We start from the raw sequence: 967,458 nt of genomic DNA on the forward strand, positions 1-967,458 counted from the left end.
AAGGGGTCTAGCAAACACTTCTGAAGGCTTCCTGAATCTAGGTCAGGGCAGGGAGACTAGGACACAGGGAAGAGATCCTCCTTTTCTTGGGTTTGGCCTTGAAGATCTGTGCACTGGGAAACAGAGTAAACCAGGAGTAACTTATCTATCAATCACCTTGAAATTACCCTGAGTGCTAGTATTCCCAGCTACTCGACAGAAGCGAATATAAATTATCTCTGGAAGATATAGGCTTCAAATTATTTCCACAGAGCTTTCTGTAAAGCTCTTCCTAGCATGCAATAGTCAGGCAAATAAGGGAAACGCGACGACATGAACAAAACCCATAAAACCCAAGACACTAGAAAGGGAACTATCGGGACCTTCAAATAATAGATGCACGGATTCCACAGATACATGCTGACCATTTTCAGGGAGATAAAAGATAGTATGGGGATTTTTCAGCAGAAAACTGGAAACTATTTAAGTACTAAATAGAAACTTTAAAACTAAAAATACAACTGAAATTAAGAATTCAGAGTAGATAAGTTCAACATAGGAGAGCTGAAGAGCAAATGAACTGGAAGAAGTCATAAGATAATATCTAGAATTAAATGTGAAGAAACAAAAGAACTAAAAGCACACAGAAAACAGGGTAAGAGACATAAAGTGAAACTATCACATTGATTACAGTCCCAGAAGGAAAGGAGAAAAATAATGGAAGAGATAAAAGCTAATATTTTTCCAAAACTAATGAAAGACATTGAGCTAACAGTTCATGAAGCCCTAAAAATTCTAAAAACATAAAAAGAAATGAACATCTAAGAATGTCATAGTAAAATACTGAGTACAGAGAGCGGGTAGAAAAAATAGATTACCTTCAAAGACGTACTGACTATCATAAAACTGACTTCTTAATGAACACAATGAAAGTAACAGACAATGAAAATTCTAAGAAGGTTGGCAGAGTAAAAAGCACCAGGAATCTGCCTCCCCACCTAGACAACTACATTTGGCAGAATGGGTCTGATATAACTATTTTGGAATTCTGGGGTCTGTTGAAGGCTTGCAACTTTGAGGAGAAGGCGTGGACAATAAATTGTGGTCAATTTCAGCTCTAAGCTCAGTAGCACCTACCCATCACCCATCCCCACCCAACTGGAAGGCAGCCGTGCAGTGTTCCTGAAACAGTCTGCACACAGCTTATGGAAGCTAGGGTAGTAAAAAGGACTTAAATGTGGATTTGAGCAGACAGAAGAATCAGTGAATTGAATGTAGGACAATGGAAATTATCAAGGCTGGGGCAGGAAGAAAAAAGATTGAAGAAAAGTGACCAGAGTCTAAGGAACATTTGGGATACCAGCAAGTGGGCCAGCATATGCATTGTGGGTTTCTCAGAAGGAAAAAAGACAGACAAAGGGAAAGAGAAAATATTTGAAAAAATAATGACTGAAATCTTCCCAAATTTCATGAAATACATGAAACATCCAAGCCCAAAAACTCCAAGTAAAGTGAATTCAAAGAAACCCACACCAACACACAGGATAATCAAACTTTCAAAAGCCAAAACAAAGAGCAAATATTGAAAGCAGCAAGAGAGAAGCTAATCATCACAAGGGATTCTCAATAAGATCCTCAATGAGATTTCTCATCTGAAACTGGGAAGGCCAAAAGACAGTAGGCCAAGATAGTTAAAGTACTAAAAGAAAAAACTGCCATCTGAGAATCATGTTCAGAAAAACTGTCCTTCAAAAGTGAGGAAGAAATCAAAATACCCACAGATAAACAAAACCCGAGAGAGTTCATAACTATTAGACCTGCCTACAAAAAGTGCTCAAAGGAGTCCTGCAAGGAGACCTGGAAAGATACTAGACAACACCTCAAACCCATATGGAAAAATAAAGATCTCAATAAAAGTAAATACCTAGGCAATTATAAAAGGTAGTTTTATTGTAACAACAGTTTGTAATTGTACTTATTTTCTACACGACTTTAGAGACTAATTCATTTAAAGAAAAAAAGCAATTATCAACAAAGTATAAAAGACTATATTATTATGACTTTGGTTTGTAACTCCAAATTTTGTTTTCTACAAAATTTAGGAGAGTAATACATTTTAAAAAATTATTAGTTTATGTTTTCAGGTACACAAAAATATGGCACTGACAACCAAAAGAAGTGTGGGTAAGAACTATAAAGAAATACAGTTTTTATTTGTTATTGAAGGTAAGCTGCTACACACTCAAATTAGAATATATTCAAATTTATACCTTTAGGATGTTAAACATAATTTCCATGGGTAACCACAAATAAAATGGCCCAGAATAAGCACCAAAGGAAATTAAGAAGATACTTAAATATTTCACTCCAAAAAATATCAGTTAAACACAAAAGAAGATGAACATGCAGAAAATGAGGGACAATAAAGCTATAGAGCATATAGAAAAGAAATAGTACAATGACAGATGTAAGTCTTCCCTGATAAACAATTACAAATACTTTAAATGTAAATCTACTAAACTTTCCAATCAAAAGACAAAATTTTGTAGAATGGATTAAAAAAAAAAAAAGCATGATTCAACTACATGCTATCTACAAGAGATTCACCTGAAAGCCCAAGTCACAAACAAGTCAAAAGCAAAAAGATGAAAAACGGTACTTCATGCAAATGGTAATAAGAAGAAAGCAGAAATGGCTATACTCAAAACAGACAAAACAGACTTTAAAGCAAAAAGACAAAGAATTACACTATATATTAATGAAAGATTTAATACAGCAAGAGATGTAACAACCATAAACATTTATGCACATAATGACAGAATGAATATCTATGAAGCAAAAACTGACAGAATTAAAAAAAAGAATAAACAGTTCTACTATAATAGTTGGGGATTTTAATATCTCACTCAGTAATGAACAGAACCACCAGCCAGAAGATAAGGAAATAGAGGACTTAACACAATAAACTAATGAGATCTAACAGACGTATACAGAACACCAACCAACAACAGCATAAACATTCTTCTCAAATGCACAGGACATTTTCCAAGATAGTCCATATATTAGGCCACGAATTAAGTCTCAGTAGATTTTAAAAGACAGATATCATACATAAGATCTTCTCTGACCGGAACAGGATTAAGTTAGAAATCAACAGCATAAAGAAAACTGGAAAATTCACAGATTGTGGAAATTAAGCCAAAAAAGTCATTAGGAAATATAAAGAAGAGGCTTGTGGACACAGTGGAAGGAGAGGGTGAGACGAATTGAGAGAGTAGCACTGAAACAAATATATTACTATATGTAACATAGTCAGTGGGAATTTGCTGTATGACGTAGGGAGCTCAAATCTGGTGCTCTGTGACAGCCTAAAGGGGTGGGGTGGGGAGGGAGGTAGGAGGAAGGTTCAAGAGGAAGGGGACGTATGTATACCTATGGCTGACTCATGTTGCTATATGGCAGAAACCAACACAGTATTGCAAAGCAATTATCCTCTAATTAAAAACAATTTTTTAAAAAGAAAGAAAATAGTTGAACAAAAATGAAAACACAACATACCAAAACTTATGGGATGCAGCAAAGGCAATCCTGGAGGAAATATATAGCTATATAAATGCTTACATTAAAAAATGAAAAAGATCTAAAACCAACAGCCTAACTTTACAACTTAAGGACTAGGGGAAAAAGAACTAAACTCAAAGCTAGCTAGTAGTAAAGTAATAAAGTAAACTTAATATAATAAAGGTTAGAGCAGAGATAAACAGAGAATAGAAAAACAATAGAAAAAAATCAATGAAACAAAAACAACAGGTCAATAGATCTACAAAAGACTGACAAAAAGATCAACAACAAATAAAGATCAATAAGATCAACAAATCTTTAGTTAGATGAACTATGAAAAAAAGAGAGACAACTCAAAATATTAAAATGAGATATGAAAGTAGGAGCATTACTACCAATTCTACAGAAATAAAAAGGATTAAGAGAGTACTATGAACAATTATTGGATAACCTAGTTTAAATGAACACATTCCTAGAAACACAACACTTGGTATTTGTCTACCAAGATTAAGTCACAAACCAATACAAAATCTGAATAGACCTATAACTAGTAAGGATGTTGAATCAGTAATCAAAAACATTCCCACAAAAAAAAACCCTGGACATGATACAGACACTACAATTCTACCAAACATTTAAAGAAAAACTAATCCTTCACAGACTTTTCCCAAAACTTGAAGAGGAAGGAAGACTTCCTAAATTATTCTATGATGCCAAACATACTATTTAAAAAAACTAGAGACCAATATTCCTTATGAACATTGATGCAGAAGTGCTCAAAACAAGCAAAACAAAAAAAGCCCCAGGAAACCAAATTCAACATCATACTGAAACACAAACACAGGAATACTGTGCAGCCATAAAAAAGGAAATCCTGCCATTTATGACAGCATGGGTGGATAAGTGAAGTCAGACAGAAAAAGACAAATACCATATGGTCTCACTTACATGTGGAATCTTAAAAATAAAACTCAGAAAAAGATTCTGATTTATACTTACTATTTATAGATTTATAGATAGGGATTGGAAGATGGGAAAATTGGATGAAGGTGGGTAAAAGTTACAAACTTCCAATTAGAAGATAAATAAGTGTTGGGGATATAATGTACAACACGATAACTATAGTTAAAACTCTGTATATCTGAAAGTTAAGAAAAGTAAATCCTAGAAGTTCTCATCACAAAGGAAAAAAAATATTTTTCTTTTTCTTTTTTTGTATATATATGAGATTATAGATGTTAACTTATTGTGGCAATCAATTCAAGATGTATATAAGTCATTATGCTATATGCCTTAAACTTATACAGTGCTGTTATGTCAATTATATCTCAATAAAATTGAAAGAAAAAACTCTGAAGAAACCAAGGAAGTGACACTATAACATCAGAATACTGGTCCCCTTTTTGAAGGAGAGATATAGGAAATGATACCTGGAAAGGAGCATAAGGGAACTTTGGGGTGATGGCAAGCAATGTTCTATTTCTTGACCTGGGTGGTAGTTAGACAATCATTCTGTAATAATTCATTGAGCTAAACATTTTTGTCTCATATTTTGTTTCTCCACATGTATTTTATTTTTTAATGCTTTAAATAAGCTATTTTTAAAAAGCTAATTGAATGGATAATTAAATTCAATTATAATTTACACCATCTCACTCAATTTATATAAGTAGGCAAAATTAGTAAGGTTAGAATTTAAATAATACTATTAACCAATTTGACCTGGTACCTATAGAGTACTCCACACAACCAGTGTTAAATGCAATTCTTTTCAAATATACATGGAACATCCATCAAGACAGACTATATGCTGGGCCATAAAACAAGTCCCAATATACTTAAACACATTAAGATAATGTAGACTATATTCTCTGACTACAACAGAATTAAATTATAAATCAAGAAAATCCCCAAATACCTGAATATTAAACACACTTGTATATAACCAATGGACCAAAGAAAAAAAATCAGAGAAATAAAAAATATATTGGACTGAAAATGAAAACACAATATATCAAAATTTGTGAGATGTAGCTAAAATAATCTTTAAAGAGAAATTTACAGTATTAAATTATATTATGAGAAAGATCTAAAGTCAACTATTTAAATGTCTTAACTTTGAAAAAGCCAGAAAAGTAATATAAACCCAAAGTAAGTATAAGAAAGGAAAGAAGAAATGTAAGAAATTAATTAAATAGAAAACAGACAACAACGAAACTGAAGCTGGTTCTTTTATTATAAAATACAACACATCACAAAAGTGCACATGCAGGGGCTTCCCTGGTGGTCCAGTGGTTAAGAATCCACCTTCCAACGCAGGGGACACAGGTTCAATCCCTGCCTGGGAAACTAAGATCCCACATGCCGTGAAGCCCATGTGCCTCAACTACGAAGCCAGCACAGTGCACCTAGAGAGAAGCCTGTGCACTCCCATGGAAGATCCCGCCCGCATGCTGCAATGATGAACCTGTGTGCCGCAACTAAGATCCAGTGCAGCCAAAAAAATAAATATTCTTTTAAAGAGCACATACACGAAAAATACAAAGTGTGATGATTTACTCATGAACACCCTGTAAGGACCACTTGATCAAGAAATACAATCAACACCCAGGGTCTCCCTACACATTCTGTTTCTTCTCAATCGTTAACCTCTCCATCCTTCTCAAAGCAATCACTATCCAAACTTTTATGCAAATAACTTCCTTGCTTTCATTATAATTTTACCACTTAAGAATACATCCTCAAAATCTAGGATTGAGTTTTACCTGTTTTTATTAACTTCATATAATGATGATATATTATTATTAGATGTGTTTGCTTGCTAGTCACATATTTTCTTAAGTTAAACGTCTGTTCAAATCTTTTTAACTGAGTTGTCTTTTGAAACAATCAATACAATTGATAAACTTCAAGCTAGACTGATCAATATAGACACAAATAATCAGTATCAGCAATGAAAGAACTGACAAGTTCTTTCAATGTCTGTACAAGTCTGTACAAGTGTAATGTCTGTATAAGTGCTACAGACATTAAAAGAATAAGGAAATATTATTATTAAAAACCTTACAGGAATTAATTTGACAACCTGGTTTACACAAAGTAACTAAACTAACTAGGTATACAGGAATAATCCAGAATAACCACTTGAAATTTCTTACATTTCAAAACCTTTAAAACTGTCCTTAGATCTGTATTTATCCTAAGTCATTTGAAAAAAGGATAAGCATATCAGTTTATCTCAAAATACATCTTTAAGTACCTATGACATGTGCTACCATTAAAGGTTCATCTTAAAGACATGGCCTTTTCTCATAGTCATTCAGTCTTCATTTGGCTTAGTGACTCCTGGAAAAACAAACATGAATAAGAGACAGCACAAGATTTATTAAAGATCATAATGCTCTCATTTATTAGAGAAAAAAAAAGTTTTGTGATATTTGGGGGAAAAACAGCTTGCTTAACAGTAAAATTCTTTCTCTTTGAAAGGAGTTAGTAAAAAGAAAACAATATTCATTGTATGAAATAGGATCTCAAGGTAGGAAAAACAACACACAATATATTTTTGACATAAAAATTTAGGTATGCCATCAGCAGCATTCAAAATTAGCTGAATATCTATACAATTATAAAAATTGAATTTTTAACAAAGTGTCTTAAAAGCTTATCATATTAGAACAGGCACAATGTTCTGTAGGCATATAAACTCCCCAGGGGCTTTTAAAAATCCGTCATCTCAACTGCACAATCAGAATGTACAAAGCAGCAAAAGATCATAGTTCAGGTTTTAATTGTTTTTCCTTGTTCAAAGTGGCTAAGTCAAGCAAATATATTGAAAAAGGCAAAGAAAGCACTTTTCATAGCATTAAGACCACAAGATTGCATGTCAACTGTGTTTCTCCTTTAAGACACTAAACAAGTATAAGGTTCATCCACACTTAAGGTGCATTAACCTCTTAAGGTGCAGTTTGGAAGTTCAACAGGCAGAAAGCAACATTCTGCCCAGTTTGAGTCTCCATTTGGTCTCAAAGGATGGCTCCCACGGACGGATCCACAATGATATTAAATCTAGGCAGCCATTTATATCAGGGAATTTTTGCCTATGCTATGTCTGTTTTTTGGTGCTATTTATTAAATGTAATGACCACTGCAGCAATTACCCTCCACTAAAAAAATGTAGTGATATTGTTCTGAATATACACATCAATAGTAGTAGTTATTACGATGCTGTGGATTGTTTATTACAATGCTATGGATTGACCTTTCACTTCAAATAGCCATGCTCCTTCTGCCTAGTGAAGATACTCTTCCCTGCTTTCAGTTCATTCCATCTATAGAAAATGCTTTGTATATTTTCAAGCTCATCATCAGTTTATCAGCTCCAGCTAAAAAAGAACATAATGTTATTCTGTCAGTTTACATCAACAAAGGCACTGATGGTCCCTGGGCTCTGCTCACAAGCCCTGCAGCGAGATCTCTGCTTTGTGAAGCCAAGGGGCAGAAATTTGAGCCAAAAACAGCAAAGCGTAAGCATACCAGGGCCTTAGGAGTGTTATCAAGGCATTCAGGGTAGAACTAGATAACTGAAAAGTAGAACTAAATGCCTTACCCCAAGTAAACTGGGCAACTACACTGCATGGCACTCTCCTCTTCACATGACCAAAACACCCTCAAGGTCTCAGACTTTCATAAAATTATAAATGAGAAGGTACGTTAAAGTCACATGATTTAACTTTCCAACTTTTTAAATAAAAATTGGTTTAAAAAAAATGTAGACTTTTAAATGTAAATTCTTTTGTTAATCTTTTCAACAGCTACACATCAGGTGTAGAGTCTATTCACTTTTTAAAAATGCTAACTGCAAGGAAACTACTGCGTATCTAAAAACTTAAGTCTTGGATTTTAAAATCAAAAGAATGATGCCTACTATCTAGCAAAATGACTTTATAAACCTTAAACACTGATTTTGTTGTTTTTATTTGCTTAAAATGAAGTTTAAGGATGGGTTGTGAACTCTGAAGTATCTGTAATTCTGTAGCTGACTCTAGTCAGAAGTTATCTGAGGAAAGAGATGAGAAGACAAGCCTTGTATAGGCAACCCCATACAAAAAGAATACTGAAGTCACAGGGCTGCAGTTTTATTTTCTAATTCATTCCACCAAGTCTCATCACGTGTGTCATAACATGTGTCACTCTTGTGGAGATACCAAAAGCAGAAGCAGCCAAACCAGTGCCCTCACACCATTTTTTTTTTTAAGGTATGACCCTCTTCTTAATTATCTTTCCTAATGGAAGTATCCAAAAGTAATTTTAGATGCATTTCATGATTATATTTCTTGCTTCTCAGCATATACTGATTAGGGTAGCACTCAGGTGGATAATCCACAATCACCACAGAGGAGTGATGCACAGAAGCTCCAAGCACTGATAATGAGGCCAATGAGAATGCTCAGCCAGATAGAGTGTTTTGCTCCTTCCCAGAGACAAGACAGTCTGTGGAAGAGAAAGAGGAAACCTTGGGCCAGGTCTCAGCAGCCCATAGCCATGGGCACAGCCACGCAGAGAAGTTGGAGAGCCAGAGGCCACCCTGAACACATCAGGCAAAAGCGAAGAACTCTGAGACCGGAGATGGGGGGCAATGAGTTAGAAAACACGCTGGCCCAGCATCAGACTAGCAGTTTCTAAGGGGCGGGGAAACCTAAGAAGCCAGGCCTCCAGGACGGGAGAGCAGTGCTGCTCCCAGCACAGTGGTCACAGACCACCACGGCCAAGGAGGAGCGTTCAGGCCGGCCTCCCAGCCAGCTGCTGGAAGCGCCGCCTTGAACACACACATTTCTTGTCTACAAAAGAGCCACCTCAATGGCTCCCTTCATTCCAAAATGCAAAGATCTAACCCAGCAATGAACAGGTAAGGTAGAAGGCAGAGGAGCAGGGAAACAGACCACGAACAGCCACAGGATCTAAAGCCCTAACTCTCCACTCCTTGTCTCATCCATGGGGTTGCTTTTTAACCGGCACTGTTGCTTGGTAACAGATTTCAGTACATTTGAAATGGGCACCTCCAATCCGGCAGACAAAAACAAGTAGGGAACCAACCAAAAGGTAAGGCAGCAGAAAGAAAAATGTAGGAGTCTGGGAAGATCCTGGAAGGCAAGATCACCCCCGAGCTGCTAAGGTGTTGGAATGGACCTGTCTGAGCAAACTGGCCACAGGACTCAAGAGTAGACAAAGTAGGAGCTTTTATCTAAGAACTGGCGTCCTCTGCCAGTGAGATCTGGTACAGACCCTTTACCCTTTCCGAGGCTGTTTCTTGTCTAATAATAGAGACAAGACTGCTAGTCTATGGTAACTCACTCTAGTATCCTTGCCTAGAATATCCTATGGACAGAGAAGCCTGGTGAGCTACAGTATGTAGGGTCGCAAAGAGCCAGACACAACCCAGCAACTAGCATACACTGCTAGCCTAGCAAAGTTATTGTGAATATTCAGTGAGATGTTGCATGGTGATGTCTATAGTGCCAGACACATACTACAAAATAAATTTTTTTAGATAAATTAATGACCAGAGACATTCACCCTGTCACCTTCAATGGTCATCCATTATTGTCAAGCTTAAATAATAATACCCACCTTTTACTGAGATATTTACCTATGCTGGGCCCCCTGCTAAGCACTTGACATATTTCTCATTGACATCCTGCAATGATCCAGCAGCAATTATCCCCATTATTTTTAAACAGATGAGCAACATGAAGACCAGAGGTTAAGGAGCTTGTTCAACCTGACACTAGCATGTGATTGAGCCACAACTCACCCGGACCTGTTTAACTTTATAGCCCACATTAACTACCACTACATCACACAGGCCAGGTGACCCCTTAACCTCATGTCTCACAAAGTCCAAGTCCAGCCTCTGAAACAGGTACAGAGGGGTCAGCCACAGAGACCCTGTGGCTGTCTGTAGCCTCCAGAGATCCTATGGCTGTCTGTGGCCTCCAGGCTAGTTGAAGCTCACAGTGAGACCAGGTTAGTTTCACATTAGCTTTAAAGAGAAGAAACAATGAAGACTCCTGACTTCCTTCTGGCCCCATTCAGGGTCCTTCTGAGACCTGAGCAGTCTCTTGGAAGCACCTGGCATGTTAAGGTAACCCCAGATAGTGGTATATACTTTCCACTTCTAGCTGAATGAATATTAGGGGTCTCAGCAGAAGACAGGATGCCCTCAACAGCCTAGAAAGGACCCAGTAACATTGGTTCCTCACTCTGGCACCATCAGGCCTGTTCATACCTTCCCCAGATCAGAAGAAAAGTCTTGCCAGTCTGAGGTCTCAGCTACAGCAGAAGAAAGAATTCAGCAATTAGCAAGCAAGGAGACAAGAGGTGGAACACTGCGTTTGGTTTGGAGGCTCCCAGAGCAAGAGCCTGAGTGGACAGGCCAGACCTGGAAGAAGACAAGAAAGGCAAACACAAATAGACTGGCTTTGAAGGAGACTTTGGAGGCCCTGCAATGCCAAGAGCTCTGATGATCAATACAGGACATTCTGATGGTCATGCAGCAAGGAAGGGCAAACGCGCACAAAAGAACTGATGAAGAGGCCACAGATCCAGGAGAAAGCTTCCCACAGGGAGACTAAGCAGGAGAAGATACAATGATGTAGAGGACTGGGCCAGAAAAGGAAGAAGCTTGCTGATGAAAACGGGGAAAATAGTTACAGGAGATATCACCAGAGCCATATCCAGAAATGCGGGTTACAAAGGGGACTGAAGTGGGGGCACCCAGGCTCAGGACTCAGTTCTGCCATCAACTCTGATTTTGGGTTAGGGTTAGTAACTTCTCTGAGCCTTGATTTTTTTGGCCTGCCAAGTGGGTTAACAGTCTCTGCTTCATCACAAGGCTCTTACCAGTACTAGACAAAATCAGGGACACGAAAGCAGTCTGTCTGTGATCAGGCTTCAGGCTGTGATGTGGCCACTTTGCAGCCCCTGGTGTCTTCTCCCACTGTTTCCAGCACAGACTCCAGTGCAAAACACTGGGACTGTTTAAAGGTCACTGGGTGGGCGTGCCTACTTTCTGCTGGCTCCAGGGTTGGGCTCTGTCTTCCCACCTACTCTCCCCTGGCCCCATTCCAGGGGAGAATGGAAAATAAAATCGGTTTAAAAGCAAACATTTACAAATAATGGTGGTGGGGGCGGAACACAGCAGAGAGCAGCATGGTTTTCCACCTCCTACTGGCTCCTGTCCAAAAGGAAACACTAGTATTTACTGCCGCAGCTTTGTTCTCTTTCAATCTCGTTCCAGGAAGTCAAGAGTAAAGATACATTGGGGAGGGAGAAAGAAAGAAATGAAAACCCAAGAAGACGAGTATGCAATGAGCATTAGAAAATACATTCCCACCCAACACTGTAAAGCAACTATATTCCAATAAAAGAAAAAAAAAGGAAAGAAAATACATTCACAGGTGTGGAATCAGAAGACAGCTGTTCAGGTTTAAAAACAACACACATCATCAGAAAGTGCTTTTCTACCTCATTCCACAGCCAGGCTCTTCACAGGCTCATGTTCAAATGTCAGGATGGCAGCTTGTTCCTGGACACCAAAGTAGAAGTATATCCATGTTGTATGGGGCAGGCGTGACACGCTGAGGGACAAATCTACAAAGTCCCATGGATTCCCAAACTCTATTCCTTCCTGTTGCACCTTTGTATCCAATGGGGCCATTGTCACTAACTGGGAATCACTGGCTCCCAAGGCTTATCTGCTGCTGCTAACAAGGTTTTTACCCATAAAAACTCAGTGGAACACCATCCAAAGGTATATGAGGGAGATTCCACTCTGTCAGATACAGAACCATTTCTTGTATCATGTGGCAGACACTTGGGTTTGGGAACACACAGTTGCCTCCAGAACCAATCCTCAAAGGTTCAAAATGCAAGCCACGTGTTGCTTGCAAGATCAAAGGCACATGTCTCTGAGACAGAGGTTTAGAAGATATTTACAACACGGTCCACCCACATCCATCCACGGTGTTTTCCAGAGCTTTGCAAAACTGGCTGTGTTATGCAAGACACACAGTAAAACACTTCTTTACAGCGTCCCTGGGAGAAAAAAACACAAAGAAAAACAGGAGATCATCACCCCAAAGCCTCCTGGAAGTGGTAAAGGCCCTCCTTGAGATTTCCTGGGCACCCAGAGTAGCATGCTGCAGAGCAGAAAGCACCTAGACTATGAGGTCAGACCTACATGGCATCGACTTCAGCGTCAACACCTATTAGCAATGTTTTACTGGGCAAGTTACTTGCCTTACTTGAATTTCAAATTCCTCACCTGTAAAAGGACATGTTCCCACCAATCCTACTGACCAGTTCAGGGATTAATGCACTGAACAGAGGAGGTATTTAATAAACAACAGCTATTTTGACAATCAGAGGAAAAAACAGGAAGAAAGCAGAAACTTTCTGAAACCAAAAAATTAGTCAGAACTGTGTACTTTAATATCAACCAGAAGCACAGACTGCACTAAAAACATTAAATAAAATAAGCACTAGGGCCTTTCTTCCTTCTAAGTAGGCAGCAGAAACTTGTTAAGAGACATCGTGCAGTTCCCTAGCACATGGAGCTCTCTATGAGGACTAAGCACTTGTGACCCTGCTGTATGAGCCCTAACTCAGGCACTTACTCCTTGGAATTCAGTGCAGAGCATGCAAGAAAAGAGTGAGGGCTCAGCAAATTACTATGCTCTCCAAGCAGGCATGTCCATCCCACCTCCACATCTAAGACTTCTCACCCAAGCTCTATTCTCTATGTTCTTGTGCTAAGGACGCTACAGTCACCTGAGGGAGGGAGCATGAGAGAACGCATTCACATGAAAAGACACTGTATTTTACTATCAAGATAATTCTAGGACTGCATTTCTTAAGATACGCTCCACACTGAAGTCAGCAGATCCACGAGAAAGTGTTTTGTGACGAAGATCCTTCGTGGCAGCTCACAAAATACATAACATATTAAAGGACTTGGGAAGTCTATTCACACAGCCTTTAACACAATGAGCTGGTTAACTTCCTGTCTAATCAGTCACTCCCCAGCATCTTCTGGTCACTGTCAGACACAGCCTTGGAAGGCGTTGAAACTTAAGCCTATTCTTCCTCATTCTCAGCTCTCCCACACTTCTCATTTCCTTAACACAGTTAAGGAAAAGCCCCTTTTTAGTTCACAGATTATAAAAGAATGGACATTAAAGAGTGACATGAGAACAGAGTCAGAGATAGAGATCACTGAAAGTGCTAATTTAAGGAGGTCTTGAGGTCAGAAGCTCAAAGTGAGAAGGGGTGAAACTATTCTTAGTTATCATGAGTCCTTTCAGGCCAAGGTGGGGCCAAGTGAGTTGCCCAAGGTCATACTGCTTTCATTAGAAAACTGCAGTCCTCCAGAGTTCTGGCCCTGCTTACTTCCCTTTATGAATTCTTTTCTGAAATGTTCCATCAGTGGGATAGGGCAAGAAAACAAGCATGAACCTTCCATGCTTTGCTCAGTGATTATTAAGGTGATAATCACCTTTAAGAAAATATCCACAAAGTTACAGGTTAAAAAAAGCAATAAGGAATCCATCTATCTATCTATCTATCACAGCAGAATGTTCCCAGCATCAGGAATTGGTAGACCTGGGTCAATGACCATCACTGGTTGTATTATAGGTGGGGCTGGGGATGAGCCTCAGCTTACAAATGTATAAAATCATAAAACAGATGTATAACATCTGCCTATTTGTCTCAAGGATTTTTCGTAACCATATAATAGCATGAGCTCTATAAAACCACCCTAAACTAAAAGGACCTGTGCAAACATATCCTCATCCCCAAATACTTGATGTTACAGTCCTAAGGAGAGTCAGTCTTACCTTGCAAATGGTATGTAGGAAAGACTGTACCTACAATGAAAAACAGACAAAAGATCTAGTCAGATGAAGCGAGTGGAAGGTTACAGAGTGAACTGGGCTTCTGAGCATCTGCAATGTGTGGAGGGTGCACGAACACACACACAAGCACACACACACACACTGTCATGTGTATAACAAGGAAGCAAGTATTATCTGTAATCAAAGTTGGAGGGCAAAAGGCCCATGTGGTGGTAATTGTCACCTCAGCCTCACGGGGTTAATCTTTAACCAAATGAGCCAGCAACATCACCTACAACATACAGATTCCAGATATCCTAGAAGCCCTATTCTTTTTTTTTCTTTTGGAAGCCCTATTCTTAAGGAACACTAAATAAGATCCAGATCAGTTGTCCCCTAATATTTTACAAATCCTCAACAGAATGTACCTTCTACCCAACTGGGACAAATTTTCTGGTCTGTGCCTATTAATTGTAAAAGAAGTGAAAAGAGAATAGGTAAAGGTGGGGAAACACAACCAACCGCTCTAGGGATGAAAGTATAAGCAAGCTATGATTCTTTCTTTTTTTAAACTATGATTCTTTAAGAACCCAAGCCCACAGATTTCTTGGTGGTCTCAGTTAACTCAGCCCCTTCCCCAGGAGGAAACCACACAGGGAGGAAGCTGGCCACACCCTAAAAGACCAGGCCTGGGTGTCAGGCAGGCTGGAAGTCAATCAGCCCTAAGAAGGCGCATACAGTTGAAACACATCAGCATTGTAACAGGGCCATTTGCTTCTGCCCATATGAATGCTAAACCTTTAAAAACTGGCTTCATAATCAGTCGATAAGCAAAGAAAGGCATGGGCATGTGAGGACTGATTTCTGCCTCCAGAAAAAAAACCAAAAATATAAACATAAGCCATTACACCAGGCGCTTTCAATACATTAACACACTGTATGTGTCATATTAAAATCAGGCCATCCTTCTCTGAATCTGACACTCACCATGTACAGAAGCTCACTTACTTGGAACAGAGTAAATTCCAAAGGGAATTTTGAAAGTACATTTATTCAAAAGTCCAAAATTACTAAAAGGAAGAATGGATGTTAAGCACGCAGTCTCAAGATTGAATTCTATCCAGGAAGACTATACTTGATCCCTGGAAGTTTTAAAGCTTTCAGTCCTCCTTTCTTTGCATTAGAGCCAACATTTTTTTCCCAAAGTAGATCTAGTCACATTTTTATGAAACTGTCCTGGCAGACATCATCCTTTGATAAACTGTGGACATATTACGGAAATGTCTCAGGAGCTGTTGTCTCCATATGTGCCTGGGCAGGTGTGAAATGTCCATGAACCTACAGCACCATCCATGGTTTTGAATGTCTCCAGTGGTCCTTTCTCTATGCTTGGGCTCTGGGCCACCATTCTCTGGTCGTGCTACAGCCCACAGCCACACGGTTTTCCATTTCATCAGTCACTGTTTCTGGACAGTGACACTTTTTGTCCTTCTGTTAAATGATTCATCCAACCATAAATATAACACTCATGATTTTGTTTGCCAGTTTCCCTTTTCTTTAATGTCTATTTGACTCACAAGCCTCTTTTCACCAGCCCCTACAATACTTCATTGTCCTTGTCCTTACCGGACGTGAATGGTTGAATAATGCTAGCAACATCTCAAAATCAATCCTGAGCCCAGCAAAAATGCCGCAGTGGGCAAACAGCCTCCCATGACCACTCAAGACCACTAATGCCACCTACTGGCAGTGCGCTGAGTTGACAGGTTTTGGCTCGACAGTGTACTTGACTTGCATCATTAAGGATTTTTCAATTGAAAAGCTTCTGTTTTCCTAATCCTCCTACCCAAATCATGTGGGATTTTATCTCCGTCAGCTGCATTAGTCAGAGACTGATGTGGGAGCGGACGGCTGAAAAGGTTACTTACCACGTCAGGGCCAGAGACTGCAAAATGCAGAAGATGAGAGCAAGCCCTTTGTTGTGCCACTGGAAGAAAAATGATTCGGTTACAGGAATGTGTACGACAAGAGGCACACACCAAAAAGGTTACGGAAAACTAAAAGAAACACTTACCCAAAAGGCAGAACACAGGGTAAGTGCAAAACACAACTAGAGAGAGAATGGAAACGTTAATTAATATAGTGACAATGACAACAGGGAGGGGAAAAACTGTCGTTCTTGACAAACTTACAACAGCACATCAAACTGCGGTAATCAGATTCTGTGATTATCACAGCAACCAAATGCATCCATTATTTCAAAGCATCTAAGCTACCTCAGAACCCATGTTTTGGCAGAACAGTACAAATGAAACTGTCAATAAGGATTCATGTAGATTAAAAAGAGAAGGAGGATCCTCTTCTACTTTCAAATCTTCTCAAAATCTCTGTCCAGCAAATACAAGCACATTTCTGGTCTACCCATCCATCCATCTTTCCATCAAATGTGCGAAAGTAGGTTTAACACACACTTCTTTATAGTCTCTGGAGTAGAAAGGACAAAGTTTAACATGAGATGGCACTCTCAGAGCCCACGAGTCAGTTATCTGTTTGTATGTGTTTACACCTAACACTTTCCCCGAGTCCTTTCTAGTCTTCTTTTTTTCTGGCTGCGCCACACAGCTTGTGGGATCTTAGTTCCCTGACCAGGGACTGGACTCAAGCCATGAGAGTGAAAGCACAAAGTCCTAACCACTGGACTGCCAGGGACTCCCACGCCTTCCCCTCAGCACTGCATCCTTTCTTAGAAAGTTCTTTCTGCAAGAGACTTCTCCAGCTCATCTACCTCCAGGGCTGGCCAACAACAATTAATCCAGCTGTCAGTCACGCTTGTCCCCTCTACCCTGCTGTATCAGTAATTGCTAAATAAATATGATGGAAATAAACTGGTGTCCAGCATTGTACCCAATGCTCTCAAAGAACACAAAATAGTTGCAATGGACTTTTACCTATCTGAACAAATGAGATGTACACAAAACTAAAAACAGAAGTATATGGATCAAGTTACAATACTGTAATACCGGTAATTATAACAGAAGTCCAGAGAATATGGTCTGGAATGATGGGATGGTCCAAGGGAACGAAATGGCCCAAGGAAGAGAGAGGCATTCCCCATTAGGGACAGAAAGACAGGACAAGACTTAAGGCACTGTGGTGACCAGCAGGGAACAGGGGTGCTGAGCCAGAGGGAGACCAGACCCACCGCAGGAAACCTGACAAAACCAACAGGATTCCAAAGTCAGATAATGACAAGGAGAAAAAGAGACCATGTTAGACTGGATACCCACTCTAGAGAATGAACCCTGTATTCCTGAGTAATGCCCTCCAAGCTCTGCTTGTATGTGGCATCACCCGTTACCAGAAGGATGTCACAGCTCTCTTATTACCACATGCCTGCATGCGTGCTGTCACTTCAGTCAAGTCTGACTCTTTGTGACTCTAAGGGCTGTAGCCTGCCAGGCTCCTCTGTCCATGGGATTCCCCAGGTAAGAATACTGGAGTGGGTTGCCATGTCCTCCTCCAGGGGATCTTCCCAACCCAGGGATCAAACTCACGTCTCATGTCTCCTGCATTGGCAGGCAGGTTCTTTACTCCAAGCGCCACCTGGGAAGCCTTTTACCACATAAGTTTGGCTAAATTGACAAGCAACACCTTCTGGGAGGTCTTTATAGAACTGGCAATACCTTAATACCAACTAAAACACAAGTCAAAGGGAAGAGAAAAATTATTAGATAAAGAATGCTCCTGGGACTTCCCTGGTAGTCCTGTGGTTAAGACTCCTCACCCCCAACGCAAGGGGCCCAGGTTCGATCCCTGATGGGGGAACTAGATCCTGCATGCCACAACTAAGACCCAGCACACCAAATAAATAAATAAAAATAAATTTTAAAAAAGGGATACCCCCTTCTGCCACAGCGGGTGCAGACACTGGGTTGTAACTGAAGATGAAAGAGAAAAGGGTAGAAGTCTATAGATTTAAGAGGGAAAAAACTCCAAACAGCAGAAACAAAAACTCTATACAGAGTGAAGTAAGCCAGAAAGAAAAACACCAATACAGTACACTAACATATATATATGGAATTTAGAAAGATGGTAACAATAACCTTGTATACAAGACAGCAAAAGAGACACTGATGTATAGAACAGTCTTTTGGACTCTGTGGGAGAGGGAGAGGGAGCGATGATTTGGGAGAATGGCATTGAAACATGTATAACATCATACATGAAACGAGCTGCCAGTCCAGGTTTGATGCATGATACTGGATGCTTGGGGCTGGTGCACTGGGACGACCCACAGGGATGGTACGGGGAGGGAAGAGGGAAGAGGGTTCAGGATGGGAAACACGTGTATACCTGTGGCAGATTCATGTTGATATACGGCAAAACCAATACAATATTGTAAAGTTAAAAACTAAAATAAAAAATTTTTTAAAATAATAATAATAATTAAACAGGTAACTTCTGTTACCTGACAGGCAGACCTTACCAGCACCAAGACAGTTGCAATCAAACGCGTAGGCTCAAACATTCGCTTCAGCTGTGTCATTGGTCCCATGAGGAAGACAGTGCTAAGAAGCAAACACAGACAAGCCGTTCAGACTGGAACAAAACCACACTGGGGACACCAAGGTGCTGCCTCATCGCCCGCTGCAGCTCACCTGTGGCAATGCGAGCGGGAACAGTGGCCTGCACTCGGAAAGCTCTGGGCCAGGTGCTGTGCTCAGGGCCTTTGTGCCTCATTCTTACTCAATCCATTAACAGTTTATGAAGTGATCACAGAACAGTTACCATACTTATTTTGCAGGTGAAGAAACTTAAATCCAGAAGTACTTCTTACTTATCCAAGGCCATCCAACTAGAAAATGGTACAGGGAGGCTGCAGATGCATGTAGGCCTGACTCCAGAACAACCTCCAAAACCACTAGGCTAGAGGACCCCTCTCTCACAGGTGCTACCTTGGCCTGCTTAACAACCTACCCATGGAGACAAAAAGACTCAGGAAATTGAAAAAAGAAAAAACATATCTTACAGGCTTAGGCAGTTTATGTTAATAAGTAGAGAATTCCATTTTCTTTCATAATCTCCAGAGAATAATTCTAATGATGATACTAGTAGCATCCATGATGTATGGACTATTTGCTAAATGCTAGCGACTTCACTTTCACTTTCCACTTTCACGCATTGGAGAAGGAAATGGCAACCCACTCCAGTGTTCTTGCCTGGAGAATCCCAGGGACGGGGGAGCCTGGTAGGCTGCAGTCCATGGGGTCGCACAGAGTCGGACAGGACTCAAGCAATTTAGCAGCAGCAGCAGCAGCAGCAGCAGCAGATATCACATACATGATTCCATTTCATCCTCTCAACTACTCTGGCAGTTAGGTATCATTACGCTTATTTTGGAGTTGAGAAAATGAAGTTCAGAAAGGTTAATTTACTTATCCAAGATCACACAGCTAGGCATTTAAACAAGCTGGCATTCCAGCCCACATCTATTGGATTACCAAGCTCCAAAGGACAGGTTCAGCATGTCTTCTGCAGGGATGAAATTTGAGAGGTGGCTAATGCTGCTGCTGCTGCTAAGTCGCTTCAGTCGTGTCTGACTCTGTGTGACCCCATAGACGGAAGCCCACCAGGCTCCTCCATCCATGGGATTTTCCAGGCAAGAGTACTGGAGTGGGGTGCCATTGCCATCTCCGGAGGTGGCTAATAAGAAAGAGTAAATACAAATGAATCAGACATGCCTAACACAGCAAGAGCCAGGGCCAGCTGTAAGTCATGCTTCCCAACTCCTCTGACAGAAATGCCACAAGAAGCATCGCTCCAGGAGTAGCTGGTTATAGTCAGTGTTTAACACAGCCAACCAGCAGATGACATGAGCTACTAAGTGTTCTATTAAAAAAAAAAAAAAAAAAAAAAAGCTAAATAAATCTACCTCTCTTTGAAGTGCCATTAAGTTTCCACTTGAATTCAAGGCTGCCAGGTCAAGTGTTTGAGCTGAGTGCACTCTTAAGCCTACACTGAACAAGAAGCAAGAGCCAAAGGCAGCTTTCAAAATTAAATGCAGCACATATATAAAAATATAAAAGATTACAGGTAAAATCACAAACTCCTAGACACACGCTGAAATAATTCAGTCCCTTTATTATCTCCCCAAGCAATGCCATGAAGGGTCAGTTCCATTAGGATTTGTTAAATAGGTCTTTTGGACTAACACACCTATATATTTCTGCTCAATCTAGACTCTACATTATAACCTGTGCTGCCTACCCAAAGCAAAACTCCCCAAAAGATAGTCTTTGAGAGAGCTTTAGAGCCAGATTAGACACCTCCAAGGTCCAGCATTATACTATCATAAGAATTAATAAACGAAGCTTCAGGAAGGTGTCCAGTGCATTATACTTAATCATTTGGTTAGCATTTCCAGCCAGAAAAAGACCTACATTGGGGGACATGTAGAGACAAGTAAGACAGAAGTGCAGCCCATGTCAAGTGGTTTACACGCCTGCAACAAGTCAGTGTAATAAAACGCTATCTGTGTTGTCACATAAATATATATGGGATAGACAGAGCCCATTTTAAAGGAGGAGGTCAGTGATTCTGAAGGGGAAAATGGAAGTAAGAGAAGTTTCATAGAAGAGGTGACTTTTGAGTCAGGTACTGACAAATAAGCAAGTACCCGTCAAATATGGGGCGCACAAGGGCCAGGACCCCAGGCAGAGAATAGTCCCAGCAAAGACCAAAAACGTTTGGGGTCAATGCAAGTTGAGCCTGGTTGAGGAGGAGGGCTGGAAGGGTCTGCCCCACGTGCATGCTGAGGGGTTTGGATTTCACCTGTTGAGAGGGAATGGGGGGGCCACTAAGGGGGCAAGTTGGGCTACAAGAGGAGTGACTCCACAGTCCTGTGGGAAATGGCCCGGCGAGGGGTCCATAAAAGAGGCAGGGAAGCCCAACAGGAGACTCACACAGTCTTCAGAGGAGCAGTGACAGATGCCAGAGCTCTGAGCAGCTCAAATAGCACCTTCTCCACAGAAAGTCCTCTTGGCTCCCCAAGTCGGGTCAGATCAGCTCAGCCCACCTGCCCCTCTCCCAGGCATCACTCTCTCCATATCCTGTATGTCTGTCTGCCTGGCCAACCAGTAAGGATCCAAACCCTGTTTGTCTGTGAATCTGCTGAGCGCAGCACAAGGTGGGAGCATGTAAGTCACTCAGCGAGGAGCAGAGCAGTAAGACTAGAGCAATGGAGAAGGTGGTGTTGGAGATGGTGGAGTTGTAAATCTTGAAGAAGTCATTCAACTGCTCTGCACCATGTAAAATTACAGTGGTAATTTTTACAAGTGGTTCTTGCCTCCTCCCGGGGGTACTTCAAAGATGAAGTAAGATAGAAATACATGCTGAAGTTAAAAATACATATGTATATATAGAAGTGGTAGGATATAAAAGTGATGTGTTTTAATGACTTCTTTACTCTCCAAATCCTTATAATTACTGAAGCATTCTCCTTCACCTCCCTCTAAACACAATCTACATCCATTTCCCCATCTAATAATTGGCTAAGGTTAGATTTAAAAAAAAACAAAACTGTTACCTCCCAAGAGATGCGATGTTACCAAAGGTATAAAACACTGCGAACAGATATAGTCCCTTCCTGGGCACCCAGAGCAAAAGAGTTCCCTGTAAGACAAGACACAGGGCATTTGCACATGAGGAACCCCTTCTACCACAGCCACAGAACCAGGAGTTCACAGAGGAACCTGTTCCCTCCCCGCACACCTTAGCTCCCTCTCCACCCCTGTTACCTACCTCCCCCTCCTCTTATCCATGCATTTCAGTGAAAAATAAAAGAGAAAAGGGGGTTGATGAAAGTACAAAGAGGAGAGAAGGCAGGCTGCGGGAAAGACTGGAGGAGGGGAGAGAGGTCTTACCAGAAGTGAGCAGAGAATTCCTGCAGCAAAACAGGCAATGAAGCCTTTTATTCTGGTGCCCGAGCTTAATGAAGTTGCCTCAACAACCTAAAATAGTTAAAAAATAAAATAAAAAAACTAATTACATACATGTGTATGCATATTTAATCACCAAAACAAAGGATACACATAATTAAATTTAGAATTTGTACTGAGGAATGCAGGAACACAGACTCCTAATTGGTCATGTCTACAACAGCCCTCATGAGTCACTGAATCCAGCTCCTTATCCATCCCATGAATCTCGTCTCCTGTAGCTAGAGGCTACCAACTTCTGGCTGAATATCTGCAGAGGTGAAAACTCTCTGCCTTAAGCACAATGCACTTCACAAACAGAAAGGCGAGACTGCAGAAGATCCTAGAGTAGCCTGAGCCCTTACGGCAGCCCAGACATGAGGAGGACACCTGGAAAGGCATGAGCTCTGCCTGTAGAGGCCCAGGAAAAGGGGAAGAGACAGGGGTGGCACTCAGGCAGTGGGGTCCATGGGGCACCATCTCCTAATTCAACCAGTCAAGTTTTGTCACTCACTGCTTTTGCTGGCCCTTCCAGGACCCAGGAGGAGTCTGACTCTCACCCTAATCAGGATTCTTATCCAAGTCTATTTACTCTTGGTAGAAACTGTTCTTCAGGGTGTTGGCATCAGCCAAGCCACCCTCATGTGAGACGGATCCTAGTTAATTAATGACTGTCCTACTCATCCCTCTCTGCCATCACGATTGATCCTTCCCAAGAGCAAAGTTCAGAAGGGGCCAAGATTTCCAGAAAAGCTCTGCTAAAACAAGGGAGCCTATGAGTAGCTCTTGAGGCTATTTTTCCCCATGTCAAAGATGACAGTCAGGTGTCTGCACCAGAGACATGAGGCCTGTTCACCTCATGCACTGGCCACAGCTGTTCCAAGTTGCACAGGTAGCTGCCAGGGAGACCAAAGGCCTTTCCTCCAGCCCAGCTGAGGCAGGGCAGCCAGGCCCCACGTATATTCATTCACCCAGGCCTCGCCTCAGGTGGACAGCACAGTCTCCACCAGGCCATGTGGGAAGAGCTTACAGACTCCACATCCCATTACCTAATGGAAGAAGGCAGTGTGGTAGAGGCTGCGAAAGTCACTAGATGGGCACCGCCTTGACTGCTCCCAGCTTAGGAGCCTGTTCTCAACCCTGTCTCCAAACTTCCTGTCAAACCAGAAGCCAGAAGAACAGGACCAGAGGCTCCCCCAGGCATGGCAAGTTTGCTACAGCATGGCTTCCTCTCCACTCACAAGAAAAGTATTTAGGGCAGCTTATCAAAAGGGGCTCTCCTGTCCCATCTATTCACACATATTGAAAGTGGGCTCATGACACTGCAAACCCCTTCACACACACACACACGTACACAAACACACAAAGAGCCCCTGCAGACACACACGGCCACAGAATGCACGAACAGCATGATCAGAGATGGTGACGTGCAAGGGGAGCAGGAGTCAGGAGCTGACAGCAGAGCCACCTGATTCCACACTCTCCCCCGAAATGAGCCTTGTGATGCTCTGTTACCAGGCTTTACTGGCATCCCAGAAAATCAGGTTAGACCCTTTTTCAACCTCCTACCAAGGACAGAGGAAAAAAATCAAAAGCTACCACTCTTGCTACTCATGCAAGCACCAAAGAAGGTGCTTGTCAAGGTGGAAAAAGGAACAGAGCTCCGTGAGAAGAAAAAAAAAAAGTGTGGTAGCGAGATTGGATAGGATTGCTTGGCATCTAGAGACATTTTAAGAGTCATCTGTTTTTTAAAGAAGATAAGCCACAATAGTTTCAAAAGGATGATGAGATGCCAGCTCTTGTAAAAATTAAAATCATTTGTTATAGGAAGCAGTTCTGGTTTCGGCCTTCAGAAAGGAAAGTAACGCGTTGGTTCTACACGTCTCTCAAGCTGACTACCATCCAGATGTCACCCTATTTGGCAAAATGGGGGAGGGGCCATAATTTTTCATCCATGTAATGGCAGGTTCTTTCACACCCGTGCTTGGTCACAGGCCAGAGGAAGCTGTTGCTGTTGTTCCACTTCCAACTAGACCCAGCGAAAACGAAACACTTCTTTTTGTCTGTTTGTGAAGATCAACCGTGTGGATGCAAAATAACTCCCTAAATTCATGGTTTCTAGAAACTGCTAGTGCACTTTTTGGAAATTAGAGTAGTTGGAATAGCACCTGGATAGAAGCTGTAGGCAAACAGCTCCCAGGCTGTCTGACTGGTAGTTATGCACAAAGGTCCCTTTGACTCTAGGATGTGGAGAGAAGAGGGGCTCTTGCCAAAATAAGAAAAGCTGATAATCATTCAGGAAAACAGGACTGGTAACTAGACGAAGGTGAGAAAGGAACACTGCTTCATTCCTGTGCTTTCAAACCAGGTACCATTCAGACCTTCCTCGTCCCTACAATCCTGTAGAGAAAACGCAAAGCCTCTATTTTCAGAAAGCCCACAGAAAATAAAGGTTGAAGTTGGATTTATGAAGGCCAGGTTATCAGTTAGAAAACTCATCAAGAAGCCATCTGTGACTAGACATTACCAGGCAAGTTTTATAATTCTGCAGTTTCATGTATAGGAGAAACAGAACTAATCATACTTCTATTGTTTGCATTAAAAGAATGACATTTTTTTTTAAGCACTCATTTCTGGTGACATCTGACAGCTTTTATAATTGAATGTAAACTCTTTAAAAACCTGTATGCAGGTCAGGAAGCAACAGTTAGAACCGGACATGGAACAACAGACTAGTTCCAAATAGGAAAAGGAGTACATCAAGGCTGTATATTGTCACCCTGCTTATTTTACTTATATGCAGAGTACATCATGAGAAACGCTGGGCTAGAGGAAGCACAAGCTAGAATCAAGATTGCCAGAAGAAATATCAATAACCTCAATATGCAGATGACACCACTCTTACTGCAGAAAATGAAGAACTAAAAAGCCTCTTGATGAAAGTGAACGAGGAGAGTGAAAAAGTTGGCTTAAAGCTCAACATTCAGAAAACGAAGATCATGGCATCCGGTCCCATCACTGCATGGCAAATAGATGGGAAAACAGTGGAAACAGTGGCTGACTTTATTTTTCTGGGCTCCAAAATCACTGCAGATGGTGACTGCAGCCATGAAATTAAAAGACGCTTACTCCTTGGAAGGAAAGTTATGACCAACCTAGAGAGCTTATTAAAAAGCAGAGACATTACTTTGCCAACAAAGGTCCATCTAGTCAAGACTACGGTTTTTCCAGTGGTCATGTATGGATGTGAGAGTAGGACTATAAAGAAAGCTGAGTGCCGAAGGAACTGATGCTTTTGAACTGTGTGTGGTGTTGGAGAAGACTCTTGAGAGTCCCTTAGACTGCAAGGAGATCCAATCAGTCCATCCTAAAGGAGATCAGTCCTGGGTGTTCATCGGAAGGACTGATGCTGAAGCTGAAACTCCAATACTTTGGCCACCTGATGCGAAGAGCTGACTCATTGGAAAAGACCCTGATACTGGGAAAGATTAAGGGCAGGAAGAGAAGGGGACAGCAGAGGATGAGATGGTTGGATGGCATCACCAACTCAATGCACATGGGTTTGGGTGGACTTCGTGAGTTGGTGATGGACAGGGAGGCCTGGCATGCTGCAGTTCATGGGGTCACAAAGAGTTGGACACGACTGAGCGACTGAAGTGAACTAAAAGAGACTTTAAGGTCACCAAGTCTAACTTCACACACACACACACACACACACACACACACACAGAAATTTCACCAGCATTCTTAAGCCTTAAAAGCATAGGAAATGTGAGACAAGTCAGGACCAACATTTTCAAGGCAGCCTGGACCTAATAAGTAAAAACTAAGCCAAAAGCAATCCTGAGAGTGATTCAGCTAGATGCAAAATGCTTCCTGGGAGCGGGGACTCAGAAAGTACCACACAGTGATGTATGTAATCAGGAATCTCACACTCAGGAAAGAGGAAACTGACAGCAGTGTTTTAGAGCAAGAGAGAAGCACCTCGTCTTCCTAAAACAGACTTTACATGCCTGAGCTTACAACTCTTTAAAGCCCTTCATTGTATCCAACATAGGCATTCACTATCTTAGGTAAAAACAAACTCAGCATTTATATTTTCAATCTGTACTACCATCATTCACTCTTGAGGGTCTGTCTACCACTTCATGATGGTTTTCCAAATCAAAATAACTGCATAATTCCCACTGTCCCCCCAAGAATTCTCAGGAAAAGAAAACATCTCCCTTTTGAACCCCAGCTGCTTTAAAACTTTATTGACAGTCTGTGCAGCAAAAACTTAAGATAAGCATGACTGTCAACCATCTAAATTTTCTTAGGCCTAGTCTGAGGTTGGGCTTAAGGGTTCATATTAGAAGCCAGAAATCAAGAACAGGAACTAATGAAATTACTTCTGAGCCTTGACCAATTAATAAAGGCAATCGATTTAAAAGAAGCCAGAGGCTGCTATGAACTGTCCAAAAAATGTTAAACCCCAATTCCTATAACACTCAACATCTATAGTGTTACTTCTTCAAGGTGAAGATTCAGACAGCAAATTTTAGGGTTCTGAGATTTCAAGGAGGGGTGGAGGTATCAGGGTCACTCAACATAAAATCAGCAACTGCAAAACCAATTGAAAGCAGCATGCTGAGATAACCACTAAAGACACTGATGAAAATCTGAGGAAAAACTTAGGTACAGAGCTGAAAGAAGCTATATTATCTTGTGCAGCGGCTTCTTTTTATAATTGAGGAAACCAAAGCCCATGGAATACAAAAAAGAATAAAGAGAAATGTTATTTTGTCATCTACAAAGGAAAAAAGAATAACAAAAGCTCAAAGCATTTGAAATAGGCAATAAACATACTGTGTAGCTCTAGAACATAGTGGGTAATACTGCCCACGTTTCAGCTCGACCAAACCTTTCTAATAAGCTAAACACACAAGCAGGCGGCCTCAAGAGGTTTTGGGCGTCGATGAAGTCTAAGACGCCTACGTGCCGGCAGAGAAACAAGATGTGGTCCCAAAGCTCCAGGAATTCACGGTTTTCCTGGAGACAATTTACAGCAGCAGTGTACACAAACGTCGGGTGGGCATGTAACACCCCACAACTTAAACCGAGCCGGGGCTACCAGGGCGCGGCCACAAGCCCCGTCGCGCAGTGGGCATCGAGCAGGGACCCTCACCAGGGCCTAGCCCAGGCAATCTATACGAAGACTCCCTCCGCCGGGTTCTCAGAGGCCTCAGCCTAGCTCGGCGCTAAAGCCTCTTCCCTGGCCAGCAGGAACGGGGTCGCCGACGGCCACCCTTCCTTTCGCAGATGTTTCTCAGTTTTGCTCCAGCGTGGCCCTCCCTTTGTGAGGGGATGGGGCGCGGAAGGTTGACAGGGTGAAGCACAAAAAAAGTAAACAGGTGCCAACCGCCCTATGCAGAGTGCCTGGGCCCTGGCACTTGGGGTGGACAGTGAGGGGAACGCGAAGGTCTTGAGCCTGCGAGGGAGGAGAAAGGGGCAGAGGCAGAGTTGCTTTCCAAGAAACCCTAGAAGTCCAGCATGCTTTTCTCACCAGCCAGCAACAAGAGCCGGCGGAGCTGGGGGGCGGGCTTGGTGCTCTCCGAGGCCCCCGACGGACCTACCACCGCTGCAGGGGAGCAGCAGCCGCGGGGCGGAGGTGAGTGCGACCAGGAGGGTGGGGCGCCAAGGTGCACTCACCTCAGACAGGCCGCCCCGATCCTCAGAGTCCTGCCCGCTCAGCACCTTCTTCAGCTTGTCCATGGCGGGACGGGTCCACCCGGCTGCCCCTCCAGCCGCCTGTTGCGCTGGCTAAGTCGCAGGTTCTTCCGGGTGCTGCCCCAGCCGTCGCCAACCACAGCGCGCCCCGCCCAGGTACTTGCCCACCTGGCTCCGACCCACGCAGGCGCCCAGCGAGGCCACCGCCCACAGCCCGCCTACGCCCCGCCCTCTTTCTCCGGCTGATTTTGGTCTGGGAAGGCGGGGTGGGCAGGAAGAGCTGGATTTAAGGTCTGCCGAGCTAGGAGAAGTCGCGGTTCTGCGTCCAGCGCTGCATTACACACTGCAAGCGGCAGCCCTCCCTTCCGGGGGCCCTCCATAGGTTCAGTGAACAAACGCGGAGTCCCTAGCACATGAAAGACACTGCAAAAACAAGACTGACGCCTGGAACCCATCTTCCTGTGCCCCACACTCCCTCTGGTGTGGGTGCAAACTTATAAACAAATGCTGTGAGGAATCTGCATTCATGTCCTACTTACAGTGTAAACAACTGTTTAAAAATCACTTGAGGCCAACTGGAGTAAATTTAATAAGCTTTATGGAAAAGTTAACAAAAACACTACTGTAATTCCAACTGGAAATGCATCCAGAAGACTGATTTTGGCAGAAAGGAGTAGAACTTGCTTGAGGGAGTGCAATCTATATTAGATTGTTTTGTGTTTTTTGGTGTTGACTAAAAAATTAGTCACAACCTGAAAGTAGAGAGTTATTTTATTTCGTGGGAATGTTAACGACTCTGAGCCTGGAAGACTGAGCCTGGGAAATAGTGTCTCAGTAACCCTGAGAAAACTGTTCTGAGGAGGCAGGAAAGGGAGTCAGGCTATATACACGTTTGTAACAAAGCGGGCAGGCAGTCTGAACATCAAAGATTATTGTTAAGTAGTAAGGAAAGCCAGATGTCAAGCTAAGAAATTTAGTGTTCTATGTACGGGAAGATGCAAGCCTCTGGGCTCACTGAACTCATTCCTTTTACATGTACCTTCAGTACTTTGGCCACCTCATGCGAAGAGTTAACTCATTGGAAAAGACTCTGATGCTGGGAGGGATTGGGGGCAAGAGGAGAAGGGGACGACAGAGGATGAGATGGCTGGATGGCATCACTGACTCGATGGACGTGAGTCTGAGTGAACTCTGGGAGTTGGTGATGGACAGGGAGGCCTGGCGTGCTGCGATTCATAGGGTCGCAAAGAGTCGGACACGACTGAGCGACTGATCTCTCTCTCTCTCTCTCTCTCTCTCTCTCTCTCTCTCTCTCTCTCTCAGCTATCTGGGGGGCTTTCCAGGTGGCGCTAGTGGTAAAGAAATCGCCTACAGGTGCTGGAGACATAAGAGATGCAATTTGATCCCTGGGTTGGGAAGATCCCCTGGAGGAGGGCATGGCAACCCACTCCAGTATTCTTGCCTGGAGAATCCCATGGACAGAGGAGCCTGGCAGGCTGCAGTCCATAGGATCACAAAGAGTCAGACACGACTAAAGCCTTTCAGCCGCCACCGCCAACTATATGGGGCCAAATCCTGTTTCTAGATTGTTTACCTTCTTAATTTCTTGTTCACCCTAAGGGGTGGCAGATGTAGCAGATGGCTTCTTCTTGCATTCCCCCACCCCCAGCTCCTCAGCAATCTGTGTGGGGTGGGGGAGAGGGCGTGGGGTGTTGGTGGCATCTGCTGGTTTGCAGGCATTGTGTTCCATTTTGGGAGCCTTCATTCACATTTGGAGGCCTGAAATCACTGATGGCTGTGACATTTCTTGCTCACCATATGGCAGAAAATATTTCATTTCACCTTGGTTTGTTGTACTGAAACCAGACTCCAGTGCTAATGATTCTATGTTAGAGAATCCATGTTACCTTCAGATGGTGCATAGACAGGACATGGTCTCACATCTCAAACTGCTTGCTGGGAAATGTCTGGAAAACTAATTTCAAGTGTAAAAAGGCTTAGAAAAAAGAAATCCACAGGGAGAGTACCAGGAGTACCCACTAGAGAATATTCCTATACCCTCTTTCTCCACCATGAACACACACACACAGGAGAACATTCATGAAAGAGTAGGAATGCTGTGTCTGAATGGAGAGAATTTAGATGTTACCAAGAACTTGACCTTTAGAAAGTATTGTAAATCAACTAAGCAAAGGGATTTGCACAGGACCCTATACAAATCAGTCAAATAGCTGTAATTACATGTTTATGTGATTTCATCTTTATGGATAGGCTGTGCTTTATAATTTTAGTTTACACCTGAGATCTTGAACAACAAATGCTACTGCTCTTGCCTGGATGCTCTTTACCCTCGTTTCACTCAAGTAAATTCCTACACGTCTTTCAAGACTCTTCAAATATAAGGACACAGTGAGAAGTCCATCCATAGTGGAGTTAGGAAGAAATGGGTGTTAAACGTCTTACCGTCACTTACTAGCTGTGTAACATTGAGCAATTTACTTAACCTTTCTCATGCATAAAATGGACACAAATGACCACCTCTGCAAGTGATTGTGGGCAGTAAACATGGCAGTTTATAGAAAGTCTGGAACATGGCAGGCATTCAGTTAGCAACTCATGGGAGCCAGCATTACTCTGCCTCATCCTATAAGCCTGCTCTAGGCCATACTAACATGGCAGTTGCTCTTTCCTCTGTGTTCCCGGAGCCCCTTAAGCATACTGTAAATACTTACCTTTATTACACGCCTGTCTCCTCTACATTGGGAGACCCTCACAGTGCCACTCATCTCTTTATTCCCTGAACCCAGAGAAGACCCACAAAACAGGTGCTCAGTAAATTCACATTTAGTGAGTGAATGAATGAATGAGAAACTTGCCTCTGTCTTTTGCAATTCAGTGAATTTAACAGCCAGATTGGCAGATATGGTGACATTTAAATGGCCATGCTATGTAACTCAGCAGAGAAAGCCTATTTTTGTTAGCAAAGTGAGACCCACTGGTCTGCCCTCCACCTCCACCTCCACTCTGCATTCATGAGAGTCAGTGAGATTTTGATAAGAAAGACCATACTTGTAATCTCACCTCATGCCTAAAATTAGTATTTCTCTTTCGACTGGGTAGGGATAGACTGCTCTTAGCCCAGGCTGGCAAGGGAGCCTGAAAACCACAAATACACGCACACATGCATTAAAGAACACAGGACACTGTGGTTATTTGGGATCTCTCAACACTGTGACACCCCGTTCTCGTGGTTAACACTGCTCAGGTCCCAGGGAGCTGCTTATCCATGTTTTCTAGCCAGTGTCCTTGAAACAGAAGGCAACATCTGTGAAGTTCCTAGGTTGTGCCACTACCTGTGCAGACAGAGACTGCTTCGCCAGTGAATACAAACAATGGAAGAGCTTAGGCAACGGAAGAAAGCTAAGTCCACTTGTCAGATCCCTCCACTAAGATTCCTTGAATGCAATAGATTCTTGTATAAGAACATACCATCTCCCAGCACTACGAAATAACCATTTTCTTGTTTTTCTGCATGCTCTAATTTAAGATCCCAGAGGTACCCATAAATTAATTCAGTATTTGCAGCAGTTCACATGGAGGCTGGCAAGTATTTTGCAAAATTAAACAATTCATATTACTCTTTAATATGAATACACATAAAGTATGTGAAACATGACTCTAACTTGATATTGAACACTTGAATCATAAATAACTTTATTTAATAAAACTTCATTACGTTTTCAAAATGTCAAGTAAAAAGTTTCAACTTTATTTAAATACTTGATATTCAATTCTTAATGTTTATTAATCATAAATTATATTTCTTCCCTTTAACTTTTGATTTTGAACATTTTAGAAAAATTACTCTTGAAAACATAAAAAAGTGACAATTTTATTTGAAAATTGAATTTATGTTGTTATAATATATTCCAATGGCTTTTAAAATAGTATTTAGACATATGGACTTCCATTTGTACAGTTTCTCAGGCCCTGAAAATCTTAGGGGAACACTTACTGGAAGTGGTCCAGTCAAAGGACTTTTGAGTTGTCTGAGGGGAAATGCTAGATGGGTTCAGATATAAAAGTACAAAGACTTTCTGTTTCATTTTTAGTTTCTTTATTTTATATTATAATTGATTTACAATGTTGTATTACTTTCACATATACAACAAAGTGGTTCAGTTATGTATATATAATATTCTTTTTCAAATTCTTTTCCTATATAGGTTATGACAGAATATTGAGTAGAGTTCCCTGTGCTGATAGAGTTAAAGCTTAGGGCCCTTTAAGGAGGAAGTGAACATTCTGGCTCATGATTTCCTCAAGCCTTGTGCAACAATGTACCCAGCCTCAGAACTGGCCTTTCTTTAGATCAGGAACTAAGGAACTAATGATCACACACACAAGGTCTTGCTCATGGAAATGCTTTTCTTAGGCTCTATATTAATGATTGTAACTGTAACAGATCTTGCCTGGGAACCTGTTTCTCAAGACTTGTACCCCTGATTACATAGCAACAGTATATCTTTCCCAGAGACCTTTCCTAGAATCCTTCCTCCCTGGCTAATCTTGTGCCAAAGTTATCTCAAAATGTATGCTTTGGGTAATGGTCTGGTGAAAGTCTTATGCCTTAAGGTATTCTTTTTATCTATTCTCAGCAACCAGCTGAGACGTAAATAAGGCCCTGCTTAAAATAGGGAGGTGGGTTCTCTGCTACCCACTTCTGATGTCTATGTCAGAAGCTTTTTCTGTCACTTTTACTTTAAAGGAAAATCTACACAAAACTCTGAGTGACTGAGACTGTTTTTGGTTTCAGAGTTAAAGCTTCTCCTTTGGAGACCACAAATCCGGTGGCAGTGTTCACCATTCACTGCTAAGCTATCATCTTGGGGGCTCATCCAGGATCTTCAAAGCAAGGTAAGAATACTCAGAGCTGGAACTCTTTTACTGTTTTACTGTAAAGGCTCTATTTTGCTAACTCAAAAGCATATGGACTGAAGTTCTTTTGCCCAATCAGCTTTTCCTGGTCTCTCCGACCATTTTGTAACTGCTTGGGGAATTTGAAGCTACTAACCTAGTGTGCCAATCACTTCAGTACTCTTGCCTTGAGATCCATATGAGCAGTATGAAAAGGCAAAAAGATAGGACACTGAAAGATTAACTCCCCAAATCAGTAGGTGCCCAATATGCTATTGAAGAAGAGTGGAGAAATAACTCCAGAAACAATGAAGAGACAGAACTAAAGCAAAAACAACACCCAATTGGGGATGTGACTGGTGATGGAAGTAAAGTCTGATGTGTAAAGAGCAATATATAGGAACCTGGAGTGTTAGGTCCATGAATCAGTGTAAATTGGAAGTGGTCAAACAGGAGATGGCAAAAGTGAACATCAACATGTTACAAATAGTGAACTAAAATGGACCAGACTGGGCAAATTTAATTCAGATGACCATTATATCTAAATACTGTGGGCAAGAATCCCTTAGAAGAAATGGAGTAACCCTCATAATCAACAAAAGAGTCTGAAATGTAGTACTTCAGTGCAACATCAAGAAAGACAGAATGAACCCTGTTCGTTTCCAAGGCAAACCATTCAATGTTATAGCAATCCAAGTCTATGCCCCAACCACTAATGCTGAAGAAGCTGAAGTTGAACGGTTCTTTGATGACCTACAAGACCTTCTAGAACTAACACCAAAAAGAAGTCCTTTAAGTCATACGGGACTGTAATGCAAAAGTAGGAAGTCAAGAGATACGTGGAGTAAAAGGCAAGTTTGGCCTTGGAGTACAAAATGAAGCAAGGCAAAGGCTAACAGAGGTTTACGAAGAGAACGCCTTGGTCATAGCAAACACCCTCCTCCAACAACACAAGAGATGACTCTACACGTGGACATCACCATATGGTCAATATCAGATTGATTATATGTTTTGCAGCCAAAGATGGAGAAGCTCAATATAGTCTGCAAAAACAAGACTGGGAGCTGACTGTGGCTCAGATCATGAACTCTTTATTGCCAAAATCAACTTAAATTGAAGAAAGTAAGGAAAACCATTAGAACATTCAGGTATGACCTAAATCGAACCCCTTATGATTACACAGTGACAGTGACAAATAGCTTCAAAGGATTAGATCCGATAGAGTGCCTGAAGAACTATGGACGGCAGTTAGTGACATTGTACAGGAGGCAATGATCAAGACCATCCCCAAGAAAAAGAAATGCAAAAAGCCAAAACGGTTGTCTGAGGAGGCCTTACAAACAACTGATGAAAGAAGAGAAGAGAAAGGCACAGGAGAAAAGGAGAGATAAACCCATCTGAATGCAGAGTTCCAAAGAATAGCATGGAAAGATAAGAAAGCCTTCCTCAATGATCAATGAAAGAAATACAGGAAAACAGCTTCTATTGTTTGGGAAAGATTAGAGATCTCTTCAGGAAAATTAGAGATACTAAGGGAACATTTCATACAAGCTCACAGTAACGGATAGAAATGGTATGGGCCTAACAGAAGCAGAAGATATTAAGAAGATTTGGCAAGAATACACAGAAGAACTATACAAAAAAGGTCTTAATAACCCAAATAACCACAGTGGTGTGATCACTCACCTAGAACCAGACATCCTGGAAAGCAAAGTCAAGTGGGCCTCAGGAAGCATCACTACAAACAAAGCTAGTGAAGATGTTGGAATTCCAGTTGAGCTATTTCAAATCCTAAAAGACGATGCAATGAAAGTGCTGCAATCAATATGCCAGCAAATTTGGAAAACTCAGCAGTGACCACAAGACTGAAAAAGGTCGATTATCTCACAAGCTAACAAAATAATGCGCAAAATTTCCAAGCCAGGCTTCAACAGAACTTTCAGATGTTCAAGCTGCATTTAGAAAAGGCAGAGGAACCAGAGAGATCAAACTGCCAATATCCACTGGATTATAGAGAAAGCGAGAGAGTTCCAGAAAAACATCTACTTCTGCTTTATTGACTACACCAAAGCCTTTGACTGTGTGGATAACAACAAACTGTGGGAAATTCTTAAAGAGATGGGAATACCAGACCATCTTACCTGCCTCCTGAGAAGTCTGTATGCAGGTCAAGTAGCAACAGCTAGAACTGGATGTGGAACAATGGACTGGCTTCAAATTGGGAAAGGAGTATGTTAAGGCTGTATATTGTCACCCTGCTTATTGCAGAGTACATCATGCGAAATGCCAGGCTGGATGAAGCACAAGCTGGAATCAAGATTGCCAGGAGAAATATCAATAACCTCAGATATGCAGATGACACCATCCTTATGGCAGAAAGTGAAGAGGAACTAAAGAGCCTCTTGATGAAAGTGAAAGAGGAGAGTGAAAAAGCTGGCTTAAAACTCAACATTCAAAAGATGAAGATCATAGCATCCAGTCCCATCACTTCATGTCAAATAGATGGGGAAACAATGGAAACAGTGACAGACTTGCTTCTCTTGGACTCCAGAATCTTTGCAGATGGTAACTGCAGCCATGGAATTAAATGACACTTGCCCCTTGGAAGAAAAGCTATGATCAACCTAGACAGTGTATTAAAAAGCAGAGACATCACTTTGCTGACAAAGTCAGTCTAGTCAAAGTGATGGTTTTTCCAGTAGTCATGTATGGATGTGAGAGTTGGATCATAAAGAAAGCTGAGCACTGAAGAATAGATGCTTTTGAATTGTGGAGATCACACCAGTCAATCCTAAAGGAAATAAGTCCTGAATACTCATTGGAAGGACTGATGGTGAAGCTGAAGCTCCAATACTATGGCCACCTGATGGGAAGAAGTGACTTATTGGAAAAGACCCTGATGCTGGGAAAGATTGAAGGCAGGAGGAGAAGGGATCAACAGAGGGTGAGATGGTTGGATGGCATCACCGACTCGATGGACACGGTCGCAAGGAGTTGGACGCGACTGAGCAACTGAACTGACTGAACTGAATCTAGTGTGCCAGTTTATAGACTTTCAGGGGACCTTCAATCCATGCTTCTATTGTGTTTTTCTAGCCAGACCCCCATTTCAAGTTTTACAGACACTGCAGGCACAGACACATTAGGGAGCTAGCTAGAACTCTAGCTCCAGGGACATCTCTCAGACTGGAAATCACCATCCTGACTTCAGAGACCCAGAGGCGAGTTCTTGTCACCACTATGCCTCTGGACTACATGGACAGAGACATTGCTGGTGAGCATGAGATTCCTGAGGATATAGATTGGGGCACCTCAGTTTGGGGCAAATTGGAAAAGCAGCACACTTCTTCCCTTGGTAATGCTAGCTCTTAGCAGACCAGAGAATGCCTGGTGGCTCTGGTCTCAGCTCCTTAGATAATCTTTCCGTACAATCTGCAGGACAGGAATAGAAAGGCTGACCTTGACACTCCATGAACAGGATAGACTATCTTTTCACCGCTGGCCAAGTCTTCATTGCCTCCTTGGAAATTCCATAGACTGGCATGGCTTTTCTCAGAAGAGACGTTTGGGTTTCACATTTGTCCCTTTGGACTTACCACTTTTCCTGCAACAGGGCACGAACACACACAGTACTCATGGTCACCTTGCGACTTTGGCATGGGGCGCATTCCAGAAGACTATCCTGTGGCACCCTGGATGGCGTCTGAGAAAAAGGGGAAACGAAATGAAGGCTTTGATGGTAAGGGACTAGACATCAATGTGGAATGCTACCAGGTCCGCTCCTGGTGCATCTCCACCCCTCCCTGACGGTGGAACGAGTAGGATCAAAGAGAACAGATAGTACACCCGAGCCAATAGGAGACGAGTTAAATCCAATCAGGGAAGGGACACTTAGGTGGAAAACTTGTCTCCACCACCATCTAGAACAGAGAGATACACCTCTGGTAGAAAAAAAAAGGGTGTCAGGTGCCACTTTTTCTCTCTTACAAATGGGAGCTTCACACCATTTCAGTCCCATCCCTTTAGACTGTATCTTGAAAAGCCTGGGAGGTAACTAAAGAAGTGGTGTAAAGTCACCAGGGGAAGCCACTTTGGGTTTCAACTCTGACCCATTGGTGTATAGAAAAGTCACTCAGAACACATAGCACTGTCTCATATCATAAGAGCACAAATGAACACAGTAATGAGAGGGGTACCCGCTCTTCAGGATTTGACCATAGGAGCCTTGGAGCAAGCTACACTGCTCCACCCAGCATGTGATATGAGACAAAAAGGAAGCCGTGGGGTGATCATTTTTGACAGGGACTGGCAACGGGTTTGGGACATAGCCAGGGACTTTCCCAACCAGTCCTCACCTTTCCCTCAGAGCAAGCTGAGAGAAAGATGGGCACCTGCACCAGATGAATGGGCAGACTCTGACCGGCCAGTGCAAGGGAGAGGCTAGATATTCTACCCATCACCCAGCAGAGACCTGGGGGAGGGGTGCTTCCACAGTAAGAAAGAACAGTCGCTGAACATCATCTCTTTCTTTGTCTTACAGATGGGAACATCACAAAGTGCCAGTGCTGCTGCTGCTAAGTCGCTTCAGTCGTGTCCGACTCTGTGCAACCCCAGAGGCGGCAGCCCACCAGGCTCCCCCATCCCTGGGATTCTCCAGGCAAGAACACTGGAGTGGGTTGCCATTTCCTTCTCCAATGCATGAAAGTGAAAAGTGAAAGTGAAGTCGCTCAGTCATAAGCGATTCTGAGGGACCCCATGGACTACAGCCTGTCAGGCTCCTCCATCCATGGGATTTTCCAGGCAAGAGTACTGGAGTGGGGTGCCACTGCCTTCTCCGAAAGGGCCAGTATTACCCACTAAATCTGGGATAAGTTTGATAATTGTAATCATCTTATTCATGTGGTTTGTTCCTTGTATCTGTAATTGTATAATGAATTTTGTATCTAAGCAGCTTGAGACTTTTAAGTTACAATGGTTCAAGCTCCTACAATTGCCACAGCCTCCTCCAACTGTTACTTGGGGCCTCTAGATCAGAGACCCTGAGGGTAAGGAGAATATGTTGCCTTAACAATTTAGGGTCTGTGCCACTTACCAACAGGAAGAAATTATATATGATTTCTCCACCCCTTTCCCTGACAACCATATTCTCCTAAAAGAAAAAGGAGGGAATGAGAGAGTTAAAGCTTAGGGCCCTTTAAGAAGAAGGTGAACATTCTTGCTCATGTTTCCCTTAAGCCTTGTGCAACAATGTATCTTGCCCAAGATCTGGCCTTTCTTTAGGTCTGGAAAATGATCACACACACACAGCACAGTATATTATTCATGGAAATGCTTTTCTTCAGTTCAGTTCAGTCACTCAGTCATGTCCGACTCTTTGTGACCCCGTGGACTACACCAGGCCAGGCTTCCCTGTCCATCACCAACTCCCAGAGCTTGCTCAAACTCATGTTCATCGAGCCGTTGTTGCCATACAACTATCTCATCCTCTGTCGTCCCCTTCTCCTGCCTTCAGTCTTCACCAGCATCAGGTTCTTTTCCCATGAGTCATATCTTCCTATCAGGTGGAGAAAATATTGGAGCTTCAACACCAGTCCTTCAAATGAATATTCAGGACTGATTTCTTTTAGGATTGACTGATTTGACCCCCTTGCAGTCCAAGGGACTCTCAAGAGTCTTCTCCAACACATCAAAAGCATCATTCTTCGGTGTTAGGTTTCTTTATTATCCAACTCTCACATCCATACATGATTACTGGAAAAACCATGGCTTTGACTAGACGGACATTTGTTGGCAAAATAATGTCTCTGCTTTTTAATATGCTGTCTAGGTTGATCATAGCTTTTCTTCCAAGGGGCAAGCATCTTTTATTTTCACAGCTGCAGTCACCAGCCACAGTGATTTTGGAGTCCAAGAAAATAGTCTGTCACTGTTTCCCCATCTATTTGCCATGAAGTGATAGGACTGGACACCATGATCTTAGTTTTCTGAATGTTGAGCTTTAAGCCAGCTTTTTCACTCACCTCTTTCACTTTCATCAAGAGGCTCTTTAGTTCTTCTTTACTTTCTGCCATAAGGGTGATGCCATCTGCACATCTGAGGTTATTGGTATTTCTCCTGGCAATCTTGATTCCAGCTCGTGCTTTATCCAGCCCAGTGTTTCTCATGATGTACTCTATGTATAAGCTAAATAAGCAGGGTGACAATATACAGCCTTGACGTATTCCTTTCCCAATTTGGAACCAGTCTGTTGTTCCATGTCCAGTTCTAACTGTTGCTTCTTGACCTGCATACAGATTTCTCAGGAGGCAGGTAAGGTGGTCTGGTATTCCTACCTTACCTGATTTTTCTTAGGCTCTATGTTAATGATTATAACTGTAACAAATATTACCTGGGAACCTGTTTCTCAAGACTTGTACCCCTGATTACATAGCAACAGTATACCTTGCCCAGAGACGTTGCCCAGAACCCTTTCTCCCTGGCTAAGTTTGTGCCAAAAATTATCTCAGGATGTATGCCTTGGGAAAGGGTCTGGTGGAACTCTTACAACCTTGAGGTGTTCTTTTTATCTATTCTCAGCAGCCAGTTAAGAAATATGTAAGGCCCCGCTTAAACTAGTGAGGTGGATACTCACCTAACCCCTTCTGATGTCTATGTCAGAAGCTTTTTCTGTCACTTTCACTTTAAATAAAAATCTACACAAAGTTATGAGTGACTGAGACTGTCTTTGGTCCCAGAGTTAAAGCTTCTCCTTTGGAGACCACGAATCCAGCTGCACCGTTCATCATTCACCACTATGTTATCCGTGCTATGCAGTATCGTTGATGGTTATCTCTTTTTTTCCCAAAAAACTTTTTTTTATTTTGTATTGGGATATAGGTGATTAACAGTGTTGTGGTAGCTTCAAGTGAATGGGGAAGAGATTCACCATCCACATACATGTATTCATTCTCTCTCAAACACCCCTCCCACCCAGGCTGGCACACAACATTGAGCAGAGTTCCGTGTGCTATATCATAGGTCCTTTTAGTTACCCATTTTAAATATAGCAGTGTATACATGACTCTCCCAAAGTCCCTAACTATCCTTTCTTAGCAACGATAAGTTCATTTTCTAAGTCTGCGAGTCTCTCTGTTTTGGAAGTAAGTTCATATGTATCATTTTTTCTTAGATTTCATGTATAAGGGATGTCATGTGATATTTCTCCTTCTCTGTCTAACTTACTTGACTCAGTATGACACTCTCTATATCCATCCATGTTGCTTCAAATGGCATCATTCATTCTTTAATGGCTGAGTAATATTCCATTGTATATATGAACCACATCTTCATTATCCATTCCTCTGTCAATGGGCATTTAGATTGCTTCCATGTCTTGGTTATTGTAAATAGTCAGGCAATGAACATTGGCGTGCATGTATCTTTTCAATCATGCTTTCTCCAGATATATGCCCAGGAGTGGGATTGCAGAGTCATATGGTAGCTCTATTTTTCACTTTTTAAGTAACCTCCATACTGTTCTCCATAGTGGCTATACCAATTTACATTCCCAGCTATAGTGTAGAAGAGTTCCCTTCTCTTTACACCCACTCCAGCATTTCTTTTTTGTGGATTTTTTGATGATAGCCATTCTATCTAAGAAATTTCTGTTTTAAAATGGGGAATGGGGGGAAACCTGCTATTAAGGCTTCAGTGTACAAGCTTTATTTCAAGCAGTGATAAAATTACTTGAAGCAGGATATTATAACTCTTATGATCCAGACAGCCTCATCTAGAGCAAAGCTCTTAACAGAATCTCATCCTGAGGCAGACAGGCTAGGTACCCATCTCCAGCAGGACTGGAGCAGGGGACCTTACCCCAGAAAAAGCCTGGTCAGTCTGTTGTTGTTGTTTAGCCCCTAAGTCATGTTCAACTCTGTGACCCCATGGACTGCAGGATACTAGCCTTCCCTATCCTTCACTATCTCCTGGAATTTGCTCAAACTCATGTCCATTGAGTCAGTGATGCCATCCAACCATCTCATCATCTGTCCTCTTCTTCTCCTGCTGCCCTCAATCTTTCCCAGCATCAGGGTCTTTCCCAAGGAGTCTGTTCTTCACAACAGGTGGCCAAAGTAATGGAGCTTCAGCTTCAGCATCAGTCCTTCCAACTCCAAATTCAGAGTTGATCGCCTTTAGGATGGACTGGTTTAATCTCCTTGCTGTCTAAGGGACTCTCAAGAGTCTTCTCTAGCCCCACAATTTGAAAGCATCAGCGCTTCCACGCTCAGCCTTCTTTATGGCCCAACCCTTACATCCATACATGACTACTGGAAAAATGATAGTTTTGACTTTTTGACCTTTGTCAGCAAAGTGATGTCTCTTCTTAATAGTCTGTTTGTCATAGCTTTTTTTTTTAACCAAGAAGCAAGTATCTTATTTTCATGGCTGCAGTCACTGTCTGCAGTGATTTTGGAGTCCAAGAAAATAAAGTCCTTCACTGTTTCCATTGTTTCCCCATCTATTTGCCATGAAGTGATGAGACTGGATGCCATGATCCTAGTTTTCTGAAGGTTGAGTTTTAAGAAAGCTTTTTCACTTTCATTAAGAAGCTCTTTGGTTGCTCTTCACTTTCTGCCATAAGGGTGGTATTATCTGTATATTTGAGGTTGTTTATATTTCTCCCAGAAATCTTGATTCCAGTTTGTGATTCATCTAGCCTGGCAGTTCACATGATGTACTCTGCGTATTAGTTAAATAAGCAAGGTGACAATATACAGCCTTGATATACTTCTTTCCCAATTATTAACCAGTCTCCTGTTCCATGTCTGGTTATAACTGTTGCTTCTTGATCTGCATACAGATTTCTCAGGAGGCAGTTTAGGTGGCCTGGTATTCCCATCTCTTTAAGAATTTTCCATAGTTTGTTGTGATCCACATAGTCAAAGGCTTTTGTTTAGTCAATGAAAAAGAAGTAGTTGTTTTTCTGAAATTCTCCTACCTTTTCTATGATCCAGTGGATGTTGGAAATGTCAGGTTCCTCTGCCTTTTCTAAACCCAGGTTGTACATCTGTAAGTTCTCAGTTTAAGTACTGTTGATGCCTAGCTTGAAGGATGTTGAGCATTACCTTGCTAGCACATAAAATGAGCACAAATGTGTGGTACTTTGAACTTTCATTGGCACTCCCCTCCTTTGGAATTGGAATGAAAACTCACCTTTTTCAGTCCTGTGGACACTGCTGAGTTTTCCAAATTTGCTGACATCTTGAGTGCAGCACTTTTACAGCATCATCTTTTAGGATTTGAAATAGCTCAGCTGGGACTCCATCATCTCCACTAACTTTGTTCATAATGATGCTTCCTGAGGCCCACTTGACTTCTCATTCCAGGATATCTGGGTTTAAATGAGTGATCACCATTGTGTTTATCTAGGTCATGATGATCTTTTTTGTATAGTTCTGTGTATTCTTCCCACCTCTTCTTAGAATCTTCTGCTTCTGTTAGGTCCATACCATTTCTGTAGTTTACTGTGTCTAACTTTTCATGAAATGTTCCCTTGGTATCTAATTTTCTTGAAGAGGTCTCAGGTCTTTCCCATTCTCTTGTTTTCCTGTATCTCTTTGCATTGACCAATGAGGAAGGCTTTCTTATCTCTCATTGCTATTCTTTGGAACTCTGCATTCAAATGGGTATCTTTCCTTTTATCCTGTGCCTTTTGCTTCTCTTCTTTTCTCAGCTGTTTGTAAAGCCTCCTCAGACAACCTTTTTGCATTTTGCCTTTTTGCATTTCTTTTTCTCAGGAATGGTGTTGATCACCACCTGTAAAAGTCATGAACCTCCATCCATAGGTCTTCAGGAAGTCTATCAGATCCAGTCCTTTGAATCTATTTATCATTTCCACTGTGTAGTCGTAAAAGGTTCGATTTAGGTCATATCTGAATGTTCTAGTGGTTTCCCCTACTTCCTTCAATTTAAGTCTGAATTTGGCAATAAGGTGTTCTTGATGTGAGCCACAGTCAGCACCTGGTCTTGTTTTTGCTGACTGTAAAAGAGCTTCTCCATCTTCCACTGCAAAGAATATAATCAATCTGATTTCAGTATTGACCATCTGGTAATGACCATGTGTAGAGTCTTCTCTTGCATTGTTTGAAGAGGATATTTGCTATGACCAGTGCTTTCTCTTGGCAAAACTCTGTTAGCCTTTCCTTGCTTCATGTTGTACTCCAAGGCCAAACTTGCTGTTACTCCAGGTACCTCCTGACTTCCTATTGTTGCATACAGTCCCCTATGATTTAAAGGACATCTTTTCTGGTGTTAGTTCTAGAAGGTCTTGTAGGTATCATAGAACAGTTCAACTTCAGCTTCTTCAGCATTAGTGGTTAGGGCACAGATTTGGATTACTGTGATATTGAATAGTTTGCCTTAGAAATGAGCCAAGATCATTCCGTCATTTTTAAGATTGCAGCAAAGTACTGCATTTCGGACACTTTTCTTGACCATGAGGGCTACTTCATTTCTTCTAAGTGATTCTTGCCCACAGTAGTAGATATAAAGGTCATCTGAATTAAATTCACCCTTTTCCATCCATTTCAGTTCAGTGATTTCTTAAATACCAATATTCACTGTTGTCATCTCCTGTTTGAACACACATACTTTCCTATTAGTGTCCAGAAGTCTGGAGAAGGTGGAGGCATGCATGGACAGTTTGGCCTCAGGCCAAATAATAGGGAGGAAATACAGCCCCACCCATCAACAGATAAGTGGATTAAAGATTTACCATCTCTTTAAGAATTTTCCAGTTTGTTGTTATCAAAGGGTCACAACACAAAGGAATACCAAACCACCTGACCTGCCTCCTGAGAAAGCTATATGCATGTCAAGAAATAAGTTAGAACCGGACATGGGTTATGTCCCAGTTAGAACTGGGATATGGCAAAAAACCACCACAATATTGTAAAGTAATTAGCCTCCAATTAAATTAATTTTAAAAAGAAAACAAAAAGAACTGGACATGGAAAAATAGACTGGTTCCAAATTGGGAAATGAGTATGTAAAAGCTGTATATTGTCACCCTGCTTATTTAACTTATATGCAGAGTACATCATGAGAAATGCCAGGATGGATGAAGCACAAGCTGGAATCAAGATTACCAGGAGAAATATCAATAACCTCAGATATGCAGATGACAGCATCCTTATGGCCAAAAGCGAAAAAGAACTAAAGAGCCTCTTGATGGAAGTGAAAGAGGTGAGTGAAAAAGTTGGCTTAAAACTCAACATTCAGAAAACTAAGATCATGGCATCCAGTCCCATTACTTCGTGGCAAATAGATGGGGAAACAATAGAAACAGTGACAGACTTTATTTTCTTGGGCTCCAAAATCTTTGAACATGGTGACTGCAGCCATGAAATTAAGAAACACTTGCCTCTTGGAAGAAAAGTTATGACCAACCTAGACAGCATATTAAAAAGCAGAGACATTACTTTGCTAATAAAGGTCCATCTAGTCAAGGCTGTGGTTTTTCCAGTAGTCATGTATGGATGTCAGAATTGGACTGCAAAGAAAGCTGAGTGCCGAAGAATTGCTGCTTTTGAACTGTGGTGTTGGAGAAGAGTCTTGAGAGTCTTCTGAACACCAAGGAAATCCAACCAGTCAATCCTAAATGAAATCAGTCCTGAATATTCATTGGAAGGACTGATGCTGAAGCTGAAACTCCCATCAAATCACCTGATGTGATGAACTGATTCATTGAAAAAGATCTCAATGCTGGGAAAGATTGAAAGCAGGAAGAGAAGGGGACAACAGAGAACAAGATTGTTGGATGGCATCACCAACTCTATGAACATGAGTTTGAGTATGCTCTGGGAGTAGGTGATGGACAGGGAAGCCAGGCATGTGACAGTCCATGGGGGTCACAAAGAGTCGGACACAACTGAGCAACTGAACTGACTGAGCATGCCCCGCCCATCATTATAAGACCCAGTTTCCCCCTCAGTCAGGCTCTCCCATCAGGAAGCTTCCATAAGCCTCTTATCCTTATACATCAGAGGGCAGACAGAATGAAAACCACAGTCACAGAAAACTAACCAAACTGATGACAGCCTTGTCTAACTAATGAAAATACGAGCCATGCCATGTAGGATCACCCAAGATGGACAGGTATGGTGGAGGGTTCTGACAAAGAGTGGTCCACTGGAGAAGGGAATGGCAAACCACTTCAGTATTTTTGCCTTGAGAACCCCATGAACAGTATGAAAAGGCAAAAAGATAGGACACTGAAAGATGAACTCCTCAGATCAGTAGGTGCCCAATATGCTACTGGAGAAGAGCAGAGAAATAACTCCAGGAAGAATGAAGACATGGAGCCTAAGTGAAAACAACACCCAGTTGTGTATATGACTGGTGATGGAAGTAAAGTCTGATGCTATAAAGAACAATACTGCATAGGAACCTGGAATGTTTTGCCCATGAATCAAGGTAAATTGTAAGCAGTCAAACAGGAGATGGCAAGAATGAACATTGACATTTCAGGAATTGGTGAACTAAATGGACCAAAAAGGGCAAATTTAATTCAAATGACCATTATATCTAATACTGTGGCAAGAATCTCTTAGAAGAAATGGAATTGCCCTCATAGTAAACAAAAAAGTCAGAAATGCAGTACTTTCGTGCAATCTCAAAAATGACAGAATGGTATCTGTTCATTTCCAAGGCAAACCATTCACTATCACAGTAATCCAAATCTATGCCCCAACTACTAATGCTGAAGAACCTGAAGTTGAATGGTTCTATGATGACCTACAAGACCTTCTAGAACTAACACCAAAAAATCCTGTCCTTCATCACAGAGGACTGGAATGCAAAATTACAAGTCAAGAGATACCTAGAGTAAAAGGCAAGTTTGGCCGTGGAGTACAAAATGAAGCAGGGCAAAGGCTAACAGATTTTTGCCAAGAGAATGCACTGGTTATAGCTAACACCTTCTTCCAACAACACAAGAGATGACTCTACACATGGACATCACCAGATGGTCAATACTGAAATCAGATTAATTATATTTTTTTGCAGTGGAAGATGGAGAAGCTCTATACAGTCAGCAAAATCAAGACCAGGAGCTGACTGTGGCTCATATCATGAACTCCTTATTCCCAAATTTAGACTTAAATTGAAGAAAGTAAGGGAAACCACTAGAGCATTCAGGTATGACCTAATCAAACCCCTTACAATTATGCAGTGGAAGTGATAAATAGATTCAAAGGATTAGATCTGATAGAAAAGAGTGCCTGAAGAACTATGGATGGCGGTTCATGACATTGTACAGGAGGCAGTGATCAAGACCATCCCCAAGAGAAAGAAATGCAAAAAGGCAAAATGGTTGTCTGAGGAGGCCTTACAAACAAGTGAGAAAAGAAGAGAAGTGAAAGGCACAGGAGAAAAGGAAAGCTATATCCATCTGAACGCAGAGTTCCAAAGAATAGCAAGTAGAGATAAGAAAGCTTTCCTCAGATCAATCCAAAGAAATACAGGAAAATAATAGAATGGGAATGGCTAGAGATCTCTTCAAGAAAATTAGAGATACTAAGGGAACATCTCATGCAAAGATGGGCACAGTAAAGGACAGAAACATTATGGACCTAACAGAAGCAGAAGATACTAAGAAGAGGTGGCAAGAATACACAGAAGAACTATACAAAAAATATCTTCAAGATGCAGATAGGCACAATGGTGTGATCACTCACCTAGAGCCAGGTGGAATGAGAAGTTAAGACAGCCTCAGAGACATCATTATGAACAAAGCTAATGGAGGTGATGGAGTTCCAGCTGAGCTATTTCAAATCCTAAAGGATAATGCTATGAAAGTGCTGCACTCAATATGTCAGCAAATTTGGAAAACTCAGCAGTGTCCAGGACTAGAAAAGGTCAGTTTTCATTCCAATCCCAACGAAAGGCAATGCCAAAGAATGCTCAAACTACAATTGCAGTCATATCACACGCTAGCAAAGTAATGCTCAAAATTCTCAAAGCAAGGCTTTAATAGCACGTGAAGGGCAGAGACATTACTTTATCAACAAAGGTCTGTCAAGGCTATGGTTTTTCCAGTAGTCATGTATGGATGTGAGAGTTGTACTATAAAGAAAGCTGAGCGATGAAGAATTGATTCTTTTGAACTGTGGTGTTGGAGAATACTCTTGAGAATCCCTTGGACTGCAAGGAGATCCAACCAGTCCATCCTAAAGAGATCAGTCCTGAGTGTTCATTGGAAGGACTGATGCTGAAGCTGAAATTTCAATACTTTGGCCACCTGATGTAAAGAGCTGACTCATTTGAAAAGACCCTGATGCTGGGAAAGATTGAGGGCAGGAGGAGAAGGGGATGACAGAGGATGAGATGGCTGGATGGCATCACTGACTCAATGAACATGAATTTGGGTAAACTCCGGGAGTTGGTGATGGACAGGGAGGCCGGGTGTCTGCAGTTCATGGGGTTGCAAAGAGTCGGAAAGGACTGAGTGACTGAACTGAACAGAGAACTTCCAGATGTTTAAGTTGGATTTAGAAAAGGCAGGGGAGCCATAGGTCAAATTGCCAACATCCATTGGATCATAGAGAAAGCAAGAGAGTTCCAGGAAAAACATCTACTTCTGCTTTACTAACTACACCAAAGCCTTTGACTGTGTGGATCACAACAAACTGTGGAAAAATCTTAAAAAGATGGGAATACTAGACCACCTTACCTGCCTCCTGAGAAATCTGTATGCAGGTCAAAAGCAACAGTTAGAACCGGACATGAAAAAACAGACTGGTTCCAAATTGGGAAAGGAGTATGTCAAGACTATACATTGTCACCCTGTTTATTTAACTTATATGCAGAGTACATCATGCAAAATGCCAGGATGAAACACAAGCTGGAATCAAGAGTGCAGCGAGAAATATCAATAACCTCAGATGTTCAGATGACCCCACCCTTATGGGAGAAAGTAAAGAGGAACTAAAAAGCCTCTTGATGAAAGTGAAAGAAGAGAGTGAAAAGGCTGGCTTAAAACTCAACATTCTGTGGGAGAAGACGAGGGTGGGATAATTTAAGAAATCCATTGAAACATGTATATTACCATATGTGAAATAGATCACCAGTCCAGGTTTGATACCTGAGACAGGGTGCTCAGGGCCGGAACATTGGGATGACTCTGAGGCATGGGATGGGGAGGGATGTGGGAGGGGGCTTCAGAATGGGCAACACATGTACACCCATGGCTGATTCATGTCAATGTATGGCAAAAACCACTACAATATTGTAAAGTAATTAGCCTCCAATTAAAATAAATTAATTTATTTTCTTAAAAACCTCAACATTCAAAAAATGAAGATCATGGCACCCAGTCCCATCATTTTATGGCAAATAGATGGGAAAACAATGGAAACAGTGACAGACTTTATTTTCTTGGGCTCCAAAATCTTTGCAGATTGTGACTTCAGCCATGAAATTAAAAGGCATTTGCTCCTTGGAAGAAAAGCTGTGACCAACCTAGACAGCATATTAAAAAGCCAGAGACATTACTTTGCTGACAAAGTTCTATCTAGTCAAAGCTATGGTTTTTCCAGTAGTCATTTATAGATGTGAGAATTGGACCATAAAGAAAGCTGAGTGCCTAAGAATTGATGCTTTTGAACCATGGTGTTGGAGAAGGCTCTTGGGAGTCCCTTGGACTGGAGGAGATTAAACCAGTTAGTCCTAAAGGACATCAATCCTGAATGTTCATTGGAATGACTGATGGTGAAGCTGAAACTCCAATACTATGGTCCCCTGATGCAAAAAAACACTCATTTGTAAAGACCCTGATGCTGAGAACGATTGAAGGCAGGAGGAGAAGAAGCCGATGGAGGATGAGATGGTTGGATGGCAGCACTGACTCCATGGACATGAGTTTGAGCAAGCTCCGGGTGTTGGTGGTGGAGGGGGGAGCCTGGCATGCTGCAGTCCATGGGGTGGCAGGGAGTTGGACATGACTGAGCAACTCAGCTGAACTGAACAGACTTTTCCTTGACTCGTGGACCTAACATTTCAGGTTTCCGTGCAATGGTATTCTTTACAGCATCAGATTTTACATTCTCCACCTGAAACATCCACAACTGGGTTCTATTTCCACTTTGACTCAGCCTCTTCATTCTTTCTGTAGCTATTTCTCCACTTTTGCCCGTAACATATTGGACACCTACTGACCCGGGCCGGGGGGGAGGTGCTCATATTCCAATTTCATATCATTTTGCCTTTCCAAACTCCTTGTGGGGTTCTCAAGGCAAGAATCTGAAATGGCTTGCCATCCCCTTCTCCTGTGGACCATGTTTTGTCAGAACTCTCCACCATGACCCATCTAACTTCAGTAACCCTGCACAGCATGGCTCATAGTTTCATTAAGTTTCACAAGGCTGTTATCCATGTGGTCATTTAGGTTTGTTGTCTTTTGTTTCATTCTGAAGGCCAAGGGATTGTAGTTATTTGATATTCTGTCTTCTCTCTAATGAATGAGGATAAGAAGTTTGTGCACCTTCCTGATGTGAGGGACTCTCTGTGGGGAAAACTGGGTCTTCCTCTGTTGGGCACAGCCATGATCAGTAAATCTTTATACCAATTTTCTGCTTATTGGTGTGGCTGTGATCCCTCGCTGTAGTTTGGCCCAAGGCAGCCCAGTCCTGGAATCTGCAGTCGCTATGATAGGGCCACAGGCTATGGTAAGGCGATTGGCAACCTCTTTCAAGAGGACCTATGCCAACATGCTGTGCCTCCCAGGATGACTGCTGCCAGTGCCCCCAACCCTGTGGCAGGCCCACATCTCTGCAAGAGATGTCATAGGCAAGTCTACCTCAGTCTCCTGTGCACTCACTGTTCCTTTCCCCTGGGTTCTGATGTTCACAGGGTTTTGTTTGGGCCCTCCAAGAGTCTCTGTTTCCCTCAGTTTTGTGAAAGTTCCATAATCAACCTCCACTGAGCTTCAGACCTGGGGATTCCCAGTCTCTTGGCTGGATCCCAGGTTGAGAAGTCTGATGTGGGGTCTAGGACCTTCCCAACAGTGCGAGAACTTCTATGGTATAATTGTTCTCCAGTTTGTGGGTTGCCCACTTGATGGCTCTGTGGTAGGGCTAATGGCGAACTCCTCCAAGAGGTCAGTCTCTTCCCTCAAAAATCCCTCCATCCTCTCCAAGGCAGCCTCCCTGTTCCACATTGATTAGCCTCACTGCCTTCAATCCTTTCACATTTATTGAGCACCTATTACATACATAGACAACTTACTAAAAAGCAGAGACATCACTTTGCCAACAAAGGTTCGATAGTCAAAGCTATTGCTTTTCTAGTAGTCATGTACCGATGTGAGAGTTGGACCATAAAGAAGGCTGTCCACCAAGAAGAGATGCTTTCACATTGTGGTGCTGGAGAAGACTCTTGTGAGTCCCTTGGACAGCAAGGAGTTCAAACCAGTCAGTCCTAAAGGAAATCAACCCTGAATATTCACTGGAAGGACTGATGCTGAAGCTGAAGTTCCAATATTTGGCCACCTGATGCAAAGAGCCCACTCACTAGAAACGATCCTGATGCTGGCAGAAAGTAAGGGCAGGAGGAAAAGAGGCCGACAGAGGATGAGATGGTTGGATGGCATCACTGACTCAGTGCACATGAGTTTGAGGAAACTCCAGGAGATAGTGAAGAACAGGGAAGCCTGGTGTGCTGCAGTCCATGGGATTGCAGAGTTGGACACAACTGAGTGACTGAACAACAGGACTATATACCACACACACAGTCAGGTGCTTGACATACAAATGCAAAATTAAAGAAACATTATCCCTGCCTTCAGAGAACGTTAGAGACCAAACTCCTCTCCTACTGGAAAGAAGAAGGAAGCACTTTGAGTTAATTGCAGGACCCATAAGAAAGAGGAGGGAGACAGAATATTACAATCTGTACAATAGCCCTATATTACTAGCTCTCCCACAGTGCAAGCAATGGTCATGTAATACTTGAGGAACACTGTTTTAAAATACAAGATATCTTAAAATATCTTAAAAATAACTTCCTCCCCCACCTTGTTTTCATGGTTGCTGATTCATTTTTTAATTCATTTGTTATTTATTTTAAAAACATTTATAGAGTGCTATGTGCCAATTAAGAAATATGCAGTTCCTCGTCTCAAAGAGGATGAAGTTACATGTGATGAGGTTTTGACCATTTTAACAGGGAAATTAAAAAAGTCTTTAACAACAAAACACAATATATGTATGCACTTACAAGATATTTACTATGCAGTATACAACAAAGTGTCATGTATATGTGGTGGTATAATATCCATACTTTCTGGGGAGAACTTGTTTTCTCTATAATTACTTATAATTTTCTGAAATGATAGTGATAGAAAAGGTAGATATTTTAAAATATTCTTAGCAAATGTTTGTGGCCATCCACAACAGTGCCTTGACCTGAATTGTATGTTTGTTGTTGCTTAGTCACTAAGTCACGTCCAATTCTTTTGTGACCCCACAAGGGCTGTAACCCTCAAGGATACTCTGTTCATGATTTCCAAGGCAAAAATAGTTGAGTGGGTTACCATTTCCTTTTCTAGGGGATCTTCCTGACCCAGGGATTGAACCTGAGTCTCCTGCATTGCAGGTGGATTCTTTACCACTGAGCCACCTGGGAAGATCATATGAGGATCATATGAATTATATACATGATATTGTAGTAAAGTGGTCATGTGATTAGCTGTCATACTGTGAAAACTAGGAAAACTTAGGAAATCTGTAAGTCTGAGAACCACTGGTTTCATGTATCACATTTATAACCAGTTCCTCTCTACCTTTATTTACTTCTCCCAACCATAAAATGAATGTTTCAACAGGCTGGGTTTTCTGTTTGCTCTCTTCATACATTCATCTTTGGAAAGTTTATTCCTTTCAGGATTTCAACAACACATGTCTACAGTACTTTACAATTTATAAAGTTCTTTGTGTAAAGTAGTCCCTAGTGTCAGAAGGATATGTTTTTAAATCTGGATTCCTGTATTTATTAGTTTTGTAATCATGTATTACCAAACTCAGGTTTGACTATTTGCCACTCAAAAGTCAATATTCAATAGATAAGTGTTGGTTGGAAAGATTACTTTATTCAGGAGGCTGGCTACCTGGGGAGAAGGTGGACTTGAGAGGGTAACAGGAAGGAAGGCCAGGGGTCTCCAAATGGAGGAAATAGGTTACAAGTGTCAGACTTTTTTTTTTTTTTTAATCTCCCTCTCAAGCAGCAAGAGGAAAAAAACTACTAGTATTAAATTCTTTTCCATTCTCTATAAAAATTTTAAAAAAGGTTTCTCTTAAAATTCTATCTGCCATGATGAGGCGTAGTGCCACCTGAACTTAACTTTTCTCAAACCTTGAGCTAACCAATGTGTTTTTCTTATGGAAATGTTTTTCTTAAGCTATGTTAAAGAACTATGTATTTACCCTAGACTCTTTCCTCAAGTCAGTTCCACTCTTTCTTCAAGTCGGTTCCACTTATTGGTAAGACTCAGAACCAATAATTCAGTTCAATCACTCAGTCATGTCGGATTCTTTGCGACCCCATGGACTCCAATGCACCAGGCCTCCCTGTCCATCACCAACTCCCCGAATTTACACCAACTCATGTCCATTGAGTCGGTGATGCCATCCAACCATATCATTCTTTGTCATCCCCTTCTCCTCCTACCTTCAATCTTTCCCAGCCTCAGGGTCTTTTAAAATGAGTCAGCTCTTCACATCAGGTGGCCAAAGTATTGGAGTTTCAGCTTCAGCATCAGTCCTTCCAATGAATATTCAGGACTGATTTCCTCTAGGATGGACTGGTTGGATCTCCTTGCAGTCCAAGTGACTCTCAAGAGTCTTCTCCAACACCACAGTTCAAAAGCATCAATTTTTCGGCACTCAGCTTCCTTTATAGTCCAGCTCTCACATCCATACATGACTACTGGAAAAACCATAGCCTTGACTAGACGGACCTTTGTTGGCAAAGTAATGTGTCTCTGCTTTTTAATATGTTATCTAGGTTGGTCATAACTTTTCTTCCAAGGAGTAAGCGTCTTTTAATTTCATGTCTGCAGTCACCATCTGCAGTGATTTTGGAGACCAAGAAAATAAAGCCTATCACTGCTTCCACTGTTTCCCCATCTATTTGCCATGAAATGATGGGACTGGATGCCATGATCTTAGTTTTCTGAATGTTGAGCTTTAAGCCAACTTTTTCACTCACCTCTTTCACTTTCATCAAGAGGCTCTTTAATTCTTCTTCACTTTCTGCCGTAAGGGTGGTATCATCTGCATATCTGAGGTTATTGATATTTCTCCCAGCAATCTTGATTCCAGCTTGTGCTTAATCCAGCCCAATATTTCTCATGATGTACTCTGGAAATAAGTTAAATAAATAGGATGACAATATACAGCCTTGACATACTCCTTTCCCGATTTGGAACCAGTCTGTTGTTCCATGTCCAATTCTAACTGTTGCTTCCTGACCCTCATACATGTTTCTCAGGAGGCAGGTCAGGTGGTCGGTATTCCCATTGCTTTAAGAAGTTTCCATAGTTTATTGTGATCCACACAGTCGAAGGCTTTACTATAGTCAATGAAGCAGAAGTAGATGTTTTTCTGGAATGCCCTTGCTTTTTTGATGATCCAACAGATGTTGGCAATTTGATCTCTGATTTCTCTGCCTTTTCTAAAACCAGCTTGAACATCTGGAAGTTCACAGTTCACATACTGTTGAAGTCTAGCTTGGAGAATTTGGAGCATTACTTCGCTAGCGTGCGAGATGAGTACAATTGTGCAATACTTTGAACATTTTTTTTGGCATTGCTTTTCTTTGAGATTGTAATGAAAACTGACTTTTCCAGTCCTGTGGCCACTGCTGAGTTTTCCCAATTTGCTGGCATATTGAGTGCAGCACTTTCACAGCATCATCTTTTAGGGTTTGAATAGCTCAACTGGAATTCCATCACATCCACTAGCTTTGTTCATATAATGCTTCCTAAGGCCCACTTGACCTCACACTCCAGGATGTCTGGCTCTAGGTGAGCCAGACACCATCGTGATTTTCTGGGTCATTAAGATCTTTTTGTTGGAGAAGGCAATGGCAACCCACTCCAGTACTCTTGCCTGGAAAATCCCATGGACTGAGGAGCCTGGTGGTCTGCAGTCCATGGGGTCGCTAAGAGTCGGACAGGACTGAGAGACTTCACTTTCACGCATTGGAGAAGGAAATGGCAACCTGCTCCAGTGTTCTTGCCTGGAGAATCCCAGGGATGGGGGAGCCTGGTGGGCTGCCATCTATGGGGTCGCACAGAGTCGGACACAACTGAAGCTACTTAGCAGCAAGATCTTTTTGTATAGTCCTTCTGTGTATTCTTACCACCTCTTCTTAATATCTTCTACTTCCACACCATTTCTTTCCTTTTTTGTGAACATCTTTGCATGAAATGTTCCATTGGTATCTGTAATTTTCTTGAAAAGATCTCTAGTCTTTCCCAAACTATTGTTTTCCTCTACTTCTTTGCATTGATATCTTAGGAAGGCTTTCTTACTCTCCTTTCTATTTCTTGGAACTCTGCATTCAGATGGATATATCTTTCCTTTTCTCCTTTGCCATTAACTTGTCTTCTTTGCTTAGCTATTTTTAAGGCCTCCTCTGACAACCATTTTGCCTTTTTGCATTTTTTCTTCTTGGGGATGGTTTTGATCACTGCCTCCTGTACAGTGTTATGAACCTCTGTCCATAGTTCTTTAGGCACTCTATCTATCATATCTAATCCCTAGATTCTATTTGTTACTTCCACTGTATAATTGTAAGATATTTGATTTATGTTGTAACTGAATGGCATGGTGGTTCTCCCTACTTTCTTCAGTTTAAGTCTGAATTTGGCAACAAGGTTTTTTTGATCTGAGCCACAGTCAGCTCCAGGTCTTGTTTTTACTGACTGTATAGAGCTTCTCCACCTTTGGCTGCAAAGAATATAATCAATCTGATTTCAGTATTGACCATCTGGTGATATCCATGTGTAGAGTCATCTTTTGCATTGTTGGAAGAAGTTGTTTGCCATGACAGGTGCATTCTTTTGGCAAAACTCTGTTAGCTTTTGCCCTGCTTCATTTTCCTCTGAAGCCAAATTTGCCTGTTATTCCAGGTGTCTCTTGACTTCCTACTTTTGTAATCCTATCCCCTATGATGAAAAGGACAACTTTTTTTGGTGTTAGTTCTAGAAGGTCTTCTAGGTATTATAGAACTGTTCAACTTCATTCTTCAGCATTAGTGGTGGGGGCATAGGCTTGGGTTACTGTGATATTGAATGGTTTGCCTTGGAAATGAACAGAGATCATTCCATCATTTTTGAGACTGCACCAAAGTACTGCATTATGGACTGTTTTGTTGACTATGAGGGCTGCTCCATTTCTTCTAAGGGATTCTTGCCCACAGTAGTAGATATAATGGTCATCTGAATTAAATTAGCCCATTCTGGTCTTTAGCTCACTGATTCCTAAAATGTCAATGTTCACTCTTGCCATCTCCTGTTTGACCACTTCCAGTTTACCTTTATTCATGGACCTGACATTCCAGGTTCCTGTGCAGTATTGATCTTTATAGAATTGAACTTTACTTCCACCACCAGACACATCCACAACTGGGCATTGTTTTTGCCTTGACTCAGCCTCTTCATTCCTTCTGGAGCTATTTCTCTACTCTTCTCCAGTAGCATATTGGGTACCTACCAACCTGGGGAGTTCATCTTTCAGTGTCAAATCTTTTGCCTTTTCATACTGTTTGTGTGGTTCTCAAGGCAAGAATGCTGAAGCGGTTTGCCATTCCTGTCTCCAGTCAACCACTTTTTGTCAGAACTCTCCATCAAGACCCGTCCATCTTGGGTGATCCTACATGGCATGGCTCATAGTTTCATTGAGTTAGACAATGAATCATGTGATCATTTTGATTAGTTTTCTGTGATTGTGATTTTTATTCTGTCTGCCCTCTGATGGATGAGAATAAGAGGCTTGTGGAAGCTTTCTGATGGGAGGAATTGGCTTTAGGGAAAAATGGGTCTTGTTCTGGTGGGGGGGTTCAGTTCACTTCAGTTCAGTTGCTCAGTCATGTCCGACTCTTTGTGACCCCATGGACTGCAGAACACCAGGCCTCCCTGTCCATCACCAATGCCCGGAGTTTACTCAAATCAAGTCCATCAAGTTGGTGATGCCATCCAGCCATCTCATCCTTTGTTGTCCCCTTCTCCTCCTACATTCAATATTTCCCAGCATCAGGGTCTTTTCAAATGAGTCAGCTCTTCACATCAGGTGGCCAAAGTATTGGAGTTTCAGCTTCAGCATCAGTCCTTCCGATGAATATTCAGGACTGATTTCCTCTAGGATGGACTGGTTGGATCTCCTTGTAGTCCAAGGGACTCTCAAGAATCTTGTCCAACACCACAGTTCAAAAGCATCAATTCTTTGGTGCTCAGCTTTCTTTATAGCTGAGCTATAGCTATAGCTCTCACATCCATATATAACTACTGGGAAAACCATAGCCTTGACTAGACGGACCTTTGTTGGCAAAGTAATGTGTCTCTGCTTTTTAATATGCTATCTAGGTTGGTCATAACTTTTCTTCCAAGGATTAAGCATCTTTTAATTTCATGGCTGAAGTCACAATCTGCAAAGATTTTGGAGCTCAAGAAAATAAAGTCTGTCACTGTTTCCATTGTTTCCCCATCTATTTGCCATGAAGTGATGGACCAGATGCCATGATCTTAGTTTTCTGAATGTTGAGCTTTAAGCCAACTTTCTCACTTTCCTCTTTCACTTTCATCAAGAGGCTCTTTAGTTATTCTTCACTTTCTGCCATAAGGGTGGTGTCCCAGTGTAAGAATCCCATGATCAGTATGAAAAGGTTGGGGGTGGGAGCATGCTCAGTAAATCTTTAATCCAATTTTCTGCTGATGGGTGGGGCTGTATTCTGACCCTGTACACCATACACTAAAATAAACTCAAAATGGATTAAAGACCTAAATCTAAGACCAGAGTCTATAAAATTTATAAAACAGTAAAATTTATAAAACAGTCTCTGACATAAATCCCAGGAATAACCTTGATGACTCACCTCCTAAAATAATGGGGGAAAAAAACCCCAAAATAAACAAATGGGATCTAATTAAACTTAAAAGCTTCAGCAAAGAAAACCATAAACAAGACAAAAAGACAACCCTCAAAATAGAAGAAAATAATTGCAAATGAAGCAACTGACAAAGGATTAATCTCCAAAATACACAAGCAGCTTATATAGCTCAACCAGAAAAACAAACAACCCAATCAAAAAATGGGCAAAAGACCTAAACAGACATTTCTCCAAAGAAGACATACAGATGGCTAATAAACAGGTGAAAAGATGCTCAGCATGGCTCATTCTTAGAGAAAGGCAAGTCAAAACAACAAAGAGGTGTCACCTCACACTGGTCAGAATGGTCATCATCAAAAAAACCTACAAACAATAAATGCTGGAGAGGATCTGGAAAAAAAAGAACCCTCTTACACTGTTGGTGGGAATGCAAATTTGTATAGCCACTGTGGAAAATAGTATGGAGATTTCTTTTAAAAACTAGGAATAAAACTACCATATGATCTAACAATCCCACTACTGGGCATATACCCTGAGAAAACCATAATTGAAAAAGACACATGTATCTCAATGTTCATTGCAGCACTATTTACAATAACCAGGCCATGGAAACAACCTAGATGTCCATTGACAGATGAATGAAAGAAATTGTGGTGTGTATATATATATATATATATATATATATATATATATATATATATGAATATTGAAAGTGAAAGTGAAGTTGCTCAGTCATGTCCGACTCTTTGTGACCCCATGGACTTAGCCTCCTCCGTCCATGGGATTTTCCAGGAAAGAATACTGGAGTGGAATATTACTCAGCCATAAAAAGGAATGCATTTGAATCACTTCTAATGAGATGGATGAATCTAGAGTCTATTATACAGAATGAAGTAAGTCAGAAAGAGCAAAATAAATGTCGTGTGTTAATGCATATATACATGGAATCTTGAAAGATGGTACTGATGAACCTACTTGCAGGGCAGCAGTGGAGATGCAGACATACAGAACAGACTTGGGGACACAGTGGGGGTAGGAGATGGTGGAACCCATTGAGAAAGTAGCATCAAAATTTATGCTTTACCACATGTAAAATAGATAGCCAGTGGGAATTGGCTGTATGACACAGAGAACTCAAACCCAATTCTCTGTGACAACCTGGAAGAGTGGGATGTGATGGGAGGTGCAAAGGAGGCTCAAGAGGAAGGGCACATATGTATACCTATGGCTGATTCATGTTGATATATGGTAGAAACCAATAATAATTTACAATAATACTGTAAAGCAATTACCCTCCAATTAAAAATAAATAAATTTTTTTAAAAAAGAAATTTGAAATACTCTTGCTACTTGGAAGAACAGCTATGACCAACTTAGCATATTAGAAAACAGAGACATTACTTTGCCAACAAAGGTCCGTCTAGTTGAGGCTATGGTTTTCCCAGTAGTCATGTATGGATGTGAGAACTGGACTATAAAGAAAGCTGAGCGCTGAAAAATTGATGATTTTGACCTGTGGTGTTGGAGAAGACTCTTGAGAGTCCCTTGGACTGCAAGGAGATCCAACCAGTCCATCCTAAAGGAAATCAGTCCTGAATATTCGTTGGAAGGACTGATGCTGAAGCTGAAACTCCAATACTTTGGCCACCTGATGTGAAGAACTGACTCATTTGAAAAGACCCTGATGCTGGGAAAGATGGAAGGTGGGAGGAGAAGGGGATGACAGAGAATGAGATGGCTGGATGGCATCACTGACTCAATGGACATAAGTTTGAGTAAATGCTGGGAGTTGTCATGGACAGGGAGGCCTGGCGTGTTGCAGTCCATAGGGTCACAAACAGTTGGACACACTGACCGACTGAACTGAACTGAAAAAAAGAAAACATTGTACAGGAAGCAGTGATAAAATCATCCCCAAGAAGAAGAAATGCAAAAAGGCAAAATGGTTGTCTGAGGAGGCCTTACAAATAGCTGAGAAAAGAAAACAAGTGAAAGAAAAGGGAGAAAAGGAAAGATTATCTGAATGCAGAGTTCCAAAGAATATCAAGGAGAGATCAGAAAGCTTTCCTAAGCTATCAATGCAAAGAAATAAAGGAAAACAATAGGTTGGGAAAGATTAGAGATCTCTTCAAGAAAACTGGAGATATCAAGGGAACGTTTCGTGCAAAGATGGGCACAATAAAGGACAGAAACAGTATGCTGCTGCTGCTGCTGCTAAGTCACTTCAGTCGTGTCCAACTCTGTGCGACCCAATAGACGGCAGCCCACCAGGCTCCCCCGTCCCTGGGAATCTCCAGGCAAGAACACTGGAGTGGGTTGCCATTTCCTTCTCCAATGCATGAAAGTGAAAAGTGAAAGTGAAGTCTCTCAGTCATGTCTGACTCTTAGCAACCCCACGGACTGCAGCCTACCAGGCTCCTATGTCCATGGGATTTTCCAGGCAAGAGTACTGGAGTGGGGTGCCATTGCCTTCTCTGAGAAACAGTATGGACCTACAGAAATAGAAGATAATAAGAAGAGGTGGCAAGAATACACAGAAGAACTATACAAAAAAGAAAAAAAAAGACTATTAGAAGAAGAATGAGGGCATTCTTAGTACTTTTATATGAAACTATTTCCAAGATATACTGTCAGGAGAAAAAAAAAATCAGGTCCAACAGTGTGCGTGTGTGTACTAAATTGCTTTAGCCTTTCCGACTCTTTGCGACCCTATGTACTATAATCCTCCAGGTTCCTCTGTTCATGGGATTCTCCAGGCAAGAATACTGGTGTGGTTTGCCGTGCCCTCCTCCAGAAGATCTTTCCAACCCAGGGAGTGAACTGATGGTTCTCACATCTCCTGCACTGGACAGTGGGTTCTTTACCATTAGCATTACCTGAGAAAGCCGTTCAAAGAGTGCTGGAGAAGATAAATAGATGATGAATACATAAATAGATATATATGTATATATATGCATGTGTGTGTGCTAAGTCACTTCAGTCGTGTGTAACTGTTTGTGACCCTATGGACCATAGCACACCAGGCTTCTCTGTCCGTGGGGTTCTCCAGGCAAGAACACTGGAGTGGGTTGCCATGCCCTCCTCTAGAGAATCTTTCCAAACCAGGGATCAAACGCTTGTCTCTTACATCTCCTGCATCGCCAGACAGGTTCTGTACCACTAGATCCACCTGGGAAACCTATATATATATTTTTTTGTTTGTTTGTTTAGTTGTGTCTGACTCTTTTGCAACCCCATGGACTGTAGCCTACCTGGTTCCTGCTGTCCATGGGATTTCCCAGGCAAGAATACTAAGAATACTGGAGTGAGTTGCCATTTCTTTCTCCAGGGGATCTTCCCAACTCAGGAATCAAACCTGAATCTCTTAAGTCTCCTCATTGGCAGGCAGATTCTTTACCGCTGAGCCATAAGGGAAGCCTATATATGTTTATTGGAGAATGAAATGGCAACCCACTCCAGTATTCTTGCCTGGAGAATCCCATGGACAGAGGAGCCTGGCAGGCTACAGTCTATGGAGTCATAAAAGTCTAACACAACTGAACGACTAAGCACATATATGTGTATAGATAGATAGATGTAAACATAGACTATGTATATATAGTAATATACTTGCTTTTATATACATGAAATATCCTGCAAAAGAGAAAAGGAAAGATATACCCATCTGAATGCAGAGTTCCAAAGAATAGCAAGGAGAGATAAGAAAGCCTTCCTCAGTGATCAATGCAAAGAAATAGAGAAAAACAAGAGAATGGGAAAGAGATCTCTTCAAGAAAATTAGAGATACCAAGGGAATATTTCATGCAAAGATGGGCTCAATAAAGGACAGAAATGATATGGACCTAACAGAAGCAGAAGATTTAAGAAGAGGTGGCAAGAATACACAGAAGAACTGTACAAAAAAGATCTTCATGACCCAGATAATTATGAAGGTGTGATCACTCACCTAGAGCCAGACATCCTGAAATGTGAAGTCAGGTGGGCCTTAGGAAGCATCACTACGAACAAAGCTAGTGGAGGTGATGGAATTCCAGTTGAGCTATTTAACATCCTGCCATGGGCAGAGAACATATCTCTGTATATCTTTCATTGACTTTTCAATTATGAAACTTTTGAATATGTCTACTATTCAAAAATAAATACAGACAAAAAAGGTCACATAGTATATGATTCCATTTTTTAAAAGAAAGAATCTTGAGATTATTCTGGTTTATCTCAGTTCAGTCCAGTTCAGTGGCTCAGTTGGGTCCGACTCTTAGAAGCCCCATGGACTGCAGCAAGCCAGGCTTCCCTGTCCATCACCAATTCCTAGAGCTTGCTCAAACTCATGTCCATCTAGTCGGGGATGCCATCCAACCATCTCATCCTCTGTCATCCCTTCTCCTGCCTTCAATCTTTCCCAGCATCAGGGTCTTTTTCAATGAGTCAGTTCTTCACATCAAGTGGCCAAAGTGTTGGAGCTTCAGCTTCTGGTTTATCTAGGTGGGTCCTAAGTGCAATCACATCCCCAGAAGAAGGAGGCAGAAGATTTGACAAAAGCCACAAACCAAGGAATGCTGGAGGCCACCAGAAGCTATTAGAGGCAAAGAAAGGATTCTCCCCTAGAGCCTCCAGAGGGATCATAGCCCAGCCAACACCTTGATTGGTACATTTCTGGCCTCCAGACATGTGAAAAAATACATTTCTTTCTTTTTAAAAAACTTTTTATTTTGCATTGGGTATAGCCAGTTAACAATGTTGGGATACTTTCAGATGAACAGCAAAGGGACTCAGCCATACATATACATGTATCCAGTCTCCCCAAAACTCCTCTCCCATCCAAGCTGCCACATGACATTGAGCAGAGTTCCATGTGCTATACAATAGGCTGTTGTTGCTTATCCATTTTTAATACAGCAGAGTATACTTTTCCATCCTAAACTCCCTAACTATCCCTTCCCCGCTGGCAACCATAAATTCATTCTTTAAGTCTGTGAGTCTCTTGCTATTTTGTAAGTTCATTTGTATCGTTTCACATATAAGGCATTTCATACAATATTTCTCCTTCTCTCACTAACTTAATTCACTCAGTATGACAATCTCTAGGTCCATCCATGTTGCTGCATATGGCATTATTTCATTCTTTCTAATGTCTGAATAATATTCCATTGTGTATATGTACCACATCTTCTTTATCCATTCCTCTGTCAGTGGACATTTAGGCTGTTTTCATGTCTTGGCTATTGTAAACAGTGCTACAATGAGCACTGTGGTGCATGTGTCTTTTCAGATTATGTTTTTCTCCAGATACATGCCCAGGGGTGGGATTGCAGGGTCATATGGTAGCTCTGTTTTTAGTTTTTTTAAGGAACCTCCATACTGTTCTCCATAGTGGCTCTACAAATTTAAATTCCCACCAATGGTGTAAGAGGGATCCTTTCTACGTGTGAGAGAATAAATTTCTACCGTTTTAAGCCATCAAATTTGTAATAATTTGTTACAGCAACCCCAGGAAACTAACGCACGTGGGTCCTCACCACCTACACCCTTCCTTCATGGTCTCATTTCTTCCCTTTCTCTGACATGCGAGGCCCCAAGCTTAAGAGACAATAGTTCCTGAACTCATTGCATTTGCCACCTTGTCTTTCTGAAAAACTTCTGCTCCGGCTCATCCTTTTCCCCTTCTTTCTCCCAACACACAGTACTCCCAAGTCACCTGATTCTTACCTCTATTTTAACACTTGGCGTAATATGCTCTAATTTGCTGTTCCTCCTATCTACGTAAGAGTCCATACAGGGCATGGAACCTATGTTATTTGCCTTCACATCTCCAGCACCAAGCACAGTGCCAGGACACAAAGGAAGTGCTAATGAAGGAATAAATTTAGCATCAAGGCCCTACTGCATCATTGTCCATTTTGCTTGCTATGGACAGCCAATTCTCCTGATTCTCCACTGCACAATGCAGAGGCTACCAGCTCCTCAGGCTGCATGATGCACTCCTGCACAGACTCTCTGTACACCTGTCCTGCTAGGGTTGACAAGCAGGTAGCATTTTTAAATTATTATTAATTAATTAATTTAGGTTGCACTGGCTCTTCTTTGCTGTGCTCAGACTTTCTCTAGTTGTGGCATGAGAGAGCTACTCTTAATTGTGGTGAGTGGGCTTCTCTTGTTGCAGAGCACAGGCTTTAGTTACTGTGGGCTCAGTAGTTGTGGTACAGGGGCTTGGGTTCTCTGTGGCTTGTGGAATCTTCCCAAACCAGAGATCCAACCTGTGTCTCCTGCATTGGCAGGCGGATTCTTATCCAATATGTCATGAGGGAAAACAATAGAATGGGAAAGACTAGAGATCTCTTCAAGAAAATTAGAGATACCAAGGGAACACTTCATGTAAAGATGGGCTCAATAAAGGACAGAAATGGTATGGACCTAACAGAAGCAGAAGATATTAAGAAGAGGTGGCAAGAATATACAGAAGAACTGTACACAAAAGATCTTCATGACCCAGATAATATAATCACAATGATCACTCACCTAGATCACTCACCTAGAGCCAGACATCCTGGAATATGAAGTCAGGTGGGCCTTAGGAAGCATCACTATGAACAAAGCTAGTGGAGGTGATGGAATTCCAGTTGAGTTATTTCAAACCCTAAAAGTCAATGCACAATACTGGATGCTTGGGGCTGGTGCACTGGGACGACCCAGAGGGATGGTATGGGGAGGGAGGAGGGTTCAGGATGGGGAACACATGTATACCTGTGGCAGATTCATTTTGATATATGGCAAAACTAATACAATATTGTAAAGTTAAAAAAAAAAAAAAAAGATGATGCTGTGAAAGTGCTGGACTCAATATGCCAGCAAATTTGGAAAACTCAGCACTGGCCACAGGACTGGAAAAGGTCAGTTTTCATTCCAATCCCAAAGAAAGACAATGCCAAAGAATGCTCAAACTACTGCACAATTGCACTCATCTCACACACTAGTAAAGTAATGCTCAAAATTCTCCAAGCCAGGCTTCAGCAATATGTTAACTGTGAACTTCCAGATGTTCAAGCTGGTTTTAGAAAAGGCAGAGGAACCAGAGATCAAATTGCCAACATCATCAAAAAAGCAAGAGAGTTCCAGAGATCAAATTGCCAACATCATCAAAAAAGCAACAGAGTTCCAGAAAAACATCTATTTCTGCTTTATTGACTATGCCAAAGCCTTTGACTGTGTGGATCATAATAAACCGGAAAATTCTGAAAGAGATGGGAATACCAGACCACCTGCCCTGCCTCTTGAGAAACCTGTATGCAGGTCAGGAAGCAACAATTAGAACTGGACATGGAACAACAGGCTGGTTCCAAATAGGAAAAGGAGTACATCAAGGCTGTATATTGTCACCTTGCTTAGTTAACTTGTACACAGAGTACATTGTGAGAAATGCTGAGCTGGATGAAGCACAAGCTGGAATCAAGATTGCTGGGAGAAATATCAATAACCTCAGATATGCAGATGACACCACCCTTACGGCAGAAAGTGAAGAGGAACTAAAGAGCCTCTTGATGAAAATGAAAGAGGAGAGTGAAAAATTTGGGTTAAAGCTCAACATTCAGAAAATGAAGATCATGGCATCTGGTCCCATCACTTCATGGCAAATAGATGGGGAAACAGTGGAAACAGTGGCTGACTTTATTACTGGGGTCTCCAAAATCACTGCAGATGGTGACTGCAGCCATCAAATTAGCTTACTCCTTGGAAGGAAAGTTTTGACCAACCTAGACAGCATATTAAAAAGCAGAGATATTACTTTGTCAACAAAGGTCTATCTAGTCAAGGCTATGATTTTTCCAGTAGTCATGTATGGATGTGAGAGTTGGACTATAAAGAAAGCTGAGTGCCAAAGAATTGATGCTTTTGAACTGTGGTGTTGGAGAAGACTCTTGAGAGTCCCTTGGACTGCAAGGAGATCCAATCAGTCCATCCTAAAGATCAGTCCTGGGTGTTCATTGGAAGGAATGATATTGAAGCTGAAACTCCAATACTTTGGCCACTGATACGAAGAGCTGACTTATTTGAAAAGACCCTGAGGCTGGGAAAGATTGAAGGAGGGAGAAGGGGATGACAGGGGATGAGATGGCTGGATGGCATCTCCGACCCAAAGGACATGAGTTTGAGTGAACTCTGGGAGTTGGTGATGGACAGGGAGGCCTTGGCATGCTCTGGTTCATGGGGTCACAAAGAGTTGGACACGACTGAGTGACTGAACTGAACTGATACCATGAGGGAAGTCCAGCGGGCAGCTTTTCTTTTTTGAAACTTCATACCTATTTATTTGTTACAGTTAGTCTTATAATGTACTCAAATAATCAAACAATATAGTGATATGAAACTGTTGCAAATTTTAAGTGTATTATATACTTACATAATATATGGCACTTTAATCATAAAATGTTTAAAAGTAAATATCACACATATACATAAAACACAAGATTCAAATATGAGATGGAAAATATAAAAATGAAGCAGTTTTTGTAAAATCCCAGCAGATGATAAAGTCAACTTGAACAGAAGCAGCCTCTTTGTAAAACTGAGTAGTTCTTTCATGTATATTGCACATCAGCAATAAATTAGATATTATAGCAAAATTGAAAATATCTTGGCTATATTCTAGAGGTGACTTGGGGAGCAAAAAATTGCATCTTTTTCTGGGTAGTTCTTTGTAAGCTTCCTGAAAAGAAGTCCGTAGATACTTATATTATTTTCAGTTCAGTTCAGTTCAGTTCAGTCTCTCAGTCGTGTCCGACTCTTTGCAACCCCATGAATCACAGCACACCAGGCCTCCCTGTCCATCACCAACTCCCAGAGTTCACTCAAACTCATGTCCATCGAGTCGGTGATGCCATCAGCCATGTCATCCTCTGTCGTCCCCTTCTCTTCCTGCCCCTCAAATTCTCCCTACGTATACTAAATATCTCCTAGTTGTTTCCTTCTAGCTTTTTCTATATCTTATCTCCTTTCATAAGTTTAAATCACTTCGGTACAATGAAAAACTATTCTTAAATTTAGAATTCAGAGGTTTTGTGAAATTTGTGTCAATATTTTTTCTTCTTTTAATTTGTCCTAATATTTATGGCTATTTATAGAGAAAGATTTTACTCTTTATCTATATGATACCAAGTACTTTAGATTTATTTCTCTTTAAGGTATACAAATAAATATAAAATAATCAAATATCTGGTTCTATATTTATACAATTTTGGTAGTAATTTTTGCCCAGATATAAGCTCTGTTTAAAAAAAAAAAAAAGAAAGAATAAAATAAATGAAAGAAAGTATCTCTCCCTCTATAGTTTTTGAAAACCTGTGGATAGTTACTACCATCACTATGAATAATGCATTTTAGAAATACCATTAAAGAAGAAGTAATTCCAATCATCCTCTGGCCTTTATAATGGTAATTCTAGTCACTGTAATGTGTATAATTTTCTTCAGTTTTGAATCCACCTCCTCACTGTATTTACTTTGTAATACATCTCTAAATGCAGCTATTGAACTTTTATGGAGCTTACTTATTTATGAAAAATTCTGTGGCTTAAAACACTTTTCTTGTAATTGATACTCGGAATAAAATTAGACGTAAAATGTAATCAAGTTGTAAAATGTTTTAAAATGGTTGCATTCACTTTTTTATATGCTTATCCCCCAAATTTATCTTTCAAGTGACATCAGTTCTAGAAATCAGGATCCTTTTGTAGATCTCTCTAATTAATAGTGTTTAATTTTTTAAAAACTACCTTAATCTATAAAAAGCATGTGATTTTTGTTTGTTTTCCTTTGCATAACATCAATCCCTATCCTCACCTGTAAAGGTGGAAAATATAATGGAGAGTAAATATATTTCTGCTCATTTTCCCTTGAGGGAAAGTGGCAAAAAGCCTTTGTTTTCCATCAGGGCTGAACTAGAGAGATCCTAGAAACTGTCACAAACATATAACAATGTAGAGGCCCAAGAGACATAGGGAGGTTTCGGCAGAAAATCGAGACAATGAATATAAGGTGGATGGGAGACAGTTCTAAGTGTGCAAACCAGAGCAGCTTTTCAGCTGTTTCAGAATTGGATTCTTTTTTTGTGTGGAAAAAAAAAATCCAATTCATTTGGAAAGAACGTGATGGAAGAGAGTAATGAAAACACTCCAACCCACTACATAAAAACAGAGGACCCTCACTGGCAACTTTTGACTAAGAAACTAAGTGGTTAACAGTTGCACTTATGTCTACAGTCTTGTGTAATAAAATAATTGCAAATTAGCTCTTAGCATACCACTTTTCCTATATTAAATTTTTTATTCTTTTTATCATTTAAAAAATATATTTACTTTTAATTGAAGGATAATTGCTTTACAGTATTGTATTGGTTTCTACCAAACATCAACATGAATCTGCCGTAGGTTTACCCATGTTCCCTCCCACTTGAACATCCCTCCCACCTCCCTCCTCATTCCACCTTCTAGGTTGTTACTGAGCCCCAGTTTGAGTTCCCCGAGTCATACAGCAAATTCCCATTGGCTATCTATTTCACATTTGGTAATGTATATTTCCATGTTACTCTCTTCATACATCCCACCGTCTCCTTCTTCCCCACCACCCCAGCCGTGTCCATAAGTCTGTTCTCAATGTCCATGTCTCCACTGCTGCTCCAGCAAGCATCTTTTTTTTTTTTTAACTTTACAATATTGTATTAGTTTTGCCAAATATCAAAATGAATCCGCCACAGGTATACATGTGTTCCCCATCCTGAACCCTCCTCCCTCCTCCCTCCCCATACCATTCCTCTGGGTCGTCCCAGTGCACCAGCCCCAAGCATCCAGTATCGGGCATCGAACCTGGACTGGCGACTCATTTCATACATGATATTATACATGTTTCAATGCCATTCTCCCAAATCTTCCCACCCTCTCCCTCTCCCACAGAGTCCATAAGACTGTTCTATACATCAGTGTCTCTTTTGCTGTCTCGTACACAGGGTTATTGTTACCATCTTTCTAAATTCCATATATATGCATTAGTATACTGTATTGGTGTTTTTCTTTCTGGCTTACTTCACTCTGTATAATCGGCTCCAGTTTCATCCACCTCATTAGAACTGATTCAAATGTATTCTTTTTAATGGCTGAGTAATACTCCATTGTGTATATGTACCGCCGCTTTCTTATCCATTCATCTGCTGATGGACATCTAGGTTGCTTCCATGTCCTGGCTATTATAAACAGTGCTGCGGTGAACATTGGGGTACATGTGTCTCTTTCCCTTCTGGTTTCCTCAGTGTGTATGCCCAGCAGTGGGATTGCTGGATCATAAGGCAGTTTTATTTCCAGTTTTTTAAGGAATCTCCACACTGTTCTCCATAGTGGCTGTATTAGGCATCTTTTAAATGAAATTTCATGTGTGCCTTGTTGCATTTCACCCTCCCCTTAGCAACAGCTAAAAGAAAAACAGCCCTTAGAGGGTCTCTAAGAAAACTGTATTCAGGGTGCTCTACAAAGGTAGCCTTGAGGAAATGAAAAACGAGACAGATCTCTGAGTGATAATGCATGATATTAAGACAGAAACTATCAGACCTGAGATATGCATTCCTGGTGATTTCAAAGAGAAAGACCTAAAAGACGTTAAGATACTGAGATTGAATGTTTTAATATATTGGGAAAGGAGAAAGGGGGAGAGGGAAGCAAAGCCAGTTCCTCAGACTGATTCATCCTAAATGCCAAAAAAAAAGTCTGAGGCAATGTTGGTAAAGCCCATTTAATCATAGAGCAAGTAAGATGTGGTTTGGGTACATGAATTCTGCCTAAAGCAGCTACGTCCCCATCATACTTGTGAGAACATGGGGCCACTGATTGTGCAAATCCTGAACTTTATTCTTTTGCTCTGGTTTCTTGCTTACCAAGCAGCCTTCTCCATTATAATCTGCTGTGCCCAGGGAGCTGTCTACCCTCTAAGTGGACAGAAGTCAGACCTTGAAACTGTGAAACTGAAAGGCTGGACTGGAGCCGGAGAGGTGCTCCTCAGGGTTATGTCTCCCTGTGGGGATTTGTCTGGGCAGCCAGGCTTCTTCTCTCCATCTGATGGGTATTCTTGCCTTTCTTGAATCCTTCACATGAAATAAATAAGTGAAGTAGGCAAGCCAATGAGTATAGCGATTCTTATTTTATTTTGAGACTATAATTGTCATAGAGCCTCTCTCCGTAGGCCCACATGCAGAAAAGTTGCCTTCAATTCCAGGGGAGTTATGTAGAGCAGAAGTTCAGCCACTGACTGTGGGTGCATGGTTGAGAACCCAGGCTCAGCAGGGAAATGGACATCAGTTTTCTTTTTCACAAGCCCTATATTGCTTTGCTTTGATTTTAGTGGTGGTGTTCACATTTTTCAAAGTCCCTTTGGGGAGACATATGATCATTTAAAGGAGGAAAAAGAACTAAAGAGTAATTGTTTACCATCTTATCAACCCTCTTCAGGGATACTTACTGTCCAGTAGTCCCTTGATCAATTACAACACAGCTGGCTGATAAAGGAACAGTTATATGGGCAGGACAAAGAAACAATTTCAGTTCAGGAGTGCACAGAATTGGGCCAAATAAAAACAATAAAATAAAATTGTTTTATTTAACAATAAAAACTCTCCTCATGTCTTCGGGGGAGTGAGTTTGCAATACATGAATTTGGAGGGTTTTAACAAGGGCTGTTGATGCCCCGGAGAAGGCAATGGCACCCCACTCCAGTACTCTTGTCTGAAAAATCCCATGGATGGAGGAGCCTGGTAGGCTGCAGTCCATGGGGTTGCTAAGAGTCAGACACGACTGAGCAACTTCACTTTCATGCATTGGAGAAGGAAATGGCAACCCACTCCAGTGTTCTTGCCTGGAGAATTCCAGGGACGGGGAGCATGGTGGGCTGCCGTCTATGGGGTCACACAGAGTCGGACACGACTGAAGTGACTTGGCAGCAGCAGCAGTTGATGCCCCATCTCATATTCTTTGGCCCACCTGAATCCACCTATGCCAGTGGCAGACATCCTGGCTTACAGACAGCATCTCTGCCTAAGCCCTTTCTTGCTTGTTTGTGTGTGTGTGTTTGTGTGTGTGTGTGGTTGTGTATGTGTGTGCATATGTGCTAAGGTGTGGCACTTAAGGGGGGACCTATTATCTGGAGCCAGGCCCAGGAAGTTGGGATGATAAATGCACAGGACCTTCTCCTGTGCTAGGACAATCTAAGACATGTCCCACAAAGCATCTCAGAAGTATCCAGCAAGAGGAAATCTACTCATTCATTACACCTCATTTTGCCTGGCCTCCCTTATCTCCCTTTCTCCATCTTCTCACTTATTTGTTCTTCCTGAGATCACCTCCCAACTACCTGCATCTTAGCGCTGGTTTCAGGCTATGCTTTGGAGAAAACCCAAACCAAGACAGGGGTGGTATTTGCTGTAATGGACTTTTATTTCTATCTCTGACAAAGTCAAATCCCATACCCACAGAGACAGCTGTCACTGTAACACTAGTCCAGCCCTCACAGTCAAACAGGTGTTCTTCTGCCAGTGCCCTAAATAACCCTGAATAGGAAAATCCACAGCCCCAAAGATGTGTACTGAGATGACACCAGCACAGGCAGATTTCCCAGATGCATCACCTGATCTAATAGTTACAGTGCAACTCAGCAAAGCCCCAAAGCAATAACAGGCCTCACATCTATAGGAGTATCACATTTTAGGGACAGCTAAGTTCACACTCCTAGGAAAGATTAGGGAAAGCCTTTGATGTTCTCTAAATGCCTGAGGGAAGCTATGTAGTTAAGCATGTAAGGAAAGAAACTAGATAATTCCTGGTTTCTGGAGCCAGTGTTATCTGGAAACTTATTTTGGTAGACTTAGTCATTCTTTACAAAATTACTGTGAGAAATGTCTGATAAGCAAGTAAGTATAAAGCATGAGGCTTTCTTTTAATTGCTTCATTTACAATAACACTGATTGCTCCACTGGTTGTATCCTCTCCTGAATCACCAGTCTGATTACTGGACTATTCACATAGACATAAACATGACTGTCTCCACAAGACCACAGCTACCAACCCATTTCTGTAAAAGCAGTTTTGCTGAAAGCTCTGTCATCGCCATATTTGATCTTCACAGTCCATGCTGGCTTGTGCCATCATCACTCCCCCAAAACTATCAAAACCAGCTATACCTCCATGCTTCCATTAGAAACCCCTGTCCTCTTACTATCAATAGTTCCCTTGACAGCATTCCACACAGATGATAGCTCCTTCCTTTAAACATTCTGCTCTTCCCTTGACTTCCACCACTCTTCCCTGATTTCTACCGACTTACTGGCTGTTCTTTCCCCCTCTCTGAAGGCCTTCTTAATTTCCTTTAAAAATTCTCAAAGTGATCTCGTTCATTGCTATGACTTTAAATGTTATCTATATTGGTGATAACACCCCTGATTTCCAGCTCGGACAACTTTTGAGCTACAGATTTCATTACTCATTAAAATACGCATTAAGAATTTCCATTTGGACTTCTCTTAGGCATTCCATATCTCAAGTGTTCAAACAGAAATTTCATTCCTCTAAACTTGTCCCTCCTTTCTGTCCCCATCACATGTCATAGCACTAATATCTCCCTACTCAGTCAAGACAAAAACTTAAACATCCGCCTTAATTCCCCCATTTTGTTCTTTAGAAAACCCAATAAATTCAACTTTGTGTCCATTTTTCTTAATATGCACTGGTGGTATTGCAGAAACTGGCTGTGGAGAAACCAAGCAACACTCGGAAAGTTGGAGAACTCAAGTTTATTAAGCCAGCGGGCCCATAGGACTCCAAGTTCTGAGCCCAGACTGTTGGGTATACAGCTCTATTAAAGGATCCCAATTACAGGTTTGCATTCTATAGCTTCTGTTGGATACTTTAGACATGCAGGATGGGGAGGGTCGGGGAACTGCCTGACCTTCACAGACAAGCATGGCTAATCAAGATTACAGGGGCTGAGCAGTTGCAAAGCAGGGGCAAGATAAGCTTCAGTTCTTAACATTGTTGTAAGTTTCCATTTCCCTGAAACTACATGATCAACGTGATAATGCAAGGAGCAAGCTGAGTTACAGAAATAGAAGGTGTATATTAGACTTCATTTTGATTTTTATAGGTCCCTCCACAGTGTAAGTCTAGTTCAAATGGCATCAACCCCTCACCTGTCTTACTGCTACAGCCTCCTTAATTGATTCTCTGCTTTGCCTCTTCACACCTTCAGCCAATCCCAATGTCACAGCTAAAGTAAGTGTAAAATATAAATCAGATCACTTGCGTCTATACTTTTCATTGTTTCTCACTGCATTGAAATCTATCCTCCTTAAACATGAACTGTAAACTCCTAAATGATCTGGACTTAATTTTTTAACCTCACTTTGTGTTCAAACAACCCAGGTCTCTCCACTTCCATGAATTTGCCAGTCTTTCTTACCTGGAGGACTCTTATACTGTTCCTCTCTTAAAAAGCTCTTCCCACCCCCAAACAAATCACATAGCTAAATTATCTTCATCCTTCAGGTTTTAGCTTAAATGCCAAATCCTCAGAATAGTTTCCAGACTCTATTATAATAAGCATAATGATATCTCACTGAAGTTTTCATTTGTATTTGCCTAATAACTGATGTTTTTTTTTTAATTTTGGCTATCCTGGGTCTTTGTTGTGGTGCATGGGCTTTCTCTAGTTTGAGGCATGGGGGCTTCTTGTTGTGGCACTCAGACTTTTCTAGTTGCAACACAAGAGCTTCATTGCCCCACAGCATGTGGGATCTTAGTACCCACATTCCCTGCATTGGAAGGTGGATTCTTAACCACTGGACCATTAGGAAGTCCCATAACTGATTTTTTTTAGCATCATTTCATATACTTATTTACCACCCATACGTTTTTGGTTGGAGCATTTATCTTATTATTGAGTTGAGTTCTTTATATATTCTGGATATAAGTCCTTTGATCAGATAATTGTCTTACAAATATTTTCTCCAGTATGTGGGTTATCTATTGATATTCTCAACAATGTCTTTCAAAGAGTAGTTTTTCATTTTAATGAAGGTCATTTTATCATTTTTTTCTGTTTATGTTCAGTGCTTTTTGTGTTTTATTGAAGAAGTCTTTGCCCACGTAAAGTCACAAAGATTTTTGTTTACTTTCACAATTTTAGATTTACATTGATGTCTATGATTTAATTTCTGTACGTGGTATGAGATAAGGTTAAGTATTTTTTCGCCTGTGTATGTCTTATTGTTCCAGAGTCATTTGTTGAAAAGACTTCATTTCATATAAGACAGATAAATAACAAAGACCTACTGTATAGCACAGGGAAGAATATGAAAGACAGTGTGTGTGTGTGTGTGTGTGTGAGAGAGAGAGAGAGAGAGAAATGGAGCATTTTCTGTCATATCAATAAACAAGGATGTCAGGGACATCACGGATCCTAGCCCCCAAGTGTGAATTTCTGAGCCCAGGAAGGACAATGCCTGCTACCCAGCCCTACAGAGCTGCCACCAGAAGCTGCTGCCATTCCCTAGGATGTGAAAAATCAAACCACAGGGTGCTGGCCCAAGATAACTGAAAGGAAGGATTTCAGTAGACCCAGACACTTGCATCTTCCCATACATAGAGAAACACTGAATTTGTTAACTTGAGATATCTGTTTTTCCTTAATTAACAATAATCTTTTTATCTTCAGACTACCTCCCCCTTTTGCAAGCTTCTATATATCCTGACTTCTCCCCCTACCTCTTCAGAACAGTTCTCTCAAGGTTACATGAGATGCTGTCTCCTGGTCTTGAAGTCCTAAAAATTCCCACCAAATAAAACATACTCTCAACTTCTAGGTTGTGACTACTTTTTAAAGTCAACAGTTTGTTGACCCATGAAGGGACCCAGAGCAGATTCCCCTCCTCTACCTGAACTCTACAAGGATCTGGAGCCTTGGTACCATCAGAGACCACTTGTGCCCCCTGCTGCTGCTGCTGCTAAGTCACTTCAGTCCTGTCCGACTCTGTGCAACCCCATAGACGGCAGCCCACCAGGCTCGCCCGTCCCTGGGATTCTCCAGGCAAGAACATTGGAGTGGGTTGCCATTTCCTTCTCCAATGCATGAAAGTGAAAAGGGAAAGTGAAGTCGCTCAGTCGTGTCCAACTCTTGGGCCAAAAAGGACACCCTACTGTTCCCCAACATTAAAAGCCAAATAATTCTGTTCTATTTACCCCAATTTTAAGTTATATATTTAAGGGGCTCAAAAATTTTACACTATTTGACTATTTGAGACAGTTAGGCCAAAGGGCCTGAACTTCTTGGCTCAACCTCTGGGGATTCCAGAGCTTTTTATGTAAAGTAAAATGGACAGGGAACAAAAATAAAACACCTCTTAGAGACCAAAACTTGTTGATGGGATCCTAATAAAACTAAAGTTAAAGGTTTAAAGTTAACAGAATTTTGATAAAAGTATATAAATCGGTATATTTAAATGGGCTTAGTAACTACACTGCGGGATAGACATGTTTCACGGGGCACTAGTTCCCCAGCATGTATTCCTGGTGATCGCTTGAGCCTGGTGAGCTGCCGTGTATGGGGTCGCACAGAATCAGACACAACTGAAGCAACTTAGCAGCAGCACCAGCAGTTATACTAATCGTTATTTTAATTTGTTGTTTCCAAATTGTGTATGCCATTGTCTCTCTGCTACGCTTCGTCAACATTACTAGCTACATTCAGATCAGTCGCTCAGTCGTGTCCGACTCTTTGCAACCCCATGAATCGCAGCACACCAGGCTTCCCTGTCCATCACCAACTCCTGGAGTTCACTCAGACTCACGTCCATCGAATCGGTGATACCATCCAGCCACCTCATCCTCTGTCGTCCCCTTCTCCTCCTGCCCCCAATTCCTCCCAGCATCAGAGTCTTTTCCAATGAGTCAACTCCGCATGAGGTGGCCAAAGTACTGGAGTTTCAGCTTTAGCTTCATTCCTTCCAAAGAAATCCCAGAGCTGATCTCCTTCAGAATGGACTGGTTGGATCTCCTTGCAGTCCAAGGGACTCTCAAGAGTCTTCTCCAACATCACAGTTCAAAAGCATCAATTCTTCGGTGCTCAGCCTTCTTCACAGTCCAACTCTCACATCTATACATGACCACAGGAAAAACCATAGCCTTAACTAGACGAAACTTTGTCGGCAAAGTAGTCTCTGCTTTTGAATATGCTATCTAGGTTGGACATAACTTTCCTTCCAAGGAGTAAGCGTCTTTTAATTTCATGGCTGCAGTCACCATCTACAGTGATTTTGGAGCCCAGAAAAATAAAGTCTGACAGTGTTTCCACTGTTTCCCCATCTATTTCCCATCAAGTGATGGGACCGGATGCCATGATCTTCATTTTCTGAATGTTGAGCTTTAAGCCAACTTTTTCACTCTCCACTTTCACTTTCATCAAGAGGCTTTTTAGTTCCTCTTCACTTTCTGCCATAAGGGTGGTGTCATCTGCATATCTGAGGTTATTGATATTTCTCCCGGAAATCTTGATTCCAGCTTGTTCTTCTTGCAGTCCAGCATTTCTCATGATGTACTCTGCATATAAGTTAAATAAGCAGGGTGACAATATACAGCCTTGACATACTCCTTTTCCTATTTGGAACCAGCCTGTTGTTCCATGTCCAGTTCTAACTGTTGCTTCCTGACCTGCATACAAATTTCTCAAGAGGCAGATCAGGTGGTCTGGTATTCCCATCTCTTTCAGAATTTTCCACAGTTTATTGTGATGCACACAGTCAAAGGCTTTGGCATAGTCAATAAAGCAGAAATAGATGCTCTTCTGGAACTCTCTTGCTTTTTTGATGATCCAGTGGATGTTGGCAATTTGATCTCTGGCTCCTCTGCCTTTTCTAAAACCAGCTTCAACATCAGGCAGTTCACGTTTCACGTATTGCTGAAGCCTGACTTGGAGAATTTTGAGCATTACTTTACTAGCATGTGAGATGAGTGCAATTGTGCGGTAGTTTGAGCATTCTTTGGCATTGCCTTTCTTTGGGATTGGAATGAAAACTGACCTTTTCCAGTCCTGTGGCCAGTGCTGAGTTTTCCAAATTTGCTGGCATATTGAGTGCAGCACTTTCACAGCATCATCTTTCAGGATTTGGAATAGCTCAACTGGAATTCCATTACCTCTACTAGCTTTGTTCGTAGTGATGCTTTCTAAGGCCCACTTGACTTCACATTCCAGGATGTCTGGCTCTAGGTCAGTGATCACACCATCATGATTATCTGAGTCGTGAAGATCTTTTTTGTACAGTTCTTCTGTTTATTCTTGCCATCTCTTCTTAATATCTTCTGCTTCTGTTAGGTCCATACCATTTCTGTCCTTTATCGAGCCCATCTTTGCATGGAACGTTCCTTTGGTATCTCTGATTTTCTTGAAGAGATCCCTAGTCTTTCCCATTCTGTTGTTTTCCTCTATTTCTTTGCATTGATCGCTGAGGAAGGCTTTCTTATCTCTTCTTGCTATTCTTTGGAACTCTGTATTCAGATGCTTATATCTTTCCTTTTCTCCTTTGCTTTTCAGTTCTCTTCTTTTCACAGCTATTTGTAAGGCCTCCCCAGACAGCCATTTTGCTTTTTTGCATTTATTTTCCATGGGGATGGTCTTGATCCCTGTCTCCTGTACAATGTCACGAACCTCATTCCATAGTTCATCAGGCACTCTATCTATCAGATCTAGGCCCTTAAATCTATTTCTCACTTCCACTGTATAATCATAAGGGATTTGATTAGGTCATACCTGAATGGTCTAGTGGTTTTCCCTACTTTCTTCAATTTATGTCTGAATTTGGCAATAAGGAGCTATGTTACTTATATCTATTTTATAAGATCATTGTCTCTTACAGTATATAATCACATCACCAATAAATGTAATGGTGACTAGGCAACTTGAAACAACTAACAGAGATATAGTTCTGTATGACATCAATAATTATAATAGTGTGATTCTAGGTATGGGGAAAAGCAATAAGCGAAATATCTCCTGGATCCTAACAGGTAAGAAGATAGAAGATCCAGAGAATCTTTTGTTACCTATCAATGGGCTTAATCTGGAAATTAACACCTGGAGTGACATATTAACAAGAACTTTCACCTGAACTAAAAGAGCCTCCCAGTACTGTGGGACAAAAAATGGTCATGAAATATCTCCCAAATACTGATCAAATTTCTGACTATGGAGAGGGACTGTGAAACGGAGTGTTTCCTGCAGTAAGGATAAACAAGAATGCCACAGCCTCAGGGATATTGGCCCTTCAAATGTGAATTTCTGAACCCAGGAAGAACAATGCCTACTTTCTGGCAGCTGCCACGAACTGCCGCCACTCCCTACTGTGAGTAAGGAACTAAAAAGATGTGAAAAATCAAATCGCAGGATGCTGGCCCCCGATAGCTGAGGTGCATATGAAAGGAAGGTTTTCAGTAGGCCCAGACGCTTGCATCTTCCCATATGTAGAAAAGCACTAAACTCCTTGAGATATGTTTTTCCTTAATTAACAATACTCTTTTGATGTTCAGACTACCTGCTCCTTGTTGCAAGCTTCTATATAACCTGACTCCTTCCCTCACCTCTTTAGAACAGTTCTCTCAAGGTTATTTGAGATGCTGTCTCCTGGGCTTGAAGATCTAAAAATTCTCACCAAATAAAACATAACCCTCAACTTCTAGGTTGTGACTACTTTTTAAAGTTGATATATATATACCAACTTTCTGGTCACTTTGTTGTACAACACAACATAGTAAATCAACTGTACTTCAATAAAATTTTTTTAAATATCACAAAAAAAGACTATCATTTCTCCATTTAATTTTGTTTGCATTTTGTTCAAGGTAGATTTGTAGGTCTCTTTCTTGATTTACTATTATGTTCCATTGATCTGTATGTCTGTTACAGGGAAGAGCCAATTTTGACTCCATGTTGGATCTGTTTCTTTAAGCTTTGTTTTTGTTCACCAAAAGGATACTGTTCATACAGTGGCCTACCTCAGGGAACCCTGCTCTTCTGCCTAAATGTTAAGCCAACATGCCTTTGTTCAGGAACCTGTCTACCTGTGGATGGATGGAAGAAGGAAGAAATTAACACATCCCTTCCCCAGAGCTAGTCATTCCAGGAAATATTTGCAAGAGTAAATGGCCTTTTTACTTTACTTCTTCACCTTCCCACTCTCTGTTCTGTAATAGAACCTGGCACCTAGACCCAGATAAGATAGCAATTTTAAGACACTGCCATCTTCTCGGTCTGCCAGCTTTCCAAATAAAGTCTCATTCCTTGCCTCAACATCTCATCTATAGACTTATTGGTCTGTCGTGTGGTGAGCAGAGCAAGCTTGGACTCCATGACATGTCTATTCTAAAAAATTGTCATATAGTCTTGACTACTGTACCTCTAGGCTAAGTTTTGAAGTCAGGTATTTTGAGTCCTCCAACTTTATTCTTTTTCCAAATTGTTTTGGCTATTCTAGATTCTTTGGAATTTCACATATTTTAGAATCCTATCTTATAAATGTCTAATGTAAAAAAGCACTAGGAATTTGAATGGGATTACATTGATTCTGTAAGCCAATCTGGGGAATATTCCATAGGCCATATTCATATCTTAAGTCTTTCATTCTATGACCATGGTATTTGCTCCCTTTACTTCTTTCATCAGAGGTTATTCGGGTATTTCCCAGATTTCTGTTACTGGTTTTTGCTAGTTTGGTATGGTCAGAAAACATAATCCACATGACTTGAAGTGTTTTACGTATTGGTTGAGGTTTGTTTTATGGCCTAGAATATTCATTACCTTGGTGATTGTTCTGGATGCACTTGAAAATGATGTGAATTCTACTGTTGTGTAAATTTCATGCCCATTTCCCAGTGGTAGCAGACTTCATTTTTTGTTATCCATGTGGTATCCCAGGGCCAGGTTTTTCTGTTCCTCCTGAGATCAGAGGTTACTTGCTTATACTCCTTCTCCAGCAATAATGGTTGGGTCCTGAAGGCAGAGCATTTCCTATTTCTTCTCCCAGAAGCAGATGGGTTTTGCTTTTATTCCTTTCCCAGAAATACTGGATTTTTCTGGGGCCTTGGAGGTGATATTTGTTGCTCTTCCCCCAGCAGCTTAAGTCTTTTGCATCCTTCAAAAGAAGGGTCTAGGGTAAATGGGCAGGTTTCATACGTATCCCTCAGCAGTGGTCTCCTGCATGCCTGAACTATTGACAGGGACTTTCTGGTCCCTTGTCCTGCCCATTTGCTGTAAGCACTGGGGTAGGCCCTTGAGTGTATGATGTCTCTTTTTTGAGACTCTTGGCTCTTCCAAATAGATACACTAGCCCATAATTAGCCTTTCAGAATTTGTTAAAATCTTAGTTGATTTCTTACCTGCTTGTACAGTGGCCACCTCTTTCTCTCATGCTCTAAGATGGAACAATTGGTATGGTCCATCTCTTGAGGGCTTATCACTTTGTGATACAGTTGACTTTTCTTTGCAAACTTACTTGTCTGATGTGCTCATGAAAAACTGTAATTATATAGATTGTTGTTGTTGTTCAGTTGCTCACTCATGTCTGACTCTTTGTGACTCCACGGACTGCAGCACACAGGCCTCCCTGTCCTTCACTATCTCCCAGAGTTTGCTCAAACTCATGTCCATTGAGTCAGTGATGCCATCTAACCATCTCATACTCTGTCGTCCCCTTCTCCTCCTGCCTTCAATTCTTCCCAGCACCTTCAATCTTAGTACATAAATTATCCAGCTTTTTCTCCTGGTTAAGATAGGCATTCCCTAAAAAACTGTCATATAGTCTTGACTACTGTACCTCTTGAGGCTTTCTACATCCTCTTCCAGGTAGAACTGGCATTCCCTTGAGGCTTTCTACGTCCTCTTCCAGGTAGAACTGGCATTCCCTTGAGGCTTTCTACATCCTCTTCCAGGTAGAACTGGCATTCCCTTGAGGCTTTCTACATCCTCTTCCAGGTAGAACTCTACCTCTACACCAAAGGTGATTTTGTCAATCTCTTAAAACAGTATTATTTCCATCATTGAAATTATTAAAATTTATAATTATTTTTACTTTGTCTCCTCCATTAGTCTTTAACTCCATGAAGACATAAGTAGCACAGTCATCCCTTGGTATCCAGAGGATTGATTCCAGGCCTCCTTCCCCCTACCAACATCAGAGGATGGTTCAAGTCCCTTATACAAAATGGTGTTTAGTTCAGTCATTTAGTTGTGTCCAACTCTTTGCGACCCTGTGAATTGCAGCAGGCCAGGCTTCCCTGTCCATCACCAACTCCCGGAGTTTACCCAAACTCGTGTCCATTGGGTTGGTGATGCCATCCAGCCATCTCATCCTCTGTCGTCCCCCTCACCACCTGCCTTCAATTTTTCCCAGCATCACGGCATTTTCCAATGAGTCAGCTTTTCTCATCAGGTGGCCAAAGTACTGGAGCTTCACCTTCAGCATCAGTCCTTCCAATGAACACCCAAGACTGATCTCCTTTAGAATGGTTTGATCTCCTTGCAGTCCAAGGGATTCTCAAGAGTCTTCTCCAACACCACACTTCAAAAGCATCACTTCTTTGGTGCACAGCTTTCTTCATAGTCCAACTCTCACATCCATACATGACTGCTGGAAAAACCATAGCCTTGACTAGATGGACCTTTGTTGGCAAAGTAATGTCTCTGCTTTTTTTTTTTTTTTTTTTCCTGTTTTTTAATATGCTGTCTAGGTTGGTCATAACTTTCCTTCCAAGGAGTAAGCATCTTTTAATTTCATGGCTGTTATCACCATGTGCAGTGATTTTGGAGCCCAGAAAATTTTGGAGCCCAGAAAAACAAAGTCTGACACTGTTTCCCCATCTATTTGCCATGAAGTAATGAGACCAGATGCCATGATCTTAGTTTTCTGAATGTTGAGCTTTAAGCCAGCTTTTTCACTCCCCTCTTTCACTTTCATCAAGAGGCTCTTTAGCTCTTCTTCACTTTCTGCCATGAGGGTGGTATCATCTGCATATCTGAGGTTATTGATATTTCTCCTGGCAATCTTGATTCCAGCTTGTGCTTCATCCAGCTCAGCATTTCTCATGATGTACTCTGCATATAAGTTAAATAAGCAGGGTGACAATATACAGCCTTAGCGTACTCCTTTTCCTATTTGGAACCAGTCTGTTGTTCCATGTCCAGTTCTAACTGTTGCTTCCTGACCTGCATACAGATTTCTCAAGAGGCAGGTCAGGTGGTCTGGTATTCCCATCTCTTTCAGAATTTTCCAGTTTATTGTGACCCACACAGTCAAAGGCTTTGGCATAGTCAATAAAGCAGAAATAGATGTTTTTCTGGAACTCTCTTGCTTTTTCCATGATCCAGCGGATGTTGGCAATTTGATCTCTGGTTCCTCTGCTTTTTCTAAAGCTTGAACATCTGGAAGTTCACGGTTCATGTATTGCTGAAGCCTGGCTTGGAGAATTTTGAGCATGACTTTACTAAAGTGTGAGATGAGTGCAATTGTGTGGTAGTTTGAGTGTTCTTTGGCATTGCCTTTCTTTGGGATTGGAATGAAAACTGACCTTTTCCAGTCCTGTGGCCAGTGCTGAGTTTTCCAAATTTGCTGACATATTGAGTGCAGCACTTTCACAGCATCATCTTTCAGGATTTGGAATAGCTCAACTGAATTCTATCACCTCCACTAGCTTTGTTTGTAGTGATGCTTCCTAAGGCCCATTTGCCTTCATATTCCAAAATGGTGTATTTACATATAATCTACACATATCTTCCCATACACTTTAAGTCATCTCTAAATACTTATAATATGTAAAGGCTATGTAGATAGTTTTAAGTACAACGTAAATGCTACGTAAATAGCTGGCAGGTACACAACAAATTCAAGGTTTGCTTTTTGGAAATTCTTTTTCAGTATTTTTGATCCATGGTTGGCTGTATCTGCAGATGTCGAACCAGCAGAGGGCTGACTGAGTATCTTCTTCATTATTGTGATCCCTGTATCTAGCACCATATAGGACATATAGTACTTGAAATGGAATGATACATTACCACAAACATTTATAGCATGGTACTTCCCTGATGATCTAGTGGTTAAGACTCTGCCTTGCATTGCGGGAGCCACAGACAGGTTTGATCCCTGGTCGGGAAACTGAGACCTCACAGGTCTTAGAGCTACTAAGGCCGCATGCCACAGCTACTAAAGCCCACACACTCCGAAGCCCAAGTGCCACAGAACTAAGACCCAACGCAGTCAAATAAATAAATATATAAAAAATATATATATATAAAGCACAAACAAGAAAGATACACCAAACCATTTTTAATTAAGTTTCAAGAAAAATCAAATCAGATGAAATAGCAAAACACAGATCGGCAATTACTTATTGTTTATTCTCCTCTTACAAAAAGACACTTGGAACAATAAATATAAAATGGTATTGGTCTTGTTAAGCAATGGGCAAATACAAGTTTTCTTGGTATTCTCCAAGGAATAAGCTAGTGAGGTTTTTATAAGTTTATCCATTCACCTCATCCTACCCACCTCCCACCCTCTATAAAAAGATCAATTCTACAATTTTTAATAATGGATTCTCAAAATAAGTAATCTAAGACTTATTTTGTGACTAAGATATCTGAATTAAGTTAAAAATATATGTATAATATGTTGTTACCCAGAAACCTCAACTAATTCAACTCATGAATATTCTTACGCTTTCCATTTTTTATAATTTTTATAGCTAAAGAGTCTGTTCTATTCAAATCTGCATGGCAAATAAACAGAAAGCAGAGTACAAAACATACACTTTTCTGTCCTCGGAGGAAACACTAAGTACAGATATATTTAATATACAGTGAGTATGTCATGTGTTTTCTTATAGCCAAAAAAATCCTGATTCTTTTACACCTTGAAGATTGATGAAGCAGAACACAAATACACAAATTATCTGTGACTAAATTTAGCTAATAAAATAAGCAAAAAAAAAAAAAAAAATACACACAACACTACACCAGAGTAGGAGCAATGATGAATATCCAATTGTATTTGTTTCACTAAAATTTATCTTCAGGCCAATACCTGAAGAGTTTTTCTAATAGTTAAAATTAAATATTCTTCTTTAATGACTTATGCATCAAGTGGAAATATGTACAATAGACATTTCAAACTAGAAAAAGTGGGGGGGAGGGTAATTCTTTTCCCCTGCCCTATAAATAAAATATTTTTTAAAATCCATTTAAAATAATTTCTTACTTGGTGCTTTATAACTACTTTCTACTTTATGGAGATCATTTAGAAAGGCAGAAAAGAATATAAAATATTTAAAGGTCATCAAAATAACCAAATGGATTTTTAATTTACCTCTGTGTACTTTCCGTACTACTGAGGTTTTGTCCTAATTAATTACACTTTCCTGGATCCCCTGTAATGTTAAAAACATGAATCTTAAAAAAAACGAAAAACTGGCTTTCAGACTTTAAAATAAGCCTCCTCGTCCTTCACAGCTATCCTTCAAATATTTTAAGCAGAAAATTAATCTGATTGTTTTAGGGTTTGATGTAATGTTTGCTTAAAATAATCCACTTTAATTCAAACTTTTTAGGACTAATATCAAATTCAATATCCAATGGAAGATGGAAGTAAAATACATGTCAGTACAAATAGTAACAAATACAGAAAAAGCACCTAAAGATGGAAGGAGACAGCTCTGACACCCTAGCTGTTAGTGGCAAACCACGTTCATGTGTTTTCATTGACATAACACCTTACGTTATCCAAAAATATAGTTTATTTGGTTCTGTATCTTTCTTTAAACTTCAAAAGCCAATTTAAAATTTAAGGGGTAATTTTTTTTTTTTTTTAATTCCTGGGCACAGATCAATTTCCTAGGAGGTAAAAAACAAGGTAAAGAGCCACTAAACTGTATCAATGTGCATGATTAGGAATCCAATGAAAGCCACAAGGTGCGATGATTGAGTGATTTAAAACAACTTCTCCTCATGGTAGAAGATAGCGTTTCATGATAGATGCAGGTTGTGCTCACTCCTTCAGAGACATACACACATCACCTTCTTCTTAGTGAGACTCTGCTTCATTACAATTTAGAAATCTGAACTTAATTCCAGAGAATATAAATTCCTGGAATATGAATTTGAAGACAGGGTACAAACAGCAGTTGAGTGGAATCTGCCTGCAACAATCCTTTATTTTTTCTTTTCCTTTAAGGTTACAGAAAATCTGCACATAGACAAGGCAATTAATTCTCAAAATAAAAATACCCCCCTCCAAATAGCCAATCAGATTCCACAGTAAGTATATGTTATAACACATTCTATTCCACAGGTGTACATTCTTTTGAGTCTGCAGGGTTAGGATCAATTCTTTCTGGAAATATTAGCTTCTCACAAACTGCCTCCTTTATCGGTAAATACTGTGATATTTCATTAGGTTCCGTGAAGAGGGAAGGTGAAACATGCTAGGAAATACATAAATAATATTAGTATATATGAAGTTACTACAATGATAATTTTGGAAATGCTTTGGTTCAAGCATTCCTAAAGCATGGCAATTTTAAAATGAGGTACTATATATATATATATATATATATATATATATATATAAAAGGAACATCATTAGATACTCCTAATAATATCTCTTGTTACTGACTCATTTAGTCTGTTACTAGAGGGTTTCCTCAAAAATCATAGGGAGATGTCTTTTACAATGCACCATTAAATGTTCTAAGAATTCAATACATCTTATTCCAATTCCCTTTTCCTGTTACTTTTGTATCCTGAAAGCACCAGTCTTCAGTTAGATGCCAACATGTAGTCTCCAATAGACTCTAAGTAACTTTTCTAACTCATATATTCTATTTGGTTGGCCGAAAGGTTTATTCAGATTTTTCCATAATATCTTAACATCAAAACTCAAACAAACCTTTTGGCCAACCCAATACATACAGATAGAAATAAGCACTAAGGGTGAATTTAAAAATATCAACTTAGCAGGAAAGTATCACTTTTTAAACAAGCCATTATTAACTCCTGTAGACTTGCAGAAGCCCTTTACAAACTCCAGGGGAGCAAAAAAAGGAGGGGGGTATTATGTCCCCCAAAATAAGTACTGGAAAGAACATCCTATTGCAGGTCCACCACGAACCAGTTGTAAGAGCTACAGTAAGTCACACCTCTGGCTCTCAGTTTTTCCAGAATACAAGTGGAAACTGGGTTGGATGATGACTAATATACCTAACAACTCTAACTGTAATTGAGGTGACTACCAGAAAAAATACACTTCAGCAGGATTTACCTACCTATTAGGTAAATGAATGGATTTAGGGATACAGGTTTGGTAGATGGGTGGGACATGGGAGGATACCATACCTAAAGTAAAACATTAAAACTTAACTTTTAAAAATTGATATTTAAATACTGTACCATTAAATTAGCAATTTTGCTCTCTCGTGATGTATATTCTCGTAACATGTAGGTCTTGTCAGCCTATATTTAAAAATAAAAAATCGCAATAAATTTATTTATATTGATTTACAAAATCCTTTCTATTAAATAGAATTGCCTGCATTTAAGAACAGATTGTAAAAGTAGCATTAAGTCTGATGAGACCATCTAATTCTACAGTGAGATAACTAATTCAAGAATTCTGAATTATTAATTCCAATCTGTATAAACTACAGTAATATCAGATATATATATATGTAAACATATTTAATAATTGTCATGTAAGAGAAACATAAGCAAAGGTTTTACTCTGAAAGAAAATGTATATATTTGTAATGAAATATGTAAGAGATTTAAATATCATGTCAAGTTTAGAACCACACCTTTTCCTTAAGTTATACTAGCATCTACCTACATAACTGTGGCTACCCTTATATTCAAAAAAAAAAAAAAAGCTTAAACAAGTTTTATTCTTTCCTATTTCTAAAAATTTGTTAAATTGCTTATTTATAGTCACTTTTTCTATACTTCAATTTTCCCATTTAAGACGTTTTAAAGGGAGGTTTTAGAAAGCAATTTATTACAATTTGGTTTTTGGTAAAACATTATTTAATAAGAGAAAAAAAATCACAAGATTACATTCCCTGAAAGTTTCAGTCTTCTATATCAACAAAAAGATTGATGCTCATTGTAAAAAAAATCAAATAATATAAACATAAGAGTATAAATTATCAATAATCACAACTTCTATAGATAACACTATCCTCAACATTTAGAAATCTCTACAGAAAATCTTATATTCATACTTGCACCTTAAAAGTCAATATCAATTTGTACATCTCTTCAAATCAACCACTAATTCTAATGGTTATATATTTTCTACTATATGAATTGTAAAAAATTAAAAATAGAAACCTCAATTAAATACAGTTTGGAGACTAAAATGGGAAGCTCTCACATACTGCAACCATAGCAAAGCCCAACAAAAAAAAGAAAGACTCCTCTTAGTTTCTGGCAAGGAATCATCCAATGGAAAACCATGGACTCTGTTTCCTATAGCCCTCCCACCTTCCTTTTCCAGTCTATACAAGTATTCTCCTTCCCTTGCCATGCAGGGACTTGCACATGGCTCACCATGGTTACAGATCCCAAACTGCAATTTTCTGCTGATCCTGAATAAATCCAATTTTGCTGGAGAAATATCTGGCAGTCTATTTGTTGCAGGTTAACAGGATATGAATGGCCATTTAATCAATACTCATTCAATGGTTATTAAAGCACTTTCCTTCTTTCCTTTGGGGCTTCCCTGGTAGCTCAGACGGTAAAGCGTCTGACTAGAATGCCAGAGGCCCGGGTTCGATCCCTGGGTCGGGAAGATCCCCTGAAGAAGGAAATGGCAACCCACTCCAGTATTCTTACCTGGAAGATCCTTGAACTGTTACAAACAATAGCATTTCCATGAATACATATATATATATATATATATATATATATATATATATACACACACACACACACACAACACACAACTCTATACATCTGCCTAATTAAAATTTGTGGGTTACTGTATATAAGAATCTTTTTGAGGATAAACCCTGAAAAGAAATCAACATTTCTGAGCTAAAGTGCAAGCATATCTAGAAATGCAAATTTCATTTTTTTCTGAGGGAGTAAAATGTAGCCTATTTTTAGTACTTTGCTATCACTTTTGAAAAGAAAAAGATCCAGGAACTTTCCTGGTGATCTAGTTGTTAAGACTCCAAGCTTCTACCACTGAAGGTAGCCAGGGTGGGGGTTTCAATCCTTGGTTGGGGAGCTATCCCAGAGGCCACACAGTGTGGCCGTAAAAAAAAAAAAAAAAAAGGAAAATACCAATCCAATTCTATCTTACTGGGTTCAAATCCCAGTTCTGCCACCTGTTACTTGTATGAAAAAAAGTGAAAGTCACATTCGACTCTTTGCAACCCCATGGACTGTATAGTCCGTGGAATTCTCCAGGCCAGAATACTGGAGTGGGTAGCCTTTCCCTTCTCCAGGGGATCTTCCCAACCCAGGGATGGAACCCAGGTCTCCCACATCGCAGGCAGATTCTTTACCAGCTGAGCCACAAGGGAAGCCCAAGTATACAGGAGTGGGTAGCCTATCCCTTCTCCAGCGGATCTTCTCAACCCACGAATAGAACTGGGTTCTCTGCATTGGACATGGATTCTTTACCAACTGAGCTATCAGAGAAGCCCTATTAATTGTATAACAGGCAATTTAGTTAATTTCTCTTTGCCTTAGTTGCCTCAGCTATAAAGCAGAGATAATAATATTGATTTTATAGGATTGTTAGAAAAGTTAACTATTACTACAACTACCATGACTGATACTGATACTGATACTCTTCTCTCATTTGTCATTCTGGTGGTCTCTTCTTTTATTTATCATTCTGTATGATCACAAATCTGATGTCAAAAATTCGTTAAAAAAGGATAGGCTGCTATAAGCTACTAGAAGAATTTTTATTACTCAATTAAGCCTCCCTATACTTTCTTCACTTATTAAGAATCTTGTAGGTTAACAATTCCTTGAAATAGAACACAGAATTTCCAAGCATTAAAACAACTATTAAAATGATGGGATGACACAAATTTCTGGAGGCTATGTGATTAATATTTCTAATATCAGGACATCACATAAACAACACATACTATTTAAAAAAAGTAAGAATTAAGGGATAGTTTTCTTAAACAGAGTAAATACAGTTCTTTTAAAAAAGCATTAGGCTCCCCTTAATGGAAATGTCTTTTAGAAAAACATTTTCAGCTACTAGAACTTTTGGAAAAGAAGCTGTAATGTTTTGATAACTGTGCAGTCAACAGTGAATGTGAAACACTCAATCTTAAAGGTTAGATGGATAACCATATAATATAAAGCACTGTTGAATTTCAAACTCTCAGACTGACAATGTAACAACATGAACAAGCCCAATATTAACTAGTATATTCACTAAAGAAGAAGAGATACCTCATGGTAAAGTCTTGTGTCATTCATTCTAATAAGGACCCCATCAATTCTCAAGAAAAATCGCAGCAGCAAGAAAAAGCTAGAAGGCATTACTCTCTGGAAAAGAAAAAAGTATATCAATATTTTAATGAAAATTAAATATTTTATTAATTTGCTAAAAGAAAAAAAAATTTAAGGCATAAAATCTCTCAACTAGAGGTTCTTTGCCCTAGTTCCAACCAAAGCTGAAAACCTGTTTTTTTATTATGTAACATAACATAAACAGCTTCCTATAATAGAAAAATATTTTTTCTAGGTCAAAAATAATGAGGTTAAACACTTAAAACATACCTAAATAATATGAAAATTATAATGTACACTATAAAAAAATTGACACTTATAGTAAATGTCAATATCAGTAATATAAAAATGAGAAAACAACCTAGTTCTTTGTTGCTACTCATCTTTCATTAACTGTACATAAAGACAGAAGGCCTTTAATGGTATGGTCTAATTCAACGCAACCAATTGAGTATTTACTATTTTATACTGCCAAGGTCTGGTTTATGAGATCATTATAACATGTTCTTAACATCTTTGACCTGTGTCACATCTATACATTTCTGTTTTCCAGTATTACCACCGAAGAAAGTCAGAATAAGTGGAGTGTGGGTCCTGGTGTCAGGAAGGGAGAGAATGGATAGGGTGTGGGGTCTTCAGGTCTTTAAACCTCATAGGAATGCTGTCAGAAACAAGGTTACCTTTGTTTCTCCCCTTCAATCTACAACCTGCAAAACATCCACAACTCAGCAGAAGTATATCTGTGCCCAACTCAATAGGTCACTGGAGAATTCCACATATCTATACATCTATTGGAGAAGGCAATGGCAACCCACTCCAGTACTCTTGCCTGGAAAATCCCATGGGCGGAGGAGCCTGGTGGGCTGCGTCCATGGGGTCGCACAGGGTCAGACACGACTGAAGCAACTTAGCAGCAGCAGCAGCTGCATACATCTACTGGTGGGTGTACTGGAACATATGAAAGAGGGAGAACCAAAGGAACAGTGGAGTCCGTGCCTGCAATCCCAGCCTTATGCACGGCTGAGTCCACAGCTTCAGAAACCCCAGCAGCACGGGAAGCAGCACACATGACTTTGGTGTCCTGAATATGGGAGCACCTGTGGGCACAGGCAACTGGGAAGCAGTAACAGTGGGGCCTAGGACTCTGTCCCTCCAGCGGCTGACATACGCAAAGACCTGCCCCACATTCTGCAATGGCAGAGCCCAAGACACTTACAACACCCAACATGGTGGAGGTGACTGTACAACCCTGCTCCCCTCCAATTATCATCCTCCTCCCAGAGCAGAGCCTATGTCTCAGGGGATCCCAGACATGAGGGAAAGCCCACCATCCCCATGACACAGCAGCTCCAACAGAAGCAAAGCAGCAGCTAATCCAGAGGCACAAGAAGAGCCAAAGAAGGCACAGAGCCATACCTCTTACAAAGCACAGAAAGCGCCACTTCTCAAATATAGCAGAAGCAGCACAGCCAAGAGAAACCGAAACCTGTGCTACAGTGTCACCTGAAAGTGAAAGGGAAGGCGCTCAGTCGTGTCCGACTCTGTGCGACCCCATGGACTGTAGCCCACCAAGCTCCTCTGTCCATGGGATTTTCCAGGCAAGAATACTGGAGTGGGTTACCATTTCCTTCTCCAGAAGATCTTCCCGACATAGGGATTGAACCCAGGTCTCTTGCATTATAGGCAGACACTTTACCATCTGAGCCACCAGGGAAGTCAAGAGGGACAGAAGTCAATAGTGCCACCTAACAGACAACAAAAGAAAGCACTCTCACTTTTAACCTGTTATTTAAATGCACCAGCAGAGGAGCACTTCCATCAAGCACCATGAAGAACCATAGTAATACTAAACCACAAAAAGAAAACGACAAATCTCCAGAAACCAAACTTAAAGTCACAGAATATTTCAATCTAACTGATAAGAGAATTCAAAGTAGCTATTGTGAAAAAACTTAATGAGATTTAAGAAAACTCAGAGGAGGAACCTTTAACATGGCAGAGGAATAGGACAGGGAGATGACCTTCTCCCCCACAAATATATCAAAAAACTCATCTGCACGTGGAACAGTTCCCATAGAACATCTTCTGAATGTGGACAGAGAACCCCAGAGTTTCAGAAAGGCAAACCAATCTCCTCAGAAAGTAGGGCAAAAGATAAAAACAAAAAGGGAGACAAAGGAGTTCCGGGCGAGGACCTGAGCCCCTGGGAGGGAGTTATGAAGGAGGAAAAGTTTCTGCACACTAGGAAACCCCCTCACAGGTGGGGTCAGGGGGAAGCTTCAGAACCTCAGAGGGGAACACAGCAAGCCAGGTGCTCTGAAGGCAAACTGGAGAAAATTCACCATAGAGATTGCACTGGTTGGCACTTCCCAGCCAAGAAGCAGCTCACACTCGCATCTCCCAGCATTTGAGTAGGGGCTGGGTGCAGAGGCTCAGCCCTTGGGGCTTGGTCCTCAGGGAAAGGATCAGGGTTGACTGCCATGAAGATACTCTGGGGGCACTAACATGACACGGCAGAGGCAGACCTGGGAAAATGCCAGAGAAGCAAAAGATCATTCCCATGGGAAGACTAATGCTTCGCTCTAGCTCTGCACGCTCACAGAAAAAAGGACACAATCCTAGTGAATGCCAAATGGGGGCAAGATGGCAGTGGTCTATGGCCCCAGAGGCAGAGAGGCAAACGCCAGAAGTGGAAGGTAGAGGGCCAATAAGGTCCCGACCCCAGAGACTGCAACTACCACCAAGTTGTGAGCGGCTAAGGGTTGCTACCCACATCTTCCTGGGAGCCTGAGCAGCACGACTCTGCCAAGGACCAGGACCAACTCCCCTGGGAAGGTGCACAACTTGCCTCAGACTGGGGACCTCCCACAGGGACCAAGCAAGGACTAGCTGTGGTGAGCACTCCTCACACACCCTAACAACATCTGCTGTACCCCTCCCCCATCCCAGCACAACTGAGCAAGTGAGCCCTAACAAGCTCCTATTTTCACACCCTCGTTTCTAGGTGGACAGACACTGGAGACAGACTTACAAGCAGTTTTTGTTCAGTCGCTAAGTCGTGTCCTACTCTTTGCAGCCCCATGGTCTGCAGCATGCCAGGCTTCCCTGTCCTTCATTGTCTCCCGGAATTTGCTCAAACTCACGTCCATTGATTCAGTAATGCCATCCAACAATTTCATTCTGTGGCTCCCTTCTCCTGTCCTCAATCCTTCCCAGCATCAGGGTCTTTTCCAATGAGTCAGCTCTTCACATCAGGCAGCTAAAATCTTAGAGCTTCAGCTTCAGCTTCAGCCCTTCCAAGGGATATTCAGGGTTGATTTTCTTTAGGATTGGCTGGTTTGATCTCCTTGCTGTCCACAGGATTCTCAAGAGTGTTCTCCAGTACCACAGTTTGAAAGCATCAATCCTTTGGCATTCAGCCTTCCTTACAGTCCAATTCTCACATCTTTACATGGCTGCTGAAAAAACCATACCTTTGACTATACTTAATATGCTGTCTAGGTTTGTCATAGCTTTTCTTCCAAGGAGCAAGCGTCTTTTAATTTCATAGCTGCAGTCACCGTCCACAGTGATTTTGGAGCCAAGGAAATAAAGTCTGTCACTATTTCCATTTTTTGTCCACCTATTTCCCATGAAGTGATGAGACCGAATGCCATGATCTCAGTTTTTTTAATGTTGAGTGTTAAGCCAGCTTTTTCACTCTCCTTTTTCACCTTCATCAAGAGGTTCTTTAGTTCCTCTTCATTTTCTGCCATTGGGATAGTATCATCTGCATATCTAAGGTTGCTGATATTTTCCCCAGCAACCTTGATTCCAATTTGTGATTCACCTAGCCCAGCATTTTACATGATATACTCTGTATATAAGTTAAATAAGCAGGGTGACAAAACATAGCCTTGACATACTACTTTCCCAATTTTGAACCAGTCCATTGTTCCATGTTCCAGTTCTAACTGCATAAAGGTTTCTCAGGAGGTAGGTAAGGTGGTCCAGCACTCCCATCTCTTTGAGAATTTTCCACAGTTTGTTATGATCCACAAGGTCAAAGGTTTTTTGCAGAGTCAATAAAACAGAAGTAGATGTTTTTCTGGGATTCCCTTGCTTTCTCTATGATCCAGTGGATGTTGGTAATCTGATCTCTGGTCCCTCTGCCTTTTCTAAATCCAACTTTTACATATGGAAATTCTCAGTTCACATACTATAAGCCTAGCTTGAAGGATTTTGAGCATTACCTTGCTAGTATGTGAAATGAGCTCAAAAGTACACTAGCTGGAATATTCTTTGGCATTGCCCTTCTTTGGGATCAGAATGAAAACTGACCTTTTCCAGAGGTAAGGCACCTTATAAGGAGAGGTGGGCTCCAAACTAAAGCAGAACTCCAGTGGCTGTATAAGCAAAGGGAAGAGGGAGAAACTGCCCCGGCAGTGGCAGGTGCAATGGTTTACATTTCCACTCTAAGCCTGAGACCATAAGCTTTAGAGGCAACTGTAGATTTTGAGAACAAGTACAAACTGGAGCAAGGGAAGATGCCCACAACAGGTCAAGACCTTTCTAGAAATACTGGAGGACTTTCTGGGTAGGCAAATCAACTGGAGCAGGAAAATGGAAGAATCATTTGGACATTCCTCTCAGTACCACTCTCTCTCTATATATATATATGTTTTTTCCCCCCTTTTAAAAAAGTATTTTATCATATTGTCCTAATATGGTTATTTATTAATTCTTTAGTTTTTATTTTTATAACCTACTTATTCCATAAAAAAACACTCCATTTTTAAAATAAATTCCATGTTTCTGACTTTTGTTTTTTTATTTTTTGTTTTTAATTTTGTATCTTTAAGAGTCTAATTTTTAGTATCAATTTTCACTTAGGGGGTTGATTATTAGCTTGAGTGCTGTCTTTTGACTCTTCTTCATAGCCTTTCTTCACCCCCTTTTCTTCATCTTTCTTCTCCTTTTTCCTATGTCAGTGTGTGAATCTCTTTGGGTGTTCTTGGCTGTTGAGAGCTGTTTCACCATTAGTCTAGGCATTTTGTCTTCTGTGCTATGTGGACTGTGAAATCTTGATGCTATTGTAAGGGATCGGACCTGAATCCCAGATGCAGGAGACTTGACTCCTGGGACTTTGGATCACCAAAACTCCTGACCCCATGGACATGAATAGGTGAGAGCCCTCCCAAAGGCCTCCATCTCAACACTAAGACCAAGCCCCACCTAAAACCCAGCAAGTTCCAGTGCTGGACACCTCATGCCAATCCTTCAGCAAAAGAGGGGCACAACCCTGGAACATTAGCAGACAGGCTGCCCAAAGCCATACTGATCCCATAGACACCCCAAAACACATCACTGAACACAGCATTAAAAAAAAATAATAAAAAAGAAATGAGGATAATCTGAGACTTCTGGGACAACATTTAGCACCCCAATATTCGAATCATAGGGGTCCCAGAAGAAGACAAAAGGAAAGGGCAAGAGAAAATATTTAAGGATATTTTAGTTGAAAACATCCCTAAAATGGGAAAGGATATAGCCACCCAAGTCCGGAAAGCCCAGAGAGTTCCATACAGGATAAGTGAAAGTGAAAGTGAAGTTGTGTCTGACTCTTTGCAACCCCATGAACTGTAGCCTACCAGGCTCCTCCATCCATGGAATTTTCCAGGCAAGAGTACTGGAGTGGGTTGCCATTTCCTTCTCCACCATACAGGTTAAACCCAAGGAGAAACATGCCAAGACCCATATTAATCGAACTAACAAAAATTAAACACAAAGAACAAATATTAAAAGCAGCAAGGGAAAAGCAACAAATAACATATGGGGATACCCATAAGACTAACAGCTGATTTTTCAACAGAAACTCTGCAGGCCAGAAGGGAATAGCAGGGTATACTTAAAGTGATGAAAGGGAATAATCTACAACCAAGATTACTCTATTCAGCAAGGATCTCATTCAGATTCGAAGAAGAAATCAAAAGCTTTATAGACAAGCTAAAGTTAAGAGAATTCAGCACCACCAAACCAGCTCTTCAACAAATGCTAAAGGAACTTCTCTAGATAGGAAACACAAAAAGAAAAGGCCTAAAAAACAAACCCAAAACAATAAAGTAAATAGTAACAGGATCATACATATTAATAATTACCTTAAATGTAAATGGGCTAAGTGTTCTAGCCAAAAGACAACAGATGGCTGAGCAGATACAAAAATAAGACTACTATATATGCTGTCTACAAGAGACCCACCTCAGACCTAGGGATAAACACAGACTGAAAGTGAAGGGCTGGAAAAAGATATTCCATGAAATAGGAAATCAAAAGATAGCAGGAGTAGCAATACTCAGATAAAATAGACTTTAAAATAAAGACTGTTACAAGAGACAAAAGACACTACATAATAATCAAGGGATCAATCCAAAAAGAAAATGTAACAATTACAAACATATATGCACATAGGAGCACCTAAATACATATGGCAGATGCTAACAACTAATTATTAAAGGGGAAATCAACAGTAACACAGTAACAGTGGGGGGCTTTAATACCCCTCTCACACCAATGGACAGATCATAGGCAGAAAATAGGGGAAAACAAGCTTTAAACAATACACTGGACCAGTTGGACCTAATTGGTATCTACAGGGCATTTCATCCAAAAACAATAGAACAATTTCACTTTTTCCTCAAGTGCACATGGAACATTCTCCAAGATAGAATACATCTTGGGCCATAAATCAAACCTTGGTTTAAAAAAAATAAAAACTGGAATTGAGAGAGTTATTTCTTTGGTAGGTTGATAAGGAGTCTGGGGCTCCTGAGAAGGAGGAAGGGGTCCAGGGCCCTCAAGGAGGAGAAAGTTTTTCTTTTCTACACTGCTTTGTCTTAGTAACATAAGACTTTTTATCTTAAACTCTGAGTTGTTACAACAACAGTCTTTAAGACTAACTTTGTTTAAGCCCAGATCTAAACAAAACAATTCATCTTGCTCAAGGGTATGTTTTTCCTTAAACTCTGTACTAATGATTATATAACAACAATGTATCTTGCTCCAGGACACCTTCTTCTTATCAAGAACCTTCTGACTAATCTTGTTATCTTAAAACCTAGTTGTGGGAGTGGGTCTGGCAAGACTTTTCTATTGTTACTTCTAAACTTGTTAATTTAAGGTTTTGTTGTGGAGATGAGTCTGGTAAAAGTGTGTAAGGCCTTGACAAGCCTAGTGAGTGGGGCACTCTCCATTCCCTTCCTGATGTCAGTCTCAGAAGCTTTCTCTGTCCTTTCTCACTGTAATAAAACTTCTGTGAACAAAAGCTCTGAGTGATCAAGCTTGGTCCTTGGTTCTGAAGTTAAATCTTCTTCAGATATCATGGATCCAACATCATTCACCATAAGCTATCAAAATCATCTCAAGCATTTTTTTCTGACCACAACACTATAAGACTAGATATCAACTACAGAAAAAAAAAAAAAAAAACTAGGAAAAGCATAAACATATGGAGGCTAAACGATATGCTTTTGAATAACCAACACGTCACTGAAGAAATAAATAAAATCATAGTAGGCCTAGAAACAAATGATACTGAAAACACAACAACTCAAAACCTATGGGATGAAACAAAAGCAGTGCTAGAGGGAAGTTTATAGCAATACAAGCCTACTTCAAGAAACAAGAGAGACATCAAACAAACAACCTAACCTTACACCTAAAGCAACTAGAAAAAGAAGAATGAAAAAAACTCAGTTAGAAGGAAAGAAATCATAAAGATCAGAGGAGAAATAAATCAAAAAGAAATGAAGGAGATGATAGCAAAGATCAATAAGACTAAAAGCTGGCTCTTTGACAAGATAATTGAAATTGACAAATGGTTAGCTGGACTCATCAAGAAAAACAGAAAGAAGACTCAAATCATTAAAATTAGAAATGAAAAAGGTAAAATTACAACACAGAAATACAAAAGGATCATAAAATATTACTATCAGCATCTATATGTTAATATAATGGGTAACTTGGAAGAAATAAACAAATTTTTCAAGTTCAGTTCATTTGCTCAATCCGGTCCAACTCTTTGCAACCCCATAGACTTTAGCACACCTGGCTTCTATGTCCATCACCAACTCCCAGAGATTGCTCAAATTCATGTCCATTGAGTCGGTGATGCCATCCAACCATTTCATCCTCTGTCGTACCCTTCTCCTCCTGCCTTCAATCTTTCCCAGCATTAGGGTCTTTTCAGTGACTGGGTTCTTTGCATCAGGTGGGCAAGTATTAGTTTCAACTTCAGCATCAGTCCTTCCAATGAATATTCAGGACTGATTTTGTTCAGGATCAACTGATTTGATCTCCTAGCAGTCCAAGGGACTCTCAAGAGTCTTCTCCAACACCACAGTTCAAAAGCATCAATTTTTTGGCACTCAGCTTTCTTTACAGTCCAACTCTCATATCCAAACATGACTACTGGAAAAACCATAGCTGTGACTAGATGGACCTCTGTCGGCAAAGAAATGCATCTGATTTTTAATATGCTGTCTATGTGGGTCATGACTTTTCTTCCAAGGAGCAAGCATCTTTTAATTTCATGGTTGCAGTCACCATCTGACCAATTTTGGAGCCCCCCAAAATTAAGTTTGTCACTGTTTCCATTGTTTCCCCATCTATTTCCCATGAAGTGATGGGACTGGATGCCATGATCTTATTATTTTTTTAATGTTGAGTTTTAAGCTAGCTTGTTCACTCTCCTCTTTCGGTTTCATCAAGAGACTCTTTAGTTCTTCACTTTCTGCTGTAAGGGTGGTGTCATCTGCAAATCTGAAGTTTATTGACATTTCTCCCAGCAATCTTGATTCCAGCTTGTGCTTCATTCACCCCGGCATTTCACATGATGTACTCTGCATATAAGTTAAATAAGCAGGGTGACAATATACAGCCTTGATGTACTCCTTTCTCAATTTGGAACCAAAGAATATAATCAATTTGATTTTGGTACTGACCATCTGGTGATGTCCATGTGGAGAGTCATCTCGTGTGTTGTTGGAAGCCGGTCTTAGCTATAACCAGTGCATTCTCTTGGCAAAATTCTGTTAGCCTTTGCCCTGCTTCATTTCGTACTCCAAAGCCAAACCTGCCAGTTACTCGAGGTATCTCTTGACTTCCTACGTTTTCATTCCAGTCCCCTATGACAAAAAGGAAATCTTTTTTTGGTGTTACTTCTAGAAGGTCTTCAAAGAACCATTCAACTTCAGCTTCTTTGGCCTTAGTGTTGAGGCACAGACTTGTATTACTGTGATATTGAATTGTTTGCCTTGAAAATGAACAGAGCTCTTTCTGGCATTCTTGAGGTTGCACCCAAGTACTGCATTTCAGATAGTACAAACTCTTAGAAAAGTATATATAACCCTTCAAAACAGAACCAGAAAGAAATACAAAATAGGAACAAACCAATCACAAACATGGAAATTGAAATTCTAATCAAAAATCTTCCAACAAACAGAAGCTCAGGGCCAGATGGCTTGACAGGTGAATTCTACCAAAAGTTTAGAGAAGAGCTAACACCTATTCTACTCAAATTCTTTCAGAAAACTGCAGAGAAAGGTAAACTCCCAAACTCACTCTACGAAGCCACCATCACTCTGATACAGAAACCAGACAAAGATGCCCAAAAAAAGAGAAAACTATCAGCCAGTATCACTGATGAACATAAATGCAAAAATCCTTAATAAAATTCTAGCAAACACAATCCAACAACATAATAAAAAGAACATAAAACAAGAGATGACAAGAGTGTATGTAGACATTCTAGGAATCAGCGAACTAAAACGGACTGGAATGGGTGAATTTAACTCAGATGACCATTATATCTACTACTGCAGGCAGGAATCCCTCAGAAGAAATGGAGTAGTCATCATGGTCAACAAAAGAGTCCGAAATGCAGTACTTGAATGCAATCTCAAAAACGACAGAATGATCTCTGTTCGTTTCCAAGGCAAACCATTCAATATCACAGTAATTCAAGTCTATGCCTCAACCAGTAACGCTGAAGAACCTGAAGCTGAACAGTTCTATAAAGACCTAAAAGACCTTTTAGATCTAACACCCAAAAAAGATGTCCTTTTCATTATAGGGGACTGGAATGCAAAAGTAGGAAGTCAAGAAACAACTGGAATAACAGGCAAATTTGGCCTTGGAATACGGAATGAAGCAGGGCAAAGACTAATAGAATTTTGCCGGATAATGCACTGGTCATAGCAAACAACCTCCTCCAAAAACACAAGAGAAGACTCTACACATGGACATCACCAGATGGTCAACACCGAAATCAGATTGATTATATTTCTTGCAGCTAAAGATGGAGAAACTCTATACAGTCAACAAAAACAAGACCAGGAGCTGACTGTGGCTCAGATCATGAACTCCTTATTACCAAATTCAGACTTAAATTGAAGAAAGTAGGGAAAACTACTAGACCATTCAGATATGACCTAAATCAAATCCCTTATGATTATACAGTGAAAGTGAGAAATAGATTTAAGGGCCTAGATCTGATAGATAGAGTGCCTGATGAACTATGGAATGAGGTTCGTGACATTGTACAGGAGACAGGGATCAAGACCATCCCCATGGAAAATAAATGCAAAAAAGCAAAATGGCTTTCTGGGGAGGCCTTACAAATAGCTGTGAAAAGAACAGAAGTGAAAAACAAAGGAGAAAAGGAAAGATATAAGCATCTGAATGCAGAGTTCCAAAGAATAGCAAGAAGAGATAAGAAAGCCTTCCTCAGTGATCAATGCAAAGAAATAGAGGAAAACAACAGAATGAGAAAGACTAGAGATCTCTTCAAGAAAATTAGAGATACCAAGGGGACATTTCATGCAAAAATGGGCTCGATAAAGGACAGAAATGGTATGGACCTAACAGAAGCAGAAGATATTAAGAAGAGATGGCAAGAATAAACAGAAGAACTGTACAAAAAAGATCTTCACGACCCAGATAATCACGATGGTGTGATCACTCATCTAGAGCCAGACATCCTGGAATGTGAAGTCAAGTGGGCCTTAGAAAGCATCACTACGAACAAAGCTAGTGGAGGTAATGGAATTCCAGTTGACCTATTCCAAATCCTGAAAGATGATGCTGTGAAAATGCTGCACTCAATATGCCAGCAAATTTGGAAAACTCAGCACTGGCCACAGGACTGGAAAAGGTCAGTTTTCATTCCAATCCCAAAGAAAGGCAATGCCAAAGAATGCTCAAACTACCACACAATTGCACTCATCTCACATGCTAGTAAAGTCATGCTCAAAATTCTCCAAGCCAGGCTTCAGCAATATGTGAACCGTGAACTTCCAGATGTTCAAACTGGTTTTAGAAAAGGGAGAGGAACCAGAGATCAAATTGCCAACATCCGCTGGATCATGGAAAAAGCAAGAGAGTTCCAGAAAAACATCTATTTCTGCTTTATTGACTATGCCAAAGCCTTTGACTGTATGGATCACAATAAACTGTGGACAATTCTGAAAGAGATGGGAATACCAGAACACTCGATCTGCCTCTTGAGAAATCTGTATGCAGGTCAGGAAGCAACAGTTAGAACTGGACATGGAACAACACACCGGTTCCAAACAGGAAAAGGAGTACATCAAGGCTGTATATTATCACCCTGCTTGTTTAACTTATATGCAGAGTACATCATGAGAAACGCTGGACTGGAAGAAACACAAGCTGGAATCAAGACTGCCGGGAGAAATATCAATCACCTCAGATATGCAGATGACACCACCCTTACGGCAGAAAGTGAAGAGGTCTCAAAAGCCTCTTAATGAAAGTGAAAGTGGAGAGTGAAAAAGTTGGCTTAAAGCTCAACATTCAGAAAATGAAGATCATGGCATCCGGTCCCATTACTTCATGGGAAACAGATGGGGAAACAGTGGAAACAGTGTCAGACTTTACTTTTTTGGGGCTCCAAAATCACTGCAGATGGTGACTGCAGCCATGAAATTAAAGACGCTTACTCCTTGGAAGGAAAGTTATGACCAACCTAGATAGCATATTGAAAAGCAGAGACATTAATTTGCCAACAAAGGTCCGTCTAGTCAAGGCTATGGTTTTTCCTTTGGTCATGTATGGATGTGAGAGTTGGACTGTGAAGAAGGCTGAGGACCGAAGAATTGATACTTTTGAACTGTGGTGTTGGAGAAGACTCTTGAGAGTCCCTTGGACTGCAAGGAGATCCAACCAGTCCATTCTGAAGGAGATCAGCCCTGGGATTTCTTTGGAGGGAATGATGCTAAAGCTGAAACTCCAGTACTTTGGCCACCTCATGTGAAGAGTTGACTCATTGGAAAAGACTGTGATGCTGGGAGGGATTGGGGGCAGGAGGAGAAGGGGACGACACAGGATGAGATGGCTGGATGGCATCACTGACTTGATGGACGTGAGTCTGAATGAACTCCGGGAGTTGGTGATGGACAGGGAGGCCTGGCGTGCTTCGATTCATAGGGTCGCGAAGAGTCGGACACGACTGAGTGACTGAACTGAACTGAAGAACATACATCATAATCAAGTGGGCTTTAGCCCAGGGATGGACGGATTCTTCAATATCAACCAATATGATACATCATATTAACAAACTGAAAGATAATAACCACATAATTAGTTCAACAGATGCAGATAAATTCTTTGACAAAATTCAACACTCATTTATGATGAAAACTCTCCAGAAAGTATGCACAGGGGAGCATAAGTCAACATAATAAAGGCCATATAAGACAAATCCATAGCAAATATTGTTCACAATGGTGAAAAACTGAAATCATTTCCTCTAAAATGAGGAACAAAACAAGGTTTCCCACTGTTGCCACCATTATTCAACAGAATTTTGGAAGTCCTAACCAGAGCAATCAGAGAAGAAAAAGAAATAAAAGGAATCGAGATGGGCAAGAAGCAAAACTCTCACTGTTTACATATGTCATGATTTTCTTCATAGAAAACCCTAAAGATGCCACTAGAAAATTCAGAAAAACATCTACTTCTGCTTAATTGACTACACTAAAGACGTTGACTATGTGGATCACAACAAACTGTGGAAAATGCTTAAAGAGATGGGAATACCAGACCGCCTTGACTTCCTCATAAGAAACCCGTATGCAGGTCAAGAAGCAACAGTTAGAACTGGACATGGAACAATAGACTGGTTCAAAATTGGGAAAGGAGTATGTCAAGGCTGTATACTGTCATCATGCTTATTTAACTTATATGCAGAGTACATCATGCTAAATGCCAGGCTGGATGAAGCTCAAGCTGGATCAAGATTGCTGGGAGAAATATCAATAATCTCAGACATGCAGATAATACCACCCTAATGGCAGAAAGCAAAGAGGAACTAAAGAACCTCTTGTGAAGGTGAAAAAGGAGAGTGAAAAAGCTGGCTTAAAAGTCAACATTCAAAATACTAAAATCATGACATCTGGTCATGGCAAATAGAGGGGCAAAAAATGGAAACAGTGGCAGACTTTATCATCTTCAGCTCCAAAATGACTAGACAGTGACTGCAGCTATGAAATTAAAAGACACTAGCTCCTTGCGAAAAAAAAAAAAAAAAACCACGACAAACCTAGACAGTGTATTAAAAAGAAGATACATTACTTTGCCTACAAAGGTCCATCTAGTCAAAGCTATAGCTTTTCCAGTATTCATGTACAGATGTGAGCTTTGGACCATAAAGAAGACTAAGAGCCAAAGAAATGATACTTTCCAACTGTAGTGCTGGAGAAGTCTTGAGAGTTCCTTGGACTGCAAGGAGATCAAACTAGTCAATTCTAAAGGAAATCAACCCTGAATCCTCACTGTAAGGACTGATGCTGAAGCTGAAGCTCCAATACTTTGACCACCTGATGCAAAGAGCGAACTCACTGTAAATGATCCTGATGCTGGGAAAGATTGAGGGCAAGAGGAGAAGGAGGTGACAGAGGATGAGATGGCTGAATGTCATCACTGACTCAATGAACATGAGTTTTAGCAAACTCCAGGAGATAGTGAAGGACAAGGAAGTCTGGCATGCTGCAGTCCATGGGGTTGAAAAGAGTCAGACATGACTGAGCAACTGAACAACAACAAAAATCAATGAATACAGTAGTTGTAGGATCAAAATTAAAGACACAGAAATCTCTTGCACTCCAATATACTAACAATGAAAAATCAGGAAGAGAAATTAAGGAAACAATCCCATTTACCACTGTAACAAAAAAAATAAAACACTTAGGGATAAATTTACCTAAAGAGACAAAACACCTATATTCAGAAAACTATAGGACACTGATGAAAGAAATTGAAGATGACACAAACAGATGGAATAATATACCATGTTCTTGGATTGGAATAACTAATAATGTGAAAATGACTATACTACCAAATGCAACCTATAGATTCAACACAATCCCTATCAAACCACCAATGATATTTTTCACAGAATTAGAACAAACAATTTCACAATTTGTATGGAGAGACAAAAGACCCCAAACAGCCAAAGTAATCTTGAAAAAGAAGAATGAAAGCTGGAGGAATCAACCTTCCTGACTTTAGACTATACTACAAAGCTACACTCATCAAGACAGTATGGAAGTGGCACAAAAATAGAAATATAGACCAATGGAACAAGATAGAAAGCCTGGAGACAAATTCATGCACATATGAACACCTTATCTTTGACAAAGGAGGCAAAAATATACAATAGAGAAAAGACAGTTTCTTCAATAAATGGTGCTAGGAAATCTGGGAAGCTACGTGTAAAAGAATGAAATTAGAACACTTTCTAACACCAATAACAAAAATAAACTCGAAATGGATTAAAGACCTAAATGTTGACCAGAAACTATAGAACTCTTAGAGGAAACCACGCAGAACACCCTTAAAACATAAATCACAGAAGGAACCTATATGACCCACCTCTCAGAGTAGTGAAATAAAAACAAAAATAAACAAACGGGACCTAATTAAACTTAAAAGCTTTTGCACAATGAAGGAAAACTATAAGCAAAGTGAAAACCCAGTGCTCAGAATGAGAGAAAACAGCAGCAACTGAAACAACTGACAAAGGATAAACCTCAAAAAGCTCAAGCAGTTCATGTAGCTGAGTATCAGAAAAACAAACAACCCAATCAAAAAGTGGGCAGAAAACCTAGACATTTCTCCAAAGAAGACATGAAGATGGCTAATAAAGAGATGAAAAAAATGCTCAACATCACTCATTCTTCAGTTAGTTCAGTCACTCAGTCGTCTCCGACTCTTTGTGACCCCATGAATCGCAGCACGCCAGGCCTCCCTGTCCATCACCAACTCCCGGAGTTCACTCAAACTCATGTCCATCAAGTTGGTGATGCCATCCAGGCAACTCATCCTCTGTCGTCCCCTTTTCCTCCTGCCCCCAATCCCTCCCAGCATCAGTCTTTTCCAATGAGTCAACTCTTCACATGAGGTGGCCGAAGTACTGGAGTTTCAGCTTTAGCATCATTCCTTCCAAAGAAATCCCAGGGCTGATCTCCTTTATGATGGACTGGTTGGATCTCTTTGCAGTCCAAGGGACTCTCAAGAGTCTTCTCCAACACCACAGTTCAAAAGCATCAATTCTTCGGTTCTCAGCTTTCTTCACAGTCCAACTCTCACATCCATACATGATCACTGGAAAAACCATAGCCTTGACTAGACGGACCTTAGTTCTCATTCTTAGAGAAACGCAAATCAAAACTACCCAGAGGTATATCACCTCACACCAGTCAGAATGGTCATCATCAAAAAATCTACAAATAATAAATATTGGAGAGGATATGGAGAAAAGGGAACCCTCTTGCACTGTTGGTGGGAATATAAATTCTACCAAAAATTTAGAGAAGAACTAACACCTATCCTACTCAAACTCTTTCAGAAAATTGCAGAGGAAGGTAAACTTCCAAACTCATTCTATGAAGCCACCATCACCCTAATGCCAAAATCAGACAAAGATGCCACAGAAAAAGAAAACTACATGCCAATATCACTGATGAACATAGATGCAAAAATCCTTAACAAAATTCTAGCAAACAGAATCCAACAACATATTAAAAAGATCATGACCAAGTGGGCATTATCCCAGGGATGCAAGGATTCTTCAGTATTCACAAGTCAATCAATCTGACACACCACATTAACAAATTGAAAGATAAAAACCATATGATTATCTCAATAGATGCAGAGAAAGCCTTTGACAAAATTCAACATCCATTTATGATAATAACCCTCCAGAAAGCAGGCATAGAGGGAACATACCTCAACATAATAAATGCTATATATGACAAACCCACAGCAAACATTATCCTCAATGGTGAAAAATTGAAAACATTTCCCTTAAAGTCAGGAACAAGACAAGGGTGCCCACTCTCACCACTACTATTCAACATAGTTTTGGAAGTTTTGGCCACAGCAATCAGAGCAGAAAAAGAAACAAAAGGTATCCAGATTGGAAAAGAAGAAGTAAAACTCTCACTGTTTGCACATAACATGATCCTCTACATAGAAAACCCTAAACACTCCACCAGAAATTACTAGAGCTAATCAATGAATATAATAAAGTTTCAGGATATGAATTCAGTACACAGAAATCCCTTGCATTCCTATACAATAACAATGAGAAAACAGAAAGAGAAATTAAGGAAACAATTCCATTTACCATTGCAACAAAAAGAATAAAATACTTAGGAATATATCTACCTAAAGAAACAAAAGACCTATATATAGAAAACCATAAAACATTGGTGAAAGAAATCAAAGAGGACACAAATAGATGGAGAAATATACCATGCTCATGGACTGGAAGAATCAATATAGTGAAAATGAGTTTACTACCCAAAGCAATCTATAGATTCAATGCAATCCCTATTCAATTGCATTGAATCCCTATCAAGCTACCAACAGTATTTTTCACAGAACTAGAACAAATAATTTCACAATTTGTATGGAAATACAAAAAACTTCGAATAGCCAAAGCAATCTTGAGAAAGAAGAATGGAACTGGAGGAATCAACCTGCTTGACTTCAGGCTCTACTACAAAGCCACAGTCATCAAGACAGTATGGTACTGGCACAAAGACAGAAATATAGATCAATGGAACAAATTGGAAAGACCAGAGATTAACAGGGAAACACAAACTTTAAATGATACAATAGACCAGTTAGACCTAATTGATATCTATAAGACATTTCACACCAAAACAATGAATTTCACCTTTTTCTCAAGCACACACGGAACCTTCTTCAGGATAGATCACATCGTGGGCCATAAATCTAGCCTTGGTAAATTCAAAAAAACTGAAATCATTCCAAGCATCTTTTCTGACTACAATGCAGTAAGATTAGATCTCAATTACAGGAGAAAAACTATTAAAAATTCCAACATATGGAGGCTGAACAACACGCTGCTGAATAACCAACAAATTACAGAAGAAATCAAACTATGCATAGAAGGCAATGAAAATGAAAACACAACAACCCAAAACCTGTGGGACACTGTAAAAGCAGTGCTAAGGGAAAGTTCATAGCAATACAGGCATACCTCAAGAAACAAGAAAAAAGTCAAATAAATAACCTAACTTTACACCTAAAGCAACTAGAAAAGGAAGAAATGAAGAACCCCAGGGTTAGTAGAAGGAAAGATATCTTAAAAATTAGGGCAGAAATAAATGCAAAAGGAACAAAAGAGACCATAGCAAAAATCAACAAAGTCAAAAGCTGGTTCTTTGAAGGGATAAATAAAATTGACAAACCATTAGCCAGACTCATCAAGAAACAAAAGGAGAAATATCAAATCAATAAAATTAGAAATGAAAAAGGAGAGAACACAACAGACAACACAGAAATATAAAGGATCATAAGAGACTACTATCAGCAATTATATGTCAATAAAATGGACAACGTGGAAGAAATGGACAAATTCTTAGAAAAGTACAACTTTCCAAAACTGAACCAGGAAGAAATAGAAAATCTTAACAGACCCATCACAAGCACGGAAATTCAAACTGTAATCAGAAATCTTCCAGCCAACAAAAGCCCAGGTCCAGACAGCTTCACAGCTGAATTCTACCAAAAATTTAGAGAAGAGCTAACACCTATCCTACTCAAACTCTTCCAGAAAACTGCAGAGGAAGGTAAACTTCCAAACTCATTCTATACAGCCACCATCACCCTCATACCAAAACCTGACAAAGATGCCACAAAAAAAGAAAACTACAGGCCAATATCACTGATGAACATAGATGCAAAAATCCTTAACAAAATTCTAGCAAACAGAATCCAAAAACACATTAAAAAGATCATACATCATGACCAAGTGGGCTTTATCCCAGGGATGCAAGGATTCTTCAATATCCGCAAATCAGTCAATGTAATACCACATTAACAAATTGAAAAATAAAAGCCATATGATTATCTCAATAGATGCAGAGAAGGCCTTTGACAAAATTCAACATCCATTTATCATAAACTCTCCAGAAAGCAAGAATAAAAGGAACATACCTCAACATAATAAAAGCTATATATGATAAACACGCAGCAAACATTATCCTCAATGGTGAAAAACTGAAAACATTTCCCCTAAAGTCAGGAACAAGACAAGGGTGCCCACTCTCACCACTACTATTCAACATAGTTTTGGAAGTTTTGGCCACAGCAATCAGAGCAGAAAAAGAAATAAGAGGAATCCAGATTGGAAAAGAAGGAGTAAAACTCTGTTTGCAGATGACGTGATCCTCTACACAGAAAACCCTAAACACTCCACCAGAAAATTACTAGAGCTAATCAATGAATATAGTAAAGTTGCAGGATATAAAATCAACACACAGAAATCCCTTGCATTTCTATACAATAACAACGAGAAAACAGAAAGAGAAATTAAGGAAACAATTCCATTCACCATTGCAACAAAAAGAATAAAATACTTAGGAATATATCTACCTAAAGAAACAAAAGACCTATATATTGAAAACTATAAAACACTGGTGAAAGAAATCAAAGAGGACACTAACAGATGGAGAAATATACCATGTTCATGGATTGGAAGAATCAATATAGTGAAAATGAGTATACTACCCAAAACAATCTATAGATTCAATGCAATCCCTATCAAGCTACCAACAGTATTTTTCACAGAGCTAGAACAAATAATTTCACAATTTGTATGGAAATACAAAAAACCTCGAATAGCCAAAGCAATCTTGAGAAAGAAGAATGGAACTGGAGGAATCAACCTTCCTGACTTCAGGCTCTACTACAAAGCCACAGTCATCAAGACAGTATGGTACTGGCACAAAGACAGAAATATAGATCAATGGAACAAAATAGAAAGCCCAGAGATAAACCCATGCACCTATGGACACCTTATCTTTGACAAAGGAGGCAAGAATATACAACAGAGAAAAGACAATCTCTTTAACAAGTGGTGCTGGGAAAACTGGTCAACCACTTGTAAAACAATGAAACTAGAACACTTTCTAACACCATACACAAAAATAAACTCAAAATGGATTAAAGATCTAAACCAAAATCTATAAAACTCCTAGAGGGGAACATAAGCAAAACACTCTCTGACATAAATCACAGCAGGATCCTCTATGACCCACCTCCCAGAATATTGGAAATAAAAGCAAAAATAAACAAATGGGACCTATTAAACTTAAAAGCTTCTGCACAACAAAGGAAACTATAAGCAAGGTGAAAAGACAGCCTTCAGAATAGGAGAAAATAATAGCAAATGAAGCAACGGACAAAGAATTAATCTCAAAAATATACAAGCAACTCCTGCAGCTCAATTCCAGGAAAATAAACGACCCAATCAAAAAATGGGCCAAAGATCTAAACAGACATTTCTCCAAAGAAGACATACAGATGGCTAACAAACACATGAAAAGATGCTCAACATCACTCATTATCAGAGAAATGCAAATCAAAACCACAATGAGGTACCATTTCACGCCAGTCAGAACGGCTGCTATCCAAAAGTCTACAAGCAGTAAATGCTGGAGAGGGTGTGGAGAAAAGGGAACCCTCTCTCACTGTTGGTGGGAATGCAAACTAGTACAAGCACTATCGAGAACAGTGTGGAGATTCCTTAAAAAACTAGAAATAGAACTGCCATACGACCCAGCAATCCCATTGCTGGGCATATACACCGAGGAAACGAGAATTGAAAGAGACACATGTACCCCAATGTTCATCACAGCACTGTTTATAATAGCCAGGGCATGGAAGCAGCCTAGATGTCCATCAATAGACGAATGGATAAGAAAGCTGTGGTACATATACACAATAGAATATTACTCAGCTGTTAAAAAGAATGCATTTGAATCAGTTCTAATGAGGTGGATGAAACAGGAGCCTATTATACAGAGCCAAGTTTAAGTCAGAAAGGAAAACACCAATACAGTATATTAACACACATATATGGAATTGTAAAAATGTTAACAATGACCCCAAAAGAGACACAGATGTAAAGAACAGACTTTTGGACTCTGTGGGAGAGGGTGAGGGTGGAATGATTTGAGAGAATAGCACTGAAACATGTATATTACCATATGTGAAATAGATCACCAGTCCTGTTTTGATGCATGAGACAGGGTGCTCAGGGCTGGTGCACTGGGATGACCCTGAGGGATGGGATGGGGAGGGACGTGGGCGGGGGGTTCAGGATGGGGGACACATGTATACCCATGGCTGATTCATGTGAATATATGGCAAAAACCACCACAATATTGTAAAGTAATTAGCCTCCAAGTAAAATAATTTTTTTTTAAAAAAGTAGATAATTAGAGAAAACAAAAACATAAAAAGGGAAGAGGAAAAGGACAGAACTTCCACAGATTAAAGAAAGTAAGATGTTATCAGCAGGAAAAGCACTATCATCTCTATGAGAGGTTTCATACAAACTTCAGGGTAACCACACAGAGCAGAGATACAGAACAAAGAAAGAGGAAACTAAGAAAAATATCATAGGAAATCCCCAGAACATAAAAGAAACAGGGCAAGACTAAATCCTCATCTATCAATAATCATGTTGCTGTTGTTGTTTAGTTACTAAGTTTTGTCTGACTCTTTGCGACCCTATAGACTATTGCCCGCCAGCCTCCTCTGTCCATGGGATTTCCCAAGCAAGAATACTGCAGTAAGTTGCCATTTCCTTCTCGAGATCTTCCTGACCCAGGGATCAAACATGCATCTCCTGCATTGGCAGGTAAATTCCTTACTGCTGAGCATTATGCCAAGTAAAAAAAGTGAAAGTGTTAGCTGCTCAGCCCTGTCCTACTCTTTGTGACCCCACGGAGTGTAGCCCATCAGGGTCCTCTGTCCATGGAATTCTCTAGGCAAGAATACTGGAGTGGATTGCCATTCCCTTCTCCAGGGGATCTTCCCGAACCAGGGATCAAACCCATGTCTCCTGCTTTGCAGGCAGATTCTTTACCATCTGAGCTACCAGGAAAGCCTAAGCAAAATAAGTCAAATGGAAAAAGACAAAAACTGTATGATTTCACTCATATGTATAATATAAAAAACTAACAAACACACAAAATAAGTGAATAAACCAAACAAAGAAACACACAGATATGGAGAACAGAGTAGTAGATAGAGGGGGAAGCGTAGTGGGGAGGGCAAAATGGTTAAAGGAGGTCAACCATATGGTGACAAATGAAAAGTAAATTTTTGGTGGTGAGCACATTGTAGGGTATGCAGAAGTAGAAATATAATATTTCTACAAAATAACTAAACTTGTATAATGTTGTAAATCCATGTTACTGCAATAAAAAATTTAAAAATTTTTAAAAGATTGACATGAATTGGTACATGACAAATATATACTGATTCATTATAGAATTTTGTCTAATCATCAAAGAACGCAAATCAAAACCACAGTGAGATACCACTTCACATCTGTCAGAATAACTATCATTTAAAAAGAACACAAATAACAAATGCTGGCAAGGATGCGGAGAAAAGAGAACCCTCATGTACTGTTGCCGGGAATGTAAACTGGTGCAGCTATTGTTGAAAAGAGTATGGAGGTTTCTCAAAAATTAAAAATAGAACTACCATATGACCAAAAAATTCTACTCCTAGGTATATACCTGAAAAAAACAAACACTAATTTGAAAAGATACATGCACTCCAATGTTCATAGAAGCATTATTTAAAATTGCCAAGAATATGGATACAATCTAAAGTGTCCTAAGATGAGTGGATAAAGAAGATATGGATATGATGGAATGCTATTCAGCCATAAAAAAAGAACGAAATTTTGCCATTTGAAGTAACAAGGATAGACTTGGAGGGCATTATGCTAAGTGAAATATATCAGACAGAGAAAAGGCAAATACTACATGATATCACTTACATGTGGAATTTTAAAAACACAACAAAGTAGTGAATATAACAAAAAGGAAGCAGACTCGCTGACACAGAGAACAAACAAGTGGTTACCAGTACAGAGAAGGAATGGAGGAGGGGCAACACAGGGATAAGGTATCAAGACATGCAAACTATTAGGTATAAAGTAAGCAACAAGGATATGTCATACAACATGGGGATTATAACCAATATTTTATAATGACTATAAATGAAGCATAATCTTTAAAAACTGTGAATCATTATATTGTATATCTGTATACTGTACATCAACTAGACTTTCAATAAAATTTTTTTAAATAAAAAAGAGAATTGCATCTACTTTTGAATATGGAAGTTTTATAATAAAGGATTATTTTAAAAAGAGTAAATATATTTGACCATTTACTAAACAAATACTATTGTCTACTAAGTGTCAGGTTCTTATTATAGTAGGCCTTCAGTTCAGTTCCGTCGCTCAGTTGTGTCTGACTCTTTGCGACCCCATGAATCGCAGCACGCCAGGCCTCCCTGTCCATCACCATCTCCCAGAGTTAGCAGGCCTTGGAGGTATATAAATGAAGTACAATCTCAATTTCTAAGAAGTTTATCAAAAAGGAAAACAGACAAAATGATGTGGTAGCTGCTGTAACAGAGGTACATACAAGGTTCAATAAGTGCTCAAATAAAGAAGTAGTTAAGTCTGCTGGAGAAAGTCAGAGAAGAGCTGATCATGAAATGAAAAGCTGGAGTGGGAAGGAGAATTCTAGAAAGAGGAAATAGCACGTACAATAAAAATACAAGTACTGAAGCATGAAATAGTTCCAGATAAGCACAGGGTAATGCTAATGAAAGAAACAACAAGATAACCCAGGAAACAAAAGTAGCTTCACCGCCTGGAGAGTCACCAGTGGCAGGCCAAGCTCTCCTGCCCTAGGACCTTTCAACATCCTAGGCCAAGCTCTCCTGCCCTAGGACCTTTCAACATCCTGTTCCCTATCCTGGAGTTGTTCTCTTGGTTAATGCTTACTTGTCCTTCAAAACTCAGAATAAATGTCAATGCCTCTCCCACTGTCCCATAATCACAGAGATTTTTCTTGTTATTGTTTCTCATAGTTCTCCATTACAAATGAGCAGATCTGTAACTATATTCATTTATGTGCTTACTTGCTTAAAGTCTATCTCTTCTCCACTTGACTGCAGGTTCTAAGACAATGGGAATAACTGCTTCATTCATCACAATGTCTCTACTGCCTAAAAAAGTTGCTAGCACACAGCAGGTGCTAACTACTGACTGAATGAAATGGAGGCCAGAAGCTATTTGGTGGAGAAAAACCTCTGAGTCAAACTGTATTCTGCAGATTAACAACAGACTTTCAAAAGCAAGGCTTACAGGAATGAGGAGCTGAAGAAAGACCCTGACTTACGATAACTTGATATTACAATTGGTTGAGAAGCACATCATTATCTGGCAGAGTGCTGTTGGATTCATTTGCAACATTTTTTAAATTTCAAAATTATTAACAATCATCCAGGCACAACACATGAAGCAAGTTGAAGTATCACTTCAGCATGGTACAATGGAGAATCTAAGGGATCCAAGTTCTATCTCCAATTCTACAATTCAACTATATATTTTAAGATAGGAGTTTTCTCCAAAGAGACATCTGAAAATTTGAGGGTATTTTTTCACTGTCACAAAAATGAGCAGCCAATACTAACATTTAGCAGTTAAAGACCAGACACATTAATGTTTGATAGTGCCCAGGTCAATCCTTTACAACAAAGTCCAATTCTGCTTCCCACAAAACTGCCAAATAATCTCACCTGGCATTCATGTAGGTGAAAAAAAAATAAACTTATAATTAATTATCTGACCTTTGGAGAAGGCAATGGCACCCCACTCCAGTACTCCTGCCTGGAAAATCCCATGGACGGAGGAGCCTAGTAGGCTGCAGTCCATGGGGTCGCTAAGAGCCGGACACAACTGCACAACTTCACTTTCACTTTTCACTTTCATGCATTGGAGAAGGAAATGGCAACCAACTCCAGTGTTCTTGCCTGGAGAATCACAGGGACGGGTGGGCTGCCGTCTCTGAGGTCACACAGAGTCAGACACGACTGAAGCGACTTAGCAGCAGCAGAACCTTATTCTATTTTATACTATTTAAACATAAAATCACTCAATTTCCAAGGAAGGCAATTACCTTGTAAATCAAGGGAATATTACACTTGGATCTGACACTTCACTAAGAGTTGTCCACCATTTTGAAAAATTACATCACTGCTGGGTGTTATCTGAGTCACTGACTGACACTTGGCATATCTGTCAGTCTACACTTGCAGCTGTCATATTCACAGTGACTCATATGCAAATGTAAGTATCTGACTACTTATGCAGTTATACTGTGCACTTACATAGAGAAATACTCATTTTATTCTAAATCAATTTCAAAGTTTCCTTTTATCTTATAAATAGGGCATTATGTTGATTTCTTAGAAAGAAGGTGGCTTATATTATCTATGAATTTCTTTCAGGATAGCAAAAGGTTAAAGTACTTGGTTTAGGAAAAAAAAATGAAGCAATGGGTCTGATAAGGTTGAGAACCATCAAGTTACCAAACCACCCAAAGTCATCTCTTTCACCTACAAAAACAGGGGATGTAAAGAAACAGTCTCTTGGTCCCTATGTCTGTAAAATATAACAATGCTATGGGACTACATGTCCAACAAAATTTACCTCTGCACAGGCACTGTAGAATTCTTTGTACACAAAGGTGAAAGCTATGTCTCTGCCCACTACACTTGGACTCGAAATAAAACATGGAAGGAGGGGCTTCCCTGGTAGTCCAGTGGTTAAGACTCCACACTTCCAATGCAGGGATGCAGGGGGTATGGGTTTGATCCCTGGTGATGGAACTAACAAATGGCTCAGTGGTAAAGAATCTACCTGCCAATGCAGGAGATGCAAGAGACACAGGATCAATCCCTGGGTGGGGAATATCCCTCGGAGAAGGAAATGGCAACCCACTCCAGCATTCTTGCCTGAAAATTTCCATGGACAGAGAAGCCTGGCAGGCTACAGTCCATGGAGTTGCAAAGAATGGAACATGACAAAGCACACACATACAATGCAGGGAACTAAGATCCTACATGCTGCATGGTGCAGCCAAAAAAAACAAACAAAAACAAAACATGGAAGCAGAAGGTAGACAATGTTCACTCCTGACTCAGAATGGAATTAACCATTAGCTGTAAAAGCCATTACATAACATGACAGCACTGCCAGTATTTGGCAGATTGTTGTTGCTGTTCAGTCACTAAGTCATATCCAAACCTTTGTGATCCATGGGGTCCTCGGGCACACCTGGCTCCTGTGACCTCCACTATCTCCCAGAGTTTGCTTAAATTTAGGTCCACTGAGTTGATGATGATATCTAATTATCTCATCCTCTGCTGCCCCCTCTCCTTTTGCCTTCAATCTTTCCCAGCATCAGGATCTTTTCCAATGAGGCAGCTCTTTTGCAGATAGGAAACTAATTTTCTTTGAAAGCTAGAAACTGACAGCACAAAAAAAGAGCTTCTCTTGACAAAAAAGATCTCTGTGACAGCACAGTCCCACAAGCTGAAAGCCCTAACAAGGACAGTAGGTTAAGACACAAAATTCTAAACTAAAAACAAACACTGCTGAGAGAAACTAATTTAGAAACACAAAAGAAGATTAATTTCTGCAACATCTCCTAATTATGTATAGGTAATGCCAGCCACACAAAGCTATCAAAACTCGTAATAAACTCAATGAAACAAATCCAAAACATTCCAGGACTCATGGTGCACAGAGCTCTAAATCCACTCTTTGCCACTGGGGAAATGCACGACAATGAAATTATGATTTTTTTTAATAAAAACTGTCCATGTTTAGAATTGAAAATTTAAGTGAAAACACTTTAAAATCTGAAATGGTTAAATAAATTAAGAGTAACCTAAAAGGCTCAATCCAATAACATCGAGATTCTAAAGTATGTTACTTTGTTTATATAAGTATCTTCCACATTTCTTTCAGAATGTTTTATAGTTATTATGGAAACTGAAAAAACAAACACTCATAACCAACTAGATTTGTGATTCTAAAACAGTAACTATTTAGTAGTTTTTCAGCCAAGGTTAAAACACCAAACAAAAGCAATGAACTGTATTACCAATGATGCTAAGAACATTTTGAAAGTGAGATATCTATATGTTCCACACCCCCAATCAAACGTCTGCTGCTGCTGCTGCTGCTAAGTCACTTCAGTCGTGTCCGACTCTGTGCGACCCCACAGATGGCAGCACACCAGGCTCCCCCGTCCCTGGGATTCTCCAGGCAAGAACACTGGAGTGGGTTGCCATTTCCTTCTCCAATGCATAAAAGTGAAAAGTGAAAGTGAAGTCGCTCAGTCGTGTCCAACCCTCAGCGACCCCATGGACTGCAGCCTACCAGGCTCCTTCGTCCATGGGATTTTCCAGGCAAGAGTACCGGAGTGGGGTGCCATTGCCTTCTCTGATCAAATGTCTAACAATAAGAAAAGACCTATGATACTTCTTAAAATATATGCTTTTTTTTTAGAAGTTCTTTGGAAAACTTTGAGAAACTGAAAATAATCTTTGATGGTCCACATTTTATTTGACAGATATTGGGAAAAATGTAGATTTTAAGTCAGGAAAAAACTCTATGGAAAAAGGCCAATTAAGTGAGCTCAAAGTGGAAAGAACTTAGCAAGGACTTTGGAAATGATATTTAATTTTATTTATTTAATCATCATACTTAATTTTCTGATATTAGCCTGAACATGACAGCCTGAAGAAATTAACTCAGAAAATACATCAATGTCACTGTGTTCAACTGCTAGATGCCTCTCTAGTCTAGCTGGAGAAACTTACACACTTCAAGCTCAGATCAAGGGCCACTTCCTCTGAAGAGCCTTCCCTGGCCTGTCCCCTCTGTTTCTGCATCTGTCTGTCCACCTTTCCATCAACAGACATGTGGCGAGTGCTTGATATGCTGTCAAACAAGAAATATCCTTTGTCCTACAGTTTAAAAAGCAACTAAATTTCCAACATAACTAGGCATTCTGATTAAATTCCAGGTTTAGGAATCACTGGCATGGAGGCAGATTTATCTAACGCTGTTCCCCTTTCCTCTGATCACTAGGGAAGAAGCATCTCTCTTTCCTAAAGCTAGTCCTTATACTCATGATGTAGATTCTAGAAGATTATGAACAAGGCAGAGACAAACTCATCCACTGTATGACTTATGTAGGGCAAGTAACTTAATATCTGCAAAAACAAGGGTAAGTATTCACTGCATAGAATTTTCATGAGGATTAAATGAGGTAATACTGATAATTATCTAGCATGCTATCTGTGAGATAATACAGAATCATACATTAGTCTCTACCCCTGTTTCCCAAAACAGGACTTTGAAACCCTTGTAAATTCCCAACTGATAAGAGAAGTACAAGCAAATACTTTTTGTTCTACTGAGATGACTCTGGATGGGCTCCTAGATGGAAGCTGGTCCCCAGAAAGGCCAAGCCATGATTGTAAGCTTGGAGTTTTCAGAACCCCTTCATTCTCCAGAGAAGGAGAGAAAGGCTGGAAATGGAATTAATAATTGATTATGCCTTTAAGAACAAGTCTCCATAAAAATGTGATTCAGAGAGGATCATGGATTCAGGCTTAGGATCCTCCCAGACTTCACCCTATGTATCTCTTCATTTGTATTCTTTAACATAACCTTAATAAACTGGTAATTGGATGCAATCTCAAAAACGACAGAATGATCTCCGCTTCCGTGACAAACCTTTCAATATCACGGTAATCCAAGTCTATGCCCCAAGCAGTAATGCTAAAGAAGCTGAAGTTGAACAGTTCTATGAAGACCTTCAAGACCTTCTAGAACTAACACCTAAAAAAGATGTCCTTTTCATTACAGGGGACTGGAATGCAAAAGTAGGAAGTCAAGAAACACCTGGAGCAACAGACAAATTTGGCCTTGGAGTACAGAATGAAGCAGGGCAAAGACTAATAGAGTTTGGCCAAGACAATGCACTGGTCATAGCAAACACCCTCTTCCAACAACACAAGAGAAGACTCTACACATGGACATCACCAGATGGTCAACACCGAAATCATATTGATTATATTCTTTGCAGCCAAAGATGGAAAAGAAGCTCTATACAGTCAGAAAAATCAAGACCGGGAGCTGACTGTGGCTCAGATCATGAACTCCTTATTCCCAAATTCAGACTTAAACTGAAGAAAGTGGGGAAAACCACTAAACCATTCAGGTATGACCTAAATCAAATCCCTTATGATTATACAGTGGAAGTGTGAAATAGATATAAGGGACTAGATCTCATAGACAGAGTGCCTGATGAACTATGGATGGAGGTTCGTGACATTGTACAAGGGATCAAGACAGGGATCAAGACCATCCCCAAGAAAAAGAAAGGAAAAAAGCAAAATAGCTGCCTGAGGCAGGGCTTACAAATAGCTATGAAAAGAAGATAAGTGAAAAGCAAAGGAGAAAAGGAAAGATATTCCCATCTGAATGCAGAGTTCCAAAGAATAGCAAGGAGAGATAAGAATGCCTTCCTCAGCAATCAATGCAAAGAAATAGAGGAAAACAACAGAATGGGAAAGACTAGAGATCTCTGCAAGAAAATTAGAGATACCAAGGGAACATTTCATGCAAAGATGGGCTCAATAAAGGACAGAAATGGTATGGACAGAACAGAAGCAGAAGATATTAAGAATAGGTGGCAAGAATACAAGAAACTGTACAAAAAAGATCTTCATGACCCGGATAATTATGACGGTGTGATCGATCACTCACCTAGAGCCAGACATCCTGGAATGCAAAGTCAAGTGGGCCTTAGGATGCATCACTACAAACAAAACTAGTGGAGGTGATGGAATTCCAGTTGAGCTATTCCAAATCCTGAAAGATGATGCTGTGAAAGTGCTGCACTCAATATGCCAGCAAATTTGGAAAACTCAGCAGTGGCCACAGGACCAGAAAAAGTCAGTTTTCATTTCAATCCCAAAGAAAGGCAATGCCAAAGAATGCTCAAACTACTGCACAATTAGACTCATCTCACACGCTAGTAAAGTAATGCTCAAAATTCTCCAAGCCAGACTTCAACAATACACGAACCATGAACTACCAGATGTTCAAGCTAGCTTTAGAAAAGGCATAGGAACCAGAGATCAAACTGCCAACATCCGTTGGATCATGGAAAAAGCAAGAGAGTTCCAGAAAAACATCTATTTCTGCTTTATTGACTATGCCAAAGACTTTGACTGTGTGGATCATAATAAACTGTGGAAAATTCTGAAAGAGATGGGAATACCAGACCACCTGATCTGCCTCTTGAGAAATCTGTATGCAGGTCAGAAAGCAACAGTTTGAACTGAACATGGAACAACAGACTTGTTCTAATAGCAAAGGGAGTCCGTCAAGGCTGTATATTGTCACCCTGCTTATTTAACTTACATGCAGAGTACATCATGAGAAACGCTGGGCTAGATGAAGCACAAGCTGGAATCAAGATTGCTCAGAGAAACATCAATAACCTCAGATATGCAGATTACATCACCCTTATGGCAGAAAGTGAAGAACTAAAGAGCCTCTAGATGTAAGTGAAAGAGGAGAGTGAAAAAGTTGGCTTAAAAACTCAACATTCAGAAAACTAAGATCATGGCATCTGGTCCCATCACTTCATGGGAAATAGATGGGGAAACTGTGGAGGACTTTATTTTGGGGGGCTCCAAAACCACTGCAGATGGTGACTGCAGCCATGAAATTAAAAGACGCTTACCCCTTGGAAGGAAAACTATGACCTACCTAGACAGCATATTAAAAAGCAGACATTACATGCCAACAAAGGTCCGTCTAGTCAAGCTATGGTTTTTCCAGTAGTCATGTATGGATGTGAGAGTTGGACTATAAAGAAAGCTGAACACCAAAGAATTGATGCTTTTGAACTGTGGTGTTGGAGACTCTTTAAAGTCGCTTGGACTGCAAGTAGATCCAACCAGTCCAACCTAGAGGAAATCAGTCCTGAATATTCATTGGAAGGACTGATGCTGAAGCTGAAATTTCAATACTTTGGCCACCTGATGCAAAGAGCTGACTCATCTGAAAAGACCCTGATCCTGAGAAAGATGGAAGGCAGAAGGAGAAGGGGGATACGGAGGATAAGATGTTGCCATCCAACTCAATGGACATGACCAAGTCAATGGACATGAGTTTGAGTAAACTCCTGGAGTTGGTAATGGGCAGGGAGGCCTGGCATGCTGCAGTCCATGGGGTCACAAAGATTCGGACATGACTAAGCAACTGAATTGAACTAATAAACTGGTGAACATTAGTGTTTCCCTGAGTTATAAGTTCTAGCAAATAATCATGGAGAAGGAAATGGCAACCCACTCCAGTATTCTTGCCCAGAGAATCCCAGGGACGCTGGAGTCTGGTGGGCTGCCATCTATGGGGTCGCACAGAGTCGGACACAACTGAAGTGACTTAGCAGCAGCAGCAGCAGCAAATAATCAAATCCATGGAGAATTTCATGGGAACCTCCAATTTGTAGCCAAATCCAACAGGGGTTGTGGATAACCCAAGGTTCTACTGTTTGCAACTGGCATCTGAAGGAGGGAAGGCACTCTCATGGGACCACTTAACCTGTGGGACCTGACGCTATTTCCAGGTAGATAATATCAGAACTGGGTTAAATTATAGGACATCCAGCTGATGTCACAAACTGCTTGGTGTTAGGATAAAAACTCACATATCTGGTGTCAGAAGCATTATGGGTAAATAGTAGTGTGAGACTAAAGGAAAATACAGGAGAAAACTGGAGTTTTTACAATCAGTTTCACATACAGCAAAGGCTCAAAGCCCTCCCCTTCCTCCCATACTCATCCTCAGAAACCTCATTCTATCCATTTTCACCCCTTACTCTACAAGTCCAGTGACTCTTTTCTGCCCCTTAAACATGCTAATGTTTTCCCCATATTTAAGAAAAACAAAACACACACACACACACACACACACACACTCCTTTGTCAACCTCATGTTCTCTCTTAGCCATGTCTGTTTCTCCCCCTAATCCAGTAAGTTTTAAGAAAGTAATCTACACTTTGTCTCCACCTCCACATCTTTCATTTACCCCCTAACTATTTAACTTGCATGGACCTTGTCAAGATGAATAACAATACCTAACTGCTAAAACCAATAAACAAATGTTTTAGTCTAGTGGACACCCTGCTATTCTAAGTTTACTGAGATCTCTTTTCAGCATGACACTGACCTCCATACCATCCTTCTTGAAAAGCTCTACTCCCTTCACTTTCCAGGCATCATTTTCCTGCTTTCCCACCTACATTCATATTTACCAGGCTAGTCTTTGCTTTTAGGCTAGTCAGGCTAGTCTTTGGAAGAAAACTTCACTTGTCCATCCCCTATTACCTCTAAGCCAGAAATTATGACATTTATTTTATTTACAGCAATATCTATTACATTCTTAGAAAGAGATCAACCCAGAAAAGAAATTCACTATTCTAATGAAATCCTTCCAGACATTCTTAAGATGGAACCCTATCACATAACTTTTTAAAAGTTACATGAGGTAAGAAAAAAATACTTTAAGATGTTGTTACTCTTCAGTTTGAGACTTACTATTTATTCTGGTACACACATCATACATTTATGCCCATAGCCTCTCCAACTCCTTCAACTGCAAAAAAAATACATGTGCTCCCCACATACCTACCCACTGGGATACAAATGCACACCCAGATATGCAAACTCATAATAAAAATTCAACACAGTCAATTCTGTAGGTAGGCAGACAAGTGGAAAGGTACATGACTAGATGAGCTGAAGAATGGACAAATCTAAATTACAAGAGATAAACTGGGAAAAAGTTACAGGTGAACAAGAAACAACCAATTAATGCTAGAATAATGAAATATGTTAAATGATACAAAGAAAACTTTGTCACTAGTTAGTGTCACAACCTTAGATTAACTTTTGGGGCCTCATCTAGAGAGGCTAGGCTAAATGATTCTCTAAAAATTCATTACAATTCTCAAATCCTATGATTCTACAGAAAACTCAGCTTTAAAACACATTTATTGCTGCTTTTGACTTACTGTTTTCATTCCTTATTATTATTTAAATCACAATATCAGTATCATGCTCCAAAAACAATGTTTGATGCTGGGCCTTTGTTTCTGGCAGTCCTTATGATAAGTGCTATAATGGAGGGGTTTAAAAAAAAGTATTTAAAGAAGTAGGTGGGAGGCGGTCCTAAGATGGTAGAGGAATAGGACGGGGAGACCACTTTCTCCCCCACAAATTCATCGACAGAACATCTGAACGCTGAGCAAATTCCACAAAACAACTTCTGAATGCTGGCAGAGGACATTAAGCACCCAGAAAGGCAGCCCATTGTCTTGGAGAGGAGGTAGGACAAAATAAAAAAGACAAAAAGAAAGACAAAAGAGGTAGGGACAGAGATCCATCCTGGGAAGGGAGTCTTAAAAAAGAGATGTTCCCAAACACCAGGAAACACTCTCTCCTGCGGGCCTGTGGCGAGCCTTGGAATCTCACAGGGCAAAATAATCGGAAGGAAAAACAAATAAATAATCAAAACCCACAGATTACGTGCCTAACAGCAACTCCAGCAGAGCAGCAGCCCAGAGGCTCACATCCGCCACTAGCAAACAGGGGCTGGACAGGGAGGCGCGGGCTGCATTGCTAAGGATAAGGACTGGACCTGAATGCCCCGAGGGCAATCTGAGGGAACTAGCTTGAGATAGCAACCCAGACTGTGGGATAGCTATGGACCTAACAGAAGCAGAAGATATTAAGAAAAGGTGGCAAGAATACACAGAAGAACTGTACAAAAAAGATCTTCATGACCCAGATAACCACAATGGTGTGATCACTCACCTAGAGCCAGACATCCTGGAATGGGAAGTCAAGTGGGCCTTAGAAAGCATCACTACGAACAAAGCTAGTGGAGGTAATGGAATTCCAGTTCTCAGCAGTGGCCACTGGACTGGAAAGGTCAGTTTTCATTCCAATCCCAAAGAAAGGCAATGCCAAAGAATGCTCAAACTACCACACAATTGCACTCATCTCACACGCTAGTAAAGTCATGCTCAATATTCTCCAAGCCAGGCTTCAGCAATACATGAACTGTGGACTTCCAGATATTCAAGCTGGTTTTAGAAAAGGCAGAAGAACCAGAGATCAAATTGCCAACATCCGCTGGATCATGGAAAAAGCAAGAGAGTTCCAGAAAAACATCTATTTCTGCTTTATTGACTATGCCAAAGCCTTTGACTGTGTGGATCACAATAAACTGTGGAAAATTCTGAAAGAGATAGGAATACCAGATCACCAGACCTGCCTCTTGAGAAACCTGTATGTAGGTCAGGAAGCAACAGTTAGAATTGGACATGGAACAACACACTGGTTCCAAATAGGAAAAGGAGTACGTCAAGGCTGTATATTGTCACCCTGCATATGCAGCGTACATTATGAGAAACGCTGGGCTGGAAGAAGCACAAGCTGGAATCAAGATTGCCGGGAGAAATATCAATAACCTCAGATATGCAGATGACACCACCCTTATGGCAGAAAGTGAAGAGGAACTCAAAAGCCTCTTGATGAAAGTGAAAGAGGAGAGTGAAAAAGTTGGCTTAAAGCTCAACATTCAGAAAACTAAGATCATGGCATCTGGTCCCATCACTTCATGGGAAATAGATGGGGAAACAGTGGAAACACTGTCAGACTTTATTTTTTGGGGTGCCAAAATCACTGCAGATGGTGATTGCAGCCATGAAAGTAAAAGACGCTTACTCCTTGGAAGGAAATTATAACCAACCTAGATAGCATATTCAAAAGCAGAGACATTACTTTGCCAACAAAGGTCCATCTAGTCAAGGCTATGGTTTTTCCAGTGGTCATGTATGGATGTGAGAGTTGGTCTGTGAAGAAAGCTGAGAGCTGAAAAATTGATGCTTTTGAACTGTGGTGTTGGAGAAGACTCTTGAAAGTCCCTTGGACTGCAAGGGGATCCAACCAGTCCATTCTAAAGGAGATTAGTCCTGGGTGTTCATTGAAAGGACTGATGCTAAAGCTGAAACTCCATTTCTTTGGCCACCTCATGCAAGAGTTGACTCATTGGAAAAGACTCTGATGCTGGGAGGGATTGAGGGCAGGAGAAGAAGGGGACGACAGAGGATGAGATGGCTGGATGGCATCACTGACTCAATGGACATGAGTTTGGGTGAACTCCAGGAGTTAGTGATGGACAGGGAGGCCTGGCGTGCTGCGATTCATGGGTTCGCAAAGTGTCGGACACAACTGAGGGACTAAACTGAACTGAAGACCCTGCCAGGCCCGCTCAGAACAAAGGACCGAGCAGAACTAGCCGGCTGCGGACCGGCCCATCCCCCGCCAGAGATAGGCAGGCGAGGGCAGCCAGAGCTGGAAGGGGGCAATCGCGGCCCCAGAGAGGTATCATCTACCAAACTGCAAGCAGACATCGTTGCCAACCAAGACTTCTTGGGATTCTGGATGGTCGACATCCGCCAGGAGGGTCGCAGCCAGAGATCAGCTCCCCAGAAGAGACACATGGCACACCTGAGAAGGCGCGCCTGTTATACACCCAGAATACCGAGCGCCAGGGACAGGGTATGCATTAAGTCGCAGCCTTCAACTGGGGGTGACTGCACTCGCCAAGCACCTGGTCACCTGAGCTGCTCAGACCTGGGAAGGGCACAAAATGCCAAAAGGCCCAACCAAGTCTGCACCTTTGTAGAGTACCCGAGAACCTGAACCTGAGCAGCTTAGACCTGGGGACTGCATGCAACCCTGGGCCTGCCTCAGACAGTTCCCCATCAGAGCAACCTAGAGCCTGAACAGTGTAGATTGGGAAAGCACACACGCTGTGAGCAGGGGCAAAACCAGTGCGGCCAAGACATTGCAAGCACTCCCCACACACCCCAGTGATATTTGTTTGTAGTGTTCCTCCCTCCCCAAAGCACAACTGAACAAGTGAGCCTAAAAAAAGTGACCACCACCACCCCCCTTGTGTCAGGGTGGAAATTAGACACTGAAGAGACCAGTAAACAGAAGAAGCTAAAATAAACAGAGGGAACCGCTTTGGAAGTGACAGGTGCAACAGATTAAAACCCTGTAGTTAGCACCAACTACATAGAAAAGGGCCTATAGATCTTGAGAAGTATAAGCTGGATCAAGGAACTATCTGAAAATGAACTGACCCCACACTGTCCACAACAGCTCCAGAGAAAGTCCTAAATATATTTTTACTACTACCATTTTTTAAATTGAAAAAAAAAAAAAATTTTATTTTAAGTCCCTTATTACTCCTTTAGTTTTCATTTTTATAACCTACTATTACGTTGCCAAAAAAAAGACCCTATTTTTAAAGCAAACTTCATATATATATATATATATATTTTATAATTTTTGTGACTTTGTCGTGTTTTTTTTTAATATTGTATTTTTGAGAATCTAACCTCTACTCTAGATATTTAATTTTTGCTTCTTGGTATTTGTTATCAACTTTGTACCTATAAGAACCCAATCTTCAGTACCCATTTTTACTTGGGAGCGAGATCACCGGCCTGATTGCTCTCTCCACCTTTTGACTCTCCTTTTTCTCCACCAGGTCACCTCTATCTCCTCCCTCCCCCTTCTCTTCTCTACCCACATCTGTGAATCTCTTTGTGTGTTCCAGGCTGCAGAAAACACTTAGGGAACTGATTACTGGCTGGATCTGTCTCTCTCCTTTTGATTCCCCCTTTAGCCCTCTGGCCACCTCTGTCTCCTTCCTCCCTCTTCTCTTCTCTGTGTAACACTGTGAACATCTCTGAGGGATCCAGACTGTGGAGGGTACATAGGGAAGTGATTACTGGCGAGCTTGTTCTTGCCCCTTTTGATTCCCCCTGTTCTCCTCCTGGTCACCTCTATCTCCCTCCTCCCTCTTTTTTTCTCCATGTAACTCTGTGAACCTCTCCAGGTGTCCCTCACTGTGGAGAAACTTTTCATCATTAACCTAAATGTTTTATCATTGGTGCCACATAGATGGAGAAGTCTTGAGGCTACTGTAAGAATAAGACTGAAAACCAGAGGCAGGAGGCTTAAGTCCAAATCCTGAGAACACCATAGAACTCCTGAATACCAGGAACATTAATCGATAGGAGCTCATCAAACGCCTCCATGCCTACACTGAAACCAAGCACCACCCAACGGCCAAAAAGCTCCACAGCAAGACATACCATGCAAATTCTCCAGAAACACAGGAACATAGCCCTGAGCTTCAATATACAAGCTGCCCAAAGTCACACCAAACCCACTGACAACTCAAACTCATTACTGCACACTTCACTGCACCCCAGAGAAGAAATCCAGCTCCACCCACCAGAACACCGACACAAGCTTCCCTAACCAGGAAATCCTCACAAGCCACCCGTCCAACCCAACCCACAGCGAGGAAACTCCACAGTAAAAAGGAACCACAAACTGCCAGAATACAGAAAGGCCACCCCAAACACAGCAATATAAACAAGATGAAAAGGCAGAGAAATACCTAGCAGGTAAAGGAACAGGATAAATGCCCACCAAACCAAACAAAAGAGGAAGAGTTAGGGAATCTACCTGATCAAGAATTCCAAATAATGATAGTGAAAATGATCAAAAATCTTGAAAACAAATTGGAGTTACAGATAAATAGCCTGGAGACAAGAATCAAGAAGATACAAGAAAGGTTTAAAGGTGGCTCAGACAGTAAAGCATCTGCCTGCAATGCAGGAGACCTGGGTTTTCGATCCCTGGGTCAGGAAGATCCCCTGGAGAAGAAAATGGCAACCCACTCCAATACTCTTGTCTGGAAAATTCCATGGATGAAGGAGCCTGGTATGCTACAGTCCATGGGATGGCAAAGAGTCAGACATGACTGAGCAACTTCACTGGTTCACTAGAAAAAATAAAAAAGAGTCAATATATAATGAATAATGCAATAAATGAGATCATAAACACTCTGGAGGGAACCAACAGTAGAATAACGGAGGCAGAAGATAGGATAAGTGAGGTAGAAGATAGAATGGCAGAAATAAATGAAATAGAGAAGAAAAAAGATTTCAAAGAAATGAGGACAACCTCAGAGACCTCTGGGACAATGATAAACGCTCCAACATTCGAATCATAGGAGTCCAGAAGACAACAAAAATAAAGACCATGAGAAAATACTTGAGGAGGTAATAGTTGAAAACTTCCCTAAAATGGGAAAGGAAATAATCACCCAAGTCCAAGAAACCCAGAGAGTCCCAAACAGGATAAATCCAAGCCGAAACACCCCAAGACACATATTAATCAAATTAACAAAGATCAAACACAAAGAACAAATATTAAAAGCTGCAAAGGAAAAACAACAAATAACACACAAGGGGATGCCCATAAGGATAACAGCTGATCTTTCAACAGAAACTCTTCAGGCCAGGAGGGAATGGCAAGACATACTTAAAGTGATGAAAGAAAATAACCTACACCCCAGATTAATGTACCCAGCAAGGATCTCATTCAAATATGAAGGAAAAATCAAAAACTTTACAGACAAGCAAAAGCTGAGAGAATTCAGCACCACCAAACCAGCTCTCCAACAAATGCTAAAGGATCTTCTCTAGACAGGAGACACAGAAAGAGCGTATAAACTCGAACCAAAAACAATAAAGTAAATGGCAAGGGGATCATACTTATCAATAATTATCTTAAATGTAAATGGGTTGAATGCCCCAACCAAAAGAAAAAGACTGGCTGAATGGATACAAAAACAAGACCCCTATATATGTTGTCTACAAGAGACCCACCTTGAAACAAGGGACACATACAGACTGAAAGTGAAGGGCTGGAAAAAGATATTCCATGCGAATAGAGACCAAAAGAAAGCAGGAGTAGCAATACTCATATCAGATAAAATAGACTTTAAAACAAAGGCTGTGAAAAGACACAAAAATGGGTACTACATAATGATGAAAGGATCAATCCAAGAAGAAGATATAAAAATTATAAATATATATGCACCCAACATAGGAGCACCACAATATGTAAGACTAATGCTAACAAGTATGAAAGGGGAAATTAACAATAACACAATAATAGTGGGAGACTATCACACCTATGGATAGATCAACTAAACAGAAAATTAACAAGAAAACACAAACTTTAAATGATACAATAGACCAGTTAGACCTAATTGATACCTATAGGACATTTCACTCCAAAACAATGAATTTCACCTTTTTCTCAAGTGCACACGGAACCTTCTTCAGAATAGACCACATCCTGGGCCATAAATCTAGCCTTGGTAAATTCAAAAAAGTTGAAATCATTCCAAGCATCTTTTCTGACCACAATGCAGTAAGATTAGATCTCAATTACAGGAGAAAAACTATTAAAAATTCCAGCATATGGAGGCTGAACAACATACTGCTGAATAAGCAACAAATCACAGAAGAAATCAAAATATGCATAGAAACAAACGAAAATGAAAACACAACAACCCAAAACCTATGGGACACTGTAAAAGCAGTGCTAAGGGGAAGGTTCATAGCAATACAGGCTTACCTCAAGAAACAAGAAAAAAGTCAAATAAATAACCTAACTCTACACCTAAAGTAACTAGAAAAGAAAGAAATGAAGAACACCAGGGTTAGTAGAAGGAAAGCGATCTTAAAAATTAGAGCAGAAATAAATGCAAAAGGAACAAAAGAGACCATAGCAAAAATCAACAAAGCCAAAAGCTGGTTCTTTGAGAAGATAAATAAAACTGACAAACCTTTAGCTAGACTCATTAAGAAACAAAGGGAGAAATATCAAATCAACAAAATTAGAAATGAAAATGGAGAGATCACAACAGACAACACAGAAATACAAAGGATTGTAAAAGACTATTAACAGCAATTATATGCCATAAAATGGACAACTTGGAAGAAATGGACAAATTCTTAGAAAAGTACAACTTTTCAAAACTGAACCAGGAAGAAACAGAAAATCTTAACAGACCATCACAAGCACAGAAATCAAACCTGTAATCAGAAATCTTCCAGCCAACAAAAGTCAAGGACCAAACAATTTCACAGCTGAATTCTACCAAAAATTTAGAGAAGAGCTAACTCTTCCAGAAAATTGCAGAGGAAGGTAAACTTCCAAACTCATTCTATGAGGCCACCATCACCCTAATACCAAAACCAGACAAAGATGCCACAAAAAAAAGAAAACTACAGGCCAGTATCACTGATGAAACTGAAGCAAGCCACTCAGTCGTGTCCAACTCTTTGCAATCCCATGGACTGTAGCCTACCAGGCTCCTCAGTCCATGGAATTTTCCAGGCAAGAGTACTGGAGTGTGTTGCCATTTCCTTCTCCAGGGGATCTTCCCCACCCAGGGATCGAACCCGGGTCTCCTGCACTGCAGGCAGATGCTTTACCGTATGAGCCACCAGGGAACATGGATGCAAAAGTCCTTAACAAAATCCTAGCAAACAGAATCCACCAACATAGTAAAAAGATTACACATCATGACCAAGTGGGCTTTATCCCAGGGATGCAAGGATTCTTCAATATCCACAAATCAATCAATGAAATACACCACATTAACAAATTGAAAAATAAAAACCACATGATTATCTCAATATATACAGAGAAAGCCTTTGACAAAATTCAACATCCATTTATGATAAAAACCCTGCAGAAAGCAGGAATAGAAGGAACATACCTCAACATAATAAAAGCTATATATGATAAACCCACAGCAAATATTATCCTCAATGGTGAAAAATTGAAAGCATTTCCCCTAAAGTCAGGAACAAGACAAGGGTGCCCACTCTCACCACTACAATTCAACATAGTTTTGGAAGTTTTGGCCACAGCAATCAGAGCAGAAAAAGAAACAAAAGGTATCCAGATTGGAAAAGAAGAAGTAAAACTCTCACTGTTTGCACATAACATGATCCTCTACATAGAATACCCTAAAGACTCCACCAGAAAATTACTAGAGCTAATCAATGAATATAGTAAAGTTGCAGGATATAAAATCAACACACAGAAATCCCTTGCATTTCTATACAATAACAATGAGAAAACAGAAAGAGAAATTAAGGAAACAATTCCATTCACCATTTCAATGAAAAGAATACTTAGGAATATATTTACCTAAAGAAACAAAAGACCTATATATAGAAAACTATAAAACACTGGTGAAAGAAATCAAAGAGGACACTAACAGATGGAGAAATATACCGTGTCCATGGATCAGAAGAATCAATATAGTGAAAATGAGTATATTACCCAAAGCAATCTATAGATTCAATGCAATCCCTATCAAGCTACCAATGGTTATTTTTCACAGAGCTAGAACAAATAATTTCACAATTTGTATGGAAATACAAAAACTTCAAATAGCCAAAGCAATCTTGAGAAAGAAGAATGGAACTGGAGGAATCAACCCTCCTGACTTCAGTCTCTACTATAAAGCCACAGTCATCAAGACAGTATGGTACTGGCACAAAGACAGAAATATAGACCAATGGAACAAAATAGAAAGCCCAGAGATAAATCCATGCATCTATGGACACCTTATCTTTGACAAAGGAGGCAAGAATATACAACAGAGAAAAGACAATCTCTTTAACAAGTGGTGCTGGGAAAACTGGTCAACCACTTGCAAGAGAATGAAACTAGAACACTTTCTAACACCATACACAAAAATAACTCGAAATGGATTAAAGATCTAAATGTAAGACCAGAAACTATAAAACTCCTAGAGGAAAACATAGGCAAAACACTCTCTGACATAAACCACAGCAGGATCCTCTATGACTCACCTCCCAGAATATTGGAAATAAAAGCAAAAATAAATAAAAGGGACCTAATTAAAATTAAAAGCTTCTGCACAAGAAGGGAAACTATAAACATTTTAATTCAGAAATGTAAAAGTTAAGATATATGACTTCCCTGGTGGTACAGTAGATAGGAATCCACCTGCCAAAGCAGAGGACATGGGGTTGATCCCTAGCTGAGGAGATTTCACACACCATGGAGCAACTAAAGCCCATGTGCCCAAAAGACCCCAAATGGCCAGAGCAATCTTGAGAAAGAATAATGGAAATAGAGGAATCAACCTTTCTGACTTCAGACTATACTACAAAGCTACAGTCATCAAGACAGTATGGTACTGACACAAAGACAGAAAATATAAATCAAAATAGAAAGGTTGGAGATAAATCCATGCATCTATGGACACCTAATCTTTGATAAAGAATTAAAAAATATAAAATGGAGAAAAGACAGTCTCTTCAACAAGTGGTACTGGGAAAACTGGTCAACTACATGTAAAAAAATAAAAGTAGAACACTTTCTGACACCACACACAAAAATATACTCGAAATGGATTAAAGACCTAAATGTGGACCAGAGACTATAAAACTCTTAGAGGAAAACATAGAACCATCTCCAACATAAATCACAGCAAGATCCTCTGTGACCCACCTCCCAAAGTAATGAAAATAATAACAAAAATTAACAAATGGGACCTAACATAAAAGCTTTTGCACAACAAAGAAAACTATAAACAAAGTGAAAAGACAGCCCTCATAATGGGAGAAAACAATAGCAAACGAAACTGACAAAGAATTAATTTCCAAAATATACAAGCAGCTCATGTAGCTCAATACCAGAAAAACAAACAACCCAATCAAAAAGTGGGCAAAAGACCTAAACAGACATTTCTCCAAAGAAGACAGATAGCTAATAAACATCACTCATGTTCAACATCACTCATTATTAGAGAAATGTAAATCAAAACCACAATAAGGTATTATCTCACACCAGTTAGAATTACTGTTGCTGTTTTTCAGTCACTAAGTCATATCCAACTCTTTGTGATCCCATTGACTGCAGCACGACAGGCTCTTCTATACTTCACTATTTCCCTGAATTTGCTCAAACTCATCTCCATTGAGTCAGTGATGCCATCCAACCATCTCATCCTCTGTTACCTCCTTCTCCTCTTGCCCTCAATCTTTTCCAGCATTAGGGTCCTTTCCAATGAGTCAGCTCTTTGCATCAGGTGGCCAAAGTATTGGAGCTTCAGCATCAGCCCTTCCAATGAATATTCAGGGTTGATTTCCTTTAGGATTGACTGGCTTGATCTCCCTGCTGTCCAAGGAACTCTCAAGAGTCTTCTCCAGCACCACAATTCAAAAATGTTAATTCTTTGGCACTCAGCCTTCTTTTTGGTCCAGTTAATTTTATGTTCCAGCCATCATCAAAAAGTCTACAAACAATAAATGCTGGAGAGGGTGTGCTGCTGCTGCTAAGTCACTTCAGTCGTGTCCGACTCTGTGCGACCCCAGAGACGGCAGCCCACCAGGCTCCCCCATCCCTGGGATTCTCCAGGCAAGAACACTGGAGTGGGTTGCTATTTCCTTCTCCAATGCATAGAAGTGAAAAGTGAGAGTGAAGTCACTGAGTCTTGTCTGACTCTTAGTGACCCCATGGACTGTGGCCCACCAAGTTCCTCCGTCCATGGGATTTTCCAGGCAAGAGTGCCGGAGTGGGGTCCCATTGCCTTCTCCGGGAGAGGGTATAGAGAAAAGGGAATCCTCTTACACTGTTGGTGGGAATGCAAACTGGTACATCCACTATGGAGAACAGTGTGGAGATTCCTTAAAAAACCAAGAATGGAACTGCCATATGACCCAGCAACCCCACTGCGGGGCATATACCCCGAGGAAACCAGAAGTGAAAGAGACACATGTACCCCGGTGTTCACTGCAGCACTATTTACAATAGCTAGGACATGGAAGCAACCTAGACATCCATCAGCAGATGAATGGATAAGGAAGTTGTGGTACACAGACACAATGGAATATTACTCAGCTATAAAAAGGAACACATTTGAGTCAGTTCTAATGAGGTGGATGAACCTAGAGCCTATTATACAGAGTGAAGTAAGTCAGAAGAAGAAAGACAAATATTGTATATTAATGCATATATATGGAATTTAGAAAGATGGTACCAACGATCCTACATGCAGGGCAGCAAAGGAAACAGAGAGGTAAAGACCAGACTTTTGGCCTCAGTAAGAGAAGGAGTGGGTGGGATGATTTGAGAGAATAGCATTAAAACATATATAGTGCCATATATAAAACGTATAAGCAATGCAAGTTTGATGAATGAAGCAGGGTACCCAACGTCAGTGCCCTGGGAATAGGGTGGGGAGGGAAGTGGAAGCAGGGTTCAAAATGGGGGGAGGCGGGGGGGACACATGCAGCCGACACTATGGCCAACTCATGCTGATGTATGGCAAAAATCATCAAAATACTGTAAAGTAATTATCCTCCAATTAAAATAAATACATTAGTTTTGTTGTTTAAAAAAGCCCTTGTGCCACAACTACTAAGCCTGCACTCTAGAGCCCACAAGCTGCGACCACTGAAGCCCGTACGCCTGAAGCCTGCACTCTGCAGCAAGAGAAGCCACCATGCACCACAGCAGAGAGCAGCCCTCACTCACCAGAAAAGCCACAGAAAAGCCTGTGTGAAGCAACAAAAATGCAGCACAGCCAAAAACAAATAGATGATAAAAAAGAAACTTCATTAACAAAAGGAAATTAAGCTATAATTTTCATTCAAATTAAACAATAAACAAACCACAAAGTAACTAGAAGGGCCTACAAAAAAAAATGCTTTGCTAAACTACAAAAAAAAAAATGCTTTGCTAAAGTCTTAGCGATATGCTAAGACTTGTGAATTTTATAATGGATGTTAATAAGATGTATCCTAGACTCAAGTGAAACTCTACATGACATCATGTTAACACTGTGATTTGAAGTGAGTCATATTTCTAACCAATAGCAAAAATGAAAGAAGTTAATTTTAAACAAATTCACAATACTCACAATTTTCACACTCAGGCTTGAAACTCCATGATCATGAAGTTCATCCTCAAATAGGAGAACTTCTTCGAAAAACTTAATCTGTTCTCTGGCTTTCAATTTCTCTGTATCTATATGATCTGTTGTAGGTACAACCTGAAAGAAAAAATTTAAGAATGGGCACATAAAAAAAAATTAAACAGTTTTCCTACCAATGTTTTCTGCATACCCAGAGCATGGTTCTAAATTTTGATTTTATAGGTAGACACACAACATGAGATATATTCCTTGTCCCTGAAAAACAGAAAATGTCCAATATTATAGCTTCACAACACATACAGTCAAAATTCATCATCTCATTCAAATCATGAAATAGGACACAGTAAAATCAACTGCTCTATTGTGACTATGAGAAAATTAACTATCTGAAAATTAGTCAATGTGAAGAATAAACTACTACTATCATAGAAGTTCAAAGCAGTTTGGTGCTATAAAAGTCTACTTATAAGACATTTTTTGCAACTTAAAAAAAATCTTTCCTATAAGAATGATGTTACATAGTTTAGATCTATCTCCAAGTCTACAAACAAAAGTGTTTTAAATATTGAGATAAATAAGAACTTTAGAGAAATTTTAAGGGAAACTCCTAGCATTCCAAAGAGCTTTAGAAGATACTGGCTATATTTTTTTCTAAGTATTATTTTACAGCTACAAGACACAAACATATAAAACCCAACAAAAGCACCAACAATCTCAAGGTGGGTCACGTCAGTAATTCACTAAATCCAAGTATCTCCTAACGTAACATGAAAGTATGTTTTGTGGTACTATTCAATACTACATTCATTTTTACTATAAAATGTTCAGCTTTTCAACTCTTTAAAAAAGCTGTATCATGAATAAACACAACAAAGCAATGCCTGCCAAACTATAAGTATTTGGTATATGGTAGCTATTATTGTACTTTACTTAGAAGCTGTGAATAGGTCATTTTTTTTTCATTCAAGGACAGAATTAAGAAATTTAGAGTAGCTTCAGAAAACTGGATAAGAATTAGAAAAATATGACAATGGATGTCTAAGTGATTACACAGACTTTGTAGGAAAATGGTTTTAGCTCCCTGTTAAGTAATGCAGAGGAGGAAAGGGTGCTATGAAAGAATCTGGCAGTTTGATTCCCAAGAGGTGAAAAAAATGTCCATAGTTCTTCCATGTTTACTTAGAGATGATATTTTAGCTCTCTACAATTTTATTTCAACATCCAGCAGACATGAGACCACAATGGAGGTGAAACTAAAGGGGGCGGAAGGACGGTGAGGGGTAGGGATAGGATTTAGGGCATATGACCAGTGCCTTGCATCACCTGCATGTTTGTGATCTATTTAAGACAAAGGTCCGTGCCTCTAGGACCGCCTAAGAGCATAAAACTTTAGTTAGTATTAAATAAATACAACTTTTAATTCCTTACTTTTTATTTAGTTTTAGTTCAAAGGAACACATTTGAAAGATCCTCCTTATAGATACATCTGATTTCCAAAAATTAACCATTACATCTCGTTAGTAAATGGCCATTTCACTAATATTTCAAATAAGCCTTCAGTAAGTGATTGGTGAACATGAATCCATCCGTTTGCCAAGTGAGTTCTCATAAAATGTTTGAAACAGAAAGACAAAAAATAATTAGATAACACGTGGATTAGGGAAATTCATTATATTTAGCTTAGCTATATACTATTTTCTTCATTAATAAGGAAAAATATGTTTAAAACTTTATATATCTCAGCCTTTTTTCTTCCTCAACTCCACTTATCTCCTCTCTAAACTCAAGCATCTGAAGAGGTAAAACAGTTAAACTTAAGAGATACTGAACATTTCTGGCTTCTGGCATTGTCAAAATAAATAATCTAGACAAACTTTCTTGCTGAAAGTGAAAGGTAAAAGTGAAAGTCGCTCACTTGTGTCAGACTCTTTGTGAGCCTATCAACTACACAGTCCATGGAATTCTCCAGGCCAGATTACTGGAGTGGGTAGCCTTTCCCTTCTCCAGGGGATCTTCCCAACCTAGGGATCAAACCCAGGTCTCCCACATTGCAGGCGGATTCTTTACCAGCTAAGCCACAAGGGAAGCCCAAGAGTAGTAGAGTGGGTAGCCTATCCCTTCTCCAGCGGATCTTCCTGACCCAGGAATCGAATTGGGGTCTCCTGCATTGCAGGCAGATTCTTAACCAACTGAGCTATTAGGGAAGCCCAAGTAAGCTAAAGGCAATTTAAAAAGCGGGATGAAAAAAAAAAAAAAAAAAACTTCTTAAAAGCATTATACAGCCAATGAAGTGAAGAAGGACTGGACTGAGATCTGGAAGAGGACTGGAGTCCAGAAAAGTGACACTGTTCAGTCTTCACCAGGAGCAGAGGCCTTGGAGAATTCCTTGCCCTGCTCCCAGTTTTGCAAAGACATCTCAAAGTACTACAGTGGATCCACAACTTCTTATATTACAGGCCCACTAAGCTAAAGGCAAAGGAGAAAAGGAAAGATATACCCATTTGAATGCAGAATTCCAAAGAATAGCAAGGAGAGATAAGAAAGCCTTCCTCAGTGATCAATGCAAAGAAACAGAGGAAAACAATGGGAAAGACTAGAGATCTCTTCAAGAAAATTAGAGATACCAAGGGAACATTTCATGCAAAGATGGGCACAATAAAAGAAATGGCATGGACACAACAGAAGCTGAAGATACTAAGAAGACGTGGCAAGAATACACTGAAGTGAAGTGAAGTGAAGTCGTTCAGTCGTGTCCGACTCTTTGCGACCCCATGGACTGTAGCCTACCAGGCTCCTCCGTCCATGGGATTTTCCAGGCAAGAATACTGGAGTGGGTTGCCATTTCCTTCTTCAGAATACACTGAAGAACTATACAAAAAAGATCTTCATGACCCAAACATCCAGGATGGTGTGATCACTCACCTAGAGCCAGACATCCTAGAATGTGAAGTCAAGTGGGCCTTAGGAAGCATCACTACGAACAAAGCTAGCAGAGGTGATGGAATTCCAGTTCAGCTATTTCAAATCCTCAAAGATGATGCTGTTAAGGTGCTGCACTCAATATGCCAGCAAATGTGGAAAACTCAGCAGTGGCCACAGGACTGGAAAAGGTCAGTTTTCATTCCAATCCCAAAAAGCAATGGCAAAGAATGTTCAAACTATAGCACAGTTGCATTCATCTCACACGTTAGCAAAGTAATGCTCAAAATTTTGCAAGACAGGCTTTAATAGTACATGAACCATGAACTTCCAGATGTTCAAGCTGGATTTAGAAAAGGCAGAGGAACCAGAAATCAAATTGCCAATATCCACTGGATCATAGACAAAGCAAGAGAATTTCAGAAGAACATCTACTTCCGCTTTATTGACTAAGCGAAAACCTTTGACTGTGTGGATCACAACGAAGTGTGGAAAATTCTTAAAGTGATGGGAATATCAAACCACCTTACCTGCCTCCTGAGAAATCTGTATGCAGGTCAAGAAGCAACAGTTTGAACTGGACATGGAAAACAGACTGGTTCCAAATCAGGAAAGGAGTACATCAAGGCTGTATATTGTCACCCTGCTTATTTAACTTATATGCAGAGTACATCAAGTGAAATTCCGGCTGAATGAAGCACAAGCTGGAATCAAGATTGCTGGGAGAAATATCAATAACCTCAGATATGCAGATGACACCACCCTTATGGCAAAAAGTGAAGAGGAACTAATGAGCCTCTTGATGAAAGTGAAAGAGGAGAGTGAAAAAGTTGGCTTAAAACAACATTTAGAAAACTAAGATCACGGCATCCAGTCCTATCACTTTATGGCAAGTAGAAAGGGAAACAGTGGAAACATGAGAGACTTTATTTTTGGGGGCTCCAAAATCACTGCAGATGGTGACTGCTGCCATGAAATTAAAAGATGCTTACTCATTGAAAGAAAAGCTATGACCAACCTAGACAGAACATTAAAAAGCAGAGACATCACTTTGCCAACAAAGGTCTATATACTCAAAGCTATGGTTTTTACAGTAGTCATGTATGGATGTGAGAGTTGGACTATAAAGAAAGTTGAGTGCCGAAGAATTGATGCTTTTGAACTGTAGTGTTGAAGAAGACTCTTGAGAGTCCCTTGGACTGCAAGAAGATCAAACCGGTCCATCCTAAAGGAAATCAGTCCTGGATATTCATTGGAAGGACTGATGCTGAAGCTGAAACTCCAATACTTTGGCCACCTGATGCGAAGAACTGACTCATTGGAAAAGACTGATGCTGGGAAAGACTGAGGGCAGGAGGAGAAGGGGACGACAGAGGATGAGATGGCTGGATGGCATCACCGACTCGATGGACATGGGTTTGAGCAAGCTCTGGGAGTTGGTGATGGACAGGGAGGCCTGGTGTGTTTCAGTCCATGGGGTCACAAAGAGCTGGACACAACTGAGCAACTGAAGTGAACTGAACTGAAACCTCAAGCTCTGATCCCATAAAAGAGGTTAGCAAACTAAGACTTCAGGCCAATGTGGTTTGCTACTTAGTTTTGTATGAATGCAAGCTAAGAATCATTTTCACATTTTTTCAAATGACTGTGGGGAAAATTTTTTTTAATATTTCATGAATAAAAAACTATATGAAATGCAAATTTCCATGTCCATAAAAAACATTTGTTGAAACACAGCTGTGCCTACTTGTTTGCATATTGTCTATGGCTGCTTTCAACTACAACAGCACAGCTGAGTAACTGCAACATAACTCTATGGTCCTCAAAGCCTGTAATATTTACTATCTGATCCTTTACATAAACAGATTGCAGACCTATGGCCTTGACTATGAATGCCCTTAGTAGCTTATGAGAAATAAACAAAAATCCTCTGTGGAGGAAAATATCATCATCCTAGGATTCAAAGAAAATAAGGTATATTAGGAGTCAGTTCAGTTCAGCCGCTCAGTCGTGTCCGACTCTTTGCGACCCCATGAATCGCAGCACACCAGGCCTCCCTGTCCATCACCAACTCCCGGAGTTCACTCAGACTCACGTCCATCAAGTCAGTGATGCCATCCAGCCATCTCATCCTCTGTCGTCCCCTTCTCTTCCTGCCCCCAATCCCTCCCAGCATCAGAGTCTTTTCCAATGAGTCAACTCTTCACATGAGGTGGCCAAAGTACTGGAGTTTCAGCTTTAGCATCATTCCCTCCAAAGAAATCCCAGGGCTGATCTCCTTTAGAATGGACTGGCTGGATCTCCTTGCAATCCAAGGGACTCTCAAGAGTCTTCTCCAACACCACAGTTCAAAAGCATCAGTTCTTCAGTGCTCAGCTTTCTTCACAGTCCAACTATGACATCCATACATGACCACGGGAAAAACCATAGCCTTGACTAGACAGACCTTTGTTGGCAAAGTAATGTCTCTGCTTTTGAATATGCTATCTAGGTTGGACATAACTTTCCTTCCAAGGAGTAAGCGTCTTTAATTTCATGGCTGCAGTCACCATCTGCAGTGATTTGTTGGTACTGATTTATTAGGAGTCTAGACACCGTAAATCAGAACCAACAGAAATAAGACAATAAAAGACACTAGAGACTCTAAATGCTGAAAATAACGAGGCCCAAGCTATAAACAACAAGGTACACTAGTTTTATTTCAAGGAAATAAAATTAAGGTTGAACATATCAAAAGAAACTAGGACATACTTTTCAAACAGAATTGTGATCAGGCAAATCCTGCTGGGGGTGCAGGGGGTGATGACAATCTTCTATTTCTTTTACTCTGTGGTTACATTAAACTGTATTTTCATATTTCATGAACTTTTATAAGTTATTTCACAATTTTCAAAGGCTTAAAAATGTACAAATATTCAAGCTAAAAATATTCTTGATACCTTGCAAGAAAAGTAAGTCTTGGTCACATCTTTCAAGTGAACGTCTCTCTATCTCTCACATCAGATGAAGGTTTATAATAGGGAAATTACTTGATATAAATACTTTCATATTTATCATATAAAGTTAATTAATAGCAAATGTTAAGAACCCAATGTTAAATTTCCTTTTCAAAAATTATTGAAAATAGTGTGTGTGTGTATGTACATCCCATTAGGAAATACCATGAAACTGCTATGTTTTATGGTGATTTCTTTCTTTAAAAAGAAAAAGAGATACAACTCCCATACTATAATTCACTGGTTTTTAGTATGTTCACAAGACTGTGTAGACATCCCTATTACCTAATTCCAGAACATATCATCACCCCAAAAAGAAACTGTCATACCCACTAGCAGTCTCTCTCCATTCCCCACTTCCCACAGTTCCTGGAAGCCACTACTCTAATTTTTTTTTATAGATTTGTTTTGCAAATCCTTCTGGAATCATATACGTGTAACTTTGTGTCTGGCTTCTTTCACTTGGCATAGCATTTCCAAGGTATGTATCACTGTTTTGTTTCTTTTTCAAGACTAAATAATATTTCACTGTCTAGATATACCAGTTTTGCTTATCCAATGATGAACATCTGGGTAGTTTTCACATTTTAGCTATTATGAGTAATGCAGCTATGAATATTTGCATATAAGTTTTTATGTGGATATATAGTTTTCTCTCTTGAGTGTATACCTAGGAGTGAAATTGCTGGGTTACATGATAACTGTGTTTAACTTTATTTAATTGCTGGTGAGAAAAAATGAGTAACAAGAAATCTACCATGTAAATCATTTATAAGTGTACAGTTCAATAGTGTTAATTATATTCACATTGTTGTCAGACAGATCTCTAAAACTTTTTCATCTTGCAAAACTAAAACAGTATCAGAATTGTTAACCTACACTTCTGTGGTAAACAACTATAAAGAAGCCTACAGTATTTATATATGTTCTTCTTGCCTTTTATCTTACAAACTCCACTCATTTCCAATGTTTGTGTCAGCACGTTACCCCCACCCTCCCACTTAATTTACTTTTAAAGCTCAAAATATTAAAGATTATATACAAATGGCCAAAAAGCATATGAAAAGATGCTCAGCATCACAAGTCATTAGGGAAATGCAAATCAAAACCTCTCACACACTGCTGGTAGAATGTGAAACGTATAGCTGCTATGGAAAATCGTACAGAGGTTCCTCAGAAAATTAAAAATAGAATTATTACCATGTGATCTAGCAATTCCACTTCTGGGTATACACTCGAAGAAATGAAAGCGGAATTCTGAAGAGATATTTGCACACCTATGTTCATAGCAGCACTATTCACCATAGTCAAGAGGAAGTGAATGGAAGAACAAAATGTGTATACATGCAATGGAATATCATCCAGCCCTAAAAAGGATGCGAAGTCTGACACATGCCACAACATGGATAAGCCTTGAGGACATTATGCTAAGTGACACAAGCCAGCCACAAAAAGGCAATGTATGGTTCCACTTACATGAGGTATCTAAAGTAGTCAAATTCACAATAACAGAAAGGAGAATGGCAGTTGCCAGGTGCTGAAGAAGGAAGAAATGGAGAAATTCATGTTCAATAGGTATAGATTTTCAGTTTTTAAAAAGGAAGTTCTGGAGATTGGTGGCACAACAGCATGAATATACTTTAACACTAATTAATATGCTTGAAAATAACTAAGATAGTAGTTTTATGTTATATACATTTTTATCAAAAGGAAAAAAGAAAAAGAAAATTTAAGATACTGAATCATACTAAAATAACTGGGCAAATGTTCCAATGTGCTTTAAAAAAAAAAAAAAACTTTTTAAAATGCATGCACACTAAGCATGTTTTATTCCTAAAACACAGTATCAATAGAAGAGGCAACCTTGTACTTCTATCTTCCTGTATATCCAATTTATTTATTTAATAAGTGAAAGTTGCTCAGTCATGTCCAACTCCTTGCAACCCCATGACTATATAGTCCATGGATTTCTCCAGGCCAGAATACTTGAGTCGGTAGCCTTTCCCTTCTCCAGGGGATCTTCCCAACCTAGGGATCAAACCCAGGTCTCCCACATTGCAGGCGGATTCTTTATCAGCTGAGCCACAAGGGAAGCCCAAGAATACTGGAGTGGGTAGCCCATCCCTTCTCCAGTGGATCTTCCTGACCCAGGAATCAAACTGGGGTCTCCTGCATTGCAGGCAGATTCTTTACCAACTGAGCTATCAAGGAAGCCCATTTATTTTATAGGAAAGAAAAAAAAAAAACAGCCAAATGTTGATAGGTTACTATGGGCCAGGTACATATTATGCATTTGACCTGTTTTCTCATAATATCCTCATACCATAATCTAAGAGAAGTGCCCATGGTAGCCCAGACAACAAATGACAAGGCTGGGTATGAATCCAGCAAGGTCAGTATTACTCCGTGACTGGCTCTCTCTCCTATTACACCATGATACAACTGAGGGTAATGGGTTAAACAATCTGAAGAGTGAGAAAACATTAAATATACACACACACCAGAAGCCACCAGCAACTAAAAAGCAAAAATTTAAGGGCAAAGGAAAGGCTTCATTCTAATGCCTCATTCTCTGATATTCTTACTATACATATAAAATACCTTCTCCTACACTGGCATACACTTCCTATATATACTAGGGCTTCTGAATAAGTGTTCTGAGGAACAGCTGAAGGATTAAATAATTAAAAATCTCAAATAATATTACAGGTCAAAAATATATATATTATAGGTCAAAAAATCCTTAGGTATTAAAAGAAAGTTAAATGTAAAATATGTTCCTATGAAAGTGATCTTCCGCATGTAACAAATGTGCTTAACAATAAGCTCTAGCATCAGTGTTACCCTACTAAGAGATACACACTTAAAGATCTTGAACCCATTTCTCTTCATCTACAAAATGAGAATAATGCCTATCTAACAAGATTATTTTGAGAGTTAAGCAACAAAGTCCTAACAATTTTACCTGGAAAATAGTCACTATTTTTTAAGGCAACAAAGGAACACATTTATCAACTCTATTTAGATCATAAAGCAAGAGATAAATACTATTTAGACAATGTATCTACTTTTATTTTTGGTATTTCAATAATATTAACTTGACATTTGAAATATGATACTATAATAATAGCAGCTGCTATTAAGATCTAATTGTGTTAACAGACACTGTGCTATAAACACTTAATACATATATTCTTTACTACATCACAACTGGTATTATCCTTAGTTTACCAAAGGCTTGAAAGTGAAAATGAAAGGTGCTCAGTTGTGTCCAACTCTTTGTGATCTCCTGGAATTCTCCAGGCCAGAATACTGGATCTTCCCAACCCAGGGAGGGAACCCAGGTCTCCCACATCGCAGGCAGATTCTTTACCAGCTGAGCCACAAGGGAAGCCCAAGAATACTGGAGTGGGTAGCCTATCCCTTCTCCGGCGGATCTTCCTGACTCAAAAATCGAACTGGGGTCTCCTGCATTGCAGGCAGATCCTTTACCAATTGAGCTATCTATCAGGGAAGCCCAAAGGCTTAGCAAAGATTAAATTGCTTTTCCAAGCTGTTAAGTACTGGTGCTGAGATTTGAACTAAGGTCTGCCAAAGCCTCAGCTCCTGACCACTAATGAGTGGTTGATCATACTGACATTTGTCAGCAACACCTTAGGACAAATCAGATGACAGGGTGAAGTGCCAATGAAGAGCACTGAGCATATGCCTTTCACCTCCTACTGCTCTCACACTCCTGTCTCCCACAAAGAAAGTCATCAGTATTGCATAAGGGAAAACAAATTCTCATTTCCTCACTTTCTGCAATGAAACAGCAAACGGTCTACACACTTTGAAAAGTTTTTCAATCAGGAATGAAAAGAGGGAATATTAATCTATAAAGTATTAACAGACTAGAATAACCTTCCTCCCCCATTAGACTGTAGTGGAGGGATTATTTGTCTGTACTCTGCTGTATCCATGACTCTATGTAGCTAAGCTCCCAATACGAGGCCTGCCGGTTCCACATTCCTAGTGTCATTTACCATGAAGTGAATCTCTTCTTAAGCAGGTCTTATACAGATGCAGTTTAAAATCAATACAGAGTTTCAGAATTCACTGAAAACTCCCACAGATAATTTTATATCAAAATTCTGCTATAAGGTAGATATTTCTGTTTATCCAATTTACTTATAAAATAGAATCAGACAGATTAAATAACTTGCCTAAAGTCATACCTGATTCACACACAGTGCAGAGAGAAAAATAATCCCAGTTGTCTGACCAAAATTCCTCCCTGCCCACATATCCGTTTATCTGTAAAACTGCAAGCTACTAGCAAGCAGGGTTTGTCTAAAACACCTAATACAGTACACCAAGGACAATACATTTTAATGCTTCTTGATATTACATAATAACATTAAGGCAATCTGCCAACTACTACAACCATATTTTTAATAAAAATTGTTCCACTATGGCCTTCTTTTATTTTGTGCTGATAATCAATGAGCAAAATTCCCTCACAATAGGTTCTAAAGCCTCCCACAATACAAAGTAAGTAGGATGAAAGTAGCAGCATAAAATAACCCATTACTAGGAAGCTTTAATATTGAGACTATCCAAAGCAATCAATGATTTATAAAAGCAAAAAATAAGATTTACCTTTAACTTAAGTGATTCTCCAAGTAATGTTCCCTTATAATCCGTTGTATAGGTCCAATCATACGGTTTAATAACCTCTTTAGAGTGTTCGCCCTCCGTCCTCAAATACCAAAATGAGAAGGATCAGATTCAGTGAGGTAGAATATAGAACATCTGTATTCATTTTGTTGTTTAGCTGATAAGTCATGTCCAACTCTTTTGTGACCCCCTGGACTGTAGTATTCACGCATCACACCAAATTACATTCTATACATAATATAAAGTATCCTATTAATAAACACATATACTTGTCAAAATTCACTAATATAAGATCTTTCTTAGCTTTTCTGTACATGTATTGTTATTTAACCTGTTATTCATGAATTGATAATGTAGTCTCCCCAGTTAATCTGTATACTGCCTAAGGACATGGTTTTAAAGGTTTATACTTTTTTCAAAGAACCTAATACATAACAGGAACAAAATAAATAACTCTCGATTTGATTACAAAATAAAATACATTTTTCATTTTTCTTGATTTCAATCCTCCTTAGATTTTCAATGCAAATCATAAGCAAACATTTTTCTTCAAAAACAGGAACATTAAAGTATACAGTGTAATGTGTCTTCACTAAAGAACACTGAAAGCTCAAAAAACTAAAGCTTCCATAGCTCACCTCAACTATCATTCAATTTAACTCAAGAAGTACTAAAAAGGGGGTAATTGATCTCTTTTATCAATGAGAAAAATGAACTCTAGATTCAACTATCAAATTTAATAATAACACTAGCCCTTCATTCTAATAAAATATCACAACTGAATACTTTTTCAACTCTTTTCTATTTCAACCCCTAACTGCCCAGGTTCTCACCTGCTTTCCTGCCACTCTTCAGCACAGGCTACTTTAAGCATTCCTTGGTAGTTGTTCACACATCTTAATGCATCTGTAGCATTGAACTCAATTCCAAAGCCAGAGCCATGCTGGATTCTTAAAACATTGTCTCCAAACATCATTTCGGGGAGAGACGGCATATGCAATTCATCAGCTAACCTATGCGTAATCAAAAGGCAGGAGGATTATTTTATATCACTGTTGGCACTCTTGTTTCCTTCTGATCTCCACAGAATACCTTCTACTCCTAAGTGAGTTAAATAATATGATTTAATAAGATGATACAGTTGTGAAGTCTATAAATGCTTTCATCATCCATTGTCTTTGTGTATACCTTTTTGGCCTGTACTAGGTAGTGGGCTAAATAACAAGATAAGTAATAAACAAATGTACAAAAAATACATAATATAATGTCAGCTAGTAATAAGTGATACACGAAAATTGAAGCAAAGCAATGGAAGGGTACCATTTAAGGTAGGATGATCAAAGTCTGAGATAATTGAATCTGAGCCTCAAAACTATCCTGTGAGCTAAGAAAGGCTCAGAGAACTTAAGTAGCTAACTGAAATCACAGAGCTAGTAAGTGGTAAAACTAGGCCTCTTTCCATTATACTGGCCTGCTTTATAAAAACTTGGACCTCACCTGGCTAGTCTTATTACACAAGAAAGTTATATTAGACCTACTATGAGGCCAAGATCACAAATTATTAACTCACAGATATGTTACGACTAGCCTACACAGAATACTTTTTTAATATTTGAAATAACTGGCGAAATTATCGAGTTGCCAATAAAAATGGAGAGATTTTTGAGAAATCTGGACTTTCGGTTTCTCTTTGGAAAATAAAAAGGAAGATTTGGCCAATACTGCACCTGTATTTCCACATGACACCAACTGGCTGGAACAGAGTAGAGGCTTCTCTCTTTACGTGGGGTATGAGCTTGCTGGTTCACCAGTCCCCTTGACTCTTTAGAAAGCTGAGTTTGTAAGCCCTGTTTTAAAGATTTTTAAGTGGCTACTAGTTACTTCTGGAAAAAGTAACTCTACGTATAGGTTTTTTGTTGTTGTTGTTTAGTTGTTATGTCTGACTCTTTTGCCTACCAGAGTCCTCTGTCTCTGGCATTTCCCAGACAACAATACTGGAGTGGGTTGCCACTTCCTTCTCCAGGGGATCTTTCTGACCCAGGGATTGAATCTGTGTCTCTTGCATTGGTAGGTGAATCCTTTACCATTGAGCCACCAGGGAAGCCCTTTATGTATAGGTTACCATGCCTTATAACCCTATCACCTCAGTTACAAACAGGACATTCAGTTTAGGGATGGAAGTTCAGCTTCTCAAACAACGGCAATTATCTATGGGCTGGCAGGAACCCCTGAATTTTAGCCTGAGAACTCTGCCCAATACAGTCATGCTGAATTGAATAACGGCCAATTAAATTTATTCTGATCCCTCTTTTCATAAGTTTGGATGACAGTTAAATAAAGCACAAACCAAGAGATATGGCATGACACAGAACCATGAGGTAGAGAGGAGGGGAGAGTGAACACTTTAAGTAACAGCCAGAGAAGCAGACAGAGCAAAGGAGAAACTGAAAAATAAGGATAATAAGATTAGAAACATCTATAGTTGTTTTGGTCATAAGAACTGTTCATTTTCTGAGCTAAATCCTGTGTTTAATTATTTCTTCATGTACTATTAAATTCTCATCACTCAAGGCAACCGAGGTGGACAGGGATGGGAAGGGGGCTGAGGGGTGGGGCAGGGATTCTCTTTTCCTTGCAACCTGAAAGCATAACTAACACAGAGGCTCCATGGAAGCAATTTTCTAATTATCTTTTATATCAATTTTTAAATTTTATTGCTTTCAGAAAATTTTCAAAAAGTATTAGGTACTTTGTTCACAAACAAAAACTTTAAAATGTTATTTCATCTTTTCCTACTGATCAAAGATCATCATATTTAACAAACTTGTTAAGACAAGGTCCTCAAGTTCGAGGGTTTATACCTCTAGCTGCTCTAGAATGTAGGTATCTGCCCCTGAAACACCCTGATCCCTTTTTATTTTGTTTTAACCTATCAAAGGCTGGAAAAAGCAAACAAGCACACATCTTTAAACTGCATAATGAATAAAAAGAGAACAGGAAAAATAATAATAATTCATTTATTAGGGCAAAGAGACTGTAGGGATCTTTTCTCCTTCCTTACATTTCTAATACAGTTATAAAGTATGCAATAGAGTCCAAAGTTTAAAAATGCTTTGAATGAAGTTCTAATGGATCCTGAACAAAGCACAGGATTTTAGTGCAAGTGGTATATGACAGCTACTTTAGCAGATCAGGTTTTCTTTTTTTTTCCTTTTTTAAGACTTCCAGATTTTTGAAAGCTATATAGCTATACAGGTTAGGTAAGGTGAAACAATATATTACAGAATGTATTTTTACATAAAGCTAACAAAGATCTATGTATATCCCAAGACCACAATTATCCTCTTTCCAGTTGCTTTAAATCTATTCCCAATTAGACATACCAATCAAATATTGTAAAAACTATGCATAAACAAATTATTTAAACTTTTAATGTAAAAAATATTGATAGTAGAAACATCTATTTCATTCCTGGATCATCAAAGCCTCACCACTTTTAAGAATGAAGATGGGTTCTAATTTTACCATGACTGCCCAGAAGAGAAGTTAATGTACCACAGCCCCATGTTTCCATAGGCTTCCTATCTCTGCTGAATTTTCTGTTCTCACATAACAATTATATTAATTTTGGCTATGAAACAAAGAAAAAAACACTAAAAAATTAAAGCTGCTATTTCTTATAGGAAAACACCTTTGCCAGTAAAATTCTCAACTTGTTGCAAGCTTTAAAAGGTGATAATGAAAAAAGCAAATACACCCACTGAGGGAAACCAGCACTTGCTCACTTAGATTTTCAGAAGAACTATGTCAATTTACATTCCACCCTGGGGCAAAAATTAAGAAAAAAAAGTACCAAGAATTTAATCAAATTTATATTCTTTGACTCAAAATATCAGCTTTGGGAAATCTGTAATAAAGAAATAATCCCTAATGCAGGGAAGAAAAAACTACGTACATTAATACTCATAATCATCTCATTTATAACAATAAAGAAACAATCTAATGATAAGGAAATAAATAGTTATGTAAACTGTTGTCTGGGTTTCCCAGATGGTGCAGTGGTAAAGAATCCACCTGCCAATGCAGGAGATGTAAGAGACACGGGTTCGATCCCTGGGTCAGGAAGATTCCCCTGGGGTAGAAATGGCAATCCACTCCAATATTCTTGCCTGGAAAATTCCTTGAACAGAGGAGCCTGGCAGGTTACAGTCCAGGGAGTCACAAGACAGACATGACCAAGCGACTGAGCACACAAACAACTGTCTATCCAAATGATAAAACATTACAGAATCATTAAAAATATTTAAAAGGAGAATATAATAATGTTGAAAAATGCTTATGATACAACAGTAAGGAAAAAAATCAGGCTCACTGTTTATTCATCAGATCTCTGTGTTTATGTATATAAGCACATACCAGTGATCTAACATTTTAAGTTGCACATCTTTAGGGTGATACCTGATACCATTAATTTTCATCATAAATTTAAGTAAAATTTATTCTTTTGTTATTAGGAAATAGAAAATAACAAATACTAGAAAGATCAATACTCCCATGCAAATGCCATAGACATGACAGACAGCGAAAATATTATTTTAAAAAAAGAGAGAAAAGAAAATATGGTTTATATATACAACGGAATATTATGCAGCCTTTAAAAGTAGAAAACTCTGCAATCTGTGACGGCATGTATGAACCTAAGAACATTATGCTAAGTAAAACAAACCAGTCATAGAAAGACAGACACTACATGATTCCACTTATTCATAGAATCAAAGAGTGAAATGATAGTTGCCAAGGGTTGGAGGAAGGGAAAAACAAGTTGCTAATCAATAGATGTAAAATTTCAGGCAAGCAAGATGAATAACTTCTAGAGATCTGCTATACAACACTGTCCCTATAGCCAATAATAATGCATTCTAAATTTATTAATTTGTCAGGAGGGTAGAATTCATATTAAGTGTTTTTACCACAATAAAACAAAATTTTTAAAAAAAGAAAATATTAAATACTTAAAAGACTAAATAGGATGGATTATAATCAGAATAAACATTTCATAAAAAGATTAGATATAAATAACCTGCAACCACTGCAAAGTGCATATGAAATATAAACTAACATAAGATGTGATTCTGTGGATTTTCCCAACATATCTGAAAAAATCTGGTAGTCCTCTGAAATACTCCAGTTATATATATGTCAAAAAAAATACCTGCCAATAACTTACATTTCTTCAAACATCCTAAATTCAGAGTATCTTGAATACAGGCCAAACAGAGTACTTTAACCCCATTTTTAATGGCAAATTTTACTCTTTGTAACATACAGGTAATCCCAGGGACAGCGGAGCCTGGTGGGCATAGACTATGGGGTCGCACAGAGTTGGACATGACTGAAGTGACTTAGCAGCAGCAGCAGCAGCATGCCTATTTATAAGGTCAAAGAAAAGTCAGCAGTGGCCACAGGACTGGAAAAGGTCAGTTTTCATTCCAGTCCCAAAGAAGGGCAATGCCAAAGAATGTTCAAACTACCATACAACTTCACTCATTTCACATGCTAGCAAATGCTCAAAATCCTCCAAGCTAGGTTTCAATAGTACATGAACCAAGAACTTCCAGATGTGTAAGTTGGATTTAGAAAAGGCAGAGGAACCAGACATCAAATTGCCAACATCCACTGGATCACAGAGAAAGCAAGGGAATTCCAGAAAAATATCTGCTTCATTGACTGTGCTAAAGCCTTTGACTGTGTGGATCACAACAAACTGGAAAACTCTTGAAGAGTTGGGAATACCAGACCACCTTACCTGCCTCCTGAGAAACCTGAATGCAGGTCAAGAAGCAACAGTTAGAACCCAACATGGAACAACAGACTGGCTCAAAATCAGGAAAGGAGTACATCAAGGCTGTATATTGTCACCCTGCTTAGTGCTAGTTAGTGCTAATGAAAGTCTCTCAGTTGTCTCTGACTCTTTGCAGTCCATGGAATTCTCCAGGTCAGAATACTGGAGTTCCCAACCCAGGGATCGAACCCAGGGTCTCCGACATCGCAGGTGGATTCTTTACCAGCTGAGCCACCAGGGAAGCCCCTGCTTCTAAATTTATATGTACAGTATATCATGAAAAATGCCAGGCTGGATGATTGCCTGAATCAATAACCTCATACAGGCAGATGACACCACCCGGATGGCAGAAAGCAAAAAGGAACTAAAGAGCCTCTTGATGAAGGTGAAAAAGGAGAGTGAAAAAGCTGCTTAAAACTCAACATTCAAAAAACTAAGATCATGGCATCCAGTCCCATCACTTCATGGCAAATAGATGGGGAAACAATGGAAACAATGACAGACTTTATTTTCCTGGACTCCAAAATCACTGCAAATGGTGACTGAAGCCAGGAAATTAAGACACTTGCTCCTTCAAAGAAAAGCTATGACAAGTCTAGACAGCATATTAAAAAGCAGAGACATCACTTTGCCAACAAAGGTCCGTCTAGTCAAAGCTATGGTTTTTCCAGTAGTCATGTATGTTGGACCATAAAGAAGGCTGAGCACCAAAGAATTGATGCTTTTGAACTATGGTGCTGGCGAAGACTTTCAAGAGACCCTTGGACTTCAAGGAGATCAAACCAATCAATCCTAAAGGAAATCAATCCTGAATATTCATTAGAAGGACTGATGCTGAAGCTGAAGCTCCAATACTTTGGCCACCTGACGCAAAGAGCCTACTCACTGGAAAAGACCCTGATGCTGGGAAAAATTGAGGGCAGGAGGAGAAGAGGACGACAGAGAACAAGATGGTTGGATGGCATCACCGACTCAATGGAGACAAGTTTGAGCAAACTCTGGGAGTTAGTGAAGGACAGGGAAGCCTGGCATGCTGCAGTCCATGGGGGTCACAAAGAGTCAGATTCACTGAGCAACTGAACAACAAATTTATAAGGCCAAGAAGACAGGAAGCCTTTATAGGATTAAGATGCCTTAACTCATTAAAGGAAATTTCACTAATTCAAAGAAAAGTGAAAGCGTTAGTTGCTCAGTTGTGTCTGACTCTTTGTGACCTTGTGGACTGTAACCCACCAGGTTCCTCTGTCCATGGAATTCTCCAGGCAAAAATACTGGAGTGGGTTACCATTTCCTTCTCCAGGGGATCTTCCCAACCCAGAGATAGAACCCGGGTCTCTTACTGCAGGCAGATTCTTTACCATCTGAGCCATTATTAATTCAAAATTTTCCTAATTCACTTAAATATTAATATACAATAACCAGCGACAATCAGCTCAGTGGTTGTCCAGAGCACTTCTCAAAGCCAAACACGCATCAGAAAAAAAAGGTTAGAGTCACTGTTTGGTGGTCTGCTGCCGGTCCAATCCACGGCAGCTTTCTGAATCTGGGGGAAACCATTACATCTGAGATGTATGCTCAGCAAACTGATGAGGTACACTGAAAATTGCAAAGGGTGCAGCCAGCACTGGTCAACACGAAGGACCCAATTCTTCTCCACAGCAATGCCTGACTGCAGGTTGCACAATCAATGCTTCAAAAGTTGAATGAATTGGGCTACCAAGTTTTGCCTCATCCTCCATATTCACCTGACCTCTCACCAACTGATGACCACTTCTCCAAGCATCTCAACTTTTTGCAGGGAAAACGCTTCCACAACAAGTAGGAGGCAGAAAATGCTACCAAGAGTTCATTGCTGAATCCCAAAGCACAGATTTTTAAACTACAGAAATAAACAAACATTTCTCATAGGTAAAAATGTGATGACTGTAATGGTTCCTATTTTGATTAATAAAGATGTGCTTTATTAGTTACAACGATTTAAAATTCACAATCCGAAATCACAATTAGATTTGCACCAGCACTGAACTGAATATATACCACAATTTTATATATATATGGTGCAATATGTAGCAGAAAGTTATACAACAGAGGAAAACTCAGAGAATAACTCAACCTGTGGTGGGATGAAACAAAATTTTTCTTAGTGACTCTAAAAGAAAGTTACCTTTTTACTAATTATGATACTAAACATCCTTTCAAACTCTCTTCTGGTCACTTTCCTCTGCCTAAATCTGTCATTGCTCCCTAGAGTTTCACCTCATGACCTTTTTCTTTTCTTCTGGATGATTTCTAGACAATCTTAATGCACTCTCAAGCCTCCAGGTACCAACTGATGATTCCCAAACATAAACCCATAAATAAATCATCTTTTTTAAGCTCCAAGATAAGTGCCTAAGACATCTCCACTTTATAAACTACACTCAATTCATCTTTCAACAAACTAAACTCATCCTCCATCCAACACCTGCCCCCAACTGCTCTTCCTCCTGTATTTCTCACCATATCCAATGGCAAAACTTTCCATTACCCAAGCCAGAAATCTTGCCAAGGGTATAGATTCTTCCTTTTACCCTTACTCCTCCTATTAAGTGACCATCAAATCACTTAATCTCTAAAACCTCTCCTCTCCTCTCTACCCTTCTAACTGATCTCTTTCCCCGGTCCTGCAGCCCTCCAATCCAACTGCCACATCATGTTCAGATTCTTTGTTCAGATCCTTCAGAGTGTACATCTGATAATGTCGTCCCTTAGTATAAAATAACACCTGCTGGTAGTCAGATAAAATCCAACAAAACTCCTTAGCCTGGCATAAAAGTTCTCTCCGTGGTATCTTCGCTGCTCCGGAGCCTATCTGCCACTGGCTTCTCACTGCAGTTCTTCCCTTCTAATACCTCATGCTCTAATCACACAGGAACTGTTCTTCATGCCTCCCACTCTCTCTGACTCCCCTGGCTTTGTAAGTCCCCCTGGACCTCCCCATACCTTGTCAAGATTCAGCTCGGGCATCACAATGCATCACGGTTGTCACTCTCACTGGCCCTGCGGCGCTACACACGAGCCCAGCCCCACCCCATCCCACCGTCTTTAGTAAGATCCATTTCAGGCACCTCAATTTCCTGGATGCCTTGTTCCCCACCTCAAAAAAAAAAAAAAAAAATTCCCAAATAACCCTGCAGGTACACCTCTATCAATTCACACTGTACAACTGTGTCTTTCACAAGACTGTGAATTCCTCGAAGAAGAGGCTTTCATCTTCTGTATCTCAAGCGCCTGGCATGGCACCTGACATGTTAAAAACCAAGCATATATACCACCCCCGTTATTAACCCTCAAGAAAATAGGTCACAGCCACCCAGAAATAATCTAAAGGTGGCGCCGGCTTTGGCAGGTAGAGACCTACGGGAGGGGGCAGTCCACCAGAACAGTCATACTCTACTCAAACCCCGGCGGAGTGACTGTTTCACGAAGCCAGAGCCTGGCGAACCCGAACCGAAGGACAGGAAGTAGTGACAGGAATATTTCCTGGTGTTGTCAATTCAAAGGTCCCGTCCAGAGGGACACGAGCCTCCGCCCTAGAGGAGGGCTGGGGCTTCGCAGGCCTCGCTCTGCCTCCCGCCCAGGCCGAGCTCCAAGGCCCGCAACCCCGATCCCAGCCCTAGAGCCTCACTTCTCCACATCCGCCGACTTCATGATGTGGGTCTTGGATGCCGTTAGCTTCCAGGGCCCGAAGGAGAAGTCCTGGTGGCTACTCTGGAAGCCGTGGATCATCATGGCCGCGGCAAGGCCAGCGTGGGCCACACGGAACAGGTTGGAGCACCGGCGGCAGCGGTAGCGGCGGCAGATACCGGTCCCTCCTCCTCCCTCCAGCCCAGCAGCCTAGCCGTTACCATGCCCGGCCCCGCCCCACCCCGCCCCCTGCCGGCGACACGGACGCAAGCCCTCCTTTCCGCCTCCTTCTCCGTCCCTCGACTTTTTGCTTCCGGGACCAGTTGCCGAGGTTGTGTGACCCACGTCTTACGTCACGACGCACCTGAAAAAGGTGGGGAGAAAATGCCGAGGGGCGAGGCTTCGGCCGCAGGGGAAGTGGTTAGGGGCGTGCACATCATTGGATGACATCATCTTGGCCCCTTCGGGGGAAGCCCAGTTTGGAGAATCCGACGTGATCCCTGTAGACCTTGCAAAGCAGTGAACTACCTTGCGTGTTACTGATTTGGTGTAGAGGAAATGCCCAATAATTTTCCGTTGAGGACAAAGTTTTAAAATCACTTAGAGTTTAGGAGGTTCAGCATCAAGTCCGGCAAGACAAGTGGACCTTTAAAATTTCATCCTTCAGACATTTCAAGACTGTCCTGATCTAGCTATTACCTAAGCTTCTGTTACAGTGGAAATAACACTGGAGATCTGGTGCTACATCCACCGTTGCAATGCTGTTCTGTGCATGCTGGGCAATTGTTGTTTAGTCGCTAAGTGTTGTCCCACTCTTTTAGGACCCTATGGAGTGTATGTAGCCTGCCTGGCTCCTCTGTCCATGAGATTTCCCAGGCAAGAATACTGGAGTGGGTTGCCATTTCCTTCAGGAGATCTTCCTGACCCAGGGATTGAACCCTCGTCTGCTGCTTTGCAGGTGGATTCTTTACCCCTGAGCCGCCAGGGAAGCCCAATCCTTGGTAAACCACTTAACTAATGATTTGGTTTCAGCTGCCTCAAAATGATATGCTTTTATGTTAGAGGATCTCCCAAATCTTTCTTTCCGGCTTCATTTCCAGCAACTCCTCTCAGGTCTACTCACCTGCACTCCTCCCTACTACTGAGACTTTACTCTTACTGTTCTATATGCGTGAAACTGTCATACTCAAACCTGTCCCACTTCAGAGTCAACCTGGAACTTTTCTAAAAGTATAGATTCCCCAGTCCCTGTATTGTAGAATCCAAAGTCACAAACACACCTCAGAGAACACTCAAAACAGTGGAGTACAGTTTATTACACCAGCATGTCCAAGGGGAATAGGTTCCCAACAAGAACCCAAATGATTTCGGAGGACTTGATTTTATACCCACCCCCCACATGACTGGATACATATCAGTAATTAGTTTTACAACATGCAGGTGTGGAAGAATTAACACTTACAAGATGCAAGTGCAGGCACTATCATTAATCTAACTGAGACAACCTGATCTTTCCTTCCAATCTTTGTTTGCTGTCTGTAGGAAGGGGTTTCCTGGTTTTTCTTCAATGATGGTAAACAGGGTTCAAGCCCAGTTCACATCCTGCCTTAAGATGGTTGACAGTCTTCAAGATGGAATCCGTCTTGCTCTCCTCCCAGGGGCCCCAACACCTGTGCTTTTCGCTAGATTGGAATGATCATCCTTGGAATGATACATCTCCTTCAAAAGGATTTTCCTGAACCCTGGAGCTGGATTTAATCATTTCTTTCTTTGAGCCAACATGTTGATTTGTCAACTTCTCTCACTTCAGTTACCACTGTTAATTCATTAATCCAAATGTCAAAATTTGAGCACCCGCTATTTGCCAAGGGTTTATTTTATTACAAAACAGCACTCACCCCCTCACTTACAACAGAAATTGACAATGGAATTCTAAGATATGATTTCAGTGATTCATGGAAAGACTCACTGCCCCTCAAAATATGTTATCCATCTGTCACATTTTATCTAAAATTTTAATTGCTTTTCAATATGGCAACAGGCCATTGATTGGCTTAGTTGGTCATTTACATCTTAGTATAAATGATTTTTATATCATTTTCTATGAGCTGGCTTTGAGGTAGCCTTGATAGAGAAGTACCAGGCCACCCTATCCAAAGCTGAGTCAGTGCTTTTCCACCTGTTCTCCTAAAACATTTATTCCCTTCCAAAATTTTCCTAGAAAAGATATGATGAAGATTTCTTATTAGAAGGGTATGTTAATTTAAATCTAAAATCTAAAAATTAAACCAATTATCTCAATGGCCTCCAATTCAGAAATGTGTTAGGGGACTTTAAAATTCTTTGAGGATATAAGAAAATGAATCTTTAAAAGTACAATATCAAGCACTCACACATTAGGAAAAGAGATATTTAGGCATTAACAGGGTATTTTTCAGTGTCTATTCAAGAATCATCATGCAAGACTTCCCTGGTGGTCCAGTGGTTAACACTCCATTCTCCCAATACAATGTGCATGGATTTGATCCCTGGTTGAGGAACTAAAATCCCACATGCTAAATGGCTAGGCCAAAAACCAAAGAGAGCCAGAGCCATCATGCAACAACTGTCTACTTTATAAAGCTGGTTCTTAGGATGGAATAATTCCTGGGACTTGATGGGGATGATGGGGAGGGTGGATTTATTTTCAACCAAATTGACAAAGTATGTTAGAGTCACCAAATCAAATCATCTACAAGTTTATCAAGATTCAGTTCTGAGAACAGTCAACTGGTTATTATAGAAATTAACTCATTCCACAAACATTTTTGGGCACCTATTATGATGCCAGAAAGTTTTAGGTACAAGGACAGAGCAGTGGATAAAAAAAGGCAACATCTCTTTCATCTTGGAGTTCTAATGGAAAAATCAAAGACAGGTAATAAGTAAATACAAAATTTATAATTTCAGATATGGATAAATTCTGTGCAGAATGTTGAGCGAATTAAGTGGAAATGCATGTATGTGTGTGTTTGTGTGTGTGTGTTTGGGAGGTGGGGAGACTATGTAGATGAAGTGATCAGAAGAACCCTATCGATGGAGGTAACGTTCAAGCATAGACTTGCTGATAATAAAGAAGATCCATGAGAAAATCTGACGGAACATTCCAAGCATCAGGTATTCAGGTCTAGAGGAGGCAATGGACTTGTCACATTTTAGGAAGAGCAAGAAGGCCAGTGTGACTGGAGTAAAAGGAAACTGGGAAGAGTCCAGAGAGCCAAGTAAGTTCTCCACCACATAGATAATTTGTAAGCTATATCATGTTCTCTCTTGGCAAGCTTATCAAATTAATGTATATGTCTTTAAAAAACAAAAACAAAAAGTTTTGTTAAGCAGAGGCTCATTGTCTCTAAATAGCCTGTACCATTTATGAAGGTCTATTGTTTAGAGCTTGTTGCTGTTGTTGTTCAGTCGCTAAGTGGTATCCATCTCTTTTGTGACTCCATGGACTGTAGCCTGCCAGGCTCCTCTGTCCATGGGATTTCCCAGGCAAGAATACCGGGGTACACTGCCATTTCTTTCTCCAAGTGATCTTCCCTACCCAAAAATCGATCAAACTCATGTCTCCTGCATTGCAGGTGGCTTCTTAACCACTGAGCCATTTGTTTGAAGTAAAATCTACTTCCTTGTTACTTATGTTGTTTGAAGTTGGTCTTCCCGTATGGTTCACCATGGAACAAGCATATTCCCCCTTCCTCATGACTGCTCTTATTTCAAAACAGCTTTCTTCTCTTTCATTCATCCATTTACTTATATTGTCCACCTTTCCATTCATTCACCTATCTGCTTATTTTTTCAATGAATATTTATATTTCTTGGATCTGAAGCACAGTACTGGGAGAAAGATATTACAATGAAAAATATGAGTAAGCTATGGCATTCCCCAGCTTCAAGGAACTTTGTTCTCTGTGACACATGCTAAGGCATTGTCTCTCAGTCACTCAGTCATGTTTGACTCTTGGCAACTCCAAGGACTGCAGCATGCCAGGCTTCCCTGTCCATCGCTGACTCCCAGAGCTTACTCAAACTCATGTCCTTCGAGTTGGTGATGCCATCCAACCATCTCATCCTCTGTCATCCCCTTCTCCTCCCACCTTCAAACTTTTCCAGCATCAGGGTCTTTTCAGGTGAGTCAGTTCTTCATTTCAGGTGGCCAAAGTATTGGAGTTTCAGGTTCCGCATCAGTCCTTCCAATGAATATTCAGGACTGATTTCCTTTAGGATTGACTGATTTGATCTCCTTGTAGTCCAAAAGACTCTCAAGGTTCTTCTCCAGCACCACAGTTCAACAGCGTCTATTTTTCAGCACTCAGCTTTCTTTATAGTCCAACTCTCACATCCATACATAACTACTGGACAAACCATAGCTTTGACTAGACAGACCTTTGTTGACAAAGTAATGTCTCTGCTTTTTAATATGCTGTTTAGGTTGGTCATAACTTTTCTTCCAAGGAGCAAGTGTCTTAATTTCATGACTGCAGTCACCATCTGCAGCAATTTTGGAGCCCCAAATAATAAAGTCTGTCACTGTCTCCATTGTTTCCCCATCTATTTGCCATGAAGTAATGGAAGTGGATGTCATGATCTTAGTTTTCTGAATGTTGCATTTTAAGCCAACTTTTTTACTCTCCTCTTTCACCTTCATCAAGAGGCTCTATTTAGTTCTCTCTTGCTTTCTGCCATAAGGGTGGTATCATCTGCAAATCTGAGGTTATTGATATTTCTCCTGGCAATCTTAATTCCATCTTGTGCTTAATCCAGCCCAGCATTTCATGTTATATACTCTGCATATAAGTTAAATAAGCAGGGTGACAATATGCAACCTTGATGTACTGCTTTCCCGATTTGGAACTAGTCTGTTGTTCCATGTCCAGTTCTAACTGTTGCTGCCTACAGATTTCTCAGGAGGCAGGTAAGGTGGTCTGATATTCCCATCTCTTGAAAAATTTTTCCACAGTTTGTTGTGATCCACGCAGTCAAAGGCTTTGGTGTAGTCAATAAAGCAGAAATAGATGTTTTTCTGGAACTCTCTTGCTTTTTTGATGATCCAGGGGATATTGGCAATTTGACTCCAGTTCCTCTGCCTTTTCTAAATCCAGCTTGAACATCTGGAAGTTCACAGTTCAAGTACTGTTGAAGCCTGGCTTGGAGAATTTTGAGCATTACTTCGCTAGCATGTGAGATGAGTGCAATTGTGCAGTAGTTTGAATATTCTTTGGCATTGCCCTTCTTTGGGATTGGAATGAAAATTGACCTTTTCCAGTCCTGTGGCCACTGCTTTGTTTTCCAAATTTGCTGGCATATTGAGTACAGCACTTTAACAGCATCATCTTTTAGGTTTTGAAATAGCTCAGCTGGAATTCCGTCACCTCCACTAGCTTTGTTCATAGTGATGGTTCCTAAAGCCCACTTGACTTCACACTCCTGGATATGTGGCTCTAGGTGAGTGATCACACCATTGTGGTTATTCAGGTCATTAATATCTTTTTTGTACATTTCTGTGTATTCTTGCCACCTCTTCTTAATATCTTCTGTTTCTATGAGGTCCATACTGTTTCTGTCATTTATTGTGCCCCCCTTTGCTTGAAATGTTCCCTTGGTATCTCTGATTTTCTTGAGAAGATCTCTAGTCTTTCCCATTCTGTTATTTTCTTCTATTTATTTGCATTGTTCACTTAAAAAGGCTTTCTTATCTCTCCTTGCTATTCTCTGGAACTCTGTGTTTAGATGGGTATATCTTTCCTCTTCTCCTTTGCCTTTTACTTGTCTTCTTTTTTAGCTGTTTGTAAGGCCTCCTCTGATAACCATATTGCCTTTCTTCTTCTTGGGGATGGTTTTGATCACTGCCTCCTATACACTGTCCATAGTTCTTCAAGCACTCTATCAGATCTAATCCCTTGAATCTACTTGTCACTTCCACTGTATAAGAGATGTGATTTAGGTTATATATGAATGGCCTTGGGGTTTTCCCTACTTTCTTCAATTTAAGTCTGAATTTGTAATAAGGAGTTCATGATCTGAGCCACAGTCAGCTCCAGGTCTTATTTTTGCTGACTGTATAGTGCTTTTCCATCTTCAACTACAAAGAATATAATCAATCTGATTTCAGTATTGACCATGTGGTGATGTCCATGTGTAGAGTCTTCTCTTGTGTTGTTGGAAGAGGGTGTTTGCTATAATCAGTGCATTCTCCTGGCAAACCTCTATTAGCCTTTGTCCTGCTTCATTTTGTACTGAAGGCAAATCTTGCCTGTTACTCCAGGTATCTCTTGACTTCCTACTTTTGCACCCTAATCTCCTATGATGAAAAGAACATCTTCTTTGGTGTTAATTCTAAAAGATCTTGTAGATCTTCATAGAAACATTCAACTTCAGTTTCTTTGGCATTACTGGCTGGGGCATTGACTTGGAATACTGTGATATTGAATGGTTTGCCTCAGAAATGAACAGAGATCATGCTCTTTTTTGACAATGCACCCAAGTACTGCATTTCACTCTTTTGTTGACTCTGAGGGTTACTCCATTTCTTCTAAGGGATTCTTGCCCATAGTAGTAGATATGATGGTCATCTGAATAAAATTTGCATTTTAAGCCAACTTTTTTGGCTACAATTTGCCCATTTCTCTCCATTTTAGTTCACTGATTCCTAAAATGTCGACATCCATTCTTGCCATCTCCTGTTTGACCATTTCCAAGATACCTTGACTCATGGACCTAACATTCCAGTTTCCTGTGCAGTATTACTTTTTACAGCATCGGACTTTACTTCCACCACCAGAAACAACTGGGAGTTGCTTCCACGTTGACTCGGTCTCTTTGCTCCTTCTGTAGCTCAGCCTCTTTATTTCTTCTGGAGCTACTTCTCCACTCTTCTTGAGTAGCTTATTGGACACCTACCAACCTGAGAGCTTCATCTTTCAGTATCATATGTTTTTGCCTTTTCATACAGTTCATGGGGTTCTCAAGGCAAGAATGCTGAAGTGGTTTGCCATTCCCTTCTCCAGTGGACCACCTGCCCTAGGGACCCATCATCATCTGTCCCTGCCCAAGATCTGTGGATCAGTTCATTCTGATGACTTGATAAGTACAATAGGCAATGAAGGGTACAAAAGAGGCAATGTCTTCATAGCCTATTGTACTTATCATATTCACATTGCCTCTGTCAATTAAGTGCACCTATTTGGCTTTTCCTATCTTGGACATCCCTACACCTCTATAGGAGAAGGCAATGGCACCCCACTTCAGTACTCTTGCCTGGAAAATCCCATGGATGGAGAAGCCTGGAAGGCTGCAGTCCATGGGGTCGCTGAGGGTCGGACAAGACTGAGCGACTTCACTTTCACTTTTCACTTTCATGCATTGGAGAAGGAAATGGCAACCCACTCCAGTGTTCCTACCTGCAGAATTCCGGGGACAGGGGAGCCTGGTGGGCTCCCGTCTACGGGGTCGCACAGAGTCGGACACGACTGAAGTGACTTAGCAACACCCCTATAGAAATCAGGGAGTCTATTTAAATGAAACATCTTCCACATCCATCTCTAAAGTACAGAGGTCAACCATCAGAGCACTTTCCAAGGATGGGGGTTCTCTTCACCATTGCAGTTCTTGGTAAAAAAAACACATCTGCTAGTCTTCCCAGGGGACATAATTAGGAGGTGGATGAGCAGGTGACATGTGAGAAACCCACTCCAACATTCTTATCACTCTGTATCTTTGGTTTACTTCTACATTAAACCACGAAAAATCTCTATCTCTAGTTCTGTCATCCTCAGTCATGGCTGAGTTCAGGTTTTAGTCACCCTACTGAACAAACAAGCAGGAGGCTAATTACTTTACAATATTGTGGTGGTTTTTGCCATACATTGACATGAATCAGCCATGGTTGTACCAGTGTTCCCCATCCTGAACCCCCTCCCACCTCCCTCCCCATCCCATCCCTCTGGGTTGTCCTAGTGCAGTGGCTTTGAGGGCCCAGTTTCATGCATCGAACCTGGACTGGTGATCTATTTCACATATGGTAATATACATGTTTCAATGCTATTCCTTCAAATCATCCCACCCTCACCTTCTCCCACAAAGTCCACATAGAAGTGATATCAAATGGCATTTGTCTTTCTCTTTCTGACTTACTTTACTTAGTATGATAATCTCTAGGTCCATCTATGTTCTTGCAAATGGCATTATTTCATTCTTTTTATGATTGAGTAGTATTCATTGTACATTTTTACCATGTCTTTTTTATCCATTTCTCTGTCAATGGACATTTAGTTGCTTCCATGTCTTGGCTATTGTGACTAGTGTTACTGTGACTACACAGGTGCATGTATCTTTTCCAATTATAGTTTTCTCCACATTTATGCCCAGGAGTGGAATTGCTGGATCATATGGCAACTCTATTTTTAGTTTTTTAAGGAACCTCCATATTGTTTTCCATTCTGGCTGCGCCAATTTACATTCCCAACAGTGTAGAAGCATTCCCTTTTCTACACAGCCTCCCCAGCATCTGTTATTTGTAGACTTTTTATGATGTCCATTCTGACCAGTCTGAGGTAGTACCTCATTATAGTTTTTTTTAATTAACGTATTTGGCTGCACTGGGTCTTAGCTGCAGCATGGGGCATCTTTCACTGCAGCACACAGACTCTAGTTGTGGTGCAGAGGTCTGGAGCGCACATGCTCAGTAGCTGCAGCACAGATTTAGTTGCTCTATGGCGTGTGGGATTTCAGTTTCCTGACCAGGGATCAAAGCCACATCTCCTACATTGCACGGTGGGTTCTTAACCATTGGATCACCAGGGAAGTCCTCCCCTCTTAATTTCAATTTCCATTTCTCTAAAAATTAGTAACCAACATACTTTATTCTTATTCAAAAACCAATTGGATTTTTTTGTTGCTTGTTTTGACTGTGCTATCAATAAGCAGTTAATGAAAGTTTAATCTCATTATGAAAAATAATTTTATAACATTTAAAAAAAGATTTCTGACAACCCAATTATTCTAAGATCTCAACATTAAAACCATATTTCTAGTAAAACAAAATAATTTGGAAGGCCTTTTAAAATTGGTTTTGCTTTCCCAAAGCAAACTCTGATAGGAGGAATGGGACCCAGGAACCTTCAAAGTGTCAGGAAAAGCCAGCTTAGAACTAAACTTTTCTTCCAGAATCTCTATGGTAAATCACCTATGTGCACATAAAGAGAATCTGTAACACATATGAGAGAACTGGGCTGGGTCTAAATAAATAAGATAATAGAGTGAAAAATATTCTATTCTGTCCAATTTCTTGTGAGTCACAATCAGAAGGATGAACAATAAAATAATTGCTTTTGTATCTTAGTGGTCTAATTCTACCTTCCAAATGAACCACACTGAAATAAACCATAGATATACAGGGCTGTTTTTACACAACTTTTGTGACCTTGATGTCACAAACTCTCCTTTCTACTTCCTTAAGTCCATCTGTTGCCTTCTTAGTTCTCTTTTTCCCAGTTCCAAACTCCCAAATTCCCATTGATCTATCCATTAAGTTGAAGATATTTTCAAAAGTCCTCAAGAGTGACCCCTTCAAGGGCAGGGACCTCTGTCTTACTCATATTTATGTCCTTGGAGCCTGTCTGAGACAGTCATTTCAACAGACCACTCAAGGAAATAGACAGATGATCCAAGGCTTGGTAAGTGGTAGGAAGGGCAGACAGGGGATTATATGGACCTACAGAGTCAACACAAGGATTCGGATGAATTCCAGAGAGAGTTGATGTGAGAAAGCAGAGGAGGACAAATAGGCCCCCTCAGGAGAAGCCCAACATAGGCAAGCAGAGATACTCTTGTTCAGGGGCAGAAGGGGTAGGGGTGGGGGGCGGGGGACCTCATACCACAAAGAGAAGGAAGATGCAGTTCAGGCAGAAGATCCAGGCACAATCTGAGGACCGAGAGCAGGACTCTAGTTCCTTAGGAGTAAGAGAGGAAGGCAGAACCACATCCGCCAAAAAGTATTTTGCCAGCAGGGAATTACATCCAAGTATCTGGCATAGAGGGAGAAAGCGGGTCTCGATTACTCCAGGCAGAGACTAAGTCATGGAGAAACAAAGGAAGTACTTAGTTCCTGAGCTGTGAGTGCTCTTTCCTTGGTCTCATGTGTATCATTACATCAGGTTCCTTGGAGCTTGAAAAACTCAGGTGAATCTCTGTTCCAAAGAGTCCAATTGAAACAGTGTTACTTTCAACATCCCCTGGAATTCCCCTGTCCACAATTGCTGCTGCTGCTGCTAAGTCACTTCAGTCGTGTCCGACTCTGTGTGACCCCATAGATGGTAGCCCACCAGGCTCCCCCTTCCCTGGGATTCTCCAGGCAAGAACTAGTCATGTGAAAATATTCACATAAGATATATATATAAGGGATGCCAAGTTCTGTTCTGCAGAAAAGAAGGAATAGAATAAGAGCATCCAGACTTTGGGGAGCTCAAAAACGAGGGAAGGACATACTAGGGATGAGAATATAAATATTTCAGCAGAGTTAGGGGTAGTGAGAGAGGACGTAGAAGACGTATGGGATCTGAAAAGCTGAGGGAAGAGCAGAAGCAATTGCATCCAAATATTTTTTTGAAAAAGAAATTTTGCCTGTTTTCATCATGGCATGACATAGAAATAAAACTAACTCATTAGTAAAGGAGAAATAAAAGCCAGCCATTGCAAGTGCTCCGAGGATTTCAGAGAACTACATTAGCTAACTTAAATTGGAGAGTAAATAAAGACATCCAGATTATACTGGGCTCTCTTATTACATCAACAAAGAAATGATTAGTTTTTACTAATAGAGCTGGAGCTAATTGATTTCTGCATAACCATAATTCAGTTTAATAAATATTTTCTAATAAAAGCTCAATTAACAAATCAACTTGATTACAATATCACATTAAGTCTCCCAGTCTCTATCCTATTAACTTCCCGCCTTAGAAATGTCTTTCTTTTTTTCTCCTGAAAAGCACATCTGGTATGAAAACTTCTGGAAATTCCAGTGGTTGTCCCCAAAATAGATGGCAGGGCGTTTGAAACCAAGGGTGTTTACTTAAGCTAGGCTATAAACTAGTTTAACGTTTGACTATAAACTAGATTTGTCAAGAAGTAAGCCTTTTTGCTTCTTAATAATAAAATATTTGAGGGCTAAATGAGGTGGAGTTCTGAGAAAGTTATGTTAAAAACTGTGTGGTATAATGTAAAGAACACAAGATTTAGAATCTATAGACCTGTTAGTTTTCTGGATCTGCTGTGTCCTTGCTGTTTGACAGCTTTAAATCATGTTTTTGAATCTTTTTTTCTATAATATAGTAGCAATAACAATAAGAATGGTAGTATATAACTTCCCTTAGCTTCTTCATGAATATTATGGCCATTCATAGACCATTCATTCCTATGCAAATATCAGTTATTATAATGGTTAAAATGCTCAAGCATACAGCTCCATATTCTTGATTGTGAAGCAAATGTGGAAAGTTACAGAGGACTATTGCTGCTAAGTCACTTCAGTCGTGTCCGACTCTGTGCGACCCCAGAGACGGCAGCCCACCAGGCTCCCCTGTCCCTGGGATTCTCCAGGCAAGAACGCTGGAGTGGGTTGCCATTTCCTTCTCCAATGCAGGAAAGTGAAAAGTGAAAGTGAAGTCACTCAGTCGTGTCCAACTCTTTGCAACCCCACGGATTGCAGCCCACCAGGCTCCTCCGCCCATGGGATTTTCCAGGCAAGAGTACTGGAGTCGGGTGCCATTGCCTTCTCCAACAGAAGACTATTACTTGACACCTAACCTAGAGTTCTAGAAATTTCCAATGATTTTAGCTCTTTATTCTCCTACAAGTCTAAGAATCCAAAGCCAGTTCAGATGATAAATTAGGTAAAGACTGGGTCCTTGGTGGAAGCATCTTCTCAGAATATTTGATGACCACTTTGTTCAGGTCCATGCCTGTATGATCAGGTCACCCAAAATGACTGTTCTTTTGCTTTCTGTACATCCCCTGCTCGACTAGCAACTACTTCACCTACATGCTACTCACCTGACTGATGTTCCTACACACTTGCCCCTGGCCCTAGCTAGTGACTGTTCTAATCTTTAGATCAGAACATCTCTACCATGATAGCTTATCAAAGAGAGGCATGCCCCTCAGCTAGTTTTCCTGGTAATTAATAAGCCAGTAAAAGTGAAAGTGAAGTCACTCAGTCATGTCCAACTCTTTGCGACCCCATGGACTACACCCCACCAGGTTCCTCCATCCATGGGATTCTCCAGGCAAGAATACTGGAGTGGGTTGCCATTTCCTTTTCCAAATCAATAAGCCAAAGTGAAAGTGAAGTCGCTCAGTCGTGTCTGACTCTTTGTGACCCCATGAGCAGTAGCCTGCACCAGGCTCCTCCGTCCATGGGATTTTCTAGGCAAGAGTACTGGAGTGGGTTGCCATTTCCTTCTCCAGGGAATCTTCCCAACCCAGGGATCAAACCCAGGTCTCTCACATTGTAGACAGACACTTTACTGTCTGAGCCACCAGGGAAGTCGACCTGATACCAATTCACCCTAATCCCACCAGGAAGTGAAGACTGCCACCATGTTCCACCTTCCACCTGCCACACAAAGTAAGGCATCACTCCAGAACCTTGCTTCAGACATGTAAGATCCCCCATCTATTATCCCCCTGATGTCTCATCACTGACTCCAGGCTCTTTCTTCAGTGTCAAGGATGGGCAAGTACAGATCTTACAGATCTGCAGGGTGGAGGCCAAGAATGCCACATAGCATACAACAATCCTAAGTTGGCCAGCTTGCAAAGATAGTATTTCTGTTCATTCCAACATTTACAAGCTTGGTTTGTGCTGGACTAGGGATAGAGATGCTTGTTCCTTGGAAGAAAAGCTATGACCAACTTAGACAGCATATTAAAAAGCAGAGACATTACTTTGTCAACAAAGATCTGTATAGTCAAAGCTATGGTTTTTCCAGTAGTCATGTATGGATGTGAGAGTTGGACCATAAAGAAACCTGAGCACCAAAGAATTGATGGTTTTGAACTGTGGGGTTGGAGAAGACTCTTGAGAGTTCCTTGGACTAAGGAGATCAAACCTGTCAATCCTAAAGGAAATCAATCCTGAATATTCATTGGAAGGACTGATGCTGAAGCTGAAGCTCCAATACTTTGGCCACCTGAAGCGAAGAACTGACTCATTAGAAAAGACCCTGATGCTGGGAATGATTGAAGGCAGGAGGAGAAGTGGACGAGAGAGGATGAGATGGTTGGATGGCATCACCGACTTGATGGACATGAGTTTGAGCAGGCTCCGGGAGTTAGTGAAGGACAGGGAAGGCTGGCATGCTGCAGTCCAAGGGATCACGAAGAGTCAGACACAAGTGAGCAACTGAACTGAACTGAACTGGGGGATAGAGACCAGTGATATGGTTAACATCACCCAGGAACTTCAGTTATTGACAGAAGGGAGGGCTTGAGTATATCAAAAAGGGGAGAAGGAGAAATTGCTTCATTCAAGGGACAGCCACTCAGTACATGATGTGGCATCTGTATTTTAGGCACTGCTCTAGATTAACATTGAGATTAAAAACATCATTTTTACCGTAGGAAGCAGATAGTGTATATGGGAAAGTGACACATCTCCATTTTTTAAAAGACACTTAGCACTACCAGCCCCGGTGGTAGCCATCTCCTACCCAGCATCATAGTGCCCTCAAGAGTTAAATGGAGATGCTCAACACTGGGTTTTGGGGCAACAGAAAAATAAGGCACGTGTTACCCAGAGGCTTCTGGAAGATCCTCGTCCATGACATCAAGGAGCTGGAAGCACTGCCAATATGCAACAGTGCCAGGAGACGGCATATTGCATATTGAGTGCAGCACTTTCCACAGCATCATCTTTCAGGATCTGGAATAGCTCAACTGGAATCTATCACTGCTGGGAGCCAGAGTGAGGAGCTCCATCCATGACAAAGGTCATGAGGAAGGAGGCTCGGCATACGCAAAGGCGGGATCAAGCCTCAGGAGTCCCCCTGGAAATTCTTGAGCATCTACCCCCAAAACCAGAGTCTGCCTACTTTCTGTTTTGTGCTTTTACCTACACCTCTGACTTTATGGGGGGCTGTCCCCCACTACCTCTCTCTGAAAAAAGAGTTAGCTTACAGCTCCAGTTAATAATTCCTGGGTGTGACAGTGTTTAACCTACAAACTCCTTTGGAAATCCTTAGCCTTAGCCTTAGCCTGCCTGAATAGGTTTTTCCGGACCACGTGTGATTGTTCAGAGCCTCCCAACTGTGAGAGGCAGGAGATGTTCTAAACTGTCTAAACACAGATTCCTTTGAGTAGTTAAAAGATTGATTAGAAATTATATTGTTTTTTTTTTTTTAAACTTTACAATATTGTATTAGTTCTGCCAAATATCGAAATGAATCCGCCACAGGTATACCCGTGTTCCCCATCCTCAACCCTCCACCCTCCTCCCTCCCCTCCCCTCCCTCTTGGGCCAATGTTTGCTGCTAAGTCTCCATACTCCTTACCTACTGTGTCCTTGGCAGTGTATTGATTGATATAATGGGTGTATAGAAATGTAAGTAGTAGCCTCAATGTTTGTAACCTTGGACCCTTGAGTTAATTCTTTTCTTGATTGAGCCCACCTCACCTTTGCCCTATAGGATTGCAGCTTTGTCCAGTGCTTTTTTGGAGGCTGGTGCCTGACTTTGGAATAATCACCTTTAGAGAAAGATAAGTTTCTTAAAATGTTAACAGGCCTCCTGGCCAGAAGATGATGTAATTCACCTGAACTTTTGCATATGATAAGTTTGAAAGCCTGGCTTCGATTAGGACCAGGAACTGCTGTCCTTGCATGACTCCACCCCTTCCCCCAGTATCCTCTATGCACAACTTAAGGTATAAAAACTACTTTGGAAAATAAAGTGCGGGCCTTGTTCACCGAAACTTGGTCTCTCCATGTAGCTCTCTCTCCCAAATTCTGGCTGAGTCTCCATCTGGAGCGCGGAACTCGCCATGCTTGCTAATTATGCCTGGGCTTCTAAGATCCGACTGGGGAGGCCTCAGTGTCTCCTCTCCTTTGGGAGAACGGAAGGATGCCTTCGGCCTACGTAAGTGGTGCAAACTTCTTGTCTTGGAGTTTTATTGGTCTCCCGCGTAAACCAAGCTACTCAGCCTCTTTTGTCCACTGAGTTTTCTTACTGAGCTATCCTCATCCTATTACTCTTTATATCTTTGATAAAATATTTAAATAAATAGGTCGCCGACGCCGTCCCCGCTTCGAATACCCTGGATCAGCCGGGGCTGGTCCCCGGCACAACAGCTTTTATTGTTCTGAAATTCCTGATGTTTCCTTCAAAATTGGCAGAGCCATCTTGGAAAGCACAGCCCAGCTGGCTGTGAGAGTCACTAAACCCAATGCCAGACTGCACAGGGAAGAAAGCAAATAAACAACTCATGAACATTCTTTATTTGTGGTAAATAGAACCTTGAAAACTTTGGAGGAAAAAAAGACATGGAGATAATATGCTTATGTGAGCTCCATGAGGCAGACTTTACTTCCCCCTAATAAATCAGCCACTAAGAGGATGTTTTTTGGGGCTCCAAAATCACTGCAGATGGTGACTGCAGCCATGAAATTAAAAGACGCTTACTCCTTGGAAGGAAAGTTATGACCAACCTAGATAGCATATTGAAAAGCAGAGACATTACTTTGCCAACAAAGGTCCGTCTAGTCAAGGCTATGGTTTTTCCAGTGGTCATGTATGGATGTGAGAGTTGGACTGTGAAGAAAGGTGAGCACCGAGGAATTGATGCTTTTGAACTGTGGTGTTGGAGAAGACTCTTGAGAGTCCCTTGGATTGCAAGGAGATCCAGCCAGTCCATTCTGAAGGAGATCAGCCCTGGGTGTTCTTTGGAAGGAATGATGCTAAAGCTGAAACTCCAGTACTTTGGCCACCTCATTTGAAGAGCTGACTCATTGGAAAAGACTCTGATGCTGGGAGGGATTGGGGGCAGGAGGAGAAGGGGATCACAGAGGATGAGATGACTGGATCACTGACTTGATGGACATGAGTCTGAGTGAACTCAGAGATGGTGATGGACAGGGAGGCCTGGCGTTCTGCGATTCATGGGGTCACAAAGAGTCGGACATGACTAAGCGACTGAACTGAACTGAGGAGGATGTTTAGAAGATGTGTGAAAGAAGGGCTGAACAAGATAAATGCCTTGAGAGTTCAGAGAAGGAAAGTCTGCCCAATGGTCAGGAAAGGCATAAATGGACAGCCCTTTTGTTAGGACTTGAAGGACAACGTGGGATTCAAATAACAGAGAAGGAAAAGTTACCCCAAATGCTGAATCATCATGTCCAGTGACCAAGAGTTAGGAATGTCCAAGAGAATGAGAAAAGGGGCAGTAAAAATGGGCAGTGATGGACTCTTCTGCACAATGTCAGGGACACACTCCCATCCAGTCTTCACATGCAACAGCTCTGTGAGTTATGTATTTGTAATTATTGCCCATTCTACAGATGAGGAAGCTGAGAATAAGAGTTAAATAACCCACCTCCCTATATCATACAGTACTACAGCAGATAAGAAAAAGAATAAAAATATGACAGGTATTTGATATAGCCTATGTATATTCTTTAAATCAAATTAAATTCAACTCAGACCCTTACCGAAAAGAAAAGGACTCCTCACCCCAGTCCCATTCACTACTATCCCTAGGATAATACAGAGATATAAGGTTCTAGACTTTAGAAAGGGGAAAATGCTTGAGGAGGCCTCTGATCTTGTCCCACATACTCACCTTGATATGCCCACAGCCCCAGTCTGCAGGTTTCCAGAATCTCTGCTGTCTGTATTCAGCCTCCTAGGCGTTCCATCCCTTTAAGAATTGGCTTCCTCCTCAGGCTTCAGGAGAGGCAGGATGAAGTGGGGCTGGGGGCAGGATGGGGGTGGGGGGTTCCTGCCCCTAACTGATACTGACACCCTTTGTGACCCTGTGGAGTCTAGCCCACCAAGCTCCTCTGTCCATAGGGTTCTCCAGGCAAGAATACTGGAGTGGGTAGCCATTCCTTTCTCCAAGGGGTATTCCCAACTCAGGGATTGAATCTGGGTCTCCTGCATTACAGGCATATTCTTTACCACTGAACCATCATCAAAGCCCCAATTTTCAGTATCCTTTCCAGTTTGGAGAAGTCCCTGGATCCTTATGCCTGTCTCCACCTACCCTCTCCCACCAAATGCTGCGAATCTCCCTTGAAACTAGGAGCTCAAAACCTTGGCTGCCGTTTTCAAACAGAGAAAGGAAAATGCTGAGAGCACAGATAGCTTTTTCTTTTGGACAAATCCATAGTAGTCAAAAGAAAAAGGAAATGCAAATTAATATCTCAATAAACTGATGTATCACAAATAGCTAACATTTTTAACATTTGCTGCATGGCATGGACTACACCAAGCCCTCTATGAAGGAGGTGGATACAATCATTATTGAAGAAGAACGATTATTTTCATCGTTGAAGAAGCCAGAGCTTAGAGAAATCAAATATCTCACTTAAGATCACAAGTCTCCTAAGTGGTAGAATCAAAACTCAACTTCAAGAATGTCTAGCTGGAAAACCTAAGTTCTCTTCACTGCACCATAAAAGAGAAGCAATCATTCCCCTTCAGAGTCCAGAGCAGAGGGTTTTTTTTCTTCCTTTCTCTTAAAAAAAAAAAAACAAACATGCATAATTACAGACTCTGTATTAAATAACAAATCTGAGAAGAAACTTATTCGCAGTCGCATAAAAAACTCAAATCAAATTTCGTGTTAATCACCTTCTAGAACTTTGCATTTGCATACTTAATTTTTACATATTTACCATAATATCATAAATAGAATTTTATAGTCTACATTTTCAATTGCCATTATACAGCTCCAGTCTCATTGTTTTAATATATTCTATACACTTTATATATTATAGATAAATACATCAACTTTATTTTATTTAATATATACAAGCATAAAATATTTCTTGTATTTTTTGTTATTTTTAAATAATATAATCTTGTTATTTCTTTCTCTTACAATACCCTTAGCTTCTTCCTATGCTCACCTCTCTCCACAAACAAAAACTATTGCAGTTTAGTGTGTATTGCCCATACATTTCCCCATAGTCATACAATCACATAATAATGCAGGTATTGGGGGATTGTGTTGTTGTTTAGTGGTCATGTCTGCCTCTTTTGTGTCCTCCTGGACTGGGGGACTGGCCACTGATTATTTTATAGACATCTTACAATACATAGTTTTATACTCTTCTGTGCTGTGCTGTTCTGTGCTTAGTCGCTTTGTCATGTCTGACCCTTTGCAACCCCATGAACTGTAGCCCACCAGACTCCCCTGTCCATGGGGATTCTCCAGGCAAGAATACTGGAGTGACATTGAAACATGTATAATATCATGTATGAAACGAGTCACCAGTCCAGGTTCGATGCACAACACTGGATGCTTGGAGCTGGTGCACTGGGATGACCCAGAGGGATGGTATGGGGAGGGAGGAGGGAGGAGGGTTCAGGATGGGGAACACGTGTATACCTGTGGCGGATTCATTTTGATATTTGGCAAAACTAATACAATATTGTAAAGTTTAAAAATAAAATAAAATTAAAAAAAAATAAATTCTTTCTGGTTGAATAAAAAAAAAAAAAAAAAGAATACTGGAGTGGGTTGCCATGCCCGCCTCCAGGGAATCTTCCCAACCCAGGGATCAAACCCAGGTCTCCCACATTGCAGGCAGATTATTTACCATCTAAGCCACCAGAGAAGCCCAAGAATACTGAAGTGGGTAGCCTATTCCTTCTATAGGGGATCTCTCCAACCCAGGAAGTGAACCAAGGACTCCTGCATTGCAGGCAGATTCCTTACCAGCTGAGCTACCAGGGAAGCCCCTTTATACTCTTCTACTTCTGTGAAATGTGTATTTTTACATGTAGTTTTATTTTTTTAATGCTGTACATTGTGAAAGTCTTTCCAGCTCAGTTGATATTACTCTAATTGTATCTTAGATCAAACCCCTTATGATTATACAGTGGAAGTGACAAATAGATTCAAGGGATTAGATCTGATAGACAGCCTGCAAGAACTATGGACGAGGTTCATAATGTTGTATGGGAGGTGGTGATCAAAACCATCCGCAAGAAAAAGAAATGCAAAAAGGCAAAATGGTTGTCTGAGGAGGTCTTACAAATAACTGAGAAAAGAAAAGAAGTGAAAGAGAAAGGAGAAAAGGAAAGATATACCCATTCTCAGAGTTCCAGAGAATAGCAAGGAGAGATAAGAAAATCTTTTCAAGTGAACAATGCAAATAAATCGAAGAAAACAATAGAATGGGAAAGACTAGAGATCTTTTCAGGAAAATTAGAAATACAAAAGGAATATTTCATGCTAAGATGGCACAATAAAAGGCAGAAATGGTATGGACCTAACAGAAGCAGAAGATATTAAGAGGAGGTGGTAAGAATACACAGAAGAACTATATTAAAAATATCTTAATGATCCAGATAACCACAATAGTGTGATCACTCACCTAGAGCCAGACATCCTGGAGTGCGAAGTCAAGCAGGCCTTAGAAAGCATTACTGAAAAGAAAGCTAGTGGATGTGATGGAATTCCAGCTGAGCTATTTCAAATCCTAAAAGATGATTCTATGCTGCATTCAATATGTCAGCAAATTTGGAAAACTCAGCAGTGGCCACAGGACTGGAAAAGTTCAGTTTTCATTCCAATTCCAAAGAAAGACAATGCTAAAGAATATTCAAACCACTGCACAGTTGTACTCATTTCACATGCTAGCAAGGTAATGCTCAAAATCTTCCATGCTAGGATTCAACAGTATATGAACTGAGAAATTTCAGTGTACAAGTTGGATTTAGAACAGGAAGAGGAACCAGAGATCAAATTGCCAATATTCATTGGATCATAGAAAAAACAAATTTCAGAAAACATCTACTTCTGCTTCATTGACTACCCTAAAGCCTTTCACTGTGTGGATCACAACAAACTATGGAAAATTTTTAAAGAGATAGGAATACCAAACCACCTTACCTGCTACCTGGGAAACCTGTATGCAGGTCAAGAAGCAACAGTTAGAACCAGACATGGAACAATGGACTGGTCCCAAATTGGGGAAGGAGTACATCAGGTCTATATATTGTCACTCTGTTTATTTAACTTATACGCAGTATACATCATGTGAAATGCTGGGCTGAATGAAGCCCAAGTTGGACTCAAGATTTCCAGGAGAAATATCAATAATCTCAGATTTGCTGATGACACCACCCTAATGGCAGAAAGTGAAGAGGAACTAAAGAGCCTCTTGATGAAGGTGAAGGAGGAGAGTGGAAAAAGCTGGCTTAAAACTCAACATTCAAAAAACTAAGTCATGGCAACCAGTCCCATCACTTCATGGGAAATAGATGGGCAAAAAGTGGAAACCATGACAGACTTTATTTTCTTGGGCTCCAAAATCACTGTACATGGTGACTTCATTGTGGATGGTGAGTTCCAAGATGCTTGCTCCTTGGAAGAAAGGCTATGACAAACCTAGACAGGTATTAAAAAGCAGAGACATCACTCTGCCAACAAAGGTCTGTATAGTCAAAGCTATGGTTTCTCCAGTAGTCATGTATGGATGTAAGAGTTGGACCATAAAGAAGGCTGAGAGCTGAAGAATTGATGCTTTCAAACTGTGGTGTTAGAGAAGACTCTTGAGAGTCCTTGTACTGCAAGGATATCAAATCAGTCAATCCTAAAGTAAATCTGCCCTGAATATTCATTGGAAGGACTGAAGCTGAAGCTGAAACTCTAATACTTTGGCCACTTAGTGCGAAGAGCCAACTCATTGGAAAAGACCCTGATGCTGGGAGAGATTGAAGGCAGAAGAGAAGGAGACGACAGAGGATAAGATGATTGGATGGCATCACCGACTCAATGGAGATGAGTTTGAGTAAACTCAGGGAGTTGATGAAGGACAGGGAAGACTGGTGTGCTGCAGTCCATGGTATTGCAAAGAGTCAGCATGACTGAGCAACCGAACAACAACAGTGCTTTCTTGTTGACTAATATAAGCCATAGTAGAGTCATTCTGGGAGAAGGCAATGGCACCCACTCCAGGATTGTTGCCCGGAAAATCCCATGGACGGAGGAGCCTGGTGGGCTGCAGTCCATGGGGTCGCTAAGAGTCAGACACAACTGAGTGACTTCACTTTCACTTTCCACCTTCATGCATTGGAGAAGGAAATAGCAATCCACTCCAGTGTTCTTGCCTGGAGAATCCCATGGATGGAGAAGCCTGGTAGGCTGCAGTCCATGGGGTCGCACAGAATCGGACACAACTGAAGCGACTTAGCAGCAGCAGCAGCAGAGTCATTCTACAGTTCATTCAGCCTTTCCTCTTTAGATGGGCATTATCCTTTTTGTCACAGCCGACAGCAGTGTAATAAACTTTCTTGAGTGTGTATAGTCTCCTGTACCAGTGCTTTTGTTTCTTTGGGCTAGATGACTGGATTTCTGGGTCAGAGTCCCAGATGACTGAATTTCTGGGTCATATGTTATTTTAATTTCACAGATATTGCCAGATTGCTTTTCAAATTGTTTAACAAATGTACACTTTTAGCAGCAGTGCTCTAGATTCAAATGCTAGTCTGAGGACAACCACACCTCCAGAAATGTCCATTTAGTAGTCTCTCCATGTACTTTAATAGGTTCATTAATAGGTTTGCTTCCCTGCAGGATCTACCATAAGGGAGGAATAAGGGGCAGGGATTAAGAAAATCATTCAGTGGGGATTCCCTTTCACAAAGGGTCTCCACTTTAGACATTACATGTTATAAAGAGTAATATGTAACAAAGGTACCCTGATAGGACTAAAAAAGAAAATATTTATAATTTAACCTTAAATTTATATTTTGTTATCGATAATCCTCACTGGCAATATTTATATTTTAATAAATTTTTGTCATCAGCACAATTATATGGTAGAACACTGCCATCTGTGATGGAACATTTTAAATTCAGTTAAGTCTATACCTTAGGTATGATGTGTGGTCATTATTCAAATGATAAATTAGAGGAATTTTTCAATATTATTTTTCTGTAAAAAAAAACTACCCTTTTTATAAATCAAAAATATTTCAATGTGCTAATGTTTCAATGAACAATGCAAAGAAATAGAGGAAAACAACAGAGAAAGTAAGACTAGAGATCTTTTCAAGAAAATTGGAAATATCAAAGGAACATTTCATCCAAAGATGGGCACAATAAAGGGCAGAAACAGTAAAGACCTATTAGAAGGAGAAGAGATCAAGAAGAGATGGAAAGAATACACAGAAGAACTGTAAAATTAAGACCTTAAAGACCTGGATAACCACAATGCTGTAGTCTCTCACTCAGCCAGACATTCTGGAATGTGAAGTCAAGAGGACTTTAGGAAGCATTGCTGTCAATAAAGCTAGTGAAGGTGATGGAATTTAAAATCCAAAGAGATGATGCTATTAAAGTGCTGCACTCAATATGTCAGCAAACGTGGAAAAACCAGCAGCTGCCACAGGACTGGAAAAGGTCAATCCTCACCTCAGCTCCCAAGAAGGGTAGTACTAAAGAATGTTCAAAACACAGGACAGTTGCACTCGTCTCCCATGCTAGTAAGGTTATGCTCAAAATCCTCTAAGCTTCAGCATTATGTGAACCAAGAACTTCCAGATGTTCAAGCTGGGTTTAGAAAAGGCAGAGGAACCAGAGATCAAATTGCCAGCATTCACTGGATCACAGAGAAATCATGGGAATTCCAGAAAATCATCTTCCTCTGTTTCAATTTTTGGGTTTCAAAATCACTGCAGATGGTGATTGCAGCCATGAAATGAAAAGACGCTTATTCCTTGGAAGGAACGTTATGACCAACCTAGACAGCATATTAAAAAGCAGAGACATTACTTTGCCAACAATGATCCATCTAGTCAAGGCTATAGTTTTTCCAGTAGTCATATATGGATCTGAGAGTTGGACTATAAAGAAAGCTAAGCACAAAAGCATTGATGCTTTTGAACTGTGGTGTTGGAGAAGACTCTTGAGAGTCCCTTGGACTGCAAGGAGATCCAACCAGTCCATCCTAAAGGAGATCAGCCCTGGAAGCACTGATGTTGAAGCTGAAACTCCAATACTTTGGCCACCTGATGCAAAGAGCTGACTCATTTGAAAAGACCCTGATGCTGGAAAAGATTGAGGGCAGGAGGAGAAGGGGACGATAGAGGATGATATAGTTGGATGGCATCACCGACAAAATGGACATGAGTTTGGGTGGACTCCGGGAGTTGGTGATGGACAGGAAGGCCTGGCACGCTGTGATTCATGGGGTCGCAAAGAGTCAGATGCGACTGAGTGGCTGAACTGAACTGAACTGAACTGAAAGCCTTTAACTACATTGATCATAACGAACTGTGGAAAATTCTTAAAGAGATAGAGATGGGAATACCAGACCATCTTACCTGTTTCCTGAGAAACCTGTATGTGGGTCAAGAAGCAAAAGTTAGAATCCTGTATGGAATACTGACTGGTTCAGAATTGAGAAAAGAGTACAACAAGGCTGTTTATTGTCACCCTGTTTATTCAACTCATACACAAAGCACATTGTGGGAAATGCCAGGCTGGATGAGTTAAAAGCTGGAATAAGATTGCCAGGAGAAATATCAACAACCTCAGCTATGCAGATGATACCACTCTAATGGCAGAAAGCAAAGAGGAACTAAAGAGTTTCTTGACGAGGGTGAAGAAGGAGAGTGAAAAAGTCAGCTTAAATCTCAACATTCCAAAAACTAAGATCATGGTATCTGGTCCCATCACTTCATGGCAAATGGAAGGGGAAAAGTTGGAAGCATTGACAGATTTCCTCTTCTTGGGCTCTAAAATCACTGTGGATGGTGACTGCAGCCATGAAATTAGTATCTGATTGCTTCTTGACAGGAAAGCTATGACAAATCTAGATAATGTGTTAAAAAGCAAAGATATCACTTTGCTGACAAAGGTCCATACAGTCAGGGCTATGGTCATTTCAGCAGTCACATATGGATGTGAGAGCTGGACAATAAGGAAGGCAGAGCACTGAAGAATTGATGCTTTCAAGCTGTGGTACTGGAGAAGATTTTTGAGAGTCCCTTGGAAAACAAGGAATAGGAAAAGGAGTATGTCAAGGATGTATATTGTCACCCTGCTTATTTAACTTCTATGCAGAGTACATCATGAGAAACGCTGGGCTGGAAGAAGCACAAGCTGGAATCAAGATTGCCGGGAGAAATATCAATCACCTCAGATATGCAGATGACACCACCCTTATGGCAGAAAGTGAAGAGGAACTAAAAGGCCTCTTGATGAAAGTGAAAGTGGAGAGTGAAAAAGTTGGCTTAAAGCTCAACATTCAGAAAACGAAGATCATGGCATCTGGTCCCATCACTTCATGGGAAATAGATGGGGGAACAGTGGAAACACTGTCAGACTTTAATTTTGGGGGTTCCAAAATCACTGCAGATGGTGACTGCAGCCATGAAATTAAAAGACGCTTACTCCTTGGAAGGAAAGTTATGACCAACCTAGATAGCATATTCAAAAGCAGAGACATTATTTTGCCAACAAAGGTCCAGAAAGTCTAGTCAAGGCTATGGTTTTTCCTGTGGTCATGTATGGATGTGAGAGTTGGACTGTGAAGAAAGCTGAGTGCCGAAGAATTGATGCTTTTGAACTGTGGTGTTGGAGAAGACTCTTGAGAGTCCCTTGGACTGCAAGGAGATCCAACCAGTCCATTCTGAAGGAGATCAGCCCTGGGTGTTCTTTGGAAGGAATGATGCTAAAGCTGAAACTCCAGTACTTTGGCCACCTCATTCAAAGAGTTGACTCATTGGAAAAGACTCTGATGCTGGGAGGGATTGGGGGCAGGAGGAGAAGGGGACGACAGAGGATGAGATGGCTGGATGGCATCACTGACTCAATGGACATGAGTCTGAGTGAACTCTGGGAGTTGGTGATGGACAGGGAGGCCTGGTGTGCTGCGATTCATGGGGTCGCAAAGAGTCGGACATGACTAAGCGACTGAACTGAACTGAACTGGAAAACAAAGTTATCAAACCAGTCAATCTTAAAGGAAATCAACCCGGAATATTCTTTGAAAGGACTGATGCTGAAGCTGAAGCTCCAGTACTTTGGCCACTTGATTTATACAGCTGACTCATTGGGAAAGACCATGATGCTAGGAAAGATTGAAGGCAGAAGGAGAAGAGGGTGATAGAGGGTGATGGGATGGTTGGATGGCATCACTGATTCACTGGATATGAACTTGGGCAAACTCTGGGAGACTGTGAGGGACATAATAGTCTGGTGTGCTGTAATCCATGGGGTCAAGAAGAGTTGGACAAGACTTGGTGACTGAACAACAACAATTTTCCTGGATAGAGAAACAAATTAGCACAATACTTGGAGAAGATAAATAAAACTATTTATTTACTAAAAATAACTACTGAATATAGCATATGTTTTATAAGCCTGTACTGGCATTTCTTCATCTTTTCTTCTCTTTTCTATTCTTGACGCCCTCCCTCCCAATCTCCTTCCCAGCCTCTCCCTCTCTCCTTTGTTCCCTCTCTCCCTTCTTCCCTCTCTCCCTGTCCCTTTCTCTCCCTTCCCTCTAACTTCTGACCCTCCCAACATCCCTGTCATTTACAAACACCCGGAGAAGGCAATGGCACCCCACTCCAGTACTCTTCCCTGGGAAATCCCATGGACGGAGGAGCCTGGTAGGTTGCTGAGAGTCGGGCACGACTGAGTGACTTCACTTTCACTTTTCACTTTCATGCATTGGAGAAGGAAATGGCAACCCACTTCAGTGTTCTTGCCTGGAGAATCTCAGGGACAGAGGAGCCTGGTGGGCTTCCGTCTATGGGGTCGCACAGAGTCGGACACGACTGACGCGACTTAGCAGCAGGAGCAGCAGCAGCAGATCTAGCTCCAAGCCCGCCAGGTCTTAGGCAGGGGTTACTGCAGATCCATCATTGGCCACTAGGGGTCCTCTGCTCCCCTGGCCTGAATGAAGAGAAACACCTTTACTCTTTTCCAATTTTCTTAATAGAAATAAGTCTCACAGGTATTTTCAAAAGATTGTCCCAGAACAAACCAAGGGAAATTAAAAAGTATAAAGAAAAGATGCTTCAAACAGTAAATGTGGTTTCTGAGTTTAAGTTGTCTAAAACCTACTCTTCTCTGCTTTGCTTGCTCAGTTGTGTCTTACCCTGTGCAACCCCCACAGTAGCCTGCCAGGCTGCTCTGTCCGTGGAATTTTCCAGGCAAGAATACAGGAGCAGGCTGCCATTTCCTCGTCCAGGGGATCTTCCCGACCCAGGGATCAAAGCCAAATCTCTTGTGTCCCCTGCATTGGCAGGCAGATTTTTTACAAATATACCACCCAGGAAGCCCCAAAACCTACTCCTAGCTGTCTGATTGAGACAACTGATTGGACACAGGCTTCATTCCTCTCCTTCCATAGTGAGAAAACAGACCAAAGGTAAAATTAAATTGACCATGATGTGAAAGTTAGCAGGCAGCTTACTGCCTCCAACACTTCACTCTTACCAATCTCTCTTAGCATGAACTTAGGAGGATCCTCTCTGCTCCTGCTTCTTCATCCTGGCGAGATTTTCCTCTGGAGCAATCCTGATCTCTGACTCTCCCTCCAGTGGCCCAGAGGGAACATCACTGGTCTTGCACCTGCCTCACAGGTGTTTCTTTAGCTCTTCAGAGGTCACTAGGACTGTCAGTATGGGACGTCTTGGTCCCTTCAACTGCTTCCCTTGCTAGCCTCTGACTTGACTCTTCATCCCCATCTCACTGTGAAGTCACCACTATCAGCAAGCTGGGGGGCAGAGTCAGGATCAGAACCCAGGTCTTTTGACTCCCAACATGTGGACTGCCATTTACACTATAATAAAAATCTCTTTCAAAGGGCCGTATGTGGAGGTGACATATATATGTGTGTGTCATACATACACACACACAGATATATATATGACAGTGACAATAAAAATAAAAAGGTAAGCATTTAACATTCTAGCAACACTATTGAATCTTGAGGCTTTTTTATTTTGTTTGGTTTTTGTTGGCCACAAAGACCTTAATTTCCCAACCAAGGATGGAACCCATGTCCCCTGCAGTGGAAGAACAGAGTCTTAACTACTAGACCACCAAGGAAGTTCCAATCTTGAGTTCTAAAACTGAACAAATTAAGTGTGCAGAATAAAATACATCTATGCCTTCACAGCTAGGAAATGGCAACCCACTCCATTGATCTTGCCTGGAGAATTCCAGGGATGGGGGAGCCTAATGGGCTGCCATCTATGGGGTCGCACAGAGTCGGACACGACTGAATCAACTTAGCAGCAGCAGCATGCCTTCTCAGCTAGTTCATACATTCATTGGGAAAAAAATAATTTTCTCCACCCTGCAGTGTACTGGTTTTCAAAGGCTCGTGTTTTAATCTGAGAGGATGCTTTCAGTGTACTAAGGATTTATGTTCCATTGCTACTGCTGCTGCTAAGTCACTTCGTGCTAGCCAAAGCCAATTTTTACGAGGCAACTTGGAATTAGCACTGCAACAAACTGACAGTAAGCGGATAAAAACCTATTCAGGGTAAAAATAATAAGGCAGGTGGGAAAATGTTGGTAATGTTCCTAACTTTGTCTCCTCTTCTTTGGGGCCTTTTTTCTCAGCTGGCAATCAGCGAAATGAGTAATTATTGCTTTCAGTTTAGCATAGCCAATTTTTTGTCCTCTTTTCCCCTGCTCAGCATCTATCCCCCATCATAATAGTTATACCAGAATATTTCTATATGGGGTTTTGTGCTTCTTATTGCATATTGCATCTCATTTTTTATGTGATATTAAGATCAATCAGTTGTCCGTCAACCATTCCCTAATGACTGGGCCCTGAAAGCACCGACTGTCCTGCCGCCAGCCCCGCTTCTTCTGAGATGCCTTTTGCGCCACTCCAATTAGGATAATAGTCCCCTCTGCTTTAGGAGCCCCCTTTTCTTTCTCTCCCTTAGTCCCTCCAGGCACCCAGCCATTTTCCCAGATGTGTGCCCTCCCCTCCCATCCCTCCCACCCTTGTAGCCAGCCCAGCTGGTTTTGTAAGATACTAGGTTGGTGCACAGTGATTTATTTCTTATAAAACAGGCCCAGCACTACTGGTTCTATTTAGTGGACACAGATAATGTTACAGGTTTTAAAGTGATTAAATGTGCAGACTATGCAAACCAAAAAAAAAGAAATTAAATAAAATTCTATCCTTTCTTGGGTATTTATTTGCTGGAATTTTACTACTAAGAAAAACTTCTCTCACCTACTCTTGGGTTAAACTGAAATACAATTCTTACAGAAGAGTGGAATCAGTGTTTGATTTCTTCCTCTTATTTGTTAATTTTTCAGAGGAATGAGTTGGCTATGTAGAAATCACCAATGGTGACCAATAGATTAAAAAAAAAATCTACAAACTCAGACTTTTATATGTTTGGCTATGTTCCATTCCATTGCAATTATTTTTCTTTCTGATGCTCAAACTGTCTCTCTAGATTGACTCTTGTATTTTTTTGAAGCGGCTTTATCAATCTTTGATAGCTCTTTTCCTGTTTAAGATGTTCCAGACCCATTTTATACATTATCTGATCCAGAACAGTAAGTTGTCATTTCTGCAAACAGCCTTCATTTCAGTTCAGTTCAGTCACTCAGTCGTGATGGATTCTTTCTTTTCTGTCCATCACCAACTCCCAAAGCTTGCTCATACTCAAGTCCATTGAGTCAGTGATGCCATCCAACCATCTCATTCTCGTCGTCCCCTTCTCCTCCCGCCTTCAATCGTTCCCAGCATCAGGGTCTTTTCCAGTGAGTCAGCTCTTCACATCAGGGGGCCAAAGTATTGGAGTTTCAGCTTCAGCATCAGTCTTTCCAATGAATATTCAGGACTGATTTCCTTTAGGACTGACTGGTTGGATCTCCTTGCAGTCCAAGGGACTCTCAAGAGTCTTCTCCAACACCACAGTTCAAAAGCAGCAATTCTTTGATGGTCAGCTATCTTTATAGTCCAACTCTCACATCCATACATAACTACTGGAAGAGCCATAGCTTTGACTATATGGATCTTTATTGGCAAAGTGATGTCTTTGTTTTTTAATATGCTGTCTACGTTGGTCATAACTTTTCTCCCAAGGAGCAAGCATCTTTTAATTTCATGGCTGCGATCAGCATCCACAGTGATTCTGAGCCAAAGAAAATAAAGTCTGTCACTGTTTCCATTTTTTGCCCATCTATTTGCCATGAAGTGATGGGACCATATGTCAGGATCTTAACTAATTTTTTGAATGTTGAGTTTTAACCCAGCTTTTTCACTCTTATCTTTCACTTTCATCAAGAGGTTCTTTAGTTCTTCTTTACTTTCTGCCATAAGGAAGGTGTCATCTGCATATCTGAGGTTATTGATGTTTCTCCAAGCAATCTTGATTCCAGTTTGTGATTCCTTCAACCCACTTTTGCATGATGATGTATTCTGCATATAAGTTAAATAAGCAGGATGACAGTATACAGCCTTGATGTACTCTTTTCCCAATTTGGAACCAGTCTGTTGTTCCATGTCCAGTTCTAATTGTTGCTTCTTGACCTGCATACAGATTTCTCAGGAAGCAGGTAAGGTGGTCTGGTATTCCCATCTCTTCAAGAATTTTCTACCATTTGTTGTGATCCACACAGTGAACAGCTTTAGGGTAGTCAATGAAAGAAGTTGATGCTTTTCTGGAATTCTCTTGCTTTTCCTATGATCCAATGAATGTTGGCAATTTGATCTCTGGTTCCTCTGCCTTTTCTAAATCAAGCTTGTACACCTGGAAGTTCTGGTTCACATACTGTTGAAGCCTAGCTTGGAGAATTTTGAGCATTACTTTGCTAACATATGAGATGAGTGCAGTTGTACGGTGGTTTGAGCATTCTTTGGCATTGCCATCTTTGGGATTGGAATGAAAACTGACATTTTCCAGTCCTGTGGCTACTGCTGAGTCTTCCAAATTTGCTGGCATATTGAGTGCAGCATAGCATCATCTTTTAGGATTTGAAATAGTTCAATTGGAATTCCATCACCTCCACTAGCTTTGTTCATAGTGATGTTTCCTAAGGCCTGCTTGACTTTGCAGTCCTGGATGTCTGGCTCTAAGTGGTTGATCACACCATGAACAATATGAAGAGTATGAAAAGGCAAAGAGCCTTAGTTCTCCTTAATGATGAATGGAATTCTGAGACCACGTCTGGTTGCTAGTGGTATTCATTACTCAAAAGTGCTCATTGCTTCTGGGTTGTCGTTTCTTTTTGCCTTTTGAATAAGAAGAGCTAGAAAATACACACCATTTACAAGGAAAAAGTTATAAATTCATGCTAACATTCCCACTTCAAGTTGCTCTTTTACGGTTTTTGCTTAACTTTTTCAAGTTTTTACTTAATCTCTTTTTTTTCATCACTAAAAAATCTCAGGTTTCATAATATAAACATAATTACTTATTTGCTTTTTCCTACACAATAGGTATAATTGTTTCAAACAATACTAAATTACTATTGACAGAATATGATTAAAGTAGGTTAAATTTTTATAAGATTCTTTTTATCCTTAGAGCTTATCCCACTAGGGAAGTACAGTCAAAATATTCTAAACTCACTTGAAACTTTTTCTCTACTTTGTTGTGGTAGAATTTGAAGGAAGAGGGCTTCACAAAGGTGTCCTGCCATAATCCCTAAGCCTTTGAATATGATAAGATATCATGTCCGTGATTATGTTGTTATATGGCACAGGAGACTTTAAAATAGGAATATTATCCAGGTAACCTGACCTAATCAATAAAGGACAGAAATGGTATGGACCTAACAGAAGCAGAAGACATTAAGAAGAGGTGGTAAGAATACACAGAAGAACTGTACAAAAAAGATCTTCACAACCAAGATAATCACAAAGGTGTGATCACTCACACTCACCTAGGGCCAGACATCCTGGAATGTGAAGTCAGGTGGGCATTAGGAAGCACAAAGCTAGTGGAGTCCATGGAATTCCAGTTGAGCTATTTCAAATTCTAAAAGATGATTCTGTGAAAGTGCTACACTCAATATGCCAGCAAATTTGGAAAATTCAGCAATGGCCACAGGACTGGAAAAGGTCAGTTTTCATTCCAATCCCAAAGAAAGGCAATGCCAAAGAATGCTCAAACTACCACACAATTGCATTCATCTCACACGCTAGTAAAGTTATGTTCAAAATTCTCCAAGCCAGGCTTCAGCAATACGTGAACCGTGAACTTCCAGATGTTCAAACTGGTTTTAGAAAAGGCAGAGGAACCAGAGATCAAATTGCCAACATCCGCTGGATCATGGAAAAAGCAAGAGAGTTCCAGAAAAACATCTATTTCTGCTTTCTTGACTATGCCAAAGCCTTTGACTGTGTGGATCACAATAAACTGTGGAAAATTCTGAAAGAGATGGGAATACCAGACCACCTGACCTGCCTCTTGAGAAACCTATATGCAGGTCAGGAAGCAACAGTTAGAACTGGGCATGGAACAACAGACTGGTTCCAAATTGGGAAAGGAGTACGTCAAGGCTGTATATTGTCACCCTGCTTATTTAACTTATATGCAGAGTACATCATGAGAAACGCTGAGCTGGAAAAGCACAAGCTGGAATCAAGATTGCTGGGAGAAATATCAATAACCTCAGATATGCAGATGACACCACCTTTATGGCATAAAGTGAAGAAGAATTAAAGAGCCTCTGGATGAAAGTGGAGAGTGAAAAAGTTGGCTTAAAGCTCAACATTCAGAAAACTAAGATCATGGCATCCGGTCCCATCACTTCATGGCAAATACATGGGGAAACAGTGGAAACAGGGGCTGACTTTATTTTTCTGGGCTCCAAAATCACAGGAGATGGTGACTGTAGCCATGAAATTGAAAGATGCTTGCTCCTTGGAAGGAAAGTTATGACCAACGTAGACAGCATATTGAAAAGCAGAGACATTTCTTTGCCAACAAAGGTCCATCTAGTGAAGGCTATGGTTTTTCCAGTAGTCATGTATGGATGTGAGAGTTGGACTATAAAAAAAGCTGAGCTCAGAAGAATTGATGTTTTTGAACTGTGGTGTTGGAGAAGACTCTTGAGAGTCCCTTGGACTGCAGGGAGATCCAACTAGTCCATCCTAAAGGAGATTAGTCCTGGGTATTCATTGGAAGGACTGATGTTGAAGGTGAAACTCCAATACTTTGGCCACCTGATGCAGAGAACTGACTCATTTGAAAAGACCCTGATGCTGGGAAAGATTGAGGGCAGGAGGAGAAGGGGACGACAGAGGATGAGATGGTTGGATGGCCTCACTGACACAATGGACATGAGTTTGAGTGAACTCCGGGAGTTGGTGATGAACAGGGAGGCCTGGTGTGCTGCGGTTCATGGGGTCACAAAGAGTCGGACACGACTGAGCGACTGAACTGAACTGAACTGACCTAATCAAATGTGCCCTGAAAAGCAATGAGCTGTGTGTGGCAGAATGTGGGTTTACGAGGATACCAGAGAGATTCAGAGTGTGAGGAGGACTTGACGTGCCTTGGTTGACTTTAAAGATGCAGGATGCAGGCAGCCTCTGCAAATGAAGTGTGGCACTTGGTCCACAGCCAGAAAGGAAATGGGGACGTTAGTCCCCAAACTATAAGGAACTGAATTCTGCCAAAACCTGAATGAGCTTGGAAGCAAATTTTTTCCCAAAGCCTCTAATAGATACCAGCTTAGCTAACATCTTGATCTTGACATTGTGAGCCCATGAGCATAGAAACCAGCTGATCCACCTGCGTTTCTTCCTAAACTGTGAGATAATATATAGGTGTTGTTTTAAGTTGCTAAATGTGTGGTAATCTGTTATGCAGTGATTTGTTGAAGGAAGAGCACTTCACAAAGGTGTCCTGCCATAATCCCTTAATCTCTGAATATGATAAGATATCATGTCTGTGATTATGCTGTTATATGGCACAGTTGACTTTAAAATAGGGATACTATTATCCCTTTAAAATAGGCCTCTCTGTAATGGTTTATGGAGATTTTCCTCATTCTTTTGTACTGCCAAATCATAACTTATTCAATCAGTCCCCCTATGGACAGACATCCAGAACATTTTGATGTTTAAATAGAATATTTTAAAGGCAACATTTTGTATTTTGGCTAGATTTCTTGAAGCGCAACTGTTTTTGGCTAGGTTCCTTGAAGTGGGACTGTTGTAGATCAAAGAGTAAAGTGTATGTAATTGAAGGTCTCTCCCCAACCCCAATACCAAATACATGGTATCTTTTCCAACACCAAAAATTCTCTGATTTTCTGGCTCCCGACTGGGTATCTGAGAATTCAATTCAGTGCTGACAGTAACCCCTGGAATTAGCCCAGATCCCACCAGTGAAGGGTTCAGCCCCACAGGACTGCCTTCCCTTCAGATGGCAGACATAAATGAGGTGTCCAAGCCACCTACAGTTCTGTCTAGTGATTACAAATTCAGGGGTTTCCATGATTCTCCTTCAGGTTTGATACTTTGCTATAATACCTCACAGAACTCAGGAAAGTGTTTTCTTACCATTACTGCTTTCTTATTATTACAAAGGATACACTGAAGAACAGCCTGGTGGAAGAGATGGGTAGGGCAAAATAAGGGGATGAGGGAAGAAGAGCTTCCACGCCCTCTGTAGCTGCGTGTGAGGACGCCTGTTTCCCTGGAACCTTCCTGTCAAGTGTAGTATCAAACTTTTGAATATCCATCAATCTGATAAGTGAAATACAGTATGTTAGTGTAGTTTCTAAAAACTATTGAATATTTACTGAAGTGTGAGAAATGGAATATTTCCTGCCATATTGGAAAACAAAGGATGTCACAGTCATCAGCATTGCAGCCCTCCAGTACTCTTGCCTGGAAAATCCATGGACAGAGGAGCCTGGTGGGCTGCAGTCCATGGGGTCACTAAGATTTGGACACAACTGAGTGACTTCACTTTCACTTTTCACTTTCATCTATTGGAGAAGGCAATGACACCCCACTCCAGTACTCTTGCCTGGAAAATCCATGGACGGAGGAGCCTGGTAGGCTGCAGTCCATGGGGTCACTAAGATTTGGACACAACTGAGTGACTTCACTTTCACTTTTCACTTTCATCTATTGGAGAAGGCAATGACACCCCACTCCAGTACTCTTGCCTGGAAAATCCATGGACGGAGGAGCCTGGTAGGCTGCAGTCCATGGGGTCACTAAGATTTGGACACAACTGAGTGACTTCACTTTCACTTTTCACTTTCATCTATTGGAGAAGGAAATGGCAACCCACTCCAGTGCTCTAGCCTAGAGAATCCCAGGGACGGCAGAGCCTGGTGGGCTGCCGTCTATGGAGTCGCACAGAGTTGGACAGAAGCAACTTAGCAGCAGCAGCAGCAGCAGCAACATGAGGTAGTGAGCCCTGAGAGAACTCAGGAAGGAAAGAATACCTACCATATAGCAGACATTGGACTGCAGCCACTCCCCAAGGTGAGCCCTGAGGAAACTCAGGATGTGAGAATACCACATACTGGCTCCAGGTAGGTGAAAGGGAGTCACTCAGTCATGTCCGACTCTTTGTGACCCCCTGGACTGTACAGTCCATGGAATTCTCCAGGCCAGAATACTGGAGTGGATAGCCTTTCCCTTCTCCTGGGGATCTTCCCAACCCAGGGATTGAACCCAGGTCTCCCACACTGCAGGTGGGTTCGTCACCAGCTGAGCCACCAGGGAAGCCCAAGAATACTGGAGTGGGTAGCCTATCGCTTCTCCAGTGGATCTTCCCAACCCAGGGATCAAGCCCAGGTCTCCTCACTGCAGGCGGATGCTTCACCAGCTGAGGCCCCAGGGAAGCCTGAGGTGCATATCAAAGGAGTGATTTCAGTGGACCCAGACTTTTGTCTTCCCATACAAAGAAAAGTGCTAAATTTCTTAACTTGACAAATCTGGTTTCCTTTAATTAACAATAATCTTTTGATGTTCCAACCTACCTACCCTTTGTGGTAAAACTTCTGTATAACCTAACTCCCCCTCACCTTCTAGGATCAGTTCTCTCACGGTTACTTGAGATGCTGCTTCCTGGGCTTGAAGTCCTAAAACTTACCATCAAATAAAACATAACTGTCAACTTTCAGTTTGTGAACTTTTTAAGTCATCAAGTGTAATAGTGCACACAGCAGAAGTATGAAAAGTGAAGTGAAAGTGTTAGTCACTAAGTCGTGTCTGACTTTTTGCACCCCCATGGACTGTAGCCCATCAGACCCCTCTGTTCATGCAATTCTTCAGGCAAAAATACTGGAGTGGGTAGCCACTCCCTTCTCCATGAGATCTTCCTGACGCAGGGATCAAACCTGGGTCTCCTGCATTGTAGGCAGATTCTTTACTATCTGAGCTACCAGAGAAGCCCTACAAGAAATATGCAGCTCAATAAATTTTCACAGTGAACACATTTGTACAACCAACACCCAGCTCAAAAAATATAAAGTTGCCTGCTCTATCCCCCTCCACACTCCTTTCCAATCACTACCTACCTCATTGCACTAATTAACCCAAATTATAAAAGCAGAGATTAGTTTTACCTCTTTTTGTACTTTTAAAAACGGGAATCATATAATATAGCTCCTTAGGGTCTTTTTTTTTTTTTTTAAAGAACTTAACATTCTGCTTGTGAGATTCACCCATACTGTCATGTAAAACAAGGAATGTTGCCTGAAATGCAGTTCTACAAGGATCAAGTCGTTAGCCACTGCAGTTAGCCATTGATCCGCTATACGCACTGAAAAGAGTTTAGGATGAAAAATATGATGAAGCATTCTGTGTTGTAGATATGTGGGCTGCTGGATATTTAACATGCATATCTAGGGAAGAATTTCAATGACCCTGGATTTTTGCATCTTCATGTATATAGAAAAGGGCTTCCCCTGTAGCTCAGCTGGTAAAGAATCTGCCTGCAATGCAGGAGACCCCAGTTTGATTCCTGTGTTGGGAAGTTCCCCTGGTGAAGGGATAGTCTACCCATTTCAGTATTCATGGGCTTTCCTGGCAGCTCAGATGGTAAAGATTCCATCTGCAATGCAGGAGACCTGGGTTCAATCCCTGGGTTGGAAAGATCCCCTAGAGGAGGGCATGGCAACCCACTTCCATTGGCAACCCATTCTTGCCTGGAGAATCCCCATGAACAGAGGAGCCTGGCAGGCTATAGTCCATGGGGTCACAAAGAGTAGGACAAGACTAAGCGACTAAGTACAGAATATATATAGAAAAACAGTAAAGTCATTAACTTGAGATATGTGTTTCTTGGGATGAGCAGTCATTTCTTGCCTGACTACATGTATTTCCCAGCCAAAAAATTCATAAGTACTGGGTCCTTACCAGTTGCTCACAGCTCTCTGAGAGGTTTTCTTCTGGTCTATAGTCCTCAGCCAGGTTTGTCAACTACAAATTGGCACTTGCCCTGGGTGCTTGCCATCTACCTCTACAAGGATCAAATCATGTGCTGCTGCAGCTGCTGAACTTCAACACTCCCTGAAAGGAGTTCAGAGTGGAAAGGAGCAGAAATGATGTACTCTGTGCTCAGGGTGGGTGGGGAGGGAAGGTGGGGCAAGTGGCGGGAGTTGGGGGGGTGGTGGTGGTGAAGTGGGCACAGAACTGACAGGACAGGTCTTCAGATACTCAGGTATTTTCAGGAGTCGATTTTATGACCCCAATTTTTTATTTCCTCTTGTTTAGAAAAACACGAAAATCCTTCATGGTAATGACTGTTCCCTGTGACTAGTAAAAGGTTCATGAGAATAGCAGAAAATTATGGAAAATTATGTGTTCGATGGCATATATTCTCCCTTCCCCCAAATCTCGTATATACTAATATTCCCCCCTGCTTCTTTGGAGCAGTTTCTCAGAGCTATCTGAGGTGCTGTCTCCTGGTCTGCGGTCCTCATTTTGCCCCCAAAAAAGCTTCACTTGCAACTCTCATCTTGTGCAACTTTTTTTCAGTCAACAGGTTTCTAAATAAAACTGAAACTCACAGCTCTCACGTTGTGCATGTTTTATTTTATCCAACTGCTATATAAAGTTGTAAGTCATTCATTCCTTCTCATCACTGAACTGTATTCCATTGTGGAAATATTTTATAATTTATTTATGCATTCTATTATTGATGGGTCTCTAGGTCGTTTCTGCTACTGCTGCTGCTGCTAAGTCGATTCAGTCGTGTCCGACTCGGTGAGACCCCATAGACGGCAGCCCACCAGGCTCTCCCGTCCCTGGGAATCTCCAGGCAAGAACACTGGAGTGGGTTGCCATTTCCTTCTCCAATGCATGAAGGTGAAAAGCGAAAGTGAAGTCTCTCAGTCGTGTCCGACTCTCAGCGACCCCATGGACTGCAGCCTACCAGGCTCCTCCATCCATGGGATTCTCCAGGCAAGAGTACTGGAGTGGGGTGCCATTGCAAGGTAGTTTCTAGTTCGGGGCTATTATAAACACTGCTGCTCTGAACATTCTGATACATGTCCTTCATGAAATATTTGTATACATTTCTCCCTGAAGGGGAATTTCCAAGTCATAAAATATATTTGTTTAGGTTTAGTAGACAATGATTCACATTTTTGCAAAGAGGCTGTTCCAGTTTACACACCCAACAGCAGTGTGTCCAAGTGTTGGTTGCTCCACATTCTCATCAACACTTGGTTCTAGAGCAGTTTTAATTTACACTTAAGTTATTAAGAGTGAAACTGAGCATATTTTCCTATGTTTATGGGGCATTTCACATTTCTTTTTCTGTGAACTGTCTTCATCACTTGCTCATTTTAATTGTTTGGTATTCTGCTTCTGAATTTTTAACAGCTCTCCACTGATTAGAGATATTAGCCTGGCTGGTTATTATCTGTTTGACACCTCCCAACTGACTGTCTGAATGGATGCCTGGGAGGCTAAACCTTACATATTCCATCACCCTCACCCCCTTGATAGTTGGCTTCTGGTTGGGTGTGGCCAGTGGGAGGCAATGGCAGGAAAAAGGAGGGTGGGATGAGAGAGGTTGAGCTATTTTCCTTTTCATCTTCCTAGTTCAACAGTGGCTATATTTCCCTTTGAAACCATTGAGGTGTCATTTCAGGGTCTCCAAAGAGCTCCAGTACTATAGTCCCTTATGTCTCAGTGCAGAAAAGAATTCAGCGAGAGGCAAAGTGATTTATTAGGACACTTGTGAGGCTTACAAGTGGGTGGGCAAGGGGGTGCCATGCCCTGAGAACTTACTGGGTTACAGTTTTATAATCAAAGGAAAGGTGGGGAGGGGGAGAAGACTTTCTCTGTCTTTCTTGAGTAGATGTCATGCTTCCATCATCAGCTCCCCCTCCAAGTTGGGCAGGGGAGTTCTCTTGTTCCTATGGTAAAGTTGCTGCTACTGCTGCTGCTGCTAAGTCACTTCAGTCGTGTCCGACTCTGTGCGACCCCATAGACGGCAGCCCATCAGGCTCCGCCATCCCTGGGATTCTCCAGGCAAGAACACTGGAGCGGGTTGCCATTTCCTTCTCCAATGCATGAAAGTGAAAAGTGAAAGTGAAGTCGCTCAGTCCCGTCCGACTCTTAGCGACCCCATGGACTGCAGCCTACCAGGCTCCTCCGTCCACAGGATTTTCCAGGCAAGAGTACTGGAGTGGGGTGCCAATGGTCAAGCTAGGTCCACAAATGATTATTTTTTATGTGTGCAGAGAGAATGTCCTAATTTACTGAGCTCATTGGGCAGTACATTGGTCTTATGCCACCCTTGTTTTGGGAGCATGTCTCAGCCTGTTGCATGATTTTGGTGCTATATAAGCCTGCTTGGTTTTGTGATTAAGCAAACCTGCTCTATTGAGTAATCATTAACTTACAGGGGTCTCCCATATTTTTCTACTTACAATCCCCTAGTGAGATTAAGTATTTAATCGCCTACTTTGTCCCTTTACTCTATCCCTATTACCTTGATAAAACTCTCATGGGTAATTCCTTCTCAATAGTTCAGCCCCCAGTGGACTCTGCTCACATTATTTCGTCCTTGCCTCTTCAGCCCTAGGGGAACTGAGGATGTCCTGATGCTCCTGCCTCTGGGAAGGTCACACCCCTGGTTTGTTCCCTGCTCAGAGCTCTGTATATAATCCCTTCATTAAAATATCTTTATTTAAGCAATTTGGGAGTGAATTCTCATTCCTGCCAGGATCCTGATGGTCACCTATTGGTTTTTATGTGACATGAGTTGCAAATATTTTTTCCCCAGTTTGTCATTCTTTTCTTTGACTTTGCTTATGGTGATTTTTCACACACACAAAACATTTTTTAAATTCTGTAATAAAACTTATCTTTTTTATTATTATTACTTCTGGATATGGTGTCATAGGAAAGTTTTTCCTATTATATATAATTATAAAGGAATTAATCCTCATTTTCTTCTAGAATTTATTTGGATTTCATTTCTGACATTTAGATTTCTGATCTATTTAGGATTGACCCTTTGCGTAAACTCTTGAATTATCTCCTGGGCAAAAACTTTATTGGTTTGGTATATGCTATTTTGGGGGGAGAGTTATAATAATAGTAAGAATTATTGTAATCTTTTATATTCCTATTCAGTTCTTATAGTTTAAGACAGCTTCTAATATAGCAATAATAATGATAATAAAATAGATGGTAATAGCTAAACCTAACAAACTAGTTTTAACTCGCTAGAACTTACAAAGGCATCTTACAAACATATCATTTAATCCTTAGCACGACTCTGTGAAATAGGTCTTATTATCAAACCCATTTTTCACGGGAGGAAAATAAGGCTGAGGGAGAGTAAAAGGGAGTAACTTGCCCTGATACTCAGTCACTGAATGCTGGTGATGGGGTTTCAACCTAAGCAGTCTAACTCCACAGTTTTCAGGTTTTAAAGCACTATGTGTATGACAACGCTTAACTCCCAGGAGAAATCCTCAAGGTACTTTATTACTATTTCCATATTGCAATGGAGAAAATTGAAGTGAGGAAACATTAACTAAATTACCCAACATTCGCATTTTGTAAATGGGAGCCCAGATTTGGAGCTGAGAGACCTGGGCTTTTTTACCCCCTACACCTCTGCCTCTCACACCTGTGCAGAATCAGGTCCAGCAGAACCCTTCAGATTCAAGTGGGGTGGGAGTGGTGGCTGGGTAGGGGGAGAGGGGCGGCAAGCTGAAGAGGGTGCAAACAGTCAATCCTGGTTATCTTGAGCAATTGCCAAAGACTCTCTGGCTGGATCTTAAAGGTCATTCACTGACCAGCAATCTAGGATTCCACTCTTACCTGTAACCAGAGTGATGACTGATAACATCTTAATAGGGACTTCCTATGGAAAACTAATGAAATGTGTGGCAGAAAAAACTGTTACTTAGCAAAATGGGGGAAATTTGTCTGAAAGCACCAAAAGACCTCAGCACTTTAAATCAGGGTATTCAAGGTGGACGCAGGGTATTCTTAGTAAGAGGGTCCAGAAAATTGATTTGGAATAGAGCTGGGATATATGTATATTATGTGTCTGTGTGTATTGCTATGTGTTCATGTATATGCATATTGGCATATGTTTATACATATAAATATACAAACATATCCACATATATTAGCATATACATGAAATTAGCATGTACATGATGAAATGTTTCATCAGTTTTTTTTTAATATTCTAAAATTTTCTTTTTTAAAACTCCACCTTTGGGGGAAAAAAAAGAAAAAAAAAAAAAACTCCACCTTTAAACATCTTCGAAATCATGACATATCTTACATCAGTGACATCTTGGATTTGATGAAATACTTTATATCCACACCTGAATAAAAACAGTTGCCCTGATAGGTCCCACTTTATTTTTTAAATTCATTTATTTATTTCTGACTGTGCTGGTCTTTGTTGCTGTGTGGGGGCTTTCCCTAGTTGCAGTGTGCAGGCTTCTCATTTTGGTGGCTTGTTTTGTTGCCGAGCAGAGTCTGGGGTATGAGGGCCTCGGTAGATGTTGTTCAAGGGCTCAGTTCCCCCTGGGCATGTGGGATCTTACCAGACCAGAGATCAAGCCAGTGTCCCCTGCATTGCAAGGTGGATTGTGGATTCTTAACCACTGGACCACCAGGGAAGCCCTAGGTCCCACTTTTAATTCCCACTAAAATTCAATTAGTATCCTGAAACTAATTGACTTTTGAGGCTGACCCACAATTATACACCAGAGTGTTTGATCACATACTCTCCTGGATGACATTTTTACAACTACTCATTTTCAGTTTCAGCTTTTTTACCTTGCTTCCTTCTTCATTAAGAAAATTGAATCACTCAGAAAAAAATGTCTATGGACTCTCACCATCACTTCCCACCACTTCCACTTCAGGCATTGCCTAAGTCAATCCCTCCACCTATGCCCTGGATCCCATCCCTCCTGCCACTCAAGGATGTTTCTTGAGCAATTCTACCTCTATCTCCTATATCAGTTTTTTTCATTCTACCTGATTGATTATTCCTATCAATATAAAATATGCTCTTTCTGCTCTATTTAAGAAAGAAACAGGAAAAAAAAAACTTTTCTTGAATTCATTTCCCATATCAAGCAACACGATATCTTTGCTTTAAAACTCTTCAAATGAGTTTCTATACTCATCTAATTTCTCTTCTCCATTTTTCTTGAACTGACTTCATTCAGGCTTTGGCCCACACACTCCTCCAAAATGCTTTTGTCAAGGTCAAGAGGAATCTCTATGAAATGCACAGATGAATTCTCAAGGCTTCTCGTCCTTGACCTGTGTTCTATTGATTGCTTGACACGTGCTTCCTTTCCTTGTCTTTCAAGACATCTCCTATCTCAGACTCCCTGAACAGGTCCCCCTATTTCTCAGCCCCTCAGCGTTGCAGTGTTCAGTCCTAGGTCCTCTTCTCTTCTATATTGTCACTCACATCCTCAGTGTAATGGGTTGAATTGTGTTTCCCAAAAGGTATGTCAAAGTCCATTACTTCAGGATGTAACTTTATTTGGAAATAGGGTTATTTCAGATGTAATCAGTTAAGATGACGATGAAGTTCTGCTAGAATATGGTGGGTCCTTAATTCAATATAACCATCATCCTTTAAGGAAAAAAAAGAGACATAGAGATAGAGATAACATGGGAGAGAGCATAATGTGATGACATCAGGAGAGACTGAAATGCTGCAGCTGCAAGCCAAGGAATGTCAAGGAGGGCCAGCAAACTCCCAGAAGCTAGGAAGAGGCAAGGAGTTATTCTCCTCTACAGGGGTCAGAAAGAACATGGCCTTGCTGACATTTTGTTCAGGAATACCTAACCTCTAAAACCGTGAGTCAACAATTACTTTTTGTTTTAAATCACCCAATTTGTGGCACTTTATCACAACAGACCTAGGAAACTAACATACCCAATCTTGTAACCCAAAAAACCATCTATATGTGAAGATTTCCAAATTTATGTCTGTGGCTCACATTTCTCTTTAATTGTTTATTTCACATCCCCATTTGGAAAACCAACAGACATCTCAAACTCAATGTGTCCAAACTGTGTTTCTGGCCTCCATCATTTACCTTCACTTCTAGGCTTCTCCATCTCCACTGATGGCAACTCCATCCTTCCTGCTGCTCAGCATAATAGCCCTGGAGTTAACCTTGACACTTTTTTCTTTTATTAAACCCTACATCCAATAGATAAAGAATTCATACTACCTCTCTTATAAAATGGGGTTCCCTGGTGGCTCAGACAGTAAAGAATCTGCCTACCAATGCAGGAGACCTGGGTTCAATCCCTGGATTGGAAAGATCCCCTGGAGAAGGTAACGGCAACCCACTTCAATATTCTTGCCTGGAGAATTTCATGGACAGAGGAGCCTCGTGGGCTACACGTAGTCCATGGGGTCACAAAAAGTCAGACACAACTGAGCAACTTTCACTTACTACTTATAAAATACAGCCAGAATCCAACTCTTTCTTACTTCCTTAGCTGATAGCATCATGGTCCAAGACACTGATCCTCTGTTCAGATTTCTCCCAATTTCATTCCTAGTAGAAGTCAAAGTCCTCACCATGAGCTGTGATGTCCTATAAAAACACCTCCTTCTCTTTTATTTCTTTCTTGTCTGACCCTGTCTGCTACTGCTCCCCTGGCTTGCTCAACTTACAATTCTCTGCTAGTCCCAAATGAGCTTGTTTTTGCTGGTAAAATAACCCACTATTTCATTTTTAAGGTCAACAGATGTATACTCTTCCTGCTCATCAGACAATAGCAATAACACTTCTTTTAGAGCACATACAAACATGCACACAGACACAAACATGTTTACGAAAATGGAATCTTACTGCTTGTATATTTTCTGGAAGTTTTAAATTTACTATATCACAGGCGACTTCCCATGTCAGCAAAGATAGATTTATTTCATTATTTTTGTCTTGTGTATTCTACTACATGGATAGCTAGAGATACTTTTATTGGCTTGTGGAAATGATTGTTACCTAAAGTTTTATTCTAGCAAAATATCATCAATCTTAAATTGAGATATTTGGCAAAGAGATTGTCCCAGTTTAGCATTATCTGTAAATAAATAAACTGTAAAAAAAAAAGATCATTGGTAAATAATATTACTAACGAACAGATAATTCAGAAAATAAGTATTTTAATATTACAATCTAATAAAGGTTATACTAGAGAAGGCTCACTTATTTTGAAACTATATACTATATATTAACCAGAAATCATTTTTACCATTTACTAAACTGGTTTGGGACTGGACTATCAGAGCTCTTTGGATGCTTCTCTGTTCTACTGCACCCAGAGATAGACACTGTGGATACAGGTCCGACTGAAAGATGCTGAAGCGACAGAGGCAGCACGGTGGAACATAGTTCATATAATATTTATTGAGTGGCTGGGAAGTCCAAGGTCAAGGTATCAGAAGATCTGTGTCTATGAGGATCTGCTTTCTGGTTTGCATATGATTATCTTTTTGTATCTTGGCTAGGTGGAGAGTAGAGAGAGAGAGAAGCCAAGTTCTCTTGTGTCTCTTCTTATAGAGGCACTAATCCCATTCATAAGTGTTCCATCCTCTTGACCTAACTACCTTTCAAAGGCACTACATCCAAATACAATAATATTGAGGGTTGTTGTTGTTCAGTCACTAACTCGTGTCAACGCTTTTGTGACTTCATGGATTGTAGCCCTTCAGCCTCCTCTGTTATGGGATTTCCCACATAAGAATATTGGAGCAGGTTGCCATTTCCTGCTCCAATACTGGGGATTAGGCTCCCACAAATGAATTTTGGGGAACAAAAACATTCAGTCCATAGCAGTATGTGTGAGTGTGTATGCATTTGGATGGCTTCACTCACAGGTAGACACCACCTAGAATAAAACCCGCCCCTGTGAAAATGATTTCTGGGGACACGTGCTATCTGTTCCTTTCCTGGCTTTCAGTTTGCTGGAGCTATTTCATCAGCCATATTGTGTTCACGTCTACTTTTGTAAGACTCCAACGTTTCTGTAAGCATACACAATTCAAAGGCAGAAAAGAAAACTACTTATGTATAAGATATCACAAAAGAAGAAGTAAGCTGTAGGTTTGAAGGCTTGTTCCCCAACTTATGGGTCCTACTTCTATGCATCAGGATGACCTGGGGGTATCAGACAAGATACGGAATCCTGGAGTTCAATCCTAGAACTGCCATATTTGTTACAGGAACATTTCTCAAATCTAACACACCATTTTACACAAATAACAAATATTTGATAACAACCTTTTAGTATCCTGAAATGAAATTTATAATAACATAATCTACTTACATATAGAATTTTGAAACTTTAAAATGATACTCTTAATGTTAACAAGAGGGCTTCCCTAGTGGCTCAGCTGGTAAAGAATCTGCCTGCAATGCAGGAGACCTGGGTTCAATCCCTGGACTTGGACGATCCCCTGGAGAAGGGAACAGCTACCCATTCCAGCACTCTGGCCTGGAAAATTCCATGAACTGTATAGTCCATCAGGTCATAAAGAGTTGGACACAACTGAGCGACTTCCACTTTCACTGTTAACAATGATAATGAGTGATTATATCATATTTCTATCCATAACTTTCCTCACCCAGAGAAAAGCCAAAGCATCTATAAGATGCTGTACCATCTGGCCTCCTATTTCCTCTCTGAACTCAGTTTCTATTTTTCTACTTTAGTAGTCTAGCTACACTAGTCTACTAGTAATAGACTAGCTACACTAGTCTCACTTTCCCTTTAACAGCCTAAGGACGTTTGCATCTTTAGGGCCTTTGCACTGAAACACTCCATGCCTGAAACACTCTTTCCCAGATGTCCACTTGGCTGACTCCCTCACTTCAAGTCTTTTTCTCAAGAGATGCCTTCTAACTGAAATTTTCCATAACCAACTTATTCATGCCCATCCCTACTCCTGAGACTTCATTTTCCCTTCTCCACTTTATTCCCTTTCTGAGCACTTATCATTACTGAAAACAGAATATATTTTATTTTTTTATAGTGTCTTCTCCATCCAAAATTGGCTCTATGAACTCAAGGTTTTTTGTCTTTCTTGTTTACTGACTTTATGTCAGTGGGTACTCAGAAAACAGTTGTTGAACGAATGAATGAATGAACAACAAAACTCTACTCATTTCAATATGTTAACCCTACTAGATGACACCATGAAGTGGTCAGACACTTGCAATTATAGATAGGATCACTGTGAATCTGAGGTACAAAAATGCAGAATTGGTCACCTAACTTGCACTGGTAAACCCAATACCATGAGTAGCAGTGATTTTCCAAACTGATGAAGATGTCTTGGTGACATCTGAAGAAATCAAAGTATACTCTTCCCTCAACTTCCACAGTAATGTATGCGTGCATGTGTACTCAGTTGCCTCAGTCGTGTCTGACTCTTTGTAACCCTATGAACTAGAGCCCACCAGGTTCCTCTGTCCATGGAATTCTCCAGGCAAGAATACTGGAGTGGGTTGCTGTGCCCAAGATTCCAAGGAATCTTCCTGCATTTCCTGCAAAGCAGGCTGAGCCATGGGGGAGGCCCATACAGTAATGGCATTTCTGAACAAACTGGTGTATAACAAAACCATGCAAAACAAAAAAGCAAATACACCTTCGTGCTCAGATTAAAATAGTCTGATTCTAGACTCAGAAAACCCACTCCAGTGTTCTTGCCTGGAGAATCCCAGGGACGGAGGAGCCTGGTGAGCTGCCATCTATGGGGTTACACAGAGTTAGACACGACTGAAGTGACTTAGCAGCGGCAGCAGCAGCAGCAGCAGACTCAGAAAATGATGTGAAACAGGTTTTTTTTTTTTTTTAATCATTTGTGGGGCCTTCAAAAGTCACAGGTGAGAGGAATTGTTCTTTTTGCCTAGGATGGTCCCATGTACTGCAAGATGTTTAGTATCCTTGACCCCATTCACTAAATGCCAGGAGTGCCCTCTAATCATTGTGACAACTCCCAAACGCTCCCATGATTTCTAAAATGTCATATTGAGAACCACATATTGAGTTATACGCTTTTTGTTCCAAGTAACAGAGGAATTAAACCCATATGCTAAGTCGCTTCAGTCGTGTCCGACCCTGTGCGACCCCATAGATGCAGCCCACCAGGCTCCCCCATCCCTGGGATTCTCGAGGCAAGAACACTGGAATGGGTTGCCATTTCCTTCTCCAATGCATGAAAGTGAAAAGTCAAAGTGAAGTCGCTCAGTCGTGTTCGACTCTTAGCGACCCCACGGACTGCAGCCCACCAGGCTCCTCCATCCATGGGATTTTCCAGGCAAGAGTACTGGAGTGGGGTGCCATTGCCTTCTCCATTAAACCCATATAGACTTAATTAAAAAATATTTATTGGGTCCCATAAATGATGGGTTCAAGGCTACATCAACTTCAGGGAAGGCCTCATCCAGGATCTAATAGGTTAGTCATGACCTAAATTCTCCTATTTCTTATCCCTTAGCATATGCTCATCAGTACTCTTTCCTAAGTTTTGGTTCCACCCAGTATTCTCAGCAAAATGTCCTTGAGGCTTCGTTCTGACTGGTCTCCATGCCTGAACCAATCATGTGGTTGACAAGGATGGAAGTCCACTCCTGGAGCTGGAGGAGAGGTCAGTCCTTATGTAAACCCCCTGGCTGACCCCAGGAAGAAGCAATGGTTTTCCAAAGGAAATTTGAGGGTATACTGCCAGCAGGAGAGGGACTCGATGCTAAACCGGAAACAGCAGCTACCCACAACTCCTGAAGAGTCTATCTCTGGGAATGCAGCCTGCAACTCAGCAGCTTAACAAATTCCCCAAGGGATTCTTTTGATTTCTAAAAGAGCTTTATTGAGACATAATTTACATACCGTAAATTTCATGCATTTAAAATACAGAATTCACTCTTTTAATATATTCACAGTTTTGCAAGTATCACATGATCAAACTTTAAAACATTTTCATCATCTCCAAAAGATACCTTGAACCCCTTTAGCAGTCACTACTAAACCTCTCCACCTCCAATAACTAATTTCTTTCTCACTTTAGACTTACCTATTTCAGATATTGCATTTGAATGGAATCACACAATATGTGGCCTTTTGTGTCTGGCTTCTTTCACTTAGCATTTCAGCACTTCATTCCTTGTTATGGCTGAATAATATTCCATTGTATGAATAGGCCACATTCTGTCTATATGTTAATCCATTAACAGACATTTGGGTTGCTTCCACTTTTTGTCTATTATGAATAATGCTGCTATGAATGTTCATATATTTTTGTGTGGGTGTGTGTTTTTATTTCTCTTGGTTAGATATCCAGAAGTGAACTTACTGGGTCATATGGTAACTTCATGTTTACCACCCTGAGGAACAAACTGTTTTCTAAAGTGCTTGCATCATTTGACAATCCCATCAGTAATGTACAAGTGTTCTAATTTCTCTATATATTGCACAGTACTTATTGTGTTTCTCATCATAGCCATCCTTGTGAGTCTGAAGGTGGAAGCTTGATGTTTTGATATTCATTTCCCTAATGATTAATGATGTCCAGTAGGTTTTTATGTGCTTATTGACCATTTGTATATCTTCTTCAGAGAAATGTAAGTTCAGACCCTTCACCCATTTAAAAAATGGATATGTTTACCATCTTATTATTGAGTTGTAGAAGTTCTTTATATGTTCTGGATGCATGTCCTTTATTAGATATATGATTTGAAAATAATTTATCCCATCCTGTGAGCTATCTTTTTGTTTTCTTGATGGTGTTCTAGGAAGCATAAAGTTTTAAATTTTTTTTGAAATCCAACATATCAAACTTCTGTCACTTGAACTTTTGGTGTTGTTTAAGAAGTCTCCAAGGGATCCTTATATATCCCAAAGTTTGAGAACCAAGGCCCCTGAAGGCATATTTTATTTTTATTTTTTCATTGATATATTTTAAATGTTTTATTGGGTTAGGCCCTGGTCCTAGAGTGGTAAATAAAACAGGGCTCCTGACATCATGGAATTTATGTCTCCTGCTGCTGCTGCTGCTAAGTCGCTTCAGTCGTGTCCAACTACAGCCCACCAGGCTCTCCGTCCATGGGATTTTCCAGGCAAGAGTACTGGAGTGCGTTGCCATTGCCTTCTCCGTTATGTCTACAAGTGTAGCTATATTATAAACAAATAAACAAATATATATATATATATATATATAAAATAATTGGGATAAATTTTAAATTGTGGCTCTGAGAGAGAGCAGAGGTTAGAAAATGTTATTTAGATTGCTCAGGGAAGACATTTAAACTGAGATGTCAAGGGTAAAAAGAATTTGATGTAAAGAGTGAGGGAATAATACTCCACGTGGAACACACAATATATTTCCCATTTTTGTTCTGTCTAGCTTTATGTAAAGTGCTGTCTTGAAAAGATATTATAAGGACTTCCCTGGAGCTACAGGGGTAAAATATCCACCTTCCAATGCAGGGACGCACATTTGATCCCTGGATGGGGAACTAAGAGCCCACATGCCACTGGGCAACTAAGCCTGTATGTCACAACTTGAGAAGCCTGTGCACTGCAACTAGAGAAATCTGTGCACCACAGTGAAGGCCCAGCACAGCCAAAAATAAAAGTAAATGAAATTCTAGAAAAAAAGAAGTTTCATATCATCGATGAGTCATCATAGGTAGATTCTTCATCCAGCATTTAAGATTCACTTGGATGAGGCTTCTCATTATCTTAGTTCAGAAGTCTTTGGGGAACCCCAAGTGAAACGGCTAATGAAACTGATTTGGAAGAAGAAAATTATTATCTATCTTTTGTTTAAAAATTAATCCTTGCACAAAATCAATGTCATGTTTTTCACATGACTGTAATCTATACAGTGATATATAGTGAAATAATATTTTTTCCATTTTGCTGTGTTTGACTGAATACTGCTAATAGCTCAATATTAGCTTTAGAAGAAGGAAAAAATCTTGAGAGAGCAATTGAAAAAAATGCACTTTTTGGTAGCAGTTTCCATTCTTGAATGCACAGTAAGTTCTCAGTTTATGAGCTATGGGAGGAAAAGCCTTTGTGATAAATAACATATTTGATAATGAGCAGCAGGAGAAAAAAACTGCTTTCAGTTGAAGAGTTCAAAATGAAATAGAGTAAGTCTGGGAAGGACATCTTTTGCATCATGGGTGGATACAGAGCTGAAAGAGCCATAACTGTTTTTGATTCTCATTGTCTCCATGCCAGTCTATGGCATATATTACCAGATCTTTCTTGAATGCCAACTTTCAAAAGGGTTTAGCTCTCTATAGCATTGAGGATTTACTTCCATTATCTTATTTCGTCTTTCTAACTCTACAGATAGGCAGGTGTGAGTAGGCCTATTTTATATATGATGAATAAGCTGAGAGCTGAGATTCGGGAAGGTTAAATGACTCTCAGAGTAACAGCGCTTAGCCAGTGCCTGAGTCAATGCAAATTAAAAAAATAAACGGGGATTTCAGAATAAAAGTCTAAAATACCCTCAAGAACAGACTGCTTTAAGGTCTTTCAAGCATCTGGCTTGCTGGTGACCTAGATTCTGTGTGGAGTTTCAGCTTCCAGTTTTTGACCAAATAAAGCAGCTGTCCCATAGGAATATCCAGGCATCCATGTACCTTTTGTGTCCCTATTATTTCCTTTGTCCCTGAGGACAAGCTGGGTGTTTGGCAGGTGCTAGATAGTAAATTATCATTCTAAAATGGTAACTCAGTGGCCTAATATTAATAAGGAAGCAGCTCCCACAGTGCCAACTTGTAGACAAGGGAATAACTAATACATTTATCAAAGTGGATGGATTTCAGAGTTATTTGAATCCTGTTCTGGGCATAGCATCAGTTTTTGCTGGAGTTTGGTGAACTGGGCTTTATAACTACTTACCTGATTCATTTGCTACCCCTTTCCTCTCCCTTTCGTTTCTTTCTTCCTTCTCTACCTTCATTTTTAAAGCAGTTCTATTGTATGCTTCAACTTTTTATCCTTTTATTAAGACTGCTGCACAGAAGACGCATGAGGCTAGAAATGCTACAGAACATGGGAACTGAGGAAGGGGGGAAAAACCACATATGAGAAGGAACTGTTTTGTCCCCTGAACCGGCAGCACCCTGGGCTGTGTATTGTAATTACTGCTCCCTGGCTTTGGCTCAGAGGTAGAGAGTAGCCATGAAAAGGTCTGTTTACATTCACCCTCCCACTCTAAGGAGTTGTGGGATCCTCAAAGGCTGGTTTCGCGGGTGGATTCACTGTGATATTCCCAGGGTGCGGGACAGTGCCTGGCACCAGGCAGATGCTCAGGCACGTTGGCTGGATGAATGAAAGGTGAGCAGGAAAGGCGACGCCAGGAGTCGTCCGCGGCGAGACTGGAGGAGGAGAATGGGACTGTGCGGAGCCTACGGGAAGAATCCGAAAGTGTAAGTGCAATGCAGAGAGAATGGCAAAGGCGACGTCCTAACAGCTGGAACTGGGACGGAGGAACGGGATTCAGGGAAGGCCCGAGGAGGGACCACAAAGGTTTACGGGCCGAGACGGTAGGGGCGAGACAAAGAGCAGCAGCTGAGGCCGACCGTGGGAAGAAATGGAAAAGTGGCCGGGAGGGAGGGCAAGCGCGAAAGGAAGGGGTGTGAGGGATGGGAAGCTGCGGCGCCGGGGCGGGCAGGGGCGGCGGCGCGCGGAGCCCGGGCGGGGCCGTGGGGGCGCGGGGGATTCGGAGGGCCCGCAGGCGGAGGGGCTCGGGACGGCGGAGAAGGGGCGGGCGGCGCTCGCGCCGCAAAGTTACTCGGTCTGTGTTCTGGCCGGGTACGCGTGCTGGCGGCGCGGCGGCGGGAGGAGCGAAGCGGGGCTCCGCGGGCTGAAACCCGAAACCTCCGGTCCCCGAGCGCGGCCGGGAGGAAGGAAGCTGCTGCCGCGGCGGCGACGGAGGCGGGGAGGCGGCTCGGGCCGACCCGGCCCTGAGCTGCCGCGGCGGCGGCCTCTGGGTGAGTACCCGCCGGGGCGCGGGCGGGAAGTGGGGCGCTGGCAGGGATGGAGCGGGGCCGAGTTCTTTGTGCCGTGCGGGAGGGCGCGGGGGTGCAGGCCAGACGGGGTCTCCGCGCCCCCTTCCCCCACTCCTCCCCGCCCCCACGGCGCTTTTTTTTTTTTTTTTAATCTCCGCGCCCCTTGGAGGTAGGGAGTTATCTTCCTCGCGCACGCCGCTTTGCTTCGAGGATCCGGGGCTCTTTGTGGGAAGATCTTGAAGGCGCGCCCCTCTCCTGCGGCCAGCGGCTTCTGAGAGGCCCTTCCCACTAGCCCGCCTGGCTTCTGCCTCGCTGCCGGAAGCCCCTTTCTCAGACCTCCGGAAAGGGAGGACATCGGTGCGGCCCCGTGCCCCCTGGGCCGAGGGGCTTGAAGGTCCCCTCCGGGACAGATGTGCGGGACGCAGCGGCCTCGACCCTTAGCCGAAATCCGTGAGGACCAGGTGAGCTGCATCCTCGGTCGGGGCTCTGGGCGCTGTCTCCCGAGCTGGACGGAAGGTGCGCCCAGAAGTCGCCCGGCCCACCTGGGCGCCGCCGGGTAGGCGTCTCTGCTCTTCAGGTCTGCCCACGGAGATTCGGTTAGTTTGGGGGTACTTGGCCCGCCTTCTGGGCCAGAGCTTAGCCCTGGTCCAAACCTTTTGACAAAGGTATGTGGGATAAGAATGTCTACTGAATAACTGTGATGTTCTGGGGTCTGCTCTCATAACCACACAGCGGTGCGTTATCAGTTTATCGCACATCTCTGAGACTGGTTTTGTTTTTTTTTTATTGTACTATTCATCCGTTTGTCAGTGCTTTTAAGAGCCCTGAAAGCACCTCCTCCCTGTGAAGGTGGTGTGGTTTTGGAGGGAAATGACTTTGGTTCCTTGATGTTGAGATAATGATGGCATTAGTGTTTGAGGGGAGGCTCGTGGTGGTGGTGGTGGAGGGAGCATCACTGTGCCCCCTCCCCATCCAGCCAACAGTGACTCAGCCCAGCGTCTTTTCCACCTGTGACCTGGACCCAGAAATGAGCTTTGGAGAGCTGCTGCATCGAAAAGTATTAGATGGCTTTCCCTCATAATCCCTCGTGGCTACTGAGATGGGTGAGGAAAGGGATTTCCCAGGCCACCAGCAGAGAGAGGTGGTGGGAAGTACCTCAGATCGCACAACTCTCTTTAACTGGAATTCAGCCACCCATTTCAGTCACTTCTTCCACAGTGCCTCTCTTTTCCTGTCTTAGACTACACTCGTTTTATACTTCTAAGATGCTTCCAAGCACTTTAATACACACTTTTAAATTTCATTCATGTAACAGCCCTCTGAAGTGTTATTCGCAGCTTTTACAGGTGGGGAAACTGAGACTCAAGAAAAGTACTCTGCTCAGCAAGTAAGGAGCCAGGATTGTACTCAGGTCTTTTGACTTAGCAGTACTTTTCACATGGGCTCCAACACAGGTGGGTCCTTGAACTCAGGATTTTCCTTGCCCTACAACTCCACCACCTTGATGGGAAGAATAGGAACTCTTCACAAGGAGGCCTGCTTGGCATTTAGAAACTAAGTCCAAGCCTCAAGTAGTCAAATCATTTTCTTTATGTTGCAGCCCTGTGCAGGGGGAGTCAGAAATGAGGCCTGGCCATGTGTTTAGAGGGTTGGAGTTGTTGCTTGGGTTCTGTGAAAGACAGAATGGGGTGAACTGGAGCTGATCTAAATGCCACCCAAAGGAGGTACAGTTCTGTGATGTAAACTCTGCTGGGACTAGTCAGTAAGCCTGAGTGCAGAATGGCTATGTGGGGGCTGTGTGTAGAACATACCTTCTGTAAAGAGATAGCAGGTGTGACAAGGTTCTAGCACTTTGCTTAATCTGAAATGGGGGAGGCGGGCGGTGGAAAGTTGCAAATTTTTAAGGAAGAAAGCTCCATGTTTTTAAAATTGGCAACTAATTCAAAACAGTTTTCAAAATATGCTGGGCAACCAAATCATGTGTGTAGGCTCGTTGTAGCCTGCAGACTGCCAGCTTGCAACCTTAGGAAGTACTTGCTGTCATTCTGAGAAGCAATAAAGCATAACTGGAGGGCAGAAGTGATGTTTTCTTGCTGTTTTTCTTTGAGATCAACAAACATCAACAAAGATGGAGGTAGTGCTACCTGGAATTTGGAGTAAGGATTGACTTTATGACTCAATACTTCATTCATTCAGCCAGTACTAGTACTGATCTCCTCTGTGATTTTAGTCCTGCACCAAGAGAATACTTTCAACTAGTTTTTGTTAGCCAGTTTAACAAATCTGGAAATAGAGGTGAATATGAATGCATAATATATAGTTTATTGATATTATATTATAAAACACGATGAAGTACTATTTGCATTTCCAACTTTAGGACCAACCTTAGTATATTGGATATGCCTTTAAAAATACATAAATGGGGATCATATATAATTATATGCTCCATGACTTAATTTTTTGACTTAATAATCAGACTTGGATGTCTTCTAATGGCAATAACATAGATATACTTCATTCTTTTTAATGGCTACATAGTATTTTATAGTGTAGATTCACCAGAATTCATTTAAACATTTTCCTATTGAGGGGCTTTGAGATTTTTTTTCCAGCTTCATCTATTATCAATGCTATAGTAAACATATTGAATGGTTTGCCTTGGAAATGAACAGAGATCATTCTGTCCTATGCAATATTGTTCTTTACAGCATCGGACTTTACTTCTATCACCAGTCACATCCACAACTGGGGTTGTTTTGCTTTGGCTGTGTCTCTTTACTTTCTGGAGTTATTTCTCCACTCTTCTCCAGTAGCATATTGGGTACCTACTGACCTGGGGAGTTCATCTTTCAGCATCATATCTTTTTGCCTTTTCATACTATTCATGGAGTTCTCAAGGCAAGAATACCGAACTGGTTTGCCATTTCAGTCCCTTCTCCAGTGGACCACATTTTGGTCTTCATGACCCAGATCTTCACATTACTAAAAGATCTTTGGGACCCAGATAACCACAATGGCATGATCACTCACCTAGCACCAGACATCCTGGGATGCAAAGTCAAGTGGGCCTAAGGAAGCATCATTAGGAACAAAGATAGTGGAATTCTGGTAGAGCTATTTCAAATCCTAAAAGATGATGGTATGAAAGTGCTGTATTTAATATGCCAGCAAAATTGGAAAACTCAGCAGTGGCCACAGGACTGCAAAAGGTCAGTTTTCATTCCAATCCTAAAGAAAGGCAATGCCAAAGAATGTTAAAACTATAGCACAGTTGCACTCATCGCACACGCTAGCAAAGTAATGCTCATAATTCTCCAAGCCAGACTTCAACGGTATGTGAACCAGGAACTTCCAGATGTTCAAGCTGGATTTAGAAAAGGCAGAGGAACCAGAGGTCAAATTGCCAACATCTGTTGGATCATAGAAAAAGCAAGAGAGTTCCAGAAAAGCATCTACTTCTGCTTTATTGACTATGCAAAAGCCTTTGACTGTGTGGGTCACGACAAACTGTGGAAAATTCTAAAAGAGATGAGAATACCAGACCGCCCGACCTGCCTCCTGAGAAACCTGTATGCAGGTCAAGAAGCAACAGTTAGGACTGGACATGGAACAATAGACTGGTTCCAAATCAGGAAAGGAGTACATCAAGGCTGTATATTATCACCCTGCTTATTTAACTTCTGTGCAGAATACATCATGTGAAATGCTGGGTTGGATGAAGCACAAGCTGGAGTCAAGATGGCCAGAAGAAATATCAATAACCTCAGATATGCAAATGACACCACCTTTACGGCAGAAAGTGAAGAACTAAAGAGCCTCTTGATGAAAGTGAAAGAGGAGAGTGAAAAAGTTGGCTTAAAACTCAGCATTCAGAAACCTAAGATCATGGCATCCAGTCCCATCACTTCATGGCAAATAGGTGGGGAAACAAAGGAAACAGTGAGAGACTTTATTTTGGGGGGCTCCAAAATCACTGCAGATGGTGACTGCAGCCATGCAATTAAAAGACTCTCACTACTTGGAAGAAAAGCTATAACCAACCTGTACAGTGTATTAAAATGCAGCGACATTACTTTGTCAACAAAGGTCTGTCTAGTCAAAGCTATAGTTTTTCAAGTAGTCATGTATGGATGTGAGAGTTGGACTATAAAGAAAGCTGAGTGCCAAAGAATTAATGCTTTTGAACTATGGTGCTGGCGAAGACCCTTGAGAGTCCCTTGGACTGCAAGGAGATCCAACCAGTCCATTCCAAAGGAGATCAGTCCTTGGAAGGACTGATGGTGAAGCTGAAACTCCAATACTTTGGCCACCTGATGCGGAGAGCCGACTCATTTGAAAAGACCCTGATGCTGGGAAAGACTGAAAGAAAAAGAAGCGGGTGACAGATGATGAGATGGTTGGATGGCATCACTGTCTCGATGGACATGAGTTTGAGCAAGCTCCGAGGGCTGGTGATGGACAGGAAAGCCTGGCATGCTGCAGTCCATGCGGTCGCAAAGAATCGGACACGACTGAGTGACTGAACTGATAGTGAACATGCTTATACATAAGTCTCTGTGTCTGTAGAGTATTTCTGGATAAAAGTTATTCTTGGAAGTGAAGTTGTTGGGTCAAAGGAAATGTATATTTTAAACATTTATTTAAGCAGAATTCCTTTTGTTTATTGGGATCTGGGGATTATGCAGAAAAAGAGATTGAGTTTGTTTAATTATCTAGGTTTACTTGTTTGGAGATAGATGTATACATAAGGCGTAGGTAGTATTCAAAGGCTATAAATGGTAATACCTCCCTTCTACTCTAGCCTTATATTTTCCTTTTTTGGTACAACTAATTTTGCCACTTTTTTTGTGTTCTTCTACACACATGCATTTATAGGTAAATAAAATATTCAATTTTATTTTCAATTTTCTTCCCCTAAAAAAATTATTATAGTAACATACTAAATACCCCATTCTGCTTATAGAATTTTAAAAATTTAATGTATATCTTGGAGACTATTCCATATCAAAGTTGTGTGCACTTTAAATGCTGATAGATTCTTCTAAGTCCACTCTTATAAAACACATTAATGGATTTATACTTCTTCAGATCCCTTAACAATTTTTCCATTGACTTGTTGGTGATTTCATCAATTTGTGAGGGTCTTTTAAATGTTAATCCTTTTCTTGTTAATAAATCAAGTATCTTGCCTTTTTTGTCTTCCCAGATTTGCTTATTGTACCTTTGGTTGTTTAATGTTTATGAGTTAGAGTTCAGAGAAGGCAATGGCACCCCACTCCAGTGCTCTTGCCTGGAAAATCCCATGGACAGAGGAGGCTGGTAGGCTGCGGTCCCTGGCGTCGCTAAGAGTCGGATGCGACTGAGTGACTTCACTTTCACTTTTCACTTTCATGCAATGGAGAAGGAAATGGCAACCCCCTCCAGTGTTCTTGCCTGAAGAATCCCAGGGACGGGGGAGCCTGGTGGGCTGCTGTCTATGGGGTCGCATAGAGTTGGACACGACTGAAGCGACTTAGCAGCAGTAGCATGAGTTAGTGTTGGTTGCTCAGTCGTGTCTGACTCTTTGTCACCCTATGGACTGTAGCCCACCAGCCTCCTCTGTCCATGGGATTTTTCAGGCAAGAATACTGGAGTGGGTTGCCATTTCCTTCTCCAATGTTTATGTGGTTAAGTCTATAAGACTTTTCACTATTGCTTCAAGTTTTCTGTCATTTAGGAAGCCTTCTCCTATCTCAAAATTAATTTTTCCTAAATTCTCTCTTTCATCTCCATTTTTCTTTGCATTTTCCATCTAAAATTATTGAAAATTATTGTATCTTTTACTTTTCTTCAGTGTCTTTCCTTTCTGACACCAGGGAGGTCAAGGTTTGAATTTGAGATCAAGGTTAAAGATCAAGGTTTGCTGGTGAGCTTCTTTAGCTAATGTAGCATGTCTGTGAGAAACTCACGTCACCTCTTTGGGCCTTCCAGTCCATCATCTGTAAAATAACACATTAGAATGAGTTACTGCCAAAGCTTCTTTCAGCTCTCAAGTGTTGGAGATGAGTGAACCTGATCCCTTCTTGACACCTGTTACCACAACCTTGGTCCAAGCCTTTGTCTCTCACTAGGGATATAGCAGCAACCTCAGACTGCTGTCTCTGCCTCCATGCATGGGCCCTATAGTCCGTTCTTCACCCAGCAGCAGAATAACTCTTCTAAAACATGAATCAGATGCATCATTCCAGGGGCCTCTGTTCCCACATGGAATCTCATCCACGCTCCTTACCACGACCCACAGTGCCCTGTGTAATCTGGCCCCTTGCCGTTTCCACAGTCTGCCTCTTCCCTCACTCCTCTCCAGCTTCCTTGCTAGTCCTCAAGCATTCCAAGCTCATTCTGACTCACTGCCTTTGCAAGGGCTCTTCCCGTGACCTGAAATTCCCTTCCATCATTTTTTGGTCTCTGCTCAAAACCTTAGCTCTTTGGAGAGACTTTGCTGACTCCTCACTCCCAGCTCACCTACCGTTACTCCATTTTGTTTATCCTTATAGCACCCACCACTCTATGGAATTATTTTGTGTATTTTTTTATATTTTTATTTTTTTTATCAAGTTATTTTTTTTCTTTTCATATTTTTCCAGATTGATTGAGATATAATTGACATATAGAACAGTAGAGTTTAAGGTATACAGCATAATGATTTGACTTGCATGCGTCATGAAATGATTATCACAATAAGTTTAGTGAATGTCCATCATCTCATACAGATTCAAAATTAAAGAAATGGAACAATTTTTTTCCTTGTGCTGAGAACTCAGAATTTACTCTTGACAATTTTCATATAAAACATATGGCCATGTTAATTATACTTACTATGTTGGACATTACATCCCTAGTATTTATTAACATTATAACTGGGAATTTCTACTATTGATATTTGTTTGTTTGCTGTCTGTGTCCCCTGTTTGCTGAATGTAAGCTCCAGGAGATGAGAGATTTTTGGCATCTTGCTGGGTGCTATGTGCAGCTGCAAAGTGGAGCTTAGCTCTCAATAGGCATACAGTAAATGGTTTTTCGAGGTGGCTGAGTGAGGAATGAGATGGGGAAGTTAGGATTGTCTCACAACAAGTGGTGGTGTGGTGAGGGAGGGAAGGGGCCTCCTCTGTTCTGCAGGGGCACCTGTCTCAGATACAGTCATCAGAAAAATATGTTCAGAAGGAATACCATTTTAAGCCATAATCTCAGTTTTAGCATTATGAGCTTAGTTTGCTGGGCTTTTAAGATCTTCACAACCAGAGATAATCACTATGGTGTGATCACTCTCCTAGAGCCAGACATCCTGGAATGTGAAGTCAAATGGGCCTTAGGAAGCATCACTATGAACAAAGCTAGTGGAGGTGATTGAATTCCAGTTGAACTGTTTCAAATCCTGAAAGATGATGCTGTGAAAGTGCTGCACTCAATATGCTAGCAAATTTGGAAAACTCAGCAGTGGCCACAGGACTGGAAAAGGTCAGTTTTCATTCCAATCCCAAAGAAAGGCAATGCCAAAAGAATGCTCAAACTACCACACAGTTGCACTCATCTCACATGCTAGCAAAGTAATGCTCAAAATTCTCCAAGCGAGGCTTCAGCAATACGTGCACCGTGAACTTCCAGATGTTCAAGCTGGTTTTAGAAAAGGCAGAGGAACCAGAGATTGAATTGCCAACGAAAAGGAAAGATATAAACATCTGAATGCAGAGTTCCAAAGAATAGCAAGAAGAGATAAGAAAGCCTTCTTCAGCGATCAATGCAAAGAAATAGAGGAAAACAACAGAATGGGAAAGACTAGGGATCTCTTCAAGACAATCAGAGATACCAAGGGAACATTTCATGCAAAGATGGGCTTGATAAAGGACAGAAATGGTATGGACCTAACAGAAGCAGAAGATGTTAAGAAGAGATGGCAAGAATACACAGAAGAACTGTACAAAAAAGATCTTCACGACCCAGATAATCACCATGGTGTGATCACTGACCTAGAGCCAGACATCCTGGAATGTGAAGTCAAGTGGGCCTTAGAAAGCATCACTACAAACAAAGCTAGTGGAGGTGATCGAATTCCGGTTGAGCTATTCCAAATCCTGAAAGCTGATGCTGTGAAAGTGCTACACTCAATATGCCAGCAAATTTGGAAAACTCAGCAGTGGCCACAGGACTGGAAAAGGTCAGTTTTCATTCCAATCCCAAAGAAAGGCAATGCCAAAGAATGCTCAAACTACCGCACAATTGCACTCATCTCACACGCTAGTAAAGGAATGCTCAAAATTCTCCAAGCCAGGCTTCAGCAATATGTGAACCGTGAACTTCCAGATGTTCAAGCTGGTTTTAGAAAAGGCAGAGGAACCAGAGATCAAATTGCCAACATCCACTGGATCATGGAAAAAGCAAGAGAGTTCCAGAAAAACATCTATTTCTGCTTTCTTGACTATGCCAAAGCCTTTGACTGTGTGGATCACAATAAACTGTGGAAAATTCTGAAAGAGATGGGAATACCAGACCACCTGACTTGCCTCTTGAGAAACCTATATGCAGGTCAGGAAGCAACAGTTAGAACTGGGCATGGAACAACAGACTGGTTCCAAGTTGGGAAAGGAGTACGTCAATGCTGTATATTGTCACCCTGTTTATTTAACTTATATGCAAAGTACATCATGAGAAACGCTGGACTGGAAGAAACACAAGCTGGAATCAAGATTGCCGGGAGAAATATCAATAACCTCAGATATGCAGATGACACCACCCTTATGGCAGAAAGTGAAGAGAAACTAAAAAGCCTTTTGATGAAAGTGAAAGCAGAAAGTGAAAAAGTTGGCTTAAAGCTCAACATTCAGAAAACGAAGATCATGGCATCCAGTCCCGTCACTTTATGGCAAATAGATGGGGAAACAGTGGAAACAGTGTCAGACTTTATTTTTCTGGGCTCCAAAATCACTGCAGATGGTGATTACAGCCATGAAATGAAAAGACACTTACTCCTTGGAAGGAAAGTTATGACCAACCTAGACAGCATATTGAAAAGCAGAGACATTACTTTGTCGACAAAGGTCTGTCTAGTCAAGGCTGTGGTTTTTCCAGTGGTCATGTATGGATGTGAGAGTTGGATTGTAAAGAAAGGTGAGCGCCGAAGAATTGGTGCTTTTGAACTGTGGTGTTGGAGCAAACTCTTGAGTCCCTTGGACTGCAAGGAGATCCGTCCAGTCCATCCTAAAGGAAATCAGTCCTGAATATTCATTGGAAGGACTGCTGCTGAAGCTGAAACTCCAATACTTTGGCCACCTGATGTGAAGAGCTGACTCATTTGAAAAACCTGATACTGGGAAGGATTGAAGGCAGGAGGAGAAGGGGACGACAGAGGATGAGATGGTTGGATGGCATCACCGACTCAATGGCAACCCACCGACCTGGGTTTGGGTGAACTCTGGAAGTTGGTGATGGACAAGGAGGCCTGGTGTGCTGCAGTTCATGGGGTCACAAAGAGTCAGACACGACTGAGCGACTGAACTGGAATGAGGATAATGAGTAAAACAAATAATAAAGGGTAAAACCAATTAGCATAGTATAATCATTAGTTATCTTGTGACAGAAGTAATCAACTCAGCTTTATTCTCAACATAGCTTCTGTCTTTTGTCTTCTTGGAGCATGTATGTAAATTTGTTTATGGAGGGAGTTTTATTTTTCTTGATCTGTTCATTTAGTGTCCATAGGAACAAGTAGAATGAACCCAATTTTTCCTATAGAACAGGCTTTCTTAACCTCAGCACCACTGATATATTGTGCTGGATAATTGTTGTGGGTGAGCAAGAGTGCATTATGGGATGTTTAGCAGCATCCTTGGCCTTAGATCCCAGTAGCATCCCCTGATATGTGACAACCAAAGACGTCTCCAGAAATTGCCCGATATCCCTTGAAGTGGAAGTGGAGGCAAAATCACCCCTCCTTGAGAACCACTCTTGTAAAATATTGGGGTAGTAACTGAGTTTGATTATTATCTAGAGTCTTCTAATTAGACATTTTCAGACCCTCCCAGCCATCCTGATTCTATCTTTAGCTTTAAAAGATGAGATTTGCTCTTTCGGGGAAGGGGTTGTTGCCTGGAATATCAGTTCCCCTCATTACAGATGTAGGTAAATTAAAATTGCATGTTTTTCAGTCAGCTGGTCACCTGGGTGCCTGAGAGCCTGACTCAGCTGGAGCTGAGCCTTAGTGGTTACCAAGCAGCGGAGTTCTTGGCTGAGTGCTTTCGTGCTGACTGAGCTGTCAGCCCTGAGCCCCCAGTGGAGTCAGACGTGTTTCCATTTTTCAGTCTTTCTCAACAGACTTTCTCTCCTCTCTTTTATTCACCTAGTGGTCAAATGAAACCTCTTTGGTTTTAATTAAAATTTGAATGGGAAAAGGAGAATTGAGTTTTCTTTTCATGTCTTAAGTAGCTTTCTTAAACATGTCTTAAGTTTATCTCCTGACAGTCACTCCACTAGCTGCTTTTACACATGTGACTTCATATATTCTCCTTGGTAATCATATGAAGTTGGTTAATTCCACTGTTTTGATCTTTTTGGAGAAACTGAGGCTCAGAGAGTTAGAAGATAGCAGGTAGTCACATGAAATTCAAACCGAGGTTTAGTTAACAGTCTGAAAAACATGTCCTTTCTATTGAATATCAGATCAACATGGATATTACTATGAGTAGGGGGGATATAAAATCCCACATTCAAAGTACTGTTGGGAATTCAAAGGGGAAACTGAGGAGGAATTTATAATCCATTTGCAAGGGAAAGCATACTCACCTAAAATAAAAATTTTTCCTAAGACAGGCATGTCTGAAAAGATAATATTAAAGAACTATTGGGTTCTTTAAGATGTAAAGATGTAAAGGGTGATCAGGGTCATTGTGAGGATGGCATGTTCCAGAAAGGCTTCTTGAGACTTTTGCTGCTAAGGTAGATGTAAGCACCTTCAGATGTTGTTCGTATAAATGTCAGCAAGGGCTTATGATAGTGATCACCAAGCTCTGCCGGGCTGTGTGGATCCACCTGCGCTTTTGGTACCACTTCCGTTGGAAAAAAGAAAATGCTTACTTACAGAGAGCTCATGTGAATCAATAACAGTGTAACAGATGGATTCAAATTTTATTGACCACAATAGCATGTTTATTGTGAAGAATTTATTTCTGAAGAATAATAGTTCACATATGTGTGCAACATCATGTATTTGGTCTACAGAGAGTAACGGCCACCCAGAGTTTGGGAATGCATGACTTAGATAATGTGTGATAGGATAGTTGATAGAGGAAATAAAAATAAGAGGGAAGCAAGGTAACCAAGAAATAATCTCTGCCTTGCTATGCAGATCTGTGCAAATATCATCTGCAAATATAGCTATAGTCTCTTCAAGAAATTCATGTTTTTTAGATTTAGCCTTTTGGAAAATTCTAATATAAGTCATTCAGTATATAACATTTATCTGCACTTATCTATTTGTCTTTCTGGTGGCATAAAATCCAATAGGACTTGACAATCTTTTTTAAAAACTCAGCAGTTTCCCTTTTATCATTTAAAAAAATATTAAAGTAAAATGGAAAGCTCTGAGCTATTTCAAGGGCCTTTGTTTTTCTTAATCATTTGGGCCATATAAATACAATTAGCATATCACTTATCTGGCAAAGTGCTGAGAAGTAGAAAATCGACCTTCCCCAAAGGTGCAGAAAGAAATGGCATCTGTCTGACAGAAGCCATACCTGGAGAACTTTGCACTGAAGCCCTTCCTCAGTATATCAGCTTCTACTTTACATAGACCTTTAATAAGCTTGACAAGAAAAGCCACAGGTAAATATTCTCTGTATAGGGAAAAGGACAGCCAAAGTTTGAATAAATTACAGAGAAAGTTTCAAAAGTTTGACCAAAAAGTTCAATCTAGGGGACTTCCCTGGTGGTCCAGTCATTAAGAATCCATCTTGCAATGAAGGGTCACAAATTGGAACCATGGTTGGGGAACTAAGAACCCTCATAGCAGCTAAGCCCTCGTGCCACAACTAGAGAATCTGTGTGCCACAGCGAAGATCCCATGTGCCAAAACTAAGAACCGACTCAGCCAAATAAGTTTGTTGCTGTTCAGTTATTCAGTCTTGTGAGTTTTTGTGACCCCGTGGACTGCAGCACGCCAGGCTTCCTTGTCCTTTACCATCTCCCAAAGTTTGCTCAGACTCATGTCCATTGAATTGACAATGCCATCCAACCATCTCCTCCATCACCCTCTTCTGCCCTCAATCTTTCACAGCATCAGGGTCTTTTTCAAAGAGGTGGCTCTTTATATCAGGTGGCCAAAGTATTGGAGCTTCAGCTTCAGCATCAGTCCTTCCAATGAATATTCAGGACTGATTTCCTTTAAAATTGACTGGTTTGATTTCCTTGAAGTCCAAGAGACTGTCAAGAGTCTTCTCCTTCTCCGACGCCACAGTTCAAAAGCATCAATTCTTTGGTGCTCAGCCTTCTTTATGGTCCAGCTCTCACATCCAGACATGACTACTGGAGAAACCGTAGCTTTGGCTGTATGTATCTTTGGCAGAGTGATGTCTCTGCTTTTTAATATGCTGTATAGGTTTATCATAGCTTTTCTTCCAAGGAGCAAGCAGCTTTTAATATCATGGCTACAGTCACCATCTGCAGTAATTTTTAGAGCCCCCCAAAATAAAGTCTGTCATTGTCTCCATTGTTTCTCCGTCTATTTGCCATGAAGTGATGAGACTGGATGCCATGATCTTAGTTTTCTGAATGTTGAGTTTTAAGCCAACTTTCTCACTCTCTTCTTTCACTTTCATCAAGAGGCTTTTTAGTTCTTCTTTACTTTCTGCCATAAGGGTGGTGTCATCTGCATATCTGAGGCTATTGATATTTCTCCTGGCAATCTTGATTCCAGTCTGTGCTTCATCCAGTCCAGCATTTCTCATGATGTACTCTGCATATAAGTTAAATAAGCAGGGTGGCAATATACAGCCTTGATGTACTCCTTTCCTGATTTGGAACCAGTCTATTGTTCCATGTCCAGTTCTAACTGTTGCTTCTTGACTTGCATTCAGATTTCTCAGGAGGCAGGTCAGGTGGTCTGGTATTCCCATCTCTTGAAGAATTTTCCACAGTTTGTTGTGGTCCACACAGTCAAAGGCTTTGGCATAGTCAATAAACAGATGTTTTTCTGGAACTCTCTTGCTTTTTCGATGATCCAGCGGATCTTGGCAATTCGATCTCTGGTTCCTCTGCCTTTTCTTAATCCAACTTGAACATCTAGAGGTTCACGGTTCATGTACAGCCTTGATGTGCTCCTTTCCCAATTTTGAACCAGTTCGTTGTTCCACGTCCTGTTGTGATTATTGCTTCTTGACCTGCATACAGATTTCTTAGAATGCGGATAAGGTGGTCTTATATTCCCATCTCTTTAAGCCAAATAAATAAATTGATAAAGAGAGTTTTTTTTTTTTTTTTTTAAGTTCAGGTTTTTCTGTAAGATGTTTTAAAAAAAAACCTGAACAGACTTTTTGGCCTACCCAGTATAAAAGGAAATCACATTGCCCTTACCTAGCTTGAGGGAATCACTGTGTTTTCAATCATGTAATAAACACTCACAGGGATAACCCCCTACCTGAGTAACTGGGAAGCTGAGCAATCTTCTCTAAAATTTCTAAAGAGAGCATTCCATTAGCACTGAAATCTGTGGTCAGAATTCCATTTATCTTGGTGTTTAATGACCTTGAGTCATCATGAAAATCATTATGATCTGTATACCTTATTTTCAAATATAGGAAAATGTGTGATAGATTTTCATGAATTTTGCCTAAAGGTTTGAAACAGAGGTTTGACATTTTAAGGTGATAAAACCCCACCAACTCATAAAACTCATGTTTCTAGAATGAGGCATTTCCAAGGATCAGCTTGGGTTTTGGTGCATTTTTAAAGGGGAAATTGTTACTGGAGATCCTGTCTCTCTGGCTCTTTTTGTGTGTGTGTGTGTGCGTTTTTTAAAAAATTGAAGTAAAGCTGATTTACAATATTGTGTTAGTTTCAGGCATATAGCAAAGTGGTTCAGTTATACAGACATGTTTTGCGTCTTCCCTGCAAAAAGTTGTCGAGATGCTCAGAGAAGTGGTAGTCCATTGGTGAGAGATCAGGTGAATATGGTGAATGAGGCAAAAGTTCCTAGCCCGGTTCATTCAACTTTGGAGTGTTGGTTGTGAGACCTGCAGTCGGGCGTTGTGGGGAAGGACGGGGCCCTTCCTGTGACCAGTGCTGGCTGCAGGCATTGCAGTTTTCTGTGCCTCTCATCAATTTGCTGAACAGATGTCATGGTTTCTCTGGCATCAGAAAGTTGTAGTAGATCAGATGGGCAGCAGACCACTGAACAGTGACCATGACCTTTTTTTGGTGCAACTTTGGCTTTGGGAAGTACTTTGGAGCTTCTTAGTTCAATCACTGAGCTGGTCATTGTATACAATCCGCTTTTCATCGCACATCACAATCCAGTAGAGAAATGGTTCATTGTTGTGTAGAATAAGAGAAGACAACCCTTCAAAAATGACAGTTTTTTTGATTTGAGGTCCATTCCCCTCCTCATTTGAGGAGGGCATGGTAATCCACTCCAGTGTTCTTGCCCTGGAGAATCCCATGGACAGAGGAGCCTGGCAGGCTGAAGTGCCTCGGGTCACACAGAGCTGGACATGCTTGAAGCAACTGAGCTTGCGTGTCCAGCTCATGAGACACCCACTTGTTGAGCTCTTTCACCTTTCCAATTTGCTTCGAATACTGAACAACTGTAAAAGGGTTGACATTGAGTTCTTCGGCATCTTCTCAAGTAGCCGTACGAGGATCAGCTTCGATGAGCCTCTCCGTTGTTGTCACCTTCTGATGGCTGGCCACTGTGCTTCTCATCTTCAAGCCTCTTGTCTCCTTTGCAAAACTTCTTGTACCACCTCTGCACTGTACATTCATTAGCAGTTCCTGGGCCAAGTGTGTTGTTGATGTTGTGAGTTTTCTCTGCCGCTTTATAACCCATTTTGAACTCAAATAAGAAAATCCTTCAAATTTGCTTTTTATCTAACATCAGTTCCATAGTCTAAAATAAAGATAAAATCATCAGCAACTGATAAGTCATTAGCAAAAAAATAAAAAAGATAAATGCACATTAAAATGATGTGACTACTATTTAGAATGTATTTCAATATCAAAAGATACATTTTAACAATGCAAAAACCACAATTACTTTTGCATTAAACTGATAGTACACCACATCAAGTCAGGGATCTGTTGACAGGAAAAAGGGGAGGATGGTTATTTACTGGATAATGAATAGTGTTTGCTACATCTGCAAAAATAATTCTCTAAAGGCAGTATAACGGCTTGTGTGCAAAGATGTCCAGTGTTCCACTGTTAATTCACACTTTCATTTATCACATATATCAGCCACCTGTCATTTGCCAGGTGCTGTTCTAGGTGCTGACCCCAAGATTTCTTACTGTCTTGGAGCATACAGTCTGGTGTGAGGGAGAGACATTAACAAGATAAGAAAATAAGTACATACACGTGCAGTAAGGAGGAAAAGTAAAGCAAGGGAATGGGGCCATAAAATGTTAGAGAGAGGTATGAAATGTTAGGTTGTGTGGATTGGGAAGGTTTTGCTGAAAAGGTGACTTGAAGACTGAAAGGAAGTGAGAGCAACCTACAATGATATCTTGGATAAAGGCATTCCAGACATAGGAAGCAGCAAGTGCAAAGGCCCTGAGGTGGACACATGCTTGATATGTTTGATAAATAGTAATGGCAGTTAAAAAGTAATTTTTATTATGAAATTAGACCAGTAGTGGAGAGCCAGATCATGCAGAGCCTATTCTAAGTGACAGGGGAATACTTTTGGGGTTTTGAATAAGCAGTGACTTGTTCATGTGTTTTGACTTCTATTTTAACAGGCTTACTCTGGTTGCTGTGTTGAGGATCGGGACAATGGCGGATGCAGATGCTTTCTCTTTAGTGAGAAAGCGATTTTAATAATGCAGAGAAGACATAACCTGGACCAGAGTGATGGTAGCAGAGATAGAAAGACATAGTTGAATACTAGATACATTCCAAAAGTAGATCCATTAGCCAGTAGATTTGCTAATGGATCAGGCAGGAGATGTGAGAGAAAGTGAGGAGTCAGGAGTGACTTCAGAGTTTCGGGTCTGAGCAACTGGAAGGATGAGGATACCACAACATGAGTTGAAGAGTCATGGAAAGAGCAGATTTGAGAGGCACAGGACTTGAAGTCTGATTTTGGACATGTTAGGCTTGTGGCACCTGTGCCTTTCAAGCAGAGATATTGAGTAACCAGTCAGGAACTCCAGGGAGTGGTATTGGCTTCTCTCTGCCTGAGCACCAGCTCCTGACCAGACCCTCGGTCCATTTGCTCTGGGTATCACCACGGGAACATCTGGCAGCAGCATCAGGTCAACTTGGACCAAGCTTGAGCAGGCCTGACCTGATCTGACCCAGCTATGCCTTTGGGGTTTGCTGGGGTCCCAGCTCCAGGCAGGCTGGCCTTGGCCAGTGTCTGTGGAGGCTTTCCTGAGCCTGCCCTGGGAAAGCTGGCATTTCTCTTCTGCCCCCTGGGGAAGTAGTGTGGTCCAGGCTGGGTGTCCAGCTCAGAAAGCTATTTCTGTATTGAGGTCTTGCTTGACCTTCAGTCTGCTAAGGCCTCCCCAGAGAGCTGTTGTCAACCCGCCACTGCTTTCTGTCTCCTAAAGCGCTTTTCTGTTGTCTTCATCATGACTTCAGCTGGTTGTTTGTGGATTTTCTCGGAGGCTGAAGTGAACCCTCCCCATCTGTGTTGGCCAGCAAACACAAGGATGATGATGCCACTTTCAGTGTTGCTGGGGGAGGCTTGGGAGGGAGGCCAGTGGCCCTTTGAAAAAATTCGACAGTCCATGGCTCAGAGTCCACCTTGGCTTAGTACTGAGTGTTCTCCTCATTCTCTAACACGCATAACAAAAACTGCACCAGAGGAATTTGATGAACAAAAAGTGAGTTTTGATTTACCATGTGATCTGGGGACAGTGCAACATGATGAATTGTTTTACTCAGTGATTTTACCTTGGAAGTCACTGCTGGACTAGTTCCTAGTGAGGAATAATATGGTGCAGACATAGCTTGTATTTCCTCCTCTACTGCAGGAGGAGTTTACTCTATATACTGTCTGAAGTTCTTTTCTTTTTCATCAGTGGTTGAGAAACCGTGAAGATAGCTGACTTCCTTCATTTCATGACTCTCTCAATCCCATGGGGAGAGAAGTTAAAAAGAAGATACCCTGGTATATTTTTTCCAACTTTTTTATTGCTGTAAAATAAATATACCTAACATAAAGTTTATCTTCTGAGCCATTTTTAAGTGTACAGTTCAGTAGTATTTAGGGCTTCCCTGGTGGCTCAGAGGGTTGAGCATCTGCCTGCAATGCAGGAGACCAGGGTTTGATCCCTGGGTCGGGAAGATCCCCTGGAGGAGGAAATGGCTACCCACTCCAGTATTCTTGCCTGGAGAATCCCAAAGATGGAAGAGCCTGGTAGGCTACAGTCCACGGGGTCGCAAAGAGTCAGATACGACTGAGTGACTTCACTTTTCACTTTCTTTCAGTAGTATTTAGTACATTTATATGGTATAGTCATTGTCATCATCTGTCTCCAGAACTCTTCTCACCTTGCAAAACTAAACCCATTAAGCAACTCTCCTATCTCCCTCTTACCAGCCCCTGGCAACCACCATTCTACTTTCCATCTCTATGATTTTGACTACTCTTAAGTACCTCATACAAGTAGAATCATACAATATTTGTCTTTTTGTGGCTGATTTATTTCACTTAGCATAATGTCCTCAAAGTTCATCCATGTCGTAGCATATGTCAAAGTTTCTCTCCTTTTAAAGGCTGAATAATGTTCTTTTATGTGGATATACCATATTATGCTTAGCATTTCACAGTCAGTGGACACTTGGATTTCTTTCACGTTTTAGCTACCATGAATAATGCTGCTATGAACCATGGTGTACAAATATCTCTTTGAGGTCTTTTTTACAATCAGTCACTTTTTCTATTTGTTTGTGTATTTATTTGGGGCTGCAGTGCATGCTCTGTGCAGGCTTTCCCTAGTTGTGGTCTGTGGGCTTCTCCTGGTGGTGGCTTCTCTTGTCACAGAGCGCAGGCTTAGGGCTCGTGGGCTTAGTTGCCCCACGGCATGTGGGATCTTCCCAAACCAGGGATCAAACCCCTGTCCCCTGCATTGGCAGACAGATTCTTAACTACTGGACCACCAGGGGAGTCCCTCTCTTTGAGATCTTGCTTTCAGTTATTTGGGGTATATATCCAGAAGCAGAATTGCTGGGTCATATGGTAATTCTATGTTTAATTTTTTGAGAAATTGCTGTACTGTTTTCCACAGTAGCTGTACCATTTTACATTCCCGTCAACAGTCTACAAGGGTTCCAGATTCTCCACATCCTCACCAGCACTTACTATTTTCTGGGTTTTCTTTGGATGGTAGCCATTCTAATGAGTGTGAGGTGATACCTCATAGTTTTGCTTTGCTTTTCCTAGGGATCAGTGAAGTTGAGCATCTTTTCATGTGCTTATTGGGTAGTCATGTATCTTTTTTGGGTCTGGAGACTTTTGTTGTTGGATTTCAGGAGTTCTTAATATATGCTGAATATTCATTTATAGTCTTATATATGATTTGCAAATATTTTCTCTCAATCTGTGTGTTGCTCTGTCCCTGGTATCTTTTGATATACAAATTTTTAAAATTTTCATAAAGTTCAGTTTGTCAATTTTTTCTTTTGTGCCTGTATCTTTGGCATCACATCCAAGAAATCATTGCTGAATTCAGGGTTGTGACTTGGTATATTTTTGTATCTCTTTAAAGCCTCACTCCCCCATATTTATTTGTTTATTTCTTTCTTTCAATCAAGTTATTAGACCAATAGATCAGTAACACATTTTAGAATTCATAAATCTTTATTAATTCATTCTGCAAGCAGGGAGAGCATTCCAACTCGAGGCAGAAGCCAGAGCAAATTGGAAAGGGCAGCACGTAAGCGTAGATGGCTGGAGCAGAACGCACATAAAGGGGTTGGTGGGTGAAAAGACTGGGATTTAGATGAGGCCACACCATGTTGAATCCTACTGCTGTGGTGAGTAGGTAAATTGAAAGTAGTCTCATAGCCATAGGACCAAGTTGGAGAGCTGTTATCAAATATTCTCTTGAACTGGGCACTTAACCTTTCTGAGCCTCAATATCCCCACTTTATTCATTTAACAAACATATGTGGTGCCAAATTCTATTTTAAGCACTCTACAAATATTAACTCATTGATTTTTGTCCATCAAGCATATGAGGTACTTATTCCTGACCAAGAAATATTATCTCCATTTGACAGAGTGGGGAACTGATGCCCAGAGAGGTCAGATAACATGTCAAGACCATAGAGTCAGTAGCTAGTGGAGCTGGGATGTGAACCCAGGCTCTCTAGTTCAGCTCATGCTCTTAACCGTATGTCGTGCTGCTTCTCTGAAACAGGGAGAAGAATAATTCCTACCTCTAAAAGTTATTCCGGAGATGAAATGATGTATGTAAACTTACATTGTCTGTTGCACATTGTTTTGCCAATACTGATTATTATTAGTTAATAATAACTAAAGAACACTTTGGAAATGGGTAAGATTCTCAAGGGCATAGAGAGAAAGGAACGGATCAAGTACTGAGCCTTGGGAAATGTTTTTGCTGAGAAACAGGAGCTTAGTTTTGGAAAGACATCTGACAGAGTTATGGCTGAAAGTTAGATCTTTGTGGAGAGGGTCATGGTCAGTGAGGAGCCCTAGACTCCAGACTTTCAATCCTTACAAAGGAAATTGTTGAGGTTGGTGATGTTGTTTGATGTATATACAGAGGTGACCAAAGCCAGGTCTTTCCCACTGGCCAACCAAGAATTCAGACAAGGACCACAGGGTCACTGGGGTTCTGACTCTAGCTTCTTTTCCATCTTCTGGTACATGCTGCCAAACAGCCCAGAGTTCAGACCTGCATTACAGGTAAAGTGGGATGTTTTGGAAGAGGAAATTACTAGGTTTGTGGTGCCCTTGTGGGGACAAGAACAAAGCACTGTGCATTGTAACAGACCCTGGGCTGGCTGGGTAGACACATCCCTCTGGGGCTGCAGGGGTCGACTCATCAACCCACCGTCTTTGGAACAACTTTCATGTGTATGCCAGGGAAGGACAGAGGAATGCAGGGAAGGAGACCCAGGGTTCCTGGGATCTCTTTCTGGCTATCAACGAGTTGTGTGGTCTGGTTTGTGGGTGGGATAGGGGTGGGGGTTCACTGTCTAGCTCAGTTACCTTAGTGGAAGACAGGTTGTTAATTTGAATATTTTCCCCAGCTGCACCCCCTCAACTGCTCCAGTTGGTGATTGATGAGTAAAATGCTTTGAGGTGCTGAGTTGAAGATCCCCTGAAAATATGGCCAAAATACCATCACAGTGATTTCACTTAAGTTTATTTGAAGTGGTGTTTGGAAACATTTCTTCACCTGGAGGGTTGTTTATTTGAACCTATCATACATTTGATTTCTTTAGATGAGGGCATGTGGCAGTCCCAGCTTTTAGGCTGCTCAGCTCTTCATAAAAATGGGAGGCCACAGAATGAGCCACTGTCCCAGTTGCGTTTGTTTAAGAATATCAGAAGAGATATCCTAAAAGAAACTGTTTTATCTGGAGAAGACTTTTGAAGAGGTCAGGTGTATCTTGTCATGTCCATTACCCTTGTTAGAGAGGTGCCAAGGGCCTGCCTCCTACTGACTAGCATGATCTCACAGCACTCATCTGAGCCTTGGCCTGTGGCCTGTGGAATCTCAGGCTGTCGCTTTGATGGCCCCATTCGTAATGGGTATTTTAGGGGTGAATGAGGCCTCCTTTTCCTTGTAGTAGCTTGTGGACTGGATCACGGATCTCCTGGGAGGTGAAAAGCTTACTTATGCTTCCATGTGAAGAAACTCCATGATACTAGGGTCCATGGGTCTGTGGCGTGGTCTGTGACAAGAAGAAAAGTTCTCAAGAAGGAGACTGAGGCAGGCAGAGCTGTGCCTGAGGAGTTGGCCTACCCATGAGAAAGGGAAGGTTCCTGGTGTCAGTGTCCAGAGAGGTGGAGTCTTGATGTGCTGTATCAGATCATGGTGTATCAGAGTATCAGTCAGGATTCTTCAAGTTGCAAGTGACAGAAACCTAGTCAAATTGGCATAAGTGAAGGAGAAAATCACTAGGTCATATAACTGAGAAGAACAAGAAGATTCAGAATCGCATATTATTTCACCAGCATTTGTGAATGGACTCATTCATTGGACACGACTGAGCGACTTCACTTTCACTTTTCACTTTCATGCATTGGAGAAGGAGATGGCAACCCACTCCAGTGTTCTTGCCTGGAGAATCCCAGGGATAGGGGAGCCTGGTGGGCTGCCGTCTATGGGGTCACACAGAGTCGGACACGACTGAAGTGACTTAGCAGCAGCAGCAGCAGCATTCAGTGTTCTCCCCGCCTACCTCTTTCTCTCTCCCTTTCGTTCTCATTCTCTTACCCTTTTTCGTCTGTGAGCTGTTTCCTTGTCGTGTCCAAGATGGCCAGCTGCTGCAATGCTAGGCCCACAATGGTAGGCTAGCCCGTCCCCCAGCTGTTCCAGCCAGTGTCCTAGGTCCTGTGACCATGGCCTCAAAATATGGGAAGGTCCTTTCCCAAAGTAAAATCAGGGCGAGCTCTTCAAGTAGAACCACAATATGAAGTGAAGGCTCACTGTGTCCAGATCCTGTCCTAGGCACTTGATATAAATAAACTCACTTGGTCCTCACAATTATTTGGTGAGGAAGATAATGTTCTTTTAAAAATTTCTTTATTTTTTTCTTCTTTTTGGCCGTGCTCAGTCTTCACTGTGGCGCATGGGCTCTTCACTGTAGTGCAGTCTTCTCTAGTTGCGGCCTGTGGACTTCTTGTGTTGTGGAGCACAGGCTGCAGACCTCACAGGCTTCTCTGCTTGTAGCACATGGGCTTAATTGCCCTGCTGCATATGGGTTCTTAGTTCCCCAACCGGGGAACCCACATCCCCTGCATTGGCAGATGGATTCTTAAGCCCCTCAGAAAGATAATATTCTTCCTTACAGGAGCTGAGCTTCAAACCTAGGTAGTCTTTAGAGTCTGTACATTTAACCACCATGCCACGCAACCTCTAACAAGTACAGGGAAACAGCAGGAAAAAAGTCCACTGTAGGTTGATGAAAATCAGAATTCTGGGTAAAAATATGAGATGGAACCAGAACATATCTAAATTTATCCAATTAAATAAAGGGAAGCGAGAGAATCCACCTTTATATTGTAGTAATTCTGTTTTTGCAATGCAAGACATTTCTAGAATTATTTCTTGGGAATTAGCATGCAGGCTGGTCTATAAAACACAATAGATACCTGTCTCAATATCCTATAGTGTTGCCTTGTTTATTTACCCAAAAGGTTATTGACCTCTCCCTCAAGTGACAAGATTTGGCTTTGAATGATTTGAGGTTGTTGTCAGTGATCTAACCCAGCAGATAAGCCACTGTCTCTGGGAATATTCAAGAAAACCAAAGGCAGTTCCCAAAGAGGACTGACTGTGATGCTTGGAGCCATGACAGTAAAGACAAGGACATATCCAGCCTTTCTTGGTGACGTGGCTGAGTGGGCTAGCTCTCTTTCCCAGGAATAATTTCCAATATGTTTATTCAAGTTGTGTTCTAGTCACATTGTTTCTTGGAGTTGCAGCCCAAGGTGATTTATTTGCTCAGGGCAGGACGTAGGGAGAGTGGGAGTCAGAAACATCTCTGTGTCTGGCAGCATCACTGGCCAGGAGAGTGGCGATGTGAGTCACTCTTGAATTTGCTTCCATTCAATATGCCCTGGCTTGTTGAGCCCTGAGTAGGCTGGTCGCCTGCCAGGAAGCCTTCCCTGGCTGGGATATTCCCAATCCTCTGTCTTGTTAAAGTACACCCCTGGGGGATTTGCTGGGGCTTGTGCCAGAGGCTAGGGTTTTGGATTTTCCTGGGTGGGCAGCTCTTTGACTACATTCCCCTTCTGCCTTCTGGGGCGAACTGGACCAGATGATCTCAAGGGCAGCAGCCAACCCTGGGTTCTCTGATTCTGAGTTCACTAGTGTCCCTGCTAATAGGGCCACTGGAGAGGAACCATGTCAAACAGTACTTTTCTCCTTTTTAAAGCTTTTGGATTGGAAGCTTTAACATCCTATTTTTATTTTTTTTAGTGGCTACATTTATTATGCTAACACTCATATTTGATTTAACAATGACAAACGTTTGAAGGTTAGTCATTTATCAACAAATAATTACTGATGTACCTACTATGGCCAGGCACTTGTCCAGGTGTTGGGAAACAGCCGTAACTAAGTCTCTGGCCTGAGTATAAACTAACTTGTTAGGAATATTTTTAGTACAATCATACCTTTAAGAGCTTCCATTTTGCTTAGAGTTTTAATTTCATCTTGGTTTTAAAGCTCCCAAGTTAGCTATTTTTATAAAACTTGGGGTTGATGTTTAACTTTTTAAATTTAAATTTCATTTTTTTTGCTGTTCTTATTTTAGATTCATCCATGTATTTACCATTTTCCATTCTAACAGTTGATTTTTATACCCTACCCCTTATTTCTGGATTCGGTTTCCTTCATGAAATGTATTTTTAAAGGGATCATTCAAATAAGGAGTGATCAGTAAACATTCACTCTCTGTTTGCCTCAAAAGAATATTGTGCCCCCTCTTGAATGGTATTATAGAACCATAAGGCAAGAGTTCTTTTCTTTAGCACTTCTGTGATTATTCCACTGTTTTCTGGCCTCTATTTTCTGTTTTCTTCAAAAGAGGAGTCTGCTGTTTATCTAATTATTACGTCTTTATAGGGAAATTTGCTTTTGCCATTTTCTCTGTATCTTGGTGTCATTTTTCACTGTGATGTTCCTTAATGTAAACTTTTTCTAATTTATCTTTAGAACTCGATATGCTGTTTTGTTCTAAGGACTCATGTGTTTCTCTAATTCTAGAAAATGTTCAATTAAACGTCTAAATAATACATCAACCTTGAGGTAGACAGTGTCTGTTGACCCTAATGTTAGTTGGATGCTTTTGAATCAATTAACAGAAACCTAATTGAAAATAGCTTTAAAAGTAACTTTACAATTTTATTACTTTGCATGATTAGAAGCCAAGGTGAATGTGACTTCAGGATTTGTTGATTAAACAATTCCGGATCAAGCCTTTCTTATTTGCCATGCTCAGCATGTGCCCAGCACCTGTAATAATCCCAAGGTGGCTGTCACAGCTCTGCTGTCTTGGCCATTAAGAAAAGACTTCTCTTCTAGGGTCTTTGTGAGATCAAAGCAGCTTTTCCCAGAAATCCACTGACTTTCAAGAAGAAAGGGAAAACGATAGTTTAGACCACTCAAGATCTAACTTTCAGAACCAGGGATCCGATCAACCTTCTCTGAGTCACCGGGAGGAGGACTGGACACCGAAACAAAGTCAGAGGTCTGCTAGTAAGGAAAAAAAACTGAAGCTGGTTTCTGGGTAGACACCCAAGAGTATCTGCTCCCTTTCAGTCTAATCTCTCCAGAGCCTGCTTCTTTTGAATATATGTTGAATCTGCTTATCCTGTTTTTCATGTGTGTTGACTTTTGTTGGATATTTTTATTTTTTTAAGCTTTTTTTGTTGCCTTCTGAGTAGTTCCCTCAGAACTGTCTTCCAGTTCACCATCTTTCTCTTTAGCTGAATCTGTTGTTCAACATACTCTGAGTATTTAATTTTGGTTGGTTAAAATTCTGATTTCTAGAATTTATATTGGGTTCTTTTTCACAATTATTATTAGTTTTTCATGATGTCATATTTTTTCACTATGGTTTCTACCTCTTTTTCTTTTAAAGATTTTAATTGTGTTTATTTTATGATCTCTTTTATATTTTTCTATTAATTCAAGTTCTTGGAATATCAGTTCCTCTGGTTTTTGTTTTGTGGATTCTCCTTCAGGGCAAATGCTATGCATTTACTTTCATTAAATGTTTATTTTGTGAGTGTGGAAATTCACTGCAGAGCCATTTTGTGTCTACTTCTGCTAGAATTAATTTTTATATGAATTTATTAGCTTGCATAGTACATAATTTATAAATTTGGTACCCTCATCAGCATGGCACATGACTCAATGTATGATTTCTCATGGAAAAAACTTCAGGCTTCACCGAGAGCTTCAGATAAATGACTATTTTTGCCACTGTCCTTTGCTAATAAGAGGATTTTTTTCTAATCCCTTTTTCACGGAGGAACTCACTCCTTATGCAGGGTACTGGTTTCAGTTCTCTGCCTTGTGACCCAGAGTCATCCTCTGACATAAGAAGACCTCAGCCCTAGGGGTTTTGAACTAGGTCTAATGGGCTTTTGGCTACAGTTGTGAGATTACAACACTGGCTTTGAGTTTTCTCTCTGTTTTCTGTTACCTATGGATTTCCCTTTCTTTTTTCAAATTTGGCTTTTTAAAAACTTCTGGATCATATTTAACCCAACATTTCCATGGATTTGGAGCAGGAAAGATGTTCACATTAGCTGAGTTCATCATGTTTCCAGAAATGATTTCCATAATGAGTGAAAAACACTACACTTTGCTCAAGTAAAGTAATTATGCTTATCAAGTACTTCCTGTTCATTCCTTCATTTGCCTTTTTTTATTTAAAACATTTGTGTTTTATTCATGTTTATTCTATTTTATTGAGGTGTAATTGCTGTACGGTATTATGTGTTGTAGGTGTGCAAAATAGTGATTCATGATTTTTAAAGGTTACACTCCGTTCATAGTTATTTTAAGATATTGGCTATATTCCCCATAGTGTACGGTATATCCTTGTAGCTTGTTTTATACCAAATAGTTTGTACCTCTTAATTCCCTACCCCTTTGTATCCCTCCCCTCATTGTGTGTGTTAATCTCTCAGTCGAGTCCAGCTGTTTGCAATCCCATGGACTGTAGCCCACCAGGCTCCCCTGTCCTGGAATTTTCCAGGCAAGAATACTGGAATGGGTTCCCATGCCCTCCTTCAGGGAATCTTACTGACCTAGGGATCAAACCTGGGTCTCCCACATTGCAGGTAGATTCTTTACCATTTGAGCCACAATTTGTACTTTATTGAAGAGCTTAAAAAATAGTGACGGAATCCAGGTGGGTGAACCTATGATGGTGGAAAGACAAGAGTGGAACATACCTGGAAAAGGGCACTTGTGCTGCAGTCTGAGCCGTCTCCACTCTCGTCACCCCGTTCTGCACGGTCAGGAGATAAACACAGGCATTGCTTGTATTTGTGCCCCTCGTTGTACCTTATTTTATACCTAATAGTTTGTACCTCTTAATTAACTCCCTCTCATATGCCTTTGGTAGCTACTAGTTCTCTATATGTCAGCTTCTTTTTTATTATATTCATCAGTTTCATTTTTTAGATTGCACATATAAGTGATAACACACAGTAATTGTCTGGTTTATTTCACTTAGCATAATACTCTCCATGTCCATTCATGTTGTTGCCAATGAAAAAAAGTACTGTGTTTTTATGAAAAGTGTGGTTCATCCTCACTCCCAGGGAACAAACAGTTTAGTGGGAATCAAGAGGAGCATGCTGTTAATTACAAGGCATATTAGGGGGACACTGCTTTGCTTGGCTAAAGTAATTATACCTCATGAAGTACTTCCTGTTCATCCTCTCATTTGCCTTTTATGTTTTGAATTTCTTCATCTTTCTAACTGCATTCTGGGAAATTTCCTTGAGCCTGTTTTTATCTTTATATTTGAATAGTGAATTCATACAGATACCCACAGTAAGTAAGCTAAAACCACAGGGTTCTTCCTCACCTTTCTCTATTCTCTGATTTGTTTCTTCTTTCTCCCATAGTTAGAAATGTGTTTCCCAATGTAAGCATGTATATTCAGTTGCTCTACACTCAAAAAGAATTGTAAACTTAAAACACCATTAACAACATCTAACCTGCTGTGTAAACTTAGTGGTTGTCTTGTCTATACAATATACACCATTAAGAGTTTATAGTCAAAACATTGCATTTAAAAGCTACTTGACTTAATTCTTTTCTTTGTTTGATTGTTATCAATCTAACACATAATTTGGCTTATTTTTTTTTCTGTTTGCAATCAATTATACATTTACTTTGGCTTTATTGACTATGCCAAAGCCTTTGACTGTGTGGATCACAATAAACTGTGGAAAATTCTGAAAGAGATGGGAATACCAGACCACCTGACCTGCCTCTTGAGAAACCTATATGCAGGTCGGGAAGCAACAGTTAGAACTGGACATGGAACAACAGACTGGTTCCAAATAGGAAAAGGAGTACATCAAGGCTGTATATTGTCACCCTGCTTATTTAACTTCTATGCTGAGTACATCATGAGAAACGCTGGGCTGGAAGAAGCACACGCTGCAATTAATATTGCCAGGAGAAATATCCATAACCTCAGATATGCAGATGACACCGCCCTTATGGCAGAAAGTGAAGAGGAACTAAAAAGCCTCTTGATGAAAGTGAAAGTGGAGAGTGAAAAAGTTGGCTTAAAGCTCAGCATTCAGAAAACTAAGATCATGGCATCTGGTCCCATCACTTCATGGGAAATAGATGGGGAAACAGTGGAAACAATGTCAGACTTTTATTTTTGGGGGCTCCAAAATCACTGCAGATGGTAACTGCAGCCATGAAATTAAAAGACGCTTACTCCTTGGAAGGAAAGTTATGACCAACCTAGACAGCATTTTAAAAAGCAGAGACGTTACTTTGCCAACAAGATCCATCTAGTCAAGGCTGTGGTTTTTCCATTGGTCATGTATGGATGTGAGAGTTGGACTGTGAAGAAAGCTGAGCACCGAAGAATTGATGCTTTTGAACTGTGGTGCTGGAGAAGACTCTTGAGAGTGCCTTGGACTGCAAGGAGATCCAACCAGTCCATTCTGAAGGAGATCAGTCCTGGGTGTTCATTGGAAGGACTGATGCTGAAGGTGAAATTCCAGTACTTTGGCCACCTCATGCGAAGAGTTGACTCATTGGAAAAGACTCTGATGCTGGGAGGGATTGGGGGCAGGAGGAGAAGGGGACGACAGAGGATGAGATGGCTGGATGGCATCACCAACTCGATGGACGTGAGTTTGGGTAAACTCCAGGAGTTGGTGATGGACAGGGAGGCCTGGAGTGCTGCAGTTCATGGGGTCGCCAAGAGTCGGACACAACTGAGCGACTGAACTGAATTGAACTGATACATTTACTTTTTATATACATTTTTATTTAACTTAGTATGTAAAATATTTACATGGTTCAAAAATCGAAAGTGTGGGACTTCACTGGTGGCTCAGTGGTAAAGAATGCAGGAGACACTAGTTCAGTCCCTGATATGGAAAGATCCCGCCTGCTGCACACAACTATGGAGCCTGTGCGCTAGAGCCCAGGAGCCCACGTGACCCAACTGCTGAAGTCCGAGCAGCCTAGAGTCTGTGCTCCGCAACAAGAGAAGCCACCTCAGTGAGAAGCCCACACACTGCAACGAAAAGTAGCCCCTGCTTTCTGCAACTAGAGAAAGACACACACAACAACAAAGACCCAGCATAGTCAACAATACGTAAATAAAATAAATTTTTACATAATCTGCCTTTCAAGAAAAAAATCAAAACTGTAAAAACATACTTAGAGAAGTCTACTTCCATCTGTATCTTAGTTTCTGGTTATCTTTCCTACTTTTCTTTTTGCATAATTAAATATGAAGAGTGAAAATGTGTTAAGTTGCTCAGTCGTGTCCAACTCTTTACGGCCCCATGGCTCCTCTGTCCATGGAATTCTCCAGGTGAGAATACTGGAGTGGGTTGCCATTTCCTTCTCCACGGATCTTCCTGACCCAGGGATTGAACTCAGGCCTCCTGCATTGCAGGCAGATTCTTTACTGTCTGAGTCACATATATTTATGTATATTTAATGTGCAAATCTATTATTTCTCCCCTTTTCTCAAACATTTTCTTTTTTTAATAACTGCCTTAATAAAATAACCCTGCATATCTATTATTTTATGTTATGAACTTATATCTTCAGAGTAAATATCTAGAAATGGGATTGCTAGATCAAAGCTTGGGTGCCTATGTAGCTTTGTTAGGTATTACCAGATCCTCCTCCCTTCAGTTTTTACACTTTGCATTCCCATGTGGAGGGTAGGAGAATGCCTGCTTCCCCACAGCCTCCCCAACAGACAGAGTTGCCAAACTTTTGAATTTTTACTGGCCTGAAAGGAAAGAGATAGTACCTCAGTGTAATTTTAGTGTCCATTCCTGTTATTTTGAATGAAAGAGAACATCTTTTCATGCATTTAAGGACAATTAGTGTATCTTTTTCTGTGAACTCTCTGTGTATGCCTTTTTTCAAGTTTATTGAGATATATTTGACACATAATACTGTATAAGTTTCAGATGTACATGATGATTTGATATATGTGCATATTGCAAAACAATTACCACCATAAATTTAGTTAACAGCCATCATCTCATATAGTTGCCATTTTTTAAAAAATGTCTTTTACCCACTTTCTACCTTTTTATTTTTAGGAATTCCTTATGAATTAGAATGATTAGTCCTCTGTGATATACGTTTTAAGTATTTTCTCCCATTTTGTCATTTGTCTAATGGCTCAGAATTTGTTTTCTTTACTGCAGTGTTATCACTTATACAGTTAAGTATAACATGCTTATAGGACCTTTATTTGAGATTTGCTTAGTTGCTCAGTCCTGTCTGACTCTCTGAGACCCTATGGACTGCAGCCTACCAGACTTCTCTGTCCATGGGATTTTCCAGGCGAGAATACTGTAATGGCTTGCATTTCCTTCTCCAGGGGATCTTCTCAACCCAGGGATTGAACCAGTTAATAATTTACTTATAAGAATGAACAAAATTTATAACTCAAGGAATAAAATCCAAAAATAAGCTAACAAAGAAATAGAAGGCATAATTATAAAGTATATTTATCACACAAAACTGGAGTACCTAACATATTGCATAGCTGAATCAAAATTCAGAATATTTTAGCAGCCTGGAAATATGAACCAAAATGCACAAAATGATGTTTTGTACTTAGGCTTAAAAACACTAATTCCATTAGTTCAAGCCTGAGGACACGTGCCTTTACATAAACTCATATGTGTATAAACAAACCTTCGGTTTTAATTGACCACACATTTGTATAAGTCCAACAGTTAACAGATAACAGTTGCTAAAAGAAAATGCACTCTTAGAATGAACTATAGTAGAAGATTATCCTGATGATGGAGAAAATTTTCCCTTTATGCTCACCATTTACCAGATATCCAGAATGATATGTTCAGTTCGGGGGACCACAAATCAATAGGGTCATTGAAATTGGTGAGAAACCGAGGAAGTCTGGCTTAGTAAAGAGTCCAGAAGTCACATCAGGAGCCTGGAGATTTAATCTGGAGAAAAGAAAGCAAGTCATGTGTGAAATATTTGAAGGCTGTCAAGAGTAGGTGGGATGAGAATTAATTGATGCCATTCAAGCTGGCAGGATCTGTGGTTGTGACCTATGAATGAGGCTTGCTGTAAAGGGAGACTTTCTAAACTGACCTTTAGGGCTGCTGGGAAGGGGAAGGACTGCCTTCCTTACCCTACCAGCCCCCTATGGCCAAAGGTGTCTGGACAGAGGGTTCTGGTCAAGTGGAGATCATGGGCTGCTGCTGTGTAGGCAGTCTAGGCACCAGGGTTCTTGCTGTGTGGCTCGTGGAAAGCGATCTTTCCTTCCCTTCTGGTGTCTTCTCTTTGTCAGGAATAAAAGCAGGTGGGGAAAATGATCTGTGGGATTTTTTGGCTAATTAAAGTAGATGAAAATTTTGGAGAAACATTTGTCTGTAGGATTTGATGTTAAAATATGTCAACCTTGAGTTTTTGCCGAAACCTGAGCCAGCATCCTGAGAGCAGGGACTGCCCCTTGTCGAGAATGGTATTTGTGGGCAAAGGCCTCAAACTCTTATCCTCTTATCCATGTATCTTTATTGTTGGCTCCTTGCCCTTTATCCTCACGACTGATGAGAACAGCAGCAATGTCTCGGTATGAATTGTACTTGTTAAAACCCTGCTTAGAGATCGGAGACTGATCCCTATGATAATCTTATCGTCCAACTTTAATGGGCACAGGAATCAAACCAGGAGTGGGATTAACACACAGGTTCTGATTTGGTAATTCAGAGGTGGGCCTGAGATTCTGCATCTTGAGTAAGCACCAGATGATGTTGATGCTGCTGGTTCAGGGTCCACACTGCACTGCAGGGGTCCAGAAGCAACAGTCCACATAAACCATGTGAACTGAATCCAGATCACCTGTCCCGTGCATGTCTAAAATGCAGGCTCCTAGGCTGTACCTCTGTTCTCTGGGACTAGAATCTTTAGGGGTGGAGCCCAAGAATCAGCTCTTTGAGCTGGTACTGCAGGAGATTGTTGAGTACACTAAAGGTTTTTAACCACTGGTCCTGGGGAGAATGGATAGGAGGTTTTAGACTGGGAGAATGCATTGTTCCAGGGGATACAGTGAGTCACATGAAGAGCTGATTGTAGGAAACGGGCTGCCTCTGTAGCGCTTGCATGAGGACGAGGATCCGGGGGGCCTTGGCTTCCCTCTGTAAAGTACACATGCTGTGGTTTGATGACTCCTCTTCTGCCCCCGGGGCTTGTCTTTCCAGTCGTCCAGCATGCTCTGCCCACCCCCTGCTGAGGTACACTGACCATGAGCCTCAACTCCTCCCTCGGCCACAGGAAGGAGCTGAGTAACCTCACCGAGGGGGCCAGTGACCAAGGGGGCAGCGGCGTCACAGAGTTCGTCGCCATCGTCATCATCACCGTTTTTGTCTGCCTGGGCAACCTGGTCATCGTGATCACCTTGTACAGGAAGTCCTATCTCCTTACCCTCAGCAACAAGTTCGTCTTCAGCCTGACCCTGTCCAACTTCCTGCTGTCTGTACTGGTGCTGCCTTTCGTGGTGACCAGCTCCATTCGGAGGGAATGGATCTTCGGTGTGGTCTGGTGCAATTTCTCAGCCCTCCTCTACCTGCTCATCAGCTCAGCCAGCATGCTCACCCTTGGGATCATCGCTGTCGACCGGTAAGCTTGCCTTACAGAGAACTGAAGGATTTAGGAGTGTGGGCCAAGGGGGATCCTCAGAGATCATGCCTTCTGAGCTGCTTCAGTTCCTCTGGAGGGTGCCAGGGGCTGTGCTGGAGAGGGTGAGAAAGCAGAGTTTTTCCTCTTCTTTCATCCCCTCAACCAGAGCACCTCTGATTTTATCTGATCTAGCTTGCATATAGTTTTATTTTTTAAAAGAAGTTCCAATACTTAAAAAAAGTTCTAGAAACCTCTGCTTTTCAGTTGACAGATGAGACAGAAACTGAGAAAGGTGGCGTGGCAAAGGAGGTCCCAAATCCAGTTCTTCCCCAAAGTGCTGCCTGCTTTCTTTTGCTCAGGTTGGGCCAGAGCTGCACCAGGGCAGCCTAAAGAGGAAATATTCTCCATCCTCTGCACTGCAGGGGCCTGTCCCAGATGGAAATGAGAGCAGGGGAGGGAAGACAACTGAGGGAATAAAGACAGTGCTACCCGGAAGAAACAGTGTGTGCCTTACAAAAGCTGAGCTTTCCCTTCCGGTGGCATGGGTGTCTCTAAAAGCAAGAAACAGCCCTCAGCTCTCCCTAGAAGGTTCTTCCAGATAGTGAGCTGGGCTGTCAGATTTGGTTGTGCAAGTCCTACAGGGTTTGACAACAAGTTTCCAACCCGTAGAGTCATCTTCTTTCTTAGGATTTTGCCAGTGGTCACTTTGTTCATCCCAGGCAAGGGTTCAACTGCACAGAAACAGAGGGGAGATTCAGATTCTGTCTGATTTACAGAATTGGGGCGAGAGCTAGCCGTGGAGTCAGGGGAAGCACAGAGGTTGCTCACCAGGGCTGTCATCACTGGGTGACACGAGTCCCCTGGCTCCCTTAGAATCAGGTTTTGAACCAATAAGTGGTGCCTGATGGTCCACCCAAGGTGCAGGCCTCCACTAGGCCCGAGGCCAGACTCCTGCTGGTTCTCTGTAACTGGCGGGTTAGAATGAGGGAAGCCGTCAGCTGACTTCTCCAAGTATGTTCTTTCCCCACCAACAATAGAAATAATACGGAAAATATAGAGTAAAATAAGACATATCATGCAGAGTTGTATATACATTCTATGCAGAGTACCAAAGAATAGCAAGGAGAGATAAGAAAGCCTTCTTAAGTGAACAATGCAAGAAGTAGAGGAAACCAATAGAATGGGAAAGACTAGAGATCTCTTCAAGAAAATGAGAGATAACAAGAGAACATTTCATGCAAAGATGGGCACAATAAAGGACAGAAATAGTATGGACCTAACAGAAGCAGAAGATATTAAGAAAAGGTGGCAGGAATACATAGAAGAACTATACAAAAAAAGTCTTAATGACCTAGATAACCACGATGGTGTGATCACTTTCCTAGAGCCACACATCCTGGAGTTTGAAGTCAAGAGGGCCTTAGGAAACATTACAAACAAAGCTAGTGGAGGTGATAGAATTCCAGCTGACCTATTTCAAAACATAAAAGATGATGCTGTTAAAGTGCTGCACTCAATATGCCAGCAAATTTGGAAAATTCAGCAGTGGCCACAGGACTGGAAAAGGTCAATTTTCATTCCAGTCCCAAAGAAGGGCAATACCAAAGAATGTTCAAACTACCACACAATTGTACTCATTTCACAGGCTAGCAAGGTAATGCTCAAAATCCTTCAAGCTAGGCTTTAACAGTATGTGAACTGACAGTTTCCATATGTACAAGCTGGATTTAGAAAAGGTAGAGGAACCAGAGATTAAATTGCCAACATCTGTTGGATCATAGAAAAAGCAAGAGAATTCCAGAAAAACATCTACTTCTGCTTCATTAACTATGCTAAAGCCTTTCACTGTGTGGATCACAACAAACTGAGGAAAATTCTTAAGGAGATGGGAATACCAGACTACCTTACCTGCCTCCTGAGAAACCTGTATGCAGGTCAGGAAGCAACAGTTAGAACTGGACATGGAATGATGGACCAGTTCAAAACTGGAAAAGGAGTACGTCAAGGCTGTATATTGCACTCTGCTTATTTAACTTTTATGAAGAGTACATCATGCGAAATCCCAGGCTGGATGAAGCTTGAACTGGAATCAGTATTGCCAGGAGAAATATCAATAACCTCAGATATGCAGATGACACTATCCTAATGGCAGAAAGCAAAGAGGAACTAAAGAACCTCTTGATGAAAGTGAAAGTGGAGAGTGAAAAAGCTGGCTTAAAACTCACCATTCAAAAAACTAAGGTCATGGCATCTAGTCCCGTCACTTCATGGCAAATAGATGGGTAAAAAGTCGAAACAGTGACAGACTTTATTTTCTTGGACTCCAAAATCACTTGTGTGTGGTGTCTATAGCCATGAAATTAAAAGACGCTTGCTCCTTGGAAGAAAAGCTATGACAAACCTAGATAGCATATTAAAAAGTGGAGACATGACTTTGCTGACAAAAGTCTGTAAAGTCAAAGCTATGGTTTTTCTAGTAGTCATGTATGGCTGTGAGAGTAAAGAAAGCTGAGTGCTGAAGAATTGATGCTTTTGAAATGTGGTGCTGGAGAAGACTCTTGAAGATCCCTTGGACTGCAAGGAGACCCAACCAGTCAATCCTAAAGGAAATCAGTCCTGAATGTTCATTGGAAGGACTAATGCTGAAGCTGAAACTCCAATACTTTGGCCACCTGAAGCCTCATTGGAAGAGCTGCCTCTTTGGAAAAGACCCTGATGCTCAGAAAGCTTGAAGGCAGGAGGAGAAGGGGATGACAGAGGATGCGATGGTTGGATGGCATCACCGATTCAATGGACGTGAGTTTGAGCAAACTCTAGCAGATTGTTCAGGACAGGGAAGCCTGCCATGCTGCCGTTCATGGGATCGCAGAGAGTCAGACACAACTGAGTGACTGAATAGCAACAAGACATATCCGTAGACATAGACATATCCATAATCCTACTAATAAGAAGCAATCAATCACTGTTTACATTTTTAGCATATTTGCCTCCAGGGATTTTTGGCTGTATGCTATAAATTTAGAAAATAGGCTCAAGCATTGTGGTTTTGTGACCCGCTTTTTCACTTAACGTGTGATTGTGAGCATTTTTCCCATGTGCAAATGTCCTTTGAGAACATGTCTTTAGTGGTTACATGGTATTGCATCCTCTGGATGGACTATAGTTTATTTTTACAGTCCCCTGTTAGCTTTCTATTTTATATAATAGCACGTTTGAAAAAGATGTATGTTTGTGAAATTGTGTTTTCAAAGTAAACACACTTTCAAGATTCTTGATGTGTGAAAGGCAGGCTCCCCTTCAGAAGGCTGTATGGATCTTCACTCCAGTAGCCGCTTATCAGCATCCTAATCAAGACTGATGATCAGCATTACAGACATAAGTGAGATTTTTTTGGCAGTGGGATGGAATGGGATCTGACTATTGTTTGAATTTCTATTTTTTTAAAATCATTACTTTTGGAATATCCCTTTCTGGGTCCTGGGTCCTGGGTCCTGTGGAAGGTGGAGTGGGGGCCAACAGCTCAAGAGCAAAGTGGGGGAGTTTTAAATGCCTCTCACAGAGCTCTCTGTACATAGATGTTCAGTAAATAGTGGCAGCTCTTGAAGGCTGTAAGCTGCTTACTTGGATCTGAGACCTAGATAGGCTAAGAGTGAGACGTTTTTTCACCAGCAAGCATGACAGATTCTCGAATCATGTCATCCAAATGCATCAAACGAGAGAGAATTTGTCTCTTTCAATGCTTTATTCTTTGATGCTGGGAATATTTGCTGGATATCTACTTTGTGAAAGGGTCTGTACTAAATCTCCAGATGGTAGGATACAGCATGACTAAGATGTAGCCTCTGCTGACCAGGAGTCCCTGGGTTTTTGGCAGAGGCTGACCCACAGGTGCTGATGTGAACACAAAGCAGAAATAAGCACTGTCACAGCTCCCACTGCCACTGCTTTTAAAAAAAAAAAAATTATTTATTTGGCTGTGTTGGGTCTTATTTGCTGCTTTCAAAATCTTTAGTTGTGGCACACGAACTCTTTAGTTGTGGTTTGAGGACTCTTAGTGGCAGTCCAGTGGCTAAGACTCTGCCCTCCCCATGCAGGGGGCTTGGATTCAATCCCTGGTCAGAAAACTAGATCACATATCCCGCCGCTGAATCTGATGGTAGGTTCTGGAGCCCATGGGTGGGGAAAAGATGGCATTTGAGCTAAGTTCTAACAGTGAGTCGGATTGCAAGGGCCCCTTCCACTTTTTCTCGTGCTCTTGTCTTTTTTTTCTCCCACCCTACTCCCCGCCCACACACTGTCATATACACAAGAGGCGCATCATTAGGTTTCCTACATAAAAGCCTCCATGTATTCATTTGATAAACAATTTATTGAGTACCTAATGTATGCCTGACACAGTTGGTGCTGGGAATATGCAGCTGAAGAAGCACATGGAGGATTTCACAGTGCAGGGGGAGAGACATGTGGCCAGGTAATTTCAGGACCATATGAGGTATATATAATGCCAGTGTGTTTAACGTACTGTGAGAACACAGAGGAAGGAGCAAGGCAGAAAAAGCATGGTCTGTGTTACATAGCCAGAGATCAGAGGAAGTATACGAACAAATTGACGTCACGGTCACCCCACTACAGCTTTAATCCAGGCACCCCGGACCCTACAAGCTGGGCCCCCGTGACTCAGGGGCAGAACTATAAATTAAGAAAGGACTTCTGCCTCACTATGATAACAAGTCACCAAGGCCTGGTTGTCTTTGGAAAATGGTTCATTTCCTTCTGCAGGCACAGCAAGATGGATTTGGCCAGCACAGTGCTTTACCCAGATCTTTGACTATAATATATTTATATTTAGTGCTATAAATTGTGATGTCTTCAAATATTTTCTTGGCAGGTGCAATTTATTTTTTATTATTGCTCACTTGTGTGGCTGAAAGTACAAATTGACTGGACCGGCTAATTGATCTCTTCATATAAATGATTACCATCTGATCGGGATTTCAAATACCGCTTCTCACACCCCTGGATGTTAGTAGTTTTGGAGGTTGCATATTTGCCTTTTATGTAGGAAACCTAATGACGCGGCTCTTGTGTATGTGACAGTGTGTGTGGAGTAGGGTGAGAGAGAAAAAAGACAGAGTGAGAAAAAGGGAGAAAGAGGTGGAGGGGGTGGGGAGTGAGAGGGGGAGAGGGAAACCAGCAAGAGGAGGTGGTAGGAAAAGACAGGTGAGGAGAGAGGAGTGAGAGAGAGGATGGGGAGGACAGAGAGATGGGGACAACTTAAGAAAGTCAAGGAAAGCTAGGGTAGGGGGCATGAGCTCAACTGAAATGTTGTTAGTTGCGAGCCAGGCACGGCACCCTGCTGTTAACATTTATCCCAGCTAAACAACAACTCTATCAGACTCCGTTTGCAGATGAGCAAAGTGCAGTTTTGCAAACTGGCCCAAGTCCTCATGGCTATTAAGTGACTTGTCCAATTCCAAGGGGTCAGAAGTTGGGCTCTTAACCATTAATACAGTATGCATACAGTATGCAGTCAATTGTCAATCATCTCTTCCAACCAGTATATTTAATTCAAGGTTTGTCAATCTTGGCACGATTGACACATTGCACCAGATAATTCTTTGTTGTGACAAACTGTTCTGTGTAGGGTGTTGAGGGGAACCCCTGGCCTCTGCTCACTAAATGCCAGTAACACCTCCTGGTTGTGACAACCCCCATCGTCTCCTGATATTGACATGTGTCCTCAGTTAGGAACCCTACGAACTGTACCTAAAGAAATCCATGAGCCTGGTTGGCAGATGAGCCAAAAAAGTCCATCTTGTAGCCCCATGATGAGAGAGCAAAGGTAGAGCATAAAGAGAATAGTTGGCTGGAGTGAAATTCACCATTGAGATGTCAGTGTCCTAAACCTGCAGTGTGGGTGCACATCCAGGTGGGGAACATCATTCGACCTGGGAAGATTTTCCCTATGAATAAGTCCAATGTGGTCACCTCTGGCTTAGCCTTGAAGTTGTCAGGGTTTAAGGTCCTGTTAGGATATTTATGTTTTCATTCTGGACTGGAGTGAATGAAACTTCAGCTCTAAAATAGTATTTTAAAAGAAAGTAACTAGCATTGTGGGATGGTTACTTATAGTGCTGTCAGGAGATTTTTCAACATAATATAACGTGTTCACTCCAAGGTAGCTGTAGTTGGCTTAGATTTTGTTTGTGTTTTTAGTGAAGCCTCTTGTAAAAACAGGGGTTGTTTTCTAAGTGATTGGTCTCGTTCCAAGAGAGCTAAGCATTGGAGCCCCTGTGGTCACTACAGCTTTAGAGTTCCAGGTGACATCACGAAAGCCTCTTTCGGGACCAAGAGCGGTGCTTGGGCTCCTGTCTAAAGATGAGTTGTTGGAGAAAAGACAGAGCATTTCAGAAGACAGTTAAGAGTATGAGAAACAAAGGAAAAAACCCTCCATTTTGGCTTATTTTAACCTGCAGGGTATAGGGAGTTGCCTTTGTTCTGTATTTTCCTTTGAGCTTGCAAACTAGGCCTAAATGAAGCTTAAGTTTAAAAAATGAAGTTTCAAATCAATGAAACCCATTTTTTGTGTGTTTGTGGACAGATGTTGGCATGTTTATATCTTGATGAAGGTGTAGTAGATTTGTGCGTTTCAATGTATATAAATTTTGCCTCCCAAAACCTTAAAACCAAAGCAACCCCTGGAGGGTGTGGTGTATACAGGCAGCACTCTGGCCTTTCAGGGGCTCTTCTGATTCTAGGAAACTGATCCCTCAGGAGCCAGCACCAACCCCCTGCACCCTGAGGGGCCTCTGGGATTCAGCTGGGAGAAATCATTGGTACATGCTCCACACTCTAGATAGTCTGTGATACAAAGAAATGTTACCATTGAATAATAATCCTGACTGGTGTTGAGAACAGCCAGAGGACATGTTCAGAGGGCAGTTTATTAATTGTGATGACTTTTATGACTGGTTGAACAGGGTTCATCTGAGGAGCCCAGGACAGCTCACATTCCTCGGGCCTGGCCTCCCACACCCAGGTATTGCCCCTGAAGTATTGTCTGAGGTCAGAGGGCCTGCATGATTTTTAAATGGGCAGAGGAAAGTAGAAATCCCTGCTTTGTTTCTTTTTAAGTGAAGAAAACCTTCCTGGAAGTGCCCGCAATCCGACCCTAGCAAACTCCCCTCACATTTCATTTGCCAGATGTTGTTACACAGGTCAGTGCCTCAGCTGGTCACCTGGAAAGAGGTAGGATACCATCAGCATGGCCTGATTCATCCCCTGGTGCTCAGAAAAGCCAAGGGTCCCCTGTGGTCACAGCAGTTTTGCAGGAACAGAATGAAGATTCTGTCTTCAAGAAGGAAAGGGGGACTTCCCTAATGATCTAGGGGTTAAGAATCTGCCTTACAATGCAGGGGACATAAGTTCTATCCCTGGCCAGGAAACAAAGACCCCACATGCTGCAGGCAACTAAGCTCCTGCACTATAGTTACTGAGCCCACTTACTTCAACTAGAGAGTCCGTGAGTCCGTGTACCATAATGAAAAATCCCGCATGACTCAGTGAAGATCCCATCTGCTGCAACTAAGACCTGACCCAGCCAAATAATTAATTGATTTTTCAAAAAGAAGGAAGAGGGAAAGGTCAGTGGACAAAGACCCAGCTCTGTCCCTATTGCCGTTTAAAGAGAGGCACCACCCAGCTGTTTCCCCCATTCTAGCACATCCCGTCCTTGAACCAGACTTGCATCCACGATTTATTTGAAGACTAACAGGAGAGCAGGACCTCCCAATCTCCCTTGGAGACTAATTACTGACATCCTCTCTCTCTCAGTGTTAAGACCTGATCCCCATCCTGTTTCCCATTTTACAGGTGAAGGAACTGAAGCTCTGAGAGGTTAGATAACTCCCCAGGGACACACAGCTAGTAGACAGCAGAATCACCACCTGAACCCAGGAATTTCAGCTCCAAAGGCGTGCTTCTTTCCTGTGGCTTCAGGGCCTTTGCAAGATGCAAACCCAGAGGTCAGCGTAAGACAGGACTTGCTTTACCATAGTCAGCGTGCAGAGTTTCTGTGATCGATCCCGTAATTACGGTCTCCTCTCCTCAGGCCTCACACTCAGAAGCACTCTTTCCAGGCTAGACCTTGGCAGGGCCTCGGGACTTGAGACCGGCAGCCTGTCTTGCCACTGATTACACAGTCTACACAGAGGTGTCGACTGAGGTGGCGGCTCCTCCACGGAAGTTTATCCAGGCAGCTGGTGGCAATTCAGGCTGTGGCCCCTGTCGCTGAGCTGCTAGTGCCTAGGGGTGACTCAGGAAGGTCCTGGTGGAAAAAGTGGCTTCACAGGCCATGTGTGGCCGTTTCCTGTGGTCCTGTCTGTACCAGGTGGCGTCAGTGTGGTCGCCCCTGCCCCTCCACATGGTGCCTCATGCAGAAGCCCCATCAGTAAACAGCATTTGCTTTGGATAAAATGTCTGAGTCAGGAGGGTGGTGATTTACTTTCAACCCCATGGTCTTAATACTCCCACTCACCCCAGTTAAAGCATCAGTACTCAGCTGGCCAGCAGGGCGTAGTGCTCCCCAGCCCCCAGGCTCCTTGTCTCCCTGCCCCACCTTTTCTCCTTGCCTCCTGATTGAGCTACAGGCAGCCTCCCTGCTGAGCCAGTGCATGCGTGCTAAGTCGCCTCAGTCATGTCTGACTCTCTGTGACCCCATGGACGGAGGCCTGCCAGGCTCCTCTCTCCATGGCAAAATTACTGGAGTGGGTTGTCATTCTCTCCTCCAGGGAATCTTCCTGACCCAGGGATCAAACCCACATCTCTTACTTCTCTTGCATTGACAGGCGGTGCTCATGTGCACCTCTGCACCTGGCCAAGGCTGGCTTTCTGCCTCATCTGCTCCTGGACCAGGGCCTCTGATCTCTTAAGACCTGTGTTTATGTGCCATCTCCGCCAAGAAGTCTGCCCTGATCCTGCACTCTTGATCCAAGGCCCCATCAGTGTGAATCAGTAGCTCTCTAGGCCTCCCTCCTTCACAGAGCTAAGGGATTAGCCACCACCCCTGGTCTGTGGATTCCAGAACAAGAGGATTTGCAGGAAATTGCTGCCTTGTGCGTTGGGGACTATAGAGTCAGGTTGCCTGGATTTTTATCTTGTTTCTTCCTCTTCCTTATCTGGGACAGATTATCTATCCTTTCTCTGCTTTTGGGTCATCATCTGTAAGATGAAGATGACCATATTGTCCAGCACTTCAAACATTTGGGAGGATTAAATGTAGCCCTTTCCACTCCAGAGCCTCCTACTCTGCTTCTCTGCCTATCTCCCTCTGCATCTTTTTACCTGTTATTTCCAGTGCATAGCCAGGAGGAAAATGGCAGCCCACTCCAGTATTCTTGCCTGGAGAATCCCATGGACAGAGGAGTTTAACAGGCTCTGCTCCACGGGGTCACAGAGTCAGACACAACTTAGTAAGTGAGCGCACACACCAGTGCATAGCACAAGGCTTGGCACTTGGCAGGCCTTGAGTTCGTTGAATGAATGAACCCCGTAATGCTTAGAAGTTATTCTGGTTTCTGAGAACCCTCTGAAAACTGATCTAAAAGGATTAATGTTAGAAACACAAACGTGATTTGGTTTGAGGCATGACTCCTCAGAACTCCCGCAGATGCCTCAAGACTAGCCACACCCCCGAAATGAATGGACTCTGGCATGGCGGCAGAGCTGCCTGAGCTCTGTGTCCTTCCTGGCACACGCTCATTCTCTGATGAAAAGTCCCACGGGGCTGCGTGATGTGGCCAGTCTGTGACTTGTCCAGGGGGGTTGGGAGAAGGTGCTACTTTTAGAAGTATTCACCCTGTGGCTGAGTGGAGTGAGAAATACAACAGACTGCCTACCTAGGAAAGCAGTGGGCGTCCATCCTGGCGTGTTTCTCCTCTGTTTTGCCTCTTCTCACCTCCCTCCATCCCTTTTCCAGCTACTACGCTGTCCTGTATCCCATGGCGTACCCGATGAAGATCACAGGCAACCGGGCTGTGATGGTGCTTGCCTACATCTGGCTCCACTCCCTCATCGGCTGCCTGCCACCTCTGTTTGGCTGGTCATCGGTGGAGTTTGACGAGTTCAAGTGGATGTGTGTGGCCGCGTGGCACCGGGAGCCTGGCTATACTGCATTCTGGCAGATCTGGTGTGCCCTGCTCCCCTTCTTGGTCATGCTGGTGTGCTATGGCTTCATCTTCCGAGTGGCCAGGGTCAAAGCGCGCAAGGTGCATTGTGGCGCTGTGGTCACTGTGGAGGTGGGCGTGCAGAGGACTGGGAGGAAGAACTCCAGCACCTCTACCTCCTCCTCGGGCAGCAGGAAGAGCGCCTTTCAGGGCGTGGTCTATTCGGCCAACCAGTGCAAAGCCCTCGTCACCATCCTGGTGGTCATTGGTGCCTTCATGGTCACCTGGGGCCCCTACATGGTTGTCATCACCTCTGAGGCCCTCTGGGGGAAGAACTGTGTCTCCCCAACCCTGGAGACCTGGGCCACTTGGCTGTCCTTTACCAGTGCCATCTGCCACCCTCTGATCTATGGACTCTGGAACAAGACGGTGCGCAAGGAACTCCTGGGCATGTGCTTTGGGGATCGGTATTACCGGGAACCATTTGTACAGCGGCAGAGGACGTCTAGGCTCTTCAGCATTTCCAATAGGATCACAGGTAACTTGGAAACTTGTCAGCAAAGGGATGCCCACTCTCCCATAGGTATAGCCTATGGTCCTCTTGGACACTCTGGCAGGTTGATGGGTGAGATCTCAGACTGACTGCAGCCTCGGGGCTTAAAGCACAGGTTTCCTTTGGGGAAGGAGCATCCCAGTGATTCCCAAGCAGATTTCCCAAGCTGGGTAGGGCAGAGGACACGAGTTCAATGACCCCAGCCATGGCCCACTGGCCTGGAATGTACAGTTATTTCTATCTGGAGAAAAAAAGAATTTAAGCACTGAACTAGGCTACCTTCTCCTTTCAGTGTTCATTGAAGCAGAGTCCTTTTTGAAGTGCTCTTTTCCCTCCTCGGCTGCTCCTACTAGACATACTCCTCCTTGAGCCCTTTCCTCACAGTAAGCCCTTTCCTTACTGTGCCATCCCTAGTAATTCAGGATGTGTTCAGGGCAAGCCTCCACTCTGTCACTGAAATGTTGCTATGTGATATGTGTTAAAGCTGCTCCTCCATCTGATAATTGATTTCAGAGCTAAGTTTCTGAACACAGTCCCATGCCCTTTGATGAGATCCAAAGGAATTACTCTAGTTGGAATAAATTTTTTTAAACCTTTTTCTTTTGAGATAATTTTAGAGTCAGTGAAGAGTTGGAAAAACAATACAGAGAATTCCCATCCCCTCAGCTTCTCCTAGTGCTAACATCTTGCCTAACCATAGCACCATGGGTGCATGGCTATTGACAACTACAAACTTGACTCAGATTTCACCTATATTCCTGTTGATGTCGTTTTTCTGTTCCAGGATCCAGTTCAGGATCCCATGTTGTATTCAGCCGTAACATCTCCTTTGTCTTTTTCAATCTTTAACAAGTCTTTGTTCTTTCCTTATCTTCCCTGACTTGACACTTTTGTAGAGTTCTGTTCAGGGATTTTGTAGACGGCCCCTCAATCTGTGTGTAACTGATGTGTCCTCAAGGTTACGTTTTGGCAGGATGCTGGGCCGGTGATGTGCTCTTCCTAGTAAGCATACCAGGGGCACATATATCTGTAGGTCTTATTACTAGCTAATTTTATTCTTGATCTCTTGGTTGATGTCTTAGCTTGGACTGCTACAACAAAATCCCAGAGAATGCATGGCTTAAACCAAAGGCATTCATTTTTCCACAGTTCAGCTGGAGTCTGAAGTTAGAGTGGCACGTGGTTGAGTTCCAGTGGGGCTTTCTCCCTGGCTGTCCTCTTTTTCTGTCCTGCCATGGTGGAGGGTTAGGAGAGAGCAAGCTCTCTGGTCCTCCCACCCTCATGACTTCTTCTAAACCTAATTATCTCCCCAAGAGCCCACTGCCGAATACCATCACACTGGGAGCTAGGGCTTCAGTATAGGAATTTGGGGGAACACTTTCAGTCCATACAGTTAGGTTGATGTCTGGCAGCTTTCCCCACTGTAGATTCACTGTTTTTTCCATTGTCGCTAGTAAGTACAGCAGAGGAGATACTTAGAGGTTATGAAAATGTCCTATTTCCCCTTCAGCCTTCACCCACTGTTTGTAGCATGCGTTGGTGGATCTTGCCTCCAAAGTTACCACTCTGTTGTTTGAGGGAGATTGTCACCTGGATGAGCTATTGGAAGGGGGACTCTGAGGGCACTTATCAGATCATATTCATGAAAAAAGCCATGTGGTTCAGAGTGCAGTTCCAGTCTCTTGCCAGATGACTTGGGGCAACTCACTGCTTGAGTTAATTTTTCATTTCCAGGAAATAGGCTTTCCACCTCCCCTCCCAAGAGAGTGAAAATTACAGCTCTTAATTATGAGTACTCTGGAGTAGTGATGATAGGAGATCTGCTCCATGTGGCAGCAAACCAGCATCACTAATTCACCTCGTGGACTAATGGCATGCTTTTTCTTGAGAAAGGAAGAAATTCTGGGACTTTTAAAAAATTTATTTATTTTTTAATTGAAGGATAATTGCTTTATAGACTTCTGTTGTTTTATGTCAAACCTCAACATGAATAAGCCATAGGTATACATATATGCTCTCCCTTTTGAACCTCCCTCCTTATTTTGACCATAGGAGAAAAAAACATCTCTTGGGATCCCAGTATTTTAGCTCCTGAATTTCCCACCCCTTGCTACTGGCAAGACTATGATTCCAAGTATGAATTGTGAGCCAGGAGGAATACATTCAGGGTTTGGTTTCATTTCACTGATTAACCTATTTGTTCAGACTTTGTAAAATCAATTATCTTCCAGGCAAAAAAAAATAAACATTTTCGATTCCAGTGACGTTAAGAATGAGGAAAGAGAATGGAGGAGGAGAGGGTAGATAGAATAAAAAGAAACATCTGTTTTGGGGGCCAAGATTTTCTGTGTGAGCCACTTGGGATTATCCTAGACGAGCTTGTCAGGCTGTGAGAACAGATGGAAAACACCAGCTGTGGTTGCATTGGCAAGCTCAAGGCAGTGAGCGGTCTCTTCATTGAGGGAGAAGCAATCTTGTGGGTTGTTTTTGGGCTGAAGAGCGTGTGGGACGATGGGTTCTGAATTGTTGGCCTTCCCTTGAATCAGAGCTGGGGGCATCCCTGCTGTCTCTTCCCCAGATGTCCTGATTTTAGGAGGTGGGCAACAGCATTGGCAAGAGTCTTTAAAGAAAAGCAGAATGCAGTGCCCATCCCATCCCTGAATCCTACTCTGGTCATACCAGGAAAACCCATGGCCTTTCTGATTAGGAGGGAAAACCCTTGCCTCCACCTTGCATCCCTGAGCCAGGGCGGTGACCAGACCCTGGTCTGGTGCCCTCTGCAGGCATGACTTGCATCTGCAGCAGATGCCTAAACCCACCCAGCCTGCTTCAGGCTGCCTCTCTTACACTCAGAGAAGGAACTTGCTCTCTCCTGTTAGCACATTAGAAGGGTGATAAGATTCATTCCAAAGCCAGCAAGAAAAGACTCAGAAGCCCGCTCTCGGTTTTGTCCCTCTCCATTTTCATGAGCACCTGGAAAGTTCTCACCAAAGGATTCAGTACATGGAATTATAAACTTTGCTCACAGTGCTTGTGAGCAGGTGTAGTGCATTCCACAAACACCTGGAGTTTTCTACCGCCCCTGAGATGCCAGGAGTTCTACATAGGCAGTCATGTTTATTAAGATTTCATATGTAGATTTCACCCATAATCCATGAGTTTTGGTTTTCTCATACTGTTAGCCCCAAACTGAAAAGGTGTGTCAGTTTAGGTTTTCCCTGGGTGCCAGCTCTCACCAGGCCACTGCAATACTTTCTGCCTGTGAAGGCTCGTTAGCAGATTACCATGGCGTTCCCTGAGGAATTGAGATCTCTGGCCTCCCTGAGGGTTGGCAGGCAGGGCCACCTCATGGTGGGTAGGTCAGCTCTGGAGTGACATTGATTCTAGTGCTGAAAGGCGCTGCTGCTGCTGCTAAGTCGCTTCAGTCGTGTCCACTCTGTGCAGCCCCATAGATGGCAGCCCATCCTCCCCTGTCCCAGGATTCTCCGGGCAAGAACACTGGAATGGGTTGCCATTTCTTTCTCCAATGCATGAAAGTGAAAAGTGAAAGTGAAGTCATGTCCAACTCTTAGCAACCCCATGGACTACAGCCTACCAGGCTCCTCCGTCCATGGGATTTTCCAGGCAAGAATACTGGAGTGGGGTGCCATTGCCTTCTCCAGCTGAAAGGTGCACTAAATGCTAACATTTGGTCTTAGGAGTTCAGTTCAGTTCAGTCGCTCAGTCGTGTCGTACTCTTTGTGACCCCATGACCCGCAGCACGCCAGGACTCCCTGTCCATCACCAACTCCCGGAGTCCACCCAAATCCATGTCCATTGAGTCGGTGATGCCATCCAGCCATCTCATCCTCTGTCGTCCCCTTCTCCTCCTGCCCTCAATCCCTCCCAGCATCAGGGTCTTTTCCAATGAGTCAGCTCTTTGCATCAGGTGGCCAAAGTATTGGAGTCTCAGTTTCAACATGAGTCCTTCCAGTGAAGGCCACACTACAAATCCAAAGCTGATAGTTGGCTGCAGGCGTTGGAGCAAAGATGAGGGTTTCAGGAGAAAGGGCCAGCCGCTCATCTGGCAGCACTGCCACCAGGCCTGACACGCAGGCGTGGAGGGAGGCCTCTCCAGATGCCACTCCCACCTGATGCTCGAAGTTCCTGAAACTGGGGATAGAGCCTTCCCAGTTACCTTGTGGAGAAAAGGACACTGACTTCCATTTGCTAGAGGAAATGGCCCATCCCAAGGCCTTCGTGAGGTTTGGGCTGGGGGTAAGAGGCCCAGGGCCTCTGAATTTTCCCCCGCTTGCTTTTCTAGGTTCCTTTCCTGTGCCACTGTGAGGTCTTCTGGTTGCTTCAGAGTGCCAGTTTCACCCCAGAACGGCACTCCTGCTCCTGTGGCCTGTGAAAGGCACGCGTGGCTTTCTTGGCCGCGCCAGGCTTCTGATCTGACCTCTGGGCCTGCCACTTTGTGCCTGTTCCTTTCTTTCTTTAAAAATAATATTTTTTTAAAAAAGGGCTGGACTGGGCCCAGTCTAGTGTGTTGTTGCTTCATGTGAAGAAGCTCTGGGTTGCTGCACCCATTCTCTAGTGATAAATGCTGAACAAACACAGAATAGAGAGTCACCACTTGGCTGCCCTGTTTCCAGATCTCTTAGCTGAGCCACACTGGCCTGGTTCCAGTGAGTCCTCCCACTGGTGGAGACCGGGACTTATGTTTAGCTTTCACCACAGCCTCAGAGATGTGTCCAAAGCCCACTGTGGCCTCAGCTGTCCCAGTTGACAGTGGGTGTTCCCCCACAGGCCGCCCTCCTCAAGCCAGGCTTCCTGCTGAGACATAGTCATATTCTGAGGCCAAGACCCTGCAGGTGGGTGATCACGTCTGGAATCTTCTCTGGATCCAGCCCCCTACACAAACCCCCAGGAGAGGGAGCAGCTCTTTGCAAAAGTGTTTTCCGCACGTTTCATGAAAAGAGAAGCTCTGTCTGCATGGGCTGCCCACCCCAACCCCCACCATCTCCTCCTTGGCTCTGAAAGAGAAAGGAGAGTCACCTTGTTCCCTTGAAGAATTATGATGAAAGCATAGGCAGAGGCCTCTCCTGTCTGTAAGCGTGCTGCGGGGAGACTCAGGTGGTCTGTCGTGGCAGGTCCTTCGTGGCAGGTAGGTCTTTCTCAGGAGATGGAAGGAGTTTGACTTTTTGTGCTGTTTTTTAATTGCTAAGAGTGCCTTTTTGTTGCCTCCATGGTCTTTGTGGCCTCCAGCACTTTTGTTTATAGATTCGTTATCTTCTTAATTTTCTGAGGACACCCAATTGGAATTTTGTTTTCTTAAACTCCCTGCATTGTCTCCTGCAGATCCTTTTTTTATTCCTTCCTTTTTTGTCCCCCCATCTCTGCTAGTGCTTTTCCTTAATGTCTCCTGATCTTCACTGTCCCTTCTGGTTAATGAGGCAGCCCTGAAAAGGGATTGGGACACCCTGGGCAGTGAAGCAGATGGCACGTAGACGGAAGGGTGGAGGGGCGGGGCCGTTCTACAGGGCGCCCCGCTCTTGGGCTCTGTGGGGCTTTTCTCTCTGACGGGTTGGATTTCCCAGGGGACGAGATCTCTGGCCCCCCGCCCAGCTTGAGTAAGGCAGTGGGTGGGGGTCCCACTGTTAACTAGGCAGCCTCATTGTTCCCTCAGTTTTTACCACGTGGCCCTGTGCCTGGTGTCACTAAGGCCAGAGTCCCCCAGTTCACTCTGTCTGCTCTCCTGACAGCATGGAGGGCAGGTGCCCAGAGCCTGAGTTGGGACTAGCCATAGACGGGACCCACTGCTTCCTGTAGAGTCCTTCCACTGAGCCCTACCTGCCCAGAGACTCCGAGCCTTCAATCCTTAAGCTTTTGGGGGTCTCCTTCCAGGCCTCCCTGCTGCCAGCCTCAGTCCTTTCTTGGGTCAGTTTCATGGCCCACCCCCTACCTTCCAACCTACAAACATCCTCTTTGCTTGGGGGTTTCAGCCTCTTCTAAAAAACCTACCTTTTGGTATTCAGATAGGCTTGGAAGTTAAAGGAGCACCCATTCTGTGGTAACTGGAAGATCTCCCAGGACTGTTCACTGTTTTCTCTCCCACCTGCCTTGTTGGTGTTTGACATTTGTCTTGAGCTCTTCCTCTCTGGTAGGACCCAGTGAATGCTGTCACAGACTCCCTGGGATAAGAACAAGGGGTGACCTGGAGGAAAGGCAGCCAAGAGCTTCGTGTCTTCAGTGGATGGAGAGCACCCTTTGCAGGGAGAACAGGGTGGACAGGAGAGAGGGACTGGGCGTGAGTGTGCAGTCAGTGCTGACCTTGCTTTGCAGACCTGGGCCTGTCCCCACACCTCACGGCCCTCATGGCAGGCGAGCAACCCCTGGGGAACAGCAGCAGCACCGGGGACACTGGCTTCAGCTGCTCTCAGGACTCAGGTAAGCTTCTCACCTGTTGCATTTTCCGGTTCCAGGAGGAGCATGTGGGCGGGAGGGACGTCTCCCAGGGTGTAGGGGGTGACAGTCAGGAGTCTGGGTTTCCAGTCATGGCTTTTTGCTTCTCCGCATCTCTGTGCCCCAGTTTCTTCTTCTGTATAATGGGAATCTCAGCTCCTGTTCTCTCTGCCAGGCAGGGTTGTTGTGAGATTCAAATTAAGTGAAAGCCTTCAAAGTTAAAATGTCAGATGATCATGAATTGTTATGTGAGTTATAATAACCCCCGGCCAGAGCAGGCTCCAGAGTCAACCAGCTTGGTTTTCAGTCTTGAATTGGCTTTTTGAGAGCTGTGTTATCTCAGACAAGCTACTCAATTTTTTCTAAACTTTTGAGGCTCCCCATTTGCCCCAGAACTTGGGCACTGTCCCTCTATCCCTTGTCATGTCTTTACATGCCCTGAGATCTACCTCTGGGGAACTTGATCTCTCTGATGAAACATATCTCCATCAGTATCCTCCAGACCCTCCCTTCAGCTGCTGCCCAGGGGATGGTGCCAGCCCAGAGCTCCCCCCTCAGCACTGGGCTCTGTGACGTCACAGTCTGCCGCTGTGCTCCCCAGCACATACCTGGGGCACTGCACGAGGTGAGAGGCTCATGGCGGTGATGGGCCATGTCCCTCCATCGGTCATTCACAGAGCTGATGAAGCACCGCATCCCACGTGCTGGACATGAACCCAGGGTTCTAGAGCCCGGACCTCAACACCGCAGGCTAGCCATGAATATTTCCCTCCGTGCTCTTCCATCTCCCCAACAGGAACCTTTTGGAAACCCTTCTCTGCCTTGATCTGTGGTTCCTCATCTGAGCCTGTATTGCGGAATTCTAGGGTAAAGGGCCACGGGCAGGGACCCAGACCAGGCCTCCTGTCTTGGAGCATTTCCCCTGGAGGCAGAACATTCCCTGAGAATGCACCCCCACAGGCAGCCCAGAAGGTTTAACAAGTGGTCACAGCCTCCCTTGTAGGCCAAAGTCCCTCTTGTAACTTGAAGGACGGGAAAGTCGCTGTTGCTCCTCAGGCCCTCTTACCTCTTCTCAGACAACCAGTAGGGATCCAGAGGCAGGGACGTTTATTCACTAAACAGATGTTTACTTGCCAAGCCCCTGCCTTGAGCAGATACTGCCCTATGTTCTAGAGATGTGCTGGTGAATGGCCCTCGTGCGGCTTTAAATAGGCAAATTGTGTGGGCTGCAAATTATACCTCAGTAGTTCTGCTATTTAAAAAGGTCATAACAGTGATGAGCGCTGTGGGAGGGGAAGCCAAGTGCCATGAGGACACAGAGCGGACAGGTATGTGTCCCTGCTGGGGGAGAGCACTTGGGGATGGGAGCGTTAGAAAAGTTTCTCTGAGGAAGTGATGTGAAAACCTATAGAGTGAATAGGAGGTGACCGGGCGAAAAGGAGTAAGGGAACATGTAGCCAGAAGAAAGAGCCTGGGTTCTGGGCTCACACAGATTGGAATGTGAGCTTCAGCCTCCCTGCTCTTAGCTGTGTCCTCGTGAGTGATGATTCCACGGACCAGGGACCTGCTGTGCTCCAGGTACTGCATCACAGCTTCACATATCCCAACTCATAATTCTCACAATTCTATGAGGTAGACAGAATTATCCCCCTTTTATACACCTTGGAGGCTGCTGAGGGACTAAGTAACTTGAGATCTCTCCAACTCGGGAGCCTGTGTGCGTAACCACCATATTGTAAAGTCCGCCAGAGAAGCACACGTGTGTAGGTTTTTCCGGGAGAACTTGTAGAGCCCCTGGCTCTGCTTTCTTCCTAATTTGCTGAGCACCAGGCTTTGAAGGGTTGAAAGCTAGAGACTAAGACAGAGGAGGGCCAGTCCCAACATCTGCCCCAGTGTGGGGTCAGGGTTCTGCTCAGCCCTGCTCCCCTCCCCAGCCCTCCCCACCTGTCTACCCAGTTCTAATAGAGCTTCCTTCCTCTCTGCCTTCCCCCTACTTTTTGAGGGGCATATTTTTCAATCCCTTTTTGATCCCTAGAGAACTTTACACATTCAGCGTTTATATGTTTATTTAGCACAGCATATTTTAACCAGAATGATAGAAATTCAAACTGTAAGAAAAATCAGTCTGAACACAAAGCCCCTTTAATAATGCCTCCCTCCTCCACTCAGCCTGACTCCCCTTCCCCCGTCCACGTCTGGCTGACTCAGCACTTCTGAGTATGTAGTTCTGGCTGTAACCCATCCACTTGGATAACATTGCTGTTTTTGGTGTGCCTGAAAAGCAGCCCCAGTGGCTGGCTGCAAACTCCCTGAAATGGGACGAGAGACACTGTGTGTCCTGGACAAAGCTGCAGGGCAGTTGGATGCACCTGGTTGTGGGTTGGAATAAATGGGAGAGGAAGGCAAGGGCTGTTTAGAGAGGGTGGGAAAGAACGTGAGGATTTGGTGTTGCCAGTTAGAGGTGCACAGTTTGCCCTTGGTTTTAGGAACAGATGTCATGCTACTTGAAGACTACACATCGGATGACAACCCTCTCCATGGCACGTGCCCACCCAAGAGGAGGAGCTCGGTGACATTTGAAGATGAAGTGGAACAAATCAAAGGTTTGGTTTCTGTGGCTGATGGCTTCAGGGAAATGGGGAAGTGAAAGGATCTTAGGAAAATTCCTCAGCCGAGCCTGCCCCCACGCCCAGCACACTAGGGGCTCCACCTTTGCCCATTCCCAAGTCACTCCCAACCTGACCTCTCTCACTTGAGTCCTTAGGCTTCTAACTCTCAGAGCAAATAGCATCTAAGGCTGGGCAAGCAGTGGGCTGCACAGGCATGCACACTCACACACACACAGACACACACAGACACACACACACAGAGCTGATTCCCATCTCCTCCCTCAGGAAGTTACCTGACTAGATACACCAGTTTCTGGGCCCTCCAAAGTTTCTTTCCCTTATGGATGCTGTGTGGCTATGAATCTGAACTTGGCCTCTCTGAGCCTCAGCTTCCATGTGTGGAAGATGAAAATAATGGCCCAAGAAGTGCTCCAACTTCACGGCAGGGGAAGCTGCCACCTCAGTGGTCTTGCCCTCTTGAGGGTGCTGGGGCACTTGGGTCCTCTGAGAGGAATGAGTTCTGCTGTAATCCAGTTCCTGCATTTTTGGCTCCACCTGTTCTGAATTCAACCCTCAGCACTCTAGTTGCCTCTGGAACCTGGGGTCTAGTTTCCCTTCCGGATATGCTGACTAGAAGTGCCATCCAGGCTGCCCACAGATGGAAGAATCTCTTTTCCTCTGAATAAGATGTGATGGAGGGGTCCGGGACTTTGATGTAATTTCTTCAGAAATGCTGACTATGAAAATAAATATCGGCCGTATCAGAGTTGATGTTCATAATTCGTCCTATCTTTTCTACCACTCCCCACCCCGGTTCCAGATGAATGGAAGGGTTGGTCATGGATGTCAAGGAGGCAGACATCAAATCGTCTGTTTTATGGGGAAAGTAGATTCAAGAACAGAGCTTGGATTAGCAGCCTCATGGGCCTTATGTTACTCCCAAATTAAAAAAAAATGGATTGAAGCCTTCCCCAATGCACCCAGCCCACATATGGCCAAGCTCGCTCCATCAGCCTCCATGTTGGGGGACAGCATACCAAAGGCACTCTTCTTTGCAGACAGGGTGAGGAGCAGACACTTCTAAGACCACATCAGTCCTCCCGGGAGCGAGTGGCAGGGCAGGGAGAGGGCACGTGTTCCTCCCTTCTTCTCCTCTTGGAGTGTGGCATGCAAGTTGCTTACTCCAAGCAACATGAGGATTAGGGGATAAGCTGTTCCCTCCAAAATGTCAGGAGGAAAACAAGCAGTGAGGTTAAAAGCCATCAGGATGTGAAACTGAAGCCCCCCCCCCCCCCCCCCCCCCGCCCCACAACCTGTTCACTTAAGTTGTCAGGGATCCTAGTCCCTGGGGAAAGGGCATCTGACTTCTAATGTCCTTCAAACCCTGAGGTTCTCTATGGCTGTGAGGAATTTCTGAGCGGGTGTAGAAAGGCCAGAGGCAACATTCAGGCTTGTGGAAGTTATAGCCAAAACCGCTGCACATTCCAGGGAGCTGAAAGACCAGAGAACTCTTTTACAGATGTAAATTAAGTGAAATCACTCAGTCATGTACAACTCTTTGGGACCCCGTGGACTACACAGTCCATGGAATTCCCCACAGAATACTGGAGTGGGTAGCCTTCCCCTTCTCTAGGGGATCTTCCCAACCCAGGGATCAAACCCAGGTCTCCTGCATTGCAGGCAGATTCTTTACCAGCTGAGCCATCAGGGAAGGCCAAGAATATTGGAGTGGGTAGCCTGTCCCTTCTCCAGCGGATCTTCCCGACCCAGGGATTGAACTGGGATCTCCTGCATTGCTGGCAGATTCTTTACCAACTGAGCTATCAAGGAAGCCCAATAGAAAGTATTTATCAAGCCTTTCCTACGAGCCAGACCTAAGCTAACGCATCTTAGGAAGAACTGTTTAATTATCACAGGAACCCTATGACATAAGGGGTGTGCCATGATCTCTTTACAGATTAGGAAACTGAAATTAGATTAAATGACGTCTAAGATTTCCCAAATAGTAAGTAGGGAATTGTCGCCTGGGGACTCTAAATTCCAGAACCCACAGCCTTCAGCTATTTGTCTCCCCTTCCCAGGTCAGTAAAGCAACAGCAGGCCAGTCCTGGGGAGCCATCAGTCCTGGCCCCTCACTAACCTTCTTTCTGCCTTCTCTCTTAGAAGCTGCCAAGAACCCTATTCTTCACGTGAAAGCTGATGTGCACAAGTCCTTGGACAGTTACGCAACCAGCTTGGCCAAAGCCATAGAGGCTGAAGCCAAAATCAACTTATTTGGGGAGGAGGCTTTGCCTGGGGTCTTGCTTACAGCTCGGACTGTCCCTGGAATTGGCTTTGGGAGCCGCCGAGGCAGCAGAACTCTCGCAGGTCAGAGGCTGCAGCTTCAGAGCATCGAAGAGGGGGATGTTTTAGCCACAGAGCAGAGATGAGGGTGGACGCCCGTTACCATCTGTGCCAGGGCCCCGTGAGCAACATCTGATATGCAGTCATCTGAAAAAACACTGAAAACAGTGTCTGTAAGTGACTTCAGTGTCTGTGTGAGACCACACGAGGGCTTTCTGTGGATCCCAGTGATGGGACCAGAGCACAAAACAGAGCAGATGGAGGTGTGGCTGAGACTCTGGGCGGAGTGGGGTTTAGAGGGGGCTAGAGGCCTCAGCTGGGCAGGAAAGCACCATGTGGGCCACCTCCTCTTCTTCACAACCTGTGTCCTTGGGAGTCCAGCCATGCATTCTACCAGAGACCTCGGGACACTTTGGAGGATGGCGCTTCCTCTGTGTGGCTGATGCGGGCTGTGTGGGGCCATTGGTTCTGCCCTGAACAGTCCCCAGAGGAGAGCCCAGGAGCACAGACCCCAGACCCGTGCGTCCTGGTTACAGCCTTGCCTGTGGGTCTGCTGATTCTAGTAGGGACCGTTCCCTGGCTGCTGGGCAGCGGCAGCAGCTCTGGGGCTGTGGCCACTGAGGACAGGCCTCCCTATGGACTGGCTCCTTAGTATTTTAAAAGAAGGGAGAAACCACTGTAAAGCACAGGAGCAAGGAACAGATACCAGACGTTTCATTTCTAGAAAGAAAAACAACCCGTGTGGTTAGGAAGCACCTTCATCTTCCGGACCTGAACAGGGCCGCGGGGCCAAGCACTGCCGAGTAGTTACTGCTATCACTGGAGGGAATCCCCTTCACACAGGAAAATCCCGTGGAATAGGTTCTGTATGTGATGCCTCATGTACTGTTTAGATTAGCTGGCCTCCAGGGAAAACTCCCATGGCCAGCAGCTACTATTTCCCTGCCCTCAATGTCTTAAGAAAGACTTGAAGAACTCTGGACCTGGCGTCAGGAACTGTGTGCCGGCCCGGCTCTGCCTTATGTTACTCGGGTCACTGGGACTCCCTGTCACCTCTGGGCCATCTGGAAAATGAGCTAGGGATTGTGGGGCTGGACTGTGTGTGTGCTTAGTCATCCAGTCGTGTCTGAGTCTTTGTGGTCCCGTGGACTGAGAGGTGGCCAGGGTCCTTTCTAACTCTGATCTTTGGTGTTCTCTGAATTTGTTAGGGGGAAAAAAGTGACCCATGGATCAATAATTGCACAGCTTTTGGGTGTCATGTCTGATGGGCATGTGAAGCACTTCAGGCCTGACGCATGGGCTGATCCAATGTGTCTGTTTAGAGCACAGTCCTGACAGGATGCCAACCAGAAGGACATACAAATGGGTGCAGAGGGCATGTCCTCAGAGGTGGAAAGTGGGGCCACGGATTGTGATGCGTACGTGAGATCTCTCCCCATCCCTTTGAGATGGGCAGCTGAATGTGTGGGCTTGCATCAGTGGCTGTGGTGACTTGAACCACCTGTTCCTGCCCTTCAGCCTAGATGACAGCAGCCAAGTGCAGGTCTTGCCCCACTTCTAAATTCCAGGTGGTCAGCAGAGGATAGATTCTGAGCTCTCCCACATCTGTTATGAGGCAGCCGTTCCAGAAAGTGCACCACCTTTGCAGTGTTTCACTGTAACTAGTTCTCCAGCAGGCAGTGTGCCTTTGCTGTGTGGCAGAGACCAGTGGTTGGCTGGTCCCTTTGTCTGCAGTTTACAAAAGACTTTTCCTTAGATCTGGGGGCTGCTACCTTCACAGTGATCAAATTCACCCAGTCTGCATTCTGGCTGGAAGAGGGAAGCAGCAGAGGGCAGTTTCACCTGTGGGTTCTGCTGAGGTGATGTGCAGATCAGTCAGATTCTGCTCTCACTACTGGCTGGCATTCCTAAATCTGAGGGCATTTTTGCTTTCTGTACTTTTTCCTAGCACTTGTCCTTATCCAGTTTCTAGAGGGACCATACTCTAGTATGCTCTCAGGGGGAACAGGGCAGGAACCTAAGATGACCGCCCCCCCGACCCCATCCACCCCCATCAGGCCATTTTGAGTGCAACGAAGCGGCCTGCATCCCAGGAGTTGGAAAGTGCCTTCCCTGGACTGTACTTGGCTGGGCTCGAAGGAGTGTCCTGAGACCTCCCAAGTCCTCACAGGCTGATCCCAGACTAGCTGGGATATACTAGATTTCATCTAAGCCAATCTAGAAATACTGTACTTCCCAAAAGCATTCTCTGCGTTTCCTCCTTTGTACTGAAGTCCATTCATTCATTCATCTTCCAAGCACTGCACATCTAGCGTGTGCAAGGCATCAAGCTAGGCTCTGTAATAACATTCAAGTGTTTCACTCTAATGTAGGAAGAGACCTAGAGGAGACTGAGGCTAATAAGCAGCAAAGTCAAGCAATGGCTCTAGGAAGAGCTGCAGGCTCTGTAGGGAGCTGAATATTCCCAATTAGAAGGAGTTAGGGGTAGCACGCTATAGGAGGTGACTGAACCAAGACTTGGAGGGTGTCCGGCAGCTAGAACCATATTCTGCATATTGAGGAATTCAAATACTCCTTACTCAGCCTGAGTGAGAAGGGAGCGCAAAAGGAGGTGAGTGGGGAGAGGACAAAGACATACTCCCCGTACACTGAGGTTTGTAGGGGGGGCAGTTTTGGGGACACTTGTCCTTGGTGCACAAAGTCAAAACCCCAACTGCCCTTGCTGAACGCTGGCCCATTAGCTTTATCCCGCTGTGCGGTGGCAACCTGAAGCCTTCCTGAGGGGGCAGTGTGGGGAGCGGTAAGTGGGACATTTGGCCACTTAACATAAAAACCTCAGTTCTGCATCTTCTAGTTTTGACAGGACCACCTGTAGGACTGTTGCCCATCTCTACTGCTTTCATCGAGGTTACCACTTGACTAAGTACCCCCCATGCTGTCTCCCAGATGCCAGGTTTGCGGGCTAGTGTGACCTGGAAGGCACGAAGTCCCACACTACCAAGCACACAGGTCACTGCCGAGGCCTTTCCCAGGCTCCGATTCAGGGCCTTCGACGCCAGGTGGCAGCAGTGTGGCTGTGCACCACCGGCTGTCCCCAGCGGGAAAGAGTCGAGGATACAGCTGAAGGCTTGTTTGCTCCTGGCTTAGAGCACCTCCTCTGAACGCTGGGTCTCCACCGCTGTCCTCAGCCTTTAAGGACCACCCAGCTAGCTTGCTTACACTGCTCAGCTGTGTGATCTTAAACAAATCCCTGCTGTAGGAATGGGGTTGAGGAATGTAAGAGAAGGGCCATCTGGTGTTAATGTTGTTAATGTTATTTGATTCTCATTTAAGGAGCTGCTGTGTAGTCTTTGAGCAACTGGTGAGACTAACTCAAGTATTTGCAATAGGACAAGGAATCCTGGGGTGGACAGGACAGGAGAGGGAGGAAAAAGGCTTTGATACAGTGAGAGATAAGAAAGCTTTCTTAAAAGTGAACAATGCAAAGAAATACTGTGCATCGAACCTGGACTGGCGACTCGTTTCATACATGATATTATACATGTTTCAATGCCATTCTCCCAAATCTCCCCACCCTCTCCCTCTCCCACAGAGTCCATAAGACTGATCTATACATCGGTGTCTCTTTTGCTGTCTCGTACACAGGGTTATTGTTACCATCTTTCTAAATTCCATATATATGCGTTAGTATACTGTATTGGTGTTTTTCTTTCTGGCTTACTTCACTCTGTATAATAGGTTCCAGTTTCATCCATCTCATTAGAACTGATTCAAATATATTCTTTTTAATGGCTGAGTAATACTCCATTGTGTATATGTACCACAGCTTTCTTATCCATTCATCTGCTGATGGGCATCTAGGTTGCTTCCATGTCCTGGCTATTATAAACAGTGCTGCGATGAACATTCGACCCAGAGGGAGGGTAGGGGAGGGAGGTGGGAGGAGGGTTCACGATGGGGAACATGGGTATGCCTGTGGCGGATTCGTTTAGATATTTGGCAAGGCTAATGCAGTATTGTGGAGTTTAAAAATAAAATAAAATTTAAAAAAAAGTGAACAATGCAAAGAAATAGAGGAAAACAATAGAATAGGAAAGACTGGAGATCTCTTCAAGAAAATTAGCAATACCAAGGGAACAATTCATGGAAAGATGGGATCAATAAAGGACAAAAACAGTATGGACCTAACAGAAGAAGAAAAGATTAAGAAGAGGTGGCAAGAATGCACAGAACTGTACAAAAAAGGCCTTAATGGCCAGGATAACCAAGATGGTGTGGTCACTCATCTAGAGCCAGACATCCTGGAGTGTAGTTCGCAGTTTGTTACTACGAACAAAACTAGTGGAGCTGATGAATTCCCGCTGAGCTATTTCAAATCCTAAAAGATGATGCTGTTAAAGTCCTGCACTCAACATGCCAGCAAATTTGGAAAACTCAGCAGTGGCCACAGGACTGGAAAAGGTCAATTTTCATTCCAGTCCCAAAGAAAGGCAATGCCAGAGAATGTTCAAACTACTGCACAATTGCACTCATTTTACATGCTAGCAAAGTAATGCTCAAAATCCTTCAAAGTTAGACTTCAACAATATGTGGACTGAGAACTTCCATATGTACAAGCTCAATTTAGAAAAGGCAGAGGAACCAGAGATCAAATTGCCAACATCCACTTGATCATAGCAAAAGCAAGGGAATTCAGAAAAACACATACTTCTGCTTCATTAACTATGCTAAAGCCTTTGATAGAATGGATCACAACAAACTGTGGAAAATTCTTAAAGAGATGGGAATACCAGACCATCTTACTTGCCTCCTGGGAAACCTGTATGCAGGTCAAAAAGCAACAGGTAGAACTAGACATAGAACAGCAGATTGATTCCAGACTGGGACAGGAGTACGTCAAGGCTGTATACTGTCACCCTGCTTATTTAGCTTTATGCAGAGGACATCATGCAAAATGCCAGGCTGGATGAATCACAAGCTTAAAGATTGCTGGGAGAAATATCAATAACCTCAGATATGCAGATAACACCACCCTAATGGCAAAAAGTGAAGAGGAACTAAAAGCCTCTTGATGAAAGTGAAAGAGGAGAGTGGAAAAAGCTGGCTTAAAACACAACATTCAAAAAGCTAAGCTCTCACTACCATGGAGTTCGACCTGTCAGCAGCTGTGGAGTCTACCTCCAAGAAGCCCCAAGGGGCAGGCAAGGTGGGAGACCCCAAGCACAGCTCCCCCAAAGTTCAGGGTGGGTCAGCTGATAACCTAAAGCATCACCACAGCCATGGCCACAGCCAAGGGAGCACTTCAGATTCCAGCAGCAGCTCCAGTGATTGGGAAAATGAGGTGAAGCCCAGCTCGGAACCGCACAAGAGCGCCTCAGGCAAGGTCAAGAAGCCCAAGGTGTAAAAGGAGAAGAAGAAGAAGGAGGAAGGGAAGAAGAAGGCTTCCCACTGATGGCTCTGGGTGGGGCTCATTAAACCTTTGCTCGGCAAAAAAAAAAAAAAAGCTAAGATCATGGCATCTGGTCTTACCACTTAATGGCAAGTAGATGGGGAAATAGTGGAAACAGTGGCTGACTTTATTTTTCGGGCTCCAAAATCACTGCAGATGGTGACTGCAGCCATGAAATTAAAAGACGCTTGCTCCTTGGAAGGAAAGCTAAGACAAACCTAGACAGCACATTAAAAAGCAGAGACTTTGTCAACAAAGGTACATAAAGTCAAAGCTACAGTTTTTCCAGTGGTCATGTATGGATGTGAGAGTTGGATCATAAAGAAGGTTGAGCACCAAAGAATTGATGCTTTTGAACTGTGGTGTTGGAGAACACTCTTGAGAGTCCCTTGGACTGCAAGGAGATCAAACCAGTCAATCATAAAGTATATGAATATTCATTGGAAAGACTGATGCTAAAGCTCTAATACTTTGGCCACCTGATGCAAAGAATCAACTCATTGGAAAAGACCCCGATGCTAGGAAAAACTGAAGGCAGGAGAAGGGGATGACAGAGTATGAGATGGTTGAATGGCATCATCGACTCAATGGACTTGAGTTTGAGCAAACTCCTGGGAGATGGTGAAGGACAGGGAAGCCTGACATGCTGCAGTTCATGGGCTTGCAAAAAGTTGGACATGACTGAGCAACTGAACAACAGCAACAGTGAGAGACCTTACTGGCGTGTTCAGATTTAATTAGATGAGTACTTTTCTATCCTGACAGTTGGTCCATGAAACACGTACAGATTAGACAGGTCTCTGGATGGACCACAGGATATATTCATGACAAGGGTTCAGCTTGAGCCCCGGCTATCTCCAGTCTAGAAGGAACTGTGGAGGTGATGTGGCTACAAAGGTTGAAGAAGGAAACTAGCAGGTACTGAGACTCCTGTGAACCTGACATGTTAAGTTACTTGAGTGCCTGTTGTGTGCTGGACATTATTAGGCACTTCCAAATGCTTTATCTCATTGCTTATCAGCTCAAATGTGATATAATGGGGATAGCACAGCATTTGCTATGGGAAGTTCTGGATTCAGATTCCATACTGTCACTGGCTTAGTAAGTGTCCTTGGGCCAACTACTCAATCTTTGTGTATTGCAGTTTTCTCATCTATAAAATGAACTTTGTATTCATTTTATATGTGGCATTTTATATATATTCATTTTACGTGGGGACACAGACTCCAAGAGGGTCTCCCTCCGAGGTGATAATGTGGATTAAGGCATTGAGCGTAGTACCTGGGCCATAGTTGATACTGAGCCGCTGCTGGTTTTCCTCCGCTCTGCAGGTGGGTGTAGTACTTGTGCTTTACAGGGCTCTTGACGACAAGACTTGAGAATCTTGAAAAGATAACAGTTACCCTACATAAGCGGTGTTGAAGGTTGTTGTCACGTTTGCTGAACAGTACACAGGAACATGGTGAGAAAGGGGAAGGCAACGGAGGCGAGGGAGCAAAGGGCAACTAGCATTTGGGGTTCAGGAGGTCAGGAAGAGTGGAGCTTTTCTGTTAATGGCCAGTGAAGATGATGGAGTCCCAGGCTGGTGTGGCATCTGGAATCAAAGCGCAAGCTCAGCTCTGACCTCCCTTAAGGGACAGTCAGAAGGGACACTGCTGAGCTGTGACCAGGCTTCCAAGGGCAGCTCCCTCCTGTAGTGACAGTGACTGCTCGGCAGTGGCCTTGGCACTTGGGTTCAGACTCTGTGACCCTCAGAGTCCCTGAGGGAAGAGGCAGTTCAGGGGCAGGAGACTGCTATCACCCACAGGATACAGAGAACCCCAGGTAAATTCCACGGGAGAGTAAAGAGAAATCAGAGTTTTCACCCTGAAGCAAAGGAAAATGGCTGTGAGCACAGTCGTATATGACTACAAGAGGGGCAGAGCTGGATCATCCTTCTCATTTGGGAAGGGGGACACACAATCCAAGGAGGCCTCAGGAAGTACAGAGAATTGTCCAAAGTCTCAAAGCGTCCTTGGCGATGTGACAGAGAAGGAAAAGCCAGCTCTGCAGCTTGAGGAGGATGAAGGATAGTTGACAGTCATCATTAATAGAACAGGCCAGTGGGGCTTTATTGGGTCGGTAGAAAAAACTATTGTAAACCAAGGAATCTGGGGATTAGAATATCTGCTTGCCAGAACTATAAAAAACTGCAGGCCTAAGGAAAGTGATCAGATTTCACTGGAAGGAATTCAAAGAACAAACTCAATCTACATGATTACCAAGAACACAGTTCAGCTCATTGTTATTTTTAGGAGAACAAACTAGACAAAGCTGTTTTCATTTCCCTCAGAGAGCAATTCCCTGAGTAGTAGTAATAGCTTAAGAATTAAAAGCCACTTTTTTCCTTTTGACACCACCATTTTGAAATATCACTAATCATAGGTGAGTCAGACTTTCCCAGAGCAAAAGACAGTCCTGGGGAGGATCACAGGCCTCAGCAGGCAAGGCCATGCTGAGAGTGCAGGGGAAAAAGCCTGTGTGGCTGGAAATAGGTCAGTCAGTGATGCTTAAGGAGCGGAGTCCTATGCTGTGTTCTGATAATGGACTCCTGGATGCAAAGGTGGTTAAAACCCAACCTTCAAGACAAAAGCACGCTGATTCAGAAGTACAGTTCACTTGAAGTTTTTGGATTTTTTTTTAAGATTAAAAAAATGCTTAGTGTTAGTTGCTGAGTCATATCTGACTCTCTGTGTCCCCATGGACTGCAGCCCACCAGGCTGTTCTGTTCATGTAATTCTGCAGGCAAGAATACTAGAGTGGGTTGCCATTCCTTTCTCCAGAGGATCTTCCCAACCTAGGGATTGAACCTGTGTTTCCTGCAAGGGGCAGATTCTTCACTGTCTGAGCCATCAGGGAAGCACCTCCCCCCCCAAAGCTCCCCCCCCCCCCGCCCCCAGCCCAATGCTTAGGGTCATTATAAATATTTATAAACAAGTAAAAGTGTAGTTAGAATAATTTTGTTTACCTGATTAAATATCTGGTTTTTGGCTTGTGTAGAGCTTTGCAAATTGTGAATTTGTACTTATGGACTGTGGACTTCTCTGGGTGTCTCCTCCTTTACCTGTACCCTTTTTCTGCAGACATGTCCTTTTCTCAAGCCTCCCTTCCCACAGGCTGAAAAGAGGAAGGAGACTGAGCCCACTGTGGCACAATCCATACCACAGTCACCTAGGTACAGTTATCCATGTACTTTTAATAAACTGCAAGAAAATTAGATTCATGGAATACTGTTAAATGACTGGGAAGTAACCAGGAAAGACACAACAAACATTGTTAATTCTAAGTTTCAAAGGAGGATTAATGAAGAGCAGTGCTCTCTTGCTTGGTCTACCCCACAACCAAAGTCAAAGGGCGGATGGTAGAGATTATCAGACTCGTACAACCTCAAGGCACAGAGCCTACCACCTTTATCTGACCCTGTACCTGCCAGCCCTAAAGCCATATTCCTTTTTCTGAGTGGTTAAGTGGAACACTGAGATCCAGAGTCCAACTTGTGATCCTGGCATCCCCCCACACCCCAACAAACAGTGGATCATGGGAGTGGCCAGGACTCATCAAGTCTGTCTCTGTATAATCTTTTCTTTTTGCTGTCTTCTTGACTACTTGTCTGGCCTGCCCTGCTCCTTTATAACCAATTGGTGATATGTGCTCATTTGTGTCTGACTCTTTGTGACCCCACAGACTGTAGCCCACCAGGCTCCTCTGTTGGGGGTAATTCTCTCAGCAAGAATATTGGAGTGGGGTGCCATTTCCCTCTTCCAGGGGACCTCCCCAACCCAAGGACTGAACCTGCATCTCCTGCACTGACAGGCAGATTCTATACCACTGAGCCACCACAGAAGCCCTTTGTAACGTACACCACAAAACTACAAAATCAATAAAACTAAGGCATCTAATTCCTTGGACAAATACCACTTTTTAATGTTTGAGTTGCAATTTTAGATTCCTAGCCAAATTAAACCAGAAGTTCAGAATTCCTCCACTCCCAGCTGCCCAGCCTCCTTCACTGCCAAGTGAACACACTGAAGTGAAGTCACTGATTTTCTCCTGTTGCTTTTCCTGCCAGTCACCCTTGACCCCACTAAGCACTCCAGTCTGCTCTGTTAGTTTTCCAGCACGTCTCTGTTCCTGTTCTAGTGGAAGAAACTGTTATTTTGTGTGCTGCAGTAATCTTTTCAGTTATTCTGTAAAGCCCTCCGACCTTTCATGTGTTCCTAACACAGCCCCTGGGATTTACGGGGTGAAACAGGACTACCTCCATTTTCAGTTCGATTCAGTTCAGTCGCTCAGTCGTGTCCGATTCTACGTGACCCCATGAATCGCAGCACGCCAGGCCTCCCTGTCCATCACCAACTCCCGGAGTTCACCCAGACTCATGTCCATCGAGTCAGTGATGCCATCCAGCCATCTTATCCTCTGTCGTCCCCTTCTCCTGCCCCCAATCCCTCCCAGCATCAGAGTCTTTTCCAATGAGTCAACTCTTCACATGAGGTGGCCAAAGTACTGGAGTTTCAGCTTCAGCATCATTCTTTCCAAAGAAATCCCAGGGCTGATCTCCTTCAGAATGGACTGGCTGGATCTCCTTGCAGTCCAAGGGAATCCCAAGAGTCTTCTCCAACACCACAGTTCAAAAGCATCAATTCTTTGGCGCTCAGCTTTCTTCACAGTCCAACTCTCACATCCATACATGACTACTGGAAAAACCATAGCCTTGACTAGACGGACCTTTGTTGGCAAAGTAATGTCTCTGCTTTTGAATATGCTATCTAGGTTGATCATAACTTTCCTTCCAAGGAGTAACCGTCTTTTAATTTCATGGCTACAGTCACCATCTGCAGTGATTTGGGAGCCCCCCAAAATAAAGTCTGACACTGTTTCCACTGTTTCCCTATCTATTTCCCATGAAGTGATGGGACCAGATGCCATGATCTTAGTTTTCTGAATGTTGAGCTTTAAGCTAACTTTTTCACTCTCACTTTCATCAAGAAACAGAAGCCCATAAAGGAAGAGGACACAGAAGCCCAGAGAAATCAGATGGCTTGAGCAGGTCATGTAACTATTTGGGAACCAGAAATAGACCCTAATACTTTTTGAAAATCATGCAGCTGCCCTGTTTAGAGACCAGTTCCTTTCCCCTTTGAGCATTTAGCATGTTCTTAATACAGATACATATGTGTCCTGCCCAGACTAAGAGCTAGACATTTAAGTCCAACTGAAGTTACTGAGCCAACTAGAGTTTTTTTTCCTCTATCCAAAAAGCCATCTGTCTTCTCTTAGCAACACATGTCCTTGGGTCTGCAGTCATCTGGGAGGAGCCATCCCTGATCTCCACATGGGAATCTGGCAACACCTGTGAGTCTATTTGTGGCTCAGTCAGAGACAGGAGCACGACAGCTTAGGGGATAGGAGAGAGAATTACTGAAGGGTTAAGTCTATAGGAACAGCTTCAGGTCATAACCTGTAAGATAGACCTGGGTGTAGATGCTTAAGTTGGGTGAAGGTGGACACCAGCAAGCAGGAGGACTACGAATTAGGAGACTGGATGGTCAACATTTTCAGCTGAAATCTAGAAGGTGGAGACAGGAAGGCCAGAAGCCAGAACTCTTCAAAATAAGCTTGTGCTATTATGTTGAGTATCCATGATGCTCTGAGATTGCACGGGGACTAACCCCTGTACTTGGGTAACGAGGGACCACTAATCATGAAAGGTGATCATTGGAGATAAAGCACTTTGGAAGGAGAGATGAAAAAAAGGTCTTGTATGTAATTCTGTCAAAGAGAAGTCAAAACAGAAAAGGTTATTAAATCTAGAAGAGATTTGGAAAACGGGTCAAGACAGCAAGGCATTAAATAAAAAGTCAAATTCAGGATATCGTAAAACAACCAACTTCTTTAATTAGAAAGCAACAAACATGCAAATGGCAAGTATAGACATTCCTTTGAACCAGTATTTTCACTATTTAATGAAAATTCCTCTTCCACATTGATCCAAGCTCCCACATCCGAAGGTTAGGGAAAATATTGCACTTTGCATTTTCTACCACTCCTCACACATGGCAAAAAGTTTTTAAAACATTTTGCTAGTTTTGTTTTACACACACTCCCAAATTCATGCACACAATCATTCCAAACCAATGTTAGGTTATCCCCTCAAAAGGGAAAAACTCAAAAAAACCACAACCTTAAAATTGCACTAAAGCTCTGTAAAGAAAAAATATATATAATAAATGTCTTATACAAATTTCAGAACATCTAAGTGCTTGCCAGTAAGAGTTTATTATTCTTCATCCTCATTTTCATTCTCCTGACCAGAGCCTTCTGATCTGTCACTTTCCAACCGGTCTGGAAAACACAGAAGACAAAAAAAAAAACAGCCTTTAGTATTACAATCAAAATAGTTGTCAATACCTTAAATAAAACTGATTAAAATGTGTATAATTCAAAATATCATCATGTGAAGATCAGCTCACAGCTATGTGTAGAAGTTATTTTTGCCTCTAGAGGCAAAGAATAAAGGAAACACAGCACTATTAACTTAGAATATTCATGTAATTCTAAAGATAAAAAAAATTACAAAATAAAAACCCTAAAGATCTCGATCTATAATGGTCTACTGCAATGATTTCAAACTGTGTTCCTAGGAGTTATATCAGGTGTCACCAAAGGGAGTGAGAGGGAAGCTGTGCAAGAGCATCTGGGAATCATTCCCTAGTTGGCTCAGATGGTAAAGAATCTGTTTGCAATGCAGAAGACCCAGGTTCAGTCCCTGGGTCAGAAAGATCCTCTGGAGAGGGAAATGGCAAGCCACTCCAGTATTTCTGCCTGGAGAATCCCACAGACAGGAGCCTGGCAGGCTGCAGAGTTGGACACAACTGAAGCGACTCAGCACACAACACATGTATTTCTGGTTATAAAAATATTTCTTAAATATCTGCTATGTTCCAGGATACAGTGGTGACCAAAGCAGTCACAGGGTCTTCTCTGTCCTCAAGGAGCTTATCTAGGCTGACCACTCAAGGGAGTGTGCAATTACCATCTGGTGCGCCAGCATGGCATGTCCTCTCAAGTTCCACGGTTTACATTTGCTGTCCCTCTGCTTGGGACACTCACCTAGTTCTTCAGCTACAAAGGTCATGCTTACTCATCTCAATACAACTATTTTTCCCTTTGTGAAACTTTGCCCAGACTTTCTCAGATCCCTAACTTGCAGAATTATGAACTCCTTCCTTCAGGTTCCAGAATATTTTATATGTACCATATAATGATGATTCTAATTGCAGTACTAGTCTGTCTGCACATCTTCTTGCAGACGGTGAGCTCCTGGGAGGGTAGGAGTTATTTCTTTTTATCTTTTATCCTCAGGGCCTAGTACAAGAGGTTCAATGAAGGTTTATCAAATAAACAAATTTAAGTGTTACTAAGATAAGACACACTGCATTAGGGCACAACGAAGGCCACAGTGTCAAGCCACTGCAGCCACCAGGATGGAGCCTTTCCATCACAGACACTTCTCCAGGGCAAGCCGGGAGGCTGAAGGTGAGACACGGGAATTATTCAGGCTTCTCAACACCGAGAGAAGATGGAATCCTGGGGCTTTATTATTCACAGGGGCTTAGATACTCCCAGTGAATTCTAAATTGTCAACACCAGTATACAGAAGGGATGTATGTTTAATTGTCCAAGTAAATTAAGATTAAATCCCCTCTATACCAACTCCATTTCAATGTCAAACTGAGAAGATAATATATGTGTATATGATTTGTAACCTGAGTTATACAAGTTTTAGTTATTAAAGTGTTCAATATACATTTGTAAGATAAGATTATAATAAATCTTCACAGGTCACTAAGGAATCTAAACACAGTGGGAGACTTTCTGATCAATAACAAGTTACCTAAGGTATATGAGTATAAAAGAGATTATGCTATATTTATTGTGTGCGCCACTGAAGAAGGAAATGGCAACTTTCATTGAAGAAGGAAATGGCAACCCACTCCAGTGTTCTTGCCTGGAGAATCCCAGGGACGGGGGAGCCTGGTGGGCTGCCGTCTATGGGGTCGCACAGAGTTGGACACGACTGAAGCGACTTAGCAGCATACTTTCATGGGAGAGAACAATACATGAATTTGCTGTTCTGCTTACCTAGAGTATCATAAGTAATATACCGGTCATATTAGTGGAACATGTTTAAACAGCATCAGCGTATTTTAAAATGTGCAGGATGACCCAGTTCTTTTTGGTTGTCACATTATGAATGAAGATGGGGAAATGGAGGGTTAAGATGAAATGTCACAGCCTTCAAATCCGGGAGTTTACAGCAGACATTAGAATTCTGCAAAGTCCAAAGCAAGCAACATGCAGTCCAGTGAGGGCCTAGGGTCTCTTATATAGTCACAGAGTAACTCACAGTGGCTTCTGGAATGAGGAAGGGGGCAGAATGGTGGTTTTTTTTTTTTTCCAGATCTTTCTCACACAACTTCTGCAAAGTCATCTCTCTCAGAATGTAAACCCAATTTTTAAGAACAAAATTAAATAAAATCTTTTTGTCCACAGAGTACTACTGAGGTAATAAAACTGCAAAGCAGTTCAACACTTTCACAAATCTCTGGTTGGCAATTAAAGGCCAAGGAGGGCTGAGAACACTGTGTTCTTTAAAATGACAACTAGAAATAATGACTTAGAAAGCCACTGTTTTCAAAAGCAAGACAACACCAAGTTGCTATTGTAAATAAGGGTTACATTTGTGGGAAGGCTCCTTTAATTCTCTTTTAGAAATACTTCTAAATTTATTTTTGAATTTTTGAATTGAAAAAAATTCAATTTTTCACAAACTGAATATTTGTGAAATTATTTTTGATCAGGAAAAATATGAGATACTATTAATAAGCTGGCTGGGGCTGGAGAGAGGGGACAACAGAGGTATGAAAACAATTACCCGAAGGAAACCTGTATTCCACAAAGAATCAATACAGTACTCCTGGTTAGCTAGAGATTTGATACTGTTAAGTTTATTCATTCACTCACCCATTCATTCAATGAGAACACTGACTGAGCAACTATTATGTGCTAGGCACTGTTCTAGGAACTAGCTATCCAGATTTGAATAAGACAAACTAGGTCTCTGGTCTTAATGAACTCACTTTCTAGAAAAGAAAAACAGAAAACAAGACAATGTATTTTTATCCTTTAATCTGTGTAACAAGGCAACAAATAAATGAAGTTAGAATAAGTACTTGAGGAAAACCAGGGAATGACCAGAGAGTAAGTGATGAGAAGGAGCGTGTGCACTTTAAGCAACTTCACAATGAGTGACTAAGGAACACTTTTCTGAGGAGGTGACACTGGAGCTGAGGCCTCAATTGTATGTTCAATTATTAGTGAAGTTGGCAAATGAACAAAGCTGTCTAAAAGGCAGCGAAACAGCCAGTGAAAAGGTCCTAAATATACTAATAAGCTTTATGAGTCTGAGGAGGAAAGCAGTCACTTACGGCTAAAATGTAGCAAGCGAGCAGAAAACAAATGCATGGACTCAGTGGCTGGAAGGTCTCTCTCTTGTAGACCGGAGTATGAAGTCTAGGTTTTATTTTATGAGCAGTGGGAAGCCCCTGAGAATTTTAAGCAAGGGTGACATAACCTAATGTACTTCTTAAAAAAGAGAGTCAGCAAACTATGGCCCCTGGGCAAACCCTCCCTTAGCCTATTTCTAGAAATAAAGTAGTATTAAGGCACACCCATGCCCTCGATCTACATATTATCTATGGCTGCTTTTGCAACACTGTCAGAAATGAGCATCTGCAACAGAAACCACATGGCCCACAAAGCCTATTTACTCTGGCCATTTAAAGAAAAGGTTTACTGACCCACAAGCAAGGAGGGATAAGAAAGCCTTCTTCAGGGATCAGTGCAAAGAAATAGAGGAAAACAATAGAATGGGAAAGACAAGAGATCTCTTCAAGAAAATTAGAGATACCAAGGGAACATTTCATGCACAGATGGGCACAATAAAGGACAGAAATGGTATGGACTGAAGAGAAGCAGAAGACATTAAGAGTTGGCAAGAATACATAGAACTATACAAAAGATCTTCCCGACCCAGATAACCATGATGGTATGATCACTCACCTAGACCCAGACATCCTGGAGTGTGAAATCAAGGGGGCCTTAGGAAGCATCACTACGAACAAAGCTAGTGGAGATGATGGACTTCCAGTACAGATATTTCAAATCCTAAAAGATGATGCTGTAAAAGTGCTGCACTCAATATGCCAGCAAATTGGGAAAACTCAGCAGTGGCCACAGAACTGGAAAAGGTCAGTTTTCATTCCAATCCCAAAGAAAGGCAATGCCAAAGAATGTTCAAACTACTGCACATTTGCACTCATCTCACACACTAGTAAAGTGATGTTCAAAATTCTCTAAGCCAGGCTTCAATAGTACATGAACCGTGAACTTCTAGATGTTCAAGCTGGATTTAAAAAAGGTAGAGGAACCAGAGATCAAACTGCCAACATTCACTGGATCATCGAGAAAGCAAGAGAGTTCCAGAAAAACCTCTAATTCTGCTTTATTGACTATGCCAAAGCCTTTGACTATGGATCACAACAACCTGTGGAAAATTCTGACAGAGATGGGAATACCAGACCACCTGACCTGCCTCTTGAGAAATCTGTATGCAGGTCAAGAATCAACAGGTAGAACTGGACATGGAACAACCGACTGGTTCCAAATCAGGAAAGGAGTACATCAAGGCTGTATATTGTCACCCTGCTTATTTAATTTAAATGCAGAGTACATCATGCGAAATGCTGGGCTGGATGAAGCACAAGCTGGAATCAAGATTGCCGGGAGAAATATCAATAACCTCAGATATGCAGATGACACCAGTCTTATGGCAGAAAGCAAAGAAGAACTAAAAAGCCTCTTGATGAAAGTGAAAGAGGAGAATGAAAAAGTTGGCTTAAAACTCAACATTCAGAAAACTAAGATCATGGCATCCGGTCCAATCACTTCATGGCAAATAGATGGGGAAACAATGGAGACAGTGACAGACTTTATGTTCTTGGGCTCCAATATCACTGCAGATGGTGACTGCAACCATGAAGTTAAAAGATGCTTGCTCCTTGGAAGAAAAGCTATGACCAACCTAGACAGCACATTAAAACACAGAGACATTACTCTGCCAACAAAGGTTCGTCTAGTCAAAGCTATGGTTTTTCTAGTAGTCATGTATGGATGTGAGAGTTGGACTATGGAGAAAGCTGAGTGCTGAAGAATTGATGCTTTTGAAATGTGATATTGGAGAGGACTCTTGAGAGTCCCTTGGACTGCAAGGAGATCAAAGCAGTCCATCCTAAAAGAAATCAGTCCTGAATATTCCTTGGAAGTACTGATGCTAAAGCTGAAAATCCAATACTTTGGCCACCTGATGCGAAGAACCGACTCATTGGAAAAGACCCTGATGCTGGGAAAGACTTATGCCAGAAGGAGAAGGGTATGACAGATGATGAGATGGTTGGACTGCATCACTAACTCAATGGACATGAATTTGAGTAAGCTCCGGGAATTGGTGATGGACGGGGAAGCCTGACACGCTGCATGCAGTCCATGGGGTCGCAGAGTTGGACACAACTGAGCGACTGAACTGAACTTACTGACCCACATTTTAAAAAAGCCTCCTCTGACTGCTGTGGAAATCAGACTATACAAAAGTGAGAGCAGAAGTGGGGAGACCAAGATAGATGAATATGGATTGTATTCTGGAGTAAAGCTACCCTAATTGATGGAGTGAATTTGTACATGAATGGGTAAGTGCCTGTACGTTCAGTGTGATGTTAGCTCTACAGATATGGCTATTTAGATCTACATCTGCCATGTTCCAGAGGTAGCAACAAATGCTTCAGGGTTTTATAAACCATGTTAACACTGGACTTTATCCTAAGAGCATGGGGAGGCACAAGAGAATTTTAAAGAGGGGAGTAAACTGAGTAGATTGTAACATATTCTAGAAGAGTTTGGAATGGTTCACACACCATCTCTCCAAAGCCTGTCAAAGCTTCTAGGAATCTCAGAACTGCCTTTATCTCTCATGAAGTTGCCTAAACTAAAAGCTGTTAGTAGAGCATTCATGAGAAAATTTTGGGTGTTTTTTTTAAAATACAGAAGCTCAAATCCTATTCAGATAAAATGAATCAGGATCTTTAGTGCGTAGGAACCAGGTATTTGTAGTTTTGAAAAGGAGATTTAAAGCGCACATCATTGTACTTGGAATACAGGACAATGAAGAAAAGGAGAGGAAAGGAGTAGCTGACTCATCAAATAACTAGATATCTTAAGAATAAAAGCAGCAGAAATATCAACTCTTGGTTATCTTTTCCTATCAAGGATTTTACTTAAGAGAAACAAGAGGGTGAGTTAGGTTGACTAAGCCAACTACCAAGTGTCTCCCTTTGATTGCTGGCAAAAAAAAACAAAAACAATAGAATAAAGAAAACCTTTATATTATAAGCAGCTAATTCTAAAATCAAAGAAGGAGAGTAGTAACTGAGTTAACAAACCACTGATACATCAGCACGCATTTAAAATAGATTCTTGCACAAATGAAAGGAGAAACAGTTTCCTATAGGCAAACTCAGAAAGAGCCATTCACCAGATGAACTCTATATGAAAATTTAGTTATCATCATCAGCAAATTTAGTTATCATAATCAGCACATGTTTTTCCTGTTCTATAAAACAGTGCCTCCTCAAATCTGAAGTCAAGTGAATTTTAAGAGTACTGCTTCTTATTGAAGAAAACAGATCAAAAGATGTCACAGTGAATAACATGGGGGCAAAAGAAGTACCACGATAATATGCTGTTGGATTGCAAACATTTTCTGTTTTCATTTTAGGTTTATTTTTTGTTTTGCTTTAACCATTTGAAATTTTTATTCTTTCCTTGTAATAGTTGATATTGACAATTTGAGGGTTTTCTTTCCAGCTCCTTTAATTACAGACATAAGGAGAGTCTTTAAATTTGTAGATGTACCACAGTCTCTTCCAGGACTTAAGACAAATGCTATATACTCTTTTTTTCTGCCAGGAATACTTATGTCTCCCTTCCCCACTCTCTGAGGAAATGATATGCAGTCTGCCGTTTATATAGACCTGAGGGTCTGTAACAGAAAGGTGAAAGTGAAAGTCACTCAGTCGTGTCTGACTCTTTGTGACCCCATGGACCCCACCAGGCTCTTCTGTCCATGGAATTCTCAAGGCCAGACTATTAGAGCGGGTAGCCATTCCCTTCTCCAGAGGATCTTCCCAACCCAGGGATCGAACCCAGGACAGAAGTTATTCTAACAAAGAGTGAGGGTGGGAGGGGACAGCATGACTGTAAAGATTCTGAGGCAGGAAAGAGTTTGAGGTACCCACAGATTTAGAGAGGGCCAGAGAGGATGGAGAAGAAACTGGCAACCCACTCCAGTGTTCCTGCCTGGAGAATCCCAGGGACGGGGGAGCCTGGTGGGCTGCCATCTATGGGGTTGCACAGAGTTGGGCACAACTGAAGCAACTTAGCAGCGGCAGCACAGAGAATGGAGAGGACAGAGAAGGAAAGAATGGACTAGAAAAACAGTTTGAAATCAGCTCATCCAGAGGACTGCATGTCTTATTCATGACTTGAATATGTTCCTGCAACTGAAATTTGTAGGTAAAAGGAGAGGAAATGCTTGGAAGCTAGTTTCAAATTCAGGCTTTACCGTTTATCAGTTGTGTGACCTGCAGTGAGTTATTAAAAATACTCTACTATGTAGAGGGCTGGAGCTAACTGAGGATAGATTTGTGAAATGATTGGTATGCTGCCTGATTCATTAAAGGTACTCTATACATGGTTGGTGTTATTAAACAGTACTCAACATATAAAGAAATTTGTGTTATCAGTGAAGTGATAAACATTTTGTTTATAATGGATATTGGATACTTTCTATTGTTATGAACACAGGTTATTCTATTCCTTCTTGAAAATTAGTTATAATATAATGTAATTAATTGTAATGTGAAGTTTTGTATCTGAAGCACTGAACCCCATGGTTTATCTTCTAAAACAAACACACAAAAATTAGAAAAATACATTGAGCTATTGTTTCAAATCTTTGTAGTAATACATTCATTTTTGTCTGGGCTGTGATTGATTTTGGCCAAATGTATCATTAAAAGTTACTTACTTACATAAACCTTAACACATCTTAAGGTTTATGATATGATATTCCACTCTGAGAAGAAAACCATAGCTAATAAAAGATTTGAAGTGATGTCATCTTTTCATTAGGACAGTTCAATAAAGTTGGCTCATGGGGATACAAATTACTGTACTAAGATCAAGAATTCATACCACTCAGTTCAAAAGTTAAGCCGCCTTCTATGTAGTCTGAGAGGACCTAATGTCAGCAAGAAATACACTTCTTGTGTTTAAAAAAAAAGTTAAAAAGTTAAGGCCAAAAAAAGTTGGCCTTGATCTTGTAATTTAAGGAGATTAATAAAATCTCTGAATTTTTTGGCCACGCCATGCAGCATGTGGGATCTTAAGTTTCCCAACCAGGTATGGAACCCCTGCCCCCTGCAGTGGAAGTGCAAGTGCTAGCTACTGGACTGTCAGGAAAATCCCCTTTTCCCCTTAAATATAAATCCCTTTAACGTCAATCTTAAATAATGTTTTTTCAAATATAATAATGATTTTAAGGCATACTGACAGTTCTTACCAGCTCGAATATGGTTCAGTGAAGCCAACATCCTCAACATGAAAGAGGCTGGAACTGTAATGGTATTTCTAGTCTCTTCCAGCATGAGTTCATTTCGAGTTATAACCTATGAGACAAGTTAAATAACCATGTCAAAGATCATAGAGTAACTGTATGTTTTCCTTAGATACTAGGAGAACTGTAAAGAATTAACATGAATTACTTCATTCTTCACATATATCTATATGAGTCTATATTACCATCTTAAGGCTGCTGCTGCTAAGTTGCTTCAGTCGTGTCTGACTCTTTGCGACCCCATAGATGGCAGCCCACCAGGCTTCCCCATCCCTGGGATTCTCCAGGCAAGAACACTGGAGTGGGTTGCCATTTCCTTCTCCAATGCGTGAAAGTGAAGTCGCTCAGTCGCGTCCGACTCCCAGCGACCCCATGGACTGCAGCCTACCAGACTCGTCCATCCATGGGATTTTCCAGGCAAGAGTACTGGAGTGGGGTGCCATTGCCCTCTTAAGGCCACCCAATGCCAAATAATTACTTTAGCTTGTAATCAACAGAGTAAGATCAGAGAACACTACTCTTTAACTGGAAGAAAGACAAAGGTCAAACCCTGAGGCTACCTGAAACACATAAGAATTCAATTTACTTTTACTTATAATTTGTTTATAAAAGCAGAGCAGTCTACTTTGTGTCCGCTTATTATTTTTTTCCCTCTAGTGGAACTGATATTTCTAGTGACAGCACTGTTAGATTATTATCCCTGGGTCATTTGTGCCCCTCAAGGAAAATGTTACGTTAACTTCAAAGTTAACTTCAAAAATAAACCTCTGGATGAGAGTTACCAATGAACTGTGTCTTAAGTATGAAGAATAGGACTAAAGAACATCCATGAACATCTATGGATTTAATGTATAATTATAGACAAAGGAAAAAAGAGGAAACCAAAGGGAATGGCAAAGGAAAAACAGAAAGGAAGGAAGGAAAGCAGTAAAGGAAGAAAAGACACTAACCTGATCAGCAGTCCCCCAACGACATTACATTGTCAACTCATGAGGGTGCCCACAGGGCCCTGTACAGCCCGGCCTCATGAGGCCCGCTGAGCTGCTTTCTTATGTGTCCTCAGCACGCAGATGGCTCACCCACCTTACAGCAACTTGAAACACGCTGATCCTTCTCTCTCAAATGTTCCTTTGGTCCTGGTCTACCTGGTAAACTCAGTCCAATTCTGATTTCCTCTGTGAAGACCTTCCCATCCCATTTACTCCAATTGAAAATTCCTTTCTACGAGTTTCCAGAACACTACGTGTACATTTCTGACACTGACCACACTGTACTCTGGTTGTTCATATGTCTGTTTTTTCCCACTAGTCTTTGGGTTCTGAAGGAAAGGGTTTATCTTTTAAAATCCAGGATTCTACCTGATATAGGGGCTTCCTATGTGGCACCTGCTTGCCGATAAAGGAGACAAAAGAGACTTGGGTTCGACAGCTGCGTTGGGAAGACCCCCTAGAATAGGAAATAGCAACCCACTCCAGTATTCTTGCTTGGAAAATTCCATGGACAAGGGGCCTTAAGTGTTTAATATAGGTCTATTGACATAATGAGTAAAAATATACGTGGGAATCTCACTATGAACCGTCAACCGTGGCGTACAGAACGAGTTTTTCAATTTACTAATATTTTTAGCAATGCACCCCTTATTGTTTTAAGAGAGGGCTGTTGTTCAGTTATCAAATCCTGTCCAACTTTTTGCAACCCATGAACTACAGCATGCCAGGCTCCTTCACTATCTCTGAGAGTTTGTTCAAATGCCTGTCCATTGAGTCGGTGATGATATCCATCTCATACTCTGCCTCCTCCTTCTCCTCCTACCTTCATTTTTCCCCAGCATCAGGGTCTTCTCCAGTGAGTCAGCTCTTCACCTCAAGTGGCCAAAGTACTGGAGTTTCAGCTTCAATATCAGTCCTTCCAGTGAATAGTCAGGACTGATATCCTTAAGGGTTGACTGGTTTGATTTCCTTGCAGTCCAAGGGACTCTCAAGAGTCTTCTCTAACACCACAGTTGAAAAGCGTTACTTCTTTAGTGCTCAGCCTTCTTTATGGTTCAACACTCATATCAGTACATGACAACTGGAAAAACCATAGCTCGGATTATACAGACCTTTGCCAGCAAAGTGATGTCTCTACTTTTTAATACACTGTCTAGGTTTGTTACTGCTTTCTTTCCAAGGAGCAAGCATCTTTTAATTTTATGGCTGCAGTCACTGTCCACAGTGATTTTGGAGCCAAAGGAAATAAAATTTGTCACTGCTTCCACTTTTCTCCATCAAGCTGCCATGAAATGATGGGACTGGACGCCATGATGTTTTTTGAATGCTGAGTTTTAAGCCAGCTTTTTCATTCTCCTCTTTTATCCTCATCAACAGGCTCTTTAGTTCCTCTTTCAGTTCAGTTCAGTCACTCAGTCATTTCTGATTCTTTGCAACCCCATGGACTGCAACATGCCAGGCTTATTCAAACTCATGTCCAAGGAGTCGGTGATGCCATCCAATCTTTTCATCCTCTGTCATCCCTTCTCCTCCCGCATTCAATCTTTCCAAGCATCAGGGTCTTTTCCAATGAGTCAGTTCTTCACATCAGGTGGCCAAAGTATTGGAGTTTCAGCCTCAGCATCAGTACTTCCAATGAACATTCAGGACTGATTTCCTTTAGGATTGACTGGTTGGATCTCCTTGCAGTCCAAGGGACTCTCAAGAGTCTTTTCCAACATCACAGTTCAAAAGCATCAATTCTTCAAAGCTCAGCTTTCTTTATAGTCCAACTCTCACATCCATACATGACTACTAGAAAAACCATAGCTTTGACCAGACGGACCTTTGTAGGCAGAGTAATGTCTCTGCGTTTTAATGTGGTGTCTAGGTTGGTCATAGCTTATCTTCCAAGGAGCAAGCATCTTTTAATTTCATGGTTGCAGTGACCATCTGCAGTGATTTCTGAGCCCAAGAAAATAAAGTCTGTCACTGATCCATTATTTGCCCATCTATTTGCCATGAAGTGATGGGACTGGATGCCATGATCTTAGTTTTCTGAATGTTGAGCTTTAAGCCTGCTTTTTCATTCTCCTCTTTCACTTTCATCAAGAGGCTCTTTAGTTCTTCTTTGCTTTCTGCCATAAGACTGGTGTCACCTGCATATCTGAGGTTATTGATATTTCTCCCGGCAATCTGGATTCCAGCTTGTGTTTCATCCAGCCCGGCATTTCACATGATGCACTCTGCATATAAGTTAAATAAGCAGGGTGACAATATACATCCTTGACAAACTCCTTTCCTGATCTGGAACCAGTCGGTTGTTCCATGTCCAGTTCTACCTGTTGTTTCTTGATCTGCATACAGATTTCTCAGGAGGCATGTCAGGTGGTTTGGTATTCCCATCTCTGTAAGAATTTTCCACAGTTTGTTGTGATACATAACAGATTTGTGCCTGGAGAATTCCATGGACATAGAAGCATGACAGACTATACAGTCCATGGAGGGGGGGACACAACTGAGCAACTAACACTTTCACTTTACCTAATGGAGGAAAGTTTACTTTCCTCCATAAGAGTGGTGTCACCTGCCTATCTGAGGTTATTTCTCCTGGCATTCTTAATTCCAGTTTGTGAGTCATCCAGCCCAGCTTTTTGCATGAGGAACTCTGAATGTAAGTTAAATAAACAAGGTGAGATCTCTAGTCTTTCCCATTCTATTGTTTTCCTCTATTTCTCTGCACTAATCACAGAGGAAGGCTTTCTTATCTTTCCTTTTCTCCTTTGCCTTTAGCTTCTCTTCTTTTTTCAGCTATTTGTAAGACCTCCTCAGACAATCATTTTGCCTTTTTGCATTTCCTTTTCTTGGGGATGGTCTTGATCACCGCCACCTGTACAATGCCATGAATTTCTGTAAATCATTCACCACGCACTCTATCAGATCTAATCCCTTGAATCTACTTCTCGCTTTCACTACATATTCGTAAGGGATTTGATTTAGGTCATACCTGAATGGTCTGGTGGTTTTCCCTACTTTCTTCCATATGAGTCTGAATTTGGCAATAAGGAATTCGTGATCTGAGCCACAGTCAGCTCCTGGTCCTGTTTTTGCTGACTGCATAGAGCTTCTCCATCTTTGGCTGCAAAGAATATAATCAGTCTGATTTCAGAATTGACCATCTGGTGATGTTTATGTGTAGAATTGTCTCTTGTGTTGTTGGAAGAGGGTGTTTGCTATGATCAGTGCATTCTCTTGGCAAATCTCTGTTTTCAGAAGACTTTGCCCTGCTTCATTCTGTACTCCAAGGCCAAATCTGCCTGTTACTCCAGGTATCTGTTGACTTCCTACTTTTGCATTCCAGTCCCCTATAATGAAAAGGACACTTTGGGGTGTTAGTTGTGGAAGGTCATGTAGGTCTTTACAGAACCATTCAACTTCAGCTTCTTCAGCATTACTGGTTGGAGCATAGACTTGGATTACTGTGATATTGAATGGTTTGCCTTGGAAACGAACAGAGATCATTCTGTTGTTTTTGAGATTGCATCCAAATACTGCATTTCAGACTCTTTTGTTGACTATGATGGCTACTCCATTTCTTCTAAGGGATTCCTGCCCACAGTAGTAGATATAATGGTCATCTGAGTTATATTCACCCATTCCAGTCCATTTTAGTTCACTGATTCCTAGAATGTCAATGTTCACTCTTGTCATCTCCTGCCTGACCACTTCCAATTTGCCTTGATTCATGGGCCCAGAATTGAGCCACAGTGGGTGGGGGCTGTCCTTTTGTGATCAGTAAGCTTTGAGGAGCAGGCATCAATCGGCAGAGTGGAGAAAGTGGGGACAGGGTGGGTAGGGGGCAGCTGGTACTGCCATATATCTGAAGCTGGAGCCCACAGCATCACCCCCTCTTCTCTCTCGGTGGGAAGAAGCGGTGAGGCAAAGAAACTCCAATTAGCTCTTTCCAGGCTGCAGTCCTTGGGGTTGCTAGGAGTCGGATACGACTGAGTGACTTCACTTTCACTTTTCACTTTCATGCATTGGAGAAGGAAATGGCAACCCACTCCAGTATTCTTGCCTGGAGAATCCCAGGCATGGGGGAGCCTGGTGGGCTGCCGTCTATGGGGTCGCACAGAGTCGGACATGACTGAAGGGACTTAGCAGCAGCAGTAGCAGCATGGGCCCAACATTCCAGATTCCTACGCAATGCTGCTCTTTACAGCACAGGACTTTGCTTCCATAACTAGTCACATCCACAACTGGGTGTTGTTTTTGCTTTGGCTCCGTCTCTTCATTCTTTCTGGAGTTATTTCTCCACTGATCTCCAGTAGCATATTGGGCACTTACTGACCTGGGGAGTTCATCTTTCAGTGTCCTATCTTTTTGCCTTTTCATACTGTTCATGGGGTTCTCAAGGCAAGAAAACTGAAGTGGTTTGCCATTCCCTTCTCCAGTGTTACTTCCTCTTTACTTTCGTCCATTAGAGGGGTAACACCTGCTGTTATTTCTCCTGGCAATCTTGATTCCAGCTTGTGCTTCATCCTGCCCAGCATTTTACATGATGAACTCTGCATATAAGGTAAATAAGCAAGCCTTGATGTATTCCTTTCCCGATTTTGAACCCATCAGTTGTTCCATGTCTGGTCCTAACTATTGCTTCTTGACCCGCATGTTGATTTCTCAGGAGACAGGTACTAAGTGAGTGTTAGTTGCTCAGTTGTGTCCATCACTTTTGTGAACCCTTCGACTGTAGCCTACCATGATCCTCTGTCCATGGAATTCTCCAAGCAAGAATACTGGAGTGGGCTGCCATTCCCGTCTCAGGGTATCTTCCCAACCCAGGTTATCAAACCTGGGTCTCCTGCACTGCAAGTGGATCCTTTACTATTGAACCATCAGGAAAGCCCAGAGGCAGGTAAGGTGGTCCATCTCTTTGAGAATTTTCCACTACTTGTTGTGATTCATAACAACCTACAGTTTAGCACAGTTAATGAAGCAGAAGTAAATGTTTCCTTGGAATTCCCTTGATTTTTCTGGGATTCAACAAATGTTGGCAGTTTGATCTCTAATTTCTCTGCCTTTTCTAAATCCAGCTTGTACATCTGGAAGTTCTTGGTTCACATACTGCTGAACCCTAGCTAGAAGGATTTTGAGCATAACCTTACTAGCATGTGAAATGAGTGCAATTGTGAGGTAGTTTGAACATTTTTTCACATTGCCTTTCTCTGAGATTAGAATGAAGATTGATCTTTTCCAGTCCTGTGGCCACTGCTAAATTTTCCAAATTTGCTTACATACTGAGTGCAGCACTTTAACAGCATTATCCTATTTTAGGATTTTAAATAGCTGAGTTGGAATTCCATCACCTCCACTAGCTTTGTTTGTAGTGATGCTTCCTAAGGCCCACTTAACTTCACACTCCAGGATGTCTGGGGCTCTAGGTGAGTGACCACATCATTGTTGTTATCTGGGTCATTAAGACCTTTTTGTATAGTTCTTCTGTGTATCCTTGCCACCTCTTCTTAGTATCTTCTGCTTCTGTTAGGTCCTTACAGTTTCTGTTCTTTATTGTGCCCATCCTTACATGAAATGTTCCCATGTTATCTCCTATTTTCTTGAAGAGTTCTCTAGTCTGTCCCATTCTATTGTTTTCCTCTATATCTTTGCATTGTTCATTTAAGAAGGCCTTCTTATCTCTCCTTGCTATTCTCTAGAACTCTGCATTCAGTTGGGTATATCTTTCCCTTTCTCCCTGGCCCTTCACTTCTGTTTTCTCAGCTATTTGTAAAGCCTCCTCAGGCAACCACTTTGCCTTCATGAATTTCTTTTTCTTGGGGATGGTTTTGGTCACTGCTTCTCGTATGTTACAAACCTCTGTCCATAGTTCTTTACGCACACTCTACCAGATCTAATCTCTTGAATCTATTCATCATCTCCACTGTATAATAAAGAGGGATTCGATTAAGGTCATACCTGAAAGGCCTAGTTATTTTCCCCACTTTCTTCAACTTAAGCCTGAATTTTGCAATAAGGAGCTCATGATCTGAGCCACAGTCAGCTCCAGGTCTTATTTTTGCTGACTGTCAAGAGCTTCTCCATTTTCAGCTGCAAAAAAATATCAATCTGATTTTACTATAGACCACCTGGTGATGTTCACGTGTAGAGTGTTCTCTTGTGTTGTTGGAAAAAGGTGTCTTTGTGACCAGCGTGTTCTCTTGACAAAACTCTATTAGGCTTTGCCCTGTTTCATTTTGTATTCCAAGGCAAAACTTGCATGTTACTCCAGGTATCTCCTGACTTCCTACTTTTGCAATTGAATCCCTTATGATGAAAAGGACGTCTTTTTTTGGTGTTAGTTCTAGAAAGTCTTGTAGGTCTTCACAGAACCATTCAACTTCAGCTTCTTTGGCATTAATGGTTAGGGTATAGACTTGGATTACTGTGATATTGAATGGTTTGCCTTGGAGACAAACCAAGATCATTCTGTCATTTTTGAGATTGTACCCATGTACTGCATGTCAGACTCTTGTTGACTATGATGGCTACTCCATTTCTTACAAGGGATTCTTGCCCACAGTAGTAGAATCAAAGGTCATCTGAATTAAATTCACCCATTCCTGTCCATTTTAATTCACTGATTCCTAAGATGTTGATTTTTATTCTTGTCTCTCCTGCTTGACCAAGTCCAATTTACCTTGATTCATGGACCTAACATTCCTATGCAATACTGTTCTTTACAACATTGGACTTTATTTTCACCACCAGATACATCCACAACTGAGTGACATTTCTTCTTTGGCTCAGCCACTTCATTCTTTCTGGAGCTATTAGTAATTGCCCTCTGCTCTTCCCCTGTAGCATCTTCTGATATGGGGGCCCATCTTCCAGTATCATATCCTTTTGCTTTTTCATCCTGTTCATAAGATTCTTGCAACAAGAATAGTGGAGTGCTTTGCCATTTCCTCCTCCAGTGGACCACGTTTTTTCAGAACTCTTTTTCTCTCTCGGGTGGCTGTCACAGCATGTGGCTCATAGCTTTATTGAGTTATGGAAGCCCCTTTGCCATGACAAGGCTGAGGTCCACGAAGGGGTAAGAGGTAGCGGTATCAACCTTAGTTGCACTCACCTCCTCACAGAAGCTCAGTAATTCATTAGTAGCTGATTAACTCAATGGATCCTTATTTTCCTTATAAGAAATACTTGTATGAAATCTTAAATGAAACCCATAAATGGAAACTCTGTTTGGAGCTGAGGAAATACCCAGAGTTTAGCTTTCATATCATACATCTTCCTGCTTCGAATCCTGCAAAAAACCTACAGCTTCTGAGAACTTAATTTCAAAAATACTGATGCAACAGCAGCTTCAGAAGCTGAGGAAACCTTAGTAAAAGAGTCTCTGATCATTTGTTCTGCTACCCATTTGGCTATGATTATGGAGAAAAGTTACAGTAAAACTACTTTCTTAAAAGGACACAGGCTTTTTTTTTTTTTTTTAATTATTCTTCATTGCATCAAGCCAAAATAGTCAATCTATTCGACTATAATAAACTTTATCTGTTACTACTGATAATCAACATTCTAATTATCAAAACAGTATTTCAGTTTTTATCTCTCTAGTATTGTGGGCATGTTTTATTCTTTTCTTTTTCTTAAAATTTGACCTCATTAAGTGAATTAACTTGCTTTGATTCTTCTTAAAACAGCATTTCAGGGGCCTCCCTGATGGCTCAATGATAAACAATCTGCCTGCCAATGAAAGAGACATGGGTTTGATCTCTGACCGGGGAAGGTCCCACATGCCGTGGAGCCACTAACCCTTTGTGCCACAACTATTGAGCCTGAGCGCTAGAGCCCAAGAGCTGCAACCGCTGGGCCCTCATGCCACAGCTACTGCAGTCCACGTGCCTAGAGCTCAAGCTCTGCAGCAAGAGGAGCCACTGCAATGAGAAGCCCACACACCACAACTACAGAGTAACTCCCATTTGGTGCAACTAGAGAAAGCCCACACAGCAGTGAAGGCACAGCACAACCAAAAAATATATACATAAATAAATAAAATTATTAAGCGTTTCAGGAACAAAGTGAAATATGTTCTATAATAAATATAACAAAAATCTTACTTCATCAGCAAGTTTTCGGTTAAAAATCCTTGATTCCTCTAGTGGTGACCAGATTTTTATGTCATAATCTATGCCAGATGAAGCGAGAACTAGAAAAAATAGTTCACATTAATATAAAGCTTAGAAATGTCATTAATTCACTTAAATGTGTAATGTATATATGCATGGATGTATATATTCAGCAAAACTGAGTTAGAATGGACATTGTACTGATACGTTTAACTGTTAACCGAGAATACTGTTTTGAAGATTTCCTAAAAGTTACCCTATAATACAATTTTAAAACCATCTTGAAATCACTCAAATTTTTTTCCTATTTACTGTTCTTTTATGAGAAACATGGGAATGTCAAATGGAAGGTAAGAACAAGTCATTGCTCCTTTGTTCTGGTAAATTAATTCTGATATGTAAAGACTAACAGGCACAGAAGTTCCATTTGGTTAAGCAGGGAAAAGTCCAATCAACTGAAGCTCTTATAGCTGATAAAACTAAGAAGAACTATTAGGAGAATAAACTTTTTAATCTATTTCCCTCTATTTTCAGCCAAAAACAGGTTGTAAACTTTTTTTGTTTTAAACCCAAGAAGAGCAATACTTGACCCTAGTAGCTGCCTACTAGGATAATTTGGATTATTCTTACAACTAGAAAAAAGTTGAAGCTGATTAATCATACTAATGATTTTGAACCCTTGCCTTATAAAAGGTCATCTTACTTGGGTCAAACGGGTGGGGCTGCAGGCAGTTTACCACATGATTATCAGCCTCCAGAAGCATTAAATGCTCAGCAGTGTGACGATCCCAGATGAAGATATGGCCGCAGTCAGAACCACTCATTACAAAGTTGGCACCCCAGAAATTGGCTTCTTTTATCTAAGGGTTAAGAAAAACAGAAAATTATAAGAGATTTCAAATCAAAGTTATTAAAAAAAGATTTTTCTATTCTCAAGTTTAAAAAATTAATTGGCTTAGAAAATAAAAAATTGAAGAGAATCTTTGTCTTCCAGTATATTGACCATGACAGAGATTTATTAGTAGGGATAAAATGGAAGAAAATAAAGTCCCCCATGATGAAGGTAAGTATTTTATTTTGTTCGATATTATATTTATAGTGCTTGAAACAGTACCTGGGCACACAGTAGGTGCTGAGTTAATAACTGCTAAATGAATGAATGCGATTTCTGGGTTATGGACAATATAATGAAAATTTATATACAGATGTCACTGAACTTTCCAAAACTGGTTCCATTGTCGCTTTAAAAGATAATATAAACAATTCATAGAAAAAAATGAATGGTTCCCCCCAGTATTTTGCTTTATACCAAAGAACAAAATTACCAACCTTTTTATTAGCTATCAGAAGTTCTCACAATCAAGAAGGAAAGATATAAATACATATTTACTTTCATGAAGCGATGAAACAAAGGACATGTTAAGATGATTATGATGGAGTTTTTCAGCAGATGCACAAAATGAACCATCAAAAATCTTTGTATTTCAGATCAGAATTTTTGAAATCCTATTATGTGCAGCTGCGACTTTGATATTTTTGGCAAAGCAAAGGAGGGGAGCCAGTTTTCTTGTTACTTGGAGCTACTATTCTATTTATTTGTCTTCTATTTTTTTCCATTCCTATCCCCAGTTATTTCCATCCAAAATTTTAACCATAAAAACACAAGAAATACAAATTGATTGCTTCTATTAATAATGAGTAGTCCTTGTAAAATAAGTAAATTGCTACTACATGATATCTATAAAAAGAGCTAATTATTTCCTCATCCCAAAGTTACTTTTTCCCTCTACCCTAAAGAAAGTAGATTGAAATTGATTCTGTAGATACTTTTTGAAAACTCAATGAATATATGAGAACACTTTCAGATATGAATGGTTCAGAGTGACAGCTGTTAATCATCTCACAAGATTTTCTCAGTAAATAGTTAAAATTGCATTATGTAGATAGACTTCTGGGTTATAAACACTTGAAAAGATCTTAGATATCATCTGGTCTGTTTTTACTTCATAGATGAGGAAATTGAAGTTTAGAAAGACAAGGTGACTAAAACAAATCTTTATCCATCTTTTAAAAAGTTATAATTAATCTGACTATATTTTGTAATGAACCTGGATTTCATATATCCAAATCTTTCTCTGTACAACCAACAAAAGAAACTAATATGAACTAAAAAAAAATCTACTAGGAAAGTAGATAGCAAGTATGAGAGAGCAAAAAAGAAGCAATGGTTACCTATATAAGCTAACATTTTTAAAGTTCTATAATAGTTCCTCAGTAGGGTAGAGTTTTCTTATAAAAAATAATGCTCTTTCACAACATATTATAGGACAAAAAGAACTATATTTGAGTAAAGAGATAACTGGGAAAGTGCAATAAATGCTATGTACAGAGATAATTACACAGAATATAGTAGAATCACACTGGCATATATAAAAACAACCATTATGGAAAAAAATTCATATTATGAAACTGCAGTTCTTCCAAACAATGTCATCAGTATATGGTACCATTGTCCTTGAGTTGCGATGGCCCTTATAAACCATCTTTACTAGTGGCCTTCTAATGTTCAAAGTATCCAATTCCTCCATTTCTTTCCTTTCTTTTCTCCGCCTGAAGAACTCCTGAATGCGGGCAACAGCAGAGCGTCTATGAATTACATATTAAAAGAAAAATACAGAAATAAATATAAAACATTCACAGGCCACTACAGAATGAAAGTGAGCAACATTAAAGTCAAGTGAAATCTAGAAATTATTTAAACTCAACATTATCTCAATAAGGCATCCCCAATCAAAAGCATAAAAAGGCAGACAAAACAGTAAGACTACATCAAACTAGTTGAGTTACTAAAACAAAATGTTTTAGTTAAGAGATCATTTAGAAATTTGGTACTGGTTGAGAGTAAAGGAAATAGCATGCGGCACACTCTTTAAACGGCTATTTTATAAGAATATAATACAGACAAAATTAATATGCAATTTACTATACATAAAACAAAACCTACTCAATATTATATGTCCTCTCCATATTTAGGAAATACAAAGGCATAAACAGAAACCAAAAAAAGAAACTAAAGGTAACATATAATTGCTGTGGATGTTTTGAGATTTTGTTTAAAGGAGATTTTGTTCTCAGCAAAGAATAAACTAGTCAAGGAAAGAATATTGATATCTATGAATAAAACAAGGATCTTCTAATAGAATCTATTCTACATGAACTTCATATTAGAGTACAGAATGGAACTAATGAGGCTGATTTTTACTTTCCTAAGAACCCAGTTGGGTCACAGAGCTAGAGAGGAAGAACAATGGACCCTCTTTAAGACTGATTTCATTACTAGAAGAAACTTTCCCCTAAATAACTGTTAGTTTGAACTTGTTATTTAAAACATTATATTCTGCAATATAATAGACAAAAATCCAAAATATATCAAGTGTCTACAAATCAGTATGAAAAATAAGTACTATAATAGAAAAATAATGACATGAACAAAGAAATTACAGAAGAAAGAGACTGTTAATAAATATGCAAAAAGATGCTTAGCCTCACTAATAATAAGAGAAATTCATCTTTTTGTATATCTATCATATTAAAATTTTTTTTACATCTATCAGAGTGGCAAGAGCACAGGAAAACAGGCACTACTGGTAGGAGTTTGAAGGTTTTATATATTAAAAAAAAAAAGCAGTCTTTGGCTGTAAATTTTCACTTATGTAGAAACATATACAGGAAGGTGTAAGTCAGAAAGGTGTAGCTCACTGCATGCAAAATAGGCCCATGTAACCAGCACAAGTATTGAGAAATAGAGAATAAATAGAATTCAGAAGCCTCCCATTCTCCATTTCTATTATTATGCTGCACTATTCTGACTTCTAACATGATGGGTTAATTTTTGCCTGTTTCATTAATTAAACAAAATCATATGATGTATTTTGTGTCTAGCTTCTTTAGCTCAACATTGTATTTGTCAGATTCATCCATGTTGCTGTATTTAGCTGTAGTTCATTCATTCTCTTTCCTGTACAATACTACTTTACATAAATACATTATAATTTATGTATCCATACAACTGTTGGTAGACACTGGGTTGTTTACAGGATTTGATGACAAAAATAGTGCTCTGATGAATATATGTACATATTTCTCTTGAGCATATATTTAGAAGTAGATATGCTGGCCCACAGTATATACATATGTTTATCTTAATAGATACTCTCAAACAACTTTCCAAAGTGGTTACAGCAGTTTATAATCCCACTGGCAGTATATTACTGTTCCAGTACAATATATTTTTGAGGAGAAATTAAATAATATCCATTAAAACCTAAAATATGTATTTGTTTTGATGTAGCGATCTTATCTTTTAATAAATGCATGCTATAAAAGACATATGCAAATATCCATGTTTTTTCACAATATATATATACACATACACACATATATTCACCACAGCAGTTTGAGAAACACTGCAATAATCTAAATGTTTTATACACAGAAAGGATAGGTTAAATAAATTATGGCATATCTGTACACTGGAATACTTATGTCATTAAATAATACTTATGTCATTAAAAATGATAAGATCCATAAGCAAGAATATGGAAAATATCAGTATTATCTTAAAGGATCTATAATATAGGTTACAAAATAATTCATAGAGGAAAAACTTATATATACATAGAAAGAATCTAGAAAAACAGACACTAAACTGTTAATAGCACTTTCTAAAACAATTCTATAACAATTATGTAGTCTTATAACATAAAGTTTTCTTTTTCATAAAATGATATTTTATAAAATTCTATAGGCTATTTAGAAAGTGTTTTAAAAATTTTATCCTATGTTACACATATTAAAAAAAGGGGGGGATCCAAAAATTTAAGCTAGACATAATTAGAAACTTCCACAGAGAAAGCTGACATGTTCAGTTTACTCTGATTATCTCTTTCTGACTGGCAAATGATAAATGGGAAGGGTTGAGACTTCAAATGCTCTCAAATGAAACAATTAATATGACTGCAATTCTCTTTTTTCTAAAGTAGAAGAAAAAAGGATTCTTAATCAGTTAAAAATACGTGAATAGCAAGAAACCAAAAAGAAAAATCTCTTGCTAAGAAAGTAGAGTATCTAGAAACTAATGCAACATTGTAAATCAACTATACTTCAATAAAATAAACTAAAAAAAAAAAAAAAAAGGAATAAGTAGAGTATCAGGTAGCAGAAGGAACAGAAATAACCTTGCTGATAAAGCAGAGGCCTTAGGAGCTATAAATGGAAAAATAAACTATACAACACAGCAAGAATCAGAAGCTCAAAAAGCAGTATGGCCAAAATTAAAGCTGAATGAGTAATGGGATGATAATAATTAAGAATTAGTGAAGATGGTACCAAATCATAAGTGTTCATTTCACTTAAAAGTTTGCTCTAGGGACTTCCCTGGTAGCACAGTGGATAGGAATCAGCCTGCCAATGCAGGGAACATGGGTACAATTCCCGGTCTGGAAGGATTCCACATGCTAGACGAGCAACTAAGCCCCTGCACCACAACTTCTGATCTGGCACTCTAGAGCGTGCAAGCCACGACTACTGAGCCTGCGTGCTGCAACTACTAAAGCCCACTTGCCCTAGAGCCACACACCACACAACCCCTGAGCCCATGAGTTGCAAGTACTGAAGCCTGTGCATCCAGACCCTGTGCTCCATAACGAGAGAAGTCCCCATAATGAAGAAGCCTGCAGGCTGGGACAAAGGGCAGCCCCTGCTTGCAGCAAGCAAAGAAAGTCCTCACACAGCAACAAAGACTGAGCACAACCAAAAATAACCAAAGTGAACTTTAAAAAAGTTTGCTCTACAATATGGTCTAATTTACTGCTTAATGTTTGTTTGGCTTACCCATCCTGATAAAGAATAACTGTGAAATCTAGATCTCAAGAAATGTAGCTTGTACTGTTACAATTTAGGTCAAAGATCAGGGTACCTACCACTGTAGGAAATGATGTAAAACAGAAAAAAAGCTTAAAGTGCACAAATTTCAAGTTAGAAGATAAAAAGTGACAGTAAATGCTACGCTTGTATATATAATCAGATAATGTCCAACACGGCAAACAGTTCTAAAGAAATGAATAAACTTAGAATGAAAACATTGAAGGGAATTCCCTGGCAGTCTAGTGGTTAGGACTCTGCGTTTTCACTGTCAAGAGCCTGGGTTCAGTCCCTGGTCAGGGAGCTAATATCCCACATGCTGCGTGGCATACATATATATACACATCACACATACGTCACACACATCATACATAACACGTGTGCACCACATATAAAACACATGCATGTATCATACAGATGTGCTACATATCTTCCAACCCAGTGGACCAAAAAAATGGAAAAGAAAAAAAAAAAAAAAAAGGATCAAAATCTTAGTCCTAAAAATGACAGGAAAGTTTAAAAAAAAATGGTATAACAGGAAAATTAGAAGTAAAAAGTTGGAAAGTGAAAAGTGAAAGGTAAAGGTTCTCAGTCATGTCTGACTCTTTGCAACCCCATGGACTTATACAGTCCATGGAATTCTCCAGGCCAGAATACTGGAATGGTAGCCTATTCCTTCTCCAGGGGATCTTCCCAAAGCAGGAATCGAACCAGGGTCTCCCGGATTGGAGGCAGATTCTTTACCAACTGAGCTATCAGGGAAGCCCCCCTGCTCCCAAAAAAAGTTGGAAAACAAATCCAAAAATAGCCATGATAATAATAAATTAAAGAGACTAAACTGACCAACGGAGAGAAAAAGAAACTGTTTCAGACATACCTAAAGTATGAGAACAAGGAAAGGATTTCAGGCAAAAGGATACTGTGCAAACAGTTATCAAATGAAAAATGGCATAGCTACATTAATATCAGATAAAATAGACTACTATAAAAAGTAATGTCAAGGTAGAAAGGATTACTACATATATAATAAGTTCACTTTACCAGGAAGAAATAATAATTTAATATATATATACCCAACTCTGTGGGAGAAGGAGAGGGTGGGGAGATTTGGGAGAATGGCATTGAAACATGTATAATATCCTGTATGAAACGAGTCGCCAGTCCAGGTTCGATGCACGATGCTGTACGCTTGGGGCTGGTGCGCTGGGACGACCCAGAGGGAGGGTATGGGGAGGGAGGAGGGAGGAGGGTTCAGGATGGGGAACACAGGTATACCTGTGGCGGATTCATTTCGATATTTGGCAAAACTAATACAATATTGTAAAGTTTAAAAATAAAATAAAATTAAAAGAAAAAAAAGAAAATGATAGAACTATAAGGACATAATGACTTCAATACATCTGTCTCACTATTTTATAAGTCAAGCACCAAACAATAGAGATAATTTGAACAGCACAACTAACAGTCTTAATCTAATGGTGAGCCTTAAGTCAGAAATGGCCACAGGTCTGGAAAAAGTGTTTTCATTTCAGTCTCAAAAAAAGGCAAGGCCAAACAATGTTCAAATAACCATACAATTTTACTCATTTCACATGCTAGCAAAATTATGATCAAAATCCTTCAGGCTAGGCTTCAGCAGTACATGAACCAAGAACTTGCAGATGTACAAGCTGGATTTAGAAAACACAGAGGAACCAGAGACCAAATTGCCAAAATCTGCTGGATCATAGTAAAAACAAGGGAATTCCAAAACACAATCTATTTCATTGACTATGCTAAAACCTTTAACTGTGTGGATCAAAACAAACGGTGGAAAATTCTGAAGGAGATGGGAATACCAGATCACCTTTACCTGTCTCCTGAGAAACCTGTATGCAGAACAAGAAACAACAGTTAGAACTGGACATGGAACTGGTTCAAAATTGGGAAAGGAGTATGTCAACGCTGCATACAGTCACCCTGCTTATCCAAATTATGTGCGGAGTACATCATGCAAAACGCTGCACTGGATGACTCAAAGCTAGAATCAAGATCACTGGGAGAAATATCAACAACCTCAGATAATGCAGATGATAACACTATAATGGCAGAAAGTGAAGAGGAACTGAAGAACCTCTTGATGAAGGAAAGTGAAAAAAAAAAGGAAAGTGAAAAAAGCTGGCTTAAAACTCAACATTCAAAATACGAAGTTCATGGCATTCAGTCCCATGACTTCATGGCAAACAGATGGGGGGAATGTGGAAACAGTGACAAGATTTCATTTTCTTGGGCTCCAAAATCATTGTGGATAGTGACTGCAGCCATGAAATTAAAAGACGCTTGCTCCTTGGAAGAAAAGATATGATAAACCTAGACAGCATATTAAAAAGCAGAGACATCACTTGCCAACAAAGATCCAGATAGTCAAAGATGGTTTTTCCAGCAGTCATGTACAGACATGAGAGTTGGACTATAAAGAAAGCTGAGGGCCGAAGAAATTAATGCTTTCTAACTGTGGTACTGAAGAAGACTCTTGAAGCTCCTAGGACAGCAAAGAGATCCAACCAATCAACCCTGAATATTCACTGGAAGGACTGATTTTGAAGCTGAAGATCCAATATTTGACCACCTGATGCGAAGACTTGACTCATTAGAAAAGACCTTGATGCTGGGAAAGATTGAAGGCAGGAGGAGAAGGGGACGACAGAGGATGAGATGGTGGGATTCAATGAACAAAATTTTGAGCAAACTCCAGGAGACAGTGAAGGACAGGGAAGCTTTGCATGCTGCAGTACATGGGTTGCAAAAAGCTGAACACGGCATAGCAACTGAACAACACAATATCATGGTCACATATAAAATTCTACATTAAAAATTAAAGTCACATGCTTTTCAAGCACACATGAAACATTTACAAATTTATCACAGAACAGGCCACAATGCCAGTTTCTATAAATTTCAAAATATAGGTCTAAATCAACCATGTTCTCTGACTGCAAATTAAATGTTAATGTAAAAAAAGCTGAATGCTAAATGTATACAACTAACAAAGTTAAAATGTAAAAAAGCAAAATGGCTGTCAGAGGAGGCCTTACAAATAGCTGTGAAAAGAAGAGATGCGAAAAGCAAAGGAGAAAAGGAAAGATATAAGCATCTGAATGTAGAGTTATAAGAATAGCAAGAAGAGATAAGAAAGCCTTCCTCAGTGATCAATACAAAGAAATAGAAGAAAACAACAGAATGGGAAAGACTAGAGATCTCTTCAAGAAAATTAGAGATACCAAAGGAACATTTCATGCAAAGATGGGCTCAATAAAGGACAGGTATGGACTTAACAGAAGCAGAAGATATTAAGAAGAGGTGGCAAGAATACACAGAAGAACTGTACAAAAAAGGCTTCACGACCCAGATAATCACGATGGTGTGATCACTCATCTAGAGCCAGACATCCTGGAATGTTGAAGTCATTTGGGCCTTAGAAAGCATCACTACGAACAAAGCTAGTGGAGCTGATAGAATTCCAGTTGAGCTATTTCCAATCCTGAAAGATGATGCTGTGAAAGTGCTGCACTCAATATGCCAGCAAATTTGGAAAACTCAGCAGTGGCCACAGGACTGGAAAAGGTCAGTTTTCATTCCAATCCCAAAGAAAGGCAATGCCAAAGAATGCTCAAACTACCACACAATTGCACTCATCTCACACACTAGTAAAGTAATGCTCAAAATTCTCCAAGCCAGGCTTCAGCAATATGTGAACCATGAACTTCCTGATGTTCAAGCTGGTTTTAGAAAAGGCAGAGGAACCAGAGATCAAATTGCCAACATCCGCTGGATCATCAAAAAAGCAAGAGAGTTCCAGAAAAACATCTATTTCTGCTTTATTGACTATGCCAAAGCCTTTGACTGTGGGGATCACAATAAACTGGGGAAATTCTGAAAGAGATGGGAATACCAGACCACCTGACCTGCCTCTTAAGAAACCTATATGCAGGTCAGGAAGCAACAGTTAGAACTGGACATGGAACAGACGGGTTCCAAATAGGAAAAGGAGTACGTCAAGGCTGTATATTGTCACCCTGCTTATTTAACTTATATGCAGAGTACATCAAGAGAAACGCTGGGCTGGAAGAAGCACAAGCTGATCTCAAGACTGCCGGGAGAAATATCAATAACCTCAGATATGCAGATGACACCACCCTTATAGCAGAAAGTGAAGAGGAACTAAAAAGCCTCCTTTCAGGCTCTACTACAAAGCCACAGTCATCAAGACAGTATGGTACTGGCACAAAGACAGAAATATAGATCAATGAAACAAAATTGAAAGCCCAGAGATAAACCCACGCATCTATGGACACCTTATCTTTGACAAAGGAGGCAAGAATACACAGTGGAGAAAAGACAATCTCTTTTAACAAGTGGTGCTGGGAAAACTGGTCAACCACTTGTAAAAGAATGAAACTAGAACACTTTCTAACACCATACACAAAAATAAACTCAAAATGGATTAAAGATCTAAACATAAGACCAGAAACTATAAAACTCCTAGAGGAGAACATAGGCAAAACACTCTCTGACATACATCACAGCAGGATCCTCTATGACCCACCTCCCAGAATATTGGAAATAAAAGGAAAAATAAACAAATGGGATCTAATTAAAACTAAAAGCTTCTGCACAACTAAAGAAACTATAAGCAAGGTGAAAAGACAGCCTTCAGAATGGGAGAAAATAACAGCAAACGAAGCAACTGACAAACAACTAATCTCAAAAATATACAAGCAACTCCTGCAGCTCAATTCCAGAAAAATAAACGACCCAATCAAAAAATGGGCCAAAGAAATAAACAGACATTTCTCCAAAGAAGACATAGAGATGGCTAACAAACACATGAAAAGATGCTCAAGATCACTCATTATCAGAGAAATGCAAATCAAAACCACAATGAAGTACCGTTTCACACCAGTCAGAATGGCTGCAATCCAAAAGTCTACAAGCAATAAATGCTGGAGAGGGTATGGAGAAAAGGGAACACTCTTACATGGGAATGCAAACTAGTACAACCACTATGGATAACAGGGTGGAGTTTCCTTAAAAAACTGGAAATAGAACTGCCTTATGATCCAGCAATCCCACTGCTGGGCATACACACTGAGGAAACCAGAAGGGAAAGAGACACGTGTACCCCAATGTTCATCGCAGCACTGTTTATAATAGCCAGGACGTGGAAGCAACGTAGATGTCCATCAGCAGATGAATGGATAAGAAAGCTGTGGTACATATACACAATGGATTATTACTCAGCCATTAAAAAGAATACATTTAAATCAGTTCTAATGAGGTGGATGAAACTGGAGCCTATTATACAGAATGAAGTAAGCCAGAAAGAAAAACACCAATACAGTATACTAACGCATATATATGGAATTTAGAAAGATGGTAACGACAACCCTGTATGCGAGACAGCAAAAGACACAGATGTATAGAACAGTGTTTTGGACTCTGTGGCAGTGGGCGGGGGATGATTTGGGAGAATGGTATTAAAACATGTATAATATCATATAAGAAATGAATTGCCAGTCCAGGTTCAATACAGGATACAGGAAGCTTGGGGCTGGTGCACTGGGATGACCCAGAGGGATGGTATGGGGAGGGAGATGGGAGGGGGGTTCAGGATGGGGAACACATGTACACCCGTGGCGCATGCATGTTGATGTATGGCAAAACCAATACAATATGGTAAAGTAAAAAATAATAATAATCAGATCAGATCAGTCACTCAGTCGTGTCCGACTCTTTGCGACCCCATGAATCGCAGCATGCCAAGCCTCCCTGTCCATCACCAACTCACTGAGTTCACTGAGACTCACGTCCATCGAGTCAGTGATGCCATCCAGCCATCTCATCCTCTGTCGTCCCCTTCTCCTCCTGCCCCCAATCCCTCCCAGCATCACAGTCTTTTCCAATGAGTCAACTCTTCGCATTAGGTGGCCAAAGTACTGGAGTTTTAGCCTTAGCATCATTCCTTCCAAAGAAATCCCAGGGCTGATCTCCTTCAGAATGGACTGGTTGGATCTCCTTGCAGTCCAAGGGACTCTCAAGAGTCTTCTCCAATACCACAGTTCAAAAGCATCAATTCTTCGGTGCTCAGCCTTCTTCACAGTCCAACTCTCACATCCATACATGACCACAGGAAAAACCATAGCCTTGACTAGACGAATCTTTGTTGGCAAAGTAATGTCTTTGCTTTTGAATATGCTATCTAGGTTGGTAATAACTTTCCATCCAAGGAGTAAGCGTCTTTTAAATTTATGGCTGCAGTCACCATCTGCAGTGATTTTGGAGCCCAGAAAAATAAAGTCTGACACTGTTTCCACTGTTTCCCCATCTATTTCCCATGAAGTGGTGGGACCGGATGCCATGATCTTCGTTTTCTGAATGTTGAGCTTTAAGCCAACTTTTTCACTCTCCACTTTCACTTTCATCAAGAGGCTCTTTAATTCTTCTTTACTTTCTGCCATAAGGGTGGTGTCATCTGCATATCTGAGGTTATTGATATTTCTCCCAGCAATCCTGATTCCAGTTTGTGTTTCTTCCAGTTCAGCGTTTCTCATGATGTACTCTGCATATAAGTTAAATAAACAGGGTGACAATATACAGCCTTGACAAACTCCTTTTCCTATTTGGAACCAGTCTGCTGTTCCATGTCCAATTCTAACTGTTGCTTCCTGACCTGCATACAAATTTCTCAAGAGGCAGATCACGTGGTCTGGTATTCCTATCTTTCAGAATTGTCCACAGTTTATTGTGATCCACACAGTCAAAGGCTTTGGCATAGTCAATAAAGCAGAAATAGATGTTTTTCTGGAACTCTCTTGCTTTTTCCATGATCCAGTGGATGTTGGCAATTTGATCTCTGGTTCCTCTGCCTTTTCTAAAACCAGCTTGAACATCAGGAAGTTCACGGTTCACATATTGCTGAAGCCTGGCTTGGAGAATTTTGAGCATTACTTTACTAGCGTGTGAGATGAGTGCAATTGTGTGGTAGTTTGAGCATTCTTTGGCATTGCCTTTCTTTGGGATTGGAATGAAAACTGACCTTTTCCAGTCCTGTGGCCACTGCTGAGTTTTCCAAATTTGCTGGCATATTGAGTGCAGCACTTTCACAGCATCATCTTTCAGGATTGGAAATAGCTCAACTGGAATTCTATCAGCTCCACTAGCTTTGTTCGTAGTGATGCTTTCTAAGACCTGCTTGACTTCACATTCCAGGATGTCTGGCTCTAGATGAGTGATCACACCATCGTGATTATCTGGGTCGTGAAGATCTTTTTTGTACAGTTCTTCTGTGTATTTTGCCATCTCTTCTTAATATCTTCTGCTTCTGTTAGGTCCATACCATTTCTGTCCTTTATCGAGCTCATCTTTGCATGAAATGTTCCCTTGGTATCTCTAATTTTCTTGAAGAGATCCCTAGTCTTTCCCATTCTGTTGTTTTCCTCTATTTCTTTGCACTGATTGCTGAAGAAGGCTTTCTTATCTCTTCTTGCTATTCTTTGGAACTCTGCATTCAGATGTTTATATCTTTCCTTTTCTCCTTTGCTTTTCGCTTCTCTTCTTTTCACAGCTATCTGTAAGGCCTCCCCATGCAGCCATTTTGCTTTTCTGCATTTCTTTTCCATGGGAATGGTCTTGATCCCTGTCATCTATACAATGCCACGATCCTCCTTCCATAGTTCATCAGGCACTCTATCTATGAGATCTAGGCCCTTAAATATATTTCTCACTTCCACTGTATAATCATAAAGGATTTGATTTAGGTCATACCTGAATGGTCTAGTGGTTTTCCCTACTTTCTTCAATTTAAGTCTGAATTTGGCAATAAGGAGTTCATGGTCTGAGCCACAGTCAGCTCCTGGTCTTGTTTTTGCTGAATGTATAGAGCTTCTCCATCTTTGGCTGCAAAGAATATAATCAATCTGATTTCAGTGTTGACCATCTGGTGATGTCCGTGTATAGAGTCTTCTCTTGTGTTGTTGGAGGAGGGTGTTTGTTATGACCAGTGCATTTTCTTGGCAAAAATCTATTAGTCTTTGCCCTGCTTCATTCCGTATTCCAAGGCCAAATTTGCCTGTTACTCCAGGTGTTTCTTGACTTCCTACTTTTGCATTCCAGTCCCCTATAATGAAAAGGACATATTTTTTGGGTGTTAGTTCTAAGAGGTCTTGTAGGTCTTCATAGAACCGTTCAATTTCAGCTTCTTCAGTGTTACTGGTTGGGGCAGACTTGGATTACTGTGATATTGAATGGTTTGCCTTGGAAACGAACAGAGATCATTCTGTCGTTTTTGAGATTGCATCCAAGTACTGCATTTCGGACTCTTTTGTCGACTATGATGGCTACTCCATTTTTTCTGAGGGATTCTTGCCTGCAGTAGTAGATATAATGGTCATCTGAGTTAAATTCACCCATTCCAGTCCATTTCATTTCACTGATTCCTAGAATGTCGACATTCACTCTTGCCATCTCGTTTGACCACTTCCAATTTGATAAATAAATAAAAAGCCTCGTGATGAAAGTGAAAGAGGAGAGTGAAAAAGTTGGCTTAAAGCTCAACATTCAGAAAATGAAGATCATGGCTTCTGGTCCCATCACTTCATGGGAAATAGATGGGGAAACAGTGGAAACAGTGCCAGACTTTATTTTCTTGGGGCTCCAAAATCACTGCAGATGGTGACTGCAGCCATGAAATTAAAAGACGCTTACTCCTTGGAAGGAAAGTTATGTCCAACCTAGATAGCATATTGAAAAGGAGAGACATTACTTTGCCAACAAAGGTCCATCCAGTCAAGGCTATGGTTTTTCCAGTGGTCATGCATAGATATGAGAGGTGGACTATGAAGAAAGCTGAGCACTGAGCAACTGATGCTTTTGAACTGTCGTGTTGGAGAAGACTATTGAGAGTCCCTTGGACTGCAAGGAGATCCAACCAGTCCATTCTGAAGGAGATCAGCCCTGAATATTCATTGGAAGGACTGATGCTGAAGCTGAAACTCCAATGCTTTGGTCACCTGAAGCAAAGAACTGACTCATTGGAAAAGACCCTGATGGTGGAAAAGACTGAAGGCAGGAGGATAAGGGGATGACAGAGGATGAGATGGTTGAATGGCTTCACCAACTCAATGGTCATGAGTTTGAGTAAGCTCCAGGAGTTGGTGATGGACAGGTAAGGCTCGCATGCTGCAGTCCATGGGGTTGGCAAAGAGTCGGACACAACTGAGCAAGTGAACTGTAGGCTGTAAATTGGAATGATCTGAAAAGCATTTTCCAAGTTGTGGGATTTTTGGAGGCTTTCCACATAACAGGTTTGTGTTCAAATAAATGTATAAAAAATGAATTAAGAACAGCTAAAAAGGTTTCCTTTTTGCAGGTTTTCTTACAGGGTTTATTATACTAATGTGGTTTATAAGTTTCAGAGAGAGGTATAGACAGTGTAGGATTTTCCAAACTCAGAACGCTTAAGGCAACAGTAACCTCCATCTTCCTGATTTATAACTAAATTCTTCCATCTTAAAATAAATTGAGTATGCATTTATTTACAAAACTTGAGACTGAGTTCCCCATTCAAAGATCAAAATATTAGGTTTCTACAAACAAACGGATGCCATTCTCAGTCCCCATCTCCTGTGCTGTCCTCTGCAACAGGAGGGTTTATGCAACAAACACTACGTTTATGTCTCTATTTTCAGAGCAGCTGGAGATCCAACCAGTCCATTCTGAAGGAGATCAGCCCTGGGATTTCTCTGGAGGGAATGATGCTAAAGCTGAAACTCCAGTACTTTGGCCACCTCATGAGAAGAGTGGACTCACTGGAAAAGACGCTGATGGTGGGAGGGATTGGGGGCAGGAGGAGAAGGGGACGACAGAGGATGAGATGGATGGATGGCATCACTGACTCGATGGACGTGAGTCTGAGTGAACTCCGGGAGTTGGTGATGGACAGGGAGGCCTGGCATGCTGCGATTCGTGGGGTGGCAAAGAGTCAGACACGACTGAGCGACTGAACTGAACCAAACTGATAAAACTTTGGCATGAGATCCAAAGTTGTTATGGTATATGCCAAGGAAACTTTCCTAGGCAAATGATACTATAACAAAAAAATAAGTTAAATTTCACTTATTTATGCCTCACTGTAACTCTAAATACCAGTCTATGAAGTCTACTATGTACACACTTTTCTCGTATATACTTAATGGTTTTCAGAGAGAAAACCTCACTGGCTTGAACCTCCAAATTTAGAGTCTTGGATTTTTCAGAATTAAGCTCAAATTTAGCTTTAAATTATCAACTAAAAAAAAGTTTGATGGCCATATGAATCTATGAATAAAAATTTAGAAAAGATGCTACTTGTGTTTTTTTAAAATGATACTTTTAAGTGCTTTAAAGCCCTTGTTTATAGATTTATTGTTACCAATAAGAAAGGTCTCTGGATTGGAATTTCAGTCACTATCTTTTACAAGTATCAGATATGAGAGACATGGATGAGTTGCTGGAGAGCATCTTGCTGTTTCTACTCCTCTTGTGTCTGTGGTATGTGTGTGGAGGGGGGTTGGGGGGAAGTTTCAATTCTTTGCCTCAAAGTGCATTAGTAAATAAAAGTAAAGTATAGCAGGCCCAATGCTGCTATCTTTAGAAGGGTCTGTTTCCAAGGCTGGCCCTTGGCTGGTGCCTGGGAACTTGACTTTATAATGTTTCCTCCATTGTCCTGCCTGCCTGGGACAATGAACCCTGACGTACCTGGTTGCCAAGATGGTCTGTACAAATAATGTGATTTATCGTGAACGTCTACTTTCCTTCAGGATCTGGAACTCAGGTGGTTGTGGTTTGGTGCAGAGGGTGCCTATATGACTTGCCTCCAATAAAACTGGTGGATTTTGAGTCTTAAGCAGGCTTCTCTGGGAAGAAACATTACACTAGCGTCAGATGCCTTTTACTGCTGGAAAAAGGAGCACGTTGTATGGACCATCCTGGGTGGGAGAGCATTGGAAGCTTGTGCCTGGATTCTTCTAGATTCTATCTGATGTGTTTTTCCCTCTTCATAATAAACTATAGCCATGATTAAAAGTTACCCTCAGTTCTTTCTAGCAAGTAATCAAATGCGTGGGAATGCTGTCAGACCCCTAAAAAAGTAACTTATAGATTTTCATTTATTTCAAATTTTAGGAAGCAGAAGAAAATCAATAAGCGAGATCATCTAGGGAAATATGAATAAAAGTTCGGTAGCTAGAATTTAGATAAAAAGATAATCTTCTTTGCCAACTTTTATTTATGTATGCATGCATGTAGTATGCTGGCCTTAAAATGAACTTACATCTTACACAGGGAAACATACACATACACATATGCAATAAAGTGTTATAGGTAGCATAATATATATAAAGGCATACAGAAGAAATGTTCAGTCCTACTTGGAATTATGCTAAGGTAAGTTTCAAAAAAAGCAGCTTAAGATGCATGTTGAAAGATGAAATGGCCATGATGATGATGATGATGGTAATAGGAGGTCATTTCAATTAGAGGGGCACAGAGTAAGTAAAGACATGGAGACATAAGGTGCATTTGGAGATACTCTGAATATGGCCGATGTAGGGAGTATAAGCAATTCTTGGCAACAGTCATAACACAGAGTGCCCTCCACCCAACGTTTTAGCTTTTAGAGTGACATGGTACTTTTAAGTTGCAATCTTCCCTGTAAAATCAGATTGAGTGCTTAGGATTCAAGGTATAAATCAGAAAACCAAACAGGCCTGAAACAAATCTATTCTACTATTATACAATTAGAAAGTAGTAACTACTGATAGAATAATTTGCAAAAAGTTACATTCATATACGGAGAAGGCAATGGCACCCCACTCTAGTACTCTTGCCTGGAAAATCCCATGGATGGAGAAGCCTGGTGGGCTACAGTCCATGGGGTCGCTAAGAGTCGGACAGGACTGAGCGACTTCACTTTCACTTTTCACTTTCATGCATTGGGGAAGGAAATGGCAACCCACTTCAGTGTTCTTGCCTGGAGAATCCCAGGAATGGGGGAGCCTGGTGGGCTGCCGTCTATGGGGTCGCACAGAGTCGGACACAACTGAAGCGACTTAGTAGCAGCAGCAGCACATTCATATATATTTTATGTTAAAACCTAGAAACACTAATACAAAAGTAAAAATAATTTTGAGATGTTTACATGAGGCTCCTCATAAGAATAGGACTTAACCAAGGATTTCTATATACTTAAAATATTTTTGGCTTATTCCATCAACTCTGTATTCCCCACCAGGAACTCTAATTTTACATTTCTTATGGTTGCTATATATTATGTTTTATGTTTTAGAAACATGTGACAAATAACATACGTGTGCCACTAGAATTATTAGGTTAGTGCAAAAGTAATTGTGGTTTTACACTACTGAACTTTGCCATTTGATATTGGAATACATTCTTATGTAGGGTTATGTTACACGTCATTTTAATGAACATGTCTCACTTTATGTTTTTTTGCTAATAACTTATTACTTGCTGTTGATTTTTTATTTATTTTAGACTAGGGAAATGATGTTAGACAAAAAGCAAATTCAAACGATTTTTTTATTCGAGTTCAAAATATGTCATATAGCAGCGGAGATAACCTGCCACATCAATAACACTTCTGGCCCAGGAACTGCTAACCAAAGTACAAAGCGGCAGTGGTTCAAGAAGTTTTGCAAAGGAGATGAAACCCAAAGATAAGGACTGCAGTGGCCAGCCGTCGAAAGCTGACAACAACTAACTGAGAGCATCATCAAAGTGATCCTCTTAAAAAACTATGTGAGAAGCTGCTGAAGAACTGTGTTGACCATTCTACACTCATTAGGCATTTGAAGCAAATTGGAAAGGTGAAAAGGCTTGGTAAGTGGCTGCCTTGGTAAGTGACTGAAAATTTCTTAAAAACCGTCCTTTTAAAGTGTTGTCTTCTCTTATTCTATGCAACAACGACAAACCATTTCTTGATTAGACTGTGACATGTGATGAAAAGTAGACTTTAAACAACAACCTGCGACAACCAGCCGAGTGGCTGGACAAAGCAGCAGCTCCAAAGCACTTCCCAAATCCAAACTTGCACCAAAAAAAGGCCTCAGTCGCTGTTTGATGGCCTACAGCCAGTCTGATCCACTACACCTTTCTGAATCCCTGGAAAATCATTGCATCTGAGAAGTATGCTCAGCAAATCAATGAGATGCACTGAAAACTGCAATGCCTGCAGCCGGCACTCGTCAATAGAATGAGTCCAATTCTCCACAACAACGCCTGACTGCATGATGCACAACCAATGCTTCAGAAGTTGAATAAATTGGGCTACGAAGTTTTGCCTCATCTGCCATATTCACCTGACCTCTCACCAAACAACTATGAACTTCAAGCATCTCAACAACTTTTTGTAGGCAACGTGCTTCCACAACCAGCAGGAGGCAGAAAATGCTTTACCAGAGTTTGTCGAATTCCAAGGCACAATTTTTATGCTACAAGAACAAACTTAGTTCTCGTTGGCAAAAATGTGTTTGGTGTAATGGTTCCCATTTTGATTAATAAAGATGTGTTTGAGCTTAGTTATGTTTAAAATTCTTGGTTCGAAACTACAATTACTTTTGTACCAACCTAATAAGTACAAGCTGGAATCAAGATTGCCGGGAGAAATATCAATAACCTCCGATATGCAGATGATACCACCAAGATTGCGGGGAGAAATATCAATAACCTCCGATATGCAGATGATACCACCCTTATGGCAGAAAGAGAAGAGGAACTAAAAAGCCTCTTGATGAAAGTGAAACAGGGAAGTGAAAAAGTTGGCTTAAAGCTCAACATTCAGAAAACTAAGATCATGGCATCTGGTCCCCTCACTTCATGGCAAATAGATGGGGAAAGAGTGTCAGACTTCATTTTGGGGGGCTCCAAAATCACTGCAGATGGTGATTGCAGCCATGAAATTAAAAGACACTTACTCCTTGGAAGGAAAGTTATGACTAACCTAGATAGCATATTCAAAAGCAGAGACATTACTTTGCCAACAAAGGTCCGTCTAGTCAAGGCTATGGTTTTTCCATTGGTCATGTATGGATGTGAGAGCTGGACTGTGAAGAAAGCTGAGCGCCGAAGAATTGATGCTTTTGAACTGTGGTGTTGGAGAAGACTCTTGAGAGTCCCTTGGACTGCAAGGAGATCCAACCAGTCCATCCTAAAGGAGATCAGCCCTGGGATTTCTTTGGAAGGAATGATGCTAAAGCTGAAACTCCAGTACTTTGGCCACCTCATGCGAAGAGTTGACTCACTGGAAAAGACTCTGATGCTGGGAGAGATTGGGGGCAAGAGGAGAAGGGGACGACAGAGGATGAGATGGCTGTATGGCATCACCGACTCGATGGACGTGAGTCTGAGTGAACTCCGGGAGTTGGTGATGGACAGGGAGGCCTGGCGTGCTGCTATTCGTGGGGTCGCAAAGAGTCGGACACGACTGAGTGAATGAACTGAACTGAACTGAATAAGTACTGATTTTGTCAGTATATCAGGTTTTCGGTACATGAACAATGGAGCTGAAACTTTAACTTCCATGTTAAAATGTATCCCCCTGTTAGTCTTCAAACTACAGAAGTCTTTGAGGGCTTGTTATCCCTTGATGTGTGATACTAAGTTACTAAGTTATTCATGTGAAAGTCCCTTTCTTAAAAAAAAAAAATCAGAATTTTAAACCTATGAAGAGATTTAGATTGAAGTCCATTTTTTGTTACTGATTTCAAGCAAAAAAGCTGCTAAATGCTACCCCAACTGAGTTTTTAAAAAAACACAAATTGCATTCTTCAACAAATTAGCTAATATTAGCTACTTGCTTTGAGTATTTTGTTGAAGAATGCAATCCAGTAATTTAGTATCACACAGCAGTATTAGCTAATATTTAAAGTGCATCATTTTAGATCATGGGATTCCCTGGTGGCTCAGCAGTAAAGAATCTGCCTGCAGGAAATGTGGGTTCATCCCTGGGTTGGGAAGATCCCTTGGAGAAGGAAATGGCAACCTACTTCAGTATTCTTACCTGGGAAATCCCATGGACAGGGCAGCCTGGCAGTCAGTCCATGGGATCACAAAAGATTAGGACACAACCGAGCCACTAAACAACAATTTCAGATTACAGTTACTTTATCATATGACACACTTGAAGTGAACATCAATTACATCTGCACACAAGAAATTTCTTTTCATTCTATTCCCATGCAGTGCATGCAGCTAAATATAGTTTCTGAAAAGCAACCCATTTATAATGCTTAGCACTTAGAGTTCAGTTAAGTTCAAAGAAGTATTAACTGTTAATAGGAAACGTGGTTAGCTGTGGAAAAAAGAAGACCTCGCATATTCATCATAGAGTAAAATAATGAAGGAGCATACTGAATTACCTCATTATTCTATCACCTATTGTTGTTCCTCTGATATTAAATCTAGTGAAGGGAACACAATAACTAAAGTCACTCACAAAGGCTTCACTTCAAAGAACCAAATACTTAAAGCATGAAGGCCACTACTTTTATCATTAATCATATAAATCTAAAATACTTTTGTTACCCTTTGTGACTCAGGGTATTACGTGAGAATATGTCATTCAACTAAATGTATATGAGGAAATTAAAGACAAGTAGCTCACTGAAGATAGACTGGAAGGAAAACATTGTACTTAATCCCTTTATCTTATAAAAAGATTAGAACCTAACCTTGTTACAGAAAGCAGGGAACTTGCAGAGTCATATTATCAATACCATCCACTGGAACACCTACGTTAGCTCCCCAGGGCTGAGCTGCTCTTTAGGAACTAAATAATTAAGCCCTGAGCTGATTCATTTGTCCTAAACATAAGACTGGATAACAAGCAAGTAAAGAATTAACAGAGCTTTTAACTCCCTAGGAGTTCAGTTCTTTCTCTATGATTATTTTTTTCTTTGAAATTTTAATAAAAAATAAACTTGAATCACTAGAAATACTGAAAAAGTGATTATGATGATGATTCAATAGATGACAGCAAATTTACAGTATGCAAAGAATTTTGGCTTTCAAGAAGGCCATGTTCCATAGTCCAAAATAGGTAAATAGAACTGAATTTCTATGCAAATAAGAAACATATTTTTAGAAAGTGGTATCTTTAATCTTTATATAAAAAATTTTAGAGCATCTTAACTGAGTCTATAAAAATCTATTCAAGACTCTTTGAGAACTTCAGAAAGCTTACTTAGATGCTTATCTCTTTTTAGAGAGTAAAAACCTCTTGGGTTTGTCAAGAGGATGAACTGTCAGGCCATCCTATCATTTACTAGAAGTTGGATTTGGTGTGCTGAAAACAGTTTACATGAAGACCATCTAAACAATAAACCGCTAAACACAAAACCACTTTTCTTTCATTCAAAGAGCACCTGTTTATGTCTCTAAATCCAATACATAAAATCCCTAAGAGATGTACATACTACTTTATTTTTTTAAACCATATTAGAAAGTAGATATGTTTGATTATTTCTTTCTTCAATTTAGTTTCCATTTAATGTTCTGTGTTCCTGCTATAAACAAAGTTAAAGGAGATCTAACGTGGTAATTCACAGATTTGTTTTGAACGTTGGTTGTCTGTCAACAGAGGAATTTTACCATATACTATAGCTTGGTTTCTTTCTATAAGACTGATCTGCTATAAAGCAGGGATCAGCAAACTACGGCTCTTGGGCCAAATCTGACCAGCTGCCTATTTTTGTAATGAACCACAAGAGACCAGTGGTTTTTATAAATGGTTACATCTTATATGGTTATGTAAGTGCTTACATAATAGCCTCCACTTTGCCTCCTGGCCAGTAAAGCCTAAAATATTTCCTCTTTAGCTTTTTAGGAAAAAGTCTGCTGGCCTCTGCTATAGACAGTCCCAGTTATATTTAGACTGAGACTAGCTGTATTTAATAAGAAGAGATTTTAAAATACCTATGTTAGTTGTTAAGGCTAACATTTTATTTTCTAAGACATTTCCTTCTCATGCTTGATCTCAGCTCGAAAGTGAAAACCTGGGTCATATTTATTTAACCGAATTATAAGAATGCAAATCTTTATTTAAAAAATTGTAACTTTGTATTGCAAAGAACTGTTTTGATATTTTCATTAAACGTGTCAAAAATGGCTTAGCTACAAACTTTTTAGGTTTCATTTAAAAATTAAATGTGTGGCAAAAAATTTATGAGATCCACTATGTAATTCTTCATCAAATTAAGGTACAAAGCTAAGTATATACTCTTTAACCATTTTTAATTTTGGGACCATCTCTCTGGCCTAACTAAACTAATCTTGACTGGGTTCCTCAAATGGCAGCAAGAGGGGACATGCATCCTTTTAGTTTGGCATTTCATCCAAGTGAGATGTTTACTTAGACTCTAAGAACCAAATGGTATGATTTTTACAGCAGAGCTTTGGAATTCTTTATTCCCTTGGAAATAGAAAGTCTCACAAACAAAAATCATATGCTTATTCTTAAGCTGGTGAATGATTCTTTTCATGTTCTTAAGAAGTAAAATTTCTTAAACTTCCTATCTTTAGAACAAAAAAGTCAACATACTCATTCCTCCAAATTCTGGAAGTAAGATAAATGGCCAGGGATGAAGAGCCCTTAGAAAGGTACAGAAATAAAAAGTATATTTTATATAGGTAGTTCAAAATTTAATCAATTTGGTACTCAGAAAGTTAGGAATTATCAAAATTATTTACAGAAAAGTCAGAAGGAAAATCTTACATCATTTGCAAATTTTTTTGGTAAATAGCTAGGAAAGAATAATGCAAATTTCAAAGGAAAACTGATGTAATTATGAAACAGCCACTTTAATCACCTCAGCATTATCTCAGTATGTACAACTTTGTGTATGTACGTGTACACACTGATATATATAATATTGTATCTAATTTCATATATTTATTAAAACTTTTTTCTATTTATAAATGGTTTGCATACTTGTCCTCTTCAATAAATTAATTTTCTCAAAAGGAAGAATTTTATTATCTTTCTATTACTCTTAAGTAAGTTTACTGCTATGTCCTATAGAATAATATATAGGACAAAAAACTAAATAATATATAGGACAAAAAAGGCTAAATACCTAAACTGAATATACAGAATATTAATTAATAGTTAAAAAAAAAAAAGCAGGGAAGCAAATACAGACCAAGAGGTGGTTTCAAATCTGGATCTAACCAGGAGAGCACAAATTTAAGAGTACATGCGCAAAGTGGGGTCACTTTCAGGCTGTTGAACCTGATCATCTCTCCTCTAAAAGATTCTGCTAGTCTAGTTCAGCAAATGGGTTTCTTGGGTCAATGAAGCTATCAGGTGCCAATTCTGTGGCATGTCTAAACTTCAGGAGAACCCCTAAAATACATAAATCATGTATTACAAAAATGATAAGTAAATGATAATACTCAATAGAAAGATAATATAGTTTCTAGTAAGATATCCAAGGTAAGGACAATATGCTGCAAGATGTTCTGCATTCTCTAGGACCCATTCTCCCCACAAATTCTCCTTTTTCATTCATGTTATACTACCGTGTTAAAAAAAAAAATTTCCTTAGGTCTAGAATATACAAAATCTCTGCTTAGCACCTCAAGTTTCCTCATCTACAATGCAGGCCAGGTAGAAGTGTTATATAATTAGCCTGAATACAAGATGTTAAATAATTATTATTTTTTGCAAGTGTCTAATATTTACCAAAAATATATAATTCCTATCTAAACAAACAGACTTGGTAAGTGACATGGTACATTTTACTAGAAATGTATACTTAAATTTCATTTTCAATTACGACCTTAGTATCATTTAAGCTATGTAAGTATAGATAAAAAATGAAGGACATATGTTTGCTTATATAATTTGAAAGCCAAAAATGTACAAGCATAAAATAGTTAGAGTCTCTGGCTCTCCATCCTAGGTTTTAGAAACCATCAGTTTGATTTTCAAATTGTGCCATGCCTGCCAACCTTATTTGCATACATCAAGTGGTAATAATACTCTATGGGACTCCCTCTGAGTATGGAAAGAAATGAAACTAAGTTTTACTTGTCTAAAATATATACTAAGAATCTGAAGACTAATGTGTGTTAGGTGACAACAAAATGTTGTTTAAAAGTCACTGCAAAGTAAACACTTTGACCAAATATGACTAAAGGCAGATACTTACCCATCTTTTCATAGTTAAGAAACGGCAGCTAAACTGAACTTCAAGTTACTATATTCAGGAATTTCGCTTGTCCTCTCTAGAGCCATTCTTATTGTAATTGCTTTTTAAAGTCTAAGTAGCTACATGGAATGTCTTGGTTATTTAATATACCTATCATTTATTTAGTGCTTTCAAAGTGAGACAAGTCCTTTGACTGATTTTCTTCTAAATTCTGACAACAATTCTAAACAATTATAATCTCATTTTATAGATAAGGAAACCGAACCTTTAAGAGATACTAAGTAATTTGAATGAGGAAACAGCTAGTAAATGATAAAACCAGAATTCAAGTCATTATGCTCTTGATCATTATATAACACTGCCACTCTTTAATGGTAAATTAATGTTTTCATTGTATTTTTCACTTGACAGAAATGTCAGAACATTTTATAAACAGCAGTACATTGAGCATAAATACATGTGATACAATTCTTCATGCCTGTGAAAGCTAAGATTTTAAAGGTAAAATCTGATTCCCTAGAATGGGACAGAACTTATAATGAGCTATGATGGCACTAATTATAGAAATAGTTTTAGGAACGTATGGAATACAATATACTTTAAAGATTTACTTTACCTACTAAAAAAATAAAATATATCCTTATGAACACATAAAATCAAAAATGGAAAAAGTTATGAACATGTAAGCAATTTAATTCTTTACTGCAGTTAAAATATTTGTTACTTGGTATGACTTTTCATTTCTGAAACTGAGTTACTTAGTAAAAGTCAAAGAAAAACACAATGTTCTCAAAAAGAGAACTTTATCACACTACCTTAATCCAGGGTTAAGAGAAGAGCAGAAAAACTAAACGCTAAAAAAACCCCAAACTGACACAGGCCAAGATCTCTATGAGGCAACCTGACAACTAAAGATAACCCTAACTCAGTAAATAATCTGTTGGCCATCCTCCATATTCCTTCCTCTGAATCTGTAAACTGAAGACCAAGCCTTTGTGCTGAAGATAAACAGCAATTCTTTGTATCTTCTTCTTTTGCTCAAAGAATGCAATATGTACTATGTGAAATTACTTACAGTTTACAAAATTCTATGAGTTTATATGCCTGAGACACGCTTATAGGAAGTAACTGTCAAAAACGGAGAAACTCTTTTACATAACTTCAAAGAAAGAAATAAAGCCTTGTGAATTATATTTTTATAGTTCATGTTAATTAAAAATTTACCAACCTATCACCAGGTCCTGCTCGATACCTTGCACCTGGGATCAGGACTGGGTCGTCGTCACTGTCATCTGTGTCCTGGAGAGCAGAGTCCCTGGTCAATGTTTCCTCATGGGCCAAAGACCCGATGGCTTCTGTTTGTGACTGAGGCTCAGGATTGCTGGTACTGGAAGCACTTGGAGTGCTAGTTTGATCTGAAGTTCCTGGTTCTTTGCCTTTTTCAGACAAAGTGGATTCTTCTGCAACCCCACAAGGGCTATCAAGATTGAAGTCATTCCTTTCTCCTGAGCCAGAATCCAATGACTCAGAAGTAAACTTATCTGATTGTGCTGTCAGAAAATAAAGTAGTAATAATTGGTCATGTCAGCAACACTAATTATTTAATCTAACTTCAGACATTTTCTAATATAAATCTAATTCCCCTACATGAAGAACAAAATTCCACAATACATCTATTTGGAAATGGTCTCTAACTCTGGAGAGACTAACACAGATTAAGGCTTCTTGCTTTCCTATATGAAGGAATTATCTAAGGAGAACAAAACAACTCACCTGTATCTATATGGTTTTGAACTGTGCTTTCTGCAGATGTACCTTCCTGAAGTGTCACATCCTCTGATGATTCTTCAGGAGTTTCTGGGAATTAAACCAAATTATCATTAACTCCTAACTTTTTTTTGTTAAGGAAAATAAACACTAATTTAATTAATATTCTAGGTTTCCTATACATAAGCAGTTCTTAACCCTTTTAGGGTCATAGAAACCTCTGACACTCAGATAAAAACTCCCCCAGAGTATAATGCAAATACTATGTTTGTACCCACAAAATAGTAAAATACTATCAGGAATAGATTTGGGTATTCGCTATTTGTTTATCACTTCTGCCCACTGCCTCTTCCCAAAGCCTATGCATGGACCTTCAGGAACTCTATGTGAAGAATCCTGCTTGAGATTATTCCTCCCAACTGACATTCCTCATTTTGATTTTATTTTCCCCTAAATGTCAAAGAATATAAACTTAAAAACTGAGTATTTTTCTTCCTTTTGTCATATACTTGGTCTAATTTGAAATATCATGAGCAAAGAGTAAAGTTAGCCTCACCATAAATTCTATTTGGCTACTGAAAATATTTATTTCTGGGATTTAATTCTATAGACCTATGAAGGATCAGGTTTTTTTGTTCCTAATTGGACATCTGCTTGCTAGATAGTCATCTTGCTGCTGCTAAGTCGCTTCAGTCATATCTGACTCTGTGTGACCCCATAGGCGGCAGCCTGCCAGGCTTCCCAGTCCGTGGGATTCTCCAGGCAAGAACACTGGAGTGGGTTGCCATTCCCTTCTCCAATGCATGAAAGTGAAAAGTCAAAGTGAAGTCGCTCAGTCGTGTCCGATTCTAGCGACCCCATGGACTGCAGCCTACCAGGCTCCTCTGTCCATGGGATTTTCTAGGCAAAAGTACTGGAGTGGGGTGCCGTTGCCTTCTCCTTATATGTATTTAATTCTTGTTAGCTCTGTTACACTGAAGTATGTATTCATTTAATGAAAAACGATTCATGAATTCATTTATCAAATATGTACTGAAAATCTACTGTGTTCTAAGGCTGTACTAAGCCGTAAATTTCATATGATGATCACATAAAAATATTCCAGGAAAGGGTTCTAAAAACATTCTCCAAATGGCTCTTCTTATATGAAACAGGATTCACTCATAACGTGTTTAGATTTTAACTCTTTTTTCTTTCCCTCCATAAACAACCTATATTCTTTGAAAAAAATCAAGATAGATACTTTGGATTTCACTGCTAGGTATAAAAATGGTAATGATAACTCAAGCCAACATTTATATCTAATGTACTGTCAGTATGATGACCATCTATCCTGGCCACTGTACCCACAGAGGGAAACTACACTTCCCTGTGATGCCTCATCTTAAATGCTTAAGGTCCCTATCTTTTGCGTTTGCTATTGATAATTCATCAATAGCAGTGAGTGGACTACTGATGCACAAGTTAAAAAACAAAACTGTAGCACTGATGTATCAGAAAAATAGGTAAACAAACATCCAACATTGGGTTTTGTCAGGACAAAATATCACCTTACTTGCTTCACTCTCTCCTTCTGGTGGTTGCACTGGGCTCTGTGGGACCAAGGATTCCTCCTGATCCTCAGATTTGCAGTGGCTCCCATTTCCTCTGGAACTTGAGGCAGTACTGCTCCTACAATCAAGACAAGCTATTTCACCAAGAAGTTAATAAATGTCAACTTTTAGGATAATTTTTGTAATTTACAACTAGAGAAACTGATCCAAAAAATTCAGACTATAATATTTTACAACTAGAGAAGTTGATCAAAAAAATACAGGATACAAATAAAACACAAGATTTATATTAGCAGTACTTGTGAAACATCACTTTAAAAAAAATCAAGGTGATTATTCTAATCCACTTTTAATATTAAAGAGAGACTTAAAAATATAAATTCTTCACTGACTGATGCACCTACGATCTGGTATATATTTTTACAAGTCTCTCTATTGAATTTTAACTTAATTACATAATCTCTCTTCTTGTCCTCACTACAGATGTTTCACCATATTAAAATTCTTACTGATTTTACAAACTTTGATCATACACCCTTTTAGACTTTATTGTTCTAGGCTACTTTTAAATTGATACTTGAAAAGAGGCCTGGAAGTTTCTTTGGTCTTTGAATTGCCCTTTGTAGATCACTGCCAGTTCTAGATTGCTGTTCAAATATGGCAAGTGATCGACACCATAGTTTTGTAGAAGGAGAGAATAATGTTTTTCTATTTTAGTTTTAATACCTACCTGATGATAACCATAATTCTGTTAGAATTTCTGGCTAGAGCAGAACACCATACCAAGTTAAATAAATAATTTTCAATGAACATTCTGTGACAAATCATGACATATGTGTAAAAAGGGAATTGAGTGGGAAAGAAAATAGAAGAAAATGTATAACAATCTTATTAAGGTTAAAATTAAATTCAGAAAAATGGAACAATTTCTTAAATTTAGTAAAGATGTGAACAAGAAAAAACTGAACGGCTACAACAACTTAAAAAACGTTAATTATAGACAAATAGCAGTGACTCAATAAACAATAAAAATTATCATGGAATGTTTGTCAAAATTTTACAAAAGCTTTTTTTTTGGCTAATTATGGAAGTCAATTTAATTTTTTTTTAATGGCATCCATGTATATTTTTAAGAAAAATGCGTATCTACATGGGTATATACACAGAGGAAAAGATCAGAAAGGATATTTATCAGAAAAATATCAGAAAGATGACACCAATGTTAACTGTCATCTCAGTTGGGTTACTGTAATTTTTTTTTCAACTTTTCTTTAAGATTCTTATTTCTTTTGCAATGACCATGTATTTCTTTATAACCAAAAAGTTAGGTATAGCAATTCTGATAAAGATAAGCCAATGTGATATATACATCTTTTTTTTCCCCCCATTGAGAAAGTTATGATGCAGGCTTAAATAGAATGCTCAGTGTAGAAGTTATGATAGGGCACTGATGTAGGAATACAGAGCCGTTAGTGGAAAAGACAAGTAATCAAGTAAATACATTTAGCATGTGTGAATATGGTATTTTAAAATTATAGATAAATGACTGACTAGATTGTTCAATAAAAGGTACTGGGAAAAAGGAAAAGCCATGTGGAAAAATTGAGGTATAAGCCCTACATCATACTTTATGGTAAAATAAACTATAAAAAGATTAAACATATTTTTAATATAAAAGCACAGAACTATAAAAGGAAATCAAGAAGAAATCTTCCTCTAATTCTGAGAAGGACAAGGAGCATTAATTAGCTCACAAGCTGAAACCATAAAGTGAAACTACCGTAAGCACTTAAAGACAAACAATAAACTGGGGAAAATATCTGCAACAAATGAAAGACGAATGATATTATCCTCACTTAATTCTATATAGCTCCTATAAGTCAGTAAGAAAAACATAAACACCACAGTAAAAAACTGGGCCAAGGATATGAAAGGCAATTTATAAAAGATGACAATTGTAGCTAACAATTATTTAAAGCTTATCGTGTGCCAGTCAACGAGCTAAGTGCTATGTACCTTTTCTGCATGGTCTCATTAAATCTTCCCAATAAACCCTAAGGAAGGTTGTATTAAATATTCCCATTTTCAGATGAAAAAACTGGTATTTACAAAGGTCCGACAGCTAGTCAGGTTCAGAATCTCAACTATTTGTCTGTGTACTCTATTGCCTTCCTGTCATCAAAGAAACTAAAATAAAAGCAAGACATCATACCGGCATAGATGAAAAAGACTGCGTTTTAAAAATCTTTTTTATAATGAATACAGAATACTTTTATAACCAGAAAAAAAGGCTACCTACTTTTTTGCTAAAGAAATAAGAAACTAGTAAATAAGAGAATATAATTCATGGTTAGTTTTCAAAGAAGAAAAAGTACCATTCAAAAGAAGAGTGGGACTAAAGATGTTTGGTTAAAATATGCTCAGATGAGATTCTTGATAAGAAATCAGTCCCTTCTGTACAGAAACATGAGAAAAGACTTGAGAATAAATATGATAATCTTTTGTGATCTTAAATTATATACTAAGAAAAAGAGCCAGGGATATCATAATTTTTAAAAGCTGAGGTCAAACAGTAGAGATCATAAAGAAATTCTATTGACCATGCCTTCAAATATACATCTAGAATCCAATCTCTTCTTACTACCTCCACTGCTCCCATCCTGGTCCAAGACACACCTCAGCCTAGCGTGCTGCAGTCCACAGGGTCGCAAAGAGCTGGACACAACTAAGCGACTGAACAACACCTCTCACCTTGCTTACTGCCAAAGCCTTTTAACTGGTCTTTCGGTTTCTGCTGCTGCTGCTGCTGCTGCTGCTAAATCGCTTCAGTCATATCCGACTCTGTGCAACCCCATAGACGGCAGCCCACCAGGCTCCCCCGCCCCTGGGATTCTCCAGGCAAGAACACTGGAGTGGGTTGCCAACCCAAGGCCTATTCTCTACACAACCAGATCTACACAGCCAGAGATACACTTTTTCCTTTTAAGACCCTTCTCACTTCCCTGGCTGACCTTATCTATAATAGATACTGGCCTACTCTCTCCTTTGGTCACTCCACTCCAGCTACACTGTTTTGTTTTGTTTTCTTTTTAAGATCTTTGAACATACTAAGACTGCTCCTACTTCTGCGCCATTGTACTGGCTTTCTCTCTGCATAGAATGCTCTTCCCCCAGATATGCATAGCTCACTCCTCCTTACCCTTTAAACTGCCCAAATGTCATCTTCTCAATGATGCCTACCCTTTCCTGGGGTTTTCCAATCATCTTTACCTGGTCTATTTTCTTCCACAGCACTTAATACCATTTAATAGGCTTTTGCTATACAAATCATTTATTTATTATGTTTATCATCTGCTTCCCATACCTAGAGAATAAGCTCAAATAGGGCAGGGATATTTTTTGTCTATTTTTTTCATCAGTGTATTCCCAAAGTCTAGAGCGGGCTTTGAAACACAGAAGGTATTCAATAATAATAAATGAAAATGCTATTTAATCAAAGATTTTAATATTAAAAAACACACAGAAACACAAATGGAAACCTGTGAATTACAATAATTATCATATATCAACATATAATTAATTATATATTAATAAACAATATATAACTATATTATATATCATTTATATACATTATATATTATACTAACATATAATATATAATAATGTACAATTTAATATATCAATTATCTAGAATAATTAATATATTGGTTATTAAATGATTAACATAACCACCATATATTAATCACATATAATTATATTAATATATAATTAATTATGTTAAGAAAGATTATGTTGCCTATATATTAATTTACATAATAACAATAATAAATTTAAATATAGTATTTTGGATGCTGTCTCTCATGATAAAGGCAATGAGACAGTGGCAAAGAATTTAGCTAATTTTTTAACTATCATATTTAACTAGATTAATTTTTTAACTATCATATTTAACTAGATTAATGAGTAATAAATATAATCAGAAATGCCATCCAAAAGAATCTATACCACCACTGAAGTTCAAACTCCTAGTAATAAACTAAATAAAAATTATTGAAAAATCAAATACGTAAGTTACAAATAAATGAATATACTGATATTGAATACTGGCCTGGAGACAGCAAAACATGTACTTTCATATGCTGTTGGGAGAAATGTAATGACAGATGATCCTTTTGAAAATAATTTTTCAATATCTTTTAATCTAGATACAGTTTTATTTCTGGAAAAAGTACCCCAAATCAATCACCTTAAAAGTAGAAAAAAAGCTTGTAAACAAAGATATTCATAGTCTTATTTGGTAAAAATAAGTAACTTCACTGCCTAACTAAAAGGAAATGGATAAGTAAAACTATGGTACATCCTTTTGATGGATTCTATTAGCTGACAAAATAATACTTATGAAAACTAAGTAGTAATATGGGAATATTTATTATAAAGTTAACTCTATGGGGAGAATTAAATATATTCAGTATCATTAAAATAATGTCAAACCAAAAATATATATGTATATACACATAAACATACATCTTTTACATTGGACCAAGCCTGCAAAAACCTCCAAATTGTTAGGCTTATTAATTTTTGCACTATTAGTATACTGGTGATTGAGCATCTTTTGCATTTTCTATCAGAAAAATATCCCAGGACCAGCAATATCAGTATCACCTGGTAATTTTTTAGAAATGCAAATTCTCTGACTCCACCTCAAACTCTTGAGAGTGGGGTCTAGTAATCTGTGTTTTAAGAAGCTTTCCAAGTGATCCTGAAGCATGCTAAAGTTTGAGAACCAATACATTATTGCAAAACAAAGATGAACTGTTGAAAATAATATCTAATACAATCCTACAAAATGGCTAAAAACATCTTTACAAAAACATTAACTTACCATTCATCTGTAAAGTTCAGTTTTATTGTGCTTGTAGTTGTTCCTTCTGTGCTGTAGTGCAAACTTAAAACTGGTTCACCTGTCCCTGGTTTGGGGCTCAGCTTTTCATTATTGTTATCTGAAAATTGTGTTTAAAACATTTGAAAAAAGTCTCTGAAATCAATAAAAAGATGACATTTCCTAAAATTTCTAAAACTTAAATTAGGCTGTCCTTGTCATAACTCTTTCTCACATCTGTTATGGTTCTCACTTAAAGTTCAAAAGCAAGTGTTATAGAAATACTCTATATTTCAAAGTGGCATTGAATCAAATTCTAGCTTTGCAACATGACTCCCTTTGATTCAGATGAAAATCACACACATTTGAGAACCATATTTAGTTGTTAGGGAATCAAAGAACATTAACATGAAATGACATACTTTATAAACTGGTATTTTTATTTAATGGAATTCTCAGGACTTTTTTCCTTCAGTTGCTAGAGTATTAAGAATAATTATCATTGGCTCCTTCAGAAATTCTGAGAAGATGCAAGGGCTCCAAAAGAAGCTGTTTAGTAAAAATTTTGCTGCAATTAACTGCTATCAAATTCTTTGTTCTTTCAAATTCATAGACTTACAATCTAGGGAGGGATTACAGCCTGTACTCTATTGGGAAGGAGGGGGGAGAAAAATTTAGTTATTTTCTAAAACTCTGTTATAAGATCATACCTTTTGATATATTCCATTCTCCCCCCCAACTAATCTTGAAAGAAATTTGTTTTCTAAATTATGGGAGGCAACTCCATCTTGAGTCCATAGCTGATACTCATAATACATGTCTATCTCAACATACAAAATCTTTATAAAATGGTAAATAAAAATTAAGAAACTCAGAAATCAATACAAATCACTTTAAAGCCACCTCTTCCCTCCTCTCCAAAAGGAGTACTCAGATATTCAAAGACAAATTTGAACAGGGCTTTATAAATTTTTCATTTTATGATGAATAACAGCTTGGGGGGACATTAAAATGTATATACAGAATAAAAACTGCTATATAACCAAACATGTAATATTTCTGCCAGTTCCTTGCAGAAAGAAAACTCATCTGTAACAATACTTATTTTCTGGATACTATTTCAAGCACTTGATACAGTACCTGATGGTACTAAAAAGAAGCTTTCTGTCATGAAAACAGTATCAACATAAGCAGTAACAACTTAATGAAATCAAAATTACTCAAGATTTTTGGTTATTGGGCCCACTTTTTATTGCAATAAAGAACTCGTATCTTTCTGCATTCCTTTTGAACATGCTAGAGCACTTACTAAAAGAGAACCTGACAGAAACTCTGCTCTAGCTTTTATCCTGTGAGAGGACAACTAACAGGACTTAAGAATACAGAACAGTAGCAGAAAGGAAAAAGGATTCTCTCCAAGAGAGGAGAAGCCAAGCTGATAAAATTCAGGATTATCAGTTCTTACATCTTCACTTCTAACTCATGTGACATCCTCTTCTATAATATTAATTGCTTTTTGAAAGTAAAAGTTTGAATCAGTTATAAAGCTGGCCTACCAAATTGTATTCATTCTGTTTCCGTACTACTTCTGTTGACTATGTCCTTGATATAAACAGCTGCTAAGAAAAAAAAATTAACCATCCATTACAACTTTCAAAGATATGATAATTCAGTGTTTTAGAGGAGGTATTTTACCAAATGGCTCTCTTATAAAATAACCAAATTAACCTATCTTGAGCTTATGTAAAATTATCAAGAACAGGACTTTTTTTAGGTCCACATCATGAGGCTTGCAGGATCTTAGTTCCCTGACCAGGGACAGAACTTGCACTCTTGGCAGTGAAAGCCACAGTCCTAACCACTGGACACCCAGGGATTTCCAAATGGCACTTTTAAAGCATCTGTCCTATCCTTGACAACCTTTGACATATTTGCTGTTAGTCATTTGTCCACATAGAGTTTTCCCTTATTCTTTAGTTATGTTGCTGAAATTTCTATCCCACTAATGCCAAAACCACAGTCATTCTTAAGATATGGAATTGGTGATGACAGCCAAAAGGCTGAATGATAAGAGTAAGAGGTTAGTTAAGAGGTAGAGTTGGGGCTATGTTTTTCATTATCTCTCAAACATTTTGTAAACTGCTTTGCTATTACTTTTCTTTTAAAGTAAAGAAGGAATAGGGGGGGAAAGCAGGTGTGAGAGAATTGTAGGACTGAATTTCTTAGGCCTGCTTTGGTTAATAGGAGCATAAGTTTTAAGAAGACATTTAACAGCACAACACTGTAAATTCAACTATGCTACAATACAAAATTTTTTTAAAAAGAAGCCATTTACTGATTCATGTTGATGTTTGGTAGAAACCAATGTAATACCATAAAGAAATTATCCTTCAATTAAAAAAAGTTTAAAAAAAGAAGCCATTTAAATGCTTTATCAAAACTTCCTTTTTGAGTAAAATTAGAGGCAGCTATAGATATTTGCATGCTATGACTAAAGGAATATAGTAGACAAAGAGCTAGCTGTTGAGAGGTCCAAATGGTGTAGAAAATATCTACCAACTTCCAAGACCACCTCCAACCTCCAAAAGCAAGAAGTATCCTTAAGATGATCAGTGTGAATTAATACTTTCTTCCGAGGTTACCTATTACCAAGTTATTATTTAATCTCTCTGTAATATAACCCACACATTATAAAAATTCATGCAAAGCACAGCAGTACTCATTTAATTTACAAAATGACTACAGTTGACAGAATTTGTTCATTTAAACTGTCAATGAAGTCATCAGCCTGGAGTAAAATGGGCTCATCATTATATCTGTTAGTTACAAATACTTCAGACCACCCCCTGCCCCCATCTAGTTCAGTTCTCTCTTTGTAGCGTTAAATATAAATTACATCTCAGGCAGAAACACTGCACAACACAGAACCTGGTTTCTTCAACTGAAGCACTGATGCAAGTATATATCTGAAATCTAAAAATTTATTTCCTAGCCTTGTTCATTCTAGTCTTCCTAATTTAATACTCCTCTTCTTGATGTATACAACCTATCAGATTGAATTTTCTCAGAAATGTAGATAAGTTAATAAACAGTTTCCAATAAAGTGCATATTTTAAGCTAAAAAGGTCTATAAAAATCTAAAGAACCAAGAAATTAAATTTTATTATCTTATTTGAAAAAACACTTGTAACCACTTTAATTTTCAATAACTTGTCCTGTGTGTTAGAATCTAGATCAGCAAATACATCCTAAAAATTGCATTATTTGTATGCTTGCTTAGAAATATATTACTGAAATATTTTGCTTAAAAAGTAGAGATTTTAATTTAGGAGGAGTCTTAGGGTTGAGAACTTAATCAAATCCAACGACTACGTAGAATGCACCATCATAACAGTAACTAAAGTTTGTTGAACATTACCATGTCCCAGGATATGTATAACCTTTGGAGCACATACTTTTATCTCCATTTTATAGATGATGAAACTGATAATAATGTGGTAGATTCTTTTTCTCTAAGTTTCTTTCTATATGAAGTTCTTACTTGCTATACTATCTTGGAAAAAATTTGAATACTAAGTAGAAAATAAGATTCCTTCAACACATATTTTAATTAAGAAATATCAACTGTCAGTATTATTTCTCAAAAAAGATATATATTTCATATCAGCAACTCTGACAAAGTTCTGGTAATGCAAACTGTCACTTTGGCATCAGACTATTGGAAAACTATCCTGTATCTTTTCCAGGGCACTGAGAGATTAAACTGTCAATAAAATTGTGGTGCACTTAGCACAAGGACAGTGTGAGGGGAAAAAAGCACTTTAAATTTGTTCAACCTGCTAAGGCAGCCATACATATTGCTTTGATTTCAATTATCAAGAACAACAGACGATGTTAGTAGCTTAGAGTGATCTCTACCCAGGCAAACTACCACCCATTCAAACATATGCTTCAGAAGCACAGTCATAAAAACATAAAAATCAAGACAATATACTGTAAAAGATTTCATTCTTTGGAGTTAGAAGTGAATAGTCAGTAACATGAGATTCTAGAAAGCAAATTTAAAATAAAAGAGCCCTTTGCAGATTAATGCACTGGCTCAGAAAAAAAATTATAGAATGGGCTGGAATATAATTTGAAAGGAACTTCTTTGACCTTTACTTAATTAGGTAGTTTCCAAGCCTTTCACAGTAATAACCACAAATAAACTTTTGTTGTTGTTGTTTAATACACGTTTTCAAATCATTCAGTCTGTGCATTTTGACTATAATCATTTGTGGCTCTAAAAAAAAACATGCTCAAAGTAGATAACAAAATATGCTATCTTGGTAACTAGATTTGTATATCATCTAAATATTGTTTGGTCTTTTAGCTAGGATGTCCCTGGAGACCTATCCTATGTATAAATTTAAACAAAGTTATCAAAGTGATGATAACTAAGTAGAATATCACCACAATAATTAGTTCAGAACCACTATGCCCAACATTTTCTCTCTGCTAGGTCACTATTCTAACTGTACAATCTTCCACCATTAATCATGTATAGTAGCTGAGATAAGTTATGGATCATGTAGAAATAATTTATTCTTTGCCTCAGGGATTTTCTATTACACAAAGAACTCGTCAATATTTTCCCTTTTGTTATGCCCAATGTTTAAAATAAAAATCAATTTATAAGGAAACAAAATGTATGATGAAATCCTCTGAAATAATATTGATACATCAATAATTAAGCTCAACTATCTCCACAAATTTTGTACCCCCAACTTGCCTGACATACATAGAAAGGGCAAACATCTGAAGTATAATTTCTAGGCCAAGGTAAAATTTCCATTTGTAAATGTCAGGAACCTATAACTTTTCCGCATAACTCAAGACTACTGGATATCCAAGTCTTCCAATCATCTGTATAAGGAGGCATACTCTGACCCTGATTCAAAGTGGAGAAATTGTTTCTAGGAGTAGATTCTAAACAGGGAACTACTATCCACCACATAGATGACTGTGAGGCAAGGCTCTTCTTTTGAAACTCAATGTTCTCACTAGTGTAATCTGACTTTATATAGAAATGAACTATTTTATGAAAGCCAAAAACAAAGTATAACTTTAACACTAATATTTACTAGGAAATCTCTCCTATATAATCTTTTGGAAATAATATTCTAGTCAAATTTTACTTCTGACAATCAAAATCCACCTGTGTATCAATAACGATCATTTTAATCCAATACACTTTTTTCATGACATAACACAAAAGTGATTTAAACTTAAAACATGGGGTTGGGATACATATAGAATCAGACTATGCCTGGTTCCATTTTCCCTCTGATATTTAAAATTTATGGACTGAAATACAGTTGTCATTTTATCTATGCGACATAGGCTTTCTTTCCCTGTACTCCAGAACTGTCAAGTCTTATATCCCTCTGTTCATAAAAGTCTTCTATTTCTATTTCACTTTCAGTTTTGAGGGAGAACAGATAGTAAGAAAATAACTAAAAATGCATATCCCATGTGGCACATAAACCCTACCAAAATTCTCATCCAGTGTTTTTCTTTTCATGACTCTTTCCTCAGCTATATTCTATTAAAAAAAAAATCAAATCTGTCTGTCCCTCTGATTGATCAGATTACTTAGCACGGTAAAATGCGACTTCCAGATGAAAATGAAAATGAACAACTTAGAAGAACTCTCTCTAAAACCACTTTCCCCTCCAGCTACCATTCTCCTTGCTTATTGTTTTGAAGTACTTTTCTTATTTCTCATCTCCACTTTTTCTCCTAAATCTGCCCTCTATCAATCCAGTGAAACTGCTCTAATGAGACTGACCACCTCTGAACTTACTAATCTAGTGGGAGAATTTTTAGAACTCATCTACACTTGACCTCTCAGCAGCAAGCAGACAACTCTCTTGTATTTGAAAATTCTCTTCTCCTGGCCTCATGCTCTGTAATACTTAAAGCAGGTTTAAGACACACCCTCACCCTTCTCCCTCCAAACAGGTTTTCACTGCTAAACCATCTCCCAAATAGAAATTCTGGAGTTGTTACTTCAGTTTATACTCTGGACTCCTCTTCAATTATTTGCCTCATTCATCAAATCCTGTATACTCTACATTCTAAATATTTCTTGACTCTCTTCACATTTCTACCTTATCTCTATCATCAGGTTAAAATCCTTACTGGAGATAGAATTTTAAGGAGAACCTCCTAAGTGATTTAGTCTCTAGTCAATTCTTCATATTCTATTCAGAACAAATGAGATCAGGCCATATGTCCTGTTTTTAATTCTTCACTAACTTCCTATCAAGTTCAAAAGGTCCTTCCTTCTCAATACAGACTCTACCTATCTCTTGAAGCCACAGCACACCCCAGTCATACTGGAATTCTTCTAGTCATTCTAATGTGATTTTCTCAGAGCCTCTGCAAATGCTATTAATATCCATTATCCCCTTTACTCCTTCTCCTTGACCTAACTTACTCATATAATCATCTTTCAGATTGCAACTAAAATGCCTCATCCTCAGGAATACCTTATTTGAGCCTGTGCCAGAAGAAACAAAGACTCACTCGTGTGTTCCCCACTAAATCTTGTTTCCTCTTTTAAAACTCTTATGACATGTGTATTTATTTTTACATCATCTATCTTTACTGTTAGATGAGGCAAAGGGTAGTGGTTATGATCACAGACACTGCAATCAGACTGCTTGGATTTGAACCACATTCCTAACATAGACACACAATGTATGACTTTAGACAAGTTTCTTAACCTCTCTTTACCTCAGTTTCCTTATCTGAAAATGGGGATAATAATGATACCTGCTGTATAAGACTGTGAAGAGGATTAAGTAAATAAACATATAAAAATTGCTCAAAGTAATGTTTGACATACACAAAAAATGCAATATAAGTGTCTATGTTATTATTATGGTTAATAACTCTATTATTACTACTACTATTATTAATTAACTCTATGTTCCAAGCACAGGGAGCATTAGCTTTATTATTCGTGCATCCTGGTACCAGGCCTAGTATTTGCCACAAGGTAACAGGCATTTAATATGAGTTGAATTAATGAAACAGATACACAGATATGACTCTACTACTTATTTCACTTGTCTTTACATATCTCTTGGAGTCTTGGCTTCTTCATCAGTAAAATGAGGATCATATTACCTCATTAAACTGCAACAAATGGGATAATAGATACTAAATTCTTAACACAGTGCCACTTATATACTTAAAATTCAATGAGAGCTATTTTTATCATAGACAATTCTGAATTAGAAAACAATTTAACTAAAAATGTAGACATTGACTTGGGTAGCAACAGGTGGAACAAGTGAGTACAGGCAAATGAATTATCTCATCTCCTTTTCCCCAACTTCCAAAAAATGAAATATATCACTAATTGTTAGAACCTAAACTGAGTAGTTGGGGAAAAGGAGATGACCTATTTCATTCTAAGCAACTAAGTGATAACTAGTTCTAGAGAATACAAAAAAAAAATCTAAATGAAATATGATTTCATTAACTTTTTTCTTCTAGAATTTAAATACAGTATACACAGATATTTTCCAGTGTGAATATTGAACTTAATTTCCCAACTAATACAGCAGACTTTAATCATTAGATATTTAACAAAAATTAGTTGTCAAAGTACATTTAATGTCATTTAAAATATCACTTGATGTAATATTGTCAAAATGACATTATTAAAATAAACTTTCAACTTGGTGACAGTATATAATCTTAAGGGAATAATACTTAACAAGACACATTCAGTTTTTCCATTCCCAATCTACCCTAGTAGAATTAGTAAAATCTGTTTCAGTGGTTTCTGACCATCCACAAGTCTCTTTCTGTAAGTAAACCTTTCATTAATGTCAAAAGAAGTCTGCTTATTAAAATAATGGATAATTAGTATTTATGTTTCTAATGTCCCAAATTACCATTTTTATTTCTTTAAATCTAGAATAGAAAATGAGTGTCTGACACATGCATAATTGCCCACAGGTATAAGTCTCAGACTTAATGGCATTATCAACTTCCACTTAATGATTATCACTGTAATGAATATAAAGCAACTTACTACAGTCATGGCCATAATTTCAGGCAAAATTATTTCCTTATACCCTCTGAAAAGTTAAATGTTAAGATTATACATTTCTTTTGTTATTGTTGTTACTGTTACTAAAAGAGGGGGGAATTTCTGGCCCAAATATTTTTAACAGGAAAAAATTGCTAGTTTTATTAAAAGGCAAGAGCAGTACATGTCAGAAGAGGCTTTTTCCCCTTATAGTAAGTATGAAAGAGATATAAATAAAAGGAAAATCAAAACTACTTATTAGAATATATTATTCAAACTAAATGCAGGACAGATGTAACTGTGCTTATTTAAATAGTTTCTAATTAGCACAGAAGGGTTGTCAATGTGTGTACACATAGCTGTAAGTTTTACAGCAAAGTATTTCACAACAGGAGAAAAACAACATATATGCTGTACACCTATTTCTTTAAAAAACATTTTAATAAAACAAAAACTACTTAGGCAACCAGGTAGCTGCATTTATGGTCTTAAGGTTTAAACTAAATATATTAGACTAAGCTTTTTTAAAAAATTCAAAATAAATACATGAAAACACTGATCAGAATCAATCAGTTCAATAATGTACATATAATTAGTGAAAGAAAATAAATCTTTGCAGTGACACATGTCAATTACTATTAAAATTTTTTTATTAGTAACATTTTTATCCTGGTAATCCTGAATCAAAATAAAGAAAATCTATGAACTCTATGGGAAATTAAATTAAGCAACATGTAAAAGCACCTGGACATCTGGAAGATGAACACTGTCAGGTAACTATAAAACTGAATTATCAATTAAAAAATGTATTAGTGTCTCTTTAAAAGAAAAAAGAAATTTTAAATATGCTTAAGATAATTATTATATATTCAGGAAAAAACTTATTTAATGTACTAATTTTTCCATTCTACAAGGTAAAATGGAGAACAGAGGTCTAGTCAAAGATTAAAATAGCTTATCTGAGGACGTCAATTATTCCCTATACATACTCTTCTACAAAGATTCTTTACTTTGTAAACATACTCAGTTTTGAAATTATTACTCCCTCCCAGACATTACCTTTTCTCTGTCTTTTCATTTGTAATGAAAAGCTTACTGAAAGAGTCATCTACATGACAATGTCTCCACTTTAAGAAAAAAATCTTTCTCCTCCAACCACTACTATCTGGCTTCTGCCTCCACATAATAACTGCAGTGCCAAAGCACTGCCAAATTCAAGAAAATTTCTCAGTCCTTTTTATATCTGACAGCCTTACGTCACAATGCACTTACTGATGAGTTCCTCCCTGAACTTTACTTTTCCCATGACTTTGGATACAGCATTCTTTCTGCCCTATTTCTCAGATCACTCTTTTTCTGTCTCCTCAGCCAGGTCCTTTTCTCTGCTTGCTCTTTGTAGTATAGACTTTCCTCTTTTCACTTAATCCTCTCTTCCTAAGACTATTTCATCCACTCTCACCATTTCAACTGTTATCTGTTAAGTTGACAATTCCTATTTTTATCTCCACCTCAGACTTTTCTGGTGACTTCCAGAAACTATGATATTTCTCCATCTGATGTTCAAAGGTAATTCAGACTAAAGGTATCAAGAAAATCTCATGTATCTTTTTTCCCCTGTAACTGGCAGTTTCTCCTGAAATCCCTATCTTAGTTGACAGTATTACTATCTATTGCCCCATTGAGACACCTGGGTATCATTCTCTTGTTTTTAAAAACTAATCTTTCTCAAAGTCCCATCAATTCTAGCTCTTAAATATTAAAAAAAAAAAAAAAACAAAACCCTGTCCATTCTTCTCATTTCCAACTGCTATACTTTAAGATTGAATTACTCATCCACTCATCATCTCTCACTTGACCTACTGCAATAGGTCATGTGACCTTTTACATGGTCTTGCTATTTTCAATTTTACTCCCTTCCAATCAACCATCTATAAAGCTGCCAAAATGATCCAATACATAAATCTGGTCATGTTTCTCCCAAGCTAGAATAATTTCTAGGGCATCTCACTGCTTAAACAATTGTTTTATTCATTCATTCAACAAAATATCTACTGTTTTGAAAACAGATATGGTGTTAGGCACTGAATATACTATAGTGAATGAAAACATTCAGAGAATACAGAGAAAGACAGGTATTAAACAATCCCTTAAATAAAGGTATGATTATAAATTTTGACAAATGTGATGAAGGATAGCAGGTCACAAAGAGATAAAGAGAGGAGAACTACTTCTGATTAGAATGTCATACTACTTTTGGAAAAGTAGTATCTAAGTGAGTTTTGATGAGTAGAAGTTGCTGAAGACAAAAACATTTTGGTAGAGACAATAGCATTCACAAGAAATTTAAGAGGGAAATGAGCTTAGAGTGTTGTTAGAAAAACTGAAAGAAGGCCAAATTGTCAAGAGCTGAGTGAGTGAGAGAAAGGGCCAGGAGTGCAGGGCTCTGCAAGCCAAGGCATGGATTTAGATTGCCTGAAGGGAGAAGGAAATGGCAACCCACTCCAGTGTTCTTGCCTGGAGAATCCCAGGGATGGGAAAGCCTGGTGGGCTGCCGTCTATGGGGTCGCATAGAGTCAGACACGACTGGGGCGACTTGGCAGCAGACTTGGCAGGCAGCAAGGGCAAACAGTTTAAAAGTTTTAGGCAAGTGAATAACAATATGCTTAGATTTACATTTTTAAAAGTTTACTCCGCCTGGAGATAACAGATGCAGACTGATAGGATGTGAGAAGACCAGTTAAGAGGTTACTGTATTAGTCCAGGTGAGAAAGACAACAGTGGGGAGTTTCAGTTCACTTTTATAGTAGACATTATCTCTAGGTGATAAAACCCTGTAATGTAGAAGTCCCCCGTACATTAAAAGATGTACTGCTGAATAAAAAGGCATGTAAAACCTCAGGACTTAATTCATTTGGATATGCTGTCATTTGAACATTTCTGCTCAGAGAACTTCTTACCAAGTTACACTGATGATGGTCTATCATCATGCAGCTTCTGCCAAGCCTACTCAATATCTGACCTTTTATATAACATCTCCACTCATAACTGAAAGGCAAATATGCTTTACATGGCCCAAAAAATACTCCTGATTTCTGCCTCCAAACTAGCTTACCCTAGTAAATGGAATAGTTTACCCAGGCATTGGTGGCAAAAATCTGGGAGCTATCCTTTATTCTCATTTCCTTCTGTCATATGTCATAATATATATAAAGTAATTACAATATAAATATAATATTCAACATAATTCTATGGAAATTTTTCTGTAAGATTAAATAAAATATGAATTTGGCTACAAACTCTTCAATAGTATTTACATTCATATAGCCTTACCAAAAAAAGATTTGATTAGAGAGCAGTTCTAAACAGTAGTACAATATATTATATATAATATTATAATTGTGTTTTACACTTTAATCATTCTTTACTGTTAATACCTCTACAATTAATGTATAAAGATAAAACACGCATAATTTCTTAGTTCTCAAATTCACTTATGAATTCATTCATTCTCAAGAACAGAAAAGACCTATAGCAAATATTTGCCATCTCAGGTCTATAAAGAATAATTTAAGATCAGATGTACAGAAGGAGTTTTCTGATTTGTTTCAAAATTAGTTTTTGAATAATTCTCCAAGAAGACAGTTAAAATTAGATCTATTTCACACTAAATAGGTACTTCAGCAGTATTTCATTTCCTCAATGACAAATGAGTCACCCTACATATGTAAACTTTTAGCCAACTAAAGCTTATGGCTTTAGGGCTAAGTTACTTTTACATTTTTGAAAAATATTTGTAAAATCTACTTCATCAACCTCTTCTCAAGGCTCCAAAGTGGACTGTATACCTCTCCTACTTCAGAAGGCAAGTGGAAGTGGAAGTTATTTTCCCTTCTGATGGGTGACTTTGGAGCTTATCTCTGCATTGATAATCGTATTTCTTAAAGTTAAAGCTACCTAGAGTTCAAGCATCAGACAAGTGAGACATAAAACCAAGTATTATGACAACAGCGTAGTAATACAGAACATTTTTATGCTCCAATAACTTTTCCAAAAGTAACCACTAGGTAATATGCTAACCTCACACCCAGTTATACAATTTTATGACAGCTAGAATTTGTAAAAAGGGATCTTTTTTATATACATATAATACTGTTATAGGAAGAGATTTCAAAGAAATTAGCTTACACAGAAAATAATTTGTATAGGCCAAGGAGGCCCTTTGGGCATAATACCACCTAAGATAATTTAGCCCACAAAATACTGACTATTAGACCATAGATCACAATGAAATGCTATGAAAAAGTGAGAGAGAGCTTGGTTTATGCATTGCAATAAAACTATGGATGGATGGGCATAGCGCATCTCCTGTTGCACGCACCCTGTTGCTCGTCAAGTGACATGGATCCAAGCTGTTTGTTAACCACAGAAGAAGGAGAATCTGAAACAAAAATGAGATTTTTAACTTAAAAGTAAGCAGCAGAAAACTGCACAGCAATGTCATGATCATCTCTAAGCTTAAGAAACAAATGTATAATGGTGGGGAATAGAAGTAAGTACTGTGGAGTATTTCCCAAGCAGTGAGTAAGCAAGGCCGTGTGCTTAAGATATGTTATTTCAGGCAAGCATTTAGCAACTTTGGGAATGAGTTGAGAAAATGTTCTTCTACTTCCATGCATATACTTTTTATCAAATTCATTTAGCACAGGCACAAAGTGCAAGGTAGATAAAACAGAAACAGAGTATCTCCCTCACCACAAGAAAGACTCTTTGTCTTTCTCAAACCCTCTTTCCAGCTCCTTAAGATGGCTTTATTTTGGACTGGAGGATTCAAAGCATGAAATGAGATGCTCACTACACTTAGCTAGATGTTATCTTGAGTTGAAAAAGGAACTCAAAGACATAAGACAAGGAAAATGGTTTATGAGAAATATTTAATGAAGTAATTACCATTACAGAAACATAGTAACTTTTAAAAACTCTATGGTATGTGGTGAATATTAAAACTGCACTGTGAAGCCTTTGGTTTCTTTAGGTGCCTGGTGAGAAAAGGAAAAGAAAGGCAATGAAAAGGCTTACACTTTGGGCATCATGCTTTCTACCTTGGCTTCAAACAGAATGTTTTATTTTTACCCTTTGGATACACTGAGTTTCTATGTAAAAGAATTTGTCTTATAAATAAATGGGTTCTACTGTTTGAAAAACACTCGTATAAAGTAAGGCAGCATGATGAAATGGAAAAAGCACCAGTCTAGAATTAGTCAGTGTTGATTCCAACTCTGGTTTTGACAATAACTTAGCTGTATGACAGAGGACAAGTCAATATTTTTAGGTCTAACACTCTCCTTTCTTCCTGGTCATTCTAGGATCTGGTAACTAAGAAAGGCATGAGGAAACAGAAGGAGGTGGCTACTATTACTGGCTGGGGTTCCAGTGTCCTAGTAGAGCTACAGGAAAGAGAAAATGTGGATAGCAAGCATACATAGCTCTCCACTAAACGTAAGAATAAGTCCTAGTTTCTAACAGCCTATGCTCCAGTTCTTAGCAAATGTTGTTCATAAAAACTCTGCACTTTTTTATAATGAAGCATTATTCTCCCAACAGTAAGTATTTTGATTTATGAGTGACCATAACTCAATAGCTAAGTTTTCTAATATATCCTTGATTCTTAGCAATTTTATACCACTTGACTGCTTGTACACTGAAAACTGAACCCCGCTACCAGGACTACTAGTATCAATTTCAAACTGTCTACCTTCTGAGGTAACCAGTTTGGTCATAAATTTTTATACTACTAGATTTTCATAAAGCATGATCATCATTTAAATAATAGTATGCTTATCACTGCTTCATTAGAATATTCAGCTCAACAAATCTGTTGCTGTTGTTTAGTCACTAAGTTGTGTCCAACTCTTTTGTGATCCCATAGACTGTAGTCCACCAGGCTCCTCTGCCCATGGGATTCTCCAGGCAAGAATAGTGGAGTGGGTTGCCATTTCCTTCTCCAGGGGATCTTTCTGACCCAGGAATCAAACCCACATCTCCTGCAATGGCAGGCATTCTTTACCTCTGAACCACCAGGGAAGCGCCAACAAATCTGTACTAAACAAAAAAGAAAATGGAATGATGGTAATTTAATTGGTTCCCTAATCTAGTCATGCTTTACTTTCTTTTATAAGACTTCTCAAATATCAATTTCTGAGTTAGATACAATGAAGAGTAGATGAGTTGATCTTTGGAAAAAACCAAAATTATATTCTTTAAGAAAAACAAAAAAAGTGAGTCAGTGAAATAAATATTGGAAAATCTTCCTAGAAAGCCTGTTATGAAAATTTTTTTATCGTTATACATTCTATTATACTCTTCTTAAGAACCTGAGAACAACCTTCCATGCAATCTTTTTTCAAATATTTAATTTTTCACAAATCTTATGGAATGCACAAATCTTATGAAATAAAGTGCATCTTATGCAAGTTTTTAAATAAAACACATTGAGAAAGGATCTACAATGCTGTCATCTCAAAGAATTGTATATTTTCAAACTCTTGAAGTATTTAATTAATGAAGCTTAGGTTAAGGCAGAAAGATAATGTTAAACTAAAAGGTCTTCCTTCTGGGTTTTACAGTCTGTCCAGATGTTATATGTATCTGGGGAATAATCTTTCTTCACATGTTGAAGACCAATTTTTAAGAAGAAATCCTTCTTGATCATTGCTTCCATTCTATTTTTAATTTGGGGTACTACGCAACTGTTTTTGAAAGGATTATCTTCCTGTTACATAAACATTTGAAGTAACGTGTTTCTGTATCACTAGATATTCATAAATATAATACCTATAACTTCTAACTTACAGAAATACTTCCAATATTAATATAATAATCATCAGAATATCTAATATTTTTAAAAAATAAGTATTAATTCAATGCTGATTGCTTCAGTGTTTGCATACCCTACTCACAGAGAGTTTGCATACTCTCTGTGAAATATCATCTAGAAAGCACTATCACAAAATAAATTTTGACTATATGGTCCCATGATAATTTATTACAAAATGTAGGACAGTTGGTCAGCTTATTGCCAGTCTCTTAAATTATTATTATTTTTAAAGTAGAGACAAACTTTAAGCAAAAGCTCCTTCAGTCTAAGCCAAGGTGTTTCATGCCTAATTACTATATATCTCCAAACTTTTCGTGTTCTAGTTTTGAGAAAATTCTTTAGCCCCTTGACATTCAAACTCTGTAGGAAAAAATAAAGAATTATAATTTAAATAACAAAGATTCTAGTCAGACTCCCTGGGTTCAAATCTGGCTTTTCTACTCAGTAATATTGTAATCATGGGCAAGTTATTTAACGTCTGTAGTCTCAGTTTCTCCGTTTCTCCATCTGTAGAATGGGGATAATTTTGATATCTACCACATACTTTTCTTGTGAGGATTTAATGAGATAACCTATGTAAACTACTTCAATAGCACATAGGAAAGGGTCAACTAATGTTATTACTTGCTTGTTTTTCTCAAACATAGTGCTGAATGAAAAATAATAATTAAAAGAAAAAGAAAAGAAAAATGATGATAGGAAGCTGTTCTGAAAAACATGGAGCACAGTCCCATGTTTAAAGTTCTAAGTTACCCATCACTGTGTTGCTTAGGACCCTATCATTTAAAGTCGTTGAAAAGTACTTGCAGAACTAAGTCAACATCACATCTGATTTACTAAACGCTCATGTTATAAACACTAACATGGTGGGTCAAATGCATCCACTTGAGAAGTGCGACCTGTAACTGACATTATGGACACTGTGGGGAACTGGATGTTGTACAGAAGACTGTTTTCAGAGGACTGGGTAAATGCTGATTTTTTCCAATATGGCTCAGTTTTGAAAAGCCCTTTAAAATATTCACCAATGTTTCATACCCTTTACGGGGTATAAAAATTACTTTTTTCTTTTCCAATTGGCAAAACCGTGCCATAAAGTGAAAAAACAGTTCCTACCTGACACCCTCTCTAGGCTGGCTCCATGCTCCAGTGGGGCTCTGTGGTGGTTGGGCCAGTACCAGCAGACTCCACAGGGTGTTGTCACTCTGAGCAGGAGCCAGCAACCCATGACTTCAGGGGACCTGAAATGGAAAAAAAGAGTTGGGTTTAAAATCAGCCATATGCTGAATGCCTCTGCCACAGCTGTTTATGGCATTCATCTGAAAAACATACATACAGCTCATTCAAAACCCTGAATACTATCAACCTTTCATGGTCGCAATATGAGGATATCTTTAGGTATTAATAGTAAGTTAAAGTTACTATAATTAAGATAGTCCAATATTATGTGTACTTTTCTATTCAGGAGTATAAAAACTTTATACAGTGTTCTCTATCCCATCCTTGTGCCACACTAACTAAATAAGTCAATAATTGGGAAACTGAGGCATAAAGCAGCCAAATGACCTGCCCAAGGTCATTTTTCATAAGGCCAGGAATAAGAACTCAGCCAGTCTAACACCTAGACAAGTGATCTGATGAAAGGAAATTCATCTCTTTATGATTTAAAAAAAAAAATCACTGAAAGATTAGAAACGAGTTGTGATGTACTTCCTACAAGTCTAAAAAAAGTGCACTTTTTTAAAACTAAAAATGTGAATATTTTATAGACATATATACTAATTTTGAAAAAGTATTAGAAATTAGCTATGAATAATTATCATTTACAGGTGTCAAAAATTGTTTTAGAGCAGTGGTTTTTGAATTGTGCTTCTGAGAGCAGAGGTGGCTTGGGGGTGGCAAGAGGGACAAGGAATTAAGCTGTCATTTCTCAACACTCTTCTTTATGTTCAATCTCAACAGTGTCATTTATGTATTTTATATTAGAACTTCCCCATGAAATTCTAATTTCACAGCTGAAAAAATGGGAGGGGGAGAATTGTTTAAAATGTATATTAACATCTATCTTATACAGCTCATTTTAAATACTGCTTGGTGCCTTGGAGAACTGTTTAAAACATATGTTACAATCTATCTTATACAGCTCATTTTACTGTATGATGCCTTTGAATGGTGTTTTAGTCTTCAACTGCCAAGAAATATTGGCATCAGACATGTTCTCATTTGATCCCATTAAAATGTAGACTCTATAAAATGGCTTGAGGGTTTGATGCCATTTTCCTACAGAAATTAAGTATTAGGTAGCTTCATCTAACACTTAGCCTGTCACAAAATATTCTCATGAGTCCTATACTTTGAAAAGAGAATAAAATATTTACCAGACAATGTAGTCACTCAGAAATTCTGCATGTGTTAAAATTTCTTGGTTTCCAAAATTACATTAATGTCTCCTTTGAATATCTTATACCTAAAAGGCTTAAACAGGTGAGATGATGATAGAAATATAATTTACTGATAGTATCATCATTTGCTGACACTATGAGGATATCAAGACATAATGGGAAAATGTTTTATGAGAACTGAGCATTCTTCTATTGTTAAAAAGTTAAAACATAGAATGCTAATTTTCTGCAAACTGTATTCATGATTTTAGTAGTAATATCTAGTATGAGTGAATGGATCAATTAATGCCCATTATATACACACACAAAATTATATTCATACATTGTGAAATGTAGGAAAATGTTTTATGAATTGTTGTTCAAATACAACCAATCTTCCTGCTGAATTTCATAAATTTAATTTCTACTCTGTATTTCTATAATTTGGATGTTCCAAAATGAAGAATTTTACATTAAGTCAACTCATCTTTCCTCCTTTTCAAGATTTACTAAATGGACAAGATATTCTTTGTAACAAACTAACAATACATTATTAGCTCTTCTTAAAGTTTTTAGTTACCAGTGTTCCTGACATGTGAAGAAAGAGTAAGATAAAAGCAACGCTAGCAAATGAACCTAGGGCATGTTACAGGTTAGGTTACTAGTGGTCTTATATGAATGGCATGTCAAAAAGCATATGGCATAGAGGTACACAATCCATCTCACACTGTAAGGGAAGACAGCAAGCATACACCGAATAGCAGCACCAAGGGCTTCTAATGCTGGTCCATGTGGCAGCCTCAGGGACCCAAGCAAGTTGTTCAATAACAAAAAATAAGATTAATGTGTTTCTCAGCTTCAAAACTGGCAAGGTGTCTAACTCAACACTGGTTTTGTAAAAATTACCACAATACGTACCGGTTATCAAACTAGTTATTATTTAATAAGAATGATGCCAAGAGTGGGGAAAACAGCATCTTAATTCACAAAAAACATATAACCACCCTAAAGCTTTTTGATTCTAAAAAGAACTGGCTTCAATTCAAATTGATGAACTAGATATAAAGACTCAATGTCAATATTTTCCTAATGTCCACAGTGTACATTTCTCTACCAATAATGAGACAGTTTTGTTTTATACTCAACTTCACTCTAATACTTGGTTTGTTATCTGCTAAATTTCACTATTCTAAAAATATTTATATATGTATAGACATTTTCTCTTCCTTATTGCTTTAGATGTTGTATATTTTTACTTTTAAAACCCCTGTGCTAAGCATGTGTGTGTGCTCAGTCATGTCCCTCCCACTCTGTAACCCCATGGACTGCAGCCCACCAGGCTCCTCTGTTCATGAGATTTCCCAGGCAAGAATACTGGAGTGGGCTGCCATTTCCCTCTCCAGGGGATTTTCCTGACCCAGGGATCAAACCCATGTCTCTGGCATTGGCAGCTGTGTTCTTTACCACTGAGCCAACAGGGAAGCCCTGTGCTATACAGCACAAAATCACAGCAAAATGTCTTAATACTAAATGTTACAACTATAATCTATTCAAACTTTCTTATTAATGTATGGGAAAAAATTGCTCTATGGTTAAAAAAAAATGAGAAAGAGAAAAATATCTTTGCTTCACTGATATTCTATTTATATAACAGCAAGTTAAAAATCAGGTCCAAAATTTGTTCCAAACATCACATCTATATTGCAGTTATTTAAATCTATTTTATTTCACCATGGTATTGTATAATATGCTTTTGTTACCACAGCACTTAGTGGAAACAGATACTTATTTATAAAGAAGAGGTATCCAGTTCTAACAATATACAGATTAATTCCAAGTAATTTAGTCAGAGTTCTCAAAGTAATTAACTCCCAACTCATCACTCCTTAGAGTGGCAAAATAAAGTATGTCAAAGTAGTAAATTTCATTAGTATGACAGCACCTACTATAGTAACTATAGTATAGGATGTGTATTTATTATCTTTCTTGAAAGAATTAAGTTGACAAATTATTTTATGCTGTGTCTTTCACTAATTCTTTCAAGCGATGTTTACTGAGCATCACAAGCTTTTTGGCTGTTAAAAAAAAGTGAGCCACTAAAATACTCAATGAAAAAGAGAGTGGCACAGATTATTACTATCTTATCAGAGTTTTATATATTAAGAACAGGAACATAAAACCAGAGTATTTTTCCTGTCCCACATATGAGAAAGTTGATTATGCGTAGGAGGACTATGAAAGCAAATATTGAAAATTTTCAAATGATTACAGAAGCAGAGTATTGGCCAAAATCTAGCATTACTATGTTTATGTGGTAACAGAAGTACTGGTTAATTCTCAAAGCAAAAAAAAAAAAAGAGGAGGAGCTAGGAGCCATAAGCACAGATACCATTTTAACATACAGGAAATATCAATAGAAATATCAATGCAGGCTCCAAATTCACTAGATTATTAGATGGGGTAGCTCATTAACTGTAGAAGTAATAAATATTTGCCCTTCTCTAAAATTACAAATAAAATAAGAGATTATTTTATATTTGCCTTGCTAGCAAGTGCTGTTGGCAATCTGTCCTTCTAGACACATGATGATAAATTTCACCATACACTAGAAATGAAGGGAAAAGCTTCAGGCACATCAGCTTTCTTTGGAAGGGGAAAAGAGAAGCATCTTATACACAGCAGCAGGGTTAAAAACAAACAAACAAAAAAACTCTACCAGCTGCTTAAGGACACTTGATATTAATAACCTGAAGTCTGAGGGTCCTGTGAAGAGCCCTCATGAGAAGACTGATCAGAAGTGGAAGGCTGTTGCTGGGTACGCGCAGCTAGCTCCTGCTGCCTCTGCTGCTCAGCCCTCTTAAGCCTCAGTTGTTGCAGGCGCTTACGGAGCAAAGCTATCTCAGGCCCCCTTAGAAATTCTGATACAGATAGGAAAAGAAAGATGAAAAGATAGTAATAAAACAGAAAATAGTAAGAATACAATTATACTTTAAAGAGAGAAGGGTATAAATAAAACACATCTCACAGAGGAATACTAAAAGCAAACTACTCATAAAAAATTACTGATCATTAAATTATGATAAACTACAGACACTTATATACCCAAATGTTTCTGTTTAACTACAATGAATAAGACAGAGTTCTCTAAGAATATTTATGTAATTATACAGAGTGTAAGTAAAATCTTTCATAACAAAACATTTAAAAGTGAACATTCCTAATTGCATCTCCTTTTACAACAATTAGAAAATATCAGTTATCTCATTTAACCTATATACAAAAACTACAAATTTCAATCACATAATAATTAAGATTATGAAAAAGTTAATACATTTGGAAACAATCCTTGACATTTATTAGTAGAGAGACCTTTAAAAAGTAAAAGCTACATATTTTTCAGCTAAAATGTTTCTTTTTATGTGAGAATTATCATTTGCTTTTTCTTTTAAGATGAATAATATTTACATAATCTTTAACATTTTCTTATACTTCATCTGAAGCAGTGGCCATAGATAAAAAATAGTATAACACGAAATTGTGCAGAGAATGCTGAGTACCTAACTATAAGGCATTGTTTTAGGTTCTTGGGATAAGTAAAAATTGAAAAAAAAAAAACAGTCCCTACTGGTGTGTTCTGAGAAAAAAACATACAACAGTGTATTTGTATGTGTTTCTATGTGTCAAGTGGGGATAAGTGCCATGAAGTAAACTGGCAGGGTAAGACAGGGGTGATGAAGACAGAGGGGGAACTGGCTGCTGTTTTATATACGGTCATCACGGAAGGATTCTTCTCCTAAGATGACTTTTCAATAAAGACCTCAAGGATGTAAGGGAGTGACCCACACGGGTATCTGGAAGAAAACTGTTCCAGGCAAAGAAAAAAGTACAAATGCTCAGAAGGGGAAGTGTATCTGGATGTGGAATATATATATGTTACAGGTAATGGCAGAAAAACTTGCTGATAGCTTGGATGTAGAGTGATCCCAATGTTTTCAGTGTAGATAACAGGAAAAATGAACTTGCCATTTATTGTGACAGGGAAGAGCAGAGGAGGAGGAAGTAGTACTTAAGAAAACAATTAGTATCCAAATGGAGAAACCGAGTAGCGACTCACTATAATATATACTGTATAAATACACACACACACACACACATATATACACACACACAGTATAATATATATACTGGTTAGAATTCACCAGTAAATCTGGATGTCAATGACAATGTTGGAGAAGGAAATGGCAACCCACTCCAGTGTTCTTGCCTGGAGAATCCCAAGGACAGAGGAGCCTGGTGGGCTGCCATCTATGGGGTCATACAGAGTCAGACACAACTAAAGCGACTTAGCAGCAGCAGCAAAAATGACGATGTTACTTTCAGTCACTGAAAGAGTAAGAAATAATAAAGAAGTCTAAGAACTAAACTGAAGGGAAGAATACTAAGAATAAGGAGAATGCAAAAAGGAGATTAGAGGAGTGAGTGAACCAATTTCTATAAGCTCAGGGATCAAAGTATTTCAAGAAGGATAAAGTTAGCAGCTGTGTCTCCTGATTCAATGAAAAAGACACTAACCAAGAACTAACCACAAAGAAAATGGCTTGACAAGAGCCATTTCAGTGAAGTCACAGAGGCCAAAACCTGACTGGAACAGGTTCAAGACAAAAGGGAAGTAAAGAAGGAGAGGGACAAAGCATATGTACTTTTCCCAGAAGTTTTGCTGTGAATGGGGTAAAGAGAAACTGGCTGACTGTTGGTGGGAGAAGAGAATCAAGGGAGGTTTGTTTTAGTTTGAGACAGACTACATATGTTTGTATACTGACGGATATATACTTAATTAGAAAGAGGCGAGAAGATAAGAAGAAGTGGGCAAATGCAGGAATGACGTCCTTGAGTAGACCAAAAGAGATGAGCTGCAGTAAATAAGAGGAGGAATTGGCTTTAGACATTTACATAAAAATTTCATCCACTCTAATAAAGTGGATGTACTACCAAGTGTATGGGTAGAAATTAGTTGTAGATTTGATGTATGGAGTACATGGAATTTCTCTCAGTGACACAGCAAATTATATAAATTACCAAATAACTTTCAGTTAGTCAGTTCTGTTCAGTCACTCAGTCGGGTTCAACTCTTTGTGACCCCATGGACTGCAGCACGTCAGGCTTCCTTCTCTATCACCAACTCCCAGAACTTGCTCAAACTCATGTCCACTGAGTCAGTGATGCCATCCAACTATCTCATCCTCTGTCATCCCCTTCTCCTCCTGCCTTCAATCTTTCCCAGCATCAAGGTCTTTTCAAATGAGTCAGTTCTTCGCATCAGGTGGCCAAAGTATTGGAGCTTCAGCTTCAAAATCAGTCCTACCAATGAACACCCAGGACTGGTCTCCTTTAGGATGGACTGGTTGAATCTCCTTGAAGTCCAAGGTACTCTCAAGAGTCTTCTTCAACATCACAGTTCAAAAGCATCACTTCTTTGGCACTCAGCTTTCTTTATGGTCCAATTCTCACATCCATACATGACTACCGGAAAAACCACAGCTTTGACCAGACAGACCTTTGTCGGCAAAGTAATGTCTCTGCTTTTTAATGTGCTGTCTTGGTTGGTCATAGCTTGGTCATAGCTTTTCTTCCAAGGAGCAAAGGTCTTTTAATTTCATGGCTGCAGTCACCATCTGCAGTGATTTTGGAGCCCAAGAAAATAAAGTCTGTCACTGTTTCCATTGTTTCCCCATCTATTTGCCATGAAGTGATGGGACTGGATCTTAGTTTTTTGAATGTTGAATTTTAAGTCAGATTTTTCACTCTTCAGCTTCTTTTATATAGATTATAAGACTGCAAATTTGGTTTATTGTTTCAGAATCAATCATGCCAGAAATACTAACCTTTGTTACCATATCCTCTATTTATAAAGGATTTTATTCAACTGGCAGTTAACATTTCACAACTCAAGTATCATCAGTCTTTTACTGCCAGTTCCTCCTAGAAAGTTCTCCATATCAAGTAGGATAGTATTCACTAACAAATAAATTGTAATGCTCAATATTATTCTATCTTCTTTTTAAGTATATACATATTCTATAGTTATTGTCAGCATAGTAGTAACACTTTTAGCAATATAAAATAAAGCATTATTATGCAGCCAGGAAGTTTGTCATTTTATACTTCACAAGAAATTACTATAAAGAGAGAGATAATGGAGACATCAAATTATGCTTAAAAAAAAAAATCACAAAATATTTATCCAACTTCATGGTTGTTTCAAACCATCTCTCTTGCACTGACAAATGTTTTATGGGGATATGAGTCTCCATCCTTGACCCACAAGACAGATAATGTAGCAAATCTATTGTAGCAGGCTCTAAGTATAAGCAGCGATGTTCTATAACTTGGAAAATTAAGATTTAGTTATGATAATGTCATGAACATTAATTCAATGCTCCCAGTGCCTTTTAAAGAAGGATTTGTTTGCTTACTTACAAGGCTGGTTGTATGTTTAAAAGTTAAAAAAAAAAAAAAAAATGAGGTTAGGGAAAGAAGTCATCACAGAGCTAAATAGGAAAGGCAAATTTTGAATTAAAATTCCAAGCAGAAATGCCAGTCTGAGCAAATAGTACTGTTAGCAGTTTGAAATATTAAAGGCATGGAAGATACATATATATTACATTCTTTTAAAAATGTGTAAACAAACATATACCATCTGTGATATGAATAAATGCTTGGAGACTTAGTATTTGCTAACATTAGCCAAAATCAAAAGTGAATACAGCAAGTATCTTTGGGCTTAATTTTAAAAACAGTAACAACAACAACAAAAATTGCTCAACAATGAGCCAGGAACTGCTAATGGGAAATTTGTACTTCCATCTCCTGATAGTAACTACTAACTCTACTCTTCTTGTTTTTAAAGAATCTAGGCAAGTCTCCATAATGACAATTCCTACTGATGTAAAACAACAATAAACTATACGTAAGCTCAGCCGATAAAGAATCCACCTGCAATGTGGGAGGACCTGGATTTGATTCGTGGGTTGGGAAGATCCCCTGGAGGAGGTCATGGCAACCCACTCCAGTATTCTTGCCTGGAGAATCCCATGGACAGAGGAGCCTGGCGGGCTACAAACATGCCATGGGGTCGCAAAGAGTCAGAGACGACTGAGCAACTAAACAGAGCACAGCACAGCCCCGACGAAAGTCCATCTGGTTGTAACCTCCAGTCCTGCCTCTCTTCCAATATATAGGTTCTTTTGTCCTGGATGCTGGATTATTTTTACATGTAGTTTGGTGGTACTTTATCTGCTTGCTATCACTCCCAACTTGCTCCTTTGTCCAAGTGATCCTTGAGTATTTTTCCTCCTAGAACAGAGGCAGGAAATAGATGGGTTCCAGGCTAGGTATTTACAACTGGCCTCATGTTTACATTTCTTGGGGCTAAAAAGATGGGCTTCAGGCTGGACACTTAAAATTAGACTCCTATTTGCATTTCCTGAGACGGGAGGTAGGTTAGATATTTACAACCAGCCTCCTTTAGAAACAGACATAACAACAGAAATTGGGTAAATAGCCTGACTGTCTCCTTGAGGACACTTTAGACAATAGCCATGGCAGAAACAGATAAGGGCTAAACCCTGGTGAGGAAAAGATCAAGAGATCGAGTATTATCTATCCTTGGGGCAAGAGAAACATTGAGCATGTTCAAAAAGGCTCCTCAGGGGTCAAAAGGAGGGGGTACTAACCCATAATGTGTGATGCCACAGGACACCCGCTGGCCTCTGGGCTGGAAATCATTTTGGAAAAAATTGTGCACGTGTGTTGGAGAGGGTCCTAAAGAAGGTCAGATGTGGAAAAAGAAACCAGGTAATTGGCCAAAGATACAGACCTGGAAGAACTGCTCTACATAAATGATTTAACTTCCTCTTTAGGAAGTTAAATGTGCTCCTCCACATTAGGGAGGATCTCTCAGGGTGTGCGTCTCTGCCTTACTTCAATTTTAACTAAACCATTTCTCTGCCTGCTCTCTCACTTGTTGTGCTGTGTCTCTAATAATAAACTTTGTACCTGTTTTAACAGTTTTGCCTCCATGAGAAAGGCATTTTTCAATGGGGGCAAGAGCCAGGGAAAACTTGCTTCTAGCTAGGAGCCCTTGCTGGTCTGATGGTTAGGATTTTGGGTTTTCATCCAGGCTTTTTGTTGTTGTTGTTTAATCATAAAGTTGTATCCAACTCTTGTGTGTGCAGCCCGCCAGGCTCCTCCATCCATGCGATTTCCCAGGCAAGAATACTGGAGTGGGTTGCCATGACCTCCTCCAGGGGATCTTCCTGACCCAGGAATCAAGCCCGCGTCTCCTGCATTGCAGATGGATTATTTACCACTGAGTCACCAGGGAGGCCAGGCTACACACATCCAATTCCTGGGCGGGGAACTAAGATCTCACTTCATGTCACCATTCACTGCTATCTCGGAAATCAGAATTGGTCATTCCTTTACTGATTTACAAGTTCCTCTGATCTCTTCTTTAGTTCCCCCAAAGTGTTCATTAACCTACTATTTCCAGTTTTTTCTACTCTCTAAATTGCATATATCTCATCTGACTAGACCCTGACCCTTTAAAGGAAACTGTACACTGGATTATCTGAGCTTTGAAAAGTTTGCTTTGCTATGCTATACTACACAGTTTTTACTTCCCCAGGAATTTTTCAACATAAAGATTCTGAATAGATCTAAATAAATGTCAAAACCTGAGCCAAGACAGAAATCTGTAAATAAGCAGGAATCCACACATAAGTCATTATGTACTATCATAAAAAAATTCAATTCTCATGGTCTGCTGCTGCTGCTGCTAAGTCGCGTCAGTCATGTCCGACTCTGTGCGACCCCACAGATGGCAGCCACCAGGCTCCCCAATCCCTGGAATTCTCCAGGCAGGAACACTGGAGTGGGCTGCCATTTCCTTCTCCAATGCATGAAAGTGAAAAGTGAAAGTGAAGTCGCTCAGTCATGTTCGACTCTTAGCAGGGGTCCATTAATTAGAAACACATGGATCCTCTAGGTGACACACTTCTCAAGGTGAGCCCCCCACAAACTAAATTTTTTATGTACTGATATTCCTTACCCAATCCAAAGAAACCACCTTCTCTTTCTTAAATTAAAATAAGACCAAAGGAGGTAATTAAAGTATAACACATTGGAATGACTGTCTCATTTAACACTCACTCATTACAAGAAGCTCCTTATCATGGGAAAAAATTACAAACAACACACAAAGGCTTAGTTTGAGAAACAACTAAAACTGATGTCTGACAGGCATTATTGAGAAAGAAAAAAATATTTTGTAGTTACTTTGAAATATTTTTTATAAATAAAATTATGAAGATTTCATTTTAACCTTATATAATTTCAGCTCATATTCATATCTTTCTGGTCTTTATATAGGTAATCTAATAACCATATTTTCAAAAGCACCATCTTTTGTTAAATATTCAAGAAAAGACCATGAATAAGAATCATAATGTCTAATCAGATTCTGTGCTATGTATATAGAATGTAGTTTCAAATAGTCTATGTGAATAAAAATAAAATTCAAGAATACAAAGGGTGAAGAAATTCAAATTTTAAAAAGAGAGTGACCAACTGACTTCAAATTCCACTTGAGTATATTATCTTCCTAATTCAGCTACAAAACTCAAAGTCAATTCAGCGGCCCCCTCTAGATATATTATTCTTCAGGTATGCACTTTATATATTCATGTCACTGTGGCTCCATTTTTTCTTCTACCCATATTTATTTTTACCTGTCCTGATTTCATCATGTACCAAAATGATTTTTTACAAGTATTTCCATAAGTTACCATAAAATATTTCTGGAACAAAGTAAGAAAAAAGTATCCAGTTTTATGTTGTCTGGAAAGCCAAGGGCAAATAATGAATCCAAAAACAATAAATAACTGGATATCTATTCACAGCATCTTCCCTGCTGCTGCTGCTGCTAAGTCGCTTCAGTCGAAGATATCATCAAATTTGTGAAGCTTACTGGAAACATCCAGAATGAATGAAATGGAACTGAAACTATAAAGACTATCAAATAGCTAAATATATCTTACATAGGTTATATCAGCTTAAAGGACTTAACAGTATCTTTAAGAGGCTTATGATAGATAAAATCTCTTGTCTTTATGAGAGCATATTCTAATGAGAAAATAGTCATAAACACATCAATAAAAAATAAAATAATTACAAATTCTAGTAAGTGCTTTTCAGGAGATAAACAGGGCTATACAAGACATAATAAAATTTGGGGGAAGGAAGGAAAGGAAGATGAATCTAGCTATGAGAGTTATATAAGACCTCCCTTGGGTGACACTTGAGCTGAGAACTGAAAAAAAAAGGAAGAGCCAAGGGAAGAGCTTCTCAAGTACATAGATCAGTAAGTTTGTTACAAAGACTCAGAATCCAAAAGAAAGAGGCAGAAGAAAGCTTGACATATTCAAGGAACTGAACTGAAATCAGTATAGCTACAGTGTAATGATCATTAGGAAGACAGAGTATGGCATGAAATGAGGCTAGAAAGGCAAACAAGGCACCAGCCATAAAGATTCAGTTCTTTTTCCTCTTTTATTTATATTTATAAATGCAATCAAAAGTCTTTGAGGAGTTTGAGATGGCAAAGTTACATAATCTGATCTAATATTTTAAAATACTCATTTTGGCTGCTGCATGGACAATAAAGTATAAGGGAATAAGAGTACTGGGTTGGCCAAAAAGTTCATTCAGGTTTTTCCATAACATCTTATGCAAAAAACATGAGAGAACTTTTTGGCCAATCCAGTAAGATGAAAAGAAGTAAAGGGTATCTTAGATATGGAGAAAACAGATGATGAATTGGGTGAGGGACATGAAGGAATGCAAGGAATCAGTAACCCATAGTCTGTTAAAATAAGCAAATAAGCAGTAATTATAATTTACTAAGATATGAAATTATCAAGATTAAAGAGATCAGTGAGATAGGAAGGGTAGGAAGATAAATTATAGTTAGACATATTATACCCAAGATGTCCAAAGATAACCAAAACAAAGTGTTAAATAATCAGTTGGACACAGGAGTATGCAACTCAGGGTAGAAGATCAGATTGTCAGTATACATTTGGAGATATTAAATGCTCCAGGAATTGATATAATTTTATGAAGGACAGAGTGCATGTAGAGAACACAGCACAGGCTACGGGGTTCCACTAAAACATTGACAAATAATTATAGAATAAGAAATATCAACAACGGTTACTGAAAACCAGCCAGAGATGCTAATAAAAGTTAAATAGGCAAAAGTGGTATCACAGATGCCAAAAAACAAAGTGCTTCAAGAAAGAAGTGACAGACTGTGCTAAATACAACTGGGTTAAAAGAAAGAAGTATACTTTTGAGGCAAAATGGAAGTCACTAGTGACTTTGACAAAAAGTTTCAGTGAAAAAGGAAGTTAAAAGGCAGATTAGGGTTGGTAGGTAAATAAGTGGAACATGGTAAGAAAAAGGAGACAGTACATGTCAGCTACTCTTATGAAGAGTCTGATTATAAAAGGAGCAAAGACATGAGTCTAGAGGGGAATGTGGGACAATTAAGAGATTTTTTTTTAAGAAAAGAGAATAATAGAGCATGTTTGAGGTGGAAAGGAAAAATTCACCAGAAAAGGTAATAATAAAGATGCAGGACAAGGAGCAAACTCCTTGAAAAGATGGAAAGAGATAGAAACTGCACTGGTTAGCTTCTGTTAGGAGCAGATACACTTCTTCCCACAATGTGACCACTTCTGTCATAGACAATGTGAGTACAGATGCTGGAAAGCTGAGAGATTCAAAAGTAGGAAAGTGAATGCTTTTTTCCCCCTACTATGAATGAAAGAAGGTTATCGGCTAGGGAGTAGGATGAGGACAAAGTGTAGTGCTGAAAGTCTGATAGACGTAAGGTGTGACAGTTGCAGACTGTTCTAACACAGTGCGGAGTGCCCAATGAAGTCTGTGGTCACATAATTCCTCACGAACATTCAGTGACTCAGTTGCAGACCAAGAGAAGGCAAATAATTTGGTTCAATGAGATGGAGTGCTGCCCAGCAAGTCGCCACATTCCCACTGGGCCTCTCCTTCACCCCAGCAAAAGTGACAGAAGAAAAGGAAGGGACAGAAATGAAAGATACAAACACTTAAAATAGATATTCACAGTAAAAGCAAGAAGCCTACGTTTTCATTTTTTCTATTTCTATGCAAGACAGTAATAGAATGACACTCCCTTCCAATATAGGTAATTCCTACTACCCAAAAACCCATCTGGACTTAGAACTGAATAAAAGATTGAGAAAAAAAAAAACACAACATAAACAGCATTAAGTCCTTATTGTTAAAATGCTAAGGCCTACTGTCAAAACAATCAGAGACATAATCTTTAGATGTTACATCTAACATCAAATCATTTTCCTCAGTAGCAATACTATCTTGGTAACATGGAAATATTTCCATTTTCCTTAGTTTAGTCAGCCAAAATTCTTTCCATAATCTACCAGTCAAAAGTCTTTATCTTTCTTTGAAAACTTATAGACAGAAGTGCTAAGTAATGTTCGATGTCATAGGATCATTACTAAAATGTTTTTTTCTCTTCAATGATTCAATGACTACAGTATCTAACACTTACATCAAATATTAAAAAGGATTTAATAATCTGAAATGCAGTACTAGAATGTGTTAACAATCTATGACAAAAAGGAAAAATGAAATTCCCTACGAAATAGTATACTCAGAAATGTGTTAAAGAAACAACTGCAATCAGTTAAGATTCAGTGGAACATGAAAATGAGATAGACAATCTTCTTGCTAAGCTGTGATCAAACTTACAATTGATCAGACTCTTTAAGATTATTCCCAAGAATGTTATCACTTTAAAAACTCTTATTTTTACCAATTTTACTTGTTTTTGAAAGCAAAATTTTAGCTGATTTTGTCCCAGCTTCCCAAACCCTCCAAATATGTTATTTTCCCATAACTTGAAATATTGTATATTTCAAGAATATACAGAGAATGTGGAAAACCCAATTGTATAGCTCATCTTTAGCTTATTTTTATAGGTAAATTTTACTCATCTATTATTTAATTGTCATATAACTGACTGGCTTTTATTCCCATAGAAACTGGAAATAAATTACCAAAACTGGGATATACTGATAAAAGTGCTTAATTTAAAACACCTCATATTTGGTGATCTGGTATCAAATTTCAGAGAAGCAAGAATAAACTTAAATAAAAATAAATAAATAAATAAAATTTTAAAAATAAATAAAAATAAAATCTGGCAGTTAGGAAAGCTGTTAGGAATTTTTCTTATAGGTTTTAGCTTAGGCCTCCCAGCTGTATCTTTAGTTGCTAATATTTTTATTATATATGAGTAAAATACTTCCTTAAAAATCCCAAAGAAAAATATGAATAAACATCTTACTGGTTATTATAATTACATGTATACAGTTCAAATGCCAAGTAAACTACAGACATATGCTAGATTACTGATGTAAACAGTAGTACATTCCATGGAGAAGGGGTGTGTGAACATGAGGAATACTGAAAAGAAAATGCAATTTTAGTAGAATTTAGAAGTTGATTTTTTTTTCATTAACATCAAATACCAAGAAGACAAGGATCTGTTAAAATTTTTTTCATGTAAATAAAGGAGAAATAATTCTTTTGGTAAATTGCATATATAGATGACAAAAGACCATATAAAATTCACCATAAAGAATGTATTGAAAGTATTTCATGATTTGAAGAAAAATCATAAAAAAATAAATAAATACAAAGCAACTAATAATAACCAGGGCTATATCTTCACTAAAGCCAACAATCATTAAGTCAATACATTAAACTGTGTCTAAACACTGTCTTCTGATACTTACATTTTATAAAGAATTGTCTTGGGTAAACTGCAGTTTCCTGCTACGTGATAAAATTCATGCAAGTGAGGCACGCTTGAATTCTGTTTTTACATATTCATATATTACATGTCATTTTGATCATTTTTTCCAGCAAGAATAAGTTGATATAATTCAGTTTCTTTCAAAATAACCCATTAAAAAGTTTTCATTATCAAAAATCATCAGAAGAATCACAGCCTATTTAAAGAATAACATCCTCACCAGACTGATGATGTGTACGGTGTCCAGATGCCTCAACAGGCTGCCTCTGTTCACTGTCTGGAGAAGACAGCAAAGAAGTAGAATGAGGGCTTTCTGTAGAAGATGATGCCAAATGACCCTGAGTTGACACAGTAGAGGATGTAGAAGGCTGAAGAAACTGTTCATCTGGAGTATCTACTTCCATTGCAGTTTCACCCACTTCCAAATCAGTACTTGATGGGACCGTAGGAAGAGTTGAAACATCTGACTGATTCGTCCCACCTTCAAAAAACACATTGTAATACAAATTGAAATACTAAATGCTTTCCAAAACTAACTCCTCTAAAGAGAGATGTTCAAGAAATATATGTGCACACACATACATAGAGAAATAGATAATTTCAGGATATCAAAAGCACCCACTGGTGGTTTGGTACCTTAATCAAACATGCTAATTAACAGGGGTAAAAAACCTACCTATGGCACATTCCTGTTAACAATAATCAACCTTCCAAGCAAAATGCTCAATATCGCAGCTTTACTTAGACAATGCTAAATAACAGCTTGCAAGATGCCTATTAACAGCTTGCAAGATGCCTATAAATAATGTCTTGTTCCTTAAGTTTGAAGATGATAATTCTGATTTAATAGATGGACAGGGAAACCTGGCATATGGCAGTCCACAGGGTCACAAAGAGTTGGACACGACTTGGTGACTGAACAACAACAATGAAAGGATAAGGGACTTATATTAATATATTTCCACTCTGTAACATAATAGTATCCTTAGGAAAATATTTAATGAAAAATTTTATTAACAAGAGTAAAGCTAAATTAGGTCAGAATGGGATTAAGTTCCCAATTCCCACTTCACTGGCAGCAGAGCTTTAGCCACTGAACAACATGATGCGATCATGATTTTAAAAGGCTTGAGTGTCTGCAATGTGTTGTGGCAGGCCTTGTGCTATCTGCAACAGAATAATTAAGAATACTCAATAAATGTTAAAAACTTCCCAGATTTTGCTTCAAATCCATATTATTAAAAGAAAGATACAGAATGAATTAATCAAGTTCATGTCTTAAAAGATGCTAATACAGAATATAAATTTTTTCCTTTAATTATCTTGATTTAAATATATCTTAGTTTAAATTTAAGCACAAATGTGATAACCCTTAAGCAAATCCATAGTCTAAGAAATTTTTTTAAGTTTATATATGCAGAATTTAACAAGAACCATTTTTTTTTTCTAATTTTATTTTATTTTTAAATTTTACATAATTGTATTAGTTTTGCCAAATATCAAAATGAATCCGCCACAGGTATACACGTGTTCCCCATCCTGAACCCTCCTCCCTCCTCCCTCCCCATACCATCCCTCTGGGTCGTCCCAGTGCACTAGCCCCAAGCATCCAGTATCGTGCATCAAACCTGGACTGGCAACTCGTTTCTTACATGATATTTTACATGTTTCAATGCCATTCTCCCAAATCTTCCCACCCTCTCCCTCTCCCACAGAGTCCATAAGACTGTTCTATACAGAACCATTTTTAAATGAAATTTAATAGAAATTTTCATTTTGGGACTTAAAGCAAGTAGGAATTAACTTTCATATTCCTGACTTTTGACAGAGATAGGTAACTTATCAAAGACCATAATTACAGCTGGAAAGTAGTAAACCAAAATATGAAAATAGGTCAGCTAATGCCAGAAATAGCAATTAATAACCATTGTATATAAATAACCAAAAGAAGAAACTATTCAATTACATAAAACTTACTTATCCACAGAGTTTAACCTACATCCACTCTCAGAATACATACAAATGGACTTACAAGGCAGAATATCAGATTCTCTTACTTTACTTGAGAAAAGCAAACAATGAGGGCTATGTCAAGAGGAACCTAAACGAACAATTATACCCAACACCCTTTGACCTCTACTGTTCCACACAATACAATAAGAACTTTATGATCACTAAGGATATAAAACATGGTATACATTAGATAATATAAATAAAACTGACTTCAAAAAATAGTTCTTGCAAGCTTTCTGGTAGCTTTAATTAATAATGAAAATTACCTCTGGGTCGAGATCTTCCTCGTCCTCTATTGCTTTGTGCAACTTCGCTTGCTTCTTCAAACCACCTTGATAACATGTCAGACATTCTCTGCATCAATGACACATTGGGACTTTGCTCTCCTATGATAACAAAACAGGTCTTATCAGTGAACTTAGTCCTTTCATTAATGTAAAAACCTATATTTGAAGGCCTTTAAAGTGAAAGCAATGAAAAATCAAATTGCTTAAATAAATTATATGAATGCATATGTAAAGCTACTAGGGCTATCATCACATTTTATAGTAAATGTATATATGAATCACTCTCATCTGTATTTTGAGTTCCTCCTACATCTTTGCCAATCCTTAGTTACTTCCACAGTCCTACCCTTACCCCAACCCACATCTTTAGGCCTAAGAGTACACAGATAGGAAGAGCTCATGAATTTTAAGTTGAACAGATTAAAAACAAAGTATGACCTCTCTCTTAAATTTCCCTAAACTGAAGGTTTGCCCTCTCACTTAAATTCCCTTAAACTGAATTTATATTCATCATCATTTACTGCAAATTACATATAGTTGAAATTAACTGAAACCAGAAAATATTTTATCTTTTCCCTCCCCTCTTTTCTTCCTTCAAATATTTGAGTAGTCCCAAGGGCATTTTCAAATTTACTATCCCATCAAATTGAAACTGTGATAATTCTATTCTACAATAATATAATTTAAAATAAAAGCTGTTTTTGTATTTTCTATGAAAATAGAATTTATTCTATACTTTATTACCTTTATATAATGTAGCTTTATATTTTAAAATATGATGTCAAATAATACAAACACTAATATATTGGAAAATATGCTTTTGATCTTAAAAGATTTCAGAAATTAGAATAAGACCCATTTATTATACAAAATCACAAACATTACTTTTATTTTAAATGTGCCATCTTAACACTCCCAAAGAGTAGTTTCTAATGCCTATCAAAGGCATCTGATAGGAGGGGAAAAAAAATTTTTTTATGTGCTCTTATAAAACTCTCAGATTGGAAACTGGGAGTTTTCAATTCTCTCTATAGCAAATACAAAGGCAAAAATTATAAAGTTTGATAATACCCAATCTTGCTGTGGCAAAAAATGTATTCTTAGACTTTCAGTGGGAATGCAAAATAGTATATACTTTTCAGAGGGTAATTTGATAACTATCAATATTAAAATCCACTTATCCAGTGACCCACACATTCCACTTTTAGGATTTCATCCTAAGACACACTTGCACAAGTTCATGTACAAAGATATATGTACAAAGATGTTTGTTACAATATCACTTATAAAGTGAAAAAATGCAAACAAGCTAAAATATTAATTTTTAAAAAGCTGACCAAAGTATAGTTACCATCTCGTTCTCGTTCACTCTCAGGCCTTGCTCGGGGTCCAGTATCTGACCAATCACCACGAAGTCTCAAACGTTTAACTGGAGGCTGTCGTAACTAAAAGATGAGAAGAAAACTCGTTTGCTGAATTCTTAAAGCACGCTGTAAGTCTAATAGATTCTTCCCATTTTTTTTTTTTTTACTTTATTTATTGAGATGCTAAATCAAAATACGGGGCTTCCCTGGTGGCTCGGTGGTAAATAATCCACCTGCCAACGCATGAGACATGGTTCAATCCCTGGATTGAGAAGATCCTATGGAGAAGGAAATGGCAACCCACTTCAGTATTTTTGCCTCAGAAATCCCATGGACAGAGGAGCCTGGCAGGGTATAGTCCAAGGGGTTAAAATAGAATTGGACATGACTTAGTGACTAAACAACAACAAAAAATCAAAGTATGAAAGACAGCCATAAATATCCATTGATGTTGACAGCCTATACTTAGTATCTTCAACCTAAAGACTGAATGTAACTTTAAAATCGTGTAAATGTGATATCAAATCCCATCATCTTTCAACTGACAAGGGAAAAGTTATCTAACTGCATTAAGCCTAAGTTTTCTATTATGATGATAAATATAGTGTAGGTAAAATAGCTACACACCTAATTGGCAATAGGAGTAACCATTATTTTATTATTATTACTGACAATACGCTCTCTGGTTCTCCCCCCAGCATCTATTCCAACCTCCATTACTCACCTCAGTGTCTTTACTCTACCTTGTTGTTCTCATTCTCAGCTACTAACTTTTCCTACTACTTCAGAAAAAAACAAAGTCAGTTCTATAGAAATGATATCAATTTCCTCAATTTCATTCCATAAACTTATCTATATCTACTTTTTAATTTCTTCCAATCTTTCTCAGGAGATGGATCATTTGTTTTAAGCCTTATCTCTATTTGTGCTTTTTATTTCATTCCTTGAATAATTATTCTATTTCTATACCTACATTCCTCTCTTCTTTCTTGATTCTTCCTCACAATGTACTAAAGGTTCCTATCATTTCTAATAGGTAAAACACTGCCATTCCCTATTTCTATTCAGCATTTATTCTTTTCTCATGCTTTCTGAAGCTTTACTGTCAAGCTTCTTTTAAAAAGTCTGTATTCATTCTATTTTTATCTACCACTCTTCACTCAATTCACTGAAGTCAACTCATTTTTCCACTGAATTCTCACCCATATCACCAGTGAATGATCAATTGCTAAGTTCCATGATCAATGATAAAATGATCAAAAATCAATTTCCAATTTGAATGGCACCTTTTAGAGATTCTATTTGATGTTGATGGTATCTGACACTCTTAATCACTCCCTTTAACTTTCACATTTTTAACATCTTTTTATTGATGTATAATTTACATACCATAATATTTACCCTTTTTAAAATATTTATCCTTTTAAAGCAGACAAATCAGTAGTATATATTCACAAAACCTATGCAGATACTTGTATCTCACTAATCCAGATCATTTTCATCACTCCCCACTTGCCCCTCAACTCACCTCCTGACAATCACTCATCTACTCTGTCTCTATGGATATGCTTATTCTGGACACATCATGGAAGTGTAATAATATAATATGTGGTCATCGTGTATTACTTTTTTCACTTAGCACAGTATTTTTCAAGGTGCATCCACACTGCAGCATGTATCAGTATTTCATCGCTACTTTTATGGCTCAATAATATTCTACTTTTTAAATATACCACATTTTGTTTATTCATTCATCAGCTGATACAAACTGAGCTCTTTCCACTTTTTGGCTATTGTAACTAATGCTGCTATGAACATACACGCAAGTTTTTATGGGGACATGTTTTCGATTTTCTTGGGTATATAATCTAGCATGGAATTGCCAAATCATATGATAGCTTCCATGTTTAAATTTTGAGGAACTGCCAAGCTGTTTTCCAAGGCACCTGTGCTATTTCATATTCCTACCAGTAATGTATGAGGGCTCTGATTTCTCCACATTTTCATGAACACTTACACTTGTCACTGGCTTTTTTAGTCAATCTAGTAAGTATGAAGTGGTACCCCACTGTGGCTTTGATCAGTGATGTTAAACATCTCCATATGTGCTTAATGGCCATTTGTATATCTTTTTTGGAGAAACGTCTATTCAAATTCTTTATCAATTTTTAATTAAGATATTTATCTTTTTATTGTTGAGTAACAAGTGTTCTTTATATAACATATTCTGGATACTAGATTCTAAATCATAAACTAGATGTATGATTTGTAAATATTTTCTCCAGTGTTGTGGGTCACTCCCTTATATTTTAACATAACATTCACTTTTTCCTCCGCACAATTTAGCAAGTTTTGATAGAAATTTAGTGATAGCTTAGTGGTAAATTTTCTACTTTCTCCTGGAAATGATACTGAGCAACAAGGAGAACGGGAGTGGGGTGGGGTAGTGGGGAAATGGGGGACTTTCCATTCTCAGCAAAGGAAACAGAAACCCCTCTAAAATATTCCATATTATATATAAGTATGGTTAAAAGCAACTGAGAATAACAAAACCTGCAGAGGAAGTCACAAGTGTGAAAAGGAAAAATTAGAAGATGCCTAGTGTGGTAGTTGTTTAAATGTCAGACAAATAATCATTTCCAGAGAGAGCCTCACCCTGTATAAAAACTGTACTTAGAATAATAAACTAGAGCTCTGTTCCATGGTTACAAGAGAGAAATTTCTATTATACAGGCAAAGAACTGATGCTATAGTCTCAGCAAGTATATCTGGAACAAGATCTTCAAGTTAAAAACAGTCTCAAGTTTGATTTTTTGAGATATGCGAAATAATCTACAGTCCTGAAAATGGTACAGTCAGTCATTCCATAAAAAACTCTGAAAATGATATTCAGTCAGTAATTCCATAAAAAATTTTTCAGCACCTTTTATGTGTCAGCCACTACACTTCGTATCAGGGCAAGATCAACAGACAAAACATAGAAAAATTCTCAATGTAACAGAGTTTACAAAATACATGAAATTAAACAAGTAAAATATACAGAGAAAGTCGTGTTATACAATAAAATTAGGTAGAAAAGGGAGATAGGTAGTACCAGAGAATTAAGGGATACAATTCTAAATAATGTGGTATGCTAGGGTCTAATGGAGGAAAAAAACAAGCGCAAAGCACTGTAAGAGGTAAAGGAAGAAGAAATCCAGATAATCTGGAGGAGGTCATTTCAGGCAAAGTAAATGCAAAAACTGTAAGGCAGAAGCACACTTAGCCTGCCTGAGTAAATAAGTAACTGGATGTGGCTAGAGCGGAGCAAACAAAGCAGAGAGCTGTAGAAGTGACAAGAACCAGGTAACACGAGATCTTGAAGCCACTGTACAGACCTCAATTTTGAGTGAGGTGGTGAGCCATTGTGGAGTGTGAATCAGAACAGTGGCATCATTTGACCTATGTCTTAAAAGATTACTTTGGCTACTGTGTAGCTAAAGGATTGGAGAGGGTGGTATGAAAGCAGGGACCTAGTAAGAAAGCTATCATAATAATCCAGGAGAGGTGCTGATGCCTTGGATCAGTGTTAGTGGTAGAATGGGAAGTAATACTAACACATTTTAGTTACAGGTTCCCCCTGCTATCTGAAAGCAGAATGCTCCTATGAAACCCTTCATAAGTCAAAGTGGAGTAACACAAAGAAGCAATTACGTTCAGACACATCTTGCTAACTGATGCACAAAATAAATCAAGATAAGGCACAGATGTTTACAGACACAACTCAATACTCAGAGCTTAATGCTGAGATATAAACACAATTCAAAGCCAGGGCAGCTTGACACTGAAATGCCAAGTGTAGCTCCTGGGAAGGAGTGTGGTGGCACCAAGCGCCACTCAGGGTGCACACTGCAACAATCAATAGGCGCTGTTTCCACTTTTCACCTTTCTTTTCTGTAAAAGTGAAAATCCTCTTTGGATGTTTTAGTCAGTGAAATCAAGTACTGATGCAGGTCTTCAGTAAAAGCAAAGCGATATAGAAGCAAACTTTCAAAAAGCTGGGGACACCTGTAAAACTTTTAGGAATAAATCATGAGGACCAGGAGAAAATGAGAGATGGGATTCAACAAAGCAGTCCAATAATGTGCTAAGTAGGTGGGGAAAAAAATGTCAAAAAGATATGAGAGAAAAAAAGAAAAGACAATAGAAAGAAAAAAAGGAATACCAAAATAAAAGAAAATGAGAAGTGGAAAAAAATCTGAATAAGACAAAAGAATATGGTAAATAAAGAAGGGGAACATGAACCCCCTGGTGGTCCAGTGCCTTGGATGCCACGCTTTCACTGTGAGAGCCAGGATTCAGTCCCTGGTGGGGAACTGAGACCCCACATGCTGTGCAACATGGCCAAAAAAAAGGGAGCAGGAGCAAAAGGGAAATTATTAGAGGAAATAGGAAATAATCCTGGAGAAGGAAAAGGCTACCCACTATAGTATTCTGGCCTGGAGAATTCCATGGACTGTATTCCACGCGATTACAAAGAGTTGGACACAACATGACTGAGCAACTTTCATTCACTCAAAGGAAATAATATAGAAAAGAGACCCCTACGAATTACATAAAAATATGAAAACACAAGAAAAAATCATATATTAAACTTGTATTCATACTTTAAAAACCTGCTCAACACTTTTCTTATTCTCCCAATTAAAAACAATTATTTTCTTTGGTCTACTTATATGGAACAATTCTTATATATAATTATGTTATTTAACTTTCACACATTTATTTATAAATCTTACTCTTTTATCTATTTATTTGCAAACTCATGAATGACAGGTCATATCTTTGTCACAGTCAGCCTTGATTTTCTCAAGTTTAGTAGATAGTACTACTGCTGCTGCTGCTAAGTCACTTCAATCGTGTCCAACTCTGTGCGACCCCAGAGATGGCAGCCCACCAGGCTCTGCCGTCCCTGGGATTCTCCAGGCAAGAACACTGGAGTGGGTTGCCATTTCCTTCTCCAGTAGATAGTACAGTAGATACCAAATAACTATTTGGTGAGCTGAGAAGAGCTTGTCTGAACATTACTACAAAGAATTTAACATAAAACACTGAAAGAAAAGATAGTTATATTAAGAGGAAGACAGTTTATTAATTTCTTTTCCTAGACAGACCTGTAAATTGTTTCATTACAATAAGCATAATTTTTATACCTTTAATCCATTTTCAGAATTATTTTTCTTAATTCAGTTAATTCAACAAAGAACACTGAGAAAAACATGTTAAAAAAAACAACTGCTCATGACTCAGCCTCATTCACTCTGATTATATAAACATCCTTTGGCTAAGTTTTCTATGGCATAAAAGCTAGTTGGCTTGCTTAAAATGTTTCTGCATTTCCCACTCTTTCATTATGTAACAATGTTCACAAAGTTTGACTGTAACATTACTAAAGCTCATTCTTTCAAGAGGAAATTACATAGTAACAACAGACTTTACGTTTTCAATCAGACCTCTAATCTCAAAACTAGCTTTCATTAGCAACATACTCTCTTCACAAATTTCTTAATTCAGTTAAATATAGTGCCACATGTAATCTTGATTTTTTTTTTTATTTTATAACCCTATCAACCTGCAAATATAAGAACTGGATTTAATTTTGCATCTCATAGGAATTACAAAATCATTGTTGTTCTTTAGTACCTTTAAAATGTATTTATTAGTTAGAGGTGAACCAATACTTAACAGTCACTGATAATTAATAAAAAGCAACGGTTTACTTCGAAAGACGTTAACAATCCAAAGAATAGAATGGTTAAACACAGGACATGTTAAAAAAAAAAAAAAAAAAAAAACCCAAAGTGAAAAACACAAGGCGAAAGAAGCTTAAGAGGCAAACGTTATTCTACTGCTGTGTACTGTCAATGACATATTATTTCTGGTTTCTGCTTTTCCCTGGGTTCGATCCCTGGGTTGGGAAGATCCCCTGGAGAAGGAAATGGCAACCCACTCCAGTACTCTTGCCTGGAAAATTCCATGGACTGAGGAGCCTGGTCGACTACAGTCCATGGGGACACAAAGAGTCTGACGCAACTGAGCAACTTCACTTTCACTTTTCTGCTTTTCCTAAGAAAATGACTGATAATTTTAAAGTCATTTTAGGAACAATAATTCTTTCACCTATCTTTCAAAACATAATATATATGTATCTAGAAATTGATGAAGAAAAGGGTATCTATAGATACCAGTTCAGTTCAGTTCAGTCACTCAGTTGTGTCCAACTCTCTGCAACCCCATGGACTGCAGCATGCCAGGCTTCCCTGTCCATGACCAAATCTCAGAGCATGCTAGATATAGGTATGTATATAGATACATACATATACATATACATATACATATATATATATATATATATATAAAATGTACTGTATCAACTTCCAAGGCACTAAATGTTTACATACACCTACCAATAGGAGTTTCACCTATTACTATTTACTATTCATATATAGACAGCAAGCTCCTCCTCTACTGATTCTGTATATGTGTTGTGCTGTGTGCAAATGTCACTAGCTCATAACTGTGACCAAGGCAGAATCAGAAGAGAGGAAGGACCACTATCCACCTGTGAACAGTAAATATTTTTGCATGAAATAAACAGTAAGTCTCTTGGAAGCTTATACATCACATTTTTTTTTTAATTTTAATTACCTTTTCTGCAACTGTCAGAACTGGTACTATTTCTTGGTGCTGCTATACATCCATAAACTTGGAGAAACATTTTGCTATTAGACATTTACTCTTTTAAAATATTATATAATACTTTCATCGGGTACCTTTTCCTTATTTATTACTCCCATTCTTTCATGCATGTTTCACGTCTTTGCTCCACAGACTGTAAATGCCGTGAAAACTCACTCTATTTTTTGAAGCCCTTAAGGCTTCAAATTTAGGAGTTACTGAATTAATGCCCCAAGAGTTAGTGAATTAATGTTTTCTGAATCAAATAAAAGAACATAGCTCTGAGTAAATTTACCTCTTCTCTTCTCTCTTCTGCAGAAGGAGTTTTAAGTTCTCGTGCTGTGTCATCTTTTGGGTCAAAAAGATATATATAATCTGAAGAGTAACTAACAAGAATCTCTTGACCATCTTCACTGTAACACAGAGATGTCACCCTGCATGACTTATTATTAAGATGGGAAGGGATAAAACGAGCAACCATTCCAGTAGTTCCTCGGCCTGCGTAATTCCCTAATAAGAAAAAAGAAATTGTTTAAAATTCATAATGTTTTTCAAGAAAAACACTTTAAAAACTCATCTGAATTATAAGATATGTATTTAATGTAGCAAAGTAAATCCAAGCTATCATATTCTATTTCTGGAAAATACTCTGTAATCAATAGTCAGATTTTGTAACAAAATGAAAAAGAATACAGCATAAAGGTTATATTATCTTCCAAAAAGAATTCATGATTTTCTAGAATTCCAGATTAAGTCAATGTGGTTTTTTTCCCCAAAATATTAGCTATTTAATCATTTAAAATGATCTATAATTAGAGTCATACTAAATCATCTCTTAAAATTCTCCAAATTAAGATAATTTTCATAAGGTAAATCAGAAAGTTGACATTTACTAATATACTAGATAAAACAGTATAGTATCTGTTTAATAAGACTTATCTTTTACTTTATATCACTAAAAGATTTTTTATTGGTGTGAAATTCTCCTCATAAAATAACAGAGTGGGAACATTACTTTAATTTTAATTAATTTTGACAGTCATCAATATAATGCAATATGACAGGGAGAGTTACAATTGGCACTTGGTGCTTTCCAGGCCCAAACATGCTAAATTTCCACAAAGCTGCATTATCTTGCACTCTGAGGTTTTGCCTTGCCCAAAACAGCAATCACGTCTCATCCACTGAGATATGATAGTTGGGCCTATAGTTTCATATTATATTACTACCGTTCCCATTAAATATGCATATTCAAATAGATAAGACTTCTCAATCACAGTGCAAAAAATGAAAAAAGATCCCATCGGGTTTTCCCATTTCAATAGTGTATGTCCATTTTCACTGGACATAAACTAACATTGAGATAAACACTGTTAATTTATGATCAAGTCCACTTTTATTTTTATTTATAAATCTTTATATATACATGGGGTGTGTATGTGTGTGTGAGAGAGAGAGGAAATCTTGACATTCCTAACAGATGTTGGCTCTGAAGTGAATATTTGATAAGTGGTTTGATCTCAAAGCAAATAAGGAACAAATAAGAGTTTAAGGCAAATTCAAATTCAGTACTGCAGCACCATTTACAGTACTTTAAATAGGCTACATGAGATGATTAGATAGCATTACCGACTCAATGGACATGAGTTTGTGCAAATGCCAGGAGATGGTGGAGGGCAGAGAAGCCTGCTGTGCTGCAGTCCCTGGGGTCACAAAGAGTTGGACAGGACTTAGCAACTGAACAGTAAGAAGGTAGGCCACGAAGTAGGCATGAACATATGATATACATTAATACACACACAAGTCACTGTTCTTTCCTAAACTTTTCTCCCCACCACACTTACTATTGAAAAGATGGCAAGGAGAAATCAGGAGAGCTAAATGTTGTGGGCTGAAGTGTGTCCCCTGAAAATTTCATGTATACCAAGAACCACAGAATGTGATCTTATTTAGAAATAAGGTCTTTGTAGATGTAATAATTATCAAGATGAGGTCACAGTGGATTACAATGGACCTTAAATACAACTTAACTAGTGTCCTTATGAGGGGGAAATGTAGACAGACATACACACAGGAGAGAATGGCATGTCAAGACGGAAGCAGAAATTCGACTGATACATTTAAAAGCCAAGGGATGCTAAAGATTGTCAGCAACCTCCAGAACATAAGAAAAAAACAGGCAAAACATTCTTCCAGACAGCCTCCAACAGAAAACCACCCTGCAACACCTTGATTTCAGACCTTAAGCCTCCAAATATGTGAGAGAATAAATTTATTTTAAGTCACCCAATTTATAATAATTTGTTACAACAGCTCCAGGAAACTAATACATGTAGTGCTACAACATTCTAAAGTGATAAACTGCAAAAGTATCACCTTGATGGGGTCATAAAAACTTGATGAAATGCTATTTTTTATAATAATCCATAGTATTTAAATAAATTCTATATACTGAATTTTATGTCAAACTAAAGAAATTTTAAAATCATAACGGGTCAAAAAGATTTATCCCTTGAACTGATACAGTCTCATATTTTCTCTAATATATGTTCTTTTACCTGTAGCTCTTGTGCCCAGCATTCGCCGATCATATATACGTACTGAGCTATCAGAACAACCAACAGCAAGATAATATGGTATTGGTGGACAAATAGCTACTGATGTGGCAGCACGTCGGCAGTTAATTAAAATATCCTACAAAAGATAAAAGAACATCAGTTACACAAGTTGTACAACAGATAATAATCTACTTAAAACATTTTCCCTTCAATTAGAAGAAAATCTTTCTCAGAAATCCTAATTCAGCTGGTATGACAATGAAGCAGAAAAAACAACATGCTTCCTAAATATTCCCATACTTAAGAATAAAATGAACATTATCTTTAAAAATACTAAAAAATGCAAATATTTCCTATGCAATATGTCATTACATTAATATCATTAAAAATGCCTGCTATTATTGGTCCACTGGACAGTAAAGATGGAGGTATAATCCACCTTTGTCTATGATAAGTATATTGATTATATTATATGGTACTCATGATATCTTAATTTTAATTAGTTATTAAAATATAATAAAAGAATCATGACCTGATTTTTAAAAACCAGGACCTTATAAAACCATCCTCCTCCTTACCAGTTCAAAATCAAAGTACGTACACACATATATACAAACTATGTCTGAGACAGGCTTTATGATAATGTCACTACTTCTCTCTACACAAGCATTAGAAAATGTAAGGGCTATCATCCCCAAAATATAGTCTTAAGATATTCTGTTAATATACTCTTTTGTCTATAAGCTAATCCCTCACTCCTCTCAGAAAAGCCAAGTGTTTTAGTTACATTTATGCTGTTTTACACATTTAATTATTGACCTCAGAACTTTATTCCTATCACAAAGAACTTGTTCATCAAATTCCATTCATCATTCTAAATTTTTAGTACTTAAGAATTACCCTACTTACCTGCTTTCTTTATACTCTATCTGTTCACTTTACATATAAAGACTTCAGAAGTATTACTGAGGAAAAATACAACAGTATCTTACTGTTGCTGTTTTAGTCACTAAGTAGTATCTGACTCTTTTGCGATCCCATGGACTGTAGCCCACCAAGCTCCTCTGTCCATGAGATTTCCCAGGCAAGAATACGGGAATGAGTTACCATTTCCTTCTCCAGGGGATCTTCCTGACCCAGGGATCGAACTCACATTTCCACCTATTGTCAGGTGGATTCTTTACCACTGAGCCACCAGGGAAGCCCTTATTAGTTTTATTTATTCTTTCATTTTACAACAAAGTTTCTGATTATAAAAGCAAAATTAAATCCAACTACACTGTACAATACTACTTAAAAGAATCTGACTTAACAAATTTTAGGACTTATTATTTAACAAAAAACAGGCATACCAAATGCCCCTCATAAACAACCGGCTATTTCAAACTTATTTCAGCCTTCAGTTCAACACTCCTAGTTGTGTATGTGTACACATATACAACACAAAAACTAACAAAAATTTTTTATTTCTATTTTTTTCTTTTTCTTCTCTGTTTTGAAGTATAAAATAATCTCTTCTCCTAAGGCATGTTAACAACAACAACTAGTTTCATTAGCGAACACTCAACCTGATTATGCAACCCACTCCAGGATTCTTGCCTGGAAAATCCCATGGACAGAGGATCCTGGAGGGAGGGCTACAGTCCACAGGGTCACAAAGAGTCAGACACGACTGAGTGACTAACACTAACAACCTGGTTACTAGCCATCTTTTTTCTTTTTGGTAACTGTCAAGAAAAATGTATTTAGAGTACTTTAAAAAATTTTTTTAATTGGAAGATAACTGTTTTACAATATTGTATTGGTTTCTGCCATACATCTTAGCCATAGGCTGGCAGTATTTTCTTATTTCATTTACAACTCCAAAAAGATCTGAGACAAAAGCTACTGTCTCTGAGTAATGTTTAGGGTTAGTAGTCTGGGGCCTTAGACTGACTGATTTCACAAATGTTTTTCAAGTTTAAAATACCATTTTAAAAAATACAAAACTAAGGCCACTCTCAACTTCTGACACGGCCCACACTCTAAATAAATCCACTTCTTATTCAACTACTCCACAAAATACAAAATTGACAGTGAAGCTCTATGTTTAGAGAAATGAGCTAAATCAGCAATGAACATGTTGATAAAATGGTACCTAATTGTCTAAAACAAAAGATATATTAATAAATCTTGGATTACAGGACAGGGTGAAAATAAAGAGAAGACATCAAACTACTACATGCTTTTATCACTGCTACTGGTAAAGCCAAAGCTGCCTCCATACATAAATGAAATTCTTCAAGTTTTTACAGTGCCATGGTATATACTGAACAATTATATAAATCTTCATAAATGTATCTGAATTCCCCAGTTTAATATACATTCCTTAACTTTGCTACTAACACTTTAATTATGAAAATTTTAATACAAAATTAAAATTTATAAAATAATTTTAATAATTTTAATTATTTTATAATTAAAATACATATTTATTAAATATTTTAAAAATAAAAAATTTTACCGATAAGCTCATAACCCAGAGATAACTTACTGTCCAACTTTAACTTTAATCTTAATTTTTTTCATTATTTATATAAAAACTTGATTCTTACATCTTTGCAATCTTCTTTTGTACAGCTAGTTTTGATGCGTGTATCAAACCACCTAACAGTTCCATCTTCACCACAAGACAGAAAGGTATACGGGTCATTAGGTACAGTCATAATCTGAAGATGGAAAGGTAATTGTACAGGTAATGTTAGTGAACATTTAAACAGATGGCTTTGAAAAATATTACTGCTATATCACAAAATGATTAAGGCAAAAGCAACTAAGAACAATTTATTGGAATTATTTATGACTTACCCATACCATAATGCAAAACAGTGCTATACATACAGATATATGCAAAATGTAACTGCTGAATTAATGTGATTCATTTACTTTCATTTGAAATTAATGTACCTCCAGACTCAAAATTCTTTAAAATTACAAATGCCTTACAACATGACAAGAAAAATCCTGCCCCTGAATAGTCAAATTTTTATGTTTTCTGGATATGAATTTACACGTGCTTTAGAAACAAAGTAAAAAATTTTCTTCTCTGACAATCATTATAAAACCCTGTAGTGCCAAATCAAGCATTCAAATTGACCTCTCAAAAAAATTTTGAGTGATGGTAATGGTTCTATAACCACACAAAAGTACTAAATTGTCATGAAGTGTATAGTTAAAAATGGTAGGAATGGCAAATGTCACATTATGCATATTTTATAAAAAATTAAAATTTTTTAAAGAAATGAAACATTTTAGATATTCCTATATCTATTTCTGGTTTAGCAATAAGGCTGTAAATTGAGGCTCTGTGTACCCTCCTATCCAACATATTCCCCCCACCCTTCTCTGTCCCAAGAAATAGAAACTACCAAAATTGGGTGTTTAGCAGTTCCACAGAGACTTTTATGCACCCATAAACAATGGAAAGTAGGTTCCCATGTTTTAAAACTTTGTATACTCAAAAAGGTATTCAGATTAACTAGTCTTCAAGGAAATACAAATTATATTTGTATTCATTAGGTATTTATTAGGATTTGTATATATTAGGATTAAATATAAATTATAATCCTAAGTAAATATCACTAGACATCGCTGGAATGACCAAAGCGAAAGGGATTTGATAATATCAAATGTCACTGAGGATATAGAACAACTAGAGCTCTCAAACATCATTGATGAGACGGTAAAATGGTATCATCACTTTGAAAAACCATGTGTTAGTATCTGCTGAAGTGGTAATATGCTTCTTCTATGGCCCAGCAATTCCACTACAAATAAATGTCATAGTCATCTAAAGATGTGTACTACAATGTTCAAGGCAGCACAATTCATATTAAATATTTGAAAGAACCCAAATAACCAGAAAGACAATAAGAATGGAAATTTTGATTTATTCTTAAAATATTAAAGCAATAACAATAAACAAACACATTATTCTCAAGTTACATAAAACCAGTGACTAAAAGTAAGAAAATTTCTTGCCAGAAACGAGTGGAGAAACATCTTTAAAGCAGCAAAAGAAAAAAACTATCAAACTAGAATTATATATCCACAGATATATCTTTCTAAAACAAAAATAAAAGACTTTTTCAAAAATAAAAATCCTGAAAGACTATTCAATAACACAGAAGTTAGCAAAGTTATCTATCAATCATTATTTTTACAAGAGTTTATATGAAACTCAGCCATATCAAGTCATTTACATATTATCCAAGTCTGTTTTCCTGATACAATACATATTTGAGTAGTTGTGATAGATTATATGGCTCCCAAAGCCTAAAATATATACTATCCTGTTACAGGATAATTTTCTGTAAACCCTTACATTAACAGGCCAGCACAATATAACTGTATTTTTTAAAATTTTTCATGTAAAAAGAAAATAATACCAATAGTAATCTGGATCTATGCAAAGGAATAAAAGATTGGAAATAATAAATATGCCAGTAAATATAACATATTTTTTGTTTTAAAATATTTTTAAACATAATTAACTATTAAAAGAAGAATATTAACAATGTATTAAGGAGTTTATAAAGTATGTAAGAATAAAAGGTTAAAAAAAAAACGAATTTCTAGGAGAGGAAAAATGGGAGCAGAGTGTTGTAAGATTCTTATACCATATTGAAGTGGTACAATATTACTTGATGGTACACTGTGATAAAGTTTATGATATATAATTCCTAAAGCATACACTAAAACAATAACAAAGCGTCACAGCTAATATATCAACAAAGGAGATAAAGTAGAATCACAAAAATACTCAGTTCTTCTAGAAGAAGAGGGGAAAATTGATGGAACAGGAAAAGAGAAAAAACAAAAACCAAGACACAAAATTTAAATTCAGCAACTTCTATACCAATTATATGAACTATAAATGATTAAATACAGCCCAATTAAAAAGCAGACATTGCTAGACTGGATTAAAAAAAACCTATAAATTGATTATAAGAATGAAATATAAAACCACAGATAGGTAGACTAAAAGTAAAAGGATAGAGGAAAGAAATACCACAATAACTATAAAGATGGGAAAGCTAGATCTGCTGCGTGTGTATGTGTGTTTGTTGCTCAGTAGAGTCCGACTCTTTGTGATCCGATGGACTGTAGCCCACCACGCTCCTCTGTCCGTGGAATTCTCCCGGCAAGAAGACTAGAGTGGGTAGCCAATCCCTTCACCAGGGGATCTTCCCAACCCTGGGGTCAAGCCCAAGTCTCCTGCATTACAGGCAGATTCTTTACTAACCGAGCCACCAGGAAGTCCCAGGTTTGCTATATAAACAGCAAATTTCAAAACAAAGAGTATAACGGGAATAAAGAGAGTCATTTTACAATTATAAATGAGTCAATCCATGAACAGAAACATTAAAATCCTGAATGTTTAGGTACTTAAAAACAGATCTTCAAAATATATGAAGCAAAAAGTGAAATCAACAATACGAAAATATTAAGATTTCAACATTAATCTTTCAATAACTGATACAACAAGTGATCAGAAAATCAGTAACTACATAGAAGAACTGAACATGGTTATCAGCCACTTTGACATAATTGATATTTATGGAACATTCCACAAACAAAAAACTAAACATTTTTTAAATGCATAAGATAAATTTACCAACAGACTATATTCTGGGACATAAAACCAGACTGATTAAAATTTAAAAGATTCACATCATACAAAGCACATATTTAACTATAAATTAAAAATTAGAAATCAGTCCATACAAAGACAGTTAAATGATTAAAACACCTTCAACTGCAATAACCCAAAGGGGAAAAATTAATGTTCAAATATTTCCAAGTATTTGGAAACTAAATGACACACTTCTCAATAAACAATGAATCAAGGAAGAAATCACAATGGAAATTAGAAAATACATTTAATACAAGAGAAATGAAAGTTCAGTATATCAAAATTAGGGAAACCTAAGGAAATACTCAGATTTCCCCAGTGGCTCAGCAGTAAAGAAACCGCCTGCAATGCAGGAGACACAGGTTTGATCGATCCCTGGGTGGGGAAGATTCCCTGGAGGAGGGAATGGCAACCCACTGCAGTAACCTTGCCTGGAAAATCCCATGGACAGAGAAGCCTGGTGGGCTACATGTAGTTCATGGGGTCGCGGAAGAGTCAGACACTGCTGAGCAACTAAAAAACAACAAAGAAACTACCCAGCAACTAAAAAACAGCAAAGAAATACTCAGTGGAAATTTTGTTTTACTAATTGCCTCTACTGGAAAGGATAAAGGTCTCAAATCAGTCACTTGAGCCTCTATTTTAAGAAAGTAGAAGAAAGAGAACAATGAAACCCACCACAGTAAACAGAGAAGAAAGGAAAAAGCAGAGATCAAAAACAGAAGAAAAAAAAAAAAAAAGGAAAGTAGAGAAAATCATGGAAACCAAAGTTGGTTCTTAGAGACAATCATTAAAATCAACTGGATCTCTTATCAGGCTGATAAGAAAAATAAAAAGAGGGAATACAAACTATCAATATCAAGAATGTTGGAGGTGGTATCACTATAGATTCTACAGATGTTAAAAGGATATGGGGACTTTTCCTGGTGTCCAATGTCTAACAATCTTTACTCCCAACACAGGGAGCCCAGGTCCAATCCTCAGCAGTGAGCTAGATCCCACGTGCTACAATTAAGACCCAGCACAGACTGGGCTTCCCGGGTAGCTCAGCTGGTAAACAATCTACCTGCAAAGCAGGAGACCTCGGTTTGATCCCTGGGTGGGGAAGACTCCCCTGGAGGAGGACACTCCATATTTTTGCCTGGAGAATCCCTATGGACAGAAGAGCCTGGCAGGCTACAGTCCATGGGGTTGCAAAGAGTCGGACAAGACTGATTGACTAAGCACAGCACAGCAGACAAATAAATAAAAATATTAAAAAAAAAATAGTGAGTATTGTGAACAATACCCACAAATTCAGCAATATAGGTGAAAGACAGGTTCCTTAAAATGGATAAAATATTGAAGCCATTAAAGCGTAAAGATACAGCCTGAATAACCAAATATTCATTTTAAGAACTAAATATGTAGTTATAAACATCCTACAAAGAAAACTCCAGGATCAGATGGCTTTATTGGTAAATGTTCCCAAAGGTATAAAAACAAATACTACCACTTCTATACAAACTCTTTCAGGAAAATGAAAAGGACAAACATTACAAGTTACCCCAAAGGATCAGCATTATGCTGACAACAAAACCATATAGTGCTTAGGAATACATCTGCAAAAAAAAAAAAAAAAAACCCTTAACAAACACAACAACACAGAAAATGGGTAATATATAAAATATGACTCTGTGAGGTTCATCTCTAGAATGCTAAATTGGTATTAAATTTGAAAAATGAATGTAGTTCACTGTGTTAAGAAACTAAAAGAAAAAATATAAAAATTTTTTTCAAATAATGCAGAGAAAAACATTTGACAAAATCCAACATCCATTCCTGGTAAGTTTAATATACAAATAGAAAGGAATTAACTGGATAAAAAAGCATTACTAAAATATACTTGCTGTTATACTTAACAGTGAAACATCAAAGATCAGGAAGAATGTTTAGTCTTACTATTTTTATTTAATATTGAACTGAAAATTCTAGTAAGTATAACAACAACAACAAAAAAGAAGTCCAGATGGGAAAAAAAAGTAAAAGCGTCTCTATATTCACAGATGACACAATCATCTAAGGAGAAAATTTCTATGTGATTTTCCTTCCTAAAAAGTTATTGGAACCAGTAAGTGAATATAGCAAAATGGGGGGAATATAAGATTGAACATGAAAATACTAGCAACAAAAGCATCAGAAATTGAAATTTTTAAAATAGTACCATTTACAATAATATGAAAAATATGAAATATTTAAGAATAAGCCTTAAGACACACAAAATTATAAAACATTGCCAAGTAAACTTAAAGTCCTAAATAAGGGAGATATACTGTAATCACTGTTGTCAATGCTTCTTAAACTGATATATAGATTAAAATAAACCACAGGAAAAATTGTAGTAAAAATTGACAATTTGATTATCAAAGTCATGTGGAAATACAAAAATCTAAAATACCTTAAACAATTTCAAAAAAGAAGAAAGGACTTATACTACCTGGTTTTAAGTTACAGTAATAAAAACGGGGTAGTACAAGCATAGTGATGAATCACTTGACGAGAAAAAGATACTGCCCAGAAAGAGACAAAAATAGATATGGTCAAATGACCTATGATAATGACGCAAAAAAAAGTTCAGAGGCAAGAAACAATGTTGGAAAACTGGATATCCACATGCAAAATAATGAACTTAAAGCAGATCTCAGACTTTACTAAAAAACTAACACAAAATGGATTCATCAATCTAAATGGAAAACATAAAACTATAGAACTTTTAGGAGAAAATTATTGTGACATTTGGTGAAATAAAGATTTTTACTCATGACATTGGTTCCCCCCTCCAAATAATAAACTTGATAAAATGGACTTCTTTAAAATTATAAAATTTTTTTTTAAAAGACAGTGTTAACAAAATGAAAAGACTAGTCACTGACTCTGAGGAAAAAAACTATAATTCATATGCCTGAAAAATATAAAGAACAAACTTTTAAAACCCCTCAAAATTCAATAATAAGAATTAAAACAATGGGCAAGGGGCTTCCCTGATGGTCCGGTATCTAAGACACTGCCCTAATAATACATCGCTGATCAGGGAACTAGATTCTACATGCTACAACTAAGAGGTCACATGCTGCTACAACTCAAAAGATCCTGCATGCCACAACTAACACCCAGAGCAGCCAAATAAAGAAATAAAAATGTTTCTCAAAAACTGGGCAAAAGATCGAACAGACAATTCACCAAAGAAGCACATGAAGAAATGGGAAAACATGACTCAAATGACAGAACAAAGTAAATCTCCAGAAACTGACCCTAACAAAATGGAGATATATGAATTACCTAAAAAAGAACTGAAAGTAATGGTAATAAACAAATTCAGTATGCTATGTGCGTGTGAGTGTGTGCACTAGGTCGCTTCAGGCATTTCTGACTCTGCAATCCCAGGGATTGTAGCCAGCCAGGCTCCTCTGTCTATGGCATTCTCCAGGCAAAAATACTGGAGTGGGTTGCCATGTCCTTCTCCAGGGGATGTTCCTGACCCAGAGATTGAACCCAGGTCTCTTACGTCTCCTGAATTTGCAAGCGGGTTCTTTACTACTAATGCCACATGGGAAGCCCCAATATGCTACAAGGGAATACAAATAGATAACTAAACAAAATCAGGAAAACAATGCATGAACAAAATGACAATCTTACCAGGGAGAAAGAAAATGGAAAAATGAGAGAAACAGAAATGACAGAGTTGAAGAATGTAACTAAATTCACTAAAGGAGGATCAACAACAGGCTCAATCAGGCAGAAGAAAGAAACATCAAATTCAAAAACTTCCATTTGAAATTACCAGGTCAAGAACAAAAGAAGAATGAAGAAAAGTAAAAAGATCTAAGGGAACTTAGAGGATATCACTAAGATGACCAATATGTCCACTATGGGATTTTTCAGAAGGAAAAAGGGGGAGTGGATGGAGAGCTTATCTGAAAAAAAATAATGTCCAAAAACTTCTCAAATCCAAGGAAAAAAAAGAACATCCAGATTCAAGAAACTCAGGAACTTCAACTAGGATGGACCCAGAGAGACCCAAATCAAGACACACTATAAACTACTTGTCAAAAGTGACTTAATCTTGAAAGCTGCAAGAGTAACAAGAACCAATACATATAAAGGAGCTCCCATTAGATCAGTGGATTTCTCAACAGAAATATTACCTGTCAGAAGGGAGTAGGATAATATATTCAAAGTGTTGAAAGAAAAAACCTGCAAACCAAGACTACTATATCCCCCAAAACTGTCCACTACAACTGAAAGGGAAATAAAGACCTTCTCAGATAAAAAGTACAGAAAGTTATCACAAGACCTGTCATACAAGAACTGCTAAACAAAGTCTTTCAAGTTGAAATTAAAGACTTTAGACAGCAACACAAGCATATGATAATACAAAGATGGTCGCAAAAGTAAATATACAGACAAATACAGAAATCTGTAATATTGTTATGATGGTACAAAATCACTTTTGAGTACAGAATTTAAAAAATAGAAGCATTAAAAGTTATTATGCTTTTATGGTGTTTCTGATACTGATAACAAAGTGCAGGAAGGATGTAAAGGAACACGATTTTTGTATGTGATTTAAGTTAAACTATTCTCAGTGCAAGACAGATTTTGTAACTATGTTTCATGTAGTCCTCATAATAAACACAATGAAAAAAATCTATAAAAGATGCCCCCAAAAAGGAGTTAAAGCATGTCACTACAAAAGAAAGAGCAACAACAACAACAACCCACAAGAGAAAGCAGCCAGGACAGAAAAAGAGTGAACAAATATTTGCAGGACATACAGAAAAAAATTTTTAAATGGCAGGAGTCAGTATTTTCCTATAAGTAACTACTTTAAAGGTAAATGTTACAGTACTAAGGGGGAAGTTTATAGTAATAATTATCTACATTAAAAAAGATCTCAAATCAACAACCTAACTTTACACTTCAAAAAACTGAAAAATAACAAATTAAAGCCAAAGTTAATAGAGAAAGGAAATAATAAAGATTAGAGCAGAAATAAACAATACAGAGAACAAAAAAAAAGGTTTTATTAAAGAGCATCAAAATCAACAAACCCTCACTGAGACTAACAAGAAAAAAGTAATATGATTCAACAAAAATTAGAAATAAAAGAGGAGACATTACACTTATACCACAGAAATAAAAAGGATCCTAACAGACTATGAACACCACAAATGGAATGACAGAAGAAATTAATAAATTATTAGAAATATACAGCTCACCAAGATAAAAAAGATAAACATAGGGGCAAACCAAACCAACCAACACTACAGTAAGGAGAATGAATTAGTCACCAAAAACATCTGAGAAAGGAAAGCTCAGACCAGATGGCTTCAAAACATTATGCATATTTAAAAATTTTCCTTCCAAGGAGCAAGAGTCTTTTAATTTCATGGCTGCAGTCATCACCTGCAGTGATTTTGGAGCCCCCAAAAATAAAGTCTCTCACTGTTTCCATTGCCTCCCCGTGCACTGGATGCCATGATCTTAGTTTTCTGAATGATGAAGTTTTAAGCCAGCTTTTTCACTCTCCTCCTTCACTGTCATCAAGAGGCTCTTCAATTCTTCGATTTCTGCCATAAAGGTGGTGTCATCTGTGTATGTGAGGTTATTGATATTTCCCCCAGCAATCTTGATTCCAGCTTGTGCTTCATCCAGCCATGTATGAATTCATTAATCCATGAAATTAAAAGATGCTTGCTCCTTGGGAGAAAAGTTATGATCAACCAAGACACCATATTAAATAGGAGAGACATTACTTTGCCAACAAAGGTCTGTCTAATCAAAGCTATGGTTTTTCCAGTAGTCATGTATGGATATGAGAGTTGGACTATTAAGAAAGCTGAGCACCAAAGAATTCATGCTTTTGAACTGTGGGGTTGGAGAAGACTCTTGAGAGTCCCTTGGACTGCAAGGAGATCCAAGCAGTCCATCCTAAAGGAAATCAGTCTTGAATATTCCTCGGAAGGACTCATGCTGAAGCTGAAACTCCAATACTTTTGCCACCTGATACAAAGAACTGACTCACTGGAAAAGACCCTGATACTGGGAAAGACTGAAGGCGGGAGGAGAAGGGGACAAGAGAGGATGAAATGGTTGGATGGCATCACCGACTCAATGGACATGAGTTTGAGCAAGCTCCAGGAGTTAGTGATGGGCAAGGAAGCCTGTTGTACTGCAGTCCATGGGGACACAAAGAGTGGACATGACTGACTGAACTGAACTGAACTGATATTTAAAAATTTATATCTGTCCTCTCAAACTCTTCCAAAATACTGAAGAGGAGGTAACACTTTCAAACTTATTCTATAAAACAGCTTTACCATGGTACCAAAATTCAGACAACAATACTAACAGAAAGTGAAACTACAGACCTGTATTATGGATGAATACTGATATCAGACCACCTGACCTGCCTCTTAAGAAACCTGTATGCAGGTCAGGAAGCAACAGTTAGAACTGGACAAGGAACAACACACTGGTTCCAAATAGGAAAAGGAGTATGTCAAGGCTGCATATTGTCACCGTGCTTATTTAACTTATATGCAGAGTACATCATGAGAAACGCTGGACTGGAAGAAGCACAAGCTGGCATCAAGACTGCCAGGAGAAGTAACAATAACGTAAGATATGCAGATGACACCACCCTTATGGCAGAAAGTGAAGAAGAACTAAAGAGCCTCTTGAAAGTGAAAGAGGAGAGTGAAAAAGTTGGCTTAAAGCTCAACATTCAGAAAATTAAGATCGTGGCATCTGGTCCCATCACTTCATGGCAAATAGATAGGGAAACAGTGGAAACAGTGGCTGACTTCGTTTTTAGGGGCTCCACAATCACTGCAGATGGTGACTGCAGCCATGAAATTAAAAGACGCTTGCTCCTTAGAAGGAAAGTTATGACCAACCTAGACAGCATATTAAAAAGCAGAGATATTACTTTGTCAAAAAAGGTACACCTAGTGAAGGCTATGGTTTTTCCAGTAGTCATGTATGGATGTGAGTTGGACTATAAAGAAAGCTAAGCACCGAAGAATTGATGCTTTTGAACTGTGGTGTTGGAGAAGACTCCTGAGAGTCCCTTGGACTGCAAGGAGATAAAACCCGTCCATCCTAAAGGAGATCACTCCTGGTGTTCACTGGAAGGACTGATGCTGAAGCTGAAACTCAAATACTTTGGCCACTTGATGCGAAGCACTGACTCACTGGGAAATACCTTGATGCTGGGAAAGATTGGAGGTGGATGAAGAAGGGGACGACAGAGGATGAGATGGTTGGATGGCATCACCAACTCAATGGACATGAGTCTGGATAAACTCCAGGAGTTGGTGATGGACAGGGAGGCCTGGCGTGCTGCGGTTCATGGGGTCATAAAGAGTCAGACACGACTCAGACTAAACTGAACTGAAATAAAAATCCTCAGAAAATGCTAAAAAAAAAAAAAAAAAAAAAACCTCCAAAACAATAACAAACAAACAAGATTATTCATCTTGATCAAGTGGAACTAACTTCTAGAACACAAGGATGGTTCAACATACATGTTATTCAATGCAATTTCATCATAATAACAAAACGAACAAAGCCAGTGGAGGAGATGGAATTCTAGCTGAGCTATTTAAAATCCTAAAAGATGATACTGTTCAAGTGCTGAACTCAATGTCAGCAAATTTGGAAAACTCAGCAGTAGCCAGAGGACTGGAAAAGGCCAATCTTCATTCCAATCCCAAAGAAAGGCAATCTCAAAGAATGTTTAAACTACCATACATTGGCCCTCATTTCACACGCTAGTAAGGTTATGCTCAAGATCCTGCAAGCTAGGCTTCAGCGGTACATGAACCAAGAACTTTCACATGCAAAAGCAGGACTTAGGAAAAGCAGAGGAACCAAAGATCAAACTGCCAACATTCATTGGATCATAGAGAAAGCAGGAAATTCCAGAAAAACATCTATACCTGTTTCAATGACTATGCTAAAGCCTCTGACCGTGTGGATCACAACAAACTTGAAAATCTTAAAATAATGGGAATACCAGACCACTTTACCTATCTCCTGAGAAACGTGTATGTGGTCAAGAAGCAAAAAGTTAGACCCTTACATGAAACAACTGAATGGTTCAAAATTGAGAAAGAAGTATGACAAGGCTGTATACTGTCAACCTACTTATTTAACGCATATAAAGACTTCAGTTCATTTCAGTCGCTCAGTCGTGTCGGACTCTTTGCAACCCCATGAATCGCAGCATGCCAGGCCTCCCTGTCCATCAAAAATTACCGGAGTTCACTGAGACTCACGTCCATCGAGTCGGTGATGCCATACAGCCATCTCATCCTCTGTCGTCCCCTTCTCCTCCTGCCGCCAGTCCCTCCCAGCATCAGGGTCTTTTCCAATGAGTCAACTCTTCGCGTGAGGTGGCTAAAGTATTGGAGTTTGAGCTTTAGCATAAGTCCTTCCAATGAACACCCAGGACTGATCTCCTTTAGGATGGACTGGTTGGATCTGCCTGCAGTCCAAGGGACTCTCAAGAGTCTTCTCCAACACCACAGTTCAAAAGCATCAATTCTTCAGTGCTCAGCTTTCTTCACGGTCCAACTCTCACATCCATCCATACATGACCACTGGAAAAACCAGAGCCTTTACTAGACGGACCTTTGTTGGCAAAGTAATGTCTCTGCTTTTTAATATGCTATCTAGGTTGGTCATAACTTTCCTTCCAAGGAGTAAGTGTCTTTTAATTTCATGGCTGCAGTCACCATCTGCAGTGATTGTGGAGTCCCAAAAGACAAAGTCTGACACTGTTTCCACTGTTTCCCCATCTATTTCCCATGAAGTGATGGGACCAGATGCCATGATCTTCGTTTTCTGAATGTTGAGCTTTAAGCCAACTTTTTCACTCTCCTCTTTCACTTTCATCAAGAGGCTCTTTAGTTCTTCTTCACTTTCTGCCATAAGGGTGGTGTTGTCTGTATATCTGAGGTTATTGATATTTCTCCGGCAATCTTGATTCCAGCTTGTGCTTCTTCCAGTCCAGCGTTTCTCATGATGTACTCTGCACAGAAGTTAAATAAGCAGGGTGACAATATACAGCCTTGACGTACTCCTTTTCCTATTTGAAACCAGTCTGTTGTTCCATGCCCAGTTCTAACTGTTGCTTCCCAACCTGCATATAGGTTTCTCAAGAGGCAGGTCAGGTGATCTGGTATTCCCATCTCTTTCAGAATTTTCCACAGTTTATTGTGATCCACACAGTCAAAGGCTTTGGCATAGTCAATAAAGCAGAAATAGATGTTTATCTGGAACTCCCTTGCTTTTTCAGGATCCAGGGGATGTTGGCAATTTGATCTCTGGTTCCTCTGTCTTTTTTAAAACCAGCTTGAACATCTGGAAGTTCATGGTTCACATATTGCTGAAGCCTGGCTTGAGGAATTTTGAGCATTACTTTACTAGCGTATGAGATGAGTGCAACTGTGTGATAGTTTGAGCATTCTTTGGGATTGGCTTTCTTTGAGATTGGAATGAAACTGACCTTTTCCAGTCCTGTGGCCACTGCTGAGTTTTCCCTATTTGCTGGCATACTGAGTGCAACACTTTCACAGCATCATCTTTCAGGATTTGAATAGCTCAACTGGAATTCCATCACCTCCACTAGCTTTGTTTATAGTGATGCTTTCTAAGGCCCGCTTGACTTAACATTCCAGGATGTCTGGCTCTAGGTCAGTGATCACACCATGGTGATTATCTGGGTCGTGAAGATCTTTTTTGTACAGTTCTTCTGTGTATTCTTGCCACATCTTCTTGATATCTTCTGCTTCTGTTAGGTCCATACCATTTCTGTCCTTTATCGAGCTCATCTTTGCATGAAATGTTCCCTTGGTATCTCTAATTTTCTTGAAGAGAGCTCTAGTCTCTCCCATTCTGTTGTTTTCCTCTATTTATTTGCATTGATCGCTGAGGAAGGCTTTCTTATCTCTCCTTGCTATTCTTTGGAACTTTGCATTCAGAGGCTTATACCTTTCCTTTTCTCCTTTGCTTTTCGCTTCTCTTCTTTTCATAGCTATTTGTAAGGCCTCCTCAGACAGCCATTTTGCTTTATTGCATTTCTTTTCCATGGGGATGGTCTTGATCCCTGTCTCCTGTACAATGTCACAAACCTCTGTCCATAGTTCATCAGGCACTCTATCAGATCTAGTCCCTTAAATCTATTTCTCACTCTCACTGTATAATCATAAGGGATTTGATTTAGGTCATACATGAATGGTCTAGTGGTTTCCCCCACTTTCTTCAATTTAAGTCTGAATTTGGCAATAAGGAGTGCATGATCTGAGCCACAGTCAGCTCCCGGTCTTGTTTTTGCTGACACTATAGAGCTTCTCCATCTTTGACTGCAAAGAATATAATCAGTCTGATTTTGGTGTTCACCATCTGGTGATGTCCATGTGTAGAGTCTTCTCTTGTGTTTTTGGAAGAGGGTGTTTGCTATGACCAGGGCGTTCTCTTGGCAAAACTCTTATTTAGCCTTTGCCCTGCTTCATTCTGTATTCCAAGGCCAAATTTGCCTGTTACTCCAGGTGTTTCATGACTTCCTACTTTTGCATTCCAGTCCCCTATAATGAAAAGGACATCTTTTTTGGGTGTTAGTTCTAAAAGGTCTTGTAGGTCTTCATAGAACCGTTCAACTTCAGCTTCTTCAGCATTACTGGTCAGGGCATAGGCTTGGATTACCGTGATACTGAATGGTTTGCCTCGGAAACGAACAAAGATCATTCAGTTGCTTTTGAGATTGCATCCAAGTACTGCATTTTGGCGGAGAAGGCAATGGCACCCCACTCCAGTACTCTTGCCTGGAAAATCCCATGGATGGAGGAGCCTGGTGGGCTGCAGTCCATGGGGTCGCTAAGAGTCGGATAAGACTCAGCAACTTCCCTTTCACTTTTCACTTTCCTGCATTGCAGAAGGCAATGGCAACCCACTCCAGTGTTCTTGCCTGGAGAATCTCAGGGATGGGGGAGCCTCGTGGGCTGCCATCTATGGGATCGCACAGAGTCGGACACAACTGAAGCGACTTAGCAGCAGCAGCAGCACTGCATTTTGGACTCTCTTGTTGACCATGATGGCTACTCCACTTCTTCTAAGGGATTCCTGCCCACAGTAGTAGTTATAATGGTCATCTGAGTTAAATTCACCCATTCCAGTCCATTTTAGTTCGCTGATTCCTGGAATGTTGACGTTCACTCTCGCCATCTCCTGTTAGACCACTTCCAATTTGCCTTGATTCATGGACCTGACATTCCAGGTACCTATGCAATATTGCTCTTCACAGCATCGGACCTTGCTTCTATCACCAGTCACATCCACAGCTGGGTATTGTTTTTGCTTTGGCTCCATCCCTTCATTCTTTCTGAAGTAATTTCTCCACTGATCTCCAGTAGCATATTGGGCATCTACTGACCCAGGGAGTTTCTCTTTCAGTATCCTATCATTTTGCCTTTTCATACTGTTCATGGGGTTCTCAAGGCAAGAATACTGAAGTGGTTTGCCATTCCCTTCTCCAGTGGACCGCATTCTGTCATATAAAGAGTGTATCATGCTAAATGCTGAGCTGGATGAATCACAAGCTGGAATCAAGATTGCTGGAAGAAACATCAATAACCTCAGATATGAAGATGATGCCACTCTAACAGCAGAAAGTAAAGAGAAATAAAGAGCCTCTTGATGATGGTGAATGAGGAGTGAAAAAGCTGGCTTAAACTCTACATTCAAAAAACTAAATAAGATTATGATATCTAGTCCCATCACTTCATGGCAAATAGAAGCGTAAAAAGTGGAAATATTAACAGATTTCATTTTCCTGGGCTCCAAAATCACTGTGTACAGTGACTGTAGCCATGAAATTAAAAGATGATTGCTCCTTGGAAGGAAAGCTATGACAAACCTAGGCAGTGCAATAAAAAGCAAAGATCAGTTTGCCAACAAAGGTACATATAATCAAAAATATGGTTTTTCCAGGAGTCATGTACATATGTGAGCATTGGATCATAAAGAAAGTTGAGCACCAAAGAACTGAATGCTGGTGGTACTGGAAAAGACTCTTGAGAGTCCCTTGGGATGCAGAGATCAAACCAGTCAGTCCTAAAGGAAATCAGTCCTGAATATTCATTGGAAGAAATGATGCTGGAGCTGAAGCTCCAATACTTTGGCCATCTGAAGAGCAGACTCACTGGAAAACATTCTGATACTGGGAAAGATTGAAGGCAAGATGAGAAGGGGGCAGCAGAGGATGAGATGGTTATACAGCATCACTGAATCAATGGACAGGGGTCCATTTGAGAAAATTTAGGAAACAGTGATTTTGAGAAAACTCTGGAAAATAGTGAAGGACAAACAAGCCTGGTGTACTGCTATCCATGTGGTCACAAGAGTCAGACAGGACTTAGCAACTGAACAAGAGCAAAACAAGATCTAAATGCAAAAGACAAAACAATAGTCTTTCTAAAAGAGAGTCTGAAACAGAAGAATGTCTCCATAACCTTCAGAAAGAAAAAGACTTTTTTGAGCAGGATACAGAAAGCAGGTACAATTTTTTAAAAAAAAAAGACCAATACATTAAGACAACACAGATAACTTTTGTTCATGAAAAGACACCATTAGGAGAGTGAAAATACAACCACAGAGTTGGAAGAGATAGTTTCATATGCTGAAGATAAAAGAAATTCCTATAAATCAACAGTAATAATGAAATAAAAGGGACAACCTAATAGAAAGATTAGGAAAGAATTCTGAATAGGCACTTGACAAAACAGTATATCTAAATAACCAATAAACTATGCAGTAACCTCAGAAGTAACAACCGTAAAAGACATTTAAATAAGCCTGTTCAAAATTAGAGATTAACCATATATACTGTTGGCAAAGATGAGGAGCAAAAGGAATTCTTATTATATGCTATTGGTGGGAACGCACGCTGTTACACTTTGGATAAATATTTGGCACTATCTCTAAAATAAACAAATACATATCCTATGACAGAAAAAGTTTACTTCTAAACATAAATACTGAAAGTCATGTAAAGTATGTTCTCCAAATTGAAAATCAAATTTAAAATTTTCATCAGCAGTAGAACAGACCCACCAGCTGTGGCTTATTCACACAGTCGAACACTAAAAAGCAGGAAAATAAACACACTGTAGTGGTACACAACACAGATGAGTTTCACAAACCTAAGGGAGACTTTGTTCAGCAAAGAATAACAAATTTAAAAAGAAACAAAAGACCATTTAATATGACTCACTGCATATAATGTTCAAAAACAAAAAAACTAAAGTGGTTAGAAAAATAAGATCATGGAAATCAGGATACAGCAGCTTCGGGGAAGTCCTTAATGCCTTATATTTCTTGATCTTTGTGGCTGCTACATGAACAAATTCACTTTGTGATAATTTACTGAGATATACTCAGTGTTCTGTACTTTTTCTTTATGGTTTGTACTTCAATGGGGGGGAAAAGTTTAATGCTAGATGGAACAGGAAGGTCTTAACATATATCTAATCAGAATTCCAGAATAAAAAATACAGAGAATGGGAAAGAACTAAAAACTTATTTATCTATAAATCTCCCTCATTTTTCAAGATTCCAATTTCTCAGACTAAGAACACATAAAAATTCCAAGAAAAATCAAAAGGAAATCCATACCTCAATACACTGTTGTGACATCAATGAAGGAAAAAAAAAAACACACAAAGAAAAACAGAATTAAATTCAGTCAAGGAAGAGATAACTTAAATACAAAGGAATCACAATTAAACTGTTGATTGACTGCTCAACTTCAAAAGTCAAGTCAGAATACAGTGAAATATCACCTGAAATAGAGTAACTGTCAAACTAGAAGCCTGTATCTAGTAAGACTACCTCTGAAGAACTGACATAAAAAAGATATTTTCTAGAAAAGGATGAAAAGGGAAGAAGTGAATGATATAAAAGGAAAATAGGACTAAAATTGTTTTATATCAGCAAACTCTGACTTAAAGGAACCGGTAAAGAATGTACTTTAGCTCTGGAGCACTAGCACGATGGCATCTGGCTGCAAAATTGGCCCATCCATCCACAACAGTAACCTGGCCGGTTTAGGGGCCGAGTTCCTCCAGATGCTGGACTCTGAGGTTGATTATCTGCACCTGGATGTAACAGATGGGCATTTTGTTCCCAACATCACCTTTGGTCACCCTGCGGTAGAAAGCCTCCAAAAGGAGCTACGCCAGGACCCTTCCTTTGACATGCACATGATGGTGTCCAGGCCAGAACAGTGGGTAAAACCAATGGCTATAGCAGGAGCCAATCAACATACCTTTCATCTGGAGGCTACAGACAAGCCAGGAGCTTTGACCAAAGACATTTGAGAGAATGGAATGAAGGTTGGCCTTGCTATCAAACCTGGAACTACAGGTGAGTATTTGACACCATGGGCTAATCAATCATAGATATGGCCTTGGTTATGACAGTGAAACATGGGCTTGGAGGGCAGAAACTCATGAAAGATATGATGCCAAAGGTTCACTGCCTGAGGACCCAGTTCCCATCTTTGGACATCGAGGTTGATGGTGGAGTAGGTCCAGACACCATCCATAAATGGGAAGAGGCAGGAGCTAACACAATTGTGTCTGGCAGTGCCATTATGAAGAGTGAAGACCCCAGATCTGTGATCAACCTGTTAAGAAATGTTTGCTCAGAAGCTGCTCGGAAATGTTTCCTTGATTGATGAAATCACAAAGAACCCAGTGTTCCTGCTTATGAGATCGTTACTAGAAAACAAGAATACTGACCACCAAATCATACCACAGTTGAGGCAATGCTGCTTTTCTGAGAAATTAGTCATTCCAGTGACTAAAATCCATCATGCAGAGTGTTCCAAGAGGCTAGAAATTGTGTATAACTACATTTTTAGTGATGGAATTGAAAGATTAGTGTGGTAAAATACCATTTTTACTGGGAGACTTGATTTTTATAGAGAGTAAAAATATGGATATATTAACATTACAAGCAGAAAAAACTTCACTGCCTACAGAAGGCATGTTAGCTACTACGGGAAAAAAAAATTTTTTTTAATTATAAAAAGAATTGTCTTCGGTTTCTTGGCTGTTTTCTGAAAGCAAAAGAAGTTCTTCAGTTTTTCCTGTTTCATGTCATTTTTGATTTGTGTACGTGTGTGATAACTAAGTTTGTATCTGACTAGGAATAGCATACTTACTCCCCTAGCTTCAAAAACATTTATTTTTTGCTTTGCACCTTTATATTTGATACATTTAAAACAAACTGTATAATGGGAAAAAAAGAAAAAAAAAGAATGTGCTTGAGATACCAAACGACCCCACACAGAAAACCTGTAACAGAAAAGGGAAAAGTACAAGCAAAAATGTAGGTAAATCTAATAATATAGTAAAGACTAATAAAACAATGATAATATTTTTGATTCAGAAGAGGATAGAGTGTTCTGAACAATATAAGCATATAAAATTAGACAAGGGATGGAAAGATTATAATGAGCTAAGGTATACATTCAGGAGAAAGGCAAAGGTACTTATTGACTTTAGACTTTGTTAACTACTCTTGTAAAATATGAACGTCTATCTTCCTTGCAATAGCAGAAACAAAAGGGGCCAAATGCAAACCCTTCGAGAAATTCAAAAGAATGTCAAAAAGAGAACAGGGAAATCAATGACAGAAAATACTTTCAAATAAAAAAACTTACAATAAGATATATAAATAGATCCAAATATATCAGGACTCACAATAAACATATATTGACTGCAATTTCCAGTTAAAAGCCAAATTTGTGAGAAACAGATTAACAAAAATTTAGCTATAAAATACTATTTTTGTAAGGATGTATCATAACATGAGGGTACAGAAGAACTGAAATTCAAGTAATGAAAAAAATATACCATGTCAGCACATGGGAAAACAATGAATCTTTTGATACAAAGAAATGCAATGACAAGATTATAAAAGAGCTTTCTGAAGAATAAGCAGTTTTTCTGAACCAAAGCAGTATATATAACTGAGTCCCAGATTCATTTCACCTCATTTTAATTCAGCTCAGGGCTTGAGCTTATTAATGACCTTTAGAAATCAGATTCCTTTATTTAAGTGTACTAGCATGTCTTCTGACATTTTGATAACCATGCCACTTCATATAAAACAGTGAGAAAGTGGTAACAAGATTAAAGCCTAGTATACAGCCCTATAGCACAATAAAGAAGCATCTTTAAAGTCTGATATCTGTTTTCTTATAGTTGCTCAAGGAATTACAAACCCCATTACTATTATTCACATCTTATTCCTTAACTTCATTCACAATCCTATCAAGGTACATTTTCTCAAATACTGAAAATCTAGACATTTTGTCAATAATACCTTTACTTATTTATGCATGAATATGTACATACACACACACATCTATCTACACATACATATACACTTACACAAAACATATATACATATATATACATATAGATAAATCATAGTAATACTGTACCTCATAGGTAGTTCCATAATGGCATGTAAATTGGCACTGTCTGTTAGTTTCTGCATCTTGCTCAACGTTGGTATAAAATATTACTCCATCTCCAGAGCAGGATACAATCTGCTTATCATTTGTGCATGGTAAGAACTTCGCACTAAATATATTTGCTCGGTGCCCTGAACGAATTGTTGTCAAAACCTAAAACACAGAGAGGAGTTTTTAGTAATTTATTGCTAAATTACTAAAGAGTAAATTTATTACTAATTACTAAATTACTAAGAGTAATTTTTAGTAATTTACTATTTCCTAAAAAGAAGCAGTCAGATTCAAACTTAATATAATCCTTGCCAGGAATAAATTCTCATTAACACTCTCAGCTCAAATGAAAAATTATCATTTGAGTCCAAACTATTGGGTTGGCTAAAAAGTTTGTTCAAGTTTTTGCATAACATGGAAAATCCCAAATGAACTTTTTGGCTAACCCAATATTATAATTAGAAAATAAAATCAGAATCTCACATATTTTATTTCCCTCTGAGATGTAAAGAAGATTAAGTATATCAACAAGAATAGTGCTGAAACAGAGTCCCCCTAAAACTAAGTTCCTCTGCAGAGTTTATGATTAACTTCTCTATCCAAATTTTATTTCCTGTCTAGTCCAATATCTGTTTCTCTCATGCCTGAGGAGAATCATAGAAAATGGGACTGAGACCAAGCAGGAACCTGTGAGCCCATCCCAGGCATAAAAGTCTTTGAGTGTCTTCTGTCTCTTGTTTGTAGGAAAACGGCTTTCAGCCTCCTAGATCTTCCCTGAGTTCCAAAAGGCAGATTCAGTTACTAATTAGGAGACTGAGGAAATTAGAAAGGGCAAGGGAACTTGGTTCTGGTTCTTTGCAGGGGAGGAGAAGGGGTTGTGCATAACAGTTTGATACACATCTCTGAGTTCTACAAGAACTTAAGGCCCCTAGCCAGAAGGAGGACAGTAACTTTACGCCGAGCATGTGGACCCAGGCTGGAGATTCCTAGAACAATGTTACCTTACCACCAGCCAACCAGCAGGGGTTACACACCTGGTAGCCTGCCCCCAAAATTCTGTTTGTAAAAATTTCTTCCCTGAAAACCATAGAGAGTTTGGGTCTCTTTGTTGCTCTTGCATGATCCTTGCAATAAACGTTGCTCTGCTCCAAATTCTACAATTTTGGTTTGTCTGGCCTCATTGTGCATCAGGCACACAAACGGGTTCAACAAGAGTGCCTTGAAAATTAAATATGTGTATTTCTATCTATTTGGTATATGTGACTCATTCATAAACTCATAGTAAATATGAAAAGACTATCTTGATTGACTTTTGAAATTGTTTCCTAAATGATTAAGTCATTCCCTTTCAGGATGAAAAAATATATTCTGAATCTTAAAGAATCATAAAAGTAAAGTAATAAAATGGTACAGAAGTTCCTACGTCTGTAAAGAATAAAGAAGTTCCTACACCTAAATCCTTAATAATTTAAAAGATCAGAATTCCTGGGACAGAAGTATGGTTTAAAATAAACATTGCAACATTTGTAACAAACACAGCAGATAAAAGACCAATCCACCTACAGTGCTTAAAAATTGAGAGAGAAAAAAAAAAAAGGGCAAAAGATCTGAATATAGTCCAAGATAAACAAATGGGCCTTAAAATTTTGAAAAACCATCAACTTCATATAGGAAATGCAAATTGAAACTATACTGAGATCACCAATTTCCAGTTTTTAGATAAGCAAAAATTCAAAAGCTTGACAACATACTGTATAAGTGAGTGTGGTGGGGAGAGGGACACCAGGCTCTTTAAACAATTCTGGTGGGATGCTAAGTGGTGCGAGACCAATAGAAAGGAAATTAGCAATCCCTCACAAAACTACGTATGCATTAACTCTTTGATCAGACAAGTCTATTTCTAAGAATTTACTCTGAAGGTATACATCCAACAAAAAAACAAAAAAGAAAAACAGTTATTTACTGAGTCATTCATAATAGCAAACAAAACACAGGAGACTGGCTGAATAAATTCCAGTACATCCCCACAATGTATATAGAATGGAGATTTAGCACAATGGAAGTATCTGTTGTGGTTTTTTATTTTTAAAATGTGCTTTAAAAAATAGGGAGAGTATGTCAAAACAGAAACACAAAGTTTCTTTAGTTCACTTTAAATGTCTTACTGAACAAAACTAACATACTACTGTAAATCAACTATACTCCAATAAAATTTTTTTAAATAAATAAAAGAACAACAAAAAATGTCTTACTGAACAAACTGGAGCAATTTGAGCATCCAAAAGATTATCAGTGATAGATTACAATTTATTGAATAAAAATAAAAATCTATAATCCCATAGTAATTTTTTCAAAACGATGGCAAAGACAAAGTAAATGCTCATATTCACCAAAAAATGTCAATTAGTAAATATGGAAGAAATGATAGAATTAAAAAACACTATTTGTAATGACATTATAACAACTGATTAAGGCAAGAATCAATGAATATTGAAACCATTTATGAAAAAGAATATTTACATAATCTCAACACACTACTTCATAGATAGCTTATAATCACAAAGGATAAATGTACCCTCACAATGGAAAGATCAAATTTAACATCACCAGTCAGGGAACAAATATCATGTACCACAACATCATAGAGAATTCTTAGCAAAAATGTTTAATTTTAATCGACTCATGAAGAAACAGACAAATCCAAATGGAGGGACATTCTATGAAATGACTTGATAGTCAATGTAACAATAAAACAACATATCAATGTCATGAAAGACCAAAAAGTTGCATGAACTATTCTCAAGCAGATAAAGGAAATATGACAACTAAATGAAATGTGTGATGCTGCACTGGGGGCTAGATTAAGAGAGCCATGGCAGTGCTAAAGAACATTACTGAAACAAATGGGAAAATTTGAATATATACAGGTATATATGTACATGTACTATGTGTGGATATATGTAATATACTATAGATATATTGTAATATATATATATAATATGCTGGTTTAGTCACTAAGTCATGTCCAACTCTTGCAACCCCATGGACTGTAGCCTGCCAGGCTCCTCTGTCCAAAAGACTCTCCAGGCAAGAATACTGGAGTGGGTTGCCATTTCCTTCTCCAGGGGATCTTCCCAACCCAGGAATCAAGCCCAGGCCTCCTGCACTGCAGGCAGATTCTTTCCCAATTGAGCTATAAGGGAAGCTATCTAATACACTACGGATACTATGTATACTATAGATATGGCAGGCATATACTAGGATATGCCTGCGTAACACTAAAGAGAGCATGCTACATTCAAGCATCACTGCAGTCACCTCCAGTGGTTAACCCTGAGGGGAACTTAGAACAGCGATAAATAGGCTGCCAGTCATCAAGCCATCAGCCTCTGCAGACACCCCCAATGGTGTACCCTGAGGGGATTCAGGATGGAGATAAAAAAGGACCTTAGATAGTTAAGGGCCAGAACAAAAGAACAATTTCATTAAGCCCAGATTCCAGTATCTTCCCCAAGAAAAGAAAAAATTTATCTTCCTAAATTTATTAATTTGAGATGTCTGGATTTTCTTAAATTAGCATTAATCTTTTGATGTTCTGATTACCTGGAGTTTTGTGGATTGTTTTTTTTCTTTTGCAGAAACTCTTATACTTATCCTGGCTCCCCTTTACCTCCTCAGAACAGTCCCTCAGAGATATTTGGGAGGCTGTCTCCCTGGCTTAAGTCCTCAGTATGTCCACTGAATAAAACACAATTCTCAACATTTAGGATGTGCATTTTTTTAGTCGATAGAACAAAATCATATATATTATATATATAGCATACAGGCAATTCTCATTACTACTGGTAGTTATGTTCTATAAAGTCACCCCTAAGATTACATTGTTCTTTAATCAATAAGTTGTGTCTGACTCTTTTGTGACTCCATGGACTATAGCCCACTGGGCTCCTCTGTCCAAGGGATTTCCCAGGCAAAAATACTGGAGTGGGCTGCTGTTTCCTTCCCCAAGAGATCTTCCCAACCCAGTTATTGAACATAAGACTCCTGAATTGGCATGTGGATTCTTTACCACTGAGCCACCAAGAAGTCCTAACACTGCCTTAGCAAGTGCTGTATCCATTACCAACTAACTGCTCCTGTGAAAATACAGGGTTAGGTTTCTGTGAGGCTCTGGTCACAAACTTTTCATCAACAAATCATAAGTAACTCTGTTGTATGTGTTTGTTTAAAGACACATTAATTAATACATATTGTTGATTCATTAACAATGAACTTAGGGCAAAGAGTACTATAATTCATATCTAAATATTCATTGGAAGGACTGATGCTGAAGGTGAAGCTACAATACTTTAGCCACTTGATGTGAAGAAATGAGTTATTAGAAAAGACCTTGATGCTGAGAAAGACTGAAGGCAAAGAGAAAAGGGAGCGGCAGAGGATGAGATAGTGTCACTGACTCAATGAACATGAATCTGAGAGAATTACAGGAGACAACGAAGAACAGGCAAGCCTGGCGGGCTGTAGTCCACGGGGTCACAGAGTTGGACACAACTAGTGACTGGACAACAAACAGTAACAAATGAAGCTCATCTAACATATTTTCTCTATAAAGTATATTCCAGGTTTCTTATACTGAGGAAGACTTGATGATACTCAGGAAGATAACTGGGGACCCTTTTAACCATTGAAGTCATGAACAAAAAGCACAAAAATGCAAAACGTGTGACATTCAATATATCACACAAAGGATGCAGTGTGTTTACAGTATTCGATGTGAAACAAGACGTATCCAGCAGCACCTTGTTTGATCTGAGAACATGTGTATTGATGTATGAGTTAGGCAATTCAAATTTTTTGCCACTCTGTACATGTGAATGGCCATCAATGACCAGAAAAGCACTGAAAGTTATTGATGTGGAAGGGTAAAAATAAATTTAATGAGTTGGTAAACGTGCAAACATAGAATCTGTAAGTAAAGAGGATCAACTCTATATTCAATATTATACTTTCTGACCATGGTAACTGCATTACAGTTATACAGGATAACGTTCTTGTTCTTAGTAGACAAATGTCAGAGTATTCATGAAATGCATGACACCTCCAAATTATTCTGAAATACTTTTTTCAAAAGTCTATTTGTGGATGTTGATTGTATTACCTTTTTAACTTATCGATCAGTTTTCAAATTTAAAAAAAATTTAGGAAAAGATACATCAACTTTATTTTTGGCTTGGTTTCAAGTAACTATTTACAATGTAAGACTAATTGACAAATTCATTAACTGACAGTAGGACACCAAGCCAGAACACAGATAAATATTAGCAGCTAATTACCTTGACAACTTAAATGAAGTAAATACTTAAATTTAAATAAGTATTACAGTCACTTCATCTAAGTCCTGGGGTCACAAACAAAACAAGGGTTTGCTGAGTACCATACAGTACTCCACTGTAGGTCTTATCTGTTGTTGATCAGTCACTCAGTCGTGTCCTACTCTCTGCAGGACTCCAGGCTTCCCTGGCCATTAATGCACATTTAATGAGGGTCAAATAAAAAAAGAGGAGAGTCATTGTACCTACATTAACCAAAGCCAATGGACAATAAAAATTGTGTGTAAAACATGTTAAACTTTTTCATTCCTCTCTCCAAGTATAAGACACAGAGATCTGCTCAATTAAAGTATAAGAAATAACATAGAGAATAATTAATGTAAAGCTTTTAAACAAGACAGAATCATAGACTTTAATGTCAACATATATTTCAGCATAATTTACCAAGTAGCATATATTTCAGCATGATTTACCAAGTAGCTAAGTACATATAAGTACACACAATGTATGCTAGGTCTTTCACAGTTTTAATCTGATAGGTCTTTGACTTTAGTCACCTTCAGTAGATATTATTAACAATTTGATTTATCTCTATTTAACAGGTTTATGCATAGCTTCCAAAACAAAAGCAGGAATCTCATTCAATATACTAATGTGTGTTGGCATATATCACTCAAAAATGGAAAGAAATTTCTTAATTAATCAGAGTAACTATTAAAATAATTAGTAAACACTGAAGTCCTTTCTACTGAACAAATCTGTTCTCTCTGAAAAAATATCTTCATTTCAGATGGCCCACTCCAATTTCTTCTCTCTCTAGTATTCCACACCTTAATAACATCACTATCCACCCACACCTAGTTGATCACTATCCACCACGTTGATCACCTAGTTTATCAAGTCAAAATCTAACATTTCTCTTTCCTTAATCCACTATATAAGAAAGTGGAAATACTAACAAAGGTAATGCCAAAGAATGCTCAAACTACCTCACAACTGTGGCTCAGATCATGAACTCCTTATTGCCAAATTCAGACTTAAACTGAAGAAAGTAGGGAAAACCACTAAACCATTCAGGTACAACCTAAATCAAATCCCTTATGATTATACAGTGAAAGTGAGAAATAGATTTAAGGGACTAGATCTGATAGACAGAATGCCTGATGAACTATGGATGGAGGTTCATGACACTGCACAGGAGACAGGAAGTAAAACCATCCCCAAGAAAAAGAAATGCAAAAAAAGCAAAATGGCTGTCTAAGGAGGCCTTACAAATAGCTGTGAAAAGAAGAAAAGCCAAAAGCAAAGAAGAAAAGTAAAGATATACCCATTTGAATGCAGAGTTCCAAAGAATAGCAAGGAGAGATAAGAAAGCTTTCCTCAGTGATCAGTCAAATAGAGGGAAACAATAGAATGGGAAAGACTACAGCTCTCTTCAAGAAAATTAGAGATACCAAGGGAACATTTCATGCAAAAATGGGCTCGATAAAGGACAAAAATGGTATGGACCTAACAGAAGCAGAAGATATTAAGAAGAGGTGTCAAGAATACACAAAAGAACTGTACAAAAAAGATCTTCACAACCCAGATAATCACAATGGTGTGATCACTCACCTATAGCCAGACATCCTGCCATGTGAAGTCAAGTGGACCTTAAGAAGCATCACTACAAACAAAGCTAGTGGAGAGGATAGAATTCCAGTTAAGTTATTTCAAATCCTAAAAGATGACGCTGTGAAAGTGCTGCATTCAATATGCCAGCAAATTTGGAAAACTCAGCAGTGACCACAGAACTGGAAAATGTCCATTTTCATTCCAATCTGTAGGAAAGGCAATGCCAAAGAATGCTCAACTACCACACAATTGCACTCATATCACATGCTAGCAAAGTAATGCTCAAAATTCTTGAAGCCAGGCTTCAACAATACATAAACCGTATCTAGATATTCAAGCTGGTTTTAGAAAAGGCAGAGGAACCAGAGATCAAACTGCCAACATCCGCTGAATCATCGAAAAAGCAAGAGGGTTCCAGAATAACATGTATTTCTACTTTATTGACTATGCCAAAGCCTTTGACTGTGTGGATCACAATAAACTGTGGAAAATTCTGAAAGAGATGAGAATACCAGACCACGTGACCTGCCTCTTGAGAAACCTGTATGCAGGTCAGGAAGCAATACTTAGAACTGGACATGGAACAGACTGGTTCCAAATAGGAAAAGCAGTATGTCAAGGCTGTATATTGTCACCCTGCTTATTTAACTTATATACATCATGAGGAAGGCTGGGCTGGATGAAGCACAAGCTGGAATCAAGACTGTTGGGAGAAATATCAATTACCTCAGATATGCCGATAACACCACCCTTATAGGATAAAGTGAAGAAGAACTAAAGAACTTCGTGATGAAAGTGAAAGAGGAGAGTGAAAAAGTTGGCTTAAAGCTCAACATTCAGAAAACGAAGACCATGGCATCAGGTCCCATCACTTCATGGAAAATAGATGAAGAAGCAGTGGAAACAGTGGCAGATTTTATTTTTCTGGGCTCCAAAATCACTGTAGATGGTGACTGCAGCCATGAAATTAAAAGACGCTTACTCCTTGGAAGAAAAGTTATTAACAACCCAGACAGCATGTTAAAAAGTAGAGACATTTCTTTGTCCACAAAGGTCTGTCTAGTCAAGGCTATGGTTTTTCCAGGAGTCATGTATGGATATGTGAGTTGGACTATGGAGAAAGCTGAGAACCGAAGAATTGATGCTTTTGACCTGTGGTCTTGGAGAAGACTCTTGAGAATCCCCTGGACTGCAAGGCGATCCAACCAGTCCATCCTAAAGGAAATCAGTCCTGAATGTGCATTAGAAGGCCTGATATTGAAGCTGAAACTCCAATACTTTAGCCACCTGATTGGAAACATACTACTCACTGGAAAAGACCCTGATGCTAGAGAAGACCGAAGGCAGGAGGAGCAGGAGTGACAGGATGAGATGGTTGGATGGCATCATCAACTCAATGTACATGATTTTCTGCAAACTCCAGGAGATGGTGAAGGACAGGGAAGCCTCGTATGCTGTAGTCCATGGCATCGCAAAGAGTCGGACAGGACTTAGTTCTGAACTGAACTTCTCTAATTAATAGATAATTGTTGAACAAACTGTATTATGTATATACAGTTAGTAATTTTATCAAAGGCTGTAATTTGTTTTTAATGTGGAAATGGGTCAATGCAATCAATAGAGAGGCATGCTACTGGAGGTAAACAGCAATAACGTGTCAATTTAAGAAAAACTAGATGGACAGGTGCAAACAGTTATAAATTTTAAAAACTGGAAATATTTTCTAATGTATGCTTTCCTTGGATTAATAGAAAACACCATTCCGAAAATGGATTTCCGTTCTTGGATTTCAGAAAAACCTAAAACTAATGGCCAAAAGAGATGGACGTTGGCAGAGTAACAATATGAAATGAATATAAATGATATTTTAAAATACAATTAGCAACAAATGTGAAAGTGAACTAGCTATAACGTCCATCACTCTGCTAATCATCAGGTTACTGTCACTAATCTCTCTGGCCAAGCACGTATCGCTTTCTTTGTGCATCATGTTATACACAACACTTCTAAAACTTTAAGCTTGGTCCAGGAGTGTCCAGATAGAAGATGTTAGCTCTTCAATGTCTTAGTAAAAATCACCTCTCCCCAAATTCACCCCTACTCCTCTCTAAGGCACTGAATACAGAAACTTCTTGCCTTCTTTTACTCATACTTATTGAGCACCTACTATGTAACAGGTAATTTACTAAGTGTTGAGGAAACTAAAACGAAATTGTCGTTGTCCCAAATAAGTTAGAATCTAATAGTGAGCAACATGCAAACACAAACATGTAATTGCTGCTGCTGCTGCTGCTAAGTCACTTAAGTCATGTCCGACTGTGTGTGACCCCATAGACAGCAGCCCACCAGGCTCCCCCGGCCTTGGGAATCTCCAGGCAAGAAAACTGGAGTGGGCTGCCATTTCCTTCTCCAGTGCATGAAAGGAAAAGTCAAGTGAATTCGCTCATTTGTGTCTGACTCTTAGCGACCCCATGGACTATAGCCTACCAGGCTCCTCCGTCCATGGGATTTTCCAGGCGAGAATACCAGAGTGGGTTGCCATTGCCTTCTCCACATAGTAACTGAGTTATCCATAAAATACAAGAACATGGGGAAGGAATGCCTACATTTACCTAGAGGAAATTAGAGATTATTACAGATTATTTCAGATGAAGCTGAAGATTCAATACTTTGGCCACCTGATGCAAAGGACTGACTCACTGGGAAAGACCCTGATCCTGGGAAAGACTGAGGGCAGGAGGAAAAGGGGATGACAGAGGATGAGATGGTTGGATGGCATCACTGACTCAATAGACACGAGTTTGAGCAGGCTCCGGGAGTTGGTGAGGACAGGGAAGCCTGGCATGCTGCAGTGCATGGGGTCTCAAAGAGTTGGACATGACTGAGCAACTGAACTGAACAGATAAGAGTTGAGGCTCAAAGGATGAAATTAAACTTGCCAAGTAGGTAGGAGGTGCATGGGAAAGAACACACCACTAACCGAGAAAAGTAGAAGAAAAGCACAGAAGAAACAAATAACATTTTATGCTCTAAGAACTAAAGGTAGCTGGATGAAGCCAAATCAAAGTTTTGCATATATTCAGGATTTCTTTAACAGGATGCTCCAAGGCTACCAGAGGACTAACTTCCTTCTGTTTCATCTATACCATGAGAAGGACTTTTGGGAGTCCTCATGGTATAGACAGTCCCAGAATATTGTATAAAGTCTCCTACAGGAATCCATACATGATTGGGATCCTGAGCTTTGTTTCTATTTACCTTGACCTTCAAGGCCACCAAAACTGAAGTTTAGATATAAGACTGACAAATATCTTCAGGGTAAAAGTTATCATGCTCACTTCTCTGGATTCACCTTTTTCCCTTCCATTTTGTATAATTTTATTTATTCACTTTTGGCTATGCTGGGTCTTCGCTGCTGGGTGGGCTTTTCTCCAGCTGTGGAGCGCAATGGCTACTGTACTCCAGCTGTGGAGCGCAAGGGCCACTGTTCAGTTGCAATGCACAGGCTTCTCACTGTGGTGGCTTCTCTTGTTGTGGAGCACAGGCTCTAGCGTGCATGGGCTCAGTGTTGCCACTCCCAGGCTCTAGAACACAGGCTCAAGAGTTGTGGCTTAAGGGCTTAGTTGCTCCACAGCACATGGAATCCTCCCAGATCAGGGATTGAACTCATGTCTCCTGCACTGGCAGGTGGATTCTTTACCACCGAGCCACTAGGGAAGACTTCCCTTCTATTTCAGACTGATAATTCTTTACTATCAAAATAGTCTTTTGTTACTTTTAGTATAATTTTTTAATCAAGTATTTTTGAGTTCATTTCAGTAGGAAAATTGGTCCAAAGAAACTAGCCTGTAACTTTAAGGGGGAAAGCCTTTGTATATATATATTATATATATAATATAGATATATTATCATAGATCTCAAATATATATATATACATAAAATATATATTTAAGTGTTCCTTATTAATGGCATATCTTAATTATATATATCATAGATTTCTAATACATTATATTTATATATGAGATCTATGATATATATAATTAAGATATGATGCCATTACTAAGGAACAATTAAATCTATTTTTTAAAAGTTTTAAAAATTTTATATGCCATAAATTAATTTTTCCATCAACTCACAGGATGTAAAAATAGAGTGGGACTATAAGAACAGGTAATATCTGACTCAAGATCAAAAAACTTTACTTTCCCATGTAATGAATTATCAGTGCTTCAAAACAATAATATTCCTGTATGACAGCAAATTTAGATATATTAAAACCACTATAAGAAAACTATAAAGTCTTTTTATACTTAAAATCTATTAAAGTATTATCTGTTAGTCATTTCTCAAATTGAAAAGAGTAATCACTTTAAAGGGAAAATAAAATCTTTTAAAAATTACTCCAATAGGTATATTCACAAAATAATTGAAAGCAGGGGCTTGGAGAGATATTTGTACTGTTATGCTCATAGCAGCATTATTCACAATAGCCAAAAAGGTGGAAATAACCCAAGTGTCCACTGGCAGATGAAAGCATAAGCAAAATGTGATATATACATACAATGTCAGCTTTAAAAAGAAAAGAAATCCTGACACATGGATGAACCTTAAGGACCTTACTCTAAGTAAAATAAACCAGTCATATAAGGACAAATACTGTATACAAACACTTATATGAGGTACCTGGAATAGACAAATTCAAGGAGATAGAAAATAGAATAATGGTTGCCATGCGCTGGAGAAGGGAAGAATGGAGCGTTACTGCTTAATGAGCAGGGTCAGCTTTGCAAGACTGGAGTTTTATGGCTCAATGATTGTGATGATATCACAATAATATGAATCAACTTAATGTTGGTACACTGAACTCTAGAAAATGGTTAACAAGCTGAATTTTATGTAATGTATATTTTCACAATTTTTATTTTAAAAAGTAAAGCTCTATATTTAAAAAAAAATTATTCCATTGGTATCTAGATGAGTGATTTTGAGTGATTTAAATACTATAAACATTAAACTTCTGATGTGTGCTGCATGCTGTCACTTCACTTGTGTCCGACTCTTTGCGACCCCATGGACTGTAGCCCACCAGGCTCCTCTATCAACTCTCCAGGCAGGAATACTGGAGTGGGTAGCCATTCCCTTCTCCAGAGGATCTTCCTGCCCTAGGAACTGAATCTGGGTCTCCCTCATTGCAGGCAGATTCTTTATCTGAGTCACCAGGGAAGGCCCAATTTCTGATTGTGATAATCCAAAAGTATTCCACATATACATTATTCTAGGAAGTTTTGTCTGTTGTAAGAAAAAGGTTCTTTGAGTAATTGCAAGCTAAGACAATCAGGATTTGGAAACAACTTTCCCTCTGCTAAGTTAGGACAGTTAAGTAAAGCTATCTCTCCTTTAATGAAGAAGAGCCTCAATACGAACCTCTTTTTAGGCTGTAGAACCACAAACATTTATTTAATTATCTAAACTATTTAAATGTAGAAAAAAAATTTTTAAATGAACCATTTATTCTGTAAGATTGCTAATATTAAAACTTTAGTCTGACAATCTACAATGTTCTCATTCACATAAAGTATCTGTATACCTACTTACTTTATATAAGTCAGAAAAACAGCCAATAAAAATTAGAACATAATCCTAATTAAAACTCAGTATAATATCCCAGTTTACTGAATTGGATGTTATATGAGCATTTTATTAGAACCTAGCCACTGTGTGTAAACTGATAAAATTCAGTTTCATAAAATGCTTGGCTGATTCTGTGATTATAAGATTAGATTCTGTGAGCATAAAAGAAAAAAAAATCAAGTTTTCCCCATGAAGAATGGTTTATTGAGATATCATTTTTTGCAATTTTATCCACATGAATAAATGAAGCATATTTAAATTTTCTAGAGTTGAATGAAACCTAATGTTTTCCTAAAGATATTAAGTAACTGCATGCAATAACTTCCAAATTATGTAACAAACTTTAGCAAAATAACAACATTCTTTGCAAATGCCCACTTCATGATTATGCACTATTTGATTTCTAGCTACTTTTTTTTTTTCTCATTAAGTTGTAGATTTTTAAAAACCACTTTACCTTTCTGCTGTAAGGATTACTAATTACTAGTTTGGTGTCATCTGAGCCAGATAAAATATATTCTCCAGTCTCATTCCAACAGATTGTATTAACCTAAGAAGAAAGAAAAAGAAGAAATTTAAGCAAACTTAAAGTAATAATAAGTATGCCATCTTCAATTAGCTAATAGTTCAGAATTTTATATCACTAGATAGCATATTCAAAAGCAGAGACATTACTTTGCCAACAAAGGTCCATCTAGTCAAGGCTATGGTTTTTCCAATGGTCATGTATGGATGTGAAAGTTGGACTGTGAAGAAGGCTGAGCACCGAAGAATTGATGGTTTCGAACTGTGGTGTTGGAAAAGACTCTTGAGAGTCCCTTGGACTGCAAGGAAATCCAACTAGTCCATTCTAAAGGAGATCAGTCCTGGGTGTTCTTTGGAAGGACTGATGCTAAAGCTGAAACTCCAGTACTTTGGCCACCTCATGCAAAGACTCTGATGCTGGGAGGGATTGGGGGCAGGAGGAGAAGGAGACGACAGAGGATGAGATGGCTGGACGGCATCACCAACTTGATGGACGTGAGTTTGGGTGAACTCCGGGAGTTGATGATGGACAGGGAGGCCTGGCGTGCTGCAATTCATGGGGTCGCAGAGTCGGACACGACTGCGCAACTGAACTGAACTGAATGAGCTCACATCTATGGTAAATAATATTTACCAGTTTACTTATTGAAAATATATACTGAGTACCATTTAGCAAACACAATGTTCTATTAATTTATAAAGACTCATAAATTAAGTATGAGTCTTTCTTAAGTTTTATTTAAATTTATTTTAAATAGTCCATTTTATATACAGGGATATAAAACCAAGTCACCTAAAAAGGAATTAGAAAAACTCACTAAAGAGCTATAGCAATTAAGGCTGTGTGGTACTGTCATGATCACAAACATGTATATAAATCAGTGGCATAGAACTGAGTCCAGAAATAACCCTTGTATTTATGGTCAGATAATTCTTCACAAGGGGGCTAACTAAGACAACTGAATAGAGAAAGAATAATCTTTTCAACAAATGGTGCAGTAACCACTAGATATACACAAGCAAAAGAACAAATCTGGATCCCTACTTCACATCATATACAAAAAGTAACTAAAAATGATCAAAGATTTAAATATAAGAACCAAAACTTTAAAACTCTTAGAAGGAAACAGGTCTCAATCTTCCTGAAAACTAAAACCACAATAACCACTTCACATTCATTAAGATGACTATAATAATTTAAGAAAAAACATAGAATATAAGAAGAAAATGCCAAGAAATTGGAACTCTGATACATTTCTGATAGGTAGGCATTACAGTACAACTATTTGGAAAGCAGTTTGGAAGTATGTCAAAAACTGAAACAGTTACCCTATGAGCCAGGAATTCTATAACAAAATGTAGAATTTTCAGAGAACTGAAACATATCACATAAAATCTTGAACACAAAAGTTCATAGCTGCATTATTCACAACAGGCAAAAAGGGAAGGGAAGTAATTCAAATGTCTACCAACTCATACTGAGTGAAGTAAGTCAGACAGAGAAGGAGAATATCTTATGATATCGAAAAGAAATGATACAAATGAACTTACTTACAAAACAGAAAGAGATTCACAGACTCAGAAAATGAACTTAAGGTTGCCAGGAGGAAGGGAGTTTCAGAAGGTCATGTACAGCTTGCTATACTCAAAATGGGTAACCAACAAGAACCTACTGTATAGCACATGGAAGTCTACTCAATGTTATGTGCCAGCCTGGATAGGATGGGGGTATGGGGGTGAATGGATACACATATATGTATGGCTGAGTCCCTTTGTTATTCAACTGAAACTACCACAACATTGTTAATCAACTATGCTGCTGCTGCTGCTTAGCCACGTAGACGGCAGCCCAACAGGCTCCTCTGTCCCTGGGATTCTCCAGGCAAGAATACTGGAGTGGGTTGCCATTTCCTTCTCCAATGCATGAAAGTAAAAAGTGAAAGTGAAGTCACTTAGTCATGTCCGACTCTTAGTGACCCCATGGACTGTAGCCTACCAGGCTCCTCCGTCCATGGGATTTTCCAGGCAAGAGTACTGGAGTAGGTTGCCATTGCCTTCTCCATAATCAACTATAACCCAATACAAATAAAAAGTTTTGATGTTTGGGAAAAAAAGATATTTTTCCCCCCTATCAAAAAAGTGACTAATTAATTTCCTAATAAAATATCCATACAATGAAATACTATTCAGCCATAAAAAGAAATAATAATACATGGTGCAACATGGATGAACCTTAAAAATATTACAGCAAGTAAAAGAAGCCAGTCTGAAAGGCTACAAATTATATGGTTCATTTACATTAAAATTACAAAATAAGCTTATCTAGAGAGACCAGAAAGCAGATTTAGTGACTGCCAAGAGCTGGCAGAGGGGGAATGGGTGTGACTGATAACTGGTATGGGCTTTCTCTTTTGGATGGTGAAAATATACTGGAATTAGGTAGTGGTGACTGCTATACAACTTTATGAATATAGTAAAAAGGCAATGAACCAAACACTTGAAACAGATGAATTTTTATGGAATGTGAACTATATCTAAGTAGTTTCAAAAAAATTACTGAATTTCACTTTTCAGTCAAGATGGAATAACAAGAACCAGATTTACTATTACATCTGAAACAACCAAAAAACAGCAGAATATACATTCTTTTTAAGTACACATGAAATATTTACCAATACAGAAAACATTTACTTAGGGGCCATAAAATAAATCTCAATATATTTAAAAGACTTCAAGTTCCACATAAACATGTTCTGTATCCAAAACAGAATTAAATTAGAAATCACTAACACAAAGAAATATTTGAAAACTATAAAATAACAGATGGTCAAAAAAGAAAGAACAGAATTACAAAATATTTTTAACTTTTTTTTCCTTTTATTAAAGCAAAACATATCTCAATTTATGGATTGCAGGTAACACAGTGCTTAAAAGCAAATTTATAGCACAAAAACACCTATATTAGAAAGATAAAGGTACTATAACAATGACTTTTGCTTCCACTCTAAAAGCTATAACAAGGAGACCAATGAAATCAAAAGTCAAAAGACAGTTGGAAATAATAAATATAAGAGCAGAAATCAATGAAAAAGAAAACAGGAAAACACAGAAAACTGATAAAACCAGAAACTGGTGCTTTGAAAAAACAAATAAAATTATGCACCTCTACTCAGATTAATCAAGAAAAAGAAGGGGTGGAGGAACTTATTATCAATATCAAAAATGAAAGCAGTAACACATAACATCATTATGAATACTTGAGCATGTAATATAATACCATGAACAACTTTATACAATAAATTCAATGACAGAGAGAGCTAACAAAAGCCTTGAAACATATATACCAAACAAAATTTACTGAAGACGTTGTCCATTTTTCTTAAACTGTAGTCAGAATTTTCACCAAAGAAAACTCCAGGCCCAGACTGCTCTACTGGTGAAATCTGCTGAATATTTATTTTAAATAATGAAAATTTTGTACCAACTCTTTCAGAAAATTAAAGAGGATAGTATACTTCCAAACTCACTGGCACAAGATGATGGACCGATATCCTTAATGTACACACAAAAATTCTAAAACAATTTTAGCAAACTGAATAAAACAGTGTAAGAAAATAGATAACACATCACGACTCAAGGAGATTTATCTCTGAAATGCAAGAACAGTTTGACACTCAAATCAATACAACCCATGGTATTAACAAACAGAAACAGAAAATCATATGATCACTGCAATAAATGCAGAACAGACATTTGAAAAATATCCAAGTAACAATTCATAATAGGAGCTCTCAGCAAAATTGAAAGGAACTTTCTTCAATCTGACAATGAATATTTATTAAAAAACAATCATACTAAATAATGAAAGCCTGGATGCTTTCCCTCTACGATTAGAATAAGATAAGGAAGTTGGCTCTCACCACTTCTGTTCAACACTGTCTAGAATTTGAGAGAGTACAATAAGATAAGAAAAAAAATAAAAGGAAATTAGACAGAAAAGAAGTAAAATATATTCTCAGATGACATGACTGTTTATGTAGAATAATAAAGCTGGCTTAAAGCTCAACATTTGGAAAACAAAGATCATGGCATCAGACCCATCACTATATGACAAATAGATGGAGAAACAGTGGAAAGAGTGGCAGACTTTATTTTTGGGGGCTCCAAAATCACTGCAGATGGTGACTGCAGCCATGAAATTAAAAGATGCTTACTCCTTGGGAGAAAAGTTATGACCAACCTAGACGGCATATTAAAAAGTAGAAACGTTACTTTGCCAACAAAGGTCCATCTAGTCAAGGCTATGGTTTTTCCAGTAGTCATGTATGGATGTGAGAGTTGGACTATAAAGAAAGCTGAGCGCCAAGGAATTGATGCTTTTGAACTGTGGTGTTGGGGAAGACTCTTGAGAGTCCCTTGGACTGCAAGGAGATCCAACCAGTCCGTCCTAAAGGAAATCAGTCCTGAATATTCACTGGCAGGACTGATGTTGAAGCTTAAACTCCAGTACTTTGGCCACCTGATGCAAAAAACTGACTCATTTGAAAAGACCCTGATGCTAGGAAAGATTGAAGGTGGGAGGAGAAGGGGATGACAGAGGATGAGATGGTTGGATGACATCACTGACTCAATGGACATGAGCGCCAGGAATCGGTGATGGACAGGGAGGCCTGGCCTGCTGTCCATGGGGTCACAAAGAGTCGGACATGACTGAGCGACAGAACTGAGAGATTCATAAAAAAGGGGAATGGACTAACAAGTAAGTTTAGGAAGTTTGATGGACACAGATGAACACCATACTCCCTTGGTATCCATGAGGATGAGTTCCAGGAGAACCTAACAAATACAAATCTGTGATGCTCAAGTCCCTTACACAAAATGGAACAATAGAGTCAACCCTCAGTATCCATAGATGAGAAACTTGTGGACATGGAGGGATGACCATATGTAAAAACAGACAACATGAGGGATTAAAACCACATTTTAGAGACTTGCCTAGCAATCCAGTGATTAAGATTTTGCCTTCCAATGCAGGAGGCATGGGATTGATCCCTGGTTGGGAAGCTAAGATTCTACATGCCTCACAGCCAAAACATAAAACAGAAGCAATATTGTAACAAATTCAATAAAGATTTTTTAAATGGTCTACATCAAAATAAAAAAAAAACCACATTTTGATATCACATTTTGGATATCTACTTGTTGTTCAGTCACTAAGTCGTGTCCGACTCTTTGCAACCCCATGAACTGCAGCACACCAGGCTTCCCTGTCCTTCACTATCTCCCAGAGTTTGCTCGAACTCATATTCATTGAGTTGGTGATGCCATCCAGCCATCTCAGCCTCTGTTACTACCTTCTCCCCTTGACTTCAATCTTTCCCCGCATTAGTCTTTTCCAACCAGTTGGCTCTTTGCATCAGGTGGCCAAAGTATTGGAACTTCAGCTTCAGCATCAGTCCTTTCAATGAACATTCTGGGTTGATGTCCATTACAATTGACTGGTTTCAGATCTCCGTGCTGTCCAAGGAATTCTCAAGTCTTGTCTAGCACCACAATTTGAAAGCACTCAGCATTCAGTTCTTCAGCATTCAACTTTCTTTAGGGTCCTACTCTCACATCCGTGTATGACTACTGAAAAAACAAAGCTTTGATTACACAGTCCTTTGCCAGCAAGGTGATGTCTCTGCTTTTTAATATAGTGTCTAGGTTTGTCATAGCTTTTCTTCCAAGGAGCAATTGTTTTTTAATTTCACAGCTGCAGTCACCATCCATAATGACTTCAGAGCCCAAGAAAATAAAGTCTCACTACTTCCTTTTTTTCCCCATCTATTTGCCATGAAGTGATGGGACTACTGAGCTTGCTGCTAAGTCACTTCAGTCATGTGCAATTCTGTGCAACCCCATACACGGCAGCCCCCCAGGCTCCCCCGTCCCTGGGATTCTCCAGGCAAGAACACTGGAGTGGGTTGCCATTTCCTTCTCCAGTGATGAAAGTGAAAAGTGAAAGTGAAGTCGCTCAGTCATGTCCGACTCTTCAAGACCCCATGGACTGCAGCCCACCAGGCTCCTCCGTCCATGGGATTTGCCAGGCAAGAGTACTGCAGTGGGGTGCCATTGCCTTCTCCAACTACTGAGCTTAAAGCCCACTTTTTCACTCTTCTTTCACCACCATCAACAGGCTCTTTATTCCTCTTTGCTTTCTGCCATTAGAGTGGCATCATCTTGATATCTGAGGTTGTTGATATTTCTCCCGGCAATTTTGATTCCAGCTTGTGAGTCTGCCAACCCGACATTCTGCATGATGTACTCTGCGTATACGTTGAATAAGCAGGGTGACAATATACAGCCTTGAGGTACTCCTTTCCCAATCTGGAACCGGTTCCTTGTTCATGTCTGGTCCTAATTGTTACTTTTTGTCCTGAATATAGGTTTCTCAGGAGGCAGATAAAGTGGTCTGATATTCCCATCTCTTTAAGAATTTTCCAGTTTGTTGTGATCCACACAGTCAAAGGCTTTAGTGCAGTCAATGAAGCAAATGTAGACGTGTTTTGGAATTCCCCTGCTTTTTCTATGAGATTCAGTGGACTTTGGCAATTTGATCTCTGGTTCCTCTGCATTTTCTAAAACTAGGTTTTACATGTGGAAGTTCTCGGTTTATATACTATTGAAGCCTAATTGAAGGATTTGAGTACTACCTTGCTAGTATGTGATATGAGTGCAACTATACAGTAGTTTGAGCATTCTTTGGCATTGCCTTTCTTTGGGATTGGAATGAAAACTGACCTTTTCCAGTTCTGTGGCCATTGTTGAGTTTTCCAAGTTTGCTGGCATATTGAATGCAGCACTTTAACTGCATCATCTTTTAGGATTTTAAATAGCTCAGCTAGAAATCCATCACTTCCTCTAGCTTTGTTCGTAGTAATGCTTCCTAAGATGCACTTGACTTCACACTCCAGGATGTCTGCCTCTAGTATCTACCAGAATGTCTAAAATTTTTAAAACAATGAGTATATCAGGTTTGAAGGAAGAAAGCTACAACAGTATAATAGTAGCAAACTTCAACATACCACATAAACAATGGATAAATCATACTGACAGAAAGTCAACAAGGAAACATTAGACTTGAAATATTTAGATCAAATGAATCTAATACATATAGAGAGAATAGTTGATCCAACAGCAGCAGAACATTCTTCTTAAGTGCACATAGAACACTCTCCAAGATAAATCATATTAGATCACAGAACACATACTAGCAAACTTTAAAGAATAAATCATACCAAGTATCTTTTCTGACCACAATGCTATGAAAATAGAAATCAAAAGGAAGAAAACTGAAAATTTGACCAACATGTGGAAGTTAAATAACACACTCCTGGACAATCGGATCATCAAAGAAAAAAAAAAATCAAAAATATCTTGAATCAAGTGAAAATAGAAATAAAACATATGGGATGCAGCAAAAGTAATTCTAAGCAGGAAATTCACAGCAATCCATGCCTACGTTAGGAAAAGAAAAAAAAGAAACCACCTAAATTTACACACTGAAGAATTAGAAAAGAAAAACAAAGTCCAAAGCTGGCAGAAGGAAGGAGACGACAAATATCAGAGCAAAGAGGAGTGCTGTTGCCAGCGACCCTATCCGGTCTGTGAGCCACTGTTGACCCATGCCTCCACAGGAGACCCTCCAACACTAGCAGAGGATGCTATAATATCCTTCATGGTATCCGTGGCAACTGTACTTGTAACTGGAGGATTTATTTGAGCTTTGTCACAAAGAGCCAGCACCCTCATCTCACAGTAGAGTTCAGGCCAGAGATCTAGGGCTTCTTATACCCATGGCCTCAAGAGAACTGGATTTTACCATCACAGTGCCTGTGAACATCAAAGCAACCTCAGCCTGGCGAGCCTCCCTTTTCAGCAACAAGCTTCCTTGGAACAAGCCAATACCTTTCCAAGAAAATCAACCTTCAGGAACTCAACTTTCCATCCTTTCCTGCAAAGTCCACCACTTCCCATGGAAACTGAGTCATCTGGTGACTCTCCCTTCTTCCAATATCTCCTTCACCATCAACACTTTCCACAGTCTGGGCCATCCTGATTTCCAACGGTACAATAATAGTCTTCGGATTGGCCTTTCAACACCACCCTCACCAGCCTAAATCAATCATAAAGGTTTTCCCTGAATCCTAAGTAGGATTTCTTAACTTTTTTATCTTTTACTGAAAGGAAATCACAAATAGGCTAAACAGAATTTTGAGGATATAGCCTAAATGCCTAATGAGTTTCCAAGCTAAAATGTGCACACACTAGTTGGACATGAAGTGAAAGTGAAAGTCACTCAGTCATGTCCAACTCTCTGTAACTCCATGGACTACAAGTCCATGGAATTCTCCAGGACAGAATACTGGAGTCGGTAGCTATTCCTTTCTCTAGGGGATCTTCCCAACCCAGCAATCAAACCCAGGTCTCCTGTATCACAGGCAGATTCTTTACCAGCTGAGCCACCAGGGAAATCCAGGAATACTGGAGTGGGTAGTCTATTCCTTCTCCAAGGGATTTTCCTGACCCAGGAATCAAACGGGGGTGTTCTCCATTGCAGGTGGATTCTTTACCAACTGAGCTACAGGGAAGTCCTAGCTGAACATTACAATGTAAAAATTATTTACTTTGTCTCAGAAAAAAATAGTATTTTTCCAAACAGCTACATATTTATGTATTTTTGTATTCAATGTGGGAATTATTAAAGATAGTGATTCTTACCTACAAATTTCTCGTGTTTCAGTGGCTTCAGTTGTAATGTCTTCTTTCATCTATATTTTTATAATCTTGTTAAGTCTGCACAAAGTTTGTCAATTTTGCTAATCTTTTCAAAAAAACCAACTATTAGTTTCACTAATCTTTTATTTTCCTATTCTCTATTTTATTCATTTCTTCTCTGATCTTTTCTTTTTAACCACAAATTATCTAAAGTTTTTATTTTAGCCTAAAATATGCCATGCTGAGTCGCTTCATTCATGTCTGACTCTATGGACCATAGCCCACCAGGTTCCTCCGTCCATGGTAGTCTCCAGGCAAGAATACTGGAGCAGGTTGCCATGGCCTCCTCCAGGGGATCTTCCTGACCCAGGGATTGAACCTCTCTGAGGTTTCCTGCATAGGTAGGCCTGCTCTCACCTACAAATTACCCTGGGATTCCCAGGTTGTGCAAGCGGTAAAGAGACAATGCAGGAAACCTCAAAGAAACGGGTTCAAAAAAAAGATCAGAGCAGAAATGAATAAAATAGAGAATAGGAAAATAATAGAAAAAGATCAGTGAAACTAAGAATTGGTTTTTTGAAAAGATTAACAAAATTGACAAACTTTGTGTTAGACTTAACAAGATTATAAAAATATAGATGAAAGAAAAGACCTTACAACTGAAACCACTGAAACATGTAAGATACTAATATGAAAAATTATATAGCGACAAATTACATCAGATCAGATCAGTAGCTCAGTCGTGTCCGACCTTTGTGACCCCATGAATCGCAGCACGCCAGGCCTCCCTGTCCATCACCAACTCTCGGAGTTCACCCAGACTCACATTCATCGAGTCAGTGATGCCATCCAGCCATCTCATCCTCTGTCGTCTCCTTCTCCTCCTGCCCCCAATCCCTCCCAGCATCAGAGTCTTTTCCAATGAGTTAACTCTTCGCATGAGGTGGCCAAAGTACTGGAGTTTCAGCTTTAGCATCATTCCTTCCAAAGAAATCCCAGGGCTGATCTCCTTCAGAATGGACTGGTTGGATCTCCTTGCAGTCCATAATCACCAATAAATTCAGAGGAACATATATCTGACCAAGACTGAATCATGAGAAAAGAAAATCTGAAGAGACAAATAATGAGTAAAGAGATTAAATTAAAAACTTCCCAAAAACAACAGAAAAGCCTTTGGCCAGATAGCTTCACAGGCTTTAAATGTTCTCCACACATTTAAAGAACAATTAATACCAATCCTCAAACTCTTCCAAAAAAACTGAAAAGGAGAGAACACTCCCAAACTCATTTTCTGAGCTAAGCCTCAGAAAGGTAACCCTCACATCAAGGCCAGATAAGGATACTACAAGAAAACCACAAGCCAACATTTCTGATGCATACAGAGGCAAAAATTCTCAACAAAATACTAGCAAATCAAATTCAAAAGCACATTAAAAGTACCATACACCATAATCATGTGGGGCTTATCACCTGGATGCAAGGATGATTCAATATAAAGAAATCAATAATTGCAATACACCTCATTAATGGAATGAAAGGTAAAAATCATATGATTGTCTCAAAAGATGCAGAAAAAGCATCTAATTCAATATCTTTCAAGATAAAAATTCTTAGCAAACTAGGTATAGAAAGAATATACCTCAACATAATAAAGGCCATACATGACAAGTCCACAGGTAACATCATACTCAATGGTGAAGTTGAAGAAAGCTTTTCCACTACAACTAAGAGCAAGACAAGTTCAGTTCAGTTTCATCACTTTTATTCAACACAGTACAGCAAGTTCCAGTCAGAGTAGTAATTGGACAGGAAAAGGAAATAGAAGGCATCTAAACTGGAAATGAAAAAGTAAAACTCTCTCCAATTGAAGATGACCTCATCTTATATACAGAAAATTCTGAAGACTCCACCAAAAATTTGTCAGTGCTAACAAGTGAATTGAGTAGCTTTAAGATATAACATAAACAAAGAACAGTTGCATTTCTATACAATAAAACAATGAACTATCTGAAAAAGAAACAACGAAAATGCCCCATTAGCATCAAAAACATCAAAATATATTCAGGAATAAATTTAACCAGGGAGCTGAAACATCTATCTGGTATTTATATGACACAAAGATGAGAAATACTGAAGGCACAAATAAATGGAAAGATAGGTGTCCTCATGTATGAGAATAGTTAATATTATACTATACTACCAAATCAGAGAAGGCAATGGCACCCCACTCCAGTACTGAAAAATCCCATGGACAGAGGAGCCTGGTAGGCTGCAGTCCACGGGGTCGCAAAGAGTCGGACACGACTGAGCGACTTCACTTTCACTTTTCACTTTCATGCATTGGAGAAGGAAATGGCAACCCACTCCAGTGCTCTTGGCCTGGAGAATGCCAGGGACGGGGGAGCCTGGTAGGCTGCCATCTATGGGGTTGCACAGAGTCAGACACAACTGAAGCGACTTAGCAGTAGCAGCAGCAGCATACTACCAAACAGCCATGTTCATGGCAATCCCCATCAAAACGCCAAAGACATTTTTTCACAGAAATAGAATGCTAAGAAATCCAAAATGTGTATGGAATCACCAAAGACTCCAAATAGCCAAAGCAACCTTAAAAAATTAAAATAAGGCTGAAGGCATCAAACGTCTTGATCTCAGACTATATTACAAAATTATTTAATCAAAACAGTATGGTATTGTCTTAAGAACAGACACATAGACCAATGAAACAGAACAGAGCCCAAAAAATAACCCATGCATATACGGTAAATTAATTTACAACAAAGGAGCAAAGACTACCCAATGGGGAAAGAATAGTCTTTGACTATATGAATAGTCTATTCACCAAATGGTGCTGGGAAAACTGGATGTTCACATGCCAAAGAAAATTACTATGAAATGGATTAAGGACTTAAACATAAGATCTGAAGGCAATAAAATTCCTAGAGGGGAAAAATGTGAAAAGCTCCTGACCTTGATCTTGGCAAAGGTATTTTTGGACATGACAAAAACAAAAGCAAAAATCAACAACTGATAATTACATGAAACTTAAAAGCTCTGTATAGCAACAGAAGCAACCAACAACATTAAGAAGCAACTTACAGAAGAAGAAATAAATATATGCAAACCTTCTATTTGATAAGGGATTAACATTCAAAATATATAAGGAGCTCATGTAACTCAACAGCAAAAAAAACCTCACAAGTAATCCAACTAAAAAATGGGAAAAGGCCCTGAATAAACATTTTTCCTAAGAAAATATACAAACGGCCAAAAAGGACACAAAAAGGTGCTCAACATCACAAATCATCAGAAAAATGCAAATCAAAACCACAATAAGGGAGGTCCCTCGTGGTCCCATGGTTAGGACTTGGTGCTTTCAATGTTGTGGCATCAGTTTAACCGGCAAGATGTGCAAAATAGACCAAAAATAAATAAATAAATAAAGCACAATGAAATATTTTCTCACATTGTTTAGAACGGCTATAACCAAAAATACAAGCGATAAGAAGTACTGATAAAGGCATGGAGAAAAGGGCGCCTTGTGCACCATTTGTGGTAAGGAGAACTGACACGGTCAACACAGGAAACAGCATGGAGGATCCTGGAAACCTTTCAGCTGGAACTGTCATATAAACCAGCAACCCCACTCTTGGGCACACATCTGAAGGGAATCAAAGTACTATCTTACAGCAAACATTATCCTCAATGGTGAAAAATTGAGAGCGTTTCCCCTAACATCAGCAACAAGACAAGGGTGCCCACTCTCACCACTCCTATTCAACACAGTTTTGGAAGTTTTGGCCACAGCAATCAGAGCAGAAAAAGAAATAAAAGGAATCCAAATTGGAAAACAAGAAGTAAAACTCTCACTGTTTGCAGATGACATGATCCTCTACATAGAAAACCCTAAAGACTTCACCAGAAAATTACTAGAGCTAATCAATGAATATAGTAAAGTTGCAGGATATAAAATCAACACACAGAAATCCCTTGCATTCCTATACACTAAGAATACAATGAGAAAACAGAAACACAAATTAAGCAAACAATTCCATTCACCACTGCAAGAAAAGAATAAAATACCTAGGAATAAATCCACCTAAAGAAACAAAAGACTTATATATAGAAAACTATAAAACACTGGTGAAAGAGATCAAAGAGGACACAAATAGATGGAGAAATATACCGTGTTCATGGATCAGAAGAATCAATATAATGAAAATGAGTATACTACCCAAGCAATCTATAGATTCAATGCAATCCCTGTCAAGCTACCAACGGTATTTTTCACAGAACTAGAACAAATAATTTCACAATTTGTATAGAAATACAAGAAACCTCGAACAGCCAAAGTAATCTTGAGAAAGAAGAATGGACCTGGAGGAATCAACCTGCCTGACTTCAGACTGTACTACAAAGCTACAGTCATCAAAACAGTTTGGTATTGGCACAAAGACAGAAATATAGATCAATGGAACAAAATAGAAAGCCCAGAGATAAATCCACGCACCTATGGACACCTTATCTTTGACAAAGGAGGCAAGAATATACAATGGAGAAAAGACAATCTCTTTAACAAGTGGTGCTGAGAAAAGTGGTCAACCACTTGTAAAAGAATGAAATTAGAACATTTTCTAACACCATACACAAAAATAAACTCAAAATGGATTAAAGATCTAAACATAAGACCAGAAACTATAAAACTCCTAGAGGAAAACACAGGCAAAACACTCTCTGACATAAATCACAGGAGGATCCTCTATGACCCACCTCCCAGAATAATGGAAATAAAAGCAAAAATAAAAAGGGGACCTAATTAAAATGAAAAGCTTTTGTACAACAAAGGATACTATAAGCAAGGTGAAAAGACAGCCTTCAGAATGGGAGAAAATAATAACAAATGAAACAACTGACAAAGAATTAATCTCAGAAATATACAAGCAGCTCCTGTAGCTCAAGTCCAGAAAAATAAACAACCCAATCAAAATATGGGCCAAAGAATTAAACGTACATTTCTCCAAAGAAGACATACAGATGGCTAACAAACACATGAAAAGATGTTCAACATCACTCATTATCAGGGAAATGCAAATCAAAATCACAATGAGGTAGCATCTTACACCGATCAGAATGGCTGCTATCAAAAAGTCTACAAACAATAAATGCTGGAGAGGGTGTGGAGAAAAGGGAACCAACCCTCTTACACTGTTGGTGGGAGTGCAGCCACTAAGTACAGCCACTAAGGAGAACAGTGTGGAGATTCCTTAAAAAACTGGAAATAGAACTGCCATATGACCCAGCAATCCCACTGCTGGGCATATATAACGAGGAAACCAGAATTGAAAGAGACACGTGTACCCTGATATTCATCGCAGCACTATTTACAATAGCCAGGACATGGAAGCAACCTAGATGTCCATTGGCAGACGAATGGATAAAAAAGCTGTGGTACATATACACAATGGAATATTACTCAGCTATTAAAGAGAATGCATTTGAATCAGTTCTAATGAGGTGGATGAAATTGAAGCCTATTATACAGAGTGAAGTAAATCAGAAAGAAAAACACCAATACAGGTGTTGGTCAATGGATTAATGCATAAAGAAAATATGATAAACACACACAGACACACACAATGGAGTATTAGCCATAAAAACGAAGGAAATCCTGACATGTGCCACACAAAAATGAACACTGAAGGCAAGATAAAGAATGACAAATACTTTGTAAGATCACTTATATGTGGACTCTAAAAATGTTCTAACAGAAACAGAGAAGACTGGTAGCAGAGGTTGGAAGATGGAGGAAATGAGATGTTCAGAAAAATAAAAACTTCCAGTTATAAGATGAGTAAGTTCTGGAATCTAATCTACAGCATGGTGGTTATAGTTAACATTACTGTGCTATATACTTGAAAGATGCTGAGACAGTAAATATTAAATGTTCTCACAACCATCACAACAACAAAATGGCAATTATGTGGCATGATAAATGTGATGACTAAGCTTATTGCGATAATCATTTTGAAATACATATCAAATTATTCTATTTTACACATTAAATTTATATAATGATATATGTAAAGTATATCACAATAAAGGTGGGAAAAAAATACAGTAAAAGGATATCCATGAAACTAAAACAAGTGATCATATGCTTCAGTGAGCAGAAAGAAATGGAGAAGACAGAAACAGAAGTGGGAGCCATATATACTTTATTTTTATACCATGAGAAGTTCAGTCACTCAGTTGTGGCCGACTCTTTGAGAGCCCATGGACTGCAGCATGCCAGGCTTCCCTGTCCATCACAAACTCCCAGAGCTTGCTCAAACTCATGTCCATCAAGTCAGTGATGCCATCCAACTATCTCATCCTCTGTCATCTCCTTCTCTTCCCACCTTCAATCTTTCCCAGCATCGGGGTCTCTTCCAATGAGTCAGTTCTTCACATCAGGTGGCCAAGTATTGGTGCTTCAGCTTCAGCATCAGTCCTTCCAATGAATATTCAGGATTGATTTCCTTTAAGATTGACTGGTTGGATCTCCTTGCAGTCCAAGGGACTCTCAAGAGTCTTCTCCAACACCACAGTTCAAAAGCATCATTTCTTCAGCACTAAGCTTTCTTTATAAGTCTGACTCTCACATCCATGACTACTGGAAAAAACAAAGCTTTGACTAGATGGACCTTTGTTGGCAATGTTATGTCTCTGCTTTTTAATTTACTATGCTGTCTAGGTCAGTCATAACTTTTCTTCCAAGGAGCAAGTGTCTTTTAATTTCATGGCTGCAGTCACCATCTGCAGTGATTTTGGAGCCCAAGAAAATTAAGTCTGTCACTGTTTCCATTGTTTGGCCATCTATTTGGCATGAAGTGTTGGGACCAGATGCCATGACCTTAGTTTTCTGAATGTTGAGTTTCAAGCCAACTTTTTCACTCTCCTCTTTTACTTTCATCAAGAGCTTCTTTAGTTCGTCCTCACTTTCTGCCATAAGGGTGCTCTAATCTGTGTATCTGAGGTTACTGGTATTTCCCCCAGCAATCTTGATTCCAGCTTGTGCTTCATCCAGCCTGGCATTTCTCATGATGTACTCTGCATATAAGTTAAATAAGCAGGGTGACAATAAACAACCTGGATGTACTGTACCATGAGAAGGCATTACCTATTTAAAAATTAATGCAAAATAAAAATAGCACAAAACTCTTTGTGCAAGCAGACAAAAAACAATGTGCAAGCAGAAAAGATATCTTTAATCTTGTAAAAAAAGTTTACTTTCTATTTGTCCTTAGAAAAATATTTGAGTATACCCAGTTAAATCTCACAGTGAATTCAAAACTGGAAAGATACAGAATCCACAGCTTGTAAAAACTTGAGAAAATCTTAAAGGCAGTCATACAGTATCGGAGAATCCATTTGAAATCAACACCAGGAAACTCTTCTTTGAGGAAGGAGAAAGATTTGAACTCAGATTCTTAAAGAAGGAAATAAAATTCACCATGTACACATAATTTGTCTCTTCAATAAACACTTCATAAGTACCAAATATGTGCCAAGCACTCATCTTGACACTAGACGAAGAAAATAAATTTATGAAGATGTATCTTGGGTCTAGAGTGCTGCAGCAGAGGGAGGCAGGTGGGTAGACTATGAAAAAAATGCGTAATTATAATGTCACTACAATGGGGTAAAAATACAGAAGAAAGAGCAAGATATTGATGAGAAGTGGAGAGCTATTAGTGTGGTCAAGGAAAGCATCTCTGTTAGGTAACACTTAGAACTAAACGAAATGAGGAGATAAGCTTAAAGATATGTGAGGAGGAGAGTTCTAGGTAAAAAACATAAAATACCTAAGGCAGAGGAGTACTTGGTATATTTAAAGAAACAGCAAAAAGATTAGTGTGACTAAAGCAAATATGTGTAAGCCAGAAACCCACTGGAGAGTTTTGAGCACTTAAGTGTGTTCATCTATAAAACAGATGATACATTATATAAATTTCTTCCTACTCTCTCCTTTTTTTGTCTACTCTCTCCTTATTGTGCAGAGTTTTAAGGAAAACAAAGAAATGTAAATATGTATAACATTGTTAATTGAATTTTGACTTTCAGAATACATAAATTTCAGAAGACAACAATGGCTACAAAATACAAAGTAAATGTAATCAACATCGACAATATAGAATCATATATAGCTGAAAGAGATGTGAATAACAGAGACAGGAAGGTGGAAGAAGGGTGAAAGCCTTAAATAACTATTTTACAGAATGGGGATTCAAGAAACATTGTCTACAAATGACAGAACAAAAAAGATGTAAGTATGTAATTTACAATTAAAGTGACAACTAGGGAGACTGAGAACAGTAACAAAATTTGGGGGAACCCTATGTCTTATAAATTAGTTAATTTCTCTTCTATAATAGCAAGAAATTAATGGACAATGCTCAACGTTGGCAATTCAAGAAAGATAAGAGTGTCAAAGAGATGAAAGAAATTACCAAAAGATCTGAAATAAAAATGGATTTAAAAAGTTGCATAAGAGGGTAAGAAAGTAATAAGGGCGTGCAGGATATGTCTATTACTTTTTGTTATATTCCATTTTGAACCATTGTTGTTCAGTTGCTAAACTGTGTCCTGGTCTTTGCAGCTTCATGAACTGTAGCATGCCAGGCTTTCCTGTCCTTTGCTATCTCCCTGAGTTTGCTCAAACTCATGTTCATTGAGTCAATGACAACATTCAATCATCTCATCCTTTGTTGCCCCTTCTCCTCTGCCCTCAATCATTCCCACCATCAGGATCTTTTCCAAATGAGTCAGTTCTTTGCATAAGATGGCCAAAGAATTGGAGCTTCAGCTTTAGCATCAGTCCTTCCAATGAGTATTTAGGAATGATTTTCTTTAACATTGACTGGCTTGATCTCCTTGTAGTCCAAAGGACTCTCAAGAGTCTTCTCCAGCCCCAGTTTGAAATCATCATTTCTTTGGTGCTCAGCCTTCTTTATGGTCCAACTCTCACATCCATACATAACTACTGGAAAAAACCACAGATTTGACTAGATGGACCTTTGTAGCAAAGTGACATCTCTGCTTGATATTACACTGTCTAGGTGTGTCACAGCTCTTCTTCCAAGGAGCAAGTGTCTTTTAATTTTGTGGCTGCAGTCACCGTCCACAGTGATTTTGGAGACCAAGAAAATGAAATCTGACACAATTTCCACTTTTTCTCCTATCAGTTTGCCATAAGCATGTATCATTTTGATTCATTCCCCTCAAGAATGGTTTTAAGTTTTAAAATAAATAATACATTTCTAAACTGTATTTATACATTATTCCACAATCAAAGACAGGAAAAAAAAAATTACAGCTTAGTAGTCACAGTGCACAGGCTTAGCTGCTCTATGGCATGTAGGATCCTCCCAGATCAGGGATGGAACCCACGTCACCTGCATCAGCAGGAGTATTCTTTACCACTTTACCACCGTGCCACCAGGGAAGCCCAACACAAAGGATACAGAAACAAGGTAAATGACATCACAAGGAAATAAACCAGTATTCAGAATGAGGGACAATGTTTAGGAAAATTGACTCAGTTTCTAAAATAAGTCAATGGCAGGGACAAAAAAGGGGAAGACTGTTCTATATTAACAGGGATTTAAGAGGTACAGCCATCAAAGCATGGATGTCACCTGGATCCTCTTTTGAACAAACTACAAAAAATATATATTTTTAAACAATGGGAAAATTTTTATTTTGGACTGTGTATTAGATTATATCAAAAATATACTGTCAGTTATTAAATTATATAATGCCATTTTGATTACATAGGAGAAATGTCCATTACTCTAGCACATGAGAATGAATGACCCATCAACAACCAGCAATGAAATGGAGATCCTGTTATAATTCTATAGCACCAATGGAACCAGAGTAGCCACAATTTTCATGGATTCAAATCTACAGAACATTAGCTAATAAATTTCAGGTGTCTGAAGCTGCTTAAAAAAAAAAAAAGTAAAATGCCCATTATTGTTATGTTACATATAAAAGTGAAATGCTATATCTGAGATTTGCTGTAAAACAATTCAGGAAGGAAAAAACATGAACTGGAAAATGTGCCAAAATCTTATCTGCTAAATCCAAGTGCTGAGCATATAAGAAGCAGGACTCAAGTTTTCATAACAAAAATTTTAAAAGACTTTATTTTTATCGTATTAATTTCAGGGTGCTATTAGACATGCAACTGGGAATGTTTAGTACAGAATTTTATATATAAATTGAGCTCTGGGAAGAAGTAGAAAATTAGAAGTTATGTGTTCTAGCCATGGGACTGAACAGAATCACTTAGAAAAATGGGAGGGTGGGAGAAGCCAAGATACAGTGTTGGTATATCTAACATTTGAAGGTGGAGAAGTAGAGAAGTCAGGGAAGAAGATGGAGAAGATGCAGGAAGTCATTGAGAGAGAAAGGAAACCAAGACAGTGTGGTGTTACCAGAAACCAAGAGAAAAGTATTTCAAAAAAGAAAATGTATTCAATGAATGTCTAAAAGCTTCTGGAAAGTTTGGAACTTTCCTAGAAGTCCAGTGGTTGGTGGTCTGCCTTGCAATGAGGGAGACGTGGGTTCAATCCCTGGTGGGGAACTAAGATCCCATATGCCATAGAGCAGCGAGGCTCACGTGCTACAACTAAGATCCAATACAGCCAGACAAATAAATACTTAAAAAGTTTCTGAGAAGTGACTAATAGATTTGGAGACATGAAGATCACTAGTGACTCCTCACAAAAGCAGCACCAACAGTGAAAGAGATGAAAGCCTTTTGATCATTATTCTTCAAAAAAAATCGTCCATATATTTTCCTAAATTAAAAATATGTTTTAATGTAAAACAATTCTCCCATTTTAATTACAGTTAGTCCAATCTCTTCTGGAAGCACTGGGGCATTTCCTCAAAAATCTGAATACTTAGTATTACAGCTCTCCACAGTTGAGAATTAACTATTACTTACACAGCCATCATGCACATTCAAGGTTGCTTCAAGTTTTAATCTTTGGATAAATTCTCTTCTTCCTGTTTAAAAAGAAAGAACTAAATAAATCAAACAATTTAATGCTTAGAAAAGTGTAACACTGTTAAGAGCCTAGCAACTGACCTGAGGTAGATTCAAGCTCTAAAAAAAAAAAAAAAAAAAGCTCTAACTTTAACTCCTCCATTTACAGGCTGAGTGACACTGGGCGAACTAACCCCTCCTCAGCCCTAGTTTCCTCATTAGAGTTCCTGCCTACCTCATGTGGTTACCGTTAAGAATTAAGTGACTCAAGGAGAGAAAGGGCTTAGCACATTATCTGGAACCACAATAAACATTAAAATGTTCCCTTCATTCATTCATTCACCAAATATACTACCTGCTTACTGCATTTCAGGTGCTGTTATAGGAGCTAGGGATACAACAGTAAAACAAAAAAGATCCCTGACTCTAATTAGCTTAACAAAAGACAGTATACAATATGTGACAATACACAAAACGGTATAAGGAAAAATAAAGCAGCTAGAAAAGGACTTAAAGAAGACTGGAGGTGGGTAATAGAGTTTTCAAAACTTTACAGTGGGTGGCAAACAGTGTTTTATAAGATGCCACCTATTTTTAAACACATCTCAATTTCAGAAATGCTAAAATACTTAAAACTTCATTTCACAATGATGAAATGTGACAGGAAAAAAATAAAATCAGCCTCACTGTCCATCAGTAGCAGAACAGTTATAATACTTCAAAAGTAGAATAAATTACTCCTTTGAAAAACAGAAATATGTTTCTTTAGGAACAAATCATTCTTTACCAAAAATGGACCAAAAAAGCCTCATGTTTATTCAGAAGCTGTAATGAAAAGAAGCTGAATATATGACAGACTGGTAATTAGCTAAGAAATCAGGCTGATGAGATTTCAAAATTAAATCTGACTGTGCTCTCTGTATACTGTCACAAGGGACAGATTCCTCTACTACAGTTTTCTTGTGTTCAGTGTGAAGAGCAAGATCTTGAAGGCAAACTGTCCTTGCCTATAACTGGTTAAGATGGCTATATAATGAATGAACATGTGGTTAAAAATTCTGTGTGTGGGGACGGTGGGAAAAGGGGGGTATGGTTCTTATTAGAATAAAACAACCTGCAGAAATTCAGCAAAGTATTTTCACAAATTATGTTATACTTTATACATAATCAACTTTCCACATCTGATTTTCAGTTTTGTTTTGTTTTTTTTCTTTTTTTCATTGACTTTATCATTTATTTAGTTGCCCTATTGTCTATTTCGGCCAGTTTTAAAACATTTCCTTTACACTGGATATCTGATATGATTCATTCTACTTTTTACCAAGTTTAATTTTCTATCAGATCCATTACGTACTATAATAGTGAAGTGAAAGTCGCTCAGTCGTGTTCGACTCTTTATGACCCAATGGACTATACAGACCATGGAATTCTCCAGGCCAGAATACTGGAAAGGGTAGCCATTACCTTCTCCAGGGGAATCTTCCCAGGTCTTAATATGAACCCAGGTCTATAATACAGTCTACATAAATAGACAAATGTACTGATTTGTCTCTTCAAATTGGTAGCAAATTAAAATTGTAACTTTTACTGGATTTGTAACTGTCTCCACTGGCTCGCTGCTTCTCGGTTATTACTGTTTTCCCTTATCCAAATCTGTCCCACAAAATGTCTTTAAAAAAATGCTAACTGTGGTAAACAGATAAAATTTTTAGAAATCCTTCCTTTGGCTGTCAACATGTGTGGTAATCTTAATGAGCTGCAAATTAAGAGTTCAGAAATAAAGTATTCAAATTAACATGACAGTAACTAAAATTCATTAAAATGCTAAGAAAAAAGTATTAAAAACTTTTTTCCAAATTTCTAAGCATCTGGGTTTGAAAACATGGCTCTAGCCATTTCCAACTAGAGGAAATGGTAGTGCAACATGAGAGAACAGAAGACAAAGTGAGTAATCTGAGCAAAAAGTCTTATATATGAACCTGTACACAAAAACATGCCCTAAGACATGCACTGAGACAAGACAGCTCCTGAATGATATTTCTGTATGTGACTTAGGAGCTCAGAATGACTACTGTCCACACATTCCATAAAAAGGGCTTCAAGAACAACCTAGTATAAACCTCTTCAACCCTTCTGATAATTAAATGCACTACACCATGAAACAGAAGCTGAAAGCTAGGGTAAAATAAGAACTGTAAGTTAAAAAACTGAGTCCTCTCAAATTAAAACAAAAATAAATTATTACCTATTATCAAGAACTTTGGCCTAGCTGTAAGCTAACAAGTTACGTGCCACCATCTTAGGGATGCTAGCAGAAGACACAAGACTCCAGTCAGAGGCAAAGAACCATTCTACTCCAGCAGAATGAGCTTCAGGATCAATGGTTCCTCTAGTCCAATTCCCACAGGGCAATGTAGAGAGGGTCCTGGGGGGATACTGCACATGCAATGGATTTGAATCACAGCTGGAGTACCCTGAACTGAGGGAACCCAAATCTCATATCAAGCAAATCTACCTGACCTTTGTCCCAAAAGACATTATCTTTATTATTTTAGACAAAAAACAAATCTGCCTTCTGCTTCACAGAGAGATACTGAATGCTCTATCTCCCAAGGCTATTCCCTAAAAAAAAAAAAATCCTTGTAAAGACGGTCCAGAGCAAAGAAGCCAGTGCCTCTGCTCAAAAGATGTACAGAAATACAAAGGAGACATGGAGAACTGTCTCCCAGCTATTACACATTTATTATGGATGAATGTACCTACCATTGTGGCTTTCAATAGAAAGTGTTTCTGTAGCCCAAGCTGTCTCATTTAATTCCGTCTCTTTTACATTCTATTCTATGTGATAGATTGTAAGCTCCATTTTAAAAAAAGGAACACTCTTTTGTTGACCAAAGTATCCTAAATGCCTAGAACAGTGCCTAAGACAAAGTAGAAACTGAACATAGGTTTTCTGAATCAGTGAATAAAATAATAGGATCATAATACTTATTCTGCTCTTTAACGTGTTTCCTCTCAAAAAGGTGAACATCTTTCATTGCAATACAAGCATACTGCTCATATTTAATGGTTTTGTAACTTACTAAACTGTTTGATAACTTACTTATTCATGTACCTATCCCTGTTATTAGACCATGAGTTACTTGGGACAAGAAATTTTAGGCTTAAATATCTAACTTGGATCATTATACACGTATATGGGGCAAAACTTAACAACTCAGGGCCTTAGTACTATATTTGTAAAAATTTTATATTTGATGGGAATAATACCATCAACTTCATATGCTTATTGTCATAAGAAAATTAATCAGCATATGCAAAACTCACAGATATGTCTGATCTACTATAGACACTTAAGAATAGTTCTCTCTTGAAGGGAACCCTCCTACACTATTGATAGGAACATAAATTAGTCTAGCCATTATGGAGAAAAGAATGGAGGTTCCTTAAAAACCTAAAAATAGAGCTACCATATGGCCCTGCAATCCAATTTCTGGGCATAGAGCCTGAGAAAAACACAATCTGAAATGATACATGCACCCCAATGTTCCCTGCACCAATGTTTACAATAGCCAAGACATGGAAGCAGCCTAAATGTCCATCAACAGATGAATGGATAGAGAAGATTTGGTACAATGGAATATTACTCTCCTAGTAATTCTGCTTCTTTGATTGAACTCATTTATGATTAACATTTTCAGCAAACTAGCAACAGAAGGAAACTTCCTCAATCTGACAATAAGCACCAGTAAAAGAACGAAAACTTATATTTAGTGGTGAAAGACTGAATGCTTCCCATTTAAGATCAGGACAATACAAGGAAGTTTCACTCTCACCACTACTATTAAACACATTCCTGGAAGTTTTAGAGATAGAGATAATGTAAGAAAGAAAAAAAAAGATACATAGTTTGGAAAGTAAGAAATAAGAGAGTCCCTACTGAAAGATGATATAATTTTCCATGTAAAAAAATCTCCTGGCATATACCTCAAAACCTCAAAAGATATATATGCAGAATACATTATGCGAAATGCCAGACTGGATGAAGCACAAGCTGTAATCAAGACTGCTGGGAGTAATATCAATAATCTCAGACATGCAGATGACACTACCATTGTGGTAGAAAGCAAAGAACTAAAGAATCTCTTGACAAAAGTACAAGGGCAGAGTGAAAAAGCTGGCTTAAAACTCAACATTCAAAAAACTAAGGTCAGGCATCCGGTCCCATCACTTCATGGCAAATAGATGGGCAAACAATGGAAACTGTGATACACTTTATTTTCTTGGGCTCCAGAATCACTGCAGATGGTGACTGCAGCCATGAAATTAAAAGACACTTGCTCCTTGGAAGAAAAGCTATAACCAACCTAGACAAAGCAGAGACATTACTTTGCCAACAAAGGTCCGTCTAGTCAAAGCTATGGTTTTCCCAGTAGTCAGGTATAGATATGAGTTGGACTATAAAGAAAGCTGAGCACCGAAGAATTGATGCTTTTGAACTGTGGTGTCGGAGAAGACTCTCGAGAGTCACTTGGACTGCAAGGAGATCAAACAGTAAGGAGTCAATCCTAAAGGAAATCAACCCTGAATATTCATTGGAAGGACTCATGCTGAAGCTGAAGCTCCAATACTTTGGCCACCTGATGCAAAGAGCTAAGTCACTGTAAAAGACCCTGATGCTGGGAAAGATTGAAGGCAGGAGGAGAAGGGGATGACAGAGAATGAGATGGCTGGATAGCATCACTGACTCAATGGACATGAGTTTGAACAAGCTCTGGGTATTGGTGACAGACAGAGAAGCCTGGCGTGCTGCAGTCCAAGGGGTCGCAAAGAGTCAGACAGGACTGAGTAACTGAACGAAAACTGAGCAAGATTACAGGATATAAGACCAACACAGACCAAAAAAGAAAAACACACTGTTTTATACTAATATGAATGGCCAGAAGTTGAACTTTAACACAATATATTTTAAAATGATATTAATTAAAAGAAAATTAAACATTTAAAATAAGTATAACAAATTATGCTGAGGATCTGTATCCTGATAACTACTGGTTGGTCAAAAAGTTCAAATAAACTTGTAGGCCAATCCAATACAAAATGCTGATGAAGGAAACCAAAGAACTAAATAAATGTAGCAATGTACTGTGTCTATGGATCAGAAGACTCAACACAGCAAAGATGTCAGTTCTTTCCAAACTGATATGTAAGTCCAATGCAATTCCTATCAAAATTCCAACAAGGTATTTTGTAGATAAAGACAACCTTACTATAAAATTCATATAAAAAGGCAAAAGACCTAGAAGAGCTAAAACAGTTTTGAAAAAGAAGAGTTGAAGGGGGAAACATCATTCAACCTGATGTAAAAACTTACTATATAGCTACAATAAGCAAACAGTATGATATTTACAGAGAGATAGATACACATACCAATGAAAGAGAATAGATAACACAGATTAGACACACACAAATATGCCCAAAAGGTACAAAAGCAATTCAACAGAGACAGTTTTTTAAATAGTGCTAGAGCAAGTGGACATTCATAAGCACAAAAATGAACTTCAAGTTAAATCACATACCTCATACAAAAATTCACACATCATTGACAAGAAACATATTAATGTATCTTTTGTTACCTGAAAGTATTGACCTGAAATGTTCACTATTCACTTATATAACAAACTGCCAGCCACAGGAGTTAGTTTCTGCAAAAATCCCCCAGTCAATAATGTGACAACACAAAATGGACCCTAAAATTAAATGTAAAAATGTAAGATTATAAAACTTCAGAGAAAAGACACATGAGGTGATCTTTAGGACCTGGGGCTAAGTTAAGAGTTTTTAAAAATGATATCAAAAGCAAAGGCCATAAAAGAAAAACACTGATAAATTGAACCTGTGCAGGAAAGCTGGGCAGCCATGGAAGCAAGGCAATATTGCTGAGTCAAGCGTAAGGGGTGGAACCAGCACCACAGCCTCTCCCCCAACAGGCCAGCATCGGCAGCTGAACAATAGAAAGGCTGGCCCACCAAAAGCCTGACCACTGAACTACAGAGTAGGACCCCACCCACCGTGCCGCTTTAAGTGCCTGACACGCCAATCTACAGAGTAGGACTCCAGCCAGGGGGGGGCCCTCTATGTGCCTGATGCCCTGAACAACAGAGAAGGACCCCAGGCAAGACACCCTTTTAGTGCCTGAACTTATGGAGCTACGAAGAAAGAATGGCCAAAGAGGCCTTCTGATCGCCAGCTACAAGAGGCTCCAAAAGAGACTCTGACAGGGCCATAACTCCTGTGGCTGGGGCAGTCCACTTTGCACTGCCAGGGTCCCCGCAAACCAAGCAGCTGCACCACCTTCATGCTCAACTCTCACTGGGGCAGAGCTGCCACAGGCAAGAAAAATCTTGCATCTATACGTGTAGGGTCGCTTCAGTCGTTTCCAACTCTTTGCGACCTGGTAGACTGTGGCCTGCCAGGATTCTCTGTCAAGGGGGTTCTCAAGGCAAGAGTCCTGGAGCGTACTGGCCAACACTGGTTGCCATACCCTTCTAGAGCACTGTATTTCCTACTACCCTAGCCGCCAACCCCGCTGAGTACCTGGTGCTGCCAGAACCCCTGCGACCCAAGCAGCTGCCGCACCTCCACACTTGGCCCTCACAGGGGCAAACCCAGGTCCTTCAGGGCAGCCTCAGGAGGAAACTCCAGTGGACAACCCACATGTAGAGGTGGAAATAAAACCACAGTTGAAACCCAGAGCAGTGTGGCTAAGGAAGAAGACCCAAAACCTTCCCACCAGCTGTACAAGCTGCAGATTCAATCCACACGATCAACTAGGCAGACTCTGTGTCTATGGAATGTATAAAAGAACAAGAAGATCTCCCACAAAAGAAAATGCACTAGTTCTGATAGCTGTGGATGTTGGAGGCAAGAACACACAGGAGAAGGACCAGATTAGAACCTGAGCTGCCCCCACAGCAGGTCCAGAGATCAGCACAGTGTTGGAGGGCATCTGAGGGAGGTGAGGTGGACTGTCACTCCCAGCGAGGGGAAGGACTGTGACAGCAGTGACTCAAGAAAAACATTCATTATTCTTAGAATAATGAATCTCAGAACAAGTTCTGACTTGTTCTACAGATTCTTTCTGATTTTTGTTCTTTGTCCTTATCCCCCTCTGTTGTAGTTGTCAATTTTATTGGCACTATGAAATCTAATTAAGCTTTTGAGCTTTTTTTTTCTTCCTCAGTGACATTTTTTATTATTGTAATAAACCTAAATGTTGGGCCTTTGCAGTTCTGTGGAGTTTTCCTTTTTCTTTTCTCTTTAATTTTAATTTTTAATTTCTTAAGCCTATTTATTTTCTACATTTATTCCTTTGTTTGCTTTTCCTACTGTTCTTTTCCCCTTGCAGTTAATCTTTAATGTATATAAATTTTCTTCATCTACCTCTATTTAACTATTCTTTCTTTTCTTTCCTCTCAACATATTTTTTAGTTTTGTCTTCATTACTTTGTTCCACACGTGGCACCTTGCTTTAGTTTTGTTTTCCGGTATGTGCTTTAGTCAGTCTTGTTCTTAACTGGTAAATATAATTTTTTATTTCCTTTGTTCACAGGCTCAATCTACTGTGTACTTTGTTTTAGTTGGACTGTTTTCCCTTTGCTTATGGGTGTATATGTATACATGTATATTCCATTATTTTAATTATTATTTGCCTGATTTTATAACTACAATTTGTCTGAGGTTCATCTTTGGTATCTCATTTTTGTGTATTTGTTTTAATCTCACTTAATGCCCTAACAAACCACTTGTAGAATCTTCATTCCTGACCAGAGATCAAGCCCTGAGCCTTAGGAGAGGGAGTATTGACTCCAAGACCCTAGACTACCAGAGAACTAATACTAGGGAGTATCAAATAGTGAACAGTCTCACAAAGGAAACCACGTGAAGAAAGACCCGGCATCACCCAACCAACGGTAGCACTGTGCAGGATGCCTCATCTAAACAACAAACAAAACAAAAATACATACCCAATCATCAGCAGACAGGAATATCACCTCATTCAGCCTTGCCCACCAGGAAAAACAAACAAACAAAAAAATTCAGCACAAAGCTCACCCTATACAAAGCTTACACAGACCACTGAACCAACCTTAGGAGGGTAGAAACCAAAAGGAAGAAAGAATTCAACTTTGAAGCCTGGGAAAAGGAGACCTCAAACACAATAAGTTTAAAAAAAAGAATGAAAAGGCAGAGAAATACTACACAACTGAAGGAACAAACTAGAAACACAGAAGTCCAAATAAACGAAGAGGAAATAGGCAAACTACCTGAAAAAGAATTCAAAATAACGATAGTAAAAAATGATCAAAAACCTTGAAAAATAGAGAATATGCAAGAATCAATTAACAAACACCTAGAAGAATTAAAGAATAAACATACAGAGGCAACACAATTACTGAAATTAAAAATACTCTGGAAGGAATCTATAGCAGAATATCTGAAGAAGAACAAATCAGTGAGCAGGAACATAAAATGGTGGAAATAACTTCTGAAGAGCAGAATAAAGTAAAAAGAATGAAAAGTACTAAGGACAGTCTCAGAGACCTCTGGGACAATATCAAATGCACCAACATTTGAATTATAGGGGTCCCAGAAAAAGAAAGGATATGAGAAAATTTTTTAAGAGATTATAGTTGAAAATTTCCCCAACATGGAAAACAAAATAGTCAATCAAGTCCAAGAGGCACAAACAGTGCCATACAGGATAAACCCAAGGAGAAACACGCCGAGACACATACTAATCAAACTAAGACTAAACACAAAGAAAGAATATTAAAAGCAGCAAGGGAAAAGCAACAAATAACACACAAGGGAAACCTCATACATTTAACAGCTGATCTTTCAGCACAAATTCTGCAGGCCAGGAGGGAATGGCAGGATATATTTAAAGTACTGAAAGGGAAAAAATCTACAACCAAGATTACTGTACCTGGCAAGGATCTCATTCAAAACTGATCTAGAAACAAAAAGCTTTTCAGACAAGCAACAGTTACAAGAATTCAGCACCACCAAAGCAGCTTTAAAACAAACGTTAAAGGGATTTATATAGTCAACAAACACAAGAGAAAGAAGAAGATCTACAAAATCAAGCCCAAACAATTAAGAACATGGCAATAGGAACATATGTATCAATAATTACTTTAAATGTAAATGGATTAAATGGTCCAACCAAAAGACACAGATTGGCTGAATGGATACAAAAACAAGACCCATATACATGCTGTCTATAAGAAACCCACTTCAGACCTAAAGACACATATAGACTGAAAGTGAGAGGATGCAAAAATATATTCCATGCAAATGGGAAGCAACAGAAAGCTGGAGTAGCAATCCTCATATCAGACATTATAGACCTTAAAATAAAGAAGATAACAAGAGATAAGGAAGGATACTACATAATGAGCAAGGGATCAATCCAAGAGGAAGACATAACAACTGTAAATATCTATGTACCCAACATAGGAGCACCTCGATACATAAGACAAACACTAACAGACTAAAAGGAGAAACTGACAGGAACACAATAACAGTAGGAGACGTTAACACCCCACTCACACCAATGGACACAGCATCAAAACAGAAAGTTAATAAGGAAACCCAAGCCTCAAATGATACAGTAGATGGGATGGATCTCACCGATATCTTGAGGCCATTCCATCCAAATGCAAAGGAATACACCTTCTTCTCAAGTGCACATGGAACATTCTCCAGGACAGACCACATCTTGGGTCACATATCAAATCTCAGTAAATATAAGAAAACTGAAATCATATCAAGCATCTTCTCTGACCACAACACTATGAGACTAGGTATCAATTACAAGAAAAAAGCTGTAAGAAACAAAGATATGGAGATTAAGCAATACATTTCTAAATAACCAACAGGTTACTGAAGAAATCAAAAGGGAAATCAAAAAATTTCAAGAAACAAATGATAATGAAAACATAACTCAAAACCTATGGGATGCAGCAAAAGCAGATCTAAGAGGGAAGCTTATAGCAATACAATCCTACCTCAAGAAAGAAGAAAAACATGGAATAGACAACCTAACTTTACACCTAAAACAACTGGAAAAAGAATGAAAAAAAAAACCCCGCAAAATTAGAAGGAAAGAAATCATAAAGATCCGAGCAGAAACAAATGGAAAGAAATGACAGAAACAACAGTAAAGATTAATAAAACTAAAAGCTGGTTCTTTGAGAAGATAAACACAACTGACAAACCTTAGGCCAGATTCATCAAGAAAAAAAAGAGAAGAATCAAATCAACAAAATTAAAAATGAAAAAGGAGAGGTTACAACAGACAATGCAGAAATACAAAAGATTATAAGAGACTAACTATATGGCAATAAAATGCATAACCTGGAAGAAATGAACAGAGTCTTAAAAATGTTCAATCTTCCAAGACTGAACCAGGAAGATATAGAAATTATGAACAACCCAATTACAAGCACTGAAATTGAAGCTGTGATCAAAAATCTCCCCAAAAACAAAAGCCCAGGACCAGATGGCTTCACAGGAGAATTCTATCAAACATTTAGAGAAGAGCTAATGCCTATCTTTATAAAACTCTTTCAAAAACCTGCAGAGGAAGGAACACTTCCAAACTCATTCTATGAGGCCACCATCACCCTGATACCAAAACCAGACAAAGACAACACAAAAAAAGAAAACGAAGGGCCAATATCACTGATGAACAGAGATGCAAAAATCCTCAACAAAATTTTAGCAAACAGAATTCAGCAACACATCAAACAGCTCATACACCACAATCAACTTGGGTTTATTCCAGGGATGCAAGGATTCTTCAATATATATGCAAATCAATCAATGTAACACACCATATTAAATTCAAAGATAAAAACCATATGATAATTTCAATAGATGCAGAAAAAGCCTTTGACAAAACTCAGTACCCATTTATGATTAAAACTCTTCAAAAAGGGGGCATAGAAGGAACCTACCTCAACATAGTAAAGCCCATATATGACAAGTCTACAGCAAACATTTTTCTCAATGGTGAAAAACTGAAAGGAATCCCCCTACGATCAGGAACAAGAAAAGGGTGTCCACTTTCACCACTATTATTCAACATAGTTCTGGGATTCCTAGCTATAGCAATCAGAGAAGAAATAGAAATAAAAGGAATCCAGATCAGAAAAGAAGTAAAGCTCTCACTGTTTGCAGATGACATGATACTGTACATAGAAAACCCTAAAGATAAGAGTCAGAAAATTACTAGATCTAAACAGTGAATTTTGCAAAGTTGCAGGATACAAAATCAATACACGCATTTCTATACACTAACAATGAAAAATTAGAAAGAGAAATTAAGGAATCAATCCCATTCACCACTGCAACAAAAAGAATTAAATATCAAGGAATAAACTTACCCAAAGAGACAAAAGAGCTGTACACAGAAAATTATAAGATACTGATGAAAGAAATCAAAGATGACATAATCAGATGGAGAGACATTCCATTTTCCTGGGTAGGAAGAATCAATATTGTGAAAATGACAATACTACTAAATGCAATCTCCAGATTCAATGTGATCCCTACCAAATTACCAATGACATTTTCACATAACTAGAACAAATAATTTCACAATTCATATGGAAACACAAGAGACCCCTAATAGCCAATGCAGTCTTGAGAAAGAATGGAGCTGGAGGAATCAACCTTCCTGACTTCAGATTGTACTTCAAAGCTACAGTCATAAAGACAGTATGGTACTGGCACAAAAACAGAAATATAAGACCAACAGAACAAGACAGAAAGCCCCAAAATAAGCCCATGCCCTATGGGTACCTTATTTTTGACAAGAGGCAAGAACATACAGTGGGGCAAAGACAGCCTCGTTAATAAATGGGAAAACTGGACAGCTACATGTTAAAGAATGAAATTAGAACACTTCCTAACACCATACACAAAGATAAACTCAAAATGGATTAAAGACATAAATAAAGACCAGAAACTGTAAACTTTTAGAGGAAAACATAGCCAGAACACTCGATGACATAAATCAAAGCAAAATCCTCTATGACCCACCTCCAAGAGTAACAGAAATAAAAACAAAAGTAAACAAGAGGGACCTGATCAAACTTAAAAACTTTTGCACAGCAAAGGAACCTATAAGCAAGGTGAAAAGACAATCCCGAGAATGGGAGAAAATAATAGCAAATGAAACAACTGACAAAGGATTAATTTCGAAAATATAGAAGTAGCTCATACAACTTAATACCAGAAAACCAACCAACCCAATCAAAAAATAGGAAAAAAGGCATTTCTCCAAAGAAGACATGCAGATGTCTAACAAACACATGAAAGTATGCTCAACATTACTCATTATTAGAGAAATGTAGTTTTGATGAGATAAAACTACAATGAGATACTACAATGAGATATCACCTCACACTGCTCAGAATGGCCATCATCAAAAAATCTGCAAACAATAAATGCTGGAGAGGGTGTGGAGAAAAGAGTACGCTCTTGCACTGTTGGTGGGAATGTAAACTGATACAGCCACTATGGAAGATGGTATGGAGATTCCTTAAAAAACTAGGAATAAAAGCAGTATATGACCCAGCAATCCCACTGGGAGGCATATACCGTGAGGAAACCAAAAATGAAAAGGATACATGTATCCCATTGTTCACTGTAGCCCTATTTACAATAGCTAGCACATGGAAGAAACCTAGATGTCTATTGACAGATGAATGGATAAAGAAGTGGTGGTATATGTACACAATGGAATATTACTCAGTCATAAAAAGAAACGCATCTGAGTCAGTTCTGATGAGGTGGATGAATCTACAACTTATTATACAGAGTGAAGTCAGAAAGAGAACAATAAATATTGCATTCCAATACATATATCAATATCAATAACCTCAGATATGCAAGTGACACCATCCTTATGGCAGAAAGTGAAGACGAACTAAAAAGCCTCTTGATTAAAGTGAAAGAGGAGAGTGAAAAAGTTGGCTTAAAGCTCAACATTCAGAAAACTAAGATCACAGCATCCAGTCCATCACTTCATGGCAAATAGATTGGGAAACTGTGGAAACAGTGGCTGACTTCATTTTTCTGGGCTCCAAAATCACTGCAGATGGTGACTGCAGCCATGAAATTAAAAGACGCTTACTCCTTAGGAGAAAAGTTATGATCAACCTCGACAGCATATTAAAAAGTGGAGACATTACTTTGTCAACAAAGGTCCATCTACTCAAGGCTATAGTTTTTCAGTAGTCAGGTATGGATGTGAGAGTTGGACTATAAAGAAAGCTGAGCACAGAAGAAATGATGTTTTTGAACTGTGGTGTTGGAGAAGACTCTTGAGAGTCCCTTGGACTACAAGGAGATCCAGCCAGTCCATCCTAAAGGAGATCAGTCCTGGGTGTTCACTCGAAGGACTGATGCTGAAGCTGAAACTCCAGTACTTTGGCCACCTGATGCAAAGAGCTGACTCATTTGAAAAGACCCTGATGTTGGGAAAGATTGAAGGCAGGAGGAGAAAGGGACAACAGAGGACGAGATTGTTAGATAGCACCACCGACTCAATGGACATGAATTTGGGTAAACTCTGGGAGTTGGTGATGGACAGGGAGACCTGGAGTGCTGCAACTCTTGGGGTCGCAATGAGTTGGACACGACTGAGAGACTGAACTGAACTGAGGACTGGACAGGTAATTTCCACCATTTAAAAAAGAGCTAATAATCATTTTCAAACTATTCAAAAAAACTAAAGAGGAAGAACTTCTGAACTCATTCTATGAAGCCAGTGGCACCTTCATACCAAAACCTAATAAAGACAATACAAAAATAAAAAAGGAAATTATAGGCCCATATGACTGATAAGCACAAAAGCAAAAAATCCTCAACAAAATATTAGCACATCAAACTCAACAACACATAATAAGGATCATACACCATATTCAAGTTGCATTTATACCAGGAATGCAAGCATGATTCAATATCTGCAAATCAATCAATGTGAGAGGCCAAGCCATGTGTCCCAACTTGACCAGCTCATGCCACCTCAGGCTGAAGGCTCTCTAGGCTTGCCTATAACGGGAGTGCCGCACCATTTATTCATTTACTGAGTGCCCTCTGAGTGTTGACAATACCAGCAATCAAACCCTACTGTCTTCCTTAGCCCCTGTTCCCAGCCCTGGATAGGAAAGAGGGTAAGGCCCTGGTGGGGGATACACCATATTAACCAATTTAAGAATAAAAACCATGTCATATGTGGTCATCTCCACAGATGAAGAAAAAGATTGTGACTTAATTTAATAATCACTTATTATTTTTAAAAAAATGAACACAACTCAATGTAATAAAAGCCCACTGCACTGACAAGTCCACAGCTAACATCATACTCAATAGAGGAAACCTAAAATCATTTCCCCTAAAATCAAGAATGAGACAAGGATGCTCACTCTTGATATTTTTATTTGACACAGGACTGAATATACTAGACAAAGCAATGAAACAAGAAAAATAAAAGGAATCTAAACTAAAAAGGAAGAAGTAAAACCATCACCATTTGCTAATGACATGATACTATACAAAAAAAGTTTTAAAGATGCCATCAAAAAACTGTCAGAATAAATGAATTCAATAAACAGGACTCAAAATTAATGTCCAGAAACCCATTGTTCCTATATACTCAATGAACTATCAGAGAAAAAAATTAAGAAGACAATCTCATTTACAACTGCATCAAAAAGAATAAAACACTTAGGAATATATCTAACCAAGGAGGTAAAAGACTCAAAAAACTATACAACACTGAAAAAGAAATTGAAGATGACACAATTGGAATTATATTGATTTCATGAACTGAAAGAATTAATATCATTAAAATGTTCATACTACCCAAGGTAAGCTATAGATTTCATCCAATGACTACCAAAACACAAATGGCATTTTTCACAGAAGAAATAATTTCAAAATTTGTACAGAAACACAAAACATCCCAAATAATCAAAACAACCTTTATTAAGAAGCTGAAAGTATCACACTCTGATTTCAAACTATACTACAAGCTAATGCAATAATAGTATTGTACTGGCATAAAAACAGATACAGACAATGGAACAAAATAGAAAACCTGGAAATGAATGCACACATATGTAGAGTCAATCCATCTATGACAAAGGAGGCTAGAATATACAAGGAGGGTAAAACCCTCTTCAATAAATGGTGTGGTAAACTGCTATATTTAAATGGATAACCAACAAAAGCCTATCGAATAGCACGGGGAATAGCACGGGGAAGTCTGTTCGATGCTAAGGGCCGTCTGGATGGGAGGGGCTTCAGGGGAAGAATGGATGCGTGCTTCTGTGTGGCTGAGTCCCTTCACTGTTCACCTGAAACCATCACAACACTGTTCACTGTCTACACCCCCAAACAAAATGTCTTTGGTATTAAAAAACACTAAAAACTTTTTTAAAAGGAAAAAAAAAATGGAGTAGTAAAATTGGACAGCTACATGCAAAAGCATCAAACTGAACGAATTTTCTCACATCATATGTAAAAATTCAAAATGAATTAAAGACTTACATGTCAGACTTGAAACCATAAAACTTCTAGAAGAAAACATAGGCAGTATGCTCTTCAACATCAGTCTTAGTAATTTTCTTATATGCTTCCTCAGCAAGAAAAACAAAAGCAAAAATAAACAGGGTTCCGTCAAACTAAAAAGTTTCTGCACAATAAAGAAATCTATCTACAAGACTAAGAGGCCATCAATTGAATGTGAGAAGATTTTTGCAAACAATATATTTTATAAAGGGTTAATATCCAAAATATACCAACAATTCATACAACATAATATCAAGATAAAACCCAATTACAAAATGAGAAGACCTAAATACACATTTTCTTTTTTTCTTTTAATAGACCCTTTTCCCAAGGAAGACATATAGATGGCCAACTCACACATGAAAAGGTGCTCAACATCAATAAACCTCAGAGAAAGGCAAGTCAAAATCACAATGAGGTATCATCTCACACCTGTCAGAATGGCTATTATTAAAAAGATAACAAATAAGTGTGTGAGAGGATGTGAAAGAGAGGAAGCCACACTGTTGGTGGGAATGCAAACTGGCACAGTCACTATGGAAAATGACGTGCAGGTTTCTCAAAAAACTAAAAAGAGGATACCTTGCTATCCAGCGATTTCACTTCTGGGTATCTTCCAGGAGAAAACAAAAGCAGTAACTAAAACAATATATTCTCCCATTTTCTTTGCTGCATTATTTATACTAGTCAAGATGTGGAAGCAACCTAACTGACCATCAACACATATTTTGATGTGGACTACTTTTTGTTCAGTTAGCTAAGTTCTGTCCAACTCTCTGCAACCCCATGGACTGCAACATGCCAGGCTCCTCTGTCCTCCACTATCCCCTGATGTTTGCTCAAATTCATATCCAATGAGTCAGTGATGCTATGCAACAATAACATCCTCTGCCTCCCCCTTCTCCTTTTGCCCTCATCTTCCCCAGCATCAAGATCTTTTCCAATCAGTTGGCTCTTTGCATCCTGTGGCCAAAGTATTTGACCTTCAGCTTCAGCATCAGTCCCACCAATGAATATTCAGAGTTTATTTCTTTTAGGATTGACTGGTTTGATCTCCCTGCTGTCCAAGGGACTCTCAAGAGTCTTCTCCAGCGCCACAGCTCCAATCCATACATGACTATCAGAAAAACGACAGCTTTGATTATACAGACCTGTGTCAACAAAGTGATGTCTCTGCTTTTGAATACGCTGTCTAGGTATATCATAGCTTTTCTTCCAAGGAGTGTCTTTTAATTTCATGGCTGCAGTCACTGTCCACAGTGACTTTTGGAAGCCAAGTCTGTCACTGTTTCCATTTTTCACCCATCTATTTGCCATGAAGTGATGGGACTGAATGCCATGATCTTAAGATTTTTGAACATTGAGTTTTAAGCCAGCTTTTTCACTCTCCTCTTTCACTTTCATCAAGAAGCTCTTTAGTTCCTCCTTGCTTTCTGCCATTAGAGTGCTATCGTTTGTATATCTGAGGTTACTGATATTTCTCCCAGTAATCTTGATTTCAGCTTGTGATTCATCCAGCCCAACATTCCACATGATGTACTCTGCATATAAGTTAAACAAGCAAGGTGACAATACACAGCCTTGATGAACTCTTCCCAATCTGGAACCAGTTTGTTGTTCCATGCCTGGTTCTAACTGTTGCTTCTTGACCTGTATACAGGTTTCTCAGAAGACAAGTAAGGTGATCTGGTATTTCCATCTCTAAGAATTTTCCAGTTTGTTGTGATTCAAACAGTCACTTCATAGCAATGAAGCAGAAATAGATGTTTTTCTGGAATTCTCTTGCTTTCTCTATGATCCAACAAATGCTGGCAATTTGGATCCTCTGCCTCTTTGAATCCCAGCTTGTACATATGGAAGTTCTCAGTTCACATATTGCTGAAGCCTAGCTCGAAGGATTTTGAGCATTACCTTGCTAGCATGTAAAATGAGAGCTAGCACAATATTTTGAACATCTTTAGCATTGCCATTCTTTTGGACTGGAATGATAACTGACCTTTTCTAGTCCTTTGGCCACTGCTGAGTTTTCCAAACTTGCTGACATATTGAGTGCATCATCTTTTAGGATTTGAAATAGCTCAGCTGGAATTCCAGCACCTCCACTAGCTTTGTTCATAGTGATGCTTCCTAAGGCCCACTTGACTTCACGCTCCAGGATGTCTGGCTCTAGGTGAGTGACCACACCATTGTGGTTATCCTGGTCATTAAGACTTTTTTTTGTATAGTTCTTCTGAGTATTCTTCCCACCTCTTCTTAATCTCTTCTGCTTCTCTTAGGTCCTTGCTGATTCTGTTCTTTATTGTGCCCATCTTGGCATGAAATGTTCCCTTGTTATCTCCAATTTTCTTGAAGAGATCTCTAGTCTTTCCCATTCTATTGTTTTCCTCTAATTCTTTGCATTGTTACTTAAGGCTTTTTTATATCTCCTCATTATTCTCTGGAACTCTGCATTCAGTTATATGTATCTTTGCCTTTCCCCTTTGCCTTTTGCTTCACTTCTTTTCTCAGTTTCTTGTAAGACCTCCTCAGACAACCATTTTGCCTTTTTGTATTCCTTTCTCTTGGGGATGGTTTTGGTCACCACCTCCATTGTTACGAACCTCCATCTTTAGTTCTTTAGGTACTGTCTAACAGATCTAATCCCTTGAATCTACTTGTCACTTCCACTGTATAACTGTAATGGATTTGATCTAGGTCATATCAAAAGGCCTAGTGGTTTTTCCTACTTTCTTCAATTTAAGCCTGAATTTTGCAATAAGGAGCTCAAGATCTGAGCCACAGTCAGCTCCCAGTCTTGTTTTTGCTGACTGTACAGAGCTTCTTCATCTTTGACTGCATAGAATATAATCAATCTGATCTTGGTATTGACTATCTGGTGATGTCCATGTGTAGAGTCACTTATTGTGTTGTTGCAAGAGGCTGTTCGCTATGACCAGAGTGTTCTCTTGGCAAAACTGTTAAGACTTTGCCCTGCTTCATTTTGTATTCCAAGGCCAAACTTGCCTGTTACTTGAGGTACCTCTTGACTTCTTACTTTTCCATTCCAGTCCCCTATGATGAAAAAGACATCTTTTCTGGTGTTAGTTCTAGAAGGTATTGTAGGTCATTATAGAATCATTCAACTTTAGCTTCTTCAGCATTAGTGGTTGGGGCACAGACTTGGATACTGTGATGTTGAATGCTTTGTCTTGGAAACAAACAGAGATCACTCTGTAGTTTTTGAGAATGCACCCAAGTACTACATTTCAGACTCTTTTGCTGACTATGGCTACTTCATTTCTTCTAAGAGATTCTTGCCCACAGCAGTAGATACAATGGTCATCTGAATTAAATTCACCCATTCCTACCCATTTTAGTCACTGATTCCTAAAATGTTTACTCTTCCCATCTCCTGTATGACCACATCCAAGTTATCTTGATTCATGGACCCAACATTCCAGGTTCTATGCAATATTGTTCTTTACAGCATCAGACTACTTTCACCACCAGACACATCCACAACTGAGCATACATTTCCATTTTGGCCCAGCCTCAGTAATATATTGGACACCTACCAGGGCTTCCCTCTTGGCTTAGCCAGTAAACAACCTGCCTACAATGTGGGAGACCTGGGTCCAATCCGTGGATCCGGAAGACCCCTGGAGAAGGGAATGGCAACTCACTCCACCATTCTTGCCTGGAGAATCTCATGGACAGAGGAGCCTGGCAGGCTATAGTCCACAGGATTGCAAAAAGTCAGACATGACTGAGCGACTAACACCTTTACAAACCTGGGGGTCTCATCTTCCAGTGTCATACCTTTTTGCCTTTTCATACTGTTCAAGGGGTTCTTAAGGCAAGAATACTGAAGTGTTCTGCCATTCCCCTCTCCAGTGGGCCTTGTTTTATCATACTTCAATTTAAAATATTAGGTTGGTGCAAAAGTAATCGAGGTTTGAATCATGGAAGTTTGCTGTTTGATATCGAAATACATTCTTAAGTAAATGTGATTATGTTACACATTACTTAATGCATATTTCTCGCTTTATGTTGTTTTGCTAATGGCATTACTTGCTGTTTATTTTATATTTATTTTAGATTATAAACAAATGACATTAGACAAAAAGCAAATTTGAGTGATTTTTCTACTCAAGTTCAAAATGGGTCATAAAGCAGTGGAAACAACTCACAACGTCAACAGTGCACTTCGCCCAGGAACTGCTAACAAAAATATACGTGCACTGCAGTGCAGTGGTGGTTCAAGAAATCTTGCAAAGGAGATGACAGCCTTGAGTATGAGCAGCACAGTGGATGGCCACTGGAAGCTGACAACGACCAACTGAGTGGATTATCAGAGCTGATCCTCTTACAACTTCACAAGAAATGGCTGAAGAACTCAATGCCAATCCTTCTAAGTGGTGAACCATTTCCATTTGAAGCAAATTGGAAAGGTGAAAAAACTCCACAAGTGGGTGCCTCATGAGCTGACCACAAATCCAAAGTTCATCATTTTGAAGTGTCATCTTCTCTTATTCTATACAACAATGAACCATTTCTCGATCAGACTGTGACATGAGGTAAAAAGTGGATTTTATCCGACAACCAGAGATGGTTGGATTGCAGCTCAGTGGTTGGACCAAAAAGCTCCAAAGCACTTCCAAAACCCAAACTTGTACCCAAAATAGGCCAGGGTCACTGTTTGGTGGTCTGCTGCCAGTCTGATCAACTACAGATTTCTGAATCCTGACGAAACCATTACATTTGAGAAGGATACTCAGCGGCAGATAGATGAGACGCACCAAAAACTGCACCGCCTACAGCCAACATTGGTTAACAGAAAGGACCCAATTCTTCTCTACTCCAACATCCAACCAAACCTCGCACAACCAATGCTTTAAAAGTTAATGAATTGGGCTTCCAAGTTTTGCCTCATATGCCATTTTCACCTGCCCTCTTGCCAACCAATTAGCACTTCTTCAAGCATCCCAACTTTCTGCAGGGAAAATGCTTCCACAACCAACAGGATGCAGAAAATGCTTTCCAAGAATCAGATTTTTATGCTACAGGATTAAACAAACTTATTTCTCATCGGCAAAAATGTGTTGATTGTAATGGTTCCTATTTTGATTAATAAAGATGTGCTGAGACTTTGGACCGAAACAACAATTACATTTGCCCTAAAACTTCAATTTTTAAAAACTAGAAAAAAATATAAAGATCATAAAAAAGGAAAAGCATATGAAGAGATGTTCAACTCAGCCTTTAGGGAAATTATGACTTTAAACCACGATTTATTACTACATACTTATGAGAATTACTAAATAAAAAACAACAGCAACACCAAATGCTGGTGATGATGCAGAAAAAATAGATTACTCATATGTGGGTGATAGGAACATAAAATGGTTCAGCCATACTGGAAAAAAATATGGCAATTCTTACAAAAGTAAACAATGTGCTTATCATATAGTGCAATAACTACAATTCTTGGACATTTATCCCAGAAATGAAAATTTATATTCATACAGAAACTCGTATATGGATATTCTTAACAGTTCTCTAATAGTCAAAACCTAGAAACATATACAAACATAAGTCAACAAATGAATGATTAGATAGTCATATACCCATATCACAAAATAATAATCGACAATAGAAAGAAATAAACTATTGACACACACAACCTGGATGGATCTTAATGGAATTATGTGCAGAGTGAAAACTCAATCTCAAAAGTTTACATGCTGTTATTTACAGCATTTGTTACTGTTTAGTCCCCAAGTCAGGTCTGATTCTAGGCAACCCCATGAACTGTAGCCCTCCAGGCTCCTCTGTCCATGAGCTTTCCTAGGTAAGAATACTGGAGTGGGTCACCATTTCCTTCTCCACAGGATCTTCCCAAACCCAGGGATTGAACCTATGTCTCCTATAATGACAGACAGGTTCTTTACCACTGAGCCACCGGGGAAGTCCCCAATTTATAATATTACATAACAACATGTTATTTATATAACATTCTTGAAATGACAAAACTATAGAAACAGAGATTAGTAGTTACCAGGGGTTAGCAGTCAGGAGAAAAGGATGTAGCTGTGATTAAAAATGGTATCACAAAGAATTATTATGATAGAACTGTTCCATGTCTTATACATGCTGGTAACCACTTTAATCTATTAATATTAATTGACAATTTATTAAAATTAATTAAAACCAATGTTAAAATTGCATGGTACAAAATACACAAACGCACACATAAAACTGGGGAAATGGGAATAAGATTTCTCAATCTATATCAATTTCAAGATTGTGATACATTAATATATCAATAGTTGTACAAGATATTCAGTTCAGTTCAGTTCAGTCGCTCAGTCATGTCCGACTCTCTGCGACCCCGTGAATCGCGGCACGCCAGGCCTCCCATACAAGATATTACCATTGGGGAACTGATTGAAGGGTATATGGGATCTCTTTGTACTATTTCTAACAACTGCATATGCGTCTACAGTTATCTCAAAATTAGAAGTACCAAACAAAACAAAACCTTCCCACAAAGAAAACTCCAAGCTCAGATGGCTTCAATGATGAAGTAATTTCAAGTCTACACAAACTCTTCAGAAAAAAAGAACACAACCAACTCATTACAAGGCCACCATTATCTGGACACCGAAAGCAGGCAAAAATACAACAAGAAAACTGTAGGCTAATAGCCTTAATGAACAAAAACAGCCAATTTTTACCAAAAGTGAAACCAGCAATACATAAAGATGTATAGCCATAGCCCACAAATTGAATGTTGCTTCAACACTCAAAAACCAATCACTGTTAATGTATTAATATAATCAATGAAAAAGAAATTATATAATCAACTCATTAGAATAAATCTTGACAAAATTCAACAGCTAGTCATGATAAACACTCTCAGCAATTTAAGAGCAGAAAGGGATTTCTTCAATAGATACCTACAAAAACCTACAGTCAACAACATATTTAACAGTTAAAGACTGAATTCTTACTAGGACAAGGAATAAAGCAATGATCTCCACTCTTACTACTTCAAGATTCTACTGGAGTCCTAAGTACAACTATAAAAGGAAGAAAAAAATAACAGAGGTGAAAAAGAGGAAATCTTTTTTTTTTTGGCCACACCACAAGGCTTGTGGGAGCTCAGTTCCCTAACCTTGGATTGAACCCAAGCCCTCAGCAGTGAGAGCATGGAGTTCTAACCACTGTACTGCCAGGGAATTCCCAGGAAGAAATCTCAATACACAATGACATAATCATCTACATAAAATCCCGGCTCATGGCTCAGTGCTAAAGAATCCACATGCCAATGCAGGAGACATGGGTTCAGTCGCTGATCCAGGAAGATCCCACATGCCATGAAGCAGCTAAGCCTGTGCTCCACCATTATTGAGCTTGTGCTCTAGAGCCAGGGAGCCAAAACTACTGAGCTCACATGCCAAGAGCCTGTGCTCAGTAACAAGAGAACCCACCACAATGTAAGAGTCAAAAATAGAAAACCTCTAGAAAAAAAGCATAGTATATCTCTGTCACCTTGGATTAGGTAAAGATTAAAGATTAATCTTTACTTAGGTACACAAAAAAGCATGAACTATAAAAGATGCTGTCAAGAAAAAAAAAGACACAACAGGGAGAAAATATCTGCAAAATACATTATCTGGTTAAGGGTTTGTATCAAAGGCTATATAAAGTATTACAATATTAAGAAGGTAAATCTGAATATTTAACCAAAGTATATGGATGGCAAATAAGCCATGAAAATATACTAAAAATCATTAATCATGAGGATTAAATAAAATGCAAATTAAAACAATACCTACATATCTATTTAAAAAGCTAAAATTAAGAAGACATAATGCCAAGTGTTGATGAGAAGGAACAACTAGAACTCTCAAACATTACTGATGTGAACGCCATATGGTATGATTATTCTGAAAAAGTTTATTACAGAGTTAAACACACTTACCACACAACTCAGAAATCCCACAGTAAGTATTACTCAAGAAACAAGGATTTAGGAATTCTCCGGCAGTCCAGTGGTTAAAACTCTGGGCTTTGACTGCCAAGGCTCTGGGTTCAATCCCTGGTTGGGGAACTAAGACCCCACAGGCCTCAGGACATAGGGGGGGAAAAAAAGGAGGGGGGGGAAGCCAAGGATTTAAGTGTCCTACCCTACTTATTCTTTGCCAAAGTATAAATTTAAGGTTTTATTATCTATATCTTCACTAGTTATCATCAGATCAGATCACTAGTTATCAGCAGTATTCAAAAAAAAATTTTTTTTAATCTGCCACCCTAAATCAGTCACCCTAACATTCAGTTACAATTATAAAAAATACACACCACCTAGTAGTTTTGCAAACCTCAAGCCAATACTCATTAGTGGATATTCTACTGGGTAAACAACATTTTTTAACATGATATGAAAGCAGAATGCACCATACCTGCTGCTGCTGCTGCTGCAGCTGCTAAGTCACTTCAGTCGTGTCGGAATCTGTACAACCCCATAGACGGCAGCCCACCAGACTCCTCCATCCCTGGGATTCTCCAGGCAAGACTACTGGAGTGGGTTGCCATTTCCTTCTTCAATGCATGCATGCATACTAAGTCGCTTCAGTCGTATCCGACTCTATGCGACCCCATGGACAGCAGCCCACCAGGCTCCTCTGTCCACAGGACTCTCCAGGCAGGAACACTGGAGTGGGCTGCCATTTCCTGCTCTGGCACCATACCTGATAAGGCTAAATGTCATTTGGGAAATCTTTTTAGTTATATGTGTATCACAAATTGCCATGTAAATGTATTATTACTGTGGATAATGGTCAAAACATTTGAAAAACAGACATAAAACATACCTGTAATATAAATTCCATGCTATCAGAAGTTCCTATCCCTTTTAAACACTTTAATTCTATACCAGGTAGGAATGAAATCTACAACAGAGCTATTCAATGGTCTGCTATTGCTATGATTAATAATACGCATTTGGTGGCCGAATCTTCAGGAATTATCAGTATATTCTGTAACATATATTTGTCATATCTGTCATTCACTATTAAAATCAGACATTTTTCAGCTTTCATTGAGATTTATTTTTAAGACTAAGGAAACAAAATACAAATATTTCACTTACTTTTCCCAGTAGCTAACAAAGGAGCAAAACTCAAAATTTTCTGACCCTTATAAAATATATTGTAACTTTGCAACACTTTCTCAAGAACTTTGTAAGTCTGAATATAGATGTACTCAAGATACACTACAAGACTAATCTAAATGCAAAATTAACCACTTCAAGTACATAATAACTCTAATGATATTCAAAGGACAGAGACATTCTAATCCCCTTACAAAAGATATTTCAATCTTCACTATAAAGTTGTCACTGGCTTAGTGGTTCCTATTTCCCCAACCCCCTCCTCGGGACAAATTTCTCTGCTGAAATTCTAACCCCCAAGGTATTAGTATTGCTGCTGCTGCTGCAGCTAAGTCGCTTCAGTCGTGTCCGACTCTGTGCTACCCCATAGACAGCAGCCCACCAGGCTCCCCCGACCCTGGGATTCTCCAGGCAAGAACACTGGAGTGCGTTGCCATTTCCTTCTCCAATGCATGAAAGTGAAAAAATAAAGTGAAGTCGCTCAGTCGTGTCCGACTCCTAGCGACCCCATGGACTGCAGCCCACCAGGCCCCTCCGTCCATGGGATTTTCCAGGCAAGAGTACTGGAGTGGGGTGCCACTGCCTTCTCCGGGTATTAGTATTAGGAGACAGGAATTTTGGGGAGGTGATTAGGCTTGGGTGTGTGCATGCTCAGTCGTGTCAGACTCTTTGCAACCCCATGGACTGTAACCCAACAGGCTCCTCTGTCCATGGGATTTTCCAGGCAAGAATTCTGGAGTGGGTTGCCATTTCCTTCTCCAAGACTTGGATTAGGGCCCTTATAAAAAAAGACCCCAGAGAATTAGCTCACCTCTTCTGCCTTGTGAGGTTACAGTGAAAAGATGGTTATGAACCAGGAAGCAGGCCCCCACCAGACTTAGAACCTGACCATGTGAACACACATGGTGTGTTCCAGCTTCCCAAATTTTGAAACATAAATTTCTATTGAAATAATTTTCTTTGATAGGAGGAAAAAAGATAATTAACCAAATTTAAATAAAATCACCTGTAATGTTTCAATACTACTATTCAAAAGATACATGCTATGATTAATTTGAAATGCATATGTTACAAAAAAAATGCCAGTAGCTTCTATCCCATTTTACTGTTATTTAGAAGTAATTCATTATTAGAAATACATATAATGGATAATTAGAGAAATATTTAAACTATGATATTATAAACAATCAAAATGTTTAAATACTGAAATCTCCAAAAAGAAAATAATCCACTTACTTTTTAAAACCCTTTTTAAAAGGGGGCTTTTTAAAAAGATTTTATGAGTACTTCAAAATATTATTTCTGGGGGACTTTCCTGGTGGTCCAGTGGCTAAGACTCCAGCTCCCAATGCAGGTGGACCAGGTACAATCACTGACCAGTCAGAGAACTAGATCCCATGTGCAGCAACTAAGAACTTGCAGGCCACAGCTAAGGATTCGTCATACTGCAACCAAGACAGAAGATCCCACATGCCACAACTAAGGCCCTGTGCACCAAATAAATAATTTTTTAAAAATTATTTTTAGAAAATCTCATTAACTCAGACAGTGCTAATGTCGACTTTGCTGTTTCCTGAATGCTAAGCCAAGATTAGTACTGGAGTGTGGATGAGCCAGATAAACTAAAAGTATAAAGAAAGTCTCCTAAGGCCAAGAAATTACTTTTCAAACTATTTCTGAATACTTAAAAAAAACCCACTTTTAAAGGAAGCTGTTTCAAGAATGCGATAATTATAAAGTATATATTACTAGCACATTTAAAATATTATGTAAGATATGGAATTCATTGTATGCATATACGTGTTTGAAAATCTGTAGTTTAGACTTTCTACTAAAGGCAGTGAAGTCACATTCTTCAATTCCCCTCCACCCAAGACAAACTTCACTTCCATTATGGAGCTAGAAGAGGAAGGGAAAAAGAAAATTTATGATCTTACTATATTTTAATTGACTCTACCATAGATAAAATTGAACTGAGACAGCAGAAAACATTAATAATAAAACTAAATATAATTACTACTCATTCAAATGCTCCAACTAATTGAAATAAAGGACCGCATATAAATTCATTCATGTAGAACATGTATTCTTTTTATTAAACTAAAATTATTTCTCAGCAAGTAAATATTAAAAGAAATACTCCACATCTTTTAGGTTAATGGTTTAAACAAGCACTCTCTATTCATATTAAATTTTAAAAAGATTAATCACCACTCCAGGTACTTATCCTAGAACAAATGCACAAAAACCACGTACTGATACAAGGATGTTCACTGTTAATAACGGCAAACGTACAGAAAAAAAAGAAGGCTGAGTCAACCTTGACAACTTCATACTGTTAAATACTATGCAACAGTTTAAAAGACTGTACAGATAGATTTACTTCTACGACCATGCAAAGGTCTCCAAGATGTAACATAAAAGGTGCAAAATAATATTTACAATATGACATCATACATGCAGGTCACACACATACACACTCCTACAGCATTTCTATACGTACACATGTGCTTGTGAGAATTCAAAGGAAAAGGTCTAGAAGAATATTCAGGGAACAGAACATGTTACCTCTCTAAGGGTGTGTGTGTGAAACGAATGGGAGGAATCATAAGAATTTGTGCTTCATTTTTACAAGGAGAATGTACTCATGTCACTTGAGACACTAAAAAGCAGGAGGAAAGAAAAAAATACCTGTTAACTTCTCTCAAATAATCACAAACCAGAACTATCAGGTGTAATGAGATTTCAATTTCTTTCATTGATTTTAAGTCAAAACCATTTGACTTAAAATTATTTAAATGACATTTAAAGCATTTAAATGACATCAACAAATACCTAAGATAAAAGTGACAAAATTGGTAAGAAAAAATTTTTAATGATGTTGTCTTGCCTTCAAATTAAAAATAAAAAAGAAAGAATAAAGAGTAATGATAAGACTGCAGAGGAAAGAAGAAAAAAGTCTCTTACTAAATCCATCCACTTTTAGTTCAGGCGTGACCCAGAATCCTCACAAATCCACTTATACAAAACGGGAAAAAAAAAAAAAAAAAAAAACACTGGACTACCGTTCCCTCAAGTATCGAAGGTTGTTTTTAGAAAGCTTAACTAAGAAACAGTAAATGCCAAGTGTTTCACCGGTGTGGGAATGGGAACGCGAAACCCTACACCTCCTTAAAGCAATCTAAACGACTGAACAGCAGAGTCCAACTGGGAACGCGCGCGGGGGTGGGGACAGCTCAGCTATCACTTTTAGGTTGGCTCGGAGCCTCAGAACAGTTTACCCCCAGTCTCTTTGGAGCGTGGAGTCCCCGAGGGTGGTCAACGCGTCGCCGCCGACACCTAAGCCCAACCGAGACTTCAGAGGAGGGGCGGTCAACACAAACTTAGGTCCTTCGGCTGAGCCGGGAGAGCGCGGAAGAGCAAAAGCGCCAACTTTTGCTCTAAACGCGGCAGCTCCGGGAGGTTCGACAAGTCTTCCCCCAAGTCCCACTCCTGAAACGATGCCAACACCTTTTCCCGGCCAATACTGTCCGCCCCAGGTCCGGCCCCCGGAGGAAAACCCGAGCAGGGCGGCGGCTGGCAGCATGAAAGAGTGACTTAGCCATGGGAGGACAACAAGGGCGGGGGGTCCGTCGGCTGAGGGCCACCCGGCACCTTAGCGTCTCCGGGACGCCCCCGCCCAGAAGCTGTCGCGTCTCCAACAGCCCCCGCGACGCGGCCCCCTCCCCCACCTCTGGGCGGCGACCTCCGCGCCCCTGCCCCGGGGCCCCTGCTCACCGAGGTAGCGGCTCCGCAGCCGGGACGGGTCCTCCAGCCCGAGGGACCTTTTCCTCACGTCCCACAACAGGTGTGGGCAGGAGCCACCCCGAGACATGGCTCTCCCAGGCTGGGGGAGGAGGGGAGACCACCGCGTGGGGGAGGGGAGGAGGGGAAGAGACACGCGGATCAACACCCGAGCCGCACCGGCACCATCCACGAGCCGGGGCTCTCAAGCGCAGCGAGTTAGATGGCAGCGGCGGTGGCGGCAGCAGCGCCTTCGCCTGAGAAGTCCGGCCGTACCCGGGCTGGAGCTCGCTTCATACTCTCCTTCTCAGACTACCCAGAACAACCAAAGATCAGCAACAGTCCCCTCCCTCGGCACCCCCTCCTAAAGGAGGAGGCGGAGGCGGCCTCGACTCCTCCCTCTCCTCGTTCTGTACACCCGCCCTTCCAAGCCTTTCTCGCGAGATGACGACCACTGGGCATTGAGGCAGGTGTGTGCCATGGCCGCCCTTACCCTAGAAAAATGGGTTCAAGCCATTCTAGTTAAATGCTTAATACTCTGTGGATAAATGAGGAATCGAGAAGTTGCTGAAGTCGTAAGTCTCGGGCTCACGAGTCTCAATCCAAAGGAAGCAAGAGAGTTGTGCGGCGTCATCTTTAGTCGGGACACAGAAGGCCCGAATAGTCCATCTTGTCTAGGGGCCTCCTTAACCAAAGTGAAAGGGTATCCGCCGACCGAGCTTCACTTTCCCTTCTCCAACATGGCTTCCAGAGCAGGAAGAAGAAATTGGAGGTTTGCTTTGGGGGACGGGCCAATCGGTGCGGGCAGCTCTGCCTGCGCAAGCGCGCTGCCGGTAGGCCTCTGGGTTGACTCGGTGAGGCCTTCCTTTAACCACCTGTTTTAGCCACTCCTCCCGGATCTCGGCGGAGAGAAGCCAGTAGGCGGGCTCGGGGCGGGCCGTCGCAGAGTCTCCGCCCCCACAACCTTCTGTGGGCGCCGGCCAAAGGGTGGTTTGCTGGGGGGTCAGGCTCAGCAGCGGGAAGGGCAGGCACCCACGGAGAGAGGGCGCGAGACGTTGATACAGGGGAAAGTGACGAGCTGCCCTACATTGCCTGCCAGGGACGAGCACGCGGACACTCTACCACCCGGCTGCCCACGATCACTCGTCCGCAGAAATGTCAGCCGCCGGCGTCCGGGGCCTGCGGGCCACCTACCACCGGGTCCTTGATAAAGTGGAGCTCCTGCTGCCTGAGAAATTGAGGCCGTTGTACAACCACCCGGCAGGTAATGAACCCAGAGTGGCTCCCACCGAGACCTCCCTTCCTGTCCCTTTCCTCCCTTTACCGATCCACTGACAACTCTGCCAGTGGACAATTCACCCACAACCCCAACCCCTGTTCCTCAAGTGAATCTGTGTACTTTCCCATGCTGCTTGCTTTTCACATTTTCTTTTCCAACACGTCTAAAACTCGTGATTTTCAAGTCTGCGCCCTTTGCGACCTTTGTTGCACTGCTTCTCTTAGGCACCACTCAGATCCGGACCAGGCCTCTTGGTTTGACCCTTCTCCATCTCTGCGGCCAGGAAAAGGTCTGGGCCACCGGGAAACCTCATTCTCTCCCCTTTCCTTCCATGAGTAGTGATGTATTGACCCACGCGCAGAAGAGCCGTCTTACCGCCCCAGAGTGTTAGGAGTAAAGGTCATATTTCCTTCAGCTCCAGCTGACAGGCCTGCAGAAGTTAGCCAGTTTCTGAGTCAGTGTCATTCCTTGCCCTATAGGCCTAGTTTGTTTTAGTCTATCCTAAATTACTTCCTGAACCTTTTTGTGTGGACAGACCTGGGTTTAAATTCTGCTCTGCTCCTAATTGTAGATGTGACCTTGGGTAAAATCCTAGATCTTAGTTTCCGTAAAATGTGGTCCATGTGAGAGTTAAAGATAACATATGTGTCTGATTCTTCATAAATGCTCAATAAATATTAGCTCTCTCTTTAACCTATTGGAAAACAGTGTTCTAGTAGTTGAAAAAATAATACTGTAAGAAACTGGAAGCTCCCAGTGCCTCCAGCTCTTTATTTAAGGTCTAAAATCCTGTTACCTGTTATATAAACATTAGTAATAGTACTTACTTGGCTGGGAACTCAAACCAGATACATTCTGAAGTCACTTTCAAGCCTAAGACTTAGCAAAGGAGAAAGTGTGTTATAAATGGAAAGACTGAAGTGCAACCCCTCTGTGGCCCTTTTCTCTACATAGTTAAATCTATCTCTGCGGTTGGTGTCATTAGTACACTTGTATATCTCCCCACATATCTGACTATGAAGCAGCTCTTGGGAATCTAAGATTACTAAATCCGATTTCCAAATTTGATAAAGGATTGATCTGTGTCACGGAATTATGCTTTAGTATAATATTATTTATTGCAGTAGTTTACCCTTTATAAAATTGACCTTTAAGGAGAGATTTTTATTAATGAAGAATATTAGTTTATTTGCTTTTTGGTTCTTTAAGACACAGTTTTTGGAAATTGTCCTCTTTTGTGGCAGAGATTTTCAGGAGGAAGAGTTGAGCAATGCTTCTGTAATTATCTAGGCTTTTTTTTTTCTCAGCCGCACTGTGTTGCATGATTTTGGCCAACTGTGTGGCATGATTTTGGCCAACTGTATGGCATGTGGGGAATCTTAGTTCCCCAAGCAGGAATTGAACTCAAACTCCCGCGTTGGAAGCTCGGAGTTTTAACCACTGGGACACCAGGGAAGTCCCTGGGCTTTAGTCTCAACTGAATTCTTGTGGTCAATGCTGACCCTCTTAAGCTTTGTATTTGGTCTGTGGGATAAAGACAGGCTAGAGGAGGAACAATTTTAAACTACTTTAAAACAGAATTGGAGGGTAGCTTTATAGTGATCTTTTCCAAGGTCTTGGCTTTAACCACTTATAGTCATTGTTTATTAGTTTATTAGTTATTATTTAATAGTTTATTCAACTTTAGAATGAAAGGAAATTATCTTTCATTTAAGATTGGTTTGTAGATCATGTATTTTATCTAGATACTCTTAGACTAGTTCAGTTACTGTAACCCTTTTTTCAGTGTGATGGAAGGAGCATAGGCTTTGAAGCCAGATTGACCTGGATTTGAAACTTGGCTGAGTGACCTTGATCTTAAATCCCCTGACCTTTTAGTTCTAATATATAAAATGGGAATAATAATTATCTCCAAAATAATGGACATGAATTTGAGCAAGCTTCAGTAGTTGGCGATAGGGAAGCCTCACGTGCTGCAGTCCATGGGGTCACAAAGAGTCGGACAAGACTGAACTGAACTGAATTACCATTTAAGGATTGTTGTGAAAGTTAAGTGATATATTGTCTGTAAAATGTAGCTGTGTTTGCACATAGACTTTCAACAAATGTTAGTGTTAGTTCTCTCTTATTTACTAATATACAGAGTAAGAATACCCATCACTGCAAAATTGTTTGTGATTAAAAACTTGTAGGCACACCAATGCAGAAATGAAGAAACATGAAAGATATAACTTACTGATTGTCACAAGTATTGAATAAAATCTGAGGAAACTATTGTTCTAAGACTTAACAGGGAATATTCAAGGTTTTTGTGTACTATTTTACATAATAGTGTGTTTTTGAATCATTATATTAGATGATATATCTAATCATCATTAGACTGGATTCACATATTGGAGACTTTCACAGTAATATACAAGGCTGGATTCTAAATTTTTGAGACTTAATCGTATCATTGACAAATATGTCTAGACAAGTCACAAGAATATGTCTTTATATAAATATTTATTAGACTTAGCATATTGTATTCTATATATATATAGTTAGACCTGTGGTCTTCATCATTCGTTTATCTACATATTGTCTATGACACACAGTGATCTGCTTCTTTGGAGTAAAAATAGAGTTCTATCCAAATGTGTGTCCTGGCAAGTTCAGTTCTCAGTGCCCCCGCTGTCTCCTGACCTGAAAGTATGCTGTCCAGTGTTTACTGTGAAATCATGCTGCCCAATGTTTACTTAAATGCTTCAGTTCAGTCGCTCAGTCATGTCCGACTCTTGGCGACCCCATGAATTGCAGCACGCCAGGCCTCCCTGTCCATCACCAACTCCCAGAGTTTACTAAACTCATGTCTATCGAGTTGGTGATGCCATCCAGCCATCTCATCCTCTGTCGTCCCCTTCTCCTCCTGCCCCCAATCCCTCCCAGCATCAGAGTCTTCTCCAATGAGTCAACTCTTCGCATGAGGTGGCCAAAGTACTGGAGTTTCAGCTTTAGCATCATTCCTTCCAAAGAAATCCCAGGGCTGATCTCCTTCAGAATGGACTGGTTGGATCTCCTTGCAGTCCAAGGGACTCTCAAGAGTCTTCTCCAACACCACAGTTCAAAAGCATCAATTCTTCGGCACTCAGCCTTCTTCACAGTCCAACTCTCACATCCATACATGACCACTGGAAAAACCATAGCCTTGACTAGACGGACCTTTGTTGCCAAAGTGATGTCTCTGCTTTTGAATATGCTATCTAGGTTGGTCATAACTTTCCTTCCAAGGAGTAAGCATCTTTTAATTTCACGGCTGCAGTCACCATCTGCGGTGATTTTGGAGCCCAAAAAAATAAAATCTGACATTGTTTCCACTGTTTCCCCATCTACTTCCCATGAAGTAATGGGACCAGATGCCATGATCTTCGTTTTCTGAATGTTGAGCTTTAAGCCAACTTTTTCACTCTCCACTTTCACTGTCATCAAGAGGCTCTTTAGTTCCTCTTCACTTTCTGCCATAAGGGTGATGTCATCTACATATTGGAGAAGGCAATGGCAACCCACTCCAGTAACTCTTGCCTGGAAAATCCCATGGATGGAGGAGCCTGGTGGGCTACAGTCCATGGGGTCACTAAGAGTCAGACCCAACTGAGCAACTTCACTCTCACTTTTCACTTTCATGCATTGGAGAAGGAAATGGCAACCCACTCAGGTGTTCTTGCCTGGAGAATCCCAGGGATGGCAGAGCCTGGTGGGCTGCCGTCTATGGGGACGCACAGAGTCGGACACAACTGAAGTGACTTAGCAGCAGCAGCAGTAGCAGCATCTGCATATCTGAGGTTATTGATATTTCTCTCGGCAATCTTGATTCCAGCTTCTGCTACTTCCAGCCCAGCGTTTCTCATGATGTACTCTGCATATAAGTTAAATAAGCAGGGTGACAATAAACAGCCTTGACATACTCCTTTTCCTGTTTGGAACCAGTCTGTTGTTCCGTATCCAGTTCTAACTGTTGCTTCCTGACCTGCATATAGGTTTCTCACAAGGCAGGTCAGGTGGTCTGGTATTCCCGTCTCTTTCAGAATTTTCCACAGTTTATTGTGATCCACACAGTCAAAGGCAAGCTTAGTTTGGGAAAAAAAAAAATTATTAGTGGAAGAGTGTCTTTCATTTGTATTTATGAGCTGCAGAATGGGGTGAATTGTCCCAAAGGATGCACAAACTTTGGAATATAGGAAGAAAACAGTAGAATTTCTATTAGTACTTACTTTATCTTTTTAAAGTTTCCATTTTGTGTATATTTTATAATATAAAATATATTAGTGCACATATACATATATGTGGATGTGTAAACAGACAGTCCCTTTCTTAGGATGGTTCAACTTAAGATTTTTCAACTCTACAAGATGGTTCAAAAGCAGTATAAATTCAGTAGGAATCCTAATTTTGATCTTTTCCTGGGCTAGTGATATGTGGTACAGTGCTCTTACAGGTGGCAGCAACAAACCACAACTCCCAGTCAACCACAGGGTGAACAACCAGTATGTCTCTTCTGCACCTGTAGAACCATTCGTTTTCCACTTTCAGTACGTGTGTGCTGCGTTCTTTGTCTCTCAGTCATGTCTCTTTGTGGCCCCATGGCTGCTTCTGTTCATGGCTGTCTGTTGCCATTTCCTCCTCCAGGAGAGCTTCCCTACCCAAGCACTGAAGCTGCATTTCCTGTGTCTCCTGCATTGGCAGGTAGTTTCTTTACCACTGTGCCACCTGGGAAGCCCCAGTGTTCAATAAGTTGCATGAGATATTCAATAAGCTTTATTTATTATGTATTAACAATTTACTATAAGTAAGCTTTGTGTTAGATGATTTTGCCCAATTTAAGGGTAGGTTAGGCTAAGCTAGGTGTATTAAATAAATTTTCAGTTTATGATATTTTCAACCTTCAGTGGATTTATTGGGGTTTAACCCCATCATAAATTGAGGAAAATCCGTACACACCTGAATTCCATGGAGTCAACATGTATATATAAGGGTGTATGCTCACGTATTGTTTAAACTGATGGGGCAGTATGTTCAAAAGAAGTTAGGAAAGGACTAACTTTCCTAACTCACTGGTGGTCCAGTGGTTAAGAATCCACCTGCCAATGCAAGGGACACAAGTTCAGTCCTTGCTCCAGGAAGATCCCACATGCCTTGGGGTAACTAAACCCATGCACCACACCTACTCTAGAGCTCTAGAGCCTGTGTTCCGCAACTAGAGAGTAGCCCCCGCTCACCTCAGCTGGAGAAAGCCTGCATGCAACGAAGACCCAGTGCAGCCATAAATAAATAAATATGTAAAAATTAAAAAAAAAAGTTAGGAGACCACAGCTCTAAAGAGTTAAACCTTAGAAATTACCTGGTTAGGACTCTGCACTTTCACTGCTATGGCCCAGGTTCAGTCCCTGCTTGGGGAACTAAGATCCCACAAGTGGTGAGGTGCAGCCAAAAAAAACAAGTTATATCTCAATAAAACTGGGGAAAAAATTAAATGAGAAATAAATAAATAATATAAATAAATAAAAACTATGCTTCAATTAAGTCAGCATAGAAAATAACTATCTTAACCATACAATCTTTGCTTACTATAGCTTTGCTTATAATGAGTTATATTTTGGCTCAAGTGAAAGAACTTTTGGAAAAATATTTCTGCAAAATGTGTTGCTGTGTTTAGCTTACTACTGCTAAGAATATTCTCTACATTGCATGATGTTCTGTCTGTGAAGGCTGATGAGATAAGTTACGTTAAGGTGTTCACAGCAGGAATATTTGCATTTTTCCTAGACCAGAGAATTAGTTTTTCCTTTCTATCTTATAGACCTAGAGAATATCTTTAAAATAAAAACATACTAAGTGAACTATTATTAGCAATGTTTAGTATATATTATGATTAAATATACAGTAAATATATAACTATACACATATTATTTATTATAGTATTAACTTCTATTAGCTTAAAATTAAGGAATGAGAACCAAAAGGGAAAGTTAGGACTTCAGATATTTGAGTTATTGATGTCAAATAGAATATCTTTAAACTAGTTAGCTCCAATAAAGTTGAATTATTTAATATTTATTGAGGGCCTACTGTATATTGGATACTGTTTTAGCATTTGAGTTATTTTAATGAATAAAATAAAAATCCCTGGCTACAGAGATTTTGTATTCTCAGAAGAGATCATAAAAGTAATACAATCCTTGCTGTAATTGTTAGTTTGACACTTAACGTAACTGATTTTAAACTAATTTTAAGAAGTTAAGATTGTTTATGCCTCATCTAATTTGATTCATTAGATATACTAAAGGAGAAGCAAGCCCTTGGAGAAGCTATAAATAGTTTGTTATATACATGTTACTATTTATAAAATAGATAACCAACTGTATAGCACAGGGAACTATACTCAATATTTTGTAATAACCTATAAGGGAAAACAATCTGAAAAAGTGTTTACATATATATATATATAAATCACTGAATCATTTTGCTGTACACCTGAAATTAACACAACATTATAAATCAACTACACATCAATAAAAGTTTATTATTTCTAAGACAGATAATATTAATTTTGGCTGTAAAAGATGAAAATATGTTTAAAGTATGGTATGGCATAGTAGAAAGACGACTGGGGTCAAAGAAGCCTGTATTCTGATTCTTACTCTATCTGGAACTATCTGAATATGAGACAAATTAACTTTGAAGAAGTGCCTTTTCTTTTTCATCTATAAGAGTGTTTGTATTTTCTTTAATGTCCTCTCCAGCTGTAACAGTTTACAATTTGGTATTTCTGCTGTGACTTTTCTTAGTTTTAGAGGCTTCAGGAAACTCAGATTTCATCAGGGAAGACTATATAATTATTGTTAGATTAGGTTTTAGGGAATTAATTTTTACCTTGCTGTGCTATGTATTTTATATAAGTAATTTTATAGCAACCCTAAAATGCATATTACCTATCATAGCTAGTCACTTCATCTGTTATTTTCTTTGGCATTTTCATCAAAGCCTGTTTTCATTCAACATTTTAAAAATCATTATTCACCCATGATGTTCTGGGTACTAGTTCAGTAAGCTCTTTCCAAGGCCTTACAGAAGATAGAAAGATTGCTTGACTCTGAAATGGTAGCCCCATCATATTCTCCATGTGAAATCAGAACTAGCTTTAGTACAAATAAAAATGAGTAATTTTTGACAGTTAGTATCTGTGTCAAAGAATAATAACCTGTATGAATTCTAAGAATTTGTAAGTAGCTGGTTCCATGATAGCAAAAAGGTGGACTTGATTGATACAAGGAACTTCAGAGGAAAGTTCAGGGATGTTGAAAGCAATAAACTGTAAAGAAATTGTATGAAAGGATTTAGGTGGGGTAGTAGACGGCTTTCAATAAGAATTTTATTTTCAACATTGGGAGCACCTCTATTCAGTATTTGTATATGTGTATATTTGCATGTGTGTAAAAGTTACTTATTCTGTTCCTGGAAGGAAATCTTTCCCTAGGAAGAGAATTATACAGTAAATGACATTCTTTCTGGGTAGAATTTATGAAGTATTTCATTGGCAGAAATTCCTCTCACATAAGGAAATTAAGAAATAAAATTATCAATATGTCATTGTTTTATTAACAAGTTCATCAAGTCAACTAGATTTGTTAATTTGTTTGAAAATATATGTCTCTTACATATTTGGTTGTATTATTCTCTTGCAGAATTCCTCAAATTCTTCCATAAAAATTTGAACTTTAAAGAACATAAGTTTCACTTTAAAAATCAGACAAACATTTCACAACACAAGAGAACATGACCATTATATTATTCTTTGTAATTTTTTTGTTATGCTTAAAAATAGTTCATAGTTTTACAGTAAATCTTTGTTGCGGCTCTAATTTATGTATAATAGTTTGTATCTGTTAATCCTATACTCCTAATTTGTCCCTCCCCACCTTCCTTTTCCCCTTTTGTAACTATACATTTGTTTTACATTACAGTTCATAGTTTTAAGTAGTCAGCATTTGACATCTTTTTCAACTTCCAAGAGTGGACTTGTAAGAAACAAGATGAAAATGTGTTGTTAGTTAATTGTTTGTCTAAAAGAATGTACGTTTACATCTGATGGGAATACATTTTTCTCATCTTGGACTTCAGGTTAAATTTCTTAAGAGCTGCTTTTTATTCAGTATATTTTCAGCAATTTAAAATTTCTGCCTAATTAAGCTTTTTCATTCATCATAATGATTGTTAGCTAGATACTCTAGTTATGCTTATCTTGATGTTAAGGTATTATAATCACTTTCGGTATCATGATTATTTAATGACTTTATTATTTTAATGCTCTTCAGTGAGAACAGCTGTGTCATTGTAGAACATAAACCAGTTTTTCCCAGATCTAGGAAAGATAGTGTAACATTGTATTCTCCCTGTTTGGGTGGTACCTGTTTGCAAAACATTTTTGTCTAAGCTTCATGTTTTAGGTAAATAGCAAGGACCTATTGTATACTTCAAGGACCAACTGTGAAAGTGGAAGTCGCTCAGTTGTGTCCGACCACAAAGTCCATGGAATTCTCCAGGCCAGAATACTGGAGTGGGTAGCCTTTCCCTTCCCCAGATCCCAACCCAAGGATCGAACCCAAGTCTCTCACACTGCAGGCGGCTTCTTTACTAGCTGAGCCACCAGGGAAGCAAAGCTTTCACTTTCACATATTCAACATCTTGTAATAACCTATAATGGAAAAGAATCTGAAAAAGAAAAAAAATTTATATATACATATACATTTATGTATGTATAACTGAATCACTTTGCTGTACACCTGTAACTAACACAACATTGTAAATCAACCATACTTCAATAAAAAAAATTGTTTTAACTTGTTTCATGTTTTAAATGTCAAAATCAGTTGGGATGTTTCCTCATTACTATTTTCATTATTGATTGACTGCTGTTTTTAAGAAAATAGCCTCTATACCTAAATTAATACATGTCTACATTTATTTGACTTCTTTACTTTTAAGGTAGAAAATGACTACTTAAAAGTGGAAGGATATGGAGAAGGAAATGGCAACCTACTCCAGTATTTTTGCCTGGAGAATCCCCATGGACAGAGGAGCCTGAAAGGCTACAGTCCATGGGGTCGCAAAGACTCAGACACAACTGAGCGACTAAGCACACAGTTAATAAAAATGAATGGTATTTAGTGAAAAAAAAAAAAAAGTGGAAGGATGAAATAAAATAAGTTTTCTTTAAAAATTTTTGTTTACTTATTGTATGATCATGGGTATTGCTATTCCCCCCTCCCCCGCTTTTTTTAAACAATGAAGAAAACACTACTTGTTGTTTGCACTTACACATCTCTAATTATTTGTGTCAGTTGTCAGCATCCTCTGACATTTCAGAAAAATTAGAAATTTAGAATGTCTTATTATTACAATATATATATGCTACTGATGTTTTTAAATTCAGTGCTTAGCTGTCGTTAAACTAATTTAGGCTTTGTTTTGTAGTTTAAAAGTATTCCCTAAATAAAATACTTAAACTTCTTTTGACCTTTGTTCTAGCAACCATAATTTACTGTTTGACGTTTTTGTTTAGTTTGGTTATGTGGGAGAAAGGCAGTTGATATTTTAAAACTACCACCAGGTACAGGGCAGTTGAGTAAATCAGTTACCAGGCAAAGCTACTGAAAAGCTTGACTGTTCATTAACCCTGAAGGGTCAACCATTTCAGCTCGTAAAGAAACTAGAACCCTAGAGGAAACAGTTTTTGGGGTAACAGAAGAGGAAGCATCAGTTTTGAAACAGAAGAATGGAGTCTGTTTGGGAATCCAAAGCCAGAGACTAAGACAGTGTATTGGCTTATCCTTGAGTGATGAAGCAAGCTTCATGCAGGGATAAAAAATAAACTTGGTAATTGATACTGCATATGACCCTGAGACTTTGTATACGACAAAGGAAAATAAACCAAGTGTGATGATAGGAATCTCAGAAAGTCAAGCTAAATAAAGTAACCAGAGAGTTTGAAAAGATTGACTTATAGGATTAGCACATTATGGCATCAGACTCGTGGAAAGAATTTTCAAGAGCCAAAAAGGGGAGTCTCATGGTGTAACAGTAGAGTAACTAATGAGTCAAAGTCTAGTACAGCCCTGATGTAAAGAGAACCTGGTGTCCTGAAGTTCATCCTTGAAGATGCAGCAGTATCAAGGCAAATACTCAAATTTCCTAAAATTTGAATATCTTTGATTAGCATCTCTCCTGGATATGGTTCATCTAGTTCAATTCTGTTCAAAAATATTATTTGTCTAGGAAAGCTAAGAAACAGGTTTTAACTTCAGGACTTTATCTAATTAAAGTAATAGATGCATAAACAGTTCAGTTTAATTGTTATGTGCAGAAAACAATAGAAGAATAGACAGGCTGCTGCTTTGGGAGTTCAGAGAAGGGGCATTTAATCTACTCCTTGAGGAGATGGAAGATGAGTTTTAGAAGGATATTGGAGTTAGCCAGATGAAGACAAGGCCAACTATTGGGAGGAGACTGCATGAGCTAAGATTTAGAGCCATGAAACTAGTTGCATGTTTGCCTAGCTCGTCAGTCCACCTAGACCAAGGTTTCCTAACCTTGCACAATAGGTATTTTGGGGGCTGGATTATTGTTGGAGGGGGTTGTCCTTTGCATTGTCAATGTCTCCTGAGGAGCAAAATCACCTCTGGTTGAAAACTAGTGTCCTGGGCTAAAATTTAATTAACTTAGGCTTCCCTGGTGGCTCAGGAGTAAAGAATCTGCCTACCAATGCAGGAGATGTGGGCTCAAGCCCTGGGTTGAGAAGATTCCCTGGAGAAGGAAATAGTAGCCCATTCCAGTATTCTTGCCCAGGAAATCCCATGGACAGAGGAGCCTGGCGGCTACAGTCCATGGGGTCGCAAAGAGTCAGACACGAGTTAACGACTAAACAACAAGTTAGGATTAGGAATTTATATTTTGAAACTCGATGTCTTCATGTTTTCTATCCTTTAAACATTTCTTTCAAAATGCCAACCTAGTCTACTAAAGGTTTCCATATTTTGTTCAAATATTTAGAAGAGGGAATCATGTGCCAGAGTTCTAGAAGTGTAATAGTGCCTGTGATCAGAACAATACAAAATTTAGGACACTGGATTAAAGATTAATAACTCAGGAATTAAATATAGATTTTCACTCAGATATAAGAACATTAAAATTTAGAATTCCTTAATAGTTTCAACTCTCCCAGCAACCATTTCAGTACCATCTAGATTTGCTCTAATTTAAAATATAGAAAACTTACAGTACATAGTCAAACATAAAAATGACTAGCTGTCATATGTATGTAGGAAGATGAATAATTGTTTTGGCCCATAAGGAAAGATAGGGGCTATGCCATGATATCCTAGTGTTCGAAGAATTATTAGTTTAAAGATGGTATCCAGCTCCCTGAAGATTGAGAAAGTAAGATAAATTACAGAGGAACTTTAGGATTAAGTTTAAATGTTCTACGAGCAAGAGGGGGAGGCCCAATGCCCCTAGCCATCCCAGCTGAGCAGGAAGTAGCCAGAGAGACCTCAACACCCCTATTCCCAAAGAATTGGGCCTCCCATCTCGAGGGGGGGAATGTTAGATAGTTAGAATAGGAAAAAGGAGCCCAAAATGGTGGTGGCTAAAAGACAAAGGAAAAAGCCTGCAAAAATGGAACAAAGGAAAATCCACTGACAGGAGTGAGAACTTCAGGTGAAACAGCCAGGCCCCCTTCTTGGCCAGCCCAATTTGCATAGGGCAGGCTCAAGGCTGGAAGGAGACAAACATAAAAGGAGGAAGCCAAGAGGGATTGAGGCCTCTCCTTTTGGGTCAGCCCGCCCTCAGGCCTAGAGAGCGTACTATCCTTTGCTTGCCAATAAAACTGAGTTATAACTGGAAAAAAATATAAAAATGTTCTAGGGTTTCAATAAGTGCCGGGAGCCGGCATATTGCATATTGAGTGCATATTGCATATTGAGTGCAGCACTTTCCACAGCATCATCTTTCAGGATCTGGAACAGCTCAACTAGAATTCTATCACTGCCGGGAGCCAGCGTGAGGAGCCCCACCCATGATAAAGGTCATGAGGAAGGAGGCTCGGCATACGCAAAGGCGGGATCGAGCCTCAAGAGTCCCCCTGGAAATTCTCGAGCATCTACCCCCAAAACCAGAGTCTGCCTACTTTCTGCTTTGTGCTTTTACCTACACCTCTGACTTTATGGGGGGCTGTCCCCCACTACCTCTCTCTGAAAAAAGAGTTAGCTTACAGCTCCAGTTAATAATTCCTGGGTGTGACAGTGTTTCAACCTACAAACTCCTTTGGAAATCCTCTAGCCTGCCTGTGATTGTTCAGAGCCTCCCGACTGTGAGAGGCAGGAGATGTTCTAAACTGTCTAAACACAGATTCCTTTGAGTAGTTAAAAGATTGATTAGAAATTGTATTGGTGAAGGGTTTTTCACTTATTGGGCCAATGTTGGCTGCTAAGTCTCCATACTCCTTACCTACTGTGTCCTTGGCAGTGTATTGATTGATATAATTGGTGTATAGAAATGTAAGTAGTAGTCTCAAGTTTGTAACCTTGGACCCTTGAGTTAATTCTTTTCTTGATTGAGCCCACCTCACCTTTGCCCTATAGGAATGCAGCTTTGTCCAATGCTTTTTTGGAGGCTGGTGCCTGACTTTGGAATAATCACCTTTAGAGAAAAATAAGTTTCTTAAAATGTTAACAGGCCTCCTGGCCAGAAGATGATGTAATTCACCTGAACTTTTGCATATGATAAGTTTGAAAGCCTGGCTTTGATTAGGACCAGGAACTGCTGTCCTTGCATGACTCCACCCCTTCCCCCAGTATCCTCTATGCACAACTTAAGGTATAAAAACTACTTTGGAAAATAAAGTGCGGGCCTTGTTCACTGAAACTTGGTCTCCCTATGTCACTCTCTCTCTCAAATTCTGGCTGAGTCTCCATCTGGAGCGCGGAACCCACCATGCTTACTAATTATGCCTGGGCTTCTAAGATCCGACCGGGGAGGCCTCAGTGTCTCCTCTCCTTCGGGAGAACGGAAGGACGCCTGTGGCCTACATAAGTGGTGCAAACTTCTTGTCTTGAAGTTTTATTGGTCTCCCGCGTAAACCAAGCTACTCTGCCTCTTTTGTCCACTGAATTTCCTCACTGAGCTATCCTCATTCTATTACTCTTTATATCTTTGATAAATATTTAAATAAATAGGTCGCCTATGCCGTCTCTCCTTCGAATACCCTGGATCAGCCGGGGCTGGACCCCGGCAAATAAGCTTACTTAGAAACTCGTATGTATAAGCCAGATTTATCAATATAAGTAAATACACAGCTAATTAGATTATTGGTAAAATATTAGTAATAATACATTCAGAAAACGAAGATCACGGCATCTGGTCCCATCACTTCATGGGAAGTAGATGGGGAAAGAGTGTCCGACTTTATTTTTGGGGGCTCCAAAATCACTGCAGATGGTGATTGCAGCCATGAATTTAAAAGACAATTACTCCTGGGAAGGAAAGTTATGACCAACCTAGATAGTATATTAAAAAGCAGAGACATTACTTTGCCAGCAAAAGTCCATCTAGTCAAGGCTATGGTTTTTCCAGTGGTCATGTATGGATATGAGAGTTGTACTGAGAAGAAAGCTGAGTGCCAAAGAATTGATGCTTTTGAACTGTGGTGTTGGAGAAGACTCTTGAGAGTCCCTTGGACTGCAAGGAGATCCAACCAGTTCATCCTAAAGGAGATCAGTCCTGGTTGTTCATTGGAAGGACTGATGTTGAAGCTGAAGCTCCAATACTTTGGCCACCTGATGTGAAGAGCTGACTCATTGGAAAAGACCCTGATGTTGGGAAGGGTTGAAGGCAGGAGGAGAAGGGGACGACAGAGGATGAGATGGCTGAATGGCATCACCGACTCGATGGACATGAGTTTGGGTTGTCTCCAGGAGTTGGTGATGGACAGGGAGGCCTGGAGTGCTGCGATTCATGGGGTCGCAAAGAATTGGACACGACTGAGCGACTGAACTGAACTGAACTGAATAGTACATCTGATTTTTAAATCTCATTGTATTTTAAATCACATTGAACAATGTGAATTAGTTTGAAAGGGCTACAAAAATATACCAATGATATGTTGAATAGTGGCACAGTCCAAACTGTAACATTACAATCACTTAATATTGATAAAGGTGAGCAAAGGTTTATACTGTTTGATACTTTCTTAGAACTAATTAATAAGCAAAAGTTACACAAGGATCAGATATCATTTTTTATATTTTTCAAATTTCTCTCCTTATTGTTAACATTAACCAACTACTTTTGATAGTAATTCAGCCAAAATGCACCCCAAAAAGGAGTATTATCACTGCTTTAATTTTCACTTTTGAGTGGTGGTATTTGGCACCCCACTCCAGTACTCTTGCCTGGAAAATCCCATGGGCAGAGGAGCCTGGTAGGCTTCAGTCCATGGGGTCGCGAAGAGTCGGACATGACTGAGCGACTTCGCTTTTCATTTTCATGCATTGGAGAAGGAAGTGGCAACCCACTCCAGTGTTCTTGCTTGGAGAATCCCAGGGACGGGGGAGCCTGGTGGGCTGTCATCTCTGGGGTCCCACAGAGTCGGACACGACTGAAGCGACTTCGCAACAGCAATATAACTGAAACTAGAGTGGTTTTGATGAAAAACACTTTAAAATTGTTTCCCTTAAATGTTTTTTATACAGCTTACAGATATGATTTTACTTAACCTGCCTGTGCTTAACTTATTAAAAGCCAGCACTGTCTTGATTTGCCAATGTATCCTTATTGCCTAGGAGACTATAAAGCATGAAGTAATTACTATGAGTGAATGAATGAATGATCTCTGCAACAAATTAAAGCCACAACTGCAACTAAATCTTAACTTAAATCCCTGCATTTTCTTTTTTTTAGCTCTGTGCTTTTTCAGTTTCATTATCTGTTATTTTTAAATAATAGGTTTAATTCAATTTTATCTTTTAAATGTTATTTATGTATGTGATTGGAAACATTTCTTTATTAATGGCAGTGAATATTCACCTTGTTGTTGTTATTCAGTCGCTCAGTCGTGTCTGACTCTTTGTGACCACATGGACTGCAGCACACCAGTCTTCTCTGTCCTTCACCATCTCCTGGAACTTCTTCAAACTCATGTCCATCGAGTCGGTGATGCCATCCAGCCATCTCATCCTCTGTTGTCCCCTTCTCCTCCTGCCTTCAATCTTTCCCAGCATCAGGGTCTTTTCCAATGAGTCAGTTCTTTGCATCAGGTGCCCAAAGTATTAGAGCTTCAGCATCAGCCCTTCTAGGAATATTCAGGGTTGATTTCCTTTAGGATTGACTGATGTGATCTCCTTGCTGTCCACAGGGCTCTCAAGAGTTCTCCAGCACCACAATTTGAAAGCATCAATTCTTCAGTGTTCAGCCTTCTTTATGGTCCTACACTCACATCCATAGCTGACTACTAGAAAAACCATAGCTTTGACTGTATGGACCTTTGTGGCAAAGTAATGTCTCTGCTTTTGAATGCACTGTCTAGGTTTGTCATAGCTTTTCTACAAGAAGTGTCTTTTGATTTCATGGCTCCAGTCACTGTCTACAGTGATTTTGGAGCCCAAAAAAACAAAGTCTGTCACTGTTTCCATTGTTTCCCCATCTATTTGCCATGAAGGGATAGGACCAGATACAATGATCTTATTTTTTTGAACGTTGAAATTTAAACCAGCTTTTAGACTCTCCTCTTTCACCTTCATTAAGAAGCTCCTTAGTTCCTCTTTGCTTTCTGCCATGAGAGTAGTGGCATCTTCATATCTGAGGTTATTGATGTTTCTCTCAGCAATCTTAATTCCAGCTTGTGCTTCATCTAACCCGGCATTTTGCATGTTGTCTCTGCATATAAGTTAAATAATCAGGGTAACAATGTACAGCCTTGACGTATTCGTTTTCCAGTTTTGAACCAGTCTGTTGTTCGAAGTCCGGTTCTAACTGTTGCTTCTTGACCTGCATATAGGTTTCTCAGGAGGCAGGTGAAGTGGTCTGGTATTCTGTGCTCACCTACTAGGGGTAAAGTTGGAAAAAAAAAAAACATCTTTACCTGATAGTGCTATTGAGAAATATTACTAGAGTAGATGAAGAGAAATAAATGTGTTACATTGGGTGATTATGCCCTTTTAGATGTGATTTATTTATTTTTACAAAGTAAAGTGGAATATTAAGGTAGAAATAATAATCATGAATATAATTAGACTTTTTACATTTTTGAATTGGCTTAAAAATCTTATGTGAAATTATGTTAAGAAATAAGTGTCTTTTGTTGATCCAGTGTGTAGAGAACATATATACCGTATTAAGTGCTGTGATGTGTATTGGATTTAGCTTTTGATTTACCATGGACAAATCTGTTTTTTTACTGTCACTGTATGCCCTGAAAGGTTAAAAGAGATGTGTGATTTGGAAGAGTAAGAACTTATGTTATTGGTTATTGGTCAAAGAGCACAAGTTTGAGAGTTAGAACATTTAGTTTCTAATTACAATGCTGGGCTTACTACCCACATGACTTGAGTAGGTCATGGAACTCTTCTGAGCCTTATTGGTAAAAACGAAGGATGATCTGTGAGTTTACTTCCAGCTCTGAAACAAATTGCTTATTTGTTTCTGAAATTCACAGTGCTTCTCAAATTCCAGGTTATCTGGAAAACCAGAGTTGTTTTTCAAAATACCATCACTATTTTGAAATTCAGATATATTCAAAATATTGACAGTATTTCAAAAATACTGTCAACATTTATTGAACATTTTGCATGAGGTGGATGAGTACCAGGATAACTAAAACAAGGACTTTCCCCTTTCTTGTATGCCCTTTAAAGTTAGGTTAAATTAATTTTAGGTTAGGTTCATTAATTTTTTACTAGGAAAAATAGAATTTTGTAAGAAGTTTTACTAGAATACATGTGGTGACATCATTTATAATAATAAATATTAATAGAATTAGTAAATATATACATATATATATCTACTGAGGTTTACATCACAAAAATTCCATAATTTATCATTTCCTCAAATTGAAGATTATCCTTAAATAAAATGATAAATAAAGTTGCATGTTCAAAGCAAAATACACTGAGAATAGTTTTCAAAACTACCTCTATTATACTTTAGCTAATTTTGATAGTTCTCAAAAATACAGAGAATTGACAAGGAAATCAAACAACTTGTATGAAAAATTGATACCATGGTGACTCTCTAAATTTTAACTTAAATACAAAGCATGCAGAAAGCACAGTAATAATTATTAGAAATAGATTGATAAATCTTTGAGTTTTTGAAATTTGGTGATAGCTGTTTAAAAGACATATAGAAAATAGTTGGTTACTTGCTAAATTTTTCCTTCTTTTTTTTTTTCCAGGTCCCAGAACAGTATTTTTCTGGGCTCCAATTATGAAATGGGTAAGTCTTAGGTTTTGGCTGATGCTACTGAAAAAGATATTCTTTAAAAGAGCTTATTAATTTGAAGTAACTTTTCTGAAGGATGTACTTTAAATGTTCATGATACGGCTTGAAATAATTTCATGTAAATATTCTCAGATATATCATTTTTACTCTATAAGCATACTACCTACTTGGGGTCTTTTGAACTCCTTAGATAAGGAGCCCTTTGGGGAACTTATTATCATCAAAAAGATTATAATTGTGGGCCCTAAGAACATGAAACTTCATTCTAAAATTTTCTGACTATGTAAAACGTTAAATTGGTTTGAACTCCCCCCTCCCCCTGCCCAAAATTAACTTTTGTTATTAACTTAGTTTGAGAACTTAAGATACTAACACCAAAATAGTGGCAAGGAAAATTAGTCTCAAAAAGCAGAATTTATCCAGGATATATATATATATATATTAACATTTGGTAAATGATAGAATCTGGAACTTCTGACTCCACAGTAAATGCTTTTATCCTATGCCAGAGTTTCCATTCATAAAGTTCTCATTTAGCTGAAAAGAAGGAATTGTAATGGCTATTAATAACAAATCATTGATTTTGTGTTGGAAGGGCCAGTTTTGGCTTGATGCAGTGCTTCTCAAAATGTCATCCCCAGACCTGCAACCTTGGCATCATCCAGGAACATGTTAGAAACACAAATTTTCAGGCCCCATTGCAGATTTACTAAATTTGGAACTATGGGGGTGGAGCCCAGTAATTTGTGTTTTAATAATAGGCTCTACAGGTGATTCTGATGACTTTTAAAGTTTGAAAACTACAGGCTTTCTGCTTTTTATTGTAATAAAATGCACATAAATTTCACATCTTAACCTCTTTTTTAGAGTTGAGTATATCACTATTCAACCAATCTCCTGTACTCTTCTTTTAATTTTTTTTTTTAATTGTAGGGTAATTGTTCCTCAGTGTTGTGATCTAGTACTCTTGATCTTGCAGAACTAAAACAATGAACCCATTAAACCATAGCTCTTCATTTCCCTCTTCCCCAGCAGCTGGCAACTAGCATTCTACTTTGTCTGTGAATTTGACTACTCTGGGTATCTTCTATAAATGAAATCATACAGTATTTCAGTATCTGTCTTTTTGTGCCTGGCGTTTTTCACTTAGCGTAGTATCCTAAGGTTCATCTGTGTCAGAATTCCCTTCCTTTTAAAGTCTGAATAATATTTCATCGTATGTATGTATCACATTTTGTTTTTTCAGTTTTCTGTTGATAGACACCTGGGTGTCCATACAATATCTGTTCCAGACCCTGCTTTCTGTTCTTTTGTGTATATAACTACAAATAGAATTGTTGGATCATATGGTAATTCTGTGTTTAATCTTTTAAAGAACTGCTTTACTATATTCCACAGTGGCTGCACTGTTTTAAGTTTCCACCAGCAATCACAAGGTTTCCAGTTTCCATTCATCCCTGCCAACACTTGTTACTTTCGTTGTTGTTTTATAATACCCTTTAATACACTTCAGTGGGTGTGAAGTGGTGCGTTGTTCTCATGTGCATTTCCCTAATATTATTAGCTGTGCTAAGCATCTTTTGATATGCTTATTGACCATTTTTACATTTTCTTTGGAAAAGTATTTAACCTCTTTGCCCAAGTTTTAATAAAGGTTTTTTTTTGTTGTTGGGTTGTAGGATATATTGATTCTTTTAAATGTGTAGTTTTATTTATTTATTTTTTTTAATGTGTAGTTTTAAATTGTTAGAACAGTTCAGAAACTCAGTTGTAAATCTAAGTAGTTAAGAATGTTAGAACTGCACATATATATGGAATTTAGAAAGATGGTAACGATAACCCTGTAAGTGAGACAGCAAAAGAGATACAGATGTATAGAAAAGTCTCTTGGATTCTGTGGGAGTAAAAGAGGGGGGGGATGATTTGGGAGAATGGCATTGAAACATGTATAATATCATATAAGAAACGAATTGCCAGTCCAGGTTCGATGCAGGATACAGGAAGCTTGGGGCTGGTGCACTGGGATGACCCAGATGGATGGTATGGGGAGGGAGGTGGGAGGGGGCTTCAGGATTGGGAACACGTATACACCCGTGGCGGATTCATGTTGATGTAGGGCAAAACCAATACAATATTGTAAAGTAAAAATAAAATAAAGGCATATGGAATTGGGACAAAAATAAATAAAATAAAAATTTAAGAAAAAAGAATGTTAGAACTGGAATTAGCTATCCCTCAATTTTATGGCCTTATGCAAGTTCTATCTGTGCCCTTTTGTCTCACCTATAAAACAGGATTAGAGTAAATTAGTGATTGAGGACTATATTTACAGAGAACTAGGGAGCAGTTCTTTTTTTTAGATTTGTATATTGCAAAAAGGCTCTATCAGTTTAAAAAAGAAATTACAGAATATCAACTTTAATGATTCCGCTCATACTCTAAGCATTTAAAAGCAGTGTAGTATAAAAAAAAAAATACTATAAAAGGTATATTTCCTCTTCTCTCCCGACCAACACTTAAAATTATGTATCTACAAAGTGGAATTAATTTCTGAAATATTGTTTCTAGAAACATTATTTAAAAAGTAAGAATGATAAACTAGATAACTAATGAAGATCTACTGTGTAGCAATAGGAACTTTATTCAGTACCTTGTAATGACCTACATGGGAAAAGTATCTAAAAAGAGTGGATATATGTGTATGTATAACTGATTCACTTTGCTGTACACCTGAACTAATACAACATTGTGAGTCAACTATACTCCAGTAAAAATTTACCAAAAAAAGTTAAAAGAATGACTTACTGTATTTACAGTAAATTTGTGAGGGGTCCTCTGATCACAAATTTGCCACAATTTAGATGTTTCTTTATTTTACCAATAGCTTTGGTGGTTCTTTGATCTGATCTATCAGAGTTTTGAAACATTAACAGTATTATATACTCATAAGTGCTTTCTCCACTATCTCCTTTAAAAACATCTATTTTAAGTTCATGTTGACATTCTGCATAGTTTCCTGATGACCTCACAACCATAGAAACTCCTGTGTCTTGTTCTCACATAAGTTCTACCTTAAGAATTTTAGACTGTGCTTCTTTAGATATTTAACTATGGTTGAATCCTTCTTAACCTTGAAATCAAATAATCATAAAGGTCAAACTGGATAATTCTAAAAAATAATACTACATCAGTTCAGTTCAGTTCAGTTCAGTCGCTCAGTCGTGTCCGACTCTCTGTGACCCCATGAATTGCAGCACACCAGGCCTCCCTGTCCATCACCAACTCCCGGAGTTCACTCAGACTCACGTCGATCGAATCAGTGATGCCATTCAGCCATCTCATCCTCTGTCGTCCCCTTCTCCTCCTGCCCCCAATCCCTCCCAGCATCAGAGTCTTTTCCAATGAGTCAACTCTTCGCATGAGGTGGCCAAAGTACTGGAGTTTCAGCTTTAGCATCATTCCTTCCAAAGAAATCCCAGGGCTGATCTCCTTCAGAATGGACTGGTTGGATCTCCTTGCAGTCCAAGGGACTCTCAAGAGTCTTCTCCAACACCACAGTTCAAAAGCATCAATTCTTCGGCCCTCAGCCTTCTTCACAGTGCAACTCTCACATCCATACATGACCACAGGAAAAACCATAGCCTTGACTAGACAAACCTTTGTTGGCAAAGTAATGTCTCTGCCTTTCAATATGCTATCTAGGTTGGACATAACTTTCCTTCCAAGGAGTAAGCGTCTTTTAGCAGTCACCATCTGCAGTGATTTTGGAGCCCCCAAAAAATAAAGTCTGACACTGTTTCCACTGTTTCCCCATCTATTTCCCATGAAGTGATGGGACCAGATGTCATGATCTTCGTTTTCTGAATGTTGAGCTTTAAGCCAACTTTTTCACTCTCCACTTTCACTTTCATCAAGAGGTTTTTTAGTTCCTCTTCACTTTCTGCCATAAGGGTGGTGTCATCTGCATATCTGAGGTTATTGATATTTCTCCTGGCAATCTTGATTCCAGCTTCTGCTTCTTCCAGCCCAGCGTTTCTCATGATGTACTCTGCATAGAAGTTAAATAAGCAGGGTGACAATATACAGCCTTGACGTACTCCTTTTCCTATTTGGAACCAGTCTGTTGTTCCATGTCCAGTTCTAACTGTTGCTTCCTGACCTGCATACAGATTTCTCAAGAGGTAGATCAGGGGGTCTGGTATTCCCATCTCTTTCAGATTTTTCCACAGTTTATTGTGATCCACACAGTCAAAGGCTTTGGCATAGTCAATAAAGCAGAAATAGATGTTTTTCTGGAACTCTCTTGCTTTTTCTATGACCCAGCAGATGTTGGCAATTTGATCTCTGGTTCCTCTGCCTTTTCTAAAACCAGCTTGAACATCAGGAAGTTCACGGTTCACATATTGCTGAAGCCTGGCTTGGAGAATTTTAAGCATTACTTTACTAGCGTGTGAGATGAGTGCAATTGTGTGGTAGTTTGAGCATTCTTTAACTATTTTTACCCTAAGACTACAAACACATATTCATTTATCAATCATTTACTATAATGCCAGGGCTTTGTGTGTGGATCCACTGATTTTGAGTTCCACATCATTTATCATGGAAGAATTATAGCCACAGTGCATCCTGTATAATTTTAGTTTAGTTGTCTTTAAATCAGACCAAGTTTATAGACTTTTTCATAATAGTCTGGTAATAGAAACCTGCTAGATTTCTATGTTTCCCCCTACCAATCTTTTTGTATCTGTCTTGTTTACACCAAATTTGATAGCAAGTTTAACAACTTACCTTTATTCAATCTTTCCAAAGCAATCACTTTAGTTTCATAGAAATAGCAACCCTCTTTTTGTATATCAGCTATTTACCTAGTTCATTAAATTAGATAAATTATATTAAAAAATAAAACTGTTACTGAGTCCAAACTTGCTCTGCTCTGCTCGCTGCACAACAGGCCAGTGAATCCGAGAGATGAGGGACTGAGGCAAGGAAGACTGATTGAGGAGCTGGCTGGCCAAGAAGATGGCAGCCTAACGCCTCAAAATAACCATCTTATCGGGATCTTGATGCCAGGTTCTTTTATAGATCAGAGATGGGGAAGGTGAGGAAGCAAAGTAAAAAGAGCATTAATCTTGCCAGTCTCCTGGAATGGCAAGCCTCAGGCAGGGGATGTGTTGATTTCTTCCCTCCTGCCATCTACAGGTGCACAAGGTTCTGAACAAAGGCACTTTATAGTCAGACAGGGGGGCAGGATTCCAAGGCAGGCTGTTCTGTATAATTATAATAACAAAAGCAGCAAAAAGCAAGTCAAAGAAACAGTTCCAACATGGAGTCAGAATTGGCTTCTCTGCAACAAAACGTATAAACATGTCTGAGGAGAACTACAATGACTTGATAAAAATAAAACTGAACTGGTGAGAGCAAAAATGCATGAGTGCAATACAGAATAATTAGCCCACTACAGTCTATGGAATTCTCCAGGCCAGAATACCGGAGTGGGTAGCCTCCAGGGATCGAACCTAGGTCTCCCACACTGCAGGTGATTCTTTATCAGCTGAACCACAAGGGAAGCCCAAGAATACTGGAGTGGGTAGCCTATCCCTTCTCCAGGGGATCTTCCTGACCCAGGAATCAAACCGGGGTTTCCTGCATTGCAGGCGGATTCTTTACCAACTGAGCAATCAGGGAAGCCCTTTGGCTAACCTGGGGAAACTATTATGTGAAGGTCAATTCAGAGCTTTTTTTTCTTTCTGCTCATAGTCTTTTTGCACAGACTAGGTTATATTTAACTCTGGTGTGGTTATATTTAACTACACCATATTGTGTAGCTAATTTTTCTGTTCTTAGGAATAAGTCAAACTGTTTTAAGATTATCTATGCTGATTTTTAGTATCTAACTACTTGCTTTTCCAGCTGTAACTCCTAACATATGCTAATTCACAGTTTAGACTCTTGAGAACTTTGCTATCTCTTAAGTGTTTGGAATTGGAATATTATATAGTGGTTTTTCATTGTTTTTTACACTCCTCTAAAAGTATTATGTGAATTGTTTTTTTTTTTAACTAGAGGAGAAAATATTGCAAGAAAAGAAGGAAAAAAATGTTTTACACTATCTGATGAGTATTTACTCCACCCAGTGGAGATAACCAGGTGCCAGAAAGAATCACACACATTTGAAAACCAGTTTTTAATTGATGGAAGCAGAGAAATAACTTGAATCTGCTAGATGCTAAACTGTCTACATTGGGTTATTTAATACACTGTCTCATATTTAATATTCACCAGAAAAAATCTGAGATGTAAAGATACTGAGGTTCAAAGAACTAAAACTGTTATTAAGTGACGACGGACTCAGGATGTGAGCCCTCAAGTCTAATTTGACTTCAAAACCTAGGCTCTTAAACACTTACATGACCCCCTTTATAAGTCACTTTGGACCTTTCTATAATTGGTACTTGCTTCCTATGTTAGGGAGTAATTTACACAGTCTTTCAGTATACTCCACGCGCTCTCTGACTCTACAGTTCTATTATTTGAGTAAAGTTCATAATAAAGAAGAGGAACATCGACCTTCTAGCCCCTGAGGCTAGAAATACAGGAAAGGGTACAGAGACTATTATTCCCTTACCTCTGTTCCTCTAAAAATGTAAACTACTGTTTGTCGTTGCTAACAGTAATATTTTCCAGACACTATGCTAAATATCTCTAAATCATATTATCTCATTTAATCATATATCACTCTTGCAAGGGTAGCTATTAATACTCTCATTCTATATGTGAAGAATATAAGCCAGGTGTTATGGGGAATTCCATGGCTGTCCAGGGGCTAGAATTCAGCACTTCCACTGCAGGGTGCCCAAATTCAATCCCTTGTCAGGGAGCTAAGATCGAATAAACGGCATGGCCAAAAAAAAGAGAGAGTATTATGTAACTTGACCAGAGTCATCAAGCTAGTAAATGACAGAGATAAGTAAATTCACAATAAGATTTTCTAGATAATTTACATGAGATTAGAGTGGTATAGAAAATAAGGATTTTTAGAAATTCAGGAAAGGAAACTAAATAATATAGTATTACAAATCAACTACACTTCAACTTCAGAAGAAGACTAAAAGGTGTAACATCCAAATGCAGTGTATTCTCCTGACGTAACCACTCTAAGACAAGAAAAAAAATTTTTTAAGACATTTTGGGGCAGTTTTAACTGGGTCAAAATTTGACTGTGAACTGTATATTAGACAACAGTGTCTTGTCTATGTGAAATTTTGTGATTAGATTATAGATATTTAAGAAAATGGGAAGATAGTCTTGTTCTTAGCAAATATACACTAAAATACTAGAGAGTCAAAGGGCATGATATCTACAACGTCTTTGTAAATGGATCAGAAAATATGTACATACGTATTAAGAGAGAAGACGATTTCAAGAGAGAAAAAGAACTGTGAGAGGGCACTCAGGACTTTGTGAGAGAGAATGATTACTAACATGTCCTAGAAAAATGAAATGTATACGCTGAGCATAAACAAAATCATGGCTGCTACCTTCTTCCAAAAGACAATGCTAGAATATAGCCTCTATCATCATAAATCTGCTTGAAAAGCCACAGTGTAGTAATACATGGACCGGGTAGAATAATGGTAGAAACCAGTCCCCTTCTTCCCCTATACAAGGGCAGTGTTCCACCCTGCCAAAGTGGAACAAATAATGAGAGAAAATGTATATTAGGACCTGGAAGAAGAATGTAAGAGTGATGATTTGGAGCTATTTGAGAAGAAAACCAGATGACTATGGATGGAAATTATGAAGAAAAGTAGTGTTAGTCATGATATACCTCTATTTCCACTTCTGTATTTAACCATTTGCCACTCTTTGAGCCAGAATCACTGCTTTCTTGAACCACTGACTTTATTAAATAAAAATCATTTTAATTTGGTTTAAATTTGTGTATAAATTCCCAAGTATGCATGTGTTCTATAGGAGGAAAAAACCTTTTTTTTTTTAAGTGTTTCATGCATCTTTTAGGAATTCAATAAAACCTGAAAATGAATGTATGTATTTATTTATCGTTGGCTTTCCTGGGTCTTCGCTGCTGCACACAGGCTTCCTCTAGTTGCAGTGAGCAGTGGCTTCTCTTGCTGCCCAGCACCACCTCTAGAGCACTCAGGCTTCAGTAGTTGCAGCAGGCGGGCTCAGCAGATGCTGAACTCGGACTCTAGAACACCCCAGGCTTCAATAGTTGTGGCTCCAGGCTTAGCTGCCCTTGGCAGGTGGGCTCTTCCCAGACCAGGGATCCAGCTCATGTCCTCCGCATTGGCATGCGTGTTCCTAACCTCTGGACCCCAAGGGAAGTCCTGAAAATGAATTTCTTAAGACCATATTTTCTAATGACATGTTTAGAATTTGATTTAAAACACTTAAAGAAAAAAGGAGAAAGGGAGGAGGAAAGGTAAATATGGCAGAATCTCAATAATTGTTGACTGGGTGATGGGTATATAGGGGTTCATTGTCCTAGTATCTCTTTATTTTATGTAGGAGTGAATTTTTCATCAATAAAAATCATTCTATTATGTATTCTAATCTGTGTGGTAGAGTAGCATAACTAATATTCTTTTAGGACTCATTACTAAACTTTCTGACTGATGCTGGTGGTGGAGTATGAGTAGAATTATTCTATAAAAGACAGTATTAAAAATATGCCAGAGAAGAAATGACCATGTATACTTCGACATTAAGGAAAAATTATCTAACCAAGAAATTTAAAGTATAACAGCTTTCTGATACTTCCACTTCTAAGAAAGAGTAACATTGAAAAAAATGTTCATTTCCAGGGGCTGGTGTGTGCTGGATTGGCTGACATGGCCAGACCTGCAGAAAAACTCAGCACGGCTCAGTCTGCTGTTTTGATGGCTACAGGTAAATTAAATGAATATCTTCCATATAGGACATTCAATAATTAGTTTTACATCAATTTACTTGATTGTTTAACATTTGAAATACATACACGCACACTCACACACAAAGAAACTAATGGTATTACCTTTAAGCAGTTATTAGACTATAGCCGAAGAAGGCAGAAGAAGGGTTATAAAAATTTTTCTTTGATGTAATAACTGAGTGTTTTGTGTAACCTGAATTATACCAACTTCATTAAATCTCAGATTATAACCTTTTTTCCCTACTTTATGCTGCTGTTGTTGTTTTTCAGTTGCTAAGTTGTGTCTGACTCTTTGCGACCCCATGGACTGAAGCACACCAAGCTACCCTGTTTCACTATTCCCTGAGTTTGCTCAAACTCATGTCTATTGAGTTGGTGATGCCATCCAACCATCTCATCCTCTGTTGCCCCATTCTCCTCCTGCTCTCAATCTTTCCCAGCATTAGGATCTTTTCCAGCGAGTCAGGTCTATAACCATAGTACTGAAACTTCAGATTTAGCATCAGTCCTTCCAATGAATATTCTGGGTTGATTTCCTTTAGGATTGACTGGTTTGATCTTCTTGCTGTCCAAGGGACTCTCAAGAGTCTTCTCCAAAAAAAAAGGAGTCTTCTCCAGCACCACAATTTGAAAACATCAGTTCTTCAGCACTCAGCTTTCTTTATGGTCCAACCCTCATATCCATACATGACTACTGGAAAAACCATACCTTTGACTATTGTTGGCAAAGGGATGTCTCTACTTTTTAATATCCTTGCTAGGTTTGTCATAGCTTTTACTCCAAGGAACAAGCATCTATTAATTTCATGCCTGCAGTCACCATCTGTAGTGATTTTGGAGCCCAAGAAAATAAAATCATAGTCTATTTTACTCTAATATTAAATGTTTAGATAAGATTGCAGCAATACCTATGCTGTTTTTTAAAAATATTTTATTTCAACAGGCTTTATTTGGTCAAGATACTCACTTGTAATTATTCCAAAAAACTGGAGTCTATTTGCTGTTAATTTCTTTGTTGGGACAGCAGGAGCCTCTCAGCTCTTTCGTATTTGGAGGTAAGCTCACCATGTTTTTGTTGTCGTTTAGTCATTCAGTCGTGTCTGACTCTTTGTGACCCCATGAACTGTAGCCCACCAGGCTCTTCTGTCCATGGGATTTCCCAGGCAAGAATACTGGAGTGGGTTGCCATTTCCTTATCCAGGGAAACTTCCCCACCCAGAGATCAAACCCTCATCTCCTATATTGCAGGCAGATTCTTTACCACCAAGCCACCTGGGAAGCCCTTGAAACTGTTTATTCAGTAATTAATATTATTTGTCAGTGACTAGCTAACACTCTGGAATGAGCTTAGATGAAGACTCTGGCTTTGTTTAAACCATAGGACCTTCCTAAATTACAAAAAAATGTTATGAATAACAGCTTTCTTTGGCTAAAAAAATTGAATGATCTCAATAAAAAATTAGAAAACATTGAGCTATATAATATACCTTCTTTTCAGAAAGCATTCTATTCTGTAGTGTATGCTGCTGCTGCTGCTAAGTCACTCCAGTTGTGTCCGACTCTGTGCGACCCCATAGACGGCAGCCCACTAGGCTCCTCTGTCCCTGGGATTCTCTAGGCAGGAATACTGGAGTGGGTTGCCATTTCCTTCTCCAGTGCATGCAAGTGAAAAGTGAAAGTGAAGTCGCTCAGTCGTGCCCAACTCTTAGCAACTCCATGGACTGCAGCCTACCAGGCTCCTCCGTCCATGGGATTTTCCGGGCAAGAGTACTGGAGTGGGGTGCCATTGCCTTCTCCGTCTGTAGTGTATAGTGCATTTAATTTAATTCATCTGTACCATACCTAGCTTTACTTGCAGCTTAATTAATAATCTAGCACATAACAGATATGAATACTCACTCATTCTGTAAATGCCTGATAACCATTTTTAGGTCTTAACTTATATCAATATAAACAAAATAAAATCACTGTATTTTATTCACAGAGTACTTTTCTCATACACCATCTTATTTTAACCTGATATTAATTCATGATTGTAAAGCTATGAGAACACTAAGTGCCACATTCAGAAATGTAATTTCTAATATCAGAAAATATCAGAAATTCGGATACAATTTAACGAAAAGATGTTTAGCCTTACAATTAAAATAGCAGATTGAGAGATGTAGTTAGAAATAAAAATGTTGGACTCTCTGGAACACTCAGGAAAATATGGTTGAATATTTGAAATCAGGACCTTTTGAGAAATATGGGAGGTAAGATAGGCTTCATAGAATAGCTGCCTTTTTGTGCTTGTTCAGTTTTCCACTCTGCTTTCAGCTGAGAAGATTAGTAAATGAAGCCCAGGGTGTTGTAAAACAGAAAGACTCTGTAGCTTTGTGGTTAATTCTTCTTTGAATTAATGAGAATTGAGAATTAATGAGAACTGAAGAAATTGTCCTTAGTTTCAACAAACTTAAATGTTACACCTCCTAACCCAGTAGCCAGCCTGTGTCACAGAATTATATTGTTAGTGACTAGACAGGCCCATTGCCAACTGATTTTATTCTCAGGAAAGATGCTTTGTGAGTATAAAATTAAAAACTCTAGGTGACTATGTTTTGGTAAATTTTATACATATGTTCACATTTGTCATACTCTCATATAGTTCAAGAATGAAAATATTCTTAAATTAATACTTTCGTACAACAAACTGTAAGTCAGTTAAGACTTTTTGACAGCTTCAAGCCAGATTCGAATAAAGTCCTTAGGTTATTCTCCTTCCTGCATATTTCTACCTACAAGCCCCTGGGAAGATTGTGTTTACAACTCTATAGCCTCTTGACTAGTGAAAAAGAAGAGATGGAATATGATTCTCATTCCCTTCTTATTATAAATATTATCTAGGGTCGTCCCTGGTGGTCCAGTGGTTAAGGTTCCACATTTCCACTGCAGGGAGCATGGATTCTATCCCTGGTCAGGGAATTAAGATCCCACATGCTATGCAGTGCAACCAAAAAAAAGAAGAAAAAATTTTAGTTAAGAAATGAATGTGTTTATTGTGATTCATGATTTTTTTCTTTTTGTTTTCTTTATAGATATAACCAAGAACTAAAAGCTAAAGCAAACAAATAAGAGTTCCTGGTCACCCTGGCAATGTAGATGTGGACATAACCACCGGGACCTAGTTTGATTTATTATTCGGTTGTTGATGAGGTGATACTAACTGTGCTAATGTTTGTAAGGCATACAATGTAATTGGGAGATAGTATTGATACTTGATTCAACTGAAAAATAAAGCAAACTTTTAATAATATTGTCTCTTTACATATGACTTAAGGAACTTACTTGTGGATATTAGTAGCATTTTTTCTACTATTTGTCCATAATAAATCATATTGCTCATACATACCATGGGCCTCCTTCTGTTCTAGTCAACCAAAGTGTGTGTATAGAAGAGCACACGTATTCCAGTGAGTCAAAAGATAGTTGGAAGGTTTAATAGATTGTATAGCGAAGGATGATGAGGTAGCTAATGGTGAAAGGAAATAGAGCTAAAGAGAGTAAGAAATGGGTCATAGAATATCCAGCAACATGACCTCAAACTGTCTTAACATAAGAAAAGAAGAACATATTTTTTTGTGTATTTGTTGCAGGAAGGGTGACCCATGGGGGCTCTTGTCTAACGCTCAGAAATGAATTGTTCAAGGAGACACGTATTGACAAAGCAAGAGATTTTATTAAGCAAGGGGCACTTAGGTGAAGAGCAGGAGGACTCTGCTGCATGACTCACAGTCTCAGGTTTTATGGTGATGGGATTAGTTACCAGATTGTCTCTGGCCAATCATTCTGACTCAGGGTCCTTCCTGGTGGCTCAGCCATTGCTCAGCCAAAATGGACTTCAATGAGGAGGATTCTGGAAGATCAGTAAGACAGGTGGCATCTCCTTTTGACCTTTCCTGAATTCTTCTGGTTGGTGGTCACTTGTTGGTTCTGCATTCTTTACCTGGACCACCTGTCAAAAAATAATTCATGCAAATGGTTGCTACGGTGCCTAGCCAGGGCAGGCAGTTTCAGTGTTTTCCCTAACATATTGTGTGAAATTCTTTTACAGCTACAGAGTAAAAATGGATTTATAAATTTTTGAAATACGTTCAATAACCAATGTGATGTGGCAGAAAAGCTCTACAGTCAGGCAGACCTGAATATGAATCCTAGCTCTGTGACATAATCTCTGACTTTGGGCAAGTTAAAGTGTCCTGCCAAGTGCCTGGGACATAAGTCAGTTTTCTGTAAATGTGACCTTTGTCCCATTATGAAGGTTCATATTGGATTCAAAAACCCATTTGTAGTACTGAGCTTTCTTTTGAAAATCCTAGGAAAACCAGTCCTGTTAGAACTGTAGTGAGAGGAACGAACAAAGCCAGTTATTTCTAAATTGGTAGAAGCAAGTGACAAAGAGCTTTTTGTATAATAATATACTATAAACAAAACTTGGCAATTAACAACTGAAAATTTTATCTTTTCTCCTTTCAGCATTCTATATACTTGAAGAGGAAGGATTAAAAATTTTGACACAAGCAAAAGGTCCTGAAGGGTCAAATTATTACTGCTTCCTCTGTTCAAGCCACCCTGTTAAATTTGTTTGGCATAGGAGTGAACGCATGTGCACGTGTTTTCTAGGGTTAAGCATTGAGCATAAAATTTACTATGAAAATTGGCCTAGATACAAAAAGTTTATTAAAATGCATGTATTGAATTGGTATTTCACTTCCTTTCATTAAAACCTGCTCTTTTCTATATGGGTTCTCTAACACCCAATTGTCAGTCAAATTTATTGTAGTATTTAGAAGCAATCACTTACTCTTCGTTCTCAAAAATTCTGACAGACTACATCATGCTTCTTTTCTACCCAAAAACTTTAATCCATTCCATTATTGAATCTTCAGTTCAGTCACTCAGTAGCGTCCAACTCTTTGTGACCACATGGACTATAGCACATCAGGCTTCCCTATCCATTACCACTCCCAGAGCTTGTGCAAACATGTCCATTGAGTCGGTGATGCCATCCAACCATTTCATCCTCTATCGTCCAATTCTCCTGCCTTCGATCTTTCCCAGCATGAGTGTCTTTTCTGAGTCAGTTCTTCACATCAGGTAGCTAAAGTATTAGAGCTTCAGCTTCAGCATCTGTCCTTCCAATGAATATTCAGGACTCATTTCCCTTAGGATGGACTGGTTTGAGCTCCTTGCAGTCCAAGGGACTCTAGAGAGTCTTCTCCAACACCACAGTTCAAAAGCATCAATTCTTCAGCACTCAGCTTTCTTTATAGTCCAACTCTCACATCCATACATGACCACTGGAAAAACCATAGCTTTGACTATATTAGTCAGCAAACTAATGTCTCTGCTTTTTAATATGCTGTCTGGGTTGGTCATAGCTTTTCTTCCAAGAAGCAAGCATCTTTTAACTTCATGCCTGCTGTCTCCATCCCCAGTGATTTTCAAGCCGAAGAAAAAAAGAGTCTGTCACTATTTCCACTGTTTCCTCATCTATTTGCCATGAAGTGATAGGACTGGATGCCATGATCTTCATTTTTTGAATGTTGAGTTTTAAGCCAGCTCTTCCACTCTCCTCTTTCACTTTCATCAAGAGGCTCTTTAATTTCTCTTCACTTTCTTCAATAAGGGTGGTGTCTTCTGCATATCTGAAGTTGTTGACATTTCTCCTGGCAATCTTGATTCCAACTTGTGTTTCATCCAGGTACAGTATTTCTCATGATGTACTCTGCATTTAAGTTAAATAAACAGGGTGACAATCTATGGCCTTGATGCACTCCTTTCCCAATTTGGAACCAGACTGTTGTTCTATGTCTGGTTCTAACTGTTACCTCTTGACCTGCATACAGATTTCTCAGGAGGCAGGGAAGTTGATCTGCTATTCCCATCTCTTAGACAGTTTACCACTTGTGATCGACCCAAAGGCTTTAGCATAGTCAATAAAGCAGAAGTAGATGTTTTTCTGGAATTCTCAGGCTTTTTCTTTGATCCACCAGATATTGGCAACTTGATCTCGGGTTCCTCTGCCTTTCCTATATCCAGCTTGAACATCAAGAAGTTCTCAGTTCACATAATGTTGAAGCTTGGCTTGGAGAATTTTCAGTATTACTTTGCTAGCATGTGAAATGAGTGCAATTGTGCAGTAGTTTGATCATTCTTTGGCATTTCCTTTCATTGGGGTTGGAATGAGAACTGAGTCCAACCAGTCCTGTGGCCACTGCAGAGTTTTCCAAATTTGCTGGCATATTGAGTGCTGCACTTTCACAGCATCATCTTCTAGGATTTGAAATAGCTCAACTGGAATTCCATTACCTCCCCTAGCTATGTTTGTAGTGATGCCTCCTAAGGCCCACTTGACTTCACACTCCAGGATGTCTGGCTCTAGGTGAGTAATCACACCATCATGAATATCTGGATCATCAGAATTTTTTTTTTGTATAGATCTTTTGTGTATTCTTGCCACCTCCTCTTAATATCTTCTTCTTCTGTTAGGTTCCATACCATTTCAGTCCTCTATTGTGTCCATCTTTGCATGAAATGTTCGCTTAGTATCTGTAATTTTCTTGAAGGGATCTCTAGTCTTTCCCATTCTATTGTTTTCCTCTGTTTCTTTACAGTGATCACTTAGGAAGGCTTTCTTATCTCTCCTTGCTGTTCTTTGGATCTCTGCATTCAGGTGGATGTATCTTTCCTTTTCCCTATTACTTTCACTTTTCTTCTTTCCTCAGCTATTTGTACGGCCTCCTCAGACAACTATTTTGCCTTTTTGAACTTCTGTTTCTTGAGAATGATTTTGATCACCACGACCTTTACAATGTCATGAACCCCCATCCATAATTCTTCAGGCACTCTGTCTATCAGATCTAATCCTTTGAATCTTTATTTGTCACTTCCACTTTATAATCGTCAGGGATTTGATTTACCTCATACTTGAATGATCGAGTGGTTTTCTATACTTTGTTCAATTTAAGTCTGAATATTACAATAAGGAGTTTATGATCTTAGCCACACTCAGCTCCCAGTCTTGTTTTTGCTGACTGTATAGCACTCCATCTTTGGCTGCAAAGAACAGAATCAATCTGATTTCAGTATTGACCATCTGGTGATGTGCATAGGTAGTCTTCTCTTGTGTTATTGGAAGAGGCTGTTTGTTATGACCAGAGTATTCTCTTGGCAAAACTCTGTTAGCCTTTGCCCTGCTTCATTTTGCATTCCAGTCTCCTGTGATGAAAAGAACATTTTTGGGGGCTTTAGTTCTAGAAGGTCTTCTAGGTCTTCATAGAACCATTTAACTTCAGCTTCTTCAGTGTTTCTGGTTGGGGCATAGACTTGGATTACTGTGATATTGAATGGTTTGCCTTGGAAACGAGATTTGCACCCAAGTATTGCATTTAATGCTCTTTTGTTGACTATGAGGGGTACACCATTTCTTCTAAGGGATTCTTACCCATGGTAGTAGATATAATGGTCATTGAATTAAATTTGCCCATTCTGATCCATTTTAGTTCACTAATACCTAAAATGTCAGTCTTCACTCTAGCCATCTCCTGTTTGACCACTTCCAATTTACCTTGATTCATGGACTTAACATTCCAGGTTCCTATGCAATATTGCTCTTTACAGCATCGGACCTGCTTCTATCACCAGTCACATCCACAACTGGGCATTTTTTTCGCTTTGGCGCCATCTCTTCATTCTTTTGGAGTTTTTTCTCCACTCTTCTCCAGTAGCATATTGGGCACCTACCAACCTCAGGAGTTCATCTTTCAATGTCATATCTTTTTTCTATTTTCACATTATCCATCGGGTTCTCAAGGTTCTCAATTTCTGAAGTGGTTTGCTGTTCCCTTCTCCAGTGGACCATGTTTTGTCAAAATCTCCACCATGAACCATCTGTCTTGGGTGGCCCTACCAGGCATGGCCCATAGTTTCATTGAGTTAGACAAATCTGTGATCCATATGTTCATTTTGGTTAGTTTTCTGTGATTTTCGTTTTGATTCTGTCTGCACTCTGATAGATAAGCATAAGAGGCTTATGGAAGCTTCCCGATGGGAGGGACTGACTGTGGGTAAATCTGGGTCTTGTTCTGATGGGCAGGACCTGCTTAGTAAATCTTTAATCCAAATTTCTGTTGATGAGCCAGGCTTTGTTCCCTGCCTGTTGTTTGGCCTGAGGCCAAACTATCGTAGGGGTAGTTCAGTTAAGTCCTGTCTGACTCTTTGCGAACCCATGGACCATAGCATGCCAGGCTTCCCTGTCCATCACCAACGCCCAGAGCTTACTCAACCTCATGTCCATCGAGTTGGTGATGCCATCCAACCATATCACCTTCAGTCGTCCCCATCTCCTCCCACCTTCAATCTTTCCCAGAATCAGGGTCTTTTCAAATGAGTCAGCTCTTCACATCAGGTGGCTAAAGTATGGAAATTTCAGCTTCATCATCAGGCCTTCCAATGAATATTCAGTACTGATTTCCTTTAGCATTGACTGGTTGGATCTCGCAGTCCAAGGGACTCTCAAGAGTTTTCTCCAACACCACTGTTCAAAAGCATCAGTTCTTCAGCATTCAGCTTTCTTTATAGTCCAACTCTCACATCTGTACATGACTACTGGAAAACCATAGCTTTGATTATATGGACCTTTGTTGGCAAAGTAATGTGTCAGCTTTTTAATATGCTGTCTAGCTTGGTCATAACTTTTCTTCTAAAGAGCAAGCATCTTTTAATTTCATGGCTGCAGTCACCATCTGCAGTGATTTTGGAGCCACAAAAAATAAATTTGGTTACTGTTTCCTTTATTTCCCCATCTATTTGCCATGAAGTGATGAGACAGGATGCCATTGTCTTAGTTTTCTGAATGTTGAGTTTTAAGCCAACTTTTTCACTCTCATTCTCTTTCATCAAGAGGCTCTTTAGTTCTTCTTCCCTTTCTGCCAAAAAGATGGCATCATCTGCCTATCTGAGGTTATTGATATTTCCCCCAGCAATCTTGATTCCAGCTTGTGCTTCATCCAACCTGGCATTTTGCATGATGTACTCTGCATAGAAGTTAAATAAGCAAGGTGACAATATGCAGCCTTGATATACTCCTTTCCTGATTTGTAACCAGTCTGTTGTTCCATGTCCCATTCTAACTGTTGCTTCTTGACCTGCATACAGATATCTCAGGAGGCAGGTCAGGAGGCAGTCCCATCTCTTGAAGAATTTTCCAGTTTGTTCATATGCACACAGTCAAAGCCTTTGGCATAGTCAATAAAACAGAAATAGATGTTTTTTCTGGAACTCTCTTGCTTGTTTGATGATCCAGCAGATATTGGCAACTTGATCTCTGGTTCCTCTGCCTTTTCTGTATCCAGCTTGAACATCAGGAAGTTCAAGATTCACATACTGTTGAAGCCTGTCATGGAGAATTTTGAGCATTACTTTGCTAGCCTGTGAGATGAATGCAATTGTGCAGAAGTCTGAACATTCTTTGGCATTGCCTTTCTTTGGGATTGGAAAGAAAACACATTTTCCAGTCCTGTGGCCACTGCTGAGTTTTCCAAATTTGCTGACATATGCAGTGCAGCACTTTCACAGCATCATCTTTTAGGATTTGAAATAGCTCAACTGGAATTCCATTACCTCCACTAACTTTGTCCATTGTGATGCCTCCTAAGGCCCACATGACTTCACATTCCAGGATGTCTGGCTCTAAGTGAGTGATCTCACCATTGTGGTTATCTGGGTCATTAATATCTTTTTTGTATGGTTCTTCTGTGTATTCTTGCCACCTCTTCTTAATATCTTCTGCTTCTGTTAGATCCATACCATTTCTGTCCTTTGTTTTACCCATCTTTGCATGAAATGTTCCCTTGGTATCTCTTAATTTTCTTGTGGCATAAAATGGCAGAGTAGAAGGACATGTGCTCATCTTATCCTGCATGAACTCTAAAACTTCAACTCGCTGCTGAACAACCATCAACTGGAGAATGTTGGATCCCACCAAAAAAAGATACTCCATGTCCAAAGGCAAAGGATAAGCCCCAGCAAGATGGTAGGAAGGGCAAAATCACTCTTAGAATCAAACCACTTGCCCGCCACAGATGCTCAGAGGGCTTAAAGAAAACTTGTGTGCACCAGGACAAAAAGACCACACAGAAACTTAGCCAGAATTGTGTTTGAGTGTCTCCTGCCAAGGTACAGGTCAGCAGTGGCCTGCTGCCGGGGCAGGGGCTCTGGGTGCAACTGACCTGGGTATGGCATAAGCCCTCTTGGAGGAGGTCGCCATTACTCCCAACTTACACATGACTGGAGAAACAGACTCTTGGAGGGCACAAACAGAACCTTGTGAGCACCAGGACCTAGGAGAAAGGAGCAGTGACCCCACAAGAGGTTGACCCAGTCTTGTCCATGAGTTTTCAGGAGTCCCCAGCTGAGGCATGGGATGATGGTAGCCTATTGCAGGATTGGGGGCACTGAGAGTAGCAGTGCATGCATGGCACCTTTTGAAGGAGGTCTCCATTATCTTCATTACCTCCACCATAACTTAGCCTGAGGTCAAACAACAGGAAGGGAACACAGCCCTGCCCATCAAAAGAAAATTGGATTAAAGATTTACTGAGCATGACCCTGCCCATCAGAACAAGACCCAGTTTCCCCCTCAGTCAGTCTCTCTCATCAGAAAGCTTCCATAAGCCTCTTATCCTTCTCCATCAGAGGGCGGACAGACTGAAAAACACAATCACAGAAAATTAACCAATTTGATTACATGGACCATCAGTTCAGTCATTCAGTCGTGTCCGACTCTCTGCGACCCCATGAATCGCAGCACGCGAGGCCTCCCTGTCCATCATCAACTCCCGGAGTTCACTCAGACTCCTGTCCATCAAGTCAGTGATGCCATCCAGCCATCTCATCCTCTGTCATCCCCTTCTCCTCCTGCCCCCAATCCCTCCCAGCATCAGAGTCTTTTCCAATAAGTCAACTCTTCGCATGAGGTGGCCAAAGTACTGGAGTTTCAGCTTTAGCATCATTCCTTCCAAAGAAATCCCAGGGCTGATCTCCTTCAGAATGGACTGGTTGGATCTCCTTGCAGTCCAAGGGACTCTCAAGAGTCTTCTCCAACACCACGGTTCAAAAACAGCAATTCTTCAGTGCTCAGCCTTCTTCACAGTCCAACTCTCACATCCATACATGACGACTGGAAAAACCATAGCCTTGACTAGATGGACCTTTGTTGGCAAAGTAATGTCTCTGCTTTTGAATATGCTGTCTAGGTTGGTCATAACTTTCCTTCCAAGGAGTAAGTGTCTGTTAATTTCATGGCTGCAATCACCATCTGGAGTGATTTTGGAGCCAAAAAAAATAAAGTCTGACACTGTTTCCACTTTTTCCCCATCTATTTCCCATGAAATGATGGGACTGGATGCCATGATCTTCGTTTTCTGAATGTTGAGCTTTAAGTCAACTTTTTCACTCTCCATTTTCACTTTCATCAAGAGGCTTTTTAGTTCCTCTTCACTTTCTGCCATAGGGTGGTGTCATTTGCATATATGAGGTTATTGACATTTCTCCTGGCAATCTTGATCCCAGCTTGTGTTTCTTCCAGTCCAGCGTTTCTCATGATGTACTCTGCATAGAACTTAAATAAGCAGGGTGACAATATACAGCCTTGACGTACTCCTTTTCCTATTTGGAACCAGTCTGTTGTTCCATGTCCAGTTCTAACTGTTGCTTCCTGACCTGCATACAGATTTCTCAAGAGGCAGATCAGGTGATCTGGTATTCCCATCTCTTTCAAAATTTTCCACAGTAACTCAATGAAACTATGAGCCATGCTGTGTAGGGCCACCTAAGATGGATGGGTCATGGTGGAGAGGTCTGACAAAATGTGGTCCACTGGAGAAGGGAATGGCAAACCACTTCAGTATTCTTGCCTCGTGAACCCCATGAACAGCATGAAAAGGCAAAAAAATAGGACATTGAAAGATGAACTCCCCAGGTTGGTAGGTGCCCAATATGCTACTGGAGATAAGTGGAGAAATAGCTCCAGAAAGAATGAAGAGATAGAGCCAAAGTGAAAACAACACCCAGTTGTGGATGTGACTGGTGATGGAAGTAAACTCCAATGCTGTAAAGAGCAATATTGCATAGGAACCTGGAACGTTAGATCCATGAATCAAGGCAAATTGAAAGTGGTCAAACAGGAGATGGCAAGAGTGAACATCAACATTCTAGGAATCAGCGAACTAAAATGGACTGGAATAGGTGAATCTAACTCAGATGACCATTTTATCTACTACTGTGGGCAAGAATCCCTTAGAAGAAATGGAATAGCCATCATAGTAAACAAAAGAGTCCAGAATGCAGTACTTAAATGCAGTCTCAAAAGTGACAGAATGATCTCTGTTCATTTCCAAGGCAAGCCATTCAATATCACAGTAATCCAAGTCTATGCCCCAACAGTAATGCTGAAGAAGCTGAAGTTGAACAGTTCTAAGAAGATCTACAAGGCCTTCTAGAACTAACACCCAAAAAAGATATCCTTTTCATTATAGGGGACTGGAATGCAAAAGTAGGAAGTCAAGAGATACCTGGAGTAACAGGCAAGTTTGGCATTGGAGTACAAAATGAAGCAGGGCAAAGGCTAACAGAGTTTGGCCAAGAGAATGTACCTGTCATAGCAAACACCCTCTTCCAACAACACAAGAGACGACTCTACACATAGACATCACCAGATGGTCAATACTGAAACAGATTGATTATATTCTTTGCAGCCAAAGATGGAGAAGCTCTATACAGTCAGCAAAAACAGACCGGGGGCTGACTATGACTTAGATCGTGAACTCCTTATTGCCAAATTCAGACTTAAACTGAAGAAAACCACTAGACCATTCAGGTATGACTTGAATCAAATCCCTTATGATTATACAGTGGAGGTGACAAATAGATTCAAGGGATTAGATCTGATAGAGTGTCTGAAGAAGTATGGACATAGGTTCATGATATTGCACAAGAGGCAGTGATCAAAACCATCCCCAAGAAAAAGAAATGCAAAAAGGCAAAATGGTTGTCTGAGCCAGGCTATACAAATAGCTGAGAAAAGAAGAGAAGCTAAAGGCAAAGGATAAAAGGAAAAATATACCCATTTGAATGCAGAGTTCCAAAGAATAGCAAGCAGAGAAAAGAAAACCTTCCTGAGTGGTCAATGCAAAGAAATAGAGGAAAATAACAGAATGGGAAAGACTAGAGATCTCTTCAAGAAAATTAGAGATACCAAGGGAACACTTCATGCAAAGACGGTAGGTGTAATGGTGCTTCAAAAGGACTTATGCCAGCACTGTTTTATTCCATACCTCTGACCCCGCAGCAGGCCACTGTCAACCCACGCATCCACCAGAGATTCTTGGACACCCACAGGCAAGTCTGGCTCAGTCTCTTGTGGGGCAACTGCTCCTTTTTCCTGGGTCCTGGTGCACATAATGTTTTGTTTGTACCCTGCAAGAGTCTGTTTCCCCAAAATCGTAAAGATTCTTACGTGTCAACTAAAAAAGGTGCACAACTTGAGAGTTGCAAGTTGAGTTTTGTTGAGGGTGAAATGAGGACTGCAACCCAGTAGGCAGCACCTCAGATACCTCTGAGAGACTGCTCCAAAGAAGTAGTAGGGGAAGGTCAATATATAAGGTTTGGGTGAAGGGCAATTTCAGTGCAATCAAGAGCTTACTTTACAAGAAGTTTTCTCCAAGTCATGAGGATCTGATGTCACCATGAACAGATTTAGTGCTTTTCCAGACATGAGGAGATGCAGAGATACACGTCATATAATTTGTGCATAAAAATATCCAACTATCTAAAGACCTTCCCACCAGATTCCCTGGAGGACAGAGTGCCTCACTTCACCCTGAACTTCTTCAGGGGATGTTGAAGGTCAGAAGATGCAGCAGTACAGGGTTCAGTCTCTGTGCTGAAGCAAACAGCAAATAGTGGCAGGCAGCAAATACCATTGTTGTTGTTGTTTAGTCATTAGCAAATGCTCATGGCAAGTGCCAGTTTGTAGCTGACATATGTATCCAATCAAAAGCTTCCAAGGATCCATGTCACAACTACTCTCAAAAATTTAGAAAAAAGAAACTGTATAGTAGAAGTCCTTACTAATATAGCTGCTAAACTTCATGAAAGAGCATTTCACAGTGGTAAAAATCAATCAGTCTAGTTGAGTTTAATTCTATATCAAAAATTTTTAACAAATCCTTATTGATCACTTCATTAGGTATGTTTTCCCAAGGCAAGGTCTGGTGGGCCTGTGTTTCAACCCAACTCTGCCACATATCAACTGTGCATGCGTACTCAGTCCTATGTGTTTGTGACCCCACGTAATATAGCTCACCACTCTCCTTCTGTCTATGGTATTATCCTGGCAAGAATACTGGAGTGGGTTGCCATTTCCTTCAGGGGGTCTTCCTGACCCAGGGATCAAACTTGCATCTCCTATGGCTCTTTCATTGCAGGCAGATAGATTCTTTACCCTGAGCCACTGGGGAAACCCTTACATAACTGTGAGATGTAATGTTTGTTTCTGGGTTTTAGTATTTTCAAGATTAAAATGGGGAAAATATAGTACTCCATGGGATTGTCATAGAGATAACTGAGAAAATGTTTTAATACAATGCCTGGTGTGTGATGGGCTTCCCTTGTGGCTCAGACACTTAAGAGTTCACTTGCAATGCAGGAGACCAGCATTCGATCCCTGAGTCAGGAAGATCCCATGGAGGAAGAAATGGCTACCCACCCATTTTCTTGCCTGGAGAATTCCATGGACAGAGGAGCCTGGTGGGGTTGTATACAGTAAGCATGACTGAGCAACTAACACTTTCACTTTCTGGTGTGTGATGGGTGTTAAATAAAATGTAGAAAATTTCAGGAAATGGTAAGCTTATTAATTGACAATAGAACCAAAACAAGATCCCAGAAGTACTTTATTAAACAAAGAGTTTTAATTTAGCTGTAAAAAGGATATAGTTTACCTATTTGCACACCTTCTGAGGCAATAACTGTTGAAATTCTTGAGACTTTCACTGCTTGGGGTGGTAGGCTAGAGGTGGGATACCATGCATTGTTCAGTTGCTAAGTCATGTCCAACTCTTTGTGACCCCATGGACTATAGCCCCCAAGGCTCCTCTGTCCATGGGATTTTCCAGGCAAGAAATACTGGAGTGAGTTGCCATTTCCTCCTCCAGGGGAAGAGGTCGGGTAGAGAGGCTCAGTAAGAGATTAACTCTTAATCTAATGTGTTTTGTGGCTTGGCATTCATTTCAAAGAAACATTGATCCAAAATACATCAATACTGTTGTTTCTCCATAGTAAACAGATTGTTTTTTAAGTTGTTATAGCAGTGAAAGGTTGAATCATAACAAGGATTGCCCTCAAAGTCCAAGTTGCTCTCATTAAAACCAGTTTCTGTTGGAGCTTGTTTATATAATGAAACAGAAAGCACTGGTACTTATTAGGACTGGCTTTCACCCTAAGGAGTCTGTTTAATTATATGAGGTATGATTATAATTTTGTTAAGACCAGTTTCTACAATACTAGAAAATTCAGTCAGCAAACATAATTAAATGAGTTTCTTTTTCTCCTCCCTTAATACAACTGCATTTTACAACATTTTGAAACACACAATAAATTTCACTATAGAGCTGGGCTTTATTTGAGAATGTTGGCTTATTATTCAGTTCAACTTTTTAAAATTCAGATTTTTACAAATGTGTCACTAAGTAGCAATTGTAGTTGTGACATACATAAGAACAGCTAGAAAATCAAAATTGATTTATGCTGTTAGAAAATATGCCACCCACTTAATATATATTTTACCAGTGTCCATGGAATGAAGAAACTCAAATCCAGTGCCACATTGGGTTATAAGTTATCTCTGTGGTGAATTTGATCTATTTGAATTTGAATTCTTAATTCAGAATTTGAATTCTGTGGTGAATCTAAAAGATAGGACATTGAAAGATGAACTCTCCAGGTCAGTAGGTGCCCAATATCCTACTGGAGATAAGTGGAGAAATAACTCCAGAAAGAATGAAGAGACGGAGCCAAAGTGAAAACAACACCCAGTTGTGGATGTGACTGGTGATAGAAGCAAGGTCCGATGCTGTAAAGAGCAATATTGCATAGGGACCTGGAATGTTAAGTCCATGAATCAAGGTAAATTGGAAGTGGTCAAATAGGAGATGGCAAGAGTGAACATCGACATTTTAGGAATCAGTGAATTAAAATGGACTGGAATGGGTGAATTTAACTCAGATGACCATTTTTTCTACTACTGTGGGCAAGAATCCTTTAGAAGAAATGGAGTACCCTCATAGTCAACAAAAGAGTCTGAAATGCAGTACTTGGATGAAACCTCAAAAACAGAATGATCTCTGTTCATATCCAAAGCAAACCATTCAATATCACAGTAATCCAAGTCTATGCCCCAACCAGTAATGCTGAAGAAGCTGAAGTTGAACAGTTCTGTAAAGATCTGCAAGGCCTTCTAGAACTAACACCCCAAAAAGATGTCCTTTTCATTATAGGGGACTGGAATGCAAAAGTAGGAAGTCAAGAGATACCTAGAGTAACAGGCAAGTTTGGCGTGGAGTACAAAATGAAGCAGGGCAAAGACTAACAGAGTTTGGCCAAGAGAATGCACCTGTCATAGCAAACACCCTCTCCAACAACACAAGAGATGACTCTACACATGGACATCACCAGATGGTCAATACTGAAATCAGACTGATTATATTCTTTGCAGCCAAAGATGGTGAATTTCTATACAGTCAGCAAAAATAAGACTGGGAGCTGAGTGTGGCTCAGATCATAAACTCCTTATTGTAAAATTCAGACTTACATTGAAGAAAGTAGAGAAAACCAAACCACTAGACCTTTCAGGTATGACCTAAATCAAATCCATACAGCATTACAGTGGAAGTTACAGTGGAAGTGACAAATGGATTCAAGGGATTAGATCTGATAGACGGAGTGCCTGGAAAACTATGGACAGAAGTTCATGACATTGTACAGGAGGCAATAACCAAGACCATCCCCAAGAAAAAGAAATGCAAAAAGGCAAAATGGTTGTCTGAGGAGGCCTTACAAATAGCTGAGAAAAGAAGAGAAGCTAACGGCAAAAGGGAAAAGGGAAAGATATGCCCATTTGAATGCAAGGAGATATAAGAAAGCTTTTCTCAATGATCAGTGCAAAGAAATAGAGGAAAATAAGAATATGAAAGACTAGAATTCTCTTCAAGAAAATTAGAGATACCAAGGGAATATTTCATTGCAAAGATGGGCACAATAAAGGACAGAAACGGTACGGACCTAACAGAAGCAGACAATATTAAGAAGAGTTGGCAAGAATACACAGAACTATACAAAAAAGATCTTAATGACCCAGATAACCACGATGATGTGATTACTCACCTAGAGCCAGACATCCTGGAATGGGAAGTCAAGTGGACCTTAGGAAGCATCACTACAAACAAAGCTAGTGGAGGTAATGAAATTCCAGTTGAGCTATTTCAAATCCTAAAAGTTGATGCTGTGCAAGTGCTGCACTCAATATGCCAGCAAATTTGGAAAACTCAGCAGTGGCCACAGGACTGGAAAAGGTCAGTTTTCATTCCAATCCCAAAGAAAGGCAATGCCAAAGAATGCTCAAACTACCGCACAACTGCACTCACTTCACACACTAGCAAAGTGATGCTCAAAATTCTCCAAGTAAGGCTTCAACAGTACATGAACCATGAACTTCCAAATGTTCAAGCTGGATTTAGAAAAGACAAAGGAACCAGAGATCAAATTGCCAACATCTGTTGGATCATCGAACAAGCAAGAGAGTTCCGGAAAAACACCTATTTCTGCTTTATTGACTATGCCAAAGCCTTTGACTATGTGGATCATAACAAAATGGAAAATTTTTTAGAGATGGGAATACCAGACCACCTGACCTGCCTCCTGAGAAATCTGTATGCTGGTCAAGAAGCAACAGTTAGAACTGGACATGAAACAACAGACTGGTTCCAAATCACCAAAGCAGTACATCAAGGCTGTATATTGTCACCCTGCTCATTTAACTTAAATGCAGAGTACATTATACGAAATGCTGGGTGGGATGAAGCACAAGCTGGAATCAAGATTGCTGGGAGAAATATCAATAACCTCAGAAACCACCCTTATGGCAGAAAGGGAAGAAGAACTAAAGAGCCTCTTGATGAAAGTGAAAGAGGAGAGTGAAAAAGTTGGCTTAAAAACTCAATGTTCAAAAAACTAAGGCCATAGCATCCAGTCCCATCACTTCATGGCAAATAGATGGGGAAACAATGGAAACAGTGAGAGGCTTTATTTTCCTGGGCTCCAAAATCACTGCAGATGGTGACTGCAGCCATGAAATTACTCTTTGGAAGTAAAGCTATGAGCAACCTAGATAGCGTATTAAAAAGCAGAGACATTACTTTGCCAACAAAGGTCCGTGTCGTCAAAGCTATGGTTTTTTCCAGTAGTTATGTATGGATGAGAGAGTTGGACTATAAGGAAAGTTGAGCACTGAAGAATTGATGCTTTTGAACTCTGGCGTTGGACTCTTGAGAGTCCCTTGGGCTGCAAGGAGATCCAACCAGTCACTCCTAAAGAAAATCAATCGTGAATACTCACTGAAAGGACTGATGCTGAAGCTGAAGCTTCATTACTCTGGCCACCTAATGCAGAGAACTGACTCATTGGAAAAGACCCTGATGCTGGGAAAGATTGAAGGCAGAAGGAGAAGGGGACAACAGAGGATGAGATTGTTGGATGGCATCACCAGCTCTATGGACATGAGTTTGAGTAAGCTCTGCAAGTTGGTGATGGACAGGGAAGCCTGGCATACTGCGGTGCATGGGGTTGCAAAGAGTCGCACACGACTGAGCGACTTAAATGAGCTGAATGATGGGCTTGACCAGTCAGAAAAGACAGGTCAAAAATTTACTTCACAAAAATCTCTGAAGATAAGTATTGTAGTGTAAATTTAATAGTTCTGGTAGAAGTCACAATCATTATTAACCAAAAATGGGTGTTTACTCAGGAAAAACTTGTCTTTATAATCACCTGCCAACTATTGCCTAAGTTCAACCACCCTCCACATAGTCAGGACTACTTTGGGGTCATAGCAGTCTCTCTGACCCTTGCTCCAAATCTCCATCTAGGGACCCTGAACCCATCCTTCTGTGAGCCATGGGCCACTGGGGCTGGTGGGGGGAGGGGATGGCAGTGCCAGCCAATCAGAAGCACAGTCCGTGCCCGTGAAACAATGAGCTACTGATGAGGGTGTGGCCAGGAGAACGGCTTTTAGAGAAAACTGTCATTTTATGGTCAGCTTTAGACAGACATGGCACTTCTGCTGTCTTCTGAATAATGTCATCCAGGCTCTTTTCCTGTCTTCTGCACTCCTGACTAGATCCTGAAAGATCTAGTCTCTAATCTAGGCCCTGATTTTCCTCAGCCTTGGAGAAAGAAGAGGTATGTGACTGTAGGAGTAGAAACAGTGGTTGCAGAGCTAAGTTGAGGGCTACCCTTGGGGAAGTAGGTTTGGGAGCTTAAGGAAAGTGGGGAAGCCTTGGGCTAGGAATGGAAGTTCATCTTGAATATATCTGCGTCAATCCTTTAAGTGAGATTAGAAGTTTGAACGTTTCAGTGTTACCTCATCCTATTTATCCTAGATGTTCTATTTTTCTAGATTACTATCTATTTACCTCTCTCCTGCAACTTCTCAAATGATACCCTTATCAGTCATCAAATAGCAAATGCCTACCATGTGAAGGAGCTCTAGAAAGATGTTGTGGAGGAAACACACTTATACATTGAATGTGATCTCTAAAACAGAGAAGCTTCAATTCAGAGAAGACATAAATAGATCAAAAGATAACCAAGGATTTTAAAAATAGATAATAAGTCACTTAAATTTATAGACACTAAATGCCCTCATAGCTTAGAGGGAAAATTGCCTTGACTAGAGTGGTCTGGCAAGCTTTCTTGACAGATAACATTATCCCTTTATGTTCAGAGTATCTCCTTTGGATTCTTGTAAAATCTGATTTTACATATTGATGAAAAATGGGGTGGAAACTAAAATCTATTATATATTTAGAGAAACAATAATGGATATAATTGATCTTTAGCTTCATTTTCCTTTGAGGGTATTGCTGAGTTTTCTTTAAGCAAATTAAAATTGGACACACACTCTTCTTCATTCAGGAAAATCTGTCTTGGTATGTCATCGAGGCCTTGCTCTTTCACTCTGTCAGATATCCTCATTCCTAGATGCTTTCATGCTTTCTCAGTGGCCACACTCTGTTCAAGCTCTATTCTTGATTAAACTGGACAAATAATTGATGAGGGTACCTCTGTAGACATTGAAAGTGCTCTAAAATTAAATATTTTCTCTAGGTTATAAACATCCCCAAAGTGTCATAAAATGGGATGTACCACGGTATTCTAGAAAGAATGCTGCTGCTGCTGCTAAGTCACTTCAGTCGTGTCCGACTCTGTGCGACCCCATAGACGGCAGCCCACGAGGCTCCCCCTTCCCTGGGATTCTCCAGGCAAGAACACTGGAGTGGGTTGCCATTTCCTTCTCCAATGCATGGAAGTGAAAAAGTGAAAGTGAAGTCACTTAGTCGTGCCTGACTCTTAGCGACCCCATGGACTGCAGCCCACGAGGCTCCTCCGTCCATGGGATTTTCCAGGCAAGAGTACTGGAGTGGGGTGCCATTGCCTTCATAAAAAGGCCTTAATAGGGACTTCCCTGGTGGTCCCGTGGTTAAAATTCCATGCTTTCACTTCAGGGGGCATGGGTTCAATCCCTGGCCAGGGAACCAAGATCTCACAGGCCGTGTGGCATGGCTGGAAAAATAAAATGCCGTGACGGTAATCATTTTCTGATGTTGCAGAACTTAAAGCAGAAAAAGTAAGTCTTCTAAAACAGAAAAGCTCAGGTATTCATTTTAGATGTCTTTGCCTCTTCAGTCCATTAACAGATAATTTTATTATTCTAGTTTCCCTTCTATATTTGTTATCTTGATCTCCAAATGCACCGACTTTCCTTACCTGATAATCATAAACTTAGAAAAATCTGTCCAAATCCTCAAATCACCTTATTTAAAACAATACACATCTGAAACATTGTAAATACTACAATTAAATATATATATGTAATTCATCTTTCCACTAAAGACAAGAATCACCTCTACAACCTTGCAGACATACAGTCTCTCACTCCAATATTCCAATACTAAGACTAACCAGGTACAATGTTAAATTTGCCTCCCAGGGATTGCTAGCCATTGATCCTACTTGATCCTTTCAAAGCAAAAAATAAATCTAACCCATTTTAGTTTTAGAGTTTAAAGCAAAACAGTCTGTACTGTACATATGAAGAGGGTGTAGTATTGCCAAGATTGAAGAGGCTTGTAGGTAGCAAGCAATCTGAGATACATTTATACTAAAAAAAGTATTCACTGTCTCTTTAAAATTCAAATTTAACTGGATGTCCTATATTGTTACTTATTAAAACTGACATTCTTACAAGTGACAGCCAAAGAGAGTAAAGTTGAGATAGTCAATGAATGGGGTAGGAGCTACACCCTGCTCAGTGCTGTTCAGTCCTAACTCTGCTCCTGACTGCTCAGCACCTCTGCGGAAGCCTCTTCAGAGCATCCATTCCTATAGAAATCATACTACTTATGGTTACCTATTCTCTGATAAACTAGCTCCCTCCACTGACCAACACCAACTTTCCTTTCCTTCTTCAACCTTCCCATGCACTTCATTCTTGTTTAACCAAATCCCATCTCTACCTGAGGGAGAAAGTAGGGGAATTCTTTTGTTAAATTCAGGGGTCTAATTAGACTTTGCACATATATCTCCAGGTTACCCCACACCTTTCACAGTTCAGTTTAAACATCCAAAGGCAATGACCATTTTCACCCAAGTGTCATCTCCTGACAATGTTTCCAATGTCTCCCATCATTCCTCAAATTTCATAGTCCATGAACTTCAAATGAAGTGAGTAGAACTAAACCCAATACTCTGAGTCAGATTTAAACACTGCTTACTACCTTAAGATTTGCATGGCATCCAAAATGGCCATGCTTAATTTCTCTAGTACCTCCAGGGAAACAAAACCACAGATGCCACCACTCAGCTACCAAGAAGTCCAAATTTTAAAATACTGACAATAGCAAATGTTAACTGGGATACAGACCTCTCACATTTTGCTTGGGGGGTGTAAACCGACTCAGCAATTCCACTTTTAGGTATATGCCCAAGTGAAATGCATATATGTGTTCTCCAAAACACATGTACAAGAATGCTCTTAAGCACTTCCCTTGCTGTCCAGTGACTAAGATTCCGAGCTTCCAGTGCAGGGGTCATGGGTTCAATCCCTGGTTGAGGAACTAATCCCAAATACCATGTGGCATGGCCAAAAACAACAATAAATAAATACTTTTTTAAAAAAAGATTGCTCCTAGCAGCATTATTCCTAATAGCCTGAAACCGGAAAAACAACCCATAGGTCAATAGTTCAGTTCAGTTCAGTTCAGTCGCTCAGTCGTGTCCGACTCTTTGCCACCCCATGAATCGCAGCACGCCAGGCCTCCCTGTCCATCACCAACTCCCGGAGTTCACTCAGACTTACATCCATCAAGTCAGTGATGCCATCCAGCCATCTCATCCTCTGATGTCCCCTTCTCCTCCTGCCCCCAATCCCTCCCAGCATCAGGGTCTTTTCCAATGAGTCAGCTCTTCGCATGAGGTGGCCAAAGTACTGGAATTTCAGCTTCAGCATCATTCCTTCCAAAGAAATCCCAGGGCTGATCTCCTTCAGAATGGACTGGTTGGATCTCCTTGCAGTCCAAGGGACTCTCAAGAGTCTTCTCCAACACCACAGTTCAAAAGCATCAATTCTTCGGTGCTCAGCCTTCTTCACAGTCCAACTCTCACATCCATACATGACCACTGGAAAAACCATAGCCTTGACTAGATGGACCTTTGTTGGCAAAGTAATGTCTCTGCTTTTCAATATGCTTTCTAGGTTGGACATAACTTTCCTTCCAAGGAGTAAGCATCTTTTAATTTCATGGCTGCAGTCACCATCTGCAGTGATTTTGGAGCCCCAAAAAATAAAGTCTGACACTGTTTCCACTGTTTCCCCATCTATTTCCCATGAAGTGATGGGACCAGATGCCATGATCTTCGTTTTCTGAATGTTGAGCTTTAAGCCAACTTTTTCACTCTCCACTTTCACTTTCATCAAGAGGTTTTTTAGTTCCTCTTCACTTTCTGCCATAAGGGTGGTGTCATCTGCATATCTGAGGTTATTGATATTTCTCCTGGCAATCTTGATTCCAACTTGTGTTTCTTCCAGTCCAGCATTTCTCATGATGTACTCTGCATAGAAGTTAAATAAGCAGGGTGACAATATACAGCCTTGACGTACTCCTTTTCCTATTTGGAACCAGTCTGTTGTTCCATGTCCAGTTCTAACTGTTGCTTCCTGACCCACAGACAGATTTCTCAAGAGGCAGATCAGGTGGTCTGGTATTCCCATCTCTTTCAGAATTGTCCACAGTTTATTGTGATCCACACAGTCAAAGGCTTTGGCATAGTCAACAAAGCAGAAATAGATGTTTTTCTGGAACTCTCTTGCTTTTTCCATGATCCAGCGGATGTTGGCAATTTAATCTCTGGTTCCTCTGCCTTTTTTAAAACCAGCTTGAACATCAGGAAGTTCACGGTTCACGTATTGCTGAAGCCTGGCTTGGAGAATTTTGAGCATTACTTTACTAGCGTGTGAGATGAGTGCAATTGTGCGGTAGTTTGAGCATTCTTTGGCATTGCCTTTCTTTGGGATTGGAATGAAAACTGACCTTTTCCAGTCCTGTGGCCACTGCTGAGTTTTCCCTATTTGCTGGCATATTGCGTGCAGCACTTTCACAGCATTGTCTTTCAGGATTTGAAATAGCTCAACTGGAATTCCATCACCTCCACTAGCTTTGTTCATAGTGACGCTTTCTAAGGCCAACTGGACTTCACATTCCAGGATGTCTGGCTCTAGGTCAGTGATCACACCATTGTGATTATCTGGGTCATGAAGATCTTTTTTGTATAGTTCTTCTGTGTATTCTTGCCATCTCTTCTTAATATCTTCTGCTTCTGTTAGGTCCTTACCATTTCTGTCCTTTATCGAGCCTAGCTTTGCATGAAATGTTCTCTTGGTATCTCTAATTTTCTTGAAGAGATCTCTAGTCTTTCCCATTCTGTTGTTTTCCTCTATTTCTTTGCATTGATCACTGAGGAAGGCTTTCCTATCTCTTCTTGCCATTCTTTGGAACTCTGCATTCAGATGTTTATATTTTTCCTTTTCTCCTTTGCTTTTCACTTCTCTTCTTTTCACAGCTATTTGTAAGGCCTCCCCAGACAGCCATTTTGCTTTTCTACATTTCTTTTCCATGGGGATGGTCTTGATCCCTGTCTCCTGTACAATGCCATGAACCTCATTCCATAGTTCATCAGACACTCTATCTATCAGATCTAGGCCCTTAAATCTATTTCTCACTTCCACTGTATAATCATAAGGGATTTGATTTAGATCATACCTGAATGGTCTAGTGATTTTCCCTACTTTCTTCAATTTAAGTCTGAATTTGGTAATAAGGAGTTCATGATCTGAGCCACAGTCAGCTCCTGGTATTGTTTTTGTTGACTGTATAGAGCTTGTTCATCTTTGGCTGCAAAGAATATAATCAATCTGATTTCAGTGTTGACCATCTGGTGATGTCCATGTTTAGAGTCTTCTCTTGTGTTGTTGGAAGAGGGTGTTTGCTATGATCAGTGCATTTTCTTGGCATAACTCTATTAGTCTTTGCCCTGCTTCATTCCGTATTCCAAGGCCAAATTTGCCTGTTACTCCAGGTGTTTCTTGACTTCCTACTTTTGCATTCCAGTCCCTTATAATGAAAAGTACATCTTTTTTGGGTGTTAGTTCTAAAAAGTCTTGTAGGTCTTCATAGAACTGTTCAACTTCAGCTTCTTCAGGTCAATGGGATAAATAATTTGTGTATAATCAAATGATACATACAGCACTGAAAATAAATGATTACTAATGTACACACAACAACATGGATAAATATCACAACCATTTGAGAAAAAATAAGAAAGTATATATAATATTCCATTTACTCATCTATGATATTAGAAATCAAGAGATATACTAACTTTGGGGAGGTGTGGGGGGAGTGAATGGGAGATAGCATGGAACTGGTTTCTGTAGTGCCAGTTCTTTTTTTTTTTACAAAGCATATAATAAGTGCTTCACTATTTTAATTAGCTCATCTTTGATTGCACTTGGTCTTCATTGCTGCATATGGACTTTCTCTACTTGGGGTGCCCGGGCCTCTCATTGCTGCGGCTTCTCTCACTGTGGAGCACGGGCTCTAGGGCACATGGCTCAGTAGCTGCAGCTCACGGCGTCTAGAGCTCAGACTCAGTAGTTGTGGGTGCATGGGCTTAGTTGCCCCAGAGCATGTGAAATCTTCCTGGACCAGGGATCAAATCCATGTACCTTGCTTTGGCAGGCAGATTCTTAACCACTGGACCACCAGGGAAGTCCACATGTTCTTTCTTGATATGAGTAGAGAACACAGATTGGTTCACTTTATAATTCATCAAGCTATCCACTTAGAAATGTTGCCTTTTCTGTACATATGTTATATACTTCAATAAGTTTTTTGAAAGACAGCATTGAATTTGCAGTAAATCTAGTCTTTTACACTACACGCTTATGGGTTTGATATTGTTAAAATTTTAAGCACAGTACTTATTTGCATTCATTCTGAAATTTCATTGTTATTTCAGTCAATTAAGATATTTGAAGATTCTACCATTCAATATATTAGCTTTCCTTCCAACTGTATCTTTATGTGAGTCCTCTAGCATACTTGTGGAGGCTCCCTCTGAGTGGACACTAGAACACAAATCAATATCATTTAGGTCTACCTGTTTTCCAGCTAGGGACATTTTCATCTCTCCTATAATTTAGTATGTTACCCACAAAAATGTGAGAAACTTGGCCAAATGCCTTGTTAAATTCAAGATATGCTTTGTAGACAGCATTCTCTTAATTTAAAAGTTTAATAAATCAAAAAAAGGAAATAAGACCAGTTTGTTCTCAGCTCTGAATTCATTTTAATTCCTTTTCGTCACCTCTTACTGATACAAGTGCTCATGTATTATGCAGTGTGCTCTGTGCTTAGCTGTGTATGACTCCTTGCAGCCCTCTGGACTGTAGCCTGCCAGACTTCTCTGTCCGTGGGATTTTTCTGGCAAGAATACTTGAGTGGGTTGCCATTTCCTCCTCCATGGATCTTCCTGACCCAGGCACAGAACCCAAGTCTCCTGCGACTCCTGCTTTGCAGGCAAATTCTTGACCACTGAGTCACTGCTGCTGCTGCTAAGTCGCATCAGTTGTGTCCGACTCTGTGCGACCCCATAGACGGCAGCCCAACACACTGGAGAAGCCCTATCACTGAATATGGCAACTCACAAATATTCCAGCTCTCTCTCCCACTGCACACACGGTAGGATCACACTCTCCTGCTTTGGCCAACCAATATCACTTCAGGGGAAGTGAAATAAGTCCTCACTTCTGGGAGGACACTTTAAGAAGGAGTCTACAGTGGAATCCTCTGTTGTCACTGTGTCTGGGAAACTGAAATGTCCCAGCCTGGGACCCAGAATTAAGACAACGGTAGAGTAGAGCCTCAGACTACCTATAATGGACATGGGGTGGTGGTTTAGTCACTAAGTCGTGTCCGACTCTTGATGACCCCGTGGACCGTAGCCCACCAGCCTTCTCTGTCCATGGGATTTCTGAGGCAAGAATACCGGAATAGTTTCCCATTTCCTTCTTCAGGGAATCTTCCCAACCCGGGGATTGAACCCTTGTCTCCTGCATTGCAGGCAAATTCTTTATCACCTGGGAAGCCCACAGTGGATATGTGGCATGAGTAAGACATAAGCCGTTGTTATTTCCAGCCACTGAGATTTTGGAGTTTTCCATTGATGAAGCAAAACTAGCTTATATTGACTGATAGCGCCACATTTACCAAACTGTGTTTTCTGGAATCCACATGTAGGCTCATCTTTTGAAATTCAGAGGAAAATGTACCAGCCTCTAATTTTCCAGCCCTTCTCACATTCTCCATTTTTTTTATATATAATTTTATTTTATTTTTACATTTTTGGCTATTCTGTGTCCTTGTCGCTGCATGGGCTTTTCTCTAGCTGCAGCAAACGAGGGCTACTCTCTAGCTGTAGTGGGCAGGCTTCTCATTGCAGTGGCTTCTCCTGTTGCCCAGGCTCTAGGGCACACAGTCTTCAGTAGCTGTGGCATGTGGGCTCAGCAGTTGCAGCTCCTGGGCACTAGAGCACTGGCTCAGTAATTGTAGCATTAACATACGGGCTTAGATGCTCCTCAGCATGTGGATCCTTCTAGCCTAGGGATCAAACCTGTGTCTCCTGCATTGGCAGGTGGATTCTTTACCATTGGGCCATCAGGGAAGCCCTCACTGAGCCACCAGAAAAGGCCTTTCCATTATTTTTTGAGATTACTGAAATTACATCTGTCAATTCTTTCGATGTATTTCAGTGGATATGGGTTATCTGGGGATGGCTGTGATGGTGGTTTAGTCCCTAAGTCGTGTCCAACTCTTTCGACCCCATGGACTGCCAGGGTACTCTGCCAGGCTCCTCTGTCCATGGGATTTCCCAGGCAAGAATACTGGAGTGGGTTGCCATTTCCTTCTCTGGGGGGATCTTCCTAACCCAGGGGTTGAACCTGAGTCTCCTACATTGCAGGCAGATTCTTTACTGTTGAGCCACCAGGGAAGCCCTGGGGATGGCTGCTTGAATTTAAATGACTAGGTACTTTAACACTGTTTTCTTATCTTGGACTTCTTGTCAATATTTGTTATATTTTCAATTCTCCATAATGGAGAAGACAGAAACAAAAGAAGTGTTGTGTAGCACATCATAGTTAAGCTTTGTCCTTATTCTTCCTTTATTAATCACCTTGCCGTCAATAAAGCCTAAAAGCCCCTCTAGGTTTTCTTAACTTCAGCATTTTCCTAAGTCTCAGCTCATTCTGGTCATTCTCATACCCTTCTTATAAGTTCATATAGCACTTATCAAATTGACTATCTGAAAATATTTATTTGATGTATTTATTATCTATTGACTGTTCCTAGCATATGCTGTGTTTCCGTGATACTCTTTAAAAAAAAAAAAAAAAACTTTGTTATATACTTCTCCTATCTTTTGTTCATTCTTAACATTTGTATTTACCAAGTTTTTCCTTTCAAAGATTATCTAATACCTAATATTTAGTACCCATTTTTAAAGGTTTCTGTCCCTTTTAAGGGTTTTTTTTGTAAAATATGCCAATATACTAATGTTTTTCTTGATTTAAAAAAAATGCTTCGCTTAAGTCTAAGGTATATGTAAACTGTCTCAATTTTTCTAATACTCTTATGTACCCCAACATGATTTACATCTGGTTGAAATTACTAACAACTTCCTTCATGTTGGTATCATCAGTCCCTCTTTTTTTTTTAAACTCCCTCATTATCTGTATCATTTATTCCAGGAACTTGAATTGCTCTGAAAATATTGGGTATGCTATTTCTGTTCAGGGTGGTTCAGCATGATTTTCACAGCATTCAGGTGTGAGCATTTCATTAACCCCAGCAGGCAAAGAAATGCCTTAGGGAATCCTAGTTTTCTCAGAACTAAGTAGGTAACAAATCAACATTTCCACGTTTCCTTCCATTTATGGTTTAAAAGTCTTATATTCACACATACACACACCCCTTTTAATTCTTTTTCTCTATTTCTTTATACCTATACCTTAGAATACTTCATCTCTTGCTTATATATGACCCTCCACTTTGCTATTTACCTTTCTATAAATGGGGCTTCCCTGGTGACTCAGCTGGTAAAGAATCCGGCTGCAATGAGGGAGACCTGGGTTTGACCCCTGGGTTGGGAAGATCCCCTGGAGAAGGGAACGAATGGCTACCCACTCCAGTCTTCTGGCCTGGAGAATTTCATGGACTGTATAGTCCACGGGGTCACAAAGAACCGAACATGACTGAGCGACTCTCACGTTCACTTTTCTATAAATATTCACACACATAAACTCCTGTTTATGCTTTCTTTTTTAGTTTTCAAAAAAGAGAAAGAAAAAATAAGAGACGAAGGGGCAAGGAAAGAGGGAACATAAGGACAGAAGGGAAAGGGGCCTGGACCAAAGCAATCGTGCTACTGGCCCCTCTGCCACAGCGCTTGCACCCCGAGGGCTCACCCTTTCATGCAAATGCATGGTCAACAAGTCAGTCATTCTCACATCAACCACTTAAATGAGCATTGTGCAGGTTAGAGAAGATGGGGAAAAAGAAATAGGAAGGTGAGTGAATGGATATAAGTCAGATTGCCTCCAATTTCAGCTTTGTTTTCTAGAAAGTACATTCAGGACTGTTCGTGGTGATCATACAATCCAGAATATTTGCCTTGAACATGAACACTCGAAGAGAACTTGAATCACAGGACCGGGCCATCGTCAAAATAGCAGCTCATTTACCGGACCTCATTGTCTATGGAGATTTCTCTCCAGAGAGACCTTCTGTGGATAATTTTGATGGAGTCTTGATGTTTGTTGATATTTCAGGCAAGCACAAAAGGGATGTTTAATGTGGGTGAACAGTAGGTTTGCATGAAATCACAAACAGTGCTTGACTGCAGAGTAGGGGTGCTGCTTCAGAGTTTTTGTGCTGTTATTGCAAATATTCCCACTGAGAAGACAGGAGGGAGGACCTGGCTTATGGACCTGGCTCCCTCTCATCTTCCTTTGCCTGGCATGTCCAGTGATGGGCAAATCTTTAAGATGCCTAAGTCCTGGGCCTGGTACTTCAGGCTCCAGTGTCCCTGTCCCAACTTCACTGACTCAGCCTCCAAGGCCTACACCATCCCAGGCAAAATTGACCTCTGGAAATGATCTCTCTGATGTTCTTTACAGCTTAAGAGGAAACCTACCATCTCTTCAGAAGTCATAGAACTTTATGTGTTTTCATTATCATGAAATGGAAGTTCTATACCCAGTTAAAACTGAAGTCACCCCTGTTCACGTTGGGAAGTTAGGAGGGAAGAGTTATCTGGTGCCTTTCCTTGACCCCTAAGATAATAAATATAGATAGAGGAGACCCAATATCTGACACTTGGCCTGCCACAAAGATCATTTAAAAGAAACACTGCCAGTTCTTAAAAGCTGAGGCCCATTGTTAGCGAGTGTGGTCCTCTTCTCCTGACACTGTTTGGTTCCTCCAAGCACCCAAGGAAACGAGCTGCACAATTGTTCCAGGTTTTACTGCCATGACTGAGAAGTTCAGCACAGCCATGTACATGGACCGAGGGGCTGAGCAGCTGGTGGAAATCCTCAACCACTACATAAGTGCAATAGTGGAGAGTAAGTGTTTCTGACTTAAGCATATTCATTGTTTTCTGTATTTGGTGGTTACAACCTGAGAGAGTACTGTTGCTTAGTACTCTTCATTGTCTCCATGAAATGTGTATGAAACCAGTCTTTTTTGAAATATAATATAGTACAAGTGAAGGAATGTAATCAAATCTCACTAACACAGACTGAGGGATTAGTTTTGTATTAGTTACAAGACTAAATTAGAGATTACTTTGAAAAGAAGTATAGTAGTAATACTTTCAGAGAAGGCGATGGCACCCCACTCCAGTACTCTTGCCTGGAAAATCCCACGGACAGAGGAGCCTGGTGGGCTGCAGTCCATGGGGTCGCTGAGAGTCGGACACAACTGAGCGACTTCACTTTCACTTTTCACTTTCATGTACTGGAGAAGGAACTGGCAACCCACTCCAGTGTTCTTGCCTGGAGAATCCCAGGGACGGGGGGGCCTGGTGGGCTGCCGTCTATGGAGTCATGCAGAGTCGGACACAACTGAAGCGACTTAGCAGTAATACTTTTAGTTATGTTCAATAACTCCAAAAAGCTAGCATCAGTATAACTCAAACATAGTTATTAAGAGGATATGTTATAAATGTTGTTGTTGTTCAGTCACTAAGTTGTATCAGACTCTTTGTGACCTCATGGACTGCAGCACATCAGGCTTTCCTGTCCTTCACTATCTCCTGGAATTTGCTCAAACTCATGTCCATTGAGTTTGTCTTGCCATCCAACTGTCTCATCTTCTGTTACCTGCTTCTCCTCCTGCCTTCAATCTTTCCCAGCATTAGGATCTTTTCCAAAGAGTCAAGTCTTTGCATCAGGTGGCCAAAGTATTGGAGCTTCAGCTTCAGCATCAGTCCCTCCAATGAATATTCAAGGTTGATTTTCTTTGCAATTGACTAGTTTGATCTCCTTGCAGTCCAAGGGACTTTGAAGAATCTTCTCCAGCACCATAATTTGAAAGCATCAATTCTTCAGCACTCAGCCTTCTTTATGGTCCAACTTTCACATCGGTACATGACTATTGGAAAAACCATAGCTTTGACTGTATGAACCTTTGTGGGTGAAGTGATGTCTCTGCTTTTTAATATGCTATCTAGGTTTGTCATAGCTTTTCTTCCAAGGAGCAAGCATCTTTTAATTTCATTGTATGAACAGATGTATGATTTATAATCCACTTGTCAGTAATTTATGTCCTAATAATGGATTCTGAAGTACTTACTGATGACTGAAAAGTTTTATCTCCTTTTCAACCTCTGCCTACCACTTGTTTGCATTATTAATTTGAACTATGCATGAAGAAACGGATTTATTCTTTTAAGGTAAGTCCTGTTGCTGCTGCTGCTAAGTCACTTTAGTCGTGTCCGACTCTGTGCAACCCCATAGACGACAGCCCACCGGGCTCCCCCATCCCTGGGATTCTCCAGGCCTAGGTCTAGTCTATTATCAAGGTCTGAGTTTCCTTGTAATACCTTAATATCACCCACTAGACAACACTAGACAACTCACAGTGTCCCTGTGAGGGACAGGGTGGCCTGGTGTGCTGCAGTCCATGGGGTCACAAAGAGTTGGACACGACTGAGCAACTAAATAACAACAACAATAACAGCAGACAACACTTCAGTTCAGTTCAGTTCAGTTCAGTACAGTCACTCAGTTGTGTCCGACTCTTTGCGACCCCATGAATTGCAGCAGGCCAGGGCTGCCTGTCCATCACCAACTCCTGGAGTTTACCCAAACTCATGTCCATTGAGTTGGTGATGCCATCCAGCCATCTCATCCTCTGTTGTCCCCTTCTCCTCCTGCTCCCAATCCCTCCCAGCATCAGGGTCTTTTTCAATGAGTCAACTCTTCGCATCAGGTGGCCAAAGTATTGGAGCTTCAGCTTCAGCATCAGTCCTTCCAATGAACACCAGGACTGATCTCCTTTAGGATGGACTGACTGGATCTCCTTGCCGTCCAAGGGACACTCAAGAGTCTTCTCCAAAACCACAGTTCAAAAGCATCAATTCTTCAGCGCTCAGCTTTCTTCACAGTCCAACTCTCACATCCATACATGACCACTGGAAAAACCATAGCCATGACTAGATGGACCTTTGTTGGCAAAGTGATGTCTCTGCTTTTGAATATGCTATCTAGGTTGGTCATAACTTTCCTTCCAAGGAGTAAGCGTCTTTTAATTTCATGGCGGCAGTCACCATCTGCCGTGATTTTGGAGCCCAAAAAAATAAAGTCTGACACTGTTTCCACTGTCTCCCCATCTATTTCCCATGAAATGATGGGACCAGATGCCATGACACTTAATCCTCATTAAAAGCAGAAATCTACAGTTTTCTAGTTCCTTTTTGCATTGCACTTAGCACATTTTCAATGTTGCAAAAATAAGAAGAGAAATACCTGTTTATGTCATAAAGCCTAAATAAACAAAATGCAAGTTGGTGATAAAATTCAAATTGACCATAGCTGTGGTTTTTTGTTTTTCAGTTCTTATGGAGTCCTGTCATTCGTACACTCATCCACCCTCAGTCAAGCCCTGACTCATAACACACACAGATCAATAAAGAGCATTTCATTATCATGGGAGGAGGGTAGCTGTCCTCAGGCCTCATGAGAAATCCTAACTTCTACTTTCCATTCACAGAAACAGAGCAGGTACATACTCCAGCTCACTGTTCTCATTCTTGTCTGAGCCTTGGGTCTAAATGCCTTGTCTGAGAAGACATCTTTAGTATAAACCTATCTCTGAGATGCTCTTAACTTGACCTAATTTCTACCCCATTGTTGAAGGGTAGATTCTTTTTATTGGCTTTCAGAAACCAAAGTTATGCTGTACACATGAAACTTTCATAAAATAAGAGAAAGAAAGAAAAAAAAAAAAAACAGAGTTTGATTTCACCTTATTTTCTTTTTTTCCCTCAGAAGTGTTGATTTTTGGAGGAGACATCTTAAAATTTGCAGGTATGAGGGCTTACTGAGACGGCAGGGGTAAGAAAGAAGTGCCAAGGCTCCTATACTCTGACAAAGGAGACATCTCAGAGAGAGCAGCAGGTAGCAGTGGGTAGAGGAATGTTTGAAGACTAAGTTTCTGTACGGATTTCATGCAAAACAGAGTGGAACCCCAGGGCAGGTCAGGAGCCCCCAATGTGTCTGTCTTTTCAAGGTGATGCACTGCTAGCCCTGTGGAAGGTGGAGAGAAAGCAGCTGAAAAACATCATCACAGTGGTCATTAAATGTAGCCTGGAGATTCACGGATTGTTTGAGACCCAGGAGTCTGAAGAAGGCCTGGATATCCGAGTCAAGATAGGTAAGCTTTGGTTGTCCAGTAGTTAAGACAGTCCAGTAGTTAAGAAACTGCACTTCCAATGCAGGGACGACTGGTTTGATCCCTGATCTGGGAATTAAGGATCTCTCTCTCTCTCTCTCTCTCTCTCTATATATATATATATATAGAGAGAGAGAGAGAGAGAGAGACACATATATGTAAGCTTTTGAGAAAGAGATGCTATAGCAGTTTGAACATGGGTCCTAACTCCTGAGGAATCGCCCCTCTAAAGAGAAAACAGTGGAACATCATGACTCAGGCCCACCATCAGGTCATGAACTTTGACTAACCTGAAGGTGAATTTTGGTTTCCTCATTTACCAGTTAAGAGAACTCCTAATATCCACCTCATAACTCTTACAAAAAGTAAATTTGAATGGTTAGAATAGTACCTGGCACAACCACTCCACAAAATACTCTTTATCATTACTATTGCTGTTATTAGGTCTTGCTGCTGTCAACAATGATTATTATTAAGCACAGTAGGGAGCAGCTTGTGATTACATAGATTCAACAACGTATTAGGACTAGTCCTCCTCTACTTCATAAGACTCATGTGCAAGAAAAGCTTAAAAGGTCAGCCTGCAACACAGCTCCACTTAATAGAGGGCTTCTTAAATTCATACATACAATAACGATCACCTGTATTTCCATATTGTACTGCAGACATTACTCAGTGTCACTTCTGCTTCACCACAGTCCTGAGGTATAGGCAGTGTGGGATCTATTTCACAGGTGGGAAATGAAATTCTGATAGGTATGAATGATGAGTTACAGCTGGTGCTATTGGTATTCATGTCTACCGCACTGTAAACTTTAGAATTCTTGAACATCAGAGGTGATAAGAAGATGGATCAGGGGTTATCCAGTTAACTGCTCTCAGCTTTCTTTAGGTCAGCAGTCCCAAAATTTTTAGCACCAGGGACTGGTTTTGTGAAAGACAATTTTTCCACGGACTGGCTTGGGGGGATGGTGGTTTCGGGATGATTCAATTGCATTACATTTATTGTAGACTTTATTTCTATTATTATTACATCAGCTCCACCTCAGATCATCGGGCTTTAGATCCCAGAGGTTGAGGACCTCTGCTTTAGGTTATTCAAATTTTCCAAGATTTTTAAATCTTCTGTTAAAAAAAAATCAAATTTGTTGTAATACTAAATATTTCTTTCCAAGTTACCACCTAGAGAGTTTTGATGTATTATTCTTCTTGAAAAATGATGGGGACCCTTCAGGTGCATACTTAATGGCTATTAAAGAAGAAGTACCAGTATCTTTTAACCAGCCTAGGCATCCATGTACTTCAGAGGAAAAACAGACCCCCTGTAATATGTATATATCAGGGGGATTCAGTCTTGACAAAGTAGCACATCAGAGCAAAGATAAAAAACAACCTTTGATTATGTTAATTATGGTAATTTAAAAGAACTGTGTATCACAGCTCATTTACACATACATTTTTTACACGTCATATTTTAAAACATTCTGTCTTCTGTTGTTTTGGTACCAAAATCTTCAGCTCCCAACCTAAAAACAACTAGAAGACACAGTCTTGGGATGGAACACTCAACGGTCAAAATACCTGCTCATTTCTCCAACCTTTTCTTGTCTATCTGTTGCCTGAAATTTCACCCTATTACTTTTTAACTAGAACCTCATCTCTGATAAAATGCAAATCTTTCCCAAACAGAAGTCATTAAAATTGTCCTCTGTATAAATAAGAAGAAGTTTGAAGTATGAATTGAAGAAAAAATAAAATAACTTTCTTTGAGGAGTGATATGGCCATCTAGGGAGCTAAATGTCACAAAAAGGTGGAAAATAAGTAGCTAATTTTCTAGATTCCAGAGCAAAGGTGTTTGGGAAGGCCTGGGCCCAGAAGAGACATTCACTGATTTCTATACAAAATTTTAGAGACTAGACTTTTCTCTGAGATGCTCAAGATTCTGATTGTCCGAGAAGCCATGCTGCTGGGGACTAAGCCAAAACTTCTCATGCAAACCCTTGCTTGCCTTCCTGCCAGGACTGGCTGCTGGCCACATCAGCATGTTGGTCTTTGGAGACGAAACTCGAAACTACTTTTTGGTGATTGGTCAGGCCGTAGATGACGTGCGCCTCGCGCAGAACATGGCACAGGTGAATGACGTCATTCTATCCCCAAACTGCTGGCAGCTCTGTGACAGGAGCATGATTGAAATTGAGAGGATTCCAGATCAGAGAGCAGTTAAGGTAGGTGTGATGCTGCTACTTGTCCAAAGTTCTGCCAGTCCATGCCAGGGGCCTCCTGTCAGAAAAGCCACTGGTTCTATGAAGCTGGCAACTTGGATGGGGTCAGTCTGGGATAGATTGAAAAGTATTAGCCCAGGACATCTCCTCTGGGAGGAACCAAGCCTAGTGAGTTCAAGAGGAAGTGATCAGGCTTTTCTGTGGTAAATAAAGATGTGGAATTTGGGTATGGAGGCCTTTGGTGGGACTAGTGCCCTTGTTTAATGAAAAATTTCCTGGCTATTCCCTGGGAGCAGAGGGTTGTACAATAGTTTTGGGGGCTGCCATTCGCCCTCAAGTTCTCTCCTCAACACTCCTAACTCAATGCAAGTAATCACAGAGGATGAGAACTGGAGGCGAGCAGGGACAGCAAAGACTATGGAGGGAAAAGAATTTTCCCTGAGCCCTGCCTAGCAGAAAACACTGTAGTTAAGTTGAAGCTGGACTATAAGCAGAACTGTCCCTGGGATATAGCCAATGAGAGAAAGGAAGGAGAGCTCTGCTGCTAACTGAACCAGCAACAGGACCATTTGGCAGATGGAAAGAATAGATGGTGAATGCATGAAGTTGCCGGCAAAGATGAGAACCCCAAACCACGCCCTATGCATCAGTCTACTCCCCTCCTAGCCTCCCCGACTCACTCTTCCAGTAATACACATCACGGCTGCATGACCTAGCTGGCTGATAGCAATGCCCCTGCTCCCCCATCTTCTTCGATCATTACTTATATCTTCAAAATTTGTTTTTAATTTTTAAACTTAGACTCACAGCAAAGTTCAGAAACAATAGTGTTTCCATATATCCATTAGCCAGCTTCCACAAATGTTAACATTCTTCATAACCAGAGTGCAATAGTCAAAACCTGAAAAGTGACATTGGTAAAGTATCATTTCAGTTCAGTTCATTCGCTCAGTCATGTCTGACTCTGCGACCCCATGAATCGCAGCACGCCAGGCCTCCCTGTCCATCACCAACTCCCAGAGTTCACTCAGACTCACATCCATCGAGTCAGTGATGCCATCCAGCCATCTCATCCTCTGTCGTCCCCTTCTCCTCCTGCCCCCAATCCCTCCCAACATCAGAGTCTTTTCCAATGAGTCAACTCTTCACATGACTATTCACTAATTAAAGGCCTTGTTTGGATTTCACCTGTTTTCCCACTAATGTCCTTCGTGAGTTTTCCAGGATTCTATCCATGATCTCACACTGCACTGTTATTTTTAACTTAGTCTCCTGCAATCTGTAAAACAGTTTTTCCTTGTCTTTTATGATCTTGACACTTAACATGAGTATTAATCAGTTATTTTGGTGTATGTTCCTTGATTTTGTTTTGCCTAATAGTTTCTCATTATTGGACTAAAGGTTATCCATTTTTGGAGGCAAAAATATTAAGGAAATAAGGTTGTGCCATTCTCTATGTATCATATCTTGGAGTTGATGATCTTGGTACAAATTTTATTAGTGGTGATGTTCCTAATACCTTTTGGGGCATCAGCACCTTTTGTCCTTTTACACTTGTAAGAAAGAAATGGTATGCAGTTTAACCAAGTATTATTTCAATTAAAATATTGTAAAGTGATAAGAAAAAAAAGAAGAAACTTATAAGAGTGGAAGAGTATACAGGTTTGTTCCCTGGAATGGCCTGCTGTGTATATACTGAAGATTGAGATCTTAATGACTAATCAGAGATATTTTTAATGTAATTACATGCAAATTAAAGCTCTCCACTGTTTAAGTATGCCAGTGTCTGATTATCATGTCTGGGACATTCAACACCCTGCCCTTTCTGTTGAGAAATTATATTCAAAGGACCAGGAAACCCTCAGAATAACCAAAAACGTCTCCCTTTCTCTCTCTCTTTTTTTAATTTAGGTTAATTTCTTAAAACCACCCCCTTCTTTTAACTTTGATGAATTTTTCACAAAGTGTATGGCTTTCATGGATTATTATCCTTCTGGTGACCACAAAAGTAAGTACCCTCTATACTCAAGAGCCATTGCCTCTGCCAGTGGTCCATAGGGTCTTGTACCAATGCCAAGGGCCCCATTACAAGTGCTTGGTTTCTTCCATTCAGCTCACAGTCCTGCAGCATACAAAGGGGGCCTCCTTCCCATCCCCACAATAGCTGTTCTAAGTAAAGCCTTCCTTCGGTCCTGGGCCTCTCTCTTGGCAATGACTCGTTCCCCTCATCTTCCAAGCATTTGCAAGTCTTCTCCATGATAAAAGGAAGAAAAAAAAAACCCTATGACTCCTACTTTTCCCTTCTAACATTCAACACCAAACTTCTCAAGGGTAACCTGTATGTCTCTACCTCTTCTTCTATCCTCTCTTTTATTTATTCACCCAATTAGCATTGATTACATGCACCTTGAGGTGGGGGTGGAGAGCATGTGTTCACCTACTTGTCAGTCTTGAGTCCCTGACATGTAGCTTCTGTCCACTTTTCCCCCTGTCTCCTAGGACCGTTTATGTCAAGGTGTTAATAGCCATCAACTTACCAAACCAGCTGACCTCTCTTCAGGCCTCATAACTAGATGATTGGCTTTAGTCTCTTTTCTAGGTATTATCTTCTCCTCGTTCCTTGAGTTCAAGAATATTATTTCCTAGTTTTGCTTTTACCCCTCAAACTACCCATTTTCAGTTCCTGTTCTATTCCTTGAATGTTGATGATTCCAGGAATCTGTCCTGGACTGTCTGGTCTTCTCTACCCGTGTTTTGTGGAACCATTAATCTATGCTGGATTTCCCTATGACTGCAGCTGGGCTGGGACTAGTGTGAGGAATGCAGGACAATTTGGTGATAACAAACTTTAGTACTTCATGAAGTAGACAACCTTCTGCAAAATGGTGTGGAAGGCAAGAAGTAAAGAGTAAAGAACAAGGAAAGGCTAAAGAGTAAAGAACAAGGAAGAGACAAACAAAGTATCTGATTGGCTGGGGTCATACAGTCAGTCTTGTTTGGGGGAAGAAGGCTGGGAGTTGGCTAGGCATTTAGGGATTGGCTGACTATGGTGATTGCATTTCTGGTTAAGTGGAGTGTTTACTGGGACACAAAAATTAATCTAAGTCTTGGTTTGCTGACATGGCATGCTGGATATGGAGCAGCTTGTCCTGGGCCTAGAAATTTATTTCAACAATGTCTCAATTCTATGCTACTTATCTTTCTCTGAAACTGTTCCTTTATCCAGACTAGAAACTTCAGAAACATCTTTGAAACATTCTTCTTTGTCACCATTTTTGTGTAGGTCTTGAATATTTTGAACATCGCAAATTTAGACTGTAATTTTACAAAACTGCGATAGGTAATGGGATGAGAGGAGTGCTCAGGGGAACTGTAGGCAAATTGACCAGGAAAGGCCAAGAACCCAAACGCTCTAAGGATGGAGAAAATCTAGTGATAGACTCCTTGAACTGTACCTCATCCCATCTCCTAGATCTTAATCATGCCTTCAATAACTTACTTGGGGCTCTGCAATACCACAGTGTAATTCTGTTACTAACTACCTGGAGTTAGCACAGAGAGGTGGAGTCTTCCATAGGACGTCTCTTATCACCAGCTACAAGCTCTGAGATTAGTAAGTCACCAGCACTTCTGACCAACTGGCTACAAATCCAAGGGTTCTCACAATGCTCTCAAGTTCAATAATTCACTATAATAACTAACAGAACTCAGGAAAGTACTATGCTTATAATTATGGTTTTATTGTAAAGAATACAAATGAGGACCAGTATTGTACTGGTCTCTGAACACATAGGATGAGGTCTGGGAGAGTCCCAAATATGAAGCTTCTTGATTGTCAGGACACATCACGCTCCTTGCACATCAAAGTATTTACCAGCCAGGGAAGCAGAGGTTCACATATTTTATTGGTGGTTTATTAAGTAGGCATGTACTATGAAAAACTGGCCTCATAGTGAAAAGTGAAAGCGTTAGATGTTCAGTCCTGTCTGTCTCTTTTCGACCCCATGGACTGCCTGCCAGGTTCCTCTGTTCATGGAATTCTCCAGGCAAGAATACTGGAATGCGTAGCCATTCCCTTTCCCGGGAGATCTTCCAGACCCAGGGATTGAACTTGGGTCTCCTGCATTGCAGATAGATTCTTTACCATCTGAACCACCAGGGAAGCCCCATTGGGCTTATAATTGAACTAAATCTCCAGCCCCTTTTCCCTCCTCAGATGTCATGAAGGTTGGCCCTTAACACCTAGTTCAAAGCCACAACCCTCTTAACACATGCTTGGTCTTTGCAGATAGACCCCTATCCTGAGTCATCACATTAGCATAAATTCAGGTGTGGTCCCAAGGACCCACCAGGAATAACAGAGACAGTTTCATTATCTGGGAAATTCCAAAGATTTAAAAGTTACTCTGGTATCAGAAGCAAAGACCGGCCAAATTCCTTATTATTTGTCTCTTTCCTGGTAGCTTGGACGGTAAAGCGTCTGCCTACAATGCGGGAGACCTGCGTTCGATCCCTGGGTTGGGAAGATCCCCTGGAGAAGGAAATGGCAACCCACTCCAGTATTCATGCCTGGAAAATCCCATGGACAGAGGAGCCTGCTGGGCTACAGTCCATGGGGTCACAAAGAGTCAGACACGACTGAGCGACTTCTCTTCACTTCATGAGTCCCTTGGATAACAAGATCAAAAGGAATCAACCCTGACTATCCATTGAGAGGACTGATACTGAAGCTCCAGTACTTTGGCCACCTGATGTGAAAACCCTGATGCTGGGAAAAAGATTGCAGGCAGGAGAAGGGTGAAGGACAAGGAAGCCTGGCATACTGCAATCCATGGGGCTGCAGATAGTCGGATACAACTGAGCAACTGAACAACAAATAACCTTTGTTGCCATAATCGTCTAGACCTTTACAATGCCTGCTCTCTTCCTGAGGTCTTTGCTTCTCTCCACAGTCTGCTCAGCGTCATTTCTTATTAATCTCCAATACTCACATGGGGGCTCATGCCAGTTTAGTCTTTACCAATTCTTTAACATACTCTGCTCATTCTTGACTTTAATCTACATCTGCTGGGCATGGATCCTTCTAGTAAAAAGCTACAAGTTATTCAAGATTCAGTAAAATTCCTAGTTCTCCTTTTAACCCTTTTCTGATTAAACCAGTTTATCTAGACCATTGATTTCTCTGAACGTCTCTGGTCTTTATAATCTATTAGTCCATTTGGTCTTTTTTGTATTTAACTTTTCTATACATATTATACTTGAATGTGTGTTAAGTGCCTCCAGGAAAAACTCAGTTTCCTAAGAACTTTTTATTCCCACACAGTGCCTAGCACAGCATTTAAAATATACTAGGTTTTGAATACAATATTTGTATTCAATTGAATACAATTCAATACAAACATTTGCTCCCCAATTTGTATCCTTTTCAGACTCCCCTGTTATTTTTCATCTTTTTCACATTATCATTATTGTATTCCCTGCTGAAAGCCTATCATAATTTCTTTCCATTATTTTTTGATTTCTTCAAATAGAGTATGGAACAATCAACCATTATAGTGAAAATAATCATAGAGATGATGAAAGACTAGTGCTTTTTTTCCTGGATGAGGAAATAAGAGTCAACCAGGGCAGTGAAATGACTTATCCAGAGTCACACAGCAAGTTGGTATTAAACTTGGGATCAGAAGCCAGTCTCCTAAATCTTACTCATGCTGCTCTTTCAACTCAATCATCCCCTGCATTGTGTCAGCATTGTCCTCCATTATCATCCCCTCATCTGTTTATTCCCATTACCTGTGACAATACTTTTAGCTCAAGTATAGAGGTGAAAGTCTCCTTACGTTCTGAAGTGTGATGACATTTAGAACAGGGTTTTGAGCTACATGCAACTGAATTTTGGGAAATCCTCAACTTCTGAGAACGTCTCATTGGCTTTCCCTTGGCCCTATTTGGCCATGAAGTAGCCCAGAGTTTTCTGACCAAACGGTGAAGACCACTGCCCAAGGGAATGGGGACTGGGAGGCACCTCTCTCCCACATTGCAGAGCCAAGCTTCCCTTTCTGATCCTACCTCTCCTGCCCTCTTAGACCTCCTGAGGCTTGCTTGCATGCTAGAGTCTGATCCTGAACTGGAGTTGTCCCTTCAAAAGTATGTGATGGAAAGCATATTGAAGCAGGTATTTTAATAATTTAATTTATTGACTTTTAGGGTGTCAGGGATCTTGGACAGCTGCTAAGATCAAGAAAATCAGCAGCTTGTAAAATGTTTCATTGGAATAGAAAAGGTGGGACTGACATTCTCCGTGTGTTCAAATCAGAATGTTTTTAAGAATTAAAGGCGGCATTACTCATAATTACACTGTGACAACAGGGGTAAACTGGCCTTATACAACTGGGCAAACTGAAAGTGTCTCAAGCGTATAAGAACACGTCACACACACACGAAAAAGAGCATGTCACATGTCCTTTCTACACGTCACATAGCAAGTGAATGATACTGTTTCTCTTGTCACTTGAATTATATCTTAAGCTTTGAAAGTTAATACAGATAATTAGAACCCTCAGAAGTACCTCCAGCCTTAGAGTTTTCCCTTTTCATTTGCTTGGATCTAGGTTCTTTCAAATGCATTAACTGTTCAAATTATAACTATTTCTCAGCACTCACCATATGCCAGACACTCTACTCTTTCATGTATTTATTCTTCACAATCCTTGGAAGATGTATTTATCCCTTATATATGAGAAAACAGAGACAGAATGATACCATGAACTTTACTGAGATTATAAAGAAATGTAGTTAGGATTTGAACCCTGTTTTCTCTGAACCCTACATTTCTTTCAGAGGCTGTATACATCCTCTCTAATACAATGCCTATTTTAATTCTTAATCCTGTCAAAATGCAGTTATGTCCTAAAGGAAATATTTGTGGGATAAGCCTGATCTGTGGGCAGCTGCCTTCACAGTGTGGGTTGAAGAGCTGTCAGAATGCCCCCCATACCTCTCATTCAATTGAGAAACACTCCCTCTGCTGCTGCTGCTAAGTCGCTTCAGTGGTGTCCACCTCTGTGCGACCCCATAAACGGCAGCCCAAGAGGCTCCCCTGTCCCTGGGATTCTCCAGGCAAGAACACTGGAGTGGGTTGCCATTTCCTTCTCCAATGCATGAAAGTGAAAAGTGAAAGTGAAGTTGCTTAGTCATGTCCGACGCTCAGCGACCCCATGGACTGCAGCCCACCAGGCTCCTCCACTCATGAGATTTTCCAGACACTCCCTCTAGTGTCTGCAATTGTTGGCTTCTTTAAGATTTTTGAAGCTCAAGAGAGCCATCCCACTCTTCCCCTCCCTCCCTCTAAGAGATAATATTATGCTTCTTTCAGCTGCTACTAGTTGAGAGCAAGGTCTACAGGAAAGGGATATAAGAGAGGTTCTGTGAGTCACTGTGAAAATTGTGAGTAGGAATGACAACCATGGACTAAGCAACAATAGCTAGGGAGCTGAAAGGAGGCAAAAGACCAAGGTTTCACAGCTTTACCAAGGTCTGTCCTTGCACTTAGCAAACAAAGATGTGGTTGAATTTTTCAAACCAAAACTCAGAATACATGGCCTGGTGGAATAATTTAATTTCTTTAACATGTTTAGTATTATGTATTTAATATTTATTACTTAAATTCATTTGAAAAATCAAAGAAAATGATCGTGTTGCCGAGTAAGACATTATTAAATCATCTTTTCTGAAAAGTACATGAAACCTCAGCTAGATAGGAAGCATGATTCCAAGATTCCCTATACACAATTTCCTTTTTCATCCAGAAGATGTGTTTCATATTTTCAATGGAGAATCTGACACTTTTGTGTTGTCTGGGGGAGAAAAAATGCAGTGCTTCTCCCCCATTGTTTTGTTATGTACTTAAATTTAACAAAATTCAGGGCTGATGATATAGGCAGGGATAATTTGGGAAAGACTCACCTTTCCTTTCCCTGTGCCTGTTTTGGATAGACTTGGAGTGAAGATGGGAGCTGAGTGAAATACAACACCAAAGAGAGGCAAGGGGGCGCTACAAAAAGAAGTCCATAGATTTGGATTTTGTTTGCTACTGTTTTCCCATATGACTTGGAAAGTTTTCTTATCTCTCCGTCCCTCAATTATCTAATTAGTAAAATGAGGATAATGTAATTTTATTTCATTTGAGGATAAAGGAGGACGGAATATGGAAATATTCTGAAAAGTACCTTGCTATAAAATATTAGGTTGAATTATGCGGCATGCTCTTCTTATTCCTAAATTGTTGGAGAGCCAAAAGAAACAGCAGTTCTTTTATTGTCATGGCTCATATTGGCTGAGGGAGCTAGCAGTTGGGGCAAGGGAGTGGTGGCTGGGCAAAAATGAGCAGGCTTGTAAGTTCCTATTGGAAGAGATTTTGATAGTTCATTCCATTTCCATCTTTTTGACTTTCAGCTGGCTCTGCTGTGCTCTACCTCCCAACTTTGATAACTTCAGTTTCCCTAGAGAATCTCAAAAGGCTAGTTCCCTCCCAGTGATAATTTTGGGTGTGGTGGTGATGATATTGGGAGGAAATATCCACTGCCAAGGACACACGTTAAGGAAAGCTTCCCTCTAAATTACAGATTGATGACAAACAGCTTCGGGGTTATTTGTCTGAGCTTCGCCCAGTGACAGTTATGTTTGTGAACCTGATGTTTAAGGACCAAGATAAAGCAGAAGTCATAGGCTCAGCTATTCAGGATGCCTGCGTGCACATTAATTCTGTCCTGAGGGTCTTCCAAGGCCAAATCAACAAAGTCTTCATGTTTGACAAGGTAAATTTCCCACACTAAAGATGTGGAAACCTGCCAATAATTTAAGATTAGCATTATGTCCGTGGATTTATGTCCATGGACGGGGGAGAAAGAGAAGGAATAGACATGTTTAACCTAGACCCCTCAGTCTTTATTTATAGTCTAATAACAGCCTACATGGTGGATGTGGTGCTCAATGTGTGCTAGGCATTGTTCTCCACACTTTTACATATATTCTTTCTTCACATGCCTGCTCTAAGTGGTAGGTATTATGTTATTGTCCCCATTTTACAGAAGAGGGTGTTTAGGTAAAGCTAAGGATAGTGAGACAAAATAAGATTAAGTGGTGGACTGGATTTTCAAACCCAGGTAGTGTGCCTTCTTGGTCTGTGCTCTTAACTACTGTATTCAACTAGCTTTTACTATATGTACATACATCTGGAATCCAGGGTATAATGAGTCTCCCAGAGATTTTTAGGTCAGTCTTCTAGTAACCATCATACCCTGCTGCTGCTGCTGTTCCTGCTAAGTCACTTCAGTCATGTCTGACTCTGTGCGACCCCATAGACGGCAGCCCACCAGGCTCCCCCGTCCCTGGGATTCTCCAGGCAAGAACACCGGAGTGGGTTGCCATTTCCCTCTCCAATGCATGAAAGTGAAAAGTGAAAGTGAAGTCACTCAGTCGTGTCCGACTCTAGTGACTCCATGGACTGCAGCCCACCAGGCTCCTTCGTCCATGGGATTTTCCAGGCAAGAGTACTGGGGTGGGGTGCCATTGCCCTCTCCACCTAGAAGCTGTAATTTCCTATAATCTCCATCTGCCATATTTTCACTTCCAGTTCCCCTTTCAGTTCCTTAATTGAGATGGGGTGGGGGTGTCACCTTTAGCTCTCAGTGTTTTCAATCTGCTCTTCATCTGTTCAGAGAAAAATGATGTGATAAATTATCATAGTAGTGCTCATGAGAATTGATTTCACCATCGCAGGTGTTTTTGTATTGTAAGAGCAGAGCACTTAATTACTGCTCCACACTCATTCACTCTCTAATTAAAAAAATACAGTGAGCATTGGTAGTGACAGAAAGCTAGGGCTGGGCTGCAGAGGTAAGAAACTCTCACAGGTTGTCACAGAACCAGGCAGAAATAATTAATTTTTGTATGAAAAAATACTCTGTTCTGTGGGAGTTCTGAGGCAACGGAGACCTCCAGTCCAGTGTAGTCTGATACTTTCTTCATATTCATTCATGAGTATCATCAGAAAAGAGCATAGACGCATAGAGAACAGTTTTTAGTGTCTTGCAGATACTCCAGACAATTCCTGGAGAGACAGTTCCTGGCTCCCACAGTTCCCAGCTGTGTGTCCTTAGCAAGTCATTGAACTTCTCTGAGACTTAGTTTGTTCCTATTTATTTTGTATAAAAATAGGGACGTTATTCAAATGAGGATAGTATTTGCCCAAAATGATTGTTGAAAGTTTTGAAAAATATGTGTGTGAAGCACCTGTTGTGATGCCCAATTCAAGTCAGCACTCAGCAGATGAGAGCTGCTAGTCTCACTGCAGCGTGAGATTTTGCCAAGCCACCAGGCAGAATTTCCAGGCAAAGCAAACCCACCAGTGCCCCAAAGGGGCTACCCTCTAGTCTCTTCACAGACCTGGATTCAGGGCTCCCCCCAACCCCCTGCTGCACCAATGTGACAACAGAACCTAGTGCCAATTAGAAGCTGACTCTCAGTCAGATTGGAGAAGGAAATGGCAACCCACTCCAGTATTCTTGCCTAGAAAATTCCATGGACAGAGGAGCCTGGTGGGCTACAGTCCATGGGGTCGCAAAGGGTCGGACATGAGTGCGTGACTGAGCACACTCAGTCCGATGGGCTTCCCAGGTGGTTCAGTGGTAAAGAGTCTGCCTGCCAAAGTAGGAGATGCAGGAGACTTTGATCCCCAAGTCGGGAAACTCCCATAGAAGAGGAAATGGCAACTCACTCCAGTATTCTTGCCTAGAAAATCTTGTGGACAGAGGAGCCTGGCAGGCAGAGTCAGACATGAGTTAGTGACTAAGCATGTACTTGGTCAGATTCTTTTTGCAGAGGGTTGAAGAAACTGAGGCATTTTATAGTTCTTTTGCACTTTATCAGGATATAACATACATAGACTCAAATTTTTACCCCATTGACTTTTATTCACTGTGCACTATTTTCTTACAGAAAACAGCATCTGAAGTCATTTTTTAAGGGACTAATAGTGAAAGTGCCAAACTTCAGAGTTTACTGTCTCTTTGAAAGAGTTAACTTTTTGCCAAGAAAAAACACTCCCAGCTTAAGCCTTTATCCTTAAGAAAAATGAATAATAACAACATCTGAAGAGAACTTTAGAGTTAATGAGGTGCATGTGTGTATATGTAAATATAACATACTAATTTTTCAGTAACATAACCAACCTCAGCAAGTCTAAGTTTTACCTGTATATAGATTGATAAACTGAAGTTCATAGAGTGTAACTGACTTGTTCAAGTTTCCACACTTGGGAAAGTGGCATGAGAACACATATTTTCTGATCCCAGAGCTGGTGCCTTTTGCTCTGTGCTGCTTTTGGACTTAAACTTAGGACTTTGCAACCCAAGACCTTGGCTACAGTAGAGAGTAGACAGGAGGGTACACTCTCAGGTTCTAGCCCTACTGTTGATGATGCAGGAGAAGTTATATAATGTTTGAAAGTGAAAGTGAAGTCGCTCAGTCGTGTCCGACTCTCTGCGACCCCATGGACTATAGCCTACCAGGCTCCTCTGTCCATTGGATTTTCCAGGCAAGAGTACTGGAGTGGGTTGCCATTTCCTTCTCTAGGGGATCTTCCAGACCCAGGGATTGAACCCAGGTCTCCCACATTGTAGGCAGACGCTTTACCATCTGAGCCACTAGGGAAAACATTGAAATAGGTATATATTTGATGAAATTTGTTTCAGAGAGTGAAAATTGCTGCCCGTCCTCCACTGGGCCATCTAAATGGTCCAGCTTAAAACTAACGGTCCACCAGTTGTGTTTGCTGCCTTTCTCCCTCACAGGGCTGCTCTTTTCTCTGTGTCTTTGGTTTTCCTGGGGAAAAGGCACCTGATGAAATCACTCATGCCTTGGAGAGTGCTGTGGATATATTTGACTTCTGCTCTCAGGTCCACAAAATCCGGTAGGTGTTGACCCTGATTCCATCTGATTCCTGACTCTGTTGTAGGATATAGGGAGACAGGACAAGGGTCAGGGAAGAGGAAGGCGGGAGACTGTCTTTCTGTCTACATTCATTATTTACTGAAGGTACAGGTAGGGTGAGCAAACCCAGCCCTGATGCAGTAGATGGGGGGATGGTTAAGGCCAGGTAGAAAAAGGATACCCCTAACAAATTCAAATGTACCAGAGAGGGTCTAACTGGATTGTCTCTCTATACTTCTGGCTTACTTCCTGGGAGAGGTCATACTCCAAACTATGTTGGAGACCTGAGATGATTTTTAATAACTAAGAGATAAAGTAAGTACTAGGGCTTCCTCATAGCTCAGTCGGTAAAGAATCTGCCTGCAATGCAGGAGACCCAGGTTTGATTCCTGGATTGGGAAGATCCCCTGGAGAAGGAAATGGCAACCCACTCCAGTATTCTAGCCTGAAGAATCCCATGGGTAGAGGAGCCTGGCAGGCTACAGTCCATGGGGTTGCAAGAGTCGGACATGACTTAGTGACTAAACCACCACCACTGATCTGGTCTCAAGATGATCCACTAAGTCAAATTATTAAGATAATGTTTACATTTTTGACCCTGGCTGTCCAAGAGCCCAGTGCCCTCAGGCTCCCCCTGTGTACCCCAATAATCCTGACTTGTGGCCCACTCTGGTCTACTCCAACAGATACCAGCCTTTGCCCTAAGTATTCCATCTTCTCAGCCTCTAGTCATCTGTATATGCAACCATCTTCATGCATTAGAAAAGTTAGTTTTTGATGCCACATAGTTATTTCCTTTCGAAAAAATGACTTAGTTCTTTCTAGCAATCACAAAAGATAGTTAATTTTTTTTTTTTACAACCACAATCATTCTACATTGAAAGTACATTGGGGTGATGAGATTATTTTCCAGAAAAATAGCTCAGATGAATACTTAAAAGTAGCAGAAAAGTGAACTGAGTTATTACTTCTAAGAACTTAGTTCTCTATCTCAAACTGCCCTTCCTTTATGCCTCCAGGCCGTGTACAATGGCCCTAACCTAACTACAAAGGGAGGAGTGTTCTTTTTTGAAAACTCTTTCCTACCCCTCCCCCACCCCATTCATCACCATGTCTCCACCCTCCGGGCCTTCTCTGTGTTCATTGTCTTTATCTCTTTCCCCACAACTCTCTTTCTCTTTCTCCCGGGAGCCAGCACTGTTTCCATTGGCGTGACCAGCGGGATTGTCTTCTGTGGAATCGTTGGACACTCTGTGAGGCACGAGTATACAGGTGTGCTGAACTAGCTTATGTCCATCTTTCTTTCAGCAGACATTGTGCCTTGCCACTGAACTGGGTGGGAGGAGGGAAAACAATTAGCGAGACATGGACCCTGTGCTCAAAGGTGTACAGTCTTCCAGATGAAACCAAGCCATATCGGTTGGTCCCTGGACACCTCAGTGATTACAAAATGTGTATTTCTGGGTCTATGATTGAGTATGAGAAATATGCAGTCTTTAGAGGGGAACCGTGGTAGGCCATGCTTCCCTGGTGGCTCAGATCGTAAAGAATCCACCTGCAATGAGGGAAACCTGGGTTTGATCCCTAGGTTGGGAAGATTCCCTGGAGGAGGGCATGGCAACCCACTCCAGTATTCTTGCCTGGAGAATCCTCATGGACAGAGGAGCCTGGCAGGTTACAACTCATGGGGTCACAAAAGAGTCGGACACAACTGACTGACTAAGCACACACACACAAATGGGAGGCCATAAGCTCAGGGAATGATGGGCCTTTATGTTAATTTCCTGTTAACATTAAACGATTATTCCTTTAAATTCCTGGGATAGATGAGGACTGATTCTTAAAATTATGAATATTGGCATTACTGAAAAATAGCACTAATCTCAAAAGTAAGTAGGTGTTATCTCAAGATTTCACTGCTCTTTCCTGTTCAATCCTATTAGGGTTTTAAATGCTCAGAAATAATACATTTAAAATACTGCATATATGTAAAATACTGAAACAATTATGTCTGAAGTAATACAACTCTGAGATTTTCTTCAAAATAATACAAGGTGGAGAGTGGATGGTTAATGGTTTGGGGGCCTGGGTAATAGATATGTAGACTCATGATACCATGTTTTATTGTATGGTCAAATTTCCCCATAATAAACTGGTTTTAAAAAATGAATATCTTAATCGGGAGTATTCAAGTTTATCTCAAAGTACAACATTTAATACCTAATTAGTAGTAGTATTAATTGAGGGCTTACTAGCAGCCCAGCACTTCACAAAGTTCTTTATGTGTATTAACTCATTAATCTCCATAAACTACCCTCTGAGAGAAGTACTGTTATCAACCCCACTTTACAGATATGAAAACTAAGGCATGGAAGAGTTTAAGTATTTTGCCTAAGTAATTTACACATAGTAGAGGTAGAGCTTAGATCCAAACCTGCATGGCCTGGTTGCAGAGTCTGTGCACTGCAGTGTACTACCTCTTGAAATATCCCCTAAATGAATCCTACAATTTACACCCCTTCCAGCCCTATTTACTTACTTTTACAAAATCAAATGAAGGCTCATGCACAGAAACATACAGACCCAATTTTGTGCCTCCTTTGGAGGTCAGTGGTCCGTGTCCAAGCTTACGTATATCTATCTTAAATAGCAGAAGATCAACTATACCTCATCTGAGAGCCCTCAGGCCCTGCTCACCATCCCACTTAAGAGAATCCTCTCCATATTCAAGGCCCTTCTAATCCTTGAGCAGATCATCCCCTTAGGCTCTCAGATGGCTAGTTAACTCCTGGTATATTCTAAAATGTGGTTTAGTTCCTAAGTTTTGTTATCCAACGCTTATAGCCGTTGGATATATGCTGCTGCTAAGTCACTTCAGTCGTGTCCGACTCTGTGCAATCCCAGAGACAGCAGCCCACCAGGCTCCGCTGTCCCTGGGATTCTCCAGGCAAGAACACTGGAGTAGGTTTGCCATTTCCTTCTCCAATGCATGAAAGTGAAAAGTGAAAGTGAAGTTGCTCAGTTGGGTCTGACTCTTAGCGACCCCATGGACTGCAGCCTACCAGGCTCCTCCGTCCATGGGATTTTCCAGGCAAGAGTACTGGAGTGGGGTGCCATTGCCTTCTCCGGGCTGTATATATGCTATATATATCCATGGGCTATAGCTGGCCAGGCTCCTGTCCATGGGATTTCCTAGGCAAAAATACTGGAGTGGATTGCCATTTCCTTCTCCAGGGGATCTTCCCAACCTAGGAATTGAACCCAGATCTCCTACATTGCAGGCAGATTCTTTACTGACTGAGCTATGAGGGAAGCCATTGGCTAAAGCTGGGTAGTTGAAGGTAAGATTGCTGTGTCATCTGTGAAGGCAAATGGAGTAAAGGGTAAAAATGCCATCTGGGGACAATATGCCTTGGATTACACTGAGTTCAATGGCTATTTTCTCCTTGCTTTTTGCCTTTCTTTCTTCTTCCTATTATAGTCATTGGTCAAAAAGTCAACATAGCTGCCAGAATGATGATGTACTATCCAGGAATCGTAACCTGTGACTCTGTCACCTACAATGGCAGCAACCTACCAGCCTACTTTTTTAAAGAGCTTCCAAAGAAAGTCATGAAAGGTGTTGCAGATTCTGGACCAGTGTATCAGTGTTTGGGCCTTAATGAGAAAGTGTGAGTGTGGGACATTGACCTTGCAGTACTTTTTAGTAAAGAAGTGGGAGAATTATGATAGCAAAAACAGTAGGTCACCAATTTCAGATGTGAAGCCATTTCAGAAAATTAAATCTAGTCCTTCCCAGGCCAAGACTCAGATTTCAAATTCCTTCATCTTCCTCCATCCCACTGATAGTATAACATGGTGGAAGATCCCAGTCTACTGTCAGTTTTCAGACTATGATGGTAATTTATCAAAGGTTGTACAAAAAGAAGAGAGAGTCTTCTCATTTGAGTATCTCTTTGGACTCAGAAGAACCCAATCACCAACCATTAACTATTGATCACTTCAACTGTGTGTTCAGCCATTGATAGGGATTACTCCTCTTCCAGATGCTTAGTGACACACATTCTCCCAAAGCCCAGTTTGGGCTCACTTAGGAGCTGAAAATCCCTCAGTACCTTCCAGTCATTTTCATGGTATGTTCAAATTCCTTGCAATGACACACAAAGTAACCACCTGCCTTTCCTACCTTGTCTTCTCCTATGTCCCTTCCTCTGGGGGTGTCTAAGCGGATTAGCCTCTCTTTCATTCATTCCATCCGCAGTCTACTAGGAAAACCACAGTCAATTTTTGAAATCCAGCTCAAGGATCTATTCCTTTCTAAAGCTGCCTCTGAAAGCTACCCAATCCCAAGTCCAGTGGTTTAGCTCTCTCCTCTGTGTAATTCTGTAGCGCATTAGAACACTCAAAACAATCACTGACTCAGTGTGCTTTTCACTTCCTATACGGGGAGCTTTTTGAGGATAGTGATTATTTTGTGTTCATTCTTATATCCCCAATGCTTGGTAGGCATTAATAATGATGAATAAATGAATGAACAGCATGGGAAGCTCTATATAGTGGTGCTTGGTGGATGGAAAGTGAAAAGGTATTATTCCTTACATTAGCAAGCTAGAATCTAGGCCTTAAAGGGTCAGATAACAGAATTAGGGCTGTAATTGGTTCAGTGAGTCTTTATTATTCATCTTTGCATTCCCAGGGCTCAGCACTGTTCTTGGCATGTGTAGATCATCAGTAAAATGCTGTTTGAATAAATGAATGAATAATAATTTTTGTGAGCCCTTATTAAATATTAGGGACTTCACCTCAATATCAATTATATGAGGTAGAAACAAACTAATATTAACTCCATTTTATAAATTTAGAAATGGAGACTCAGAGATTTGTTAGACGACTTGTCCATACTCATAAATCTAGTAATTTATGGAGCCACATTGCTTTCAGGTGCCATAGTAATGTTGCATTATAGTTAACCTGGAGAAGGAAATGGCAATCCACTCCAGTACTCTTGCCTGGAAAATCCCATGGACAGAGGAGCCTGGTGGGCTACAGTTCATGGTGTTGCAAAGAGTCAGACATGACTGAGTGCCTAAGTGCATAGTCAACCACAAAATCTCAGGGGTATACAACAGTACATTTTTATTTATATCATGAATATGTGGGGTTCAATTGCTCTTGGCTGGATTTGGCTGATCTTGCCTAGGCTTGTTCATATGCCTGGTGTTGAACAGGTTGTCATCCAGGATGGCTTCAGATAGGATAACTGGGAATTGTGGCTGACATAACTGGGGCAGGGATTCTGTGTATCTCATATTGGTCTGGCCTTCCCTGGTGGCTCAGACGGTAAAGTGTCTGTCTACAATGCGGGAGACCCGGGTTCAATCCCTGGGTTGGGAAGATCCCCTAGAGAAGGAAATGGCAATCCAGTCCAGTACTCTTGCCTGGAAAGTCCCATGGACAGAGGAGCCTGGTAGGCTACAGTTCATGGGGTCGCACAGAGTCAGACACGACTGAGCGACTTCACTTTCACTTTCATATTGGGCTAGCCCAGGGATGTAGTCATGGCAATATCAGAAGAGCAAGAAAGAGCAAGCCCAATGCACAAACATTTTTCAAACCTCTGTGTTATGTTTGTTAACATCCCATGGGCCAAACCGTCCACAAGGAGGAGGGCACTGCAAAGGGCACAGATACAAGTAGGGTTGAAGAAGTGGAGCCATTAATGCAGTCAGTCTACCATAGAAACTGTTTCTGAACTACCAGGACTATCTGATCCCGAAACCTGCCCTCTCTTTCATTTCTCTATACCATCTCTGAAAATAAGAGACTATGGAAATACACATACAAATATGAACCTGGCCTGTTTCCTATCCTGAAATCCAATGGGGAAGACAACATACACAAAATTAGCAGTATGGGAGACTTCGGTATGTGCTATAATACAAAGGCATAACAAAATGTTTAGTATGATAGTATAGACAAGGGAATGAGTCATTTGTTGGAAAAGGCCCCTTTAAGAGAAGATATTATGGGGAAAAAAAAAAAAAGAGATGATATTATGCAGTGGACAAGCATATGCCCTTGATCCTCGTTTTAGATATTGACTCTGTCAGTATCCTCTGTCACCACTACCCATGGGATCTTGTTCACGTTAAACTCTATGTACCTCAGTTTTCTTATTTGTAAAATGGACATAATAATAATAATACCTTCTCAATAAGCTTTTTGTCTGGAGTAAAGAAAATGATTATGTAAAGCACTTGAAAGTGCCAGGCATGTAGCATGTGTTCCACAAAGATGAGCTATTGTTGTTTGAGCAATTGGTAGAATCTTTCTGTGCTGGGAGACAACATAACACATCTAACTTTATTGGGTCCCCTACTGAGTGTCTGGTTTCCCTGGAAGAGGGTCAGTTCTACAAATGCAGACTCAACAAGCATTTTTTGAACAATATATCAGGCTCTGAGTTAAGGCAGCTACTTAAGTTGATTGGAGACTCTATTACCAGGTAAGAACTTCTTTGTTCCCTTCCTCTTGGCATCTGCACCCTTGAGTCAGGGGACAGACTCCTGTTAGAGTTTGAAAAGGAGGCTTTCTGGGAACTAAGAGCTAGTCCCTCTGGCTTTCAATATTTCCCTATTTTGACACTAACATCTTTTTTTTTTTTTTTCCTTCTCTTCAGCATGTTTGGGATGGCATACCTCATCTGCAACAGAAATGAGCGTTACCCTTTGCTGGGTAGGTAGTGGGCCTTGACTTTTAAACCTCCTTATTGAGCTATAACATGACATACAGAAAAGTACACAAATGATAAATCCTCAGCTTAGTGAATTTTCACAAAATGAACATATAATCGCCATCCAGGCCAAGAAATTAACAAAGAAAAAAAAAAAAATAGCAGTACTCTGGAAGCCCTCAAATGCTTTATTCCTCTCCCTTTACCCAAAGATCAAAAGTAATTCTAAATTACTTCAGTTCAGTTCAGTTCAGTCGCTCAGTTGTGTCCGACTCCTTACAACCCCATGGGCTGCAGCACGCCAGGCTTCCCTGTCCATGACCAACTCACCAACAACATCACCTAAATTACTTAGGCCTGTTCTTAAAATTTATGTGAATGAAATCCTACATTGCATAGTTACATAAGCCTTCTTTTAGTCGACATTATGTTGTGAAATTCATCCATATTATTTGCTGTATCTATAATTCATTCATTTTCATTGCTATGTAGTAGAGTTGGCCCTCTGTATCGGCAGTGTCAGCATCCACAGACTCAAACAACCAGAAAGCAAAAATACCTTAAGAAAATTCCAAAAAGCTAAACTTGAATTTGTTGCACACAAGCAACTATTCATGTTGCATTTACATTGTATTTGCTATTATAATTCATCTAGAGATGATTTAAAATATACAGAAGATATGTGTAGATTATATGCAAATACCATGCCATTTTATATAAGGGACTTGAGCATCTGTGGATTTTGTATCCCTGGGGGTCCTGGAACCAATTTCCTGTGGGACACAGAGAGGTGACTATATTCCATTTTATAAACATACAACAATGTATTCCTTCTGTATTTGTACATTTGAGTTGTTTCCAGTCTGGGTTCTTATGAATAATACTGCCATAAAAAGTTTTGTACAAGTCTTATAATGACCATATGTTTGCATTTCTGCTGTTGGGTATATATATGTATATACAGGTGATATTGTTGCAAAAGGTACAGTTTTGGTAGATGATGCCAAATAATTTTCTAAAATGGTCATATTTGATTATACTCTGACTGGAGTGTTACAAATGTTCCATTTGCTTTTCATTCTTATCAACAACTTAGTTTTATCAGTCTGTACTTTTAATAATTCTTTTGGTATTATAGTGGTATATCATTGTGGTTTCCATCTATTCCAACCCTGATGTGGTTGAGTGCCTTTTCCAAATATTTATTGGCCACGTGGAAATCATCTTTTATAAAAGTGTCTGTATAGATCTTTTGTTTATTTTTCAATTGGGTTATATGTTTTTATAGATGTGTTGGAATTATATATTCTGAAAATAAGTCCATTTGTTTTTGCTGTATGTGACTTTTCCCATTCTGTGCTTGCCTTTTTATTCTGCTAGTGATGTAATTAATGAACACAGTTTTTTTTATTTTCATGAAATCCAACTTACTAGTCTTTTCCTCTGTAGTTAGTACTTTTGTGAAAGTACTAACACACTGTTTGTGAAATCTTTCCTCACCCACAAATCATGAAGATACTTTCCTACATTCTCTTCTAGAAATTTTGTTTTACCTTTTACTTTTAGAGCTGTGACCCAACTGGCAGTGATGTTTTTGTAATTCTTGGTAAAAGGGACCCTATCATAAGAAAGCTAACTCAAGACTAGACAGGAAAGTAGACATAAAATGAAGTAGAGAAGAGACCGAAGTGAGGATTGGCCTGTGGATTCTGAAAGCAGCCGTTTCTAATAATGGCTTGTAGTTTCCTTCTGTCAGAAGGAATAATGGTTTGTAATTTCCTTCTGTTAGACCTGAGCATACTTAAAAGTATCATTATAAATTAAATCCTGGTCATACCTGTGTTAGGGCAATTAAGAGGAGGCTCTGCCCCACACTGGTGGGGGTGGTATTAGGACAGAATCTTGATGTCAGCATAGTCTAAAAGAAGGCAACAGTTCCAGAACAGCAAAGAGCACCCAAACCAGCAGTAATGCCTCACTTTCAGTGCATTCAGGTAGTTTTCAGAGTATGCATGCATTGCTTCCAAGTCCAGATCCACAAACTCCTGAAGGCTAGAAAGGAGGAGTGTCTACTCTCACCTTTCTCCAAGGCCTTACTTTCCATCCTAGGATATGCTTGTGATCATGATTGATAGCAAATGGAAATCCTAACCCCCTTTCTCCAAGATCGAGGACTCAGTATGACGGACATACTAGAACACATTGGTATAATATGTATATATTTTGCAGTCTGGTCTAGTTGCCTTTTTGCCCTGATTTCACCAGAATAAGATAAAAATCAGGCCTATATATCATTCCTTAAAGCTGTAAGCAAAAACAGACTGTCTGAGGTTAGCAGCATGGAAAGTACTCTTAGAAGAGCTCCTGTACAAGAACTTCTATATGCACACTGACAACAAAACTAACATGAACAAAAAATGTTTTTTCAAGGGTCAAAAATGCATACAATACTTTCAGATAGTAGGACCTTGTTTAAATAGAAATAAGGCATAATTCAAGTCAAGAGGTTAAACTCGTTTCAGAACCCAACTAAAGAAGGAATTCAGGAGTTCTTACCTCTATATGTTGTATACAAATAGAGCACAAAAAGCTGGAAGAGTCTGCTCTGCGGCCTTCTGGGCCTGATCGTCTGAGTTCTTGTGTAAACTTTAGGCCAAAGAAGAGCACTACACATCTCACAAAGCCAAATTCAAATGCATTTTCAGAAAGGAAATGTTTCATCTAAAAGAAGCAGGATGGTCTACAGAGTAGTTCTCACTAAATCTTACCCAGAAATTTACATTACCAAATAAACATGTAAGCTTCTTTGTATGAAATTCTAAACTTAGAGTAGTGGTCTTGGTTTTCAATAGATTTTAAATAACACTTGGATATATATTTACTCTATCAATGGGGGAAAAAAAAAAAGGGCACTCCACAGTAATCAGTCCATCAAAGAAGGAAGAGTCAGCCCTTATTTGTTCTCTAGCTCTTTTGACAGAACAACCCCACAAGAGACTGAGCCAGACTTGCCTATAACTGTCCAGGAGTCTCCAGCGGAGGCATGGGTCGACAGTGGCCTGCTGCAGGGTCAGGGGCACTGACTCCAACAGTCCTGGGAGCAGGAGCATACTGACATAAGTCCTTTTGAAGGAGGTTGCCATTACCACCATTACCCCTACCATAGTTTGGCCTCAGGCCAAACTGCAGGGAGGGAACATAGCCCCACCCATCAGCAGAAAATTGGAGTAAAGATTTACCAAGCAAGGCCCCACATGTTAGAGCAAGACCCAGTTTGCCCCTCAGCCAGTCCCTCCAATCAGGAAACTTCCATAAGCCTCTTATCCTTCTCCATCAGAGGGCAGATAGAATGAAGACCAGAATCACAGAAAACTAACCAAACTGATCACATGGATCACAGCCTTGTCTAACTCAATGAAACTATGAGCCATGCTGTATAGGGCCACCATGGGGCTAAACTTGACATGGACAGGTCATGGTGGAGAGTTTTGATTGGCCCACATGGTTCACTGGAGAAGGGAATGGCAAACCACTTCAGCATTCTTGCCTTGAGAACCCCATGAACAGTATGAAAGGGAAAAATATATGACACTGAAAGATGAACTCCCCAGGTCAGTACGTGCCCAATATGCTACTGGAGAAGAGTGAAGAAAAAGCTCCAGAGGAATGAAGAGGCTAAACCAACGTGGAAACAACGCCCAGATGTGGATCTGTCTGGTAGTGAAAGTAAAGTCCGATGCTGTAAAGAACAATATTGCACATTAGGTCTATCAAGATAAATTGGAAGTGGTCAAACAGGAGAAGGCAAGAGTGAACATCAAAAATTTTAGGAATCAGTGAACTAAAATGGACCGGAATGGGCAAATTTAATTCAGATGACCATTGTATCTACTACTGTGGGCAAGAATCCCTTAGAAGATATGGAGTAGCCCTCAGAGTCAGCAAAAGAGTTCAAAATGCAGTACTTGGGTGCAGTCTCAAAAGTGATGGAATGATCTCTGTTCATTTCCAAGGCAAACTGTTCAATATAACAGTAATCCCCATCTATGCCCCAACCACTAATGCCAAAGAAGCTGAAGTTGAACGGTTCTATGAAGACCTATGAGACCTTCTAGAACTAACACCAAAAAAGATGTCCTTTTCATCATAGGGAACTGGAATGCAAATGTAGGAAGACAAGAGATACCAGAAGTAACAGGCAAGTTTGGCCTTGGAATACAAAATGAAGCAGGACAAAGGCTAACAGTTTTGCCAAGAGGATGCATGTGTCATAGCAAACACCCTCTTCCAGCAACACAAGAGATGGCTCTACACATGGACATCACCAGATGGTCAATACTGAAATCAGGTTGATCCTATTATTTGCAGCTGAGGATGGAGAAATTCTATACAAGCAGCTAAAACAACATCGGGAGCTTACTGTTGCTCAGATCATGAATTCCTTATTGTAAAATTCAGATTTAAATTGAACAAAGTAGAGAAAACCATTAAACCATTCGGTTCAGTTCAGTTGCTCAGTTGTATCCGACTCTCTGCGACTCCATGGACTGCAGTACGCCAAGCCTCCCTGCCCATCACCAGCTCCTGGAGTTTATCAAACTCATGTCCATTGAGTCGGTGAGGTCATCCAACCATCTCATCATCTGTCGTCCACTTCTCCTCCTGCCTTCAGTCTTTCCCAGCATCAGGGTCTTTTCCAGTGAGTCAGCTCTTCACATCAGGTGGCCAAAGTATTAGAGTTTCAGCTTCAACATCAGTCCTTCCAGTGAACACCCAGGACTGATCTCCTTTAGAATGGACTGGTTGGATCTCCTTGCTGTCCAAGGGACTCTCAAGAGTCTTCTCCAACACCACAGTTCAAAAGCATCAATTCTTCAGTGCTCAGCTTTCTTTATAGTCCAACTCTTACATCCATACATGACTTCGGAAAAACCGAAGCCTTGACTAGATGGTCCTTTTTTGGCAAAGTAATGTCTCTTCTTTTTAATATGCTATCTAGGTTGGTCATAACTTTCCATCCAAGGAGTAAGCATCTTTTGATTTCATGGCTATAGTCACCATCTCCAGTGATTCTGAAGCCCAAGAAAATAAAGTCACTGTTTCCACTGTTTCCCCATCTATTTGCCATGAAGTGATGGGACCGGACACCGTTGTCTTAGTTTTCCGAATGTTGAGCTTTAAGCCAACTTTTTCACTCTCCACTTTCACTTTCATCAAGAGGCTCTTTAGTTCTTCTTCACTTTCTGCCATAAGGGTAGTGTCATCTGCATATCTGAGGTTATTGATATTTCTCCTGGCAATCTTGATTCCAGCTTGTGCTTCATCTAGCCCAGTGTTTCTCATGATGTACTCTGCATATAAGTTAAAAAAGCAGGGTGACAACATGCAGCCTTGATGTACTCCTTTTCCTATTTGGAACCAGTCTGTTGTTCCATGTCCAGTTCTAACTGTTGCTTCCTGACCTGCATACAGATTTCTCAAGAGGCAGGTCAGGTGGTCTGGTATTCCCATCTCTTTCAGAATTTTCCACTGGAGAAGTGAATGGCAAACCACTTCAATTATCTTGCCTTGAGAATCCCATGAACAGATCATTCAGGTATGACCTAAATCAAATCCCTTATGATTCTACAGTGGAAGTCACAAATAGATTCAACAGATTAGATCTGATAGTACCTGAAGAACTATGAAGATAGAGGTTTGTGACATTGTACAGAAGGCGGTAATCAAAACCATCCTCAGGAAAGAGAAATGCAAAAAGGCAAAATGGTTGTTTGAGGAGGCCTTACAAATAGCTGAGAAAAGAAGAAAAAGGCAAAGAAAAAAGGAAAGATATACCCATTTGAACACAGAGTTCCAAAGAACAGAAGGAGAGATGAGAAAGACTTCTAAGTGATCAGTGCAAAGAAATAGAGGAAAACAATAGAATGGGAAAGACTAGAGACCTCTTCAAGAAAATTAGAGATACTAAGGCAATATTTCATGCAAAGATGGGCACAATAAAGGACAGAAACAGTATGGACCTAACAGAAGCAGAATATATTACGAAGAGGTGACAAGAATAACAGAAGAACTATACAAAAAATATCTTCATGACCCAGATAACCATAATGGTGTGATCACTCACCTAGAACCAGACATCCTGGAGTGTGAAGTCAAGTGGGCCTTAGGAAGCATCATTGTGAACAAAGCTAGTGGAATTCCAGCTCAGCTGTTTCAGTCCTAAAAAATGAGGCTGTGAAAGTGCTGCACTCAATATACCAGCAAATTGGGAAAACTCAGCAGTGGCCACAGGACTGGAAAAGGTGAAAAATTTTCATTCCAATCCCAGAGAAGGACAATGCCAAAGAGTGTTCAAACTACCACACAATTGCACTCATGTCACACTCTAGCAAAGTGATGCTCAAAATTCTTCAAGTAAGGCTTCATGAACAGAGAACTTTCAGACATTCAAGCTAGATTTAGAAAAGGAAGAGGAACCAGAGATCAAATTGCCAACATCCATTGGATCATAGAAAAAGCAAAAGAATTCTGGAACAACATCTACTTGTGCTTCATTGCCTCCACTAAAGCCTTTGACTCTGTGGATCACAACAAACTGTGGAAACTTCTTTAAAAAATGGGAATACCAGACCACCTTACCTGCCTTCTGAAAAACCTGTATATAGGTCAAGAAGCAACAGCTAGAACTGGACATGGAACAATGGACTGGTTCAAAATTGGAAAAAGAGTACGTCAAGGTTGTCTATTGTCACTCTGCTTATTTAACTTAAAAGCAGAGTACATCATGCGAAATGCTGGACTTGATGAAGCACAAGCTAGAATCAAGATTGCCCAGAAAATATTAATAACCTCAGATATGCAGATGACATCTCCCTTATGGCAGAAAGCAAAGAGGAACTGAAGAGCCTTTTGATTAAAGTAAAAGAAGAGAGTGAAAAAGCTGGCTTAAAACTCAACATTCAGAAAACTAAGATCATGGCATCCAGTCCCATCACTTCGTGGCAAATAGATGGAGAAGCAATGGAAACAGTGACAGGCTTTATTTTCTTGGGCTCCAAAATCACTGGAGATGGTGACTGTAGCCATGAAATTAAAAGATGCTTGCTCCTTGGAAGAAAAGCTATGAACAACCTAGACAGTATATTAAATAGCAGAGACATTACTTTGCCAACAAAGATCTGTCTAGTCAAGGCTATGGTTTTTCCAATAGTCATGTATGAATGTGAGAGCTGGACCATAAAGAAGGCTGAGTGCTGAAGAATTAATGCTTTTGAACTGTGGTGTTGGAGAAGACTCTTGAGAGTCCCTTGGACTGCAAGGAGATCAAACCAGTCAATCCTAAAGGACATCAATCCTGAACATTCATTGGAAGGACTGATGCTGAAGCTGAAGCTCCATCGGCTTTGCCACCTGATGGAAAGAACTGACTCATTAGAAAAAGACCCTGATGCTGGGAAGGATTGAAGGCAGGAGGAGAAGGGGATGACAGAGGACGAGATGGTTGGATGGCATCATCAACTTGATGGACTTGAGTTTGAGCAATCTCCAGGAGTTGGTGATGGTCAGGCAAGAGTGGTGTGCTGCAGTCTGTGGGGTCGCAAAGAATCGGACAAGACTGAGCAACTGGACAACAGCAACACGTTTCTGTGACTCCTTCTATCCACTGTGGTTTCAAAGATGGTAGGCTGAGTTTGAGATTTCAGTCATGGTATCCTGTTATTCATATTTAAAAACATAAGAAAAATAAGAATGATAGGGTTGTAACCCAAGGTGACTTATTTTCCTTTTTTCTTTTTCTAATTTTTCTGTATTTTCTACAGTGAGACTATGTTAGTTTTATAATCAGAAAAATGGTATAATTTATTTTTAAGAATTTATGTTGTTCTGGACTGGCGACTCGTTTCATACATGATATTATACATGCTTCAATGCCATTCTCCCAAATCCAAACTAACACAATATTGTAAAGTTTAAAAATAAAATTAAAAAAAAAAGAATTTATGTTGTTCTTATGATTAATCATGTATATGAGGTTTTTTAAAAAAAATATTGAGTTTTTGTTTTTTTTTTATCACTGGTAACTCCTCTTGTAGCCCTGAATAAATATAGTTTCTCATTTACAAAAGTAAGTTTCCTTCACAGAATTAAAAGTAAAAATATTTTATCCATCCTGTACAATATGAGAACCTTAACTGTATAAATTGATTTCTTAATGTGATAAGCTGTAGTTATTTCTAATGTGTTATAGAAAAAATAGAAAAAGGAAAAGAAAACAAGCATTAGGGTCAGATAACCCTGATTTAATTCCTGCTTGTATATTCTAAGCAAATCTCAGTTTGCTACACTAAAATTAAATTGACATCATAGTGAACATTATAAGAATCCTTTCCCTCACAGCTTATGGGCATCAAAAAACCAAACCAAAACAAACAAACAAACAAACAAACAAACCTGTAAAACCACACTACTAACTATAAAGTTCTAACTGAAGATATTTAAAAAATTTTAAAGTGCACAGGACCTAAAGAAACTCCATGAACAATGCCATGGAAATTCCAAGGGTATTCTTAGAAGCAGTGTCACTGTGTGCTTTTTTATATCTCTAGACAATTTTATGTTGACTAAGTTTGCTCCCTTTTTGAAAAACAAAAATAACAGGACGTGAGGAGGAGATCAAATACTTCATGTGTACTATGAAGAAATTTTTGATGTCTAACTGCAGTCAAGTCCTGATGTACGAAGGAATATCGGGATATGGAAAAAGTCAGATACTTGTGGAAATTGAGTACCTGGCCCACGGTGAGAACCACAGGTGAGTGTCATGCAATGACCACTTTTTTGTGGATCCAGAGAATCCTGACATCCTTAAGAATTTCATTTGTTTTAATGTTCCTCTCCTTTATATAGGTTGCCTCTTATAAACTACCCACAATCTATCAGTTATTATTGGATATCATGCCCCTTACATTAATAATTAATTAATGAGAAACATATTGAAGTAAGAAAATAAAAAGCTGGGTTGACCCCTTGAGATCCTAATTTAATGCCTGGAAGAGCTTGGATATTGATATTTTAAGTTTCCTAATGCTCAGACAGTTTGAGAACAACTGGTATAGATGATGAAACTGAAGCTACATTTGGTCTGAAGCAAATACATAAGTTTATCCTGTAGTTGACACTGTAGGAATCACTAGCTCAAACCATTGAGCCCTGAGAATGTGGTTAGAGAATGGAAGGCCTCTGGATTTTCCTTTGAAAGGCAGAGCTAATGTACTTGCCTCTTGCTATTTGTCTCTTTTCAAAGAAGGAATGTCATGAGGGCTGTCTTTGGAACAACCTGTCTCATGGAGGTGAACAGTGTGGTATTCAATAACAGTGATGATAACCAAGACAATGGTAATTGTGTCACACACCCTCTCACCATTTAACATAAAGGTTTTAAAGGGAAAATTCTTATTAGTCTTAGTTTTAGCTGTGTTTCTACTCTCTTTAAATGTCAGGCCTGAGAGAGGCTAGTTTTTAAATGTATTTAACAGTGCTGAGGGAATAATTCAAAATAACCAGAAGACATGTTATTTATTCCATCACTTACTGAGTCTTTATAGTACCTGAGTGCTATGTTAGTTTGCTAGAGCTACCGAGACAAAGCACCACAAACTAGATGGCTTAACCAACAGAAGTATATTGTCTCTGTATATAGGAGGATAGAAGTCTAAGATCCTAGTGTCGTAAAGTTGGTTCCTTCCATCAGCTGTGAGGGACAATCTGTTTTGTCCCTCTTTCCCAGCTTCTGGTGGCTTGCTGGCGATCACTGGTATTCGTTGGCTTATGGAATCACTACCCCAATCTCTGCCTCCATTTTCACATGATATTCTCCATGTGTGTTGTCTGTGTCCAAATTCCCCCCCCCCAATAAAAATATATTTAAAAACTCTCTCTGATTCCTGACTTTCTTATAAACAGGACTATTGCTATCGTGTTGACTAAGATCAGCTTCAATCAAAATTTTTATACCATCCAGATACTCATGGCCAATGTACTAGGTCTGGATACTTGCAAACATTATAAAGAACGACAGACTAACCTTCAAAATAAAGTCAAGTCACTGTTGGATGAAAAGTTCCATTGTCTTCTTAATGACATTTTCCATGTGCAGGTAACGAGCTGGTGTTTAGACTCCCGTGAGAAATTGTGAAGGGGCAGGTGAGGCCACCCCTCTGTCATGCTTTATGACACCGCATCTCTTTGGCTTTTATGATCCTTTCCTTTTCTCATCTAGGGTATCCAAGGTGGTAAGGAAATGGCTCCCAATCCTTGAATGAGCACCCACCTTCCTAAGATATATTGGTACCAGACTCAAGATAATCCAAATAACCATCTGCTGATTCTTTTTTTTCCCCCTCATCTTCCCATCCTAGGTATACTATACTAGCTAGTCAAGGGCACAAAATCCCTCTGCTCCCAAAGGTGATTGCCAATGCAAAGATAAGAGTGTGCCCTATTTTTTCTCATATCTATTAGATTCAATGACATAGAGTATTAGAGCTGAAAGAGATGTTATGAATTATCTAACATACGAGGATTTTAAGGCACAGAACAGTAAAGTGAACTGCCAAAGACACAAACTAGTAGTTCCCTCTGCTGTTTTCCAGTACTCAATATTCTTATAATTTTTTATCTAGTTCCCTATTTCACGGGAGGTTTCCAAGATGAGCACCATGAGAAAGCAAAAGCAGTTGGAGGCATTGTTTATGAAGATCTTGGAGCAAGTAAGAGCGTTTATGGGTCAAATAATGGAGGGGAGGGGAGAAACTGGGCATCCTATCGCAAAGCCAGGTTGTCTCAAGAGTTCAGATTCCAAAGACAAGAAGCTCTGAATTATGTGAAAGCTTTAACCCGAAGTGTTTCATTCTCCTCCATCCTTCGAAACCCCAAGGTGAGAGTCTATTCAGAATTTAGTTGTATTTGAAAGGACTCCTTTAACATTACTCCTGGGAGTTTGGCCTCATCTTAAAACCAGTCCTCGTTTTTTCCCTCCCTCTGTGTAAGAAGCGATCTATCAAACCATTTATGTATACAGGCTCTGGAGTCAGACTACAAGAGCTTGAGCCCTTAAGCCTATTATTTGCTACCTAGGTAAGCTTGACCAAATGACTCAACCTGTCCGTGCTTTTACTTTATCTTCTATAAAGTGAAGAAATAATAGTACCCAGCTCACAGGGTTATAAGGTTTAAATGACTAGATTATGTGTAAAACAGAATAGAATCTTTTTCACTGAAGCCACTCAGCCAATGTTAACTGTTTCTCTCTGAGTAATATCATGACTGTCCATTATATGCGGTTGATCACCAACTTTATATCCCATTCCCTAGCTCTCTTGTAAGCACCAGAACCATGTTTCGAAGAACCTTCTGTGTATTCCACTTGGATGTGGGGAATCATACTCAGTTCAGTGTCTAACACTAAATTCATTTTTCCCCCCTACTTCAGTACCCTATCTTCCTCATCCTGATCGTGACCTTTGATTTAGTTAATAACAAGTTCATTCACACATCATTCAAGTTATCTTTGCTACCTTCCTCACTATTTGCCACATCGTCTGCATCTACTCAGTTGCCAAGTCCTACATGTCTACCTCAGACCGACTCTAGAACCCATCCATCCTGTGTTCCCCACTATAGTTCAGGCTCTTTCTCGTCTATTACTATAGCTTTCCAGCTAATCTCTGTGCAGTATACGTCTCCACTGCAATTCATCCTCCATATAACTGCCAGGGTGTATGCAAATTGCTCCAACCTCTGCTTTATACTAATCAAACAATTCTCAATACTAAGAGATAAAAGCCAAAAGACTTTTTTTTAACCTTGGAGAAATGCTACTCATCGTTCAGTGTCACCTCTTCAGTTGAGAACTCCCCCAGATCACAAGGCATGACTAATTCCTCTCCCACTGTGCTTCTGTGACACTGTGAACATACTTCTTATTATGTTTTCCATACTGTATTGCAATTTGCTACTTCAATCTGTGTCTCTCTCCCTCAGGACATTGTGGACTTCTTAAGGAGAGGGAGCCTCTTATTCATTTTCGTATCACTATTGACCAGAAGAATGTTTGGCACACAATAAACAATTCAAGTTTGTGGCAATAAATGTACAATAGAAATTCCTCCTTTTCCACTGCAGGCAAATAAGGCCATATCAGTAATTTCTAAATGTCAGATTTTGAGGACTGTTTGCATCACAAATATCCAGGAAGCTTGATAAAATATATGTATTTATGAGTTCTACCTGAAATTGAAAAAGGCTTGGTTTGGGCCTAGGAATCTGTTTAGTTTGGTTTTAAAATTCCTCAGTGGTTCTGATACAGATCTAGTTGGAAACTGTGACTAAAGCTGTGCTTTGACTCAGTGCTATGATGACAGTCTTTGGATCATTTACTATCAGTGTGATCTTGGGCAAGTGGCTTAACTTCTCTGTGCCTTAATTTTCTCAGTAAATAGATTCAAGAGTGCCACCTCTGTAAACATTATGAAGATTTTAAATGAATTAATTTATGGAAGTGCATCACACATTGCTGGGAACACAGTAGGTGCAGTGTAAATGTTGGCTTTTATTCACATTAGATATGACCCAATTCAATCTATTTAAAAATTTTTTAAATTTATTTGGCTGTTCTGAGTCTTACTTGCAGCACACAGGATCATCAGTCTTCACTGTGGCATGCAGGATCTTACAGTTGTGGCAAGTGGGATCTAGTTCCCTGACCAAGGATCAAACCTGGGCCCCTTGCATTGGGAGCAGAGAGTCTTAGCTGCTGGACCCCCAGGGAGTCTTCAATCTTCTTATTTTAAACCTATGGAAGCTGGGGCCAATGATGTACTATTGAATTCATGTGGGGGTTTTGGTTCTTGCTTTACTCTCCTCAATTCACAAATAATTCACTGATAAGACCATTCTATGAGTAAAACTCACATTCCTATCTGCCCATATGATATTTTTAAAGACAGGAGTTTTAAAGATGATAGTCAAATACAAAACAAAACAATGGGATGCTAACCTCTATTCATTAAATGTTCTCAGAGTCAGTGAAGAGCGTACAATCTGGTGACAGAATGAGGCTGTAAGAGGAGACTTACTGTGTGTATGTGAGAAAACAGGCTATGTAATACTTTAGAATGATCATCTTCTGAAATTTGAAAGTACCCTTTACTGCTTTGGTTTATAAAAACATATAGAGGGAAAGAATGGCTTAACAATCACTTCTCAGAGGGAACCAAGAGAAGCCAAGAGCAGTCTGGAGCAGCAAGAATGGGAAAAGTTTCCTCCATTTAGATATCTTACACTGTGGAAATATAGAGCCCACTACACGAGGGCTCACACTACAATGTAAGCTCTATGTTTTGTCTAATACTGTATCCTCAGTGCTTAGAACAGCACCTGACTCTAAGGGATGCACGGTAAATGCTTAATGAGCAAATAAATAATTCAGACTAGTTAGGGAAAAGCAGTCTACACGAAAAAAGGACACTGGATCTGTTTTTAAGTATAACGTGCTATAACTCAAGCTGCTGCTGCTGCGAAGTTGCTTCAGTCGTGTCCGACTCTGTGCAACCCCATAGACGGCAGCCCACCAGGCCCCCCCGTCCCTGGGATTCTCCAGGCAAGAACACTGGAGTGGGTTGCCATTTCCTTCTCCAATGCATGAAAGTGAAAAGTGAAAGTGAAGTCGTTCAGTCGTGTCCGACTCCTAGTGACCCCATGGACTTCAGCCCACCAGGCTCCTCCGTCCATGGGATTTTCCAGGCAAGAGTACTGGAGTGGGGTGCCATTCAAGCTAGAACAGCATACACTGCTGGCAGGGCAAAGACCAGATCGATTCCTCTCAGCACTTTGCCTCCAGCACCCAGCCCAGTGAGTGCTTGGTAAAGATGTGTTGAATAGATGTTAGCTGAATAAATGTCAAATAGGTATTTCCAGGAGACCTTCATTTTTCAATAAATTAGAATGACTTGAAGTAAATCTCAGTTATTTTTATGTAATGGGTATTTAACTTGACTACAACCCATCTATCCTATACATTATCTTGTCACAAAGATCTGACCAAGTATGAGTTTCTTCCAGCCAGTTCAGTCCCAATGGTCACAAATTCCAAGTTAGCAGAATCTAAATTATCACAAAGACACTGGAAAGAAAAGATTTAACTTAGCTTTGCAAAACTCAGTGGAAACACATGCATACCCATACATATGTATAAAAAACTGAAGTCATGGGAGTTCCCCGGTGATCTAACTGGATTCGGTGCTTTCACTGCTGTGGCCCATATTCAGTCCTTGTCCGGGAACTGAGATCCCACAAGTCTGGCGGGGCAGCCAGAACACAAAACAAAAACAAAAAATCCTGAAGTTCTACAGCACTTTTCTTTCTATTTCTTCACCTGGTTTAGACAGTGAAAGAGGAAAGGATTATTTTCATCATTGATGAGGGCCAGTTTATCGATTCAGCCTCCTGGACCTTCATGGAAAAGCTTATCCGGTCTGTTCCCATCTTCATCATCATGTCCCTGTCTCCCTTTGTCAACACACCCTGTGCAGCTGCCAGTGCCATAATGAAGAACAGGAACACCACCTATGTCACCCTGGGACCTGTGCAGCCTAAGGACATCCTCAACAAAGTCTGCCTGGACCTCAGTGTCAAGGGCATCCCCAAAGAACTGGACACGTGAGTAACCCATTTATTCTAAGGCCTTGACTTATTCACCAGGTCCAAACTTCATCAGATTCCTTAGGTTGTGTCTGAAAGCACCCATTTCAGTATTCCCACTGGTCCCGCCTTTCAAAGGGGCCATTGAACATGCTTGGTAGGATGGATGCTGCTCACCTTGTCTTGTTATGGTCCTTGTTACATCATGTTCAGCTTTGCTTAGAGGCATGAGTTTTGCTTCCCTTTCATCAAGCTGGGTATAGGTACACTCAACTCTAACCTACAGGGACTAACGTCACAGTCATGGGCAAGTGACACGAAAGGCAAATCGGTGAACATTAAAGACCACAACCCACAACTGAGCCAGGTCTTAGTCCCCAGTAATAACATGGTCTGGTACTGGTGTTCTTTGTCACGGTAGATCTTGATATCTTCTCAGTGACTCCTGTACTGGGTCTTGTCAGCAGTCCCCTTAACAACATAGAAATGCCCCTTCCTTAGCTGTCTGTTTACAACTCACCATGGCATCTGTTCTGCATAATGAGGTTATCTTGCTTCTGGAAAAGCAATGTCTCAGACACCAGGCATAAATTTGCCGTGTTCTCTCCCTTTGACTCCCTGTCTCTCCCTCTTTATCTCTGTATTTATTTAATATGTATATATTTATTATATATATGTATTACCTTTTGATCTATCCTTCCTAATTCTAGGACTGCGTCTCAAAGATATATTTCCAGGGAACTATACTCAAAATTTTGTAATAACCTATAAGGGAAAAGAATCTGAACATATATATAACACATTTATACGTGTGTGTGTGTGTGTATATGTATATATAATCACTTTGCTGCATACCTGAAAATAATACAACATTGTATATATATTGACAAAAATATGAAGTGACATATGGACACAGTTTTTATTGAGGCATTATTTATACTAGTGAAAGACAGAAAACAATCCAAATGTCCGTCTCTAAGAGGACAGTTAGAGTGAAGTTGGATGCATTCACAAAGTGGAGCCCTGCATAGCTACAGAGAGAAATAAGAAAGCTCTACTGACACAGAGGGATGACCAGGATACACTACTGAGGGGAAACAAGGGGAAGCCTAGTGTGCACTATGCACAAAGTGCTGTTTTTTAACCTAAGGAACGGGGTGAAATATATATGTGCATTTTCTATAGTTTTTGAAAGAAACCTTGAAAAGATAAGCCAGAAACTAATTTAAATGGTTACTTATAAGGTGAGGCAGGGAAGCAAGACTGAGGGTGTACCTTATTACGTAGTTTTGAGTTTGGAAAGATTTAAATGTCTTATGTAATTTTCAAAAATGAAAGAAAAAAAAGCAAAGGCAATCCCTAAAAATGGAAAACAAAACAAATGGAGAAAGAAATGCGATTATTTTTGAGTGATTGAGAAGACTCAAATATTTTTCCTTCCTAAAAGAGATAAATAGGTTGCCTCATTTTCACTACAGGTATCTGGCAGAGGGAAGCTGTGGAATTCCGTTTTACTGTGAAGAATTGCTTAAAAACCTAGACCATCACAGGGTCCTTGTTTTCCAGGCAATGGAGTCTGAGGAAAAGACAAATGTGACCTGGAATAACCTGTTCAGTAAGTCCTATAACGATGGTTCTTTCTCTCACTCTCCTTGTGAAGAGAGAGTGGCAAGAGTAGGCTTTTCCGTAGGCTTCTTCCTAAAAGGGTTTGAGGAGGCAGTGAATGCTGGACTTGATATCCCGACTGTGAGAGAACTTAACATTGCCTGGGACTCACTGAACTGAGAGGAAGAATGTAGACCTGTAATCGAGATGAAGGAACGGAGAATCTTAAAGCCCAGAATCAGAACTGGTGAGGGATGTGGATGTTACCAGGGAAAAGAATAACTTGTTTTCCAGAGGTAAAATGATTATCTCAAAGTGAATTGTCAACGAGGTCCTCATGGCACTGAGACATGCAGAAGGATGAACTTTAGATAATGGCACAAAGAGGCCAGGTGGCTATTTTTAAGAAAATGGTTTTGTTGAAGGGAAAGGGTGGGGGTTGGGGAAAGGGGTACAGATGCAAGCTGGGATGTAGACGATTAGGATTAATGTGAATGATAGGAAAATGTCTAGGGTGGGTAGGCTAGTTATTCAAGGAGGTGGCAGTGATAAGGAGAAAAAATAATATGCTAGCAAAAAAGAAAGGAAGGAACTATATTTAGAAAAAGGAAGAAGGTGGCAGTGATAAGGAGAAAAAATAATATGCTAGCAAAAAAGAAAGGAGGGAACTATATTTAGAAGAAAGGAAGAAACTATATTTGGACACAAAGGTTTAAGAGATAGCATCTATGCTATGAAAAAAGAGTTAGAACAGTGCAATCAAAAGAAAATTTTAGCTTTGAAGTTAGGAGTCCAGATTTCAGTTCTCCATATGACATTTAATAGATGATATTTAGGGATTAGTCACAACCTTTATTGCCAGCTACCTGCTCTATGATGTAGAATAAAGGAACTCAAATCTTTTCTCATTTATTCACTCAACAAAGGTCTACTGAGCACCTTTCCTGTGTCTTACACCACAGTAGGCATTCTGGGGATCTCTTTGAATATAAACAAAGTGAGTGAATACAATAAAACTTTGCTGCCTCATTGAGTTTCTTTAATTAAACTTTTTGAGGTGATCATAAATTTACATACAGTTGTAAGAAGTATTGGGTTGGCCAAAAAGTTCATTTGGATTTTTCCATAAGGTGTTATGGGAAAACTCAAATGAACTTTTTGGCTAAAACAATAATAGGGAGAGATTCTATTAATATATACCCTTTACCTGGTTTTCCCCCATAGTAACATAAGCAAAACTCTACAATATAATATCACAACCAGGATATTAATATTGATACAATCAAGATACATAATATTTTCATCACCACGAGGATCCCTCATGTTGCCGTTACAGCCACCCCACTTCTCTCCCACCCATACTTTCTTCCCTGGTAATCACTAATCAGTTCTTCATATCTATAATTTTGTGACTTTAGGGAATTTTTATAGATCGAATAATAGAGTATTGTAATCTTTTGAGATTGTTTTTCACTCAGCATGACTCTCTGGGTTATCTGGGTTGTTGTGAGTATCGGTAGTTTGGTCTCAGTGGTTGCTGAGTAGTGTTCCGTGGTATGGACATACCGTAGGTTGTTTAGCCACTCCCCTGTTGGAGGACACCTGGGCTGTATACAAAAAAAAGAATGCTAAAGAACATTATTGAGTCAGCTGACAAGAGTGGAAGATGGACAGTAAAAGATGATAAGTATATTCTACTTACGTAAGAGAATTGTTATTCTTGGGGAATTCAGAGTAAAGTATTTGGGAGTAAAAGGGCATGATTTATGCGACTCAATACTCAAATGAAATGCTTCTGAAAAATATGTACATAGAGAACAAAGGGTATAGCAAATGGGGTAAAATGTTAACAATAGATGGATTTGAATAAAGATTAATAGTGTTATTCTTACAACTTTTGATAAATTTGAAACTTAACAAATAAACAAATTTTTTTAAAACCAAACAACTTTTATTGGTTTCCTACTGAGTTTACAATGAAATCCAAACTCCCTACCTTGGACTGGAGATCCCTGTGGGAGCTGCCTTCCACGCCCTCTGTGGTCTCACCAACATTCTGAAATACGCTCCAGCCACATTTCTGCTCTTCTAACACCCTGAGCTCCTGGTTGCTCCCTCTCCTTGGTGTTTTGCATACCTACTTCCTCTTGCCCTTATCTCAGGTATTATCTCCTCACAGTCACTTTCTCTGACCATGCCTTGCTTAAGGAAGACCTTCCCTACTCTGCGCTTTTTCATTCGTCTCTGTCACCATGTTTCTTTCTTTCACAAAACTGAGTCACATTATGAGGTTATCCTCTTAATTTATTTATCTGTTGGTTATTATTTGTCTTCCACTGTGAGAATGTCAGCTCCCTGAGGGCAGGAAGTCTTATATACTCCTGAATCTCCAGTCCTAGGATGGCCTGTACCTAAAGGTCTTATACCTAGAGTGATAAAAGAATGGTCATCACAGTGCTAGGTCCTGGAAAGGGACATTAAAAAGCATAGAAGACCATGGATCAAGTCGTGTTCTTTATATATTTTTGGTTGTATGGCTTGTAGGATCTCAATTCCCTGACCAGGAGTTGAACCCGAGCTACAGTAGTGGAAGTGCTGAATCCTAACCACTAGACTTGGCAGGGGACTCCCTGTCAAGTCACATTCTTAATCCCTGTTCTCCTACCCCCACGACACAGGCACACACCTGGTCCCTTTTCTGGTATGCTACCCTTCATTTGCTGCCCCCATCCTGAACTCTTCCTTTGCCCCACTTGCCTTGCTGACCAGTCCTCAGCTTGGCTCCTGCCCAGGTCTATGTTCTGAGGAGGGCATTCTTCACATTCCATCCTCAACCTTTCTCTTTGCTAACTCAGTACTCTCTCTCCACTTGTTTTCAGTTTTTCATTTGTTTTCCAACCTTCTATGTGTGAAGTGCACATGTGAGTGACTATGTATGTGTTTGTGTACATAATATCCAACCTTAATTTCACTCTTAATTCCAGACCCATATTTCCAATTGCCCATTGTCCTATACATCCCACCAAACTCAACAAATATAAAATGTAACCCATTACCTCCCTCCCATACTGCATCTCCTCTTGTATTTCCCATCTTGATTATTGGCAACACTCATGTTTCTCTCACCTCCATCACTATCTTGCCTAGGTCTCTTTTTCTCAATATCATTAGTATTCTTTGCATTATCACTTGCATAATCCTACCCATCTTCACTTCCTGATATTCCATCGTCATAGTTGGAATTCCATTGGAATTCCATGGTCACATTCCATTGACTAGGAAGGTCATACACACCTTCCTAGTCTCTTGCCTGTCCTCACTTCTTCCAGTGTTATCTTCATAAAAATGGTTGGATCACTACCATCCAACTTGGGATATTTCTCCATTGTCTATGGAATAAAGTCCAAACTTCATAGTGGGGTATTGAATGCACTGCATACTCTGCTCTCAAACTTTCTAAGTACATACATCTCCTACAGTAAGTAGCACTCCAGCACTTCACCCACTGTGGTTTGGTCACACTGGCCTCTTTACATTTCCCTAAATTGCAAAGTGCTCGTGGCTTCTGTGCTTTTGCATTGATCACCCTTCTATTTTCTACTTAGAATATCCCTTCATTCTTTAAGGTTCAACCAAAATATTTCTCCCTCTATGAAGCCTTCCTGAATCTACTGACTGAATTAATTGTCCTTTATTCTCTATTCCTCTTTGCTCTTTAGCTCTTTAAGTCACTTTTCCTGTATTATGATTAGTTCCCTAAATATCAGTTTCCATAAATTTTAAGATCCTTGAGGACTGGAAGCATGCATTAGCCACATTTATAGCCTTCACAGGTTCTGATGTATAGAAAGTCTATACTGTGTTATGAACTCTCCAACACTTAACATCTGTGCCTACTCATGTGGCACTTGCTTACTATCTGGTTATTTGACTCTCTGTGTATATACCTTTTCTTTCCAGGAGTTCAGGAACTTAATTATGGTCACCCTCATATTTCCACATTGCCTATCTCAGTGTCTTGTATGTGGTGACCCAAGGACGAAAGAGTAGATAAAACCAAGGAGGGTCTTGGAATGCAGAAATGGAAAAACCGTACCCTTATCATCCTTCCCTCCCCTATGTTGTAACTATTAACAGATTTCAGGTCTTCCTAACCTGTCTCCTCTCCTATCCTATGCTGCTGCTGCTAAGTCGCTTCAGTCGTGTCCAACTCTGTGCAACCCCATAGACAGCAGCCCACTAGGCTCCTCCGTCCCTGGGATTCTCCAAGCAAGAATACTGGAGTGGGTTGCCATTTCCTTCTCCAATGCACGAAAGTGAAAAGTGAAAGTGAAGTCACTCAGTCATGTCAGACTCTTCACGACCCCATGGACTGCAGCCTACCAGGCTCCTCCACCCATGGGATTTTCCAGGCAAGAGTACTGGAGTGGGGTGCCATTGCCTTCTCCGTCCTACCCCACAGGGAGAAGATATTTGGCTTACTGTTCCCACCCCCACGCAGTTTATGTGCTTCATCCAATCAGCAAATGACCTGCAGGACCCCTATCCCACTCCTTGTACCCTGGGTATAAAAGTGGACTAAGGACCCCTATTCAGCGTCAGTTCTCCCTTGAGCTGGCCTGCTGTTCTAACAGCTTCTCCCACTCTAATAAACTTTATTTCCCTTTCATTCTGTCTCATGTTTGGAAATTCTTTTCCAACCTGTGCCCGGACCATGACATTGCAACTCAAGTGTTAATGAATGACTGGAGGGACAAATAAGTAACACATTTTGGAGTACCAGGAGAAAAAATTACCATGCAAGTTTATATTCAAACTTCATTTTTAATATCTTTCTTTTATTAAAAAATGAGTTCTTAAAAATTTTTTTAAATTTATTTTTGGCTGCACTCAGTCTTTCTTGCTTTGTGCAGGCTTTCTCTTGTGGCAAGTGGGGCTGCTCAGTTGTGGTTTGTGGGTTTCTCGTTGCAGTGGCTTTTCCTGTTGCAGCACTCAGACTCTAGAGAAGAGGCTCAGTAGTCTGGCAAGTGGACTTAGTTGCTCCAAAGTATGTGGTATCTTAGTTCCCAGGCCAGAGATCAAACCCATGTTCCCTGCATTGGTAGGTGGATTCTTAACCACTGCACCACCGAGGAAGTCCCTAATATCTCTTTCTGACAATAACTATTCTTAAGTAGAGTACAGTCTTCTACAGAATGTGCTTGCCTCTGAGTGTGGGTATTTCAGTGTGCACACAAGTATATACTGTAAGTATACATATAAGTGTATCGTATACAGTAAGTATGGGTTTCCCAGGTGGTGCTAGTGGTCAAGAACCTGCCTTCCAATGCAAGAGACATGAGACACCAGTTCGATCCCTGGGTCATGAAGATCCCCTGGAGGAGGGCACAGCAATGCTTGCCTGGAGAATCTTCAGGGATAGAGGAGCCTAGTGGGCTATGGTCTATACGGTTGCAAAGAGTCAGACGTGACAGAAGTGATTTAGCATGCATGCACGTATATAGTAAGTATAAACTGTAAGATACACCCTGATAATCTTTGAATCAAATTTTTGTAAAACTGCATGTATTATGGAAGACATTCAGTTGTTATTACCAATCCTTTTTTTCTTGGGCAGGGGAGGGAAAGAAAAACATGTTTTGAGTAAATTTTGATTTTCATATGTCAGCTTTACTTAAAACAGTATTCCAGAATACTTTAGGGGCTGACACACATCTCTGCCTGCTCATTCTCATGTGAGACCCAACTCTAAGTTTATTGGAAAACCCAGATAATAATAGGACAATGACTCTCAACTTTTCTTCCCTTATACCTCTCTATAGAGAACTTTGCTAAGCCAACAGAGGACTTAAAAACATTTACTTTCAGTCTTGAGGAGGAAAATGAAGAAGTCTGTAACCTCGCTAGTGGTGTCAGATTGAAAAACTTGTCACCACCAGCATCATTAAAAGGTAAAGAAAATGTGACCTGGTGTTCACTTCCCAGGACCCAGATTTTCCTCTTGCTTTCTTTAGAATGCTTCGACAAAGGAGAAAGTGAGAGGGTAACAGACAGGAAGGCTGGGGTCTCCAAACGGAGGAAATAGGCTGCGAGCCTTGGACATTGTTTCTCTCTCTCTTAAGTGGCAGGAGGAAACAAACTACAAGTGTTAGATATTTTCCCCTTCTCTGTACAAATTTAAAAAGAGGTTTCTTTTAAAATTCTGTGTCACCATGACAACACCTGGTTCTACCTGAACTTAACTTTTCTCCAACCTTGAGCTAACCAAGGCATTTTTCTTATGGAAATGTTTTTCTTAAGCTATGTTAATGAACTACGTATTTATCCTAAACTGTCTTCAAGTTGGTTCTGCCTAAGACTCAAAACTGACTTGACAAACCAGTATGTTTTACTCAGGCAAATATTCTCTTAAGCTATGTTAATAAGGGGCTTCCCTGGTGGCTCAGAGGTTAAAGTGTCTGCTCTGCAATGCAGGAGACCTGGGTTCAATCCCTGGGTCGGGAAGATCCCCTGGAGAAGGAAATGGCAGTCCAATCCAGTATTCTTGCCTGAAGACTTCCATGGACAGAGAAGCCTGGCAGGCTACAGTTTGTGGGGTCACAAAGAGTTGGACACGACTGAGCAACTAACAGACACACAAAGTAGCTATATAACATCTGGCTAAAGACTAGCAGGAGAGGCACTCTTTCTGCCCGCTTCTGATGTCTATGTCAGAAGCTTTCTCTACCTCTTTTATACTTTAATGAAACTTTATTACACAAAAGCTCTGAGCGATCAAGCCTCATCACTGGCCATGGATTGAATTCTTCTCCTCCGGAGGCCAAGAATCCCGGCATCTTGCACAGCTCAGCAACAACCTTTCAAAAGGAAGATAGAAGACTGGCTTTATCTGTTTCATGTTACCTAGGCAATGGGAAGGCTCCATGGTAGGCTTGCTTTTCCTTTTCTAAATAGAAGCCACCTTCCTCCTGTGCATATTTTGAAGTCTGATTTGAACAAGGTTTTATTCAACTGCATAAAAGAATGATGTATAGTACATTTGCAATTAAGCAGAAATCAAATAATGAGAGAAAATCTAACACTGATACTTTTTCTCAGCTATCTACTTCTGAAATGACAAACAAGGGAATTTATATCAAGAAGGTACTATTATTCATTTCAAGAGAAACTAATTTCAAGCACTGTTCTAGTATGCATTCAGCTCAAGTCCATGCCTTCTATGGAATGTTCAAATGTTTAGTAGAAGGATGAGATTTCAAGTTCTCAGTCTTCAAAACAGCATTGTTTGTGTTTCATTCACTATGTCTAATAAAGTAGCAAGGTAGACTAGTTTGGTTTCTTTTAACCAGTATTTTTTTATTGAAGAAGTTGATTTACATACAATGTGTATTAATTTCTACTGTACAACAAAGTGATTTTTGTTATATATATATATATTTATATATGAAGTATATATATATATATGTATATTTATATACATATATATACACAAAATTATATACTTTTTTTTTAACTGTACTATGTGGCTTGCAGGATCTTAGTTCCTCAACCAGGGATTGAACCCAGGCCATGTCAGTGAAAACCCAGAAACCTTACAAGTATACCTCCAGGGAATTTCCATGTTCTTTTTTCTATTATGGTTTATTATAGGATATTAAATATAGTTCTGTGTGCTATACAGTAGGACCTTGTTGTTTATTCATTCTTCATATAAAAGCTTACATCTGCTATCCCTGCTTACATCTGGACTAGCTTGGTTTCTACAATGTTCTGTGGACAGGTTGAAGAGTTCATATTTTGTCCTGATGTGGGTGATGCAATAGACGGATATACTGGTCAAGAGTCCAGGAAGTTATGTGAGCTTTGATATTCAAGCTTAGATGGAATTGGAGCTAGGAGCTCTCTGCCACTTGGTCTTGATCATAGAAATAATAATGAGTTGTCACAAGAATGAAAACTGGGAAAGGTCAGTTTTCATTCCAATCCCAAAGAAAGGCAATGCCAAAGAATGCTCAAACTACTGCACAATTGCACTCATCTCACATGCTAGTAAAGAAATGCTCAAAATTCTCCAAGCCAGGCTTCAGCAATACATGACCCATGAACTTCCAGATGTTCAAGCTGGTTTTAGAAAAGGCAGAGGAACGAGAGACCAAATTGCCAGCATCCGCTGGATCATGGAAAAAGCAAGAGAGTTCCAGAAAAACATCTATTTCTGCTTTATTGACTATGCCAAGGCTTTTGACTGTGTTGATCACAATAAACTGTGGAAAATTCTGAAAGAGAAGGGAATACCAGACCACCTGACCTGCCTCTTGAGAAATTTGTATGCAGGTCAGGAAGCAACAGTTAGAACTGGACATGGAACAACAGACTGGTTCCAAATAGGAAAAGGAGTATGTCAAGGCTGTATATTGTCACTCTGCTTATTTAACTTATATGCAGAGTACATCATGAGAAATGCTGGGCTGGAAGACGCACAAGCTGGAATCAAGATTGCCGGGAGAAATATCAATAACCTCAGATATGCAGATGACACCACTCTTATGGCGGAAAGTGAAGAGGAACTCAAAAGCCTCTTGATGAAGGTGAAAGAGGAGAGTAAAAAAGTTGGCTTAAAACTCAACATTCAGAAAATGAAGATCATGGCATCTGGTCCCATCACTTCATGGGAAATAGATGGGAGAACAGTGGAAACAGTGTCAGACTTTATTTTGGGGGGCTCCAAAATCACTGCAGATGGTGACTGCAGCCATGAAATTAAAAGACGCTTACTCCTTGGAAGAAAAATTATGACCAACCTAGACAGCATATTGAAAAGCAGAGACATTACTTTGCCACCAAAGGTCTGTCTAGTCAAGGCTATGGTTTTTCCTGTGGTCATGTATGGATGTGAGAGTTGGACTGAAGAAAGCTGAGTGCCGAAGAATTGATGCTTTTAAACTGTGGTGTTGGAGAAGACTGTTGAGAGTCCCTTGGACTGCAAGGAGATCCAACCAGTCCATTCTGAAGGAGATCAGCCCTGGGATTTCTTTGGAAGGAATGATGCTAAAGCTGAAACTCCAGTACTTTGGCCACCTCATGCGAAGAGTTGACTCATTGGAAAAGACTCATGCTGGGACGGATTGGGGGCAGGAGGAGAATAGGACGACAGAGGATGAGATGGCTGGATGGCATCACTGACTCGATGGACGTGAGTCTGAGTGAACTCCGGGAGTTGGTGATGGACAGGGAGGCCTGGTGTGCTGCAATTCATGGGGTCGCAAAGAGTTGGACAGAGCGACTGAACTGAACTGTCACAAGAATAAATGAATGCTGGAGCAGATAAGAGAAATTTTATTGCCAGGAAGTTCCAGGGTAGCTAGCGAAGTAGATAGGGTAGCTAGTGAAGAAGATAGGGTAGCTAGTGAAAAAGATAGAGACTGACCCACTGGAGAAGTCAGCACAGAACATGGAAGTCACGCCCTGCTCCTTTTTATTTTCTTGGCTGCACTGTGCAGTTTGTAGAATCTTAATTCCCCAACCAGGGCTTGAACCCAGGCTTTTGGCAGTGAAAGCCTGGAGACCTAACCACTGAACTGACAGGGAATTCCTGGGTCCTGCCCCTTCTGACCACTGTGGCCTCCCATGACCTCTCCTCTCCTCACACACCCCTGTCACATTTTAACACCAAATCAGAACACCTTGAAATTGATCTTATTGCTGTGGCCAATGGAACATGCATATTTTTAGGTCATAGCATCTCCATCTTTTGTACTCCTGAGTGCTATCTGCTAAGTAGGTACTAAGCAAATACTTCTTTTGGCTTAGCTCAACTGGGTATAGTTTTATGAACAGGAACTGTAGAGCTGGACAGTTATCCATCTCTAGAATGCATTTGATAAAGACAGATGACTAATTCCCAATTTGTGTGGCTTTCTACCTGCAGAAATCTCTCTGGTCCAGCTGGATAGCATGAGCCTGTCCCATCAGATGTTGGTGAGATGTGCTGCCATCATTGGCCTAACTTTCACTACAGAGCTGTTGTTTGAGATTCTCCCTTGTTGGGACATGAAGATGATGATCAATGCCCTGGCAACCCTTGTGGAATCCAACATCTTTGATTGTTTCCAAAATGGCAAGGAGCTCCGAATGGCCCTAGAAAAGAACGCAGCTTCATTTGAGGTGAATTATCGATCCCTTTCTCTGAAGCCGCTCATTGAAGGAATGGGTGAGTAGAGCCTGGAAATGAATCATAGTTCCTTCAGTTTAAGGCACATTTTGATAAAGGAATGGATCTGTGTTTTGTAGCAGAGGCTGACTTATTTTCCATGGTGTCTCTGTCTTCTCTAGACCATGGTGAGGAGGAACAGCTCCGTGAGCTGGAAAGTGAGGTGATTCAGTGCCACATCATTCGATTCTGCAGCCCAGTGATGCAGAAAACAGCCTATGAGCTGTGGTTGAAGGACCAGAAGAAAGCCATGCACTTGAAATGCGCCCGCTTTCTGGAAGAAAACGCCCACAGGTGTGAGCCCTGCCGAAGTGGAGACTTCGTCCCCTTTCATCACTTCGCAGTGGATATCCGGCTCAACACCTTGGACTTGGATACCATTAGGAAGATGGCTAAGTCCCATGGATTTCAAAGTAAACTTTTTTCATTCCTAATTAGTCCTAATTATTCCTGGGGAAAACAAAGGCAAGATCTATAAGGAGTAGATCTAGACCATGAGGGTTTCAAGTCCTCTTCTGGCTCAGACACCACAAATGATGAGACTTAAGCAGTGTAGGTCAGTGAGGCAGGGAGAGTTGAGGAGTGTACCTGCAACTGAGTTGGCAGAACCAATCTCACTGTGAGACTGTCAGGATGGATATGGGGATAAGGACTCTGGTAGAAATGAGGTATGACCGGAGCTCAAATTATAATTTCCAAAGGGGTAAAACAGACAATCACATCAAGGGGTGGAACCCAAGGAGGGGAGCATGACCCAAGAGGGAGTAATGTTTCTTGGCAGATAAGAATGCTGTTTCTCTGTGTAGTTTGAAACAAGGTTCCAGTAGAAAAGGAGTATGAGTGGGAGAGAATTAGCCAGGACTAAACAGGTCAGGGTCCCAGAAAAGAGGGCTTGGGTTCAGGACAGGGATTCAGGATGTTAAAATTTGTACCAAGTACCTAGATACAATGAATGTTGCAATCCAAAGTGAGGCAAATAGATGAATGTACAGACAAATAAAATATACAAAGGAAATAGTTGAGTATCAGTTATTATCTTGGATCCTTCATCCACATTCAAGATATGAAATGAGGAAGAGTGTGGAGAAGGCTAGGATTTGTGGGGAGATTTGGCAAGAACTGAGGAGTAACTGTGTACCCCCAAGTGGGTTACTTCCTTCATCACCCCAACCCTAGGAAGGTGTCTCCTTTGAAATTGGTTTGAGGACACAGAAAACCTCATACCTAATGAAGCCAAAGCACCCTGTGGCTGAAACAGGATCAACCTGCCCTCCCAGAGTTTGGGAAAGGATTTATTTATCCCATAAATCAGATATAACTCACCTGGGAGAAAAAGTCAGCCTGCTGCCATTTTAAGTTGCTCCCAAAAGTACCCCTAAGAGTGTGAGAAGACCCCTAGTAGTGGACTGCTGGAATAAAACAAACATTAAGAGAGCAGGCAATGGAGAGCTAAAGAAGATACATGACCAGATCAAGGTAGCTTCAGTGAAGAGTCCCAACGTAGGGCTACAGTCAAAGCACCAGCGAAAGTATTCATAGTAAAGAGTTGACTGACAGATAAAAGGGAAAGAATACTCCAGACTGTCTGGAATCAGTGAGTCTTACTTTACAAATACATATATAATATAAATATGTATGTTTTAATTAATTTACTTGTTTGGTGAGGAGTAAAATCAGCTGGCAGCTAGCAGACAGGTCAATTGGAGCAGAGCTGGTCTTCAGCAGGCTGGCTAGGGCCACCAGAGAGAACAACTTGAGTTATTCAGGTTCTCCAATGTACCATAACTTTCACTCCGGAGCATATATGTTGGGATGTCTCTGAGAAATGTCTGCTGATGTCCATTCATCAGCACCTTCAGCTGAGTGAGGCTAGGGCTCAACTATTTCCCTTATCAGAATTTTTCACCTATTTAGAAGGGTATCAACTAGATATCTTTAAAGACATTTTTTAGATTTCCTGAAAGTTTTACCATAAAAACAATAGTCCCAAGACCTACTGTCCTCCATTCGTATGTTCAGTAGTTCTTCTCATTTTTTTTTTAAGATTTTTTTATTTTTTTGGTGTGGACCATTTTCAGTGGTTATATATGGATGTGAAAGTTGGACCATAAAGAAGGTTGAGCACCAAAGAATTGATGCTTTCAAATTGTGGTGCTGGAGAGGACTCTTGAGAGTCCTTGGAGTGCAAGGAGATCAAACCAGTCAATCCTAAAGGAAATCACCCTGAATATTCATCAAGAGGACATCAGTGATGCCAAGCTCCAATACTTTGTCCACGTGATGCAAAGAACCGACTCATTGGAAGAAACCTTGATGCTGGGAAAGATTGAGGGAAGGAGGAGAAGGGGGCGACAGAGGATGAGATGGTTGGATGGCATCACCAACTCAATGAACATGAGTTTGAGCAAAATCTGGGAGATAGTGAAGGACAGGGAAGCCTGGTGTGCTGCCGTCCATGGGGTCACAAAAAGTCAGAGAGGACTTAGCCACTGAATAGCAACAAAATTTTTAAAGTCTTTTATTGAATTTGTTACAATATTGCTTATGTTGGTTTTGTTGGCCATTAGGCATGTGGGATCTTAGCTCCCCAACCAGGGATGGAACCTGTACCCCCTGCTTTGGAAGGCAAAGTCTTAACTGCTGGACCATGAGGGCAGTCACAAGGGGAAATATTTTTAACTTAGCTCTTCTTTCTAGTCATTACCTCCATATGCTAAGTGATATGTTAATGCTGCTTTTTAAAAAATCAAATTCTGACATCACCTGTTTTAGTCTTGCTATGGTAGGTGAAAATCTAACTTTATTACACCACTCTTGGGCACCTCTCTCCCAATGTTGTTATAGCACTATCATTAGATAAATGAATCAAGTATCTACATTATTAAGACTATGTAACTGCTGTTATAGAACTAAGTAATATACTGTGAATAGATTTCTTTAAAAAAGTTTATTTTTCCTAGAGTTTTTATGAAATTTTCTTTTTGCAATGTCTTTGCTATAATATCCTGTTTCAGTCTTGGCTGAAAGACAAAAACAAAGACATTTGTTATCTCCAAATCTCCCCTAAGTGTGAGGTATGCTTTTAGGTAATATTGGAGAAGGGCATGTTAATATCATACGAGTTTCAAGAACACAGCACTAGGTATGAATCAGTGAAGTTGATTCCCTTTTCAATTCTCTCTCCTTCCTAAAAACTTATTTTCTAAGTTTTGATCCATTCTAAGGATGGACAGCCCATGGGCTCCCTCCTGGGTTCTTTCCTTCCACCTACTCCACCTAATTCTTCAGGGACCACTCCTTTTATCCCTTTGATCTTCTCAATATGCGATTTTCTCATTCAACATTTCATTTACTCATTTAGTAAATATTTATTGAGTTTCTTATATGTGCCAGAGGTTGTTCTAGGCACATCGATAGAGCAGAAGGAGCCAGCAAAATGGGCAGCCATTGAGGAAAGAAAGCAAGGGAATGGGTGTTACAGAAGCTGGTAAAAGCAAGGAGAGGTCAGTTGTTGCAAATACTGCCAAGAGGTATAATGAGATGCAGACAAAGATGTAATGTTTGGATCTGGCAACTTGTTTTTACTGGTAACTCTAACAAGAAAGTTTTAGAGGAGTAGGAGGATAAAGGCATAATTCAGTTTATTCAGCTTCTATTCACTAGAGATGAACTGGATGGCAGACTAGGAAAATGAAAGTCACTCAGTCGTGTCTGATTCTTTGCAACCCCATGGACTATACAGTCCATGGAATTCTCCAGGCCAGAATACTGGAGTGGGTAGCCTTTCCCTTCCCCAGGGATCTTCCGAACTCAGGGATCAAACTCAGGTCTTGCACATTGCAGCAGATTCTTTACTAGCTGAGCCACCAAGGAAGCCCAAGAATACTGGAGTGGGTAGCCCATCCCTTCTCCAGAGGATCGTCCCACCCCAGGAATGGAACCGGGGTCTCCTGCATTGCAGGCAGATTCTTTACCAACTGAGCTATCAGGGAAGCCAGACAGCAGACTAGGAGAGGTGGACAAATCAGTCCTTATACAGTATGATAAAGGATGATGATAGAGGCTGATTGGGGCCATTGGACACACAAGTTTGGGCACTGACTCTAAGGGGCAAAGGCACAGAAGGCTTTCAGAAGAAGGTGGTAGTAGATACTCAGACTGCATTTTATAAATTGAAAGATCTGTGGAGTAATGCATTTATCTTGGAGTCCGGAGACTTATATCACTAACAGATCTGAGACAAGTCCCTTCTACTCTCTAGGATTGTTCCATCTCCTCGAATGGAGAAGTGGCTGGATTCAACAATCCTCATTTGTTTTCTGTTTTAAGATCTTTATGGAATTTTCTAACCTATTGCAGTCTGGATAGACTGAAGGTTTTAAATTCAAGGCTCTCTGCCCTTAAGTTATTCCCCTTTTGGGGGTATTCCATTAAATGTCAATTTCTCTGTTAGAAGCTGACATCATTTTCTTCAGCATTATTAATTTATACTTTGAGTTGTGCTTAGTCACTTCAGTGTGTGACTCTTTGTGACCCCATGGGCTGCAGCCTGCCAGGTTCCTCTGATCATGGGGATTCTCCAGGCAAGAATACTGGAGTGGGTTGCCATGCTCTCCTCCAGGATACTTTTAGTAAATTATGATTGTGTTATCATCTAAAACAAACCCCACTATTTCAGTGGGTTCACACAATAGAATGATAGCTTTTTTCTGTCCAGGTAATGATCCAGTGAGCATTTTGACAATGAGCCTTGTTCACAGTCAGTCAGGGACCCAGGCTCCATCTGTGTTGTGGGTTTGCTATCCCTTAGATCTCCACAATTAATTTGTTTTCCTGTGAAAGGAGAAGGTGGTGAAGATATCTAACCATCTCAATTCAGAGGTGACATATATTATTTCTGATGGAATCCCATTTTTAAACTCAACACATGGCTTCACTGAAGAGTGAATGAAGAGTGAATGTAATAGGAGGAAATTCCATGGTGGGCCAGTGGTTAGGACTCACTCGGTGCTTTCACTGACATGGGCTTGGAACTGATATCCTGCAAGCTGCACAGCATGACACGGACCAAAAAGGAAAAGGAAAAAGATGCAAAAGGACTGAGAAATGTAGATCCTGGCTAGGCAACAACAATTTTATTGTGGAAAGGGAACAGGAAGCTTCAGTATACCCCAGACATCTCTGCCACATGATCATTTCAACGACTGATACAACTCACTTGTTTGTTTATTTTCCAGCTGAAGAAGAGATCACTTTTTCAAGAATAGAGACTTCTAAGAAATCTGAAATATTTTCTGAAAATCTCAGGTACAGTCATCTATAATTGTTTAGAAAGTAGAGCATGAACAGTTGGCATTAAATTCAGACCATTGTTAGAATCATTTGTTTGGTCAGTACTCTGGCTCTTTAAGGCACAAGTCAGAGGGTTATGTTTTAAGTCTAATCAGTCATTATGTAACCGAGCAGGATCGTGGTGGGTCCTTCCCAAGACAGACCGTAGCACCTCACGGCACCCCATGTCCTCTGCTGTATGTAACTCCTCTCTGAAAATACGTAGATAGTAGTATCTGATTCATACTTCCTGAGTTATTTTACAGATGCTAAAACCTACCAAATGGAGGAAATCTACATTAGATTTTCTTTTATTTTCTGTCCACACTGTGTGGCATGTGGGATCTTATTTCCCTGACCAGGGATGGAACCTGAGCTCCCTGCAGTGGAAGCTCAGAGTCTAAACCACTACACCACCAGGGAAGTCCCTACATTAGGTTTTCTTATCTTGCTCTTTTATTTGTTTTAAAAGATAGTTTCATATCAAATCCTATCTATATCTACAAGTTATTACTCCTATTTATTTCTGCATTTGGACAGTTCTGAAGAAATAAGAGAAAAGATCTTGAGTTTCTTTGATAACATTATAACAAAAATGAAGATATCTGAAGATAATGTCATCCCTTTGGAATCGTGCCAGTGTGAGGAGATCCTAGAGATTGTCATCATGCCTCTGGCTCACCATTTTCTTGCTTTGGAAGAAAACAACAAAGCCTTATATTACTTCCTAGAACTTGTGTCTGCTTATCTCGTCTTGGGTGATAATTATATGGTAAGCTGTTTCTACCCAGATCACCTCCATCCTTGAGACAACTTACAGACCAGAGAGCCATAAGGGAAGCTCTAGTTTTTGTTTTGTTTTGTTTTGTTTATTGCTTCGTGTTCTTGATTCCTGCCAGTAGCCTCTTCCTTTGAAAATCAAATTGCTCAGAGGGCAAATCACCTGAGATTGAAGAAAGTCAGAACAAACCGCAACTACCATTATACATTATATTGCCACCTTTAAAAACTTGCTATGGATTGTCTACCTATATGAGACTCTGGTCTCAACTCTTCAGTTTCAGTAGAGACTTCCTCAGTAATGTCCCAGATGCATTTGCCCTCTGTCTTCCCCAAATATCTGTCAGCACAATACCTGTAGGTCTTTGAATAAGAACAAATCTAGTTTTACTCTTGTGATCTATGAAGGGGCTCACTCACTTTGGTTTTCATGTAATTTGTGCTAAGTTATCATATATACCTTTAGGCTACCAAAGCACTAGTGAATGCTTCTCCAGGATAACTGTAAATAAGTTTCAGGGCAATACGCCCTTAGAAATGTGGGGATTTGATACATATAATTAAATGAAAGAATTCATTGTTAAGTTGGGAAGCCCTGAACTGAATAAAGATAAGCAGGTTTCTGTACTACCAATATTCAGAGCCTTTATATGCTAAGATGCACAGAAATCTCCTGGAGGGTTGGGCTAGGACTGGGACATATTATTTCTCTTAAACTTATTTGACCTTAGATCACTTTTCATAGAGTAGCTGGCTGGACTAAGCTTCCATGAACTCATTTGAGGAAATGTCTTTCTGGGCCTTGCTTCATCTGACTTCCAGCCAGCTTCGGGAAAAGCTTCCCACACCTGAGTAGCCGTGGTTGCCACCCTTCATGCCTGCACTGGTGGACCCATCCAGATTTTATAGTGTGGCCTAATTAACCCCTACAACTTAGATTTATATAAGATTTTTAAATTAAACTATTAAAAACGTCAGTAAGCTCTGGTTCTCTCAAGTATTTTGAAGGAAAGCCTTCAAAATATAATATGTATTTTATACACATATGTGAAGAAGAGGGTGATGTGGCCAGTGAATCCCAGAAAGAGAAGGTTTAGGTAGCCTTGGGGGCCAACTTGCTAAGCCTGTGCTCACCCTCCTCTCACTCTACAGGGAGTGATGAATGTTCAGGAAAACAATGATTGATTGGAAGCAGAGCCTAGAGCAGGGTCCCACAATGTGCCATTTGCATCCCCCTCTCCCAGCATAGAAACCTTGTCTCCCTTTCAGCCTTCTACACATACCACTTAGACTGCATGAGACCTGGGGACGTTGTCTCACCTTATTTTACTCTTCAAGTCTGAGCTTGCCTTTGTGTTCACATGTGCCAAGACACTCTTAATGATGTTTCATTGAAGATGAAGTGACAAAGGTTGTTCAGGGCCTTAACTTTCTCTTCTACCTCCCAAAGATGGCCCTGACCAGAAAAAAAAAAAAAAAAGGAAACAGTCCATGATTCATTCCATAAGTAGAGACTGGCCTTCATGGATGTGGGGATGGTCTCAGGAGCCCTGAGAACATGGTTGGAAATAGGGGAGCTGGGGATGGAATTACTCAAAGAGGGAAACTGCCCTGGGGAAAACTTCAGGTAAGATGTCTTATATGACAACATGAAGAAAGAAGGAGATTTCTAGATTCATCTTCTAGAATGAGAGATTCAGTGACCAAGATGGACATGAAGGTGATATGTATCTTCAGCAGGAACTTTCTCCACCCCTCCTTTCTGATCAGGGGCTAAAGGTAGAGATGGAATCAGGAGCTGGAGTGGTCCTGACTCTCTTCCTTCAATGGAGTTTGGGGCAATGGCCCCTGTGGTCCTGATCACCGTTGACTCAACATTTTCTGCTCCTTGTGCTGGTTGCAGGCTTATCTATATTTGAATGAGGGAGAGAGGTTGCTGAAAATTCTCAAGAAGGACAAATCTTGGAGTAAGACTTTTGAATGGGCTACCTTTTTTACCCTCAAAGGTCAGGTAAGAAATCATTAGAAACGTGATTAACCTGTTATTTATCACTGGGGCTTTATATAGAAGAAGTCATAGAAGTCATCCCTATACTTTCTACCTCCTCCTCCCATCCTCTGCCACAGATCTTTTCCAAGACTCCAGGATCCCAAGCCCTGGGACTCAAACTTCCTTACCATCAGTTTCTGCAGCAAGATCTTCCTTAGCCTCTCAGTGACAGCTTTATGAAATATTTTTTGTAACAACCTCCAAAAAAGGGACAGGAATAAGTAAACATTTTCTCAGAGGTAGATTATGAACAATGAGGATGCAAAATCCTAGTCATTCAACCATCCTTCCACAGATATATCCAAGAAACATTTCAGATTATGCCAAGCACAGGAGGATTTTCCTCCTGGGCTTTAAATTACTTAAAAAAAAAAATTCCTAAATTAAGTATTTTTGGAACATATAAACCAAGCTTGGAATAATTGCCTTTTTCTTTCCTTTCTTCCCCTTTCTTCTCCTTCTAGGTCTGTTTCAACATGGGCCAGATGGTGCTTGCCAAAAAAATGCTGAGGAAGGCTCTGAAGTTCCTCAATAGAATCTTTCCTTACAACTTAATCTCCTTGTTTCTCCAGACTCGGGTTGAAAAAAACAGACACTTTCATTATGTGAATCAGAATCAACAGGCCCAAGAGAGCTCACCTCCAGGGTAAGGAAAGAGCTGCAGAGAGCTAGGGGCCTCATCTCCCTCCCCAGAAGGAGAGAGACCTGCACATAGTCCAGCAGTCCCCAAAGAGCAGGCCTCTAACAGGCGCGAGGAGTCCAGGTGGCTTGCTAGTGAGGGAGAGGTGGCGGGCTCCCAGGCCAGGGCTGGGTTGCCTCAGAACAACTTAACAGGCAGCTTTTGCCAAAGGAGTTCAGGTGACAAAAACGTAAAGGAGCCCTTTGCAAGATGAGCTCCAGTGCCTCCCCTACTCGTCTCACCCACTAACCCCTTGGCCATCCATGTTTCAATGGGAATCTGTACCACCTGTTCCTAGAGCCTCGGTCAAAAGTCATCTTCCAATTCAGTGCTAAAACCCTGGGTATTGTCCCTGCCCCAGAGAAAAATGGCAGGTCCTGAAGACATCTGCTAAAATTCAAAATGGCCCATCCATTTTTGTATCTCCATTGATAGAAAATCTGTGGGTTACAGAGGGTAGCTATCGATCAAGATTATACCATTAAGATCTGTACATTTCAACATGTAAATTTTATCTATAAAAGAACTACAAAGAATAATGAGGTGGTGTAGGGGAGGGATACAGTGAGTAAAATAACAGATGCAATGATAATGTTGATAGTTGTTGGAGCTGAATGCTGGGTATATGTACCTCATATTTTTCTGTTTTATTGTGTATGTTTAAAATTTTCCACATCAAACTTTTTATAATATATTCTACCTACCTAGGAAAAGACCAAAAGAGGTGTCACCTAGTTGGGGATCTGGAGAACTGACAGATGATCTGTTCCACCCCGGGAGAGGCCGGTAGCAATATTCCTACAGGTTCTGCGGCTGCTGCTGCTGCTGCCAAGTCGCATCAGTCATGTCTGACTCTGTGCGACCCCCATAGACGGCAGCCCACCAGGCTTCTCTGTCCCTGGGATTCTCCAGGCAAGAACACTGGAGTGGGCTGCCATTTCCTTCTCCAGTGCATGAAAGTGAAAAATGAAAGTGAAGTCGCTCAGTCGTGTCTGACTCCTAGCGACCCCATGGACTGCAGCACAGCAGGTTCTGCCTGAGATACAAATACCTATGTCTATGAGCAAATGGCTGAAATCCTTTTGCAACCTCACCAAAAACTGCCTTCCCCAGTTTCCTGAAAGTGTTCTCTTGACTGGGGTAGGGTGGAGGGGGACAGGGTTGGAAATGAGGTGGAGCTGAGCCCCTTTGCAGGTTGGAATCGGGCTCCTGAGAATCTAAAGCCTGCTGCCTCAGAGGATGCCAGGGGAGAGAGGGGCAGGGAGAGGCTCAGTAGAGATCTCTCTGAGAGATAAGAGAGAATTGAAGTTTGGGTCACAGAGAGTTGCCAGATGAAATAAAGGATACCTAGTTAAATTTGAAGTTCAGATCAATAATGAATGATTTTTTTGTTTAGTATACATTATATCACATAAGATACTTAAGGCATAGGCATTTTAAAAGAATTATTTTGAAATTCAGATTTAACTCAGCATCCTATATTTTCATTCCCTAAATCCAATAAGCCTAATATACAGCCCCATTTTGTAAAAGGAATAAGAAGTTCCTGCACAAGAGGAGTGGAGAAGGCAATGGCACCCCACTCCAGTACTCTTGCCTGGAAAATCCCATGGATGGAGGAGCATGGAAGGCTGCGGTCCATGGGGTCGCTGAGGGTCGGACACGACTGAACGACTTCACTTTCACTTTTCACTTTCATGCATTGGAGAAGGAAATGGCAACCCACTCCAGTGTTCTTGCCTGGAGAATCCCAGGGACGGGGGAGCCTGGTGGGCTGCCGTCTATGGGGTTGCACAGAGTCGGACATGACTAAAGTGACTTAGCAGTAGCAGCAGCAGCACAAGAGGAGAAGGTGAAAAATTGATGATCAGGAAGAAAGTACAGAGCTTAAAATGCTCTCCAGTCAAAAGGTTCTCATCTCAAAAATAAGGACACAAAGAAATACCTTTAATGTCAGAGTTTCCATAGCTTCATCCCTGTTATAAGGGATTTTTACATTCTCCATGTTTCCTTAGAACCTTTAAAAAATAATTTCCACAACAGAATGAATGTCGTCAGTGTTACTGAACTGAGAGTACCTGGAGTTCTTCATTACGAATCTCTAGGATAGGGACTTCCCTGCTGGCCCAGTGTCTAAGACCCTGTATCCCAGTGCAGGGGGGCCTGGGTTTGATCCCTGGTCACGGAACTAGATCCCACATGCTGCAGCTAAACTAAGACCATGTACAGCCAAATAAATATTCTTTTTTTTTTTTTTAAGAATCTCTAGGATATCTTTATTCCTTCTCAACTTTACTTAAGATCTCTTTTTTGATAGTTATTTATAATTATATTTTGTTTTCTTGGCTTTGTTAAATTACTAATATTGTAGCCAGTTTAGGGTCCCATTTTTATCACAAACAGAAAAGATCGGGGGCTACATTATCAATTAAATGATTTGTGGAGGCTGAGACTGAGTCCCCAAACACTCTCGGTAGGCGGTCAGTCATCCTTTCCTTGAATAATTCCAGCACAGGAAGTTCACCATCTCCTGCAGCATTCCACCCCATAGTCAGAATGTGTCTTAGTCCCTCTGGACTGCTATGACAAAGTGCCACGGGCTGGGTAGCTTATTAACAGCAGACTATTGCTCACAGTTGTGGAGGCCGGGAGTCTGAGGCCCTAGTGGCAGTACAGTGAGGCCAGGCCCTCTTAAGACTTCTTGTCATATCCACACTTGGTGGAAAGGCGCCAGGAACTTTTATAAGAGCTCTAATCCCATTCAAGAGGGTTCCGAGAATCATAACCTAATCGTGTCCTAAAGGCCCCGCTACTAATCCTGTTACTTTTTAGGAGTTAGAATTCAAACTTGGGGGGATGAATTCAGACCACAGCAGAATGGATTTGTGTAAAGTACTCATTTCATTTGTTGAGCTAAGACCTAGGTCCTGACAGCAGTGTGTATAGGAAATGACACACTGGACTGGCTAGGCTGGAGGTGGAGCTGCAGTCCTGGCACTGTTACATTCTAGCTCTGTTACTTTTACTTAATTACTTAACCTGAGTCTCACTCTCTGCTTATGTAAAATGGGGTTAATTATTCCTTCCTTTCTTATGGAGTCATCCTCAGACACAAATGAGATAAAATTATATAAATGTGCTTTTTAAATAATTTCACTTAAATGGCAGTGACCTGACAGGGGCCAGGTCTTATATATAACTAAATTATAAATAAATTTATAGATGTAAATAAAATGATTTACATCTGTGCTCTTACATATAAATAAATTATCTTAATTAATCATCACAAAGCATTATGGTTTCCATTGTGCAGTGGAGAAAATGGGCTTCATAAAAACTAATATGCATGTACAACAAGGTCCTACCATATAGCACAAGGAACTATATTCAATATTCTGTGATATATCACAATGGAAAAGAATATTTTAAAAAATAATGTATATATGTGTGTGTGTGATTGAATCAGTGCTATACAGCAGATATTAACACAACATTTGTAAATCAACTGTACATCAATAAAAAATATTGCTTGCTGAAACTGAAAAAAAATTAATGTGCATGTTAATTTACATGTAGGGCTTCCCTGATAGCTCAGTTGGTAAAGAATCTGCTGGCAACGGAGGAGACCCCGGTCTGATTCCTGGGTTGGGAAGATCCACTGGAGAAGGGATAGGCTACGCATTCCAGTATTCTTAGGCTTCCCTGGTGGCTCAGCTTGTAAAGAATTTGCCTGCAATGAGGGAGACCTGGGTTCCATCCCTGGGTTGCGAAGATCCCCTAGAGAAGGGAAAGACTACTCATTCCAGTGTTTGGGCCTGGAGAATGTCTGTCCATGGGGTCGCAAAGAGTCGGACACAACATGTAAACTTAATTTTAAGTTTAATTTTAAGTTTAAGTAAGGGAAACAGGCCTCAAACTCAAGTCTATTCAGACCCCCACGCCGGTACTGAGGACTCTGCACCTGTGCTTCCCTCAAGAATGTTGGTGATGATACCTTTTTCTTTTGTCCCGTGTGTATCCTTTAATAGGAAGAAGAGGCTGGCACAGCTTTACCAGCAAACCACTTGTTTCTCCTTGCTGTGGCAAATCTATAGCTTAAATTTTTTTTTCCACTACAAGTATTATTGTCACCTGGCAGCTCTGATGCAAGTGAATACTGCACTGGAAACTCAAGATGATTTCCAGGTAGGGTATTTTTATAGCTGCTTTTTATATATCTGAATCTCACTTGGAGAGAAAAGCCGGATGAAATCCAATCAAAATTCAAAATAATGAAGGTATAATAAAAGCCTTCCAGGCTGAATTGTTCTGCCGAGGCCTACAGTTGTCAAACATTTTGATCCCAGAATCCCCTTATACTTTTAATAATTGAGGACCTCCAATAGCTTTTTATGGGCTTCCCAGGTGGCTCAGTGGTTAAAGAATACGCCTGCAATGCAGGAGATGCAGGAGACATAGGTTTATCCCTGGGTCGGAAACATCCCCTGGAGAAGGGCATGGTAACTCACCCCAGTATTCTTGCCTAGAGAATCCCATGGACAGAGGAGCCTGGTGGACTGCAGTCCACAGGGTCATAAAGAGTCGGAAGTGACTGAGCATGCATGCAATAGCTTTTTATGTGGGTTTGTATATTTCTATGGGTTTATGTACTTTTATATGGGTTCATACATTTATATAGGTTGTATCTACTGATATTGCTATATGTGAAACAAAAACTGAGGTACTTTAAAAATATTTTGGGGGGACTTCCCTGGCAGTCCAGTGGTTAAAACTCCATGCTTCCACTGCAGGAGGCACAGGTACCATCCCTGGTCAAGGAACCGGAATCCTACTTAAAAAAAAAAAAATTAAAGAAAATAAACCAATGACACATGAATATAATGAACATTTTCATTGGAAAAAAATGCTATTTCCCCAAACAAAAAATTTAGTGAGAATGGCATGTATTACATTTTTGCAAATACCTTAATGTCTGATTTCACAGAGGACAGGCTAAAATCTCAATCTGCTTCTATCTTCACTTCATTGTAATGTCACCTGATTCTCTCCTGGAAAACTCCACATTGTACACATAAGAGGATGAAGGTGAAAAAGAAAATGTAAAAGGATAATTCTTTTTAAAAAGATAAAATCATTCGTCCAAAGGTTAGGACTCTGTGCTCGCACCTCTCACTGCCTCAGCTCAATCCTTGGTCAAGGAACTAAAATCCCATAAGCTGCACAAAATGGCCAAAACAAAAAAAATGTAAAAGAGCACACATCAAAGATTTTATTGAGCTCATTAAAATTAGTGAGAGAACTAGTAAGACGTTACAACTGGTTCCCAGGAGAATTTAATTTACGAATGTATGCAAAACTAGTCAAGCCACAGAGCAGGAATAAAATCACTTATATTCCACCAAACATTTATATTTCTATGAAAAAGAATCATTTACATCACTACCAGTTTTCTATAGTATACAGAATTGTAAAGTAGCCCAATGACAGTGAAAAGCAGAGATTACCTTGGTAAGTAAGCTGGACAGGACACATTTTGATTTTGTTTTGTTTTATTTTGGCCCATTTCAAATTCTTTCACTATTTTTCCTGACCCAAATCTCTTGATGTTATGCGATTCGCTTTGATCTCTTCACACCCTGAGTTCCTAGAATGGTGTCTGCCATGTAGTAGGTACTCAACAAATATTTTTTTTGAATGAAATGTTTTACTTCTCCTTCATCCTTGGGGCTATCTCCTAAAAGTGTGGTGGAGTAAGGGGCAGGGAAGACATAAAAGGGAAAAGTCATAATTGGAAAGTGAATCAAAAGATGCTTGTTAACAACATGGCTGTGACCGAGGCCAGAAGAGGAGGGAAAATCTCCCCTGGGTGTTCAAAGCAGATGAGGTGCTCTGTGTAGGATAACAGTGAGAAAGAACGGGTACCAGGAGAGTAGTTTCCAGGGCTTCCCCAGTGGTCCAGTAGTTAAGAATCTGCCTGCCATCGCAGGGGCCATGTGTTCAATCCCTGGTCTGGGAAGAGTCCACATGGAGCAGAGCCAGTTAAAGCCCACGGGCCACAGCTACTGGAGCCGATGTTCCTAGAGCTTGGACTCCACAAGAGACGCCCCGGCAACAGAAGCCAGTACACTGCAACGTGGAATAGCCCCTGCTCACCACAGCTAGAGAAAGTGCACACACAGCAACCAAATGTTCATAAAGACAAAAAATAGTAGTAAAAAATACAAGAAAATAATTATTTAAGAAAAGACCGAGAGAGAAGTTTCTAGGACTCGACAATGTATCTGTAGTGTGACTACTAGCAAATCACATAACCTGTAGCTTTATATTTTCCTCATAAAGTGAAGCAGTTGGCCTCAATTCTCTTGGCCGAAATCTGAGAAGAACTAAGCTTTATTACAGATTTGATTTTCCATTTGCCCAACAATTCTCTTTCTCTCACCTCCCCGCCCCGTTTCCTCCCTACTGGCCGCATTATCTTGAAACTCGTTCTAAACGAGGAATAAAGGAATTCCCTAAATGCCTCCAGACCATTCTACCATGTGAGGTTCTGCCTTTCTTCTCTTTGTATTTTTCAAAATAGTTTATATGTATTCTGAGCTTTGTGGGAGTTTTGGTGTTTTTCTTTTTAGTAGTAAACTGTGTCTGTAGCAGGGACTCTCTTCAGCCTTCTCTAAACATTTCTATCTTGGAGTAACTTTATCATTTTTAAAGAGCTGTTTAAAGAGTAACAAACTTCTCATACATCTTCCAATTAAGTTCAGAACTAATCCTTACTTTTTTTTTGAAAGCAAACAAAACCAAATCAACCTTTCTTTATTAAATAACGAAAGTAATACATGCTTGTTATAACACTAAATTAAACATCACAGAAATGCATAAAATAAAAAGTTCCTCAAATCTTTCCTCCAACTGCAACAAATAGGTAAACTGCTTTTTACAATTTGGAATAAATCCTTCCAGGCCTTCTGGTATGCAGTCCTATATCCACATATATAAGCTATGGCATTTATTTTTCACAAAAATTCAAGTTCTTATATTTTGTCAAGGACTCTCTATGGGCAAAAGGGGCCATTGAGCTTGTCTTATATAGTTCATGTTTAATGCATGAACTCATGCATTAAACTGCAGGAACTCAGCTTAATTTCTGTATCTAAGCCCATGGTTTGGTCAAATGTCCAGCTCCATTCCTAAACTCAATGAATCCATGTTTACTGGCAGATATTGGGTGATATCCTGGTCTTTCTGCTTTGGGTTCCATCTAAGTCTTGCCCCATGTCTCCTCCTTTCCTCCACTGCTGCCATTTCAGATCATTAAGGCCTACCTGGACTATTCGCTGTACCAACATCTAGCTGGCTACCAGGACGTGTGGTTCAAATACGAGGTCATGGCCATGAAGCAGATCTTCAACCTCCCCCTGAAACGCGAGGGCGTTGAAATCATGACCTATGTGGCCGATAGGCTTGGTTACATCAAGCTCCTAATGGGTCAGTTGGACTTGGCCATTGACTTAGGTAAGGGCTGGCTGGTCAAGAAAGGGCATGCAAATACAGGTAATAACCAGAACTATACTGGAATTGTTTTGTTCCCAGGTTCTCGAGCCCACAAGATGTGGTCATTGCTTCGGAATCCCAATAAACACTATCTGGTCCTCTGCTGGCTTTGTAAATCCCTCTTCTTGAAAAACAGGTATTTATCTCAAGGAACTTTCCAAAATGAGAGGAAGAAAGATATACTTATGGAATGTTCTGGATTTACTTAACCCTGGCCATAGGATGGGGAAGGGAGTAGGGTTTACCAAAAGCTGGTGTAACCAATGATCACCACCCTTTGGAAGTCACTGCTCTCTCACAGAACTCGTTCCCAGGCACCATATCTACTCTGGTTGTTCTGGCCAGTAACTGGGCCAGACAGTCACCCCAGTGTGTGGGGATCAGGCCTCCAGCACTGCCAGGGGGCAGAAAGGGAACACTCTCATAGGAGAGGCAAATGCCCAGAGAAGAGCCAAGACCAGAGGCCCAGGACAAGTTGGTCTGACTCTGGCCACCCTCATAGAGAGGTCTATGAAAGAACAATTGAACAGAGTCAATTTGAGATTTAGGAGTAGGTTTGAAGTCTGTTTCAGGATTGTATTTGGTTCTGCATTACTGGGCAGGACTGAGACCAGAACTGAACTTCCTTCTCTCCCCCCACCATTTTTTAATCCTACCACCTTTTTTTTTCATAGGTACAAGCAGCTGATCCAGGTTCTGGGGTGGCTGTGGGATCTTTCTGTAGCAGAAGACCACATCTTCAGCAGGGCGTTTTTCTATTTTATTTGCTTGGATATCATGCTTTATTCTGGTGAGCATGACCTTGGAATTTATGAGAACTGGGGATCCAGGGGACTCGTGTTGGTGTGGTGTGGCAGCAGTCAGGGCAGGGGTATTGAGACCTGTGGGTTTCTGGCTGGAAAGACATACAGGAAAGGGAAGGGGAGAACCTGGTGTTATGAGCTAAGGAGCCATCTAGAAAGTGCAAGGATTATAAAGGACCAAGAAGAAAGAAAGTTTAGAATTTAAGCTGCCAGTTAATGTGTCAGATCATTCGTCATGCAGTGATAGTGATCGTGACCGATGGTGTCTTACTATGTACCTTCCACTAGCATATTTAATTTTTAACAGGATATACTTAGAGATTTCATGCTTTAAAGTGAAGGACAGGGCTGCTAATGCTAAGGGTTTCATTCACTGGTAGCTGTTGGTGATTTGGAAAACTAGTTCTTCTCTGATAATCTTCAGGTTATACCAGGCAGGCAGTGTGCATATTAAACCAGAGCTGGCAACCTGGGCATTCTTTTTCCCACCTGTATTTTCAAAAGGGGATGCAGCTATTGCTGCCAGCAGGGGAAATGTGGATGGGCAGATTGAGAAGTCCCAGGCTGCACTGAGGCTGATTCCTTAGATGCAAGCAGGGAGGTTGGTTTAACTCCCACTTCTGCCTGGTTGACACTCTGTACTTGTAAGTGATATGCATAAACTTCCACAAAAGCAGAAACTCAGCAAACGCAGGGTAGTGCGGCCACCTGGTTGTTGCAATCTACGGGGCCCTTTGGACTCATGAAGGAATCAGAGATTGAGACCTCTCCTCACAGTGGGAACTATTCTGGGAGTTACTAGGCCAGAAAGATGATGATACCCCTCCACTCTCAATCTACCAGCCAAGCTCTCCTGTTTGTCTTTTATTTAAGGCTTTGTTTATAGACCCTTTGAAGAGTGTTTGCAATTCATACACCAAAATGAAGACAACAGACTCCTCAAATTCCAAAGTGGAATGCTCCTGGGACTTTACTCGTGTATCGCTATCTGGTAACACTGTGTTGCATAACACTAAATTGCCAAATTTGAAAATGTTGAATCCTGGAAGAGTTCTATGAGATTTGCTAAAAAGAAAGGGAAAGTAATTTTTAACACAGATTGAAGGTGACAGAGCAGATTTACTCAGAAAGGCACCTTGGGGATTACCTAGTTCATCCCCCTCAACCAAGGCCAGCACAGTGATACTACTTAAATTGTATTCAGTGAAACAAACACTTATCTCATACAAAGCATGTTGTGTTAATACAGAGATCTATAAGAAAAGAGTACTTGCTTCTGAGAAGTGTTGGGATTTGAGGGAGACTAATATATAGCACACTCACCCCCTCCCCACCCCCAAGATGGAATCGTAATCACTGTTGATAGAGCCCATGTTGGAGGACATGGCTTATGTCTGCAGAGAGGTGAGCTTCTTGATATTGAACCTCAGGATTAGACTTCCCTATCAGCAGTAAGAAGTTCTAGAAAACTCTGCCCCTTCTCCACCTCATTAAGGCAGGTAGTACCATGCTACCTGTGTGGGCACCAGGCTCTCACTGGGTCTCAAAATGAAAGAGAGCTGCTGCTACTGCTGCTGCTAACTCACTTCAGTCGTATCCGACTCTGTACGACCCCATAGACGGCAGCCCACCAGGCTCCTCTGTCCATGGGATTCTCCAGGCAAGAACACTGGAGTGGGTTGCCATTTCCGCCTCCAATGCATGAAAGTGAAAAGTCAAAGTGAAGTCGCTCAGTCGTGTCCGACTCCTAGTGACCCCATGGACTGCAGCCTACCAGGCTCCTCCGTCCATGGGATTTTCCAGGCAAGAGTACTGGAGTGGGGTGCCATTGCCTTCTCCAGAAAGAGAGCTACACCTGCCTAATTCCTGTCCCAAAGTCACCAGCCAGCTAAGTCACTCCTTACCACTGGAGGTGTGAGTGAGGCAGGGAAAGAAATGGAGAGTTTTGCACCAGTGGTGCTCCCTCACATGGAAGGATGCTTCAGGAGGGTGGAATAAGCAGGCCTCCTACCCCATTAACCCATTAAGCCATTAACCGGCTAAAGCTTCATCTTTTAACCCATACATTTTAAACTCAGTAGGGCTGCAACTATGACCTTAGCTTCAAGGAAGTAGATTAATACTAAGGCTCCAGAACATTAACTAAATTACTGCCACAGCCATCCCCAAGACTTAAAAGTTATTCCCTATTCCACTTCCCATCTCAAATTATATAAGCAGTCATGTGGGCTTCCCTCATAGGTCAGTTGGTAAAGAATCTGCCTGCAATGCAGGAGACCCCAGTTCGATTCCTGGTTTGGGAAGATCTGCTGGAGAAGGGATAGGTTACCCACTCCAGTACTCTTGGGTTTCCCTTGTGGCTCAGCAGGTAAAGAATCTGCCTGCAATGCAGGGGACCTGGGTTCAATCCCCATTGGGAAAATCCCCTGGAGAAGGGACAGACTACCCACTCCAGTAGTCTAGCCTGGAGAATTCCATGGACAGGATCCTGGCAGGCTACAGTCCATGGGTTTGTAAAGAGTCAGACATGACTAAGCGACTTTCACACACACTTCCCATCTCAAATTATATATGCAGTCATGTAGTCCAATATTTAGAGATTTTATGATGTTAAATGACAATGCAAAGACATTCCTATATAAAGTGCCACAGACTAGAGCAGTTTCATATTCAAATAGAAATCTCCTTTTATTATAAAACTCATTGGGAGAAATTAAAATCCAAAAATTTGGATTTAAAATTTAATTTAATTTACACTTTGCTAGCTAAAGTCTAAAGTAATAGAAGTCCAAAGTCAAATTAATCTGCACATGTGAGTTAAAGTTCAAGGAATCTAAAATTCAAAAATCACATTAATTTCTTATTCTACTCTATCTTCCCTGAGGAGTTCTTGCAACAACTGTAGCTTAAGACAATACTGCTCCCACTTTATGGGCATAAGAATCATCTGGAGAGTCCATTAACTCAGATTTCTGGTCCCATCCCCAGAGTGTCTGATTCAGCAGATCTAGATTGGACCAGAGAGCTTGCATGTCTAAGAAGCACTCAGGTGATGCTGATGATTCCTTTCTATGGTCCACACTTTGAGTAGTGTTAGCCTAGGCTCTCTCTCTTTAGAATCTCTCTCTTTGCTCTGTTTCACTTTTTAAAATTTTTTTCCCTTGGCCACATTGCACAGCTGGCAGGATCTTAGTTCCCTGACCAGGGATTGAATTGGGGCCCTCAGCAGTGGAAGCACAGAGTCCTAACCACTGGACCACCAGGGAGTTCCCTCATTTTTTAGAGTCAGAGAGTTAAATGGTACCTAATATTATCCAAGTATTCCCCCCAATTCTATTAATTTCAAATCATCAAAAAAGTTCTATTCTGTCCTTGCTCCATATCAGATAATTTCCCCTGAATAGGCCAGTGGCAGGCTTCCAGAGACCCACATTCTCATAGCTACACCTCTAGAGAGACTCATTTCAGAAAACCAGCCCATTCTAAGGGTGATACAGATTTTTCTTATTCTTCTGTGGTAATATAGGTATGCCAGACTGCAGGAATGGAACAGCTTTCGTGTATTTTCCAATAGAGCCAAAAATCTTGTGTCGAGAAGAACCCCAACAGCTCTTTACTGCATAAGCATCAGTAGGTATATGGAAGGACAAGTTCTCTACCTTCAAAAGCAAATTGAAGAACAATCAGAGAATGCTCAAGACGCTGGAGTTGACCTACTCAAGGTAAGGTCTCTTCTTTGGTTTCCAGGGTACTTCATACCATAAGTGGCTTTTTCTCTACCTTCTGTGATAATTATTTTCTCTGATTGTAGAAGTTCTACCTGTTTGTAGGGTAAGTTTTTGAAGGTAATTCTATCCCCATAATTAGAATATGAATTGCCTTACTTACCTTACTACCCAGAGATAACCACTTTATGCATATTGAGAAATCACTTTCCAAATTTTCTTCTATGTATGTGCATGCATTTCCATTTTTTAAAACTTACTACTAAATACGATATATTTATGAATCATGCTCCTGCTCATGCTCAGTCACATCAGTCATATCTGACGCTTTGCGACCCTATGGGCTGTTGTCTGACAGGTGCCTCTGTCCATGGGCTTCTCCAGGCAAAAATACTGGAGTGGGTTGCCACGCCCTCCTCCAGGAGATCTTCCTGACCGAGGGATCAAACCCGCGTCTCCTGCATCTCCTGCGTTGGCAGGCAGATTCTTTACCACTGAGTCACCTGGGAATCTCGTCCCAAAGACAGAACAGGCTAAAAACACAATAGTTGCTATTGGGATTGCAGCAAAAATGAGTAAAGCATTCTCTTTGTACTTTAGGAGTTTGTGATTTCAAGGTGATGGAGGTGGGAAGCCCAGGATTGGGAGGGAGTTGTAGAGGTGGGGAGTAGAAAGAATGCTACTGCTAAGTCCCCTCAGTCGTGTCCGACCCTGTGTGACCCCACAGACGGCAGCCCACCAGGCTCTGCCATCCTTGGGATTCTCCAGGCAAGAACACTGGAGCGGGTTGCCATTGCCCTCTCCATTGTGTGAAAGGGAAAAGTAAAAGTGAAGTCGCTCAGTCGCGTCCAACTCGTAGCGACCCCATGGACTGCAGCCCACCAGGCTCCTCCATCCATGGGATTTTCTAGGCAAGAGTACTGGAGTGGCTTGCCATTGCCTTCTCCGAGTAGAAAGAATAAAAGAGCCCAAAAGAACACAAAATCAAACTTGGTATTTCCCGCTAAACATAGAGCAATACCTTTTACATATGTTACTGAACCAAACTTGGGTTCGTTCTCTCAAGTACAGTAAAGCCGATCTAGTGATACTGGGTTGTGATGAGGAAAAGTGCAGCCTTTATTGTAAGGTGCCAGATGAGGGGTCCAGGGCAGCTAATACTCAAAAAACCTGAACTCCCCAATAGGTTTCAAGGAAGCATTTTTAAAGGCAAGGAGGAGAAAAGTCACAGGGTACGTGATTAGCTTATGCACAGTTCTGATTGGCTGATGGTGAGGAAACAGAGCAGTGTCCCAGAGGTTACCATGATCAATCCTCAGGCTCCAGTAGGTCTGGGGGCTACATCTTGTGGTCATTAAGTAGTTAACTTCTTCCATCTAGTGGGAGTTTTAGCATCTATAAAACAACTCAGGAAATGTATAACAGGTACAGTTATCTAGTTACTTCAGGGAGGAACTAAAGAGTCTGTGGCTGCCATATGGCTGAGGTACTGTTTAAACTATTGTCAATTCTCCTGGCCTAACTGCTATTCTTGTCACTACACAGTCATATACTTTCAGCCATTAATTCTGGAGCCAGTCTTCTGTGACTCACTGGAGGCCTGGGAGATAGACTATATAGCTTTTCTACAAACAAGTGGAAGGCAGAGGATGTGGTGTGAATGGTTTGTTCTGGGAATGTCCCATAGGGTTGATTACATACAGTAGATGCTTAATTTCTTGAACAAAGAATTGATGGACGAAAACGTGTAACAGTTTAGTCAGGAAAAAATCTACATTTCGATCCATTTCTATGATATTGAAGTTTGTTGTTGTTGTTATTCAGGCGTGTCTGACTCTGTGACCCCGTGGACTGCATCACGCCAGGCCTCCCTGTCCTTCATCATCTCCTGCACTTTGCTCAAACTCATGTCCACTGAATCGGTGATGCCATCCAACCGTCTCATTCTCTGTCATCCCCTTCCCCTCCTGCTTTTAGTCTTTCCCAGCATCAGGGTCTTTTCCCAATGGGTAAGCTCTTCCCATTAGGTGGCCAAAGTAAAGCTTCAGCTTCAGCATCGACCCTTCCAATGAACATTCAGGGTTGATTTCCTTTAGGATTGATTGGTCGGATCTCCTTGCAGTCCAAAGGACTCCCAAGAGTCTTCTCCAACAGCACAGTTTGAAAGTAGCAGTTCTTTAGTACTCAGCCTTCTTTACGGTCCAACTCTCACATCTGTACATGAACGTGAACGTGAACGTGAAGTCGCTCAGTCGTGTCTGACTCTGTGCGACCCCATGGACTGTAGCCTACCAGGCTACTCTGTCCATGGGATTTTCCAGGCAAGAGTACTGGAGTGGATTGCCATTTCCTTCTCCAGGGGGATCTTCCCCACCCAGGGATCGAACCCGAGTCTCCCACATTGTAGACAGAGCCACCAGGGAAGTCCATCTGTACGTGACTGCTGGAAAACCCTAGCTTTGACTATACAGACTTTTGACTGCTAAGTGATGTCTCTGCTTTTTAATATGCTAGGTTTGTCATTGCTTTTCTTCCAAGGAGCAAGTGTCTTTTAACTTCAAGCCTGTAATCTCTGTCCCCAGTAATTTTGGAGCCCAAGAAAATAAAGTCTGCACTGTTTTTATTTTTTCCCCATCTATTTGCCATGAAGTGATGGGACTGGATGCCATGATCTTAGTTCTTTGAATGTTGAGTTTTAAGCCAGCTTTTTCACTCTCCTCTTTCACAGTCCTCAAGAGGCTCTTTAGTTCCTCTTTATTTTCTGCCATTAGGGTGGTATCATCTGCATATCTGAGGTTATTGATATTTCTCACAGCAATCTTGATTCCAGCTTGTGATTCATCCAACCTGGCATTTCACATGATGTACTCTGCATATAGCTTAAATAAGCAGAGGGACAATATACAGCCTTGATGTGCTGCTTTCTTTGAACCAGTTCGTTGTTCCATGTCCAGTCCTACCTGTTGCTTCTTGACCTGCATGTAGGTTTCTCAGGAGGCAGGTAAGGTGGTCTGGTATTCCCATCTCTTGAAGAATTTTCCAGTTTGTTGTGATCCACATGATCAAAGGCTTTAGTCAATGAAGCAGAAGTAGATGCTTTTCTGGAATTCCCTTGCTTTTTCTATGATCCAACGGATGTTGGCAATTTGATCCCTGGTTCCTCTGCTTTCAGTGATATTGAAGTAAATGAAATAAAAGAATAAGACATTGTCTTGTTGATGGTCAAATTGGCAGACAACAGAGAAGACATGAACATAACAGACATAACATAACATAGAAGACATAACATAACAGAGAAGTCCTCTGAAGGACTCTCATAAACTTTCTAGAGAGCATTCTGCAAAATGCATCAATATCTTTAAAATATGCACATCATTTAATTCTCCTCCTAGGAATGACCCTAAGGAGATAATCAGGTGGTAAACAAAAATTATATATATAAAGATGTTGATCTCAGATTTATAGTATTTAAAAACTAGAGGGGAAAAAGTGATAAGCCTTTCAAAATGCTGGTTATCTCTACAGGAGGAAATAGCAACCCACTCCATCATTCTTGCTAGTGAAGTCCAACGGAAAGAGGAGCCTGGCAGGCTACAGTCCATAGGTTCACAAAAGCATTGGACACAACTTAAAATATATATATATATGTAAATATATATGTATTAGTCAGAAATGGTATATTTAAACATTAAGACATTTTCACATTAAAAAATCTGAATTTCTGACTCTTTTAAAAATTGCAGTATCTGATGACTCTAAGCCCCAATTCTAAGGGGCAGCTATTGGCTGGAACTGATGAAGGGCGGCATTTAGGTCATACTCTCTCCAGTATGACATAATTTCCTTGCTTCTTATCTTACCTCTTATTTATGTTTCTTACATGACTGTCAGTATTTGGATTTGTGAGATCTGATGTTAAAGAATCATGTCACTGGAAAAGGTTTACAATGTTGTGCTAAATGAGAAAAAAATATTTTGAATTGCTGTTTAGTATGATACCAGTTGTGGTGAGTATGAGTATGAGTGTGTGTGTGTGTGTGTGTGTGTGTGAGATAGTGCCAACTGACGTTGCAAGTTAGATTTTGTTCAGGGTTCTTCAGTTCAGTTGCTCGGTCATGTCTGACTCTTTGAGACCCCATGAATTGCAATATGCCAGGCCTCCCTGTCCATCACCAACTCCCAGAGTTCACCCAAATTCATGTGTGAGTCGGTGATGCCATCCAGCCATCTCATCCTCTGTCGTCCCCTTCTCCTCCTGCCCCCAATCCCTCCCAGCATCAGTCTTTTCCAATTAGTCAACTCTTTGCATGAGGTGGCCAAAGTATTGGAGTTTCAGCCTCATCATCAGTCCTTCCAATGAACACCCAGGACTGGTCTCCTTTAGGATGGACTGGTTGGATCCCCTTGCAGTCCAAGGGACTCTCAAGAGTCTTCTCCAACACCACAGTTCAAAAGCATCAATTCTTCAGCACTCAGCTTTCTTCACTGTCCAACTCTCACATCCATACATGACCACTGGAAAAACCATAGCCTTGACTAGATGGACCTTTGTTGGCAAAGTGATGTCTCTGCTTTTCAATGTGCTATCTAGGTTGGTCATAACTTTCCTTCCAAGGAGTAAGCGTCTTTTAATTTTATGGCTGCAGTCACCATCTGGTGTGATTTTGGAGCCCCCCAAAATAAAGTCTGACACTGTTTCCACTGTTTCCCCATCTATTTCCCATGAAGTGACGGGACCAGATGCCATGATCTTCGTTTTCTGAATGTTGAGCTTTAAGCCAACTCAGGGTTCTTACTGAGGATTATATCTGTAGCTTGGAGGACAGCCTCACAGATAGCTTTTGAGTAACTGCTCTGAGGAAGTAAGGAAGGGGGCAGGATATATAGGAGTTTTTTCCTGGGAAAAACATCAAAAGATTACTGCTAATCACAAAGAACAACATCACAAGTTAATGATTTTAACACTTTTTTATGTATAGAAGATGCAAGGATTTGGATTCATTGAAATTATTCCTTAGATAGGCATCTAACTATCTATGACCAGTGTCCAAAGCACAAGACACTTCCTGTTTTTCTCAGGCACACCATTGGTGGGTGGCTGCAGTGACTAATGGCTTGATTCTTGTAGAACCGGGATGGTGGGCAACATTCCCTGTCCACAGCAAAGAAATAAAAATGTGTATCCAAATGTCAAGGTGTATATCCAAATGTCAAGGTGTATATCCAAATGTCAAAATAATTTTTTTTAGCTGTTAGGGTTATGAGTGATTCTTTTTTTTCCTATCATTTTTTTTTTTTAATTCTGTGCTATTTGTTTTTCCCCTTTTCAATGTTTACATTTTTTTTCAGTTGAGGTATAATTTTTAAAATTTTTAAAATTATATTCCTTTGGTAAACAAAAGAAAATGTTACTACTGTTACTGAACTGAACTTGGGTCTGCTTGCTGGCACAGAGCAAAGTCAATTTACTGACACCAGGCAGTGGTGAAGGAAAGTACAGCATTTATTGCCAGGCCCAGCAGTGAGAATGGGTGGCTCATATTCAAAAAACCCAAACTCCCCAATGACTTTCAAGGAAGGGTTTTTAAAGGCAACATTTGGAGTGAGGGCTGCAGTGTACATGACTTTATTCTGACTGGCTGGTGGTGAGGTAACAGGGTGGTGTTTCACGAATGTTAATCATCAACCTTCTGGTTCTAACCAGTCTGGGGTCTATGTCTTATAGTCAGCATGGAGTCAGCATCCTGTAGCTGGGTGAGGGTCTTAGTTCCTGCAGAAGAACTCAAAGATATGTATCAGAATGTCATGTATTTTCCTTGAGGAAGAGCTCAGACTGTTTTTATCACTGAACTATATTTTCTTGACTGGTTTTTTCCTACATTCCCTTACTTCCCTAATTAGTAACTGCTTGAATTTGCCCTTTGGAACTCAGGGAAGAGCTAGGAGACTGAAGCCTTTTTCTACAAACAAGAAACAGGGGACATAGAAGGGCTTTTGTACATGGGAGGGCCCTGTGGAGTTCACTCAGTTTCAGTTGCCTGCTTTCTTTGATATTCCTCAACTCAAATTCTTGAGGGGAATGGGGCATGACAAGAAAGAGAATAAAGATTTGGGTAAAGAAGTTAATCATAAATTCAGCGGGGGAACTGAGTTTCAGAGGGACTCAGTTTCTTTTAAGAATGGTTGCCCTTTTGGGTTAATGAGCAGACCCATATCACATTCTTGGTTGGGGTAAGCCACTGGAGCCACTCTACTTGACTTTTATCATCTAATCTCCACTACTTTCTATGTATGTTTCAGTAATGTGCTTTTTTACTTGATTGGTTATACCCTTGAAATGATCCCAAATGATCTGAAATGGAAAAATCCTTTCAGTCAAGGATCCCTTTCTGATTCTGTTATGTTGCTTTTTCCTTTAGAACTTGGAGAATCTGGTGGCTCAAAACACCACTGGGCCTGTCTTCTACCCAAGACTCTACCATCTGATGGCCTATGTCTGTATACTAATGGGAGAGGGGCAGAATTGTGACCTCTTCCTGAACACAGCCTTACAGTTCTGTGAAACTCAAGGGAATGTGCTGGAGAAGTGCTGGCTGAACATGAGCAAAGTATGTAGCATCAGAGAGCAAGCTGGGGAAGACGCTCACAGGGGATGTTAAGGAGCCCAAGAAGCCCACTACCTGCTTTGGATTTCACTGGGTGTGGAAGGCCATCAGAGGCCTTTCTGAAAGGGATGATATATCCATAGGTTTGATATTTGCACCTCCTCTTCCCCTTTCCGTTCTCATGAGATCCTCCCATCCTTCAAATTTAGCAATTTCTCTACCTTTTCATGGGGCTTCCCAGTTGGCTCATTGGTAAAGAATCTGCCTGCCAATCCAGGAAATGCAGGAGACATGTGTTTGATCCCTGGGTTAGGAAGATCTCTTGTAAGAGGAAATGGCAACCCTGATATTCTTGGCTAGAAAATCCCATGTACAGAGGAACCTGGCGGGCAGCAGTCCATGGGGTCGCAGAGTCACACACAACTCAAGAGACCAAACACCGCCACCACCTTTATTCATGTGCATGTCTTGCCTCTCCTCGAGAATGTGAACAGTTGGAACACAAAAATCATTTAGTCTCCAACACAGTGCCTTATTATACTCAGTATTTGTTGAATAAGTAAATGAATTTTCTCCTCTATGTGTTAGAGTTATCCTAGTTTGGGTAGCAAAAGTCATGGTTCATTTTAAAAGCTCAGGTACATTTGACCATTTCTGTATTAGACCACTCTTGACCATACAAGCTGAGAAGCAGTAATGAATTCTGTGTTCTCTTTTTCTCCTCTCAGGAATGGTGGTACTCAAACTCTGAGTTAACAGGAGACCAATGGCTTCAAACACTCTTGAATCTCCCATCATGGGAAAAAGTTGTATCAGGCAAGGTAAACATACAGGATATTCAGAAAAACAAATTCCTGATGAGAGTTAATATTCTGGACAATCCTTTCTAACCTTTCATGAAAGAGAACAAAGATTTTAATGACTCATTCTCTTGTGGTTATCCCTTATTAACTTTTCTGTATAGGCAGCATCTTCCAGGTTCCTGAATACTTCCTTCTGTTCAGACACAGAACCAGACCTCTGGTTTCTCCTCTGTCTGGAGGGTCAGAAAGGGTTGGCAGTGTCATGCTTTCCTTTCTTCCAGCTTTGCACAAATTCCCTTTGCCTTTAATGCTGTTTTAGCTTATCTTGTTTATTTTCAGCCCATGCAGAATTGTATCAGATCGAAAAATTTTAGTATCAAAATGATACATTTTGTGGCAGATAGGCTTATATGTAATCTATTAAACTAAAAACGGTTATTTTTAAATGTCCAGTGTTATGTCTTTTGTATGTTGCCCAGGATTAAAAAATAGCTACTTCTCTTCATGCTCTGTAAGGTCAAAATTTGAAAAGACACATCTTTGTTGTGCCTGACTGCAGCCTCCAAAGCCCCTCTGACTGCATGCATCAAGGATCTGTGGAAATAAATTTTTCAAAATTGAAATACTAGCAATTTTGAGGTGGATATATTTATGTGCTTAGAGTTTACATATTTCTATATTTAGCAAAGTAATAGCATTTAACTTCACTTCCCAGATGTTGGAGAAGCCGTCTGTGGTCACTGTCTCTCTTTTGCACACAAATCGATTGCCATAGGCACCCTGTGCTCCGATGGTGCGCGGGGAACACATGGAGATTCAGCCTCTCTCTGTGCTGCTGCAGTTCCCTCCTGTTGGTTCATTTCACAAACCCAGGTGGCCTCCGCAAGTAGGTGCCCGAGGAGATTTGTTGACTCTCTTCACCTTTCGATCCTGGAAGGAGGTTTTTCATGTCTGACTTTAATGGACACCTCAAATTCTCATAGGGATTTCCAAAGGCAGTGTGCCCTCTGAGCCTTCTTTTAACAGGCTAACGTTTCATTGTCCTTTAGCAAGAGGCAAAGCCGTGTTTTTCCTCCTGGTGATATAACTGAATTATAACCACTTAAGGAGGTTGGATAATACCAGTTGGTACTAGGAGTTTAGCCACAGAGGCTGGGTCCTGGCCTGGTGAAAAGGACAACAGCCTGGGAGGTCAGAGCATTGGGTTCCAACATAAGCTCTGCTTTAAGCATACTTTATTCCTGGGACTCATCACCTAACCTATTTCAGTACATGAGTATGAGTATCAAGTAAGACAGTAAAGATGAAAAGGCATTGAAAATCATAACATGCTCTATGAGTGAAAAAAAATTAGTATCATACATGGCTGATTTTAAGTAAATGCATCAAATATTAACTTCATTCAAATATCGTCCCCTTCAAAGCTATCTTCTTGAAAGTTGTGTCAACTAAAAAGATGCAGAACATGAGAGTTGAGAGTTAAGTTTTATTTGGGGCAAAATGAGAACTGCAGCCTGAAAGACAGCACCTCAGGTAGCTCTGAGGAACTGTTCTAAAGCAGCAGTGGAGGAAAGTCAATATATAAGATTTTGGTGAAGGGGAGTTCAGTGCAATGAAGTGCTTACTTTAAAAGAGGTTTTCTGCTAGTCACGAGGAGCTGATGTCACCACGAGGAGCTAAGCACTTCATTGCACTGAACTCCCCTCCACCAAAATCTTATATATTGACTTTCCTCCACTGCTGCTTTAGAACAGTTCCTCAGAGCTACCTGAGGTGCTGTCTTTCATGAAGGATTTAGTGCTTTTCTAGATACAAGGAGATACAAGGATTGGGATCCTGAAATCAGTTCCCAAAAATACCTCTCTAAAGACCTGCTCCACCAGTTTCTCTGGAGCACAGGCTGCCTCACTCTCTACCCTGAATTCCCTGCAGGGGTGTTGAAGGTCAGCAGATGCAGCAGCACAGGCAGATGGCAAATGCTCACGTGTTTGTTGCTCCCTTGCTGGCGAGTGTTCTTGGCAGGTGCCAGTTTGTGGTTGACTTTTGCATACTTGTCCCATGTGCTCTCTTATCACCTCCATTATTTTATGTATCATTCATCTTAATCATTCACTTATATACTCAGCCAGCTAACATTTTTTTGGACTAATCACTGTGCATTGGGCATGGATTAAATACCAGAGATTAAAATACAAAAATGTAAAAGACACAATTCTTGATCTTGGTGAGCTCATACATCCACTAGAGGAAACAGACATTCAAGTCAAACTCAGCCCATGTCTGTCGCTCAGTCATGTCCGACTCTTTGCAACCACATGGACTGTAGCCCACCAGGCTTATCTGTCCATGGAATTCTCCAAGCAAGAATATCAGAATCGGTTGCCATTCCCTTCTCCAGGGGATCTTCCCAACCCAGGGATTGAGTCCAGGTCTCCTGTACTGCCGACAGATTCTTTACTGTCTGCGTTACCAGAGAAGTCTGTATTTCACTGTAGTTATACTACAGGTATGAACACAGTAAACAGCATGGTGGAGAGAGTTGTCTTTGTTCAGTCACTCAGTCGTGTCTGACTCTTTGTGACCCCACGGACTGCAGCACACCAGGCTTCCTTGTCCTTCACCATCTCCCGAGTTTGAGTTTGCTCAAACTCGCGTCCATTGAGTTGGTGATGCCATCCAACCATCTCGTCCTCTGTCATTTCCTTCTCCTCCTGCCTTCAATCTTTCCCAGCATCAGGGTCTTTTCTAATGAGTCAGTTCTTCACATCAGGTGGCCAAAGTATTAGAGCTTCAACTTCAGCATCAGTCCTTCCAATGAATATTCAGGACAGATTTCCTTTAGGGTTGACTTGTTTGATCTCCTTGCAGTCCAAGGGACTCTCAAAAGTCTTCTCCAACACCACAGTTCAAAAGCACCAATCCTTTGGCGCTCAGCCTTCTTTGTGATCCAATTCTTACATCCATACATGACTACTGGAAAAATCATAGCTTTGACTACAGGGACTTTTGTCAGCAAAGTAATGTCTCTGTTTTTTAATCTGCTGTCTTAGTTCTGTCATTACTGGAAAAGGGATAGCCGACCCACTCCAGTATTCAGGCCTAGAGAATTCCATGGATTGTGTAGTCCATGGGGTAGCAAAGACTCGGACATGACTGAGAGACTTGCACTTCATTTTCGCTTTTTAGGTCTGTCATAGCTTTTCTTCCAAGGAGCAAGCAATTTCATGGCTACAATCACCATCTGCAGTGATTTTGGAACCCAAGAAAATAAAGTCTCTCACTGTTTCCATTGTTTCCCCATCTATTTGCCATGAAGTGATGGGACTGGATTCCATGATCTTCATTTTTTGAATGCTGAATTTTAAGCCAGCTTTTTCACTTTCCTCTTTCACCATCAAGAGGCTCTTTAGTTCCTCTTTGCTTTCTGCCATAAGGGTGGTATCATCTGCATATCTGAGGTTATTTATATTTCTCGTGGCAACCTTGATTCCAGCTAGTGATTCATCCAGCCAGGCATTTCACATGATGTACTCTGCATAGAAGTTAAATAAGCAGGGTGACAATATACAGCCTTGAGGTACTCCTTTCCCAATTTGGAACCAGTCCATTGTTCCATGTTGAGTTCTAACTGTTGTTTCTTGACCTGCATATAGATTTCTCAGGAGGCAGATGTGATGGTCTGGTATTCCCATCTCTTGAAGAATTTTCCACAGTTTGTTGTGGAGAGAGTAGCGCACACAAAATCCAGATGTCTCTGAAGACTTAGCTGAACTGCCTCTGACACAAAGTCATTTTGATTACCCTGTCCCTTCCAGAGGAGGGCAGAGGGCAAATGTGGGTGAAGATAGGTGAGTGTGTTAGAGACAGCAGGTGCACACAGAGACAAGCATGAGCAATGCTGGCCTATAGCAGAGAGATGTTTGACGTGGAGCTTATTGGAGAGGTAAGCCCAGCAGCTGGGGGTCTGCTCTGCAGATGTTGTGCTGGACTAGAAGTGAAGTGCTGTCTTCCCAACCCCCAGCACATGCCTCTTCCTTTCCATTACATTTACCAGCACCTCCCAGATGAAGTCCTCCAGTGAAAAGCTGGGTGCTGGGTTCACCCACAATCTTTCATCCTCCAAAACTTCAAAAACGTCTTTTACTTTATTGGCTTGCCACCAAGCCAAAGCAAGACTGGAGGAGGTGGACAGGGGGAGGGTAGTCTGTTACTGGAAGTGTAATGACTTCCCCAGGACTGATCAAAGAAATCGAGAAGAGGAAGAACTAGGAAAAGACCAAAGTGCAAATGAGGGATTTTACATTTCATGTATCTGAATCCAGAGGAGCAGGCATCAGGCTTTACAGGAATCTTGAACTTGCTTTCTGGCCCGAGACTACACCACAGACTGACCATGTGACCTTTTCGTTAGTTTCCTCACTTCTAAACTAAACAGGTTGTGACAGGTTCCCACCCCTCCCAGTCTGCCATTCCCAGCTCCTAAAAACAGGCTGGGCGCAGGTCCATCTTCTCTGCAGCCAGCAGATGGCAACATGAGCTCTTTTCTCTGGAGGCGGCCCAGGGAACCGTTTTCTGGTCAAGAGCCAAGCTTTTGTCTTCCAACCCACAGCCTCAGTCCTGAACACTTAGAACCATGTCAGCTTCCATGGTAGCTCTCTTCAGTATCTATAAGAAGTTTCCAGCATATGGTTCTAAGGAACATCACTTGAGAAAGTAGATTTTGGCTAGAATTATTTTTAGGAGAAGGCAGATAATTTCATGAAGCTTCCAGGAAGAGAGTAATGAATAAGTGAAGATCTACCTTTTCTTTCTTTCTTTCTTTCTCCTTCCTTCCTTCCTTCCCATGAGCTTGTGAACTCTTCTCCCCACGTCTACGGCTTCTTACAGGGCAGAGGCCCTGTCCTCACTCCCTGTCTCCAGCACCATTCTCGGTGCCTGGACATACAGTCAGTGCTCAGCAAGCATGAATTAGTGAATTAAACAATATTTTCATTTGATCATCTTGAATTAATTCTTACAGGCACTCTTAGAAAGAGGAACCTAGTATTTATTGAATTTAGTGTTTTTTATGTATGGGAAGATGCAAGAATCTGGGGTCTCTGAAAATTTTCCATAGATAAGTTTCTTAACTATCTAGGGGCTGATATCCAAAGCACAGAATGCTTCCTGTTTTCCTCCACCCTGAATTCCCTGGAGGCAACTACAGTGTCTAATGGCTTGATCCTTGTAGAACTGGAATGGCTGCTGCTGCTGCTAAGTCACTTCAGCCGTGTCTAACTCTGTGCGACCCCATAGATGGCAGCCCACCAGGCTCCCCCGTCCCCGGGATTCTCCAGGCAAGAACACTGGAGTGGGTTGCCATTTCCTTCTCCAGTGCAGGAAAGTGAAAAGTGAAAGTGAAGTCGCTCAGTTGTGTCTGACTCCCAGCGACCCCATGGTCTGCAGCCCACTAGGCTCCTCCATCCATGGGATTTGCCAGGCAAGAGTACTGGAGTGGGGTGCCATTGCCTTCTCCTGAACTGGAATGGCAGGCAATATTTTTTTTCCCACAAATGTGGACCTGGGGCCTCACTGGATTGGTTCTCCGTACTGCCAGGTGCTAGCTTTGTGTCCATGGGCAATTTATTTAATCTCTTTGTGTCTCAGTTCCCTTGTTTATAAGTTGAGGGTGATGCTAGTATGCACCTTATAGGTTGATATGAGTTAATTCAGATGTATGCACCCAACATGTTATTGTGTTAGTCGCTCAATCATGTCCGACTCTGCAACCTCATGGATTGTAGCCCACCAGGCTCCTCCGTCCATGGAATTCTCCAGACAGCAATACTGGAGTGGGTTGCCTTTGCCTTCTCCAGGGGTTCTTCCCTACCCAGGAATCGAACCCAAATCTTCTGTATCATCTGAGCCACCAGGGAAGCCCCAATTCTGTTGAGGGAACAGTCAGTTAAATTCAGAGCAATGAAAAACACTGCACAGAGTTTGCTGGAGAGTAAAAATAGAGGCATATACGCTAGCATGTCTTTAGAAGGTTCTAGGAAGCTTCCTGGGAGAGGAAATTGGACTTAGCCAGGTAAAGACGTTTCACATCAGGAACTGGTGCTGGAGAGGCTTGGAGGCCATGGAGAGCCTGGGTACGTCCACTTGGTCTGCAGCAAGGGGAGGTGTGTGAGTGAGCCGTAAGAGGCAGCAGGATCTGGATCACTTAAGGCCTGTGGGCAGGCAGTTTAGAGGCTGAGGCTTTACCCTGCCAGCTATATGTCAGTGAATGGCTTTACTGAAGATGTGCATGGACCACATTTCTGTTTTAGAAAGACCATGCTCTTGGTGGAGAATGGATTAGAAGCAAGCTAGGCCAGCATGAAGGCTGGGAGATGGTTGCTACTGCAAGCCTGGGATAGGATGTCCTGTGGTAATGAAAGGACAGTGGAGATAGAGATAAGGGCTCTGACTTGAAAGATATTAGAATAGTGGATACTGAAATCAGAGACTGGCTTTTCAAGGAGAACATTCAAAATGAACAAATACATAGAGAGAGGTTGCATAAACTAAGGACTGAAAAGTTTCAAACACTTGCCTGTTTCCCGTTGCTTACTGAAAGAGTATTATATTCACTTCCCGTTCCCGCCCACCCATCCCCAGCCTTTCAGCTCCAGCCTTTCAACCCCACCTAAGGTCACCAGTGACAGTTTGTCATCTCTGTTGATGGTCCCAGTTACTGATCATCATGACTCTTCTCTCTTTAATTCACCAGCTCATCATATTCTACCAGTGTCCTTTAGTGTTCTGCCTAATACTTCTCTATCTCTATTGCCAAGTTTGAGCTCGCTCTGCTCACTGTATGATAGGCCAGTAAATCTGAGACGAGGTATTGGGATGAAGAAGAGACTTTATTGGTGAGCCGGCTGACCAAGAAGATGGCAGGCTAGTGCCTCAAAATAACCATTTTGTCAGGGCCTGATTGCCAGTTCCTTTTATGTATCAGAGATGAGAGGAAGTGAGGAAACAAAGTAAAAGGACTATTTAATCCTTGCAAATGTCCTCTAGAACGGTAAACCTCAGGCTGAGGAATGTGTTAGTTTTACTTCCTTACATTATGTATGCCTACAATAAGAAAAAAAGCAAGATGAGGGTTAAAGTCACAGAAGTAGATCCAGCATGAAGTGAAGTCACTCAGTCATGTCCGACTCTTTGCAACCCCATGGACTGTAGCCTACCAGGCTCCTCTGTCCATGGGATTTTCCAGGCAATAGTACTGGAGTGGACTGCCATTTGCTTCTCCAGGGGATCTTCCCAACCCAGGAATCGAACCCTGGTCTCCCGCATTGTAGACAGACGCTTTACTGTCTGAGCCATAAATTCAAAATTAACCTTTCCCAGTTACATTCCCACCACTGCTCAGAATCTGGTTCTGTCATCTCTGATGAAGCTCTGTAATAGCCATATAATTCACTGGCCTCTTAATTTCAGATTTCTATCCTCTACCAACTGGCAGCATAAGCTTGCTAAAAAGCAAATCCTCATTTGTTACTCCTCTACTTAAAATCCTATTTGCCTTCAGGACAACCTTCCAATTTCTTAGCCTAGAATGTGGGGCTTTCAAGACCTGTGCTTAGTCATTCGACTCTTTGTGACCCCATGGACTATAGCCTGCTAGGCTCCTCTGTCCATGGGATTTTCCTGGCAAGAATGCTGGAGTGGGTTGCCACTTCCTCCTTCAGGGAGTCTTCCTGACTCAGGGATTGAACCCATGAACCTGCATCTCCTGAGTCTCCTGCATTGCAGGCAGATTCTTTACTGCTGAGCCATCTCCTGAGTCTCCATTGCAGGCAGATTCTTTACTGCTGAGCCACTGGAGAATCACCGCACATTTATGCATGACTGACACAGGAGTTTCCTTAACATTGTTATTTCAATAGCCTAAAGCTGTTCTGTTCAAGACCTGGTTCTTCACCAAATCTGATGCTGCAATCACATGGGCCTAACTCCCACCCTGAAACTTTGGGTTGGTCCCTCCAACTGGAATGGTCTTTACCTAAGTCTCTCAGGATTCTCCCAGCTTGCTGTCGAATGTTTGTGGCCCTGAGTTGGGTTTATCAGCTCATCCTTATTGCCCAGACATTTATCCTTTCTCCTTGGAGCTGCTCGCACGTGACTGCCTGGAGCTCACTGTGACTGTGGGGCTGTCTCTGCTGAGCTTGTCAAGGGCAGGGATTCTGTCTCCCTCATCTTTCTATCCCCTTGGGGATACACTTGGTGTAGGGTCAAACATTAGAAGGCTGTCAGCATGCTCTGTCTTCACAGTTGCCTCCTACTCGCCCACAGTGTGTGGGACACAGTAGGCACTAGTGAGCTCCGTCTTTCCACTGCAGAGTGGCAACCACCGGGGCCAGCACTGGGAGGCATGTTCATATTCCCACCCACCACACGTGGGAAAGGATCTGCCTGCAATGCCGGAGACCTGGGTTTGACCCCTGGGTTGGAAAGATCCCCTGGAGAAGGGAAAGGCTACCCACTTCAGTATTCTGGCCTGGAGAATTCCATGAACTGTATAGCCCATGGAGCCAGGCACGACTTTCACTTTCACACCTCTATAGGAAGAGAAAAAAGGGGTGTGGGGACATGACGTGAGCGTGTGTGTGTGTGTATAATCTGGCACAACTATTCAAAATGATAACTCTGGCGTGGTCTGCACTATCACCGTCCAGTAGAATTTTCTGTGATGAAGGAAATGTTCTCTCCCTGCACTGTCCTTCGCCACATGTAGCTAGTGAGCACTTGAGACTGAGGATCTGAATTTTAAATTTAAATTTCATTAATTTAAATTAATGGTCTCATGTGGCCTGTAGCTATTATCTTGGACAGTGCTATAAGAGCATTAACCTTAAAATGCCAAAACAGAACCACTGGAGACTGAGCTGGGACATTTCTATGACAGAGAATAACACCAGCTTGGATCAGAGGGTAATTATTACTTCATAAGAGACAATGTATCACTCCAGTTAAGCTAAACCTTTTATCAATTTGTATTAGGTTGGCCAAAGAATTTTGTTCAGGTTTTTGTAACATCTTATGGAAAACCTTGAAAAAAGTTTTTGGCCAACCCAATATTTCTCCATTTAATGTGATTCCAGGATGCAAAACTAATGCTTAATAAGAGATCACATGTTAGTCTAACACCCAAGTCATACAGTGGTGAGGTTGCTTCACTGGGCCTTTGCCTCTGCAGGAAGGGATGGCATTCTGCAATGACTTTAATGCATGCTGGCCATAGGGAGGAGGAGGCCTGAAGGGTGGCCCTTGGAGAGTCACAGTCTATGAGCTTGAAATTAATTGAAATAGAAATTTATCATGAACCTAAATCTTTCACTTTCTCTCATGGTATTTTCAAGGGAGGACATGGAAGGAGGCCAGTTATTTCCAGCCCAGTGCTAGCTCTCCTCCTAAGTTTACTTCACTTTTCTCCCTTGGGCTGTTTTCTCTCTTGCCCAAGCCCATTTAGCCAACACTCAATCATGAGCTGAGCCTCCTGCCTGAGCCTGGCGTGTCCTGAGGTGCCCTGTGCCCGAAGAGCTGTGCCACACCCTCCGTGGTGCGTGCGCCTTCCTGATGACACAGTGCTGGCGCACGTCCTTTCACACGGGCCCTTGGCGTAGCTGCTGCAGCTGCTGCAGGATACAAGCGGCGTGGCACTTGCTGTCTGCCAGCAGCCCCATGCTCCACAGATGTTTCACATTCTTTGGGACCAAGATCCTTGAACACACTTTTCAGAGCTATTTCCCCCGCTGCCAGACCCACTTCCTTCAGCAATGACTTACATGTAAAAAAGATCAGGGCTTTTAACCAGATAGGAACACGCAGATATGTTATAAACAAAGTCTCTGGGGTTCTTCTGGGCCAGCAAGAGCAAGGACATCGCTTTGCAAAATGATCCATATTCCTCTGAGCCTATTGTACACTCTAAGGGAGGCCCTACAAAATAAGTTTAGATTTTATATTTCATTTATCTAATTGAAAGAAACTGTAATTAAAAAACAAAACAAAACCAAGGGACTTCCCTGGCAGTCCAGTGATTAAGATTCTACACTTCCACTGCAGGGTGTTTGGGTTTCATCTCTGGTCAGGGAACTAAGATCCCACGTGTCATGTGATGTGGCCGAAAAATAAAAAGCTCATGCAAAAAACAAAGTCCTCCCCTTCCTACAACCAATCCTATTCAAAGCAAGAGAAAGAATCCAGACTGAATCTAGATTCAAAACTCAGTCTCCATGGAGTCCTTATCAGGGGAAGGGAAACCTCAGGCCTTACGCAAGTTAACCTCAGCTATGCTGTTCCTCCCTTACCCTATCCCCACCCCCACCCCATGCCCACAGCAGAGCAGTGATTCAGGTACACATGCCTGAAATTACTTAATGCCCCAAAGGGAGAAGTAACCACAGATGAATCAGCCACATAGCACTGGAGGGCAGCAATTGAAAACAAATGTGAGAATATGAAACCTGTCCAACTTCCTCTTCCCAGATGTTTGGAGATTAGAAAAAAAAAAAATCCCTTTCTTACATTCTGGAATAAGAAAGGCCAGATCCATAAAGCCCACAGTGAAGGAATGGATGGATTATTAAATCCAAACCCTGAGCCAAAAAGAGACAATAGTTTAACATCCTATTTTCAGAAGGAAACAGATGCTGGAAGCAGCTGCTCTCCTAGGACTCTCAGAACTTGAAAGATCTGTACTTCCTTCTTGTAAACGCAGCCATATCTCCTGGAGGTTCTAGAGCTCCTTCCTGCCTTCTGCCCCAGTTGTTTTTCTTATAACCTGACTCAATCTGACTTGAGAGCAGCCTTCTGCCAGGATGTGAAGAGGGGAGGGGAGATGATCACATCTTTGGGCATTTTTTTTTAAAGAGTCCATATGGACGAACACAATTATGTTACCACATGTGATAGACAAAACAAGACAACTGGTTGTACAACTAATTTTTTTTGGCCGCACAGCAAGCAGGCCAGCAACTGAAACCATGCCTCCTGAAGTAGAAGCACAGAGTCTTACTCACAGGACCACAAGGGAAATTTCAAAACAAGACAACTGGAAACAACCTAAATATCCAGAAACAGTTTACAACTTTATGGTACAACTGTTACCCCAAAGCTGGTTTTTCCTCTTGTTGGATGTCAAACCAATAGTCACAAACAAGCCAAAGATCAGGAGGAGGAAAGATTTATTATTACTCGCAGCAAGTAAGGAGAACATCAAGAATCTTTCCCAAAGTAGCATTTCCCCACTAGCAAAATTGGGGAAGTTTTAAGTGAAGAATACATACATATGTATGAAGGGGCTTGAGCAGAGGAGAGTTCAGCATAGAATTCAGGCAAGGAGGTTGACAGAGTCCAAGCTTTAGCTGATTGAAGTCAGGAGGGTCAACATCCTTCAGCTGAGTGGGGACCTTACTTCCTGCAGAACTCAAAGATATAGTGTTATGTAGGAGGAGGAACTGGAGAAGACAATGGCACCCCACTCCAATACTCTTGCCTGGAGAATCCCATGGACAGAGGAGCCTGGTAGGCTGCCGTCCATTGGGTCGCACAGAGTCGGACACGACTGAAGCGACTTAGCAGCAGCAGGAGGAGGAACTAGAGCTCCCCTGGTGGCTCAACAGCAAAGAATCCACCCCCTAAGCGAGAGATGCTGGTTCAATCCCTGATCTGCAAAAATTCCCCCGGAGAAGGAAATGGCAACCTACTCCAGTATTCTTGCCTAGGAAATTTTTCCAGGGGCAGAGGAACCTGGTGGGCTACAGTCCGTGAGGCTGCAGAGATTCAGACACATCTGAGCACAACCACAACCATGATAATAAATGACACACTCACAGGCACCAAGACAGTTCTTAGGCCAAGCGTAATTCTTGGGCTCTAAGATCACTGCGCATTGTGACTGCAGCCATGAAATTAAAAGACCTTCCATAGCTCCTTGGAAGAAAAGCTATGACAAACCTAGACAGCATATTAAAAGGCAGAGACATCACTTTGCCAACAAAGGTCTGTATAGTCAAAGCTATGGTTTTTCCAATAGTCATGTACGGATGTGAGAGTTGGACTGTGAAGAAGGCTGAGAACCAAAGAATTGATGCTTTTGAACTGTAGTGCTGGAGAAGACTCTTGAGAGTCCCTTGGACAGCAAGGAGATCAAACTAGTCAATCCTAAGAGACATCACCCTGAATATTCATTGGAAGGACTGATGCTGAAGTTGAAGCTCCAATACTTTGGCCACCTGATGCAAAGGGCCAACTGATTAGAAAAGACCCTGATGTTGGGAAAGATTGAGGGCAGGAGAAGAAGGGGATGACAGAGGATGAGATGGTTGGATGGCATCACCGACTTAACGGACATGATTTTAAGCAAACTGCAGAAAATAGTGGAGGACAGGGAAGCCTGGCATGCTGTAGTCCACGGGGTCTCAAAGAGTTGAACACAACTCAGTGACTGAACAACAATAATCACAACAAGCCAAAAAGTGGACAGTGGTCCAACTCCCGGAAATCCCCATCCCTTCCCCCAAATAGTTAGAATAATCCTCCCACTCATCAGCCGATAAAAATACCCAGCCCTATAAAAACCGACAACCCCATACCCTGGAATCTCTCATCTTCTGAGATGGCCCATACTCTGTGGAGTGTGTATCTCCCTGAATAAACCTTTCATTTTACTATGACCTGCTCTTGAATTATTTCCGGCACAAAGTTAAGAACTCACGCATGACTGCTGTCCCAGGGACTCGCTGAGACCTGGGATGTGACCATCCCCTTGCACCCCATTCTCTTTCCTGCAACATTTGAAATTCTTTTATTTATTTATTTATTTTTAAATTTTATTTTATTTTTAAACTTTACATAATTGTACTAGTTTTGCCAAATATCAAAATGAATCCACCACAGGTATACATGTGTTCCCCATCCTGAACCCTCCTCCCTCCTCCCTCCCCATACCATCGCTCTGGGTCGTCCCAGTGCTCTAGCCCCAAGCATCCAGTATTGTGCATCAAACCTGGACTGGCATCTCATTTCATACATGATATTTTACATGTTTCAATGCCATTCTCCCAAATCTTCCCACCCTCACCCTCTCCCACAGAGTCCATAAGACTGTTCTATACATCAGTGTCTCTTTTGCTGTCTCGTACACAGGGTTATTGTTACCATCTTTCTAAATTCCATATATATGCGTTAGTATACTGTATTGGTGTTTTTCCTTCTGGCTTACTTCACTCTGTATAATAGGCTCCAGTTTCATCCACCTCATTAGAACTGATTCAAATGTATTCTTTTTAATGGCTGAGTAATACTCCATTGTGTATATGTACCATAACTTTCTTATCCATTCATCTGCTGATGGACATCTAGGTTGCTTCCATGTCCTGGCTATTATAAACAGTGCTGCGATGAACATTAGGAAACTTTTAGCAAGGTGAAAAGACAGCCTTCAGAATGGGAGAAAATAATAACAAATGAAGCAACTGACAAACAACTAATCTCAAAAATATACAAGCAACTCCTACAGCTCAACTCCAGAAAAATAAATGACCCAATCAAAAAATGGGCCAAAGAACTAAATAGACATTTTTCCAGAGAAGACATACAGATGGCTAACAAACACATGAAAAGATGCTCAACATCACTTATTATCAGAGAAATGCAAATCAAAACCACTATGAAATTCTTCTTTTAAAAAAATCTTGAATATACAGGGAAAACATGTGTTGCAGAATCTGCTGTATGATTAGGCCATGCAAAATTGCTGTTCTCTTGCTCTCAGCACATCCCCTGCCCCCAGTCCCTGCCTCATCTATACCCTACTCACCTGACTGACGTTACCTCTTAATCACAGAGCCCAAGTGGAATTGCCTGAGTACTTAGCTCCCACCCACTCTTCCTCTCCCCCACCCCCAGCTTGTGATTGTTTTAATCCTTAGGCCAGAATGGCTCCATCCAGCGGGGAAATATCTGCCCCAGGAAGCTATGAGGGACTTGCTCCTCCCCTGTTTTCCCTGGTAACGGATGATCCAACTTGATGTCAATTCCCTTATAACCGTGTGTAGCCTCCCCTCCCTCCTGGTAGGAGACTGCTGCCTTATCTTGCCTGCAGGTTGGCTCCAGGACCTTGCTTTGGATGTGTCTAATTTCCTGTGTGTTCCCCTGTCCCATAAACCACTGGCATCGCTGTTGGTAGCTCCAGGCTGTTTCTTTGGTCTCGAGACTGGGCAACTACAAACCTTGCAAGCCTGCGAGGTGCGCCCAACAACTGTCAAGGCAACCAGGAGGCCAAGGAAACTCCCGTGAGTGCTGAGATGTCAGGAAATAAGGACAGGGAGTGGACAGTTGCCAGTAAAATCCTGGGGTGGTCATGCACTTGCATGTGGGGCCCTGTGGTGGTTGTCCTTGATGAATGGAGGCTTCCAAGAGAGTACCAGAACTCACAGACACTCCGAAGGGTATTGCAGAGCTATTGGCCTCCAGTACACTGGGCACTGGGAGGAAAGAAGTTAGACGATAGGGCAGTGGCTGCAGCTGTGCACTGGCTCTTCCCCACTGTGGCAAGAGCCCAGACACGCTGAGCTAGCAGCCAAGGCTGAGGTTAGGCATCTAGAGGAGGAGTTAAAACACAGGAGAAATGCTAGATGGGCCCAAACCGAAACTACAGACACATGAGTCGATGGAGGGAACAAGACGGGAAGTTAGAGACATTAGTCTCCATATGGCCTAGCTAAGAGGAGGCAGCTTCCCCAGTTCAGATGGTCATGGCCTGTTCGATTTGGGACCTCAAAGTGTGAGACTCCACTGAGGGCGCTGGTGAGGAAGAAGACTCGGGTGAGGCCATGGAGGTCTCTGTCTCAGTGAGGCCAGTAGCTAGCCCTGTGGTGACAGCCACATATAAACCAGATCAGCTTAGAGCACTGTGTGTAGGCAATGATTTGCTCCCACCCCTAGAGTGGGGCACACTGGCCACCCTCAGAGACTGTACTCGGACTGAGTGAGTTGAACTGGGTGACAAATTTAGGCCACTGATTGCTTGGTTGCTGTGTGTCTGGGATGTCAGTGGGGAATGCATGATGTTAACTGACCAGAGTATGTTAATGATGGCCTCAGTGACTAAGCATGCGGCCTTCTAGCAGCACTTACATAGAGCCATCAATGAGGGCAAAGTAATTTTCCTGCTTTCTTGGGTAATGGCTGGCTGCCAGGCCGCCTGGCCCAATGCAGGGGATGTACCTCCTACTCCTCTCTGTTGGTAAATCATGGAAAAACTCGGATTCATTAAGAGAACCAGGCATGACACACGCCATAGATGGCCAGCACTATTAGGGCCCAGATAATGAGTTATTCCGGAGAAGGCAATGGCACCCCACTCCAGTGCTCTTGCCTGGAAAATCCCATGGACGGAGGAGCCTGGTAGGCTGCAGTCCATGGGGTCGCTGAGCGTCGGACATGACTGAGCGACTTCACGTTCACTTTTCACTTTCATGTGTTGGAGAAGGAAATGGCAACCCACTCCAGTGTTCTTGCCTGGAGAATCCCAGGGACGGGGGAGCCTGGTGGGCTGCCGCCTATGGGGTCGCACAGAGTTGGACACAACTGAAGTGACTTAGCAGCAATGAGTTATTCACATCAGGCATGAAAAGCATGGCCCTCCAGTCTGCTGCTGGGCAACTCTCTGGGGCTCCAGTTTTCATCCTTAGTCCCTTAGTAGAGCACCCAGTTGCTAGGTGGTGCAAACAACAGTAGAGTTCGGAGAAATGGAAAAGGTATAGAACCGGAGGATCAGAACCATAATCCCTAAGAGGGAGAAGGAAGTAAGGCTCCTCCTTCCTCTTTCTGGGGACTCATCTGAGTAACTAGAAAACAGATGTGGGAGGACCTAGAGGTGGTGGGGCCCCTATAACCAAGACAGATAAGCAACCTGGTGCTGCATTAGCAGAGCTATGGCAGAAGCGAAAACCTGACCAAGTACCAGCTGAGCTATTGAACAACAACAAGGCCCTCCTTCTACTCCTCCAGAGGAAGAGGCCCTACCATCAGTAGTGGAAGGAATGTGTCAGACCCAAGGCTACTAGATTAGGGCATATGGTCAAGGTTCCAGAAAATCCCAGGTCACAGTAATGTAGGCTTCAGGGGAAGGTCCTGGTAATGCGGGTTTTGGCGAACCAGATGCCTCAAGTAGAATTAACCATTTGTTGGCATGTCCATCCAGTCAGTGATGCCATCCAACCATCTCATCCTCTGTCATCCCCTTCTCCTCCCGCCCCCAATCCCTCCCAGCATCAGAGTCTTTTCCAATGAGTCAACTCTTCGCATGAGGTGCCCAAAGTACTGGAGCTTTAGCTTTAGCATCATTCCTTCCAAAGAAATCCCAGGGCTGATCTTCAGAATGGACTGGTTGGATCTCCTTGCAGTCCAAGGGACTCTCGAGTCTTCTCCTCCGGGAGTTGGTAATGGACAGGGAGGCCTGGCGTGCTGTGATTCATGGGGTTGCAAAGAGTCAGACACGACTGAGCGACTGAACTGACTGAAAGAATAGAAAGATTGTTTAGCCATGGTAAACACCAGGGCTGAATGGACATGAATATATAGAAACATCCACTGGCTCCATGGCCCCCTCTCTGTTGTTGACTGGTGTAGGGGTGGAACGGTAGAGCAAAAAGAATATCATTCATGCCACAAACGGGGTAGCTGCCCCCACCCCTAATATGCAGTGTTCATAGTCCAATCCCAGAGTATATACTTGGGATGGATGTGATAGCAGGTCTCACGTTACAAACTAGAGTGGGGGAGTATTTCCTATGAGTGCAAATGATAAAACAGATTAACAGAAACTTTGTCAAAAGACCCTTATCAGATATTCTTAAGTATACAATAGAACTGGAGGAAATGAACTCTTGAAATCACACTTCCACTTGAGAAGGGCCTCTACACTGGACTGACCTATAGAAAAGACTGCTGCCCCCAAACGACATCCACACTAGCACAAGGAAAGAGGACAACGGAGACGGGCAACGGACCCCAAAATCCAGACCCAGCCTGTGAAGACCCGTCCTACGAATTCAATTGAACTTTTTAACAAATGTTTCTCTCCCTATCAACACTGAAAGTTAGTGTTTACTTCTAAGTGTACCGCTGCCCTCAGTGTTCAGGATAGAAAGAGGATTCACTAGTGAAGCTGTCGCAGAGCAGAACCTTGCCTTAAGTCTGCTGCTGACAGCACGTGCACAATGAGTAACAGTTCAGCGTAATTAATTAAATGTCTCTAAGCCTCTAAAATGTTCTCTGTTGACACGTCTCTGAGGTTGTCTGATTAGTTTTACACCACATGGGTAACTGGGTGTTTATGTGTGTGTGTAATATACAAAGGACGCCCAGCACCAAGGGACATGCTGGACCCAGGGCGGGCAGCAACCATCAAGGGGCGAATATTTTGGTCATCAATGCTTTCCATCGAAAGATTTGCAATCCAAAGGGGAAAATGATAGAAATGTTCACATATTAAGAGAAGTCATTCTGATCTTTACGTAATTAAACTTTTGACTAACCAAAATAGCCAGTTTGTGGCCTATTAAACATTCATTGTACATCTGCTTTAACCATTAAACAAAAGTACATTTAAAATTCAAAATTATGCTATAAAAATCTTTGAGTGATATATAATTATTTGGCAAGGGATGTATCCATTGGGTCATACAACACTTACGTAGGGCAAACATCTGTCTCCTTCAGATACAGCCATTGTGCAGCATGCTCAAGTTTTTCTGCTCAGGTCAAGGCGATTGTGTGTCATCTGTAGCCAATAGTGTTGCGTCCCCAAAATGACAAAATCACAAACGAAAGCCACCATTGTATTTTTAAAGTTCGGATTGTATCCAAGTTTCCTGACTTTTCCTCCCTCCCTTATTTTTTTCTATCCTTCCTTTTAAATAATTAAATCAAAGCTATTGCAAGAAAAATAAAAAATCAAAATTAACTACAGTTCAGGCATCCAAAATAGAGCAGGATGGCTATATAGATGTGATTTTAGACATATTTCTGTATAACTGAAAACTTGATTTATCTGAACTGTATTATAGGCCAGAAAAAACCACAGGCAGGAGGGTATCATTTCAGAATATGGTTTCTACTTGTATTTTGCTTGACAGTCATGATCTCCCCTGTGCTATGCCTGTTAGAGGTCTTGCATTTCATCCTTAGCTTGAGCAGATAAAATCTATTCATGGAGTGGGCAGCAACAATGGCCTTGCTGCAAAATGAGTCTAATTGCTGGGTCTACAGCAAGCTGCCCTTGGTGTCCGCCTCTGGACTTCCATGGAAAATGGACCTAGGTAATGCAACCATGTGGGGACAGCTCACCATCTTCCTGTCCTGGAGCATGCCAGTATGTCAGAAGGGCACTTGTCAGTAAACAGTTGATAAGTTGCTTCAGTCGTGTCAGACTCTGTGTGACCCCAGAGACGGCAGCCCACCAGGCTCCCCAGTCCCCGGGATTCTCCAGGCAAGAACACTGGAGTGGGTTGCCATTTCCTTCTCCAACGCATGGAAGTGAAAAGCGAAAGTGAAGTCGCTCAGTTGTGTCCGACTCCTAGTGACCCCATGGACTGCAGCCTACCAGGCTCCTCCGTCCATGGGATTTTCCAGGCAAGAGTACTGGAGTGGGGTGCCATTGCCTTCTCCCAGTAAACAGTACTGTATAACAACTTTACACGTTGCCAGGATTACTGCTCATAAAGGACCTCCCAGGTTATGTTGTGTGGAGTGGAGTCACCTGGCTCCCAGCCACACAAATCCAACTAGTGGGATTAACTGCTTTTTGTTTGGAAACACCTAATCAGCCCACTACTAATGGCACCCAACCTAATGTGGGGTGGCAGACGTGCGCTGTGACTGCTGACACCTGGCTAGGCCACCAGAATGTTTCCTTTAAAGCCAGGGCCTTCTTCCCCCTACTCCGTGGGAGTGGCTCTGGGCTTGTGGAAGCCAGAAGTGGTCTTCCCTTATAACTAGATAGGGTGTCACTGCCCTGGACTTCCTCTCCAGTGACCACATGAGCAGTTAGCTCCAAACTTTGCCCACTTCCTGGAGAGCCATTATGTTTAGCATGTCGGGTGTTTACTGTTAACCTGCTTTAGCTTCTGTTGTCTGTATTGTATTTGTGGTGTCTAGTTGCAGTGCACCTCTAATACCTGGCTCCAGGGATGTCGCGGATGATGGGTGGGCCAAGATTGTGAGTGTCTGGAGAAGGAAATGGCAACCCACTCCAGTACTCTTGCCTGGAGAATCCCATGGATGGAGGAGCCTGGTGGGCTACAGTCCATGAGATTGCAAAGAGTCGGACATGACTGAGCGACTTCACTTTCACTTTACTTTCAGCAGGGTGTGTAGAGGTGGAGAGTATAATCCACTCAGACCACTCAAGATGACTGTTCTCTTGCTCTCTGTACACCCCCTGTTGAACCAGTCCCTGCCTCACCTACCCCCTAACTCACCTGTTAACTCGCCCTAACTCTTTTTAAAAAAGAGGGGGTCTTTTTGGTCATCCTTTGCAGCATGTGGGACCTCAATTCCCCAACCCGGGGCTGAACTCACATCCCGTGCATTGGAAGGTGGAGTCTTAACCACCGGACTACCAAATAATTCCCCTGACTTCTCCTCCATCGTAGAACCTAAACAGCAACTGCCTACATGCTTGCCCACCCCCCATCCCCCAACTCCTGCCCCTAGCTAGTGATTGTTCTAGTCCTTAGGTTAGAACAGTTCCACCCTGCTCATTAGCAAAGGGAAACACTTGTCTGTGACAGTCAACCTGAGGGGCTAGGAGGGATGTGCTTCCCTGCTGGTTTTCCTGGTAACTAGTGAGCAAACCTGAAGTCAATTTCCCCTATAACCTATAAAGGTTATTTTTTTCTTTTTTTTTTAATGAATTAATTTAATTGGAGGCTAATTACTTTACAATATTGTGGTGTTTTTTGCCATACATTGACATGAATCAGCCACGGGTGTACACGTGTCCCCTATCCTGAATCCTGCTCCCACCTCCCTCCCCATTCCATCCCTCTGGGTCCTCCCAGTGCACCAGTCCTGAGCACCCTGCCTCATGCATTGAACCTGGACTGGTGATCTATTTCACATATCGTAATATACATGTTTCAATATTATTCTCTCAGATCATCCCACCCTTGCCTTACATCTGTGTCTCTTTTGCTGTCTCACATATAGGGTCATCATTACCATCTTTCTAAATTCCATATATATGTGTTAATATATGGTATTGGTGTTTTTCTTTCTGACTTACTTCACTCTGTATAATAGGGTCCAGTTTCATCCACCTCATTACAACTGATTCAAATGCTTTCTTTTTAATAGCTGAGGTGGCTCAGATGGTAAAGCATCTGTCTACAATGTGGGAGACCTGGGTTTAATCCCTGGGTCCGATCCCTGGGTCGGGAAGGTTCCCTGGAGAAGGAAATGGCAACCCACTCCAGTACTCATGTCTAGAAAATCCCATGGATGGAGGAGACTGGTACAGGCTACTGTCCATGGGGTCGCAAAGAGTCGGACATGACTGAGCGAATTCACTTACTTCACTTACTTAATATTCCATTGTGTTATATAAGCACCCTCCCTGCTGCAAAATTCTCTCCCTTTCCCCCTGGTAGCCACGGGCTGCTGCCCCGCCATTTGTTCCTAAATGCAGTTATCGATGTAATCACCCAGAGGAGCCAGAAGGGGGCCTGAGCCTGGAAGAGGGCAAGAGAGTGCGTGAGGTTTCCTTTCTAACACTAAGCCCGCTCCCTCAGGGCTGTCATCACCCTCAGGAATATGTATACATGTGTTTGATTGGTATGTTCTTGTGCATCTTGGAAGTCAGAGACCCAGAAGGAGGAACTCAGCAGTACCTAATTCTACTTTGGGAGGAACCAAGAGAACCTGATTTTATTACTGCTGCCCTTGCACGCTTGGGCAGCATCTCTTTTTTTTTTTTTGCCACATCACACATGATGCGTTCACAGGAGATTCACCTCTACAGGTGATCTTGCCTGTTCAAAAAAGCATCAAGTTATGCAAGCCAGGAGCTCGTTGTGAATCCACGTTAATTTATGTCACTAGAAAATGTTAGCGCTTTATCAGTAAGGTGTTATTTGTGACACAGCTCTCAACAGATAAAGTCACTATATTGTCTTCCAAACTGAAGTTAAGGCCCCTGGGCATTTTTCTACCACCTACACAACCACCTCCCTTATTTCAATGACATAACGCCTTTATCTGAATAAGTAAGTTAGATTGCTTTTGGTGAGAAAAGTCCCAGAGCAGAGTGATAAAGAAACAAGTCTTTGGATCAAATGGTGCCAGCCCCAGCCCTGTCTCTCTGGACCTTATTAGCTGAGTGACCTTGGGCAAGTTATATACCCTAAACCTGACATTGTCTTTTTTTTTTTTTAATGGTAGTATAGTTGATTTACAATGCTAATTTCTACCATACAGCAAAATGGTTCAGTTATATATTTTAACATTCTTTTCCATTATGGCTTATCACAGGATATTGAGTACAGTTCCCTGTGCTGTCCAGGGGGATCTTGTTATTTATCCATGCTGTATAAACCAGTGGGCATCTGCTGACCCCGAACCCCCTCCACCCCTCCCGCTCTCCTCCTCCCCCTTGGCAACGACATGTCTGGTCTCTGTAAGTCTGTTTCTGTCTTGTACATAAGCTCACTTGTGTCACACTTTAGATTCCATATGTAAGTGATATCATATGGTACTTGTCTTTTTCTGACTTCACTTAGTATGATAATATCTAGGTTCGTTCACGTTGCTGTAAATGGCATTATTTCATTCATTTTTATGGCTGAGTAGTAGGCGATGGCACCCCACTCCAGTACTCTTGCCTGGAAAATCCCATGGACGGAGGAGCCTGAGCGACTTCACTTTCACTTTTCACTTTCATGCACTGGAGAGGGAAATAGCAACCCACTCCAGTGTTCTTGCCTGGAGAATCCCAGGACGGGGGAGCCTGGTGGGCTGCTGTCTATGGGGTCGCACAGAGTCGGACACGACTGAAGCGCCTTAGCAGCAGCAGCAGCGCTCCACTGTGTACTTGTACCACGTCTTCTTTATCCATTCATCTGTCGAGGGACATTTAGGTTGTTTCCATGTCTGGCTATTATGAACAGTGCTGCTATGAACATAAGGATGAATGTATCTTTAAAAATTATAGTGTCATGTGGGTATATGCCTAGGAGTGAGATTGCTGGATCATATGCCAACTCTATTTTTAGTTATTTGAGGAACCTCCATACTGTTTTCCATAGTGGCTGCACAAATTTATGTTGCCACCAACAGTGTGAGAGGGTTCACTTTCCTGCACACTCTCTCCAGAAGTTTTTATTTGTAGTCTTTTTAATGAAGGCCATTCATTGATGTGAGGTGGTATCTCGTAGTTTTGATCTGTACTTCTCTATGAAGAGTTGACTCCCGGAAAAGACCCTGATGCTGGGAAAGACTGAGGGCAGGAGAAGGGGGTGACAGAGGATGAGATGGCTGGATGGCGTCATCGACACAACAGACATGAGTCTGAGCAAACTCCGGGAAACAGTGAAGGAGAGGGAAGTCTGGCATACTGCAGTCCATGGGGTTGCAAAGATTTAGATACAATTTAGCAACTGAACAACAACAATTAGCAATATTGAGTATTTTTTCATGTACCTATTGGCCATCTATACGTCTTCTTTGGCATCACCGACTCCTTGGATGTGAGTGTGAGCAAACTGTGGAAGATAGTGAAGGACAGGGAAGCCCAACGTGCTGCAGTCCTCGGGGTCGCAAAGAGTCAGACACGACTCAGTGACTGAACAAGAATCAAAAAAGGCCAAAAAGTGGACAGTGGTCCAATTCCTGGAAATCCCCACCACTTCCCCAAAACAGTTGGAATAATCCTCCCACTTATTAGCCTGTGAAAATACCCAGCCGTATAAAAACTGACAACCCTGTACCGTGGGGTTTCTCGTCTTCTGAGATGGCCCATACTGTCTGTGGAGTGTGTGTCTCCCTGAATAAACGTTGTTTCATTTTACTATGGTTCACTCTTTAAGTATTTCCTTCCAGTGCAGGAAATGTGGGTTTGATCTCTGGGTCTGGAATACCCCCTGGAAAAGGGAATGGCTACCCACTCCAGTATTCTTGCCTGGAGAATCCCATGGACAGAGGAGCCTGGTGGGCTACAGTTCAGGCAGTTTTAGAGTCAGACATGACTGAGCAACTGAGCACAGCATGTCTTCTTTGGAGAAATGTCTAGTTAGGCCTTCTGTCCATTTTTCAAATGGATTGTTTTTTGTTGTTGAGTTGTATGAGTTCTTTGTATATTTTAGAAATTAAGCCCTTGTTGGTCACATAGTTTGCAAATATTTTCTCCCATTCTGTAGGTTGTCTTTTAGTTTTATTTATGGTTTCCTCTTGATGGCATCACCGACTTGATGAGTTTGAGTAAACTCCGGGAGTTGGTGATGGACAGGGAGGCCTGGCATGCTGTGATTCATGGAGTTGCAGAGTCGGACATGACTGAGTGACTGAACTTGCTGTACAAAAGCTTGTTAGTTTGATTAGGTCCCATTTGATTATTTCTTTTGCCTTGGGAGGCTGACTTAAAAAACCTTTAGGATGATTTGTGTCAGAATGATTTAATTATGTTCTAAGAGTTTTATGGTGTCCTGTTTTTAAGTCTTTAAGCCATTTTGAATTCATTTTTGTGTATGGTATGAGAGTATCTAACTTCATTTATTTACATGCAATTGTCTAATTTTCCCACCACTTGCTAAAGAGACTTTCCTTTTCCCATTGTATATTCTTGCCTCCTTTGTCAAAGATTAATTGACTGTAGGTGTGTGGGTTTATTTCTGAGCTCCGTATTCTGCTCCATTTATTCATGTCTATTTTTGTGCCCAAACCATGCTGTTTTGATTACTATAGCTTTGTAGTATTGTCTGAAGTCTGGGAGGGTTATGACTCCTGCTTTGTTCTTTTTCCTCAGGATTGCTTTGGCAACTCTGGGTCTTTCATGGCTCCATAAAAAGTGTAGGATTATTTGCTCTAGTTCTGTGAAAAATGTCATGGGTAATTTGATAGGGATTGTATTTGTCTTTCTTATTTCACGTGTGGCCTTGCTGCGCAGCATGTAGGATCTTAGTTCCCTGACCAGGGGAGCAACTCCCAGCCCTGCAGTTGAAGCATGAAGTCTTATCTACCAGACCACCAGGGAAGTACTGTTATTCAAAACTAATTTACCCTTCTCCCACCTTTCTTTGGTAACCTAAGTTTGCTTTCTATGTCTGAGTCCATTTCTGCTTTATAAATAAGTTCATTTGTATCATTTTTTAAGATTCCATATATAAGTGGTATTATATTTTCCCCTTCACTTAGTAATGATAATCTCTATGTCCATCCATGTTACTACAAATGGCATTTTGTCTTCATTTTTATGGCTGGCTAGTATTCCACTGTATATTTGTACCACATCTTCTTTATCCATTCATCTGTCAGTAGACATTTAGGCCACTTCTGTGAACTGGCTCTTGTGACTAACAGTGCAATGAACATTAGGGTGCCTGTACCCTTTTTAATTAGTTTTCACCTTTTGCAGACATACGTCCAGGAGTCGAGTTGCTGGGTCATGGACCTGACTTTAGATTTTAAGGGACTCCCGTACTGTTCACCAATTTATGTTCCCAACAACAGTGTAGGAAGGCTCCCTTTTCTGCATACCTGTTCCAGCATTTATTATTTGTAGACTTTTTGATGATGGCCATTCTGACTGGCGTGAGGTGATACCTCATTGCAGTTTTGATTTTCATTTCTCTAATAATTAGCAATGTGAACATCTTTTCATGTGCTTGTTGGCTATCAGCATGTCTTATTTGGAGATGTGTCTACTTAAGTTGTGCCCATTTTTGGATTGGTTATTTTTTTTTTAAATTTATTGACCTATGTGAGATGTTTATATATATTAGAAATTTAGCCCTGTCAGTCACATCTTTGCAGACGTTTCCTCCTATTCCATAGGTTGTCTTTTTGTTTTGTTTACAGTTACCTTTGTTGTGCAAAAGCTTGTAAGTTTGATTAGGTCCAATTAGTTTATTTTTGCTTTTGATTGTATTACTCTTGGAGACGTATCCAAAAAAATACTGCTGTAATATACTGACTTTATCTTTCTAAAAGTGAGTTTGAGATTAGTACAACTAGCATTGACTCATAGTGCTAAACAGAGCAAGACATTTTTGGCATACAGAAAGTATTACTATCTAATAGCTATTATTACTACCACGTCACCTTCTCTCACCTCCACTGTGGCAAGATCCTTGAGAAGCTGTGTGTTCCTTATGCTTAGCACAGTGCCTGGCATATGACAGGATATAGATTTGTTGAATAGATAAATCCATCTATCCATCATCTACCAAGTCAACATTTATTGAGCAATTGCTAATTGCCAGACAATGTACTACACACTAAAGATGGAACAGTGAAAAAAACAGCTAAATTCTGGCCTCTCAGTGCTTACGTTCTGGTAGGGAAAACAGATCAGCACATGTATGGTTTGACAGGGAGAAAAACAGCAGGGTTAAGGGGCTTAGAGAGAGCCAGGGGTGGGAGAGGTTGCGTTTTTACATATCACAGAAGGTCTCTCTGAGAAGGTGATATGTGAGCAGACACTTAAAGGAAGTGAAGGAGCAAACCACACAAATGTGCAGAACGTGCTTTCTAGGCTGAAGGTGCAAAGGGCCTGAGGTAGGCACATGGGTGGCATTTCTGAAGAAGAAGCCTGTATGGCTGGAGAGCGATTAAATTAAGGGCTTCGATCTCTTCTTCACTTGATCTAAACTGAGCACACAACACAATCCAGTAATTGAAAAAGATGTATTAAAGTATCCACAAAAGTACAACAATTGAAAAAGAAAGATTAATGAACATGACGGGTTTTTTACCCGGCTGAATACAGTTCCATTGAAAACCTACAGAGAGCTTGAAGTTTAAATGTTAAGTAATGCCTTGTAGGCACCCCCTTAGAAAAACCATGTGCAGTCTTAAGAGGCCTCATTCTGCCAAGAATCAGACATGAAAAGGACAGTCCTGCCGTCTGGAAGCAGCCCCACTGTTGTCGTCTAGAGATGAGGATGTTGGGACCCAGGAGAAAGGGCCAAAAGATTCATAGGAGGTGGTTATGAGGAGTTTCAGAAAAGGCCCCAACCCTGAAGTGCTCCACCCCAGTGTGAGCAGCTCCCCGCAGACCAGTCAGTCACAGACCCAGAGTGGGAGGCTGGGGCCCTTGCCCAGTGGAGGCGGGGAGAGGAGGCTCACAGCCGTGTTAGCAGAAGCGATAGCTGGTGCTCTGGGTGGGAGCTTCACAAACATGCAGAAAAATAGGGCTCTTGCTCTCAGGAGGTGTTAGGAATGTTCTATACATAGTAGATTCATTGGACGTGCTGAGAAAGGAGGAAAAGGAGAATCCCCTTTTCTCTGTTAAAAAAAAAAAAAGACTAAGAAAATACACACATCAACGCATACACTTGGTCTCCCCACAACGTATTTTCTTCTTCCTTGAAATCTTGGATGGCTGTACAATTCTCACAGTGGGAGGACCCACCAAGAGTGTCCTCATCCTGGCAGCCTGAAGAATGCTGACATGCATCCCTCCCCTCACTGCCCCCGCTCCCCCCTACACAAAAAGGTCTCCTAAAGGTTCCGGAGTTTTCACCATGGAAGCAGAGAAGGCCCAGGGTACAAGGCAAAGCTGGGCACTTTGCAGAGCTGCTCAGGGCGAGTGTTCTTCATCCCTCTTCCGCATGGGGCCTGTGGGCACAAAGGAGGGACAGGCAGCACAGCCCAAAGGCCTTCCTCCCGCGTGCAACACAGACCAGACACGCCAGGCTCAGAGACGGCAGGCACGCGTGACGACAAAACCCAGTCCTGCTGACATACATGTCAACAGAATGTGAGCTGGAGTACCATGGGATTCACAGCAGTCTCTCAGAAAATAAAAGACCGCACATATGGGGCAGAGTTTGTTTGTAGCTCATATACTTTTTCTTTGTGTAACCGCCTCCTAAACATCTTTAAATCTAAATTACTCTTTATTTCCTTAGAACTTGGCCTTCAAAGTCTCTCACAAAGAGAACAAGACGGGAAGAAAAAAAGGAAGCAGCTCTTAGGGGACCTCAAACTAAATGAGATGAAAACTAACATTACCTGTCACACCCATTTACCCCCCAGTGTGTTCTGGGACTATATCATCAGTATTTTCAATTTTAAATGAAAAAAATTCTTTACAAATCTAACTGTTTTTAACCTCAAAGTCCTTGAAGATATTATTATAGGAGCCAGGCTGCTGGAAGCATGACTGAAGCTTTATAAAGATTCTCTAGAGAGAGCTCTGCCATACTAGAGACTGGCAATCTAATTATTCCATTTCTGCCTACTTAGAAGGAAATGAAATTCTGCTCCTTCAGCTATATGGGGACTTGTTACAAGCATGAAGGACTTCAGCAAAGAATATACCATACCTTTTGCTCTCCAAATAGTACAGTACTCTTCAAGCCAGTCTGGGTTCTCTATTTCAATTATGTATCAATTATGGTACGGATCCAAAAGTACCTGGAAAGAAATGACTTCTGGCATTGATCCTTTGCTAATCTTGCTATGATGAATCCACAAATCGAGATGATATGCTACAGGGTGTAATTTTATAGTCTACGTAACACTGAAAGCAGAAAACTGCCCTGTATTTTAGAGAGAAAAATAGCAACAGAAATCACATGGTCTTCAAGTGGCATAGCAAATGGATGCTTTCTAAAAACAACTGCCAAACTGGCGATATACCCTGGGCTAAAGGCCATCCTGAACATGCTTCCATCACAGCATCTCCACTCTCCAACTACGATACACACAAAGGCGGGGTAAGCCCTTATATTAAAAGGCCATGTCTATTAGAATACTAAAAGATCTGCCACTTTCCTCATTAAGGCAAACCACATCTAAACGATGGTGATAGGAATGTGTCTGAATTTTCTCGACTATAAATGACCCTGAAGGGCAGTACAAAAACAGCAAGGCAATTTATATACACATAGAATCATACCGTCTCTTCATCATGCAACTGGCTCCTTGCACCAGGAAGATTAAATAGAACATTTATACACATCCTTTATACACATCTTTTTCTCCCTCTATGACTAAACATGTGCTTCTCCACGTTCTGGTTTCCAAGGCCACACATACTTATGGGCTACATTTTCTGCACAAGAGTCCAGTTTGGATTTGTTTATTGCTTAGGATATGATGGCGGTCTTCTCAATTTTTCCGAATGTCTGCGTACACCACAGACTCTGACTTGTTAATCCTGTCGCTGTGGTGTCCGCCAGAGTGGTCTAGCTGCGCATATATGACTGGGCCCTGGGGAAGAGAAGCAGAATTAGAGGTATGGAATTAATTAGAGGTATGGCCTTGTGACGTGCAGGGACAGAAGCGATGATTAAAGTGATATTGTTAGGGTTTCAGAGCGAAGAGTCCCCCCTTTTGAATGTCTTCAGGAATATATGTTCCTTCTTAGGAACAGTATGTCCAGGACTGACTTTAAAACAAGATTGGGTATACTTGGTAACTGTTCAAGATGGTACATAGAGATTTGTCATACTATTCTGTCTACTTTTGTATCTGTTTTAAAATATCTATAACAATATAATGTTCCTTCTCAAGAGTTACCCTTAAATACCTGTCACAGAATTCCTCAACTCTTGTAAATGGGATCAGAGTCTCAAGGACAAAGATGGGCACTTCTGCCAACCCAAGACCCACTGAAATCATGACTTTAAGAATGATACAAGAAATCAACATATGCAGTGCCACTCGAAAATACAATCAATTTGAACATTTTATATAAATAAGTACTTTCACAACCCTTAGAGTCCCTTCCAACCCAGAGATTCTAAAACTGTAAACAACAGCAACTACCACAAAATAGCCTTCTTTAGGGGTAAAAAGAAGTTTAATATAACCCAAAGCAATTGCCCCAATCCAGGGAATCTCTCCTTGAATAGTCTACTACTGTGCTTAAGTTTTCAATTTTGAAGTCATAAGATTAGTAGCCACAAGCATGTGGTTTAAAATAAACACTCTTGAAACTTCTATATGAATCTAGAATGGTAGACACATGACATATGCATTTGGCGAGAACCACAGAAATGCACAACACAAAGAGTGAGCCTTAATACAAACCATGGACTTTAGTTAATTATAAAGTTCTCTGTATTAATTCATCAACTGTCACAAAGGTACCACAACAAGTCGTTAACAATCAGGGAAACTTTGGAGAGGAAGGAGTACATAGGACCTCTTTACTTTCTGCTAGATTCTTCTGTAGACTTAACACTGCTCTAAGACATAAAGTCTACTTTATAAGAAATAACTGAATAAACTAAAATAAACATCCTCACTCCCATCTAGGAGTGCTATACCCAGCGTCCTTTAATGCGTAGCGTGGGATCCTGTGGAGTTCAGGCACTCCAACTTCCAGAGAAGGGATAAACCGAGCTCTGCAATGGTGCACCTGAAAGATGAGTTACACAGTAACACCGCTGGGCCCATCCGCACGCCAGCAGGGCTGGACCCATCCGCACGCCGGCGGGGCCGGACCCGCCCACACACCGGCAGGCCTGCAGCCTGAACTTCCGAGCGTGGCAGTAGCACTGGTGAGCACTAGCCGTGTGGCCTCAGCCCAGGCATATGTTTGACCCCCCAAGCATTACTGTCTTCATCTCTAACACGGCACTAGCAACAGTATTATACCTCTTAAGACTGCTGTAAGAATCAGACGATATCTACAAGTAAAACTTAAGCAATGTCTGACAGCATTCGAAATACATCAATCATTTTTACCATGAACATACTGTTACACAAATATAATTAAAAGCACACCAACGTTACCAATCAAACAAATCAAGCAAAGTCACTTTGTTTTTGGTCAGTGTGTGATACTTTTCATGGCTGTCATGGGTAATGCAACAGATCATGCTGTTAATGCTGAATCAAACTGAAACCCTCTATATTCATCTCAGAAAGCTGCCAGTTAAATGTGATTCTAAAAAATAAAAAGGTAAACAAACAAATGTTGTTCAAGTCATTATTTAAGGTGGTTTATTACATAGCAATAGGTAACCGAGACACTGTATGAGTGGGAAAGAGAACAGAGAAAGCAACAGAGGAAAATAACAGAATAACCTCTGAGTCAGTCAGTAAATATTAAGAAACTAGGAAGGTCTTTCATGTGAAACAGTATTATTGTCTTTCATGGCACGAGAACACAACAGTTTGTCGAAAGGAACTGGGAAAACACTGAAGGATAAAAGGAGCCCCTACTTACTGATGGGTTAGTTTCTCCAAATCGCTTCCTAGCGTCCTCACTCTTTACCCCTTAGAAGCTCTTTAGGCCAGCAGCTTTGTTAAATGCCTAGAACAGCCCCTGGCAGACTGCGGATGCTGGATGAAAGGTGGATGAAATAATGAATCTAGAGGAATTCTCACCAGCATTGGGGATTGGGAACCTGCCGGTGAATGTAGCTCAGTTTTGACTAGCTCTCTAAAGTCTGGTCCGAGGGAGATTTGGAAGCTGATGGTACCTCGAGTCTCTGTGGAACATGCCTCAGGACTTTGACAAGAAGTCAACCGTCTTCTTTGGCTAAGACCATTGAGGACTTCAGGAGATGCCAGTGAACCAAGAACTTGGAAATGCACCTGCTATATCGCTAAAACATTCACTTTGGGGTGTTTGAGAGTTAAAACAATATCAGTAATAACAGCTATGCTAACCTAGCTGTACTGTACATCCTGACACCTTTCCTCGTCCTCTATTTTTTTTTTTTTTGGTGCTGCCACAAAGAATTACAACAACCAAGTGAAAAATCACTCCATACATATATATTTTCCTCAACTATTTATTATACAAATAATCCTTACTATTAAAAATGTTTCAAAAAATTAATTGCTTGACCTAAGTTTATTCTTTTAGTTCCAGTTAGAAATGAAATTATCCCTGGACACTACCTGCATGAAATTTACTCTAATATAAAAACACAGTGGTGACCGAGTAGGGAGAAACTCCAGGAAGAAAGGGTTATGGAAGAGCAAGGAGACCTGTCTCTGAACACATATTAATTTCTTAGAAGCTACTATGTCCTGAATTACACTCTCCATAGCCTCTGTAGCCCTTTAGAATCTGAACCTGGTCCTCCAGGCATTAGAGGGATCACCCTTGACACCCTAACACAGATATCAAGCTACTATGTCCTGAATTACACTCTCCATAGCCTCTGTAGCCCTTTAGAATCTGAACCTGGTCCTCCAGGCATGAGAGGGATCACCCTTGACACCCTAACACAGATATCAAGATCTGCTTTAACCACATGCTCACTGACTGTTCACAAAACGCATTTTCAGTATTTATTTCACATCACCAAATACAGATGCGAAACAGTGTGTGTTGTGACATTTTTTGACATAAATGAAATGATCAAAACAAAGTTGAAAAGAACTGGATATAGGCAGGACAGAATAAGTATACATCTTAAGAGCCACACGGATCTGGGTCTAACACCAGCTCTGGCAGTAACTACTGACCTTGGGCAAGTGACTAAACGATAGTGAAGGAACTTACTTCCCAGGACCGCCGTGAGAACTAAATGAGACAATACAGGTGTTGTACTTCTGGAGACCTTACATATCTAGAGACTAAAGTGACAAAAACATAACTTTCCCACTCACTGTCCTCCAAAAATACTTGCCCCCTGTTTTTTTTGGCTGTGCCATGTGGTATGCGGGATCTTAGTTCCCCAACCAGGGATCACACCTGTACCTCTGCAGTAGAAGCTTGAAATCCTAACCACTGGACTGCTAGGGAGTTCCCGCTTGCCTTTTGTATACCAAGCATTGTTTCCAGAAAAGGATCTAGAAAACCAATTGTCCCAAAGATAGACACACAAAGATTATTTGAAATCAATGTCATTCAAAACTAAGCTTTACAGAGAAAGATACTCCAAACTCCTAAGTAGTGCCTACCTGACACCCTTCCCAACACAACTGCCCACTTTGTTTGTGGGAGGAGTCCCCCCTGCCTTTTTTTTTTTTTTTAATTAATTTGGAAACCAACTTTATTTGTGGCTGTGCTGAGTCTTCATTGCCACGAGCAGACTTCTTCTAGCTGCAGGGAGCAGGGGCTGTTTGATAGTTGCGGGGAGCGGGATTCTCTCTGCAGTGGCTTCTCTAGGTGCGTGGGTTCCAGTGGTCGCGACTGGTGGGCACTAGAGCACAGGCTCAGTAGTCGTGGCACAAGGGCTTGGTTACTCTGTGGTATGTGGGATCTTCTCGGACCAGGGATTGAACCTGTGTCCCCTGTATTGGAAAGCGGTTGCTTAACCACTGGACCACCAGGGAGGTCCAAGAGCCCTAAATTGGTTCTGGTGTTCACTCACTTCACTCAGGTAATTTGACTCCACCCTCTCCTGCCCCCGGGGCTTCCCTTGTGCCTCAGCTGGTGAAGAATCTGCCTGCAACGCAGGAGCCCTAGGTTCAATTTCTGGGTTCAATCCCTGGGTTCAATCCCTGGGTTTGGGAAGATCCCCCGGAAAAGGGAAAGGCTACCCACTCCAGTATTCTTGCCTGGAGAATTCCATGGACTGTATAGTCCACTGGGTCGCGAAAATCAAACAGGACTGAGTGACTTTCACTTTCACCTCTCCTGCCCCCCTTGCACAAGATGGCAAGAGGCATCAGCATGTGACCCACTCTGGCCAAGGGAACTAGGAGAAGTTTGCTGAGGGGCTTCTGGTAATTTTCCTTCATAATAAAAACCACCTGGGAGGAGATTCAGCTCTTCCTACAGGTGCCTTTTTTCATGAGCTGCCTCAAGGCATGGCAGTCATTTTGAGGTTGAGGGAAGGAGCCTGAGAACAATGTGCCCAGAGGATGAAAGAATAAGATGGAAAGAACTTGAGTCTTAAGGACATTACTGGACCACTAAACTAATGAACACAGAGGTACCCTGCTTTGGGGTCTCTTGTGAGTTCACAATCTCTTGCTGTTAAAGGTATTTTTAGTCAGGTCTTCTGTCACTAATCTCCCAATTATAACAAAAATAGTGGCCAAAGACAGATGAGTAATACAGCACAATTCATGCGCTGCCTGGCTATTATGTTTTCACCTTTTGTAAATTTCCTTCCTGGAGTACTAGTATTGTCTCTCTTTTGATAAAATAACATGGAGTTATTTATCCACTCAAATAGTAATGACTAATGCTATTAGACTCTCAGATGATGCCTGCAGGTAGGAAATGGAAGGCTTTGCTGATCAAGGAACATGTCTTGATAGACCCACTGGAAGAAAGCACTAAGGGATAGTTTGCAAATATTCCTGCCACGTGTCCCCTTCACACATCTGACTGCGTACGTGGGTAGTGACTGCCTAAACCCGTCCTTATAAGGCACAGTAGACCGTGTTTGCTTGTGTGTGTGTGTGTGTGTGTGTGTGTGTTAGTCGCTCAGTCGTGTCTGACTCTTTGCAACCCCATGGACTGAAGCCTCCCAGGCTCCTCTGTCCATGAATTCTCCAGGCAAGAACACTGGAGTGGGTAGCCAGTCCCTTCTCAGGGGATCTTCCCGACCCAGGGATTGAACCCAGATGTCCTGTATTGCAGGTGGATTCTCTACTGTCTGAGCCACCAGGGAAGGCCATAGTGTACCATGAACCCTTATAATTAGCAAAGGAAAAATGAGAAGGTCGTTAGACGTCAACTTGCCCTAACCCATTATTTAATAAGAAGGTGTTCAGACATCAACTTGCCCTGAGCCATTATTTCAAAGATTAAGGGAACAAATGCTGAAGTTAAATAATTCCCTGCAAGTTCACACCATTAGCTGGACCCAAGAGTCAATACTAGTTTGTAACACATGACTAACCCTTAATACACTAAGATGTCTATCTAATAAATATGAAGATTTCCTCAAGGTTGTTTGTTAGGATGTACATATAAAAAAGTTCTCCATATCACGGAAAAGCTTGAAGAGGATCCCAACAAACCAGGAGCCTCTGAGGTTCTGTAGGGCAGGGACCAGGTGATAATCATCTCTGTGTTTCCCATGTTCAGCTAACATTGCATATATGCTGAGGGCTTAGATGTGTGTGGAAGTGATACATACAATGCAAAGATCAGGTTGTCAAAACAACTGCTACGTTTGGTTATGCTCAATTTATAAAAAGTATTTAATCTCATAAATTCCCTAATAAGATGAACATATTAGGTCAAGCCAGTTTTCTCCAAACAGAAACCTTTTCTGCTTCAGTCTGAATAACTGGAAGATAGAATATCAAAAGGATTCTGGTGAGAACAACTTCCATAAACTCCTCTGGTGCTCAGAGAGGTATTTCTGTCACACACACTGAGGGTGCCACGTGATGGTGAGTAAGAGCACACACCAGTGTCACCTGAGGCCCTCTGGTGCTCAGGAATTCTGTGGAGTATTTGAAGCAAATGTTTTAACCCCAGGATAGCAGCCCTTGTTTTAAGGTGACCACTGAATGAAAACCTAAATAAAACAAAAACTGGAAGATAAAGCTGCAAGGAAATCACAGTTCCAAGTCTCATGTTGACTGGCAAAGGCTTTATAAACTCCAGAATCAGGTTAAGGCAGAAAATATCTTTAACAAGTTGTACAACTATAAAATAAAAGATACATTATTACTTGATTACAAATAACCAAGTAAGACAAAGGCTACTCCAGGTAATGTCACTTAACAGAAACCCTGATTTGCAACATGTTCAGCATTATGTGAACCAAGGACTTCCAGATGTCCAGGCTGGGTTTAGAAAAGGAAGCACAACTAGAGATCAAATTGCCAACATTCACTGGATTACAGAGAAAGCAAGGGAATTTCAGAAAACATCTATCTCTGTTTCATCAACTGTGCTAAAGCCTTTGACTGTGTGGATCATGACAAACTGTGGAAAGCTCTCAGAGAGATGGGAGTACCAGACCATCTTACATGTCTCCTGAGAAACCTGCATGCAGGGCAAGAAGCAACAGTCAGAACCCTGTATGGAACAACTGACTGGTTCAAGATCGAGAAAGGGGTCTGACAGGGCTGTCTGCTGTCACCCTGTCTGTTTAATCGAAACACTGAGCATATCATGAGAAATGCCAGGCTGGGTGAGTTACAAGCCAGAATCAAGATAGGCGGGAGAAACATCAACAATCTCAGATATGCGGATGATACCACTCTAATGGCAGAAAGGGAAGAGGAACTAGAGAGCCTCTTGATGAGGGTGAAGGAGGAGAGTGAAAGAGCTGGCTGAAGACTAAATATTAAAAACACTAAGATCATTGCATCCGGCCCCATTACTGCATGGCAAATAGAAGGGGAAAAGGTGGAAGGAGTGACAGATTTCTTCTTCTCGGGCTCCAAAATCACTGCAGATGCTGACTGCAGCCATGAAATCAGAAAACGATTGCTTCTTGGCTGGAAAGTGATAACAAACCTAGACAGTGGGTTGAAAAGCAGAGACATTACTCTGTGGACAAAGGTCTGTATAGTCAAGGCTATGGTCTTCCCAGTGGTCATATATGGTGTGAGAGGTGGACCATAAAAAAGGCAGAACACCAAAGAACTGATGCCTTCAAACTGTGGTGCTGGAGAAGATTCCTGAAAGTCCCTTGGACATCAAGGAGATCAAACCAGTCAATCCTAAGGGAGATCAACCCTGAATATTCACTGGAAGGACTAATGCTGAAGCTGATGCTCCAGTATTTTGGTCATCTGATGCACACAGATGACTCACTGGAAAAGTCCCTGATGCTGGGAAAGACTGAGGGCAGAAGGAGAAGAGGGCATCAGAGGATGAGATGGCTGGATGGCATCACCAGTACAATGAACATGAATTTGGGCAAACTCTGGGATCTGGTGATGGACAGGGAGGCCTGACGTGCTGCAGTCCATGGGGTCGCAAAGAGTTAGATACGACTGGGCGACTGAACAACAACTAGAGAGAAGAGGCTTTCAGGGACCTGCACTGAACACAAAGAAAATAACCCAGGAATCAAACTGTGGGGAACACTGAGGCTCTCCTCTCAAAACTGACCTGAGGTCCGGCTGCAAACACTGAAAAACGATAGTATAGACTGACCCAGTGCGTGAACTGCTTCCCACTAACCTCCAGAAAATGCCAGAGTCAGGACTGGGCAGAACCCTGGGAGTGTATTCACAAGAGAGCTGAGCCTGGCTCTGACTCAGGGACAGCAGGCACAGCAGGCTGGGGTCTGGATGCTGAAAACAGGGCAGGCGAGAGACGGCAGCCACTCCAGTCTTCCTGCCTGGAGAGTCCCATGGACAGAGGAGCCCGGTGGGCTACAGTCTATCGTCTCGCAAAGAGTCGGACACAACCGAGCGACCAGCACTTTCATTTTTGAGTCCACTTACGGAGTGCCTTCACTATGAACAGACAACCAAGGGTCACTGGGCATTTGAGGAAAGCTTCTAACATGAAGACAAAAACTGTAAGAGAAAAAAGGGAATTCAAAAGAAACAGTAACAGAAGAAAACATTTTTTAAAAAATCATATAAAACAAGAAAAAATTATACAGAGAGATAAGACAATGTATTCATGAAAACAAGTATGGGCTACTAGAATCTGAGAATAAGTAACAGTTCTTGAAAATTACTTGAACTATTACTATCTTCCTCTTAAGGAAGAACTTAAATATTTAATAAAAGTTGGAGGATAAAGTTGTAGAGATTTTCCAGAAGAAAATTGCAAAACAGAAAAAATAAGAAAGAACTGTTCTAGGAAATGATCCAATTCTTAACAGGAATTTCCAAAACAGAGAGTAAGAAAATGGAGGAGGAAATTTTCCAGAGAATAATGCAAGACAATATCCTAAGTGAAGGACATAGCTTCCAGATTGAAAGAGTCCACTGAGTAGCCAGTATAATGTATGAAATAATCCCACAATTTTATAAAATTTCAGAACACAAGGGATAAAAAAAGACGCTAAGAGAAGGAGAATAAAACTGCCCCACACAAAGGAGGAGGCATCAGGACAGTATCAACTTCTTGGCGTTGGAAGCTAGAGAAATCAGCAATGCCTCAAAATGCTGAAGGAAAATGATTTCCAATCTGGAATCCCACCCAACCAGATTCTCAGTCAAGCTTGAGGGAGGAGAATAAAAACAATTTCAGACCTGCTGAAGACAAACATATTATTTTACAGTTTTGGAGGTCAAAAGTTTGAGATGGGTTTCACTGGGGTGAATCAAGGCGTCAGTAGAGCTGCGTTCCTCCTGGGGGCTCCAGGGAGAATCTGCTTCCTTGATTTCCCCACCTTATGAGAGCTGCTTGCATTCCATGGCTTGTGACCCCTTCCTTCATCTTCAAAGCCAACAGAACAGTCTTCAAATCTCTGGCTCGGACCCTCCTGCTTCCCTCTGATAAGGACCCTTCTGATTACATTTGGCCCACGTGGATAATCCAGGAAAATCTCCCCATCTCAAGATCCGTAAGGTAACGATCTTGACATGTAACGTAACATATCCCACAGGTTCCAGGGCTTAGGATGTGGACATCTTTTAGAGGTCATTATTCTGTTTACCATACAAAGCCTCAACATTCGTATCTGCTGTGCATCCTTTCTCAAGAAGTTATGGAGGATATGTTCTACCACACTATGGGGATAAAGTAAAAGGTGAGGATCTGAGGTCTGACAGAAGCGAGAGAAAGAAAATTTCTTGGGAGGGGAGGCCCAGGATGATTCCTACACAGCAGCCTAAAGCACAACAAAGCCAGAAGATTTCAACAGGCATGTCTCCATGAATAAAATGAAACCAACAGAATATCTGATGTGTCTGAATGTGCTCAGAGTTTTTTGCCTGGAGAGTTTTGAGATGGAGTGCATTAACAGATAAGCACTTAGAAAACTAAGCAAATAAAAACCAAAATAAAGATGAGCTCTATGACAAACAAAAAAATAATTGTACAAAAACCCAAATGTATGCAGTACAACAGTGAGAAAAACAGGTATATGTAACAGTGAAAAATAACACCTGACCACATATCCATACTGGGAAGAAGCGTGTGGCCGCGTATATACTTGAAAGTGTATGCTGGGAAGAAGGGCTTGAAGGGAGGTGCTAAATTCAGTAATAAAGTTGCTCAGAAATATGAAGATAAATATCAGGGGAAAAATGGCAAAAAGAGAAACTTCCCTGGTGATATAGTGGATAAAAATCCCCCTGCTAATATAGAGAACACAAGTTCGAGCCCTGGTCAGGGTAGATTCCACATGCCACAGAGCAACCGAGCCCAATTACTGAGCCTACGTGCTGCAAATACTGAAGCCCAAGCGCGCTACAGGCTGTGCTCGGCAACAAGAGAAGCCGCCGAAGCAGCAGCCCAGGCACCACAACAAAGAGTGAAAGTGAAAAGTGAAGTCGGTTGTGTCCGACTCTTTGCAACCCACTGGACTGTAACCTATCAGGCTCCTCCGTCCAGGGGATTTTCCAGGCAAGAGTGCTGGAGTGGATTGCCATTTCCTTCTCCAGGGGATCTTCCCGACCCAAGAATCGAACCCCGGTCTCCTGCATTGCAGGCAGACGCTTTACCGTCTGAGCCAGTAGGGTAGCCGCCCCTGCTTTAAACAGCCACAGCTAGAGAAAGCCCACGTGCAGCATCAAACATCCAGCACAACCAAAAATAAGTGAGTAAATAAAAATTTTAAAATAGCTACAAGAATGGAAAGTGTTTGGCTGCTATTTCTTAAATTTTTTTTTACTTCCCTTTCCTTCTCAGCCTCCAGTCAGGTTGCTTAGTGTTGTTTGCTGGCTTGCTACTGTAGTTCTGTTCACGGCTCCCAGTTTTTCTTTCGTGCTTTGCTTTGGTTAGTTTCAATTGCTTCTTCAAGTTTACTGAATTTTTCTTCCACAGTGTCTAATCTGTCATTTATGCCATCCGATGTTTTTTTCATTTCTAGAAGTTTCTTCCATTTTGGTCTCTTTTTATATTTCTATTTCTCTCCATATTATGTTAAGGTTTCCCTTACAACCTTAAGTTTATTTTTAAGATTTATAATATTTATTTTAAGGTCCTTGTCTATGAATTCTATCGCCTATGTCACTTCTGGGTTTGCTTCTATTGGTTGACTTTTCTCTTGACTATATGTTTTATATTCCCCCTTCTTTGTATGCTTGGTAATTTTTGACTGATGTCAGACATTGTGAAATTTTTTTTTTTTAACACCAAAAACCTTTGTATTGGGGTAGGCTTCCCAGGTGGTGCTAGTGGCAAAGAACCCACCTGCCAGTGCAGGAGACATAAGAGATGCAGGTTTGATCCCTGGATTGGGCAGATCCCCTGGAGGAGGTCATGTAAACCTACTCCAACGTTCCTGCCTAGAGAATCCCATGACAGAAGCACCTGAGGGGCTACAGTCTGTAGGGCTGCAAAGAGTCAGACATGACTGAACGGATGTAGCACATACACACAGCCAGTCAGACACTGGGAATTTTTCGACGGCAGGTGTTGGATTTTGTTTTTTGGTGTTTTTCTTTTTAAAAACTTGAAGCATAATTAATTTACAATACCGTGTTAGTTTCAAGTGTACGGCAAAGTGATTCAGCTACACACACACACACACACACACACACACACACACACACACACACATATATACAAATACACTTTTTTGTACATATATGTGTGTGTGTGGGTGTATATATATATACACATACTTCTTTAGATTCTTGGATTTTGTTATATTGTAAAGACTGGATTTTGTGCTGGCATGCACCTAAATTACTTTTACATTAGTTTGATTCTTTAAACGCTTCCTTTTTATGGTGGGTCCATAGCATCCATAATCTGGTGCTGATTTAGCCCTTACTACCAAGGTGCTAATTTAGTCCCATTACCCCAATGGCTCAGCGGTAAAGAATCTGCTGCCAATGCAAGAGACATGGGTTCAACCCCTGGGTCGGGAAGATTCCCCGGAGAAGGAAGTGACACCCCACTGCAGTATTTTTTTTTTTCCCTACTCCAGTATTCTTGCCTTGGAAATCCCATGGACAGAGGAGCCTAGAGGGCTATAGTCCATGGCATCACAGAGTTGGATGCAACTTATGCCATGTGTGACCATTCTGAGAACTCCAACCAATACCCTGTACATAATGAGTTCTCTCCATTCTGCGTTTGAGAACACAAACTATTTCCAGTCCTGGGTAAGGTTCAGGGCACTGTACAACCTACTGCTTTCCAGGCAGCTCTTCTCTGGCCACCAGGACCTGTCGCCCACACATCCACAAATCTGTATTTAGCAAAGACTCAAGGAGACCCATCGCGTCTTCTCTCTATACTGTTTCTTCTTCTCTGGCACGGTGTCTCGTAAATCCTAGCCACCCTGGCTTCCCCAGCTCAGGGGACAGCTGAGCCGTTTCTGCTTCCCCTCAGTACTGTAGTCTGGGAGATGCCTGGAGGCAGCCGGGACGATCACGGGGCTGCCTTTATTCCCGTCTCTCAGGAATCATGGTACTGCACAGCCTGTCTCCCAGTGTAGAGAATTCTTTCTTTCTTCCCCTACCCCAATTTGTTTTCAACAGAACAACTTCTACAGCATTTCAAGGGCAGAAGAAAAAGTTTCCAGGGCTTCTTTAGGTATAATGTCTACCCGTAACTTTAATGCCTTTATTCACAACCTTATTTCTATTCACAATCCAAATTAGTAAATTAGGTATCTGAGGCATACTATGTAAACTGAGAGAGAGAGACAGAAAGACACACAGACAAAAAGAATGAGAGAGACGAACAGACAGACTAGGAATCAGTAAGGTCCTGATGCTGTGAAAGAATATATGCTGCCTAGAAATCTAAGGTTTGAGCCCTAATTCTGCTGCTAACTGCTCTGTGCTTTTAATAGTTTAACATCACAACGCCTCCATGTCCTCACCACATATGACAACTGCGGACTAGGACTATGGGGTAATTCTTCCACAAGACACTGTTATTCTTTTCTTTACTTCCTCTTAAATCCACCCCCTAATGCCTCCTCCTCAGAGCAAAGTTATAACTGGCCACATTCCTTCTAACACTTTCTATCCCAGAAGAACAGAATCAGTACTAAGCTCTGGAATTTCTGCCATAGCCACAATTATAGTTACATCAGCGTGGACAATACACAATATTAACCACAATGCTAGATTCCACGCTAAGTTCCAAATACAAGTTATTTCTTCTCTGTACTTTCTACAAAAAGCAGAAACCAGACTTTCCTGTTCATCAAGCCTACTAATTATTCAAGTAACTGCTTGCTGCTGCTGCTGCTGCTGCTGCTGCTAAGTCGCTTCAGTCGTGTCCGACTCTGTGCGACCCCATAGATGGTAGCCCACCAGGCTCCCCCATCCCTGGGATTCTCTAGGCAAGAACACTGGAGTGGGTTGCCATTTCCTTCTCCAATGCATGAAAGTGAAAAGTGAAAGTGAAGTCACTCAGTCCTTTCCTACCCTTAGCGACCCCATGGACTGCAGCCTACCAGGCTCCTCCGTCCATGGGATTTTTCCAGGCAAGAGTACTGGAGTGGGGTGCCAGTGCCTTCTCCGAATCCTAAATAATTCATACAAAATAACTTTTCTGTTTTATTATCAATACCAAAATTAACTTACTCCTGTGAATTTCATGGTACACCTCAATATAGAATCTAGCTCACTAGCTTTAATTCTTTGAGCAATTAGGGAAGAAGTGTTTACATCTGACATTCATCTCCTAATTTTGCTTGAGCCAATCTGTTAGTGGTGGTTTGGTGGAAACCTTCACTCAAGTCAGATTCTTTTCCACATACTTTCCTGTGTTCCTCCTAAACCAACCCCTACATTCTTCTCTGCTTCTCTTGCTCTGTCTTTCTGTTTCACTCTCTCACAGCTTAGTATGATTCTTTTCCGCATCCCAGAACACGACACAGCACCAAACTGCAGCGCATGGTACAGTGGGCAGACCGCAATCAGCTGTTACCTGGTGAGATCCAGAAGGCAGGCTCTTTACTAGACCCTCTGTGTCGGAGGGAGACTTCCGTGAAACCTGCTTAACTGGTGACACATTCTCTGATGTATTGCAGCTGATAAGTTGGCAATTTGGAGAACAAATGTAAAAAAAAAAAAAAAATTAAAATGGAAACATAAAATACAGAAATGCAAGTGATGACAGATGAAATAGCAAATATATAAAAACAAAACTCAACAAAACAATGAGTATCAAAACAATCACATTTCTTGAAACTAATTTTTATCCCTGACACTAATTCTTCCAAGTCAGTGATGCAGCTCCAGGGGAGGAAAAGAAACCAATGTGGGATGACCACTTTGCCCCAGTTTACAACAATGATACCTGCTGAATGGGATTCTGGCTATACTATACATTTATCCTTTGGCTGCTTTGGCTTTTTCCCCTGTTATCATTCCTCCTTTGGCATACAGGTTTAAAGAAGCAAGCTATACTACCTTCTTGATAGCTATTCACTTTTGTGATCATCAAAGGCAAACCTCTTCTGAATGTGCTTCCAAAACAGATCCAGGCTTGTAGTCTTGGCTCATCTCATACCTTCGATTCCCTGGGTCCCCATTGTTTGTTTCCCCACCAATTCCACAACCAAACCAAAGAAAATCCAGGAAGTCATGGATGATAAGAAACTGTGGAATGCCATGTCACATGGGCTGAACTTTTTCAGGGGCACAGGGGGTTTTCAACAGCAAGGCCTATCTCATAAATAAACCAGGGAGAATTGATGCCAAGAGGTATCTCATTACAGATTCCTTGATGGGATGTGTTTTCAGCAGAGCTTAAATCCTTTATAATGTACTTTTAAAAAATCTTAGAAGTGTGGAGAGAATCACTTAAAGTGTCGTTATTAAGATCAAATCATAAAAGCATTCTGCAAACTGTGCTTTCTCTGAACCAGGAGGCTATACACCCCAAACCAAAATGGTTTGAGTATTCTAACACAAAGAGGGTCTAACTCAGTAATAATACAGTCTAAGTATTAAAAACGCACACACACACACACACACACACAGAGGCATCTTACATGAAGAACATATATGTTCAGATGACCATAAAACCTGACAACCCAATTTCATTGGGATGGTACACTCCACATGTTTCTAATACAGACACAGGACATATTTGTAGACAAACCATGATAGCTGTTGGGTTAGCTCAGAGACAGATGGTTAGTTGTCAACAAGGGAGATGGGCTGAATACACACACAGGAATATTAACAGCAACAGCCAGTGTGATTGGTTACCATGTGTCTAATGGGAGTGGAAGAGGAGACCCAGCCCTGTTATAGTCCCAAAGTGTCGTCTATGTCAGCTTTTCTTAAGAAGTGGAAGATAAGCAGGATCTGATCTTGGCACACCAAGGTAGAAAAGGCAGGAGAGGAGGAAAAAAAAACAAGTAAGAAGAATAGCAGCATTCATGATGCCATGCAAGATTCTAAGGCACACTTTCCTGTGCTTTCATTAACCCAAAAGCATGAACTAAGATTGGCATGTCACCACCTGGATTAGTTTCATGTTGAAAACCAATGTTCCGGTTATGTTTCATCAAAAATTACTCACCATGCAAGGGAGCGAGTACAGTCAGCAAAACAGAAACATTCCAAGCAAGTGATATCTGAATTTGAACACTCAAACTCCTCAAAACACAGCGCTCCTAAAAAGTAAAGCAGCAGAGCCCAAAGACAGAGGTCCTACCATCTACCAGCCAAGGAGTTCAGGGCATGCAACCCTCTCAGCTCACAGTCCCTTCATGCACTTGGGACACAGCCCGTGCTCATCAGCTGAAACCCAGCCTCACTCTCAGTCTTACCACACAATTTCTACAGAGCTTATATGGGCTAGCTGTCCAGCTGGAGTGGCAAAAAGAGAGGGTCCTTCAATTAGACACACATCCTCCGCTCAAATGTGTTATCTTTGAGAAGTCACAAACATAAAGAAAGTCTACTTTTCTTTAATGCTGGTGTATATTGGTGTTCAACTCTTATTATCCCCCTTGGATGAGTCTAACCATGCATTCAAGAACAAGTCATAAACTACTTTTAAAACTACAAACAGGAAAAGTCCTGCATCATCACATCAGGTAGGAGTCATTTACCAGCACACTCTCCCCAGGCATTGTTATGATTATTACATTTACCTAATTGAAAAGAAGAACCTTGTAAGATTATTACCAAGAGATCGAATTAAACTCATACTGGAGCAAGAGATCTGTGGCTTAATAATACTAATCTCAGAGTGGAAGGTACTCAGAGAGCACAGACTACAGAGCAGTCCACTTCACCAAACCTAAGAAAGAAACTGAAACAGGTATTAGCATCACATTCCACGTTTAATAGCAGTCCATTGATCTCTGCTTGCCCACACAAAACACGTTGTAAGGAGACAGCTCAGTTCTGACATGAAAGTTAACAGCAACTAATTCTTCACCATTCTTTTTCCATACAACATATACAAGTTTTCACAAATTTTGACTCCTTCCCTCCAACTTTCCCCTCGAAAGCAGAGCTTCTTACCCAGCATAATCCCGTTTAGAGTTTCTCCTTCTATAGATGACAGCCAGAATCATGGTGATAAGCAGAGTGAGGCCTAGGACCACGGCAGTAACTATACCCACCACTACCCAAACTGGAAATGCAGGCAAAATCTCTAGAGAGAAAGAACAACAAAATATGTTTAAGGTACATTGCTATAGAGAGAAGAAATGAAATTGTATTAAGTTAATAAACAAGTGTCTTCCTTTAGCAATTACCACACACTCTCTTATTATCCAAGTTATGATATTCTAATACCTAACTGGTGACATATGAACATTAACTGATAAAGAATGAGCTTCAGAACTCAACACATTTATATATACATAATCCCTCTCAATGCTCTAACTCAAAGAAAAGAGGGGTATGTGACTTTACCTCAATCTATCCTCCAACAAAGCAGACTTTGTCTCAAAGTGAGATCCAGAACCTGCATTTCCTGGCTTATTCTCCAAAAAAAGGTGAAGAAATAGCTATACTGTTTCTGCCAGTGTTAAAGCTTTCTCCCGGAGAATATTGTGTGTGAAGTCGCTGAGTCGTGTCCGACTCTTTGCAACCCCATGGACTGTAGCCTACCAGGCTCCTCCGTCCATGGGATTTTCCAGGCGAGAGTACTGGAGTGGGTTACCACTGCCTTCTCCAGAGGATCGTCCCTCCCCAGGGATCGAACCCGGGTGTCCTGCATTGTAGGCAGATGCTTTACTGTCTGAGCCACCAGGGAAGTCAGAATATTAAAATAATACTAATCTCCTTTCCCACTAGCCACCACATGTAACTATAATGAATCTGGTCTTACTTCTAACTAACAGTGAAAAATTCATACTCCTGGAATCTGATCCACATGCTCCAGACAGCAGGTATATAAATGGAGAAACTGAACACTTCAGTTGGAATGAGTTCCCTGACCCCCACAGATGTTTCGTAGAGCCACAGTCCATGGAAACAGGGATCATAACTGTATGGCAGAAATACCCCTTTCAAACACATCCTGAAACATAACTCTTAAGGGGACTGTATCAATACTGCAAAAATATTCAAGGAAGTACCTTTCTCTACAACATAGAGCCTAATGTGTCCTGGCTGGACAACAATGTCAGGAGGGTTTTTGACATCACAGATGTAGGTGCCATTGTGAATAAACTGCATATTTTCTATGTTGATTGATGCATCTTTCTTGTCAAGGTCTCCAGCCCAGCTGACTCTGTCCTTAAAAGGTGGATAATTCCCAGCATACACTTGCCCTTGGGAGTAGTGGAAAAACTGCAATTAGAAAAAAGAACACATGAGCTGTTCTCAAAGGCAGAAGTTCTAAACTCTAGTACAGGCATACTGTGAAGGGTTCTTTTTAAAAAAGACTTCATTTGAGGAGCTCCAATCAAGATTGTGGAGCAAGGACATGGAAAAAAGACCACATCCAGAAAGAAATGCCACATCATCAAGATGTGATGATAAAAGAAATGCCAAATCTCAAGCAATGGAACCCAAGCCAGACCGGGGTTTAAAAATCATGGAGCCCAACCCTCTTTCAGTTGAAGAAATAAACTTGTACACTGTCTCTAATCCTCTCAATACTCCTGTGATGTAGCAATTACCAGCCGTATTTTTATAAATAAGAAGACTGAGACTCAAAGAACCCATTTGCCCAAGGTCACAATGATAACAGGTGGTAGATTCAAAGTCAGGACCACCTGATTCTCCAAAGCCAGGGCTCTGATGGACACCACGATTGAGCCCAGTGAATCCAAAAGTTTCAGCCTTAATTCACAAAGCTTACCATTAAGATACACGAAGGCATCAAGAAAAAGAAGCCGAAATATCACAGATCAGTTAATCTGGTGGGCTACCCCATTTTACTTATGTGTTTCCTACAGAAGAGTCATGGATATGTGAAAGGAACAAGCCCAGACAACCCAAAAGTCTCGTCTGCCTTTGCAGGTTCAGCCTTTAGCCCTTTCTCTTTGCAGTCTCATTCTCTCTGCAGACCTGCTTTTAGCAAAGGAACTCATTTCTCAAAGTAACTTTCTCAAACCCAGTCCCCTGAAAATAAGGTCAGGCCTGGAGGGTGGGGATCTATTTTCATATGTGGCTCCAATCTACACAGCTCTGCTGGAGGCCTGATGTCTTTGTTTTTATTCACCTATGGGGAAATTGTAGGGTTGGGGACGGCAATCAGCATTAGTCAACCACTGAGCTGTACTAGCAATCCAAACACAACATTTTCAGAATCTTTTATAGAAGCTGAAATCTCATCCATTGTGCAATCTCATCCATTCCTATGATTTAATGGCCATCTATATTTTGTTAACTTCTTAATCTCTCTCATCCATAGTACTCTCTGGAGCTCTAGACTCCTAATCCAACCACCTACTTACTTTAGCTTAGGTGTCCCCACCTTCCCGTTTGCCACCTTATCCTACAAACTCCATCTTCTACCTGTGACATCTTGACTGATGGCACATGCCAGTCTCCCAAACCATATATTTTGGAATTATCATTGATTCGTCTTTCTTCCCATTCAGTTAGTCTCCCAATTCTGTCAATTCTATCTCCTAAGTTTCTCTCTTCTATTTGAGTCCCACCAATATTACCTGATTTTATGTCCTCATTATCTTGGACTGTATGACCTTTTAACTGGTCTCAAGTTCCTCTAATCCATCCTCCATAATGCTTAAATGATTACTAGAAAAAAAAAATTATCAAATATATACCCTGTGTTTAAAATAAACTAATGCTTATCAGGAACTATGAAGGGGCTGAGATTTTACACTCTCTGCAGCTCAGCCATAGGTTCACAGATGCTGGCAGAAACACGAGACTCACGGGAAGTCTTTGTTCTCCTGTTAGAAGACCTGGACACAAAGAACCCTATTACTTACAAACAGCCAGCAGCATGTTTTTATCTGTGGCCCCTGCCCCTCAGAGTCCACAAGGACAGCGTGGAGGGACTAGGGTGGATGCTGTGCACACAGAGGCTCTGCATCACAGCTGAGGAGCCTCAAGCTTGGAAAACCCCAATTTTTTATAATGGGCAGTAAGCCCATCTGACCTTTGCCCCAAAGGGAGACATATTACTATCGTGGACAGTAAGCAAGCCTGTCTTCTGCTCCAGAAGGAGACACGCTCTCTGCCTGCTAAGACTAGTCACTGTACAAGAAAGGCAGCCAAAGCCTCTGCTTGCAAGATGGACAGAAATGTGAAATACCATGAAAAATAACATTCTGACACTCATAACCACTCTACAAGGTAAGATTCACCTGCCAGATATTTTGCAAGTGAGGAAAGTGAGGCTCAGAACCTTAGTGACTTACTCAAGGTCACAGGTCTTAAGAGACAGAATTCAAACCCAGCTCTGATTTCAAAGCTTAAGCTATTTCTGTTATTTTAATGCCTCTCATGTCTGATCATATCTTGCCTGGCCCAAGCCCTTCACCCTGTCTTCTTTACCAGGAAATAAACCATAAGCTCTCAGCTTAGCAAGCAAGTCCTCCTGTCATCTGGGCTCTGCTTTCCTTTCTACCTCATCTACAGACATTCCCTGCCCTGTACTTCTGAAACAGTAATGAAAACCTACACTACACCCTTTCCCACTGCTGGGTCTCTGCAGCCCCTCCCTCATTAGACCTGATGCCTCTGAAACTGTATTTGTCTCTGCGCTTCTCTGCACTTGGCACATCACTGGAACTGTATATGTTTGCTGAACTGTGCGATTGATAATGATTTGGTCAAACCAGTAAGAAAGAGTAACAAAATGGTAAAAAAAAAAAAAAGAAACTCATACAAAAAAGAGACTAGATCTCCTTGAAAGTGAAAGTTAGTCACTCAGCCACATCTGACTCTGTGATTCCATGGACTGTAGCCCACCAGGCTCCTCTGTCCATGTAATTCTCCAGACAAGAATACTGGAGTTGGAAAAAAAAAAAAAAAAGAATACTGGAGTGGTTGCCATTTCGTTCTCCAGGAGATCTTCCCAACCCAGGGATTGAACCCAGGTCTCCTGCATTGCAGGCAGACTCTTTATCAACTGAGCCACCAGGGAAATCAGATCTCCTTATCAACCAACATTTATCAAGCAAAAGCCAGTGATAACATCGTGAGGGACATCAAAAGTATAAGATAGGTCTCTACCCTTAAAATGCTTCCATTCAAGATAATGAAGAGTAAAACTGTTCTAGTAAGGCACACTCTTTCACAGGAGTGGACAAGATAACATGGGCAGGTAAACAGGGAGGGCTTCCCTGGTGGTCCAGTGGTTAAGACTCAACGCTTCCAGTGCAGAGGGCACTGTTTTAATCCCTGGTCGGGGAACTAAGATCCCAAATGCCTTGTGGCACGGCCAAAAAAAAAAATAGCTAAAAGGTCAAAGGAGGTATTTAGAGGGATCAGAATGTGAAGATGGGACAGAACTTAAATGGTAAGAGCTCAGAAGTGGAAAAACAAAGCATCAAGTTCTTTTTGCTAGACTGAAGGAGATAACATAGGAGAACATAAGTGGGGCTGGAACCCAGTTGTGAGGAGTTTTAGAATTCCAGACAAGAACTGTTCGCAATGGGAACCATGAGGATTCTGAAGAGGGCAGTGATGAGGCGAAAGAACTGTTTTAAGATGAGGCACCTGGTGGACTGCAGGGGTGGCTTGAAAGATGGATGATATAAAGTGGAGGAATAACTAGGGGTGTTACTGCACTAGCCCTGGCCAGAGTTTTTATCATGTAATGGACAGCAGAGAAGCAGGAAGGTTAACAAAAATCTAGATGCCAGATACAAAGTAGGAAGATCCAGCAAATGTTCTTATTTCTTGGTTGAGTGTGAGCAGTGGAAGGGAAGAAGCTATGGATCGGGAAGGGAAGGACAAAAACCCCACTAACAAAACACAAGATTAAAAAAAACAAAAAATCAGGTCCCTAGAAGAAAATAAATACCCAAAAACAACTAGCAGAGAAGGGAACATTGGGTAGAAAAGATGAGCTCAGTTTTAGACACGGGGACCCTAATTCCATGGACCAGAAAAGCCATCTTTGGTATTTTGGGCTTGATTTTACTTCTCTTGAAAATCTATAAAAATGAAGAGCATCCTACTCATCTTATTAACTGTGCACCAATATCTGGGGGTTAAAGCATCCTGTATCAGTAACTGAACATTCTGGAATTAACTATCATCAGATTGGTATGTAAGTATAAATTGATTAGCTAAAATATAGCATTAACCAGAAACACAGCATCTTCTTTTATTTTTTGGCTGCACTGGGTCTTTGTTGTGGCACATGGACTCTTTGTAGTGCCAACTACATATGGCATGAGGCTGCAGCACGCAGGTTTAGTTGTCCCCAGGCATGTAGGATCTTAGCTCCTCAATCAGGGACCCAACCCTCATCCCCTGCACTGGAAGACAGATTCTTAACCACTGGACCACTGGGAAAGTTCCCAGCATGCTCTTAATACTAAGGCTTAGGGTATGTAAACATGCATGGCCCACATGACAAGGATGAGAAGGCGATGGCACCCCACTCCAGTACTCTTGCCTGGAGAATCCCTTGTACGGAGGAGCCTGGTGGGCTGCAGTCCCTGGGGTCTCGAAGAGTCGGACATGACTGAGCAACTTCACTTTCACTTTTCACTTTCATGCATTGGAGAAGGAAATGGCAACCCACTCCAGTGTTCTTGCCTGGAGAATCCCAGGGATGGGGGAGCCTGGTGGGCTGCCATCTATGGGGTCGCACAGAGTCGGACATGACTGAAGCGACTTAGCAGCAGCAGTAGCAGAACTGCTCTTCAAAAGAAAGAGCATCTAGGTTTCTTTCTGATGATGCTTTACTTTCTATAGATTATGTCCCTCACTTCTAGTCTGGCAAAAGATATCAGTGGGAAATCATTACAAATTTAAATAATTCTTTGAACTCTGCTGGGTAAATCTGTGTGTTTAATTTTGCATCTACAGGATACATGTTTCACATTAATAACATGTTTACGGGAAGCAACAGAATGCCTCTGACTCTGTTTTCCCATGTTATATTTGTATGGGTTCCTGCTCTCACTCACTCTGGGACTCTGTTTTACCAAGAATCGTACCTAACTGGACCCTATGAGGAAGTTAACTAAATCTGTAATCTCTGACTTTACCGCATCTTTCCTTCCTTCTAAGGCACAGCACCCAAGGGTCTCTCTTTTTATAAATCCTGAGGGACACAAGTCCACTCAAAGATTTGGAAATCAGGTATACACCCCAACCCAGTAGATACATGATAGATGATAGAGATATTAATATTGGTAACAATATCGATAAAAAGTTGCATTTAAGAGATGCTGAATTATTTTTTTTCCTGGAGCGTCTGAGGCAAGAAAAGGGCCTTAAAGTGTCACTGACTTATTTTGCAAGTGCCTAATTCAGAAGCCCTAGGTGTTCTTTGGAAGGAATGATGCTAAAGCTGAAACTCCAGTACTTTGGCCGCCTCATGCAAAGAGTTGACTCATTGGAAAAGACTCTGATGCTGGGAGGGATTGGGGGCAGGAGGAAAAGGGGATGACAGAGGATGAAATGGCTGGATGGCATCACTGACTCAATGGACGTGAGTTTGAGTGAACTCTGGGATTTGGTGATGGACAGGGAGGCCTGGTGTGCTGTGATTCATGGGATCGCAAAGAGTTGGACACGACTGAGCGACTGAACTGAATCAGAAGAATGCATCATTAATCACACTGGAGAAGTAAAGAATCTCATGAGGTCATCGTGACATGAGTCAGTATGGTCATTGTGACATGAGTCAGTATGGCCATCATCAAAAAGTCTACAAACAATAAATGCAGGAGAGGATATGGATACAAGGGAATCCTCTTGCACTGTTGGTGGGAATGCAAATTGATATAGCCACTATGGAAAACAGTATGGAGATTCCTTAAAAACTAGGAATAAAACCACCATATAACACAGCAATCCCACTACTGGGCGTATGCCGTGAGGAAACCAGAATTGAAAAAGATACATGCACTGCAGTGTTCACTGCAGCACCATTTACAATAGCTAGGACATGGAAGCAACCTAGATGTCCATTGAAAGATGAGTGGATATGGAAATTGTGGTACATATATATAATGGAATATTATATATTATATATATTATATATCCAGTATATTATATTATATATCCAGTATAAGAAAGAATGCATTTGAGTCAGTTCTAATGAGTTGCATGAACCTAGAGCCTATTATACAGAGTGAAGTAAGTCAGAAAGAGAAAGACAAATATTGTATATTAACACATATATATGGAATCTAAAAAGATAGTACTGATGATCCTATATGCAGAGCAGCAAAGTAGACACGAACATAAAGAACAGACTTAGACAGTGGGGGAAGGAGAGAGCAGGATGATTTGAGAGAATAGCACTGAATCATATAATTACCATAAGTAAAGTAGATAGCCCCTGGGAATTTGATGTATGATGCAGGGAACCCAAAACCATGCTCCATGACAACCTAATGGGGTGGGAAGGGGTGGGAGGTGGGGGTTTCAAGAGGGAGGGGCCATATGTATACCTAATTCGGATTCATGTTGATGTATGGAGAAAATCATCATAATATCCTCTAATTGTCCTTTAATGAGAGGATAATATATATCCTTTATATATCCGTAATATCCTTTAATTATCCTCTAATTAAAAAAATAAAAAGAACATCGTGAGACAGGACCCGTAGAGATCAAAAAGCATTCCTACCGACACTGTGGTGTCAGTCCCCTCTGGCTGGAAACTCCAGGAGACTGAGGTCAACGTGCCGGTTGTGTTAGTAGACTTGAACTTGCACGTCAGCTTCCCTTGTGTCCCATTTGCCACGAAGATTTCTTTTGGTGTATACACCTCCAAGGCCGATACACCATATGTCACTGGAGAGAGAAACAAGGACAGTTTAGGAGTAGGATTTATCATGAATACCACTGTGCATATTTATCTGAGGACAAAGAAAAGATAAAAGAACATTACAAACTATATACAGTAATCCACCACCACTGTATATTAGAGTCTGGGATTTTTGTTTTTTAGTAAGAAGACATTTTTACTAGTTCAGTTCCACCTAATATTTAAGTTTTCTTTTGAATTAACAGACTTTAATTTTCAGAGCAGTTTGAGGTTTACACAAAGTAGGTAGTTCCTGGGACTTCCCTGGTGGTCCAGACGTTAAGACTCTGAGCTTCAGCCAAAAAAAAAAAAAGGGAGTTCCATATATTCCCTCTTGCTTCCCCCAAGTTCCAGTTTTCTCTAGTGTTAACACTTTGCATTAGTGTATCACCAACATCCAGAATATTCTATAGCTAGAATCATATAGTTAATGTAGCCTTTTCAGATCGACTTTTCTCATTTAAGCTTCCTTCATATCATTTCATGGCATGACAGACCACTTCATTTTATTGCTGAACAATATCCTTTGTACTTAAGTTTCTCAGTTCATCTACTGAAGGACATCTCATCATGCTTCTCTGATGCTATTTTTAATGATGTGGAGGCCATATTTTTAACTCTTTAAATGGTTCTTATATTCACCTCCTACATTTCAATTTATATCAGGTTGATCTTTTCTCATCTTCCATATTTAAACCAATTTAAACTGTTCTAGGTAAGAGATCACTTTATTTTAAAGCCATGTTCATTATGTAACACACTCTTTTCCTGTATTTAAGGGGGAAAAAAGCGTAACATATCTTGTGTTCATTAATGAAATCTTCCCTACCATTGAATTTCAGTGTGTCAGATAACATGTGTACTCAAGAAATAACTAACCACATTGAGTCACATATTCCTCTCCTCATTGCATTTTTCAGTTAGCCTAAGCCCGGAAAGTAGTAATTAAAATGTCTTATCATTTCAAGATTTACAATCAGAGGCAACTGCAGGAATTATTAAGGACTGTTGCTAAGATAAAATAATCTTCACCTCAAAAGAAACTCTTTCATGGACTAAATGAAGATTAGAAAGAAACTAATTTGGCCTAAAAGTGGAAACAGAGTTAATACAGAAAAGATGAAAAACACCCATTTTCAAAATAAGATATTTTTTAAAGAAATATTTGGGAGAGAATCCCTATCTACAGTGTTCCAATTATTCTTAGAATGTAATAGATGAGTAGAATAAGGAAGGGTATTGTCACGCGGGACTGATGGTCATTTTCAGAATTTTTTCTTCCTGAGGTCTTTATGACTCCAGGCCAAGGAGAGCAGCAGTACTCCCCCATTCTCCCCAACTATCTTCCAAATGTTTATTCTCAGGACACAATGGACACTTTTGGCCATTCTTCTAAATAAACTGATAGCCACACTGAATCAAGTAGATTTTTTTCTGCTAAAGAGGGTGGATTATTATTATAGAGAACAACAGATTATTATTCGTGGTCCAAACCTCAAAACAAGACCTTCTTTTAAGCAAGAAGCAAACAAAAGACACCCCGTGCTATTGTGGGTAGGCAGAAAAGCAGCCCCAGGGCACTTGAGCTCAGAATGAAGGACAAAGCACAAGACGACAATCTGACTTACTCCAGGAAGCAGCACTGGTTTGTGACCCTTATTTACTCTGTGATTGTGACTAGTTTTCTCCACTGTGAGGAGCACTGCAAGGCAAGTCACAGTCTGTAAAATCAATAAATTAAGTTTCTCAACGATTTTCTCAAACAAGATCCCTGCTACAAGGTCTAGCTGCAAGAACTGTTACCCTGAGAAGTTATTTAAAGATGGAACTAGGCCAAGGGCCCAAGTTTACAGTCATGTAATTTTGACCAAAAGACCAACCAAATCCCTAAATGAGTTTTTAGACAATCTGTTCAAGACAGACAATTATGTCAAAACTGGTTAAAAAACAAATGGCTTTTAAAAACAACAACATATCATCACTCTGGCTAATTTGGACATGTAGTTTTTAGAGTCAGGAAAATCAATTCCAACTCCAGCCAGTCAGCTAGTTGCAGAAAAATAAAATAACTTCATACATAGCTAGTTAACCTCCTCTTATCCCTGACTCTCTCTTACTCCTTTTGTAATTCTTAGAGATTCTGTTAGTCATAGGAAGAAACTCCCCAAACCCTGGTCTCTTTATCTTCTTTTTTCCAATAATCTTGTCCTCAGGCTTATCCCAGCTACTAATTCCCATAAGCATAGCCTAGATGGGGCTTCTCCGCCATGGCACTACTGACGGTCAGGCCAGATTAGTCTTTGTTGTGGAGGCTCTCCTGTGCATGGATGTTTAGCAGCATCCCTGACCTCCACCAGGTGTCTGAAGTATCTTCTCCCCTTCCAGTTGTGACAACCAACAATGTCTTCAGGCAACCACAGATTTCCCCTATTCAGGGGTAAGTTGCTCCTGGTTGAGAACTGCTGCCCCAGATCCTATCATCAATACCTGTGCCCCCTCCACAATCTTATTTCAGGCTCTCTACCTCTGATCTTTCCAGAACATTTCCTCCAAAACCCTGATTTTATTGAATCCTTCAGCCACATTAAAACCCAGAATCCATCAGTCCTGCAACCCTTTTACAGTCTCATCCATTCTGCATCTCTACCAGGGCAGCTGATCACAGATGGAGAAAAGCACACAATCCCACTGACTGGGCTTCCCCTTAAACCCATGACCATTAACGTCAAACAGGACTCTTAATGGTGCCGAGCAATCCTCCCACATCCCCTCTCCGTCAAGGATCCACTTTCCTAAATGACTACTTTATGCCTTCTCTTTAACCTCAACCGGGGACCGCCCCCGCTGCTTCTGCTCAGCTAATGACCGTGCTGCCTGTTTCCGTGAGAAAACAGAATCGGAAGAGAAGCTCTCCGTGTCCCCAACCATATCCTACCCTCCCTCCGCCTGCATCTGTGGCCTGTCCTTCCTCTGCAGGAAATGTGTGTGCCCCTCTCCACTGTGCGCTGCGTCTCATCTCTCAGTCACCTAGAGACACTGATCTAGCAACTCTCGCTTTTTCTCCTGAGTTTTTCATTCTCTACTGAGTTACTGTCATCAGCCATAGAACTACATACATTTATATAGTATTTATTATTCTATATATACTATATACTTTAGCGGAAAAAAATCTTGACCCTGCATTGCCCCCCAGGTAAGATCTCTTTGCCCTCTTCTAATCTACAAATCTTAAAATAACTGTCCACAGTCACTGTGCCCATCTCCCTCCTCCCATTTTCTCTTGAATAAACCCTGTTCAGACTTTCATCCCCAGCACTCCACTAAAACGGTTCTTGTTAAGAAATCCAATGACTTCCATGTGGCTAAACTGACAGTTAATTCTCAATCTCATCTTATTGACTGAACTACATTAGATACAATTGATCACTCCCTCCTTGGAACAATTCCCCCCCCCCCCCCCAATTTGGTATTAGTATCTCATCCCTTTTGATTCTCTCATCAGCTCCTCCTTTTCTAGTCCCCTGACCTCTATATGCTAGATGGCCCCAGATCATCCCTCTGAACTCTTAAAAATCTTTTTAAATTTTGGCTGCACTGGGTCTCTGTTGCAGCCCAAGGGGGCTTCTGTTATTGTGGAGCTCAGGCTAGAGAGCACATGAGCTCAGGAGCTGCAGGACATGGGCTTAGTTGCCCTGCGACATGTGGATTCATAGTTCCGTCCAGGGGTCGACCCCGTGTCCCCTGCGCTAAAAGGTGGATTCTTAACCACTGGACCACCAACGAAGTCCCTCACCCCTCTGACCTCTTATCTAGTCATTCTCTTGGTGACCTCATCTAGTTTCAGGGCTTTAAATATCTCCTAAATGCCGATGACTCCCGTGTACACACACACACACAAACATACATATGCAAGTGTTTACCCAACAATGTCACTTGAATCTAACTGGCATCTTAAATTTAACAATGTAAAGATGATTCCCACTTCCAAATCTGCCCTCCACTTTAATAAGTGACAACTCCAGCCTTCCAGTGGCTGAGGTCAAAACTCTGGACACCTTTCTTTCTCACAATTTACCTCTAAGCCATCACAAAACATGTGTCTCCACTAAAAATATATCTAGAAATGGAGCTCTGCATGCTCTTCCAGTGCTACCATCTTGGTCCATTCCACCATCATCTTTCACTTGGGTTATTTCTGTGACTTCCTAAGCTGGTTCTCTCTTCCACCCTCAGCCACTTAACTGCAGCCAATACACAGGTCAGAGAGATCTTGGCCTCTCTGATCTTATCACTCTACACAAAGCGCTCCAAGGATTCCCCACATCAACCAGGATCAGGTCTGAGCACTCACAGTGGCTCATAGAGCCCAGGGTAAGCGAGCCCCGACCACCTCTCAGACTTCATCTCATCTCCTGCACTTTCCCCCAAACATGCTGAGTGGTCACCCCACCGCCTGGCCGTGCCTCTGCCTCTGCCCGTGGTGAGCCCCAGGACAGAGAACAGCACGGATGAGGAGATGGGAAGTCGTCATGCATGAGAACGAAGAAGGGCCATCAGCCGAGAGAACTGCTAGGAGTAAGGTACTCTGCACAGCTGATCTCACGGAGAAGTTTCAGCAGAGATTTACACTGCGTGTGGTAACATGCACATCAAAGAATCCCGAAGTGCTTATAGCAGTTTCTGATCAGCTGTGAGGAACCCCTTAGAAAGTTTCTCCTGTGTGGGGGAAGAGAAAGGAAAACATAGATCTCCTTCTCAGACTACATTCCATGTAGCCCAAGCCAGGGATGAATTCACTGGATTCTTAAACAATTGGAAATGGTTTGCTTTGTTCAGCCTTTTTTTTTTTTTAAAGTGACTAGGAGTATTATGGAAGTACATAGTAAAATTATTCATAGAAGAGAGTTTTAAGGGGCTAGTTAAAATGGCTCAAGAATGCAAATATAAAGAACACTGAGATGTAGAGAAACTATTGTTCTAATCCACGTCATCCCATGTCACTGTAGACTGGACTCCCAGTCTGAATAAGACATTACATAGGTATTTTTTAGGCTTCAGATTTACGATTATGGAATAGTGACAAAAATCATTGTGAAAAGTATTAAAATTGTGGTTTAAAAACTCATTGCTAGGGGGAAAGGTCTCCTGCTGATTCCTGGAAAAACCTTGCCTCAGGAATAAAAACATAGAAATGAAATAAAAAGATTAAGTAATATGCACATGTTTTTACAACTGGCCAACTTTGTATTCTGAGTTACATATTAACTTACAGATAAACTTCAGAATGGAAACCAGAGCTGTTCTGATGTGCTCTAGGAAATAAATTTCTAAATAAACTGCTGCTGCTGCTTAGTCACTTCAGTCATGGCTCCTCTGTCCATGAAATTCTCCAGGCAAGAATACTGGAGCTGGTTGCCATTCCCTCCTCCAGGGGATCTTCCCAACACAGGGATTGAACCGGGGTCTCCTGCATTGCAGGCAGATTCTTTACCACTGAGCCACCAGGGAAGCCCTGTAAATGAACTATGTTGCCACTCAAATTTTCAATTTGAAAATATATTTTGAAGATCATTATCACTCCACTCAGCAGTGGGGTGATAATGATCTTCAAAATATATTTTCAAATTGAAAACACCTGCAAAATCATTTGACAAATAATCACAAAGTTGTGAAATCAACTTGCTAAGGGTCATTTCTACAGTAGTCAAATACAATACCCAAAACTTGATATTCTTCCATTTTGGATGGAAACCTGAGCAGTTTAGGGGGAAAGGGGGTACAAATACAGAATACAAACAACATCCATCACAACCACAAAGAAGAAAAGCAAATTCAAGAATGTTTGCCCAAAGAGCTACTCCTGTTATGATCTATTTCAAATGATTGAAGTAATACAATGTCAATCATGTCTCCCAACTAACATGTCAATATGCCCTTTAACACCAGTAAACTCTGATACCACAAAATCATTTTAAATGCACTGGAGTAGCATTACTACGAACTAATTGCCTGGTTTAAAATAACAATGTTTTCACTGTTATTGTTGAAGCAATTCCTTGTCTTGTTAATGCTGGATCCATGGGTAGTACCCTGGTTTGTAAAAACCTTACCCTTTTAACAAACGCTGTTAAAGTTTTCCTTGAAATTGAAAGGCTTTTGTTTCGACATTTTTTTTAAGCCCTTTGATGTTACCAGTATATTTTCCTCTTTAAAAGAGTACAATCAAGCAATCTAACAGCTTTCTGGCTTATTTCTTGTCTGCTGTTGGTCCACGGTGACAGTCTGATATTGTAATATATCCTAGCACAAGCATAAATATGACTTATTAAAACACAGTAAAAGAGAGGGACGAGAGAGAACACTGAACACAAAATTAAGACTAGCGGTCCTGACTGTAACAGGGTGGCCAGGGCAGGATGTGTGCAGCCCACACTACTGGTTGTGTTTAATTTCTTAGGCTAGGTAGTGAGGGCATGGGAGCTGGGGTTTGTTTGTTTGGGCCACACGGTCTGTGCAAGGCATGTGGGATATTATTTCCTTACCCAGGGATTGAACCCATACCCCCTGTAGGGGACGCTCTTAACCACCGGACCACCAGGGAAGTCCCCATGGGAGCTCGTTTTTAATGTGCACTCCGAAAAGTGTATCCACATGCATGCGCTCACGTGGGTGCACACACACACACACACACACACACACACACACACACACACACACACACACTCTTTCTTTTGTATATATTTTATTTCTCATAATAAAAACTGTTTACCTTTAAAGAGAGAAAGGAAGGTATCAGTAGGTATTTAGAGATCACTTATTTAATTCCCAAATGCTCCAGTGAAAGCATCCAGCTCACGCTGCTCTCCCAGTGTGGCTGTGACTCCCTGGGCGGATGAAGGGAAGTCAACAGGCCGTGTGTGTCGGCAGAAACAAGGCCGGTGCCAAGTCAGAGGCCAGTCTGCGGCCAACGAAGGCGGCCTTCTGCCATGCATCACGGCTGTTCTGGCTCTGCCTCAGCTTGGTGGCACAAGGTAAGGAGAGGCTACAAAAATATACTCTATTCAAGGAGCCATAAGTATTAATAAATTAAGCTATTCGTCAGGAACATGCAGTTATAATTCAGGCCACAATCTAAACAAAAGTGACTTCCTCCCCATGCCTGCCCCACAGGCCTCACCTGTGCCGCTTCACATCCTGCCTTTCCCCTCAAGGCACCCTCACCCTCCACAGGGGCCAGCTGCCCGCCAGGGGCTGGTCCTCCTCTGTTTACCAAGCCATGCCTGCCCGTCAGTGTGCTGACTGTCTGAATGGTGAGGGGGAAATGAATGGATTAAAGAAATGAATCAGAGACCAAACTCGACTCATTTGAGCTCAGCCATAAAAAATTATACTTGCTTCACAAACAATGGCCTCAGCATAATGCCCAAGACAAAACTGCAGAGATTACTCAGGGTTAAGTTTGGAGGCTGACATCATCTTAGAGGAAGCTTAGATACACAGCTTTCCTCCAAGAGTCACCTTCCTATTTAGATGAGAAAATCCCAAAGGCAATTCATCTTCTGAAATGTTCAATTAAAAAAAAAAAAAAGTTATGTGCTATCACTAACACACAGGATCACCAGGTTCCCCTCAGAGTTGATTCCTTCCACTCACGATTGATGGTGAACTGGCCACATCTCTACCCTTAACCTTTTTGCACCAACAAAGACCTTTCTGTTTCTCAAATGAGAGATTCAAAAGGTCCTGAATCAGACCAGTCATTGCACTGATCACTTGATTCCTTAAAGCACTGGCATTTCTTGCTTGCCCTCCTCTATGTATGCACTGTTCATCTTTCTTTCCTTGCCATGGCTTTCCTTCTTTCAATCAACCATTATTCTTTCAAACCATGCTGGGACTCGGCTTCTGCCCTGAGTGGACTGACAGTCACGTGGAGACAAATGAACAAACATCTGCAGTACAGTGGCAGAGGCACCTGGCCCAGCTGCGGGGATGTACCCAGAATGGCTTAGAGACAGAGCAGTTTCCACCAAAGTCCAAAGTCTCCAATCAAGCAGTCAACACAAACGCTACAACCTGAACTGTATCTTCTGTGTCCAAATATTTGTCCAAAATTGTCAAAACATTTCTCAGTTTTTAGCAAGCAAGTGAAAATAAGACACTTTGGGGAAGAAATCAGATCATTTTACTTCTGACGGAGTATAGTGGACTAAATGTTCAGCATAAAAAACATGTTGTAAGCTCCGGAGGCATATCCATGGATAACAGAATAACACTCTCACATGCTCTGTATTTCCCAAGTGCTGAAATGGCAAAAGACCAAGCAAAAGGCCACTGTACTGTAAATCTATATTTCCAAACTCTCAAATTTATATTATTAGAAGGCCTACAATATATTAGAAGATATTTGATCCAAAATGTCATCTAAGCCAAAAAAGGCTAATATAAAATATTTTAAGAACAGCAAAACAAAAGTATGTGCCTATAGTTGATTGCAAGGAGGATATTCCTTGTCTCCAAAATAAGACAAAAAGAAAAAGAGCAACAGCAAACCACCACTTCAGTGCTCACTATGGGTTAAACATTATCAAACTCTGGTACATTTATTATTTTCCAACATCACTGTTGACTATTATCTGTTGGATGGAAGCTCAGAGAGGCAAAAAACTTGCCCAAGTGACTTATTCAGCAGTTGCAGAACCCTCAGATCCAAAGCCTAGCTCTGTTCACTATGCTATTTATCAACCTTTAACAAAGTCCTAATATTATTCAAACAAAAATTTTACAGGGAACCCCATACACAATGAAGATAGGGGTAGTTTTCATACACAAGTCAGACAAGAAGTACTCAAAACTTACTATAATAAATAAGTTCCAGAAGTAGAACACAACACAATGGTTCCAAACCTTGTTTATATTTTGGAATCACCTAGAGAGCTTTGAAAAATAGTGATGTCTATTGAAACAACGCTGTCTGATATTGTACCAATGGATATATGTCATTATACATTTATCCAAACCCACAGAATGTACAATACCAAGAATGCAAACGATGGACTTTGACTGATTATGATGTGTCGATGCAGGTTCACCCATTGTAATAAGCGTGCCACCCTGGTGGGGATGTTGATAACGAGGAGGCTATGCACGTGTGGAAAGCACAAGGAATATGGGTACATGGCTACGTGCTCAGTTGTGTCTGACTCTTTGCGACCCCGTGTGCTGTTGCCTGCCAGGCTCTTCTGTCTATGGAATTTTCCAGGTAAAAATACTGGAGTGGGCTGTCATTTCCTACTTCAGGGATCTTGCCAACTCAGGGATCAAACCCACACTTCCTGCCCTGGCAGGCGGATTATTTACCATTGCACCCCCTGGGAAGCCCGGTATATGGTTATACAACCTCCCCATTTTTCTGTGAAAAATACAGTCTATTTAAAAAATACTGGTGCCTATGTCCTGCCCCTACTCCCAGGGATTTTGATTTAATTAGTATATTTGTGGCCTAGGCATCACGATTTTTAAAATGCCCTCAGGGGCTTCCCTGGTGGCTGTGGTTCAGATGGTAAAGAAGCTGCCTGCAATGCAGGAGACCCAGGTTCAACCCATGGGTTGGGAAGATCCCCTGGAGAAGAAAATGACAACCCACTTCAGTACACTTGCCTGGAGAATTCCATGGACAGAGGAGCCTGGTGGGCTACAGTGCATAGGGTCACAAAGAGTCAGATATGACTGAGCAACTAACACACACACGGGTGATTCTAAACTTGTAACCACCATCCAACACACCAATGAGATGTTGGATTCTACTTACGATACTATAATAAAAAAGACTATGCTGAAGCAGATGAGCCAAGCCTTGCCTGGCATTTAATTGAATGTAGGCCAAAGCAAGTTGATCTGTAAAATACATATTAGTGTACATGCGTGGATCTGAAGCTTTCAAAAGATGTGGCAGTGCTCTATTGCACTGTTAAATGCACACTCACAAGTTTAAATGTACACATAGAAATTACAAAATCCTGCTTTATTCTGAAGAATGCACTCACTGCAGGAGTTAACATGGTGGCAGTATCCAAAGTCCCCAAATTATGTATATAATTTAATGTCTGGCATGCTATTCCTTATTATTATTTTAATTGTTAAAAATATACTTTAGAGGGCTTCCCTGGTGGTCCAATGGCTAAGATTTTGCGCTCCCAATGCAGGGGGCCGGGATTGATCCCTGGTCAGGGGACTAGATCCCACATGCTGCAACTAAGACGCAGAACAGCCAAATAAATAAATAAAATAATTACTTTATAATCTTTATATATACACACATATATGTGTGTATGTGTGTGTGTATATATACATGTGTGCTAAGTTGCTTCAGTCATATCTGACTCTTTGCGACCCTATGGCTGGTAGCCAGTCAGGCTCCTCTGTCCATGGGGTTCTCCAGGCAAGAATACTGGAGTGGGTTGCCACACCCTCCTCCAGGGGATCTTTCTGAACCAGGGATTGAACCCAGGTCTCTTATGTTTCCTGTACTGGCAGGCAGGTTCTTTATCACTAAGTCCACCTAGGAAGCCCTAGCGCCACCAGGGAAGCCCACACACACACACACACACACACACACATATATATACACACACATGTACATACACACTTCAGAATCAAACAAAATGTACATCAAACATTTGGAAATTCTAAAGTACTGTTCCTGAAATCCCCTAGAAGTCTACTGATGAGAGCTTGAAACAACGCTTATCTGCTTGGTTTTTGAGAAATTCAGGTTTAAGTGTATAAAACCAGGGTCTACTATCATAGCAACCTGAAGCTGGACAAACAGACTAACCACATTTTTGTTTGTTTGTTTTCGTAAACTTTAAACTTTTTTTTAAAATGTTGGGTGTGCCCGATTTTTTAAATGTTGGGGCACACCCAATTAACAATGTTGTGGTAGTTTCAGGTGGACAGCGAAGGGACTCAGCCACACATATACATGTATCCATTCTCCCCAAACTGCCCTCCTATCCAGGCTGGCACCTAACACTGAGCAGAGTTCCACGCGCTATACAATACGTCCTTGTTGGCAATCCATTTTAAACACAGCAGTGTGTACATGACCTTCCCAAAGTCCCTAACTATCCCTTCCCTGGCAACCATAAGTTCGTTATCTAAGCAGACCAACCACATTTTAACCACACAGGGGGAAATGAATTAAATGAGGGAGGAAATATTCAACCTTTATAGGGCCACAGGTATGTATTGAAAGAGCTGATCTTACCTGGTGATTCTTTGGGCAGGTTCTGAATTAAATGCAAATTTGTCCATGCTAGTTTTTAATTTAAAACCCAGTTTAAAAGCTCCCTTATTTGCTTCCAAGCTTTTCAAAGCGACATCCTCCTTCTCCTGCTTTATATTTGGTGAGGGCGATTGCTGGTGGGCTGGTATTAGCTTGCTCTTGCTTCCTTCAACATGCCATGCAGCTGGCACATTTCTGGGCACCGTTGGGAATGAGGCCACCTCTGAAATCCTACAGAATCCTGACTCCACCTAAACAGGACTTCAGGAAAAATCTCCCTGATCTGACCACCTCTTGCCCCCCACTACTCAATATTTCTTGCATGCCCCTCTACAACTGCAGTCTACTGAAGCTGCACTTTCAAGTGAGAAGCCAAAGCTTTTTGATACTTAGTCCTGCAATTGTCCTGAACTTCACTATGACTCAAGACTCTGAAAGAAAGAACCTCATCTTCTTTGCCCTGTGTGTACCCAACACCGGAGACAGTTCCTGGTGGTCACAAAGTTCTCAGGAACATTTAAGGAGTAAGCAGACAGGTTGCATTTTTAGGATTCCTATAATGTGAAGCTTTGGTTAATGAAACGTATAAGTACCCTTGAAAAAGAGAAGAAAGAAACCAAGTTGCCCTAAAATGGAAATCTAATTCCACTCAAACTCTCTGGCTCTTAGAAAAATCTGGCAAAACAGTTCAGATTAATTAGTACAAATTTACAACTCCCCAAAGAGTTCAAGTGTAAATGCTTACCCTTGGAAAGAAGTAAAATACAAGACAAGAATGAAAATATGTGCCCTCTTTCCTGTTGAGATTCAGGCTTTGTTAAAATAAAACAAAGACAGTAACATCAATTAAAGAACTGACTTATTATAGCAAATAAGTGCTAGGTTCTGCGGGGATGCAGTCTCATTAAATACTATGCACATATACAAACATACAAGAATGTATACAGCAAATATTAGACGCATACAGCATGCAGAGTCAGAGCATAAGGGAGGACACAGAACAGCCCTCCAAACAAGGCTTACAGGCTGCCTGATCTGTATTTTATTTCCTGTTTATACCACCTTATCGTCCCTAGAAAAGTTCCTATAAAGCATCTCCCTAAAGTAGCAAATAGACTACATGTAGTTAATTAAAGTTGAAGTTTGAGAAATGAAGAGGTCAGGGAGTATTTTAGGGAAAATACACTAGAATTTTATCTAGAATGCTGAGAAGAATCAAGACAGATAGGAAAAGCACTTTGCAGAGACAGAAAAGCATGAGACACTGTTTCAAAACGGATTGTGTAGATTAGTTTGGCCAGAGTAGAAGACAATGTTATAGCTGAAAGGGGGGACTTGCCTGGAAGCACAGTGGAAAAGAACCTGCTCGCCAACGCAGGGGACACAGGTTCGATTACTGGTCCGGGAAGATTCCACGTGCCTTGGAGCAACTAAGACGGGGTTCCACAAGTACTGAGCCCGACTCCAGAGCCTGAGCGCTGCAACAAGCCACAGCAGTGAGAGGCCTGAGCGCCACAGCTGCAGAGGAGCCCCGGCTCACCACAACTGAGAAAGCCCTTGCACGACAACGAAGATCCGGTGCAACCAGAAATAAGTAAAAGGACTGCAAAATAATAATAAAGTTGAAAGGGTAAGCTGAGAGGCTGGCACCTCATCCTGTGAGCAAATGGGCAACACTGCATATTTTTAAGTTGGGCAATAAGGTAAAAGTGGGCTTCTTGGCAGAGATGTGAAGAAACACAGAAAAATGAAGAAAAGGAGAGGCATTTTGAATATTTTCTCAAACAATTTTTGTTTTGTTCATTCTGCCCCCAACACTGGACAAAAAGTAGAAAAACTCCTCTAAATCTTCCAAAGCAACAATACTACTAAAAAACCAAATTATTTTTATATTTATTAACCTACAAATTGACTTTAGATACATAAAGGATATTTTTAAAAACTAAGAATTGTACATATATAATTTCTTTGAAATAATTAATAGTAAGGAATTCTACATAATCATTGGAGAAGGCACAGGCACCCCACTCCAGTACTTTTGCCTGGAAAATCCCATGGACGGAGGAGCCTGGTGGGCTACAGTCCATGGGGTCTCGAAGAGTCGGACACGACTGAGTGACTTCACTTTCACTTTTCACTTTCATGCATTGGAGAAGGAAATGGCAACCCACTCCAGTGTTCTTGCCTGGAGAATCCCAGGGATGGAGGAGCCTGGTGGGCTGCCATCTATGGGGTCGCACAGAGTCAGACACGACTGAAGCAACTTAGCAGCAGCAGCTACATAATCATATTTGTCATATGGTTGCCAGTTTCAGTTTCTTGAGGTTATTTTTTGACAGCATAACCATTTTGATGAAAATCTTGCTAAAATGTATTATTTTTCTTCTATCTTCATAAAAAGATAACACAGTGAGTGAAGATTTGCAGAGAAACAATATTTACATAGTTGTGAAGCATTCCTCCACAAGATAGGTATTAACCAGAGGGGAAAAGTAGTTCCTTTACAGTGGAGAAATAGGGCAGGTACCGTGAAAATGCAGTGAAAGTGCCTAGTCCTAACCACTGGCCTTCATGCATGCCTGCTAAGGCACTTCAGTTGTGCCGTGACCCTAAGGACGGTAGCCCACCAGGCTCCTCTGTCCATGGGCTTCTCCAGGCAGGAATACTGGAGTGGGTTGCCATGCCTTCCTCAGGGTCTTGTAGTCTTTAGGAAATACACATTAAAGTATTTAAGGATAAAGGTGGCACCGCCCACCCTCCACAGTATTAAAGGATAAAGTACCAACATTTCTGCTGTTTTTACATAGTTGAAAGATATACATACAAGGATTAAGAAAATGTAATAAAATATGAACATTTGAGATACCTGGTTGAACAGTAGACGGTATTCTTTGCATTCTTTCACTACTTTTCTGTAAGTCTAAAATTATATCAAAATAAAGATGAAAAGTGTGAAGTCAAGTGGGCCTTAGAAAGCATCACTACGAACAAAACTAGTGGAGGTGATGGAATTCCAGTTGAGCTATTTCAAATGCTGAAAGATGATGCTGTGAAAGTGCTGCACTCAATATGCCAACAAATTCGGAAAACTCAGCAGTGGCCACAGGACTGGAAAAGGTCAGTTTTCATTCCAATCCCAAGGAAAGGCAATGCCAAAGAATGCTCAAACTACCGCACAATTGCACTCATCTCACATGCTAGTAAAGTAATGCTCAAAATTCTCCAAGCCAGGCTTCAGCAATATGTGAACCGTGAACTTCCTGATGTTCAAGCTGGTTTTAGAAAAAGCAGAGGAACCAGAGACCAAATTGCCAACATCTGCTGGATCATGGAAAAAGCAAGAGAGTTCCAGAAAAACATCTATTTCTGCTTTATTGACTATGCCAAAGCCTTTGACTGTGTGGATCACAATAAACTGTGGAAAAGTCTGAAAGAGATGGGAATACCAGACCACCTGACCTGCCTCTTGAGAAATCTCTATGCAGGTCAGGAAGCAACAGATAGAACTGGACATGGAACAACAGACTGGTTCCAAATAGGAAAAGGAATACGTCAAGGCTGTATATTGTCACTCTGCTTATTTAACTTATATGCAGAGTACATCATGAGAAACGCTGGACTGGAAGAAACACAAGCTGGAATCAAGATTGCCAGGAGAAATATCAATAACCTCAAATATGCAGATGACACCACCCTTATGGCAGAAAGTGAAGAGGAACTCAAAAGCCTCTTGATGAAAGTGAAAGTGGAGAGTGAAAAAGTTGGCTTAAAGCTCAACATTCAGAAAACGAAGATCATGGCATCCGGTCCCATCACTTCATGGGAAATAGATGGGGAAACAGTGTCAGATTTTTTTGGGGGGGCTCCAAAATCACTGCAGATGGTGACTGAAGCCATGAAATTAAAAGACGCTTACTCCTTGGAAGGAAAGTTATGACCAACCTAGATGGCATATTCAAAAGCAGAGACATTACTTTGCCAACAGAGGTTCATCTAGTCAAGACTATGGTTTTTCCTGTGGTCATGTATGGATGTGAGAGTTGGACTGTGAAGAAGGCTGAGCGCCAAAGAATTGATGCTTTTGAACTGTGGTGTTGGAGAAGACTCTTGAGAGTCCCTTGAACTGCAAGGAGATCCAACCAGTCCATTCTGAAGGAGATCAGCCCTGGGATTTCTTTGGAAGGAATGATGCTAAAGCTGAAACTCCAGTACTTTGGCCACCTCATGCGAAGAGTTGACTCATTGGAAAAGACTCTGATGCTGGGAGGGATTGGGGGCAGGAGGAGAAGGGGACAACAGAGGATGAGATGGCTGGATGACATCACTGACTCGATGGACGTGAGTCTGAGTGAACTCTGGGAGCTGGTGATGGACAGGGAGGCCTGGAGTGCTGCGATTCATGGGGTCACAAAGAGTCAGACATGACTGAGCGACTGAACTGAACAGAACTGAAAGATGAAAAATAAATACATTACTTAGTTGAAATTTTGGCTTACTCTTTGGTAACTCAGGACTTCTGTGGACAGCAAGAACACTATTAATTTAGTTTTACCCTCTGGGGCCACTCAGATATGTAGGACTACTTGCCTCTATCCAGTTGCCTCCAGTCATGATTATTTTTCAACTTTTGTACATTAAAATTTAAAAATTTTCTTACAATTATCATTCCAATCAATTGTCAGTATTGCTGACTGCAGTTTGCCTTCAGCATACCCTATTCCACCTCCTGATTAACTGCTCTAATCTATTACAGGCTTGGAAATTCACCTAGTTCATATTTATTTTACAGATGAAAAGACTCTAGTCCAGAAAGGGTAAGGAACTTACTGAAGGTATTCATTATCATCAAGAACAGAAAAAGGATTTGAACAATTCCAAAATACTTTTTGTGACATCATGCTAATTTGACTGGTGCATAAAATAAGAGGAAATTGTCTCTTAATAAAGAACTGTGTTATACTGAGGTCAGACTTGTGGTTGCCAAGGGGGAAGGGGGAAAGAAGAGGGATGGATAGGGAATTTGGGGTTGGTAGATGCAAATTATTACATTTAGAATGGATAAACAAGGTCCTACCGTAAAGCACAGGAAACTATATAGAATCTGATGGGATAAAAAAAGAATGTATATGTGTGTACAACTGAGTCACTGTTGTACAGCAGAGATTGGCACAACATTGTAAATCAACTTTTCTTCAATAAAAAAAAATTTTTTAATTAAAAGAAAAAAAAAGGAACTGTGTTATAAGTAAGGCTCAGGAACTATAAGGTGTGGGCTTTATCATATTAGCTGTCCCTTGGCCTTTTTGCTTACCTTCAAATGGCCAGACAAGCCTTTGCAGATTATCAAAGTGTTGAGTACATTGCAAGATTTCCTCCAAACTTATTGTTTATTTAAAAAAGAAACCCACATGTTTCAAAATCTCCAGATATTTTACTGCTTACTGAATAGCTGGCTAAATTGCCCAAAGCTTAGATTATTATCCACCTATATTCATATACACAAGAGACAACCACAGAAGAGCAAAAGGAGGACATATGCTAAGTCATCTGTAAACAAATATAGTATAAAATGTATAACAAGATTTTAGAGCACTCTGTTCCTCCAAAAGTATTTTTACAGATATTTTCTGATAGCTGAAAGAATCTTCCGCCTCCTGACTTACTGTAAACATCTAATGGAGTGAACGCTCTTGAAATAATTCCTTGGGATCACTCCCCTCAGAGGACTGGCATTTACTCAAAGGCTTCTGAATGATAAGAACGGCTTAGAACAACAAAGTCTGTCAAGTGGTTGAAACTGCCATTACGAGGAAGCTAGTATGAAACGTTTCAAGCCACAAGACATTTTGGAATAATTTCCAAACCCAAATGTTTATATAAACGTCCAATTTAATAAATCTATATAGGAAACTACCCTGGTATCATAAGAATGAGGAAGTTCTTTAGAGCTGAAATGAAATAATCTCCAAGACATATTAAGAGAAAAAAGCAAAAGGTAGACACACCATATATAAAAATTAACTCAAACTGTATCACTGACTTGAATGTAAGAACTAAAACTATAAGACAGCATAGTTTTTAGGTATGGTAAAAGTATGAGTGACAGAAGAAAAATAGGTAAATTGGACTTATAATTAAAAATCTTTGTGCCTCAAAAGTATCAAGAAAGTCAACCCACAGAATGGGAGAAAATATTTTCAAATCAACTATCTGTTGAGGGACTTATATCTAAAATATACAAGTAATCCTTACAATTCAATAATAAAAAGACAGACTAATTAAAAGATGAGCAAAGAACTTGAATAGATGTTTCTCCAAAAGAAGACATACTCAATACACGTGACCATTAAGCAAATGAAAAGATTCTCAAACATTACTAATAGTTAGGGAAAGGCACACGAAACCACAGTGTGATACACGAGGCGACGATCTTCGGTTTCTGAACGTTGAGCTTTAAGCCAGCTTTTTCACTTCCTCCTTCACCTTCGTCAAGAGGCTCTTTGGTTCTTCTTCGCTTTCTGCCATTAGGGTGGCGTTATCTGCATATCTCAGATTATTGATATTTATCCCGGCAATCTTGACTCCTCCAGCTTGAGCTTCATCCAGTCTGGCATTTCGCATGATGTACTCTGCATATAAGTTAAATAAGCAGGGTGACAATATACAGCCTTGACGAACTCCTTTCCCAATTCGGAACTAGTTCGTTCTTCCATGTCAGGTTCTAACTGTTGCTTTTTGACCTGCTTCTCAGGAGGCAGGTAAGGTGAGACATGGTATTCCCATCTCTTCAAGAATTTTCCACTTTGTTGTGATCCACACAGTCAAAGGCTTTAGTGTAGTCAATGAAGTAGAAGTCAATGTTTTTCTGGAATTCCCTTGCTTTTTCTATGATCCAATGGATGTTGGCAATTTGATCTGTGGTTCCTCTGCCTTTTCTAAATCCAGCCTGGATATCTGGAAGTTCTCGGTTCACATACTGTTGATTACTGTCGCTATTCAAAAACAGTATAACAAGTATTGATAGGGATGTGGAGAAACTAGAACTCTACATTGCTGGGAATGTAGAGAGTGGGAATGCAAAGTAGTGCAGCCCTTTGGAAAATAAGCCTGGCAGTTCCTCAAATGGTTAAACATGGGGGTACCACGCCCATCACCTGATGAATGGATAAAGTGTGGTACATCCATACAATGGAATATTTTTCAGCCATAAAAAGAAACAAAATATTGATACACGCTGTATCATGGATGCACCTCGAAAACAGCCAAGTGAAAGCTGAATACAAAAGGCCCCATAGTATGTGATTCCATTTACACAAAATTTCCAGAATACGCAAACTCACAGAGACAGGAAGTAGACTGGTGGGGACTGGGAAACAGAGGGGAATGGGGAGTGACCACTAATGAATACAGGGTTTTATTATGGGGAATGAGTATTGTAAAACTGGATAGTAGTGATGGCTGTCCTATTCTGTGAATCATTAAACAAACAAAACAAAACACTGAATTCTACGCTCTTAAAGGGTGAATTTCACAGTATGCAAACAGTATCTCAGTGAAGTTGTTTAAAAAAAAAAAAGAAGTTGCTGAACAATGTGTATGGAATGCTACTGCTTATAGATTTACTCACATTTCCATAATACATCGCTGGAAAGATACAATGTTAGAAAGCTAACATTGGCCTCCTCAGCGAGGGACCTGGAGACATAGGAAGATGATGTAGGCATATTTTCCATTATGTATTCTTTTTAAACTTCTGAAATATGTCAATATAGTGCTATTCAAAATTTTTTATTAGAAATAAAATGGAATTGGAAAATGTTTTTAATAGACTGGCTCTTTCCACTGGCTTGACAATATAAAGCTGTATGCAAAACAATACACTCAAATGCTGTAGATGGTAATAAGTTACTAAAATGAGCCTTAAGTAACAGAAAATCAGTACAGTTTCCTTTTCTATCCTGTTTAATTCTGGGTCCATTAATTTCCCTTTTGGTATTCTACTGCTTTGTATCTCAGCGGCTCTTTGATGAAGTAATTTTCTGTACCTCTCTTAATTGAAAAGAAACCCAAACTTAAATTTCTTCAACTTCAGATCAAATTCCCGAACTTGTTAAAAAAAAAAAACAAAAAACAGCAAGATAACGTATTTTTTTAAATATATATATTTTATCGAAGTATAGTTGACTCACAATGTTTCAGGTGCACAGCAAGGTAATTTAGTTACACATACACACATATATTATTTTCCATTATAAGTTATTATAAGATATTAGCTCTAGTTCTCTGTGCTATACAGTAAATCTTTGTTGTCTGTTGCATATCTATTTTTTTAAATTAGAAATCTAGTATTCTATTCATAGTAAGTCAAACAAGTAGAGTCAAAATGTCATAAATTTTTTAGCTAGGCAACAAATCATAAGTTTTCTGATTATATACATATATTACACATACTATTTATATATATGTATAGAAAAGCTTTTCTACTACACTTGATAAAGGCTTGAGAAGAACGTCAAAAAAAAAAAGAGATGGAGAAATTGGAAAACATAAACGAAGTGAAATGGGAACATTGAATATGAAATAGAAAAAGTAAAACAAACTAGATAAAAGATCATCATAGTCCAGTTGTTTTTCAATACAGCTGCTCATTAGCAACATATGTGGAGCACTGGAGAAAAAAGGTAGTATCTGGGCATTTGTGTTTTTCAAAAATTCCAAGATAATTCTGATACGCATCTGGATTTTAAAAAGTGATTAGAGGTTTCTCTATTACATGGTAGTTTTTATGATACAGATTTCTATTATTTACCTGTTAACCAATCATGATTCAACGGTATTGAGTAATAGTTCCTCATAATCACATAATGACAATGGTAAAAGATGTTTACTAGTTTTCACAATCAATAGCCAGACAAAAAAAAAAGATAATTACAAATGTAAGCCAAAATGAAACATGATTAACCTAACAATATAAAATAATTACATACAGTTTGAGGGGTCAAGGAGAGCGATGTGATTAAGTGGAAATGCATGCACACATGTTTTCATTTGCCCAACCAGTCTATGTTTTTTGGTTGGTGCATTTAATCTGTTTACAATTAAGGTAGTTATTCTCTTTTTTGGGGTCTAGAAGGTCTTGTAGGTCATCATAGAATCGTTCAACTTCAGCTTCTTCAGCATTACTGGTCAGGGCATAGACTTGGATTACTGTGATACTGAATGGTTTGTCTTGGAAATGAACAGAGATCATTCTGTCGTTTTTGAGATTGCATCCAAGTACTGTATTTCAGACTCTTTTGTTGACTATGATGGCTACTCCATTTTTTCTAAGGTATTCTTGCCTACAGTAGTAGATATAATGGTCATCTGAGTTAAATTCACCCATTCCAGTCCATTTTAGTTCACTGATTCCTAAAATGTCGATGTTCACTCTTGCCATCTCCTATTTGACCACTTCCAATTTGCCTTGAATCATGGACTTAACATTCCAGGTTCCTATGCAATATTGCTCTTTACAGTATTGGACTTTACTTTCATCACCAGTCACATCCACTTTTTGCTTTGGCTCTGTCTCTTCATTCTTTCTGGAGTTATTTCTCCACTGATCTCCAATACATATTGGGTACCTACCAACCTGGGGAGTTCTTTCAGTGTCCTATCTTTTTGCCTTTTCATACTGTTCATGGGGTTCTAAAGGCAAGAAGACTGAAGTGGTTTGCCATTCCCTTCTCTAGTGGACCACATTTTGTCAGAACTCTCAACCATGACTCGTCCGTCTTGGGTGGCCCTAGATGGCATGGCTCAAAGTTTCATCAAGTTAGACAAGGCTGTGGTCCGTGTGATCAGATTGGCTAGTTTTCTGTGATTGTGGTTTCCAGTCTGTCTGCCCTCTGATGGAGAAGGATAAGAGGCTTATGGAAGCTTCCTGATGGGAGAGACTGACTGAGAAGGAAACTGGGTCTTGTTCTGATGCGCTAAATCTTTAATCCAATTTTATGTTGATGGGCAGGGCTGTGTTCCCTCCCTGTTATTTGACCTAAGGCCAAAATATGGTGGAGGTAATGAAGATAATGGTTCAGTTCAGTTCAGTTGCTTAGTCACGTCCAACTCTTTGCAACCCCATGGACGGCAGCATGCCAGGCCTCTCTGTCCATCACCAAGTCCCAGAGTTTACTCAAACTCATGTCCATTGAGTCGGTGATGCCATTCAATCATCTCATCCTCTATCGTCCTCTTCTCCTCTCACCTTCAATCTTTCCCAGCATCAGGGGCTTTTCCATTGAGTCAGTTTTTTGTATCAGGTAGCCAAAGTATTGGAGTTTCAGCTTCAGCATCAGTCTTTCCAATGAATATTCAGTACTGATTTCCTTCAGGATGGACTGGTTGGATCTCCTTGCAGTCTAAGGGACTCTCAAGATAATGGTGACCTCCTTCAAAAAGTCCCACACACAAACTGCTGCACTCAGTGCCCCCAACCCTGCAGCAGGCCACTGCCGACCCATGCCTCTGGATTTAGAAAAGGCAGAGGAACCTGAGATCAAATTGGCAACATCTGCTGGATCATCAAAAAAGCAAGAAAGTTCCAGAAAAACATCTACTTCTGCTTTATTAACTATGCCAAAGCCTTTGACTGTGTGGATCACAACAAACTGTGGAAAATTCTTAAAGAGATGGGAATCCAGATGAAGCATAAGGAGGAATCAAGAGTTTTGGGAGAAATATCAATAATCTCAGATATGCAGATGACACCACCCTTATGGCAGAAAGCAAAGAAGAACTAAAGAGCCTCTTGATGAAAGTGAAAGAGGAGAGTGAAAAAATTGGCTTTAAACTCAACATTCAGAAAACTAAGATCATGGCATCCGGTCCCATCACTTCATGGCAAATAGATGGGAAAAAATGGAAATAGGAAGAGACTGTATTTTGGGGGGGCTCCAAAATCACTGCGGATGGCGACTGCAGCCATGAAATTAAAAGACGCTTGCTCCTTGGAAGACAAGTTATGACCAACATAGACAACATATTATTAAAAAGCAGAGATGTTCCTTTGCCAACAAAGGTCCATCTAGTCAAGGCTATGGTTTTTCCAGTGGTCATGTTGGACTATAAAGAAAGCTGAACGCCAAAGAATTGATGCTTTTATGGTGTTGGAGAAGACTCTTGAGAGTCCCTTGGACTGCAAGGAGATACAACCAGTCAATGCTAATGGAAATCAGTCCTGAATATTCATTGGAAGGACTGATGCTGAAGCTAAAACTCCAATATTTTGGCCACCTGAAGCAAAGAACTGACTCATTGGAAAAGCCCCTGATGCTGGGAAAGATTGAAGGTGAGAGGAGAAGGGGATGACAGAGGATGAGATGGTTGGATGGCATCACCAACTCAATGGACATGAGTTTGAGTAAGCTCCGGGAGTTGGTGATGGACAAGGAGGTTGCAAAGAGTTGGACATGACTGAGTGACTGAACTGAACTGAACTGATTACCATTTTCTGAATTGTTTTGGGTTTATTTTCTGTAGGACTTTTCCTTATGTTTCCTGCCTAGAGAAGTTCCTTTAACATTTGTTGGAAAGCTGGTTTGGTTGTGCTGAATTCTCTTAACTTTTGGTTGTCTGGAAAACTTTTGATTTCCCCATCAAATCTGAATTAGAGTCTTTCTGGGTAGTGTATTCTTGGTTGCAGGTTCTTCCCTTTCATCACTTTAAATATATCATGCCATTCCCTTCTGGCCTGGTGAGTTTCTGTTGAGAAATCAGCTGGTAGCCTGATGGGAGTTCCCTTGTATGTTATTTGTCATTTTTCCCTTGTTGCTTTTAATATTTCATCTTTGTCTTTAGTTTTCATCAGTTTAATAACTATATATCTCGGTATGTTTCTCCTTGGGTTTATCCTGCCTGGGATTCTGTGTTTCCTGGACTTTGTTGACTATCTCCTTTCCCATGTGAGGGAAGTTTTCAGCAATTATCTCTTCAAATATTTTCTCAGGTCCTTTCTCTCTCTCTTCTTCTGGGATCCCTATAATGCAAATGTTGGTGTGTTTAATGTACCACAGGTCTCTTAGGTTGTCTTCAATTTCTTTTCATTCTTTTTGTGGCAGTGATTTCCGCCATCCTGTCCTCCAGGTCATTCATCTGTTCTTCTGCCTCAATTATTCTGCTATTGATTCCTTCTAGTGTATTATTCATCCGTTTGTTTGTTCTTTAGTTCTTGTGAAGTGAAAGTCATCAGCCGTGTCTGACTCTTGTGACCCATGGACTGCAGCCTACGAGGCGCCTCTGTCCATGGAATTCTCCAGGCAAGAATACTGGAGTGCATTGCCTTTTCCTACTCCAGGGGATCTTCCCGACCCAGGGATCGAACCCGAGTCTCTAACATCTCTTGCATTGGCAGGTGGGTTCTTTACCACTAGCATCACCTGGGAAGCCCGCTGACTTAGTTCTTGTAGGTCTTTGGTAAATATTTGTGCATCTTCTCCATTGTTTTCCCAAGGTCCTGGATCATCATCACTGTCATTATTTTGAATTCGTTTTCTGGAAGGTTGTCTACTTCCACTTCATTTAGTTATTTTTCTGGGGTTTTATCTTGTCCCTTCATCTGGGACACAACTTTCTGCTTTTTCATTGTGATTAACTTTCTGTAATGGGTTTTTGTTCTAGCTGCTGTGGGATTGTTGTTCTTCTTGCTTCCTTTGTCTGCCCTCTGATGGACGAGGTTAAGAGGTTTGTGTAAGCCTCCGGATGAGGGACTGGCAGTGGGAAAAATTGCGTCTTGCTCTGATGGACAGGGCCCTGCTCAGTAAAGCTTTAAATCCAATTATCTGCTGATAGGTGGGGTTGTGCTCCTTCCCAGTTAGTAGTTTGGCCTGAGGCGACCAAGCCCTGGGGTCCGTGGGCTCTATGGTAGGGTTAATGGCAAACTCCAAGAGGGCTCACACGAAGGGGACTTTCAGGCTGCCAGTGCCCATTGGCATCTAAGATTTTGGATTTTACTCACATTTGATTCTTCCCAATAATCAGTTCAGAACCTAAAACCCAAGATTCTCAGTGTAAAATAAGAGTCCAACTTACTTAAATTTAAAAATAAGAGTCCCTGACATTTTTCCAAAGAAGAAATGCAACAGGCAGATGAAAAGATGTTCAACATCACTAACCATCAGGGAAATCCAAATCAAAACCACAAAGAGACATCACCTCACACCTGTTAGAATGGCTAATATCAAAAAGTCTACAAACAAAAAACATTGGCAAGTATGTGGAGAAAAGGGAACCTTTCTAACACTGTTGGTGGGAATGTAAATTGTTGCAGCCATTGTGGGGTAAAGTATGGAGGTTTCTGAAAAAACGAAAAAGAGAACTATCATATGACCCAGTAATTTCACTCCTGGGTATATATCCCAAAACAACAACAACAAAAGAAATACTAATTCAAAGAGATGTGTGCACCCCAAAGTTCCTAGGCACGTATTTACACTGCCAAGACATGGAGACAAACTAAGTATCCATCAACAGATGAATGGATGAAAACCATGTGAGACACACACATACAAAATAAAATACTCCTCAGCCATAACAAAGAACGAAAGTTTGCCATTTGCATCAACATGGATGGACCTGGAAGGCACTCTGCTAAGTGCAGTAAGTCAGAGAGAGAAAGACCAACACTGTATGATATCATTTATATGTGAGATCTAAAAAGCATAACAAGCTAGTGAATGTAGCAAGAAGCAGACTCGGACACAGTGGTTAGCACTGGGGAGGCAGGAACGGCAGCGTCGGGTACAGGAGGGGGAACACAAACTACCAGGCGTAAGACAAACTCACGGACATACTGCACAGGGCGAGGGAGCCTACACCTTGTAATCACTGTAAATGCAAAGTAGCCTTTAACAATGGTGCGAACACTGAGGAAACAAGAATTGAAAGAGACACGTGTACCCCAATGTTCATCGCAGCACTGTTTACAATAGCCAGGACATGGAAGCAACCTAGATGTCCATCAGCAGATGAATGGATAAGAAAGGTGTGGTACATATACACAATGGAGTATTACTCAGCCATTAAAAAGAATACATTTGAATCAGTTCTAATGAGGTGGATGAAACTGGAGCCTATTATACAGAGTGAAGTAAGCCAGAAAGAAAAACACCAATACAGTATACTAACACATATATATGGAATTTAGAAAGAAGGTAACAATAACCCTGTATACGAGACAGCAAAAGAGACACTGATGTATAGAACAGTCTTTTGGACTCAGTGGGAGAGGGAGAGGGGGGAATGATTTGGGAGAATGGCATTGAAATATGTATAATATCATATATGAAACAAGTCACCAGTCCAGGTTCGATGCATATACTGGATGCTTGGGGCTGGTGCACTGGGACGACCCAGAGGGATGGTACAGGGAGAGAGGAGGGAGGAGGGTTCAGGATGGGGAACACATGTATACCTGTGGCGGATTCATTTTGATATATGGCAAAACCAATACAATATTGTAAAGTTAAAAAATAAAATTAAATTTAAAAAAAATTAAAATTGTGTAAAGATAAAATTTTTTCAAAAAAATCACTAAAAAGAACCAGTTCCTATTTATTAAGCATCTCTCTAATAAAGTACAAAAAGAATGTCATAAAACTTAGAAATCCTTAATCATAAATATAAAGCTTAAAAAAAGTTTATTTGCCCTACAGTGACCCAGGCAATACCCAATATTTCAACATCAGTGTTAACCCACACACATTGGAGATGTTAAATGTTTCAGTGTTTTTAAAAGTACACAGGTCTCCCACACTGCAGACAGACTCTTCACCAACTGAGCCACCAGGGAAGCAATGCAGGGACCTAGGTTCAGTTCCTGGGTTGGTAAGATCCCTTGGAGAAGTGAATGGGTACCCAGTCTGGTTTTCTTGTCTGGAGAATTCCATGGACAGAGAAGCCTGATGGGCTACAGTCCACAGGGTTGCAAAGTATAGGACACAACTGAACAACTAATACCTTAGTACAGAGACAACATTTTTGCTCCATAATATAAACAATAAAAAGAGCTTAAAAATATATTTGTAATAGAGAGAGAATCTGATGTTTGCTGACAACTTTCAAACTGTTCCTAAGAGCAAGCTGAGAACATAGGTGAAACCTCCTTTGGAATAATGAAAAAAAGGGCTTCCATTGTGGCTCAGATGGTAAAGAATCTGCCTGCAATGGGGGAGACCTGAGACCCGGATTCGATCTCTGGGTTGGGAAGATCTCCTGGAGAAGGGACTGGCTATCCACTCCGGTATTCTTGCCTGGAGCTTTGGAGCAGATGGGAAGCTAAAACCCAGCATTGACACGCAGCACAGCTGGGAGCTCTGCTGTCAGCCCCACCATCTAATCACAATAAAAGCACAGCCAGCCTTCTTTCCCTGTTATTTAAGCCACTTTTGGACTAGCTTAACAAGCCTGCCCTGCTCTTCCCAGAAAGCTTCAGTGCATGACTAACAAATCTTTTCATACCTTCTCATTTAGCATCGTCACTTTCTATATCTAAACCAAACTTGGGGGGTTCAGGTGGGGTGTCCATCTCACCTCTGTGGACTGATCGCAGCAATATTTATTCCTGAATTGATGGCAGCAGATTGTTATGATTTCACTCTCAATTTAAAGTAAATAAATTTAATGATACAAGTAGATAAAAATGTTTATTCACTGTTGTAAAGGATTCATAATAAGGACTTTAATAACGCCTAATATGTAAACTTATTTCGGAGGGAGGAAGTGGGAAAACCATCTGTAGATGTGCAAGTTCTTACAGAATTCTCGGGGGGAATTCCCCGGCAGTCCAGTGGTTAGGATTTGGCACTTTCACTACCGTGGGCCTAGGTTCAATCCCTGATCAGGGCCAAGATTCTGTAAGCCACGTGGTGCAGCCAGAGAAACAAAGAACTCTTGGGATTCATTTGGACATACTTTCCAATGGATCTACTTCAAAAATTCTCCCCCAAGTAATGTAATTTTTTAAAGGAGCTATCTACAATCTTTCCTGGGAAACCACCAAGTGGCTACGTGGTCTGCAACTCTGGCAACCAGAGCACTACCTGAAATAACAAGGAATAATGTGTAACCTTGGGCAAAAACCGCTTGGTGCCTCAGCTTCTTCTACTATATGTGCAGGGTTGCGCAACATGTCCAAATCTTTGCGACAACATGAACTATAGCACACTAGGCTCCTCTGTCCATGGGATTGCCCAGGCAAGAATACTGGAGCGGGTTGTCATTTCCTACTCTAGGGGATCTTCCCAACTCAGGGATTGAATCCGTGTCTCCTGTGTCTCCTGCATTGGCAGGTAGATTCTCTACTGCTGAAAAACCTGGGAATCTCTTCTTCTACTGTTCAGTTCAGTTCAGTCGCTCAGTCGTGTCCGACTCTTTGCGACCCCATGAATCGCAGCACCCTGGACCTCCCTGTCCATCACCAACTCCTGGAGTTCACTCAGATTCACGTCCATCGAGTCAGTGATGCCATCCAGCCATCTCATCCTCTGTCGTCCCCTTCTCCTCTTGCCCCCAATCCCTCCCAGCATCAGAGTCTTTTCCAATGAGTCAAGTCTTCGCATGAGGTGGCCAAAGTATTGGAGTTTCAGCTTTAGCATCATTCCTTCCAAAGAAATTCCAGGGCTGATCTCCTTCAGAATGGACTGGTTGGATCTCCTTGCAGTTCAAGGGACTATCAAGAGTCTTCTCCAACACCACAGTTCAAAAGCATCAATTCTTCAGCGCTCAGCTTTCTTCACAGTCCAACTCTCACATCCATACATGACCACAGGAAAAACCATAGATTTGACTAGACAGACCTTTGTTGGCAAAGTAATGTCTCTGCTTTTGAATATGCTATCTAGGTTGGTCATAACTTTCCTTCCAAGGAGTAAGCGTCTTTTAATTTCATGGCTGCAGTCACCATCTGCAGTGATTTTGGAGCCCAGAAAAATAAAGTCTGACACTGTTTCCACTGTTTCCCCATCTAGTTCCCATGAAGTGATGGGACCAGATGCCATGATCTTCATTTTCTGAATGTTGGGCTTTAAGCCAACTTTTGCACTCTCCACTTTCACTTTCTGCCATAAGGGTGGTGTCATCTGCATATCTGAGGTTATTGATATTTCTCCCAGCAATCTTGATTCCAGCTTGTGCTTCTTCCAGCCCAGCATTTCTCATGATGTACTCTGCATAGAAGTTAAATAAGCAGGGTGACAATATACAGCCTTCACATACTCCTTTTCCTATTTGGAACCAGTTGGTTGTTCCATGTCCAGTTCTAACTGTTGCTTCCTGACCTGTATACAGATTTCTCAAGAGGCAGGTCAGGTGGTCTGGTATTCCCATCTCTTTCAGAATTTTCCACAGTTTGTTGTGATCCACACAGTCAAAGGCTTTGGCATAGTCAATAAAGCAGAAACAGATGCTTTTCTGAAACTCTCTTGTTTTTTCCATGATCCAGAGGATGTTGGAAATTTGATCTCTGGTTCCTCTGCCTTTTCTAAAACCAGCTTGAACATCAGGAAGTTCATGGTTCACATATTGCTGAAGCCTGGCTTGGAGAATTTTGAGCATTACTTTACTAGCACGTGAGATGAGTGCAATTTTGTGGTAGTTTGAGCATTCTTTGGCATTGCCTTTCTTTGGGATTGGAATGAAAACTGACCTTGAATGAAAACTGACCTTTTCCAGTCCTGTGGCCACTGCTGAGTTTTCCAAATTTGCTGGCATATTGAGTGCAGCACTTTCACAGTATCATCTTTCAGGATTTGAAAGAGCTCAACTGGAATTCCATCACCTCCACTAGCTTTGTTCATAGTGATGCTTTCTAAGTCCACTTGACTTCACATTCCAGGATGTCTGGCTCTAGGTCAGTGATCACACCATCGTGATTATCTGGGTTGTGAAGATCTTTTTTGTACAGTTCTTCTGTGTATTCTTGCCACCTCTTCTTAATATCTTCTACTTCTGTTAGGTCCATACCATTTCTGTCCTTTATCGAGCCCATCTTTGCGTGAAATGTTCCCTTGGTATCTCAAATTTTCTTGAAGAGATCTCTCGTCTTTCCCATTCTGTTGTTTTCCTCTGTTTCTTTGCATTGATCGCTGAGGATGGCTTTCTTATTGCTTCTTGCTATTCTTTGGAACTCTGCATTCAGATGCTTATATCTTTCCTTGTTGCTTCTCTTCTTCTCACAGCTATTTGTAAGGCCTCCCCAGACAGCCATTTTGCTTTTTTGCATTTCTTTTCCAAGGGGATGGTCTTGATCCCTGTCTCCTATACAATGTCACGAACCTCAATATAGTTCATCAGGCACTCTATCTATCAGATCTAGGCCCTTAAATCTATTTCTCACTTTCACTGTATAATCATAAGGGATTTGATTTAGGTCATGCCTGAATGGTCTAGTGGTTTTCCCTACTTTCTTCAATTTAAGTCTGAATTTGGTGATAAGGAGTTCATGATCTGAGCCACAGTCAGCTCCTGGACTTGTTTTGTTGAGCTTCTCCATCTTTGACTGAAAAGAATATAATCAATCTGATTTTGGTGTTGACCACCTGGTGATGTCCATGTGTAGAGTTTTCTCATGTGTTGTTGGAGAGGGTGTTTACTATGACCGGTGCACTTTCTTGGCAAAACTCTATTAATCTTTGCCCTGCTTCATTCCGTATTACAAGGCCAAATTTGCCTGTTACTCCATGTGTTCCTTGACTTCCTACTTTTGCATTCCAGTCCCCTATAATGAAAAGGACATCTTTTTGGGTGTTAGTTCTAAAAGGTCTTGTAGGTCTTCATAGAACCGTTCAGCTTCTTCAGCGTTACTGGTTGGGGCATAGACTTGGATTACTGTGATATTGAAAGGTTTGCCTTGGAAACGAACAGAGATCATTCTGTCGTTTTGGAGATTGCATCCACGTACTGCATTTCGGACTCTTTTGTTGACCATGATGGCTACTCCATTTCTTCTGAGGGATTCCTGCCCGCAGTGGTAGATATAATGGTCATCTGAGTTAAATTCACCCATTCCAGTCCATTTGAGTTTGCTGATTCCTAGAATGTCGACATTCACTCTTGCCATCTCTTGTTTGACCACTTCCAATTTGCCTTGATTCATGGACCTGACATTCCAGGTTCCTATGCAATATTGCTCTTTACAGCATTGGACCTTGCTTCTATCACCAGTCACATCCACAGCTGGGTATTGTTTTTGCTTTGGCTCCATCCCTTCATTCTTTCTGGAGTTATTTCTCCACTGATCTCCAGTAGCATATTGGGCAGCTACTGACCTAGAGATTTCCTTTTTCAGTATCCTATCATTTTGCCTTTTCATACTGTTCATGGGGTTCTCAAGACAAAAATATACTCTAATAATACTATCTACTTCATAGAATTATTACAAAAATGATATGAGTTAATATTTAGAAATGGCTTAGAAGAGTGCCTAGCCTATGATAATCTCCATATATCCATTTGATAAGCAGCTGCAAGAACATTTAGGTATATTGGTTCAATGTGATGCTTCTGGACTATCTATTAAAATAGACAATAGCCTCTCCTTTCTCTGAAAAATTACTGCATTAGTATGGAGTCTCCTTATTGCCAAATTCAGACTTAAATTGAAGAAAGTAGGGAAAACCACTAGACCATTCAGGTATGACCTAAATCAAATCCCTTACAATTATACAGTGGAAGTGAGAAATAGATTTAAGGGACTAGATCTGATAGACAGAGTCCCTGATGAACTATGGAATGAGGTTTGTGACATTGTACAGGACAGGGATCAAGACCATCCCCAAGAAAGAAATGCAAAAAAAGCAAAACAGCTGTCTGAGGAGGCCTTACAAACAGCTGTGAAAAGAAGAGAAGTGAAAAGCAAAGGAGAAAAGGAAAGATATACCCATTTGAATGCAGAGATCCAAAGAATAGCAAGGAGAGATAAGAAAGCCTTCCTCTGTAATCAGTGCAAAGAAATACAAGAAAGCAATAGAATGGGAAAGCCTAGAGATCTCTTCAAGAAAATTAGATATACCAAAGGATTATTTCATGCAACGATAGGCACAATAAAGGACAGAAATGGTATGGACCCAATCGAAGCAGAAGATATTAAGAAGAGTTGGCAAGAATACACAGAAGAACTACACAAAAAGATCTTCATGACCCAGATAACCACAATGATGTGATCACTCACCTAGAGCCAGACATCCTGGAATTCAAAGTCAAATGGGCCTTAGAAAGCATAACTATGAACAAAGCTAGTGGAGGTGATGGAATTCCAGTTGAGCTATTTCAAATCCTAAAAGTTGATGCTGTGAAAGTACTGCACTCAATATGCCAGCAAATTGGGAAAATTCAGCAGTGGCCACAGGACTGGAAAAGGTCAGTTTTCATTCCAATCTCAAAGAAAAGCAATGCCAAAGAATGCTCAGACTACCACAAAATTGCACTCATCTCACACGCTAGTAAAGGAATGCTCAAAATTCTACAAGCTGGGCTTCAACAGTAAATGAATTGTGAACTTCCAGATGTTCAAGCTGGTTTTAGAAAAGGCAGAGGAACCAGAGATCAAATTGCCAACATCTGCTGGATCACTGAAAAAGCAACAGAGTTCAGAAAAACATCTTTTCTGTTTTATTGACAATGCCAAAGCCTTTGACTGTGTGGATCACGACAAATTGTGGAAAATTCTGAAAGAGATGGGAATACCAGACCACCTGACCTGCCTCTTGAGAAATCTGTATGCAGGTCAGGAAGCAACAGTTAGAACTGGCCATGGAACAACAGACTGGTTCCAAATAGGAAAAGGAGTACGTCAAGGCTGTATATTGTCACCCTGCTTATTTAACTTCTATGCAGAGTACATCATGAGAAATGCTGGGCTGGAAGAAGCACAAGCTGGAATCAAGATTGCTGGGAGAAATATCAATAACCTCAGATATGCAGATGACACTACCCTTAAAGCAGAAAGCGAAGAACTAAAGAGCCTCTTGAGAAAGTGAAAGACGAGAGTGCAAAAGTTGGCTTAAAGCTCAGCATTCAGAAAACTAAGATCATAGCATCTGGTCCCCATCACTTCATGGCAAATAGACGGGGAAACAGTGGCAGACCTTATTTTGGGGGGCTCCAAAATCACTGCAGATGGTGATTGCAGCCATGAAATTAAAAGACACTTACTCCTTGGAAGAAAAGTTATGACCAACCTAGATAGCATGTTCAAAAGCAGACATATTACTTTGCCAACAAAGGTCAGTCTAGTCAAAGCTATGGTTTTTCCAGTGGTCATGTATGGATGTGAGAGTTGGATTATAAAGAAAGCTGGGCACCAAAGAATTGATGCTTCTGAACTGTGGTGTTGGAGAAGGCTCTTGAGAGTCCCTTGGACTGCAAGGAGATCCAACCAGTCCATCCTAAAGGAAATCAGTCCTGGATGTTCATTGGAGGGACTGATGTTGAAGCTGAAACTCCAACACTTTGGCCACCTGATGTGAAGAACTGACTCATTGGAAAAGACCCTGATGCTGGGAAAGATTGAAGGTGGGAGGAGAAGGGGACGACAGAGGATGAGGCGGTTGGATGGCACCACTGACTCGATGGACATGAGTTTGAGTAAGCTCTGGGAGTTAGTGATGGACAAGGAGACCTGGCGTGCTGCAGTCCATGGGGTTGCAAAGAGTCAGACACAACTCTCGACCAAACTGAACTGATGGAGTCTAAATATGTTGGTCCCATGTACTTCGTGTGATTAGTAATCTCTCCAAATGGGCTCTAAGCACCTTGAGGCAGAGGTCACCCCCACAGCGCCCCACTGTGCCTGCCACGCACTTTCAGCGCCACATCGCCTAGGTGTCCTCAGCAGTGCCTCCATGAGACATACTTTTTTTGAAAAAAGTTTTCTAAAGTAGTCTCTAAGTAAAGAATGTTCAACAATCATTCATGCAGAGTCCACAGACAGAGGCCAACCTAACTAGGATCAGAGCAATGGAAAATAAAACACTCCGACTTAACTACTTTAAATCAGAAATCAGAGGCATTATTACCTTCATTTATTTACATTCTGCCTAGTAATATAAAGGAGCTCAGGTGGCTTCCTATAAATACATAGAGATATAACTATTAAATAAAACACAAAACTAGAAAAATATGCATTAAAAGATCAACATTAGGAGTAGGGTAATGGAATACTTCCACACAGCAGATATGGTCTATATACCGGCTAAAACAATGCTTTTCCCGGCCACCATCTATAGGGGGTGTGTCTTTAAGAACAACTTGGAGCAGTCCAACAGTGAGTTTTAAAAGAAGGCTCTCATGAAACTCCATTTAAAAAATGCCGATGACATCACACCACAACAGGATTCAAAGAAAACAACTGTGTAAGGAGCCAAAGCATGACTGTCCCAAGTACAAACTAAACCAAGGATAGGACATGGAACAGCTACGGAAACAGACGGACTGCATATCACTCGAACAATCCTTTACAAGCATCACTTCCCTTAACCGGCTCTTGAAAGAAGTTGTTTGGCAAAACATTTCTGGCTGTATTCTTAGCCAGTGTGGTCTGTGTTGATTATCAAAGGTAGATCCATATTCTTGACAGATCAAAGAACAAAGCAGGCTGATTATAAAAACCGAGGTGCCAAATCAAAGATCTCACCATGCATGGCCATCTCACACAGGGGTGGGAGGTGAACCATGGGGATGCCCCTTGCAAGCAATAGCAGCACTTCTCTTAGAGAATGACTTTGGGAGAGGTCCAGTCTAAAGTACAAGTGATTGATCACACTGCCAATTCTAGACCATAAAGCACAGGCAATATAATTTTAGGCCAGGAACTTTCCATGGGACTTGCTAACAGTCACCCTACCTGGCCAGCAGCTACACAATTTGCAGGGCCCAAGACTGGGGTGGAGAGGGCGTGGTACTTGGATCAGGAGGGTAAGATGGCCCTGCTGAGTCGCCCACCTAACCCTCTCAGTTCAGTTCAGTTCAGTCGCTCAGTCGTGTCTGACTCTTTGCAGCCCCATGAATCACAGCACGCCAGGCCTCCCTAACCCTCTAGGGTGCTGCCAACCTAGTGGGCAATGGAATGATCACCATGCTGTGCCACCCAAAGACACCCTAGGGCACGTGGGGCTGGAGAGTAGTGGGGCAAAAACCCATCCCTGGGAGGCAAGCAGGAGGCAAGCTTCCATGTGAGCTGAGGCTCTGAGGCCCATGCACACCCACTGTCTCATCAGACTTCACTTACAAATATACATTCAAAGATAAAAATTATTAAAACGTTCAAGACAGTGACCTTGGAGCATTAAACCCCAAGTTCATATAGGGTCTTTCTGAGTTCAAGGCCCTGTGTGATTATGATAAGTCCCTGCCTATGAAGCTGCCTCCAACAGGCATAAAAAGATTTGCAAAATGTTCTTACAAAGCATCTGATTTTGAATGATAAGCCTTATCAACAAACTATCAACTGACTGAGTTAAAAAAGACATTCCTTGGTCACATTTACAATTCTCTACCATATCAAACATAGTACACACTGGTTTAAAGTTACCACCACCACTACCTAAAAAAATGACATATCTAGAGTTTTTGCACTAATTACAAAATCAAACTTATTATTCCTATTCTGACTGTGGTAGACTGATAACTGATTAGGGACTCCTTACCAAAATTCCTTTAAGCAATCCATGTATATTTATTTTAAAAGTTGGAAAGTACACTTTTCATTTGAAAGCTACTATTAATATATCAGCCCAATTAATTGTTATATTAATATAACAATTAATATACTCTTACGTTTATATTCCAGGCTTTTGACATTATGGAAAACAAGAATAATTTGATCAGACTAATAGGCTTTTTAAAAATTTTATTTAGTTTCGGCTGTGCTGGATCTTCATCGCTGCTCGGGCTATTCTCTAGTTGCTGTACGTGGGCTTCTCACTGCAGTGGCTTTTCCTGTTGCAGAGCACGGGCCCTAATGCACTTGGGTTTCAGCAGTTGCAGCTCCTGGGCTCTAGGGCACAGGCTCAATAGTTGTAGTACACAGGCTTAGTTGCTCCGTGGTGTGTGGGATTTTCCTGGACCGGTAATTGAACCCGTGTTTCCTGCATTGGCAGGCAGATTCTTTACCACCTAAAACCTATTTTTTAGGAAAGCCCCAGACTACGAGGTTTTAAAACTTTTCAGGAAAATGATATGCAATTTATAATAGATCCTGGGAATTCCCTGGTGGGCCAGTGGTAGGACTCCCTGCTTTCATTGCCGAGAGCCTGAGTTCAATCCCTGGTGAGGGAACTAAGATCCCAAAAGGCGCATGGCAAGGCCAAAAATAATAATAATAATAATAATAATAAAATAAAATAGTTCTTGCCTCTGTAGAAAACAGAATTGAGAGGAATACAAGCAGAAACAGGTAAATTAATTAAGAAGTTACTGCAATAGTTCTGGGATAGAGCAATGGTAACCTCGACTGGCGAAGAGAAGATGGAAAGAGAAATGGACAATCAACAGAACTTCTTGCTAACAACTGAATATGAGAATAAAGAAAAAGAATAAACTAAGAGTAATGCCTGAGTTTCTGGTCTGAACACCTGGATAAACCAAGGTGCTATAAAGCTAGAGATTTAACTGGGGAGAAGGAACAGAAATCAACCCCCATTTTTGGAAATGTTAAGTTTGTGAAGGCTATGAGACCTCCAAATGGAGTCAAGTAGGGAACGGAAAATGCAGATCTGAAACTCAGAGGTCTAGGTTGAGTATAAATTTCTGACGTTATGAGCATACAACTGGTATTTAAAACCACAGAAGAAAATGCCATCATCTCATGAAATAATGTAGTAAAAGATGAGGGTCAGGCCTAAGTCTTGAGGAACACCACCACATAAGATCAGCTGCGCAGAGAGGGAAGATCCTGTCAAAAGTGGGTGAAAGGGAGCAGATTGTGAGAATGGAAGAAAACTAGAGGATGGGGTGTCAGGAAAGCGAAGGAGTGAGAGGGGGTCTTAGATAACGACTACAGAAAAGGCTCAAGAGAGCCTGGCAACTTGCAATGCACCAGTGGTGTGGGGGAGGCAGCTGGGAGAGCAAGGGCAGAGATCTGTACAAAGACAGGAGGGAGTACAGACAACTTTTCAGAAATTTTGTTGAGAGCTGGTGTCTGGAAGCGTAGCTAGGGAGACTGTGGGATCAGGAAAGGATTTTTAAAGATTAGAAATTCTAGAGCTTGTTTATATTGTAATAAAAAGGATCCAAAGAGAGGCAATGACTAAAGCAACAGATCCTTGAAGACGTGAAAGGAAATGATAGGGTTGGGGGTCAGTCAGTTGATTACAACAAAGGGACAGAAGGACAAGAGAGGTAGGAGTATTTAAAAGGGAATGACTGTAACAATGGACCGCAGAGTCCAAGCTGGAAACGGAGAGGAACAGCCAGGAAGTGACTAACGTAAATGAGAGAGTGAGAAAGAGTCAGAAGTCTTAATGAGTTCCAGACAGCATCGCAGGGAGACTGTCAGAAAGAGGTCATCTTGACGAACAGGATGAGCTCTGGAGTTGGTGCACTTTCTGGTGATGATAAGGCTCAGAGAAGACAAAAGGGTAAGAGAGATGGCCAGAGTAGGAGATGCTCAGAGTAGTAAGAAACAGCTCCTCAAGAGATGGCATGCACCTGGGGACCTCCTAAAGGTGACTGTGGTCAACAGGGATATGAAGAATGAAAGGGTAAATCCAGATACTCTTCAAGAGTAAGGGACAAACAAGTTCTCTGGCTGCATTCCCCAGGGACACAGCTACTTAATGGGCTCCCTGGAGCTTCATAGGGTGTCACAGCAATGCTTATGGGAAGGCAGCACCTACTGAGAATTTCACAGCTCAATTTCCATGTTTGTATTAGGTAAATTATACCTTAGAGCTTCAGAAAGCTTTCATTTTTACTGTAAAAATTTTAAAATCCCCCTTGTTTCAAAACGTTTAACTAATGAACTTTAACAAAGTATAGCAACATTCTACCAACCCTCAATGAATATATTCAACCAATACTTACTGGGTTCCCACTATGTCCCAGGCGCTTTTTAGATCTTAGGGAAGATTTATACTTTAGTGGGAAAACCAGGAAAGAATAAACATACAAGGAAGAAATAATATCTTTTCAGCTATCAACAGTAGGGAGAATACAAACTAGAGCAATGGAGATCAGCAAATAATGGGGTTAGTGGTTGCATGCGCCACTGCAAAGTTAGCTGACATGGGCGTTCACTGTGTTTGTGTTCATTTTTGTGTACTCTGACTTCTAAGACCAGCAATCTTTCCATTCAACATTAGTACACTAAATACCTTGAGGGGTATTTAGTTCCCTGGCAGTTCAGTGGTGAAGACTCCATGCTTCCAAGGCAGGGGGTGTGGGTTCGATCCCTGGTTCGGGAACTTAGATCCCACATACCACACAGTGCAGCCAAAAAATAAAAACAAAACACAAGTACCTTGAAATCTTGTATAGAACTGATTATTTCATTTTCGGCTGTGCTGGGTCTGCACTGCTGCTCGGGCTTTTCTCTAGTTGCAGTGTGCCGGCTTCTCACTGCCGTGGCTTCTCTTGTTGCAGAACATGGCTTTAAAGCACAAGGTAAGTCGTTGCGGTACATGGGTTTAGCTGTTCTAAGGCATGTGGGATCTTCCCAGATCAGGTACTGAACGCGTGTTTCCTGCATTGGCAGGCGGATTCTTTACCACTGAGCCACCAGGGAAGCCCCAGAACTGATTATTTAAAAAACAAAAAGGAAGGTCAATGAATTTGAAAGAAAAAGTATCGGGACTCCCCTGGTAGTCCAGTGGCTAAGAATCTGCCCTCCGATGCAGGGGATGAGGCTTCCATCCCTGGTCAGGCACTAAGCCTGCAGGCCACAGCTACAGAGCCCATGCGCTCTGGAGTTCCTGCGCCACAATTAGAGAGAAGCCCCGAGTCTCAATGTGTGCCTCAACTAAGACCCGATGCAGTCAAAAATAAAAATAAACTAATATATTTTTTTAAAAAAGAATAAGTATCCACATTCAATGAATAATGTTGGTCATCTGTAGAGTTATACACTCTGTATCACAGGCTCTCCGTCTAGGAAAACTTTCAAGATGCAGGAAATGCTCAAGGTTTCCAATTAAGGTTTTGAGGTTGTCCCCTCATGTCTAAAGTATCACTGTTAGCATGTGACAGCACTCTCCAGTGAAGGGAGTGACTCAACCAATCCAATGTGTCTGTCACTTATATGCCTAATCGTGGAGGGAGGCGTGTTTCAGCTCAATGACTAAAGCCATCATGGTCAACACATCCATTGAGTTGATCCTATAATCCCTGGGCACTCTTGTGAGGATAGTCTGTCTCTGCACAGGCAGAAAAATACATTAACAACTCAATCCACTTAAACATTCTAACACCCCAGCATTTATATACTCACCGAAACTCAATAAGCTGACATGATATCCTTATTGGATACAATGCTCTTGAGAGTTTGGTTAGTTTCTCTTCTGAGCCATATCACTGTCAAATGACTGCTCCCTAGATCTTGAGGTTCCAATCTGGGAGGACCTACCTTCCTGTTTGCACTCACTCTCTGCTCTAATGTTTATAGTTCCCACATGGGATTCTGTTCAACAGTTCACCTGCTAGCCACTAAATACTTACCACTACATTCTAGGTAGTGTGTTAAGCAATGAAAACCTAAAGACGGATAAGGCACAGCTCTGCATTTAGTGAAACGATCATATAAAAAGATAATGTTAGATAAAATGACAGAGTAGAAGCTTAGAGGCAGGGCACTTGGCCTTACTGCAGAATATCTGCCAGATGAGTTTGCACTTGAGATGGGAAGGCTACATAGAGGTAGCCAGGTAAATAAATAGGGAGAAGGGTAATCAACGGGCAGAGTGAACATACCATACAGAAAACCAAGGAGACAAAATAGTGAATCATTCAGAAATGCTGTAAACAAAGTGCAAGGAAGCTAACGGCAGAAGCTAAGGACCTAAGCTTATCCTGGAGATAATGGAGAGGGATGGAGGGTCTTAGCTGAAGGGCAGCACAATTAAGTCTGTCCACAAGAGATCCCTCTGGCAACACCTGGGAGGGTAGTCCAGAGGGGAACATGACTAGCATTAGGGAGACCAATTAGGAGGCTCCTGCAGTCATCTGGACTTAAAAAGATTGGCAGCTAATACAACGGAAAGAAGAGATGGATTCAGAAAAAGAAGGTGAACACTGGGAGGACTCCAGTTAAATCCATGGAGGTGGGGTGAGGAAAAGGAAGGATTCTAAGATGATGTTCAAGTTTTAGTCGTAGGTGCTGAGAGAAAGACAAACGGGACAGTGGGAAACTCTGAGAACATGACCAGTGGACTGAAGCAGAGGCACAGTTTGGAAAGGAGAGACACATGGAGCTGAATTTTAAGAACAGGAAGTCTAACTTGCTTCTGGACATTCAGTGGGTAACAGTCTGCAGTTCAAAGAACTGGAGATATATTTGGGAGTCACCATTTATTTAATAAATCTTTATCAACTGCTTTATCTGCCAGATATGAATTGCAATAAAAAAAAAAAAAAACTAGATGCGATCACTAAAGATGAGCATGATGAGACCAGCAGATGGCTGAGAGCAGAACCGAAGGAAAAATCAATATTAGGGCACAGGCTGGTGCTGGGGGAATGCTTAGAACAGACAGTGAAGAGAGATGAGAATCAGAAGTAACGTCACAAAGAAAAAGGAAATAAGATTAGAGCGGTCAACAATGTAAAGGAAGCAAAGAAGTCCAGAAAGAAAGACATGAAATAGGTCAGTTGATTTGGCAACCTCAGGTGTGTGTGTGTGTGAAAGTTGCTCAGTCGTGTCCAACTCTTTGCGACCCCATGGACTGTGTAGCCCACCAGGTTTCACTCTCCGTGGGATTCTCCAGGCAATAGTGGAGTGGGTTGCCACGCCCTTCTCCAGGGGATCTTCCCAACCCAGGGATCAAACCCAAGTCTCCAGCATTGTAGGCGGTTTCTTTATTGTCTGAGCATTTATTAAAGTGTCAAATACATGACAGGAGGCAGAAGTCAGATCACATTGACTTGAGACGTGAGAAGTGCTAAAATAGAGCAAAGAAGAGAACTGTTTACAGTGAAGGGAAATCAACTATTTGAGATCTCCTCCTACAGCTTATCTTTTATAATTCATTACTGATGTGGTGGTTAATTTTATGTGTCAACTTGGCTGAGCCACCAACTGGGTCAATAATCTTTGTTGAAAGACTATTGTGAATGTTTTTATGAAGGTGTGTTTTTTGATGAGATTGCCAATGAAACTGGCAGAATCTGAGTAAAGCAGATTATCTTCCCTAAATGTTAGGTTCAGTCACTAAGTTATGTCAGACTCTGTGACCCCATGGACTGTAGCATGCCAGGCTTCCCCATCTGTCACTAACTCTGGGAGTTTGCTCAAACTCATGTCCATTGAGTCGGTGATGCCACCCAACCATCTCATCCTCTGTCACCCCTCCCTCTGCTCCTGCCTTCAATCTTTCCCAGCATCAGGGTCTTTTCCAATGAGTCAGCTCTTTGCATCAGGTAGCCAAAGTACTGGAGCTTCAGTTTTAGTATCAGTACTTTCAATGAATATTCACAGTTGATTTTCTTTAGGATTGACTGATTTGATCTCCTTGCAGTCTAAGGGACTCTCAAGAGTCATCTTCAGCACCACAGTTCAGAAGCATCAATTCCACAGAATTGTTTTCTTTATGGACCAACTCTCACATCCATACATGACTACTGGAAAAAACATAGCTTTGACTATACAGATCTTTGTCAGCAAAGTGATGTCTTTGTTTTTTAATACACTGCCTAGGTTTGTCATAGCTTTTCTTCCAAGGAGCAAGCATCTTTTAATTTCTTGGCTGTGGTCACTGTACACAGTGATTTTGGAGCCCAAGAAAATAAAGTCTGTCATTGTTTTCATTTTTTCCCCATCTATTTGCCACGAAGTGATGGGACCAGATGCCATGATCTTCGTTTTCTGAAAGTTGAGTTTTAATCCTGCTTTTCACTCTCCTCTTTAACCTTCATCAAGAGGCTCTTTAGTTCCTCTTTGCTTTCTACCATCAGGGTAGTATCATCTACACTTCGCATGATGTACTCTACAGATGGGATTCACAGGTAGTGCTAGCGGTAAAGAACCTGCCTGCCAATGCATACGAGATGATGGTTAGATCCCTGGATCAGGAAGTTCCCCTGGAGGACGGTATGCCAATCCACTCCAATATTCTTCCCTGGAGAATCCCACCAAGAAGCCTGGTGGGCTACAGTCCACAGGCTCGCCAAGAGTTGAACATGACTGACACACTCTGAACATGACACACTCTGAATATGACACATGCACACACTCTGCATGTAAGTTAAATGAGCAGGGTGACAATATACAGCCTTGACATACTCCTTTCCCAATTTTGAACCAATCTGTTGTTCCATGTCCTGTTCTAACTGTTGCTTCTTGATCTCCATACAGGTTTCACAGGAGGCAGGTAAGGTGGTCTGGTATTCCCATCTCTTTAAAAATTTTCCACAGTTTGTTGTGATCCATACAGTCAAAGGCTTTAGTGTAGTCAGTGAAGCAAAAGCAGAGTTTTTCTGGAATTCTCTTGCTTTTTCTATGATCCAACAGATATTGGCAATTTAATCTCTGGTTCCTCTGCCTTTTCTAAATCCAGTTTGTATATTTGGAAGTTCTTGGTTCATGTACTATTGAAGCCTAGCTTGAAGGATTTTGAGCATTACCTTACTAGGATGTGAAATGAGTGCAATTGTACAGTAGTTTGAACATTCTTTGGCATTGCCCTTCTTTGGGATTGGAATGAAAACTGACATTTTCCAGTCATGTGGCCATTGCTGAGTTTTCCAAATTTGTTGGTATATTGAGTGCAGTACTTTAATAGCATCATCTTTTAGGATTTGAAATAGTTCAGCTGGAATTCTGTCATCTGCACTAGCTTTGTTCTTAGTAATGCTTCCTAAGGCCCACTTGACACTTCAAGATGTCTGGCTCAAGGTGAGTGACCACACCATCATGGTTATCCAGGTCATTAAGACCTTTTTTGTACAAACCTAGACAGAGTATTAAAAGGCAAAGACATCACTTTGAGGACAAAGGTCCATAGAGTGAAAGCTGTGTTTTTTCCATTAGTCCATGTACAGATGTGAGAGTTGGACCATAAGGAAGGTTGAGCACCAAAAAATTGATGGTTTCAAACTGTGGTGCTGGGGAAGACTCTTCAGAGTCTTCCCTTGGACTGCAAGGAGATCAAACCAGTCAATTGTAATGGAAATCAACACTGAATACTCATTGGAAGGACTGATGCTGAAGCTTAAGCTCCAATACTTTGGCCACCTGATGCAAAGAGTCAACTCACTAGAAAAGACCCTCATGTTGGGAAAGACTGAAGGCAACAGGAGAAGGGGGCATCAGAGAATGAGATTGTTACATAGCATCACCAACTCAATGGACATGGATTTAAGCAAACTCTGGAAGATAGTGAGGGACAGGGAAACCTGGCGTGCTGCAGTCCATGGCGTTGCAAAGAGATGGACGTGACTTAATGACTGAACAACAACCCCAAAGTGGTGGAGACCACTGTGTGATTCATTTACTTAAAATATCCATACACCCATCCATTTATCCTGCTGGTCCTGTGTCTCTGGACAATTCTGACTAAAACAGATTTTGGTACCAAGGGTGCTTCTTTCTAGAACAGAATCTTAAGGATGAATTTTCTGAATTGGTTCTGGAATTTGGGGAATTGGCTCTCCACTCTGATTAGATTTAAAGCACTAATGACCATTTAGTAAAGAGAGCACTGATAGTCCCTGGCAAAATGTGGCAACAGAGATATACAAACCATCACCAATGAATATCCCTAATCAAACAGTTACAAAAGGAGGAGTTTGGGATGACCATGTATATAACACTTTTGAACATTTTTTGTCAAACTAATGAGGAAAATGATGTAGGTTAATTTGCTCCTATAGTCACTAGACAAAGTCAGAAAGAATGGGATGAGCTCAGGGATTCAAATTCCCAACTCAAGAGCTCATAAATGACCAGAAAACTTCTTCCCTGAAAGGGGTACTTATCTCCTATAGCCATAGAGCTGAGACTGCGAAAACCAAACCCAAACCTCTCATCCTGAGACTGGCTGGATTACACAGCAATTTGAATCTGCAACTTCACAGGTGCCTACTATCAAAGGTGGGGCGCTGAGCGTAATGAGGGCCATGCAGGAAGCCTGAGAGAGCTGGGCATGCGAGCCCCTACGACTGAGTTTCCTCTGCCAGGATAAGCATACCCCAGCCTGGGATTAACCCTGCTTTGCCCGGAAACATCAATGGACTCCCCTGAGGCAGCTGCCGTGAAAGACACTGAAGAGTGTCCTCAGCACCCAGCCCAACCACTCCTCTTTGCTTCTGGACTGACCACTAGCCTCAAGGCACAGAAGCTTCCTACAGGTACAGAGTATGACCCATGAAGAGATGCACTACACTCCAAAAGAACTACTTGATTTTTCTAATTCACACAGATAGAAGAATCGATGCTTTCAAACTGGAGCATCGATTACAGAGCAACTCAAATTGCTCTGTAATCCAGCCAGTCTCAGGATGAGAGTTTTGGGTTTGGTTTTCGCAGTCTCAGCTCTGTGGCTGTAGGAGATAAGTAACCCTTTCAGGGATATGTTAGAAAAGACTCTTGAGAGTCCCTTGGATTGCAAGAAGATCAAACCAGTCAATCCTAAAGAAAATCAGTCCTGAATATTCACTGGAAGGACTGATGCTGAAGCTGAAGCTCCAATACTGTGGTCACCTGATGCAAAGAGCCGACTCACTGGAAAAGACCATGATGCTGGGAAAGACTGAAGGCAGGAGGAGAAGGTGATAACAGAGGATGAGACAGCTGGATGGCATCACCAACGCAATGGACACGAGTTGGAGCAAGCTCCAAAAGATGGTGATGGACAGGAAGGCCTGGCATGCTGCATGCAGTCCATGGGGTCCCAAAGAGTTTGGACACAACTGAGTGACTGAATAACAACAGACAGAAATCCAAGTAACATGTGTAGAATGGATACTAAGTATGCAGAACAATGGTGGTAGGAACACAAAGCTGAATCAGGCCAAATTGGTTGGTAAGAGCCCATTAAACAGATATTCTGCATTTAATGTTGCAATTCAAGAGCATTAGAAACAGCGCTAACAGTCTGTATTGGTCCCTTGGCTAAAACATGGGCCAAAAGTGGCCCACAGAAAATGAGCTTGAAATGCCGGATCTGCCTTGGTTTAATGAAGACGAAGGGATTCAAAGGCTCAGGGAAATTGGAAAGTTAGAGGGAATTTGTCTTCTTTTTAATTAATTTTACTGTAGTTGCTCTACAATGTTGTGTTAGTTTCTGCTATAGCACAAAGTGAATCAGCTACATGTTTACATATACCCCCACTTTTCTGGATTTCCTTCCCATTTAGGTCACCACAGAGCACTGAGTAGAGTTCCCTGTGCTGTATGGTAGGTTCTCATTAGTTACCTATTGTATACATAGTATCAATAGTGCATATACATCGATTCCAATCTCCCAATTTGGATTGTCATTTAAGACAAATCACCCATCCCCAGGTCCAAAAGACATGCCTTTCTGAATAACTATGAGAAAAAAATTTGTGAGGAGAGCCTCAGCATCCTTGAAGAGTCCTGGGACCACTCTCAGTAGGCCAGAACTTACAGAGCGAACTGCTAACACTGAGGTGATGCTCCCTAACGGCAATGGAAGGAACTGGATCCAAGTGGCAGCACTCAGCTGCCAAAGGCAAGTGCATTGCCATGGCAACAGCAGAGGGAACGCAGTAGCCAGAACAGTCTGACTCAGAGACAGGCAGCATTGGCTAGTTGATCATAGTGTTCCTGGAAATGATATACGTGGGCAGCCCACCAAACTCTTATTTGATCTGTGTAAGCAGAAAAGTTCTAGGTCACATAAATAAAAGTCTAACTTGAATCATAAAAATAGAAAGTCACATCTCCTCCATCAATTCCCATACTTAAATCAGCTGAATAAAGACAAGGCCGCAGGGTCCAAACTAGCATACGTTCAGAAATGAGTTTGAATGAAGGTGTTTTAAGTAGCAAGCCATTAGCTTTATGTATTAGATGTGTTTCAGGAGGTAGAATTTTTCAGATTTCACAAAATTAACACAACGCATGTACTATATATTATACAACAGCCCCAGTCGGATGTAAGACAGCATCCCACAATCAAACATATAACATGTTTCTTTGGTGAAACATACGATTATTTTTCCAAGTGGATCACAATTGAAATAGTCTATTACTAGTTCAGGTCAAATTCTGCAGCCAAAAGAGTATGTATCAAACTTAGGAAAAAACTTTCTGTTTTCAGAGCTTTTGGGATTTCAGAATTGCTGATAAAACTGTGGACCTATAATTTGAAATGAGAAATTGCCCCTCAGCATTTTCTGTTCTGAAATCCATATACAAATCAGCATCATCTTTGCTTATTACTAAAATATTCTCTAATTTCTCTAGTATATAAAGTTCATCAAGCCTTACCAGGGTTCTTCTATATTTGCATTCACTGGGGGTGGGGGTTTGGAATAAATTCCAAACAGATGAAAGTGATCCAGACCAAAAGTCCCTATGAGTTAAGAGACAAGAGCTGGAACTCCTGCTCGAGGCAGGCAGAAAGGCAGCGGGGCTACAGAACCTCTGCCAGTGGGGTGGAAGGGCCAGGAAAGATGCCAGTGAGGAGCTTTGGTTTGAACATTCTGAGCCTGTTTGGACATCCTGTAAGGCAAGCCTGCCAGGAGTCTAACTGCAGAAGGATCTGTACAGCTTCCAGGGAGAAACTCAGCCCAAGTGAGGAGGGAAGGCTTAGTGGCTTGGTCCACATGAGGGGCAAGGAACATTTCTGAGCCTTATACGGTGTCAGACACTTGGATAAATGGATTCATGCTGTGTCCTAGCCAGAGGGAGCAATACCAGAGTGAGAAACTACAAGAATCACACCATTCACAAGCCCTAGGGAGGAGTAGGGCACAATTCTGCATCAGCAGTGAGGAAGGCTTCAACATGGCAGCTTCGTCCTCTAGGTTGGAGTCGGCAGCATCAAGGCACAGGGCTCTTGGCACAAACGTGACCACAGACACAGGACACTGGTGGATGCCCTGGGACAGTTAAAGGATTCTTTGCAAACATTTAAGACATCCTGGAAACCTCTGAAAAAGTGGTTAGAGACTTTGAAGCAGAAATTCTATAATAATGCAGCAAGTGAAAGTATTAGTCATTAGGACACTCAGTCATGTCAGACTCCTTGTGACCCCATGGACTACAGCCCACCAGGCTCCTCTGTGCATGAAATTCTCCAGGCGAGAATACTGGAGTAGGTTGCCATTCCCTTCTCCAGGGGATTGTCCTGACGCAGGAACTGAACCTGGGTCTCCTGCATTGCAGGCAGATTCTTTACCATCTGAGCCACCAGGGAAGCCCATAATAATGCAGAGTGGTTGCAAATATATGCTTTGCAGTTTTGAGTCCCAACTCTACTACACATTAGCTAAATGATTTTGCACATTACACAACCTGTCTGATTCTTAGTTTCTCCATCTGTAAAATTAATAAAAATAGTAATTACCACACAGAATTGTAAGGAGATGAAATAATGCATATAAATTGGTGAGCAAAGGCCTGGCACATGGTACAGAATTAATGAGAGCAGAACAAAAGAAATAACATGAACTTAGTTTTATATCCAAACTTCTAAGTTACATGTGGTTGAAAAGAGAAAGATATATATACCTGTATCTATATCTAGAAAGATAATGGGTTAATTAATTCAAAATTTCCTCCTAACTACTCACTTTCTCTCTACCCTTCTTAACCATTTAGGAGATCTCAAATATTTGCATTTTAACATACTTTTCTCTTAGGAAGCTGAGTCCTTTGCTTATGTTTCCTAGCAATATCCTTCAGAGGAGGGTATATAGCAATTATGACCTGGATGTGAATAACTGTAGGAAACAGGCTGGTATAGGGTCATCCAAGTTGTCACTGAAGCTTAGCCTACAATAAAGCACCTTTATCTTTTCAAGTGTTATCTGGAAGAAGCACAGGGTTAAGTTTACATAACTGCATGCTGACGTTCAATGTTTGGAGAAAAAAGAATACATTTCTTAACTTTGATAAAAGCATTTAAAAAATGACTTTAAATTGCACATAACAAACTCACCAGATCCCAAAGTATTATAGACTATCACAGTCTCGGTACAGACCATGTTCACTGCAAATTCATCAACATTTGTTTAGTTGATTACAGCACAGTACTAACAAGCTTAAGTCATGGATTTCATTCTATGGGTCAATCTCATCTACAACAATAAATAACCCAGGCTCAGCAAAGACATATTGTATCTCTAACCCCAATTAGTTAAACCCACAGGACTGGAAAAGGTCAGTTTTCATTCCAATCCCAAAGAAAGTCAATGCCAAAGAATGCTCAAACTACCGCACAATTGCACTCATCTCACATGCAAGTAAAGTAATGCTCAAAATTCTCCAAGCCAGGCTTCAGCAATATGTGAACCGTGAACTTCCTGATGTTCAAGCTGGTTTTAGAAAAGGCAGAGGAACCAGAGATCAAATTGCCAACATCCTCTGGATCATGGAAAAAGCAAGAGAGTTCCAGAAAAACATCTATTTCTGCTTTCTTGACTATGCCAAAGCCTTTGACTGTGTGGATCACAATAAACTGTGGAAAATTCTGAAAGAGATGGGAATACCAGACCACCTGATCTGCCTCTTGAGAAATCTGTATGCAGGTCAGGAAGCAACAGTTAGAACTGGACATGGAACAACCGACTGGTTCCAAATAGGAAAAGGAGTACGTCAAGGCTGTATGTATACTGTCACCCTGCTTATTTAACTTATATGCAGAGTACATCATGAGAAACGCTGGGCTGGAAGAAGCACAAGCTGGAATCAAGATTGCTGGGAGAAATATCAATAACCTCAGATATGCAGATGACACCACCCTTATGGCAGAAAGTGAAGAGGAACTCAAAAGCCTCTTGATGAAAGTGAAAGTGGAGAGTCAAAAAGTTGGCTTAAAGCTCAACATTCAGAAAACGAAGATCATGGCATCTGGTCCCATCACTTCATGGGAAATAGATGGGGAAACAGTGGAAACAGTGGCAGACTTTATTTTGGGGGGCTCCAAAATCACTGCAGATGGTGACTGCAGCCATGAAATTAAAAGACGCTTACTCCTTGGAAGGAAAGTTATGACCAACCTAGATAGCGTATTCAAAAGCAGAGACATTACTTTGCCAGCAAAGGTCCATCTAGTCAAGGCTATGGTTTTTCCTGTGGTCATGTATGGATGTGAGAGTTGGACTGTGAAGAAGGCTGAGCGCCGAAGAATTGATGCTTTTGAACTGTGGTGTTGGAGAAGACTGTTGAGAGTCCCTTGGACTGCAAGGAGATCCAACCAGTCCGTTCTGAAGGAGATCAGCCCTGGGATTTCTTTGGAAGGAATGATGCTAAAGCTGAAACTCCAGTACTTTGGCCACCTCATGCGAAGAGTTGACTCATTGGAAAAGACTCTGGGAGGGACTGGGGGCAGGAGGAGAAGGGGACGACAGAGGATGAGATGGCTGGATGGCATCACTGACTCGATGGACGTGAGTCTGAGTGAACTCTGGGAGTTGGTGATGGACAGGGAGGCCTGGTGTGCTGCAATTCATGGGTCACAAAAAGTCAGACACAACTGAGTGGCTGAACTGAACTGAAGAACTAGGTACAATGTATCACGGCTGTTGGAAATCTATTCAAGCCACAGGCTCTGACAGCAGATCAGAGGTATTACAAAAGATCCTAATTTCTTAGGAGACTCTGAGTTTGGACGGGAAGAAAATAAAATAGAATTCACTGAAAGAGAATTTATCAGTGAAACCATCTTTCTCTTCTTGGATAAAGGCCTAATGGAACCAAGGTAAAGTTATAAATGAATAAAAAATTATAGCAGCCCAAGTCAAATGAAGTCACTCAGTCATGTCCAACTCTTTGTGACCCCATGGACAGTAGCCTACCAGGCTCCTCCATCCAGGGAGTTTCCAGGTAAGAGTACTGGAAGGGTGCCATTTCCTTCTCCAGGGGATCTTCTCAACCCAGGGATTGAACCCGGGTCTCCTGCATTGCAGACAGACGCTTTATTGTCTGAGCCACCAGGGAAGCCCTTTATATATGGCAGCCCACATGCATTCAAAAAGATTTTATAAATAGAAGCTTAACAGCAAAGATATAAAGGTCCCAGGAAAAGATGACAATTTCTCAATTTAGGCACTACAAATAGTCACAAAGGCAGAGGAACCAGAGATCAAACTGTCAACATCCACTGGATCATCGTAAAAGCAAGAGAGTTCCAGAAAAACATCTACTTCTGCTTTATTGACTATGCCAAAAGCTTTCACTGTGTGGACCACAACAAACACTGGAAAATTCTTAAAGAGATGGGAATACCAGACCACCTGACCTGCCTCTTGAGAAATCTGTATGCAGGTCAGGAAGCAACAGATAGAACTGGACATGGAACAACAGACTTGTTCCAAATAGGGAAAGGAGTACATCAAGGCTGTATATTGTCACCCTGCTTATTTAACTTCTATGCAGAGTACATCATGAGAAATGCTAGGCTGGATGAAGCACAAACTGGAATCAAGATTGCCGAGAGAAATATCAATAACCTCAGATATGCAGATGACACCACCCTTATGGCAGTGAAGAGGAACTAAAAAGCCTCTTGATGAGTGTGAAAGAGGAGAGTGCAAAAGTTGGCTTAAAGCTCAACATTCAGAAAACTAAGATCATGGCATCTGGTCCCATTACTTCATGGGAAACAGATGGGGAAACAGTGGAAACAGTGTCAGACTTTATTTTGGGGGGCTCCAAAATCACTGCAGATGGTGACTGCAGCCATGAAATTAAAAGACGCTCACTCCTGGGAAGGAAAAGTTATGACCAACCTAGACAGCATATTGAAAAGCAGAGACATTACTTTGCCAGCAAAGGTCCGTCTAGTCAAGGCTATGGTTTTTCCAGTGGTCATGTACGGATGTGAAAGTTGGAATATGAAGAAAGCTGAGTGCTGAAGAATTGATGCTTTTGAACTGTGGTGTTGGAGAAGACTCTTGAGAGTCCCTTGGACTGCAAGGAGATCCAACCAGTCCATTCTAAAGGAGATCAGTCCTGGGTGTTCATTGGAAGGAATGATGCTAAAGCTGAAACTCCCAATACTTTGGCCACCTCATGCGAAGTGTTGACTTATTAGAAAAGACTCTGATGCTGGGAGGGATTGGAGGCAGGAGGAGAAGGGGACAACAGAGGATGAGATGGCTGGATGGTATCACCGACTCGATGGACATGAGTTTGGGTGAACTCTGGGAGTTGGTGATGGACAGGGAGGCCTGCTGCTGCTGCTGCTGCTAAGTCGCTTCAGTTGTGACCAACTCTGTGCGACCCCATACACGGGAACCCACCAGGCTCCCCCGTCTCTGGGATTCTCCAGGCAAGAACACTGGAGTGGGTTGCCATTTCCTTCTCCAATGCAGGAAAGTGAAAAGTGAAAGTGAAGTCACTCAGTCGTGTCCAACTCTTAGCGATCCCATGGACTGTAGCCCACCAGGCTCCTCCGTCCATGGGATTTTCCAGGCAAGAGTACTGAAGTGGGGTGCCATTGCCTGGCGTGCTGCAATTCACAGGGTCGCAAAGAGTCGGACGCAACTGAGCGACTGAATTGAACTGAACTGAAGAAATAATAACAGGGAACCCCACTGGATAGGGTGATTGGAGAAGGCCTCTCTAAGGAAATGACAGTTAGGCTAAGGCCTCACTGATGAAAATGAGACAGCTCTGGGCAGTTCTGGGGACAGAGCACATCAGGGATCAAGTGCAAAGGACCTGAGATGGGAATGAGTGTCGAAGAGCAGAAAGATGGCTGCTGCCGCCGCTAAGTCACTTCAGTCATATCTGACTCTGTACGACCCCACAGACGGCAGCCCACCAGGCTACCCTGTCCCTGGGATTCTCCAGGCAAGAACACTGGAGTGGGTTGCCATTTCCTTCTCCAGATTATGCATGCATGCTAAGTTGCCTCAGTCGTGTCTGACTCTGTGTGATCCCATGGACAGCAGCCAACCAGGCTCCTCTGTCCACAGGAATCGCTAGGCAAGAACACTGGAGTGGGTTACCATTTCCTTCTCCAAGAAAGATGGCAGCATGGCTTGGATATAGTGAGCAAGGGGCAAAATTTGAAGTCAGAGTGACAGGCAGAAGCCAGATCATGTAGAGATCTGTAGGCCACAGGAAGAAGTTGGAATGTCATTCAGGATGCAATGAGAAGCCATTAAGAATTTCAAACAAGAAAGCTACATGAACTGATTTGCATTTTTATAAAAATCATTCTTGCGGTTGTGTAAAGAAGGAACTAAAAAGACGCAAGGGGGAAATGGGAAGACCAGCTGGGAGACTACTGTTAACCACAGTAACAGCCAAGAAATGACAGTGATTTCGATCAAAAATCTAGGAGTAGACCAATCGGAAAAAAGTAGGTGAGGGAAAAAAAAAGTGGGTGAGTCCTAGAGGTATTTTGGAAATGGAAGAACTGAATGGATGTGGGGACTGAAGGATAGGAAGTTAATTACGGTGGATCCTAGGTTTCTGGGTTGAGCAATTAGATGGATGATGGCGCCATTTATTGGAGTGGGTGGTGCAAATTACTGAGATTTCTTCTTCATGTTCTGTGTATTCAAGCCTACCTAAAGCTTACCAAAGACATTCCAATTGCCAAATTCAGTGAATCCTTGAAGTGTTCACACTCTTCATCTAACACAGTTAAAACTCCCTTAAAACTTCACACTCTGTTTCCAAGACAGCACTCTTCTGGTTCCTCTCTTACTCGAGTCTCCTTCTCAGGTTCCATACACCCCACAACTCTGTTCTTGGCCTTCTAGTATTTCCTTCAAGGACTCTCTCCCTTGCTGACCTCATCCAAGCAACCCATAGCTTTAACTACTACCCACATAAAGCCTCCCAGGTCCATATCTCCTTCCAGAACTTTCTTCTCACCCACCCAACTGAAACATCTACCCAACTGTCCCATTTCTATTGAGATATTTCAGCAGCATCTTAAACTCAACATATCCAAAAGTAACTTCATCATCCTCTTCCTCCAACACTCCTTTTCCCTCATCCCATATTCTTCATCTGTGAAAAGCATAACTTTGCACAACTATGCCCAGCTTCCTAAGCATGAAACTTAGGATCATCTTTTAAGTCCACATCAAATCAATTTCCAAGCTCCATCAAATTTACTTTGTAACAAGTTCGTGGATATGTCCTCTAACAAGCTTGTGGATATGTCCTCTCTTCATAACTCACCATTTTAATTCAGGTCTTCAATCCTCTGCTCTTGTTTCTTACATAACACTCTGGTTTCTTCAGCCTCACATCATTCAAACACACCTTTCACATCTCAATAGTCAGAGAAATCCTTCACAGGCTCTCTATACCCTTAGGATAAAATTCAGCCTTATTAATGGCAAACAAGGTCCATTGGGATTTAGAGCCTCTGGCTGGGTCTCCTGCCTCAACTCCCACCATCTCTCTTATACACTCCAACCTCTCACCATGCTGACTGACCAACGGGTTCATTCATCAATCTGCATATACTGTTTTCTCCCAATTCCTACTTAATTCAAGCATCCCTTTCTTTTAGCAGTCTGAAATTCAGTCTGAGATGATGACTCTCCTCTGTGCTTTTACAGTAAACCATTAATGAAAGACTTCTTCTATTGCTTATCACATTTTGTTTCTCCCACTGAACTGCAAATTATGTGAGGCCAGCGACTATCTTTCCTAGAATATTTTCGGTGCTTAGTACTTAAAAAACGATTAGTAAATGTTTGTGGAATAACTGCATCTAGATCAAACTTAAGAAGGCTTTCTGTAAAACATGAACTGCTATGTATAGTATTCATGACAAGAAAAGGTAACCTGAAAGAAGAGACATTCAATCGTTTTCTAAAATTGACCAATAACAACAGCTGCTGACTTTCAGACATCAGCATTCATCTTCCACTACTGAAGAGCTAGCTATGTCCAAGGTATGTATTGATGTAATTCTGATGATCTTTTTGTATTCATATCTATTAATATTTATTTCTTCAGTTCAGCTACTTTTTAGTACTCTGAGTTTAAGATTTCTCTCACTGCTTTTGTCCTCAGTAAAGACAGAGGTCAGCTTCTCATGCATAATAATTCTGTCTGAATAAACAAGATTTCTGATACACATTAGTTTTAAGCTATTTTCTACTTGTTCACTAAAACACGAATATTACCATCACCACCACCACCAACAAAAAACACATGCTCCTAACCATTTCCCCCCCTTCAGAAGAGACATTTATACAGAATGGATTGTCTTATATATACAAAGCATATCTTCACCTATCAACCACCAGAGAGTGAAGGGACTTTTACATTTATACTTTATAGCTCCTGAAGTCATTCATTAAATATTTTTCCTGGCTCCAAAAATTACATACAGGGCTTTTCTGTGAAAGTTATTATTGAGTTTTTCATGTTCAGACATAGTGATGCAACTGATATTTTTGCAAAACAAAGAAATGAACAAATCTCCATGGTTTCTTAGGAGCTGGCTCTCTTTATGACCATAACTTTAACCACATTCTGAGACAGCAACAAGTTCACTGCTTAGAGCAACAATACACAAAAACGTTCTGTGGCAGACACCACTGCAGATGTCCGTAAAACAATTCATCCAATTCAGTAAATCCACCCTGAAGTGTTTAACCTTATATCTCACTTATGATATCTGGCAAAGGAAAAAATGGGGATTTTTTTTTTTTACAAAGACAGATGTGCCTTTTAATATCCTATGTCTTGTCAAACTATGGTGACTATGTCTGGAATTATTATGGATTTCATGAAACTCTGTTAAGCCAGCTCATTCCAGTGGTATTTCAGCTCTTTGCACCCTAACCCAGAAGTAATGCTAATTTCTTCTTGGTGCTCTGCAGGTTACAGAGGTAAGATATGAAACTCTGGGGCCCTTCCATCTCCGAGACTTAAAAAACGGACTGGAGAGCACTGGAAATGGAACCAACAAGGTAAAACAAAAGTCGTTCAACAGGAAAACAAACCAACAAAGGCCCCACAGAAGAAAACAGTGCAACCTTCCGCCGACTCCCAAAGGTGGAGAATGCCAGAAGCCTGGGTTCCTGAACCGGAATCGGGCCTGGGCGACCCAGAGTCACCAAGCGGAGAAGGTGGGCGACTCAGCGAAGGCACAGTGCAGCCGCCCGCCAGGCCCGCTCCCCAGAAAGCCCCCCAAAATGACCAAAGTGGTAAATTCTCCCTGCCTCCTCTACACGCAGGGATCCAGGAAGAAGAAAGAGGCTCCGCGCCTCTCCAGCCGGTTGCGGGCCCGCACTCCCCGCCCGTCAGCTCAGTTCCCCAGGCCCCAGGGCAAGCAGGCCGCGCCCCCTCCCCACCCCTGCGCCCCGCAATCGCCAGGCCGGCCACCAGGTCCCGCCGCCCCCGCTCTGGCCCCGGCATCACTCACAGAGCCCGAGCGCCGCCGCCAGCACCGACCACAGACAGCGCCGGCGGTCTGGGGATGCAATCAGTGCTCCGGCCCCGGCGGGCGCTGCCATCGTCCTTCAGCCGCAGCCGCCGCGGCCCTGGGCCCCGGTCCCCCGGTTAGCTAGGCTCCTGGCCGAGGGCTCTGGACTCGTCGTCGCCGGTATCGGCGAGCAGCGCCACGCCGCGCTCCCCGCTCGCGGCCCCAGCCACAGCCTGCCAGCACTGTGCCGGGGCCTGCGCCCCGCGCTGGCCACAGCAGTCAGCTCATTGGCCTGCCCCGCACACTTTGAAGGACGCGATTGGAAGGCACCGACTGTCCGTCATTCCCTCTCTCCAGGCGGGGCCGCGCCATCTCGGTCCCACCCAGGACTCCTGCCAGCGGTGGAGGTCCCTGGCTGTCGGAGGCGACCGCCGCCGAGCCCTGTGCCTGCCTGCTTGCCTGCGTGGCTGTTCGCCCGTCTTCTCTGGCCTGCGCGCGTCTCCTCTGCGTTTCTGAGCGTCCAGCCCCCCGGATCTCTTCATTGTCTTTGCCTCCGTTTCTGCTCTTCTTGGTTTCTCTGAGCCTCACCTAGAGAAAAACCAGCAGTTCGTTTACACAATTAAAAAAAAAAAAGGAATGAGATGGGGAGAGACTTCTGATTCAGTCGTCCAGATAGAACACATTTCCCCTCTTGCCGTGTATCCCAAGTCTATTTTGCCTGGATTCAGATAATTTATATGCAAATTGAGAAATCTCATAGCTTAAAAAGAAGTCTCCATCTTGTCTGACTTTCCTCTAAGGAACCCTTCCCCTCCCACTTATGGCTAAGAAGGGTTGGGAACTGGGAATTCTCTCCTGCTACCTGGAGCACGTGTGGATGGGGTTTTGCTTTTGTAAATGTCCCTCGATTTATCTAAAATCGGCAAGTTCCCCTCCTGACTCTGAAGTGCCATGCCTGAGCCGGCTCCAGTTGGTTAGCAGTGTCTGCCACTTAACTGGTTGCCCAAAAATTCTGGAAAGTGTTTGGAAGGGTCCTTATGAGAACACCCTATGAAAGGGAGAAATGGAAGGGCACGAGCACAAGAAAAATGAGGGTGTAGGAAGAAAAGGAAGAATCCAGGTGGGAGGCCTGTAGTGTGAGAGAAGGAAACAAGTATTAGACAATTAGGATGAGAGGGGGAGAAGAGCAGGGTAGGAGCACTCCCCTGCAGCCCCTCATTTCAGGGTTTTGTCTCAAGTCAATCTTATGAACAGCCTTCCCGATATTTCTGCTGTTTTAGCCTGCTAGCCTTGTAGTATGGCAGACTGATAGTAATTACCTTAGTCCCAGTGAGAGAAAACTAAACAAACAAGAAAACACCATTTCACCTCATTTCTCTGTCAGCAAGATCCTCATGAAGTGTTTTTGGAATGCCATATGTTGGAAAGACTACAAATGCATTAAATGAGAACCTATTGTGTGCTGTAGAATTAGAATATCCAGGCTTTACTCTCAAGAAGCACAGAGTCTACAGAGTCTACCAGTCAGTGTAGCAAGCAAGTACTGAACTAAAATTTTTCTTCAGTGCTTGAAGAGAAGGTCGAATCAAGGAGAAATATAAGGCCAACAGGCAGTGATCCTCAAAGATACGTGTCATGTTAAAAGCTTCTCTGCTGCCCATGACGCACTTCAATACAAATAACTTCCTCTTCTGAGAACCACTGGCCCACGAGGTGTCCAGAAAAGATGCATCGAGGAAATAGCATTTGAAGCGGATTTTATAGGCTGGATAAATTTTCACCAGAGAGAAACAGGAAAAGCGAACTCACAAATAAGAAAGCAGTACCAAGTGTAAGGATATATATATACACGTATATGTACATATACACATGTACATATATCAGTTCAGTTCAGTTCAGTCGCTCAGTTGTGTCCGACTCTTTTCAACCCCATGAATCGCAGCACGCCAGGCCTCCCCTGTCCATCACCAACTCCTGGAGTTTACTCAAACTCACATCCATTGAGTCAGTGATGCCATCCAGCCATCTCATCCTCTGTTGTTCCCTTCTCCTCCTGCCCCCAATCCCTCCCAGCATCAGGGTCTTTTCCAATGAGTCAACTCTTCACATGAGGTGGCCAAAGTATTGGAGTTTCAACTTTAGCATCAGTCCTTCCAATGAACACCCAGGACTGATCTCCTTTAGAATGGACTGGTTGGATCTCCTTGCAGTCCAAGGGACTCTCAAGAGTCTTCTCCAACACCACAGTTCAAAAGCATCAATTTTTCGGCGCTCAGCTTTCTTCATAGTCCAACTCTCACATCCGTACATGACCACTGGAAAAACCATAGCCTTGACTAGACGGACCTTTATATATGTACATATACATATATATGTATATAAAGAAAAAAAAAAAATCCCACCAAAAAAAACCCAGAAAGAGAACCTGGTCTGTGAGGAAAGCTAATGAACTAGGCCTTGAACACAGCTGAAACTTCTGAGAAAACCCAGATGGTCAATTAGAAGGCAGTTAGATATGTAGGTCTGGATCCCAAGGAAGCAACGAGAGAGGTTACCATGAAACCAGAACTTGCGAGGGCGGCAAAGTGTTTCCACAAAAAACCACTATGAGATCATAAGTAGATTATAAATATTTGCTGAATGAATAGATAAATGAATGTTTATTAAATTAATCGAGAACAGTTACAAAGAAAAAATCATGTGAGGTTGTTTCGGCCATAGTCCTTGCATTCTAGTTTTGGATCCTTCTGTAGAGATAGTAAATGGAAAACAAACCAACCTTTGGATTTTCAATCACTATTGTGAACTTGAGAGTCACTTAACAAACTTCCTCCTCCTTAGGGACCTGCTTCTACCTCCTGGAAACCCTTCTTCTCAGCTCAGTCAGTCCAGGCATACAAATCAGAATCAATTGAAGACTTTCCATCAGATGAGAAAAGTCTTTTTAATGGACTGTGTTACCTCTGAAAGGAATGGACTTCTTGGAGAGAATTTTCCCTGCAGAGTCAGTAAGGAAAACCATGAGCAGTCTTGTCTGATAATAGATCTGTGTACAGATCCACTGGCCTCTCAGACTTCCTGCTTCATGTAGTATACAGTAAGTACAGTAAGGAGGCTTGGCCTTGGGATCGTCTCAGGGCTTTAAGTCTTCTCTTAATAGAGATCAGATAAGAGGCACCCAGGAGCAGCTAGTGCTAGCAAATATATATGGGCATAATTTTCTAGAGCTGGAATTAATGGAAAAAGTAGAAAAGACAGTGACAGGCACCAAAATTTCCAACATTTTTGTGATTGTAGTAAAATTCTCTTCCACTTCCTGTACTCTCAGTGGTATTCTCTCCTGCCTTGTAGTTTAAAATCTGTTGCCAGAGCAAGAATGGAATGCTGTCATCTGTGGGTGGTGATAGCAAGCTATTCCAGGAGCACTGAGATTTGATGGCTATCAGATAGAGTCAAAGATGAATCCAGGCCACACTGAGAAAGATTTATCTGGAGCTAAATCAGATGGACGGAGGAGCCTCGTAGGCTCCAGTCCATGGGGTCGCTGAGAGTTGGACACGACTGAGTGACTTCACTTTCACTTTTCACTTTCATGCATTGGAGAAGGAAATGGCAACCCACTCCAGCGTTCTTGCCTGGAGAATCCCAGGGACAGAGGAGCCTGGTGGGCTGCCGTCTATAGGGTCGCACAGAGTCGGACACGACTGAAGCGACTTAGCAGCAGCAGCAAATCAGTTTCATTAACATTTCTACAGAGACTGTCCCAATCCAGGATAGGGATTGCATTTTCCTAGGAAAGTTTTGAAAATCTGAAAATCCAAATTCTAGTGCCTCTGGTGCCCCTGGTATCCCCGGGCAGAGAGGCACAAGTTGGGAGAACTTGGTAATGCAGTCTTTAGGGTTTACTGTATAGAAGAATGTATCTCCAGCTTCTTCATTCACTGTGGCTGGGATAAAATGTTCCTCAAGGTTCTTTGTCTCCCTGTACCCCGATAGCACCTATGTACTACTTCTGCTTCACCTATGAGGGAAAGATGTGCTCTGGAGAGATATCACAGGCATTCCTCCTGCTGGGAGTGACATTTGTCACTGTGAGCTGGGCAACTGATATCCTGAGTTTTGTTACTGTCAGTCTTCTATATCATCGTTGGGAGGGAAATGTGATAGTCTAGTGCCACTTGCAGAACAAAAGACAAACCCTTGCAATCACTAGAGAAGAATAAATAGGAAAAATAAAAGCCCTAAAATGATAATAACTTAATAATAAATTCAAGTGGGAAAGGTGAGTATAAAAACAGACCTCTTGGTAACTGTGGAGATGGAGGTTCCCAGAAAACAAGTGATTACATTATTTTACCTAACGAGTTATATTTTGTAGTTTCCTCATTTCCAGGAGAAATAGAAACTTCTTAAGTGTCCAGGACACATTTTTTTCCAGTTAGGTTCTGATGAATAAACTCTGCTGACATCTAGAACTAATGAATATTTTTAAAGGGTATTCTTATCCTCCTTGCTTTGGGACCTAAGAAGAACTGAAGACTCAAGTTAGGATGTCTTCAAATAAAACAAAAGGGTGGGGTCTGAATGTTAGAACCCCAGAACTATAATTTACTCACATGGAACCATAAGTAGAAAGTTAACAACTTAGAGTGTTGTTAACAGCACATGCTGCTGCTGCTGCTAAGTCGCTTCAGTCGTGTCCGACTCTGTGCGACTCCATAGATGGCAGCCCACCAGGCTCCCCCGTCCCTGGGATTCTCCAGGCAAGAACACTGGAGTGGGTTGCCATTTCCTTCTCCAATGCAGGAAAGTGAAAAGTGAAAGTGAAGTCTCTCAGTCGTGTCCGACTCTTAGCGACCCCATGGACTGCAGCCCACCAGGCTCCTCCATCCATGGGATTTTCCAGGCAAGAGTACTGGAGTGGGGTGCCATTGCCTTCTCCATAACAGCACACAGTGCCTCTAAATGTCTGAGTGAATGAGCAATCGAATGAATAAACTGAATGAATGGTACATGAAATAAAATAAATAGGCCTATTTAGGATAGTCTCTCTGTCTACTTGTAGTTTCCTATCTGGTTATTTGTTAGAGTTACAATTCACAAATACTGATTGTCCAAGTACCAAAGTTTGTAGTTTTAAGGGATTTGGAACATATTGCAGTCATTCAGCAATTAGTCATTGAGCACCAGCTTTGCCAGCATAAGCCTCAATACTAAGTATTTAAAATATAGGAAAAAAGCTCTTTTCTCTTCTCCATTTTCCTCTATGCGGTTAAATTTACTCCTCCCCATGTCTTTTCACAAGAATTTGAAGATCAAGCAATTTCTGACCAAAAACAAAAGCAGAATCGTTCCATTCCCCAATGGATTTGAATGAAAACTGGTAATAAAATCAGGTATAACTCCGAGAAAAGACACTGGAGAAGACCCAAGCTGGGCCTCTAAGGAGCCTCATTTACCCGTTGGCACTCATTTATGCCATGGCAAGGTCACTTGCACTGTAACTGAATCACAGAAGTGTGAACTCACTGCTGTCTGAACAGCTCATGGGAGAAACGAAATGTTTGACTTCTTGGTGTTTGTTCACTAGAGGTCCGTGGGGCTCAGTAATAAACATGTGAAACATTGTTTGGGGAAAAAAATTAGAAATAAATAAAATATAGTTAAGAAACCATGCCTTAGAGATACTGGGACAACTGGACACCAATTATAACAATTGTTTGCCAATTATGTAGTAGAATTCAGTGCTGCTGCTAATGTTGATGTCCTCTAACAAGTAATGATTAGAAGAGGTAAGACTGCAACCCAGTTATATACCACATACAATTGGTTTTTAATTTGTTAAAGGATTTCTTTCTAAGAAGGTCAAAAGAGAATGAGAAACAGATTTTCCAGCTGAAGAAAACAGATAGAGTAAAAACACATAGATGGCAACACTCAAGGCTGGAAAGATGGTGCTTTGAACACTAGGATAAAAGGTGTAAGCAAGAAACTGACGATTTTACTACTATTGGAAAGTGCAACATCCAGAACTCAGTAGGGGAGAGAATCTGGAACCTACCTGCCACAGGGAAATTGCCACACACTCACTGCAGTTTATCAGCCATAAATATAAATAAAATTATAAATACTCCACTGATAGTGACACCATTGTTTTCTTCTGTTACTGATTTTCAAAAATCAAGAGAAGAAAATCCGTTTACACTAGAACGCAAAACAGCTGAGGAATATAAATACATAACAGTGAATAACCACTTGGAAACGCAGAAGTCAGTAGTTCTTCCTGCTTTTACGATGGCAGGAAGATTGCGAGAAAGACGGCTCGTTGGTCTAGGGGTATGATTCTCGCTTAGGGTGCGAGAGGTCCCGGGTTCAAATCCCGGACGAGCCCTCTTTTTTTTTTTTTCTTTGAATTAAATCCATTTCTAAAGAAATTAACTTTAGATCTATAAATATAATAAATACATGTTGGTGAAAAATACAAAATTGAGACCTTTTGAACTTATAGCACACTTTAAGTTCAAATACCATTAAAAGACATAACCTGAAAACGTAGAAAGTTAGAGCAATGTGATGCTCTGAAAAGACTCATCCCATTCCTGCCAGTTCCAGAGTCGAGCACGTTCGCTGGGCATCTCCGGTGCCTACAAGTGCGACCTAAATCTGCTCACGCCCGCGCCCGTCCGCCTGCACCGCGACCGTGGGAGGCGGACTGCGCGCCCGCTCACCCGGGCCCGCCGACCCTCCGTGCCCCGCTCACGCTCGGAGTGTTCCGGGGCTGCCCCGGGGTCCGCATGAGGCGTGTCTCTTTTCCGAGCACGTGTGTTTCAAAGTGGTAAAGCATATTCATATCTTGCCCTCAGACGAAAAAGACCACATATTGTACGAATTGATCTCATTTGATCATTTACTTCGTTAAAAGTACTTTTTGGTCGTCTTGGTCAAGGTTTGAGCTCAAGAACTAGAATAGTTTCATTTCAGCCCTTAAATGAGCCATATGGGGGGGGTGGGGGGAGTCTTAAATTGTACCGCTTATGCAAGAAAAAAACCTGGGCTCGTCCGGGATTTGAACCCGGGACCTCTCGCACCCGAAGCGAGAATCATACCCCTAGACCAACGAGCCGCTCTCGGCGAAAACGCTCCCAGAGCCTCCCTTCAGCCTTATCCGACCGCCAGCTGCACCACCCGACCAACCTCGGCTGGACAATCTCCTCTCATTTCCCAGGTCTCGGGTCAAAACGTTTTCGCCACCCAGAGAGACGCCAGGAAGGGACGTGCATTTTTTCCCAGCGGGGTCGGTCTTATCTCCCGGCGCCTGGGCTCTGCGCCGCCGCCTGCGGCCATCCGCACAAGTTCCCGGAAGCCGCCTTCCATGAGCCAGGATAGCCCCTGGAAGGCGGGGGCGGCAGGGCGGTGGAAGCCGGGGCTAGGAGGGCGCAGGCAGGGCCCCTCGGACGTCTCGGACTCCGCCAGGTGCTCGCAGCCCAGGGTCCCCATGCCACCAGTTTCGCTACTTGCGGGGAGGTCCCGCCGCTCTCAGCTCAGACCAGCCTCAGAGCACTTGGCTGTGTGCAGCGTGCCGCATCCGCATTCCTAGCCTCTGCTTGGCCGCCGGAAGACGCTCGGCTGCCGACGACGCTCATGGGTGGGTGGAGCGGGAAAAACCTCGAGGAGCTGGCAAGAAATGGGAAAGGATGCACCTTATCCCTGCAAGGAAGTGTTGGGACAAAGAATTCTCAAAGGGGAGAGTATTGACAGGTAACTTTTTTTCCAACGTTCATTTTGAGATCACGCACTCTTTTTAGAGCCTTGCATGTACTGAACGCACTGCGTATCTGTAACAATCTGTCTCTCACGTACTAACCTCATTTCGCAGTTAGGTATTTCAGGCGACATGGCGAGGAAGTGGTATGGTAGGCACAGCAACTACCCAAGTCTTAGAAGGTGTGGTGGATGGGGAGGACCATGAAAGGGGCAGGGAGGGAGACAGAGTTAGGTGCCTTGTTAGCTTGGAGGAGTGGAGAAGGCAGTGTCAGTGGGCAGAAACTTAGACCTAGGACCACCTTCCCTTCATTTGTTCTTCATAGGGAAGAACAAATCTGATTCCATATTGTATCTGTTTTTGTTTGTTTTTTACTTTAATCTGTGTATTCTATTCGGAGAAGGCAATGGCACTTCCAGTACTCTTGCCTGGAAAATCCCATGGACGGAGGAGCCTGGAAGGCTGCAGTCCATGGGGTCGCTGAGCGTCGGACACGACTGAGAGAATTCGCTTTCACTTTTCACTTTTCACTTTCCTGCATTGGAGAAGGAAATGGCAACCCACTCCAGTGTCCTTGCCTGGAGAATCCCAAGGACGGGGGAGCCTGGTGGGCTGCCATCTATGGGGTCGCACAGAGTGGGACACGACTGAAGTGACTTAGCAGCAGTAGCAGCAGCAGCAGCAGTGTATTCTATTGCTTTTGCTACAAGGTAATTACCACTTAAGCATTCTTGCCTGGAGAGCCCCATGAACAGTAGGAAAAGGCAAAAAGATATGACACTGCGAGATGAACGTCCCAGTTGGGTAGGTGCCCAATATGCTACCAGAGAAGAGCGAAGGAATAGCTCCAGAAGGAATGAAGAGGCTGAACAAAAGCTAAAACAACGTCAGGCTGTGGATGTGTCTAGTGGTGGAAGTAAAGTCTGGTGCTATAAAGGACAATATTGCATAGGAACCTGGAATGTTAGGTCCATGAGTGGAGGTAAATTGAAAGTGGTCAACAGGAGATGGCAAGAGTGAACATCAACATTTTAGGCATCAGTGAATTAAACTGGGCAGGAATGGGCAAATTTAATTTAGATGGTCATTTTATCTACTACTGTGGGCAGGAATCCCTTAGAAAAAATGAAGTAGCCATCATAGCCAACAAAAGAGTCTGAAATACACTACTTGGGTGCAGTCTCAAAAATGACAGAATGATCTTGGTTTCCAGGGCAAACCATTCAATATCACAGTAATCCATGTCTATGCCCCAACCACTAATGCTGAAGAATCTGAAGTTGAACGGTTCTAGGAAGACCTAAAGAACTAACACCAAAAAAAGATGTCCTTTTCATCATATGGGACTGGAATGCAAAAGTCGGAAGTCAAGCGATACCTGGAGTAACAGGCAAGTTTGGCCTTGGAGTACAAGATGAAGCAGGATAAAGACTAACAGTTTGGCCAAGAGAACGTGCTGGTCATAGCAAACACACTCTTCCAACAACACAAGTGAAGACTCTACACATGGACATCACCAGATGGTCAATACTGAAATCAGATTGATTATATTCTTTCCAGATGAAGATGGAGAAGCTCTATACAGTCAGCAAAAATAAGACTGGGAGCTGACTCTGGTTCAGAACATGAACTCCTTATTGCAAAATTCAGACTTGAAGAACATAGGGAAAACCACTAAGCCATTCAGGTATGACCTAAGTCAAATCTCTTATGATTATGCAGTGGAAGTGACAGATTCAAGGGATTAGATCTGATAGAGTGCCTGAAGAACTATGGACAGAAGCCTGTAACATTGTACAGGATGCAGTGATCAAAACCATCCCCAAGAAAACAGAAATGCAAAAAGGCAAAATGGTTGCCTGAGGAGGCCTTACAAATAGCTGAGAAAAGAGAAGCAAAAGGCAAAGGAGAAAAAGGAAAGATATACCCATTGAATGCAGAGTCCCAAAGAATAGCAAAGAGAGATAAGAAAGCCTTCCTCAGTGATGAGTACAAAAAAATAGAAGAAAACAATAGAATGGAAAAGACTAGAAATCTCTTCAAGAAAATTAGAGATACCAAGGGAACATTTCATGCAAAGATGGGCACAATAAAGGACAGAAACAGTGTGTACCTAATGGAAGCAGATAATAAGAGTAAGCAAGAATACACAGAAGAACTATACAAAAAAGATCTTCATGACCCAGATAACCACAATGGTGTGATCACTCACCTAGAGCCAGACATCCTGGTGTCTAAAGTCAAGTGGACCTTAGGAAGCATGACTACAAACTGAGCTGGTGGAGGTGATGGAATTCCAAGTGAGCTATTTCAAATCCTGAAAGATGATGCTGTGAAAGTGCTGCACTCAATATGCCAGCAAATTTGGAAAACTCAGCAGTGACCACAGGACTGGAAAAAGTCAGTTTTCCTTCCAATCCCAAAGAAGGGCAATGCCAAAATATGTTCAAATTACTGCACAATTGCAATCATTTCACATACCAGCAAGGTAAGGCTCAAAATCCTTCAAGCTAGACTTCAACAGTATGTAATTCAAAAAATCATCTACTTCTTCATTGACTACACTAAAGCCTTTGATTGTGTAGATCACAACAAACTGGAAAATTCTTAAAGAGATGGGAATACCAGACCACCTTACCTGCCTCCTGTGAAACCTGTATGCAGGTCAAGAAGCAACAGTTAGAACCGGACAGACTCTAGCAACAGTTAGAACAACAGACTGGTTCCAAATTGGGAAAGGAGTATGTCAAGGCTGTTTATTGTCACCCTGCTTATTTAACTTATATGCAGAGTACATCATGTGAAATGCTGGGCTGGATGAAGCACAAGCTGGAATCAAGTTTGCAGGGAGAAATATCAAAAGCCTCAGATATGCAGATGATACTATCCTTATGGCAGAAAGGGAAGAAGAACTAAAGAGCCTCTTGATGAAAGTGAAAGAGGAGAGTGAAAAAATTGGCTTAAAACTCAGCATTCGGAAAACAAAGATCATGTTATCCGGTCCCATCACTTCATGGCAAATAGATGGGGAAACAATGACAGACTTTATTTTCTTGGGCTCCAAAATCACTGCAGATGGTGACTGCAGCCATGAAATTAAAAGACTCTTGCTCCTTGGAGGAAAAGCAATGAAAAGCAAAAAGAAAAACCTAGACAGGGTATTAAAAAACAGAGACATTACTTTGCCAACAAAGGTCCACCTAGGTTTTTCCAGTAGTCACGTATGGATGTGAAAGTTGGACCATAAAGAAAATTGAGCGCCAAAGAATTGATGCTTTTGAACTGTGGTGTTGGAGAAGACTCTTAAGAGTCCCTTGGACTGCAAGGAGATCCAACCTGTCAATCCTAAAGGAAATCAGTCCTGGGTGTTCATTGGAAGGACCGACATTGAAGCTGAAATTCCAATACTTTGGTCACCTGATTTGAAGAATTGACACATTGGAAAAGACCCTGATGCTGAAAAAGATTGAAGACAGGAAGAGAAGGGGACAACAGAGGAAGAAATGATTGAATGGCATCATTGACTCGATGGATGTGAGTTTGAGCAAGCTCCAGGAGTTGGTGATGGACAGGGAAGCCTGGCATGCTGCAGTCCATGGGGTTGCAAAGAGTGCGACACGACTGAGTGACTGAACTGACTGAGCCACCAAGGAAACCCAACTGACATTATGAAAGTGAAAGTGTTAGTTGCTCAGTCATGTCCCACTCGGAGACACCGTGGACTGTAGACTGCGAGGCTCCTCTTGCCATGGAATTCTGCAGCCAAGAATGCTGGAGTGGGTTGCCATGCCCTTCTTCAGGAGATCTTCCCAACCCAATGATTGAATCCACGTCTCCTGCTTTGCAGGCAGATTCTTTACCATCTGAGCCACCTGGGAAGAAACTGACATTATTGGTTTGTCTAAATACAAGTAATTTTTTCAAAACTTCATATACAACTACACCATCAAGGGCCAGAGTCATTACTGACACGAGTGCCCAGTGAGGAATCCTAGCCCATTTCAACCTCTTCCTTCTACATCCTGTTTCCCTCATGGCATCTCCTTGACTGTGCCAGGGTGTTGCAGGTCCCATGGAGAGCCCAGAACTTTCCAGGAAGAGAAGTCAGTAATTCTCTTTGTTCCTGTTTTTGAAGTGGGTGGCTCCCTTTACACTGTGAGGCATTTAACACATTCATCATCTCTTCTTTCTCTGAGGAGGATCAAAGAACCACAGTTTCCTGCCCCATTTGACTGCAATTGTGGTTTCTCCAGAATTCCCATGGCTCTTCTTGACTCGGAGAGCAGAACTGGAGTAATGGTTTTCTCAGCCTCCATAGGCACTCTGATCATGACATCACTGGGCCTGGCTTACTCTAAGCAAGACTGGGAACTCAGGAAAATGTGTAAACTGCCCCTAGACTTTCATGTACTCTGCTGTTCTTTTTCAATCCCTTCTAGAAGGTTTTCTAGAACAAACTCAATTCAAGATGTGATGACAAAGGTTTAAAATATTCTCTTTCTCAGGATATGCATTTTGACTGGGAAGACTAGAGGCAATGGAATCAGTTGGTAATTAAAACATTTCAGGCATCTGGTATCAGTGAGGGAGTTGTAGGGCAGTGATAAATGTTGAAGATAATCCTACTCCCGTCTGAAATCAGCTCAGTCATTCCTTACTTAATATTTATTGAGCGCCTATAACACATGAAGCACTGGCGCAATGGACAACACAGACACTGGCTTAACCCACTGGAGCTCCAGACTGGCTCTGGACATAGCAAACATCACACGAAAAATGAGACTATTTTCTTTGGTGGCTTCTGAAAACAAATTCTGTTTTATTTGGGTAGCACTTAAATTTTGCTCAGACTCTGTTTTGTTTTTCGTTGTTGCCTACCCAGCATCATTTCTTTTAGTAACAGCACTCTGCTTTAACCTTGAGGCACCCTGTTACTCCCATTCACCGTCCTTGAAGATGATAGAACTCACTCACCTAGGCCCTAACTGCAGAAGACAGCATGTGACCAAGGGCTGGCCCATCTGATCTCTGCATCTCCTTGTTCATAACGATCGGTTCAGACATGGGTATGTGATCCCCATGGAGCCTACAGAAAACCTTTGTAGGACTTTCCCCTACAGTTATTAGGAAACAATAAGCTCTTTCTATTGGGTTTGCAGGCTGGGAAGAGCCTACTTGAGACTATGGTCAACAGAAGAAAGCAGAGACCAGTAACAGACAGAGATTTCTGACATTGCTTAATTGATTGTATTCAGGTCTGTCCATGGATTGTCAATGTATATTATTCAGTGTACAGGCAAATAGAGAAAGGAGGAGGGGGAGAGAGAGAGAGATTCATAGACATAGCTGTTTAGTATCAACCAGTTTGAGTTCCTTTCATTAGCAGCTGAAGGTCCTTATTCATTCAACTGCATTAAACTTTTACACCTCCAAGAGTACTTAATCAAAAGATGATGAACTATTTGTTCATCCATTCCTTTATTCCATTATCTAACATATGTTAATGATTAGTCAATTGGTCACAAGCTAAAACTGGTCTGGCAAACTGGATCCTTTTCAGGGTGACCTTGGTGAAGAGAGTGGAGTCCTGAGTCTCCGGGGTTTTTGTGGGTAGCTGGTTGGTTACCTAATGCTACATGCAGCTGAAACAGCATCACAGCCTCTTTTCAATACTGGCATATTCCTTCAAAACAGTCAGGTTTTCTTCATGCTCCCTCTCTGGAGAAAGGAGGAACACAGTTTAAAATTCAAGCTGGACTACAAAGGAATTGGAAGAATGATTCTGACTCTTTTCTTCAACCTTGCAGCTGTGAAGAAACAGTGTTTTCCTTCAACCTATTAACGGAGCCTGAATGAAAGAAAGTCTTCCTGGCCTGGTGATGACTGTTCCACCTAAAACACAAATGGATTTCTTTAATCCCCAGTGTGAAGTCCTAGTCTCAACTATAGCGATGCATCGCTGAATCACAGTGTTTCGAGAAGAGAGAGCATTGAACACCCAGGCTGTAGCACCAGCAAGGAACAGGGTCCTGGGTTCGCTTCATGAATTCCCCACCAGGAGTCACCAATAACAATGCCTGGGAATAGGGTCTCTATGTTCTCACAAAACAGATCAAATATGTGATTAACAGGGAACTGGTGAGACCTTTGATACCATCACACATGCTCCTTCAGTGTCACATTCTTGTCATTTTTATTGCTCCTTCATCTGCTACTGTAAGGTATGTAAGATAGAGTTTTATTTCTACATTCACATCCCATCTATTCCATTCCTTTTTCTAGTAAGGAAGAATGGCATATTTCCCCCTTTCACCACACACACCCACAGCCAAGCTCACATTCTCAAAACTTTTGCCTAGATAAGTGCATGCATATATAAACAACCCAAAGACATATATAAATAAATCCATGTATTGTTTAGGGGGTATACATCTCTGTGAAGAGATTAGATAGGTAGATAGACAGATAGTATATAGATCTCAAAATAACTGACACACATATCTCCCAAACTCTGCTAAAATACAAAACTTATTATAGAATCAGTCTTCACTAGATTACAAGATTTAGAAGCTACATTCAATTTAAAAATAGTTTTTGAAAAAATGTATATATCAAATATTCATACTATTCTGGAGTTAGAAAAACTGTAATGAGGTGATAAAAACTGAGGTACCAGTGGTGAGATAAGGCCTTTTAGTCTGGAAAACTACTTTTTGAAGTCAGAGTAGATAGAGTATGGTCTAAGAGACCTCCAGAAAAACGACTGCTCCAACTACCAAATCGTATGTTGAGATACTGAAATAAATCTGAATAAGAAGCAACTCTAAAGATTAAGATTTATTTGGACGAGTATCTTTCAGCAGGAGTGTGTGAAGGGGGGAGAGAGTATGTTAAGAAAGGGGTAGTCAGGCCCCCCGTTCCTAGCGAAGCTTCCTGTACTCTCTCAACAGAACGTTTAAGCAAGAGCTATTCAAGGAGAACAGGCCAACGACCCACTCCATCCCTCCGGAGTCGGGGAGGAGACCCTGGGTTTCCATTCAAGTCAGGGAAGGATGTCCTTATTATGTAGGTTGCACATCATGATGCCCAGTGCACTTCCCAGGAGATATCTAATTCATGCTCGGGGCTCCCCTTCTGGAAGCACAAACGTTATCTTCCCAGGATAAACCAGAGGGCAGGCACTGCTCAGGTATCACTGCTCTGCTTTCAGGAAGAGGAAATGAAGTGCAGACCTGTGAAACCTCTTGATATTCTTCCTCCCCAAAGGAGTTGCTGCCTGCCTCTGCCTCCTTGTCCCCTGGCAGAAGGAGATGAGCTGAAAATTCCTAACTAGAGAATTACCAGATGGGAAAGCTCCTGGTAAATTACCAGATGGGATAGCTCCAGATGGGGAGCTTCCCTGGTGGCTCAGACAGTAAAATCGTCTGCTTGCAATGCTGGAGACCTGGTTTCAATATCTGGGTCAGGAAGATTCCTTGGAGAAGGAAAATCCTGGAAAATTCCATGGATGGAGGAACCTCACAGGCTACAGTCCATGGGGTCACAAAGAGTCTGACACGACTAAGCAACTTTGCTTTCACTTTCAAAGCTCCTGTCGCTGGAACAGACACATATTTTTAAATGTTTCAATAATTATCTCTTCTAGTCCAGTGTTTTCAAAATTGGTTGACCAGTCAAATTTGGACCAAGCTGAAAGGTTGTTTCAGGGTCTCCATACAATTTCAGGTCTTCTGTAACTTTACAGGATGTATATTTCCAGTGATACTACTTTGATTCTAGCCACCTGAAATGAGTTTTTACTTACATTTGAGAACTGTGAAAACTTAGGAATAATAAAAAGGCTATCACTTTATATAAACTCAATCTGATTAGCTAAATGCCAGTCCAGTTCTGAGGTCAGCTGTAGGGATAGATGGGTGTGGATCTGGGCCCCACAGGTTGACCAGTATCCCTGGGGAGTTGTCAACACAGCAAATTGTTTTAAATAAGTTTTCTTAAAAAAAAGAAAAAAAAGTCCATCAAGTGACACAAACTCAAGCTGATCAAAGTCTTCTGCCCTCAGATCCACTCTCCGTCTGCAACGGTGTGGATGTTGGGAAATGGCACCCTGTGTCTTCAGGCTGACTTCAGACTCTCAGCCCATCGTGTCCTGCAATGGCTTCCTTTGCTGCTACTATGATCCTTGCTGCTACTTTCAAAGACATGGCTCCAGCAGCTTCATCACTAGAAGCAATGTGCTCTTCACATTTTAGTGTCCTGGACAGGGGTGTTGTCCTGAGAGCAAAAGAGGAAGGAATAAATTAGGAGGAGAGTAGGGAAATCTGGACACTCAGCTTGTCTTCCTGGGGATGCTAAGTCAGGTAACCATAGTAATAGTGATAATAATACTATGTGACTGACATAGTTTTTCATACTCATCAACACATTTATTCCTCACAAAAGCAATATGAGTTTGGTACTTCTATTTACTCTGTTTTATAGGTGGGTTAATTAAGGCACAGAGAGGTCAAGTGAATTCCCCTAGGTCATAGAGCTAGCAAGTGGGGGAGTCAGGATTTAAACCCCGGGATCAGAGCTTGGGCTCTCAACAAGAACACTGCCTTTTCCTTGATGCTTGGCCTCCCATGTCCTCGCTGCCCTAGCTTCTCCCCTCATCACTCATTCCCTTTAATTTCATCATCCGGAAACACTGCTGAAGAATCAAAGAGAAAGAAGAAAAGTTCCTCATGAGCAGGAATGTATATGGGTAAAAAGGAGTTTCAGGTTCAGTTGAAAGTAACTGAAGAAACAAAGTAAGCAGCAGCCTGGTTTGGGGAGTGTGGAAGGAGGGGCTGCTGGGCCTGTGGGGCGCAGCTGGGACCATGTGAGAGCCTGGCTGGTGCTAAGCAGTCAGGAGAGGCCAGGAGGTGATGGGGAGGAGCAGGTGCAGGCGTCATGATGCTGCCCAGAGGCCGAGAAGGGGCCAGGGCAGCACAGCCAGCCAGAGGTCAAAGAATGGACGTGGTTTCTAGGGTGGGTTGCCAGGATCAGCTATTTCAGAGAGGTCAGGATGACAAGAGCAGAGACATGTCAGGTCTTTGGTGGATGGGAGGGCATGAATGAGCTTCAAAGTCATTGGTAAGCGTGAGGGTCAGAGAGCAGAGTTGAGAGATTTATCTTTAGGATTAGAGATGAATGTTTGTAGGCAGAAAGGGGCGAGCTAGTGAGGTGCTAGAAATACAGACGGGTAACCGAACAGGAAAATCTTGGGCTAACCCCCTTGCTTAAAAGGCACACGTATGCTCTACAAATATCTTGTAGAAAAGTCCAGAAAACGATTGATACAGCAAACAAGAGGGGTAATCTTATCAAGGATAAAGGGCCTCTCCTCGGATTCACAGGGAAAAGAGACTCTTTGAGGGTGTGAGGCAGGTGACGAACAGGCCGGTCTTCCTTTTGGGTAAACAGGAGATGAGGTCATTTGCGAAGCAGGAGAGGAAGAGGCAGGCAGTGAGCTGGGGAGATGGGGATGAAAATAGGATGACAGAGAAGCCGTGAAGGGTGTCCCTGCAGAGGATGGACATGGTTCAGCCAGGTTGGCAAGAGTTTATAACAGATCCAGGCAGCATGGTTTTGTGCATTCCACCAATGACATTCAGGAGGTGGGTGTGAGAGTGACTGGACTTTGGGGATTAATACAGAAAACCAGAGCAGGTCCATGGTGAAACCAAGATTAAGGTGCAGAAGGACAACAAAAACATACAGAAGGACAGCTCATAAGTGACTGTCTCCAAGGGACAGGAATCATCCAAAGTCACAGAGCTCAAGTTGACACAAAGGATATCAGCTCTACTCATCAGAATAAACTGCTTCACAAAAGAACCTCTGTATAAATCCAGATAATTTATTTTGGTCTTCTCAAGCCTGGTCAAGGTTAGAACCAAAATACCTCAGGCAGTGGTGCCACAGGATTTCCCGGTGAGGACAATTACGATGTAGGCCCCTTGGGCACAGGCTTCCCCAGGGATACCATACCTGTCCCAGGTCTTTCCTGGATCAGGCAGAGGCAGCACACAATAAAGAAACACTGTTCCAGTACCACCCCCGCCCCTGACCTCCACATCTAACCCCCATCTTCTTTGATTGGTAGAAATATATTGATCAGATCAACTACATAAGAATATACTCAATGTCAAAGACTGTCAAGAGGAAGGGATAAGTGTATGCAGGAATTAAAAAAATATATCTTTGTCCAAAATAACTGCAACTCAGCCCATCAAACCCAAATAGGACTGAAAATATGAACACTGAGTGATTTATGGTGATTATGTCTACTAGAAGAGAAGGCACAAAGAGAAAGATGAGGGCAGAGATTCAAAATTCATTCTCACAGATCACAAAAATTTACTGTATAGCACAAGGAACTATATTTGCTATCTTGTAATAACCTATAATAGAGAAGAATGAAAAAAAAAGAACACAGATGTATACACATATATATGTATAATCAAATCACTTTGCTGCACATCTGAAACTAGCACAATATTGTAAATCAATGAAAAAAAATCCATTCTCCATACTCCCATGTTGCTAGAATCTTGAAAATGAGAATTTATTCTGTGTACTATGTAATAAAAATTAGACAGCTTACCCAGTAATTTTAGATACAGGTCAGTTGGAAAATGATTCTAACATTTATTAATTTAGTTCATTAATTTATTAACTGACATTAATAAAATAGGCAAAGTAGGAGAAAGTCTTTGCTATGTCTTCCAGCTTCTATTTTACAATTACACTAGGAATCTGTAGACCATACCTTTTGTTTACCTTACCAAATTTTGCCAATTCTTAAAGAAGAGTAGATAAACTGAAAAGTCCCAGTGAATAGCATATTATTATTGGTTTGATTCAAGGGAAAAAGGGGAAGTTTGGATGTACAGTTTCTGGAAAAGACATTATTTTCCCCTGAGTCTTTTTGCTGTTCACTTGGCACCTCACACACATACCCGTATTTATCCCTGTATATTAAAGAATTTAACATACTAAATCCTCAAGAATTTTTTCAAGAAGTTATCATTCTTCAATTAAAATCTCCCTGGGAGTGGATGTGTGTTTGTTGCCAACACACACACACACACACACACACACACACACACACACACTGTAACTAGTACAGTGTTCTGCACATAGTGAGGATATGACACATGCAATTAAGTAAGAAATGAGATGCTGTTACACTCTTGCAAAGAGGTAGCACCTCGCATTTAAGTAATAAAAAAATGAAAATCTTGAAAATCAAAAATTTTAAAGTATTGCTATTGAGGAAAGAACATTCAAAAGTTACATTAGGACCTGAACACTAACAATTTGGAGTATAAAAACACAACCACAAAGAAGCGGGGCTGGAAGGGTGTACACACGCCAGGCCTTATGTAATCTGGGCACAGTCCTAAACGACAGCTCTCAGATGGCATTTGAGAGCTACAGGCTTTCAGTCTGTTCAACCAATTTTGTGCTTATAAATTACTTCACCTATTTGCTTCAAGGATCTAGATATTAACCACTGAAAAAACCAAACCAAACCAAAAACACTGGCAGGGTTGGGGTACAGCGAGGGTGAGAGTCAGGGAAAGCTTGGCAGGGGCCCCCATGCAGAGAAGGGCCTCACAGAGGGTTTGGAATCTGTGTTTTGAGTGCCCTGGAAGCCATGGAACAAGGGGGAGCAGAGGTGAGTGAGTTGTCTTCCTCCAAAGATATGTCCAATCCTAACCCCCAGTACGTGTGCATGTGACCTTATTTGGAAAGGGGATCTTTGTAGACATACTTAAGGATCTCAAGATGAGACCATTCTAGACTTAGGGTGGGCCGACATCCAATGACTGGGGTCCTTATAAGAGAGAGGAGAGGGAGTTTTGAGGCACACAGAGACAGACCATGTGAAGACAGAGTCAGAGGTTGGGGTGATAAGTCTTCAAACCTGGGAATGCCAAGAATTGCTGACAACCATCAGAAGCTGGAAAAGGCAAGACAGGATTCTCAGGGTTGCCAGCAGTCAGCAGAAGTTAGGAGAAAGGCATGGAGCAGACTCATCCTCCAAGCCTCCATAAGGAAGCAACCCAACCAACACCTTGCATTTGGAGTTCTGGCCTCCAGAACTGTGGGACAACACATTTGTATTGTTTTTAAGCTGCCAATTTGTGGTAATTTGTTATGGCAGCCCTAAAGACATGAGTAATTTTAGAAATTACTAAAATCTAGAGTAAACACACAAGCACACCTCTTTGGTTGCTGTACAGAGAATGGACTATGTAGGCGGAAAAAAAGGAAGCAGGAAGTCAGATAAGAGGCTAATGCAGTCGGAGGCTGATGGTGGCTTGAGTGAATGAATGAACTGATACAAAGGGAAGGGGAAAACACTGGAGGGTGACTTTGTTGATGAGATTGTCAGGGGTGGTGGTAGGGGATGGGACACAGAACTCTTCTTGTGGAAGGCTGGTCTTGCTCCTGAGGCATAGGTAGGTGAGGTTAAGGTACGCTTCCTGGGAGTGGTGGAAGGAGCTAGGTGAATAAATGCAGGCCCAGGAGGAAGGAAGGGACTGAGGCACTCCCCCTACCCATGTGCAGTAGGAATCTAACCCCTGTGCATGAATAGGTGGAACATAAAGTGTAGTAAAGCCGCTCAGTCGTGTCCGACTCTTTGCGACCCCATGGCCTGTAGCCTACCAGGCTCCTCCGTCCATGGGATTTTCCAGGCAAGAGTACTGGAGCGGGTTGCCATTTCCTTCTCCAGGGCATCTTCCCGACCCAGGGATCCAACCCAGGTCTCCTGCATTACAGGCAGACGCTTTTACTGTCTGAGCCATCAGGGAAGTCACATAGATGGAACATAAAGCCCCCTCTATTCATTTTGTGTGCTTTCTTTTTTAAAAATTATTTCATTTTATTTTTAATTGGAGTATAGCTTATATTAAAATTTTTTATTCTATTTTTTATTGTAGTCACAAAACCTCCTTTAAAGGCCCAAATCAAAAGCTACCCTCACCCTGAAGCTCCACTGGCACTCTCCACATACAAATTGTTTTCCCCAACTTGTGCTCCAGGCTTCCCTAGGAGAAGCCCTGCCTTCTTTACTGCACCCTAAGGAATTGCTGGTCTCAGGTGCTAGACTGTGAGTTTGCTATGGAAGGAGAACCTCCTTTGCTCTTGGAATCCACCACAGCAGGGAGCCCAGGCCCGGACACTACATCAGGAGGCCTTGATGTGTGGGTCTCAGTCATACCTAGAAAGATGCCAGGACTGCGAGGCAGTGAGAGGCAGAGCATAAGACACACTTCCCTTTCTGTTGCTCCCCATCAGTGACAGCCTGTCTCAATCCAGCACCTGTGCTACTGCACACCTGGCTGACTGGTGACAGATATAAGGGGTAGGGCATGGGGAAAAGGGTGAGCTGGCCCTGCCCTGTCCTGGGGGTTGGGAGTGGGGTGGGAGGGACAAGCCAAGCTGCCCACCTCTGTCCTGGGGACCTCGCTGCTGGTGTCCGGCTGGGCGTGGGCTCCAGAGTTGGGGCTGCAGCCTGGCTTGAGGCTGGCCCCTTCATCTTGCTTTTCCTCGCTGGTCCCCTGCTCTGGGCTGTGGCCGCCCGCCCCTCCTCCAGGAGGGGGTTGAGGGGGCTCCTCCTCCACGGCTCCCTCCTCCAGCTCCTTTGTGTCTTGGCTGCTTTGTCTGGGCTCCTCCTCTTCACTGGCCACCCTCTCCTTCACCTCTGTAGGCTCTTCCGCCTGCTCTCCAGCCGGTCTCTCCTCTTTGGGGCTCCCACACCCATCCTCCGCCTCTGAGCTGGAGGCTCGGGCTGGATGCTGGCCAGCCCCCTCCTCAGAGCCCCCCGCAATCTTCTCCGGCTCCTGGGCTTCCCCCACGGCCCTGCTCTTCTCCTCCAGCTTCTCTGTCCTGCTGGACGTCCTCCTCAGAGGAGGGGATCCTGGGGCTTTGCTCTTGGCTGGGAACACCTCGTCCCCACTTTCCTCCTTGGCACCATTCTCCTGGGAAGGCTCCACGGCCCTGAACTCCCCCAGTTCCCCACAGTCTGACTGGGACCGTCGGAATCTCCGGGAGGGAGGACGCCTTTTTATGGAGCCCCTTGTCCGCACCTGGAAGAAAGTGTTAAGGAATGGACATCTGTGAAAACGGCCAAGGCGAGGACGCATGTTCTTCCAATGCCAGTTTCACAAGCCCCACCTGAGGATCATTTGATTTTCCATGAGGATATAGCTATTTATTATAGGTAGAGCCCTATGGGATTATGGTATTATACGGTAACCTGCAGAAATTTTCGGAGAAGGCAATGGCACCCCACTCCAGTACTCTTGCCTGGAAAATCCCATGGATGGAGGAGCCTGGTAGGCTGTAGTCCATGGGGTCGCTAAGAGTCGGACACGACTGAGCGACTTCCCTTTCACTTTTCACTTTTATGCATTGGAGAAGGAAATGGCAACCCACTCCAGTGTTCTTGCCTGGAGAATCCCAGGGACGGTGTTCTTGCCTGGAGAATCCCAGGGACGGTGGAGCCTGATGGGCTGCCGTCTATGGGGTCACACAGATCGGACTCGACCGAAGTGACTTAGCAGCAGCAGCAGCAGAATTTTTTCTGTGTGGATGAAGATAAAAATGCTTTCTATCCAATAAGAAAAGATACCCTAAGATTTTATTGGTCTGTAAAACATCAATCAGTTTGGTGTCTAACTTAGCAATTTTATTCTCACATTTGTTCTATTTAATTGCCTATAAATAACCAGTTCTTTGAATGAGCTTTACCACCTTATAGATTTCCTCATAAATTAACAAGTTGAACAAAATCTCTATTCATATTAGTCATGTTTTAACATTTTGAGGACGCTACTTTGACAAAGGTAAGTGGAAAGTGTGTGAGACTCAGAACTAGGCCTCACCTTCGTCCACTGGACTTCGTCAGAAGTTCAGTGGGCATGTTTATATCAGATGCCCTACTTTATTCACATGATCTGTCCTTTAAAAATTAATGTGCAAAGTAGGGACTTTTCTGATAACCCAGCAGTTAAGAGTGCCCCCTGTCAGTGATCCCTGGCTGGGAAACTAAGATGCCACACGCCACGTAACATTTTGCATTTGTCAATCCTAGTTTCGTCTCAGTGGTTTAGAATGCTATGCTATGCTATGCTAAGTCACTTCAGTCGTGTCCGACTCTGTGTGACCCCATAGACGGCAGCCCACCAGGCTCCCCTGTCCCTGGGATTCTCCAGGCAAGAACACTGGAGTGGGTTGCCATTTCCTTCTCCAACGCATGAAAGTGAAAAGTGAAAGTGAAGTCGCTCAGTCGTCACGGACTGCAGCCTACCAGGCTCCTCCGTCCATGGGATTTTCCAGGCAAGAGTACTGGAGTGGGGTGCCATTGCCTTCTCCAGGTTTAGAATGAGTGCTTGGTTTTAAAAGAGCTTCCCAGAAACTTTGCTGAGACCACAGAGAGGCTAGCCTCAGGCCTCAGTCTGAGCCATCAAGGCCTCAGTCCTCATGGCCTGCAGGGTTCAGAAATAATCCCATCTGCTCCCTCACTGCTGTCACAAGACCCAGTATTAGGGCTCTCCCCGGGGTTCCTCTCTGCCCCCAGGGGTCTCTCCATTGTTCTGGGCTGAAGGATCCCTATTCTGCCCCCAGCCAGCAGGCTCAAGCCCACCCCATCACCTCTTTGTTTCCTTGGGCTCTACCTGTTTCTGCATATTTGATCTCTTTTTCTTAGATGGATTTTCTGGAAGGGTCCAGAAGATCCTGGTCTCTCCATCCATAATTCTAAAGTCACATACATTTATTAATACCATTTCCTGGCATTGGAGCCCTTTAACTCTTAGCCTCTCCCTGGCTCTGGCCCAAATTTGCTGGGTGTATTGTTGGAATGTATTGGATTGTATGCACCTCTGATTCCCTGATTCTTACCTCTTTCCAGTAGGGCAGGGATCTGATGAAATTACACACTGAGTACCAGGCAGCATCCACAGAAACAAGCCTTGTTACACATCTTTTTGCAAAGGAAACAGTTTGGATGTGTGCTGGGGTGTGCGAGCAGGCTAAGTCGTTTCAGTCGTGTCTGACTCTTGTGACCCTATAGACTGTAGCCCTCCAGGCTCCTCTACCTATGGATTCTCCAGGCAACAATACTAGGGTGGCTTGCCATGTTCTCCTCCAGGGGATCTTCCTGACCTAGGGATCGATTCCGCATCTCTTACGTCTCCTGCATTGGCAAGCAGGTTCTTTACCACTAGCGTCACCTGGGAAGCCCTTTAACTAGGGCAAGATGTAGCAAAAATGATTTGAGCCTACTCGGGTCACTTGGGAGTATTCGAATCAAGTCAGGACAGGTCAACCTAGTGACCCTGTCCTCCTTTTTGCTGAGTCACTGCTTTTGACATATGTCTCAGCTGGGGTCAGTTGTGAATTCCCCCCTCTCTCTCCACAAAGGATGGAGAACTCGCTCCCTCCCCATGCCTGCCTTTCAGGTGAGGGGAGCAAGTTGCAGGGAGAGGGGATGAGAGAGACAGGCTAGGTAGAGGGTGATCTTAGTTCAGGGATCACTTGCCAGAAAGAGGAGACATATCTTTTGTTAAAAAGCACTCTGACCACAGCTAAGGTGTGTCCTCCTTTTTCCAGGACAACAGCAGGGTAGAGATAATTCAGTTTTGCCCAGCACCCACGTTTCCACAGACATTATAAACAAAGACATTACAATACTTAGGACCCAGACAGTACCTTATTGTAACAGGGCAGATGACTGCCTTCAGGAGGCTGGTCAAAGCTGACGGGCACCTCCTCTGGTTCGCTGGGCCGAGATCGCACTCCAGGGCTGCTGGGGGTGGAAGGCGGGCTGTGAAATGGTGACACCATGGCCTTGAATCCAGGACTCTTGGGAGAGGCCCCAGGAAGCAGGGCTGCTGGATCAAAGACTAAATTGGCCTGTTGGGAAAGATGAGGAATTTCAGGTAAGGATAGAGAGAAGATGAAAGTTCCTACTCTAGCATGTTGATTTCCTGGCCTTAGAACTGACTGAGACTAGGTACCATGAGGCTTTTCTTACTTCCTAACCAATTATCCATTGTCACAGCACGTCCTGCTCCTGGAAGACCTGCTTACTCTCTCTACCTTTTGCTACCTGGCTTACTCCAGCCTGCGTTCCAGAATGCCCAGGAAGTACTGATTTGATCTAAGAAAAATGCATGGAACAGTCCCAATTTATAGACAAAGAGGCCAAAATAGCAACTGCCAGGACTTGCAGGCACCAGGATCTCACACTAAGTCAGCACCTTCACCATCCTTCTCATCAGAGTCAGGAGCAGTTACCACTTACAGGATGCCTCCTCTTTGCTGGGCATGTGCAGTTTCCCCCTCTACCCTACACATTCAGTTTTGTTCCCAAGGCACAAATTAGCAAAGTGTTTAAGGAATCTGCTCTGGGATTCAAGCCCGGTCTCGTTGTCCCTCAGCCTCCAAGTAAGTACAGGGTCTTCCTCAGTAGACAACCAGAATGATGGACAGAGCAGGCCACCAAGCCCCTCCAGGGGGAGCTGGCAGTGAAGATGCAAGTGTGTGCCCCAACCTGGGCATCACAGTGCAGTTGAAACCACACTACAATGAACCCTGAGGGCAAGCAAAGAGGAGGGGTTACCCAAAGGTAACCAGGGCCTAAGGGAGTCATGAGGTTGGTTGGGGGAGGAGGCAGGTGGTCCTAGATCTATCCGACTGCCTCAGAGAAAGTGCAGGAGGGATTGAATGTGAGTGCCCTGAGTCCTCTAGGATCATCTAGGGGAACGGCTCCTCCAGCTCTACCCTCTACGTTTCCAAATCATTGCCCAGCTGCATCGGCCACAGCAGGAAAGCCTGTAGCGAGGTCTGCTGGGAAGGGACCAGGCTTGAGGGCAGACGATGCTCTCCACGCAGACACATCTGACTCCAGATATCTACTCTTTCACCTGATAGCTGTGTGACCTACAGGGAGTTCAGTAGCATTTCCGTATCTTGGATTCTTTATTTGCTCAATTGACTGAGCCTGACCTTCAGAGTCTCTTATGCTCTGGTCCCATTACTCTCTCCTGTCATTATCTGACCCACACCCTCTCCCTCCAGACTTTCCTCGGTGTTACCCTCCTGTCAGCCAAGGCTCTGTCATCCTGAAGAGCTCCTACATGGTACTTTCGGACTTGCAAAATATAGAACATTATACATGTTTAAGATGACATTAGTACTTCTATTGTGATTTTAAGGAAGAATTTATAATATAGACAAGATTGTGTCATGGTAAAATTAAAAATATAAAAGTTAAATAGTAACACTGTGAGCCCATGCCACGTCTAAAAGCAGCATATGGCAGGTACCAAGGGACAGGTTTGGACCCCACAGGCTGAGGGAGCTGATGTACTGGGATGGCTCGGAGGGCTTCCTGGCAGTGGGGAGGTTAACTGGGCATTAAAAGAGGTCTTCTTCCCCTTTCAACGTCAACCTGGGAAATTCTCTCTGTAAGACTGCTCACAGGCTTCGCTGGTGGCTCAGTGGTAAAGAATCCACCTGCCAATGCAGGAGACACAGATACGATCCCTGATCCAGGAAGATCCCATATGCCCGGGAGTAACTAAGTCCGTGCATCACAACTATTGAGCATGTGCTCTAGAGCTGGGCAATTGCAATTACTGAGCACAGCTAGCGGATCCTCAAGCCCTAGAGCCTGTGCTCCACAGCAAGAGAAGCCACCTTGAAGACCCAGCACAGCCAAAAATAAATCAATAAAATTATATATTAAAAAATACTGTTCACAAATAAAGTGGGTCTTCTAGCCAGTGGAAAAGTTCTTTTAAAAAAATATTTTATTTTTATTTAATTGGCTTCCCTGGTTCTCAGTTGCAGCATGCAGAATCTTTAGTTGTAGCTTGCCAGATCTAGTTCTCTGAGCAGGGATCCCCTGCATTGGGAGTGCAGAGTCTTAGCCACTGGATCGCCAGGCAAGTCCCTTGAACTTTGAATTACGAACTTCTCCAATGAAGAAACATCATAGTTTCTATCTCATCCAATAGAATATTTAGAAGAAAAATTGAGCTGCTGATGCATTTCTTAGTTCTTTTCCTACCTAGTTCCAACAAAGTAAGGTTCCTAAGGGATTCGGCCAAATTATATACTGTTACTGACATTCTTCATAAGATTAAACCATTGGAGATCAAAACCTCATTCTCAGGTTTCCATGTTTCCCTAAGACACTTGTTAATGACCAGAAAAGGGGAATAAGACCAAAATTTCAAGGTACATAGTCTTCGTGATAATTTCTAGCAGTTGACTGAGGGCTGTGGTGGGCTGCAGGGAGGCGGAAGTAGGTGTCCTGCATTACACCCTTGACATCAAGGAGGGGGGTCTGAGTTCAGGGGTCCCTTGTGAGAGATCCCTGTGAGGTACATGAGAGCCCTGCAGCCTTCTATAGTGATGGGAAGCTCCCCCCTTCCCTGCAACTGAGATGGAATCAGGGCTTTTCATGATGAGTTAAACTTCAGAAAGACTCTTTCTGATCCTTCACCAGGTAGGCTCATGACCCCAAACCAGAGGTGCTTTCCTTAACCCCAAATCAGGCTGGGGGCCAAATCTCTGGGCTCTCCCGTAGCTGGGAACTACAGAGGCTGTGACTACTTGTCCTGACACATCCCTAAGAATGGCTCCACAACAAGGTTGATGAACCAATTTCATTACTTGGACCCAGACAGGAGAATCCAGTGCAGGAGGGCCTTGCTGAGACTGCAGTGAAAGCTTGAGCATCTTCTACAGGCCTGACCCAGACATATTATGCTTGCTCCTCCTCTGTATTTCAGTTCACACTGTTCCCACACCAGGAGACCCTCCCTCCCTCCTTTCCAGCCACCCTTCTTAAGGACCAACTCAGGGAATAGGTGTTTCATAAAGCATTCGTCAATTATTCCTGACCACTTGACTTTCTTCTTGCTCTATAATTCTAGAGCAGTGGATCTCACCTAAGGTTGGGGGCAGGGGGATGATTTTGCTCCCATGAGACATTTGGCAATATCTGGGGGCATTTTTCTTTGTCAGTTTATTGAGTGCTGCTGGCATCCAGTGAATAAGGACTGCTGCTAAAACACCTTGCAGTGTACAAGGCAGCTCCCTGAAACAAAATTACCCAGCCCAAATCATGCTGAGGTTAAAAAGTCCTGGTCTAGGGACTTCTTTGGTTGTCCAGGGGTTAAGAATCTGCCTTCCAAAGCAGGGAATGTAGGTTTGATCCCTAGTCAGGGAACTAAGATCCCACATGCCTCGGAGCAATTATGTCTATGAGCTGCAACTAGAGCAAGCCCATGCTGCAACGAAGACCCAGTGCAGCCAAATAATAATAATAAATTTAAAAAAGAAAAATCATACCAACTGTAAAAAAAAAAAAAAAAAGTCCTGGTCTAAAGCAGTAGGAGTCGGATAGTTACCCACAATTTAGATCTCTGGTATTTACTCTCCCATATGTCTTTTATTGTATCATATGTGAAAATCTTGGCTCCCCTATTGGCTCAGATGGTAAAGAATCTGCCTGCAATGCAGGAGACCCAGGTTTGATCCCTGGGTGGGAAAGATTCCCTGTAGAAGGAAATAGCAACCCACTCCAGTATTCTTGCTTGGGAAATCCCATGGACAGAGAAGCCTGGTAGGCTAAAGTCCATGGAGCTGTAGAGAATCAGACACAACTGAGTGACTAACACTAACCCTTGAAAATCTTGTCTCCACAAGATTGTGAGATCAAGTGCAGTTATATGCCCCATTCACACTCCTAGGAAAGCCAGGGGGCACAGTGGTGAGGGCATGCCAGGTAACTGGCGACAAGGAAGGACAGGACGCTTTCCAAACAATGAATTTGGCCATAGTGGTGTGATGTCTAGCAACTGAATTTCAGCCCTGGATAAGGTTGAAGTGGTCTGTGGCTGCATTTACGCCTTGGAAAGGACTTGGCTATTCCTGGAGTGTTTCTTGCACTATCATGTCCTTTTCCCATAAGATATCCCATTCTCTTCAACCTCTGCTAGGTGCTGACATGAGTTCACATTTGATAGGGTCCTCATTTTAGTGTTTTGCCTTTAAGTAGAGCTTCCCATCGGAGAAAGCAATGGCACCCTACTCCAGTACTCTTGCCTGGAAAATCCCATGGACAGAGGAGCCTGGTAGGCTGCAGTCCATGGGGTCGCTAGGAGTCGGACATGACTGAGCGACTTCACTTTCACTTTCATGCGTTGGAGAAGGAAATGGCAACCCACTCCAGTGTTCTTGCCTGGAGAATCCCAGGGATGGAGGAGCCTGGTGGGCTGCCATCTATGGGGTCGCACAGAGTCGACACGCAGAGTCGACATGACTGAAGCGACTTAGCAGCAGCAGCAGCAGAGCTTCCCATCCTTCAGACATGCAAATGTTGGATACGAGGTAGTGATAGGTAACCATTCTGGACTTACCTGAAGTTTCTCAATCAGAGGTGAGCTCTTCACTTTGACTTTAGGAGGGTGGTTTGCACTGGGCAGTGACTTCTATAAAAGCAAATGGACCAAAACAAGCAACTGAGTAAGGTGAAGGGAAGTGGGGTTCTGGTTGGAGCCCAGAAGCCACAACTGGAATGAGAACAAAAAGTTGGTTTCATCACTTCACCGCTTAGCTGCAGGAACTCACTTACCTCCTCGGGTACTAGGCACAGCAGGGGCCCCCTCCCCTCTCCCTCTTCTTGCCACTAACAAGACTACCTGACTCTATGCGCTGGAGCAAGCAGGACATCCAAACACAGGAGGCCTCCTGTTCCAGGAAGGATGCCTTCATGGTCATTATGAGGGAGCAGACTATGTCTGAGGGGGATAAGATCTTCAGCCCATGACCTTAACAATGTGGGAGAACAATTGGAGGGTTTTCAAACAGAAAGGGCAAGTGACTATCCATTCTGTTTGACACAAATATCACAAGAAACCAGAGAGTTGGAGTGAAACCCGACAGAGGTATTATTGAAATCGTTTCCTTGAGCTAATAATATTTTGGGAAACCTCACCAATAGTGTTGTTTATAAACTATCATTTTCCAAAACATTGAATTTTCATTTTGATTAAGCAGACATTTATTGAGTACCCCCTACATTCTAGACATTGTGTTGGTTATATAAAAAAAGAACATGATTCTGTGAAAGTGAAAGTGTTAGTTGCTCAGTCATGTCCAACTTTTTGTGACTCTATGTACTGCATGTAGCCCACCAGGCTTCTCTGTCCAAGGGATTCTCCAGGCAAGAATACTGGAGTGAGTTGCCGTTGCCTTCTCCAGGGGATCTTCCCATCCCAGGGATTGAACCTGGGTCTCTTGCACTGCAGGAAAATTCTTTACCGTTGGAGTGTACCTGCCCTCTAAAAGCAGTCGATGTCTGAGACATACATACACACGCACACACACACACACACACACACACACACACATATATATATACACATATGAATATATTTTCATGCATTGAAGAAGGAAATGGTAACCCACTCTGGTGTTCTTGCTTTGAGAATCCCAGGGACGGGGGAGCCTGGTGGGCTGCCATCTATGGGGTCACACAGAGTTGGACACGACTGAAGCGACTTAGCAGCAGCAGCATGCTATTAGTTAGAGATATTTTTGTGATGAATATATGTCAGGTTTCTTGTCTGTTATTGGATTTTACATTATCTAAAAAGATTGACTCCTGTTTTGTGTAAAGTCCTTACAGCTTGATTCTCGTTCTACAGGTGTATTGATCTTCAACGTGCAGGAATGATGACAGTGATGATGATGATGGTGGTGATGAAGAAAAGGAAATTGATGGCTTCCATATTGTTGGACAGAGGCCAGAGCAGAAAAAAACACACAGGATTTTCCTACATTTGGGGACATTGCTTCTTGGACCTATATTCTAATTTACTTGAATTATAAGAATAATACTGACTTCTTATAAACCTGAGATATTTATTGAGGGAGATGACTTTAGTGATGGAAAGAGAGAGACTCACTCAACAGAACTCTCTGTGACCTTTTTTTTTAAGGCCCAGCACTGGGGGGCATGGTGCTGGAGTGGATCAGTCACTTGCTGGGACTCAGGAGGCCCCCTCCCAGCCCTTTCTGATGCTGGCTTTTTTCTGGGAGGGGAGCTGCACTGCAGGCAGGACCTTAGTTCCCTAACCAGGGATTGAACCCATGACCCCTGCACTGGGAGCTTGGAGTCTTAACCACTGGACTGCCCAAAAAGTCCCCAATTGGCTTTGACAGGAGCTAGATGGATGCCCTGGCCTCAGCCTTCCCAGCCAAGACCCAAGCAGGCAAGTGGGTTGGAATAAGCGATTCTAAGGCCTCCTGCAGCTCTCAGGTGCCTCTGGCTCCATGAGTTTGCATCATCAGACGTACTTCCAGAGTGCTCAGTCTTTCAAGGAGCCTTGTGGCCACTGTGAGAACAGATTTGGTTGTTCTTAATTTCTGGGCTTTACAGTGAAAATTCACCTGAGCCAGTGTTTTTGAAGATGCCGTTCTAGAAACTGCAGCAACAATTGTGCTGACAAAACTCACTTTATGTAATAACTCCTCTCTTCCATAACTGATCATTATCTTCTGAAGAGAGTGAAATTCAATAAACACCACCCCTTCCTCGTAGGACAGTGCTGGGAACCCAGCTCATGCCCTACAAAATCCTTATTGATTTGAATTGACCTACTAAACAGGAAGAACCCAGGAGCCACCAGTGCAGTTCCTAGGAACGGCAGCAAGTGGCAGCATTTCCTTTACTGTTTAACTAGCAGCTCCAGACAAGTAGCTGCCTCTCGCACAGTTGGAGGGATCAAGTCAACCTGACATTTCTCTATGTGTATGTATGTCCATATAGGACATTCTAACAGTGACTAGAATAATGACCAGGTTTTTCAGTCCTTCTCTGGGCAAGTGAGGCAGTGGCTGCATTAAAACACAGTATTGGGTGGGTCCTCCAGAGAGGGGTAACTCCAATACACCCTGGGGGCAGGGGCTGGCCTCACCATCTCAGGCTCCCGTAGGCATAGGGAGGGGGCAGGAATGAAGAAGAGATAGCAAGACCCCTTCAGCACTGTGCACTGGAAACCGGGAGGTAGCCTGACTGGGGCCTTCCCTGCAGGTCCCCAAGGCTCCCAGCATTAGGGCTTCTGCAGGCTGTACCACGGGAGTATGGAAGGATGATGGACAACAGCCTCCATCTAACCCAGCCAAACAAAGCTGGCTGCTTGTTTTATTTTTGTGTGAATTTCAAGGCGACAAAGAATCTTTGATATCTGGAAGCAATGTCCTTCACATATGCAAGCAGCCTGTCACCCCAGGACTTTCCTTCTAAGATCCAACCTCCCATTCATTCAGCCCTTGGCTGAACAGACCATAACTGCTGGTGGTGGCCCATGGAATGAAACATGTAAACTTATTTCTCCCAGAGCCACTAAACTAACCTGGCTCACTCCACTTTTATCCAGGGAATAAACATCCCCCTCCAGCCCCCATGACTGGTTAGTGCTCTTGTCCCATTTTACAAAATAGGAAGCAAGCTCAGTGCAGTGCAGTGCCTTCTCCAAGGCCAAGTCCAGTCAGGGGGCAGCCTCACAGGAGGCTCCTAGTGGCCACAGCCTTGGCCTGTTGCCTAACACAGGCTCCAAGCCTAGAGGGCGGTCACGGGGAAGATGACCCTCAGCAAAGAGAAGTTGTTGATATGTATTTGGTCAGAATGTTGGCTGAGGAACCCACAAAGTCACAGAATCATAATGTGGGCATGTGAGGAGACCCCAAAAAAACTTAGTGTTTTTCAACTGTGCCTCTTGGGGATTCTCATCCCAGAAGATCTCTGTTCATTGTGTGTGTGTGGGGGGGTGGTGGGGTGGGGGGGGGGGGAGGGTAGTATTTCCAGAGCACATGGGGCTCTAGACACCACCCCCTTCTCCATTCCACTTGACAGGGAGCAGCTCTTTCTGATTTATCTGATGGGCTTCTGCTTATATGCCTTGGCTTGACAAAAAGGTTTGAACATCATTGATATACTCCAGATGTTTCACTTTATAGGTGAGGAAAATGCAGACAAGGAGAGGCTCACCCAAGTCCATGTGGCTACCGTGTCCATCTGTCATCAAGATGCTCACCCCCAAAAAAGACAGTGGGGAAAGAGGTGTCACAGTGGATATGGGGACTGGACTATCTTTGGGTGGCTTGCTCTATTTGGGGAATTGGCCTCCCAGGCTGGAGGATAGAACATGCAAATCTGTTTCTGGTGGGGACTGCAATTGCAGTGAAGGTTCATGGGCTCCTGGGAGGGTGTGGACAAGTTACTCTCACAGTTACAATTAGATAAATAAGGGTAGGTGAACATGCAGGCTGGGAATCCACTGCTGGCTATGATCTATGATACCAGAGCCTGTATTATGTTGGTAACATTGGCTATTTATAGCTGAGGGCAATGAGGCCTCCTGGGGGCTCTGGTTTTCTTCCAGTGATCTAGAATAATAGCCATCCTGTACAAGATACCACAGAAACACTCAATTATCTCATTGCAGTTCTACCTCATGTGAGTGCCGACTCTTTCCAGAAGCCTTGGGCACATGGAGGATCATATAAGTTAGACCTGAGAATCAAACATGACTTTCATGAGTCCTAAATCTGATGTGATGTGGTAATACTCTATGGCCCATTCTCTTGGCTGAAATGCTCAGGCTGTAAAAATAGTGCTACTGTCCTTGAAAAATCATAAGGGAGGCTCGATAAGAGGGAATAGGAAGGGGCTTCATTTTCACAGTAAAGGAGCAGGAAACATCAAGAAAAGAAGGTTCATTCCTGAATCTGACAGGAGAAATTCTCTGCACAGCCTTTAAAGTCTAAAAATGTGAACTGAGTGCTTCTTTCCGTAAGAAGGAGAAAGCAAATCATAACCAGCATCTTTGGAGCCCCAGGGGCAGCAGCACTTACCTCCTCACCATTCTGGCCCAGCTCTACCTTGGAGGGGAACAGAGGGAGGGAGCAGGGCGGTTTCCTTCTGGTTGGTTTACTGGCGGGTGTCTAGAGGGAAGGGCGACAGACAGACACACAGAAAAAGAGAGAGAGCTAATCAGGCAACAGGGAGGAAGAGAAAGGAGTGGAAACTGGCTTTAGGAATGTTCAGGAATGTCTGATGGAGAAGAGAATGGAGGGAGGGTTGCACGTCTTTGCCAGTTAACTATCAAGTCACTCCAGTGAACTGTCTACCCATTCTGACTTTTAGCTCTACCCAGTGATCTCCTGCTGGCATCCTCTTTCACTTGAGATTCATCAGCCTGAAGCAACATTTCAAAATAACACTCGCATCCAGCTTCTGAGTACTGCCAGAGCCTTAGATCAGTACTCTCTCCTTCACCCTTTATAACATGCCTACCGCGTCTAGAAATTATGGATGGGTTTTTCAGATGGGAAAATAAAACCGCAAAACAACACATCTAAAAAAGCATTCTCATTCTCCCCAAGGGGCCATGATAAACCTCCCCCAACACTGGGGTGCCCTTTCCACATTCCACTTCTAAGGAGCTTCTCAGACTGTAGGACTAGAGAAAATCTGGCCCAGATTTCTTCAACATTACAAAGCCCCCTTTGACACTGTCCTCTCCACCAGGATTCTAGAATCCTCTGCTAACCAGATCCCTTCCCTTTCTGATCACTGCTTCCTATCTGAATGCACTTCCCTGTAAGTCCTTGCTTCCCAGTTCTCTGTTGGAATCTACCCTTGCTCTGAATTCCTAGCCTCAGGGGAGGAGCCTGGTGTGGGGACTTCTTTATTCTGCGCCAGCACAGGCCTGGCACAGCTGTGCAAGATCTAAATCTCCATCAGTGGGTGATGGAGCTGGATGAGCCCTGGGCTCCAGAGCCCCATCTCGGACAGCAGGCCTTTCAACGCTCAGCCGCATGTCTGCTCCCTCCTGGCCAAAGTATAAGCCTCACTCTGGTGAGGAAAGACCCTGCCCAGGCCCAGCAGCATGGCAACATTCCTTGCATTCAGAGAGACCCCTCTCTGACTTCGCTTCCTAATTTGGTAATCACTAAACCTCCTCCCTCCCCCTGCTCTGGGCCTGACCCAGACTTCCCCTTCCTCCAGCCCCCTCCCAGGAGAGGGGCTCTGATGCCGCCTGACTCACCTCCTTTGCAGCGGCTGCCTGCTCCCTGAACCGCCCAGCCAACTGGGCCACCGAGGGGGGTGCAGAGTCGTCCACAATGGCGTTGGTCTGTGCCGGCCTTTCCTGGCAAACCAAGGGGAAGCCAAAGTTAACCAGAAAATACGCACCTGGCACTCTGAGCATCAGCACAAGGGGCCACGCGAGATGCCTGCTATGTGACAGTGAGGTCTTCTCCCAGCGTTTTGCAATTGGCTTCTGCATCAGAGACTTTAGAAACTCATTCATCAACTGCATTTTGTATGAATACTTACAATGTCCTCGGCCCAGGGTGTGGCTCTGTCGATCTGGAAAGGAATTAAAGTTGCCCTGGGGGTGGGCCGTGGAGGGCCCAGGGAGCTGGGAGGCAGGACAAGGCTGGGGTCCTCATTCTACAAAGACCTGGCCTGCAGAGGGCTCTATCAGAGACACTGTCTCCCCTTAGTCAAAGGGAGCTTTGAAAACTGGAGGCTGGCAAAATGCACTGGAGAGTCCAGTGCATGATTGTATCTACTAGGATGAGCAAATGCCCTGAATTGAACTTAAAATTTTTTTTTTTAATTTGTGGCTGTGGGGGGTCTTCGTTGCTCCATGAAGGATTTCTCTAGTTGCAGAGAGTGGAGGCTGTTTTTAATTGTGGAGAGCAGGGCTCCTCACTGTGGTGGCTTCTCTTATTGTGAAGCATGGGCTCTAGGGTGTGCAGACTCAGTAGTTGGGGTACAAGGGCTTAGTTGCCTTGAGGTATGTGAGATCTTCCTGTACCAGGGACCAAACCCATGTCCCCTGCATTGGCGGGCGTTTTTTTAACCAATGGGCCACCAGGGAAGTCCTGGATTGAACTTTTGACAAGTATTTTTGCATCTTATTTCTCCTACTTGATTGAGTGCTTGGTCGTAGAAACGCTCAGAAAATATTTGTTGAACTAATAAACAACATGAGAGTCAAGTAGCATGGCAGATGAGAACCAGACTATCTGGATGTGACCACTGAGTTGCTCCATCTCCTTAGCTCAGTGACCTTGGGCAAATGACTTTCTCCTTCTGTACCTCGGTAGGGATAACACTAGCATGTTGTTCACTTGGTGGTTCTGCAGATCAAATGATTTACTATGTATCTAAAGTGTGGGGACAAGGCCCAGGACACAAGAGCTTCAGAAGCGTTGTTACTGCTACTTCTAAGAACCCTTGGCGATGACCTCAGTGAACCACGGTCACTGTTCACTCTCACGTGCCATTTGCCACCAAGGCTCATTCAATGAGTCAGCAAGCCCTGGAAACAGACACTTCACTTCTGCTTTATTACATGCGGCCTACAAAATCACCTGACTTTCATAATTTTTTAAAAATGTCCAGTCTTGGAAACATTCAGCTTTGATTTTTGGTGACCACGATGATGGCATTTTGCACACAGGCTGCAAACCTCTCCACTCTACCTTCTCATGTCTAGCTTGAAACTGAGAGAATCTGGGTAGCAGGTGCCCAACAAAGACATCTCTGTCTTTTCATGGAGCTCATGGCCTACAAGCATGCTCCAGCTGCAAACTTGCATCCCTCCACACACACACCCATGTGCATATGCACACACACACACTCTCACATACATGTCCTACACCCTCTTTTTTGTGCTGAAAGTGTCCCTGAGCTTTCTTATTTGAGTGCTCCCTCTGAAGGAAATATCACTGGTAATACCATGACGTTGTCCCATTGGAGCAGGAGGGGCAACCACCTGCCCCACACTGACCTCAGGTGAAGTTGAGTAAGTGTGGGCAGAACTTTGAGAAGAGGGCTTTGCTTAGAGATAGGAAAGAACTGCTGGACACGGAGCTTCTGATCTGTGAACAGGCTGTTCTAGAGGAAAAGGCAGGTCCCTGCTGTAAGTCAAGTTTATCCCCATTTCAGCCTAAATATCAAATTCTGATTTCAAAAAAAGATGTTAAAGGATTCACCTCTCTTCAAGATGCCAGAATTCCCCACAGCGCTGGAGAAGGGTGTGGGGAGCTTCAGTGCCCGCCCTGACGTGTACCCCACACTGGCCATGCCAGGCCTGGTCAGAGGTGAACATCATGTCCTCCTGGAACAATGGAGAGGCTCCAGGGACAGAGCAATTTATTAATTGAGCTGCTCCTGGCAAACATGCTGGGCCGGTCCGTCTGTCTGTCTCTCTGTCCGTTGCTATTTATTGCTCGCGTCCTGCTGACAGTGCACTTTACCTCAGCCGCGAAGGCGCCAATCACCGGTGGTGCAGGAAGAAACATTCCAGATAAAAATAGAGCTGAAGGGGAATCAGAAACTCCGCCCTAACTTCCCTTCTTGAAACCAGGCTTGGCAAGGGGTGAGAGAACTACAAGCCTTCTGGAAGGACTTAGGACTTAAAAGCTAGGTTGAAGGAAAGATTGTGATATGTCTGAATTTGCTTTCCTGGAGCCCAGTGAATGGGTTTTCTTTAGAATGTCTATGGACTCCAGAGCTTGTTGAAGCCTGGCAAACCCACTCACCACCAGCACCTCTCCAGATGCTGCTTCTCGTTCTGTGTTGTGGAAGAATGATTGATTGTTGCCTTCTCTCAGTTGGGCAGAAGTTCAGAGAGGGCAAGTAAATTAGCCCGAGTCACACAGGAGAGGCCAGACAGAATAATCTGAGAAACACTTGACTCCAATGCCTAATAATCCAACAGTGAACATCAGTTAAATAGCCTAATTTGTGAAGGTGCTTTGAAAACTGTAAAGTGATATATAAATCGTAAATCTACTATAAGCCACTGGGTTACACGGGTACGAAGGAGCAAGCATGGCTTTGGGGATGGTCGGGCACTGTGGTTTAGCCTGTTTGAGGCTTTGCCTGGATTTCTGCCTTGCACATCTGGCAGCTACCACTACTGACCTCTTCTAGTGGTTCAACATCACGCCACCTTGGCCCCAGGCAGGTGAGCAACATTTTTTCCCTCTCTCTCTCATCTCTCTCAGCCCTGAGGCTGGTTTGGGAAGGTCCTGCTCCTACCTTGATTGTTCTTAGATCTGAGCATTACTTTAGTGTCTCTGCCTCGTCCCAAACTTTCCTGGGACCCCCACCCCCACCCCACCCCCTAAGCAGCATTCTTTCTCTGTTCCAAAGTTATCCATTAAGTATTGAACACAGAGTCAGGAACACAGAAAGTCGTCCTCAAAGGGTGCCTTCTTCCCCACCTCCCATCCAACCCAGCTTGTGGTGTCAGGGTCTGGGCCCCTGCTCCCAGAGTCACTGACACCCTCAACTCCACCTGCACCCACCTCCAGGTCTTGGTCACGGTTTGGCCTCTGTGGATCCTTTCTTCCTGGGACCAATCTCCATGTCTTAAATCTATTTTCTGAACCCACTCCCACATGCGACCTGCTTTAGTTGACACTCATGCTTACAGATTGCAGCCCCCAACCCACCTTGCTGGGCCCAGAGCCTGCTGACCAAGCCCTTACTGCCACTGTTCCAGCCTGGCTCTGCCAGCAAGCTTGGAAACCACTCCTATGGTTCCCTCAACTTTGCTGAGGCCAGAAGAAAATCACCTCTGGAGTTTACTTTCTGTTTCTATGGGACTTTCTTCAGAGAACTGAGGAGCCCGTGTGTCTGGACAGCATGGAACTTCCCTCTCACTTTTGCCGTGATGAATAAATACAATCTGGATGCTGCCAACCATTCGCATAGTGGAAGCTTTGTGTACAGGACCAAGTCAGACTCTGCCCTGGCTGTGTCCATTTCCCCACCCTCCTCCTCGGCCCGGGTCTAAGTTTCTACCAGTCTGTGGTCCACGGTTTAGGGTCACAAGGCACCAGGGGAGGCCTCATCTACAGCGTGGGGGAGAATCAGTGAGGGGGTCTGCCTGGAGCCCGAGGAACCCCTGCTCTTAGCTAACAGGAAGGTTGTCTTGCTCACCAGAAACAGGACAGACAAGCCAGAGCCTCAAAACATAAGGTATGCTCGCTTCTTTGCTCTTTTAGAACTGCAGTGGATCTTAAGGTCACACCCGCTTCCAACTTACATCATTTTAAAAGGATCAACAGACAGTCTCTTTGGGAATGCCACAGTGATTCCTTCGTCTTTTTGTATGCTTACCTTACCTGAACTCTTCAATTCACCACCATGTTTAACCATTGCCATTCGGGAATGATGGAAAGGACAATGGACCAGGAACCAGGCTGGCCAGTTTGACGCACCTACCTTACTTAGAGCGGCTGCTACGTGGGAGGAACTGTTCTTATAGCACTTGATACGTTTTTCTCTCATTCTCACAACACCTCTTCTAGAACAGAAAGTGGCCCAGAATTGCTAACTCATTCTTCAAGTTAGTAAGTGCTGCATTATCTGGATTCCAAAGATCTCCTTCCACACAGACACGCTTTGTTAACTCTAGCCCTTCTCTTTAAGAGCTATCTCATCAGCAAACACCTCTGTCCTGAGCTCTGCGCTCAAGCAGTGAACAAGACCGAGTTCCTGCCCTTAAGGAGCGGCTACGCCAGCGAGGGGCGCAAACAGCAAACACAGAGCAGAGAAACAAGTAAGAGAACTTCAGTGCCATGAAGAAGAGAAGATAGGATGCTTTATCTATGGGGCTGTGAGCAGCCAGCTCTGAGGAGGAGTCATCTGAATTTCCAGCTGGGAAAAAGGTGGAAAGAAAACTGTTCTGAGCAGAAAGCACAGACAGGAACAAAGGGTGAGGGACAGAGAAGTGAAGTGTGGCAGGGACCTATCGCATCCAAAATATGAGGAGACATAAAGGATGAGAGGCAGTCTGGGCCCCACTGCATGAGGCCTTGAGGATCATAGCAAGCAGTTTGTATCAGTATTTTATTCTGAGTGAATGAAACACCATTTGGAGGGTTTTGAGGAGAGATGTGACCTGTATTACATATCAAAAGGCTGCCTGTAGAGAATGGATGACAGTGGAAGCAGAGGGGCCAGGAGGAAGGTTCTGGCAGCGGTAGAGCCGAGCAGTGATGGTGGAACGGACCAGGATTGTAGCAGCAGGTGGTAAAAGGGGTGGATCTGAAGGTAAGACAGCTGGGAATTATTGATGCACTGGGTGTGGGAAGTAAGAGAAAAAGGGCAATCAAGGAGAACTCCCAGGTGTTTGGCTTAGACAACAGAATGCAAGGAATATTTTTTCCTGGGTTGGGGAGGGTTTGTTGGAGTAAGATGTGGGTAGAGGTCAGTAGTTCTTTCTTGGTCATGAACGTTTGAAATGTCTATTAGATATCCATGTGTAGATGCAGGGTGGGAGTTACATATACACCCAAGTCTTAAATTCAGAGGAGGTTTCCAGGCTGGAAACAAAACTTTTGAGAGTCAGTAGATAGTGATGGTATCTGAAGTCACTGAACTAAATACAGTCAGAAGATATAGAGAAGAGGTCTAAATATAGAGAAGAGTCTCTGGAGAAGAGGTCCAGAGACTGAACTCCTTATTAGCACTGAGCTGCCTTTCATTCACAAAGGCGATGGGACTGCTCTTCTTATTCCAGGAGGAGCCTTGCAGACATTTTGGTGCAGACTGCAGACAGGCTGGGTTGAGGCCAGATTTCTCTGGCTTAGGTGAGAGAGGATCAGAAACCCTGAAATGCCATTGGAAGAGAAAGTCTTGTGTCCTGCATTCATGCAGCTGGGTCAAATATTCAGCACTTCTTGGGCATCTGAAGACACTGCATTGGAATAACAGTGACTGGGGAAGTGGGGGTTGGAGGGGTGGAGAGCAGGTGAAGAAGAAGAACAACAACTAAACAAGCCAGAAGAAGAGAAACAGGTACATATGAATGCTGATCCGCTATTTCACATTAAGGCCAAAAATATTCCAAATATTCCCTATCTCCCCACTTGTCAGCTTTAAGGATTTGAAAATGGCAAGTCCTTAGCCTCTGAAGTTCTATCCCAGGGAAAAACCCAGGTAGGATGCCCGGCTCATACAAAGGATCCACAGGCCATTCCCCGGGGAGTGCGCCACTCCATGGGTCCTCCAGGGCTTTCCCCTGCCTCCCAGGATGCGGTGCTACAGCCTAGGGGCCTGGACAGGGTTAAGCAACCCTGAGTCAGTGGACATCAGCCTGACTGCTTCAGTGGTCTTAGAAGCAGGGTAGCTCACAGTCCCCGGGGCCTGGCCAGCCACCCGGGTGGGGTCAGTGGGCTTGGTGGTGGTGGCACAGGCAGGGTTAGCCCAGGCACATTCCCAAGTAACAGCAAGGACAACAAAGCAATGGGAGGCAGCCATTCATCCTGAATGTCATGATGGTCTAGGACCTTATCAGTGCAATCTGGGAGATAATGTATGTGAAATTTCTCTGTGAAACCTGTCAATTGTTGTATAAGCATAAGGATAAAAATGCATTTTGAGTCTTGTGGGGTTGGGGATGTGCACGGATGATATGACAGGAACAGAAAGAACAGCTAATTCAGAGGTAAATCAAGTCTTGTCTCTGACACATACTGGGGGTAGATCTTTCCGAGCCTCAGGATCCTTGTTCGTAAGTGAGATTATTAACATCCACTGGCCTTTCCTCCAACCCAAAGTGCCATCAGTTGGCCATTGTGTGTGCATGCGTGCTATGCATGCGTGCTAAGCTGCTTCAGTCGTGTCAGACTCTTTGCAACCATATGAACTGTAGCCTGCCGGGCTCCTCTGTCCGTGGAGATTCTCCAGTCAAGAATACTGGAGTGGGTTGCCATGTTTTCCTCCAGGGGATATTCCTGACCTAGGGATCGAACCCTCATCTCTTACATCTCCTGAATTGACAGGCAGGTTCTTTACCACTAGCGCCACCCGGGAAGCCCAGTTGGTCTTTTCTCCAAAGCAAACTGCAACATGTGCCTGATGTCTGGAGCCTGCACCACCCTCCTCCCACTAACAGCAGGAGGTAGCCAATATCCTCAGAGTCCCTGCAAGACTCACAATCAGCCCTGTATGCAAGAGGCAGAGTGTACAGATCACAGGTTATGGTGCTGTATGTGGGGCAGTACAGCATACAGCTCAGGCTTCAATCCAGATGGCCAGGGTTCAAATCCAGGCTCTGCATATACGGCCTTGAACAAGTTACCTAACTTCTTTGTGCCTCAGTTTCCATCTGTAAAATGGGGAGACTACACCGAGGGAAGTCCAGGGCTGTCATCTAGTCTACGCTTGCCCTTTCATTCTCTCTGGGGCACAGGTCTCCCAGAGGGAAGCCCAGCCAGCTAAGATATGCTCCTTGCTGCTTTCTGCCATTCTTAGTTCATAAATGGGCAGTCATGAGTCGGTCATTGGCAGTCTACACTTAACAGATACTTAACAAGACAGATGGTTAACAGACATTCCTTTCCTGAGTTTTCAAACCATCCCTGAGAAACGGATGTGCATACTAACTAGCAATTAAGAAAAAATAAAGCTGACTGTAATTTTATGGCTTTTAGGGTCATGACCTAGGTCATGTCCCCTCTTCCTTCTCTCCTGCTTCTTCTGATTATGATTATTGCTATTATTTTATATGCTCTCCTATGACCTTAGGCAGGGAGCTCTCAGAGGCTTGCCAGTAAGGACACACTAAGTCCTGAGTATGGTTTTGGAGCTGCCCTTGCTCAAGACACATGAGCTAGCGAAACCTCAGCTTCCTCATCTGTACAGTGGGAAGAGCACCTACCTTGACCTCCTCTAGGGATAGTTGTGAGGCTCCCGGGATGGAGTGAATGACAGCACACTGGAGAAGAGATACACAGAGATGCACAGGATGGATACTGTGCACACCCAGAGTTTATGGCCTACTAAGGGACAGGGGTGATTAAGCAAGTATTTAAACTATGATCAGGGTCAGGGACTTCCCTGCTGATCCAGTGGCTAAGATTGCACTTCCAGTGCAGAGGGCCCGAGTTCAATCCCTGGTCAGGAAACTAGATCCCACATGCTGCAACAAAGAGTTCACATACCATGACTAAGACCTGGTGCAATCGATAAATAAATGATTTTTTTTTTAAAGTATGATGGATCAGCCAGTGCAGAAGGCAGAATAGCCCCCAAAGATGTCTACATCCTAATCGTGGAATCTGTGGTGATGTTAGGTTACATGGCAAAGGGTGCAGGTGGAATTAAAGTTGTTAGTCAGTTGACCTTAAAGTGGGTCACTCCCCTGGGTTATCTAAGTGGGCCCAATGCAATCCAAAGTGCTCTTAAAAGTAGGAGAGGAGGGCAGAGGAGTCAGCGTCAGAGTGATGGGATATGAGAAAGACTTGACCTACTATTGCTGGCTTTGATGATGGCGGAAGAGGCCACATGCCGGAATGCAGGTAGCCTCTAGAAGCTGGGAAAGGCAAGTCTCCAGAAGAAAGGCAGCCCAGCCAACATCTTGATTCTAGTCCCAGTGAGATCTGTTTTGAACTTCTGACCTCCAGAACTATAAGATAATAAATTTATATTGTTTTGGCTGCAAAGTTTGTGGTCATTCATTGCATCAGCTATACAGAAGTAAACCAGGCAGTAAGTACTTGCTGACCCACTGTGGGCTCTGAGGTCTGGGCACACGGTGCTGAAGAAGAGAGTCCTGAGTCCATACTCTTGCTGGAGTTCACATTCCAGGGGAGACAGGCAGTGACCCAGTAAGTGAGTGCATGTTGGTGCCCTGAGTGGTCGGTCACAGGAGGCCTACCCAAGGAGGAGCAGACGGAGGTGACATTGAGTTCAGGATGTTGTGACTGGAGAAGGACAGGGTGAAAAGCATAACAGGGGCACCCAGTCTGGCTAGAGGTATCCAGGAGGGCTTCTAGAAGGAAGCCCCAACCTGGACAAGCTTGAAGGGTGGGCAGAGTTAGTCACTCTTCTGCTGAGGGAGCCACATGCGAAGGATGCAAGGCTGGGGCTCCTCACTGAACTACCAGAGGTCCCTAAGCCTGGTTCACGGCATGTGGCCTGAGGGGAAGATGAGGCTGCAGAGGAAACAGAAGCCAGAGCGGACCCTGTTCTCAGGGCCATGCTAAGTCATTGGAAGGTTTTTAGAAAAAGAGTAAAACAGAGGGTCCACTAAAACAAATGGATTTATTTCGATGGTCCCTTTGGCTGCAGCGTGAGAAATGGATGGGCCATTGCCATCGTCATGAAAGGTACGTTTATTTATTTGACTGCACTGGGTCTTAGTTGTGGCACATGGGATCGATCTTTGTTGCAGCATTCAGGATCTTAATTGCAGCATCTGGGATCTAGTTCCCTGACCAAGGAGTGAACCCAGGGCCCCTGCTTTGGGAGACTAGAGTCTTAACTACTGGACCACCAGAGAAGTCCAGCCAAAAAGGTTTTGATGAATAGGAATCTCTGGTCACTGATTTACAATTGCTACCTGTGTTGTATCATTATGATCACTTCTTGCAAATCTGCAAATCTTCAGCAGAAGTTCTACTGAAAGCAGCAGCTTGTATTTCTGGGTGCTTTTTAAAGGCAGTAGAGTGAGTAATCAAGCATCTATGGCCCACAGCTGGTAAAGCAATGCCTTCAAGAGGCAGAGTTTATTGATTCAAACACTAGTAGATAATGAGCCAGGGATTCACGGAGTGTTTAGGTCTCCTAGGCTTACAGGAAAATGGAGAGCAAGGATTCAGTAGAGGCAGAAAACTGGGACCAAGATCAGATAAGTTCATCTAGGAATTAATAACTCTCTCAAGGATGACTTAGACATAGGGTTGGAGTCAACACTGTAGATCTCAAGAGTATAAGACCAGACAGAATGGTGCCCTGAACTAGGGGAGGGTCCATGGAGATCGAGAACATTAATAGGAACTTAAAAGCAACTTAGGAAAAAGGACTGTCTGGAACTAGTGACTGACCAGGTAGATGCAGAGAGGAGTCAAGATGCTGCCCAGGCTTCTGGCTCTGTCTGCTGAGTGGACAGGGGTGCCATCCACAGAGATGGTGAGCCCCAGTGAGAGCAGGGCTAGGAGGAAAGAGGCAAGAGGTGGCTAGAGAAGGAAAAGGTGCCAGAAGGGGAGAGTGATCACAGCAGAGGGTCCAGGATGGATCCTTGAAAGCTTGGAATTTTTGGAGTCAGATGAACCTAGGTTTGAAACTTGGCTCCTGTTACAAAGTGATGGCTGAGCTCGAAGACAGGCTGGGTGAGTGGAGGCTAGAAAGGAGATGGAGAGGGTCCTGGGATGAAGAGGAGGAAGCAGTAACTTCGCGGTTCAGGCAGGGTGCCTGCACCACCAAAGTTGTCTTCTCCTTCCAACTGTAGGTGTGCAGAGGGGAAAATCAAATTCAACCTTGTGAGCCTGGCAGCCTCAGAGCAGTTGGCTTTTGTTTTTGTTTCTTCTTTTTAGGGGAAAGGGGAAGAGTGTGAAAGAAATGCTTACATAGCTAGCTTAGGGGATTCAGGGGATTCACAGCCTAGGCCAACAAGTAAATCTACAATCCATCTGCTCTTCAGAGAGAATTCAGAGACTCCTGTCATGTGGTCTCCATGCTGGTTAGTCCCCTAAGAAGCCTGATTTCTCTGAGAGTCCCTCTGACTCCTGGGGTTTGCTGCAGACACCTGGAGGCCTCCTAATAATATCCTTCACGGGGGACCATTTCTGCTTCCCAAGCAGGAGTGACGTGTGAGTGAATCCTGAGGCCTGGGACATTTGTCCTTCATGTCCCAACAGAAAGCCCAAGCATTCCTTCTAAGATTAGAACAAGTTGCTCAAGGACAAGGGCCTGCGTCCCAGTTAGCTGTAGCCTCTCCTATTACAGCGGCTCCTCTTCCTTCCCTCCCCTTCCCCCTTGCAGTCTGGAGCTGGACTCTTAGCAGGATGTCTCTTGGGATGCTCTGTGGGTTGGGTCACACTGGGCAGGGTGTAGTGCTGGGTTCTAGGCTTCTTTTTGTTTTGCCACATCTTGGATTCATTTATTCATTCATTTTTCCTGTACTCCAGGACGTGTGCCAGGATATACCAATGAACAAGATGATGCAGGTCTTTTCATAATGGAAATTGCAGTCTAATGAGGGCAACCGTTCAGCAACCATCATTATTTTTACTCCAGTTTATTGTTTCTTAGGGTGTACTATTGCCTGGAAAATCCCATAGATGGAGGAGCCTGGTAGACTGCAGTCCATGGGATTGTGAAGAGTCGGACACAACTGAGCGACTTCACTTTCACTTTTCACTTTCATGTATTGGAGAAGGAAATGGCAACCCACTCCAGTGTTCTTGCCTGGAGAATCCCAGGGACGGGGGAGCCTGGTGGGCTGCCATCTGTGGGGTCGCACAGAGTCGGACACAACTGAAGCGACTTAGCAGCAAACACTGCAGAGGGAAAGGACTAGAAAAGCAAGTGATAAGGGGATCTGACCCAAAGATGTGATGTTTAAACAGAGGTCTAAAAGATAAGAAGTGATCCAAGCAGTGTGTGTGTGTGATAAGGAAGGGAGGGGTATAGCCAAGGGCATTCCAAGGAGAGTTTACCCAAAGGCCTGGAAATGAGAGGAGCAGGATGTGTTTGAGGAAATAAAAGAAGGCCAATGTCTAGAACTCAGTTCAGTTCAGTCGCTCAGTCATGTCCGACTCTGTGCGACCCCATGGACTGCATGTAGAATGCCAGGCTTCCCTGTCCATCACCAACTCCTGGAGCTTATTCAAACTCACGTTCATCGAGTTGGTGATGCCATCCAACCATTTCATCCTCTGTCGTCTGCTTCTCCTCTTGTCTTCAATTTTTCCCAACATCAGGGTCTTTTCCAGTGAGTCAATTCTTTGCATCAGGTGGCCAAACTATTGAAGTTTCAGCTTCAGCATCAGTCCTTCCAATGAATGTTCAGGACTGATTTCCTTTAGGATGGACTGGGTGGATCTCCTTGCAGTCCAAGGGACTCTCAAGAGTCTTCTCCAACACCACAGTTCAAAAGCATCAATTCTTCGGTGCTCAGCTTTCTTTATAGTCCAACTCTCATATCCATACATGACTACTGGAAAAACCATAGCTTTGACAAAACGGACCTTTGTCAGCAAAGTAGAATGTCTCAGCTTTTTAATATGCTGTCTAGTTTGGTCATAACTTTTCTTCCAAGGAGCAAGCATCTTTTAATTTCATGGCTGCAGTAATCAACTGCAGTGATTTTGGAGCCCCCAAAATTAAAGTCTCTCACTGTTTCCACTCTTTTTCCATCTATTTGCCATGAAGTGATGGGACCTGATGCCATGATCTTAGTTTTTGAATGTTGAATTTTAAGCCAGCTTTTTCACTCTCCTTTTTCACTTTCATCAAGAGGCTCTTTAGTTCTTCTTCACTTTCTGCCATAAGTGTGGTGTCATCTGCATATCTGAGGTTATTGGTATTTCTCCCAGCAATCTTGATTCCAGCTTATGCTTCATCCAGCCTGGCATTTCATATGATGTACTCTGCATATAAGTTAAATAAGCAGGGTGACAATATACAGACTTGACGTACTCTTTTCCCTATCTGGAACCAGTCCGTTGTTCCATGCTGTTATAACTGTTGCTTCTTGACCTGCATACAGATTTCTCAGGAGGCAGGTGAGGTGGCCTGGTATTCCCATCTCTTTAAGAATTTTCCACAGTTGTTGTGATCCACACAGTGCATCAAAAGGCTTATCAAATACCCACAGTTTTGCAAGCTTGTTTCTTTCTGCCATAAGCACAGAAACCGTGTGTTATTCATGTCCCCACCCCCTAGCCTATTACCATATTCAGTGCGCAATAAATAATGTCAAATGAATGAATGAATGATGCATCAGTAAACCAACACCAATGGGCTGACACTGTGAGGGCTTGATAAACATAGAACAGGGCCTCAAGGTAAAAATGGAAACAATGTGTCAGCCAGGGTTGGCTCTGGGCATACCAGGCTTGAATATTTTCATTAAGGTTCACTGAACTGAGCCAAGGTCACTGGAATAGTATAACTAGAGGGCAAAGAATGAGACCTTCCCTGATGAATCCACTACTTAAAAATCTGAGCCTCCAGTTTCTACTTGGAGCCAAGGAATGCATTATAATTTCATATTTCCCATCCCTGGGTTTATCTGTCTTCTTTCAGACACATTTCATCAAGGAGCCACTGAGGCAGGGAAGGCATGGGTCTCCTATCAGTGTAGAATGGTACCTGCGCAGGCTGTGAAGTCCACATCTCTGCTCTGATCTGGATTTCACATAGCTGTAGCTGTGAAATTTCACATTTCTGTAGCTGTCCTCAGACACTAAGGCTGTCCTCCCCAACCTTGCTGCCCAGGGATGGTCCAGGCAGGAATCCATAATCTTTGGTATATCAAAGAGGCCCCATGCAAAGCACAAGAAAGGTTCTACCTGCCTTAGAAACTGACTCATTGGGATGAGGCCAAAAGGGTCCTGAAGCAGAGAGAAGAAAAGAAAACACCAGGCTGAGTTAAGTTGCTTTACTTGAAAAGTCTATTGGGTTTTATAGGGCAAAACAGCTGACTGGGAAAGGCCCGGGTGGGGTGTTGACATTCAGCTTGCAGATGGCCTGATCTCTCTCTTCCACCTGCTCTTCCCTCTGCCTGCTCCCTTTGGGCCTGGGACTGATTCATATTTGGGAGTGTCCCCTCCAGTCACTGACTGAGGGTCAAGGGTCAAGAGTCCCACAGGAGTCCAGACCTGCTGGGCTGCTCAGGCCCGCTCTGTTCAGCATCCTCCCCATACCGAGTGATTCTGTTTATACCTACTACCACTAATCAAATGGCTCTCTTTAGAAAGCCATTTCTAAAGAATTTTGAATTAGTTTGGTTTTGAATTAGTAATAGTAGTCTTTGTATTGTATTTTCTTAACAATAATAAAGCGGATAACTTATTGAAAGCTTATTGTGCTGAACATGAAAAGATGTTCACTAGTTATTCGGAGAAGGCAATGGCACCCCACTCCAGTACTCTTGCCTGGAAATTAGAGAAATGCAAATCAAAACTATAATGAGACATCACCTCACACCAGTCAAAATGGCTCTCATCAAAACATCCATGAACAACAAATGCTGGAGAGGGTGTAGAGAGAAGGGAACCTCCTTACCTGTTGGTGGGAATGTCAACTGGTACAACCACTATGGAGAACAGTACAGAAATTCTTTGAAAAACTAAAAATAGAGCTACCATATGACCCTGAAATCCCACACCTGGGTATATAACCAAAGAAAAACATGGTTCAAAAGGATACATACAGCCTAATACTCACTGCAGCATTGTTTCAAATAGCCAAGACTGGAAGCAACCTAAATGTTCATCAAAAGAGGAACGAATAAAGATACACACACAATGGAACTTAACTGAGTCATCAAAAAGAATGAAATAATGTTCTTTGCAGCAACATGGTTGGACCTAGAAATTAGCATACTGAAAGAAGTAAGTCAGACAGAGAGGCAGAAACAGCATGTGACATCCCTTACATGGGGAATCTAAAAAGACATGATACAAATGAACTTATTTACAGATAAGAAACTGACTCACAGACTTAGAGAATGAACTTATGGTTGTTGGGGGAAGAATGGGGGAAGAGATAGTTAGAGAGTTTGGGATGGACAGACACATACTGCTTTATTTAACTTTTTATTTTCTACTGGGAAATGGACAGAGGAGCCTGGTGGGCTACAGTCCATGGAGTCACAAAGAGCTGGTCACAACTGAGTAACTAAATAACAACAACATATACGATTAACAATGTTGTGATAGTTTCAGGTGGACAGCGAAAGGACCTAGCCATACAGATATATGCATCCATTCTCCTCCAAACTCCCCTCCCAGCAAGGCTGCCACATAACACTGAGCGAAGTTCCCCGTGCTATACAGTAGGTACTGGTTGGTTACCCAGGACGACTCCATGTACATAACACTCTTCCAAAGGCAAAGCTATAATGACAGAAAGCAACTCACTGATCGCCTGAGACCAAAGATGGGGCAGGCGGTTGACTATAAAGGGTACGAGGGAACTTTTGAAGTGAAAGAAACAATCTATATTGTGATTGTGGTCTGTATCTGTCAATACTCATCAAATTGTCCTTTTAAAATAGGTGAATTTTATTGTGTGTAAATTTTATCTCATAAATGTGATAAACAGCTTTTGAAATAAAAAACACATGCTCAAAAAATAAAAGACAAAAGGTTGAGGCACACTCCCCCCCGCATGAGGTCTTCTTTCATTTGCCCTGGGGGTAGGGGAGTCGGCTCAGTTCCAGGGTGCCAGCCCCATGGACCTCAAAGCATTGGCAAGAAGGCACCAAGGCCACAGGAGGCTGGCAGCCTCTTGCAGCTGCGAGGAACAGGCCACATCCAGCCATTCCTGTCCCAGGGCAGCCACCAGCACTCTGGAAGCAAGAATGCTGATGAGAGCACAGAATCTGGCACTTGACAAGTTCAGGTATGAATATAATTTGTGGGTTGTTGGGTTGCAGGTAACTGACTTAACTACTCAGAGTCTCATCTGTAGAATGTGGCTAATAACACCCCCTACAGACTCATGACAATACTAAGAGATAGTGTTTGATTAGTTTGGAAAGATCCTCTGGAGTAGGAAATGGCAGCCCACTCCAGTATTCTTACTTGAAAAATTCCATGGACAGAGGAGTCTGGTGGGCTACAGTCCATGGGGTCTCAAAGAGTTTGCCATGATTGAGCACACATGCAGTGTGGGTCCAAACCCAAATCCTGCCTCTTACTCTGTGTGTGATCTTAGGCAAGACTTAGCTTCACTGAGCCTCAGTTTCCCCACTCATAAAATAAGGCTTATAACAGCACTTATCTCATATGATTGTTATAAAGCCCAAATGAGATCATAAATGTGCATAAAGTCCCAGCACAGTGCCTGGTACATGGGAGCTTTCCCTCCCATCTTGGCTCTTGTTGTTACACCTAAGACACTGATTGCCACCCACTCAGTAGGTATTAGTTGGGACGTGGGCCCCCTTGCACGCCTTGTAGGGTCAGCAGGCTGCTGCCTGTTGGCCCTGAGTAACTGCAAGGGGGCAGTAGGGACCTGTTGCTAAGTCATTTTCATTCCCATTCTGTAGAACAAGTCTGCAGACCTGCTGGACTGGCATTGCATCTTAATGTCAGAGGAATTTACAAATAGGAATTTTCTGAACCATACTAAAGGGCAGGCTGGCTAACTGAAGTGAGATTCTAGGCTCCAGCCATAAGTAGCCTAACTTGCAGGGCCGTTCATGTGTGGGATTTTAGTTGGATGTTTCTGGTATGTGGAGTTGGGTAAGGAGAAGTAAGACCAGTCATCAAAGGGAAGTCTACTTCTGGCTTCTGCAGGTGAGGAGAGTCCTGCCTTTCACCCAGACCCCTGCACCAAGAGGAGGCAGGACTCAGCCTCATGGCCAGAGTTTGAGGGTTGTGCCTGCCCCTGTAGGTCCAAGCCTAATCAGGGACCCTCAGGGGCTGGTGGGTGCATGAACGGCTGGAAAAGCTCTCCAGGGAACATGCTTGGATTCAAAGGATGCAGGAAGTGGGAAGAAGAAATATGTCTGGGCAGACATGTTTTGTCCTGCAAAGTCAGAAGAGAAGATCCAGATGAGTCATTTCAAGAGAGGAGCATTCTAGGGGCAGGGGAGGCCGCTGACCCAGCAGTCCGGAGAGCTGTGTGAACTCTCCACCCCTCTCTGCCCTTCTGTCTCCTCATCCCTAGGATGAAGAGCTTACCCAGCATGCTTTCCAAGGCCCTTTGCAGCTGGCTAACTATTTTTTTTGACTTTAACATCACTAAGAGGAAATTGGGAACACTGAGGTTATCTTCCTCATGTGGATGAACGGAGGTGGATACCCGACTAAATTTAGGCAGAATCAGAGCAAACTCTGAAAGGAAGATCGGGAATCCCAAGTGATATTACAGTGATATTACACCCCTTCCCCCCACCATTTTGATACACAGCTCTATAAAGAACCCCATCCCTCTTTCTCTTGTCTCTTCCAAAGAAGATTCTAAGAATGGAACACTTCCTACTCTCAAACCAGGAACCAAATGGTAATCCGATATAATCCCTTCCTTCCATATTAGCAAACTAGGGTTGGTAATTCTCTTAAAGAGAAGAGTTTTAGGACAGAGAGATGACAGGGCTCAAATAGCCTCGGGGGCATTTAGAAGCCAATAAAGAGCAAAGTGGGGACTTTCCTGGTGGTCCAGTGGCTAAGAACCCCCCTTGCAATGCAGGGAACATGGGTTCGATCCCTGGTTAAGGAACTAAGATTGATCCCACATGCCACAGGGCAACTACAACAAAGACCCAGGCAGCCAAAATAAAAAGTAAATAAAATAAGAGGAAGGTGGGTGAGAAATCAGTAACAAAGAACAATACCAAGCACAATCAAGGGATAAGGGCCAAAAGAAGCATAAACTGTATTAGCAGAGTTCAGGTTTTTCTCCAGGTTCACTGCTGCCCAGCTGGGAAAACCATAACCCTCATTTTGGTTTCCTCTGAAAGTCATACAAAGAAGGAATGAGTACAGGGATTGTTTTCTTTCATTCACACCCTTTGGCCTATTGCTTTTTTGCCATCCACACACCAAGGGCTCACCTCCTTAGTCAGCTTCAGAGCCTCACAGTTCTGAAGCAAGAACTAGGGGCTCTAAGAATACAACAGGCCAGCAGGAACACATTTGGAGTAGACACGGACCCCCTAAGGTGAGCGACTCTCTGGGGCCCTGAGGGGGAGGGGAGGGACTGTTTTTCTGGCAGGGGCTCCCAGGCTCTGAGCAGAAGTTCCTCACAGGAGACCCTAGAAAAATCCTCCTAGTATGGAACACAGAAATATGCAGGCCCCCAGCTCAAGAGACATGAGTACAAGGCCTAAGATACAAGTAAACCAACTTCCTCCTGCTCCCTCCTTATCAGCAATTGTACCGCCCGCCACCATATGCATGAAAAATCTCTCTCTGGACAACGGCCAAAGTGCTTCTCATGTAGAGATTTGAGCAGATAACTCACAAGATGGTTTGGTTTTCTTATGGACAGTCCAACAGTACTTCATCCCACCACTCCAGCACACCTATAAATTATACCTCTGAGCTACCTTTCAGCTGCCATGGCTCTTTCAGGAGAGGGGGCTCCACTCTTAGTGGCTCCCAGGCCACATCACACAGAGAAAATCTGGGATTGCAGAAAGCAGGGAACACAGATGGCGCTCATTTCCACCCCAGGATCAGCATGGGGCCGATAGACCAGACTGGCCACTCTGGCTTGTCTGCTATTATCTTGCCGTCCAAGCACAGGCTGTTGTGATGCAATTTCAGAGAACTCATAGTTCCAGATCCATCTCCTCTGGACTTCATTTCCTCCTCTATAAAATGGAAATGAGATCTACTACATAGGGTCATTATCATGATGAAGTGAAACATGCATGGGAAGTATCTTATCAGCCAATATTCATTGATCGATCATTCCTATTTAATACTTTCCATTGATTTCACCTAATGAGGCCAAGAACTATCTCACATTAGAACTTGTTTGGTAGTCAGCACCTTAAGTTAAGCAGAGATTTTGGTGGGTCCATAGTTGTAGGTATTTTAAAGTCAAGTGAGATTTAGGAAGATTCAATATTCCTACAGAGTCTTGGTTAAACAATTTAGTGAAGGCAGAAGGAAGTTCAGAACTGGACATGGAATAATAGACTGAATCCAAATTGGAAAAGGAGTACATCAAGGCTGTATATTGTCACTCTGCTTATTTAATCTATATGCAGAATACATCATGTGAAATGCCAGGCTGGATGAAGCACAAGCTGGAATCAAGATTGCTGGGAGAAATACCAATAACCTCAGATATGCAGATGATACCACTCTTATGGTGGAAAGTGAAGAAGAACTAAAGAGCCTCATGATGAAAGTGGAAGAGGAGAGTGAAAAAATTGGCTTAAAACTCAACATTCAGAAAACTAAGATCATGGCATCAGGTCCCATCACTTCATGGCAAATAATAGATGGGGAAATAATGGAAACAGTGAGAGACTTTATTTTTGGGGGCTCCAAAATCACTGCAGATGATGACTGCAGCCGTGATAATTTCAAGATAATTCCAAGATGCTTGCTTCTTGGACGAAAAGCTGTGAGCAACCTACAAAGCATATTAAAAAGCAGAGACATTACTCTGCCAACAAATGTCCATCTAGTCAAAGCTATGGTTTTTCCAGTAGTCATGTATGGATGTGAGAGTTGGACTATAAAGAAAGTTGAGTGCCAAAAAATTGATGCTTTTGAACTGTGGTGTTGGAGAAGACTCTTGAGAGTCCCTTGGACTGCAAGGAGATCCAACCAGTCCATCCTAAAGGAAATCAGTCCTGAACATTCATTGGAAGGACTGATGCTGAAGCTGAAACTTCAATATTTTGGCCACCTGTTGCGAAGAACTGACTCATTGGAAAAGACCCTGATGCTGGGAAAGATTGAAGGCAGGAGGAGAAGAGGACAGCAGAAGATGAAATGGTTGGATGGCATCACCAACTCAATGGACATGAGTTTGAGTAATCTTTGGGAGTTGGTGATGGACAGAGAGGCCTGGCGTTCTGCAGTCCATGGGGTCACAAAGAGTCGGATACAACTGAATGACAGAACTGAACTGAAGGAAGTTCCTGAAAAATGAAAAGCAATCAGCCAACAATTTTGGAGGAGGGGACAGTTACGGAGAAATTAAGTCATGGTCCCTGTTCTGTTGAAGCTGACAGTTCAGCTGGGGAAACATGAAGCAAAAGTGGATCAAACACAAAAGCAAGTTAAGCAGACAATGGCACAGAAGCTGTATGCATATAGGCATGATCGATGGCCCAGGGATCAGCACATGCTGTAAATGTGGATGTGTCAGAAGACCCAGGAAGGAGAAGTGGTGGAGTAAGAATGGGGGCGAGGGGACTGGATCAGAAGGTGCTTACAGACAGTGCTCCAGAGACAGAATGTTTGTTCATATCCTCACTCTGGTCCTTGGGCAGGTAACCAACCTCTGCAAATTTCAGGGGCCTCATCTGTAAAGTGAGGATAGCAGTATTTGCATCATAAGCTTGGGTAAGAATCAAGTGAGGTATATAGTATTCAGTATAGTCTGGCACATAATAGTCCTCACTAAATGCAGTCTATTATTATATTTGAAGACAAGGTATTTGGAATTTATCCTGAAAGGGTAAATCCAGCAAGGAGTTTAAAGGAAAACATTTGTCCTGAGTTCTTCCCATGCAAACCAGAACTGCAAAGGGACAGTCAGGCAGTGATGAAGACAATCTTTTGGAGAGAGGGTTGGACATTAAAGGGAGGGTGGGGGACCCAGCTCAGATGGCAGGAAAGAACTCTGTGATCCTAGGAGGTCCTGCGGCAGGGATATGGAGAGTTCAGGAACATGTATCCCACCAGAAAGAAGGACAAAATATAGAAGAGTGCTGGGGAAATGGATGGAAAAACTTCTATTTAAGGAGCAAATGGGGGAGGGCACTGGTGGGGAAGGGAGGAGAAGACAGAGGCTAAGAGCTGAGGACAGAAAAATTCCAGGCTGGTATCAGCTATAGAATCTGGGCAGAGAATGCACACGTGGTCTTAGGGGAGCCTGTGATAACAATTTCCAGCATGCTTTGTTAATTTCCCACACCTGCCTCTGGGGTTCATTGTCATTGTGAAGGCAAACTGAGATTAGTTAGCTGAAACATAAGGTGTAACAGCAAAGTATAGGGTAAAGAGTGTTAAAATGAAACATTTCCCTTTTTAACTAAGAAGAAATCCCAGAGGCTGATATATGTGTGTGTGTGTGTGTGTGTGTGTGTGTAAGTCCCTCTGCTAAAAACAAATCCTCAGGGGTAAAGAATTTTCCTGCCAATGCAGGAGATGCAAGAGACTGGGGTTTGATCCCTGGGTTGGGAAGATTCATTGACAGATCCTGGCAGGCTCACAGGGTCACAAAAGAGTTGGACACGACTGAGCATGCGTGTGTACACGCACTATAAACAAAAGAAAAACTTTTGTAATGGCAAAAATACTATAAATGAAGTAAAAAGAAAACAATAGACCCAAAAAATTATTTGTAACACAGATGAAAAGGAGATAATATCTGTTATATAAAATCCTCTCACAAAATGATGGGAACAATATATAAGAAAGGATATAAATAAGCAAGGAATTCCCTGGTAGCTCAGCTGGTGAAGAATCTGTCTGCAATGCAGGAGACCCAGGTTCAATTTCTGGGTCGGGAAACCCTGGAGAAGGTATAAGCTACCCACTCCAGTATTTTTGGGCTTCCCTGGTGGCTCAGATGGTAAAGAATCTGCCTGCACTGTAGGAGACCTGGGTTTGATCCCTGCGTTGGGAAGATCCCCTGGAGGAGGGCATGGCAACCCACTCCAGTATTCCTGGCTAGAGAATTCCATGGACAAAGGAACCTGGTGGGCTACAGTCCACAGGGTCCCAAAGAGTTGGGTATGACTGAGCGACTAAGCACAGCACAGCACAAATAAGCAATTCATAGAAAAGCAGATTTTAAAAGCCAATAAACATAAAAAGATGCTCAAACTTACAAGTTTTCAGGCAAATGCAAATTAAATTATTAATAGCACTAAGATTTCTCTTTATGCGTATCAGATAGGCAAGGAGAGGGGAGAGAGGAAAAAACAGCCATCGCTCTTTGGGAAATGGGAAAAGGAACCATCGCAGATTGCTGGAGGAAATTGAGCTGTATGGCCTTTTAGGAAATTATCTGGCAACATTTAGATTACACAAATCTTTTGACTCAGCCCCATGCTCCACAGACATATAAGCCCCAGTATATAAAGACATGGAGGTTGACTGCAACGCTGTTTATAGAAGCAAAACTCTGGAAACAAATTGAATACCCATAAAAGGGGAAATGTTTTGTGGTCCATTCACATTAACAAGCTATTATGAAACCATTAAAAAGGATGAATTAGAGCATTCCAAACTTCCATGAAAAATTGTAAAGTGAGAACAGTAAGATGCAGAGAAATGTGTATACTATGATCCTGGTTTTATAAAGCAACAACTAAACAATCTATCCCCATCTGTGTCTATGTGTACATATACCTATTCATCATATGTGTGTATAATGTATATGTAATAATTTATATGCGGGCTTCCCTGGTGGATCAGAGGTAAGGCATTTGCCTGCCAATGCAGGAGATGCAGGTTCGATCCCTGGGTTGGGAAGATCCCTTTAAGAAGGAAATGGCAACCCACTCCAGGATTCTTTCCTGGGAAATCCCATGGACAGAGGAGCCTGATGGGCTCCAGTCCATGGGGTTGCAAATAACTGGACCTGACTTAGCAACTAAACAGAAACAACGACAATATGTATAGTTAAAGAATATGAAATATCCTACAGAAAGGTATATATGAGGTTTCTGGAAGCTGAGGTGACGGGGAGGAGAGCTGATTTGGAGGAGGCAAAGCAAAAGAAAAACACTGCCTGTAAAAACTCAGCATGCTTGCTATGATATCAGTCATGTAAAATGGTGTACGTATATTTGAAAGAGTACATTAGAACTAATTCATAGGGCTGTCCATGATTATGTTATCAAGGAAAAGAAACCAAGTTGCCAAGACATAGTATGAAAACCATCAAATTAAATTTTTTTTTAAATTTTGAAATGAGAGTTTCAAGCTTACTCACCAAATCTTTTGGGGAAGTCTGGTGTGAACAAATACTTGGAAAAAACTTTGTAGCAAGTTGTCAGTATTCTCAAAATATCAAAACAAGGGCTTGGGCGTTGAGGGACAGGACACATATGCCGAGGGGGGAGAAGGACGAAATGAAGTTCCTAATTCCATAAATATATTGTGCCACTAGTTTGAAAACATGACCCTAAAGCTGTTTTTAGGTTTACTAAAATTTAGACCAATTTGCCCCATTTGTAATAGCTCCCCAAACATTTTTAAATGTTCTCTTTTTGCTATTACAAACTGCTCTCTGCTCAAGGAAACGATCAATCTGAAGCCAAAATGTCCCCTTCCGTCTTAGCAGATACTCTGATTTTCTATAAAAGTCTTGGATGGCTCAGCATGGACTCATTTATTCCCTGGTGATAAGCAATGTCCCCTGGGGGCTTACGTATTCATTACTTTTGGAAAGGAAAAAGGGATCAGTAATCAATATTAATTGAGTGCTTACTATGTTCAGGGCATATCACAGACATAGCTCACTGAATTCTCAACAGTCTTGAGAAGTAAATATTATTAGCCCTATTTTACAAGGAAGCATAAAGTCACTTTTCCAGAGGCACATGCTGGTATACTGGAGTTGGGTTCACAACTTGGCCACTCTGACTTTTAGTATAACACAGACATCCTCCCTTCTTTGAAAGCTACTTCTACTCTAGATGTCAATGATGTAAATTCTGAGCAGGGGCTGCACTGTGAGAATGCAGCCTGACAGCTGGGAGTAATGACCTCTTTCGGAGTAGATGGAAAAGGGTGTAAGACCCATTAAGGTCCTGAGTGTACTTTGCAACCTGTTTCCACAACCCTCTCCCACATCATTTGGGATGGGCCTTGCAAACCCTAGAGCCTTCAGAGACCAGGCAGGAAATGTAAAGGAAGGGGTAGGGGTTTGGGAGAAAACCCCTGCCTTCCCAGATGGTCTTCAGGTCGAGCCCACTGCCTGCATGGGTCACACGGAGCTGTTTTTCAAAGGATAATTCAAGGTCCAGCATCACTAAATGATCTGGTTTATCAAGAGATTAAAATCCAGATTTTTAAGTACCATGTATTTTGTTTTTAACATCAGTTCAGATAAAAAAGAAACGAAAACCTCATGTGGCCCAGAAGGCTACCAGTTTGCCACTTCTGATTTATGGGAAGTATGTTTTTATCGTATTCTACCTGTTTTCCTGGATAATCCAAGGAAGTAACTTCTGGTTTAATATATAAATTTGTTTTTACTATTTGTACATCATTATACCATTGTTCTTAATAATAAAAAGTATCAGAGGTATTATTACCTTCTCATTGAATTCTAAGGGGGCTTAGAAAACAAAACTCCAGATAGAATGAAAAGAGTTCACGTACCGCTCCTGCCCATCAGCAGCTACTAGACTCCTTAACCCTCCTGAGCCTTAACCTCCTAGTCAACAAAATGGATCAGTAACAGCCAGCTCACAGAACAACTGGGATGATCCTAAAAGACAATCTGTGTAAGAAAGCTCCTCAGTAAATGTCTGCTTCATTCCTTCTAAAAGACAGGTGTAAGGCTCCATAAATACTGTCAACCGAGAGAGACCATGCGCCTTACTAACGGTTTCTTCACTTGATAAAGGGATTTCTCATCATGTGCTTTTGTTGTGCATGAGACACATGATGATTTCCCTAAAATTTTAGTTTAGCATAACTTTTGGGGGATAAAAGCAGACAAGCACCTGCTCTGTGAGGCTGTCATAATTGGTTTGGAGATGGGAGAATTGTCCTACACGTGAGCAGTGAAGAGAAATTCTACTGGAGTTACCTAGCACCTCTGTCAATAAGGCCACAGTTGCTAGGCACTCAACAACCAGAGTTCACACTGAAAACCAAAGACTTCCTCTCCTCCTCTCTCCCCAACAGTTCTGCTTATCAGTTGGTCTTCAGAGAGAGTCCTGCCTTGCACCACAGGTGAGCGGTGGAGAACGCAGGGCCAATTATGCAAGAGGCCTGTATTCACCCCACCTTGCCCATGGGGACCTGGATGTGGCGCATCCAGGCCAGAGTGGGCAGATTTTTTGGAAATCTCAGGAACAAAGCTGATTATGTCATGGCTCTACCCTTTCTGAGAGCAACACCACAGGAAACACCTGTAGACAGCAGGAAACTTGTGGAATTGAAAATATCTGACTGATCCCTAAAAAATAAATAAAAAAGGAAAGTAAAATGGTCTCTTATTTTCACAGGGAAAGCGAACAAGGTAATATCTGGTTTGAGCCATTTCTGCTCTGCAAAGCGCCTCCCTCCTACGGGCCACCCTCCCCAGGCAGACATAGGCCTGGACCACATGCTCTGATAGCCCAAGACATCTGGATGCCTAAGATTGTGTCAGTAGGGTCCAAGTTACCAGACTTGAGATTTCCTTTGTAGGAGGGAAGATTTGAGGAAGCTGAGCTCATTTCCTTGGGAGAGGGGTAGCCTCCGTCTAGTTTTGGACATAAAAGGCCCTTGTGCTCTTCCTCCACAGCCTTCCCAATCCCAGCAAGTCAGTTCCTCAGAGTCCTGAAGATCAAGGATGGCAGGCCCATTTGAAAAGGATATGATTGCTGAGCCTGCAGATTTAAAGGCGGTAGAGGAATTTCCCTGGTGGTACAGTGGATACAAATCCATCTGCCAGTGTAGGGACATGGGTTTGCTCCCTGGTCCAGAAAGATTCCACAGGCCTCAGAGCAACTAAGCCCTTGCACCAATGAGCCTGCACTCTAGAGCTCGTGAACCTCACTGTGAAGCCTGTGCGCCCTGGAGTCAGCACTCTCCTCCTGTTTCAGAAGCCACTGCAGTCAGAAGCCTGTGCACCACGACGAAGAGTAGCCCCTGCTCCCTGTAACTAGAGAAAGACCATGTGCGGCAATGAAGACCCAGCGCAACTAAAAACACATTTAAAAAGACCGGAAAGGTGGTAGAAGTAGGAAACCTCAGATCCTGCGCTCTCCCCTGCCTTATCACATCCAGTAAGTCACCAAGCCTCCTCATCTTTCTTCTAGCTCTATTTCCAGCCTGGCCTCTTCACTTCCCTGTGGTCACTGCACTTAAGGACCCCTATCATCTTGCCCTTGATTGTGGTCTCTTTGCCTCTGCTTTTCTTTCTCTTGCCCATTCTCCCTTCTTCTGCCCAAACAATCTGTCTTTGCTTGGTCAACCTACTATATAGTACCTACTACACAATCAAGGGAGAAGGCAATGGCACCCCAGTCCAGTACTCTTGCCTGGAAAATCCCATGGACAGAGGAGCCTGGTAGGCTGCAGTCCATGGGGTCTCGAAGAGTCGGACACGACTGAGCGACTTCACTTTCACTTTCCATTTTCATGCATTGGAGAAGGAAATGGCAACCCACTCCAGTGTTCTTGCCTGGAGAATCCCAGGGACAGGGGAGCCTGCTGGGCTGCCGTCTATGGGGTCGTACAGAGTCGGACATGACTGAAGCGACTTAGCAGCAGCAGCAGCACACAATCAAAACATCTTAGTATGGGACTTTTCTGGTGGAGCGGTGGATAAGAATCCGCCTGCCAAGGCAGGGGACACGGGTTCGATCCCTGGTATGGGAAGATTCCACATGAAGCAAAGCAACTAAGCTCACGTGCCACGATGAGCCCTTGAGCCACAGCTGCTGAGCCCACGTGCTGCACTGACTGAAGCTGGAGGGCCCAGAGCCTGTGCTCCACAGCAAGAGCAGCCCCCACTCGCCGCAACTAAAGAAAACCCACAACCAGCAATGAAGACCCAGTGCAACCACAAATAATAAACAAAGGAATAATTTAAACGGAGTAGGAAATGGCAACCCACTCCAGTATTCTTGCCTGGAAAATCTCATGGACAGAGGAGCCTGGTGGACTACAGTCCATAAGGTCGCAAAGAGCTGGACACAACTGAGCAACTGAGCATAAATAATTAAAAAATAAAATAAAAATATACTATCATTAAAAAAAAATATCTAAGGCTCCTGTCCATCTTTCCTCCCTAAAAGATAAAACTTTTTCTCAATAAGAAAAGCCAATACTTAGTGAACATTTACTATGCACCAACTACTATACTTAGTGCGTAATAAAGATGATCTCATTGGATCTACCACCAACCAGCCAAGTGTTATGATTTTCACATTGTGGATGGAGGAATCTGAGCTTAAAGAGGCTAAATGACTTGCCCAAGGTGACAAAACTGTGTTAGACCCGGGATTCCAACCCTGGCAGTCCAGCTCCACATCGCACTCTTACCTAGCATGAATTTGTCTGCAGCCCTCTAAACACACTATGCTTTTCCATGTCTCTGTGTCTTTGCATATCCTGTGACTCCACCTCAGATTCCTTCATCCTTATTCTCTCTATCTGGATACCTCTTCTTCTCCATCCCAGGCCCAGAGTCTTGATCCCTCCTCCCAGAAGCTTTCATGGACTTCTCCCCAGGGTTCTGTCATCACAGCCAGCCATGAAAACCTCTCTCATAACACTTCCCTTGCTACTCTGAGCTGTCTGCCCCCCTCACCAGAGTATGAGCCCCTTGAAGGATGTACCACAGCCTTCATCTCAACTTCCCCCTATTCCTAGCAGAGTGGCTAACATATAGTAGGTGTACAATAAATATTTATTGGTTTAAAGACACCAGCCACTGGAAAAGATTGAGGTTTTGGTTTCTGGATCAAGTCCCTGGGCCTTGGGGTCTCCATCTGTTAGATGAGACCAGCAGTCTGCTCAGCTCCTCTCCTTTATTTCCAAAGGGGGCCCAGATTCTTTATCCACTGGACCACAGGGAAGTCCCTGAAGCAGTTTATTTTTGTTTTTTTGGCTATGCTGGTATTTGTGGTAGCATGTGGGTTCAGTAGGTGCAGTGCGTGGGCTTCGTTCTAGTTGCAGCACTCTGACTTGGTTGCCCCGTGGCATGTGGCATCTTGGTCTTCTGATCAGAGATCAAAGCCACATCCACTGTATTGAAAGATGGATTCTTTACCACACTGGATCACCAAGGAAGTCCCCCAGGTTCTGTATTTTAGACACTCCATGTGACTCTAACATGTATCCATAGTTGAGAACCATGGCTTTGATCTAAAGAAGACTTAGTGGAGAGCCTTGCTAAGGGAAGTCACACCACATACTTATACATACTTATACATATGAAATCTGTGTAAAATAAACACCAGCAAACATCAAAGAAGATAAACTTCCAAAGCACGGAGAGAAAATACTGACTCAGAGTTATAATTTGGGAAGACACAAGACGTTGACAGTCAATTCCAAGATGTAAATTAACTTTAAGGTAACCATGCTGCTGCTACTGCTGCTAAGTCGCTTCAGTCATGTCCGACTCTGTGCAACCCCATAGACGGCAGCCCACCAGGCTCCCCTGTCCCTGGGATTCTCCAGGCAAGAATACTGGAGTGGGTTGCCATTTCCCTCTCCAATGCATGAAAGTGAAAAGTGGAAGTGAAGTTGCTCAGTCATGCCCAACTCTTAGCGACCTCATGGACTGCAGCCTACCAGGCTCCCCTGTCCATGGGATTTTCCAGGAAAGAGTATTGGACTGGGTAACCATGCACACTATTAAACTGGCAAAATGTTGTAATAACAAAAAGCCAGAGCTGCCAGGATTGTGCGGGAAATCGTTCCCTTAAAAACTGCTATTAGCACTACACATTATTAATCCTACCTTCTCTTGAGTCAATAATCTAGGACTATGTAACAAGAGGACTTCCCAAGTGGCACCAGTGTCAGAGAACCCACCTGGAAATGCAGGAGAGGTAAGAGCCACGGGTTCAATCCCTGGGTTGGGAAGATCCCCTGGAGGAGGGCATGGGAACCCCACTCCGTAATTCTTGCCTGGAGAATGCCATGGACAGAGGAGCCTGGTGGGCTACAGTCCATGGCATCACAATGGAACATGACTAAAGTAATTTAGGACAGATGGACAGATGTAACAAGATCTTGAAAATTCTTTATTCTATTTTTAGAATATATGCTGAGGAAATAAGAAATATGCAGCTTCTACAAAATCATCTATAGCATTGCTTTTCACATGAGGTGAAAACTTAAAAACCATCTGAATATTACAGTTCAGAGAATAGTTGAAGAAAATGATAGACTATAAAGGCAATAAAACAATGTTCCTGTTAAAAATGACAAATACTCAACCTTTCTAATACATGGGTATGTGCATGGGACACAAAGAGAAAAAGAACTGAGAAATTCACAGTGTTTTGTACAAAAATGAGAGTCACACAAATACACTTTGACAAAAACTGGCAGTGAAATTGGAAAGACGGGGCAAAAAACATTGTTCATCAGCTCTGAATTTGTTCACAGTTTTTGTCATTAGAAAACGTGTGCTCCCAGCTGGGGTAGCAACTGGTCAGTCTCTTTTTATGGAGGGCAGGCCTGGTTCCATTCTGACAACTGCTTGTATCTTTACCTAGGCCTCTTGGCTGGAAAATACACTCCAGAATCTGGCCATGGTGAGGTTTCAACTTTAAAGAGGTTTCAACTAAAAGGAACATGGTTCCTTTTCAGCTCATATCCTCTCCTGTCCAGATGATAAGGGGGGAAATCACTGCCTCCACGAGGAAGGGACAGTGAAGAGAGATAGGAGCAGGGGTGGGGAAAAACTCCTCCCGGGACCTCATAGCAGGGCACCAGCCTGCTGTGGGAAAAGGCGCTGGTGGCAGACTCTGCAGGGAGCGGGGAAAACTCCCGAGGCCCACGCCTCAGGCACGGGTGAATCTGGGGCTGACGGCAGCCCCAGGATAACTGGGAGAATGCCTGTCAGAGGCTCAGCCTCTTTTTGCTGACCCAGCGATCTCAGAATAGAGGGTTGACAGGGAGTTGGTGGGTCAGGACAGACAAGGGGCCCTGCCATGCCCCACCCCTTCGTCTTGGCTGTGCAGCCCTGGCCCCCTAAATGGACTAGTGACTGGAGAGTAAAAGCCCCCGTATGACAAAACTGGGGATTCCCTGGTGGCTTAGAGGGTAAAAGCATCCGCCCGCAATGCGGGAGACTCGGGTTCAATCCCTGAATCGGGAAGATCCCCTGGAGAAGGAAATGGCAACCCACTCCAGTACTCTTGCCTGGAAAATCCCATGGATGGAGGAGCCTGGGAGGCTGCAGTCCATGGGGTCACAAAGAGTCGGACACACGACTGAGCGACTTCACTTTCACTTCATGACAAAACTACTCTCAGGAGAACAGGGAAGAGCAGGGAGGTTAGGGGCAGAGGGGCAGCGGGAGCAAAGCCCTACAGGACTGAGGATACCAGAAGCAGCTCAGAATGGCCGCAAAACTCAAGTGTGGAGTCCATCGCATTGTACTGTGTTGGCAGGAGAGGTGATATGCATTTATCTACCCAGAAGGTGACGGAAGCTGTGCCTGGGGTCAAGGCAGAGCGCAAGAGTAGGAGAGCCAGGCAGCAACACTGCCCACAGCGGGGTGCTTCTTCCTAGGACATGGCCCCAGGGCAGGAGTGAGGGAAGTAGCCAGGCAGGGAGCAAAAGGGCATGGGCTGGGTCTTCAGAGACCTTCAAGTTCCATTTCCTTCCCTGTGGCTTGGTAACTTCTACTGCAATTTTTTCCATCCTCACCCACAGCTGGAAGTGAGGCTTTAGGTCTGGGGATGTTGTTATATATTGGATTGTGTCCCTCAAATTTATATGTTGATGTCCTAGACCCTAGTACCTCAGGATGAGATTGTACTCTAGAACTGTGAGAAAATAGATTTCTGGGGTTAAGCCCCCAGTCTGTGGTACATTGTTCTGGCAGCCCTAGCAAACGAATACAGGCACAGGCCCTGGCCTGCAGAGGCTGCCTCGGGGCTGCGCCCCCACGCCTCCCCAGCCTATCATACTGTATATACTCGTGCTCATAGCTGGCAAGGCAAAGGCACTTCGACTCCTTCCCTACTGTATCAAAACTGCTCAACTTCACATAAGCAGAGTGACTGGCTGGGGTGGATTCTGGCCCTTTCCCCTCTCTGCTCTGTTAATTGGTGCCTGTGCTTCTAAAATTCAAAATGCTTCACTGGACAGGTGGAGTCCCTGTAGCTCCTGAACGTTGCCCTTACTGTGGCTGGAACAGAGCTTTTAGATGGTGGGCCAAGGTGGTGGTCCTCCTGGCATGGACAGCAGGTCTTTCCTTAGGACGCAGGGCCTCCAGCAGGTTCCTCGGGTGTCAGGCCAGGGACGGACCCACACGCTAGAGTCAGGAAGTCCTGCCCACCCCGCTGGTTTCCTCTTTGTAGCTTGAAATGCAGCCTCTGCCTCTGAGCAGAGTGATCTGGGCAGGGCCCAGCCTGGCCTTTCTGTAACAGCTGCACTGAGCTTCAAAGAAAAACCACAGGAGAGGAGGAAGCAGAGGCCTAAGCACAAGCACACGCCCGCTGACCTCCCATCCTTACCCTGCCTCATACACTCCAGAGAGCAGGCTTCTCTTTGAGACACCAAGTTATTAACAGATATTTCCCTGTGGTTTTCAAAACACAGAGGTGACAACACCTTGCATCTGTCCATCCTTTATACCTCTTCTAAGTCCTTGACAATGAACACATTAACTCATTTAATCCTCCCAATAAGCCAGGCACGCAATAAGCCAGAATGATCATCCTGGTGAGGGCCCCAGATCTTCTGCCAATGATTCAAGACCCCACAGCAATTGCCACAGCAACAGAATTTGGTCCAGACCCCTGAACTCCTGTACCACCGTGCCTGGCTCCTTCCAGCTAGACTGTAAGACTCACTTGGTTCTCATCCAGCACACACACAGACAATGTACCTGCACAGGCCCTGGGGACCGCACTGCCTTTTCCCTTAGTCTTCAGTTAGGACTCAGATGGAAAATTCTCAGCCTGTGAGGAAGGGTCACCCCTCAAGCTCCTCTTTCCCCCTCTGCCTCCGTGGTCCTTTCCAAACCCTACCTTGCCTGGTTGTTAGTCCAGATAACTGAATAGCCCCCCAAAGGTCTCCACGTCATGCTCTCTCCAATCCATTCCCTGGGGACCATAGCCATAGTGAACTTTTTCAAATGTAAATCTGATCACCTAACTCCCTGTCCTCCACTGCATGGGGACTAAACCATGTGGCAATACAAAGTGTGGCTTTTGAGAGCTTGACCGTTCCCTGCAGTCTCAGCAGCCATGCCAAATACATGTCCAGTTTAAGTGTGCCCGCCCTCCAGATACAGCTTCAAAGCTGGCCCCTTAAGCTCTCCCTTTGCAACGGCACTGTGCCCCCAGAGGCTCTGCATGGAAATCCTGGTGCTTCCTGGATCAAGCCCTGGGGAGTCTTGGGCGGCACCCACTAAATCTAACTGCACTCCACGTTCTCCCTTCCCTCTTCAACACGGCCTCCAGCTGCAGCATCCTTCTCTCCTCTCTTCAGCTCTCCAGCTCTTCCTCATCCTTCCGACCACGCTCAGGCATCACCTCCTTTGGGAAGTCTTTCCATCCCCTGAGTCACACCCAGATCTGTCTGCTGAGCACAGATTTATCAGCATATTTCACCAAACTATTGTAATCATCTGTTCTTCTGACTTCCTTACTAGACTGCAAGCTCTCTGAGGGAAGTATCCCAGTTTTATTCCCCTTTGAGTCCAGAATTCCCAGCATAGAACCTGACGCAGTGGGCACGCCTGAAATCTTTATTAAGCAAGGGAGTGAGTGGCAATTGCTTCTTCTTCCTAACCCAGACCATCCTTGCCCATGATGGTGAGGGATTTCCTAGGAGCAAGTCCAATCATTGCTTCCTAGAGGCCAGCTCAAACAGGCTACTCTGCCTCCATCCTTGATCTGTGGGTGAAGTTCTGAGTGTCCCCTGGCTCACTCTGCCCTGCCCGCCTCTTGCTGGTATGTATTTTCCCCCTATCTGCAGCTGCTCCAGTAGGAAGTCCAAATGGTTGCTTCATTTCCCACACCCCTTTCCTGCCCTCCCCTCCTCCCTGCTAGCAGGGGCGGTGGGACCCGCACGAGTGCAGTGGGAAGATGGGGCTCTGGACTGAACCAGACTCCATGGGGCATTGTCACCTCACGCTTCCTTCCCGGCACAGCTCGCTTAGCCTGCAATTTATACACTAGGTACAGTGAGCGTCTGCAGAAGGAAGGCAGCCCAGGCTAATATGGTAGCATTTATCAAGAACCGTAAAAACATTCATATTCTTTGGCCTAATCATTTCACTCCTGGGAATTGCTTCCAAAGAAATAATCCAAGAGAAGAAAAAAAAGATACATGTACTGTTTATAGCCATGTTATTTACAATACGGAGAAAAGGAAAGCAAATGCCTTGTCCCAAAATAGCAAAACGATTAAACAGATGATAGCACATTTGTGTAACAGACTACCATGCAGACGTTTTAAGTGAAAATATGACTATATAGAAAAAGAAATAACATTAGGTAAAAAGATAGAGTACAGAGTTGCATAGACACCGATTACAATTTTTTAAGATTTACATATATGGCTAGAAATATTAGACATGAAATTGGAAGCAGTTATATTAAGTTAAATTGTCTTTTTCTCCCAGTTTTTTTTTTTTTTTTAATGATAAAGGGGGTAAAATTGAGGATGAGAAGGGAGCAAGAAAAAAACATAGTTGAGTTAGAAGGAAAGTTTTAATAATTTTACCTTAAAATGTTTAATATTAGCTTAAAAATAAAGTAATCATTTTAAAACTAAAGAGAAACCCTTGAACACCAAGACCTAGGATTTTCTAAAAAAGACTTTTGTTGTTGTTGTTGATTGTGGCTTTATCATCATTTTAAAAATAATAATAAGAAAAGGCTTCTTTCAGACCTTTCCAGCATGAGGCTGTGGATGGGTCTATAAATTTTCTGATGTGAGACCTGTAACCTGATTGCCACTGAAAGCACTTAGAGGACCTTTACCTAATGGATTAATAATCCTGTTCCCTTTCCCTCTTTTCTCTGTACCTCAGGCACCACATCTGCACCTCCAGGTTACAGCCTAAAGCACTGAGGCCCATTCCCTCAAGGCCTCTGTTCCTGGACTGAGAGAGAGCTCGGGGAAAGGAGATGGGACCGCACAGAGTCCCGGGAGGACACATGGGCAGGATAAAAAATTTCAAGTCCTATATTTGTGGGATACAGACATAAAGCCTGGGATTGAGTCTTTTCTTAAAAAAAAGAAAAAAGGACTAGGTTATGGGAAGCTTGTGATTAGCTAAGACTCCCAATACTTTGCACATGAACTGGCTCTTTGCTGTCATTAGCCATCCTGGGCTCCTCGAGCGCGAGGGACACCCACAGCGCCGTCCTTGGCCTGCTCCTCGCTTTGCCTTGGCCTCTCACTGTGCCAGCTGCAGAGACCAATCTGTGCAGAAGACCACTGAAGCTGTCTCAGCCTACCGCCTCTCCACGCGCCAGTTCTGAATTTCCAATTTGGAATGTCCTAGAAGACATCAACCTAAACACAGCCTCTCTCCTTCCCAAACCAGCACAATTCTTCTTTCTGAAAATGCAGTCACTCTGATCACTTTCTTTCTAACTCCCACCCCTATGGCAGCCTCCCAACAAATGCCAAATATGTGAATCTTTGCTTCAGTTTATTCTGCAGTTTCTTTGCTTTTCCAATCTCAAGGCCCTGTCTCACGGGTGTTTTAGCCTCTCAACTGGTATTCTGGCCTCTCCAGTCTCCCATCCATTCATCCTACACCCTGGGGCCAGATGAACAGACCTCCAGTGCTTCTTTGATCCCAGGAATCCCCCACTTTTCAAAGACCTTCAATACCACTGAAGAAAGCCCACGTTATCAACACTGTCTTTCTGGTCTGTGCACAGCCTGGTTGCATCCTCTCCCCACTCCCATGGGCACATACCCAGGCACATGAGTGTACACATATGCCCACTTGTCACTTAGGGTACTCATAGCTCCCCACTCCCCCAACGTGTCCCATTAGCTGACCACCACTGTTACTTCTTTCTCCTTCACTATAGCTACCTGCTGAAAAAGAAAAGACAGAATTTTCCTGGTTTTCAGTGCACACTGTGAACCTCTCCCATGAAGCCTCCTCCAGCTGAGCATGATCTGTCTCTGAGAAAGTCTCCCAGCCCCATGGTCTTGTCACTTACATGACACTTCATATTGTGTACCTTGGGTTTATATAGATATGCATATCCCTTCCCCCAAACACTACCAAACCTTTAGCATTTTGAGATATCATGTTTATATCAGACTCCCTTTGAGGGTTCAGACAGCATCTTTCACACAGTGGTCCTGATAAATATACGTGGAATTGACTAAACAAACGAGTATTTCCAAGCCAGGTCTGTCCTACCCTGGTGCCTGACATTCCAAAGCTAAGCAGAGGACTTGAAGTTCATCCCTGTTTAATTTCATTATGTTGGTTTTGGCCTGGCATTCCATCCTATATAAATCATTTTGAACTTGAATATGTCATGTATCATATTAACTATCCCAGCTGTGGGTCATCTGGTTTCTTTCTATTTTTCATTCATTAACAAAATTGTTTAACAAGCCAGGGCCAATGACAGAGCCCAGTGGCCTGACCCTGGAGATGCCCCTTGGGAAAGACCTGGGATTCAAAGTGTACTGAAGCTCCACTACAGGTAAGGTAATTCAACCTGCTCTGAGTCCATGTTCCAAAAAAAACCACCCTCTGTAATACAAGTAATTATTTTGGCAGGATGAATTCAGAGAAGGTTGAGCAACCTTGACTATTTGAGAAATCAGAATACCCTTGTTGGTATATGTTGCTTAGTTGCTAAGTCATGTCTGACTCTTTGCTACCCTATGGACTGTGGCCTGCCAGGCTCCTCTGTCCATAGGATTTCCCAGGCAAGAGTACTGGAATGGGTTGCCATTTCTTTCTCCAGGGGATCTTCCCTACCCAGCGATCAAAACTGTGACTCCCACACTGGCAGGTGAATTCTGAACCGCTTCCCTGGTAGCTCAGATGGTAAAGCGTCTGCCTACAATGCGGGAGACCTGGGTTCAATCCCTGGGTTGGGAAGATCCCCTGGAGAAGGAAATGGCAACCCACTCCAGTATTCATGCCTGGAAAAATCCCATGGACCAAGGAGCCTGGTGGGCTACAGTCCATGGGGTTGCAAAGAGTCGGACACGACTGAGCAACTTCACCTCACTTCACAAGCCACCAGGGAAGCCCTTGTTGGTATATGAAGGCACTCAATTCCTTCAGCCCAGCAGAAAGCTCAGGATATATGTCAGCTGAGACTGACGTTAGCTGAGAAGGGCTCTGCATGGTTCCCTTCTCAGTCTCCAGTCCCTGCAGGTGTCTTTGCAATCATGGCATCCCACCCTGTTCAGCTCCCTAGCAGGGCCTCTCATGCAGGTGTGAAAGGTGAGGACAGGTCAGGGAAGAGGTGACTAGTGAAAGAAGGAGAAAGAGGAAGGGAAATCACACTTCAGTTGGACTGTCTTTTTCCTACCTCCTCATTTCACCTGCTGTACCAGAGTGAACCATAGAATACACTTGCTGTCTCCCTTTCTTTGAAATGCATTTATTGAGGTAATGATGCTTTCTGCTGGCAGGCCTTGGGTGCCTGTGAGCCTGCAGCTTGGATTTGCTATTCCATGCCTAAGGCTCCCACAGGGCTGTTACCTTGGGTCTAGTCTGGACTTACATGGGTGCTGTTAAAGCACTGCTTCCAAACACCAACTGCATACAGGAGTCTGGAGTGCACCACCAGGAGAGGTGGCGTGCATGTGCACTAACACCCCTCTACCCCCACGCTCTCAGGCTGGAGAACTTTGGGGGTTCTCTTGTCCATTCAGGGTGACAGTCAAAACCAAAAGAAGCCAATCTCTTATAGAAAGGCTGTTTATTCAAATGACAATCATTGCCCATAAAACATGTGCCAGGCACTGTTCTAAATGCTTTGCACAAGTACAGCTGGCCCTTCAATTCCACAGGTTCTGCATCCTTAGAGTAAACCAACTGTGGATCAAAAATATTCAGAAAAAAAACTTCAGAAAGTTCCAAAGAGCAAAATTTGAACTTGCCAAGTGTCAGCAACTATTTACACAGCTTTTACATTGTATTAACTATTATAAGTAATCTAGAGATGATTTAAAGTATACAGGAGAATGTGCATAGATACAAAGAGTCGGACACAACTGACACGGCTGAATAATAACAACTACGCCATTTTATATACAGACTTGAGCATCCACAGAATCTGAGGGGCGGGGGTGGTTCCTGGAACCAATTTCCTGTGTATACTGAGGTATGATGTCATTAATTCACTTAGGCCTCGTAACAATCCAATCTAAACTAAAATGGACTAGAATGGGTGAATTTAACTAAGATGACCATTATATCTACTACTGTGAGCAAGAATCCCTTAGAAGAAATGGAGTAGCCATCATAGTCGACAAAAGAGTCCGAAATACAGTACTTGGATGCAATCTCAAAAGCGACAGAATGATCTCTGTTCGTTTCCAAGGCAAACCATTCAATATCACAGTAATCCAAGTCTATGCCCCAACCAGTAACGCTGAAGAAGCTGAAGTTGAATGGTTCTATGAAGACTTACAAGACCTTCTAGAACTAACACCCAAAAAAGATGTCCTTTCATTATAGGGGACTGAAATGCAAAAGTAGGAAGTCAAGAAACACCTGGAATAACAGGCAAATTTGACCTTGGAGTACAGAATGAAGCAGAACAAAGGCTATTAGAGTTTTGCCGAGAGAATGCACTTTTCATAGCAAACACCCTCTTCCAACAAGAGAAGACTCTACACATGTACATCACCAGCTGGTCAACATCGAAATCAGACTGACTATTTTCTTTGCAGCCAAAGATGGAGAAGCTCTATAGAGTCGGCAAAAACAAGACTGGGAGCTGACTGTAGCTCAGATGATGAACTCCTTATTGCCAAATTCAGACTTAAATTGAAGGAAGTAGGGAAAACCACTAGACCATTCAGGTATCAGTTCAGTTCAGTTCAGTCGCTCAGTCGTGTCTGACTCTTTTCGACCCCATGGACTGCAGCACCCCAGGCCTCCCTGTCCATTACCAACTCCTGGAGATTACTCAAACTGATGTCCATTGAGTCGGTGATGCCATCCAACTATCTCATCCTCTGTCATCCCCTCTTCTCCTGCCCTCAATCTTTCCCAGCATCAAGGTCTTTTCAAATGAGTCAGTTCTTTACATCAGGTGGCCAAAGTATTGGAGTTTCAGCTTCAAATTCAGGCTTAAATTGAAGAAAGTACGGAAAACCACTAGACCATTCAGGTATGACCTAAATCAAATCCCTTACAATTATACAGTGGAAGTGAAAAATAGATTCAAGGGATTAGATCTGATAGACAGAGTGCCTGAAGAACTATGGACAGAGGTTCATGACATTGGATGGGAGACAGGGATCAAGACCATCCCCAAGAAAAAGAAATGCAAAAATGCAAAATGGTTGTCTGAGGAGGCCCTACATATAGCTGAGAAAATAAGAGAAGCAAAAAGCAAAGGAGAAAAGGAAAGATATACCCATTTGAATCCAGAGATCCAAAGAATAGCAACGAGAGAAAAGAAAGTCTTCCTCAGTGATCAGTGCAAAGAAATAGAGGACAACAATAGAATAAGAAAGACTAGAGACCTCTTACAGAAAATTAGAAATACCAAGGGAACATTTCATGCAAAGATGGACACAATAAAGGACAGAAACGGTATGGATCTAACAGAAGCAGAAGATATTAAGAAGAGGTGGCAAAAATACACAGAACTGTACAAAAAAGATCTTCATGACCCAGATAACCACAATGGTGTGATCACTCACCTAGAGCCAGACATCCTGGAATGCTAAGTCAAGCGGGCCTTAGGAAGCATCACTATGAACAAAGCTAGTGGAGGTAACAGAATTCCAGTTGAGCTATTTCAAATCCTGAAAGATGATGCTGTGAAAGTGCTGCACTCAATATGCCAGCAAATTGGGAAAACTCAGCAATGGCCACAGGACTGGAAAAGGTCAGTTTTCATTTCAGTCCCAAAGAAAGGCAATGCCAAAGAATGCTCAAACTACTGCACAATTGTACTCATCAAGCTAGTAAAGGAATGCTCAAAATTCTCCAAGCCAGGCTTTAACAGTACATGAACCGTGAACTTCCAGATGTTCAAGCTGGTTTTAGAAAAGGCAGAGGAACCAGAAATAAAATTGCCAACATTCGTTGGGTCATCATAAAAGCAAGAGAGTTCCAGAAAAAACATCTATTTCTGCTTTGTTGACTATGTGAAAGCCTTTGACTGTGTGGATCACAACAAACTCTGTAAAATTCTTAAAGAGATGGGAATACCGGACCACCTGACCTGCCTCTTGAGAAATCTGTATGCAGGTCAGGAAGCAACAGTTAGAACTGGACATGGAACAACAGACTGGTTCCAAATAGGGAAAGGAGTACATCAAGGCTGCATATTGTCACCCTGCTTATTTAACTTCTATGCAGAGTACATCATGAGAAATGCTGAGCTGGATGAAGCACAAGCAGGAAATCAAGATTGCTGGGAGAAATATCAATAACCTCAGATATGCAGAATTCACCACTCTTATGGCAGAAAGTGAAGAGGAACTAAAGAGCCTTTTGATGAAAGTGAAAGAAGAGAGTGAAAAAGTTGGCTTGAAACTCAACATTTAGAAAACGAAGATCATGGCATCCAGTCCCATCACTTCATGGCAGATAGGTGGGGAAATGATGAAAACAGTGACAGACTTTATTTTGAGGGGTTCCACAATCACTGCAGATAGTGACTGCAGCCATGAAATTAAAAGACACTTGCTCCTTGGAAGAAAAGTTATGACCAACCTAGACAGCATATTAAAAAGCAGAGACATTACTTTGCCCACAAAGGTCTGTCTAATCAAAGCTATGGTTTTTCCAGTGGTCATGTATGGATGTGAGAGCTGGACTATAAAGAAATATGTTTACCCATAGAAACAGGACATATATTCACCCCCTGACTTCTCTTTCAACTCTACCTGCCCCTCTTAATCATACCTCAGAGCATGAAAAACAACTAAAATCACTAAAAACATTTTTTTATGCTTGCAAAGCAGCTTTTGTTTTAATCAGGAAGAACATCTCTGACAAGAGTAGTGTAAGTCTCAAGTGAGCCCTGAGTGAGCACAGATTAATGCTTTCTTCCTCAGCCTTCACACCTTGGTCAACCTGAAAGACACAACAGTCTAACTTCCAGACTAGCTCAAAGGTCATCTGCTCTGTGAAGTCTTCTAAGATTTCCCCAGGACCTGAATGATGTTCACGCAACTTGTCAAGCTCTCTCATCACCTGAGGCATGCGGAAGGACTGCACTTCCTCCTCCCTGGGCTTGAGTTGAATGTGGTTAGTTCCAATCCTTTCAGGCCAGAGTCACAGCAAGGACAAGTCCTCCAGAACCCTCCCCCATCTGCTGTGACAACTGACAATGTGCTTTATGGTAGCTGCTCTGTCAACCAGGGTTCCCGGAGGAGAACAATAACATTAAGCAGAGCCCCCAGGCATCGCTTCACAGAGTGAGAAACAGCACTCACTCTTTTCAGCCACTAAGACCACGGAATTGTCTTATAGCGACACTAGCTGCCTGGACTGCTACAGTCACCTGTCCTCACCAGTCCCATCAGACTGCCTTTACACAGAGCCTTTACAGGGCCAATCACACTGTTCTGTAATCATTGCTTTTCTTTCACCCCAGACTGTGCAGATCTTGAGAGCAGGTACTGTGTCTTATAAACTCTCATCTGGTAACTGCTTAGTTGTGTTGTTTAGTTGCTGTCGTGTCCAGCTCTTTTGTAACTCCATGGACTGTGGCCCTCCAGGCTCCTCCATTCATGGGATTTCCCAGGCAAGAATACTGGAGTGGGTTGCCGCTTCCTTCTCCAGAGGCTCTTCCTGACCCAGCAACCAAACTTGCATCTCCTTCATTGGCAGGTGGATTCTTTTTTTTTTTTTTTTTACACTTTAATTAATTTTAGCTCATTTTATTTTTAATTTTATTTATTTATTTTTGGCTATGCTGGGTCTTTTTAAAGATTCTATTTATTTTTAATTGAAGGATAATTGCTTTACAATATCGTGTTGGTTTCTGTCATATATTAAGATGAATCAGCCGTAGGTATACATATGTCCCCTCCCTCCCACCTCCCACCCCATCCCACCTTTCTAGGTTGTCACAGAGCCCCAGTTTGAGTCCTACAGCAAACTTGCTATCTATTTTACATAAGGTAATATACATGTTTCTATATTATTCTCTCCATTCATTCCATCCTCTCCTACCCCACCCCCTGCCCACCCACAGTGTCCACAAATCTATTCTCTGTGTTTCCAAAACTGGCAGGCAGATTTTTTACCACTGAGCCACCAGGCAAGCTTAAATGAATCAATGGAAGAATGCATGAATAAGGTATTTGATAACCAAATATCAAATGAGAGCATATAAAATGTAATTCTATAATCTTGCTAGACACAATCCTCTCTGAAGGTAGAGATGATCCCAGATTATCTTAAGTAGCTCTTCTCAACCTGCTGACACCATAGTTATCCCATGGGAAAGGGACCAGAGCAGAGAGAGATGGCCCTCACGGCCCCGTGGAGAGGAGCCCCGGCCCTACAGACCCTCACGGCCCCGTGGAGAGGAGCCCCAGCCCTGCAGACCCTCATGGCCCCCTGGAGAGGAGCCCCGGCCCTGCATACCTCCTCTCCTGACTGTGGCTCTGAGCAGAGAAGGCTCTGGCTGTCCCTCATGCCAGTACAGTATATATATATGTGTGTGTGTGGGCTACCCTAGAGGCAGGAAATTAGTCTCACGACAAGAATCAATGAATTGGCTGTTCATGGCAACCCAGTCCAGTAAGCTTGCCTGCGAAATGCCCTGGACAGAGGAGACTGGTGGGCTACAGTGCATGGGGTCATAAGAGTCGGACATGACTTGGGGACTCCACCACCACTATTCACCCCTAGGACAGTAAGGAGAGGAGTGTCACAAGAGAGCCGAGCAATAAGCAAGGATTGATCTGCCAAGCCCGAAGTCTCCTTCCCTTATAATGAAGAGCGGGCTGACTGCTGTCATGAGCTAAATGGTGCCCCCCCAAATATGATCACTTCCCAATCTCTGGAACCTGGAATTGTTACCTTATTTCATAAAAGGATCTTTGCAGATGTAGTTAAGGATTCTGAGATGAGGAAATCATCCTGGTTTATCAGTGTAGGTCCTAAATCCAATGACACATGTCCTTAAGAAGAGACTCACAGAGTAGAAGGTAAAGGGAACATGAGGCAAAGATTACAGTGACCATAGCCAAGAAAGCTGGCAACCACAAGAAGTTCTAGAAGGTGTGGAATGGATTCTCCCCTAGGGTCTCCTGTGACACCTTGGTTTCAGGAATCTGGCCTCCAGAACTGTGAGAGAATAGATTTCTGAGACCGCATTTGTGGTCATATATTATGGCAGTCCTAGCAAACTCACGCATCTGCCAACTCCACTGGCTTTAGACAGTAACCCAGAGTACCAGCATCCCTCTGAGTCTTCCATTCATTCCACATGGGCTTGGAATCATCCTTGTTCTTGTCCTCCCAAGTACATCAATTTAGGCTTTTGTGAGGAGATTCAGGAATGACTAGGCAGCAGGGGCCAAAGACTCTTCCAGAAAGACCCTTTGAGGGCATCATAGAAAGGAGGGTTGGAGGACAGGTGGAGTTCTCTCCCTAGTGGGGTGGCACCCTCACGGACTTAGTTTAAGATCTCTTGGCACTTGTTGCTTAAGACAGTGATAATAATAGCTGTCCCTCTCTCTGCCCATCTCCCCCAACCCCTACCATCCCCCTATAACGGTACTTGCCAGATAAAACCTAGAAACCAAGCACCATCGGTATGGACTTGGAAAGCCTCAAGAAGACTATACACAGACATGCAGAGGCAATAAAGTAATTATGAACTTATTTAGACACATGGATCACACATGCCCTGTAGAAGGGAGGTTCCTGTGCTGGGAGCCAGAAGACCTTCATCTTAGTTCTGACTTTGCCACTAACTGACTTGAAGTGTGACCATCAGTATATCACTTATGTCAGTTTCCTCATTTATTTGGTCATGCCATACATTTTGTGGGATCTTAGCTCCCCAAACAGAACCAGGAATTGAACCTAGCCCCTCAGCAGTGAAAGCAAGGAGTCCTAATCGCTGGACCACCAGGGAAATCCCTCTTCATCTTTAGAATGAAGGGAATGAAAGAAACTGCTATTATTCCTTCTTGCTCTCAAAACTCTAAGCCATAAAAATGAATGTTTATTTAAACTTCCTTTGTGCCATAGATGTTGGCACTAGTTTCATTCAGAAACACAAGTGGAGCCTTTCAGAAGCCTATCAGATGTGTAGATGAGCACTCGGAGTAAATCTGTACCAGACCTCAGAGGCCCCGAGCCTTGAGCTGCTGGCCTCCCCAGTGGCCTTGGGCTGGAGGAGAACTGGCCAGGTCAAGGGGCATGTGGTCTCCCTGTCACACATGCTGTGGGCACTGTGTGGGCAGCCAGAGCCTCTCTACTACAGGAGGAAGAGAACGGGCCATAGGATCCCACCGAGTGGGGTGGGTTCAAATGTTGGAACTTCTGGTAATCACCTTCCAAACCTTGGGCATATAATTTAATCATATTGAATCCTCAGCATCCTCATCTAGAAAACAGATGGAATAGGACTTTATGAAGATTGAAAAGATTAACTTATGTAAAACATCTGTATATAGAAGGTGTTCAACAAGTGGATTACCATGACAGCAAGCTTCAGGTTTCTCCTATCAGTTCAGTTCAGTTCAGTATCAGTTCAGTTCAGTCACTCAGTTGTATCCGACTCTTTGTGACCCCAAGGACCGCAGCACATCAGGCTTTCCTGTGTATCACCAACTCCTGGAGCTTGCTAAAACTCATGTCCATCGAGTCGGTGATGCCATCCAACCATCTCATCCTCTGTCACCCCCTTCTCCTCCTGTCTTCAATCTTTCCCAGCATCAAGGTCTTTTCCATTGAGTCAGCTCTTTGCATCAGGGGCCAAAGTACTGGAGTTTCAGCTTCAGCATCAGTCTTTCCAATGAATATTCAGGTCTGAATTATCAGTATGGATGCTGAGAAATGGATTTCACACTATCCATCAAAACATATCTCGAAAGTAAGACAAGCGACGAATCTGAAGCTTGGCAATGTATTTCAGACATGGGGGGGCGGTGGATGGGGTGGCCCCATCAAGGTAGGAGAACTGTCCATTTGACTCATGTGCTTGGAATAAATTATCACAGGTGAGGGTCTAGGGGTGAGGCCCCAAGGAAGCCAGAAGCCCTCTATGGCGCGTTGTGGGATGTAAATTCTCTGTGACCTCTGGTGTGGGTGCTTGGGTTGTATAATAGCAGTCACGAGTCTTGGCGTCTTGTTTCTGTCGCACTGTCTTGCTGGACCCAGCCTGAGCTGAGGCACGTGGCTGGCTGCTGCTCCGGGGCTCACCTCGGCTTGTGCCTGTGCTGCCGTTGGACAAAGAGGAAGGCTTTTTGGAGCAGGCACAGGACGTGTGAGGAATGCAGGAGTGGGGCTGCAGGTGGAGGTGTGAACTGAAGGAGGGCTGTGGGGGCGGCTTTGGTTGAGTTGACCACAGGCATTCCCTTGGGGCCCGGGGTCTATTTCAAATTGGATTTCCGCCTCAGAGCTTTTAGGCGCAGGCCCTGGGCTTGAGTATGCTAATCGTTGGGCTGAAATCCCCTGTTAGCTGTGCACCCCTGGGGCTGCCAGGGAGCCTGGGAAGAGCCCCACTTGTAGGGGAAATCCCCAGTAGAGGAAGCAAGTTTTCTCTAGCTCCCATTAGAGACGCTGACTCTGAATTCCCACACACCTGAGAACTTATCTTCAATCTTGTACTTTTTTTTATGTTGTGTCCTATGTGTATATTTTGTTTCCCCAAATAGAACAGAGGTCCTTTTATGGCAGGAACTGTAACTTTTACTTCTCTATATCCCCCCTCTAGCTCCCCAACTTCAAATACCTTTACCTTGACTGACTCCAGACACGGACTGCTTGTCCTCACACGATGCTTCTAGCATCAGTGCTTTGCTTGCCACCCTCTAACTAGAAGGCACCTCCCCATTCTCTGCACTTGGTCAACTCCTCCCCATCCCTCCAGACTCCACGTAGAAGCCATCTCTCGCAGGAAGCCCGTCTGAACCCTAGGCTGGGTACGATGCCTCTCCTCTGTCCACGTGAATTCAAACCCCTTGCACATGCCTATAGGTGCTGGCCCGGCTCTTGGACGGGAGCTGTTCGGAGACCAGCAGGTGAGACATTCATCTTCCTCTCCCCACCGCCTGGCGGCAGCAGGGCCTCAATGTATGTCTGTTGGACCTAATTAAAGAACTATCGTGTGTTGTATGCTATGAATTATTATCGATTATTGAAGATCTAGCTTAGGAAAGAGTTGTGACTGCTATCCCAAGGCCAGGAAGGCGGCTCTGATACAGCGCAAGCACGTTCAAAATGAAGGGCTAGGGACACCTTGGCCGAAGAGATGCCCAGCTCCAATGTCTAGAACTTCTCAGTGCTTCCAGCCTGGGGGCCCCAACACTCCCCATTGAGTACTCGCTCTGATGGCATCTCAGGAGGCTCATTATAGATGTAAAAACCCTGAAAGCCCATCTCACCTCTCCTAGGGAGGTCCTGGGCCCCAAATGCAGAGGCCCATTCCCTCAAGATAAGATTTGACTCAGGTAAGATGAATCTCATAAGCTCAGCAGTCATTTCCCACAATTCCCAGGAGATAGATATTCAGGAAACCTAAAAGGCAAAAGATGGAGAGCTCGATCCACAAAACACAAGGGTATAAGGGCAGTGTCTGACTCAGGTAGATCCACTGGGTAGGTGAGCTCCTCTGCATCCCTAGAGCAATAATACTGATGCCGGTGACCAAACCTTGGTACTGTGTTAGCAGTTCCATTATATCTTCTGCACAGAGTGATTAAAAACATCTGCCTGACTCTGAAGGCCAAAATGAGGTGGATATTTATTTTGTGATGAAACCAACCATTCTACCTCTTAAGGTTTAGGCTGAGAGAAAAACTAGGTGAGAGAAAAACTGCAGCTTTCCAAAGGTTCAGTGGTGCCTAATTCCCTAGGCAGCCTCAATCTCTGTGTCTTGTTTCCTCCTTCACTATATGGCAGTTGGAGATCGTTTCATTCCACCCAGAGCTCTGAGATGTTTAGATTCTAATGAATTGAGTCAAGCTGGTCAAGCTGATTCTGCAAACCTAAAACTATTACCGTAGGATGGCAGATTTGCCTTCAGATTTCTCTGGAACCAAAACGTTTTCTTGAGGCCTTGATAAGATTACCAGGCTGCTGAGCTTCCAGTGTTCAGATTTCCCACGGAACCGCACTCGCCAGCTTCTGGCTCCCCTGGCTGTCAGCAGATACGCTGTGGATTGGGCTCTGAAACCTGACTCTGCTCCGGGAATGTGTGCTCACCCCCTCCTGTGATAGCGCCTGGGCCCTTCCAGTCTGCCTGCTGGAACTTTCCCTGTCATTGTGGTCCTGGGAATGGAAGTGTCTATTAAGTGGAAGCCAGTGGTACTTTGAGGGTCCCACAGAGTGGGAGCCAGACAGGAATGTGGGGGGTACTTGGGCAGGCCTGCAAGTCCACTGAGCCAAAATCCAGCTTCCAGAGGCCAAGCAATCCCTTATTATGGCCCATCGGTCAGCAGCCAACATATGGCTCAGTGAGAGGGTGGGTCCAAAACCAGCAACGGCTGTTGGTGAAACTGTGGGAGAAAATATTTAATGAAGTATGGGAACTCCCTGGTGTCCAATGGTTAGGACTCCAAGCTTCCTGGCACAACATCCCCCCCGCCGCCCCACAATATTAATGAAGTAAAAAGATATCATTGGAAAAAGTAGGTTACAAAATGAATACATTATATGTATCAGTATATACACATACACACATACCTTTCATTAGTAATACTGATAACCTGTGAGGATGACAAGATAGTCTGGGAGTATTTAACTGACATTCATCACTCAAGATCCAGTACATAATAAATGCCCAATAAATACTGAATAAATGGATGAATGACACTATCTAGAAAGGACTGTGGAGTTACCTCAGAGAAAAGGGCTCATTAACTCTGTCCATCTAAATTAGAAATTCATTACATGTTCAGTGGCAAAATTAAAACCGGTAGTACCTACAACTTATATTTAAGCAACTAAGAGTACTGGTGTTGGAGAAGACTCTTGAAAGTCCCTTGGACTGCAAGGAGATCCAACCAGTCCATCCTAAAGGAAACCAGTCCTGGGTGTTCATTGGAAGGACTGATGCTGAAGCTGAAACTCCAATACTTTGGCCACCTGATGCAAAGAGCTGACTCATTCGAAAAGACCCTGATGCTGGGAAAGATTGAGGGCAGGAGAAGGGGACGACAGAAGATGAGATGGTTGGATGGCATCACCGACTCAGTGGACATGGGTTTGGGTGGACTCCAGGAGTTGGTGATGGACAGGGAGGCCTGGCGTACTGTGGTTCACGGGGTCGCAAAGAGTCGGACACGACTGAGCAAGTGAACTGAACTGAACTGAAGAGTACTGGTTTGACTTTGATGTGCAACGTCTCCAGCTCTTTCTTTACTATACACTTCTCCATTCTGAGTTCCTATCCAGAGTAACTTCACCTACCATCTCTTCTAGAGAAGAATCATATTTTAATCATAAAAGGCCTGTACTTCTCATGGGAGGCTGGACATTCCTGGTTAGAACAACCTAAACCAACATATCTAAACCTTGTTGCTGTTGTTTTAAATTGATTTTTTCCCATCTTCAACCATTTATTTACTCATTCAACAAGCATTTGAGTGCCATCAAGCACTAGATATATATGGCCCCTGTCCTTGAGGAATTTTCCAGGGAGAGAACCAGGTAAGCAGACAGTTACAGGTCTGTCTAGTACTCTAATTCAGTTTGAAAAAAGTGCCCTGAGTGTGCTGTAGAGTCTGAGGGCATCTGTACAGGCTTCCCGAGGTGGAGATATTTGAGCTGCAGACTGAGAGGGGAAGAGTTCTCTGTTTCTGTTAATTCATTTATCAAGCAAGCTCGTCTCAAGGAATTATATGATTTAGGCACTGTGCAAACTTCTGGAGACCTAAAGACCAGTAAGAGAGTCGCTGCCTACAAAAGGCTTATTACAAACGTGTAAAAGCAGTACTGCCACTCTCCTTGGCATCTCAGAGAACCCTACTCACCTGTGCACCCTGACGAGCTCAAACACAGAAGTCATTTCCGGTTTCTTATATAACACATGGTCTTTATTCTTCCATTTCTTTCATTCTTGCTCTCTCAAAGTCACAATATGCCTGGACTCTCAGAGTAGCTCTTGAGTCTGGTTTCCTTGTTCACTCTATACACTGGCATTTTTGCCATATCATCCCTGCTACAAGGTGGATGCCATCTTACTCAAGACCACTTAGAGTTTCTTACTGTCCAAGGAGCAGAATCCAGGGCCATCCACTATCTGGCTTTGAGGCCTGCAGCTAGCCTCTGTCTGAATCCGAAAAAGGCATCCCTTTGGGGTACAGCTAGGCAAGGAGACTTTTTACAAAGCAAAGTAACCCTTTCTTCCAGATGGCTTGAATTCCAGCTCCCACTCACCCACTTGGGCAGGATCCACTATATACTCGGAGGCCCTGTGGTTTTTATCTTATTACTTTCTTTTTTTTCTCTCTCTGCTTCTTCACCTTCCTTTCCAGCCAACTGGCTTACTTTTCTGCACAAAGCTGGCATGTTCTCCGTGCATCCATTTCTTATGACTTCTCCTCCTCACCACCCACCTTTCTTTTAAGACTTCTTTTGAGTCTTACACAGAAATGCAAGAAATACTGAAATACTATAGAATTTAGGGTCTGCAAATGCCATACCTTAAGGCACTTTTGCATTTGAAAATTAGGCACATGACAAGATTAGTCTTATTTTTCCTATTGGATTGTGAGCTTTTAAAAGACATCTTTTCTTGTTTATTCCAGAGGGCTTAAAGAGGGTTGAAGTAATGATCGATATTTTTGATAACAGTAAAGTAACTTAAAAAAAAAAAGATTCCGCAAAGACTTCCAAAAGTTAAATGGGTTCTAGAGAATGAATGTTGAGTAAATCTTACTGCTGCTGCTGCTGCTGCTAAGTCGCTTCAGTTGTGTCCGACTCTGTGCAACCCCATAGACTTACTGGCCTGGTATAAATTACTAGTACTGGGAAGTAATGTAGCTCCATTTCTCATCAAATATAGTGGCATGTCTCAAAAGTGGGTTTCACCTCTCAAAAGAGTTTTACTCTGAGATTTTTCAGAAATTCCCAAATCCCACTCCTGGATATCATGTCCCACCATGAAAAAGTTTACTTCCTGGCTAAAGAAATGTCACTTCTCCAGCCTCTTGGTTTCCTCTTCACTTCCTTTACCAGTGTTAGCTGTTGGAGTGCTTTTTTCAGGCATTTTGACAAAAGAACTTTAAAAGCAGTCACTGCCAACCCACAAATCCATGCCCTGTACAGACTCAGTGTGGACTGACACGCTTCCTGACTGGCCAGCAGTGCTCCTGTCTTGGCAGAATCCCCTATCAATGACTACACATATGTTTACAGACTAGGGGATCTTCTCTTTTCACCACTCACTTCTCTTTTCACCCCCTCCCCTGCCACCCCACTTTTCACTTCCACACAGGAAGTTGCTCAGGCAAGTTTCAGGGCCTCTGCCACACACTGTTCCTTCCTCAACTGAAGAAGAAAGTACCTTTGGAAGGATTCCCTTGTGTCTTCTGAGAACAAATTTGGCCCTCTAACAGTAAGCAATTTGCTTCAAAGCCTAAGAGCTTTGCTCTTATCTCCCATCCAGTTCTGCAAGAGATTAAAGAGGTCCTAAATTACACTGCACCTCTAGCTAAGGCCTGAGGCACCCTGTACTCTCAGAAGAGGAAACCAACTCTTAAAGCAACTTTGGGAACCTTCTTGTTCGTATGGGCATTCCCAGAGCCATCTGCCTTCTTGGTTCTGAAGCTGCAGCCAGGAAAGATCTTGTTGCTCTAGGCTATCTTTGAGTAGACTGGTGAACACCCACTGCTGGGTTTCCCTCTCACCCTTTCCCAACCCTAATCTGCCTGGAGTTTCCCCAGTTTACAGATGTTTCCAGAGGGCCCATCTTAGCCTCTGGCGGATCCCAGGGGCCCCTGCACTTTATAAAGACTCCCTGAAGCTGATCCCTGAAGACAACTGATAGAGCTGGACACTTGACTGCAACTGCCCAGGACAGACCTATTGCCCACACAGAGAAGTCCCAGCGCTTTGCAGGCAGTGAGGATTGCTTAGAAGAGCCAACCTGAGTTCTGGTGTAGAGCAGTGACAGGGAAGAGTTAGCAGAACGGTGAATCTGGAGAGTGCTGACCACAGCACTGGGAGCAGCAGTTCAGCTTTTGAAAACGGGAATCACCTTTGCTTTCCTTCTTTTTAAAAGCAAGCCTAAATCTAGCTAAAATAGGCTTAGGGCTAAATGTCAGGTCTATTTCAAGGGGAAAATCCATGGGAGCCTCAAAATATGTTAAAGGCAGGGAGGAGGGGAATATACCAGCCACTCCTCCAGTGGAGGGTGGTTCCTGGATCCCACTGGCTGGAATTGTCCCAGGAAAACCCCAGGCAGAGCAGTGGTGGGCCTCACCCTGGAGCCCCCCACAGATATGTAGCCAGCACACCCCAGTGCATGCAGGGACATACAGGAAAGTCTCAAGTTTGATCAGAAATAGTGCCATTTGCCCATGAGGGGAGCTTTCCAGAAAGTTCTGAAAGATGTGACAGACAAAAGTGGGACCTGAGAAGCAAGAGGGCAACCGGACTTTTAAAAGCTCAATTTTCATCGAAAAGGGAAGCCCATAGACGCTGTGCCTCAGGGTAACAGCTCTGTTTCTCTTTCAATATTCATCTCTGCAGATCCAGCGGCTTCTGATTTCTAAATCAGAAATTTTGCTCACACATTTGTCCATTTACAAAGTTTATAGCACCTAACTTTTTTTTTTTTTCTGAAGCATTTGAGTCCCTAAGCAAAACAGCTGAACCTCTAGAAAGGCCCCTCCCCTCTCCCTGAGGTCCTCCCGGCCGACCCCCTGCCTGCCGGGAGGGGTCCCCTAGGAAAGGCCGGGGGCTAGCCTCCGGAGTGCCGCAGCGCTGAGCCTCGCTCGTGCTCCCTGCTCGGACCCTGCTTGCGCGCCGCGGGCTTCTTTACCTCCATGTCCTCCAGGTGCCGACTCAGCGCCGCCAGCGCGCGTTCGCTCTGTCCCGGGCTCTCGATCCCCGCTCAGCGCTCTGCTCCCGTCTGGACCGGGTTCGGCTCCGGCGGGCACAGCGCAAGTGAGCGGCTGCACGCCCGGCTCGCCGGCTGCAGGGCTGACTGCGGGCCGCCCCAGCCCCGCGCTAGAGAACGAGGAAGGAGGAGGAGGAGGAGGAGGGAGGGGAGGGGAGAGAGAGGAGGCGGGGAGGGTGGGGAGCTGGGGAAGGAGGCCGGCGATCAGGGTTTAAATTTAGACACAAATCTAAACAGATACTGTCCCCTCCCGGGGCAGGACTCAAGCGAGGGAGCCACGACTCCATTAATCTGCCCAAACATGGGGATGGGACAGTCGTGTGGCCCCTCTTTCTCGTGAAGTTCCTCCAGGACTCGGTGTCAGTCCTCAACCTCTCTCTCCTTTAACATCTCTTCTTTCTTTTCGCTTGCCCTAAAGGTCACAGTGGTTCTCTCATTCTTTTTATCTCCCCTCTTTTCTATTTACTTCTTTTATGTACCTCTCTACCCCCGTCTCTCCTCATTTAAAAAGAAATTGCTTTCGCCGCATACCTGGTTTTCCCGGCGTTCCTGGGCGGAGAATGAGGACCCTCCCTGACGGATAAATGGTTCTCCCACTCCCCTCCTCCCCGTCCCTCAGAGACTGTTTAGGCAGTGCCTTCAACGCTTAAGTGTTGCAAACTCAAGTACCTCTACGTCTGTCATCTCTCTTCCTCTCCACCTCTGAGTCGCACGTTTTCTGGAGACCTTTATCAGTCGATCCACTCTCACCTGTATATTAGGTAGAGGAGGAGGAGAAAAGGAATCCAAGCGAAGTTTAACAGGCTCCCTGTAACAATCTGTCTTTGTCTCTCCCCAGTTGGGTTGATGCATTTGGATTTGTGGAATTTCATCTCCCACAAACTGCTTGTTGCTAAAGGGCCTTTTTGGTGTTCCTAAGTGGACTCTAAGAAATAGAGCAAAGGGCAAGATCCCGAACATCCGATTCCCATAGGCCCAACATAGCAATCTTCCCCCAGGGCCATCCCAGCTCCCTGAGCAGCACAGACGCTGAAGATAACAAAGCTGCAAGGAAGGGACAGGGGAACTGAAATCTGGAGCAGCTTCTCTCTCTGCTACCAGTTTACACACTGGTCACCAGCGCTAGGTGCCCCTTCTGGATCTGGACCCCTCCCAGAGAAGAAAAGGGGGAAGCCCTCAGAGACCTATGAGTGTGAAGAGGATTGGCCCCCAGGGAGGCCTCTGTGTCTTTCTGCAGTGTCCTTGTACCCCACCTCACCCCAAACCCTCACCCAACTCACCCTGGGAAAGAGACAGTGGGCCAGGTAATCATGAGCACTGTGAAGAGAGATATGTGGAAAAATGGGTAAAAGAATCCAGCTGAGAGTTTGCTCACACTACAAAGAACTGCCCTAATTCTGATCTTTATCCCAGCACTCCCTGCAGACTTTCAGGCACTTAAAATTGTTGCTTTGGGTACCAGCCTTAGAAACATGGCCTCTTCCCTGCAGAATCTTCTAAGACTTGCCTTTCTGAAACACTGATAGCCCTAATGCCAGAGTGTTTTCTAGTTCATTTAACTTAGCCTAACCTTTATTTTTGGAGAAGGTAATGGGCACCCCACTCCAGCACTCTTGCCTGGAAAATCCCATGGATGGAGAAGCCTGGAAGGCTGCAGTCCATGGGGTTGCTGAGGGTCAGACACGACTGAGTGACTTCACTTTCACTTTTCACTTTCATGCATTGGAGAAGGAAATGGCAACCCACTCCAGTGTTCTTGCCTGGAGAATCCCAGGGACGGGGGAGCCTGGTGGGCTGCCGTCTATGGGGTCACGCAGAGTCAGACACGACTGAAGCGACTTAGCAGCAGCAACAGCAGCAGCAGCAATCTTTATTTTAGAAGCAGATTGAAGGTTGAATTCCTGCTCTGCTAATTTCTAGCTGTGTTTTCCGAGACAAGTCACTTACTCAGTCTGATCCTCATTTGCCTCACCTGTACAGTTTAGTAGGCACTCTGAAAAAAGTATCTCCATCTTTTTTTTTTTTTTTTTGAGTAGCTACTTTTATAATGCTTAGCCTCATGTACAAGCTCAAATAAATAGGGACCCAATATTTCTTTTTTCCCCAGGCATTCTAAGGTCCAGTGAATGGGATTCTACTCCCAGGAATTGATGGTCAGTCTCTTTCCATTCCAGCCACATAGCTGCAGAAGTGAGAGTTCGAGAGCAGAGTTGGCAGCAGGAAAGGAAGTTTCTTGGTACCTTGCAGTGCATACTTGTGCATATAATTTTTTTTCCCCTTTTTTTTCAAATGTTCAGGACTGAGTTGGTGATGGGAGCAGAGTCTCTTCTCATATTTTCTAACTCTGATTCATAGGGCCTTTTCCTTTCTGCCTCCATCTAGTCCTCCTTTCTGCTCAGAATGGGGCTGCCCCAGCACAGGCTTCTGGTTCACAAACAGAAGGGCGGAAGTGCCTACCAAAGGAAACCGTTAGGCTTAGATAGCATCACAGTCACTCAAGGTGACTTGCTGCTGCAGCCCACGCCCTGCTTGGGCCTTGACTCAGTCACGTGAGAACCCATGACCACAATGCAGATAAACTTGGCCACCACCTTGCTCCCGGGTCTCAGAATGTGCAGCGTAGAATCCTACCCTCCATAGTTCTTTGGGCTAGGAAGAGGCATTTATGAGATGGAGCAGTGGAAATGGGGAGAGAGGGCTGAGGCCCAGAGCTGTTTCAGCAGTCCTGAGTAGGTAGGGGCTTGTGCTCACCTTTTCTTCCCCTGTCACCCCTCCTGAAGATCCCCAGAAGCCAGAATGGAAATAACCCAGGTGGTGAACTCCCTGTTTTTGATGGGTTCTCTGGGATTCTGACTTGGTGCTCGGTGTACTGTGAGAAGCTGACAACCCAAGGGGAAGGGAAAGTGGCTCTGATGGGGTCGTTCCTCCCTGTCTCGAGGGGACTGGTCATCTCACAAGGACTCACTTCCTTTACTCTCCCTGCTTCACACACCCTGGTACCCTAAATCAGCCAAGCAGCAAATAGAGGCCAGTGCAGAATGAAAACCAAGAAACACCAGAGCAGCTTGAGTAGGGAAGCCCATATTACTATCAAATAAATACTACCAAATGCATGTTACTGTTTGGTGAATGAGTGAGTGGATAAATGAATGACTGAAGCAAATTAATAGGATTTTTGCCTTTAAATCAAAGGCAGAGCCTTTTTTCCATAGATGGGCCTTCAATGGGAGAAAAGACCTGGTGAGAGAAATGATCAAGAGAGATCGTGGAAGGGTACAAGTTATTTAGTAAACTCACTAGTTTTTAAGCAGAACTGCACAGAGCTGCAGTCAGGCCGTTCTCAGTGAGTGGCCGCACGGTGCTGCCGATTGTTGACTTTAAACACTGAGAGCGGGAAGCAAACGTCCTCTCAGAACTGTGCATACTCACTTCCAAATATATATACTTCAGCACTAAGTCCCGGGAATGTGGCAAAAATAAAACAAAACAACTCATTCTGCTGTGACTGTCAGTGAGGAACAGAACTGAATAAACTGAAATGAAAGCACCAAGGTTTGAGTGCTTTTATGAGTTCAAGGAATGGTAATGGAGAGTCTCCCAGAGGAAGATGGTGGCATGTGAAAGGTAAATTGAAGTGGAAGGTAGCAGGGTAACAGCTGCGCCACAGGGAGGATGTTGATGTGTGGAGAGGACAGCCAGCCCGGGTTGGTGATTTCATGAGGAAGTGTTTTGACTAGCCCTCTGGGAATTGGAAAATTGATTACATAGGGCAATTGAGCAAAGAAATTGATGTGTAGAAGCCAATGGGAGACAAGATTCTCAGTGATAGTGAAGGGAGATACAAATATGCAAGGGGAGTGGGAACTGAAATGAACCCTATGGTATTGGATTGGAATGGGAGGTATTGGTGTGAACTCATGGTTTTCAATCTGTAGATACATATATGTGGATATAAATGTGTATACATACATACACACACATATTTCTTAGTTTGATCCACTGAGAGGACCAAGGAGAACTGATACCCCAGTAGCAATAAGTGAACAGAGCCCAGATCTTGGTTTCTAAATACCATTCTTCACTAAAGGAACCAAGGGTCCTTGGCTTATAAGGCTGGGGCAGGTAAAGAACAAGACAAGCCTGAAACATTTTGTGCTAGAAAATATGGAAGTGCTCAATAAATGAAAAGAAGATGTTAAGAATACACAGAAACCAGATTGCAGGGGTGGCTAGGACAATATTGGGATGATATAAGGATCAAAATAAACAATGATAGCAATGCATTGTTGTTGTGGTTGTGTAGTCACTAAATCATGTCCAACTCTTTTGCGACCCCATCGACTTCTGCCAGGCTTCTCTGTTCGTGGGGTTTCCCAGGCAAGAATACTAGAGTGGGTTGCCATTTCCTTCTCCAGGGGATCTTCCTGATCCAGGGATTGAACCCATGTCTCCTACAGTGGAAGACAGGTTCTTTACCACTGAGCCACCTGCAAAGCTCCAGAAATGCATTAGACCCTTTAAATAAAATAAGAGTTCATAAGTCCACACTGATATAAACAAATAAGTGGATAGATAAGTGGAAGGTTCTTACAGCACAATGCTAACAAAGGTAAAAAAAAATTGTCATATGACAACAATTATAGTTATAATAACTTTAGGTAGAAACATCAGTTCAGTTCAGTTCAGTTCAGTCACTCAGTCTTGTCCAACTCTTTGCAACCCCATGAATCGCAGCACGCCAGGCCTCCCTGTCCATCGCCAACTCCCGGAGTTCACTCAGACTCACATCCATTGAGTCAGTGGTGCCATCCAGCCATCTCATCCTCTGTTGTCCCCTTCTCCCCCTGCCCCCAATCCCTCCCACCATCAGAGTCTTTTCCAATGAGTCAACTCTTCGCATGAGGTGGCCAAAGTACTGGAGCTTCAGCTTTAGCATTATTCCTTCCAAAGAACACCCAGGGCTGATCTTCTTCAGAATGGACTGATTGGATCTCTTTGCAGTCCAAGGGACTCTCAAGAGTCTTCTCCAACACCACAGTTCAAAAGCATCAATTCTTCGGCGCTCAGCTTTCTTTACAGTCCAACTCTCACATCAATGCAAAGAAATCGAGGAAAACAACAGAATGGGAAAGACTAGAGATCTCTTCAAGAAAATTAGAGATACCAAGAGAACATTTCATGCAAAGATGGGCTCAATAAAGGACAGAAATGGTATGGACCTAACAGAAGCAGAAGATATTAAGAAGAGGTGGCAAGAATACACAGAAGAACTGTACACAAAAGATCTTCACAACACAGATAATCACGATGGTGTCATCACTCACCTACAGCCAGATGTCCTGGAATGTGAAGTCAAGTCGGCCTTAGGAAGCATCACTATGAACAAAGCTAGTGGAGGTGATGGAATTCCAGTTGAGCTATTTCAAATCCTGAAAGATGATGCTGTGAAAGTGCTGCACTCAGTATGCCAGCAAATTTGGAAAACTCAGCAGTGGCCACAGGACTGGAAAAGGTCAGCTTTCATTCCAATCCCAAAGAAACATCATTTGATGCTAAATCTAATGGGGTAAAAATGGGATGAGAAATAGGATTTTAATAATTTCAAATTATCTCCCTATAAATTACTCATTAATTACAAAGGGGAAAATGTAACTTTTTAGAGATAAGCCTGTATGTGTGCTCAGTCGCTTCAGCTGTGTCCAACTCTTTGCGACCCTGTGGACTGTAGCCTGCCAGGCTCCTCTGTCAATGGGATTCTCCAGGCAAGAATACTGGAGTGGGTTCCTATGCCCTCCTCCTGGGGATCGTCCTGGCCCAGGGATTGAACTCATGTCTCCTGCATCACAGGCAGATTCTTTACCACTGAGCCACCCAGAGATAAGCCTAACAGATATCATATTAAGAAAGTGATCAAAGCAAACACCATCAGTGATGGGACAAATTGACATCACTTGTTACCTGATGGGATGCAATAAGAAGAGCACACCAGGACTTCCCTGTGCTCCAGTGGCTGAGACTCTTTCCCGCAGTGCAGGGCGCCTGGGTTCAATTGCTGGTCAAGGAACTAGATCCCACATGCTGCAACTAAGACCTGGCACAGTTAAATTAAATTAATTAATTAAATATTTTTTAAAAAAAGAAGAATAAGACATCATCACTTCTGTGATACTCTGGCCCAAGGTGCATAACCTGAGTCTAATCATGAAGAAACACTGGACAAGTCAAATAGCAAGAACATTCCTCAAAGTGACTGGTCTGTGATCTCCAAAAGTGATCAAGAAGGTCAAGGGCAGGCTGGGGAAGGATTCTAGTCTACAGAAGACTAGAGCCACATGACAACTGGGTTGACCATGTGCTTCTAGATTGGCTCCTTTTACTATAAAGTATTTTGAAGGAATTATACTTTATATATATTAATACATATATCAAATATACTTTAGGCATCTTACAGTTTTGTCAGTCATATCTCGATAAAGCTGAAAAAAAGAGAAATCATTAGAATTGGCAAAACTCTAAGGGTCCTGGGTGAAGGATATATGGGAGTTTTTGGTACTAATCTTACAGTTTTTTCAAAGTTTGGGATTATTTCAAACAAAAAAGTTAAGAAAAAAGGTGGTGGGGGTAAGAATTGAGCTCTTCTGTTTCTTTTTTCCAGACTGATTTGCTCCCCAGTCCCTTCATCATCTGTTCGTCCCCAGCCCACCCCCAGAGATCCACAGGATGGGCCAGGGGACTGTTGACAGTGGTGACAGAGAGAGAGAACAGGCAGAGAGAGACTAGCCTTTTGGAAAGACAGAGGATGGAGACATGACGTGGAAGATTATTCAAGGTTTTTTTGTACAGATCTCTTTGTGATGTCTCAGTGGTTGCAGCAGACACATGGACTTTTAAAGTTTTGGAGGAGAGATTTTTTTTTGCCTGTGCCCTGAGGCTTGCCCATAGGATCTCAGTTGTCCGACAAGACCAGAGATTGAACCTGGGTCAAGTCAGTGAAAGCCCGGAACTCTAACCACTGGGCTGCTAGAGAAGTCCCTGGAGGAGAGATTTAACTTTAAAAAAAAAAAAAGAAAAATAGGACTTCTTTGTTGATCTTTGGTGATCCAGTGGTTATGCCTCTGAGTTTCCACTGCAGAAAGATGGGTTCAATCCCTGGTCAGGAAACTAAGATTCCACATTCCTTGTGGCAAGCCAATAAAAAGAAAAGAAAAATAACTGGTTTTTTTTCTAGAAAGAAAGTGGGGTGATATTTATAGAAATAAAGGTGGTTTTCATTAAGTCTTCATATCACAATTTCTTTGGGATATTTTTAGTAACGATGCTGTTTTGCCACAAGGACATTTACTAAAATGAATCAGTAGCTTGAATTGGACGGGAGCCTGTCCAAAGCTGGAGGTTACCCACATGGCCTTAAAATGAATATCTCTGATGATTCTACACTAATAAAGTGTGCTATATACTTTTAGCTCTGTAATATCCTGACATTACTCCCTGCAACCTCCCACCAATCACAGTCATTGCCAGCTTGCATTTGGATTAGAAAACTATTAGATATAGTTCATCTCCATAGTTCCTAATTATTGTCCTTGCCTCCAAGCTTGACTCATCATCTCCCTGCATCTGTTTTCCACTCTACAGGGAGTAATCTTTCTGAAGATTACTTTGGAGGGTGCAACTCACACTCCTAACATGACCAAGTTTTCCTCTCCAGCTTCTTCTCAACAGAGAACACCCAGGACCCCACACTTGAACTATCCTGATGTGCTTTCTGGTCCCCGAGAGAGCTCTTTTCTCTGTCTGGAACACATCCCTTGCTTTGCACAAAGCCCAGAGTTAACTCTTATTCATCTTCTGTTTCTCAGATAAGGCTTCCTCCAGGAAGATGGTCCTGACCATCACCACATATCCCCAGTTTCCCGCCACCTGGAATAGAGGTGCTTCCTGTGTATACCTCATGCCTGCACTATTCTTGTTCTTGCAAGGATTACTTTATACTTGCCTGCTTACTTTCTTTATCTTCCCAGAAAACATTAATCTTAAAGAAAGCACATTTCATTCTGTCTTGGTTAAAGTTCTAAGGTTGGTGCTGGGTTCAAATTTGGTGAGTTCACATGTTGGGTTCACATGTTGGATGAGTGAATGGATACTGGCTTCATGCAAAAAATATAGATAATCCATTTTGTAATCCAGTTCTTGAATGTCCACCTAAAAACACAGTATAAACATGAAAAGTTGTAACACAAAGGATAGCACAGAGATTTAAAGATTAGTGTGGAAACCAGACTTCCTGGGCCTACCTGTGACCTTGATCAAGTTACTTAATTTTGTTCCTGCTTCTCCATCTATAAAATGGGGTAATGATAGAATTTACCAAATAGAGTTATAAGAATTGGATCAATACATGTGAAACGCTTAAAATAATGCTAGTAAAATAGCGTGATGAAGGCTGGGTTGTTATTGTCACGAAGTAATAGTGGCAGCAGCTTTTTATCATAAAGAAATGATTGTAATCAGAGAGAAGTCCCAAACACAGCTGCCTTCACAACATAATTCTATGTTCATCTCTCAACTCCAAGTTATCTACTTGTGATTTTCACCTACTTTTTTTTTTTTTTGCCATATTACTCGACTTGTGGAATCTTCATTTCCCAGCCAAGGATTGAACCCGTTGGCCCTCAGCAGTAAAACTGCCAAGTCCTAAGCACTGGACCACCAGGGAATTCCCAATTTTCACCTACTTTTAATAAATTTGTCTGCTGGATGTAGCCTCACTTGGAGGAAAGATTCATCTCTGTCTTATTTCTTCTCAGCTGTACTTTTTCTGACCGTTTTAGGATATTTTAAGTTTAGATTCAGTTCTGCATTTTTTGCTTGTACATGACAAAAATTGAAAAAAAATGGTGGAAAGGGAATTCCTCACATCTCAATTCTGAATAAATTTCACTATCTTGAATGTGTTTCATTTTGGAAATCAGTTTTAAGTTCAGTTCAGTTCAGTCACTGAGTTGTGTCCAACTCGTTGCGACCCCATGAATCACAGTATACCAGGCCTCCCTGTCCATCACCAACTCCCGGAGTTCACCAAAACTCATATCAATCAAGTCGGTGATGCCATCCAGCCATCTCATCCTCTGTCGTCCCCTTCTCCTCTTGCCCCCAATCCCTCCCAGCATCAGAGTCTTTTCCAATGAGTCAACTCTTCGCATGAGGTGGCCAAAGTACTGGAGTTTCAGCTTTAGCATCATTCCTTCCGAAGAACACCCAGGACTGATCTCCTTTAGAATGGACTGGTTGGATCTCCTTGCAGTTCAAGGGACTCTCAACAGTCTTCTCCAACACCACAGTTCAAAAGCATCAATTCTTCGGCACTCAGCTTTCTTCACAGTCCAACTCTCACATCCATATATGACCACTGGAAAAACCATAGCCTTGACTAGATGGACCTTTGTTGGCAAAGTAATGTCTCTGCTTTTCAATATGCTATCTAGGTTGGTCATAACTTTCCTTCCAAGGAGTAAGCGTCTTTTAATTTCATGGCTTCAGTCACCATCTGCAGTGATTTTGGAGACCCAAAAAATAAAGTCTGACACTGTTTCCACTGTTTCCCCATCTATTTCCCATGAAGTGATGGGACCAGATGCCATGATCTTCATTTTCTGAATGTTGAGCTTTAAACCAACTTTTTCACTCTCCTCTTTCAACTAAATAGGCTCTTTAGTTCCTCTTCACTTTCTGCCATAAGGGTAGTGTCATCTGTATATCTGAGGTTATTGATATTTCTCCCGGCAATCTTGATTCCAGCTTGTGCTTCTTCCAGCCCAGTGTTTCTCATGATGTACTCTGCATAGAAGTTAAATAAGCAGGGTGACAATATACAGCCGTGACATACTCCTTTCCCAATTTGGAACCAGTCTGTTGTTCCATGTCCTGTTCTAACTGTTGCTTCCTGACCTGCATACAGATTTCTCAAGAGGCAGGTCAGGTGGTCTGGTATTCCCATCTCTTTCAGAATTGTCCACAGTTTATTGTGATCCACATAGTCAAAGGCTTTGGCATAGTCAATAAAGTAGAAATAGATGTTTTTCTGGAACTCTCTTGCTTTTTCCATGATCCAGCGGATGTTGGCAATTTGATCTCTGGTTCCTCTGCCTTTTCTAAAACCAGCTTGAACACCTGGAAGTTCATGGTTCACATATTGCTGAAGCCTGGCTTGGAGAAATTTTGAGCATGACTTTACTAGTGTGTGAGATGAGTGCAATTGTGTGGTACTTTGAGCATTCTTTGGCATTGCCTTTCTTTGGGATTGGAATGAAAACTGACCTTTTCCAGTCCTGTGGCCACTGCTGAGTTTTCCAAATTTGCTGGCATATTGTGTGCAGCACTTTCAGAGCATCATCTTTCAGGATTTGAAATAGCTCAACTGGAATTCCATCACCTCCACTAGCTTTGTTCATAGTGATGCTTTCTAAGGCCCACTTGACTTCACATTCCAGGATGTCTGGCTCTAGGTGAGTGATCACACCATCGTGATTATCTGGGTCATGAAGATCTCTTTTTGTACAGTTCTTCTGTGTATTCTTGCCACCTCTTCTTAATATCTTCTGCTTCTGAATAGAGATCATTCTGTCGTTTTTGACATTGCATCCAAGTACCGTATTTCGGACTCTTTTGCTGACCATGATGGCTACTCCATTTCTTCTAAGGGATTCCTGCCCATAGTAGTAGATATAATGGTAATCTGAGTTTCGTGACATTGTCCAGGAGACAGGGATCAAGACCATCCCCATGGAAAAGAAATGCAAAAAAGCAAAATGGCTGTCTAGGGAGGCCTTACAAATAGCTGTGAAAAGAAGAGAACCGAAAAGCAAAGGAGAAAAGGAAAGATATAAGCATCTGAATGCAGAGTTCCATAGAACAGCAAGGAGAGATAAGAAAGCCTTCCTCAGCGATCAATGCAAAGAAATCTAGGAAAACAACAGAATGGGAAAGACTAGAGATCTCTTCAAGAAAATTAGAGATACAAAGGAAACATTTCATGAAAAGATGGGCTTGATAAAGGACAGAAATCGTATGGACCTAACAGAAGCAGAAGACATTAAGAAGAGGTGGCAAGAATACACAGAAGAACTAGACAAAAAAGATCTTCACGACCCAGATAATCACGATGGTGTGATCACTCACCTAGAGCCAGACATTCTGGAATGTGAAGTCAAGTGGGCCTTAGAAAGCATCACTATGAACAAAGCTAGTGGAGGTGATGGAATTCCAGTTGAGCTATTTCAAATCCTGAAAGATGATGCTCTGAAAGTGCTGCACACAATATGCCAGCAAATTTGGAAAACTCAGCAGTGGCCACAGGACTGGAAAAGGTCAGTTTTCATTCCAATCCCAAAGAAAGGCAATGCCAAAGAATGCTCAAACTACCGCACAATTGCACTCATCTCACATGCTAGTAAAGTCATGCTCAAAATTCTCCAAGACAGGCTTCAGCAATATGTGAACCATCAACTTCCTGATGTTCAAGCTGGTTTTAGAAAAGGCAGAGGAACCAGAGATCAAATTGCCAACATCCGCTGGATCATGGAAAAAGCAAGAGAGTTCCAGAAAAACATCTATTTCTGCTTTATTGACTATGCCAAAGCCTTTGACTGTGTGGATCACGACAAACTGTGGACAATTCTGAAAGAGATAGGAGTACCAAACCACCTGACCTGCCTCTTGAGAAATCTGTATGCAGGTCAGGAAGCAACAGTTAGAACTGGACATGGAACAACAGACTGGTTCCAAATAGGAAAAGGAGTATGTCACGGCTGTATATTGTCACCCTGCTTATTTAACTTCTATGCAGAGTACATCATGAGAAACGCTGGACTGGAAGAAACACAAGCTGGAATCAAGATTGCCGGGAGAAATCTCAATAACCTCAGATATGCAGATGATACCACCCTTATGGCAGAAAGTGAAGAGGAACTAAAAAGCCTCTTGAGGAAAGTGAAAGTGGAGAGTGAAAAAGTTGGTTTAAAGCTCAACATTCAGAAAACAAAGATCATGGCATCTGGTCCCATCACTTCATGGGAAATAGATGGGGAAACAGAGGAAACAGTGTCAGGCTTTATTTTTTGGGTCTCCAAAATCACTGCAGATGGTGACTGAAGCCATGAAATTAAAAGACGCTTACTCCTTGGAAGGAAAGTTATGACCAACCTAGATAGCATATTGAAAAGCAGAGGCATTACTTTGCCAACAAAGGTCCGTCTAGTCAGGGCTATGGTTTTTCCTGTGGTCATGTATGGATGTGAGAGTTGGACTGTGAAGAAGGCTGAGTGCCGAAGAATTGATGCTTTTGAACTGTGGTGTTGGAGAAGACTGTTGAGAGTCCCTTGGACTGCAAGAGATCCAACCAGTCCATTCTGAAGGAGATCAGCCCTGGGATTTCTTTGGAAGGAATGATGCTAAAGCTGAAACTCCAGTACTTTGGCCACCTCATGCGAAGAGTTGACTCATTGGAAAAGACTCTGATGCTGGGAGGGATTGGGGGCAAGAGGAGAAGGGGACGACAGAGGATGAGATGGCTGGATGGCGTCACTGACTCAATGGATGTGAGTCTGAGTGAACTCCAGGAGTTGGTGATGGACAGGGAGGCCTGGCGTGCTCTGATTCATGGGGTCGCAAAGAGTCAGACACGACTGAGTGACTGAACTGAACTGAGTAAAATTCACCCATTCCAGTCCATTTTAGTTTGCTGATTCCTAGAATGTCGACGTTCACTCTTGCCATCTCCTGTTTGACCATTTCCAATTTGCCTTGATTCATGGACCTGACATTCCAGGTTCCTATGCAACATTGCTCTTTACAGCATCGGACCTTGCTTCTATCACCAGTCACATCCACAGCTGGGTATTGTTTTTGCTTTGGCTCCATCCCTTCATTCTTTCTGGAGTTATTTTCCATTGATCTCCAGTAGCATATTGGGCACCTACTGACCTGGAGAGTTCCTCTTTCAGTATCCTATCATTTTGCCTTTTCATACTGTTCATGGGGTTCTCAAGGAAGAGTACTGAAGTGGTTTGCCATTCCCTTCTCCAGTGGACCATATTCTGTCAGACCTCTCCACCATGACCCGCCCATCTTGGGTGGACCCCCACGGCATGGGTTAGTTTCATTGAGTTAGACAAGGCTGTGGTCCGTGTGATCAGACTGACTAGTTTTCTGTGATTATGGCTTCAGTGTGTCTGCCCTCTGATGCCCTCTCGCAATACCTACCGTCTTACTTGGGTTTCTCTTACCTTTACGTGGGGTATCTCTTCACGGCCGCTCAAGCAAAGCACAACCGATGCTCCTTACCTTGGACTAGGGGTATTTCCTCACAGCCGGCCCTCCTGACCTTGAACATGGAGTAGCTTCTCTTGGCCCCACTGTGCCCGTGCAGCCTCCGCTCCTTGGATGTAGCGTAGCCCCTCCCGGCAGCCGCCCCTGACCTCGGACGGGTGGTAGCTCCTCTTGGCCACTCCTGTGCCTACATACCCTGGCACTCTCAGTCGCTGCCCCTGAACTTGGGCGAGGGGTAGCTCCTCTCAGCCACGCTTCTGTGTGGTCCGTTGCAGCCGGTGCGCTTCTGTGTAAATTTTAAGTTCAGTTCAGTCTCTCAGTCGTGTCCGACTCTTTGCGACCCCATGAATCACAGCACGCCAGGCCTCCCTCTCCATCACCAACTCCCAGAGTTCACCCAGACTCACGTCCATTGAGTCAGTGATGCCATCCAGCCATCTCATCCTCTGTCGTCCCCTTCTCCTCTTGCCCCCAATCCCTCCCAGCATCAGAGTCTTTTCCAATGAGTCAACTCTTCACATGAGGTGGCCAAAGTACTGGAGTTTCAGCTTTAGCATCATTCCTTCCAAAGAAATTCCAGGGCTGATCTCCTTCAAAATGGACTGGTTGGATCTCCTTGCAGTCCAAGGGACTCTCAACAGTCTTCTCCAACACCACAGTTCAAAAGCATCAATTCTTCGGCACTCAGCCTTCTTCACAGTCCAACTCTCACATCCATACATGACCACAGGAAAAACCATAGCCCTGACTAGACGGACCTTTGTTGGCAAAGTAATGTCTCTGCTTTTCAATATGCTATCTAGGTTGGTCACAACTTTCCTTCCAAGGAGTAAGCGTCTTTTAATTTCATGACTGCAGTCACCATCTGCAGTGATTTTGGAGACCCAAAAAATAAAGTCTGACACTGTTTCCACTGTTTCCCCATCTATTTCCCATGAAGTGATGGGACCAGATGTCAAGTTACACAGATGTAAATAATGCATACATTTAATGCACAGAAACTATGGTCTTTTTTCTGGTGTAGTCAAGGAGTTGATCTTTTTTCCTAACTCTTAACACTTACTGACTAGTCTACTTGCTCTCATCCTGTTGTACTACCTCGTAACTTCTGGTGCAGAAGCCTTTTTCACGACTTTACAGTTTTGGAGTACGTCGTTATTACATTTCCTATGCTCATACATCTACATTCAACTTTTCTGCTTTGTATAGTATTCGAGACTTTTTCATATTTTTCTCATCTTGGTGTCCCCAACATTATTCAGTCTGTGAAGCCCACACAGTATCCTATCTTATAACCTTGTCATTTATCTGAGAAGGCAATAATTAATAGACGCTTGAAGGCAATAATCAAATAGACCTTTGAATCAGCAGTGCTTGCTAAGTCACTTCAGTTGTATCTGACTCTTTGCAGCCCTTTGCGACCATATGGACTATAGCCGGCCAGGCTCCTCTGTCCATGAGATTCTCCAGGCAAGAATACTGGAGTGGGTTGTCATGCCCTTCTCCAGGGGATCTTCCCGACCCAGGGATCAAACCAGAGTCTCTTGTGTCTCCTGTGTTGGTAGGCAGGTTCTTTACCACTAGCACCACTTTGATGCAAACTAAATGCCAAATGTCCTGAAGCAGTGTAAAACTGGATTCTGTGAGGTCCTGAGGAAGGCCAAGAGGTCAAGGATGGAAGGTTCAAGGAGTGCCTTGGGGTATAGGAAGGTGCACTGACCTAAGTGTGCTTGGTGAGATAGAGTTGCTGGAGCTCCGGGTGCCTGGAAGGATCTCATGAGCAGAGGGCCCTTCGAGACTGAGGAGTGGCTGGAGAAGGACAAGAGGGTTTGTCAGGGGCCTGCTTTGACTGCTCTTCTCAGGTTTGCAGTGTCTGCTCCGACATGGTACACATTATCCCTTTAACTGGGTATTAAATTTAGAATCCATCCTGGCCTCCTCACAGGGAGACTGCTGCCCCTGGAATCTTATTCTGGGAATGTTTTGTGCTTGGTATTTGCCTCTGCAAAAATAGGTGATATTTGCATCTTGAAGATGACTGACCTGAGCACAGTCGCTTCTGGTTTATATTTTCTGTTTCTGTTTCCTTTATTGTACATGGTGGGGATTTTAGGCGGCAAGAAAAAGAAATGGGGTTAGAGTGAGTAGGGAAGAGACTTGACAACCACTTACCTATAAAGACTCTGTAGGCAGAGGGGCCAAGCTGAAGTCTGGGGACTCCAGAACCCTACCACCTGTGTGCTTTCTAAAGGGCAAAGTCATTTAACCATTCTCATTTTCTAACTTGGTGAAAATCCTCATTAGTTACCCAAGGATGCAGCAAGGAACTCCTAATCAAAAACAACCATAAATCTAAAGCCATAATGAAGTGGGCTTAGCACTCAATCTGGCCTTGCACAGATGAGTTGGCAATAAGGCAAAGGACGCAGGCAGCCCCTGCTGGAAGTCACACAGGGAGATGAATGTGTCTGCTGTGAAAGGCAGAATGGCGTGGGTGGTAGTGGTTGAGGAGTGGGGTGGGGGTGGAGTGGGGAAGGAATTTGCATCTCATGGCTTAATCAGATCTGAAAGCTAACATCCTGTTTTTCTGTAGGTTGGGCACATCAGTAGCTGAAAGCCTCTCTGACCACGACCAGGCTCAGGAAGTAAGTGTCAACAGCCTTGCAGATGGGAACCCAGCTCTGAATAACGGTTCCTGCAAAGGCGTTCTGCCTCGGTTCTGGCCAGGCCCCTGCACTCCCTCTACCCCAATTCTAGAACTCCAGACCTCACCCCTCCTCCCCAGAGACTTATCAACAGGAAGTTAAGTCAGCTGGAACACTCTGTTCCCTTGATAATTTTGTTTTAATTCTGCAGCTGTGTTTAAGTCTTCTAGAATTCTCTCTCTGGTTCTGTGTCTTGGTTCTGTTTGTTTGCCTGATGCTTTTTCTCTCACATCCATGTAACCATATTATGGTTACCATTAGGCTGGTAGACCAGAAAGAGAAGTAGGGTTGGTGAGAAGGAAATGGGGAGAGAGTGAAAGAAAGCACTTTAGGGACTGTAATACTAGCTGTTGATGAGCTAAGGAAGGTGACCAATTGCTCAGGAATCATTACTGAGGGGAAGCTGTAAATTCTGAGGAGGAATTCCTAAATCATGAATAATATGCACTGCCGGAGCCATTCCTTCTCATTGCTTCAGGGTGCTTATCTCTACTTCATATCAGAGTGAAGTGTGGGCATGTCTTCTCAATATTCCACAGTGCCTACTCAGCAGATGGCTTACCCACACTTATTTTCTCTTAGGAAGCGGTTGGTAAATAAACAAATGAAACTTCTCTCCTTCCTTTTATCCCAAGTTAGCTTAAAAAACCAAGACACAGAGTTCCCTGGTGGTCCAGTGGTTGGGAATCCTCCAGCAAACGCAGGCTATGTGGGTTTGATCCCTGGTCTGGGAAGATTCCACATGCCACCAGGCAACTAAGTCTGTCTGCCACAACTACTGTAGCCTTGGCCTCTAGAACCTGTGTTCTACAACAAAAGAAGCCCCTACTCACCACAACCAGAGAAAGCCCGTGCACAGCAGTGAAGTCCTCAGTTCAGTTCAGTCACTCAGTCGTGTCCGACTCTTTGCGACCCCATGAATCGCAGCACACCAGGCCTCCCTGTTCATCACCAACTCCTGGAGTTCACTCAGGCTCACGTCCATCGAGTCAGTGATGCCATCCAGCCATCTCATCCTCTGTCATCCCCTTCTCCTCTTGCCCCCAATCCCTCCCAGCATCAGAGTCTTTTCCAATGAGTCAACTCTTCGCATGAGGTGGCCAAAGTACTGGAGTTTCAGCTGATCTCCTTCAGAATGGACTGGTTGGATCTCTTGCAGTCCAAGGGACTCTCAACAGTCTTCTCCAACACCACAGTTCAAAAGCATCAATTCTTCGGCACTCAGCCTTCTTCACAGTCCAACTCTCACATCCATACATGACCACTGGAAAAACCATAGATAGCCTTGACTAGACAGACCTTTGTTGGCAAAGTAATGTCTCTGCTTTTGAATATGCTATCTAGGTTGGTGGTAACTTTCCTTAGTCACCATCTGCAGTGATTTTGGAGCCCAAAAAAATAACGTCTGACACTGTTTCCACTGTTTCCCCATCTATTTCCCATGAAGTAAGGGGACCAGATGCCATGATCTTCATTTTCTGAATGTTGAGTTTTAAGCCAACTTTTTCACTCTCCTCTTTCACTGTCATCAAGAGGCTTTTTAGTTCCTCTTCACTTTCTGCTATAAGGGTGGTGTCATCTGCATATCTGAGGTTATTGATATTTCTCCCAGCAATCTTGAGACCAGCTTGTGCTTCTTCCAGCCCAGCGTTTCTCATGATGTACTCTGCATAGAAGTTAAATAAGCAGGGTGACAATATACAGCCTTGACGTACTCCTTTTCCTATTTGGAACCAGTCTGTTGTTCCATGGCCAGTTCTAACTGTTGCTTCCTGACCTGCATATAGGTTTCTCACGAGGCAGGTCAGGTGTTCTGGTATTCCCATCTCTTTCAGAATTGTCCACAGTTTATTGTGATCCACACAGTCAAAGGCTTTGGCATAGTCATAAAGCAGAAATAGATGTTTTTCTGGAACTGTCTTGCTTTTTCCATGATCCAGCGGATGTTGGCAATTTGATCTCTGGTTCCTCTGCCTTTTCTAAAACCAGCTTGAACACCTGGAAGTTCATGGTTCACATATTGCTGAAGCCTGGCTTGGAGAATTTTGAGCATTACTTTACTAGCGTGTGTCTAGAAAATCCATATATAGATCTTCTTTTGCTAGTTGGTAATTATTTACAGTGAGCTATCATTTCAAATGCTTGCTAGTGTCTGCCCAAATTTCATATTTCAGAATTAGTCCAGGAATTCTGTATTTTAAGAAATGAACTATATGAAGCCTGCAATGAACATGATACTCAATAATAAAAAACATGAAACTTTCTAAGATCAGAAACTAGGCCATTTTGCCCACTTTTGCCACTTGTATTCTACATAGAGTACTAGAAGTTCTTGCCAGAACAATTAGGCAAGAAAAAGAAACAAAAGGAATCCAAATTGGAAAGGAAGAAGTAAAACTATCTTTGTTTGCAGATAATATGATCTTATATGTAGAAAACCCTAAAAATCCCCCCAGAACCTATTAGAACTAATAAACAAATTCAGCAAAGTTTCAAGATACAAAATCAACACACAAAAATCAGTTGCATTTCTGTAACTAACAATGAACAATCCAAGAAGGATATTAAGACAAGAATTCAGTTTAGAAAAGTATAAAAAGAATGAAAATTTGGGAGTAAGCTTGGCCAAGGAGGTGAAAGACCTCTAAACCTATAAAAGTCCTGAAAAAGACCTGAAAACTATAAGACATTGCTAAAATAAACTATAGAAGACACAAATAAATGGAATGACATTGTGTGTTCATGCATTGAAAGACAATATAATATTGTTAAAATGTTTATACTAACAAAGCTATCTACAGATTCAACATAATCCCTTTCAGAAACTCAATGATTTTTGTCAGGAACAGAAAAAGAATCCTAAAATCCATACAGAATTTCAAGGGGCCCTGAATTGCCAAAAAATCTAAAAAAAGGATGAAGTTGAAGGCCTCATACTTCATCGATTCAAAACATACTACAAAGCTACAGTGAGGCGCAGACGTAAAGACAGACACAGACCAATGGACCAGAACAGAAAACTCAGAAATAAACCTTTGTATTTATGGTCAAATGGTCTTAAACAGGATGCCAAGACTATACAATGAGGAAAGAAGAGTCCCTTCAACAAATGGTGCTTGAATACTCACATGCAAAAGACTGATGTTAGACTCTTACCTTATACCATATACAAAAATTAACTCAAAATGGAATAAACAGCTAAATTTAAATCTATAAAACTCCTAGAAGAAAACACAGGAGAAAAGTGTCATGTCATTGAATTTGGCAATGATTTCTTGGATATGACACCAAAAGCACATGTAATAAAAGCAAAAATAGACTAATGGGGCTACATCAAACTTTAAAACACTTTGGCACATTAAAGGAAACAATCAGCAGAGTGAAAAGGCAGTCTACGGAATGGCAGGGAAGAAAAGAAAATCATATATCTGATAAAGAGGTAACGTACAGAATATATAAAGAACTCCTATAACTCAACAACAAAAAATCAAGTAACCCAATTTAAAAATAGGCAGAGGACAAGAATAGACATTTCTCAAAAAAGATATACAAATGGCCAACAAGCATTTGAAAAGATGCTTAACATCATTAATCATTAGAGAAGTGCAAGTTGAAACCATAGTGAGACATCACATCATACCTATTAGGGTGGCCACTATGAAAAAACAAACAAACAAAAAATAACTAGTCTTGGCAAGGATATGGAAAAATTGGAACCCTTCTGCACCACTGGTAGGAAAGTAAAATGGTGAAGTCACTATGCAAAACAGTGTGGAGTTTCCTCAGAAAACTAAAAAAAGAATTGTCATCTGATCCAGCAATCCCAGAAGTATACACTTAAAAATAGTTCAGAGAAAAATAACAAAAAATAGAAAAAAAGACACAAAGCAAAAATGGTTAAACAGGAGGAATTTTATTGTGTGTGTGTGTGTGCTTCACCAGAATTAAAACTTAAAAAGAGAAAACAAAAAGGAAAAGAATGAATGCTTGAATAGTCCTAACCATAAATTACCTCCATCGATGCCACTCCTTTGGGTTGACTTAAAAGGCAGTCCTATGACTGAGTAAAAATTTCTTAAAAGTCAGATTTAGCGTTAACAAAGAGGCATCAACGTCTATAACAACTAATCTTCCAGCTGTGGTCTACAGTAGCAAAGGTCACGAGCCAATCTCAGGCAATCACTCTTGGGGATGTTATAAGGCATTCAAGTTCAGATAGGTTCAAACTGCTTGACTTTCTTAGTTTCCAGTGTGGAGATTTTTGGATTATAAACCGCAAAATTGGTCTGAGAAGTGGCAATGGGAGAGACAGAAGGCCCTGTGGCTTAAGCATTATCTCTCTGATTAGACCATGAGATTAACTGCTGAAGCCACAGACTGAAGCCCTGTTTGAGTGGATAAGGTATAAAATAGCTATAAGGTATCTAGCTATAAGGTGTAAGTTGTGTCTGGTGGGCTGGGGAGAGGGCAGATTCGTGCATTGAGGGAAGGGCAAGGAACAGATCTGGAAGCCAGTAAAGCCTTGGGAGGAGTGAGGGGGGGAGGGATGCTTAAGAGTTGGCAGCGCCACCAATCTTAGCACTTTTCGAAGTGGGGAACAAGATACGATGTGCCTCCTGATATGATGCAATAAAGAGGACACAGGGCTTTTCTCTTTTGCAAATTGCATCAGTCCCTGTTTAGCCAGCTGTTTTCCCCAGTAGCAATTAAAGAATCTGTTCTTCCTATTTTTTTCTTCTGAAAACATTCATGGCAAAATCCTTATCATTGCCAATTCAATATACTAAACTGAATGAAGCTGTCATGTACAGAAAATGAACATATAGCTTGCAAAGAAGAAATGGTTTGTTTTCCAAGAACTCATTCTGAGATAGGGAGGGCATGCAACTTCCGTTATCATCAATCCCGCATTTGGAAATTGGGCACGATTCTGCAGGGCTGACATGAGGATTAATGAGGTCGTTTGCACAGAGCAGCTAGTGAGCTCTTGTTGCTCAATAAATGGTGACTAAAATAGAAGAGAAGGAGGAAGCACCCACATGTTCAAGTTTCTTCTTTATATCTTTCTGCTTCTTTCTACTTACATCCCTTTTCTTCTTCACCTAACCTCCTAGTGCCTCAAGGGTCTCCAGAACCCTTCTGCTGTGGTCAGGACCCTGCTCAGGCACTCCATCTTGGATACTTCACTGCAGTCCCGAGGTGGGGAGTCATGGATGTGAGAAGTGCCTTCCAATGGGTACAGGGAGAGCTGGGGTGCTGGGGAGACTTCCCTGAGGAGTCAACACTGGCATTAAGGATGAAGACCCAAAGAAGACCTTTCCAGGCTGTGTGGTCAGCAGAAAAAAGTCAGAGGATACACAAACGAGTACATAGTCCGGAAGGAAAAGCAGAGTCCAGTGTGGTGGGATGGTGGAGAAAAACATGGGCTGGATTGAGACATGCTAAATATTTTGGACTTTAGTAGGGAAGGAAGCGACGTGGCACAGACGAACTATATAAAAAAGATCTTCGTGACCCAGATAACCAGGATGATGTGATCACTTACCCAGAGCCAGACATTCTGGAGTATGAAGTCAAGTGGGCCTTAGGAAGCATCACTGCTAACAAAGCTAGTGGAGGTGATGGAATTCTAGCCGAGCAGATCCTAAAAGATGATGCTGTGTAAGTGCTGCACTCAATATGCCAGCAAATTTGGAAAACTCAGCAGTGGCCACAGGATTGGAAAAGGTCAGTTTTCATTTCAATCCCAAAGAGAGGCAATGCCAAAGAAGGTTCAAACTAGTGCACAATTGCACTCATCTTGCATGCTAGCGAAATAATGCTCAAACTTCTCCAAGATAGGCTTCAAAAATATGTGAACTGTGAACTTCAACCATGAAATAAGACACTTATTCCTTGGAAAAAAAGTTATGACCAACCTAGACAGGAGACATACTTTGTCAACAGAGGTCTGTCTAGTCAAGGCTATGGTTTTTCCAGTAGTCTTGTATGGATGTGAGAGTTGGACTATAAAGAAAGCTGAGTGCTGAAGAATTGATGATTTTGAACTGTGGTGTTGGAGAAGACTCTTGAGAGTCCCTTGGACTGCAAGGAGATCCAACCAGTCCATCCTAAAGGAAATCAGTCCTGAATGTTCATTGGAAGGACTGATGTTGAAGCTGAAGCTCCAATACTTTGGCCAATACTTTGGCCACCTTATGAGAAGAGCTGACTCATTGGAAAAGACCCTGATGCTGGGAAAGATTGAAGGCAGGAGGAGAAGGGGATGACAGAGGACGAGATGGTTGGATGGCATCACTGACGCTATGGACATGAGTTTGAGCAAGCTCCGGGAGTTGGTGATGGACAGGGAGGCCTGGCATGCTGCAGTCCATGGGGTCGCAAAGAGTCAGATACGACTGAGCGACTCAACTGAACTGAACTGAGGAAAAGGAGCGACATAGCACAGGCTATTTTGTAGGGGTCAGAATTATATTTTATGAAGGTAACTCTGGCAGCAGAAGGAATCAGCGGCAATACGTTTGCAGAACAGCAAAGCAAGTCAGGAGATCCTGACCACATCAGCTGAGACACAGCAAAGACCTAAACTGGGGAGGAGGAAAGGGGTTGAAAAATATTACAAGGTTGATTTGCCAGGACTAGCAGGCAGGATAAATAGGAGGAGCTGAGAATAACAAATTTTCAGAGTAGGTTTGCCAGATTTATCAAACAAAGATACAGGAAAGATGTTCAGTGACATTTGAATTTCAGACCCATCAATGAATAATTTTTAGTATAAGTATGTCCCATGCAATAATTAATCTAACAGTTAAATTGAATTTCATCTGGCAACTCTGCACTTGTTAACAATTGAGCAATCATATTTCTCATTTTCAACTGGACAATCAGCCTAGTAAAGAGCACCGTGTTTATTTCAGTGTCATGCATCACCTGTAGCACAGTTTATTCAATATGTTGTTTAGATCTGTACTAAATCCGCTCTTTAAATTTAGCATTATCCTATCTAGGAAATTGCCAGTTTAGTGGGTTTATTATTTTTTTCGATACTAACTAAAATAAAGGTATGGCTCTAAAATAATTTTTTATTCCCATACTACCTGAAACGTGCATACGTACTTTGGGAAATTCCAGTAAAGTAGAGAGAGCTAACCCTTGGCTGGTCTGACTCGTACCTGACCAGCCTTGAGCCACAATCTCTGTCTAGATGGGAGGAGGGTGGGCTGGCGTGCTTACAAACCTGCACTTGACTGTATTCGATTAGAAGGAGATGGACAGACTGTTGATAAGGAATGGGCAAGTGGAGACCGGAGCTCAGTCTACAGGAGTCCAGCAGGTCCCAGAGGCACATTTGTGGTTGAGGCCCCATTGCTTAAGAGTTGCATGGGGACAAGTCAGGGCTGAGAACTAAGCTGGAGGTTGTGTTGAGGAGTTACACACCCAGAGGAATGTCTCTTTAGAGGCTGTAAGCTGATATCCAAGAATGCTTGTTCTGGGATTTGGATAGAGACTGTTGATCCAGCTGCTTGTGCAATGTCTAATTGTTCCATATTTGTTAAGAAAGCTTCTCCTGATACTTGGTAGTGGTTCAGGTTGATGTCAGCTCCTGCGCCATCCAACAGAGAGGTTTTCCCAGGTTTCTTGGTGGAAACTGGAGCCACCAGAATTGGGGCATCCTGAACTCAAACCAAGCAGCCACTCTTGCCCAGGTACCTCTGGCCCCAGGTGTCGTGCTGAAAGCCCAGTGGCTCCCATCATGATTTCAGCCTTCAGCCACATCATGGCTGTTATGCTTCCCAAACACCGCAAGGCTCTCTTCCCTTCAGCTTTCACTAATCCACTCTACTCGTAAAACGACTTCTGGACTAAGCCAGTGTTGCTCTGGACTTTCTCTGGGATCGTCAACGTTCAGGCCCCTTGGGTAGGGCTGATGTTTCTCTGTGTGCTTTCCCACAGTGGGCTGGTGAGACACGAGATGGTACCCCGTCTAATGCTCATGTGTCACAAGGCTGTTCTGTGGGGGGCAAGGCCCAGGGGCTGGGCGGGAGACTGTACGGAATATCTGTTATGTGCCAAGTTTTGTGCTAAGCCAACCTTTACAGTGTTCCATGAGGCAGGTACCATCATCTTAATTTTACAGACAAGGAAACTCAGAGAGATTAACTTGTATAAGGCAGAAGAAGTAGAGGTAGAATTAGATCTCAGGCATGCTGATCTTAAGTTAGGTGCTCTTTGAATTATGCCACTTGAAATCATTTTTAGAAGAAGGGTAATCACTGTTTCAGTTTCAATACAATAAGAATTGGGAGGCACCTTCTGTATACCTAAGGGTGAGTGATTTACATCAGGTACAACCTACTGGTAACAAATCCTTCAGAAGGCTCTGCTTTAACTCCCAATGCTGTTTTTTGTTTTTTTAAATCACCCACAGACTTCTTTTTCATGACTACTGCTATTATTATTTTAAATATTTATTTATTTTACTGTGTCTGGTCTTAGTTGCGGCTCGTGGAATCTTTTGATATAGTGCACGAACACTGTAGCTGCATCGTCCCACAGCATGTGGGATCTTAGTTTCCCCAGTAGGGACTGAACCCACATCCCCTGCATTGCAAGGCAGATTCTTAACCACTGGGCCACCAGGAAGTCCCCTCAAGTCTACTGTTATTAGATATACATACCCACATTAGTTAAGAACTAGGCTGCATAACAAAGAACCCCAAAATATAATACTTACATTTAGGTTTATTTCTCTCTTATATAAAATTCCAGATGAATAGTTTAGAGGTGATAAACTCCAAAATGGTTTTCTCAACTCTCACCATCCTATTCTGCATCTTTGCCGTCAGGAAGCAGGAGAGCATGTGCTTTCGTTTTAAGGCACTGGCCCGGAAGAGTGAACGCATCACTTCTACTACGTCTCCTGGTGGCCCAAACATAATTACATGGATGATCACGGCTACACGGGAAACTGAGAAATGTAGTTTTCAGCTGAGTTGTCACCCACGCGATAAGAATTTCTATTGCTATAGGAAAAGAGAATAGATATTCGAGAGAAGAGATAGATACCATCACAATAAGTTTAGGAAACTCTTGTATGAATTCATAGGTCATTATGTTTTCTTTAAGGAGTTTGGATTTAGAGTCAGATTACTTAGCTTAGAGCCACAACTCTGCCATTTAGGTGTGGTCTTGGTTAGTTGTGTAACTTTTCTGAGTCTGTTTTCCCCTCTGTACAATTAGGAAATGATAGTTGGCTGAACTCACTGGTGTGCTGCGAGGTACAAAGAAACACATCTTCAAGAGCTTAGGCTTCAAGGTCACGTGAAAAGTGAAGTGCTACTACATTAGGACACCCAGATGTGGTTTTCTGTGTTTTTTTTTTTTTTTCAATTGTGAACACTTGGTGCTAGCTCCCAATCTTGGTTTAGGGCAAAAACCACATATCTGAAATGTCTGTTTTGTATTTCCACTCACAGGGGACTACTTGGCGTGTTTTATTTGCTTCCCCTGGTTAGCCTGGCCCTCCTTGACCTCTCCTCAGGCACCTGGACTTTCACCCGTCTCTGGGGAGAGAGTCGTTGCCTGCCTGCCCCACTGGCTCTTTCTGTGCTCTCATCACACGAGGTTGATGAAGGCCCCTGAAACTGACTCCTCACAAAGTGGATTTGGGTAGAAACCCTGGAACAGAACTGGGAGGAAGGAAACTAGCCAACAGCCCCCAGTGATGCCAGTCTGAACGGTTTCTCCCTGCCCTGTGTACAAGCCACAGAAGGCAGCCTTGGCGTTATCGGTATTCTGAGTTGACGTTGTATGTCAGTTTACAGTGTGTATCAGTTATAGCAGAACCTGTTCTTACCTATTAACCTCTAGACTCCAGGGTTCTGTCAAGAGCACACAATGGTCATAGCAAACACCCTCTTCCAAAAACAGAAGCTACAACTCTACACATGGACATCACCCGATGGTCAATACCAAAATCAGACTGATTATGTTCTTCACATCCAACGAAGGAGAAGCTCTGTAAGACAGCAAAAACAAGACCTGGAGTTGACTGTGGCTCATATCATAAGCTCCTTATTGCAAAATTCAGGCTTAAACTGAAGAAAGTAGGGAAAACCACTTAGTCATTCAAGTAGACCTAACTCAAATTCCTTATGATTACACAGTGGAGGTGACAAATAGATTCAAGGGATTAAATCTGGTAGACAGAGTGCCTGAAGAACTATGGATGGAGATTCATAATACTGTACAGGAGGTGGTGATCAAACCATCCCCGAGAAAAAGAAATGCAAAAAGGCAAGATGGTTGTCTGAGGAGGCCTTACAAATAGCTGAGAAAAGAAGAGAAACAAAGGCAAAGGGGAAAGGGAAAGATGTACCCAATTGAATGCAGAGATCCAGAGAGTAGCAAGGAGAGTTAAGAAGACCTTAAATGAACAATGCAAAGAAATAAAGGAAAACAATAGAGTGGGAAAGACTAGAGATCTCTTCAAGGACATTGGAACTATCAAGGGACCATTTCATGCAAGGATAGGGACGAGAAAGGACAGAAATGGTAATGACTTAACAGAAGCAGAAGAGACTGAGAAGTGGCAAGAATACACAGAACTATACAGAAAAGGTCTTAATGACCCAAATAATCACGATGATGTGGTCACTCTTCTAGAGCCTGACATCCTGGAGTATGAAGTCAAGTGGGCCCTGGGAAGCATAACTATGAACAAAGCTAGTGGAGGTGATAGAATTCCAGCTGCACTGTTTAAAAATCCTAAAAGATGATGCTGTTAAAGTGCTGCACTTAATGTGTTAGCAAATTTGGAAAACTCAGCAGTGGCCACAAGACTGGAAAAGGTCAGTTTTCATTCCAATCCCAGAGAAAGGCAATGTCAAGGGATGTTTGAACTACCATACAATTGTGCTCATTTCACAAGCTAGTAAGGGTTTGCTCAAAATCCTTCAAGCTAGGCTTCAGCAGTACATGAACCAAGAACTCCCAGATATATAAACTAGATTTAGAAAAGGCAGAGGAACCAAAGATTAAATTGCCAACATCCTTTGAGTCACAGAAAAAGCAAGGAAATTCCAGAAAAACATCTACTTCTGCTTCACTGCCTGTGCTAAAACCTTTGACTGTTTTAACAAACTGTGGAAGATTCTTAAAGAAATGGGAATACCAGACCACCTTACTTGTCTCTTGAGAAATCTGTATGCAGGTCAAGAAGCAACAGTTAGAACTGGACATGGAACAACAGACTGGTTCAAAATTGGGAAAGGAGTACATCAAGGCTGTATATTGTTACCTGCTTATTTAACTTAAATTGCAGACTATATCAAGCCAAATACTGGGCCAGATGAGTCACAGACTGGAATCAAGATTGCCAGGAGAAATATCAAGAACCTCAGATATGCAGATGATGCCACTCTAATAGCAGAAAGAACAGGAACTAAAGAGCCTCTTGATGAGGGTGAAAGAGGAGAGTGAAAAAGCTGGCTTAAAACTCAACATTCAAAAAATGAAGATCATGGCATCTGGTCCTATCACTTCATGTCTAATAGATGGAGAAATAGTGGAAGTAGTGATAGACTTTATTTCCTGGGCTCCAAAATCACTGTGGATAGTGACTGCAGTCATAAAATTAAAAGACGCTTGCTCCTTGGAAGGAAAGTTATGACAAACCTAGATGGTGTATTAAAAAGCAGAGGCATCACTTTGTCAACAAGGGTCCGTATTCAAAGTTATGATTTTTCCAGCAGTCATGTACGGATGTGAGAACTGGACCATAAAGAAGGCTGAGTGCTGAAGAACTGATGTTTCTGAATTATGCTGCTGGAGAAGACTCTTGAGAGACCCTTGGACCGCAAGGAGATCAAACCAGTCCATCCTAAAGGAAATCAACCCTGAATATTCATTGGAAGGACTGATGCTGAAGCTGAAGCTTCAATACTTTCGCCACCTGATGCAAAGGGCTGACTCATTGGAAAAGATCCTGATACTGGGAAAGATTGAAGGCAAAAAGAAGGGGTGGCAGAGGACGAGATGGCTAGAAAGCATCAACAACTCAATGGACATGAATCTGAGCAAATTCCAGGAGTCAGTGAGGAACAGGGGAGCCAGTCCATGGGGTCACAAGAGATGGACCCAGAGACGGCTTAACAACTGAACAACAATTTCCTATGCTCTTTAACGAAGGAAAGAAGGAAGGAAATCTTTCTTCAACGTCTATTATGTTACAGGTACATAGACAACTTGCCAGCATTTATTTCCCATTCAACCCCACTGCCCGCAGATATTATGACTTCCTTACTGCTGGAGGTTGAAAATCTACCTTGCCTAGTAATAACACAGTTATCAAGTGGAAGAGGCAGAATTTGAAGACCCAAGACCTCTGATGCCAAGTCTGGCTCTCATTCTACCACACTGTGATTATTTTTATTATAGTTGAATGTGGAAGGGTAGAAGCCACTCCAGCAGTCATTGGGTCCTCCCCAGAGTATAAGCATGACTTTGAAACCATTTAACTCAGATTGGGACTTGAACCCATGTCCTGGGACTAGAACCCAGCCAAAACTCACAGTCTTCCAACTGAGATCACAGGTTTCAGGACCTAATGAAGCTCAGGTTCTTGATGTCACATCGTAGAAAGAATTCAGTGAGAGACAAAGTGATAGGTAAGAAGTGGACTTATTCAGTAAAAAACACACTCCACAGACAGAATGTGGGCTACGACAGAGGGTGAGTGCAGCCTCAAAATGTGGTGTTATTAGCTTTCATGGGCTGGGAAATTTCATAGGCTAATGAGTGGCAGGATCAGTCCAATTATTTTGGGGGAAAGGGCAGGATTTCCAGGTGTTTGGCCACTGTCCACTTTTCTCTGATGGTTGACCTTGGAACCGTCATGGCAGCTCTAACTGTGTCATTTAGCTTGCTGATATGTTACAATGAGCTTATGCTGAGTGTCAAGGGTTAGTCAAGTTGACTTGTCTGCCATCTTGGACCCGTTTGGTTCTAATCAGTTTATGCTGTGCCCTTGGGCTATGTCATTCTTTCAAAGGTTTTGTCCTGTCCCTTTTCCTCCTATTTCAATTTCATGCCCATAGTAGAGAACCAACCAGTTGGAATGAATGGCATTTTCACCATTTTATCTTCAGCAGTACACCACCTAGTACCTGACATGAGTTTATTGCATATACTTAAGTCATTGGATTGATTTTTTAAAGTTTTAATAGTTTACCTGAGATATAGTTCACATACATTTTACCCATTTAAAATGTACAATTCAATGGTTTTTAATATGTTCAGAGTGCAAGCACCACCACAATCTAGAATATTCTCATTACCCCAGAAAGAAACCTAGTGCCCATTAGTAATTACTCCCCATTTCCTCCTCCCCTCCTTGGATTGATATATTTAAAAGAAGCATAACTGAGTTGAAGGTAAAAAAAACCTTGCAAAGGCCCCACGGGAATAGGGTCTCTACACAGATAAAACAATCAAGCGAAGTCAAGGAAAGAGGTTTCCTGTACACAACTGTTCAGGCCTGGTTTCCTAGTAGAATCTGAGCAGGAGTTAACCAAAGTTCTACTGTGGCCAGTATGTGAGTTACAGTCACAGCCTTGAATCTGTGGCAAAAGCAGATGGCACTTCCAGCGGGCATTCCCCAGAGGAGCAATTTTCCATGAGGTATGTGCATGGCAACTAGCCATCCTGGGATTTCTGGCATGGTTCAGTTTCACGTCTTTTGTTCCAAAGTCCTTAGAATGGTACTTGTCCTGGTTGGGTAATGAGCCTTGTTTTTGTATATGGAAATTGCAGTTATTACAGGCACGTGGAAAGTGCCTTTTATTGCTTCCTGCTGGCAGATCAAAAGCAGAGGGGTTGGACCACCCCAGGGAAGCCTGTTTTATTCAGGGAAAGGGAGGGGCCTCGGGGCTCAGGAGTCATTTGTTATTCTGTGCAGGTCAGGAAACCCAGAGAGGCTGCTGATAGAGCCAACTGAGGCTACAGCCCGGCTGTGTCCTGAGAATTGGGTCCCAGAAAAGGCAAAGAAAATTGTAACAGGAAAGAAAAAAAGCAAAGACAGAAATTGTTCTTTTGTTGCACAAAGGAAGGAGATGACCCAAGGCCCCTTGTGACACAGGAAGAAGCATATTTGGAGAAGTGAGAGCCTCTTCTTACAGATCCCTTCAGATTAGAAGCCAATTATGGATTGCCTCGAGGAGCGCACGGCAACCCACTCCAGTATTATTGCCTGGAAAATCGCAAGGACAGAGGAGCCTGGCAGGCTACATACAGTGCATAGGGTTGCAAAGAGCCAGGCAGGACTGAGCCACTAAGCACAGCACAGCATGGGTTGCCCCAGGACAAACAAGAAGCTGTTTTGTGGTTCTGGTTCTTTCCTCACCTGGGTGAGGTCACTTGTGTAAAGGTGGCCTTCATAAGCATGTCAAAACCAAGCCCAAAGCCTATTTGTTTTCTAGGATCAGTCTATTAAGACCTGCCTCCCCATCCCCCGGGCCTCCCACCCTCCCAGCTGGTCAGGCAGGTCCCTAACGGTTAATTAAATCTTGAGTTAAGACTCAAGAGTCAGTCTCATCCTGCTTCCCTCATCAGCTCTGAAGCCCAGGGCACATCACTTCCCCTCTCTGATCTCTGCTTTCTCAAAAGAGGAGTAGAGAAGACTGACAGAAATATCTTATCCAGACAGACTGATTGCTCTGCCTTGAGGTGATTCAACTGATTCCACATTTAAAAACCTTGAAAATATTTGGATTCCTCAGTGCAGTAAAATCTTCATGATTCTGCACATTGCGTTCGTTAATTCACTCACTCAAACGCATATTAAGCATCACTATATGTCAGCCATGCTAAGCAACAAAGCGATAACTTCTGCTTATTGAATCCCTACTATGTGTCGCAAGTTGTCAGATACTTTAGATTGATCATCCCGTTTAATCTTCCCCACAACTCTATGAGTTAAACTTTCATCATTAGGCTAAAAGGAGGAGCCTGTAGTAGTTCAGATGGTAAAGAATCTGCCTGCAATGCAGAAGACATGGGTTTGAGCCCTTGGTCAGGAAGATCCCCTGGAGAAGGGAATGGCTACCCACTTCAGTATTTTTGCCTGGAAAATTCCATGGACAGGGGAGCCTGCTGGGCTATGATCCATGGGGTCGCAAAGAGTTGGACACGACTGAGCGACTAACACACTTATTAGTCTACCAAGAGTTTAGGCAACTTTTTCTGGTTCACACGTCTTTGATTCTAGACACTAATCCTGCCATTGCATAGATAAATGAGATGTAGTGGGTTCTGATTTCAAGGATATTCCAACCAGCAGCCCTGTGGCCAGCTAGCAGCCTCTGAAACCCTTGACATTGTTCACTTGGTACATGGGATTCTCTAGGCAAGAATACTGCAGTGGGTTGCCATGCCCTTCTCAGGGGATCTTCCAGACCCAGGGATCATCAAGCCTCTTACCTCTCCTGCATTGGCAGGCGCGTTCTTTACTACTAGCGCCACCTGGGAAGCCCTATGAGTTCCGCAGACCTAGTTTTCTTCCATAGGAATGGCCATATCATGAATATTATAAACTGAAGAAATAGCGCCCTCTTGTGTCAGGAGAATAACACATTCGCACTCAGGAGAAAGACATTTTGAACAATCTTAAACAGAAGGCACTCACTCCAGTACTCTTACCTGGAAAATCCCATGGATGGAGGATCCTGGTGGGCTGCAGTCCATGGGGTCGCTGGGAGTCGGATACGACTGAGCGACTTCACTTTCACTTTTCACTTTCATGCATTGGAGAAGGAAATGGCAACCCACTCCAGTGTTCTTGCCTGGAGAACAGGGGAGCCTGGTGGGCTGCCGTCTATGGGGTCGCCCAGAGTCAGACACGACTGAAGTGACTTAGCAGCAGCAGCAAACTATGAAAGAGTGAAAAAGTTGGCTTAAAGCTCAACATTCAGAAAACGAAGATCATGGCATCTGGTCCCATCACTTCATGGGAAATAGATGGGGAAACAGTGGAAACAGTGTCAGACTTTATTTTGGGGGGCTCCAAAATCACTGCAGATGGCGACTGAAACTAAAAGACGCTTACTCTTTGGAAGGAAAGTTACGACCAACCGCGATAGCATATTCAAAAGCGGAGACATTTCTTTGCCAACAAAGGTCCATCTAGTCAAGGCTATGGTTTTTCCAGTGGTCATGTATGGATGTGAGAGTTGGACCGTGAAGAAAGGTGAACGCCAAAGAATTGATGCCTTTGAACTGTGGTATTGGAGAATACTCTTGAGAGTTCCTTGGACTGCAAGGAGATCCAACCAGTCCATTCTGAAGGAGATCAGCCCTGGGTGTTCTTTGGAAGGAATGATGCTAAAGCTGAAGCTCCAGTACTTTGGCCACCTCATGCGAAGAGTTGACTCATTGGAAAAGACTCTGATGCTGGGAGGGATTGGGGGCAGGAGGAGAAGGGGACGACAGAGGATGAGATGGCTGGATGGCATCACTGACTGGATGGACCTAAGTTTGAGTGAACTCCGGGAGTTGGTGATGGACAGGGAGGCCTGGCCTGCTCTGATTCATGGGGTCCCAAAAAGTCGGACTGAGCTACTGAACTGAACTGAACTGAAACTATGAAACACTTGGGGTTTTGTTGTTTTTATTTTTGCCTTCTTTGACTTTGAAACATGCTACATAACTCTTTGTAAATTACTAAGTACAAGGATCAGCAGGACAGAATGAAGGGACATGATGTTGGAATACTCCTTTGCTGGGGGATCTGATTGTCCTACATTAGCCTGGAAAATCCAGAACTTCTGTTTCAATATGAATATGATCTTTCTTGACATGTTTACATTTTTCCTTCATGTTTTCCCCACCCCTCCCATTTCTTTTCTCTTTTTTCTATTTTTAACCTGCATTTGCTTTCCCCTGCTCCTTTCAACTCTCCCTACTGTTCTTAAAAATAGTTATATTTGCTTATAAACAATACCACCTTTATTCCTCTTTTTATGGGATTTAAAAATTTTATCTGTTCTGTTTTTGAGTGTGTGTTGGGGGTGCCAGAGGGTAGGTATACAAAGAAGGAAGCACTGATGTTATATCAGTGCTTTAAGATTTAGAAGATCTGGATTTGTCTCCATCCAGTCATCCCTTCCAGCTCTTTCCATAAAGGATTAGCAATCACTTATTAAACATATACGCGATATATAGTTTGGAGAATATGATGAAGGAAAATTTTTGTAATTATACAAGGTCAGGAGGAAGATCTGCACAAAGTAACATACACCATAGAATCCTGTTGCTGCTGCTAAGTTGCTTCAGTCGTGTCCGACTCTGTGTGACCCCATAGACGGCAGCCCACCAGGCTCCCCCGTCCCTGGGATTCTCCAGGCAAGAACACTGGAGTGGGTTGCCATTTCCTTCTCCAATGCATGCAGGTGAAAAGTGAAAGTGAAGTCGCTCAGTTGTATCCGACTCCCATCGACCCCATGGACTGCAGCCCACCAGGCTCCTCCATCCATGGGATTTTCCAGGCAAGAGTACTGGAGTGGGGTGCCATTGCCTTCTCCGATAGAATCCTGTATGTTTGCTCAAATTAGGTCACAAGATATCTTATCATGGAATCTCTCAGAAACCGAGGAAAAAATAATCAGTGATTGTATTCATCATACTCATTAGATAAAACAGACGAATTGCTCTTTGGAAGTATTGTGTTGTCCGGTACTGAGGCCTGACAAATTCTCCCATGGATCCTCATGAGGAAAGGACCGAGTTACAGTGGGAAACACCCCTACAGCAGCCCTGCAAGAGCTACAGGAACACGTTTCCTATCTTTGTTTCTCATAACAATGTTCAGCGGGAGGCTGGTAGCCTAACTCTAGAGCACAGTTCAGTACAAAGAAATCCAAACAAGGGAGGAAAATGATATAATCCAAGTAGGCAATTCTCTGCTACTCTGGTATATTTTAAGGGTAAAATTTAAAACAGCTGAAAAAAAAAAAAAAAAAAGAGTGAACTGCATGTTCTTTTAGGAAATCCATCACAGATATGATTTCTCTTGACTGGGGTTTTTGTAAAACTGAACAGAATGTCAGGTTGTAATCTCCAGGAAGAACCTGTGTTGTTGATAAAAGGAAGATATTGTGATTTTAATAACTGAAAAGGAAAAAAATCAAGTCTTTTAAAGAGCATTTAGGAGTAGATCCAGACAAGTGACTGACAGATATCCACTCCATCTCAGCAGAGAATGAATTTAAGAAGTATCTAGAAGCTGAAGCCAAAATCTCTATTTAAAACAGTTTGGGGTCTACTCCAGCTTATGAAAGAAACAGAGAAGCATAAAAATAATTCTCATATTATGGTGTGCCTAGCACATACTAAGAATTTGTTTAGAATTCTAAACTAAGATATTTGTTTAGAATCTTTAGAATCCAAAGGTTTTGATTCCATTGTTCTAGTCTGGGCTAATGAATCTACATTTTAAACTCAAGAAACAACTGAGACAGAGACATCATCTTAAAGAGGCGTTATGATAATTCTAGTTGGGGGGACAACAACTCAAAGCAGATGCTATGGACTGCTTGCTTGGACAAAAATCTCTTAGTAAAACACCTTGACTTACAACTATTTCAAAACCATAACTTCCTAGTAAAATCTGTAGGACAAATTCGTTCATAATTGTGTCCCCCGCCCTCCTTTCCCGGGAACTAAATGTTCTAACTTGCTGTTTAGAATATGGCTCTGCTGCACTGTGCTTAGTCTCTCAGTCGTGTCTGAGTCTTTTCAACCCCATGGACTGTAGCCCACCAGGCTCCTCTGTCCATGGGGATTCTCCAGGCAAGAATACTGGAATGGGTTGCCATGCCCTCTTCCAGGGGATCTTCCCGACCTTGGTCAGTTATTACATCAGGTCAGTAATTAGATAAGTTAGGATAAGGTTTGGCTGCGTGTAATGGAAACATCACAGTGTCTTAAACAACTTGAAAGCTTTCTTCTGTCTCTCAGAAATGAGTTTCAGAGGTTGGCAGTGCTGAACATGCACCATCCTCTAGAATGCTGGGGACCAAGCTCCATACATTGCTCTCATCTTTGGCACATGGCCTTTACTTCATGCCCAGGATGGTTGCTGCTGCTCCCACATGGTTCTACATGACAGATGGCAGGAAAGAAGGGCAAAGATGGACGTAGTCCCTCCCTTTAGGAATTTTCTAGGTTGATACTCAATACATTTGCTTACATTTCAGTGATCAGAACTTGGCCTCATGGCCATATCTAGCTGCAAGGAGATGGGGATTTGGGAAAAGTAATCTTCATTTTGCATGGCCACATGTCCAGCTAAATTTAGGGGTTGATTACAAAAGGAAGAAAAATAAATGGATATTGTTTTTGCTATAGCCATTTGTTAATACAAATTAATACAAAGTTAATGTTATGAGCAATTCACATATGCATGGCCATTAGAAATATACAATAAAAGGAACAGAAGAGCTAAAGGGCCAAATTAAGAGAAAGTCATTTCTCAATTTTGTCTGAAGCCAGGTCTACTGTCAGCCACAAAATTACTGGATACCACCCTTGTTTCTAAGAGGCACACTTTCTCCTTGGTGAATAGTCTGAGAGAGCAGGCTCAGTCTCTGGGAGGAAGAGGACAGGAAAATTAACGCTTACTGGGCTCTTCCTTTGTGCTATGGTATTTATTTATCTCCTTTAATTCTTAAGCCTCAGAAGAACCTTTACCTGCCACTGTAAGAACCATTAAGAGAATTATTTCCCCACTAAACAAGAAACTGCTTTAAAGATTCCTGGATGATTATGGAGACTTTAACATCTCAGACTCCTTGTTTCTTCAGCATGGATCATCAGAGCATGGAGTCCTCTGACCAGATGAGAAAAGATAGAATCCTAGAGTCCAGTAAGGTATCCTTGCTTGAGGAGCTATATAGTAACTTATCTTCTACTATGAAGGCAATCTCTCTCTCCCAGCCTTAGCAGAATAAAGGATAAAAATAAAGTCTCTCTAACAGGTAAGGGAGAAGAACAAAATACACTGGCTAGAGCAAGGTAACTGGTGATAAATTCAACTAATTATACATAAATATGAATTAACATGCAAAGATGGCTATTAAACATGCAAAACTTCATTAAACTTTGTGGGAAATAAATGGGTAAACAGTGGAAACAGTGTCAAACTTTATTTTTCTGGGCTCCAAAATCACTGCAAATGGTGATTGCAGCCATGAAATTAAAAGACGCTTACTCCTTGGAAAGAAAGTTATGATCAATCTAGATAGCATATTGAAAAGCAGAGACATTACTTTGCCAACAAAGGTCCATCTAGTCAAGGCTATGTTTTTTCCAGTGGTCATGCACGGATGTGAGAGTTGGACTGTGAAGAAAGCTGAGCACCGAAGAATTGATGCTTTTGAACTGTGGTGTTGGAGAAGACTCTTGAGAGTCCCTTGGACTACAAGGAGATCCAACCAGTCCATTCTAAAGGAGATCAGTCTGCGTGTTCTTTGGAAGGACTGAGGCTAAAGCTGAAACTCCAATACTTTGGCCACCTCATGTGAAGAGTTGACTCATTGGAAAAGACTCTAATGCTGGGACGGATTGGGGGCAGGAGGAGAAGGGGACGACAGAGGATGAGATGGCTGGATGCATCACCAACTCGATGGACGTGAGTTTGAGTGAACTCCGGGAGTTGGTGATAGACAGGGAGGCCGGGTGTGCTGCAATTCATGGGGTCACAAAGAGTTAGACATGACTGAGTGACTGAACTGAACTGAACTGATAGCCATTTGTGGACATCATTAGGTGAAAAGTTCAATTGTCAGTTGAAAGAAAGTGAAAGTGAAAGTTGCTCAGTTGTGTCTGACTCTTTGTCTATGGAATTCTCCAGGCCAGAATACTGGAGAGGGTAGCCTTTCCTTTCCCCAGGGGATCTTCCCAACCCAGGAATTGAACCAGGGTCTCCTGCATCGCAGACAGATTCTTTACCAACTGAGTTAGTAGGGAAGCCCATTGTCAGTTGCAGCAGTTCCTAAGTGTCAACATCAAAGCCATGTCGTCAGCCTCAGAAAAGAGCCTTTCCAATCTCAACACAGAGACTCATTCTTCCTCCTCATCTGAAAGAGAAAGCAATTCACATGATATACACTGTAAGAGTATGGATCAAAATCTCTGCTTACTTCCATCTGTCCTCTTTTGAAAATTGTACACATATAATATTAATATGTGCTTGTGCTAAACCCAAGCAGCATGGAAGAGTAAAAAGCTCAAGCTTCCTCCTGTTGCAACCCCCAGCCCCAATCCTACCAAGAGGTAGTCTTGGGTGTCATTTTGGGTATTTCTTTCTGAACAAGATTTATATCTCCATATCTCCTCCTCAAAATCGTTACCTGATTTATCAGGACACCATGTTTATCCTGACTTTTATCTTGCTTTGTTTCGTATCATTGTAGAGTTTACTGCTATTCATTGCAGTAATGCAGTGGGGGTCAGAGATGACAAATGTTAGAAGTTACAGGGGCTGGAGAAATCACAGTGTAATCCTTACAAGTTACTTCTTGTTTTGTGTTGAAATGTAAATAGGGCTGGGCTTGCTAATTTTTTCCCCACTGGACTTAAGGAATTGTCTTTAATTTTTAAAAATACTAAATTCATGTAAAAGTAAATATGTAACTTCTCTTGGGATCTTCGGTAATATAAACCAGGACATTCTCTTTTCTTGTGCTCTAGACAGTTTGAACTGTGGTGTTGGAGAAGACTCTTGAGAGTCCCTTGGACTGCAAGGGGATCCAACCAGTCCATTCTGAAGGAGATCAGCCCTGGGTGTTCTTTGGAGGGAATGATGCTAAAGCTGAAGCTCCAGTACTTTGGCCACCTCATGCGAACAGTTGACTCATTGCAAAAGACTCTGATGCTGGGAGGGATTGGGGGCAGGAGGAAAAGGGGACGGCAGAGGATGAGATGGCTGGATGCATCACCAACTCGATGGATGTGAGTTTGAGTGAACTCCGGGAGTTGGTGGTGGACAGGGAGGCCTGGTGTGCTGCAATTCATGGGGTCGCAAAGAGTAGGACACGACTGAGCAAGTGAACTTAATTGAGACAGTTGGTGATTTTGCTGACAGTTATCCAGACAGTGTTTTCATAGGTAACATCTAAGAGAATATGAAACAAATAGAGGGAAAGTGAATCATCTTCCTTTTCTTTCTTATTATTTATTTATTTATTGGCTGTGCCTTGGAACTTGCAGGATCTTAGTTCCCCAACCAGGGATTGAACATGGGCTCCCAACAATGAAAGCCCAGAATTTAAAAAAAAAATTTTTTTTAATTTATAATTTTTAAAATTTTAATTGGAGGCTAATTACTTTACAATATTGTGGTGTTTTTTTGCCATACATTCACATGAATCAGCCATGGGTGTACATGTGTTCACCCATGAACCCCCACTCACCTCCCTCCCCATCCCATCCCTCAGGGTCATCCCAGTGCACCAGCCCTGAGCACCCTGTCTCATGCATTGAACCTGGACTGGCAATCTATTCCACATATGATAATATACATGTTTCAATGCTATTCTCTGAAATCATCCCACCCTCGCCTTCTCCCACAGAGTCCAACAGTCTATTCTTTATCTCTGTGTCTCTTTTGCTATCTCGCATATAGGGTCATTGTTACCATCTTTCTAAATTCCATATATATGTGTTAGTATACGGTATTGGTGCTTTTCTTTCTGACTTTCTTCACTCTATATATAGGCTCCAGTTTCATCCACCTCATTAGAACTGATTCAAATGCATTCTTTTTAATAGCTGAGTAATATTCCATTGTGTATATGTACCACAGCTTTGTTATCCATTCATCTGCTGATGGACATCTAGGTTGCTTCCATGTCCTGGCTATTATAAACAGTGCTGTGATGAACATTGGGGTACACGTATCTCTTTCAATTCTGGTTTCCTTGGTGTGTATGCCCAGCAGTGGGATTGCTGGGTTGTATGGCAGTTCTATTTCCAGTTTTTTAAGGAATCTCCACACTGTTCTCCATAGTGGCTGTACTAGTTTGCATTCCCACCAACAGTGTAAGAAGGTTCCCTTTCCTCCACACCCTCTCCAGCATTTATTGCTTGTAGACTTTTGGATAGCAGCCATTCTGACCGGTGTGAAATGGTACCTCATTGTGGTTTTGATTTGCATTTCTCTGATAATGAGTGATGTTGAGCATCTTTTCATGTGTTTGTTATCTATTTGTATGTCTTCTTTGGAGAAATGTCTGTTTAATTCTTTGGCCCACTTTTTGATTGGGTCTTTTATTTTTCTGGAATTGAGCTGCAGGAGTTGCTTGTATATTTTTGAGATTAATTCTTTGTCTATTGCTTCATTTGCTATTATTTTCTCCCATTCTGAAGGCTGTCTTTTCACCTTGCTTATAGTTTCCTTTGTTGTGCAAAAGCTTTTAAGTTTTAATTAGGTCCCATTTGTTTAGTTTTGCTTTTATTTCCATTACTCTGGGTCATAGAGAATCCTGCTATTATGTCAGCGAGTGTTTTGCCTATGTTTTCCTCTAGGAGTTTTATAGTTTCTGGTCTTATACTTAGATCTTTAATCCATCTTGAGTTTATTTTTGTGTATGGTGTTAGGAAGTGTTCTAGTTTCATTCTTTTACAAGTGGTTGACCAGTTTTCCCAGCACCACTTGTTAAAGAGATTGTATTTTCTCCACTGTATATTCTTGCTTCCTTTGTCAAAGATAAGGTGTCCATAGGTGCGTGGATTTATCTCTGAAAGCCTAGAAGCTTAACCACTGGACCGTGAGGGAATTTCCCATCCTCCTTTTCTATCACAGTTTGGAGGGGCTCCAGTGGCATAGAAGATGGCAGAAGTCTTCAGCTGGGAATTGTGGAGTCTCCCACCATGGTCGCTGCAGACACGTCTGAAGAGGTCACTCTTTGAAAAGACTGGGGTTTCTTGGGGAGAGTCCTAGCATGAAGGGCTCTAGCAGGAAGCAGGGTGGACTATGGCCAATGCAGTACAGTAATTACGTCAGGTTTAGTTCACGTGCCCTGACGCTTATCTGCTCTGTTCCACCTGCTTCTCCCCATCACCCCAACATTCTAGCCCCTTCTCACCCCAGGACCTTGGCTACCTGCTCAGTGGAGATCCTCCATGCTGCTACCGTCATCATCTCATGTCCGAACAGTGTCAGCTTCCTCAGCCTCCCCCAGGAGAGGGCTGGGTTTCGGCATGGCTTCTATCATATCCATCAGAGTAGTAACAGAGTCTTGATTCTTCCCAAATGCACTCTAGTTCTGTAGATCCTTGCACACTTTTGCATCCAGGAGAAGATCACACTGGAGGGAAGAGGATCTGACTTTCCCAGCAACTTCCCAGAAGGTCTGTGTAACTCGGTCCAGAAGCGCAGGGGAATTAATGCCCCATGCAGTGAACTTCAGGGGCTTCCCTGGTAGTTCAGCTGGTAGAGAATCCGCCTACAATGCAGGAGACCCTGGTTTGATTCCTGGGTTGGGAAGATCCCCTGGATGAGGGCATGGCAACCACTCCAGTACTCTTGCCTGGAGAATGCCCATGGACAGAGGAGCCTGGTGGGCTACAACCCATGTGGTTGAAACAAATCAGACACGACTGAGCAACTGAGCACAGCACACAGCACAGCTGTGAACGTCCACAGTGGCAGCAGGAATGAAAGACCTGGCTGACATGTCCCTCTCCTCTCTTCCCCAGAGGCACAGTTCCGAGGCGCTGTGTTTCCACCTGGCTTGTCAGAGTGACAGTCTGCGTAATCAAGCAGGCGGCAGTCTTCCCTCATGCAGCGAGGGCAGCTAATCAGTGGCCACCTTGCATTTGCTTTCACTCCTTTCCTGCCCTTGTCTCCTGCCCAGGGACTTGCAATAAAGCTGCAGCATTGTTAGGTTTGCCTCCGGATTTTCTTCAAGGGAACATGGGCTAGGAGAGTAACTGATGATATTTGTTATGAGCATATGTGAGCAGTTCCCTGGAGGGACGGTTTAGAAATTTAGCAAAGAGATATAGTGTTGAATTCTGAAATACTGAATTCCAGGTAAAGAGTGACTTTTTTTTTTTTTAGTGTAAGTGTCTCCCAAATATTGAATGGGACATACTTGTGCTAAAAGAATTATTCGCAGTTTCTCTGAAATTCACCTTTAAATCTGCATCTTGTGTTAACCCTGTGTGAAGACTCTGAGAAATTCCTGGGAAAGAGGCTTTGCTGGGTTTGAGGTAAGGGAACAGTGTAGGCAAAACTCTATGAAGCTGTACAGAGAGTGAAACCATATAGCGAGAGTGTAAAATGTGAAGAGGGGGTGCAATGGGAGTCAGAATTGTGACACAGTGAAGAATCTTGTTCTTAGTTGCTCAGTCTCAATCTCATGTCCAACTCTTTGCAACCCCATGGACAGCAGTATGGCAGGCCTCCCTGCTCTGCGATATCTTCTGAAGTTTGTTCAAAATCATGTCCATTGAGTCAGTGATGCCATCCAACCGTCTCATCCTCTGTCACCTCCTTCTCTTGCCCCCAATCTTTTCCAACATCAGTGTCTTTTCCAATGAGGCAGCTCTTTGCCTCAGGTGCCCAAAATTTTGAACCTGCAGCTCCAGCATCAGTCCTTCCAATGAATATTCAGGCTTGATCTCCTTGCCGTCGGAGGGACTCTCAAGAGTCTTCTCCAGCACCACAGTTCAAAAGCATAAGTTCTTTGGGGCTCAGTATTCTTTATGGCCCAACTCTCACATCTTACATGACTGCTGGAAAACCATAGCTTTGACTATACAGACCTTTGTTGGCAAAGTGATGTCTCTGCTTTTTAATACACTGTCTAGGTTTGTTGTAACTTTCCTTCCAAGGAGCAAGCTGGCTGCAGTCACCATCTGCAGTGATTTTGGAGCCCAAGAAAATAAAATTTGTCACTGTTTCCACTTTCCCCCCTTCTATTTGTCGTGAAATGATGGGACCAGATGCCATGATCTTTGTTTTTGAATGTTGAGTTGTAAGCCGGCTTTTTCACTCCCCTCTTTCACCCTCATCAAAGGCTCTTTAGTTCCTGTTCTTTCTGCTATTGGAGTGGCACCATCTGCATATCTGAGGTTCTTGATATTTCTCCTGGCAATCTTGATTCCAGCTTGTAACTCCTCCAGCCCAGCATTTTGCATAACGTAGTTTGCATATAAGTTAAATAAGCAGGGTGACAATATATAGACTTGACATACTCCTTTTTCAATTTTGAACCAATCAATTGGTCCATGTCTAACTGTAACTGTTGTTTCTTGACCTGAATACAGATTTCTTGGGAAATAGGTAAGGTGGCCTAGTAATCTCATCTCTTTAAGAATCTTCCACAGTTTGTGGGAATCCACACAGGCAAAGGTTTTAGCATAGGCAATGAAGCAAAAGTAGATGTTTTTCTGGAATTCCCTTGCTTTCTCTATGATCTGACAGATGTTTGTAATTTGATGCTGGAGACCCAGGTTCAATCCCTGGGTCAGGAACATCCTCTGGAGAAGGAAACAGCAACACACTCCAGGACTTTTGCCGGGGAAAATTCCATGGATGGAGTAACTTCGTAGGCTACAGTCAACGGGGTCACAAAGAGTTGGACACAACTGAGGAACTTCACTTTCAATTTCTCTTTGAATGGTTTAGGAGAAGGGGATGACAGAGGATGAGATGGTAGGATGGCATCATCAACTCAATGGACTTGAGTTTGAGCAAGCTCTGAGAGTTGGTGATGGACAGGGAAGCCTGGTGTGCTGCAGTTCATGGGGTTGTGAAGAATTGGACACGACTGAGCGACTGAACTGAACTGAACTGAACGGTTTAGTGGTTTTCCCTACTTTCTTCAATTTAAGCCTGAATTTTGCAATAAGGAGCTTATGATCTGAGCCATAGTCAGCTCCAGGTCTTGTTTTTGCTGACTATATAGAGTGTTTCCATCTTTGGCCTAAAAAAATATAATCAATCTGATTTCAGTATTGACCATCTGGTGATGTCCACGTGTAAAGCCATCTCTTGTGTTGCTGGAAAACGGTAGTTGCTATGATGCATGTGTTCTCTTGACAAAACTCTGTTAGCCTTTGACCTGCTTCATTTTGTACTCCAAGGCCAAACTTGCCAGTTACTCCAGGTATCTCTTGAATTCCTACTTTGGCATTCCAATCCCTATGATGAAAAGGGCATCTTTTTTTGGTGTTAGTTCTAGAGGGCATTATAGGTCTTCATAGAACCGTTCAACTTCAGCTTCTTCGGCATCAGTGGTCAGGGCATAGACTTGGATTACTGTGATTTGTGGTTTGCCTCAGAAATGAACTGAGACCTTTCTGTCATTTTTGAGACTGCACCCAAGTAATGCATTTTTGACTCTTGTTGACTCCGAGGGCTACTCCATATCTTCTAAGGGATTCTTGCCCACAGCAATAGATATAACGGGCATCTGAATTAAATTTGCCCTCTCCTGTCTATTTCAGTTCACTGATGCCTAAGATGTCAATGTTCACTCTTGCCATCTGCTGCTTAACCATGTCCAATTTAGCTTGACTCATGGACCTAACATTCCAGATTCTTATGCATTCTTGTTCTTTACAGCACTAGACTTTACTTTCACCACCAGACCATTGTTTCTGCTTTGACCCAGCCACTTCATTCTTTCTGTAGCCATTAGTAATGGCCCTCTGCTCTTCCCCAGTAGCATACTGGACACCTTTGGATCTGAGGGGCTTATCTTCTAGTGTATCTTTCTGCCTTTTCATACTACTCATGGGATACTTGCGGCAAGAATAGTGGAGTGGTTTACCATTCCTTCTTCCAGTGGACCACATTTTGTCAGACTCTTCACCATTACCCCTCCATCTTGGGTAGCCCTACATGGCATGGCTCATAACTTCATTGAGTTATGCAAGTCCCTTTGCCATAATAAGTCTGTGATCCATTAAGGTGGATAAGGGTCCGGTATCCAGAATATATAAAGAACTCTTACATGCCAACTTTTAAAAATGTACAAAGGACTTGGTCAGATATTTCTCCAAAAATGACATGCAAAAGACCAGAAATCACATTAAGAGTTGCTCAGCATAATTAGCCATCAGAGAAATGCAGATGAAAACTTCAGTGAGATAGTATTTCATACCCATCAGGATGACAATAATCCAAAATATGGAAAACAACAAGTGTTAGTAAGGATGCAGAGAAGTTGAAACTCACCTACGTCGTGGGGAATGTAAATGGTGAAGCTGTTATAAAATGGTGACACTGTCTGGGATGCCTCAAAAAGTTAAACATGGAATTTCCATGCCTGTGTTCATGTGCTCAGTGTGTCCAGCTCTTTGTGACCCCATGGGCTTTAGCCCACCATGCTCCTCTGTCCATGGAATTTTCCAGACAAGAATACTAGAGTGGGTTTGCCATTTTGTACTCTCGGGGATCTTCCTGACCCAGGGATTGAACCCATGTCTCTTGCATCTTCTGCATTGGCAGGCAGATTGTTTATCACTGGGCCACCTTCATATGGCCCAGAAATTCCACTCCTAGGTATACACCCAAAAGAACTGAAAACAGGTACTCAAATCCTTGTACAAGAATCTTCATAGCAGCATTATTCACAATAGTTTAAAGATGGAATCAACTCAAATGTTCATTAACAGATGAATGGATAAATGAATTGTAGTCATATACACATATACACAAGCTTCCCTTGTGGCTCAGCTGGTAAAGAATCCACCTGCAATGTGAGAAACCTGGGTTTGATCCCTGGGTTGGGAAGATCCCCTGGAGAAGGGAAAGGTTACCCACTCCAGTATTCTGGCCTAGAGAACTCCATGGACCATTAGTCCATAGGGTTGCAAAAAGTCGGACATGACTGAGAGACTTTCACTTCACTTCACACATATAGACACACAGAGGAATATTATTCAGCCCTAAAAAAGAATGAAGCACTGATGTGTGCTACCATATGGACAGACCCTGGAAACACTTCTGCTAAGTGAAACAAGCAGTCACAAAAGGTCCTAGCTCATTGGATTTATATACAATATTCAGAATATGGAAATTCACTGAAACAAAACAGATTGAGAGTTGCCAGGGAGAAGAGGGAATGGGGAACCAAAGTTTAACAAGTACAGGATTCTATTTGGGGGCAATTAAATCGTCTAAGAATCAGATAGATGCAGTGCCTGACAACATGGTGAATTTACTAAATGCCACTGAATTGTTCGGTTTAAATGGTTAATTTTATGTTACAAATTTCACCTCAATTAAGAAAAAAATTAGTCCATAGGCAATGGTAAATAACAAAAGGGTTTTAAAGCAGGCAAATACCCCAATTCCTTGTACTTATATAGATTGCTGCTTTTTTTAAGGAAATAGATTGTTGGCAATGGAGGCTGGAAGAGTAGAGATATTTAGTGGCAACTGCAATCATCCAAATGATGGTTGGCACCACCTTAACTCTTGTGCAAAGAATGGGATAGAGAGACAACTTGAGAGGAAGAACCAACATGACAAAGCGATAGATGAAGGAGCAGTCAGAGACAACTTGAGTTTTCAGGGTGACATGCTAACAGGGCACCATCTTACTGACTTACCAAATAGGAGCAAAGACAGATTGGGTGGTGAGTTTATTTTTTAGACTTAAAGTTGAGAGGTCTGTGAGACATCCAAGGGCAGTTACTAATTAGGAAGCTGGAAATACAGGGTTGAGAGTTTTTGCCCTCCTAATGAAGCTGTAGGAGAGGATGAGACTGCAAAGGGCAAGAGTCTAGAATGAGAAGGACAGAAAGCTTACAACAGAGCCTGAAGGAACTTCAAATGTAAGGTTAAATAGAAAAGGAGGAGTGGGCAGAAGAGATCAAGATGTGTCAAAAAATTGTGAAAAGCCAAGGAGAGCAAAAACAGGGGGTCAAATGGAGACACTGCTTTGAGAAGTGAAGTGGTCAGTTGTCTTGAATGCTTCTGAGAAGTGATGTGTCTACCAGATTTAGCAGCATGGTAGTAACTGTCAACCTTTCCATGGAAGGGTGGGGATAAAATCAGAATCACTAATTTGGGGAGTAAGAATTTGACATCTTTACTCTCTTGACTTCCAGTTCACCGCAGGGTTGTTCTGGATTCTATTCTCCGGAATTATCTTGGTACGGAGTCCCGCCAATGCTGCCTAAAGAGTCTGTGTGATGCAGTCCCTATGTAGCACTGCTGCTGCTGCTAAGTCGTGTCAGTCGTGTCCGACTCTGTGCGACCCCATAGACGGCAGCCGGACAGGCTCCCCCGTCCCTGGGATTCTTCAGGCAAGAACACTGGAGTGGGTTGCCATTTCCTTCTCCACCTATGTAGCACAGCTGCTGAAGATTTTGCCTGTGATAACAAAATGTGTACTTCCTTTATGCTACCTCAGCTACTGATGTTGCTTCTTGATACTGACTTTCGTCTTAGGTTCCAGTTTTCATGTCTGGAGAAAGCAGATTTAATGACAGTAGGATTGAGTTGCTAGGAAGATTTTCCACTCATCATTCCTCATTTCTTCCTGGATGACTTTCCTTATGACCCTCCCTCTTCTTAAAAGATAGCAGACACTTCCTATATTGGACATGGAAGCTATGGGCATTTTTGTCTGTGGTCCAAGGGTGCAATTGACCAGGAAACACATTAGCCTTATTTTCCACGTGGCATATGGTATAATTGTGGTTTCATTGCTAAATCATGTCCGACTCTTGTGACACCCCCGTGGACTGTAGCCTTCTAGGCTCCTTTGTCCCTGGGATTCTCTAGGCAAGAATTCTCTGGTTGCTGCCAGGGTCCAGCCCCGGCTGATCCAGGGTATTCGAAGGGGAGATGGCTTCGGCGACTATTTAAATATTCATCAAAGATATAAAGAGTAATAGAATGAGGATAGCTCAGTAGGAAAATTCAGTGGAGAAAAGAGGCTGAGTAGCTTGGTTTACGCGGGAGACCAATAAAACTTCAAGACAAGAAGCTTGCACCATTTATGTAGGCTGCAGGCGTCCTTCCGTTCTCCCGAACGAGAGGAGACACTGAGGCCTCCCCTGTCGGATCTTAGAAGCCCAGGCATAATTAGTAAGCATGGTGGGTTCCGCGCTCCAGATGGAGACTCAGCCAGAGTGAGAGAGAGTGACATGGGGAGATCAGTCTTTCAAGGAACTGATCACAATTCTTTTTTTCCAGAGTCTGTTTTTATACACTGAGATGTTATATAAAAGTCACGCGGGGACAGCAGTCCTGACTTTTATTAAAGTCAGGTGCTTCACACAAATGTATACAGAGGTCTTAGGGGTGTTACATCATCTTCTGGCCAGGGGGGCCTGCTGACAATTTATGATCCTCTCCTTGTGACAGTGATCAGTCAACCAGACCACTTTTTTCTCCAGGGGTGATTATTCTTAAAACAGATGTCACTCAAATAAAGTTACATTCCTATAGGGTGAGGGTGTAGTGGGTTTTAGTTAAGGAAAGAATTTACTTGGCTTAAGGTCTAACGTGATTTATATCAAAGGTTAATACTTATTTCTTCTATATATTCATTAATGTGTGTAAGGGCAGGGGATGTGGAGACTTAGCAACAAACATTGGCTCAACAAATGAAAAACCCTTCACCAATACAATTTCTAATCAGCCCACTATACTTATACTAATAATTTTCTAACTTTTCTAAAGAACATGTTTTTAGAAGGTTTAAAGCATCTCATGCCTCTCACGGTTGGGAGGCTGTGAGCAATCACATGTGGCCGGACAAGCCTGTCAGGCAGGCTAGAGAACCTTCAGAGGAGTTTGTAAGTTGAAACACTCCTGTCATGCCCAGGAATTATTATTAACTGGAGCTCTAAGTTAACTCCCTCTCCGAAAGAGGTGGTGGGGGACAGCCCCCCGTAAAGTCAGAGGTGTAGGTGAGAGCACAAAGTAGTAAAGTAGGCAGGCTCTGGTTATGGGGGTAGATGCTCGAGGATTTCCAGGGGGACTCCTGAGGTTCGATCCCGCCTTTGCGTATGTCGAGCCTCCTTTCTCATGACCTTTGCCACGGGCAGAGAGCCTCACTCTGGGCCCCAACAGGTTGCCATTTCCTTCTCCAGGGAATCTTCCTGATCCAGGGATCAAACCCAGGTCTCCTGCATTGTTTCCCATTCCCAAGTGCTAGGGAAAAGGCCACTATTCATTAAAAATCCCCATTAATGGAGAGATGATTTATAATAAGTTTTCTCTGGGGGAAAAAAACAAACAAACAAACCATGATTTATAGCATGTGCCAATTTCCATGGTGTAAATACTTCTACCACATCCAATTTCAAGCTGCTGCAAGGTCACTGAATTCAGAGATAAGAGATGTGCAGAGTCAGCTCTAAGTGGTTGGTACAAACTGGCTCAAACACCAACATCCCTCTTTCTAACTTTAAATGTCTTCCTGGAAACTGGTCATCTTTTTTTTTTTGGTCATCTTTTTCTCCTAATTTACTTCCAGAATTTATCATCAGATTTGATTTAAGAAGTGCTTAGGTAGAAGCTCCTCAATAAGCATGTGTGGAATGAATGAAAGAATAAATGGAATCATCATTGCTTGCTTCACTGACCTCATTCTACAGTGAAGGCAAAGTAGTTGGTTTGAAAGATACCCTGAATTAGAGAGGGCACTGCACCTCAAGTCAGAAAATTTAGGTTCAAGACGTGGCTCTGTCTTGTAATATCTACCTTCCTTAAGACAAGTCCCTTAATGGCTCTGGGCTTCATTTGGATCATCTACAAATGAGGCTAAGAAGAATCTGCTACAGAGTTGTTGCAAGGATCAAATGCAATTGTACACAGTAAAAATTATATGGTGCTATTTTATTGGTATCACTGTACAGAAGAATTTGAAATTTATAAAAGCTATGAATCAGTTTGTAAGGATATGCATCAGAAAGTAAAGTTTAATAAATGGATCTATAAATACAGGATCTATAGATACGGGTTTGAAAACAGATTCTACTAATTTTCTCTGTGACCTGAGAAATCACATCAATAAAATGGAGATAATAATACCTACTCCAAAAGGTTTTCGCAAGAATTAAAATTAGATGATATATCAGTCAAAATAGGCTGTTATGCTGTGGCTTCAAACAATAAAGGTTCATTGTTATTTCCCAATCATAATACATACTCACTGTGTTCACTGACGATGACCGTGCGATAGCAGGGATCTGCCCTACAATGTCCAGGTGGATTGAGCAGCCACAATCTGGAATGCTATCAGCTGCCTAGGTAGAAGGAAAGAGAGTCTTACACCAGTATGAAAATGATACACATCATTTCCACTTTGAGCCCCTTGGCCAGAACTAGTCAGATAACCCCACTAACCCCAAATTGGTCAGAAACTGTAGTTCTCCCTGAGATACTGCAGACAGACTGAGACCGTGAGTGGACAGCATAATGTATACTACAGAGGCATACATGATACGCCTTGGCCCACTTAATGTTCCTCCCTGTCTTTTAGATATGAAGGAATAAGATGACTTCAATCAAAAAGCTTAAATTTATTGGCCTGGCATACATTGTGTGACAGAGTTCTCCTTTGCAGTTTTATGAATTTGGAGGGAGGGGGAAAAGAACCTACTAGTTTAAAAATGGGCCCCAGAATTTCTTTAGAAAAAATAGTGTATTTTATTTAACATAATGATTAAAAAGCCAATTTGGTTATGGGAAAATAGCCCCACAGCAGGGTGGCTGAACCTCAAACTAAATTACTGTTCATATTAAAGAGAAAAAAAAATTAAAGTTTCTTGAAGCAGCCTGGGAAACTTTCTAGAAAAGAGGTCCAAATATTTAATTTAATATAATCTGCTGTGGTACATTGGAGAAGGCAATGGCAACCCACTCCAGTACTCTTGCCTGGAAAATCCCATGAACAGAGAAGCCTGGAAGGCTGCAGTCCATGGCGTGGCTGAGGGTCAGACACGACTCAGCGACTTCACTTTCACTTTTCACTTTCATGCATTGGAGAAGGAAATGGCAACCCACTCCAGTACTCTTGCCTGGAGAATCCCATGGATGGAGGAGCCTGGTGGGCTGCAGTCCATGGGGTTGCTAAGAGTTGGACACGACTGAGCGACTTTACTTTCACTTTTCACTTTCCTGCATTGGAGAAGGAAATGGCAACCCACTCCAGTGTTCTTGCCTGGAGAATCCCAGGGGTGGGGGAGCCTGGTGGGCTGCCGTCTATGGGGTCCCACAGAGTCAGACACAACTGAAGCGACTTAGCAGCAGCAGCTGTGGTACATAGCAATGTAACTTCACCCCCAAATCTTCAACAAAAACCTGCTACACTTTGGGTTAAGTAGAGTTTGTAATGGAGTGGAGGATTAAGAGAAAGTGTTTTTTGGGTAAATTTAGGACAAAAGGAAGAAAAAGTTTCAAGCTACATCAAAAACTTAGCACAAAACTGTTATGAGTAATACAATCCCCTGAGAATACTGTTATTCTGTGAGGAAATGCTGAGTTTCCCAGCCCAGCAAGTGAATTATTTTAATTTAAATATTAAAGGGAAAAGTAGTCCCACTAAGTTGACAGAGATGCTAAGATTAAAAAAAATAGTATAGACCTCCATTATGGGTGACTTTCTTTGAGGATGCCATTGGTTAACATTTAAAAAATCATAATTGAAGTTGATTTCTTCAAGAGATATCAACATCTTATTAAGACAGATCCAGCACATGAAGCATTGAAATGAGTCCCTGCAGTTCTGTTATGTTGCAGGAAGTCAGGAATGTTTCTCCTGGGCTGTGGCTGGGCGCCAGCTCTGCATGTGTCCTTTGTCCCCAGGCATCCCTCTGCCTTCCTAGCAGTTATTCCACAACTCACAGCCCCTCCTGGGCATTGGAGCCAGCCCCATGGAAGGGGGTTAATTTACCTCCACATGTCATGTATTTGCCTCCTGTCAAACAAAATTACATTTCCTGAAATACAAGTGGAATTTTGAGTTGTAAATAAGCTTAGGTACGATGAACATGAGAAGACCAGATTTTTTTAGTATGCAAGGAAAATCAAAATGGAGCTGGTGTTGCTAAGAGAGCTCTCTAAAATGAGGCCATTAAGGAAGTGTGACTTATGCATGTCTCAGCTTGGATGGAATCTGACATTTTGACTTGATGATGTCATCCACAGCACCTGCCAGAAACTCAAGAAACTGAACTCTTAAATTTTTTGTGACATTTCAGCTTTTAAAAATATTTACCCATGCTTACCCAATGAAGTCCTAAGAGGATTTACTGAGAGTTAGAGCAGGCTTGTTAGTGGGAGCTGCTCCCCACAGATGCGTGGCCAGAGGAGCACTGGCAGGGGAAGAGGCTGCCTTGGCCTCCCCATCAGACCTTGAGAACATGGCCAAAGACTTTAGCCTCCTTCAGCACTTTTGTTTTTACTTTCAATAAAAAATAATTCTGACTTTTTATTTATTGTAAATAATCCTCAGAAAAAAATTCCTTAAATTATTGTCAGTGGCTAAAGAAAAACTTTCTTCTACTCACCACACTTCTGACATCAAAAGTGTGTGTATGGGTTTCCCACATCAACCGCTGGCACCAAATGAGAATCCTACAATTCAATTCTGTCCTTCAATTCTGACACCAATTACTCAGAGCTTGCTCAGACCCCAGAGGTTAGGGGCTCAGTCCCATAAGACTGCCCACCTCTTTAGATGCCAAATGCAATAGTGGATCCCCAGGTAACCGACACTTCTGTCCAACTTGGCTACAAATGGGAGGTTTCCGTGACTCCCTCAAGTGTGATACCTTGTTAGAGCAGCTCACAGAACTCAGGAGAACACTTACTTCTGTTTACCAGTTCATTGTTAGTGGTATAATAGAGGACAGAGATGAACACCCAGGTGAGGAGGTATGTAGGTCAAGAACGAGGTCTGGAGCACAGGAGCTTCTGTCCTTGTGGAATGTGGGAACCTCAAACCAACTTCATTGTTTAGGGTTTTATGGAGACTTCATTCTATAGGCATGATTGATTAAATCATTGGTCATTGGTGATTAGTTAGTTCAGTCTCCAGCCTCTTTCCCATCCCAGAGATCAAGGTAGACGAGTCAGGGATTAAATCAAATAGTATAACAATAGATGCTCCTTTCACCTAGTAAGTTACAAAGGTTTTGGAAGCTCTATGCCAGCAACCAGGTATGTATATGCTAAAAGTCACTTCAGTTATGTCCAACTCTGTACATACCAAAAGTCATTTCAGTTATGTCCAACTCTGTGGGACACCATGGACTGTAGCCCACCAGGCTCCTCTGTCCTTGGGATTCTCCAGGCAAGAATATTGGAGTGGGTTGCCATTTCCTCCTGCAGGGGATCTTCCTGACCCAGGGATCGAACCTGTGTCTCTTATGTCTCCTCTATTGGCAGGTGGGTTCTTTACCACTAGTGCCACTTGGGAATGGAATCAGGGCCAGAGACCAAATACATGTTTCTTGTTATATCACAATGGCCAAGAAATCACAAAGGAAATAAAGCAGAGAGGAAAATAACTGCAGGCTTCCTCCTCAACTCTTGAGGAGGCAAGAGACATAAAAATACCAAGGAGCGCATTCTCCCTGCTCACCCTTGACCTCTGGATGGAGAGAGGCAGTGTCCCTGCCTCCAGCCCGGGGCCTGAAGGAGAGCACCGCACCTAACTGGGTGCTGACCTGGTACTTGGGAATGACTTTCATTAAACCGTCGTCTGTTAGTCCTCTCACTAACTGCCACACCTTGGGCAAACTCCTTGACCCCATGCCCTGAGTTTCCTCAGTCATAAGATGGGGCTGATAAAAAGAGCTCATAATCCCTAAACCAAGAAACCTGGGGCTAGATAACTCATGGAATCCAGTTTGTTCAGAGCTGAGAAAGGAAATAAGGCGTATCTTATATAAGAGAGTGGTGCAGCAGTGTTTGGAGCAGGGCCCTGAAGACCCCTGGAAGCAAGCACACTGTGAAAGACACCAGAGGACTGAGGGGTTTCCCCGGAGCCCGCACAGTCCTGCGCCTCCGCAACACATGGCCTTAGTCCTCTGCTGCTGGGCACGTGGTGCGTAACTAATATTTGCCATATTGATTACACTGGGATGGCTCTATAACTAAGGAACTGTCACTTGGGGACCTCGGTTTCACAGGTACGCAGAGTGATCACAGCTTAGGCTACACTGTGGGACAGGGCATCCTCTCATTCCTGCCACTGAGAAGCGGCAGGGAGTGAGCTTACAGCCACCCTGCACTCCAGCATCAGGCTCTCTGTTTGCAACAGAGTTACTATGTGTCTTTAACACTCAAAGTCTCTTGAGAGCAGTCTGTTTGTAGAGGGCTCTGGTTTCTCACTTTCAAGTTATTTGTTTTTGAATAGGGCAATAGGAACAGAATCAGCTCTATAGTTTGAAGAGTGACCCAGAATTTTTAGGGGTGTGAGGGCACAAAGAAGGAAAGAATAAGTTCTTCTGATAGAGGCATGGAAATGTACAGTGGCATGATCTTAAACTGTCCTCCCAGTTAAATACACTATAGAAGTAAACTCAGTTAAAAACATTTAAAATATTTCACATGACTTAATCCTATATTTACTAATTCATTTAACAGTCAGCACTTGAGCGCCTACTGTGGACCAGGCACTGTTCTGTGCCCTGGGGATGCAAGGTGGAACAAAACAGACGAGGTCCTTGCTGTGTTCTGAATGGTTATGTCCTCCCCAAATTCACATGTTGGAATCCTAACACCAATGTGATGATGTTAGAAGGTGAGGAGGGCTTACTTGGAGAGGTGATTGGATCATGAGAGCGGAGCCTTCATGACTAGGATTAGTGCTCTTATAAAAGAGATTGCACAGAGCTCCCTTGCCCCTTCCACCATGTGAGGACACAGAAGTCTTTGATCTAGAAGAGGTCTCTTTTCTGATCATGCTGGTACCCTGATCTTGGACTTTCAGCCTCCAGAACTATCAGCAATAAATTTCTATTGTTTTTAAGCCACCCAGTCTGGTATTTTATATCAACAACCAAATGGACCAAGATAGTTCTCCTCTCTTAGAGTTTCCATTCTAGCAGAGAGAATGAACTCATCTAATTATTCATTGTTGTAAGTAAGTGGTAGGAAGGCAATAAAGCAGACTGATGGTGCTAGAACTGACTGGAAATGACTGTGCTAGGTGGGGTGGTGAGGGAGAGTTCTGTGAAGTTATCTTTAACATTAGAGAAGAGTAAGAAGAAGCTGGCTTACAAACTGCTCACTTAGAAGTTAAGTTCTTGGAGGAAGGAAGAGCAAGTATAAAGCCTTCAAGCTGAAAAAGGCTTGAGATGTTTGGAGACCAACAAGGAGACATGTAGCTGGAGCAGGGTGAATGAGGGGAGGAGCTGTGGTTTGAGAGGAAGGCAAGGAATAGCTCAGGTAGGACCTGCAGGCTGGGCAAAGCAATGTGGATATTAAATGCAATGAGTGGCCGTGGAGGGTGTGAGGAAAGAAATAACCTGCTGTAATTTATAACAGACTGGTTCCAAATTGGGAAAGCAGTACGTCAAGGCTGTATATTGTCACCCTGCTTATTTAACTTATATGCAGAGTATATCATGAGAAACGCTGGGCTGGAGGAAGCACAAGCTGGAATCAAGATTGCCGGGAGAAATATCAGTAACCTCAGATATACAGATGACACCACCTTTATGGCAGAAAGTGAAGAAGAACTAAAGAGCCTCTTGATGAAAGTGAAAGTGGAGAGTGAAAAAGTTGACTTAAAGCTCAGTATTCAGAAAACAAAGATCATAGCATCTGTTACCATTACTTCATGGCAAATAGATGGGGAAACAGTGGAAACAGTGTCAGACTTTATTTTTGCGGGCTCCAAAATCACTGCAGATGGTGATTGAAGCCATGAAATTAAAAGACGCTTACTCCTTGGAAGGAAAGTTATGACTAACTTAGACAACATATTAAAAAGCAGAGATGTTACTTTGTCAACAAAGGTCCATCTAGTCAAGGCTATGGTTTTTCCAGTAGTCATGTATGGATGTGAGAGTTGGACTGTGAAGAAAGCTGAGCGCCGAAGAATTGATGCTTTTTAACTGTGGTGTTGGAGAAGACTCGTGAGAGTCCCTTGGACTGCAAGGAGATCCAACCAGTCCATCCTAAAGGAAATCAGTCCTGAGTGTTCATTGGAAGGACTGATGTTGAAGCTGAAACTCCAGTACATTGGCCACCTGATGCAAAGAGCTAACTCATTGGAAAAGACCCTGATGCTGGGAAAGATTGAGGGCAGGAGGAGAAGAGGATGACAGAAGATGAGATGGTTGGATGGCATCACTGACTCAATGGAATGAGTTTGAGTGAACTCCAGGAGTTGGTGATGGACAGGGAGGCCTGGTATGTTGTGGTTTGTGGGGTCGCAGAGAGTCAGACACGACTGAGTGACTGAACTGAACTGAACTGAATTTATAACTACTTAAGGAGTGTCAGAATTTTTTTTATAGTGTGCTCTGGTCTATGAGTTTTCTTACATCCTTAATGGAATTTATAAGGAAAAACTTTTAAAAAATTTATTAAGGAGAAAATGGGATAAATGGAGGAAGCAGCATCAACATGTATACACTACCATGTATACCTGGTGAGAAGTTGCTATATAACACAGGGAGCCCAGCCTGGCACTCTGTGATGACCTAGATGGGTAGGATGAGGGGAGGGGAGGGAGGCTCAAGAGGAAGGTGATGTATGTATAATTATGTCTGAGTTGCATTGTTGTATGGCAGAAACCAATACATTGTAAGGCAATTTTCCTCCACTTAAACTAAAATTAAAAAAAATTTATTTTCTATATTTTTGGCTGTGCTGGGTCTTCTTTGCTCCACTTGGGCTTTCTCTCGAGTTGCAGTGGCTTCTCTAGGGTGCACTGGTTTCAGTAGCTGGGGCATGTGGGCTTAGTTACTCTGAGGCATGTAGAATCTTCCTGGACCAGAAATCAAACCTGTGTCTCCTGCAATGGCAGGCAGATTCTTATCCACAGTACCAACAGGGAAATCCAGGAAAAACTTTTAAAGGACTTTTAATACTCATTCCAGTTATTGAATCTATTATGCTAGTAGTCACCCAGGTTACTAACACTGCCTTCAGTCACAATTTAACTTCTAAAATCAAATCATCCCCCACATTATGAAACCTGTGATTGTTGGAAATAAGGCACTTGATCTAGAAAACGTGGATTTTGTACTGTGCAAAAATATCCTGACATTACATGAATAAGTATTTATCAAATATTGGTTTAAGTAACTGTGTATGGAGCAAAATTTAAATAAGATAAGCCCTATATGCAAGCCACATAGTATTATATATGTCACAACTTAACTTGCATTTCCCATACTGCTTTTAGGGAAAATCTACTAACAAACAGCCAGGTCACTTCTATCGCCCCACACCACCCCACACCTCCCTGCATCACTCCTGCACTTTTTTTTTTTGGCCGAATGGCATGCAGAATCTTAGTTCTTCTACCCAGGATTGAACCTGCATTCCCTGGAATGGAAGTGTAGAGTCTTAATCACTGGACCACCAGGGAAGTCGCAACTCTGACACTGTTTTGATAAGTGAAGATTTTGATTCCGAGCCTAAGCCTGTCAGTGACTCATTGCAGAAGCAACAAGAGGAACATAAGAATGGGTGTTCTGAATTCAGTGTAGCGCCTGCTACTTTAAGACCTCTGACCAAAGCCTACTCACTCACCACAAGAGAGCAAGCCAGTGATTTTCCTTTGTTCCTAATGAAACTTTCACCTCCATAGGTAGCTTATGTTTGCCTAGGAGACAAACCAGGTCATGTTAACAGTAAACTCTAATTCTATGGCCCTCATCTCCACTCATGACAGTGGGACCTTTATTTCTCTCCAAGCTTCTCCCATCACCAAGATGTCTCTTGCAGGCTCACAAACAAATGAACGCAAACTCCACTGCCTGCTGAGGCCACCGTTGCCTGCCCTGCTTCATGAGGGCCCTTCCTCTGTTGTCAGCACCATTAGCTGAGCCACTTGAAAACGGCCACCGTTGTGTCAGCTGCTCCACTGTTGCCAAATGTTGTTGCCACCATATGTACTTCCAGTTTATGTGGCTGAGTTTCTCTTTTAGTCACTTTTCCCCTTTTCATTGTGTTCCGTTTCTAGACTAAGGCATGAGACCAGAGGAGAGTACAGAGCTGGACTGGAGGATAAGTATAACTTGTAGATGTTTTTCTAAATCCATAACTGAACACTAAGGTTATATAACTTCACCAACCCCAAACACCCGTCTTTCCCGGAACCTCTTGGTATTCATGCTCTGTCTTAATTCCCCCTCTTTGTGTGATGCGATGACATGCCAAGATAATAAAAAAAGTTATAAAAAAAGATTCTCGTTTCTATCTTGCTGGCCTTCTCCTTTTCTCCCTCATTTAGCTGCTTCAAGCGAAACCAGCTGCCCTGGTGTGAGCTGCCAATGGAGGGGCCCACATGGCAAGGACAGGGGGAGGCCTTTAGCCAGCTGCTGCTGCTGCCGCTAAGTCGCTTCAGTCGTGTCCGACTCTGTGTGACCCCATAGATAGCAAGCCCACCAGGCTCCCCCATTCCTGGGATTCTCCAGGCAAGAACACTGGAGTGGGTTGCCATTTCCTTCTCCAATTCATGAAAATGAAAAGTGAAAGTGAAGTCGCTCAGTTGTGTCTGACTTGCAGCGACCCCATGGAGTGCAGCCCACCAGGCTCCTCTGTCCATGGGGTTTTCCAGGCAAGAGTACTGGAGTAGGTGCCATTGCCTTCTCCACTTCAGCCAGGAGCCAGCAAGAAACTGAGGCCTGCCATCTAACAACAAAGGACTGAATCCTACCAACAACTGTGTGAGTGACCTTAGAAGGGGATCCGTTCCCAGTAGATCCCTGAGATGACTGCAGCCTGTGGAATAATCCATTTCCCCTACACAGCTGAACATGCCTGTCTCCCACCACGGGTTCTTCATGCTCCCTTCAACAACAGCTATCTTCCCAACACATCCTGTCTCTGTGCCCATGTACATTCTAGGTCCTCTGTATAAAACCCTCCCCTTCCTTCTCTCTCTCCTGCCTTCTCATTGTCTGCAAGCTTCCATTTATCCTTCAAGTTTCAACTCCGATATAAAGCCTTCACTTGATGTAGGCCCGAGTTCCTTCTTCTAGTTTCCTTTGCCTCTTGCATAGTTCTCTACATAGCACGAATGACACTGAATTAAAATTTTTTTTGTATTTGCTTATCTGTTAATTAACCAGGCAGAAATTTTCCTAAAAGGTAGGGACAATGTCTATTAATATTTGGTATCTTAACACTTATTACAGTGCCCCCAGGGCTTGACTGACTCACTCAATGCATGCATACTTATGTAATGTATAAATCTAATACACAAATGCATAAAGAGAGGGAATTTTAGCATCTGGCAGGCAAAGTGGATGTATATCTTATCTTGTTATAGATACTCTCATTTGTACTCAAATTACTATGATAATGCTGTGAAAGGCTAACTTTTAGTACAAATTTTAATTTAATAATTTTCTTCTGACTTACAGATAACTTTCTTTTCCTATTTAATATTACTAAATCATTGAAATACTAGGAAGATTACTCTTCTAAAGCTTAGTTGATGTGCTTTTGATTAAAAACACTTAATTTAAAAGATGTTTGTTAATATGTCTTTTTATTTACCAAGCTCTATCTAGGCAGGTGGAAAACATGTCCTATAGATTGAGAAGCATCAATAATTATTTCCAAAATATCTGGGAAACCATTGTCAGTCAAATATAAGTGTGCATGAAAGAGTAAAATGTAAAACTTAAGGTAGTCAACAAAACGTTTGTATTACTGCTTTTTAAAGTCTGGGAATATTTGATTAAAGTGAGCGTAGATAATAAGTGTGGTAGAAAGGACATCTTCAGTTCAGTTCAGTCGCCCAGTCGTGTCCGACTGTTTGCCACCCCATGAGGTGCAGCACGCCAGGCCTCCCTGTCCATCACCAACTCCCAGAGTTCACTCACACTCACGTCCATAGAGTCGGTGATGCCATCCAGCCATCTCATCCTCTGTCGTCCCTTTCTCCTCCTGCCCCCAATCCCTCCCAGCATCAGAGTCTTTTCCAATGAGTCAACTCTTCGCATGAGGTGGCCAAAGAACTGGAGTTTCAGCTTTAGCATCATTCCTTCCAAAGAACACCCAGGACTGATCTCTTTTAGAATGGACTGGTTGGATCTCCTTGCAGTCCAAGGGACTCTCAAGAGTCTTTTCCAGCACCGCAGTTCAAAAGCATCAATTCTTCGGCACTCAGCTTTCTTCACAGTCCAACTCTTACATCCATACATGACCACTGGAAAAACCATAGCCTTGACTAGACGGACCTTTGTTGGCAAAGTAATGTCTCTGCTTTTCAATATGCTATCTATGTTGGTCATAACTTTCCTTCCAAGGAGTAAGCGTCTTTTAATTTCATGGCTGCAATCACCATCTGCAGTGATTTTGGAGCCCAGAAAAATAAAGTCTGACACTGTTTCCCCATCTATTTGCCATGAAGTAAGGGGACCAGATGCCATGATCTTCATTTTCTGAATGTTGAGCTTTAAGCCAACTTTTCACTCTCCTCTTTCACTTTCATCGAGAGGCTTTTTAGTTCTTCTTCACTTTCTGCCATAAGGGTGGTGTCATCTGCATATCTGAGGTTATTGATATTTCTCCCGGCAATCTTGATTCCAGCTTGTGCTTCTTCCAGTCCAGCGTTTCTCATGATGTACTCTGCATATACGTTAAATAAGCAGGGTGACAATATACAGCCGTGACATACTCCTTTTCCTATTTGGAACCCGTCTGTTGTTCCATGTCCAGTTCTAACTGTTGCTTCCTGACCTGCATATAGGTTTCTCAAGAGGCAGGTCAGGTGGTCTGGTATTCCCCTCTCTTTGAGAATTGTCCACAGTTTATTGTGATCCACACAGTCAAAGGCTTTGGCATAGTCAAGAAAGCAGAAATAGATGTTTTTCTGGAACTCTCTTGCTTTTTCAGTGATCCAACAGATGTTGGAAATTTGATCTCTGGTTCCTCTACCTTTTCTAAAACCAGCTTGAACATCTGGAAGTTCACGGTTCACGTATTGCTGAAGCCTGGCTTGGAGAATTTTGAGCATTACTTTACTAGCGTGTGAGATGAGTGCAATTGTGCGGTAGTTTGAGCATTCTTTGGCATTGCCTTTCTTTGGGATTGGAATGAAAACTGACCTTTTCCAGTCCTGTGGCTTACTAATGAAAAATCACATGCATGGACATTTTCCTGCTGAAAGTAGAGATGGGCAATGAAATTTCTTAGTACCTGCTTGAGGAATTCCCATTTAGTAAAATTATTATTTTTTTCAGAAGGCATTAAAAGAAAACACCCAAAAGCAGAAGCCAGTGGAAAGCATTAAATCTCAAAAAAGAAATTAAATGAAGCAAACTACAGATTTGCAGAAGAGAAAGTAGGAACAGAAAGAATGGAACAAAAGTAACAATCACTAAGATGACAATTAGGAATTACTGAGCATTTGTGATGTCTCAAGTACTATGCTGCGTATTTTCAATGTATTATCTCATTTAATTTCCACAAAAACCCAGTGAGGTAGGAGCTATTATTCCCCCCTTTTAATGAGGAAGAACTCATCCTATCAAGGTCATAAATAGGTGGCTTACTCCAAAGCTAGCTCTTTTCACCACTTCACTAAGCAACCTAACATTTGAAATATGCATACTGCAAAGAAGAAAGTTCCTAAGCAATTGCAGATAGCCTGAGAACCTTCTACAGTTGGCATAGCTGTCCTGACACAATTCATTTGTCAACAGCATATCATGCGTGCCTGCTGGATGCCTGGCATTGTTCTCAGTGCTGGGATACTGCTCTTGAACTAGATGAAACTGGGACTGATAGTGACCCAGACAGATAGAGAAGGGTGACACCATGTAAAAGATGTTACACCTTTCACCAGGATGGAACCCAGATGAAAGGAGATTACTATTTCCCATTGGACCTATGGGAGGTGGGGATCAGTTCAGGCTGTTCAGAGATGGACAGAAAGTCCAGATGAGAAGCACTGGGATCCAGACACTCCTAACTAAGGGCTTTTCCTAATCCTCCAATGTGGAGAGTTTGATAATTAAGAGCTGAAGTACCTGTTGCTATTCAGTTGTCCTCATTTGCTAATTGTTGATTTATAAGGCTTTATCTGCAAAGCATTCCATCAAATATTGCTCATCAACTCGGTCATTCAAGAAATATTTATTGAGTGCCTACACTGCCTTGAGGATATGGAAATGGACAAGATAGACAACATTCCTGCAGCTTTTATTCTAACGAGGGAGACAATGAACAAATAACCAGCTATTATTAAATAAACATGCTAGTTGCAGAGGGTTACAAATGCCTAGCTAAATAAATATGTTGTTGCAGAGTGTTATGATTGCTATTGTTGGGAGGGGACAATTTCCCCTTTCCTCTCTTGGTTCTTTTAACTAGTTGAATAATTAAAATGATATAAGCCAGGAGACATAAGGAGCTTCCCAAATGGCTCAGTGGTAAAGAATCCATCTATTAATGCAGGAGACACAGAAGATGCAGGTACAATACCTGGTCAGGAAGATCCCTTGGAAGAGGGAATGGCAACCCACTCCAGTATTCTTGCCTGGGAGATCCCATGCACAGTAGAGCCTGGTGGGCTATAGTCCATGGGGCCGCAAAGAGTTGGAGGGACTGAGTACACAAACACACACATACACACACACACATGACAGGAGAAAACTTTAAGTATTACTGGGAATCCACATAGCATGAAAGATTCCAAAAGCTGTCAGGCTAACTGAGATCTATGTCATCTTGGGCTCCAAAATCACTGCAGATGGTGACTGCAGCCATGAAATTAAAAGACACTTGCTCCTTGGAAGAAAAGCTATGGCTAACCTAGACAGCATATTAAAAAGCAGAGATATTACTTTGCTGACAAAGGTCCATTTAGTCAAAGCTATTGTTTTTCCAATAGTCATGTATGGATGTGAGAGTTGGACTATAAAGAAAGCTGAGCGCTGTAGAATCAATGCTTTTGAACTGTGGTGTTGGAGAAGACTCTTTAGAGTCCCTTGGACTGCAAGGAGGTCAAACCAGTCCATCCTAAAGGAGATCAGTCGTGAATATTCATTGGAAGGACTGATGCTGAAGCTGAAGCTCCAAAACTTTGGGTACCTGATACAAAGAGCTGACTCGTTGGAAAAGACCCTGATGCTGGGAAAGATTGAAGGCAGGAGGTGAAGGGGATGACAGAGGATGAGATGGCTGGATGGTATCACCGACTCGATGGACATGAGTTTGAGCAAGCTCCAGGAGTTGGTGATGAACAGGGAAGCCTGGTGTTTTGCAGTCCATGGGGTCGCAAAGAGTCAGACATGACTGAGCGACTGAACTGCACTGATGTCATCCCAAACTAAAAAGAAAGGGGTAGGAGTCTGGGACTTCAAAGGAAAATAAGACAATTCACAGGAAAAGGAAAAAAAAAAAATCAAACGTTTGGTAAACAAATGTTTTCTGGGCCATAAACAACAGGACACAGACAGGAATTTAACAAACAGACTTTGTTGGATTCTGTGAAAGGAAAGTAAAAATGGAGTCGGTATTGCCAAGAGAGCGCTCTAAAATGGAACCAGGAAGGTATTAAGGAAGTGTGACTTATGCACACTTATGTAACTTATGTCTCAGCCTGTTTCAGCCAGGAAGGACTCTGACCTTTTGACCTGATGAAGTCATCCAAACACCTGCCAGAAACTCAAGATACTAATTGGACCCTTCCCCTAAAATAACTTGTGACAGTATCTGTTTGTTGCACATTTACCCTAAAATGACTGATTCCTTAGGGACAAATATTTTCTGACTCTAAAGTCATCATAATTCTCACTAGGCCACTATGAGGTTGTTACCTCATAGCCTTTTTTTGGCTTTAACAATCCCTGACTGTTTTCCTTAGAACACTCTTTCAGGGTAACCTAAATCTGTGTCTCCTGAATTGCAATTCTTAAAACTCCAAATAAAGTCTTTCCTTATTTGCAGCTTCCTGTATTACTTTCTGGCTGACAGCACTTCTCTGTCTACAACAACTGGTTCACCATACACTACAATTATCTATGTTGATAGCTCCTTCCTGGAACAAGTCTTCTAATTCTTGTAGGCAGTGAGGGGGAAGCTCAAAGTTTCTTCCTGAGTCTTTTGGGGCTTGACTGTTTCCAGCTCAAAATAATTCATAAGATTAGTCCATATACTTATGGATTCTTATGGATATGCTTATTCTCTGCAGCTGTCACCACTGCAGAGAATAGAATAATAGGACAGAAATAAGACATCCTCCAGAATATTCAGAGAGCTCTTAACCAATTTTCTCTCAAAAAAGGATAACAGCTTCATCTTCTCAACAAAGGCTCTAATTACTAATTATGTTTATCACTGCAAATCAGTCTTGGCATTGTAATTCCTTTGAATTATCTCACGTTGTTCTATAGATATGAAGTTAAAAGGCATTAAAAAAAATCTTAGATCGAATGATGTAATCATATCAGAGCTTCTTGAATGGACCAAAGAAGTACCAACATTGTTTATTAGGGGAAAAAATGCCTCATGAATAAAATGATATTCTTCAAAAAAAAGAAAAAAAATTCACATGCCAAAGTGGCACATTTTGGGGTGACTTGTTCTGAACTACTACACTATAGAAATAAACAGGGTTGTCCAGTAGAGAGTAACCCAGGGAAGCATCTTAGGAAGAGTGGTCAAGGAGACACATTTAAGAAGTGACATTTGAATGGAGATCTAGATGTGAGTAGGTAGCAATTCTGGTGACCCAGGGAGGAGAATTTTGAGCAGAGCAGCCAGTGCAGAGACAGACACAGAGGGGAGGTGTTTCAGACTAGAGGGTTTCTTGACCGTATTATCATGCTCAGGTGCATGAAACCAAGTTCTAGGTATCTGTTTTGTAATGGGGGCAGTAATAGGGTTTACTGTTATTCCATCTACAACAATAATGGTATAGCAATAAACAAAAAAAAAACTTGTGACCTTCTTGCAAAAAAATTATTCATATTCTGAAAGTTACAAAAGGCCTCTGTTTCACATGTTAGCAGAAAAACAGAATTTAGAGCCAGAAGATGTATCAGATATCATCTAATCCAACTCTTCCTTTTAGAAATGAAAACAGGTCCAAAAAGATAAAAGTTTCAGGGTCACATGACTTGACAGCAGCAGAGCTGAGATTAGAACTCCAAATTTGAGACCCACGTGTTTTCCTTAAGAGTAACAGATGAAATATTTGTAATTGGAAGGCACTCAATCGACTTGCATTAAATATTTGTCTTGAAAACGATAAACCTGATCTTCCTCCTCTTAAATTCCTCCCATTTCGTTTTCTATTTAGCTTGAAGTTCTCCCAAATTCGGCTATTAAAAAACTTGACTAAACTGTTCACCCCTTGATTTGAACGTGCAAGCAGACTGTGAAACACCTTTTGGCCACCAGAGGGAACTGAAGGCTGCTGCTCGGAGTAAATCTCGTTTCTGCACCCAAGTTCTGAGTAGCCTAAAATCTCTGCGGCTGAATATGGGGAGGCAGAGTTGGAAGCAGGAAGCGGACGCAGGGCTTTGGCTCACATACCTGTAGCTCCCACCTGCTCACTTGACCAGCCCAGGGCAGCTGAGGGAAGTTACCTTACCTTTGTTGAACATCTCAGCCTCAGAGACCAGATTTACAAGGCTTACGGAGTTGACAGGGCCAGGCTTACTAGTGACAAACGCCTGCAGCAGCACTACCACGCAGCATATATAACAACGATGAAAATTTGGGTTTGAGGCCACGCCAAGGAGATGTGGACTCACTCCGGGGATATGTGACTTTAGTTTACAATTATAAAGAACGCAGATCAGGTGTTATGAGGTTACTTATTAATTCCCAAGAGTATCAGAAAGAGGAATCACTCTAGAATAGACTGTAGGAGGAGAAAAAGGAAATGCCACTTACATGGAGGAGGGCCAGCAAGGGGAAGACATTTATGAAACCACTGCCCCCGAGCCTGATGAGTTAGGTCCACAGCTGGCTCCTATGCTAAGTTGCTTCAGTTGTGTCCGACTCTTTGCGACCCTGTGGGCGGTAGCTCACCAGGCTCCTCTGTCCATGGGATTCACCAGGCGCGAATACTGGAGTAGGTTGCCATTTCCTTCTCCAGGGTATCCTTCCAACCAGGGAGGAACCAGCGTCTCTTATGTTTCATGCATTGGCAGGTGTGTCTTTACCACTAGCGCCGTCTGGGAAGCCATAACTGGCTTCGATGAATTCAAATAAGTGCATGGAACCCTGACAATACCAAAGTGTCTCTATCTGAGAGTCTCCAACGCCAGGATTAGTTTACAAAAACAGTCTAAATTGGGGGCTTCTGTCCTTCTCTCTGGGACCTTTTGCTGCCCTTCAGAGCCTACAGAGAAGTAAACGGAAAGGAGGAGCGTAAGTAGGAAGCGCAGCAATCCCTCTCCGATATCAGGTAGTCATAACCAAAGGTATTAAAAGAAGGCGTACATATGAAAAGGCTGGTCCTTTCCTAGTAGTATGACTTAGGCAAGTTGCTTAATTTCTCTCAGTCTCCGTTTTATCAGGCATCGAAGAAACCCCTATTCAGGACCATTTCCCAATCCTCACGGCGGCGGGGGCGGAGTGACAGGGAAGTGGATAACCCATCAGTTCCAGCAAGCGGAGGAGCCCGCCGAGGGACACGCCCCCTCCGCCCTCCACCCGCGGGCTCCGATTGGTCCCCTTCGAAGGGGGCGGGGCCCGACTCTGGGCTATGCTTGGGTCGGGTAGGCAGCCGCGCTCCCAACTCTCGTTGGGGTCAGCGTCATGGCGGGTTGTGCCTGCGGATTCGTGCGCGCAGTGCTCGCCTTTCTGCTGGCGCCCGCGCTGGTGACTCTACTGGTGGCACCGGCGCGAGGCCGGGGCGGCCGGGGCCACGGGGACTGGGACGCCGCCGAGCTGCTGCTGCCGCCGCTGCCGCCCCGGGAGAATGCGGCGCTCGTGGCTCGCTTCGTGACGAACGTCTGTGACTGGGGCGCACTGGCCACCATCTCAACGCAGGAGGGGGTGCGCGGCCGGCCCTTTGCCGACGTCTTATCGCTCAGCGATGGGCCCCCGGGCAAGGGCAGCGGCGTGCCCTACTTCTACCTGAGCCCGCTGCAGCAGTCGGTGGGCAACCTGCAGGTGAGCCGGAGGGGCAGTGTGGCTTCGCGGGGCTGGAGCGCGAGCCTTTCGACTACCGCTTAAATTCTGCCTGGAAAGGAGAGCCGGCCTCGTAGAGATGAGTTTGAACTCAGCCCAAACCTCTGGATCTTCTGTCCTGCGCTGGCTAGGCGTGCATTGCAGCTTTCCAATTGTTGGGCAACTACATACCAAGAATTGCCCACACGTCCTTGTCACCGTGCCACGCACTTGGGGTGTATTCTTTACCAGCACCTGGAGGACTTCTCACCTGAGTCGTCTTGGGGCACGGTGTCTCATTAACTGGGTTTTTATTATTAAAAGTTCTAGGCCTCAGGTGCACATCAGCCTCCCACGTAGGGAGCAGACCGGACTGGAGAACTAGGTCCTCACCCTTTGTCCACCTTTTGGGGCAGAGCCAAGTTAACACGTCTCCGGTGGATTTCTGATGCGTCGAGTGGTATCACAACCTGGAAACTAGAGCTATGCTGAGTCCAGGGATGGAGCAAGATTTGGGGAAAGTTCCTTTTGACAAAAGATACCTAGATTTGAGGTTAACATTGTTTATGGGTGATATTGAAAGAAACCTGTATTTGATGAGGCACTTGTGTGCCAGGATGACCTTTCTCTTCATCTTCCACTCATTCTGTCTTTTAATCACTCTTTGAGGTGGCTGTTACCACCCTGGTTCTGCAGATAAAGAATTTGCCCTAAGCCCAGTGGCCACACTGGAATTTCATGCCAGATTTGTTGCCTTCAAAACTCAAGTCATGAACTGGTGGTCCATGAGCTGAGTATGTCCCACAGATGGGTTTTCTTTGGCTCACGCAGAGTTCTGTTTTGTTTTTAATAAATTTGTATTAGTTACCAACATTCAAAAATGGAGCTTGCAGTTAGAAGCCTAAATTCCTAACTTGTTGAAAAATGGGAAGATCTATGACACTGGGAGCCTGCATACTCTGAGCTAACCCTCCTTTAGTTAGGGTATATACATCCCTGTTCCTCCATTTTCTTATTCCCAGTCACCCACTCCACTCCCTTAGACATTTGCTCAGAGCAAGTTCATTTCAGTTTCATCAGTGATGGTCCATCTTGGCTTCAAATACAGTCACCTGGAAAGACTTTAAAAGTGCAATTCCAAAGCATTTTACTAAAAACATTTTATTATAAAACAACCCCCCAAATCTCTCCTGATGCTTCTAATGTTGGGAGGGGGTGAGAACCACTCCTATACACTATTATATTTAAACTTTTGCTGATATTATCTTCCTCATTTCAGGAAATGAGTAAACTCACACTCAGGTGCAGAGACTCAATTGTGACTAGTCAGCTAATGGCTGTCAGGTGGAACTCAAGTCTAGTCTTTGACATCTCTAGAAAATGACAGTGATGAGGCACTTACCCAGGATTTCAGATCTGTGATGGCAGTGAAAAGGCATGGCCACCTCAGCATCAGTCTGACTCTGATTCTGTTGATTAACCAGTCAAAGTTGGTTTCTGCTTTCCATTTTTTCTCCTCCTTCTAACCCATCTTCTTCTGACTATTTCTATCCACCCTACCCACCCGAATAACATGAACAAAATACCACTCAGCATTGCCCTCTGCCCAGAAACCTCTAACAACATCTGGCAACTTAGACCTGCATAAGATTGACCTGGGTGTTTGTTAAAAATGCAAATACCTGGGATGGGAATGGAACCAAGAAATCCGCATTTTAACATGCTCTCCAGAAAGGTGGTTCTTAAAGCCCTGACAGATGCCAGCCTATAAAATACAGTTTTGACTCCTTGGCTTGGAATTGAGGCCCTTACTACCCACAGCCCTCTACCTCTCACTACTGTGTCCCTAACCCCTTCCCCTCAGAAAGCTTGCTTTCATGCAAATTGGGTTTTCACTACTCACAGTCTTGTTGTATACTTTCCCCATTCTGTGTTTTTGCAGTTGCAATGCCCTTTGCCTTTAATACATGTTTTCACTTTTGTGCTGATTTTGACTATCTTACAAGGCTCCCTGGAGTTTCCATATCACTCCAGGTTGCTGATATCTCCTTACACTGAACTTCAAATATGCTTACCTGTATCATTTGCTTGGCAGTGAGTTATGTGCTGCCTTTTGACCTCTTCTATGTCTTTGTTTTGCATTTTTAAACTTTGTTTATGTTTGACTTTTTAACCAGATTATAAACTCACAGAGAAGGGAAAGACCTTGTCTGAGTCTCCCCGTTCCCTGTTTTTGGTCTCCCTAGAGCCTTGCCTAATAGGTTTTGCTGACAGCAGATTTTTGGCCTAATAATTCCAAAGAGATCTCTTTATTGCTCACTGTTTTGATGGGTCACTGTGAGATGGCAAAATCCCACACACAAGACATTTGAGGTTTAAAACACTAAATGTAGCATGTGAATTTTGCTGTAATCTGTCAACAAGCCTTTTATGAAGCTGATTTCTGAATAAGAAAGAATTAGGAATTTTGCTTATATCACATTTTTAATTTACGAATTCTCTTACTGGTAGAACAGGAGTGAGCAACTCCTCCAATTGTGAAATCACATGACAGTTTCTGCTAGCATAAGATAACCAAGAAGCATGATTCAGCAACTTTCTTGCTTAAATTGTTCAGTTAGCTAGTTGAACCACTGTGGTATTTTTATGCATTAGTTTCACATTAGTCTAATCCTTTACCTCTTTCAGTGAAGGTTGGAGATCAGCCTTGTATTTGGGTGGTAATGTAGTTATAATTCCTCTGGTAAGTATGGGACAAATTAGGAGTCTAAGAAAAAGAAAAGTGTTTAACATAATTCTTACCGAGTTAGTTACTTAAAGTATGAAACAACTTCCAACACACTTTTTTGGAGAGAGGATAAAGATCAATCTCTATCCAAGTAGTATTTTCCCAAGTGGAAGGTGGTATTTTCCAATTCATTGTTTCATGAAAGAATGGTCAAGTTCTGGGGACAATGTGTATGCAACTTGTGAAATTTATTACCTCTCAGAGACAATATTTCACATGAGAGGTCTTCATTTTCTCTCTACAGGAGAATCCATATGCTACATTGACCATGTCTTTGGCAGAGACTAATTTCTGCAGAAAATATGGATTTGATCCCCAGAGTCCCCTCTGTGCTCACATAATACTATCAGGAACTGTTATCAAGGTAAATATCATGTAAGAACAGATACTGGTTTTGGAAGATCATTATGTTATTAACAGTGAAGGAAGACATATTTTGAGAATAAAATAAAATTTGTGATTGAGGTACAGAGTTAGAATATATTCTAATATGTAAAGTAATTTCATAAAAACTAAAGGTTTTAATTGGTTACTTTCATGTAGGTGTTCAATAAGATATTGAACTATTCAATTGAGCAGATAGATGTTCAATAAGAAAAAGGAACTATTTTTAAAAGCTGAGCAGATGTAACAGCTATTAGGCTCCTATATAAGGAACATCTGCGCAAAGTTCATACTCCTGACCATGTTGTACACTGTACAGTATTTCCCATGTTTGGATTCCTTGTCTCCATATTTAACAGTGGCTTAGAGCAGAAAGCAGATTAAGTATATTAAAAGGGGAGTATGCACAAATCAGTACACACAAATCCCTTCATTCCTATACACTAAAAATGAAATGAAAAATCAGAAAGAGAAATTAAGGAATCAATCCCATTCACCATTGCAACAATAAAGAATAAAATACCTAGAAATAAACCTACTTGAGAGAAAAGAACCATATACAGAAAACTATAAGACATTGATGAAAGATATCAAAGATGACATAAACAGATAGAGAGATATGTCAAGTTCTTGGATCAAAAGAATCAATATTGTGAAAATGACTAAGCAATCTATAGATTTAGTGTAATCCCAATCAAATTACCAGTGGCATTTTTCATAGAACTAGAAAAAAAACAATTTCACAATTTGTATGGAAATGCAAAAGACCATAAATAGCCAAAGCAACCTTGAGAAATAAAAATAGAGCTGGAGGAATCAATCGTCTTGATTTCAGACTATACTGCAAATCTACAGTCATCAAGACAGTATGGTACTGCCACAAAAACAGAAATATAGACCAATGGAACAAGATAGCCCAGAGATAAGCCTACACATCTATGGGCACCTTATCTTTGGCAAAGGAGGCAGAATTATACGATGGAAAAAAAGATAGTCTTCTCAAGAAGTGGTGCTGGAAAAACTGGACAGCTACATGGAAAAGAATGAAATTAGAACACTTCTTAACACCATACTCAAAGATAAACTCAAAATGGATTAAAGATGACCAGAAACTGTAAAACTCTTAGAGGAAGACATAGGCAGAACACTCTTTGATATAAATCACAGTAAGATCCTCTATGATTATCTCCTAGAATAATGGAAACAGCAAAAATGGACAAATGAAATCTAATTAACGTAAAAGCTTTTGCATAGCAAAAGAAACCATAAACAAGATGAAAAGACAACCATCAGAATGGGAGAAAACAATTGCAAATGAAGCAACTGACAAAGGATTACTCTCCAGAATACACAAGCAGTTCATGCAGCTCAACAACAGAAAAACAAAAACCCAATAAAACAATGGGCAGAAGACCTAAACAGACATTTCTCCAAAGAAGACATCCAGATGGCTAATAAACACATGAAAACATGCTCAACGTTGCTTATTATTAGAGAAATGCAAGTCAAAATTAAATGAGGTATGACCTCACACCAATTAGAATGACCACCATGAAAAAATCTACAAACAATAAATGCTAAAGAGGATGTGGAAGAAAGGGAACCCTCTTGCATTGTTGGTGGGAATGTAGATTGACAACAGCCACTGGAGAACAGTATGGTGATTTCTTTAAAAACTAGGAATAAAACTACCGTATGACCTAACAATCCCACTACTGGGCATATACCCTAAGAAAACCATAATTGGAAAAGACACGTACCCCAGTGTTCATTGTAGCACTATTTATAATAGCCAGGACATGGAAGCAACCTAGATGTCCACTGATAGATGAAAGGATAAAGAAGATGTGTACGTATATACAATGGAGTATTAGTCATAAAAAGGAATGAGTTTGAGTCAGTTCTAGTGAGGTATATGAACCTAGAGCCTGTTATACAAAATGAAGTAAGTCAGAGGAAAATGTTGTACATTAATGCATATATATGGAATCTAGAAAAATGGTACTGGTGAACCTATTTGCAGGGCAGCAAAAGAGACTCAGACATAGAGCACAGGCTTATGGACGTAGAGGGGGAAGTAGAGGGTGGGATAAATTGAGAGAGTAGCATCGGCATATATATGACCATGTGTAAAACAGAGAGCCAGTAGGAACTCGCTGTATAGCACAGGGAGCTCAGCCTGATGCTCTGTGACACCTGGAGGGGTGGGGTGGAGGTTCATGAGGGAGGGGACATACGTGTACCTATGGCTGATTCATGTTCATGTATGGCAGAAAGCAACACAACACTGTAAAGCAACTAATCCTCTAATTAAAAATAAATTTTAAAAATTGAAGATGAGAGTATCTATATTAAAAACTAGAAGTAAATTTAGATAGTGGGGGGTGAGTGCTAGAGAGAAGAGGTTAAATAAAACAGTGGGAAGAGCAAAGGGCAAGGTGTCATGAGGACTGATCTGATTGCTAAGCCAGTAGGCAGACGTCTTGACCTTGTCAATCATGAATACCTCAGATGGGTTTTAATCATGGTCTCAAAATTCTGTGTGGCTGCATTTCTGGAGCTGAGTGTTCTTCAGTGGTCAGAGAGAGGAGGAGGGCAGCAGATGCACTTGAGTTCCACTGTGCTTCTTCTAAAGACTTCCATCCTTTATGTGCGCCCGTCTACGTGTTTAACATACGCCTGCTGTGGGATGAAAGTGCTAATGTCACACAGCATAAGCACCAGCAGTATTTTATTATAGTACTTTGTGCCAACTACTCTGATAGCTCAAAATTGCTATTTCACAGTGAAAACTGGTACTCATGATGTTCTCCCACTTCATTATAGTACATGTTATCACCAACATTTGAAATCTCCATTGTTCTTTGCATTTCTTCAAGCTTCTTTTACTGCTTAAGGTCAAACTTTGTAGTAGATGTTAAAAGTGCTCAGCACAAAGGGAAAAAAAGGCGAGAAAAAATTACTACTATGTGTAGTGATGAACGTTAACTAAACTTGTGATTATTTTGCAGGGTATGCATATATCAAATCTTTATATGGTATACACCTAAAACTAATACAGAGTTATAAGTCAATTATTGATCAATAATTAATTTTAGAAATAAAAATTTTTTAAATCAGGATTTATAACTAAATAAACACTTTAGGGTTTGTGGAATGCTAGAATCACACATTCTTAACAGCCAAGAAAACAAAATGTTATTGCTATGAGTAGGTTTATTTTATATATGTCTTTTAGGTGAGTGAAACAGAAATGGATGTTGCAAAGAATTCGTTATTCATTCGACACCCTGAGATGAAAACCTGGCCATCCAGCCATAATTGGTTCTTCGCTAAGTTGAATATAACCAATATCTGGGTCCTGGACTACTTTGGTGGACCGAAAATAGTGACACCTGCAGAATATTATAACGCCACATCTCAGTAAGCATTTACACACCTTCCATCTTTCTAATATTGCAGCCCTTATCAGTGGTCCTCAATCTTCTAAAGCAAAGGGGTCTTAACCATTTCCTGTACCATGGATCATTTTGGCAAGCTGGTAAGGCCTACGACTCCCCTAGGAATAGTATTTTTAATACGTAAAGTACATAAGATTACAAAAGAAACCAACTATATGGAAATACATTTATAAAAATATTTTATAAAATGTGGGGTATATAAAATATAGGATATATAGTAATATGTTGGCTTTTTAATGAATACATTAAATAGTAAGTTCCAGTAGAGAGTCCATAACCTTTCTGTACTTTCAGAGTAGTAAGAACTGAATATTTTAAGACATCAGCAGCAACAGTGCCGTGATATGAAAGTATCTGTAATTTCTATATTTCTGTTAGTGGCCATCACAGGTACACTGTCACCACTTAGTTTATTGCCTACATTCATCATTAAAGAGAATAATACGTTTCAGTTAGAACTTAATGAGAATGAAAACCTCTTTCCATCCCAGTTTTTCCCCATCACAGACACCCTGAACTCTATCTACAAGCTAGGACATCAGGTGGAGACTATATATTTTTTTTTTGCCTGCGCCCCATGGCTTGCAGTATCTTAGTTCCCTTATCAGGGTTTGAACCTGGGCCACAACAGAGAAAGAGCTGAGTCCTAACCACTGGGAAACCAAGAATTCCCAAGACCCTATCTTAGGTCTGTGCTTGTGGAGCCTAGTTCTGACCCATGATGGCATTTTCTCATGAGAGTCAGACCCGGGTAATTTACCCAACATGAAGGATTCACATGCAGTCTGAGCATGTTACCCAGATCCTCAGGCCCTGGTCCTGTTGTGCCTGTGGGAGTGTGTGGTATATCCTGCCAGGAAATGGACATTTGGAGGGAAGGAGCAATCAGAGAGAATGAAAGAGAAGAACATAACCTGAAGATGGGAAAGGGTGGGAAAGAAGGGTGTGATCAAGTTTTTTGAAATTAGGTTAGGGTTCAAATGAAGGAATAGAAGGGAATGGTATTTTTCCCAGGCAGCACAGGTCACGCTGGCCTGTCGGGCAGCCTCAAGGCCTCGCGGATGGTGATGACAGTAACAGCAGCAATAACAGCGGTAGCAGTGCTGTCTGGTGGGCATTGTTGGCTGGTGCTAACTGGCGGCTTCCCATGTCTGAACTCACTCAACTCTCACCGCAGTCCTATGAGTTAGGTAGTCATTTTTTCTTTTCTTTTCTTTTTTTTTCTGGATGAAGAGCTGATGCACAGAAAAGTCAGAAACTTGCTTAAAGTTTTAGGAGGCAATAGTGCTGGGATTCAAAGCCCATCATTCTAGCTCCAGAACCTTCACCTTGTTTCTAAAGGAGGTTTTGCTGCCCCCCTGGTCACATCGCGGGCAGCTGGCCAGGCTCCAATTCCAGTGTAATTTAAACACTTTCTGCTTGTGACAGACTGGTTGCTATTTGTGGAGGTGAGCGTGTCCATGCTAAGCTAGACTTTGTAGGTTGCAGCTCAGGTTTGGGCTTAAATTCTCAGCATTCATTTATTCTGCCTTATTATATTGTATAACAGATCTGTTGGTGAACCATTGCCTTTCCATCGTGACTGTAAATCTCTTCACAGCAAAACTCAAGTTTTAGTTTTGGTTTTTCATTCCAAACAGAACCTAGTGCATGGCACAGAGTAGGTGTGTAATAAACACTGGCTACTTGTCAGGCTGATCTTTTGAGACAGATTCTTGACTGTTGTTTGAATAAAGAATCTAACAACAACAAAAACGAATCAAACAGTCATGGCATTTATTCTGCTGTTGTGCCTGCAGGAGAAGAGGTCCAGGCCAGTGATTGTGCTCTGGACCTGAAAGCCATCTTTTCAGGAAGGAGGACAGAGGCAGCAATTATAACATTATGGCTGGGCAACAAATTATCAAGGAGGATGGTCAGTAAGATGACAGGCCCACTCTTCAAGGTTAAAGTTCATTTTTATAGGACATAAAAGTCTCTGAAGTACAGTTATCTTTGTCTAAATTACATGCCTGAGGGCAATGTTTGCTTTAATAACAAAGTAAAATTGGAAAAGAAAACCCATAAGTCTGCACATTGAATAAGTCAATGAAAAAGATAAATTTGAGGTTTCTACTTTATTAACATGGATGAGTGGGCCTTTTCTGCAGCTTGGAGATAAGAGGGAGCATTTTTCCCTGTCCTTGTGAGAGGAGGGCAGAAGAGTAGCCCAGGGTGTGACCCCTCCTGAGACAGGATGCGAGAATCCTAGGAATGGGCACTGCCTTGAATGTGACCTGGAACAGATGCTTCTGACTCCCACCCATTTCAGAGTCCCGGACTGGGTCCCCCACGTTTCCACCCACCAGGTCTGCCAGCAGGACTGTTTAGTAGCCCAAGAGAGTGTACAATAGTCCTTGTCTTGCTAGACTTGTATTGAATGGAAGGTGGTAATGTTTACCAGAAGTATTTGTAGATGTGGTTGGGTAAGCAATTCTCATAAGTATCAGCAATTGCCTCCTCTCAGTTAAGGCTGAGCAGCAGGCCTCTGGGGAAAGACGGAGGTAATGAGAGGTCAATGGATTGCAAACGTGCCCGCCCTTACCTGGAGATGGATTTCCTGATGGAAATCCGTGGTCAGGGCTACAACGGGAAAATGGATCACGGTCACCTCCCTGGCTGAGTGCTGGAAAACTGCTGCTCTTTTGCTCTAATGTTTGGGACCCCCTTCTGTCTCATCTGTCTTTTAACTCTTCCGATAATCTTGAATGAGATGGTCACAGTAGCCACAGCTGCTGATCAGCGTTTTGTCCTGGCAGTGCTTGCTAAAGTGCGTCAGCATCATACTTGGAGAGGTGGGATGAGAGCTGAGATGAAGACCCTAGGCCTGACCCTAAACCAGGACTCATTTTAGTAGTGAATTTTTTGCATTTTAGGAATCTCAGATTTTTCTTTACTACACTAAGTGGCCTAAATTAACTTGAGATCTTAAAAACTTTTAGATCAGAAGTGTTTCTAGCCCTTCCCAAGAATGAGTTAACTTCTGATTTGTCAGTTTAATGAAATAATTTTTCTTCCTCTCTCTTCCCCTCTCTAGGTGAAGCAGCATATGGCGAATTTAACCTCATGTGTGAAATTTCTGAGGAAGTTTCACGTAGATCTGAAGCACTTATTGTTTTTCTATGGAAAGTTTGCCAGAAGATTAGCCAGTTTTCTTTCTTTGCTTGCTTGCTTACAGGGTTGAGTTGGATTATTACTGGATTTCTTGGAGGATGAGATTGTTGGATATATTATATATTTTTTCATATTTTGAAGCCATTTTCAGAGAGACATGTCTTTATGATCAGCATTTTATTCCATTAATTCCAAATAGTTTGCCAACAGTGCTCCTTGAAGAGGAAGAGTTACCAGTTTTAGATTGACCATTGGCATTCGGAAGTACTCAAGTATGTGTTCTTAATTCCTGAAAACCCGCTGTGCTGGGGAGAGGGCCACGCCCCCACAGCTGCTGCCTGCGTCTGTATTAAGGGCTCCTATTACAGTGCACCTGGATAAATCTTGCCAAGACAAACAAACAATGATGAAACACAAGTGGAGCGTCCCACTCGTGGTCCACTTATGTTTGACAGTCCTGGGTGTTGTTAATCCAACACAAGGCAAAACTATCTCTTATACAGAACATAAAAAAAAAATACTCTTCAAGTCTAAAGTGATAAATATCTAGAACAAAGGATGATAAAACTTCCTTAATTTGACTTAATAGAGGAAGTTCATAAAATTTTCTGAATTTGATTTCCCCAGCTAAGTGGACACTGTGTAATTAGTTTCTTCCACTCAAAATACTTACACACAAGCACATTTTTTTTTTTTTTCATCCCAAAAGGGGATTATGAAATAAAAAGATGGGGGGGGCATTTTATGTGTAAGTTATTTCTGGTGTTCTTTTATAACATTTTTTAACATCAACCTGGACATGGACTAGGTTCAACCAGATCCAAAATCCATCTTCCAACTCTCTCAATAATGGCCCAAGCCTTTTTCAACTTCTTCAGATCTCTAAGGGGCTTCTAATGCTGTTACTGCCTAAGTCAGGTCATCAGAGGGGGGACAACACGGTTTAAAAAATGACATCTCTTCAGAAGGGGAGAAACTTTGCTTTTATTACCTATAGACAGGATTTTAGAAGACTCTACGAGATCCTTTATAAGAGGTGTGTCAGGAATCAAGCAACTGAATCCTTAAATGGCTAAGAGAAAGGAAGTTGAATATGAGTTTGAAACTACAAAATGAACTTACCTGCAATCCAGCAAACAGCTTCTCTTTAAGAAAAATGATGTGTCTTAAACTTGGTGGAGAAGGTTTCTTACTCAAAGCATTAATAATAAAAAGCATTATTTTCATGAAATGTGTCATATTTATTTTCTTACACAGAGATGGTAATATTTATTGCACTTTTTTTCATTGTCCACTGCCGAAATCCCTTTGTGTTTTTATTTTAGCAGGTTGGTAAATTAACTTCTGGCTGATTTAAAGCTTAAAGTGAATAACGTGACCCTTTCCTATTGGTAAACGATTCATTGTGTCTTAAAATTTGGAGGTCTGCCAGACTGCAGTCTTTGTCAAGGGTCTTTCCTCAGGGCCTTGGGTGGCAAGGTAACTTGTGATAGAATTAAATTGAGAGTATCTATCTGTATTTTCCCTTTACTCAGTTATTGTGGAATTTCTCTTCATCATTTGGTACCATGTAAAAATACCTGTATTCAAGTAAGATCCAATTATCACAGAGGAGAGTCAAGCACTTTTTCACTGAAGGTGCTGTGGCTTCCTTTTTAATTGAATGTGCACATTAAGTCCCCATTATGTTCTGATGGGGCTTCCCTTATAGCTCAGTTGGTAAAGAATCTGTCTGCACTACAGGAGACCCGGGTTCGATCCCTGGGTTGGGAAGATCCCCTGGAGAATGAAATGGCAACCCACTCCAGTATCCTTGCCTGGAAAATCATGGACAGAAGAACCTGAAGGGCTGCAGTCCATGGGATTGCAAAGAGTAGGCACGACTGAGTGACTAACACTTAACATGTTCTGATTGATCACCAGGGGGCAGTGTGGACCACTTTTTGTGCAGATGCTGGTTTCTTGTACAGTAATCTTCCACATGCTTACACAAGTGGCTCAGTGGCAAAAAAATCTGCCTATAATGCAGGAGACACAGGTTCCATCCCTGGGTCAGAAAGATACCCTGGAGAAGGAAATGGCAACCCACTCTCCCACTCTAGTATTCTTCCCTGGGATATCCCATAGACAGAAGAGCCTGGCAGACTATACAGTCCGTGGGGGTCACAAAAGTCAGACATGACTTAGCAACCAAACAACAATAATTGCCCGCTTATACATGGGGATCTTTTCCAAGGCTGTCCCCAGCCCTTGCAGGTGCCTGAAACCCAGGGTCGTACCAAACCTATATGTACTATGTTCTCTTCCTATACATACACATGATAGTTTATAAAGTATGGGGTCGCAAAGAGTCAGACACGACTGAGCGACTGAACTGAACTGAGAGACCATATGAGTTGTCAACATTACCCTTGTACTTGGGACCATTATTAAGTAAAATAAGGGTAACTTGAACACAAGCACCGTGATATCAAGACTACTACTACTAACTGACAGGTACTGCTGCTGCTGCTGCTGCTGCTAAGTCACTTCAGTCGTGTCCGACTCTGTGCAACCCCATAGACGGCAGCCCAGCAGGCTCCCCCATCCCTGGGATTCTCCAGGCAAGAACACTGGAGTGGGTTGCCATTTCCTTCTCCAATGCATGAAAGTGAAAAGTGAAAGTGAAGTCGCTGAGTCTTGTCCGACTCCTAGCCACCGCATGGACTGCAGCCCACCAGGCTCCTCCATCCATGGGGTTTTCCAGGCAAGAGTACTGGAGTGGGGTGCCATCGCCTTCTCCGAACTGACAGGTAACATACAGCGTCAATTTGCTGGGCAAAGGGATGATTCATGGTGAGATTTCATCATGCTACTCAAAGCAGCACACACAAAATGTACAAATTGTTTATTGCTGGAATTTTTCATTTAATATTTTTGGGCTGAGGTTGGCCACTGGTAACAAACTGCAGAAAGCAAAACTGTAGATAAGAGTGGACTGTGGTACACAGAGCTGATCAGGTCCAATGGGCTGGGATGGGATGGGTGACCTCGATAAGATGACCCTGGAGTAAAAGTAGCCCAGCAGAGCAAAGGAGAGAAGCTGAGGCTGGTCTGTGCTGCTGCTGGTGACTGTCGTGGACTTACCCCTCCCTGTCATGCGCTTCATTACCTGCTGCAGAACTGGGGCAGAACCCTGACCCGAAAGAGAGAGGGGATGAGTGTTTTGGACTCGGACTAGCTTTGGCCCAGGAAGCAAGGCAGGCCCTGATCAAGAAAAGAAAATCAGAAGTAGGGAGAGGGAGTAGCTTAAGAACCCTGAGTTTCTAAGCCCAGGGGGCTGTACCTGGTGGATGTTGTCTTCACCCTGGATTTGTGCTTCGCTGGTCAAGGCCATTTATCTTTACTAGACTGTGGCCAATAGTCATGGTTCATTCTGTCTTTTAGTCCAGCTTTAGATTCCTTTCAAGTATGAGGTGGAGTGGGGACCTTTATGACTTGAGGTTCAGCTCCATGAGATCAGTGCATACACATTCTGACTGGAGGTTGTTCATATCACATTTTCCTTCTTAGTAACAGTCAGACTGAAGATCACAAAATCGTTGAAGAGGAGACTCTACTTTCCTGTAGTGGGGCATGTTTTCAGATTTAGAACTGGGGGGAAAAAAAGTTCTACTTGATGCAAAACTGTTAGGTCAATATTGTAAGGGAAATTCCAAACTGTCACTTCAAAAAGAGGTGCTCTGTATATTTTCATCTGAGAAGACAAGGGTAACTTAGATCCTTTTGGAAATTAAGGAAGGTATAAATTAACCAGTAACATTGTATCTTTTTCTTAATTTTTCCTTATACTTATTGTAAGATATATATCTTTGTGGGGGCTTCCCTGGTGGCTCAAATGATAAAGAATCTGCCTGCAATGCAGGAGACATGAGTTTGATCCTTGGGTTGAAAAGATCCCCTGGATAAGGGAGTGGCTACCCACTCCAGTATTCTTGCCTGGAGAATTCCATGGGCAGAGAAGCCTGGTTGGTTACAGTCCATGGGGTCACAAAGAATCAGGCATGACTGAAGCAACTTAGCTTGCATGCATGTATCTTTGTACGGAAAATACACAAAATAAAAGTTTAAAAATTAATAATCTCACCAGCCAGCATGACTGCTAGTATTCTGATGTGTTTTCTTAGAAGAAACATCTTTGCTCCCAGGAAATGTTTAACTAAAAAGACCATGTTATATGTTGATTGGGTATCACACTTCCTTCACTTTCTCATAAGCTTATATTACTAGAAACCATTCATAAAGATGGTTTAGAATGGCTGCAAATATTTCATTAGATTGATCTCTTTCAGCTACCAAATAATGATCTGTGTTAGTACTCTGTTGCTAGTGACAGAAACCTGAGTCAAAGTAGTTTAAGCCAAAGGAAGAGTTCATTGATCTTAAAATATTCCTTCAGAATCAACTCTTCATCTCCTGGCTCCTCTTTCCACTGTGTTGGTTTTAACTGAAGTCAGCAATCTTAGGGCAAAAAGGATGCCTCTTTCCCAGCCATGGGAGCCATTCCTGGATAATCTCTATCTGAGAATGCGTTCATTGGCCAGGTTTCCATCCTGTGTCTTTCCCTGCAGTTGACAGTTCAGCTCAGCACTGGTCAGAACCACATGGATCAGACAAATTTTGAAGTGGAGCTCCTGAAAGGAAAAAAAGAACCTATGTTAACTGAAGGGAGACTGGATAGGCCAAAGTTAAGGGCTGTTACCGCTTTCTCCAGTATTTGCCCATTTAAATTACTTCCAATTTTTCCTTGTTATAAGAAAGAAATCTTTATGCGTGAAGTATTTTCCACATCTCTGTTTGTTTCCTTGGAGAGATTCCCAGCAGTGGAATTCCCAAGCCAAAAGCTGGTGGGATCTATTACACATTGCCCTTAAGACTTTGTGTCAATGAACAGCCCTGCAACAGTCTATGGAAGTGTTCACTCTACACTGAACTTACAGGTAAAAACAGTCTGTGATTTTAATCAGCAGCTCTTATGTAGCGGTGTGTGTGTGTGTTTAGTGCTCAGTCGTGTCCGACTCTTTGTGACTCCATGCACTGTACCCCGACAAGCTCCTCTGTCCAAGCTCCTCTGGGATTTTCCAGGCAAGAATGCTTGAGTGGGTTGCCGTTTCCTCCTTCAGGGGATCTTCTCAACTCAGTGATCGAACCTGCGTTTCCTGCGTCGGCAGGCAGATTCTTTACCAGGGAACCGCCTGGGAAGCCCCTAGGTAATGCTGACACGACCTGTGTGTGCTCAGTGGCTCAGTCACGTCCGACTCTTTGCGACCTTTGGGTTTTAATTCACCAGCCTACACTGTCCGCGTGATTTTTCAGGCAAGAATACTGGAGTGGGTTGCCATTTCCTCCTCCAGGGGATCTTTCTGACCCAGAGATTGAGCCCGAGTCTTCTGTGTCTCCTGCTTTGCAGGCAGATTCTTTACCTGCTGAGTCAAACTCAGTCAACACTCGTTGCTTTTCTTTTCTTTATTCAAATATCAGTTGGTAACTATAGGTTGAGTTTTCTCAAAAATAAATGTTATGTTTATCATAGGACTTAATTTTATAAAATAGGTTCACTCACAGCATTTTTATTTAATCCTTGCAACAAGTCCAAGAAGTAGGTGGAACACACATTATTTTTCTTACTTTGGGGAGAAGGTTGGGGTTCGCAGATAGGTTGCGGGAGTTCACACAGTTGCCTATCAGGCCCTGTCCTTAAATCTAGCTCTTTCCCCAAGTATCCAATGACCCTTCATCTGCTGGTGATATCTGGGTCTTTTGAAGAAATGTCTTGCCATTTGTATTAAAGATGTGTAGTAAAAAAAATAATTGGCAAGAAATTATTTTTCTTTGTAAGAAAACCTCATGTTTTCACATCTCTCAGGGCCAGCAGCACACAGGAAAGAGTGTGAGCTCAGTTCAGTTCAGTTCAGTTCAGTCGCTCAGTCGTGTTCGACTCTTTGCGACCCCATGAATCACAGCACACCAGGCCTCCCTGTCCATCACCAACTCCTGGAGTTCACCCAGACTCACATCCATCGAGTCAGTGATGCCATCCAGCCATCTCATCCTCTGTTGTCCCCTTCTCCTCTTGCCCCCAATCCCTCCCAGCATCAGAGTCTTTTCCAATGAGTCAACTCTTCGCATGAGGTGGCCAAAGTACTGGAGTTTCAGCTTTAGCATCATTCCTTCCAAAGAAATCCCAGGGCTGATCTCCTTCAGAATGGACTGGTTGGATCTCCTTGCAGTCCAAGGAACTCTCAAGAGTCTTCTCCAACACCACAGTTCAAAAGCATCAATTCTTCGGTGCTCAACCTTCTTCACAATCCAACTCTCACATCCATACATGACCACAGGAAAAACCATAGCCTTGACTAGACGGACCTTTGTTGGCAAACTAATGTCTCTGCTTTTCAATATGCTATCTAGGTTGGTCATAACTTTCCTTCCAAGGACTAAGCGTCTTTTAATTTCATGGCTTCAGTCACCATCTGCAGTGATTTTGGAGCCCCCCCCCCCAAAAAAAAAGTCTGACACTGTTTCCACTGTTTCCCCACCTATTTCCCATGAAGTGATGGGACCGGATGCCATGATCTTCGTTTTCTGAATGTTGAGCTTTAAGCCAACTTTTTAATTCTCCTCTTTCACTTTCCTCAAGAGGCTTTTGAGTTCCTCTTCACTTTCTGCCATAAGGGTGGTGTCATCTGCATATCTGAGGTTATTGAGATTTCCCCTGGCAATCTTGATTCCAGCTTGTGCTTCTTCCAGTCCAGCGTTTCTCATGATGTACTCTGCATAGAAGTTAAATAAGCAGGGTGACAATATACAGCCTTGACGTACTCCTTTTCCTATTTGGAACCCGTCTGTTGTTCCATGTCCAGTTCTAACTGTTGCTTCCTGACCTGCATACGGATTTCTCAAGAGGCAGATCAGGTGGTCTGTTATTCCCATCTCTTTCAGAATTTTCCACAGTTGATTGTGATCCACACAGTCAAAGGCTTTGGCATAGTCAATAAAGCAGAAATAGATGCTTTTCTGGAACTCTCTTGCTTTTTCCATGATCCAGCGGATGTTGGCAATTTGATCTCTGGTTCCTCTGCCTTTTCTAAAACCAGCTTGAACATCAGGAAGTTCACGGTTCACATATTGCTGAAGCCTGGCTTGGAGAATTTTGAGCATTACTTTACTAGCATGTGAGATGAGTGCAATTGTGCGGTAGTTTGAGCATTCTTTGGCATTGCCTTTCTTTGGGATTGGAATGAAAACTGACCTTTTCCAGTCCTGTGGCCACTGCTGAGTTTTCCAAATGTGCTGGCATATTGAGTGCAGCACTTTCACAGCATCATCTTTCAGGATTTGAAATAACTGGAATTCCATCACCTCCACTAGCTTTGTTCATAGTGATGCTTTCTAAGGCCCACTTGACTTCACATTCCAGGATGTCTGGCTCTAGGTCAGTGATCACACCATCGTGATTATCTGGGTCGTGAAGATCTTTTTTGTACAGTTCTTCTGTGTATTCTTGCCATCTCTTCTTAATATCTTCTGCTTCTGTTAGGTCCATACCATTTCTGTCCTTTATAGAGCCCATCTTTGCATGAAATGTTCCCTTGCTATCTCTAATTTTCTTGAAGAGATCTCTAGTCTTTCCCATTCTGTTGTTTTCCTCTATTTCTTTGCATTGATCGCTGAAGAAGGCTTTCCTATCTCTTCTTGCTATTCTTTGGAACTCTGCATTCAGATGCTTATATCTTTCCTTTTCTCCTTTGCTTTTCGCTTCTCTTCTTTTCAGTTATTTGTAAGGCCTCCCCAGACAGCCATTTTGCTTTTTTGCATTTCTTTTCCATGGGAATGGTCTTGATCCCTGTCTGCTGTACAATGTCACAAACCTCAGTCCATAGTTCATCAGGCACTCTATCAGATCTAGGCCCTTAAATATATTTCTCACTTCCACTGTATAATCATAAGGGATTTGATTTAGGTCATACCTGAATGGTCTAGTGGTTTTCCCTACTTTCTTCAATTTAAGTCTGAATTTGGCAATAAGGAGTTCATGATCTGAGCCACAGTCAGCTCCTGGTCTTGTTTTTGCTGACTGTATAGAGCTTCTCCATCTTTGGCTGCAAAGAATATAATCAATCTGATTTCAGTGTTGATCATCTGGTGATGTCCATGTATTGAGTCTTCTCTTGTGTTGTTGGAAGAAGGTGTTTGTTACGACCAGTGTTTGTTATGACCAGAGTGTGAGCTCTGAAGCCTTCAAATCCCAGCTCAAACACTGTGCTGGTGCCCTATGCAAATGCTCTGTGGGAGGGTCCCCTTGGTAGTTAGTTGGGGGTGATGCCTAGGATGGGAGGGGTGGCTATGAGCATTATTTAGTCTCCATCACCATGTGGGATGGCCCACAGCCGCTCATGACATGGATACACTGGTCAGGCTGTAGAGGAGCAGAGAGCCAACCATTTTCTCAGTAATAACACTGCAGGAAGGTCTCCCCTGGCATGTGTCAGTCACTGGTCTTCGCTGGGCCTTGGGGGAAGCCCTCTCCCATCATGCCTCGGTGTGTGCCATGGAGGAGCAGGGCTAAACCTGCTCAGAGGTCAGCCCAGGCACCCAGCTGTGGAAGAGCCAGGGAAACTGTAATTTGACTAGACAGCCGCTAGAGGTCCTCGTGAAACTGCATTGAATTGCCCAGGGAGGGTTGGCCCAGAGCAGGAAAATCGTCTTTACTCCTCCCGTCATGTAGCGAGGCCAGCTGCACTGTGGAAATTACAGGCCCCTCTGTCTTTTAAGCACTCTGTCTTCCCCATAAGCTGGTGAGTGTTCTAAGGGACAGTAAAGGTCTAATGTGGGGACCCACAATCCCTCTCCAGCAGTCCCTAGAGGTAGGCCCCCTTCAGGCTAATTTCTGGGGCAAGAGGACATATGGCTATTTTTTTTGGGGGGGGGGGGGCGGATTCCCAAAGTCCAGGAGAAATATCAACCACCTCAGATGTGTAGATGATACCACTCTAATGGCAGAAAGTTGGGAGGAAATAAAGAGCCTCTTGATGAGGGTGAAAGAGGAGAGTGAAAAACCTGGCTTAAAACTCAACAGTCAAAAAATTAAGATCATGGCATCTGGTCCCATCACTTCATGGCAAATAGAAGGGGAAGAAGTGAAAGCAGTGACAAATTTTGTATTCTTGGGCTCCAAAATCACTGCCGATGGTGATCACAGCCATGAAATTAAAAAACACTTGCTCCTTGGAAGAAAAGTCGTGACAAATCTAAACAGGATATTCACAGCAAAGACATCACTTTGCTAACAAAGATCTATATAGTCAAAGCTATGGGTTTTTTTCCAGTAGTCATGTATGGATGTGAGGGATGGACCATAAAGAAGGCTGAGCATCAAAGAATTGATGCTTTTGTATTGTGCTGCTGGAGAAGACTCCTGAGAACCCCTTGGACTGCAAGGAAATCAAATCAGTCAGTCCTAAAGGAAGTCAACCCTGAATATTCATTAGACGGACTGATGCTGGAGCTGAAGCTCCAACACTTTGGCCACCTGATGTGAAGAGTTGACTCAATAGAAAAGACCCTGATGCTGGGAAAGATTGAAAGCAGAGGATGAGATGGTTACATAGCATCATGGACACGATGGACATGAATCTGAGCAAACTCCAGGAAATAGGGAAGGACAGGGAAGCCTGGTGTGCTGCAGTCCATGGGATGGCAAACAGTCAGACCTGACTGAGTGACTAAACAACAAAAGTCAGGCTGGGCTTAAAGAGGACTTCCGAGCCAGCCAACTGTCTCTGCCCCTGGCAAGTTCAGTCAGTCCTTCCCCTTTGCAGATGACAGAAATGTGACCTGCATGAAGTCAGAGCATCGCCAGCACAGTCAGGCCTGGCAGACCCCTGAAAACCAACATCCAGAACCTTGTATGGAATCCTGGTCCCCCTGCCTGCCCTTGGGTCAGTGTGGACGACCGGCAAGGAGCAGCAGGATCACAGCACCCAAGATGTACTTGTGGCAGGGCAGATGACAGTGGGCAGGGCTGAAAGGGGGAGGGCGGCACTGGAGAGGCAGGAATAACTAAACCTAAATATAAGTTCTGAATAGAGGACAACTAGAGGGGCATCTAGTTCAGTCCTTGCATCTTTTTTAAGAAGAAAGGTGCTTTATTTTTTTTTTAATGTTTAAATTACAAATACAAATCAAGACCACTTTTTATGTAACAAGCACATACTGAGCTTCAAGTATATGCAGGGCACTGCACCAGGTCTCGTGGTATTAGATAGCCCTCCAAGTGCTGCTTTTCTGACACAGGAACCCAAATATCTTTGTTTATTTCTCAGGATATTTTTCAGTATCAAGTAATGGAAAATTCACCTGAAAATTCAGCCCCTTCATCTTATGACTGAAGACACCAAGACCCAGAGAGAGAAAGTGATTTGAGGTCACATGGCAAATTAAAGACAAAGCTGGGAGAAGATCCCTATCCGTGCATTCCCATAGTAGCAGCTCTCCGCGGCGCCATGCTGAGGGAAGGCCATTTGGTAGAGTCAGAAGTGAGTCTAAGCCCTGGCTGAGGCAGGGAACATGAAAACATTCACTGATGCTAATACAGTTATGAACTGGGTTCTCAGATGTACTGGCGTCTCATAGTTTGAAGCTTGCTCATTTCAGAGGACGATTTTGTGTTTGCTCAGATATCTAGGAGCAGACTTTTTAAAAATTTTAATTTTTATTTTATTTTGGAGTGCAGTTGATCTACAATGCTGAGTTAGTTTCAGCTGTACAGCAAAGTGATTCAGTTATACATCTACATACAGCCATTCTCTTTCAGATTATTTCCCCATATAGTTTATTACTGAATATTGAATAGAGTTCCCTGTGCTCTATAGTGGATCCTTGTTGATTATCTATTTCATATATAGCAGCGGGTATGTGTCAGTCTCTAACTCCTAATTTATCCCTCCCCCCACCTTTTCTCCTTTGGTAACGATAAGTTCGTTCTCTTACGTCTGTGAGAGTTTCTGTTTTGTTAATAAGTTCATTTGCATCATCTTTTTAGATTCCACATATAGGTGATATAATATATTTGTCTTTGTTCGACTTCACTTAGTATGATAATCTCTAGGTCCATCCATGTTGTGGCAAATGGCATTATTTCATTCCTCTTTTATGGCTGAGTAATATTCCATTATATATATGTACCATATCTTCTTTATCCATTCATCTGTCGATGGACATTTAGGTTGCTTCCAAGAGTGGACTTTATGAGACTTCTAAAGCTAAACTTATTACCCAAACCAGTCCAGGAACTGGAATCACGTGTTCATAACAAACATGAGCACTAAGTTCTGACCTGGTGTTCAAGAGCTGCAGGATGCAAAAGAGGGCGCATACCATGGGGCCTTGCCTCCCCTTCTGAGGACTTGCCTACCTCATCCCTCATCTGCTCCTCTCTGTCTCCCACCCTCTCCACAGATGCTGGGACCACCCCCTTACCATTCCTAGAAAGATTTTAAATCCCCCATAATCTGCCCCAAACATTTAACAACTCTCTGGGGTCCTTTTCCCAGGCAACTATGGTGATCTCACCTCCTTTGAAAGACATCAAAAGGAATAACTCTTTCCAACACCTTCTATATCATGGACATAAAAATATCATTGTATTCGTTCCTCCAACAGTCCAATGAGGAGGGCATTGTTAGCCCATTTAGAAGAAGGGGTTTCAAACATTATTAGTGTAGTCAATAATCAGGCAGGTAGTTAATGGTAGGACTGGAATTTGAACTGAGGTCCAGCTGTTTTAAAGATCATGTTCTCCCACTGCCAATAACCAGGACCCAGAAAAGCTAAGTTCTAATCCTTATTTGGCCACTACCAGCTTTATGACCTTGGGCAAGTTACTTAATTTTTCTGAATCTTAGTTTCCTTAACTATCAGGTGGAAACCATATACCAGTATTGACTACCTTACTGAGTCATCATGAAGATTAAGCGTGACGATATATGTGAGAGTGACACGCAAATGTAAAGGCATCCCCAAAGCAGAAAAGGTTCTTTTTCAGGTGGAAGGTCTTTGACCATCAACAGTGATATTCAGTAGGTTATATCATCCCTTGATGGTATCTCTTTAATTTACCTACACCCTAGCTTATTTTTACCATCTCTTGTCATTTTTAAAATCTTTTATATCCTTGTGCAGTCTTTTCATTTATGTTTTTCTTGTGTTTGGACATTAGGTATGCATTTCCTCCTTAATGTCTCCTTAAAGAAAATTGTCACTTAATTTTCTTAAAGACAAATAATCTTTTGAAGGGAAGGGCTGCTTAAGTAAAACTCCCACAAATTAGACACAAGTACAATTATGAAATTTACAAATATGTTTTTAATGGTTCTGCATTTTCAGCATCTGTAATATTCAAGGCTGCTTCAAATGCAAGGTACAGAATATAAAGCAAATAGCATAAGAGAAGTTATTGGTGGCTCCTGGTTCAAGATGACGGAGTAGAAGGACGTGCGCTCATCTCCTCCTGTGAGAGCACCAAAATCGCAACTAACTGATGAACAACCATCGACAGGAGGATGCTGGAACCCACCAAAGAAAGATACCCCACATCCAAAGACAAAGAATAAACTGCAGCAATAACGTAGGAGGGGCACAATCATGATAAATTCAAATCCCGTATCTGCCGGGTGGGGGACCCACAGACTGGAGAACAATACCAAAGAAGTTCTCCCACTGTGGTGAAGGTCCTGAACCCCACGTCAGGCTTCCCAGCCTGGGGATCCAACAAAGAGACTAGGAATCCCTGGGGAATCTGACCTTGAAGGCCAAAGGAGTTTGATTATAGGACTTCCACAGGACTGGGGGAAACAGACTCCAGTCTTGGAGGGCACAGACAAAATCTTGCGTGTACCAAGATCCAGAGGAAAGGAGCAGTGACCACACGGGAGACTGAGCCCTAACTACCTGTTAGTGTTGGAGGGCCTCCTGTGGGGGCGTGAGTTAGCAGGGGCCCAGCACAGGGATGAGGGCACTGGCAGCAGCAGACCCGGAAAGTCCTCCATGGCATAAGCCCTCTTGGACGTCACCATTAACCCTACCAGAGAGCCTGTAGACCCCAGGGCTGGGTTGCCTCAGGCCAAACAAATACCAGGGAGGGAGTGCAACCCCAGCCATCAGAGATAATTGGATTAAAGCTTTACTGAGCAGGGCCTTGCCCACCAGAGCAAGACTCAGTTTTTCCCACAGCCAGTTTCTCGCATCAGGAAGCTTACACAAGCTTCTTAGCCTCTTCCATCAGAGGGCAGACAAAAGATGCAAGAAGAACCACAGTCCCACAGCCGCCAAAACAAAAATCGCATTACAGAAACTTAATCAGGATGAAAAAGCAGAAAGTTATGTCCCTAATGAAGGGGCAAGATAAAACCCCAGAAAAGCTACTAAATGAAATGGAGATAAGTAACCTTCCAGGAAAAGAATTCAGAATAATGATAGTGAAGATGGTTCAGGATCTTGGGAAAACAATGGAGAAGATGCAAGAAATGTTTGTCAAAGACCTAGAAGAACTAAAGAACAAGCAAGCAGAGATGAATAATACACTAGAAGGAATCAATAGCAGAATAACTGAGGCAAAAGAATGGATAAATGACCTGGAGGACAGAATGGTGGAAATCACTGCCACAGAACAGCATATAGAAAAGAGAATGAAAAGAAATGAAGACAGCCTAAGAGACCTCTGGGACAACGTTCAGCACACCAACATTCGCATTATATGGGTCCCAGAAGGAAAGGAGAGAGAGAAAGGACCTGAGAAAATATTTGAAGAGACAATAGATGAAAACTTCCCTAACACGGGAATGGAAACAGTCAACCAGTCCAGGAAACAGAGAGTCCCAGGCAGGATAAACCCAAGGAGGAACACACCAAGACACATGGAAATCAAACTGACATTTAATGACAAAGATAAAATATTAAAAGCAGCAAGGGAAAAATGACAAATAGCAAAAAAGGGAACTCCCATCAGGCTATCTATCAGCTGATTTCTCAGCAGAAACTCTACAAGCCAGAAGGGAATGACACAATATATTTAAAGTGATGAAAGGGAAAAAGCTACAATCAAGAATACTCTACCCAGCAAGACTCTCCTTCAGATTTTATAGAGAAATCAAAAACTTTCCAGACAAGCAAAAGTTAAAAAAATTCAGCACCACCAAACCACCTTTACAATAAATACTAAAGGAACCACTCTAGGCAGGAAACACAAGAGAAGGAAAGTGTGTGTTAGTTGCTCAGTCATGTCTGACTCTTTGCGACCCTGTGGACTGTAGCCCACCAGGCCCCTCTGTCCATGGAATTCTCCAAGCAAGAATACTGGAGTGGGTTGCCATTCCCTTCTCCAGGGGATCTTCCTGATGAAGGGATCTAACCCAGGTCTTCTTCACTGCAGGCAGATTTTTTACCATCTAAACCACCAGGGAAGCCCACAGAAGGAAAAGACCTACAGAAAATAAACTCAACACAATTAAGAAAATGGTAATAGGATCAAATGCACCAACCCAAAGACAAAGACTGGCTGGGTGGATGAGAACATGTGCATGGATGCACTTCCACTTACCACATCACTCTGCTTGATCCCACTGAATTGTGTGTGATTATTTTATTTATTTATATTTTTTTGATTATTTTATATTGTTAGGTTAATCATGTTCCCGTTATGGCTTGCAATTGTAATTATCTTTAATTTTTTTCTTCCTATTGATTGTGAAAACTGATAAACATCGTTTACTATTGTGATTATGTAACAGTTACTTAATACCATTTTATCATGATTGGTCAACAGAAAAATAATAAAACTCTATCACCCAAACTACCATTTAATAGAAAAACCTGTAATCATTTTTTAAATCCAGATGCATTTCAGAATTATCTTGGAGTATTTTGAAAAATACAAATGCCCAGGTATTGCTTTTTCTCTCCAGAGCTCCAGATATGTTTCTAATGAGCAGCCATGTTTAAAAACAAATGGACTATATGATGATCTTTTACTTTTATCTAGGTTTTTTCAATTTTTCTGTTTCACATTCAGGGCTCCTATTTTATTTAGTTTATGTTTTCCAATTTCTCCATCTCTTTTTAAAAATGTTCTTTCTCAAGCCTTTAAATCAAATGTAGTAGAAAAGCTTTTGTGCTGAAGCTCCAATATTTTGGTCATCTGATGCAAATAGAGGACCCATTGGAAAAGTCCCTGATGCTGGGAAACATTGAGGGCAGAAGGAGAAGAGGGCATCAGAAGATGAGATGACTGGACGGCATCACTAATGCAATGAACATGAAGTTGGGCAAACTCTGGGAGATGGTGAGGGACAGGGAGGCCTGACATGCTGCAGTCCATGGGTTGCAAAGAGTCAGACATGACTGGGCGACTGAACAACAGCAACAAACATATAAATAACATATATGACATATATATTTTAGAAAACTTATGAATTTTTGTTTAACTAAAAAATTTATGACATTTTGATTCCACTTGTTTGACTTAGTATGAATGTGCTTAGTCGCTCAGTTGTGTCTGACTCTTTGTGACCCCATGGACTGTAGCCTGCCAGGCTTCTCTGTCCATGGGATTCTCCAGGCAAGAATACTGGAGTGGGTTGCCATGCCCTCATTCAGGGGATCTTCCCAACCCAGGGATCTAACCTAGGTCTCCCGCATTGCAGGCAGATTCTTTACCATCAGCCACCAGGAAGGTTCTTATATGAATAGAATGCTAGATTTCTAATTGAAGAAATAGAGATGCAACAAGCAACAAAAACTTACTGTATAGCACAAGGAACTGTAGTCAATATTTTGTAATAACCTATAATGGAAAATAATTTCAAAAATAATATACGTGCATATGTGTAACAGAAGCACCTTGCTGTGCACCTAGTCAGCTATACTTCAGTAAAAATATATACGAAGAAAAGATTAAGTTAGAGATAAGCAAGTAAAAAAAAGAGAGGTTATTGGCTTATGAAATGGAAAAGCCCACGGGCAGGCCTTTAGGTGTGGCATCATCCAGGTTCTCAATGGATGCAGTAAGTGTAAGTTTTCAACTTGTCATTACACATTTCTTGTTCTGCCCGCCTCTGGGTTAGATTCATTCCCCAGCAAGTTTCCTCCAATTTGGGAGAAAGATGGATTGGATATCAGACATACCTGATCGTCACAAAGAAACATCTTTTCCCATAGCTCTTCTGTGGGAGACAAAAATCATAAGTTGGCCTCCAAGATCTCCATACTTTGGTGTATATGCCTCTCATTAGCTCCTTGATGATGTAAAGGACATGTGACTATGATGAGATAGCACTCCTGTGATTATATTATTTTATCCTGGGTGGCCCAGATTCAATCAGGTGAACCCTTTGAAAGCAGAGTTTTCTTGGACTTCCCTGGTGGTCCAGTGGTTAAGAATCGACCTGCCACTGCAGGGGACATGGGTTCAATCCCTGGTCCCAGAAGGTCCCGTATGCTATGGGACAACTAAGCCCACACACCACAACCCCGTGCTGCGTCTCCTGAAGCCTGTGAACCCTAGAGCCTGTGCTCCGCAACAGGAGAAGCCACCACAGCGAGAAGCCAGGCACCCCAACTACAGAACACCCCCCACTCACCACAACTAGAGAAAGCCTGAGCACAGCAACAAAGACCCAGCACAGCCAACAAATAGATGAATAAAATTATACAAAAAAGCAGAATTTTCTCAAGGTGATTGCAGAGTAAGTCAAAGAGATGTGCTCTGGTTGGGCTAGGAGGAAGCAGACATCTATGCAGTGAACTGCCTACAAGGGCCATAAGGGAATGCAGATATTCTCTAGGGTCTGAGACAGTCCCTAGATAATCATTAGCAGGAAAATAGAGATCTAGCTCTATATTTGTTTGGAAATAAATTTTGTCAATAACCAGTGACCTTTGAAGAACACCTTGAGCTTCAGATGAGAACTGCAGCCCCAGCCAACACCTTGATTTCATCCTCGTAAGCACCTAAGCAGAGAACCCTCTCCCACTGTGCTTGGACTGACCTACATTACTATGAGATAATAAATTTGTGTTGATTTAAGTCACATCATTTGTGATACTCTGTCATCCAGCAGTAGAAAGCTAACACAACTTCTGAACTTTCCAATGTATGAGTTAGGATCTTTTGGTTGTAAGCAATGAAAACCAACTGTAGGTAACCTGAGCAAAAACAGAAATTTACTGGAACAGTGTTCATAGAGCCACAGAACGTGAACATTTCCTGGGATGGATGAGTCCAAGCAGAAAAAATGAATGAAGAATGTTTCTAGGTCTTCTTTCTCTTTCTTGAGATTTAAATTCCACGGAGAAAGAAGGTGATTGGCTTTACATGACAGCCTCATCAACATTGTAACCAGAGGGGAATAGTTGGCTTTTTAAACCGAAATTGACAGAGTGACATCAACAACATGGCTGAGTAAGACATACCTCATGTATAATCCACTCTCTATAACAACAATTTGACATCCGTCAATGGACAGAAGTGCCTTTGTGGGAGCTGTGGGATCCAGCACCATATACCAAAGGATTCAGAAAGAATCTTGCCTTGCTGACTTGTTGGGTAATGTGCATACAGACCTTATCCTGGCTGCGGATCTTACAGTGGCCCATGAACTGGCTCCAGCCGCTCTCATCCATGGTATGGGAGCCCCTGGAGAACACTATCTCAGACAGTCATCCACAGACAAGAGACCCTTTGTGGAAGTCCAGGTTCCAGAGAAGAAATTCTAGCACTCTGTTGGAACAAAAAGTATATGCTTTTGGATGTATTGGCATCGGTAAGAGGAACAGCTTTGACTTGCATCATCCCTTCCCTGAGGTGGCATAGCTAAGGAATAAACAACATCTTCTCAGGCCTGTGATTTCTTCTACAGGGCAAAGTGAGAGCATGTGAGTGATGCTCCTTAGCTGTGTGAGGTGCTCCTCAAAGGGCTAATTTCTCTCTCATTACATCCAGAGTACTGAATCATGATCTATATGAGTAGGGGGCAGGAAGAGATAGGACTCCTAGGGGCACTAAAGGGATGCAGATTCTACTAAGTGCATCGTGGGCTCCATCAAGAAGCTAGTCCACTAACTCTGGGGCTGTCTTGCCTGCACATCCCCCGTCAGAATGGCTATCATCAATGAGTCTACAAATAACAAATGAAGAAGGGGTGGAGAAAAAGAAACCTTTCTACACTGTTGATGGAAATAGAAACTGATGCAGCCACTATGGAAGACAGTATGGAGGTCCCTCAAAGAGCAAAAATAGAGCTACCATCTAATTCAGCAATCACAGTTCTGGTTATACATCTGAAAGAAATGAACTCAGGATCTTGAAGAAATATCTGCACTCCCGTGTTCATTGAAGCATTATTCACAATAGCCAAGACATAGAAAAAAAACCCCAAGCATCTGCCAACAGGTGAACAGATAAAGACAATGTGGTGTGTGTATATATATATATATACACACACACAATGGAATATTATTTAACCATGAAAAACAAGGAAATATGCCATTTGTTATAACATGGATGGAACTTGAGGGCATTATGCCAAGTGAAATAAGTCACATAGAGAAAGACGAATGTTATCTGATATCACTTATATATAGAATCTAAAAAAGATGAACTTATAGAAACAGAGCAGAATGGCAGTTACCAGGGGGTAGGGGGTGGGAGAAATAGGGAGATTTTGGTCAAAGGGTACAAACGTACAGTTATGAGGTAAATAAATTTTGGGCACAGCAAGGTGAGGTGGCAAAGATGAGGCCCCATGGAGGTGTCTGGGTGAGGTTCTGCAGGGATTGGCAGCTGTTTCTGTTCCAAAGGAGACCTCTCAGGAAACAGCAAGCACTGGCCTCCCATTTCTTTTCAGTCTAGGGCGTTCTCTCAGCTCCTGACCCTGCCTGTACCCTCTGGTAGGTCCCCATCCTATCCCACTGCACTCACCAGAACAAGGCTGTCACTACTGGACAGCTATTGTTTCATACAATACCTTTCCATTTCTGCCTTTCATGATGAATGATTCTGGTAGGGTTGTTAATCATAATGTCTCATCTCTGGGCTTGTCTTGTTCCCACTGGAAACAATGGTTGATCCAAGAGGTGAGCATAAGACCCAGCCTGGGTCGATTAGATCGTTTGCTGAGATTGATATGAGGATTTTGAGTGTTTCTGTTATCTAGCAGTATAGTAACAGCTATCCCAAATTTAGTAATTTAAAACAAAACCTGTTTTAGGTATTTATGATTCTGTGGGTCAGCAGCTTAGGCTGGGCTCAGATAGGCAGTACTCTGGTATCAGCGGGCACCACTCATGTGACTGCGGTTCCCTGGTGACTCTGCTGTGGCTGGATGATCTAAGATGACTTTACTCACTTCCCTGGAAGTCAGTGCCGGCAGTCAGTTGAGTTGTGTCCCCAGCAGACTAATCCAGCCTACTTCCTATGGAGAAGCCCGGATTCACCTTTTGGATTCCCATGGCACCAAGAGTTATGGCAAGTTCCAATGTGCAAAGGTTTCTCAAATATTTGAGGGATTTTTTAAAGATGGGAGGAAAAACATGCTTTATATTGATAAGAAGAGATAAGGAGAAAGAAGAGAAAATTTCTGGAATAAGGTCCTTGAGAGGCAAGGAAAAATGGAACCCAGCAGAGAGGGTGATACCAATATAATAGGTAAGAATGTGTATTCACTGTAGTTATAATTTTGGTTTATTTCATTTTGAATGATATTGAGGATTTTTCATTCATTTAAAAGCCAGGACTTCCCTGGCACTCCAGTGGCGTTCCATCTGCCTGCCAATGCAGGGGACATGCTGGCACCTAAGCCCGTGTGCCACAGTTACTGAAGTCTGCACACCTGGAGCCCATGCTCTGCAGCAAGAGAAGACACTGCAGCGACCGTGCACAGCCGTGAAGATCCAGCACAGCCATAAATAAATAAACATACACACAGACATTTTAAAAAGCCATCTGCTACTTCCTTTTCTATGAATTTTCTGTTACTCGTTTTCTAATATGTTTTTAGACCCTTACAAGCCTGAAAATTTCATGAGGGTGAAGATTCTTTGTTTTACTCAGTCATATCTTCAGCATTATAGTACAGTGCTTGGCACACTGTAGGCATTCAAAAAGTATTTGTTGTGGACTTCCCTGGGGGTCCAGTGGTTGGGAGTCTGCCTGCCAATGCAGAGGTTTGATCCCCAGTCCGGGAAGATTCCACATGTTGCAGCACAAGTACTGAAGCCTCCTGTGCACCCTTGAGCCTATGCTCTGCAAGAGAAGCCACCACATTGAGAAGCCTGAGTACAACAGCTGGGGAGTAGCCCCTGCGTGCAGCAATGAAGACCCAGTGCAGCCAAAAATAAATAAATAATAATTTAAAAATAGTGTTTGTTGTAATTGAACAACATTTGGGTACTTCTTATGTGTAAAGGTACTAAGCCCTTATGACAGTGCTAGAATTGTATATGGAATCACTCAATATTTACTTACTCTTTGCCTGGCTTCTTTCACTCAGTATGATTTTGAGGTTCACATATGTTTGTCTGTTACTAACAGCTTATTCCTTTTTATTATTGAGTATTATTTCATTATGGATATATCATAATTCATCCATATATTTGGTGATGGATATCTGGGTGGTTTCCAGTTTTTGGCTATTATAAACATAAAGTTGCTATGAATATTCACATATAAGTCTTTGTATGTAAATATATTTCCTTTACTGTTGGGTAGATACCTAAGAGTGAATTGGCTGAATCTTATATTAGACGTATGTTTAACTTTTTCATAAACTGCCAAACTTTTTCCAAAATTGTATCATGTTACACTCTTATCATCAAATGTATGAAAGTTCCAGTTCCTCCATATCCTTGTCAACACTTGATATGGTCAATTATTTAATTTTAGCTATATTAGTAGGTTTGTAGTGGTATCTCATTGTATTTTAATTTGTGTTTCCTTAATTATTAGTGATGTTCAGCATCTTTTTCATGTGCTTACTGACCATTTATCTTCTTTGAGGAATTTGCTATTCAAATATTTTATCCATTTTCTTGTTGATTTAATTATCTTAATATTAATATGAAGGAGTTTTTTAATATATTCTGGATATAAGTCCTCTGTCTGATACATGTATTTGCAAATAATTTCTCTGAGTCAATGGCTTGCTTTTCCAGTTTCTTAACGGTGTTTTCTAATGAACAAAGGTTTTAATTTTAATGAAGTCAAATTTACCAATTATTTTTCTCTTGTAGTTTGTGCTTCAAATGCGTTAACATAAAGATTTTTCTATTTTTTTCCAGAAGTTTTATGGATATTATGTTCTACATCTAGGCCTATGGACTATTTCAGTTAATTTTTGTGTGTAGTATAAAATAAGGGCCTTTTTTTTTTTTTTCACCATAGAGATACCGTTGGTTGGTTGGTTGGTTCTCCACTGAATTTTCCTAGTCCCGTTATAAAAAACCAATTGACCGTGTATGTTTGAGTCTGTACCATCACAACTATTATACAGTAATCATGTCTCTCTGTATGCTTAATGTTTTGCACGTTTATTTCACACTCATTGCTCCTCTTTTACAGAGTTTTCCTGGCTGTTCTTTTGCTTGTTTGGCATTATTTTTGTCCTGAGATGTAATTCCCATGAGTCTACCATTTTGAAGTGTACAACTCAGTGGTTTTCAGTATAGTCACTGTGTCAGACATCATCACAACAATCTACTTCTAGAACATTTTGATCATTCAAAAGAAACTTCATACCTATTAAGAATTAGTCCCAAGTTTCCCCTTCCCTTGTCCTCTGAAAGCTACTGATCTACTTTCTGTCTCTATGGCTTATTATAGGCATTTTGTATTAATGCGATCATATAATATTTGGTCTTTTTGTGTTTGGCTTGTTTCATTTAGCATACTGTTTTCAAGTTTCGACCATGTTGCAAGTATAATATTTTATTGTTTAGATGTACGATTTGTTTATCTATTCCTCAGTTCCTGGACATCTGGGTTGCTTCCAGTTTGGGGCTAGTTTGAACGATGCTGCTATAAACATTCATGTACAAGTTTTAATGTGCACATGTTTCAGTTCTCCTGAGTATATGCCTGTGAGTAGAACTGCTGGGTTGTGTGATAATTCTATTCAAATTTTTGAAGGAAATGTCACACATTTTCCATAGGGAAATTTCCCACATTTCCACCAGTAATGTATAAGAGTTCCAATTTCTTAACATCCTTACCAACACTTTGTGTTTTACAATTTTAGCCATCCTAGTGTGTGCGAAGTAATAGTTCACTGTAGTTTTGATTTTCATTTCCCTAGTGACCAAAGATATTGATCATCTTTTCAGGTGCTTGTTGCAGAAATATCTATTTAGATCTTTTGGCCGATTTTCACTTTTTTTTTCTAGTTGAGTTACATTCTGAATACTATACCCTTATCAATATTTGATTTACAACTATTTTTTCTATGGATTATCTCTACCTTCTTGATTGTGTCCTTTCTACACAAAAGTTTTAAATTTTGGTGAAGTCCAATTTACCTGTTTTTTTTTTTTTTTTGATTGCTTATGTTTTTTTTTGAGTCCTCACTATTTTTTGTACATTAATTTTTCATGCAAACTTTCAACCAAGATTATCTTGTGCTAAAACTTTTGTTGGTATTTGTAGAAGTATGGGTTGATTAATTTAGAGAGAATTGTGGGCTTCTTAAAAAGAAGTTTCCTATCAAAGACCAAGATACATCTTTCCATTTACCCAAGTCCTTTCTGTATTCTTCAGTAATGTTTGAAAGTTTGTTTCACACAGATCTTACACTTTATTATACTGTATAAATAATACAGTTTATTTATGAGTGTTAATCTTTTTCATTATTGTAAGTTGGTTCAATGTTTAAATGCTGTCAAATAACAAGTGTTTGAAGTATTATGTGGGCTCTTCTGTTTTCTATGGTCCAAATTCAAGCCAAGTTCAGATCTGCATCCTCAGCAATTTGCTTTATCGGTAGGGACTCTGAGGTCTAGAGATGTTGAGTGACTTACTCAAGGCCGCCCAGCAAGCGGATAAGAGAGATGGCACTAAGACCCAAGTGTTCTATCTCCACATTTTACCTGACTCTGAGTCTAGAGCTCTGTCGTCTCACCAACCACCATAAAATACACGAATCTAGGAGAGCAGCGAACATTCTTAAATGCACTGGGAACTTGTATTTGCTTAAGGTGAACTCGCTCAGTTGTGTCCGACTCTTTGAGACCCTACGGACTGTAGCCTACCAGGCTCTTCCATCCGTGGGATTTTCCAGGCAAGAGTACTGGAGTGGGTTGCCATTTCCTTCTCCAGGGGATCTTCCCGACCCAGGGACTGAACCCAGGTCTCCTGCGTTGTAGGCGGACGCTTTACTGTCTGAGCCACCAGGGAAGTCATGTATTTGCTTAGGGGCTGACTACACCAATCAAGATAGGAATTAGATAAAAATTAGACAAAAAGAAGGAAATGGCAACCCACCCCATTAATCTTGCCTGGAGAATTCCATGGACAGAGGAGCCTGGCAGGCTACAGTCCATGGGGTTGCGAAGAGTCAGGCATGACTGAGCAACTATCACTCAGACAAAAATTAGAAAGAAGGAAAATAAAACAATGGTTAAAGGAGACGACAAAAAAAAAAAAAGCAAAAATTCAGACAGACACACACACACACCCCAAACCCTCAAACCTCCAGAGCTTCCTGCCTGTGAACCGAAAGGGGGAGTGTGAGTTTCTTGGCCCGGTTGGCAGGTGCCTTCTCAAAGGCCCATCGTCCTCCACTTCCTGAGGAGGCAGCAGCAGAACAAAGCCAGCAGAGACTCCTTTCCTCTTCTTCATCCAGTCACAGCTGCCTCAGCCTCTGCCTCCGGGCACCATCCTGGGGAAGGACAAGATGAAGTGGACAGCACTTGTTATTGTGGCCATCTTGCAGGCACAGTTCCCAATTACAGGTAAGCCTGGATGTTTCGATGGAAATGAACTTTTAGAAACTCTTTGTACAATGTGTGGGATGGAGGGAGAGAGCAGAGGTGTGGAGAAGAGCCAATGTCTCCTTTAAATCTTGCCCTCCCCAAAGCAATGGGCAGCTGAACAGGGAAGGGTCTGTTTCTATAGAGACATCTGCTTCAATATGGCCAAGTTGGAAATTAGCTTAGAGTCAGCTGCTTGAAAACAGACCTGTGTGAAGTATGGATTTTTCCAGTGATTAAAGGAGAGAGGGGGAAGGATGAGGAGGAACTGAGGCAGGGCTTGTGTGGACAAGAGGAGAGGGAGAACTTAACAGAAGCTGGGAGGGACCAGAAAATATCACCCGGGCCACGTTTTGTGCTGAAGCATTTTCCGAGTCTTTGTGTATTCTTCTTTTACTACCTTGCTGGCTCCGTCACTCAGCTGCCTTCCTGCTTCGCCAACAAAGAATGTTTCATGTGCTGTTGGGCAGAGAGGGTCATGGCTGGGGTCACGGCTGTGGCTTACGTGAAGCATCTCCATAAGCCAGGCGCTGACTGGGTTAACGAAGGAGGGACGCGGCCTTCTTCAAGGCCCACATCTAGGCTCAGCTCTGACATGGCTGCCCCTGCGCCCCACAGCCAAGGGCTGCTTGCTGACACACCCACCCCGGGCTCCGTGACTCACCCACTGCCCCTTGCTTTAGGCAGCTGTCTGTCTCAGGCCAAAAAGCCAGAGATGCTGACAGCATGTAGGGGACAGATGAGAGGATGTGACTTGTTAGGTCACCACCACGAGGAACAACCAACCAACGAGAGAACTTACTCCTCACTTCATTTCAGTCCCCAGAGACTAGCTTTTCTACAATCCTTTCATTCCCACTGTGTTTTCCAGCTCAGATAATAAGAAGAAGAATTGAAAAGAAGACAAAATGGATTCTGTCTGGGGTTTGGCATCTTGGCATTTTTACAAGAAATGGGACAGGCTGTATTTGAATCTAAAAAAGTGGGAGAGTGGTCAAAACCCAACGCCTTTTCTCCACTTTACAGCTCACCTCAGCGTGGGAGGGCGTTTGGCAACAATGGTGGGAGAGCCGGAGAGGCCACGGGCGCTTTTGCTCCTACCAGAGAATACGGCACAGCCCCGGCCTAGGGCCTTGGGGGTTTCGAGGACTAAGTAATCATGGGGTTTTCTGTAACATCACAGCTCTCTTCTCAGAAAAGGGCTTGCTGGGTATGAGTCACGTGGTACTGTGGGGTAAGGACACCAGGGCGAGCCCAGAGCAGCCCATCCTTGTGTGCAGGGCAGGGTGGGGGGACCTGTGACGCCATAAGAGCCTATGAATTCAATGACTTCAGAGGGAACAGATGACAGCAATAGATTCAGACCCTGGGCTTCAAGTGGGGGACTGTACTCAGGAGGTAATTTCACCATCTGAAGTTTTTTCAGGGGTCTATTTGTTTTGAGCCTTGAGGCTAAGGCAGGGACAATAGAATTAGAAAAGAAAAGCTGCTTGAGTGGTAGTGACTGCCAGGCGTGGTAAACAAAACCCCACCCAGAAGACAAGATGGGGGCCATACCCATTTCCACAAGCAGTGTACAGGAAGAAAAGCTTTAGATTCATCTTTCAAAGCCACTTGCTTTGCCAGTTTGGAGATTGAAATTTCAGCTATTTTTAGATGACGCTTCTAGCCTCATTGAGGGAGGGCAAGGGAGGCTTAGAGGGGCCTTTAACACCAAGGGCCACAAAAGGCACCCATGTAGGCTGAGAAGACACGCTTTATGATTTCCTTTGGAGGAAAGGCTGCTGATGAAATTTGAGTTGCGGTCTTCCTTCTTTTCTCGCTCAATTAAGTTACTTACTCCCCAAACCCTTTTAAGATTTCTTCTTTTTACTTAAGACTTTTCCATTTGTTTTCTTGCAATTGCCCAGATCATTAAGATCACAGCAAATAATGCCCCAGTCTGTCTACCTGAGGAAGTCTTCTTGGGTGAGTCTGCTAAGATAGTCACTTGAAGCTGAAAGAGATTAAGATGGAGTGCCTAATGGTATGGGCAGAGTTTTGTCTGCAGAGCCCTCAACTCGTCAGTGCCTTTAACACCAAGGTGGCCACTATCTCACAGTGGTCAATGTGGCCTTGGTCCTTCCTTTGCAAGGAAATGCAGCTTTGACACACAGGCTCAGGAAAAGGTGATGTGGGAAGGGTCAGGCCAATTACAGTGCTGCCGATTTCTCAGCTGTGCAACCTTAGGCAAGTCACTGAACCTCTCTGGGCCTTAGTTTTCTCACCTTTAAAGTAAGAATAGCCTTCATTGCAGAGCTGTGAAAATGAGAAGTAAATGTTGCATGTCTGATACATACTAAACCGTCCATACGTAAAAGTTGTATTAATTTTTATTACTATTACACCCTGGACTGTTTTCTTGTTTTCATTACCCAGTGACAGGAAATGGAAACCCACGGTTAAGATTCTTAACCTGCTTTTGATTGTGTTGTAGAGCAGCACTGGACATTTTCTCCATCTGTTGAGATCCAGTCCACCCTCCTTTTGGGTTTTTGAGCATGCCCGTAACAGCTCGGGAACACAGTGGTGATCCCTGCCAATGGGAGGCCCAATTGTGAACAAGTGTCAAACCTTTGCTGGGTCATAGGATGAGCGTTACAGCAACCATTTTTATTTTTCCGAGATACTTATTTTCTAGGGGATATTCCCTCAACGTGAAAATATGACGAATAGATATAAGTAGTTAGGGGGAGCAAATTAGAACACAGTTTGCCTGGTCATCACTGGTCAGGGTGGCCAACCAGAATTTTAGCCAAATGGTTGGCGTGGCTGCGCAGTGACCAGGGTATTTAACGGATTTAACTGAACACTCTTTGCAATCAGACGTTTGCTTAAACTGCTTGGGGCCGTGCTTGAGGGAAGCTTTTGAGTGACGCCAGGACGCCAGGAAGTTTTTCATGGATGGCACGTTCACCAGTGGTTTATTTTGATTTCTGGTCATCTGGCTCTACTTATCCACATGATCTGCTTCATTTTATACCACGGCCTTTCTCAGATTTGCTAGCCTATTTACACATCTGCTGCTGCAAAACATTCCCCAGAAAAACAGCTGCGAAATTGTTGCTTAGGTGAATAACCACTGCTGAATTTTTTTAAAAAATCATTTTATTTTTGCCTTTGTCTTAAAAAAATTTTTTTAATTGGATATGCACTTTTATTTTCAAGAATCCCTGAATATGGTATTTTCTGTTTTATTTCAAAGAATTCAGGCACCACTAGGGAACTGTCTTGCTTTCGAGTTGTCCAAACATACTCTAATCCTTTTTCTCCTGAGCCTTATTTACCTATGGGGGCTTCCCTGGTGGCTCAGCTGGTAAAGAATCCTCCTGCAATATGGGAGACCTGAGTTTGATCCCTGGGTTGGGAAGATCCCCTGGAGAAGGGAAAGGCTACCCACTCCAGTATTCTGGCCTGGAGAATTCCATGGACTGTATATCGCAAAGAATTGGACACGACTGAGTGACTTTCACTCATAGCTAACTGATTAAATAAATAGCAGCAATTGTTCGAAATAAATTTCTTCTCTGTTTGGGCCAAGGTTAGTTCTTATCAGTACTAAAGTGACTGTAGATTTAACCAATTTGAGAAAACATAAAGTCCATTTGGTTAAAAATAATCAAACTAGTCATTTGATCTGTTAATTGAAACAAAATGGTCTATTTAGTCACTGCACATACACAACTACTCCTTCCAGTCTAAAACACAGTCTGTTTTCTGAGGGAAAAGATGCTTTAATCTTGCTCAGAGATACCCCAGCACTTAGCACAGTGTTTGAAGCAGAGCTCACACACAGTAAATATTTGTTGGGTGAATTAAAAGGGTCGGTGAATGAATGAAGTCTAGACCTTTCTGTGTGATTAAATTCACTGTAATGGTTTATGGAGGGGCATTATTTAGACTTTTCTTCTAGAGAACTTAGCGTAAAACAAAGTACTTTAAAAATTAAACAGGTGGAGAGAACAAGGCAGTTTGAGTAAATAGACTGATTAAAATTATTTATAAGGATGGTCTAAGATAAAATCCTACCACTGTTAAAATTTTATGATTGGACCGTAAGAAATTTTTGATATTCATTTATTTGAGACCTACAAAAATGATAATTTCATATGATTCAACTAATACTATATCTTGAAAAGTAGACAAGGAAAAATATTCATTTTTCTGGTTTGGCTTTAACATTAAGGAAAAGCAGAAAATAAAGAAGGCTACCACTGTTGGAGATTAACTAATGGACTAATAAATTAATGAAAGGCAAGAAGGAGAAAAATAAAAATTTGTGGATTAAAGCATAAATCAAATTATTCAATTGTCTATTTCAAAATATAGAAAGAAAAAAAAAGCAGGATATCTAATCATTATAGTCCAATATGGTCTCAGTTACTATGTAAATATCTCAACTAGCTATCATTTTTTTCTGTCTTCATTTGAAATATTTTACAAAAAATATCATAAAATCAGAGGAAGTTATAAATTTGAAAAGAATTCCATTCCAAAATTTTCCCAAGTGTCTACATATCTTTATATAGCTATTATTTGCTGTTCAGTTGCTTAGTCGTGTCCGACTTTCTGCAACCCCATGGACTGCAGCACACCAAGCTTCCCTGTCCTTCACCATCTCCTGGAACTTGCTCAAACTCATGTCCATTGAGTTGGTGATGCCATCCAACCATCTCATCCTCTGTCGTCCCCTTCTCCTCCTGCTGTCAGTCTTTTCCAGCATCAGGGTCTCTTCTGACCCTGAAGTCGGCTCTTCGCATCAGGTGGCCAAAGTATTGGCGCTTATTACAGTTTTATTACAAAAACAATTTCATGTGCTTTTTTCCTTAATATTTTATTCTGAGTATCTTTTTTATGCTTAGCTTTCATAATTATTTTTAATTGTTATGTTAATTCCATAGTTTATGCATCGTATTTTCTTACTTATTGTTGGATATTTGGGCTATTTCTAATTTTTGTTATTATAGCTAATCCTGCAAGAAAATCTTAACATATATAGCTTAAAATTTTTTTTTTCTGACTTACTTCCTTGGGCTAATTTCTCTAGGGTTGATAATTAAAATAATAGGTTAAAGTAAAAAAACATTTCCTAGGATACTTTAGACTTCTATTGAAGTCTAAACAGTTTTTCCATCAAGGAAAGAGAATTGTTTCCCTAACTGACCATCTGCAAGTGTTTCTTATCTTTTCTGGAGCAGGCAATAGGGTGAAGGGACAGAGGAGGCCATTGAACCAAAAAGATCTGGATGGAAGTCCTGATCCCTCACCATCCTTTCACTGTGGCCTGTTGCTTACCTTCAGAGCCCCGTTCTTCTACGAGATGGCGGTAGCGATGTCTTGCCTCATAGAGAGCAATGTGGGCTGGAAATGCTACTTAGAAGTGCCTGTACACAGAAGTGCTGCAAAAGCAGTAATCATTATGATATGTGCCTCAGTTTCCCAACCTACAAAACAGAAAGGATATAATGTTTCTGGTAGAAGAAAGTAGAAAACTTGGTACTAACATGCTTTCTTTTTCTTCCTCTGTCACTAAATTGCAGTGTAAACTTGGGCAGAAATCTCTTTAGTTTTTGCATCTGTAAGATGAGAAGAGAGCTGAACACCCCTTTCAGCTACAAAATGAATTGCATGGTCTTGTAAAATTACCAGACTTTTAAGAACATTTAAGTTGCCTACCGTCTCACTGGTATTGGCTCATAGAATTAGGAACCTAAATCTTAGTCTTCCCTGAAGCTCCAATAAACAAATAAAACAAACACTTAAAAAAAAAATCCAGACTTCTACCTTATCACATATTTTTAACTCTCTAAGTGGAAGCTCCCACTGTGAAAAATCCAAGGACAGAGTCCAGCATTTTCTGGCTTGTCCCTTACGCTTGTGCATCGACCGTAGATTTATGGCCGCACAAGGACTTTGTTGGTGAGAATTGACTTGAAGAGAAAGCAAACTGCTGTCTGAAGCAGTCAAATTGCAGTGGTGGAAATGTTAGGAGCTTCCACCGTCTGCTTTGCTTGCCGGTTATGATTTGTGATACTCAGCAACTAATTTTCAGGCTCAAGGGGAAAAAAATAAATAGAAAGCATTTGAACAAAGACAGGCAGGACCCTTGCTGGTCCAGACCAACGTTCTATTAGTGCAGTTACCCCTTTATATTTACAAAACGCTTTCCAATACCTTCACTCATAACTCTCCTATGGCAAGTCGGCCGAAAAAGTAGTAAGATTCTCTTTTTATAGAAAGAGAAATGAGGATCAGAGGTTTGGTGACTTGCCTGAGTAGAACCAGGCCCCAAACACAATTTTTCTGACCCCTTGTTCAAGGCGTGTGCTCTCGAATGTTCTATGCAGCCTCTCCACCAGGCTTTTTGTCAACTTGCAATATTATACATGCGATGACTGAATTCTGAAGCAGACTTTTGAAGGTATTCCCCTTAGTTAGCACGCATTGTGATTTTCCTTTCAATTTCTGAAGTAAGAAATAACTGTTTTGATACTGAGTATCCTCATTATATATTTTTTCCTTAGTATAAAATATTTGGTTGTTAATATAGGATTGTGTTTTCCTCTGGCATATTACTATAATTCTGAACTCATGTTCACCCCAAATGGTAAAATCCATCTTTCCTGTTTTTCTCTTAATAAAAACACATATTTGGGAGCATTTCTTGAGAGGGACCAACCTCAGTTTGCAATTCAACCAGCTTCTGTGTGTGTAGGGACCCCTCCTTGCCCCTACCACATTATTCATAGGTGGAGATCAAAATATAAATTAAATTGTATTTGAGAAGATTTGATCCTAAATAATAGCCTTTAATCGATCTGTTTGGTAACAATGTATCTTCATTGAGTGTGTAAGATTTTGTGGGGTGAGTTTTTCTAAAAGAATAGTGTACTATTAATATTACACACAGACCTTGAGTCGAGATTTGGTTTCTTGTATAAATCCTAAAGGAGTGGGAGAATTGTCTTTAAATAACAAATGTCTACAATCAATTATTAATTATTTATGTCAGATTTTAGCCTTGAGCCCACTTACATCTGCCTGGGCTGAGCTCTGAGAGTGCAAAGCCTTTTGCTGTTGGCTGGGGCAAAGCAAACAGAAAAGAAATCTGATGTTCAGAGCAGAAGCTTTAAATTGCCAGATTCTGAATATCAGTGAATCTTAGTGGGGCTGCTCCCCAAGATGCCCGGCAAGAGGACTGGGAAAAGAGAAGTCCCCCGGAGATTCTCCAGGTGTCTGTAGGGCTGCTGGCTCTAGGTGCGTGGCTTTCAGCAAACCCCAGAGCTGGGGAGAATGGCTTAAAACCAATATCACCATGTAAGATTAAACAAATCCCCACTTTTCTGTATTGCTGTAGGTACTAGAAAGTCAGCTGTGTGTTCCTACATTTCACCAGTTCTGCATCATGCGATGTTGTTCTGATTCTAAACTGTAATGTGAACGTCAGCCCTGAGTTAGAACTGCTTTTTCTTCTTATGGGCTGGGAGACTTGGAGTGAGTAGCTATTATAGGAGAAGAGTAGAAAAGATAGACTGGAGGGGTGGAGGTGGAGATTGCCATCTGTGGCCCTGGGAGGCAGACTGGCCAGAGAAGCCAGGAGAAGGCAAGTGAACCGGGAGACTCCAGCATGGGGCCGGCTCAGTGTGGGTGCAGCACACGCGTGTGCTGGTGTGTGTTTGCCTGTGTGCTCTGCTGGGGGTAAAAGTGTCTGTGCCCCAGTGTACGTGTGAAGGTGTGTGTGAGGCTGTGTGTTTGTGCATATGTTCTGGCGTGTCCGTGGTATGTGTGTGTGCTAGTCTGCATGCAAATGAACGTGTCTTGCATCTGCTGGCATGTCTCTCCATGTGCACCAGTGAGTGGTTTTCTGTGCATTTAAGAGGAAGCTGGTGGCAGCAGGACAGCTCTGTAGAAAGAAGGGCAAACATTGTTTGAGCTTAGAGCTGGCAATCTAGGCAGGAGAATGGCGGAGCTGAGACGTCGCTGAACCCATTCCAGGCATTCTTTGCAGAAGGGAGTGAAGACAACTTCTGTCCAAACTAGAATCTCTAGGATTATGGAGAGGTGTGAGCAACTCCTTCATAGAGACCCTTTTCTTTCTCTCTCTTTCAAACTTTTTATTTGGAGTAAGTTGATTATCAATGTTGTGACAGTTTCAGGTGAACAGTGAAGGGACTCAGCCATACATATACACGTATCTATTCTCCCCTAGTCTGCCCTCCCATCCAGGCTGCCGCAAAACATTGAGCAGAGTTTCTTGTATTGTACAGTAGGTCTTTGTTGATTATCCATCTTAAACACAGCAGTGTGCACATGTCCATCCCAAACTCCCAAACTATCCCCTCCCCACATCCTCCTTCTCCTGCCCCTGCAACCATAAGTTTGTTCTCTAAGTCTGTGAATCTGTTTCTGCCTTGTAAATAAATTTATTTATATAATTTCTTTTTAGATTCCATATATAAGGGATGTCGTACAATGTATCTCCTCTGTCTGACTTACTTCACTCAGTAGGACAATCTCTAAGTCTGTCCATGTTGATACAGAGACTTCTCAGGTCACTCAACTGCCCTAAGTACTCCCCTCCTAACTCTCCCTTTTCCCAAGCCTGCTCTCTTTCTTTCCACCTTCCTCTCGGTTCCCTCTGCCTAGAATGCTGACCCTGCCTTGCCCCCCGCTGTGGAAACCCTGTCTTCCTCTTATAATCAAGTCCAGATACGTGAGGACCTCCTGGACTCACTGTTGACATTATTAGCAGCATTAAGGGGATAAAGGAAGGTGGAAAATTGTTGTTCTCATAACTCATAGTTAAAAATCCAACGCAAATGTTCCCTATGGTGAGCCCTGCTCAGAGTGGAGGCCCAGCACACAGAGTTTCAGGAACACTTACCAGTGAGCAGAAAACGCCACCAGTTCCCCAGTTCTCACCAGTTCTTCCCACAGTGGTCATCCTATAAGTTTTGACTAAAATAGTCGAAATACATTTGATGCTTTTCTTTCTTTCTGCCCTCAAAACAGATTGCTAAGCAATTCGATAAAGTGGCTCTTAGTAACCTATTTTGGCTGTCGAGAGTTGGTATTGCCAGACTGATAGTTTTTTGCTGTAGTTGTTTTTATGTGTGATACTTATTTTCAATATCTGGTTATTCAAACCATCTGGGTAGCACAATGCCCTTCAGTGGCCTCCTCAATCCACAGCTGGGAAAGAGAACACGGGATGGGAAGGGAGAGGGAGAAGGTGCCCAGCAGAAAATGCTACAAATGGCCTCATTTTTGCTGAAACTTCTGCCGGCATGTTTTTAGGCCTTACAGACCTTTCTAAGGTGACAAGAATTTAATTCTCTGCCCTGTGTTTTCTTTGAAGCACTCAGCTGAAAACATGATTTTTTTATTTTAAATTTGCTGCTTTAAAGCAAAATCTGCCATTCTTGCTAAAATACTCAGAATTTTATGTGTCTTTGTGCTACCGCTTTGATCCAAAGGAACCAGAGCAGTTTGAGAAAACTGTTTTTTGGTGCTCTGAGGGTTGAAACTGCAGATGACAGTTTAATAGCACAGTTTAAGAAATGGGGCACACGCATAGACTGTGTGGTCATGAGAAACCTCCAAGCAAAATGTCCCAGGGTCTTTAGGTTTGTGACTTATTTTTGCAGTCACAGGAGGTGGATGGGGAATGTATGTTGCACCACAAAAGGCTGATGGGTGTGTAGTGAAGTCAAAGAGAGCTCTTCCTAAAGAAAGTGAAGGAGAGTGTTAGTCACTCAGTCATGTCCGACTCTTTGCGACCCCATGGACTGTAGCCCGCCAGGCTCCTCTGTCCATGAAATTCTCTAGGCAGGGATACTGGAATGGGTTGCCGTTCTCTTCTCTAGGGTATCTTCCCGACCCAGTGATAGAACCCAGGTCTCCCTCGTTGCAGGCAGATTCTTTACCATCTGAGCCACCAGGGAAGCTTTCATTTAACAGCGAAGAAAATATCTGTTGGTGGCATTAGAGACTCAGAAGAATATAATTTGAAAGACTAGTTTTGTGGCAATGTTATAGGCTATGAGGAAACTTTGATGGAAGAGGTGTCATAGAGGTCATAGAGTCATAGAGTTGGTGGCAGCAGGAGGTGGATGATAGGGGATATAGTAAATTTGGAGGTGATGGTGGCAACTATCACGATGGTCCTGGTTCTTGCATTAGAGAAGGCTATTGTGGTGGGGGGCCAGAATATGGAAACCACGGTAACAGAAATGCTGATGGTAGCAGAGGATATAATGGTTACAATGAAAGACGACATTTTCGCAGTAGTAACTATGGTAGTGGGGGATACTATAATGATTTGGAAATTATAGTGAATAACAGCAATCAAATTATGGGCCTATGAAGTGGGACGGTTTTGGTGGAAGAAGCTCAAGTCCCTATGTTGATGGTCATAGATCTGGTAGTGGAGGGGTGGATATGGTATCAGAAGGTTCCAACAACTCAGCAGAAAAGGGCTAAAGTTCTTAGCAGGAGAGAGCGAGGAGTCATCAGGAAAGCTGCAGATTACTTTGAGGCAGTCCTCCAAAATGCACTGAAGGGGCTGTAAAAATGTGCTACAGAAGGAACGATGACCATAGTCAGAAAAGGTATTGCAGCTTAAACAGAGAACCTTCTTGTTCGGGACTGTCATAGCCACAGTTTGCAAAAAGTGTAGCTATTGATTAATGCAATGCAGTATCAGTTAGATATACATTCCTGAGGTCTTTTATCACTTGAAGCTTTGTCTTTTTCCTTTCAGTATATCAGGTATATTGTCCTGTAAATTGTGGTATTGATACCAGGAATAAAAAATTAAGAAATTTTTAACTTAAAATGAAAACAAAAATTTTCACTTAAAACAAATTGTTTGGTAAACCAATTGACTTATCATTGAGTGAGTATTTATCAAGCACTTCTCATATACCCCAAGGCAAACAAACAATCCTCTACATGGTTGGCCCAACCAGCCCATTAACCAGACCAGTCTTTGAGAGATGGATGCTGAAAAGAAAGAAAAGCTTTCTTTCTTTAAGAGAAAGCTTCCCTAGTTCTATAGGTCATGTTCTCTGGTTTTACGAGAAAGTCTTAATTTCCCTACAGGCTTGCTTCTTTATGGTCTAGTCTGATTTCCGTCATTTTGTGAGCCTGTGCTAATTTCCATGCTGAGTTTAATAGCAAAAGAGGCATATATCAGGAGATACCACCCAGGACTTCTAAGTTAGGCTTGAGAGCTTCAGAAATTTTCCCTTTGATTTCTTCAGATTAGAGAGGAAACTTTGTCTTTTCTTCTACTTCTCTATCAACACTTCAAAACCCAGACCTATATAAAATACATAAATGCTTTATGGACAAAATGAATCTTGCCTGTTTTCTTTGGATTTCAGTGGGAACAATAAAGATTGAGCTACAAAAGGTTGGCAAAGAGGATTTTTCTATTTCTTTCTATTAAATGTAGAGGCTTCAAAAGAACAGCTCAGAAAGTCAAATAATTGTATCTACCACAGCTCACCCATCCATCTCCCTGCTGACCTGGCCTGTGAAATCCCCTTTAAAAACTTGGTCAGCTCTCACCTGCCCATTGCAAATGCCGTATTGTTAAACGTTCCTATCCAGAATTCCACAAGGGAGGCTGCTGTAAAGCAAATTCCTTCCATTTCAACAGAGCATCTCATCAGGAATAGTTCTTTAGGGTGAGCAGAAGGGTACCTCTAATTTTCAAAGCTTTGTAATTTCATCTTGGAGAGGGAGCTACTTGGATACCAAAAACGGATTGTGAATAAAGTTATAATCACGAGCTCTTGCAATCCAAAGTCGCCTGGGGGGAGGATGTGAAAGGGAAGGTTTGGAGAGCAGTTTTTGATCTTCATGACAATTCCTTGATTTTTTTCATTAGGAAAAAAACACATCAGTTTCTAGCTATGGCTCTAAACTCAAAGCCTCATATTTGAAGCCAATCTAATTTCTGGTTTGGTTTCTGACCATAGCTTCCTCAGAAAATTCCTGTCAGCCATTTTTAAGAGCACAAAATGGCTCCTCTGTGCCAAAGGATAAAGAGATTTGGCTGTTTAGGGATTTTTAAATTTTGGGTTGAATATTTCATAGCAGCATGCAAGCCTGGAGTAACTTCAATTAAAAAGAAAAAAGGCATCTAACCTCCAAATTGACTAATCATCTCAGACTAGTGCAGAATGATTACCCAAGGAAGATGGTACTGTGCTGCTTGGTCCTCTCTAGGGAGTCCTCTCAATGGGCCTAGGTGCTGTCCCTGTAATGAGTCCTCTCTAGGGAGTCCTCTCTATTTTCCTGGATGCTTTCCCCATAGAATTCCTTCAAACCCACAGTCTTTCTCCATCAGATATGATCATGGGACTTTACCTTTCTCTTCCATCACCTTCATTCCTTTTCTCTGAAGGTTTTTAAAAAATCCTTTCCAAGGGAATATAAAAACTCACATTTAATGGGATTTTGAATTATGCAAATGAAAAATAATACAATACAAAAAATTATTAATTTTTGTCTCGATTTATGTGCACTATTTACAATAATGTGGCTCTAATTTTGCATTTATTCCTGTGAGAAATTAACTAGAATTTTGGAAAATCATCAGGAATGAACCTTTCATATAGTGTAAGTCCTTTGTAATGAAAAGTGGCTTTGGTAACATCATGATTAGCTGGTGTGGATATGGGGAATGCTGTCAGTGAATTTTACTTTCAGTGATAAGAATGGAGCCTCTCTGGAAAGATTTTCTGTGACCTAAGTGGGGCTTCCTTGATATGACCGAATCACAGAATATTTGAACTGAAAGAGATAGATACCTTTGGGTTCTACTTCTGGATCTTACCAGAGAAGAAATGGTGGTCCAAGAGACAAAAAGCACTCTGGCTCTATTTACTTGTGTGCGTTTAGCTTTCTTTCTGCCTATCCTCTGTCTTGCTCCTGACAGGATTCTGGGAGGAGTGCTGATTTGATCTTCTCTCAGGGGCTACGCAATGGCACCCCACTCCAGTACTCTTGCCTGGAAAATCCCATGGACGGAGAAGCCTGGTAGGCTGCAGTCCATGGGGTCCCTAAGAGTCAGATACGACTTAGCGACTTCACTTTCACTTTTCACTTTCCTGTATTGGAGAAGGAAATGGCAACCCACTCCAATGTTCTTGCCTGGAGAATCCCAGGGGACAGGGGAGCCTGGTGGTCTGCCGTCTATAGGGTCGCACAGAGTCGGACACGACTGAAGTGACTTAGCAGCAGTAGCAGCAGCAGGGGCTACAGGAGAGCAGGTGCTGTAAAGCAAGGCCCTCCTGCAGCCTGTTGCCCTGTAGGTCAGGGCCTGCAGCATTAATGGACAAAAATCTTAAGAACAGTGGGAACTTGATGTGTAGAAGCTTGAGTGGAGGGAGAGTACTTTTTGTCTATATAAAATAAAAGTTTAATGAACAAACAAGTGATCCAAATTCCTTATATTATTACTATATCTAGGTTCAGAAAATGCCTAATATATGTAAATGACAACTCAAAAAAACTGCTTTTTAAAACAAAAAAAATATTAGCCACATACAAAAGGACCTTCCCCCTGCTAGATGAGGCTCTTTGAAACTTTGGTGGAAGAGAATATTATAACAACATTTACCTGGGCGAGTGCTATCAAATTATTATTAATGGAAGAATTCATGTTCTAATTCAACTGTTTTCATGAGTGTGAGTTTTCACTTAGTGGATTTTCGTAGCATACATGTGTGCATGCTAAGTAGCTTCAGTTATGTCTGACTCTCTGCAACCCAGTGGACTGTATACTGCCAGGCTCCTTTGTCCGTGGGATTCTCCAGGCAAGAGTACTGTAGTGGGTGGCCGTGCCCTCATCCAGGGGATCTTCCAGACCCAGGGATCCAACCTGCATCTCCTGCATTGCCGGCAGATTCTATACTGCTGAGCCACTGGGGAAGCCCTTTCATAGCGTAGACAGACACATTCAACTTTCTTAAAGGAGAGATGTGTCCAGATTTTCTCATCAGTTGTTTACCAATGGATGACCTTCCTAGGATTAGCAAGATTGACCCTTTGGACTTGGAAGAATTTCCTTTTAAGAGCTTTCTGTGATGTGGTTCTACCTGGGTATAGAAGCTCCCTGCTTGGCACCCCATTGATGACTAAGACAGACAGATAAATTAATGGCATCTTAAACATCTCTGCTGTGACTGCCCGGGGCCGTGGAGACCACAAGGACAGTGACCCACTGATCAAAGGCCCTGGCAGCCATCTAGTCATGACAGGTCCTCTCTAGCTGGAGAGAAAAGACTACAATGAGAGAAAATCGAGTTATCTTCCTATTAGTGAAGAGGGTATGTTATAACAAAACATTTCATTGTTGGAAATAATATCAGAGGTAGAAATAAAATACAGAGCATAGCCATCCTTTAAAGAATCCTGAATATATTTTCTGAGGAAGCACTATTACACGTCAGCTACTGCACCGTGATAAGTCCCAGTTGCTATGCTCAGAGAACTCACAGTTGCGAGACACGACAGAGGTCTCTGACTGGTCTGGTGAAGTGATATGAGCTGCGGTAACAGTCAACACTTGTTGAGAGGAGTTTGTTTTCCGCGTTGTTTACATGCATTAGGTCAGATAGTCCTCTGGCACTTTTGCTGGTGTCCCCATGATGCAGGCAGGGGGCTGAGGCCCAGTGGCATATGGCTAGCATGAGCTAGAGCTGGGCTTTGACCCCAGGCAGCCTGGCCCCCACTATGAACTATATTGCCCCTGGGAGATAATAGCTTACATTTGTTATGAACTTTGCGGTAAGACTTGAAGTTTGCTTGCCACAAAAAGTTGGGAAAGGGCAGATCTGGTGTTAGGAACAGAATGTCTTACCTCAGGAAGGGCTCTTAGTAGCCCCCTGCCCGTCCCTGGAAACTCATTCCCCACCCTCAGAATGGTTCTGGGATGAAGAGCCTGGGGACCTCACATCATGGCCCTTGGGACTGCGGTGTGTAGCTCACTGCCACTCAAGGCCCAGCACTGACTTCCCTCCATGGGGCCAGCTGCTCACATGAACCAGCTCTCCTCATCCAAAGGAGCTGACTCCTGAAGGTCTTGTTCACTGAAGTCTATAACAAAGGCATTGTTTCCCAAACTGTATTCTGCAAGATAGGAATGCTGTGCCACAGCAAGAAGGGATAGACGTACTGGAAACACTAGTTTGAGCAAACTTAAGGAAGGTTTTTTTTGTTGTCATTTCACTGCAGGACTTGTCAGAACCTTCTCTCTGCAAATGTGCCTTACACATCCCCAGAGGAAGAGAGGGAGAAACAATATCTAATAGTGTATGAATTGATTTGACCCAATTTGGCATTTATTTTTTCAGAGAACTGCTATTAAATGGTCTGCAGAATCGTTCGAAAAAAGTTCAGTGGAGAACAGTATCAAGTAGATCAAATGTAAGGGCTTTCAGAAAGCTACACTGGAGGAGCAAAGGGATACACATTGGGGTCGCAGGGTTTGAATGGGTAGGACTCATGCAAAGAGGGGAGAGGAAGACACCCCAAGAATGTGAGGAATGTATCCAAGGCAGGACAGGAGTATGAATGTAAATACCCAGGTAAGGACTTAGACGCTCCATTCCTTTTGAGCAGCTCTCATTTCCTACTCATATCCCCATGGCAATCAGGACAGGCGAATGATTAGGGGGACATAATTTAGGGACACCGATTGGGAGGATTGTTCCAGTGAAAAGAGAGGTCAGTAATATTTTACCCTTCTTAAATAACCTAGGTGCTAAACTCTGCAACGGAAACTCCCAACAGCCTGGGGAAGGTTTAGCATGTCCTCTGTAGCGGATGATGCATGCTCATACCACACTGGCCTCCCCCTCAGTGCCTGGCCTGCCTTCCAGCTGCCTCCAGCTGCACCCCTCAGCCTGCGGCCTCGCTCTGGCGTTTTGTGCACCTGGCCGTGCAGGAGACAGTGCAGGAGGCGCTGGTGGTGCAGCAGGTCCAAGGCCCTGCAGCGGCAGCTCTGGGCCAGGGACTGAATTCAGACCCAAATAGCCTTGCCGTCACATATGCTAACCCTGCACCACCTATTTCCACAAACTTGCCGGTATCATGAAGCCCTGTTGTTAATAGTGGCGACTAGCTGAAATGGCAACCCACTCCAGTACTCTTGCCTGGAAAATCCCATGGACAGAGGAACCTGGTAGGCTACAGTCCATGGGGTCACAAAGAGTCGGACACGACGGAGCGACTTCACTTCACTTCACTTTCTGCTCCTGCCAGACTCCCCCACATATGTACTATATCTGTTTCCTAGGGCTGCTGTAATGAAGTACCATAGCTTGAAAACCAGTTAATGGTTTTCTCACAGTTCTGGAGGTTAGAAGTCCAAAATCAAGGAATTAGTGGAGTGTTGTTTCCTTCTCTGAGAGAATCTGTTTTATGCTCTCTCCTAGCTTCTGGTGGTTTGCTGGCAATTTTTGGCATTCCTTGGCTTGTAGATACAACACCCTGAATTCTGCCCCCAACTCCATGTGGCATTCACCCTATGTGGAAGTCTGTCTCTGTATTTAAACTTTCCCTTTTTGTAAGGACACAGACCTATTGGGTTAGAGCCCACTCCATTGACCTGATCTTAACTTGAGCATCTGCCAATACATTATTTCCAAATAAGGTCACATTCATAGGTACTGGGTGGGGAGAGGTTAGTACTTCAACAATCTTTAACAGGGTATGATTCAATCCATAACACCCACCAGTGCTTCCTGGGAATATCTCCCAAATAAAGTACTGGTACTCCAAACTTCATCTCAGAGTCTGCTTCTGGAAGAACCTGAACTAAGATACCCTTTTTAAAATTGGTACCTCAGAGGGGATACAGAGAGATTGTGAAACTTTCCAAGTACCATGTTCTTTGCTGAAATTATGGTTTGAGTCAGCATTTTAGTTTCTTACCTAAACACTAGAATATGTTTCTCAACCTTTCCTAAGACTATCTAGAAGGGCGGTTTCTATGATGGCCCAGTTTATTTGTTTTGAACGTTGGTTGTTGTTCACCATGATGTGGTTCAGTGAGGAAAGAAAAGAGGCATGTCAAAGGCACAGGGGTCTTTGCCATCAGGCATCGCTAAGGGAAAGACACTTCCAGCCCAAGGCATAAGTGTTTATTTCCAGCCTGGCTGACTGTCAAGCTCCCACTGAAGTAACCGGCATGGAAGCAGACTGCGGGGTTGCCGAGCCAGCTCTGTCCCCTCCTTTCCTCCGGAGGATGGAATAAACATGTCAGAGGGGAGGGTGCTTCCCATCTCGGGAGCACCGGGGTTGCCCTTTAGAAAAACATCGCCAGCACATTCTGCAATCTCGAAATGAATCTGAATGGTAATTCAAGCGGCAGGGCTTGTTCTGGATTTTAGACAGTTCCAGACCCTGCTCCAGGCCCTCTTTTTCCAATCTCCATCCAGATTCCACATAACAGTGGTCTGGATGGCAAAGGGACTCTGACAGGAGGAAGGGCCAGGGTGGCAGTTGCAGCTGCCCCCTCCTGCCTTCTGTGTGGTCTCCTTCCTTGGCTGGTGAAAGAACAAAGTGTTTCCAGTGCTGGGGCCCCAGCTGTGAGGCAGGGTGGTTCCAGTTCAGTTTTGAGTTAAGAAATGCTTTAAACAAGTTCTTGCAAAGAGTCACCAGGAATTGGCCATTTCTCTCTAGAGCTTTCAACAGTCCATGAGCATTTTAGAAACAGGATTAGGGCCCTGATTACAGGGAATGGCTGTGTGAGTGTGTTTTAATTATGAATAGATTCTGATTCTAGTGAGACACTCTTGTTTCCAAATACAGATGCTTAGACCAGGACCAAGAGTGACTTGACTTTCTCTAGTATTACAAGTGGAGAAGGCAATGGCACCCCACTCCTGTACTCTTGCCTGGAAAATCCCATGAGCGGGGGAGCCTGGTAGGCTGCAGTCCATGGGGTCGCTAAGAGTTGGACACGACTGAGTGACTTCACTTTCACTTTTCACTTTCATGCATTGGAGAAGGAAATGACAACCCACTCCAGTGGTCTAGTGGTCTTGCCTGGAGAACCCCAGGGATGGCGGAGCCTAGTGAGCTGCTATCTATGGGGTCGCACAGAGTCGGACATGACTGAAGTGACTTAGCAGCAGCAGCAGCAGTATTACAAGAAGGTTGTGTGTGTGTGTGTGTGTGTGTGTGTGTGTGTGACAGAGACAGACAGAGATCAAGAGAGACAAGAGAGAGACAGAGAATTAGGAGGCAGGAAAGGGACAGGAAGATGTATTAAAAATATATTCGTGGCAAATAGTATAATTTTTAGGATTTCTTTCTCTTCTTGTTAGCAACCAGCACCTCAAGAGAGCTCTGGGATGTGGGTGTGGGAGGAGAGTGTGTTGACTAGGAGTAACTGACGAGAATAGAAAGAGCACTACTTTTATTCTGCTGCTGGAAGACGGCCCCCTCCTCTGCTAGAGAACGCCACTCTGGGAGGTTCAAATCCGAAGACGGCCCCCTCCTCTGCTAGAGAACGCCACTCTGTGAGGTTCAAATCCTCAGGAAGGAATCCCTCCTGCTCAGCTCATTTGACAGAAAGGAAGGTCCTACCTTCTGAAGTAGGACTGTCTTCATTTATTTCAGATTCCTTCCCTCGTTGCCAGCTTGCCATTCACCTCTAACCCCACCTCTAATGACGTTTGTCGAGTGCCTCCGCACACCTGGTGTTTCCCCGCAGGGTCCCATCTCACAGCCCTTCAATCTTATGACAACCCCTTGAAGTTGGCAGCAGTTCTCCATTTTATGGATGAGAACACCAAAGCTGTAAGTGACTTAAGAGGTTCGTCTCAGGACTTGTCATTAGCAAGTGGTGCAGCCTAGGTTGCACGCCTGCCATTGCTGGGCTCCTCGCTGTGCTGAGCTCCACCATGAATACAGCTGCAGGAAGAGGGGCATCAGAGGAGGGGCTGTGGTGTGGGATGCTGAGAGCAGACCTGAATCTCTCTTTGGGTGACTTGGGTGCCGCTGACCACACTTCTATCCATGGCTCTGAGACAGACCTGTCTCAGGCACTCTCCCAGGGGCCCAGGGACAACCGCCAGACACCCGTGCACACACCTCTTGCCAGCACCATTTGCTCACCCACTGATGCGTGGCGACAGGGCTGGCTGCAATTGACCGAGAGCTGCTAGTAAACACTTACTGGATGCTCAGAATGGGTCCGGGAGCAGTTAGTCCTAGGAAAGACCCGTCCTCTGGCCAAGTCCCCTCCCTAGGGGTAGCTGGTCTTGACTAATGTAAAATGTGGTCTTCCCTTACGTGAGGAGAATTGTTTCTCAAACTCATCTCCCTCCTTCTTGGCATTGCTCAGACCCCATCTCTGGTTTGAAGACTTTGCAGCCCACGCAGCCAGCAATAACCCCTCCCTTCACTGAACGCCTCAGGTTTTCACCATCTGTCCCTCTCAATGGATGATGAAGAACGTGGGTTCTGGAGTCACACTGACTGGGTTCAAAGCCTACCTTCAGTACTTTTCAGCTGTGTGTCCTTAGGAGAAAATAAAGGCTTTCTGGATCTGGGGCTCTTCGTCTGTTTAATGTGGATGATACCTATCTCAGAGGGGTTTTGTGAGAAGCAAACTCTTTAATGCTGAAAAGCATTGGGCTTGGTGCCCAGCCCATGAGCCCTTGATATACACCGGTTCATAAGATCAGTGCCCTGGGCTGTCATTGACTGCTGACTCACGTCATCATCCAACTCTTGTATTATGAATGAACTTTCTATGTGGTTACACTTCATTTTTCCAATGGAAAGATTCTGGAGGCAAGGTCCCTGACACTGTTGTTTTTTTCATGCCTAAAGCATTTACCATTGGACTGTCTTGAATGAAACCCAGTGGTTAAACAGAGCTCAGCAAACTTTTTCTCCAAAGGACCAGGTAGTAAACATTTTAGGCTTATGGGCCATAGGTCTTTTTCACAACTACTCAACTCTGCTGAAAGTCCCTCAGTCGTGTCCGACTCTTTATAACTCTGTGACTATACAGTCCACGGAATTCTCCAGGCCAGAATACTGGAGTGGGTAGCCTTTCACTTCTCCAGGGCATCTTCCCAACCCAGGGATAAAATCCAGGTCTCCCGCATTGCAGGCAAATTCTTTACCAGCTGAGCCATAAGGGAAGCCCAGGAACACTGGAGTGGGTAGCCTATCCCTTCTCCAGTGGATCTTTCTGACCCAGGAATCAACCTGGGGTCTCCTGCATTGCAGGCAGATTCTTTAGCAACTGAGCTATCAGGGAGTAATACAAAAACACCCACAGACAGTATGCAAGCCAGGAAGCATGGCAATGTTCAAAAAAACTTTGTTTACAAGCAGGTAACTGCCCAGATGTGGGCTGTAGGCCCTACTTTGCCACACCTGGTTAACAGCAATGGAAACAGAAGTCAGATACTTGGGTCCAAATTTACATCCACCACTTAATACGCCCACTTTTCCAGGTTTGTGTTTGAAAGAAGGCCCCATCAGTAAGTGTCTGCCTGTCTCTGCCCGATCCCAGTCCATGGCACCAGGGAGACACCCGAGGTGTCCTCCTTAGGCAGCTGCACAGCTGAAGTGGGCGGTTGACTGCAGTGAGCAGAGAGCACAGGTGTGGAACTTAAAACAAAAATGGTATACATTTGCTGGGGGAGCATCTTCAAGGTCAATAACTTTCTCACTGAAGTGAAATGGAAACACGAAGTGATTTGGCTGGGCTGAGGGATAAAAGCATTTGTTATTTTCTCTAATTTGCTGTGTTCATGGGGAGTTTAGTCATAGGAGTTTCTATTCTTAGGAACTCACAGCACGTCGTGACACACATCTTATTCACCCACAAAATAATTCTGTTCTACATAACAAGCCTTTACAGGCAAGGGGTGGAAGGCAATTATGAGAAATCATGTGTGTTAGGATTGTTACCAGTGCTTCAAGAGCATCAAAGTTAATTAACAAAGCATGTGTACAGACCCCCTCTCTAATCTTACCAGAAGCTCAGGTTATAACGAAAGGATGACATTCTATTTTCAACTTTCTTATAATCCTTGAAATTGTGTTGATTTTGAAAGTAAAAATACAATATCGTGTTAAGGAAAGTCAAGCACAGGTGAGAATTATAGAGCATTTAGAGTCTGGCTCAAAGTGGTAAGTGTTATTGTAAGACAAGAATGTACTGGGTGATGTCAAGATCTAATCATTGGGAAAATGGGAAGCTACATCATAAATGTCTGCCTGATCATCCTAAGCTTTCTCATTGTAACAGGGTGAGTTGTTTTCTAATAATAATAAATCTTATTAAGGAGAAGTAATAATCTCCTTTGGGACAAGAGTAAAATAAATTGAATTCGGTTTGTCTTCAAAATATAATGAGTATTTCTCCAGTGCAGCATAAGAAATAGAATATCACCTAGGAGAAACTTATGTAGGCAGTGATAAAATGGGAAAATATAATAAAAGAAAACCCACATGCCCCATGGAGGAGAAGCCCGCTGTATGTGTGATTGTCATCTTGTGAGTGGTTCGATCACACTTCATGGTTTTGCCAAGTGCTTTACTGTAAATTACTGTATGAAAAATTTATATCACTTTGAAATGTATAGGTTAGCCCCCTTTTATTGGCGGAGAAGCTAAAGTTTAAAGAGGATAGGTGATTTGCTCAAGATTATTCATTGGTAGAGGTGGAAATTGAATTTTATTCTTTTGGATCCAAATCCAAGCTTTTCTCCCACACCGTTACATGTGCACAGGGTATGTGTGTGTCTGTGGCCTGGAAGGGTGGCATGCAAAGAGGTGTACAACCTTACAAAAAAGAATGCACTCAACTAAAATTTGCACATGAACTTCATTGTTACAATACTTTTCATTTTCTGTTTCCTCTTAGAGGTTAAATTTTCCATTTCTGATTTTAACCCAAAGAAGAGCTAATTACATTTTATGGGCCACTCTTGAAGAAGGCAAACTGGAAAAAATATACAATGCCAACTAACTAGCCTAACAGGATGTGGACTCTTTTTTTTTTTTTATGTTTAGCTTTTTATTCTCTTTTCCTTGGAAAGATCCATTTTGCCATATTTTATTTTTTTAATTAATTTTTATTAGCGTGTAGTTGCTTTACAATACTGTGTTATTTCTGCTGTACAGCAAAGTGAATCAGTTATATGTATATATATCCCCTCTTTTTAAGATTTCCTTCCCGTTTAGTTCACCACAGAACCTTGAATTCCCTATGCTATACAGCAGATTCTCATCAGTTATTTATTTCATACACAGCAGCATATATATGTCCATCTCAGTCTCCTGTTTCATCCCACCCACCTTCCCCCTTCTTGATGTCCACATGTTTGTTCTTTACATCTGTGTCTCTATTTCTGCTTTGCAAATAGGTTCATCTGTACCATTCTTCCAACATGTACCATATTCTTTCACATATACGTGATAATATACGATATTTATTTTTCTCTTTCTGTCTTAGTTCACTGTATATGACAGTCTATAGGTCCAACTGTGTCTCTGCAAGTGGCAGTATCTTGTTCTGTTTTACGGCTAATACTGCATTGTATATATGTACCACATCTTTTTATCCATTCCTCTGTTGATGAACATTCAGGTTGTTTCTGTGTCCTGGCTATTGTAAATAGTGCTGCAGTGAACACTGGTGTGCATGAGCTTTTGAATTATGGTTTTCTGCAGGTAGATGCCCAAGAGAGAGATTGCTGGACCATAAGGTAATTGTATTTTTAGTTTTTTAAGGAAAATTGGCTCTACCAATTTACATTCCCCCATAGCGTAGGAGGGTTCCCTTTTCTCTACATTCTCTCCAACACTTACTGTTTGTAGATTTTTTAAAGTTATTTAGTTTTGACTGTGCTGGGTCCTCGTTGCTGTGCATGGGCTTTTCTCTGGTTGCAGGGAATGGAGGGCTACTCTGTTGCAGTGCTCGGGCTTCTCACTGTGGTGTCTTCTCTTGTGGAGCAGGGGCTCTCGGTGCGCGGGCTCAGGAGTTGTGCTGCAGGGCTTCGTTGCCCTGCAGCATGTGGAATCTTCCCAGACCAGAGATCCAACCTGTGTCTCCTGCATTGGTAGGCAGATTCTCATCCACTGTGCCACCAGGGAAGTCCTGGTTTTAGATTTTTTGATAGTGGCCATTCTGATCAGTGTGAGGTGATATCTCATTGTAGTTTTAATTTGCATTTCTCTAATAATTAGTGATCTTGAGCTTCTTTTCATGTGCTTCTTGGCCATCTGTATGTCTTCTTTGGGGAAGTGTCTACTTAGGTCTTCTGCTCATTTTTTCACTTTTTTAAAAAAATAATGAGCTACATGAGCTGTTTGTATATTTTGGAGATTAATCCCTTGTCACTTGCTTCATTTGCAAATATTTTCTTCCATTTCAAGGGTTGTCTTTTTGTTTTGTTTATGGTTTCCTTTGCTGTGCAAAAGCTTTTAAGTTTAATTAGGTCCCACTTTTGTTTATTTTTGTTTGTATTTTCATTACTGTAGGGTGGGTCAAAAAGGGTCTTGCTGTGATTTATGTTAAGAAGTGTTCTACCTATGTTTTCCTCTACAAGGTTTAAGTGGCTATCCATAATTTAGGTCTTTAATCTGTTTTGAGTTTATTTTTACTACTAACTCTTGTACAATTTAACTCTAGCGACAATTGTACAGGAAACAAAATATCTACTTTTTTTGATATTTGGTCTCCGGTTGCATCAAATAGCTTTTGACTGAGTCCTCAGAGCAGGGCTTTTCAGCCTCTACACGGTAACATTTGGGGCTGGATAACTCTTTGCTGTGGGAGACTGTCCTGTGCTTTGTAGGATGTTTAGCATCATCCCTGCCCTCCCCCATTAGATGCATTGGCAGGTGGGTTCTTATCCACAACATCTCCAAGTTGTGATAATCCGAAAAGTCTTTGCTGCTGCATCGCTTCAGTCGTGTCTGACTCTGTGCGACCCCACAGACGGCAGCCCACCAGGCTCCTCCATCCCTGGGATTCTCCAGGCAAGAACACTGGAGTGGGTTGCCATTTCCTTCTCCAATGCATTCATGCATGCTAAGTCGCTTCAGTTGTATCTGACTCTGCGCGACCCTATGGACAGCAGCCCTTCAGGCTCCACTGTCCACAGGATTTTCCAGGCAAGAATATTGGAGTAGGTTGCCATTTCCTATTGCCCAAATCCTAGGGGGAAAGGTCTGCCCCTGGTTGAGAACTAGTGCATTAAAGCCATCATTTTCGTTGGTCAGTCACTCAGTGATGTATTAGGCCTGATGGACAATCTAGTCTGACTTCATTTTGGTCATTAAGTTGCCCAGTACAGGTGGCTAAGCACTTTCCCAACATCAGTTGAAGTGAGGCAGCCTCAGGGCTGCCCTGTGAGACTGGCTTTTGGATGGCTCTTCCCAACAGTGGCAGCTATAACTCATGGAAGGCAGCCACTTGGCACTGTGTCTTCAAGTTGGCAAATTCCTTCTTCTGTTTTCTTATTTCCATCTAAATGGTGGGATTGAGGGAGGTCGGTTTCAACAGGAAGTGGAGAGAGCATAGATTTATGAGGCAGCCAGACTTTAATTGAAACTCTGGCTTTACCTAGCTATGTGACGTTGGGCAAGTGACTAGACCTCTCTGAAACTGCTCCTTTTTAAAATTTTAATGAATTAACTATTGGTTGCACTGGGTCTTGGTGGCTGCGCGCGGGCTTTCTCTAGTGGTGGTGAGAGGGCTACTCTTTGTTGCGGTGTGCGGGCTGCTTCTCGTGGAGCACAGGCTCTAGGCGCGCAGGCGTCAGTAGCTGCAGCACGCAGGCGCAGTAGTTGTGGCACATGGGCTTTCGTTGCTCTGTGGCATGTGGAATCTTTCCAGATCGGAGATTGAATCTGCATCCCCTGCATTGTCAGGTGGATTCTTATCCACTGTACCACAAGGAAAGTCCTAAAACTGTCTGCTCCTTTATAAAATGAAGATTGCCTACCTTAAAGAACTTGAGAATTAAAGATAATGTGTGTCAAGGGCCTGGATGGAGCAAGGCACGTGGTAAGCCTGTGATAAATGTTTTCTATATCTATGCTGCTGCTGCTGCTAAGTCGCTTCAGTCGTGTCCGACTCCGTGCGACCCCATAGACGGCAGCCCACCAGGCTCCCCCGTCCCTGGGATTCTCTAGGCAAGAACACTGGAGTGGGTTGCCATTTCCTTCTCCAATGCATGAGAGTGAAAAGTGAAAGTGAAGTTGCTCAGTCGTGTCCTACTCCCAGCGACCCCACAGACTGCAGCCTACCAGGCTTCTCCGTCCATGGGATTTTCCAGGCAAGAGTACTAGAGTGGGGTGCCATTGCCTTCTCCATTCTATATCTATAAATATTAATAAAAAAAGAATGAACAGCTGAATGGATAAAGTAGAAACGTCAAAAGGAGTGTCAGGCAGTGACCAGGTCCCTCTGGGCTGGTATCTAGGATTTTCTGACGATCCCTGAAGCGTATGCCTATCTTCAGCTCCCTGGAGGCCCTCTCAACCTGTTCTCACTTCAGTGTCCCTGCTTCTCTGACTCTTGAAGGACCTGCATGTTCCAGAAGAAAAGGTTGGAAAGGTGTCAGTTCACGTAGAAATATGCCAAAGCATTGTTGATCTGGGGTTTGAAAAACAACCAAAGTCACTAAGCCACAGAGGGATAGAAATGTGAACAGATGGGTGGATGGGAAGGCAGTTCTTGATAAAGCAGCACAGGAGCCGCTGCCTTGGCCAGAGCTGGAGGAGAGGCTGAAGGGTGGGAAGGGTGGCAGAGAGCTGCCACAGGCCTGGATCCCAAGGCTCAGCCGCTGGCATCCATCACATTTGCAGCAGGGTCTATACTAGGCGCCAAGGAGAAAGGGAAAGATCCACAAAAGCGTGCTTTGCCAGGACAGCCCCGGGGAAAATGATGAAGGTGACTTATTTGGGGCCACCTCTCCTTCCTCTGATCATGGAATTTATGTTTGGTAAAAATGCTAGGGGATCCCCTTTGTCCCCATCACTTTAGGTTCACTGGCCCCGAGAAAGGAGATGGCAGAATTGAAAAGCTGGAGGCTGAGCCAGAAAGATGTTGGAGGTGGAATTTAGGTCACAAATGGGATTCGGGAGTTCTAAGTTTGTTCCAGTTAACAGTTTGTGATTCCAGATCTACAGCCCAAGATGGACTCCCAGACAAGTACTCTTTCTGCACTACCAGGTTCCTTCCTCTTAATCCCATGTCTTATTTTAACTCTAAATTCTAGGATAATAGGTATTCAAGGAAATCAGTACTGTTTCCAAATCAAACAACCTTTACAATCTTTATGTCTTAATTTACTTGATGCTGCCCCTAAAAGTGCAAAGGTTCTCCTGCCCTAGAATACTAAAGAAAATGAGAGATAAACAAACATGATCTGGAAGTCAGTAACTCTACTGCATCTTATTTAAAATTGGGTGGATTTTGTTACCTGTTTTTAGAACCGACAATGCACACATTAAACACAACATTTTTCATATTTTAATGATTACAAGGTCAAAGCACACTGATTATGGAAAAGAACAAAGAGAAAACAAAAAAATCATTTAAAAACTTTTGCTACAAAAACTCATTAGGATGTTGGTGATCATCCTTCGAGGTTTGAATATGGGCATTTAGTTTTGTGACTGTTTTTCTCATTTAACGATAAATCATGGCCATTTTTCCTTCTTGTTAAATATTTCTTTATATCAGTTTTAGTGCCCATAGAGTGCCATAATTTATTCTACCACTGCTTATTGTCAGAAATTTAAATGGCTTCACACATAATTTGGCGCATTATGAACAGAGCTGCTGTAGACATTTCTATGCATATATCAGATCGACATTTGGGGTTATTTCCTTGGAATAAGTTCATGGCAGTAGACTTTCTAGGTTTCCCCTCCCTTCAGGGTCTCTACTTTCTGGGGCCTGTTTCTGGTGCCTTCCTGGGCCCAAACTTTGCATCACCCACCTTTCTCATGAAGCTGCCTAAACTCCAGGCCTATCTCCATCTGTTGGCGATCTCACGTGAGACAGGGTGCACAGCACACCTCTCCTGGCCTGCTCTTCAAGGGGCAGAGCTGACAGCCATTGTAACCATGGTGATCAAGACCAAGAAGGGTTTCTTCTATCATTCCCTTCAGATATTTATGATGGTAACAGAGGACCACAGAGGACATATCCATCCAAAGAAATCTCTCAGGGAACGGAGGGAGGCAGGTAGGGAGAGTCCCCAAATCTCAAACTTCTAACCAACTCGGTCCCTGGTTAGACTCTTGTCTTGCCTCACTGTCTCCCTGGTTGTGGTCTTTCTTCCTCCTACCCGATGTCCACCTCTCAGCGCCACCTATGAGCCCCTGCTCATCAGCTGGTATTGCTCATTTCTCTCTCTGCCTAGCACCTCTGACATCCAACTGCTTCTTCCTTGAGTTTCTTCTTCCTACTGCCTGCTCTACTCTGTGCAGAGAGTCAGATCCTCCACAGGATGGGGTTTAGGATATTTATGGAATAAACAGAGTGGTCGCAGGCATGGGTAAAGGTGACTGGAGGTAGGGAAAAGGTGCGGCCATCAGGGTTCTGCACAGGTGCATCTCATTTACATGTTTCTGGATGCATGTTGAACATGGGGACGCTTAGCACAATCTGAGGCTAGAGTTTTCCAAACTTTGACAGTTGTAAGAAAAGCCTCTGTCAGCTCTCTGACACCAAAATGCTATTCATTAGACACCCATGCAGGCCCAGTTTTAGGATCAGGAACCCCAACCAGCCCCAGTTGGTTCACACTGGGCAAGAGCTGACTCCAGATTCCTGTAAAACAGCTGCAATGCATGAGTCTGGAAAGGTACGCAATTAAAGAGAGGAAAAAAAAAAACCACCTAAAGCAGATTTAATCAATGAAGGCAGTTTAAAAAGCAAAGGGGTTTTAATAAGCTGTTCCGTAATCTATTGTTCTGTAAGACAAGTCCAGGAATTTCTACTAGTATCAGCTTCTGTTAACTCTTTGTGGTATGACTGCCCCCCACCTCCAGCATTTAATGTGCACTTACCAGTACCAAGCTAGGGGCTGAGCACACACCATCCGTTATTGCAATTATTCCTCTCAAGCATTTGTAACAACCCCATGATATCCAGATTTTACAGATCTTTATACAAGAAACAGGCTCAGAGAGGTTATAAAAGATATCCCAGACCACATAGCTAATACGTAGCTAGTTCAGTTCAGTTCAGTTGCTCAGTTGTGTCTGACTCTTTGTGACCCCATGGACTGCAGCACACCAGGATTCCCTGTCCATCACCAACTCCTGGAGCTTGCTCAAACTGTGTCCATTGAGTCGGTGATGCCATCTAACCATCTCATCCTCTGTCATCCCCTTCTCCTCCTGCCTTCAATCTTTCCCAGCATCAGGGTCTTTTCCAATGAGTCAGTTCTTCGCATCAGGTGGCCAAAGTATTGAAGTTTCAGCTTCAGCATCAGTCCTTCCAATGGATAGTCAGGATTGATTTCCTTTAGGATTGACTGGTTGGATCTCCTTGCAGTCCAACTGGCTCTCAAAGAGTCTTTTCCAACACCACAATTCAAAAGAATAATTTCTTTGGTGCTCAGCTTTTTTATAGTCCAACTCTCACATCCATACATGACTACTGGAAAAACCACAGCTTTGACTAGATGGATCTTTGTCGGCAACCTGGATTTAAAACCCAGGACTGTCTCATACAAAAGCCATGATCCTAATTGCTGTATCATTGTTGAAAACTTTTTCCCATACTGGATTTTGAAAGTACTCCTAAGATAGCATGAGTACTCTGCTGAAATCTTTCAGGTGGCCATCGGGGCCACCAGGCCTCCTCTCCTCCAGATCTGTCCTCCTTGCTGTGTATGAATGGAGGTCCCTGAATTGCCTGGAAAATCCCGTGGACGGAGGAGCCTGGTGGGCTGCAGTCCATAGGGTCACTAAGAGTCAGACATGACTGAGCAACTTCACTTTCAGTTTTCACTTCCATGCATTGGAGAAGGAAATGGCAACCCATTCCAGTGTTCTTTCCTGGAGAATCCCAGGGACGGGGGATCCTGGTGGGCTGCTGTCTATGGGGTCACACAGAGTCGGACACGACTGAAGTGACTTAGCAGCAGCAGCAGCAGAACTGCTCTGGGGGCAAGAACCAAATGGAGAAGGAACTTAGTTTTGTAGGATAAGGCCCTGCAATAGGTCTCTAGCCCTCATTTCAATTATGAAATCCAATTAGTACATTGGATTTTAAAGTCTGATGTAATCATTGCCTTCTCCCACACTGGTGGTTTTCGACGCAATGTCACACTCAACATTGCACTAAACTCAATTGCATTAATAAAGATTTCTCTGTATCCAGGCCCTAGAGGGGTACAGAATACGAGGCAAAGCTCATCCTCTCTGAGGAACACATCATCCATGCTCTTAGCTGATCCTTAAAACAATCCAGTGATGCAGATTGCGGGAAGCCACAGTGCAAAAGAAAAGTCCGGCAACACAACCACGAGACCACTCTTGCCTCAGTGCTAGTTACTACCCCGGTGACGACGTTCACGCCTCTTTCCTCATCTGACCCTAACAGCAGACCCGAGAGGTTGACGGTGAGGAACTTATTTCCGTGTTACGGAAGGGCAAACTGCAACAAAGTCCTGCTCTCACTAGTGTGAGGGGCCACCATGTTGATTAAACTCTGAATCCTCAAGTCAACACAATACAGTCTCCGGAATACCCCAAGTACCTGGCCATGTCCCATGTGAAAGGAGATTATCTGAGACTTTCAGACAGGGTTGAAGCTTGTCTCTAATCCTTGGGCAGAGGCTTTGCTGAACTGGCCCTAGACCTCAGCTGTACACGATTAACACAGAGAGCAAAGGGCTCCCAGGAAGCAGGCTTTATCTATCAGCTGTCTCCACCTCCCACCTTTTCCACCCCCACAAGTCACCCTGGACCAGTTGTATTCCCATACTCGTCCTGCCCCACTAACAACTTTGGAAAGACTCAGCCTAGATCACCCTGTGAGAGCACCCTGTCAGATCATGTACTTATTTCATAATCCCTAGAGCCCCAGGAAGATGGTCCAGGACCCCCCCGGCTGCACCTGTAGACACACAGATTCAGCAAAAGTAAGAGCATACCAGGTGTCCGAGGTCTCTGGTGGGGTTTAATGCCGTGCCTGACCAGGGTACGTTTTTGCCAAATGCTTCCTGAACAAATGAATGATTCTAGATAAGTAAACCTAGTAGCATCCACCTATAGAGAAGGCCTATAGAACAGAAAGATTGTGGAATTAGGTGGCCCGTTTTTGGGTCTGAGCTCTGCCATTAGCTAGCGATGTGGCCTTAGGAACATCACTTGATGTATCCAATCCTATTCTTTTGTACGTTGTGGGAGATTTGGACATTGGTGATTAGCAAGTTTCCTCCTAGCACTGGAACTCAGACATTTTGGAAAAGACAGGCAGAAAATAAATCTACGTTAACATCATGAGTGGAGCTTGAGCCTGGCTCCCTCCTTCCTCTTCTCATCAGTCAGATTTCTCCTCCATTCCCTGCTGACACCATTATCAACAGATCTACTGTGTTAGGAAAAGTAAGGGTAAGAGAAAGACGTGGAAGAGGAATGGGAGAAAGAGGAGGGAAGAGAATTTGCAAATTCCCTGTCCATCCTTCTTCGTCCCTTTATCCCCTTGGCAACCACACGTCTGATTTCTGTGTTGCAACAGCTGTCTCTTGATGCTTCCTCTGTGAAACAGAAAGGGGAAAATTAGAGAAGGAAAGGGGAAGATGGAAAGAAAAGAGGAGGAAAATTAAGTAAATGGCAGTGGTGGATGGTGGGCAGGAAAGTTTTGAGGTGGCAGTGAAATAATTTCTGCCTGCCTAAAAGTGGACTATGTATGAAATCCAAAACCCTCCCCCCACCTCCCACTCCCCATCGCCTTCCTCTCTGCCCCCAGCGGACCCCATGGTATCCTGGGAATGACGCTTTCTGTAGCTGCGGGGCCTGTTCCTCCAGGCTGACACCACACTGGGTGTCCCGTCTGTGGACAAGACTGCCATTTCAGCCTCCTTCTCTCTACCCACCCACAGAGGGGTCGCTTTGAGATGGAGTCGAGTGGTTCCCCACCCCCACTTGGGGCTAACTGAACTGTCAGTTCAGGAAGGAGGTTTTAGGGGATGGGGTGTCCCCTACCTGGGGCTAACCCTAGCCGGGGAGTTTGTTGATGACTTGAAGCTGAAGAGAGCAGCCTATGAGAAGGGAGAGGAAAATTCCCCTCCCTACTAGAAAGCGGCTTCACAGAGCTCACCAGCCCGTTGTTCTCTTGGGGTTTTTGTTTTGTTTTTTTCCCTTCGTGCACATTGGCTTTTAAATTGTACAAGCTGTTGCCTACCTTCATCTCTAGAAGCACTGAAACATGTTGGACTCAGAAAAGTAAGTGATGGTGAACCGGGGAATAATGGACGGAACGACAGAGGCAAGGTCTCCTGCTTTCCTTGGCGCTTGGAGGCCACGCCTCTCTGTGGACAAGCAGTGTGCCCACCACCGTCCAGCCTGCTCGCCTCTTCTTCCTCCTCCTCTCCCACACATGTGGAATGCGACAGTCTAACGCCTAAGACAATTTTAACAGTACGCGCTTCGAGATCCTGCACACCCCGCCCCCACCCCACGTTTTTCATTGTGGTAAAATACACATAACATTTACCACCGTAACCATTCTTAAGTGTGCACTTAATGGGATTGAGTATATTTATATTGTTGTGAAACCGCCACCACCATCCATCTACAGAAGTCTTTTCATCTTGCAAAACTGAAACTCTATAGCCAGTAAACAATAATTCTTCCTGCACGCCTCCCCCCAGCTCCAGCCGCCACCATTCTACTCTGTCTCTGTGATTTTGATTGCTCCAGGTACTTTGTATAAAGGGAATCATATTGTAGTTTTCCTATTGTATTTGGCTTATTTTACTTAAAATAACATCCTCAAAAGTTGCCCATGTTGTAGCCTGTATCTGTTCCTGCCTTTTTAGAGACTGAGCTCTTTTCCATTGTGTGTATACGTATGTTGTTTATCCATTTATCTGTTCATAAACATTTATGTTGTTTCCACCTTTTGGCTAGCGTGAATAATGCTGTTAGAACACAGGTGTAGAAATGACTTCTTCAAGGCTCTGCTTTGAGTTCTTTTGGATACATGCTCAGGAGTGGCGCTGCTGGGTTCTGTGGTGGTTCTATTTTTCATTTTCTAAGGAAGGGACTTCTAGACTGTTCTCCTCAGTGGCTGCATTCCCACTGGTAGTGCAGTGTTCCGATTTCCCCACATTCTCCTTGCTGCTGCTACTAAGTCACTTCAGTAGGGTCCGACTCTGTGCGACCCCATAGACGGCAACCCACCAGGCTCTGCCATCCCTGGGATCCTCCAGGCAAGAACACTGGAGTGGGTTGCCAGGTCCTTCTCCAGTGCATGAAAGTGAAAAGTCAAAATGAAGTCGCTCAGTCGTGTCCGACTCTTAGTGACCCCATGGACTGCAGCCCACCAGGCTCTTCCGTCCATGGGATTTTCCAGGCAAGAGTACTGGAGTGGGGTGCCATTGCCTTCTGCACATTCCCCTTAGTACTCGCTATTTTCTATTTTTGATAGTAGTCATCTTATTTTTAAAAAAAATTTTGGTCATGCCACATGGCATGTGGGATCTTAGTTCCCTGACCAGCAATTCAACCCATGCCCCCCGCAGTGGAAGTGTGGAGCCTTAACCGCTGGACTACCTGGGAAGTCCGATAATCGCCATTTTAATAATATGAGGTGGTGTTTTTAAAAGAGATGTCAAAACTAGGATTTCAGAATTCATAAATATAGAATAAAATATACCAAAAAGTGACTATTTAATTTAACAAATAATGAGTTTAACACACATACAAATAAAATAGCTGCTTATGTAGGTTCCTTCTGAGATGTCAAAGGAGAAAAGAGAGAAGGAGAGGTGGAAATAGAAAGAACGGGAGAAGAAAAATTAAGTAAAATGGGGGCAAGATGAGGTGAAAAGGTGGAAGGGCTTGAGGGCAGTCTGGAATGATGTTTTGGAATCAGAAGTCCATGGGCCCTCTGAATGTACATCAGCCCTCCCGCCTGTATGTCTTTGTTTCAGGGACATGGATTGCTTTTTGCTGTGGTTCTGTGTTGGGAGGGACACGAAGGTGAGCCAGCCACTGTTCCTTACTCTGGCCAGAAGGTCAGAAAAAGGGGGTGGAGATGAGGAGCATTCCTGGGCAGAAAGGCCAGCTTCCTCCAAGGCCAGCCGCTCCAGCACTTCAGTGTGGACACAGGTCAGAAGTAGGGCTGGGTGGGATTCAGCCTTGTGTTTCATGTACTTTTAAAGCCGCTTTTGAAGGGATGAAGTCATCTCGGTTCTTTCATTTCGGGGAAAGTGCCTGTGAGAAAGGGGGAGGAGGACAGAACTCCAGGAGGGGTTGCCCTGGTTCAACAGAGCTGCTGCCGCCCAGCAGCTGGGCTGTTGCCCTTTGCAAACCGATCAGCCAGGAACCCCTCCACCTCGTTCCCACAGGCCAGTCACCTCACAGTTTACGGATCTCAGGAGAGAGGACCCAAGTCCCTGTCCTCAGTCGCAGTCTCCAAGGTGCTGGTTTTCTGGGCAAACCCAGCCTTTCAGTGAACAGCAGCATTTTGCTTCTTTGGTCCCTGAACTGGGTCACACTTCCATGGAGTTCCATGACCCAGCCAGATGAATAGGAAGAAAATGAACAGAGCCGACTAACAGACACAGCATTGCTGGCGTCTCAATGGGAGTGTCACCTATTCATAAAGCAGGCAGGAAGTCTTTAATTAACCCTTTTTCCAGACACAAAATCCTGTGATAACATTTTATAATATTTGAATACATATTTTCAAAGAAAGTGATGAGGGAGCCCTGTTGTCTTTGTTATTAGAGTGCTAATTTCACACCACGTATATTTTAAACACACATGGGTATGTGTGTGCTCAGTCGCTCAGTTGTGTCTGACTCTTTGCAACCCCATGGATGATAGCCCGCTAGGCTCCTCTGTCCATGGAATTCTCCAGGCAAGAACACTGGAGTGGGTTGCCATTCCCTTCTCCAGGGGATCTTCCCAATCCAGGGAAAAAACCTGCGTCTCCTGTATTGCAGGTGGGTTCCTTACCACTGTGCTACCTGGAAAGCCCTAATTGTCATACAAGAACACAAACCCTGTACCTATAGAACAGAGGGCGGGGGAAATCCTTCTAGGAACTCTTCTTTCTCTTGTCCACTTTTATTCCGCAGTGACACATCCCTTTTGGGAAAATCCTGCCCTGGATTTTATTAGTCTTGAGTAGGCCTCACAAAATCCATTATGTGTCTCTCAACCCTGCTTTTCGAGTTGCCTCTCCATAAGGTGTGGACTAACGAGATGGCGGGGAAGCAGCTACCTTCACACTCGTAGAGGAGACTGCGCCCAAAGCCAGCCCCGTTCTTCGGAGACTCTTGGGACAGGCCTCCTCCCTCTGCTTGCCATGTACTCGCTGCCCTGAGCTTATCTTATAACTGTTTCAACTACAAGAATATACTCCCATAACTGGCATTAAAAGCGTGCGTGCACATATAGAAAGGGGAATATTGGTTTTGCTCCATCAGAAAAAGTCTGTTTTCTGCTTTTAAAAAAAGTCTCAAGATAACCATTATGTCATCTTAACAATAAAATTATTTAAAAATTTTTGTTAGAACACGTGCTAGTAACATCTTAGAACCGTATCCTGATTTTCACTTTACAAGGTACTGTCAGTATCATCTGGGTTGAGCCTCATTACAAACACTTTGAGAGAGGAATTGGCGTTCCCATTTGGCAGATGGGGGACTGCGGTTCTGGGTGGCTGACTGAGTTCCTCCAGGGATGACAGCTAGAAGCAATGATGTGGGACAAGGACTGCGTCTTCTCGTGCCCTCAGGTGCTCTTTCCCTTTGGCTCTGTTGTCTGTCACACACACACACACACAAACCACCGGACAAAGCGCTGCTGGAAAGACAGTGGGTCCGGCTCTCACAGTGTGAGAATAGTGGCCCCTCTGATTGGTACTGTCAAGTGTGATCAGTTTGGGCACTGGGCTGAGGCTGCCGGTGGGTCCTGGAGTATGCCTGAGCCTCCTCACAGTGGGGGCCCAGGAGCGCCTGCCTGGAGGACGGGTGTCGATTGTCTAACCCAGCCTCCACAAAGACGCCTCTTCCTAACTCATGCAAAGGTGTATGAACAGCTGGCCATGGCCCAGTGTCAGTGGTCAGAGCTCTCTCACAGGGTGGGAGGGGGTGTTTGTGTGCTGAGCCCTCCTAGCAGGCAGCAGATCCCACAAGCCAGAGAGAAGGATGTGGTAGCAGAGACTGGCCTCTGCAGCGTGAGAAACAGACATGCCTGCCCATGTCGGTGTGCCCGCCAGATTGCATGCTCTGCCCTGGGCTGAAGTGAGGCGCTGCGGGGGGAGCCTGGGCCTGAGGAGACCAGAGTTCTGGTCCCAGTTCTGCCACTGATCCCTTTCTGATTTATGTTTATGTTTCAGTTGACACAGTATTTTCACATAAGCAATCTCTGCTGAGCCCCACTGCAACCCTGTAGAGTTGGCCCCTGATGCTCACAGAGGTTCCGTGACTTGCTCGTTGTCCATAGCACTTGGGTCCCCAAGGCTAGGGCACTTGCCACCTCCCTGAATTGTCTCTCAAGAGCTGTGGTAATTCAGGCAAGTCCTGTGTCCCTTCTGAATTTGATTTCTCATAAGAAAAATGAGGGGGTTGAGGCAAGAATCAAACCAGTTTCTTGATCTTGCTGTGATCAAAACATGTTTTCTTTCCACTGACTTTTCCATGTTGCTCATTTCTTTGGCCGACAAATGCTTCTTCTCTTGTTATCTCTCGGGAGCAGCTGAGCTGAGGTTATCTGCCCCTCAGAGCATGGTGGTGTGTTCTTGAAGGGGTCCGGGGGTCAGCGTGGACAGGGAGGCAAGGGGAAGGAGGCTCTTGGAAGGTGGCCAACTGCAAATCCTGTCCCTCCCCCAACTCCAGCACCCCCATCATTTTCTTTTTGGCTAAAGTCCTGGTGTTCAACCTCCTTGTCAGCGTGCGGCTTCTTTCCCCCATGCCCACCCTACAGCCATACTGGTCTCCTCTGGGGCTCAGCCAGAGGGATGAAGAGAGCAAAGCTCATGTTGTTCTTGGTGGGAAATAGTTAAACCCTACCCAGAGTGTATGTGGGGATTTAGGGCTGGAGGCAGGACAGAAAGGAGATCTGTCCTTTCTTGAGGACAGACAGAAAGAAGGTCTGTCCTGAGCTCTGGCCCTCACACTCCCCACGCCTGCTGGGGTTTCAACTGCTGAGGATAACGTGCTAGGCCGAGAATATTCCCCAACAAGAACCTGGCACTCAGACCCCTCTGCCTGCCAGTGCTTCAAGAGTAAGATGGGGGCCCTGATTTGGAGGTGCTCACAGGAGATCATTTTCTTGAGTCTCCAACAATCTAAGGCCGGGGCTGAGCTGTTAATCAGTCTACTAGCTGTGGGGCTTCTACTCTGAAACGTCTGGTGAGGAGTGGCAGGCGGGAAGGGGCAGGGCCACGAATACCCTCCTGGGCTCCTGACCTCCGCTGTCCTGTGCCCCAGGCCATCTGCAGATCTGCTCAGGCAGGGATGTCCTCTCCTCTGTTTTCCTAAAGTGGCAATGGTAGGAATTATATGTAGGACATGCCTTCAGTTGCTCTGGCCAGAGGGCTCCAGCTGGCACCTCCTCCTCCAGGACCTCCACCGCTGGGATTCCTGAGGGGGAGGGACAAGGATGGGGCTGCTGAGAGCCAGGAGCCCTGCCCACCCCTGAGACTGAAGTGGAGCCTTAAGGAATCCCCATGCCCATAGGCAGCACTTGGGAAAGGGAGAAGTCAGTGGGAGGAGAAGGGGAGGGTTGGGCAGGTGGTGTCTGAATGATGATCAGAGGTAAAAGAATGAGACTCCTGAAGACTGAGTTAATCTCAGAGAAACAGGAAAAAAATTAAAGTGGGTCACTGGCTTCTGTGCCAGAGCCTGAGGAATGGTGGCAGGGAGGGCTGTGGCTGCATCACGCTGACCGGTGCGTCCCTGCCTCTGCCCCACTCCTCCTTGCAGTCCTGACCTCCCTGCCCCTCAGGCAGAGCTGGGCCTGTGGTCCTCCGCCCCCAGCCCTGCCTCAGCCTGGGTGTGGGCGATCTAGGGCGGAGGGACACTTGCTGCCTCTGTTTGAGAGACCTCTGATTGTTGCTTCAACCAGTCCAGTGGGCAAACCATTTCTCACATCCCTCAAGAAGTGGCTGAGGTCCCCTCTGGGCTGGAGGAGGAAAGGGGATTGGCACCTCTTCTCGGACAGTTCATGCCCCAAAGTCTTAGCCAAGGGGCACTGCTGAAAAGTGCTGGGCAGATGCAAAATACTTTCAGTGTCATTATCATCGCCAAGACGGGGTACCTGGTGCACCGCGCCCCCGGCTGGCCTCCAGAAGCAGGTGCCACACTGCAGGTAAAGTGGGCCTCACCCCTCACAGAATAACACGTTCCTCCACCTATCGCTGTGTGACTTCGGGCAGATAACATAATGACCCTGAGCATCTGCCTCCTGTCTGTAAAATGGGGAGAGTATGCTCCCTCTCCCTGGGCAGGCTCTGAGGATTAAATGAGATACACTTTATAACCAGTGTGGGGAAAAACATAGGAAATAGTAATGGACACCCTGGTGGGGAAAAACTAGCATGAATGCTGTAAAGGGCATGCAGACATCAAAGGTTGGTGGGAAAGCAGGGTAGGAGGCAGAGGGTAACGATTCATAGGGTCTGGACAGCAAATCCCAGAGCAGGGCTGGATCTTCTTCACTGGATACTGTAATGCATAAGCTAAAGGTGTTAGAGTGTTGGTTAGCTGCTCTGTGAGCACAGCCATCAGCATGGGGAGTGGGCTGGGGGGTGGATATTAGATCAGATCGTGCAGCTCAGAAAGGGCCCAGACCAGGGCCCACCCCAGGCCCCTCCCTCCTGCCACCACCCCTCTCCCCTCCCAGGGTCCTTCCCCGTACAAGAGGCACAAGGCATTTTGGACTTGAGTCCAGAAGGATCCCTTAAAGTCGCTCCAGTCCTCCGCGGTGCTGGGAGGCCTGAGGCCCAGGTCGCCTTGCTGCTTCCGTAGCAGCTGGGTTTCCTCTGTCGTCTGTCAGCCCTCCGTGCTCTTAAAGGTCAGCACCTGGCCCCAGTCTGCAGGGGCTTTGCTTCTGGGGAGGGCAAGAGATTGGAGAGGGATGTGGGCAGAGGAGGGCAGGAAGGGAACGCCAACCCACTGTTTGGGTGCCAGCCCATTGCACACTCACAGAGAAAAGAGGCTCACTCCACCTGGCCCACAGCAGTGAGGAGAGCTTCAAAACAAAATCTAGGTAAAACTGGAAAGTCAGTGTCTGGATGGGGTCAGGTGTTGGTAGGGTAGACCCACCTGCCTTCTTTCTTTATCACCAGTACCTGCAGGAGCTCAGCATTTCATGAGCAGTGGGGAGACCATATGAGCTTGGGGCTTTGGATTCTGAAAGGTCAAGAGAGAGAGGAGATGTCATTTTGACTCCTTCATCCCAGAATGGTGGGGAACAGAGCTGTCCCTAGTGGGGCGGGGATGGGGGTTTGAGACCATCCTCAGGTCGGAGGACTTTTCAGGGGACAGCCTCTTCAGGGCCTAAGCCGCCCTCCAAGAGTTGTCCAGAGGGTGAATAGAGCAGGACCCCAGAGCAGGGGTGGTGTAGGGCAGGTTGCTTAGTCAAGATTCACACCCAGTGATTTTTGCCAAAGGCCGAAATCAATTTCAGTGCAGGCCTCGGGCCCTTCTCAGCACCCGGCACAGGCTTTTTCTCTACCTGCCCTGTGCCTCAGTGTCCCCTGTGAAATGGGCAAGCAAGATTTCTTTATGAGTTTCTTGGGGCTAAATGGAGTGATGATTTTATGATTCCCCTCTGCTTTCCCTGGAGACACTTGGGACAATGGTGCAATTTACAATGTGTCTCCATCTGGAGTACTAAGTATTAGTCAATTCAATAAGCTATTTCTTAAGCCCCTGATGGTTCAGAGGGTAAAGCGTCTGTCTGCAATGCAGGAGACCTGGGTTCAATCCCTGGGTCAGGAAGATCCCCTGGAGAAGGAAATGGCAACCCACTCCAGTACTATTGCCTGGAAAATCCCATGGACGGAGAAGCCTAGTAGGCTACAGTCCATGGGGTCATAAAGAGTCGGACACAACTGAGTGACTTCACTTCACTTTCACTTAAGCCCCTAATGCACAGAACTGGATTGCATCATGAACTTCCTGCATCTGTTCTCAGGAAATTTGGGACTTCTTTGGTGGTCCAGTGGTTAAGACCCTGCACTTCCAAGGCAGGGATGCAGGTTTGAATCCTGGTTAGGGAACTAAGATCCTACATGCCTCAATGTGTGGCCAAAAGGAAAGTAAGTGTTTCAAAAATAAATAAGACTTTCCACACAAAATAATCAGAGCAGGAATTCTAATTTTTTCTTTCAATTTCAACCTGTATTTGATGGCACTAAACTGTGCGTTCCCCATGGGCTCTCAAAAATCCTACCCTCACCCTACTCCCAACTTTCTCCCCTGAGAGAAAGAGAAAGCTTAGTGTGTGTGTGTTGGTCACTCAGTCGTGTCCAACTCTTTGGCTCCTCTGTCCATGGAATTCTCCAGGCAAGAATCCTGGAGTGGGTTGCCATTCCCTTCTCCAGGGGATCTTCCTGTCCCACGGATCAAACCTGTGTCTCCTGCATTGCAGGCAGATTCTTTACTGTCTAAGCCACAAGTTCATCATAGCAGGGAATCTGTTTGGGCCAAAAACCAGAAAGGGCCACTGAACCTACCAAGGGCATCCATAAACCAATCTGAGATCAGAGTGGAAGCTGAACCCAAGACCAGCAGAGTCCCTGTCCCCCAACCCCTAACCCCAGCACGTCTCACACAGGCAAAGAGAAGCTGGTGGCCAAGGCAGAGGATGGCCTGAGTGGATCTGAAAGACAGAAAGCAGCCAGGAAAGGGCTTTTCACCATTTTAGACCCAAAGGAGGCGAAGTCAGAGCACCAAGATGTCCTGTTCTTTTTTTATAGAACCACTTTAAGAGAAAACTTTAGGAGAGCAGACAAATGAAAATAATTTTAACAAAGGTATAGCTTTGACTACACTTAAAATTTTGTAATGCTGCTGCTAAGTCGTTTCAGTTGTGTCCGACTCTGTGCGACCAGATGGACAGCAGCCCACCAGGCTCCCCCATCCCTGGGATTTTCCAGGCAAGAACACCAGAGTGGGTTGTCATTTTCCTCTCCAATGCATGAAAGTGAAAAGTGAAAGTGAAGTCGCTCAGTCGTGTCCAACCCTCAGCGACCCCATGGACTGCAGCCCTCCAGGCTCCTCCGTCCATGGGAAAATTTTGTAATAGATGTAAGTTATTTCCAAGGTTTTGTATTCTATTATACATAACAAGGGAGAAGGCAATGGCATCCCACTCTAGTATTCCTGCCTGGAAGATCCCATGGATGGAGGAGCCTGGTGGGCTGCAGTCCACGGGGTTGCTAAGAGTCAGACACGACTGAGTGACTTTACTTTCACTTTTCACTTTCATGCATTGGAGAAGGAAATGGCAACCCACTCCAGTGGTCTTGCCTGGAGAATCCCAGGGACAGGGGAGCCTTGTGGGCTGCCATCTATGGGGTCACACAGAGTCGGACACGACTGAAGTGACTTAGCAGCAGCAGCAGTAGTCACCATCTGCGGTGATTTTGGAGCCCAAAAAAATACAGTCTCTCTGTTTCCATTGTTGCCCCATCTATTTCCCATAAAGTGATGGGACCGGATGCCATGATCTTTGTTTTCTGAATGTTGACCTTTAAGCCAACTTTTTCACTCTCCTCTTTCACTTTCATCAAGAGGCTCTTTAGTTCTTCTTCACTTTCTGCCATTAGTGTGGTGTCATCTGTGTAACTGGGATTATTGATATTTCTCCCGGCAATCTTGATTCCAGCTTGTGCTTCATCCAGCCCAGCATTTCTCATGATGTACTCTGCATATAAGTTAAGTAAGCAGGGTGACAATATACAGCCTTAATGTACTTCTTCCCCGATTTGGAACCAGTCTGTTGTTCAATGTCCAGTTCTAACTGTTGCTTCTTGACCTGCATACAGATTTCTCAGGAAATAGGTCAGGTGGTCTGGTATTCCCATCTCGTGAAGAATTTTCCACAGTTTGTTGTGATCCACACAGTCAAAGTCTTTGGTGTAATCAGTAAAGCAGAAGTAGATGTTTTTCTGGAACTCTTGCTTTTTCGATGATCCAGTGGATATTGGGAATTTAATCTCTGGTTCCTCTGCCTTTTCTAAATCCAACTTGAACATCTGGAAGTTCATGGTTCATGTACTGTTGAAGACTGGCTTGGAGAATTTTAAGCATTACTTTGCTAGGGTGTGAGATGAGTGCAATTGTGTGGTTGTTTGAACATTCTTTGGCATTGCCTTTCTTTGGGATTGGAATGAAAACTGACCTTTTCCAGTCCTGTGGCCATTGCTGAGTTTTCCAGATTTGCTGGCATATTGAGTGCAGCACTTTCACAGCATCATCTTTTAGAATTTGAAATAGCTCAAGTGGAATTCCATCACCTCCAGTAGCTTTGTTTGTAGTGATGCTTCCTAAGGCCCACTAGACTTTGCATTCCAGGATGTCTGGCTCTACGTGAGTGATCATACCATCATGGTTATCTGGGTCATGAAGAGCTTTTTGTATAGTTCTTCTGTGTATTTTTGCCACTTCTTCTTAACATTTTCTGCTTCTGTTAGGTCCATACAATTTCTGTCCTTTATTGTGCTCATCTCTGCATGAAATATTCCCTTGGTATCTCTAATTTTCTTGCAGAGATCTCTAGTCTTTCCCATTTTATTGTTTTCCTCTATTTCTTTGCATTGATCGCTGAGGAAGGCTTTCTTATCTCTCCTTGCCATTCTTTGGAACTCTGCATTCAAATGGGAATATCTTTCCTTTTCTCCTTTGCCTTTAGATTCTCTTCTTTTCTCAGCTATTTGTAAGGCCTCCTCAGACAACCATTTTGCTTTTTTGAATTTCTTTTCTTGGGGATGGTCTTGATCACTGCCTCTTGTACAGTGTCATGAACCTCCCTCCAAAGTTCTTCAAGCACTCTCTATCAGAGCTAATCCTTGAATCTATTTCTCACTTCCACTGTATAATCATAAGGGATTTGATTTAGGTCATACCTGAATGGTCTAGTGGTTTTCCCTCCTTCCTTCATTTTAAGTCTGTATTTGGCAATAAGCATGGGGCCATGTCAACTCTTTCTCCAGCCGAATTAACCCTATTTTCTTTACTTTTTATTCCACTTTCCAAGCTGTTTCTCAGTGTCCTGACCCTACCAAAGCTTCTCCAGTTCTTCTCCATTTGGCACATGTTGAGAAGTTCTAAACCAAATACCGAATGTTCAGAGAAAAGTGAGAACTGTGTTTCTTTTACTCCAGGGCAGGATTGTGTCTTAACCACAGGACTACTCTGACAAGTCATCTTTACCTGGCCCAGGTGTATTCTCTTTTCAGATCCATTGGATGTCTGCCTATTTGGATCTCAGCCTGGGGTGGGACTGGGGTAGCAGACCATGGGGCATAGGCCACTGAGAAAATGGTTCAGCCAGTTTAGTTTTTGGACTCTGAGTAACCCTAGCTCAGCATGGAGCTAGGTGTTTTAGTTTGGGGCATGGGAGACAACAGAGGAGTAGAAAATGTGGCTCCATAGTCAAGAAGCTCACACCCAAATGGGTAATCAAGACACAGGGTCGAGAGCAATAAAGAATGTAGTCATGAGAAACTGGTTGGTGTAGGGAAAAATGGGCATTTGCAGGAGGAACTCAGGCAACCTTGACTGATGGGTAGAACCTGGATGCTTGCATTGACAGGAGGAGGGCTCCCAGGTGAGGGATCAGCTGTGGTCCAGACACAGAGAGGGCTGGGGTCAGTGAGGCCCCAGAAAGGCAGAACTTAGGTGGGAGTGATATGGGCAGGGGACACAGGCGGAAAGTTAAGTGACCAAAGTATGAGACACTGAAGCCACACGGTGGGAGGGGAGGTTTGCAATGTGATGCAAAAGCAAACCGGAACTTCTAGGCGGTTTTCAAAGGAGGGGGGAGGGGGGCATGACCACCACTGGGCTGCAGCCTGCGGATCAAGGCGGATGTGTCATGTCATGTAATTGCCACCGTCTTGTGGTCACAGAATCATGGTCATGGAAACTAGATCGGCAGGTCTAGCGGAGCCTTTGAGTTTATCGAGACTGACCACCTTTTCTTTTGATTTCTTTCTGGTTTGGTTTTCATTCCAGTTACTGTCCCTCCCCCACCATTTTCAAAGTCATACACATTTTATTTAGAAAATGTTTAAAGTACAGAGAAGAGTAAAGAAACAGCCAAACCCTAGTTATCCCCCATCTCTGTAGGGGAACCACTGTTACTTGGGTCACTGATTTCCCCCCAATCTTTGTTTTTACGCACTGGCTTTCTTCCATGCTTGATATTGAATAGTATAAATACCACAATTGTCCATTAGTCCTGTGGGTTTGAATATTTTTAGTGACAGTGTATTTTAAACCCTTTTAATGACCAGGACCTCATTACATCTTTAAGCACACTGGATCTTTTGAAAATACAGATGGCTTTAAAATTTTTTTTTTTATTTATGAAGTATTACATGCTTACCTGGATAATCTGCAAAACATAGAAGTGTAAAAACTTACACCATTCATAATCCTATTGTCCAGAAATCACCTAATCCGTTGTTGATATTTTGTGAGTTTTTTTTCTAGTTTTCTTTCAAAATAATGTGCATCTTAAAAACAAAATTGGAATTACATCACATACAATTTTAATCCCGCTGTACCATATCATACAAGTTTCCATTTTTGCCAGTTGTTAACATCATGTTAACCTAACACTTACTGAGTACTAAGCAGGCAACAGACCATCCCGAGCATTTTATGTATACTCACTCATTTTAATCTTCACAACAGCTCTTGAAGATAAGTACTATTTTTCGTTCCCATTTCACAGAGAAGACAACTGAGGCATGGAAGGTGGGATTTGAAGCTGGACGTTTTGACTCCAGAGCCAGCATTCCTACCCACCCTATGGCCTCTCCCACCAGTTCTCAGTGAAGTTTTTTTCACTGATCTGAAGTACACACACACACGCTTGCACGCTGAAGCTCTTTTCCATGAGACAAACCTTCAAATATTGAAAACATCTCTGAGATCCCCACTGAGGTCTTGCCTTTGCCAGGCTTAACAGCTCCATCTCAGCCATTCTTCATGGCTCCAAGGCCCTTCACCGGGCTGCCTTTCACTCGGGCAGGGCCAAGTTTCTCTGTGTCCCTTTGGACAGATGGAAACCAAAGCACGGTGTGGGGCGACCTGCTCAGGGCCAGTCGCAGCAGCCTCTCTGCCCGTGTGTGCTGAACCCAGGATGCCCGCCAGTGTAGCCAGAAACTCAGCGGCTTTTACATATAACACCTGAACTTCAGCAAGCCCCTCACAACGCCATGGCCTGGCTGGTCAAACCTTCTGATTCTTTGCCTGGTCCTGCAGAGCACAGCCCGGAAAAAAGGTGTTTAGGAATTTCCAGGGGCCTTCATGCGGCTGGACTGAGAACTTCCAGGACGGCCTGGATCAGGGTGTGGCTGGCCTGGCTCTGTGAGGTGGGAGGGGAGGCCAGCTGTGTGGCCGCAGGGCTGGTGGCTGTCCCCGTGGCATCTGTGGTGTCTAGCTGGCTTCCCAGGTTTACACTGTGATTTCCCAAGAAGTCACCAGCAGTCACAAGAGCCAGTCTGCGAGAGTCTGCATGGGTGCCAGGGGCAGCATGGAAGGGTCATTCTGGCTGAGCACTGCCACGGCACAGCTGGCACGTGTAGGAGCCCCCGCACCCATTCCCTGGGTCTGTCTGAGAACAAGCGAGGCAGCTTTGTTTGCCTGTCAGCTGGCACTGACCACTTGAGGTTGGGCTCAGAACAGGTTCCACGTAAAACTGCCCAAGATCATGGACTTTGTCCTTAACACCTTAGTCCTTGTCCTTAACGCCCTCTGGGAGGCCCCTGATTTGATTTCGCTCAGGGTCCTGCAAGAGGAGGGAGAGTAACGCAATGAGCAGTTCATAGTAAGGCATCCTTAGTGCACGGAAGCTCACTGCGTTACTCCTCTCAGGGTCACTTCCACCGAACAGAGACCTTTCGGAGACCCACATGCCTTCATCTGAAGACACTTTCCAAGAGGGGACTTACTGCTGTCCCTCAAGTTATAACTGGGTGGCCGGCGGCCTCTTCATCTTTGCACATTAAGAACAAACACAGAAATCTGGCACTGATCCTTCATATCCTTGCGCTTTGATTTCCCCATCTGTGAGATGAAGATAGTAACAGTACACCCCTGACAGGCCTTGATGAGTATTAAATGAGATGATGCATGCAAAGCTCTTAGAATTAAAGCTGGACCATAGTTAGCCTTCAATATATTTCATTCTTATACTACTGTGAGTTAATTTGATTATACAGCAGCTTCACATGTATTATGCCATTTTATCCTTATGACAACCCTCTGAATTTAGTTATTTTGCTCTGATTTTATAGGTAGAGGAAGGAAATTGAGGGATTAGGTATGCAGTTAAGTAGAGTGGAGCAGAGCCAAATACTCCCTGAAAGGGTTGCTTTTTTCCCCTGCTTGGCAGGGGTTCAGGGTGTTCAAAGGCCTAGCCCTTGGCCTGGAACCCTGGAGGCACAGAGAAGCTCCAGAATCAGAGCCCACCTTGGAAAGCTCACCAGAATCTCAAAGTCCAGCAGCCTGGGAGGCATGCCATTTCAACCCATTATGTTATATTCACCTCTGAAGCTTCACTTCTAACCAGATCCCTGACTTCTGAAGGGGGAAACCAGGGTAGCTCTTTCTGTTCCAAACACACGTAAACACAGAGAAAATAATATACCAGACTGTATGTACATATTTCAGTATGTATCTCTAAAAGTTAGGGACTTTCTAAAAAGGTAACTACAATACCATTATCCCACCTACACAATTTACTATCAATCCCTTAAGACTGTCAAATATATGGTCAGGGTTTACATTTCTCCAATCTGCTTTTTTTTCCTTTTTCAACATAACAGTGTGTTTGAATGAGAACCTAACTGGCTTACATGCTGCTTCATCTCTTGTATATCTATACTTTCCTTCCCCACACCCCACCCTCCTCCCAACCCTCTTTATTTCCTTGAATTTTCTTGTTGAGGAAGCTGGCTGTTTATCCCATAGTTTTCCACAGTATGGATTTCGCTGACTGCATCCCTGTGGTGTTGTGTTCTTGCCTCACGTACTATTTAAACTGGCAGCTGGATTTGGAGGCTTGATGGGATTCAGGTTTGGTGTTGTAGCACGTATACTTCAAGGTGCTTTGGTGTATTTCCTCAGGAGACTCATGATGTCCCTTTTGGTGACATGAGAAGACATTGATGATCACTGCTTAGTTTTAGAGCTGCTATTTCACTAGAAGTTAGCTCTTCTTTCATCTATTTAGTGGAACATTTCTATAAAGTCCTCACTAACTATTTGGTTACCCTTATAAATACACAGAATGAATGCTTATTTTCACTGATTTGTTATCTTTGCATAAAATGATAGATACAAAGTTTTATGATCGAATTCAAAATAACCCCAGGAGGGGAGAATAGGTAAGCATATAGAAGAGCCATGGGCTGAGCATTTTTGGTCAAATGATAGGTGTACAGAGGCTCATTCCACTACTCTATTTTCCTGTGTGTTTGAGACATTTTGTAAGCAAAAGTATGGGGTTTTTAAGTAAAAAATATTAAGTAAAGCCTCGGTGCCCAAGCACCCTGCAAAGGAAAGCAGTGGATGTCTTGGTGTTTCTAGCGTCGTGATGAGTGCATGGACTTAAACATATTTACAAGTTCTAATCCATTGCAGTCATTTTGTTATGGATGTTTAAGTGGTTCTGTTGTTGGCCAGGGGAACCTCTTCAGGTTGGCCTCAGAGTTCTTCTTGACTCAAGTCCAGTACTCTGACATCATCCACAATATTGACGTTGTGAGTCCTGTTTGAGTTGTGAGTCCAGACCTGGGACGTATTTCCACGGTTGGGCTCTGTCTTTCCCTAAGAGTCTTTTTTGTGCCTGGCCACTGTATCCAAAAGAGATGTCTCTTTTGGACTCTGTAGCCAGGAACAGAATTTTCCTCTATACAACAAGCAAGTGTCACTTTGCCACCCTCTACCCCCGTTGCCGCTGCACCCCCACCCCCACCCAAGCAGGTGTCTCAGCGATGCGTTGATCGTGCTGGCGGGTGGGTGGAGGGGAAAGAGATTAAAATCTGACTTTAAAGGCCCAGGCAGTAACTTGCTTGAGGCTGGCTCCCCCTCCCCAGCATTTGCCCCACCCCCAGACTCAGAACCAGAGAGAAGGAAAGGAGGGCAGTGAGAGTGTTTGGTATCTCTATTTATCTATCTATATTTAGGCAGATTTATCTCGAAAGTAAATCAGAGAGGAACATTTAGGGAGGAGGTAGTGGGGTACCTCCGGTTTACATAGCTTTATCTAATCTGCCAAGGGTCGGGGGCAGGGCCTGTGTAGAGCAGGCAGAGCCCTCCAGAGACCAGCGTAAAATGAAAAGGGCACAGAACACTAAAGGGGAATTGACCGAGGTAGGCTTTCGGATACGCAAAGTGCCACCAAGTAGAAGACAGTACGCACAGGTGAACCTCCAAGGGCAGAACCAGACCTTGAAGGTCGGTGTCACAAGGAGGCTGGTGACCAACAGAACCACCCAGTAATAGAATGCCACGTGAAGCAGGGAGAGTTCCCAGGGAGAGTTCCAAAAGGTCTAGACAATCTCCAGTCAGGAATGTTTTGGGGGTTCTTGTCTGATGGCTGAGTCCACACCCAAAGGGAGAACATGGAGTTGCTTGTGGCAGAGGAAAGAAAGACCCAGGGCTCACAGTGGACACACCAACTGTATGAACTCGGACAGTTCCCCACCCCCACTTTTTACACGGTGGGGATAACAGTCATTCCTCATCCTCAAGGGGGGTTAAAGGAGAAGTAAGCTGAGAAACTCTGGGGATTCCTGGAGGTATGACAGAATGACCCTCACATCTGCTGGGAAGCCGAAACTAGACAAGAAGCAACTGCATTTGTTTTCAAAACAATATCCAGGTTGAAACTGCTCTCAGACAGAAGTTGCATGATAGAAAGACCCAGAGTGACTAGCCTAGGGAGGAAGAAGCCAGGCTTCTCCTGGGGGTAGTGGGTGGAGGCTCCCGGGGAGGCTGGTCATTTCAGAGGGCAGAACTACCCGGAGACTCTATTAGCGAGTCTGATATGGAAATATTGTGTTTCAAGTAGAGGTCTCAGAATAGATTTCTCTGTAAGACTATGGGTGTGTGTGTATGTGTGTGCAACTTAAAAAAACAACAGCCTGTGGCAGATTCATTTTGATATTTGGAAAAACTAATACAATTATGTAAAGTTTAAAAATAAAATAAAATTTAAAAGAAAAAAAAAAAAAGAAAACAACTTAAGAAAACACCTGAGGAATCCAACTTTGCAAGCTTGATCTATAGAGTATTTGGACTGTAGGCTAAAGGCCTCACAGGCAGACTTGCCAGGGAGGCCAGACAGCAGGGTCCAGAGACGAGGGTTTGTAAGTATCAATATGTGTCCACAACCCTGTGTGCCAGGCTGCACAGGGCGTGAACCAGGCCAGTAGGACAGGGAAGTTTTAGCCTAGGGGGCCACCGAGCCTACCTAGCAGCTGTAGTATATGGGAGCGGCATGATGAGACACGAGATGGGCAGCAGTCTCATTTACAAATATGTATTTAAAACATTTCCTACACACACCTCTGCCGCCTTTGATTTTTAATGTAAAAAATGACGAATTAAATATAAAAGTTAATTTGGAGTGAATAAGAGTAAAATTGTGAGGACCCAATTTTAATGGCGGCAAAATCCTAGTAGAAGTACAGTTGCATCTTTTCTAATCCGGATGTAAAACAGTGATCTTGGCTATATTGTTACTGCCTCCTTTATATAAGTCCACAATTTTTCCTTAATTTTGCTGCATCTCAACAGATGCAAGTCAGTTTTGTTAGACTTGCTTTTCGCCTTGTATACACACTGAGTGTATAATGCGTACAGCCACACTTAGTAAGAGGTATAATTCTGCCAACCTGAGCTGCTGCGTAGAATACTTCCTAAGTTTTTTATTGTGAGTGTTTCTCAGAATAGCATTGAAAATAGTACTTTCAGGAAAATATAAGTGAAAATATATTTGACCTCAAAATGAGGAAATCTTTTCTAAGCATATGACTAAAAGCAAAAAAATTGGTGATTTAAATTGCAATTTATATGTGTGAAAGACACAAGATGAAAAGTAGATGACAAAGTGGAAAAATATTTGTAATGAGTATCATGGGAAAACTGTGACTATCCCCAGTATGTGACATACTTTTTGAAACAAATCAAGAAACCCCAGCAGCTAAGATGGTAAAGAATCTGCCTGCAATGTGGGAGACCTGGATTCAGTCCCTTGGTTGGGAAGACCCCCCTGGAGAAGGGAATGGCAACCCATTCTAGTATTCTTGCCTGGAGAATTCCATGGACAGAGAAGCCTGGCGGGCCACAGTCCATGGGGTTGCAGAGTCGGACACGACTGAGCGGCTAACACGAAAGAAAGCACATCGGAAAAAAACAAAAGCAAGCAAGCAAAAGTCATCATCTCACAAGTCATAAAATGAGAGGCACACACAAAGAAAATGCATGAAAAGATATTCAACATTACTAATAATCAAAGAAATGCAGAATGTAAAATTAGAGTTGGTTTTTTCCTTACGGGTAGGCTGTTTCGGTTTTTGTTTGCTTAATGATAATACCCAGGGTCGGTGAGACTACAATAAATTGAAGCCTTTCAAAAACTGCTCAGGGTAAACTCTCACCATCTTGCTGAAAAGTAATTCAATCCTAAGTTTAAAGAGCTCCAAAAAATGTATTCTTGTTGTCTGCATTTTCCTGTGTCTTAATTTATTTCTTAAGATGTAATCAGAGGAATTTTTATTTATTTATTTATCATCTACAACACTATTTATAATACATATCAACAATAACCTAATTTCTAATAATAGGCAGAGTGGCTAAATAATTGTATATAGCAAAAATAGTAAAAAAAAAAAAAAAAAAAACTAAAAACATAATCCTAAGTAGAATCAAACAAAACCCCTAAGGTTTTGAAAAAATACCTTAGAATAAGCCTTTAAAAATATTGCAATATGTTAACAGTGATTATGTTTGAGTGATAGAGTGATGGGTAATTTTTATTTTCTTTTTCATCCTATTCTATATTTTCTAATTTTCCTATACTTAACATTTCTACTCCTGTTACCAGAAAAGTTATAAAGAATATAAAAATAAATATTTCACTTTTGAATTGAAAAATCAAATTCATCCTAACACTTACTCAATTACCAGAGAAAGAGCAGGTTTGGGGCACAAGGTCCTATTAGAGCTGAACTAACTGTTCATTAGATCTCCAAATGGATGTTCAAGTCTGGATTTCAGGGGAGAGTCAGTGTTACAGATACAAATGCTCGAGTCAACAGCACATGGGTGGGATTTTAATGCCCTGAGAATGAATGATAAGATCACAAAAGGAGTGAGTTTAAGCAGATTAGAGAAGACCCTTATTCTCTCCAAGACATCTGGGAGGCATCAGCAAAAGCAGCAGTGCCCCGGTGACCACCACGGTGCCCACAGCAGGCTCTTAGAAACGTTTCTGCAATGACTAGGAACAAGCAAATGAACTCCAGGGACTGATTTATTCTAAAACCTCACATCATTTGCCTGTACCCTTTCCTTCACCTCCCTCGTTTTTCAGGCCCACTTCTCCAGTAATGGCATCATTCTTGAGAATAAAATTATGTTTGGCTAACAAAAAAACGCCAGATTAAAAAACGCTGATACAATGCTGAGGACCATCTTAATTGTGTCATCATCAACAGTAGCCACTTCAGCACTCTGGGAAGTCAGCCAGTACTGGAGGCCAGACTGAGAGTCGATCCCCTTCTTCAGTGAATCCTCTTGAGTAAATGTGCAACTGAATTGTACAACTGAAAATCGTATGTCTCCATTTTCCAATTAAACAGATTAGTCTGATGGGCCTTTGTTTAGAGCCAGCACATTTGGATTATTCAAGTGGATTCAACTCTGCAAATGAATAAATCCTGCTTGCCAATTTAAAAAGAGATTTATTTTAAAAGCAGATCACTTATTTCTAGTTTTAGAAACTTCCGTTTTTGAGTGCAGTTTACTTCCTTTATGTGCTTGAGAGAGAGGCTTCCTTCCACTGCTTGGAAGAAAGAGAATATTTTATTTTTAATCCCCGTCATTCACAGTGGATCAGTGAAGTGAAGGAGCTCTGTCTAGGAGAGACCAGTTGACCAGGAATGAGGGTATTAGCTGTTACAGATTTGTTGGTTACAATAAGCAGAACGCAGGGCTTCCTAGGTGGTGCAATGGTGAAGAATCTGCCTGCTAATGCAGGAGATGCACGATACGTGGGTTTGATCTTTAAATTGGGAAGATCCCCTGAAGTAGGAAATGGCAACCCACTCCAGTATTCTTGCCTGGAAAATTCCATGAACAGAGGAACCTGGCGGACTACGGTCGACAGGGTTGCAAAAGGTGGACACAACTGTCATGTCAGGGCTGGCAGGGGAGGTGGGAGGTGAGAAGAGGTTGGAAGTGAAGTGATGGTTGCTCCTTGTGACCCCACAGACTGCAGCCTACGAAGCTCCTCTGTCCATAGAATTCTCCAGGCAAGAATACTGGAGTGAGTGGCCATTCCCTTCTTCCCGACCTAGGGAGTGAACCCAGATTTCCTGTATTGCAGGCAAATGCTTTACCATTGTGCCAAATGGGTTGCCCTGGGAAGAGAGGAGGGCTCCGTAACCTCGGTTTTTCCTGCTTGGGAGCAGGGTAGTGAGGGTGGAAAGATCACCCATTTCCCTCGTGTGAGCCCAGCGACGTGTGTTCACTGTGTAATTCGCTTGACTTAATTGAAGGAAAGCAGATCTGAGACAGCCCTGCTGGGTTTCTAAGAGGCTGACTTGGAGGAATCTTTACATTAAACCGATTGATAGTCTCTCTGTGTCTGTGAGAGGTGTTTTGGCTTCATGTCAGAGCTCCCATCAGATGGGCTTGTACTGTGAGAGGTTTGAAAAATGGTTCAGATGAAAAAGTTGATTCTGTTCAATAATAAATGATATAAACATATATTATTTATTAATAAAAAATAATGATGTTTTGTATTTATAGAGCATCTTTCAAGTGTGGAAACTCTAAGTTCTTTGTGGATATTAACTTACCTTTCACACAATAGAGAAAAAATAATTTTGTCAATTCAGCATTTTTGAATTTTCTTTTTTCTTTTACTGGGAGAGGAGGATAGATATTACAGGGATATTTTCTTATAATTATTTCAAGGTAACAAATCTTCCTCCTGCTGGAAATCTTTCCTTATTGGATATCACCTAAGAAGTTAAAAATGAATAGTGATGTCTAAAACGTGTATGTGCTTTTATATGTCTATGCGGGTGTGATATCTATATAAATATTTAATGTTTATGGTCTAAGCCTTCTCCCTCAGTTTTCATGAGTTAGAATTTATTAGCTACTGAACAGTGGGGATATTATTATTTGCTTTTGCACCTCAGTGATTTAAAAGTCAATTATGAATTGATTAAGGGGATTGGAGAACTGTGTCATGTAATACGGCCCCTGCAATTTCGACTGGTTACCAAATGTCTGGAATGAGCAAGTGTACAGGGTGGGAAATAGCCCACAGAGGTACCATATGGATATTAAACCGAGCAGGCAGAGGCCTTAGGTCACTGGGATGTAGCGACTCTGCTGGGTTTCATCTAGTTGGGTTAGGAGGTGGGAACAGAGGGTGCTGAGGAGGTGTACAGGCAGACACTTGTCCAATCACTAAGTCATGTCTGACTCTCTGCAACCCCATGGGGTGTAGCCCGCTAGGCTCCACTGTCCATGGGTTTCTCCTGGCAAGAATACTGGAGTGGGTTGCCATTTCCTTCTCCACAGGCAGACCCTTAAATATAAGAATAAAGCAGAACCTCAAGGCAGGCCCAAACTGTGACTGAAAACCAGGCAAGCCCATAGAGAGGCTAGTCACAACAGCCAGCCCCCAACACTTAGGTCTGGGTTCTTTACTCCTTGTGACATTTAGAGCAAGTGCCAACCAGCTCCAGGGTCCCTGGGGAAGGAATGTAAACATTTATTGCATTCCTATTTATCCGCCAAGTGCCGTCTTCTGAGTCACTAAGGCAGAGAAGCAGGCGGGAAGGCACTAATAACCCAATGCAACAGAATTATTTGAAAGGAAAATTCTCCTATAGAATTCCTGTCCTTTGACCATTCCAAATGGGATGTGGGAGTTTTCAGGTGGTAAACAGAGGTGGAAAATAGGTGATCTGTGGTTGGGGCCCTCCACTGGGGACTTTATGACTTTGTGTTTGCATGAAGGGATGCCGAAAATCAGATAATGTTCACCTCAGAATTGGCCAGGAGCAAATGGCAAAACTTTGTTAGCAAGGTTGGAGCCCACAGTAAATTTTAAAAAGCGAGCATGCACCACAATGATGAGCATTCATCATAAACCTTCAGTCACCTCTGGGTTCTGGCCTGGATGCTATCCTTTTGCAGAAAGTAATTTTGGAATTTTGGAACAAGAGTCAGGTCTTATGATGCCTTTGTATTCATATGCTAACCAGCTAATCAAAGTGTTCCAGCCTGTCAGGCTCACGCTACCCAATGACTACTCACTTGACTTAACAGTCCCCACCCTTAAAACTGCTGCTCAGCGTACGTGGATGTACCTATGTGTGTATATATATATGTATGTATAAATATACATACACATATGTTTTCTCTTATAAATGAAACTGAATTACACTTTATTTTCAGTATTTAGGTGACTCTTGGGCTTCCCTGGTGGCTCACACGGTAAAGAATCTGCCTGCAATAGCTTTGATCCCTGGGTTGGGAAGATCTCCTGGAGGAGGGCATGGCACACTCTGGTATTCTTGCCTGGAGAATCCCCATGGACAGAGGAGCCTAACAGGCTTCAGTCCATGGGGTCACAATGAGTCAGACATGACTGAGTGACTAAGCACAGCACACAGGTGACCCTTAAAACTCAGGGGGAAAGTTGGGATTGAAAATTCAGGGAAAAAGCAGAGCAGAGGAATAATTATTTTGCAGGTCATCACTAAATGAAAAATTTCCCCAAACCATTAGTTCCAAATTCTAACATTAAAACAAGTCTAAAGTAGTACAACATAAAGATGAACTTTAATGCACAAAATCACGTAGCACTTTGTATCAGTCCGAAGACAAACTGATTTTTTTTCCCTAAAGGAGGTCAAAGTGAACCTGGCAAATGGTCAGAAAAGTGTGAAGAAGGCAGGTTTTTTTCTTTGTGAATTTGTTTGATTTGAGGTTCTCTAAATGCCATGATTGGTACCAATCGTGAGATCTGTGCTGAGCCACAAACCCCAAAGCTGCAACCTGAGCCCCCAGTGAAGTTAATTAAGTTTGAGTCTTGGGCCGGCTGATGCCAGAATAAATCTAATGTGTTGTCAGCAGGCTAAGCCAGAAGAGTTGGGCTCCAAAGAGGAATTTCTATGCAGTAAATATCACTTAAATTCCACTCAGAGTTGGAGCTGGTGTCAAAGTCCAGAAAAGCAATATTCCCTGGCGACTGCTGTCAGGAGTGTGTTTGTGCCTGGCTATGTATCATCTGAACTCAAATTAGCAGAGAAGAAGGAAAGGGAGTTAATATTACCCAGCTGACTGCTCAAAGAACTGCTTCAACTGTAGCCAGAGAAATATGGATGGGGCATGACCAATCATCAATGACCTCCAAATGACTAGATGCTCAGAATTTTCTGGCAGTCTGGGCTAGATAAATAATTCCCGCTATGAAATAAAATGCTCCCTGAAATATTTCAGGGAAACCAATGCTATCACTTCCCTATTGCTCACCTATAATGAGCTGGAGAAATACTACAGGAAGAGGAAAGGAAGAGTAGAGAACTCTGCCTGCTGGTAGATTTCGACCTCACCACCTGCTGGGTTAGGAGGGGCTGGTCAGCCCAAGGAGGTTGGTGTGGTAGATGGGAGTGGGGAGTCTTACAGGAACTCTGTATATGAGGCTTGTAAACATATTCCACCTCGCGACAGGTCTTTGGAAGGGAAGGGAGGAAGGAAGGACAGGAGGAAGGGAGGGATGGATGGAGGGAGGGAGGAGGGGGAATATATGGAAAGGGAGACTGAAAATGGGAGGTAGAAGAGGAGAAAAGAGAAAAGCAGGAGACAGTGATATTAATTTAAAAAGGAAATAAAAGGTAGAAAGAGAGAGAGCAGGAGGGAGAGAGGGACAGAGGGAGAGAGAGAAAAGAAAAATGAATTATCACGGGCTCTAAGTCGCTTCCGTCCTGTCTGACTCTTTGTGATCCTATGGACTGCAGCCAGCCAGGCTCCTCTGTCCATGGGATTCTTCAGGCCAGAATACAGGAGTGGGTTGCCATTTCCTTCTCCAGAAATTAATACAATGTAGCTCTAAAGTAATAGGCATCGTTTTTTTAAAACAGAACACACACTGCAGATAAATATTGCAATCTTTGAACTTTTCCAGGAACTGTATTTCTCTTAATCTTTCTTTTTGCTTTATCCTTACATTGATTTTAAAATGTTTGCTTTTAAAACAAAGATAATGAAAGTTTTGGGTCAGCAGTGTCATCTTCCATCTCCAGTGATTTACAGGTAGAAAACTGCAAGCCAAATTCTTCCCTTTCTTCTCCATCTTCTTCACTCACCCAGCTTCCTGCTTGCCCAGCTTTCTGCTTTCAGAAAAGGGATGAGGGGCTGAGAAAATCAGCTTTGGGGAGTTCAAGGTATTTGGGCCCTGCTTCAGGAGACAGCGCCCTTGTCCGTAGCAAGAGGCAGCTGGTCCTAACAGGCACTTCTCCCAGGGAGTTTACTAACAGGATTATTTCTGAGCTATTCTCAAGGAAAGCCGCCCCTAGAGTTAAGATCTGGAGCTAAATTCCTCCTCAGCTGAAGAAGAACAGGGGTACTTAGGAATCCCTTACACCCCATGCAGCAGGGAGACAGCTTCTGTATTTGGTGCTGTTTGTGAAAAGCCCAAGTACATGCTGGGGAAATAAATTAGCTGCCTTCTGAGAATGCATAAACTGGGAATTCAGAAAAACTGACATAAATTGGGAATTCAGAAAAACTGCCTTCATCCTGTGTGGTTGCAGTCTTGGGGTGGTTTTGTCCAAGGAGACTGGCTCCTGCTGGGGGGAATAACTATAAACTTATTATTATTTCCATTTATAAATTAAACTTCTCAAAGGAAGAGAATGTAAAAGCAGTTTTATCACTGCCCAGTGAAAAGACAATTGCTATCAGCTACAATTGATACGCTCTGGAGAAAGTGAATAACCAAACATACAACGTAGTCAGCTACAGGGGATTCTTTTGAAGGCAGTTATAAAAGGAATGTGCCTTATTAGCAGTATCAGGATTTCTGGGGGTGTTTTGTTGTTCTAGGGGTGATGGAATGATAAGGTCATCTCCAGGGTGGTTTTCTTCTTAAGTTAGGAAGCAAAATATTACAAACAAACAAATAAGCGAACAAACCTTTTCTTCTTCACCATTTCTCTGACCATCCCCCTTTAATTTGTAGGACATAGCATTCCTGGAAAAAGAAACTTCTTTAGCTGCAATGAATCACTGGTTTAAACTCAGGCAATAGGGTGACATTCTCCTTAATTTAATAATTTTAGGAAATAAATTGATGCAGATTCAGATCAAATTTCAAGCACTCACTTCAATGGGGTCAATAATTTTAAGTTTAAATGTCTGATGTTCCAAAAAATAATGACTCTTTGAACTTAATGTTCAACAATGATTAGTGCAATTTCAAGATCCCACTGAATTGGAGGCTAAAATGCAGGATCAAGAGAAAAGAGATGCCAAGTTACAATCCTAGATTCTAAATATCCCAGCAGACTATCTCCATGAAAGATCTTTTTTTTTTTTTTTTTTTGGTGAATAAGTGAATGTGTGCTACCCTCCCTTCCCCCTTCTCCTTAAAAAAAAAAAAATGATGACTTTTTCTGGTCTCTGCTTCCAGGGTTTTAGACATGTGAAGTCAGATGGGAGGCAGGGATGAGTAGTACTAATTGGGCGCATTCTGGTGTGCTAATACAAAGGATAGCCGATAGGACTGTGGGTTTCTGAGTTTGCTGTCTGTACCTGGCCTGTCTGGAGATTAAGAAGGATTTGCTGCCCCTGGTCATAGGATACACTGCAGTCTTGACTGCAATTCCCTGGATGATTCCTGAACCAGAGTGGACAGTGTGACTTCTATGCTAACCAGCCCAGAGCAGTTAATGCTCAGTGGTCACACAGGAAAGCCACATACAGATGTGAGGAAGGGTCGCCAGGATGGCTGGGTGACTGTCCATCCTCCAGAAAGTTGGATCAACCCAAAGGAGCGTCCCCAAGTTCTTAGGGCCAGGGCTGCTAGCAGCATGTCAGCCAAGTCTGTGTGAGGTGACAGGGACTGACGCCACCTCAGGAAGGGGCCATCTGGTGACACACGAGAGATGGGGTAGAGGTGGGCGACAGAAAACTCAAAGGGGGGAACTGAGGGGAGTGGGGGGAGGAGACCCTTGAGAGAAAATGCAGAGGGAGGAGCCGCACGAGCCTGAAGACAGGCTGACGCGGGAGGGGAGACAGGAGCGAGGCTGGAGGGGCTGCAGCCCCTCAACCAAGGAGGGCCCTTTCCAGGAGTGACAGGCTTGGTCTGGCACCTTCTCCTTGCTGTCGCATTCTTCTCACAGAGAGAAGCCATGCTGGGGAACAGCCCGGGTGCCTCTTCTCTGTAAATGAGCCTAGAGTGTTCTGTCAAACCTCTCCTGCCAGGGATTGCCTCCAGCCCAAAGGAGTACTTAACCACCTTTCCTGCTTTAGACACTTCTGAGACACAGGGCGTGCCCTCTCTCATGGGTTCTTACGTGTGTAGACACAGTCATTCATACCTGCAGACACGCCTAGGTCCTGATCCAGGTTGAACCATCTGCCTGTTGGGATACCCAAGGGACATCATTTTTTCTAGCTTCCCACCCCATGGCTCAGGTTTTGTTCCCTAAACCACACCGGTCCAGCTGCACGCCAGACTCAGGGCCTCCCCTGTGAGCTGTGTTTTGAGAGGGATTCCAGGAAAGTTGACCTGTGACCCAAGAGCAACCCCAAGCCCCAGCCTGGTCCTTGTCCTGGGCTGCGAGAGGGGAATGCCAGTCCCTGAATAGCACTGGTGGGCAGTTTCCATCTGCCTCTTGGGCTTGAAGAGAGCCAGGCGGGGAGAGGACAGGTCAGCACTGACGGGTCTGTGATGGCGGCAAGTCCTGTGTGACTTACACCATGTTAAATGTCCCACGGCTTCTACTGCGGGCTTCTGCTCTGTGAATTGACTGGAACCAGCCTTTAACTCCAGCGTCCCATCAGCTACCTACCTCCTGTCTACATATGTATGTGAAGAATGTGGAGTAATTTAGCTATTCATTGATCTAAAGCACATCTAAGGAGTGGAGAAGGCTAACAAAAGGCATTAAAAATATATTTTACTATCGTCTCTTATTGGCTCAGATGGTGAAGCATCTGTCTACAATGTGACAGACCTGGGTTCAATCCCTGGGTTGGGAAGATTCCCTGGAGAAGGAAATGGCAACCCACTCCAGTACTCCTGCTTTGAAAATCCCATGGATGGAGGAGCTTGGGGCAGGCTACTATCCATGGGGTCGCAAAGAGTTGGGCACGACTGAGCAACTTCACTTTCACTTTCTTTCTTATTTAAAAACTCTATATTCTTATATAATATACTGTAGATTGGAAAAGGCATAAAAAATACTGAAATCATCTGTAATTTCAAAAACCAGAAGTGAAAGCACTGTGAATACTTTTACGAATTTTCTTCCTTTACTTCTCTATAGTGATATCTGCACCTCTGTGTACATGCTTATGAATCTAGTGTCAGTCGCTCAGTCGTGTCTGATTCTTGCAACCCCAGGCTCCTCTCTCCATGGGATTCTCCATGCAAGATACAGGAGTGGGTAGCCATTTCTCTCTCCAGGGAATTTTCCTGATTCAGGGAATGAACCCTGATCTTCCACATTGCAAGCAGAGTCTTTACCATCTGAGTCATTCAGGAAGCCTGCTTATAAATCTAGACTGAGAATTAAATATGAGTGGTCACAGGGTGCTGCAAGTGTCCCGGGCTCTGGTAGAAGACCTCATTGATTTCTGGTTGTCCTGGTGAGACATCCTGAGAACCCAAATTATGGGGTAATTGAGATAGCAAGAGAGGAGGTGACATGCCAGGCTCCCCCTGTCCCACGTTGCCTCCACCAGAGAAAAGGGAGGGTGGAGGCTGGTTTGGAAGCTGTGGGGTGAATTCCCTCTCATGGGAGACAGCCGTGATCAGAGGTGGCAGGCCGGCAGGCTGACTCTCAGCCCACAATCGCCCACGTCCCCAGCAGCTGCAGGGGCATCAGGCTTTGCAGGGCCTTTGATCCATGAGAATGAAGTACGTCACAGGCGAGTGCTCACGGGGCGTGGGCTCGGCGCACAAGGGTTGCCAAACTGACAAACACACCTCCAGGAAAGCCTTCCAGCTCTGGCTGGGCTTCAGTCAGTCAGCTCCCCGCTCCACCACTCCCCACACAGAGCCTGCATGAAAGGCTTGGGAATGCACCAGCCCTTCCCTCGGGTGACCCTAGCGCCCACCCAGCTCCCAACCTCAGGAACTCAGAAATAACTCTCCCCGAGCTAAGAAGCTGGGCTTTTCTTGCACACTGCTACACACACCCACTCACATTTCTTTTGAACATCTGAGACATAAAGACATAAAATAATCTTATTTCTTCTTGTCAAGCTTTCGGAGATTTAGGACAGAGAGTTGAAAACACAGAACTGAGAGAGGCAGCCCACTCTGGGCTCAGCTTGAGAGCAAGGGTAGGGGTGAATCCAGGCGGAATTTATCATTTATTTCTTCATCACACACTTCGGATCGCTTACTTTGTGCAGGCATTAGCTAGGAACTGCAGAGAAAGAAATATAAAGAAGAATAAAATATATTCTTGTGCAGTTTAATTTTTAAGACAGACCTGTCATCAAATCTTTAATGCTGCTGCTGCTAAGTCGCTTCAGTTGTGTCCAACTCTGTGCGACCCCATAGACGGCAGCCCACCAGGCTCTCCTGTCCCTGGGATTCTCCAGGCAAGAACACTGGAGTGGGTTGCCATTTCCTCCTCCAGTGCATGAAAGTGAAAAGTAAAAGGTCGTGTCTGACTCTTAGTGACCCCATGGACTGTAGCCTACCAGGCTCCTCTGTCCATGGGATTTCCCAGGCAAGAGTACTGGAGTGGGGTGCCATTGCCTTCTCCACAAATCTTTAGTGAATATGTATCAAAAGCTACAATGTCTGATAAGTCAGAAATATTATCATAAACTTATTTTTAAACAAAATGGTAATGACATTTTCAAACAATGTGCTCAATATGATTTACTTCAACCTCCCGACAACTTATCAGGAAATCCTTCTAAGTTTAAAGCAATGAGCGCAGTTGTCAATGTTGAAAAAAAAAGCACAAGAAATATACTACAGAGTGTCCAAAAGGCTTGCAAACATGGAGAAAGTACTGTATTTCTTGTATCTTTTTGAAAAACAAGGCTAACAATTGGATCTGTTTATTCAATTTAGAAGTACTTTACCTGAACAGGTATCTGAAAGTTGAAGGAAAACATATTAAATCTATCTTTTTGAAAAATGTAACTAAAATTCTGTTTAACAATAAGTTTAACTCATGATTCCTGATTTTTCCGGCACCCCGTAGAATAGAAACAGGTGACCACTGAAGGGAGATTAGTTCTGCTTGAAGGAAGCACAGTTTTCCCAGGGGAGGTAACATTTGCTCTGAATCTGGAAAAGTGAGTAAAAGTTTTCAGCTGGACAGTTTAATGGAAGGATGAGCTGAGTAGTCTTCTTGGAAGCCACTGACTGATCCTCATAGAAGGCGCGTCCTTTCTGGGTAAGACTCAGCCTGCTCTTTGCTCAGCTGCCAGTAGGATGCCGAGGACGCTGACCCTGGGTGGCAGTCCCGCATGGCAGGGCCTGGGGCTGTCCACAGCCTGGAAGCCGTTCATGAAGAAAGGCCTGCCAGTCTCTCTCCTTTGCAGGCTCAGGGGCACTCCATCCTACTTACTCATGCTCCTGCCAGGACATCAGAGAAGGGGGAGGGCACTTTGGAAATCTGACACTTCGTGACATCTGCTCATTAAGAAATCTTGAGTAGTTTTTTTCCTAATGACTAGCTTGAACACGGATCACAGCTGGAGGGAACCATAGTGATTGTTATATGAATAGCCTTATTTTGGAGGCGAAGAAACCAAGGGTGAAATAGTTTCCCTAAGGTCACCCACCTTAGGTAATGGTGTTAGCCCAGACTCCCATAAAGACAGTCTCTCAGGCTTCTTCCAACCCCTAGGTTCTTTGAAATGTAGGGGCAAAATTCATGTGTCTTATGCATCATTGTTGTTGTTCAGTTGCTCAGTTGGGTCCAACTGTTTGCGACTGCATGGACTGCAGCATGCAAGGCTACCCTGTCCTTCACTATCTCCTGGAATTTGCTCAAACTCATGTCCATTGAATTGCTGATGTTATCCAACCATCTCATCCTTATGCATTAATAGTTATCAATCAATCAGCCTCTTAATCATCCAAGCAATTATGTAACGACTGAGTCCTGGTGATGCCTACCACTGGGCTTTCTACATGGTAGAATCAAAAGAAATAGAAGCCAGGCTCTTTCTTTACCCCTGAGTAACATGCATTAGCTGAGTAGAAAAGAATCCTTTAGACACAGTGAGAGTAACAAAGTGCTCTTTGTACTAAAAAAATAATGACTGCAGTGGGAGCTGGTGTGGGCTGCAGCTTTTTGGAAAGGGAGACTGAGAGGAACAAGGGAGCTGAGAAAGGCATGAAAAGGATTACTAGAGGGAAGGGGAAAGGCAGGATCTGGGTGGAGAGCTATGGGAAGCATTCTGGAAAACTCTTGAGTGCCTGTTTATATACAAGATCACACTTGCTCCTACATTCCCAGGCTCCCCGCTTCAACTCACAGCACTTCTCATCTTCCAGGGTTGGTAGGTGATTTTCGCCCTTTGTCCGTACAGGATAAATCAGTGGCAATATTCAAGGGTGAGACGCCAGCTCCGTTTTGGCTGCCACATTATTTTTCCTTTGAGGATTGTCCTGGTCTGTCCTGGAAAATTTGACTTGTTCTCTCTCATCAACTAATCCTGCGACAGGGATGAAAGCAGGCTTCAAGGTGCCCAGGCTCCCCATCCTATTTCCACACAGCCCTGAGCAAACCAGCAGGGCCCCTAAACTGCTCAGAGGAGCTGTGACTCTGGTGCCCAGAGCAGAGGCCCGCACTAAGAGTGCTGGGCAGTGTGAGCGGCCCACCCCAGCTCCTGGCGCCACCCAGGATGGCATCTCATGCCAGCTGTTCAAAATCTCCCAAGACACAGGTGGATATAAGAGCTACCCAGGCAGGTCCCAGCAGCCAGCAAGCTGGTCCTCAGCAAATGACTGGATGTGGAAAAACTGGAACTAAAAGGATAAAGGGAGAAGGAAATGGCAACCCACTCCAGTATTCTTGCCTAGAGAATCCCATGGACAGAGGAGCCTGGTGGGCTGCTGTCCCTAGGGTCGCACAGAGTCAAGACACGACTGAAGCGACTTAGCCACAGCAGCAGCAGAAGGATAAAAAGATATTTCAGGACTGTCCTTGTTAGCAGAACTCCAGGCAGCCATGTCAGGGACAGCATGATGTGCATGTAAGATCACACACCGGCACAATGGAATGTGAGGTAACCTGAGATGGGTTTCTCTGATAACAGCAACAGAGTGTGGGGGTACTGGTCCTGGTGGGGTTGCTCTGTGTCTACGACAGAGAGCCCTGGGGTTGCCTTCCTTTAAGGAGCAGCCTGTCCACAAATGCTCAGATGGGGCTGCATGCATTCCTAGATCTTCCAGACCCAATCAACCCAGAAGGCAACAGGGCCTGAAGTGAAGCACAGAAGAGAACACAGGGCATCATGTTACAATGTAGATCCCTGGATCTTCCTTTAGAGACTAATTCAGCCACTCTGGAGTGATTCTGACACAGGCCCCAGACCAAACCGGCAAGCACTGCTGAGAGCTTTGGCTCCGCTGCCAGTCAAGAGGAGTAAAACAACCCCTCTTCACCTAGGAGCTAGCTCAATTATTTTTTCTGTCCTCCGTCAGAATAATACCCTGTCCTACAACCAGGTTAGCTCATGTGGGAAAAAACCAGGAGAAGCTGACAAGGGCAGCCTCCTGGGGCCCTCCCCTCCCCACATGGCCCCTCACTCCTTGGCTGGGTGGGAGAGAACATACCCCAACAGGGGCAGTCCACCTGTGGATTCCCAGAGCTCCACACAGTGCTGCCCCAGCAGAGGGGCGCGTAAAATCCAGCCCTGGCTGCTTACCCTGTGTCAGGGCTCCAAAGGGAAAGCAGCTATGGAATCTGCCAGCGGCATCTTTTGACATTTGGAGTACCCCTCACTGTGAGAACCGAGAGACCTCTGAGCTTCCTCCTGGATCTCTGAGAAGGGCGGGCAGAGCTTGTAGGCTGGAGGCTCTTCGTGGGGGAGGCTTCTGTCTCCAGAGGGCCTTTCTGTCTTCTGGGCCTTCCGGAAGGCCCCGGCAGGTCCTCAGTGCCTTAGGACTGTGGACACGCGCTCAACGCTCTCGGAGACCAGAGCCAGGTCTCCTGATCTGTGCGTGCTCTCCCCACCTCCTCACCCCGCAGGGCCTGGCGGGTCCCTGCCTCTCAGGGACTGAGAACTGACCCTCGGCCAGTTCTCCCTGGCGACCGGGACACAGCCCCTGCGGCCCCGGCCCCCAGGTCCAGAGCGGATCCAGCTGTCCCCCACCCCCACCCCGAGCGTTCCCAGCCCAGCCGACTTCCCCGCAGAGGCCGGGGGCGGTGCGGTTCAGGGGCAAGGGACCGCAAGTGGGGGCGGGTGCCTGAGAGTGTGTGAGCAGTTCAAGTTCAGAAGGGAGATCTCCGGTGATAACCCAGGCCCTGGATGGCTGAGCTCGACAGGAAACCTCGAGCTAGGAGACAGCTGTGGGCCCAGGGGTGGAGCTGCTGCTCCCAGTAACCGCACGGAGAGGCGTGAGCGCCCAGAGCCCACCCTGGCCTCGGGGGGAAGGACCTTAAGATCCCCTACACACACACACACACACACACACACACACACACACACACACGTGCGTGCGCTTACAGTCCAAAGCTCCTCTTCCTCTGGGGCAGGGCTATTCTTCATGAATTCTGTTGGTAACCTTAGGCTGGGGTCCTGCACACCTGGGCTTTGGGTGTGTGTGGTTGGAGGGAAGAGCCCAGCCTCTGAACGCACTTGGTGGGTTGTGACAGCGGAGGGTAGGGCCCACCCCTGGCACAGCTGGGTGGCCAGGGCCCAGGGGTAAGTGAGCACGACCACCTCAGGAGAAGTTCCAGAAGCCTGCCACTGCTTTTTTCCATCTCCTTTCCAGGAGGGACCCCAAATAGGGGACAGTGAACTTGGCCTCATGAAGGCTCAGGTTTGCCTCTAAAATCGCAGAGAATTTACCCTGCCCCGTAAAGTATGTATAATTTCAAATCAAAATAGCATTTCCTCTGACCAGTCTGGGAGAAGCTAAGCTTGGTAGGCAGACCTCATCCTGCCACTTGCCCCCAACCTACCACCGTGTAGCCAAAGGAGCCTAGCACAGGGCCTATAGCAGCGGACCAAGCATGGCCCCAGGCTCAGGGAGCTCCTTGGCTGGAGGGGCTATCAGTCAAGCAGATAGATATATAGGTTTTTGCTACGGATGGTGTGCAAGCCGGGAAAAGTTAGCCTCAATTGCCTGGAGTCAGTAGGAGCCTTCCCAGAGGGCAGATGAAGGCTTCAAAGATGGCCTCTCTGGCTCCCTTCGGTCTGATGGTCTCCCTGGGGTTATTCTGGTAGCGTAGCTCCTGATGCCTCGAAATCTGCTTGGCTTCTTAGGTGCCTGATTCCCGGGGGCAGTGGCTTGAGTGGAGCGGAGCAGTGGGTCAGAGCTGCTTTCACCTGCTGGCTTGGTGCTTGTGTCAAGGATAGGGCAAAGAGGAACTTGAGTATGAAGGTATCTCTTTTCTGCAGCACTGATAATAATAACAGCAACTATAATTGTGCTGTGGACTTTCCTGGTAGTTTAGAGGGTAAAGTGTCTGCCTGCAATGTGGGAGACCCGGGTTTGATTCCTGGGTCAGGAAGATCCCCTGGAGAAGGAAATGACATTCCACTCCAGTACTCTTGCCTGGAAAATCCCATGGACAGAGGAGCCTGGTAGGCTACAGTCTATGGGGTCGCAAAGAGTTGGACACGACTGAGCGACTTCACTTTCGACTGTGCTATCCATCAGGAGTAATTGTTTTTATGTTTATGCATAAAGGTATTAAAATTTCCTAAAATACCATTAGAGTGAACGTTTCTGTATATTTGAATTACTTCCAAACCCCAGTAAGTCATCACCAGAAATGTATTGAGCCACAGTCAAGTTCAAGGTGCTTTGCTAGATGGACAAGTCTGTATCCCTCCCTCCACTTTCTGCTTGCCTAGAACTGTGCTGCGCAAACATGGACTTATTTAAGGGTTCATGTCATTTGTTTTTGTTGGGTTAACATTCTAAATGTAATATATTATCACAAAGTTTCAAAGAACCTAAAAGGGTGCAAAGTAGAAAATAAGTAAAATTTTCCCGAACTCTCCCTCAACTCCTTCCTCTCCAGAGTTACTGTGAATAATGTATTTTGTGTATCCAGCAATCCAAATATATAGGAAGGTAGGTAGGTAGGTAGATAGATAGATAGATATAGATACTTTTTTATTGTGGTAAATTATAAGTCATATAAAGTTACCATTTAACCATTTTTTAAGAGTACGATTCAGTGGTATGAAGTACATTCATAATGTTGTCTACCATCACCACTATCTGTTTCCAGAATTTTTTTTTTACTGTCATAAATTTTTAATTTTTTAAAATTGCAGACTTAACAGTAAAATAATTAACAATACACTACTTTTGGTGGGTAGTTCTATGAGCTGTAAGATTTGGATAGATTCACGTAACCACGATCACAAACATGATACAGAGCAATTTCCCTCCCCAACTCCCATATGGATATTAGAGTTTTATATATTCAGGACTCAATCCTCTTTCATACGTGTGATTCAAAAATATTTTCTCCTGGTCAGTGGTTTCTTCTCAAACAAAGAGAGTATACTTAACAAATTGTGTACAAAACTTGTACACCAAAAAGGATAAGCTGTGTTTACAGAAGCTAAAGAGTCCTAAAAGGAGAGATTTATCATAATCATGAATGTTTCCAGAACTTGTTCATCATCCTAAACATAAACCATCCAGATACGTTTTTATGTATAAGTATACATGTGCAGAAGGCAATGGCTCCCCACTCCAGTACTTTCGCCTGGAAAACCCCATGGACGGAGGAGCCTGGTGGGCTGCAATCCATGGGGTCACACAGAGTCAGACACAACTGAGCGACTTCACTTTCACTTTTCACTTTCATGCATTGGAGGAGGAAATGGCAATCCACTCCAGTGTTCTTGCCTGGAGAATCCCAGGGACGGGGGAGTCTGGCGGGCTGCCGTCTATGGGGTCGCACAGAGTCGGACATGACTGAAGTGACTTAGCAGTAGCAGCAGCAGCAGCATATATGTGTATCTGGGCTTCCAAGGTGGCTCACTGATAAGAATCTGCTTGCCAATGCAGGAGACGCAGAGGCAGAGGGTTAGATCCCTGGGTCGGGAAGATCCCCTAGAGGTGGAAATGACAACCCCCTCCAGTATTCTTGCCTGGAGAATCCCTTGGACAGAGAAGTCTGGCGGGCCACAGTGCAGGGGTTTGCAAAGAGTCGGACGTGACTGAGTGACTGATCATGCGCACACATATGCAGGCTATGTAATATGCCTTTTCTTGTTCATACATAAATATCGTACACATCATTCCAGAGCTTGCTTTTTAATCTAAGTATCTTGAAGATCTTTCCATAGCAGCACATTCAGAACTGTCTGTTGTGTTTGTTTATTTGAACTGCTTTACGTAAATATACTGAGATTTATTTACCTGGTTTCCAGCTGGTGGACATTTACATTGTTTGTCTTCTTCTACGTCTTTTTGTTTTGCTCCTGCAGATAATGATGTAATAAATATCAATAAATGTAAAAATGTGCTAATATCTCTGCATACTGTGAGGGTTTATCTGCAGACTAACAGAATAAATGAAAGTCTCAAAGAAATGGCAAAATCCCACCCGGAATTTTTACATGAGGGTTTTGTTCTAGAGCAGATTTCTTTTAAATGGTGCTAATGTTTAAGAGCATACTGTGAGGGCTGTGGGCTATGTGTGAAAGAACAAAGGCCTGGCAAGACCTGGCCTCTCCTCCAGGCTTCCTCCTGGCCCTGCGACATGCACCACGGGACCTCAGGAGTCACTTCACCTCCCTGACCTTCAGACTCTATCTGCAAAGTGGAGCAAGTAAGATCTGTCCAGCTTACAGTTCATGGGGTTGCAAAAGGGTCGGATATGACTTAGCGACTAAACAATAGCAGTAAAACATGTAGATATATATACACATATACACAGATACTGCACTTTCTGTGTGTGTGTGTATATATATATACATGTGCATATAACTTGTTTATAACTGCCTGGCGCAGAGTAAGTGCTGTCCACTAAAATGAGATACTTGTCTGCTGGCCTTGAGGGGCCACTGGGAAGGTGTAATAAATGGAGAGAGCTGAAATGTGGATTCTGCTTACCAAGGGCGGTCACGATCTGTCATTGCTTTCCTCCCAGAGCGCTGATGAGCACGGGCGCCATCTCCCTTGGCTGTCCTCAGCGTCCCATGCGTCTCTCTTGGTGGGAAGATCTGTTTACTTTCTCGCCTCCCTGCATGACGGTGAAGCCATTTATTTGTGTTTTTGCTTGCTCCTCACTGCCTAGCACCATGCCTGCATCTCCTAATAACAATGGCCTATCGTGGTGTTTTGAGTACCTACTATGTGTCAGGCACTGTGCTAGGTTCTTGCTTACATGCAATATGCTCCTTCCTTACAGTTTCTCAGAAGTCAGAAATTATGCTGGCTGCCTACCTCCAATACACTCACATTCTGAGGTACTGGGAGTTAGGACATATGAATTTTGAGGGTGTTCATTGGAAGGACTGATGTTGAAGCTGAAGCTCCAATACTTTGGCCACCTGATGAGAAGAGCTGACTCATTTGAAAAGACCCCGATTCTGGGAAAGATTGGGGGCAGGAGGAGAAGGGGACGACAGAGGATGAGATGGTTGGATGGCATCACCAACTCGATGGACATGGGTTTGGGTGGACTCTGGGAGTTGGTGATGGACAGGGAGGCCTGGCGTGCTGCAATTCATTGGGTCGCAAAGAGTCGGACACGACTTAGTGACTGAACTGAACTGAATTCAGCCCTTAATGGAAACAAAGTTGGTCTGACGGTTAAGAATCCACCTGCCAATGCAGGGGACATTTTTTCAATCTCTGGTTCCGGAAGATTTCATGTACCGCAGGACAACTAAGCCCGAGCACCACCACCGCTGAGCCCATGTGCCACATCTGCTGGAGCCTGTGTACCTTGGAGCCTCTGCTCTGCAGCAAGAGAAGCCACTGCAACGAGAAGCCTGCATGCCGCAATTAGCCCCCGCTCACCACCAGAGAAAGCCCACAGAGCGACGGACACCCAGCACAGCCAACAACACAAAAGTAAATACAATTTAAACTAGAGCTGGATTACTGATCAACTATACTCCAATAGAAAAGAAAATTTTTAAAAATTATCTGGTACTAATAAATGATGTACGTCAAGTTGGTTAGGATGTTCCCAAATGGATCAGCCTCTCTAGGCGCTGGCCAGCGTGGGCGCTGGTCTCACATTTCATAGTAGGCCAGCTATAGCTGTTAATCCCGTAGGCCTTTCAGCCCTCTGCCTTCTCAAAGAAAGAAGGCCATTTGTGAAGTTAGGATGTCACCTACTGGATCCTCTGAAAAAGAAGGTCTCCAAAGCCTGGTGAGGATCCTTTCTCCCCATCCCTGAAGACCAGTAAGTCGTCCAAGGGTAATACCAACTGGTGGTTAGGACTCTGGACCACATGGTGTCTGGATTATGGATTCAGATAGATCTAGGTTTAACCCTGGCTCTAGACCGCAGGCAAGTTATTAAACATCTCTGAGTCTCAGTTTCCCCAGCTGTAAAGTCATCAAATGGGAAAACTCACACGTGCTTCCTAGCACAAAAGTGGTTATAGCTATCATCCTGTGAGTCTAGCCTAGGTTTTCCCTGCTGCAGTGAAAGTTAGTTGCTCAATGAAAGAGCCACTCCCCGGAGGGGGAGGTCTGGATGCCTGAGGTGCTGCGGTGGACGGGCTGGGCATCACACCCAGCACAGGCACCCCATGACTGCTGCCACTGCCTTCCTGAACACACATGACTTCCTGTTTTCTAAATTCTTAGCCTGCAATGTCATCCCCAGTTGCATCTGAGTCTGGAGGTGCAGCTGGGCAGCAGCCAGACCCTGAGCTCAAGGTTGGAGTGGCAAAAGGAGTTCAGGAGGCTTGGGAGCTGTCTGCTCCTACCTGAACTGTAGGCTAGTAGAATCAATACCATTAGGTCCTACGTACCGAGAGCTCACCAGCCCATCCCACTTACCTCACACACCCTGGGAGGTAGCTATGATTATCCCATATTCATACAGCTAGTTAAACAGCAGAGCCAGGATTCAGACTCAAGTTGTCTGCCTTCAGAGGCTTTGTTCTTGCTGTGATGTTAAAGTGCTTCTTATTAAGGGGGAGACAAGCTGGACATGGGCGGGACTTTACAGTCCCTCTAGATGTGGGAGAATTTGTGTTCTTTGTGCTTTTGGAAGCAGATCTAGGACCAAAGCTATTTTTTTAAAAGCTCTGAAAATTTGAGCTCTCCACAAGTAATTGATGGGTGGTGAGCTTTCTGTCACCTGAGATATTCAAGCAGAGGCTGGGGTTATCAGAGAAGAAATTCTTATAAAAGGTGGGAAGCTCTCTAGAAGAGAAAACTCCAGAAGCATCCAGATACAGTGGAGAGACTTTGCATCAGATAAAACTTGGGAACTCTTTAGCTGAGTGATCTTTCTGAGACTCAATTTCCTCGTCTGAATAGAAGTGGCATCATTCCTCCTGTATCATACAGAGTTGTTCTGAGGATTAAACCAGATAACTCAAGGGCTAAGCTGAACACAGTGCACATGTAAGTTAGCTTGTCACCATCTGGTGAAGCCAGGAGTTCTCAGGCTGTCCACCCACTATTGAGCTCCTGCTGTACACCAGGCATTTTCCATATATGCATTGTCTGGTTTTATCCTCATATACACTGAAAGAGGGGTCGCTCCATCTTGAGGTGGGGAAACTGCCCAGGTTTTTTTTGGCATGAAGGAGTGGGGAGCCCTGGTCTACTCCTGCTGCTGCTTGTACCTTCAGAGCCTTTATCATGGTGGAGAAGTTCACCTGAGACCCTGGATTCAGCACGCGCCACCAGACAGGGCACTTCCCCACACACTGGTATCTCATTTCATTTGCATAACTCCCCTGTGAAGTCAGACTTAATAAACCCCTTTTGCAGATGGAGGAATTGAAGCTCAGCGTGGTTAAGAAAGCTGTCCCAAACCACAAAGCTAGTAAGAAGCAGATTCAGAATTTAAATCTTAGGCTTTCTGGCTCTAAGGCTCATGTTCTTTCCTCTTAAGTGGCCTCGTATGTGCTAGGTGAGGAGGGGAAATAGGCAAGTGAAATCAAAAGGCATTATCTGTGCTTTCCAGGCCTTGTTGGGGAGGGAGACACAATGTGAAAAGTTCACAAGCTGCTGTGACTAAGTGTCAAAAGACAGCAAACAGTAACAGCTGTGAATTCAGAGCTTAGTGAAAGTTCTATGTCCTGCAGCCAAAGGTGAGGTGCATCTAAGGCAGAGAGGTTAGACGAGTACCTGGAATCGGGGACTCAGTATCCCATCCAGCTCGGCTCTAACCTGCAGGTGTCCTCAGGAAAAGTACTCTACTCCTCTGGTCTCAGTCTATCAATGAGTGAATTGCATCTAGCAATAGCCTCTTGCTCACCTTCTGGGCTCTCATGAGAATCAAACTTGATCAGGTACAGGAAGTCATTTTAAAAGTGCATGTTGGGATTCAAATGGGAAGTATCCTTGCCAATTGGATGTGATGGAGTTTGACAGATTCCCTGCTTCTAAAAAGGATTTGCTGGAGGGGGAGATGGGCATCAGTGTGTGTCTGTAGATTTGGGCTACAGAAGGACCAGGTTAATAAGTCCTGTTCAGTCTGTTTAGGAAAGCTCATAGTCTGCCTGGGAGACAGACAAACAACACAATTCAAATACATCTCGTCCAGAAAAACCAGACTCTAGTGCCTCCAGGCTGCCTTTGGGGACCCAGAATCTTTCTGTTAATGGTCAGTGCCATGAAACTTCCACACTCTGGGCCTTTATGAAGATGACCAAAGGGTGTATAGAGATGGCCGAGCTCACTTTCACTAATAAGACTCATACCATTTTTAGATGAAACATGTGGAGAGACACACCTCTCTGCTGTAGGTGCACCTCACCTTTGGTTGCAGGACACAGAGCTTTTGCCTAGCTCTAAATTCACAGCTCTTACTGTTTGCTGGCTTTTGAAACTTAGTCACAGCAGCTTGTGAACATTTCACATTGTGTCTCCCTCCCCAACAAGGCCTGGTTCCCCCTGGAGCCTCCTCTGGACCTCTGGAGGTCCCACGGGGCCTGTTCCAGGCATCCGATCATGCAGGAGCCTACAAATAGGCAAAGAGTTTATCTGGAATCTTTATTTTGTTGTCGTTGTTGGTTGGGGTCTTGAGTACTGCAGTTCAGGAGACGCAGATTCAGGTAACCCTGAAAGAGTGTTCCAAGGAAGAGAAAGCATCTGGGGTTTATGAAGACAAAAAGCCACGAAGCTGTTAAGAGTTGCCTGCTGAGAACTGTGGTTGGCTCTAACATGAGGTGGAAAATATTTGTCCTTAAGGAATCACAAGTTGTTTTGGAGTGTGGGTTCCATAAGTAGATAGATCGTCATGAGTTATTTTAAGGTAAGGGTCTAGTAAGTATCTTGAATTTCTGGCAGGTATTCTGGGTGACATCACTGGGTCAAAAGATCAGATTCCACACAGGCTGAGATGTTCACAAGTCATGCTTTCTTAATGGTTTCCTGGCTCAGTTTTAGAGAGCTCTTTTAGCAAAGCTCATGCAATTTTTATTTTCATTTCACGCGTGCTACCTGGCAGGAAGACTCCAGTTTATCATGCTGTGGCCCACTTCTCCAGTGCCTACCGGATGGACGACAAAGGGAGGCTGGGCAACACCTAGAATCCAGGCTCCCAGTTCAGGCTGACCCTGAGCATCTGGACCCGCACCAAGTTTGTGATGAGGGTTGGAGTGAGCCTGCGGGCAGGCAATCTCATGGTGGTGAACAACCGCAGGTCACAGACTGGGTCCCCCTTGCTGCCTGTGTTCTAGTCCCGGATCCACTGCAGGAAGTACTTGAAGGTTCAGGGTCAGCTCTTCTGAAGCTCCAGGCTTCCTTTTTGCCAGGTTGTGTTTTGCCCTGGAGCAACTGGAATGACCTAAGTAACTGCTCTGTCTCAGCCTGACCACCTTGGGTGAGGCCTGATCCTGGAGCGCCTATAGGATAACAGCAGCCTAGAAGCACTCAGACGGGTCCTAGCCCAGCTGGGCTTCTGTCCCCTGCTTGTCATGTGTCCATCCAGAAGTGGGGGTCCAGAGAGGCTGGCCCTGTGCCCTGGGACCTGGATACAGTGGATTGGGGTTGGGGAACTGGGAAGAATCCTCCTGACTTCCCAGATTTGCTGAGTCTGCCTTGTGCAGGGGATCAGAGTGGTTTGCGGAGGCCCAGATTGGAGGGGAAAGGATCACGGGGTCAGATTCTACCCCCAGCTTTCACTTTGCAGCTCAGCTGGGAGCATTGCTCTTTTGCTCTGCAAATAGGGTGAGATTCTTTTTCACCAGGTCACTATCATGTCCTGGCCTGTGCTAAGAGGATACTGGGTTCTAGGAGGTTCTGTCTTCATTTTCCTCAGCACCACTTTTCTGATATGAAGGTAGCACCTTCTGAATGGGAAATCACATGACTGCTCAGAATGCATCCTCCCATCAAGTGCTCTTTGGTTTAATTGGTGTCGCCTCAACATGCTCTGGTTACCTGTGCAGTTGTGAACACCCAGAAGTTAGGCAGATCAGCGTCCCTAATCCTATCTGGTTTAAAAGTTATTGACATGATTTGACCCTTTCTCCCTCAAATAAATATATTGGTGGTGATTTGGGAAAAAACAAATCATGGTGATAACAATAGCTGATATATGGAGCACTTATTATTAATACATGCCAGGCATTAATTATTTTATTGAGATAATTAAGCCTCACCATTACCTAATGAGACAGTTAATATTATTATCCTGTGTTATGGATGAGGAAACTGAGGCTTAGAGAAGTTCAATAATACACTTTTGAGAAGTACACAAAAATTGCAGTGCACATAAAAGACTGAGGCTTTGCTTTTGTTTTTTGTCTCTTTTTGGCAGTGAAATTTATACTTGTGGTAGGGCATAGCTGTAATGCTGAGAAAGGCTGTGCCTGAGGGACACTGCAGCTCTGAATCTCGGCTCTGCTGTGCGCTGGCCCATGCTCACGCCTAGTCCCTACCCCAGACAATTAAATGAGAACCTGGGGTCAGAGTGGACCCCAGGCTGATTCTAACATGCAACCGGGATTGAGAATGAGAACCCTTAATCAGTATCTGGGTACTTGTGTAAATTCTGGGGTTCTCTTGGGTGCTGTGGATCTGGGGCAGAGGATGGGAAGCGTGAAATAACACAGGTTCTCCTGTTGTTTAGGAAAACAGCCACCAAATAACCCCACTGAATACCTCTCTTAGGGACTGAATGTGGTGGGGACAGAAACAAGATGCTCAGGGAAGGAGGAAAACGGGTCTCTCCCTTGGGGATGGGGAGGCAGGGAAGGAGCCAGAACCTAGGACTGTCTATGGCTCCTGTCTTTGAGTTGTCAACTTGGAAAGCTGCCTGCTGTTCAAGGGAAGCCCCTCCAACCTGGGTGTGGCCTCAAGAGCTAAGACATAAGCCCTAAAAGAGCAGGGACTCAGAAGACCCTACTCAAATGCTAGACATGTTATCCTTATGGAGGAAATTTACAAAAACACCTACCAGTACATTCTCTCATTTGAGTCTCACCACACCCTTAAGGTAGACAGGATGACCCACCATTTTACAGATGGAGAAACTGAGGCCCAGAGAGGTGAGGTGACTTGCCCAAAACCACATAGCTACTTAGTGGCAGAGGAAGGACTATTAATAGAACCCACCTGATACCCAATCCAGGGTTCTTTCTATTTCAATATCCCCTGACATCAAGCAGATGCCCAATAAATATTTAATTAACCACACAACTGAATTAGGCCCTGGGTCCCTTCAAGGAACTTTCTGGATTATCACTGCCTTCCTCAGTCCCATTCTCCTAGCATGGTCACAGTTGGACTCGGCGGAGGGAAGTTTTCTACCCCGGGGTGTGTGCGGCAATTAATATCCTTTTTTTGACCAAACTACACACAGCACATTTGTCTTTGGTCATAAAATCATGCTGCTGATCAAAAAGAAAGAAAAAAAAAAGAAATGTGGTCCTATTACTTATCTCTGGGGAGGGGCCAAATCCTCTCCCCCACTGCACTGGCTCTGCACAACACCAAGAAATATTTCTCCTTATTTGTTCTAAATTTACTGTCCAGTAATTTTTCTGTTCTCATTTTATGTGACAGGCAACTAAGCGATTTTCTCCCAACCCTTTTTCTGAATCTCAACCACCCAAATAAATCTCCGCTGACACCCCTCCAGTCCTAAAAGGAAAAACAAATTACCCCAGCTAGGGTGGAGTGGCCACCAAACGTGGCCTTTGCTGGGGGCTGGCTTGTCTCCTTACAGGCCTTCAGTGTGTGTGGTGTGTGCGTGTGATCAGTCCTGTCTGAATCTGTGTGACCCCATGGACTGCAGCTGGTCAGGTTCCTCTGTCCATGGGATTTTCCATGCAAGAACACTGGAGTGGCCTTCAGATCCTCTACTTCAGACTTGACTCAGACAGACAAAACGGTTTCTGAGCAAGGACTATGGGACGTTTACAAAGAAATCAGTGCCTGGGTGGGGGTGGAGCGTCCCGAGTTAGGGAAGGAGTCAAAGGGTTGAGAACAGAAGGATTCAAGAGGGCTGGGGGTGGGGACTAGGGTGCAGCCCTGACTCACCTGCTCCCAGGGCTTGTGGCAGAAGCCAAAACGTTGCTCCTGCAAGAGGGAGGGCAGGGCTGGGCCCAGGAGGTCGGGGACGGAGGGGGGGAGGAGGGGGGATATGCCACCTGGGCTCTCCTGGCCTGCCTCTTACTTGCTGAATGCTCCTGGCTAAATCCGAAGTTCTCCCTGCCTGTGTGCACCTGGCGCTGTTGGGAGGGACTGACAAGTTATTACATCAAATGGGTGTTTAGCACGAAGTAAACACTAAAGAAATGTTATAGTTTTCACCCTGGGCAACAGAAGAGGCAGCTGAAATAGGGTAAATAACTTGCCCCAAATCACAGAACTAATGAGGAGGAGGCCTTCAAGTCCATGTTATCCGCTCCCTTACGGGGAGCCTGGTGGGCTGCCGTCTGTGGGGTCGCACAGAGTCCGACACGACTGAAGCGACTTAGCGGCAGCAGCAGCAGCAGCAGTCCCGAGGTAGTCCTGCAGGCGTCCATTAGAGGGCGCCCTCGGCCCGGGAGAGATTGCGGCCGCGGGACTGCGGCTTCCGTGATACCAGGCAGGGGGTGGAGTTAGACGCCTACTACACTCCGTTTTACACTTGAGTTGCTGCATACATATCTGGCAGAAGAACAGTCTAGGCTAAATCCGTGTCTCCTCTCTCACAGTGCAGTGAGCTTTCAAAAAATGCTTTTCTTGTTTAACCAGAATGTTTACTGTACCTCCTTCCCCGACCCCATTGTACTTTAGTTTGCGTGGTACATACTGTGAGGGGCCCCTTGGCAATTTGGGGTGGCTTCCAGATTACGAGGTTCACACGGGGCTCGCACCTACCTGGGCTCCCATGCTGGGAGGCAACAGCACAGGGTGTTTTCCTGCACGATATGCACAATGGACAATTTCCCCTCCCCCACTTAGTTTTTGCCTCCTTCCTGTCTTCCAGGCTTTGTGGCCCTGCCAGGTGCCAGGTCCACTGCTGGGGCAGGCTAGGTTTCCCCGGAGGTTGGTCCAAGGTGGGAGAGAGGTTGTGGTCAAATGGGGTATGGAGAATGCAGCCAGCCTTCATCATGATTTCCTTGACCTGTCATGGTACTTGCCTCGCGCAAGCAGACATGTTCCTTCACCTGGACCTGGCTAATCAATTTCATCTCTTGACACAGCGGCACAGAGCTTCGGTCTGCTCGATCCTAAACTCTGCTACCTGTTGGATGGGATCCTCTTCATCTACGGCGTTATTGTCACTGCCCTGTTTCTGAGAGCAAAGGTTGGTGCCCCTGGCCTCTGCGGGGAGGGCATGGACTCCCCAACTCGGTGGATGTTCAGAGGGCCTTGGTCTTAGAAAGTCTCAAGCATGAGTGGTTGGTATCCACGGGTAAAGCAGAGACCAACCAAGTGTGCACACTGGGTGGGCTGGAGAGGTGGGGGGTGATGTTTTGCTTAGCCGGACAAGAGTGGGAGGCTGAGTGTACAATTGATTGTACGCTGCTGCTGGAGTTTTAGTGAGGAGTCATACAGATGTGTGAACATTTAGGCATCTCAAGGGAGAGGTTCTGCTAGGAAAGGGGGTTATGCTTCAGTGAAGAGCAGGGAGGTGGGGGCCTGCAGCCACTTTCCAGACCCTGCTGTCCAACTGCAGACCCAGGCTTGGCCAGCCTTTTCTCTTCAAACCCGTTTTTCATCCGTACGTGGGAAGGTTAACCCAGAGCATCGGTTTTCACCTAGGGCCCTGCAGGTCCTGCAGTACTTGGAGGCGCTGGGGCTGGGGCTGGGGGTGGCCGTGGCGTGGGCAAAGGGAGAGGAAACCTCGGTCGTTCGGACTTTTGTGCCTTAACCTATATATATATATATTTGGATTTTGGACTTTAGCAAAACATTTTATTATAAGAAACAGTGTCTTACTTTCTTAAGTTTGAGAAACGCTGCCCTAGATCATCTGCCAGGTGGTTCCCAATGTTCTGAATCTGCAAGAGCCTGCAGTTTCAGCTAAGGGGCATGAACTGGAAACAGAGCGAGGCCAGGTGCCTGGGCCAGGCCCTCAGAACACAGTGCCACACGGACACAGTGTACCCGGATGCCGGGGTCAAGATGGAGGTGGGACCTCTCAACTAGTCCTCCGACTCCCTGGGAGGAAGCGGCCGGGAGAAAAGCCCAAAACGCAGTGGGCGCGGCCCGGGAGGCCGGCGCTTCTGCGCATGCGCGAGGGCCCGGGCCGGGGAGCGGAAACCCGGGTGGGTGCTGGGGCACCTGCGGTGACTGCGCTTGACCCCTGCGAGGCGGAAAGACAGTTGGGCTCAGAAATGAAGCTTTCACGTCCCGGGGTCCCGCAGGGGCCCAGCCCCAGCAGACAGGGCGCACGCCGTTTGCAGTGGAGAAGCGGAGCGAGGCTGCTCGCGCAGAAAGTAAAGCGCTTTCTCTCTTCTTCCCCATCCAGTTCAGCAGGAGTGCCAACGCCCCCGCCTACCAGCAGGGCCAGAACCCGGTCTACAACGTAAGTCCGCCTCTCCCGGAGAGCCTAGCCTAGAAGAGCACGCCTCTCCTGGGGCGTGGGGGAAACAGCGGCCAGGGGCTCGGCTGTGGGCCTGGTCCGCGGCTATCAGCTTTGCAGGGTTAAAAACCTCTCTGGGACTCAGTTTCCTAACTCGTAAAACGGGGATAGTCACCTTGCCTGCTTCGTGGAGGTGCTGGGAGGATGCCGCTCCCTGGCGGTGTGCTGCGCGACAAGCGCCCACTTAGGTCAGTGCCTGCTCCAAGCGAGCCCCCGCCCGGCAGCAGTTTCACGGACCAGAGGGATGGGGGGTGGAGAAGGAAAGTGCAGATCTTCCCTGCGGTGGAGAAGCGATTTCACTCCCTCCGTGCAATGGGACTTCGATCGAATAGATCATGCATCCCTCTCCCAGCCCCCCTCCCAGTAATATGTTCTCTGAGAGGCTTTCTGAGATGATTGTGTGGTCCCTGCTGCTTTGTGAGCTATCACTCGTAAAGAACTCCCTGGCCTACCTGCCCCATCCTCCTGAGCTTTCCTTTCTCATCTGACTCATTTCTGCCTCTTCTAGGAGCTGAATGTCGGCCGAAGAGAGGAGTATGCGGTCCTGGATAGGAGAGGGGGCTTCGACCCTGAGAAGGGGGGGAAACCGGTAGGGCCTTTTTGTGTTTGCATGTGTGTGTGTGAGTGTGAGTGTGTGTGCGGGCTCAGCCAGGCAGTTGGAAGAGGGCTCCTTGGGGCCAGCGCGCTCTTCACAATGCTGGACCTTGAGGTGCGAGGCCTGGCCAGGCGGACCGTTGGCCACCACCCCGTCCTCCGCCGCCGCCCGGGGCTCCTTTCTGCCTCACACGGGCCTTCACGGCATGAATGTGGCAAGGCTAATACCAGACTCTCAGCAGCTCTGCCTTTTCAGCTGTAGACTCCACACCCTGTGGGAAAGGGAGCAGCTGGAGGAGGCCCGAGGTGGGGTCGTAAGAGCAGAGCTCAGCTTGGGTGTGAGAGCACATCTGTATGCATCAGGGAGCAGGAGGCCATGAAGGCCCCGGGGCGGCTAAGCTGACTGTAGGAGCGCGGGGAGGACGCGGGCAGAGGAGGCGCCCACAGCTGTGTGGAAGGGGCAGAGGGAGTGTGTCTCAGCTCTCCTGGCCTGGATTCCTGTTTCTCCCTTGCTAACTTCTTCCCCTTCTCTCTCCCAGCAGAGGAAGAAGAACCCCAACGAAGTCGTGTATAATGTGAGTAGAGGAGGTGGCATATTTTTCTTTGGAAATTTGGGGGGTAGGGCTGGAGAAGGGCTCTAGACAAAGGTTTGGCTCCTCGCTCTGCGGTCTTTGCCTGACTTGACGCTCACTTCCCCGGGCCGAATGACGCCTCACCGGCTTGCTGGCTGCAGTGGCTGCTTGTAGGAAGCCCCCTCGGCCTGCCTTCCCTCTTGGCCCCTGTGCCTGCTGCTGGAGTTCCCGTATCAGCCTGGTTGGGACCTAGCAGGGACAGTGAGGTCAAGCTGGGCAAGCCCCTGGGAGGGACTCCTGTTCCTAGGAGCCAGAGTAGTCCCTAAGTTTCGCCTCTTGTTGAAAACCTCACCATCCTGGGTGTTGATCAGTGTGTGGGGGACCACTGCAGGGGGTAACCTACTGTAAAGAGAGCTACTTCTTCCTATGGTGTTGGCTATGTAAAGAGACAACTAATCTTGGGGCCTTCGCTTGAGCTCTTGCATTGTCCAACATGTGTGTCCTTTGGCTAGGACTCCACGTCTTATCTCAGGCTCTAAGCTGAGCTTCTCAGCTCAATGCAAAGGGCTGGCAGCTCAGAGGTTTCCAAAGGGCTGGGGAAGAGGGTGGGGTTGGAGCTGATTGTTGGAGCCTTGAATATAGAACCCCGCCCAACTTGGGAATCTAGAGGTTTCCTTTTGCAGGGGAGTCCACAGCTTTCTATGTTGGTTGGTAAAACCAGTGTCTCGTGTCCTCTTCTTCAGGAGCTAAGAAAAGACAAGATGGCGGAGGCCTACAGTGAGATCGGCATGAAGAGTGACGTGAGTGTTGTGCTCTCTTGGTTCCCCAGGCTTGGGAGGTGTGGGGGGTGTTCCCAGAGCCCATCCCTTCCTCCTGGCACCTGCAGAAGCCCATGGGATGGCCACCAGAGGCAAAGGCTAATCCAGCTGTGTCATCTCTTGATAGTATGTAAGGTACTCAGACGGGACGGATGCTCTTTAGGATTAAAAATCAAGTTAAATTCTAAATGGCCTATGCTTTTCAAAAAAGGGTAAAATCTGTCAGCATAGTCAAGTGATTAATGTGTATCAAAGTATGTTTAGCACTTGGGATGGTGGGGCCCTTGTTCATAAACGATTAAGAATTTCCAGATGGTGAGCGCAGAGCACTGACCCTTCTAAGTTTGATCCCTCTGTAACTGCATATGTAGCATGCCTACGAAGCTGGCCTGGCTTGTGCTTTACCAGGCAGATGGTCTCATTTAACGCCCACAATAACCTGATGAGACATGTGTGCCCTTCCAGGCACAAGAGGTTCAGTAACTTACCCAGGGTCACGTAGCTGGTGATGGGGAGCCAGAATTTGAACAGACTCTACAGCTGGAGCTTGTACCCATGACATAGTTGAGTATAAATGACTAGATGAGAATTTTTAAAAAATTTATTTCATTGACATATAGTTGATTTAGTGTTGTGTTAAAGTGATTTGGTGATTATATGCATCCTTTTTCATATTCTTTTCCATTACGGTTTATCACCAGGATACTGAATATATTTCCCTGTACTATATAGTGGGATCTTATAATTTATCCATTTTATCAATAATAGTTTGCATCTGCTAATCCCACACTCCCAGTTTATTCTTCCCCCTACCCTCTTGGCAACCATAAGTCTGCTCTATAAGTCTGTGAGTCTGTTTTGAAAATAAATTCATTTGTATAATCTTTTTAGATTCCATATGTAAGTAATATCATATGCTTTTTGTCTTTGTCTGGCTTAGTTTGATAATCTCTGGGTCCATCCATTTGCTGCAAACGGCATTATATATACAGTAATATTCTGTCATATATATGTACCACATCTTCTTTATCCATTCATCTTTTGATGAACATTTAGGTTGCTCCCCTGTTTGGCCTGTTGTAAATATTGCCGCAGTGAACACTGGGGTGCATGTATCCTTTTGAATTGTAGTTTTCCAAGATCATATGGTAATCCTACTTCTAGTTTTTTGAGGAACCTCCATAGTGATTTTGTTAGTTAGCCAAGAATTTTGAGAGCTGCAGGGAGGCCTGATTATTCTAAGCAGTGGGCACTGTGGCCAGCATCCATGCAGCCCAGATCCAAGAATATGATGAGGTTCTGCGCCGGGCAGAGCAAACCTGGGCCTCACAGAGCCTGGCTTCACCTTACTCTGCGGAGGCCAAGGTCTAACCAGTGACCTGAGGGCCTTTCTCTCCCTGGGCAGGGCTGCTGGCCAGGAGATGGTCAGCTCTGTCTGGGGCCCTCCAAGTTGGACCCTTGAGCAGGAAGGCTGCTGCCAACTGTCTGACTTTTTAGCCTTTTCTTGTCTCATTCCCACAGAACCAGCGGCGAAGAGGCAAGGGGCATGATGGTCTTTACCAGGTAAGTGCAGCTGGTGGTGCCTCTGGTCTACACTGCCGGTCCTGCTTCCCAGGATGGCATCATCTAACCAGGACCATGGTCAGGCTCCCTTGTGTTTCTTGTTGGCAGTGCCAGCCCTTCAACAGCTGAACTTGGCAAGCCAAGGGCACCTATTCAGGCCTGTAGTGACTGCTCTGCCAGTCAGTCCCTGAGGCAGGGTTGGGATTCAGCCTTTCAAGCACATCACTTGACTCTAAGGAAGAGGCAGTGGGAGCCCTGGGGGAACAGGGCAGGGCAGACAAGTGGCAGTCGCCCAGAGGCTGTGTGGTCTTGAGTTAAGGACACCGAACAAGCCATTTCCTGCCTCTTTCTCCACTGCTCTGGGCCCTTGCAGAAGCTTTGCTCTGCCTCATCCTCGCACCTAATAGGGTGGGTGAGAAGACTGAAGTAAACAAATCAAGAAAAATAACTTTAAATAGAAAGTGTTGTTGTAGTCGGGCGCTTAGTTTTTGCAAATCAGTGTGAACTGTGCACACTGAGCACAGCTAGCTTTCTCTAAACACGGAGCCCCCAGCTGTGGCAGCGGGGCAGCTCTTGGGCTGCCGAGCTGGCGGGGGGCACAGGCCAGGTTGCAGCAGACGCCTGCTGGCCTCCGGCCGGCCCACGCGCACACAGGGCTTCTGACCTCCTCCTCTTTTCTCATTTGTTTTTCCCAGGGACTCAGCACAGCCACCAAGGACACCTATGACGCCCTCCACATGCAAGCCTTGCCCCCTCGCTAACAGCTCCTGGAGTTTCAGCACTCACAGGCCAGACCTGTAGACGCCCAGATTGTTAAAGATACAGGATCAAGCATTTACAACCTAGTTCACTCACATTTCTCCACCACCCAAGTATTTCTCTTTATGAATGGGATGCTTCAAGTTGGTCATACATTTGGTCATACCCAGTTCCAAACTCACACAGAATTTTGTCCTTGGACGCCGTGAGAGTGTGCATCCCCATGCGCTTCCTGAAGAGTCCACTGTGAACGCGGCATGTTCTGAGGTTTTCTGGTTTCCTGGGGACTGGGCAGGCCCTACTCCCTGCAGCTCCAGGCTCTTACCTGGGAGTCGGGCCTCCTCCTTCTCAAACACAACTGAATTCAGGGTGTTTTGTAAAGTCCCCAGAGAAACCACAAATGTTAGTGCATGTCCTAACAGCCTGTACTGTTCTGTCCGTTTTTGAGTAGCTTTGCTCTTGCTGTAAATTTGGCTTCAGTTGTTACTCTACCCCCTAATTTCAAGGCAACTGGTGATTGGGCCCAGAAGCGGGCAGAGGGGAAGGTGGGGTAGGTAGCGGTTGGTACTGGTAGGTCAGGGAAGGGAGCAGGGGAGCCAGAGGCCTGGGGAGGGGCATGAAGGAGCCCTCCTGCAATCAAGTGTACATTCCCCATGGCAGAACTTGTATGCCAGGGCCTCTTTTGGGACCGAGAGATGAGAAAGCCTAGCCTTGTCCTCGAGCAGCCCATACTCTCACAGGGAAGCGAGCTGTGAAGAGTCTGGGATGGAAGAACATAGCGGTGTCATTGCAGATGGTGAACGAGGTGAGCTGGCAGCGAGAGAAGCAAGACCACATTCTTTGCAGCCACTTGCTCACCTCATGGAATGAGACAAACCCATCATGGGGAAGGCCTTGAAGGATGACTTGGTATAGCTTGAACCTAGAAAGATCCCAAAGGACAGTGGCATCACAAAAAGAGCCTCAGCTGACTTGTTGGAACAGGGCTGTGTAATACAAGGGCACATGGCCATGGATGGAAACCCACTCTGCTCGGTCTTAATTTATACTGGTTTGCTAGAGCCTTACTCTTTTGCATAATAAATACCTTTAGTGAAAATGCTTTACTGTGAACTTCATGTAGACAGTCAAGCCTATAATGGTCATCTAGTCATCAAGGAATCACCTGCTGCCCCTGCAGTGGGGGCAGGACTGCTGATTCTTGGGAGAGAACAGGATGGTTCCCCGGAACATGCAGGACAGCAGGATGCATCCAGTGGCCCAGCCCGGGGCTGTGCCTGGGGCAACACGGTGTCAGGATGGGCACGGCCTTCTGTGGGAGGTGATAGGAGAGCCCTGGGTGCAGGGCTCACAGCATGGAGTAGCGGGGTGCAGGCGGGAGAACCAGAGAGAGGCCAGCCGAGGATCCAGGTGTCAGGAAGAGAGAGGGTGTTGGGGGTCATGAACAGCCGCCAGTGCCACAGCACAGAACCTGTCTATAAGGTATGGGGAAGGGACAAAAAAACATTTTGGGGGTCAGATTCTGCCCCCAAAAGTGACCCTGTCCCCAGCAGTATTTTGTCTTAACTGTAGTGGCTGTTTATAAGGCCCTAACTCAGTAAGCCTTCCCAGATGGCTCAGTGGGGATCTGCCCGCCAGTGCAGGAGACATTGGAAGATGCCGTGGAGAATAAGATGGCAGCCCACTCCATCCAGTGTTCTTGCCTGGGAAATCCCATGGCCAGAGGAGCCTGGTGCGCCGTAGTCCGTGGGGTCTTAAGAGTTGGATGTGACATAGCAACTAAAAGAACTCATGAAGCCAGCAATTAATATTGGGTAGATTTTCAAAGGACATTGAAATGCAAGGCCATGGCTATTAAAAGCCCCTGAGCATTTGGGATTCCGACAGGAGTGACGTGCCTCTCTGCCAGGCAACTCACAGAGGCATTCGGTCTGTACCCTGGCCTCAGAGGGGAATTGAGTTCCACCCACCAGGTATTAACTAGCACCTTCCTCTTCTGTACCTAGCACTTTGCAAGCTACCAAGAAGGCTAGAGAAGCATCATCACAGACTTAGGGACTTAAAATTTTGTCACTGGATTTCGTCCACACCATGTAAAGAACTCTGCATCATGCTAGTGTTGTGATCCACATGGGACCCTCAGGCAGAAGCAGGGATGAGTGGCCGCTGATGAAAGGGTGTAGACAGAGCTCACCAAGGTACAGAAGCTGTGGAAGGGTTTGTGGAAGGAAAAGATCTCTGAGGTGGAACAGAATGGCTGAAAACTCAACCCTAATTCTGTAACCTGGTCATGGGGCAAATAATACCATGTTGTTTTAGCTGTTCATCCACTGACTGCAGTTCATAAAGACAAGTGACAGCTCTTTTTTGGCTGCTGCTGCTTCATCATCTTATCAGGCATCTTAAAAACTGAAGTTAGCTTCCCTCTGTTAGTCAACATGAATAAGCCTCAACCTCATACCTAGTTTTAAGGTCAGCTAAGTTTCATATAGGCTGTGTATGACCCATATGGCTGGCCTGAAAATAAGAATTTGACCTAATTCTGTCAAGATTTTGACTCAAGAAGTAGGAGGAAAGCTGGCTGTAAGCTATGGGTGCAGGAGCTTGCCCAGGGTGGCTGGGGTATAGGACTCACTGGACTTTGTGCAAGACAACTACACGGAGGCCAGTGGGAGAGGATGGGGTGGATGAACTGGCAGGACAAAGCGCCAGATCAAGATGAGAGTGGCCCTAGTCGTCAGAGAAAAGGCTGCAGTAAGAGAACTCACATCCTTTCATGAGGAATTCGCTTGGCAGATAACCCTGGAGTGGCTTAGAACATAAGCTTTTCACAAAGAACCACAGGGAAACAGGTGGAAATCAGTGCTTTATCTTCAGATCTGCATGTGACAAATGGGTTTTGCTTTCTAAAGTCCTTTTCATGCTTCTGAGCCTGCTGCTGTCTCTACCAAATAGCTGACTCATATTAAAATTGTTTTAAGAAAATAACTTTACAAACTGAAAAGCAAGGTATAAATATGAGACAGGGTGGACTGGGAAAGAGTGAGGCATTCTTTAACATAGGGGAGAAAAAAGCCAGTATTTGTCTTCCATTTGGGCTCCTTTCAGGGCAGCAAGCATACCTTGAGGCCATAGTGCGAGCTCTCTTTCAATCTCTGACTCCTCATTTAAGGGGATGCACAGATTCAGTTCATACACACTAGTTAAAGAGGACACCTCCCAAAGCTTGTTAACAGGCTGAAGTTCCCTCTCTCTGGGAAATTCATTTTGAGATTCCAATTTTCCTTTTTAGGCAGTCAACTCATTGCATTAAGACACTAAATGTTGGCTATAAGAAGCCAGAGGGAGCTAAGTTGTGACGCATCACACAGGAGAAGGAGAGGCCAAATTCAGGATTACCGCCCTTCAGAGGACACCAGAGAATGAGTGTTCAGGACCCAGCAAGAAATGCTAGAGGCACATGGCAGTTTAAACAATCAATTTGGAAGAAGTCAAGTTCAATGCCAGTTCTGAAGTCAAATACACAGTGAGAGGGGAGTTTTGAAGATTTCTCTCA

General features: G+C 41.6%; 10 protein-coding genes, 1 long non-coding RNA gene, 2 other non-coding genes and 2 pseudogenes across 47 annotated transcripts; 9 read left to right on the forward strand and 6 right to left on the reverse strand.

Moving 5' to 3' along the window:
* Positions 1-11,799: 11,799 nt before the first annotated feature.
* SFT2D2 (SFT2 domain containing 2) lies at positions 11,800-28,201 on the reverse strand. The gene is made up of 8 exons (NM_001192122.1): positions 28,100-28,201; positions 22,355-22,441; positions 22,018-22,103; positions 18,919-19,000; positions 16,507-16,542; positions 16,361-16,419; positions 14,436-14,465; positions 11,800-12,633 (listed from the first exon to the last, which is right to left on the reverse strand). The coding sequence occupies exons 1-8, from the start codon at positions 28,160-28,162 to the stop codon at positions 12,594-12,596; spliced, it is 483 nt and encodes a 160-aa protein (NP_001179051.1). The 5' UTR covers positions 28,163-28,201; the 3' UTR covers positions 11,800-12,593.
* Positions 28,202-32,743: 4,542 nt separating this feature from the next.
* On the forward strand, positions 32,744-40,694 carry LOC104971401 (uncharacterized). Its single transcript, XR_003033868.2, has 3 exons — positions 32,744-33,034; positions 36,648-36,773; positions 37,575-40,694. It is a non-coding gene; the product is annotated as an uncharacterized lncRNA (long non-coding RNA).
* Positions 40,695-82,549: 41,855 nt separating this feature from the next.
* On the reverse strand, positions 82,550-153,596 carry TIPRL (TOR signaling pathway regulator). 3 transcript variants are annotated; one of them, NM_001079615.2, is made up of 9 exons: positions 153,545-153,596; positions 153,289-153,518; positions 145,507-145,626; positions 144,613-144,792; positions 143,762-143,861; positions 133,191-133,322; positions 88,711-88,806; positions 85,681-85,743; positions 84,557-84,716 (listed from the first exon to the last, which is right to left on the reverse strand). In NM_001079615.2, exons 3-9 carry the CDS (start codon positions 145,518-145,520, stop codon positions 84,573-84,575), a joined length of 729 nt encoding a protein of 242 aa, NP_001073083.1. In that variant the 5' UTR covers positions 145,521-145,626; positions 153,289-153,518; positions 153,545-153,596; the 3' UTR covers positions 84,557-84,572. The 3 variants fall into 3 exon arrangements, with proteins under 3 accessions (XP_059740787.1, XP_005203459.1, NP_001073083.1); XM_059884804.1 differs by lacking the exons at positions 153,289-153,518; positions 153,545-153,596 and adding an exon at positions 152,513-152,575 and having other exon boundaries at positions 82,550-84,716; XM_005203402.5 differs by lacking the exons at positions 145,507-145,626; positions 153,545-153,596 and having other exon boundaries at positions 82,550-84,716; positions 153,289-153,472.
* Positions 153,597-156,162: 2,566 nt separating this feature from the next.
* GPR161 (G protein-coupled receptor 161) lies at positions 156,163-267,909 on the forward strand. 8 transcript variants are annotated; one of them, NM_001077066.1, is given in 6 exon segments: positions 156,163-156,204; positions 236,893-237,310; positions 247,287-248,011; positions 254,351-254,455; positions 256,957-257,073; positions 259,243-259,587. In NM_001077066.1, coding segments are annotated over 5 exon segments (1,587 nt in total). In that variant the 5' UTR covers positions 156,163-156,204; positions 236,893-236,936; the 3' UTR covers positions 259,509-259,587.
* Positions 267,910-268,809: 900 nt separating this feature from the next.
* On the reverse strand, positions 268,810-450,454 carry DCAF6 (DDB1 and CUL4 associated factor 6). 9 transcript variants are annotated; one of them, XM_059884582.1, is made up of 23 exons: positions 450,122-450,441; positions 421,501-421,562; positions 401,677-401,769; positions 388,621-388,806; positions 368,986-369,099; positions 366,392-366,527; positions 364,129-364,343; positions 357,104-357,197; positions 355,732-355,851; positions 353,673-353,933; positions 342,258-342,428; positions 334,634-334,693; positions 322,170-322,287; positions 317,287-317,402; positions 315,738-315,821; positions 315,193-315,514; positions 310,173-310,214; positions 291,306-291,444; positions 289,502-289,658; positions 288,790-288,878; positions 279,648-279,753; positions 271,178-271,255; positions 268,810-270,682 (listed from the first exon to the last, which is right to left on the reverse strand). In XM_059884582.1, exons 1-22 carry the CDS (start codon positions 450,216-450,218, stop codon positions 271,191-271,193), a joined length of 2,847 nt encoding a protein of 948 aa, XP_059740565.1. In that variant the 5' UTR covers positions 450,219-450,441; the 3' UTR covers positions 268,810-270,682; positions 271,178-271,190. The 9 variants fall into 9 exon arrangements, with proteins under 9 accessions (XP_059740565.1, XP_059740566.1, XP_005203448.1 ...); XM_059884583.1 differs by lacking the exon at positions 310,173-310,214; XM_005203391.5 differs by lacking the exon at positions 268,810-270,682 and having other exon boundaries at positions 270,784-271,255.
* Positions 386,023-386,905, forward strand: LOC132344810 (ribulose-phosphate 3-epimerase-like; annotated as a pseudogene).
* On the forward strand, positions 409,192-409,937 carry LOC101904335 (myc target protein 1-like; annotated as a pseudogene).
* A 97-nt stretch (positions 450,455-450,551) lies between the features above and the next one.
* On the forward strand, positions 450,552-481,257 carry MPC2 (mitochondrial pyruvate carrier 2). Of its 3 annotated transcripts, none has more exons than NM_001193121.1 (6): positions 450,552-450,597; positions 451,227-451,391; positions 468,889-468,929; positions 477,761-477,845; positions 478,811-478,922; positions 480,945-481,257. In NM_001193121.1, exons 2-6 carry the CDS (start codon positions 451,283-451,285, stop codon positions 480,979-480,981), a joined length of 384 nt encoding a protein of 127 aa, NP_001180050.1. In that variant the 5' UTR covers positions 450,552-450,597; positions 451,227-451,282; the 3' UTR covers positions 480,982-481,257. The 3 variants fall into 3 exon arrangements, with proteins under 3 accessions (NP_001180050.1, XP_024845484.1, XP_059740864.1); XM_024989716.2 differs by having other exon boundaries at positions 450,567-450,702; positions 480,945-481,160; XM_059884881.1 differs by lacking the exon at positions 450,552-450,597 and having other exon boundaries at positions 451,122-451,391; positions 480,945-481,160.
* Positions 481,257-588,049, forward strand: ADCY10 (adenylate cyclase 10). Of its 4 annotated transcripts, none has more exons than XM_059884946.1 (33): positions 481,257-497,424; positions 507,468-507,688; positions 508,379-508,483; positions 511,412-511,450; positions 511,653-511,796; positions 513,835-514,040; positions 515,949-516,045; positions 520,124-520,212; positions 522,662-522,853; positions 525,890-526,008; positions 527,224-527,300; positions 529,510-529,699; positions 532,708-532,763; positions 541,420-541,573; positions 542,725-542,917; positions 543,444-543,530; positions 547,205-547,479; positions 548,940-549,076; positions 554,889-555,017; positions 558,995-559,276; positions 559,399-559,689; positions 564,514-564,583; positions 565,148-565,379; positions 567,291-567,398; positions 567,902-568,083; positions 572,145-572,301; positions 575,424-575,628; positions 575,707-575,803; positions 576,342-576,457; positions 577,344-577,461; positions 579,997-580,192; positions 586,615-586,803; positions 587,529-588,049. In XM_059884946.1, exons 2-33 carry the CDS (start codon positions 507,538-507,540, stop codon positions 587,688-587,690), a joined length of 4,845 nt encoding a protein of 1,614 aa, XP_059740929.1. In that variant the 5' UTR covers positions 481,257-497,424; positions 507,468-507,537; the 3' UTR covers positions 587,691-588,049. The 4 variants fall into 4 exon arrangements, with proteins under 4 accessions (XP_059740929.1, XP_010801014.2, XP_059740930.1 ...); XM_010802712.4 differs by having other exon boundaries at positions 507,481-507,688; XM_059884947.1 differs by having other exon boundaries at positions 507,481-507,688; positions 575,424-575,601.
* A 25,478-nt stretch (positions 588,050-613,527) lies between these two features.
* MPZL1 (myelin protein zero like 1) lies at positions 613,528-695,430 on the reverse strand. Of its 4 annotated transcripts, none has more exons than XR_009493810.1 (7): positions 695,185-695,430; positions 639,997-640,163; positions 633,335-633,548; positions 632,271-632,403; positions 631,568-631,607; positions 631,002-631,105; positions 629,727-629,815 (listed from the first exon to the last, which is right to left on the reverse strand). XR_009493810.1 is itself a non-coding variant. In XM_059884792.1 (7 exons), exons 1-6 carry the CDS (start codon positions 695,273-695,275, stop codon positions 631,041-631,043), a joined length of 705 nt encoding a protein of 234 aa, XP_059740775.1. In that variant the 5' UTR covers positions 695,276-695,430; the 3' UTR covers positions 629,727-629,815; positions 631,002-631,040.
* Positions 695,431-701,503: 6,073 nt separating this feature from the next.
* TRNAP-AGG (transfer RNA proline (anticodon AGG)) lies at positions 701,504-701,575 on the forward strand. The gene has a single exon. It is a non-coding gene; the product is annotated as a tRNA-Pro (tRNA).
* A 660-nt stretch (positions 701,576-702,235) lies between these two features.
* TRNAP-CGG (transfer RNA proline (anticodon CGG)) lies at positions 702,236-702,307 on the reverse strand. The gene has a single exon. It is a non-coding gene; the product is annotated as a tRNA-Pro (tRNA).
* Positions 702,308-709,343: 7,036 nt separating this feature from the next.
* On the reverse strand, positions 709,344-781,151 carry RCSD1 (RCSD domain containing 1). 6 transcript variants are annotated; one of them, NM_001034418.1, is given in 7 exon segments: positions 709,344-711,220; positions 716,434-717,072; positions 719,699-719,902; positions 724,423-724,494; positions 728,924-729,013; positions 730,120-730,221; positions 780,985-781,151. In NM_001034418.1, coding segments are annotated over 7 exon segments (1,146 nt in total). In that variant the 5' UTR covers positions 780,991-781,151; the 3' UTR covers positions 709,344-711,187.
* Positions 781,152-847,016: 65,865 nt separating this feature from the next.
* CREG1 (cellular repressor of E1A stimulated genes 1) lies at positions 847,017-858,409 on the forward strand. 3 transcript variants are annotated; one of them, NM_001075942.2, is given in 4 exon segments: positions 847,017-847,395; positions 850,425-850,544; positions 853,803-853,987; positions 857,102-858,404. In NM_001075942.2, coding segments are annotated over 4 exon segments (666 nt in total). In that variant the 5' UTR covers positions 847,017-847,038; the 3' UTR covers positions 857,106-858,404.
* A 22,612-nt stretch (positions 858,410-881,021) lies between these two features.
* CD247 (CD247 molecule) lies at positions 881,022-965,001 on the forward strand. Of its 3 annotated transcripts, none has more exon segments than NM_174012.2 (8): positions 881,022-881,214; positions 958,212-958,315; positions 959,483-959,539; positions 960,105-960,185; positions 960,730-960,765; positions 961,506-961,562; positions 963,102-963,143; positions 963,839-965,001. In NM_174012.2, coding segments are annotated over 8 exon segments (501 nt in total). In that variant the 5' UTR covers positions 881,022-881,156; the 3' UTR covers positions 963,905-965,001.
* The last annotated feature ends 2,457 nt before the right edge of the window (positions 965,002-967,458 follow it).

The sequence above is a fragment of the Bos taurus genome, chromosome 3 (genome assembly GCF_002263795.3).
Source record: "Bos taurus isolate L1 Dominette 01449 registration number 42190680 breed Hereford chromosome 3, ARS-UCD2.0, whole genome shotgun sequence".
NCBI lineage: Eukaryota > Metazoa > Chordata > Mammalia > Artiodactyla > Bovidae > Bos > Bos taurus.

Coding starts and splice junctions, on each gene's coding strand:
- SFT2D2 (NM_001192122.1), bottom strand. CDS start 28,162: ATGGACAAGCTGAAGAAGGTGCTGAGCGGGCAGGACTCTGAGGATCGG. Junction 19,001..22,017: donor AACATCGCATCTCTTGGGAG/GTAACAGTTTTG, acceptor TTTGCTTCTTAG/CACTGTCTTCCTCATGGGAC. Junction 14,466..16,360: donor CAGTCTCTGGCCCTGACGTG/GTAAGTAACCTT, acceptor TTTTCATTGTAG/GTACAGTCTTTCCTACATAC.
- TIPRL (XM_005203402.5), bottom strand. CDS start 153,392: ATGATGATCCACGGCTTCCAGAGTAGCCACCAGGACTTCTCCTTCGGG. Junction 144,793..153,288: donor AAGTCGGCGGATGTGGAGAA/GTGAGGCTCTAG, acceptor GATTACGCATAG/GTTAGCTGATGAATTGCATA. Junction 133,323..143,761: donor GAGAATCACTTAAGTTAAAG/GTAAATCTTATT, acceptor TTTTTCTTTCAG/GTTGTACCTACAACAGATCA.
- GPR161 (XM_024989763.2), top strand. CDS start 236,937: ATGAGCCTCAACTCCTCCCTCGGCCACAGGAAGGAGCTGAGTAACCTC. Junction 254,456..256,956: donor CAGCTGCTCTCAGGACTCAG/GTAAGCTTCTCA, acceptor CCTTGGTTTTAG/GAACAGATGTCATGCTACTT. Junction 257,074..257,364: donor TGAAGTGGAACAAATCAAAG/GTTTGGTTTCTG, acceptor CTCCTCCCTCAG/GAAGTTACCTGACTAGATAC.
- DCAF6 (XM_059884582.1), bottom strand. CDS start 450,218: ATGTCTCGGGGTGGCTCCTGCCCACACCTGTTGTGGGACGTGAGGAAA. Junction 317,403..322,169: donor CTGAACTTTACAGATGAATG/GTAAGTTAATGT, acceptor TCTTGATTGTAG/GAGCAGTACTGCCTCAAGTT. Junction 271,256..279,647: donor ACTGAACCATATTCGAGCTG/GTAAGAACTGTC, acceptor TGTGTTTTCCAG/ACCGGTTGGAAAGTGACAGA.
- MPC2 (NM_001193121.1), top strand. CDS start 451,283: ATGTCAGCCGCCGGCGTCCGGGGCCTGCGGGCCACCTACCACCGGGTC. Junction 477,846..478,810: donor TGCTGTTTTGATGGCTACAG/GTAAATTAAATG, acceptor TTATTTCAACAG/GCTTTATTTGGTCAAGATAC. Junction 478,923..480,944: donor CAGCTCTTTCGTATTTGGAG/GTAAGCTCACCA, acceptor TTTTCTTTATAG/ATATAACCAAGAACTAAAAG.
- ADCY10 (XM_059884946.1), top strand. CDS start 507,538: ATGAACACTCGAAGAGAACTTGAATCACAGGACCGGGCCATCGTCAAA. Junction 541,574..542,724: donor GCCCACGGTGAGAACCACAG/GTGAGTGTCATG, acceptor TCTTATAAACAG/GACTATTGCTATCGTGTTGA. Junction 580,193..586,614: donor CTGGAGTTGACCTACTCAAG/GTAAGGTCTCTT, acceptor TTTTTCCTTTAG/AACTTGGAGAATCTGGTGGC.
- MPZL1 (XM_059884792.1), bottom strand. CDS start 695,275: ATGGCAGCGCCCGCCGGGGCCGGAGCACTGATTGCATCCCCAGACCGC. Junction 640,164..695,184: donor GGCGGCGGCGCTCGGGCTCT/GTGAGTGATGCC, acceptor TTCTCTCTCCAG/TGACATATGGTGTATCGGCC. Junction 633,549..639,996: donor GGACTGACACCACAGTGTCG/GTAGGAATGCTT, acceptor TTCTAATTGCAG/TTTTTCCACTACTCCCAAGG.
- RCSD1 (XM_059883497.1), bottom strand. CDS start 738,391: ATGTGGCCTCTTCCGCCATCATCAAAGCCAGCAATA. Junction 724,495..728,923: donor TGGGCCAGAATGGTGAGGAG/GTAAGTGCTGCT, acceptor TTGCTTTTATAG/AAGTCACTGCCCAGTGCAAA. Junction 711,221..716,433: donor GCGAGGTCCCCAGGACAGAG/GTGGGCAGCTTG, acceptor TTTTGCTCTCAG/GACAACACCCCTGTCCAGGA.
- CREG1 (XM_024989423.2), top strand. CDS start 847,039: ATGGCGGGTTGTGCCTGCGGATTCGTGCGCGCAGTGCTCGCCTTTCTG. Junction 847,396..850,424: donor AGTCGGTGGGCAACCTGCAG/GTGAGCCGGAGG, acceptor TTCTCTCTACAG/GAGAATCCATATGCTACATT. Junction 850,545..853,802: donor TATCAGGAACTGTTATCAAG/GTAAATATCATG, acceptor TATGTCTTTTAG/GTGAGTGAAACAGAAATGGA.
- CD247 (XM_005203420.5), top strand. CDS start 881,157: ATGAAGTGGACAGCACTTGTTATTGTGGCCATCTTGCAGGCACAGTTC. Junction 881,215..958,211: donor GGCACAGTTCCCAATTACAG/GTAAGCCTGGAT, acceptor CTCTTGACACAG/CGGCACAGAGCTTCGGTCTG. Junction 963,144..963,838: donor GGCATGATGGTCTTTACCAG/GTAAGTGCAGCT, acceptor TGTTTTTCCCAG/GGACTCAGCACAGCCACCAA.